Source organism: Felis catus, chromosome A3 (assembly GCF_018350175.1).
Source record: "Felis catus isolate Fca126 chromosome A3, F.catus_Fca126_mat1.0, whole genome shotgun sequence".
NCBI lineage: Eukaryota > Metazoa > Chordata > Mammalia > Carnivora > Felidae > Felis > Felis catus.
The window spans coordinates 93,624,956-94,778,388 of record NC_058370.1 but is presented as its reverse complement, the minus strand read 5'-3'; the positions used below and the strand labels follow the sequence as shown (position 1 = coordinate 94,778,388).

General features: G+C 36.1%; 2 protein-coding genes, 5 long non-coding RNA genes and 1 pseudogene across 8 annotated transcripts; 5 read left to right on the top strand and 3 right to left on the bottom strand.

The window, feature by feature from the left end:
* Positions 1-185,171: 185,171 nt before the first annotated feature.
* Positions 185,172-187,946, top strand: LOC101082144 (lithostathine-like). The gene is made up of 6 exons (XM_003984198.4): positions 185,172-185,227; positions 185,527-185,614; positions 186,191-186,309; positions 186,522-186,659; positions 187,259-187,385; positions 187,669-187,946. Exons 2-6 carry the CDS (start codon positions 185,536-185,538, stop codon positions 187,734-187,736), a joined length of 531 nt encoding a protein of 176 aa, XP_003984247.1. The 5' UTR covers positions 185,172-185,227; positions 185,527-185,535; the 3' UTR covers positions 187,737-187,946.
* Positions 187,947-210,549: 22,603 nt separating this feature from the next.
* Positions 210,550-237,663, top strand: LOC111556262. The gene is made up of 4 exons (XR_002741192.2): positions 210,550-211,072; positions 231,259-231,330; positions 235,226-235,280; positions 237,549-237,663. It is a non-coding gene; the product is annotated as an uncharacterized LOC111556262 (long non-coding RNA).
* On the bottom strand, positions 222,708-225,487 carry LOC101081885 (lithostathine-like). Its single transcript, XM_003984197.3, has 6 exons — positions 225,433-225,487; positions 225,046-225,133; positions 224,351-224,469; positions 224,002-224,139; positions 223,276-223,402; positions 222,708-222,992 (listed from the first exon to the last, which is right to left on the bottom strand). Exons 2-6 carry the CDS (start codon positions 225,122-225,124, stop codon positions 222,925-222,927), a joined length of 531 nt encoding a protein of 176 aa, XP_003984246.1. The 5' UTR covers positions 225,125-225,133; positions 225,433-225,487; the 3' UTR covers positions 222,708-222,924.
* A 4,495-nt stretch (positions 237,664-242,158) lies between the features above and the next one.
* Positions 242,159-256,264, bottom strand: LOC123384511. The gene is made up of 2 exons (XR_006595691.1): positions 255,968-256,264; positions 242,159-242,323 (listed from the first exon to the last, which is right to left on the bottom strand). It is a non-coding gene; the product is annotated as an uncharacterized LOC123384511 (long non-coding RNA).
* Positions 256,265-259,744: 3,480 nt separating this feature from the next.
* LOC102899911 lies at positions 259,745-272,161 on the top strand. Its single transcript, XR_439962.5, has 4 exons — positions 259,745-259,856; positions 266,955-267,122; positions 271,301-271,385; positions 271,975-272,161. It is a non-coding gene; the product is annotated as an uncharacterized LOC102899911 (long non-coding RNA).
* A 219,026-nt stretch (positions 272,162-491,187) lies between these two features.
* LOC123384510 lies at positions 491,188-665,352 on the bottom strand. Its single transcript, XR_006595690.1, has 5 exons — positions 665,237-665,352; positions 553,538-553,666; positions 551,740-551,822; positions 497,344-497,445; positions 491,188-491,981 (listed from the first exon to the last, which is right to left on the bottom strand). It is a non-coding gene; the product is annotated as an uncharacterized LOC123384510 (long non-coding RNA).
* Positions 639,601-640,050, top strand: LOC101081625 (annotated as a pseudogene).
* Positions 665,353-665,410: 58 nt separating the features above from the next.
* Positions 665,411-1,137,466, top strand: LOC123384509. 2 transcript variants are annotated; one of them, XR_006595689.1, is made up of 9 exons: positions 665,411-665,680; positions 672,877-672,957; positions 747,895-748,027; positions 770,829-770,969; positions 785,957-786,129; positions 906,455-906,571; positions 1,073,338-1,073,400; positions 1,082,334-1,082,415; positions 1,137,292-1,137,466. It is a non-coding gene; the product is annotated as an uncharacterized LOC123384509 (long non-coding RNA). The 2 variants fall into 2 exon arrangements; XR_006595688.1 differs by lacking the exon at positions 770,829-770,969.
* Positions 1,137,467-1,153,433: the final 15,967 nt, after the last annotated feature.

The window sequence follows — 1,153,433 nt, the reverse complement described above, 5'->3', positions numbered from 1 at the left end:
ATCTGTAAAGAACTCACCAAACTCCACACCCGAAAAACAAATAATCCAGTGAAGAAATGGGAAGAAGACATGAATAGACACTTCTCTAAAGAAGACATCCAGATGGCAAACAGGCACATGAAAAGATGCTCAACGTCGCTCCTCATCAGGGAAATACAAATCAAAACCACACTCAGATACCACCTCACACCAGTCAGAGTGGCCAAAATGAACAAATCAGGAGACTATAGATTTGTCAGGAGACTGGAGAGGATGTGGAGAAACGGGAACCCTCTTGCACTCTTGGTGGAAATGCAAACTGGTGCAGGCACTCTGGAAAACAGTGTGGAGGTTCCTCAAAAAATAAAAAATAGATCTACCCTACGACCCAGCAATAGCACTGCTAGGAATTTACCCAAGGGATACAGGAGGGCTGTTGCATAGGGGCACTTGTACCCCAATGTTTATAGCAGCACTCTCAACAATAGCCAAATTATGGAAAGAGCCTAAATGTCCACCATCTGATGAATGGATAAAGGAATTGTGGTTTATATACACAATGGAATACTACGTGGCAATGAGAAAGAATGAAATATGGCCTTTTGTAGCAACGTGGATGGAACCAGAGATGTTATGCTGAGTGAAATAAGTCATACAGAGAAAGACAGATAGCCTATGTTTTCACTCTTATGTGGATCCTGAGAAACTTAACAGAAGACCGTGGGGGAGGGGAAGGAAAAAAAAAAGGTTAGAGAGGGAGGGAGCCAAAACACAAGAGATTCTTAAAAACTGAGAACAAACTGAGGGTTGATGGGGGGTAGGAGGGAGGGGTGGGTGGGTGGTGGGTATTGAGGAGGGCACCTGTTGGGATGAGCACTGGGTGTTGTATGGAAAACAATTTGACAATAAATTTCATATTAGGAAAAAAATTTAATAAACAAATAATTAAAAAAATGAAATGCAAATGCCTCAAAAAAAAAAAAGAGGGATTGTGAGTACTACACTAGTACCCTGGGTAGTGCAGGCAATACCCTTAGCACTATATCAAGCAAAGAAGCGTCGGTCAATAAATGTTAGTTATCATTGCTGTCATCATTATATTTATCATGAGCATTTCTGTGAAAACACATACAGCCTTCATTCACAGTGGCCAGTTTGACTTTGCTGAAATAAGTGGTAGTGTCTATTTGCACTGGGATTTAATCCTAAACACCTATAAACAAGGCCTACGGGTCTTCTTTGGCCACTTTGTAAGTGGTCAGTCTTTCGCCAACGGGGCACAATATGTGTGCTACTGGGGTGTCACTGTGCTTTGGTAAGTGATGTCCTACAGTGCCAGAAGACCTATAGTAAAACTGAGATAAGGAAATTGATTTACCAATCTGTGCCTTCGTAAAGGGGGTATATTCGACATTGGTGTTATGCCAGGTTTATTTTCTTAAACCACTGCAATCTTAGGACACTTTTCGAAGTGCTCATTTCTTTTTCACCCTTTTAGGTGGTAAATTTTTGATTGTTAAGTTTCTCTCACCCAGTCACTATTCAATCCATGTACATTATCTATTTTATTAATGAAATAAACTTGTTTTTAAGAGCTTGCTCTTAGAAGGTCTCATTATTTTACACCCCTGATGCAGAATTCAGGGTAACCAGCTATGTTGCCAGGAGTGGTTCCCATGCCAAAGGTTCCCTTGGGGTCACAGTGAATGAGATAGAAGAGAAACAGTGATTGTCAGAGAAAAATGGAAACAAAAACAAAAACAAACAATGTGACTGGAGCTTGATCCTGGGTGCATGTATCATGCATATAAAGTCTTATTTCCCCACCTGAACCCCCCACTGGTGAGTGAACATGATGGTTCAACCCCTGTGTGAATCATGTGCAGAGCTGTGTGACTGCACCTTGAAACCACAATGGAAAGTGGCACTAGGATAACAGGATTTCTATCAGCAATTGAACTAAATGACACAGGTCAGTGTCTCCTCTTTGTTAGAACTGGGGCCAGGAGTAGCCAAATGACCCTGACCAGGGAAGGTGGTGCCAGGGAGTCTAGGCAGTCCTGCAGGATTTGATAAAAGTCCTGGAACAAAAGGGGAAAAGCATGACATGGGAAGTGACCCTGCAGGGGGCAGGGTATGGTTATTTGAATCTATTTCTAATATAAAACAACAAATGCCGTGGTTGGAGGCTGGGAGGGAGAATTTGGTGTAGGCTGAGTTCTATTAGCTGAGTTCTATTAGCAGGAAAACTGCAAGGTGTGTCCATGCTCTTGGTTATCACTTCCAGCTCACCAAGCTTGTTCTGTGTGCCAATGCTTTATGTAAACTAGTAAACTGAATCCATTCAATAACACTTGGTGGTAAGATTTATTACATTTGCATTCTATAATGAGGAAATTGAGGTTTAGAGTAATTGAATATTTACAGAAAGTTACCCAGAAAATAAGAATAAAATTAAAAATTAGAAGTCATATCTTTCTGTTGTCATAGGTGATATTCTCAAGAACTCAGAGAGCCTCCAAGTACTCAGCAGGTCAGGGCAGGAGGATACAGCTTTGTGGATGGCCAGATAAAGAACTCTCCCAGGCTGGAGGTGATGCTAATCACACAGTTGTTGGCCTCACTGGCTTAGAAGATAGTGACAAAGTTTGCAATCTCTTATGTGGGAATGGCATCAGGTCATCACAAGAAGCTAGGACTGCTAAGTTGCACTAGGGAGTCACAGAAGCATAGTCCCATGCCCCACTCCCTTGTGTAAGGTGGAGACACAGCTCCACCCAACACCCCTCCTTAGAGCCTTCTGAGCCCTGGTGGTCCAATTAAGACCACCAATCTTGAGCCAGAGACTCTCTAGGAGCTTATAAATCTCAATCAGATAATGATGTTTTCAAAAGCAAATAAAAATATCCCCTTACAGTATGGAGATGTTTATACAATTGGGCAATAAAATAAACATTTGTCTCAGTGGTTTATGAGGAGACAGCAAAGCATAGTGCTCATGGGCAGGTGCTAGAATCAGATTGTTAGGGATTGAAATCCTTGTCCTCCTACTCTACAACTTTTGTCAAGTTATTACTCTAAGACTAAGTGTCTTCATTTGTGAACCTGAGATAATAATAGTACTAACTTCATTGGTTTGTTAAATATATAGAGAGAGTTGAATGAAATAACTCATTGTAAAAATTCACCAATTGTTAGCAGAAATGACGATTGTGATACTGGGTAGAGATTCCTACAGTGTCTGCAGAAAGGCAACCAGCCCAGAAGGAGGGTAGAGCAATGGTGTGTACTTGAGTGGGGATAAGGACCCTCCTTGCTCCTGGTCTTTGCTTTTCTGTATCTGTCTCCTACTATTTTAGTCACTGATTTCTTCCCTGGACCCTTCCTTAGGAACTTCTATTTTTTCCATTGATGAATTAATCAATTAATTCAATCATACATTCATTTATTCATTAAATAAAGTTGTTGAGCATCTGTCTTCTTGGAGGATGCTGCACTGGTAGGATGATAGTTTCACTTCTAAAGGCCCCAGTACAACTTCTGCACTAACATCTGTGGTTATGGAAGATCTGTTATATACCTTGTCAAGGTTGGATACCACAATAATCCTGGAAGGTATCATTCCTATTTGCATATAAGAGAATTAAGGCTAATTACCACATCACTATTAACAAGAATTTCATGGGTGGGGACTTAGTCTGACTCCACTTAATAAGATCCAAGTATTTCTCAGGTAGCAGCCACATTAAGCTATGTGTGACAAGTGCTACAAGGAAACTGTAGCAACAACATGGATGGAGTTAGGGAGGATTATGCCAAGTGAAATGCATCAGTCAGTCAAAGACAAATACCATATGATTTTACTCATGTGGAATTTAAGAACAAAACAAATGAGTGAAGGAAAAAAGAGAGAGAGAGAGAGAGAGAGAGAGAGAGAGAGAGAGAAACCAAGAAACAGACTCCTAACTATAGAGAACTGAAAGTTACCAGAGGGGAGGTGAGTTGGGTGGGGGGGAGGAGAATGGGTAAAATAAGTGATAGGGATGTAGGAGGGCACTTGTCCTGATGAGCACCAGATGATCTATCGAAGTGTGTAGTCACTATATTTTATAGCTGAAACTAATATAAAACTGTGTGTTAACTATACTGGAATTAAAATTTTTAAAAATCTGCAAACTTGGTATTGAGTTTAAGGTAGAGAAAAAACTCATCAAGATGAAATAATCACTGAAAGCTTGATTGAAAAGGTGGGATTGAAACTGTAATTTGAAGGAAGAGAAGAAAATGTTTTGTTTCTCTGATCTGAAAAACATAAATTCCATAAGTCTGGTACCTGAAGTAAATTGAAATAACATAGAAAAGACAGGTGATGGTTCAGTGTGCCAGAGATCATATATCCAATTGCTGATAAATAGGTGAAATTCAATATAATTATCAGCCAGGCTCTGCTTAGTTACTTGTTTATTGCTATTTAAGCAGTCAGATTTTAAATAAAACATGGAAAGAGAAATGCCAAGTGCTGTCAAAAGAAATAAATCAAATTTAATTAGTTTCCAGGTACACACCTCTTATTTAGGCCCCCAGCTGGCTTTCTCTCTCACCCCTGTCAATGTGAAGAATGGGGAATGACCAAGTTAACAGAGATACTCAGAGGGCAAAGACAAACAGGTGTACTTCCCAGAGTTGAGAGAAAAAAATGGTTTTGCTGATGGTTTACAAAATTAGACTTTTATCCATTTTAAGGGAGAAGATGCAGTTTCCTAGAATGCTTATTCTGAAGTAATCATGAAAATAATTAGCTACTTTACATAATTATTATCAGTTGATGATATAATTGCGTGGTAATAGAAAGCATGCCATTCATTATTACCCCATGAAGGAAAAACACATTTTTCTCTAAATTAGCCTCATTCAAAGCAGAAGAAAACACAAAACACATAACTGAAATGTGATGTAATGTTAGAAACATTTAATCCATGTCACTCTTTGATGTCTAGAAATCCCAAGCCAGATCATTCTCATTGTTTAAGTTATGAAGACAGATAGTGAACATCTTCTTCGTGTGCATGATACACAAAACTATGGAAGAAACACAACTTCTATTGAATAAATTTACCCTTGCTGAAGATGACAAGAATTCACCTTTAACAAAACATATACCTACCAGGCATAAGTATGTTTTTAATTCATAAAATGTGCAAAATTCTCTCTTTTATCTTATTTGTTTCCAAACATTGCTTAGTGCTGCATATTTCCCCCAGGTTGATTATCTGCAAAATACAGTGGCTCATTTGCATATCCTAGTTTTGTGCAAATTTAAGGTTATAGGACTTAAGTGAGTAATATTCTATTTAACTTGACATTCAGGTTGCAAACAGGACTGGATCTATCAAGTTTTTTGTTTATTTTCCTATTTATTTTAGTTATATGATGGACTACAATTTTATATCCAATTGGAAAGCTTTGTAGCAAGCCAGATAATTATGATAAATAAGGTAGACCATAATGGTAATGGTTTAAAAGAAAATATTCACTTTTGTTTGCATTATTTGGGTATTAATATGTTCTCTCAAATTCTTCTTTAAAATAGAATGATTTGGGGGTGCCAGGGTGGCTCAGTCGGTTGAGCTTTCGACTCTGGATTCCAGCTCAGGTCATAATCCTAGGGTCGTGGGATCAAGCCCATGCTGAGCATGGAGCCTGCATGAGATTCTCTCTTCCTCTCCCTCTGCACCTCCCCTGGCCTGTGCACAGGCACGCACACATTCTCTCTCTTTCTTAAAAATAAATAAATAAAAAGAATAATTTCCAAGTAAAATTATTCTTTTAATTCTGGGCTTCCCATGTATTTGTGCACTGCATAACCCCAAACCATAAACAAGGTTAAATTCAGTAGTGTCCAGCCTGGCTGGAGCCAAGGTAGGTTAATTGTGATTAAATAGAGGTGAATATTTATTTTGCAGGGAAAAATATTCTAGTGATGAAACCCAGAAAAATATTGGCTAGTTGGTGAGGTATTTATAAGATAGTGATTAGAACTGAAGAGGGAAAAACAAAGGAAAGAGGGGAGAAGAATAAAAAAGAGAGGGGGGCTGTGTTCTAGGATCCAAATGTAGGCTGGTAAGATCAGGAACTGAAGTAATTCTTAGTAACTGCCTCTCACCTCATTGCATCTTTGCGAACATCAGAACCCAGAAAGGTAGGGCAGGAGCAGGACAGGGCTAGAAGAACCTCAAATGAAGATGCTGGACACCTGCAATGAGGTTATATACAGTTCCACTTCAATGACTGCAAGGAGAGATGCATTATAAAGCTCTACACCTGTGTTTGTAACTGCAACCATGTTTTATATTCATCCTGTTTTAAAATCTACAAATAATTCCAAGAAATAAAGGATGAGGATGGTCAATAATGCTGTTTACCAAGTACTTCTGGTTCTATACCTTCTCAGTAAGTTCTGGGTTCCTTGGGTGAGGCCATGTAACTAGTCTTGGCCAATAACCCATAAACAGAAGAGTCATGTATACATTCTAGGCTGGGCTATTAATTGCTGATTCAAGACCTTTCAGAAGTCTCCCTTCCTTCCCTCTAGAACAGTGACCTGTTCTGTTAGTCTTGATTACTGGGACAGCAAGATCACCAGTCTCCATCCAACATGTAGTGGGAATTATAAATTAGTCTTTGCTATTTTAAGCCAATGAAATCATGGGATTTATTCTTTGCAGCATAACCCATGTTATCCAACAGAAATATGTCCCCTAATTATGCTCTTAGATTTTCCAGCTTCTAGGACAGTTTTGATTGAGTTAGATCATTATTTTTATATCTTATTCTCCCCTCTAAAAGAGTAAAATATTAAGTCCTGTTTCAAGTTGCAAAATCTGATGGCTCATTGTCATCTGAAATTAAGTTCTTTTAATAAATTTTTTAAACATTTGTTTATTTTTGAGAGAGAGAGAGTGGGAGAGGTGCAGAGGGACACAGAATCTGAAGCAGGCTCTGAGCTGTGAGCATGGAACCTGACATGGGGCTTGAAATCACGAACTGTGAGATAGTGACCTGAGCTGAAGTCAGAGTCTTAACCAACTGAGCCACCCAGGTGCCCCTGGTTATATTACATTCTTATGTTCTGTCTCCCCACTCTCATACCTGGTTTTGGCTACTTCCACAGATTTTTCTATCATCATTTGTTTTCAGTTTTCTACCAGTCTGACTTTTTTCTAGGACCAGAGCCTTCCTGGAACAGTGTACTTTAATGCCAATAAGCCCCATTGCTTCTCTTCACCACAGCCAGTCTAGAACTCTGCCCTTCTTGTCAGCCTAGGATTTTGAAGTTCTGCTTTCTTTGGACTGTGTTTCCAAAATTACCACTAGCAGCCAGTCTGATTCTTGGCTGAATGATATACCTAGCTGAAATCATTGGTGCCAGCCAGTGCTAAAACAGGGATTGTGAGTACGGTGCTACCTTGAACTTGGTGCTTGGCCCATGTAAGCTGTGCCTCTAGAGCCAAGCACTGAAGTCTAGATACATTTTTCCAAATGTTGACTTCACCATGGTGCTCAGTTCTGGGCTAGATCTTCGCTGTTTCTTCTTTCATGTCGGTTCCATATGGTAAATGTGACCCCTGATGACTTAGAAGCAAGTTCAGAATAGGGAAGATAATCCCTGATGGGTGAAGCTGGAGGTTGAGGGTTTATTAAATAGCCCAACAAAGAGCATTAATAGCAAGTTCAGAAGAGAGAAAAAGAGAAAGAACCTCAGGTTCTGACTGCTCAGAAGAAGTAGGCTGGCCAAAGCCCATGCCCAGAGCCCAGCAAGGTAATAGAAGACAAGTGGTTGCACTTAGAATACGGGGACTTGGAACACGGGGCCAAGAACTTAGAAAAGATCTTCAGATCTTTAGGGAACTTAGAGAGATCCTTAATATAAAAGCAGGGTGAATTATTTTGAAAAGAAAAGTAAAACAGATATGACTGATAAGGGAGCATGTAATATTACAGCAACTACATTTTTGACTCTAGTATCTTCTTAGACCAATGATTCTCAAAATGGCGATCATGTATCAGTTACCTCACTATCTCCAGGACAGAACAGCTAACAATATGAATAAATAGGTCTATTAAATAATAATACCTAGGGGCACCTGGGTGGCTCAGTCAGTTAAGCATCCGACTTCGGCTCAGGTCATGATCTCATGGTTTGTGAGTTTGAGCCCTGCATCAGGCTCTTCAGCAACAGTGTGGAGCCTACCTGGGATTCTCTCTCCCCCCACCCCCTCTCTGCCCCTCCTCTCCCTCAAAATAAAAAAAAAATAAATAAAACTAAAAAAGAAATACCTAGATAATTAAGATGGACACGAGAATATTCTACTTTCCACTAAAAAAGACATGACATCCTTTGTCTATGAGTCTAAAACTGAAGAGGGCAGAGAGAGGTACAATTAATTATTAAATAAACTGTGGTTGGCACATAGATGGAAGTAGAATTTACAATACATGCAAAGGTGAAAATAATTTCTGGAAGCATTCCCTATATTGAAGCTTTTAGGTTAACACACAAGGAGAGAGAAAAGATCAAAGGTGAGAAAAAGATAGTTAAATAAGGTAAGTTTTCATTTAAAAAAAAAGAGTGTTTAATGGAAACACAAAGGAAGGGCTATTTATTTCAAGTTAAGAGTATATGTTTTCAATAAAAGGGTATTTAAAGATTTTAGAAGAGGGTACTACGGAGAGGGAAGGTATTCTGAGAGGAGGAAAGAATATAATTGAAGACACAGAGGTGGGATAAAGGTACACAAGTGTAAGGTTCTAAGTTAGTGCCTCCCAAATATTGTTTCACAGAGTTACGCTTACTTCTAACAGGTAGTTTATTTTAAAAGACTCCTGGATCTTAGATGGGAGGATCTGGGCTTAATAGTTGAAGCAGGTCCCAGGGAATGATAATTTGAAAGCTCCTCATATCCATCAGGAATCATGATTACAGGAAGTATAATCTACTCCCAAGGCATTAAGAAGAAATTTATTGGAGAAAAAACTGTAAAGGCGGCATTATCCATAGCAGCCTAAAAGTGGAAACAATCCAAATGTCCAACAGCTGTTATATGAATGAACAGAGAGCCATGCAATGGAATACCACTTAGTGAAAAGAACAAAGTATTGATGCACATGACAATATAGACAACTTCAAACATTATACTTCCTGAAGAAAAGCCAGATGTCAACAACCACATATGACACCATTGTGTTTATGTGAAATATTCAAAAAAAGCAGACCTATAATCCAGAAAGAAAGGAAATTAATAGTTGCCTGTGGCTCGGGGTTAGAACCAGGATTAACTGCAAATAGGCATAGGGGATTTTGGGGGTAACAGAAATATCCTAAAACCGGACTGTGGTGATTGATGCGCACAAATCTTTGTTAATTTACAATAAAAAAAAATCACTGAATTGTACATTGAAAATGGTGAATATTATGACATGTAAATTATACCTCGAAAAACTGTTTAAAAACGACTCACAACATTGCAGCTCCGAGGGAGCCTGCCAAAACACCCCAAACCATAGCACAGAGTTGAGGCTGCCGCCATGTTGCCCTAGACCGCACAGCAGGGCGAGCACCAGGCCTCTCATTGACACCTGGGGCACTCCAAACATGCCTCTTTTACTTGCCTCTCCAAAGCCCTCATTCAGAGTCTGGGGTGGGCATGGTGCCTGGCAGCACCTGGGTGCTGTGACCATGCACTGGCGGCTAGGGAGGCTGGGGAAGTGAGTGCCTGGCACTGGCACCTTTGTACGGCGAGCAGTGTCTATGTCCCAGCAAAGCTCATCTGTGGAAATTCTCTAATCATAGCAAGGATGCTCAGCAGTGAGGCAACCAAACTCATGGTGAGATTCTGACAGACAGTCAGCTTCAGGGACCTATATTCCATACTATAGGTACCTCTGGCGGTGTAATTTCTGATATTTGGGGTTGCACTCAAGTAGCCTATGTGGCTTGAACAAAGAAGAGGGGGCATTAGAGGAAAGGTGAAGTGCATATAGGGGCCACTCCAAAGGGAGAGGGCAAGCTTCATGAGCAGTAAAGTAGCCAACAAATAGGATGCCTCTGGTCTCTCTCAACATTACCTGCTATCTTAACATTTATGAAAGAATGGCACACATCTTCAGAGGACAGGTCCCCAAAACTGAACACACTAGATACTCAAGTTTTCTGAACACTTCTATCATTGAAGACTATAAGTCAGGAATATTGAAACATGATAAATTTCATAAAGAAAAATGACACAATCATAGTAAAAAAAGCACAATGTAAATAGGTAATAGAAATTCCATGCATATGCAAATATGCAATATATATGAACATCCATAGCTTTATGCAATGAACATTTAACTATAAATGTAACCAAGACTCAAGAAATGTGATCATCTTTGTAGATTTAGCATTGTAATTCCCTTTAATTACAATGGCTTTATCATGCAACTTCGTTTTGAATTTTTTTTTTTTACCGTTTATTCATTTTTGAGAGACAGAGACAGAGTGTGAGTTGGGGAGGGGCAGAAAGAGAGGGAGACACAGAATCCCAAGCAGGCTCCAGGCTCTGAGCTGTTAGCACAGAGCCTGACATGGGGCTCGAACTCACAAACCACGAGATCATGACCTGAGCTGAAGTCGGATGCTTAACCGACTGAGCCACTCAGGCGTCCCTATCTTGTGACTTCTATGTGACCCTAAACTACATTTTTGACACAAACCTATATTTGCATCAACTATTTTGTTCTTCTCTTAAATAAGTAGTGAGATTAGAAACCATAGACGTGGGGTGGTTGGACTTGAGATTGGGTAGAATTTTGACAAGGAAAAGTAGACAAGAAAGAATTCTGCACAGTGGAGTCAGTTCACACAAATGCACCAAAAGGATGCAGAGTAGGTGAAGAAACAGCAAACAGCCTTGCAGTCCCATTTTCTTTACCTTTTAAAGATATGTCGTTTCTTCTAAGTTGTCTTGAGTACCTAACATCCTAAGTGCCTCTGAATGCATCTACTGTTTATATTTATTCGACTTACTGTATATCAGAGCTACTCTGACACCTGCGTTTCTTATCACTGTTATTTCAAACTGTTTGAGATCCTAGTTGGTTTTGAATACACGAACTAACGTGCATTATCCCAGAATGCAGGGAAAGAGAGAGAAGAAATATTCATTCTAATTACCAGGGAAAGTATATGAAATGCTCTCCTCGTACAGTCTACAGATGAAAACCAAATTTTCCTGATAACCAATGTGAAAGCACTAGAAGCTTCAGTAGTTACTTTTAAGACTGAGGAAAGAGAGGTTTTAGCTGGAAGTGATGCAAGGCTTTTTAATCAAAGCAGCACAAAACTTGGCTCTCTAATTTACTCTATTTTCCTCATATACTCCTCCCTAAATTCAGTAAACCCTGGGGAGGTCGCAAAGCCAAGCACGCTCCACTCCCTGTGCCAGTCGTGGTTGCTAAAGGCTTCCCATTCATTATAATGAATCCCCTGTAAGAGTTCTCCAGTTTCTCTGTGTCCTTTCCACTCTTTGGCCTGCACTGATGGTGAATGCGCCTGGATAATAGTTCCTCCTCTCCCCTCTCCCTCTCTGTCCTACTTTCAAAGATAACAGTTGCTTGTTACCATGATAAATAGGGATGGCATACAAACACAAGACAGCTTTTTGATGTGCCATTCATTTCATCCAGAGGGTAGACATCTCCCATGCACCCCATTTCAGCAAGGGACTAGTGTATTTGATTGACAAGAAACTGCATTTCAAATCTCACACAATTCAGGAAGGGCTCCCAACATAAAATTGGGTATGATGCTGTTCTGGCTGCTGAAATCCGGTTATTTGAACTGCATATTAAAGCCTAAGGCAGCACTTAGGGCTTGGTGTCAAAACAGGGAGGATGGATATGTTAATTATCTTGATCTTGGTAATTATCACATAATGTGTGTGTGTGTGTGTGTGTGTGTGTGTGTGTGTGTGTGTGTACATATATCAAATTATCACATTGTACACTTTATTTTGTAAATTTTTTAAATGTTTATTTTTCACAGAGAGACAGAGCATGAGAGGGGGAGGGGCAGAGAGAGAGGGAGACATGGAATCCAAAGCAGGCTCCAGGCTCTGAGCTGTCAGCACAGAGCCCAGCGTGGGGCTCGAACCCACCAACTGCGAGATCATGACCTGAGCTGAAGTCGGATGCTTAATGGACTGAGCCACCGAGAAGCCCCACATATTGCACACTTTAAATAAATAAAATTTATTTGTCAAGTATTCCTTAACAAAGTAAACAAAACAAAACATGATAGGGGGCAAAGCGGCTCAAAAATTAGTTCTTTTATATTCATTTGTTTATGCATCATGTTATGTGATGGGAAATTATAAAGTAAAAATGTACTTCTGCAAACACTTTACTGCCTTAGGTTTCTTACACCAAAACCCCCTTACAGCATACATATAGATTTCTACATAGCTTCTACATAGAAGTTCATGCTCCCTCTTTCTTATCTTTTATCTCTATAATAATCCTCTGCACATTTAAATTCTATTCACTCTTTAAGGACCATCCTAAAACCCAACCTCTCCAATCAATTATGTTCCTTACTTCCACAGATGTTACAGAATTTATAGATAATATCATCAACTTTACAGGTGCATGTTCTTTATGTTGGTTATATCATTATCTAAGAATTTTAGTGAATTATCCTTGTCTCCTAAGCATTAGTGAATATTCTATTCGGGAAGGACCTCTGTCATCTACTACTTTTACTCCCATAGCTAAACTTACCACAGGAGATTCACGAATATTTGTTTGATACTTTGGTATCTCACTTTTCATAGAAAAACTCACAGAATTTTAGTATGTGAAAGGTAGAGAGTTAAGTGCAATCTCTCATTTAATGTGTTATTTCTAGGGGCGCCTGGTAGCTCAGTCGGTTAAGCGTCCGACTTCTGCCTAGACCATGATCTTGCAGTTCCTGAGTTTCAGTCCCACGTTAGGCTCTGTACTGACAGCTCAGAGCCTGGAGCCTGTTTGAGATACTGTGTCTCCCTCTCCCTCTCTCTTCCCCTCCCCCATTTGTGCTCGCTCTCTCTCTCGCTCTCTCTCTCTCAAAGATAAACTTAAAAAAAATTTTTAATGTGTTATTTCTATTTTCATCTCTGTGACATCACAGATAGGTGGTTGAACATTTCCAATGGAAAGAAGTTTATTAAACTTCAAGACAGTTCATTTCATTTTGGACAGCTTTAAATGTTATAAATTTCTTCCTAATTATGGTCTAAAGTACTCTTCAGTAACTTCTGTTCCTTGGCCTAATTCCACTTAGAGAAATGATGTAAGTTGAATCTTCCTTTTTTTTTTTTTTTTTTCTTTACAGTCCTTTACATCGTTGAAAGCAAACAAGCATCTATTGCTAGGAATTTAATCAGAATGGAACCTACCAACAGAGGGAGAAGCAATTATTTCTGCGACCAGGCAACTCTAGCTCATCACCTCCAACAAAGAGAAACTTCAGCTCAAACCCAAAGGTGCTTGTTGAACAGCCTATTATGACTCAGAAAGCTTTGAACCCTGATAGTCACCCATTTATAGACAGAGAGAAGTCACATTCTGTTGGAGCCTCAAAACATAAAGGAACCTTAGTATTTCTCAACTGAAGTCTGAACTTCTTTTATAAAATGATTCCAATGTAGTTTTTTCTGCTTGACTTAGAAATCTTTACTGATGCATAAGCAGCAACAGCCTTGATTTAACAAGCAGGTAATTCAGTGAAACCGTGGTATTAAATGGTTAGATGCAGCCAAGTGCATTTGATCAACTGAATCAAATCTGTGAAGATGCAAGGCATTGATGAAAATTGTGAAAATTAAAATACGAATTATATCAGAGATAAACCTTTGTTTTCATTAACCAAGGACATAAGAGGTATGTTGAAAGGACACTGGCCTTACAGCTTGTGAGATTTCATCTCTAGGTTGAGTTTTTTTTCATTAATTTACATCATCCATTATTAGGTACATGAATTTCAGCTTCTTCAACTATAAATCAAGGAAGTTAGGTGGGTGAACACCAAGGCTGCTTAAAACTCGAACTTTCCCTGTTGTTAAGCACTCTTTTGAATTCTGTGTACTCAGGTTTCTTGGAAAAGTTCTTCAACATCTTACTGGAAAAATAATAAAGCAAATGTCAAATATTGCTTTAATTGATGTTATCAATATCTCCTTAAAAATTCTATGAAAGCCAAGTAAAATTATTTATAGTGATCAACTATCTTCAATTCTTGTTCTTCTCAAATTCTAGAATTTTAAATTCTCATAATTTCCCAAATTACTATAACCCTCCCCCAATTTTGCCTGATTCCTGTACCAGCCTCTATATAGTATATTTCACATATAATTTGAATTCACAAAGGCCTTAGAGATTGAAATCCTTTATCTTACAGTCCAGGTATACTGAGTTCTAGTTTAGAATGTCTTCCACTATCCCATCACTTAACAATGCAATTTATACAGAATAGTGACTTCTTTCATAACATTCAAAACCACCTTCTAATTTACCTGTTTTATATACTAGGTAATTCTTACTGTGGAGAACTAACTCCGTATCTCCGAAGCCATGTCTAGTTGCAATTATCCAGGTGTGATAAACCTTTAAAATACTGTTTTTGTTTTTTTTTTTTTTCTATAGTTGCTTGCTTTATTGAAGGGAAGGAAAAACAAAAACCCTGATGGAAGGGTAATCAAAGCCTGAAATATGCACTTAGACTGCTCAGAGTAACTGAATTCACAAACTAATTACTGGTTCATCATATGTTCTGTGCTGTATGATTCTAGATTGGAAGGAGCTGCCACATACAATTGTATCTCTTCAGGCCCAAGTTGGTATGACAGGCAAATGTGTACCAAAACCACAAAATGTTCCATTTTCATAAAGTGGGAGAGGCACAAGCATATAAGGCAGAGTAATGTTACTGCCTTCAGGGTTCTAATGGTGAACCTGTCGTCCCTGAACGACCTCAGACAACTTGCCCATTCTCAGTCATGACAAAAAGAAAATAATGTAAATTTCTCAGCCGTGCTGCAGTTTTGTTCCCTGCCATACCTGTTTCTCTAAACAAAACTCAGGCATGTGTGCCTTGGAGCTCCTTTATACTACTTTCGCTCTACTTCATTTCGCAACAAAATTTCTGTCCAGTCCTGAGGTTACACGGTGTTATTCGATAATTTCCCTAGGGATAGACAAAGTGATTCAGTAAAATTGTAGCAGCACATATTTGTAAACAACATTAGCGGAACTCTACCAATTATGACAATTAAAGGACACTAAGGGTGCCAGGATCTGTGAAACTGGATATTTGGAGGACCAGTGTATGTAAATTATACAACCGAGTTTATGTTTACTTTGGACACTGAGTTGGGAATGGGACTGAAGGAAGCTGCTTCCTTTCTCAAATCCATCTTTTTTCTTCTCCTCTGCCTTTTCTCATTCCAGGAAGATAACATGAAAAAAAGGCAAAAAGGCAAAAAGACAAAAAACAAAACAAAACAAAAAACAAAAAAAAACCCCTGAAATCTGAGATCATTAATCCTGTGATAGGAACACTTTTCAAGGTGTTAGCTCAAGTATTATTTGGCAAGTGTGAAAAGATGTTAGTAGAAGGATCTTAACCACAATGGTATTATTCAATTCAATCCAACAAATATGGTAGGAAACCCACTATGTGTCTGTCAGTAACTGGTTAGGTATTCGATTTTTTTTTTTTAAGTCAGCTAAGTAGGCAAAGGTGTATAGAAGCAAGGAATAGGTATTTACACAATATAAGTGTTGGTGCTATATATAGGTGCTATAGGTGGTTGGAGAATGGACACCTAGCAAAGACCAAGGGGACGAGTAGACAGTAGAGGTTTAGTGATATTGTGATTTATAATAAATATATATTTGGTCGTCATCCCCTTTCTGGCTTGGAGCGACTGTAACCTTTGGAATTTCCTAAGTGATGAGAGCCATAAAAATATCTTTTGCTATGTTAATGAGGTGACTTTTGGAAAGCATTTAAGGATGGGGGCTGGCTGCCAGAGCATCCAATCTAGCACATAGAAAGGAGCGCGGAGGAGCTGTACAAAATCAAAGACTTTTATTGGCAGACAGAGTGGTGTTAAAAAACAAAATTCAACTGAGTAAATTTAAAGATCTAATTGGCTTTCTTCAATGACTCATGAATTAGGCACCATCCTCTCTAGCAAATAAAAGGGAGCTTCAAAGGGCTGTACAGAATGGAAGATTTTTTAAAAAATTTTTATTATTTAAAAAAAATTATTACTTTTTTTATTTTTGGGAGGCAGAGAAAGACAGAGCATGAGTGGGGGAGGGGCAGAGAGAGAGAGAGAGAGAGAGGGAGACACAGAATCTGAAGTAGGCTCCAGGCTCTGAGCCGTCAGCACAGAGCCTGAAGCAGGGCTCAAACTCACGAACCATGAGATCATGACCTGAGCTGAAGTTGGATGCTCAACTGACTGAGCCACCCAGGCGCCCCTGAATGGAAGATTTTTAAAGGCAGAAAGTGGGCAAGACAAGAAAGTCATAAGATTATTTCAGGCAAGGTCACCTTCCTTTGGTGGGGGTGGGCAGGGATCTATCAAGCAGATTACCACACTAGTGTTGATCAGGTAATTCTAGATAGACTAGTTAAAGGTCATATTCTACCTGGGAGTGGCTGAAATTAATTAAGTCTTCATTTGCTGTCTTGGGGGCAAGTAATTCCATTTGGGGCCTGTTCTGTTTTTAACAGTGGGAACGAGGAGGTTACACTAGGCAAAAAAGTGAGTTGGTAATTGCAAAGTTGCTTTCCTTTAGGGGTTCTCAGGCATCTACCAGTCAGATACTTAAGTAGTGTTGACTGGGAGATTCCTGATTGACTGATTTAAGATTCCACATCTGAGAGAGTCAAAATTGTTAGAAGTCAAGTCTGGTGACATGGGACTTGACATAAGCTACTTTATTTTGAGTAACTGTCTTGTTTCTGTTGTTGTTGTTGTTGTTGTTGATAATAATATTTTTATAATAAATTGATGATCTAGTAAGCAAAATGTTTCTCTAAGTTCTGTGAGCTGCTCTATAAAATTAATAAAACCCAAGGAGGGGGTTATTGGGACTTCTAACCTATAAGTGGGGTCAGATGCACAGGTGACAACCTTGACTTGTAACTGCCATCTGAAGTGGGGACTGGGAGTAGACTTGTGAGACTGAACCCTTAACTTGGGGGATGCTGGTAGACAGTGTTAGAAATGAGGTATATTATAGGGGACCCACCTAGTGTTGGAGAACTGTTGGTGTGGAGAACCACCCCCACACACATACATGCCTTGGAATTGGGACCAGCAACTGTAGGCTTCCTAGAAATTTCCAGGTATGTGTTAACTCAAATAATGAACAAATAGATGGTTATATTTTCATATAATGGAATAATATGCATCCACATTGTAGGTAGTCATTTGTTTATCACCATGAAACAGTGGTCATAATATATTGTAAAGTGAAAAAAAAGCCAACGTAAGATATGTGCAGTGGGATCCATTTTTGTACAATATGGAACATATTCATGTATAGTTAAATATGTATCGAAAAGTTATCAGGTTAACTGCAGTCATCTTGGCATTAATTTCTCCCTTTTTGTCTAACTGTATTTAAACACATGGAAAACTAATCTGTATTACTTCTGTACTTAAAAGTAAAGTAAATGATGCTTATGACTGAGACAACTATCATAGGAAATCAAATGGAGCAAATGCTGGGAAGTTGACACATGTGGTATCTGGTCATCCTAAGCACTTCTGTTGCCATGGGCAGGGATGCCTCATCAGCTCCACAATGCAAGTGAAAGTCAGTATTAGAATTGAATCCAGGCATGTCTGACTCTAAAGCTTAAGCTTTACCTGAGCTGTATTTGAGTCTCTAAAAATTATACTATGTTGCTATCTACAGCTGTCCTGACTGCTGCTGATGCAGATGAGAATGAAATAGCAAAGAGAATTCAAAATGAGTCCCAGCAGCAAACAATTTATAAGCTATGAAGACTATAGGGAATATGCATGTAGGATGGTCCAAAAATGAGTAACTCTATTATGCTGGGAATCGTCACCTCATTATAAATGTCTCCATTCTAATCTCCATCCCTTGCTCTCTCTTAATAATTCAAGCATTAAAAATTTTTATTGGATTGCAAATTGGCACACAGGTCATGAGTCTGACTTTACAACTGCTATATTCAGAATTGGAATGGAAATAATCTTTTCCTGTTCCTAGTCACGTCACTCATTTGTACTACCCAAATATGCCTAATGGGAAGGAGAGACGTACTTGATGAGAGGAAAAAATCTCATGAAGTTAACATTTGTAGTGCAATCAAATTAAATTTCCTCTGGATTTCAGTTTAAAATGGTGCTTGGCTAGTTGCCATTGATGCATCATCTCCCATATTTCTACTAAAATAACAATGAAGACAGAAAATGACAAAAAATATACATCATCTCCAGAAACTAAAACTTAAAAAGAGACTATTGCCAGAATCAGATGTAAACCAAACATGCAAGACCAAAGAACCATGATGAAAAAAAATATATATATATTATGTATATATATGTGTGTATATATATATATATAAAATATATACGTATATATACATATATATATACGTATATATATATATATATAGTTAGTCTAACAATGCTTATGCCTAGGAAACTGAGTAAACCTCTCCCCTTAGATAGGAATATGAAAATATTTTATTCCTTCTTACACCATCAGTCTATAAATCACAGTGTTTAAATTTGTAACAACCAAAGAATGCAGCCACCCCTTTATTGTCCGCGTGTGCTTATTTTATAGCAGTCAAAATACTGAATTGATGCCCTTTTACAGCTCTTTCTATATTCTTTCAGAAATGTTAACTCCAGAAAATAAGAGGGCCAGGAACAGGGAAACATATGCAATTTTATGCACTGGGCTCCACACAAAATTTTATTTGAACAAGTAGTATTCCCACTTTTTGTTACCGCTCTTCCTGGTAATGATGATGAATAACCAGGGACCTGACAGGTAGAGAAGTAGCAAATCCTATTGTAAGCATTAGATAATCCCAACTGGAGTTCGTAGAATAGGATGAAGAACAGGGTTGAATAAGATAAACTAATAGGGTCTGTCTTGCTTTTAGCTTCAGCCAGAAGACATTCATAGAAACCTGCTGTGGCCGACTGCTTCTGCAGATGTTCATTCTGGACTTCAAGGCCATACTTCTGCTGGCACTGATTTTGAAATTTGGCTCTGAGACTTAAATCTGTGTGGCCTCAGGGAAGCTGTTCAACTTCTCTCAGTCTTACCTTCCTCATCTGTAAAGTGGAGATTATTACACTCATTTCAAAGATTATTATAATAATTAAATATGATAATGGGTGTGATTGGACACTATAAAGCAAATATACGAGCTTATTATGATTATTATGTGTCTTCTTTCCTTTTAGTGTACTTGTCTTGCTTTGTGAAACAGCCCCGCTTTGGCTATTATACCCTCCTCCAAACTATGTCAGCATTTAGGGTCTGGTGACTCACTGACCACTTAAAAAATGCTATCTAGGGGCCATTATTAATCTCTTTGTGTATGTTTACCTCCTCTCCCTCCAACCAGATTGTGTGCTCATTTAAGGCAGAGTCCAATTTTTTTATGCCTGTTTCTTTCCCTTCTGAAATCCACTACCCTTTGCTTACTGAGCACTTGAGAAATACAAATTGATGATGACGGCAGCCAATTTAAGTTCTACAATGATTTAGGTATTCTCCCGCTGCAGACAAGGGCATATTTTTCTTTTTCAGGTGTGAATCATTAACTTTAATAGCATTCTACATGTTTCAGTAGGAATATTTACCATGATGTGTAAGGTCTTTGAGGGCAGGACTACTTTAAAGATGTTTTATTTATTTATTTATTTATTTATTTATTTATTTATTTATTCATTCATTCATTCATTCAAGTTTGTGCATTGCACAGATCCAACTGCAGAGGTAGGCTTGCTTAATAAATAAATCTGATATAAAAATTTTTTCCAATGATGAAGGTGCAATCCTTAGCCAGAAGGTACCATAAAAGTCTCAAGCCCATATTCAGTTTTGATATGTGATAGATAAAAAGTAAAATGTTAGTACTCTATAACAAAGTATTTGCTATTCTAATTCAAAGTGCTAACCATTATAGCAATTTATTGCAAAACATTTTCATATTGCTATATATTCTGCCAAGGATTACACTATCCTTTTTATCCACTTTATTGTATTTTATTAGGTTCCTATACTATGCTGCTGTCCATTTGCAAGGGACTACATTTCCTCATTGTACAAACTAAGGAGTCATTTGTCTTCTGAAGAACCTGTGTAAGTGGGAAGGAAGTGCAAGTTTTAGGTTTTAGCTTCCTTTCCTTTCTCCTTAACTGTCTTTCAAGAAGATGGCACACCTTCCATTGGCCTCTGCCAATGTAACATTCAGCTGCCTCGCCAGCTTTGAATCAACACGGCACAATATATCCCTTTGTTTTGGGCAAAATAACCGTTTTTATCATTCTCTGCTGTTTTACCTTTAAACCTCTTCATGTCCTCAGGTGGTCATGATTGATAGGCTTGAACCTAAAATGTGGCCCCTTAGGTTGCCTCTTTGCCCCTCCATTCAAATGCTATCATTAGTTTTGATTCCCTTTCCCTGCCTCAGAACCTTTTTTGTTCCTTCCTTCCTTTTCAGAAAGTGCCCCCCTCCACCTTATTATTAGCCATAGAAAAGAAAGAAGTGGATGCCCAATCTTCCAGATTTTTCTCAGGGGGAGAGATTTGGTTATATTGTACCCATGGTATGTGACTGCACATAGGAAACCTCTGCATGAGAGAACCTGGACACATTCCCTACAGACCATTCAAAGGAGCCTCATTTTTGTAATTCTTCGAGGATAATATGCACAGGTTTCTCTAATATTATCTGAGACAATGCTCATCAATAAACTACTTCTTTACTGGGTAGTAAAGACACCAAGGAGTAGATATAGTACTCTAGAGGGACTTCTTGTCTCCCATGAGCAGGGATGCAGGGCTATTTTGTCCAGATGTGGATACTCAGTAGTTCTCCCTTGCTTCCAGCTGGTCCGCCAGATGCCATCATTCAGGGAATTCAAAGGCCACCCAATACAATGGTTCCTACTCCTGTCACTGCCAGAGCCCACCTCCATAGAACCTGATGCAGTTATCCAGACCTGGGCCAGACATCAGTGGTTTTAAAAGTTGTCCCTGCTTGTGAAGATAAAAAGCTTCTGCACAGCAAAGGAAACAATCAACAAAACTAAAAGGCAACCAAAGGAATGGGAAAATATATTTGCAAATGACATATTGGACAAAGGGCTAGTATCCAAAATCTATAAAGAGCTCACCAAACTCCACACCCAAAAAACAAATAACCCAGTGAAGAAATGGGCAGAAGACATGAATAGACACTTCTCTAAAGAAGACATCCAGATGGCCAACAGGCACATGAAAAGATGCTCAACATCGCTCCTCATCCTCATCAGGGAAATACAAATCAAAACCACACTCAGATACCACCTCACGCCAGTCAGAGTGGCCAAAATGAACAAATCAGGAGACTATAGATGCTGGCGAGGATGTGGAGAAACGGGAACCCTCTTGCACTGTTGGTGGGAATGCAAACTGGTGCAGGCACTCTGGAAAACAGTGTGGAGGTTCCTCAAAAAATTAAAAATAGACCTACCCTATGGCCCAGCAATAGCACTGCTAGGAATTTACTCAAGGGATACAGGAGTACTGATGCATAGGGTCACTCGTACTCCAATGTTTATAGCAGCACTCTCAACAATAGCCAAATTATGGAAAGAGCCTAAATGCCCATCAACTGATGAATGGATAAAGGAATTGTGGTTTATATACACAATGGAGTACTACAGGGCAATGAGAAAGAACGAAATATGGCCCTTTGTAGCAACGTAGATGGAACTGGAGGGTGTGATGCTAAGTGAAATAAGCCACACAGAGAAAGACAGATACCATGTTTTCACTCTTATGTGGATCCTGAGAAACTTACCAGAAACCCATGGGGGAGGGGAAGGAAAAAAAAAAAAAGAGGTTAGAGTGGGAGAGAGCCAAAGCATAAGAGACTCTTAAAAACTGAGAACAAACTGAGGGTTGATGGGGGGTGGGAGGGTGTGGGGGGGTGGGTGATGGGTATTGAGGAGGGCACCTTTTGGGATGGGCACTGGGTGTTGTTTGGAAACCAATTTGACAATAAATTTCATATATTGAAAAAAATGTATTTAATGAAAATATATGTATGTTTAAAAAAAAAGAAAAAAAAAGTTGTCCCTGTGATTGAAAGGATTGAGAACATCTTGTTTAGAATTTTCAGAAACCATGAACTCTTTCCTGCTTTCCTTCCTCTTTTTAATTTTTCTCTCTTCTAGAACTACTTAGCAAGTTATGCCAGGGACTAAATATACAATTCCTTTAAGTGTCCTCTGGTCCACCCTCCTCATGCCTCAGCATCAGAATCACCTGGGAGTGCTGGATACAGATGCAGATTTTGGGGTCTCATCCCAGACTAAGGAATCAGAGTAATCAGAGATGTCATAGGGTGACCAGTTGTCCCAGTTTGCCCAGGCTTGAGGGACAACTATCCTAGGAATGTCAGTGTTAAAGCCAGAGAAGTCTTGGGTAAACTGGGGAATTTGGTTACTCCAGGAAGACCTAGTGTTTTTAATCATGTTCCACATGTGATTATTAGGTGCAATATGGCTGAAAACTACTATCCTCCTCCTTTTTAGAACAACTTATTTTCTCAAGTACAGAAATTAGTCTCCAGCCATTATATCAAGTAGGAGGTTCTCTTATTTTCTAGCTGAAAGAGGCTGACCCTGTCCTTGGTTCCATGTTTTATGAGAACTAGGCTCTTGACATGTGGTCCTCTGTCTCCCATCCTGACTTTCCATATGTAGGCTCCACAGTATGGGCCTCTTCCCTTTGACAACTGCTGCCTGTGGCTTTTGCCTCCTCACGCCGCCCCCCCCCCCCCCCCATTCAAGCTTGGCCCTGTGTTGCATTTGCCTGTTCATTGCCATCTGTTTCTCACTTTCTCCTGCCTGGAGAAGTTCCATGATACATGGCTTCTGAGAGAAGTGTTCCTTCCATTGACTCTTTCATTCCGGAGCCACCATTTAAAACACCCCACAAGCCTTTCTCCATTATTTTCTGTGGCCCAGATCCTTCCTCTCCTCTCCAGCCCTGCCAAGAGGATGCAAGAATGCATTCTGCTCCCAGGCCTCTAATAGGAGTGTGCATTTTCCAAATAGGCAAAGTGGCAGGGAAGCTTCCTGAGTGGCTAGGATAGGACACAGAAATGCTGATCAACTTAGAGCATGACGTGGGCCCTGCTGAGCCCTAAATGAGCCATTTATCCAGTGTAACATCTGGAACAATGGAGTTGGAGGCACTCAGAGAAGTACTTATTTATTTAGGGAGGAGATGAAGCTGTGATTTCAGACTTCCCTCAAGTCCCTCAAAGGGGAGGAGGAAAAGGCGAGGGTTAGCATCTGGACTCTGTAAATTATAAAACTATGGCTCTATTTTTGAAGGTGCTGAGAGAAAGCTTTCCAAGGTTTCAGAAAAGGGGCTATAAGCTAGAGTTTCAAAAGTGCTGCAAAACCCAGAAATTATGCACAGTGTTTTGTTGGTTTGTGTGTATATGCATTTTCCTAAGTCTATATTTTTAATTATATTCTCAGTGGGTTCTGTGACCCAGATAGAAGAAAGAAAGAAAGAAAGAAAGAAAGAAAGAAAGAAAGAAAGAGAAAGAGAGGGAGGGAGGGAGGGAGGGAGGAAGGAAGGAGAGGAAAAAATTAAAAAAAAAAAAAGGTTAGAACATTGCTTTAGAAAAGAACACAGAATTCTGGAGTCCTGAGTGTGAAAGTTGAGTTCATGTCATTTTTATTTCCATTTCTCCTTGGTCTCACAAGCCCTCATACAGAGCCTGGGGCATAGAAAATACAAAGTACTTGTCAAACTTCTTTCTATCACTACCATGCAGACACCAGAAACAGAAAATGCAAAGGGACAATATGTGGAGAATCACTGAGGAGTTCTAGCTGGAAATTCAGAACACTTAGGATCTGGGCTTCGTTCTAGCACTTATTTCCTCTGTGACTTGGGGCAAAGACTTCATTTCTCTGGGTTTTGAATTCCTCCTTGGGGGTTGGATTATATAATCTCCAAACAACTGTTCAGTTCTGAAAGTCAAGTAGTCTTTCCTTCACAGAGCAGAGTCAGAATTCTACAGTTTTAGCAAACAAAACAAGACACTCGACTTCTTTCTTTTTGGGTGGAGAATTTGGACATTCAGAGGGATGAAGAGAAGAAGTACACAAAAATCTTTGTACTCCCTTATACTGAAGTCAAAATTCTCTTCTATTTCATGTTATATAAGGCATTGATCCAATTGCATGGCCATAAAGTTGAGCATCTCCTCTGTGTGCAGAATTGGGCTAAGCAATAGTAAAATACCTGGATTTTTTTCTCAATATCTTACCTTATAGATAAGATTCAGACATATTAAACAGGGTGAAGGCCATTAATTGCTAAACTGCAAGGTAGCAATTATACTTGTAATAACCCTGAAGACTGGAGTGGCTTCATGAGGCAAGTGGGATTTAAGTTGTGTCTTGAATGTTAGGCAGAATTTAATGTTTATTTATTTCTGAGAGAGAGAGGGGGCGCGCATGAGCAGGGGAGGGGCAGAGAGAGAGGGAGATACAGAATCCGAAGCAGGCTCCAGGCTCTGAGCTGTCAGCACAGAGCCCGGCGCGGGGTTGAACTCACAAACTGCGAGATCATGACCTGAACTGAGGTTGGATGCTCAACTGACTGAGCCACCCAGGCGCTCCCTCCCCCCTCGCCCCACTTTTTTTTAAAGTAGCCTCCATGACTAGCACAGAGCCCAACGCAGGGCTTGAACTCTGTATCCTGAGATTAAGACCTGAGCTGAGATGGATGGATGCTTAACTGACTGGGCCACCCAGGCACCACTCTTTTTTTTTTTTCCTTGGGGATTTGTGGATACCAGTTTCTCAAAACCATTTGTTGAAAGTCTGTCATTTTACCCTTGAATTGTCTTGATACCCTTGTTGAAAAATTCTTTCACTGTATATGTCAGTTTATTTCTGGGCTCTCTAGTCTATTTCACCAGTCTCTGTATCTGTCTTTATGCCAGTACCTCATTGTTTCTATTAACCATAGTTTTGTAGTAGCTTTGAAATCAGAAGGTGTGAGAGCTCCAACTTTATTCTTTTTAATTTTTGTCAACGTTTATTTTTTTTTTTTTATATTTGAGAGACTGAGAGAGACAGAGCATAAGCAGGGGTGGGGCAGAGAGAGAGGGAGACACAGAATCTGAAGCAGACTCCAGGCCCTGAGCTGTCAGCACAGAGCCCAGCATGGGGCTTGAACTTACCAACTGCAAGATCATGACCTGAGCTGAAGTCAGATGCTTAACTGACTGAGCCACCCAGGCGACCCAAATGTTGGCCAGAATTTAAATAAGTGGTAAAGGGAAGGCACTCTCAGAATGGAACAATACGAGCAAAGAATGGAAGGAGGAATATACACAGTATTAGGTGAAAAGCAGATTGGCCTATATGACAAAAGCAAAGGTTGCTTTTGGGGAAATGTGAGAGTATTTGACTTTGGTAAGTCTTCAAGGCCTGAAGTTTAGGACATTACACCTACACCGAGAGGCTGCTTTCAGCAGGTGGTCACCACTGAGAGTGGCAGTGGAGGCGCATCAGTGTACAAAGTGAGCCAGAGACTGGGGTGCTGCTACAGTCATGTGAGTGTGCCTCCATAAAAGCCAATGTTAGAAGTGGAGGAGAGAACACACTGTGGAATCTACAGCAGCATCAGCAGCAGGCGGTGCTCAAGGACTGTGGGGAAAGCTTAGTGTGCATGTTGCTGAGGAACCATGAGGACAACACACTGTGGGTTTTTTGTTGTTGTTGTTGTTGTTTATTTATTTATTTTGAGAGAGAGATAGAGAGCAATTAGGGGAGGGGCAGAGAGAGAGGGAGAGAGAGAATCCTAAGCAGACTTTGTGCTGTCAGCATGGAGCCCAACGTGGGTCTCGAACCATGACCTGAGCCAAAATCAAGAGTCAGACACTTAACTGACTAAGCCACCCAGGTGCCCTGAACACACTGTTCTTGGCTGATATCTGGTTTGAGGATGGAATCCTTGTTCTCCCCAGGGAAACCCTGAATGATTCCTGCCTTTTACCCATTTATAGGGCTGATGCTATTGACCAGAGGAATGTGCGACTGAGAGCCAACCACATTGTTCTTTTTCAACTTTCTTATTCTAACAGCATTTCGCTGAGGTGCCCAGTGGTTGGAGAGAATTCTGTGGCTGGGTTAGGTTGACTGATTGGCCAGTCTCTGTGTTTAAACTTTAATAGGTAGGGTTAGACATCATCCCCACTTAAGATCAAGGAAGGGTCTGGCAGGAAAAGATTTTCTTTTTCAGGTACAACATCATCCAGCCCTTCTAGAAAAAAGCCAAAACCAAAACCAAACCCAGAAACAAAACCATTTTGACTTTCAATAATCAGAACCTTAGCTAAATAAAGGTTCTAACTTGCTTCTATCCTGTGGCACAAGGAACTGGATGTAAACCCTTTCTTGTCGCCTGCTGTCATTATTATAAATAAAGTGCTCAGCAGTGAATTTTTTCCTAAGTTAACTACTCTACCTTGAGTGGCCCAGCAGAACCACACTCTATTTCAGGGTGGAGGGAAGGGTCTAGAGTTTCATTCTTGGCAGCATTGTATATGAGCTGCCTCCCTGTCTAATGAGACTGTGGTGTGTCTGAAGGAGATTCCCAAGACATCTTCCCATTTTCAAGTTCAAGGGGCCCACTGTAGCATAGAAAAAGAATCCGCCTATCTACAAGAATATGGAGCCTACTGCAAAAGAAATAAATCAGCAAATGTGAAAAGGAGAGGAAATCCTGACAGCATCCAGGTATGGAGAATCTAAGGGGTGTGATGCTGGGATGAGGCCCTGGAAAGGATGAGGTGAGACTACCCAAAGGTTTTATTGCAGGGACACCTGTGTGTCTCAGTTGGTCGAATGTCAGACTTGATTTTGGTTCAGGTCATGATCTCATGGTTCATGAGATTGAGTCGCAGCGGGGATCTATGCTGACAGTAAGGAACCTGCTTGGGTTATCTCTCCCTCTCTCTCCACCCCTCCCCTGCTAGTGTGCGCACATGCTCTCTCCTCTCTCTCTCTCTTTCTCTCTCTCTCTCTCTCTCTCTCTCAATAAATAAATAAATAAATAAATAAATAAATAAATAAATAAACATTAAGAAAAAGGCTTGATTACAGAAGGGAATTTTGAGTAGTGTGGGAGGACCATAAAATTTACCGCAGAAGAAATAGAAGAAATAGAATTCCAGCATTAGACAGAAACAGCTCTGAGCAGGAAATAAGACAGGAGGAAAATACCGGGACAGATAAATGGAGGTGCTAGCTGCTTTAGGCAGAGGTCACAGAAAATTTTTTCAGAAGGAGTCTTTTACTAAATATAGAAAGTATGCTTCTCAGATTTGTGTTCTTTCTCTTGACTCAAAACTAAATTAAATTAAGTGGATGATGGAGAGTACCACCTTCATCAGTCTACACACGCAGGTAGGCAGAGTGCATGGACAGAATTTTGTCTGTCTTAATCAAATCCTATAATAATAGCCATGGTCACCCTTTATTGAGCATGTTACTCTGTCTCAGCATTATTGCATTTTCTCTTCATTACAACTCTATAAGGTAAATAGTATTATTTTCCCCAGAATTTAGGTTAAGAAACCGATGCAAAACTGTCATGTGTAGACTGCAGGTTATAATCACAGTATAATTGAGGTAATCTGTGTAAATTGCTTATCCTGTTTTTACTACTGCTCCATCGCCCATGATTTCTAATTGCTAGAGTGCATGCCAACCTAGTCTCTCTGTTCCCAAAGCCTACCTGTCTCTTGGCCTGGATTATGGGAACTGTGTTCAGGGGCTTACTCTACTTCCCTTTGCCCTTTCTGGTAGATTCTCAATGAAGCAGTTAAGGAAGTCCTGGCACTCTTCTGCCAGAGATCTGCAATAGTCTAGAAAGCCTCATGCAATCTCCTTCCCAATTAGCTTTCAAGGTCATTGTTCTACCCCAAGCTTAACTGCCTTCAGCCACACAGACTTTCCCTGCAGTCCCTTGACAATGGAACACATTGTCACCCTAGGGCCTTTGCACTTGCTCTGTGCTCTGCCACGAATGCTTCCTCTTTTTTGCTTGTTCTTTTCTCTCATTTCCTTTAGGTCCTTTCCTTCTCAGACATCCTGTTTTAAATTCCACTTCCTGCTTGACCAACACTCCTCATCTTTCTTTTCAACTACATCTGAAGTATGAAATATTTTACACAAGTATGAAAATAGCTTCTGTTTATCTCCCCTTCCTGGAATGCCAAGGCAGAATATCCTTCTCTCCACCCAGCACATATTAGGTGCCCCCAAGTTGTGTTAAATGTTGAATGAATGAACTCTTTTATCTGCTTTGATCTCTAATGTCTCTCCCATGACACTAAAATCTTGTCTCTGCACTAAGGGATGGTATATTGCTTCCAGTTTTCCTTCTGAAGCCCTCTACAAATTAGACAAAGCAGAATCAGCCGGCCTGTGGCCAAAATGAACATGGATTATAAACCCTTCTCTGCTGAGAAACAGCCTTCCATCTTTTTCATCCCTTTGTCATTCACTGAGTGCTGGCAGAGAAAAGCCCAACAAAAGAGCATAATTAGGAAAGACAACCCACACCAAACAGGCCCTACAAACACATAAAACTAGGTCATTGTTCCTAATATAAGGAAGAAGATCCCTCTTTCTAGCTAGGCTATGTTCCACTTGTATGAAAACACTGTAATTAATTGAATTAATTTAATTCTCAAATATTGTGAGAAAATGTGTGCCTTGTAGCCATTCAGATCTGCCTTTTATCTTTTTTTGTAGATGGCATATCTTGTGCCCATCCTGAATTGCCTACTTAGGCTAAATATCTGTTTGGCAATATGTTTGAGGAATGCCCTTACTTCGCCCTCCATGTGATAAATACTTCCTACCACCTACTATGTAGGAGCCAAACAAGCCCTTGCCTTCCACCAGATTACAAGACTTCTACTGAGAGCACAGACTGTCTTCTAAACTTTGATTAAAGTTGCAGAAGCATCCTCTTCCACCCAGTAAGTGCTGTGGCTGAACTGAACATTAACCCTCACTGTGTAACCTTGGGAAAACCTTTTGAATGTGCAGCAGTCATAATCCATCATAGTTGCCAGTGACCCAGGACAAATCAAGGTATGAATTACAGTGGCCATTACTGAAACATTTCACAGAACTCATGAAACATTATCCGACCCGAGCTCTCTTGGTAGGAGAGAGAGGGTACAAAGCAAAACAGCTATGGCAGAAAGAACCACAAAAGGAACATCTCATTTTCCTTCTCATCTCCAATTGCTAAAAGAACTAGAACTGGAATCATCTTCCCACGTTTTGGGTTCTTTTTTGCAGGTTGCAAACATTTATTCAAATATTTTACATACACCAAGGAAGGTTGCACTATAAATCTGACATGAGATTCAAGATGCTGGGATGATTTTTGAAGAGCAAAGCTAAAACCATGTACTTTGCAAACGAACAAACAAGCAAATACAAGATTTAAATGAAAGTTAAGAAATCTTTTCTGCCTATCCCTCTTCTACCTAAATTATTACCTGTCACTCCTTTTTTTCAAAAAAGTTTAATTATTAGTTTACATGTTAAATCTACTTTTGACACGAAACTGAGATTGATGGAGGATGAAGCTACATTCTCTCAGAAGCTTAGCTGGGCCCCAGTGAAGTGAAGGGTCCTTAAAAATTTTTGCAGGACAGTCTTTGGAACTTTTACCTCCAGATTGTGTATTATCTTAAGCAGTTGAATGTTCTATACCTTCTGTCCAACAGACAATCTAAATTCCTACCAAGGTACTGATTTTGTTTAATGTATTGTTCCTGCAAAGGGTGAAGAAAACTTTCACCCAAAGAGTTTCATAAATTAACAGACTTGTTAGCAAAAGAGAAATTGTTTATTTTATACTAGTAGATTTTTTTCAGAACTCTATAAATTACATGTCTGTAGATCTCCAACATATGAGACTGGCCCAGTAGTGACAACAGACTTGTCAGAACTTAAAGCAAACGTAAGCTATTGCTCATTGAATATATATTGAGGAAGAAAAAAAAATCATAAGTCATTTTATAAACTTAAGGGAACAGAGTTATGAACCTTCACAAATACTTGTTATGGTCATGGTTCTAATTGTCTTGCCAAAGGATGAGTTGGGGTATTCCTTTACTCTCCTTTACTACCCATCAACTTAGCTCAACTGCCTACCCTGAAAACTGTTTACTGGTAGTTTCCTCCCTGCCCCCCTGGAATACCTTGTATTGTGAAAGACTTTAATAGCCATGATTTGCTGTGGCAGGGTGGTGCCCCATGCATGTTCAAGTTACCTTCAGATTTAATGTTTTCTGTCCGGCTCAAAGTCACATTAGAAAGTGAAACTCTGATCCGAGACCTTTACCACCCAGGAGTCAGCTATTTTCAATGACTTTCTCAGTAACATTCAATCCTTTTGACCTGCCTCTCTGCCTTTCATTTGCATTCTAGCCCGGCCCAAGGAGAGTGATTGCCTGTCCTGGATTGCTTCTTGCACGGTGTTGATTTAGTGGTAACACTGTACTGTATAATTCATCTGCTCCTTGGTCCCATAATGACTCGGCTTATACAATGCACACACTGAATATCTATCTAGGAACCTTGGCCCTAGGGCATTGAGAGCAGCAAAGGAGAGTCCTTGCTCCAGAGATGGTCCCTAATCTATGGTTGAAAGGAAAGTTTCAGGGATGGCTGTTTATAAACAACGTAAGAGGGTTCAGTTTTCCATATGGTATGATCTTGGCTGTGTTGGGGTAGGAGGGATATGGAATTAAATTAAATTTAATGAATACCTACCATGTGATAAATACGGGGACAAGCACTTTGCATATGTTCATTTTTCAAAGCAACTGATGAGGAAACTGAGGCTTAAAGGGTTTAAGTAACATTCTTAAGATCACACAGCTAGAAATTGATAGATTAAAACTTAAATCTCTCTGATGCCAAATCCTGTATTGTTTTCTTATTTGATATTAACCATTCTTCCTGTTTTTCCATGGCATAGTCTTCTGTCTCCTGTATCACCTCTGCCCCTAGCAATCTGAAGGACAGGATAGGTTATGCTGTGATGACAAACAGTCCTCAAATCTCAGTGACTTGAAACAAATAAGTTTGTTTCTCCCCTAACCTAATGTCTACTCTGAAGCAGCTAGAGGTTATACTCTGTGTCACCCTTAGTTAAGGACCCAGGCTGATGGAGCTACACTGTCTGGAATGGTGTGATCCCCATGGCAGAGGGAAAAAGAGCTGTGCCAGATTATGCACTCATGATTACAACTTCTGCCCAGAAATGACACACTTCATCTGCTTACATTTCATGGCCATGCCTAAGGACTCAAGAAATGCAAATGTGCCATGTGCTTGGAAAAAGAATGGGGAATATTTGGCCAACACTAGTGATTACTATAGCTCTTCAGGGCCATGAAAATACCACTGGGTTTCTAAATAGGTCTAGAATACCAGAGGTGAACTCACCTGTTGCCAGTTGCAACTTCTTGGTTTACTTTTACTAATATCGACCACAGAAGATTTATAAAAATAGTTAGATGATATATAAATTTTCAAAAGCTGTGACTATGGTTCCCAGTATTTGTGAGTGCATTTGGGACGAGATGTTGGATGAGTGGAAGTGTTTTCCAGGACGAGATCAAGGGATCTAGCAAGATAACAAATGATGGATCGGGCTGGACCAGATAGCCAGGTATAGTCACTGCTTAGTTTGACAGGCTTGAGCAAGTTCAAAATGGGACATTTGCTAATCACCATGCTGCCATTCTACAGGCAACTTTTTTTTTTTATTCTTAAAGATTCTTTGGCTAGCCAAGGAACACTTAGAATATGACCAGCTAACTTCTTTCCTAACTTCATGTATCATGATCCCTAAGGATCATGTCATGATCAGACAAAGGCAGGAAGTAGTCATCCTATAAAGGCCTGGACATCTGATGGAAGGGATGAAAGAATCATAATCCAAATATCCATCTATATTCCTCATTCCTCCCTCTGATATTGTCACTGAAACCTCCAGCTGGACTTCATTCAGATAGAATGTAACTTCTCCTTACATTAAGGATACTTTAACTATATATTCTTTTTGTTTGCCTGTCTAAATCATAAGCATGTGTATGTATCATCTCCTTAAAACAACCAATTAAACAAACAAAAATTGGAGGGAAATATCTCTCAAAATGTCAAGGTACTCATTCTGCTATAGATCTCAATTTAGGGACAATAGAAATTATTATTTTTATTTAATTTTATCAAGATCCTCCCAAGGAAGGCATGATATTCTATGTTGTTTCCCTCTCCCCTGGCAAAGCAAAAACAGTCTTGTGGTTTCCTCTGATCTGCACATACTCATTGGCCACCCATTATCTTGAACTATATTCAATGCCTTTCACTGAGATTGACAACACGGTTTCTGGGAGCTAAACATTTATACCCTTATGCAGCATCTTCTAATATCCAGAGCTTGACCACTTTTCATTTACTCTCTTTATTTTCAAAACAACTTTGGGAAGTAGGTGGGCCTTATGGTCATATGACTTGTGGGTATACTGATGTCCAATGAAAGAAAGATATTTGCTTAGGTTCAGATAGTGGGTCAGAATCAGGGATAGATCTGGACTCTTAGTTTTGGGTATATTTATTTATCCTCCCTGAAACAGTTCCTTTTCAGTTTTTCTATATTCACTTAAAAATATTTACCCATACCATTAATTAGTACTATAATTAAAGAAGGTCTTAATTATTTGCTGCCTTGGTAGTAACTTGTATTTGTTAGTAATGTATTCTCTTAGAGTGGGGAGTTTCTTTTTTTTTTCCTCTCTCATCTGCCCAACAAACTATCATGATCATTAAAATTAAGTCCTATTTAACTGTATGGCATTCAAGCCTCCTCATACTTTAATCTCATCTCACATTCTTGGTTTTCCCTACTACTACTTATCTTCATGCACATGATATGTCACCTAAGGATTGACGGTTATCAGAATGTGCTCCATGATCTGCTGCCTCTGAGTATCTGTTTTTCTCTCAACCAGAAACATTCTGCTTCCACGTTACCATATGTTGAAATTATCCTTCTTGAAAACCCTCCTCTTGATCTATCTCTTCTATTAACCTGTTACCGACTCGAAATACATACAGCCTTTTTCTCTTATGAATACTTCTTACTGATGTTAGTAGGATGGAACCTTTTTTTGAGGGCGAAGAAAGTTCTCAGCACTGCACTTTAGTCATAATAGCAGCTTAATAATATTTGCTCATCTATAGCAGTGGTTCTCAAAAGTGTTGGTTCCAGGATCCTTAACACTCTTAAAAACTTTTTAGGATACTGAAGAATTTTTGTTTATGTAGATTATATCTGTTAATATTGGATATCTTAGAAATTAAATTGAAAAAATTTAAGTCATAAGAGTACTCAAGCACACATTCATTATCCATCAGAGTAATGATGTCATCATATATTATTCAGACACTGGAAACGTTCCTTATATACTTGGGAAAGGAGAATGTAAAAGGAAAATAATTCATTAATATTATTATGAAAATATTTTTATCTTACAGATTCCCTGAAATGGTTTAGGGGATACTCAGAGGTCCCTGTACCACACTTGGCAAGCACTAAACTATTACTACAGAAAGAAACTTGGACTAAGAGTCAAGAGTTCTGGGTTCAGGTCCTCTCTCTTACACAAACATAATGTTTAATATTTATCTGGGCTTGAGCCATCTTCTGAAAGTCAGGGAACAAGGGCTAAGTGACTGTGAAACTTCTCCTTGCTCTAAGTACCTGCTCCTAAACTTGTGTAGATGGATACTATGATGCTCTTGGGTAACCCCGATGCTTTCAGGTAACCTCCCATCAAGGGATTCTTCTCCCAGTTAGCATTAACCTTTTTGCTAACCGTTGAGCTGGTTGGCTATAAATGTTTCTGCCATGCCTAGAAAATTATGAGATATGTTTAGGGCATGATAATATGTAGATGCTAGGAAGGCAGGCAACGGAAAGAATCTCAGACATCATTTTGAAATAAGGTGTCTCTTGCCAGAGGTGTCATGATAAGGCCCTGCTGTTAAGTTCTAACAAAATTGGGTCAGGTGACATATGAAGGTAGCTGGGAGGATTAAGACTTCTAAAAATTTATGAAGTCCATGGATGTTCTTTATAATTAAATCCCAGGGGCACCTGGGTGGCTCAGTCGATTAAGCATCCAGCTTCGGCTCAGGTCAGGATCTCACAGTTTGTGAGTTCAAGCCCCACATCGGGTTCTGTGCTGACAGCTCAGAGCCTGGAGCCTGCTTCAGATTCTGTCTCATTCTCTCTCTGCCCCTTCCCAATTTGTGCTCTGTCTCTCAAAAATAAATAAAAATGTAAAAAAAAAATTTTAAAAAGAATTAAATCCCAGACCCTTTGGTTTCCCCACAGATATCATAACATCCTCTCTCGGCAACTTCATGCTTCACCTTCATGTGCAAACTTGTGCCTAAGTCCATATGAGGCTTCTCTTTGTCACATCAATTCCTCTGCATCAAAAATTATCTGTCTTGTGTCCTTAGGCCATACTCAAAAGCTGAAAGTTACCCAGTTCACCTGAAAATAAATTATCATGTGTTAGTATATAATATGCTAAATTACTAAATCTCATAGGTATAACTATGGTCTTTAGTAGACATCTTGTTATTTATAAAACGGACTCGCCTGAATCTCATCACACTAGAAGTTCTGTCGGGAAGATGGTTTGGGTCACGGGACTTTAAGCGATAGAGATCACATGAACTAAGAGTCTCTGAGTGATGGAGTAGAAAGTATATGGAAAACCTGGGTTTAGCTCCTGACTATGCCAAGGAATAGCTGATTGACCTTGAACAAATTGTGTAAGCTCTCTGAGCTTCTGTTTACTTATCTGTAAAATGAAGTTATTTGTAGTTATAAACCTAGAGTATTTAGGCTTAAATTTGCTGCTGCTTTGATTTCATGAAATGAATGCTTTGGTTATCAGCCTTCAAAGCTTTCTGTTGAGCTGCTCTACCAACCGTATGTGGCATGCCCTCCTTTTACCTGTTATTATTTTTTTAAGAGAAAATTTTCAACAAAGTGCTTGCTTCTTTCCAGACACAAAGAAACGGCTATTTGAAATGATGTTGTACTCAAGGTTGGAGTATTTAATATAGAATCAATAATCTCAAAGGTTTTCCTTTAATAGGAAGAACACTGTGCTTTGTCCTCATCAAATTTAGTTCTCTCTCTCTCTTTCAGAGAAGTAGGACTCCAAGATAATGAGACCCACTGGAAGAATAAATAAAAGGAGGGTCTTAAAATGACATCAAGACAAAGGCCAGGATACAGGATTGTAGCAAAGAAGAGACCATATCTGTGCAGGCAATTCCAAGAGGTTTCATATCTCCTTCTTTCCTTTTAAAGGACATTTTGGCTGGATTATAGAATCCTAATTTTATAGTATTACTTATTTTTTTCGGAAATTATTCAAAAATTAGCAGTCAGTCTTATTGTTGTTCATTTAGAGATATTGTGTATTTTTCCTCTGGCTTTTTTTCCCAACTACTTAAAGTATATTGACAAATAAATCTAGAAGATATTTAAAGTATACATTATAATGATTTAATATATGTATACATTGTAAAAGTATTTCCCTGATCTAATTAATTATCACATCCATCACCTCACATATGTACACATTTACCTCTTTTTCTGAGAACATTTAAGTTCTACTCTAAGCAAATTTCAGTTGTACAATGCGGTGTTATCAACTATGGTCACCGTGTTATGCATTCGATACTCAGACCTTATTCATCTTATAGCTGAAAGTTTGTATCCTTTTACCAACCTATCCTTACTTCTCCCATCCCCATCCCCTGGCAACCACTTTTCCATTCTGTATTTCTATCCATTTAACTTCTTAAAAGAAGTATTATCCCACATATAAGTGATACTATGCAGTATTTGTCTTACTCTGTCTGGCTGATTTTATTTAGGTCCATCCATGTTGTCACCGATGGCAGGACTGCCCTCTTTCTCATGGCTGAATAATATTCTGTTGTATGTACATAGTACGTCTTCTTTATCTGTACATCCAATGATGAAAACTTAGGTGTTTCCATATCATGGCTATTGTGAATAATGCTTCAGTGAAGATTGGAATGCAGTTTACTTTTTGGTACCTGGTTGCTTTTAAGATTGTACTTTATCTTTAGTATTTATCAGCTTTGATAAATGATGTGACCAGGTATATATATATTTTTTAATCCTGCTTAAGATTTGTAATAATTTTTTTGTTTATTTATTTTAAGAGACAGAGAGACAGAGAAGAGAGAGAATGAACACAAGCAGGGGAGGGGCAGAGAGAGAGAGAATCCAAAGCAGGCTCCACACTAAGTGCAACCGCAGAGCCAGATGTGGGGCTCGATTTCACGACCGTGAGATCATGATATGAGCTGAAATCAAGAGTTGGATGCTTAACCGAATGAACCACCCAGGCGCCCCAGGTTTGTAATAATTTTTGAATTGCTGGCTTGATGCTTTACAATTTGGGGGAAATTCTTATTCATTATCTCCTCAAACATTGCCCTTGTGCAATGTATCTCTCTTCTGGGACCCTGATAACATTCATGTTAGATTGTTTTGCTTTTTTCCATGTGTCTTTGAGCTCTTTTCTGGATTTTCCATATTTTTTCTTTCTAATTCTGTTTCAGAATTTTCTACTGACGTATCTTCCAACTTGATAATTGTATTTTCAGCTAAGCTCAACTGCTTTTATATGCACCTACTGAGTTCTTAGTTTCAGATATTGTATCCTTCAGTTTTAGAATTTCTATTTGATTCTTTTAAAATAGATTTTATCTTGTCATCTGATTTCTTGAATATTGAATCACAATTATGTTCAAATCTCTGATATTTTTTATCCAGGATTCCCATGTGTTATTTCTATTGTTGGTTTTTAACTTCTGGTCCCATTTCTTGGTTTGCTAGGTAAATTTTGATAGTTAGCTAGTCCTCTGTAGGAAGCAGTATTCTGGATGGTGCTATCTTCTTGTAAAAGGGATTCACCTTTTCCTCTGTCAGGCAACTATAGTAGAGGATGTTCCCCTTAATCAATCAGGGGCTGTGGTGATAGAGGCTGGGTCGTATTCTTTTTCTAATTTAATATAATTCTTGTTGGGCCTAAATTAAGAACTTGGCTTTTGGGGGGGTTCTGTTTCTAGTTCTTTACTTTATAGCACAGCAAGACTTCAAAAAGCTCAGCTTTACTTTTCAGCTGCTTCTTTCTGTACTAGCCACTGCCTTACGTTAAGAATGAATAAATATAAGACACCAAAAACAAATCAACAAAAGAATAAAATAGACATCATCAAAATAAAATACTTCCATATATCAAAGGATACTATCAAGAAAGTGAAAATGCAACTATGGAACAGGAGAAAATATTTGCAATTCATATATCTGATATGGGTCTAGTATTCAGAATATAAAATGAATTATTACAACTTAACAACAACAAAAAAGATAAGCAACCCCATTTTAAAAATGGGCAGAGGACTTGAATAGACATTTCTCCAAAGAAGGTATATATATGGCCTGTAAGCACACAAAAAGTGCTCAACGTAATTAGTCATTGGGGAAATTTAAGGCAAAACCAAAACGAAATGCCACTTCATACCTACTGTGATGGCTATTGATTTTATTTTATTTTATTAAATGTTTATTTTTGAGAGAAAGAGAGCATGAGTGTGGGACGGGCAGAGAGAGAGAGATAGAGAGGGAGACACAGAATATGAAGCAGCCTCCATCCAGGCTCTGAGCTGTCAGCACAGAGCCTGATGCAAGGCTCTAACCCACTAACTGTGAGATCATGACCTGGGCTAAGTTGGAAGGTTAACTGACTGAGCCGTTCAGGTGCTCCATGATGGCTATTGATTGTAAAAAAAGAAAATAACAAGTATTGTTAAGAATATATAAAAATTGGGGGCACCTTGGTGGCTCAGTCGGTTAAGCATCCAACTTCAGCTCAGGTCATGATCTCACGGTCTCTGAGTTTGACCCCCATTCGGGCTCTGTGTTAACAGCACAGAGCCTGGAGCCTGCTTCAGATTCTGTGTCTCCCTCTCTTTCTACCCCTCTTCCACTTGCACTCTGTCTCTCTCTCAAAGATAAATAAACATTAAAAAATTTTTTTAACGTGAAGAAATTGGAACTCACATGCACTGCTGGTGGAAATGTAAAATGGTGCAATCACTTAGGAAAACAGTTTGGTGGTTAAAAGTAAAATACAGAATTACTATATGGTCCAGCAATTCCTCTTCTAGGTATATACCTCAAAAAAATGAAAACAGCTATTCAAACAAATACTTACACAGGAATGTTCATAGCAGCACCATTGACAATAGTCAAAAGGTTGAAACAGCCTTATTGTCCATCAAGTAATAAATGAATAAAATGTTATATCCACTCAATAAAATATTATTCAGTCATAAAAAGGAATGAAGTACTGATACATGTTACAACATAGACAACTTTATGCTAAGCAAAAGAAACCAGATACTAAAGGGCATGTATTGTATGATTCTATTAATTTGAAGTATCTATAATTGGTAAATCCATACAGACAGAAACCAGATTAGTGGTTGCCAAGGATTAGGCACTGGGGATAGGAAATGACTTCAATTTGTACAGGGTCAGTGTGGTAGAGATAAAAATGTTTTTGACTTTGATAGAGCTGGTGATTATATAACATTGTGAATGTACTAAATTCTACTGAAATATATGTTTTGAAGTGGTCAATTAATTTTGTGTTATATGAATTTTACCTCAATTAAAAAATATTAAGCCAATATCCTGATAGCAAAAGCAACATGGAGACTGTTGGGCACACTGCAATGGCCTTCTCTTCTTTCTAGTACCTCAACTCCTCAATCCTTGGCTCCCTCATAAGCTCTCTGATGCCTTTAAATCTATGCCTGTTTGTTATATTTAATTCAGAATTGGCATCTTCCTGATTCATTCAAAGTTTTTCTAACCTTCTTCCTCTGACTTCCACGAGCTATTATTGACTACTACACTCAAATCTATAGAATTTTAGTTATTCCTCAACTTATACATAACTTGTGTCTTTAACCATCTTATATTCTTTTTCACAATCAGAGTAGTTTGTGTTTCTTACCTCCAGCACATTACACAGTGGTTTTCAAAGCTTAGAATAAGTAGAATCACCAGGGGCAATTCATTGGCCCTAATCCCAAAGATTCTTTTTATTTCTTTTTATTTTTTTTAATGTTTATTTATTTTTGAGAAAGAGAGAATGTGAGCAGGGGAGGAGCAGAAAGAGAGGGAGACACAGAATCCGAAGCAGGCTCCAGGCTCTGAGCAGTCAGCACAGAGCCCGATGTGAGGCTTGAACTCACAAACCACGAGATCATGACCGGAGCCGAAGTTGGGACACTTAACCGACTTAGTCACCCAGATGCCCTGGCCCTAATCCCAGAGTTTCTGAATAAAATCCTAAATTGAAAGCAAGGAAACTGCATTTAACAAGCACCACAGATGTATGAAACCCATGAGCTATAAAACTTCAAGAGATACTTCTCAATACTGTTAATATGAGAGATGTCTAATAAGTATTCGTTTAGAGAATAATGACTATGCTCATGATTGAAAAACCCTTTTGAAATGTTCTTCCCAGTCTCATTCCCCATTGAAGATGCAATGCCTTAAGTGTTTTACATTTCACCCTTGCCCACATTCCACCCACTGTGCAATCAGAATATGCAAAGAAGGCTACACCATCAATATGCATAACATATCAAATTGTGGACAAGGGGAGCCAGTTAATATCGCTTAGAGGAATTTCCATTTTGCATATCATAACTTTTATCTTAATATTATATTGACATTCAGTGATCTTTGACAAGTAATTTGACTTTGCAATTACATTTTTTGTTGTTGTTGTTGGCTTGCTAAAAGAGCTAATAAGGGGCACCTGGGTGGTTCAGTTGGTTAAGCTTCCGACTTTGGCTTAGGTCACGATCTCAGAGTTCATGGGTTCTGGCCCTGCATTGGGCTCTGTGCTTATAGTTCAGAGTCTGGAGCCTGCTTCAGATTCTGTGTCTCCCTCTCTCCTTCTCTGGCTCTCTCCCACTTGTGCTCTGTCTCTGTCTCTCTCAAGAATAAATAAGCATTTAAAAAAAGAGCTAATAAGCCATATACATCATGAGTAGTAGTAAGTGTATGGGCAGTGACTGACTGCCCTACCATGACCAAAGTAAAGAGAGAGTGAAGTGGGATGAGACATCAAGAAGTGTAGAGGTTCTTCTAAAAGGGACCTAGTAAAGACCTATGTGTCTGGAGAGAACAGAGGCAAATGGAAAAGCATTATTAGAGCAATTCATGTTCAAGTATTTTTGTCTCAACTCTTATCTCAGTATTTAAATGGAAGTATTTTGGGAGCTTCTGTGATGCAGGTAATCAACTTCATGCCTTAGTTATCATTATGTGGAAACACAGACACCTAGCCATGGTTTCAGTTCAGCCCATGATATTTGAAATGCTGAGAGAACTGGGAAGAGAAATGCATGTCCCAAGATCACCTACATTGTTGTCTTCACATCTAGGTAGCTACCCAAATCTCCCTGGATCTAGTGGATAACTGTTCCTTCTCTACACGTTGAGACTTAAGAGAGTTCTTTCATGGATTCTACCCTCTTTGTTCTTTGTGCAGTCTAGATCCAGGTGCTGAAATCAGGTAACTGTGTTTTCATTACAACGCAGCCACTTCCATACTCTGAGTCTTTGACCAGATTGTTTCATCCATTCTAAGACTCAGTTCCCTCATCTGAAAAATGGATCAGTACCTACTATAAAGGATGACCATGATGAATCAATTATATATTTTACTTAGCATAATTCTCTCTAAGTCATGAGAATAAAAAGCACAGCATAAGGAATATAATCAATGGTATTGTAATACCAGATGCATGGGGACAGATGGTAGCTACACTTGTGGTGAACATAGCAAAATGTATAAACTTACTGAATCACTATGTCTATGCTGTACACCTGAAAACGAATGTAACACTGTGTGTCAACTATACTTAAATAAAAAAGAAAGAAAAGGAAAAAGAAAGCAACTTATAAAAAATAAATGAGATAATGCAAGTGAAACAATAAGTCTAATACTGTCTAAAAAATGAAGTACTCATTAATAGAGTACCTATTTTTATAGGAGTCCAAAGTGAGTAGTTTTGTATTTTTGTTCATTGATTCTACCAATGGAGTTCATACTGTGTGGCCTTGTCATATGCTTTCCCTTTTGAAAGTATCTTGACTATACCCTGAGCTAGCCATGCTTTCCTCCTTACCTTGTTTCCCTGCTCTATACACACAAGTCCTTAAAATGACTGCTGTTCCATGTCTGGATCCTGGTTTAAATGGACTGTGGCTGGTATCCTGTCTGTAATGATGGTCCCATCATGCAGGTGGTTGTCATTATGGACAGGATACTTACACACCTTCCCCACTAGCTTATTTAATCCTCACCTAAAACATACACAAGAAATCTATATATCTATATAGCTATACAGCTATATAGCTATATCTATAAATAGACAGCCAAGATTCACAGGTCACACAACTTCATGAAAATCACACAGTTTGTAAGAGACTGAGTAAATATCTAGCCTGGTCTGCCTATCAGATAGAAAATTGATCTTTCTTCTTTCTCTTTCTTTCTTTCTTTCTTTCTTTCTTTCTTTCTTTCTTTCTTTCTTTCTTTCTTTCTTTCTTTCTTTCTTTCTTTCTTTCTTTCTTTCTTTCTTTCTTTCTTTCTTTCTTTCTTTCTTTCTTTCTTTCTTTCTTTCTTTCTTTCATTATACTCAGTCATGGTTAATCTAGAAGTGTTGAATTTTGAGCCAGGTTTTAAATAAGAATTGATAGTGGGAAGACTAAGAGGAAAAACTTCCCTGGTAGAAGCATTGTGGGGGTATTTAGAATTAAGTCATAACAACCACATTTGGTAGGATCCTATGGTGTTTCATTATGGTTTCAATGTGCTCTTGTATAATTTAAGACTTATTGTGCCAAACTTTTCCAGAGGAGTAACAATCATAAAAGTCAAGCTGTGACTTTTCACAGTTATTTAGAGACTGTAATATCACTGAATTTAAGCCATGTGAATAGAAAATACCAACCATTGGAGCAATAATTGCCACTAGGAAAAAAAATCCATTTATCTTACAAGAGCCTCAAATGATTCTTTCATTGATATAAAAAATAAATCCCAGAAACATCATCCTCTTGTCTTCTGACCCAATGCCACCCACTGGAGGTGATAAATGCAGGAACATCTGGGAGGCCGCTACTCAAAGAGCTGTGCAGATTGGCTTCCTTTGGCAATTTACTGGGCAAGGACTGCCCCTTGGGACAATATACCTTCAGAAAAAAAAAGTGAGAGGGAGCTGAGTTTTTCAAGTGGCATTCCAGGACTGGCAGCTTGTAACAAGAAATGAAGTAAGGGTTTATAGACCCATAGGCAAGGAGGGTCACAGATTATAGAATGCCAGGAACCTCACTAGTTTTAGATCTAAGACCAATCTCACAGACAGAACTTTTTTTTTTGTCTATTTTAAATAATTTCATTTATTTATTTTATATAACTTTATTAATTTATGACTCCTGGGTTATAAGATACAGAAGAGCCAAGTCTGGTTAACAAAAACACTTACCAGAAGGTCAAATGGTGGGTCAAGAATTAAAGGAAGAGCTAAAGAATTATTTTCAGAAAAATAAGGGCAGAGTAACAACAGGGTTTTTAGTAGCAAAAAATAATGGTTTATCTCTTCAGGCCACTGATATAGGTGTTAGGTCAATATTAATCCTTTTAAATCCTGTTTCCATAATCCAAATCCTCAAGAGAGTGTCCAAATAGCCTACACAGGGTAACATGCCTGCTGCTTGGACCAGGAAGGAGAGAACACCTTGATTAATAGCCCTATCAAGACTACCCACAGTGGGGAAGTTGGATCTGAGGCAGGGAAATTGATATGCTATTTCTAGAAGTTGTAGGAATGCAAGTCACATGAAGCAATCCACTTTGAATCATACACTTTTACTCCTGAGAGCGGAACTTAGTTCTTCTAGAGCAGAGTCCAGCCCACAGAGTTTCTCCATAGACTGGAAACTTTGTGTACTTGGAGTAAAAAAAGAAGTCTACTATCTCTCCCTACATAAATCATGTATATGGGTATTTTATATTTTTACATTTAAAGGTTTATTTCTTTTTAACAATTATAATTACTATACCTAATTTTCTCCATTAATATTTCATTAAAAGAATTTCCTGTCATTAAACTTATCCAAATACATAATTTACTGACTGCTATGCCATTATGGGTTATCATAATTTAGCCTATATTCATTTTCAAGTAATTTAAGTTTTTAAAGAAATTTGAACATACTATAATGGATAATCTTGCACATAAATTTATGTGCACATCTGCAATTATTTTCCCAAATAAATTCCTAGAATTATCAGGTCTAAACAAATGAACACTATTAGGATACATATTGCCAAATTTACCTCCACAAGGGTATTTACCTCCACAGAAGAAGACCCTGAAGGTGTGTTTAAAATGAAGGCAGAGGCACAGGGCTAGTATCCTGGAGAGTATTGTGGACCACTGGCTGGCTTGACACAGTGGAAACATTTGGTCTGGTTATCACATACCTATCCCTGGGAATAGGGTGAATACTCAACTCCTAAGGAATAGTGGATATAGATTTCCAAGTTAATTTGTGTCCCAGGAATACCCAACATGAGATGCTCTGTGGTTAGAGATGTATTTACAACTGCTAGCACCAGAATGACCATAAACCAATCTTAATAAACTATCCATAGCATGTCTAATTGTAAGTAAATCTTGATAAAATCTTGAAGGTAACTAATTGCAAATGTACCCTAAGGTAATTAAATGAGGCGACTAAATCATTGTATTTCTTCTTCCAGGATTATTTGCATTTAATGTCTTCTCCACAGAAGAAAGTTTGTGGTACAGAATCAAATACAGACGTGGAAAAGACATAAAATAACTTGTCCCAGGAGGGACATAAAATAATTTTTCCCAGGAGACAAATACACAGAATGTGTACCAACTCTCTTCTATTCAAAACCCATAGCAGAAAGCATTAGTCTATCAGGCAATCTTTCCTACTCAGCCTGGATACAACTTTAGAATCTTTTTCATCCCAGCAATTCAGGCAGATAATAGTGGTAGCTGGAGGAGGAACTTCACTTAAAATCTATTTCAATCTCTGATATGAAGTTTACCTCAGTTATCTTAACACTTCCCATCCCAGTGTAGTGCTCCCATGTAAGTATTAGCTAATGTTGATGCAATACACTCTACATTGCACAGTGAGCATAGGTTGCTCCATTTAATCTTTATAACATTGGGACACTTATTATCCCCCATTTTATGGCTAAAAAGATTGAAGCTTAGGGACGTTAAATAGCGTGCCCTAAATTCCCTGGCTAGTGATTATCAACTATGTGAAGGGTCTGAGAATGTATTCAACTGGGGTCACTGTATTCAAAAAAATTTCCTGATCCATATTATGTGGGACATTGTCTATCTTACATATAAGGTACTTGAAGAAGGAGTTTAGTTGCTGTATTTTTTAGTGTATAAGACTCATCCCAGCAGCACACACAAATTCTGAAAAGCTATTTGAAGAAGACAGTGAAAATAATGATGCTCTTATTTTTACAAGGATTCTCAGTATTTCTGTAGATAGTTTGAAAGCTTCTCTCTTTGCTTTCTGGCAGCTTGAATCTGAATGATTATTCCATGAGAACACATCTTTAAAATCGTTTGAAAAGGTAATCCTATAGCCTGTAAGATCTAAGGTTTAGGAAGCTTTGGGGGGAATCATCCTTGATTTTTTTTTCATTAATACATATATTCCTATTTCTCATAGTTTGGTGTCCTTCTTTTTAAATGTAATATCTCTCCTAGGTTTCTGCACCTCAGGGAGATCTTAGACGGTTTTGGATTTATCTCTTATCTTTGTCTTCCAATAAAAATGAGACGATCCTTTGTGTTTTGGAAGATAGCTTTGAAAAGAAGCTTCAGAAAGCCCGGGATTTTAGACATATTGAAGGGTGTTGGATTTATGTAGCTTCATTTTACCAGTAGTGTCAGTCCATGCTGAGCCTGGACCTATTTCTTTGGCTGGAGGCACATCAATCTCAGGTTGTATTTTCTTTCTTGGCAGTGTTAAGTACGGCTTCTCCTTATACTGCCTCCTGCCATGTTCTGTGGTAGTCAGGAAGGGTGACTTCTGGTATCAACTGTTCAAGACTTTTCCCTGAATAGTGATGGCCATTTGTGTGTGTGTGTGTGTGTGTTGTGTGTAGGTGTGTGCGAGCTTGTACTCTGGCCCTTCACCATCAGGGATCTCTTGGCGTGGTCATGGCTCCTGAAGGTAGAGAAAGGAAATGCCCAGAGATGCCTTGGGAAGCTTGTCCAAGGGAAATGACTGAAGGTGGCAGCTGCTACTTCTTTCGGTTGACTATGTGTAATGTAGTCTGTTTACTTTTAAATTTTGCTGTTTTGATCCAGCTTTGAGGCCCTTCTGGAGGTTGGTCAGTTCCTGTTTGGGGCCAGGTGATTAAGTTCATACCCAAATCCCTTCCATTATTAGGTCTCACACTCCAGGGCCACTTAATACCTAATGCCCAATTACCCTAGGGCCAGGTACCAAACAACTAGCAACTGTCCCTGTGCCTGGAATCAGAGAAGTTATTTGAATTAGCCGGTTCACAGGGAGCCACAAACCTAATTAATCTCACCTCAACTGTCACACATAAGCTGTACCCTACAACTCTAGCTTGCTGCTACCCTATCTCTAGAGTGCAATCCCCTAGGTGGCCCTGCCTGGCACTTCTTCTCTGCCTTCCACCTATTCAAGTGTAATTATGTTGCGTGCCACTAAAAGAATCTTTAAATCTCATAAAATAGCAGGGTACTGTTTAAGATGCCTTCACTCTCAGGAATTGAAAGCATGGATTCAAGTGGCTTAAACTATAAGGAGAGCTTTTGACTCAATTACAAGAAATTCAAAATAGGGTCAGCTTCAGGTACCCACTGATCAAAGCTTGGACTCTTCTTCTATATGATTCTGAAGCCTCTTCCCTTCTTTGTTAAATAATTTTTTATTGACATATAATTGATATATTAGCTTGAGATGTACAAGATAATGATTCATTATTTGTATATATTGTGAAATGATCATCACAATATGTCTGGTTAACACCTATCACCAAAGTTAAAACATTTGTTTTTTCTTATGATGAGAACTTTTTAGATGTACTCTCTTAGGGACACCTGGGTGGGTCAGTTGGTTAAGTATCCAACTTCGGTTCAGGTCATGATCTTGTGGTTTGTGAGTCTGAGCCCCACATGGAGCTCTCTGTGGTCAGCATGGAGCCCACTTAGGATTCTCTGTCCCCAGCTCTCTCTGCCCCTCCTCCGTTTATGTATGCTTTCCCTCTCTCTCAAAAATAAACACTTAAAAAAAAAGATTTACTCTCTTAGCAATGTTAAATGTGGAATACAGTATTGTTAACTATACTTGCCATGCTGTACATTACATACCCATGACTTAGTTTATAACTAGACATTTGTACCTTTTGATCCTCTTACCCACTTTACCTCCTTGCCCCTGCTTCCAACCTCTGGCAACCACTAATCTGTTCTCTGTATCTGTGAGCTTTTTCTTTCTTTTCTTTTCTTTTCTTTTCTTTTCTTTTCTTTTCTTGAGATTTCACATGTGAGATCATATGGGTTGTCTTTATTTGGCTGATTTATTTCACATAGCATGATGACATCAAGGTCCATTCATGTTTTTGCAAATGGTAAGATTTCCTTTTCTATGGTTGAATAATATTCATGTGTGTATGTGTGTGTGTGTACAGTAAATTTTCTTTATCCATTCATTCATCCATAGGCATCTAGGCTATTTCCATTGTCTCCCCTATTGCAAATAATGCTGCATTGAAAATGGGGTGTATATATCATTTCAACTTAGTGTTTTCATTTCCCTCAGATAAATACCCAGGAGTGGAACTGCTGAATTATATTGTAGTTTTATTTTAAAATTTTGGGGGAACTTCGATATTGTTTTCCACAGTGGCTGCACCAATTTACATTCCCATCAATAGTGCACAAAAGTTCCCTTTTCTGTACATATTTACTAACACTTGTTTTCTCTTATCTTCCTGATTCTAACAGGTATGTGCATTTTTATGCTATTACCATACTCTCCTGATCACTACAGTTTTGTAGTGTAGTTTGAAATGAGGAAGTGTGATGTCTCCAGCATTGTTTATCTTTCTCAGGATTTCTTTAGCTAGTTGGGACTTCTGTGACACCATGTAGATTTTAAGATTGTTTTTTCTATTTCTATGAAAAATGTCATTGGAATTTTCATAGGGATTTCATTGAATCTATAGATGGTTTTGTACAATATGGACATGTTAGATAAAATAGACTTTAAACCAAAAACAGTAAAAAGAGACAAAGAAAAAGCATTTGACAAAATACAGCATCCTTTCATGATTAAAAATGTCAACAAATTGGGTATAGAAGGAATAAACCTCAACATCATAAAGGCCATATGTGGCAAACCCACAGCTAATATCACACTCAATGGTGAAAAACTGAAAGCTTTTCTTTTAAGATCAGGAATAAGACAAGGGTGCCCACTCTCACCACTCTTATTTAACATTGCACTGCAAGTCCTAGCCAGAGCAACTAAACAAGGCAAAGAAATAAAAATATATCCAATTTGAAAATGAAGAAGCAAAACTGTTGTGATTTGCAGATGATATGATTTTATAGAGAGAGAATCCTAAATAATCAACAAAACAACTGCTGGAACTAATCAACAAATTCAGTAAACACGCAGGATATAAAATCAATATACAGAAATCAGTTGTGTTTCTTAATTTCCTCCATGAGAGAAATCACAGCCAAGATCTTTCTTGTTCATAAACTGTGCTATCTTGGAAGAGGGCTGATATGGGTAGTAAATCTGCTTCTCTTACCCTTTCCCGTGTGTCCAAACTTGTATTGTTTTGCTCCAGTAGTACACTGAAACTTCTCCTTTGAAAACCTGAACTTCCATAAAGGCTATTTTGTCCATGGGTGATTGTCTAAAACACTGTTTCCCAGGGAGTCCCTGACTTTGACTGACAGGGGCTAGGGCCTATTCATAGGCCACTGCAGGTGCCATTGCCAGGACTGAGGTCTGTATGTCTGTTATCCAATGCACGGGTTTGAGACTCATCTTCAGGGACTTGATGTATAATGCTGGATCCCATAGTTCCTTCAAAGGCACTTTTATCCATGGATAGATCTCAAACCATTGTCGAGGGGAGAACAAAAGTGAGAAACACTTTATTCCACCATATGCTGATGTCACTCCTCCTTCTTAAATTGTTTTTAAATTGTTTAAAACGTTTTTATTTGTTTTTGAGAGAAAGACAGAGACAGAGACAGAGTGCGAGCAGGGGAGGAGCAGAGAGAGAAGGAGACACTGAATCCGAACCAGGCTCCAGGCTCTGAGGTGTCAGCATAGAGCCCGACGTGGGGCTCGAACCCACGGACCCTAAGATCATGACCTGAGCTGAAGTCGGATGCTTAACTGACTAAGCCACCCAGGCGCCCCAAATCGCTCCTCCTTTTTATTGACTCGAGTAACAATTCTTGGCTTTTGTTGAGACCACTATAAGGCTAAATTAAACCCGAGTCAGAATATAGCCACCCTCCCTTGAAACTCATGGTGACATAGAAGAGGTTAAATGTGTATATATATATATATATATATATATATATATATATATATATACACACACACACACAGATCCACTATTTGCTTTTCAGCAATATATATTTCACTTTGAAGGAGGAACGTGGAAATGAATGTTGGCAAAGAACCAGCAGTATTTACTGTGCCTAGGTATACGTCTTTATTTACTTCATTCTTCTAAGCTCACCTTTATAATTGCTAGCTTTGTAATCTTGGACAACTTCCTTAGACTCTTGAAACATGAATTTCCTCAACTATGATACAATTTTAGGGGAAAAAATCAATGAAAATTCGTCACCATTAACATATAGGACAAAACAGTATAGCTGATGGCTGATATTCCTTGATTTTAGATAAAGTCTTTTCTTCCTAAATAGAGGAGTTGGCTTTAGAACACACAAATAATATTGCAAAGGGGAGTAACTTACTATACTATATCCATCAGTGTAGCTGATGTTGGATGTGGTCCTGTGGTCAGGACTTGCAGGAGTAGGGGGAAATATGGAACACCTTCAGCACATCAGGGATATGAAATTTGGGGGAAGGAACACAACTAAATCTTGTCTATCTTTTATACTACTTATCTTTTTCCTGCCATGGTAAAATATCCCAAAGTCCATGAAGAAAGATGTTAAAGCAAAGAGAATGTACTTGTAGGGAAATAAGGAGCCATGGCAAATCAAAAACTTCTCTCCCTAAACACAAAAGTAATGGCTTACTAGTGAAAGAAAGCTATAGGAAAATGGGCGGGTAGAGACCGGTGAGGTAGAATGAATACCTGACCAGGAGACAGAAACAAAGTTCAAGTCCACCTTCACCATTTGCTCTCAATTTTATCTTGAGCAAATTCTGAGCCTATTTTAGATACAGTCTTTCCATCAGTCAAATGGTAGTAAATGTGTCTGCCTTCTGAACCTCTCAAGTGGACCATGAGAACTGAATGACTCAGTGGAAATGAAAGTGTTTTAAAAAACACTATTTTTCATAAATATGGACAAAAATATGCCCTATCTCTGTAAATATATCGAGTCCCCACACCTACCTTCTCTCTTTACTAGTCAGATCAACCAGCAAATTTAAAATCTAGGCTGAGTGTACTTTCTAACGTTTATGTTTTGGAAAAACTGAAAAGGCAAAATATAATCCACTCTCCTAAACTGATATGAGATATTCAGGAAAAACTTCTACCAAATGATTCTTTTCCTAATAACAGATATATACGTATATATGAAGATGAAACACCACCATTAAACACAGAAAGGTAATGCAAAGCCAGTTCAGGGTCTCAATGAAATGGCAAGACAGTAAGATTAACAGGCAGCATACCATAGTCCATGCCTAAGAAACCATTCATTTAGTGCTTGGAAACTTCTCAAACAGAATCTTCTATGTCCTCGTTCACAATTTTCTTTGTTCCTTTAAAGACTTCTCCTTTAGGAGAGTAGTCGCAGGCTTGAGGACTATTTCCAGAATAGCTTCTGCCTATAAAACAGCTTTATTAAAGTTTTGATTTATTAATTGTCCTTAATTAGTTTCTGTGATCACATTTGCCCTTTTATCTTCAAATGATGTTCTCACTGTAATTTTTATAAATGAAAAGACTAAAAATATGGACTTCAAATACTCAGTAGTGGTGCAGTTGGGGATAATATATCTGCTGAGATGTTATCTATGTCTGTCAAAGCCCCATGGCTAGTCAGAGTCTAAGATGGAAATGTGGGACTTTCTGTGCAGCTACTGGTTTGAGATTATGTGTGTATGTATATGTATGCTTGCATGTAATGGTGTGTGTGTCAGCAGAGTAGTGAGAAATAATAGACATGGTTGACTCCAAAAACCTACATCTTGTCTCTGCCCTCTGACCATATTATCACGTAAGGGTACCCAGCAGTCACTGTCCCTCCCTGGACCCTGGCTTGCTTTATTTATTTATTTATTTATTTATTTATTTATTTATTTATTTAATTTTGAGAGAGACAGAGACAGCCTGAGTGGGGGGAGGGGCATAGAGACAGGGAGACAGAGAATCCCAAGCAGGCTTTGCACTGCCAGCACACAGGCCAAAGCGGGGCTCAGACTCACAAAACCATGAGATCATGCCCTGAATGGAAACCAACAGTTGGACACTTAACTGACTGAGCCACCCAGGTGCCCCTTTTGTCCCTGGCTTGTTATCTGTGATGCTAAGATCATGAAATTTGCTCTTCTTACTTCACAGTGCTTTCATAAGAATTATTTAAATAATACATCATCAGGAAGCATTGTGTAAAGGATTTCCTGTCAATGACATTCATCAGAGACTCTACAAACAGAAACTCTAGTCAACTCTCACAGACTAGCTTATGTCCTTCCTTCTTCACAAAACATTTCTAACTTCTTTAGTAAACACATTTCTGTTTTTTTCTCAACTCCTGTGGCACCAATAATTCTCCATAACTTATTTCTGAGTGAGTCTCATATTCATTTTTATCTCAATGGGTTAACTCTAAGATTCTTGTAACTGGGGCCAATGTCTTACATGAAAGGTGGTGAACTAGGTAAGGGCAGTGGTTTTGGAGTCAACACATATTAATACAAATCCTAGTTTTTCCTAGAAGGCTGACCTTTTAAGTCTCAGTTTTTTCCTTTGAAAAACGGAGGTAATAATAACTAGCTCAAAAATTTGGTGTGGTAATTAAATAAGACAAATATCTGAAGGCTTTAGCATGGTTTCTGGCAAATAATAAGTACTGAGTAAAGGCAGGTATGATTACTTAATAATAATAGCCAAAAATGTTATGGTATTATTTATAATGATGACCTTGAGACACTGTAAGAGTCTAGAGTGCTTTTGGAATCAGTGAAGGCAAGTTAGATTCAAATTCAACATGGTATTTAGTCTTTAGTGTATTTTAATAGAACTGTGACTTTTAAACTATTATTACTTGCCTAGACTTTTGATACTTCACTGTGTCTTTCTTACTGCCAAAGAATAAAATTTGATATTTTGATTGTGAGCAAGCACTTCCATGTTGTTTTCATTTTTTTTTTCCAAATGGTGATTTCTTTGGGGCCCCTGGATGGCTCAGTCAGTTAAGCATCTGACTTCGGCTCAGGTCATGATCTCACAGTTCATGGGTTTGAGTCCTGCGTTGGGCTCTGTGCTGACAGCTCAGAGCCTGGAGCCTTCTTCAAATTCTGTATCTCCTTCTCTTTCTGCCCCTCCCCTGCTCATGCTCTCTTCTTTAAAAAAAAAATAACATTAAAAATATATTTAAAAAATAAATGGTACTTTATTTATCTGAAAAATGCAACCACAAGTCTGATTTCCCTTTCTGCACTAGATTCTGACTAGTGCTCATGGATCTTCTCTGCAAAGCCTGCAGCCATCTCATATGTAATTTTGTCTACAGGTCTTGCCAGTGGATCTCAGCCTCTATAAGACTTCCTCCTACTTTGGGTGCAAGGATCATCAGAACTGAAGAAACAGAGCCTTACTTTCTGCCTGCCAGGTACTGATTCCATTCAACCTTGAGGTTTACATCATGGCAAACTACAATTTTTTATAGCAACATCATCAAGTACTCAGAAGAAGCTGTATGGTACTCTATGCCTAGGACTAGGTTAGAGATGTGATAAATTTCACGTCTCCACATGTGCCTTTCATGGGCCTGGAGACCATTTGGCACATAGGATGAGTCACTTGGAAAGCTAACACACATCATAGTGGGAACCCATCTGTCCCAAGTCCTCCAGTTTCTGAGACTGCCCTTTTCTTCAAGACTAAGGTAAAATAACTTGAGACTTAAAAGTATGTAACTAAGGGAAGTCTTCTGTGTATTCTCCAAAGATTCCTGAGGAGGTTAGGGGAACGTTTCATTTTCTTGTGTCAGGCCTTGCTAAACCTGCCTGCCTCTCTGCTGTTTTCATCTCTTGACACTGGGCTTCGTTCCTGAGTTTGACTTGTTTTGTGCCATACTAGGCAACTTTTTCTTATTTGATTTCCTGAAAATACCCAACTCAAAAATGTTTTTGTGGTAAGTATTTACAGAAAAAGATGAGGATAGTGGAAAGTAATGCCAGTATAGGGAAGAAATGCACATCAAGATCAATGTCAAATAACAATTCCTTGAAATTCCCTGACAAATGGAATTTCTACTAGCTGAGGCTCTTCATGTCCCCCCCCCCCCCCCCACCTACCTAGCCAATCTGGTCTCTCTTCTTTTCCTTCCCTTCATGTCTCTCTGCTTCTTGTTTTTTTCCCAAGGTTCTCTTTTCCTGTGTCTCATGAGATAGAGTGAACAACTCTCAAATCCATGTTACTTTTGTAGGCAGAGCAATTTTAGTGCTCTTGTGTTCATTCTTCCCAGAAATTCCAGGACAAAATTCAGAGGATGATGTTGTGCTTATTATCTTAAGAGACATGTCAAAGTGTCTGTCTGAAACATGAAAAAAAATCTCATTTATTGGTGATTTATTTCACTTTCCTACTAATTACAGCCAGTTTCAGTTGTATTTTAGAAGATACATTAAGTTTACAGTAAATAAGAGGAGGGGAAGTAGATAAGGATAATAAGAAAAAATGTAAAAAGGAAAAATGTGGCCATAATATGAGTCCTGAGACCTTCAGAATGGGACTGAAAAGAGAAGGAAAGAGATGTGATGATAAGGCAGAGTTCTAGACTTCAGAGTTCTAGCTCCATGGTAGTCTGGTGTGGCTTAAGTTGTGGCCAACAGCATGTGAGCAGATATAATGTGCACTATCTTTAGGTGTATATTTATATTTTTTCCCTTCTGCCAGATGACTGAGTAGGTTGCCAAGAGCCACAGGTGAAAGAATCCTGGATCTCTGAAGGACTATATGGAACAGAACTCCTCTGCACAATGGACCATGAATAAGGTCCACATTAATTTTCTCTTGAACCAGAGAAGAAATGAGTAGTAAATTGATTAAACTCCATGCTAGTACTTTCATCTTCTCAACTACAACTGAAACTGCCTGTAATTAGTAGGAAAGTGAAAGAAATCACCAATAAATGAGATTTTTTTTCATGTTTCAGACAAACACTTTGGCATTTCTCTTAAGACAATAAGCATAATATCATTCTCTGAATTTTTCCTAGGAATTTCTGGAAAGAATGGAGCACACATTGTATATTACAAGTTGGCAGTAGTGTGTTGGATAAACCCCATGCCAGTATGTTTTCCCTATTGGAGAAGGATTCCTTATCATCATTAAATAGTGTTCTTTCCTTATCTTCAGTACTGGCCTCACAGGTCATTCTTCTTCAGAAAAATCTTTCCTAATTTTTCAGTGGTTATTAACTCTGTGCTTCATTATATCAGTTTACATTAGGATTGTTCTCATGTTGTATCAGGTGTACTTGTTTAGTGGCTCTGTTTAGACCAAGATTAAAGTCCAAATGGACAGGCCAGTTATCTTCTTCATTCATTCAGATGGATACAAAGGAGTAGAGAGAGTTCTTTGAGAAGGAACTGGCAAACTTGTTCTGTAAAGAGCCAGCTAGTTAATGTTTTGGGCTTTGCAGGCCATACAGTTCTGTCAGGACCACTCCAACCTGTTATTGTAGCAGAAAAATAGCTTTGGAAAATAAAATGAATAAGTGTGCCTTTGTTCCAATAAATTTCTATTTACAAAAACAGGAAGCAGAACGATTTGGCCTTTAGACCATGATCCTGTTCTTGAGGATTCCTTAGACTTTCATAGTTTTCTATAGGGTACACATCTTCCCATCTATGGAGAGCACCTTAATGCCCATATAAACAATACACTCATCTTTTTATATGAGTGATCAGAGCCCAATGTATGGAAATCAATGGGATTAATCAATGTTTCTTAATTCAAATTGAACTGGGACTTGGTAAACTTTGAAAAAGTGAGGTAGTAGCCATCTTGATGTAAGAAAAAGTTAATTCTTATTAGAGAGGAACTCTTAAAACACTTTATTTTTCCTTTTTTGCTCCACCTAAAATCTACTGTTTCTATCTTATTTACCAGATTGCATTTCAATGATGGCTTCAGAAAGAACACTGATGAAAAAAACAATGAAATCATCACTTTTAAGAGATGGACCAATAGCCTCAACCTAACATTCATCTTGCATTTGTCTAAGAAGAATAGGTGTTCAATAAATATTTTTGAATGAATAACTACAATGTTTTTATATAATATCCTCTATAATATTACATGATTTCCATTTATTATATGAAAATTTGATTAAATTATTTAATATTTATTTGATTAACATTTGCTTATTCCAATACTTTCTTAATTTTTAAAAAAATACCTATGGTATTAATACATTAAGAGAAAATCACAGAAAAGGTCAAAATACATGGCAAACTTTAAGGTTTTTTATAAATCTTGCTAAATTTCCAGGAAGCCTAGAATTTGAAACAAGGAAAAATAAATGATCAACCTGCTCTATTTCCAGCAAAACTTACGAAAATAGACATATTCAAAGCTTTGGAATGAGAAGCCAAGTATAATTAAGGAAAATTGAGAGAGGGGGGAAATAAGCCATTTCCTCAGGATTTGGTAGAAACCTATAACAGAAGGGGCTCACTGTGCAGCCAAATCAATTCAGTTCATCACACCTTTATTGAATTATGGGTTTGTAAGTCTTTGAGTTTGATTCTGCCCATAAGTACTTATATTCTTGGTGGAGAAGAGTCTGTGAAGAAAATCAAATAACCGAATTCAATCTGTAAGGCAAGTTTTACCCCGGTACTCAAATCAGATGAAGACATCACAAGAAAATAAAACTACAGATCAATATATCTTATTAATATGAATGCAAAAATCCTCAACAATCCTAGCAAACTGAGTCCAACAACATGTAAAAATAATTATATACCATGACCAAGTGGGATTTGCCTCAGTCATGCAAGATTGGTTCAAGCTGTGAAAACGACTTAATATTATGCACCACATATACACCAAGTGAAGATGTAGAGAAATCGGAGTCTTCACTAATTGCTGGTAGGAATGTGAAATGGCAAAGCCACTTACAAAAACAGTTTAGCAGTTCTTCAAAGAGTTAAATAAGTAATTACTATATGTCCCATAAATTCCACTCTTAGGTATATGTCCAAAAGAAATTTAAAAAAATTCCATACAAAAACTTGTGCACAAATATTTACAGCAGTATTCATAATAGTCAAAAAGTAGACAGAACTCAAAAGTCCATCAAATGATGAATAAGCAAAATGTGGTATATCTACACAATGGAATATTAGTAGGTCATAAAAATGAATGAATGGTATAGGTTATAACATGTATGAATCTTGAAAACATAATGCTAATCTAGGAGGATGGCAGCGTAGGACACTGAGCTCACCAGGCGTCCTGCTGATCACTTAAATTCCACCTACACCTGCTTAAATAACCCAGAAAACCACCAGAAGACTAACAGAATGGAGTCCCCGGACCCAAGCGCAGACGAGAGGCCCACAGAAGAGGGTAGGAAGGGCGGCAAGGCGGTGAGCGCTACACGGACTGGCGGGAGGGAGCCGGGGCACAGGGGCGGCCCGCCGGCCAAGCAGAGCCCCCGAGTCTGGCTTGCAAAAGCGGAGGGGCCAGATGGAGTGTGTTCTGACAGCAAGCGGGATTTGACATCTGGAAGGTTATAAGCTAACAGCTCTGCTCAGAGAACGGGAGGGCTGGAGGACAACAGCAGGGAGAGTTGTTGAGCCCCAGACAACAGAGCTCAGCTTGGCGGGGAACAAAGGCGCTCGCCAGCGCCATTTCCCCCGCCCATCCCCCAGCCAAAATCCCAAAGGGAACCGGTTCCTGCCAGGGAACTTGCTTGCACCGCGCAAACACCCAACACTGTGCTTCTGCGGATCCATCCTTCCAACGGTGGGTCTGACTCCCTCCTGATGCTGCAGGGCCCCTCCCGAAGTGGATCACCAAAGAATAAGCGAGCTGAGACTGCCCCTCCCGCCACTGTGCACCTTGCCGATCCACCCCAGCTAATACGCCAGATCCCCAGCACCACAAGCCTGGCAGTGTGCAAGTAGCCTAGACGGGTCACGCCACCACACAGTGAATCCTGTCCCTAGTAGGGGGGAAGAGAAGGCACACACCAGTCAGACTGTGGCCCCAGTGTGGGCTGGGGGCAGACATCAGGTCTGACTGCGGCCCCACCCACCAACCCAAGTTATTCAAGACAGCACAGGGGAAGTGCCCTGTAGTTCTGCACCACTCCAGGGAGTATGCAAAATGACAAAACGGAAGAATTCCCCTCAAAAAAACCTCCAGGAAATAAAAACAGCTAATGAACTGATCAAAAACGATTTAAATAATATAACAGAAAGTGAATTTAGAATAATAGTCATAATTAATCGCTGGGCTTGAAAACAGTATAAAGGACAGCAGAGAATCTCTTGCTACAGAGATCAAGGGACTAAGGAACAGCCAGGAGGAGCTAAAAAACGCTATCAATGAGCTGCAAAATAAAATTGAGACAACCACGGCTCGGATTGAAGAGGCAGAGGAGAGAATAGGTGAACTAGGAGATAAAATTATGGAAAAAGAAGAAGCTGAGAAAAAGAGAGATAAAAAAATCCAGGAGTATGAAGGGAAAATTAGAGAACTAAGTAATGCACTAAAGAGAAATAATCTACACATAATTGGTATTCCAGAGGAGGAAGAGAGAGGGAAAGTTGCTGAAGGTGTACTTGAAGAAATAATAGCTGAGAACTTCCCTGAACTGGGGAAGGAAAAAGGCATTGAAATCCAAGAGGCACAGAGAACTCCCTTCAGATGTAACTTGAATCGATCTTCTGCACGACATATCATAGTGAAACTGGCAAAATACAAGGATAAAGAGAAAATTCTGAAAGCGGCTAGAGATAAACGTGCTCTAACATATAAGGGAGACCTATAAGACTCGTGACCAATCTCTCTACTGAAACTTGGCAGGCCAGAAAGGAATGGCAGGAGATCTTCAATGTGATGAACAGAAAAAATATGCAGCTGAGAATCCTTTATCCAGCAAATCTGTCATTTAGAATAGAAGGAGAGATAAAGGTCTTCCCAAAAAACAAAAACTGAAGGAATTTGTCACCACTAAACCAGCCCTACAAGAGATCCTAAGGGGGATCCTGTGAGACAAAGTACCAGAGACATCACTACAAGCATGAAACCTATGGACATCACAATGACTCTAAACCCATACCTTTCTATAATAACACTGAATGTAAATGGACTAAATGCGCCAACCAAAAGACATAGGGTATCAGAATGGATACAAAAACAAGACCCATCTATTTGCTGTCTACAAGAGACCCATTTTAGACCTGAGGACACCTTCAGATTGAGAGTGAGGGGATGGAGAACTATTTATCATGCTACTGGAAGTCAAAAGAAAGCTGGAGCAGCCATACTAACCTCAGACATACTAGACTTTAAATTAAAGGCTGTAACAAGAGATGAAGAAGGGCATTATATAATAATCACAGGGTCTATCCATCAGGAAGAACTAACAATTTTAAATGTCTATGTGCTGAATATAGGAGTCCCCAAATATATAAAAAAAATTACTCATAAATGTAAGCAACCTTATTGATAAGAATGTGGTAATTGCAGGGGATTTTAACACTCCACTTACAGAAATGGATAGATCATCTAGACACACAGTCAATAAAGAAACAAGGGCCCTGAATGATACATTGGATCAGATGGACTTGAAAGAAAGATATATTTAGAACTCTGCATCCCAAAGCAACAGAATATACTTTCTTCTCGAGTGCACATGGAACATTCTCCAAGATAGATCACATACTGGGTCACAAAACAACCCTTCATAAGTATACAAGAATTGAGATCATACCATGCATACTTTCAGACCACAATGCTATGAAGCTTGAAATCAACCACAGGAAAAAGTCTGGAAAACCTCCAAAAGCATGGAGGTTAAAGAACACCCTACTAACAAATGAATGGGTCAACCAGGCAATTAGAGAAGAAATTAAAAAATATATGGAAACAAACGAAAATGAAAATACCACAATCCAAACGCTTTGGGATGAAGCAAAGGCAGTCCTGAGAGGAAAATACATTGCAATCCAGGCCTATCTCAAGAACCAAGAAAAATCCCAAATACAAAATCTAACAGCACACCTAAAGGAAATAGAAGCAGAACAGCAAAGACAGCCTAAACCCAGCAGAAGAAGAGAAATAATAAAGATCAGAGCAGAAATAAACAATATAGAATCTAAAAAAACTGTAGAGCAGATCAACGAAACCAAGAGTTGGTTTTTTGAAAAAATAAACAAAATTGATAAACCTCTAGCCAGGCTTCTCAAAAAGAAAGGGGAGATGACCCAAATAGATAAAATCATGAATGAAAATGGAATTATTACAGCCAATCCCTCAGAGATACAAGCAATTATCAGGGAATACTATGAAAACCTATATGCCAACAAACTGGACAACCTGGAAGAAATGGACAAATTCCTAAACACCCACACACTTCCAAAACTCAATCAGGAGGAAATAGAAAGCTTGAACAGACCCATAACCAGTGAAGAAATTGAATCAGTCATCAAAAATCTCCCAACAAATAAGAGTCCAGGACCAGATGTCTTCCCAGGGGAGTTCTACCAGATGTTTAAAGCAGAGATAATACCTATCCTTCTCAAGCTATTCCAAGAAACAGAAAGGGAAGAAAAACTTCCAGACTCATTCTATGAAGCCAGTATTACTTTGATTCCTAAACCAGACAGAGACTCAGTAAAAAAAGAGAACTACAGGCCAATATCCCTGATGAATATGGATTCAAAAATTCTCAATAAGATACTAGCAAATCAAATTCAACAGCATATAAAAAGAATTATTCACCATGATCAAGTGGGATTCATTCCTGGGATGCAGGGCTGGTTCAACATTCGCAAATCAATCAACGTGCTACATCACATTAATGAAAGAAAAGATAACAACCATATGATCCTGTCAATCAATGCAGAAAAGGCCTTTGACAAAATTCAGCAACTTTTCTTAATAAAAACCCTTGAGAACGTCGGGATAGAAGGAACATACTTAAACATCATAAAAGCCATTTATGAAAAGCCCACAGCTAACATCATCCTCAATGGGGAAAAACTGAGAACTTTTTCCCTGAGATCAGGAACACGACAGGGATGTCCACTCTCACCGCTGTTGTTTAACATAGTATTGGAAGTTCTAGCATCAGCAGACAACAAAAGGAAATCAAAGGTATCAAATTCGCAAAGATGAAGTTAAGATTTCACTTTTTGCAGATGACATGATATTATACATGGAAAATCCGATAGACTCCACCAAAAGTCTGCTAGGACTGATACATGAATTCAGCAAAGTTGCAGGATACAAAATCAATGTACAGAAATCAGTTGCATTCTTATATACCAATAATGAAGCAACAGAAAGACAAATAAAGAAACTGATCCCATTCACAATTCTACCAAGAAGCATAAAATACCAAGGAAGAAACCTAAACAAAGATGTAAAAGATCTGTATGCTGAAAACTATAGAAAGCTTATGAAGGAAATTGAAGAAGATATAAAGAAATGGAAAAACATTCCATGCTCATGGGTTGGAAGAATAAATATTGTCAAAATGTCAATACTACCCAAAGCTATCTACACATTCAATGCAATCCCAATCAAAATTGCACCAGCATTCTTCTCGAAACGAGAACAAGCAATCCTAAAATTCATATGGAACCACAAAAGGCCCCAAATAGCCAAAGGAATTTTGAAGAAGAAGACCAAAGCAGGAGGCATCACAATCCCAGACTTTAGCCTCTACTACAAAGCTGTAATCATCAAGACAGCATGCTATTCGCACAAAAACAGACACATAGACCAATGGAATAGAATAGAAACCCCAGAACTAGACCCACAAACATATGGCCAACTAATCTTTGACAAAGCAGGAAAGAACATCCAATGAAAAAAAGAAAGTCTCTTTAACAAATGGTGCTGGGAGAACTGGACAGCAACATGCAGAAGATTGAAACTAGACCACTTTCTCACACCATTCACAAAAATAAACTCAAAATGGATAAAGGACCTGCATGTGAGACGGAAACCATCAAAACCCTAGAGGAGAAAGCAGGAGAAGACCTGTCTGACCTCAGCCGTAGCAATTTCTTACTTGACACATCCCCAAAGGCAAGGGAATTAAAAGCAAAAGTGAATTACTGGGACCTTATGAAGATACAAAGATTCTGCACAGCAAAGGAAACAACCAACAAAACTAAAAGGCAACCAACGGAATGGGAAAAGATATTTGCAAATGACATATCGGACGAAGGGCTATTATCCAAAATCTATAAAGAGCTCACCAAACTCCACACCCGAAAAACAAATAACCCAGTGAAGAAATGGGCAGAAAACATGAATAGACACTTCTCTAAAGAAGACATCCGGATGGCCAACAGGCACATGAAAAGATGTTCAACGTCGCTCCTTCTCAGGGAAATACAAATCAAAACCACACTCAGATGTCACCTCATGCCAGTCAGAGTGGCCAAGATGAACAAATCAGGAGACTATAGATGCTGGAGAGGATGTGGGGAAACAAGAACCCTCTTGCACTGTTGGTGGGAATGCAAACTGGTGCAGGCACTCTGGAAAACAGTCTGGAGGTTCCTCAAAAAATTAAAAATAGACCTACCCTATGACCCAGCAATAGCACTGCTAGGAATTTACCCAAGGGATACAGGAGTACTGATGCATAGGGGCACTTGTACCCCAATGCTTATAGCAGCACTCTCAACAATAGCCAAATTATGGAAAGAGCCTAAATGTCCATCAACTGATGAATGGATAAAGAAATTGTGGTTTATATACACAATGGAGTACTACGTGGCAATAAGAAAGAATGAAATATGGCCCTTTGTAGCAACACGGATGGAACTGGAGAGTGTTACGCTAAGTGAAATAAGCCATACAGAGAAAGACAGATACCGTATGTTTTCACTCTTATGTGGATCCTGAGAAACTTAACAGAAACCCATTGGGGAGGGGAAGGAAAAAAAAAAGAGGTTAGAGTGGGAGAGAGCCAAAGCATAAGAGACTCTTAAAAACTGAGAACAAACTGAGGGTTGATGGGGGGTGGGAGGGAGGGGAGGGTGGGTGATGGGCATTGAGGAGGTCACCTGTTGGGATGAGCACTGGGTGTTGTATGGAAACCAATTTGACAATAAACTTCATATATTGAAAAAAAAAAAGAAAAGAAAACATAATGCTAAGTGAAATAAGTCAGTGACAAAAGATCACATACTGTAAGATTTTAAGATTCAATTTGTTTGAAATGTCCAAAATAGACAAATTTCTAGAGATCCAAAGTAGACTAATGTTTGCTTATGGCTGGTTGAATTGAAGAAAAATAGAGAGTGACTGGTACTGGGTATCATATTCCACCTTGGAGTGGTGAAATGTTCTAATATTGATACAGTGATGGCTGCACAATTCTGTAACAGTAATAAAGCCACTAAAATCATAGACTTTAAATGGATGAATTATATGATGTGTGAATTATACTTCTATAAAGATATTAAACTCTTTAAAAAATGAAATGAGTCAAGAATTAAAAGGTAGGTGATAAGGATAGTAGGCCATCCAAGGTTACATTAATTTCAGATATACAACATAGTGATTCTACAAGTGTATACATTATGCTATACTTACCACTAGTGTAACTACCATCATGTAACACTATTACACTACTATTGTAATAGTGTTTCTTTTATCCTATGCTGTTCCTATTATCCCCCCCACTTACTAATTCTATAACTGGAAGCCTGTATCTCCCACTCCCCTTTAGTTATTTTGCCCATTCAACCATGCCCCTTTCCTCTGATAACCATAAGTTTGTTCTCTGTATTTATGCATCTGTTTCTGCTTTCTTCATTTGTTTGCTTAATCTTTTTTTTTTCTTTCAGATTCCATATATAAGTGAAATGATATGGAATTTGTCTTCTTTGACTTATTTCACTTGGTCCATCCATATTGTCGAAAATGGCAAGATCTTAGCGTCATTGAAGTTCTGAGGAGAAACACAGGGAGAGGTAGAGGGAAAACAAGAGGGAGAGAGAACTTTGGAGGGATAGGGTATACCTATCACTTCAGAACAGTAACTTCCTAAACTTATCCATATTATTTTTCTGATATTCTGGAATTCATAATGAGGCTAAAAGAATAGGTAATAATTCACTTCCATTTACCAAAATGTGCCTTTGAGCTTAATGTGACCTTCACCTATTAAAGACCTAGTACAAAAATGGGGCTTTGTCAATGAGTGATGACTTCAAGGCATGCCAAACAGTGTTCATGTACTTGGGTACTAACAAGTAACTGAAGCATCTGAGGATACACAGTAGACCCTTTCTCAAAGAAAGGAATTGGATCCTATGTGTAGAATGTCGTATGGGAATCCCCCAGTAAAGCAACATGCAAGGTGGACCAACCATGCTGAATAAAAATGGGGCACTTTGGAGAAATTCTAATTTGGGGAACAAACAAATTTGGGAACATGCTCCTGAGAGGAGGGGACACTAAAATTATCCTTCGCCTGGAGCCATCCACTGGGGTCTCACTTCTTTGGGCCTTGTTACTACCAAATCTTTGATGTAATTCTGTATTGCACACTCCACTCCAAAGAGTTCCTTTAATTGTGCACTGTCAAAATTGTGAAACCATAGACTTGAGGGTCAGTTCCAAATATAACACCAATCCATCAGGTCAGAAGCAGTAATTACACATTTATGTGAGGTCTGTCCAGCTTCAATCCAGCTATATAACATAGAAGGGAGTTAGGGGTATAAAGTATTATGTCAGTTGAAATGCTTGAGGATGGTTTTATAAAAAATTAATTGAAGTTACTGAAGTAATTTTTCTCTAGATATCAGCATTTTGGTCCTTTAGTTCTTTGAGTGAGGTAAAAATGTGGCTAATGCTGTAAGCTAATTAATTGCTCTGTGCACAAACATTAATTACAAAGAGATAAGGTTCAATACTAGCTGTACACGGGGTGTTAAGCAGCCAGCTAGGTTTTGAAAAGAAAAGAAGAAAAAGCTCATTTCTTGGAAAGGAGAATGAAGAAATGAGAGTTATTGGATTTAAGCTAGGAAAATCCATCAGGATAAAACATATCCTTGTTTCTTTACCTTTTTGATGAGATGCTGCATGATTCATGCATCTCATCTTTGCAGGGATATTAGAATTGTGACAAACACCCAGCCAAATATTCTGCATGGTGCATGAAGGTCAAGAGTGAGATTTAAGCTGGGTGTGGAACATCTATTTTGTCAAAGGCTTTATCTACAATCTTTGGACTTCAGCCTCCACTCTGGACACATTTTCAACTATGGACCTCTCAAACTTGCTTAAGAAATAATTTCCTTACTTTAACTGTTAATTGTCCTTTAATTTAAACATGGTCTAACTCCTAACAGATATTTAGCATAATTTCTGATGCACAAAGTACTCACTACATCCTTGTTGAATGAATGAATGAATCAATCAATCAATCAGTCAATCAATGAGACTACTCAGTTGTGGCTGTCTGAGTCTACACCTGCTTTACTGTTGGGAGAACACAAAGCATATATTATACAAAATGTTAAAAGGTAGATTTTGTGTGAGAATGAAAGCTTATACAATTCATATCGTAAATAAGCAAAGAGTGACTGTATGATATCCTTTGAAAATTCTCCAGAAAGGCACCTCGCCAAGTAGATCTCTTTCTGTTGACTAAAGTTTTACATTTTGACTAATACCTTATGTCTGGTTAAAATAAAACTGCCCTTGGGATAGAATGCATTCATATGTTGCAGATGTAAATACATCCATAAGAAAAGACTTACCACTGGGGCGTCTGGGTGGCTCAGTCGGTTGAGCATCCGACTTCAGCTCAGGTCATGATCTCACAGCTTGCGAGCTTGAGCCCTGCGTCAGGCTCTGTGCTGATGGCCCAGAGAGCCTGGAGCCTACTTCAGATTCTGTGTTTCCCTCTATCTGCCCCTCCCCTGCTTGTGCTCTTTCTCTCCTTCTCTCAAAAATGAATGAAAACATTTTAAAATTTTTAAAAAAGACTTACCAGATTCATTCTGCATGCTGGGGGTCTGAAGACTGCTCCCAGAAACAAAACAACTAATGGATGCGGTTTGCTGGAGGAAGGGTGGTGCAATGCCTTACAGCAGGAGTTGAGAAGGGCAGACGTGAAGGTTTGTAGCAGCTGTACGACAGCATGAGGGTACCAAGAACCTGAAGACGGGAGAAAAGGAATGAACTGAATTGGAGTTTAGGAATGTGGGAGGCAGTTGCTGATGTCTTAATTATTAAGAAGCAGCTGGGGGGGGGGGGGGCGCCTGGGTGGCTCAGTTGGTTAAGCGTCCGACTTCAGCTCAGGTCATGATCTCCCGGTCCGTGGGTTCCAGCCCCGCGTCGGGCTCTGTGCTGACAGCTCAGAGCCTAGAGCCTGTTTCGGATTCTGTGTCTCCCTCTTTCTCTGACCCTCCCCTGTTCATACTCTCTCTCTGTCTCAAAAATAAATAAATGTTAAACAAAAATTAAAAAAATAAAATAAAAAAAAAGAAGCAGCTGGGATAGACTCTGTCTTTACAGTACAATGAGACTGCATCTTGTGTCACTATTTCACCTTCTGACTATGAGTGAGAGATGACTGTAGAACATCAGCACCAAACAAGTCTTTAGAAATCATCTAATCACTTCATTTTACGGTTCCAGTTAAGTAATTTGGGCTAAGTCACACATAAGTAGTTGATGATGAGAGTCCCCCCCTCTGCAGTGTTTTTGCAGTAATCCACAAATATGCAAGTTATAATTTTTCTGCCTGTTTTATTCCCCAAATTTCACAGGTATGAAAATAAAGGATTTCCAAGCTGATAGTGGAAGCCACCTGAAGCTAAGCCATGTTGTGTCCCAGTCTCAGTGCAGGTGGTTACTCTAAAGAAACACACAAATCTAAGAACTGGAAGGAAATGATGAACACTTAATATTTTGCAGTTATTCAGAAAAATACATTTGTAACATTCAGCTAATCCTCCTATAAATACTTTCTCAAAGTCTCATCCATCACAGTATAGCTGCCCCCAGTCTCTCTTCCCCTTTTTCTAATTCTCCTTTGAACCCAAGCTATACTGGCTGTGACTATCTTAATTTCTCACTTTCTGTGTTGATTTGTCTCTTCAGAGGAAAAGAAAAGTATTTTTCTTACAAAATTAATTACATTATCCATACTTTTTAAAATTATTCTTGCCACCTCTCATTTCCTACATGGAAAACCAGACCCATTAACTTCATGGGCAAGGAAAATATTTCCTTAGTAGCCTGAGAATAATCTTATGTTACATTATAACTAGAATGTATGGCAGAAATGCAATGATAGTTTAAATACATGTAGAAAAACTATATGATATAATTCAGCATTACTTGTGTTTAAAAATAAAAGCTCTTGGAAAAATTTGGAAGTGAATTTTCTAACCCCAAAAAAAGGTATTTACAAAGGCCTATTTTCAAAGTATCTTAAAGATAGGGGAAGAAGGAACCGATTTTATCACCACTGATCTTTAGTATAATATCAGATGTTCTGGCCAATATGGGAGGACCCTCAAAAATAACAAGCAGTATTCATAAGAGACAAAACTGTTGTGATACATACATATATATATATATATATATATATATATATATATATATATATAATGAACCTTCACATAGAAAACACAAGAAGACCAACAGACTATTAGATATGTTAAAGACCAGCACATGCAAATCAATAATATATTTGTAAAATTTTTTAAAGTTATTTATTTGAGAGAGAGAGAGAGAGAGAGAGAGAGAGTGAGCAGGGAGGGGCAGAGAGACAGGGGACAGAGGATCTGAAGCAGGCTCCGCGCTCACAGTCAAAAGTCCAATGTGGGGCTTGAACTCACAAACTGCGAGATCATGACCTGAGCCAAAGCTGAACACTTAACCAACTGAGCCACCCAGGCACCCCAATAATATATTTTATACTGGAAGTTACTGATTAGAAAATGTAATTGAGAAAGAAGATAGCATGTACAACAATAGGTGTAGAGTATATAGGAATCAACCAATAAAAATGTGCAAATTTTATGAATAAAATTACATTAATCTTTAAAAAAATGCTTTTAATGTTTTTTCTTGAGAGAGAGAGAGAGAGAGAGAGAGAGAGAGAGTGAGTGGGGAGGGTCAGAGAGAGAGGGAGACACAGAATCTAAAGCAGGCTCCAGGCTCTGAGCTGTCAGTACAGAGCCTGAGGCAAGGCTCAAACCCATGAGCTGTGGGATCATGACCTGAGTCAAAGTTGGACGCTTATCCCACTGAGGCACCCAGGTGCTCCTATGAATAAAATGTTATTTAAAAACTTTTAAAAAGCAGAAATAATGGAGAAATATACCAGATGAAATGAGGATTTCATATTGTAAATATGTCAATTTTCCCTAAGTTCATCCAAAAATATAATGAAACTCTAGTTGAAATCTGAGGATATGGGGAGGTGAAATTCGATAATCTGCTTAAAATGCACATGGAAAAAGTAAAGGTTAAAAGTGAAGAAAGAAAACTTCTCAAAAAGAATTAACACTATGATACACTAGAACGTAATATATACTACAATATATTACAAAGCCAAGGCAATTAAAACAATGTAGAAATGGGTCAGAGAAAGACAAAGAGACCAAAAGAACAGTCTGGAAAGTTGAGAAATACACCCATATCTACAAAGCTCCCCCATTTGATAATGGTGACAACATGAAGCAGTAGGGAAGACATTGCTTGACAAATAGTGTTGAGAAGTTTGTTTTCAATATGAAGAAAAGTAAAACTGGATTATATTCCAAATAGTAAAGAAAAATATCTTTCTGATAGATTAAAGATGAAAATATTAAGGGAAAAACTAGAAAACCATTAAAATATATATATATATATATATACACACACACACACATATATAAACCAAGGAAAAAATTCTTAAAGACACCAAATGCAAAAACCATAAAAGAAAACATTTTGTAGATTTAACTATGTCAAAACTAGATTGTAAATAATTATAGCGTGAGAGAATAAGTATTCATCTATAGAGAGATAATAAAGGATTAATATTAATTAACATATAATTAATAAAGGATTAGCACATAAGCAAAAGAAAGATAGTCTTCTCAATAGAAAACTAGGCAAAACATAAGTAGGCAATCCAAAAAGGCAAAACCAAGAATTGCTAATGTGCATGTAAAGAGATGCCCAATTTCATTAATTATCAGAGACATGCAAATTAAACTAACAATGATACAGTACCCTATACCCATCTGATTGGCAAAAGTTAAAGTCTAATAAAATCATGTTCTGGTGAGGATGTGAAAACAGGAATTGTAAACAAGTAGAGCTATTCTGAAATAATTTGTAAATGTTTAATAAAGTTAAATATGTACATATCTAATACTGAATATGGAACCTAGATTATTTCTTACACAGATGCACATAAATATAAATGATTGGGCAAGAATATTCATCACAGTATTGCTTACAATAGCCAAAGCCTCGAAACAGCCTAAGTGTCCATCAAAAATATGTTATCTAGGGGGCCTAAGTGGCTCAATTGGTTAAGCATCTGACTTCAGCTCAGGTCATGGTCTCATGGTTCATGAGTTTGAGTCCGCGTTGGGCTCTGTGCTGACGGCTCAGAGCCTGGAGCCTGCTTTGGATTCTGTGTCTCCCTCTCTCCCTGCCCCTCCCCTGCTCACTCTCTGTCTTTCTCTTTCTCAAAAATAAATAAACATTAAAAAAATTTTTTTAAATGTGCTATCTAGAAAGTATGAAGAGTTATGCATAAGCTAAAAGGAGGGTTCCAGATTTTTACCTAGCTATAGATTGGTCTATATAGATAGATGCATAAATGGGTATCAGTATGGATTGATCTCAGAAATAGATCTCAGAAAAACTGTCATGTTGAAATATTAAAATTGTAATTTATTGTATAGAACAATACCAATAACGTAAATTAAATGGTTAAGAGTAGGTACCCATGGTAATAAGACTGATGAAACAAAAAGAGGGAAGAATAAAATTAAACACAGAACAGAGAATATGCACAGACCAATTAAATAGTTACAAAATTATTACAGTCAAATCCACGTCAGTGCACCTGAATTTATATACATACATACATGTGTAGCTATATATTTGTGTCACATAAGAATTTGCTAATTTTTTCAATTAAATACATGTCAGGTTTTGTTTTAAAATGACTTCACATTTTCTTCCGTTAATTCTTCTGACAAGTAATCTGAAGTGCACTGTTTTGTACTTGTCCACATGGAGACTCCTTGGTTACTAGTGTGACCCACTTTCCCAGAGTGAGTATAAAACCCAGCTGTTGTCTTTCCTTGTCTGCATGGTTTGTCATAATCAAGATGCTCTGGACTTCTCTGCAAAGCTCGAGATCTAATTGAGGGTTTTACTCCACAGTTCATTTATATACATATCAGATAAGACTCGTTGGTATTCAACAAAACCCATCAGTTAGCAACTCATTTCTGAGTTCCTCATTGCCTGAATCATTTATGAGCTCTGGTGCCACCTTAAAAAGACTCTGTATCTGTCCTGTTTATATATCTTCCTTGTGGCCTAAAGCACTGACAAATTCTGGTTAACTGAAAGTTTGTTCTAAATTTGGTTTTGCTCAATCTTTTTTATTTTTTAATTTTTTTAATGTTTTATTTATTTTTGAGAGAGAGACAGAGTGCGAGCAGGAGAGGGGCAGAAAGCGAGGGAGACACAGAATCCGAAGCAGGCTCCAGGCTCCGCGCTGTCAGCACAGAGTCCAATGCAGGGCTCAAACTCATGAACTGTGAGATCATGGCATGAGCTGAAGTCGGATGCTTAACCAACTGAGCCACCCAGGCTCCCTGGTTTTGCTCAGTTTTTGATGTTTGAACCACAACAGATATTTATTGACTTCTTTTTATTTTTTTTTAAGTTTATTTTGAGAGAGGGAGAGCATGCCCACGCACACATAAGGGAGGGGCAGAGAGAGAGAATCCCAAGCAGGCTCCATGCTCTCTGCTGAGCCTGACTCTGGACTCGAACTCACAGACCATGAGATCATGACTGGAGCAGGATTAAGAGTCAAATGCTTAACTGACTGAGCCACCCAAGCATCCCTATTGACTTCTTAAAACAGATATATTTTTTTGAGTTCTTACAATAGTGATATCTATTGAAAAAGAACCCTTTGGAGGGAAGATCTTTTCCCTCTCTCTGTAGGATGTGCTTAATCCTTTGGTTTATGAGTTCATAATCAAGGCATTTACAGCCACCTGAGACAGTCTATTTGTATTACAGATGACTTCTCCAGGAGGGAGTAGTCTGTCTCACCTAGACAAAGCCTTGGTAATTCACTTCCTTAAAATTAATGAAAACACCACAGTAGAAATTACATTGAAATTCACTTTCTTCTTCTGTAATTCAGTCAGATTTAGAGAATCCAGATAGTGTTCTGGGATTGTTGTGCCAATTTCCCCATTTTTTTCTGAACTAATATCTACTGTGAATAAATGAAGTGGCCTGGGAAGTGTGGGAAGCTAGTAAGATTGTCCCAGGATGTTCATATGACAACAGTGGTTTCCTACATTATATCTCATCCACAAAGTCTTTTTTTCTTAAAAAAAATTTGTTAATGTTTATTCATTTTTGAGAGACAGAACAGAATGTGAGTGGGGGAGGGGCAGAGAGAGACAGACAGAATCTGAAGCAGGCTCCAGGCTCCGAGCTGTCAGCACAGAGCCTGACGTGGGGCTGGGGCTTGAACTCACTGACTGCGAGATCATGACCTGAGCCGAAGTTGGATGCTCAATTAACTGAGCCACTCAGGCGCCCCATGTCCACAAAGTCTTATACCACAAGACCCCATCCTGGATCAGGACCTCTAATCTCTATGACATCTTAGTGGGTAAAGAGCTAGAGCTGATGATGAGACAAGGCTGATTTCCTAAACTGACTTTCCCTCTATTTTCAAACTCTGTTCATGGGCTATAAAATGAGAATAATAATAATAATAATAATAGTAATAATAATAATACTAATTCTCATCTTACAGGCCAAAAAGCATAGTTTCTACAAGTTTGGGCACAGATTCATTTGGTCCTGGAGTCAATTTTCAGAACTGTTTTACTACTTACGTTTTCCTAGACAAGTTGATTAACTTCTCTTTATGTTTTATTCCTATCTGCAAAACGAGGATAATTTAAAAGTACCTATATTATAAGTGGTTGTGAGGGTAAAATTAGGTAGCTCAAGTAAACCTGTTAACAGAGGGCCTGACACATAATTAGAGCTCAATAAATGCTGGCAATATTATTATTATGGCTGTTGTGAAAATTGAAATGATGACTATTTATGCAAATCACTCAGCGTTAAGCTTGGTGCCGAATAGACACTCAATTAATATTAGTTCCCTTCTTAGCAACGAAAAAAGTGTGGATCTAATTTGCATAGGACTTGAAAGAGTGCTATCTCAAAAAACACCATAGGAAAACAAAACAACTTTCCTATACTAAGGATTTACATAGCAACATTTGTTAGAAAGTGTTGTAGACAACCTTCTCATCAAGATACCACAGTCTTCACTAAGAAAACAGCTAATATTTCCTAACAAGAGAAAGATGGCCCAAATCTTCAAAGAAAGATCTAAAGGAATGAGATGGACACATCAGAGCTGTCCTTTGCCTCTCCCACATTCCTTGCAGATACTCTTTAGTCAAGTGACAGAGGAAAAAAGAGTCTGATATTTTGTTTTGTGAGTGAACAGAGCCAGTCTGGCTTGACCTTAAACACTGAGTAAACAGCCTGTCCCAGAGAAAGGGGAGATACTGTTGGCCAGCACCACCCATGAGAAAATGAATAGGAGGAACCTGAGCCAGAGATGGACAACAGAGAGGAATGAGAAATATGAGAGGTAGGTATTGTCATGATAACTCTTTCAGATGTGGGTTAGCATTTGAGCTCATTAAGTCCTTTCAAATAAATTCCCTGTTCCTGGCAAAGCTTCTTATTTAATGAGAAAGTCTAGATCTCACTCTTCTACCTTCCAAGGTAGCCAACTGAGGGGACTCAAGTTGTCCCCTGTTGAGATAGCTTCACAGGCATTACATTGACTTTACTCAAGGGGGAACTGGAGAGATAATGTTGTGGGAAAATGTTGTCTATGCCAAGATATGAGCAGAGAGAAAAATAATTTCTAGGTATTGCAATGGATTTCAAAGACATTAGCACGGAAAACAGGAACATAGAGCATTTGATTTTTATCAGGGTTCCTATAGTCCATTCAAGAGTCTTCTGCCCCAGACTGTGGCTTGGGCCAACTGTAGCCATCTTCCATAGTGGTGTCCTCAGTGAGAGAGATAAGGACTTCAAGCATAAAAACTCTACTCAATGGTCAGTCAGGAATCAGATCAGTCTTGAACATGTACTCTTTTATTCATTTAAATAGCATCTATAAACTGTACTATGTAGCAATCTCTTTGTCAGGAGTGATGGACTTAATGATGAATGAGTCTCTGTCCTCATGAATCTTACAATCTGGTATAGAAGGCAGATATAGAAACAGATAATCCTATAAGCCACAATAAGGCAGGTATAAAACTAGATATATGCACAAGGTCTACTACAATCAAGAACAGGGGATTCAACACAGTTGAGACAGAGAGGAAGTAGATAAAGTAATTTCAGGGAAAATATATTGTAATATGTAATATTTCAGCTAAGATTAAAGTCAAGGGAAGTCAATCAGGGGCCATAGAATGACATTTTAGAAAGAAGGAAGAGTAAAGCAGTCAGAGAAGTCAGGAAGAATGTTGTACAAGAAGTGGTGTTGCCAAAGAGCAAAGTGGCAGGGAGGAGTGAAAGATGAATCTGAGAGGCAAGTAGAGTCAGAAGACAAGGGACCTGAACTTCATGCCAAAGGAGTGAGGAGTCAAATTATTTTTGCAGAAGAGTGACATAGTAAGATTTCTATGTCAGAAAAATCTCTCTGGAAACAACAAAGAACAGAGATTGGTGGAAGGCATGGCTGAAAGAAGAGAATGCAGGTAGAGAATAATGCAATAGTTTGTTGAGAAATTATCAGGGCCTAAACTAGTTGCAGGTAGGAGAATTTAAAAGAAGGTATGGATCTAATGACATTTAATAAATTTAGGAGGTAAAATATTCAGGTTTGTTGTGATTGGTTGGAAGCAGTTTGTGATGGTATATCAACTGAGGTAGAGAATACAGAAAGAATTATCCTGATAGGTTGCCATACACAAACCAGTCTTCTCACAGTGAATGAATTCTATATGGTCCTTCTCCATTGGAGAAAGGAGAAAAGGATGAGATTTCCTGGATGGTGTTCCCTTGCTACTGGAGGGGGTCTATGATATATTGTTAAGAATAACATATTTTTGTCTCTCTCAGTCAGAAGAGACAAATATGATTTCACTCATATGTCAAATTTAAGAAACAAAACAAAGAAAAAAAGAGACAATTATAAAAAACCTAGACTCTTCAATGTAGAGAACACACTGATGGTTGCCAGAGAAGTGGGTGGGGGGATGGGTGAAATAAGTGAAGAGGGTTAAGAGTACACTTATGATGATGAGCACTGAGTAATGTATAGAATTGTTGAATCACTGTATTATACACCTGAAATTAATGTAACACTGTATGTTAATTACACTCTAATTAAAAAAAAACTACAAGGATTCAAAAGACAAATAAAACACATCTTTTTATATCCATGCAATGGAATATTATTCACAAATATTCACAAAAAAAGGAATGCGCTATCAAGCCATGAAAATTCTTAGGTGAAAGAAGCCAATCTTCAAAGGCTATATACTGTATGACTGCAACTTCCTGGCATTCTGGAAAATGCAAAATTATGAATGTGAAAAGTGAAAAGACCAGTGGTTGCAAGGGGTCGGGAAGAGTGAAGAAGGAGTGAACAGGTGGAACACAGAAAAATCATATCATGGTATAACTGATCTGTATGATATTATAATGGTAGGTACATGCCATTATTCATTTGAGAAAACCTATAGACTACACAACACAGAATGAACTTTAGTATACATTATCATTTGTAGCTCATAATAAAGTATCAATACTGGCTCATCAGTTGTAATAAATATACCACTAATGCAAGATGTTAATAGTGATAGAAACTATGTGATGTATGTGCATCTGGAGGGGTAGAGAGTAAAAAAGTATATAATAACTTGCCATAATTTATGCTCAATTTTTCTGTAAGCTTAAATATCTTTTTTTTTTTAAAGTTGATAATAAAACAATATATTTCCTGCCACATCTGCTTCTTAATTTACAGAAAACTGTTACTGCAGGGTAGCCTCAGCTCAACACCAAATATGACTTAGTTCCCTAGGGTTTACCTGGAATTTTTTATGTACATATGTGCATAATGTATTGCTAACATGGAAAACACAAATCATGTGGAATTTTATTTCAGTTTTGGAAAAATTCTTCAAGTAGAGCCAATAGATCCTCCATTTGTTTGATTATTCATTATTACATTAGAAGGTACATACAGTACCTTGTATTACTATTGATATGTCCATATAACCCTAGAATTCAGTTATTACTTCTTCCTCACTTATCTCATATTTTCTGCTTTGTGCATTATGATCTCCAAGATGAAAAGCAGGGGCAATTTATTTAGTTTGGGATTTCTAATTTCTCCCATCACTGGTTTGGCAGTGGGCTCTGAAACAGAGCAACCTCTTAGAATCCAGAAAGGAGAATTAATCTATAAAAATTCAATTAACCTGTACAATGCTCATTGAGTCCTCTCGAAATGTAATCAGAGTTTTCTTAACTTATTAGCCGCTTCGCCTATTTTGCATCTTGTAGCCTGTGACGATGACACTAAACAAATAGAATAATGCTGACAAGCTAAACAAACTAATAGGGTACATCTAAAGTTTGGATCCTTCCATCACTTGTTAAAGACATTCACATAAATGTCACCTGTGAGTTGCAGAAGCAAGGCTTCAAGTGCTGGTAGGCTGTGAGGTTAAGCCATCACACCCTGCCTGATACAGGAATTCACAAAGCAGATGTGTTGCCTGCTCTACTCCCGACTTACTGTGTCCACTCAGAGAAAGCGCCACACTCTTAGAATCCAGTCTCGGGATCCCATATAATAGAGCTTATCTCAGAGCCAGTATTCACAACAAAGCTGTTGAAGAAACTGTCAAAGAAGGATAATAAAGGACTATGGATTATTCCAAGCATTTGAAATGAATATCTCTGTTGAGAGATCTATGTAGAATCAGCAGTGCTTATGCTGGATAAGTTACTAAGTTATTCCAAGTTCAATGTCCTCTCTACTCATTCAAAACCTATTTTTAACTACCAACTATGCATCAAGCAGATTTGTGGAGAGCACACCTGTAGGAAGAAAGGGTAGATTCATTTTTGGATGTTCAGAGTTTGAGATGGCTATTTCAAGTATATTTCAGTGGAAATGCTCAGCAGGAAGATGGTACTGAAGCTCTGGAGAGAGTTTTGACTTGAAGATAAGATTTGGGAATATCAGCATCTAAGGAGGAGTTGGGTCTTTGGATATAACAAAGGAATATATATATATATATATATATATATATATATATATACACACACACACACACACACACATTCCTATATATATATATATATATATATATATATATATATATACCTCTCTCTCTCTCTCTCTCTCTCTCTCTCTATATATATATATATATATATATATATATATATCTATGGAGATATATATATATATGGAGATGTATATATATGGAACAGTCAGATCTGGGGGGAGGAAAAGATGAGTGATGTCAAATAAGCCAGATTTGGGGGGGGGTGTGAAGTGTTTTCTGTAGCGGTATCAAGAATGATCATGACAGACTGTTTTTGGAAAAATGAGGTCATGAGTGACCTTTGGAAAAGCAGTTTCATGAAGTGGTAGAAGCTGAAAATAGATTATAGAGATTTGGAGCTCAAGTGGAAGATAGATGAGTAACTATTTCCAGTTACTTATTTGTTTCCAGTAAGTGTGGACAATCTGTCTCATAATTTGACTTTAAGGGAAAAAAAAGAAAGAAAAAGGAAAGAATGGAAATCCGAGAAAGGAGATATGTAAAACAATGAATAGGTGAAAGATAAGACGATAGGTAGATAATAAATAGATAGATGATAGATAGATAGATAGATAGATAGATAAAAGATAGATTTGGGGAGAGAATGAATTTGTAGTATCTCCAATCTGCATGGTTGTATGATTTGCCTCAGCAGTCTGGGAATAGGTGTAGAGAAAACTAATGGATTGTATTCACCAAGGTCGTTGCATGATAGGTGACAAAGAGCTTCAAGTGCAAAGAAGAGAAAATAATAATAAAAAAAAACCATGAGGTCTAGCTGAGGATAGGAGAAAGTTAAATACTGGTGGGGAATTAAAGTAATCTGGAGACTGTAGGTCTTGCTAGCGTCACAGGATTAGCTTTTTAGGAATTTTTTTCAGGATTCTTGTTTAAATGTAAAAGAATAAGGGGACACGGTTAGTACCAGTTTAGAACTTAAAAAAATTAATGTCTTTGCAAGCTTCTCGAATCACAGAATTGTTTGGTCCTGTGGTTTTGGGAAGAAACTCTGAACAAAGCACTGTAAAGAGAACATTACTTTCCTTGCTGGGGGTAGGGTGTGGAGAGGAATATTTTCTTTTCCATATATGTGTTTCCTATCTATCATTCAACTTTCGGATGCAGTAAGCTCCAGGAACATGGGGTCTGTCTTACTTATTGCAGTATCTTCAGTGCTTAGCACAGTGCAGGGCACATTGTAGGCACTCAGGTGCATACGTGCTGGACAAATGAGAGTTGCAAATGAGAAAAAGTGGACATGCTTAATAAGCAAAAGTCATAGTTCATATTGAACTTCTATTCCAGCAGGAAAGTTCTTTCATGGCTCTTAAAGTCTTTGTTTTCTGACCCATAATGTTGACGGAGATGCTTTGGAAGTATGAAAAGGTAATAATGCTATATAAATTAAAAGAGATCCAAGGAAAGAGCTCTGTTATTCAGAAAATCAGATAATTCAGCATTCTCCCTTCTTCAATTTGATAGAGACAATATGATTACTTGTCTCTTCTGTGAAGAATGTTCCTTATAGTTTGTATATGTTCATCTCTTTAACTATCTGTTAGATTTCATATAATCTGAGCCTAGAAGTTAGGTCAACATCTTCCCCTTTACCTTCCTACTATTCCTAGAAATCTATTAGTAAGTGTTTACAGTTCTACTATTTACTATTTTTAGGTGTAGTATAAGGAAAGGCAGAAAAAATAGAATTCCTGCCTTTGGAAACTTATAATTCTGTTCAGGGAAACAAGATTCACATCCTGGAAACATTTGGCAGAGTGTGTGATTAAACACTCAGTAAATCCAGGTAGTACTTTAGGAATCTAATGGAGGATGACAGAGATCCTAAGAGGATGTCATAAAGAATTGGTAGAATTTGGATATACAGAGAGGTGGGGATGGAGGGTAAGTTCTCTTAATATTCACAAAGTCTATAATTTGTAGTCTCATTTCATTCCTCTACTGTTAACCAGATACACACATCAGTATTTGCCAGTTAAAGAGCTTTTTTTTTTTAATTTTTTTAACGTTTATTTATTTTTGAGACAGAGAGAGACAGAGCATGAATGCGGGAGGGTCAGAGAGAGGGAGACACAGAATCCGAAACAGGCTCCAGGCTCTGAGCTGTCAGCACAGAGCCCAACACGGGGCTCGAACTCATGGACTGTGAGATCATGACCTGAGCCGAAGTTGGCCGCTTAACCAACTGAGCTACCCAGGCGCCCCTAAAGAGCTTTTTAAGAAGTCACTTTGGGCATCGCACATGCAGGGGGAGAAACAGAGGCACATTTAGGAAAAAACGCCACGTGTGCATATGGAGGTTGGAATCAAGAAACCAAGGAAGCCAGCCAAGTGGAGAAAAGCACCTTTTCCACTGACTGGAAGGAAGAATTGGCACTGTTTCATTTATCTGTGGCCTTTTACTTCTGGCCTAGAGCTGGCATTTAATTTGAATTTTATTAACACATGAAATCTAATGCAGCAACTTGATTCTTCCCATTCAGGGTGCTTAATTTTTTAAAAAAGCTTGCAAGTTGAATAAGTGGTTTTGCAGAGAGGATAGGGTTTCTTCTCACCAAGGTAAGTGTCAAGCCCACTAGCATTTGAACTAGATTAGCTCTCCTGGATCTCAGGTCTTGGACTGGAACTACATCATCCACTTTCCTGAGTTTCTCGCTTTCCAAAAGCCAATATTGGGACTAGTTAATCTTCATAATTGAGTGCCAATTCCTTATAATACATACATGCAGACAGACAGACAGACACACACACACACACACACACATCCTATTAGGCTCTGTGTTTCTATGTATGTAGAGACTTTTCTTTCGTTTAATCAAAAGCTACCTTCAGGAAGGGCTCTGAAAATAGTTTATCTTTGTGTGAAATACTCATATATTTTCTCAACCAGGGGGATTTGCTTTCACTACCTATCTCATTCTGTATATAAGACATCAGTAAGCCAGTGGGGAGATGTCTTTTCAATATTTCTTTGCCTAATGAAAGCAGATATGTGCTTCACCTACTAATCAGATTGTTTCTTCAGGAAAGTTATGATTACCTTGCTAAAAACATGTCACCGCTGGGTTCTTTGAAGACACAGATTGGGCAGAAACCTTGAGGAGTCAGCTCTTTCCCCATCAGACAGAACTATACATACTCATATACAAAGAATCTATATAAAAGCAGGATGTTTCCCTTTTCATGTGCTAGGACAAACATTTCTGGTTCTTTAAAAAAATTTTTTTTTAATGTTTATTTATTTTTGACAGAGAGAGAGAGAGAGAGAGAGAGACAGAGCACGAGCGGGGGAGGGGCAGAGAGAGAGGGAGACACAGAATCCGAAGCAGGCTCCAGGCTCTGAGCTGTCAGCACAGAGCCCAACACGGAGCTTGAACCCACAAACCATGAGATTATGACCTGAGCCAAAGTAGGACACTTAACCAACAGAACGGCCCAGGCACCCCTGGTTCTTTTAATAGTTTTTCCCATATTTTCTTTGAGGAATTTAGTCACCCCCAGGACATAGTAAAGATTGTCAATGTCTTCTAAATTCATTACCAGATTCAAGTAGATACTCCTATGCAGCCAGCCCCTCCCAGCGAAATGATGAGCTCCTTTATGTTGACATTATTGTTCCAGAACAGCCTAAAACTAGTGGCATTTTGAAGGCTACCATAACGCTCTCTTCAGTCCTTCAGATCATATTTGTATAAAGTACTATTCACTCTTTGACTACTCTTTGCTTTTGTTTATGATATTTGCTAGCTTTATTTTATTTTATTCTATCTTCCTTTTCTTATTCCTAATGAAACTGGAAATAAAACAAGAAACTGAGTTATTTGCATTTTATAGCACATTATAATCACTGATTTGAGTAAAGTCGTCCTCTGATTTTGTTTTCTAGTTACACCTCAACCTCACTCCCTTTTCTCCCTACACAAAGGCACCCACACTAATGTGTTTGTTGTGAGTGATTAAACCCATATGTCCTTGAAAACTAGTGTTATCCTGTATATGTATTTTAAATTTATATGAATGGTTATATGTCAATTCTATTTTAATTTGCCTTCAGTTGACGGCAATTTCTTCTACAAAGTCTTTTCCAACTTTACATTCTCTGTGCTTTTGAGTTTCTGTATAGAATCCTTATTGTCTGTATTATTTACTGGATTCATAATATGTTTACTTGATATTGCTTTCCCTTCAAGCCAGAGTGTAAGCTCCTGGAGGAGAGGGACTGTAGTATTTTTTGCTCAGCACCAAAATCATTTTTCACATATTGCTTAATGCATTCATATTAAATAAGTGAATGAAAATGCCCAAGGAAACTAAGCAGCCAATTTATGTTCCTAAATTTTTTCATCTGCAACACTTCTCCTCTGAATCAGAAATTGGCCCACACATCTCCATGAAGACATTTATATTCTGAACCTCTTCTAGGTAAAACCCAAAATGTGACTCAATACTGCAATACCACTGATGTCATCAGTGGCCTCATGCATGCAAATAGATGTCTCAAAAAGGAGGTCAGCTCTGAGAACTCACTCAAGAAAGACCCATCAGCTTTTGATGAGTGAGGGAATGCTGCCAAGTAGCCTAGGAGAAAGCTTTGGGGGATAAATCAAAGAACAGTTGAAGTGAAGAGAAAAGGAAAGGTGACAAAGAACTCAGGCAGGTAAGTGGTGACATTTGGGTTGCTGCAGGAAGCAGGCAGTTGTGGACCTTACCATTATTCCACCACTTTGAAAGAGAAAACAAAGGTTATTATACTAGGGAATTCCGATGAGAAGCCAGTGCTCAACCCAGTGTGATACTGACCAGACCGAGGGCATTGTCCCCACTCAGAAATGCTCCAACAGAACAAAGGGAAGGATTATGGGAGCCAATATGTTTTTGTTAAATTCTTGTACTGAATCCAGAGTTGCTCAGGGAATAAAAGCTCAGTTTGCTAACTCTGATCCTCAATTCAATCCAAAATTCAGGTTGTTATTTTGTGTTTTCATTTCCATCATTCATTTGCTGTGTAAGTCTGAAAACATCCATTTCCATCTGGGCCTCAGTGACTTACCCTGGAAAATGGGGTACTTGTACTTACCACACCCCTGCTTCTAAAGACACAGTGGGAAAATTAATTGGAAAATTTAAAAGAAACCTTCCTCTTTTAGTCCCTCAGAGACAATCTGGCATTACAACTGATCACCTAGGTGATGATTCAAGCCATTCAATTCTTGCTGTTCTGTATGCACTTCTCTCTCAGTTCGCCTCTGAAAGAAAAGGCAGCCAGTTAAGGCATCGGCTGGAACTTGCTCAGCTCTCAATGACTACAGAGTGAAATATAGCTCTCAGCATAGAAAATGTCCTTCTAGTGCTCCAATAAATAGCATTCCATTTGCAGCCCCAGGGAATTCAGTGTAGCCCTAGCTACCCCTCACTGCCACTATCACCATAGCTTCCTTGGGGGCAGAAATGATTTATGGAGGCAAATAGCCATTCCAAACTTTAATTAAGGATGTAAAGAACCATTAGTTTTTTTAAAGGGCACCTGCCAAGGAAGATGAGAGCTGACCCTATAGAACACTAATTACCTTTCCAACATTTCATCTCCTTGTTTTTCATCAAGATGAGCTGAGATACTGAGTCAATCAGTCACCCCCAGTGGGTGAGCTCCACGTACCCAAACTCCTGGTTATCTGAAGTATTGCTCCAGAGGCCTGTGAATTTACTCCTCAATCCTGTTGCTAATCAACAATCTCACTCTCTTTTCTTTCTCTCCCCACCCCCCACCCCCGTCTCTGTGTGTGTGTGTGTGTGTGTGTGTGTGTGTCTCTCTTTGTCTCTTTCTCTCATCTTTGCAATACAAGATCTTGGCTGCCATGGCAATAGGAACCATGGCAATGCATAGTAAATAGTTTTCTCTTTGAATAACTATGTAAGGAAATAAAAATAAATATAGATGACCATGGGCCAGATCCTCCCCAGTGTCCAAGTTACTGCCTTGGGTGGAAACCATTAGCAAATGATACAGTCAGACTACCTGACAAATTAGTGAGTCTTTATGTATATTCACTTCCTTAGGAGGAAGGTTGGAATTGAGGAGAGAGGTTGGCAATAAAGGGGGCTGGAAGCCACACATCTGAGTAAATAGAAGTATATCAAATCTTAGGGTACAAATTGTCCATACTCTGTAGTGGAAAATGTTTTCCTAAACCCCTGTGGTTTAGGGAAGAAACAGACGAAAGGGAAGGAAATAGGAGAAGGGCGATGACTGGAAATTTTGGAGTTCAAATACTAAAAAAGTAATACATTATCAGTTATACTTCAGCAAGATAGACCCAGGTGTGAGGCAGAGGCTAGAAAGTACTTCATAAATAAGAAGATAGAGAGTATGCTACATGCACCTTCTCCACTATCTCCCCCTCTTAGAGGTCTCTTTGAGACCAACATTCACCTGACAGCCTCCCAGGACATTCACACTTGTTATGATCCCTTGATTTTAAAATATTTCAGCATAGACAGTGTAACACAATACATATACTAGTTAGTTTACAATTTACCTCTCTGGCCAGTTGTTGCTCAAACTAAGAATTCATGGCTTAAGGGTAGTTAGCTGGCATCATATCAAAAAGGACCACACTCCAGGGGTAGCTGTTTTAGTGCTTCTGCTGTCTGTACTCGATCAGTAACCAATGCTCTACTAATCAACACACCAAATGTCAGGGGGAGGGGTGGGGAGCGGTTAACAATAAAAAACGGTAGTCATTGACCAGTCTGATAAAAATGGCTCTCTTTGGTTTGGTTTTTAAATGACTCCATGTCCAGACCAACATCTGGATTAGAGTGAGGCAAACTCAGAGCCCAGGGTGCAAAAAGTTAAGGAAATGTTCATTTTTAGGGTCATGCAAGTGCATGGTGGGTGCCTGAGAGGAAGTAATACCTTAACTCGCCTCACTTGTCTCACCCTAGTCTGCACCCTGGTCAGCCATTTGTTTAGGCGCCTTTCTGAATTTTGATACTGCCTGTAAGGTGCCAAATCCTGTCTCTGGAAAGTTGTTGTGTTGGCCATAATTGAATCCTTCATGTAACGTGAGAGCACTGGAAAGGCAACAGCACTGGAATCTCACCAAGCTTAGGAGACAGTTTATACTATCTGTTTTGTGCCTCTCTGCATGGATATCTATATGCTGACAGGTTTTGCTGTGAGACATTAAAAAACATTTGTTTTGATGTTTATTTACTTTAGAGAGAAAGAGAGAAAGTGAGCAGGGGAGAGGCAGAGAGGGAGACACAGAATCCAAGGCAGACTCCAGGCTCTGAGCTGTCAGCACAGAACCCGACAGGGGGCTTGAACTCACGAGCCATGAGATCACGACCTGAGCCGAAGTTGGATATTTAACAGACTGAGCCACCCAGGTGCCCCGAGACTTTATTATTATTTTTTTAATGCTTATGTCTTTATCTATTTTTAAATGTTGATTTATTTTTGAGAGTGAGAGAGCGCACGTGCAGGGGAGGGACAGAGAGAGGTGGGCAGAGGATCCGAGTGGGCTTTGCACTGACAACAGAGAGCCAGATTCAGAGCTCAAACTCATGAACCATGAGATCATGACCTGAGCTTAACCAAATGAGCCACCCACACACTCCAAATGTTTATTTATTTTTGAGAGAGAGAGAGAGAGAGAGAGAGAGAGAGAGAGAGAGAGAGAGAAGGATCTGAACCAGGCTCTCCCAGCAGAGATCCCAATCTGGGGCTCAAATTCATGAACTGTGAGATTACGACCTGAGTTGAAGTTGGACACTTAAGCGACTGAGACACTCAGGTGCCTGAGACATTATTTTTTAATAATCACATGGCAAGGTTGTGGAGCTTGCTAGTATAAGCCAGTAAGGAGTAAGGGAGTAGCTAGTCTTTACCCAACTCAATCTTTTGGTATCTACTGTTTACCTAAAAGAACCTAAAAGTTGTGCTTGATTATAATTACTTTAGTCTTCCCCAACAACATTTACTGCGTTCCCCTGGTTAGACAGTAGACAAATCAAAATCACCACCAGCTCACTGGATATGGGGTTCACTTCATCTATCATGCCCCTGACTTGGAATTAAAATTAGGAAGGGAGGTGAGATGATTGACTGTGCTATTCATGTTGACATTTTCAACACAAGAAAAATCAAGGGAAATTAAAACCAAACAAAAGTGGCTGGTTGATAAAGAGAGATCAGTAACTCCTTCAGATTCTGAATCTATGATAGACACTAAACCCTGTCTGGTCTCAAAAATAATTCCACTTAGTGGAGAATAGAACTTTTGATAGATTTTATTGTATATGGTTACAGACAGCTGGGTCTTCCCAAAGCCAAATCTATGACTAAGCTAGGCTCAAGTGTTGAAAGGATACCCCCCACTCTTAGTCTTTGGGAGATTCCACTGAGCTGGTCCTCCTACATGAAAATAAACTCTCTGGTCTGTCCTTATGTTCTCATCTAGTTTCCCTGTGAAGTCATATTTTTAAGTAGTGGTCAGGCCCCTGAAAGGGATCAGTTTGTAGTCAAAGTGTAGCCTCTGATGGAAGTTAGTCATCAATTTATGGAAAAAGTTATGTGAAGTCTGAAGCCATGGGACCCAAAAAACACCATCTTGAATAGCAGCCAATTATACTGAGTGCTACACTTCTCTGAGCATCTTACATGTAGCATCTTATTTAATCTTTATAATCCTCTGACATAGATATAGAATGTATTTCTATATATGAGAGAATATCCCCACTTCACAGAATTAGAAATAGAGGCACAAAGAAGCTGAATAACTTGCCCAAATTTTCATAGCTGGTAAGCAATAAAATCAGAATTTAAACAGTCTGAGCCCCCACTCTTTTTTTTTCTTTTGATGTTTATTTACTTTTAAGAGAGGAGGGGGAGGGGCAGAGAGAGAGGAAGACAGAGGATCTGAAGCAGACTCTGTGCTGATAGTAGACAACCTGATGTGGGGCTTGAACTCACAAACTGTGAGATCATGACCTGAGCTGAAGTCAGACACTTAACCGACTGAGCCACATAGGCACCCCTAGAGCCCCCACTCTTAACTGATGCGTTGCATTTAATGCTATGATGATTGCCTCAGCAAATACAAACATTAATAAATTAGACAACTTTGGTTGTTATAGGGCTGAATACTAACCAACCCAATTCATTAGCCCACCAATTGTCACATTTACCTATAGGAAACTAGACAAAGAATATAATTATCATTCTTAATAACAAACACCCACATCTTTTTCATCTTCATCATTAAATCTATATTTACCTTATGGAAATTCTGCTAACAGCTCACACAAACAAGACAAAATAAAACAACCTCCAAATAACAGGAAAGAAAAATAACATCCTTGCTTTCACTGGCTTTTTCAGAAATCATCCTTTCCAACTCAGCTTTGTGAGACTGAGGTGGTGGAATCTATTGTCCACACTCTTGAATTGCACAGACAATAATAACAAAACACTGAGAGGCAGAGACCCAGTTTGGAAGAAACTATATTCCCTCTAATTTTCAGATGTAAGATGCCATTCTAGGAAAATCCAATTTGACCCATATTTCTGACATACACAAGAAAACCAGGTTTCAATACATCAGGCTTAAACCATGTAGTTTTTAGACCGCATCTTGAAATACTACTATAAAATAAAAAATAAAGTCATCGGGGTGCCTGGGTGGCTCAATCAGTTGAGCATCTGACTTCTGCTCAGGTCATGATCTCACAGCTCATGAGTTCAAGCCCCGCATCAGGCTCTGTGCTGACAGCTCAGAGCCTGGAGCCTGGTTTGGATTCTGTGTCTCCTTCTCTCTCTGCCCCTCCCTTGCTCATGCTATGTCTCTCTCTTTCAAAAATAAACAAACATTAAAAAAAAATAAAATCATCAACTGGTTTCTTGAGAAGTCAGGACAAAAGACATAATGCCTACAACAGAAAAAATATATATGATTTCCAAATAAATGGATTATTCTCTTTTTTCTGTTTGAATTTTGGGAAATTTTTCAATTCATGATTAGCTTTTTCATATCCTTGTGAAAGTAATGACTAACTCTAAATGCCAGGGATAGAGTTTAGGATGATGCGGCTAATTAAAGAAAACCACGAAGTGTTTGACACTCCTCCCATTAAGAGATGAGATCTATGTCTTCACATTTCAAATCTGGGCAGACCCTGTGACTGTTCTAACAAACAGAATACAGTGGACATACCACTGGGCCTAATTTCCTGGTGGGCCTAATTTCCTGGCTCAGGTCTAAGAAATCAGAAGCTTCAACCTTCTCTTCTTTGGAATATTAGCACATGGAACATGTCATAGATTGAATGTTTGTGTCCTCCTAAAATTCATGTTGAAGCCCTAAATGGCAATGTGATGTTATTTGGAAGTATGATCTCTTGAAGATAATTACGTTTAGATTGGTTAAATTTGTTATATTAAGGGTGGGGTCCTGGTGATGGGTTTAGCACCCTTATGTGAAGAGGAAGAGAAAGAGATCCCTGCACCAAGAAAAGTCCAGGTGAGCACCCAGCTTGAAGGCAGTCATTTACAAGCCAGGAGGAGGGCCTTCACAAGATCCAAGTCTGCCAGCATCTTGATCTTGGATGTTTTAACCTCCAGAACTGTAATAAATAAATGTCTGTTGTTTAAACCACCCAGTTTATGGTATATTGTTACAGCAACCTGAGCTGACTAAGACAGAATCCTACAACAAACATCTGACTCCAATCACATGAGAGACTCCAAGTGAGGAATACCAAACAAGTCCCGTGAACCCGCAGAACCATGAGTGATATTAATACATTTTAGTTTAAAGCACTAAGCTTTGGGGTTGTTTATTATGCAGAAATATCTCATAAAAATGTCCTGTAATGTCCTAAACACTGGACAATAAACTACAAAGCACTTATAAAAGATAAAAGCTATTATTATGAATATTTTTATTGACAGATACCTACTATAAATGAGTTATTTGCAAAACCAGTAGTTGCACTGGATTATTAGAAATATTAATGAAAGATTTAGAAACCAGCTAATTGTGATTTTCTGAATATATACCTAAGGAATTATATCAGTCATCTCTTCTGTAACAGCCAATGTGCTCCTGGCAACTATGCCAAAAACTGATAAATTAACAAATATAAAGCACAGATGTCTGGAATCACCTTATTCTGTTCATGGAAGATGTTAATACTGTCATCAATAAATAAAAATTCTGGCCACGTGTGCATTGTTGTCTTTGGTAGTTTCAGAAAGTTTTCTTGTCAACTGCTGAAACTGTGAAATGCACAAGTAAAAGCTCTAAAAGGCAAATATAGGTGTTTTCTTTGGGTGATGTTAAATAAGCAATATAGTGAACAGCAAAATAGCACTAAGTGGGACTGTTTTTGCAATAATAACAGATGACTTCAGAGGAGTGCTCACAGTTGACAAAGCAGTTCTTTGTTATTTTATTTGATTTCTGTGTCAGTTAGGGTTATTTAATCACAAGCAATTCTCAGTAATGCAATGGAAAAACATAATTTATTCTAAGTATATAGGCTAGCTCACAGAAATGAAGACAGTTGGGAAAATGAAGCCTGTGGAAGACCAACAATCACTGTTGTGGTGGATATGGAAGTAGAAATGATTGGCTGGTATCTTTAGAGTATCACCATGGAAACCAGCTTCTCCACCTGAGTCATCTGAGGGAAATGTAAATTCCCACTTGAGAGGGTCTGGTTGGTGCTTTGGGTCACACGCCACTCTTAGTCTGTGGAATTCCTTACCTGACTGATAGTTCCACCAAGACTTCTTACAATCATGGAGGGATGGTACTTCTCTTCATTTAGATTCTCCAGAAGCATTCTCTGAGATGACGATTTATCTGCAAATGACGTGCGAAATGCTTCTGGGAAAAACTTATAAGGATGTGGGAAGGGAGAACAAGGAGGAAGTCAACCAGGAGTGGGATCCCTGGAAAATTATATCCAAGATCACATCAGTCTGATCCTGCAAGGAGAGCTTCAAGGTGTAAGCAGAGTCTCAGAGTCATCTCAACAGGATTTCATAGTCCAGCACCCACTATCACTGGTTATAGGCTTGTTTTGGAGAGGGAAGATTGTAAATCGCCAGGCACTCTCCTCTTTTTGGGCATGTAAGGCAAAGTATGCTAGTAGACCAAACAGACCAAGGGCAGTCCTCTAGAAAAAGTTGCCAAAAGGGCATGTGATAGAGCACAAAAAAAAGAGTAAATGTGTCCTAAGGAATTCTGAGAGCTATACTTCTTTCAAGGAAAAGTGAAGCACAGGGGACGGATGCTGGGCAAATGCAAACAGTAAAAAGCCCACCATAACATTCAAACCGCTGACATTATAATCTTTATTTTCCCAGTTTTAGACCCAGGGAAGTTAACTGTTTTGTCACTGGTCTAGTGGTGAGACCAGATTCCACTGGTGCAGTGATTTTTTTCATCAGACCCTAAAATAACTGGCTTGACTGCACTGTATATTTCATTTGTTTTCTGCCTGTAGAAATGGCCAGTTGTTTTGGCAGAGGCAGTCAAGACTGTGCAGTAGTGTAGACATGCTGTGTTTTCATACACATTCCAGTTAACAGATTAACCGTTAAAGAGCTTCCCAATATAGGCTTTTTGGCTTCCACACCACAAGGATGAAAATAGAGTCCCAGGTAGGATTCAAGAAGCTATTTGTTAGGATTGGTACATATGCCTTACCAGAAGAGGCAGATAACTATGGGTATGAGAAAGAAAAGACATGCCATTCTTTCACCCTCCTTAAAACAAGTGATAGTGAAAATTTTTGTCCCTTAGCAAAATAAATGGCAGGAGGGAAGAAAAGTTTTGGAAGAGGTGACCTTCCAAGTCCTGCAGACCACAATTTCAAAAGGCTATTTTGGAACACAAAGGCATGGAAATGAGAATGCAAAATATCACCACCAGTTCCTTAGCATTTCAGAGATGGAGAAGAGCAAAAGGTGAGAATTAACCTTGAGAGTTCTATGTCCTAACAAATGAACATAAATTTCATTGTCACTCAAGAAAACATTCTGGGAAAGTGGGCTCACAGGAGAGTGCTTAGGAAATGAAAAGAAACAGGATTCCCCCAAAAGGAAGGATCATATTTTATTCTTCCCATAAATCCCACACATTGCAAGCAGAGTTGGCTATATAAGTTGTGGGGCCCAGTGCAAAATGGAAATGTGAACCATTGTTCAAGAAGCAGGAAAAAAAAATGTGTTCCTAAAGGTTCTACAGTGTAAGCCTTTCTCCTTTCTTCTGAGGTCTCTCAGTCAAGTAGTTTTTATATTATTTATTGTGTGGATCTTCTAGGTGCCTGCATTTCTCTGTTCTCTTCTGGGTACATTTCTACTCCACCTGAGCTGGTCTATCCTTTAGCCACAACAGAAGACATGGCCTTGTTCCTGCTATTCTCTGACATACTGTCTGGTGGCTTCAACCTGAACAATCTAGACAGTCCCTGACACTCTTCCTCATTGGCATAGGATGGGGAAACGTAAGTTTAATGCAGATAACTACACTGGAGGTAGGGGGAGTCTCTTACTAGAGGGAGCTGGGACTCTTCCTTTGTGTTTATTTTCTAAGCAGAAAATTATGATTTAACAGTTTCACCAAACAAGTATAACCAGGACTTAAGTTTTTTCAATATACATAGCTAACAAAATGCATTTCACAAGTTTATGACAACTACTTTTTCTTTTTCCCATCTTGGATTTGGTCATATCGTTCTTGTATTGTGAGGCACACATAGGCCCTCTCTTTATGGCTGGCCTGAAAATATGCTTTTGTTGTCCATATAATCCTTTCTACTTCTAGGATAGTGTCCTTGCCCATTGCTTCCTTCCCAATCTCTCCCCATTAATACAGAGAAGAACTAAGTTGTGTTTTCCTTACTCAATTTGGACTTGATTGCTGATTGCCAGCACTGTCCCTGGGGCTGCTGCTTAGGACCCATTTTCATCCCTCACTCTGCCAGTTCTTACAAACTTTCCCTCTATTTGGCTCATTTCCCCATCTATGTTAGCTGCCTTGCACCCAGGGTTAGGCAGTAGAATGAGAGCCAGAGATGGTGAGACCTTGGTTCTACAACAGCAAGAATACTTTCTCTTACAGAGTCCTTCACCCACCCACCCACTCCCAAGTACTCTATAGAAGGGAAGCCTGTGTTTTCGAATGAAATCTTATATAGAGAGGTTTTAACAAATCAACAAGCAACAAGACCCCAGAGCAGGCCTTCACAGCCATCCCTCACCCACGCCTCCCACCTCTAGAGGGCTTCAGAGTATAGTTTGAAAATTACTGATTGGGCCAAACTTTTCATTTCACAGACAAAGAAAATGGAAGTCTTGGTAACTTGCTCAAAATTACACAGCTTATAAGTCACAAAAGCTAGGTATTCAGATTCCAAATCCAGGGGACTTGTTTTTTCAAATGGCTGACGTACAGATGTGGGTAAATAAAAGAGTCCATGAAAGTTCAAAAACACTTTTCTGTAATTACTTAATGGTGATGGTCCCAATCTATTATTTTCTCCCATTGCTCTTAAAAGCATCATTAGAGAAAGTAGAAGTTATGGCGGCCAGACATGCACAGGTTTGAGCCCTAAATCTGCCAAAGCTGACTTGAATTGGTCACCTCTGAGGCTTAGTATCTTATGTGTAAAAACGGGGATGATAACAATATCTATATCATAAGGCTCTTATAAAGATTAAATAGTATAATTAGGCATAGAGCTTAGTGAAGGAAAAGGTAGGAACTTCTTATCTCCCTGAGAAAGCTACTAGTGAGGGGATTCCCAGACTCCCAGATACTTCAGGCTGAATTGTTGTCCTGCCTGCCTCAGACTATGTTCTGACCTCCTCACACAATTGCCGCAAAGGACTCTGTCCTTTGGTGTTGGGCTCACCGTCGCTGGCATTGGTGGTGGGCTTTTAATAAGCAAACACAATCAGACAGAGATCCAGTCAATAGTGTAGATTTAAAAAGGCAAGCCAGAGCAGCCCACATACTCAACAAGATAAGAATGATAAACAGCTTTTAATATAAAAGGAATATTCCACTGCATACAATTTCCTTTAAGCTATCTGACATCTCTCTGGGCTGCTGCTGCTGCTGCTGCTGCTGTTACAATCTTGTTGCAAGCAGATGTGGAAGAGTATAGTCAGTCTAAAGTCATCCAGAGAACTGAGTATTTGGGAGACAAAATGACCCTATACTTTGCCTTTTGAGGAGAAAGTTCCTTCATGATTTTCTGGTCTGAGACCCAAAGACCCACTATCAACAATGCAAACAAAAACAAAAACAAAACAAAACAAAAAACCAGTGTGGATAGGTGCAATTCTAGCCATGTAAAATGGCAAATACAAAGTGTGTGTGTATCTGTGTGTATGTTTGCACATGTGCAAGTGTTTGAATGTGCAGGCTCAGAGGGTAAATATGTGAATATGGCTCATGATGATGACAATAATAAAAGTAAAAACAGGCAAAAACTCTCATCCTACATACATGCTATTCCCTTCTCTTGATAGGGAAATACAAGTGGGCTATGATATTTTTTATTTTAATCAAAGTAATCATGAGTGCAAGAAGAGAAGATACATAGATTCCAAACTAAGGGAAAAATAGGACAAAGAAATCCTCAGAAAACCACCAAAAGACAAAGAAAAATTAGTAAAATTTATCAATATATAATAATAACACAAAACAGATAAACAAAAGATTAAGAATGAGTGTAGATACTCAGGTAAATCAAATGCAAACAAAAGAAGGCAAGGGTAGCAATATTGGTATCAGACTAAATAGAATTCACCAAAAAATTTACACTGGACAAAAGACATACAGTGACTATATATACACAATGGAATATTATCCATCCATAAAAAAAAGAATGAAATTTTGCCATTTTCAATGACATGGATAGAACTAGAGAGTATAATGTTAAGGGAAATAATCAAATACCATATGATTTCACTCACATGTGGAATTTAAGAAACAAAACAAATGAGCAAAGGGAAAAAGGGGAAAGAGGGAGACAAACCAAGAAACAGACTCTCAACTATAGAGAATAAACTGATGGTTGCCAGAGAGGAGGTTGGGGGAGGGGAGGACAAAAACTGGTGATGGGGATTAAGGAGGGCACTTGTCCTGATGAGCACTGGGTGATGTGCGGAAGTGTTGAATCACTATATTGTACACCTGAAATTAATATAACACTGTACGTTAATGAACTGGAACTAAGATAGAAAACCTGGAAAAAATTAAGTATAGATTGCAAGGCAAAAAAAAAAAATCAATATGTGGATCAAAGGAACTCAAACAAGAGCAAATACTGTACGATTTTACTCATTTATAATAACCAGCCTACAGTAAGGCGGCGGTCTTTGGGTAGGTGAGTAGTACTGATTGGAAACTGTCAAAAGGAGACCTTATGTGGTGATTATGTTTCTCTATAACCTGTTTTGGGAGTGGTTATAACAGTGTATACGATTTTCAAATTATATTGAACATATTTAAGATATGTGTATTTCACTTTACATGAAATATACCCAAAAAATAAAATGCTTAAAAATAAAAGAAAAATATTACATTGGACAAGAGTTTACCTTGTATTATTATACCCATTATATGGGTATAATTTGCAATAAATGCATAATAGTCACTTTACTTTTTCTAATTTTTAAACTTTTTTATTATTTATTTTAGAGAGAGGGAGAGCAATGAAGTGTGAGCAGGGAGGGGCAGACAGAGAGGGAGAGACAGAATCTGAAGCAGGCTACAGGCTCTGAGTTGTTAGCACAGAGCCTGACGTGGGGCTCGAACTCATGAACCGTGAGATAATGACCAGAGCCAAAGTTGGATGCTTAACTGGCTAAGCCACCCAGGCACCCCCACTTTACCCAATGAAATGTACCCAATAAAATAGCATTGAAATGTATAAAGCAAAAACTGTTAGAAAAATAAGAAAACTCACCGAATGATAATATTGGATATTTTAGCACAATTCTTTCAACCTTGGATAGCTCCAGCAAATTAAGGCATTGAAATAAACACACAAGTAAATACAAAAGCAAGGATGCAGAGGACTTTCTTGAATAAAATAATTAACAAAATAAACAGTGTGAAACAGAAGTCCTTTCAAGGGCTTAGACTGTGCTTCTTGATCTGCTCTGCATTTACTTCTTCAATGTATCTGTACTTGTAAGCCTGCACATTCTCACATCAACGTATGTGTACATTTTGTTCTCTCTTCCTAGAGAACTCTTTCCAAATATCTTGAGTAGTTCACTTGTTCACTTTTTTAGGTCTTTATTTTATCTGACCTCCTGCTTCACCCTTTCTAAACTGTGACCTGGCTCCCCCTCTGATGCTTCCCATCCCACTTCTCTGCCTATTCCTCTTTGTCATTGCTTGCTATCTAACATATTGCTTATTTTCCTTATTAACTTTTTTGTTGTCTGCCCCCACGCTCCAAATATAAATTCCCTGAAAGCAGGGATTTTTATCTAATTTGTTCACTGCTGGATCTTCTAGAACAATGTCTGACACACCACATGAGCTCAATAAATATTTGTTGAGTAAATAAAATTTAATTTTTATATGCTCTCAGATTGATGAATGAGCACATACTAGGCAATATGTAACACGCTGATATAGTCCAAATATTATAAAGTATATAGCTTCCTTTTAAGAATAATATTAGAATTATTAGAATTCTATTATTATTATTATAGTTATTCTATTAATAAGAATAATTATTAGAATAATAATATCAAACAAAATAATAACTTTGGAAAATTTTCCCTACAAAAATTATCTTCCCTGAAGGAAATCCTTTCCTCAAATTCTGAGGGAGTCTACATTAGTTTGGGTTCCTCCAGAAACAGACCCTAAGAAAAGGTGTTTATTTAGGGGATTTAGGAAGTGCCAGCAGTGGAGTGAAAAACTGAAGAAAGCAAAACCATCCAATGAAGGATGAATTGTTAACCTGGCTATACAGCTCTGTTATGGGTGCTGACTCCCACAAGGGAAACTGGAAAATCTTATCCCACACAAGAAACAAGGAAGCTGGGGTATTTATACACCAGCTCCCATCAGTCATTGGTAGGGAGTGGAGCTGTTCTTGAGGATGTCAATTTGTCTAGTGCTTCCAGCCAATTATAGATAGTTCTAGGAATGCAGATATTGGCAGTTTGAAAGCCCACCAAAATGAGAGTCAAAGGGATAACGTTAGAGCCATGCTGACTTGTGTTATAGAACCCAACCATACTGACATCTCATATGGGAGCATTCAGAAACTCCACCCTCAATGATTCATAATAAGCAGCAATAATTCATAGTAAGTAGCATTCAAAGTAGCTTTGAAGCTTTTCCAAGACAGTTTGCAGAGAAGGGATCTTAACACATGGGAGATGGAAAAAGATCAGGAAAAACAGGGCAGCCTGCACTAGGTGATTGGCTTACATGTGTGACATCTACTTAGGGCTCCTGGAAATATTGGAAGAAACTTGGAGTAGACTACTGAAAACCTGTTACCATAGGAGGTGACTGTTAAGCCAGGAGACTTTACTGAGAGACATAAAAAAGGATTAAGTAGGGGTGCCCGGGTGGTTCAGTTGGTTGAGGGTCCAACTCTTGATTTCAGCTAAGGTCATGATCTCAGGGTCATGAGACTGAGCCCTGTGTCAGCCTCTGCACTGAGCATGGAGCCTGGTTGAGATTCTCTTTCTCTCTTCCTCTGCCCCTCTTCCCTGCTCACTCACTCTTGAAAGAAAGAAAGAAAGAAAGAAAGAAAGAAAGAAAGAAAGAAAGAAAGAAACAAAGAAACAAAGAAAATCAGAGAAATATACCCCAGTGTGAGTTTAGAAATAGATGATTCACTGAAACAGTATAGTTCAGAAACAGAGTCAAGGGTTGTTATGACTTTGTTAAATTAACATCTGTTAAGTGGAACCAGGATACCAGATGGCAAGCTGCAGTTCAAAAAACAAAACAAAACAGGGGCACCTGGGCGACTCAGTCAGTTACACAACCAACTTCAGCTCAGGTCATGATCTTGCAGTCTGTGAGTTTAAGCCCCGCATCGGGCTCTGTGCTGACAGCTCAGAGCCTGGAGCCTGCTTCAGATTCTGTGTCTGCCTCTCTCTCTGCCCCTCTCCCACTCGCACTCTGTCTCTCTCACTCTCAAAAATTAATAAATGTTAAAAAAAAATTAAAAAACAAAACAAAAAAGCACACGACAAAGAGAAATAGACAAGTTTACTACTTACAGATATATAGATCCTGGAATAAGTATATGGCACACCTCCAGGGGCCACGTGGAGAATTCATGGCAGAGTGCAGGCAGAGAAAGATAGGACCTAAATCACATGCTTTTGTTAGGGTCAATGGGTGGAGTGCTTTTGGCTTCCTGGGATAAAGCCATATTTGTCAATTCAAACCAAAAGAAGTGTAGTTTTGTTCAATTCCACAGAGGTCTTACCTAAGGGGTACACAAAGGGGAGGCCTTGGGAGGCTGAAAAGACTGTCAATCACAAATGCTGTTGGGGAAGTCCTATGAGGAACTTATATATGCTTGTGAGTCTATGAGCTATTATTTAGGTCATGCATTTGTAAAAACTATAAATTAAAAAAAAAAGATAAATGAAATACTTATATGTAAAAAATTAAACTATGAGAAATTAATATTGACAAAAAATCATATATCTTTAGATATGGAAGGAAGGACTTTCCACTTAGAAAGTATTAAAAAAAGAGTCAATACTTTTGATAAAATATACAAAATTCCATCTTACAAAAACATCAAGAAAATATTAGAAGATAATTTAGTTTGATTAAACTTATATCTTCTGCTTCTTCCTTAAAAAAAAGAAGATAATTTAAATTTTAATTATGAAAATACTGCAGTATATATGATAGACTAATATCAGTATCCTTAATATATAAAAAGCTGTTACATATCATTAAGAATAAAATGAACAGGGGTGCCTGGGTGGCTCAATCAGTTAAGCATCCAACTCTTGGTTTCGACTTAGGTCGTGATCTCACGGTTCATGGGTTTGAGCCCTGCATCAGGCTCAGCACTGACAGCATAGAGCCTGCTTAAGATTTTCTCTCTCTTCCTCTCTCTGGACCTGTCTTGCTCACTTTCTCCCTCTCTCAGAATAAAGAAATAAACATTAAAAAAAAATAATGACATGAACATTAATGGGAAAATGGGCAAAAATTAGGCAATTCAAAGAGAAGCTTTACAATGTCTAATAAACTTACTGAGCCTTAATAGTAACTAAACCAAAAGGAACTAAAACAGGTATTCTATAACTTTTTTTAGGAGGTCTAACTTATAATTTTTTTCTCATGTGGATTATGCTTTTGGTATCAAGAACTCCTTGCCTAGTTCTAAGTCTCAGAGGTTTTCTTTTGTTATTTCTTAAGTTTTATAGTTTTACATTTTACATTTAAGTCTGTGATCCATTTTAACTTAATTTTTGTATAAGGAATGAGGTTTAAGTAAAGATTCATTATTTCCTTTTGTCTGTTTCTATTGGGTTGTTGAATTGTAAGTGTTCTTTGTATATTCTGGATACAAGTCCTTTGTCAGATATGGTATTGTGAATATGTTTCCCAGTCTATCTTCTTAATAGTATCTTTTGATAAAAAGTAAATTTTAATTTTGATAAAGTCTGACATATCATAATGAAGACTATGAAGACTATAGTTAGATCCTTAATGTCTCAGCTAAGAAATATTTGCCTACTCTAAGGGCATGAAGATATTCTTCTGTGTAGTTTTTGAAAATCTTTGTCATTTTGTCTTTTACCTTTAGGACTATGATATATCTTGACTTATTTTTGGGTATAAGGTAGGGGAGGAATTGAAGGTTTGTTTGTTTGTTTTTTCCCTCACTGATATCCAGTTGTTCCAGCACTATTTGTTAACTCTACTTTCCTATTGAATTTACTTGGTAGTTTGGTTGAAAATCAATTGATGGTGTATACACACACCCACACATACAAATACACACACTTTCTGATTCTATTCTATTCATTGATCTATGTGCTTGTCTTTTTTTTTTATCTTTATACCAACACTACAATGTCTTTATTAATGTAGCTTTAATAATATACCTTGAAATTAGGTAATAATTGTTTTTCAACTTACTTAGTCAAGTTTGTTTTAGTTATTGCCCATCATCTGTATTTCTACATAAATTTTAGAATAAGATTACCAATACCTTTGAAAATCTTGCTAAGATTTTGGTTGGGATTTCATTGAATCCATAGATGAATTTAGAAAAATAGGTAATTTAACAATATTTTTTAAATCCATGAACATGGTATATTTTTTCATTGATTTAGATTGTTTTGAATTTCTCTGTGTAACGTTTTGATCTCGGGAAAAGCAAGGCTGGCATTTTCAGAGAATTACCATATAATTCTCTTTCAGCAGTGAAATAAGCCTTATCCTTAGCAGAGTAGTAAACTGCTTCCATTAAGTGATTTGAGAAACTAAGAATGCCAATCCTGTACTAAGATTAGTTTAAATATCAGAAAAGTTACTAAAGTCTATAAACTAGAACCTAGTGCATGTTAGGTATTATTACCATAAGTCATTAGAGTTCAGTATGAATTCATTTTATAACAAGGCCCTGACACAATGGGTTCAGGCCAGTTTTGATGGAAGAAAAGGAAAGTTATAGCACAGAATAAAATATGAGCTGATGAGGGCTCCATAGACAAGTCTTCTGTCATTAGAAGCAGCAGAAAAGCACACTTGCTATTTGCCTAGGATGGAGACGGAGCCAAGGAGTGATGGAAAGACACTGAAATGCAGCCTGGACTACTGTGCAACTGTGCACAGAATCATCTCTGTTAACTTCCTGAGACAGAGGAAACTTCAAGGCTGCCCAATTTGCCCTGGGGACATAGTCTCTTTCTTCACTGTCTATCAGCAGGAAAGGTAGAGAGGGGTGCACTTCAAAGAGACAGCCTCCTTGCCCAGGGCGGAGATCTGAGAGCTGCCTCCACCCACTGTTGTGAGAATTCTCTAGTCAGACTGCCTGAGATCAAAAGCTATCTCCAGCTGCTGCCTCTCCACACACACAAACTGAAAAGCTAATCATATTATCCACTTTATAAGGAATAAATCGTTATTTCCTCTCCACTTTGATTTCCCCTCTTCTCTCCCTGTGCTATGGCCAGTAAATGGCTCTCTCTCTCTATCAGTCTCTCCAGGAATTTTCTTTTTTATTTATCTATTATGTCAGAAAAGCTCTTTTGCTGTGGCTTGTGTTCACTGCAGGAATAAGCCACCTCCTGGGACCACCAGTTTCAGGATCTACATATGGTCCCATAACCCATATACAGACCATCCCTCTCATGGCTACACTATCATCCTTTCATAATTTCGAAAAGTCTAACTGCCAAAATAACTGAAAGAGCAATTTATTCCTTACTAGAATATATTTACCATTCACAGATGCTGAGCATCTTGTTCCAAGGCTATACCATCAGAAATTCTAATTTTGTAGGGTTGTGGAGGGAGCCTGGGGGTCTGCTTTTTAGTAGTTACCCTAGGTGACACTGCTACAGATGGCCTAAGGACCACCCTTGGAAAATCTGTGGGTAAAGAGCAAAGCATAAATGAGGCACAGTAGAATTAAATGGTAGAACATACATAGGAATTGACACACATTAGAATTTTACTAGGAGTTGGGGCACTTGGGTGGCTCAGTCGGTTAAGCATCTGACTTTAGCTGGAGTCATGATCTCCCAGTTCGTGGGTTCAAGCCCCATGTCAGGCTCTGTGCTGACAGCTCAGAGCCTTGAGCCTGCTTCAGATTCTATGTCTACCTCTCTCTGCCTCTCTCTCTCTCAAAAATAAATAAACATTTTTTTAAAAAAGAATTTTACTAGGAGGTGAAGACACTGCAGTCCTGTCCCTTCTCACCTGGTCACTGGGAGCATTACTGATGACTAAGGCTGAAATCTGCAGTGAATGAACATGATGTTGTTTTCTTTGATTTGGTTAGGTTCAGAAGTCCTTCCTTGCAGACTTAGGTCCACTTCTGCCAGGTTATGACAAATGCCACCTCTCAGCCATAATAACCTCCACTGAGCTCCTAGTTTAGGCTGTCAATGTTTTATAGCCTTTGCTGTAGTATAACTGTATACTTGTCAGTTGCTGAGTTCTCAACTGGTCTCTTCCTTGGAAGTATCCAGGAAGTTGCAGATCCCTTTATGCCACATAAGGCTGAAGAACTCTCAAAAACATTGTCTTTTTGTCCTCAGCAGCACAGCAGGCATTTCTAACATACTGCACGGGTTGTGCCAGGGTTAAGATGTGGTATCTCTGAGGTGGCTTGATATGCTTCCATTCTTCATATAAGGAAGTGAGGAACATGCCCCATACAATGGGGTTCAAACTTATCTTGTTAAGTTGGATGCCCATTTCTGATGTGAGTAACTGTATTTCATGTCTGGCAAAAGTCATTGTTCCAAGGAGTTGGCCCATTAAGGCCTTGGACTTTTTAGCTGTCTATCTCTACAGACACCAGAAACAAGAAGTTCATTTCCTCTTTCTCTCTCTCTCTCCCTCTCCCTCTCTCTTTTCTGGCAATTGCAAAGTCAGAACCTATTTGCATAATGTGAAAATAGTCTCTTTTCAACAGGAAAAAAAAAATGAAGTCAACTTGCCAAATTAGGCCAAGATTAGGGATAAGTAGAGAAGATCAAGTGAAGAGACTGCCAGAATTATTGAGGCACAGACTTCTTGCACTGTTCATGCTCCTCAATAACTTTATTCTGTCTTGTTCCTGACTCTTCAAGGTAGTTTTCTGATTATTATTATTACTATATGATTTAAATACATGATTAATATGAATATATAGGATATTTTTATATATGATCATGTCTTTCTCTCCCTCTCTCTCCATATATATATGATTAATATATATGATTAATGGGACAAGCTAAATTCCTGCTGCTGCTCTTACAGCTGGTCCCAAGGTTATAATGCACATTTGTTATATTGCTCTTCAAGGAGCCTGGGTAGCTCAGTCAATTAAGCATCTGACTCTTGGTTTCCAACTCAGGTCAGGATCTCAGGAACTGTGAGATGAGCCCTGCATTCGGCTCTGTGCTGGGCATGAAACCTGCTTGGTTTCTCTCTCTCTCTGTCTCTGTCTCAGTCTCTCCCTCTCCCTCTCCCTGCACCTCTCCTTCTGCCTCTCCCTCACTTGTGCATGCATTCTGTCTCTCTTAGAAAGAAATAAGAAACAGAGGAAGATGGCGGCATAGGAAGACGCTGGGCTCACCGCGCGTCCTGCTGATCACTTAGATTCTACCTACACCAGCCTAAATAACCCAGAAAACCACCAGAAGACTAACAGAATGGATTCTCCAGAGCCAAGCGTAGACTAGAGGCCCACAGAGGGTAGGAAGGGCAGCGAGTTGGTGCGCGCTACGTGGTTTGGCAGGAGGGAGCCAGGGCGGAGGGGCAGCCTGCTGGCAAAGCAGAGCCCCCAGGTCTGGCTTGCAAAAGCAGAGGGGCTGGACGGAGTGTGTTCGGACAGCAAGTGGGACTTAACATCTGGAAGGTTATAAGCTAACAGCTCTGCTCAGAGAGTGGGAGGGCTGGAGGACAACGGGAGGGAGAGTTGTTGAGTCCTGAACGACAGAGCTCAGCTTGGCAGGGAACAAAGGCGCTTGCCAGCGCCATCTCCCTCACCCATCCCCCAGCCAAAATCCCAAAGGGAACCAGTTCCTGCCAGGGAACTTGCTTGCACCGCGCAAACACCCAACGCTGTGCTTCTGCAGATCCATCCTTCTGGTGGCGGGTCTGACTCCCTCCCGATGCCACAGGACCCCTCCCAAAGCAGATCACCAAAGGAAAAGCGAGCTGAGCCTGCCCCTCCTGCCCCTGTGTACCTTGCTGATCCACCCCAACTAATACGCCAGATCCCCAGCACAAGCCTGGCAGTGAGCAAGTAGCCCAGACGGGCCACGCCACCCCACAGTGAATCCCGCCCCTAGGAGAGGGAACAAGAAGGCACACACCAGTCAGACTGTGGCCCCAGCGTGGGCTGGGGGCAGACATCAGGTCTGACTGTGGCCCCGCCCACCAACGCAAGTTATTCAAGACAGCACAGGGGAAGTGCCCCGCAGTTCTGCACCACTCCAGGGACTATCCAAAATGACGAAACGGAAGAATTCCCCTCAAAAGAATCTCCAGGAAATAACGACAGGAAACGAACTGATCAAAAACGATTTAAACTATATAACAGAAAGCGAATTCAAAATAATAGTCATAAAATTAATCACTGGGCTTGAAAACAGTATGGAGGACAGCAGAGAATCTATTGCTACAGAGATCAAGGGACTAAGGAACAGCCAGGAGGAGCTAAAAAATGCTATAAATGAGCTACAAAATAAAATGGAGACAACCACAGCTCGGATTGAAGAGGCAGAGGAGAGAATAGGTGAACTAGAAGATAAAATTGGGGAAAAAGAGGAAGTTGAGAAAAAGATAAAAAACTCGAGGAGTATGAAGGGAAAATTAGAGACCTAACTGATGCACTAAAGAGAAATAATCTACGCATAATTCCAGAGGAGGAAAACAGAGGGAAAGTTGCTGAAGGTGTACTTGAAGAAATAATAGCTGAGAACTTCCCTGATCTGGGGAAGGAAAAAGGCATTGAAATCTGAGAGGCACAGAGAACTCCCTTCAGATGTAACTTGAATCGATCTTCTGCATATCGTAGTGAAACTGGCAAAACACAGTATAAAAAGAAAATTCTGAAAGCAGCTAGGGATAAACGTGCTCTAACATATAAAGGGAGACCTATAAGACTCGTGACCAATCTCTCTACTGAAACTTGGCAGGCCAGAAAGGAATGGCAGGAAATCTTATATGTGATGAACAGAAAAAACATACAACCAAGAATCCTTTATCCAGCAAGTCTGTCATTTAGAATAGAAGGAGAGATAAAGGTCTTCCCAAACAAACAAAAACTGAAGGAATTCATCACAACTAAACCAGTCCTACAAGAGATCCTAAGGGGGATCCTGTGAGACAAAGTACCAGAGACACTGCTACAAGCATGACCTACAAACATCACAATGACTCTAAACTCATTTCTTTCTATAATAACACTGAATGTAAATGGACTAAATGCACCATCCAAAAGACATAGGGTATCAGAATGGATAAAAAAACAAGACCCATCTATTTGCTGTCTACAAGAGACTCATTTTAGACCTGAGGACACCTTCAGATTGAGAGTGAGGGGATGGAGAACTATTTATCATGCTACTGGAAGTCAAAAGAGAGCTGGAGTAGCCATACTTACATCAGACAAACTAGACTTTAAATTAAAGGCTGTAACAAGAGATGAAGAAGGGCATTATATAATAATCACAGGGTCTATCCATCAGGAAGAGCTAACAATTATAAATGTCTATGCACCAAATACGGGAGCCCCCAAATATATAAAACAATTACTCACAAATGTAAGCAACCTTATTGATAAGAATGTGGTAATTGAGGGGACTTTAACACCCCACTCACAGCAATGGATAGACCATCTAAACACATGGTCAATAAAGAAACAAGGGCGCTGAATGATACATTGGATCAGATGGACTTGACAGATGTATTTAGAACTTTGCATTGCAAAGCAACAGAATGTACTTTCTTCTCGAGTGCACATGGAACATTCTCCAAGATAGATCACATACTGGGTCACAAAACAGCCCTTCATAAGTATACAAGAATTGAGATCATACCATGCATACTTTCAGACCACAATGCTATGAAGCTTGAAATCAACCACAGGAAAAAGTCTGGAAAACCTCCAAAAGCATGGAGGTTAAAGAACACCCTACTAATGAATGAATGGGTCAACCAGGCAATTAGAGAAGAAATTTAAAAATACATGGAAACAAACGAAAATGAAAATACAACAATCCAAATGCTTTGGTATGCAGCAACGGCAGTCCTGAGAGGAAAATACATTGCAATCCAGGCCTATTTCAAGAAACAAGAAAAATCCCAAATACAAAATCTAACAGCACACCTAAAGGAAATAGAAGCAGAATAGCAAAGACACCCTAAACCCAGCAGAAGAAGAGAAATAATAAAGATTAGAGCAGAAATAAACAATATAGAATCTAAAAACACTGTAGAGCAGATCAACGAAACCAAGAGTTGGTTTTTTGAAAAAATAAACAAAATTGACAAACTTCTAGCCAGGCTTCTCAAAAAGAAAAGGGAGATGACCCAAATAGATAAAATCATGAATAAAAATGGAATTATTACAACCAATCCCTGAGAAATACAAGCAATTATCAGGGAATACTATGAAAAATTATATGCCAACAAACTGGACAACCTGGAAGAAATGGACAAATTCTTAAACACCTACACACTTCCAAAACTCAATCAGGAGGAAATAGAAAGCTTGAACAGACCCATAACTGGCCAAGAAATTGAATCAGTTATCAAAAATCTCCCAACAAATAAGAGTCCAGGACCAGATGGCTTCCCAGGGGAGTCTACCAGACATTTAAAGCAGAGATAATACCTATCCTTCTCAAGCTATTCCAAGAAATAGAAAGGGAAGGAAAACTTCCAGACTCATTCTATGAAGCCAGTATTACTTTGATTCCTAAACCAGACAGAGACCCAGTAAAAAAAGAGAACTACAGGCCAATATCCCTGATGAATATGGATGCAAAAATTCTCAATAAGATACTAGCAAATCGAATTCAACGGCATATAAAAAGAATTATTCTCCATGATCAAGTGGGATTCATTCCTGGGATGCAGGGCTGGTTCAACATTCGCAAATCAATCAACGTGCTACATCACATTAATGAAAGAAAAGATAACAACCATATGATCCTGTCAATCAATGCAGAAAAGGCATTTGACAAAATTCAGCAACTTTTCTTAATAAAAACCCTCAAGAAAGTCGAGATAGAAGGAACATACTTAAAGATCATAAAAGCCATTTATGAAAAGTCCACAGTTAACATCATCCTCAATGGGGAAAAACTGAGAGCTTTTTGCCTGAGATCAGGAACACGACAGGGATGCCCACTCTCACCGCTATTGTTTAACATAGTGTTGGAAGTTCTAGCATCAGCAATCAGACAACAAAAGGAAATCAAAAGCATCCAAATTGGCAAAGATGAAGTTAAGCTTTCACTTTTTGCAGATGACATATTATACATGGAAAATCCGATAGACTCCACCAAAAGTCTGCTAGAACTGATACATGAATTCAGCAAAGTTGCAGGATACAAAATCAATGTACAGAAATCAGTTGCATTCTTATACACTAATAATGAAGCAACAGAAAGACAAATAAAGAAACTGATCCCATTCACAATTCTACCAAGAAGCATAAAATACCAAGGAAGAAACCTAAACAAAGATGTAAAAGATCTGTATGCTGAAAACTATAGAAAGCTTATGAAGGAAATTGAAGAAGATATAAAGAAATGGAAAAACATTCCATGCTCATGGATTGGAAGAATAAATATTGTCAAAATGTCAATACTACCCAAAGCTATCTACACATTCAATGCAATCCCAATCAAAATTGCACTAGCATTCTTCTTGAAGCTAGAACAAGCAATCCTAAAATTCATATGGAACCACAAGAGGCCCCAAATAGCCAAAGTAATTTTGAAGAAGAAGACCAAAGCAGGAGGCATCACAATCCCAGACTTTAGCCTCTACTACAAAGCTGTCATCATCAAGACAGCATGGTATTCGCACAAAAACAGACACATAGACCAATGGAATAGAATAGAAACCCCAGAACTAGACCCACAAAAATATGGCCAACTAATCTTTGACAAAGCAGGAAAGAATATCCAATGGAAAAAAGACTGTCTCTTTAACAAATGGTGCTGGAAGAACTGGACAGCAACATGCAGAAGATTGAAACTAGACCACTTTCTTACATCATTCACAAAAATAAACTCAAAATGGATAAAGGACCTGAATGTGAGACAAGAAACCATCAAAACCCTAGAGGAGAAAGCAGGAAAAAACCTCTCTGACCTCAGCTGCAGCAATTTCTTACTTGACACATCTCCAAAGGCAAGGGAATTAAAAGCAAAAATGAACCATTGGGACCTCTTGAAGATAAAAAGCTTCTGCACTGCAAAGGAAACAATCAACAAAACTAAAAGGCAACCAACAGAATGGGAAAAGATATTTGCAAATGACATATTGGACAAAGGGCTAGTATCCAAAATCTATAAAGAGCTCACCAAACTCCACACCTCAAAAACAAATAATCCAGTGAAGAAATGGGCAGAAAACATGAATAGACACTTCTCTAAAGAAGACATCAGATGGCCAACAGGCACATGAAAAGATGCTCAATGTCGCTCCTCATCAGGGAAATACAAATCAAAACCCCACTCAGATATCACCTCACGCCAGTCAGAGTGGCCAAAATGAACAAATCAGGAGACTATAGATACTGGAGAGGATGTGGAGAAACGGGAACCCTCTTGCACTGTTGGTGGGAATGCAAACTGGTGCAGTAGCTCTGTAAAACAGTGTGGTTCCTCAGAAAATTAAAAATAGATCTACCCTATGACCCGGCAGTAGCACTGCTAGGAATTTACCCAAGGGATACAGGAGTACTGATGCATAGGGGCACTTGTACCCCAATGTTTATAGCAGCACTCTCAACAGTAGCCAAATTATGGAAAGAGCTTAAATGTCCATCAACTGATGAATGGATAAAGAAATTGTGGTTTATATACACAATGGAGTAGTACGTGGCAATGAGAAAGAATGAAATATGGCCCTTTGTAGCAACACGGATGGAACTGGAGAGTGTTACACTAAGTGAAATAAGCAATACAGAGAAAGACAGATACCATATGGTTTCACTCTTATGTGGATCCTGAGAAACTTAACAGAAACCCATGGGGGAGGGGAAGAAAAAAAAAAAAAAGAGAGAGAGGTTAGAGTGGGAGAGAGCCAAAGTATAAGAGACTCTTAAAAAATGAGAACAAACTTAGGCTCTTGGGGGGTGGGAGGGAGGGGAGGGTGGGTGATGGGTATTGAAGAGGGCATCTTTTGGGATGAGCACTGGGGTTGTATGGAAACCAATTTTACAATAAATTTCATATATTAAAAAATAAATAAATAAATAAATAAATAAATAAATAAATAAATAAATAAATAAATAAAAATAAAACAAACAAACACACACACACTTAAAAAAAGAATCATATAAGCGGAAATAAAAGAGATCATAATAATGCCTAAAAAAAAGAATAAAGAAAAAAAGAAAACAAAATATCATATTGCTCATCTACAACCCATTCTAGAATTCCCCTATCCCCCTTACTTGACCATTATTTCACTTGTTTTTGTTGCTGGTGCATGACAACTCAGACTTTTATCCCTGAAAGCTCTGATGCCTCTGTTAGGCTATGATTATTGTAATTGCCCACTTGCAGTTATCATTAAACGAGGATATACAATTCCACATTTTCCAGACATGCTCCCTCCTGCCCCTTATTGTCTCATTTCAATTCAATCTCACCTCATTGGGTGGTGGGTGACATGATGACACTTCGGGCCACCTGATACTTATGCAGTTGTGTGCCATGTGCTCACTATAAAACAGCTATTTAATTGGACTCTATTTGTTACTTTTTTTCATATACATCCCCTGATATAAATGTCAACTTAGATCCTATATTCAACACCTCTTGAAAATCTGGATATTCCACTTTTCCTAGTATACAGTTATACTGCTGAATAGCTGGGAATCTCTTTGGGAAAGTATTAGAAGAACTGCTATTGTATTATTTTGATACCATTATAGGGTTGTTTCTCAAGAAGACACAGAGACCACTTCAATAGATAGGCTCTAAATCTGAGAACTGTGTGATGTCTGGAAACTAAATGAGAAATTGTGATTTTTCCAGTAAGGTAGGCAACATTCACCTTCTACTCACCAGCTATTGAACATGTTTTGATTAAATGGGTCAATCAAGATTCTTGCTGACTAACTATCTGTCTCATTTCTAGGAACACCAAATCCTACTCACCACTGTCACAGATCCTTGTTGATTAGATGCTACTGTCTACCGTTATAACTTGCTGCCTGTTATGGCAATTATGTCCCCTTTGCATCTGATGTTTAAGAGTAGCCACCTGGCCTATCCCAATATGGAAGCCTATCTATAAATGAAACTAGGTAAGCCAATTCATAGCAGAATTTCCTACCATACACCTGGGCTTACAGAGGACAACCACCATTGATCTTGTCAATATTGCTGGCACCCCCTTCACTAATGCATTCCTTAGTGCTTTGGTGAAGGGAGTCTCCACCAGGCTTCCTGAGGTTCTCTGGTCTTACATAATAAATGCATTCTAGCTTTCTCACCTCGCTGAGCTTTTTGGCCCCTTCATCCATACCCTGTATACTCCAAAAGGACGTTCTGGCATCTCCATCTCATCTACTATAGGCCATAGTTTTTCCCAAGCTCCAAGAAGCTGTTCCAAAAACATGTTAAGATTATCTACAGGGAACTTCCAGGACATTAAAATATGAGTCAAACGAGGATGCCCCTGTATCAATAAACTCTGTTTTATTCAGCTTTATATCCTTCCCCCCATTACTAGTCTAGCATCCTCAAGAATCATTCCCAAGTATTTTCTCTAAGTTCTATTGTAGTTCTTTGTGAATGATAAGAGTATTTATTTCTCAGGAAGGTCAAGCTAAAATTTGAGTCTAGCTATTGGTCTATAAATGAGAAAGTCTATCTTTAGGAAGACAAGAATTCTCTTTTGAGGTACCTAATTCAATGAAGCATTTTCACAGTCTCCAGGCAAGGAAGCCTGCTATGCTCCATCAAGGCGGAATGGAACATTTCTGCTGCAAAAGAATCTGGAGGTTCAAGGTTCTAAAGCACATCTATTCAGATACCCTCATCCCAGATCTTACGGCTCACCCCTTTCCATTAGGGTTTTTACTTTAGCATAGTAGACTTGCTGGGATTATGAATTTGCCTTCTTTGTAACCCAGCCACTCTTGAATCCAAGTATTAGGGTTGATATCCAGTGCAGTCTATTCTTGGTTTAAGGAGAGAAGGATCTCTTTAAATGATGTCAAGAAACTCTACTGCTCTATGCAATGCCCTGATTTGTCTAATCTAAGCCTGGGTTTTCTTCCCTTGAGGCATTTAACATTAACCAAGAACCCTGTGTTCATATCTCCCAAATACTGGAGGTATTAGGTAAACCAATGCATCCTCTGCCATCCAGTTCATCACAAGTTAGATTCTTAGCAATCTGATACAACAGCAGGCCAATGGTTATCACTACCTTCACCTACTACCAGAAATTCCTGCCACCTGTTCTGAAAATGATCTATTTCAAAAATTCTCTTCTGAGAATCTTTTCCTATAACCACACTGAATACCAATTTCCTTAGTGTGGATATTCCTAGAAGTGAATTCTAAGAGAAATGTTTGAGCCAGGTATTTTACTTATGATCTCAGGAAATACCCGTAGGAGGGTAAGGAGATGAGATGGGGAAGGAAAAGAAGTCAAGAAGGATTTGTTACCAGAACACATTACCACTGTGGGTAATTGAAGCTTGAGCCCAATGGGACTAAAGTAGAACTGCATCTCTGAGACATTTCCACTGAAGAAGTTCAAATATTTACTACCCTAATCCAGACAGTCATTGCTTGAGAGGAATTCCGAAGGGCTGTTAATTCCCTAGCATTTCAGCCCTGCTATGAAGGTAGTCAAAGCAAACCTTAGCAGCCAGAGAAGCAAGTAAATGAACGTGCTGGCCCTTGGAAGTCAGGTTGACATACACCAAAAGAATAAGGGTGAGCTGGTAAAGATAGGACACCAAGAGTAACTACTACAAAGGTAGTTGGTAACTTTTATGTTTGGTAGCCCTCAGTAATTTTCAAACGATTTTTAAAATACACAAACCAAGCCAAACAAACCAAAATAATTGTTCTCATTAACTGCACTTCTACCCATTCCACTTTGGATCTCTTTTTTCTGTAAGGATCTCTAAGAGAGTGCTAAAGTCCCGACTGACTACCGTAAATATCTCCCTGATTTACAACTCTAGTTTTTGTACAAAAACCAAAAATTCAGCTTTGGAAAAATCTGTCTGCTTCAAGGCTCTTTGACTTTTGTGTTCATGCCATGCTTATCCAAATGGATAGCAGCATTTACTAGAAGGTAGAAAAGAGAAAGTTTGCTGGGCTCTAGGCTTGCCTCAACCTTAAGGCATGTCTCACAATGCCTTCATTTTCAGGATGAATGTTAAGACTTCCTAGGTGTGACAGTCTCTGACTTAACGATTTCCAGACAGTACTAGGCAGAGGATTTCCATTCCTCCAAAAGTCCAGGCAGGTTGTCTTGGCTCCAGATGGAACTGCTTTCTATTTCTCTTCTTGAATATCTCATTCCATCTCAGCTCTGGACTGAAAATATATTATCTTCACTAATTACTGGGGCTGCCTGACTCAGATTTATGAAATATTCTGGCTTTATTCCATATGTTGTGTGTTATCTGTTGCTAATATCTGTAGTGACTGGCGAATTTGTCTCCATCTGGCAATTTGGAGCAGAGGAGATTTAAGTAGTTGTGAGTAAAACTGGGGTTGTGATTCTTCCTTAGAACAATTCCCTAAAGTTCAATAATGTTATGCTTTAAGCATTTGAGTATGATGAGAGGTCAAGTGTTCTTTATCCTATTATTGTATCCTTTAAAAAGCTAATGAAAAATGTAGTGTGAGGACTGTGTACTGGCAGAGCAGATTAGACCAGAGGACTAGGGACAAAGCTGCTGCATTGTATGCAAAAGAGGGTCTTTTATAATGTGAGGCAGTATCTGGTGTAAAGGCATTAGAAATTCCACTCCATGGCTTAACAGCACTGAACTTCAGTTAACAGAATAGCTTCAAGGAGGTTCCTGATAACTATCTCCTACTTACAACTATATTACTTTGCAAGCCATCATAGAATACAACTATTGCTAATTTCAAAACAAAAATAGATTGCAGTAGAATATGAAGTATGAGGTCCAGGGTTCCTTTGGTTCTAATGACTTCCGAAAAAAGTCAGCATTCTGTCCTCTGAAGAGATTATAATGGTAGATATGTTCTATAGCTTTAAAGAACTGAATGGTGAATAATGAATGAATTCTATTCAACCTGGTGATTTCACATCAGTTATTACAATATTACCTAAACTTCAGGGTTTTTTTTTCTTTTTTTAAATGATCACTTTATATCTGATTATCTCGTGCATTCAGGAGATATAGAACATGTATCATTATTTGCTCAATTTTTTTTTAAAAGTAACTTTTTTCTCATTTAGCCTCGTTATAAACAATAATGCCCATAAAATCATAGGCTTGCTGAGCTAATTATAATTCCCATTAAGTAAATACATATTTTAAAAATACATGTACCATTTACAGGGGCTCCTGGGTGGCTCAGTCTGTTGAGTGTCTGACTTCAGCGCAGGTCATGATCTCATGGTTGGTGAGTTCAAGCCATGCAGCAGCTCACTGCTGTCAGAACAGATCCTGCTTCAGATCCTCTGTCCCCCTCTCTCTCTGCCCCTTCCCTTCTCTCTCTAACCCTGCTATTCATGCTCTTTGTCTCTAAAAAATACATAAAACATTAAAAAAGTAAAAATAAATAAATAAATAAAAATACATGTATCATTTACATAATCATCTGTGCTATCAGTTGTATGAAAGGCAGGGAGTATTTAGTTTTTGTACTCTATCCCTACCCCTTTAGAGGCAACTGGCCCTCACCCTAGTACGTCACACCCCATAGGCCCTTAAAGCCAGCTGTGTACAATACTGCTTATTCCAAGTGGTACCTATATGCCCCTGCTCTATTCCAGATAGAATAGGAATATAACTCTTCATCCTGAGTTATATTTTCTCTGAAATAAGTGTTGTTCCATCCGCTAGTTTTTCTTTGCATTTTCCTGGAAAATCTTTAACAATAGTAATAGTAATAATAATAATAGCAATAGTTATTAACTAATAATAGTAGTTATTAACAACTATATTATTATATAGTATTAATAATATTAAATTAATTATTAATTAAATATTATTATTATATTATTCTTATTTTGAGCCTGTCTGCTTTAGATATGTGTTTCCTAAGTGGTAAGTTGTTGAATATTTTTTTATACAATCTCAGATTCTTAGTGTTTCAATTTTTTTAAAGTGCAGATTCCTTATATTTACTGTTATAAGTTGTTTATTTATGTTATCTCTTGTAAGTATTGTTTTTCCTATGTCCTTGCTCTTTCATTGTTTAACCTTTTCTATATAGCTTACAGACTGCTCTATGACTCAAGCGTTTACTACTGTATTCTCAGCACCTAGAGCGTAGTATGGACATGAGAGTCAGCCCATAAGTTATTGAATAAATGAAAAGAGAAATGAAAAACTTTTTTGGTTGTGGCTTATGCTTTTTAAGTTTAAATTATCTCCTCATTTGGAAGGTGTTTCACTAGAGCACTGATTCTCAAATCTCAGGATGTATCAAATCACCTGTAAGGGCTGTGAAAACACAGATTGTTAGGCCCCACTCCAGGTTCTGTTTCAATAAGTCTGCAATGGGACCTGAGGAGTTGCGTTTTTTTTTTAATTTTTATTTTTTTAACTTGATAGAGAGAGAGCACTTGTGAGAGAGAGGGGCAGAAGGAGAGGGAGAGAATCTTAAGCAGGATCTACACTCAGTGAGGAGCCTGATGCAGGACTCATTTCCACCACCCTGAGATCACAACCTGAGCCAAAATCAAGAGTAGAGACACTCAATGGACTGCACCACCCAGGTGCCCCATGAGAAGTTGCATTTTTAATGGATCCCAGGTGATGCTGCTGCTGATCGTCTGGGCCCATACTGAGAACCATTGAATTAAAGGTTTTCTCTGACTTTCATAAAACTCCCAAGGCTGGATTTTTTTCTATATTTTTCATATTCAAGAACAATATCATAACTTTTGACTACTGTGTGTCTAGAGAATACTTTTGAGAATTTAGAGTTCTTTCCTTCTTCTACTTTCTATCTTTGGGTTTTAGACCCACATTATTGATGCCATTTAATTTAAAACTAAATTTTCAACCTGTTGTTTAGTGATTTCCTCTTTCATATTCTAGTCTATGTTTTCTAGAATTTCACTGAGAAAACAAAGCAACTATATTCTAAAACCATTTTCATGGCTATGCTTTTCCTCTGCATGTTTAGATCATTTTTCCATATACAGGGATCTTTCCACACATCGCATGTTAGCTTTTCTCTGTTTTTTTCATCTTTACACAAGGATGCCTCCCTCTATTCAGTGTCAGTGATGTCAAACGGAAGTGTTCTTTTCTCTTTGATCACCTGAATGATTTTAAAAATCCCTTTGCCTAATCCTAAACTGCAGTAACAATTATTTATATCCAATCCTACTCATGCTCCTGAGTTGGGAAAGCATTAGCCAAAGGCAGGAATATAGTTTACTCCTATGGCATCCTCCTCTCTTATTATAATGAGGTTCATGTATGGCTGACTAATTTTGAATAATTGTCTTTTGACACAGGTACTATATAAAAATCAGCCTGCTGAACAATTCCAGATCTTCTCCTGTCTCTGCTTCTGCCTTTCACTAACTGATATGGACTGAATTGTGGCCCTACAAAATTCACAAAATTAAGCATGGACCCCAAAGTGACTATATTTGGAGATGGGCCTTTAAGGAGATAATAAACATTAAATGAGGTCATAAGGGTAGAGTTCAGTTACAGTAAAACTAATGCCCTTACAAGACAAGGAAGAGACATCAGAGAAAAAGCCATGCAAAGATAGTGAGAAGATACCATGTACAAGCTGAGGAGAAAGGTCTCACCAGACACGAACGCTGCTGGCAACGTGATCTTGGCCTTCAGAACTGTAGAAAATAAATGGCTGTTATTTAAATCACTTTATGGTTTCTTCTTATGGCAGCCTTAGAAGACTAATGCATGCTTTGGCACTATGAAGTGGGATGCTGTGTAACAAATACCTAAAAATGTGGAAATGGCTTTGGAACTGGATGATGGATAGAGGCTAGAAGAGTTTTGGGATGCATGCTAGAAAGCGCCTAACTTTCCCTGAAGAGAATATCAGTAAGACCTAGGGAAGTTGAATGTGAATCTGGTGAATACCCAGAAAGAAAAGAGGAGAACTATAGAGACAGCCTTTATCATCTTGGATAATACATACAACACCATGAATAGTGGGTATAAATAAGATTAAGGCACCGGTGCTTCTGATTAAAGGTGCTTGCTGATTGAAATGAGGAGCATGTTATCGGAAACTAGGGGAAAGGCGATCTTCATTATAAAGTAGCAAAAATCTTTCTGAATTATGTTCTAATGTTTGGTGGAAAGTAGAACTTAGGAGTGATGACCTTAAATATTAGCAGAGGAGATTTCTAAGTAGCATCAAAGGTATGGTCTGGTTTCTCCTTACAGCTTATAAAAAAAAATACAAGAAAATATGAATGAATTGTTAAGCAAAAAGAAACCAGAATTTGAAGGTCTGGAAAATACTTAGCCTATCCATATTACAAAAAAAAAAAAAAAAAAAATGGGAAAGTGTGTCAGGTTGAGAACACTGGTGTGGCAGAACAATTACTCCATAAAGAGATTATCCTCATAGTTAATGGGTTAACTCAGCTGAAGTCAGTAATACAGAGAGAATTATACCAGCAGAAACTCTACCAACTGAAACTAAAGGGAACAGAGAAAAGGGATGGAATGAAGGAAGGCTATCAGACGTCTCAGATTCTACACGTTGGGACAATAGAAATATCTGGTTTTGAACATGTGTTATCCTTCAAGAAAAGAGAAGAATGACCCGGAAGGTGACTCAGAGGTAATCGGGACTGCCATTCCTACCACAGACCCTGGGAGCAAGGCTTGGGTTCAGAGGGTGGGGTCATTTCCTTGATTGGCTATCAGAGGATGCCACCCAGTGACCCAGAGACAAGGCTTTCCTACATAGCCTTGGGGCAGGGTATTCCATCTAGGTCCGAGGGTGATGCTGCCTTCTCAGTGAACCCCAAGGGCAGAGCATTGAGCCAAATAGGGTCATTCTCAAGCCTTAAGATAGTATAGAATTTGCCTTGCTAGGTTTGGATTTGCTTAGGATTTTCTCTTTCTGATTTCTCCCTTTTGGAATGGAAATGTCTATCTTATGCCTGTCCTACAATTGTGTTTCCGAAGCATGTTAACTTGCTTGGTTTTACAAGTTTACAACTGGACAGGAGTTTTGCCTCAGGATGAATCATACCTCAAGTTCACCTCTACCTGATTTGGACTTGGGATTGATGCTGGAATGAGTTATGACTTTTGGAGTTATTGAGAAAGAGTGAATGTATTTGGCTTGTGAGAAGCACATGAGTTTTGCAAGGCCAGAAGGCAGAGGATCAGGGATTGAGTTGTGTATGCACATTTCCCAAATTAATAGGTTAAAGCATTTAATAAATAAATAAATAAATAAATAAATAAATAAATAAATAAAACCCTTAACACATCCTGTGACTATATTTGGACATTGGGTCTTTAAAGAGGTAATTAAGGTTAAATGAGGTCGAAAGAGTGGTGTCCTGATCCAATAAGATTGGTGTCCTTATAAGAAAGGGAACAAAAACACCAAAACTTCCTTTTTCCAAGTATGTGCACAGAGAAGAAGCAATGTGAAGACACAATGGGAAACCATTATTTACAAGCTGAGGAGAAAGGACCTACCAGAGGCCTTTGCAGGCACTGTGATCTTGGACTTCCAGCCTCAGAAATGTGGGAAAATAAATGTGTCATTTAGGCCATCCAGTTTGTGGTATCTTGTTATAGCAATTGAGCAGAATAATATACTAACTTTGCATCTTAAAGTTTGATACATACTCCATGGTTACCACTCTAGCTATTACAAAACTTGCCTCCTAATATGTGATGCATGTCCCAGGGTCTCCACTTCACCTATGGGTAACCTTACATCTTTTTTTTTAAACTTTTATTTTTTTAATGTTTATTTATTTTTGAGAGAGAAAGAGAGAGAGGTGGGGAAGAGCAGAGAGAGAGGAAGACACAGAATCTGAAGCAGGCTCCCTGCTCTGAGCTGTCAGCAGAGAGCCCATCACAGGGCTAGAACTCATGAACTGCAAGATCATGACCTGAGCCAAAGTCAGACACTCAACCTACTGAGCCACCCAGGTGCCCCATAATCTTACATCTTATAGTGCAATGCATGTCATTCTCCTGCCTTTATCGCTATTGTGTTTCTGAGAGTTTGTTTTCCAAGCAGATGAAAAACAAGTGGGATTGGGAGTATAGATGAGGAACAGAAAGCCCTGAACGCCCTGAAATACAACTTCTGTACCAGGGAAATGAGTTGGCAGAGAACTTACTGATGGGTAGCACCTCCTGAGCCTCTGATATCAGAATATACAGTAGACTGGATTGAGGTTCTTTCCTGTCTATGTTGAGAAGTCTAGATATTTAACTCACTGCTCACTTTTCTCAATTCTACTGTCAACATGTGGCTAGAGCAACTTTTTTTTTTTTCACATATTGGCATTATCATTGTTACCACTACTCTTTTGCCATGTTTTCAAGGTATTACAGGGAAATGTGGTGAAGAATAAATTAGACATATGTAAAGTAATTTGAATGTCCTCTCTCTCTTCTCTCTCTCTCTCTCTCTCTCTCTCTCTCTCTCTCTCTCTCTCTTTCTCTCTCTGGAACTTGGTTAAAGGTCCAGTTTGAGTAGGCATGAAGGCTTAGTTGTAACCATGATAGGGACTGGGATTAGAGTTCAGCTTCAGCCTATGACTGGGCTTCAGGTTAGTTTCTGGCCAATATTGCTTATCAATGTGATCTGTGATGAAAGTGAACTCATCATTTTTGTCTTTAACCACTCAGGACACTAGAAATTCCTTTGCATTAGACATTAGAATGTGAGACCTTGGAGACCAACTTTCTGGGCTTGTACAAAGGCAAAAAATGCAATGTTGTGAAGTTCCTACATTTTCCTGACACTCTTGGATCATTGTAAATAACTTTAAAATACCTTATCATAGTTCTGGCCCTTATTTCTATTTATCAAATTCTCTCAGCTCAATAGGCTCAAGTGACTAAGAAAAAAAAAAAAAAGAGTAACCAAAGGCAGAGAGAAAACCTAGATTTCCTCAGATACTTCTGAGGTAATTTTAGACTGATATTCAGTAGAGACAGAAGAATTTGCTTTGCCTGAAGACAGTGCCCACTCCTTTTACAAATGGCTCATGTGTGTGGTCCTGCTCAGACAACTGACAGATTTGCTTTATACTGTAGAGACAAAAAGCAAGGAGGGGCCTCTGTGTGGGAGGAAGCCTGTGGGAGAACATTTCCATGAGCTGAGAGGCATGAATGAAGGTGGGTGATGCCTTCCTCAGCTGTCAGATTCAGCAACAGTTGCACTCAGAAGACCTTCCATGCAACACCCATGACCAACAGGCCAGCTTCAAGGAGAAGAGGGGCACTGGTGAATGGCTTGTCTAGTTTTCTGGTTTATTTTTGGGAACTTTAAATTAATAAGGGAGAAATTACTATGTGGGAAAATCTACCAGGAATACCAGCAAATAAATTTCTAGGTGTCATCTCTTCCTGTCTGTCGTTACTTTCTCATTTTCCAAAATAGTTCTAATCCTAATTTGATCATTTCTTGTCTCAAATCTAACCAAATAAAAGTTCTGTATCACAACTCTGGAGCCTACCTGCATAGGTTAGGGCCCAGACCATCTCTTGTTTGAAGGGTCCCACCTGTTCCCAGAGTATTTTGATGCTTCATGCATTCCCCATGTTGCTTCCCAATCATTCACCACAGGGCTGACTGCAGCTGTCCTCACTATGTCATCCTGACAATGAGTAGGATGGGAGATGCTGCAGGCAGACAATCTGCATGACCTCCTCACAGCCTTGTCCCCATGCTCTGCATTCTCTACCTCATGCCCTGGGCCCCAACTCATTCTTGTCTCACACCCCATCTCCTCCAGGCCCCTGGGCATAAAAGGATCTCCAGGTGTGTGCGCCTTGAAAATTACTGGCTAGTGGGATTTTTGCTTCTTTAAGGTAAACATGATCCTGCCACACCAGAGCTGACTCACCTCAGGCCCTTTTCCTGGCCACCTCAGAACTCATTCTTTCTACTGCCTCATTGTTGAGATGGGATTTGCCCCAGTTGACTTGAGCACTGTAATCTTGAGCTTTTTTTCTATAGGTCAGCTCAGTCTATTATTTGGATATTGAGGAGGTAGGCGTATACTAGGAGGAGCTGGGGAAGGGAAGTAGGCTAATGGTTACCACTGCTCTCCACAGGAATCTAAACAATAGAGAGAATAAGCACAAAGAGCATATGCCCAATGGGGGTCAACACATTAGTTTTATATACTGGTCCAGCAAGTGCTAATAACTGACAAAACACAGGGCTCCCTGGTGTAGCTGACTTTCTAGAAGTAGGGACCTGGTCATTCTTCCTCATCTCTCAAACTTAAGAATTATCTATTTGATAGTTGAGTTGTCTGGGGAACCCTGAGGTGCCCAGCAAGCTATTAGGGTCATAGGCCTGCTGTTTTACACCTCTAACTGGCAGGATAGAGAGAACAAAAGGTAAAAATACAGCCTAAGTTTTCTTGTCACTTCCTGGGAAAACTGAAACCTACTGACCATCTGAAATTCTAACCAATCAGACTAGTCTTTTTGTGTGTTGGAATTGGGCTGGGCATGAGAGGAACCGCCTGAGTCCTCCACCTTGTGGGCAGAGGTGCACAAGTCCCTCCTCTATGGAAACTGAAGGACTTGGAGAAGAAACGTAGGCCTGTTTTCAACAGCAGTGTGCTTAGTCCTACATTTTTCTTTAAGCCTCCTGGACTGCCACTGTTTAACACCCTCCACTGAGCAATCTATTCTTTCTCTTTGAGACATCATTTTAAGATTTTATCAAGTGTGTTCTAGAGACAAAGCTTTCACACATAGAAAATGGTCCCAATCATTGGGATTTCCAGTCTTATCTGTATAGAGCCAGTGAATGCCATTTGGATAGAAGGATCAGTAATAACGGCACTTTACAAAATTCAGGTCCAGGGCTCTGAGATTCTTAAAGTGCTTTCCCATCATCATTTCATTTTATCCTCCAAGAACTGTCATTTGTATAAAACAGGTAGTTCTGGGGGCGCCTGGGTGGCGCAGTCGGTTAAGCGTCCGACTTCGGCCAGGTCACGATCTCGCGGTCCGGGAGTTCGAGCGCCGCGTCGGGCTCTGGGCTGATGATGGCTCAGAGCCTGGAGCCTGTTTCCGATTCTGTGTCTCCCTCTCTCTCTGCCCCTCCCCCGTTCATGCTCTGTCTCTCTCTGTCCCAGAAATGGATAAACGTTGAAAAAAAAAATTAAAAAAAAAATACCTTATTAAAAACAGGTAGTTCTGTTCCATAGGTTCAGAGAACTTGAGGGGAATTGCCCAAAGTCACATGGATAAGAAATGAACAAACCAAGACTAGAACCCAAAGAGTTCAGTTGTTTCACGAGGCCAGTTCTATAGTACACCCTCTTCCTTTGAAAAGATCGCTGATTTGGCATTATTATGGGTTGAATTATCTACCTCTCCCCCTCCCTGGCCAAAAAAAAGATACATTGAAGTCCTAACTCCAGTTCCTCAGAATGTGATCTTATTTGGAAATACTGTGATTGCAGATGTAATTAGTTAAGTTACAATGAGGGCTGTACTAGAGTAGGGTGGCCAGTATGACTGGTGTCCTTATAAGAAGACAGCCATGGTGAAGACTGGGACATACAGTGAAAGCCATGTGATGATGAAGGCAGAGGCTGGGGTCATGCAGCTGCAAGCCAAGGAATGGCAGATTGCTAGGAAACTACCAGAAGCTATGAAGAGGCAAAGAAAGATTTCACTACAGGTTTAAGAGGGAGCATGGCTCCACCAACACTTGATTTTGGATATTTAGCCTCCAGATCTGTGATCAAATAAATGTTTGTTATTTTAAACAAACTAGTTGTGATACTTTGTTATAGTAGCCCCAGGGAACTGATAAAGGCATCAAACGAGTTCCTCCCTATGACAGTTCAGAATAATTGAATCACTTCATATTCCTCTTCTTCTCACTTGTCCTTTTCATCTTTTTGAATCTCTTTTTACGTTTTGATACAGGCTCTCTTCAGTGTATTCTTGGAGTGGTATTGTTTCTACAACTACTGTTGAAACCCTACCTATTTTTCAGTACCCTATTTAAATTTCACCTTCCCCATGAAGGTGCTCTGCCATTGCTTGTCATTTGTACCTCTATGAAGGCACTAATGGCAATCATGATGCAAAGTGTTTTCAAACATTATTTGTGTGCCCCTACTTTCTCCAAACAAACCAACAAGCAAACAAGCAAGCAAACACACTGTGGGCTCTCCTTGAAGTATTTACCATTGGAGTTCTGTGTCTCCTAGTATTGAGTACAGTGTTTGGCACAGAACAAACATAACAAAGTAAAGTCTAGATGCGTTGGACTGATTAGGAACCAGAAACTTCAGCATGCTATTTTTATGTTCATATATGTATGTGTCATGTTGATTATTTTTAAACTTCTATTATGGAACTTTTAAAACATATACATAAGAGGGTAGTAAAGTGAATACCTATGTATGAGTTGCTAAAATAATCAATACTTAATTTGTAGTGAGTACTGTGTCATTTTTGGTCCCTTTCCCCATCAACTCAGATATTTTGAAGTAGATCAAAATTATTCCATCAATAAATATCTCAGCTTATACCTGTAGCAAATAAGGGTTTTCCTATAAATATACAAATACAGTATCATCACTATACCTAAATAAGTGAAAAATAATTTCTTATGTAATCAACTACCTAGACAGTATTTAAAATGTCCCCTACTTTACAAGTGCTTATTTTTTAATTTTTTAAAAAGCTTTTTTAATGTTTATTTATTTTTGAGAGAAAGAGACAGAGCATGAGTGGGGGGGGGGGAGCGGCAGAGAGAGAAAGAGAGTGAGACACAGAATCCAAAGCAGGCTCCAGGCTCTGAGCTGTCAGCAAAGCTGTGCTTTTCATATGAATGGCATACTAAAAATGATAGGATAATTACAAAAAATACTATATCAATTAATAGTACACACTGTGCCAACCATTATGTGTAAGCATTATATCTCATTTAATCTTCAAGTGGTTTTTATTCTAATTTAGCATTATTATTACCATCCTAACTTTACAAATGAGGAAACTGGGGTTTAGAGAGGGTGACTTCTTGTTCAAGGTTGGAGAGCTGGGCTGTGAGAAAAGCATTTCCAGGATCCAAGAGGCTGACTCTGGGTATGTGCTCTTTCTAGGATACTATATAGTAGTGTCAGCTCAGCTACTCTACATGGGAGCTCTGACAGAGACATTTTCTTGAGCAAATATTGGATGGGATCCATAATAACTTGTTTCAATATTACTTTCAGATCAAATGTGTCCTAACATGTACATCAAAATATTGTACTCATGGGGAATTAAACAGTGATTCATAATTTTTATTCTCTGATGCTGGTAATAATCTACATATTCATTCATTCATTCATTCATCATTCATTCATTCATTCATTCATTCCAGTCTTTAGTGATAATCTGCTATGAGTCAGGCACTGGGGATACAAACCCTTGACTTAGAGGAGCTACTGAGTTATATATACATTTACTTAAAACTAGTTAATGGCTTTTCAGTAAAGACAGAGAAATGTCCATATTTGTAATAGTGGGAAAGTGAGATGGTTGGAAAGAGGGCTCACGTAATTGATGGTATGCATCTCCTTCCCTCAGGATCCTGGAGCTTAAAGATATCTGTCACAGTACCTCGCCTTTATCAGCAGCCTCATTTGTCTTCTCTTCACAATACCAACTTATAGTACCAAGTGCTAGTGTGACAGTTGCTGGTCTAGGCACTTGTCATGTATTTACTTATTTAATCTTCATAATAACCCTGTGATATAGCTAAATAGTATCTCCATTTTACAATTTATAGTACTCGGGTAGAAAAAATTTAAGGTAAAAGAGTTTTGGGATAATCAGTTTGTCTCCATAGCCTTCCTTCTCAGCCAATACAATAGGCTTGTCTGGAAAATTAATTTGCTCTTGACTTTAAGCAGTATTAGGACCCAAACTCAGTAGAGTGTAGAATGAAGCTAAGTAACAATCCTTGTTCAATTATGTGAACATTATCAACTGTCAGAATCCCATGATATTTATGTATGTCTGATTTTAAGCAACAGAGGAAAATTTAAATATACTCACACATAAGATGTTCACAGTAGTTAGACTATTCCAGATTGTGCCAAGCTGTTCTAACCTCTTCCTGGAACTTCCCTCTTACAGGATTAGCCTTCCTATCTCTCTTCTTTTGCTAAACTCCTGTTCTTTTCAATACCTAGCTGTCTTTATTTCCTGACCACCACCTCAATTGTAACCTCACTCTATCTTTGTGCCATACCCTAGTATTTATATGTTTCGATCATAACTCTGCACTGCTGACATTTCCTTATTTGTTTCACTCCTGTTCATTACTTGAGAGACAAAGGGACAGCTGATGCCTTATTTCTATCATCACAGATGTACCAATAATGTATTATCTATAATGAACTTCTACTTAGTAAATTTAGAATTGGGAGCTCTGATTTGGAATCTCTGAGAATGCACTCAGTTCTCAAATATAGCAAGTATCTGTGGTTGGAAAGAATTAGTGAAGCCTTGAATAAAAGTCATCTTTATTAGGAATGATAATGCTTAGCTGAATCTAATGCATTGACTACAGGAAATTGCATATTAAACTGGATCCTGTAGTGAAATACAACCTGTATGTAATATAAATGTCTGTTTCTATGTGAAATTATTAGGACTTTTTCACATTTTAGGGAAATTTGATGCCATCTAATACAGAAGTTCCTAAAACTGATTATACATGAAATCTCTTCGGAAGTTTATTTATCATATGAATGTCCTCCTCTTAGGTCCTGGTAAGGAAGGGAATTCTGCTTCAGCCAAACCATGGACTACTGTTTTGGAGTCACTGGTCCTTGCCCCTACCCTATATGCTTTCCTTCTAGGCTGGTAACTCTTTCTAGTAATGGTGAGACTTCAAAGATTTTTCTCCCCATTTATGGGCACTAGTCACATTAACAAAGGCAGGATATCTTAATTTGGATAAATAACTTTGTCATTAGAGTTATATAAATTTGGATGTACTCACTGGTCTTTTTGCTGCAGATATTTGTGCTGTGGCTAGTCCTCCTTCCTCTAGGGCACTAACATACATGTAATAGAATTAGTCTAAGTGCAGCTCACTTTCTGCCCTACAAAGAGTAACAGGATCACACAGTCTCTGGTGTGGAAGGTGCCTTAATGGTCCTCAAATCAACCTTGAGATGTTTTTCTTTGGCAGTTATAAAAAATAGTCATTGAACAACTGACTGATCTTGTTTACTGAAGTCTGGAGTAGACTGTTCCAATCCAGGCCAACTCAATAAATTTTAATATAGAAACTTCCTCCTCAAGTTAAACTAAGAGCTCTTCTCTAAAACTTTTACATCTTGGTCCTAGAAACCACAAACTACAAATGTGCTCATTCTTCCATAGACAGCCCAAATGAGCATTGATAACAGCTAACAAACTCTGTCAATCCCAGTCATGAACTATATGATGAATACACACAGTCTTCTTTTCTTCTAAGAAAAACAAGTAGCAAGATGATCAGACATGTTATCTCTATATATGAAAGTTACTAAGAAATGCAGATATCACCTCTGCCTTAAGAGAGTTTGGACAAATGAATGTAAACAAAATTAAAATATGCAGCATAAAAGAAAGGTTCCTTCTCTGCTGTCCCTCTCTTCCTCTCCATCAGAATGAGCCTCCCTGGTAACCAATGTCCGCCATCAGGTATAAAATCACTAGACATCGGTGAGCTGATTTCAGGTTCCTGGCACCATGCCAGCACAGTTATACAAGTCAAGTTGTTTGAAAGCTCACCAAATTACAATATTAACCTTGGAAGATAGATACAGGCCGATTTGCAAATCTTATTTTGATCATTAACATGCACTAGCAAGAGAAAACAAACATCAGCCTTTCCCTGGACATCTATTTCTTGTTTGCCCATGCTAATTAGGAGAATTTGCATAAATACATAAAAATCTTGAGTTTTCCTCAATGTATTCAGAGCTCATTTCTCATTAGCTTCAGTAAATATTCCCACACTGCAAACAGATTTACTCTCGACTTCTGACCAGGTCAAACCCAGGAGCACACTGCCTCTTTGACTTTTTTTTTTTTTTCCGGATATGCTCAAGTAGAGAATAAGTCAGCCATATGAGGAACCTTATGAAACATCTAACTGACCCCAGCTTAGTTTGTGGATTGAGAAACTGAGACAGATACGTTAAACAAATTGCCCCAAGGGGTACCTGGGTGGTTCAGTCAGTGAAGCATCTGACTCTTGGTTTCAGCTCAGGTCATGATCTAACAGTTCGTGGGTTTGAGCCCCACATCGGGCTCTGCACTGGCAGTTGCAGAGCCTGCTTGGGATTCTCTGTTTCCCTCTCTCTGTGCCCCTCTGCTCTCTCTCTCTGTCTCAAAATAAACATTAAGAAAAAGAAAAAAAAAGTAAATTGCCCTGAAATCACAGTCCTAGAATTTGTGCCTCTAGAGTAACCAAATGAGAATGTGCTTCCAAGATAATGGCACTAAGGAATGGCATTATAATATGCATTTTCCTCAAATTGCTCCCCCTTTCTCTCTGCTACAATCAAAGTTGGCCAGGGCTGTGGTCACCTCAAGACCTACCTGGGAAGTGAGCCACTTCCAAGATGACTCACATAGCTGTTGGCAGGACTGTTGAGACCTCAGATTTTCATCAGTTCTTTCCCAGGTGGGCTACTGCATAAGGTTGATCATAACATGGTAGCTGGCTTCCTCCACAGCGAGAAATTTGAGAGAGAGCAATAGAGGACCCTAAGGTTTTTTTTTATAATCTAGTCTCCAAGGTGATTATCACTTCTGCTGTACACAATTTGTTAGGAGGTACTAAACCCAGCCCATATTTAAAGGGAAAGGATAACACATGGGTGTCAATATCAGGAGGTTGGGATCTGTGGGGCTATCTTAGAGGTTTCCTTCCCTAATAGCCCTCTGAACACTGCCCCCACCCCATGCTCTCCCTGATCTACGATGTACTTGCCTGCTCCCAGGGAGGCAGGAATGTCCTGCAGCAGAAGCAGCAGGCTTTTTGAATCATAATTCAGTAATTGGGGTAAACTGCAACTGGATTTAGCCTGACTCAGAGCTGCAGGTACAATGCAGTTATGTAAAATCTCAACACTTCTCTTGATGACCACATCCCAGAAATTGGCATCCAGGGCCTGGGTGGCTTTGTGAAAGAACAGAACTGAGCTAAGCTGTTGGTTTGTGGTAATACAAAACATGGCAGTAAACAGAGGCTGTACGAATAGTTTGATTTTAACTATTGCTACGTAGACATACCACTTTGATGCCAGAGTAAATAATCCACCCCCCATAAACCCACTTCCATTAGTAAAATGGGCCTGAGGTGGTTGTTTTCTTTTCATAATCTTGAGGGTCAATATCTCTACAGGTTGCACCTGAAGCCAAAAATTCAAATGCCTCCAAGGCCAAGTGTGTGTGAATTGGGCCAGACAGAAATGGGATGGTTGGGATTGTGGGGGATGTGAAAAGGCAGGCTTGGCAGAGTCATCCTGTGATATTGTGATTTCAATAAGAAATAGATATTTAATCTTTGTCATTTCTAGCACAGAACTCCTAAAACCCTTAGGATTTCCTAAGTGATAAGAACCTAAAGGTATAAGGGGCCTTTTTTTCTTCATAATAAGCCCCTTTTAATTACCTATGAATTTATGCTAATGAGGTGACTTTTGGAAAGACCTTCTGGATAGAGGCTGGTTGTCAGGGAAACCAACCAGGATTGGAGAGTGTAACTTCCAGCCCTGCTCCCTGACCCCAGGGAGGAAAGGGAGGCTGGAGATTTCCAATCACCAGTGGCCAATGATATAATGAACCATGCCCATGTAATGATGCCTCCATAAAAACTGAAAATGACAGGGTTCAGAGAGCTGCTGAGGGGGTGAACAGGTGGAGGTGCTGGGATTGTGGTGCTCCTGGAGAGGGCACAGAAGTTCCTCACCCATTCCCACACATCTGCCCCTATGTATCTCTTCCATCTGGCTGTTCCTGTTAAATCCTTTTATAATAAACCAGTAATCTGGTAAGTAAATGTTTTCCTGAGTTCTGTGACCCACTCTAATTAACCCTGAGGAGGGAGTTATGGGAACCTCCTATTTGTAGTCGATTGATCAGAAGCACAGATAACAACCTGGACTTATGATCAGCCTCCGCAAGGGTGAGGTGGGGGCAGTAATGAACTCTTCACCTGTGGAATCAGATGGTGCCTCCAGGTAGCTAGCGTCAGAATCAAGTTAAATTATAAGACACTCAGTTGGTGTCACAGAATCGGTTTTTGGCATTGTAAAACAGATGTTAGACATCTGAAATTAATTCAAAACAAAACACTGTGCTTGCCAAATAAAACATGACAGTGAGGTGAATTCTGCCTAAAGATTGTTAAAATGTGAGCCTGCAGGCCTACAAGTAGAGTGGAATTCATAAACCAGATATCAACCAGATATCCAAGCAACCCCTCACCAGGGCTTTAGGATGTGACCAGCCTAACACAGACCCAGAGAAATGCATGCACAGCTCAAAGGAAGACTAGAAGTCAGGCCTCCTAACTCTTGAGTCCAAGTCTCTTTGCATAAATGAAGCTTAAAACATCCATATTTCTTTCTGATCCTGGCACCTCTGACGTTAAAGCCCTTTGTGAGTAAATCTCAGTAATGACAGACTTGGGGCAGGATGTTTATGAGTCTACAGGGGACCAGGTGTCTTCCCAGGTATGTGTATCAGGACAGCAGGATATCAAAGATATCAGGGACCGAGACCAATAGGTGGTCCAGGTCTTCACAATGGAGAATGTACTGGAGCCCAACATGGAGACAGGTCCTAGAGGAAGAGGGTTTCCTCTACCAGAAAATAGGAGAACCTAAATAGGCTATAAGCAGCAAATCATTCCCTACTAAACTGACTTAGATGGCCTCAGGGCTGAGACATATTTAATCTTCATTATAAAGTGCCAATATAGAGGGTAAAAGAGACAATGATGGGCAGTTTCCAGCAGTAGTAGGCAGCTTTTCTAGCCACAAGGGCTGATACTAGTTCTGTCAGTAGGTTGCAGCCTGCTCAGGAGGAATTTAATCATTAGCCTGGTAAAAGAGAGCCCAGAAGTGGCAGATGCAGCTGATATGAAATACTTAGGCGCCAGCCAGCGGCAGTTCCCATAATCCATAAATGTTAATTTCCAAACAAAAGACCAGGGATGGGAACAAAGCCCTAACCCTAAAAGAAAAGGGATGACAAAAATTAGTGGGGTGTCAGGGACACAGATCAACAGAAGCTGAAGGTGAGCTCCCAGTCCTAGAGAAAGGCACTAAAGATCTAAGTGGAAAAGCATTCGGAAACTATGAAAGAGGAAGACCTGCTGCTCTGTATGGCATAATAAAATGAAGATAAAGTCCTGTGCCACAGGAACATAGAGACTGTGGAACTCTAAGGTCTTCTACAAGCTGGTGGGCCAACTCACCCAATTAGGTTTTAGTGGTTTGCTCTGCAAGGTCAAAGCATAGTGTGCCCAGAAGAAGGATTTGGGAAAGGGTCAAGGACTGTGAAGACTGAGGATGACACGGAGGAAGAAGGCTCAGTCAAGAGTTCCTATTTCATTTTGGAAGCTCTAAAGGAATACCCAGGGAAAGCTGGTAATCTTCCTGCAGATTTGAGTTACAGTATTGAGTCATGAAATTAGATGATTTGATTAATGTCCGCGTGATGTGACAACTTCCTTGGTTCCAATGAAATCTTGCTCTAAATTTGTGGCCCAAGAACTAAAATTAGCCCTATGGACAAAAATTTCAAACACTGTTGGATTCTTTTAATTCTTTTTTTGTTTAATGTTTATTTTTTGAGAGAGAGACAGAGACAGAACGTGAGCAGGGGAGGGCAGAGAGAGAGGGAGACACAGAATCCGAAGCAGGCTCCAGGCTCTGAGCTGTCAGCACAGAGACCAACGTGGGGCTCAAACTCACGAGCCTTTGAGCTGGAGATCATGACCCTCAACCGACTGAGCCACCCAGGTGCCCCAAACACTGTTGGATTCTTAGTGTGTTGGGTAAATAACAGTGGTAGAAACTTTATCCTAACCTTAAAAATAGAGAAATCAAAAATCAGATTTGTTCATTAAAAAAAAAAAAAAAACAACCTTGCAATTATAGCTAAGGTTTATTAGGCATAAACTAAATATATGGCAGGCATTTTACAGTCATTGTTTCTATTTAGTTCCCTAAGTAATATTATTATTCCCATTTTAAAGACATAGAAACTAAATCTTGAAAAGATTAGGTAACTTTCCAATGACTCATAGCTAGTTAGTGGAAGAGACGGGACTTCAAATTAGGTCTGTCTGATTCTAGAGTCTAGGAAATTAACAGAGCCACATTAGAGCAGAGGCCTAATTAGTTCCCTGTGTTGTCTACAGAAGTTCCAGCCCAAGGCACGTCAAGGGGACTCTCTGTTGGAGAACTGGCTAAGAAACTGTAGACAGCAAGGTGTTGAAATCGTTGAAAATAATTTAAGAGGGAAAGAAAAGGAAAAGCCTTGGGATTAAGTGTCTCCTTCACATAAACACATTCTTGCTCTATTCCTACAAAGTAGTCATTGGAACCCAACTTCTAGAATCTATACATCATTATCTATCACTGCGGGGGGGTCATGAGGGATGAAAAGAAGCCCAGGGCTGAATCACACCTGGAATTATATAAGACTGCAAAGGTCCAGGCTAGTGAAGTCTGGAGGTTGGACACTGGAAAAGCCTGTCAGGAGATGCAGATGGTATGGGAGATGCCCAGTAATTGACGAGACAGGATAACATCACTGCTGTCAACAGACATTGGGCTCCAGGTGTGACACAATGTGAAGCTGAAGTTTTGACTCCTCTATGTTTCAGACATAGGGTAGGAATTCACACTTTCCATAATGATAACTACTGTTTACTGAGCATGTACTAAAAGTTATTTTGGGGGCATGTAGGTGGCTCACTTGGTTACACACCCAACTCTTGATTTGGGCTCAGGTCATGATCTCACAGTTTGTGAGATCAAGCCCCACTTTGGGCTCTGTGCTCACAGGTTTGGAGCCCACTTGTGATTCTCTGTCTCCCTCTTTCTCTGTCCCTCCCCCACTTGGGCTCTCTCCCAATGAAATAAATAAGTAAACATTTTTTTTTAGGTCATTTTGTCAGGTCCTTTCTGTGCATGCTCTCATGTAGTGCTCAGAACATGCCTGTAAAGTCAATGCTGTTATTCCAAGTTTGTAGATAACAATAACTATTTACTTACTAAGCACTGATCCTGAGTCAGAATCACTACCCAGCACATGTGACTACTGAACATGTGAAAGGCAGCTGGTACCAATGAAAATGTGTCGTAAGTATAAAAGACACTAGATTTTTAAGAGGTATGAGAAAAAGAATGCAAAATTTCTTAGTAATCAATACAGTGATGATTAAGACATTTTGCATTCTTGCATAATATATAAATTTTAAATGATCCACATATGTGTCTTGCATTATATTGCTAATGGACAGCCCTGGACAAGATATCATCTTGTAATGTCTCAAAAACCTAAAAAACCCTATTAAGTAAACCCAGAATTTACAAGTGAGAAAAGCAAGTGTCAGAGAGATTAAGTAATATTCCAAGGTCAAACTGATTAGTAATAAATACAGACTCCTGACCCACACATGGCAGCTGCCCTGCATTCATTTCCTATTGCTGCTGTAACAAATTAACACAACTTCAGTGGCTTGAAACAACAAACACTTATTCTCTTATACTTCTATAGGCCAGAAGCCTGAAATAAATGTCACTGATTTAAAGTCAAGGTGCTGTCAGGAGACTGTTGGGGAGAATTTCTTTCCTTGCCTTCTAACTTCTAGACCTGCATTTAATGCATTCCTGAGCTCAGGACCTCCTCCTTTACCTTCAAAGCCAGCCCCTAGAACACTTCCTACTCATCTTTTCTAAGGTCTGATAGGTACTGAAAGCAATAGAGATAAAAAAATAAGACACAGTTCTTATTTTCTACTAAGGGGGAAATATATATATATATATATATATATATATATATATATATATATACACACACACACACACATATATATGTATACTTAAATATATATATATATTTATAACTATAACTATATATGTGTGTGTGTATATATATATATATATATATATATATATATATATATATATATAGTTAAAATGCTCCAAAATTAGTACCTTGATGAAGGTATTCCCACAGTCATAATTGGACAAGAGCCAATAGCAACTTAAATATGTTTCCTAAATTCAAAATATGTTCTCATGTTTAACTCATCTGACACTTGCAAACTCCTATAAAGCTAACATATTTTCTTTAAGTCTAAAATTACTTCAAATTAAAAGTTTCTAAGTGGGGAAAATCCTGTACAACAGTTCTGGCTGAGGAAGAATCCAGGGACCTGAAGTGAGTTGTGTGAAATTCTAGTTTAAGTCAGTAAGGTGATCATAACTGGGGTCTGATGACACTTGGTCCACAAGTTCTCTCAGTTCAACAAGTGCTTTCTGAAGGCTTTCTTGGCCCAATAAGGTACTAAGCATCGCTAGAACACAAAATAGCTCTGCTGTGAGTGCACCCAGAATCTCAGCAGAAAATGCAAATGTGCCACACCTATGCTGTGCCTCACATATGTTTCTGCAAAAATGTCCAAGGATAATTGTCTCCCAGGGTGATATACTTCCAAACCCTCAACCATGGAATCTTTCCTCTTTTCTTTCAGATGTCTAGATATTATGCATCCTTGGCTTCTGTCTCAGCTGGAGCTTGAGTAATTAGAAATTAGGAAGTATGGTGTCAAAGACATTGTAAACACTTTCTTCTTAGATTTTGAGGTCAACTGTGATTTCTTCCCTCTCTATGGAAGGAAGAAATAATTACTTTGGAATCCACTTAGTATGGCTCCTCAGCTTTATCAGATCAAACCAGCAGAGTGTTTATATATAAACCTGTTTATAACACAATTACCACCTAAAACCTTAACTTTGATGTTTATTGTATCTTCCCTCTGTCTCATCCCTTTTGCTGTTCGTCACCCCAATCCTCACCGATACTAGAAATGTTAACAGAGGGAAGGAAGACACTGACAGCTAATTCTTGAGGATTTGTATGACAGTTTGGCAGATGGTAGAAAAAACCAAAATATATTATATACAAACAATGCCTCACATGGAGACTCAGCTGTAAATTATAGAAAATGAAAGGGACTCAGGACAGAAAGCAAATTAAATATCACCAATAGGATAAAAAACATTTTCCCCAGCAATATCAATGGAGCAGTGTATCCTGCTGTGGATCTTCCTAGGGTCCAGGATACAATCATAGGGTGTAAGTGCCTTCAGAAGAGACCTTAGAGACCTTGTCCACATCCTCAAACAAGCAGGGAAAATGAGGACCAACAATGGTAAAAGACTTACCCAAGGAGGTACAATTCTGGGACTGGAATCCTGGACTCCTATCTCTCAGTCCCAAGTTCTTTCCATGATTTCAGAATAATTAGTTTGGAAGACATTATATTAGCTCCATAAAGCAGTAATCAAAATGCTCAGCATAATGATGGTGTCTAGGTGACAGCTTGGATTACGGAGAGAGCGCCAGGCATCAAGAAACAGGGCTAGGGTTGGTGGCCTCCCTCAACTCTGAAATGCCTTGGTTTGCTATGACTGAGTACCTGAGATCTGGGGTAAGGTCTCTGCCACCTTAACTGTGGATAGAATGGCATGAAAACCACAGTTCATGCTTGGAGAAACCCAGTACCTTAGTAAAGTCATTTGGGGATGGGATCAACCAAGCCAGCAGTATATATTTCATGTGAAAAAGCCACTTATCAATTTGGTCCATCATTGGTCATTTCTGCGACAGTTTCAATGACATAAGTCAAAGAAATTGAAAGAATAAGTCAAACAAAATTCCATTTCCAGTGATGGAGACAGTTTGAATTGACATCAAATGCACCACCCTGAAGGTAAACCTGATCTTCAGCTGATCCCCAGAATAGACCTTCCTAGAAGTATTTTGACTGAGACCCATCCTTGGGAAGGCACAGAACTCACAGACTCATAAATAGATAATATATGCTATGTATAATACATCTCTTCATGAGAAGAAACCCTATGTAGTTTGTACACTGATTTCGTTACAGATTATTGTCTCTAAATTCTACTATTGCTAGTTGTGTATCCATTTATTCAACAAATATTTATTAAATAACTACAACATGATGGATATTGCTATAATTGCAAGACACAGCAGTGAACAAAGTCGATGAAATCCCTGCTATCACGGAACTTCTATTTTAAAGAACTCCAGTCTGTTGTTAGAATCGACAGGTTGTTCCTCTTTTCTGGAATCCTGTGAATGCACATGGTTGTCTTTATACGTATTTACTATGCTAGGACTCTTCCTCTGCTCCCTAGAACCTATCTGGGTAGTTGTACAAATATCCTTAAAATGAATTTACGCTAACTGGAGCCTGTGCCTGAATCAAACTAGCCAAATGAAGCAAGAGCCAAAAATCATAGTAAAAACAAAATAAAAGCCAAGTCAGTTATTTGTGTCAGTCTGTATGTGATTAGCATCCAAGGAAGATCTTACAGTGTTGGATCAAATGCTGCACTAAAATAAATTGTTTATGGCATGCACATAATGAACGCTTCCCCCGAACACCAAAGAGATGAGATTGATGAAACACAGAAGAGTTGGTGTTAAACTGAAGATGGAGTTCCCAGTGGAAGTTCTCAGGAAGCGATTAAATGGGAAAGCATGTAACTTGCATTGAAACAATCCACCTACAGACAATATGCAAGCAAAACACAGTCTCCAAAGTCTACACAGAAAATGAGGCCCAGAGCCGATGAGTAATTCCCCAAAGTGAAGAAGGGCAAAGATGGAAACAGCTGAGCTAAGAGTGGGCATAAGTTTTGCAATTAAGGTATTCCCAGGGGCTGTCAGGGTGAACCTAGACCTTTCCTTGCACTATTAGGCCCTGCCATCTGTTCTTAGCCACTGCCTAAGACCTCAGAAACAAGCAAAAGAGCTAACATGGAAAGAAAAACTAAAGGAGAAGGAGATAAAAAAGAAGTAGTAGCAAATTGGCAAAGGGGGACCACAGAAATGTAAGGGAAAAAGAACAAATTTGCCATTTCAAAAATTTTCCCCTCCATATGGAAGCTTCTTCCTTACCTCATGCATCATTCTCGTATGTTGTTCTCAGTTCCCTTTTCCTATTACTTATGCCTCCTTCCTTTCCCTGGTTCATATTAATCTGGGTGTTTCAGCTTAAAGGTTTCTTCCTTGGAAAAGCATTCCCTTACCCTCATCAAGATCCTGGTTAAAAGCATCTATAGTACTCTGTATTTCTCCTTCAAATAACCAATTATAGTTATCATTACCTGTTCAGTATTTTTTTTTTCTTTTCCTTTCTTGAATGTGATTTTCAGGAAGAACCTTACATGTGCTTTTGCCAGCATGACCCTGATGCCTGCCAAATAAGTGTCTAGCACATGAAATGGGCTCAACAAACTTTGTTGCTTAAAATGGGTACACCAAGAGCAAGATTTTGAGATAAAATGGTAAAAGGTAAGAAACACTCAGATCCTGCAATTTCTCACTTTAGAGACGGCTAGCAGTTTTCTGTAATATTAGAATAACACATCCTTAGTTTTCCTTTGACTTTTGCTATCCCAAATAATGCCCTTTACAGTAATACATGCTGTTTAGAAAGAAAAATATTTTGTTTGAGATTATTATAATTTCAAAGCTTAAGTCAAAGCAATCTACAGATTCAATGTAATCTCCAGCAATATACCAACAGTATTTTTCATAAAACTAGAAAGAATACTTACAAAATTTGTATGGAACCACAAAAGACCTTGAATAGCCAAAGCAATCTTCAGAAAGAAGAACAAAGCTGGAGGTATCACAATCCCAGATTCAAGATATACTACAAAGCTGAAGTGATCAAAACAGTGTGGTTCTAGCCCCAAAACATACAAGTAGATCAATGGAACAGAATAGAGAGTCCAGAAATAAACCCATCTTTATATGGTCAGTTAATCTACAGTAAAGAAAACAAGAATATACAATGAGGCAAAGATAGCATCTTTAATAAATGATGCTTGGAAAACTGAACAGCTACATGCAAAAGAATGAAACCAGATAATTTTCTCACAACATACGCAAAAAAAAAAAAAAAAAAACAAAACCCTCAAAATGTATTAAAGACCTAAATGTGAGACCTGAAACCATAAAACTTCTGGAAGAAAACATAGGCAGTGATTTCTTTGACATTGGCCTTAGCATTATTTTTCTAGATATGTCTCCTTGGGCAAAGGAAATAAAAGCAAAAATAAACTATTTGGGACTATACCAAATGAAAACTTTTGCACAGCAAAGGAAACCATCAACAAAATGAAAGGCAACCAGGTGAAAATGGGAGGAAATATTTGCAAATGATATATCCAATAAGGGGTTAATATCCAAAATATATAAAGAACATATACAATTCAACACCAAAATAATTAATAATAATAATAATAATAATAATAATAATAATAATCTGGTTAACAATGAGCAGAGGACCTGAATAGTCTTTTTTTTTTTTTTTTTTTTTTTTTTTGCAAATAAGACATGTAGATGCCCAACAGACACATGAAAAGGTGCTCAACCTCCCTAATCGCCAGGGAAATGTGAATCAAAACCATGAGATATCACATTATACCTCCCAGAATGGCTAGAATCAAAAAGATAATAACAAGTGTTGATGAGGATGAGGAAAAAAAGGAACCCTCGTGCACAGTGGCATTGGTGCAGCCACTATGGAAAATAGCACAGAGGTTCCTCAAAAAATTAAAAATAGAAACACCATATAATCCAGTAATTCCAGTATTGGGTGTTTACTCAAAGAAAACAAGCATTCACTTGGAAAGATATATGCACCTCTATGTTTATTGCAGCATTATTTCCAACAGTCAAGATATAGAGGCAACCCAAGTATCCATCAATGGATGAATGAGAAGGAAGATGTGGCACACACACACACACTGGAATATTAATCAGTCATTAAAAAAATGAAATCTTGCCCCTTGTGACAGCATGGATAGACCTGGTGAGTATTATACTAAGTGAAATAAATCAGTCAGAGAAAGACAAACTACATGTGATTTCACTTATATATATAAAACCTAAAAAAAAAAAAACCCACAGAAAAAAACAAAGCAAAGAAATGAAAAATAAAGAAACAAACAAAAAACAGATTCTTAAATACAGAGAACAAACTGGTGGCTGACAAAGGGGAGGTGGATGGGAGGATGGGTGAAATAGATAAGAAGGATTAAGAGATACAAATTTATAAAGTAAATAAGTCATGGAGATTAAAAGTAGAGCATAGGGAGTATAGTCAATAATATTTTAATAACGTTACTTGGTGACAAATAGTGATTACACTTATTATGGTGAGCACCGAGTAATATATAGGATTGTTGGATCAATATGTTGTACACCTGAAACTAATACAACATTGTATGTTAATTATACTTCAATTAAAAAAAAAGTATCTTTCAATACTTTCCCTTAATTACAATTTTCTCTGCCTTAATGAACAGCTAATGTTCTTTCACTCACAACACATCTATGGTCATCTTCCCTGACTGGATTTAGTCTTAAAATGTTTTCCTCTTCGTAACTATACTCCTCTCTGTTCTCTACATATCTCTTCTCTGGGAGTTTTCTCTTTAGATAAAATAGAGAGTAAAAAAGAAAGCAAAATATTATTTCTTAGTATCAGTTTTATCATGAATATTTTGAAAACCAATTAGAATAGCTCTAAAATGCATCTGTGGTACAACTGGGGAAATCTGAATGTGGATTGTATGTTTGGTGATTTTATTTTATTATTGTGATTACAGAGGAGAAAATCTTGTTTACAGGAATAAGTGCTAAAGGATTCAGAAAGGAAATGGAAGAATATTAGCCAGAGACTCTTCAGTTAGGCAAACTACAAAGTCAAAACCCCCCACAAGACTGCCCTCACTTCAGGTATAACAGAAAGTTAGAAGGGTTCCCTAAATCACCCTTAAGTTTGATAACTCACTAGAATGACTCACAGAACTTAGTATAGCTTTATACTTATGATTACAGTTTTATTACTTAAAAAAAAGATACAAATCAGAACCAAAGGAAGAGGCACATAGAACATGGTGTGGGAAGCTTCCAAAAGTGAAGCCTCCATTGGGTGGAAGCATCCTTAGGATGTATCATTCTCCTATCATTAACATATGAAAATCTGTACAGAGTATTGTCAACCATGGAAGTTCACCCAAGCTTTAGTGTCCAGAATCTTTACTGAGACTTTATTACATAGGCAAGATTGATGGTTCATAGCCTATACAGTGGAACTCAATCTCTAGCCCATTCCCTCCCCTAGAAGTAGGGCTGATATCACATTGCCTAAAGATGGTTAATCAATGAAATTATCATATTTCTATAGAGATAAGATAAAATCTCTTGATTTATCCTTACAGTCAAGATGGAGACATGAGATACGGACATTAAATAAATAGAGTAGCTTGATAATTGGCTGAAACATGATACCCAAAGAGTGTCTGTAAATAAACTGAGATCCACAGGTGACAAGATTTCTGGTGGATTGTCACTGAATTCTATCCTTTGATCAACCAACCAATTGTTGGTACCTTAACAAAAACAATAACAAAAGCTCAGAAAATTGGGTTTGACTGATATGTGCTGCATTTCATGAACATGGTTGGTCTTATAATACCACCTTGTTCCTCCTATCATTTCTATTTGGTATTCTACTTTAGACTATATCATTTGTCAGGGCTGGGAGTTGTAAAATATTTTAGAGTATCTAGGGTCTCCTTTTCAGTTTCCTGAAAAGGAGCCTCTATGTCAAATATTACACCTTCTTTAGTTTAATACTACTTTCCCCAATGGAGGCCACAAAAGTACAATGTGTTTGAGGATTTCCCTTTCTAACTGCAGTGTGCCAGTGCTACTTTAGCTGTCCCAATTAACAAACTGATCTTCCTTCTTTTGATCCAATATTAAAGTACAGTAAAACCTTGGTCTGTGAGCATAATTCATTCCAGAAGCATGCTTGTAATCGAAAGCACTTGTATATCAAAGTGAATTCCCCCATAGTAAATAATAGATGATTCATTTGATAACCCAAAAATATTCACATAAAAATGATTACAATACTATAATATAAACAAAATAATAAAGAAAATACAAAATATAAAAAACAAATTAACCTGCACGTACCTTTGAAAACTTTCATGGCTGGTGTGAGGGAGACGAGAGAGGAGGGTTATTGTGTAGGACAACTTTCACTATCATTAACAGAATCACTGCTATCTATTGGCTTAATGGAATTTTTTAAAGCTTGTTTACTTATTTAGAGCAGAAAGAGGGAGAGAGAGAAATCCCAAGCAGGCTCCCCACTGTCCAGCCAATGCTGGGCTCTAACTCACCAACCATGAAATCATAACCTGAGCTGAAATCCAGAATCATACGCTTAACCGACCAAACCACCCGGGCATCCCTCAGTGGAACCTTTTTGTGACTGGGGGCCATTGCTGACTCACACGATATTGACTACAGTACAGTATTAATAAACTCTTGTTATATACTGTATTTAATGTAACTGGCAGCAGAAGAAATGGTCTGTATCTGCAGGCAGCCTGACCTAGAATGAAGCAAAGCATTCCTAAGCTTACTCCTGTATGGAAAAGCAAAAGACTGTCCACAGGTGCTTTGAAGTGACAAAAAATATGTGAGTGCCAGTTGTGGGCCCCTTCCAACATTCTGAAAAATCACTGATTTCTGCCAAACACCTCTGCCTGAGACCGAGTATCTGAGCATGGGAGATCACCCGCAATCCTGCAGTGTACATGAGAGAGAGAGACAGAGAGAGAGAGAGAGAGAGAGAGAGAGAGAGAGAGAGAGAGAGAACCATTAGCTCATTTTTGATCATGTGATGTTTGGCGTCACATACTACTCATAGTGCAAGACATTCTCTTTATCAAGTTAAAATTTATTTGAAATGTTTGCTCATCTTGCGGAACTCTCACAGAACACGTTACTCACAATCCAAGGTTTTACTGTACTTTTTGGTGGTGCCTGGGTGGGTCAATGTGTTGAGTGTCTGACATATGATTTCAGCTCACGTCATGATCTCATAGTTAATGACATCAAGCCCTGTGTCAGGCTCTGCGCTGACATCTCGGAGCTTGCTTGGGATTCTCTTTCTTCCTTTCTCTCTGCCTCTCCCCCATGCTTGTTTTCTTCTCTCTCTCTCAAAATAAATAAACATTTTTTTAAAAGTAATAAGCACTTTTTTTCTTTTAGTTTCTGTAAACTTCAGCTTCTTGATATTGACCATGCTATTCTGCAGCAGTGGGGTACAGAGAGAAAAGATCCTGCACAGGATGACTTTTTGGTGTTGATTTTGACATTCTCATCAATAAAGAGGGGATAGAAATACCTGTCCTGCCTAAATTGCATGTGTTTGTAAAGCTCAAACAGGGTAATGGTTGCAATAGTAAAACACAATCTTAAAACTAAACTACTGGTAAATCAAATACCACATAGACATTCTTTCTTATGCTTACCTATTTCAATACTTCAATAGGCATTTTCTCACCAAGATTCTACGTTAGCAATTATTACAAAAGAATAACATTGTGTTTTATATCTGATGAATTTTTGTATCCAGAGGACTTTCATGTATATTATCTCATTTAATTCTCACTAACATCCAGAATATTAGAACAAAAATACATTTCCCCACTTTGTAGGTAAGGAAACACAGGTTTCAAGAATTTGACGGCTAAGTCTACACACACTAAGGCTACACACACACACATCAAATTGTAGAATAAAATCTAAACCCATGTCCTCTGCCTCCCAGTCCTGCCCCCACTTCACCCCGAGCCCCATTATACACACTGAACCATAATGCTTGCTATGTCCAAATGAAAACTCTTATTTGTGCTGTCTGGGAACTGCTACAAATCCAAAAGAATTTCCTTTCATCCTCTACCAAATACCTTGCACTTAAGGTCAGCTGGAAATCCATCTGATTAATAAGTTTACTCTAAGGTCTGAAGGGCTCAAGAGACTGCTGAATGTGTTAAATCTCCCAGGTATATATTCATTTTAACAGAGAGTTCCTCAGCAATTTTGGGCAGTATGCCAGCCAGGTGGTGAGGCTTGACATTTTTTAGCAGAGAGTTTATCCCAGAGTCCCTCAGATCACGCCATCTGAGCAGCTGGTTGTTTTTGCAATTAATAAAATAAAGACCATGGCAGTACCTTGAAATACAAATCCATGTTGCATTAGAGCCTGTTACTAGAGATGAAGTTACTTGTGTCTCAAAAAAAAATCCCCATGAGCCCTGCCACCATAATCATATGATATGATAATCTCTGATCCAATATTTCATATTCAATGTTCTTTTCAGGCATGACTTTTTAATATATTACAGGCTTATAATAAAGCAAGTTATATTTGTTTATTTACTTCATGTTAAAATATTCCAAACTATGAATGGACTATTCTTTTAAAGAGGAGAAATCAGGAGAAACATATGTTAATTGGGCTACTGGAAGATATAAGAAATCCACTAGCAAATTCAGGCATCCGGTTATACTCACTGCATATACTTTCATATTTAATACTTGAGAACTAGCAATAACCGAGTGAGGGATCAGGTGAAATTGGCAAATGTGATCAAAGAGAGTAATAAAAATAAGTGACATTAATGAGCCAGGGGCTGTGCTAAGCACTTATCACGCATTATCTTGTGTAATCCTCTCAACAACTCTATGAGGTTGGTTCTACCACCATCTCAATTTTAGAGATGAGGAAGCTGAGGTATATGGTGCTCAAGAGATGGACTGTGATCTCAGGTGTATCTGATTGAGGGTGAAGTTTATTTTCTCATGTACTATGTCATATATGCTCCCAAGGAAAAACAGCATGAAAGCTGATGGAGGAAGTTTCAGGCCCATTTTAAAAAGAGCAAAAATGAAATTGCAGTCATCTCAGAATGCCGCCTGCTTATGTATAAAGAGCTATCCATGGTGCTTCCAAGTCCACAATAACAGAAAATATATATAAGTCTTTGTCATTGGCATTCATTTGGTTTCTCACATAAGGCAAGTCCTCTATATGTCACTAGAACACTGAGATATTGGTTTGGATTTTGTGGTATAAAATAAAAAAATAATTTAATTGCAAACAGGTCGCAAGAAAAATGACCAGACAACTAAATCTTGACATGGGATCTAATGGTGGTGTTACATTTGTGAAAGCCTGAGTGTTGCAAAAGTCTTCGCATGGAGCATTTCCATCTCTTTTTCATACTACTTGCTTGTTCTGAGCTTAGGGCCTCATTCTGGCTATTTTCCCAGAGAAATGCTAACCTCTTTTTTCACCTTATTTTAAAAGCTAAATAGCACTAATTTTCAATCTGTAGCTTAAAAACTTCCCTGGCAATTAACTCTAGTAATGACCATCTTTATACCGATCTTGCACCTTGAGTCCAGTTTAGTCACACAGACCTTGTATTTTATTGCCTTGTGTTGTAGATGTTAAGAATGCAAGCCCTTTAAGGATGGGCTATTTTTCTCTTTCACTTTTCACACACCTCACAGTAATTCTTTTTTAATTAATTAATTAATTTATTTAGTTTGAGAGAAGAAGAGTGTCTAAGTGAGGGACGGACTGAGAGAGAGAATCCCAAGCAGGCTCAGCACTGCCAGCACAAAGCCTGACATGGGGCTTGAATCCATGAACCGTGAGATCATGATCTGAGCTGAAGTCGGATGCTCCACCAACTGAGCCACCCAGATGCCCCCACATCTCCTAGTAAATCTACACATAAGAGTAGACACTCAAACATGTTTTTAGAAGTTATTTTTGGATAGCTCTGAATATAAAAACAAGCCACAGGAGTCATTAAAAAAGGCTGACACTTAGGTCAGTTAAAGCCTAGATATTGTTAGATAGATATGAATATGACTAAAATTAAAAAGACTGACAATGCCAAATGTCACTGAGTACATGGAACAACTGGAACTCTCCTATATTGTTGGTAGGAAATCAAAATGGTTAAAATGGTAGAACTACTTTATTAAAAATTTTGCCAATTTTTTCTAAAACTAAACAAAGACCTCCTTTGTGACCTAGCAATTCCATGACTAAGTACTAATCCAAGAGAAATAAAAATATATTTCCACAAAATATTTGTACCTGAATGTTGATAGCACGAGTATTCATAATAGTCCCAAGATGCAAACAGCCTGGTTTTCCATCAAATATAGTAGATACAAAAACTATTATATTTGTGGATTGTAATATTATCCAGTAATGACAAAGGAAAAAAAAAACTACTGATATTCACAACAACATGGATGGATCTCAAAAAACATGCTAAATAAAAGACTTACACACAAAACATTCTTAATATATGACTCCATTTATGTGTAATCTTAGAAAGACAAACCCAGATTATGGTGGAAAATAATTAGAACAACGGCTAGATCTGGGAGATGGAGTTCAGGATCCACTCATATGAGAAGACATATGACAGAACTTCTGGAATGATACTATTCTGCATGTTGACAAGGAATTGCACAGGTGAATATGGTTGTCTGAACTCACTGAATGATATCCAAAAGATTCCACTGTATATAAATTTTACATTAAAAAGCATAAACAATCTTGAGCTCTAGTTAATGAGATACATAGTGAAATATTTGTACTTCTGACTCCAACCTATATTAAAATAAGATATATCAAAAAATAAGATGGATAGATAACAGAGGAATGTATAGATGTATAGACAATTGATGAAATAAGGATAGCAAAATATTCATTGCAGAATCTAAGTGGTAAGGATTTGGGTGTTCATGATAAAAGTGTTTTAGCTTTCAGTGTAATTTAAAATGCTCATAAATGAATGTGAAATGTCAGAAACACAGTTAAATACACACATATATAACAATCTCAGCCACTCACTGGTTTAGTGGAATTAACATTCATTTTGATCTTGCTCATGGATGGAAAGGGAATCATTAAGAGAACTGAGACTGATAATCAGCAGGCCTAAGTCTTTATATATACATATCACCTACATTTGGATATCACCATATCACATACATATGCACACATCACACACACACACATACACATACAATATATCTATTATATACAGACAAGCACAATATCACAGAAGACTGTGGCAAACCTCTCAGATCAGAAAGATACTCTTGAAGGAAAATTTTATCCCATCCTATTCTTGAGTTCAAAACCCTGTTATCCCATGTCTTAACCTCCGAAAATGTGATTTATGTACTACCTGAGTTGGAACCACTTGGAACACTAGCCAAACCTACAGATTTCAAGACTTACTATGCTATTTGTTCTAAGGGTTTGGGTTCAGAAGTCTGTTCCCCTAGCAATTCTCATGTCTTAGAGTTTAGATCACCTCTTGTGGTAAAAAAAGAGATAAAATTTCTTATTCTTATGCTTTAGGAATTTTTGTTGAGAAGCAGTGCCACCAACTGTCAGTTTAGCTCATGTACCAGTCAACAATATTGCGTTCATATTTCTGGGCATGGGAAAGTGGGTATGAGAATAGAAAGGAGAGAAACAATTGGTGGCTATGGGGGCAGTTCGCAGAAAGAGTTCTATCTTCAGAGCCCATTCTGATCAATGGATATATTGATAGCATGTACAGGCGGGAAGCAGTTTAGACCCATGAGGGAGATGTAGTCCTACTGCCTCATGTAGTTAGGAAGACATAGTGTCCACTCTGCTAAACCTCCAGTCTGAGAAAGGAGACCTCGTAATGTACTCTGAAATAGTTCACAGACTGATGAGAGGAAAAGGATAGATTGAGAGAAAGAGGAGGGAGGGAGGGAGGAATCGTGGGAAGAAAGAAGGAGAGGAGGAAGGAGAGAAAAGAGGAAGGCAGGGAGGTTGAGAGGAACCTCTGAAAATGATACAAATGCTCTAAGACTATACTGTACATGAATTATTCTACCTATTATTTTCCTGGCTAAATTTTAAATCCCTCACTTGTTCTATCAATAGAAAATTCAGTATCTACTGAAACTTGGATGAAGTCACATTGCCAGTGCCAGTGCCCTTCATTGTCACATGGTGTCACTGTTGACACTGGTCCTCTCCATACAAAGAACCTGAGTGCCCAGCATAGAGAATGCCTGACCAGATTCCTACAAGGTAGGGTCAGTTGCAATTCTTTGAAGAAGGAATAACTCATTAACTCACTGGCTTCCTGTGGACCTTCAGAATATGTCAGCACACATTTCATGGCAAACATTATTGTCTCTCTGTTTTGCACCCAGCCTGATACAAACTTTTATACTGCCTGGTTGGCGGTATTTGTGTTTACCATCTTAATCATGGTGCTAGGTTTAATCAAAGAAGCACCATACTTTGACTCTCATATTATGGATCTCTGAACTTGGCATTTTCAGGTGATGCATAACTTGTTTTCAGAACTCTGTCCTGGAATAGGGCATCATCTCCTTCTCTCCTCAGAGATCAATGCCAGGAGCTGGACAGTGTCCCATTTGATCTCTTGACACAGAAAAGACCTGATTAAATCATTTTTGGAACAACAGCCTATACCTCTTACATTTCTCAGAGTGATTATCCTCTGTGATCACAAATATACTCAGGGATATTTGATGGTGGCAAATAGGGTGCTCAACTTCAATGACTGAAATCAAAGTGAATTTCTGGGCATCTTTTCTCACTAGAGAAGACTATCTCTGGCTGAGTTGTCTACAATCTATATAGATACAAACTATTATCTTTAATACCAATTCCTAGAGTGACATATTAGTAGATCTAATAAAATTGTTCTCAGATTTATTGTTTCATGGACTGGTGAGTCTTTAGTGTTGGGAACAATAAAGAGTTGTAAGAGAGTGTTAAAAATTTGCCAAGTTAGTACGTTTAAAAACATCCATCACCACCATAATTCTATGAGGATGATTATAAACACTTCTGTGATGAATATATATATAATAAACTGTTATGTACAATGGCATGTATATCCTTAGGTTGAATTCTTACAATTAGAATTTTATACTTTTATTGCTGTTGTGAATGAGGTATTTCTATTTTATGTTGTAGCTTCTTATTATTGCTATGGTGCTGTTATGCGGTCACTGAATTTTTCCCTTTATATTGTAACTGAAAGATGTTTAAACAGTTTTATGATATAGTTACTTTTGAGCTAATTCTTTTGTATTTGAGCTGGAAGTTTCCCAGACAAACTCAGTTTTCAAAGTTTTCCAGACAAACTGAAACAGCATTTTGAGAGGAATGAGTCTGACGTCAGTATTTATTCTCATTTTAGAGTCATTTATTAAATTCACATAATTTATGTTCCCTTCAGGTTGGAAAAGATGAACAATGATGTATAGAGCTGGGCAAAGGTGAATAAAAATCTGTTTTTCTCCTCAACAGCTCTCAGGCAAAGCCGAAATTACTTTGCCAAAGAGCTAAAATTTTACCCATATCATGTTAGAATATCCATTAGTGTAAATACTTTTTCTCAGTCTTCCAGTTGCTATGAGGAGGGAGTTTCCCTAAACAATCTGCCCAGCCTTTAATTCTTTCTCCCAAAGTAGAATAAAGTATATCTTATAGAATGTGAGGCATTTGCCCTGCTCATAGTAGACTCTCTTCTTCCCATTCTCCCTCCTCCAACCATCTCTTCTCCCTGGAGCCAGTTCACTATAGTATGTGCCCCTCTGTTATGCCCCAATGTCCTATAATTTTTAAAGGGACCTGCCATTAAAGGAAGGCCCATGGTTTTCCAGAGCTGTTTGTAAGTTGGTAGAAATGTCTAATTCTGAGGTTCAATATTAGAATTTCCATTATTGCCATGCCACAAAGTCATATTTAAAAAATGCCTTGATCAGAAAACCAGTTCATCCACTGTAGAAAACAGTATGAAGTCTTCTCAAAAAGTTAAAAATAGAACTATCATCCTATGACTCAGCAATTACAATGCTGGCTATTTACCCAGAAAATACAAAAACACTGATTCAAAGGCATACATGCACCTATATGTTTATAGCAACATTATTTACAATAGCCAAGATATGGAAGCAGCCTGTGTTCATCAGCTGGGTATGGATAAAGAAGTTGTGGTGTGTGTGCGTGTGTGTGTGTGTGTGTGTGTGTGTATATACACATACATATAGCAGAATATTATTCATCCATAAAAAAAGAATGAAAGTTTTCCATTTGCAACAACATGGATGGAGCTAGCAAGTATAATACCAAGCAAAATAAGTCAGTCAGAAAATAGACAAATAGCATATTATTTCACTCATATGTGAAATTTAAGAAGCAAAACAAATGAGCAAAGGGAAGACTAAAGAGAAAGACAGACAAATGAAGAAACACTTAACTATAGAGAACAAAGAGATGGTTACCAGAGGGGAGGTGGTTAGGGTGATGGGTAAAATATGACGGGGATTAAGAAGTACACCTGTGATGAGCACTGGGTGACTTATAGAATTATTTAATCACCATATTATATACCTGAAACTAATATAACATTGTATGTTAACTGTACTGGAATTAAAATAAAAACTTAAAAAAAGATACTTCTATCAGTAATAAACTTATGTTTTTGTCTTCACCTATTTTCCATCGTTGTCTATCTTTAATTAGAAACTTAGTTGGGGTTACAGGGGAGATCTTAATTTTATTCCTCTTTAAATCACTAATAATTCATATTCAGAACACATATAAATACACTTATGTTTATATGTATACACACACACATATATAGTCATACACTTACACATATATTGAGCCAATTTTGTGAAATGCTTGCTAGATTTAGGGAAAGGATTAGGAGTTGAATCAGTCAGAGTTTGAGCCCCGCATCAGGCTTTACACTCAGCACAGAGCCTGCTTCGGATTTTCTGTCTCCCTCTCTCTCTGCCCCTCCTCTACTCTCCCTCCCTCCTTCCCTCCCTCCCTCTCTATCTCTGTCTCTCTCATAAATAAATAAACTTTACAAAAAATAAGAGTTGAATCAGTTAGAAATATTGGACAGATATACTAGAATTTACAGTATGGACTCCATAACAAAAATACTGAGTGGATCTGTAGAACAGGAATATCAGTAGACATATGTGAAGATAAACAGAAAAAGCTGGTAGGAGGATAAATGTTTTAAATAATCGAAAACAAAGAGGATTTTTGAATAGCAAAACAAATAAAGGGCCTAATTTTACACGTCAATAACTCTTAGAGATTTCAGCTGTTTATTAAAAAATCAAAGAGAGTGACTATCCCAAATGGCAAAGCAAATATGCCTATTCTTAGGGTTTGTCAAGGCACTAAATGTCCCCATGTGAATTCATTCACCCTGAGAACCTACTGTGTTTTAACAATGTCAATCTTTAAATTTGCAGATACTTTATACAAACTATTCGGTGTACTCTTGTGATCCACAAACATTATGAAATTACAACTACAAATTGTGTTCCTAGTTACAAATACTCCTTGGTTTCAAACAATTTTAAAGGCAATATTCCAAAAGGCCACAAGATGGGGGTATTCCTGCATACAAGTAAATACCTAAATTAATGCACTGAACTCAAGTTCTGCTTTGACCAATAGAGTCACTTGGGAGTACTTAAATTTAAATTTATTCAAATTAAATAAATGAAAAATCCAGTTCCTCAGTTGCACTAACCACATAGTATAAACTCAACAGCCACATATGGCTAGTGGTGACCAGACTAAAGCATAATAAACATTTCCATTATTACAAAATTTTCTACTGATTTTTCAATGTTTTTTTTTTCTTTTTGGTTGTTTGTTTTTAGAGATTTTTTAAAAAAATTATTTAAAACAAGTTAGTTAACACATAGTGTAATGATGATTTCAGAAGTAGAATTTAGTGATTCATCACTGACATATAACACCCAGTGCTCCTCCCCACAAGTGGCCTCCTTAATGCCCATTTAGCCCATCCCCCCACCCAACACCCTCCAGCAACCCTCAGTTTGTTCTCCGTATTTAAGAGTCTTTTATGGTTTACCTTCTTCTGTGTTTTTATCTTATTCTTCCTTCTTCTCCCCTATGTTCATCTGTTTTGTTTTTTTAATTGCACACATGAGTGAAGTCATAAGATATTTATCTTTCTCTGACTGACTTATTTCATTTAGCATAATATACTCTAGTTCCAACCAAGTTGTTGCAAATGGCAAGATTTCATTCTTTTCAATCGCTGAGTTAATATTCTTTAATGTTTTTTTCAATTAGAATATGGGTGCAATTAGAATAAAGAGTACTGCTTCTTCCCATTATTTATAACACTAACAAATTTTAAATGTCCTGCAATAGAATTTTGGTCATCTGAATTGTGATATAAATGTGTGCTGGAATATTACATAGCCATTAAAATTAGTATTTTCTTAGAATATGGGGGAATGTTATAATTTTAAGGACAAAAAAGAGAAAGCAGAAGTATGTATATACATTTATAAATACATGTATATCCATATATGACTATATGACATAATTCTAAATTTGGCAATTTTATACCATATATATATGTAAAGTATGTATAAAGTATGTATAAAGTATGTATAAAGTATATATATATATATACATACTATGTAAGTATGTATAAATATATACATACTTACATAGTATGTATATATATATATACCATATATATACATATATATGTACATACATAGTACGTATATATATACATATATACATACATATGGTATATATATACATACTTACATAGAAATAAGGAGATCATAATATTATCAGTGATTAACTAATATTATCAGTTCTTCTTTGAACTTTATTTTCAATCTTTTTCCAAGATCAAAAAGATTAATAACAGAATAATCTATAAAAATAATGTAGAACTTTTAGGATGTGATCAAAAGTTAAAATGAGTTTTGGAAGATTCTGGTTCTTCACTTTTTAAAAAACTAAAGTTTCTTACTCATGTACAGTTTTGAGTATGCATATAAATACTCACATGCATAAATCATTGGCATGCTTTTTGTCACCAAGGAAGTTCATAAATTTATAATTTGTAGCATGCCACTGAGGCCTCCCAGGGCAGTTGAGTGGTCTTCAGATTTTCCCTGTAGTGCTGCACCTGTTTAACACCTGAGCCCAATGTTACCTTCATTCACTCATTAGGAACCAAATCAGTAAAACATTTTACATATTCAGAAGTGTTCCAAGTGAGGGTCTTTTCTGTGTCTCTGTCGCTATCCTTTAACTGTCTCTTTTCTAACTGTCTCCTTCAGAAACTGGTTCAAATTAATGAAGACTCCAGTCTGTGGCTTATGAAAGGAAGTTCAGACTTTCCTGGGTTCATCTGCTTCTCTGCCTCCACTTGCCGCTTGCAGGCAGGGTGAGGAAAGCCCTGGACACCAGAGGGAGCTTGCCATGGTGAAGCTGGACTGCCTGTCTGGGTTCAGAGCCCTACCAACTTCTGGCCTTATGCCTTAAGCTTTTTTGGCTTCAGTATTCTGAATTCTACATGGAGAATTCTGTGGAATTATAATAATTTAAGTAAAGTGCCTGAACCACAGAAGGCATTTAGGTTTTTTAGTTGTTATTGTACAGATGTTCATTAATCAACAAGTAATCCTCTTTATTTTCTCCTTTCATCAAATGTTTTGAACATGTGGGAGATTTTATATTATCTAGTCAGGAGTTAGGCTATGTTTAATATCTGTGTAGCTATAGGTGTCAGAGTTTATGTTGAAGCTCAATCAACTATAATCCTCTCTTAGTTCAGTGTGCTACAGTGTTTCACACCCAGAGGCCATGGAGAGATTAGTGGTAAGGAAATGAATAGTTTGCTTTGCTAAATGACAGGAGAGACTGTGAAACAGGAGATAGAAAAAAAAAATCATGCGGCTTCCTCAGGCCAATCAGATTTGAAAGGAGTAGCTAAAAGAAATGGAGGACTTGGAGATTTATTTTCTCCATTACTGTATATATGTGCACTCTTGAAAACTCCTTGTACACCCTTTATTTCGGATGTGTTCTTAGATTTTGCATTAGGGAAGTCCTGGGTAGATAAGTTGAAGCAAAGACTTCTAAGCTCTGGTAACTGGAAAGGAAATACATATAGTGAGGAGGTAAAGTTACAGATGCCTTAGTCTTCCTCCTCTGCAGCTGCCAGGACCCTTAGCAGGGAGAAGAGGGACACAGAAACACTGGGATTAGTACTGGAGGGAAGAGAATTTGGGGGTACTCAAAGGAAAGATCAGATCATTTTAGTTAGAAAAAAATAAATGAACTATACTGTATTTCCTCTGCATATTTAAGTGTAATGAATACATTTGAAGGTGTAATACATACCTTTCTTTTTATTCATACAAACCTGAAATGAAATCTGATTTTTTTCTTTTATTTAAACTTTTTCCTTAAGTTATTGGGTTTTTAGGGGAAAAAATGATCTCTTACCATTTGCAAATACTTTCAAATACCTTTTAGGCACCGAATATATGTAACAGTTTGTTACATGTTGACATATCCTGATCTGGATCCCTAGCATGGAGTGCAGACCTGACCTGACTTCTGATTTAAAAAAAAAAAAAAAAAGTAACTTGACTGAATAATCCCAAATTGAGAACCTAACATATGTCATCCGTTAGAAGCAGCTGATAGTTATAATTCCCATTGTCAATCTCCTTCACTTTAACACACACAAGGATGCACGCACACACGCACGCACACACACGCACACATACACACACAACGAAGAATACCTGTTAATTAGGTAAAAGAGATTTTAAACTTAACTTACCATAGCAAGGGTAAGCATCTTTTTAACAGAACCAGTGGTTTGTCAAAAGGAGGAATGTAGGGAAAATTGCTTATAGGATTTTTAGTGCCTGGGCTGAATTATTGAAGTGTAGTATGGCTAGGACCTGATGTAGTTGGGCAGTTTGGGATGTTATTAATAGCTTTCAATTGGCAGTCTAGCAGGTTAATGGTCTTTAAGGGAGCCTTGAAAAGAAAATCTGTTCACCAGACTAAACAAGCAGTTTTAATTATCTTCCAGGAGGAGGTTGTTTTCTGGCATAGCTAGTTGAGTACAAGCACAGGAAAGTATTCCTGGTCCCAGTATTGTTTAAAATAGTATTAATGCTTTCAGTTCTCATTAGTGTTAAAATACAATTTTCAGAAAAAGATAAAATCACAGCTCTCAAACTAATATAAAAATGAACATGTATTAAAAGATTATATTTTACTCATTTAATGAGAGGATCAAGTAGATGTTATAACCCAAAGGAAAAGATTAAAAACATTATTTATTTATTTATTTATTTATTTATTTATTTATTTATTTATTTATTTATTTATCTATTTATTTGAGAGAGAGAGAGAGCGCATGATCACAAGTGAGGAGCAGAGAGAGAGGCAGAGAGAGAGAATCTCAAGCAGGCTCCACAATGCCAGCATGGAGCCCGATGTGGGACTTGAACCATGACCTGAGCCGAAATCAAGAGTTGGATGCTCAACTGAGTGAGCCACCCAGGTGCCCCAAAGGATGAATATATATTGAGTAAATTAACTGAATTGCAAATGGAGGCAAAACTGGTGTTTCCCCCAGAGGGAAGTAACTCAAAACTCTACTGGACAAGGTAGCATTTGTACGTCTAGCAAATTAGAGTCATAAAATATATTAAAGACAACAGAAGACTAGAATCTGATAACTTAGAAGTACTGTGTTATTTGTAAATAATATGAATATGTTATATGTGGACATTGCATAGTTTTCCATTGAAACACAATTTCTTTCTCCATTGGTGTCAGGATATTTACTGTTAGCTCACATTTATCTAAGTTTATTATCATCTCTCTTTATCTCTTCATCTCATCCACAATGAATATCTTTGTCAAATACTTCGATGAGGGTGGAGCCCTGTTTCTACCACATATCTCTGATCTACCCATCTAGTCTCTGTCAAAGAGAAAAGCAAGGTTAATATAAGGTCGTCCCTGATAAGCCCCTATTTCCACTTCTCTGCATTCACAAATTTAAACGTGAAGTCATTTTTTGTCATAAAACAGGTTTCGATGGCAAATCATGACAGCTTACTCACACTGATCACTGAGAAAGAGAAATGGAGAGGGTCCTGGACTGAAACCAGATATACCCACTAACACAGAAAAAGCCTAAAATTAGATGTGTGGCTTGAGTGACTGCCAAGATTCAGCTGGAAGAGTAAAAGAAGTATCCACTGGGAACAGCAATTACACGAAGCTCACCCCAAATTGCACTGCTAGTTAGCCACAGAGCCTGGAGTTCAAATGTTGGCCTAATGCCAGGTGCATGCCCTTTCCAATTTATCTCTTCTAGTCTTTTTCCTCTCATTTGTTTTTCTTAAATCCTCCAAGCTAACGAGAAAATAGGTTTTGATGAAAGATTTGTCCTCCTGATTAGATCAGCCTACCCCTAGCAAACATATCCTTTCTTAGCTAGGCGAGATATACTTTGCTCCCAGCCTTGAGTCTATTCTTGGAAAATCTTGAACTGTTTCAAAACTCCAAATATTACAATTTACATCAATTGTAGAACCAGTCTATTTATCACCTGTGATAGACAAAATTAACTACATCATTAAAGAGATTCCTTTATTCAGGCTATTGCAATAGGAGAAATGTTCATTGTTAATAACATTTAATGGTGAACATTTTAATTTTTTTTAACATTTATTTATTTTTGAGACAGAGAGAGACAGAGCATGAATGGGGGAGGGTCAGAGAGAGAGGGAGACACAGAATCGGAAGCAGGCTCCAGGCTCCGAGCCATCAGCCCAGAGCCTGACGCGGGGCTCGAACTCACGGACCGCGAGATCGGGACCTGAGTCGAAGTTGGACGCTCAACAGACTGAGCCACCCAGGTGCCCCAATGATGAACATTTTAAATACAAGGAAGTGCCTTGAAGATGTGCAGACACAGGTAGACAAGGGAGTCATCCATTTCATATGCAAGTCTGTGGGAGTCTGGAGGGAGAAGAAAGGCTGATCATATCTTAAAATATATGAGGGAAGTGGGTCTGCATGGCTCGGTTAAGTATCCGACTTCGGCTTAGGTCATGATCTCATGGTTCAGGAGTTTGAGCCCCGTGTGCGGCTCTGTGCTGACAGCTCAGAGCCTGGAGCCTGTTTCAGATTTTGTATCTTCCTCCCTCTCGCTCTCTCTCTCTCTTGCTCTCTCTCTGCTCCTCCCCTGCTCACACTCTGTCTCTCTCTCTCAAAAATAAATAAACATTTAAAAATATGTGAAGGAAAATTAGTGCTTTTTGGTTAAACATTTCCCAGAACACAGAAGGATAGCAGAATTTCTTAACTATCACTGTTTTGGGGGGCACACGGCTGAGGTAAAGTTCAATATCATCACCACTCAAATCTTTCCTTATCCCAAATTCCAAAAGAAAAACTCTCAAAACACTGCAGTTCTTTGGTGCCCTGCTGGGGAAGTCATGCTCCTAATATGCCTTCCCCAACCCCTTCTGATGTTCTCCTTCATCCTCTCTGAGTCATAAGAAATAGGCAAAGGCCAGCAAATATGACAAAGGAGATTTTCACCACAGCCTAGATGCATCTCCTGAATGGCCATGGCAGGTCAGCCTGCACGGAGCCACTTCTCTATAAAAAGGCTTCAATCACCACAACTTGTTCTTCATGCTCAGGTCACAAACCACTTTCTTCACAAATGGTCATACTGTCTGTCTTATTGTACCATCCTCTTCTAGAAATCTGCAAAAAAACTCTTTTTGTTTTTTGGAAGGGGATAATCCAAATGATGGTAATTTGGGCTGCAGGTATGGTCCCAACTTCTCAGTGACTCTCATATCGTCATTCCGTTCAATGACAAGGCAAATTTTCTCACAATTTCCTCAAGATAGAAAGTTGATGGGAGTTTACTTCTGGTTCTCTCTTACTTTTAAGGGGTAGGTTTAGGGGGTTCCATGTTTAAAGAGGTAGAGTTTCCTACTAGACATTCACCTTAAGTGAGGCTTGGGCTTTGAAGTGTATATTCAGCCTTCATGAATTCTACTGTCCTCCCAAAGAAGGGTTCAAAATGCATGCTCAGTTTTGCCTTTTTTGCAAATGTCCTCAGGGAAAAAGCAGCTTAAATGCTCAGATTACAGATTTCACTGAGATTTTGTCTAATAATTTCTTAACATTTTATCATCTGATGCCTATAAGAATATGTTTCTAATAGATTATTTGACATTTTTAGTTGACTTCCCTCACAAGGTTGTTCCCAACAATGCACTCTGCCATATTACCAAAAATGGAAGCTCCTTTGGGCCATCATTGATTTTTAGGATATATTTGGTTGCTAGGAAGAGAAAACACAACTCATATTAGTTTATGCAATAACTTATCATATAACTGAGATTAAGATGGGCTTCAGGAGTTGTCTGATTAGGGCTTTATCATGGTTTCTCCATGATTTTCTTGATTCTGTGTGTTGGCTTCATCTACCAGTTGGCTTTATGAAATGAGTGCTAAAAGTAATTGTACTATATCTTCCTTGTTCATGGTTATGGGGAAAGGAGAGCTTCTTTCAACAAACACTGAACTTATCACCGTGTCTCTCTATAAATAAAAAGCCCTCACCACTACAACTTGTTCTTCATGCTCAATATTCAGTGATGTTAGCTAGTTTAAGGTCCTTCTGAAGCTGATTAGGTTTAACTGTAGCAATTAGGGTCCTCCTAAAGCTGGGGGTGTATCCTTGTCACTCATGTAACAAGGTTGCTATACAAAGAAGAGGAATGGGTATTCAGGAAACAATCAGAATGGCAGAGAAGGTAGGGGAGAATAATAGGAAAGCTTTGGAGGCTTGAAGTATAAAAGAAGACAGCTGAAGGATTAAAAGGGTACATAAAGAGGATATCAAGACTGACAAAGATAGAACTCACAATTTTGTCGAGAACTGGCACTATTTATCTTCATCTGGTTTGGGAGACATGATTGCAATGAAATATATTGGCCATGTTGCTCCAAATCAGGGAGCCCTGCTTCTTATCATATTTCAAGCCACTTCTCAGGGTTTTCTTTTTCTTATTAAAACATTATATTAAGGAACTTTTCCCCTTAATTTTTGGATTGCCACTCAGGACTGGGTGATCTTCAAGTCCCAACACAGAGGTAGGCACTTTCTGTAATAGGAAGATACAATACTGAAGCGCTTGCTTGGAAATGTTTATAAAATAGATACACATCTGGTAAATGAATGAACAAAGAAATGAAGAAACATTGATAGAGGAAACCCTCCACCCTCACTGCTGCTTTTACAATCTCAAATCTGTTTTTAAAATGGAGATTTGAAGCTTTCTGCTGGTTTTAGTTTCTTGAGATCCCTAAAAGGCAGGAAACTGAACCTCTGAAATTCAATGGGAGAAAAACAAGAAAGGTATAGGCATTCAAAACCATGTGTAGCAGAAATATCAGGAGACCTCCAACAAATCATTTCATCTCCCTGAACCAGTTTCCATCTGCAAAATGATTGATGTGTTTTTGTGTCAAAAATTAGATCATCTTCGGCTTTTCAAGGTGCATGGAATTGCACTGGGCAGAGGTTTCCTGGGCAAGAATGCTCTATTTCATTATACTGCTACTGTATGAAGCTCCACCAAGCACTGGGGAAAATGGTTTCACTGTCAATGAAGGTTGCCATGGGAAGTAGGGACCTATGTTTAGTTAGTGTCTGGGTCTATCATCACTTCAATCTTTCCTGTTGAAAAGTGAATTACTGTAATGAGCTCTTATATATGCCATCAAGCTGAAGAAACGGGAACAGCATGCTGGCTAACTAGAGACTTCTCTATTCCTTAACAATCTTGTTTATGACTAGACTGAAGTCTTCAGGACTCAAATATTTGACTACTTTTCAAAGGGTCTATTCTGGTTATCACCTAAATGATGTGTAATAAACCATCCCAAACTGAAACTACAATGGCTATTTATTGTTGTTACTTTTCACAGTTGTGGGTGTTTACCAGGCTTAGTTAGGCAGTTAGTTAGTTCTTGCTTGGAATCTGTGTCATTTAAAAGATTTTTTCACTCATGCCCTTTGGAAGATTCAAATGGCTGTAGGCGGGCAGAACTAGGGTGCCTCAGAAATATCTCTCTGTATGGTCTCTCCACATGGTCTTTCCAGTATGGCAATCAGGGTAGCTGACTTCTTCAGCTCTGACCAGCATAAGCACATGTCCCAAGAGAAAGCCATGCAGAAGGCTTATGAGTTTTGAGGCCCCAGCAGAAGTCAGCAGAGTCACTCGGAGTATATTCTAATCTTCAGAAAAATTAAGTCATTGAAGGCATATTCAAGGTGAGGAAATTAAACTCCACCTCTTAGTGACTGGAGTATTAAAGAATTGCAGACATGTTTTAAATTCTCCACAAAGACTGTCATTTCACCGTAAGAAAGTCTCTTCCTTCTCCTTCTCCTTCCCCCTCTCCTCCTCCTGCTCTTCCTCCTTCTCCTCCTCCTCCTCCTTCTTCTTTAGTTCTGATGGGCTTTTCAGGAGTCACATATCCAAGGCAAAATAGTCTCTGGAATTAGAGCTTCATCCATGATTGATTTCATATTTAACTTAGAATTAGCATACAAATCCATGAGAATTAAGCACTAGGAACATTAGGCGTGGGGAAAACATCCCTGTGGTGGGGCAGAGGACTATAGGAGGGTACCAATGGGACTAAGGTGCCTGGTTCAGATACAGGTGCCAAAAGGCAAAACAAACTGAATGTCAGCCTGGCATTCCTGGGTGCCAGCTCACATGTGCCACTGACCCTTAGTGACCTTCATTGGCAGATCACTTCGCCTCTGGGGTCCCTTCCTCATTTGTAAAATACAATATGGAATCAGATCATTTTTATAGCTCCTTCTGGTTCTGACATTATGCAATGCCATTATTATTGCTTTAAATGCTAAAACATCCTCTTAATAGAACAGAAATTAAGTCTTGGCCCTTGGTTATTAATATCATCTGTGGCCAACATTTAATAAGTTGAGATAAATCACTACTGGTGAAAGACACCATAGCCAGGATGTCAACAGACAACATACTCAGGTGACAATGAAAAGAGACAGTTGCCATATTTTATACAATTCAGATGAGAGATAAAAGAAGAAATAACCCCTGGGAAGTTGCACTGGAATAAAAGTAGCCAAAAACATATTGCTTTCTTTGATGCTCAGATACCACCTCCCAGTGTGATCACAGTAAAGAAGAAAGTAGAACTTAAGAGCACTCATTAGTGTAATTTTAAGAGCACTGGTGAGGGCTTTGATTCTCAAAGGGAGGATCCCCAGACTTGGTGACTTTTTGTCCAGCAGTACAGGACTGTTAATGCATTTTTAGATATGCTAAATACAGAAAAGAATTTGTACTTCATTGAAGTACATTGTCTACTGCCTTCTGGGCAGTCTGTTTCCAAGGCTTTTCATGATCTTTGAGCTATTTTGTACCTGTTTTTAAATTGCAGGTAACTGATAGATATATAAACTCTGTCTTGTCCACTAGAGCCTCCACTGACTTCTCTTCCCACTTTGAAAATCCATTTTGCATCCATTTGCAATTCAATTCCTTTATATGTTTGTTCTTTTTGACATTTCTTCTGAACGAGTTCCTTTATGTTACATAAATTTACTAAAATCTTTAAAATGTGTTCATTTTTATATCTGTAGGAGAGTTATGATTGTTCCATTTTCTGGAAAGTATCTTTTAACATAAGGTTGGACCTGGGCTTAATTTAAAATAGTGATTGGTGAGAGACCCAAACTGTTCTCCATTAGCAATGAACAGGATTTTGGAGACTGAAGACTGGCAGGTTTAGAAAAGGAGAAAACAACAATCAAACAACCACAGAGCTGTGGGAAGAAGTGCAAGAGACTAAATAATATGGTGACCTATGAGGCTGGAGAGAACTAGGAGGTGGAGGGTACAGTAGGGCAGGGGAAGGTAGCTGAGGAGAAAGACAAATGAGAAATTCTACATGGAAGAGGGAATTTAAAAACTTTAAATACACTCAAGTCTACTGGTCAGCCAACCATGTTGGTCTGTGTTTGCCATGCTTCAGTGGGACCTTTTCTGTTATCTCAAAGCTTTCGTAGTAAATGACTGTGCCCAAAGCTTTGCAATCATAATATGCTGGGGGATGAAATAAGGAGATGTTGTATTCCACGTCAGGAGCAATGTGAGAACAGTTTCTAGGCTGTATGATGGCAGGGATGCAGGTTGTCACAAAGAAAAACACTAGAAAATCAGAAGCCCTCCCACCTCTGAAACCTATAAAAATATTGAGAGGGGTTTTGCCTAGTACAAGGGATGTAACTTTCAGCTCTGTTACTGTAATAGGAAAGACAGTGTTGACCTCAGAAGTAAGGAAGGTATGCTGACATCAAGTCAGCTGAAATTTAGGTTAAAAGAGAATTTGTGTCTCCAATAATGGTACTTCAGATAGCCTTTCTGCTAAGGCTAGTTAGGAAGAATGGGGGCTTTTAAATAAAATCTACGTGAGAATATTGAAGAGCTAAGAGCTAGGAGGGAATAACTGAGACAACACCCAGGAGATGTTGAAATACAGAGAGGTGAGTATGGTATTGAGACCTCTTTAGCCCTGGGGACACCAGATAATTCCAGAAAAGAGATGAGAGTAGCACATATTAACAGCTTCCCAGGGCTGGGGTGCCAAAAATTGGAGAAAAACCAACCTTGTTCTTCGTTTGGACCCCAGGACTCAGAATAAACCAGAAGTTAGACAGCCCTACCTTCTCAGAGGCCCAGGAAAGATCAATATTTGAGGTTGGATTAGGGTAGTTCTATTGTCGGTGGGCTGGGCATCTGGCAAAGTAGCAAATTCCTCTCTGAAGGAAGATAATCATCCTAAATTCAATTTTTCTCCTATAAATAATTTTTACGATACAGTTGTTTAGCAAGCTAGGAAAAGGAGGAGACTCCCTTAATCTGATAAATGGCATTTACAAAAACCTAAACAAAACAAAACAAAACAAAAACTACAGCAAAATTAAATGATGAAAGGTTGTACTACATTATGAATTTAATTACTAGCAGCTTAAAACGATACAGCTTTATTTGTCTTACATAATCAGAAGTCTAGAAGTACAGGGCTGCTAGCATTGATTCAGTGGCTCAAAGAAGTTGGGGCCAGTGTCTTTGTGATTCTTGTAAGAAAGTAGGATCACATAATGGTTAGGACCACAGCTTCTGCCACCCGACAGTCCTGGTTCAAATCCTGACTCCGCTATTTCCTAGACATGTGACCGTGGACAAGCCATGTCATCAGTCTTTTTGTTTGTGAAATAATGAAATTAATATCTGTCCTCAGGGTAACTAAATAATTAAAAGGGCCGATATATGAAAAGCACTTAGAATACCAGGCACATAGTAAGTGCTACATAAGCTTTAGGTATTATTATGGACTGAATTGTTTTTCCCCCAAATTAATATACCAAAAGTCTAGCCTGCAGTATGACAGTATTTGGAGATGGGGACTTTGGTAGTTAATTAGGTTTAGGTGAGATCAAGAAGGTAGGGTCTTTATGATGAGATTAGAGTCCTTATAAGAGAAGAACTCGCTCTTTCTCCACCAAATGAGAACACAGTGAGAAGGTGGCTGTCTGCAAGCCAAGAAGAGAACTCTCAACAGGAGTCATATCAGCTAGCACCTTGATCTTGGACTTTCAAGTCTCCACAACTGTGAGAAATAAATAAATGTCTGTTGTTTAAGTCTCTCGGCCTATGGTATTTCGTTACAGCATCCTGAGGACTCTAATACACCTATCACTATTGTTTTTTGTTTTTTTTTTTATGCTGGTCACTTTATGGCCACAAGATGACTGCTGAATTCTAGTAATTACATGTACATTCTAGCTACAAAAAGAGGAAAGGGAAAGAGGAAGGGCTATGCCAGCTGCCACTGAACATTTGTATCAGGAAAGACCAAGATGAATCATGAGGTATCATTAATTCATGGGGGCTGGAGTAGGGAACTCTTCATTTGCCTAAACAAGTCAGGGTTTCATTAGCAAGGAGGGCTGGTAGAGGAGAAGAACATTGAAGGACCAGATAACAACATCTGCCACACATGCTATAAGTTTGTCTTTGCTCTACAGGAACAGAATAATGCTTCAGTAGAAAATAATGCAGTATTTGGAGCATTGTGTTCTTGGTTATCTGATTCTGATTCTATGGGAGCTATTATACAACTCTGTACATTATAGATAACTGATAATAATGCAAAATAATTCTTGTCTATAAACATGCAAATGAATTCTGTACATTGGCATATTTTCTCTCAGGGAAGCAGTTCTGTTCCCCATTTTCATACTCATTTCAATATTTCTAAAACACAAATTTGTTCCCTAGATTTACCTTTGAACTGCTTATAACAACTTACCCATCTTATCAGTTTCCTCATTAATAAGTTAAATAAAATCCTTACCAGTGTAATCTTTCCATATCTGTATGACTCAGGATTATACTTTTTTCTAGAAAATTATTTTTTAACAACCAGAAAAACCTAAACCTCTTACAGGCCATACTTTGCTTATTTGCTTTTAATCTCAATTACCAGCACCATATCTAAAACACATTAGGAGCTCCATATTTGATGGATAGATAAGTGGATAGATGAAATAGTAGTATCAGTTATTTAAAAGCAACAGAGCTCTAAGAGTGCCTGGATGGCTTGGTTGGTTAAGCCTCTGACTTCGGCCCAGGTCATGATTTGGCAGTCTGTGAGTTCAAGCCCTATGTTGGACTCTGTGCTGACAGTTCAGAGCCTGGACTCTGCTTCAGACTCTGTGTCTCCCTCTCTCTCTGCCCCTTGCTCTCTTTCTTCCTCTGTCTCTGTCTCAAAAATAAATAAACATTAACAAAGTTTTTAAAGCAACAGAGTTCTATTATAGAATAGTTACAAAATAAGTAGTCTTTAAACTACTTTACTTGATACGAATATCTCTTAAGATATGCAATCCCGGGGCGCCTGGGTGGCGCACTCGGTTAAGCGTCCGACTTCAGCCAGGTCACGATCTCACGGTCCGTGAGTTCGAGCCCCGCGTCGGGCTCTGGGCTGATGGCTCAGAGCCTGGAGCCTGTTTCCGATTCTGGGTCTCCCTCTCTCTCTGCCCCGCCCCTGTTCATGCTCTGTCTCTCTCTGTCCCAAAAATAAATAAACGTTGAAAAAAAGATTAAAAAAAAAAAAGATATGCAATCCCTGGGGCACCTGGAGGACTCAGTTAAGCATCTGACACTTGTTTTCATCTCAGGTCATGATCTCATGGTTCATGAGTTCAATCCCTGCATTGGGCTCTGTGCTGACAGCACAGAGTCTGCTTGGGATTCTTTCTCTCTCCCTCTCCTTCTGTCCCTCCCCTACTCACTCTCTCTGTCTCTCAAAATAAGTAAATAAAGTTTAAAAAAAAAAGAATATGCAGTCCCTTTGCTCCTGTTGATTTGTTAATCTGCAAATGATATCTTACTGTATAAACCTCCTCAAGAAAAACAAACCCCTTCAAATAACTAATATAAGTTTGTTATCTGAAATAAACTAATTCGTGTGTGTGTGTATGTGTGTGTGTGTAACTTAAGCTTACAAAATAGTTTATGAATTGGATCCTCAGAGGGAAGTTAAAAGTTTTGTGTAATTCTTCCATTCCTTTTTCTAGATAACGGTTCTAGGATTTGGATTCAGGTTTTTGTACACTCTGTCTTCTAGTGTGTAGCTTTCATCAGCCTTGTTAACATATCTGAAGTTCAGCTGGCAAAGACTATGCAAGTACCACTTGATATGCTGTAAGTAAAATGCACAACACAGTATCTACTTTACCATGGACTCACAACAAAAATTAACCTTCAGCACCAAAAAAAAAAAAAAAAAAAAAATAGGGGATGAGACCTAAAATTCTTGGTGACAAAAAGCCTTTTTTGTTTGGATTTCTTTAGATTTATAATTATCATTTAACATTATAAAAGGAAGTTAGTGTGAGAATGAATAAGCAAATTGATGATGGCCAGACTATACATCACAACAGAACCCTGGCCCACAGCCTCTGCAGCGAGCAGCCTGGAAAGCCAAGTGATGGCCTCTGCAGCAGTAAGCCCAGAACAGTTAGGACTTGGCCAACGACTGTCAGCATTCCTGATTTTTGCCCTGGCTTCCAGTTGACAACCAGCTAGAGAAAGCCGAATATATCCTCCAAACCAATCACATAAGATGCACCACTTCTTGATCATCCACTTCCAGCTTCGCCATGTAAGCAACTTCTAATCAGGGCATACCTGAGCCTCCCTCGTGTTTTACTATAAAGCTTTCTTATTCCCCTAGATGACTTTGAGTCTCAGCTAAATGCAAGTGACTCTTTTGCTATAGCAAGCTCTGAATAAAGAATCTATTTGTTCTAATGTGGTGGTCTCTGTTTATTTCCACACAGTGCATATCTCTGGGTGAGAAAACACCAGAGATATGGAAGTTGAGATAATGTGATTTCCAGCACTTTGCATGCTTCAAAGTATGGAAGAATGATTGCAAAAGTTCTTCCTGGGGACTGGTATTCACAAATGGATGAGGAAACAGATCCAGAGAAAGGAAGCAAACCTTGCAATGATGCAGGAAAGAATCTAGAGAAGAGACATGTCATGTCACCAAGGTAAACTGAACCATCTCATTCTTCATTCTAAAAACATAAATTAGAACCATAAGAGATGCTGAGAAGTATGTTCCCCTAAAAAAGAATGCCGCAATAACGACAACAAAAATAGCTGATCATACCAACCCTTGACCCCACGCCATCTCTGCAAGTAAACCGTACTGCAGTTTTGCTGAGACGATGTAATTTGCACTTCCCTACAGTGTAATGACTTTCCTATGCAACGACGTGAAATAAGTTGGTACCCAAAGTAAACATTTTGAAAAATTTCAGAGAAACCTCAAAAAGTTCCTAATATTATACAATTCTTTACTCTCGGGCCAAAGCAAAATGATGATTAAGTAGGAGGTACTCACGGGACAATCCTGTGAAACAGACACAGTTCAAAGATTAAGTTTTAGGAAAAGGTAAAATCAGACTCTCATACTGATTGAACACATTAAAAATTTTATTTCACTCATATGATATAAGGGAACCAGGCAGAAATTGTAATCAATTCCAAAGAAAAGTCAAAACAGCACAGATTTATTTACATGTGTACAAGAAATGTCAAAATGAATAGCAAATGGGACAAAGTGAATTGCAAATGGGACTGTTTTTCTCCTCAGGCAGGGTAGGAGTGAGATGGGGAAGAAACCAAATCACTGCTAGACAGGAACATATACATTACCTACAATTTATATAAAGAGCTGCAAAATAGCTCGAAGACAATGACCATGAACAGGGCTAGACTCTAATAATAGATGGTGCATAGTTTTCTACAGCGAGAAAAAAAAAAAAACATGTTCTATGGTACATAACTTTACGGAAGTGAAAATCACAGGGTTAATAGAGGCAGAAATTCAATGACTCCTGAAAAGGCGCTGAATAACAAGAGGTTGGCTTCAGTCTGTTTCAGAGCTGCTCGATTTGGAGTGACAATGTGAAAGAGTTGACAACTATCAAAGCACTAAAAATTCTTATGTGTCACTTACAAGGCCTAAAAGGGCTACATTTTGAACTCCAGAAACATAAAACAGACGTCACTCCCTCACTTCCATTCCACCCTGGCATCCCTACCCCAAGTTTATTATTTACCTTTTACATTTTAGGCCATAGGACTTTACTTCAGCAATATTTATTGAGTTAACTCCATATGCAGGGTCTTGTTCTCTCTGCTGTGGATTCAGAAGTGACAAAACTCGCTTCTGCCTCAGATGATATTACCCACCCATCTTTATCTTCCTCAGACTCCTGTGGTGAAAAGGTTGATGGCAGATATAAACATACTGAAATCCTTGGACTGGGAAAGTGCTGCAAAGGCCTGTCGGCAGTGTCATGTCAGGCTTTCCCTCTTCTGACGCTGTGGGTATAATAGTATTTGTTACCTGGTTCTGAAGCAAGCTGCACATGAAGGATGGGTAACATGAAAGCTCTCCAGATTAGTGGGACAAAATTGAGTGGAGTTGGTACCACCTGTGGTGGAAGAGTGAGGACACAGATCCTAAAAGCTTTGCTTCTATTAAAGCCCGGTGAGCCAAAGACCACCAAAAACAAGGCTTTACTATGGCAAAATAAGATATAATGACCCAAGTCAGTGAGGAAGGGCACCTCAAAGGAACTATTTGCTGCTGTCCAAGAGGGAAGAGGAATGCACCTTTTCTAAGCTTCCAGTTCCTGATAAAGTTTTCTGAGAAGGGTCCCATTTCTCCACTGGGTGCTATTTCTGAGGTAGGATTAAGAGAAGCAGCAATTAACTAGGGATTCAGTGCTATCATGATGTGAGGGAGGATTACCAGTTGGGTATCCTTGGTAACAGATAGGAATAGCAAATGCATCTAGATATATCATTGGTAAGAAAGCAGTAGTCACTCAAAGAGGGGGTCACTGGGCACTAGAGACTTCTCAGAAACACATTGTGAGTGCTTCAAAAAGAGAGACCTGAATTCTCAAGCCTTCCCCATCATGGCAATTCCAAAGGGCTATGGTTATCCTTATTCCCTAAGCAGCAATGTTGAAAGAATCCTAAAGAACAGACAGTTCATAAAATGTTGGCATTTGCGTTGCAGAATGGCAAATACATCCTCTGAGAAATCATGAAACCACAACAAAAATAACATTCTAGATTCCACTGTAAAACGTGATCCTCAAGTAACCCTAAAATTGTTGTGATTTCATAAGCAAATTGGACATTTTTTTTCAGACACTATGAATTTCTCTGAAGGTGGTAAGTAGAGGCAGTGTGGGAACTTAGTGATGGCTGAAGGAGATAAGGTAAGCAGCTCTACCCGTGCAGAGTCTTAAGAATTACTGACCTGAAAGGTTGGACACCTATCCGGAGGTTAGCACTGAACTACAGAGAAGGCACTAACATTGTATCACTATGACTGTAGGTTTGCTCTAGGAACGAATTTATAATAGAATTAAAATAGAATTTATAATACAGTATCCTGAAACCTACCTGCTGATCCCCACTCCATTTAGAGGATTGGATATGTCAGTCAGAAAGAAGACTGAAAGCCTGGGATAAGCCTATTGGATCTAGGTACTCTGGGTCCATCAAAGGCTATAATCATCTAAGGTAGCCTGAAGTGAGATGAAATCTAATGACATTCTTCCAGTCTCCTGCCTTCTTAGGATATAAAGAGGCTTGCCCTAGGGGCACCTTCTTGCAGTCCCTTGACTCTGTTGCACTCCCATTTTCCAGCTCTCCTACCACCCTAGCTTGCTCTCACTAACAACAGTTTTCCTTACAGCAGCTCAAAGGTCCTTTGCATCTTTTTGCATCTATACTTAAAATATCATCTGAAGGAATACCAAAGATACCAAGTTTTGAAGGTAGGCTTGTGAAGGACAGAAATTTTTATCAACAATGTCTGTCCATGTCCCTGAATATATAATACCCAAGCCCAGCCTGAGGAATAGTCTATTTGATGTAGAAAAACAATAAATATAAAGTCACTACAATACATGTGAAAATAGCAAAATATTAGCCATGGTATTACCATAATGATAAGAGTTGCTAACACTCAGATAGCATGTACTATATGCTAGACATTGTTGTAAGCATTTATGTGTATTAACTCATTTAAACCTCACAATCACTTTGTAAGATGGATACCACTATTATTCCCTTTGGCAGATGAGAAAATTGAGTAATATCATATAATTTCCATCAATGCATAATGGAGGAGTAGAAAATTCCTATCAATAGGCCATATCTCATGCTTAGTGTATGGTCACATTGATTTTAGAGTGAAATCTCTTTGTTTCCTTAGGCTACATTTAAGCAATTACTTCTCTCAAGAGTGATTAGAGATGCCCTATTGGAAATGAGAACCCCAAAATGGAAGGTAAAGAGGAACTACAAAAAGCACTGTCTAATAATAGACTGGGAAAACCACTGAAATTTTCATCCAAAGAAGAATGAATAAATTTAAGTGTAACTAAGAAGTGGAATACCACACACATGGATAAATCTCACAAAAATAATATTGAAAGAAAAAAAGTCAAGTTGCAGAAGAATATATGATAATGTTTCTATATAATGTAAAATTGTACAAATTAGCACAAAATGGTACTTAGGGATACATGTACTGCTGCTGACCCTTGAACAATGCAGACTCCCTGCATAGTAGGAAAACTGCATATTAACTTCTGACTCCCTGAAAACTTAACTACTGATAGCTAATGTTAACTGGAAGCCTTGCTGATAACATGAGTAGTCAATTAACACATATTTTGTATGTTATACATATTATTTATGTATTTTTATAATTAAAGTAAGCTAGGAAAAAGAAAATGTTAATAAGAAAATCATAAGAGAAAATCTATTTGTAAAAAATTTGTATATAAGTGGATTCATGCAGTTCAAATCTATATTGTTCAAGGGTCAGTGCAGTAAAGGTATAAACAAAAGTAAAGATGTATGTTAACAACCATTTTATTAAATGCACTTCTGTGCCAGACATTGTGCCATTATAAATATTATCAAGCATTTGGAGTACTCAAGAATTATAGAAGTACTTATCAAGGTTTTGATTTCACGAATTTGATATCAGAATAGGAATATTGATAGGTATAGGAGGGTTGCTAATCTGTACTTTATTCAAAACAAAGTAAAAAAAAACAGAACTTACCATCTATTCTCATAATTTTTTATAAATGGAGGATATCCTAATACCTCAAATATTAAAAACATAATCACAGGGGAAATTTTTAACTGAGCTAGCTTTATCCCACCAAATTCTTTATTTTTCCCTGAGTAACATAGTATAAGCAGTTCAGAGCTGCTGTTATAGAACATTCAAGATCTGCAGAGGTGAAAAGAAGACCTCCACTGATTTAAATCAGAACATTAGTAGTCACTTCTTTCTTACTCAGCTGGTTGTGGATTCCTTCATCATAAAAGGACGAGATGTTAAAAGACATGATATGACAGCTGTTAGGCTGAATTTCTCTTCCCCTGAAAAAAAATTGTCCATAATGAAGACATGGCAGTGGCATCTGCTGGCTGTGCGTTTATTTGGGAAGAAGGCTCCACATGTTCCAGACAAAGCAGATGCTTATTATATTCCCCAGGGACTCTCTCACAGAGTTTTTCCGTTTTTCCTTTGTATCAGTTTCCCCTTTCCCTCTGAAAAACAGATCCCACTGTGTTAACCAATAAAGCAGCCACTGAATTGAGCGCTCTCCCAAGGACGACTGTATTGAGGTTCCCAATTCTTGGTTTTAACACACTGTCATCACTGACTCCTTGCAGTTGATATAAACCACGGTAGCAGGCTATGCTAAACAAAGAACAAGGAAATGGTAGGATATGGTAATATCTACAATAGTGTAGACTATTGATCTGTGAAGCAGCTAACATGGCCAAACAACAGGATGACAGATAAGATAGTTCTAAGCGTTATCACTCACTCTCCTTGAATCTGAGTGAGAAGATCAGGCAGTTTCATAATCTCAGAGAAGAGAAAATGATGGTAAAGATGCAGACCTGAATTGGAAATAGTAAATTCATTCCAAGATAAAAGTGAGGGAGATTTAAAATTCAAGAATTTGCCAAAAGACAGAGTTGACAGAAAGAAGTGATAGAGACGGTACAAGACAGCCGGCATATGGCGGAAGGTTGGTATCCTGGTAAACCACACATGGGGCCACAAGGAACCCCTGCAAAGACACAACTCAGACAGGAAAGGTCAGACTGAGACAACCTGCTCTCCCATCCCACCCCTCATCTCCCACCTCTGCACTGCCCCAGAAGGGCTGCAGAAGCTGAGTAATCTGGTTTAACTCCTGGGGTTCTAAGAAACCCTAGGTTGTTTGGGCCTAAGAGAAACAGAAGACTTTTAGATGTCTACAACTCTAGCAAATGCATTTATCATATTCACATTTCTGAAGTCAGAAATTCTTTGAATCATTATGTCGCCTTTTATGGAAAAAACATTCTTTAATAATATATCATTTTGTCAATTGTTTTTTTAAAGGTGGCACCATGGGATTGAGGATATAGTATTTTTAAACTTATTTTATAAACTGGAAGAAGGCTTAATAGTCCCTTGGACTGAAATTGCACTGTCCCCAGGACTAGGTGCAGGAGCCTTGAAATAGAATTGTTGTAATTTCAATAGAGAAGGAGTTAGGACCATGCTAATACAGCAAATTGGAAAACTTGGTAAAGATCTTTTTGAGTACTCCTTTCTGTCAACAAAGTATTATATATATTTGGTCATGATTTTTTGTGGATTATTTATATCAGTACAGTTTTGTGTTCTGTGTTTTGTAGAGCAACATTGACACCTCTGCTCAAATAAATTAAACATCTTTCCGAATAGACTCTCTTGTCAGGGAAAAGTTCTTGTTTATTTAACCCACTTTTCCAAAGGCCACGTGAATGAATAAAAGTCTAAAATAGTGCAATGCATTATATCTTCAGTCAATGTGCCACAAGTCCACATGACAAACTCAACAGAAACATGAAATCTGGATCAAATAAAAGAAACACAGCTACAGAGGACACTTTGCATGTTGAGCACAGTACAGAGGTCTGAATATAGATGAAAGGCTGGAAAAGGACCTAAAAACAACCCTTTTTTTGAAATGATAAGAACAGGAGAGACATAAGTGAGTTCCCCATTTTGGTAATTTCATTTTACTTTTTATATTGAAACTTTCAGGTACATACAAAGGCAGAGAAAATAATGTAATAAACCACTTGCATCCATTACTCAGCTTTAACAATATTCAAGTATAAATGAAGTAGGCAGAACACGTTCAGAGCTATGCCGGGTCTTTGGTGGTAGATGAGTCCCTACATAAAATTAGCTCAGCTTTTGTATTTTTATCTATACAAACAACCAAACAAAAACTCTACTACTAAAGCCATTGGATTTCTTCACTCAAAATGTGTCCTAAATGATAAAAGATGAAGCAGGGTAGGGGATACTGGGTAGCAATGAGCTGAGATTCAGGTTTGTAGTTTCATACAAAAATCAACTGAGATAAGTTAGTAACCATAAAACAAAAAATTGGGGGACCAAGGGGATTTCACAGTCACTCACTTGCCAACATGTAACTCACTCTCCTCAAAGCAAGAGCAAGGATAAACTCTGAGGTAGCCTCACATTTCTAATCAAGGGAGCACATACAGCCCTCAGGCAGATGGTATTTCAAATTTGGCAAGTGCTAAGAGAGAGCTTACCCGAATAAAATTACCAGCTGCCAAATGCTCCTTTTGTCAGTTCACTCCAGATACCACGGCCACCTCCCACGCCCAAAATACACAAGATCTAACAGAGATTACAAACCACCAATACATAGCCTTCCAATTCAGGCACTAAGTGAAAAATGAAAAAAATATCCAGGAAAGCAAAGAAAGGAGTTGAGTGCAATCCTCCAATATTTTTTCTAAGGCAAAATAATGACACAGAACTTCTACTCAAAGATGAGTAAATAAATGATCCAGCCTTAGATCTCTGTATACATGCCATGTCAAACAAAAAGAAGGACATAGACTTTAGAAGTGAAGTTCAAGTACAGAATACATGTTGAAACTCAAAAAAAAAAAAACAAAAAAACAAAACAAAACCAGCAACAACTTCTGCAAAAGTGTCTTTGTATTCTCAAAAGAATAAGAACCTGTCAGTGAGATTACTCAAGACGGAAGATAGAATGACATGGAGAAAAACCTATGATGGTGATATCTTTTTCTTATTCTTGAAGTTCCTTCATCTAGCTCCAAGCCATCTTGACAGTAAGAGTTTTCTCTTTCTCCTTCCTTTTCCGGAACTCAGAAGGTTCTGGATTCATATAGTCCTTTACTGTAAAGTTTTATTTTTATTTTTTCCTTGACTAACTTTTCTGTTATTTTTGTTCTGTCTTTCTTCTTCAATTGAACAAATTACAAGTCTTTTGGTCTCTATGATCTGTATTCCATATATATCATCTTTTTATTAAGATTCAGAAGAAAAACAAGAAACAAAATTTATCATAGATCTGAAACTAAGGAAGCACTAAGGAACAGACCTGAGATGAAAAAGAAGTATATCAGTAGCTTTTAAGACAGGCTTGAGAAATGGTTAAAATATAATGGAGAACTAAAAAAGTAAACAATTTATTATGTATAACTAACTACATAAATAAATAAATGACCATATGAACCCAGGTAGAAAGATCTCATGTTTTTCAAAGGAGGGAAAAATTATATTACCCTCACTCTTCTCCACAAAACACTGGACTCCAGAAGAAAATAGACCATTTGTATAAAAAGCTAAGGGGACAAAAGGTCTATTCTAACAGAATTTCATAACCAGCCAAGATATCATTTTCACATTAAAATAATAGAAAGTAGAGTCTTAATATTTGTAGCACTCACAAGCTTTTTCTAAAAAAAAACACATTTAAATGAATGTCAGTTGAGTTTTTCTTTAACTAAAGTTCATATTATATTCAGATTTCTTCAGTATTTTTCCAATGATTTTTTTTTCTATTCCAGGATTCTACTGCATTCCTGAAACACAAAACTGTGGTATAATAAGTATTTGTTGCTTTAAGCTGCTGGCTTTGGGGGCAACTTGTTACCTAGCAATAGGTAACAATGAATTATAACTGTTTAGCCCCAAGTAGGTAGTGTGGTCTTTCCACTCTGTTAGTACCCTTTCTTAAGTATTAATTTACCATATCTATCCTCCTTGCATTCTTACCTTATGGTTTGAATTGATTCAATAAACTGCAGGGTTTGAGCAACTTAACTTCATTGGTAAGTTTTTTTGTTCCATGACTTCTGACTGGGAGTCTACGATTGTATTAAGACAATTTCCCATGGCAACAACATTATTATCAACGGTGGCTACCACAGGTCTCACATAGTCTCCCTCCCAATTCTGGGGGCTAAGGATGTGTGTAAAGAGCTTTCCTGAAGATGCTTAGCTGGTTAGTTAGGAGAGATTTGTCATTTTTACACATAGTAAATACAGTGAAGAAGTCTTAGAAATAATTTGAAGAGTAGGATGAATTTCCAAAGTAAATTTAGAACTCTACCATGAACATAAGCAGAAATTGCCATCAATGCCAGGCACAAGCTGATCCATAAGCATTTCTCGATCTATAGACCAACACTTGACCCCTCTTCTCAGACTGATTCCTACATATACCTGCAGCTGACCCCTCATTTTGTGTTCCTTCTGATCTCTAGCCACAATCACAGACTGAATTTAACACAGAGTGTCAGGGGTTGTGGTTGTGTTAACATTGCCTAGCCCCATTTCTGGGAAGGTACAACTCAGTGAGGGTTAGCGTTGGAGTTATTCAATAGATACAGAGGTGGGACATAACAACTCAGGAAAAAATAAACAGTGTTAGGATGGTATTTATGAGAAAAATATAAATCATTAACTCAAATTAACAAGTGGTTATTGAAGACCTACTATGTGCCAGGTTCTATCCCAGGTGCTATGAAAATTCGAACAGTGACTAAGACTCAGTTCTTGCCAAAAACCTTTGAAACACATTTACTCATGAGTGATAGAGTTACAGTTGCTCCTCATGAGGAGAGCACAGTGGAAATGATGACAGAATGAGGCAGATGCACATAAGAATATTTATGACTATGCTGGCAGGTGAATAGTAAATTTTGTGTGAAGCCTTAGTATGTTTATTAGGAAAAATTTACTTCTTATATAAGAACTAATGTTTGTTTTTTTTAAATAGTTTCCATAACAAATAACTACAACACTGGCAACTTAAAACAATACCCTTCTATCATCTCACAGTTATGGAGGTGAGAAGTTCAGGCATAGCATGGCTCAACTGTTTTTCTACTCCAGGTTTCACAGGGCTGAAACCAACAGGACAGGAGGGCTGTATTCCTTTTCTAGAGGCTCCAGGATGAATCTGATTCCCAGGTCCTTTAGCTTGTTGGCAGTATTCAGTTCCTTTGGTCATGGGAATGAAGTCCCTGTGGTCTTGCTGGCTGTCACGTAGAGGTTGTTTTCAGATTTCAGAGAATAACTACATTCCTTAGTTCATGCCCCTCTTCCATTTTCAAAGACAGCATTGATCAGTCAAGTTCTTCTCATACTTGAGATCTCTCTGTTCTCTCCTTTTATCTTTTCTTTCCTGACTTCTGCCACATTTTTCTGACTGACTTTTCTGCCTTCCTCTTCTCCTTTTAAGGGTGCATGTGATTAGATAATGCCAAGATTAATCTTCCAAGATCATCTTCCTATTTTAAAGTCAGCTTCTTAGTAGCTTTAATTACATGGGCAAAGTTCCTCTACCATACTACCTACATTAGTGTTTGAATAACCAGGGGCAGAAATATTGGGGGGGGCATCTTTAAAATTTTGCCAACCACAATACTTAGCAGAGCTCCTGCACTGAAAAAAATGCTGATTTGTTCCTTCAGTACAAAGACCATAAATCACAGATTCTCCCAGGGCTGGAAGCTTGCATAAAGTGGGGTGAAATGATGGGAATTGTTAATCCCTTACAAATGTAAAGGCTAGAATGATTTTGCTCTTTAAATATCAGTTCTATTTGGAGCCAGCAATCACAGATGTCGACTATGTGGTTTTAAAAAATCAATACATTCCTGGAGTGATGATCAGTAGAAGGGTTATAAATTGCATGTATGGCTTACGAGAAATGGATAGGGAGACTTGCCCGTTATATTGACTATTTTGTCTTTGAAATGTAGCCATCAATTATAATGGCCTCTTAGGCAGAAGAAGCCAGATTTACGACCGGAGGAGGAGGAGGGGTATAAGCCTTTACTGAGCTTTGACTTGGGGCCAGAAGTTAGTGAGTCATTGTTATAATCATGTCTTTTGGCTTTATGTGTGGGCAGAGTAGGTAGCACCTAATTCCCTGTGTTTCCCTACAGGCCAAAGCCAAAGGAGGTGAGGAGGGAAGGAGGCTCAGCAGGCTCAGCTAGCCAAGTCTTGCCTTGAGGCTGCTCATTTGGGGAGGCCAAGCTGCCATGGGAATATATATATATTTTTTTTAAAGAACTTTTTTTTTTTTCAACGTTTATTTATTTTTGGGACAGAGAGAGACGGAGCACGAACGGGGGAGGGGCAGAGAGAGAGGGAGACACAGAATCGGAAACAGGCTCCAGGCTCTGAGCCATCAGCCCAGAGCCCGACGCGGGGCTCGAACTCACGGACCGCGAGATCGTGACCTGGCTGAAGTCGGACGCTTAACCGACTGCGCCACCCAGGCGCCCCTGGGAATATATATTATAGATGAAGATGCTCATCATTTTGGCCATTTGAAAGACACTTCCTGATTTCTCGGATTTATATTTTTTCCTATTTGGATAATATGTAGCAGGTCTTCATTAGGCTAACTTCTCTGTTATGAAATTTCACTTGGGAATACATGCCATGGTTTTAAATCAGGGAAAATTAGGTGCAGGACTTTCCCTTTAAGGCCTTAAACAAAATGAAGATATTTTATTTTAAAATATAATTATTTAGTTTAATAATTAAAAATGCTTTGGTTTGGTTGTTTTCATTATAAAACAGAGCAATTAATGCTTCTAGCTGCCTTCATTCTAGAGAGAGAACTGACATTAGCAGGGAAGGCAGCGGCAGTTGCCCTGGGGGAAGGACCACTGCTAAAACCTGGGGCTGAAAGCTACTCTCTAGGAAACTGGCTAGACAGTGGGTAAATTTCTGAGAAATTCTATGGCCAAATGTAACCATGTCTGAAAAAGGGAATATCACCTTTACAAAGGTTTTACCCCTGACACAGTAATTTTACTTTCATTTTTTTAATGTTTATTTATTTTTGAGAGAGCACAAGTGGGGGAGGGAGAAAGAGGGGGGCAGAGGGTCTGAAGCGGGCTCTGGGCTGACAAGCTGACAGTAGCCAGCCTGACACGGGGCTTGAACTCACAAACTGTGAGATCATGACTTGAGCCAAAGTCAGATGCTCAACCTACTGAGACACCCAGGTGCCCCTATTTTTATTTTTGAGTAGACTTTCCCACAATAAAAAATTGTGGGATATATAAAATATATATACACACACACATGTACACATACATGTGTGTGTATGTGTGTGTACATTTGTGCATGAGAAGTTTTCCTCCTACTTCTGGACCCATCTTCTTGGATGCACAGCACCACCCTTTATATTTGAAGGGAGCTATCTTTATTACTGTCTTCTTTATCCTCTTAGAGTTTTTTCATGCATATAAAAGCAAGTATTAATATATTTTCTTCCCTTTTTAGACAAAGTATAAACGCTCTGTTTTGCACCTTTTTTCACTTTTAATCATACCTTAGAAATTTTTGTCATCAGTACATGAAGAGCTTTTACATTCTTTTTTATAGCTACATAGTATGGGTCCTCAATTCCTCATCTGCATTTCAGAAAAACAAAATAAAACTTTAAATTGCTCAGTATTTCACTCCTAGGTATGTATTTAAGAAGAGAGTATACATAGATATACTGCAAGACAAGTAATATTCCTAGCAGCACTATGCTTAAAGCCAAACACTGAATATTAGCCAAATGTCCATCAACAAACAGAAGAAAATATAAATAAATTGCATTATATCCACACAATGAAGACTGCACAGAAATTAGAATGAATAATCTACACTTACACAAAATAATTTCAACGTATCTACAAAGTTAATTGAGAGAAGCCAGTCACTGGACATTTATATTTTATGATTCCATTTATGTCACGTATGGAAAATGCTAAACTCATTTAAGTATTTGAAGTAGAGGTGGATCTCCTGTGATGCTGGTAATTACTATTTTCTGATCCAAGTTCTGGATATACTGATGTATTCAGTTAATGAAAACTCATTAAACTATGCATTTACCACTTGTGGACTTTTTTTCATATATATTATACTTTGATAAAAAGTTTTTTTTTTAAAGGAAGAGCAAAAAAAGCAGTAAAAACCAAACATTTTTATCACTCACTTGGTGACTGAATTACTTTTTTACTATCGCCTGAGCAGATTACCACAAACTTACACTCTTTAAACAGCACAAATTTATTATCCACAATTCTGCAGTTTGGAAGTCTCAGTTAGAGCATGGGTTCTGGTTATCTGCTTCAGGTTTCCTAAGGCTAAAATCTAAGCATTTTCTTTTGTGGAGGTTCTAGGAGAGAATCTGCTTTCAAACTCACTCACGTTGTTAGCAGAATTCAGTTCCTAGTATCTATCTGAAGTCTCCATTTCTTTGTTGGCTGTTGGTATCCTTCAATCCTTAAAGACATCTATATTCCTTTTGCCCCCTCTACCTTTAAGCCAGTAGTGGTGCATACAGTCCTTCTCTGTGGCTTTCCTTTCTAGCACATCTCTCTTTCTCTTCTCTTCTGTCTCTTGTTCCAGCCAGAGATGGTCATCTATTTTTAACATCTCAGGTAATTATATTGGGTTCACCTAGAAAATACACGATGATCTCCCCATCTCAATGTCCCTAATGTTAATTACATTTGTAAAGTTCCTTTTGTCATGTAACCAAATATATGCAGCCTAATGTAATGTCATGTAACCCTGGAACTCTTAGGTTCCAGGGATTAGGGCATGGACATCCTTGAGGGACCATCACTCTGCCCAATCCAGTGATGCAATCTCACCCTGTCTGAATTGCCCTGAAGTGAAGATACTTCAAAACTTATGGTCTTTATATATATCCCATTTAATGTGATTTTTCAAACAATTGCTGCCAAATGTTAATGCGGCTGATAAAAAAGTGCTGTCCTCATCTATCCTGGCAATATAATATGCAATTACATATTACCATATTACCTTTTAATTCAAAAATTCTAAATTCTGAAACAAATCTGATTCAGGGACTATGAAGTGATCGTTCATTGAATGGATGCACCATAGTTTATTCTGCTCCTTTGATGTATATGTAGGTTATTTCTGATCTTTTCTTGTTACTACTTGTAACAGCAAACTTGAAGATAGTTGATTTTGCATCATATGTAAATGTATTTGTATAATAAATATTAAGAAGTAAAACTTTATGACAAAAGGATATATCTATTTTTAATTTTATTTTTTTAAATGTTTTATTTGTTTTTGAGAGAGAGAGAGAGGGAGACAGAGCATGACCAGGGGAGGGGCAGAGAGAGAGGGAAAAATAGAATCTGAAGAAGGCTCCAGGCTCTGATCTGTCAGCACAGAGCCCAACATGGGGCTTGAACCCACAGACCGCAAGATCATTACCTGAGCCAAAGTCAGATGCTCAACCGACTGAGCCACCCAAGCAATATATCTATTTTTAATTTTGATATATGTGGCCAAATTATACTATGGAAAGGCAGGCATCACATTAATTTATCTTTCCTCACTTCATGTATGAAGATTCTGCTTCCTCACAGTCCTGCTCATACAGTTTATAATCAAACTTGTAGATCTTTGCCACTATGCTAGATTCAGTACAGTTTTACTTTAATTAAGGGACCTACTTTTGGTGAAGTTTTAATTTTACAGAAAAACTGAGCAGAAAGTACAGAGTTCTTATATGATTTAGTGTGGTTTTAATTTGCAATTATTTTATTGTGTGAGCATATTTTTAATAGAATAATCATACTGTAGTATAAAGAAAATTGTAATTCTTTTAGTGTGAAATATTTGTTTATGTTCTCTGCAATTCTTTTCTACTGAATTATTGTTATTTTAAAATTGATTTCTAGAAAATCATTGTATATTAGGTATATTTTTGGTATAAATTAAAAATGGGTGTTCCCAGATTTGCCTTTTGACTACTTACTTTATTAGATAGTTTGCATCACAGAAGTGTTTTACTTTTACGTAAATTATGTTATTAATATACCCTTCTATAGTTTATTGTTTTTATCATACTAAGAACTGCCTTTTGTAGACTGCTTATGCATGTGAATTATGAATCTAAGTTCTAATTCTGAGCATATCACCTTATCAAAAACAATATATAAGAGCTTGCTACATTCTAGTAAAAAAAAAGCCTTCATGTAGTATATATGTTAAGGTATTAATATTTTGCGATTTGCATATTCATAAACCAAACAGCCAGATAGATGAGAATAGCAGGGGAAACATGTTCACTAATTATACATAGGACCAACATATTAGGCTTCATTAAGTATTAAAATCCTGAACATGGATGGTATTTGTTTGCACTATAGGCATGCAACTATCACTGCTCTTCACTTAAAGGGTAAATCTTTGTCAGAATGCAGGGACCTTGTTCACATAAGATCCTTCATTCCAGGTACAATTATCAATCTTATCGTAAGCAGCCACTGTACAGAGACAAAAACCACCAATAACAGGAAAGTGAAATTGAGAGGAATGTTCTCATTCCTGTTCTCATAAAGCTTATGAAAATACTGGAGATTTAGCAAGTGTCATAAGACAAGAGAAGGAAAAGAATAGGAGAAAATACTGGGGGAGAATTAGCAGGTGTTGGAAGAGAGGAATAAAAGAATAGAAGGAGGAAAAATTATGGAGGACCAACAAATTTTAGATTTGGGTGGAAGGAGGAAAAGGGAGGACAAAATCTAGAGGAATTGACAGATGTTATAAAAAAGACAGAGATGCTGTTGGGGAGGAGAGGTCGGAAAATCGTGGAACCTGGAATGACCTGAAAGTTGAGAATGACATTAAGTGTGCATGTAGACCTAAACCTTGGACCAAGACTCCAGCCACAAACATAGGACTGACTTAGGACATGTACACTGGATCTGGACTATAGGAATGAACCATAAGCCTGTACTGAATGTGGACTGGAACTTGACATTGGACCTTTTACCTGAAATTTCCATAATTTCAAACTTAGACTTTAGACCAAGACCTGGATCTCACATATTGGACATTAATGTGAACCTATTCTCTAGACTTATACACTGGAATGAGACAGGAGACCTAAAACTAGGATCTGAATTTGTGCAGAACATTGAATCTGACCTTAATCATGCTCCATAGTCATGGACTTGTGACTTTTTCCTTGACATTGATCTAGACATCTAATCTCAGACTTGAGACTTAGTCTGGACCTGGACATGACCTTGGACCTAGAACTTGGACCTGGAATTCATTTCTTTCTTTTTTTTTTTTTTTAATTTTTTATATTTATTTATTAATTTAATTTAATTTAATTTTTTTAATATATGAAATTTATTGTCAAACTGGTTTCCATACAACACCCAGTGCTCATCCCAAAAGGTGCCCTCCTCAATATCCATCACCCACCCTCCCCTCCCTCCCACCCCCCATCAACCCTCAGTTTGTTCTCAGTTTTTAACAGTCTCTTATGCTTTGGCTCTCTCCCACTCTAACCTCTTTTTTTTTTTTTTTTCCTTCCCGTCCCCCATGGGTTTCTGTTAAGTTTCTCAGGATCCACATAAGAGTGAAACCATATGGTATCTGTCTTTCTCTGTATGGCTTATTTCACTTAGCATCACACTCTCCAGTTCCATCCACGTTGCTACAAAAGGCCATATTTCATTTTTTCTCATTGCCACGTAGTATTCCATTGTGTATATAAACCACAATTTCTTTATCCATTCATCAGTTGATGGACATTTAGGCTCTTTCCATAATTTGGCTATTGTTGAGAGTGCTGCTATGAACATTGGGGTACAAGTGCCCCTATGCATCAGTACTCCTGTATCCCTTGGATAAATTCCTAGCAGTGCTATTGCTGGGTCATAGGGTAGGTCTATTTTTAATTTTCTGAGGAACCTCCACACTGCTTTCCAGAGTGGCTGCACCAATTTGCATTCCCACCAATAGTGCAAGAGGGTTCTTGTTTCCCCACATCCTCTCCAGCATGTATAGTCTCCTGATTTGTTCATTTTGGCCACTCTGACTGGCGTGAGGTGATATCTGAGTGTGGTTCTGATTTGCATTTCCCTGAGAAGGAGCGACGTTGAACATCTTTTCATGTGCCTGTTGGCCATCCGGATGTCTTCTTTAGAGAAGTGTCTATTCATGTTTTCTGCCCATTTCTTCACTAGGTTATTTGTTTTTCGGGTGTGGAGTTTGGTGAGCTCTTTATAGATTTTGGATAATAGCCCTTCGTCCGATATGTCATTTGCAAATATCTTTTCCCATTCCGTTGGTTGCCTTTTAGTTTTGTTGATTGTTTCCTTTGCTGTGCAGAAGCTTTTTATCTTCATAAGGTCCCAGTAATTCACTTTTGCTTTTAATTCCCTTGCCTTTGGGGATGTGTCGAGTAAGAGATTGCTACGGCTGAGGTCAGAGAGGTCTTTTCCTGCTTTCTCCTCTAAGGTTTTGATGGTTTCCTGTCTCACATTCAGGTCCTTTATCCATTTTGAGTTTATTTTTGTGAATGGTGTGAGAAAGTGGTCTAGTTTCAACCTTCTGCATGTTGCTGTCCAGTTCTCCCACCACCATTTGTTAAAGGACTGTCTTTTTTCCATTGGATGTTCTTTCCTGTTTTGTCAAAGATGAGTTGGCCATACCATTGTGGGTCTAGTTCTGGGGTTTCTATTCTATTCCATTGGTCTATGTGTCTGTTTTTGTGCCAATACCATGCTGTCTTGATGATGACAGCTTTGTAGTAGAGGCTAAAGTCTGGGATTGTGATGCCTCCTGCTTTGGTCTTCTTCAAAATTCCTTTGGCTATTTGGGGCCTTTTGTGGTTCCATATGAATTTTAGGATTGCTTGTTCTAGTTTCGAGAAGAATGCTGGTGCAATTTTGATTGGGATTGCATTGAATGCGTAGATAGCTTTGGGTAGTATTGACATTTTGACAATATTTATTCTTCCAATCCATGAGCAGGGAATGTCTTTCCATTTCTTTAAATCTTCTTCAATTGCCTTCCTAAGTTTTCTATAGTTTTCAGCATACAGATCTTTTACATCTTTGGTTAGATTTATTCCTAGGTATTTTATGCTTCTTGGTGCAATTGTGAATGGGATCAGTTTCTTTATTTGTCTTTCTGTTGCTTCATTGTTAGTGTATAAGAATGCAACTGATTTCTGTACATTGATTTTGTATCCTGCAACTTTGCTGAATTCATGTATCAGTTCTAGCAGACTTTTGGTGGAGTCTATCGGATTTTCCATGTATAATATCATGTCATCTGCAAAAAGCGAAAGCTTGACTTCATCTTTGCCAATTTTGATGCCTTTGATTTCCTTTTGTTGTCTGATTGCTGATGCTAGAACTTCCAGCACTATGTTAAACAACAGCGGTGAGAGTGGGCATCCCTGTCGTGTTCCTGATCTCAGGGGAAAGCTCTCAGTTTTTCCCCATTGATATTAGCTGTGGGCTTTTCATAAATGGCTTTTATGATCTTTAAGTATGTTCCTTCTATCCCGACTTTCTCAAGGGTTTTTATTAAGAATATTTATTTATTTTTGAGAGAGAGACAGAGTGTGAGTGGGGAGGGGGGAGAAAGACAGAGGGAGACACAGAATCCAAATCAAGCTTTGGGCTCTGAGCTGTCAGCACAGAGCCCAACACGGGGCTCAAAGTCACAAACCGCAAGATCATGACCTAAGCTGAAGTCAGATGCTTAACTGACTGAGCCACCTAGGTGCCTCTGGACTTCATTTCTAAACACAGATGTGAAACTGGACTCTAGAACTTTACCACGATCTTAGAACTTTTATCTAGACCTGAATATTGACTCTGTAAATCAAAAATGAATTTGACCTAGATCTCAGACCAGCTATTAGACCCGGACCTTGTGTCTGGACAAGATCCAGAGTGGAAATATACCTAGGAATACAACCTTGGGGATGGTGTTTGTCCTTAGGTAGATATGGACTTTGGACTGGCCTTTGGACCAGGACCCAGACTTCACTTTGGTCATAGATGCTGACTGTGGACCTCTAATATGGAAATGGATTTTGGATGGAGAACTTGGACCTGCATATTCTAGTTTCTTGAACAGAATCTTCAGTTGGAATTTAGATTTTTTTGAATTGGTAATGTTACTTTGGAGAAAAGTATCTGAGACCAACCTTTTTTCTTATACTGCTTTTTTTCCACAAATGATGCTTTCATTGAACTTAATTTACTATAACTATTTGGAAAAAGTACATTTGAAATGGATGTGTTTTTCTGAGCTCTTTTGATTAGACTGGGTTCATGATTAAACATCTGTTTCTTTTACAATTGGAACAAAAATTATCAAAACCAGTGCCTTTTGGAATCACACCAACTTGTTAACTGTCTGCTAAGATCAGGTCACACCCCTCCTGCTTTATGCTATCAAAATCTTTATACTAATTCTTCAGGGCTCTTACTATATTATAAATAATTGATTAGTTATACTACTATTTGATTATTTTACTTCTAATTTTTTATGTCCCAGTTGACAGCAAAGTAGTCGGTGGTACAAATCTGGTTTATTGCCTGTTTTTATACGACCTATAAGCAAAGAATTTTCTTACATTTTTAAATGGTTGGAAAATAATCAAAAGAAGAGTATTTTGATATTGTAATAATGTTGTATGGTGACAGATGGTATCTACAGTTATCATGGTGAGCACTGAATAATACAGAGAATTGTTGAATCAGTGTGTTGTACACCTGAAACTAACACTGTGTGACACACAGAAATGATATGAAATTCAAACTTCAGTGTTAATAATCAATGTTCAACTAGAACACAAACGTGTCCATCATTTGCATATTGCCTTTGGCTGCTTTCATGCTACAATGGCAGAGTTCAGAGACAGAATGCCCCACAGAGCCCAGACGATTTACTCTCTGGTCCTTTACAAAAGTTTGCTAACCACTTTCCTACACAGCAAAGATGAAGACCATGTTTGTCATTATTACCACTGCATTTAGATTTTAGACATTAGAAACAAATTTTTTTTAATGTTCATTATTTTTGAGACAGAGACAGAGTACAAGCCGGGGAGAGGCTGAGTGAGGGAGGGAGACACAGAATCCAAAGCAGGCTCCAGGCTCTGAGCTGTCAGCACAGAGTCCGACATGGGGCTCGAACTCACCAACGGTGAGAGATCACAACCTGAGCCGAAGTCAGACACTTAATGGAATGAGCCACCCACGCAACCCCCGATTTTAGAGATTTTAAAATGGGGTAAATTACAAATCTTAAAATCAACGAAAAGTGGTAAATTTCCACCAATAGAAGAAAGGATACATACTTTTGAAATACTTAGATGAGTAAATACTACATTGCATTTAAAATCAAAGAATTAGATTATTTATCTCAAAGTAGATTTTAAAACCTAAGGTCAAATGAACAAAAAAAATTGTAGAATGTTATATGAAATATGACATATATGTGTTAATCTAGAAATATAAGATAATACTACATAGAGTGATATATCTATGTTCAACAAATGCTCAAAAATATAAATTGGAAGAATGATTAGAAAATTCATAATGGAGAAGGAGTAAAAATTAGGTAAGAAGTAAGAAATAGCTACTAGGTTATTTCTTCATTACTTCTTGTTTACTTCTTTATTTCTTAAAAAAATAAAGATGTGAAAATGGCAAGATATGATTGCTGTTCATTCTAGATGGTGAATACATACATGTTTATTAATTTTTTCTGTGTCATAAAAACAATGCATAATAAAAAGAAAAGCAGCACAGCTATGAAAGCATTTCTGATTTTTATTTTTATTTGCTGCCAAAAGAAATACAAACTCTGGAAATGCATTTCAGATCTGCAGAGTTTCCACCAACAAACTGATTATAAATGATGGTGACCAGCTGGAAATATAATCTCACTTTTTTCCCAAATGAAGAACATTTTGTATTATGACTAGTTTATCCTAAAAGACAATTAAGTAACAAAAAATAGCCTTTATCAAACACTCAAATATATTGGAAGAACTAACATGATACGCAACAGGGAATTGTTCTAAGACCAATGTGAGGCGCTGAAACCAAACGAAAATTGACAGTTTCCTGATAAGAGCTTTATTGCCCCCAATAACTGCACAGGTGATAAAAATAGTTACTGTTCATTACTTGCATATAATTAACCAGATGTCAGCAGCTATGGTATCAACTCTCCAGGGCTCTGATAACTTCCCTCATTGGCCTCAGGGACTTTGAGGTTTGCCAGCCTGCCTTGTTTCACAAAGTGTATGGCACCTCATTTTTTTTTGTTGTTCCCATTTTTTTCTGACAGGCTTAGGATAAGGTGAAAGGACCAAAGTCGCATCTTGGGTATTTGGTTAATATATCCCAACTGGGTGTGCTTTAGTGATAAATCTCCAATAAAATATACTTCAAGGCTATTCCAGGAACCCTTCACATTTCACCATCCTTGGGAGAAACATACTAGATTTCCGCAAAGTGGTCATTTTCCCCTTGTATAAATTCTAGGAATAACCATACAAAGGCTTATCTGCAAATATTGTTGGACTTGGAAGTTAATAGAGATAAGAAGTACAACCTGGACATCATATCTTTTGGCAAAGGAAACCTCTTAAAGCTCAATCTTGGCTATTCCAAGAGTAAGGATTCCTCTCCCACCACCAGGAAGTGGATTGTAAATAACCTAAGACCAGCTCCCTTAAAGATAGCATTTAAGCAAACTTCTCAGTGCCTGGTTAATGAGGATTGTTTGGAAGAACAATTACAAATAAAACAATAACAACTAACTTTTACTGAGTTTAGTGAGCTGTCATTAGAAACCAAAGTCTTATATTGCAGTTAGGGATATTATAGCCTCAAGGTTTATTATAATATAACATTATTTGAATTAAAATAAAAACAAAACTGAGTTTTAATAACTTCTCATAGGAGTATCTGAATTTAACTGCCTTCTAGCTGGCAACAGGGAAGATTCAGGAGGACAGTAAACCAAGCACAGTTTGAAAAGAAGAGAAATTTTAGAGAGCCACATATAATTCCTTCTCCTATAGATAAATGAAGGACTCAGAGGTTTTCCATTTTCACAACTATTTAAACTCTGCTTTGAAAGATGGTATCTGATGGTCACTCTTTTTAACTCTGAAGATACAATTTTTACCTGGTTGGACATAGAATATCAATTACCTCATTGCTTTTTCTTGTTTTTATTTGTTTACATAGCTGTTAAATATTATTTATTTATAATACTTTAGTATTTCATTTGAATTTGTAAAATTTATTTTTAATGTGTAGAGTACATATGATTCTACATGAATATTGCTCTATATATGCTATTTGTAGTTTATGGTAATGATGAGAAAAATGCATACGTGTTATTATTGATAGTGAACATGTAAGTTAAACTATACCTGCTTATTTTTTTGAAGTTTATTTATTTTGAGAGAGACAGAGAGAATGCATAAGCTGGGGAGGGGCAGAGAGAGAGGGAAAGAGAGAATCTCAAGCATGCTCCACACTCAGCTCAGAGCCCAATGCGGGGCTCAATCTCATGATCGTCAGCTGAAATGAAGAGTTGGATACTCAGCCAACTGAGCCACCCAGGTGCCCCTATAACTTTTGTTTGGAAAATTTTAGACGTATGGAAAAAATTGAAAGAATATTATAATACCATTACACCTTACACTTAGATTTGGTAATTGTTACCATATTGTAATATATTTGCTTTATTTATCATTCCTTGACCTCTTCCCCACCCCACACACAGACATTTTCTTGAATAATTTGAAAATAAGTTGTGGATATCATGACATTTCACCTCTAAATACTTCACTATAAATATCAGAAGTATAAGGAAATCTACTGACTATAATACCATTATCACAAGAAAGAGAATTTAAAATTCTAGGATTATCAAATATCAGTCCATATTTACATTTCACAGTTGTCCCTGAAATGACTTACTTTATTAATCAAGATCCAATTAAAATTTACTCACTCAATCAGGTTGCTATATCTCTTTAGGTTCTTTTAATTTAAATTGGATTCTTTGTGGGGTGCCTAGGTGGCTCAGTCGGTTAGGCATCAGACTTTGGCTCAGGTCATGATCTCACGGTCTGTGAGTTTGAGCCCCGTGTTGGGCTCAGTGCTGACATCTCAGAGCCTGGAGCCTGCTTCTGATTGTGTGTCTCCCTCTCTCTCTGCCCCTCCCCAACTCATGCTCTGTCGCTCTCTGTGTCAGAAATAAGTAAACATTAAAAAAAATTTAATGGATTCTTTGCTCCATTACACTGAATTTTTCAGGAATTCAGGACCACAGTCCATTCCAGATTTGTTAATTGTCATTATTAACTTCTCCTCAAGTAATTCTTTTAACGTAGCAAGATTAATTTCCTAATCATCTTAACTATCATATTTTATGATATACTATTTTTATACTTTTAAACTTCAATTTCCACTGAGCTCTCACTGTTAGTCATAGGATTACATTTACATATTTTTGTATATGTTTGTAAAGTAATAATTTTTTCCCGTTTTAACAAAAGAATCTGTTGGCTATATTTCTTATTAGATCATTTGTGGGATCCACTGAGTTTGGATTCTGAGGAGATGAATCAATGGTGAACTTAACTGCATGACCTCATCACAAAGCTCTACCTTTGACATCTACACACAAGCTTGCCTATAAAAATATAGTATAAAAAAGGGTTTATAGAAACTCCCAGCCTAACTTTGTCTAGGACTGGCCAAAACACCCCTGAAACACATCATATGAGCCACATGTTTTTCACTGTGGCAAAATTGCAAACTCAGAAAGTAAACCTGTCTGAGGAACTTTTCTCAGTACCCCCACAGGAAGCTTGCCCCTCTCCCAGTAAGAATGTAACAGAAATAAATGTCTTTTAATCTAAAGCCAAAAGATAGCCTTGCAAGGGAGGTTGTTAGCAGCCCAGGGCAGTGAGCATCTTGATGCCACACCTCTAATTTACCAGCAATGTAGGACTATATCTATAATTTCAACCAATTCCTGCTCTGACCCTTCTTTAAGCCTCATGCTTTCTTCCTTTGGCTCTTCATCTTACTCTAGTCCTCCTTATGCTTTAATTTCCATTTCTTCTTAACCTATCACATAATGAGTAACCATCAGGTAAGCTCCATCGCTCAGAAGACTGGCAAGACAAGTTTAATCATCTCATTTTCCTTAATATCTTGGGTTACCTATTGAGTCATCAGATGATTCTGAATTTTCATTAAAATTCACCACCGTGTTTAAGAGGAAACCCTGAAATACGATCTGTCCTATTAGTTTCAGTTCCTTCTATGCCCTCACCTGTAATTCCCATACTCACCTCCACTTATCATGAAATTATAATTAGTTATATTAATTATATTATACAAAATAGAAAGAAATACATATGTATGCCAAAGAGAGTCCTTGAGATATCCACCAGAAGAACGACTCCATTTTCCAGTGCCACAATTTGTAACCAGTCCATAACAAGGAAGAGACAGGGAAAGACCAAATGTCACTTATTGTTGGGAAAAGTGCTGGCCTGCTAACTGGAAAGAGGCAGTATCTGTGGCAATTCCCAGGCTTTGCTGGGAAGAGACTCCTCCATGTGGTGGCAATTTCCTTGAACAAATAGAAGCCCCTCCCATGACCCCTGTCCCCTCCACATTCCTGTAATTCATTTGAGTGCCCCTCCTTCTAATTTTCTTATAAAAGCACAGTCTTCTCTGACATGACAAACCACTGCAAATCCCTGCAAGACAGGTGAGTGGAAGCTGACAGAAGATGAGACCATGGCAAGAGCTATACTGTACATATTTGGGGGAAGATACAGGAGGATCTCTGTCAGATACAGGAGCTCTGAGACTCAGCACAGGCAGGCTTGGGAGGTCTCATGGGGTAGGAGCATGTACAGATTTTCTAGTTCTTTCCAGAGCTATACAAGGGGATGGATGTCACTAAGATGAACTTATTCCAAGGGGACTAACAAAGGAAAGACAAGGATCTCTATATGTCCTCTCTCTGATCACACTTCTCTTAGTGAAATCTGATTGCTTCCTCAGGTCACAGACATGATGCGGCCTCACACGGACCTCCCCAGCGTGTCCTGGATGCTGTTCTCCTGCCTGATGTTGCTGTCTCAGGTCCAAGGTGAGATTTCTCTGCCTCTGACACTGGGTCCTTGGGAATGCTCAGGGCCAAGAGGAGAAGGAAGACTCTCGTGGTACTGGTGACATATATCCCCACACCATGAAATGGCCTGTGACTCGTCCATCACCACACCATCCTTCAGGGTAACCAGGGGTGGCAGGCATCACAGTGGTCCACTAGCACTGCAAGGAGGTCCACTAGCACTGCAAGGAGGTCCTTTGCTTCTTGTCAGTGCACTCTCATTTATGTTGGTAGGCAAAAGAGGAAAGTGTGAAGGGACAGAAATAAAATAAGGGGAAGGAAAATGAGGACCCAGGGCAAGAATGTGTATCCTAGAGCAGGGAAGGGTTGGACTGTGAATGGGAAAGATGAAAAGAAAGGAGAGGTTTCCTCATTTAGTGGGGCTGGTTCAAGAACAAGAAATCCTGAAAGTGTTGGCAGTGGTGAGAGGCAGTCAGGACTTTGGCATCACTTCCCCAAGCACCGACCCCATAGACGTTCCTCTAGGTCACCTCCCACCGTGATCCCCAGTCTCCTATTCACCTCTTCTCTCTCTTTTGTGTCCTTCCATCCTAGGTGAAGACTCGCCAAAGGAAGTGCCCACTCCACGGATCACGTGTCCCAAAGGCTCCAAGGCCTATGCCTCCCACTGCTATGCCTTGTTTATGACACCAAAATCCTGGATGAATGCAGATGTGAGTACTTGGATTTGCAGGTCGGGGTTTTAAGGGAAAGTACACTAGAGACCTGGCGGTGGGGGGTGGGGGGTTGCATTCCCCAGAGTTCCTTGGGGGTGACGGTGAGCATCCTCATCTTTTGCGCATATACCTCTTCTCCCCTACCTCTGCACTGCCCGTCTCCCAGTGATGTCTCAGGCCTCCCCAGAGTCTCCCCCTTCCCCACACAGATGGCCTGCCAGAAGAGACCCTCGGGACACCTTGTGTCTGTGCTCAGTGGGGCTGAGGCATCCTTTGTGGCCTCCCTAGTACAGAACAGTGCGAACACTTACTCAAACATCTGGATGGGGCTCCATGATCCCACAGAGGTATGAATACATCTTCTCTCTATAACCTCTCAAGCTGCTATTGCCACCCGAGCCCACTCTCTGTCCCCTGTGTCTGCCCAGTAAATGCCCTAGAGAGCCTTGGAGCTCAGAGATCCAGGAGGATATTAGGAGAAAAGGGAGGACCTTGTGGCCAGCTGAACAGCTGAGATCTGTGGAAGTCTCTTGCCTCTGCTGAAGTTAATCTGCTTCTTAATTTGCACGTGAGGCCATGTAATTCAGTTCTCTGAGCTTCACAGAGTCTACACATATTGTGCAGAGTGATTCTTAAATGAAGAGAGGATCCATTTTTGCTCTATGGAACAGACACTGTCTTTGAGGTTCAGAAGCTAATCACATATGCATCACTCGTTGCTGTTCAGTCAGTGAGAGGTTACTCTGAATGGGTCTATTGGTCTTTGTGATTATGGGCTTCAGGATTTGTCAATAAGAGCAAGGAGTTAGGAGGAGTCTCCCAGAGGAGAGCTTTGGCTCCCAGGCAGCACCTAGAGGAGCAGACCAAATTCCATGATGCTGGGGAGGGGTTCCTGCAAGGAGCCCTTTAATGGCCATTCAACCTCACTAGACTCCATCCTCTCTAGGGCTATGAGCCCAATGCAGGTGGATGGGAGTGGAGTAGCACGGATGTGCTGAATTACCTTGCCTGGGAGAGACACCCCTCCACTAACCCAAACCCCGGCTACTGTGGGAGTCTGTCAGCAAGCACAGGTAAGCAACAGAGGAGCTCCTTTCTGCCAGACCTCTCCATCCTCTTTTTCCCTATTTCTCAGTGTGACCGTCAGAGAATCCCCTTGAGCAAGAAAATGTAGGGTTGGTTTATCTTCTCCCACCCCTTCTCATCTCTCCTTTCTTTGAGTCCCATTCCCTTGGAGTAGGACATTGCTGAGGATGAGGGAGAGGCTGTGAATCCTACGCCAGAATCTGGGCTGCCTGTACCTTGGGTTCATGAGCTGCACCAGCCACATCTACCTGAGCTCCTCTGTCTCTCTAGGATATCTGAAATGGAGAGATTATAACTGCGGTGCGATGCTACCTTATATCTGCAAGTTCAAGGACTAGGTCTGGTGGGACGTCAGGAGCCTGAGTTTGCAGGCAGCTCATCATGGACACAGAACCAAGTATGACAACCCACCCTGGAAGGGGACAGCCTCCCATGCCTTCAAACTTGACCACCTCATTTGACCTTCCTTTCTCTTCAGCCTCATTTCAAACTTTTCTATAACTTGAGTTTCAACAGGGAGAATAAAAAATAAGAAATTTGGTCTGCAATTGCCTCTTTTGTGTGCTTTAGTCTCATAGAAAAACTCTGAAGTGGTTCAGGGAGGAGTCTTTGTAGATTTCTCCTTGCCCAATTTCACCCTTGTTCATAGATAAATAACTAAATATGCATCCGTAGCAGCACATTTGTGATAAGGTGTTTCAGCATTGCTCATGTAGGATTTGGGTTGTGCTCACTGCCCTCCCACACAGTCTCTTACTCACAAAGTACCCCCAGGCCAGGTCTCTGATAGTATGACACATCAGTCTAGAGGTTCATACAATGTTTAGAATAGTGTTCCTAAACTATCAGAGTGAAGGAAAATGAATAAGCTTCATCAATATCTGTAATATAGACTATGAACAAATAATTTTTAAAAATTAAATATATAAAACAATCAAAATGCAGACCTAATTTTTTTGTTAGTAGTTTTGACAGACATATAAGTGATCTGGCAAATTATTGTACAATTTACTGATAACTTTCAAATTCTATACTTCCTTGTCTTGGTCAGCTGGCACCGGTCCACTGAATTATGTGTTGCCCTGTCCTTAAAGGGCAAAAAAGGCACTACTAGGTCCTTTGGTTTTTGCCCTTAAAACATTCTGACCTCAGTCAGGACTGGAGTTGGGATGACTTTAACATCTGATATGGTTTTTAAAAATATTTTTTGAATAAAACGTTATGTTTATTTTGAAGAAATTCCCTCTAACTGAATAAGGCAAGACCGAGGTTTGTCAAGTATCTGTATATGTCAAGACCACAAATCTGCCTTCCATCTAACACCACCCCTCCATAGCTACATCTTTCTATTATATAAAAAAGTATATTTGGCTAGTACCTTAATCTGGAAAAGAAGTTGTCACACAAGAACCACTGGCAAAATTTTCTCTATGAGCAAAGAATTTTACAACATTGCTAGACAAAGTTATTGCTTCTCAGATAGATGAATGGACATGTGAATGGACAGTGTCATTTTTTTAAAAAAAATAATTATTTGGTAAATTTCTTTTGCTTTTCAAAGATAGACTGCTTTGAATAAATGCCCATTTAGCATTTTTTGGTGGAAACACTTTTTCATCATTTTAAATTAATTTATGATGTGAAACACCATGGGTCTTGATCTTCTGTCCTGGTTAAAGTTATAAAAAATGGGTTAGAAAATTTCACAGTGACAGTGCTTATGCCAATTCCTATTTTAGTTTGAGTTCCTCCTTTGGAGAGGAACTCTGGGGGCCAGATTATGTTCTTCCAGTTGGAGAATCCCATGGTACAAGATAGGACAATTGTAGTTGCAGGTAAGAAAAGATCCCATCATAATTTGGCTCAAAAAGTAAAGGTAAAGGTATATTAGATCACCTAACTGAAATATCTAAAAGTAAGGTAAACTTTGAGCTCAGTTCAGTCAGGGCTCAAGTGTCATTTTTCTGGAGCCTTCTTGTCATAAAATATCACTCTTAAATTTTTATCATACCTTCAGTTGTACCTTTTCAGTTATCTTTGCCAACTTACATTGTGAATGCTACTTTATACTTTCCTTTGCCCAAATAGTTATGTAAATTTGCTATGATTATTCTTAGCCTCTCTTGAACCCACTGGCACTTAAAGTTCAGATGACATGATTTTTCAAACCAAGGCTGGTGATGCTATATATTTTAGAGAGGTGAATAAGTCATCTGGTAAAGATATAATCAAAATACTGCCCTCTTATCAGAACAATGAAAAAAAAATGGAGAAGTAAGAGGACACTTGGAAAAATTTGTGATATTGTAACTTACTAAATCTTTTGAAAACTTTTCTCTCAAATCAGGTTTAGACTGGACACCAATGTTCTCCTAAGGATGTATTAAAAATTATAATTTTTACCTGGAACTCCAACAAGGCCACTTGGTATCCATATTCTAAGTCTATAAACCAAATGGCTTCTTAGTGATTCCTTAACAATGCAGGAAATTCATAACCAGTTCTTTGCTGCCAAATATTTTCCCAGAAATAAGTACTGTCTTAAAAAAATGAAATATCATTACAAACATTCATGAAGTATTTATTCCTATCTTCTAAAATAAAATTAAAAATAATATAAACATTCAACAAACAAAGTAAGTTTTAAAAATTGTAGTACAACTATTGAATTGAACATTAACCATTATAAATTATGCTGAAATGTTTCATGTTTGTTAAATTATAAAATGTGCATGTGGTAGGAGGAGGACAATAAATGTATAGTTTAAAACTTTTATATGTATGATATGACATACAATGTCTCTCTTTGCACCAGCAACATCTGTGACTTGTGTGCCTTTTGTTAACCATCAGGTTCTTTTCACGGAGTACATGATCCTGATCTTCTATCCACTGTGTTTGGAATGTAACAAGGTTTAACCCACTTGTAATTTTAGTAAACGAATTATATTGAGATTTGGGAATGCATATATAAAATTTTCTTATATAAGCTTTGGCTAAAAAATGTTGCACTGGGGTATATACACATTGTATAAGTGTTTAGAATTTGGTTAACTAACACCAAGAGGTATTCTCTTAAGAAAATATTAACCAGAAATGTTGTCTGCAGGACATGTCTGTAATAGCTTAGGTGCTACTGAGAATTTGTCATAGGGATGATAAAATTTTTCTAGTTGTATAATGCATTATGTGCATTCATTCTTCAATTCCATGCTTTTAAAAACTGTCAAATGCTCAGCATCTCTCACTGCCAACTTCATACAGACTCTTAAACTCATACAAATAATTTCTTTCTAAAAATCATTGGCTATCATAAGTGGAAGAACCCTCTTGTTTTATTGGGGAAGAAAAGAATATTCAAAGAAGAGTTGAAAGATAATTGTCCATGTGTCTCTCATGTTTTTTGCACTTGCTACAAGCAGAGACACTAACCATCCTTAGTTTGAGACTGTCTTCTCAAGAATGTCTGTTTGTTTAAAAACAAAAAGGCAGGGCCGCCTAGGTGACTCAGTCGGTTGAGTATCTGACTTGATTTCGACTCAGGTCATGATCTCGTGGTTAGTGGGATTGAGCCCCACATTGGCCTCTGAGCCGACAGCACGTAGCCTGCTTGGGATTCTCTCTCTCTCTCTCTCTCTCTCTCTCTCTCTCTCTCTCTCTCTGCCCCTCCCCTGCTCACACACACACACACACACACACACTCTCTCTCTCTCTCTCTCTCTCTCTCTCTCTCTCTCTCTCTTCCTCATAATAACCATTTTCAAAAATTTTTGAAAACAAACCAAAACAAAACCAAAAGGCAGGGTGCCTGGGTGGCTCAGTTGGTTAAGTGTCTGACTCTTGATTTTAGCTCAGGTCATGATCTCATGGGTTCATGAGTTCAAGCCTCTCATTAGGCTCTGTGCTGACAGTGTGGAGGCTCTTTTGGGATTCTGTCTCTCTCCTCTCTCTGCCCCTTCTGTGTTCTTTCTCTCTCTCTCTCTCTCAAAATAAGTGAATAAACCTAGAAATAAAAACAAACAAACAAAAAAGGCCAAAAGCACACTGCACACCTGTCAGAATGGCTAAATCAAAAACACAAGAAACAACAAGTGTTGGAGAGAATGTGGAGAAAAAAGAATCCTTGTGCACTGTTGGTGGGAATGTAAACTGATACGGCTACTGTGGAAGACAGTATGTAAGTTCCTCAAATGTGTAATTTAAGAAACAAAACAAATGAACAAAGAAAAAAAAATCAAATGTAGAGAATGAATTGGTGGTTACCAGAGGGGAGGTTGGTGGAGGAATGGGTGAACTAGGTGAAGGGGATTAAGAGTACACATCACGATGAGCACTGAGTAATGTACAGAACTGCTGAATCACTATGCTGTATACCTGAAACTAATATAACACTGTACATTGACTATGCTGGAATTAAAAAAAAAAAGTTGAGATATCATTTTCTTCCAAAGCAAAAGACAGGCTTGCTTTCAGTTTTGGAAAATAGAGATAGTGTTTCCATCCAGAGAAAAGAAAGAAAGGTATACTTACTATCCGATATAATAAAGATGTCTCCCCTTGAAATAAAGACTACATTTAAGCCCACTATGAAGATTCAGGTTTCCTAAGCTCCTATAGCATAATTATAAAAATAGTCCTCCCTTATAATATAACCCAGTGCATATATAGGCATCTGTGCCAGCCCCTCTATGTTCCCACACCTATGGGACTTGGGACTTGGGAGTGAGGGGGACCACACTGAGTGGGAGCTCATGCTGCTTAAGTAGTCAAGTCCTTTGCCTTTGGCCAATATCAATGAAACACAAAGTCCAACTTAGCTTGTAAGCAGGGCAATATTTCAGGGAAGTCATAGTTCTTGACCTGAAATTAAGTAACTTTTCTCTTGTAACACACTGAAAGAAACTTAACAAAAGAGTCTTGGGTCTCACTTAATTTCTACTGCTGTTTCCATTGCACGTTACTTTCAGAAAAATGCAGTTTCTTATTTTTTTGTTTTGTTTTGTTTTCTTGGTTTTTTACTTACACCTGTCAGCTGTGCTATCCTGGCCTTTTCCCTCCCCTCCTACCCTTCCCTCCATGTCCTACCATGAATTTTTCTCTTTCCCTGCCTTCATAGATCTTCAAGTGCTACTGACCCCATCCTGTCACAGTGTCTAGTCCTGCATGATTGCAAGGATAGTCCTGTCATTCTTCCCTTTAGCGCATTCTTTCCTTCTCCAAAGGAAAACTGAATCTTAGTCAAATACTCTTCTGAAATATTTGCTAATATCAAATATGATGAACTTCAAGAGGGTCATAGACTGAGGAATTTTGTAAGAAAACAAGTAGGAAGAAAGCCAACCAGAACTGAAGTTTGGGAGTTAGATTGTCCATGTTTTTATTATCCTATTCTCAGTAATACTTAATGGAAGGAATATTATAATCTTTTTAGTTTTTCTATGTTTCTAAAGCATCTTCACAACAATTTTAATGAAACGAATGATTAAATATTTGGAATTTGGGGGATGCCTGGGTGGGCTCAGTCAATTAAGTGTCCGACTCTTGATTTCAGCTCAGGTCATGCTCTCATAGTTCATGAGTTGGAGCCCCACTTCAGGCTTTGTGCTGATGGTGCAGAGCATGCTTGGGGTTCTCTCCCTCCCTCTCTCTCTCTGCCTTCCACTGTTCTCTCTTTCTCTCTCTCAATAAATAAACTTTAAAAATAAATAAGTATATAAATATTTGGAAATATTTGAACATTTGATTATAAAGTACCATACAAAGAGATTGTCTTATTGATATCACAAATTCCCCGCAAAGGCCACTGACATTCTAAATTGTCTTTCATAAAATCCTACCAGAACTTCAAATGTTTAGTGCTACTGGCACTCTAATCCTTGTCATGTTAAAAGGTAGACAATGCATTCATCCTTCGATGGACATTTGGGCTCTTTCCATACTTTGCCTATTATTGATAGTGTTGCTATAAACATTGGGGTGCATATGTCCCTTTGAAACAGCACACCTGTATCCCTTGGATACATACCTAGTAGTGCAATTGCTGGGTCATTGGGTAGTTCTATTTTTAGTTTTTTGAGGAACCTCCGTACTGTTTTCCAGAGTGGCTGCACCCAATGAATGGATAGAGAAGATGTGGTATATGTATAAAATGGAGTATTACTTGCAATCAAAAAGAATGAAATCTTGCCATTTGCAACTGTGTGGATGGAACTGGAGGGTATTATTCTAAATGAAATTAGTCAGTCAGAGAAAGACAAATATCATATGACTTCACTCATATGAGGACTTTAAGAGACAAAACAGATGAACATAAGGGAAGGGAAACAAAATAATAGAAAAACAGGGAGAGGGACAAAACAGAAGAGACTCATAAATATGGAGAACAAACTGAAGGTTACGGGAGGGCTTTGCGAGAGGGGATGGGCTAAATGGGTAAGGGGAACTAAGGAATCTACTCTTGAAATCATTGTTGCACTGTATGCTAATTTGTATGTAAATTAAAAACATAAAATTTTTAAAAAGGCAGACAATGACTCTGAATTTCATTAAATAACTGGTAGCTGTTCATATTCAAATGATAAAAATATATAAGAAACTAAACCCAGATCTCCTCAGCACTGCAATCCCACCTTGTCCTGATAACACTGAGTAGTGAAACAAATAAAATCAAGAGGTTTTTACTAAGGACAAAGAGAGAGTATAAAGGCACAGACCATGCTTTAATGTTAAAAGTGTAGTGCTGCTCAGGAAGGGCCTTCTTCAGCCAGCCAGTCTGTGAGACTCAAGGGTGGGGACACATGAAACGGATTCTGGAAGTGGCTGAGCTGAGTGGTAGAGGATCCAATCCTATCCAAGTCAATGAACCAAACAGTGGGAACAAAAATCATGCCAAGAACCATTAGCTTTTATTTGAGAATGCCTCACTGGATAAGCCTTCCAAGGAACATTGTAACTTGGGGCAAGAGGGTAGAATGTTTTACGGGGCTTTACCATGGGAAGGAAACTTGAAGTTCAGTTACTATAAAAAATAAAGGAACTGTTTGTGAGGATTAGCAGCCATAACTTGCGCAACCTAAATTTTCACTAAAGGAGAGGGGAGAAGAAATTAGGGGTTGATGTTCTTTAAAAATGGATGCTGGTTGGGAGAATGGCCACAGGCGTAAGTAGATGCAAAGTCAGAGAGGAAATTTCTCAGGTCTCATGTACTTCAGGTGCTTTCATATAAGAAACAGGGGAATTATTCCCATTATACAAGTTTGTATGAGGTCCATCTCAGGAAAGCAAGAATGGCAGAGAAGTCTGGCAGAATTCTAGTGACTCCCAATGATCCCTGTTCTTGTTATAATATCTCCTTTTCATCTGTGTTTAGAGGCTGTAGATATGCTATCAACCCCTGAGTTAAAGTCTTGGAGAGGCAATTAAGGTCACTAATCAGTTGACTGTGAATTAATAAAAATGGAGATTTCTGGGAGATTATTAAAGTGGGTTCTATCCAATACATAAACCATTTAAAAGCAGAATTCTCTGATTGGAAGCATAAGGAGAAGTCTTAGAAATTCAAAGCACCAAAAAGATTCATTGTGCCATTGCTGGCTTAGAAGCTAGAGGTGACCTCATGCCGAAAAATGGAGCTGAGAATGGCTCCTCAGCTGGCAGCCAGCAAGGAAGTAGAGACCTCAGTCCTATAACTGCAACAAAGTGAATTTTGCTAAAATAACCTAAATGAGAATGCGAGTTTGTTACACAGTAAAAGTGAACTAACATCCTAAGTTTCCAAGGGATGAAATATGTGAGGGGTAGGCTAGAATCCCTGTTGTGAGTCACAATCACCTTCTCTGAGAATCAAGGACCTTGTGCCTCCTAGATAATACTGAACAGATCTTAACCTATTTTCCAGTATTTCCTAAGCCTCTATCAGGCCTTGCTTAAGGAAAAATATTCTGAAAGAGAATTCTCTGATCTAATTAGCAAAATTCTGTAATTAGCATTCTGTAATTAGCAAAATAAGGAAAACACAGATGCTGAAAAGAACCAATAGAACGTTCTATCAGATGGCAGGATCTGAGGGCAAGCAAGCAGGGTCCCATCAGGAAGATACTTAGAAGATCCTGGGAGGCCTTGCTACAAAAGGCAGAGTGTGATCTTGATTATCTTAAAGGGTGCTCAGTAGAGGAAGAACAGCATGGGCTTTCCGGCTTACCTGTGAAATGGTAGAAGTTAAAATGAAAGAGTGGTTTGGTAAATACAGTGAGATATATCAGGGTGATGCAGGCAGAGGACTGGTCAGGAAACAGATGGCGGGAGAGAGCCAGCAAACAAGGACCCAGCAGGACTCCGCAGGTGGGCCGTATTCAGGGACAAAAGAAAGAACAATGTGATCTTTTTTAAATTTTTTTTTTAATCTTTATTTTTGAGAGAGAGCGAGCACGAGCACACGAGCAGGGGAGGGGCAGAGACAGAGAGGGAGACACAGAATCTGAAATAGGCTCCAGGCTCTGAGCTGTCAGCACAGAGCCCAAGTGGGGCTCAAACTGGCAGATATTGAGATCATGACCTGAGCCGAAGTCAGAGGATTAACGGACTGAGCCACCCAGGTGCCCCAAGAACAACATGATCTTAAAAAGAAGAGGAAAAAAGGCAGACTGGAAGAGAGAAGAGCTGAATTTTATCCACTTTTTCTTCCATGGTATAAAGTTGAATGAGTCAGTTACATGAATCTCAAAGTGCTTTCTCCACTGTCCCAAGCAGGGTCACTAGTATCTTATCTCTCTGCCTCCCTTGTTCCTGTGTTCCTCAGATTATCCTATTACAGACTCACACACTCTCTGCCTGTCTCCTCATACTATCCCCCAAATCCAGCCGTCACTGTTCCTGGAAGGACTCTGTTCCTTCCTGGGCTGTTCAGGGCCATGGGAACTGGGCATCTGGTTGCTGCTGGGGAAGGGCAAAGCCTCCTTCAACTTGTACAGTCTGCCAACCTGCTTACTGGAAGGGCAACCACACCTCATCTGTGACAATTCCCAGGGTGTACCAGGAAGAGGCTATTCCTGATGCCACAATTTCCTTATGTCAGTGTCCTCTGTAGGGCCTCTGAGCTTCTACCCTTGCCTTCCCCCTTGCAACTCAAATTCAAAGTTATACAGAAGAGGAATCTAGAGGCAAAGAGCTGCTTCTGGATTTAAGGAATATACAAATTTTCTGGAGACCCCATACAGAAATTAACTAAATAAAATAGCTGGTAGCTTGATAGAATATGACTTTATAACTATTCAAGGATCTGAGATTTAGAGGAGGGAGAGATCATGGACACTTTTCTGTAATAGCCAGTTCTTTCCCTAAAGTTTTTGTGTCCTTTTATTTATTTTTTTTTAATTTTTTTTTTCAACATTTATTTATTTTTGGGACAGAGAGAGACAGAGCATGAACGGGGGAGGGGCAGAGAGAGAGGGAGACACAGAATCGGAAACAGGCTCCAGGCTCTGAGCCATCAGCCCAGAGCCTGACGCGGGGCTCGAACTCACGGACCGCGAGATCGTGACCTGGCTGAAGTCGGACGCTTAACCGACTGCGCCACCCAGGCGCCCCTTGTGTCCTTTTATTTCCTTGGACACAAACTGAGCTATGAGAGAAGGAGAGGTGGAGGGTCTGACTTATTCTCTGTCCCTCCTAGTCTCCATCCTAATTTCAATTTATCTGACCCCATGCGTTTGTGACCATGGGTGGGCCTCGCTTATACCTATGTTGAGATGAGGAAGAACAATACACCCCTACGAAACACACATACACATTTGTGATGCTGCTGTATGTGAAAGACAAATTATGAGTGAAAGTAATTGGTTGCTTTCCATCAATAGATGTATGGATAAAAAAGATGTGGTATATATATGAAATGCAGTATTATGCATCCCTTCTAACAGAGCTGTATGAGATCTTCCCATATGTGACAACATAGATGGGCCTAGAGGGTACTATGCCAAATGAAATACATCAGACAAAATAGACAAATCCATATGATTTCATTTATATGTGGAATCTAAAAAACAAAACACATGAACAAACAAACATACAAAATGCAGAAACAAACCCATAAATACAGAGAACAAGCTGATGGTTGCCCAAGGGAAGGGAGATAGGGGGATGAACAAAATGGGTAAAGGAGAGTAGGAGATACAGGATTCCAGTTATGGAATGCATTAGTCATGGGGATGAAAGGTACAGCATAGGGAACATTAGTGATACTGTAAGAGCATTGTATGATGACAGATGGAAGCTATACTTGTGGTGAGCATAGCATAACATATAGACTTGTGGAATCACTAAGTTGTACACCTGAAATTAACACTGTATGTCAACTATACTTCAATAAAAATAGTATTGGGTGCTTGTTGTCTTCCGTTTATTTACTTTTTGAGCTCTTCTTGTGGGGTCTTTATGACTATGGCCATGATCAATGATGGGTAGTAAATTATTGAAGTCAATCAAGCCTCAGAGAGCTGGATGTATTGATTATAAAGACACTAAAGAGATCAGCAAGCTTTGTATCTATTAAAAAAAATGATCCAGGGGAGGAGCCAAGATAGCAAACTGCATGGAAGCTTTTTGTGTGTCTCACGTCCATGAAATACAGCCAGACCAACACTAAACCATCCAACACACCTAGAAAACTGATTGGGGGATTAACACAACAATCTGCACAACCTGAACCACAGAATTCAGTGGGTACACGGCACAGAGAGCTGAACTTGGGGAGCGAGAAGCCGTGAAAGGTAGGGAACCACTTATGCGGGCGGAGAGAGGAAGGAGACTGGGGAGAGGGGGAGAATATGGGAAAAGCACCCTTCCCCAAAAGCAGCTGGAGATAAAGTGGAAAATTGGAAACAGCCACAGGGACTAAACTAAAAAGGGAGAAAGGAGAAAGGAGAGGGTTTAAATTCCATTAAGACTGTAAACAAGGGGAGCTCAAAGGCTGCAACTCTGCAGCTCGATACCTGATGGTGCTCTAGTGGGAAGGGAGAATCCCCAGGAACAGAGTGGGGTCTGGGAGGTTCTCAGGCCACACAGGAAAAAGCGGTTCCACTGCTGGAAGGACATTTGGTAGAGACTGTTAAAGCCACCTGGTCCCAGCAGACCCCAGAGAGTGGCCACATCGGCTGGTGCTGGAACAAGGTCATTAAGGGTGAAGCCTGGTGCCAGATGTGTGTTGTGATTTTCCATAATCCCTGAAACACTGATGCTACACTACCTCACGAACATTTTCTGGGGCGGGCTGGCACCTGGCCGCAGTCTCAGCAACAACAGGGTCCAGTGGGCATTCCTGGGAGCAGCCGACATTCAGCCATTGCTCATTCGGTCATTGTTCAGTGACACCCTCCTGCAGAGGGGCAGAACAGGTCAAAGATGCAGTCCTTCGGAAGTAAGTGGCTGGGGAAAACAGCCGCATCTGAGACAAAACTTGGGAGAGAGGTACTGCCTGGGCCTGGTCACGGAGAGTGAAAAAGCAGGCAGTGGATGAGAGCTGAAGAAAGAGGACAGGTACGCAATTACTGATCCGGAGAACAGACTGGGTAGCTGGGTGGCGCCATTTTCACCACTCCCGCGCATGCACATACGCACCTACGAGCTCTGCAACAATCCACCCCCGTAGGCTAGCAGCGCCATCTAGTGGAGAGCGGAGATATTACACTGAGCCCCGCCCAACGGGGCCAACGTTGCTTTTCAAGAAAACAAGTCTCACCGCCAGCTTAATTTATGGACTATAAAGAGCTACACAGACTGACTTCTAGGGGAAACCAAAGCAACTTCAGTCCTACTTCAATCTGTCAACAGGTTCATCTATTCAATTTGCTTTCTTTTTTTTCTTTTTTCTTTTTCTCTTTTATAATTCTTTTCTTTTTCTTGAATACAGAAAGAAAAAAATTCATTTCATTTTCATTTTTTATTAAAAATATCTTTAATTATTATTACTCTATTTTTTACTTTTGTGTAATTTTTTTCAAATTCTACTTTACTTCCATCATTTTATTTTAGTCTACTTCAGTGTATTCACCTTTTCAAATTTTCAAACAATTTCCTTTTTTTCCTTCTTTTTCTTTTTTTCTCTTTTTCGTTTCTTTTCCTTGAATGCAGAAAGAGGAAAACTTCATTTTTACTTTCAGTTTCTTTAAAAAATTTTTTTTAAGTTTATTTATTTTTGATACTGAGAGAGACAGAGCATGAACGGGGGAGGGTCAGAGAGAGAAGGAGACACAGAATCTGAAACAGGCTCCAGGCTCTGAGCTGTCAGCACAGAGCCCGATGTGGGGCTCAAACTCACAAACCATGAGATCATGACCTGAGCCGAAGTCAGACACTCAACTGACTGAGCCACCCAGGCACCCCAACTTTCAATTTCTATTAAAAATATTCTTATTTAATTTTCATTACTATATTTTTTGCTTTTATGTAAATTTTTTCAAATTCTATTTTACTTCCATCATTTTATTTTAGTCTACTACAGTATATTCACATTCTCAAATTTTCAAATGATTTCTTTTTTTCTTTTTTTAATCTTTTTTCTCTTTTTTGTTTCTTTTCTTTTCTCTTAAATACAGAAAATGAAAAAAATTTGTATTTATTTTTAATTTTTTATTAAAAATATTTTTCTTTAATTTTTTTCTACTATATTCTTTCTTTTTGTGTATATTTTTCCAAATTCTATTTTACCCACATCATCTCATTTTAGTCTACTTCAGTGTATTCATTTTGTCAAATTCTCAAATGATTTCTTTTTTTTCTCCTGCCCCCCCCCTTTTTTTTCTCTAATCTGTCAAACCACTTTCAACACCCAGACCAAAACACACCTACGATCTAGCATCATCTATTTGATGTGTGTGTGTGTTTTTAATTTTTAATTTTAATATTTTTTAATTTCATTTTTTAATTTCAATTTTTCTACCTCATTAATTCCTTTTCTCCCTTCAAAATGACAAAACAAAGGAATTCACCCCAAAAGAAAGAGCACAAAGGAATGACAGCCAGGGATTTAACCAACACAGATAAAAGCAAGATGTCTGAACCAGGAATTAGAATCATGATAATAAGAATACTAGCTGGAGTCAAAAGTAGATTAGAATCCCTTTTTGCAGAGATAAAAGAAGTAAAAAATAGCCAGAGTGAAATTAAAAATGTTGTAACTGAGCTACAATCACAGATGGATGCAGTTGCAACAAGGATGGACTAGGCAGAACAGAGACTCAGCAATAGAGAGGACAAACTTATAGAGAATAATGAAACAGAAAAAAAGAGGGAGATTAAGGCAAAAAAAGCACAATTTAATAATTAGAGAAATCAGTGACTCATTAAAAAGGAACAACATCAGAATCATAGGGGTCCCAGAAGAGGAAGAGAGAGAAATAGGGGTAAAAGGGTTATGTGAGCAAATCATAATGGAAAACTTTCCTAGCCTGGGGAAAAGACACAGACATCAAAATCCAGGAAGCACAGAGGACCCCCATTAGATTCAACAAAAACCAACCATCACAAGGCATATCATAGTCAAATTCACAAAATATTCAGGCAAGGAGAGAATCATGAAAGCAGCAAGGGAAAAAAAGTCTTTAACCTACACGGGAAGACAGATCAGGTTTGCAGCAGACCTATCCACAGAAACTTGGCAGGCCAGAAAGGAGTGGCAAGATATATTCAGTGTGTTGAATCAGAAAAATATGCAGCCAAGAATTCTTTACCCAGCAAGGCTGTCATTCAAATAGAAGGAGAGATAAAAAGTTTCCCAAACAAAAATTAAAGGATTTTATGACCACTAAACCAGCCCTGCAAGAAATTTTAAGGGGGACTCTCTGAGGAGAGAAAAGATGAATATATATAAATATTCTACAAGCACCATAATGGCAATAAATTCATATCTTTCAGTACTCACTCTAAACATCAATGGGCTCAATTCTCCAATCAAAAGACATAGGGTAACAGAATGGATAAGAAAACAAGGTCCATCTATATGCTGTTTACAAGAGACCCACTTGAGACCTAAAGACACCTTCAGATTGAAAATAAGGGGATGGAGAACCATCTATCATGCTAATGGTCAACAAAAGAAAGCCGGAGTAGCCTTTAAAATAATCTAGACTTTAAAATAAAGACTGTATCAGACAATCTAGACTTTAAAATAAAGACTGTATCAAGAGATGAAGAAGGGCATTATATAATAATCAAGGGGTCTATCCACCAAGAAGACCTAACAATTGTAAACATTTATGTGCCAAATGTGAAAGCACCCAAATACATAAATCAATTAATCACAAACATGAAGAAACTCATCAATAGTAATACCATAATAGTAGGAGACTTCAACACCCCACTCACAACAATGGACAGATCATCTAATCAAAAAATCAACAAGAAAACAATGGCTTTGAATGACACACTGGACTGGACAGCCTTAACAGATATATTCAGAACATTTCATCCTAAAGGAGCAGAATATACATTCTTCTCCAGTGCACATGGAACGTTCTCCAGAATAGACCAAATACTGGGACACAAATCAGCCCTAAGTAAGTACAAAAAGATCAAGATCATACCATGCATATCAAACCACAACGTATGAAATTCTAAATCAACCACAAGATGAAATTTGGAAAGGTAACACATACTTGAAGACTAAAGAACATCCTACTAAAGAATGAACGGGCTAACCAAGAGGTTAAAGAGGAAATTAAAAAGTACATGGAAGCCAATGAAAATGATAACATCATAGCCCAAAACCTCTGGGACGCAGCAAAAGTGGTCATAAGAGGAAAGGATATAGCAATCCAGGCCTTCCTAAAGAAGGAAGAAAGGTCTCAGATACGCAACCTAAACTTACACCTCAAAGAGCTGGAAAAAGAACAGCAAATAAAACCCAAAACCAGCAGAAGACAGGAAATAATAAAGATTAGAGCAGAAATTAATGCTATCGAAACCAAATAAATAAATAAATAAATAAATAAATAAATAAACAAACCAGTAGAACAGATCAATGAAACCAGAAGCTGGTCCTTTGAAAGAATGAACAAAATTGATAAACCACTAGCCAGTTTTATCAAGAAAAAGGAAAGGACCCAAATAAATAAAATCAGGAATGAAAGAGGAGAGATCACAACCAACACAGCAGAAATAAAAAAAATAATAAGAGAATATTATGAACAATTATATGCCAATAAAATGGGCATTCTGGAAGAAATGGTCAAATTCCTAGAAACATATAAACTACCAAAACTGAAACAGAAAGAAATAGAAAATTTGAACATTCCCATAACCATTAAGGAAATCAAAATAGTAATCAAAAAATCTGCCAAAAAACAAGAGTCCAGGGCCAGATGGCATTTCAGGGGAATTCTACCAAACATTTAAGGAAGAGTTAACACTTATTCTCTTGAAGCTGTTCCAAAAAATAGAACCAGAAGGAAAACTTCTAAACTCTTTCTATGAAGCCAGCATTACCTTGATTCCAAAACCAGATGGAGACCACACTAAAAAGGAGAACTATAGATCAATGTCCCTGATGAACATGGATGTAAAAGTCCTCAACAAGATATGAGCCAACCAGATCCAACAATACATTAAAAAAATTATTCACCACGACCAAGCAGGATTTACACCTGGGATACAGGGCTGATTCAATATCCACAAAACAATTAATGTGAGTCATCACATCAATAAAAGAAAGGACAAGAACCATATTATCCTTTCAAAAGATACAGAGAAAGCATTTGACAAAATACAGCATCCTTTCTTGATAAAAACCCTCAAGAAAGTAGGGATAGAAGGATCATACCTCAAGATCATAAAAGCCATATATGAACGATCCCACACTAATATCATCCTCATGCTGCTCATCCTCAGCAGGCAAAAACCTCTTTGATCTTGGCCGCAAAAACTTCTTACTCAACACGTCTCCAGAGGCAAGAGAAACAAAAGCAAAAACAAAAACTGAGAGCTTTCCCCTAAGGTCAGGAACAAGACAGGGATGTCCACTCACGCCACTGTTATTCAACATAGGATTGGAAGTCTTAGCCTATGCAATCAGACAACACAAAGAAATAAAAGGCATCCAAATCAGCCAGGAGGAGGTCAAACTTTCCCTCTTCGCAGATGACATGATACTCTATATGGAAAACCCAGAAGATTCCACCAAAAAACTGCTAGAATTGATTCAGGAATTCAGTAAAGTTGCAGGATATAAAATCAGTGCACAGAAATCGGTTGCATTCCTATACACCAACAATGAAGTGACAGAAAGAGAAATCAAGGAATCAATCCCATTTACAGTTGCACAGAAAACCATAAAATACCTAGGAATAAATCTAACCAATGAGGTGAAAAACCTATACACTGAAAACTATAGAAAGCTTATGAAAGAAATAGAAGAAGACACAAAAAAATGCAAAAAGATTCCATACTCCTGGATAGGAAGAACAAATATTGTTAAAATGTCAATACTACCCAAAGAAATCTACATATTCAATGCAATGCCTATCAAAATAACACCAGCATTCTTCACAGAGCTAGAACAAATAATCCTAAAATTTGTATGGAATCAGAAAAGACCCCGAATAATCAAAGCAATCTTGAAAAAGAAAACCAAAGCAGAAGGCATCACCATCCTGGACTTCAAGCTATACTACAAAGCTGTGATCATCAAGACAGTATGGTACTGGCACAGACACTTAGATCAATGGAACAGAATAAAGAACCCAGAAATGGACCCACAAACATATGACCAACTAATCTTTGACAAAGCAGGAAATAATATCCAAGGGAATAAAGACAGTCTCTTCAGCAAGTGGTGCTGGGAAAACTGGACAGCAACATGCCAAAGAATGAACCTGGACCACTTTCTTACACCATACACAAAGATAAACTCAAAATGGATGAAAGACCTCAAAGTAAGACAGGAAGCCATCAAAATCCTTGAAGAGAAAGCAGACAAAAACCTCTTTGATCTTGGCTGCAGAAACTTCTTACTCAACACGTCTCTGAAGGCAAGGGAATCAAAAGCAAAAATGAACTACTGGGACCTCATCAAAATAAAAAGCTTCTGCACAGCGAAGGAAAACAATCAGCAAAACTAAAAGGCAACCGACAGAATGGGAGAAGATATTTGCAAATGACATATCAGATAAAGGGTTAGTATCCAAAATCCACAAAGAACTTACCAAACTCAACACCCAAAAAACAAATAATCCAGTGAAGAAATGGGTGAAAGACATGAATAGATACTTTTCCAAGGAAGACATCCAGATGGCCAACCAACACATGAAAAAATGCTCAACATCCTCATCATCAGGGAAATACAAATCAAAACCACAATGAGATACCACCTTACACCTGTCAGAATGGCTAACATTAACAACTCAAGCAAAAACAGATGTTGGCGAGGATGCAGAGAAAGAGGATCTCTCTTGCATTGTTGGCAATACAAGCTGGTGCAGCCATTCTTGAAATCAGTATACAGATTCTTCAAAAAACTAAAAATAGAACTACCCTATTACCCAGCAATTGCACTACTAGACATTTATCCACAGGATACAGGTGTGCTGTTTTGAAGGGACACATGCTTCCCCATGTTTATAGCAGCACTATCAACAATAGCCAAAGTATGGAAAGAGCCCAAATGTCCATCGATGGATGAATGGATAAAGAAGATGTGGTATATATATACAATGGAGTATTACTTGGCAATCAAAAAAAATGAAATCTTGCCATTTGCAACTACATGGATGAAACTGGAGGATATTATGCTAAGTGAAATTAGTCAGTCAGAGAAAGACAAAAATCATATGACTTCACTCATATGAGGACTTTAAGAGACAAAACAGATGAAGATAAGGGAAGGGAAACAAAAATAATATAAAAACAGGGAGGGGGACAAAACAGAAGAGACTCATAAATATGGATAAAAACTGAGGGTTGCTGGAGGGGTTGTGGGAGGGGAGATGGGCTAAATGGGTAAGGGGCGTTAAGGAATCTACTCCTGAAATCATTGTTTCACTATATGCTAACTGATTTGGATATAAATTTTAAAAAATAAAAAATAAAATTTAAAAAAATGATCCAGAAGTAGAACATCTTGAGTTCAAATGAATCCAGCTGTAATACTTAGTAGCTATTTGATCTTAAGTTCCTTAGCCTCTGATCTTTAGTTCCTTCATCTTTTAAATCATTCAATAACAGCACCTATATTATCAGACTGTTATGGAGATTAAATAGGTTGCTATTTGAAAAGAAGTTAGGATGCTACCTGGCACACAGAACATGCAATGAAAGTGTATGTTAAATACATTTTTTAATATTTATTTTTATTTATTTTGAGAGAGAGAGAAAGCATGTATGTCAGAGTGGGGTAAGGGTAGAGAGAGAGGGAAAGAGAGAATCCCAGGCAGGCTCCATTCTGTCAGCACAGAGCCTGACACAGGGCTCAATCTCACAAAATGAGAGATCATGACCTGAGCTGAAATCAAGAGTTGGACACTTGGGCACTTGGGGTGCCTGGATGGCTCAGTCAGTTAAGTGTCCAACTTTGGCTCAGGTCATGATTTCACAGTTTGTGTGCTCGTGTCCCGCATCGGGCTCTGTGCTGTCCACTCAGAGTGTGGAGCCCACTTCAGACTCTCTGTCTCCCTCTCTCTTTTTTGCCCCTCCCCCGCTTGTTCTTGCTCTCTCAAAAATAAATAATTTTTTAAAAGAGTTGAATGCTCAACTGACTGAGCCACCCAAGGCACTCCTATGTTAAATAATTTTTTTTAAGTTAGAGTGCTAGGAAGAATAAAAACAAAAACAAACCCAAAAAACAAAAACAAAGTATGTATTAAATCATTTAGAGTTTTCTTTTTAAGTACAAAGTTAAGTTATAAATAGGTTTCCTTATACCTGCAGAATACAAGCAGAAAGAACCAATAGGAAGATCTCAGTCCATCCTGTACTTCCTTTGCCCCTTTTCTCCGCAGTCTAATGTGTGGTAGACAGACTCTTATCCACGTGACTTCCAAGGATTAAAGCAAGAGGGAGATAATATCTCTATAAAAGTACTTAGTACAAGGGTAGAAAGTAGTACACAGCTACTGGAAGAGGCTAATAGCACCACGTGTCAGTCATAGCCTTGAAGTGTCCTAAGCCTTATTGGAGACTTACTAAGAATTACTCCACTTGGAGACACATTAACACTAGATGTCCAGGTACTGCTTTCCAGCTGTCAGAAGACTTCCAGAGGACATATGATGGGGAAGACCTGAAATGAGCTCCTGTGAACCTTGTAAAGTGAGGTCAGGGGGCAGAACTTTGCGGCTTGTGAGGATAAGAAGATGATATTGAAGGAGTGGGAAATAAGGCCTCCCTGAAAACAGCATTGCTCTGGACATAGCAAAAGTCCTTGATTTTTACCACTTTGCATGAGGAATTTGGCCAGCCATTTATGTAAACAATAAGGACAACTATCTCAATATGCATGCAGCTATTGGGGGCAATAAAGATTTTGATGAAAGAACTATGTCAGTAATTATTTGTTTTAAATCTCCCTTTTAAAATCTTGCAGCTGTTCCCTCTCTAGATCATGCTAGCTACAACAGATTTTTATCATGCATTGTAAAGTATTAGGTCTTTTGTACCTAGAAACTCACTGCTCGTTTGAAGTCTTCTCGAAGGAATGGAAAGTCTCACTTTGAAAAGAAATATGCCACAAAGTACTGTTTGTTTTAATTTTTAAACAATTAATTCCTTTGTTCATTTTTAGCAAGAGAAACCTATCATAGTACAAAGCGTACTGGATTCTTCTTACTTGCACTAACTCCCTTCTTGTGTGAAAAAAGGTTATTTTTCCTTGTCTCTAAGCTCTTTAAAAAGTATAACTGGGGCGCCTGGGTGGCGCAGTCGGTTAAGCGTCCGACTTCAGCCAGGTCACGATCTCATGGTCCGTGAGTTCGAGCCCCGCGTCAGGCTCTGGGCTGATGGCTCAGAGCCTGGAGCCTGTTTCCGATTCTGTGTCTCCCTCTCTCTCTGCCCCTCGCCCGTTCATGCTCTGTCTCTCTCTCTGTCCCAAAAATAAGTAAACATTGAAAAAAAAAAAGTATAACTATTTTCAATAAATGGAGACTAATTAAACAAATACCAGTCAGAATAAAATGTCTCCTTTGTTTAAAATCCTCAATCTTTATAAAAAGAAAAAGAAACCTCATTGTAAATTCTCCAGGCAAATGCCACAATAAATTTTTCTGTATATTCTTCTACTTTGGGGTTTTTTTTTTATTTTTTAAACTACATGTCAATTAATCAATAAATAATATGTAGCATGAAAATATGTCTGTATATTTATAATATAAAAACTTTATCAAGTAGTAACTTCTTACAAATGACTTCTTTTTCATTCAATGTTATGTCAAAATTTAGCTTATTTGACTGAACTTTTGTTTAGTACTCCATTATATCTTATTTATCCATTTGTCTCGATATACCCATCCTTCTTTGAATGGACATTTAATGGATCCCCCAAAACTTGCATTCTGTATTGGCTTATATTCCCTAGATTTCATGCATATATTCCTTGGTGATTCCTGTAAGTATTCAATTTCAGTGCCTCATCTCAGAGGCAATGAATTCACACTAACAGCTCTGATGAACCTAGAAACCCAGGCTCATATCCAACTACACTGTGTTTCCTCAGGCATCAGCTCTCTAGAATTCCTGCTAGATACTTTGAAAACATCTGTATCATGCTATTATGCTCAAACTCAGTGGCCATCTTTAAATTTATGGAACTAACTCTTGCTTCCTAAAGTGGGTCCTGAGAGGTTACTGAGCTGGAAAAGAAATGGAGGAACCACCTAAAGCCACCAGAAATTATTCTTAGTCATTTGGATTTGCACCCCCCCCCCCCCCCCACAATTACTATCCATGCCTAATACCAAAGAAAGGACTCCATAGTTACAGAGAGTAGAAGGAAATCTATCAATGTACTATTGGAAGAAGAAAGATGGATTAAGGAGGAAGACAGTTTTGAATGAAATATTAGCATCATCTGGGTCTAAGGAGCTGAGTACTGGGTCATAAGCAGTATACTGAATCATAAGTAACCAATTCTCAGTAGACTCCCTTAGAAGGATTCAGCTAGTTCATTTTTTCAAACTAGGCCAGCTGGGTATGGTTTATACTGAAAAATGCTGTTAGTGGCAAAACTTTCTAAAGATCCCCCTGAAAATTCCCTCATCAGCTTAAAAGTCACTTTTTGTCACAGACACTTTACAAATATCTGTTGCTATCTTTCAGAATGTTATCCGTGATTTCTCCATGATAGCCTCTTCCCATCTATCTGAGAAATGGTCTCTGTAGAGGAATGGGTAAGTTCCTTGGTACAGAAATCCCACCTGTCTATGCTTGAAAGCAGTTTGGATACAAAATATCTGTGATTCTAGCAGAAAGAAGCCTGAAGGGGTGAACTAAGCAGATGGTAAATTTTATAACTGAAATCTTCAGATTTTCTTAATCTCCTATAGTCTGTCCAAATCTTGGAAATAACTGGCATACACTTGAGGGTCTTCTGTGACTCTATTCAGCTATTGTAGGTGCCAAGTGCTGGCCACCCCAAAATGTGCCATTTTGGTATATTAAATATTTTAAATTAAAGTTATTTTAAGAGACACCCTGTACAAGAAGGATATTCAGAACCTCCCTTGTCCCCCAAAAGCCCGAAATAAATCTTCCACATGAAAGATACCCTCTCTGTACAAGGAGGTAAAGACACATTCTTATCACCAGAGATGGGAAATTTGGAGCCAAGAAACCCATATAAACAACCTATGTTACTTTTACCAATTTACTACCCCAGCCCAAATTCTGTTTAGAATTCCTTACTAATTGAAGGTCCCAAAATTAAGCTTTCTTTACCCTGTCAGTGCTTCACAGATTTATTGTCTGTCTAAAAAGTATAAAAACTGCTTATCTTATTCATTTCTTTAGGTCTTAATTTCATTATTGGGCCTTTGTTCACACATAATAAAACTTCTTTTTTTCTTTTTAATCTGTCACTATTCAGTTTAATTCTTAGTCCAGCTAGAAGAACCTTGGACCAAGGAAAATTTCTTCTGCCCATTCATTTGTTACATACTGTATTAGTGTCTTATGACAGCTGTAACAAATTTCCACAAACTTGGTGGCTTAAAACAAAAGAAATTTATTCTCTTACAGTTCTGGAGGCCAAAAATAGGATATTAATGTCACTGGAACAAAAATCAAGGTGTAGGCAAGGTCGCCCTCACTCTAGATGCTCTAAGTATATCCCCTTCCTGCATATTATACATAGTATTGGGATAGTAATAGTACTTGCTTTATAGCATTGGTTTCTTGATTAAATAAGTTAATATATATAGAAACTATATAAAAATGTCTTGCCCTTGGGCAACTTTAATAAATGTTGGGTAATATTTGGATAAGAGCAGTGTCCATTCTGAAGTAATATCCAAATGAATCCCTTTTCATAAATGGTAAGTCTTGTGTGTCCAAAGCCTAAAGGAATCTGTGAGACAATCAGTTTTGAGGATAAGCACATCAATTGTAATAGGATGACTACCGAAGCAGAACTTTAAAAATTATACCAGTTGTTCTCAGTCTACAGGAAAAGGTTTCAGGATATTTGTGTGTGTGTGTGTGTGTGTGTGTGTGTGTGTGTGTGTGTGTGTGAATAATTATGTGGGTGGCTTCCTTTAGGAATATTAATTCAAAAACTATAGCCTCACATGGGGAAGGAGGAAGAGGGCATGGAGGATGAGGGAAGACACAAAATACCAATATTACAATGTTGAAAGGATTTTCCTTCCTGTGATTTAACACACTTGGTCCAGAAAGGCAGAATTTAGGGGCAGGCCACTGTTCATATAGGATTATGGTACTTTCTGGAAGAGTGAGTTTCAAGATCCCGGATTCTTTTCCCTTCAGAGTCAATTGAAAATCATTTCTGAAAGAATGTCTGAAGAATGAAGAGAAGGATCTGCTGGAGGGTCACTCAGTAACCAGAGTAAAATTTTATCTTTGGGTGTTGCTAGTTTTCCACAAGATGGGTTACAGTACTACCTTTGGATCTCAGTGCTTTGAATCCTCTGAATTTACTGGAATTTAGGAAGTTTTCCCTAACCCTGATCTACTCACCATCTCCTCCCAGGCCTAACCCCTGATGTATGGACTCCATTTTCCAGAGATAAGGATGTTTTTATTTTTATTCTAAGACAGGAAGAAGTTTAAACTGAAGGTTTGATAGTGGGGAAGCAGAATGAGGTAAAAGAAAGAGAAGAATGTCATGAAAACACTGGAAACCATAGAGAAATATGAAGAAGCAAAGTACCCAATAGCTTTTGTTCAGTAGGGAACTAGTTTTCTACCTGAGAGAATCTGTAGGTTTGCATACATCTTAGAAACTTGGCAGTTGGATGTGGATGCATTTAGATCTGGGAGAGAATAAATAGACTGTGTCAAATTTGAAACACTTCCAATTACTGCTTGTTTCCTGTCAGAGGACAGCTTATTTGGAGTCCAATGGTGTCGAGAGCTGTCAGCTTGAAGCTAGCAAGATTTGGATACCAGCTGTTCTCACTTCATACCAAGATCCAGAGAGTGGCTAGGATCTTCTGATGAGATCTCCCACATGTCTTTGTTGGTGAGCATTCCTGAGTTTTTCTCAAGAGAGATCTGGCATTGCCGAGATGGAAGAACAGATGGAATGTATGGTCTGCAAAGCTCAGATTACGTTGGCAGATGGGGGTGGAGAGGTGTTGAGGGTGCCAGGAATCTAAGTGGTGACATACCACATTTAGTAAGCTGCCAGCATGCGCATATTTTGTTTAATTAGCAGTTTTTGTAAGTCACAAGCATATGCTTTGTCACTTCTTGTTGTTTTAATGCTAAGCTATTATGTTCTTTAGTGAAATCTTATGTCTCCTGAGTGAGTTTTGCTTATGATCAGCAACTTAGCACCATATGCCATGCCCAGAACCTTCCTGCACATACCCTAGCCCTCCCTCTACCACCCTGCCCCTCACTATCCTGCAAATGGGCATTGTGAGGAGATACAGAGGAAAGGTAGATGCAGATTCTGCTGTGAGCTCTGTAATGGGAATGGAGTAGGAAAATAGGACAGAAATGGCTCTGAAACAAAAGAATCCAATGCATATCCGGAACTAGGGACAAGCCCTGTTAAATTCCAGTTAGAAAGGCAGTGGAAGAGGCTGCAAGGGAGTGGGTAGCAAAGACTTAAAAAATCTGACAGCCAAATCCACACAGGGACAGGGAGCACACTAAGGGTGTAACTAGCAAGAATAGAACCTGGTGCTGAAATGAAAAGTTTCTGAAGTAGGGGCTATCTGTCTGTGCCCTCAGACTGACAGGATCTCACCAATCAATATGTGACCATCAGATGAGGTAGCAATGCCTAGTTCACTAATACCGAAGCTCTCATCCTACTTGACTCTGTGGAACCCAAGTTTTATAATGTCCCCCCTTTGTGTCATTCTAGGAATTCTCAGGGGATGCCTGCATGTTCCACAGAACCCTACTGGCATTGCTTGCCTCTTCAGTCAACGATTTCCATCTGCATCACTTACATTTTCTGTTTATTCTTCCGGGGGCCCTCTCTAGCAAATCTGGACCAGCTTCTTTCAAGTTGTTACTGGTATCTACTGTGTGGCTTAATGGCAATCATGAGCAGAGAAATTTCTTTCAGTGTCCTCAGTTATAGCTGGGACCAGGCTATGTTTTTTTAAAAGACTTTATTAGCAGATGAGGAAAGTTAACAACTAAAGGTTGTATCCTACAAGCCTGGATCATAGCTCATCCCCAGAGGATACTTCCTTGCCTGGTCTGCAGTCTGATGCCCTGAGCTAGGGGCCAGTTTATCTAACTCAAATGTACTTTAGAACAGTACTTCTAAAATTTTAATGTGCATTTAAGTCACTTGGGAATCTTGTTTAAATGCACATTATGATTCAATTGGTTGGAGGTGGGGCATAAGGTTCTACATTTCTACCAAGCTCCAGGGTAATTATTGAAGACCATATTTAGAATACCAAGGCCTAGGGCATGCCTTTCTTGCTCAAACTTAAGGTCGTGTAGTAAGAGACCTAGGAAGGGGAAGGAAATTCTTCTCCTTTAAGGCTAAGGTCTGCTACTACTTATTTCCTTTATTAGTCCGCTCTTACCTGGGACAGTTGACAATAGCTGCCCCATCTCTACCTTAAGGAGATTCACAATACAATAACATAGAAAATCATGACATATCCCAGCATTATTCATTATTAACTTACTCAAACATGAAACATCCATTCCTTGATTTTGGCTGTGCTTAGCCAAGATCAAGCTAGTCTTTGTTCACTTCTAACTTAAAGTGAAGATCAGCTTATGACATTCTTGGACAAACTTGTTCAAAGAATTTGGACAAACTTGTCCAAACTTGTCCAAAACACCCCCCCATCCCCACCCCTTTACATATGGACAAGAATAATAAATGCACATAGGATAATCAAACCAACCGTCCATAACAGACACACATCTCCAAAAAAAAAAAGTCCAGAAAATATAACCACTACAACATACATTCCATTTGAGCGCGAGTCGGGGAGCAGCAGAGAGAGAGAGAGAGAGAGAGAGGGAGACACGGAATCTGAAGCAGATCCCAGGCTCCAAGCTGAGCTGTCAGTACAGAGCCTGACATGAGGCCTGAATCCACAAACCATGTGATGATGACCTGAACCAAAGTTGGACAATTAACTGACTGACTCATCCAAGTACCCCAATTCAGTTCTAGTTTAAAATATTTGAATTCAAGTTCAACAATGGCGAGCTGTTTTAATTTGCATAAAGAATATACCCAAGTTGGTCCTTCTTTTAGAAAAATAACCACATGCCTTAAAGTTGTATTCATGTTTGCCTTTGTATTATGCTAGGAAATTGACTGTATTACTTATCCCCTGTGATATAATACATTATCCCAAACATAGTAACCTAAAAGAAAACACTTATTATTTCATAGTTTCTGTGACTCAGGTCCAGATTGCTGACCTACAAGCTATGAAATAAGTGAGTTTCTCACTAGGCAACATCAAGGGTTGCAGACTCAATGGAAGGCTTGGCAGGAAAAAGATTAGATTTCACACTCACATGGTTATTGGAAGGATTCATTTTCTCATGGGCTGTTGGAGTGAGACCACAGTTCCTTGCTCGTTGCTAGCTGTAGGCTTCCTTCAGTTCCTTGCCATGTAGGTTCCAAGTTTATCTCCATGTAGGCAACTCACAACATGGCAGCTTTCCTCATCAGAGTGGTTGACTGAGAGCGCAAGAGAGAAAGAATGCAAGTAAGAGAGAAGTCACAGTTATTTGTTACCTGATCATGGAACTCTATCCCATCATCTTTGTTATATTCTGTTGGTAAATGGCAGGTCACCAGGGCCATCCCACCTGCAGGAGAAGGGATTAAACACGGGGTGTCAATACCAGGAAGCAGGGATCATTGGAGGACATCTCAGTAGATGTCAACCATTTGAAAATATCAGTTTTCTGACTATTGATCAAGTTAAAAAATTAAGAATCATAAGTCAGTAACTTCAACTGATTTCTTCATTTCATCATTACCTGAAAACACCTAACATTAACTATCTTTATGTGTAACTGCTCCCTTGCCTGCTACTCCCCTTCAGGGCAGAACTCTGAGGAATGAAGTAAAAGTGTTAAACAGTCAGTATTACAGCCCCTTCCAACACTAGCATTCTAGGGTACTTTTTGGCATAATTTCTAGTATACTAGATATTGTAGGGGCTCTGTAGTTTGTTTACTTGACTTTAGTTAGCTGAGAATTATAAAGACAATATGGTAACAAGATAAAAAGGAAAAACAGGATTAGCTTAAAAGAATATAGGATAATTTCATGCATGTCAATTTTAATATAATGGGATGCCCCACTACAATTTCTACTGTCCTTTTCTGATAATTATCACTTGACATAATTAAAATTGCTAATGAACAAAAATCCCTTTGTCTGTACTATGACTTCTTTTCTAATACCTCAGCATGTCTTCCTACAGAATCCTTCCTTTTCTTCCATTCAGCCTCTTGAGTGAATAATTGATGGCATTCAGAAGACAGAAGAAGAGAACTTTAGAAAGGCATTTCTGTTTCTTTCCCTTCTCTCAGGATGCATATATCCCTGGAAAGATTATTATTTTTCTCTATTTATGCCATATTGTTCCTTAACCATCTCTCATAGAAAATATTTTCCTATTTTTCTTTAAAAGGAAAAACTTTTCTAACACTTCTGAGGAACACAGTATGGATTTGAGTAAGGAGAAGATAGATGACAAGGTTTTACATGCCAAAAAAAGTACTTTATAGATGCTTCCCTTTCACTGACTTGAGGACTGGAGAATCTCAGAGGTGAGAAGAGCAAGCACTTAGGATTTCCAAATGAGATTGAGCTAGGGTGGGGTCATCAGGGTCTTCAGAAATTTTTCAGCCAGCTCAAAACATTACTAAGGTCAGAGTTATAAATAAGGGTTTTCTTAGTTTTCCCTCTTCTGAAAATTTTAGGCTAAAGTGATACTACAACTTTGTCAAGGGGAGGAACATAAATGCTGACACAAGAGTTTATCCTTGCCTAGGGTGACCACCAGTAGAGAAAGAAGAAGAGGTCCAATCCATCTCCTAACTGTTCAAGCATTCAAGGTTAAAGGATTGAGTGTATAGTGGAAGGAAAATGAATCCTAGAGGCCGTGGGGTGCTTTCATGGCCACAGAAATCCTGGGTTTGAGGCCTAGCTTTTTGATATTAGGCAAATTACTCAAGCTCCCTGAGCCTTGTTTTGCTCATCTGTGCAATGTTTTAATACCCGACAGACTTTTTGTTCATTTTAAATGGGATGAGATACACAAAGCTCAATAAGTTGTAAGCATTACTGAGTAGTTGATTATGAGTGAGAACATATGATATCCTCATGTTTACTATTTATGTCATAAAGACTACTGAGTTTACATTTTCTACATGTTCTACTGAACTATTATTTCATTTATTCTCTCAAAATCTATTGACATGTACTAGGTAACTGGCAATATTCTAGGGCAACGTTTCTAAACAGCAGCAATTTGACATTTTGGGGTATCTAAGTCTTCATTGTAGAGGGCAACACTGTGCATTGCAGTACGTTTAGCAACATCCTGACTTTAACCCACTAGATGCCAGGAGGAACACCTCCCCCCCCCCCCCCCACCACCACTGTTGTGGCAATGAAGAAACTCTAGAGACTGCCAAATGTCCTCAGAGTTGCAAATTGGCTACATTTGAAAACCACCATTCTAAATGGGATAGAAAAGTGATTACCTGCAGAATTCAAGCAGGTGAGTAGATAGTTGATTTCAAAGGCTAGTGAAGATAATGCAAAGGAGATCCACAATTGGGACTAAAATAAAGTGAGTGAAAATCAAGAAAATAGATAAAATTACCTTTTGAAAAATGTACAAAATAAAAGAATAAGTTCACTATGGATGAAATCCTGAGGAATACTACCAATAAAAGACTGCTAGAGGTCTTTCCAAATCCATTCTCCCACTGTCCCATGGTAATAAGATTATAGCTGTTTTCATGCCCATCATGCCAGAGACCACATTTTCCAGCATCTGTAGCTCCATGGCTGACTGACTGAGTTTAGGCTCTGGGAGAGGAGGAGAGGTGATGTGCACAACTGCTGGGTCATTTCTAACTTAGAGGTAAGTTGGCTGGCTCAGGATGCCACTCTTCTCCCTCCCACTAGCTGAAATGTAGACAGAGCTGTGTCTCTGCTTCAGTTAAGCAGACAAGAACAATTCAATTAGACGCCTCAGCAAGAAGATGAAAAAGCTTGGATCCAAAATCTGATATGAAAGGCAAATAAACTTACGTTGTGTTTAATATTTTGTATCTGTATTTTGGCATCTAAATGAACATATACACATTTAAAGATTAGACAGAGTTCAAGTGTTTATATAGGAGTTGGAGACTTACGGATGTGAAGATCCAGAAAAGTGTGGTGTTAAAAAAGTCAAGGAAGTTAGAGGTCTTCAGGAAGGAAAAAGTGATTAACAGTACCACAGAGGTAAGTCTGGTTAGATGAGGGATAGAAAAATAATTATACAAATGCTGGCTCACTGAATACTTTGGTGGTATCAGGAGAGTTCAGAACACAGCACAGTTCGGCAACAGTGAATCTCTAACACATGAAGAGTAAAATGGAGATATGAAATCGAACATGGTTACACAGGCAACACTTAAAAAAATTAGGTAAGGTGAGGAATTAAATATGAAGGAGCTTGGGGAGACAAAAGGCTGACAGCTCAGAGCCTGGAGCCTGCTTCGGATTCTGTGTTTCCTTCTCTCTCTGCTCCTCCCCCGCTCTCGCTTGCTCTCTCTCTCTCTCTCTCTCTCTGTCTCAAAACATAAACATCAAAAATAAAATTTAAAAAAAGAAAGGGTTAATTTGAAAAATGTTTGTAGTTTGAAATAATTACAGATTCATAAGAATGTGTAAAGAAGCATACAAGTGGTTCCAGAACCCTTTACCAGCCTCTCCCAGTGTTAAATCTTGCATAACTGGAGTATTGATACCAGGAAACTGACAGCACAATCTAGATAACTTATTCAAATTTTACCTTTTATACATATACTTTGTGTGTGTGTGTGTGTGTGTGTGTGTGTGTGTGTGTGTGTGTGAAGCTGTATCACACACTTTTTTATCACATGTGTTTCTTTTTGTAATCACCACTACAATCAAGACACTTAGCTGTACCATAAGACTGGAATTTAGCACACGAAAAATTTCTCAACTTCATTATTAGAGAAAGGCAGATTAAAATCACAATGAGATATCACTTTATACCTATTTAAATGACTAAAATTAGAAAGGCTGACCATACTGAGAATGTAAAACAACTGGAAATCTTATGCACCACTGGTGTTGATGTAAATGATAAAATCAATTTAGAAAATGTGTGGCTGTTCTTAAAAACTTAAATATATGCCTAGTATTCAGTGAAGCTATTCCACTCCTAGATATTTACCCAAGATAAGTGAAAAGGATTTATCTGTACATAAACCTGTATACTAACGTTCACAGTAGTTTTATTTATAATAGATAAAAACTGAAAATCACTTAAATGTTCACCAACATAAAAGACAAATTATGTCATATCCACACAATAGAATATCACTCAACAATAGAATATCACTCAACAATGAAAGTAAATGAAGTATGGATACATGCAATAATATAAATGAATTTCAAAATGATTATGCTGAATATAAGAAACCAGAGAGAAAAGTATATAATGTATCATTCCATTAATATAAGATTCTAGGAAATCCAAATTTAACTTATCTATAGTGTCAGAAAACAGATCAGTGGTTGCCTTGGTTTGAGGGATTGGAGAAGCTGAAGGTAAGAGGTGGGCTTGGCAGAGGAGGTCTTTAGTGGTGACAAGTATGCTTATTATTGGATTTTGATGATTTAATGGGTATATATGTATGTCAAAACATCAATTATATTTTGAATATATACTGCAATTTACTGCATCTCAAATACACCTTGATGAACTATAAAGATCAAAACAAATAAAATATAAAGGTTTTTCATTAGATCAAAGATTCATCGGGTGGCTCAGTCGGTTAAGCTTCTGAAACTTGACTTTGGCTCATGGTTCATGAATTCAAGCCCCACATTGGGCTCTGCACCATCTGCTTGGGATTCTCTCTTTCTCCCTCTTTCTCTGTCCGTCCCTTGCTGGTGCACTCTCTCTTTCTCTCTCAAAATAAATAAATAAACTTAAAAAAAAAAAAGAGATTCATTGGGAGCCTGGAGCCCCAGGTTTGTACAACAAGAAGGAACCAGAAAAGTCTAATAGCTAAAACTACAGGCAAGACCATGCAGTTAGAAAAATTTGATGATGAAACTCCATGTGAGTCATAACCATTGAACCCTCACTGCTGTTTCTGCAGAACCCCAAGCTCCATAGCCTTTGTGAATAATCTCAAATTGTTTCTTTTTGCACTACTACCTGGCTAAGGTATCCTATTGTCATGCTTTGAACATACCCCCTAACCTCCAGAGAACTATCTACCACCTTTAGATATCTGCCACGTTTGCCTCTATGATGGGAGCTGTGACTCTGCTCTCACCATGAACCATATCAAGGGGACATTCTTCAACACACAGGAAGCATTCTCACTCTGAGTAGCCAAGAGAAGACAAAACCACAAATGACTCACGGATTCTGATGGTATAAGGAGCACTTGAGTCCTAGCTCTCTCTGTCTTACTTCTGTGTCCAGCATTCTATATATATATTCCTGGCGTTCTATTAGTTAGGGACACACTGAACTACCCAATCCTGAATCTTCCGCTATTTATATTCTGTCCATTTTCACTTGCAAGATTTGTTTCTTCTGTTCCCAGGGATGTATAGCAGACATTTCATCTTAGAGGATGTAGGAATAAACTTGTTTTTCCCCCTTTCCCTAATGTCTTTTTTCTAACCCTCTCTGGGGAAGCAGCCAGATCATTCTTATTTATTATCGTCCCAGTACTATACTCTCTGCTAGGCCACCTCTCCCCCTAGTGGTACTTCATTTAATTCTCCTATAGTTAGCTAAAAGCCTATGCTTCAGACTAGCATTCAAAATGTTGACTGTTATTTACAATATGAAGTATATTTTATATTCCAATGCTTTTCACACACACACACACACACACACACACACACACACACACGTAACTAGAATCAAAATTTCAAACAGTATTAAACATTTTTGTGCAATGTCCTGCAGAATTTTCTATATTACTCTCCTCTCTTTTAAGAAAATATATTTGTATTACCCACTAAATTGATTTAATGACTTCGAATGACTGTAAGTTGGAATCCCTGCTTTGAAAAAACAGTGCTTTCGACTATTATTAAAACTGAATTCAACTTATGATCTATTAATACGTATTTCTCCCAAATATAGATACACAAACAGGCACACAGAAACGTGTGACCAAATAAATGCCTGATGACCTGACAACCCTATGACTTTATTTTCATACATTTGCATACAAATACTTGGAAAAGCCATGAAGTAAAGAAACCTACTTAACTCTGTACACTTTAGAACTTCCTAAGGAGTATTTCCAAAATGTATACACACAACAAAATTGTTGTCTATGAGTAGCTCACGAAATGAGTATTGCAAGCAAAGCAATTTTAGAGAATTCTTTTTTAGACATGTGGGAGAAATCTATAAATAAATCCATGTGTTAAATATACACATAAATTGCAGAGATCTACATGGTTGATGTGCTACGGTACCCTGGAGGTGCACTTAAAAAACTACTTAAGAAGAATGGACAAAGGTGGTTTGGTGGTAGGAGGTTTGGAGGTGGAAAGGGAAGAACTCTGTTAAAACTCAAGGGATGAGGGGCACCTGGGTGGCTCAGTCGGCTGAGCTTCCAACTTCAGCTCAGGTCCTGATCTCACAGTCTGTGAGTTCGAGCCCCGCGTCGGGCTCTGTGCTGATAGCTCAGAGCCTGGAGCCTGCTTCAGATTCTGTGTCTCCCTCTCTCTCTGACCCTCCTCCATTCATGCTCTGTCTCTCTCTGTCTCAAAAATAAATAAACATTAAAAAAAATTAAAAAATAAATTACAAAAAAAAAACTAAAGGGATGAATCACCAAGTTACATTCAGAGATATTAGGAAACAGGGTGCCTCAGTTCACCTAACTCTTATCCAGATGTTCTTTGTAGGTGCTATTTCTATCAAATTGTTTTGCCTCCTGAACTCTAGATGAGAGTAAAGTCCATGACAGAAACACCATCAAGAGGCCCAGGAGCCTGTGGTGATGTGCTGTTCCAAATGGGAAGGTTTTGTCCAATTCATTGGCTTACAATGACTGGCAGAAATCCACATCATGACAGGTTATTCACAGTCCTCAAAACAAACAGGAATTGGGTAAATATAATGACAGCAGTAAGTACAATAGCCAGCTGACAACTACTGAAAGTCTGGAGGACAGTCCAAGAACAGAGGCAGGTATGGTACCTGTGGCAATATGTGAGTACCCAAAGAATAAGATTCAATCAGAAAACAGGCCAAGGTCAGAACAAAACAATGAGACAATTAAGTCATGTTTATTGCAGCAAACTTCTGTTGGAGTGACTTCCTGCCCCCCTTCACTAAAAACTGGGTCACATCCACAGATCCTACTTAAAAGGTGAGTTTGGCTCCCATAGTAATACTAGATGACTCAAATTCTTTCCCTCAGCTGACTAGACTGAGGTGAATACCCAGTCTTAGCTGGAATAATCAGATATTCTCCTGAAAACAAATTTGTTTACTGAAAATGTACTTAAAGTTTTGAATCCCTGGAGTGAAAAGTTTGGTAGAATGAGTTAGCCATGTCACCTTGAGTTATCCCAAGGGCAAGGAAACTGATTGGCTAAAAGAAATCGCACCCGGTGAAATAAAAGAGAAAAGGAAGAAGAAATTAACCTCATTTCCTAACTTTATTTTTCCTTTTCCTAGTCCTTCAGCTATCTTCCCTAATCTTGGTGCACTGAGATAAATCCACATACTTCCCAAAACCTCCCCCTTTGCTTGAGTGAGTTAGAATGCATGTCAGCAGCTTATATCCAAATAGTCTACACTGAGTCAGCCTAACAGAAGCCTATGTGTGTCTCAGGCAAGGCACTTACAAGCTGTCAGCAACCCAGCTGGACTCTGAAAGAAGTAATTATGGGGAATCCAGATATTGGATATAACAAAGAGTTTTTTGCATACATGTTAGGCATCCAGGGCTCCAACACAAATTGGAGAACCCACACCTTCTTCCCTGGTGTAGGAGTAATTTTTAGTGAGAGAAAATAAGAGATTATTTATTACTATTTATTATTATTATCATTGTTGTTGTTATTATTAGGAGAGAGAAGCATTTTTATCAACTGCATTGGAACTACCCAGAGGGCATTATATTATGGAAGGTTCAGTGGGAGAGAACAGATAGAGAGAGAAGAGATAAAAACTGCCTGCCTACCTTTGTTCTAGACTTCTAGATACAAAAGTTCATAAGAGTTCACTAGAGGAAATAAATTTATGATTATTCAGGATATAAATGGTTATGAATACAGACTATGAGTTTAGCAACTGTGATTAGTATTTTAGGAACTCAAGCATGGCTCTAGGTGTAGTAGACAATATTGACTGACTTGACAAAAGCCATTATTTTTAAATTCTGTAAAAAAAAATCTGATCTTGGGGGTGCCTACGTGGCTCAGTCAGCTTCCGATTTAGGCTCACATCATGATCTGGTGGTTCATGAGTTCAAGCCTTGCACTGGGCTCTGTGCTGACAGCTCAGATCTCGAAGCCTGGAGTCTGCTTGGGATTCTGTGTCTCCCTCTCTCTCTGCCCCTCCCCTGCTCGCATGCTGTCTCTCTCTCCCTCAAAGAAAATAAACATTTAAAAAAAAATCAGGACCACCTGGGTGGCTCAGTCAGTTAAGTGTCCAACTTTGGCTGAGGTTATGATCTCACAGCTCGTGGGTTTGAGCCCTGCATCGGGCTCTATGCTGACAGCTCAGAGCCTAGAGGCTGCTTCAGATTCTGTGTCTCCCTCTCTGCCTCTCTCTCCTCTACTCGTGTTCTATCTCTCTCTGTCCCTCAAAAATAAATAAAAATGTTTAAAAAAATTTTTTTTAATCTGATTTTGTATGGAAGGCAATTAAGTCCAGTCCCAGGAGATGAATCCCAATTGGTCACCACAAATTATCGCAATTTCAAATATTTTTCTGGTGGTTAGTTTAAGAATAGAACTGTTTTAAGGAGGAGAGTGACAACTTCTAATGCTCTACCTGTAAGCACTATAATCAGAAACCCATTCATTTTTCAATGTATTTTATAAAAGTCAGGGTCCAAGGAAGGTTGCAAATTAAAGAAAAAAAAATATCAATGATAGCAAATGATTACAGATGTGCTCTTCTAAGATCTTCAGATACCACTAAGGCTGTTAGTATTACAAAGAGGAGGAATGTGTAATAGAATGTGTAGGTGAGTAATGTCTTTTTCTATAAACAACACAAAGGTACATGAACAGGGACTATATACTGATCATAAACACACTGGTGGGGATATACATTTAAGCATTTTCCCTGGGGGAATAAATAACATTGCACAGAGGCAAGACCTAGAACTCCTCCCATACCCATTGTTCTTCATATTTTTGCTATGAGATAGGAGCACAAAAGCACACAACATGGAATGAAGTATTTATTATTGCTCTCTGCAATCTCAGGCCATGTAATACACAAAAAGAACATAAAGTTAAATGAATAGGGAGGAGAAATGATCAGAAGGAAGGGTCAGGTTAGATGGTAGGGGGAGACTATTCCTTTCCAGGGTAGGTTTTCACACTTGGTCATATGTCCATGATGAGCTGCACACAAAACTCAGGCTCCTGATGTCCCACCAGACCTAGTCCTTGAACTTGCAGATATAAGGTAGCATCGCACCGCAGTTATAATCTCTCCATTTCAGATATCCTAGAGAGACAGAGGAGCTCAGGTAGATGTGGCTGGTGCAGCTCATGAACCCAAGGTACAGGCAGCCCAGATTCTGGCGTAGGATTCACAGCCTCTCCCTCATCCTCAGCAATGTCCTACTCCAGGGGAATGGGACTCAAAGAAAGGAGAGATGAGAAGGGGTGGGAGAAGATAAACCAACCCTACATTTTCTTGCTCAAGGGGATTCTCTGACGGTCACACTGAGAAATAGGGAAAAAGAGGATGGAGAGGTCTGGCAGAAAGGAGCTCCTCTGTTGCTTACCTGTGCTTGCTGACAGACTCCCACAGTAGCCGGGGTTTGGGTTAGTGGAGGGGTGTCTCTCCCAGGCAAGGTAATTCAGCACATCCGTGCTACTCCACTCCCATCCACCTGCATTGGGCTCATAGCCCTAGAGAGGATGGAGTCTAGTGAGGTTGAATGGCCGTTAAAGGGCTCCTTGCAGGAACCCCTCCCCAGCATCATGGAATTTGGTCTGCTCCTCTAGATGCTGCCTGGGAGCCAAAGCTCTCCTCTGGGAGACTCCTCCTAACTCCTTGCTCTTATTGACAAATGCTGAAGCCCATAATCACAAAGACCAATAGACCCATTCAGAGTAACCTCTCACTGACTGAACAACAATGAGTGATACATATGTGATTAGCTTCTGAACCTCAAAGACAGTGTCTGTTCCATAGAGCAAAAATGGATCCTCTCTTCATTTAGGAATCACTCTACACAATACGTGTAGACTCTGTGAAGCTCAGAGAACTGAATTACATGGCCTCACGTGCAAATTAAGAAGCAGATTAACTTCAGCAGAGGCAAGAGACTTCCACAGATCTCAGCTGTTCAGCTGGCCACAAGGTCCTCCCTTTTCTCTTAATATCCTCCTGGATCTCTGAGCTCCAAGGCTCTCTAGGGCATTTACTGGGCAGACACAGGGGACAGAGAGTGGGCTCAGGTGGCGATAGCAGCTTGAGAGGTTATAGAGAGAAGATGTATTCATACCTCTGTGGGATCATGGAGCCCCATCCAGATGTTTGAGTAAGTGTTCGCACTGTTCTGTACTAGGGAGGCCACAAAGGATGCCTCAGCCCCACTGAGCACAGACACAAGGTGTCCCGAGGGTCTCTTCTGGCAGGCCATCTGTGTGGGGAAGGGGGAGACTCAGGGGAGGCCTGAGACATCACTGGGAGACGGGCAGTGCAGAGGTAGGGGAGAAGAGGTATATGTGCAAAAGATGAGGATGCTCACCGTTACCCCCCAAGGAACTCTGGGGAATGGAACCCCCCCCACCACCGCCAGGTCTCTAGTGTACTTGCCCTTAAAACCCCGACCTGCAAATCCAAGTACTCACATCTGCATTCATCCAGGATTTTGGTGTCATAAACAAGGCATAGCAGTGGGAGGCATAGGCCTTGGAGCCTTTGGGACACCTGATTCGTGGAGTGGGCACTTCCTTTGGCGAGTCTTCACCTAGGATGGAAGGACACAAAAGAGAGAGAAGAGGTGAATAGGAGACTGGGGATCATGGTGGGAGGTGACCTAGAGGAACGTCTATGGGGTCGGTGCTTGGAGAAGTGATGCCAAAGTCCTGACTGCCTCTCACCACTGCCAACACTTTCAGGATTTCTTGCTCTTGAACCAGCCCCACTAAATGAGGAAACCTCTCCTTTCTTTTCATCTTTCCCATTCACAGTCCAATCCTTCCCTGCTCTAGGATACACATTCTTGCCCTGGGTCCTCATTTTCCTTCCCCTTATTTTATTTCTGTCCCTTCACACTTTCCTCTTTCGCCTACCAACATAAATGAGAGTGCACTGACAAGAAGCAAAGGACCTCCTTGCAGTGCTAGTGGACCTCCTTGCAGTGCTAGTGGACCACTGTGATGCCTGCCACCCCTGGTTACCCTGAAGGATGGTGTGGTGATGGACGAGTCACAGGCCATTTCATGGTGTGGGGATATATGTCACCAGTACCACGAGAGTCTTCCTTCTCCTCTTGGCCCTGAGCATTCCCAAGGACCCAGTGTCAGAGGCAGAGAAATCTCACCTTGGACCTGAGACAGCAACATCAGGCAGGAGAACAGCATCCAGGACACGCTGGGGAGGTCCGTGTGAGGCCGCATCATGTCTGTGACCTGAGGAAGCAATCAGATTTCACTAAGAGAAGTGTGATCAGAGAGAGGACATATAGAGATCCTTGTCTTTCCTTTGTTAGTCCCCTTGGAATAAGTTCATCTTAGTGACATCCATCCCCTTGTATAGCTCTGGAAAGAACTAGAAAATCTGTACATGCTCCTACCCCATGAGACCTCCCAAGCCTGCCTGTGCTGAGTCTCAGAGCTCCTGTATCTGACAGAGATCCTCCTGTATCTTCCCCCAAATATGTACAGTATAGCTCTTGCCATGGTCTCATCTTCTGTCAGCTTCCACTCACCTGTCTTGCAGGGATTTGCAGTGGTTTGTCATGTCAGAGAAGACTTTCCTTTTATAAGAAAATTAGAAGGAGGGGCACTCAAATGAATAACCGGAATGTGGAACCAGAACAAGGGTCATGGGGTAGGGCTTGGCCTATATTCCAGGAGATTCCCGCCATGGGGAGAAGTGTCTTCCCAGCAAAGCCTGGGAATTGCCACAGATGTTGCCTCTTTCCCGTTAACAGGCCAGCACTTTCCCCAAGAACAGGTGAAGTTTGAACTTTCCCTGTCCTTTGCCAAATACTTTGTTCTGAAAAACTTAAGGCAAGGGAGGCAGCCCTACGGCAGAAATACTGATGTACATAGCTTAGAAAATATAGTAGCGTTGGATAGTTAAGGAAAGTGTCCAGAGTATATTTGATTAATCAGTCAAAAATTCATTCCTGTAAGCATATATATGAATTTTTTTAAACTTTGGCCAGTAAGAGTAAAAACTTTGTCAGTAAAAAAAAAAAACAAACTAGTAAGTATAAATCGGTGGGTACAGGAATTGGAAGTGCTGGTGAGTGCCAAGTATTGGGAAAAGAAAGTTGAGGGAAAAGAAAGAATTGAAACCAAGAACAGGAACAGGAACAACAAGTTCAGAGCTGCTTCCTCAATATTATGGCAAGGTGTGAAGGAAGCGTGGAGTGATAGTGTCTAAGTCAGAAGGAAAGCCGGGTTCATAAGGAACAGCAGGTAGACTTGCCATCTAGCTGTCTCTGTGTAGGAAGACTGAGAAATAGTTCCTCAGTTTAGTTCTGAGTAGGTAATCTGATACATCAAAGTAGCATTTCCATTGTGAGTTGCAGACCCATGGGTGTCTTCAAGACCCTTTCAGGGGGACTGTGAAGTTGTAATTTTCATAACAATACTAAAATGGTATTTGCCTTTTTTACTGTGCTGACATTTGCATTGATGGAGCAAAGGCAATGGTGGTTAAAATTTCTGGTGACATGGCATTAATCAAGGCAATGGCATCAACCTGTATCCTTCATTTCCAGGCATCTACAAGAAACAAAAAAGACATTTCACTTAAAACTATCCTTGAGGAATTTGACAGAACAGTAAATACATTTAATTTTAGTAATTGCAAACCTTGAATACATTGCTCTTACTATTTTGTGTGACTAAATGGGAATCTGCGTGCTAAACTATAATGGTTGTCTTGAAGAAAAGCATTTGTAACATGGAGTTACTCCACGTTTTCATAGAACACAATTCTTGAAAAATGGACTAGCAGAAAAACTTTAGTTATATGCATATGGGCATATCATTGATATTTTTTCAAATATGATAAAAACAAGTTAGTAAATATTTTTAAAATATCTGTTTTAATACATAGTATTATAAATAGTAAATCACATGAATAAAAATTCTTTGGAATCCAATAATTTTTAGAATGTAAAAGTATCCTCAGATCAGAACTATTTGAGAACTTCTGATTAACATTAAGCTATCAATTTCTAGAAAATCTGGACCCAGATTTCACGTTACAACACAGGGATACAATCTCTAGTCTAGAAACTCTACAGGACAAATGATTCCATATTCTTAAACATGGAACTTAAGAAAATAATGCAATATAACACACTTAAGTTATAAGAGATGTTCCAATCAAATATAATGTATGAACTATGTTTAAATCCTAATTTGAACAAATCGAATGGGAAAAATAATTATTAGACAGCTGACTAAAAGTGAACATTGAAAATGTTATGTGATTATATTGCTTTTAGGTGTGATTATGGAATTATAATTATATTATTTAAGTGTTCTCATCATTTAGAGATACATAAAATACTTAACAGATGAAATAAGTTGTTCAGAATTTACTTAAAAATAATGCAGTGTGAGGGGTTTCTGGGTAACTCAGTCCATTAAGCATCTCTTGATTTCAGCTCAGGTCATGATCTCCTGATTTGTGAGTTCAAGCCCTGCATCAAGCTCTGCACTGACAGCACAGAGCCTGTTTGGGATTCTCTCTCTCCCTCTCTCTGACCCTCCCCTGCTTGCTCTCTCTCTGTTTCTCTCAAAACAAATAAATAAACTTTAAAAGATGCACAATAATCCAGTGTAATTGAAATATAGGTGCAATGAGAGCCCATGAGGTGAAGGTATCATTGCTTGGTGGTAGATACAGAGGTTCATGGTATTATTCTCTTTGGTATAAAAATTCTTTTTTTTAAATGTTTTTATTTGGTTCTTTTTTTTTTTTTTTTTTTTTGACAGACAGAGACAGAGTGTGAGCGGGGAGGTGCAGAGAGAGAAGGAGACACAGGATCCGAAGCAGGCTCTAGGTGCTGAGCTGTCAGCACAGAGCCCGACATGGGGCTGGAACCCCTGAATTGAAAGATCATGACCTGAGCTGAAGTCACAAACTTAGCTGGCTGACCCACCCAGGTGCCCCTGGTATAAAAATTCTTAACAAAGAAGGGATAGATAGTAATTCCTTAAGATTATAAAGAAACCTACAGAGATTCAAAAATAAGACAATGAAACCATTTCCTTAAAAATCAGGAGAAAAAACATTCTATATTCCCTGATTATATTCAACAATACCATGTTAGAAAAAGTACCCTTATGGGTGCCTGGGTGGCTCAGAGCCAGTTGAAGGGCTGAACATACAACTCTCTGTTTCAGCTCAGGTCATGACCTCATGGACTGGAGCCCTGCATTGGGCTGTGCACTGACAGCACAGAGCCTGCATAGGATTCTCTCTCTCCCTCTTGATCTGCCCCTCCCCTCTGTGTGCTCTCTCTCTCTCTCCCTCTCAAAATAAATAAACATCAAAAAAGTACACTTGGAAAGGATAAGGAATATTTAAACATGCAGGAGAACAAGAGGAATTATTATTTGTGTACATGATATATTTTCTCCATAGAAAACCCCAAAGAATCTCCAAACTGTTAGAATCAATGAGAGAATTTATCAAGCAAGAAAGAAATCAACATATAATTTCCGATTGAATTGTATTCCAGTAACAGAGTTAGAAAAGGTATTTTTAAGAAAGATACCCTACCAAGAAATATATCCAATAAAAAGCAGTGAAGAAGACCTAAATATATGGAGAAATCTATCATGTTTATAAAGAGAAACAATCAATACCCTAAAGATGCTTTGTCTATCTGTATTGATTAATGGAGGTGCAATTATAATACTAACAGGATATTCCTGGTAATTTGATAAACTAATATAAACATAGTCAACAAATTTCTGAATAAAAACAATGAGATTAGTAATTTTGTTTGACCATACATGAGTGAGTTTGAGCTCCAATTCTGTGTCTCTCTTTCTCCCTGCCCCCCCCAAGAATAAATAAACATAAAAAAATTAAATTTGTTTGACCATACATGAGGACTTTTTACTATAAAGTATTATGTGGGAATACCAAATTTGATCAGGAATAGAAGAGAGGGCCTAAAAATATAATTATGATAAATGGAAACTGTAAATATAAACAGATCATTGCTGATCAGTAACAGAGGATGGGCTAAATGATTTCAGTTAATTGGTTATCCATATGAACAAAAGTAATTAGAATCTATCTCTTAAAACACGAAAATAAAATGACAAACCCCCATTCCAAGAAAAAAAAATCAAGAGAATTGATGACTTAAATACAAAAAACCAAAAATGTAAAGTTATATAGGAGATAATTTAAAAACAATATTTTGACTTTGGGTTTGGAATGTATTTCTTAACACAAAAGGCACACATTATTAAATATTGCTAAATATGACCACCTTAAAATAAAATACAAAATAAAAGTAAATGTATAAACACGAATGAGAAAGAATGCCTTAGACACATAATTGACACAAGTGATATCTGGAGTATGTTAATAACATTAAAAATCAACAAGAACAAGAATAATCCATTAATTAGAAAAGTGACAAAACATGAGCATGGATTTCACTAAAGAAGAAGCAAAGTAAACAATACATACATGACACTATGTCAACTTCATTAGCAATAAGTGACATTCAAATTAAATTTAAATTTAAATTATAAAAATAAATTAAACAAATTAAAATAAAATAAAACGTAATACACCTGCTAGACTGCCAAAAAAGAAAGTTTTATTTCCCAAAATTTTGGTGAAGATTTGAAGCAATGAGTCCTCTGTATTTTTGCTAGATGGTGGTAAAAATTCATAGAAGCTCTTGGGAAAACTGGCATTGTCTTATATTCTGATTCTTAATCATTCAACTCCTAGTATTTTACAACTTTAATATGCATGCCAAGTGGTATATCCAGGAATGTTCATAGCATCCTTATTTACAATGGCAAAAAAACAAAAAACAAGCCAAATGTCCATTAACAGAGTTGGATATTTTGTGGTTTAAATAAGAAAAATAAAACATTACAGCAGTAAAAATGAGGGAATCACAGTTACAAGCATCAGTAAGGTTAATATCAAAGATATAATATTGATGAAAAATATCAAAATATAATATAGAAGATTATATAATGTATAATTTCATTTTTTTAAAGGCCCAAAACAAAATAAGACAATAATATATCATTTAGGTATATGTATATACGTAATAAAGTTATACTAAGTAGGGGAATGGTAAATTCGTAATTCCAAACTGTTACATCTAAATCAAGGGAGAAAAAAATTAGTAGAATATGGATACAGGAAGATTAAAATATATTAGTAGTTATATATATTTTAAATTAGTAGGTATATATATTTATATATTTTACATGTACTTGAACTTTTAAAAAAATATTTTTAATCATATACATGTCATACATATTGTCTTCTACACATAAAATATATGATAATAGAAATTAAAGAAAAAATACTTAATTTTAATTGAAGTAAGTAATGTAGGGAGACTAGAAATAATTTCAAATGGCCTTTAAATTATTGGAGTTAGCTCATAGAAATCAATCTAAAACAACTGTTGAACTTTAGATAAAGGTTCATGAAGATACTGGCCAGTCTACATTCATTTGAAGGCTTCACTAGGGTTGAAATATCCACTTCCAAGATGACTCCACTAACATGCTAAATTTGTCCTGGCCATTGGCAGGGGGGCTCATTTCCTCACCATATGGATCTTTCCATAAGGCTTTCAGAGTATCCTTTCAGCATGGTAATTGGCTTCCTCCAGCATGAGTGACCCAAGGAAGTACAAAGCAAAAACTTCAATGCCATTTAAAACAGCTTCAGACATTGCACATGGTCATTTCTGCAATATCTTATTGGTTCAGTGGGTCACCCCTCTCCAATATGGTATGGAATTACACAAGAGCATAAATACTAGGAATCAGGATTCATTGGGCGCTACCTTAATAGCCTGTTATCAGAGTTGGAATCTGATACTTTATCAGTCACAAGCCAAAAATCATGTGTAAGGGGCCTGGTACTTTTTTTCCCCTAGGAGACTCTTATGAATCTATGTAACATGTACAATTTGTACATGAGAGGAGGAATTTCACTCAATTCCATCCAGCAGCCTTCAAACTCCAACTAAACTTGGATGTATTACTAGTCTATTAGTCTCACTAGTAGAAGAGACTAGTAGAAGACAGAATGTTTATTTCCTATCATCTAAAGAATCTGATCCCTAGGGCCCTAGCTAGCCAACATGTTCAATTATAAACTGAATTTATCATCATTCTCTTGTTTAAAATCTTTAAACTATTTCTTCATTACATACTCTTGTGATTACCTCTTACTGCATAGCAACTATCCCAAAGTTAGTGGCTTAAACAACTTACTATTTTTTCTCATGAATCTGTGAGTTAATTGGGTTTACTTATGCAGTTCTCCCTTGGGCTTTCTCATGCAGATAATAACTGGAGCTGAAGTCATATGAAGGATCATATGGAACAGACTTCAAATGTGATCACACAGATGGATGGTAATCGATGCTGACTGTTGGTCAAGAACTCAGTCAGGGCTGTTAACTAGAGTGTCAACACAGGGTCTTTTTGTGTGACTTGGACTTCTTATAGCATGGGAATTTCAGAATAGTAGGACTCATGCCACTGTTGGCTATGGATCCCAGAGGGCAAAGCAGAAGCTGTCAGTCCTCTTAGACCTAAGTTGAGCAATGCCATTATACCATTTCTACCATACTCTATAGGTCAAGCATGAGTTTATATTCCCCAGCATTATGAACATTAAACATTCAGTAATGTTTACTGAATAAATTAATATATTAATGCATAATAATTTTTATAGTTATGGCAACTCATTTAATTTCATAATGCTTTACTTTATGGCTTAGAATACTTTATTTCTCCCATTATTGTCTTATTTTGAGTAGATGTCTTTATATTCCCCTCCTTGGATCTGTGTTTCTCAATTTTCCAATGAGGATGTTGGACAAAGAGCTCTCTGGGGGACATTCTACAATTCTATTGTTGGCTGGAATGCTGGAATATCATGAGTATGAAGCAAGAGAGCCTCTGGAAAATAGAGTTATTGTTCCCATATTAAAATATCAGATAATCTTTGGGAAGGCCATCTTCATATATTATTCCCTCAGAACAAGATTCCATCTTATTCCATTTGTGAGCAAGCTTTGTGAGAAGTACACTAGCATGAAACCAGTCTGGAAATGAAGCCATCACAGAGAATTTTCACTCTATTGTTTAGTATCAGCTATTAGAAACAACTTATTTCCAAAATGAAAACATGCATTCACTTAGCTGTCTGTGCATATTTGCATTAATATAAATAACTATCACATAGTATTTTAAGTTAAATAATTGTGTTCAAATTGCAATAATTTATTAAGTTCTGTGAGCTCAGAATCTATGAGGCTTCAGAAGAAAGAACACTTTGCTTAAAGTACTTAAAATTGCTACTGGCATATATGTGAAAAATTACCAGGGGAGAATCTGATCACTAGAAGGACACATTTTTTCACAAAGTCTTTCAAAAATTAGTAAAACTTGATGGTGCTGTTTCTAATTCTTCTTTGTTCTAGGAATTAATTTGAGTCCAGTAAAGATAGCAATTTGGGTTATGACAAAGAGCAGAATAGGGACCACAGGTCAATGCAGAAATATATTCTATGGAGGAGAGTGTTCTGAAGGTTTATTTTTAGAGACCAGTTTACTAAAAGAAAAGAAATATCAAAAGCAGAAGGAAAATAGATAATCTGAAATCCCTCAAGGTAGGTGATCTTGTGGATTAGCTAGAGTTAAGAACTTGGAGTAAAGAAAACTTTTGCTCCTTATGCCTCATGTTTCATGGTCTGAAGTGAGTTTAAAGAGGAAAGCAATTTCATGAAAAATTCTACTCAAAGCACATTGAATGATATCCAAGACTTTCCTTTTTTCACACGTCCTCCCTCCTTTTTATGTTTCATAGATCAATCTTAGTTGCTTAAGAGAGAAAAAGAAAACATCAATAATATTCCATTGTAATCAAAGGGAAGATCAAGAGTCAGGGCAGAAGCAATATGGAGACACCAACCAGAGGATTAGATAGAGATGGACTTCTAGGTAAGGGAGGTAAATAACCAGACACCCCAAACTAAGTTGTAGGCAGAAAAGGAACGGCATGTCTCAAAGCTGGGATTGATCTAAAACAACTGAGAATGTCAGAGAAAGAAACACTCGTAAGACAAATTCACATGGACAGTGCTCTCAGGATATGGTAAGAAGTACCAGTCCCAGGCCTCAGGAAGTACTTGGAATTAGGTGACTCAACCAGAGCAGGGAACCTTGGGTGTATGTAGTAGGGGAAAATGTGAGTTTGGGATTCCCAGCAGGATTTCTAGGCTTGAAATTTTCTGAGAGAATATGGATGCTCTAAGGTTATTGTACTCTCTTTCCTACTCATGATTTTTCCTTGGGCCTCAAGATACTCATTCCCATGTACGTTTCCAGATAATGGGCTAGTGGAAGGGAAATCAGTGAGGCATAGTGCCTCACTATTTAGGCTCCCAGGGAAAACAAACCCACCTCATGGGGTTTGGGTGGGAATTAAAATAATGTATGGATATCTTTAAGCATGGTACCTAGCACATATAATCACATAATCAGTGGCAGCTAACAATTTTATCTTCAGTGTCTGGTAGTGCCATAATAGATGCCCAATAATTTTCAGTGGAATGGCATAAATGCATAACTATGATCTACAGATGGAGGTTTCAGAGAAGTGACTCCTCTGAATCATTTCATAGCTTAGCTATTAGTTGCAACCATTTTGATCTATTCTTTAACCTTTAACAATGTTCTCTTGAGAACTTCAGGAGAGCAGTGTTTGTCCAGCCTTCTTCATTCTCTATATATCCTTAAATACAATGAAATAATATTTATTTTAAAAAAGTATTCAGATGCTATTAATTCAAGAGAGCACTTTACTCATAAATTCATTGTTATCAGAGAACTGCCAGACTAATTTGTGCAGGAACTCATCTAATAATAGCTACTATTTTTTTCAGCATTAATTTTGTGTCTGGCATTGTGCTAAGCGTTCTACATAAATTATCCTATATCATATTCGTATCATTATTATGAAAGAGCTATGTTTTCCCTCATTTTTCACATAAGAAAACAAAACTTTGGAGAGGTTAAACAATTTGGTTATGGTTTCCCAAAAGTAACAGAATGGGGATTAAAACCCAAACATCAAATCTATGCTTTTAATCAATCACCATTACCCACATCTTGTGGAGGGAAAAGATGTTGTTTTTCTATAAAAAAAGAAATAGAGCACTGGCCTTTGCTGCAAGGCCATTAACTTCTGCACCACGAGACAGGAAATATTTTTCCTAAGATGTTCAATTTACCATTGGGATGGACCTGACATTTAGAAGACCAGAAAATCAGACATTGAGGAGATTGAATACACCAGGGAAATTCTGTGACCAACAGCCATGTGTGATTACTTGTTAAGCTACATTAACCTAATGGACACTAAGAAAAAGAATGTGTTCAGTAGAGTTATCAGATTGTCTTTACTTACTCAAAATACAAAACCATCAATCCTTATTTCTAGAAAAGAACTGATATTGTTCCTGCTCACCCTGTAAATCACCCAAATGCTGAGAATTCCAATTTCCCTTTATGTCGACATTTGTCTAAAATCCCAATACCACCCATATTTTCAATAAATCCTCAAAACCACCCTGTATGTTAGGCATGACATATGTTAATTAATTATTTCCACATTACAATGAACAATTCAGGAACAGAGAAGGAGCCTGATTCAGTCTGTGACACAGCACATTAGTGACCAAGTCAGGATGAGAACTTAATTCTACTCCTGAGTTCATTCTTCTTGACACTAGACCCTGCACTATATTTTAACTAAAATTCTTCAGACATTCATCAGCAATGAGTTAAATTCTGAAAAAAGATCCAATTAATTGCTCTTTGACATGATAGGTTTTTGAAAGGTTTCACCTCAGCTGATGGATTCATTAATTTCAGAACATCTTATTTGCTTTCTGCTAATGGAATTTTCAGAAGGTGATTGGTTGGTTACCTTTTCTAAGCCTCATGCAGAGTTTAAATGTCATTCTATACAAAGATATTTACTGCATGGAGTACTAGTCTAATTAACTTTTGATTGCAACTAGGAATTGTTCCATGTCATTCTTGTCATTAAGTTGCACTGTGAGCCTTAATAATGTCACTGGGATTTATTGGGTAAGTATAGGTGCTAACATGTGTGAATTTAGGTACACATATATGCAAACATCAGTTGAGAAAGGTTGTCTTGCTTTGCGAAAATTAAGACACGTGTTTCAAGATTTTTTCAGGTGGTAACTTTTTCTACAATTGTTCTGGTTTTAGGTAATACAAGAGCTTGATTGCAGTATATTCCGGGAAATCCTTCTGGACTGGGAAGGTATGATAATCAACATGGCTAAAGAGTACAGAGAAAACTTTTTAAGAGAACAGCTCTTCCAAATCCAGGACAGCAAATCCAAGTAATGGGTACAAACAGAAGTCCATTAGACACAGCTTTCTTCATCTTAGGGGATGGATTGAGGATAAGTGTTAAGCCCTGGGAGCTGAAGTAGTTTTAGGCCTCAGAATTTGGAAGATCTGAAGCTATACAAGGAAATATTAGGAGTATTAGGGAAAGGTATCGTCAGTCATAAAGAATAGATATTCAAAACTGAACTATGAGCCCCTGCTGAACTCAGGTGCAAATAATGAAATGAAGGCTGAAACCCAGGCAAACTGAATAGCCTAATGGTTTGTGGGAAAGTAATTTTTCTCAAGGGTAACCTGAGGATTTACTCCACAGTCAGTAGCTTCTAGGCTGGAAGAGTAAATTCAAATTCTATAAGATAGTGGGAACATCTATGAGAACAGTGGCTACCTTTGTTAGGACTGGCTCTGTGTCTGAGATGGATGAAACCAGTGTGGAGAAATGATATTTTCACCAAGCCATGTTTTCTCCAGCTTCAGGCACTCGACACAGGTTCATCTTTCCTTATGAAACACTCATCTGCTCCTTCCTTCATATTTTCCTCAGCTTGTTCCTAATAATCACTTAGGTTCTGGCTTAAACATCAGTTCTTCAGGAAGAGTGTTCCTGAGGTCCTGTCTAGATGAGGTTCTTCTGCTACATGTTCCCATAACATACTAACTGTCTGCACTTTATTGCAATTATTTTTCTATTTTCCCCTCTAGGCTCTAGGCTCAGTAAAGGAAAAGACTACAGTTTCTTGTTTACTGCTGTCTTCATCCTTAGCATTGGGTCTGGCCTGAATCTCAGCCAACTAAGACTTACAAGTTAAAGACCCAGGCCATATGACTGTATTGTTGGAGCTGAAGCTAAAATCCAGGTTTCCTGACTTATAATCCATTGGTATTCAGTATAGATAGAAAGAATTTTCCAATAGAAGATTTGGTGTTATTAGTCCAATACACCATTTGGCTTGTTTAGATCATCAGTGAATTTACTCTTAACGTGTCTGGTGTCAATTGTCCATTCCTGAGAAACAGTGCTCTCATGACCCATTCTAATCCACAGGTATGATACAATAATCTAGTGATTAATGATATAAAGATGCTTTGAGAAAACTATGATGTAACCATGGATAAACAGATGATATTAACATTATTTTTTTCAAAGTGCTCTACATCTCAAGTTTCATCTTGCATTCTAATGAGATCAGTTGGACTGAAATCCCACAAACTGATGTCCAAACAACTCTGACTCACTCAAAGTCAGCAGCAGAGCTGAAACTGGCTTCTAATACCCTCAAAACAAATTTTCCTATATAAACTTTTAGTGATGCTCATTGTGGTGAACATTTATATTTTTCTATTAAGTGAACAGGTGGACAGTTCTATGTACTCTATTTTATTAAGAGGAAAGACCAGTAGGAACTTGAATCCTTGGATGTTTGTTCCTTAGCGTCCTACGGCTTAGTATATCTGGTTTGAGGAAAGTCAAGGATTTGACTTTGTAGCCCACCAGCTGTTCATAAATGCAAGCACTCAACTTGCAGGGGGTGAGCATAACTCAGTAAGACATTATATTTGCTGGGGATATGAGTCACAGTTCAGCACTACTAATGGGGACTAAAGAGTGGTCAGGGACATTGCTTTCAAATGGAGAAGGCAGCAGGAAAAGCTCCAAGTGTTTGAATTATTTAGCAGAACATGCTTACCTTGGTGTTGGCTTAAGCTCAAGACAAAAGCAGAGATCTTTGAACCAGTGATTATAAGCATTAATCACCCCTCTCCCCACCATAACCAATGTCTCATGATACCCTAAAATGGATTTTAATCCTCTCACAGGGGGAATGGTTGGTGGCAACTAAGTAGTTTTGTCCCTGTGGTTATACACTTTATATATGCTTTAGATAAAGTGTTAAGGTCCTTTCTTTCACCTCATAAAATTGGAATGCAACAAGCAAGGCAACCATGGAGCTGTTATTTAACAGCATATTTACTAAATTTCTCCCAGTAGCAAGTGATCATCATGGATGCGGTGCTATTTTCTGAGGGAACGTCAGGTTCTATCCATAGTGAAGTTTTGAAGAAGAGTGAAAAACTGAGAGTTTCAGGTCAGAAACGGTATCCACCTGAACATTCACAGTTTCTGGATACGTGAAGAAAGTCAAGTAACTTAACTTCTCTGCATCTCTTTTCTCAGTGATAAAATGGAGACAATATCTCAGATTCTTCTGAGGATCAAAGAGAAACACTGACTTTCTCCGCACTGCACGAGGGTAATGAGGCTGGTGTAGTCTTTGGATCCAGTCATCTGTAAGTTCACATTCTACTTTATTCTCCTACTGACTGTGTGCCTGAATGCTGCTAACCTCATCTTAGCCTTAGTTTTTAAATTATTTTCCTCCATAAAATGGTGATGACAACATCTAACACCCAGGCCTTTTTTTTACAGGATGAACAAATATTTGCTATTACCTAATAGCTTCTACATCATGACCACTTTCCATGCCTACTCTTCCTTCCCAAATCCCTTTTGCCTGTAAGTGTAAGATGCCTCATTGAGGCCCACAGCTATCTATTACTTTTCATCTTCTCATGAAGCCCGGTCCAACCTACTCCATCTGAAATCCATCTTGAGGACCAGAATTTGTTTATTCCTTACCCTGGAATTATAAACCCCTACTTTGTTTCTCTGAGATAAAAATTAAGCAATTTTTCAAATTAACTGCTTAATGAGATGTTATAAGACCTTTATGGAGACATTATTCTTAAAAGAAGTTTTTTAATGTTTATTTATCTTTTGAGAGAGAGAGAGAGAGAGAGAGAGAGAGAGAGAGAGAGACAGTGTGAGTGGGGGAGGGACAGAGACACAGAATCTAAAGCAGGCTCCAGGCTCCAAGCTATCAGCACAGAGCCTGATGTGGGGCTCAAACCCACAAACTGTGAGATCATGACCTGAGCCAAAGTTGGATGCTTAACTGACTGAGCCACCCAGGCTCCCCGTGGAGACATTATTCTTTAAGCAAGAGCAAATGTGCTCATTCTGTGCACCATGGCAAGCTACCCAGGAAAATCTTTCTTCTTTCTTTCTTTCTTCTGTGTGTGTGTGTGTGTGTGTGTGTGTGTGTGTGCGCGCGCGCGCACACGTGCGCATGTGTGTTTGTATTAGTTATGTAGGTATTTATGAAGGGTACAGTTTTCCATGGACCTTAAAAATGGTCCACATGAAATATTCATGTGATACTAGAGATTTGGAGCTCATTCAACATTTACTTGGCTAATGTATGGGGAGTCATCATACTCAAACTATATTCATTTGTATGTGGGAATTTCTGGGAGTTTGAGGGTACACATAACTATAACCCAAATTTCTCTAATTGTGGATTTGAATGGAGTCCCTTTAGGAACAAAAATTTGAAATTCACTGCTTTTTGACCACTCTTGCTGATAAAATCTCTCTGTAAAATCTCTCTATCCCTTCATGTCACCTCAAGACCTTCTGCAGGTTCATGGAGTTACCTCAAAAGTGCTTGTGGGCAGGTCTTCTAATATTGCAACTCCAATTTCCAGAGAGGGTCTCCACTGAAGTCTCCCACCAGGCACTAACACTGATGCATAGTTTTCAAAGGGGCGATGTCACCAATGCTCACATGACAGCCTATAACATGCAGCCAAAAAGTGTGTGTGAGATAGAGGAGGGGAAGATGGACCTTCCCACTTCATGGTATACACTGAGGGAGGATTTCCAATGCAGTGCCAACATCTTTACTGCTTTGGGATCCCTCGTGCCTGAGACCCACTGTTTTTTTTTTTTTAATATTTATTTATTTTTGAGAGAGAGAGACAGAGAGACAGAGACAGAGTATGAGCTGCAGAGGAGCAGAGAGAAGAGGGAGACAGAATCGAAAGCAGGCTCCAGGCTCTGAGCTGTCAGCACAGAACCCGATGCAGGGCTCGAACCCACGAACTGTGAGATCATGTCCTGAGCTGAAGTCAGATGCTTAACCAACTGAGCCACCCAGGTGCCCCTGAGACCCATTGTTCCAATGATGTTTACTGACCCAACCATTTCTGTCTCTGGCTAGACAGCTATCTCTCTCTCCTGAGGAACAGACCTGGATCTGAGCAATGGGGCTGGGGCAGGTTTCGTGTGATGATTATGACACCTTGTTCAGAATCCCTCCTCTTCTCTCATAACTCAGGTTTTGTGACAATCAGACTTGTCTGCCCAATCCTCTTTTCTTGGTAAATTCTCTCCCAAAAGACTCCTCAACCTCCTACAAACAAATAAGATTATGACTGGCTGGAGCATTTCCAGATATATTCTGAAACATACCTGAACCCAAGATCTAGACACAGCTTAGGCTCAGTCTGATACTTGGAGGATAAAGCTAAAACTAAGAATCCAGGAAAAATGTTATGTGCTTACTTCAGTATAGGAATGGTAAGAATAGGAGTTAAAATGTGATAGAGCTGATAGAGATGGGGAGACCAGTCAGGGGTTGCAAATGTTATATGGACAAAAAAGAATGTATACCCAAACTACTAACACAAGAGTATTAGTGATGCTTGATACATGCACCTGATCTTATCATTTTATTATTTTTCCAATGGTTCCTTGGTATAAGAAACGAATGTTAGTAATCAAATTTACATGTGATGAAACCGAGCCTCAGGGAGGATACATGGCCTTTCCAAGTGTACACATTCAGTGAGATGTAAACCTAGTTAGAGTCTAGGTAACAGTAATATATGCACCTGGATAACAATTTTGATTATGGGAAGTGGAAATTATTTTGATTTTGGATATGTTAGTTTAAGTTTTTAGCAGGAATTCCAAGAGGAAATGTGAGGCTCAAGGCTAGGAATAAGGTCAGGTTTCGAGTTTCACAGTGGAGTCATTTATTTGAGATGACCCCTGAATCCCTTGGTGTGGGTGAGGAGAGAATTAAATGGGAACAGCCAGAGGCTGAGATTCAGTGAGAAGGCATGGAAGACTGTAGTATAGGTAAAGCAGCACATATACCCCTCTTTTGCCACATTTATGCTGTGCTGTTCATAAATTCATCTGTTCATGTCTCTCCAACTACATCAAGATTCTTTAAAGGTGAGGATTGTGTCTTTGTCCTGTTAATATACCACCTAGTGTGGGGCTGGGTACAGAAGACTTTCAAATGGGGGGGAAATAGACATCTAGATAACTTCTCAGTTCCTGGAAATTTTCTAGACCCAACTGTCTGTGACAAGTAAAATAATGTAAATAAATATAAAGGCTTTGTGATTTATTGTTCCTGCCATTCTGCAACAAAGATCTTCAATTATTAAAAAAAGAAAGAAACATAAGGGGAAAAGGGTCCTAGCCTATAGCAAAAATATAGAAATAAAATGTCCACTTGGAGGTAGACTATTAGGCTCTTTCTGCAAGGGAGGTGGGAAAACAGTCTAGTTCCTCACCCGCTCTCACTGTGTGTTCAGCTTCAGACTGCATTCACTTGGCATATTTACTGACCTTTGAAATTACATTCAACACCTAAATATTTCCTGGCACAACTATCTCCATTGAGCTCCATTATCAGGACTATTTATTTATCAGACTGAGTTGCTGCATTTATCTTCAGCCTTTCAGACACAAATATTCTGGAATCAGGAAGAGACACTTCAACAGCTGTGAAGTGGTCATCTCTACAGCAATGGCTAAAGGCAGAGGGAATGGAGAATGGGTTAGGCTGCCAACTAGAAAGGGTTCTAAAGGGTTTTATTCCTCTACAGAATTTTTTTGTCATAGGAGTGCCTGGGAAACTCAGTCAGTTGAGTGTTCGACTCTTGATTTTGGTTCAGGTCATGATCCCACAGTTCATAGGATCAAGCCCCAGGTTCGGCTGTGTGCTGACAGCATGGAGCCTGCTTGAGATTCTCTCTCTCTGCCCTTCCCTTCCTTGTACTCTCTCTCTCTAAATAAATAAACATTAAAAAAGAAAATTTATTTGCCATAGAATTATTGACTCTTGGGATTGGAAGATATACAAAATTTGATCCAAATCAATTCTACCTAAAGTCTAAGTACTTCTCATAATGGGGAATTTCCTGAGCCAAGTGTTTTCATTCCAGCCCCAGTCTTTTTGCTGCCCCGCACTCTGGGCTCACCCATTATAATGGATCACAGACATCACAGGTTCTGGCCAGAATGCAGGACAACATGCAGATAATTTTAGAGATGGGATACCAATAGCCTAATCTTATTTTCATCACTGTTGATGCAGGGAGGATGCAGCAGGTGTTTTGGGGAAGAAAAGCAGGGTGTGTCTCCACTCAGAGTCTGTAATAGCAAAATGCAAGGTGTGAGTAATTAATCTCTGCAAAGCTTAGGAAGAAGTGTTTGAGGAAAAATAACCATGCAGTCAGCTAAATTATTTTCCCTGAAAAGGGGACTTAATTCTTCCTTTCTTTTTTTTTGGGGGGGGGGGGGTATTATGGACTCTTATTTACCAGTACTTTTTGTTTTATTGTCCCGCAGTACCATTTACCAGGCATGAACCACTCTGAGCCCCCAGAGCAATGGGATTTCCTGACCCTTCTATCTGTCTTTGCTGTTCCAACTTAAAAAGGGAAACGCTGCTTTAAGGGGAATATAAAGTTTTAGAAAGGAGAGCTTTGTGTTGAAGTTTGTTTGTCTGAACCCCAAGTCGAGTCTTTTATCAAAAAAAGACGATGTTGTCCTTGGATTTTAACACAGAGGGTAATTTTTGTAGTTAGCCGACTCAGTATCTATTTTTACTGCTAGCTGTGATCAAGAACAAACTGCCAACCTCGTACATTTTTAGTTTTTATTTTTTGGTTAAATGGAATAATGATCAATCCCCTAATGGATTAAATGACTACAGAAGTACTTTAATGGTGTACAAATCTCTAGATCAGCATTGTCTGGTAGAAATAAGATGTAAACCACCTATTAACTTCAAATTTTCTGGTAACTACCTAAAAAAATAGAAAGGGAAACAGGTAAAATTAATTTTATTATATATTTTATTTAACCTAATACATTATTATGTATAATGTTAATATTATTGAAAATATCATTTCAACATGTAATCAATATAAAAATTGTTAGTGAGACATTTTACCATTTTTCACACTAATTCTTCAAATACCAGTTTGATTTGTACTTGCAGGACATCTCGATTCAGACTGGCCATATTTCAGTTAGTCAACAGACACAGCTGACTAGTGGCTACAGTGTGAAACAGCAGAGCTCTGTGCAATTATTAATCATGCTTTTTTTTTTAAACATAGTACGACCTTGCAAAGAGATGAAACACTACCAATACCATGTAGATGTAAAATTTAAAAACGAAGAAAAAGAAAGAAAAGGAAAGGAAATTTTCCCTCCTCCTCCAGCTGATAAATTCTACTACGGGAGATTAACTTGTAGGCTCATTTGGAAGATACAGTATATTAGGCCATTAGCAGCCCTCAATTCCTCATGGAATGAGAATCTAGAAGCTCTTCCTGCAATTGGGTTTTTGGGCCAGAATGTTGAGGAAAAAAGGCAAATGACCTTAAAATACTGGGAGGAGCAGAAAGCCTATATGTGGAATGAGCACAAAAAAGACAGATTGGGGACTCAGAGAAAAACCTGCCAACATTCCATTGTTGACAAACCTGTCATATTTTGCTCAGAGGCCTAAAGGAGGTACTTCCCTGAGGACCCACAGACCTTTGGCTGAACACGGACGTATTCTCCAGCGAATCTGGAGGAAAAAGTGAACAGCTTAGCCTAAACACAGCCTGACTCCTAGGAATACCTGCCAGGCTTGAATTAAATGCCTGCCTTATCCAACTCAATCATCATGGGCAGAACCCTGGAGTTTTATCTGCACTTGGGTTCTAATTCCAGCCTCTCAGACTCTGTATCCTCTAGATACACACTTACAGCTGCTTCTGGGGTAATGTCTTCCTTCTCTGAGTAAGGGTGAAGAATATCCTCCCAGAACACGGGTTGGCAAGAAGTTATAAACAAAAAAATGTTATCAAGGCCAGGCGGCAAAGTCCTCCCATTTTTGAGGTATTTGAACAAACCAACATGCAAATAATAGTGACAGTAATTAACAGTAATTAAAAAGTAGTAACATTTTTTAGTGTAGTCTTGACTTCACCAACCTGAAATTTAACAGTGTTGTTAGGCTGATGAGTACAAAAATAGAACCTTAATTCCTCAATGGGTCTCCTGATCTCTTTCTCTGGTTTTTCATTAGTTGTGCCTTTTGTGAACCTGAAATACTACAGGCTGCACTAATTTAAGGTGGGTTTAGCCCAGGACAGCTTTATAACAATGCAACAAAACTTGATGTAGGCTGCTTATTTCCTGACATTTTGCTTCTTCTTGCCTTCCCTCTCTCCCTAACAAGAGAGAAAGGTGTATCGAGGGTAGGGGGGATTCTCAGCTTGGGGAGATCCCCTCATGCCCCCACCAAGATTTCTGGCAATGACTTGAGACATTTTTGGTTATCACAACTCATGGAGAGGTGCTTCTGGAGGTAGTGACATTGAGAGAAGTGTTCAAGGGTGAGGAGAAGCTAGCCATCCAAAGAGAGGTAGAGAAGGAAGACATCCCAAGGGGCATCAAGCACACTGCAGGTGTATGCAGGTGGCAACAAGCTGGCTGGCAAAGCTGGAGTGTAACACAAAGCAAGAAGGAGAAACTTTATAATTTGCTATTTGGACCCAACTGGGTCCTCACCAATTCCCTTTAAATCTGGTTCAATTCCATTCCAACCGTGTCTTTTATGCTATTGGCCTAATCCCACACTAATTAGCGTGCCCTGAGCACATGCAAGGAGTCAAGATGTGATACCTTCTCAGGGCTCTGACCAGACCTCAAACTGCAATTTCCACCATTCAACAGGCTGCAGCCACACCGCCCACATCGTTCTAAATCTAATTTCATCTGAAGAGTTTTGCTCTTGCTGATCCAAGACTTGGAACACACTTTGCCCAGAGTTGTGCTCAGTAGTTCCTTCTCAATTCAACTATCACCTCCTCAGCAACTTCCCCGCTGTCTCCTCTGTATAATTTGACACACTGCATTTCCCTGCCTTATTTTCTCCACAACAGTCATCACTATCCAGGATTACCTTTATTTGCATTTGCTTGATTCTTTCTCTGTTGCCTGACCCCTACTAGAGTAAGAACTCCAAGACAGCAAGGCCTGGCCTGTGTAATGCCATGTCATTAGCATGGACTTTTGTGCCTTGAACCTGCTGACGCTCAGCATATATATTTTTCACAAAGGAAAGCGCTCATCAAGGAAATAATCAAAAAGTAGTTAGTAACGCATTTCCTGACAGAGGTGAATGGCCCCATTGGGTCACTGAGATCACAAGTGTAAAAGGGGGTCATATAAAGGGAGGGGAGAGTCTTCTGAGTGAATTCCTGGCAGGAGGAACCTAATAAATAAAGGGTGTGTAGCAATTCTTTATCGCTTTCTATCATGTAACTGCCCCTCTCTCCAGATCCTGAAAGAAGACAAGGAAAACAGCCCTACATTTGAAATGTAAACTCAGTCCTCTGCTGGCAGTTCATCCAGGCAAGACAAGGCAGCTGGCGAGCCAACCCCTAGCCCTCTGCCTCCTGGACAACAGGAAACTAGCTTCCAGATGGTGAAGAATGGCTTTCAATTTATATTGCTGCCATTTGCCTTTTCTTTCAAGTGAAGGCCTGAAGACACAGGGTTTCACTGCCTGCCAGGTTGGCAGCCAGAAGATGGACCACTCTTAGGCAGACAAAGGAAAAATGCTGGAGATAATGTGGAAGTGGCCAAGCTCTGGAGAGGTCATGAGAAGAGATGCCATCTGTGCAAACTGCCAACTGACTTACCCTCAAGTAGTAGAGAGCAGTGTGGGGGGAAGGGACCATCAATGCTCAGTTGGAGTGGGCTATTGCTTATGTGCCAGGGGCCCGTAGGGGTCACAGCTGAGAGGAGCTCTCTCATATAGTGCCTCCCCAGCATACAGATGTCTGTAGGTCATCTCAAAGATGGTATTCCAAAATATCCTGATTCCATACCACCCCAGTGCTTTCAAACTCGTCTCTCCCCCAGTATTTCTCATCCACCTAATAATCATTAGCACCGTCCGCCTAGTTGCCCAAGCCAAAATCTGAGGGGGGTCCTTGATGCTCCTTATTTTTACCACTGTCAACTCCCAAATGGATCAAGAATCAGCCTATCATTCTCCATCCTCAGCACAACTATCCTGGTCCAGACCAACATCGCATCAAACTTGCACTAAAGATGCCAGCCAGGTCTTTTACCTTCTATTCATATTACCCCTGTTCTTTATATAGATGCTAAGGGAGTTTCTAAAAGAATTTTATCAGATTAGCCCATGTGTCTACCTCATTTCTATGGCTTCTGGTTGTACTTGGGGGTTGGAGGGACAAACAAACAAAAAACGACCAGCCTGATTTAGTTTGTTCCTAGCCTGAGGCTCCAACCTCACCTCTTACCATTTTGCTCCTGAACATCTACCAGCTTTGGGTTCTGAGGAAGCCAAGTTTGCTCCCACCTCTGGGCTTTGCCACTGGGCTATTTCTTTGGGCTGGCATGGGCCCTTCCTACTATTTGCATGACTTGCTCCTTCTAGTCTTTTAGTTCAGGCACTTAAATGTGGCTTATCAGTGAAGCTCTGCTGGACTTTCCTTCTCTTGTCAGGTAGTCTCTGCCTCCAATTACTCACTATCACATTACTCTACTTCTTTATTTCAAAGCGATTGTGTAAAAGGCTCATGTGGTATAGGCAACATCACTTGATGTCAGCTGGCAATCGAAGGCAGGGAATGAGTCCTTTGTTTTCTCAGCCCCTGTGGAAGCCCCTCTCCTTTATTTTCCCTTTTACTGGCTGGACATAAGGGTGACTTTACAGTGTGGGGCAAAGCCTTTGGCTTGGGCACCAGCAGTCTGAACTGAGGTATGAGTTCTTCAGGTAACTGTTGGAAAACTCCAGCTGTCTAGGTGTGCCTGGCCCCATGGGGATTATCAGAGATGATCAGAAGCAGTCCCCTCCCATTGCTGGGAAGAGAGTCTTTCCTCAGTTAATTCCTTGACAGGTTATCAGGAATGGATTTCTGGGGTTATTTGTTGAACTATTTTGCTTATCAATACAAATTCAATTATCTTATCTATATGTCTACTTAGTTGTGATCAACATCTCCTACTAGAGTGTAAGTTCCATTAGGAAGGTAACTCTGACCATTGGATTTGCCATTATATATTTAGCTCATTTCCTGGAACATAATAGCCCTGCAAGAAATATTTATTAAATGAATTTATCTAAATGGTGTTGTGTATACACCAACATACGATGTGCCTTTGAAATAGGGTAAAATCAATGGAACTTTAACATAATGTATTTTCATTCCTGATCATCTTTAGGTCTGTGTAGGTATGTAATCAGGTGATTGAGCATCCCCTGGCCATTGGGGCAGAAAAAAACAGCCTAGAATTGGGGAAATGACTGTCCCATTTTGAAGCTTAAGGTCTATGGCAATTTCATAGTCTGTGGTCTAAGATTAATTGAAAAGGATTTTCTAAATACAAAATTGTTTTGAGAGAGAGAGGCAGAGAGAAAGACAGGGGGAGAGGGAGAGAGAATCTTAAGCAGACTCTGTGCTGGGTGTGGATCCTGACACGGGGCTTGATCCCACAACTGTGAGATCATAACCTGAAATGAAATCAAGAGTTGAATGTTTAACCAATTGAGCCACCAAAGGTCTAAAGATAAATTTCACTTTAAGAAATAGCATAGAGAGATACAGAGTATAATATCAGAGCAGATTCTCCAAAATTGAATAGGATACTAAATCTTCAAGCAGAGACTAAGTTATTATGATGTCTGAACCCTGCGAAAAATGTAGTACCCATTCCCCCAGGCCTTCCCCATGGACTGTTTTTAGGGATAAGATGAAAGAAATCTTACATGGAAAACCCAGAAAAATGAGAAGTGATATGAAATTACTCAATGTGGTGCCCTCTCTTGCCATTCTCTACATGGTACAGGAGCAGTCCCACATGTCTGTAAAAGGTCCTCACGTGGTCCTCCTGATGCCCTCTGTCTGTGTTGTGAAAGGAAACCCAGGATGTGCAAAGGGCCTGAGTGACTGGAAGATGCCTGGGATTGGGATGAGGATGTTCGAGTGTGTGGCAACCTGATCAGTGAAGGCAAATGGCAAATTCAAAACATGGTTGCCATCAGTAGGAGCCAGTTTAACTCTAGAGAGAGCAAGTAAGGCAGCCACACCTCTTTAGTCACTGGGAGAGGACACTTAATATCCAGACAAGTGGATATTAATATCCACTTAATATCGCAGGGCACATCCAAAGGCAGCATGTAGTCAAGCAGCCCTCCCTATGCAGCCTACACCTAGATATCAAGGATAGAAAGTGATTTCTAGAGACAGTAGGAGAAACATGTTTAGTTTAAACTTTGACTTGCAGTGAGTAGAAAATTAGTCTGATGTTGCAGTAGACTCATACACTACCAGGCTATCCTAGAGGTCATGGAACAGACCAAATCTAAATGCTCAACTCACAATCTTCATTAAATCAATGGAAACACAATGAAAAAGAAGCAAGGGAAAAATTGGGGTAAGTTAACACACTCTGGAGAGGCTGCAGGTGGAGATGAAGGAACATACTACCTGCATCCTGGGATTTACAAAGTCTCTATGTCCTGTCTTTGTCAGCCGCAGCCTCCCTCACCGATAGTGTGGTTATGAGGGACAGAGTTGAAGTTCAAGCAAGAGGCCCACAGATGGAAGTTGCTCTGGCCAATGACACACACTTGCTCTATCAAAAAGACTCAGGGAAAGTACCTCTGGTCAACATCTAAGCTTGCCAATTAGCCATGCAAACAGTTGGTTAATCTGTCTTACTTGTGTTTCTTGGGCAGAAGACACATGGGGCCAGAATGGGAGTCTCCAATGGGCAGTTGAATTAAGGCCTCGTGTGTATAAAGTGCTCACATATATTTAGTGCCTCATAAGTCTCGTGCATAATTAGTGTACAACAATCATTTAGTACCCAGGTGACTCGTGACCATTACATGTCTTTTGCTCCTTCCATCTCTTCCTATGTTTAGCACACATATACTCCACTTACCAACCACTTATCTATACTTAACATAACTTAAAATATTTATCAGAGATGAGTCTTAAAAAATTCATCTTCAATAATAAAAATGAATATTCTCTAAAAGCAAATGTCTTTTACATCATTACAGCTTGATTGCCTCTTTACCTAGAAAATAAATTTTAAACTAGAAATCAACGCAAATCTTTGGGTAAGCTTTCCTCCCCCCCTACCCCCCGCTATCATTGGAAATGAAAGGTCAAGAGCAAGATGAGAAAATTTACAAAGAAAGCCACCTGGTTTTCTACATCTGAGCTGTAGTTCACAGAATGTCAATGAACACTGCAGAACAGGTGTTTAGTAAATTGATTATTGTGCTCCACAGCCTTCTTCTCTGCCCCTTTTCTTCCTCTAAGGTCCCTGTGTCTCCTCTCTTGGGCTTCCACTTGTGCCAAGTCCATTATATTTGCCCCCTTCCCACACTGTGGTAGTGGCTGTCAGTCCCAGATCCAGGACATCAGCACTTCTGGCTTTGCTTCTGACTCTCCCCTGAAGTTGGAGGGTGGCCTGAGGCACTCTGATTTCACATATAACAGCAGCTGCTGCCCACAGTTTGCTTATTGGTTTGCTTTCTTCCAAAATGGGGACGTAAAAGCATTCAGAAAGGGAGAAGGTGAGGAACCCCTGAGCTGTTTTCTGTTACTGTTTTGGAGGTGATGAGCCAAGATCTCCTGAGAGCCTACCTATTTTGAAAGGGGCTCTAGCTGGATTCCTGCAAGGGAGCAGGGGGTACCAGGTCTGAAGAGAAGGGCACAAAAAGAGATGGATGAGAGCCTTGAGGCTTCAGTGACAAACATTACCTACAAAACTGAGCCACAGGCCAATCTGGAGCATTTGTAAATGGAAGCATGGTCTCATTAAATTGTAGGTAAGATCACTTCTCATCTTAAGGGCTCTTCAGGGACTCCCTGTCTGAGTGATGAAGTCCTGACCCCTTTGAAAACACTGCTGCTCCTCTCTATTCTGATCTCACCCTGCCTCTGTAGTGACTCTGTCTGGCAGAACCCTCTTCACCTCTCTACAGGGCTACAGGCCCCTCCCAAATACCCCTAACAAGTTGATACCACTGAGATTCTGGCCATGCTGTTCCCTCCACCTAGAATGTCTCTCTCCATCTCCCTCTCTCCTTTTATCTGCCTGAAGAATTCTCTGCTCTCCACCACTGCTTACCTGAGCAAGTACCACAGCTTTTAGCAGAGTTTGCCTTAGCAAGTTGGAGAGTATCTCTCTCCATAATGTAAACTGCCTCTGAAGGCAGGAACTATTTCTTAACTCATCTCTGAGTCTCCAGAACTACTACTAGTTCACAGCACATGGTAAGTGAATTAATTAATTCCATTGATTTATTAATTAACACAGAGCTGTTGCTGCAAGTGGCCATATCCCATGTCCTGGCAAGGACTGCTACCTCCTAAGATACTCCTCACTGATGGATACTGATTTACTAGGCTTGAACTGATGACCAGTTTTGCTTCCCTGAGTAGAAAGCAAAAAGGCTCAACTCCTGACAGTTCCTTGGCTGGTGATGTAGTAGAGTATTATGTCAAAGTCTAAGAAATTGAATTGCACTCAACCGTGGTAGCTGACATGCACAATTAAAGATGTTTATAATTAGCATTTGTGAACACAATTTAAGATTAAATGGTTATTAAGAGGACACTCATGAGGTTTGAGGTTTCCTCTTCCTGGCTAATAATCTTTTTTTTTAATACTGGAAATCAATTAAGCATGAGGAACAAAGTGGGAAAATTATACATTTTCATAATATGCTTCCCTTAATGAGGACAAAGAAAGAATGGGGGAGAAAAAGGCAAAGCTCATCTGATTCAGGGCTTCGTTGTTGCTTCCAAAGAGATAATTGTTCATTTGGTTATCCATTGATAGCTTTTCCTGTGAAACCTGACTCTAGAAAGAGGTCTCTTCCATATTGGAAAACTTTGATGATGATAAAGGAGTTCAAAGTTCAGTGTGGGTGGGTCATATTAACCAGGAGGAAGGATCCGCAGTTTGGTGATTTATTTTAGGATCCTGAAGTTTTGCCTGTCCCTTTCCCTCAGAGCACTGATGTTTGAAAAGGGGTATAGCCTTAGTCCTACCTCACAGTCAACAGGAGTTGATCAGATCTCAAATATCAAACTCTTCTAGAAGGGGACCACCTTTGTGGTTAATATCTTAATGTCAATTTCTAAACCTGAAGCCCAACTGAAATGGTTATTTTAGTAGTTGGTGAGAATTTGGTGAGACCAAAACATAGATGGTGCCATCTATCTATCATGTATTCATTTAATGATCTAGTAAGCAGGTGATTCTGTGTGTGTGTGTGTGTGTGTGTGTGTGTGTGTGTGTGTGTGCGTGTGTGTGTGTTTGGGATTCATGCTGGCTTAGCCCTTTCTTATACAGATGCTGTTGTAAGACAGATAACATAGCATATTGTTTGAAATAATTTGCTTTGCAATCTGTCAGACTGATGTCTGCATACTGGCTTTGTCTAAAAGAAAAAGGGAAACTATACCTACCCCACAAGCTCAATATTATCTTCAATAAGATATTTTAGCAGAGTACCTGGTTCATAATAAACCTTCAATACATGCTTATCGTTTTTACTATTGCAAAAAATGTCTCCATCTCTTTGGCAGTCTTCAAAGGTCAGGCTTCAAGCACAGAGCCAGATGATCAATAGTTCTGCTGTTCTTGTCATGACTTCTCTAGTCTGACAAGATGTGGCAGTGATGACTGGCCTCCAGCTCTAGTCTTTTGCTGTCTGGTGACCTCCTGTGCCCTCTGCAATGGGTGTCAGGAGCTGCCACACCAGAGGACTGTCATTTAAGTTCTGGATCCCATTACTGTGAACTGCTCAGAGAGCAAACTGTAACCAACAATTCTGGGTGTCTATTCTGAGAAAATCAGAAATGTCTCCAGGAGCGTTCTTTAAAAATAATCTTGGTCTTTGCAGCAGCTCTGGTTGCTTTCTCCTCAATTACATGAGCCATAAATATCCATTAAAAATAATTGGGAAATACAAAAAAGCATAAAAAGCTGAGGGGAGGTTGGCTAGATCTCAGCAAGACCTCACTTTTTAATTCAGCCACAGACTTGGTCGTTTCAGGAGCTAGAGGATGCCAGGCCTGGGAAGACTGACAAGAGCAAATCGGGCACTCGTGGCAGTGCGGGGACACCATACGTTTGGGCTGTTGGCTGCCATGGTGAGGTCCTGCCATGTCCAATTTGGGGAGATGTGAGTGCACTTATGCAGCAGGGAAACATGACCCAGTGGTGAAGGCTGCTCGGGTTGCTGTTTTCCTACCACCACCTTGAGAACTAGACCAGCGAAAAATCCTAGAAACTGCAGGATGCAGGGGCCCATGCTCTGCCTAGACCATGGATGGAATCCTGGCCACAGGGTCAGGATGGGGCTTAGGGAACAATTTAGCTGCCTGTATGGTGCTGTGCTCAGTGCCCACATTGATGGCTGAGAAGTGGCCCTCTCTGGGAAAATTCCGGTATTATAGCCAGAAACACTAAGACTGATTGGAAAAAAAGACAGTCTGGCTGCACTTCCAGCAAGGTGTAGACGCAGAAACCTGACTCCAAAATGATTTGAAAAACAAAAAATGATTCGGACCTGGAGTAATTTCTGCTCTAATGACTGAGAGAAGGTGGAGGTTTGTCTTTCTTTCATAATCTGTCCTTCCTTCCTTCCTTCCTTCCTTCCTTCCTTCCTTCCTTCCTTCCTCCCTCCCTTCTTCCCTTCCTTCCTTCTTCCCTCCCTCCTTCTCTTCTTTTTCTCTAAGACAGCATTCCTAGGGACAGGGTCATGCATGGAGTCTGCTGGCAATATTTAGAACAGAAACATTTCTGGGCCACTTTCAGGCTAGTTCACTCATTTACCATGTGGACTACAGCCAAAAAAAAAAAAAAAGTAAAGAAAAAAAAAGTGGCTCTATCTCCCTAGACCCAGTTGTAACTATTACTTTCCACTCACTCCCTTCTCCACTCTGTGTCAATTTGACCACTAACTCAATTTACTTAAAAAAATATTTTTTTAACCTTTGTTTATTTTTGAGAGAAAGAGAGACAGTGCAAGCTGAGGAAGAACAGAGAGAGAGGGTGAATCTAACGCAGGCTCCAGGCTCTGAGCTGTCAGCACAGAGTCCAATATGGGGCTCAAATTCATGAACCGTGAGATCATGACCTGAATCAAAGTCAGACACTTAACCGACTGAGCCACCCAGGAGCCCTTCAATTTACTTTGTTTTTCCTTTTTCAGCCATGATGTTATTCCTTAGACCTCACCTTAAAAAGTAGCTTCCAATACCTGTCCACTTAGGACAGTACCTCCCTGGTCCTGCCCTGTCCTCAGGCTCCACCCTTATGGATGGCTGCTCAGAGGACCAGACAGATACAGGAGAGAAAGGATTAGGCACAAACTCAGTGCCAAAAGGAAAGGGGCAGGTGGAGGGATTTGGAGAGCATGTGAAATTTAGGCTTGGCACAGGACAGGACGATGATGTGGATACCAAAGCTGAGGAAAACTGAAGAAACTAGGGATCATGCACAGTTTTTCAAGAACGTTTCAGTTCCTAACATGGGCTTCTTCCTACGCTAGGCCATGCCACGGAGAGAACAGGGAAAGGGGAACAGTCAGTCTCTGTTTTTGGAGAAGTCAAATTCATTTTAAAGAAGGAAATGATAAGAGGCAGAGATATAGTATAGAGTATGCTATGGTCTAAATATTTGTGTCCCCTTAAAATTCATATGTTGAACTTCTAATGCCCAACGTGATGGTAGGGCTTATGGGAAGGTGCTGATGTCATGAAGGTGAATCCTCACGGATGAGATCAGTGCCTTATAAAAAAGGATCTACAGAGATCTTGAGTCCCTTCCAGCACATGAGAACACAGCAAGAACGTGCCAGCTGTGAGCCAGGAAGAGGGCCCTCATCAGAACCTGGCCATGCCAGCACACTGATCTTGGACTTTCAGCCTCCAGAACTGTGAAAGATTAACTTTTGTTGTTCATAAGCTACCCAGTATGGTGTATTTTGTTATAGTGATGCTCACAAAGTATAGGAGAGACAAATAACCATTGAACAATGCGTGTGTTATAAACAGGTGCACAAGCAGTTACGAGTTCAGGGAGGAGAGGTATGTGGGAAGGAGGTAACAGAAGAAGAGAAAATTAGGGAAAGCCAGAAGCAAGAGATGACATTTGAACTTGGCCTTGAAGAATGAGTAGGATTTTGAAGGCTTGAGCAGGAAAAGCTCCTAGGCAGTACAAACAGCATGAGAAAAGATGCACAGGTATGGACACACAGATGGCTGTGGCGGAGAGGCAGATAGTGGCTGGAACAGAGGGAGCATAGGCAGAGGGCCTAGGGATAAGGTTCCATGTGTTGTAAGTACCTCAGCTTTCATCAGTGGAGCCCCTGATCCAGACTCCCAGCCCCTTAGTGGCACAGAACACAAATGCCAGCCCCACTTTGCCACTGCCCACAGAGAACACTGCTACCGAGCTACTTAGCACAGGTATGAGGGCAGGTGGGGAAGGATGCAGAAGTCTACCTGCTTGGCATTAATCCTGGCCCACCCTTGTTTCTGACACCAGCTTCCTACTTTACACCCCACACTCTGTGAAGCCACTGACTCTTGCTTGCTTTGGAGGTATTCTGACCCCAGGAGAGATGGGAACTGGGGATGTTTGTGCTCAACTTGAAAAGCCCTGAGAAATAACCAGTGAAAATATGAAACTTGGTGCAGTCAGGAGCCCTGGATGATGTCACTGGCTTCTCTGTTACAGAGTAGCTATGTGACCTCAGACAAGGCTCTTTGCCTCCACTAAGTCCAATGGGGTCAACACCTGTCTGACCTCCTTCTTCAGATAAACATTTTGAAGATAAAATGAGATAATATGTAGATTTGAAATCAATGTGGGATTAATATGTATGCTTATAAATTTTTCCTTCTTTACAATTTCACTGGGGAATGAATCAGACAGTTTAAATGATTTTTTTAAATGGAAGTTTTTTTTATATTTCAGACAGAAGTCTACACTTCTCAGAAGTAAACACAAGAGGGCACCATAAGCCCATGCCAAGGAGTCCAAATGCCTAGGAATTTCCATTTCAATTTTAACGCTTAGATTTCTATGCCACCCTGCTTCACTGATGTTCTCCATGTAGAGGTTAACATGGGACAGCTTACCACGGGCTTGTCAGCTTGACTCTTGATCCAATTCTGACCTTGTGCAATACTTCTAATAAGTGGGCTTTTTTTTTTTTTTTTTTTTTTGCCTGTTTTCAAAACCTCTTTCCAGTTCTAGAACCAAAATCTGAGCCTCTATCCTGATAATCGATACATCTTAGCACTTGAATGAGCCAGGTCTGGTGCTCTAAGCAGGGCAGTGGTAGGAGAATAAGGATCTAAGATGTGGAACCAAGCCTTATCTGGGGTAGGTCCTGGGTAGGAGATACAATAAACACAGTGCTGAAGAATGGTCAGGTTTGACAACTGGAGCTAAGGCTGTGGAGTATAGGGCAGACTTTCTTTCCACATGGAGAAACCAACACACAGCAGCAAATGGTCCCAGCAGCCCCGGTTGAGGGCAGGAACAAAGCAGAGCTAAGTTCAGGGCAGAGCCGATTCTAGGGTAAACAGAGTATGCTGCTATCATTTCTATTGCCTGATGGGAGCAGGTGTGCATGTGGTAGCATCAGGTGAGTAACAGTGCACGCTAGTCTGGTTGGGCAGGAGACCCAGCAGGAGAGTGGCCAACTGTCAGTCTCGGCAATACTCTGACAACCTTGTCAGAGCAGGAAGTAGAGAAGCAGACCCGAGTTCTCAGAATGGGAGACCATCAAGTTCTGCTCTGTCTCATGTAATCTGAACCCTAGGATATAAGGCTGACCCAAGCGAAGAGGCCGTTTAGTCCAGTACCCCACAAACTATGGCCTGCAAACATAGCCTCCCTCACTCCATTATGTGTTGTCTGTGGCTGCTGTTTGTGCTACCAAGGCGGAGTCCAGGAGGTACAACAGAGACTGTGTGGCTCACAGAGTCTAAATATTAATATCTGGCCTTTCTCATAAAAACTGAGCTGATTCCTGGTCTAGTCTAACACCTCTATTTTAGGATGAGGAGACTGACTGTCAGAGAGATGAAGGGGCCCAGCCAGAAGTAAACAGAGATGAGAGTAAATTTCGAGTCAGCCAGGTGCTGAATACATTTTATATCCCACATGTATTTGGATGCTAAGTCCCACAATTCTCCAAGAGAGGAAGTCATCTTCCCTCAGAAGGCATCTAGGCCTGGCCCAGCAAGAGAGGGCATGTACACACATGTGTTGATCTCTGATCTACAGACCCCTTTCCTGGAGCATATCCAGATTCACTTCTCTTATCACAAAGGTGGTCCTGTCTGGCAGGTATGATTCTCAAGTACCTCAAATCTGGAAAAAGAGTGATTTCTTCTTACAGGAGGCCTGGTAGAACTACCTTCTTCAAAAGAAGAAGCTGGAGATAGAGAGAAAATCTTTGTCTTGGTTACAGGATGCAGTGAGGAGAAAAGAAAGGGGACCTTGCACACGACTGCCAAGGGATTCCTGTGAGTTGAATTCACTACAATGCCAGTCTAAGCTCATACACCTTCTCTCCTGCTTCTTTAATTATCTAGAAAGGAACAGCAGGCCAAAAGCCTACAATTTAGATTAATTATAGTGGTATTAGTTCACTCCACTTTGGACAGAATTTCAGCAATGCCTGGAACACAGAACCTAAGGTAATAACATCATTGTTACCTAAAGGAAGGACACGGCAGGAACAAAGGAGATGGTTTTACTGACTTGTCTTCTTGGGCTTTAACTGCCTCTCACACACATATATTGTCTTTTAATCTAATGATAAATCTTTGTTCTACATTTACTAATGGTTTTATTGCTATACCAGAGATGGCTCTCCGAGAATTATAGTCCATATTTGGCTCAGAATGAGACAGAGCCTCCAACAAGAATATCAGCTTAGCCACTCATATCCTTTGAGGTTGTGTCTGGTGTCCAGAGCGTGACTTCCCTGAACCTGCATCTTTGAACAGACTTTGGGTGACACTAGAGGTGATTCTGAGATGGGACTCCTGCAGAAGATGGGCTCACTGCTTCTTAGAAACCCTCCCAAATTTAAGATATTGTGATTCTTTCTTTCATAGCAATTTAATGCAACCTGTCCCCCAGCCCCCAAATCAATGAAGGATATAGATGTAATAACTCAAAATGAGCAAATCACCAAACTCTGAACCTCAACAGCCCTTGAAAAACATAGCACCCCCTTAGATTTAGCTCTGGGCCACCATTCACGAAATGCCTTCCTATGGCAGGCAAAGGCAATTCACCTGGTTAATCTGCTAAAATTGAATACGTCAATGTGCGTGTTTCTTTTAACTATTTGTTTAATCAGCTTTTTTCTCCTATTAAATTATTTGAAGGAGAGTTGGATTTGCCTCTATTCCAACTCCCTACTACTTGTAGCTTAAGACTAAAGGGTGGATAAAAGAGAGAATCAGTTTTATAAGAATATATTTTCAAATATGAATAAGTTCTTTATATTGTCAAAAATATTATGTTCATTTTTTTTAATATCAAAAGAGGAATGCCCACCCTACCAGCCGATGTGAGACAGGAACAAAATTGTCGGATGCTGGCATAATTCATCAAGTCAGGATTGTTTCATCTTATCCATTTACACCCTCCACGACAGAGTTAAGCTTTGCTCTTTTATTACTATTATTATCATTATTTACTATTGGAGAGGCTCCACTAATCAAACTCCATGGGTCTCTAGCATTTAGACGTCTTCGAGCAGAAAAGAGCATAGATTTAGCAATCAAACAGACCTGGTTTCAAATCAGGAGGTTGAGTGGGGAGAGTGGCCGGAAGAGAGGAGACACTGGGCAGGAAGTGCACTGGGTGCCGCAGCAGCTGAGAAGGAAGAGCGGGAATCTAGAACTGCAGGCAAGGCCTTTTCTACAGAGGGGAGTCCCTGGAACTGGTGGTCAGCCGCTGTTAGCCGGGGTCTAGGGCGCCCTCTTCTGGAGGCCCAGATCCACACAGCCTTTTGAGAACTGGATGTGGCTGGATTGGGGCTAAAGCCTGTGCAGGAGAGCAGGCTTTCAGCTATGCAGGATACAGGGCCGCCTTGGAAAAGGTTGGGTTGAGATGCATGTTTGGGGAAGCCTTGTGGGACTGAGTGGGGCGCAGAGCAAGCTGCAGTGCTTGCTTTCCCACAGTGGCCAGGGCAGCAGCCTGGGAGGACATCACTGAGAGGTCCTTTAGAAGCAGTTATGCTAAGGGGAAGGTTTGGACTTGTGAAGAAGTACCTGGGGAGAGTCTCTTAGCGTCAGCCAGAGAGAATCACAATCTCGGTTTTAAGTTCCATAAAAAGGGAAAATTAATAGTAATGGGCTCATAGGTTTTGTTAAAGGTATATTGAAAACAGGTAAAATCATGACTACAGACATAAAATGAACCTGTCAAGTATTTTATTTAATTAATTATTAATATTACAAGAAGCTTAAAGAAACCAAAAACGAAAGCTGTTTGCAATTAATACTGAAATGAATTTTGCAAGTGGTTGCAAAACTGTTATATTTACAAATGATTGAGGGGTTGTTCCCAACAGTATTTTTTTGGCATGTCTACAGACAACAAATATTTACATTATTATGTTATCTAAAGCTTCACACAGATGTAAAATAGCTCCAAAGACAATGAGTGGACGGGACCTTCTTAGAATCAGAATCAGATTCGAAATGAGAACCAGAGGGGTGTACTCCTGTTTCTCATCAAAATCTTCATCAAAATTTTCCCTGGAGTGAGCTTTGAGGATTAAGTTCTTGCAGATGGGCACTAAGGATTTTGTAAGCTAAGGGAGACACTCATCAAAAGCGCTGGTGTTTTAGGTTAGAACTGGAAGTAGGCCCCAGGACGCCCCCTAGTGTTGGAAGTAGAAGATCGAAGAAGTATGTTACTGTGGGGTTGGGGGCACTAAGATACAATAATAATGACTAACACGTGCTAAATACTTATCAAGTGTCTGGGGCTGTTGTAAACTTGAGGCAAATTACTTCCACTTAATCTTCCTAGTCACCTTATGAGGGAGGAGTTACGTCATACCATTTAAATACAGGTGAGAAAACTGATCTCCTGGGATGGGTTGTGGGTAGAGGCACAGCTCAGTGGACCGGTATCTTAGGGCTAAAGGTGTTGTGAAAAGTAGTTTTAAACGGTGCCTCCTGGACGGGGTCAGCGAGCGAGATTTGGGGAACAGCAATGACGGTTAGGGCCTGTAAGTGAGCAGCCAGGAAACCTAGAGGGCCCAATGAAGACGGTGCAGAGGCCCGGGCTTAGGGGTCAGAGGCTCTCAGGCTGCGGAAAAGAGCACCGGAGAAGCGCTGGGAAGCGGGGGTGTCCTGGGGGTCCCCAGAGGCTGTTAAACTGGGCATGAGGGGATACTCATAACAGCCCACTCGGTGAAACGAAGACGAGGGATGCAAACCACAACCCCATGCCTCTAGGGAAAGAGACTGGGGACCCTCGGACGCCGACGACGGGGGCTGGGCCTCCAGGGAAGAGCAGGCTAGAGTGTCCTTGACGGGTTTTGAGTAGAAAGACAGGAGAGCGAGAAGCTGGTAAAGCGAGGCTCTTGGAACAACGCAGACAGGGGGCGTGGGGGGTGGAAGTGGGATTGGGGGCAGGATCAAAGGGCATCCGAGGTCTAACCACAGTGCGACAGTGGGGGTGGTGGTCAGAAAGGAGAGCAAGACATCAGAACGTGGAACCCTTCCCACCTCGGGTTCGCTCCGCCTCCCCCCCCCCCCCCCCCCAGCCGCCAGCCTTCAGCCCTGAAAAGGAGGTCTCTACCCCGGGTTTCTGCTGCTGGTGGAACCGGGCGGGGGACAAGGCGGGTTCACCCAGGATGCGAACGGGGCGGTCCTCTAGGAAGGCTTGGCCGGCTTACAAGACTAGAGTCAATCAGTGGGGATGTCGGGCAGACCAGGGGTGATGACCAGAGCCCACGAAATGGGGGTCTTCAGGAGTGCGAGGCGCGCAGAAAGGCATGGGAGGGCCTCGGAACCGCGGCCCTGGCGCGGGTGTGCAGAAGCTTAGATCCGCCCACCCAAGAGCTCCTAATGGCCCGGTACAGGGAGGCGAGGATAGCAATGGGGGCGGGGGCGGGGGGAGGGTTCTTCTCGGTGTTTCGAGTAACATCAAGCCGGGAGGCAGAGCTGTTCAAGGTGAATCCTAGATGGCTCCTAGGCCCTTTCCCCTGGGAGAGGAAAGGTAGGCATTTAGGGTCGAGTCACCAAAAGGGGAGCTATGCGGGACGGGGACTCGGCCCCACAAAGGAGGCCCACCGATGTGCATCTTTGACAGTTGTCAAGGACATTTCTTTGGAAAGTTGGGGCAGGAAGTGGCAGAGACGGGGACTATAGGATCGGAGGCTGAAAGTTAGAGAGGGGGAAAGCAGCGTGGGGAACTTGGGTCCCTCCAGGAAGCCGAAAACAGAGCGTCTTGGGGGTGGGGCGGGGCGCTGGGGAGGAGAATAGCGAATGAGGATTAGAGAGGCAGCAGCCTAGCCCCTTAAGGGCTGGGAGAGACGGAAATTTAGGGAATTGAGAATTGGTTGAGTGTTTAGAGCCCTAGAAAGTAGGGTCGTTTTAGGGCGCGCAGAGACGGAGACAGGACCGCCGGATTACAGGGCCCCCTCTGGTGGGCGTTTGGAAGAGTGCAGAAACATTTCCAATATTCGCACATAAAAACTCTTGCAAAAAGAGAAAGATTGAAGGTTGGACAGAGAAATAGGAACAGTGGTACAGAGTGAGAGAGATGGAGACTTACGAAGGAGAAAGGAAAAAACTCTGGGAGTAAAAGAGAGAAAACATGCGGGGAGTAGTGGTTCTGAAGCCGATCCGTTTTGGGGCGGGGCCCAACGTGCCCTCAGCCAAGCCTGACAGGCTGGAGGCTGGGCTAATCAGAAGTTGAGGTTCAGCCAGGCCCGCGCAGTGCCCCCCAGTACCCAGTACTGCGGGGACCTGCTCCGATACGTTGCTCAGAGTTTTAACAATTACAACACAGAACAGAATGCTGGTTGAGAATGAATTAGAAATTTAAGAAAAGAACAAAAATAAGTAGACTTCATTCATTCTGAAAAAGAGCCAAAATAGTTAAGAGTTGCAAAAACCATTGCCCAAACCCCAAAGGACACCCCAAACTGTACCATCACTAAAACAAGTCACTGGGGACTTTATTTTCTGATCAAAGTGCCATTTAAACTAAATTGTGAGCGTTAACCAATTCCCTTTCATTCGAACAACTTTTGGCCAAATAACATGGAATATATAAGGGACAGTTTTCAGTTCAGGGCTCATGCTACTGCTGTAATACACATCCTCTCCCACAATTTGAGAAAGAAGTTTCTCCTCAAGCCATGGTTTGCAGGAAGAACTCAGGCGTGGGAAGAGGGCAGAGGTGGGTCAACTTCCTTGTTTCTGGTGCTGATCCAGTAGTCTTTTACCTTTCTGTATTCACTTTGCATCTTAAAGGTGAGGAGCTCCAGGAGGAGCAGGTGAAAACATAGCTAGTACTATTTCCCTACTATTTTTTTCCTGGACCCTTCAGGACCATGAGGTAATGTCCACATGTCACAAAAGATAAAACTGAGAATTGTGGATTAGATCACTTTCTTAAAGAGATAAAAATCCAGGCGCCTGGGTGGCTCAGTCGGTTGGGCAGCCGACTTCAGCTCAGGTCATGATCTCGCGGTCCGTGAGTTCGAGCCCTGCGTCGGGCTCTGTGCTGACAGCTAGGAGCCTGGAGCCGGTTTTGGATTCTGTGTCTCCCTCTCTCTGACCCTCCCCCGTTCATGCTCTCTCTCTGTCTCAAAAATAAATAAACATTAAAAAAAAAATTAAAAAAAAAGAGATAAAAATCATCAGTGATGTTCTGTGGACTAGACCCCTAACTCTTCCAAATTTTAGTCAATTGCCTTTTTTACTGTCTGCACCGCAGACTCTAGAAGCTTAAACATTCACTTTGCAGAAATGAGGCATTGAGTGATATGCTGAGTCACCTGAAGGGTCTTAATCACTCTCTTTCTCCCCCTCCGTCTTTCATTCTCATTTTCTTTCTCTCTCACTGTCTCTATAAATTTCAAGTAGGTGGTAATCTTTCTTGGATGCTTTTAATGTCAGCTTAACATCTTAGCCCTTGTCATTTTAATTCTTTCAACTGAGATCACCCCATTTATTTATCCTTTAACTTTAAAAAAAAAGTTTATCTATTTTGAGAGAGTGTGCACACCAGCAGGTGAGGGACAGAGGGAGGGGGGGGGGGGGGGGAGGGAGGGAGGGAGAGAGAGAGAGAGAGAGAGAGAGAGAGAGAGAGAGAGAGAGAAAGAATCCCAAGCAGTGTGAAGCAGTGTGATGCAGGACTCCATCCCACAAACCAGGAGATCATAACCTGAGCCAAAATCAAGAGCTGAATCGGACCCTTAACCGACTGAGCCACCCATGTGCCCAATATGCTTTAAATTTTAAAACACTGAGACTCTGTGTTTTTCACAGACTAGGGACTGAGGTTAGAAAATTAGTGAGGGAGAGGGAAGTATAAACAAATTGCAATAAGATGTGATGCATGAACCAGTCCAGGGATGTACACATAAAAGCTGGTGTCGGGAAAGAGACAGCTTAATTTGTCTTGGAGGTATGACTTGACCCCAGAGATGCAGACACTTTGAACTGGATATTGAAAGATGAATATAAGGCAATGAGTGTAAAATTCTGAAGCTGAGAATTTTCCAAGAAAGGGAATAGCACAGAAGAGTGAAAAATATGTAGTTCATACAAAAAGGGATGTATTTCACTAGAGCTAGAACTTGGGGGTGGGAAGAGAGGGAAGGAATAAAAAATGGGAAGATACATATAAATATATAAATACCATATATAAATACTATATATATATATATATATATATATATATATATATATCCACACACATACCATACACACACACACACACACACACACACACACACACATCATTCAATCTTAAAAATAAAGAAATTCTGCTGTTTTCAACCACATGGATGGACCCTGAGGATATGATGTTAAGTGAAATAAGCCAGACATAGAAAGACAAATACTGAATGATCTCATTTATGTGTGGAATCTAAAAATATCAAACTCATAAAAACAAAGAGTAGAAGATTGTTGCCAGGGTCTAGAAGGTAGGAAAAATGGGGAGATGTTGGTCAACAGGTACAAAGGTTCAGTTATGCAGTTGAATAAGTTCTGGAGGTATCATGTACAGGATGGTGACTATAGTTAATAAATACTGTATCGTATACTGGAAACTTGCTGAGAGAGTTGACCTTAAGTGTTCTCACTGCACAAAACAAAGTTGTAACTATGTTAGGTGATGAATATGTTAATTAGCTTGACTGTAATTATTTCACAATCAAAACATCATGTTATACATCTTAAAATTACACAATTTTCAGGGTGCCTGGGTGGCACAGTCAGTTGAGCAGCCGACTTCGGCTCAGGTCACGATCTCACGGTCCGTGAGTTCGAGCCCCGTGTCAGGCTCTGTGCTGACAGCTCAGAGCCTGGAGCCTGCTTCATATTCTGGGTCTCCCTCTCTCTCTCTCTGCCCTCTCCTGCTCACGCTCTCTCTGTCTCTCAAAAATAAATAAAATAAACATTAAAAAAATTTTTAAAAATTACACAATTTTCATTATGTCAGTATACCTCAGTAAAGCAGGGGAAAGAAGAGATAAAGCTGAAACAATGAGACCCACCTTAATTAAGCCTCACCTAATCCTGAGTTTAGATGTGCATCTTTCTTCCATTCATACTGAGCTTTTTAAGAAAGCAGTCCAATCCCCCATCCTCAATGGATGCCTACATGTATTTTCCTCAAAGTTACTCCTAAATTCACAGAAAACAATCTTCAAATGGCTTAAAAATCTCTTCCTTTTTAACCCAGTGTTCTTGTCCTGTTCTAACTTTTCAATACAGTGAGCAGAATCAGGCATAGTTGAAGCTCCCTATTAAAAGTAGCTCCTTGGGGTGCCTGGGTGGCTCAGTCGGTTAAGCGTCCGATTTTGGCTCAGGTCACGATCTCGTGGTCCGTGAGTTTGAGCCCTGTGTCAGGCTCTGTGCTGACTGCTCAGAGCCTGGAGCCTGTTTCAGATTCTGTGTCTCCCTCTCTCTCTCTGACCCTCCCCCATTCATGCTCTGTCTCTGTCTCAAAAATAAATAAACGTTAAAAAAAATTTTTTAAATAAACAAATAAAAGTAGCTCCTTTCATTCTCATAATCCTCTCTAGTTATTCCCTTTTTGTTTCTCAAAGAGTTCATTATTAACAGATTCCTCTTGTCCCTTTTGCTCTACCAGTTCCTTAACTATATTGATGGCCTCAATGTCCTATCTTCAGCTTCTTGTCTTCTTGGGTAGCATTGACTTTTTAAACAATATTAAATCTTCCAATCCATAAACACAGGATGCCCTTCCATTGATCTGTCTTAATTCCTTCCTCAATGTTTTATAATTCTCAGCATACAAGTCTTCTTTGGTTAAGTTTATTGCTAAGTATCTTTTTGTTGTTGTTGTCATTGTGAATAAGATTGTTTTCTCAAGTTTCTTTTGAGATAGTTCATTGTGTAAAGAAATGCAATTGTTTTTGTGTGTTGGTTTTGTATCCTGCAACTTTAACAGATCTGCTTATTAGTTCTAACAGGTTTGTTGTTGAGTTCTTAGAGTTTTCTACATATATGATAATGTCATCTGCAGAGATAATTTTACTTCTTCTTTTTTGATCTGGATTCCTTTTATTTATTTTTCGTGTCTCATTGCTTTGACTAGGACTTCCAGTACTGTGCTGAAGAGAGGTGGTAACAGTGAGAGTCCTTGCCTTGTACTGTATCTTAAAATGAACACTTTTAGCTTTTCTGCATCAATTATTATATGTGTGGGCTTTTCATATATGGGTTGAAGTATGTTCCTATTTTGTTGAGAGCTCTAATCATAAATGAATGTTGAACTTTGTCAAATGTTTTTCCCTATCTGTTGGGGTAATAATGTGGTATTTTTCTTTGTAATGTGTCACAATAATACCAAAGTCAGACAAAGATATCAAAGAAAAGAAAACTATAGGCCAATATCCTTGATGGATACAGATGCAAAAAATATTCATAAATAAGATACTAGCAGATTGAATTCTACAGCACATTGAAAGAATCATACACCGTTGACCTAGTGGGATTTATGCTTGGGATGCAAGGATGGTTCAACACACTTGAATCAATCAATACGATATACCACATTAACCAAATGAGAGTGTTACCTTTTATATTGAGGAGCTGATAAGAAAGAGTTAGGAAAGGATAGAAAAAGGGAACAAGTGGCTATTGGAGGGGGCCAATTCTAGAACAGAAGTTGAAGGTTGTATTCAGCCAGCTATAGGTGACATATATTTGGTTATATTTACAGGTTAGACATATGTAAATGCAAGCAGGAAGATTCAGGAAGATTTTGACTGGGAGAATTTATTTTAGTGTTACTGTCAAAATTCTACCTTTGGAGTCACATTTTCTGATTTACATCTCTTGTTTTCCCATGTAGTAGCTGTATGATCTTGAGTAGTTGACCTTAAGGTGACAGTTTCCTCACCTTTAAAAGGGAGATACTGAAGTTCCTACCTTAGGAACTTAGGGCTGTTAGGAGTGTTAAGTGAATTAATACATGTATGTTAATTAAAATTGACCCTAGCCATATTATGCCTTCAATATATGTCAGTTGCCATTAGAAACATTGTTGTTAAAATCTAAGACTAGATCATCTGATGAGGGTTGTTAAAAGAAGTAAGTTGGAGCTGCAAGGAAAAGGTAAAAATTTGGGATGATGTTATTGGGAATAGAGGAGCAAGTCTTCAAGGGATATAGATACAGCTGGAGATCCATCTGAACCTGCCCTCAGATACTCCATATTTCTGGATCTCCTCCAGGGACCAGGATGTTGGAGTCTGGTAGACTCTTAGTGATTGTATGAGCCATCTGACCCATTGCTTAGCCAATCAGCTGCAAGTCTGCTTGACTACTGCTTACTCTGCATGACTAGGAGCCAAGAATGAGGTTGACAGATTTCTATTTATTTTTAAATTTAATTTAGAAATAGATTGGTATATTTCTTTGGATACAATATTAGAATGTACATGAAGATAAGAATGCTAATCTTGGACCATATGGCTAAAAAACAAAGTTTGGCATACTACTTGGGTTTCTAATGAATATTTCATTCTGTGTACTTTGTCAGATTTATGGACTATATATACATCTAGTTAGATGAAATTAAAAACAAAAAGGGCAGCCACTGTGAATTGGAGAATTTCTGAAATATTTGTAAATTAAATTTATGACAGCAATGTTTTACAACTGTAGGCAATGATTATGAAAATGAAAATCACCCTGTGGATTCTGTGTTGGTGTCACTGGTAATATGTGGGCACTGAGGAAAAGCAAGCACAAAACTAGCCATGTTAAAACAATTCAATAGCAAGGGACAGTGAGTTAATATTGTGAGCAACTGGGAGTAATGAGTAACTGGAAATCAGCAGAAACATTTGTAGGAAATTAATAGAATGAACAATTTTGTTACATATATAGAGTATATCCAAATATTTCACTGTAGACAGGATTCAGTACTACAACACCATCTCTTTATGTGATAGACTTCCAGATGTTATTTGATAAATTCCCCACATACCCATTTGTTGACAGCAGAATTAGAGAAGAGGAATAACCAAGTTGAAACTGGAAACTAAAATCTTAGAAAATATTTCTGCAGTTCTGTAGCTTATTAGATTCATTTGAGCTGTTACATGAAAACATTTTTGGTGGAGAAATCATGTGGTGGTTTGCAACCAGAATTTAAAAACATCAAAAAGGACAGCAAATATCAGAGTAACAGAGTAAATGTTTCGTGTGTGTGTGTGTGTGTGTGTGTGTGTGTATGTGTGTGTGTGTGTGTGTGTGTGTGTGTGTGTGTGTGTAGTGTTGAGAAGTAAAACTAATATTCTACTGTAGCTTTCAAATGTTTAAAAAAATATTAACTTAGAATATATTAGGGAGGTGACATTTAGAAAGGATAGATTATAAAGTATCCACTAAAATTGAATTATTAGAAAATATTACCAATTAATCTATTGTTCGACTTCTACAAAATTATTACATCATGGTTGAGATATTTCAAAAACGGACAAAGAGGAATTGAGGTAGACATCAGAGTTGGGCCCTTCTTTTTGGGAAGGTAGGGTGAAGCTTAGTATTATTATTACTAGATTGAATGAAAGTGTAAGAACTACACGTCTTTTGACCTCAGGGGGACAGGACCCAAAATGAAGACTCAGAAACTGAAAATACAGCAGAGGGTAGGGCAGAGCATAAACATTTGGTCCAAATGGTTGGAGACACTGTTGATAACAGAGGAAACCTGGGAATTGATGCACGTCTATATGCTGTTGCCTCTCCTTTTTCCTGCACTTCTAAGGTAAAATTTTGTTTTGCCTAATTACATTGTAACTAATAAGAGTAATAGAGGTTGCTCTGATTCAAATGAAAAACATGCCATGTAATATATATCATATTTTTAACGTAGTGCTTTTTGTTGGAATCAGCTGATGGTCAATTTGTGGGAAAATGACATAAACTATTAGGCTGGGGTGATGGGCACTTGTCAGGATCCCCACTTCCTCCTCTCCCCTCTCCTCTGTGCAACTGTCAGGATCCCCACATCCTCCTCTCCTCCTCTCCTCTATGTGCAACTTTCATGAACGTTAGGATACAGTCTGAGCATTTTTTAATATAGTGTCTGTGTCCACTTTTAAGCCACAAATTCCCTTAGGGAAGAGCCCAGCTATGTTTGTCTTGGAACTGACAGTACTTTGGATATTGCTAACTTCATCAAAGCAGAAAAGCAATACCCATTGACTGACCTAAACAGTTGGACTGATCTAAAAATGGGAATGAAAAATTTCCAGAAAAGGAGATGTAAAGCATAATCATAAGGAGGACCAAAAGCTTAAAAATTATCAAATACATGTGTTAATTAAAAACACAACAATGAATCTAATATCTGATTATTTCACTGTTTTTCATGGCTTTGAATGACAGTCATTCACAGTCATTCACTGAACCAGTGAGTTAATCAGTGAGGAAAACTAGCATCTGATAAGTGGCCTATTCCTTGGAAAGGTGGTTTATGACCTAGTGGTTTATGACATAGTCCCTCTGACTACATTCAAATGCCAGTAGCAAGATTTCTGCAAGGTATAGGACCTTTCAAGTCAAACTGGCTTGTGAAATAAAGGGGATGTATTAGCTAACATTAACTGAAAAGAATTGTGTTATAGGGTTATGGGAAAATTTATTTGCAGGTTCAGATCCACCATTTCTCTATGCTTAGCTTATTCCTTAGATTGGTTTGCCATGGTCCAAATTTTGCAGCAATTCCCTATCTTACATGTGCATACTGCAATGCACAAGTGAATACTGAAATGTCCAAGTGAACAAAGTGTACTCTTGACTTGTATTTCCCAGTAGAAGTCCCAAAGTTTATTTTCGTTCTTTATTTTGGGTTCTTGTTTAGAATCCTTGGATCACATGATCACCTGTAAACCATGCACAGAAACCAAAGGGACGGATTAGTAGACTGGCTACACCAAAGCTGAGGGCTCTATTCTGGCAGTTGAGAATGACATCAAATTCCCTGAAACAGCATGGATGGGGCAGGGAAATCCAGATGTTGCCTTCCTCTTTGTCACTTGCCATTTACACATTAAAGAAATGCTGCCATTTGTCCTGCAATTCCTAACATTTTGGAGTTGGCTGATTGCATCCCTAAGGTGTTATTTAACAAGCTCTCTGATTTTTTATGATTCCACCATGCTGATTCGGGAAGTGAGGGGGAGGGCTCAAGTGGTTCACACTGTTTTCACCATGATAGAGATTTTATTTAATAAATATTTCTTATTTGCTGTATGTTTTTAAGACACTTTCCACAGGGGTGCCTAGGTATCTCAGTCGGTTAAGCATCTGACTCTGGATTTCAGCTCAGGTCATTATCTCACGGTTTATGAGTTCGGGCCCCATGTCTGGCTCTGTGCTAACAGCATGGAACCTGCTTGGGACTCTCTCTCTCTCTGCCTCTCTCTCTGCCCCTCTCTTGCTTGTGCTCTCTTTCCTTCTCTCTCAAAATAAATAAACTTTAAAAAAAAAGGCACTTTCCAGAGACTTTAAATGTTTGTTTGTTTTTAAATAAGTTTTGCCAGTTATGGTTGTTTTGCTGGAGACAACAGCTCCTCGTGCCACCTTTGTGAAGTGGAACTCTGTATTATGATAGACATATTCAGATTGGTTTACTGTCATTATTTTTTATGATGCGTACTTGTCACAGTTTTATATGTGTTTTGCCTTATTTTGGGCTTTTAAAAATATTTGCTTGTTTTCTCTCAATTTGTTTGGAATTTATATGGTGTATTTCTATTTTACTAGCGATCCTTGAAATTTTACCATATATGCTTAGCTTTAAAAAGTATAAAGTTAGGGGTGCCTGGGTGGCTTAGTCAGTTGAACATCTGACTCCTGATTTTGACTCAGGTTATAATCTCATGGTTGTGGGATGGAGCCTCATGTCAGGCTCTGCATGGAGCCTGCTTAGGATTCTCTCCCTCCCTCTCTCTCTCTCTCTGCCCCTCCCCCATTTGTTCTCTCCAACCCCCTCTCAAAATAAGATTTAAAAAAGTATAAAGTTAAATTAGTGGTTCGCAACTGGATGTGACTTTACCCCTCAGAGGATATTTGGTAATGACTGGAAACATTTTCCGTGTTAAAATGGAGTGGAATGTGTGCCACTTGCCTTTGATGGATAGAGGGCAGAGATGCTGCTAAAACATCCTGTGACACATAGACAGACCCTCATAACAAAGACCTGTCCACTCATACCCCAGGTCTTTTTTTTTTAAACTTTTTTTTAATGTTTATTTATTTTTGAGACAGAGAGAGGCAGAGTGCAAATGGGGGAGGGACAGAGAGAGGGGGAGACACAGCATCTGTGCTGAGCTGTCAGCACAGAGCCCGGCACGAGGCTTGAACCCACGAACCATGAAATCATGACCTGAGCTGAAGTTGGAGGCTTTACCAACTGAGCCACCCAGGTTCCCCTTCCACCTCACTATTCTTATTACTCTCTCCCCTATTTATTATCATGTTTTGAGATTTTCCCTATCTTTTGTGAAATCAGCCATGCCGTTAATATTGTATCTCTTCTAGGCTTTAGTTGTGCTATAGTGAGAGGGTTACTTGGAACCACGAGTCAGCCGTAACACCAGGCTGGAAGTTTCCTTTTTTCTCTTTTAAGAGGCCGTACAAGAGTGCTTAGTAAAAGATAGTCCATTGCTTCTATAAGACCAGCAGTTCACGTTGACAGGTTAAGGAAGGGATGAGTACACTGTGTTGTCCTTTTGCAAATGTTACTTTTGCAATGAAGTTTCTGTTGGCTAATGGTCAGTACTGTGAAACTCTGGAGGACCTCAGCATAACAGATGCTGGTGTTTTCTGATAGAAGTCAAGTTGGTGAAATGGACCTGTTTTACTGTGTTGCCTACACGATTTGCTTGTCTTTGCAGCCAAATTTTGAGTTTAGAATCTTTGAGGTAAAACTACTTCCAATTCTTCTAGACACTGATGGATCAACTTTATAAAACACCAGTGTATAATAGCAAGAACAGGTACTTGATCCTACCCTATTAGGGGCTCCTCTTGCTGAGAGATGGGTACTCAACGCTGTCACTAGGTGCTGTGCAGAACTGTCAGGTGTAATAGCTCATCTTTGACTTCCTTTGTTTTGGGAACCCATTGCTGTCAGAGTTGGAGTAAGTAATTTGAACACTTTAGTTACAGCCAGCAGAAATGGAATCAATACATGCCAGGATTAACTTCAGTGATTAATCCCAGAATCAATGAACCAAATGATTATCATTTCTGTCAGCTGAAGATTCTGGGATGCAAAATTGTGATTAAAGAGGTGGGTTAATTTTGCTCTACTGGCTTCTACAGCAGCATATCTGAAGCCACTGTTTTTTTTTTTTTTTTTCCCTTGCTTTGCAATTGCTTCAGTGATTCCTTTAGCTGCAGCCAGTTCCTGTGCCACATGGTGGGGTGATCAGAAGCCAAATCTGACAATGATGAGAGGCAAAGTCAACTTAGTCTGGGACGCTAGATTTCCAAGGATAATGCCAAGCTAGTGAAGTTTCTAACTTTTAGATCAGAGAGAGTATTCTGACTCTGTGTTATGGGCAGGCAGATGCCATTTGCTGGTTTTCAAAAGAGAGCAGAGAAGGCTGGAGGAAGGGCTGGGCTTGTGAATGCCTAACGGCTCTGAGTATCAGTCAATGCCAGGCCTAGAGCCATCTCCACGGCGGTGCTTCCCAGTAGAGACTCCAGGCAGAATGCACCCAATACTACTAGTCAGACTGAAGGATTTGCATGTGCCAGAAACAGTGCTCAGAATTCTGTCTTATTTCATTTAAAGATCACAACCACTCTGTGATAGGTGCTGTAAATACCCTCACTTTCTGGATAAGAAAACTAGGCCTCAGTCAATTAAATAACTTTCCCAAAGATACATGCTTCATTTGAATGTAGGTCTATCTGATTCTGCATTCTCAGGGCTCATTTGCTCAGTTGAGATCATCCAGGTATGGATAAGGAGAGACGGCTCTTGTTACGAGTTGAATTATATCCCCCAAAGAAGGTAAGTTAAAGTTCTAACCCCCATTACCCTGGAACGTGAATTTATTTGAAAATAGGGTCATTGCAGATGTGATTAGTTAAGATGAGGTCATACTGAAATAGTGTGGGCCCCTAAGCAATATGAATGGTGTCCTATAAGAAAACAGCCATGAGAAAAGAGACACAGGAAGAATGCTATGTGAAAACGGGGGGTTGGAATGATGCATCTGTAAGCCAAGGAATGCCACAGGTTGTCCACAAACCACTAAGTTGCAGAGACAGCATGGCTCTGCTAACACCTTGATTTTAGACTCTGAGCCTCTAGAACTGTAAGATGATAAATTTCTACTGTTTTAAGCTACCCAGTTTGTGGTGCTTTGTGATAGCAACCCTAGGAAACTCTTGGGTTAAGGGCATATGTACATGTGTTTGTATTTATTAGAATGGCAATTAAAGCAAGCAAGCAAGCCACACATAATCCATAAAGCTGTAAAGCCTGCTCTGTGCAGAATACAATGTCAAGGGGGCTGGGAAGTCAGATATATAAGACTTGGTCTATGTGCTTAGCTAACATAATGTTTATGATGTATTTCTCATTTGCTGTTTTCCAGCCAGCACCCAGGCAAGGAGTCCATGTCATAAAATGACCTACACCTCTGGAGACAGATCTGCTTTGGTGGGAGGCCCTACTGTTCCTCAGCGTTTTAACCTTGGGGAAATTACTGAGTCTGTCTTCTGTTTCAATTCCTTATCTGAAATATGGGGATGATGGTAATAAAGAGGTTGTTGCGAGCATCAGTTATTTTGTGCGAGGTGTTTGGCATAGTCCTTGGCACACAAGTGTTCCATAGATAGGATACATAATTACATTCTTTCTGTGCTTTTAATAACTGAACAAGGTGGGGACTATGAGTCCCATTTTCATAAAAGAGCTAAGTGACTTCCCCAGGAATGCAGAGATAGTAAGATGGCAGAAGGGGGTGCCTACCCTGTGTGTGACTCTCCAAAGGCTGGGTTATGTCCCTTCTATTGCACTGCCTCTCCAAACTACAGAACAGCCTAGTCTGGTAAATAAGAGGCTGGAAAACATAAGGAGATCAATGTGGGTAAAAGCTGTATATGCAAAATGAGTCCAGCCGGCAGTTTGACCATCCACTGTGAGTGTCCCCATCTTGCTGGGGCACTCAGAGGAGGCTCTGCCATGTGGGAAGTAGGATCTCAGTCCCACTGGCCTTTCTTCGTCCATGTCAGGAGCATCTATCAATCTGCCTCTTTCCTTCATTTCTTTTCTTCTCTCTTTTATGTTTCCATACTTTGGACAACACTGTCTCTTGAAAGAGAGAGGAAGGGGACACCAAGGGAAGAGTGGTAGGTGGGTAAGTTTGTTTCTTGCCCCATCAGGTTTATAATGGGGTGATCTGAGACTGGACATCAACATTTTTAAAAGCCTCGTTGGCTAGAAATGCCAAGACGTTTTTTTCTTCTTGTTCCTTTGAGATGGACCAAAAAGAGAGCCAAATACAGCATTTTAATGGACCTTCTGGTTATGAAAACACAAAGCAAAAACCTAGCTTCAAAATGGGGGAAGTCAAAGCAATGTGGAGCTACGTGATTTGCCTGTCATAAAAATCTCAGTATCATTTCCGCTGTGGACCAAATTTCAAGGTGAAAAGGGAAGACAGCCACTTCACTACTAAATATCAAGCACTAGTGTGGACATTGACAACAATACCCATCACACACCCTGAACAATTTAGGGGGAGGGGGTAAAGGCAATTAAAGGTTCCAAACCCAAAGAATACTGTCAGTGATGGAGAAACACAAAAGCCATTTCAAATAAAATGTTCCTGAACTCTTAGCCTCAAACCACTTTCCTGATAAAATTACAGAGCTTGTTCCATTTATATCTGTATTAACTTTTAACCTCTGCACCATTCCAATAGTAGAAGATTAATCACGGAGCCTAATCGTGTAAATTAATGAGGGCAAATCTGAATTACTGATAGTACCAAATGCCAGAAGTGCTTAACAAGAATGCAGTTTAACTGTCTCTTGCTGTATATGTAAATAGTAAATGAATAAGTACCACGTGTCATAAAGCTCTTTGCACATCACATGACATAATGTATTCAAAATACTCATCCATGTTAAAAAATGCCTATTAAACATAAATGAGATGCTGAAATTATGGAAGGAATCCTCAATTATCCTTGGCTGTTAATTTTAGTGAAGATCTCTTTCAAACATATGACCTTGAATATCCACAGAGGAATTACCTTGTGCTTTTTTACTCTTTGAGGATCTCAATTTTTGATCATACACTCATAATTAGTAGATTAGAAACTATTGGTATTTTCTGATATGTCTAATAGGCTGTCTGGGACAGTCTACATCGCTTTGGCCTAAGAAAGCACGCCTTGGTGTAAAAAAGCATGGAGCCAGCAGGTGGCAGTGTGTCCCCACCTGAGACGGAGGCACTCTTGCTCAGGAAAAGTCCCCACACAGGCTGAAAAAACAAGTAAAAGGCAAATGTTTCCTTGCTTTGTGAAAGGCGGAAATCCATCAACCATGTTCCTTTTTCCATACAGCTGCAGAAGGCCGGTGAAGTATCTGCTTCCAGAATCCTTATCTTTTGGGGTGGCATGATCCTGCCAGCTTGCCTGTCCTCTGGCAAGGTGTGGTGTCCCTTGCCTTCTCATGGAGCCAGATTTTGGAAAGCCCTGCTGGAGACCACTGGTCTGATGTCTGAGTCAGAGGCTATACCAGTCTGAAATGTGTCCTCTCCAGAAAAATAGTATCTTCCAAACACGCTTCGGGTAATGAAAAGGTGATAGGGGAACACAGGGCCTCTGGCGGTGCTGCTTATCTTTCTTCATTGTGTTTTATGATAAAACATTCCCTAGGTGATGCTCAGCAGTACAAAGTCTTGAATCACTGAGCTGGAAGCAACCTTAGAGTTCATGGCCATCCTTCTCATTTCACAGGGAAACTAACTGAGGCAAACCAGAATTATTCACCCCAGACCACACGGCTGGTTATGTGATTAAGTCAAGAATAGAACTTGGGGCTTACTCCCACTCACATACTCTTTTTTTCCCCTGTACATTTATAATGCCTTGGCACTAGGTAAACAAAAGTTCTGAATAGGCAAAAGGAAAGGAAATACTTTTTGACTGGCTTCTATGTTCTAAACAAATCATTGTGCTGGTTTCTTTCGTATACATGTAGTCTTTTAATCCCTGGAACAAACTGGTAGCTGATGTTACTTTGAATTTATAAATTTATTATCTGAACCTCAGAGGGGTTAAATGACTTGCCCAAGGTCATGCAGCTAGTAAGTGGTGGTTGAGATTTATGTTCCACACCAATGAAGAGAAGCAAAAGTTGGTTTTTGGAGGTTGTTAAGCACTGAGTAGGGAGGAGAGTAGGATTAGTAGAGGATCCATAGGGAAAATGACTCATCCTTTGTCTTTGCAAATATCACTCTGCCTTTCATGGAATACCTCCTCCAGTACTGTTTTTATGTTTGAATCCTCCCACAAAACATTCTCTGAACTCCAATTTGAAGTTCTGAATCCTCTGAACAAATGTATTATTTATTGTTGGTGCCCCTCATCAGGCATATCATTTATTGTCTTTAAGAAACAGTTACCTCTTCATGTGTAAAAAGATGTTTTCTTCCAGTTTGAAAATAGGTGGTCACTAAATATTTGATGGACTAATGAATTAAATATTTAAGTAGCTAGTTGGAGTTTACAAAAATAGGACACATCTCTGAAGAGAACATTAATACTACTCTTTTATTTTCAATATTTTCTAGTTTTGGGGAGCCTGGGTGGCTCAGTCAGTTAAGCATCTGACTCTTGATTTTGGCTCAGGTCATGATCTCACATTTGTGAGTTCAAGCCCCATGTCAGGCTCTGTGCTGACAGTGTGGAGCCTGCTTGGGATTTTCTCTCTCTCCTCTCTCTCTGGCCCTACCCTGCTTGCTCTCTCCCTCAAAATAAATAAACTTCAAAAAAATTTTTAAAAATTTTCTACTTTTGAGTACAGAACTTCATATGAAAAGATGTTTAATATATGAGATTAGGGAAATGCAAATGAAAGCAACAAATGCAAATGAAAACAACAATGACATACACATCTATTAGAATGGTGAAAATCCATTACATGACCCCACCAGATGTTGATGGGGATGTGGAACAACAGAAACACTCATTGCTGGTGAGAATGCAGAATGGTGCAGCCACTTTGGGATACAATTTGACATTTTCTTACCAAAAACAAACATACTACCACAGGATTCAGCAATTGCACTCCTTGGTGTTTACTCCAAGGATGAGAAAACTTATGTCCATACAAAAACTTGTACATGGATTTTTATAGCAGTTTTACTCATAACTGCCAAAACTTGGAAGCAACCAAGATACCCTTCAGTAGGATAAATTGTGGTACATCTAAACAATAGAATATTATTCAGTGCTAAGAAGAAATGAGCTACCAAACCATTAAAAAAAATAGGAAAGAACCTTAGACGCATATTACTAAGTGGAAGAAGCTAATATGAAAAGACTACATACTCTCTGAGTCCAAATATGTAAGGCAAAACTGTGCAGACAGTAAAAGATCAGTGGTCACCAAAGGTTGTCAGGGGGAGATGAATAAGCACAGAACAAAGGATTTTTAAGACAGTGAAAATACTCTGCATGATACCTTAATGATACATGTAATTATACATAAGTCCAAACCCATAGAACATACAACACCAAAAGTGAACTGTAATGTGAACTATAGACTTTGGGTGGTAATGATGTGTCAGTGAAGTTCATCAGCTATAACAAATATGCAACTCTAGTGGGGAGTGTTGATAATGGGGTAGGCTCTGCATTGCATGGGGGCACAAAGTTTATGGGAAACTCTGCTTTTTCCTTCAGTTGGCTGTGAATCTAAAAGTGTTCTAAAAATAAAGGTTTTTTTTTAAGTTTATTTATTTTTGAAAGAGAGAGAGAGAAAGAGAGACACACAGAGAGAGAGAATCTGAGCTGGGAAGGAGCAGAGAGAGAGAGAGAGAGAGAGAGAGAGAGAGAGAGAGGGAGACACAGAATCCAAAGCAGTCTCCAGGCTCTGAGCTGTCAGCACAGAGCCCAACATGGGGCTCTAACTTACTAATGATGACATCATGACCTGAGCTGAAGTTGGACACTCAACTGAGCCACCCAGGCACCCCAAAAACTAAAGTTTTTAAAAAAAATAACTTGGTCTTTGGTGAGAGGGACTAATTCAGAATTGGAGGGAATATGACAAACGAGTACATAGCATTGCTGAAGTCATAGCTCATGCATGGGTGGGGAACTGAGTAATGGTGAATTACTAGTTAGTAATTATTAGTATTAGTAATTAGTATAGATGACAGGGGGTGGGATGCTTTCCAGTGTCTTGTTTTACCTCCAGTATCAACGATGTAGGGATATGAATTTGAACTTAAACCAGAACAGAATAAGAAATAGAGCAAGACAGCAAGTTTGGTACTATTTATAATCCTGATAAAGTGGGGTGCCTGGAGGCTCAGTCGGTTGAGCATCCAACTTCAGCTCAGGTCATGATCTCATAGCTCGTGAGTTCGAGCCCCACATCGGGCTCTGTGCTGACAGTTCAGAGCCTGGAGCCTGCTTCGGATTCTGTGTCTCCCTCTCTCTCTGCTCCTAACCCACTTGCATTCTGTCTCTGTCTCTCTCAAAAATAAACATTAAAAAAGTTACTTTATAATCCTGATAAAGTACCAAATAACAGTAGTGCAAAAAAGTCTAAAGAAAAGGATGTCATGAGACCCTCTTTATAAAAGCACATATTCCTTGGCTGGTTAGGTTTCTATCTTCACTCCTGTTACTGCATACTTTTTTATCCAAATACAACCTCTGAATGTTCAATCAAGAGGTATTCCTCACCCTAAATAAGAATACTAATCTTCTTTGTCCTAAAATTATCCTCCTTTTGGAGTTATTTTGCCTCTGAGCAAACACAAGTATCTCACCTATACAGCATTTGAAGGCTTGGTAACAGTATGTAGATTCACTGTTGAAATCAGTCATTATAAATGACCATCTTTGACTACCTCAACTACATCACTATTCCTGGTGTCCTTTTTGGACTTGGCACCAACATTTGTCTTTGCATAAGAGAGACCCTGGCAATAGGACTACACAAAAGTTCAAGGTCTGAAATAGAGTTCACTCTTTGAAATTGAAAACTGGAGAAAGAAATTCTGTGACTTGGCCAAAGACCCAGAGTTTGATCTGTATAAGAACCAAAGCCTTCAGACTCCCAAAGTCTTTACTTATATGACTCTGTTTCTGCAAGAGGTAGCTAGTAAGCCAAATTCATAATTTAACATATAATTCTCTTTGAGAAGATTTAAATGCATTTGGCCAGATGTATGGATAAAAGTTCAATGGTCAGTTTATTAAGTTAAGCCAGGGATATTTCAAATCCATAATAAACCATTCAAGGTCAAGGGTGATTTGGGTTTTGAATATAGAAGCTGCTTTGCCTATCTTGCCATTGAATTCTTTTTGAATCCCAAGTTGTGTTCTGTGGCTGCTATTCAAGAGGCATATTCTTGTTGTAGAGTCCAGCTCTTGGGCAAACACAGCTGCAGGAAAGCCAGGATGATGCACTGCTCTTCTGAAAAGGACCTTGACCTCACTTTCCCCACAATGGCTGTGGCTCACCTTCTCTTTACCACGGTGTCAGTTTTCATTACCTTGACATTTCTCACGCTTTGATGTGTGATATGAAATGGTAGCCTTTGGCAATAGATGGGGAAATGAGGCTTCACGGGGACATAGAGCGCTTGCCAAAGGAAAAGTGTGGAAAATGGATGTGACAAGGTTATTCAGATTGCTTTCTTAAGGAGTTTCAGCTCAGCTGTACGTGATGATGCTACCAGTTTCTGCTTCAACTTGTTTATTATAGAGGTAGCTGTGTATCCCTTTGTGAATTTGTCATGGATACTTTTGCCATCATGCCTAGCATGGGAAGTACTGTCTGGTAGAGAAAACAAACTAACCAGTCATCTAGGAAAGCTTCGTGAACACCGTTAATTTCCATTTCAATTGCTGAGACTTCAAATTTATAATGGTGACCTTTTGTTTCTGTATTGTTATTGCTGATTCTCTTTTCACAGGTTTTATTTTGTTACTGTTTAGCAAGAGTCTTTATAACATAAGTGAATTAAAGAACTTCTTTAGTCTGTTTTTTATCTGTAGTAATTAACAAATAACAGCAATAAAAATATTCAGATGACACTACATTGTTTTTTTTTTTCCTAAGATGTTGTAATGATAAGAATATGGGACCAAAGCATAAGAGGGTAAAGCCAGAAATTTGACATAAATTTTCAAAAGGACATGTGAACCCAGGTATGATCTGGGACGAGACTGCAGGCTAGTGGGACCCTGTCTGCTGACTGGGTTTTAACAGTAGGTTGTTTTAGGCAGCGTGATTCCAAATGATGCATCTGTTTGGTGTCAGGATTCCATTCAGCCAGTGGCTGGAGGAACAGAGTGTGTGCATGGGTGTTTGCTTGCAGTCTGGCCTCCGTCCCTATATTAGTTCTCTATCATGGCATAACAAATTACCACAAACTTAGGGACTTAAAACAACATAAATTTATTTTCTCTCAGTTTCCATGGGTCAGTTCAGGCGTGAGTTAGCTGGGTTCTCTACTCAGGGTTTTGCCAGGCAGAATTTAAGGCGTCATCCAATCTTGTCATCTTATCTGGGGTTTTTGAGTATTTCAAACTCACATGGTTGTTGGCAGAATTCATTTCCCAGGGTTGTAGGACTGAGACCCTCAGCTCTACACAGGCAGTTTACAATATAGCAGTTTGCTTTCTTCTTCCAGGGCAGGAAGAGAATATCTCTGATCTTCATTCCCTTTTAAAAGCCTCACCTACCTAGTTCAGGCCCACCCTGGTTAACCTCCTTCTTGAATAACTCAAATCTAACTGATCACTGCCTTAATCATATTTGCAAAATATCTTAACCTTTGCCACATTCTGTTGGCCAGAAGCAAATTATAAGTTCTAACCAGCAATCAAGGGTACAACACTAGGGGGCAAAGATCATGGGGGCAGTCATACAATTCTGCCTATCACAGTCCCCATCACCCTCCCTAAGCTGTCATCACAGGGCTATTGTTGCCCCCTAATTGCCAAGTCCAACAGCCTCCTCTCAGCTCTCACTCTCAGTGGCATGGGGCACTGCTAAACATGCTCCTCATTCTTCTTAGGGTTTTCTGATGTTGCTATCTCCCAGTTCCCTACCAGAGAGGAAGTGTAGGACTGGAGAAACCATATGATATTTGTAGTCAAACAGAACCAAGTCTTAATTCCCACTCTGTTTCTTAGCAGGAATAATCCACAAGTAGCTTGTATCTGTGCTTGAATGATGCTGGCAGGAGCTGGAAAATACAAAGGAGCTTCTCTACTTCCCCATTTCTGTCTACTTGAGTACCCTCCATTAGCAGCACATAAATGGAAGCCAGTAGTTTCCAGGAAGGGAATCTAAGAAGTACATATTGCAGACTCCAGCCCCAGCATCCCAAAGAAGCACAGAATTTGGTCTTGAAGCTGAGAAACAATAGGTAAAAATAGGCACAGGTATCTACCCATTGCAAACATCCAGTGTAAATAACCGTAACACAGTTAAGTGAATATATCTGAGCCCCTTGTTAACTCCAGTCTGAGATAACAAACGTTCCCTTTGGGTACAACTCAGTTTCTTGCCACAACTATACAATATTCTTTTGTGTTAAAGCATGTGTCTCCACTCCTCAGACCTGTTTGGCCAGTTCACAGAAGCTTTCCACTTCACATCTGCGTGAGTTCAACACATAGACTGAGGTTTCCGGATATCCCTTACAGAGTTTCACCCTTGTGCTTTTTCAGAATCATTTAAATCAGTCACTGAACCGTTTTTGGAAAGTTCTACCCTTCAGGACTCCCCAGTGCTCCTGTCTTCCCTCCCACCTCTACTTGCCTGGTACTTTGAATCACAGAAGTTTGGCCATTAGCAGGCATCACAGTAGGGATTGTAGTAGAAGCAGAATTAGTTCTGACCCAGGTGCTACAGGAGAGACTACAGATGCTGCTCCTTCCTCACATGACCAAATGATATTCTGAACCCACTTTAAACCACCAGCTGGCAAGGCTGCAAGACACCCGTCTCCTAAGGGTTAATCCACTTGTACATTAATCTGCTTCTTTCATTGTGCCTTTTATTGCTCTGGGTTATTGTAAAGGTGCAGAGATTAATTAGCAGATTTAAAACCTTGAAAGCTTCATTACATAATTTTAGTCATCAGGAAACCTTGGGAAAACTTAAAAAATGAAGGCACTAAATCATTTTAATTGGAAATTTAACTGGGTATCTTTATAGAATATTTTATTGCTTGTCTTCTGAACAGACAGCTGCCTTAATGTGTCCTTAGACACTAGAGTTCTAAGCTAGGATGTTCCTCAGGAGATCTTGTTCTTGTCTTGGTGTGAGGAGGTGGGATTTGCCTGTAGCAACCAGCATCATTAAAAACAGGTAGGCCCTGTTTTAAGAAATCCTAGCATCTGAAAACCAGAGAATGTTAATGTGCAAACTATCTCCTATGTTACAAGAAGAATCTACTTTTTTAATTAAACAAATGAGATTCCTAAAATAGTGCACCTCTTTAAATTTCCATAGAATAATTTCATTAGTAAGGGTTTATTTTTTTCTCAGTTATTCTGGCGACATGCTCACTGAGCTCCAGGAAATTCTGCCACACCTTGACATGTTGTCTTTACAGGGCTTCAGATTGTGAGCAGAACAACAAATCCAGCTGGAGGCTGAATTTTCTCTCAGCTGTATGGGCACACTGCTCTCTGGTCAGTACCAGGCTGACCCCCTCTTCATCTCGCTATGCATTTTATCAAGGGTAATACACGAAAAAGATAACCCCTGAGGTTCCATTACTTGTTCAAAAAGAGATTATGCAGGCCCTCTGACCAAGAATAAAAGTGAAAGTAGAAAGAGAAGTAAAATATTTTATGAACAAAATTCAAAAAGTAAACCATGGCTTTAACATAGACTCAGTGGTTGTTTTTTTTCATTTTATGCTTAAAGTTTCCCTAAAATACATCAGATCAAGATGGGCAATCCTGCTTGAAAAGTGAGAGACAGACCTCTGGCAGCTGGGCTTGGCCTCTTAGAGGTAGGTGAGCCATCATTCACCCCAACCAACATCACCCCAGATTCATGATGTTTCATCTAAGTTGCTAACAATTACAGGGGTGGGGCAGTTCAAGTCTCCACACTGTCCTGAACATATTCTTCTGAATGGCTCTGTCTACATATGGTTCTTTCTGCTGTCTGTCCCCAAGATCTCTCATCTAGACTATCTGGAGAGGCCATGGGTGCAGAGCAGAGAACAAAAGCTCAAGCACTATCTTTAGCTTGTGTCTGTGGCTCCCCATTTCTCACCAATTCTGGGCTTGCTGTTTTTCTTCCCATTTCAAACTCTGAGCCTGTGTGTGGGTGCACGTGCTTTTGAGCTTCTGTTTGTCTCTATTAATATGTGGTTTAATCATATGGAATGATTCATGTTACATTCTTTTTTTATAATAGGCACTCAGAGTCAAATATAGACCTTGGAGTTGCACTTCATTGTTTGTTGTATTTTATGTATGAACAGTTTTGCTCCCAAGAAAATCCTTTGAAATGTATCCTTTGAGAAAAGACGTATTACCTTTAAAAAAAAAAAAAACCTATGGTTGTGATAACATCAATAGTAATTTCCAAGTAAAGATACTTCCCTATCTGTATGATTTTTTTTTCCATCAGGTCTTTAAAATTAATTAAATTATTATCAATGCCAATTATAAAAAAATAATTTTATCTCCTTTGGAAGTTTGAAAGACTCATACAAATATTTAAGACAACAATGCCCAGAGAAAACCACTAATTATTATTTATGAGTTTCTGTTTCTAGTCAGTCTTCCTCACCCCCTCACTCACATCCAGGAGTGAGTATGCGTTTGTATCTAATTTAGACATGTGTTATTTAAAAAAAAAATTAATGCTTATTTATTTTTGAGAGAAAGAAAGACAGAATATGAGTGGGGGAGAGGCAGAGAGAGAGGGAAACACAGAATCTGAAGTAGGTTCCAGGCTCTGCACTGTCAGCACAGTGGGGCTGGACATGGGGCTGGAAACCCACAAACTGTGAGATGATGACCTGAGCCCAAGTCAGACACTTAACTGACTGAACCACCCAGGTGCCTCTATTATTTTTTACATAATTGTTTTGTTTACTTATTTTGAGAGAGTGCATGCACACATCTGTGTGAGTAGGGGAGAGGCAGAGAGAGACAGAGGGAGAAGAGAGACAGAGAGAAACCTAAACAGTCTCCGTGCTGTCAGCTCTGTGCTGGATTCCAGACACGGTGAGATCATGACCTGAACCAAAATCAAGAGTTGGCTGCTTAACCGAATAAAGCCACCCAGGCACTCCCAGATGTTTGTTATTAATCTGCATCAGCATCCATTAAAATGCCCTGTTCCTATCTGGTCTTCAGATGTCAGTTTTCAGTGACACGGACCATTGCTGTCCTCATGAGTCTCAGCCCTACAGCAGCTTCCATTTTGCTACAATCTGTGTCATCTACACACATGGGAAATATCTTGCTGTCTCCCGTGACATTTGGGGTAGATGGGAATGTCCATTCTGATGCTTCTCAGGCTTATCTGCTGGTCACCCAATGTAAGTATTTCTTCCATTCCAGCCCTGGAACAGTATCCATGTCTTACTTCAGCAATCACTCTTCAATATCTTTGCCTTCAAATTAGACTGAGTTCTTCTTATAGATTACCTTTTCTATCTAGAGGAGGCTAGTCTTCCCACATCTGTTTAGAATTAAGTGGTTTTCCCCGACATCTTACTTTATTATGAAAATTTTCAAACATATACAAAAGTTAAAGAGTTGTGCAGTAAGCATACATATACCTACCATGCAGATTCTGGATTGTTAATATTTTGCAATATATGCTTTATTTCATGTCTATCAATATATTTATTCATCTATCCATCTATCAGTCTGTCTTTATTGGATACATCTAAAGTGAGTCCCCTTCTACATTGTATCAGGGTTGGTCTGTAGAAAAATATATAGCAGAAGTGATGGTGTGTGACTGCTAAGGCTAGATTGTGACGGGCACCAAGCTTTCTGCTTTGCAATCTTCCTTGGCTTTTTCACTCTAGGGGAAGCCAGCTATCATGTCATAAGCAGCACTGTAGAAAGACCCACATAATGAGGAACAGAAGACTCCTGCCAACAGACATGTGAGTGGCCTGGAAGAGGATTTTCCAATGTCAGTCAAGCATTCAGGTGCTTGACTATATTCAGCTATATTCAGGAGATATAGCTTCTCCTATTATCTTGATTTGCAACTCCCTGAGAGAGCCTGAGCCAAAGCCACCCAGCTAAATTGCTCTCAAATTCTTCACCTATAGAAACTACAATAAATATTTGTTGTTTTAAGGCACCACATTTTGGGGTAATTTTTTACAGAGCAATAGATAGCTAACATAATATCTTATCCTTAAAGACTTCAGCATGCTTAGAACTAACTAGAAAATTAAGAACTCAATATTTTTCTTTTTTTAATGTTTATTTATTTATTTTGAGAGACACAGTGCAAGTGGGGAAGGGGCAGAGACAGACAGACAAACAGAAAATCCCAAGCAGGTTTCACACTCAGTGCAGAGTCTGACTCAAGGCTGGATCCCATGACCCTGAGATCATGGCCTAAACCAAAATCAAGAGTTGGACACTTAACTGGCTGAGCCACCTTGGCACCCCTATATTTGTTTTCTGTTTTTCTGAGGCTAAGCTTACATACAATAAAATGCACAAGTCTTAAGCCACTCATTGAATTTTGACTAATACATATACCAAGTGATCTAAATCCCTATTATCTACCTAAAAAGTTCCCCCATAGCTCTTCCTAGTCAATGTCTGCCCCATCCCAGACACAACTTTTATTCTGATTTTTTCATCACACAAAATTAATACAAATGGCACAAATATAATACAAATGGTCAAGAAATTAATACAAATGGAAACATACAGCATATACTGTTTTTTCAAGGCTGCTTTCACTTAGAGTATTGTTTATGAGATTCACCTATTAGTTACATTTATGAGCAGTTTGTTCCTTTTTGTTGCTGAGTAGTCTCCCTCTATATAACTATACCATGATTTTTAAAACTCTATTAACCTATTGACAGACATTTGGGTTGTTTTCAGCTATTATGAAGAAACTGTCATCAACACTCTCATGCAAGCCTTTTTACAGAAATATGTTCTCATTTGAGGTGCCTGGGTGGCTTAGCCGGTTAAGCATCTGACTCTTGATTTCAGCTCAGGTCATGATTTCACTGTTTGTGAGTTCAAGCCCACTTCAGGCTCTGCATTGATGGTGCAGAGCCTGCTTGGGATTCTCTCTCTTTCCCTCTGTCTCTGCCCCTCCCCTGGTCATGCACGTGCTCTCCCCCCCCCCCCACCTCCCACTCTCTCTCAAAAATAATAAACTGAAAAAATAAATAAATATGTTTTCATTCCTCTGGATTAAAGATGTAGGAGTGGAAGGGCTGAGTCATATGGCAATTACATGTTTTAAATTAGAAGAAACTACCAGGTCTGTTGCCAAAGTGGTTGTACCACTTTATACTCCCCTTAATAATGTATGAGAATTCTAGGTGTGCCACATTCCTATCAAGACTTTTAACTTTAGCCAGTATAATGAGTGTGTGTTTATCTCATTGTTGTGTTTTTCTTCTGTTTCCTATATTTCATTTGTTTCCTATATTTCATCTGTTTCCTATATTTCCTATATGTTTCATTTCTCTGATTCACACTATTTTGTTTAATATTCACATATCGGCTTTTGTTGTGTTTTAATTTATTTTTAAACTTCCATATGCTCATCTTGAATTCAGAAGCAATCTAGTCAGTTCCTTCTTTGTTTACTTTCAACTGGGGAGGTGTTTCCCACCACCCCCATGGTTTAAAACAAAATCCCAGAGGGGTGTCTGGGTAGCTCAGTTGGTTGGACTTCCAACTCCTGATTTTGGTTCAGGTCATGATCTCACAGTTTGTGAGTTTGAGCCCCGCATCAGGGTCTGTGCTGACAGTACAGAGCCTGCTTGGGATTCTGCGTCTCCACCTCCCCCATCCACACCGCCCCTCCCTAGCTTACTCCCTCTTTCTCTGTCAAAAAATAAACATAACTTTTTTTTAATCCCAGAAAGTGAGCATGTATTTACAAATAAATCCATCTAGATCACCTTCTTTCCTTGGGGTAGGAAGCCAAATTGCTGAGTTGTCCAGGTAAACACAAGACATCTTCAACAATACACATGGATGCATGTATATCTGAGGTAGGTATGCACAGCTCTTAGCTCAAGTCCACTGTTTGGAAGAAACACATTTGGCAACTCATACGTGATGGAGGGATTATTTTTCTTTTCTGTCTTTCACTTTTATTAAAGTGAGTTTTGGATGTGTATTGTCCAGTATTTACAACCACCACACTGTTTCTTGTTTCTGTCTTCATCTTTTGAGACATTATTCAAGGGATAATTTTCTGTACTATCATTATTCCTTCTGGATTATTTTCTGTGAGGATTTCCTCTTCCATATATCTTAAATTTCATGCATATTTCTCCCAGCTTTTGAATTATCTTTTTTTCCCCAAGTTTTCCCAGGAATAGTGCTGAGAAACTGATGGGGGGGAGGGGCTTAATGGGGCATCTCCCATGTCTTTAATTCCTCTTTAGACCTCTACATTGTACGGATCTTGTTGTAAGGGCTATGTCTCCCTACCATTTTTATTACCCAGATTTCCTAACACATAGGAGGAGATTATCGAAAATATGTTATATTTGGTTGGACTGAACTGAATGACATTACCTAATTTTAATGGACAATGAAATATTTTTTAAAAGCCATGTGACAACAGATTCTTTGCCCATTACCCTCCCCAGGATAACTACCATTCACGTTGTGACAAATATGGGGCTGGCGGGAAGCCACAGCCTTCCTGATCTCAACTTTCTGCAGCTTGGTGGTCCAGTTTCCTGCAAGTTGTACTATGTACTATGTTATTCAAAACACTGAACTTGATTACTATATAGAAACTATAGAACTACAGTTCACAGGAAAAATGTGGGCAGAGGATGGGGATGGGATTATCTGCAAGTGGAGGAGGAGCACAGGTGGAGGGGAGACTCAGAGGTCAGAGAGCAACAGTTATAATCTGGTCAGAGGAACCAGACTGCAGAGAAGAATTTGAGCTCAGTGCTGGCAACAGCTGATGGGGTGCTATGGTTTTTAACCATAATTATTTATTGGTTTTACCTGAGAAATTTTAAACAAAATCCTGATGCCTGAACCCAGGGCTGTAAGAGTTTATACTGCATCATTATATGAATAGAAAAAGGTAGTACCTCTGAGGAGATGCATCCTTGGATTCTGATGGCCTGCTCATCAGGCACACCTTTGTGTGAATTAGGAAAAAAAAAAAAAGTATCCCTTCCTCAGCAAATTTAGCCTACTCTAAAAGCCTAGGCTGAATTTCAGATTCCACTTGCCTCCACGCCTTAGCATCCTTGTTCAGTGAGTAGCCTATACAGCTGTCAGTGGAGGCCCTGATAGGTCTCTATTCAAACCAGATGCAGTTATATTTCTGGAAGTATCTGGAAAATCGTATACATTTTTTAAAAATCTCACCAAGTGATGATCCTAAAGGAAATGAAGTTTAAAAGCTTTGAAATAGGCACTAGGTAAAGGATATTGCAGGACTTCATTCATTCTCCATTCTATCCATTTAGCAGTTATTTACTGAGCATTTAACCTATATACTTTTGAGAACCACATGAAGTTGATACACTTTTCTGCAGTGATGGGGCTTCTTTTGAAGGTTTATGTACAGAGAAGTATTTCTACTCATTTTATAGGCACAGAGTTGCAGTACCACCTCTGAGAAATAAAATAGCTCCTCCTAACCCACTGAATACTGTAACATGATTCTCCAGTGACCACTACCCAACTTCTGGCTCTGCAGGGTGTTTCCTTTCAAGGTCACCCTGAAGTGCTAGCTATAAAGGGACTGACATAATGAGGAACATATGTACCGAAAAAGCATGCTATCCCCCGCCCCTGTCCAGCTTTAAGAAGTTAGTGCTGAAATTGCCTGACTATCAGCAGAAGGATTAAACTTCACAGTGACAGACTTAGAGAGAGAGGGGGAGAGAAAGAAATTATTTCAGCCTGATATCTTTAGAGAGTTTTTGTCATTCCAGAATGGGCACTAGCATTCTGAAGAGTGGTTACTGTATTCTTCTCTTACAGAACAGAGACCCCATCACCACCTCAGTAGAGTGCTTGCCTTATAATGAGAATAAATAATAAATTAAAGATTAACAAGTAAAAAAAAAAGACTAACAAATGTTGGATCATTTTGTGATGAAAAAAAAATATTATTTCATAAAAATCAGCCACACTTCCCTCATGTGGAGACAGCCACCATCTACACTTTGTTATATTTTCTTATTGAATTGGTATGTTAAATAGCACATGCATTTTATTAAATTGTCTTTTTATTTAAACTATATTATGAGTGTTCTATTTCCTTATATGGACTTTAGGAACATAATTTTCATTTGCTAAATGATGCAACATTGTTAAGGTTCTTAATAAACATATTGCTAAGTTACTACTCCCAACTTAAAAACATTACGTCCACCAACAATATAAGAATGACTTTTTCTATTACCTTCACCACCCTGAGATTTTTCTTTTAAGCTTTATAACTTTTGAGGTCATAATGTACTTTTGATTGATAGTTCTTATTTTGTATTACTAGTACAATAAATACTCTATGTTTATTATTTTGGGTTTTTATAAGCATTGTTGAAAATATACATTGCCCACATTTTTTACATTGAGTTTTCAATAATTTTATTAGTTTATTTAAACTGATTTTATAAGAGCTCTCTTTTATTATAAGAATTCTTTTTTCTTTCATTTTTATAATTTTTTCCAGTTTGCCTTTTAATCTTATTTATGTATTCTTCCAAGTGGAGAAAATACTTTTTAATGTTTTCAAATCTACTAACATTTTCCATTATTATTTGCATGTTTTGAGTTTATAATTAGAGTTTTATTCATCACTATAATACATGGCATTCATCTGAACTTTTTACCAGTTTATGTTTTAATTTTTAATTTACTTATATAATTCATTCTGGAATGTATTTTGATTAGTGGTATGGAGTAGAGCAATAATAGTTTTGTTATTTTTAACTGTTCATTACAGTGACATTTATGAAAAGATCCATCCTTTACCTATTTATATTTTCCATGCCCTATATTAAATTATTGCCTTACTAGGAAATGTTTCTGGACTTACTGTTCTATTTCATTGATCTTTCTATTCTTATGTCATATTTTATTTTGTGGGGAGGGTAAACTCTTACTCTTATTTTCTTTTCAATATTTCTTTGCATATTATTTTTTTCCAAATATATTTTAGGATAATTCTGTTAAATCTTCCTCCAGCACCACCCTATAATTTAGTGGCATTTTGATTTAAGAAGAATTTATGTTCCTTTAATATTAATCCTCACTGCTGTAGAACATTAAAAAATGTAAAATTTCGGGGTACCTGGGTGGCTCAGTCGGTTGAGCGTCCGACTTCGGCTCAGGTCACAATCTCACGGTCCGTGAGTTCGAGCCCCGCGTCAGGCTCTGGGCTGATGGCTCAGAGCCTGGAGCCTGTTTCAGATTCTGTGTCTCCCTCTCTCTGCCCCTCCCCCGTTCATGCTCTGTCTCTCTCTGTCCCAAAAATAAATAAACGTTAAAAAAAATTTTTTTTAAATGTAAAATTTCAAACTGATTTCATAATGGCAACATGAACATGAATATCAAGAGGTTATAACTCAATTATACATCTAAATGAACTCTAAGATCCTTTACAGAAAAAATGAAAATTGATTATACAGGAATTACTACTACTACAGATGTACTAGTAATAAGGGTTGCATTTTCTCTCTTGTCTAACATGAGTAAAAAATAGACAAGGTATATGAAACATATATTCAAAAAGGTAGATGAAAAATTGAGAGACACAGAAGACATAAAAGAGGCCCAAATTGAACTTCTATAGATGAAAATTATAGTATCTGTGATATACAGAAGATTATATGATTCTGAAGAGTTAGTGAACTTGAAGATATGTAATAGAAACTACCCAAAATGAAACACACTGAGAAAAATACTGAAAAAAAAAAAAAAAGTGAATAGAACAGTTAGCTAATATGACAACTTCGGACAGCCTAATATATGTGTAGTTGAAGTCCCTTAAGGAAAAATGAGAATACAGAAGAATCTGAAAAAATAGTGCAGACAGCAGACAAATTTTCAAATCTGATAAAAACACCTGGAAATCTGTGGACCCAAGAAGTCTAATGAACAAAGTACAGGGAGCATGAGCAAAGCTACACTAAGTCACATCATAATCAAACTGCTTAAAATGATGGATAAGCAGAAAACCTTAAAAGCAAACAGGAAAAAAATTCATACAGTATGTCTGTGTAAGTTTCTTTCTTCCCAAGGAATCTAATAATAAACTATATTTAGAAAATTTATTAACAAAATTCATGACAAATGAAAATAATATTTTAATAGCCACCAAAAATATATTGTTAAAAAGCTAGCATTTATTCTTTTATAAAATGCTTTGTAAATTAAGAGATAACTAGTCTCTAAGCATGATAAAAAAAATACCAATTTCAAGGTAACAGATGAAGCAAAGTGGCATATAGAATGGATAGAAAGATGTCAGCTCTCTTATTTTTAATGTATATCTTTAATGAGAATGATATAATAATCCCTAGGAGTTTTTTGTTTGTTTTGAGCCAGTTTCACTTATCATAACTTCTTTTTGGTAGTGATCTGAAAAATAGTTTCAATTTTACAATTGACTCTATTAGGGCTTCAATATAGAGAATAATTGCATGTATAAATAATAGTTTTTTTCCAATGGTGGATATTTTTAGACTATGCCTCAATAACTGTATTGATTGGAATGTCCAGAACAAAATTAATAGCAAAAATAGATGTGTGGTAAAGAATGTAGCCTTGCCTAAAAAGAGAGATCTAGTTTTTGTCCCCAAGTCCTAGGAGGTGATTTTTAAATCCTTAGAATTTCCTGGGTGAGAAGAGGGAGTGTTGTTCATGGTGAACCCTTTGGACACAACTAATAGCTTATGCTAATGAAGTGACTCATGTTGGACCCTTTGGTCCATATGATATCAGCCTGACCTTTGGGATTGGGGGAGATAAAGACTGAGCTCAACAACATGGTCAGTCAATCAATCATGCCTAGATAAATGAAACCTCAGGAAGAACCTTGCACATAAAGCTTAAATAAGCTTTCTGGTTAGCAATACTCCATGTGTATAATAGTTTTCAGTGAGTTCTGTGTGAATCCTCCTAGCAAATTATATGAACTGAGGATAGACTCTGGAAACATCTGAACTTCATGTTACAAGTGATGGTAATCACATATGAACTCTTCCTGAAAACTTGGGAGTTGGAACCAAACTCCTTGCTGTTGGTATTAGAAGTAATGGGCAGACTTAGCAATCTGGAGGACTATGCCTTTAACCTTGCAGTTTGGCTAATTCTGGGTAATAAATGTCACCTTTGTTTTATTCTTGACTGTATTAGGAATTTTGCTAGTGTTTTATTGCTAAGCATAATCTTTATGGTGTGAGATAGACATAGTCTTTGTCATACTCTGATATTATTATTTTATTCCCATTTTATCTAAAAAAATCGGAAATGGTTGTTAAATGCTATCAAGTCCCTTTTTATTTCTTTCTATCCAATAGTTAGTTATTTATGACTTTCCAAGCATTGTGGTAGGTACTTTACATACATTATCTCATTTAATCCTCACAACAGGCACAGAATGATTAGGCAATTTGCCTAAGGTCACAAAGTCATAATTGGTGGAGCTGGTGTTAGAAATCCCATCTAAGGCTAGATCTGGAGATCTGAATCATACTATGTGAATCACATCAACATTTTTCCTTGTGCTAAAATATCCTTTTCTAAAAATGAATTCCACTTTGTAATGTATATTTTTCTATTAGTATTCTTCTAGATATGATTTACTGGTGTTTAAATATAAATCCTACACTGGGATGTGAGATTTGTATATAGTTTTCTTTTATTATGCTTCAAAACAGGTTTATTAACCTAGCTTGAGTAAATAAATTGGAAAGCTTTATTTCCTTTTATGTTCTAGATAAATTTATGTATTATGAGAATTCTTTGATACAAGGCTCTTTAAGAACAATTGCTTATTAAGTCGTCTGTCCCTTCAGCCCTTTCTAGGAGTGGATTTTCTTTTATATGTTGTTAAAATGATTATTTTTTTCCACTATCTTTCCAGGTAACTGGTTCACTCAGAATATCTAACTCTTTGCAGTATATTTTAATACTTTATATATGTATACATGTGTATATATAAACATTCATATGTATATTTAGCATACACATGTATATATATGGAAAAATAATCTTTTCATCATCTTTTCCAAATTTATTTTTGTTGAATTTCATGTCATATGCTTTATTATATTTTCCTCTCTTCTCTGTCATCATTTTTTATTATGGTAAAAAATACATACTATTAGATGTACCATCTTAACTACTTTTAAGGGTTCAGTTCAACAGTATTAAATATATTCACCTTACTGTGCAACAGATCTCTAGAACTTTTTCCTCTTGCCACAATGAAATTCTACATTAACTGAACCTAGTTACTCCTCCCCCCAGCCCTTACAAACCATCCTTCTACTTTTTTCTGTTTCTATGATTTTGACTACTTTAAATATTTCATATGAATGGAATCATACAGTCTTTGTCCTTTTATTACTGGCTTATTTCACTTAGCAAAGTATCCTTGAGACTCATCCATATGTATCAGAATTTTCTTCATTTTTAAAACAGCATAATATCCCATTGTATGCATATACCATATTTTCTATATCCATTCATCTGTCAATGGACATTTAGGTTGCTTCCACCTCTTGGCTATTGTGAATAATGCAATGAACCTAAGTATGTAAATTTCTCTTCAAGATTTTGCTTTAAATCATTTTGGATAAATACCCAGAACTGGAATTGCAGGATCATATGTTAGTTCCATTTTTAATTTCTTGAGGAACTACCATATCATTTACCATAATGACTACACCATTTTACATTCCCACTAACAGTGCACATAAGTTCCAACTCCTTTATATAATTGCCAAGACTTGTTATTTTCAATTTTTTTTGATAGTGGCCATCCTGGTGAATTGGAGGCAACATCTCATTATGGTTTTTAATTACATTCCCCTAATCATTAATGATGTTGAACATTTTTTTTTTCATATGCTTATTGGCTATTTATGTATGTTCTTTGGAAAAATGTCTAGTTAATTCCTTTGCCCATTTTTAATTGGGTTGTTGCTGCTATTATTGAGTTGTAGAAGTTTCTTATATATTCTGGATAATAACTCCTTATCACATATATGACTCGCAATTATTTTCTTTCATTCTGTATGTTGCCTTTCACTCTGTCAATTGCTTCCTTTGATATGCAGAAGTTTAAAAGTTTTATATAGCCCTATGCAATTATTTTTCACTTTGTTGCCTTTGCTTTTGGTGTCATAGCCTAGGAATCATTGCCAAACCCAATATCCTGAAGCTTTTCCTCTATGTTTTCATCTAGGAGTTTGATAGTTTTAGACCTTACTTTTAACCCACTTTGAGTTAATTTTTGTATATAGTGTAATATAAGGGTCCAGCTTCTTTCTCTTGCATGTGGATATCTAGTTTTCCCAACACCAGTTGTTGAAGAGACTCTCCTTTCCCCATTGGTTAGTTCTGACACTTCTGTTGAGATCATTTTACCATAGACATGAGGGTTTATTTCTGAGCTCTGTTTCACTGGGGTGTGTGTGTTGGGGGTGGGTGGGTGTGGGTGTGTGTATCTTAATGTCAGTACCACACCATCTTGATTACTGATGCTTTGCAGTATTTTTTGAAGCCAGGAAGTATCTTGCTCCAACTTTGATTTTTTAAAAGATCGATTTGCCTATTTGGGATTCCTTGAGGTCCCATATTAATTTTAGAATATATTTTTTTCTGTTTTTGAAAAAAATGCCATTGGGATTTTGATAAGGATCTGTAGATCATTTTGCGTAATATGGATATTTTAACAATATTCTGTCCTCTCATCCTGAGGCATATGTCCTGCCACTTATTTGTACTTTTTTTTTTTTTGGTTTTAGCAATATTTTACAGTTTTCAGACAAATTTTTCTCTTTCCTGGTGAAATTTATTCCTAAGCATTTTATCCTTTTTGATGCTGTAGTAAATGGGACTATTTTCTTAATTTCCCTTTCAATTTGATTATTATTGTGTAGAAACAAACCAACTTTTGTGCATTCATTTTTCATCCTACAACTTTGCTGAAATTGTTTATTGTATTTTTTTGATGTGTGGAATCTTTTTTTTTAATCTTTTATGTTTATTTATTTTCAGACAGAGACAGAGTGTGAGCAAGGTAGGGGCAGAGGGAGAGGGAGACAGAGAATCGAAGCAGGTTCCAGGTTCTGAGCTGTCAGCACAGAGCCCAACGCAGGGCACGAACCCACAAACCGTGAGATCATGACCTGAGATGAAGTCTTGACCCTTAACCGAGACACCCAGGCAACCCTGATGTGTGGAATCTTTAGGGCTTTCTACACATAAGTCATGTCGTTTGTGAATACAGATCACTTTACATCTTCTTTTTCAGTTTGGATGTCTTTTATCTCTTTTTCTCGTCAGTTGTAGTGGTTGGCACTTGCAGTACTATGTTGACCAAAACTGGCAAAAGTAGTCATCCTAGGGGCACCTGGGTGGCTCAGTTGGTTGGGCATCCAATTTCGGCTCAGGTCATGGTCTCATGGTTTGTGAGTTCGAACCCCATGTTGGACTCTGTGCTGACAGCTCAGAGCCTGGAGCCTGCTTCAGATTCTTTGTCTCCCTCCCTCTTCCCTCCTTCACTCAAGCTCTGTCTCTCTCTCTCAAAAATAAATAAACATTGGGGCGCCTGGGTGGCGCAGTCGGTTAAGCGTCTGACTTCAGCCAGGTCACGATCTCGCGGTCCGTGAGTTCGAGCCCCGCGTCAGGCTCTGGGCTGATGGCTCAGAGCCTGGAGCCTGTTTCCGATTCTGTGTCTCCCTCTCTCTCTGCCCCTCCCCCTTCATGCTCTGTCTCTCTCTGTCCCAAAAATAAATAAACGTTGAAAAAAAATTAAAAAAAAAAATAAACATTAAAAAAAAAATTTTTTTTTAAGTAGTCATCCTTGTCTTGTTCCTGATTTAGAGGAAAAGCTTGTGGTTTTCACCATTCAGTATATTAGCTGTGGTATGTCATATATGGCCTTTATTGCACTGAGGTATATTCCCCTATACCCAGTTCATTGAGAGGTTTTATCATGAAAGTTAGCTGAATTTTGTCAAATGCCTTTTCTGCATCAATTGTGATGGTCATGTGACTTTTTTCCTTCACTCTGTTATTATGGTATTGTAAGGGTTAAATTGTACCTTAGGGCTAAGGCTTAGCTTGAAAGATAACAACTTTGTTCTGACACTGAAGGTCAAAAGATAACAGCCTTGCTTTTACTCTTGTAAATCATACTTCATACTCTTGTGGATCAGGCTTTACCAATGCAGGAAACAAAAGCTCAAAAAAGAGCATCAGAGAAAAGGTCAAGGAGATCCACTGGTTGCAACTTAGCGGCAGAAAGTCTAAAATAATCACCTCATTCGATAACTGTTTCTGTCTCATCTGGCAACTGTTTCTAACTCATCTGGGAACTGTTTCTCTGTTCTGTTCCCAGATAATGATAAAACGATGTGATCGGCTTTAAAAACTCTGTACCCCGGCTGTTCGGGGCCGCACTCTTATCAAGAGTGTTGGTCCCGATCGGTCCCTTGCCTCTCATTGCAATAAACTTTGTTGCAACTGTCACTGGTGCCCGTAGCATTCTGTTTCAGGAGTCGCGTGGATGCAACAGTATATTACATGGATTTATTTAATATGTTGAAATATCCCTGTATTCCATGCATAAATCCCACTTGGTCATGGGGTATGATCCTTTAAATGTGCTTTTGATTTCAGTTTTCTAGTATTTTGTTTAGGTTTTTGTATCAATATTCTTCAGGGCTATTGATCTGAGGTTTTCTTTTATGTATCTTCACCTGGGTTTGAGGTCAGGGTAATTCTAGCCTCATAAAATGAGTTTGGGTGTGTTATCTCCTCTTCAATTCTTTGGAAGAATTTGAGGGGGGTCAAGTATTAATTATTCTCTAGATGTCTGATAAAATTCTCCAGTGAAGCCATTTGGTCCTGGACTTTTCTTCCTTGGAAGTGTGGGGTTTTTTTTCCTACTTCATTATTTTTCTGCTTCAATATCCATAGTTTTAGGTCTGTTCAGGTTTTTATTCATGATTCAGTCTTGTGTTCCTAGGAATTTATCCATTTCTTCTGAGGTATCCAATTTATTGCCATATACTTTTCATATTGGTCTCATAATTCTTTTCATTTCTGTGACATTTGTTGTTATATTCCCTCTTTCACTTCCATTTTTAGTTATTTTACTGTTCTCTCTCTCTCTCTTTTTTTTTTTTTTACTCTACTCTTTACTCTTGTTTTTGTTAGCCTAGGGAAGATTTTTTCAATTTTGTTGATCTTTATAAAAAGCAACTTTTAATTTCATTGACTTTTCTATTGTTTTTCTATTCTCTGTTTAATTTATCTTTGCTCTAAGCTTTATTTTCTGCTAACTCTGGGTTTACTTTCTTTATTTTATACTTTTTTAAAGTGCAAGTTTAGTTATACTATTGATTGGAAACATTTTTTTAATTTTTTTTAATATTTATTTATTTATTCATTTATTTATTTATTTATTTTTAAATGTTTATTTTTATTTTTGAGAGAGAAAGAGAAAGACAGAGCATGAGTGGGGGAGGGACAGAAAGGAAGAGGAAGACAGAATGTGAAATAGGCTCCAGGCTCTGAGCTGTCATGTCAGCACAGGGTCAGCACAGACCCTGACATGAGGCTCAAACTCCAGAAGGGTGAGATCATGACCTATGCTGAAGTTGGAGCTTAACCAACTGAGCTACCCAGGTGCCCCTGTTTATTTATTTTTGAGAGAGAGAGAGAGAGAGAGACAGAGTGTGAGCAGGGGAGGGGCAGAGAGACAGAGACACAGAATCTGAAGCAGGCTTCAGGCTCTGAGCTGTCAGCACAGAGACTGAGGCAGGGCTCGAACCCACAAACTGTGAGATCATGACCTGAGCCAAAGTCAGATGCTCAACCAATTCAGCCACCAGGCACCCCCTTTTCTTTTTATTTAATGTGTTTACTGCTATAAACTTTCTTCTTAGTATTTCTTTAATTGCATCCCATAAGTTTTGGTATGTTGTGCCTTTGTTTCCATTTTCTTGATATATTTTTTAAATTCCTTTGTGACTTTTTCTTTTACCCAGTGGTTGTTTAAGAGAATTCCTCTGTTCCTTCTGTTATTGATTTCTCACTTCATCCTGTTGTGGTCAGAGAACACAGTTTGAAATATTTCTGTTTTCTTAAATCTGTTGGGATTTGTTTTGTGGCCTAACATATGGTCTATTTTGGAGAATGTTCCATGTGCACTTGAAAATAATTTGTATACTGCTATTGTTGAGTAGAATGTTCTGTATATTTCTCAGGTTCAATTGGTCTATAATATTATGCATATTAGAATATTATAATATTCTACCTGGTTCTTCTATCCATAAATGCAAGTGGAGTATTGAAATCTCCTTTTATTATTGTGTTGCTATTTCTCCCTTCGGTTTTGTCAATGTTTGCATCATATATTTGGGAACTCTAACATTAGGTGTATAAATATTTATAATTGTTATTCTTCATAGTAAATTAACTCATTTATCATCATATAATGTCCTTATTTTAGTCTTGTGGCAGTTTTTGTCTTAATGTCTAGTTTGATACAACTATAACTATGGTCACTCATCCTCTCTTGAGGTTCCTATTTTCATTAAATAATTTTTTCCACCCTTTCTTTTAGGCCTATGTATGTCTTTAGATCTAAAGTGAATCTCTTATAGACAGCATATAGTTGGATTTGTTACTTTTTAATGCATTCAGCCAATCTATGCCTTTTAATTGGTGCATTTAATCTATTTATGTTTAAAGTAATTCCAGATAGGGGCACCAGGGTGGCTCAGTAGGTTGAATCTGACTTTAGCTCAGGTCATGATCTCGCAGTTCATGGGTTCGAGCCCTGCATCGGGATCTGTGCTAACAGCTTGGAGCCTGGAACCTGCTTTGGATTCTGTGTCTGCCTCTCTCTCTGCCTCTCCCCAGGGCAGAGCTCTGTCTCTTTCTCTCTCTCTCTCAAAAATAAATAAAACATTAAAAAAAAAATTTTAAGTAATTCCTGATAGAGGACTTCCTACTGACATTTTGTTAATTGGTTTCTGTATGTCTTATAGCTTTTTTGTCCATTCTCTCCTCCCTTGCTGTCTTCTTTTGTATTTCATTGATTCTTGTAGTGATATGTTTTTATTCCTTTCTTATTTATCTTTGTATATATTCTATAGATGCTTTCTTTGTGATTACTACTGCAATTATTTAAGATATCTTAAACTTATAACAATCTGTTTTAAGCCGCTAACAACTATAATACTTGACATCTCCGGCATGCCTTTTTTGTTATTGATAGCACAAACGATCTTTTTGTATTGCACATACATTCACATAGGTTTATAATTTCATTTTAATCCTTTTTAAAAAATTCTATACTAGATTTAAAAGTTATTTATATACCTTTAGCATTGTATCTATAAAGTCAATGCTATAGTCAAGGTCATTTGGTTTTCTCCTATGTTATCTTCTATGAGTTTTAGGTTTTATGTTTTACATTTTGGTCTATGATACATTTTGACTTAATTTTTTATATCTAAATTCTTTTTTTTTTTTTTTTTGCATGTGGATGTCCATATGTTCCAGCATCATTTGTCAAGTTCAGTTGGCTATACGTGTCAGGTTCAGTTGTCTATATTTCTGAGTCTGTATTAAGTTTCATTAATCTATTTTTCTATGATATTACCAATATCACACTACCTTGATTACTGTACTTAATAATAAGTTTTAAAGTTGAGTAGTGTCCATCCTGCAACTTTGTTCTCCCTAGTCAATATTATGTTGGCTATTCTGGGTCTTTTGCCTTTGTACAAATACTTTAGAATCAGTTTGTCAATATCCACAAAATAACTTGCTAAGATTTTGATCAGGATAGCATTGTATCTATTGGTCAATTTGGAAAGAACTGGTATCTTGAAAATACTGAAATCCATAGACATGAACTAATTCTTGATTTTTTTTAATTCTCTGTTTTCTTTCATCAACATCTTACAGTTTTTCTCAAATACATCCCATACATATTTTCTTTTTTTGGACTATGTTTACTTATATATGATGGTGGAAATCTAGAAGGATACACAACAAAGACTTTACAGTGGCTATCTATGGGGTTAAGATTGGATGAAGGAACATGGATTTTTCACTTTTCCACTTTAGACATTGCCATGCTCATTGAATTTTCTACTTAGACACTGCCATACTGATTGAACTGTTTTATACTGAGCATTTTCTAAGTAAAGAACTATACCATCTAGAGATCTTTTGTTCTAATTTAAAACCAAGGTCTTACTACTTCAGAACAAAGTTGAACCATCTTCCAAAGCAACACTATAGTCCTGCAGGAATAAACCTCAAACAGGCCTGAGCCCTGTCCTGCTTGCAGATGTCTTCAGGAAAGTGGCCTTCCCCTCACCTAGTTTCCTCCTAAATACTTAGTGAAGAAATTGAGATCATTTATTTGTCTCTGCTGGGTGGGTAGGTAGATTTGTAGCCGGAGTCTGCAGAATAGGTGGATGGAACTAGGAGAGAGAGTATTAAAAAAACAAAAAAAAAAAAAACAAAACAAAACAGAAACAAATAAACAAAAAATCAAAGTAAGAATGGAAAAAAGCATCTTTTAAAGCCTAGCAAAATCTTCACTTTATGCAGGTGGTGTTGCTCACAGCTGCACTTGCTCAGGGAGAACTGTGTGAACCTGAGAACCATGTTTTCATAAATTTAAGAAAATGTGTATAAGATCTATTTACTCTGAGAATCTGGTTGATACCTGGAGGTAAAACACACAAAAGTGAGTGGGGGTTTCTGCTCAAGTGTGTTGGAGTCTCTATAATTTCTGTCTAACTCTCCAATTTGTGGGACAGATCTATTCTTACATATATTTTATTAAATTTATACCTCAAATTTCATTTTGAGGGGTGTTAATGTAAATAGTATTGCACCTTTAATTTCAAATTCTATTTGTTCTTTGCTGTTATTTAGAAAGTGTTTGACTTGTATACTAACCTCATATCTTGCAACCTTAGTATAATTGTTGAAGAACAAATTGATTTTTCATCAATCTTTTGGATTTTTTACATACCTTCATGTCATCTGTAAACAAAGACAGTTTTCTTTCTTCTAAATTTATCCATCTTTTATTTCCTTTTCTTATTGCAATAGGTAGAAATTCCAGTCCACTACTGAAATAAGTAGTGAGAAGAAACATTCCTGCCTTGTTCCTGATCTTATTTGGAAAACTTCTAGTTTTTCATCATGAAGTATGATACTAACTGTAGGTTTTTATAGATATTCCTTATTAAGTAAAGGAAATTCTCTATTCCCATTTCACTGAGAGGTTTTTTTTTTTTTTTTTTTTTTTTTTTTTTTTTTTATCATGAATGGGTGTTGGATTTTGTCAAATACTTTTTTTTCTCCTATCAATAGGCCTTTAGTAATATGGTGGTTAGTTGCGGGGAGAGGGAAAATGTTCTATAGACCTATAATTAGATCTCAATCTTTTAGTGAATTTTTACCTGTGGACTACAAACTTCTCAGTTTTTTTTTTTCTCCTTCTCCCCTTAGTTGGGATAGGATGGTAGAGTGGGCTGGAGTTGGGTGTTGCCCTTCCCTTAGATCATTAGGGTCTGATAAGAACACCAGTAGGTTAGGATGTGGCTAATTAGTTTCTCCTGAAAGAAAGAAAGAAAGAAAGAAAGAAAGAAAGAAAGAAAGAAAGAAAGAAAGAAAGAAAGAAAGAAAGAAAGAAAGAAAGAAAGAAAGAGTTTCTCCTTGTTAAGAAGAACAGAGTGCTCTGGTGTATGTTAAAAGGGTTCTGTTCCTCCTCCACTCCCTTCCAGAAGCACACCAAGATTTTTCTCCCATATTTACTTTGAGAACATGATTGAGGCCTGGAGGTAAAATACACAAAAGTAAGTGGAGGTTTCTGTTCAGGTATGTTGGATTCTCTGTAATTGCCTGCCTAACTCTCCAATTTGTGGGACAGTGGCTTTCCCAGTGACCTCACTTTTTTTACAGATCTAAAATAAGGTTGTTGATTTTTCATTTTGTTTCGGATTTTATTTGTTTGGGTGGAATGGCAATTTCCAAGCTCCTTATATATGGAAACAGAAAGCAGAATTTTTGTTTTTGACTTTTATTTTTATAATTTGTTTCTCTTTACAATTGTCACAAGTTTGTTTATATTAGTATTATTCTTATAACTAAATATTCAGTTAGACTTCAATACAAAATTTTATATAAAATGTTAGCATAGCCCTTTACACTGAAGAAGCCAAAACTTCTTTACTGAAAAATGCTTAATTATAAGCTTCACTTTCTCAGTCTTACTCAACCTTTCTCCTAGTTGCGAAGTAGCAGTTATGTTATCTCATGGTTATTTGCTGACCTCTTGGTACTGGATGGCAAAGGATCCACAGGCCATAATGGTCAGTAAAACTCTGATCCATGTGCACTCTGGTGTCCTTGGATAATAAGAGTTTGGAAGGATTCTTTCCTTCAATGTCTCTGATTTGAAAAGTATAGAGAAGTGGTATGGTAGCATAATACAACTTTTCTGTTATAAAGTTTAGAATCAGGCTGGGCTTCTCCTTCTTCTAAATCTACTCTAATACTTCCTAAGGACCATAGCAACAGTAAAATAAGTCTTGTCACTGGCAGTTAGAAGCATCTTTTAGATACATTAATTATTGTTTTCTGCATTTTAATACATTCATTTCTGCTTCTATCTCTCCGTTTATTCTTGTCTTTGAATTGATATTCGATATTACATCTTGGAGTACTTTCTTCTTTTATAATGAATGTTCTGGACTTCCAGTGGCACCAAACCAGGTGATAGTTCTCTGATATACTCTGTTCAAGTCCTATGGCTGGAAGTGAGTTCAACAGAAGGAAACAAGGAAGGAAATACTATGCATGGGAATCACTATCTTCTCCTTTAACTGTGGGTTATCTGGCAATGGGAGACACTGTCATGAGAATTTATAGTGAATCCAATGATGCAGTCTATATGAACATTGACAAATACATCATTTATCTTACTTGTCCATTCCCTGTGAAGTTAAGTGTGGCCATATAACTGGCTTTGGCCACCGAAATGTGATAGAATTTATAGTGATGTTTGTCTGTTTTAAGCATCTGTTTAAAATTTTTTTAATGTTTTTATTTATTTATGAGAAAGAAAAAGACACAGCATGAGTGGGGGAGGGGCAGAGAAGGAGAGGGAGACATGGAATCTGAAGCAGACTCCAGGCTCTGAGCTCTCAGTATAGAGTCTGATGCCAGGCTCGAACTTGTGAACCATGAGATCATGACCTGAGCTAAAGTCAAACGTTCAACCAACTGAGCCACCCAGGAGCCCCTATGTGTCTGTTTTAAAAGCTTGTGCATGATTTTGCACTTACTATTACCCTTCTGAGAGACCCTTTATATTTTTTTCTGTATAATATTCTTAGCTAGATCATTAGACACATCAAGTCTTATTTTACATGATAGTACAGTGATTGCAAGTATGGGTTCCAAAGGCAATCTGCTTGGTTTCACATATCAGATCTGCTATTGAACAACTGACCAAGTTACAGAGACACGCTATTCCTCTATTTTCTCATCCGTGAAATGAAGAGAACAATTCTACTTACCTCATGAGTTTTGAGGACTAAATGATTTATTACATATAAAATACTCAGAACAGTGGGACTTACAAAGAAGGACTAACCAAATGTTTGCTTTTATCATATCTTTTTATCTACCTGTAGTCCTTAACTGAATTTCTCACATGTACTTGATCCTGTTTTTTGATTTAGCAAATGTGCTCTGCCTCTAACTTTAGATGATTTCATGGATGAATTGTTATTATTATTATTTTAAATAATGCCTTATAAGTCTCAAACAACCCTGTTCAAATAATCCTTAATGCTTAGGGAGGATGTTCTGGAAGTTGTAGGGAGACGGCAGAGGTAAGGAGAGTGAGCAGAACCTATTGAAACTCTTACATTATTCTTCCATTGGCCTCTTACTTGGCGTCTGCGCATCAGCCTATGCAGGTGCTGCCTGGACAGCAGCCAAGTCCCAGATCTCAAACCGATCTCAAACATCTTAATTTTGTACCTATAAACCTTGACCTGACTGTTCTACTTCAGAGTCAACACTTGTATTTGGGTATCTTATGTCAAAGTCATCTCAGCTCAGTGTATTTAAGTTTGTCTTGAAGATCTCCTGTCAAACCTATTCTGGCCTCATTTTCCCCATCTTACCCAATGGCACCAGCATTCATCCAAATACACATGCCAGGAGTGATGAATCATCTTCAAATCCTCCCTTTCTCTTATGCTCCATATCCCAAATTCATTTGGGTCAAAATAACCTCCAAAAAACCTCTGGAGTCTACTTTTCTTCATCTCTACTGCCAACAAGTGGCTATTACCTCTCTTGGACAATGCTATAGCCTTCTGCTTTGCCTACCTGTTTCTACAAATAGCTCCCTCTGTAGTTATCTTCATCTGTAGTGGAATGATCATATTCATTTATTGTTTCAATGATCTTGGCCCATCCCTTCGTGCCATCTCCGAAGGCTTCCCATTGTTTTCAGGGTAAAGAATAAAGTCCTGAATGTAGTCCTCAAGGCACTGTATGGTCTTGTCCCTATCTGACTCGGTGACCACAACTTACGCCCATCTCCCTAACTCCCAACATTTTTTAGTTTTTCAACTTGTCCTTCTCTGTCACTTCTAGCTTTTGCAAAAGAAAACTCACTGCTATTTGTCTAATGAAATCTTCCTATTTTCGGGTCTTAGCTGAAACACCCCTTCCTCAAAGGACACTCCCTGACTTCTCTAGCTATAACCCACTAATTTAAGTCTTAGCTATTTACTTTCTGATTAGGCTTTTGATGCCTTTGGGTATGCTCCAATGTTTGATACAAAACCAAGAAAAAATGTTGTAATATAACATTGCATGGAAACCAGAGAATGTACAAAGATGATTCAGTGTATTGCCCACACTGTAGCTGGGTATCTCTGAGTCCCATTCTAAGGTCTCCTTTCCCTTGCTTCCACTCCATCAAAATACTATCTTTTACGTACCCACCTTTTTCTGTGCTTCTGTCCCCAGAGAGATAAGACAGCAGCAGCTCTTTGGTTTGGTTGTAGGAGGAGGTTCTAGTTTGTCCAAAATTTTTAGAGGGAATCATTTGTAAGAGAAATGTTTCTTTTCCTAATATTTATGCCATTACTTTGTGTTCTTTTTCTATTTTATGAATATATTCTCTCACAAATAAAAAAAATGACTGAGTTGAGGAGCAGTGAAAATGGGAATGTAAAACAAAGAGTCAACTGAGGAAGAAAAAGATCTCACCCTGCTATGTACACTTATTACAGACTTTAATTGATTTGGAAATATTTTGCCTTCCCTGCTACAATAGAGGACAAGGACCCTCTCTATTTTTCTAGCCATTTTGTATCTAGTATATAGCACAGTGGCTGATAAGAAGAAGACTTTTTCTAGTGGCTTAGTAAATATGGAATGACTTGTCTGTACAACTATTGACTGTGATCCAAAGTGAATTGTCTTACAGCTTGCTCTTTTTAAAGAACATCTTTCCTAAAAACAGGTAATTAAAAGGAGGGCATATCTTATTAACTAAATTAATTTCAGTTTATGATTTGCACTGTCAAGAGACACTGAGAACAGTATTATTTATTTTTATTCATTTATGCTTTAATGCTTATATATTTATACTTGGTGGAGCCAAAGCTTTATTTCCCTAATTGTATGCGTTTCTCTGATGTATTTACTTACATATTGACAAATTAAGTTATTTTTTATTATGATTACTAGACACACATGTTTGGGAGCACATTTTGCGCTATGATTCTGGGGAATAACAAATTAGGAAACAAAATGTGCAGCTCTGTCCTCTTTGACATCTAGTGTATGGTGACTGACAGTTTAATAGGAAATTCTGGCAGGGCTTGCCCTAGATCATGGGACACATGTCACCTGCTTGGCTCAAGCATCTAATATACTACTACAAAATGTAGATATTTACTTGAATTCACATCTCAAAGCTCTAAAATTCTGGGTTTTTTTCCCCTCTATTTTAATTTGGCACCTTCTATTCTCGCACAATGGCAAAATGTGTCCGAGTATAGCTGCAGGTTTTTCCATTTCTCCATAGATCCACTCGACCTGAGAACAGTGTGATTGGGTGTGAGTTTGCAATCGTGGTTTTTCTTTAGAATCTTATTTTCTATATTTGACTTGATTAAGATCTTGCTAGAATAAAATGAAAAAAGAAATAATACTAATGAAGGAAAAACATAAAAAGCAATATTAATAATATACATTGTCTTGGTTAGGGAAGGCTGATAAACAGGAGATTTGCTTAATTCCAATTTACTGGTTTGTTTTTGTGGGGAGTTTTGCATATATTTGATAATGGCAAAAACACCTTATTATCAATGTTATTTACATAATCAGTAAAATACTTTTGTGCTATGATTTCCTGTCTTTATATGAGAAAAAGTAAAAATGATGCTGTCATTCTAATCTCAGTGTTTGCACTGGGTCTTTATTTGTTTTTTAATTAAATAGTGAAAAATATCTTTTTTATGTTGAGCAACACCAAAATTAGATATTCTTTTAAACCTTTGAGCGAATATGACTGGCAGTTTAGAATTTTATGTTATCTATTTTTCTTTCAACTATTCTCATCAATTTAATAAAAATGGTCAGATATAAGAACTATACTTAAACCAGCATTAATTGTTATGTGTTTATTAAAACCAAATACATAAATTAGATTGTAGGAGTTACAACTCAACTTTTAATATCTTTAAGAAATGTTACTGTTATAAGAAAAATTAAAGATCAAATAACAAATTAAGTATTATGCTTTAATAGAAAGTAATTATCTCCCATAATTCTACTACCCAGAAATAACCATTAATATCTCTGTGTACATTCTTTCAAACATGTACACACACACCTGTACACATATATACCCACACAACCTTACAAATAGGATTTCATACTATAAAAACTGTACTTACACTTAAATCTGTGTGACTGACATATTCTAATTTACTTAAATTCTCCTACCCAATATTAATGTGGAAACTCTATTATGTGAATATTCCATAATTAATTTCACTAATTCCCTATTCTTTGATGTTTGGAATATTTTTGATGTTCTAATACTGAAAATAATGGATCAAGGTATTTTGCAAATATTTCAGGTTTCTATTTTTAACAAAAGATTCATTCTCCAACATTGAGAAAGCTCTGGACATTTTTTTCCTACCTTTTTTATGTTTTATTTATTTTTGAGAGAGACAGAGCATGAATGGGTAGGGGCAGAGAGACAGGGAGACACAGAATCTGAAGCAGGTTCCAGGCTCTGAGCTGCCAGCACAGAGGCTGATGTGAGGCTAGAACCCACGAACCATGAGATCATGACTTGAGCTGAAGTCGGACAGTTAACTGACTGAGCCACCCAGGCACCCTTGGACATTTAAAAAAAATTTTTTTTAACGTTTACTTATTTTTGAGAGAGAGACAGAGGCACAGCACGAGTGGGGGAGGGGTAGAGAGAAAGGGAAACAAAGAATCTGAAGCAGGCTCCAGGCTGCGAGCTGTCAGCACAGAGCTAGATGTGGGCCTGAACTCAAGAACCATGAGATCATGATCTGACCTGAAGTCAGATGCTTAACCAACTGAGCCACTCAGGTGTTCCATTCCTTGGACATTTTTGATGGAAGAAGAAAGTGCCTCTTGGAGACTAAAATTCCCTAGAAGAAAAAGTAACACAAGGAAAAAGGGAGTGAAGCAGAGAGGCATGGTCCAGTTAAGGACAAATGTTTCTGATATCAAGGGGAATCAGAGTAAATTCAGTTCTTTGGACTGAAATATTTCCCCTGGTGCACCCCATGGATTCTGGGTTTAATTCTAGGGAGAGGATGTTAACACAAAATACAGGTGTTATTTTTACTAAATCACACTGGGCAAAGCAACACTGTTGGATATTCAGAGGGGATGAGTATAGGTAAGTAGGGGAGAAAGATATTCTTTGAATATTGTTCGGAGAACACTGCTATAGGAATAGGAAAATAACAAGATCTACAAGGCACCTTTGGTGCTCATCCACCTCAGTACATCAGTTCCTGGGAAATGACAACAATGGCCAGAGATAGGCATGTCATCAAAGTACATGGAATTATATCAAAACTTCTCTCCAATTACATTCTCAGAGAGCTGAATACTTAGAAAGTACAAGAGAAAGGATCATGAAGGTAAGAGTGTAACCTGTCCCAAGCGGTAGTAGATACAGTTACAGTACAACTTTCCAAAAATTTTACATGTATTGCACTTACAAAAGAGGTTTAAAATATGTGTTATTATTTTAAAGCTGACCATCTGGTTCTGACTATCCAGATTAAGAGACAGAACATTATTTGTACCTTACAGCTTCCTGTGTATTTCCCCTACCTCATCTCCCAGAGTCGACCACAATCATGAGTTTTCTGTTACCCATTTTCACACTCCTTTTAACAGGTTTTAACATTTATGTAGGTATTCTTAACCAATATATTATTTAGTTTACTCTATTTTTGCTTCTCTTTAAGTCTCTTACTATATTACTCTGAGATATGCTTCTTTTGCTCAACATTGTTTAAAATTTATGCATGAACATCTTTTTAAGGTTAAGCCAGGCTGATGCATGTATTAAGCAGTCCATTCATTTTTCCATTGAATAAATACTCAAACTAATTATTCATTCTACCATTGGTGGTAATTTTAATTATTTCATGTTTTTTTTTAATTTTTAAAAATGTTTTATTATCTGTATTTGAGAGACAGAGAGAGCACAAGCATGGGAGGGGCAGAGAGAGGAGGAGACACAGAATCTGAAGCAGGCTCCAGTTTCCAAGCTATCAGCACAAATCCCGACACAGGACTCAAACCCATGAACCATGAGATCATTATCTGAGCCAAAGTTGGATGCTTAATCAACTGAGCCACCCAGATGCCCCTCAAGTTTTTATGTTTTTATTGACACTGCTGCTATAGACATTCTTTATACATGACACCTGATAACATCTGCAAGATTTTTTCCTAAGGTATAGGCATATGAGATGCAATACTTTTTTCTAAAGAATATATCTAAGTGGAATTTGCCAATGCTCAGGTTATTAATTTTGTCAGCATCAAGCTTATTATCTCTTAAAGACAACCTACTTTTAGATTTTTTATCCTTTCTATGCTTATTTTTTATGCCATTAATTTTTAACTTTGATCTTTCCTGTTATGTTCTTTGGATTTATTTTGAAGTTGTTTTGTTTTTTTAATTTTTATTTATTTATTTAACATACATCCAAGTTAGATAGCATATAGTACAACAATGATTTCGGGAGTAGATTCCTTAATGCCCCTTACATTTAGGCCATCCCCCCTCCCACAACCCCTACAGTAACCCTCTGTTTATTCTCCATATTTAAGAGTCTCATGTTTTTGTCCACCTCCCTGTTTTTATGTTATTTTTGCTTCACTTCCCTTATATTCATCTGTTTTGTTTCTGAAAGTCCTCATATAAGTGAAGTCATGTGATATTTGTCTTTCTCTGACTAATTTCACTCAGCATAATACACCCTAGTTCCATCCATGTAATCGCAAATGGCAAGATTTCATTCTTTTTGATTGCCGAGTAATACTCCATTGCATATATATACCACATCTTCTTTATCCATTCATCCATCGATGGACATTTGGGCTCTGTCCATAGTTTGGCTATTGTTGACAGTGCTGCTATAAACATGGGGGTGCATGTGCCCCTTCGAAAGAGCATACCTGTATCCGTTGGATAAATGCCTAGTAGTGCAATTGCTAGGTCGTAGGGTGGTTCTATTTTTAACTATTTGAAGGAACCTCCATACTGTTTTCCAGGGTGGTTGCACCAGTTTGCATTCCCACCAGCAGTGAAAAAGAGATCTTCTTTCTCCGCATCCTCACCAACTTCTGTTGTTTCATGAGTTGTTAATGGTAGCCATTCTGGCAGGTGTGAAGGGGTATTTCCTTGTGGTTTTGATTTGTATTTCCCTGATGATGAGTGATGTTGAGCATTTTTTCATGTACCGGTTGGCAATCTGGATGTCTTCTTTGGAAAAGTGTCTATCCATATCTTTTCCCCATTTCTTCACTGGGTTATTTGCTTATTGGGAGTTCATTTTGATAAGTTCTTTATAGATTTTGGATACTAACCCTTTATCCGGTACGTCATTTGCAAATATCTTCTCCCATTCCACAGGTTGCCTTTTAGTTTTGCTGATCGTTTCCTTTGCTGTGCAGAAGCTTTTTATTTTGATGAGGTTCCAATAGTTCATTGTTGCCTTTGTTTCCCTTGCCTCCAGAGATGTGTTGAGTAAGAAGTTGCTGCAGCCAAGGCCAAGGAGGTTTTTGCCTGCTTTCTCCTCGAGGATTTCGATGGCTTCCTCTCTTACATTGAGGTCTTTCATCCATTTTGAGTTTGTTTTTGTGTATGGTGTAAGAAAGTGGTCCAGGTTCATTTTTCTGCATGTCACTGTCCAGTTTTCCCACCACCATTTGCTGAAGAGACTGTCTTTTCTCCATTGGATATTCTTTCCTACTTTGTCAAAGATTAGTTGGCCATATGTTTGTGGGTCCATTTCTGGGTGTTCTATTCTGTTCAATCAATCTGAGTGTCTGTTCTTGTGCCAGTACCATACTGTCGTGATGATTACAGCTTTGTAATACAGCTTGAAGTCTGGAATTGTGAAGCCTCCAGCTTTGGTTCTTTTTAAGGATTGCTTTGGCTATTGGGGTCTTTTTTGGTTCCATACAAATTTTAGGATTGTTTGTTCTAGCTCTGTGAAGAACGCTGGTATTATTTTGATAGGGATTGCACTTAATACGTAGATTGCTTTGTGTAGTATTGACATTTTAACAATATTTGTTCCTCCTATCCAGGAGCATGCAATATTTTTACAAATTTTTCGATTTCTTTCATAAGCTTTCTACAGTTTTCAGTGTATAGATTTTTCACCTCTTTGGTTACATTTATTCCTAGGTATTTTATGGTTTTTGGTGCAATTGTAAAGGGGGCCAATTCCTTGATTTCTCTTTCTGTTGCTTCATTGTTGGTGTATAGGAATGCGATTTCTGTGCATTGATTTTATATCCTGCAACTTTGCTGAATTCATGGATAAGGTCTAGCAGTTTTTTGGTGGAATCTTTTAGGTTTTCCATATAGAGAATCATGTCATCTGTGAATAGTGAAAGTTTCACCTCCACCTGTCCGATTTGGATGCCTTTTCTTTCTTTGTGTTATCTGATTGCTGAGGCTAAGACTTCCAATACTATGTTGAATAACACTGGTGAGAGTGGACATCCCCGTCTTGTTCCTGACTTCAGGGTGAAAGCTCTCAGTTTTCCCCATTGAGGATGATATTAGCATTGGGTCTTTCATATATGGCTTTTATGATCTCAAGGAATGATCCTTCTATCCCTACTTCCTTGAGGGTTTTTATCAAGAAAGGATGTTGTATTTTGTCAAATGTTTTCTCTGCGTCTATTGAGAGGATCATGTGGTTCTTGTCCTCTCTTTTATTAATGTGATGAATCACATTGATTGTTTGCAGATATTGAACGAGCCCTGCATCCCAGGTATAAATCCCACTTGGTTGTGGTGAATAATTTTTTTTAATGCATTGTTGGGTCTAGTTGGCTAATATCTTGTTGAGGATTTTTGCATCCATGTTCATCACGGAAATTGGCCAATAGTTCTCCTTTTTAGTGGAGTCTTTGGTTTTGGAATCAAGGTAATGCTGGCTTCATAGAAAGAGTTTGGAGGTTTTCCTTCCATTTCTATTTTTTTGGAGCAGCTTCAAGAGAATAGGTGTTAACTCTTCCTTAAATGTTTGGTAGAATTCCCCTGGAAAGCCATCTGGCCCTGGACTCTTGTTTTTTGGGAGATTTTTGATTACTAATTCAATTTCTTTAATGATTTTGGGTCTGATCAAATTTTCTATTTCTTCTTCAGTTTTGTTAGTGTATATGTTTCTAGGAATTTGTCCATTTCTTCCAGAATGCTCATTTTGTTGGCATATAATTGGTCATAATATTCTCTTATTACTGTTTTTTTTTTTTTTTTTCTGCTGTGTTGGTTGTGATCTCTCCTCTTTCATTCTTGATTTTATTTATTTGGGTCTTTTCCTTTTTCTTTTTGATCAAACTGGCTAGGGGTTTATCAATTTTGTTAATTCTTTCAAAGGACCAGCTTCTGTTTTCATTGATCTGTTTTACTGTTTTTGTTTTGGTTTTGGTTTTAGTTTTGGTTTCAATGGCATTGATTTCTGCTCTAATCTTTACTATCTCCTGTCTTCTGTGAAGTAATTTTTAAAACTTCATATACTAGATGATCACTTTATAAATTCTGAAACACTTTTTGTCTATAAGTTAAGGTTTAAGGCCATAATGTTTCTAAAGTAGTTTTTAAAGTTTATTTTGAGTTTTAGTTTTTTTCTTTTTTTTTTTTAAATATGAAATATATTGTGAATTGGTTTCCATACAATACCCAGTGCTTATACCAACCAGTGCCCTCCTCAATGCCCATCACCCACTTTCCCCTCCCTACCACCCCCCATCAACTCTCAGTTTATTCTCAGTCTTTAAGAGTCTCTTATGGTTTGCCTCCTTCCCTCTCTAACTTTTTTTCCCCTTCCCCTCCCGCATGGTCTTCTGTCGAGTTTCTCAGGATCCACATAAGAGTGAAAACATATGGTATCTGTCCCTCTCTGTGTGACTTATTTCACTTAGCATAACACTCTCCAGTTCCATCCACGTTGCTACAGATGGTCAGATTTCATTCTTTTTCATTGCCAAGTAGTATTCCCTTGTGTATATAAACTACATCTTCTTTATTCATTTGTCAGTTGGTGGACATTTAGGCTCTTTCCATAATTTGGCTATTGTTGAAAGTGCTGCTATAAACATCGGGGTACAAGTGCCCCTATGCATCAGTACTCCTGTATCCCTTGGGTAAATTCCTAGCAGTGCTCTTGCTGGGTCATAGGGTGGCTCTATGTTTAATTTGTTGAGGAACCTCCACACTGTTTTCCAGAGCGGCTTTTTTTCTTTTCTTTTCTTTCTCTCTTTTCTTTTTCTTTTGAGAGAGAAAGAGAGAGAGAGCAAGCACGGGAGGGGCAGAGAGAGATAGGGAGAGAGAATCTTAAGCAGGCTCCATGCCCAGCACAGAGCCTAACACAAGGCTTGACCTCAGAGCTGTGAGATCATAACCTGAGCCAAAGTCAAGAGTTGGTTAACTGACTGAGCCACTCAGGCAACCCTAAAGTAGTTTTAATTGCATACCACTATTTTTATATAATATGTACCTGATTCTATTCTCTAGATCACTAAACTCTCATATTTTTTTTTCTTTTCACTAGATTGCATTGTGAATGTATCTTTAGACCTATTTTGTAGTTCATGAATTCTCTCTTCATCTAATGTGTTTAATGTGGTTCACTCCTAGAAAGTCAATTTTGTTATTTTTTCAAATATATTTATTTTTTTGTTCTCTGTTCATATTTTCAAGTTCTTCTGTTGTCTTACAACTCTATTAATCATTACTTAACATCTATAACTAAAAAATATTTATATCTGAAGCTTTTGTATTCCTATTTGTATTGCAATTGTTTCTCTGGCTCTTCCTCACTATATTTCATTTCCTCGTATGATTTTTTTAATTTTTAAATTGTGACTGTTCATTTCCTTTGGAATTTTATCTATTGGAATTCCTTAATGCTTAGACTTAAATTCAGGATTAATAGGGGTGCCTGGGTGGCTCAGTTGGTTAAGCATCCGACTTTGGCTCAGGTCATGATCTGACGATTTGAGTTCGAGCCCAGTGTCGGGCTCTGTGCTGACAGCTCAGAGCCTGGAGCCTGCTTTGGATTCTTTGTCTCCTTCTCTCTCTGCCCCTCCCCAACTTGTGCTCTGTCTCTCTATGTCTCTCAAAAAATAAATAAATGTAAAAAGAAAGTTTAATTCAGGATTAACATTTACTTCTGACAATCTCCTGTAGTACTACCTATATTGCATAAATTACATTGTCTATTTCAGACTTTTCAGGCCATAAAAGTAAACCTAAAACCTATGTGATACAGACTTGTGTTTATGAATTCTTAGAAGAGATTGTTTGCTTTCATTCCACTAAATGCCAAGTTTGAGAAAAGCAATTTTCCTATTGCATCCTTGTTTTTCTTATTTCTTTTTTATTCTTTTAACATAGCAGATGTTGCTAGTTTCTCCCCCCTACTCCCAATGGTGTCCTATTATATTTCCCTATGTGGCATAATCCTACATTTTTTGTTTTGTTTTGTTTTCTCTCAATGCCCAGTGCAACAGTCAAAGCAAAACTTAACATTTTTAGGGTATAAAATAACTTCTTACAGTGAAATCTGGCTTTAAGGCTAGTTTATCTCCTAAGGTTCTTATTTCCACTTTGTTTTTCAGGTCTTTGGGTTTCTTATTTTTATGTCAGCTCAGCAATGCATTATAAACTGTAATTTTTATAATGATTCACTCAGTATCACTTTGTTAGTTATGTATGGCTGCATAATAATATCACAGACAGTAGATTAAAACAACACACATGTACTATCTCACAATTTTTGTAGGTCATGAGAAAGTTAGTTTAGCTAGGTCTCCTACAGTGCTGCAACCAATGTGTCAACTAGGGCTAGTTCTCATCTGAAGGCTTATCTGGGGAAACATCTACTTCTCAGCTCCTACAGCCATTGGCAAGATTCAGGTCTTGAGTGAAACAGAACTGAGAGCTTCAGTTTCTTGTTGGTTGTAAATTGGAAGCTGACCTCACTTCTTAGCTAGTTTTTGCCTGGAGACTGCCCTCAGTTGTCTGCCTCATGGATCTCCCCTACATGGCCACTTACTTCAAGCCAGCAAAGAGACTTCTAGCAAACAAATGTTACAATGATGGTTAACATAATCACAGAAGTGATTTGCCATATCCTATCAGTAAGAAGCAAATCACAGATCCTGTCCACACTACAGGTGAGAGGATTACACAGGAGAAAAGTATCAGGAAGCAGGGACCACCATAGTATCTTTCAGGTGTTTCAATCAGGGAAGTTGTTCAATATGTGATACAGTGTGCTAGAAAGGAAGGTGGCATGAGATACACTTGAAGAATTTGCAGAATAACAGAGGGTAAGTGGTGGGATTTGAAGGAAGCTGAAAGGTGGAATAAATTGAGGGAAGCAACCACATTTAAAACCTCCAGTTTTATTTGGCCTTGAGCAATGTCAATGTCAAGGGAAAATGCAGTTATACATGCATTGTTCAAATTGTGCTGCTCTCTTTAAGGAGTTCCTGTGCCAACTTCCCTCATTCCCTTCTTGAACCTAATCCATTGTTACAATCATGTAAGTCACGGTTTTTACAAGATTTTCAAATGGCCAGTTTCCTACATGTGCAGAAAAAAACACTGCAAAGCCTCAGCTGCTCATTTCTCCTCTGTCACTTTCACTCATGGGCAAAGTTCTTTATAATGCATCAGACCCTTGCCAGCAGTGGAAACTGCATTTATACTGATAATTCAGGCAAAACCAGAAGCATGACCAACCTAATTCCCTTTGCCTAAACTGTGTATGATTTTAGCCAAGTAATTGATAGTGGTCAAAATAACCAAAAATCACTATCTATCCTTGTGTATACTTACACAGCTTGAAAACAAAACCATCGAACCCAATAATTCCTATGTCAATGGTTATACCTTTAGAGGCAAGCTTTCAACCTAGATTTTCCCAGTGAGACATCCTTGGCAAAATGATAAAGACAGTAACATTTACTTTCTGTCTTATTTCTTTTCTACCTTTCTCCTTTTCCCATTTTTCTTTGCCTCTGAGTCACTTATCCTAGCAGTCTGAAGTCACTGGACCCTCTGTCTTCAGTTATCACTAGAACTTTAATTCCCACTAAGGTATTAGCTAAAAAAAAGGTTAAGTGTCATTGCTTCCATTGCATTTAACCAAAAGTAAAAAATAAATGATCTTTAATAAGAGAATTTTGAGCAATATGACTTCCTGGAAGGGAAAAGGATTACTTTTCTGAGTTCCTCATATTAGACCAACTTATTTTTTTTTTTATGAAACCAGTGCTAATAACAATAGCTAATGATTTGAGAGTGTTCACAGTGTGCTAGTCACTGAGCCAAACTGTGTAGCTTATTTCAATAAATACGTCCAAATGAATGATGAAGTACTCAACCTCATTTTACAGGTTAGGGAATTTAAGCTTAGAGAAATTAAGTAACTTGCCCAATGTCATAACAGCTAGTAAGTGAAAAACCAAGATAGGTCTAACTCCACAAACAGACTCTTAAAACTCATACTATTCTATTGTAGCAAGTAATGCTCCATCATATCAGTATTTTGAAATATTTATCCAGATTTTCCCCCAATTAACCATTTGAATTTAGCCAAGTTGTTTATGCTTTCTCAGTCCTAGTTTCCTCTGGTGTTAATGGAGAGAAGGAATTAAATGAACCACGAGTTTCTTCTTTCATACATAATCCTAGCATATACTGTTATAAATTATCTTTTGTATGGCAGGTGTCAACTCTAAAATATGGGATTGCACTTCTAAATCCATGCACAGAAATGAGAGTGATCATAACCTTACTGAACTGAGAGCAAGGTCAAAATCTCCCACTCAGGAGAGTATTTCTTTGACTTCTGTGAAACATGCCCATTGCTATTATTGCCTATACATTTTTTTATTGTTATTAGGAATGTTTTTTCAATATATGAAATTTATTGTCAAATTGGTTTCCATACAACACCCAGTGCTCATCCCAAAAGGTGCCCTCCTCAATATCCATCACCCACCCTCCCCCTCCCCCCGCCATCAACCCTCAGTTTGTGCCTATACATTTTGAATTTTTTGGTTTCTTAAATGTTAATTAAAATGTAATTTCATTTGCATAATATAAGACTAGTATGGTAATTAACACTCTTCTTACTAATTGCCACCTAATTAACCTGCCTTAGGTGTCTTAGTGTCAGTGCAACATCTAAATAACATCTTCCTATCTAAGTTGATTCGTAGGGCTGTGATTACCTTTTATGACTTATAAAATTTAAAATTAATTGCATATCAGCTAGAGCTGTGGCTCAACCTTATATCTCAAAAAGGGTCCATTAGGTAGTTATTTGATAACTAATTAAGTTTTAGCTATCTCACTAAATCAACTCAAAATGCTCCTCTTATAAAGTAGATTTAAAGGGTCACAATAGACTCTTGAAGGATTAGCCTGAGTCAACTTACTATTCAGATTGTATCATTATGGTTTTTCAAAACACTGATCCATCATGGTTGAATTTCTGTCCTAGGATTAGAAACCTTTAAACCCCATTTTAAAGGCAAAACTTTGACAAAGAAAAACTGTCTTATTTTGAACTGAAATTAATGACAACTTCAAGATATGTTAATAGCCCAGACTTCTTTTATGATCCGATCTGGGCTGCTTGTTCCTGAAGCCCCACCTTTATCTCTTTGCCATCCTTCCCTGTAGAGGTATAAGATCAAAGAACCAAGACGTGGATCCACACCTCCCAGGGCTGGATTCGGTTTGCTGGATTATAGATATCTTAAGATTTCGCTGACAGAATATCAGTGCTGAGCTTTTTGAACCCAGGGAGTTATCAGTTATCTCAGGGAATGCTGATAAATGTTATCAAAAGAAGAAATAATCCTCAATCTCTTGTATTAGAAAAATATCATTTTAAAAGATGAGACCATCATGAAATCAAACAAATTGTAACATGTTCAAATTCTAAAAGGTGAAGGTCACAGATGTAAACACAGCACATCAAGCTGAAGGTGTCAGAACTATAACTTAATGCTCAAATATTCCTCATATTCTAAAACCTTTATCAAAGTTTCTATTCATTTTTCTGTTAGTATGTGGCCATTTATGATATTACATTTTATTATGTAGTGTTCTGCAATTTTCATTTCAAGGAATAAATTCTTTAAGGCTTCGTTAATTCATTGATTAATAGACTGATTCAATACATGTGTATTTATTGTCATTATGTTTTGGACATTGTACTATTCTTTGAGGATACATTGCTGAAAAATACATTCTCCCTGAACTCAGAGTTTTAGGAAAATGTTAGGAATCATAAGAATTAAACAAATGACTATCAGCATTGTGAAAGCAGAAGCATAATATACTAGTGGGCCAGATGGGAGACCCATTTAGGTCTACAGCTCCAGAGAGAAAGCTGACTTGAGAAAATGATATTTAAGCTGGACTACAAGTATGAAGATTAACAAATCGGTGGATAGTGCAATGAGTGGCAAGTGTGTAGGGTTGTTATGAGTTTTACAGGTACAAAGGAACATTAAGACAACGTCCTGGCCCACAGAGAGACTGTGGTGCAGATGAAAATCCTGGAGAAATTCAATAAGACCTTAGAAAAGAGAGCAAGGAGAGAGAGATGGGAGATGAATGTGGAGTGGTAGCCAGAGCCCCAGGACACAGGGCCACCTGAGCCATGCTTGGATTTACCTCCAAAGTGTTGGGAAGTCTTTGAAGAATTTTAATCCCATGTATGGTAGAACTACACCTTTATCTTAAATGAATAGTCTGGGCAGGAAAGGGGGAAAAGAATAGAGGGCAGTGCCCCTTGCTCACTCTTATTTTCTGGCTACATTATTATCCCAAAAAGTTTGACTTAGTGAAGTACATCTAAAACTTTAATGGGAGAGAAAGGCCATACCATTATTATAGTTATGAAAACTATAATCAGAGTAAATGGAAGAGATGTTTTCAGTTGCAGTTGAAAGGATTAAATTATAATATCATAAATGTTTGCCTTGAAAAATTGAGGAAGCCTATAGAATTGTAGGTTACTGATGCTCTTAAAGCAGCGCCTCACACTCTGAAAAAGTTCAATGGGTAAAAAATAAAGAGAGCAATGCACTCTAATACCAAAAATAGTATCTCATATTTATGTAGTAATTCATAATTTTCAAAACACCTTCATTTGAGTTACTGGATTTAATCATCATATCAACCTTCCCAGGCAGGATAAATACTCCTATTCTTATTTTATAGGTAAATAAATCCACCTTCTGCTGTGGGGAACCACCTCACCTACTCTAAGGTGCATAGTTTGTGTGGGAATGACCTACTTTCCAGTCTCAGGAGTAGAGTGTGATTAATAGAAATCAATAAATATTTCTAAACCCTTGTCCACAGTAATTGGCTCAGGGATAGGCCTGTAAGCTTGTTAGAACCAATGAAATATAAAGATACATTTCCTGAGGTTTGTTGTTCTTATTATTCAGTGGGGTTGACAGGGATGAGAGAGGGAGGGAGGGAGGGAGGGAGGGAGGGAGGAAGGAAGGAAAAGAGGGAGGGAAGCATCTTCTTTTCTTTGGAGACTACTGCAGGAGATCCTTCCTCTTCCCTCAGTGAGGAGGTGTGGCATGAAATGTAAGGTCTTAAACTGTTTCAGCCATTCTCACGAGTTCATAGGAAGTTCCTGAGACAAAAGACAATCACACACAGAAACTGAAAGTGAAGTTGAAATGTAGAAGTGTGGATGGGAGAAAAAATTGGTCTCTAGTGACATTGTTTGAAATGCTGATTGAATTTTGCCTGGATCCTGGCTACCTCAGCCTTTGCAGTTTTGTAAGCCAATATTTTTTTTCCTATTGTTTAAGCCAGTTTGAATTGAATTTTCTATCACCTTCACCTTAAAGAGACATAAGCAATAAACAGTAACCAAGGCTAACTGAAACAAAGTACTGCATTTTCTAGGATCAGTGCAAAGATCAGAAATACCAACCCTAGTAATAAAGACAGAAGTTTATTCTTCCCCTGAAGTTCAAGAATTTTCAAAATAATCAATACAGGTCTAGCACAGTGCTCTGATCAGGGAACTAATATCTTTCCACCATGCAAAACTCCCACCCCAGATATTACCTTATGGTTTAAGATGCTCATTGGAGCTCCAGGCATTACGCCTAACTTGTAATCAGTGGAGAAAAGAAAGGAAAAGAATTCATGACCTTTCTTCTTGAGGACACTTTTTGGAATTTGCACACATCACTTCTGCTTATATTCCACTGGCCAGAACTTAATCAAACAACCTAATATAACTGCCTAAATAAAGAACTTGAGAAATATGTTTTATTCTGGATGGCAATGTGCCAAACTAAAACTTGGACTACAATTACTATTGAAGAAGGGAAGGACATGTCATCAGGGATAATCAGCAAGCTTTGAGACAGAAGGATATGAGTAGTGACATAGAATTGAGAGGAAAACTGCAGGACCAGGCATGGAAAAAGGCAACTCTGAAAGGCTAGAAGCTAAAACTAGGGGATGCTCTCTTAGGAAGGGTACAATGGGATTCAACCAACACCTCCATCCATGTCTCCCTTGATCAGGAGTCAAGCTTTGGGCATGAGCAGCACATAGGCCAAGCCTGGGTCATATATTGGTCTCGTAGCTGTGCAGAGGTAATGAAAGGAGGAATCTGCCTATTGGACTTCTACGGTATTAGTTGGCACCTGGGTTTACCATCCCACTGTGACCACACCTAATGAAGGAAAGAATTATCAAAAAGAAATGAGGCACTGCTGTGTGAGAAAGATATGTTTCAAGGCATTAATTTTTTTTTGTAATTTTTTTAACATTTATTTACTTTTGAGAGACAGTGAGAGACAGCATGAGTGGGGGAGGGGCATAGAACATGAAGCAGGTTCCAGGCTCTGAGCTGTCAGCACAGAGCCCGATGCAGGACTCGAACTCACGGACTGTGAGATCATGACCTGAGCTGAAGTCAGCCGCTTAACCAACTGAGCCACCCAGGCGCCCCAAAGGCATTAATATTAATAACAGCAATAATTATAATACAAGTAATACAGACTTTCAGTATAAGTGATCTGCCTAAGAAAACAGATAGCTAGAGATAGAGACAGGAATAGGACTCAATATCCAGTCCAGTGACCTTCCCATTTTTTAACTCCATCTAAACTGTAAATTCAGAGAGAGCTAAGATACTACTCTTCCTGCTGCTGCTTTAACAGGCATCATCTCACTTTCATTCTGTATTTTTGGTTCTTATATCAGTCTTGTATAGATGGAACCTATACCAATATTTTTTTTCAGGTGAGGAGACCAAATTTTAGAAAGATTAGATGACCAAAAATCCCCCAACAAACAAGATTCCAGGGCTGGATGTCTTTCCAGGGGAATTCTACCAAACACTTAAGGAAGATTTAGCACCTAATCTTTCAAAGCTGTTCCAAAAAACAGAAATTGAAGGAAAACTTTCAAACTCATTCTACAAGGCCAGCATTTCCTTGAACCCAAAACCAGACAAAGACACCACTAAAAAAGAGAACTACAGACCAATTTCCCTGATGAACATGGATGCAAAAATTCTCAACAAGATACTAGCCAAAAGGATTAAACAATAAAGAATTATTCACCACGATCAAGTGGGATTCATTCCTGGTATGCAGGGCTGGTTCAATATCCACAAATCAATCAATGTGATACATCACATTAATAAAAGAGAGAATAATAAACACATGACCCTCTGAATAGATACAGAGAAAGCATTTGACAAAATACAACATCCTTTCTTGATAAAAACCCTCAAGAGAGTAGGGATATCATACTTCAAGATCATAAAAGCCATATATGAAAGACCCGCCATGAATATCATCCTCAATAGGAAAAAAAATGACAGTTTTCACTCTAAGGTCAGGAACATGACAAAGGATGTCCACTCTCACCACTGTTACTCAACATAGTGCTGGAGGTCCTAGCCTCAGCAATCAGACAGCACAAAGAAATAAAAGGCATCCAAATCGGCAAGGAGGAAGTCAAATTCTCACTCTTTGCAGAGGACATGATACTCTATGTGGAAAAGCCAAAAGACTCCACCAAAAAACTGTTAGAGCTGATCCATGAATTCAGCAAAGTCACAGGTTATAAAATTTGTATATAAAAATTGGTTGCATTTCTATACACTAATAATGAAGCAGCAGAGAAAGAAATCAAGGAGTTGTTCACCTTTACAATTGCACCAAAACCCATAAAATACCTAGGAATAAATGTAACCAAAGGGGTGAAAAATCTATACACTGAAAACTATAGAAAGCTTATGAAAGAAATTGAAGAAGACACACAAAAAAATGGAAAAAACATTCCATGCTCATGGAATGGGAGAACAAATATTGCCAAAATGCTGACACTACCCAAAGCAATCTACGTATTGAATGCAATCCCTATCAAAATAATACCAGCATTCTTCACAGAGCTATAACAAACAATCCTAAAATTTGTATGGAACCAGAAAAGACCCCAAATAGCTGAAGCAATCCTTGAAAAAAAACAAAAACAAAAACAAAAACAAAGCTAGAGTCATCACAATTCCAGACTTCAAACTGTATTACAAAGCTGTCATCATTAAGACGGTATGCTACTAGCACAAAAACAGACACATAGACCAATGGAACAGAATATAGAACCCAGAAATGGACCCTCAAATGTAAGGCCAAGTAACCTTTAACAAGCAGGAAAGAATATCCAATGGAGAAAAGACAGTCTCTTCAGCAAATGGTGTGGGGAAAACTGGACAGCGACATGCAGAAGAATGAACCTAGACCACTTTCTTACACCATACACAAAAATAAACTTAAAATGAATGAAAGACCTAAACATAAGAAAGGAAGCTGTCAAAATCCTAAAGGAGAAAACAGCAACAACCTCTTTGAGCTTGGCTGCAGCAACTTCTTTGCATGTCTCCAGAGGCAAGGGGGAACAAAAGCAAAAATGAACTATTGGGACCTCATCAAGATAAAAATCTTCTGCACAGTGAAAGAAATAATCAGCAAAACTAAAAGGCAATCGACAGAATGGGAGAAGATATTTGCAAATGACATATCTGATAAAGGGTTAGTACCCCAAATTTCTAAAGAACTTATAAAACCCAACACCCAAAACCAAATAATCCAGTGAAGAAAAGGGCAAAAGACATGAACAGACACTTTTCCATGGAAGACATCTGGATGGCTAACAGACACATGAAAAAATGCTCAATATCACTTACCATTAGGGAAATACAAATAAAAACCCCAATGAGATACACCTCACACCTGTCAGATTGGCTAAAAATAACAACTCAAGCAAAGACAGATGTTGGTGAGGAGGCAGAGAAAGAGGAACACTTTTGCACTGCTGATGGGAATGCAAACTGATACAACCATTCTGGAGAATATTATGAAGGTTCCTCAAAAAGTTAAAAATAGAACTACCCTACAACCCAGAAATTGCACTAGTAGGTATTTATCCAAAGGATACAGATGTCCTGTTTTGAAGGGGCACATGCACCTCAGTGTTTATAAAAGTACTATCAACAATGGCCAAAGTATGGAATGAGCCCAAATGTCCATCGATGGATGAATGGATAAAGAAGATGTGTTAGGTATGTATAATGGAATATTACTCAGTGATCAAAAAGAATGAAACCTTGGGGTGCCTGGGTGGCTCAGTCGGTTAAGCATCCAACTTCAGCTCAGGTCACGATCTCATGGTCCATGAGTCCGAGCCCTGCGTCGGGCTCTGGGCTGATGGCTCAGAGCCTGGAGCCTGCTTCCGATTCTGTGTCTCCCTCTCTCTCTGCCCCTCCCCCGTTCATGCTCTGTCTCTCTCTGTCTCAAAAATAAATAAACGTTAAAAAAAATTTAAATAAATAAATAAGAATGAAATCTTGCCATTTGCAACAACGTGGGTGGAACTAGAGTATATTATGCTAAGGGAAATTAGAGAAAGACAAATACATGACTTCATTCATATGTGGAACTTAAGACACAAAACAGATGAACATAAGGAAGGGAAACAAAAATAATATAAAAATATGGAGGGGGGAAAACATAACAGACTCTTAAATATAGAGAACAAACTAAGGGTTGCTGGAGGGGTTTTGGGTAGGGGGATGGGCTAAATGGGCAAGGGGCGTTAAGGAGGATACTTGTTGGGATGGTGTTATATGTAAGTGATGAATCACTAAGTTCTATTCCTGAAATCAATATAACACTATATGTTAACTTGGATGTAAATTAAAAATAAAATTTTTAATAAATAAAATTTTTTTAAAAAAAAGAAAGATTAGGCAAAGAGGCATCATAGATGGCAACAGAGTAGGAGGCCCCTAGGCTCATCTTGTCACATGAACACAACTAGATAACTATCAAATCATCCTTAAATACCTCAAAAATTAGCCTGAAAAGACTAACAGAAAAACTCCATAATTAAAGGAAAAGAAGATGCCACACTGAAGACGTAGGAAGTGTGGAGACATGCTTTAAGGGAAAAATGAATCACAGGGGCTGCAGAGAGGAGACAGCCATGGTCACAAAGAAGGGCAAAAGAGACAGTGAGATAGAGTGAGAGAGAGAGATTGAGAGGAGCACACAGGGGAATGCACAGAGACGTTTCCCCCAAAGCCACTGGCTTGGAAAATGAGAGGAGCTAATTTTTTTGAATTTTTGCAACAAGCAGGGCTTAAAGCCTGGAGTTTTAAAGGTCAGCAGCTTGACTGGGACAGAACCTGGAAGGCACTGCCCTACTCCTCAAGAGAAGACAAGCAAACCACCTAGTGGCAGACAGCATGGAAACACTGATCTGAAAAATGCCTGGGGCACATGGGGAGAGATTATTCCTTATTCTACAAGCACTAAGAGGCAGCCTTCAGGGAGATGCCTTTCTGGGAACAAAGGAGCTGGCTAGTGCCTTTTCCTTCCCCCACCCCTCTGTACAAACACAGAGCCACCTGAGGGAAGCAGCTCAGTGACATTGACACTAGCTACCTAACTGATTTACACCAAAGTCTCATCCCTCAGGACTCTGACAGGACTGTGCTTCTCAGTCAAGCCTGCCTCAGTCCCAGTGTAGTGGGTCCTTCCTCCATAAAACCAGCACAAACCCCTGCCCACACCATGTTTCCTGACCAGAGAGTTCTGCAGAGCCTCAATTCTGGTGGAGTTGGTGTCAGGTCTCATGTCCCAAGCAGACGTGAGCACACCTAGTTAAATCTTACCACATTCAGGCCAGGGACCAAATGCTGCCCACAACAGGCAAAAAATACCTCTGCTGATAACTAGTCTGAAGGACAGAGCAGCCAAAACCCAACAGATGAACATACACAACACATATGGGAGACACTCCCTGAACCACCATGCCCTGGGCACTATATGACCTCTTCTTCATAAGGCTTTTATTTTCAGGAGCAGGAGACATAACTGGATTTTCTAACGCATGGAAGAAGGCAGGGACTTACCAAAATGCCAAGATGGAGAAATTTATCCCAAATGAAAGAACAAGATAAGGCCATGTCCAGAAATCTAAGCAAAACAGATGCAAGTAACATGCTTGATGGAGAATTTAAAGCAACAATCATAAGGATATCCACTGGGCTTGAGAAAAGAATAGAAGACGTCAGTGAGACCCTTACAACAGAGATTTTTTTTTTAAATCTTAAAAAAAGATGAAGAGCTAAAAATGAACTAAAATCATAGATGAAGAATGCAATAAGTGAGATTGGAGGAGGGAATCTGACATCCAGATCCAGGAGGCACAGAGAATTTCCATTAAAATCAACAAAACCAGGGCAACGCCGAGACACATTACAATTAAATTTGCAAAATACAGTTATAAAGGAAAACAATCTTGAAAGCAGCAAGACAAAAAGAAGTCCATAACTTACAAGGAAAAACCCATAAAGCTAGCTGCAGATTTCTCAACAGAATCTTGGCAAGCCAGAGGACGGGGCATGATATATTCAAAGTGCTGAATGGGGAAAAATCTTCAGCCACGAATATTCAATCCAGCAAGGCTATCATTCAGAATAGGAGAGATTAAGAGTTCCCCAGACAAACAAAAACTAAAGGAGTTCATGACCGCTAAACCAGTCCTGCAAGAAATATTAAAGGGGACTCTTTTTTGAGTGCAAAGGAGAGACCAAAAGTGACAAAGACAAGAAAGGATCAGACAAAATCTCCAAAAAGAACAACAAAACAAATACTAAAATGGCAATAAATACCTATCAATAATTATCTTAATGTAAATGGACTAAACACGTCAATCAAAAGGCAGAGTGTTAAAATGCATTAAAAAAAAAGATCCATCTATGTACTGCCTACAAGAGACTCATTTAGACCTAAAGATACCAGCAGATTGAAAGTGAGGGTGTAGAGAAACATCTATCACACAAATGGATGTCAAAAGAAAGTCAGAGTAGCACTACTTATATAGGTCAAACTAAACTTTTTTGTTCTTGTCTTGTTTTTAATTTAACTGCTTTGGTATCAGGATAGTACTGGCCTCATGGAATTTTTTTGAATATGTCCCTCCATTCCATTATATGTAAGGTTTTGATAAAGATTTTCATTAATTATTTCTTCAAATGTTTGGTAGAATTCACCAGTGAAACCATGTGGTGTTGGGCTTTTCTGTGGTGGGAGATTTTTCATTACTAATCCAACTTTCATTCTTTTTACTGGTCTAAGAAGATTTCCTATTTCCTGGATTCAAGATTCATGATTGAACTAAGGTAATTTGCACATATGTAGGAATTATCCGTTTTTTTTTCTAAGTTATCTGATTTAGTAGTATATAATTGTTTATAGTAATCTTATCATACTATGTATTTCTGTGGTTATCTGTTGTATTGTTTTCTTTTCCATTTCTCATTTTGGTTTTTGAGTCTTTTTTTTCCCCTTAATGTAGTTAAAGCATTGCCATTTTTGTTTATTTTTTGGAAAAATAGGTCATTACTTTCAATGTTATGTTATTGTTTATTCTGATCTCTATTTTATTTATTTCTGATTTTTCTTTCTAATTTTCTTTGTCTACTAAACTGCAGCTACATTTCTTTGTTTTCTAGTTCCTGATAGAGTAATGTTAAGTTGCTTATTTGAATTTTTTTCTAATCTTTTTTTTTAAATGTTTACTTTTTAGAAAGAGTGTGCATGAGAGAGTGCAGGAGGGGCAGAGAGAGAGGGAGACAGAGGATCTGAAGCAGGCTCTGTGCTGACAGCAGAGAGCCTGATGCAGGGCTTAAACTCATGAACTGTGAGATCATGACCTCAGCTGAAGTCAGATGCTTACCCAACTGAGCCACCCAGGCATTCCTGAACTTTTTTTTCTTAATACAAGCATTTACAGCATAAATTTCACCCTAATATCTGCTTTTGCTACATCCCATAGGTTTTGGAATATTGTGTTTTCTTTTTATTTTATTTTGAGACAAGGTTTGATTTGCCATTTGATTTCTCATTTGGCCCACTGTTTGTGCGGTAGTATTTTGTTTAGTATTTCCATATTTAATATTTAGTATTGATATATTAAATGTATAACATTTACATTATTAAATGCTTTAATTTAAAATATTAAAAAAGAGAAAGATTAGATGGGAGGACTTGAATCTAGATCTTCTAGTCTTATTTCAGTGTTTATTCTACTAGGACAACCTAGGGTAATTTTGCCTCTGGCAATGTCTGGAGACATTTTGGTTGTCACAACTGGTTGTGTCACAACTGGTTGAGAGGTGCTGCTGGCATTGAGTGGGTAAAGACAACAGAGGCTACTACATATTAGTTTAGTACAATGCACAGGACAGTATCCCACAACAAAATGTAAATAATATCAAAGTTGAGAAACCTTGCACTAGGACAATAGAAGGAAAATGGAATGTTTATTTTCTGTCCATTTTTAGCCCAGTCTAGTCCAGTTCTCTCTAGTGGGTAAGGGGGATAGTTTACCAAGTACTGATTCCAAAAAGTATCTGATCCCACTCCAGTCCAAGCTCTATCGGCCCTGGCTCCTGGGGCAGCTCCACTGCATCAGTGCACAATGTCTTTTTCATCTCTCATGAATACATAACATAATTAGGCCTGGATGTGAGTGCCAGCTCTGACAGTCACTAATCATGTAACCTTGGAGTAGTTATAACCTTTCAAGCCTCAGTGGCTTAACTTATAAAATGGAAATACTGTTTACCTAACTTAGACATACAATGAAGTTTAAATTAAATGCAGCCTGTAAAACACGTGACACATAGTAAGTTCTTATTAAAAGTTACATATTTTTGTTAGTCAATTAAATTGCTTTGGTCTATTTAGAAAAACATAAATTAGATCTTTGTTTTATATCATATGCCCAAATATATTAACTTCAGTCTGTATCAGGTCATGTTTATATACCTAATCTCCATATTTCAGTGCCTTATCCCCACCAGGTATATGATATAGAAATATTTCAACATTACTATACTCTCATGAGAAGGATTTCTTGATTTCCAAAATATATTTCTGGAGCTGATAAATTTTTGTTGTACGTTCTGAGGGGATCAAGGTCTCACGAATAAGTCAGACAAGAGTCTATAATGTCCATTCATTTGCCTCCTTTGAAAGTGGGTTAGCAAGAGTCTTGATGTCATCAAGCAGAGTTCCCCTTATACCAGGGAGTAAGGCTTACTGCTTTCAAGGTTTCTTATTTAACACACCAATGCTCTTTGAAGGTCTAGTCTTAAATCATTTCAACTATAAGCAAAGATAAAATGATAGGTGAATACATATGCACTTAATTGGAACTGGCACTCTGCTAGGTATGGGGGCTTGTTCCTGACCCTGAGGGGCTCATGGTCCAGAGAGGATTTCATATGTGTGTAAACAGCTCTCAGAGAATGGGTATTACGAAACAAAAGTACTATACAAAAAATAATGAAGTAGGACTACCTGGGAGAGTTTTAAAGTGGAGTTGGGATTTAATATGGGTCTTGATTGATGAGATGAAATTTTTCAAGCAATGAAGATGTCAAAGATCACTATAGTCCAAGGAGACTCCCATGAGCAAAGACAGTGTGGGGTAGGTTTGGGCAATGGGAGGGGTGATGATATTCATCAAGATATACCTTGGCAGGGTTGAGTTGACAATCACAGGGCAGATGAGAAAGGAATTCTAGAAGAGGAGGGGAGGAAAGGGGAGGAAAAAAGAAGCCTTCTCCAAGAGAAACATCATAATTTATTTTGTTCTAATGGCCTGGAGGACCCCTGTAAATTCATTTCGCATGTGTGCATGCAGTATGCTGCTCAAAACTTGAGTGCAGAGCTCAGAGGCTAGAGAGAAAACAGGAGTGGGCAGGGTATGTTCCATAGATTATGGCCATGCCCCTTGACTCTGCAGGTGAGCAGTCTCAGTCCTGGCTAAGCTAATGAAAACATTCAATAAAACACATCAGATAAAGAAAAAGGAATGTAAGTGGTAAACAATTTAATGTAAATGAAAAGAGCATACCTAACTTCATCACAGAAACATTTTGATTTATCGAATTGAAAATAATGTGATTTAAAAGGGTGGATTAATACATGCACTTATTTGTTAACAAATATTTATTGAACATTTACTGTATTCTGGGCACCAGGCTGGGTGCTGGAGACAAAAGATGGAATAAAAAACATGTTCCTGCTTTCATGGAGCTTAGATAAATATCTGAAAAGTAAGTATAAGGTCCTATGGGAGTGTATCAGTTTTGTACTGTTGTATAACTACAATTCCAGTAGCCTAAAGCAACAGTGTTGTTATCAGATCACAGTTCTGTAGGTCAGAAATTCAGACAAGGGGTGACCAGATTCTCTGCTCAGAGAACAGCTAAAGCAAGGCATCACTGGGCTGCTTTCTCATCTATAGTCAGGTCCTTTTCCAAGCCCGTGTAGTTATAGCAGGATTCAGTGCCAAATCAAAGCAGAATTTGCCAAACCTCTGACTCTTCATCCATTTATCTGCCACCTTGCTCTTGGCCATGTCTACCTAACACCTAAATCCTCTGGATAAAACTATCCCATCCCTTTACCTGCTTAATGCATCTGAAAAGGACACAGAAGGACACAAAGATTGAAGAGGACCTGAGGGAAACTGCAGAGATTTGGGGTCTCTTCCAAATCCCACAAGGGGTTTGCTTTGGATTCTGTTTGCAATCTTGCCCAAGTTGGTACCAGTTGAATCCTTTCTCCTGACTAATGTTTGGCCTATGAGAAAAGGCCTGGCTGAGTTTCCTCTGCAGAAAGTGTCCAAATGACAGAGATGAGTCAGAATTGCAGTCTTAACAGTCTGATGAGACAAATCAAAGCTCTACCACACACCTAGGTCAGAACTCCTCTTCCTAGAATTTTCTAGGTCACCCTGGTTTGCGACACACTGGTATTTAGAACTATAATAAAATTCAATTTCAGTAGTTGCCATATTCTATAGATGGCATGGAATCCATGTCTGGTTCCAAATGACATCACCACTCTAAGGAGTATAGTGTGACGGAGCAAGCACAGATAGAAAATCCTTTCCATTTCTTTTCCACGAGGCACAGGCAATTTGACTACATTTAATAAATTCTATAAATTCATGCAGCCAAGAAGCAAGATGATACATGTGTTTTGTGTGTGTGTGTGTGTGTGTGTGTGTGTGTGTGTGTGTGTGTGTTACTTTGGTGTCTGAATGTAATTGGCTAAAAAGGTACATAAAACAGTTCATGTATTAGGAGGACTTTGGAAGCATCCTTTTTTGCTTTTAACTTCATGCAAAAGAAAAAAGGGGTGAGTAAATTCCCTTTAATATTTCCAATAAACATAGTGGCCAAAGGGCAGTACTTAAAGGTCTTCAATAAATGCATAGATGAAAGTACCAAGGCCTTGTGCCACAACTGGGGTGTGCCTATCCCTTCCTGGGGGTAGGGGTTTACACTTAACAACTCCTTAGTTATAACACAGCCTTCCTCATCTCATTTAATCCTCTTAGCAACTTCTAACATAGATACTGGAGTTACTCTCATTTGAAGATGAGAAGCTGGCGGCTCAGAAAGGTTAATAAGAGGCCCAAAGTCACATAGGATTAAGCAGCAGACCCTGCATCGTCACACTGACCCTAAGTCAGTCCTCTGCTGTATGCCGGTTTCCCATCCAAATAACAACTTAGACTTGTTAAGTACTGAATATGTGTCAGGTATCATTCTAAGGCTTTACATATAGAAGCTCATTAATCCCTACAGCAACCCTTGAAGGGTTGATATTATTACTCTCATTTTACTCATAAGGTAACTGAGTTACAGAAACAATAAGTAACTTATCCAAAGTCATACGGCTAATAAGTGGTGGAACCAGGTCTAGAACCCAAGTAGTCTGGCTCCAGAGTCTTCTATACCTTCAATGATTGTTTCACTCTGTTTCATCTAAAATACCTTTGCCTTGGTAATTCTGATGAGGTAAGGTAAGGACATCACTGTGTTACCAAACCTTCAAGGGACTTCAGAAACCCTCTTCTCTAGCCCTACCCCAATCCCACTTGTATTCCTTGGAGCCCCTTCATTCCTGTGCTGGATTTACTGCTGGTGTAATTTCTACCTTCCATTAAGAAGAAAACAAAGGCACACATACAACCACTTTAATTCAAAGTATTACTCAGAAAGCCTCCCAATAAAGGTGATTTCTGAGAGTGGTTTCAGAGTAGTTTTACTGTAGAGATGATGAGATTTTTAAAAATGTGATCAAACCAGATACTCTTCTAGCCGTTAATGTGTTTCAGAGGATTACAGTGATTATTCGATTATGCTTATTTGAACACTGATTTAATTTTTAATTAGAATGCTCCCATGCCTAATTGCTTAGGAAATCCACCTTTAAGTAATAAATGATGTTTGGGAACATTACTGATAATAAGCCAAATATCCTATCACAACAGCATTTTATATTATGTATATTTAAGTGCTGTGTGTCATTAAATTGAATTTTTGGAAAAAAAAAATCTTACTTAAAATTAAATAAATTTCCCTCTTAAAATTGAACAAAAGAGATAATATTTACTTTAATGAGAATCAGGGACACTTATGAGCAGTATTTTATTCATCTTGATGTGACATACTGCTCTAGGCATTTCTTTCATATTCCTAAAGAGGTTTTTCTGAGGCACAGCAACTCCCTTTTTTCCTTTGAATAACATATAAGCTTGGCTTTTCCCTGAAAAATCTCATTTCTTAGTTCTCCTAATTTCTGTTTGTTTTTCTTTCAGTTCTGTATACCCTGTTTAGATACTGCTTACTTTGCAGTTATTTTTCTTCAGAAAGATAAAACTTGTAAGCATAAATCCCTCTGGAACTAGGTTAAAAGAAAGACCTTAAGGTTGGGAAGCTTTTATAGAAGTGGCTTTGAATTTTTTTGAGCTTGACTATTCTTCTGATCTGGTAACCCAAGGGAAAGGTTTAGCCAATGTATTTGGTATCAAATGTCAGTTTTGGTTTCAATTCTACTGCCAAGTAGAAGTTGAGAGATTTATGACACAAAGCAAAACAACAAAATAGTGGTAGCCATAGAATATAAGAAATTAATGGGCTTTTTTTTTGATGTAGCATATATTTTGAAACCACTAAACTATCCAGACAGGCTTCAGCAGGTACTGAGGGTATTAGATCTTGCTGAGAACATAAGGAAAATGAATGCTTCCCTCACAAAACACATTCTACGCTAATCAGCTAATGTTTGAAATGCCTTTACAAGCAATGCGCTCCCCTCCTCATGCCCTTCTTTTTCACAAGGAAAGCAGGGCATTAGCCTTTGTGTACCTAAGATTGAGAAAATCAAAGATTGCAAATCAAAGTGAATTGTCAATAATAATGTATTTTCTTTCCTGAAAGTATTTTTTCAGTGGAGAATAGTGGACTCTTGCAAGGAAGGACAGCGACAGCATCATGGAATAATGATGCTCTAGCCTCCTCATATAGAAACCTCACACATTACCTGGAAGCTACTCTAATTCTCTTTATGTCCCCTGTAATGGTTACTTCATGTGTCAATCTGACAAGATCACAGGGTGCCTAAATGTTGGTCAGATATTTCCCTGGGCATTTCTGTGAGGGTGTTTTTGGATGAGTTTAACATTTAAATCAATTCACTGAGTAAGGCTGACTGTCCTCTCTAAACTGGGTGGGCCTCATCCAACCAATCAGCTGGAGGGCTGAACAGAACAAAAGGCTGGCCCTTACTCAAATAAGATGGGAACTATTCCTGCCTGACTGTCTTTGAACTGGGACATCAGTTTTTTCTTGCCTTTGGACCCTGGCTGAAACACTGGCTCTTTGTGGGTCTCAAGCCTGCTGGCTTTACGATTAGAATACAAGTCACCAGCTCTCCTGGTTCTCAGGCCTTCAGATTTGGAATAGAAATACACCAACATCTCTCTTGGGTATCCAGCTTGCCAACTTATGGCAGATCTTGGGACTTTCCACATGAGCCAATTCCTTATAATAAATATCTCTCTATCTCTCTCTCTCTCTCTCTCTCTCTCTCTCTCTCTCTCTCGCCACACACACACACACACACACACACACACACACACACACCCCTCATTAGTTTTGTTTCTCTGGAGAACTCTAATACATCCCCTGAGGCATTCAATCTTAAAAGATTTTCAGAAGGAAATAACTTGCACTGAAGGATATCTTAATATGTGACACAACTAGGTTCAAAATTGGAAGTAGAGAAAGATGAGAAAATCATGAGGAGAAGTCTGGGCTCAGATTTTGTGTCAAAAGATTTTATGGCAGGCATAGGGCTGTTCTGAGGCCTCCCTATAGTTATAATTGGCTCAGCTGGCTCTGTGTATGTGTGTGTGTGTGGGGGGGGGGCATTGTTCCTTAGAACTTCTCCCATAGTCATTATGACTATTTGTAATGTTCAAGAATCTCAGCACAGAAAGTTATTCTACTTTAACCCTTATTCCTTTATATCAATTTTATTTTCAACCTACTCAACAAGTATTCAATTAGAATCTCAATGTCCCCATTTAGTTTTAAGAGAGTCTTATAAGAACATTTATATCTCTTTTCCTGTATAGAATTAGTAACTTTAATTCATTTATTCATCAGATATTTATTGAATGCCTTTAGTTACCTATAAAGGGAGTTTTTCTCTTATACATATGATTCCTTAGGGTTTCAGAGTGATGTGGAAAAAGCAGAAACATTCGTACCACTTAGAAGACTTTACTTAGCCCTTGGAGCCTATGAGCCTCATAAGAGCAATCGATGTGATGTCCTAAGCTCTGTTTAGAAGGGGGATTTCAGGAATTTTATAGAGGTGCTCAAACATATTACAATGCTTTCTGCAAGTTCTCCCAAATTCTTCTACCACTCCAACATTGCCAGAACACTTTTTTACTCATTATAAGAAGGTATATTTATTATAGAAAGAAATAGGAGGGTCTCACATTTTTAAGTTTAAAGATCTTATCTCTGTAGTAAGAATTTCTTGACTTTCTAATTATGTACTTGGTCTTCAGTCCTTGATCAACCTGTTCTCTCATGGTTAATTTTTCCAAAGGTTTCACTAGAGGTGAAACACTGATCAGGTAACACTCTTATATATGAGAGTGAGATCCTTACATATAGGTCATAGACCTTGTCATTCTATTGAGATAACTGAATTGTCATTGCCTACATTGATATTTCCACTCCAGGGCCTATGGAGGTCTACTGGCTTCCTGTCAACAGTGTTCTGTGCAGTGAAGCCCTTAACATGGACAATTAACTGTGATTCTCACACCAGTACTGTTGTCCTTAGTTTTCAGATCTCAAACAGAAACCTTAATTGTGCCTATTACCATTTCATATTATCTAGTACTTGGAGGACATTGATTCTGCAATCAAACCAGTGAGCCTTACTCCTCACTAGTTGGCATTCTATAATTTGGCAAACATTTTCTCTTCCAGTATATTAATGCAGACCGGTCACTATAATTCAGACTAGGTATATAGTATATAGCTGAATTATTTACACTTTGAACTAAAGGTACTAACTCATGCTTCTTCAACTTATCCACAAGGCTAAATTAAAGGGCCTTGTCTAATGTCTGGCTAAAACCCAAATCCAAAAATCCAATTCTGTTTACAGAATTATTCTATCAATCCTATTACCTTTCAAAGTGAAATACAACCTTGGGGTACATAGGAATACATTTTAAGACCTCAAAAGAGGCCTGCAGCAGTAAGGCCTGGCTGAACTTGTGTTGATTCAAACTTAATTTCATGAGTCTAAGTCTTTATATACCATCAGGCATAGCTTGGTCAATTTTTCTAAATCACGTTCCATAAAATCTTATATTGAATTAATATTCTTCCTAGATTCTAGAACTATGATATCTGTGCATTTAACTTAGTAATATTGGGAGTTTTGTCTTTTTCTCTGATCTTCATTGACATTGTAGTGATCATTTGGGACTAGCGGCATCAGTGACCACATTTTGACTGAAAAGTACAAATCTCCACATTACTATATAAGGTTCTGCACAATACAGGGTCAGAGGAATAATGGATTGAAATGCCAAATCTAACACTTATTGATAGTATGATGTTGGACAAGCTACTTGTCTCATCTAAGCCTCAAGTTCCTCAGATGGAGCTAACAATCATTTCAATCTTTCAGGATATAGATAGCATTCAGCAACATTCCTAACACATGGAATGGAGAGTCCTCAATCTACTACCATGCTTATGGTTATCACTTCCTAATCTGGCCATTGGGGTTATCCTTTTGATTCAGTAAAGTAACCTTCCTAGGATTGCACATAGAGTGTTCCCAACATGCATGAATGCATTGCAAAATGAGTGAATTCAGCAGAGTTCTTCTGAATATGCTTGGCCTTTTTGGAATTGGAAAGAGCCCCAGTTGCATAGCCATGCCGCATGCTGTGATGCAGTGGAATGTGCTGACTGCACTAGCCGTGCTGTCAGACTTTCTTCTCTACCATACATCAACTGTGCTGAAGAAAACATAGATCCTCTTGGTTGAGTAGCCTTTGGATATCACTGCACTTTATCTTCAATTTTGGTGTCATTTCCTAAGCGCACTTCACAATCATTCATGCAATAATGGCACCTTATAGTTGTAGAACATGTCAACACATTTTTTTCCGCACTGCTTTCCCATCTATTATCTTATTTGCTTCATACAACACTGTTTAATAAGTTATCATTCATCCGTTACAGATGAAAAAACTGAGGCTCTGACAAGTTAAATAATATGCCATAGCTATATCATCTAATTTTTATTGGAGATAGCATATGAAGTCAGAGATGTTTCCAAATACCATGGTATCTTCCTTCTTAGTATCCTAGATTAATTTCAAACTTGTTAAAATGGAAAGGCAAGGCTTTGGTGATCTGACTTCCATTTTTATTTCTTTCTACCCTTCTACCCACTCCCACCCCATCGTATGTCCGAGTACTTTTATTATTCAATTACTGGAACACTTCAGCTCTCTTTCACCTTTTGGGGAGCCAAACTGTATTTCATTGTCTCTCAGAAGTCTTCCCTGAACGTACTTTCTGTTAACTCTGGGTTCCATACTCCTCCCATGTGCTCTCAGAACTCCCTGCACATCTCCTTTTATAAAACTTAGTCCAATGTATTATAATTATTCTCATTCTTTGGCTCTCAAACAGGACCATGGGGCGGGGGCTAAGTCTTGCTCATTGGTGAATGTTTAGCATTACTATGGTCTGAAAGCTTATGTCCCCTCCAGAATTTATATGTTGAAATATTAAACATAACAAGTGATGGTGTAGCCATTGAGAACTGCTTAAATCCTAAGTATGGAACCTTCATGAATGAGATTAGAGCTTTATAAAGAGGCTTTAGAGAAATCCCTGATGCCTTCCATCATGTGAGGACACAGTAAGAAGTCAGCAGACTGTAATCCAGAAGAGGGCCTTCACCAGAACCTAGTAAGGCTGGTACTCTCATCTTGGACTTCCAGAACCCCAGAACTGTGAGCAATAAGATTCTGTTGTTTTAAGTTACCTAGTCTGTTGTATTTTGTTATAGCAGCTTGAACATATACAAGCACCTAGTATATGGCGGATGCTGTGTTCAACACACATTTGTTGCATGAATGAATATTTTGCTTATTACTTGACTTGCTTTCTATTACCTTTGGCACTGTCTCCATGCAATATATTCCCATGAAAGTAACCTTCAATGAGGAGTGCAACCGATATATATACGTAAGGCCAAACAGCTAAAAAATATAAGAACAGCTATTAAAGAGCCCTAAACTTCTATAGTTACATTATGAACAAATCTCATGGCACATACATAGTTCTTCAGAAATGTCTTCTTATCTTTATTCCCTTCAAATTCACCAAGACTGCAGGCTCAACTACTGAAGCTGTGGTTTTGTATATTAGCTATTCATATTTCAAACATAAAATGCCTCTTTTCGTTTGAGCTCTGCTGGTCATTTGAAATTTATTTGCTGAAGGCCTAATACTGTGCATGGACCATAGTATGTGCTCAATTAAATGTTAGTTAAACAAGAAATAATAATGGTTTAAAAATTACTTTCTCTCTTTTTTTTAATTACCTTCACATGTATTCAATTTATAACCTGCATGTTCAACTTGCCTGCTATGACTTTTCTTACTCTCCAGTTAGGTTATTTCATAATATAGATGTGCATTTTTTTTTACTTTAGGATATCAGAAGTGTAACTATTGTAGACTGGGGGATTAGAAACCACCATGAATCACAAATGTCCCTTACTTTTTCATATAATATTAGATTTTTGTATGTCTGTATGCCTCTAGTGGGGGGTGGGGATATTCAGATGTGTAGGAAACATTAATGAAACTTGAGGCCCTCTTTATGAAAAATAATACAAAATGTTGAAAGTAATTACAAGGCCTTGGGAAGGACCTGGGGTGAGATGGCAATGAGTAGCCCTGAAGCTTAAGCTTCATGTACTTCCTGAGATCCATGTGCTACTGAGCCCACTACTTGTATCACTAATTATAGCCTTAAATTCTTTTTTCACTTGAGCAGAGGTATTGACTGATGCACTAATTTTGCTAAAATAAAAAAAAAAAATTCCAAAGTCTGTTATGTAGTGCTCAGTCTCCACCTTTATAGTTGCTTTAATATGTTTACTTTCTAAACATCTGTTTACTCATTTAAACTATTTCTTAAGTATAGATATGCTATTATTCTTGAAACATGAGCCAAAATGTATTACATTATATCTGATCTGCAAATGAATGGAGAGGGAAGCCTCATTTTTTGAAGGTCAATAGACTTCTAAAAGCCTCTTTGGTATCTTTTAGAAAATTACTATTTCAGGGCAACTAATGGAGCCCATGGCACCCATGAGTGGACCCGAAGCCCTTGTTTTAAGTGTGCTCCTTATGGACATAGAGTTAATAGTTTATACAGAATAAATATTTTCTAGAGGAATTCGGACTGTGTAGAAAATGTTGATAATAATTTCTACTGTTTCCATGATTACTAAAGCTACACGACTTATTATAGTGAAGTAAAAAGTGGGGACTTATGCCTACTATTCTCTGGCATAAGTATCAAGTCTTTGGCTGATCAATTACTAGTTCCCCTTCCAATTTCCCCTGTCTACCCCTCTCCCCCCCCATATACCAGCTTCGATATTTGGAAGCATACTTCGAAGTCTTTTCTGATTTGTGAGTAAAAGTTTTTTGAGGGGTGGAATATTTTCAAGATAATGTAGGGGCTGGACTCCTTCTATGAGATCCTCAGGTGGCCCTCAGTAATTGCACACATTTGCACCATCAGCTCACTCTTACAAATCCCTGGTTACTTTTCCTCTCAGAAATTACCTAAAGCAAAAAGAGGAATGAGAGGCAAAAATGAAAAACTTAAATTTCAACAACAAAAAAAACTAGGTGGCATTTGTACCCATGAGCATCAATATATAGGAAAGGTCACACAAATTCAGAAAAGATCAAACAGGGGTAGCAAGAATGCCAAGTATAGTAGATACTATGATGTGCTTCAGAGATTCCTTTACCATAACCTAGCTTATTTCCCTGCACATACTGATCCTGAGTTCAAACTTCCTGCACACTTATATCTGGCTCAGAGTCTTTTACTTAGGAACAGCCTATAGTCCAAGTAAGGAGTATATAAAACAAGAAAATGCTAATCTCAATTTAGGATTGCAACAGTCCCAACACCAAAAACATCTTGGGAAGTTACTCTTTCTCAGCTTTTATATACATTTTTTTTCACTTTAGCCATTTTAAAATATTATTGTTTTATAGTTTTTTAAAGTTATTTTCTCTTGATCTCACTTCCTTTTTCTGTTTCTACTCTTTTCATTTTTTTAGAGTCAGGCATCTTAAAAAGATTTTTTATGTGCTTTTAGTCTTCTGCCTTATTTTATATTGTAATCTTGCTTTTTGATCCTCCACTATTTTGGAACAATCCTTTGCAGGGTCAGCAAAGCCTAAAAAGCTAGACGATGTTTATCAGTCTGTGTCTTCCTTTTATTTGGGTTGCATTTGACATGGTTGAATGCGCCCTATTTTTTAAAATACAATTTTAATTAGAATGGTTTTAGATTCACAGAATTCTTATGAAGATGGTATAGAGTTCCCATAGATTTCACACATAAATCTATGTCTCTCCTGTTAGTAACATTTTACATTAGTGGGGCATGTTTGTTAGAATTAATGGACCAATACTGACACATTATTATTAACTGAAGTTCATACTTTATTTAAACTTTTTCAGTTGTTTCCGAATGTCTCTTTCTGTTCTAGATTCCTATCATGGGTATCATGTTTTTAGTCATCATGTCTCTTTAGATTCTAGTTGGCTATGACAGTTTCCCAGACATTCCTTGTTTTCAAGGACTTTGACAGTTTTGAGGACTATAGGTCAGGTATTTTGTAGAATGTCTATGTGTTGGGATTTTTCATGATTAGAGTGGAATTATGGTCCTTTGGAAGGAAGATGACAGAAGTAAAGTGTTATTTCATCACATCACATCAAGGTATATACTATCAATACAACGTATTGTTCATGTTGACCTTGATCATCTGGCTGGGGGAACTGTTTGTAAGGTTTTGCTATTGTAAATTTACTCTTTATTTGTTCCTTTCTCATATTGTATTCTTCAGAAGGAAGTCACTATATTATGTAGCCCATACCTAAAGAGTCAGGAGTTAGTGCTTTAGTTCCTTCAGGGTGGAGTACCTACATAAATTATCTGGAATTCTGCATTGATTTTTCTATTCCCTGCCATATATTTAATTATCAAATCACTTATTTATATCAGTAGAGACTCATGGATGTTTGTTTTATACTCTATTATAATCCAAAACTATTTTCTTGCTCAAAAATTTCCAGCTTTGGCCACTGGGAAATTTTCCAGTTGGCTTGTGTATCGTATCCCTCTGACATGCTCCATATTAATGTGTGTTTGTGTGTGTGTGTGTGTGTGTGTGTGTGTGTGTTTTAATTTTACTTAGTTAACATACAGTACAATATGCTTTTAGGAATAGAATTCAATCATCCATCACTTACATATAACACAGAGTGCTCATCACAACAAGTGCCCTCCCTAATACCCAACACCCATCTAGCCCACCTCCCACCCATCTCCCTCCATTAACCCTCAAGTTGCTTCTGTATCTTTAAGAGTATATTCTGGTTTGTTTCCCTCTGTTCTCTTCCCCTCCTTCTCATATGTTCATCTGTTTTGTTTCCTAAATTCCAGGAATGAGTGAAATCATATGGTATTTATCTCTCTCTGATTATTTCACTTAGCATAATACATACTAGTTCCACTCATAACACTGTAAATGGGAAGATTTCATTCTTTTTTATTAAAATTTTTAATGTTTATTTACTTTTGAGAGAGAGAGAGAGAGAGAGAGAGAGAGAGAGAGCAAGGAGGGGTGAGGTAGAGAGAGAGGGAGACACAGCATCCAAAGCAGGTTCCAGGCTCTGAGCTGTCAGCCCAGAGCCTGACACGGACCTTAAACTCACGAACCACGAGATCATGACCTGAGCCAAAGTCAGATGCTCAACTGAATGAGCCACCCAGGTGTCCCAAGATTTCATTATTTTTGATGGATAAGTAATATTCCATTATGTGTGTACATACCACATCTTCTTTATCCATTCATCAGTTAATGAACTGAGAACTGGGCTGTTGTTGATAATGCTGCTATAAACACTGGGGTGCATTTACTCCTTCAAATCTATATTTTTGCATTTTGGGTGTAAATGGCTAACAGTGCAATTGCTGTATCATAGGATAGTTCTATTTTTAGTTTTTTGAGGAATCTCCATATTATCCTCCAGGGTGGCTGCACCAGTTTGCATTCCCACCAACAGTGCAAGAAGGTTCACCTTTCTCCGCATCCTCACCAACACCTGCTGTGTCTTGTGTTGTTAATTTTAGCCATTCTGACAGGTATGAGGTGGTATCTCTTCATGGTTTTGATTTGTATTTCCCTGATGATGAGTGATACTGAATATTTTTTCATGTGTCCATTAGCCATCTGGATGTCTTCTTTGGAAAAGTGTCTATTCAAGTCTTATGCCCATTTCTTAACTGGGTTGTTTGATTTTGGGATGTTGAGTTTGAGAAGTTCTTTATAGATTTTGGATATTAAGCCTTTATCAGATATTTTGTTTGCAAATGTCTTCTCCCATTTCACAGGCTGCCTTTTAGTTTCGTTGACTGTTTCCTTCACTGTACAGAGTTTTTATTTAAAAAAAAAAGTCACTTCATACTTTCCGGCACTATAATTGCTCTAGGTTTGCCGTGTATATTTTCTGTCCCCATCTTAACAGTCAACCATTTCTCTAAAAAACAGATTCTTTTTATTTAAGCAGGGTATGAGAAACCAAGATCTGGGCTCTAGTTTTCTCTGTACTTCTTTTATTAAACACAGTTCTCTTAGTTTCTGTAACAATATACTTTCTCACTGTTCTCCTGCCCCTCTCACTGCTCCTTTCTAAATCTTATAGATCCTCATTTCCCCCAGCCAGTCTTCAATTATTGGTATTATTCCTGATGGTTGTACCCAGAAGATATTCTTCTGTCACTAATCTGTATGCTTTCCTTGAGTTATTTCTATCAACCTTGTACCAGTTATTCCTCGTCTCCCTTTCATGTATTTCCCACAATGTGGTGAGAATGTTGGTTTTACATTTCTCTTAGGATAAGGTTCAAAATCCTTAAGAGCACATAACATCTTTCATGATCTTGCACTAAGAACCTGTCCAAGCTTTGTCCTTTGCCACTTTCTTCCTTGCACTTCATATTCCAACAATAGTGAACTTCTTTCAGTTCCCTGAAAGAGTTTCTGGATTCTCTCTTATCTCAGTACTTTGTACTTAGTGACATCTCTTTTGAATAGCCTTCCCTCCTTATCTTCTTCCTTTTGCTGGGAAAAATCTAAAAGTTTCACCAGAAAGCTTACCTTGTTTCCCAGTGCTAAAATAGATGTGCCAGAAATGTGTTCCCCACTCATATTCCTCCTATTATAGAGGAAAGCCTCTTGAATGAGACTATGAGACCCCAGTTCCCTTTTTGAACTGTGACCTCAGTTCCATTGTTCCCTGAGGTTTCCTGGCACCTAGAACACTGACACATGGTGGCCGGTTGATAATAATTGGAAGACTAAATGGGAACAGATGAATAAGAAGAGAGATGGAGCTATAGCTAGAGGCTGTCACATGATCAGAAACAGTCCATTAGGCCATGTGGGAATTCAGAAAAATAAAAAACAGTGTTTGTCTTCAAGCAGTTTACAAAGCTTATAAATGCAAGGTCTATGCTACACAGGAACCAAAGGTCTCTCTATCTGCATAGACTGCTATGCTCCAATGAGAGGTACCCAGGGTGTTAGAAACGGTGGAGATCTCTGTAGGTTGCTGTTGTAGGAAACACCTTCAGGAAAGAGATGAGTATTAACCTTTCTTTTGAAAGACAACTAAAATTTGAATAGGTGGAGCAGTGTCAATGCGAAAAAGGTGGGCCAAGTTTTGGGGGGCAATGGTAAACTTCAAGTTCGGTAAGAAGACTAGGCTGGTAGCAAGAAAGGGCCTGTGTCTGAGAAGTATTCCTGTTTGACATTTCTCTTGACTTCATGCAACTTGTAGTTACCTCCTTGAATATTATATTCACATTTATAAATAATGCTTCTAATAACTGTTATTTTTCTTTATTTTCTTTCTTCATTAGTGGTAGAAGTTAGAGCTATTGTCCCTTTGGAAAAGTAATTTATCTTTGACATCAAAAAAAAGGCTGATATGTGCAACTCAAATGTTACTTTTAATGCTCTTTATTAAAATGCAACAGTAGATTTCACTTGTATTGCTTTTTACAGATTGCTTGTCCTTTGCATTTAGGTGATAAAGCATTTTGTGACAATGATAATTCAAATTTGTGTCTCCAAAAGTGAGAAGAAGGTATGAACATATTTCATGTGGGTGTGGGTCCTTAAGCTGTTTCGACCTACTTTGGGGAATTGTATTTTTCTTAGAAGCATTGATTGGTTACCTTAATTGTGTGTGATAGATTTGATTTCAACTCTCTTGGGCAGGATGATTGCTCAGACCACTTAAAATTATAAATCACAATATGGGATGCCTTGCTTTAGACTTGAGGGGAGCCAATAACTCAGGATTTTGTTGTGGTACAGTTAATAACATCACCACATCTCAAAAGCCCTTTTAGTTAAGATTGTTCAGTTAGGGTGTACCTTTTTTTTTTTTTTTTTTTTTTTTGGTTTAGATGGTTGAAACATGATACTGATTTGAATGTATTTACTTTGTATGCTTCATGATATTCAAAAAGTTAGGATTTTATACACCTAACATGGCAGAGAAGAAAAACAATTCTGAGTATATTTATTCTTCTGTTAATGTTGATAGGAAGGAAAAAGGAATGTTTAAAGAGATCACAGAAATGACTTTGTTCTAAGTTACAAATTTCTATATGTCTGGTTCATTCTAGGAAATGAATTCATTATTTCTGGTATAATAAAATAAATTTTGTATCATGTTTTTCAATTAACCTATTTCAGGATTTATTGAGAAATATGTATCTATTTACATATTGCATTTTTGGCATATTGCATTTATTGAAATATTCTATTTACATATTATATCTATGTATATATTATTTTATATTATGGAAATAATACAGAAAATATGAAATTATGAAAATGCAACAAAGACTTTTTAAAAATTGATATTCTTGCCACCAAGATAGCAACAGATAATGTTTAAATGTGTTTACTTCCAGTCCTTTTTCTATGCTTAACTGTAAATATTCTACCATTTTTTATCTCAAAACTCAGTACATTTAGTTTCATATCCTGCTTGTATCTAGTTGTGTTTGAGCTCATGTTCTACTCTACATATCTAGACCACATAGAAGACAGATGGACAGAACAAAAATTTCTAGCATTTGAGAAATTACTGTAAATGTTGAGAGGATACGTATATTTTTCATAGTGATTATTACATCATGTATAGCATCAAAAAGCATGGTATATCTGAAAGAATGGGAACAGAAATGTAAGAGAAAAATCATCAACATCAGGGATGTCATAATTTAAGGAATCAGTAACACAACAAAATAAAAAGTGTTCATTCAGCGTAGTATGCTAAAATTTTTAAATTTCCAAGAGAAAAGATAAGTGAATATAAAGTTAGTGTGTTGGCCTAACACAGGGTAAAATTGGTGACTATGGGAATCATATGAGCTTTGGGCTAACAATATAGGTTACAGCTGAGTTAAAGAAAAAAAAAAAACTGATAAAACCACCAGCCACTCTTGGCTGCAGGCTTCCAGAAGAACTGAATTAGAGTAAATGACAAAGTTCCTAGCACAGTTAAGTATTTTTAAATCAGCACAAAAAATGAAAAAAACTGATTACTATAGATGAAGAAGGCAAGTTGTAAGCCTATAGCAGCAGGATATGGGAACTTCAGATTTGTAAGTGCCCTTACTGCTCATAGACTCAGCAAGCCGGCATTATGCTCACAGAAGGGCCCCCTTGCCAGGCTGGCTTCTGTATGGAAATGGAGCGTGTGCTTCTGTGGACACTGGGGTCTTGCATCCCCCATGGAGTTAGGTCACCCAACTCTAGCATCATCATGAAGAGGTGGGTCAATAAGATTGGCCTTGTTTCCTTTGTTCTCTTTAATTTAGTGCATGGTGCATCTCATTTGCCTTCACAAATTTTGGTAAGTTATATATTTTATTTTAAATTTAAATTATGGCTATCTTTAAATAAAAATATTTAAACTAGCTTTCTAACATTATCAAATTTAAGAATGCAATAGTATCTTTTGAATGCCATCTATTCACAATGAAGACTTTAGCACTCTCTTATTTGAACCTGCTATTTTGATTCCAGTTATTTGTTAAGCTGAAATTTAATATTAGATCAGTGTTCTTAAATGATTAGTTTTTATATTTCATACATTTTCTTTGTTTATATTCCTAAATATCTGCAACCCCTTTTGAAACCAAAACTTTATTTTTTTCTTCTTAACATGGACGTTAACTAGAAGAAATCTGGTATGGTGTAGGGCTGGGCACACCAGGAGAGCCAATTAGTACCCTTTGGGATATTCTATGAAAAAAGTCTGTAACAAGGGACTGGAAGACACATCTTTGCAGGCAGTCTTCTGGATTTCCCCTAATAATTTGTGTTCCTACCTGGAGAGAGTAGATGCTTTTATTTCAGTATTTCTGCTTCCCTAATTGTGGTGTCAGAAAGAATCTTGGAAGCACAGAGATAAATGGGAGACTAATGTGAAGGGAAATGGATTAATTCTTGAATGTTCAATGAATTGAGTTTGAAACTAGTTTTCTGTTTACTACAAAAGTGCCAAGTGGCAGGTTGATTTCCACTAGCACATACTTGCCTCTGTCTAAACTCAAAAGGTTGCCATAAGGGATATGCCACCCTCATTATCCAGAATTCCACTTTCAGTGTTTTGCTATGCAAGTTAAATTACTCTGGGTAGGTTGGAGTGCTCTCTGCCCTCCTATTGTATGTGGGTGAATTTGAAGTAACTCCAAGGGCCTCAGGCAAGAGAGGGACAAATGGAAGTTCAATTAGACATAAATTCCTGTCCATAATATTTTAGCAAATCACTAATATCTTCCAACATGTCAATTATATTCTTTTGTTATGTAAACCCTGTTCTCATGTCTCTGTCAGAGAACTTTAATTACAACAACACTTTGAGTCTTTTTATTTGTAACTCATGGTTTCCCAAGGAAGGGGGATTGGTTTATCTGAATACTGAGACTGACACTGGGAACTGGCAGGCTTAAGTCTCGTATTTCTGGATTTCTTCTTTGAGATCTGTTGCTTTGAGAGTATACATTTTACACATTCTATTTTCCTTGCTTCTTTATAGTAAAGGAATATTTTGATGTCTCTCACTCCTGTGAATTTCAATAGTTAAGAACCCATTGTGGAAGGGGTATGACTTATTTGGCCCCCACTAATCCTTAACATTTGTCTCAGAAACTCAGATCAGAGATACAATAAGTTGCAACATCTAGAAAAATCTACCTACAGTATCGTTTTTGTCTTCTTTTATAAAGAACAGGTCCTTACTGAGCTTACTTGAGTAAAGAGAAAATGGAATGAAATCTGGAAATTCATTAAAGATGGAAAAAGTCCTAAAGACATTTGTCTCCCTCACTCCCCACTTTTTTGCTTCACTTTTAGCTTCTATCTCTGTGCTCCTTTTTTCAACTGAACAGCTTCCTATGTTCACTCATAGTTTCTATTCAATTACAGTTTAAATCTATGCATAACAAGGGTTCATCTCAACTGGTCTGGTTGATTACTTGTTTATTTCCAAAGCTACTGACACTTGACTAACACTATGGAATGTTTTAACATACATGATGTTCTATGATCACGTATCCATGAGAAAAATGTAAGCATGTCAGCACTGTAGCAACAATAACTGAAATTATTATTTGGTTTAGGGGCATTTCAATGGTTAAGGTTGGTCAGACAGCTTATTCTAAAAGATCCCTTTCATGAGTTGACTTTGGACTTTTTGTTGCTGAGGTGCTTTGTGTGCACACCAGTAATAATATAAGAACTAGAGGTAGAGTGGGTTCTGTGTGACCCAATCCAAAGGAGGAGAAGCAAAGAAGCCTCTGTCTGAGCTCTGTGTGCCCCTCTCAGTGTATACTTTTCTCTTGCTGTTGCTGGCCTATATTTTTTGCCTGTAATAAAGCTGTTGTATATAAACCCTTTAGGTCCTGTGAGTCCTTTCAGCAAACAAACACTTAAGGTGATTAATGTGTAATTAGCACAGCTTGCCATGACACAAAATTCGCTTTCACAGCATCCTCTACTTTACCTCCTATCACTAATGGATCCAAGTATTCTTGGTTCAGATTTAAAAGGGAGCCTGATTGGCTCAAATTATCTCTTTTTTATTATATGATATAGATCTTTTTTTTTTCTTTTTTAATTAGACTGTAGATTGGCTGCCCTTGAGCCAGATCCAGTCTCTGGGTAATCATTTGTGCCCAAGGATCCAAAGCCATGCTATGCAAAGCACAGCCTCCTATGAAACAGGAGTTGTGAACCAGCCAGTTTCACTCTACACAGAGATATAGCTCTGGAAGTGTTATGAGGCTGGACTATGCAACTCAAATACCTGTCTGTATATACATCTAATATGTAGGGGAGGAAAACTTTTCCTTTCTTCTCTTCTAGGTTATTTGGATGGTCTAATAATTAAATTGATACAAGATTAACCATAGAAAAATAAATTTAATCTTGTATGTATGGGACCCCCAAAAAACATGGGATTCAAAGAAGTGATCAAAGCAGGCAGCTTTTATACCTTTTACGTGAAATAAAACCAATAAATCTGTAAGGAATTGACAAGACAAGTTTGGGTTTGGGGTAGTAAATTGGTGAAGAATTAACAAAATTTGTTTACAAATTTCTCAGCTCCAATTCTTTATCTCTGGTGATACGGATATCTCTCTACTTCCTAGTGCATGGAGAATAGCCTTCACGTAGGAGATTTATTTCCTATTTTGAGAGGCAAAGGAGGGTCAAAATATCCTTCTTGCACCAGCTGCTGCTGCTTTTTTTTTTTAATATTTATTTTTTCAGAGAGAGAGAGAGAGAGAGAGAGAGAGACACATACAGAGTGCGAGCAGGGGAGGGGCAGAGAGAGAGGGAGACAAAGAATCTGAAGCAGGCCCCAAGCTCTGAGTTGTCAGCACAGAGCCCAATGTGGGGTTTGAACCTAGGAACCATGAGATCATGACCTGAGCCAAAGTTGGATGCTTAACCAACTGAGCCACCCAGGCACCCCATTGCACCAGCTGCTTCTTAACTAACCACTTCAAATTAACCTATATGCCAAAGTGGCATATCTGGGGGCAGTTGCTCTGAACCCCTTCAAGTATCAGCTGCCTACTTTCTTAGAACTTGGAGGCTCATTGTACTATATTTCCCAGAAACTACTCTGTTTTATCATTCAATAAGTGCTTATCAAATGAGCAAATATTTTCAGACTGTATTGGTAGAGGCCGGCTACAGGTTGGTAAAATGGACTCATTGTGAAGACTGGGTAGTCCAAGATGAGAGATACAGGTGATTTTAGCTCAAAAACAGAAGGTTAGTTTAGTGGATTGGCTAATTCCAATGCCTCAGAACTTGAAGATAAGTCTGGTCATTGGCAGGACATGAGCCAAAAAGGAATATGGTTATGGAGGAAGTCAAGAACTTCTTATCTGAGAATTATTGAAGGCTTTGGAGGAAGGCGTGAGTTGTTCATTGTTGCAGGAAAAAAGGAAGTGAAAGTTCTGTGAAGCTAGTGTTGGTTGGTGGCCAGAAAAGCCATATTGACAAGCCAGGACAAGAAAGAAAAACCAAAAGGTAAAAATAGCTAAACTGAATAAACATTTACTATGTGTCAGGTAGTGTTCTAAGAGGTCTTATATTAACTCATTCAAAACAAAAACAACCACTTGGGATTGGTGTTTCTCCACTTACATTGCTAATTTTTAAAAATAAAAAACTGAATCAGAGAGTAATGGAAACTTGTCCAAAGTTAAGTAGCCAATAAGTGTCCTCACAGTGAGGACTAGACCCAAGCAAGTTTGGTATCTGTACTTATGCTCTTCTTAAATGCTATCCAGAACTCTCTCTTAAGGCTTCCTCTGAGATGAGTTACACCAACACATCTTTTGATAAAAGAACGGTTCAAGATAAAAGAATGGTTAAGGATCCCTTAAAGGGATCCTGTCCTTTGGGTAGAGGCATGGCAATAAACTCTTTTGAGACTATAGAAGACCTGAATTTCATATTTGTTACCCACGAAGTCCAGGTATGCTATTCTCTTTAATCTGTCCTCCACCATCTCTTCATGTTGCTATGGTAGAGAAAACATTATATAAATTAAATATTATTGCTTTGATTCTTTTCTTTTGTAATTCATATGTTTATTCTGGCTGTTTTTATTAACAATGCTAAGTGATGAGACTTGGCCTTGCCTTGAAGTGACTATATTTTTTCAAGATTGGTTATATGTTTTCATTATTATCAGATTGGACTGGTTGATTTCCTAATTTCCTCAATGGCAGAACTGATATGCAAGAGGGACCTGAACTCTAGAGGCCATTACACCTCATTTGAAAAGAAGCAAATCTCATAATTGGTTTCCTGTGAAGCTCAGTATTTTTACTAATAAGATAGTGGCCTGCTTTATTTTCCAATCTGTGTTTCTCTTGTGGTATAACAACCTCAGATCAACTTTATATGATCAATACAATAGTGAGAGTTGCCAATTATATAACTATGTAATACTACAATGTGCCAGACACTGTAGTAAGTGTTCCCTCAGTTCCTTGCATAATACTCTGAAGTGGGTTTTAATAGTTTCCTTTTATGGATGATAAAACAGTCTCAGAGAGTTACTTACCCAAGGTCACACAAGAATTAATGATAAGCAGGATGTATTCTCAGATACCTATTACTCCATATTCCATGATCTTAATTATTATATTAAACTGCTTTCTCACCTACCTATTTATTGATGCTGCAATAGCTTGTAATAACAAGACATAAAAACGCTAAAAAGATTGTTTTATTTAGTCTCTAAAATAGTTTCAGCAATGGATGGGGTTCATTATACAACTAGAAAGTTCTTGCTCCATTGCTCTTGGTACTATGGGTTTAGAATTTGTGTTAGAGTACAGTCATTATGTGAGGAAGCTTGCCAAAGCCATTTGCTAAAACCACAGAGATACTATCTTCGTGAAACACCCAAATATTTACAATATATTTTCTTCTTTTCCTTGGATAAAGTGTTGTCATAAAACATCAAAATGCCCTCCTAAAGACAGAAAACAACCCCGAAGAGGGATAATTGGATGTATTATAGCCCTAAACACCTCAAATCTAATCCAGAAGATGAGTGATAAACAACACTGTCCTCTCCTTTGAGGTCTGAAAGAGTTAATTGCTTTTCAAACAGGGAACAGTTTACTCCTATAGAGCAGAGTGATTAGATGACAGTGGATTTCAGAAGGTTTTATGCTTGAAATACTTGAACACAATGGTATTTTATCTTCCTCTCACAAAGTGTAGTTTTATTTTTTCTCTTCTTTATTTCTCTCCTTAAACATGAATGATAGGCTATTAAAGGTTTTCTTTGGGGGAAAATATTTTTGAATTCCATTGCTGTGGAAACTTGATTTAATCAACAAAAATGCCAAGCTGATAACTACTCTCATTTCCTTGTCATAGAAAATAAGAGGAATAAATTCAAAAGAGTGGGGCATTATAGGAAAATGCTTCCAGACCCTTTGTCAGTAATGTAGACATCTTTAATAATGTATAATAGTATTTCCCACTGGTGGGGAGGATTGAGCATATAGCTGTATATACAGTATTTTTCAGGTAGGTATTTTATGCAACCTACCTCTCAAATAGAGGTACCCCTTAATTTATTTAATTAACCAGTTGGGTATCATTCCTCCAGATTAAGAATGTATTACTTTAGGTATTGAAATCAGGATCTCAAAGAGATACCTGCACTCCCATGTTCATTGTAGCATTATCTACAATAGATAAGATATAATACATACATACATTGGAATATCATTCAGCCTTAAAAAAGAAAATACTGACATTTGTGACAACATGGATGGACCTAGACAACATTACATTAAAGGAATAAACCTTGCATAGAAAGACAAATGCCTTATTATCTCATTTATGTATGGAAACTAAAATAGCGAAACTCAGAAGCAGAGAGTATAATGGTGGCTGCCAGTAGCTGGAGGCAGGAGAAAATGGAAAGGTGATTGTCAAAGTGTATAAAATTTCAGTTATGCAAGATAAATAAGTTCAGGGGAGTGGGGTAAAAAGAATGTTTTGGAGATCTATATATCATAGGGCCTACAGCTAATATAGGGGGAAAATTTGCCACCCCAAAATGTATCTCTTTAGCATGTAGATTATTTTAGGCTGATTATTTTTTTAAGATTTTTTTATTTTTTTATTTTTTTTTCAACGTTTTTATTTTTTATTTTTGGGACAGAGAGAGACAGAGCATGAATGGGGGAGGGGCAGAGAGAGAGGGAGACACAGAATCGGAAACAGGCTCCAGGCTCCGAGCCATCAGCCAGGCTCCAGGCTCCGAGCCATCAGCCCAGAGCCTGACGCGGGGCTCGAACTCACGGACCGCGAGATCGTGACCTGGCTGAAGTCGGATGCTTAACCGACTGCGCCACCCAGGCGCCCCTTTAAGATTTTTTTAAAGTTTATTTATTTATTTTTAGAGATAGAGAGAGGCAGAGACAGAGAGGGAGAAAGAGAATCTCAAGTAGGCTCCACACTGAAGCACAGAGCCCGACATAGGACTTGATTTCACAAACCCATAAGATCATGACCTGAACTGAAATCAAGAGTCAGATGCTTAACCGACTGAGCCACCCAGTCACCCCTAGGCTGATCATTTTTAAGAAAAAGAGTCAAGAAATTTTTCCTTTTGCTCACCCCTCCCCCTCCCCCCCCCCCACACAACTGCCTAAAAAAGTGTAAATAGAGAATCTGTTTCAGGAAGGGAGTTATAACTATAAATAACTATGATATAATATGAACTAGTATGGTAGACAGGGAGGAACCCACAAGGCCTATTTGATCAAAGCCCTCTCTATGTACCATTGTTTCTGAATGTCTCAGCAAACATGTGTGTATCATACTCTTTTCATTCTATGAATTGCCTTCCTTCCTTTTGTGGCCCTGGAGTGCCACTCCCTTCTTAGTCCAGAATGACATATATACCTCATTTTGCTTGACTGTCTTCAGAATCTCTCATGTTTATGTAGATTCCCCGTAAGTATATAATTAAATTTGATTTTCTCTTGTTAATCTATCTCACGTCAATTTAATTCTTCAACTAGACAGAAGAATCTTGAAAGTCAGGAGAAAAATGTCCTCCCAACACTAACAATACTGTGTTGTATAATAAAAATTGGTTAAGAAGGCAGATTTCATGTTAATTACTCTAGCCACACACACAAAAAATAAATGATAGTAACAATAACAGTGAGGATGAGAGAAAAGTTTTGGAGATGATGGGTATGTTTATGGCCTTGATGATGGTGATGGTTTCACAGGTGTATACATATTCCCAAATTCACTGAGTTGTGTTCATTAAATATGTACAGCTTTTTAAATGTCATACTTTGATAGAGTTTTAAAAAAGAATTTATTACCTTTATAAAAACCACATATCTCTGTGAGGGATTACAAAATATTCTAATTCTGAAAAGTGTATTATAGTGTCAAATTATTTATGATTTGGGACAGCTTGTGAAAAGCCAAAACAAAAGAGAGGCCAAAGGCTCTGCCTGGCTGAAATGTTTTCTAGGTCTACTTCTAGTTCTCATAATCATTATAAAGATGCAGCTGGCCTAGCATTTAAGAAAAATGGATGGAACTAAACTCAGGCAACATTTCAATTAGATAAGAACAAACTGAATACATGGAAATAAGAACAGAGCCAAAGTTATGGAAAGTGTGACCCTAGACCTCCAAATTATGAATTATAATACTTCCTTCCTGTGTTAAAGAAAAAAATGCACTAGACCAGTTAAAAAGCAAGGAAGACTTTATTCAAGACTAATAGATGTCAGGACTAGGAGAGAAAGATTTAATTCAACATTGGTGAAACAAAAGGTGGGGGGATTTTAAATGCTGGGACAAGCTAATGGAAAAGTAATGAAGGACATTAGTAGGGAGGTTGGCCAATGTGATTAGGCTACCTGTGTTTGTTAACTGTCCCTCATCAAAGTTCAGCTCCCACTCTCCCTCAGTAACTAAGAGATATGGGCCCTATCCTTCTTGATGCTTATATTTCAAAAGGATGGCTACCAGGACCTTGAGAAAAACAATAGTTGGGTTGCAGACAATTTATATTTCAAAGAGACAAGAGTAAGAATTTATAATTACAAGTTTTCTCCAACTCTAAGAAAAGGGAGGTCAGAGGCCTACAGTCAGAAGACCCTGCCTAAAGTTTAGTCAAGCTGAGAAGAACTTTAAGGTGATCTTAATTTCTTTTCTTCCTTGCTTATTTTTTTTCCTTTTAATCTATAATTTTTTTTTCCTTTTAAACTATCTTCAAGTACTCATGATATATGAAAGAAAAATGTTACTGACAAACCATAGAGGAATGGGCACCATATTAGGTCCTCAGACATTGTTGGCTCTTGGATTTCTGCTGTTCTTTCTTGCCTGATAAGATATCTCTTTGCTTCTAGTAGGCGTAGCTTTAGAGGCCCTTGGTGCATTTTTCCAGTAGATATAGCCATAGAGGCTGTTTTTCTATGGGACCTCTGACTGAGCAAGAGTGTTAACTCATTATTACTAACAAATTTTGTTTACACATAGAAAAAAACAACTGATTTTTTCCTTCCCTTCTTTCTCATTATCACCAGCCAGCCTTTAGCAATATATACCTACTCATTGTCACTTTCTCCCTCTGCCTTGAAATGTACAAAGTGTCTCTGGGTTTGAACAAATTCTCTTGCCTCAGTATGAATAATCTTTACCCATTCCTATCCTTGGAGTGGAAGCCATTCTCTTCCCTGGTAATCATAGTTTATTTTTATGCTGCTACTACTATTTGTAATAAGTTCTCCTTGAAATAATAAACAAGTATGAATGGCTAAAATTCAAGGACTCAAATAAGTGTGTGCTTATATATATATCTATATATACCAGAGACATTCAGGGTTGGGGTAGGGCTTCGGCTGTTTATAGGCATATAGGAAGGTAAATTAGAAGAAAGGACCAAAACACACATTACTGTTTTATTTGGTCCTTGGAAGAAAAAATCAAGCCACAAGAATAGTAGCAAGCTATATTCTGGGGGCTCTATTTCCCATTAAAAACTGTTGAAACCTTTAAAATCACCCCTCCTGCCCATTCTAAGACAGAACTTGGCTTCTTTGCTTCACGGTCTTATCTGGGCTTCTGCTGTTGTCGGAGCTGTGTGCACTGGGCATGCCACTGTGTTTTCCACCCCCTCTTTTAGAAGCTGGATTCCATACAGGCTGGAGCTGAAGCACTTCAGCCATCAGCATGTCAAAGATGACTATTACAAGGCTCTCTGCTGAAGACTGAACTCTCCAGTGACAGTGCCAATGCTCCAGTTTATATTAGTACTTTCTCATGTTTATTTCCTCTGAAGACATTCCATCCCATTTCATTCTTTTTGGAGTTGTAGCTTCTTCCTTTACAGAACAAGATCCTAGCCCATGGGGATGGACCAGGCAACAAATCTGAGTGAAACATCCCATGCTATCATTAGGACTGCCTCTCTCCTCAAGCAACATATAGGGAGCTCTTCCCTGAGGATGACTTTTTTATTAGCAGTCTTCTGCATCCTTCATGCAAATATATTCCTAGCAGATTCCAGAAATAATCCTTCACATATAACCAGCAGGGAACTTAGTTAACACTCAAGATAAGATTCTAAGTATGTACGTATCCTGAAATTTTTCCTCTATAGCCGAGTCAACAGAGATAGGGCTCTACACCTCTCTGCTCTCATGTTGATGCAAAGAACAGAATAAAGCAGTTATTGCTAATGATGAGATTCACAATGGGAGCAGGAAAGAAGCAAGCCCACATCCTTGAAATTCACTGTTTCTGGTGTGTGCAGTATTCCTCAGGGGTGCAGGGAGCAAAAGAAAAGTTGAGAATACCTGTTTTAATGAGTCTGTTCCTGAAACTTTAGATTCTCTCCAAGTGACTATATCACTAGATATTGTAGCTTGTTCTAAAAGTGGTAGTGACAACAAATTCTTTGGAACAGAAAAAAGCTTGAGTATTAGGCAAAATTATAATCAAATACAAATACTGAAATGACAATAAATGATAAACATCTTTCTGGAAGTATATTTTGACAGAAGAACATTTGTTTCCTAGAAAATAGGAAACAAATTTATGTTTGGGTTACTGACAGTTCTCTACTTTTTCCTTTTATATTTAAGTAAATCATGATCTCCAACCCTGTAATCTGGTATAAATGTGCGTCAGGACTCCTTCTGCAAACAATGTCATATTAGTTTCCTATTGTTGCTATAACAAATCACCACAAACTTATTGGCTTAAAACAACACAAATTTATTATTTTAGAGTTCTGGAGGTCAGAAGTCTGAAATAGATGAGCAGGGTTCCTTTTAGAAGCTCTAGGGAAAAATCCATTTCCTTGCCTATCTGTTTCTAGAGGCTTATTGAGTTCTTCGGCTCATGGCTTCACATCATTCCAACCTCTTTATCAGTCATCACAACTCTTTCCATGATTTTGAGCCTCATGCTTCCCTTTTATATGGACCCTTGTGATTACTTTGGGCCCACTTGGATAATCTAGGAAAATCTCCTGATTTTAAGATCTTTACCTTAGTCATATCTGATATACCCACAGGTTCCAGAGACTAGGATCTGAACAATTATAAGGAAGGGAAACATTTTCTGTCTCAGATAGACCTAGGATTTACCTGAAGATAGAGTCAGCCACACATGGAAATTACTGGCTAATATAACTGGGAAATCCAAAGAAAGGTGTATCTTGACGAGGAATTCAAAATATCTGACATATACAATTTCTGCTCTCTCCTACTTCATTGCTTTTTGATTCAGCCTCACATAGAAGGATGAGAGCCATGGCAACAGCCACAGACCTTTGATGTTCAAGTCCATTGAGAAAAAAGAATCTTCTTCCCAGGATTTCAACAAAGTCTCATCATGTTCCATTGGTTCTGAATGCATCATCTGAATGCATCATCTGAATGCATCTCTGAACCAGCTATTATATCTGATTGTTTTGTATTTTTTGTCCTCAGTTGCCGTATCTTTAAGAGGAGAACAATATTCAGGTTTGACTCCCCATGCAGAAAGAAGCCTAACATTAAATAGCAAATAAACAACTCCATGACAGGGTAGAGAGAGACTGCTAAAGAAGGAAAACATATTGGGGCACTTAGGTGGCTCAGTCAGTTGAGTGTCCGACTTCGGCTCAGGTCATGATCTCACACTTCGTGAGTTTGAGCCCTGTGTCGGGCTCTGTGCTGATAGCTCAGAGCCTGAAGCCTCCTTTGGATTTTGTGTCTCCCTCTCTGTCCCTTCCTCACTGACACTCTGTCTCTCTCTCTCTCTCAAAAATAAATATCAAAACATTTTTTTTAAAAAGAAAGAAAACATATTCTTTCATCCTTCTTGAACAAAGGACTCTGCATTTCCATTTTGTACTTGGCCACTCAAATTATATAGTCAGTCCAGATAATATTTACAGAGTTTTCATGAATACTAAATGAATTAATAGAAATAAAACACTGAGAAGAGTGTTTGGAACTTAGTAAGAATGTAGTAAATACTAGCTATATCATTATTATTATTATTATTGTTATTACCATAAAACATGTCAGCCCCTTTATTTTTATTTATTTATTTATTTACTTACTTACTTACTTACTTACTTATAGAAAGAGAGGCAGGGGGTAGTGGCAGAGACAGAGAATCCCAAGCTGCATTGTCAAGTAGAGCCCAGCACAGGACTCAAACTCACAAACCACAAGATCATGACCTAAGCTGAAATCAAGAGTCTGATGCTTAACTGACTGGCCACCCAGACACCCTGTCCTGGTCCCTTTTAAAGCAAATCTCTGATTGGAATTTTCTCAGACCCCAACTGTCAGCATTAATTAGCCTTGTTTGGTTTCCTCTGGTCACTTTAAGTAAAGGAATTCATCATAAATCTGAAGAAGGAGTTTAAATCACAAAAGGAATTTTATTTTTTCTTCAATATCCAAACATCAGGCCAGCTATTTTATTTCAGGCTACCAATGGGAAGCTACTTAATGAAGTTGCTTATGGTTTCATGATTTGTGTGGCATAAATTATTTGTCTTAAAGTTATTCCTGGATTTTTTTTTTCCAATTGTTTCAGAGAATACATGCACACACACACACACACACACACACACACACACACACACACACAAAACCAAAAACCAAAAACCAAACCAAAACAAAACAAAACAAAAAACCCTACAGTGTGGTTCTAAATTCCCACAACACCTGGTGAGAAATAATCTGCTTCTTCAATTGTAGTTCCATCATTTATTTTATTTTGAATCCCTTCACAGCAAGACTCTTCTTATTTACTTATTGCATATATGCTAAAGACCTCAATAATTGCACATCCAACACAGAATTGATTCTACTCAGAATCCTCATTACACCTCTCAAAGTTCTGGTAATGAAAAAGTTAGAATGAGCTTTAATAAGCATTAGGAAGTCAAGCTTTCTCAGGGAAATAATTTAACCATTTATGGAAATATATTCAAGTGAAGGATGTAAAAAATACAGTGTGATTAGCTAAAGATCTGGAGGTTAGATAAGATGAGTGTATCATAGGGACATGGTGAAGTAAGCAATTAAGCTTTAACATGAGAAATAAAATTGGTTTGCTCCTTAGGACTTAAATCACTAATTTTCCTTATCATATTTCTTGAGTTCTAGGATTTGTTATACTTAAACCAAAACATGAATTAGTTTTCTTTTCCATTCATTTTGTTGCAGATCATTGAATTCGTGACCAGAACATACAGTTTTTGTGGTATTTCACACAATACTGCTAATTATGCTATGCTTATTTTGAAGGGAATTTTTTTCAATTAGTATATTTGACTCTGTGTTATAATTGTTTTATTTTGCATGTGTTGTTAATTTAAAACTTATCTTCAGGTTTTCCACAAATACGTTTTATTCCTAACTAGGTTTACAAGTTTTTTCCAGGCAAAAACCAATGCCTTGTTTTCATCTACCTACTATGGTAAATACAGCACTGAAGATTGTAGGTTAAAAAGTGTTTCATTGAAAACATAAACAAATCTTTACATAACATTGGTGAGATATTCAATCATTCCTGAGTGAAGGAAATAGAATGAACCCTGTTAGTACATGCCTGACATATCCTATTGAATTAGAATTCATTATTTTCCTAAATGTTTCTAATTTTTTAAAAACTGTAATAGCTTTCATATTCTCCGATGAGTTCTATTTCTCACAAAAGTTTTAAAATTCTCCTCATTAGCTGCTCTAATTTAGAAAATAAATTACTAAGTACCATTACCAGTAATACTTTCTAAAGAAGCCTAAGGCTCCTCAGGGAAAAGATCTTTCCTTGTTTTGTGTGTGTGTGTGTGTGTGTGTGTGTGTGTGTGTGTGTGTGTGTGTGTGGTTTTTTAGTTTAAATGCATTCTATTTTTAAATAACCTACATGACATGTTTTTTTTTGCCTTAAAAATAATGCCTTCTCTCCAAATAAATCAAGGTGAAAATAGATGAAGAGCTCAAGATGATATCGGTCCCATTTTGTCGAAGTCCTGCTGTCTTGTGAAGAGCATCAGCCAGTTATGACAACAGGTGATTTGTCCAAAGTAATAGCTAAATTTGTTAATATTTTTCCATTTCTAAACCATCCTTAAAGGAAATCATATAAGCAGGGCAACCAGGCCATCTGGATTCATGTTTGCACCAATAAAGAAATGATAGTTTTTGAAATTAGCAAGGATTTGCTTGTTTGTTCTACAGTCCGGTCATAAAAGTTACTACTCTTTCTAGCCTCTATTTTTCAAGTTTGTCTTTGATCGATTCATGTAATCTTTAATGTACTTCTCTTAGGCTTCTTTTGTGAAACTGGTTTCCTGCAAGTGATTTTTCATGACAAATATCAACACCAGTGATTACTCTGTTTTTGGTACCTTGGCCCTCCAGGCCTTCAGCACAGGCATTTCCACCAATGAGTCATCAACATTACCCTTTGTCCTACTGATCATCTTCCCTTCTACCTCCAGGCACAGCTAATGGGTGACCTCCCAGATCTTAGAGATATCAGAGAACATCTCATCATGGCTGATTAAGTCCCTGTAGATGATGGTGATGGTGGCTAGGGAGAGAGGACAATGGCAGTGCTAGCTTAGCAAGAGCCAGGAGCTCCAAGCAAACTCGATGCAGGTGAAACAGCACGCAGGGGAAGGGGGAGCATGCAGAAAAGTTTCAGTTTCTTCTTTTTAAATGCTATCAGTTGTCCAAGAATCCCTGTTTTCAAAGCAAAAGTATCTTTTTTGTTGTTTCTTTTGACAGCATTGCAGAGCAATTAAGGACACATGCTTTTGAAGCCAGGCAGACCAAATTCAAATTCTGATTCTTATTATAATACTCGTGAGAGGGAGATAAGGTATTTAATCTCTCCATCAACCCCTTTTTCTGTCAAGTTGAAATAATCATAATAAATACATTGGGGTGTGTGTGTGTGTGTGTGTGTGTGTGTGTGTGTGTGTGTGTGTGTGTGTTTCTCTCCAAGGCTGGCAGGAAGAGGCTGAAATTTTTCAGTGGTGCTGAAAAAGCCCTTGCTGAAGATCTTTTCCATCTTAATCACTGGCTTTCCCTGTCAATCTCCCTTCTTTCTCATCCAGAATACTGTGGGCAGAAGGAAATGCCCATGGGATCTTTACCCTCTTGCTTTTGTGCAGAAGAGAGGGTTTTTTGATCTGTATGGTCAGGTATTAAGGTAAGGTTTTTTTGTGGATTAAGCACTCTCCGTTAAAGGGCAGATGACTTGTGGAGAGGATCTCTTTGCTGAGAAGAAATATGGCTATTATGTCAGTTTCTCTTGTAGGGCCTGAATACCAAGGTTTTGCCCAAGACTGAAGGATTTAGTGGGATTCTCAGGTTAAAGCTATGGCAGACTCCCACATTAGTTTTGCCTTCACTTTCCTTGGTTTATCAGTGTGAATTTGATGATGTTTTTCTTTAGCTACTGGTAATGGAAACCTCCTCCTTGTCAGCTCCTAAGAAACACATGAGATCTCTAGAATGGTAGAACTTTTGATGATGCTTTATGTAGTTTGTCCACCTTTCCTTTCATCCCTCTCTCACATGTGGAATATGAGTTACTCTCAATTATGTTTTATACATCTTGCATTCCATTCTTCCAGCCATGACAGTTCTCTTTGGAATACAAACGTGGAAAATAATACATTTCCTTTTCAACTCCAAATTGGTTGTATCCATCAATCATGTTCTTACTGTCTGACAATCTTTTCTTCTACCTTTATTTACCTTCTCACTGTACCTATGGATGAAGCCAAATATATTTTCATGGCTCTCTTCTTCAAACTCACTGTGATTTGTATGAATTCTGTCTTCATTTCCTTTTTCTATTGCATGAGGCCTTCTTACCCTAGTGATGATGATTATTTAGCTTATTTTCTGCTTCTTTAGCCTATTTATTTTTATTCCTATCTCTTTCTCTTTCATTAATGGTAACTCCATTGTTGGCCTCCCTTCTCCCTTATTTTTATCTTTGACTATCTTTGAAGCATTGCCCCCCAAACTTCTCATTGACCAAGGTTGAAGCAGGGATAAGTTACATGAGTTTAGTAGTTATATTTGTCTTCCTTTCCAGTTGTACAAACTGCTTTGGTTTATTTTCAATCATGAAACAAAGATGAAAAACTCAGAAAACATAAACATTCATGAAGAAAACATTAGATAATATTCCATCTCCCAGAGTAATAGTCTATTAACTAGAGATTCCTATCCAACTCTGAGACCGACAAATAGTAAGCACTTAATTTTTGTTTTTAATACTATTATTGCTATTAAACAGTAATGATAAAAGTTGGTTCTTAGAAAATTTTATATATTTTTTAAATTCTTTTAATGTTTATTTATTTTAAGAGAGAGAGTGTATGCATGTGAGCAGAGGAGGGTCAGAGAAAGAGAGAGAGAGAGAGAGAGAGAGAGAAAGAAAGAGAGAAAGAGAGGGAGGGAGGGAGGGAGGGAGGGAGAGAGAGAGAGAGAGAGAGAGAGAGAGAAAGAGAGAGAGTGAGTTCCAAGCAAGCTCCACGCTCAGCGCAGAACCCAGCATGGGGCTTGATCTCATCACCATGAGATCATGACCTGAACTGAAATAAAGAATCAGAGGCTCAAAAGACTGAGTCACCCAGGCACCCCTATACTATATATTTTTAATGTTTTTATGTGAACAAAAGATAACTATCTTCATAATGCATCTTTGGCTAATAATGATCAGACACTCTAGTCACAAAGCACATGATACTTATAGAAAGCCCTATATTATTATTTTACATGTTTAGTACATTTGTGGGATTTTTTCAGTAATAATGACTTTGCTTGATTATTCAAACTAATGTTTAAACTTCTTATGCTAGTGCCAACATTTGCAAGAACTCTGGCCAGAGAGAATAATTATTATTATTTCCTTAATAATTGTTTCAAATTGGAGCAATATAAAGTGATCTTCTTTTAAGTTTATTAATTTTTGAGAGACAGAACATGCACACGTATGTGCACACATGCACACGCGTGCACACGCGCGCGCACACACACACACACACATGACACACATGGAGGAGGGGGTAGAGAGAGAGAAGCAGAAAGAATCCCAAGCAGGCTCTGCACTGTCAGCACAGAGACTGATATGGGGTTCGATCTCACAGACTGTGAGATCATGACTTGAGCCAAAATCAAGAGTTGGACGCTTTAACCCATTGAGCCACGCAGGCGCCTCTTATAAATTGATCTTTTATATAGCAATGTCCCTTCTACAGGAAAAATTCTAACATCAAGGGCTGATATTTTCAGGGTCCAGCTACGCAAGTTCTTTCCTTATACCCTAGAGATAAACTTTTTTTCTGTAAGAAGCCAGACAGTAAATATATTCAGCTTTGTGGGCCATGTTGTCTTTATCACAGCTACTCAACTCTGCTGTTATAGTTTGCAAGTAGTTATTGATAATGCATAAACAATGGACTTAGTTGTATTCTAATAAAAGTTTATCTACAAAAGCAAGTGGTAGGCCAGATTTCCTCTGCAAGCTATAGTTTACCAGCCTAGACAGCCTAACACCATGATGATTTTGTTCAATTTAGGTATTATTTATTTACTTCTCATATACCAGGTATTGTGTTAAGGTGTTTTTCTACATTATAAACTTGAATCTTCACAAAAATTCCATTAATTAGGTAGTATTCTCCTTTTATAACTAAGGAAACAGAAGCACTGCGACTTAAGGTACATAGTATGTGGCAAAGCTGGCCTTCAAACAGCCTTCTGACCCAACTCTGTTTCACTCCAAAGCTTGGGCCTTGTTCTATTGTTCCTAAAGAAGGCTTGAGTCCCTTGTTACTAAGGTGGCTGATCACTGATTTGTTACCACTTCCAAGGGGATTGGTATGCTTAAACAATTTAACACTTAAAATAAAAGATTGATGTTCTCAGTAACAACTTGAGCAATAAATTTTCACTCTGTGAAGGAGTAGGGTTTCTTCCTTGCTTTCTTAGAACTGTGCTATAGAAGCTGATACCTAGACTGATAGTCTATTCACATATATAAAATATCTCTGAATTATGAGAATAATAAATAAATTTTCTTTTCTTTTTTATTATATTCTGGGATTTATGAACATCAGACTTAAAATATTCTCAAAAAAACTAATGAAATAGAATTAGTGCCATACCTGGATCCAATGAAAAAATACAGTATTCATAGGTTAAAGATAACAAAATTTAGTTTTACATGAAGTTAGTTTTGTAAATTATTGATCATCTTGAGGTAATGAAGGAAGTGGAAAGAATATCGAGTTATTTTGATGTCTGGTTCCATCATATACTGGCAGCATGGACAAGACTGACTTTCTTAGCATGAGTGACAAGGATGACTTAGCTGGCCAGGTCACAATACCTTTAGGTATAAAATAAGGTCAGTAACTATTTTACAGGATTTTGATGAGGATGAAATGTAAAAAGTGTTATGTTACATGTACTATTCAAGTGTTTATGTATCCCAGATGTCTCTAAATCTTCCAGCTTGCTGGAATCACTCTGACTTGTAAATTTATACAGAATGGCCCAAACCCTGTCTCATGTAAGAAGGGCCACTTACTTCTTAGTACTGCTAGGCTTTGTTTGTTGCTGCTGTTATTTAGATGAGGCTTATGTTGCTCTATGTTACTTTTCACACTCTATTATTTCCCGTTTTTGCTTCTTCATTGTTTTAGTATTGACCATCCCATACCTCTTGCTGTTGTTTCCTTTTTCTTGGCTTCATATGAAACTAGATGGAAACATAGTCGGAGCTGTGTACATTCAACTATGCTGAAGGCACAGGAACTCTGGTGCGAGTCTGCTTCCATCTCCCCTCTGCCAGCTTTTAAACTCCCCCAGTTCCATTCCTGATAGTTTTCTAGGCAGAGCAATTCAGCTCACTCTTGCTTTCTCCTTCTACACTATGCCCAGTGCTGACTGCATTTTCTGTATCCAAAACAGTTCACTTTTTCTCAACTATGAGATAACCTTTCCAAGAGAGCAATCTCCATCTCCTAGTAGGCAAAAGTGACTGCAGTCACAAACAGATTTCCCCCCACCCTGTGATTTTATATTAATGTAGCTTGAGGAGACTACTATTTATTTATTTTTGCTGTAGCTTGTGTTTAGCAACAATTGAGGTTCAACATGGCTACCATAACAATTTCTATTAGCCAGAACTTTACTAACTTGTCCTTTCAAATAGATTATGTATTCCATTTTAGAAAACTTTTCCTGAGGTTCAGTTGGTTAAGGGACTGACTTAGGCTTGGGTCATGATCTTGCAGTTTGTGGGTTCAAGCCCCGCAAAGGGCTCTGTGTTGACAGTTCAGAGCCTGGAGCCTGCTTTGGATTCTGTGTCTCCCTCTCTCTCTGCCCCTTCCCCGCTTGTGCTGTCTCTCTCTCTCTCAAAAATAAATAAACATTAAAAAAATTATTAAAAATTTAAAGAACATTTTTTCTTATTGAAGTATCACACGCATAAAGAATAGTGAACAAAACAAAAATATATACAGTTCATTGAATTATACTAAAGTAAATACCCTTGTAAACATCACCTAAGTCAAGAAATAGAAACTGGCGTCAATACAGAAGCCTTATCCATAACCTCTTCCAATCATATCTCATTATATCCACCCTAAAGATAACCCCTATCCAAACTTTTAGCATTAAAGATTTGCCTGTTTTGAAAATTTCCATAAATATAACCATACAGTAAGGATTCTTTTGTGTCTGATTTATTTTCCTTATCATTATGTTTATGAGATTCATTCCCATTGTTTTGGTTTTTTTTATTTATTTATTTTGAGAGAGACAGAGAGAAGTGCAGGTGGGGAGGGGCAGAGAGAGAGGGGGATGGAGAATCCAAAGCAGACTCCACGCTGACAGCACAGAGCCCATTGTGGGGCTGGAACCCACGAGCCGTAAAATCATGACCTGAGCTGAAGTCAGACTCTTAAACGACTGAGCAACCCAGGCGGCCCTCATTCCCATTGTTATATGTATGTCTAATTCATGAGTTTTAATTGCTATATATAATTCTATTGCATGAATACACCACTATTTCCCTCTTGTCTCTGGACCCATATTTAAGGTGTTTTCAGTATTTTGGTTATCATGAATAATGCTGCTCTGAACATCACATCTATTGTTCAGATATAGCTGAGAGGGGATAGTCTCAGGGTTAGGTCATATATTTGTGCAACTCTAGTAAAAACTGACACATTTTTTTCTTTGTCACTTACCAAAAGTTTTTTTCCTCTCTAAAAACCTAAGCTTCGGTGTTCTGCCTTTATGATTCTGGCCTTATAGCTCTCATGTTCAATTACTACCATCCAATTCTGTCTTCTGCTAAGAATTGACAGCTCTCATAACATAGCTGAGTTGGGGTAACATTCCATTAAATTGTTATATCCAAAGCAACTTGCCTTTGCTAGCTTATTTGGAAACTGCATTGCTTTACTTTCTAAAACTTACTTCATAGGAAATGGAGAACCATTGCCCTCTTCCATGAATTTGAAATGTTCATCTTATCATATATCCTCAGTTAAAGAAAAATGTACAAAATGGCTTTCAGGCCTTAAGCTGGATCTTGCTTTCCTGCAGCCAGTAGGAGAAAATCCATCCCCTGCATGGTGCATGCAATTGTGAAGAAGGTAGTTAGGGAGAAGGCATCACACTGCTGTTGTCATAACCAAGGCCTGTGATTTAGGGAATCTGTATTAGAGGAAACCACAGGGAGTCAATTGCCATCTATCTGCCTCATACACATTTTAATTATACCAGTAACTTTGGCAGAAAGATGTCATCTAACCCTCTGGTAAGACACATTCTTTGTAAAATTAAAATTGTTCTCCTAGGAGGAGGTATATGCGTAGTGAGATGCAAACATAAACACAAGCCCTATTTATTTGAAAGTAACTACTGAAATAGATGAGTCTGGAGGATCTATATTTCTGTATCTGTCTATATCTATATCTCATTTTATTTTCAGAATAGCCAAAAAAAATGACCATAACTTTTATCAAGAATAATAGAAAAATAAAATCCCAGGTATTTCAAAAAAAATCAAATAGAAGAAAGCAAACCATTATAGATTTTCTCTATGAAAATTATCTTCCTTGTCTTAACTGCTTAACTTTTTTTTCTTGGAACATTTATAAAATTTCAATTTTAACATGGCAAATTTTTTGAAGGACCGTTTCAAAAGTTAGGAAAAAACATTTATATATGTGGAAGGTGTTGGCTTACACAATTCAGCCAGAGTAAAACCCACTGTTAAGGTCATATTCAAGGAAAGATTTGAAGGAAGCAGGGGAAATAGCCACCAGGCTATCTGTGAGAAAGAACTCCAGGCAGAAGGAATAGAAAATGGGAAGAGCTATGGGGAAAATTAGGTGTACTGTATCCCAGAAACAGCAAGGAGGACAGGGCAGCTGAGAGAGAGAGAACACGTAAGTGTATAGTAGGATATGGCATCAGGAGATTCAGTGAAAATGTTGCACCCTTAAATTGTATTCTGAAGTCATTGGAAGATTTTAAACATCGCAATGTATACCTAAATGGATCTTTAAGAGGATCTCTCTGGTTGTGTATGAACAATGGATTCAAAGAGACAAGTAGAGGATGGGCAGATGGTGGCAAGAAGAGGTCTTTCTGATAGTCTAGACAAGAGGTGATGGTGGCTTTGATTAGATTGGTATAATTTAGAGTCGAGCCCACTGATTGAGTGAGTGGAGGAACAGAGACACTATTTGCAGATGGAGCAGCAAATATCATCTTTATGGCTGATAAATATAGCTTGGCAGACACATCGTATAGTGAGAGCCAAACATGTATGCATCTTAACTCCCTACACATTGGTCTAGGAAATGGAATAGTCTCTCAGAGGAAATTTTGCATCTTGATAGAAAATCACTTATCTGGTTTCTGCCTCTCAGGCTCAGGGATAGGGAGAAGGAGTTCTGAATCACTTCGTGTAGTGGATACAGTTAGTTAGGTCCCCAAAGCCATTTTCTCCTTTATTCTGGATGCACGGTTGTACGGCAAGAGACATTATTTCCCAGAGGCCATTCTTACCAATGTGAGGAAGAGTGATGTATTCACTCTTGTATTATTTGCTTAAAAGGAAATCCTGTCCCATGAATATCCCCATTTTCCTTGCTGCCAGCCAGAAATGGCAGTGGCTGGAACATCTTGGAAGCCACGTGTTGCCAGATGCTCACCATGAATGAATACTCTGTACTGTTCATAAAAGAGAGAGTTTTAATATCTTTAAGTCACGGACTTATTGTTGGGTCTTTTTGTTATAGAAGCCTAACCTTATCCTTACTAATATAACTCCTTAGGGAAAGAACCCTGGCAGCCTTAGGAAAGAAGGAAAGTGGAAAGGTAGGGAACAGGCACACCATGCTGTCAACAACTACGGTTTTGCAGAAAGAAGTATCAGTATTTTCTTCCTTTCTGTATCATGTACATGTTTATACATTTTAGCTAATAATCATGTTTTATTCTCATTTCTCATCTATTTCATTAACACATGACAAAGTGAGATAGAAAGTTAAGATGAAAGGGTACGGCATAAGGATAAATGGCTATAATCCAGGAATTCAGACTCAAAGTTGGCTACAACAGCTTATAAGATTGGAGTTTTCTACTTTCATGAAGAAAAATATTACTTTTTCTTTTTTATAAGAAATAGATGAATTATACTAGAAATAATCAATTTGTGCTTTTGTAGTTGATGTTATTATTAATTTTTTAAAGGATGGATGAATGGTGTACGTTGTTATCAGACCTACAGGGGATGGATCTTAATAGAATTTTTGGTCATACTTTCTAGATATTAGGTATTTTCAACATGCTAGATCTATATATCAAATGTATAGTCTTTTATGTTCAAATATTTACAGTAAGATCCAGAAAACTTAAAATCTTTGCCTTATGGAATTGCCTCTCTCAGATACAAACTTGAGAGCTAACTTCCACTTCTATCAGATAGATATACCTGTGCAAGACCATAATTTATAGCAACTCTAAGTAGATTTTTTTTTATGTTTGCCAAAGGCAGATATATTCAGCTTTTGGTAGTAGCAATGATTCCCTGCATTCCAGAGTTCCCAGTACATAAACAATTTCAATAAGGCAGTTACATGATTTATTCTAATGTTTGGTAAAACAGTAGAAGAGCCATGTATTTTTATCAGGACAATTTGGAAGCACAACTTTGGGGGCATCAATACTGTGAAAATGGAAACCAACATCAATTTCTGTCCCTAAACAGTTTTTGGGTCACAAAGGCTTTCCTACCCCTGTGATAAGCAATATAGGACAAGCATTCCTCTCTGTCTCTTTTTAATCAGTACTGAGAACTAGTAAAAATAGCCTAGCTACTTGCTCCAAGAAATATTTGTTGAAAAATAAGATGAAACCAACTAAAACAGTGTCCTCAGTCAGACTAACAGATCACTCCTTAAGAATGTCTTCAAGAGGGGCGCCTGGGTGGCGCAGTCGGTTGAGCGTCCGACTTCAGCCAGGTCACGATCTCGCTGTCCGTGAGTTCGAGCCCCGCGTCGGGCTCTGGGCTGATGGCTCAGAGCCTGGAGCCTGTTTCCGATTCTGTGTCTCCCTCTCTCTCTGCCCCTCCCCCGTTCATGCTCTGTCTCTCTCTGTCCCAGAAATAAATAAATGTTGAAAAAAAATTAAAAGAAAAGAATGTCTTCAAGAGGGGCGCCTGGGTGGCTCAGTCGGTTAAGCGGCCGACTTCAGCTCAGGTCATGATCTCTCGGTCCGTGAGTTAGAGCCCCGCGTTGGGCTCTGTGCTGACAACTCAGAGCCTGGAGCCTGCTTCAGATTCTGTGTCTCCCTCTCTCTCTGACCCTCCCCTGTTCATGCTCTGTCTCTCCCTGTCTCAAAAATAAATAAAACGTTAAAATAATTTTAAAAAAGAATGTCTTCAAGACTCTTTTTGCCTCACTGTGCCTACCAACCCAAAGCTACTGTTTCATAAGCCATGCCCAATCCAAAGCAATTCCACTCACTAAAACACCTGCATTAAAATCATTCAGCCCAGACACTAAAAGCCCCAGGAATTTACCCCTGACTTCCCCCTTCTGAAATACTATTAAGAATATTTCGGGGCGCCTGGGTGGCGCAGTCGGTTAAGCGTCTGACTTCAGCTCAGGTCACGATCTCGCGGTCCGTGAGTTCGAGCCCCGCGTCAGGCTCTGGGCTGATGGCTCAGAGCCTGGAGCCTGTTTCCGATTCTGTGTCTCCCTCTCTCTCTGCCCCTCCCCCGTTCATGCTCTGTCTCTCTCTGTCCCAAAAATAAATAAACGTTGAAAAAAAAAAAAAAAGAATATTTCCAGGCTGTCTTCTCCCTACTGCTGTAGGTATAATGAGTTTAGCTTTTGTGACCAACAGGTTTCTCTTATAGTCCTTTTGGGAGGTGATAACTGAAAACTGTAAGCCTCATCTTAAGCTTGGTTCTCTAGTCCTTTCTGCTGTTATGTCAACTTCTCAAACATCTCAACTACTTTTCTGCTTAATCAGTCAGCTTCTGTTTATTAGCTTGAAACTAAGATTCCTGTCTGTTAAACTCACAAAGTAATTCCTTTCAATCTTGTTAAGTCCCATAGATGGCTGAATAAAGCAGGCCTCCATTGTACACTTCAAAGGTATGGTATGCTATTTAAAGTAGAATCTTTGTCATAGTGAGCTTTTTAAATTAGCAGTTATGCTAGGAAGAGAATTGGTGCAGACAACTTCAGGTTGCCTAAATAGTGAAAGAAAGAAAGAAAGAAAGAAAGAGAGAGAGAGAGAGAGAGAGAGAGAGAGAGAGATAGAGAGAAAGAAAGAAAGAAAGAAAGAAAGAAAGAAAGAAAGAGAAAGAAAGAAAGAAAGAGAAAGGAGGGAGGGAGGGAGGGAGGGAGGGAGGAAGGGAGGAAGGAAGGAAGGAATCACAACCAAACAAATAAATAACAAAACCAAAGGAGAACACTCAGGACAAAAGTCCATTTCTATTCCTTATATTGCTCCTTCCTTTCTGTCCCCACCTACTCTTCACAACCAAAATTTTAAACTGATGCAGCTCCCAGGCATATTCCAATCCTAACTGTGGGCAAAGCTGGTTGCCTTCAATAGGAGGCAGTCAGTAGGGAGCAAATATATGTCCTTTGAAGAACTTCAGTAATAATTGTGCCTGTACCTCAAGTGTCTGCCTGTAACACTTCAGTTGTCAATTGGTCTACTTGGTTAAACAGTCTATTTTAGCTGGCTGGAAAGGAAGACAACTAAGGTATTTACTGGAAAGGACACAGCAGTTGGGTAGCTAGCATCAGTTTGCCTTTCCTAATATGGACAAAGAATGAATCTACAGAGTCCTGAGGATGCTTTCCTTATAACTCACACAAAGTTTGACAAAACCTGTCTGAACCCCCACTTTAAGGATGTAAAGGTGATTGAATGGAGTAAAACCTCCAGAAATGTGAAAAAATCTTGTTGCTTAAAAGATAAGGACTAGACTAAACATTAGATGAACAGCAGTGCTCTTTTATCAATTTAACTTGAAGCTTGGGAAACCCTTTCATCTGTACAACTAGTTCTTTCCTCAGCTGAGGAATGTTTTGCTCTATTTTATCTTTGTTATTTATTAGTTCTCATTTTTTCTTCAGGATCACATATTACTTAACATGTTAGCCCTTACTATGATTTGCTCTTTCATAGTTTTCATCTCTATTTCCTGGCGAGATCTCTTCAATAGATCCTCCATCAAACAATCTCTTTTGTGACATCAATTATACTCTTTGCTGATCAAAACATTAATTTTAATTCTTTGATTATCCTTTGACTTGCCCTGTAATCCTTGCCTTATTGATCTCAATTTTATTTCCTTTTCATAGTTGTCCTATTGTATTGCACCCCAGATGTCCAAGAGACATAAGTTTTGGGGGAAGCATATTCATTGATCATCCCTAAAGGAAATCAAGACCTCACTGTTTCTTCTCTGAGATTGGAGAAGCCGTCTAACTAGAAGTCATGGATAACCTGTGACTGTTAGTTATATCCTCTGGTGAGCAGACCCCAGGATCAGACTAGACATGTGAGCTATTCATTAGGGGAAATATACATGAAGGAAAAATAGAATAATTCTGGAGAATATGGAGAAAAACTTCAAACCACAATTTCAATGCAGGTCTCACCCCACTGATCGAGAGATGGAAGGAAGAAGGCTTGGCTAGGAAGAGTCTCAAACTGCAGCAAAGTTCTAAGTAAGATTGGGCCAGGCAAATCAAGAGTCTTCAAGCCAAAGTTGTCTGCCAGAAAAGGAATCCCATGTCTCACAAAAATGGACCTGCATTGGTATCCCTGCAGTCCATCATCATTTGCTAGGAACAGTTCATGACTGTGAATGCAGTGTGGGATTCGGAGAGGCAGCCACTGGGAACTTCAGTCTATTATTGTCCCATACAGGAGAGCCAAGCATCTAATTTCCATGGCTTCCAAAAAAACTTTGTCCAAGCTCCTTCTTTGTGCTATACCAAAGACAAGATGTTACCTTCCTGTTGGCTTTCTACCTGGCATAGTTATCAAGAGAATCTAGGCAGTACTGTTGTTTTCAAGTGCTGCTTATTGTCTCCAGCAAAACAGAGGCCCAAAGAGGGCTCTCTCTGACTGAGGGCTGCTCTGTCTCCTCACCACCATAATACTGTATCTTTAAGTGACATTCTATCATAATCTCCAAGAAGGAAGGTTAGAAGAATAGGACTGAATTTGCAATGACGTGGATGGAGCTAGAGTGTATTATGCTCAGTGAAGTAAGTCAGTTCAGAGAAAGACAATACCATATGATTTCAGTCATATGTAGAATTTAAGAAACAAAACAGATGAACATAGGCGAAGGGAAATGAAAAACAGAGAGAGAGGGAAACAAACCATAAGAGACTCTTAACTAAAGCTAAACTGAGGGTTGCTGGAGGGGAGGTAGGTGAGGGATGGGGTAAATAGGTAATGGGCATTATGGAGGGCACTTGTTATGATGAGCACTGGGTGTTATATATAAGTGATGAATCACTAAATTCTATTCCTGAAAACAATATTACCCTATATGTTAACTATAATTTAAATAGAAACAAACAAAAAAAGAATAGGGCTGAGAGCTTATCAACTAAAGAGGACTTGGGTTCAAACACCATTGCCACGTACCTTGTTCGTTATTCCAATTCTCTCATCTTCATGATCCTTGTATCTAAAATGGCCTACAAGGGGGGCTTGGTGGGTCAGTGGATTAAGCATCTGACTTTGGCTCAGGTCATGATCTCACAGTTCGTGGGTTCGAGTCCCTTGTTGGGCTCTGTACTGACAGCTCAGAGCCTGGAGCCTGTTTCAGATTCTGTGTCTCCCTCTTTATCATCCCCTCCCCACTCCTCAAAAATAAATAAACATCAAAAAAATTTTAAGTGGCCCACAAAACCTATTGGACTTGTAATGATTAAATAAAATAATAACTGTATTAATACATTTCATAAAGTAAGCACTTAATAAGTGCTACCTATTATTACCTCCTAATAGTGCTACTCTTCTCAGAATAAGGGGTTCCAAACTGGTCTTTGGTTCTCTCTTTTCATATTTTCACTTGTACTGTATCTATTACAAGATTGATCTTCTAGAAGGAGTCACCTAATGTCATTTATATTAAGCAACAGAATAGGGGACTTGGACCTGGGAGTGCCAGACAACAGAATCCATACTCAAAAAATATTCTCTTTACCATCCCTATATTTCTTATGTGTGAAGAGTATTGTTTTCTTTTTTCTAGACTGCTGCAGTGCCTGTACCCCTTTCCTACTCTTTCCCATAACCTTGGTGATATTGATGAACTGGAGTGAGGGTACTTAAATTCCTGACCTCATCTTACCTGCGAATGCTCAAAGTCCTTTAGAAACAGAGTATCTAAATCTCAACCATTTCTAAGTTCCCATACTCAATTTGGAAGCATTGTCTTCCAAATATTTCACAGCTCTAGATTGCTAAGATACCTAGGACTGGGCAGATATAACATGAATGACATCCTAGACAACCAAATCTTGATGTAAGAGAATACGGAAACCATTATTTCTCAAGAAGGTGCTACTGACATTTTGGACAGTACAATTCATTTTGTGCAGCTGCAGGATGTTGCAAGATAATTAACATCTTTGACTCCTACTCACTAAAAGTAAGTGTCGCCCTCTCCAACTACCTCCCAAGTTACTATCTCTTTTAACAAAACCCCCCTAGGTGGTGGGTTCTGATTCATGGTTAGTAGCACTGAATAGGTTAAGCAATCATTAAAGTTAGAGGACGATCTTTTTTAATTTTTTTTTCAACGTTTATTTTTTTGGGGACAGAGAGAGACAGAGCATGAATGGGGGAGGGGCAGAGAGAGAGGGAGACACAGAATCAGAAACAGGCTCCAGGCTCTGAGCCATCAGCCCAGAGCCTGACACGGGGCTCGAACTCACGGACCGCGAGATCGTGACCTGGCTGAAGTCGGACGCTTAACCGACTGTGCCACCCAGGCGCCCCAAGGACGATCTTAATGAGTGTTAACAGTTTTTAGAAGACAGTCTTATATAACTGATGGGAACAGAGCTAAATATTTCCTAGGATATTAGATAAATTTTTAAGATGGTTATCTGATAGAAGAGGATAGAAATAAAGTAGTATTGTCAAATATTAGGGGTCCAATTTATTGATAAGACTCAACAATGCCTCCAGATAACATCTGGACAAAAGGGAAAATTTCTAGAGCAGGTCTATAAGAAAAATTTGGCTTTATACTATTTTAGTAGTCTACAGACTATGATATTCGCCTGTTAAACTTCCAATAATCACATTCAGCCTCTGTAATTAAGACATAAGTAAGTTTTATTTGATCATAGTGGTTTTTGGAACCTAGCTGTTCATTTTGGAGAACCAGTGTTCTGTCAGAAAGAATTTTTTTTTTTAATTTCCCAAATTTCAGGTGCTGTTTAAATGAAAAAGATCTATAATAAATGTCTGAAATTTAGTTAGGAAACTCATGCATTTGAAATTCCTCATTGTTCACTCTATTTGTCTGAGTGCCATGTTGGGAAACTGTCTGTGAAGAAAGAGAAAGAAAAAAATGCTTTATTAAAATTGAAAAACATTCATATTTATCATTCATATTTACTTGGAGACCAAGTATGAAAAGTTTTAATGTTGAAGAACTTTCTACCAAGTTTTTATGAGCATGTGAAACAGGGATATGAAATTGAGTTGTAACCTTAACTATAAAGATGACTGTTGCAAATGCTATTATACTGGGATTCTGTTATATCAGTGGTTTTATTTCCACATTCTGTGCTGTATATTAAAACCTACCTTTTCTCATTGTGCTTATCTCTTAATGGTAAATAGTTTCAGAATATCCTAGCTGTTAATAGCAAAAGTTTATAGAAAATCTTCCTCTCCCAGGATGGTGTGGTAAAATTAGTTTCATTATCATTGTTTGCTCGTTTAAAAAATATTGGCATGCTTGATGATGGTGGTTGTAGGTAGGTATCAGCTCCAAATCTCCCTTCTTAGTTACTTGGCAGAATTTCAATTGTATAGGCTTCTTATTTGAGAAATGTTTCACTTCCTGGCAAATTTAAATCGTCACTGAATGCTTTTCCATTGATGAAGGCCACCTGGAAATCATGCTCATTTCATGCTTAGTTGAATGGCTGCATTGCTGCGGCCGCGGCTGCTGCTGCTGTTGCTGCTGCGGCTGCTGTTTAGAGAGGAAGGAACCGGTGCTATGAACCTGTTCTTTAAAAACCTGGGCCAAAGCTATAACTGTGTTTTGCTCATTTCTTTAATTCCTTACTTCTCTTTGATTTTATTCAAATGTAGATGATTTTGGGTTTCTGGATGTTATGATAATTTTCATCATAGTGTCAGAATCTTGGGTTTAAACTAAATGGTATAAACAGCATGTAGACCAACTTTTGTCTGAAATATCAGCTTCTATTGAGAAAGAGTATGACATTTTCTCTGTGTCGTTTTCTTACTCTTTAGGGAAAACTGTTCTCTAGTTAGTAATCATGTTATTTGAAGAATGACAATGGTTACTACAGTTATATTGGATTAAAACACAAATCTGATTAGAAAAATCATCCCATTTCTTTAAAATAACATAAATGCAATGTTACTTGAAAACTGACATTCCTTTAGAATGTCAACATTTTGAGTGTTGTGGAATGAGAAAAATATTTAAATATGTATTTCTAAAAAAATCAGTGAGAACATATGCTAAAGTTTATTCTTCTGTAGGTCTAAAAGGAAAAATAGAAGTTGATACCTTTATGAATATTTCAGAAAAGAAACACTTATGCCAATGTTATGTTGCAAGGCTACAGGGCTTGCAATACCAAAATCTCACTGTACACTAAAAGTTGAGTTATAAAGGGCATTTAGAATTTGTTATTAAGTGCAAACTTTTAACCAATTTAGGATAAATAGGAAAGAAGCAAATTTAGAGCTCTTTGACCAGAACTCAACTTTAAGAATTCTTATCAGAACTAGAAAGTCAGTGAACTTTTGATCTTGTAAGAATGAGAAGTTTATTAAATTATCGTTTGGAATTTCATTACATCAGACAGGGCACAGAGAGATGGGTAATGCTTGAAGCAACCCAATATTCAGTTGTGTTTGGTGAGAAATAAAGACTCACAGACAGGCACCAGTAAGTACTTGTGTCTTATGTTCAAGTTCAAATCATCCTTTTTTCTGATATTTATTAAAAAACATTTTTGAACTTCATGTTTACCCTACTGTCTTGTGGTTCAAGCTAGAGTTACGGTCACCAAGCTTTCTTTTCAAAATCCCGTTTAAATCACATAAATTTAAACAGAATAACAGTACCTAACATTTATCTAATATCCACTATGTGCCAGGGAATATTTTAAGTATTAAATGAGTATCAAATCACTGAGATAAGTATGCATAGTATCCTTATGAGATAGATATTGCTATTATCCCTATTTTGATAATTTTTTAATCATGTACAAATGAGAAAACTGAGGTATATTAACATCAAGTAACTTTCCTGAGGTCACTCAGAAGCAAAGGGCAGAGCTCAACTTTGAGTTTAAACCCTCATTCTTTTTTTTTTTTTTTTTTTCAACGTTTATTTATTTTTGGGACAGAGAGAGACAGAGCATGAACGGGGGAGGGGCAGAGAGAGAGGGAGACACAGAATCGGAAACAGGCTCCAGGCTCCGAGCCGTCAGCCCAGAGCCTGACGCGGGGCTCGAACTCAAGGACCGCGAGATCGAGACCTGGCCGAAGTCGGACGCTTAACCGACTGCGCCACCCAGGCGCCCCTAAACCCTCATTCTTAACCAGCATGCCATAGTTTAAACTTTGAGCTTAAACCCACATTATTAACCAGTGTGCCATAGTGTCTCTCCAAGAAATGGAAAAAAACCCATAATCATGCTGAAAATTAAATGGAGGACCATTGGTGACCAGGCATTTTGAGAAGACAAAAAATGAATATAATTTCAGTGCCAGAGCAAAAAGTGAAGAAAGCAGTGGCTCCAAGGATGTACCATGAATAACAACAGCAGAGATGGAAGCTGGGTCTCAAAAAGGTTCCTAGCTTTACAATGATATGTATTTGAAAGTTTTAGATTCAGCTCTGTTGATGAGGCCCTATTCTATTCCCCTCAATCATTTTCATAGGAAGAGAATATTTAATCTCAGGCCAAAACCAGGCCCTGTTATTGTTAAGAAAATTAGTGATCTAGGGGCGCCTGGGTGGTGCAGTCGGTTAAGCGTCCGACATCAGCCAGGTCACAATCTCGCGGTCCGTGAGTTCGAGCCCCGCGTCGGGCTCTGTGCTGACAGCTCAGAGCCTGGAGCCTGCTTCCGATTCTGTGTCTCCCTCTCTCTCTGCCCCTCCCCCGTTCATGCACTGTCTCTCTCTGTCCCAAAAATAAATAAAAAACGTTGAAAAAAATTAAAAAAAAAGAAAAAAAAAGAAAATTAGTGATCTATCTAGGAAGGGCTAGGGCTTCTGGTTTGGGTGTCAACACAACAAAATAAACCCCTCCTCATTTGTGGCCAAACTACCTAATTCTTTCGCAAGGATGATCTGTAAATAAACTACATATAACACGCCCAACTAGTATATTTTGAAACCTCCATACAACATGCCCAAACATCATTTATAGGAGCTTCCATACAACATTCCCAACCAGAGAATATATCCATATAATATATCTAAGTAGTATTCCATATTACATGCTCAATGAGTGTACACAGAACCCTACAATACCAAAGAGCCAAGCAGTATACAGAGTACCCTATTGTATAATATACTCAACAAACATAGAGAAAACTCCCTATGACATACCCAACAAGTATATATACTGCCCTCCATGTGACATGCCCAGTCAGTGCACATGGAAATAGATACTGTTGGAATGCACTGTTATACGGGGAAAGAGGAATTCTGTTAAAATTTAATCATTCCAGTCCTTCATTTACAAGCAGAATATACTCAAGGAAAAGAAATAGCACAACAGAGAAGGCTAAAGTAAGCAAGCACAAAACAGCCCCTGGAGAAATGGTTAAGTCATGCATGAAAAATATGTTTTAAAAAAATCTACTTATTATCTTTACAGCTATATAAGAACATTTTGTATTTTTAAAGAAACAAGAATTGCTAGGGTAAAGGGGACAATATAAGAACAAAAGAAAATTCTTAGAAATTGAAATGTGATTGTCAAAGGAAAAAAAATCAACAGAATACTAAAAAAAAAAATAAATAAAATCCAAAAATATGCCAAAAAGAAAAAAATAAAGGACAAATTATTCACTTCATCAACACTGCAATCCTAAGAGTACAATGCAATGTCTTCATAGTTTTTCAATAAAATTATTTTGAACTAGCATTATAGATTCAGTCCAAGTAACAATGAACTATGAAGAGAAAATGAAAACATTTTTTAATAGAAGATCACAGAAGGTTTATTTTCTGTGCCATTTTTTTTCTAAAAAAAAATAATTGAGGACTATCAAAATGGAATCCAAGAAAGAAGAATAATATACAAGCGCAAGTGGAAGGCAGTGAAAAACAAACTTACAAGATAAGGTGTACAGTAAGCTTAGACAGCAATTAGTAAAAATACAATGTGAGATTGTACTCATTTTAACAAATTATGTGATTAAAAGCTGAATAGCTCATTGATAAGATAAAGACACATGGCACTTTTTTAGTAGAAAAAATATAAAAGGCATTGTAATTTCAGGAAAACCCAAAAAACCCAAATTATTTGAATAATTCGTGGTCAGAATTGTGAAAAAATTATAAATTTTATAAACTTACCAGTATAAATCTATGATACAGCTAACAGAAATTGAGCCATGAAGGGGAAAGTGAAGGCAGATAGAAAAATATGGAGCCACTTATTTTCTCATAGTTTATGGTGGGAAGAGAGGATATATTTTCTAAAGTTGAGGGATCATTAAAGAGAAGTTGGATTATACCAAATAATACCCTAAAAATAGAAAAACATCTACATATAGTAATTTAACTTGCCAAGACTGATGAAACACAGGGAGGAGAGGTATCAATAATGTGGATAAGCCAGGTTTTTGTATTTCAAAGCAAGGAATCAAGAGCTAATGGGCGCCTGGGTGGCGCAGTCGGTTAAGCGTCTGACTTCAGCCAGGTCACGATCTCGCAGTCCGTGAGTTCGAGCCCCGCGTCAGGCTCTGGGCTGATGGCTTGGAGCCTGGAGCCTGTTTCTGATTCTATGTCTCCCTCTCTCTCTGCCCCTCCCCCGTTCATGCTCTGTCTCTCTCTGTCCCAAAAATAAACGTTGAAAAAAAAAAATTTAAAGAGCTATTACTAGGTATCTACCAACCAAAAATATAGAAGCAAAAATATATTATTCAGAGAGAAACAGTTGAAGATGTTTACCTCCCAGGAATGAAAATTAGAGGAACAGATGAATTTTGTAACTTTGTTTGGTTTGGAGTTATAATTCTTTTATCACATAAATTTATTTCTCACTGTAAGTCAGAGTCCTGTCATGAAGCAAAGGCAAACTCAAACTGAGTAATCCAGGAAGCATTTTAAAAAGGGACAATTTATCATAATTTTGGTCTCTCCACTGCTACCAATGGTAGAAGTGTTGCATTCTGGCTTAGTAACAGTAGGGAACCATTACCACTCCTAAATTTCAAGAATGAGAGGAAGTGGTCACCAGAACTGGGAAGATTAGCTGCATGGATAGTACGGCCTGACAGGAGGGTGGCCTGTGGGAGAGAACTGAAGCCAATCCATGGTGATGTGGAAGAGAGGAAAAACACCACTGGAAGAAATAGCTGCACTCCATTCTCCTTTCACTTATCCCCTCTTTCAGTTCCTTCCACTTAACTGATCAGAAACCAGAGTTCAAGGGAGCCCATCAATGCAGTCCATGTATGTAGATTTATCCTGGGAGCAGGATAAAACAAGGTGTAAAAGGGTTGGAAATATAGAGAGAGGAGAAAAATGAAGATATCTGGCACATTTTCCTAAATAAAATGTGTACAGTGTCATTATAATGTGTCACATTTGTACAGGAAAATAGTTTTAGAAATCTTCCATGTATCCTAGTCAACTACTGGTGGTGTGTTTGGCTGGCTATAGCTTAGTTACCTGGTAACTTGATGATATGAGTGGAAGCACTTTTTTTGAGATGTTCAGTGAATACTTATGGAGGAATGAGCAAGTGATATGTGGAAGGTAAAGCAAACAATAAAAGATGTATTACTTTAAAAAAAATTTTTTAACGTTTATTCATCTTTGAGACACAGAGAGAGACAGAGCATGAGCAGGGAAGGGTCAGAGAGAGAGGGAGAGAGCAGCCGAAGCAGGCTCCAGGAGCAAGCGTTCAGCATAGAGCCTGACATAGGGCTCGAACCTACAAACCATGAGATCATGACCCAAGCCTAAGTCGGGCCCCCAATCAACTGAGCCACCTGGAGGCCCCAAAGGTGTATTACTTTAAGCCATGAAGGAGCTTACTCCTGTGGGGCCAACAGTGGGAAATGTGTAAGATATACACATTACAATCACTACATGGCAAAGGAAGATAGGATACTTAGCTCTTTGAGAGCCATTGGTTGTGGTCTGCCTCTGAAGACAAAAGGGCCTTCCTAAGATGCAGGAAAAAAAAAAAAATCTCCAAGCAGCAAGATGTAGACCCTGGGCACTGGAAGTTGGCCAGAGCACATGGAGTTTGAAGGATAAGACAGGTTACTGCTGTCATCTGCCACTTCTGCCTGACTGCCACAAGTACATAAATGCCAGTTACAGAGTTGAATGTGTAGTGCTTTCGAAGATATGGGTGGTAAAGGAATTCTTCAAAACCCCATCTGATTGTAGTGACAGGAAGCATCATTATGTCTGTTATTATTTCAGGCAATTAGGAAAAAAAAACTGATTTGTAATTACTTGATTCACATTTCTTTATAATTTTTTACAGTCTCTAATTTTAAGATAAATACATTCAAATTCATCATTTCCCATATTTTGACACATTGGAGTTAAGCAATCTATTTACCAGTGTGCCTGGGTGAACTTGGTTTTATAAAAACTTCAGAACAAAAGTTTTCTTGCACTCTCCATGTATACATCTGAATTGATAAAAATGCACCTTGATTAGGAAATGAGGGGCTCCGCTGTGTTTTTATATGTTTGCTTGTTTTAAACGCAGGCTCATGAGTGCCTATTCACACAGAATGTATAATTGAGTATATAGCACTGTACTAGGGCCTCTCCACGCTCCGCACAATCTCAGACGGGACTCAGGAGCATCCTTGCCATTCATACTCTCATGTCCATGTGGATAAAGGCATGGCATGTTTCATTATGCCATCATAGGAATAGAGTTTACACAATTTTTTTTTTTTGCAAATTTAAATGTGTTTAGACGTTTAAATTATGATAGTGACTGCTTCTTTTTGCAATGTTGCATTTTAAGAATACATTTTTCCAGGTGAGTTGAAAATTATACCCTTATTCAATTATTCAACAAATATTTATTGAGTCCATACTATGTAGAAATAACTGGTCTAGTGCTTGGGATACCTCGGTGAACAAAACAGACGAAAATCCCTGAACTGCTGCTTACATTTAAGAAGTGAGAGTGAGCCAATAAACCATACATGCATTTGATATGTCAGATGGTAATATATGCTCTAGAAAAATGAAGAAATAGAACAAAGTAAAAGAGATTGGAAATGTTGGCATCAGGAAGCAGGGTGTAGTATCAAGAGGTCAAAGGCATGGCTCATTGAAAAGGGAAAACTGAGCAAAGATGTGAAGGGAGTGAGGAAGTCAGGACTGTGGTCATATGAAGGAAGAACACTTTAGGCAGAGGCAGTAATTAGTGCAAAGACTGAAAAACAGGTGTAAAAATGTTTTTTAAATGCAAATCATCTGGTGGAAAGGATCATTCTGGTTGTTCCCTTAAGAGGCTATGAGAAGGCAAAGGTAGAAACAGAGGGACTGGTTAAGAAGTGATTGCAACAATCCAGAAAACAGGTCTTAAGAACTCGATTTAATTTAAAATAAATATTGATATGGGGCACCTGGATGGCTCAGGGGGTTGAGCCTTGGACTTCGGCTCAGGTCATGATCTCACAGCTCATGAGTTCAAGCCCCATGTTGGGCTCTGTGCTGACAGCTCAGAGCCCGGAGCCTCCTTTGGATTCTGTGTCTCCCTGTCTCCCTCTCTCTCTGTTCCTCTCTCTCTCTCTCTCAAAATAAACATCAAAAATATTTAAAATAAATATTGATAGCTAGGGAAAAAACAATTCTAAAGGTAGATTTGCCCATGGGTTGATTGAATTGGTCAGGCCTAATATGAACTAAGCATAATGTCATCAGCTCCTTTTCAGCTAAAGTTGACCACACTGACTAGAGTTTATCAAATAAAAACAGAGCTCTAAATACCTAATCCAGCATCCAACACAAGAAAGTGTGAATGTGGCTGTTTTTCATTAGGGTTCTCTTTTTAAGGTGATAAAAAAAAACTTCCTAATTAGTAGTTTGATTTAAGGAGAGGAATTTGCAAATTTACAGGCTTCATCTTGAAACAAATTAATTGAGTATACAAAATAGATAAGATCTGCTCCTATTTAGTCTTTGGAGCTGAGAAACAAACTGCAATCATGCATGGGAAGTTTTCTATCACTTTGCTGAGCTGCCTTCTTTTTTTTTTTTTTTTTTTTTCCATTTTTTTGAGTCTTTTCCTTTTTGTTACTACTATGATGAAGGCATCTCCAACTTGGTAGTATGTGCTGTGGAAAGGCAAAACAGGCCCTCAATTGCTCCAACATGAATTCTGGCATCACAAAAATCCCTTCTCAATGCAAAGGGCACTTTGTACTCTATAACAGAAAATAAAGTTTTTATCAGCTTCCATGAGCTATTTATAAAACTTACTAAAAATTAATTCAAAAAGAAATTGTCTAAAAAGAAAAAATTGTATGTGCCATTCTCTCTGACCCAAATTCAATTAAATTCTATTAAATTTGAAATTCTATTAAATTTTAAACCCCTAGGGGCACCTGGGTGGCTCAGTTGGTTGAGTGTCCGACTTCGGCTCAGGGCATGATCTCACGGTTTATGAGTTCGAGCCCTGTGTCAGGCTCTGTGCTGACAGCTCAGAGCCTGGAGCCTGCTTCATATTCTGTGTTTCCCTCTCTCTGCCCCTCCCCTACTCATACTCTGTCAATTTCTCTCTCAAAAATAAATAAACATTTAAAAGTTAAAAAAAGATAAAAACCCTGAAGCAGCCAATAATTATGAAAGTAAATTAGAAAGCTGCCAAATAACTACTCTCCTGTTCCCCAAAGTGCCAGACCAATACAATTTCATGGGGAAAAGTATTCATATTTCGCTTAAAACATAATTTATAGAAAGAAAGAACTTGCCCAAAATTTTTACAAGCGATAGCACAGAACCCAAGTCCAACCCCAACAATAATAAACCGCAATGCTCTGAGAGATATAGAACAATAATTATGTAAATAGAGAAGCAATTCATATGTGTCCATACGATTACTTACTCAAGAAAAGCTGTTAGTCCTTAAGTGATTTATATTTTGTTATTAAAATTACACAAGTTATATGGGGTGCCTGGGTGACTCAGTCACTTAAGCATCTGACTTCGGTTCAAGTCATGATCTCGCAGTATGTGAGTTCAAGCCTCGTGTCAGGCTCTGTCCCAACAGCTTAGAGCCTGGAGCCTGCTTCAGATTCTGTGTATCCCTTCTTCTATGTTCCTTTCCCACTTGCACTCTGTCTCTCTCTCTCTCAAATAAAGATTAAAACATTTTTAAAAATAAAATAAAATAAATAAAGGTATACTAATTGCAAAGAATTTATCCCAAATCACTGTAAAAACATTATGATGACAAATATATGAGAGCTGTCAGAAAACATTTGACAGAAGAACCATAATGATTAAAGATTAGGTTTATAAGATATCAAAATACATTATAAAACCACAGTAAATTTACAGGTATGCTATTGGTGCCAAAGTAAACGGGTGGGGAAGTGAATCCAAACTGAAAATTAAAATATAGAAAAATTAATTTATATTCATATAAACTTTATAAAGTAGATGATGCTTAAAATTAGTGGTTAAGGAATGTCATTAAATTAAAGCCTAAAGTATTTACTATCTTATCCTTTACAGAAAGTGTTTGCCAACCTCTGGTATAAACCAAAATGTTGTGACTATCTATGGTGATGGGATATGGTGATGGGACTATCTGATGATGAACATACTTTTCCTTTTGCTTATGTATAAGACAATTATATATGTGGATGATTTCCTTGGGTAATTACTTTTAACATGGAGAAAATTAACTAGCTAAGGTCCCTTTAAAATTGGAGAGACCTAGCTAAAATTTAATTTTTATAAAACTGAAAAAAAAAATCCTACTTGGTTTTGTATATATCCTAATGCACAGTGGAAATGTATCATGGAGTTGTACAACTAAATGTGTCATGTGAACAGTGACAACAACAACAAAAACCTTGTAGTTCCAGCTGTATGTATTTAATATAAGTACTATATGCAAAGAATTTATGGGAATGTCAAGTCTTTGAAGAGTAGAAAATACATCATCTCAGGTCTGTTTGAAATATTTTTGTTTTTAGGTTGTCCTACTTAGATTGTCCTAATGCTTGTGGTAGGCAGATGCCTTTGAAGTCAAGATGTGTTTGAAATTACTATCTATAGAAGCTCTTTTTTGAAGAGATTAGGATTCTACCCAGACACCAAAAGATTTGCAATGACAACTTGAGAACTTTTATATTACAGCACTGGCTGGCAGGAGAAAAGAGAGACCAGCCAAAGATAGCATCTGGTTGATTTGGTCTAGATTATGCTTGTTAGTTACATTGATTGCTGTTGCTCCAAATTCTTTCTAAGTGGTCTTGCAGTCTTTCCTTAAATTCCTAAGGGAGGCTCTCTATTGGGAAGAAGATACACTGACAGCCTAACATCCCATATGGTTATTATATTTCTTATCATGAACAATAATAGTCAAGATTCTGATAATCTCACATGAGTTTTGATACAGTGGAACCATTTTCCCCCACTCAGGGTAATGTGTTTCCAGGGGAGAAAAAACTCCTAAATTCTCCTTAAGTCTCCTAAGACTCCTTAAGTCTCTCCTTGTCATTAAGATATAGTCAGTACAGAGGGGGTGACAATGTGTTGTCATTATAGAATATAAAATTAAGGTCATCCTTCTCATAGTTAAATTAACTAGATCAATGCCTAATGGGTAGAAGTTTCCAGCACCCACCAGAAATGACTAGCATACCAACTTGCTTGTACCAGAAAAAGATATTTTAATTCATATATACACTGTAGCTTTAGAATGGGGTAGGAAGAATAGAAATATGGGATTTGGAGAGAAAAACAAAACATAGTAGTTTTTACTCAGAATTATACTATGGAAGATATGCTAAATTTCATGGAAATGAGCAATCCCATCATTGTAGGCCTGAGTTGGTAAACAAATTTCATTTCTAAGTAACCTGTTAAGGAGGAGTATCAGGCACAGGGTATTGGGAATAATTGTCAGGCTCCTTCCAGGCTCACTAAGACAGCATGCTCTGATTGATTAGCAATACTGCCAGGGTTTGAGGGGAGGGGAGCTCATGAACCATGTATTTGCTAACTTTCCATACAGGTAAAATATGTATTTCTTATGAATAGCTCCACTCCCACTTATTCTGAGGTTTTTTTTGCTTTTTTGTTGTTGTTATTTGTTTTGTTTTTGCTCTGTAAGTAACAGTGTGATGACTAATTTTCGCTTCTCACTTATCAAATTACTTGGGAAAATAATACTGAAAAAAAGAGGATATGAGGATTTTGTCCTCAGAACAAATTATCCACCCATAAATCTCACCCTACGCCCCCAAATTAAGGACTGAATGTTTTTAAGGTGTTGTATTTACTGCTCTCCTAGCTCAGAGAGTGATCTCTGATAATTCTGTTCAACCCCAACTTGGTCAGGTGGTGAAATTCTACTCTCCAGTCCCTGAGTAGTCTGCTGGCCAGTGTGTTTCTCTTTGGGTGAGGAAGAAGATGCTAGGGGTTAGAGGGCGTTTGTCCCCTCCCCTTTACCAAGGCCTAAGGTTTCCCTACTTCCTCTTCTGTCCATGTGGTCTCTTTATTTCCTTTCTCCTCTTCCCTAGTCTGAATCTTGTTCAATTTCTGATCATTGAAAAACTCTTGCAAGCCTCTCAGAATTTGTAACACTCTGACCAGTGGCTTTTTTCTTTAAAACTTACAGTCTTTGTTGCCACTTATGAGGTAAGTGAATTCTATCAGTGTGGGCTCAGTGGAAAAGGCCAGTGTGGGATAAAAGACAGAGTTGTAACTTCAGAGGGGTAAGGGGAATTATACACTAAACACAATTAGTATAAAACTCCACAACATAAGCAGTTACCAAAATGTGCATCGAGGTACTTCAGGTCCCATAGAAAATTCTAGGGGCAATACAGAATATTTTAGAATTTCAAATGAAACACAATAGTTCCCATAAGTCAAAAACCATACCAACTACCAGATTGAAGTAGTTATCAGTTTCAATATTACATTATGCAACATTCCTTTAAATGGTCTCATGTCTTTCTTAAACTGTTTGTTTGTTTGTTTTTGTGGATGCAGCAATTAAAAGCCCTGTGTGAAAATTAATAAGGAATGGGAAATGAGAGCAGTAGTGTCCCATCTGATTCAAAGATCAGAGAAGCTACGGGCCCTGTGCTGACATCTCAGAGCCTAGAGCCTGCTTCGGATTCTGTGTCTCCTCCTTTCTCTGCCCCTCCCATGCTCATGCTCTGTCTCTTTCTGTCTCTCAATAATAAACAAACGTTAAAAAATTTTTTTAAAAAGAAAGATCGGAGAAGCTATGCAGTGTTCAGTAGACATATAGTTCCTGTCAGTAAGTAACTATGATTATATAAGAATGAAATAAAAATATTATTTTTCTTTTAAGTTATGTGTATTGTTTTTTCTTTCACTTTGTGTATAATTTTTTTTTCAAACAGGTTTTGAATTGTTAACATATGAGTACATATTAAATAGTTTGGACCTAACTTCTTAAAACATAGAACTGTTAGGTATTTTTTTGTGTATGTTAGGTTTTCCAGGAAGCAATTATTGAGACACCAAGGGCACTGTGAAACAAGAAAGATTGGAGATATCTGCATACCTGTATATACTATAAACTTCATTTATACTATTTTCACCTTCCTTCCTTTCCTCTTTCTTCTTCTCTCTTTCCCTCCCTCCCTTTCTTCTTCCCTCATCCTCCTTTCTTCTTTCTCCCTTTCCTTCCTTTCTTTCTTCATTCCTCCCTTTCTTCCTTTTCTTTCTTCCTTTCTGTTTTTCCTTTCTTTTTCTCTTCCTTCCCCCCCTTCCCATCATTCCTTCCTTCCATATTAATTTGTCTAACTTTAGTCTCTTACTCAGAGTAAGGCCGACGATGCATTAAGGGTGAGTCTCTGAAGTATGTTAAGTCTGCTGCTGTTATTTAGGGTCCACACTGTCCAGCTGCCCATGGTAACATTGCCTGGTAGCAAGTTCTATTTCAGAAGAAACCTGTCATGATCCATAGCATACAACACAACAGGTACTCAGTAAATGCTTTTAGGTAGATAAGTATTTGTTAAATGATTTTTAAATTAAAGATATCTAGAAAAAGAAGATCCAGGATATATGTGGTCAGTACATTTTTTTTTTTTGACAATAATGAGTCTTTCATCTTTCTAGTATTTTCTCCCTATCACTCTACTGATTTGGAAGAAGAAAGGGTCAGTGTTCCCTCCCCATTACTGTCCTTCCCTTTGTTTTTTCCCTTGAGATGACGATATGCCCATGCCTATGGCTAATGCCAACTTAGGTACCAGAAGTGCATAATTTACTAACATGTAACGCAGAACTGGATAGGATTTTAGAGACTAATGAGGTTCCTCTCTTCATTTTTTTTGGAGAGACCTTACAAAGTTGAGTGGTTTGCTCATGGCCACTTGGATTCCTAGTTTCAGAGCTGAGATATATACACAGTTCAAATTTCCAGACTGCTACTCACTCAATTACACTGCCACTGGTTTCTCAGCAAAATTCAAGCTCATTTAAGCCTTTTAAAAATTCTTGCAGTTGATCAGCTATAATTTCTTTCCTTCAATTTGAAGCAGCTTATTGCTTCATGTTTGAGAGGAAGCCACTATTTCATCCTGAAGATAGTTCTTTTGTAATGGCAGGCTAACTAACTTTTCTCTTTGGGTTTAGGAAGTGCTTGGGAAAGAGGGGTGCTGTGCACTATAAATATAAATGGTTATATTCTACTGAAACAAGCTATAGCATATCACATCTGATATTTTCCGTGACTTTGCATATAGATAGTATGAATTAGGAAATGCACTTTTTTTGAACTCTACAGCTGTTCATAAAATTGTCACAGAAATTTGCATTTAAAATATACATATAGGGAATTTGCACACATTTATGGAACTCTCTGGAATCCTTAAGAGGTAGAATTTAATACCTGCCGGCAAATACTTCCCAGTTATATGCTAGGAAAAGAATGAATAACAGATATATGTAAGCCTTGTTTAATTTGGGCTTCATGAGCTTTAGTAACAGAGTGGACAGGACCTTGAATTTGATGGATGATATTTCTATTTAAAAAAAATGATAAAATTATCTTTTTTTCCTGACAATATAACATAGCTATCCTTGGATCAAGGCTATTTTTATGATGTCAAACGAAGAAATATATAATAATCAAAATTCAAATAAATGGCCTGCAAATCAAAAATGGAACTGTTTAAATAAATTGTATTATTTAAACAATGTATTTACATTTAATCGACTTTTGTAGGGCATGGACTTTGGCACAAGAAAAACTTCTTGAAATAATTCCATTAATCCAACGTGGGTTTAATTCTAAATAGTTAATTTTTGCTAAGAATTTCATGTTTTGTATTACTAAAGTAGTGTGTAATTATTGTGGGGGGTGGTTAGAAAATACAAAGAAATACTAAGGTAATTAATTAAGGTTCTCATAATTCCACTATATGGAGATAAATTCCATTAATATTTTGTATCTTTTGTTTAAAAGTTTCAGTGAAAACATAAACATCCACCACTTCATTGTTAAAGGTTATATTGTATTATATTAAATCAGTAAGCGATGGTTAAATGTTTTTCTCTTTTGGGGCATTTAGCATATCTCCATTTTTTTGCTAGTATTAACAATATTTTGACAAACACTTTCACACTTGTTCATTTGCACACCTTTCTCATTATTTGCTTAGGATAAATTCCCAGAAGTGGATGTTCTAGATTAAAATTTTTCTACATTACTAAATCTTTGGATAAACATTTCTGTATTAACCTCTAAAAAGATTATATCAAATGTACCAGAGATGCTCTTTTCCTCTATTTGACCTAAAATTCTGAAAAGCTACTCACATCTTTGCGGACATGATAGGAAAAAAAGAATAGGAACCATAATGTTTACTTCATGTTTTAAATTACTTATGAGACTTTACATTTGTGTGTTATTAAAATATTTTAAAAATTCAAAATGTACACAGAACACTGACAATATCCATGTGGTAAGAATATACAAATATAACAAATAATTTGTTATTGTGGCTATTTACACAGTTATATCTATGAGTATGTGGAGTGTTTGTGTGTGAAATAGAATTTTATATAGAATGTTGAATTTCCTGTTGTTCTCCTCCTAAATCTCATTTCTGTAGTTTCATCTCCAGAAGCAACCTTATATCACAAATCTGTTGTATATTATTCCAGTCCATGTCTGTAGTTCTAAGTGTGTTTGATTTTTTACTTCATTATATTTTAAATAATGAACCTGTATTTAGATATAAGTGTAAATTTCACTGCTTTTTTTTTTAATGTACTAATGCTTCTTGCATCCACTACCTTTATTTTTCATTAAGCTGGAATTCGTCCGTAGGTAATTCTTTTAGAGAGGAAGAGCTACGTTAGAAAATGGAGTTTAGGCTCGAGGCTGAACAAGAAGGATGACTTGGTGAGCTCAGGGTTGTTTTCACTTTGTTTTACCCTGAAGCAGCAAACAAGCTGTGCAAGAGTACAAATGAGGAAAAGAATCTACGTGGATGGAAGCAGCACCCCATTTTCTTCTTTATATTTTACACAGGCCATCCCCAAATTTAGTGGTCTTGACAGCCCATGTAGAATGAAATGTATTCCGGGCAGAAAAAGCATAGAACTGTGAGTTTCTTGCTTTTTAAATTTTTTTTCTTGCTTTTTTTAAATCCTTAAAATCATTAGCACCCAAAACAACTTTATTACTATTTGAGGGTACCCAATATCCATCCCCTTATATTCCTAAGAGAATCACAATTTTATTTGGATTGACAATGTTCCAAGATAAACATGTTCATTTCTATGTCTTCTTTGATAGGAATATAGCAAATGGGAAAACATAAACTAACTAACTAAAAGTAATAGATGTTACTTGGAGGGTTTCAGGAAAATTCCTTATAATAAGAGTTGGATTTAGCTGCTAGGTGCCTTTTTGTCCTGGACTTTTGACAGGCATCTTGAAAGCATAGGAAGGACAGGGGTCACAACCTAAGGACAGCACATTGGAAAGCTAGAGGTATTTCATTACTATTTGAGGGTACCCAATAACCACCCCTTATATTCCTAAGAGAATCACAATTTTATTTGGATTTACAATGTTCCAAGATAAACATGTTTACTTCTAAGTCTTCTTGGATAGGAATATAGCAAATGGGAAAACATAAACTAACTAACTAAAAGTAACAGACATTACTTGGAGGGCTTCGGGAAAATTCTTTATAATAAGAGTTGGATTTAGCTGCTAGGTGCCTTTTTGTCCTGGACTTTTGACAGGCATCTTGAAAGCACAGGAAGGACAGGGGTCACAACCTAAGGACAGTACACTGGGAAGCTAGAGGTATTTCTAGATTCCTTTTGTGTAAGAGAAAATGGTATACAATGGAATGCTACTTAGTTATCAAAAAGAATGAAATCTTGCCATTTGCAATGATGTGTATGGAACTAGAGTGTATTATGCCAAGAGAAAGAAGTCAGTCAACCAGAGAAAGACAAATAATTTCACTCATGTGGAAATTAAGAAACAAAACAGATGAACAAAGGGAAAGGGAAGGAAAAATCAGATAAAAACAGAGGGAGGCAAACCATAAGATACTCTTAAATAGAACAACCTAGGGGTTGCTAGAGAGGAGGTGGATTGGGGGATGAGCTAAATGGGTGATGGGCATTAAGGAGGGCACTTGTTGTGATGAGCACTGGGTGTCATATGTAAGTGATGAATCACTGGGTTCTACCTGAAAGCAATACCACACTGTATGTTAACTAACTTGAATTTAAATTAAAAAGAGAGAGAGAGAGAGAGAAAAGGTGCTTTAGGAGGAAGTGGCTGGGGGATAAGAAAGAAGAGAGGGAGAGAGGGACAGAGGAGAGGGACAGAGGAGAGAGACAGAGACAGAAACAGAAACACACACACACACACACACACACACACACACACACACACACACACACACTGATTTGTTTACGGCATTATTTTGAGACATCTGCTATTAGTGATTGAATATAACTTCTAATTGAAATAGCCATATAATATGATAATCCCACAATTTAGAGAATATCACCCAGAATGAAAGTCTACTTTTCCTGAGCCTTAGAACTTTTCTTTTTCCAGCCCTGCCCGACGCAGTGTCTCTGTGCCTGCATTGGTGCTGTAGGCTCCAGATGTTTTATCTGAATTTATTACCAGGAGCTTCCTAAGAACAGTTCCAGCCCTTGTCCAGCACAGAATGTCTTGGCGTGGAATGTTTGAGTGACTGCAGGTCCAAACATGTCTTTATTTAGACTCACTACTTGGACAATTGCTTAAATATATATAGAATAAATCTAGTTTTAAAATCATTCTCATGTATATTAAATATATTACTTCATTTCTTACAACCAGTCTTATGATTGTGAGGTGTGATTCTAGTCTGACTTTCAGGCTCTGAAAGCTTCTTAGCATTTTTTTTAATACCTTCTTATTTTGAATTTTTTCCATGATGCTTCTAGGTGAGTATGTATTTTATTTATTTCTTTTTTTTTTTAATGACACTAAGTGGTACTTTCCATAGGAAATAGTATGTACTTCCTTACTTCTACGAAATTTTTTTCATAATTTCTTTCTGTATTTCCTTGCCTTTCATTTTCATTATCTCTTTCCTCTGTTGGGATTTAGGATGCTATCTTCAATGTCTCTTTTATGTTTCCCATGCTTTTTTCCTATTTCACAGAATACTAGGAGAACTCCTTGGTCCTAACTTCCATTTCACCAATTTGTTTTCCAATGTACACATTCAATAGTTTAGTCCAACATTTCAGTTTATTTAAATAATAGTTCAATAATCATATATTTTCATTGCCAAGATCTCTACTTTGTACTTTCTAAAATAATCTCTTCTTGTGTTGTGGATATGCTGTCTTCTCTCGTACTTCTGAGTATTTTTTAAATTATACTTATTTTTAAGTCTCTTTTTGCTCACTCTCTTAACTCAGCTGTTTTTTCAGCTGCTATTGTTATTGACTTTCAGTCTCAGTGTCATTCTTCCTTGATGACTTGTCTAATATTTGGTATTTCTTGATTTTGTGCCCATCTTACGTTAAGGATTCCCAGTAAGCAAATCTATGACTTCTGTTATTTGTGTACAGCCATTTGTCTCGTAAGGAGGGAAAAAATGTGCTACTCAGCAGGTAGGGTTGAGAGTTTTCCAGTTGCAATACTTTCTAAATTATCACAATGTAAGTGGCCTAAAATAACACCCATTTATTATCTCATAGTCTGTAGGTGAGAAATCCAGGTGGGCTTATAGGATATTATGATTTATTATATATATATATATATATATATATATATATATGAACTTTGTCCCTGGTTCTGAGAGCCAGGGTTCTCCTAAAACTCCTAGAATTTCCTGAGTGATCACAGCTACAAATATGTCTTTAATTGTGTTAATGAAATTACTTTTGGAAAGCACCTAAGGATGGGGGCTGGTTGCAAGGAGAACCAACCATGAGATTAGAGGCTTGGAATTTTCAGTACAACCCTTGACCTCTGAAGAGGAGAAAGAGTCCCTGAGGTTGAATCAATTCCCAATGTCCAGTGATTTAATCCATTATGTCTACGTAATGAAGCCTCCATGAGAACCCAATAGGACACAGTTCAGAGAGCTTCTGCTTTTGTGAATACGTGGACATCTGGGGAGAGTGGTTGCTGGGATAGGGCCAAAAAGCTGTGCATCCTTTCCACACCCCTTGACCTGTGCATCTCTTTCCATGTTGTTATTCCTGAATTATATCTTTTATAATAAAGTAGTGATCTAGTAAGTAAAATATCTCTCTGAGTTCTGTGAGCTCCATTAGCAAATTAACCAAATCCAAAGAGAGAAGCTAGGAAGCTGGTCAGAAGCACAGGTAGCAACCTGGACTTGCAACTAGCCACTAGCGTCTGAGGCTGGAAGGGCTGTAGAGGGATCAGTATTACAAAACTGAACCCCTAACCTTGGGATTAGATGATATCTCTGGGTAGTTAGTGTCAGAATTGAGTTTTAGGACTGGTTTTAGGACAACCAGTTGGTGTCCAAGAATGGCTTGTTGTTGTGGAGAACTTTCCCCCCACAGTGGAGTTTGGTATAAGAACTGAAAAGCGTTTGACTGGATTTTCTTTTCATTTTGTTTGTTTGTTTGTTTTTAGTTTGCATCCACATATAGTGGAATATATGTGGAATATACAAACTTAGCTAGCATATAGTGCAATAATGATTTCAGGAGTAGAATCCAGTGATTCATCCCCTACATATAACACCCAGTACTCATCCCAAGTGACTTCCTTAATGACCCTTGCCCATTTAGCCCATCCCCCCACCCACAATCCCTCCAGCAACCCTCAGTTTGTTCTCTATATTTAAAGGTCTCTTATGTTTTGTCCCCCTCCCTGTTTTTATATTATTTTTGCTTCCCTTCCCTTCTATTCATCTGTTTTGTATCTTAAATTCTACATAAGAGTGAAGTCATGATATTTGCCTTTCTCTAATTTCACTTAGCATAATACATTCTAGTTACATCCACGTTGATGCAAATGGTAAGATTTTATTCTTTTTGATTGCCGAGTAATACTCCATTGTATATATATATACCACATCTTCTTTATCCATTCATTTGTCAATAGACATTTGTTCTCTTTCCATACTTTGACTATTGCCGGTAGTGCTGATATAAACATTGGGGTGCATGTGCGTATTTGAAACAGCACACCTGTATCCTTTGGGTAAATACTTACTAGTGCAATTGCTGAGTCATAGGGTGGTTCTATTGTAAAATATTTGAGGAACCTCCATAGTGTTTTCCAGAGTGGCTGCAGAAGTTTGCATTTCCACCAGCAGTGCAAAAGAGATTCTCTTTCTCCACATCCTCACCAACATCTGTTGTTGCCTGAGTTGTTAATGTTAGCCATTCTGACAGGTGTGAGGTGGTATCTCATTGTGTTTTTGATTTGTACTTCACTGATGATGAGTGATGTTGAGCATTTTTTCATGTGTCTGTTAGCCGTCTGGATGTCTTCTTTGGAAAAGTGTCCATTCATATCTTTTACCCTTTTCTTCACTGGATTATTTGTTTTTTGGAAGCTCTTTAGAGATTTTGGATACTAACCCTTTATCTGATATGTCATTTGCAAATATCTTCTCCCATTCCATTGGTTGCCTATTAGTTTTGCTGACTGTTTCCTTTACTGTGCAGAAGTCTTTTATCTTGATGAGGTCCCAATAGTTCATTTTTGCTTTTGTTTCCCTTGCTTCCAGAGGCATGTTGAGTAAGAAGTTGCTGCAGCCAAGGTCAAAGAGGTTTTTGCCTGCTTTCTCCTCTAGGATTTTGATTGCTTCCTGTATTACACAGGGGCCTTTCATCCATTTTGAATTTACTTTAGTGTATGGTGTAAGAAAGTGGCCCAGGTTCATTCTTCTGCATGTTGCTGTCCAGTTTTCCCAGCACCATTTGCCAAAGAGACTGTCTTTATTCCATTGGATATTCTTTCCTGTTTTGTCAAAGATTAGTTGGCCATATGTTTATGGGTCCATTTCTGGGTTCTCTATTCTGTTCCATTGATCTAAGTTTGACTGGGTTTTCTACTTAGGGTCTCACAAAGCTAAAGTCAAAGTGTCATTTTGGCTGGGATTCTATCTGTAGGCTCAGTCTACTTCAAGCTCATTCAGACTGCTACAGAATTCATTTCTTCATGGCTAGAGGTCTGAGGTTTCTATCCCTTTGCTAGCTGTTCATATAGAGCCTAGATGCTGTTTGCATTCCTTCTCAGGTGGCCCCTTCCATCTTCCAACCAGGAAGGGGAAGTGGAATACTTCTCACTAATTCTATCTCTCTAGTTTACCCTTATCCCAGAAGCCAGGTCTCAGATTTTTAAGGGCTTTTGTAACTATACTGGGTCTCCTAGGATAATTTCTGCATTTCAAGATCAACTCTGCTATGCCACATAATATAGTCATAGGAGTGATATCTCATAATATTCACAGACTTTGGTGATGCCTCTGCTTCCTGCTTCTTAGAACAAGATAGGGTGTGGGAGATGGATGTTCATTGAGTGGTATGAATATGAAAACCAAACTGAGAGCTAGATTTTAGATTGATCTAAGACTCACTTCTGCTTCCCATTACCTCTAAGCTTGGAGAAATCCAGAGGACCCCTGCCCCCCATACACACACACCATTTGTAGTTGTCTTTTTCCATACAGTTTTAGGCCTGGGTATTTCTTTCAACAGAATCCCATATGCCTTCTCTGTTTAAAGGCTTCTGATAATTTTTTGGCTCACTGAGGGTATTGTCATCCTCGGCATCCAACTGCAACACCTGTTTCAAGTATTCCATGTGGCAAGTGAGCACTTCCCTATCATAGTTTTATTTGAGTTCTCACTAGCATTCTATTGAGTTGACTATCTCTCCCCCCTAAAATACTCTTGCCTCTCACCTTTCTTTTCATCTTCCCAGTCATCTTTCTTGGTATATCTTGAAATTTCCACCTTTACTTACATTCTAAATGTTGGAGCTTCTCAGTCTCTATTCTAGATTAGCTTCTTGTATTATTTTCATTCTCTCCTTAGTAATTAGTCCCCATGGTTTTAAATACCAAATATATCCTAATGACTTAGCCCTTTCTACTTCTATTCCATGCCTCTCCCTTGTGTTTGTAATCTGTACTTCAGTTCTCTATTTGTTAGGCATCACAAAATTAAAACATTCAAAAGTGAATCATAGATTCTCAAACTCTAAGATGTTTCTATTCCAGTAGTTCCCATCTCACTAGTGGCATCACTGCTACCTCCCTGCTCAACAAGAAAACATGGTACATCTTTCCCCCCTCACTTGGTATACCTGAAATATCTTAAGGTCCTATTAATTTCACATCAAATTATAAACTGTTCACATCTCTCCTCTGGGTATTGAAAAAGCCTCACCTAGAGCCCTTATCCCTACCCTTGCTCCACTTCTGTCCATTCCCCTTGCAGTACCCAGTGCGATACTAAAATAAGTAGTGTATAAATTCAACCATCTGCTCAACATTCTGAAGGCTTACTGATGCACTAGGATTCAAAATTTTAACTCCTTCCCAAAGCCCAATAAGGGCATTTGTGATCTGGTTCCTGTTTAACTTTCCAATCTCACTTTCCCACCCTCCACTGCACTCTAGCCACATGGTCTTTTCTAGCCTTGGTCATGCTATTTCTATTCCTGGAGGGATTGTTCCTTGGCTTTTCACCTGTGTGATTCTTACGTGCCCTTCAGGTCCCACTTAAATTTTATTTCCCCAGAGAGGCCATTTTTATTTGACTATTTCATGCTTTCTCTCATATCCTGTCCTTAGGTATTTTCTTATTTTTACCAATTTTTTTTTACTTCTTAATTGCTTAATCAATGTCTCAGCCACTTAACTCTAAACCTCATGAGACAAAGGCCATCCCTGTCCTGCTCATCATTGTCTCCAAGCTTAACACATTACCTGTGTAGAATCTTTTCAGGAGATATTTGCTGAGTGCCTAGATTATCTAACAATAATTGAGCAATGAGTGACAAAAGTATATTTTAAAACAGTACTGTTGTCAGTTCCCATTGGCATTTCCATTAATTTTTCATTTATCTTTAAAATATGCAATTCCATTCATGAATTTATTTTTGGCATTGCTTTTGTTCATATATTGATGATCCTCACTTTCTCAAATATGCATTGTGTTTACCTCAACTTTATTTGAAGTTAATATTTCAACCTTTCCTTTGATTTAATTAATATTTCACTGCCATCCTTGTCTCTTACTTTTTATTCTAAATAGGTAATATATGGTTTAATTTCATGTTTTTGGCCAATTTATAGTTACTGACATTCAGAAAAGTTTAGCCTGTTTGTATTTGTTGCCATTAATGCTATGCTTTGTTGCTTATAGTGTCATGTTTTCCATCTTTGCTCTTATGCCCCTAATCATTTGGAAGGCTTTTAGTGGTTGCTAAAGAAATCCTGTGGATTTCTTCTTTATTTCTTATTCCAACCCTAGCACCCTAAAGGAAAGGAATGATGACAGTTTTGCTATAGTTAGGGAAACATAATTGGAGTAATTGGAGAAAAAAGAAAAGGTCAGTGCAGAGCAGCCCATGAAAGTAGAGACCATGTCTCCTTTGGTTTGACATGTATCTCCAGTACCTAAATCATTTATTGATATAGAGTGGGCCCCAACAAATCACTATGGACTGAATGAATGGATATAATCTATTTGTCTTTTCCTGTGCCTGGAAGTATGGCCTAAAGCATCCCAGCCCTAAGCACCAGGGGCCAATATACTCACTCTTATCCTATACTATGGTCATCTATTCCCTGATAAGTTTCACAAGGGAGACAAATATAGGGAAAATAAAACAAATTAATATTAGATTATTAAGTAGAATGTTTGCCCCAAACCTCAGTGCCTATCTCTAATCTATTATTGTATAACTAAGTGACTCTCTCCCTGCCTCCTTTCCCTCTTTCTCCCACCCTGAAAATACCCTAATCATATCTCAGGCTTTCTCAAACTTTGATGAGAGATTATAGTAAATCCACATTCATTGAAGTAAGATAAAAATTCCAAGGGTCTTGGTTTCCTTCCTTATAATTTTATGTCACCCTGAGCTGGCCCTGGTTTTTGACATGAATATTTACATCTACTCTAATTTTTGTGATTGTGTTTTCTTTGTTTTTATTTTTAATTTTACCCCTACATACTTTTTCAGCACTTTTTCATGTCCTATGCAATACCTGCTGTATCCAGGAAGATGAGAAATGAAGAGAAGAAAAGGAGAAGAGGGAACAAGTGCTACTCTTCAAGCTGCTACCTACGTTTGGAAGTGTTGCTGACTGTATTCTATTCTGACATCAACTTGATGTTCCACTTATCTATCTCCTTAAAATGATTGATTTGCAGCCCCATGAACCAGACTGGGCTTGGTGGTGAGGCTGACTCTGTTAGAATCTTTGAATGGAAGAGCAATACAACAATAATACCAGCAGCAACAACAACAGTAAGCAACTTGTACCACTACAGCTCTTCTTTCAAAGCTTTGATTTTTTTTGATTAGGCAATAATTTTACATTCACTAGATGAAACAAACTTGCAACATAGTCTGCATGAATCCCAAATAAGCCAGTGCAAAATAAGCCACCTACAGCAAGTGATAAGAACACTGGGCAAAAGAGCATAGGTTGTGGGGAAAAAAAATCAAACCATTATTTACCAAGAACTGCTATATTCCCTTCATCCTATTTTCTGGAAGTCAACAAGAGCATCTAGCTCTTTGTGTTCATGTTAAATGTCAGATCAGAGCATTCTAATGAAAAGTTAAAAAGAAAAAAAGAAGGCAGAGAAAAGAAAAAAAAACAAAACAAAACAGAAAACCTCTCCTCTCCCCCTCCCCAAACTATAAAATGAAGAAGGAAAGATTCATTCCCAGAAGAATTTCCTAGTGATGCCATAAAGTGTAAATATACCTCCTCAAGGAACACATTCAACTTCAGTTTGAACATCTATCTCCTTGAATCTTTCATTTACATAACTGTGAAGCAGTAATGCTTTTAATTTTAAATCTGTTTAACAAATCCCTACACAATTTCCTTCAGAACTGAAATGATGTGACTGAGAACATTAAAAAATACAAATTGTTGAAAGTATATCCATTCCTTAAATCCAAATCTCTTATAATGTAAAATATATTGGACTAAATGTATAAAATATATTTAACATCTTCGTTTTCTGGTGCCATCTAAATCATCTACTGGTGACCTAGAAATAATGAGACAAATGTGTGAAGGGATTTTAGGATTATTTATCTGGAGGACAGGAAGGTCTATAGTAATCTATTATGCAGGGATGATGACGGCTGCACCACGGAGAGAGCCAGACTCCAGACATGGAAAGGTGCCTTTCTGAGCTGAGGGTGCAGATAACTCACCAAAAGAGATTTATCGAAAAAGTAATGAGCAAAGATCAATGCATTACCAGTTAATTTATAAATCAGTCCCTATAGACTCTGAGAGCACAAGAAGCCTAGCTTCATTCATAAGATTGTAATGCTCATGGTTACTGGAAAGAGATTTGAAGCCATTTTTCATCCGTTCATTTTTGTTTATCCTGTAGAGAAAAGATTTAGATGTTCTATCGAGAAAAGAGGAAAAGCACTTCGGGAAATTCAGTGACGTTCCGACAGTTTGATGACGTGTTTTCTGCCACCGAAAATTAATTAATTAATTAATGCTGCCTGGCACCAGTGGCAAAATTTAATCACCCTGCAGCACAGGAATGCCTTGGTGGTTTATCACCCACATTTGTGCCTCACAGGAAAAGGGCTTCTCTTCATTATCCACTGTGCAGTTACCAGTCTGTTGACATGTTCTTCACATTAACTTTCATTACATACTGTTAGGTATGGCCATTTTACCCTCCCCTCCACTGCTGTTATAGGACTGTGACAAGGTTACTGGTGATAAAATGGAAGGATTTGAGGTTGTGTTAATATTTTTTGGTTCCCTTTCGGGGGTCATTGCCAATAACACACCCTTTTGCCCTGAAGAGAAATGATGGTCCTGCTCTTCGCCATGCTGTGAAGAAACTAATCTAAGGACACTGATGAGGCAAGCCTTTGGAGTTCCTCTGCTATGTTCTTGGAGGAGGAGGAGGATTGAGGCCAAGCTGGCAGAAGCCTGAAGAGGTCCAGTGCACGGGGTGAGCTTTCCCTAGCCTCAGAGTGGTCAGTAGGACAAGCTTTTTGCTACTTTCTTAATATCGCAGCTTTATCTGCGTCCGTGCAGCACTGCTCATGGCTTGTTAGGGGCAACTAGCATTAATGGAAATGATTTAGAGCCTTTAGTGGGCTTAAGAGCAATAAGAATGGATGCTTTGGTCTCCAGCAGAGCAGAGTTCCTGCTTTAAGGCCTGCAGGGGAAGCAGCAGCAAACTGTGGCTTTGTCTGTATCCAAAAGAAGAGTGATCTGTGGATCATTTGCAGAGAAGACAGAGCGCGGTAGCTAAATAAAAATGCTAGAGCCCTTTTCACAGGAAGTACAGTTGTGTTTATCTATTTACTGAAACACATTTAAAATTTAAGGATCTTAGGACAAACAACAAGGAAGAGTCTGCACTGACAAGTATTTATTGAGCACAAAATCTGGAATTCAAAGGTGAATAAGGTACAGCCCTTATCCTTGAATACACTGTGTCACAGGAGAGACGGACACATAAACAGATCATGTCCATTTGAATAAATTCTATAATAGGTATAACGGAGAAAAAAGCAAGTCACTAGACAATTAAGTCCTATGAACATTAATAGTCTCATCTTTACAGTAGGGATCACAGAGCTTCAAACTATCACTGTGATGATAAAATGAAGCAATAAATGTAAAGTGCTGAGTACAGTGCTTAAAACCTGAGTTTTCTCATCTGTAAAATAATAGTTTTCTCATCTGTAAAATAATCTCACTTCATGAAGTTTGGGTGAAGAGTGAGTGAGGCAATGTATGTAAAGCACTTAGTACATTGCTTGCCATGTTTCAACCACTCAAAACTGTTACCTACTAACCTTGAAACTGCCATTGTGATTTCCATGGTGCAAATATAGGGCAGCCAGCTCAGTGTGTGACACATTTAGGAGGCTGTCAAAGCAGTCTTCCCAGAAAATAGGATACCCAAGGTGAGTCACAAAGAATGAAAAGTTGTCTGACAAATGAGTAAGATAAGGAGAGGGCTTCTAAAGTATTCAATTCTCCCATGAAACTTCTACTTGTAGGATTTATACCATTTCGTATCTCTAAACTGTTGAATCCCTGAGTGGGTCACTAGGGCAGGCCTTAGAGCTATTCCTGTAGTTTTGCTGCTTTGTGTGCTGTGTATAATTGTGCACACACAACATGCTTAAACTAGAATCTTTTTAATACAATTAAGAGCTATTAAAAGCACAAAAAGAAAAAGGAACAAGAAATTAGGGACTTGGGTTATAAGGTACTACAGAAACTCACTCAAGTTAGTTCAAATAGAGGTTTTTGCTGTAAGGACACATGTACCAACAATGAAGGATCCATAGTAAATTCAGAACCCAGTAAAAGGCCTGCTTTTTAAAAATGGTTTCTGTTGCGTGGAGTTTAGCTACAGCTAGGCTAAAGATGGCAAAGGTTTTTCATGTTCTAGTTACCTTTTTTTCTACCACAAAACACAACTTTTATTAACATTTTGAACAGCTATTGAGAAAACCAGCAATTATGCTGTTACTGAAACTGGTCATTGCAAAACCTAACCTGGGGCAAAAGGCCAGAGGGCAGAGTAATGCCATCATTGGGCACTATGAGTTCAAGATTGAAAAATTAACCGCCACCCCTCAAAGAACCAGGTAGAAAGTTGACTCTTTCTGGATGTTGTAATCAGAAAGAGTGTGGCCATCTTCCAGCTGTGTGCCTACAAAGATGAGCCTCTGCTGGTTCTACATGATTCCATGTTTTCCTGCAATTACTCCAAGGTTCTGCCATGGCACTTCTGGTATTATCTCTTCTTTTGGTGATGTTTTGTATTTTCTTCTTATTATCTATTTTGATGGTGTTTTTGTGAGATATTGGGAAAGGATGAATTAGGGGCCAGCTAGCCATTTGCCAAAGTTTAAACCTATTTTCCTTTTTTTTAAAGTTTACTTATTTATTTTTGAGAGAGAGTGAGCATAGGAAGGGGAAGGGTCAGAGAGAGAGAGAGAGAGAGAGAGAGAGAGAGAGAGAGAGAGAGACAGAATCCAAAGCAGGCTCCAGGCTCTGAGCTGTCAGCATAGAGCCTGATGCAGGGCTCGAACCCACGAACCGCGAGATCATGACCTAAGCTGAAGTTGGATGCTCAACTGACTGAGCCACCCAGGCACCCCCCTATTTTCCTTTTTTATGTCTCTATTTAGTGTTTATTTTATTGGGTGTGTTATATGTGAGTTTATTTATGATTTGCCTTGAAACTCCAATATAACTAACTATGGCATGGACAACCTTGATCAATTTTATCTAATTTGGTACAGGAGTAGGAATGGTCTGCTTTCCTTTTTCAGTAACTCAGCCATTGAAGGGATAAAGGCAAGAATTATCCCACTTACTTAGAGGTAGTTCAAAGTCTGGTCTAGACTTTATCATTCATTATTAATTGCTAGGAGGAAAAAAAAAACTAATTCAGAAGATTCATAGCGATGTCTCTATGTATACCAAGGGGAATATGTCCATTTCCCCAGAACCTGGCAAGGGTCCCTCGGCTATACAATACTGGCCTAGAAGAAAGAAAGATGCATGGGTTTGTGTCAATAGTGATATGTGAGGAAATGGGAAATGACAATATCTCTGACCTCAGAGTGAGTGGTCTTAGGAGGGGCACTCCAAGAACTCTTTGTTAATATGCTTATTTCATGCAGGAAAAAATTCATTGTTTTTCAGAAAGTGAGATTCCTCCTCCCACTCCCAGATTCAGAAGTCATAACTGCTTGACTAGTCATAGCTCTAGGCCACAAAGTCATTTCCCACTATTATATGTGATTTCTAGAAACATTTGTCCCCACCTGAGCAAATACTAAGACCTCAATAGATATTTATTGCATTAATGACTCACAGCAAAGTGTGGGCTTTGAATTAATTCTTCTCTCCCCTTTTTTAAAATTCTGGATAGCATCAAGATGTAAACAAGTGAATAAGTTACACCCTTATCCTTGAATTAAAAAGGTATAAAAAAGACAGACCAAATGGATCCTCAACTAACTATGGGACCATGATTGTGGTTCTCTCTATAAGCAAATCAGCTAAGAACTTGTACAGAATGCTGCCTTGGCAATTTAGCGCCTTCATGATGGCTCCTTTTTCCTCATTTCCTTCATTCCTAAGTACCCAATGGCTGCATTCACTCCACTCCCTGTTCTTGTGCTTACTCATGCAAAAGTTACTGAAGATTTTCCTGAACTGGAAGGTAAATCATGAAGCGACTCTAGGCTACTTCTGGGAAAAGGGAACCTAAGCAGTAATTTTCATATTATATTACAATAATTAATTCCTTTAATACTTGATGAAATGAGTATAGCTATTCTGGCCTCAGGTTATTGAATTAATGATGTGAGTTTGAGCTAAATGCAACCATCTACAATAAGGGATCCTAAGCATCTCTGAATAGGAGTGGCATGAAACACTGCCCAACTTTGGGTGCTCCATACCAGATTCTTTCTCATCTGGGAAAAGCAACCACCAAGAAAATCTAGTCATTTAAACTAAACTAGTCTCAAATGATATTAAGTGCTATACCATTAATTATATTTCAGGATTCTAGAGCCAGAGTAGTTATGAAGCTCTGGCCAGCTGTTAAGGGGCTCTGCTGAACTGTGGTGATTGGAAAGTCGCATTATCTGTGCTTGTGGAATGAGTCACTTCCACTTTGAATTCAAAGTAGAAACTATACACAGTGACACTTTATGTGGAACACAAACATATCTCCTGGTTTGTGACCACCTGTTAACCACTTAATGCTCAAAATCTGATCATTAGGCCCAGAAAACCAGTGTAAAAATTGACTTTTCCTGTTTTCTATCATACCTACATCAATTATCTCTAGTTGCTACCCAGCATGGGAAGAACTGATTTCATGATGGGTTTTCTCCATAGCACCTCTTTTTGTTGTTTTTGTTGTTACTGGAGTTATTTTAAATAGTCAATCAATAGAGTACAGACTCCAACCTGGAATGCTTCAATTAGAAAGCACAGCAAAATATAACACAACCAAAAAAATGTTAAACCACACTTTCAAATAAATTTTGACATTAAGATCACGCAGTTTTAGGGGCGCTTGGGTGGCGCAGTCGGTTAAGCGTCCGACTTCAGCCAGGTCACGATCTCGCGGTCCGTGAGTTCGAGCCCCGCGTCGGGCTCTGGGCTGATGGCTCAGAGCCTGGAGCCTGTTTCCGATTCTGTGTCTCCCTCTCTCTCTGCCCCTCCCCCGTTCATGCTCGGTCTCTCTCTGTCCCAAAAATAAATAAAGAAAAATGAAGAAAAAAAAATTAAAAAAAAAAAAAGATCACGCAGTTTTATATAATAATGCTTTACAAAAATGGGCAATTTTGCTCTCATTAAGAAGGATTTGGGTTCATAGAGGGGAAAAAAGATAGGACTTACCATCTGGAGTACAAACTATATGTCAGGCATACTGCAGGGCATATGCACATATATGAACTTGTATACAAAGTGTTGCTTATTAAAGTTCTATGAAATACGTATAATTCTGTTTTAAAGATAAGAAACCAGGCAAGCAGACAACATACCTGGGTAGAATATGTGGAAGATTTGGTTTTTCAATTATATACAAAGAAGATTCAACTGCTCAACCACCCAGGAGCTCGATAGTCCTTCTTCCATAGCTATCAAAAGTTTCATTCAGTTTCACACTCGTATAATATCAAACAGAAGTTTTACTACCAAATAGTTACTGTAATATCTATAATGCCAAACTCTCTTTTGCTTTTCTTGGAGGAGAGTTTAGTGGTTTTACAAGTGGACTTGAGTCCTGTTGTCCTGATCAAATTGGAATAAAATGAAACTAGATCAGAATTTTATGACACAGCATGCATATAATCTTATAAATGCCAACTCTTAACCCATTCATGGATTTTATGTTTAGGACTTCCAGTCAGCCTGTACCACAAATTCATAGATGTCACTATCAACAATTCCTTTTTCTTCTAGTAATTTTCCCTCTTCTTTCTTTTTTTGATATCACAGCTTCAGAAACAAACAGTGGTTTCCTTTCTTCAGAATTGCAAAAGACAAAAGTAAGCAAAACTAACAGCAAAACAAACTAGGTTTTTAGTTGTGTCCATTAGTGTTTAGACTTATGTAGTAGGTGTAATTCTAAAATTTTTCTTTTAGGTTTATTTTTATTTTTGACAGAGACAGAGTGCGAGCATGAGCTGAGGAGGGGCAGAGAGAGACAGAGCGAGACACAGAATCCAAAGCAGGCTCCAGGCTCCAAGCTGTCAGCACAGAGCCTGACTCAGGGCTCGAACTCACAAACTGTGAGATCATGACCTGGGCCGAAGTCAGATGCTTAACCGACTGAGCCACCCAGGCGCCCCTAGTAGGTGTAATTCTAAAAATGCCCCCCAAAGATTTCAATTCTCCAAATCCACAAAACCTATGGATGTGATGAGATATCACTCCTCTGATTATGTTATGCTACATGGCACAGTTGACCTAAAAGAACAGAAATCTACATGTACCTAATTTAATCATATGAGGTTATAAAGCAGAATATTTTATCTGACTAGTAGAAGTGGAAAAGGCAGAGGTAAAAGACATTTAAAACATTCCTAGAATTCAATGCACTCTTTTTTTTTTAATGTTTATTTATTTTTGAGACAGAGAGAGACAGAGCATGAATGGGGGAGGGTCAGAGAGAGAGGGAGACACAGAATCTGAAGCAGGCTCCAGGCTCTGAGCTGTCAGCATAGAGCCCGACGCGGGGCTCGAACTCACGGACCATGAGATCATGACCTGAGCCGAAGTCGGACGCTTAACAGGCTGAGCCACCCAGGCGCCCCTCAATGCACTCTTAATAAACTGAAGATGGAGGGGTCACATCAGAAGAAATGCAGGTAACCTCTGGAAGATGAAAATAGCTAAGGGCCATTCCAGCAAGGAACCAGGGACCTCAAACCTACATCCATAAGGAACTGGATTCTGCCAACAACCTGAATGAACTTGGATGCAGTTCTTCCTGCATGTCTTCAGATAAAAGCTCAGGCAGCCAAACGCTTAATTTAGAATTTGTGATACCTAAATGGAGATCCAACTGAGCCTTCCAGACATCCAACCAACAGAACTGTGAGCTAACTAATACATGGGTATTTTCAAGGCACCCAAGTTTATGCTAACACGTTCAGCAGCTATAGAAAACTAAGTACAAATTATTTTCTTCCAACTCCTTGAATGGGTGCACTGGTTTTATCCTTCAAGTCCCTAACCATGTGACTAAAGATACATCCACCAGTTGTTTATTTCATAAACCTGTTCATTTTCAGCACTGTACTTATGACAATGTGTCAGTCTCCAATAACCTTATTTATTAGCTTGTTTATTGGATGTTCCCTGTGAATAGATTGTAAAATGTGTGCAGGTAACATTTGATTTTCTTGCTGTATCTCTGAGCCTAATACACAGTAGCACCAGTCTTTATTTGTTGAATTGAGTGAATAAATATTGCTTGTGGTAACTTGACATTTACCTTAAATAAACTACCTTATGGATAACTTAAAATATTTTAAAGTAAATATTGCACTACCACAAATTGTGTTGAAATGATCACTTAGATACTTTAAATGCTTTGGCAATTAAGGAGATTTCTAAGACCAATGATTACCTCCTATGCCATAGGATTATTAATTTCCTTTGATTATCTTGTAATATTTTTCCATAAATAGCTATAACTGAATATTTGCTTTTCTTTATATATAAGGAGTTTTTTTCTTGTTTTTCTTCTTGCCACGCCATTCTATTAGGTGCATAAGATGCACAAAAAATACATGCTGCAATTTACAAAAAATGAAAAAACGTACAGAGATGCTTATATCAGAAATGAAATGGTGTGCTTCATTTAAGGTGGTGTTCAGAAAGAAAAAATCCTTGGGTAATCAACTTCAAAGCATGTAAAATTATATAAATTTGTGTTTGAGACAAACTGAAAAAACTCTAAGCCAAACAATAGAATGTGATGTCTTCTAGCCTGACTATATAAAGGCCACAGGAAAAAACACCCAAAAATTTAGTTAATGGGGGGATTAAGTAAGCAGGTACTGAAGACTGAATGCCAGAGTATTGTCTATGCCTAGAAATCAGGAATACCATCATAAGAAAAAAATGAGACGGTACCTTCCATGAAGAGTCCAAAAACTGGGAATCATGAGTAAATATTTGGATTTGCTCCCTGTTTCATGTCTGCCCTGTGGAACAATGAGATTGCCTGCTGTATAAACAAGAGTCACTGGCCAAGGAACCATCTGAACAAGGCCCTTAATAGCAAAGAGATCAGTGTTACCAAGAAAATGACTTTGGAAGTCTCCCTCAGAACATGAGGTAATATCAAGAAAATCATTGCCAACCACACAGGAAATTGGTGGAGAATCCAACATTGAGTACTGCATAAAGAGGAGTCATCTCAAGTAGGAATATTGCTCTCTTCCCTTCTCCACTCACTTCTCCAAACTCTTGAGCTTTGTTTCTCTGTATATGGAATTACCCTCCAATTCCACAAAACGCCTTGCTTTTCTTGTTTCCATATTTTTCACTGGCTGCTCTTACTACCTGGAATATTCTCTTCTCTATTCTAAAACTGGATATAACAGCTGTTTTAGCATTAGAAAGGCCTAGTTCGAATACCCACTTAGGCACATACTAATTATATGATCATAAAACAATTATTTAAATTTTCTGAGGGTTTCCTCATCTACTAAATGTGAGTAATGGTAATACCTACTGTATTCATTTTCAGGGCTGTCATAACAAAGTACTACAGGTTGGGTGTTGTAAAAAATAGAAACACATTGTCTCACAGTTCTGGAGGCTAGAAGTCTGAAGGCAAGATGTCAGCAGGTTTGATTGCTTCTGAGGACTTTGAGGGAAAACTTCTGCATAGCTCTGTCCTAATTTCTAATGTTTTTCCAGCAATCTTTAGCACACCTAGGCTGATGGCGGCAGTACAACTCCCAATCTTCAGCTAACATTATGATATCCCCCTGGTTTCTCTATCTCTGTATCCAAATTTCCTCTTTTTATAAGGCACAGTCATGTTGGATTAGGGGTTCATGCTACTCCAGTATGAACTCATCTTAATTAATATTAATTTAAGTCTTAACTAATCATATGTGTAATGACCTATATCCAAATAAAGTCATATACTAATATACTGCTGATTAGGGCCGCTATGTATGAATGGTGGGGGGGCACACAGTATAACCGATAACAGCCACTTCATAGAGTTGTGAAGACTCAATAAAATAAAATAATTCACGAAAAGTATTTCGCCTAAAGTTTGGCACATAGTAAATACTGAATAAATTACCTGATATTAAGGGATACGGGACATTCTGCTTATGCAAAACATTGAAACTATTTTTTCCTGTTTATTATTTGCATTACTCTCTCACACACACCACACACACAAAGTTCACTTTCATTTTCATTTTTGGTACAGCCAAATATTTCCAAGTGTTCTTTCATGTGATTTCTGCCTTTTGCATCATCATGCAGCATTTCTCTACATAAAGGGTAACATACGTCTCTTTTACCAGTCTTTATTTTATTTTCTATAGCAAAAATTTCTGTGACAAAGAAATCATTTGCACAGGTTATGCGTTACAAGTGACAGAACGATTTGTCTTTTCTACAACATTTATGCTGTCTTAACCTCAAAAAGATATTTTGAAAGCTAAACCCACCATCCTGAAAACCAGCTGGCTTTATAAAATGGGTCATTTGTTAGACAACAGCCTTAGTCAATAATATAATGCATTCCATACAGAGAAGGCAAGCTCTTACATTGCAAGGTCCCCAAACTTTACACTTTGCAAGGACTTGTTCATGATATTCTCACAAGAAATTGCTTTTGGTAGAGAATTCACTGTAGGCTGTCAAAACAAATGTGAAAGTTTCTGGCTTAAAAGTCATGGTTAATACACATCTTGTTGCTACAGTGACAGCTGGAGCAGGCAGAGTTGTCCATTATAAAAAGATCAACATTAGATGGATTTTAATAAAAAAAAGCCCTTAGAGAATCATAAGGTCTCAAAGTGCTGCACAGATGCCTAAAGTTAAAATAGCAACAAAAAATGGACACAGATGAGAAACATTTCAGGATGTGTCAAAAGTATAACGTCATACCTTTTGTTTCTTTACCATAAACCTGGTTTTCATGTGAATGTATAGGAACCGTACCAAATTTTAAAAATTTAAATGTTTTATTCCTGAACAACACCGGATTCTAATAGCCCCCTCCAAAACATAATACAGCAGATTGTCATGAGAATTAAGTGATATATTCCATGTGAGGATCTCAGAGCAGTGCCCAGCTATGAGACATGTCTTATCCCTCACTGTCATCATAATTATATTAGAAATAATTTGTTATAAAACACATAAATTCAGTTGTGTGCTTTTTAGTTATTACCTAGAAGACTACAAATAAGAGAAAAAATTATACAATGTGATTTTAGTTTTTCAGAAATGGAAACTATTTGCACTTCTTCTTTCTCTCATCACTGCTCTCTCAGTTGGCCAGTATCTTAGAATAAATAATGTCTTTTTTGTTTGTGTGTTACTTCAAAGCATATAAAATACAGCAATGCTAGGATGGGATTACTTGCACGTCACAGATGAACTACCTGTGGTTCCATAACACTTCTCAAGGACATCACTTGACCATATAGCAGGAATATTTTAAAAATATAAATAATTCAGAATCTAATGAAATAAATGATGAAACTTCTGATAGCATAACCCAATACAGAATAGAGGCAATGGTCAAATTAACTATATTGCTTTTTATAGAGCGTTTTACCGCAAATGGTCTCAAAGTAGCACCATTAATTTAGGAACTGATGGCATAGACAGAGTATAGAGGTGAATAAATGAAAGATGAGTTCTTAGCCTTAAAAATAATGTTCAGCCTTTGGCTATATTTACTTGAGCATGGGCCAGACCAGAAGCATATATACTCAGAACATACCAAGTTTTAAGGAAATAATATTTCTAAAGAGCCTCCAAGCCAGGTTTATAATAGCCTCTTGCTGTCAAATTACCCAAACAATCCTACACCTCCAAACCTCCACCAACAGGCACAAAGCTAAAGCTGTGTGGCCTCTAGGAAGGATAACCTTGCCAATGCCCACCTTGTCGTGACCATGAGAGAAAATGGACAGATGCACCTCTCAGATGGAAGAGCCAGGGGCCATGGAGAGAAAGAGAAGGCAGAACCAGGGGTCACCAGATGGGTTAATCATAGAAAGCACTCCATTGCCAGGGAAATAAGTTCTCACTATTCTTTCCAAACAGGATGGGTTAATTGTTCTGGCCCAGTGATGGCTGTGTAATTCCATTTTTTTTCTTTTTTCCAAATGGAAGTTTTTATTATAGCTACTTATTTCCTTCTTACATTGTTTTCCCTCTTATGTTAGGTATCCCAGGGTGAGGAAGCAGATAAAATATCTTTAACTTATAGTTGACCAGACCACACAAGCTTCATGTAGACCTGATGAAGAGGGCTGTACATTACCTGGATATTGAGCTGTACCAGTTAAAAGAAACCAGTTCTCACCTTTTGGCAGGGAAATAAGTACATTTATGAATAGAAGAAAGATACTTAAAGATGTAAATAAATAGGAGTTGTCACAAAGACTGCATTGGCTATCAAAAATCCCATTTCACCTAATTCCTCAAAACAGAACTCTTACTTTACTCTGGGCTGATTTTATTCATAGATACAAGTATACATTTCCCAGTTTCTTTTTCCCAGGACAAGGAAATGCAAACAGAAACTGCTGTGTAGAGTTCTATTAGTTTTCTTTAAGACTGACTCAAACGTGAGGGTCAACATTTTGGCTTTTCACCCTTTTCTTTCTAACTTGGAACGCAAGCATTGTGGCTGGAATTTTGCAGCCTTTGTGTGACTTTGAAATTAGAAGCAACACACTAAAGACATGTTGGAAAACAGAGAAAAAGTTCTGGATCATGACCAAGATGGTCTTAATGTTCCCCTCAAATTGACTAAACTTTAGGTAGGATTTCTCCTGATTATAATATCCTTTTCTTAGCACATTTAATTTAGAAAACTTGTAACTGAAAATCCTCTCTCTACCCTTTGAAATGTACCTTTCTCAAGGCCCTGTAAAGCATCTATTTGGAGTGTAAAGATCAAAGGAAGACAAGAGCCCTATCTCTGCCTGTTTTAGGATAGAAGCCTGACTTCAGTAGGCATCTTACTTCAAATTCTAAAACTACATCCTGCCAAGAAAAGTGGAGACAGTTTACTTTTCCCTTGGGTAAAGCTAGTTAGCACAGACGGACTTTGTTCCCCGCCTCCACAACAGTCCTTAAAACACTCTCCTGCTCTCTGTTTCAGTGGAGCTGAATATCAGAACTTAGTCTGTGCTCGTTCCTCTACTGCTGGCAATGGTTTCAGAATTAATCAATTTATTTCTGTTCATCTAGGGTAGTGCGATTTTTCTTTAACAAACTCTTAATAACTTTGTGGAACCACAAGTATATCTCTGCACTGCCTGGCTCCAAATTTCTTTGACATGATAAAATAAATTCCTGATTTGGTTAAGTCACTGTAGTCAGAGTCACTGTTACCAGAAACCAAAGACAATTCCTAACTGAAAAAAAGCTTTCAAATGTAAACATGAGTAAGGAAACCAGCAAACCTATGGAAAAATCTACTGGGGCCCATAGAGTATATCCTGGGAGTAAGCTAATCAGAGTTTAAATGTTCCAATATCCTTTTGTTTTCTAAGAGAAAGATACAAAGTATTAACTAGAACTTTATAAATTTAAGTGTGCATGGTAAAATTTCAAAATAACCACTAAAAGACTAAATAGCAATGTACGTAATACTTCAAACTAAGTAAAACTTAGACTAAGTAAATAAGGACTTAATTAATCCAATAGAACATCAGCAAAGTAGAAATAAAAATGAAGTATTTTAAAGCCAGAGAGACAGAATGCACAAAAGCAAGTATTTCTCCATAGGATGTTAATAAATGTGAGGTGATGGAAGTGTTGACTGTAATCATTTCACAATAGATACAAATATAAAATCATCACATTGTACACCTTAAAAAACTCACATTATACAACCTAACCATATGCAATTTTAATCTGTCATTCATACCTCAATAAAGCTGGGGGGTAAAAGTTTTATATTTAGGAGATGTAAAAAGTCACCTCAAAATATATAACGTAAAGTGTTATAAAACTACCCATCAGCCATACTCCTCTTTAAGTAATTTAGAGGGTAGACAAGAGAAACACACACACACACACACACACACACACACACACACACACACACCACACACAAAATTTGCAGAGCACAATTAGGCTTAATTTAATAGACATATTTAAAAATCCTCACCTAACAACGATCACAGAATATATATTTTTCTCAACCATGCATGAAATACTTAATGAGTAATATTCACACTGTAAGTTGCAAAACAAATCTTAAATATCAAAGAATCAGTATCACATATCCCACCAGTGTGTCCTTACAACATGATTAAAGGACAATGGCAGGAAAGACAATGAGGAGACGTTACCTGTTTGAAGAATATTTTGAAACAGTCTTCTAATTGATTGAAGAAGATATCCTGAGGGAAAAGAGAAAATATTAGAACTAAATGCTAATGAAAATAACATACAATGAAACTCATGATATGTATGTTAAATGGTACTTCAGGGGAAATATACATAAAAGTCTTAACAAGTATTTTTAAGTACATATAAGAAAAAGTTGAAGGATCAAATTTAATGAAGTGTCAGAGTTAAGATGTTGAGAAAAGAGTAACTGACTTAAAAGTATACTTAAGGTAATAAAGATAAGAGCAAAAGCCTAAGAACCAGAAAAACACATAATAAGGAGGATTAAAATAACCAATGGGTTTTAATAGTAATAAAATAAACAGACCTCCATTAGAACTAATCAAGAAAATGATAAAACATCCAAAAATATTTTAGGAACTGAAAAGAAATATAGATGTAGTAGAAATTATAAAGATAATATATATGACTTTATGCTTTAATAATCAAAAACTTCTAGAAGCACCTAGAAAATATCCTTACACATTGACTCTAGAATAAAAAGAAAATCAGAATAATATTAGAACATTAAAGAAAATGAATCATTAGTTAATCCTTCCCACAAAGAAAATTCTGGACCTAGGTCATTTTATGGGAAAGTACCATACAATAATAGGTTAAGAGATGATTTCAGTCTCATACATAAGTATCTGAACAATAAATGATGTGAGAACACTCCTCTCATTTTATAATACTAAGATAGTTGTAACAGAAAAATTAGACAAGAATTATTAAATAATATTACAGGCCAATCTATTCAATGACCTAGGTTTTAAAAAATCCTAAACAAAATATTACATGAATCCTACCATAATATATGAAAATCTAATAAATCATGCTAAAATGTTTATATTTCAGGAACCCTAGGTTAGTGGGATATTAAAAACCTATTACTGAATTCATTGTTTTATTATACTCATTGAATAAAAAAAGTGATACTGAATACTCATTTGATAATATTTAAAACCTATTCATGATACAATAAGACTTTTAACAAATTAGAAATAAAAAATATAGTAAATATTATACTTAGTGGTAAAATAATATAAGCATTCATTTTCAAATCATTTATAAGACAGTGATGTCCACTATCACTGTTTCAACATTATTCTAAAGTCCTTGATTATGCAGTAAAACAAGAAAAAGGAAAAGAAAAGGAGATGTAAAGATAGGAAAAGATGAAACTAAGTTGTCATTATCATAGATAGTATTATTGTATACAGATAAAACCCCAAATGTTTCACAAATATTAGAATGAATAAGGTAGGTTACCAGGATGCTAAATATATGTTAAATTAAAAAAAACATAATTTAAAATTTTTCTATGCTCCAGAAAACAATAAAACAAAATTCCAATTATCAAAGCTATAAAAAATATATGCCATACAGGTAGGATACAGTAAGCACACTCCAGCCTATCTCTTCCACTAAATGCAACTATAAAACTAGAAAGCAGCTATTTGAAGACTGAAAAATGAGTATTATCAGGCAATCAGGGGAAAAGACTGAAAATCAAAGTGCCATTAAACCAGTGGTGTTTACCATTGTTTCTTCTCTGATATCCCACAGCCTTGACATAAGCCAGGTTGGACATATTTTTAGCCACTGTTCTCATAAAGACACTGTTTAGGAAGGACTTTGGCAGGTTTAGAATGTATAATTGAAATTCATCAATTAGGAAATCATCTTAGTCCGCATTAGTAAAATCTAAGGGGGTTGGCAGTTAGGCAAGATGGAGAAGCAGCATGGAAATTCTCAGCTTGTCTCATCCCAGAAATGCAGCTAGATCAGAAACAAACCATTTTGTACACCTAGGAAATTGATCTGAGGATTAACGCAACAATCTGTATAACTTGAGTCCCAGAACTCCGCAGGTATGTAAAGCAGAGAGGTGAACTGAGAGAGAGAAAAGCTGCAGTGGGTAGAGAGCTGTTTTTGCAGACAGAGGACAAAAAAGAGGGAAGAGTGTGGTATGACAGGAGGGTACAGGAAGAGCACCCCCCCAAAAGTAGCTGAAGAGAAAGAGAAAGTGAAAACACTCACAAGGGACTGAACAAGAAATCTGTTCCTCAAACCACTGACAGGGAAAAAGGAGAGGGTTTCAATACCATTAGGACTCTATAAACAGTGGAGCAGAGTCAGAAATTCCAGAGCTCAGTATCTAGCGGTGCTCTGGTGAGGAAGCAGGGTGAATCCCCTGGAGCAGGCAGCAGGGTCTAAGAGGTCCATGTGCCATATGGGGAGAAGTGGTTACTCTGCTTGGAGAGCATTTAGTAGAGGCCATACAGCTTCCCCATAATCAAAGGTCCCAGTGGACCCTGGAGAGCAGCCATGCTTGCTCATATCAGAACAGACACCAGAGTGCAGTAAAAGCTGGTGCCGCTTGTGTTGTGACATACCATAATCTCTGAAACTCTGCTGCTGTGTGATCGTATGAACATTTCCTGGGGCAAGCCAGCACCTGGCCAGTGCTCATTGAGACCCTCTACCAGAAGATCAGCACAGGTCCAAGCCTCAGGGGTCTCTGAAGTGAGGGGTTTTGAAACACAGCCCCATCAGAGATAAAATTCTGGAGGGAGGTACTGCCTAACAGGCTGACAGCTTGGACACAGACAGGGTAGAAGCAGGGAGTAAATGGAACCCCAAGACAAAGGAGGGGTGCTTGAATGCCAGTTGATGAGAGGGCAAAATTCCTATGCCAGAGACTATGAAGCTGGATGAAGCCATTTCCACCTCTCCCACACACGCATACATGCACACACACATGCACACCACACCAATCCACCTCAGTATGCTAAGCAGTGCCACCTAGTGGGGAATGGAGCCATTACACCAAGCCCTGTATGACTGTGCCTTCCAAGCACGTCCCCTAGAAGACCAGCACAAGTCTTTCATCTGCTTAGTGTACAGACTATAGAGTACTTCCTAGTATGGATTCTAGGGGAAACTGGATGTAACTTCATTCAGGTTTCATTCTGTTTGCTGATTCAACTATTCGTTTTTTTCCTGTCTTTGTTTAAATTTTTTTTTCTTTATTATCCCTTTCCTTTCTTTTCTTTTTATTGGCTACAGAAAAAAATTTTTATTTTTTTATTTTTTCTAAATTTTTACTATTTTTATTTTTTTGTCATTTTTTAATTATACTTCACTTCCTTTATTTAATTTTCTTCTATTTTATTACACACATTAAAAAAATTAGTACTTTTTTTCTTTCTTTTATTTCCTGTTTTTCTCTATTTTATCAAGCTTCTTTCAACAAGAGGACCAAAAAACACCTAAGATCTAGCTCCCTTTATTTGGCTTTTTTTGTTGCTTTTGATTTTTTAATTTTAATTTTTTATTGTATTACTTTTTTTTCTTCCTCCAAAATGACAAAAGAATTCACCCCAAAAGAGAGAACAGGAAGAAATGATAACCAGGGGCTTAATCAACACAGATTTAAGCAAGATGTCTGAACTATTTAGAATCATAATAAGAACAGTAGATGGGGTTGAAAAAACCACAGAATCCCTTTCTGTGAAGATAAAAGAAGGAAAATCCAGTCAGGATGAAATTAAAAATGCTATAACCAAGATGCAAATCTCAAACGGATGCCATGGTGGCAAGGATGGATGAATCAGAGGAGCAAATGAGTGATATAAAAGACAAAATTATGGAGAATGATGAAGCAGGAAGAAAAAAGAGAGAAACTAAGGGAAAGGAACACAATGCAAGACTTAGAGGACTCAGTGACTTATTAAAAAGGAATAACATCTGAATCATAGGAGTCCCAGAAGATGAAGAGAGAGAAAAGAGGGCAGAAAGTTTATGTGAGCAAATAATAGCTGAAAACATTCCTAATATGGTGAAGGACACAGACATCAAAATCCAAGAAGCACATAGAATTCCCATTAAATTCAACAAAACCATCACCAAGGCATAGCAAGTCAAATTAACAAAATACACAGAATTATGAAAGTAGCAAGGGAAAAAAAGTCCTTAACCTATAAGAAAAGACATATCAGGTTCACAGCAGACCAATCCAACAGAAACTTGGCAGGCCAGAAAGGAGTGAAAGGATATATTCAACGTTCTGAATTGGAAAAACATGCAGCCAAGAATTCTTTATCCAGCATGGCTGTTACTCAAAATAGAAATAGAGGTAAAGAGGTAATAGGTAAGAGGTAATAGAGGTAATAGGTAAGAGGTAACAGGTAAGAGGTAATAGAGGTCTGTTTCCCAGACAAACAAAAACTAAAGGAGTTCATGACCACTAAACCAGCCCTGCAACAAATTTTAAGGGGGACTCATAGAGTGGAGAAAGGACGAAACAAAACAAAAAAGACCAAAATCAACAAAGACTGGAAAGGACCAGAGAACACCACAGAAACTCCAACTCCACACAATGGCACTAAATTCATATCTTTCAGTACTCACTCTAAATGTCAATGGACTAAACACTCCAATCAAAAGACCTAGGGTATCAGAATGATAAAACAAGATCCACCTATATGTTGCTTACAAGAGACCCATTTTAGACGTAAAGACACCTACAGATTGAAAGTAAGGGGATAGAGAACCATCTATCATGCTAGTGGTCACCAAAAGAAAGCTGGTGTAGCCATACTTAACATCAAACAAACTATATTTTAAAATAAAGACTGTAATGAGATGAAGAAGGGCATTATATTATAATTAAGGGATCTATAATAGAAAAGATCTAACAATTATAAATATTTATGCCCCCAACATAAGAGCACCCAAATATATATAGACCAATTAATTGCAAACATAAAGAAACTCATTGATAATAATTCCATAATAGTAGGGGACTTCAACACCTCACATACAACAATGGACAGATCATCTAAGCAGAAAATCAATAAGAAAATACTGGCCTTGAATGACACACTGGACCAGATGGACTTAACAAGTATATTCAGAACATTTCATCCTAAAGCAGCAGAATACACATTCTTCTCGAGCGCACATGGAGCATTCTCCAAAATAGATCACATACTGGGATACAAATCAGCTGTCAAAAAGTACAAAAAGATTGAGATAATACCTTGCATATTTTCAGATCACAATGCTATGAAATTCAAAATCAACCACAAGAAAAAATTTGGAAAGACCATGTATACTTGGAGATTAAAGAATATCCTACTAAAAAATGAATGGGTTAACCAGGAAATTAAATAGGAAATTAGAAAGTACATGGAAGTCAATGAAAATTAAAACACAACAGCCCCAAACCTCTGGGATGTAGCAAAGGCAGTCATAAGAGGGAAGTATATAGCAACCCAAGGGTTCCTAAGTAGGAAAGGTCTCAAATACACCACCTAACCTTACATGTTAAAGAGCTGGGAAAAAAACAGCAAAGAAAGCCCCAAACAAGCAGAAGATGAGAAATAATAAAGATTAGAGCAGAAATAAATGATACTGGGAAAAAAAAAAAAAAAAACAGAACACAACAATGAGCTGGTTCTTTGGAAGGTTTAACAAAACAGAAAAAGCCCTAGTCAGATTGATCAAAAAGAAAAAGAAAAGAAACCAAATAAATAAAATAACGAGTGAAACAGGAGAGATCACAACCAATACTGCAGAAATACAAACAATAATAAAAGAATATTATGAGCACTTATATGCCAATAAATTGAACACTGTGGAAGAAATGGACAAACTCCTAGAAACATATAAACTACCAAAACTGAAACAGGAAGAAATAAAAAAATTGAACAGACACCTAACCAGTAAAGAAACTGATTCAGTAATCAAAAACCTCCCAATGAACAAGAGTCTGGGGCCAGATGGCTTTCCAGGGGAATTCTAGCAAACATTTAAAGAAGAATTAACAACTATTATCCTGAATCTGTTCCAAAAAATAGTAATGGAAAGAAAACTTCTAAACTCCTTCTATGAGGCCAGTATCACCTTGATTCCAAAACCAGACAAAGACCCCACTAAAAAAGGAGAACTACAGGCCAACTTCCCTGATGAACAAGGATGCAAAAATTCTCAAAAACATAGTAGTAAACCAGATCCAATAATACATTGAAAGAATTATTCATCATGATCAAGTGGGATTTATTCCTGGGATGCAGGGCTCATTCAATATCCACAAATCAATCAGTGTGATACATCACATCAATAAAAAAAAGGACAAGAACCATATGATCCTCTCAATAGATGCAGAGGAAAGCATTTGAAAACTACAGCATCCTTTCTTGATAAAAACCCTCAAGAAAGTAAGGATAGAGGATCATACCTCAAGATCATAAGATCTATTTATAAATATCATCCTCAATGGGGAAAACCTGAGAGCTTTCCCCCTAAGGTCAGGAATATAGGATGTCCACTCTCACTGCTGTTATTCAACACTGTTGGAAGTCTTAACCTCAGCAATCAGACAACACAGAGAAATAAAAGGCATCTAAATCAGCAAGGAGAAAGTCAAACTTTCATTCTTCACAGACACCATGATACTGTAATTGGAAAACCCAAAACACTCCACCAAAAAACTGCTAGAACTAATCCATGAATTCAGCAGAGTCACAGAATATAAATCAATGTCCAGAAATCAGTCGTATTTCTATACACCAACAATGAAGCAGCAGAAAGAGAAATCAAGGAATCAATCCCATTTACAATTGCACCAAAAACCATAAAGTACCTAGGAATAAACCTAACCAAAGAGGTGAAAAATCTACACAATAAAAACTATAGAAAGCTTATGAAAGAAATTGAAGACACACAAAAAATGGAAACACATTCCATGCCCATGGATTGAAAGAAAAAATATTGTTAAAATGTCAATACTACCCAAAACAATCTACATATTCAATGCATTCCCTACCAAAATAACACCAGCATTCTTCACAGAGCTAGAACAAATAATCCTAAAATTTGTATGGAACCAGAAAAGACCCTGAATAGCCAAAGCAATCTTGAAAAAGAAAACCAGAGGTGCCTGGGTGGCTCAGTTGGTTAAGTGTCCATTTTCAGCTCAGGTCATGATCTCATGGTTTGGGAGTTTGAGCCCGATGTCAGGCTCTGTGTTAACAGCTCAGAGCCTGGAGCCCACTTCTGATTCTCCCTCTCTCTGCCCCTCCCCACTCATGCTCTGTCTCTCTCTCCTTCAAAATTAAATGAGCATTAAAAATTTTAAAAAAAGAAAAAAAGAAAAAGAAAACCAAAGCTGGAGGCATCACAATTTGGGACTCAAGCTATATTATAAAGCTGTAATCATCAGCTTATGATTTAAATGTTTAAATTATCAAGAAAGTGTGGTGCTGACATAAAAACAGACACACAGATCAATGGGAACAAAATAGAGAACCCAGAAATGGACCCACAAACTCATAGCCAACTAATTTTTGACAAAGCAGGAAAGAATATCCAGTGGAATAAAGACAGTCCCTTCAGCAAATGGTGTTGGGAAAACTGGACAGTGACATGCAGAAAAATGAACCTGAACCACTTTCTTACACCATACACAAAAATAAATTCAAAATGGATGAAAGACCTAAATGTAAGACAGGAAGCCATCAACATCCTAGAGGAGAAAGCAGGCAGCAACTTCTTACTTGACATGTCTCTGAAGGCAAGGGAAACAAAAGCAAAAATGAACTATTGGGACCTCGTCAAGATAAAAAGCTTCTGTACAGCAAAGGAAACAATCAACAAAACTAAAAGGCAACCGACAGAATGGGAGAAGACATTTGCAAATGAAATGTCGAATAAAGGGTATCTAAAGTCTATAAAGAACTTATCAAACTCAACACCCAAAAAACAATCCAGCGAAGAAATGGGCAAGACATGAATAGACACTTTTCCAAAGAAGACATCCAGATGGCAAACAGACACATGAAAAGACGCCCAACATCACTCATCATCAGGGAAATACAAGTCAAAAGCATGATGACATACCACCTCACACCTGTCAAAATGGCTAAAATTAACAACTCAGGCAACAACAGATGTTGGCGAGCATGTGGAGAAAGAGAATCCCTTTTGCACTGCTGGTGGGAATGCAGTCATTCTGGAAAACAGTATGGAGGTTCCTCAAAAAATTAAAAACAGAACTTCCCTGTGACCCTGCAATTTCACTAGTAGGTATTTATCCAAACTATACAGAAGTGATGTTTTGAAGCACCCAATGTTTATAGCAGCACTATCGACAGTAGCCAAAATATGGAGAAAGACCAAATGTTCATCGACGGATGAATAAAAAAGATGTGTACATATATACAATGGAATATAAGTCAGCAATCAAAAAGAATGAAATCTTCCCATTTGCAACAATGTGGATGGAACTAGAGTGTGTTATGCTAAGCAAAATAAGTCAGTTAGACAAAGACAAATATCATATGACCTCACTCATATGTGGAATTTAAGATACAAAACAGATGAACATAAAGGAAGGGAAACAAAAATAAGATAAAAACAGGGAGGGGGAAAAACCATAAGAGACTCTAAAATACAGAGAACAACTGAGGGTTGCTGGAGGGGTTTTGGGAAGGGGGATGGACAAAATGAGCAAGGGGCATTAAAAAGGAAACTTGTCGGGATGAACACTGGGTGTTATATGTAAGTGATGAATCACTAAAATCTATTCCTGAAATCATTATTACACTCTGTTAACTAACTTAAATGCAAATTTAAAAAAATGTTTATGTTTATTCATTTCCTGAGAGAGAGAGAGTGCAAGCAGGGAGTGGGGGAGGGGGTGCAGAGAAAGAGGGGGACAGAATCTGAAGCAGGATCCAGGATCTAAGCTGTCAGCACAGAGCCCAATGAGGTGCTTGAACTGAAGAACCATGAGATTATGACCTGAGCCGGAGTCAGATGCTTAACCAACTGAGCCACCCAGGCACCCCTGATGTTGAATTTAAAATTAATAAAAATAAAAATAATAATAACAATAAGAGGCTAAGGAAGAAAATAATAAAGCCAAATCTGAGATGCCCTATATTTGGGTTAAGAGAAATACCATGTACCTCAATTTAATGACCAGAGGAATCACTTTTCATCATTATCCTAGTCATAATATTCTCCTATCATATTTCCTATATTTTGAGATAAAAGTTTTAAAGTTGCTTTACACAATTTAAAGCAAATACGGAGCTGAAACTTTATTTCTTTTATGGATAATGAGTTATCCAAGGACCATGATGTATCTGCAAATAACATTCTTATTTATCATATATGTGCTTTGGCACTACATTCTGTTACAGTGGTCTATTTATCTCTTCTATTGCCTTGATTTTTATAGTTTATTATAGTGTTGTTGTATATCATCATGTTTGGCAGGGCAAGTTTCAGTCTTTGTTCTTCAGGATATCATAGTCATTCCAGGCCCGTTGAATTTCCATATTTATTTACAAATCATATTATTAAGTTCCAATGAAAAATAATTTCATCTTTTTTTTATATATAATTGTGTTGATTCTATAGATATGTATGGAGACAACTGACATGTATAACATACCATAGCTTTCTATAGCTGAAAATCTGGTCATCAGATTATTAATAATGATTTATTATCTTTCTATAAAGAACTTGTCCAACTTTTCTTTCAGGATAACAAATATACTTTTACTATTCACAAATATGACTGAATTCATTTCTAAGAGATTTGGGCATGATGATTTTATACTACATATTTGTTAACGTTATCTAATGGATCCGTGTTTGTCAAACCAACCTTGGAGTAATATTTACCTGAAGATTCTGAAATGCTTATTTTATTTTACAAATTACATCACAACTACTAATTTTGAAAAAACATATGCAGGAAGTGATATCAGGAAAACATGGATTTCATACCATGGCAGTTATCAGAATTATCAAATTCAATATCAAATTTAACTTAAACTTGTTCATGTTAATTGGCTCTTTCAACTAAATTAGAGATTTTCAAGTCAAGATTTAAAAGAATCCAACCATATGTTATTTTCGAGGGCTCCCCATATATCCTGTCTCATGTTCATCTATTAAGATCCAACTGCAGTATTCCCAGCAGGACTTGCAAGCTTCGCAAGCTTAAGAGTGTACATTTCCAAGATGGCTGCTGCTGCTGATTTCCATTATAACTACTCTTGTCTCAAAGGCATAAGGCAGAACCAAATTAAATCAGCCCATGAGGCTAAAACTTGGATAAAGCCAATTAAACATACCTAAAAAGATTTAGTTGAACCTGATCTAGCATTAGCTGAAAAAGATATATGGTATATATAAGAAAGTTGAAATAGGACAGGACCCCCTTGCTGATTTCCAAGGTCTTAACTGCTATAGTAATAATTGGTCCAAAATCCAAGCTTACAAAGAAAAACAGAATCTGTTTTTGATTATAGGGACCCTCTGGTCTGTCACAAATTTATAAGGAATATTCAGGTCTAAAAGAGGGAAAAGACACTCCCACTGTTCTCTCCAATTTCTGTACAGATGTTCAAAAACTTCCAATAAATGGAATCATTAAAAAACAGAATATCACCTGACCTTCTGTTTCTTCAAGTACGTTGCAGGAGTTAGCAGAACATTTGAGGACAGAACTGATCAAAGTAAGGGAAAACTCAAGGCAAAACTAATGGTTCTCTAAATTAAACAATTAGATAACTCATGAAATAAGAGTTATCCCATATGTGAGTGAAAAACAGATAAAGGCATTTGGCAATATTTTAAGGAAAAGGACCACTGAAACACTAATTCCCCAGCATTTACTCAAACATGGAGAAAGTAAGCAGGATGATGCCTTTTTCCTGTTGTCCAAAGTAGTGTGTCCTGTGCCCACACTTACCACTATCTTCCAAAGGGAAAATATCTGTACAATTAACAGACAAAGGATCCCTTTCTTAGTGGACAAATGAGCAATGATTTTGTCACTAATATTACCACCACTCTGTCACTTCTTCCCTGAAGTAATCATACTGTTTTAGTAAAAGCAATTTCAATCACTCTTCAAATTCCACCTTTATCACCTCCTTGTTTGTTTCCTTAAGCCACTCAAGTAGTCAGAATAGTGGGAGGAAATTTGTTATCTATATGGGGTGCCTGTAAATGTAAACATATGGTTTCTTTCTTGAAGTCACAGAAAAACAATCCTTAGCCATGTGATGACACAGATTGACCACTCACTTTCTAATACTGTCTCTACTGGTATGTCTGTCCCACACAGTCTCTGAGACAAAGATGGCCCAGGTGTGGCTGTGTACACAAACTTGAAAATAGCAATTAAACTGGCTATGATTTTCTTAAAACTAGTCCCATGCTCACTGTCTTTATACCTCCAGAAAGGACTTACTATCCTCTGTGTTATCTCTAAAAATGTTACCTCTGTCTGTCAAATAGGCAAATGGGTGAGGTTATTGCTCTGTACAAGACTTAAGAGATATTGATAGGTCTGTACTTCTTCACTTCCCTGTAAGTGCCAAACCTAATATCATCCTATCGTCAATCTCTGAGGCAAATACTTATTTTAAAGTAGAGAATCTATGCTTAGTATTAAGGACAGTTTCATGAGCATGCAACCTGTGCAGTGACACAAGCCCTTGTTCTCAGAAGTGCCCTGAGCTTGGTTTCCAGATGCTATCATCATCTTGAATTTCTTAGTAATTTTTGAAAAAGGAACTCCACATCTTCATTTGCAGTGGGCCCCACAAATTAAGTTGACAGTCCTACCCAGCAAACTTTAGCATATCCTTGCACCTAGACTCATAATATCTACTTATATACATAGTGAGAATTCAACAGTATATGTGAGCAATGCTTTCTTAAGGGTTTAAAAAGTACTCTCTTACTTTTTTCGGCATAATCTTATGGACAGACTCCACTTCTGTCAGACTCAAGTGCATTACCTAGCCCATAACAGTATGCAAGGAAAAATGGAAAAGTTCATCATTGGATGCCCATATATGGTAGAATCTTATCTCCCATTCATAACTTGACTCTGCTATAGGCTGATATCGCCAAATAAGTAAGGATCAATTAGGCATGCTCAGTTTATAATCAAAAAGTGCAGGTAATTTTTCTCAATGATAAACCACGGGAACTACGACATGGCCTTTAGTTTAGAGATTTGGCTTACTAGATATGACACCAACATGAGAATACACTGAACCTTATAGAACCTGATAAACATAAATACTGCAGAAAATCACCAAGAAACAGTATCTTATCTACCTAGGAATAAACCTGACTAAAGAGGTAAAAGATCTGTACACTGAAAACTATAGAAAGTTTATGACAGAAACTGAACAAGACACACAAAAAAATGGAAAAACATTCCAAGCTCATGAAGTGCAAGAACAAATATTGTTAAAATGTTGACACTACCCAAAGTAATCTACACATTCAATGCAATCCCTATAGAAATAACATCAGCATTCTTCACAGAGATAAAACAATCTTAAAACTTGTATGGAACCAGAAAAGATCCCGAATAGCCAAAGTAATGTTGAAAAAACAAAACCAAAGCAGGAAGCATCAAAATTCCGGACTTTACACTGTATTACAAAGCTGTAATAATCAAGACGGGATGGTACTGGCACAAAACCAGACACGTAGATCAATGAAATAGAATAGAGAACTCAGAAATGGACCCACAAACGTATGGCCAATTAATCTTTGACAAAGCAGGAAAGAGTATCCAATGGAAAAAAGATAGCCTGTTTAGCAAATGGTGCTGGGAGAACTGGACAGCAACATGCAGAAGAATAAACTTGTACCACTTTCTTACACCATACACAAAAATAAATTCAAAATGGATGAAAGACCTAAATATGAGACAGGAAGCCATCAAAATCCTACGGGAGAAAATACGCAGCAACCTCTTGAGGCTGCAGCAACTTCTTACCTGACATGTCTCCAAAGGCAAGGGAAATACAATAAAACCTTCAATTGTGAATAACTTGTTCTGTGAGTGTTCCACAAGATGAGCAAACACTAATAAATTTTAACTTGATAACCGTGCAATGTCTTGCAATATGAGTAGTATGTGATGCTAAGCCAAATGGTTCTTAAAATTCACTTTGATATACAAGTGCTTTGGATTATAAGCATGTTTCCAGAATAAAGTATGCTGACAAAAAAAGGTTTTAGTGTAAAATCAAAATGAACTATTGGGACCTCATCAAAATAAAAAGCTTCTGCACAGCAAACAATTAACAAAACTAAAAGGAACCAATGGAATGGGATAAGATATTTGCAAATTACATACTGGATAAAGGGTTAGAATCCAAAATCTATACAAAACTTACCAAACCCAACACCCGGAAAACAAATAATCCAGTGAAGAAATGGGCAAAAGACATGAGTAGACACTTTTCCAAAGAAGACATCTAGATGGCCAACAGACACATGAAAAGATGCTCAACATTGCTCATCATCCGGGAAATACAAATCAAAACCACACTGAGATACCACCACATACCAGTCAGAATTGCTAAAATTAAAAACCCAGGCAACAACAAGATGTTGGTGAGGATGTGGATAAAAGGGAAACACTTTGCACTGTTGGTGGGAATGCAAACTGATGCAGCCACTCTGGAAAACACTATGGAGGTTCCTCAAAAAATTAAAAATAGAACTACCCTATGACCCAGCAACTGCAATACTAAGCATTTATCCAAAGGATACAAAAAATGCTGATTAGATGGGGCACATGCACCCCACTGTTTATAGCAGCACTATCAAAAATAGCCAAATTATGGAAAGAGCCCAAATGAACATCAACTGATAAAGATGTGGTGTACACACACACACACACACACACACACACACACACACACACACACACACTGGAATACTACTCAGCAATGAAAAAGAATGAAATATTGCCATTTACAACAATGTGGATGGAACTAAAGTGTATTATGCTAAGTGAAATAAGTCAGAGAAAGAAAGATATCATATGATTTCACTCATATGTGGAATTTGAGAAACACAGCAGATGAACATAGGGGAACGGAAGGAAAAGTAAGATGAAAAGAGAAGGGAGACAAACCATAAAAGACTCTTAAATACAAAGAACAAGCTCAGTGTTCCTTGAGGGGAGGTAGGTAGGAAGATGGGTTAAATAGGTGATGAGCATGAAGGACGGCACCTTTTGGGATGAGCACTGGGGGTCATATGTAAAAAATGAATCACTCCTGAACCCAAGATTACCCTGTATGTTAACTAACTTGACTTTAAATAATAAAAAACCCAAAGAACAACAAAAATAAAAACAACAACAACAAAAAGGAAACAGTATCTTGCAATGTTCCTCAGTTAAAAAGACATCATCAGACCTTGTCAAAAATGTTTGTTCTGTGAAAGATCCTATGAATAGGATGAATTGACAAGCTACATGACAATATTTGTAAACCACACATTCAACAAAAAACTTGTATCTAAAATATGTAAAGAACTGTTAAAAGTCAACAGTAAAATAAACAAACAAACACAATCCAATTAGAAAATGGGCCAAGATGCAATACTTAGATCAATCTGTAGTCAATTATGCCATGAAAAAAAGCCAATCTAAAGTTTATATACTGTATTTATTATGTATGTGTGTGTGTGTAAATATACATGTTATATATATAAATTTATGTAATTATAGGTGTGCCTGGGTGGCTCAGTCGGTTGGACATCAGACTTTGGCTGAGGTCATCATCTCACCATTCCTGAGTTCAAGCCCCGCGTCGGGCTCTGTGCTGACAGCTTGGAGCTGGAGTCTGTTTCAGATTTTGTGTCTCCCTTTCTCTCCCCGCCCCTCCCTGACTTGCACTGTGTCTCTCTCTCTCTCAAAAATAAACATTAAAAAATGTATGTAATTATGTACTATATAATTTCACTTATGTAACATTCTTGAAATAAAAATATAGAAATAGAGAAATATTAGTGACTGCCAGAGGTTTAGACAGAGCGAATGGGTGTGGACGTGGAGAGTTGTGACTATAAAAGGCAATACCAGAGATCCTAGTGGGGATAGAATCTTAACCAATTAATATCAACAATATCCTGGTTGTGACTTTGTACTAGAGTTTTATAATACATTACCACCGGGGGAAACTGAATAAAGAGTACACAGAGGGGCGCCTGGGTGGCGCAGTCGGTTAAGCCTCCGACTTCAGCCAGGTCACGATCTCGCGGTCCGTGAGTTCGAGCCCCGCGTCAGGCTCTGGGCTGATGGCTCGGAGCCTGGAGCCTGTTTCCGATTCTGTGTCTCCCTCTCTCTCTCTCTGCCCCTCCCCCGTTCATGCTCTGTCTCTCTCTGTCCCAAAAATAAATAAACGTTGAAAAAAAAAATTAAAAAAAAAAAAAGAGTACACAGAATCTCTCTGTGGTATTTCCTACAACTGCATGTGGATAAACAATTATCTCAAAAAAGTTAAAAAAATATACTTCTTTCATATACTGCATTGAAACTGTTACCGTGCTACATCTTAGGAATTTTTTTCATCTAACTTTTGATTTTGCCCATATTCCAATCAAAAAGTCTCAAGTCAGTAATTTAGGAGCCTTGAAATAAGATGAAGGCAACGTTGTCTATTGAGATTCAAACTTAGGCTGTAATTTCAGCTATGCTTATGGTCTGATAATTAATGAGGGCTGTTAAATTAAGCAATTAATTATGTCTTTAGAGACTTATTATTAATAATCTCTGTTCAGTTCCAGTTCTTTACTATGGGCAACAGAGTTATATTTAAATGTTTTGGCTGACCTTCCTTTTTATTTAGCAGATATAAGGTTATTAAAGCAGTTATGAAGAAATATAACATCTTTAGTTGATCTTATAATTGGTATCTTTGATTTTCTAAAGGAATAATTGTGCCTGCTGACATTCAGACCAATATGGAAAGGAGGAGGAAACCGGTACCCTTACAAAAGGGTAATGCAATGCTATGGAAACAAATTATCTTGTTTGGGGAGGGCTATAAACAAGATTGGAGCTAAGGATGTAGCAACATTTGTGGTGTGATGGGAAGAATATGCTTAGTTCTACCACTTAAAATACAGGTTCAGCTAAATATCAAACTCTGATGGAACTTGTTGTATCCAGAAATGCAAAGACCAAGAATAGCTAAGTCAGTCTGGAGCAAGACAAACATGGTAGGAGACGCTGGCTCTACCCGTTAGTGAAACTTAGTACAAAGCTACCACAATTTAGGCAGTATAGGATTTGTACACAACTAGACAAAAAGTGAAGGCCCTTGTGTTGAGTATGTATCTCCTTTATTCTCTTTTTTCCTCAGAAGGCTTCTTACCTTCTTCCTTCTTTACCTCTCATCTTCCTGATTTATGAATATTGGAGTACCCTGTAATTCAGACTTCAGACAATATAAACAGTGGCTTTATTTACTTAATAGGTTTAAAATAGATCACTGTTTTACATTCTTATACTTTATATTAGTGTAATACAAAAAGTTATTTAGCCACAAAAAATCAATATCATGAATAACAAGGAAAGAAATAAAATACTTCTATAGAAGGAAATGGAAAGGTATTTTGGTTTGATGATTCCAACATAAAAGGAATACACATGGTTAATTAATATCTGAAAATACCGTTTTCTTTTTTTTCCTATTTTTGTTTTAATCCTACTTCTTTACGTTTTATTTAATTTTTTGTTCCTCTATCACTGAGGCCATGTGTTCTTGCATTCTGTTGACAATATTAAACTGTTCTCTAAAATACTCTGTAATCATATTTAGAGCTACTGCTTCTCTTAATCTCCAGAATGATTTTCCTTTCCCTTATAATGCAGTCTTTCTGCATGCTGACTTTTCCTGTCTACTCATCTTCCAGCAGAGAGAAAGAGAAAATGAGAGAGAAATCTATCCAGACCCTATAGTGGCCAAAAGAAATTGTGTGACTTGCCCTTGGCTTCTCTCTCTTGTGCATTTGGTGTTATTTTAATCCTCTTTTCAAAATTACAGCCAGAAAACAGCTAGATATAGGCACATCTCTTAGCCAGTTTTCAGTCTCCAGGCAAAAGCAGGGAATCTGTCAGACTTTCATCTAGCATAGTCTTAGTGACCCAAGACAGATCTTTTCTTCCTCACTCTCTAGTTATATGGCACTCTTAGCAGTTAAAATACATTAATAAAATCAAATAACCCTCCAAAACTTAGCTTCACTTATACAGTATTACCAGGACTATTTTTGTTGTTGTTGTTCTTTACCACCTCCAGACTCTTTATTTATCAGGTTTGTTTTTGCTTTGACTCTTTTCGATGATATTTCAGTTACAATTAACTTCTAATTAAATTTGTAAAAAATTTCTTATCTGATATACACGTATTTTTCATTATACAGCACTCAAACTTATGGGCATTTTTTCTCTGCTACATTTGTGTTCATAGATTGGGGATGTCATTAGATTCACTTGAGGAAGTATTTGTTGTAGAAATATCAGATTTCAGGATTTTGCTTATTTTGAATACCATTATTCACTTCATTTTCTCCCTAGTTCTTTTCTGACTTTGTTATAGAGCTATGGGAGAAGAGAATGGCACACTAGTTCTGGGGCAGAAGTCTTGTACTTGTTTCTCCTGATTGCATTAAAACACTTTTCCTCTCCTCGCTTGCCTCTTGATTTGGAACCATTATAGTATAGCAAAAAGAAAACGACTGAATGCATTTTAGCTCTGTCACTTGGTCAGCCTTCAATGGGCAGGCTATCTACTTTCCTGAGTCTGTTTACTCATCTGTAAGACAGAGATAATCCCTTTGGGGACTGATGAAAGGATTACTTGAGATGACAGCAAGTAAGGATCCAATGAACATAATTTTCATTTTTTGATTCCCTGAACATCCAAAACTGTTCATTGTCTTCAAATGTGGAAGTGGTTAGAATTGGAAAAGGGTAAGCACTAGTGTCCCTTTTTTCTTCAAACTTAGTATGTTTGCTTTCCAAAGAGACTGGCAGAGTAAATTTGATAAATAGAAGCAAAAACTCACACATGTACATTCTCTTTTCCTTTCCAAATTCTTCTCCAAAAACTGGCAAACATATACCTTCCTCTGAAAATTGCTTAACACTCCACATGCCAGGAAAGAAATCTTCACTGAGCACCTAACATGTGTCTGGCTCCATAACAGTTATAAGGGATTTTCGACAATAAGTATCCAATGTTTAGCACAAGTAGTCATAACCTCTTCCTTCTTGAAGGTAAATGTTGAATAGGGAGATACATATTAATCCAGAAATCATACATACAGATATAAAATTATAATTTTGACAAGAGCTAAAGGGAGGTTCATGACCTGTTACAGACTATAAGTTTTGGAAGTGACTTAGTGAGAGAAGTAAGGGGAAGTTTTTATAAGGAAGTGTTTTTTTGACTTGAAATTTGAGTGTTCTGAAGATTTAGAGACATGAATACAAAGAGGAAACAGAGGAGGCTGCATGATCAATGGCTCTGTGTTGCAAAGGAGTATTCCAAGTTAAGGAGTCAGAAAGACTACCTTTATGTCTAGAGAGGAGAGAATGAAGAGGAACATGATGTTGGATGAGGCAGGATAGCTAGGCAAGAGCATGTCTTACAAGGACTTTCAAGATGTTTCGGTTACCTACTACAATATAACAACCACCCTATAATTTAGTGGCATAAGTCAATAACCATTTTATAATGCTCAAAGATATTGTATATGAGTAATTCAGAAAAGGCACAATAACAATGGCCCTCCTCTGCTGTTTTATACCTGGAATGACCTGAATGGATGAAGACTGAAATGGCTAGGCCTGGAGGACTCACCTCGAAGACAGTTTCTTCATTCCCATATCTAGCATCTGAAATTGAATTACTGAAGAATGACTGAGCTAGAGCTGTCAAATGGTGTCTAAATGTGGGCTCTCTAGTATGGTAGTCTTAGAGCTGTCCAATTTCTGACTCGTCACCCTAGTACTCTGGAAGCAATTGTTCTACCAACAAGAAGGCTGCCTGAGATTATAGTCTTGAAAATTACATAGTGCCACTTGTACTCCAGGAGGTGAAGCAATCACAAGCTCACCCAGATTCAAGGAGAGGGAATACAGACTCCAGCTCTTGATGCGAAGACAAAGAATTCGTGGACATGTTTAAAAACCACACAGGACATGTTAAGAATGTGTTGCTTTTATCCCATGAACAGTGGAAAGGGTTTTAAGGGTGGGACAATCATGGTCAGGTGTGTCTTTATCATAGCACTGGCTGAGGGACAGATAAGAGGAGAGCTGGAGTGGAGGCAAGTGGACAAAATGGATGTTCAAAGAAGCAATGCAGGCAGGAAACAGCACTAGCTTGGACTATAGTGGTACTGGCGAATATGGAGAGAAGAGCATGACTCTGAGAGAGATTTCAGAGGTTAAGACAGAGAACATAATGGTGAATCAGGTAAGAGAGGTGAGAAAGAAGGGAAGTGACAAGGATAATCCCCAGCTTGTTGATTTGCACAACTAGATAAATGAATGACAGATTCCTTTTCTGAGATTAGGAACAGAACTAGAGCCAGAAAGGAAGATAATAATGCTATTTTGCAAATAATTTGGGAAATTCTGAGATATCTAGAAAAAGATATCAAGTCAGTTACTGATTATATGGTTCTGGAAAATAAGAATAGGATAAACTCATGTTAGCAATTGCCTAATATTACTTGGATTGGTTATCATTTTGGTGAAAGTACATGATTCAGATGTTGTTCAATGACCCACTGAATACTTTTTGAGGATCTATGTGAACACAAGTGTAGTAGGAAAAGGACTTATAGATACATTTCTTATCCTTAAAGAAATTAACATGCAGTTAAGATAGCATAGATGAGGACATGAAACGTTCAGAAACATTAAGTCAAGGCTGCCTGGGTGGTTCAGTCACTTAAGCATCTTGATTCTTGATTTCAGCTCAAGTTATGATTTCATGGTTCATGAGTTTGAGCCACATGTTGGGCTCTGCACTGACAGAGTGGAGCCTGCTTGGGATTCTCTCTCTACCCCTCTCCTGCTTGTGCTCTCTCACAAAATAAATAAATAAACCTAAAATAATTTTTAAAAAAACAATAAATGAAACCAATTCAGTAAATATTGTAATGTTTTTGTAATAGATTGGAGTGGTAGGAAGGTCTAGTGTAGCCTAGTAGGGGTAGATAAATCAGGTCCCAATTGGTCACCTGAGGACATAGCTCTGGGACAGTTTAGGTACACAGGTGTTCAGTGATAAACATATTATATAATAAAAATGTAGAAAATCTGCTCAGAACTGAGTTATTATTACATAAAACTTCATAATAACATGACATTATTTTCAATAGTATGTTTGTGCTTACTAGTTAATGAAGCCCAGTGCTGACTTCTAGTTACCACCATTCTCTCCAGGATAACCTCTCCTCATGACCCTTAGGTAATTTTAGTTTATGGCTGGCATTATAAGAGAAGAAGCTCTTCAATAAGGATTCTAGCATCCTTCGGTTTCTGATCTTTTCCAATCTTGTACCTTTCCTGTAAAATAAATCACACTTTCTAAAGATTTATGGAATTATAAAAATGACCTTGTGACAGGAAAATGCTGTATTAAATGCTTTGTTAAATTGAAGATGCAGATAATAAGTTCTAGAGCAGTGCATGTTGTGACACGTTATTGGGTCATTAAATCGACTCAGTGCGCCATGGCCAAAATTTAACCAAATGAAATAGAATATGATAGGATAGGAACTACTAAAATAAAATGGGTGCAAAATAATAGAACGTATTTAAATTTGTTGTTATTATTACTATTCTCACAACATATTTTCATAAGCTAAAGTTGATTCCGTAAACCTTGACCCCATTAAAAATAAAGGAAAGACACAAGCTCAACAACACACCGGATTTGCATGTAGCGTTGACTTCATGTGTCCCATGCTATATTAATTTATAATCCAGCTAGCCCCACTAGATGCATTAAACATCTTTTCTAATATTTGATTTTATATTATTCATATGGGAATTTCTCTTTAAATTTTATACTTAATATTAATAAACCCAAATTTTCTATTAATGTTGATATGTTTTAATTTTTTCATACATTACAAGAGAAAGTATTTTTGTATAACGTATCAATATTCTGAGAAAAATGGTGTTATTTCAGGGTTGGAAATTTATTTTAGTCTTATTTGTATACCTAGTACCCAACTGAGTGCTTGATGAATTGTGGTTGTTTAAAACATGTTTGTTTAGGCCACTGAATAAGTGGACTGATTCATTAATAACATACTAGGACAACTATCATTTTGTATAATCTTTCAGCTTCAACATAAGAGAAAGGAGCTGGTGCTTGAGGGGGTTTGGCATGCTCTTGTAGAAGCTCTTCCCCTCTGTGATGACAAATAGTTTAAATCTGGCTGCATGGCAACACATTATTCTCCTACTTCAAATCACCTGCCCCAGGCCTCAGACTGTCCCTGTGAGAATATTATTCCAGTCCTCTGGCTCACCAATTTAGTATGATGTCACTATTTTCCATGTGGATAATAATGATACATATTAACCAATGAACCTGACCGCATCTGGTCTGAAGTTCTCTAGTAATCAAGATCTGTTCAGAAACCCATACCTCCATCTAGTGAGTCAACTTTTGTTCACCTCTACTGCCCTTTCGGGATGGTGCAGCAAGAATGAGTCCTCAAGTAGACATTACAGTGAGTGACTGTGACCAATGGTATTGGTCGTCAGAAATGGTCCTATGTTTAAGAGAAGTAAGCAGCACTCCTCACAGTGTGATTTGCAGGCTCCCTAGGAATTCCTTCGACCCTGACTGAATGAACTCTGAAGCCTGGATTTCCATGGCAGTGTTTTACCTCCACCAACCTGATAATCCTACTTGAAATCTTATCATCACAGTGACTTCTCATATTTAAGTATTCCATTCAAGATTTTTCTTCCTAAAAAATTTATAATGAATGAATCCACTGTTTGAGAAAGAACTAAACCTCACTGTCTGGCTTACCTGCTTAGAGGACTTTATCGAATTAACCATTTCTTTTTTTGGAAACAAAGATGAGAGACTGGCTAGGTAAGGGTCAGTGGAGAGAAACTCTTGCTTATATTTACATAAAGGAAATGACATCCTCCATATTTAAATATCTCAGAAATACTCCTGTCCCTTCTGACCTTATTCTTAACTCAAATACTGGGCTTTTCTTTTTTTATATAAAGCTGTTTCTTAATTTTCTTTCACTGAGGGACCAGTTTCTCAAAGACATCATTAAATACTTCTCTATAAATAATGCTGCTGAGCTCTTATGTCTCTTTTAGAAGACTGGATTCCCACAATATCAAAGAAAATGACTTCATCTGGGGAGGTGGAAATACACGGAAGTTGCTTTATCCAAAAAATACATCAGATCACACACTGAAACTCTACCTTGTAAGATTAGAAATAAGGATTTGACATTTTAATTGGCATTCCTTGTGTTCATTGGGTTAAGATCTCTCAAGATATCAATCTGTTTTAGTGACAAAATTCAACTAGATCAAAATGACAGGGTTTGCAGCAGAACTATAAATCTGGCAGTAGTTATGTTCAGGTTCTTTCCTACAGTGGTAGTAATTTGCTTTTATGTCAGACAATCTCAAGGATATGGTCATAATGGGGTTCTAGTGAGCTGTTGGGATTCTGTAGGGCAAAATGGGATGTGAATTAGCTGATATTTTCTATGCTGAAGTATTGTTCTGATTTGATCAAATGTTGATGGATTGGTAAGGAGGGCACAGTTGGGCTTTTGGAACTGAATGCATGTTACTCTGCCAGGCTTATTCCTTTACTATCTCTCTGGCAATGTCTTAAAGAAGCATTGGCTTCTAATGATTAAATTATTTAGGGCAACACTTAATTGGATTGAAGTCCTAGGGATGAGTTAACTTAGAGAAGGTGCATCAGTGAACCTTCAGCAGCAGGACACATTTCTTCTATTTTGTGAATGCTGAAATTGTGTTTGGGAGACAATATTTTTTTTTTTTTTGAATTTTAGAAATCCCAGCAAAAAAATCAGAAGTCTTATTAAATACACTAGTATTGTCAAAATTCAGATTCAATCAGAAAAAAAAGCAGAATGAGTTGGACATTCTTTAAAGAATTGTATATAACTTTTAGATATTTTTATTTCTGTGTATATTTTATGCCAACATATTTAATAAAATTATTTCTTAAGTCTACTACATATCTGACAAACTGCAAGGTCTTGAGATCATGAAAATAATCTATTTTCTTTGCACATATTCCCCCCAGTAGCTTTAGGTGAAAGGAAGAGAGGAGAATGAGTACCTTACAAATCTCTCAAGCGTTGTTCAGTATTCTACTTTGTAAGATAGTTACTAATATATATTTTATTATGATAGAGTTATCTAAAAGAATTTTCTTAATTATATGATTTTTATTCATCATCATTCTTAGAAAAGTCTCAACTGCATAGTGAAAAGTCAGAATTTGATGGAGCAAAAATTAATACATAATTCTGTACATTTTTAAAGGAGAGATTTTGCTACAGAGCTTGTTGCTGCAGAATATAAAGATGAGAGTAAACCTATTGACAGATAATAAACTAGAAAGAGAGTTTAGGAGACAAATTTTTAAAAACTAGCTGAAAGGGAATCGAAATCCTAAAGATGGAAGACTGAAGTATCTTCTTTCTGGCACTCACTAAATGACAAGTGAGTTTTAAAAGTTATATATTCTCAGAGACTAAAAAAGGTGACTAACGACAATCCAACAATAAAATGTCAGAAGCTGGAAAACAGATGCATAGTGGCAATGACTTATTAGCAAACCTGTAAAAACTGAATCCCACATTTGAAGTAGAGAACTCTGTAATACAATCTATATCTATAATGAGATTAAGTATGATAATTTGGAAAGACCAGTTACCTTTGAAAGTGGTGATAGGGGTACCTGGGTGGCTCAGTCTGATTTCGAAAAGCTCAGGTCATGATCTCATGGTTCATGAGTTCAAGTCCTGCATCAGGCTCTCTGCTATCAGCACAGAGCCTACTTCAGATCCTGTGTCTCCCTCTCTCTCTACCCCTATCCCACCCATGCTGTCTCTCTCTCAAAAATAATAAATAGACATATTTTTAAAATTAGAACAGAAGTAATAAAATGGGATTAAAAACAGGAGGACTGGTTCAAACTCTGTTTTAAGAAATAGATCCCAAGTCCGCTATCAAATTTCACACTGCCCAGACATTTCCCCCCCCAACCAAGTCCCTAATTCTATGAAAGGATAAAACAAGCCACATGACAGATTGGAATACATATTTGCATTGCCTATAAATCACCAATAATCTTAGGGAATAAAATGTAAAAGATAAAGAATAAAAATATAAAAGATCTAAATTAAAACTGCAAATAATATGAGTGAATAATTAGTCATAAAGGAAATACCAGAAGGTCTAAAGTCAATTAAAGGGATATTTTACTTTTTTGGTTATTGGAGAAATACAAACTAAACTAACACTGAGATACCACTTCAATTTTATATTGGGGGAAAATATGACAGTTAACTTCTGGGGCAGTGGTAGAGAAACAGAAATACTCTTAAAATGCTGGTAGGATTGTTAATGAGTATGGCTAATTTGTAAAACAATCTTTCTTCCTAAATAACAAAACACAGTGTTTTCAATTTTGTCCTATCAGTTTAGACCAAAGAGACTTTAACGTTGACACACAGAGGTATTTACCAGGTATTTGCCTCGGACCCATTCTACATAGAGTTGAAGTTAACCCGGGTGTCCATCATCTGAGAAACAGAATGTGCATTTTGACTAGTTTAGATTTATGATATAAGTGGGATAATATAGTACTTGTTCTTCTGTGTCTGGCTTATTTCACTTAGCATAACATCCTCCAACTACACACACACACACACACACACACACACACACACACACACACAACCACATGTGCTTTATTTATTCATTCGTTAGTGGACACGTAGGTTGTTTCCATGTCTTTGCTATTGTGAATTATGCTGCAATGAACATGGAAACATTAAATATGTGAGGATCCTTATAGTTAATCAGACCTTAATAAAAGTAAAAGTGGGAAACACCTGTCCCTGAGTGTCACAGCAACTAAATAAATCAACATTAAACAATATGTATAGTGAAAAACAGGAAATAGAATGAGACATACAGCACAACACCAACACTACACTAAAGCGTATGTACACCTAAAATAATAATACAGAGTTTCCATGGATTAAAAATATGTGCATAGATGGAGAAAATGGGTCTGTATAAGAAAAATGGTGAGGTTAGAAATAGGACTGCATGTTCAGAATGAATGAGAAAAATTGATAAATAATGATAGCATGTCATTCAATAAGGATGATGGCTAGCACAATTCCCAGTCCCTGGAATCCTTTAGACAAACAATAAAAAGCAAACCACAAAATGTCATCAGAAGCAAGGGGGAAATGTCCAACAGAGTACTTAACACACAGTTGTTGTTCAGTGATTGTTTCTTCAATTGAATAAATAATTTGTGAATGAGCAAATAAAAATGAATGAACAATATGTGGTTTATGTGCTATGAGGTTTTTATATTAGATAGAAAGTAGGTATAAAAATAGAATGTGACCAAAGAACACTTTTTTCCCCCTACATAATCTGAGTAGATGTGTGCTACAATGATTGATAATTGGTTTGGACTAGGACGTAGTTATGATTATTTATGAAATTGAAGGAAACATGCAGAATTGATTCAGATGATGCCAATTGTGCTGAAAAAGCATGATGGTGGTTAGAATTAAATTCATCACAGGAGTTTCTGACCACTGTAGGGGACCTTAGGTCTAATCATAAGAAAAGGAGACTATGATCAATTTAGAAATCTCTCTAAGGCAAACATATTTCAGTGGGAAATACATTTTCCTATCCACAATGTTTAGTTCAGCATAATTAACATGAATAATTCAGGACAATTTCCTGATACTTATTATATTTGAGAGCTTAGCTGGATCCTAACTGCCCTCCAAATGTAGTCAGAATGTAAATTTCTCAGGAAAGAGTGGGAAGTAGGTAGTTTGATTAAAATGTAATATGTATTTAGAATTAACAATATTCAGGGTCTCAACAAAATGACCTTAACAGTATTATTTTACAGAAATACATTTGCATAATTGTTGCAATGACATCTCCCTCTTTTCCCAGTTCTTCCCCCACATTTCCTTACATATTAAATTTCTCCTTTGATCTATAAGCTTTCATGGAAAGGAACATAGCTTATTTTATAGTTCATTTTAAGTTGAATGCCAGCTAAATGAGGGAGTGTGATTTTAGCTCTGCTTTTCTAAAAACGAGAACATTTAATCAGTTATTTGTACTGGGTCATGTTTGCTATATTCATTTCATTGTACCAGACACCTCTGTGAATGTCCAAGTTAGTTCCCTCTTACTGTATGTAAAACTCAAAAAGAGGTATTAGGGTACAAGATGGGTTATAAAAGAATGAAATTTACATAGTTAACTAGGATTTTTTTCAAGCTCTCTGAATCAATTTGAAATATTTTCAGTATGCAACAAAATATCTGAATAGAAAGTCTTGACAACCAATAAATGGGAGAACCAAAACTAAGTGCTTTCCCTGATTTAAGGGATGAAGAGATTTCTTCCACTGGCTTCATATTTTGTGTGGCAACAGTTGAGCATTGCCTTGCTCTCAGAGAATTTGTTTTGATCTGGTCTTGGGGATCCAGAGAGGAGTCTGGGTCTGTTTTTGAGGGTAAACATTTCAGATGGAAACCATAGGGTAAAACAGAAAGGGAGAGGGGTCACAGGCAAGAGTATCAGCTGCCATTCATGATCAGCCAAAAAGAGGATACTTTTTAATCTCATTAATACTACAGTTAAAAGTTGTTCTTAACTATTATATTTGCACTTCCCTGATATATTAGGAATTGTTTATACTTTTGGATACAAAATTAGCTAGTTACATTTTCCACCTGGAGCATTCATTGTGTATATTTGATCTTCTTTATGTGGAGCTCATCTTTTCCTTAATTTGGGAGAATTATTTGTATATGATGATTACCATTAATTATTCTCATATATAATAAAAACATGTTTATCAGTTTATATTTTATGTTTTTCATCATAGTGTTTTCTAAAAAGATTGCATATATTTTGAGGTTTATATAAAAATACTTATAGTGCCCTTTATGGCATTAGTCTATACTTACTCCTGGAAGCTCTGCGGTTTCATTTTTCATCAATATCTCATTTGTCTGTAGTAAGTTATTAGTTAGGGATTTAACTGACTTGAAGTATAATTTTATCATACAAGGGTTTAAAAGAAATTTTTGTAATAATTTTAGATTTATAGAACAAAAATGCAAAGGTGGTGTGAAAATTTCTCATCATATCCTTTGTCCAGTTTTCCTTAGTGTTGAACATCGTATAGAACCATTAGTATATTTGACAAAATTAACAAATTAACATTGGCACAATACTATTAACTAAATTATAGATTGTTGAGACCTCTTTGGCTCCATTTTTATACTTTTTATTCTTTTATATGTCTGTCTACTTCTATGTGAACACTAACGTTTACATCATTATTAATTTATAAATCATTTTATTGTCTTATGGAGCAAAGCCAAATTATTCTTTTTAACAAATTTTGCTTATTCTGGATAACTTGTTTACTCTTCCAAATGGACTTTCCAAATAGAGAGTAAGATTTAAGAAAATGTAATACGGAACTTTAATTTCTTCCCTAAAGTTTAATTTGTGGAGGATTAGTATCTTTAAATTGTTTTCTTAATACATATACTTTGAACCTCTTGGTACATTCCCCCTGCTTCTCTTCACAGGTGTGAGGGCTTCTCTTCTCTTTGCTGAAATCCAGTCCTTCTTGCTCTACTATTTTGTGGAGGAAATGCCCCTGCTCTCTCTTCCTGTAGTCTGCAATTAGCAGACTCAACTCTATATCCACCAGAAGACTTCTTAAATCTCTGCTGTTGCTCTCATTCATTGTGAAGGGTTTTAGTGAGTGTCTCTGGTGTTACCTCTGGACCTTTCTATATTAAGTAGGATACAATCAGGTCCAAGAAACAAAACTATGGAAAATAGTCTCTCTTGTTTACTTTATAAGAAGTCTCAAAATAGGCAATTCTATAATATCATCAAAAACACAGACTCCTAATTTACACCTTTCTTTACTACTGTCCTCAGGGTGTTTGTACCTGTGCTTACCACTTCATGGTCCAATATGGATGTTGCAGTTTCAGGCAGTATGTTCTCACACAGTATCCCAAGCAGGAAGAAAGGGAGTATTTAGAGAGAAGTCTCTCATTTTTTTCTCATTGATCAGAACTTGGTCGTATAGGCATTCCACACTAACTGGAAAAGATTGAGGAAAACATTCCTGGAACAGGGACTGTATTCACCATGATTAGCTTAGACCAACCAAGGGAACAATAAGAGTTTGTTAACAAGTTGTTAACTTGTTAACAAGTAACAACAGTAAGCAATAGATGTAGGATAAATAATCACTGACACTATTAGTATCTCTGAGCTAGAATATATATACATATATATGTATATGTATATGTATGTGTGTATATACATATGTATATATATATATATATACATACATATACATACATATGTATATACACACATATATATACATATATACGTATATATACATGTATATATGTGTATATGTATATACACATATATACATATATATATATATATACACATATATATATATAAATCTTAATGACCACTCTCTACAACAGAATGAGAAACTGACTTATGATACAGAGTACCTATTCCATTTCTCTTTTTGCTCCTAGCTGATTCTCGTGACATCTCACTTAGGGACTCTATTTTAACCTAGGCCCAATTGTCAGCATGAAATATCTTCTTCTGATACTAACTTAAAGTTCTTTGGAACATTTAAATTGTGATGAATTATATTTTTATGTGCTCACTTTCCCATTGCTACAGATGATTAAAAGGATAAGATTTTTCACAATAGCAGTGCTATAACCACAGCTTTTACAACAATCAAGCTTTAAAATAAACTATCAGTTTACATTCTAAGTATTTTTTACTGATATGAGGACTGCATACTTAGACTCTATCCCTTTTCATTTTGGGAGGTGCCACCAGTTCCATTACGAAAAGCAGAGAGAAAAGCATGGAAGCATAGCTTGCTTCCTTTTGCCCCTTCTGTCTGAGAAGTTACTCATTTATTACTGACAAAGGTTAGGTTTTAAGAAATGGCTCAGTGTGAGTTTCAACTGCACATCTTCTAAACAAATTCCCAAATTGGGCAAAATTGCTGACCCAATCACAGGCAAACCGAATCCTGCATGGCTCAAGTGGGACACTGCATATGAGAAGAAGAGCCCACTGATGGAAAAGTAAATTAGAAAATGGTCTTCAGTAGGCAGTATGATCCCAAAAGGAAGGAGGCAAAAGCTGACCCAAGTATCTCCATTTATTAGTATCGAATATGCCAAGGAAACCACCTCCTTTCCCTGGAGTAGAAAGAATACCCAGACACGGTAAGGGCAGGAAATACACAAATTGAGTTTGGTTATTCAAAAGGGGAACATTAGATTATGGGGAAAGGATTTTCCCTCCAAAATTTTATATTTCAGAATTAAATTTTATAGTTCCTCCCTCTGAGTGGTACACTTCCATAAAGCTGCTATTTCAAAAGTAAGGAATATTATGTACATATTACACACTCGTACACACACAACTTGTCTGGCTATTAATTTAATGAAGACATCACAGCATCACTAATATGGCCTTTGAAATTATCTACTCCAAACCGTAAAGTTTACATAACTTAGGGCCCAAGAACTTACCTGACCATCTCCACCCCTGGCCTTCAGATTTGCCAATTAGTGCAAAACTTGGACCAGGACCTGTGGTAATCATCCCCCAGGGTAGTGCTGTCCTCACTACAGAATTCAGTGTTTCTTATAACTATTAACAACGAATATCATTGTCTTTAAAACAAAATGTGAATTCTTGTTCTAAAATTTTAGTGCTACCATTTTCAAGTTTTATTACTTTTTTGTTAGTTTAATGAATATGGTCATATATTTATCTGTACTTTGTTTTGTATTGTCCTATGAGAAAGACCTGGTATGTATCAGATGAACACCAGTACTGTTCTCCAGGACTGTGAAAACTACCTAAAGAAGGGTTTTTACCACAATTCTGCTTAAAATTGTCTAACCATAGGAAATAAGAAAGTAAACTACTATTAGATAAGCCTGTTTACTACAGAAGTGATTTTAACTAAAGTAATCCCACACTTTTAAGAAATATCTAGTAGTTTGTCTAATACTGCTACAATTTGCTGAACAATGATTGATCAAAGAAGTTAGGGCAATGATATAGAAGCCCACAATTCTAATTCAGCAATCTTGGAAATCAATGAGACCACAGGAAACAATTCCTTGTTTTGCAAATAAGCTGGAACAGAACAAGCCAGGGGAAGCAGACCCCAGCTTCTGAAGACATGAACAAGAAAGGAACTCTTGGCAAAAGGCTCTAGGCTAGTCATAGTTTATGGCTACTGTGGTGTTCATGCTGCTAATTCCAAGGATTCTTTAGGAATTTACAATAAAAACATAAGTGAACTGAGAGCCTAGAAACAGAAAGTCTCTCTCTTAAAGAAATCACAAGATATACTCCATCTTGAGCTTGTGTTGATGCCCCTTCTTGCCCCTTTGCCCCTGCACCTCCAGTAAAATAGGGTTGATCTAAACAAGCCTTATTGACAGAATGACTAACTGGTACCTATTCTTCTCAGCTCCTATCCCCTATCTTCTAGCTTCCCTTATCACATTGCCTAATTCCAAGGAGCATGATCTTCATCAAGATTCTGGACTGAATGCCTATCTCTTGCCTTTTTAGCATTACACTCAGATCCCCAGAGCCAACATATATCTTACCAAACATTCACACAGAACATATATGCCCCAGATATCAAGTTTGTAAATGTAAGTAGCATAAACATAAACATAAAACAGAGTGTCCTTAGCTCACATAAACACATGTTGAGACAGGAGGCAGATTTTAGAACTAGGTGTTTTATGGACTGAAGCACATCTTTAAGGACTCAGGTTTTTGGTGTCTCTCACCACTCTGCTGTTCTGCCTCTTTTGGTTCTTGCTTATGAGTGAGGAAGAACTGTCCCTAAAGATTACACTCAACTTCTCCTAAGTCATTGGCCAGAATTCAGTCATACACCCATTCCTAAATCAACACCTGTAGACAACCTGTAGACTAGGATTTCTCAACCATGACACTATTGACATTTGGGACTAGATAATTCTTTTTTATAGGGAACTGCCTTACACACGGTAGAAGGATTAACAGTATCCCTGGATGCCACCCAATGAATGTCATACTTATGTCCCCAATGTGACAACACATCTCTAGACTTGCCAAATATCCCTGAAGAACAAAACTGTCCCTAGTTGAGAACTACAGCTATAGACTATTAAAGCTCAATCCAAAAAATGAAGATGAGTTGAACTTCCATTGCAGCACCCAGTTCCATGAGAGGGAGATAGCTACTTTATCCAAAGCAAGATTCTTTTAGCATAAAATAGATGAGAGTGCTGACATGTGGGTAATCCACAATGTCAACAACGTGTTTAAATTAAGTCTTGCTTTAATAATGCTGATGATCAATCCAGGATCATCTTGATACTGCTCAGTTATTTCCTATCCATTGTCTTACTGGCTGTCAAAGAGAAATGTCTATAATGTCTTTCCCAGATAGAAAGAAGGAATCTTTGATATAGAGGGAAGCCTTTCTCTTTAAGAAAGATCTGATTTCTGCCATTGGCCATAACTTCTCAGTTGGACTACAGCCTACAGCTCCTCCTTCCCGAACAAATTAAGCAGTTGTCAGTTATCTGCATTAACACATCACTGTTAGCATTTGAGGTCTGTCAACAGCTTCAGGATTTCCAGAATACTTGGGGTGAGTTTGGAACATGGATAAATATTGCACCTTTTGAACAAATTGAGTCAATTGGCACTTGAACTGACCTCTCCGTTTGTGTATCTATCTCACCAAATATCCAGTAGCAGGATCTGTCTTACAGTCATTGTGAATCTTTTGCTGTGGCCCTCATTTAGGCTCCCCTCTCCTCAGGAACTCATAAATACAGATGTCCTATAAATTGCTTTACCATAAAGATGACAAGTAGAAGGTACATGGTAATTATTTTGGTGGGTACTGGAACACAGCTCAGGATAAACCCTACTCACAGCTTGTGGAGTATTATTACATGCTGGCATTAATCACTTTCTTTTGTGAGCCTTTCCCAGAGACTGGACTGAATGCCTGGGCACAGATTTCTGTTTTAATGTTAGCAGATGCAGGTACCAAACTGCTTTCCTCTGGACTTATTGTCACTTGAATCACATAGTGATGATGCTATTATTTTATACCAAGACATAGTCTCCAATAAAAAAAACACTTTTGGGGCGCCTGGGTGGCGCAGTCGGTTAAGCGTCCGACTTCAGCCAGGTCACGATCTCGCGGTCCGGGAGTTCGAGCCCCGCGTCAGGCTCTGGGCTGATGGCTCAGAGCCTGGAGCCTGTTTCCGATTCTGTGTCTCCCTCTCTCTCTGCCCCTCCCCCGTTCATGCTCTGTCTCTCTCTGTCCCAAAAATAAATAAACGTTGGAAAAAAAAAAATTTAAAAAAAAAAAAAAACACTTTTGACATGACTTAAATTTTTAGCTGAAATGGACACCATTAGAGTTACAAATGGAGTTACAAATTTGTGCACTCATTCACTCATTCATCACACATGTATTTAGTAGACAGTATGTAAGTTCCTAAGGGTATACTGATGATTAAACCATCCTACTAGAAAAATGAGGTATCATGATGTTTTCTGTAGAAATCAGCCCCTTGGCAGACAGGGAAATTTTAAAACAAGGACAAAAATGATAAATCTGTTGCATGCCAGCAGGGTGGGATACATGGAGAGGGCGCCATTGGTTGGGCATAGGCAGCTGAAGCCAAGTTGAGAAGGGTTTTGGGTTCTCATTTCACTTCATTTGCTAGAGATGAAAAGACATTAGCAGGGTGAAGAAAACTTGGTTTCTTCCTTTAACTTTTCCCTCTAATTACATAAGTAATTTCAGCAAAAGACTGTATGTACATGTATATACATGTGTGCATTTTGCTTTTTCATTTGCATAAATATTTTTCAGAAGTTAAGGTAATTTTAGAAAAGGGTTTTTTTGAGAAGACTTTCAATATTATTTCATAGAAGCAACTGCTATAACTGCAAAGAATTTTTTTTTAATTTTTTTAATGTTTATTTATTTTTGAGAGAGAGAGACAGAGTGTGAGCAAGGGAGGGGCAGAGAGAAAGGGAGACACAGAATCTGAAGCAGGCTCCAGACTCTGAGCTGTCAGCACAGAGCCCGACGTGGGGCTCGAACTCACCAACCACGAGATCATGACCTGAGCCAAAGTCAGTGGCTTAACCAACTAAGCCACCCAGGTACCCCTGCAAAGAAATATTTTTGATGGGAAAAAATGTAACTGACCAAGATAAACAAGCTTATAATCATACAAGAAATGCAAAGTATGGCAGCTCTATTGACTTTCAGGTGCCTAGAGAACTCATAAGAGATTAGTAAGTCTAATATCAATGCAGATCCTAGTTTTTAGTTCCTCATATCACATATCAGGTTGATCAGAGATGCCCAGATGTTTCAGGTCCTTATTAAAATTAAGGTGGCTTAGTGTACTTTGAAACATGCTATTTTGCCCCCACTCCCATTTCATCTGGGCTTGACAACTGAGGTGGTGGTGGTGTTTTTTTTTTAATACTTACAATAAATGGCCAAATACTTATGTATTTCCATCAATTTTTATAATTAGCCTGGCTTTTTTCCCTCCGAGCTTAGTTGGAAAAATAACAAAGGATGAGCAGTTTGTGTATCATTAATCTGTATCCTCATTAACTAAAGTAAGATCTTTAGACAACAGGAAGAGATTGGGCTAATGATGGTTTCTGGCTGTTTGGTTGTTTATCACTCTTTCTGTCATTTTTCACCCTCTACATCCCTTTGATTGAGCCAATTGTGAATATAAGCAATCAATAAAGCTCCAGGTGCCATGATTTGGCACTTCTTTTGCATATATTATGTGAAATGGGGGAAATGAAACTGTAGTATAGTTAATCAATAAAAAGTTTAAGAAAAAAGAAACACAACACAACCTCTGAAATTTCCCAAGCCAACATTATGCCGCTATATTTTGTGGGTACATATCTATATAGAGTTATGCCTAGAACATTATTTTGGGAGAACAAATATGTAATATGAATGCAGAAGAGGTCTACTTTAGCCACATACAAATTATATATCCCAATATATATTCCATTAGCATAAATTTCATTTATAAATCATGTGCACATGCATATTTTTAGCAATTGACAAGTTCTGAACAGTTTCAATAGATCTTATTCTTTTTCACATACGAATGAGGAAAAATATTAACATTTATTTTGGTACCTAGGATATCAATCAGACAGTAAGCATTTGCTATGTATGTTATCCACTAACTTACATGCAATAAAAAAATAATTTCCCTGTATGATTCTTCTCCAAGTTAAAAAAAATGGATTGCAGAAGAAATCTGAACCATTATACCTGTGCAAGTCTGTTAGAAAACATACCAAATTATTAAATATTTTGAAAATGAGTTTTTAAACTTTATTTTTAATAAAAGTTACATATATTTAAGTTGTGTAACATTTCACTTATAGTAAAATGATGACTGCTATCAAGCTAATTAACATATCTTTCTCCTTTTTTTCAATGCGAGCGCCTGAAATCTACTCTCTTACCAAATTTCTATATCCAATACAGTATTATTCATTACCATGCTATACATTATATCTCTAGACCTATTCATCCTATATAACTACAACTTTCTGTCCTTTGACCAATATGCCTCCATTTTCCCCAACTTCCCACTCATGGTTGCCACCATTCTGTTCTACCTCTATGCATTCGGCTTTTTTTAGATGCCATATAGTAGTCCCCCCTTATCTGCAGCTTCACTTTCCAAAGTTTCAGTTACCCCCAAACAACCACAGTTCAGAAGCATATGATTCTCCCTCTGACTTATTGTCAGAAGGCCAATAGTAGCCTAGTGGCATGTCACAATGCCTGTGTCATTCACTTCACTTCAACTCATCATGTAGTCATTTTATCATCTCACGTCATCACAAGAAGAATGAGTACAAAAAGATATTTTGAGAGAGAGACCCCATAGTCATATACTTTTACTACAGTATAAATTGTTAATAATTATCCCATTTTGTTATTGTTGTTAATCTCTTACTGTGCTTAATTTATAAATTAAACCTTATCATAGGTATGCATATAGAGGAAAAAACATATATATAGAGTTCAGTACTATCCATGGTATTGCACATCCACTAGAGGTCTTGGAACATATCCCCTACCAATAAGGGAACTACTGTAACAGCCAGTCCCAATTTATGATAATTCAGCTTAACATTTTTTTGACTTTATCATGGTGTGAGAGTGATACACATTCAGTAGAAACTGTATTTTGAGTTTGAATTTTTATCTTTTCCAGGCTAGTGATATACGATACAATACTCTCTCCTGATATTGGGCAGCTACAGTGAGCTACAAATCCCCGTCAGGCACACAACCATGAGGGTCAACAACAACATACTTACAACCATTCTGTATGACCATTCCGTTTTTCACTTTCAGCACAGTATTTCAGCACAACAAATTACATGATATTCAATACTTTGTTATAAAATAGGCTTGTGTTAGATGATTTTGCCTAACTCTAGGCTAATGTAAATCTACTGAGCACATTTAAGGAAGGTTAGGCTGAGCCATGATGTTCAGTAAGTTAGGTGTAGTAAATACATTTTTGACTTTCATTATTTTCTACTTAGGATGGGTTTATTGGGATGTAACCCCATTGTAAATTGAGGAAAATCTGTATAAGTGAGATAATGCATTTTTTTTTCTTTCTGCCTGGCTTATTTCACTTAGCATAAAATCTTTCAGGTTCATCCATGTTGCAGATGGTAAACATATACAATGGAATAATATTCAACTTTAAAAAATAAAATGAATTTTCTTAATTCCAAGTATAACACATTATAAAGGTATTTGAAATGAATGCTAATAAATAATAAACCAATTAAAGAAAATCACCAAGCTTATATAGTGTTTGGTCAACATAAACATCCCTTAACCTACAGTGATTAAATTTTTGAGCTCAGCAACTAAAAGATGCATCCTTGGTTTTATGAGCTCTGAGTTTCATATGCTTACCAATTATTCAATCAGAATTCTTTCATTTATAAATAAACCCTTTAGACCCAGAAAGGAAGAAATTATTTTGGTCTCTGAAGTCAATTAAAAGCGTGAAATCTATAACTACGTTATGACACAATTTGGAATATAGAACTTAGAGTCAGGGAGGTTGAGTGTTGGAAGTGCTTCCTGATGTGGACACTCTACATTATCACTGGAACTGCTGTGGCTCTTTGTACCTCTTCATCCTACAGAGTAGAGAGTTCAGTTTGAGAAATGGTGTCATTGTTACGGATTTTTCATACCTGGTCCTGTTATTAAACTTGAAGAGCCCACCTGAGACTTGCTCTTGAGTAGTGACTTTGTCACCGTAGCTATGTGAATGACAAGGATAATAGAAAGACACTGAGAAAGCAGATGTTGTTACACTGTCCTTGCTGCGTGACTTGGAAGCAGGAAGGAAAACAACCGAATAGCAGTATCCACTGAGCAGCTGGGGTTGATCTTGATTGTGCCCAAGAATCATTGGCTGATGCTTCTCTTTGCTGCAGTATATTTGTGACAGAACAAGTCCAAGCAGCCTGCTTCCCAGTTAGTTCTGATTTAAAGGGTTCGGTGGACTGTGGTCCAGAGTTCTGTTTCCTATTTCTTATTGAACACCAAATGTAGACTTGCAAAGATTGTATAAGAATCTTTTAATCATGTGCCTTATCCTTCCTTCCTTGCTTCTTCCCTACCTCCCTATCTTTTTCTTTCCTTTGTTCTACATTCAAATTATGAACAACTATTATGGATTAGACACTATAGAAATACTAGGGATTCAGAGGTGAATAAAATAAAGCCCCTGCTCACGTGGAGCCAGTGAGAGGAAATAAAGGATGTAACAAACAAATATTATATATATATATATATATATATATATATACACACACACACACACACACACACATATATATATATACACACACACACATATGTATGTATATAGTGATATTCACTAAGGAGAAAAATAAGAAGATGAGGAAATAGAAAGTTTATTTTAGATGAAACTGTTGTATGGGGTTCCTAGGCTTGCTATAACAAATTACCACAAACTTGGTGGCTTAAAATTACATAAATGTATTTTTTACAGCTCTGGAGGTCACAAATCCTACATCAAAGTGTTCCCAGGGCTGTACTCCCTATAAAGGCTCTAGGAGAGAATCTTTCCTTGTCTCATCCAGTTTCTGGTGACTCCATATGTCCATGCTTGTTTTTGCATAACTCCAATCTTTATTCCATCTTCCCATGGCCTTCTCCTCTTCCTCCTGTATTCTCCTCTTCTATTTCTCAAAAGGACATTTGCCATTGGACCCACCTAGGTAATCCAGAATGATCTCATCTTTAAATCTTTATCTTAATTACATCTGCAAAGGTACTTTTTCCAAATAAGTTCACATTCACAGTTTCTAAGGGGGATTAAGCTGTAGATATATCTTTTGTGGTGCCAACATTCAGTCCACTGCAGTGGTCAAGAAAGGCACAGCTGATAAGTTGGTCAAGGAAGCACTTTCAGAAGAGACCAGGATAAAGTGAAGAAATTAGCTAAAATGAAAATATTATGAAATAGAAAATATATAAATCTCACTGTTCATTCAAAATGGAATTTATATCTTCACAAATGTTTGAAAACATCTTTGAAATACTCTAAAAGGAGTTCTATACTCTCTTTTCACTCTCACTTTGTAAACATAAGAGATTACTGTTCAACATTCATCTACAAATACTTTTATGCTAGTTTCTACAATTCCTCTTGGGTTACTACCACTACTATATCAGGGACCTGTCTGAAGTGTTAACAACTCCAGCTGTAGGGGCCAGGAGCAAATGAAAGTACTGGAAGCTTCTTGAATTTTAATTACAGATTCTCACTGTGATATTCAAATTTCCATGTGCAGTTGTCTACCACAATAGGATTTCCCTCAACCCACCTCCGATTCTATGCTTAAAATTTTCTTTTTGCAAATTAATATTATCATTCTTCAAAAAAAATGCACATTTTCCTGGAAAATCCATAAGTGACATAAATGTAATGTGGAGGTAACAACTGAGAAAAATTAAGAAAAGATGGAAATGTTCAGGGGGCTAGGAGGGATGGAAATAAGGTGAATGAGCAAAAGGACTGATTATTTTCCAAATTAACCAACTTTAAAATGTGGCTAAGAACTAACCACAATAATCACAATAGATTTTAAATTCTAGTGGAAAGTGTCTTGCTAAAAGCAGGGAGAAACATACATATTTTTTCTTCTATAAAAAGGGATTCTCATTTCTGCTTTCTAACAATAATTTGTCATGCTAGAAGCAGAACAGTTTCATTACATGGCAGAAAACAACAGGAGGCAGATCTGTTTTAGACTCAAGAAACTTTTTTTACTCATTGAAATAATATTTTACCTGTGACCCAGTTGTAAAGCACAGATATAAGGAGGTTAGCTAACTGTTGTCCTTCCCTTTTTACAGATTCTGCAAGTCAATGTCTCATGTACCTATTATTCCAGGTAAACCAAATGCAATAATGAGCATCCCAAAGTGAACAGGAGTACAGGTTTTCTCCCCTTACTTACAGTATTTTAGTAACCAGATAACACAAAAGACTAAAGATAGAAGATAACTTTCTACACTGTATATTGAAGATAAACAAGCTTTATATTCAAAACCCAGAAAATTTGACTCGGAAATAGGTTTCTGAAACTCAGTTCCCTCAGCTAAAATGTGGCAAATAAATATCTTCACAGATGTGGACCAATATTTTTTTCTTTTAATAAAGGCAGTATTAAGGATAAAGATAACCATTTTCAATGCATTTTAGCGCTGAGGGCTCACTAAATGTTGAAGGGTCTCTCAATCCTTCCATTTCTCTTCATTATATCTTTCTTTCCCAATGATTCCTGAATGCCACATTCATAGGTCGTGATCATTTTCACATTTTCCAACTAAATTAATGTCCTTAATGTTGATTAGAATCTGTCATTGCCAAGGTCAACTAGGTGTATTGTGGATATAATGGTTAGCATCAAGGACTGAGTTCTATAGGCCACCAAATGTATCCTGGAGAAGAACAGCAAAGCACCAGACACCTTGGAAGACTGTTATAAAGAAAGAAATGTTTACAATACAGTATTAATAACTATAGGCAAAATTTAATTAGATCCCCAGAACTTATTCCTCTTAAAACTGGTACCCTTTGACCAATATCTCCCCATTCCCCCAACAGCCAGTCTGTGGCAACCACAGTTCTATTCTACTGTTTCTGTGCATTCCATTTTTTTTTATATTCTACATATATGTAATACCATTCAGTATTTGTCTTTTTCTGTCTGACTTATCTAATGTAGCATAATGCCTTCACGTTTCATCCATGTTGCCCCAAAACGCTGGATTTCCTTTTTTGTGGCTGAATAATATTCCATTACATATACTATGTAGATTATATATATATTATATATATATATAATATTCCATTATATATATGTACATATCTAAATATATAATAATATAAATACATACATAATGGTTTTCATTTGAATTTCCCTTATGATTAGTGATATTGAGCACCTTTTCATGTACTTGTCCATTAGAATGTCTTCTTTGAAAAAACATCTATTGAGATATTTTGCCCATTTTTTAATCAATATTTTGTTTTGTTTTTGCTATTGAGTTGTAGAAGTTCCTTACATATTTTGGATATTAAGCCCTTAACAGATATGTTGTTTGTAAATATTTTCTCCCATTCTGCTGACTGCCTTTTAATTTTGCTGATTATTTCCTGTCCAGAAGCTTTTTAGATTGATTTAATCCTACTTGTATATTTTGTTTGTTGTTCCCTGTACTTTTGGTGATGTATCCAAAAAAATCATTGCCAACATGAATATCAAGGAAATTTTTCCCTATGTTTTATTCTAGGAGTTTTATGGTTTTAGGTCTTACATTTCAATTTTAATCCATGCCAAGTTAATTTTTGTGAGTAGTGTAAGACAAGGGTCCAATTTCATTTTTTGCCTGTGAATACCTGGTTTTCCCAATATCATTTACTGAAAGGACTATCATTTCCTTATTTTGCATTCATGACATGTTGCCAAATATTATTTGTTCATATATATTTGGGTTTATTTATAGACACTTGACTCTGTTCCATTAATTTATGTATATAGTACTATATTCTTTTGATTACTATAGATTTGTAATAGTTTGAAATCAGAAGTGTGTGATGACTCCAGCTTTGTCCTTTCTCAAAATAGCTTTGGCTATTCAGGATTTTTTTTGTGGTCCCATACAAATTTTAGATTTCTTTTTTCTATTTCTGTGAAAGATGCCATTGGAGTTTTAATAGGGACTGCATTAAATCTATAATATACTGTATACTAGAAATTTGCCAGGAAAGCAGACCTTAAAATGTTTTCACTATGCACATAAAAGGTATCTAAGTAAGGTAATAGGTATTTTAACTAATTTTATAAGTGGTAATCATTTCAAAGTGTGTGTGTGTGTGTCTCAAATCATCGTGTACACTTAAATTCATACAATTTTATTTGTCACTAATACCTCAGTAAAGCTGGAAGACAGAGTCAAATACACAATCACCAAGAAATCACTTTAGCTACTGAGTTGAAAGGAGCAGATGAAAAATAAAAGGCACGAACAAAAATGGGCAAGAAGACATAAACAAAGAAAATTGTCTGAAACAGGATCATCCTCAACACAGCACTGTATCACTCCATCTGGGTGGGAATTCTGGCTGAGTTCTCAATTTATAAAGAAAAAAAAAAAAAGATTTCATTCCAGAGAGCTGCTTATCTTGCTTTTTTGGATTTACCCTAAACCAACCATATTGATCTCCCAGTTAGTGGCTTTTGTCAGACATCAAACACTCTTCTATTAAAAGCCCTGATTAAAAATTTTTAAAAAGGAAACAATGAATAAAGTGGTAAAGAGCCTATAAAAATAATTATAATTGTTGATCAGGAGAAGATTGTCCATGAAAATCATATGTATTTAGTCCATTACAGAATCAGTTGGGCTGAACTCGGCTCAAAATCAGAGGCTCTTGTCTTTTTTTTTTTTCCCCCAAGTATTTGTTTAGGAAATAATTTTAAGTATGTATTACTATATTTAAAATTTTTATGAAACTTCCTTGTAAAAAAGGGCAAAAAAGATGGGGGGCGGGAGGCTTGATGTTACATATCTTACTGTTACCTCAGTTTCAGTGCCTATTTAAGAAATGTGGAGATACAAGAAAAGCTGGTGGTGGAAGCCAGATGAGAACTGTCCAAATGGCAGTGACTTTCAGAAATTTTTATTGTTGACAGAAACAGATTACAGAAGGTCTGTCATGGCTGAAATGTAATTAATCATCTTGAAAAGAAGTGTGACTTTAAACAAAGTAAATGGAAGAAATCTTGACCATGTGACCTTATCTTCACCCCAACTTCACCCAGTGTAGTCCCAAGAGTTGCAGGGGATGTAAGGCTAGAAACAAGAACTAAAAACATATTTTCATTTTCAAATATTAGGGACTAAAAAGTAATGGAGCATCAGAAAAATTTTGAAAAGAATTTGTGACCCGAGAATTCCATACCTAGCCAAGTTATCATTTATGTGTGAAGACAACCAAATGAAATTTTCAGATAGTCAAGTCAAAACATAAATAACTAGCCTATCGTCTCTGAAAAACAAAGTGCCCTTAGAAGTACTTCAACTAAATGAAAAACCAATAAAAATAAACAATAGGAAAGTTATGTTATAATAGGCCAAGTCTTGAGAGATGAACATTTAAACACAGAATAGATGCAAGCTTTATATGAGAGAAAATATAAAATATTATCTTCCTCAAATTACACAAAAAGAAATTAATAAAATGTATAATGCTCTGATTTAATTTGACAAAAAATATATATTTTTTGAACATATGAATAAAAATAGAATATAAAAAGTAGAATTCATGGAAAACACACTGAGAAAAAGAGTAATAGAATTTATTGATATTAGGTACAAGCCATAATGAACTTTGAAATCATTGGCATATATTTAAATAAAACGTGATGTGAGTACAAAGAGACATTAATAGGAATACTTGGAAAATATGGGTTTCAATGAAAATGCTCATATTCCATGAAAGAACCATCCTGTGGAAATGTTATTTCCCCCCATAATCTTTATCCACTACATTGTATATGTATACACACAAACACACATACACACATAGACACACATACACACATACACATGCATACATACATACATGTCAAAATATAAAAAGGGTGAACTAATATAAGAGAAAATGATAAAAGTACAAGAAGAAATCGGGTACCTTTAGTGACAAAGTTGGGAATAAATGCTGTTTTTCTCTCCCTGAGATGTGACTGAAATAATGCTGATCTGGGTGCCATCGTAAGTATCTTACTCCATGAGGATCAACCAACCTGAGGACAGAACTGAAAAAACTAAGAAGGTGGTGTGGGAACAGAGGGAGAGGAGATGGAGATGGGAGTTTTCATAACAAGGAAGGAAGGAAGGAAGGAAGGAAGGAAGGAAGGAAGGAAGGAAGGAAGGAAGGAAGGAAGGAAGGAACCTACCTCTATCCCATAAGCCTGAAAGACAGATTATAGCCTATAAATCCATTTTTATTATTTAAGGCAGTTTGGGTTTTTATGTGAAATGTACTATCAGATACACCAGTCTGAGTTTTTTTTTTTTTAACGTTTATTTATTTTTGGGACAGAGAGAGACAGAGCATGAACGGGGGAGGGTCAGAGAGAGGGAGACACAGAATCTGAAACAGGCTCCAGGCTCTAAGCTGTCAGCACAGAGCCCGATGTGGGGCTCGAACTCACAGACTGCGAGATCGTGACCTGAGCTGAAGTCAGCCATTTAACCGACTGAGCCACCCAGGCGCCCCAAGAGTTATCATTTTTAACATGATCTGCAAGTTTTATGAGATCTGCTTCATGCTAATTCTTCCAGGTCACTTCACCCTACTTCAGAGTTGCCCTCGCCTTCCTTCAGATCTTCGCAAGTATCTCCCTCCTTTCTACCATACAACCTTTGAACATACTGTTCCCTCTGCATAAAACCATGTCTCATACTCCTGACCTCACACCACCACAGCTGTACCTCTTTAACCCCTTCTCATCCACTAATCAAAAATAAACCAGCCATCACTTCCAAAATAAGACTTCTTTCACTCCCAGAGAAGACTAGGTCTTATCCCTCGCTTATATACCTTGTACTTATGATACCTTTATGGGCATCATTACCTTCCTTCCCTGTATAGGATTCATTACTTTCAAAATTTCCTTCTCATCAAATTGTACATAGGGACCATATCCATTGGACATAATTTATTTTTTTTTTAATTTTTTTAACGTTTATTTATTTTTGAGACAGACAGAGACAGAGCATGAACGGGAGAGGGGCAGAGAGAGAGGGAGACACAGAATCGGAAGCAGGCTCCAGGCTACAAGCCATCAGCCCAGAGCCCGACGCGGGGCTCGAACACACGGACTGCGAGATCGTGACCTGAGTCAAAGTCGGACACTTAACCGACTGAGCCACCCAGGTGCCCCTCCATTGGACATAATTTAATCTCTAGAGCCTACAACAGTGCTACTGCTTACTAGTTATTCTATGATACCTGTTGGATGAATAAAGAAAAAAATAAAAATGAGGCCAGAGAGGATATGCTTAACGTCATTACTAATGTCAAGTAGATAGGTTCAATTTCAACTTTACTGAAAGAAAAATATGCTTTTGTTCCCCCAGTGAACATGTAATATTTTAAAATTTGATCAAATTAAGGCCATAGAGAAAGCCTCAATAGAATCTGAAAAGCAGGAATTACACAGTCCATATTTCCCCAGCACATCATAACCGAGTTTTATCACAGCTTTCCTGGAATTTCTTCAATGAAGTGGTGACTGGGAAGGATTTAAATATTACAAATGTACTTGGATATCTTTCAAATGTCACAGAAAATATCAGTAAATATTTTTCCACAGAAAACTGCTATTCTATATTCTCTGACTGCAGAGTAACACAACTAAGGACAAGTTAGTTGAAAAATAAGAATAAACACATAAACATTAAAAAAGAAAAAAAAGAGATTCAAAGCATAAGAGACGAGACTCTTAAAAACTGAGAACAAACTGAGGGTTGATGGGGGTGGGAGGGAAGGGAGGGTGGGTGATGGGTATTGAAGAGGGCATCTTTTGGGATGAACACTGGGTGTTGTATGGAAACCAATTTGACAATAAATTTCATATATTGAAAAAAAAGAAAAAAAAAGAAGTGGTAAGACAATAAACCTTCCAGAAGATAACTTTGGAAAGTATTTTCATGATATGAAGTGGTCGCGATTTTTAATAAGATACAGAAACCACTGATATAAATGGACAGACTGATAAGTTAGATATTAAATTTAAGAATTTTTCTTCACCAAAAGACATAACCTGAAGAATAAAAAGGACAAGCCACAGAGAGGGAGAAGGTATTTTCAATATATACAATTGATAAGAGTTTATACTCAGATTAAGGATTCCTACAAATAAATTAGAGAACGACCCAAGCTTTTTCAAAAGAAGATATACAAATAGCTAATACACATAAGAAAAAAAAAAAAAAAAAACCTTTGTCTCCAGGGTAATGCAAATTAATACCACAGTGAGGTAGCCCTGAATGCCCTCTAAAATGGCTAAAATTAAGAAAACTAGTGACACCCACTTTTAGTGAGACTTGGAGAAATGAAAGCTCTTGTACACCACTGGTAGAAGTGAAATTTGGCACAGTAGTTGTAAAAATGAATCAACATTATCTACTGGAATTCAACATATGGATGTCTTGTGTCCACACAATTTTATTGCTATGTAAACACTGATCAGAACTGCAGTAAATGTGCAAAATCACATGAATAAGAATGTTCATAGTGTAATAGCCTAAATTAGAAACCATTCAAAAGTCTGAAACAGGATATATAAATTGCAGTACATTCATACAATTTACAACTATGCAGCAATGAAATGAAATATTGTTACCTGAAACAATGTCAATGAATTCCGTCAACATGGCATTGAGTAAAAGATCTCACTCTCACACACAAACACACACATACTATAGATCACATGATCCCACTTAATAGAAACACATGTGTGTTCATTCTGTTATGTCATTGATACATACACATGATTTTTGTAATTATTAATATGTGTTATATTTCAAATAAAACGTTAATAACAACATACATACTTTCACACACACACACACATACACACACACACACCATACACAGATACAGAACTCCGTGGAATTCATAGTAAAGGTTGCAAACCATTTAAAAATCATGAACAAAGATAACATGAAATACCAAAACCTAATGGATAAAGAGAGCTAAAATTGTACTCAGAAAAAAAATTATATTCTACTAAGATATTTAAATAAATGTGGCATTAAATTCACATTAAAAACATGGGAAATTAAAAAATTTTAAATAATTGATAAGATATCTAAAACCTGGCTCTATCCAAAGACTATTAAAGTAGATAAAACTCAGGGATGCCTAGGTGGCTCAGTCAGTTAAGTGCCCAACTCTTGGTTTCAGCTCAGGTCATGATCCCAGGGTTGTGGGATGGAGCCCCAAGTCCAGCTCTGCAGGGCTGCAGGGCAGCTCTGCTTAAGAGTCTCTCTCTCCGTCTGCCCCTCTCCCCCAATCTCTCTCTCTCTCTAAAGTAAATAAAATGAAAAAAAAAAAAAACAGTAGACAAAACTTAAGAAAATCAGAGAAATGGGGCACCTGCATGGCAAAGTCCATAAAGCATCCAACTCTTGGTATCAGCTCACGTCATGATCTCATGGTTCATTAGACTGAGTTCTGCATCGGGCTCTGCACTGACAGCACAGAGCCTGCTTGGGATTCTCTCTCTCCTTCTCTCTCTCTCTACTCCTCCCCCTACCTCTCTCTCTCTCTGAAAATAAATTTAAAAAAAAAAAAGAAAATCAGAGAAAGGATATAGGGAGGAAAGACAGAATAATGAGAAAGAGGTAATATTAAAAATAAGTCATTTTTATAGAAAATAGAAAATTACTAATATTTAGTAAAATACAATATATAACTAATAGAATTGAAAATATTTTTCTACCTGATTTCTTAATATTATCTCTGGTATACTGCATATCTAATATAAATCTTACTTTTTCCATATGTCTTTATAAATCATCATCTCCAGATTCGTTTACCAAATATTGAATACAAACATTTGCTTCTATATTCAGAATTATATATATTATAAAATGTGTCTTGTATTTCATGATTGTTAGGTTTTGATTTTAGGAATATGCTAGATTTATAAAAAAGAGTGGGAATTTTTATTTGGATTAATAGAGATTTTAAATTAAATAAGAAAGTTTATGTATAAGTAGAGACAGAAAACTAAATAAAAGGTTCAAATTAAATAACGATTTCTACTTGAATTATAAGAAATGTTTAGTAAATGCATATTAAAATAACTCAAGAAATACATACAAATGCAGTCACACAAAAATATCACTAACATCCTACCACTTGGAAGATTTTTTCATCATTAGGTGATTATTTTACTAGATGTTTATTTTTGCAGATATAGTGTAGATGCATAAATAGAGATAGAAATGGCCTAAACTATATAGGGAAATTTCCATGTCTTTGCACAGACTTATTTGTACCATAGTGAAAATGTGGTTTCATACACATTCTCATAAAGTATTTTAAATTCCCTGCTGCTGAAATTGCAAGAAGTAAAACAAACCAAAGTTAAAATAAAAAGAAACTGCTGAAATTTATACACATATTTCTTAGTTGCAAAAAGAATATGAAACTATTTAAAACATATGAATCATGTACAAATAATACCATAAATCATGGTTTTAGTTGTTCAACCATACATTTCAAAAATCACTGTATCATTTAACAGCTTTTAATGAAAAAAATTAAGAAATTAGCATTCTTACAGTCTTCACACCCTTTTTTCTTTTCTACAGGTTATGACCTTTGTCTCCTTATTTTTGTTTTTTAAGGTTACACCATTTTACACCACTTTACATTCCACTCTGCAACCATACTTACACAGATATTAAGGAAATTCTATATTCAGTTGTACCTAATTATACCCAGTTATACCCAGTCCTTTTAGCCAGCTCCTCTATTTGCAAATTTATTATCCCAAGTTTTGACTCATTAATTATCTGTACTTTGTTGTTAGAATTTCTAAAAGGGTTTATAGTTGTTATACTCTTTTGTATATTAAATGCTTAAGAATCCCTGTACACATGAAGAATACCCAACTACATTTCTCTATTTGAACATTATAGAGATGGCTCCAGTGTCTTCTGTTATTAATCTTTGACCTTGGCTTCTCAGTCCATATTCTCTTGCTGGGTTTGGTTGATGAGTGGTTTTATTAAGATGGACACTTTATCCTCTGAATTTCATTTGCTTCTGTTTTTATTGAACTTAAAGAAAGTAACTTGGTTACTATAATATTCTTGACCACATGTTCTTTCCATCAGCACTTTGTATACATGGCTCCATCTACATCTGGCTTTAGAAGTTGCTCTGGAGATGTCTATGCTTTGGAGATGTCCATGGGTAAGGACTTAATTTTATGCCCAGATATATGATTTTCTTCGTCTTTTCCTCTCTGGATTTTAATAATTTAACCAGGTATTTATCAGTGCAAACTGATCTGTATCAAGTTTCCAGTAATTTAGTTCCCTATTGATGTGACTCTAGTTTTTGTTTGTATGATTTTTGCTACTATATATAAGTATTTTTTAGGTGCCACTTGTTGGCTTATTGATTTAGAAACGCCTTATTATTTTTTGCTGGATCATGTCTATTGATGTAATCTCCAATATTTTTTGTTTTAACTTTTTTGATGTTTATTTATTTTTGAGAGAGACAGAGTAGGAGCAGGGAAGGGGCAGAGAGAGGGATATACAGAATCCAAAGCAGGCTTCAGGCTCTGAGCTGTCACCACAGAGCCTAAGGTAGGGTTGAAACTCACAGACCGTGAGATCATGACCTGAGTTCAAGCCTGATACTTAACCAACTGAACAACCCAGGTGCCCCTAATGTTTTTTATAGTAATTTCATGTCTATTGTTATAATCTCATTATTACTATGAGTAGTTTTCTTTCTGTATAATTCAATATTCTGTCTTAAACTGAAAGAGTAGGGAGTTACTTAGACATGAGCTGGAGGCAAGAATGGTGATAAACAGGTTACACATTAGAAGCCTGGGGGCACAACAACTTGGCCTGGTGGCTTCCAAGACCCTGGGGTTAACAGGCAAGAGCCACAGGTACAGAACCAGCACTCTTCTCTTCCACCTCTGCCCTAGGGTAATCCCTAAACTCATCATAATGCATTTGCTTTGCAGTTATAGTCCCCTCCCCCATGGGGAAGGCTGCCATGACTGGTACATTATAGGGTAAAAATCTCCTCTTGCTAACCTATGGGAGGAGTCCTCCAAATGAATGGAAACAGCCTCCATTAGAGACCGCCTTGTCCATGACCCAAGACCCCAGCACACATAAAAAAATGAAAGAACTCCTGTAGCCTCAACACAGTTGCCATCTATGGGTCTGCTGTCCCACCTGGAGAGTATGAAGTCCTTAATATGCTGCTTTGTGACTACTACTTTCCTTCTAGCTGTCTTTGAGTGCAGATCCTCACATATATCTTTTGTGGGGAATCCAAGAATCAAGACCTCCATTCACAAAATGCAGACACTCCCACCAGGAACAAAGCCTTGTCAGATCTGGTTTCTGGTGGTTTAAAACATTTACTGGTTCCAAGGTGGTGTTATTGTGGTATTCAATTTAATTCTGTATCTTTGTAATCTCCCTTTTCACTTCTGACTGCTGTTTATGATCTCACTTTTAATTTCTTTTTACAAAATTATTCAAGGTTGGGGCACCTGGGTGGCTCAGTCGGTTGAGTGTCCGACTTCAGCTCAGGTCACGATCTCACGGTCCATGATTTCGAGCCCCGCGTCTGGCTCTGGGCTGATGACTCAGAGCCTGGAGCCTGCTTCCGATTCTGTGTCTCCCTCTCTCTCTGCCCCTCCCCCGTTCATGCTCTCTCTCTGTCTTAAAAATAAATAAATGTTAAAAAAACTTATTCAAGGTTTTCACTAATTTCTTCTAAAGAAGAAACACTTGCAGGGATGTATCTTCTTTCCTTTGGGTTCTAATAAATTCCAAATACATTATTTATCACTTTTCTTAATTACCTATTTTGCTATAATTTCCTAATCATAAATTTCTGTGTTTTCTCTGTAAAAGATGTGCTAAAAGTCCACCTGTTTTATTGGTTTGATCACAGTACTATATCTTAGGTCTATTAATCTTTTCATTTCTCATCCCCAATCCCACCCATGGTCATCTCTCTCTTCTGTTCAACTTAACTTGCAACTTCCAAAATTTAAAACTTCTCTATTGCCTTCATATTGCCTATCCCCACCCTCCCACTGCTTTCTATGAAAAGTTTCCTTGGTCTCAACAGAAGAGAAATAAATAGCTTGAAAAGATATCTGCATCCCCATATTCATTGCAGCTTTATTCACAACATGCAATGCATGAAAGTAACCTAAGTGTCAGTTGACAGATTAATGGATAAATAAATTCCCTTGATGGAATACTATTAAGGTTTAAGAAGGGCATCCTGCCATTTGTGACAACATGGATGAACCTGAATGATATTATGCTAAGTAAAACAAGTGAGACACAGAGAAAAATACTGTATGTTCTCAATTATATGTAGAATCTGAAACAGTTGGTTCATAGAAGCAGACAGTAGAACAGTGGTTACTAGATAGAGGTGGAGGGCTGTGGATCAAAGTATACAAAATTGTAGTTATGTAGAATGAATAAAGTCTATAATTAATGTTGTATTCGATACCAGAAATTTAGTAGAAAAGTAGATTTCAGGTGCTCTTACCACACACACACAATTGGTAACTATGTAAGGAGACTGATAAGTTAATTATCATGACTATAACAATCATTTCACCATGTATATCAAAACATCATGTTCTATACTTTAAATATATACAATTTTTATAAATGAATGATTTTTAAAAAGTTTCCTTGATCTCTTTCCCTAGCTATCATACAGAAGCTATGACTATCTGTTTGTTTTGGTAAACACTTAAATTTCTATTACAATGGAAGAGGTGAGACGTCTAAGGTGCTCCTCTACTCTCTTACTCTTGTAATTCCCTAGTACTGTGCTTATGTAACCTTGCTCTTGCAACAGCAAACAATATTCTGTCTCTCCTAATTTTTTTGCATCATCCTTGAAATATGTTCTACTGTTTTCTACCTTAAAAAAAGAAAGCAGAAGCACTCATTGCATCAGATCACATTCTTCCTTTACATTATCATTCAGCCCTGACATTCGCTTCTAGTTTGTCTTATCTACTTTTAAAGTCAAATTTCTTGGGGCACCTGGGTGGCTCAGTGGGTTAAGCATCGGGCTCTTGATTTGGGCTCAGGTCATGATCTCGCAGTCTGTGAGTTTGAGCCCCACATTGGGCTCTGTGCTGACAGTGCAGAGACTGCTTGGGATTCTCTCTCCCCTTTTCTCTCTGCCCCTCCCCTGCTTGTGCTATCTCAAAATAAATAAATAAACGTAATTTTTTTTTTTAATCTCACAACTGTGAGATCATGACCTTAGCCAAAACCAAGAGTCAGAAGCTTAACCAACTGAGCCACCTGGGCACCCCTATAAAGAAATGTCTCCATGCATTTCTTGTTTACATGTCATTAATGATATACAAATGTCATTAATCTGGCTTCTGTCTTCATTGATCCTTTCAAAACGTCTACTTTTAATGTCACCAGCATCTTCCATGTTTTAAAATTCAAAAGTAACTCTTTAAACAGTTGCTATGCCCATTGTCCTTTTCTTAAAGTACTCCCTTTGTATGATTTCTCTGATATCACACACTTCCTGCCTCTTTTGTTCCACTTCTTCTAAACTACCATATTTTACATTCTGCATATAGTCCTTAAATATTAGATTTCACAATTGTTTTGTCTTAAATCTTCTTCTCTTCTAACTTTACACATTTTCTTAAGCCATTGTATTAATCCCATTGTAGGTAATTATTATGGCCATGCTTACAACTCTAAAATGTACATAAATTCATCTCTTTCTGATCTGAAAATCCAATATCCACTATCTACTGATGTCCCCATTTTTTTTAAGTTTATTTATTTTGAGAGAGAGAGAGAGAGAGCACAAGCAGGGGAGGGGCAGAAGAACACAGGAAGAGGAAGAGGAAGAGAAAGAATCCCAAGAAGGCTCTGTTTTGACACAGGACTCAATCCCATGAACCACGAGATCATGACCTGAGCTGAAATCAAGACTCAGACGCTTAACCAACTGAGCCACCCAGGCACCCCTGATGTCCCCAGTTTTATGAGACCAAATGTCTCCAAGTGCTACATATCTAAAATTGCATATTCTCTCCAATCCAAATTTTTCTTCAGTCATGTTAATCACTGACACACTTTCAGCATCCATTCAGTTTCTTATATTCAGTGCAGGGCTGGCCATCCTCTGCCTATCCAACCAATAACAAAGTCCTGTGGATTCTACCTGGAATAACTTGAGACATTATATACTTCTCTACATATCAACTATCAAAAATCTAGTTTAAATCCATAGTCTTTCACCTGAGATATTTCAATAGCCTCCTAATTTGCTTTTTTTTCACACACTATGTGAAGATCATTCTCCTTACTGAAGCAATACAGAGGTCCCCCAAATTGAAATTACATCATGCTGCTATGTTTGGGTTTTTCTTTTGCCTTTATGTAAAAACAAAAACAAAAACAAAACACACACACACAAGCCATTCACATACCCACAAGATGTTCACTGCCTGACTACCATTGACTTGCCTCTCAAATCTCAGGTTAGCTTCCTGCCTTTTCCTTTCATTCCATCTATCACAACATGCTCTTTCTCCTCTTGAGATCTTTACATAGACTTTTCTTATGGCTTACAGTTCTCTTAAACTATCCATGCTTAATACACACCAAAATCAAACCCCTTTTCACTACCATTCAGCAAGTTAAAGTCGATGCATTTGTCAAATCTTAACTTAAACCTCACATATTCAGAGAACATTTTTCTGCCCATCCTCCTAGATGAGTCCTCCTCATAATACTCTTCCATAGCGCTCTGTGACTTCCATAAGTTCCACAATTCTAGCTAAATAAAATGTAAAAATATTTGTTTGGTGTCTGTTTCTCAATTTAGAGTATGAGTTACTTAAGAGCAGGAACAATGTCATCTTCCTGGATATATTCTCAGTACAAAGAATGTTATCTGGAAGGCAGACACGAAGAATTATAAAATGAACAAATAAAAATTCAGTGGTTTGAGAGATAGCCATCACTTTCTCACTTTTAGAAACCAAGAATACTAGCAGTATCTACCTTCTGGAAACTACCCTCTACTCTTACCCCAGGCAAAGGTCTAGCTTTTCCATTGCTATAAAGGCCAATACTTAAGGGATCATTCTAGTGTTATTTGCCATAGCATTTTACTGTTATTTCAACAAATCAATAAATTCTGGTATAATACAGAGTGCTGAACTAATTAATTTTCTATATAGACTTTAGGCAGTAGAAAAAATCAATTTCTTATAGTAAAAAAAAAAGTGGGGGTATCATGGACATGGAAAGCTAGAAATATATGTCACTTCAATGGCTGAACAGTTACTTAGTTTTAAGCAATGAAAATATATAACCCAGTGGCTTAATTACTTAAAACACTTAAGGCAATTTCATTACTTTTCCTAATTTATTTATAATCAAGGTATTTGCAATCCAATTTTATTTAAAAGAAGCACATCTAGGACTTTCCCTCTATCCCATACTAAGCTTTATAAGATTTCATCTGGAGAAGATTCAGTGTTAGTATATAACATTTACATATTAACATATAATATGTAAATATATAACATTTACATATTAAATCAAAATGATTTACTCTCCCTCTCCTACTCTCCCTCATTTTACTCATTTTCAGTTAAAAGCAATTTTTTGGTTTTAATTTGATCAAATTGTTAACATTGGTTTCACCTTCTCCAAATAGATTAACCTGGCATAAATAATATGTCTTTTAAATTGATGTTGCTTCAGTTAATGATAGAGACCATTAACAACTCCAGTTTCAAGAAGTGCCATTAGATAATGAATTGGTCCTTTTCTTGGTTTTAGAAATGGCCCCAGGGAAGACTTATCAGGATGAAGTCAGTGGAGTCTTCTTAGAATGAGGATTAAAGAGGGATGACAATTTTTTGACAATAATGAATTACAGACCAAGAAAAGAAGTTATCTGTAGAAATATTAGGAATATAAAGAAAAACAGAGGCTCCAATAGTGTAACAAGAAATTGCAACAATGGGTAAATCAGGAGGAAAAAAAAAAAAACAATGGCTTTCCCATGAGCATATAGTGAGTCATTCAGTGAGCTGAATTTATGACACCCTTGACCCCAATACTTGCTCTTTTAAAAGGCAAAATAGTTTTCTTCTTAAATTTGGAGAAATTTTACATTTTTAAAGTTTAAATTTAAAGTTAAGTTTGTTTTCTCCCCTGACTTTTGTTGCATTAACAAAGGTAATGATAATTGTCGATCTCTCTAGTTTGTTTGACTACATATAAATTCTTATGGATGTGAATATATTATAATGCATATTGCATTTCTATTTGCAAATGGTGTCACTTCTTTATAGAGGCCCCAACTAAGGTATGTAAGATGGTAGTGATGTTAGGCTGATAATCATGATAAGAAGCTAACATCTATAAAGCACATGCTGTTGCTAACAGTTATTCTAAATACATTATAGATATTAAATCATTTAATTCTCACAATAAGCCTATGGTGAAGGTGCCATTATTATCCTCATTCTTTTTAGATGAACACCAACTTTCAAAGATTTTCCCAAGGCCAAGCTGTTAGTAAGTATACATATAAATATTTTTATTTTCAATGAATGTTTTTGAGTACCTATGCTGTGTCAGGTAATATGCTATGTAAATTCATACATTGCTTCTTTTAATCTCCACAGTACACCAGAGAGGGAGATAGCAATTAATCCTGACTTGTCTAGAGACAAAATGGGTACAGAAACATTTAAGCAGCTTGCCCAACAAAGGCTGGCATCCAGACCCCAAACCTGAATTCCTTTTACTATGCAACGTTGTCTCCCAGTATATCCTAAATAGTAGTGGATTTTCCAAAGTAATAAAACACTAATTTTCACATATTTGTTAAACTGAGGTCACATTCAGCAGTATTTAATGGTCTGCACTGTGATCTTCTGCCCAACACATGCTAAAAGAAAGCAAAGGTTTTAGATCTGTTCATTGGGAAGGATCATTGCTATACAATCTAAAGGTTAGAAAGAGAATAAAATCTCAAATCATGATATGATATTTATTTTTTAGTATGCCACATAGGTTGGCCTTAAGAAATCTCAATTTTATAGCAAAAAGTCAAAATGTTCTTTCAGTGTTTTGTTGGTTTGTTCTTTAGGCTTTAGATAGCTTTGCAGTACAGCTGGAAAAGGGAATCATAACATTTGGGAGTAAAGTTGCTGAAGTGTCCAAACTATAACCTTGTGTTATTAATGAGTTGGTGCTGAATTCAATAATTTAAGAAGTGGTTCTACCTGGGAAGGATTAGCTGAGGCCAACCTTACCAGTCACTGTAACAGTCCCACATGTGTTGTATATTGATTGAAATTAAAGATGAAAGTTAAAGCGATTGTGGCATGTAATGGTAGAATCATGGAGTAAAAACAGCATTTGGCTGAAAATTCCAATTATTTTTCTACCTCTAACATGGTTTGTAAACTCTCCAGTCTAACTTTCTCAAATGCTAAAATACAGGAATCAGAGTAGACTGTTTTTAAGGTCATGTCCTGCTTAAAAAATTATGTTTCAATAACAATGTCTATATTATTGGAGATGAGATGGCTAATTTCCATCCCCCCAGCTTTAAATGAAAATGGACAAGTAACTTAACACACGTGTGCCTCAGTTTTCTGGTATGGAACATGAGCAGTAAATACAATCATTTTGCATGCTTCTGGATCAGTGCTGTCCAGTAGAAATACAACATGAGCTATACATATGATTTTAAATTATTTAGTAGCTACTAAATAATTAAATAAATTATATAATTAATTAATTAATGAAAAAGTAAAAGAAACAGGCAAAATTAATTTTTATAAGATATTCAATTCAACATTATTTCAGCATATAATCAATATAAAAATATTGGTGATATATTTTATATTCTTTTTAGGACACTAAGTCTTTAATATCTGATATATATTTTACATTACAACACATTACTGTTCAGACTAGCCACATCTGAAATGCTCATTATCCACATGTGGTTAGTGGCTACAATTAATTTCATAATCTATCATAGGATGTGACAGAGATAATGCTAAAAGTTCATTTTACTTCAATTACTTATTCAATAGTAGAATCTACCCTTCAACATTCTGGACATTTGGTAATCTAAGAAGAGATTTAAATTACTTTGAAATCAAATGAAGATGGTTTTATACTAAGGGGTATATAAATATTTTATAAGGGTCACAATCTTTTAAACAGTATGCTTGATACTGGTACACAGATATAAAATTAAGAAAATGCAATGAACCATGGTGCCTGAGAGGCTCAGTCAGTTAAGCGTCTGACTTTGTCTCAGGTGATGATCTCATGGCTTGTGAGTTCAAGCCCTGTGTCAGGCTCTGGTGCTGACAGCTCAGAGCCTGGAGCCTGCTTTGGATTCTGTGTTTCCCTCTCTCTCTGCCCATATCCCACTCACTCTCGGTCTCTCTCTCCTTCAAAACTAAACATTAAAAATTTTATATCTATATCTATATCTATATCTATATCTATATCTATATATGTAAACAACTCAAGAAGGGCGCCTGAGTGGCTCAGTCAGTTAAGTGCCCAACTCTTGATTTGGGCTCAGGTCATGATCTCATGGTTCAGGGGATCAAAACTGCATCAGCAAGAGCTTGCTTGGGATTCTGTCACTGCCCCTCAGTTGCCTCATGTGCATGCACTTTCTGTCTCAAAATAAATTAATAAACATTAAAAAAAAACCCGAAGGATAAACTTAATATATATTAAGTTAGCATTTTGAGGCTGTGAGAATAAAATGGGTTTTCAATACACGGCATCTCTTACTGGAATGGTGAGCATTATATGAACTCTTATGCTAGGTGCCTGGCATTCTCTATGCATTGTGTCATCTGATCTTGACAACGACCATAAGGTATAAGTGTTAATGTTATTTAAAATTTACAGGTCAGACAAACTGCTTGGAGAGGTTTAGTGACTTCCTCGTTCTCATGCAGATAGAAAACTGTAGAGTCCAATTCCATACCGAGATCTCTTTGATACTAGTTTTTGTTTTTTCAAAATCAGTAAGATTTTTCCCTAATGTCTTGAGAACTCTCACTGCCCCTTGATATATAACCTTTTATAGGCCACTTAATTTTCTGCTTCATTTTTAAAAATACAGTTTTGTTTTTCTCTTGTCTCTTCTTCTTCATTTTTTTTCTTGTATTTCTTCTCCTTTTCATCCTCCCACTCAATCTCTTCTCTGAACATGACTGACCTCACAGACCCCCCATCATTTCCCATATCTCCTACACAAATTAAGAGGTTTTGATGGTGTGGTGGTTGGTGTTAGCTTGGGATCCCTCCCTGACATTCTAGATATGCTTCTTTCTTTCTATGTGGTAAATCACATGTTGGAAGTTTCCCTCCTCCAATCAGTCTTGCCCATTTTTGCCCGAGATATAAATATGAAGTTTCTGGCATGAAGATGGTATGGTAGATTGTATTTACCAAAAAATGGCCACACCTTTTTTTTTCCTGTTCACATGCAAATTCAGATTCTTGGTGACCCTCCTTATGAAGGGGAGTTTATTTCCCTCCCAGTGAACCTGGGTGGGGTTTTTTTCCTGATTGTTCCATGAAAAAAAACGTGGCCTAAGTGACTGCGTGTGACATTTGAGAACTGGTCATAAAAGGTGACACAGTTTCTGCCAGGCTCTCTCTATTGGGATGTTAGCCTTTGAAGCCCTGAGTCACCAAATAAAAGTCCAGCTATCCCCAAGCCCCTATGCTGGAGAAAACATGCAGAAAGAACACTCGGGTAGAAAGGGGTTTCTGAGGGGCCTCAGCTTGTCCAAGTTAATTGGATGACTGAATATTCCCAGCCCAAGTGTCAGAGGTGTAAGCGAGAGGGTCTTCAGATCAGCCCAGCTCTGAACTGGGCTAACTGCAAATACATGAAACCCCGAGTGACAACTACCTAGCTGAGCTCAGTCTACTCGAGAACTGTAACACATAAAAATAAAAGGGTTTATATTTGCTTTAAACCACTAAGTTTGGAGTTGATCTGTACCAATACATAATTGGAACATACGGTAAACTTCTTAACATTCATGGTGGGATATAATTTAATAAATAAATACAAAATTCATATTACCATCTCTTTGGAAGTTTAGAAGAAGTGCGGTTCTTTTACTTAAGGTCCCCGTTTTGTACCATAAATCTCCCTGGTTTATTTTGTTAATTAGGTAAAAAAGCTGCTGATGCATTTTTCATCTGGTCGTCATTGAATGGTGCTTTGCAGACTGTGCACAACATTCATGTGGTTTCATAATTAAGCTCTTCAAATTAATTAGGCCAATAAAAACAATTAAGTCACAAAAAGACTTCCTGGGTCACTTGGTCCAAGTTCCTTCCCACATTAAATAAAGCTTTCAGAGAGAAGGCAATGTCCACCAAGTGTCAGTATGTTCAGGAGATTTCAAGGTCCGGGAAAGAGAATGAGGATTCCAAATTATGTCACGGAAACTTATGAATTCCTCAGAATTTTAAGGACCTGCCATGTACACTATTTCACTAAAAAATAACAGCATAGAATAATGAAGACAGAAAGGTGATTTTTGTAAACATATGTTGTGTCTATCAAATCTAATGCAGAGCCATAAATCTATGTTTAAGTCAAAGAGACTAAGGGAGGGAGCAAATGTAACATTCTATTCTTCTTGATGCAGAAAGGTAACTGCTTGTGTTTTCTGACCCTCGCTAACAAATGGCAAGACTTCAACGTTTCACACAATGAGTGTAAGTATCCCTTTTGCCCTTGATCTGCAGCTCCAACTCTGTGCTTCCCATTGGACACTCACAAACAGAAGTCCTTGCATTTTCATTTATGCCCTGTCTGCTTAGGCTGCTTTGTTCGTACAAATCTAGCACAAGGCCTGTTAAGCAGTGCTCAGGGAATGTTAGATGATGGTGATAGTTCTGATAATGGCTATGATGGTAGAGTGCATTTACTTAAATCTTTAGAGTTTTAAGAGTACAGATAATTTATCTGGTTCTTTTTTTTTTTTTTTTTTTTCATTTTTAAGGTGTAGATGTTCAGAATTTATGGAAATATCTCAAGGTGAAAGAGACTCTGCTATTCAATTTACTCTATGCCTATTGTATATAAATATGTTTATATACTAAATTATAAATAAATTCTATAATACAGAAAATATAGCTGGTAATAAATGTAAAATGAGATGTCTTTTTTTTCTTATATAATTTTACTCATCATTCCACATACTAAGGACATTCTTCTATTCAACTATCCTGAGAGTTAAAAATTTCAACTAAAGGGGCACCTGGGTGGCTCAGTCAGCTGGGCGTCCAACTTCAGCTCAGGTTGTGATCTCACAGTTCATGGGTTCGAGCCCCACATCAGGCTTTGTGCTAACAGCTCAGAGCATGGAGCCTGGAGCCTGCTGATTCTGTGTCTTCCTCTCTCTCTCTGCCCCTCCCCGGCTCACACTCTGTCTCTCTCTCAAAAATAAATAAAAACATTAAAAATAAATAAGTAAATAAATAAATATTTCAACTAAAAAGACATATGCATTAAGCTATCCAAGAATTATCCGTTAATTAATCGAAAGAGACCACCATTCTACAGGTCCCAGCAGCTTCTTAAGTGTGCATAATGGACACGAAGACAAAGAGACTATCTTCCGGCCTAAATAAAACTGAAGCATTAATTTTGGTGGAACTTTCCACTAAAAATAAACAACAATGAAGTGAAGAGAGAATGTGGCCTTCTTTAGCTATAAATAAGTTAAAACTGAATAATGTAGGCCAAATTACACAGACAAAAATACCTTTTACCAAGAAGAAAAACACCTTTGTATACTGAAGTATAGATACAGCTCCCAGGAATGTTAGGACATTCATAAAATTCTTGTCTATAATTGCAACCTTAATGATTGATACCTGCAGTTTCATTATGTATCATTTTTATAGCCATCAACTGAGATAATTAGAAGATCCAGTTAACTTTTCATTTATAGCACATTTCATTTATAGCAATATCAAACTAACACCACACAGTGCTAAAACTATACAAACTTATTTTAAAAGCCAACTATATTTTCCCCTATTTTAAATGCAGTATACATTATTTTTTTCACTTGCAGGAAGACTTTATAAAGATCCTGTCTGTGGTATTTCTTGTAGAAAAATATCAAATATATAAATACCATTTTTCTCAGTGTTCACATAGTATCTATTCTCTTCAGGTTCACATTTAGATTCACCTGATAATTGAGCCATTGGTTTGAGGAAGCAGTGTGCTTGTACATATTTTTCTAACTCAGTCTTCCTACCGTGAGGCTGATGGTTTTATTCCCATCTTGCTTAAAAGGAACTGGGGAATTGAGGTTATGTGATTCACCAATTGTTACCTACTCAATGAAGGCATGAATCACTGTTCATACGCCCAATTATTCCAAGTTCAGAACTATGGTGTACTACGTAAATTATAATGCCTCTTTTGATAACTAATCACACTAATAGTTTTTCCAGTTTTATACTTTTCAAATTTCTACCTTTCAATGTACTCATAAACATTCTTTGAAAAGTTGAAAGTCATTGTATATCAAGATAACTAAAAAAAATAAAATAAATAAGTGCTAGCAAATGATGAATGTGATTAGCTGAATCCTTTGGTTTGACTCAAATCTTTCCCTCTACAATGTATTTAATAGAGCCCGAAAAAGGAATGCCCAATTCTTTTCACTAACTCCTCATCATCACAATTTTCAATTAGACAATGCCTCTTTTAAAAATCATTCCACGGGGTGCCTGGGTTGCTCAGTTGGGTATCTGACTCATGATCTCAGCTCAGGTAATGATCTCAGGGTCATGAGTTCAAGCCCCACTTTGGGTTCTGCCTATTTAAAAGCCTACTTAAAAAATCATTTTGAAATTCTAAAATTATTTTCTCATAAGATTTAAATCATCTATTTGGATCCTGAACATTTCTGGTATTCTTTAAGCATAACATTTAACAATAGCTTAATTTCATTAAGTTATCTTAAAAATTGATGTTATTTCTTAATTTATGGATAGAATATTTAAACATTCAAGTGGTTCATTCCAAATAACTTAGTCTAAAGGGGCCAAAATAAAGAATTATTTTATTATTGATGTTTTTAAATTATTATTTGCTAAAGAATGGAAGAGATAAAAAATAATTTTAGCAAATAGTTGGGAATAATTCACTTAGGTTAAAGAAAAATAGAGAGAGATTACAATGACCTAGTTTCATAATTAAGAATAATAACACTTATTAGATCATATAAAGGGTAGTAAAATCCCAGCAGCTTTTCAGCCTCATGAATGAGAAAAATGTTTTTATATGATGGACCCAGTATCACCAGGGTCTGTGTGAGGATATAATCACTTACCAGGGAAACTGTGAAAATCAGTAGAGTTGATTCTAAAATTTATAAAGTCTAAATTCTAATTTCTATAGTACTCAATGTTTCCTCCTCTTGGGAATGTGTATATAGTAAAGAAGGAAAATTAAATTGGAAATACTTGGTATCGACAATGTGTAACTTACAGATATATAAACCATTCGCTAATTTAACAAAGATTACTGAGAATCTGTTACATGCAAAAACTGCATTAGAATCTATTATACATGTTTGGGTGGCTCAGTCATTCAAGCCTTCTACTCAGGTCATAATCTTACAGCTTTGTGGGTTCAAGCCCTGCATTGGGCTCTGCACTGGCAGCACACAGCCTGCTTGGGATAGTCGGTCTCTCTCTCTCTCTCTCTCTCTCTCTCTCTCTCTCTATCTCTCTCTGCCTCTCCCCCACTCATGCATCTCTGTCTTGCTCAAAATAAATAAACTTAAAAATAAATAAACTTAAAAATATATATATATATATATATATACTCTCTCCATTAACTGAACTCAAATATCCTAAAATTTATGACATTTTTCTTGAAAATATGTAATAGACAGGGATCGTTCTTTCATTTCCTGCCTTAGGACAAGGACAGAGATTACTTGTTGTATGAATTCAGAACACTAAACTATGACTACTGGTCAACATTCTTTGCTCTTTTCAAACCCAGACCAACTTTTATTTATTCTAAGTGGTGATCTCAACAATTTAGTTAATAACCACAATAACCTTCCTGGTTTTCTCTCCCTCCTATTCATAATTTCCTCAGCAGCACATTGGTAACTCACTCTTCTTGACCTCATCATTATCCAAGTTGAACATTCAGTAACACCTCATTGTTCTTTTTCATCACATGCCAGTTCTGTTTCACCTCAGCATAACGTGGATCCACTCAGCATGGCTATTTCTTATAAAAGAGCCTCTTTTCCTTCCGCTTATCCTCTACATTTACTGAAATTAGTTTTAACCTCATTGAACTCTTTATTTTCTAAATCCATCAGTTATAATATAACCACAAATCCTTATACCTCAGCAAGTTCATGGTCTCTTATTTCAATTATGCTCTCCTAGGTACTCAGAATGTACCAGATTATAGATTTTCACAATGCCTGCCTTGAAAATCTTCAGCTCTAGCACAAGCTCACTTCTCATTTCTATCCCAAGCAGTAGTGTTCATGGCCATGAACCTTCTGACCATTTCACTTTGGAGTCATGATATTTAACTTTACCTTTGCCCTTGCTGGTGCTCAGAAATATTTTACTTCCTCCATCGCAGAAAAATCAGTAAATACAACTAATCAAAATGAAAAGACTGAATTACCAATTGTGCCAAATTGAGCTAAAATTGGAGCAAGGTGTAATGAGACAGTTAATGACATAGATGAGAATATCTTAGCTGTCACAATCTCCCTTCCACCTCATATACTCTCCAACTGAAATTAAGCTTTCTAATTGCATATATATTCCTATTATTTATCATTAGAAAACTCCAAGCAGAATTAGATAAAGTTAGGGCACCTGGGTATCCCAGTCGGTTAAGCTCCCGGCTCCTGACTTCGGCTCACTGCATTATCTCACAGTTTGTGAGTTCAAGCCCCGTACTATCAGTGCAGGGCCTGCTTGGGATTTGTTCTCTCCCCTCTCTCTGCCCCTACCCTGCTTGCTTTCTCTCTCAAAATAAATAAATAAACTTAAAACATTAAAAAACAAATAATTAGATAAATTCTGTTTGGAGCTACCAGATACTAGACCACAAAGGCTTTGTTCAAAGAATAACGACTGCAAGGCAGAGGAGAGCTAGAGGATCTGTTCAGCCTCTAAGTGAAAGATCCTCATCAGTGAGGCAAGATGAAGACAGCTGTCTGCCAGGTAAAACAGGAAAGAGAGAGCTAGTTAGAAAATTCACAAAAATATATACAGAAGTGATGATCAACCCCTCTTTTATAGATGACAAATTATGAAATGAAACATTATTAATGATATATAAATATATCTCTACAAATACTTTCATGACTACATACATGAAAGACTATTCAATATCTTGATGAAGAAAATTCAAAACCTTAACTGGGATTAATGAATAAGCAAAAACATATGTTCTCCTCCAAATGACACCATTTGTCTCACAGGTACTTGACCAAATCTTCAAGAAATTGAGAGTCTCTTTTTAAGCAAATTCTTTAGGGAACAGAAAAAGAAGGAAAGGTTCACAACTACTGCATTTCAAGTATTCTAAGATTCACTTTTATTAATATGTAAGCATTTTTGAAATTATGATGTATCTTACAACCAAAAAGCATTTGGTCAAAGTTTAAATGACATGATTCCATTTTTGAAGTTTTAATTTTAAATGTTTATTTATTTTTGAGAGACACACAGAGCGCAAGCAGGGAAAGGCAGAGAGAGAAGGAGACACAGAATCCAAAGCAGGCTCCAGGTTCTGAGCTGTCAGCACAGAGCTAACATGGGACTCGAACTCACAAACCATGAGATCATGACCTAAGCCAAAGTTGGATGCCCAGCCTCCTGATCCAGCCAGGCACCCAGACATGATTCCATTTTTAACATAAAATAAATGGTGCATCTTATAATTAAATGACATGTCAGTTTCAATGAAATAGCATAGTAGGTAAAGGCTAACATAATAATTACACCTGTATTTTCTTAATGTTATTCCTATTCCTATTAGTTTCAAATTACTACCAACTTAGTGACTTCAAGCACCATGAATTTAGTATCTTACAGTTCTGGAAGTCAGAATTCTGGGATGGGTTTCACTGCGCTAAAATAAAGATTTTAGCACTTTTGCTTTCCTTTATTCGAGATTCTAGGGGAGAATCCATTTTTGCCTTTCACAGTCTCTAGAGGTGGCCCACATTCCTTGACTCCTGGCCCCCTTCCATCTTCAAAGCCTGCAATGTCTTGCTGAGTCTTTCTCACATGAGATCACTCCAACACTGACTCTTCCTCCTCTCTTTTCCATGTTTTTTAAAAAAAATTTTAATGTTTATTAATTTTTGAGGGAGGGAGAGAGGGAGGGAGGGAGAAAGAGACATGAGCAAGCAGAAGAGGGACAGAAAGGGAGACACAGAATCTGAAGCAGGTTCCAGGCTCTGAGCTATCAGCACAGAGCCTGATGCAGGGATCAAACTCACCAACCACAAGATCATGACCTGAAACAAAGTCAGATGCTTAACTGAGTGAGCCAGCCAGACACCCCTTCCATGTTTTAAATACTCTGTGATTACACTGGGCCCACCTGGATCATTCAGGATAATCTTCCTGTCTTAAAGTAGGCTGATTAGCAAACTTAATTCCATCTGCAACCTTAATTCTCCCTTTCCCTGTGACATAATATAGGTATAAATGTCCTAGGGATTAAAACATGAGCATCTTTGGGAGAGCAATTATTTTGCCTACAACACCCAAATGAAATGATATTGGAATAATAAAGTGTTGACTTTCACTATATAAACACGTACAAAATAGCAAATATAGTATTACAAATCAATTATAGAACTCTACAATATATAAGGTTCACATATATACATATTCATGAATGTGTGTGTGTTATATGTATGTCATGACTAGTAAAGTTTATTCTGGAAATGCAAGGATAGGTCAAATAATAAACTTTATCAATATAACCCCCACCATTAAAAGGTTCTCAAAACACATGGAAATTTAAATTGATTCAATCAATTTATTCAGTAAAATGTAACACTAATTCATGATTTTAAAAATTATAGGAGGACACAGTTACTTCTTATCAGAACTACTATATCATGCATCCTAATTTAAAGATAGTACAATGTGAGGAAACAAGTGTACATCTTAGAAGTGACAGGCTGTGGGGAGCCTGGGTGGCTCAATTGGTCATGTGTCTGACTTTGGCTCAAGTCATGATTTGTGGGTTCAAGCCCTGCGATGAGCTCTGTGCTGACAGCTCAGAGCCTGGAGCCTGCTTTGGATTCTGTGTCCCCCTCTCTGTCTACCCCTTCCCTATTCATGCTCTCGCTCTCTCTCTCTCTCTCCCCCTCAAAAATAAATAAACAACGGGGCGCCTGGGTGGCGCAGTCGGTTAAGCGTCCGACTTCAGCCAGGTCACGATCTCGCGGTCTGTGAGTTCGAGCCCTGCGTCGGGCTCTGTCTGGGCTGATGGCTCGGAGCCTGGAGCCTGTTTCCGATTCTGTGTCTCCCTCTCTCTCTGCCCCTCCCCCGTTCATGCTCTGTCTCTCTCTGTCCCAAAAATAAATAAACGTTGAAAAAAAAAATTTAAAAATAAATAAATAAATAAATAAATAAATAAATAAATAAATAAACATTAATAAAAAAAATGACAGAGTGCATTATGTGGGAGGATGTCCTTTTCTCTTTTACTCTCTAAATTACACTAAGAATTAGCAACAAGAAATTTTTTAACACAGTAAAATGAATCTAGCATTGACTCAATAGCAGATATCCCACTTACGATGAAAACTTTAGCACAGAGAATCAGCAACAAGATTAGATAGATGTCTGCTCTCAAATCAGTTACTCAAACAGTTTTAGTAATGCAATAATAAGAGAAAAAGAAATGAGATATAAGAAACAGTAACTTTCAAAAACCACTGAAGCCCACAAAATATACTCAAATAATTGGAATGTTCTACTATAATAGTAGACAGGAAATATTACTATTTTAATGATGTTGGATATTCCTAATTTTTTTCTGCAAATTCAATATAATTTTTAGAAACTATCAAAACAAGGAATTTCAGGAAAATTGAAAAGTGATCCTAAAATTCAAATGAAAGAGGAGAGTTCCCAGGTGAGCTAAGACAATTTTGAAGCAGAATACACTGAGAATGTATACCTTTTCAATAGCAAGACTAATGGTGGACATAATTGCACAGTTTGGTATTGTCATAGTGATAGACAAATAGATCAGTGGAACGGAATTGTGAAATAAGAAACAGATTCCAACTTATGGAAATAACATGTGGTAGAGTTGACATTGCAAGTCATTTGAGAAAGAAAGTGTGAGTATCAAATTCTTCAGAAAACACCATACTTATGAGTGAAATCTTCAAATATTTCTGCTAAAATCAAAAACGAGATGGGATGCCTGCTAAAACTGCTAAAACTATTCAACACTGCACTGCAGGATTTAGAGCCTTAAGAAAAGAAAATAAAGGATAAAGAAAAGATAAAAGAATTAAAATAAAAGAATAAAACTCATTCACTAAGCAAATGATAGGATCTACTGAACAAATAGCTTAAAGTATGCATATTTTTAGAACGAATAATAAAATTCAGCTAATTTTCTATCAGTATATAATGAAATCTTAATAGTTAGAAAAGTTATAAGGCATCTTGGAATAAACATGATAAAGTATGTGCAAGACTTACAAGAAAAAAATTAAACTTCATTGAAAGATTTAAAACATAAAACCAATGGACAAATTCACCATGTCAGTGTTCAAGACGACACAGTTTTATAAAGATATATATTCTCCCCAAGTTTAATGTGATTTCAATCACAGTCCATCAGTAGTTTTCATGTAAATTGGTAAGCTAAGTGCCAAGAGGCAGAATTGCCATGATACCCCTCAAGACAAAACTGAGTTAAGGATGCCTGCCATTTGATCTCACAAACTTTACAAAAGTAATAGAATATGGTGTTGATTTAAGATTACTTTAGAAACATGTTGCAAAATAATAAGAAATGTAGATAAACATATACATGTACATACCCCTATATATGGATATTAGTTACTGTTTCATTTAAAGCAACAACAAGTAGAAAATAGCTAACAACAGAGGTTTGCTTTAATAAACTATAATTAGAAGGGCACCTGGGTGGCTCAATCAGTTGAGCGTCTGACTTTAGCTCAGGTTATGATCTCACGGCTTGTGAATTCAAGCCCCGCGTGGGGCTCTGTGCTGACAGCTGGGCCTGGAGCCTGCTTCAGATTCTGTGTCTCCCTCTCTCTCTGCTCCTCCCTTGCTCACACTCTGTCTCTGCCTCTCTCTCAAAAATAAATAAACATTAAACAATTTTTTTTTAAAACTACAATTAGATGATATACAGAGATCCATTTAAAATCAGGAGGTAGAAGGAAGTTTTAAATTATAAGGTATATTGGCCATAATATATTGTTTAATGAAAAATATCTTAAATACTACTGCATCTCATTTTTTAAATATAAACTGTATGCATATCTATATATCCGTAAAGCTATGCATAGAAATGACTGAAGATACACAAAATCCGACATGTACCCATTTTCATGTCTGTGGTGGGACTGAGGTGTTGTGTGGGCTTTTAATCTGTAAGATTAGTTTGCAAGTGTTCTTTTTAAGTGTATTAGTCTTTGAAATAAATTAATGAAAATTCTATTATTTTGATAAAGCAGTGTCATAGAAAAATTCTCAGACTTCAAGTTAAAGCTTTCAAAATATTTGTAGAATATAGAGCTTTTATTCAAATTTTAACATAAGCAAAATTAAAATATATGTATGTATATTATAGTTTAATATTCTTTTTATAACTATTTTCTCTGTGATAATTTTAACTTACACATTTTTGCTTATTTTCATTGTTACCATAAACGAATATTACAGCAACTTTGGTCAAGAATACCTGTTGACTGCCTGACAAAATGTGCTTGGTGCCTTTATTATCAGTGGGTTCTTTGTTCAGATGATATGTAAAGCAACTAGGTTCTGTGAGAAGCAAAATGCACAAAGGAGGAGCAAAAGCAAAGAGAAAGACCGAATTAGAAATGCCTAGTAAACACTGCCACATAATTATGAATTTTCATTTTTAACAAAAAAGAAGAAAAGCAATTATACATAAACCAGCTTGACCTCAAGGATTTTTTTTTATACTTGCAGCCATGTCTAGCTTAAACCTCAATCACCTTCATAAAGCAGCTTCTGAGGCTGTGTTTAACACTTTAATGCTGTTACATTTCCTTTTCTGTAAAAGAAATTAAAAGCAATGTAAAATGCATGCAGTTCTTTTGGGCATAATAAAGTGAACTCATGAAGCTGAGTCTTATTTCTTTGTTTTGTGAACTTTGACCATTTTATCTAATGATAGCTCACACGTAGACCCAGAAGACTTTAACAGGATTACCAGAGAACCTTTCCTTTTCCACTTTGTGGTGGAATATCATATGGCTTAGACTTAGACAAGTAATTAAACTCCAACAAGAAACCTTGGTAACATTTCAAGCTGTTTTGCATCACATGCCATAAACCTTTTCTCACTTTTGGAAGGACAATATTATCCAGATCAAATTTTGCGACTTGGAATTACCCTACCTAAGAGAAAGAGGCTTAACTGACACAAAACACACACACACACACACACACACACACACACACACACACATACACACACACACAAAACAAAAAATTCTAAGAAACATGAAGTCTCCAGTTTGCAGCAAAACCCCTAAAGAATCCAAATCCTTGAAAATATGCAGCCACACTGCTTATCACCACTCCACAGGCATAGGTCTTTTATCTGAGTCTCTAAGACTATTGCTCTATTTTCGCCATCAGCTTTAGGAGATCCGTACATCATACTCTTCGGCTTCTGCCAGGTTTTCTGCTGAGCATAACAGTCCCTCTAAAACCACAGTGTGGCTATCTCACTTGTGCTGCAGACTCAGTAGTTCAAAGTCCTCTAATGTTACATATCAGTTTGCTTTGCACATCTAAGAGGTGAGGGAAATATTCATAGATCCAAGTCATTACATTAATTTTAAATACTTCCCTCGTTTTTCTTTGAAGAGAAAACAAAATGCAGAAATATCCTCTTTCTCATCCACCTAAAATTTCTGTATTATTATGATTAAATTCCCTTTGCCACACTTCATCATAAAGCTTTACTGATACTTTTTACCATTAAAAGTTAAATGTATAGGTACACTATATCTCTGGGAGGAGGAGAGGGACACAAGTAACAGAGGATATTTCAATGTTTTAACTAATACTTATTTCAATACTAGTCTAATTACTAATCTAATACTAATCTAATATAATCAAATCAATGTTATGCCACATGTAGTAATATTCTAATTTCATAGGTAAGAAAACTGAGACTTTGGATTTCATAAATTATTCAAGGTGACAAATGGTACAGCTGGAACTTGAATCATTTCTTTAATTATGAATTGATAATTATAATCATTAAATGAAATAATGGATGTTTGGTATCAGTGACTCTCTCAAGATTGCCTGGTACCAAGCTAGCTGGGATTTGTGGCTCTCACGGTCTCCCCACAGGGAGAGTGGCTCAAAGTCTTCTCTTTACATGGGGCCACCAAGTGCCATATCATCATGAGGCTTCTTGTATTCTCATGCTCTAAAAAGGTTGAGAAACAGGATCGTAGGGACCTCTTCCTGGAGCATAACCCAGAGTTGGTACACTATATCCTGCTCTCGGCTTGTCACTCTGGCAGATAAAGCCAGATCAGGGGACCGTATGTTCCACCTTGCTAACCCTCTGCTTTTGAGTTTCTTCTATAAAGTCCATTTCTCTTGCATCTTTTCTTTCTGTGAGGCATGGCTTTTGCCTTTAATCCCTATTACATAGCACGTGAAGCATTCGGTAAGTGGTTGATGAATGTTGGCAGTAATTTCCATTATTTGTTATCATTATTAGAATAAACTATCAACTGGAATTTTTAATATCTGTGATACCTTTGCCATGATTCCAAATATTTTCTTAAGTTCTTTGAGAAAGTCCTCCTTACCTTTCTCTCCCCAGAGACTTCCTATATCATCTTTAAAATAGTTGAAATTTCACTTCTTCTCTGACTTCCCCAGGTGAATTTAGATGCCCATCTTATGTCTGGCTGTAGTGTGTTCTACATAGTAATATACTGCAATGTTCTATGAAAACACGAGTCCACTAGGCTGTTGAGCAACTTTTAGGGTAAAGGTGCAAGATCTTTCCATTTGATTAGAAGTAGAAAGGTTGTCTCTAACCAATACAATGGAAACATTGCTTTTTTTCTTTTAGTCCATTAGTAATGTTAACTATTTATCTGGAATGTTCTTTTTTCTATATGTTACACAGTAGAAGCATTTAAGAGATAATTTATTGATGTCAGCATGAATCTTTTCTTCCCAATGTTTTGAAGTGTCCTTACAAAGATTTAATGTCATAAAACAGGGCTTTGTAGTTACTTTGAGGATGCCTCATGAAATTCTTTTTAGTGATCTTTCAGAATATCTTTCCCTCCAAATACAAAAACCAAGCCACTTTCTCTAAACTGGCAGCATCTTAGTGAAAAAATAGTCACATTTGGAATAATAAATACGGAATGTTTAGATCTGGGCATATGTTATGCTCTCTGCCAAGGCTCGAGCATAGCATTTGTTATCATATTGATTTTCCTCAAATCCACTCACAACCCAAGTACTATCTGAAATATTTCACTTCTTTGACAGAACAAAGAATTATTTCTAACTGATGGAAATCAGGTGGGAAAGCATTTGTCTTTTTATTATCTGAATAAATACTTAGGGTTCTAAAGGAAGAAATTTTAAAAACTAAAGTTTATTGGGTAACTACTGAGTATCAGAAGTCCTCTTCAATTAGATGCTCAAGATAGATAAATGATAAATAATAGACAGTAGTTAGACAAGACAGACTGATAATCAGAGATTTTGGTATCTCAAATACCGTAATCGATTGCCTTTGGGATATGATTTTTTTTTAATGGTGAAAAAATCTTGTTAGATTTTTCCAAAGCACAATACTCCCTAGTTTTACATGGTAGATGCCTTTCTTAAAATTCAATGTATATTAAACAGTGCAAAAAGATATTAATGGTATACATGTAATGGAGTTAAATTCCATATGCACGTATGGTGAATTTTTTAAAAGGTACCCTTTCCTTCTGAATACAGCCGTCAGCCAGGGCACATGGTTTTGCTGGACTTTGGCCTTACTTGGCCCCTTGGTCAGGCATCCTTGTGCTGTAGACAAACATTTGCAGAGGCCCTTGTTTTAGCTTCTGATGATAGTAATAGATTTTTCATTAACTTCAAGACATTATAAAGTCTTTTTGTAGGCCAAAGAATATTTCTTACCACAGGCTAGAGAATTCCTCATTACACAAGACTTTTCTGTTCACTATAGACCACCCTGTATCAGTGACCACTTCAGATCTAACTTCAGCAGCTCCTATTATTGCCAAATAAAATTGATACACAGGTCTCTAAAAAATGCACCATCTAGGGTGGTAACACACCCTCTGAGAACCACTGCTTTAACCTTCACTTCACTGGTCTTCAAACAGGAGAAACCACACTCTCAAATACTTTGGCACACCTTATATTTTAAGAATTCTCTGTTTTTCTCTCACTTGAGCCTCACAATATTCCAGGCAACTGACAGAAAAGACGTTGTTATTCTCAATTTAAGGACAAGAACAATAAAGTGAGTTATCTAACTTTGTATAACTAGAGAGTTTAAAAACCACGGTAAGATCTCTATTGTCCTGAAGGGATATTTTCTTTTCCTTTTTAATTCTGAGAGAGAGAGACAGAGAGAACATACACAAGCAGGGAAGGGGCAAAGAAAAAGGGAGAGAGAAAGAGAATCCCAAGCTCTGCCAGCACAGAGCCTGACTGACATGGGGCTCAAACTCATGAACCATGAGATCATGACTTGAGCTGAAATTAAGAGTCGGATGCTTAACTGAGCCACCCAGGTGCCCCAGTGAAGGGAGATTTTCTTATACAGTACTTACTCCTCAGTATATATTCAGATTGAATCACCTTAGCCAGATATTTGAGTCCCTGGCTGACCAGAATCATTTTAAGGAATATTTTGTATTCAATGGTTCTATTGGTTTAAGTCCTGTTCATAAGTGTTTTAATCTGATCAACTTTGCTCCTTTAGAAGCTGATATACTCAATTGTTAGTACTTGTTAGTGAAATGAACTAATGCAGGGAAAACTGTTTTTATTTTTGGATTTCAAGGAAAAGTCAGCTGTGGCTGCTGCTCTGCATTTTGGCTGACAGAAAATCAGAATGCTCAATTTGATCTAGTTAGAGTAAGATTTATGACCCCACTTTGTTTTAATTTCACAATCCTCTTATGCCAAATTTTGCTTTAAAAATGTTCTCTCCCATATTTGGATTGGTTCGTTCCTTACTCACTCCCCAGCAGGAATTAATTAATGTAATTATATTTTCATTCATTCAACATCTTTTTTTTTTTTTTTTTTTTTTTGTAATTGCACTCCTATGTAGCAAGTGCTATGCTGAAAAATAAGTATAGACAACTACCAAAATACAGTCCTAGGCCCCAAAGAAAGTGTGGTATTTAGAAGACAGAGGAGTAAACAGTAATAAGCACAGAATGGGCACTCAACTTAGTCTGGGGAAGTTAAGAAAGACTTCCCAAAAGAGATTACATCTACCCTGAGGCCATAACAATAAAACAGCTTTAACCTGATTAAGATGATAAAGGATACTTTTAATAAAACAAGTTATTTGCAAAGGTGTAGTGTGTGCATCTGATGGATTCCAATTAGTTCAGTAAGACTGAAAGGGAAAAGAGTGAGAGGTGGCAGCTTGGACAGCCAGGTGGACCCATGTTATGACTGGTTTCATATGGTAGTTCAAGGAAATTAGGCTTCATCCTGAAGCCACAGTGACAAGGAAGTGAAATGGTCAGATTTCTGTTTTGTAAAAGTTAGTCTGGCTGGATTGTGTAAAGCACAAGTTTGGATTGGAGGAACAAGCCTAAAGGCCACTAAAATAATACAAACAAGAGAGGACAGTGGACCGATAGCAAGAGCCTTATCAGATATTAGTAAGAAGCAACAGGATCTGGTGTTTGATGAGATGTAGGCTGGGCTGTGAGTAAGGGAGACAGAAGGAAGAAAGGAAGAATAGCAGATTTCTGGAGTGGCCAACAAGACTGAGAGGGATGCCTTCCCCTGAGGAAAAACAAAACAAAACAACAACAAAATAATAAAATAATGAAAATAAAAACAAGCAAAACTGGTAGGATAGCTGTTGAGTTCAGTTTTTGTTATTTTTTGAGTTCAGTTCAAACTGAATTTGAAGTACCTATGGAATATTTAATTAGAGCTATCCAGTAAACATTTAGGGATGTAGAGTCCAAGAGAGAGGTCCTGGCTACAGATGTAGTTTTGAGTCATCAGGACACAGAGAACATAAATCTCAGTTCATAAAGTCAGTTATGAGCATGAGATTTAGATCCAAATGGCTTAGGTTCAAATCATGAGTCCTTTCCATTTTTGTGATCTTGTGCAAAATACTTAACTGTTCTCTGCTTCAGTTGCTCCATCTGTAATCATGTATTCTATAATACCTACTTGAGGGTTCTCTGGAGTTATTACTCATAATACATTAAATAGTACCTGGCTTTTTGAAGGGATTAAAAACATTAGTTTTGCATAAGAAACGTAACTTTCTGTTTCTATAACTCTATTTTGACTTATTTATATATCCCCAGTGTCTAGAACAGTGTGTGGCACATAATAGGGGTTCAATAAATAACTGTTGAAAAATAAACGAGCTACTTTCTCATACGAAATTCCATTCTGGAAAGGTGGCAAAAACCTAATCTGCAGCACATCTCTCTCCAACTTTGTTGAGGTTGCATTTAAATTCCTTGATGAGTATGTAGTTCTTGGTCATCAAGGCAGAGGTGGTGCAAGATGATGGAAGCAACTAGTCCTCCAGAATATGTGCCAGAAGGATTATGTTGCCGGGTCTATCCTCCCAGCTGGCCTTTTTCCCTTTGGGTTTCTATGAGACATCTTGTTCTCACCCATATTACACATCTCTTACTATACAGCAAATATGAACTGAGCATCTAACTATGTGCTTGACATGTTCTAGGGGCTGGGGAAACAGAAGAGGACAAGGTAAAAGTTCCTGTCCTTGTGGAGTCCATGTTCACATGTCTCCTTCTCGTCACACGGTCACTTTAGACTCTGAAGCCCCCTCTGCTACTCTGGTGCCATTTTGGGGTGGCATGGGGTACACCTGGCTGCTTCTGCAATATTCTGGCACCAGGAATCTTTGTAGGGTTGCCCATGGGCCACCTGCCTGGCAGGATTACACAGGCATTTTCTCTTTCTAGATTATTTCACTCCCTTTGGTCTCACGTAGAGACCTTCTGCCCTCTCACTTACAGGCATCCCTGCAACTGACCTCCTTCCTTCCTCCAACCGAGGAGACTTTTATTTTTATCCTAGCTGGAGAAAAGCTCCAGTCTGTTCCCACTTGTTGTCTCAGACATTTCTGCCTCTACTGAAAACACTAAGTTTCTCCAAAGTTCTTGGAACAAAGAAACCAAAGACCCAGGCATATCTGCTGACTGCCTACCACATCTCTCTTTGGAGGAAGCACACTCAGAGTCACTCTCTACCTGAGAGGGCACAAGAAGAAAACTAAAAAAGACAAAACACAATCGCTTTACACATCAAACATTATTCTGTCACAGGCATGTCAATGACACCTGGAACCATGAAAGCAGATGAGGTTATTACATCACCGAACACTCAGGTTTACCAAGCCTCTACCCGGAATTAATTTAATTTACTTATTTTCTTTTCCTAAAGGCTCATTTCCCTTAAATTGTTGGTTTTCTTTGTGTATTAAAGGTCACTATTTCACCACGAATTTTTTCTTAATTTATGTACTTATTTTGAAAGAGAGAGAGAGCGTGAGAGCAAGGGCAGTGCAGACACAGAGAGAGACAGAGAATCCCAAGCAGGCTCCATTCGGACAGCCATGACTCACCCCCAGGGGAGATCATGACCTGAGCCCACACCAAAAGTCAGATGCTCAACGGACTGAACCACCCAGGCGCCCCCATCACTACAACTTTTTAAATATTTTTTCACTTACCTTTTCTTCCTTCCTTTCTTTTCTTGAGACTTTCACCTGGGCTGCAAGGAAGCCGTGGGATGAGCAACACCTGGGTGCCCTGGCCCAGAGACTTCCCGTCCCAGAACCACCAGAGGAGTCTGGTCCATGCCACCTACGAAGCAAACTCCAGCCCTTCTCATTGTACCTGGCCTTCCGCGCTGAGTTACCGCGTGGCAGCGGCGTCTCCCCTCAGGGACCCGCCAGGCCTGGAAGTCAGCTCTGGCAGAATCGCTGCGGCGCTCGGTCGGGATTGCCCCAGGCCAGCAGCGCAGGGAGTGAATTGCGCATGCGCCAGCTGCAAGGCTCATCTACGCAGATGCCAAGGGTCGCTTACTTTCTCATTAAATCCCATACCTCTATTCCCTTTAACATGACTGGGGTTTTTGTGTTTTGTTTTGTTTTGTTTTGTTTTGTTTTGTTTTGTTTTGTTTTGTTTTGTTTCCCTGATGATTTGCTTCCCCAGCCCCACTCCCAGGTTTTCTACTTACTCATAAATTTGAGTAAGTTCAGTTACCTAGCAGGTGACTTAAGAGCGCTTAAAATTCTTAACCTCAAGCCATTTTCTAGAGTTTGTTATAGTCTCAGTTTTCAAGAGTGTTTTTACCCCTCCCTGTTCTGTAGCGCCATCACTGAAGAATGCCTAAGCAGCGTTAAAGATCTAGTTCTTAGGCTTTTCCTTTGGTAAATGAGGTAATTGGGGTCAGTAGGCTTGCCCGGAGCTGTAACCAGTTGTAGTGAATAGTTGGAACAACAACTCAGGGCCCCTGCTTCCACCTGAGGATGAACTCCAATGTGCCAGATGGCCACCGGTAAAATCACCGAAACTAAAATAACAACTCTCCTTTTGTGGCACACATCGAAATGACATCTAGATTAACATCTTGAAATGTTCAAAAAAAAAAAAAAAAAGAGCAATGTGAGTGCAATTATAGCAATGTTACCCCATCCTTCCAGCATGTGAACGGGGATCATAGTCACTTGGCAGAGGCAAAGAGCATAGTGATGGCTAGTGGATGTATGGTGCTGACACCTGCTGGCACCTTCATACTGATATAAACTCAGTCCTCACAGAAACTTCCTGAGATTGATAATATTATTCTTCTCATTTTTCAGATTAGCAAACTAAGATGCAGAGGGTAAAATGTGTTCAAGTCCATGCACAGGCAAGGCATTGAGCTAGAATTTGATCTCAAACTGGTTCCAAGCAATTCTGCTATGTTTCACATTACCTCATCATAAGAGGGTTTCATTCATGATCAAAAACTACTACTATGTTTAATTGCCTTTTAAATAATATTTCAAATTAAAGATTCAGTTCCTGAGAAGGAAATAATACAAAATCTATTAAACCACAAAGCAACAGTTGTTACCAGATAAGTTAATTGGTTATAAACTAATTTCTCTGTCAGTGCTTGCTAAAGGAGAGATGGTTAACAAATTAGATTTTTTTTTCTTCATTGCAGTCTTTTATTGTCTAATTATACTAATGACAAAGGTAGTTGGAGACTTTTTAAAAGATTTATGTCATCTAAGACATCTAACACTTATAGAACAGACTGTTTAGGCACTTTGGTGGGAGACAGTGTCCTATTCCACTAGCATAGGCAAGAGACCAGACCCTGGCCATCTCCAGGGCATAGCCATATGAGATCCCTTAACCATGCTGAAAGAGTGGCACAAAGAAACAAGGTCAGTTCAATCCCTTCGTGGTGCTATTGTTGACTTCTAGGTTTCTTCTTTTCCTGCAGAGTGATTCTGGCTCTGTTCTTCCACTTTACATAGAGTAAATTTCTGTTGTTTGTAACCAAGAACTATGATTTGACCAAGGCATATAATCCTTGCTTACTGAATAATGTCTCTTGTATAATATGACATTAGGATCTGTATGTCTCACTGCTTGATATTCAGGGCTCAGGTGCTGTGAGATACTGGCTTTCTTTATTGTCACTTCCAACAGCAAATATAAAATTTGTCATTTTCATATATACATTTCCCAGAAGGTAGCTTTAGTATATCATAATGTATTTCCACTTCTCACCTTTATTCACATCTTATTTCTTGGAAGCTGATGAAGGCTCAGTCAAAAATTTTTAGCTTAACTCAGACAAGTTCAAGAACAAATAAACTACTGAAAAGCAAGTCCTAGACTGAATCACTATATTCTACACCTGATGCTAATATTACACTATATGTTTACTAGCTGGAATTTAAATAAAAAACTTGAAAGAAAAAGTAAGTCCTAGATAATGTTGTTTGGTAGAGCTTTTTATTTGCTTTTTTAAAAAAATTATTTATTGTGACACAGAGAGAGAGAGAGAGAGAGAGAGAGGGTGAGAGTGAGAGGAAGCAGGGGAGAGGCAGAGAGAAAGGGAGAGAGGGAATCCCAAGCAGGCTTGGCACTTTCAGCATGAAGCCTAACATGAGGCTTGATCTCATGAAACATGAGATCATGACCTGAGCCGAGATCAAGAGTCTGACATTAACCAGCAGACTCACCCAGGCACCCCTATTTGCTTATTTCTATTTTTTAAAGAGGACACTATCCATGTAGCTCAAAATCATTTTTCCCCTAAATGTTTACCCATGCTACACTCTCATGTTCATGCTTTCACATGAATATTTTAAAAACAAAACAAAGAGGAAAGAAAAGTAAATACATTCAGTCTTTTAACAAAAATGTCATAGCATTTATTTATACAGATAGGATTCTTAAGCAAATTAAACAAATTATGAAACAAATAATAAATTATCACACAAATTATGTTATCATATATATTTAAAAAAAAACCTTCTTAAGAGGAATCAATTCAAGTAGAAAAAGTAAAAGTCCAAGAAATTGTTCCAGAATCTTATTTCCTGTGGTGGCTTTACCTTAGCTTATTTATATTTTTATTTTAATTTAGATGACCCCATAATTAAAAAAATATATGAGTCAGTTGAGTACACTGCCACATTCCTTTTTTCTTTCTTTTTTTTTTTTTTCCTGGAGTAGCAGTAAACACTCTTCTGCCCAAATTAATAATCCTGTCTAGGGTACACAAATAAATAACCAGTAAATATTATTTTTGTTTGATTTGTGTAGATTCTTTATGAAAGAAACATGTCATCATAGTTCCATCCCAATAAGTATGAAGGGTCAAAAGATATTTCTTATTTTGAGTTTATGTTTTCTGTTTTGACCTATATCTGTACTTATGTTGGTAATTGTTTTTCATAATGATGAGGTTTTTGGGGTGATGGTGGGGCTGTGGGGTCCGGAGCCAATGACTGAGAGAATTCTTGAAGACGTCTTTGCTGCAAAAAAAGTGATTTTATTTATTTTTTTAAAAGTGATTTTATTAAAGCACGGGGACAGGACCCGGGGGCAGCAAGAGCTGCCCTGGGACCATGAGGAGAGACTGGTTCTATACTATGGAATTCGGAGACGTAAAGTCCAGGGGAAGTTTCCAGTGAGATTTCCATATGCTAAAGAAGACTCCCAGGTAGTGGAGGCCTAGCTATTGTCCGGCTAAGGTTGTTTCCCTCTAGCAAGGCATTAGCATTAAGACATAGGGAGTTCCAGGGGCACCTGGGTGGCGCAGTCGGTTAAGCGTCCGACTTCAGCCAGGTCACGATCTCGCGGTCCGCGAGTTCGAGCCCCGCGTCGGGCTCTGGGCTGATGGCTCAGAGCCTGGAGCCTGTTTCCGATTCTGTGTCTCCCTCTCTCTCTGCCCCTCCCCCGTTCATGCTCTGTCTCTCTCTGTCCCAAAAATAAATAAACGTTGAAAAAAAAAAAAAAAAGACATAGGGAGTTCCTGGAGAAACGTTTTACTCTGCCAGAATCAAGTATTTGTCAATGTTATAAGGAAATTGAGTTCTATCTGCCATTTCCTTCTGCCTTTATTTCCCACATCACTATGGAGGGGTGATGTTAGGGCTCCAGGAAACAGAGTCTATAGGTTTCTGGAGATTAGGCTATTGATAAGAATTTGTCAGTAGATGGAGACTATGGTCTCAGGTAACCATTTCTTTACCCCCTTTCCTTTGTTCTTGGGCAGCCAGGAGTGCCCAAGGAATGTCACACGTATCCCACCTGGGGACAGGGCTGGGGGTGTTTGCAGCCTGTCAGCTTGCCTTATGCTCCCTCATCAATAATAGAAATTGCACTAGGAATAATCACATTTGTAGACTTATTATGCCTAACTTTTATCACATATATTGCAGTTAGCGAATTCCATAATATTAGAACTGTAATTTTTAAAAGTTTTTGATTGTTGTATATTTACAATACCTGTTAGATTTTTTAAAAATTTTTTTCAACATTTTTTATTTTTGGGACAGAGAGAGACAGAGCATGAACAGGGGAGGGGCAGAGAGAGAGGGAGACACAGAATCGGAAACAGGCTCCAGGCTCTGAGCCATCAGCCCAGAGCCCGACGCGGGGCTCGAACTCGCGGACCGCGAGATCGTGACCTGGCTGAAGTCGGACGCTTAACCGACTGCGCCACCCAGGCGCCCCTAAATTTTTAATACTACTAAAAAAGCATACTCGGGAATAAGTAAGACACTGAGCTATGATTTGATATTTCACATGGGTTTTTCACCTTATTCTGATGACAAAGACTTTCATGTCTCATTTATTCATGTATTCAACGAGAATTTAATGAGTGGCTTCTGTGCCAGGCTTTGTTCTATGCAACACCATGAATAAACAAGTGTTGTGAAAATTTAATTTTAGTGGGGAGAGACAGAAAATAAATAATAAACATATAGTTAAGTAAATAACAAGTTTACTAGGAAGTGATAAAAGCCACCTGGATAAGGGGGTTAGACGTGCATTGGGAAAATGAGCAGCTTGCATTTTAAACTGGGGCAGTTCAAGTTGAGTTCAACTGTAACTGAACCAACATGAGTTTGCTCCTTGTTGAGTCAGGAACTATACCAGATTGAATTGTCCACAAAGAAAATTTGCTTACAGCAAATAAGGAGATCAGGGGAATGGCTTCCAAAGCCATGACTCCCTGAGAGAGGGTGAATGGGCTCCTTCTGTTTAGGGTTAGGGTGAATATTTAGATAGGGAAGCCTTGTCATTGTACGCAGAAGCAGGCATAAGGTCACACATGTGCCTTAAGGAAACATGCCTATACATACATTGTGTGTTTTGTCAATGAGGCTGGTGGTCCTCCTTGGGCAAAGATTTTAGAATTATAATGAAGTAAAGGTAATTGTAGGTTATTCCAGAGGTCACTCCATGGCCCATCTGTGCAGGCTTGGATCAAGTTTCTCTCAAAGGGTCTGGGCGGTCTGGACCAGCGGGAGGTCTTGTCAGGGCAGTCACCATCACCGGAACATAGTTTCTGGTTTCATGTCCCTGAGTTAAGAGGAAAGCCAAAAAGAAGATCTTAGGGGGAAATGTAAGACAAAGGTTAGCGAGTACAAGAAGGTGGGCAGTAAAGGCCAGGTCCTGAGGTCTAGCTGGTGATACAATGAGAAGGTGAGATTTTAGCATAATGTGAGGTGGTGCAGAGTCAAATGGGGTGAGTGTTTGCAATAAAAGTAACTCAGTTCTGACGTAAGAAACAGGCTGTGCAAATTTACTGGGGCACGAATATGAGGACTAGGAAGGGAGCTGGTATGGTAGGAGCTGAGTGAAGGAGCAAGACAAACAAATGAAGACAGCGGAAATGGGCCAGATTACACAGGGTCACTAGTGATGTGACTGGACTCACTGATCTGACTCAAGCTTCTAAAAGATGACTTTGCATTGTGAGAATATATTTTTGGAGAGGAAAAAGTCCAGGAGCAGGGAGACCAATGAAGAGGCTATTGCAATAGTCTAAACTAGAGATGATTACAGGGCCAGGTAATGAAAACTAATCAAGTTGTGGACATATTTTGAAGTCGGAGCCAACACGCTTTGCTGACCACTGGGAGTGGGATGTGAGAGAGATGTCAGCTCCAAGGTATTTTGGCCTGAGCAAGTAATAATATGTCTTAGATACTCTGTAAGGGAAATAGATATAGATATGTTACATTCATTTCAATAGCCATTTAATGTGTCATAGTGTGGGTGCATCATAGTTGATCTATTTTCTTACCAATGGACAGTTAGTTACTAGATTTTTCTCTAACACTATAAACAATGCTTCAATAAAAAGTTTTTAGGTAGAGTTGAAATAATTCTGCAACTTTTAAAAGTACCTGCCACATTATCCTTTGTTTATACAGTGCCTGAGGAATATTTGAAATGTGATTTAGTTTCTGATTAATAATGTTTCATTAGTTTCAAAGAGAGAATTCACTGACCAAAATGGCCTTAATGTTTTCTTCACCTTGACTAATCTTTAGACAGGCTTCTTCCTGGCTATAGACACCTGGCTCCCCCTTTGTTACAGCATTTACTTTAGAAAACTTGTCATTGTAAACCTTTTCTCTGCCCCTTTGAGATGTAAATCTTTTTAAAAGCCTCTTGCCAGTTTCACAACTCAGGAATGTCTTTCTCCTAAAGGACCTGAGAACCATCTCTTTGAAATGTAATCATGAAGGAAACAACAAACCCTCCCCCACGCCCCCACCCCTGCCTTTTCCCAATCTCCTAAAGAGAGTATGAGCCTAAAATTTGGCAGGTGCCATGATTCACACTGTAAAACTACCTCCTGCCTTGAGGATAGGAGAGAGTGTACTTTTCCTTTGGGTAAAGTCAATTAGTGAACACAGGTGGGTTATCATCCCTTCATTCCAGCTCCTAAAACCTCTCTAGCCTTTTATTTCAGTGGCATTGAGTTCAAACTTTAGTTCTGGCCTCTCTTATCGCAATAGGTTTTCTTAAAAACATTTCTTACAGTTCTACAAATCAGGACTACAATTATATATCACCTTACACCTGTTAGGATGGCTATTATGAAAGAGACAAGAAATAACAAATGTGGGCAAAAATGTGGAGAAAGGTAACCCTCGTACACTCTTGGTGAGAATGTATATTGGTAGAATCAATATAGAAAAAAGTATGGAGTTTCCTCCAAAAATTAAAAATGGAACTACCCTATGATCCAGCAATCCCATTTCTGAGTATATCTCAGAAGAAAACAAAGTCAGTATCTCAGAGATATATCTGTATCTCAAAGATATATTTTGTTCATTTCATGAATGGCTAAATTCATTGTGAAAGGGCGGGCCTATGCCAGCGGACTCCATCTTGTTCTGTGTCCTTCACCTAGACCACGCCTCCTCCCCTTGAGTAACCTGCTGCTCACCCATTCAAACTTCCTGATCAAAACACGCCCAGCAACCTGCGTAACAGAACTCCGACCCTTTCCCAGCCAATCGGCCGAGGCCACGACCCTTCCCCAGCCAATCGGCTGAGGCCACAGCCATTACCTCACCAACTGCCCTTAGATCCCTATAAAACCTTTGTGCTTTTGAAACTCGCTCTCTCTCCCTAGTATCTCACCGCTGCATCAGTGCAGGTAGGGGATTGAGCTCGAGCTAGCTCGAATAAAGGCTCTTTTGCTTTTGCACCGGACTCGGCTCCCTAGTGGTCTTTGGGGATCACGAATTCTGGGCATAACAATTGTATATATACACAATGAAATATTATTCAGCCGTAAAAAAGAAGGAAATCCTGCCATTTGTGAATAATATGGATGAAACTGGAGGGCATTATGCTAGGTGAAATAAAATAAGCCAAAGATAAATGTATGGTATCACATATGTATAAAATCTAAACAAACAAAAGTTGAACTCACAGAAAGTAGAAATGGAGTTGTCAGGGCCTGGAGGTTGAGCGAAATGGGGAGATAGAAGTTTAGAGGTGATGGTGGGGTTTTTGGAGCCAAGGGCCAAGACAGAATTCTTGAAAATGTCTTTGGTGCAAAAAGGTGATTTTATTAAAGCAAGGGAACAGGACCCAGTGGGCAGGAAGAGCTGCATGGGGTCATGACAGGTAACTGATTATATAACCTCAGGTTGGGAGGGGGTCAGGGATAGAGTAAGTCTCTAAGGAATTTTGGAAGCAAGGATTCCAGGACCTTGAGGGGCTAGCTGTTTATTACTGTTTAGTAAAACCTCAGTCATGAGACCCTTCAGATGTATATCAGGGGGCCATAAGCTTGGAGTATGATTTCCAGCATATATCTTGGGGGGAGTTGAGATAAAGGAAGTAAGTTTCCAAAGGAAACTTTCTGTATGTTAAAGTAGACTTACAGGATCCTGGGGGTGTGGGGGTCAGGATAGTTTGCCACTATCCAAAGTGTCATCATCAAGGTAGCTGACTGAACTCTTAGAGGGCAGTCACTCAGCCTGTTTGAAGGACTTGTCCATGGGCTGCAGGCAGTAAGGGGATTTAATTTCTTGTTTGCCTTAGTTTCCCACATCACTATGACAAGCACTTACACCCATTTCCTTTGTTCTTAGGTAGCCAGTAGTATCAGAGGAATATCACTCAGATCCCACCTGGGGGCAGGGTGCTAGCTTGTACTTTGCTCTCAGCTTGCCCCACATTCCCTGCTCAGTGATCAAAAGTTACAAAATTTCAGTTAAAAACAAATGAATCCTGAGAACCTAGTGTCCAGCCTGGTGGCCATAGTTAATAATAGTGGATTGTGGGGGCCCCTGGGTGGGTGGCTCAGTCGGTTGAGCGGCCAACTTCGGCTCAGGTCATGATCTCGCGGTCTGTGAGTTCGAGCCCCGCGTCGGGCTCTGTGCTGGCAGCTTGGAGCCTGGAGCCTGTTTCAGATTCTGTGTCTCCCTCTCTCTGACCCTCCCCCGTTCATGCTCTGCCTCTCTCTCTCTCTATCTCAAAAATAAATAAACGTTAAAAAAAACCAATACTGTATTGTGTTGTATACATCAAATTTGCCACAAGAGTAGTTCTTAGGTGTTCTCATAAAACAACAACAACCAATCAAATATATGACATGGTAAATACAATTAATTTAATTAACTTGACTGTGGTAATCATTACATAATGTATACATATGTCACATCATGACATTGTACACTTTAAATAAACACAATTTAATTTGTCTATTATGCTTCAATAATGTTGGAAAAAATTTTAAAAATAGAGACTTCCTTGCCCATTTAACTTTGTCCAGTGGAGTCACACATTTCTCAAGGTCAGAGTTGAGAGCTTCCTCAGAAAGGAAATATCATCACCCTAATGTTAATACCCTACCTTGATCATTTCACTTTCCGTCTTTTCCTGTACCATTTCCAGGAAATGATCATATTGAAGGCTTTCATTTAAAAAGAATTATGAATATAGTATAATCCACATTTATGGAGTAAAGAATAGCCTTACATTATAAAATTCCTCAGAAAAAAAAAATTAGTGTCCAGAAGTGATTATTCAGTAAATAGAGTGAGCCCGGATCAAAATTTCTGCTTCAAGAGTGATAGTTTATTATTATTAATTCACGATCATTTATATATCACTCCTGTGTCGATGCTTTGAAAATAAAGCTAAGAGTGCCTGGAAATATTATTTAAATGTACTCTCAAACCATATTGCTCAAAACTTAGCATCGACTCAGAATATTAGTATCTATGCAGTTACTCCACTATTTTGGTGATTGGAGAAAGAAATGTACAAAATCTGTATATAAGCTCTATGCGGCTTTAAAAATGTTAAATTTTAGACTGTAATAACTCAGGTTGTAGAAATTTTAACAGAAATAGTAGAAACCATCTGCAACCATTATTTAAAGGCAAACGGCTTCTTAGTTATAAGGGCCCTAATACATTTAATTTTTATTCTTGTATTGAATACACTGTACTGCATTGTGAAATATGGCAGCCCTATATGTAATAAGTTGCTTTTAGATATTATTTACAAATTTATTTGAAAACAGCTGTAACTAAACTGCCTCCTTTTTAAAATTTCACAATATTTCATGTACGTATGAACACATTCTGTAATTCTTCCTTTATTTGTGAGAGGAAGAGCTAGTCACTAAGAAATAAAAATCCATATAAAAAGTATAAAGTAAAAAATTAGAGTTCCGGAAATCATTTTGTGCCCAACTGGGTGCTCTGTGCAACCAGCCAAGTAACACAATGTTAAAACCAAGGGGCCCAAATTGCTTTTGCTCTTTTAAAGTGAAGGTTACATTTGTAATCATTGTCTCACGGTGTTTTTATAAACCGGAGTTGTTAAAATGTTTCCTAACAAAACTCAGGGACCTTTTACACAAACAATAAATGTTTTGTTTTCAAAATACAAAGTTTATTTTTGAAGTAAAGGTTTATGTTCCATGAAGTCTCTGAGCCCGAGAATGCTTTCAGCTCTGGGAAATTCTTGTTGGAGCCCAGAAGTAGCTGCCATAAGCACTGAAGTACCCTCCTGGGTGTGACATTCCCAGCTTGATGACTTGATGGTTTAATTTAGTTATATGGTGCTCTTCAAAGTGATTTTGTAGCTTTGGGTAGGAAACTGAAACCAGAGTTACTGAGCCTCAAATAAGTGAAATTTACACTTATGAACACCGAAGATTGCTATAATCATTTTCAGGGTGAAAAAAACTTAACCACTGACATCAAATCAAAAGTTAAAATGTAGAAGTTTTACTCTGTGGTTTAAAAAAATACCAATGAAGAAACTGGCTTCAGTTCATAGGCAGAATTATTGGCAAGTGATTTAATTCAGGTCCTGTTGACTGTCTATTAACAATTAAAATAATTTGCTTAATTTGAAGGAAGACTTCCTAGAATAATACAATTCTTTCTTTCTTTACCTAGTTAAAAGATAATTGCTGATTTCTGCATTCAAATAGTATCTGTCCAGTGACCTCCAGTGGCATCTCATTCAAAATCTCACTAGATCATCCAGGATGACACTAAAGGAAGAAAACACAAAAGAATTTTGAAGGAAAACACTCGCAGATAAACTAATTACTGCTAATTATGAAGCAGAATTGAGAACACAGCCCACTCATTCTTCTGTTTTTGGCATTACTGGCTTTGTTATTTGCAATAGAGATAGGTTGGAAAAGTATCAGAAAGCTGGAACCTTATCTCTATCTGCCTCTTGGGTGCTCATCTGTAAACTGGGACAATGGAGAGAGTGTTGGTGCCTCTGCCCTTGTTTTGCCCTCACAAATATGCATGTTCGTACAGAGACTCCAAATTGCACACAATTCAAAAAAGATTTCAAAACTACAAATGCTAAACATTTGTAGGTTAATAACAAGGAAACATTACAACATCAGCATCAAATCTGTCCTTTGAGCAATGTATATACTCATTCACTGTACTATCATCATATGAGAGAATAAAGAATACAAGAATTTAGGAAGAGATAAGTCAAAAAACCTACAGAAAGCGGAGGAATAGAAATTAGGATAACTTGATTGATAATCAAATTTTCTCATAAAAGATTTATAAAAGATAAATTTTCTTCAAGTATTAAGGTAAACATACAGAAACAGAAGTATAAATATGAACTTATTTATTAAAAATAAACTTAAGGGGCATCTGGGTGGCTCAGTCAATTTAACTTCTGAATCTCGGTTTTGGCTCAGGTCATGATCTCATGGTTTGTGAGGTCAAGCCCCACATCAGGCTATACACTAACAGTGTGGAGCCTGCTTGGGATTCTCTCTCCCTCCCCCCTACCCCGCCCCTCTTCTGCTCCCTCTCTCACACGAAATAAATAATAAACTTAAAAAATAAAAAATAAACTTAAAATCTGATTTACAGAAGGTACAAACAAAATGTAGTTCTTCCAGTAGTTTGGAAAGTTTATGTGAGATAGATTTTTATAAGCATCACTATATTTGCGTAAAGAAGCAATAGAGCGCTCAAATAGGTTTCTATTTTCTGAACACCATAAAATGTTAAAGAATTATCTTTGAAATAGATGATTTTGCTAGAAAATTTATCAAAACTTTGACAAAGACAATATTAGTTGTTTATTCAAACGTTGTGTGAGCTGCTACATAAACAGAGAAACCCTCACAGCGCAATTTCTGAAACCGAACTAAGTATAAAACTTGACCAAGATAACGTAATGAGGAGTTCTAAATAATGATTTTAATTTTAGAGTCCTATCTTAAATAACAGTAAATTTTATTTCATAAAATAATACAATAATAACACAGCACGACTTAGTAAGATGGTTTCATTGCTCTGAGAGAGGCCAGTGTGTAGGAAACTAGTCAGTCTCCAAGAACTTGGTGTTTGCAGCTTTGACTTACTGGGGAGTTTGGTGTATTTGTGACTGTAGAAAAACATAGCCAATCTTATGTGTGCAATACTTAACAGAAAACTGTATAATGAAGTTTTAGTTCTTCAGCTAGCATAAGCAGATACATTTATTCATCATAGTGGGAAATCAAGATGCAGTTCCAAGTATCTTTAAAACTTTAGTACAAAATAATCTTCATACTTTTAAATAACGTAAAAATATTTTTATACAATTAAGAGTATTGAAGAGTGTCTGGGTGGCTCAGTCGGTTAAGCATCTGACTCTTTTTTTTTTTTTTAACATTTATTTATTTTTTGAGAGACAGAGTGTGAGAGGGAGAGGGGCAGAGAGAAGGGAGCCACACATTCCGAAGCAGGCTCCAGGCTCTGAGCTGTCAGCACAGAGCCCGACGTGGGGCTTGAACCCACCAACTGTGAGATCATGACCTGAACCGAAGTCGGATGCTCAACCAACTCAGCCACCCAGGAGCCCCAAGCATCTGACTCTTTTTCAGCTCAGGTCATGACCTCAGGGTTCATAAGATCAAGCCCTGTGTTGGGCTCACTGCTGGACACAGAGCCTGCTTAAGATTCTGTCTCTCCCTCTCTGTCTTGCCTCCCCAGCCTCACCCATGTGCCCTCTTTCTTGCTCTTTCTCTCTCAAAAACAAGTATTGAGCCAAAAGACTTATCATTTGGGGCGTGGGGGGGGGGGGAAGCTTGAATCTTGCTTTATTCTTTAATATTCTAAGGGTGAAAAAATATAATAAAACCTACAGCACAAAATAGATTTATAACTATATACAGACGCCAATTTTTTTAAACTTCCATGAAATAAATTAATTAAAAAAATTTTTTGTTAACGTTTTATTTATTCTTGAGAGAGAGAGAGAGAGAGAGAGAGAGAGAGAGAGACAGAGCATGAACAGGGGAGGGGCAGAGAGAGAGGGAGATACAGAACCGGAAGCAGGCTCCAGGCTCTGAGCCATCAGCCCAGAGCCCGACACGGGGCTTGAACTCACGGACCGCGAGATCATGACCTGATCTGAAGTCGGACGCTTAACCGACTGAGCCACCCAGGCGCCCCGAATTTTAAACATATTAAAATGTTTTTGAAAAACCTGTAAAATATATTTGTGTGAAGGTCAATTTATTTGTATTTTTTTAAATAAAAGTTTGTTCTCAAATTCTTGCTAAGTGCCACTGTTCTGAGAATTTTACATGGTTTACTACAACTAGCGATCACCAACAACTAGTTGCCCTTTCAGTCCCCTCCCCAAATATTCACAGGAAACTGGAGTTCAGAAAGATTTAGTAAGCACGCTAGTGTCACCCAGTTAATGATTAGAATGGTCAAGATTCAATCTCCAATAGCCAGCGAATCTGGATTCAAACCTTGCCTTCAGGGCCAGCGTTGTGGGTATGTGACCTGTGTCACTGCACAGGGCTCCATACTCAGAAGAGCCCTGAGTTTACTGTTCTGCGGTTGCCATTTTGAAACTCTTAATTTTTGAACAGGAGAAGCTGCATTTTCATTTTGCCCAAGGCCTTGTGAATTATGTAGGTCATCTACCCTCACTTACTCACCACACAATACTGACTGTGTGTGTGCGCGTGTGCGTTACAAAGTATTTGACCAAGATGGACATACTGTTCCCTCAGGTTGCCTAAATTTAATTAATTAACTACTTTTTTTGCCGAAACTTTAGACAGGCTTTGCTTTCTTGCCTCAGGCCCCTAACTTCCCTTTTCTTGGAGCATTTCACTTTAGAAAACTTGTAATGGTAAATTCTCACTGTCCCTCTGAGATATAAATCTTGTAAAAGGCCTCTTGCAGGTTTTACAACCCAGGAACGTCTTCCCCAAGGACCTGGGAGCAATCCCTATGAAGTGCAATCATCAAGGAAGACAGTACCCCCCTCTCCTAGTTTCTGTGGAAGATACGAGGGAACATGCTCCAAGTCATAAAACTACACATGTGGTGAATATAGGAGAAAGTTAACTTTCGTATTAGACAAAGCTATTTAGGAACACTGGTGGCCTACGATTCCCCATTCCAACACAAAAACTCTCCTACATTTTGTCTTAGCAGAGTTGTTCGGTATCCAGATATGGTCTCTCCTTTTTCCCCTAGTGAAGCAATAGTGTCCGAATAAAATTACCTTTTTTTTTGCTTATCTCGTCTGGTACCACTTTTTTCATCAACATATTCTATGAGTTAACTTTAAGCTAAATGTTTTGGTCAAAGATTTATTGCCATAGTCTATTTAAGTCAAGTAGCAGACCATCATTAACAGCAACGCAGCTGCACACCATTGTACGATGTTGCTAGAGCATGATTTACATGGTAGAGTCTACACTGTTGGGAGTTGAAGAATTTGGAAGTATATCAGTTTTGAACAAAATTGTAACAAACTTCCGTGCTGATAAATTCCTATGGAGTAAAATGTGGATAATTTCCAAAAAAATAAAATGTGGGGAGAAAAATATTAACAACATTTTCCAATTTATTTAAAAATACTATAATTTTTTTTATTTTGAAGTAACATATTGGCAATTATGTAAAAATCCTGTTTCTCATGATATTTTTTTCTTTCTTCAGAAGTTAAGTAAGTTAAATATAAAATTTGTTTGGAAGAACAAACAAGAAAGAATGAACAAGAAAACCCTGAGAACAACAACAAAAAGAGCAAGAAAGATGTTTTTAGCCTTGTCATACATTACTTTATACCATGAAACGTGTAATATTAGTAATGGCACATACTCAGAAAAACCAGGGAAAGTGAACAGAACATTTGGAAAGAGATCTAATTACATATGCAAGTTTACTAAATGATAATGATGCCATCTCATATTAATGAAGGAAAGAAACTTTTCTCTAAAAAAGCATATAAAATACGTAATTATATCTAACCTATGCATAATATATCACTATAAATTCCAAATGGATTATAGGTTTAAATGTAACAAATGATACCATACAAATATATTATAAGCATCATAAGAAACACAAGAGAAGTCCTCTCTGAGCTGAGTAGGGAAAGCTTTCCTAACCATTATTCTAAATCCAGGCCAGAATAGACATTGATGAATAGGACAACAATTACAAAAGAAAATTTGGGGCATGCACGCAGACACACACACATATTCAGAATGGAAAGAAAGTTTGTAGTGAGAAAAAAATATTTCAATTTATATTAGATTCAAAGTGTGATAGTCTTAACATACAAATAACTTCTAAAAAAAGAAGCATGAAACCAACAACTTTTCAGAAGATATAAGTTAGAAATACGGACAGAGGGATCATAAAAAATTGAATGCAAACAGCTATTAACCACATGATAAAATGATCACCCTGGCACGAAACAAAAGCAATACAAAGTGAAATTACAGCCAAATAACATTCTTCACCTATTAAATGGGCAGAAATTCAAAAATTTGACAACACACTCTGCTGGCAAGGCTGTGGGGAAATAGACACTCTCATAATTGCTGGCAAGAATACAAACTGGTACAACATCTAGGAGGGAAAGTTGGCAATATCTAGCAAAATTACATATGCAATTACACTTTGATTAGCGATTTTACTTCTAAGAGTCCATTTCAATGACACACTGGTTAAAAAATAAAAAAGACAGATATACTATTTGTGATAGTAACAGACTGGAAGCAACCCAAACGTCCATCAGTGAAAGGCTAGTTGAATAAAATTTGATGCAGTAACTAAATGACATACTGTGCAGCTATAAAGACTCAGGTATCTAGCTATATATTTTGATCTAATGGTCATTAAAGTATTTTTAAATGAAAAAAACAAGTAGAGAAAAATGTTATGTTATTGTTTTTTTAAAAAAATAGGGAATTCTGAGTGTATTTATGTATTTGTATATATATGTATTAATTTAAATGAAAGCACAATTTATATGATTGTTAAAATATTTACCTATAAGTGGGGGGAGGGAAGAGAGTGGAACAGATAGGAACAGATGGTAGTTAGTTTATGTAATTACAAAACAAAATTATATGGAGGAAAAATGCCTAAATATAAAAAATCCAAGTAAAAAGAAAGAACCTAAGTGTGTATCTAGTTCGTGGAATGAGCATACATAAACGATTCCAAGTTACTTTTAAAACAAGCATTTTGACTATATATATTGTGGGATATTCTAAGGATAAAAAGAACTGGGAAAACAGGGGCACCTGTCTGGCTCAGTTGGCGGCATGTGTGACTCTTGATCTTGGGGTTGTGAGTTCAATCTCCACGTTGGGCATAGAGATTACTTAAAAATAAAATCTTTAAAAAAAGAACTGGGAAAACGAAACTCTGTGTTCTGTTTTGTTGTTCTTGTTATTCAAATATTATGTGGGATATGTTTGAATTAGAATTGTCACTATGAGCTCATGATGTATTTTACCTGTAAAATATTATTTACCAACCTCGTGTAATGAAGAGGTGTAGAATCAATCAATGGTAACTGTAATGCCTAGATTGAGTTCTCCAAATACCATTTGCCACTAGCAGTAAAAAGGGCTCTTGGGAGAAATTGTGAAATCCACGTCGGGGGCAGTAAATGTACAAGATAAAACGAGAAAGTGTGCCAGTTTCCTCATTTGTAAAATGGGAATAATAACAGTGCTTTCTCTTAGACTCGTGAGAATTGAGTAAAGTACTCACAACTTGTGAAATAAATACAACAGGCTCAGGCTCAAGGTAGCACTACGACATAGCACTCCCTCCATAAATTCACAGAAGAAGTGGAAGCATATAAATGAAATTGCCGTAGGTGTTTGGATTATATTTAATATTAACTTTCACTTTTAGTTTTCTGTAATTTTCTTAACGTTTATAATAACATATGATGATATATTTAGTATAGACATTTTATATATAAATGATAAAAAATGCTGATGTTAATGTAAAAATGAGAGAACCAATTTGAATGCACAAGAATATATGAGTTGCATATATTTTCAATATCTTTGCAAGATAGAAGTGGACTGTGAGGGTGTGTGGTTTAAAATCAAAATGCATTTAAATTTTAGCTCAAAGTGTTGGCTTGCAGAGTGGTGTTAGGCAGGTCACATGCTTTTTGGGGGGAGTCATAAATGTTTTTTAAATGAATGACAAATTCTTATTTTTAAATGGTGATAGTATGTCAACGTCATAAAAATGCTGTCAACAATCACAGAGGAGAAGCCGGAAGAATTCTGAGCACATGGTAGGACATAAGTAGAAAGCAGCTATTTAAAAATTATTTTTTTTTATTTTAAATAACACTTTTGGAAAATTACCTTTTTTTGAAAAATTATAAATCTTGCCAAATAAGGAGATGTTAGCATCTCTACCTAAAATTTTTACTTTTAGGATTTACTCAATTCTATTAACATAACTTTTCAAAGTGTGGCTTGCTTTTTTTCCTCCTGAGAAAATGAATTTGTAAAGCTAAAATAAAGGCCAAATTTTCTGCTACTACTTTTATCTATATAATCACTCTACTTATAAGACAAGGCAATAGCAGTAAAAGCAAATGCAGCCTTGAGATTGTTCCTTTACCCTTCACAAAATGATCGCTATTTAACTGCTATACATTTTAAAAAATAATTTTTCAAATGACTGTCCCTGAAATATTTGGCTTTTTCAAAAATTTTGTCCTCATCACATTTGCTAGTTCTCTCTCTACAGTATCTGCCACTTAAATATGTTATTATTCATCAAGGACCAATCTTGGCCCAGATATGTGAGGCTTCTAGTACTCAGAATTTTGTCTGATGGTAGCAAAATGGAAAATTAAACTGGAAAGGATCCATGGCCTAACCTTTTCCTATTAGCATTTTCCCCTCTTTTCTTGTTTCCTAATACCTTGGCATGCCCTGATCCTTTCAGCTAATGGAGCTGCTAATACGAAGGGGAATAAAATGACTGGGCAATTTAATCTCAAAAAAAAAATAAGTGCATTTGCTGGTATGAGTATATGACTCAAAAGTGAGAGAAGGTAACACACACACACACACACATACACACACACCAATAAATTAAAAAAAATAATGCCTGATTCCCTTCAGCATAGTTCACCTGAGAACTGGTCATGAAACAAGGGTTATTATACTGATCCTGAAATTAATGAGCATTTTAATATCAGGGATGTCATTTTTAGACTCTGCATTTTGCATTTTGTAGGTTATGAAATAAGATGATGATAAATTGTTTTGTTCCTTTATTTCATCCAGAGTTGCTAATAGGATCCATGGCAATATAGGAATTAAGAGTAAATAAACCCTTGAGCCAAGGGCAGACTTTATAGTTCTGGGGTAGACAGAAGCTGTATTTCCCCCTGGAGCAGAGATGTTCAATGCAGATAGAAAACAAGAGTGTTTCCTTCTGTATTCTTGTACTGTCCCACCACCCCAGTTCTCCCCACTGATTAATATCCTTGTCCTTGGACCAACACCATACTGTCTTGATTACTGTGGCTTCATAGTAAGCTTTGGTTTTGAGTAATATAAGCACCCTATCTTTGCTTTTCCAAATTTGTTTTGACTAATTTAGGTTGTTTGTATCCCATATAAATATTAGGGTAAATTTGTAAGTTTTGATAGGGATTGTGTTGAAATTGTAGATCGATTTGGGGAGAATTCTTTTTTTTTTAATTTTTTTTTTACGTTCATTTATTTTTGAGACAGAGAGAGACAGAGCATGAATGGGGGAGGGTCAGAGAGAGGGAGACACAGAATCTGAAACAGGCTCCAGGCTCTGAGCTGTCAGCACAGAGCCTGACGCTGGGCTCGAACTCACGGACCACGAGATCATGACCTGAGCTGAAGTCGGCCACTTAACCGACTGAGCCACCCAGGCGCCCCTGGGGAGAATTCTTAACAATGTTGATTCTTCAAATTAATGTACATGGAATGTGTCTCCATTCATTAAGATCTTTTAAAATTTTGGTCAGTAATGTTTTGTAGTTTTTAAGTTCTGTACTTCATTTATTAAGTTTATTCCTAAGTAGTTTATTCTTTTTGATGCTGCTTTAAATGATTTTTTTTTTCTGGTGCTTGGGTGACTCAGTCAGTTAAGTGTTCAACTCTTGATTTCAGCTCACATCATAATCTTTACAGTTCGTGAGATTGAGCCCTGCATCAGGCTCTGTGCTGACAGCATGAAGCCTGCTTGGAATTCTCTCCCTCCATCTCTCTCTGCTCCTCCCATGCTCATTCTCTCTCTGTCTCTCTCAAAATAAATAAATATTTTTAAAAAGTAAATGGATTTCCCCAATTTCATTTTCAAATGATATGCTGCTAATATTTTGAAATGCAGTTAATTTTTATATATTCATAATGAATCCTACAACTTTGATAAGCCTGTTCATTGGTTTTCTTCCCCCCCCCTTGGGATTTTCTACATATGAAATTACATAAGCTATGAAAAAAGACATTACTTCTTCAGATCCAATCTGCATGTTGTGAATTTTTTTTCTTTACTGCAATATGTAGAACCTCCAGTGCACTGTTGAAAATAAATAGGAGGAGTGGACATCCTCAATCTGCTCACCCTGCCCCCAGTACCTATTGAGCAAAGAACATCCTGAGCAGGAATGACTATTGAGTGTCCTATTTTCTCATTTCTACAATATCTTTTGTATCATATGTTTGCATGGTAATGATCCATCTGTTGGGTATAAATATTGAACTTGGAGATTATATCCAAACATGACTAAAGGCTTAAGAGCATACAAGATACTGAAATATTATGAGTTTTAAAGGAAAATCTGAAATCATTGACAAAGAGAAGGAGGAAAAAGGGAGAAAGGAGGAGAGAGGGAAGGAGAGAGAGAGAGAGAGAGAGAGAGAGGCCCTCAAAGACAACTATTTCAAAACAGAAAATTACTTTGTCTACTAATATAACTTTAGGAAATTTACTTAACTTGTTTCATCTACAAAATGGGGGATAATATAAGTAATGATCTCATCGGCAAAATTAAAAGATTATGAATGAGATATTTTGCCCAGGAATGGTTCTTGGTGATTCCCTTCATAATTGTCAGCAGTTACTATTATGCAGGCAAGGCATTACCAAGTCATCACATTGCCAATTCTCCTTCAGGAAGCAATACTAAAATCTGTTTATTTTTAGGCCTGGAAACGTAAGAAAGAACATTCCTGCTGAATTTAAACTAAATTTTCACTTGTATTTATTTCAAATTTCTATGGGTCAAGTAATATTTTTTTCTTATCTTTTACTGAGATATAATTGATATATAACATTATCTTAGTTTCAGGCATATAACATAATGATTGGATATTTGTATATAAAAGGAAATGCTCAGGATAATAAGTCTAGTTAACATCCATTACCGCATATAGTTATAATTTTTTTCTTGTGATGAGAACTTTTAATATTTACTCTCTTAGCAACTTTCAAATATTCAAAACTGTGTTATAAACTATCGTTATGATGTTGTACATTATATCTCATGACTTATTTAGAGTAATATTGTTTTATCCTGAGAAACACACTTTAGCTACCTCAACAATGGAAATACACTATGAGTTTTGACTTTTTAAGAATTTGTAAAGTCAAACATATTTTTCCAAATAATGAATATATTTTAAGTCGCCCTTTGCCAAAGACTACTCAATAAATCTATTCTTAATTTGCCACGTGTGTGATGTTTACAAAAATATGTAATTAATTATTTTAAAATGACATTTCTTCTTAATATATTATTTTTTGAGAAAAATGTAATGGTAGTAATATATTCTTCTAGTCTAGTGAAGAATAACAAGGGAAAAAAGAAAAATCAAAAGGACAAATTATGGAATAAGGAGGTGCATGTAACAATAGCCGTGGGAGTATTAAAATGTGTGAAATTATACATGCAAATTTGGCTAAAATATACTATCCCATAATAAAAAAAAAGTCTCCTAAGTAACAGAAGACGTATTAGTATGTTAGCTGATGTGATGAAAGATCACAGAATACACCAAAAATAGTCAAAGAATTACCTCTAACATGTCAAATAGTCTAAGATGATTTTAAAAGAAATTTATTTCAAAATTTATAGAAAAATTTTATTTGATATGAATTATTACAGAATACCAATGGTGAGGCATTCTCAGCCAATTTTTACAATGTGACAACTTCCAGTAGCAATATCTGATAATAGCCACTCTCTTCCAAACATACACATGGCACAGGAGGTGAATGATAATCTGGATTTCAATGAAATAACCAAGATAATGTAGCTACTCAGGGCCCAAATTTCATTTTGTTTTCAGATTTTTATGAACTCAACCCCATAATTTTCACTAAAGGCTCAAATGCCTCCACTGAACATTTATACTTTTGTAATTTGAATAAAGAAATGAATGTGAGCAAAAATAAATGCCCTAAATGGAATGAACATCACTGGGGATGAGAAGGCAATAGGCCATTTTCAGCATTTCACAGAGTACATACAAATTTTACTTCCAGAATTATAGCGCCAGATATCACATGGATAGATATTTCTGTCATTGTGCAGATGACACCAAGGAACTAGTAGAATAATGAATGTCACATATCAGGGCCCCAACACTCAAACTGAAAATGTGGAGTAGGTAATGAAATTTGATCACTGATAGTAAAATCAATGGATCTGCTGGGTGTGATGAATAAGGGTAAGATCGGAAACTGTTACTCTAATTTTCAGGGCTACTTGCTTTTTAAAAATGAGAATTTTAGAAAGTCCAATGTCTGAACCAAAGGAATGAATCCTAAATGTGCCATTTCAGGAACTCTGTCAAAGAGTGGACAAAATCTTTCCTGAGTGCCTCTCAAACCAACCTTTTTAGATGATTACTTAATCCATGTACATGTTAGATGGCCTTGCTTTGGTATTTATATGAAAGAGTAAATCTTCTGAATCCTCATTTGGCTCCATTTATGACACCATGTGAGGCCATTTTTGAAGTTTATTATGACAATTTGAATAGTCTATGAGGTAAATGTGATTAACTATGATGCCCATCTTTAATCACTCAGGTGATAAAAGATAAAATGATGACTGATAGAGCAATTGGAAAACATTGGAGACATAAAAAGTAGCAGATTTGAAAATTTGTTAAATTCAGAGTTATTTCATCCATTACCGTATGAAAACACTTAGCACAAATTGAGGCTTGGTAGTTGTTGCTTCATCCTGTCAAGAGGTTTGTATAAATAACACACTAGGAGAAGGTTATTAATTATGTCCCTTCCTTCCATTTTATGATTATCTATAAGAATTTACTTTGGCAAGGTAGTTTTCTTCCTTTCATTATGCATACATAGACACACACAACTTATGCTCTAGTAATCACAATTTGTTTTTTACATTTTATTGTGAGCTTCTCATAGTCTAAATGCTTTGAAAAATGAATGCATAAATATTTCCATGGTTCAGTGCGAAATCATTAACGTGTTAAAATATTTGAAAATATAGTGTTCAGAAGGGCAGTTTGAATTTTGCATTGCTTTAAACGTCACAATACAAAACAGAAAGTCATTGCATGTGATCAAAAGGCAACAAGTAAAATGGATTTTTAAAATGTCAGTGATTTGTATTTAGCAGTAGATATTTTTTTTCTAAACAGGTAAAATAGCTTTCATGCAAAACAAAACAAAACTAAAACAAAAACACCAATTTATTTGTTTCTTTCCCAGTGTTTAACTTAAGCACTAGCTCTTTTAAACATAAATTCATTCACAGTACTAGCTAAACCTCAGGTCATCTGGCATATACAGTATGTGATAAGATATTAAATGTCAGATGAGATGGTCATTGGAAAAATGTCTTTCTGCATCAGTATGTATATTAGAAATTTCCATTATTTAATTAGAAGTCTCCATTATTTCATTAGATTCTACTATCCCTTCCATTCATTTTGTCGTGTGTGTGTGTATATATACATATACATATATATATATATTCTTAATTTTTTAAATGTTTATTTAGTTTTGGGAGACAGAGACAGAGAATGAGAGGGGGACGGGCACAGAGAGAGAGGGAGACACAGAATCTAAGCAGGATCCAGGCTCTGAACTGTCAGCACAGCTCATGAACAGCTGCATTTGAACTCATGAACAGGGATATCATGACCTGAGCCGAAATCTGATGCTTAATCGACTGAGCCACCAAGGCGCCCCATACATATACATATACATATACATATACATATACATATACATATACATATACATATACATATACATATACATATACATATACATATACATATACATTTTATATACGTATATAAAATGTATATGTATATGTATATTTTAATGTTTATTTATTTTGAGATACAGAGCATGTGCGTGCATGAACAGGGGAGGGGGCAGAGAGAGAGAGGGAGAGAAGAATCCCAGGCTCTGTTCTATCAGTGCAGAGCCCAACTGTGAGCACAAACTGTGAGATTGTGACTTGAGTGGAAATCAAGAGTCGGACATGCAATTAACTGAGCCACCCAGGTGCCCCAAGTCTTCTACATATTTTTGATGTCACTATTGCATGACATTAGTTCAGTCGTGACTGAAGTAGGCAAAAATAATTGTTAGAAATTAACGGAATATTTTAAATTAATGAAATGTTTACTTTCCACCCTTTTTTTAAAAATCCAAAATATATTAGAAAACCCAGATCAAATTATGCACATTGCCTAATCCATACCTTTTTTCACTGTGGTGGTGTCTGCTTTGATATATTGTAGATAATGTTTCACAGACTAACAGAAAGAGATGAATTTTAAGATCAAGCAGATTTGAATTTTACAATTTCTTAACTTCTTGGGGATTTGGTTTCCCTTCCTCCAAAAATAAGGTACTAAACTTTTGATTCCTAGCCTGCAAAATGGAGATAATAATTTCTGACTTTAGCCAAATATAACAATTTAAAGCACATACAACAAGAGTTCCACAACATCAACAACAACAAAAATATATGCCTCTGTGTGGGGGCCTGATATTCAGGACTGGGAACGAAGGGGGATCTCAAAGCCACAGTGGGAAGTTATTTCCGATGACTCTGTGAGTACATGGGTGCTGAATAAAGGCTCTGTGAGCAAGACCTGAGGTATTATGAATCAGTAGGGAACTGAGACTGTGAAAATCAACTTCTTCAAGGAGGACTAGAAAAGCTTTTAGAAAACTAGGAACTAGAATGAAATATCTCAATCTGATAAAGGACATCTACAAATAATCTTATAATTGATATGATATTTGGTGGTTAAAGACTGTTTTGGGGGCATCTGGGTGGCTCAGTCAGTTAAGTGTCCCACCTTGGCTTTGGTCATGATCTCATGGTTTGTGAGTTCGAGCCCTCTGTCGGGCTCTGTGCTGACAGCCTGGAGACTGTTTTGGATTCTGTGTATCCCTCTTTCTCTGCTTCTCATCCACTTGCATTCTGTCTCTTTCTCTCTCTCTCAAAAATAAATAAACATTTAAAAAAAAAAAGACTGTTTCCTCCCAAGATTAAAAATATGGCTCTTATCACTTCTTATTCCACAACATACTGAATTCATAGTGTAATAAAGCAAATGAAAAATGTAAAATGCATATACCTTAGAAAAGAAAAAAATGAAGCTATTCATAATCAACATAATTTTGTATTAAAATGGAAAAAACTCAGTTCTTTTCTACTGCGTGTTTCTTCCCTGTGTGTCTTCTTCGCTACTCACACAAAATCACTTCTGGTCACTTAATGTGTGAAGGTTTTTCTCCATATCAACAAACAATTCTTGAATACCAGCAGGGTGTCCAGAAAATTCAACTCAATTCCAACACTATCTTACTGGGAGATAGCATTAGATTCCATAGGCTAAGGGCTCAATCCTACAAGAATGCTCCCACTCCACTTCAGGTGCCAATCTTAAATAGTAGGCCTCTAGGTTACCGGAAACTTCTGTCCAATTTGGCTACAAATAGGAGGTTCCCACAATCCTCTCCTTAAATTTGATTAATTTGCTAGAGTGGCTCACAGAACTAGGGAGAGATACATACTTATGTTTACAGCTCATTAAAGGATATGATAAAAGATACAGATGAACAACTAGATAAAGAGATACATGGGGTGAAGTCTGGGAAGGTCCTGAGCATATGAACTTCTGCCCCCCAAAGAGTTTGGGTGTGTGATCCACCCACTGTGGTTGTATTCACCAAACTGGAAGCTCTCACAATCCCCTACTACTGAGATATTATGGAGGCCTACTCACATAGGCATTATGAATTTTTAACTCCATTTATAGCTCCTCTCTCATCTTTCAAGGATAGTGGGCGAAGCTGAAAATTCCAAGTTTCCAGTCATGGTTTGGTCTTTCTGATAACAAGTTCTCATCCAGTAGCCATCCAGGAGTCTACCCAGAGTTATTTCATTAGAATAAATATACTCCTAGTACTCTTATTACTTAGGAAATCACAACTTTGAGAAGCCCCATGTCAGGAAATATATATTTCTTATTATAAGTCAGAATATCACACCCATATAGAAAAATCCCAAAGAATCCTCAAGAGAGCTATTAGAACCATATTTGTGTTATAGAAGTTATAGGATACAAAGCTTATATGCCAAAAACAAGTGCCAGTGATCAATGAACAAGTCGAAACTAAAATTTAAAATTAGTACAAAAAATAGTACTAAAATTAGTATGTTGAGTCCTACAATACACTCATAAAAGATTTCAAAGATTAACTCAATAGTTGGGGAGATATATTGAGATCATAGTTTGGAAAAATCAATATTGTTAAGATGCCAGTTCTCCCCAAGTTTATCTACAGATTTAACCTCAGAATTATTTTTCATGGAAATCAGCAACTGGTTCTAAAATTTATGGGAAAGATAAAGGAATGAAAATAATCTAAATGATGTTGAAAAATAATTACAAAGATGGAAGACTCACAATTGGATATCCATATAAAAAACAAAAATGAAAATTTCAATACCTTATCTTATATAAAAATCAACTCGTAATGTATCATAGACCTAACAAAAATTCTTTAAACTATAAATCTCCTGGAGAGATACAGGAAAACATCTTTGTAACCCTGAATTCATTAAATATTTATTGTATATAACAACAAAAACACACCCCTAACAGAAAAAAATAAGGAATTGAGTTTCAACAAAATTATGAACTGCTACTCTTCAAAAGATACCGTTAAGAGAATGATGACACATTACATCAACAGGGAGAAAATATTTTAATAATTCTAGGTAATAAAGGATTTGTAGAAAGAGAATACATAGAATTCTCAAAATACAATAAGGCAATGTTCAAATCAATAAAAAATGGCAATTTTTTAAAATTTATTTTGAGAAAGATACAAAGAGAAAGCTGGGGAAGGGCAGAGAGAGAGAAGGAGACAATCCCAAGCAGGCTCCATGCTGTCAGTACAGAGCCGGATACAGGACTCAAACTCATGAACAGTGAGATCATCATCTGAGCCAAATCAAGAGTTGGATGCTTAACCTACTGAGCCACCCAGATGCCCCTGAAAATGGCAAAATTTTTGAACAAACACTTCCCCAAAAAAGATATTCTGATGGCAAATAAACGCATGAAAAGATGCACAGCCTCAGTAGTCACTAAGGAAAAATGAAAATTAAAACCACAATGATATATTATTATACACCTTTTAGAATGGATCAATAAAAACCAAAATAAATTAACAAAGACACAGACAACAAACAACAAAACGAAAATTATCCATACCAAGTACACGCATATACGAAGTATCGGAATTACCACTGATTTTGGGTGAAAATGTCACCTGTTATAGCCATTTTGGAAAACACTGGTGATTTTTTATAAAGCTAAATATGAACTTACTACCCATGAGTTTCACTTGGGATTTTATCCCTTTTCTCTGAGTACACATGACTGGTCAAGACGGATGCAAGGAAATACAGATTTTGCATGGAGAAAATGCTACGGAATATGAGGAGTAAAGTTCATACTAAATGAAATAGAATTAATTATCAAGCATTAATAAATGAAAATTAAAAAATAAAGATCAAATAGGTATAAATCAAAACTAATTGGAAATGTATAATATGAAAAATACTGAAATAGTTAAAAAGCGCTCAAATATGGACACATAGAATGAACATAGCCAAAGATCAAATTGGTATATTGTAAAATCAAAATGAGGAACTGTACTATGAAAACATTACAAGTCCTAATTTAAGAAATAAAAAAACTTAAGTAAGGTACACATAAATACCTATGAATCCAATAATAGGAAAAATAAGTCAAAAGGAAGAGAGATTTGAAGAAATGATTACCACAAATATTTTTTGGGAAGCAAAACAATATGAAATAAATGATGCAACAATAAAACAAAAAGAAATTAGTACAGCTTTTTAATAAAAGCCATGGTTAAAAGAAAAAAAATAAAGCTACATTTTCAAGGTTTTGAAGGAAATAAATTGCATTCTATTACCTTATATCTGGTTCACTATCTTAACAATAAAATATTAGAATATAGTATTTCAGACATAGAAGACAGGAGAACAAACAAGAAAAGGAAGAAATCTAATAAACTATCCAACAATCCCTCACCATCTATATGCACATGCAGGACTAAAATTCCATATGCCAGGGCGCCTGAGTGGCTCAGTCAGTTAAGCATCCCACTAAGGCTCTGGTCATGATCACAGTTCATGAGTTGCAGCCCCCTTTTGGCTCTGTGCTGACAGCTCAGAACCTAGACCCTACTTTGGATTCTGTGTCTCCCTCTCTCTCTGCTGCTCCCCCACTCACTCTGTCTCTCAAATATAAATATTGAAAAACAATGTTTTAATTAATTCCATATGCCATCAGTAAGGCAGGGAAACATGGAGTTGAGGGTATGTTAAAGAGGATTTGTTTTTCAGGGAAATATTATAGATATTTAAGCATGGAGAGAGGAGAAATAAATAAAGGTATGATTATTAGGGGAAACATCAAATAGAGATGAAATGATTAATTTTCAGTCCAACAATTGCAATTCCTTCTACCTAGTTGAAGGCAGTAAAGAAGAAGATAAAAAGGAAGAGCAAATGAAAATTTATAAAATATAAAGCATGAAAGAAACACATATGTCTCAAAATAACAATAGTCACAAGAGATTAAATGAATTAGCTTTAATAATCAAAGTGGAGATACTCTCAGACTGGACAATCACATGAGATTCAATACTTTGTAGTTTAAACTAACAGACTTTAAACATGATCTAGAAAAAGTTAAAATAAAGGATTAGAAACATATTATGGTCAGTGAGAAGAAAGCTTGGGTAAAACATTTAATTTCAGAGCAGAATACAATTTAAGATGAAAAGCATAAGAAATAAAGAATATTATTCTCTGATAAAGTAAAAATTATGAAGACAGTATTTGCAATGGCCTATTAGGCTTCCTTCAAAATAACAATAACTAGCAAAGATAGGAACAACATAAATCAATATTTAGGTTGGAATTTTAAACATTGTTAGAAAAAAGATGAAGCGAAAAAAAAAGTAGGACTTGTGTGTGCATGTGTGTGTGTGTGTGTGTGTGTGTGTATGGTAAGTAAGATCCTATCAGTGGGGAGAGAGAGAGAGAGAGAGAGAGAGAGAGAGAGAGAGAGAGAGAGATCTTATATGAGATATAGAGAAAGCACTACTTTTTGAATCACAAGGATCTATTATAAAAATCAGTGTATATAAGACCACAAGGAGTTTCCAAAATGTAATAAACATCAGCGTGTACTCAGAACCTCAGATGAGTTATTTATTTTTATTTTAAATGTGTAAAGGGGCACCTGGGTGGCTCAGTTGGTTGAGTGTCTGATTTTGGCTCAGGTCACGATCTCTTGGTTTGTGAGATCAAGCCCAGTGTTGGGCTCTGTGCTGACAGCATAGAACCTGCTTGGGTTTCTCTATCTCTCTTTCTCTCTTTCTCTCTCTGCCCCTCTTCCACTCATGTTCTCTCTCTCAAAATAAATAAACAAAAAATAAATAAATAAGTGGAAATGGCGTCCATTGTTGAGAGTATTCTAAGAGTTGTAGCATACAGACAACTTTTATAATAAATATTGGTATAAATAATAAGATTTATATATTTTGAGAATCAAAAACTCATAAATCATTTTTATTTAAAAATTTTTTAATGAACAAGTATATCATTTTGTTATTTATTTACTTATTTCTTTTAATGTTATTTATTTTTTTTTGAGAGAGAGCAAGCTGGGGAGGGGCAGAGAGAGACAGAGACACAGAATCCAAAGCAGGCTCAGCCGAAGTCAGACACTTAACTTCTGAGCTACCCAGGTGCTTCAGGGTGAGATGATCATTGTTATCCATTTAAGCAAGTACCCCAGACCTAGCCCACCATTAACACCCTGTTCCTGTATTTTCTGAGAGCTGCAGTGACAGAGCTACCTTTTCCAGGGCTCACTTCTACGCTCTGCTGGCTCAGGGTGGTCCTGATGTGCCTGGGGAAGGAAGCTGAGACATGTCTTGGCCCAGGAAAGGTTGTACCCCCTTAGTAGCCCTACCCCCAGGTATTTTGGAGAGACGTCCTCCTGTCACCTCCCTGAGCACCCATATCTTGTTCTGAGTGCCATGATGGAGGACGGAGTTGCTGGGCCAGCCTACAGGGAGCCCGAAAAACAAAACAAAAGAACTCATTCCAGATCATGACAACTCCAATTCTTTCTTTATATTAATAATTTCATACAGTGTAAATAGAACACACCTCACAGGACACACTTTACAACTTTCTGTATTTTGTTCCGTTTACAACGATAAAAAAATCTTCAATTGCCATATGTTTATAACTGTTCTCATACTATCAGTCACTTAGCTTGGGAGGGTCATGCTATTGAGGGCGAGTTTATTTTGTATAAGTGAACAAAACTATGCTATGTGCATATAATGAGAAGTAAAAAAACACAAAGATAAGGAATATAGAGAGCGATAGTTCAATTGAATGTGAGTTTAGCCCCTGCATGCAGAGCCAGCAGAAAAAATAAGCTGTCTATATGCTAAGTGAAGAGTTTTGTGACCAAAAATAAAACCATAGGAGATAGAACTTGAAAGACTGTTATTATCTATTAAAATGTGCTTTTCATACACTGAGCTCACCTAGGATCTACTAACAGTGAGTTTCTTTTCACAATCTTGCCATCGGAACTAACATGTTTTAGGAAAGAAAAACGAGTCTGATGGGCAAGATAGCACTGTGCTTGATAATCATTTCTAGAATTTTGATTTAACTGTATGCAGCATTTTGGAAAGGCTTGGTGGCCTTGCACTGCATTTGGGAATCAGAGTGAATTGCACTTGAGAGCAGTGCCACTTGGCTAGAACTTCAGAGACTTTTTCTTAGATAAATTGAGAAGAGCAAGAAACAAGACAGATAGAAACTAGCACAGGGATACAGGTAAAGTACAATCACGGATATTTGAAATTCTGTTAATGACATCAGCTCTGCCATTCCCTACTGTGTACCACGCGTAGAATGTTTTTTGTCATTCTACGTCAAAAAAAAAAGGACAGTTCTGTTTGAAACTTTATCAACCATATATTAACAGTGCAGGTCACAGAGTAGCTCTTTCAAATTCTGTCTTATTAAGAAGAGAGAAACTTCATTTACACAAGCTGATATTTTTGTGGTTTCAACTGGGGCTGATATTATGAGATACACCTTATTTACTTGTTAGTTGGCAGGATTATTTTGTTGCTTAATAATCCGAAGAAGCTGGTTTGTCTTCTGACTTGAAGGCTAGTGCAGGAATATGAATTCTGATTCTGTAAAAAAAATTCATGTTCATGTGTTCTTTTCCTTCTAATGAAGCATCATTGAGGGCAGCTTTGTCTAAATTTAGGAAGGAGATTAAACGGCCTCTATCATCCATTCCACGATTTACCAATCGTATCTGATGAGCTTTTCCTTTTAATTAACCCTAATCACAACTTCACTGCCTTTATTCCAGAGTTGGAGAATAACCAATCACTACCTTTCAGCCTTTGTTTTCCTGATTTAACCATTGTGGTTCTTACAATTTGTCACTGCAACATTCAAGAGAGTATTTTACCCTGAATTTCCAGTCTTTTTCAGAAGTGTATCCAGAGTAAAACTTGATCTTTCTTTTGGAATATGTTTCCCCTGCTAGTCCCTTTAGAACTTTCCTTTTTAAAATTTTAGCTCAGATGTCACCACCTTTTTGAAGTCCCCTTGACTACTTCCTGGCTGACTTAGTGTGTCTTTTTCTATGACACAACTGCACTTTGAATATATTTGCATTTTATAGAAATTATCATTTATTCTGTTAGTGTTCACATATTTGTCTTTGAACTGTATTGTGAGCAAGTTACTTGGGAGTAGCTACCTAGCTAACTTCCCCCACTGGCCCCTCCCTGTCCCTGCCATGTTAGGGTTCCTAGGGCTTAGAAAAAGAAAAAGTCATCATTTAAATATATTTTCTAATGATCGAAGAAAGCACATGAAATCAGCATTCCTTTTTACTCACATTCCCCATAATCACATGTGGTACTTCTCTTAACCAGCCATAGGTTCTTCATGTCTGGTACACACAAGAAAAGGAGACAGTCAAGACTTTACTTAAGTAGGTAATCTCCATGCTACGCCTGGAAAGCACTTTCTGATGCATAGATGGAGGTGGAATAATTTATTTTATCATTGCTCTGAAAATATCTTTATAATTATCAATGTTGCCATCAAGGAATCTATAGTCAGATATTGTCACATGTATACTGTATATCCAAGACAAATTAAATATAAAGTTAAATTGAAACTCCAGAGGAAATACATGCAACTCAATATGTGATTTAGCAAAAAATATTTTTTTGCTTGAATTATGTCTTTTTAAAGTAATTTGATGAACATTCAGATTAACTGAGCATATAATTTTACTTAGTTTTTATGATTTTGTAGGTTAGACTAAAGCTAAAGCAACTGTGTAAAAATGGAAAAGATTACAAATATTTTATCTAAAATGAAAACAAAATATCAACTTTATGTTTTGTCTTTGAGAGGCAGAATAAATGAAAATATTCTAATAGCCACTATAAGATGTCAGAGGAAAGCTGAATCCAAAAACCTAGTCATTAAAAACTTACAAAATCCAGCAAGATTGAAGATCTCACTTGTTTATATTAAGTTACTAACACTATGTAGCCTTATTTCCTAAGACTGATTATCACTTTTCATTCACCTATATACCCAAATAGGGAGCAGGATAGGGAGTTATGGGATAGATATTTATACTTGTCCCTCAGCGATAAACCAGTGAGCACTGGCTTAAATATCCCTTTCAGTTGAAGTCTTTTCCTTTTTGGTAAATACTGCATCAGTTAGAAACAAAATTATTAGATAGAATTTCCCTTCCTCCCTCTCTTCTTTCATAATACGGTGTCTGGATGTAGTGGAAATGAGTCTTCATAGTGACTGTTGGCAGGAGAGAGGAAGTGCAAACCCTGCAAGTCTGTGGGGCTCCAGCTGAGCTGCTGCAGCTCCAAAGTTGTAGACTTCTGTCTACCCAGCAGCCTCTGCCACACACTGACCCCACTTGTGACACGCAAGGTCCTGACTGGCTTTTGAGTATGTGCTGGTGTGCAATGCTGCTGACAATTGACCACATATTTGTCAATCTCTTGTCATAGTGTTTTCCACACATAGCAGCCTCCCCTTCCCAACCACAGGTCTCTGATTGTTCCTTACATATTTTTCACTGTTCTATATCCTGTGCATAAACCATGGAGAAGCAGCTGTATTATCCCATGTGATTGATCTCACTTATCCCTTTCCACCAACCATGATTTATTGGTCTGGCACCATTTAAACATAGCACCAAGTAAATATGGAACCTCTCCTGAGACTTGTAGCCCACCCAAACTTCAAGCAATGCTTAGGACAATCGGCTACTGGCTCTAGTATCTTCAGGGTCCCCACATATGTCTGAATATTTTCACTAGCTATAATTACCCACTTTTCCTTCCCACTGTCTCTGAGGCTGCAAAGGTAGAATTTTTGCCTTTTGGATTTTTCGCCAATATCCTTTCTATCATATTATCACTTAAATCTATTTATCTTCACTTATCATAGCTATCTTCATAGTAGCTGTTCTCAATTTTTACTGTGCAATGGAATCACCTGGGGCTGGGTGATGAAGCACAGATTACTAGGCTTCATTCTTAGAGTTTCTTTATTGAGTAGTTCTGGGAAGAAGCCCAAGAATTTACATGTCCAAAAATTCCAGGATGATGCTAATGCTACTGGTCCAGCAGTGGACTGGGAGCCTATGGGCCCTGAAGCCTCTGCCCAGCCTGTCCCTGGGATGTCACCAGAGGCTCCTGGTCTTGTGGCAAGAAAGAATTCAAGGACAGACCAGACACAATGGCTGAGTGGTACAAGTGGGGAAGTTTATTAAAGTGAGACTACACTCTCTAGATGTGAGACTGGGTAAGCCCAAGGGACAGCTGCACACTCTAGGGTTTGGATCTCTACCTTTTTTTGACAGTTGTTAACTATGGGGTGGGATATTCATTACTTGGGGGGGGATTTCTTTGGGAGCAAGGTTTTGCAACTTTTCTCCTTTAGTTGGCCATGGTTTCCGGCCTTCTTTGTCTTCAGCCTGTCTGGTTTGATCTTCTTTTTTTTTTTTTTAATTGTTTAATTTTATTTAAACCCAAGTTAGTTAACATATAGTGTAATAATGATTTCAGGAGAATTTAAGGATTCATCACTTACATATAACACCCAACACTCATCCCAACAAGTGCCCTCCTTAATGCTCACCACCCATTCAGTCCATCCCCTCACCCAACACCCTTCCAGTAACCCTCAACTTGTTCTCTGTATTTAAGAGTCTCTTATGGTTTGCCTCCCTTTCTCTTTGTATCTTATTTTTCCTTCCCTTTCTTTATGTTCATCTGTTTTGTTTCTTAAATTCCAGATCCTGCTTCTTGTGGCTTTAATTTTGAAGGGCTGCCAGGACAGAACTCAAACTTTTCCAACAGCTGTCCAGGACTCCTCTTTCACTGGCCTCCAGGCATTCTGTTAAAACCCAACTAACACAGGGACTATACCTTGGAAAGGACTGACTAACAGACAAAATGACATTCAAGTTCATAAGCATCGCTCTTTTTAAAAATAACTTTACTGAGGTATAATTGATTCTGATATTGTGATTACAATAAGAAAGATATATTTGGTCTTCATCCATGTTTCTGGCACAGAACTCCTAAAACATTTGGAATTTTCTAAGCGGTGAGAACAATAAAGGTGTCTTTTGTTATGTTAATGTAGTCACAATTGGAAAGCATCTACGAATGGGGGCTGGTAGACAGGAGGACCAACCATGTGCTGAGAGGGTTGGAGCTTTCAGTCCAACCTCCCCCCGCTCTCCACCTCCAGGGAGGGGAGAGGAGCCAGAGGTTGAATCTACAGCTGATGGTCAATGATTTAATTATCCATGCCTATTTAATTAAGCCTCCATTAAAACCCAAAAGGATGGGTGTGGAGAGTTTCTGCATTGGTGAATACACAGAGTCACGGTGAGAGTGGCACTCTCCCTAACAGCATGGAATCTCCACACCCCTTCGTACATAACTTGACCTATGTGTTGCTTCATATGGCTGATTGGTATTCTTTAATATCTCTTGTAATAAACTGCTGATTTATTGAGTAAACTGGTTTCCTGAGTTCTATGAGCCATTCTAACAAGTTAAAGGAAGCCAAGGAAAGGGTCATGGGAACCTCTTATTTACAGCCAGTTGGTCAGAAGCACAAGTAGCATCTTGGACTAGTGATTGGCATCTGACATTGGGGGCAGTCCTGTGGGATTGATCCCTTGACTTGTGGAATTTGATGCTATCTCTCAGACAGTAGATAATTTCAGAATTGAATTACAGGACACCCAGCTGGTGTCTGAGAGTTGCTTGGCAGTGGAAGGAAGACACTTCACACATTGGAATTGTTGAGGAGAATTGAATTGATATACAAAAAGATTACATATATTTAATGTATATAATTTGGTGAGTTAGGACATAAGCATGCACTTCTAAAACTATTACTGAGTCATGGTGGTAGATATATCTATTTTCCTCAAAAGTTCCCTGGTTCCTCTTTGCTTTTGTTTGTGTGTGTGTGTGTGTGTGTGTGTGTGTGTGTGTGTGTGTTAAGACCACTGAACATGAGATCTACTCTCTTAATAAATTTTTAAGGGCACAATACAGTATTGTTAACGACAGGCATTATGTTGTATAACAGATCTCTAGACTTTATTCATCTTACATAATTGAAACTTTATAACCATCGGACAACTCCCCCATATTTCCTTCTTCCCAGTCCCTGGCAACCACCATTCTATTCTCTGAGTTTGACTATTTTAGATTTCCCTTGTGAGTGGAATCATGCAGTATATAAATATTGTTCTTTATAGGTTAGTGGTAGCTCAAGAAATTTGTAATGTGTACACACACACACACACACACACACACACACACACTACACAAAGCCTGACTTTCAAAACTATTGCCTTGCAGGGAGTTAAGGAAAAAAAACAGTCAGCGGTGCCTGGGTGGCTCAGTCGGTTAAGTATCTGACTTCGACTCAAGTCATGATCTTGCAGTTCATGAGTTGAGCCCACATAGGGCTTTCTGCTGTCAGCACAGAGCCCAGATCCTCAGTCTCCCTCTTTCTCTCTGCTCCTCCCCTGCTTGTGTGTGCTCTCTCTCTCTCCATGGATAGATAGGTAGAAAGCAAGCAAGCAAGAAAGAAATTTAAAAAAAGAAGAAGAAAAACAGTCAACAGTTGAGAAATAATGTTTCTCTATCTGGTAATACATCTTTGCCTTGCAACATCAAAACTGATTCAAAAGGAGGGAATCCAGATGACAAGAGGATTTTCAGAATATGAAATATTTTAAAAAGTATTATCCAAGATGCAGACTATCGAACAATACCTACATTACTGAAACTAAGAAAGGATCACGGTCTTATGCTGTAATCTTTTAAAAAGTAGTGACCAGAGAGATCTGAGAGAATATATAGCAATAATAAAGCAGTTTCTACTTAGACTTCCAAGAAGCAGTGCAGAGAAGCTAATGGGATGCAGTCTCACAGATACTTCACATTTGGAGAAAAGCAGAGCTGAGAAGATATGAGGCAGCCAGAAGGAAAGACCTGAAACCCCTGAAGAACTAAATCCTTCTCAATGACTACAGAGCTCATCAGGCAGGGAAATTCCTGATTTGGGTTTTCCACATTCTCTGAGGAAAATGACATAGAGACCAACCGGCATTAATTGTTAATTATCTCTGAAAGAGATAGTCCCAAACAGGCCTGGACATAAAGAAACTAAGCAAGATGTGATCTATGGAGGAATTGGGCAGCCTGGAAGGAAGAGGAATCCACAAGTAACAGTGTGGCCCAAATTTTCAAGTTCTCCTCATCTTTTTCCTTAAGCTGTTGCCAGGGAAAAGTGAAGGAATGAAACAAGGGTTGAAAACTCAGGGAAGAGCAGTGTATTAATTTTGTATTGCTGTGTAGTAAAATCGCTACAAACCTATCAGCTTAAAATAACTTGAATATATTATCCAAAAGGGTTAGTAAATCAGGAGTCTGGACATGGGTTGCTGGCTCCTCTGATGAGGGTTGGTCTCACAGTCACAGCCATCAATAGGGCAGATGTTGGCTAGCTACATTCTCATCTGGAGGCTCAAGCAGGAAGAGTCTACTTCCAAGACCATTCCGGTTGTTGGCAGAATTGATTTCCTTGCTGCTGTATGATTGAAGCCTTCAGTTTTTTGCTGGTTGTTGGCTGTAGTTTGCTTTTAGGGCACCCACAGTTCCTTGTCATGAGGGATGTCTCAAACGTCCACTTACTTCATCAAGCATGCAAGGATACTTTCTGGCTCCCGTGGGCTAAGATGAAATCTTACACAAGAAAACCTTATCATGGGAGTGATATCCTATCATTTGTGCCATATGCCATTGGCTATAGGCTAGTCACATGTCCTGTTCAAACACAAAGGAAGGAAATTTCTTGCAAAGGTACCAAGACCAGGATGTACAAATCATTGGAAGTCACCTTAGCATATGTCCAGCACAACCAGGTCTATTAAGACTCTAGGACCTCACACTGAGTTAGGTAAATAGTGCTGATCCCATGTCCAATATCCCCACTCCTTAAAAAAAAGACACTCTACGTTTTCATCTTTGGTACGAAATTCTTAAATTACAAAAGTAATATCAAGCAATAAATATGACTGCCCAAAGATCCAGTTGACCTTTCCCTTAACTGCCCACTTTCCTCTCTCAGACATTGCAAAGGTACATATAACAAATAATACTTAACTCATAAACCAGAACTCTTAGAAGAGAGAAAACATGATACTCAGTAACGTGGAATGGAGGGAGTGAAACTCAGATGCACTATACTGAGGCTAAAAGCAGGTCTAGAAAAATCAAGGTTCCACTCTAGAAGAAAATATAACCCAAGAAACAAAAATTTTTTTTTTTCTCGGTGAGGGTTTTGCCCTATGGAAGATTTTACAGAAAGCATTTCTAGGGTGAAAGGAAAAAGGAGTGAAGCAGAAAGACAAAGACTAGAGCAATGCTTCTCAAACTTGAGGAGGCATCCAGGATCACAGAAAGCATATTGACAAGATTGCTGTATTGAGTAGGTCTACGGTGGGACCTAATAATGTGCACTTCTACTAAGTTCCCTTGTAATGCTGCTGATCCAGGACCACACTTTGGGAACCATCATATCATAGGAGGGTTGTATTTTTGACAATTGCATTTTACATTGTAACAAGACAGATCTAGTATAGTTTTCTGTCTTCTCTATCAATCTGATTCTGTAAGCTGTAGGTGACTTGAAATACTATGCTTCCTGTGTGTTCTGTTCTTGGTCATTTTTAAATGCCTTTTATTTTTATTTTTATTTTTTTTATATTTATTCATTTTTGAGAGACGGAAAGAGACAGAGCAAAAGCGGAAGAGGGGCAGAGAGAGAGAGAGAGGGAGATACAGAATCCAAAGCAGGCTCCAGGCTCTGAGCTGTCAGCATACAGCCCGACTCGGGACTTGAACTCACAAACTGTGAGATCATGACCTGAGCTGAAGTCAGACGCTCAACTGACTGAGCCACCCAGGCACCCCTGCTTTTTTTTTTAATCACAGTTTTCTCAATAGTACATTGGGTATGATAAAAAATACCTGATATATTGGGATATGACTAAATGAGAACATATATAAATGTATTTAGTATAATTGAACATTCACAGACACTCAATAAATGCTGCTTTATTTCCTTCTTACCTGACCAAAAGAAGAATAAAAAATTATATTGTTGATCTGACACCAGTTATTACAACACTGGCCCATGTATCAATATCTAAAATTGAGATCTCAGAGTTTACTAAAAATTTTGTTAAAATATGTTTTCTCTAAGAATATGTGCCTTTCCTTTCAAATACTCTTTGATGTTCTTTTCTGGTTAAATGTGTGGAATTTAACCATTAATGTTAATGTCCAATTTACATTACATGTCAGAGAATATGTCAGAGTAAGTAAGTAAAATGACTTAATGACAAAATTATCCATTAGCAACTTCAGGATAGGTCCTATTTCTTCTTATCCTGGCCACTCCATCACAATTTAATTTCTGATACCTTTCACTGTGATTATGTAATTTCCGCCACCAGTCCTCAAACTAAAGTCATACCAGATTCAGCACTATCACCAAGAGCTGACTTATTTTAAAGTAAATTATAGTATATACATAAGTATATAAGTAATAATACAACAAAGTAATGAAGATTTTTCCATGGACAGCTTTGTACCATCATCTTTCTCTGTTCTTACTTGAGATAATTAGTTGAGAGTGAAGACAGTGATGATAAGGAAGGGAGCTTAATGAGCCTTAAGACTTCTAGGAGTCTACAGAATGGGGATAATGAGATCTTCCCTACCTGCACTACACAATTTTTGTGTGAATCAAATAAATGACATATATAAAGGTTCTCTGAAAAATATAAATGTTCTTTTTTAAAATAATCACTCCATAAGTAAACAAGAGATTCTCAGTATACTTCAGGAGGGACTAAAGGTCTACAAAGGGCTTTTCAATTTCATAGCAGAGACTAATATGACATATAGAATGATAGAAGGAAAAATGAGAGTTAGAACAAAAGAAATGTTAATGCAGAGGATAAAGAAGATAAAAAATTGATAAAATATGAGTACAAAAATGATAAAGTAGGCTGATTTAATTTAGACCAAATACATAGAATAAGCTACAATTATAAGTGAACTAAACTCCATTTTTTTAATTCCACTTTTGTAAAGCAAAATGGATGTGTTCCAAAAGAGGTAGCTCTCGCATAAAGTGAGGAAAATCCAAAGTGAATGTGTGAGCAAAGACAAGATGAGAAATCTACAGGAAAAAGAGGACATTAAAATCACCATATGATCAGAGGAGAGTAGAATTCTAGATAGCATGTACCAAAAAGGAATGAGCTATTTTATATATGATAATGGCTATGTATCTGTATTAGGATCTCACTGCTTCTGTAATAAATTACCACAAACTTAGTGGCTATGACAACCCAATTTATTTTCTTACAGTTTTGGGGGTCAGAAGTCTCAAAATGAGCCTTATAGGGCTAAAATCTTCATGGCTGTGTTCTTTCTAGAGGGTCTAGAAGAGAATCTGTTCCTTTGCCCTTTTTTTTTTTTTTTTTTTTTTTGCCTTTAAAAGCCTCCTGTATTCCTTGCTTGTGGACCTTCCTTCATCTTCAAACTCAGCAGAGTAGCATCTTCCAATCTCCCTCTCTAATCTCTGTGTCTGTTGTTGTAGCTCTCTCTGCCTCTGATACTCCTGCTTCCCTTTTGTAAGAACTCATGTGATTAGAAGGAGCCCAACTAGATAATCTGGGTTAATGTCCTCATCTCAACCGATGTAGCCTTAATCACTTCTGTATAATCCCTTTTGCCATGTAAGGTGACATAATTATAGGTTCCTGGGGATTAGGCTGTAGACATCTTGGTGGACCATTTTTCAGCATATCACAGTGGGGTAGATAGAAGCTATCTGAATGTTCCTCTCATTCTCTGCATATATTCTGGATACTTTGTTCTTCCTGGATAGTGAGAGGCAGTTTTTGAATATCTTTATAATCTTATCCATAAGAGTTTGTAGCCACTCTGAGTAAAGGGTTCAATTCAAGTACATAATAATTGTCATAAATCTTTTATGTCAAATGCTATTAACTTATTTATTTATGAGAAGCAAATGATGGAAATGCAAAAAGTGATTGATGTAGAGGCCAAAAAATATCTCTCAATTCATAGTTCTCTTCTGCTAATAGAAAAAAAAAGACAATGAATAATCAAATATTAAAAGTAAAGATATATGTAATAATGTGATCATATATTATGTACTATAGTGGCAATACATGGGTAACAGAAGAAGAGAATAGGAAAGTCAAGACAAGGTTGGTAATAGGACTACCATAGATTGCTAAGATCTGTCCTCTCCCTGGGGAGATGACATTTGACAAAAGACCAAAAGTGTGTGTGAGAGTGGGTCATGGACATATGTGAGTTCTATGAGGCAAACATTTTCCAGACATAGTGAACAGCAAGGACAAAGGCCATCATAGAAAACAGTCCTGAGAACAGACAGGCCTCAGTAGCTAACAAAGTGAACAAGGAATGCATGGTAGGGAAGGTCATGAGCGATCTTGAAAGCTGAGATTATTATTATTTTTTTTTCTGAGTGCTGTGGAGAGCCACAAGAGAGAATTTAGTGTAAGAGTGTGAAAGAAGGAAAGCAACTAAGAACAGGTTTTATACGATATTACAATGTGAGAACAACTCTATGATGAATGAGAGTCTATGAAGCTTAAAGATATTAATGAATAGATTGGGGAAAGTCAAAAGTTTAGTTTCTTTGAGAATTTTGTTACAGTTCAAATTCTCAAAAGGTAAGGGAAATTTTACATTAAGTTAGTAATGAGACGGGATGCAGAGGTAGTAAGACCAGGGTTCTGGTTTAGTAGCCATTGGTGGACAATTTGAGTTTATTAAGAAAGATGGAGAGGAACAATAGGGGGCTAAGGTCCAGTAAGGGCTACCATGGAAAACCTTCATTCTTTCAGAACTTTTCACAGGAGAGACATTATTTACTTTATTTTCAAAAAGATATTGCTTTCTCTATGGATAATTGACTGGGGGAAGTGGCAGAGTAAAAGAGAGAGACCAATTAGGAGTCACTTTAATGGTCCAGGCAAAGTAATGGTGGGTGAGGCTAGGAAGTATTGATCCAAGGGTAATGAGGCAGTTGTCCTACCCAATTACTATTAATTTATCTGCTTTTACAAATGAAGAAAAAAATACATATGACTATATAAAAACATTGCTCTGGCCCTCCCAGTTTCAATGCTAGCACAGAGTTATGACATTTAAAATGTTTGAGTTTTTTTTAAGGTTATTTTTATTTATTTTGAGAAAGATATATAGAGCAAGTGGGGGAGAGGCAGAGAGAGAAGGAGACAGAATCCCAAGCAGGCTCCAAACTGTCAGCGTGAATCCAATGTGGGGCTCAAATTCATGCACTGTGAGATCATAACCTGAGCCCAAATCAAGAGTTAGACACTTAACAGCCTGAGCCACCCCAGTGCCCCTAAAATTTATGAGTTTCATAGCATATACATCTCTGTTGAGAATGGTTTAGTAATGTGCTGGGGATAAAAAGTCTGATTAGGCTAAGAAGAGAACATAAAAGAGGAAGTGAAGACAACAAACTTAGTTACCTCTTTCAAGGACTTTGCTTCAGAAGAGAACAAAGAAATAAATGTATGGGTGGCTAGCTAGTTGAGAACACGAGAGAGAAAAAGTTTTATTATCATTATTTTACAATATTCTTGGAGATACAATGACATGTCTATATGCCTCTGGAAATGATCCAGTAGAGAAGAATAAATTGGTGATGTGGTAGAAAAAGAGATGTTACCAAACCTTTAAATAGAACTCTAGACCAGACTTTAAAGAGGAGCAGAGATACACATTAATTGGCATATAAGTGAAGACAGAGAATGTAGTTATGAAGTTAGAAGATTGCTTGTTTTGGCATAGTAAGATGAAGTTTTCTTTTAAATGTCTGTTTTCTAAGCCAAACTCATATTTGAGATCATCCTCTGAGAGGTTTCAGGACCAAAATTGGAAAACTGGAAAAATGAATTGATGAAAATATGTAATAGAATCACTGAAGACCCATTTGATGTTTATGGGCATAAATTTAAAATGAGATCTGTCATTTTGATTTTAGTATTTCTTTAGATAGAGGATATATCTCCTTGTGTACAATTCCAGAATTAATAGAGTATTGGATTAAACCATGATTTGGATTTTACCGTATGAGAACATTGGATGGAAATGTGTATAAGAGAGTTGAGGGAGTATGTAAGGATAAAATTATAGTGAGGAGCCACAGAATTTAAGTTGGGTAAAGAAGGAAGTAAATTTTGAGGCAGCTGATGAACAATGAAAAACAGTAGGATTAGTGATTGGAAGGCATTGGTGACATCAAGTAAATTTTAAATATGGTTTTATGAAAAATTATAAATATGAGAGACTAATAAGTGGTTATGTGTGTGTCAAACTTTGTAACAAAAGTCATATGCATTTTTAGTGTTTATGAAATATTAAAAATCATTCATGCATAAGTCATAAAGAAAACTTCAATAAATTTTGAAATTAAAGAACAGAATAGATTCTTCTGAAAAAATGCATTAAAGTAGAAAATAAGGACAAGAGGTAAAAGACAAAGATCCAGGTCTACTGAATTTGTCACTCATAGATGGCTAAAAAAATTGGAAATTTCTCACTGCATTTTGAGTGTTATCCTTATTTGTATCAGAATTCTCACTGTAGAATATAAGTAAATGGATGTGGGGTGGGAGGAGAAGGAATGAATGGATGGATGAATGAGTGAATGAAACACAAACTCCTGCACTTTCAGTTTCACTGGGCATCAGAATGCATATTGTGATTAGGTTATGCCAACCAAAAATACAGGACTCAATAAGACTATGACCTGAACAGAAATCAAAAGTCAGACACTTAACTGACTGAGCCAAGCAGGCACCCCTAAAAATTGTTTTATTCTGTTCCATTGGTTTGTGTGCCAGTACTATACTGTTTTGATCCTTAGAGCTTTGTAATATAACTTGAAGTCTGGAATTGTGATGCCTCCAGCTTTGCTTTTCTTTTTCAACGTTGCATTGGCTATTCAGAGTCTTTTGTGGTCCCATCGCAATTTTAGGATTGTTTGTTCTAGCTCTGTGAAAAATGTTGGTACTTTGATAGGGATTGTATTAAATATGTAGATTGCTTTGGGTAGTATAGACATTTTAACAATATTTGTTCTTCCAATTCATGGGCATGGAATATCTTTCTGGTTCTTTGGGTTGTCTTCAATTTCCTTTATCAGTGTTTCACAGTTTTCAGAATACAGGCTTTCACTTCTTTGGTTCAGTTTATTCCTAGGTATCTTATGGTTTTTGGTACAATTGTAAATGGGATCCATTCCTTGATTTTTTTTTATGCTGTTTAAGTTTTGGTGTATAGAAATGCAACAGATTTCTGTATGTTGATTTTGCATCCAGTGACTTTACTGAATTTCTGTATCAGTTTAGCAATTTTTTGGTGGAGTCTTTTGGGTTTTCCATTAGAGTATCATGTCATCTGCAAATAGTGAAAGTTTTACTTCTTCTTTGCTAATTTGGATGCCTTTAATTTCTTTTTGTTGTCTGATTGCTGTGGCTAGGACTCCTAGAAATTAACCCACAACTATATGGCCAATTAAACTTTGACAAAGCAGAAAAAAATATTCAAATGGGAAAAAGACAGCATCTTTAACAAATGTGTTGGGAAAACTGAACAGCAGCCTGCAAAAGAATGAAATTGGACCACTTTCTTACACTATACACAAAAATAAATTCAAAATGGATGGAAGACTTAAATATGAGACAGGAAACCATCAAAATCCTACAGGAGAACATAGACAACAATCTCTTTGACATCAACAATAGCAACTTATTACTAGACATGTCTCCTGAGGCAAGGGGAAACAAAGCAAAAAGAAACTATTAAGACTTCCTCAAAATAAACACCTTCTGCCCAGTGAAGAAAACAACAAAACTAAAAGACAACTTAAGGAATGGGAGAAAATATTTGCAAACAACATATCTGATAAAGGATTTGTATCCAAAATATATAAAGAACTTATAAAACTCAACAGCTAAAAAATGAATAATCCAATTAACAAATGGGCAGAAGACATGAACATACACTTTTTCAACAGGAAATCCAGAGGGCAACAGACATATGAAAAGATGCCCAACATCACTTATCATCAGGGAAATACAAATCAAAACTACAATGAGAGATCACTTCACACCTGTCAGAATTGCTAAAATTAACAACACAAGGAACAACAGGTGTTGGCAAGGATGTAGAGAAAGGGGAAACTTCTTGCATGGTTGGGGAATTCAAATTGGTGTAGCCAGCTTGGAAAATAGTATGGAGGTTCGTCACAAAATTAAAAATAGAATTACCCTATGATCCAGCAATTGTACTACTAGGTACTTACCCAAAGAATACAAAAATATAATTCAAAGGGATACATGGACCCTGATGCTTATAGCAGCATTATCTAAAATAGCCAAATTATGGAAACAGTCCAAGTATCCATTGATTGATACGTGGAAAGAAGATGTGGTATATATACACGATGGAATATTACTCAATCACAAAAAAGAATGAAATCTTGCCATTTTCAACAACATAAATGGAGCTAGAGATCATTACACGAAGCAGAATAAGTCAGTCATAGAAAGACAAATACCATATGATTTCACTTATATGTGGAATTTAAGAAACAAACAAATAAGCATAGAGAAAAGAAGAGAGAAAGGCAAATCAAGAAAAACTCTTAACTATAGAGAACAAACTGATAGTTACCAGAGGGGAGGTGGGTGAAGGTGTGGGTTAAGCAAGTGATGGGGATTAAGGAGTGCACTTGTGATGATCAGCAGGTGTTATATGTAAGTAATGAATCACTAAATTGTACACCTGAAACTAACATTACACTGTACGTTAGCTAACCAGAATTTAAGTAAAAACTTAAAAAAAATTGTTTTGACCTTTCTAGATCCTTATTTTTTCTCTAAAATTTTAGAATCAGTCTGTCAATTTCATTTTTTTTAGTCTGTGAATTTCTAAAAGAAAAAAAATGAGGGTTTTAATGAGAACTGTATTTAACCTATAAATCAATTAAAGGAGAATTATTATTATAATAAGGTCGATTATTCCAATTCATAAGCATGGTTTATTTCTTCATTCACTTAGCATTTCCTTAATTTCCCTGTGTAATGTTTTGTACTTTTTCCATGTATAGATTTCACATATCTTCTGTTAAACTAAAATCCTAAATATTTTGTTTGATACAAATTCATTTTATTTTTAAATTTTTTATTTTTGTTTTGAGACAGTGCACAAGCAGGGGAGAAGGGCAGAGGGAGAGGAAGAGAGAGAGAGAGAGAGAGAAAGAAAGAGAGAGAGAGAGAGAGAGAGAGAGAGAGAGAGAGAGAGAGAGAATCTTAAGCAGGTTCTATGCTCAGAGCAGAGCCTGACACAGGCTCGATCCCAGGACCTTGAGATCATGACCTGACTCGAAATCAAGAGTCTGGACTCTCATCAGATTGAGCCACCCAGGCACCCCAGTTTGACAGCAATTTAAATGGTAATTTAAAATTCTTCCTTTTCAGATTGTTGTTAGCATATAGAAATGCAATTGATTTTTGTATATTGACATTTTATTTTCCAGATTGATAAATTTGCCTAATAATTCTAGTAATTTTAAAAATAGTTTTCTTAGGTTTTTCTACTTAAACAATCTTTTTACCTGCATATAGAGACACTTATGCTACTTTTTTTCTCTCCGAGATTTAAACCTTCATTTCTTCCTTAAATTATTATTTCAGGTAGGGCCTCCAGTGCAACATTAGAAGGGTAGTGAAGACAGTGCACATCCTGGCCTTTTTCCTCATCTTAAGAAAGTATTCAGTCTTTTACAATTAAGTATGGCCCAGTATAAAATAAAATTAAAGGGCCTCCATGTTCAAAAATTATTAAGTATTTCAAGACAGTAACAACATTAAAGTTCTGTATTTCTCTTTTTGTCACGTCTTTGTCTAATTTTGGTATTTTGGTTCTACTGGCCTCATAAAATGAGTTGATGTGAGTTTCTTCTATTTTCTGAATTTGATAAAGTTGGTGTAATTCATACATAAAATTTAAGACAATTTGCCAATGAAGCCATCTAGGCCTACAGATTTCTTTGTGGAAAACTTCTTAAAATTGTCAATATAATTAAATTTTAATACTTAAATTATTATAACTAAACTTATTATTGCTATGAATGCAATTTCTTTAACAGATATAGGCCTATTCAGGTTTTCTACTTTTTAATTGTTTTAATCTGGTAAATTGGTGTTTTTTCAAGGAATTTGCATTATTCAGCCAAAGGAGCAAACTTTCTCCCAGAAGGGCTTTGGCATTCCAATTCTGAAATTCTAAGACCTCTTTTTGTCAGCTCAGATTCCAAACTTCCACTCAGCCCAAAGGCTGGTAAGGTCATTGATATTATCAGAAGCTGAATTAATTGGAGATTTGGTTATCGCTTCCATAATTCAATTCACTTTTGGCTTCCAACACTTTCAAGGTGGATTCAGGGTTTCTCTTCCTGCCAGATGAGCCCTGAGACCAAACACCTCAAGGTTTCTGGGTCCTTAAACCACAAGAAATCAAGTGGGCTATGTCTCAGACTGTTTGCCAGATTTGCAGACACTCCCAAACTGGGACTCCTCTTTCTGTTTTTTAGCCTTGCCTCAGGTCTGTTTACTCTGTGGAATTCCCCTGAAAAATAACTATTTGGCAGAGGTTATCCTCTCCTCTAGTTTTGGACCTGACAGGCCAGCCCCAGATTTCTCAAGCATTTCTTCCTTTGTCCTCTAAGAGAACTGTCCTTCTCTGGGGGCTTATTTCTTTCTACATCTGCCCCAACCTCATCAACTAGTCCCAGATATGAAAGTGTCCCTGATCTTTAGCTCTGAAAGAAGGACTCCTAACTCTAGAGTTCAGTTCTTTTAGTTTTCTTTGAGTCTACAGCTTGTCGTTGGTTTTATAACAAAGAGTGATTGTTTTTTTCTGGTGGTTTACTGTTGTTTCAGCAAGAGTGAGATCTTTTGTGTCCTTTTGCATTCTAATTAGGAGTGAAACCTCCCCCTTCATATTGTTGATATCTTTTTTCCATGGGAGTGATGTTTTTGCAGCAGCAAACTTTTTCTAAAAAGTTGATTTTTAATTTTTTCATTAAAAATTAATTTTTAATGAAATTATTCCAGGAACATATTCCAGGAACAGTTCTGGCAGATTTACAGGAGATGAATAAAAAGCAATGGAGGATTATTTTTTTCTGGTGATATAAAAAAATTTTAATCATGCGTATGACAGAGACACATCCAGGATAAATAGTAGTAGATACTTCATTTTTTTGGCATATCACTGCCTGTCAAATAATTTCAGAAATCCTCCTTATTGTGAAACCACTAAACATAAGGGCAGTGATAACTCTTCATTTAAGTTTGAAGCAGTCTAAATATAAAAAATTTTACTTAATAAAGTCATATTTTTCATGTAATTGTTTTATTTCCTTTTACTTTAATATTTTGACATCATTATATTTGTGCTTCTAAAAATCATTTTAGAATAATTTATAAGAATGACCCTATATTCCATATTTGTAGTAAAATGCGTACTATCAACTTTTTAAAAAAAATTTTTTTTACATTTATTTATTTTTGAGAAACAGAGTGAGACAAAGCGTGGGCGGGGGAGGGGCAGAGAGAGAAGGAGACACAGAATCCGAAGCAGGCTCCAGGCTCTGAGCAAGCAGTCAGCACAGAGCCTGATGCGGGGCTTGAACCCACGAACTGTGAGATCATGACCTGAGCCGACGTTGGGCACTCAACCGATTGAGCCACCCAGGCGCCCCTACCATCAACTTTTAATATGTAATTATGGTAACTGATCATTTCTAAATTGTCATGATGCTGTACAAATTTAAATTCTTCTCATGTTCATATTCTTACTCTGCATCTTCCATTATTATGAGAGCAGTAATGTATTTAATTATATGTATTCCCATATTATTTATTAAGATGGTTTATGTGATACTGAAACTTGACTGTTTTCAGTTCTTTATTGAATTTGTGTAATTCTTCACAAATGCAAGGTTTTTATTATATATCTGGAATAAAGAGAAAGAAGAATGTTCGTCTTTTACTGTCTTTCCACTTGCTTTCCTTCTCTATTTAATGTGTATGTTTTGTAAATCCACAGAGACTGGAATAATTAGGCTTCCTGGACAGCTGCAATACTAAACTTTCCATAAACTGTTAGTAGAAAGATTGATTCAAAACACTTCCTTTATTTTACCTATAATTTCATCTTACAGTTTTCTATAAATCTCTCTATAAATCACATGGGTTCTGCAATTTTTTAGCACTTGCTGTTTTTCCCCATTGTTTAGTAAAACTGCCAACTACAGTGTTTCTCAAAATGTGGTGAATAGCAGAAAGAATCCCATGATTGAATACAAAACAGTCTCATTTCTCAGCACTCCCAATGACCAGGTATTACTAAGGAAACTCTGATAAGTTGTCATGCAAAATGGGGCCCCTTGCCACCATTGTGTGAGGGAGAAGCAAGCAGATGGTCCATCTAGTTAGAGCTCCATGTGCTAGTTTTGTCAACCAGGCATCAGAAACATCACTACCAAGGTGATGCAAATTATCATTGCTGCAAATAACCTTGAGCATTTTATTATGCAGGGATGTTTATAGGCAACTGTAGTATTTATTCTATCATAAAATAATATTTTTGTTGACACCTTGAAAAATGTAGCTAACTTCTGACTTTGAAGATATCTGCATCTATAATAAAGCTGAGAAGTAGAAGAAAGGGTTGCTGTCAAAGTCCAGTAGTTTTTTTCTACTGGAATAGTATATATATATATATATATATATATATATATATATATATATACACACACACACACACACACACACACACATACATTTGTTCTGTTTCTCCAGAGAACTCTGACTCAATCAGATTCCAAAACAATTTGCCCAAGAAAATGATTACTTGGATAAATACTAGCCTCCCAGAAGATATCCATATCCTAACCCTGGAACGTATGAATATTACCATATATCACATCAATTGTGATTAAAAAGTAAAATTCTTGAAGTGAAGAGATTATCATGGATTATGTGAGTGGGCCCTAAATGCCATCACATATACCTTTAGCATAGGGAGACCAAGGAAGCTTTAACAAAAGGAGAGGGAATGTGACAAGAGAGGCAGAGATTTGACTAGTGTGATTACAAGTTAAGGAATACTAACAACCACCAGATGCTGGAATACACAAAACAACAGAGTCTGCTTTAGAATATCCTGAGGAAGCACACCTCTGCCAATACCTTGATTTTTACTTGGTGAAACTTATTTCAGATTTCTGGCCTCCAAAACTGTGAGAGAATAAATTCCTGTTGTTATAAGCCACAAAGTTTGTGACAATTTGTTACAGCAACCATAGGAAACTACCATTATTACTTTCATCATCAATATGAATCTCCCCTTATGCAGATTTCTCTTTTTTATAGAATTACAGATAAACAGAAGTGGTAAGAATGGGGAAGGATATTACTATTTGTTGGGTATTCCTCTGTGTCTAGTGCAATGCAAGACATTCAAATTACTCTGTCTTATTGCCTCACCTTCCCTGAGTATCTTGCTAACACGACAAAGCAGCAATCATGGACATTCATGCCTCTATAGATTATCATGCTAACATGATGACCTCGTTAACTTTCTTCAGTGGCTGTCTAGAGCCCCATGCAGGCAATACAATCTGTTGGCCTTTGAACAAATACGACCTAAGGAGAATTTTGTTGGCTAGTACTGTGTATTACACTCATTTGAACTTGGAGAATTTTTAGCAAGAAATGAGCCAGGTCTCTAGTAGTTCAGCTTTTGCAACTCCATACCGATTACTACTGCCAACTTCACAGAATCAGATTTCCACTCTGGCCCCTGAAGACATTTCAATGTGCAGCTCTGGTCTGAATAGTTCAGCCCAAACTCCTAAAAATGTCCTACTACCTACTACTACCTATTTACCAACGAAAACATGGCTTTTTCTTCTTACATTTTCTTTTCATTTTCCTTTTAAGTGGTTTTTATTTTTTTTAACTCTGTTGAGGTATAATTGGCAAATAAAAATATATATATTTAAGGTGTACAGAGTGATGTTTTGACATACATATATATTGTGAAATGATTACCCCAGTCAAGCTAATAACATATCCCCTCACAGTTATCCTCTTGTGTGTATGTCAAGAAAACTTAGGATCTACCCCCTTAGCAAATTTCAAGTATACATTATTAACTCTATCACTATGTTATTCATTAAATCTTCGGAACTTATTAATCTTATAACTTAGCTTGTACACTTTGATCAAAATCTCCCCAAATGCTCCCCCAGCATTCCTTGATAATCACCATTCTCCTTTCTGTTTCTAGGAGTTTCACATTTTTAGATTCCACATGTAAGTGAGACAATGCAGTATTTCTCTTTCTATGTCTGGTTAATTTTACTAGCGTAATGTCTTGTAAGTTCATCCTTGTGTAGCAAAAGATAGGATTTCCTTTTTATAGCTGAATGATATTCCATTGTATCCATATACTACATTTTCTTTATTCATTCATCTGTCAGTGGACACTTATCTTTCCTATCTTGTCTATTGTAAATAATGCTGTAGTGAACACGAAGTACAGTTACCTCTTCAGGGTCCTGATTTCATTTCCTTTGTACATATATATATGATTGCTAGTTAATATGGTAGTTCTACCTTTAGTTATTTGAGGAACTACCAAACTGTTTTCCATAGTAGCTGTACCAATGTATATTCCTAACAACAGTGTACAAGTGTTTCTTTTTCTCCACACTCTTGATAACACTTCTTATCTTTTCATTTTATTACCATAGCCCTCCTGAGAAGTGTGAATTGATACCTTATAGTGGTTTTGATTTGTGTTTCCATGATGATTAAGCATCCTGTCATATACCTCTTGACCATTTATGTATCTTTTTTGAAAAAAAAAGTCTATTTAGGTTCATTGTGCATTGTAGGGTCAGGTTATTTGTTTATATTTTTATTCTATTCTATTGTAGGAATTTCTTATGCATTTTGTATCTTATCAGACACATGGTTTGGAAATATTTTCACCTGTTTCATATATTGCTTCTTCATCTTGTTTTTTTTTCTATGCTGTACATAAAACTTTAGTTTGATATAGACCTATTCATTTTTGGTTTTGTTTTCTGTTCTTTTGGTGTCATAGCCAAGAAATCATTACTAAGACCAATGTCAAAGAGCTTTCCCTCATGTTTTTTTCTTGGACTTCTTTGGATTCAGGTCTTAGCTTTAAATCTTTAATTCATTTTGAGTTTAAGTTTGTGTATAGTATAAGATAGGGGACCAATTTCATCCTTCTGCATGTGGATATTCAGTTTTTCACCATTTGTTGAACAGACTATGCTTTCATCACTGTATATTCTTGATGTTTTTGTCAAAGGTTAATTGAATATATATGCATGGGTTTATTTCTGGGCTCTCTATATACTATTTCACTGGTCCCTGTGCCTGTTTTTACACTGGTAGCTGTTTTTATGCTCTCTTGACTGCTATAGCTTTGTAATATAATTTAAAATTAGGAAGTTTTGTGTCTCTGCCTTCATTATTGCCAAAAGTTGCTTTAGTTATTTAAGATCATTTATGGTTCCATAGAAATTTTAGGATCATTTTCCCATTTCTGTGAGAAATGCCAGTGGTATTTTTTTTAATTAAAAATTATTTATTTTTGGGAGAGAGAGACAGAGAGAGTACGAGCAGGGGAGGGACAAAGGGAGAGGGAGATACAGAATCTGAAGCAGGCTCCAGGCTCTGAGCTGACAGCACAGAGCTTAACACAGGGCTTGAACTCACAGACCGTGAGATCATGACCTGAGCTGAAGCCAGAGGCTTAACCAACTGAGGCAGCCAGGCATCCCTGTTAGTGGTATTTTGATAGAGATTGCATTGAATCTGTGGATCATCTTGGATAGTATTGACATTTTAACAATATTAATTATTTCAATCTATGAACATGAGATACCTTTCTATATACTTGCGTCTGCTTCAATTCCTTTAGTCAATATTTTGCAGTTCTCATCTACAGATCTTCCATTTCCTTTGTTAACTTATTCCTAAATATTTTATTCTTTCAGATAGTATTATAAATAAGACTGTATTCTTTATTTCTTTTTTGGATACTTTATTATCATTTTATAGAAACGCAGCTGATGGTTGTATGTTGATTTTGTATTTTGCAACTTTACTGAAGGTGTTTATTAGTTCTTACAGTTTTTTTTTACTGTAGTCTTTAGGATTTTCTCTATGTAAGATCATGTCACCTGCAAACAGAGACAATTTTACTTCTTTTCTGATTTGGATGTCTTTTCCTTCTTCTTTATTCCTAATTGCTTTGGCTAGTACTTCCATAATTATGTTGAGTAGAAGTGGTGAGAATGGACACCCTTGTTATGTTCCTGATCTTTAGAGGAAAACTTCAGCTTTTCAGTATTGAGTATGGTGTGTAGCTTCATTATTATGAGGTACATTCCTTCTGTAAATCTTGGTTGAGAGTTTTTATCATGAAATACACTGAATTTTACTAAATGTTTTCTTTTCCCTGCATCTACTAAGATGATTACATCATTTTTAGCCTGTATTCTGTTAATGTAATATATGATATTTATTGATTTGCATATGTTGAAATATCATTGCATCCCAGGGATAATCCCACTTAATCATAATGTATTATCCTTTTAATGAGCTATTGAATTTGGCTTGCTAGTGTTTTGTGAGAATTTTTTTTTCAACGTTTATTTATTTTTGGGACAGAGAGAGCATGAACAGTGGAGGGGCAGAGAGAGAGGGAGACACAGAATCGGAAACAGGCTCCAGGCTCTGAGCCATCAGCCCAGAGCCCGATGCGGGGCTTGAACTCACGGACCGCGAGATCGTGACCTGGCTGAAGTCGGTTGCTTAACCGACTGCGCCACCCAGGCGCCCCTTGTGAGGATTTTTATATTACGTTATTTGGGGATATTGGCTTGTAATTTTCTTTTCTTATAGTGTCTTTGTCTGACATTCATACCAGAGTAATTGCTGTCCTCATAAAATGAGTTTGAAAGTGTTCTCTTCACATTTTTGGAAGTATTTGAGAAGAATTGATATTAATTCTTTTGTATTTTTAAATTTTTTAAAAACTTATTTATTTTTGAGAGGGAAGGGGAGAGGCAGGGAGAGAGGGAGACAGAGAATCCCAAGCAGGCTCCACACTATCAGTACAGAGCCTGATGGGGGGCTCAGATTCACAAAGCATGAGATCATGACCTGAGTCAAGATCAAGAGTCAGACACTTAACCGACTGAGCCATCCAGGAACCCTGATATTAATTCTTTTTTAGATGTTTGGTAGAATTCACTAGTGAAGCCAACTGGTTTTGGGCTTTTCTTTCTTGGGAGGTTTTTGATTACTGATTCAGTCTTCTTACTCATTCTTGCCCTGCTCAGATTTTCTATTTCTTCATGATTCACTCTTGGAAGGTTGATGTTCCTAAGCATTTACCATTTCTAGATTATCCAAATTTCTGGTGTATATTTGTTCATATTGATATCTTATAACACCCGGTAGTTCTGTGTTATCTTTTATAAAATCTTTTATATTTCTGATTTAGTTATTTGACTCTTCTCTTTTTTTCTCTTAGTCTAGCTAAAACTTTGTCAATTTTGCTTATCTTTTCAAAAAAAAAACCCTCTTAGTTTTTTTTATCTTTTATTTTGTTCTCCTGTTTCTATTTCATTTATTTTTGCTCTGATATTTGTTATTATCTTCCTTCTACTAACCTTGGGCTTAGTGTGTTCTTTTTCAGTTCCTTAAGATGTAATTTTAACTTGTTAATTGAGGTCTTTCTTTCTTCTTAATGTACACATTTCTTGTTATAAGCTTCTCTTTAACTGCATCTCATAAATTTTAGTATGCTGTTTCTACTTTCATTTGTCTCCAGATATTTTCTGATTTCTCTTTTGATTTCTTCTTTGACCCACTTGTTATTCAACAGAGGGTTGTTTAGTTTCCATATATTTGTGAATTTTCCAAGTTTCCTACTATTATTTATTTTTATGTTTTATTATTTTTAAATGTTTATTTATTTTTGAGAGAGAGAGAAAGAGAGAGAGAGAGAGGGAGCAGGGGAGGGGCAAAGAGAGAGGGAGACACAGAATCAGAAGCAGGCTTTAGGCTCTGAGCTGTCAGCACAGAGCCCGACATGGGCTTGATCCCACGGACTGGGAGACTATGATCTGAGGTGAAGTTGGATGCTTAACTGACTGAGTCACCCAGGGGCCCCTCCTATTATTTATTTTTAGTTTAATACCATTCCATAGGGGCATATACAAGAAGCTGTCCATGGGAGGGGGCAGGAGTAAGGCATGTGGAATGTTTGGGGGCACCCATGGGCCATTGGAGGGTCTGTAGATTAGGCATTCCATATGGTTTGTGGGTGGGTGGGAGTCTGGATAGAGTCCATGATGATGTTAATAGGATTGTGGCCATTTGTTGAGTTGGGAACTCTCTTTGCTCTAAGTCCTCACCTCTCTTCCCTGATCCCAGGATCTCCCAACTACTTAGCTTGCTTATCTCCTCAGTATTCTGGGCAAGATAGAAAAAAAAAAGTGGTCCTCTTAGGGAGCATCCTGCACAGTAGAAGATGCCAGGTGTTCACTTTTCCCATGGGTCAAGTCACAGGTCAAGTGGGTCTCTATCAGCACTGAGCTATGCTTCCTTGGGGGAGAGGTAAAATAGGTAAAGTGAAACTGTTTTTACTTTCTTCAATTTATCTATTCCTGGATTTTTGCTCCAAATGATATGCTGAAACTTCTCCACTGAACTTCTGGATTCCCACAAAGTTACTTTAGTATATGGGTCATTGGCAAAATTGATGTTTTCTGGGAGTATAATGGCTGAAAACCTCTAATCTGCCTTCTAACCCCTAATATGCCACTTTCAAGTGCATATTTTTCTCAGACATACAACAAGAAAGCCACATTTTGCTCTTCTCCACAATGTCCCCCATGCTGCTCCAATGGCATGGAATATCTTCCTTGCTCCTGATTCCAATTCATGTCAGGACTCAGTTTAAATTTTACTGTAGTATCAAAACTTGTCCTGCTGGCTTCCACCTGAATTATGTGTCCTTCTATATACTCTCATGTCATATATCACTCTATTAGATTTCTTAGTATCATGCATATTTTATAGTAATTATTTATTGTTCAGTAACAAACAGGAAGCTATTTAAAGCATCCTATTTGTATTCCCACCACCTAACATGGTACTAGAGCATATGGTATATTTAGATTTGTTGAATAATTTTTGTCCACATAACAACCCATATGAGGTAGGTATGATGTGAAAACTTCTTATTTTATATGTGGAAAGATTCCTATTTGGGATATGCCACTGCACTAAGTTCAGTAAATCTTACTCTTTATTCATTGTGATTGGATTTTTATTTTCAATGGTTAATTGTATATTTTTGTGTGTGTGGAAATATCTAAGCAGTGATCATGGAAATTCATGCCTCTCCAGATAACAAAAACATTGGAGAATTCCAACTCTTACATATCTTCCCTATGCTTTCAAGTGTCCGCAGAGTAAAATAATGAACCATATCCCCCAAGTAGTTGATGGGAGCTCTGGATGTTGAAGTAGGAGGAGGAGAGGAGTGCTCTGAAATTTAGATAACTAGGTAAGCTATGCTTGTATGTAGGATATTTTCAAAGTACTGACTTGCTGCAGATGTCATGTTGAGTAAAGTTGAAGACATTTCTGTGACTGGTTTCCAAGGGGAGCTATCATATTTTTCAACAAAGGTGTTTGTGTACTTGTGAAAGTTGGACTTCTACCACTAAGATGAGAAGAAACATTTTATACAGTAATGAAGTCCCTACTGTATCGCTTACTCTTTCAGCAGTCCCATTCCAATACATAGGATAAATGGACTTATATTCTTGATCAGGAGTTGGCAAGCTTTTTCTGTAAAAGCCCAAATAGTAACTGTTTTCAACTTTGTGGGTCACACATAACAGTCTGCATTGCAACTACTCAACTCTGTTTCTGTAGTGCAAAAGTAGCCACAAATATACAAATAAATAGGGATGTCTGTGTTCTAATAATACTTTATTTGTAAAAACAGGTGATAGGCAATTTTAGCCTGTCCACAGTCCATAGTTTGCCAACTCATGGTTTAGAAAAAGATGATAGAAAAGATTAGCTTTTTCTTCATGCCTTTGTCTAGGATGAAATATTATGAACACAGGTCTGTAATATCTATAAACTAAAATTATCTTAAATCCAAATCTTGAACAAAAACCAAAACATTAAAAAAATGTGTAAATAGCGAAATAAAACAAGAACTTTCTACCTGAGCAGATAAATATCAAATAGAAAGAATCATTCTGAGAAAGAAAAGCAAATGTTATCCAACTAAATAATGTCATTGTAAGAAAAAAGCAATAATATATTTTTCTATTCTAAACAAAATTGATGAGAAGAATCCCACAAGTAGATATCAAAGTCAAAATTCTCCTACTTACAGAAAATGGAGCAGGAACAAAATCTGCAATCATATTGTCAGAAAAAAATTAAGTTACCTAGAGCAGTAAACAAAATTAAGTAAATGTTGGAATTTTTCTACTGCATTATGTCATAAAATAATGAAAAAAATTACAAGTTCATGAGTAGATTTGAAAAATGTAAGGCCAGTTCACAATTTTTGTAAAGACTAAAGAACAGGAATTTCTGACCTGCAAGCACTCCAACTATCTTCAAGTGATTCTTTATGTCAGAAAAACGAATGACATTATAAGTAAGGTATGGCATAGAAGAAAGTGTAATGATTAATAAAATCAGAAACATTACCTAAATAATTTATGTTAACATGGTTATGAAAATAATACACGTATCAACTTTTTTTTAAGGGAGGAGAATGTATAATGTCATAAGCAACATCTGGATTAAAAAATTAGTTCATCAAAAAATATTGGAAATGGATAGAGAAAAGGATAAGTAAGCCCGCAAAATATATTTTCCCAAAGAAAAATACAGACTGGTCATGATTGTGTCATTTTATAGTTCTGAGATTTTGATAAAGAACATGAATTTCAACTGTTTTTAATTTAGCTTCACCAATAGTAGAATAAAAGTAGAATGTACAATTCCCAAACCATGAGAAAAAATGCATTTGTACAAATTATACAGTAAAACACTCTCCTAAATTGTCAAAGTAGAAATAAAATCTGCATATAGAGAATATAAAACATGAATAAGACAATATAATATATTCAAAATTATGAGATGAGGTGACCAAAGTAATAGGCACAAGAGATTTACAAACAAATAAGATTTTTAATATTTATCCCAAGAACACGGTACAATGAGGAATTAAATGATCCAATAAGATGAAGATGAAAAAATTAATAAAAATGAATTAATTTGTTATTAGGAAAAATGTAGGAAAGTAAATATGAGATCTGGTCTCTTATTTATAAAAGAATTATAGAGATTTCCCAAAAAACCAAGCAAGAAAAATGACATAACTTTAAAACTTAAAACACAACATATGGGACTTTGTACCTTCTTCGTTTGTGTCTTATTTTTAGCATATTAGCTGCAAAGATGCTTCCTCTCCTCTCTTCCCTTTCCTATATAATGTGAAAGATTAAAGTATATTTCTCTGAAAAATTGAAATGAAATGCCCCTCAAGTATGAAATATCCTTGCAAAAGATCACCCATGGTATAAAGAGACTAATTCATTATGTGTCTTCTCAACTGTTAAGCTCATAATGTAAATTTATTACATTATTAACTGGATTTCATCTTCATGTGTTTGCCCAATTTTCTATTGTGTTATTTATCTTCCTTGTTTTCATTGAATTGTGGGGGTAATATATATATAATTCATATATATATGAATAATTATATATGTATATATGAATATATATATACACACACACACCAGTCTTTTCCTTAGTAACTTTTGTTTCTGCTGATATTAATAAATCCTTCTTACCCAAAGGAAAAAAATGTTCATCTAGTTTGACTTTTAAAATATTCAAAGTTTTGGGGCACCTGGGTGGCTCAGTTGGTTAAGCATCAGATCTCTGCCCAGGTCATGATCTCACTGTTTGTGGGTTTGAACCCCATGTCAGGCTTCTCACTGTACAAAACCTGCTTGGGATTCTCTCTCTTCCTCTCTCTCTGCCCCTTCCCTACTCAAGCTCTCTCAGCTCTCCCTTCAAAATAAATAAATAAATAAACATACTTTTTTTAATTCAATGTTTTGCTTTTCACATTTAAATTATTTACTTCACTGAAAACTGGCAAAAATATTTTACAACAAAGCACACTATTGTGAAATGTCAGAATAACAATGAAAAGAAGGCTTAAACATGTTCAGAGAAAACTTCAAAAACCCAAGCAAATTGCATAAAGAAAAGTGGGCTCAAAATAGCATCAGACTCCTAAACATCAGCTCAGGATATAAAAAGACTGTGGAGCAGTGCTTTCAAATTACTAGGGAAAACAATTTACAATCAAGAGTTTTTTCTCATCTCATTTTTTTCCTCAACTATCAAATATTAGGTGAGAATAAAGGAATTTTCAGATATGCAAGAAATAAAAAACTATACCTACCACATACTCTTTCTCAGAATGCTGCTAGAGGATGTCTTCAGCAGAATAAAAGATTGAATCAAGACAAAGGAAGACATGAAATCTGGGGAACATACTGTTCAATACAAAGAAGTACTGAGAAAGTCCCAGGATGATTACCATCCTCTAGTCCTAGAAATCAACCAGTCCAGATTAGAGCAGGTGAATGGAGGGCAGTGAGAGGATGACTTATACCAAAATTCAAAAAAATAAATTGTATATTATGTGCTTAACATTTAGGAAAAATATCTCCTAAATTTCGTTAAATTGATAGAAATCTTTAGATTTTCATAGATACTATACAAAAGTAGATACCATAAAAAGCTAAGCATGTTTCATTATAAAAAGTAGAAATAAACTCCAAAAATAATGTCTTTAAATATGCAAACACCATAATCATGGTTTACCAGTCTGTACAGGAGCGTATGTTACTTAAAGTAAATACCACAGGTTTAAGCAAAATTTTTTGTATTTAGAGGATTGAAGCAACCTACACAATGGGAGAAAATATTACCTAATCATATATCTACAAAGGGTTAATATCCAAAGTATGTAAAGAACTCATTCGATTTCATGGCAGAAAGTTTGCTAAAAAACATGAATGGCCTTTGGGTGCATTATGCAGAGTGAAATAGGTCAAATGGAGGAAGACAAATACTGTATGATCTCACTTATATGTGGGTATAAAAAAGCAAACTCACAGAGAACAGAATGGTAGTTGTCAGAGGTAGAGGGGATTGGAGGATGGGCAAAATGGGTGAAGGAGTTCAAAAGATACAAGCTTCCAGTTTGCAATACATATATATACCAAGTCATTATGTTATATACTTAAAACTAATACAATGTCATATGTCAATTACATTCCAATAAAAAAAGAAATACCTGAATAAGCAAATGTAGTGCCCACTATGCTTAACAAACAGCAGTGGTCTTGGGCTACATTAGACATTCAAACTCACCATTCACCATTAGTTTTATTAGCTATAAGTAAGGACTTAGCATGGGTAAAACACAACATGCAGGAAAATAGTGTGGAAGACTCTCTTCTCAGGCACATCTGCCAACCATGCCAAAGCTCATCCATCTTTGGGAGGCATGTGGTCATGAGAGACAGGGCAGAGTATGAGAAGACTACATGTCTGGGAAGCCAGATTGTTGGGCCCATTAATAGTTTTCTTTGTTTTGACTGAATTATTGAATCAAGACTGTGTTTGTGGTATATGCCAACCATAGGATAATGTATTACCTAAGATGGAACAGAAAAGTCTTAGACATGATGAGATTTGCATCTAAAATTAGGAGATTTATCCCTGGTAAATACAATGTTCCATTTCATTAAAACATTTTTTTAAATATTTATTTTAGAGAGAGAGAGAGAACACTAGCGGGGGAGGGACAGAGAGAGAGAGAGGGAGCCAGAATCTGAAGCAGGCTCCAGGCTCTGAGCTGTCAGCACAGACCCTGACACGGGGCTCATACCCACGAACCATGAGATCATGACCTGAGCCGAAGTCGGATGCTTAACTGACTGAGCCACCCAGGTGCCCCTGTTCCATTTCATTTTTTAAACAGCTTTATTTAGGGGTGCCTGGGTGGCTCAGTCAGTTAAGCGTCCGACTTCAGCTCAGGTCATGATCTCATGGCTTGTGAGTTTGAGTCCCACGTCAGGTTCTGTGCTGACAGCTCAGAGCCTGGAGCCTGCTTCCAATTCTGTGTCTCCTCTTCTCTCTGCCCTTCCCATGCTCATGCTCTGTCTCTCAATAATAAATAAAATGTTTAAAAAATTTTTAAACAGCTTTATTTGAAAAAAAATAAAAAAATAAAATAATAAAAAAAACAAAAAAAAACAAAAAAACAGCTTTGTTTAGATATGATTGACATACAATAAAATGTACATTTTAAAGAAAAAATTAATGTTTTGACATATGTATATATAGTGAAATTATAACCACAATAATGAGCATATCCATCATCCTTAGAAGATACTTTTCTGGAGTTTCCAGTCAACCACTAATATATTTTTTGTGTAGATTAGTTTGTATATTCTAGAATTTTGTATACATGGAGACATACAAAATACATTGGTTTCTTTCACTCAGCATAAATATTTTGAGATTCATCTATATCAATAGTTCAATTTTTTTATTGCTGGGTAGCAGTCTATTGTATGAATATACTGTCATTAGTTTGTCCATTCACTTATTAATGGATATTTGGGTTTCCAGTTTTTGGCTATTTAAGTATAGCTGTTATGAAATTTGCATATAAGTCTTGTACAGAAATTTATTTTTATTTATTTGATAAGATATGTAAGTGTGGAATGCCTGAGTCATATGGTAAGAGAATAGTTAACTTCTTAGAAAGCAGCATATAGGATTTCTAGTTGTTCCATATTTCTGCCAACACTTGGTGTGATTACTCTTTTTAATTTTAGATATTTTATTTTATTTTTTTAAGTTTATTATTTGAGGGGGGAAAAGGGCAGTGAGAGGGAGGGAGAGAGGATCCCTTGGTATGAGCACGGAGCCTGACATGGGGCTCAATCTCATGAACTGTGAGAACATGACCTGAGCCTACATCAAGAGTCCACTGCTTAACTGATTGAGCCACCCAGGTGCCCTGTTAATTTTTGACATTTTAAAAGCTATATAATGGAATCTAATTGAGGCTTTTAACTAGCACTTCGCTAATGAAAAGTGATTTTCAATATTTTTTCATGTTTTTTATTTGCCAACCATGTATCTTCTTTGATAACAGTTCTGTTCAATTTTTGTCTATTTTTAAATGGCTTTTGTTTCCTTATTTTCTTATTATTGAGATCTGAAAGAGTTATTTCTATGCTCTGGATGCAAATATTTTTTATCAAATATATGATTTGCAAATATTTTCTTCCAGTCTCTGCCTTGTCTGTCATTCGAATAACAGTGTCATTCGAGGAACAGAATTATTACTTTGATGAAGTCCACTTTATCTATTTATTCCTTCATGGATAGAGCTTTGGCATTGTAGCTAGAATATCTTTGCCTAGCTTAAGTTTACAAAGATTTTCTCCTATAATTTCTTCAACAGGATTATAGTTTATAGTTTTAGCATCCCTGATCCATTTTTTTAATGTTTATTTTTGAGAGAGAGAGAGACAGAACGTGAGTAGGGGAGGGGCAGAGAGAAAGGGGGAGACACAGAAGCCGAAGGAGGCTCCAGGCTCTGAGCTGTCAGCACACAGCCCGATGTGGGGCTCGAACTCACAAACAGTGAGATCATGACCTGAGCCGAAGTCGGACGCTTAACCGACTGAGGCACCCAGGCGCCCCTCCCTGATCCATTTTAAATTAATTTTTGTATATGGTATAAGGCATGAAGTTCATTTTCTCTGCCTATGTCTATCTCATTGTTCTAGTAATATTTATTGAGAAGTTGGTCCATTATCTACTGAATGTCCTTAAATTTTTTTTAATGTTTATTTATTTTTGAGACAATGTGAGAGACAGAGTGCAAGCAGTGGAGGGGCAGACAGAGAGACACAGAATCTGAAGCAGGCTCCAAGCTCTGAGCTGTCAGCCCAGAGCCCGATGTGGGGCTTGAACTCATGAGGCATGAGATCATGACCTGACCCAAAGTTAGATGCTTAACTGACTGAACCACCCAGGCACCCAAATGCAGCTTTTGAATTAATCTTGAAATAAGGTAGACTAAGTTTTCCAAATTTGCTTTTTCCTTAGTTGTTTTGGCTAAGTCTACATTATTTTAAAATTACAGTATGAATGCTAGAATAAGTTTATCAATTTCTACAAAATGAAGATGAGTTTTGCATGAAACCTGTAGGTGAAATTGGGGACACTTAACATTTTAACAATATTTATTATTACACCGGTGAAGTTTTGACTACTGTTATAATTCACATTACAGATCAAATCGTGTATTTTACTGAGTGACTCTAAAGAATTAATGCACTCCTATCTTACAATGTTAAATGTAACTATTTTGGTAAGATATTTATCTTTGTGGCATATATATGCTAATAATTTCTTGGAATTCATGATAAAATGTACAAAACATATATATTAGAGAAATTATATGTATTTCATTTTGTTTCAAAATAACATACTAGATAAAAATTAGGGTGTAGGATCTGTTGTCATGCCACTTGTGTTTGGAACTTGAGGCCATCCCTTAACTTCTCAGCATAATTCCCCATGACTCATTTCTAAATATCTATCCATTAATATTCTTAAATGCATCTTTTTCAAGCTTGGCAGCAGGCTCAAGTCCATTTTGTTGTAGTAATGAAATATTTTGCATAAGTGGAAAAACCACCGTGTTATTGCATGAGGTTTTACACCATTTGCAATCATTTTGGAAGTATTGACAATTTGTAATATGTAAAGTAATCAGGCTGTGAAGCTGTGACCTATTAAAAAGTTTTACTGAATGATTATTTTTTTAAACTCATTTTTGGTGGTGTCTGAGGTTCTGATATATATGGTGCCTAAGGGAGGTTGTTATACTAAAAATAAACGATCAGTTAAAATGTTTACTTTGGAAAAGTTGCATTTGAGATAACTAAGTAAAAATTTCTAGTGCAGGGAAAATCTCAGCAAATTCCTACTTTCTCTCACCTCCAACAGCCTCAAAAACTTAGAACTGTGGGGAGTGGGTTATTTGAATGAGAGCAGAGAAGTGAGCTTCAATTACTCTTATAGCTAGGGTCCTGTTATTGGGTATCATTTGAGTTTGTGTCACAATAGATTTTATTCAGCTTCTGACTTGAGAACATTATATAAGAGACCCAAATGCTATTTAGATCCTGATATATTTGACAGAGACCATAAAATTGTTTAACTTTGGTCTATATCCCCCATCTTCTAAGCCTTACTTCCATTCTCAATAGGCTATTCATCAAGGACTAACATCCCAGCCTTCCTGACTCTGTACTGCCATTTATTTTCCCCAATTATAAGCTTAAGCCTGTATTGGTTTGCTATAACAAAATGCCATAGACTAGGCAGTGGCTTAAACAAAGACATTTATTAGTTCTGGAAGCTGGGATGTCCAAAATCAAGAGGCCACCTCATTTGATTTTTTGTGAGGGCCCTCTTATTGGCTTGCAGATGTCCACCTTCTTCCTGTATCCTCACATGGTGGAAAGAGAACAATCTCTCTTATAGAGCTATTCCTATCATGAGGACCCCACACTTATGTCCTCATCTAATTCTACCTCCTTAAGTTCCCATCTCCAAATACAAACACATGGGGGTTAGAGCTTCAATAATTCAGTCCCAAGCAAAACTTTTGGGATATGATTGTAGTAATGAATAAAGGCTGGATTTGCCTTGTCCTCTTATGCATCTCACATGCTGGCTCTTTGAGTTTCCTCCATCTGTCCCAGACCTACCAGCACCTGTTTTCTTCTACTCAAAGAAATATACTTGTTTTGTGGCCCAGCACACTGGTATATGTTGTGCTATATGGTGGTATATGATAGTATATGATGAGTGTCATTTCAGTGAATTTGACATAATATCTATATGTTCCAAATGCCATATCATAAATAATAAAACAAAAACACATACTGGAATTAGTAGCAGCAAATCACATATTAATCCAGTCTCACTGAAACTACTTACTCACATTGTTTATTTGCCCACTTAATCTCTACCATTACATTATGAGCAGAGGAAAATATAACCCTCACTTTCAAGGAATTTAAAGTAGTCTGTAAAATTAAGTGTATTAAGTTAGAGGGAGCTGAATCTCATAAGAAAGGCACAATCATAGTAAAAAGAGCTAGAATTTGTTTAGAGCCTAACATATGACAACTGTAATATTTTTTTAATTAAAAAATCTATCACATATCATATGATAAAGGCATTATTGTACCCACTTTATTTAATAAACTATTGACAATAAGAGATTAAAGCCAGAAGGAGGTTACATACCAAAAATGATGGGGTCAAGATTCAAGCACACGTATTGTCTACTAACTTCCACAGCTCATCTTCTTCTCTGTTTACTATGTGTGCTATGGAATAGAAGAGATTACAAATGTGAAATATGTGTTGAGATACGAAATTTACCATAACAATTATGATTATAATTCTATCACTAGTTTTACAGATTCTGTGATTATGCAGTTAACACCTTTAAAATAAATGTATCATAAAGGCATTGAACAGCCACTGTTGATTTAATTATCATGTTTTATTCTCACCTTCAAGTGTGATGGGTTATTTGCTGTTTTTAGTTGCTTAAATATTTGAATACAGAATCCAAGAGTTTACCTTTAGCGGGCAATTCCAGACAACCTACATTGATCTACAGCAATAGACTAATGATTTTATTATATAAAAGGACAATAAAATGAAGTTTTTAAAGGAATTGAATAACTTATTGGATAGATAAGACTTCACAGCACAAAAAACAGAATACAGGAATGGAATTAGAAGTTATCCAGTGCAACTTTAATTTTACAAATGGGAAAACTGAAGCTCAGATGTATTGATCATCTAAGATTACAGAGTCAGTAGTGATTGAGTTTGGACATAACAGAGGCCTGCTGATTTGTAGTGGTGTTTTCCTTCCATGACCTTGCTTGAAATAGAGATCAATAAAAAGTATTATGATGTATACTAGCTTTACATATATTAATTATCAGAGCCTTTCCATTCTAATTTGTACCATATCGTTCTGACTGGTGGCTTTCTCTTCACTATTTTTTACATAATCACAATAAAAAGCTACTAAAATACCATGCTTTGTTTAATGATTTATTCTTTATGGCTGTTACAGTTTTCATTTAAAAATCTTTTTTTGTGTCTCATCTTAAGTTTTGTTTTTTTTTTTTTTGTCCCCCAGACTGTCAAGCCAACCTGAATAATGTAAAAGAAAACCTAATTCAGTTTCTTGAGTGGAAGTGATGAAGAGTGTGAGGCAAGCTTAAGGAAAAGTACAGGCTAACAGCACCTGCCCCCCAAGGTGGGATATGTGATATTCTTCAGACACTCCTGGCTGCCCAAGAACAGGGGAAAAGAAAGAAAGTAAACAGTTGACTGATAGAGATCAGGATGGGAGTCTCCTTCAATTTATGGATAACTTAGTAAACTGCAAGAAAAATGCAATCTTATCTATAGCCTAATCTCCAGAAACCTCTAGACTCTATTTCCTGGAGTCCTAATATCAAGATGTAAGGGGATTAAGTGCTTGCCATGGTGATGTAGGAGAAAAGGCAAATGAAAATTTAAATTCCCTTACTGCCTACAGCCCATTGACAAGTCCTCAAAACAGGCAGAATAACCTCAGTCTAGGAACTCAGTTGCCTTGATGATGACACTTTGCTAGGGACAAAAGGGAATCCTGGCTTAACATTATCTGACACCACCCCTCCCCCCCGCCCCAGGATCCTGTAATTCTACTTTAACATATAAAAATTCCTTTGGAAACTTCCTTTATCTCAACTCCCCTAAGATATATGCTGGCAATCATACTGCAAACTTATGGTTCCCTGATATACTTCTGAAGGGTCTCACGACTTAGGTTTTACTGAATGGTAATATGTGGCACTTTCTTAACAGCACCTAAGCCCCTCAAGGTCCTGGAAACCTTGCTTCCAAAATACCTTAGAGACTTACTCTATCCCTAACCCCCTCCCAACCTGAGGGTATATAATTAGTTACTGTCACAACCCCAGTGCAGCTCTTTCTGCCCACGGGTCCTGTCCCCATGATTTAATAAAATTACCTTTTTGCACCAAAGATGTCTTCAAGACTGCTTTCTTGGCCCTCAGCTCCGAATCCCCCATCATCACCCCAAAACTTCATCAGAGGGTGTATTTGAATTCAAACACATTATTCCATCTTGCCACCTAAACTAAAACAAGAATTTAGAGAAATGCTCATAAAGGGCCTTTACTGCTGTAGATTGAGCCCATTGCAAATATTTAGTCCTGTATTTTTCCAAAATTACTTCTTTTAGCTTTAGCTTTTTCCCTGATAATACAAGATAAATTGCTCAACATGATTGTTAAAAGATTCTTACATTTCCCCAAATAATTTTTCATCACATATGTAAATTTCAGAAGCTGTGAAAATGAATATAAATTAGAACATCTGAAGAGAATGAATTATGTAAAACAATCCATTAAATGTATTATACAAAATTGCTACTTTCTTTAGAGTTTGGAGGAAAGCGAGGGCATTTCCTAGAGCTCCCATCGATCACATGGTTAAATTTATATTCTTTTAGGGAGCTGGAGTCACTGTTTTCTGTTGCAAAGCCAGGTATGGGTTATAATTACTGGCATCACAGATTTATTTTTAATTATTCATAAAAGTGATCTAAACAATGGAATCCCCAAATGAAAACACACAGTGCTGTTTTAGAAGCCATCTGTGACTGTTTCAAGCACCAATGAGATGCCAATTTTGTTTTTCATGCCAACTTAGGAACATAAAAAATTGATGTGGTATATATTTTTCAACATATGATTTTTTTCCAGCAGGGATAGTTAAACATCTTATGTATAGGATGTAAAAATATCAATGCTGCTGTATTGTTTTAATGGGAAACAAACATAATGGAAACTTTGAAAGTGGCTTAATATGAACTCATTTGATATAATATGGCAATAATTATCCTCCACTCCAAGTTTGAAATTGGGAAAACACACAAAAAAATAGCTTGGAGTCTAAATACTCAACTGAATGCAAGTTTTCCTATAGTAGCTGTTTAAGGAATGTAGTATTAAGCACTCCTTAAATTTGGAGATTATTTGTTGATGAATTGACTACAAAAGGAATAAACCTTTCATAGTTTCTCTGTGTCTGATGTTTGTTCCATATCTTGGCGTTTGATCTCAAAACGTCTAAAATGAGAGAAGTGTGGGATGTGAGCTAAGTCTGCAAGCATATCCAGTGGGTACTTTTTTCCTGTGCAGGGTTTTACTTTGTTCCTTGAAGCCCCAGAATCAGATTTCCATATCTTTTTCTTCTTCCTCCTCCTCCAACTCCTCCTCCTCCCCCTCCTTCTCCACCTCCGCTGCTGCTGCTGCTGCTTCTTCTTCTTCTTCTTCTTCTTCTCCTTCTTCTTCTTCTTCTTCTTCATTTGTTTGGTCTGTATTTTAAAACCCATTTAGAATGAGACTATTTTTTTTTTATCATTAAACTTATAGCCACAGAGAAATCGGCCTCATTCTGTCTGATATTGCTAGATTTGTCCTTGGGTTTTCCATTGCTATTGATTTTTAAGCAAGTAAAAGAGATCCAAAATGAGAGACCTCCATTTGTCCTATGGCTTACCCTGACCTCTGAAATTAATGATTATAATGGAGCCCTACCATAGTCTCCTCTATTGATCTCATACCACGCAGAAACACCATATCGCAGTTGGAGGCTGGGAATCATTTTAATATTTTCTTTCATTTGGCCTTATTGAATCTAAGTCTAGAAGAAAATGCTTAAAGCAGATGCTGTGTATGGAATCATGAATCAGTTTTTTTAAAAACTACACTGAGAGTTTATCCATTTTAATATATTCCTTTGTCTCAATCAGTCAGTATTTGGGAAGAGAGGATTTAAATGCTTGCCCTCGAGTTGTCATTTTTCCTAGAAGTACAGTTTATCTTATTTTGATGTCTCATAATCAGACACAAACATCTATTATTGGTCTGTGCCACGTTAATACAGTGACAGTCCCAGGAGCTATTGAGGTTTATGGAACTATTTTATCTTCCTATAAATTGTCCCAGAGCAGCGTGCTTTTCCTTGTTTCCAGTCTGTCACTTCTCAGTACTCTCTGTGTCTCCAGATACTAGTCAATATCTGCCTCCTATTTTCATGATTCTAATATGCTGAGGGATTACAGAGCAGATACTAGATTTGTTTTTTCTTAGAGTGAGTTTCACAAAGACTCTTCCAGAATAAAAAGCATTTTCTTTAACATGCAAACAACTGATGTCTACTTCTCTTGGTTTTCAATAAGATTTGCTTTTGGCTTGGCTTCACATTAAGTTTTTGTTGTGGTTGTTGTTTATTTCTGAAAGACAGAGAGAGATATAGAGAGACAGAGCACAAGCAGGGAAGGGGCAGAGAGAGAAAGGGAGGCATAGAATCTGAAGCAGGCTCCAGGCTCTGAGCAACTGGTCAGCACAGAGCCTGATGCGGGGCTCGAACCCACAAACTGTGAGATCATGACTTGAGCTGAAGCCTGACATTTAACTAATTGAGCCACCCAGGTATTCTGCACATGAAGTTTTGACCAAGAACTCAGGCCTAGTTGGCGGAAGTATTATTCTATAGTTCTTAATTATGATAGGGGTCTTTTTAACATAAACAATTTCATGTGGTTTAATCTTATAATTATTTCTTATGCACTGTTATCAGGCCACATATTGCTAGATAATGGGGGCACACAGATAAACAAGCTGTTTTGTGAACAGCTTAACCATCAATGTTCTCACTCCTCCCCCTGAAAAGGGAAGTCTGAGTCCATGGGTTCAAATGCTAACCTCAACCAGAAATGCCATCAAAGACATACTTGACATAGTCTTTAATCTGGCAGTCTCATTTACACACAAAATTAACTACCACAGACATATAGTATTTAGACAAATGCACTGGGAAAAGCAATGCAGATGCAAAGTGGGACACAGATAAGAAGAAACTATAATATGAGAAAGGCAGGATAATATTTGTTGTTGAATTTAGTGGTTGAATAAAATTTCAACATTTTAAATGGAAAGCAGAAATTCAGGAGGACAATTGAGAGCTTCTAGAAGGCAGATAATTGTAAGCAGTGTGGGAAGAATACTTGGATAAAATTGAACACATAGATTGGGACCAACAGAAAGTTGGTATCTATCAAAGTTTCTAAAAAAGATAATTCTGTACTTTAAAGTGTGCATTAAGTAGAAATATATTAGTGAAAGTGAATTATATTAGTAAATTAATATGGTAAAGAGCAACCTACTAAAACTAAACCATGAAGAAATAGAAAATCTGAACCAACCGATAATGATTAAGGAGATCGAATCAGTAATCTAAAACTTCTAAGCAAAGAAAAAACTAGATAGCTTCACAAGTTAAGTCTACAAAACATTTACAGAAGAATTAATGCCAATCTTTTAAAACTTGTCCTAAAAAACGAAGAGGAGTGAACACTTCCAAACATATTTAACCAGGCTAGCATCACTCTTATACCAAAGTCAAATAGAGACACTACAAGAAAATAAAATTATAGGCCCCAAACTATGATGAATATAGATTTAAAAATTCTCAATAAAATACTAACAAACCAAATTCAACAGCACAGTGAAGGATCATACACCATGATCAAGTGGGATTTATCTCTGGGATGCAAAGATGGCTCATCCTATGAAAATCAATTAATGTGATATGCTACATTATCAGAATGAAGGGTAATAATCCTATGATTATCTCAACAGATGCAGAAAAAGCATCTGACAAAATTCAATACCCTTTCATGATAAAAGCTTCACAATAAAATATAGAGAGAGGATATACTACACATAATAACAAGCAGCTAACAACACACACCATGGTGAAAGCTAAAAAGTTTTCCTCCAAGATCAGGAAAATGACAAAGTGTCCACTCTTACCACCTCTATTCAACATAACATTGGAAGTCACGGCTAGAGCAATTAGATAAGAAAATGAAATTAAAGGTACGCAAGTCAGAAAAGAAGAAAATAGTCTCTATTTGCAGATGACATGATGTTTTTTATATATATAAAACCCTAACTAGCCCACCAAAACAAAATAAACCAAACCCAAAACCTGTTAGAACTAATAAATGAATTCAGTGAAGTTGCAGGATACAAAATCAACCACAAAAACCAGTTGTGCTTCAATACACTAACAATTAACTACATGGAAAAGACATTAAGAAAACAATCACATTTACTATTAGCATCAAAAATAACAAAATACTCAGGGATAAATTTAATTAAAGAGATGAAAAATCTGTACACTGAAAATGATAAGACATGATGAAAGAAACTGAAGACACAAATAAATTGAAAGATATCCCATATTTATGGATTGGGAGATATGATATTGTTAAAATATTTATACTACAAAAAATGATCTACAGATTCATTGCAATCCTGAACAAAATCCCAATTACATATTTTAGAGAAATAGAAAAAAATATCCTAAAATTAGTATGGAACCACCAAAGATATCAAATACCAGAAGCAAACTTAAGAAAGAACAAGCAGCAAATATTATACTTCCAAATTTCTATGGAAATTCCAAAAACTATGTTATCATGACATTACATGATAACATGATATTACAAAACTGCATTATCAAACAACATTGAACTGGCATAAAAACAAACACACAGAACAATGGGACAGAATAGAAAGCCAAGATATAAATTTATACATACACAATCAATCTTTGACAAGGATGCCATATAAAACACAATGAGGAAAGGATAGTTCTTTCAAGAAGTACTTTTGGGAAAACTACACATCGATATACAAAAGAATCAAATTGGACTCTTATCTTTCACTACTCACAAAAGTTAACTCAAAACAATTAAAGACTTGAAAGAATACCTGTGACTATAAAACTCCTAAAAGACAACATAAGGAAAAAGCTCCTTGACATTAGTATTGACAATGATTTCTTGGATATGACATCAAAAACACAGCCAATAAAAGCAAAAATAAACAAGTGAGACTACAACAAAATAAAAATCTTCTGCATAGCAAAGGAAATGACAAAATATATAAGAAACTTTTATAATTCAATGGCAAAAAACAAATAATTAAAAATGGGAAAAAGGCATGGATATACATTTTTTCAAAAATGATACACAAATGGCCAACAGGCACCTAAAAAGATGCCCAATGTTAATAACCATTAAGGAAATACAAATCAAAGCCACAATGAGATATCGCCTCACACTTGTAAGAATGACTACTTTCAAAAAAAAAAAAACCCCAAGAAGTAACAATTGTTGGCAAGGGTGTGGAGAAAAGGGAACACTCACACACTGTTGGTGGGAATGCAAATTGGTGTAGTCACTATGGAAAACAATATGGAGGTTCCTCAAAAAATTAAAAATGGAACTGCAATGTGACCAGGGCGCTTGGGTGGCTCAGTCAGTTAAGCGTCTAACTTTGGCTCAAGTCATGATCTCATAGTTTGTGGGTTTGAGCCCTGCATCAGGTTCTGTACTGACAGCTCAGAGCCTGGAGCCTGCTTCAGATTCTGTTTGTCTCTCTCTCTCTCTCTCTCTCTCTCTGCTCCTCCCCTGCTCTGTCTCTCTGTCTCTCAAAAATAAATAAACATTAAAAAATTTTAACAACTGCAATGTGATCTAGAATTCCAAAGGAAATTAAATCAGTGTCTTAAAGACACCAGTAAGGAATATATTGCATTAATACTTTCAATTTTCCCAGAAATGATAAATTAAGATCCATCAGTGCAAACTATATTTAGAAAACTAAATTTCTGACGTTAGGGGGAAAGCTCTCAGTTTTTCTCCTTTGAGTTTGATTAATAGTTGTGGGTCTTTCATATATGGCTTCTATGATATTGGGTCAGGAAATGACAGGGATGTCCACTCTCACCATTGTTCAACATAGTACTGGAAGTCCTACTCTCAGCAATTAGACAACAAAAAGAAATAAGCATACAAATAGGCAAGGAAGAAGTCAAACTTTCACTCTTCACAGACATGATACTCTATGTGGAAAACCCAAAAGCCTCCACCAAAAACCTGCAAGAACTGATACATAAATTCAGAAAAGTCACAGGATATAAAATCAACATATAGAAATCTATTGCATTTCTATACCCCAATAATGAAACAGCCGAAAGAGATATCAAGGAATCAATCCATGTGTAACTGCACCAAAGCCCATAAAAAACCTAGCAATAAACCTAACCAAAAAGGTAAAAGATCTATACACTGAAAACTATAGAAAGTTTATGAAAGAAACTGAAGAAGACACAAAGAAATGGAAAACCATTTCATACTCATGGATTGGAAGAACAGATATTGTTAAAATGTCTACACCACTCAAAACAATCTATATATTAAATGCAATCTCTACCAAAATAACATCAGCATTCTTCACAGAGCTAGAACAAACAATTCTAAAATTTGTATGGAACTACAAAAGACCCTAAAGAATATCCAAAGTAATGCTGAAAAAGAAAACCAAAGCTGGAGACATCACAAATCCAGACTTCAAGCTGTATTACAAAGCTGTAATCATCAAGACAGTATATTATCGGCACAATAACAGACACACAGATCAATTGAATAGGATAGAGAACCCAGAAATGTATAGCTAATACATTCAAATACATTTGAATCCACAAATGTATAGTTAACTAATCTTCGATACAGCAAGAAAGAATATCCAATGGAAAAAAAGTCTGTTCAACAGACTGGACAGCAACATGCAGAAGAATGAACCTGGACCACTTTCTTACACCATACACAAAAATAAATTCAAAATGTACAAAAGACATAAATTTAAGACAGGAAACCATCATAACCCTAGAGGAGAACACAGTCAGCAAACACTTTGACCTTGGCTGGAGCAACTTCTTACTAGACATGTCTCAAGAGGCAAGGGAAACAAAAGCAAAAATGTGAACTATTGGGAACTTATCAAGATAAAAAGCTTTTGCACAGTGAGGAAACAATCAACAAAACTAAAAGGCAACCGACAGATGGGGGAAGATATTTGTAAATGACATATCAGATAAAGTGTTAGTATCCAAAATCTATTAAAAAAGCTTATCAAACTTAACCCCCCGTAAACAAATAATCCAGTGAAGAAATGGATAAAAGACATGATAGACACTGTTCCAAAGAAGTCATCCAGTTGGATAACAGACACATGAAAAGATGCTCAACATCATTCATCATCAGGGAATACAAATTAAAACTACACTGAGATCCCATCTCACACCTGTCAGAATGGCTAAAATTAACAACTCAGGAAACAATAGATGTTGGCAAGGATGTGGAGAAAGGGGGAACTCTTTTGCACTGTTGGTGGGAATGCAACTGGTGCAGCCACTCCAGAAAACAGTATGAAGTTACCTCAAAAAATTAAAAATAGAACTACTCTTTGACCCAGCAATTACACTACCAGGAATGTATCCAAAGGATACAGGAGTACTGATTCAAAGGGGCACATGCACCCCAATGTTTATAGCAGCACTGTCAACAATAGCCAAATTATGGAAAAAGCACAATGAACATCGACTGATGAATGGATAAAGAAGTTATGAAATATATATATATATATATATATATATATATATATATATATATATATGTATGTAATGGAATACTACTCAGCAATCAAAAAGAATGAAATCTTGTCATTTGCAACACCGTAGATGGAATTAGAATGTATTATGTTGGCACAAAAACAGACACATAGACCAATGGAATAGAATAGAAACCCCAGAACTAGACCCACAAACGTATGGCCAACTCATCTTTGACAAAGCAGGAAAGAACATCCAATGGAAAAAAGACAGCCTCTTTAACAAATGGTGCTGGGAGAACTGGGCAGCAACATGCAGAAGGTTGAAACTAGACCACTTTCTCACACCATTCACAAAAATAAACTCAAAATGGATAAAGGACCTGAATGTGAGACAGGAAACCATCAAAACCTTAGAGGAGAAAGCAGGAAAAGACCTCTCTGACCTCAGCCATAGCAATCTCTTACTCGACACATCCCCAAAGGCAAGGGAATTAAAAGCAAAAGTGAATTACTGGGACCTTATGAAGATAAAAAGCTTCTGCACAGCAAAGGAAACAATCAACAAAACTAAAAGGCAACCAACGGAATGAGAAAAGATATTTGCAAATGACATATCGGACAAAGGGCTAGTATCCAAAATCTATAAAGAGCTCACCAAACTCCACACCCGAAAAACAAATAACCCAGTGAAGAAATGGGCAGAAAACATGAATAGACACTTCTCTAAAGAAGACATCCGGATGGCCAACAGGCACATGAAAAGATGTTCAGCGTCGCTCCTTATCAGGGAAATACAAATCAAAACCACACTCAGGTATCACCTCACGCCAGTCAGAGTGGCCAAAATGAACAAATCACGAGACTATAGATGCTGGCGAGGATGTGGAGAAACGGGAACCCTCTTGCACTGTTGGTGGGAATGCAAATTGGTGCAGCCGCTCTGGAAAGCAGTGTGGAGGTTCCTCAGAAAATTAAAAATAGACCTACCCTATGACCCAGCAATAGCACTGCTAGGAATTTATCCAAGGGATACAGGAGTACTGATGCATAGGGCCACTTGTACCCCAATGTTCATAGCAGCACTCTCAACAATAGCCAAATTATGGAAAGAGCCTAAATGTCCATCCACTGATGAATGGATAAAGAAATTGTGGTTTATATACACAATGGAGTACTATGTGGCAATGAGAAAAAATGAAATATGGCCTTTTGTAGCAACGTGGATGGAACTGGAGAGTGTGATGCTAAGTGAAATAAGCCATACAGAGAAAGACAGATACCATATGGTTTCACTCTTATGTGGATCCTGAGAAACTTAACAGGAACCCATGGGGGAGGGGGAGGAAAAAAAAAAAAAAGAGGTTAGAGTGGGAGAGAGCCAAAGCATAAGAGACTGTTAAAAACTGAGAACAAACTGAGGGTTGATGGGGGGTTGGAGGGAGGAGAGGGTGGGTGATGGGTATTGAGGAGGGCACCTTTTGGGATGAGCACTGGGTGTTGTATGGAAACCAATTTGACAATAAATTTCATATAAAAAAATCAGCAACTCAAAAAACTGACAAATATCTAAGTTATACACACACACACTGTATCATTTTACTAGTTATTGAAAAATTTTAAAAATTTAAATGAAAAAATAAAAACGATTCTCAATAAAATAACAGGTATCCTGTACATTTGATATTCTGCTTATACTCAAATACTGATAGAAGAATGTAAAAAAATATAGGGATTGCTTTTAAAACTATGTTAACTAAATAAAATTTCTACTTAACAATAAAAACACACACACACACACACAAAAAAGAATGTATTATGTTATATGAAATAAGTCAGTCAGGGAAGGACAAATATATGATTTCACTCATATGCGTAATTTAAGAAACAAAACAGATAAACATAGGGGAAGGGAAGGAAAAATAAGATAGAAAAAAAGAAAGGAAGGCAAACCATAAGAGACTCTTAACTACAGAGAACAAACTGAGGGTTACTAGAGGGGAGTTTGGTGGAGGGGATGGGCTAAATGGATGATGGGCATTAAAGAAGGCACTTGTTGGGATGAGCACTGGTTGTTATATGTAAGTGATGAATCAATGAATTCTATTCCTGAAACAATTATTACACTATATGTTAACTAACTGGGATTTAAATAAATGAAAAAAAAGAAGCTAAAAAATGGTAACATAAACTATAGGTAGAAAATGTGGAAAACACAAAAAGCCGAAATGGAAAGTGAAAAACCTACCATATTCTATTGATTGAAACAAACCCACTGTTAATATATTTTTTTAATTTTTAAAAAAAATTCTTACTGTTTTTATTTATTTTTGAGACAGAGAGAGACAGAGCATGGGCAGGGGAGGGGGAGAGAGAGAGGGAGACACAGAATCTGAAGCAGGCTCCAGGCTCTGAGCCATCAGCACAGAGCCCGTCGTGGGGCTCAAACTTGCAGACTGTGAGATCATGACCTGAGCTGAAGTCGGACGCTTAACTGACTGAGCCACCCAGGCACCACAAACCCAATGTTAATATTTTGTTATAAGTTTCAGGTAACTATTGACAAATAATGCTACATAATCATCAATTCAAAGTCTCAGTAGTTTATAACAACAAATTTTTTTTTTCCACTCATGGGTCTGTGGGTTGGTTGGACTGATTTTTGGCTAGACTTGTGTTTGGCTCCAAGTAGCAGAGGTGGGTTAGGTCCCTTCATGTGATTTATTTGGGGCTCAAATATTTATTTTGGGGCCGAATAAGACTGAAGAACTAAAGGGCACTATAATTTTTGAGTGAGATGATATGACGGGATGTAATCTGGGTTGGGAACAGTGGTTAGGGCTGTCGATAGAACAACATTGGTCTTAAGTTGATAATTACTGAAATTGTGAGTTTATTATGCTATACTTTCTTTCTACTCTCATATATGTTTAAACTTTTACATAATAAAGAGCTAAATTTGTAAAACAATAACAAAAAGAAAACTCATTTCTACCATTAAAATTTAATTAATGCATTGTTTACTAGAGTGTCCCCAGTAGTATTTGAAGAATCTTTTTTTTTTAAGTTTATTTATTTATGTTTAGAGAGATGGAAGACACTGTGAGTGGGGGAAGAGCAGAGGGGGAGAATCCCAAGCAGGCTCCACACTCTCAGCACAGAGTCCGATGCAGGGCTCAAACCCATGAACCCTGAGATCATGAACTGAGCTGAAACCAAGAGCTGGACTTTTAACTGAATGAGCACCCAGGTGACCTGAAGAATCTATCTTGATTATTGGCTATAAACCTGGCTCTTTTACAGGATATTAACTATATGTTTTCAAAAGATGGGGCAGTACATGCGACAACAAAAAAACCTGAAATGCCTAATTAGGAATAAATAGAGAAAATGCCATGTTGAATAATGCTATTTAAAGTTGAGCTATGGTACCATTTTGACATTTAGTGTATTGGAAGGTGGAAGCTTCTAACTAGAAAAATATGTGCCCTATTTAGAAAAATTTAAAAATAGAGAAAAGTTTAAAAATACTGCATTAAAACATATTGAATCTAATCCAAACTATCCGGAAGTAATTGTTATTTTTCTGTATGTCCTTTCATAACCATTACCAAAAGCAATTATCCTGTCATTTGCAACTTGTCATTTTAGTATTATAATATATGGGAAATATTTGTGTCATTAAATTTTCTTCTCCGACATATTTTAATGTCTACATATTATTTTATTGCATTAACATAACTCAGTGTATTGAACCAGTTTTTGAGTATTGTTTTTTGAAATTGTTACTTTTATTTTTTTCACAGTGTACCTGTAACAACTGTCTTTACATTTTAGTTAGATTTTTTGTAAATATTTGTATTAATTCTGTGTGACAAATTATTGAAATCAGAATTGTTCACATATGGTATGCACAATGTATTAATTTCCTACTGCTCCTGTAATAAATCACCATAAACTTTAGTGGCCTAAGTTAGCACAAATTTATTATCTTGTTCTTAAGACATCAGAAGAGGAATGGGTCTCACTGGATGAAAATCAAGGTGTCAGTGTGGCCGCATTACTTTCTGGAAGCTCTAGGGATAAATCTCTTCAGTTGCCTTTTCCAGCTTCCAGAGAAGGCTCACATTTCTTGACTGGTCTACTATCTCCAAAGCCAGTAATGGTGAGTCAGACTGCCATCTCTCTGGTTCTGACTCATCTGCCTCCCTCTTCCTTTTTCAGAACCTGTGGGAAAATACTGGGCATGCCTAGAGAATTCAGAATAATCCTTTATTTTAAGATGGGTTAATCAGCAAAATTAATTCCACCTGAAACCTTAATTCACTCTTGCTATATATAACATGTTTGCAGGTTCCAAACATTAGGGCATGTAAGTCTTTGGGAGACCCATCATACTGCCTACCACATATATTTAAAATAATTTTTAATGGGTATTTTCAAATTGATCCAAGTAAATTTTATATTTATAAAACTCTAAAACTCTTAACATTTCATTGTAACTTGGTTCTTCCCTAATACATTTGTTGAAATATAATTCACATACCTTAAAGTTCACCTTTTTAAAGTGTGCAATTCAGTTATTTAATTAATTAATATTAATATATTTTTAGTATAGTCACCATGTTGTACAACTACCACTTTATTCTGGTTTCATAACCTTTTCATCAATCTCCAAAGAAAACCCATATCCATTAGGAGTCACTCTCCAGTCCTCTCTTTACCATATGTATATACACACATACTGGTGTCATGTCTAGCTCATCACAACTTAACATATTTATTATTTACTTATAGTTATTTCAGAACATTATTTAATGTTACATTTTGCATTTCAATATTCAATGTGTTTGAAATTTATTTTGGTATATGCTATGAGGTAGAGATGCATTTTATTATTTTCCAAGATATAATAATAGTTGCTGCACCACTTATAAGAATAAATATCATTTCTGCATCTAATTAAATTGTAGCCAACACAAAATCCTGGTGGAAGGGAATATTTTCTTGGATATCTATTAGCTCATGTTAAATCGGCTATGTAATTTTGTTAAAATTACCATTTTCTCTTAAACATGATAAAATAGTATACAATATAATTTCAATATTACTATGTATATTCGCTTTTTATTTCAACTTTTTAGTGTTTTCCTACAGTAAATATTCCAGAAGAAATATATGACCTTTTTTTTTTCAAATTGAAATGTACGTGAACAAATAGTAAAAAAAAAAAAAAAAAACAACTTAAAAATTTGAATACAACTTTAACTTACCTCACTAACCCAAAAGATGGTATCTCTTTGATATTGTCTTCAAATTCAGTAGCATTTTACGTCTCTCAATTTATTCAATTTTTTTCTCCTGTCCTTTAATATTTTTCATCATATAGCTCTGAACACTTCTTTAGTGGTTATACCTACATAGTTTGTATTTGTGAATTTGATTGCTGGTTAGAAGATCAAGGAGGTTTCAACAAGTAGATGACATCTGATTTTTAAGCAGGACTTAAAGAACGCTTGTAATTTGGATATATGGCCATAGAGACAGAGCAGCAATCACTCTGTAAAAACCTTAGGGAAGAGCATATGTGTATGTATATATAAATGTATGTATATCTAGATAGTAGAGTGTATGAAAGGATTCATTCTTTTGAAATTATTTAGTAACAATGTTGGCACCATAATTAGAAATTACATTTTGGCAACTATACCTGATATTTGTTATTATGCAAATTTTAAATGGTTGGCCTCTGCAGTTTCTTGTAGATATTTTGTAGAAATAATGAGTAAGGAGTGTTAAGTCAAGTAACTTAGTATTTAATTTTGAATGACCTTTATTTCCATTACATTCATGCAATGTGTTTAATGATCTATTTATAAGACCATACTAATTTTCTCCATTTAACAGTGCAGTGAAATAATTCTGCAAGAGACAAAACAAATCAATAACATAAAAGTTCAGACCTTGAATTAAAATGAATTTTTTGTCTAATAAGTAATATTATTGTCAGATATTTTATTAAAATATTCTGCCCTACAGGTATCCACGACTTTGTGTGGTTTAAATAATCAGAACCTGAAATTTCATTATAATTGAGTTATTCAATTTTTTTTAATCAAGTTAAGAGCTACCTATTTTTCAGAAATAAAAATAAAAATAAACCAGTAGGGTAATAACACATCTTAACAATTTTCTATTATGGATCATTTTCTTTAAAGGAAATCAAAGTCATTTTTCTTAAGCCAAAAGATTAACATTCTCTGAGCAAGAAAAAAATAAGGAATTTTATCAAAAGTAAATTAATTTTCTTTTATAATCATTAACATTTATAATAAACAATCCATGAAGCACAATTCTTAACAGAGAAGAGGAAATAAAACTCAGTGCATTTAACTATAATAGGTTTAATTGGAACAATTATCAACTGAATGCAGCAATTCAAGCAAAATCAAGATGATTGAATTTAAAGCAAAATCTAAGTATTTTTTATCATGACAAAAACGCTAGAGATAAAGAGAAATAAGAATATTAAAAAGCACATATAAAAGGAATAACTTGACATACTCAGAAAATATAAATACAGTTTAGAATATCAATATCAGAACAAGGGAAGATAAGGAAGAAAAAATCAAGAAATAAGACAATGAGAAATTACATGGCCCTATGTAAAACTCATAGGATCATTAATCTTTTACCTAATAGTACTTTTCTATTTTATGGCCCATCAGTATATATTTGCCAAACAAATACATTTGTGCTATAAAAGAGAAACTTTTGTGAAGACATAGATAATCAAATAGAAACGTTAAAATAATCAAAGTTTTTTTTTGGGGGGGGGGGGCGCCTGGGTGGTTCAGTCGGTTGAGCGGCCGACTTTGGCTCAGGTCACGATCTCGCGGTCCGTGAGTTCGAGCCCTGCGTCTGGCTCTGTGTTGACAGCTCGGAGCCTGGAGCCTGTTTCGGATTCTGTGTCTCCCTCTCTCTGACCCTCCCCCGTTCATGCTCTGTCTCTCTCTGTCTCAAAAATAAATAAACGTTTTAAAAAAATAAGTAAAAAAAATAATCAAAGTTTTTAATGGATTTAACATGGCTACTGACATAGAAAAAAAGATTTGAAATTTTTTATTAATAATATTTATATTCATTTGTTAATAATATGAACTTCAACAATATTCAATAGAACTTCAGTATTCAATAGAATAAACTCTATTTCCCTCCTCTTTTGTTTATTTATTTTCTTGGAGAGAGAGAGAGAGAGAAAGAGAGAGAACGAGCAGAGGAGGGGCAGAAAGAGTCAGAGAGAGAATCCCAAGCAGGCTCCCGTGCTGTTAGCACAGAGCCCAATGTGGGGCTCAAACTCATGAACCGTGGAATCATAACCTGAGCCGAAATCGAGCCGGATTTTAACTGACTGAGCCACCCAGACACCCCTAAACTCTATTTTCATGTGGCTATGGAACATCTATCTGCAAAATATTTATTTATTTTATTCCACAAATTAAAATAAATTTCTAAATGAATTTTATACATTTTACAGACTATAATCTGTGACTATATAGTGACATAGACCCAAAAATAATCACATAAATTTAAATAATCACACAAAGAAACATCTTATACCAGTGTAAAACATCCTCCCAAATAACTTTTTGGTAAAATAACAAATTAAAAACAAAACAAATCAAAATAATTATTAATTATGAAGATCAAGTACACTTAAATGATGTAAAGTTAAATTTCTATTTCATATAACATAAAATTTTGGAAAATTAAAATTAGGAAATAAAATGTCCTGTAAAAGAAAATTTCTGTTGCTAGTAATGACAGAAGAAGTACCTATGGATGTACTACCCTAAGAAAAAAAATAAGTCTCAGCTAGACCGAAAGTAATTACAAAAGTAACTACCTACAGGCACCAGGGAATGAACAGAAGCAGACTGACCTGAAAAGAGAGTACACAACTGGGGAAGAGGTGCTGAGCAAAATGAGTTCAAGTTCTTGTGATTTTAGTCTGAGATCTGATGCTTTTGGTACAGAGTGCAGTCAGTGTGGGTGCTGATGGGAAAAAACTCACCATATTTCTGTCTTGGGGAACTAGAAAAGTAAATCTAGAAAACTGTGACCACGGGAGGCAATGGGGGCATTTCAGAAAATAAATAGGAGAGGAGGATACACAATTTCTATCAATCCACATTTCTGATTGTCCTCAAAGTCACACACACACACACACACACACACACACACACACAAGACTCAAAGAATACCTCAGCTAAGGACAGAAGATCTGAACTGACACTGTTGGTACTACCCAAGAAAAGTTGAATTTGTAAATCACACCCAACCAAAATAATTGGCTAGTAAAAGAGGCAATCTCTTCAGAGAAAAATAGTACAACCTCAGGATAAAATCCAACATTATCTGACATATAAGGAAAGACAGTAGAATATACTCTCAGGAGAAGAAGTAACCAACCAACTGAGACTACCTCTGAGATGACCCAACAATGTAAAGATAACAATTCTTGCAGAAAAATAAAAATTTTTAAAAAGAGCCAAATAGATGTTCTAGATATGAAAAATATAATATCAGAAATAAATTCACTGGATACGTTTAACATATATATACAAACAGAAGTTATAAAGGAAAGAGTTAAATGACTTGAGAATAGATCAGCAGGAAGCATCTCGTATGAAGAACAGAGAGGAAAAAATGTTGAATAAAAACAAAGTTTTAGGTCTATATTAGCTTGAACTGCCATAGAAATATACAATAGACTGGGTGGCTTAAATAGCAGACATTTACTTTTCATAGTTCTAGAGGCTAGAAGTCCCAGACCAAGTTCTGTCATGGTGAGTTTCTGGTGAGAGCTCTCTTACTGGCTTGCAGACACCTGCCTTCTCATGTGTCCTTACATAGCAGAGACAGAGTTGTTCTCTTCTTATAATGGCGTGAGTCCTACTGGATTAGTTCATCAACCTTTGACTTAATATAACCTTTACCACCTCCTGGCGGGTCCTGTTTCCAAATACAGTTTGAAGCAACACAAACATTCTGTCTACAACAAGGTCACTGTTAGTACCACAGTCTAACATTTGACTGGAGTTGCAGGAGACAAGAGAGAACTTGGGGCAGAAACAAACAAAAAACCCCACATTATTTAAAAAAATAATAGTCCCAAGTTTCCAAATATTAAGAAATAAAGACACTTAGAGATACAATATGATTAATGAAAACTAAACAAACATGCCAAGACACTTTATAAGAAAACAGTTGAAAGCCAAAGAAAAAGAGCTAAAGGTAAAAGCATCAAGAGAAAAAGCATACTTCAAATAGGGGAAACAATGAGATTCATCGAACTACTTTCTCATCAGATACTACAGATGACAGAGGAGAGTGCAACAGTATCTTAAACTGCTGAAAGAAAAAGAAAGAACCTGTCAATACAAATCCTATATCCAATGAAATATGTTTCAAGAATGAAGGCAAAATAATTTTTCACATGTAAGAATACCAAGAGAATGGATTGCCAAAGACTTACACTAAGAAATCCTAAAGAAAGGAGGTAACATCAGTAACATGAAGGATTAGTAGGTCCCAACACTTGATTCCCCCCCCCCCCCCCCGCCACACACAAAAAAACCAACAAAATAAATAACAACTAAAAACTAACATATAGTGCTGGGAAACATGTGGGTTACAATAAAGACACAGGAGGAATGCTGAAGAACTAAAAACCAGAGGGTAGCTTCATGGAAAAGCCTAGGAAGCATTTTACCTGTGTCAAACCATCCCCTAGTACAGAGGTGTTCATCTATCAGGAGAAATGCCCTCAGAGGGATTTCGCCCACCATGAAAAGGAGAGCTGGACAGTAAGCCTCACTGTTGTGGACATTTGGGGCCTTTGCTACTGAGGACTCCCACAGTCTTCACTAACACTCGCCCCAGCTGACAGAGCTTCTAGGCATCCCTGCCTCTGTGTCTTCTCCTAGCAGCTAGAGCTACCAACTGCAGTAAGGCATGCCTCCATCCATGCCCCAGTTATGACCCGTTCCCTGAGATCTGGGTGCCACAGAGCCTTGGCATCTATAGGGCTGGAGCTACTGCTGCTTTGAGTTCCACCTCTGGGACTCAGGTCACGTGACCCAACATGACCTGGGCTGAGCTGCTCCTGCTCTGCATCCATCTTCCAGGTAGCTACATGTGGCCATCACAGAAATGTTCTGCTGCTGTTCCGGGACTGTACCCTAGCACTAGACTTGTGACTGACTCAACATCTCCAGGAGATGCTGCTATTGTACCTTCCTCTCTGGGCCCAAGACACCACTGCTATCTGTCCTCCCAGGGCCCATGCTCCTGCTGTATTCCATTCCCCAACCCCACCCATGTCACAGTGGAGGGATCCAGACCCTGATTACACAGCAGCTCTGCATACAGCCACAACTCAGGCTGAAGGAAGTGCCCCTGGGCCTTGATAGTTCCATATGCGCCTATTTCCAGGAACCTACCTCCACTGCCTCTGTGACTATATGTGTGCCAGACAGTGTGTGAATAGAGATCCCCTCAGCCAGCACTGATTCCCATTGGCCAAATAAAAAAAAGGGAAGAGAACCCCAACAGCTTTCACCCCTTAGGACCCCAATAGCCATAGCTGCCACTGCCATACGTGGGACCTCCATAGTCCTGGGCAACATCTTTGCTGACGTTGATCTCAACTGATGAAACCTCATGGAGACTATGCTGCTGTGTACCTCCCAGGAATCAGAGATGCTGCACTGTACCCCACTCAGCCAGCACCTTCATAGCCCACCACCTTCAGGTGAAAGTCCTTCCCCACCAAAGCCACTATGAAGAGACTGGAACAGTCAATGGTCCCTCAAATATGCAGCCATAAATGCAAAGCCAACAGAAACATGATTATTGTGAATTTGCTTCTGGGCTCTCTATCCTGTTTCTTTGGTCTATGTTTATGACAATGCTATACTGCTTTGATTACTATGGCTTTGTAATATAGTTTGAAATCAGAAAAGTATGATGTTCTTTCTCCTTCGTTCTCAGTACGTTTTGGCTATTCAGGGATTTTTGTGATTCCATAAGAATTTTAGGATTGTTTTTTCCTATTTTTGTAAAAAAATGCCATTAGAATTATATTAGAGATTGCACTGTATCTATACATAGCTTAAGGTAGGATGGATATTCTAACAATATCAATTCTTTGAATCCATGAACATGAGATAGCTTTCCATTTATTTATGTCTTCTTTAGTTCTTTCATCAATGCCTTACAGTTTTCAGTGTACAGATCTTTCGCCTCCTTGGTTAAATCTATTTTCAAGTATTTTATTGTTTTTCAATAAATTTTTACAATAAATAATTTTTACAATAAAATTTTATTGTAAATTATTCTTTATTTCTTTTTCAGATAATGTATTTTTAGTGTATAAAAACACTGCTGTTTTTGTATGTTGAATTGCATCCTGCACACTTGTTGAATTCATTTTTTACTTCTAACAGTTTTTGATTGAATCTTTAGGATTTTCTATATATATAAGATCATGTCATGTGCAAAGAGAGGTAATTTTACTTCTTCCTTTCCATTTTGTATGCCTTGTATTTATTTTTCTTGCCTAATTACTATGATTAGACTTCCAGGTATGATGTTGAAGAGAGTGGTGAAAATAGGCATCCTTGTCTTACTTCCGATCTTAGAGGAAAAGCTTTTAACCATTCACCATTGAGTATGATGTTAGCTGTAGGTGTGCAGATGACAAATGAAAGTACGCTATTGCAAGAGTCATTCACCATAAATGAAGTTGTGTAATATCACTTAAATGTAGACTGTAATAAGTTAAATAGATTCAATAAACCATAACATTCTTAAAATAATAATCAGAGCTTTAGCTAATACGCCAGGATAATTTGTAATAATAAAAATACTCAATTAATTTGGGGCACCTGGGTAGCTCAGTCAGTTAAGCCTCTCTCTGACTCTTGATTTTGGCTGCTTGGGATTCTCTCTCTCTCTCTCTCTCTCTCTCTCTCTCTCTCTCTCTCTCTCTTTCTGTCTCTCTCTGCCCCTCCGCCACTCACACATGTGTGCATGCTCTTTCTCTAAACAAATAAAGAAATAAACATAAAAAATACTCAGTCCAAAAAAGGGCAAAGGACAGTGGGACATATAGAAAACAAATAGATTATAGACTTAAATATAATCATCTTCAGAATCATATTAAAAGTAAACCAGGGTTCAGCAAATTTTTTCTGTAAAGGACCAGGTAGAAAGTGTTTTAGCCTTTTTAAGCCATGTGTTAAAAGCTGAACTCTGCTACTTCAGCACAGAAGTAACCATAAGTCATGTATAACTGCATGTATGCTGGTTAGATTTGGCCCACAGGTCAGATTTGCTCCCCTGGCAATAGGTTTCTGATTCCCAGTATAAACATCTCACTTAAAGAGCAGATAATGTCTGATTGGATAAATAGCAAGAAGTGACTTTTTCTGATTACAAGAAATGTGCTAATTTAAATATAAAGATATAAATAAAATAAAATAAAATAAAATAAAATAAAATAAAATAAAATAAAATAATGGAAAAGGATAAAATATGCTAATGTGAATGAAAGAGTGCTTAAATCCCATGAGTCCATTTTGCACTATAACTCCAAAGTAACCTTCAAATTTTGTTATGTGGCAACAAAGGACTTAGAAATCTCCCTTGCTTTTCTGGGATTACTCTTCTCAAGGTCAGGGTTATTTGCAGGTAGTTGTAGGCACGCAGGGACTTTCTTTCCCCATCATGGTAAAGCATTCCAAAGTGGTAGTGGTGGGCTGGAAGACAAGACACATTTCTCTTACCTGTGACTTTTTTATAAATCAACTTAATAAAGCCTTGCTCCAATATATCGAGGAGCCTGGAATAACTGAAAACATCAGGTCTAATTTAAAAAAATTTTTTTTAATGTTTATTTATTTTTGAGAGAGAGAGAGAAGGAGAGACAGTGCAAGAGCAACTAAGCAGGGGAGGGGCGGAGAGAGAGGGAGACAGAGAGGAGAGAGAGGGAGACAGAGAATCTGAATCAGGCTCCAGGCTCTGAGCTGTCAGCACAAGAGTCCAAAGCGGGGCTCAAACTCAGAACCATGAGCTCATGACCTGAGCCAAAGTCAGATGCTTACCTGACTGAGCCACCCAGACACCCCAAAAACATCAGGTCTAGAAGTGAACTTTGCCCTTGGAGAGGCGTGGCATCTCCAAATCAGATTTTCTCTGGGAAAAAAAACAAAAAACAGCTCTTGAAATTGTCAATTTTACTTTTGTTCTTTCTTTGTAATTATTTTCTCTTTGCCTTATTTCCCTTTCCTTACACTTATTATGTTCATTTTGTTATTCTGTTCTTAATTGCTTAAAGACTTGATTTTGTGTATTTCTATTCATTCATTGCATAATACTTGAATTTTGTATTAAATATATTTTGATTTTCTTTTCAGTTTTGTTATTTTCTAAGTAATCTGTAACTGGAAGTAGCTCTGCTAATATCAATGATGTATTTAAAAGGTTGTTTTTATTCCAAATGTTTTTACTATGACTTTTGTGGACTGCATTTGGAATTTTATTATTCATTACTAATTAGTTCTATTGTGGTCATGGAATATAACATACATCAAATTTTAAAAATGTAATGAGGTTTAATTTGTTCCTAGTTTTTAAAAAGTATAAAATTTCAAACACATTAAAAATATATACATTTTGGGGAGAGTATAATTGAATTTATTAGCACATAATAAATACTCAGATATTTCCTAGCACTGTACTGAGATGTCATTTTAATTATTATGCTTTTAGCTACTGCAATCAATTTTAAAGATTAAAAATATGTTATTAACAGTAAATTGTACATTATGTGTATTTTATCATAAAAATATACAGATGAAAAGATGTCTCATGTACACTCCATTATATGAAAAAAACACATTACATTTAAAATTGTGTGCATACATTTATGTGTGTGCTATAACTACATATCATGATTTTTTGCTGTTAATTCTTCATTAAATACAGTTTTAACTTTTTGTGTTATCTGACATATGTCTCATAGTTATTATATTAATAATAATTAATAGTGAAGCAGGTCTCTAGTAAACCCAGAAGATAAAAACTTGGCCAGGACAGGTAATGTTTTTGTTATCACAAAATATACCATCTAGTCAGGAAAAAGAAACAAACACAGATACATTATGTGTGTGTGTGTTGCACATGCATAAATATGTGTATATATAGATATATCTGCTTGTGTTTGTATATGTATGGTATATTTGTATGTGTGTCTGCAAGTATTTGTTTAAATACACATATGCTTGTACGTATATACCTATAATTTGTGCATATAATTAGTTATGAAATGTTGGGTAGTACATTTACATACATAATTACTTGGAAAAACAAAAGGTAAGGTAAAGAAATAAGAGTGTAACAGACTTGAATGCTTTAAGATGAAAGGAAGACTTCTCTCTAGAGGTGATATTTAAACGGAGTCCTACATGAAGACAAGTCAATTATGGGAAAACCTAGAGCACAAGCATTCCAGACAAAGGGAGCAGAAGATGCAAAAGCCCCTAGGTGAAAATGAGCTTGCAATGTGTAAGAACAGCAAGGTCAGCATCAGGGTAACTATAGTTATTGTTACAGTAGCAGGAGACAAAATCCTAGAGTAATATTATCAGATTAATGTTTTAAGTAAATCTCTGTGGGCAATAGCCAAAGCTGGAAAAACAGTTTGAAAGCTATTGTATTTGTCTGAGTGAGCAATTTTTGTTTGGAATAGTGGTAACAGTGGGGGTGAAAAAGCGTAGTTAGATCTTAGATATATTTTCAAGATAAAGCTGACAGCTCTTGCAGATTGATTGCATATATTATAAGAGCAATAGTGGAATTACGGATTTTAGTCTGAGCAACTGAGGCAAAGGTGATGCCATTTTTTTGAAATGGGGAACAACAGAAGAAAAACATGTATTTGAGCAGAAATAAGATTTCTGGTTTGGTTGCTGTTGTTGTTGCTTTTTATTTCTGTATGTTACATTTGAGATGTACAGTACGTAGGCCAAGTGGAGAAGCCAAGTAGGCAGATGGATAGATGACTTTGAAGGTCAAGAGAAAGGTCAAAAGAGAGGTCAGAACTGGTGATATAAGTTTGAGAATCCTTAGGGTGCCGATGGAATTTAAAGCCTTAGGGCTTGATGAGGTCATCAAAGGAGAGAATGTAGACCTAGAAGTCTGAGAATGAAGTTTGTGCATCTATTAAGTAGAAGGGAATCAAGAGAAATCTAGAAAGAAAAGTAAATGAGACAGAAAAAAACCCAGGAGAATACTGTGGTTCGGTTTCAGAAAAAAAACTGAGAGAGGAGGAAGAGAAAGGAATGTGACTAAAAATAAGGAAAGGAGAAAGGAGGAGGGGGTGGAGGAGAGGCAGGGAAGAGAGAAGAGAAGAGATCACTTGCAATTACGATGTGGAAAGTTTTTAATGTTGAATCACTGATGTTCATTCAGTATGTGGACAATCAACTTTAAGAGGTTTGCTTTATATGTATTGCTACTTTTAACCTCCAATATGGTAGAAATCAATGTCTGTATATTACCACAGGCCTATGAACTTTGATTTCTTGTTTCTGATTCGATCACAAATATGAATAAGTAGTTGTTTGTGTTTTAGTTTTGAAATAAATTAAGGTCTATTATTAAATGGAATGATTCTAGGCTCTGGTCCCATGTTGATTATTTCAAAGTTTTAATCACCCATTAAGTCATTAAGGTGATTGTTTTTCCAATGGGTGATGATGTAATTAATGATTTAAGTGGGTTTCATCAATCATATTCAGAAAGCCAATTCCTAATACTCTCAAAACGCAAATCAAATTCTTAATTCCTTTTATTCTGTCCTATCTAGTGATGAAAAATAGTTCAGTGTCCACTTGGAAGTGGAGGATGCTTTATTTATTTATTTTATTTATTTATTTATTTATTTATTTATTTATTTATTTAGCTGGTAAGTGATGTAAGCAGGGACCCAGTTTTTATATGGATGACGTTTGTTGAATTGATTGAAGTCACATCAGGGTTAGAATAATTCCTGGAATATTCTGATATGTTTCCTGAGAAAATTATATCTCCATTTGTGCAGCTTCGCAGCCAACTGACTATAATAATTACTATATTCTGTTATTTGCTGATATGTTATTCCTATGACAGTTAATATTTTGAATATTTATATGGAAATCGATGAAGTGAAATATATACAAAGGGTTTAACACTCTATATTTATTTTTTATAGGTATCCAAATTACAAAAATAATTTATAAAGTCTCAGATTTATAAAGTCTCATAGCCTACACGCAAAATTGTTGATTCAACACATGGAGAGACACTTAAATATGATTTTTTGAATCTCTTCTCAATATTCCTTTCCTATTCCTCATGAAAACATGGAGTCCCCAGTTTTTAAAGCTGTGGCATATGAGGTCTCAATCACCTAGTTTAATAATGGATATGACAGTTTTTTCTTCAAAAGAGGCTTTGTGCTATCTTTCATTGGCTTCTAATGCTTTAAGTTTGAGCCTCTTCAAAATTGAGAATGTTCCACAGTTTTGTTTTTGTTTTTGTTTTAATAAGAAGGCATTTAAATTGTAAGGAAGGACAAATGAAAACCAAGTGTTTACAGATAAGGGGGATTTCCAATGATAGAAAATGGAATGAGATGTGTAAGTTGAGCCAAAGAAGAGAGGAATCTAGGTAAGAATTGTTGGTTTAGTGCACCTTTTAGTGGTCTGAGCAATAGAATAATCCTAATAATACCTGTTAATTCTTTATTGAACCCTTACTATGTGTCAATTACTACTCTAAGTGTTTTATATGAATCAGCAGGGATTCTTCTGAATAAGCTGGGATTTCTCAATCTCTGCATTATTGACATTTTGGGCCAAATAATTCTTTGTTGTGGGGGGCTGTCCTGTGCATGCAGAATGTTCAGCAGTATCCTTTCACTCCACCCATTAGATGCCAGTAGCAACACCTTTATCCCCAGATGTAACAACTGAAAATATCTCTAGACATTTGTTGAAGTCTCCCCGGGAACAAAATTTCTTCCTACTTAATATTCACTGATTTAAGCCCTAAAACAATTTTATTAAACACTTATTTTTGTTCTTTCCATATGACCTTTAGCAAAATTCAGATAGAGTTTCAGTACCTTTCCCAAGATTATGCAGCCAGTAATTAGATACCTAGAATTAAAATCTAAGCACTTGAATGCCATTACTCATGTTCTTAAGCACTGTACTATACTATTTCTCATTCTTTCTCCAATATAACTCATTCTTTCTCCAATATAAGCAAGAGATTATACAACTGAAAAAAGAAATTAACAAAAGAAGGCTTTGATCAAATACCAATTTGTGATATTCCCTAAATATGTCACACTTATTCTAAGAAAGGAGAAACTAGTTGGGTGGTGGCTGAGAGAGACTGGAGGAGATACCCCTGGAGCTGAACTTCGATGGGAGGTGGGCTGAAATCCAATAGAAAACATCATTTAGAAAACCATACCATGTTACACAGTAATCTTTCATGTATCCATTTACAGATATTGTGAGTTGAATGTATTTCCCTAGGTTTTATACATATGAAAAATAAAACAAACAACAAAATTTTCAAAAAGTCCCAATGCCAGAAGAAGTGGCAGTCATATTTGGGTTTTTGCTTGTTTGTTTGTTTTTGTTTTGTTTTTTACTACACAAATTATATCATTTGACTTCCCCATAATTCATACTATAGTCTGGAGCTTTGAAGATAATACAGTTGGTGGTATAAAAGTTGCACTTGTTGATTTCATAAGTTATTTTTTGTTATGTTGGTTTCAAAAACTATTCATATACTTATGCTGACTATAATTTTTCAGTCAGAGTAGTTATGAGCCCCCAGAGTATTCTAAATGAGCTTAAGCACTTGCTTTTAGTTCCTAACTCGCATGCATGGAAAACATTAGGGGGCATTTATAGGGGATAGATAGTAACATATCTCCTACAAAACATTCTGGGAAATCAATTAATGAGAAGCTATAATGTCAATCCACTTTGGGATGGGATGTAGCCAATTCTTGAGTAATGTGTGTTCTAAACATAAAAGCCTTCCTTTCAGGAATCTCTTTCACTTGCTATTAGTGCTGACAGATTTCTGTCTGTGGTAAGTATGGAATGAAATCAGCATCTAACTTTCCTTTTCTGAATTTCATGTCCTTGATAATTACACTTGCAGTTATGAGTGGAGTAGAGATTACATGCAACTGAAGGTAAATGTCAATCTACATGTTCAAACAGCAAACAAACTGCTGGGTCAGTTTCTTTTTTGCATTCTGGTATCCAGGAGACCTAGGTACTAATCTCCGTTCCACAACTATCCATCTGAGCCATCCCGAGGAAATGACATGACTTCTCTGAAATACAATGTCTTCATCTGTAACCTAGGAGTTCAATTATTGGATTTTATATTACTAAAAAAAAATCTTGAGAACTGTATTTGGTGGAAGAGATGATAATGAACATGGTATAGTTGAAATTCTGATGAACAGAGTCATTAATCTTTCACAATATCTGAAATTTCAATCTTACCTTTTAAGTTTTTGTTTGAAGGACATTGAATTTTTGTAGATTTGTTCTTAGATTTGTAGTTGGGATATGGATTTTGCTATTAAATTACTTTATATTTTCATTAATTAAAAATTGAGGCCTCGAGGGAATAAGGAAATTTCTAAGAACATATAAAACTCCTCCATAAATAGCCTTCCCAGAAACTCTAAACCCAAAGCAACCAGGAATGAGGTATGCGTAAAAATAAGTATTGAACCTGAGTTGGAACCTGCATTTCATATTGGATATTTTTCATTGGTTTCTAAGTCAATTTCATATTGGGATTTAGGATTTCTGATTTTAGGCAGACACTCATCCTAAGTGTCTAGTGACCCATCCTATGGGTCTACTGATTACTAAAGAAACTGAAGAATCTGTTGCAAGATGTCTAGGACTCCTCATAGGGCTAACAAATCCAGAAAGAAAATCATCCTCAATTCAACACAAAGGATAGAAGAAGAGACACTGGAACATGTTTGAAGGAAGCCCACAAGATACACACTACCAGAGGTTGCCCATATTATACAAGTAAGTAGTCCACTCTCATTAATGGAATATTTCAAGGATGCAGAAGAATTACATGTAGCATAATATACACCAAAGTATCATTCAGATTAAAAAAATGTAAGCTATTTTTTCCATATTCACTATAGATATTTTTAAAGAAATAAACATGACAAAGAAACATGTTTCTCTGGATTCTTTCTGAATTTCCTTTATGTCCAGTGAAGTCATTGTGACCTTCATGTTTCAATATACTTATGGTACCTGTATTGTCCATAATAATACTATACTTTAGACAGAGTAGGCAAAGATACAAATTAATAATTCATGTGTTATTAAAATTTACATTAAAGACATCATTTTGCAATTTCTTGTGATCATTTAACATTAGGTTTTTGACAATTATCCAGTATAGATAGATAGATAGATTTAATTCAATAACCGCATTTCTGCATAGCATTTCGTTGTATGAATATGCCATAATTTATGCATTAAAATGTTGGTAAGTATTGAGATTACATCTAATTTACTGGTTTAGTAGAGATTTCTGCAATGAACATCTTTTTGTACATGGCTTTTCATTCAATTGTGTAAAGGATTCATATAAGGAATAAATATCAAAGTGAACTTTCTGGTCATAAAGTATACATGTTTTTAACTTACATGTTAGCTTTCCAAAGTGATTTCAGTAGTTTGCACTTTCTACAATAGAGTATTAAAGTTCTCTCTACCTCTCTCTCTCATCCTTGTCAATAATTGGTGTTATCAGACTTTCAATTACTCCCAGTCTGAGAGCTGTGAGATCTAATCTTGATATTCATTTCACCCTGCTGTTCCATATTTTTTGATATTTGATATTTTCATCAAATTTAAATTCATTTTTAATACATTTTTTAAGGTTTATTTATTTATTTTGAGAGAGAAAGAGAGAGAGAGAATATGAGCAGGGGAGGGGCAGAGAGAGAGGAGAGAGAGGATCCCACGCAGGCTCTGTGCTGTCAGTGCAGAGCCTGATGTGGGACTCGAATTCACAAACTGTGAGATCATAACCTGAGCTGAAACCAAGAGTCAGATGCTTAACCAACTGGGCTACCCAGGCACCCCATCAAATTTCAATTCTAAATAATCAGTTACTGTAATATTTATTTCTGCATTTAGCTAACAGCTATTGGGGAAACAAAACAAAAAAAAATTGGACTTCCCACAGGAAGTGGGTAGGAAGCAGAGCAAAATCCACATCCATGGGGCCCTCTCATGGCAAGGACTGGCAACTGAGTGTGGGCCTGCCAGGTCAACTGTACCCCTTCCTGGAGGACTAGAGGCTTGCAGATTCTGAGGCTGTGTGGCCCCTCTCTGTAACCTGAGAGCAGCAGCCCCAAGCCCATTCCACTACACCTTGACTTTAGAACAGAAAAATGACCTATATCACCTTTGGGAAGATTTACTGGCTATTTGCAGAAGGTATATATAATACAAAAACAAACAAACAAACAAACAAACAAGAACATCTAGACATTCTGTACGTAAAATGATGAGAGATGTATGATAAATAGAATTAGAAAATCTCATGTCTTGTAAGGGCCCTTTTGTTTAGAAAAACCATAGAAAAGAGATGCCCCTGGAGATTACTCTTGGAAAAAGAATTGTTAGACCATTTCTGGAAGTGATGATGGGAGATGAAGCAGAAGGTGGTAAGGAGGAAGAGAAAAAGGGTTCTCTGCCAGACTGCTCATATTTAGAAGACATCTTCATATTATAATTATTGTTTTGCATGTATGTTTTTTCCCTCACTACTGTATATATAGTTGATAATTCTAAGTATTTAAAAATGTATATTTAATGTTTCTAGATATTTCTTGAAGTGCCTGATGTATGTTAAAAGATGTACTAAAGTACACATTTTATATATTTCTTTTGCTAAAATTCAAATAAAATGCAGTTGACCCTTGAACAACACCAGGGCTGGGGGCACCAATCCCTCCTTCAGTCAGAAATCCATGTATAACTAACTTTTGTACTGCCTCCCTCCCCGCAACTTAACTGCCATTAGCCTATAGTTTATAGAAGCCTTAATGATAAAATAAACAGTTGATTAACACACATTTTGTATATTATATGTACTATATGCTGTATTCTTCCAATAAAATAAGCCTTAAAAGAAAAATGTTATTAAGAAAATCATAAGGAAGAGAAAATAAATTTACAGTACTGTACTGTATTTATTGAAGAAAAAATGCACGTAAGCAGATCTATGCAGTTCAAAACCTCCTTGTTCAAGGGTCAACTGTATTGTCTTTTGAATATGGGTTTACTCCATGCAGACATAACATGGATGTGATATACTATTAACTCCATCCAGTTCATGCACTCCCAACTGCATGAGTTGGGCTGGCCAAGCCTCTTGCTCTCTTTCCAGCTACTGGTATAGCAGCCAACCTTCCGGAAGTGTTGCCAAGAAAGAGGAAAGAAGCTGGCATTAACCTGGCAAGTTGGTGGTTTATGAATCTTTGACCTGACCCTAGTGAGTCAGATGTTTAATTTTATGTCTCACTTTTATACATTTTGCAGAAATTAGTCCTCTCCCTCCATTTGCTGCGTGAGTGCTATGGTCATTTCTCCAACTGTCAGAAACAAATTTGAGCCCTGGCTCACATCGGCCATCCTGGGAAGTGTAGAATTTGTTACCCCTTTAACAGTGGCAATTCTAAAATGTCTAAACAGAAAAGGCTGAGGAACACAGATAAGTGTTGAAATGGTGGATTGATAATCTCTTTTATAGCTGCAATTCCATAGGTAGACAAAACAAAACAAAAACAAAGAAAAATCATTTGGTAGGTGTGAGAGAATTTAAACAGGTAAAAGCCATGCCTCAGAATTGCAGAGCTTCCCTGACAGCCTTCAAGAAGACATGGAAAATAGGAAATTTGCATGTATCATCTAAGGAAAAACTTTTTGGGAAACACATTATTCAATAATTTCTAGAATCTTTAGAAAGAGGGCATTTTCTCAGATTATAGTTCAACTTATTAGAGCAGCACAGACAGGGTAGATATGTTATAATGGATGCTTCAAGGAGAATTTTTATGAGAGGCAGGGATAGTGGAGGGAAGAATTCCTAATAGAAACAAAACTCTTACATCTCATCAGCCAGTACAGAATAAAGGTTTGAGCAGTAAGCTCTGAAAAATATCTCTGAGAATCTGGAGGGGAAGATACAGGTTTTCTTGTACTTTGCTTTGAAATTTTTATCTAAATTTTAAATGGTTAACGTACAGTTCAATATTGGTTTCAGGAGTAGAATTCAGTGATTCATCATTTACATACAATGATCAGTGCTCACCCCAACAAGTGCCCTCTGTAATATCCATCACCCATCTAGAACATCCTCACCCACCTCCTTCTATCAAGCCTCTACTTGTTCTCTACCTTTAAGAGACTCTCTTGGGGCGCCTGGGTGGCTTGGTCTGTTAAGTGTCCGACTTCGGCTCAGGTCATGATCTCACGGTCTGTGAGTTCGAGCCCCACGTCGGGCTCTGTGCTGACCGCTCAGAACCTGCAGCCTGTTTCAGATTCTGTGTCTCCCTCTCTCTCTGCCCCTCCCCTGTTCATGCTCTGTCTCTTTCTGTCTCAAAAATAAATAAACGTTAAAAAAATTAAAAAAAGAGACTCTCATGGTTTGTTTTCCTCTCTCTTCCCCTCTCACCCCACATATTCATCTGTTTTGTTTCTTAAATTCCACATATGAGTGAAATCATATGGTATTTGTCTTTTTCTGACTGACTTGTTTCACTTAGCATAACACACTCTAGCTCCATCCATGTGGTTGCAAATAGCATGATTTCTTTCTTCTTGATACCTATGTAATATTCCATTGTATTGATATACCACATCTTCTTTACCCATTCATCAGTTGATTTGGTCTCTATCCATAGCTAGGCTATTGTTGATAATGCTGCTATAAATATCAGGGTGCAGGTACCCTTTGAATCTGTATTTTTATTTTTATTTTATTTTATTTTATTTAAAAATTTTTAAACATTTATTTATTATTGAGAGACACAGACAGAAAGAGCATGAGCATGGGAGGGGCAGAGAGAGGGGGAGACACAGAATCTGAAGCAGGCTCCAGGCTCTGAGCTGTCAGCACAGAGCCCAACGCTGGGCTTGAACTCACAAACCACGAGATCATGACCTGAGCTGAAGCCAGATGCTTTACCAACTGAGCCACCGAAGTGCCCCTGAATCTGTATTTTTGCATTCTTTGAGTAAACATCTAGTAGTGCAATTCCTGGATTGTAGGGTAATTCTATTTTTAACTTTTTGAGGAACTTCCATACTGTCCTCCAGAGTAGCTGCACCAGTTTGCATTCCCACCAACAATGCAAGATGATTCCCCCTTCTCTGCATCCTCGTCAACATGTTTTGTTCTTTGTGTTGCTAATTTTAGCCATTCTGACAGGTGTGAGGTGGTATCTCCTTGTGATTTTGATTTGTATTTCCCTGATGATAAATGATATTGAACATCTTTTCAGATAGCACAACAGAGTGTGTCTGTTGTCATCTGGATATCTTCTTTGGAAAAGTGTCTATTCATGTCTTCTGCCAATTTCTTAACTGGGTTATTTGTTTTTTGGGTGTTGAATTTAATAATTTCTTTATTGATTTTGGATACTAACCCTTTATCTGCTATGCCATTTGCAAATATCTTCTCCCATTCTGTCGGGTACCTTATAGTTTTGTTGATTGTTTCCTTCACTGTGCAGAAGCTTTTTATTTTGATGAAGTCCCAACAGTTCATTTTTGCTTTTGTTTCCCTTGACTCTGGAGACATGTCTATTAAGAAGTTGCTTCAGCCAAGTTCAAAGAGGTTGCTACCTGTGGTCTCCTATAGGATTTTGATGGTTTCCTGTCTCACATCTAGGTTTTTCATCCACTTTGAATTTATTTTTGTATATGGTGTAGGAAAGTGCTCTAGTTGCATTCTTTTGCATGTTGCTGTCCAATTTTCCAAACACCATTTGTTGAAGAGACTGTCTTTTTTCCGTTGGATATTCTTTCCTGCTTTGCTGAAGATGAGTTGACCATATTGTTGTGGGTCCATTTCTGAGTTTTCTGTTCTGTTTCATTGATATATGTCTCTGTTTTTGTGCCAGTACTATACTGTCTTGATGACTACAACTTTATAACATAGCTTGAAATCTGGAATTGTGATGCCTCCAGTATTGTTTTTCTTTCTCAGGTTGCTTTGGTTATTTAGGGTGTTTTGTGGTTCTATAACATTTTAGGATTGCTTCTTCTAGCTCTGTGAAAAATACTGGTGTTATTTTGATAAGGATTGCATTAAATGTGTAGATTGCTTTGGGTAGTATAGACATTTTAACAATGTTTGTTCTTCCAATCCATGAGCACAGATGCTTTTCCATTTCTTTGTGTCCTCTTCAATTTCTTCACCTCTGTAGTTAAGTTTATCCCTAGGTATATAATTGTTTTTGGTGCAATTTCAAATGGGATCCATTCCTTGATTTCTTTTTCTGCTGTTTCATTATTGATGTATAGAAATGCAAGTTATCTGTATGTTGATTTCATATCTTAAGATTTTGCTGTATTCATGTAGTAATTCTAGAAATTTTTTGGTGGAGTCTTTTGGGTTTCTACATAGAGTATCATGTTATCTGCAAAGAATGAAGTTTGACTTCTTGTTGCTGATTTGGATACCTCTTATTTATTTTTTTGTCTGACAAGGCTAAGACTTCCAGTACTATGTTAAATAGTAATGGTGAGAGTAGATGTTTTTGTCTTGTTCCTGACCATAGGAGAAAGGATCCCAGGTTTTCCCCATTGAGGATGATATTAGCTGTGAGTCTTTCATAGATGGCCTTTATGATGTTGAGGTACATTCCATCTATCCCTACTTCATTGAATTTTGTGTTGTTGTTTGTTTGTTTGCTTTAATCAAGAATGGATGTTGTATTTTGTCAATTTTCTTTTCTGTATCTATTGAGAAGATCATATGGTTCTTATCATTTCCTTTATTAATGTGATGTATCATACTGATTGATTTGCAAATATAGAATCAGCCCTGGAGCCCAGAAATGAATCCCATTTGATCATGGTGAATAATTCTTTCAATGTACTGTTGAATTCAATTTACTAGTATTCTGTTGAGTATTTTTGCATTCATGTTCATCAGGGATATTGGCCTTTTTAGTGGGGTCATTGTCTGGTTTTGGAATCAAGGTAATGTTGGCCTCATAGAATGAGTTTGGAAGTTTTCCTTCTGTTTCTATTTTTTGAATCAGTTTGAAAAGAATAGGTATTAACTCTTCTTTAAATGTCTGGTACAATTCCTCTGGGAAGCCATCTGGCCCTGGACTTTTGTTTGTTGGGATATTTTTGATTACTGGTCCAATTTCTTTGCTGGTTATGGGTCTATTCAAATTTTCTATTTCTTCCTATTTCAGTTTTGGTAGTTTGTATGTTTTTTTTTTCCCTGTACTTTCTACATGTAAAAATTAACATGGCTGGATTGAGACTTTTTAGTTGACAATCTTTTTTTTCCTCTCTTGCAATTTTATAACTGTGCCCTAGACTGATACTTTCGCCTTGCTTTTGCCATTAACCATTTGTTCAGTTGTTTCTTTGTTTTCTTTCTTTCTTTCTTTTTTATTATTATTATTGGCACTTGTGTGATTAGTTTCCTTAATCTTGAAATTAAAATAATTCAGTAAGAAATATTTCATAGGAACCTCTAATATTAAGTTTGGCTTGGAGAAATGACCTATTTTCTTTAGATAAGGAAATAGTTCCCAAATTATTTCTTTAAATATTATGTCTCCTTATCTGTTCTTTTCTCTCTTTGAAATTTATAATATTCATATATTGAATTTCTGAGCTACTTCTTTCTATTTTACACTTCAGATGCATCTCTTTATTCTGGTTTAATTTTGTTTTCTATAGTAAACTCTACACCATTCATTATCTCAATTTTATTTTTGAATGTCATATTTATGTTTTCATACCAGAGAAATCTCCCCTGATTTCTGAGTCATCACATTTTGTAGCTATCGTGACCTTCAGACCTTATTGAGAAATGTTCTTTAAAATAAAGACATGGTTTCAATGTTCTTGGTTTGTTTGATTTTTTTGGTAAGTTTCTTTCATAGCTCTGGGACTTGGATTGTTCCCCTTCTTTTGAACTAAATTTGCTTGTAGACCTAAAAGGATACAGTAAGTTATTGTCTTTTATTTTTTCCATTTTCCTATTTGTTTTTAATTAAGTGTTCATTTTATTGTTTTAATATATACAAGCAGAAATTTTGAGGCAAGGATGAATTTGCAGTATCTTATTTGTTTACAAGTTAGAAGGTTCTAAAACAATTAGCATTCTATAAAAAAAAAATAGTATTCTGGTACCAAAAAAAAAATGGCAAAACCAACTCTTGCATTTATAGGTGTTTTTGATAGTTCTTTAAAGGATATAGTTTATTATGTTTAAAAAAGGGTGTGAATTGGGGGGGCTTTGGAATTATGTCATTCTCATATCAGAGGTCCCTATTTTAAGGATATTGACCAGTAGAGAGAGAGCAACAAAAATGATGAAGGTGTACTGAATTATATCCAGCTACCCTAGAGAAAATAAGGCAGGGGAATAATAGAGAGGTTGCCATCCACTATTTATTTGAAAGGGATAATAAATTTATTCCATTGTGCTCCAAATGGAAGAAATTATAGTGAGAATATTTTGTTTAATAAAAGGAAGACATTTACAACATTTAGAACTCTTTGTTGCTAGAGTTGTTGAAGCAGGGGTAAGTTTGAATATGGGAGAGGTTGTTTGGTGTTGAGTGGGAGATATCTTGCAAGATCTCCTATCAGTCCCTTTCCTTCTGAGCTCCTGTGGTGATTCCACTAAATATCATGTTTAATTCCACCAGAGTTTTAAGGTTAAAGAGCATTTGTTCTATTCCATTCAAATAAACCTTTATAATTAAAGGAGTGTTTGAATTGTAAAATCTGCAAAGTTAAATTTCATTGCATTTAATTTAGTAAAATTAAAATGCCTAGTGACATCCTGGTTAGAACATTAGCCATATTTAGACTGGTAATTAATGTCTAATTGGACACTAGTACTCAATTTAGTAGTAATGAAATAATGGCTAAAAATACCAACTGGTATTTAAAAAGATATGTGATATATATCCTGAAGCAATTTTCTTAAATGCCAATTATAATTTGACATTTAGAAACTGAGCGATGTGATTGCTGATGAAAGTTGTACTGTGATCCTATGGCACATGGCTATGCATTCTTATTTGAGGGATATGAAAATATTTTGCATAATTTATAGGTTTATTATTGAAAAATAAATATTTTACTTATGGGAAAAAGGGAGTTTTTAAATCAAATATACTTGTATAACAAAGAAACAAATAAATGACTTTTAAAAAAATTCTGATATTTTATAAAGAACTTTAAAATAAATTTATCTTTTCTTGAATTTGAGCATATTTGGAATGTCTCTCTGTCATACAACTAGGTAAAGCAACATATTCTGTATAATTTTCTGTCTTATTTATGCAAAGAATTTGGAATTTGATTTCTAGTACTGATTATGAAACAATTTTATATTGTCAGTTAAACACACACTCACATGCTTTAACAACTGCGAAAAAATACCATCTTTGTATAATATTTGATGAATCTAGTCAGAATGTGTTTTAGAAAGAAACTTCCATAATGTTTCTCAAAGTTGAGCCAAAGAATAATTTATTAATCAGAATTTTCCAGAGAAACAGAACCAATAGAGTATATGTATTATTGAAAAGAAAACCACAGGCCCTAAATTGCATCACTTGGACAAGGCCAAGACAACAAAACTGCACTTAATACTTAACCCAACTGCAGTTTCAACATGCCCCAGAAATGTCAGTCTCAGACAATCAAGTCAGGAATTTTCTGGTAAGCACCAATGAGGTAATCTGTAGCATGGGCCTTTTCTATTCCTCAAAGGAAGATGAGGTAATTTGCATGGTAAGACCTCCTACCCTTCCCCCTTAGGAAAGGTGATCTTGCCTGGAACAATTCTTTCTTTCTTTTTTTGTGAGTCACTTTCTTGCCACACCTTCCTTTCTATAAAAATTTTTCATTTTGTACAACTCCTCAGAGTGCCTGTTAGATGGGATGCTGCCTGACTCATGAATCGTTTCTTCAATTACTAGATCTTCACATTTATTTGGTTTAGTTTTGTTTTTTAACTATTTAAAGTCATCAATTTATTATGAATAATTGCCTCATGAGATTACAGAGGCTGACAAATCCAGAGATCTGCAGCTAAATCAGTAAACTGGTATCTCAGAAAGTTGGTGGTATTGTTTCAGTGTGAAAGCCACAGGTTCAGGACCCAAGAAAAGCTAATGTTTTAGTTTGAGTCAGAAGGCAGGAAAAAACCCATGTGCCTGTTTGAAGGCTATCTGGCAGGCATTCTCTTACTCAGGGGAGGGTCAGTCAGCTTTTTTGTTCTATTCAAGACTTCAAATGATTGAATGAGGAGCACATACATTAGGGAAGGTAATCTGCTTACTCATTCCAATGATTTAAATGTTAATTTTTTTAAATTTAAATATTTTAAATATTTTTTATTTATTTTTGAGAGAGAGACAGAGAGACAGAGTATGAGCAGGGGAGGGGCAGAAAGAGACAGAGACACAGAATCTGAAGAAGGCTCCAGGCTCTGAGCTGTCAGCAGGGAGAGAGATGTGAGGCTTGAATTTGTAAACCGTGAGATTATGACCTGAGCCAAAGTCGGCCACCTAACCAACTGAGCCATCCAGGCACCCCAAATGTTAATTTCATCTAAAGACACCTTCAGAGAAACACCAGGAGAATAATGTTTGATGAAAATATCTGGGCACCCCATAGCCCAGTCAAGTAGACACATATAACTAAGTGTAACAGGTAGTATTTTCAGTCAAGGTCAAACATATTTCATGGAAAATATTTGAAGTGAATCCAACAGGACACTTTATTATTGTTACAAGCACATTGGAAACTTCTGAACACATTACTAATTTCTAAGCTATCACAACCATTTAAAAATCGGGGCGCCTGGGTGGCGCAGTCGGTTAGGCGCCCGACTTCAGCCAGGTCACGATCTCGCGGTCTGTGGGTTCGAGCCCCGCGTCGGGCTCTGGGCTGATGGCTCAGAGCCTGGAGCCTGTTTCCGGTTCTGTGTCTCCCTCTCTCTCTGCCCTTCCCCCGTTCATGCTCTGTCTCTGTCTGTCCCAAAAATAAATAAAAAAACGTTGAAAAAAAAATCAAAAAAAAAAAATCAACTAACCAAACAACAAAATCTATAAATAAAGCCCACAGAGGTGACCTAACTTTACATAATGCCCAAGGTAAATTTTTTTACTACAAACTAAAATTGCCATCCCCCTGTCATCATCATCATCATTATTTTAATATAGTTCTGATGAGGGAGCATAAGGCAAGCTGAGGGCAAAATACAAGCTAGCATACCCCACCCCTGCCACCCAGGTGGGATACGTGTGATATTCCTTGGATACTCCTGGCTGCCCAAGAACAAAGGAAAGGAAAGAAAACAAATGGTTAGCTGATAGAGGTCACAGTCATGCAGGACTTGAGTCTCCATCACTTTGTAAATATCTTCATAAACTACAAGAAAAAGGCAATCTTATTAACAACCTAATCTTCAGAAACCTGTAGACTCAGTTTCCTAGAGGCCCAATATCACCCTCCCCTCCATGGTGATATGGGGAGCAAAGGCAAGAAGGAAATGGCAGGCAAAATTAAATTTCCTTTGACCCGCAGCCCATTAGCAAATACTTGAGGCAGATACAGAGTATAACATTTCCCCAGGAACCCTCTACTGTCCTAATGTTAATACCTTACTAGAGGAAAAACAACCTTGGCTTGAGGCCTCAGGTATCTTAGGAGTCCTCTTTAGCATATCAAAGTCCTTCTGGAGGCCTCCCTTTTGCCTTTACCTCCACCAACTCTATTGTATATAACCATAATACAAATAGAGTTGTATATTACAACTCTATTCTACATAAACAACCCCAGTGTAGCTCTTTCTGCCCAGGGTCCTGTCCCCGTGCTTTAATAAAACCACCTTTTTGTACCAAAGATGTCTTCAAGAATTCTTTCTTGGCCATCAGCTCTGAACCCACACCATTCCAAAACCCCATCAGTTCCAGAATGTTTCCTGGATTTTATTTATTTATTTATTCATTCACTCATTCATTCATTCATTTATAGTTTATTTCTTTATTTTGAGAGATAGTATAAGTGTGTGTGTGTGTGGGGAGAGAGAGAGAGAGAGAGAGAGAGAGAGAGAGAGAGAGAGAAGGAGAGAGAGAATCTTAAGTAGGCTCTGCAGCCTGACCTGGGGCTCAAACTGAACTGTGAGACCATGATCTGAGCTGAAACCAAGAGTCGAATGTTTAACCAACTGGGCCACCCAGGTGCCCCTTTTCTGGATTTTAATAAGAATTATGATTAGGTGATCTATTAAGAGTTGGGGGCATAAGACCTACAGAGTACTGTATAAGGCAAAGATTTCAGGTGACTAGTTGTACTGATTGTTTAGCATATACTTTCAAAAATATTTGCAGAAGATAAAAGCTTGTTTCTCAAAAGGCAAACACTGTAGTTCTAGGTTAACATGACTTTCTAGGTGAGTTCATTTCCAATGGTTTTATTGGGCAATCTCAGAGGAACATGACAGTATTCAATATAGAGGTAAAAATAATGCAGTTACTACACCATTTAGCATTTAAATATGTGCTATTTATTTTGCTGTTGCTTCACATGTATTTGAGTATTCAGGCTTTATGTACTTCAAAAGGTTTAATGTGGCCCATACCCAGTGTGATGTTTGACACATTATAGAGGCTCAATTAATACTGGCCATTTGGTAAGGCTGTGGACCTGTATCTGCGACATATTTCTATGCAAGTGAATTTTTTTTTATTTAAAATTTTTTTAATGTTTATTTTTGAGAGAGGGAGAGAGAGAGACAGTGTGCGAGCAGGGGAGGGGCCAAGAGGGAGCCACAGAATCCTAAGCAGGCTCCAGGCTCTGAGCTGTCAGCACAGGGCCCAATGCTGGGCTCAAACTCATGAAGGGTGAGATCATGACTTGAGCCAAAGTCTGCCACTTAACCGACTGAGCAACCCAGGAGCCCCACAAGTGAATTATTTTTTAGATTCCAAAACAGTTATGCACAGCCAATAAATCATTAGACCAACTGACAGTAACATAAATGGCTGTGATTAACCCAAGAACAAGTAAGCTCTAGAAGACATTTCTTGTTCACTAAAGCTAGATGTATCTAAAATAAAATCATGGGTGTTCTACCAAAGGAATATTCTTCAAACATCACTGTAAGGTTGGATGCTAGAACAAGCAACACATTAAGTTCAGAATTGAGCACAAGGAATATAGACAGAAGATATTCAACAGTAAATATTAGAGTGAATTTAGGGTAATTATTAATCAGAATTGTTAGTGAAACCAAAGTTAGGACTAGAAAATTGTGGATTGGATTATAGGATTTTCTCTTCTATCATGAATAGTAAATTATCTAATTCAGTTAATTTGGAAACATTGCTAATATGAGGCTCCTTTTTTAAAATTTTCTTTTTTTAATGTTTATTTACTTTTGAGAGACAAAGAGGGACAGAGAACGAGCAGGGGAGGGGCAGAGAGTGAGGGAATCTGAAGCAGACTCCAGGCTCTGAGCTGTCAGCACAGAGGTGACATGGGGCTCAAAGCCATGAACCAGGAGATCATGACCAGAGCTGAAGTCAGATGGTTAACTGACTGAGCCACCCAGGGGTCCCTGTGAGACTCCTTTTAAAAGCTGTATTGTAGACTTAATTTCTACCCATCCTAGAAAAACTATCTGATCCTTGACAAGAATTATCCTTGGGAAACAAACAAATAAACAAACAAACAAAAGGCAAGAGTCTTGCTTCCTTTCTCGAGTTACTACCTCCCTCTGATTTCAATCTTCCTTTTCATTATGTCAGAAAAGAACACTGCCTTACACCATCAATAAAAGAGGGGGATGTGCATGGACATTTTATTCCCCTCTCAGCTGACAGAACAGGAAAAGGTAGTGCCTGCACATGAAGTAAAATGGATTTTGGTAGCTCCAGTAAATTTGATAAAAGTTAGATGATAACTGGATTGTTAACACTCACAAGTTGGTTCGAGTTTTTTGTTTAAACTACATTTTTCTTATTTATATGTAAAGGCTGTTTAACGTAAAGGAAAGTGCCTCAAAGTAGAAATCCAAGGACTTAGACTCTACACCTTGATCTTCCACTACTTGCAATTTTAATTAGTTCTACCTACATTTCTGCTATTAGACTGAATGTTTGAGTCCCTGCCCAAATTCCTATGTTGAAATAATTATTCCCAGTATTGGGAGATGGGGCCTTTGAGAAGTGATTAGGTCTTGCGGACAGAGCTCTCATGAATGTGATTAGTGGTCTTATAAAAGAGACCCCAGAGAGGTCCTTAGCCTCTTGCACCATGTGAGGACTCAGTGAGAAAAGACTGGGATGTATGAACCAGGAAGTCAGCTTTCATCAGAACTGATTCTGCCGATGCCTTAATCTTGGACTTCCCAGTCTCCAAACTGAGAAATAAATGTTTGCTATAAATGGCTACCCAGTCTATAGTATTTTTTGTTATATAGTCTAAACAGATGAATACAGTTTCCTTGTTTATAAAATAAAGACGATAATACCTCTAGTACCTATCTTCCCAAACTTAAACACAGTAATACTTTCTTGGGAGGTACAAAGTGATAGGGAAGTAAAGGTGATGGGGAGGGGCGCCTCCGTGGCTCAGTGGGTTAAGTGTCTGACTTTGGCTCGGGTCATGATCTCACAGTTTGTGAGTTTGAGCCCCGCATCGGGTTCTGTGCTGACAGCTCAGAGCCTGGAGCCTGCTTCGAATTCTATGTCTCCCTCTCTCTGTTCTTCCCCTGCTCATGCTCTCTCTCTCCTTCAAAAAATAAATAAACACATTTAAAAAAAAAGTGATGGGGAAAGGGAAGTGAGAGTCAGGTTACCAGGGAAAGGAAATGTAGTATGATGCATTACTGAGCTAGCCACAACTTTAAGAGAATACATGGTCATTTGTGACATCAAGTGGGTCATCTTCAAACATGTCATCTGTTACCTTTTAACACTGGATCACTTTGGACAAGAAAGGAAATACATTTATCTGCTGGATCTCCCCATCTCTTGTCTCTCATTGGTCAAATTTTGCCTGATGGCACATTAATTCCACTAAGCTTCACGTTGAATTATTGACTTCCCTCATGCATTTATTCAAGAAACTAGATCTTATGACTCATAGTGCAATCTTTCACATGAGACTATCAGTGAAGAGAGAAGCCAGATCCACCTATTCTAGATGGCTAGGACCTGCATGCTTGTACTAATGTGTCTTCTGTAACAGTGAGCACAATGGACACAGTCAGAGCCCAACTCTCTCTTGAAGGTGGCTACAAGAACAGAGGATATTCAACAAAAGGGCTATGATAATGGTAGTCAAGGTTCTCTGTTGAGCAAGAGGCCAAGGTGCCAGGAGTTGGGTGAATTCAAGTAAATTTGGCTTCTGTCTAAAACTGAAACATATAATGTAAGCTACAATGGCTTACTTAATCTTTCTAAAAAGTGTCCACATTTATTCTTTTGAGGAATGTCTCAGGAATTACACTGTTTCTGTGGTACCAGCTAGCATTATGAAATCTGTAGGTTTTGGGCAGCAAAGTGTTCCCTATCTCTTTTACATTACTATGAAACTTTGAGAAGATTATGTGGTTCTGGTAGAACTCATGTATTAGCAAAGCTGTTAAAAATAGTCCTACTTTTCTCAGTCAGGAAAAATCAAGTAATGAACTCTGGCAGCATCATGTGACATCCATTGACAATGCATGGAATAATTTAACTTGCCATTTGTGAGCTTCACAAGGATGCATCTGCCTCCTTTATTAGAGATCATGTCTGGCCCTGGATTGAGGGGCCTTTAATATTTCTGGGATGAGTTGGAAAAAAAATTCCATAATAAATATAGGGCATTAAGTAGGATAGACATATCTGATACATATTATCTTTTCATTTGGGTTAGAGAATCAAATCTCCCAGAATTTGAGCCTTATCAATAGTCTACATGATTCATTCACATGACAAGAATGCATTTATCTGCAACGTCTTGGGTAATGGAAAAAGAGTAGATTTTTGTTTAAATAATTTTTAATCAATAATAGGGATTCTACTGATAAAATGGGACCGAGGAGGCAAGCTTAGGAAGAAGGGCTGAGAAAGGAGTACCACACCCTGATTATGTTTGTTGGTAAAGCTGGGATTCGTATTTCACTCCTCTTTGCCCTCCTTTCTTTCCATCTCTTTTTTTTTTAATTTTTTTTATTAAAAAAAAATTTTTTTCAACGTTTATTTATTTTTTTGGGGACAGAGAGAGACAGAGCATGAACGGGGGAGGGGCAGAGAGAGAGGGAGACACAGAATTGGAAACAGGCTCCAGGCTCTGAGCCATCAGCCCAGAGCGTGACGCGGGGCTCGAACTCACAGACCGCGAGATCGTGACCTGGCTGAAGTCGGACGCTTAACCGACTGCGCCACCCAGGCGCCCCTCCATCTCTTTATCAACTATAGTTCATATCCTGTGAATGTAGAACATCTTCATTGAAAGATAAGGGACTATGGAAATCAGCTAGGCTAAAAACTCAGCTTCAACTCAAAGTTGTCTCTGAGTGATGCCATCTAGTCCGAATGGAATGAGACAAATATATATTACATTTCTGAGGGTAAAATGATGAAAAGTAAACTGTACATTTTCTTTTAATAATTTTCATTTCCTTTTTACTATATTAGCTAAGAAAGCTAGTTCAAAATCCTTTGAAAAGAACATCTTCCCCCAGGTAAAAGTAACAACAAGACATTTTAGCAGTATGAGCCTGGGAGCTGAAAACACTCCAGGAATAGGACTCAAAGCTGGAAATAAATTAGATTGAATTCTTCAAAAGTTTTCTACTGCAACCAAATGACAGAAAGTTTTTCCCTTCGTAAGTAGGGGTCAGAGCTTATTAGATAAAGAATATTATTTCCTGGGAGGCAGGAATATTGCTATGCATTTCCTATTGTTTGTGAGTCAGTACTTAGATAGTCTTTTTGTTTGAGAAACTAGTGACTTTCTTGTATAAATAAACAGTTTACTTGGGAAAATAGTTCAAATATTTTTAAGTGTTAGTATTTGTGAGTCAAATATGTTTGAATATATATATGTATGTATTAAAACTGGTCTGATAATAATTATTATAATGGAAACATTTAACATGATAATGATAATTTTCCTTAGAATACTGTAATTATTTAAAATTAATTTGAAGTTCTTAAACAACTTAGGGCATTTTTAATTTTCTTATGGTTGTGTTTTATTTTTAACTATAGAGGATAATGATTCTGTACACTACAGCACCAAAGAAAAGAACTATGTGTATAAAGTTAATACAAACTTTATTTATTGATTTTTGCACTTCATGCATTTCCCCATTTTATTTCGTTTCACATAAGTAGGACATTATCTCTCACAATACTAGGAAGAGGTATGTTATAGGCTTAGTGTGTATCCTCAAAAGAGATATGTTGGAGTCCTAACCCCTTGTACCTCAGAGTGTGACCTTATTTAAAGGTAGAGTCTGTACAGAATTCATTAAGTTAAAATGAGATCATTAGAGTGGGCCTTAATCCATTATGACCTTTTTCCTTATAAAAAGGGCAATTTTGAACACAGAGGCACGTAGAGAGGAAAGATGACATCAACACAAGGGAGAATACTATCTACAAACGAGAAAATACCTGAGGCTACCAGAAGGTAAGTGAAAGAGAGGCATGGAAGAGTTTTACTCTCACAGCCCTCCAAAGAAAACAACCCTGCTGAGATTTTGATTTTGGACTCAGTCTTCAGAACTGTGTGGCAATACATTTCCATTATTTAAACCATCTAGTTTGTGGTAGTTATAGTAGCTCCAGGAAACTAATACAAGATATTTGTCCAAAGTCATTCTCAAGATGATGTATTTGGGGTTCTGAGTACTCCATAGATAATCCTGGGGAATGACCTACCCAATGTCATTGTTACTGAGTTTAGGTAAATATGATTACTTTGAGAGTTTATTATCACATAGAAATGCTCTGCCTTTGGGTAAATATAAACAAAAATACTCTGTGTATTTTCTCAGTTGAAAAAAAAAAGTCCAGCATATGAGAAAATAACAAAAGCGAAGGGAAGAAAGAAATGAGATTATAGAATTGTAAAATTCTCTATGGAAGAATTCTAAAATGACCCACAGATTTTTGTTCCCTGGTGTGCAAATCTTATGTAATCCTCACCTGTCGAATGTGAAAGAGACTTGTTAATAAAATGTCGTTTACTCCCAAGATTATGTTATGTTCTATAGCAGAAGGAATTTTGCAAATGCATTTAAGTTTCTTAATCAGTTGAGTATCCTGGGTGAAAATCCTTATGAGCAACACCATTTGTGGGCAAATATCTTTGATTTGGAATTTGTGGCAATAACAGTTTCTTTCTTACACTCTTCTAAAAGCATGTTCTTTGATTGCTATAGGTTTATGTTCAAGGATGATGAGTGATATATGAAGGGGATCTGGAATATGATATGTTGTGAACAAGTAGATGTTATATAAGTGTATTATTTTCAAATTTTACATACTTACTGGAGCTTGAGGCATTGTTTTACCTACTTATTTACTGCTCGCAGGCATCATGAGCTCAAGAACGTTTCCAAGATTCTGTAAGCAATTTTTCATCTTCCTTGACTTAATCTAGCATTCCTAGGAAGCCATGGCTAATAAAAAGTCACTGGTAGTGGTAACATAATCTATATTAGATTTCCAGATAATCCTTGACTATTCTGAATAATAACTGATGCATGTCTAGTTTCCTAAAATTAGCTCCAACAGAAATGCCCTTCTTCCCATTTCTTATTCATAACGTCAGCTACTTTTATAAGAGCTGCTTTTGGAATATATTCATCTTGTCATAGAAAGCAAATCTACCATCTATTTCTGAATGTAAGACAGCAAGGTGGTTTGGTGGTATTCATAGACCATATCATGCTTCTTTTGAAATGTCTTTGCCATCAGAAAATAATGTGACTAGTTTGAAAAGGTTCACTGACAAACCTCTAGCCTGTAACTGAAATGTAGTTTATCTCTATGTTCATATTGATTTTCATAAAGAGAGCTGAAGTTTGAAATTTACCTAATACTTGGATTTTGTACTTCTAAAAGAATTATAAATATGCTATTCTTAGAAACTCTTCAAATATTAAATGACATATTCTGAAAATGTATTATTATGAATTTTAAGTATGGTTTTGAAAATAATTCAGAAGAATTAGATCTTAAATTTGATTTTTCTGTGTGTTGCATTTTTACAGTGAGAAGAATGGCTACAAAATGATATGAAATAAAATTTCAGTCTTTAACTTATGTAAAAGGCAGTTTTAAGTCCATCAAAATAATAAACAAGGGAAAAAGATCTAGTGGATATTTTAGATGTACTTCCAGAAATAAGATAATTATATAAAACATAATACTTTATCTTGTTTCTTTTATTTAGCAGATTAATGGATGAAAGAAGCTAATATATAAAGCTTTTAAGTAAAATTAAGATACTGGCCAACTTAAGGCTATGAATATAAAACTTTTTCACAATAACATGTAGTTTTTGTGCCCTGTGTGTTATCTTTCCCCAATGCACATTCTAAGGAATAAAACATTTATATCTTATAGAATTCTTTTTGCCCATGATACAGCATAATGTTACAAAAAACTAAGTTTATTATAAAATATTTTTTTTATAAAGCTCTACCCTCTTCCATTCTGGGTTCTAATAGTCTACTGTGTATCTATTAAAAACATAATTCATCATAAATCAACATTATGATTTAAAGGAGTTTGGGAAGAAGTAAAAATTTTTATTATATTTCACAAAAAAAAACAAATCTCTTTACTTTTTGGAATTTTTAGAAACATACCTTTGTTGTATCAAATGAAAGATAACTTCATAGTAATTCTAAACAAAGGGGTAGCATCCTGAATATCTTCAAGTTCCTATGCAATTAGGTATATTAGAACATTTGTAACTATATATGGCTGGTAAATATTCAAGACAATCATTGAGAAAAATGAATTCAAAACTGGACTGTGGAGGGAATAAGGCTGTTTATTACTGTCAAATTTTAAGTCATTACCTACAGCTTAGCCAAACTAGCACTTTGCCATATTTGTTCTTTCTTGTTGCAAGCTTCAGGAATCAGGTGAGTTTACTCATTCTTTTAAGAGGTTGCTACTAACTTTATAAGCTTGCAGGTTTTATTCTCTGTTTATTTTGTCTCTTCTGACTCCTAAAGCAGTATAATAAGCATGATCTAAAAGGCACACAATTATTAAAGCTTAACCCTCCTAAACTATGGTTGTCAAGGTGATGTTTATTATTACTAGAAAATGTTTTGGTGTTATTGCAATTTATTTTAATTTAGACCATGATAAGAAAGGGATTCTTCTTTCTAAGTATCTCTTTTATTAATCCATTTGACTCTATCTTAGCCATTACCAATATAGTATGAGATACTCTCTATTTATTCCAATAAAATAGCTGCCTAAATAGTTTCCCTCCATCTATGCAAATATCTACACAGTTTTTGGATAATTAATTCTTACAGAAATTTTTTTCTGAGCAATGCCTCAATATATAGCTTTGGTTATTATTTAAATGTATAAAAATAGATATTTAAAAGAATGAGACAACCTAAATAGTAGCTCTATTTTTTTCTTTTCTTCTAATATATCAGCTTGCATACCTTACTTTGTAGACCACTGCGACAAAGTGGATTCTGTTGTTAGTACAGTACTTTATTTTAAAAATAATCACGCTGCTTACTTCACTGAAATCTTTCAATACTAGTCTACTTCTCTTAGAATAAAGGGTTTAAATGCCTAACATGGCTTTAAAACCCTGAATTTTTTGATTGGGTCCAAACTCTTCAGCATTGTCTACTATCACTCTACACCTTCCAGTCATTCTACCAGTGGCTTCTATCCATTTCTTGACCCTTTCATGTTCTCACCTGCCACAAAATATATCCCGCACAAGGGAATCACATCCATCTGCAGACTGCAGAATGGATTGAGAAGAGGCTTCCATGAAGACCAGGAGACTGGTTAGGGGATGTTATTATAATGCTGGAATCAGATGGTATTGGCCTGAACTGCAATATTTGAAGGGAATGGAGAGAAGGTAAATTTGGGAAATATTTAGGGTTTGGAGGTGTCAGAAGTTGATAGTGGGCTGAATATGGGTTGTGAAGTGAGCGTTGATTTAAGAGTGATTTTCTAATTCTAGGCTTGGGGATTTTTATTGGGGAAACAGATTTGGGGAAAAAAAGACCATGGTTAATTTTGGACATGCTGATTTTAAGATTTTTATGGCAACAATCAACTGTGTGTGAAATACAGAGGAGATGCAAGTCCAGATATTTGGATTTTTTAACAATCAGCAGGTGATAATTAGAATTATACAAACAGATACAATTATTCCATTTGAATATTTCAAATGGCAAAAGAAGAAAGAAAGGGACATCGACTGTGGACAGATAAGAAAATGGAGAGCTTACACATGAAATTGAGGGAAGGTCTAAAAGATATGAGAAAAAGAGTGAAAAGTGTAAAAATCCTCAACAGTATGGTGCATGAAAGCCAAAGGAAGTGCCTTTTCCAAAGGTTGATGATAAGGTAAGAACTAAATATTACTGCAAGGTCAAGTAACTTTAAAATTGAGAATAGAACTTTGTTGTGACCATGGTGAGACCAGGGGCAAGAGGGTTATGGGAAAGCCCCCTGCAACCTGATATGTGCTTGTGTATGTGTTTTATGTATATAATTTTTACCAAAATATAATTAAATATATATAATAATTTGACAGAAATTTACCTACCTAAATAGATGAAAAATTAGGGAAAATCAAAATAGATGTAGAAAAACAAGATACAGGTGGAGTAAACCTAATGAACAAAAATTTGCAAAAATCTTTTGCTTTTGATGACACGGGCCACAAATTTGGTTCTGAGCTTCCAGAAAGCAAAAATAGACAAAAAAATATGATAAGGTATAAGACACAATGAATTCATTAGGTAAAAACATAAAAGAGGCTCAGGGGAAATATATATAAATAAACAGCACATATATAAATAATTAATATATATTATTTTAAATACAGACATATTTACATTTTACATATATATGATATATAATAAAACTAATTAATTATTTTAATTAATTTTTTGGTTCAGAGACTTGAGGTGTTACAGCATGATAAACCATGACAAAAATATTTCTTTTCCTTACAATATTCCTCACTGCTAAACACAAGCTGAAAAAGCAATTTTATAACAACAGGCCAAATATTTTAGTGCAAGTTTGCACCATCCTCATTTTGACATTCCCTAAAGGTAAAATTTAAAATATATAGATAAATTAATGCACCTCGTATATTTTAAACAATTCTTTTTGACATTTTCTGTCTCTCCTGAGACTTTCACAAAAAGTGGGTAGCTGAGATTTCAGATTATGTGCTTTGGCAAGAATCAGGAGTACAGGTTGCAAGTTTTCTGATTAGGAGTAGATTTATACAAATTAGTGGCAAATAGAAAGGGAGGCGAGGCAAGCATATTCCTCTACAAACTCAGGAGTCTAACCAGTTGTAAATGACTGACTAGTCTGATTCATTATAGAATTGTATGCAAAGACCATTTGTGGACAGAATAGTCTTCAGAAATAATTATGGGTGATTGAAATCCCAACAGTCTATGTCGTAGAATTTGCCTATACTATCTGCCATCTTAAGTTTTTCATAGCGGGTATTTTCTACTGCTCAGGATTCCCAAACCATGCAGTTTCCTGCTAAAGGTGAGCAGATACATTTCTTAGAAAGTGCTCATCATGGACTTACTTGTCCATGACTTAAACTATTTTATAGAATTGCAATAAAATATTTAAGTCAATAACTTTGAAGGTAATGTTTATCAAACTGTCGATGTCATTACTGAGTCACTATTTGGGAATCCTTATGTAGCCAATTGCCCCATGATGTCATTCCTGTATGTGACAGTAAAATTATATCATAAGCTTGGAGAAATTATGTTTGTTCTTAGTGATAGGCTGGTATGCATCTAGTTTATCTAAAATAAATTTTATGTAATCAAGGCAAAAATTAAACACAGGCAGGTTTCCAAAATACATAACCTTTCATACCACCTAACATTACTATTTGATTTGTCAGGATACTAGGCCTATAGATATTGACACTCAGGTGATATTAAAGTAGAGGTCTTATAAAGGCACCATTAACCAGCATTGTAAAAATGGTTCATAGACTATAGACATAACCAGTTGTATTATATCCAGTTGTAATGGGAAAAATTCAATAAAGTTTTCAAAATCTTACATTTTTTCCTGACATATGTCTTTAACAGGTGAAAGAGAAAGTAACGGAGTTTAACAATGAAATGCCCATACTGAAAACCTGCTGACTCTTCATGAAAAACATAGGCTTCAGCATTTTAAGTGATATTTATTGAATATCCATATGTTTCAACCACCTGGAACAGATTCATGACAATGAATCAATCAAAATCTCATGTAATTTTATTAGTATTTTCAACAAGGAACTCATTTGAACAAGACACTGCACTCATTCACTCATTGATTCATTAATTCATTTATTCCATAAATAGATGGCTAAGTTTCTTACTTTGGGTCAGTGACTGGGCTGGGTGAAGTTATGGAGATACAGCAGTTAAAAGAAACTTTTCTTTGGCTCTACTGGAGCTTACAGTCTACTAAATTATTTAACTTAAAGATTTTTAGGTAATTTTTATGTGACAGGTATTGTGCTATAATTTATAAACATAAATTGCTTTGTAACTCTCTTAGTAAATCCTTCAATGGATATTATGTTTTGTGCATATTTTCTTGTTCAACATATTGAGATGCAGAGAATCTGAGTATAATTTGCTGAATTCACATAGTTAGCAAATGTCAGGGCTGGGGTTTAAACCTGAGTAGTAAGATTCTAGAGTGTTTACATTTGGTCAATTGCTATGTGCATGAGTTGAGGGCAAATCAGAGCCTGTAACTCTGAAATATTCCCCTGAAATATTTTTGAGGGCAAATGATGTAACAACATACTATAGAATTTGAAAAGATTATTTAACGTTGTACCTCTAGATCTGGGAATTTTTTGCACTGCAACTTTAAGGAAGTCGTTTAATCTTTTCAAGTTTTAACTCCATCTCCTATTAAAATTTGATAGTAAAATGTCCAAAGCAGGGTTTCTGTAGGTATGCAGTGAAATTCTAATTCAATTCTATTTAAATATCTTAAGACAAAGTAGTTCTAATTATGTTTTAACTATTCTAATCCTAATTATTATTGTAATTATTTTCTCCTTGGGAAAAAACTATATTGGCATGGGGTCTGAAGAGGATGGGACATCTAGGTTAAAACAAACAAACAGGGGCACCTGGGTGGCTCAGTCGGTTGGGCGACCTACTTTGGCTCAGGTCATGATCTCACAGTTTGTGAGTTCGAGCCTGGCGTGGGGCTGTGTGCTGACAGCTCAGAGCCTGGAGCCTGCTTCGGATTCTGTGTCTCTCACCTCTCCCTAACCCTCCCCTGCTCATGCTCTGTGTCTGTCTCTCAATAATAAATAAATATAAAAAAAATTTTAATGAAAACAAACAAACAAACAAAGACACTAACAGAGGAAACTGGAAGCTACCTAAGACAAAACTTCTAACTTCTAATTTTGCTTAAGGATGGACCTGCAAATGATGATTAAATGGTCCAGGCCATTGTTAACAGATGTCTATAAAATTTTTAATTGAATTACTCTTTAGTCCAACTTGAAGTAATTTGGATATATGGAGTTTTCTCCTGGGATATATTTCTATGCTTTTTTGATATTTGGAGTGGCTTTCTCACTAGGATGATGTAATATCAGTCTTCTATGCAGTTCAGAGATCTATAACATACCTGAAAACATTTTTAACTCTGCAGGACCAAATTAAAGATGAAAGGGGATGAAGGGAGAAACTCTCATTGAAATATAAATATTTCATCTTTATTAATTCTTAAAGCAGGTAACATGAGTTTTTTTTAAAAATGGTGAATTATGATATGTAAAATCTCAGTATTTCTGGTGTGAATATTTTCCCTACAGCTGGTGACTTCTAAAATTAAAAAAAAAGTCTATGCCAGAAAATTTGTCATTTATGTTCTGAATCTTAACTGAGATGAATCAGTTTGGGATATCTTTTCAATTAGTTTAATGCAGTTAGGATTATCTCAGATTGGAAAGCTTTTGTAAGCAAGTGTCTTTGAACAATTATCTTTGCAGAAACATACTGAAAATGTTTACAGAAAGCAATAAAACACTAATATACATTCCCAGTGTTATATTCCGTTATCTTCCTACAATTGCTCACTCTCTCGTTTTATTATTAAAATTCTATAAAGGACATAACAATAACCATAACAAAAATACAAAAGCTCACAACACTAAGCTATAAAACTGATAATCAACATAATTTGAGAAATTGGAATGATGCTCTAATAAAGGTACCTGGTTTTAAAAAGAGAAAAAAACACAAATCTGTGTTTTATCTCACAAGCTGCCCAGAAATCTCTTGAAACTCTCACCATCCTGAAATAATATTGTAAATTACATTTTCCATTTGCAGACTCAGAAACCTGTGTTCTGCGGCTCTAGAAAATGGAGCAGCTATTCATTTCTGAGCCAGGTGGAGGACTGGTGCCCCCTCGTCCTCCTGCCGCCATCTGTTCATAGATACTCAGTTCTCAGAAAACAACTTGGCAGGGCACAGGGATCAAGTAAGGGCTGAATTTAAAGTTTTCCTTTTGTGTTGTGGCTCCTACAAATAGTAGGCTTTATTACATAGGCAAGACAGAACAAAAGTCTATATTATTTCATGTACAGAACTGTAGTTTTCTAGATAGTATAAACATGTTTGGAGTACTCTTCTCAAATTTTTGATCATCCCACTATTAAAAGGTGACTACATTTTATTATATGCATATTTATTTATAAACCTTATAGGTATGACTTTATTATATTATTTACATTATGAAATGCAAAACATGTGAATTTTCAAGATCTAAAGAAAATTTAAAAATTTGTTACATTGTCTAATGGTATAAAACTATTCAATAATTATAGTGAGAGAAATTTGATTAAACTTATTTTGTAATTTGACAATACTGATTGGATGCTCTGTGATATAATGGCTCTAATGTCTGGTTCTGTTAACTTAATTTCTGTGATTTACTATCTGTCATAATTGAAAATGATAGTCCATAAAGAGACATGGATCTAAAGGAAAATAATATTTCAGCCATACTACTTAATAATTTAGATTATTGTTCTTTTTATCTATTGTGCAAAGTTTTATGTAAAAATCTGTTTGGAAAACTTCTGTAATAATGTCAAGAAGCTTTTTTTACAAAGCAAGGAAAACACATTACATTTTTACGTTTTTAAAAGGTTTAAACACGGGGTAAACTTCATTAGAAGGACCTTCAGGGGATAATTTTGGATAGATTAGAATCTTTTACCTGTTAGATGTGCAGATGTGACTTTTTTAAATGATACAGTTGCTTAGTTTTTGGTAACAGAATCAGTTAAAACAGAAAGATTGTCAAGCATTTGCAAACTGCATAGGATGGGTTTCTTTTTAAAAACTTACTTTCTTATTTGTGATAAAAATGTCACTTGAGTTAAAATAGTAGTTTCGGTGTTTTTATTTGCAAATATAACTTCTAGGAGTTAAAGAAGCACTGGCTGAAAAATGAGAGTATGTCAAAAGGACACAGAAGCCAACCTGACGGAGTTGAAGGAGTGCAATGTTTCCAGAGCTGGAACAACTTGAGTGACAAAATAAATAATGATAGCATTGGATTACAACCCATAGAATACATAAACATTCATGAGTTCATATGGATATAGACACAAAATTGAAAGAAATAAATGAGAGGGAAGAAACACCTCTTCCTTATTTAAGAATTACAATTAATAATAAAAAAGGAATGTGGGAAGTCAAAAATTATCATTATGAGTGCCACACAATGATAATTGCTGCAAGCAAGATCCACTGATAGACTAAAATCAGTAAGCAAAAATGGGAGGAGAAAAAGGATATCTGTAGTCAAGGTAAATAAAGTAGTATTTATCAAAAAGAAAATTGTTAACAATATAGTAGAAAAACTTGGTAGATACTATCTTAACTAGTTGGTCAAAGTAAACATCACCAGTAATAAAACACACTGACTTTACATGCCACTGAAATACTGCACTAAAAAGGATATGACATTACTTCTGTTGTGTACTTGACAAAAGTTCATAATATCATTCTAATCACAAGGAAACATCAGGCTAACCCAAATTAACTAATTTTCATAAAAAGTGCTGGGGTCATGAAAAGCAAGGAAAGACGGAAGAACTGTCACAGACTAGAGGTGACTAAGGCAACACGGAAACTCAACACAACATGATCCTGGATTAAATGCTGGCACAGAAAAAGTAGGGGAAAAATGATTAAATTCAAATAAGATCTGTAGTTTAGTTAATACTATTGTGCTAATGTTTAACTCATTGTTTTGATAATTTTACTACGATTATCCTACATGTATACAAATACGGCTGAAAGGGATAAGAATTTCAGGTAAACTGGTGACTGTGTAAAGTAGTAACTAAGTAGAAGCTCTGTATAGATGTCTATCAAAAGTGACCGCAACTGGGGTACCTGGGTGGGTCAGTTGGTTGTTTGACTTTTGATTTCAGCTGAGGTCATGATCTTGCAGTTCATGAGTTTGAGCCCCATGTCTGCTTGGGATTCTCTCTTCCTCTCTCTCTGTCCTTCCCCGACTTGTTCTCTCTAAACAAATGAATGAACAAACAAACAAACAAACTTAAAAGAAAAGTGACCCTGACCAAAGAGCTCTCAACTTATAACCAGTTTGATCCCAGGCACCATTACTCTACTCTTCCTGCCAGTGAATTTTCTGCCATGTAAGCATCCATTCAGGTTAAAAGGCTTAACAACCATTCCTGGTTGTTAAAAGGATTTAAATGCTACTATTCTGGGAACCAATGGCCAATCCTAAATTCCTTTATCCATCTTCTCCCATCTTTAAAGATCTCTGCTCAGCAGGGAGCAATAGCCATGTTAGAGACCTTCTCAGATAAGACCAATACTGCAGGTGTGAGCAATTATGCTCACAAATATTCCTGTTCCTATATATCCTTCCACTGCTATGCAAAGCCTTCAGGATAGCAGTGGGAAGAAATCCCAAGAATATCTTCATTTTGGAAAATGATGGAAACTTCACATCACAGAGGGAGCTTGAGGCTACAGTTTAAATCTCCTATTTTAAATTAAACGTCTCTAGAGTATTTACGTGACATACCTAAGGTGGTGTAAGTGATTAGTAATAGACTTCCTCTAAGGACTGGGTCACTAGATTTTCTTGACACTACTAGCCCCTCCCTGCTAAAGAGCAAGTAAATTTCCTTTTGATTCCATGTTTATATTCAATCTATTCTCTTCCTTCTTTTTCTTTTCCTCCTCAGCATCTCACATGGTTTTCCTTAGGACAGCAATTCTTACAGTGTGGTACTCACTTCAGGGGGCCTGTGAGGTCAAAACTACTTTCCTAACAATGCTAAGATGTCTTTTTCATTCATTCTTTCATGAGTGTCCAGGGAGTTATCCAGAGGCTGCATAGTGTACAAAACTGAAACACAGAGAATGCAGAAGCAGACATGAGAATTTAGAGAATCCAGAAACCTGACATTAAAGAAATTTCCAAAAATGTAAAATAATGTCACCATTTTCAGGGTTATTATTTTAGAAAATTCAGGCATTTTCATTAAAGTAGTTTCTTTTTATTACTATGTAATGACTTATAGTGCTAATTTTAAATGAATTTCCATGTAAATATTTTTAAAGTGCCTCAGTTTTAATTCCTAATGCGGTAAATATCAATACATATAACTGATATAAACAAAAGGTCTCTGGAGTCCTCAATACATTTAAGAATAAATGCTAGATGAAAAAGCTTGACATCACTTCCCTTAGGTAGTTATTTCCCACTTACCCCCAGAAGGAAAAGCACATGGAAATGTGTCACAGTCATAGAAGAAACATGGCAAGTAATAAAAGACATTTATTGATATAACTTTTTAAACAAATGTTTATTTATTTTGAGAGAGAGAAAGAGAGAGAGCGAGTGGGGGAGGGGAGAGAGAGAGAATCCCGAGCAGGCTCCATGCTGTCAGCACAGAGCCCGACGTGGGCTCAATCTCACAAACTGTGAGATCATGACCTGAGCTGAAACCAAGAGTTGTATGTTTAACTGACTGAGCCACCCAGACATTCCTAATATAACTTTTAATATTGTCTCACTCACTATATTTAAAGTCATTTTGCATTATTTCCTATACAATATCCTCAGCACTAGCCTATATTTTGTTACTTTGGGCAAGGTGTTTAACATAACTGGATCTGAAACATCCTATTCTGTAAATGGATAACCCTGTTGATTTCAAAGTTTTTTTTAGTAAATATTAAATAAAATAATGAATGCAAATAATACATGCCTGAGACATAACAAATGCTTGAAGTAAAAATTTGGATGACCAGGTAGTGGTCAGAGAAAACAGTAATAGCAGGGGTGCTAATGGACATGTAGTGGCAGTAGCACCAATTATTGTATGGGTGTGACAGATCTTAGATGTTCAGCTCAAAAACTTGTTACATGTGTGTTTAACCACCTTATCATCACCCAGGTTAAGATACATTTTTGTTGTGTTGGCTTTGTGAATTCTTTAAAAATTGCAACATTTTGCAACAATATCAAACTCCAGAAATATCAGTGTTGTAAAACAAATTACAGTGCTCAATTTGGTATGTTAATGCAAACAAAGTGGTAAAAGTACATAATATGTAACATATTAAACAAATATTTAGCTTTATTTGCACAGCTAAGGCCTTCAAGTCCATCAGATCTTGATTCAAAAGTTAGTTAAAAAGTTAGCTTCTGATCTGCCTTGGTAAAATTTTAACTCTTGCTCTTATTTTTTATATAACTGTTTCCTTAATTTTTTTGTCTTCTTAAATCTATTTAATGTTTTATGTAATTGACTTATCTGCCTTGCTCATTAGTTGTAGCTGCAAGCAAGCAGACAAGAAAAAGATGTAAAAGGCACCCAGTTAGTAGGAAGAAGTAAAACTGTCACTTATTTGCAGATGAGAAGATACTATAGTAGAAAACCCTAAAGACTCCACCAAAAAGCTATTAGAAGTAATAAATGAATTTAGTAAAGTTGTAGGAAACAAAATTAACATACAGGAGTTTGTATATTAATGAAACAGCAGTATGAGAAATTAAGGGAAAAAATCCCATTTACAATTTTACCAAAAAGAACAAAATGCCTAGGAATAAATTTAACCAAGGAGGTGAAAGACTTGTATTCTAAAAACTATAAGACATTGATGAAAAAAACTGAGGGTGACACAAACAAATGGAAAGATACACCATGCTCATGGATTGCAGCAATTAATATTGTTAAAAATGTCCATTCTACCCAAAGCAATCTACAGATTCTATGCAATAACAATAACTTTTGTCACAGAAGAATAAATAATTCTAAGACTTCTTTGGGACACCAAAGACTCTAAATAGCCAAAGCAATCTTGAGAAAGAAGAGCAAAGCTAAACGTATCACATTCCCAGGTTCTAAGGCACACTACAAGCCTGTAGTAATCAAAACAGTATGGTACTGGCACAAAAATAGATACAAAGATTAATGGAACAAAATAAGAGAGCCCACGAAAAAACTCATGATTCTATGGTCAATTAATCTATAACAAAGGAAGGCAAGAATATACAATAGGGAAAAGACTATCTCTACAGTAAATAAATGGTCCTGGGAAAACTGGATAGTTACATGCAAAAGAATGAAACTGGACCAGCTTTTTATATCAAACACAGAAACACACTCAAAATGAATTTAGGACTTAAATGTGAGACCTGAAACCATAAAACTCTTAAAAGGAAACTTAGGCAGTAGTCTCTTAGACAGTGGCCTTAGCAACATATTTATAGATATGTCTCTCCAGGCAAGGGAAACAAAAGCAAACATAAATGATTGGGATTACACCAATATAAAAAGCTTTTGCACAGCAAGGGAAACCATCAACACAATGAAAAGGCAATCTACTGAATGGGAGAAGATATTTGCAAGTGATACATTCAATAAAGACTTAATATCCAAAATACGTAAAGATTTTATACAACTAAACCCCCCAAACCCCCCCAATAAGCCAACTTAAAAATGAGCAGAGGAAAAAAAATCTAAAAAAAAAAAAAAAACATGTTTATTTATTTTTGAGAGAAAATGAGGGCATGAGTTGAGGAGGGGCAGAGAGATGGAGAGAATCCCAAGCAGGCTACGCGCAGTCAGCACAGAGCCTGATACGGGGCTCCAACTCACAAACTGTGAGATTAAGACCTGAGTGGAAACCAACAGTTCAATGCTTAACCAACTGCACCACCCAGGTTCTGCCTAAAGGGTCTTTTTAAAAAGAAGACCTATGAATGGCCAGCAGTGATGTTGAGGAGCATCACTCACCATCAAGGAAATACAAATCAAAACCACAATGAGATATCACCTCACACCAGACAAAATGGCTAGTATCAAAAAGATAAGAAATAAGTATTGGTGAAGATGTGGGGAAAAGGGACCTTATGCATTGCTGGTGGGAATGTAAATTGTTACAATCACTGTGAAAACAGTATGAAGCCTCCTCAAAAAATTAAAAATAGAAATACCATATGATCCAGTAGTTCCCCTACTTGGTATTTACCCAAAGAAAAGGAAAACACTAATTTGAAAAGTTATATGCATACCTATCCTATGTTTATTGCAGTGTTATTTACAATAGCCAAGATATGGAAGCAAGCTAACTTTCCATTCATATATAACATATATATATATATATATATATATATATATATATATATATATATTTCCATATATAACATATATATATTTCCATATATAACATATAACATATATATATATATATATATGTTACTCAACCATAAAAAAGAATGAGAGCTTGCCATTTACAATAACATGGATAGACCCAAAGGGTGTTGGTTATGCTAAGTGAAATAAGTCAGAGAGAGAAAGACAAGTACAGTATGATTTCACTTCCATTTGGAATCTAAAAAAACAAAAACAAATGAGTAAACAAAAAACCAGAAATAGACTCATAAATACAGAGAATAAACTGGTGGTTGCCAGGGGGCAGGAGGGATGGGCAAAATAGGTGGAAAAGATTAAGAGGCACAAACTTCCAGTTATAAAATAAAGTCACAGAAATAAAGGGAATATACAATATAGGGAATATAGTCAACAACAATAAAAATGATGTATTATGTAAGCAACTTATCTGTCTTGCTTATTGTATATCTTCTCCACTAGAATACCAATTAAAGAAAGAGTGGTTAATTCATGCTTTTATGCTCAGTTCCTAGAAGATACTGTGAGATAGCAATTTGCCCATTCAAAATTTGTTAAGTATTGAAAGCCTGGTAGATTTTAAAAATATGGATAATGTAAATGCAAAATTATGACATTACAGTTAGTATTAGAATATGAATGCTGATAAAAAATAAAGGTAATAAAACCAGAGTTGACAGTTTTCTTTCTTTTTATATTTTTGTTTGTTCTGGTCTTCTAATGCTATTTATTCAGTAAATTAAAATCAAGAGAAAGCAGTAATGAGAATATGAGAAGGAAGGCATGCAACATGATTTATCTTAGTTGTTATATGACCTTAGAATGACCGGTGACAAAAAAGACAAAAAGCCAATTTGATAATTAATCCATAGTGGTTGATCAGATATTACCAGCCATATGGTAATAATTTCTCCATGCTTCAAATGCCAATATTTCCACTGACCTTTTGGAAATATATATTTTTTCAACCATAAGTAAATATCTAATGACAAGAACTTCCCATTTTATGGAATTGTTGCTGAATCCTCTTACAGACTATGTGAAACAAAATGTGCTATGTCAGGAATTTCCAAAAATGAATACGGAGGACAGATAATTTAGTAAAATAGAACTGCTCTAAGATGATGAATGATGGCTCATATGAGGCTTTGATACACAATAGGAATCTATGCAACAGTAGCGAATGGAGAAAATCATGGTGAGCAAAAACATGAGACTTATCTCAAGGAATAGATGCTATTGTACAACTCCAACCGTTCATTTTCACTTAAGGATACAGACCCAAAGTCATCCTATCCTACAATTTTGTTTTTTTCCACTGAAGGTAGAAACCTATGCTTTTATGTAAAATCTTTCAAGTTTCTAAATTTTAACCTTTAACATTTAAAATTTTTTTTAAGTTTATTTATTATTGAGGGACAGAGAGACACAGAACATGAGCAGGGGAGGGGCAGAGAGAGAGGGAGAGACACAGAATCCGAAGCAGGCTCCAGGCTCTGAGCTGTCAGCACACAGCCGAACCTGACATGGGGCTCAAACCCACAAACTGCAAGATCATAACCTGAGCCAAAGTAGGTCGCCTAACCAACTGAGCCACCCAGGCGCCCCAACATTTAATTTAAATGTAAAGTCAGGTGTAGTCAACAATTTGTTGGGAGAAAACATCCTAAAGCTGAAATGTGGTCACAGCTATCAGTTTCGACTTCTCCCATTTATCAGTGTTTACTCACAAACCCAGGTACATACCAAATGTCCATTCTGGTGAGCACAAGCTCAAAACACAGAGCACACCTTTCTATATACAGTTGTATTCAGTTACTGAGTAATATATTCACACACTTGAATTATGATTTCAGAAGAGATTTTTAATTTTTTGCTTTCATTGCTCTTTACTTGAAAGGAGCTCCTAAAAGGTTAATTTTCACTGCCTCCAGTATCTCTGTCAAACAATGAATGATAGATACATTTGCTCTTAAAAGAAATTCTTTTTTTTTTTAAGTGAAGGAAACTACTATCATATTTTTTTTCTGATGTCCAACTTTTGTCACATCTTTAGCGTATGCTTACAACTTTGAATTAACTTAACCCCACTTTCTTTGTCTGTCTTTAGGGGACATCAAGAAAAAATGAATTATGTATCTTACATGTACACTTAATTTTACTGGGAAACACCCATTGCCATCACTCAGTCTATCGGATTCTTTTCCTTTTAACAACAGAGCCAATTTTCCAGCATCTTAATCATTTTCACTGCTTCTTCCTGGATGGTCTCCAAATTATCTGCATCCTTAAATTTGTAGAGCTTGTAAAAAAGTGTAATCTATAGAGATAATTAAAGCAAGAATTAAGTATTGCTAAGTTCTCTTTTGACAGTGATTGTGAAAGTCCGTATTTCATAAAAATGATGTAAAATGCAGTAATTTTTCACTATCCTGCACTTGCCCTCTACCTTTAGAGTTATTATCTATTTAAAATAATTGGATAATTTGGAATAGCAGGAGGTCAGGATATAGTGTTCATGAGAAATGGAGGTATGAGTGGGGCAAATTGTGTCTAACAATAAGAGAACTTTCATGCGACAGAGGGGATCCACTCCACTGCAGTCACATGTTGATGCTTTTATTCTTGCTTCAACATCTTTTAGGTATGATTACTCAGACTAGGCACCTGCGGTGAAAACTTTTTGCCTCTCAAAGTGTTCCACTTGGTTTTAGATAATTTGAAGTGTCAGAAAGCTGTTCCTTAATTTTCTTCTTGCAAATAGCACCCAGTGAATGAGGAGCAGGATTTGAACCCAGGGCTTTACTTTAGAACCCAAAGTTGTATGAAAATAATGCAGTTCCATAGACATCTTTTCCACTTGCCATAATAAATGGGCCAAAAATTAAATAGTTCACATCATCTCAGGCGGACTTCTTACATGTTCGAGTTATATAAATATTGAGAAATTCCAGGATTTCTGGCCGAATCTCACAACAATGTAGTATCAGTGTGCCCATAAAAATCAGAGAACTACTTGGAAAATCACAGAATAGTATCTAGAGACAATTTACTGACATACTGAATAGGTTTAATTAAAAGGAGTATCTTTTTTCCTCCCTTTGGTAAGCCAGGAGGCATAAAATAGGTGAATAGTTCAAAGCATGATATTTAATTTGCTTAAATTTGTTTCTACACTATATGCTATAGGAATAAAGGCATAGGAAACAAAGTGTTTTATCAATGTAGATATTTTTTAGACTACCAATATTTTCTTCATCAATGAAAACACATAAAAATATGTGGAAACTGACCCTTTCCCAATTTACAACATAATTCTTTAAATTGCAGTTTGCTATTATTTTCAATAATTAACAAAATAAATTCCACTGTATGTATCATTTCATATAAAAACCAGAAGCACATGATTTTATAAAGTATATTAGCTTTAAAATTAAAAAAAAAATTGAGAGAGCGAGCAAGCACAAGCGAGTGTTGGGGCGGGGGGGAGGGGGGAGGAAAAGCGAGGGAGACACAGACTCCAAAGCAAGTTCCAGGCTCTGAGCTGTCAGCGCAGAGCCTGACCTAGGGCTCGAACTCATGAACGGTGATATCATTACGTGAACCAAAGTTGGACACTAAACTGACAGAGCTACCCAGGAGCCCCAAAGTACGTTAACTTTTACATTTTAATTATTGATTAAAATTTTAATTTCAGATACTATTCAAATGAATGTGCTTGGTTAGCTTTTTAAAATATTTATCAATTAACTTATTTCTGAATGAATCAATGTAAATAATCTAGCTCAAATGTAACTTACTTTTCTACTTCATATACATTTGAACTCGGTTTGTCGTATGGAATTTCAGGAGAAGAAAGAAACCACCTGTATTATTTCCAGGATAGACCAAAATGTTTTTTAAAAAACAACTCAAATAGTACAAAAGTGGTATTTGGTGTTTGGGGCCGATATTGTGTCATGTTTGGGGACTAGGGTTCAGGCGACTGAGGAAATATGGTAGGGATGTTTCCACCGTATCATATGCAACACTTCATCTATGATGAATGTTATATTCATCTATGATGAATATCACTACATTTCTTTGTGACTGTTGTAGAACAGTATCCTTCCTTGGAGGTATCTTTTCTGATGACTTTATTATTTTGCCAATATGTATTTTTGTATTAAGTAAATGAACACATTATCATATGTTATTTGTATAATGAAAAGCAAATAAAAACTTTAATTCAATCACTAGAATAACAAAATATGATCTATAGCTTCCTAATACTGGGGGGAAAATAAAAAAAATGATCTTATCTAGAGTGTTGGCTTGCCTCTCCCAGTTTATGTAGGACACAAAAGTTATCCCTGTATTGCTTGAACTTGATAGGTTTACAGAATAAACTACCGTAGATGAATAAACTGCCAGAAGTGCCTGGAAGCCAGGGAAAGACTCTAGAAGCTAATCTGCTTGTTTCTTTCACAGCCCAGAGCTCTATGGAGTCAGTGATACAATCACAGACATTAGACCAACAAGCAAGGCAGCTCCTGTTTTGAGGCAGAGAAAAATAAGCTGCCACAAATGCCTCACAACTTTATTATTGCAATTGATCACATTTATGAAGACCTCATAAAGTTGCAAACAGTTATAATACAAAAAAGCAGTTATAACAATGCAAAGTGGTCTATCATCACCTCTTGATGACAACTTTATTACTGCTGTGGACCAATATTGTACAGGGGAATCTAGTAGCCATAAGTTATTTTGAAGTGAAGCAGCACAGCAGGCTAGAGTATAACTGTATAAAATTTATTTTTTATGAGATGCAATAATTATATCAAACAGTTACCAAAATGTCTGGGAACTACAGGATCTATTAAGATACCACAACAGAGACATCTCCTTTATGTTCATTTGGAATGGCAATAAGCATTACTACCTGAATAGAGAGGCTCTTGCAACTCATCCTTGATTTGCCTATAAGTTACTGTCGCAGGTGACTGGCAAAGATGAAGTTTAATAATGTGCGGTCTCATGGAGCTCAACAGAGCATGAAACTTAAGGGCCTCTAGCCACAGAAGGGATTTGGCATTCACTGGTATCTAATTAGGAGTCAGGAAGAAAAGAATTTACTATTACCTGCGGACTATTACGTCTTTATTCTTGAACATTTATAGTGTTGTTTCTTTTTTTTTTTTAAGAGGGTAACAAGCAAAAGAAAGAACATAATTATTTTCCTGAGGAACTTTGTGCAAGCAAATCTGATTTATCAGATTAAGTGGATGATCAGAATGTCAAACTGTGAGTTTCAAATATGTTGTCTCACCTTCAGATTTAGGACCAGGACTCATTTTAGGAATCAGCAAATTTCTGAGATTGTACTAAATCTGATTTGAATCACTTCAGTATTCTAGCATCTTCTGTTAACCCTGAAGTCATTTATATTTTTTATTATGCATTCAGAAAATGTTTATTAAATGTTTACTACATGTCAAGATTGCTCTGGGCAAAATGGGAATCAAATTAGGATTCCAGAAAAATGTGGTCAGAGGTTGATTTGGTTTATACACTTCTTATAAAATATTTTGTTAGAATTACCCATTTGGCTATCTTCTGAATAGAGAAGATTTGGCTATCTTCTGAATAGAAATAGCCAAGACGTAAAGAAAGCAGTGCAGGGGCCTCTGTATAACTATCATGGAAGCTCTCCATGTAACTCTGGGCATGTTAATAATAGAACTGCTTGCCGAAGGAAAGTAGTTTATCCTCGTGGTCTATGAGGCTATTTCTGAGAGATGTCTTTCCTCCATTTTACTGGGAATTCATCTCATTTTTTTTATTGTTAGCCCACTAACAATTTGAAATGTCTTGATCTTGACTGGTAGTCCTACATATTTGATTCCTATCACATTTAGTTCCTACTATGCTTGGTGGTCTGTCATTTTGATTCTCACTCTGGTTGGACTCTGGCTTTCTGCAGTGTATCTGGTATGATCATCCTGCTGCCTCTGAGTTTCACAGTGTCATGAGTGAAGGCTCAGGCCTGAGGACCTGAACTATGTCCCATAATTGAGATAGTATCATGTATTACAAAACTTAGTGGTGGTTAGTTGCAGTTGTAAATACAAAATTAAAATATAAATACACTCTCAGGCTATAATGTTCAAACAAAATAGAAATACATAGATTAATAAGTCAAAGTCCCCATTCACACACATTTAAATTCCACATTCTTTCCCACTATTTTCCTATATGGTTTCTGTTCCTTATACTATTTTATAAGGACATTTGCTCTTAATTTTTATTTTGGTTTACTGAATTTTCTAATCTATCTGGAGATTTTTTTTTTTTTTTGGTTGTATGTTAGATAAAAAGTTGTGATGGATAGCTTCCATTTTCCTCTCCTTGTACACTTTCCATACCCTTTCCATTTTTATGCTCCAAGAAGCTGATCTCTCTGGTCTGGATCAAAATGTTCATTTATTCTCTGTTTTCCACTTGATTTTGGACAAAGGAAGCTGTTAGCAACAGTTCAGAGGCTGGGAGGAGAGGAAGGATGAAGTAATTACTTCTTTGGCTTTCTTCCTTCCAGGTGTCCAGGAGGTGATTGTGCACCTTTACCAGACTTCCAGTCCTGTAGGGCACCCTTTCCCATAGCTACTTTCTCAGAGTCCTGGTAAATGCTTCCTCCTTCTTCCCTGAAAGGCCAATGAGTGGTAAAGTCTTTTATTGGTGCTAGCCTCCGAGGCACTTGATTATCTAAGGCTGGTTGCCTTTTATCTGCTTATACTTTCTTAATGTTTCTTCACCAATTCCTCCTCAATTATCCCAAAGCTGGAACCTTAACTGATTGATTTGTTCTCACTTTAGGACCTAATATTCCACCTGTCAGATTGAGTGGATCTCTCTTCACAGATTCCTTATCAGTTTAAACTGTAAATCAAAGAAAATAGAAGTACTAACCTCAGGCTCTTAAGTTAAATGAGCTAAAGTATGTAAAGCACTTATCTTTCTGCCTAGGGCATGGTAAAGTATCAGCAATATCACTGTTTTTAGATGGCAATTTCTTCTTGCCACCTACTTCTTGTCGTGGCCCCCAACATCAAGAGTTTTTTTATGTTGTTTTGTTTTTATTAAGACTTTGGCGATCTATTCCCCTTAAACTCTAAATATAAAGCTAACCTGCCATTTCACAGTATGGTATTCATCTCTCAATATCTGATTAGAATTCTGAATATTACTGGGATACAAGAATTGCATCTTACCTGGAATCCAAGTGTGTGTGTGTGTGTGTGTGTGTGTGGATACATACACTCCATTATTTTAACTTTTATTGTCAAAAATAAAAGGAGTACATTGCAACATTAATTTTTATGTTTAAAATTTTATTAACACTGTAGCTGTTTTTCCTTGCTTTTTAAACATTTCTCATTAAAGAAGCTATTAAATTTGCATATGTATTTTGCAATTTTCCACCTTATCACAATTATTTAATATTACATATAATTTTTGAGTGAATCCCTTTTGTTTCTCTTTCATAGAAACCAAATATTTCTACATTCTTTATAGCATGAAAGAATCTTTCCTAACACTTTTTTTCTGGATTCTGAAGTGCATTGTTTTGTGATGAATATACTAGATACCCACAATAATAAATTCATTCTTTTTGTCTTTATTTTTCCATAAGCTTAACTCTGTTCATCAAAAGGCTAGATGTGGACAGTTTTTATGGTCTAGTTTCTGATCAGATTAGTGGCTTCAGGTTAAAATAATGTGCTCTGGCTCTGCATCTAGTCTAATCCTGGTTGATCATAGCTAGCATTTGTCTGGTATAGCTTTGCTGAGTGCCATCTTGTTTGCCTTTCTCTATCTGATTCTCTTAGAGTCTAAACAAATAAGGCACATTGAAATAGATGTTTCTTAGGGTGTATTATGAACAGGGATATTTTTCTGCTCTTCCAATTCTATTTGTGACCCCAAATCATAAAGACATATGAATTTCTTTCCTCATGGAGTTTAACCACTCACTAATCTTATGAATGAAGTGCCTCAGTCACAGAGAATTTAAGCACTTGTCCAAAATTACACATCTAGTTAGTGTTAAAACTGGGAATAAAATCCAGTATAATGCACAGGAAAGAACATTGGTTTTGGAAATATGAAACTTGTGTTCACATTCTTGCTTTACATTTTTTTTTTCAACGTTTTTTTATTTTATTTTTGGAACAGAGAGAGACAGAGCATGAACGGGGGAGGGGCAGAGAGAGAGAGGAGACACAGAATCGGAAACAGGCTCCAGGCTCCGAGCCATCAGCCCAGAGCCTGACGCGGGGCTCGAACTCACGGACCGCAAGATCGTGACCTGGCTGAAGTCGGATGCTCAACCGACTGCGCCACCCAGGCGCCCCGTTGCTTTACATTTTTTGATCTACAGCTTGAACGATCTAATTGTCCTCCCTGTAGTTCAGCTTTTGGAATTGAAAATAAGAAGAAGGAAAATACACTTACTATAACAGACTGTGGTGTGAATCAACTGAAAAAATGTATAGGGCAACCTGCACAAATGTCAGTCTACTGCTCCAAGAACATGCTTTTCTGCCTCCTTATACTGCTTTTTTTTTTCTTTTCTGTATATATAAACTTTAAGTACTACCAGTCATAAGAGATTAATCACTTAATAGTAATACTAATTCAAACATTACTATTTGATATGTTACCTATATTACTATCTTATGGAATAATCAATCAGACATACTGATTGACCGACTGACACATTTACACATTTTTATTTTGAAAAAAGGATTTCAGTTAAATAATCTCCTATTACTGGAAACATCTCATTTCCCCCACTTTCTCATTGAATAAAGATTTTAATTATAGCTCTGTTTAAATTACTTCATCTTGTTGTAGCCCGAAATACTCTCAAAAACTATATTTGAAGGAATACACATATTTTTTTAAATTTAATTTTATTTTTTAATTTACATCCAAGTTAGTTAGCATATAGTGCAACAATGATTTCAGGAGTAAATTCCTTAATGCCTCTCACCCATTTAGCCCATCCCTCCTCCCACAACCCCTCCAGTAACACAGTTTGTTCTCCATATTTAAGAGTCTTTTATATTTTGTCCCCCTCCCTGTTTTTATATTATTTTTGCTTCCTTTCCCTTGTGTTCATCTGTTCTGTGTCCTAAAGTCATCATATGAGTGAAGTCATATGATATTTGTCTTTCTCTGACTAATTTCGCTTAGCATAATACCCTCTAGTCACATCCACATAGTTGCAATTGGCAAGATTTCATTCTTTTTGATTGCCAAGTAACTCTATTGTATATATATACCACATCTTCTTTATCCATTCATCCATTGATGGACATTTGGGCTCTTTCCATATTTTGGCTATTGTAAATAGTGCTGCTATAAACATGGGGGAGCATGTATCCCTTCAAAACAGCATAAACTGTATCTCGTGGATAAATACCTAGTACTGCACTTGCTGGGTCATAGGGTAGCTCTATTTTTAATTTTTTGAGGAACCTCCATACTGTGTTCCAGAGTGGCTGCACCAGTTTGCATTCCCACCAGCAGTGCAAAAGAGATCCTCTCTTTCCACATCCTCACCAACACCTGTTGTTGGCTGAGTTGTTAATGTTAGCCATTCTGACAGGGGTGAGGTGGTATCTCATTGTGGTTTTGATTTGTATTTCCCTAATGATGAGTGATATTGAGCATTTCTTCATGTGTTGGTTGGCCATCTGGATGTCTTCTTTGGAAAAGTGTCTATTCATGTCTTTTGCCCATTTCCTCACTGGATTATTTGTTTTTTTGGATGTTGAGTTTCATAAGTTCTTTACAGATTTTGGATAGTAACACTTTATCTGATATGTCATTTGCAAATAACTTCTCCTAATCTGTCTGTTGCCTTTCAGTTTTGCTGATTGTTTCCTTCACTGTACAGAAGCTTTTTATCTTGATGAGGTCCCAATAGTTCATTTTTGGTTTTGTTTCCTTTGCCTCTGGAGACATGTTGAGGAAGAAGTTGCTGTGGCCAAGATCAAAGAGGTTTTTGCCTGCTTTCTTCTCGAGGATTTTGATGGTTTCCTGTCTTACATTGAGGTCTTTCATCCATTTTGAGTTTATTTTTGTGTATAGTGTAATAAAGTGGCCCAGGTTCATTTTTCTGCATGTCGCTGTCCAGTTTTCTCAGCACCGCTTGATGAAGAGACTGTCTTTATCCCACTGGATATTCTTTCCTGCTTTGTCAAAGATTAGTTGGCCATATTTTTGTGGGTCCATTTCTGGGTTCTCTATTCTGTTCCATTGATCTGAGTGTCTGTTCTTGGGCCAGTACCATACTGTTTTGATGATTACAGCTTTGTAGTATAGCTTGAAGTCTGGGATGGTGATGCCTCCTGCTTTGGTTTTCTTTTTCAAGATTGCTTTGGCTATTCGGGGTCTTTTCTGATTCCATACAAATTTTAGGATTGTTTGTTCTAGCTCTGTGAAGAATGCTGGTGTTATTTTGATAGGGATTGCATTCAATATGTTCATTGCTTTGGGTAGTATTGACATTTTAACAATATTTGTTCTTCCTATCCAGGAGCATGGAACCTTTTTCCATTTTTTGGTGTCTTCTTCAATGTCTTTCAAAAGCTTTCTACAGTTTTCAATGTATAGATTTTTCACGTCTTTGGTTAGATTTATTCCTAGGTATTTTATGGGTTTTTGTGCAACTGTAAATGGGATCGATTCCTCAATTTCTCTTTCTGTTGCTTCATTGTTGGTGTATAGGAATCCAACCGATTTCTGTGCATTGATTTTATATCCAGCCACTTTGCTGAATTCATGGATCAGTTCTAGCAGTTTTTTGGTGGAATCTTTGGGTTTTCCATATAGAGTATCAGGTCATCTGTGAAGACTGAAAATTTGACCTCCTCCTGGCCGATCTGGATGCCTTTTATTTCTTTGTGTTTTCTGATTGCTAAGGCTAAGACTTACAATACTATGTTGAATAACAGTGGTTACAGTGGACATCCCTGTCTTGTTCCTGACCTTAGGGGAAAGCTCTCAGTTTTTACCCATCGAGCATGGTATTAGCATTGGGTCTTTCATATATGGCTTTCATGATCTCGAGGTAAGATCCTTCTATCCCTACTTCCTTGAGGGTTTTTATCAAGAAAGGATACTGTATTTTGTCAAATGCTTTCTCTGTATCTATTGAGAGGATCATGTAGTTCTTGTCCTTTCTTTTATTGATGTGATGAATCACATTGATTGTTTTGTGGATATTGAACCAGCCCTGCATCCCAGGTATAAATCCCACTTGGTCGTGGTGAATAATCTTTTTAATGTATTGTTGGGTCTGGTTGGCTAGTATCTTGTTGAGGACTTTTGCACCCATGTTCATCAGGCAAATTGGTCTATAGTTCTCCTTTTTAGTGGGGTCTTTGTCTGGTTTTGGAATTAAGGTAATGCTGGCTTCATAGAAAGAGTTTGGAAGTTTTCCTCCCATTTCTATTTTCTGGAACAGCTTCAAGAGAATAGATGTTAACTCTTAAATGTTTGGTACAATTCCCCTGGAAAGCCATTTGGCCCTGGACTCTTGTTTTTTGGGAGATTGTTTATTACTAATTTGATTTCTTTACTGGTTAGGTGTCTGTTCAAATTTTCTATTTCTTCCTGTTTCAGTTTTGGTAGTTTATATGTTTCTAGGAATTTGTCCATTTCTTCCAGATTACCCATTTTATTGGCATATAATTGCTCATAATATTCTCTTATTATTGTTTTTATTTCTGCTGTGTTGGTTGTGATCTCTCCTTCATTTTTGATTTTATTTATTTGGGTCCGTTCCTTTTTCTTTTTGATCAAACTGGCTAGGGGTTTATCAATTTTGTTGATTCTTTCAAAGAACCAGCTTCTGGTTTCATTGATCTGTTCTACTGTTTGGTTTTTGTTTGTTTTTTTGTTTTTGTTTTTTTTGATTCAATAGCATTAGTTTCTGCTCTAATCTTTATTATTTCCTGTATTCTGCTGGTTTTGGGTTTTATTTGCTGTTCTTTTTCCATCTCTTTGAGGTGTAAGGTTAGGTTGTGTATCTGAGACCTTTCTTCCTTCTTTAGGAAGGCCTGGATTGCTATATTCTTTCCTCTTATGACCGCCTTTGCTGCATCCCAGAGGTTTTGCACTGTGGTGTTATCATTTTCATTGGCTTCCATGTACTTTTTAATTTCCTCTTTAATCTCTTGGTTAGCCCATTCATTCTTTAGTAGGATGTTCTTTAGTCTCCAAGTATGTGTTACTTTTCCAAATTTTTTCTTGTGGTTGATTTCGAATTTCATACGTTGTGGTCTGATATGCATGGTATGATCTCGATCTTTTTGAGAATACACATATTTATTATTGATTATACCAAACAAGAAGTGATTATTTATGAAAATTGCTTGTAGTTGGAAACAATATAGCATAGGCATATAAATTCTGTTCTATTTTCATTTGAATATGATGATATAAAATTAAGCATTTTTACTGCACCTTTCTTTAAACTGCCTTGGGGATATGTGTTAACATTAATTAAAATACAAAATAAAATTATTAAGCAGAATTACATTCTTTACAGTATTCCAAGTCTTATTACAGGGAAATATTAGAAGGAAATTTAACTTTTCAATGGTTTTTGAGGGACTGCCATTTTTAATCAATGTGACATATGTGGGAGTGACACCCTAGAATGACACCCTGGAGCCTATAGCTTTCTATTTACATTTATTCATTCGATACACTGATTGCCTCAGAAAAACAGGCACACAGATGGGCTCTTTTTTTCATTCTTCATCTTTTTTATAGAGATGAAAGTGACAACTTATTAGGTAAAAATAAGGTGTGAATAATAAAGCAAATTTATAGCTCTATTCAAGGTGAGAACCAGGAATACAGAGTGAGGTCCTTTGTTTAAATAATTCCCTTTTTGCCCACTTTTAGCACTGTGGGAGAGCATTTTTATTTTATTTATTTAGTTTCTGAGGTCAGAAATCATTCTTCGATTTTGAGTAAACAATATATTATTTAAATTTGCAAGCATTTCCCGTGACACAAAAGCCTGGAGTATGTATAGTTAGGATGCAAGATCTTGGTTAGTTCTATTGCTTCAGACTCAGTTCCACTGAATCTCTGGAGACCAGCCATCAATTCAAGGCCTCCTGCTTGTTCAGGTTAGAAGGAAAACATATGGCACCTGAATTTTTCAAAAACTTTTATCACTCAGGTTTCTTGATATTTTAAAGTAGAAGTGATTTACATGAAAATACATTTTTACAAAATCCTGGACATGAGGATCTAGACTGGGCTTCTAGGAGTTACTCTCAGAGCAGTAGCAAACAATTGGCTTATTAAGGGATCTACATCAGAGAAATAGGTCTAAGGGCTTCCAGGACACACTGTCATAGCCATTGATGCTACTCTCACTGCCACTACCAATAATGCTAAAAATTTCCCTTCGACTCCCACAAAGTTGATGGCTAAAACGCTGCTGCAGAAACACTCAGTGCCTCTACAGCTCAGCTTTTCAAGAGCAGCAGCCAAAGCAACCAAAAGATTGCCTCTCTTGCACTTCTGACTACATGTTGAGCGGATCTACTTTGTAGAATCAAACTCCCATTTAGAGCCACAGCTCTAAGGGAGTCCGGGAAGTATTTAATTTGGCTTTCAAGACTCTGAAACACAGGGCAACACTCCAGAAAGAAGTTAAAATGGACTCTGAGTACCAATTCTTCTTATTCAGCATGTCCTTTCAACATGGTGTCTTAGTGTCAGAGCTTCCTCAAGGACTTCTAAGTACCCCCAGTGAACTCAAGTATGCTATCAACACCACTACCTAAAGTCAGCATTATTTATAAATTTTCTATTCACAATTTTGTTGTGACTGCCACCTTATAGTCTCTTGTGGAAGATCTCTCTGCTCCAGGCACTGGATGTTTATAGTTTTAGCATCGTGTTGGAACCCATTCAGAGAAGTTAATCTTGGTATCACTTCCTTAAATGATTCCCAATCATGTTCTGTTTCACAAATAGTCTTCTATTTTTCCAGGTAAACATGCCCTCCTAGGAGTCTTTTAATAGACCTAACGTAAGTTTTTATTTTATTTTCAAGTATCTATCATGTGAAAGCATGCACAACTACCACTGAAGGTAAGCTGTATGTTTTATACCTTGTAAACTCAGAGATTCTGGTCTTAAGAAAAATTAAGGTAAACTTCATCTGTAGATTCTTTGATTTCTTTTCCCCTTATTTTATAGGCTGGGACCATAGCTCTGTGGATGTAAGATAATTCTAGAAAACAGATTTTTGAGGGCATTTTTTTTTCTGGGCAAAATGGGGGCAATTATGGTCAATTCTTCCAGGACATTAAAGGGCATTTCTCTGTTTAGTATTGAGATTGGCAATGGTAAGTGGTGAATCTAGCATAATACGCCCTGGAAATTGCAGGTTCTTCTTTGGGCTCCTCTCCACACAAGTCATGGACATTCAGCTATTTCACAAAGCTATCTGCTGTTCTTTTATAGATTGCAGTCGTCATCATTTTTCAGAATAGAGAACTACTAAAAAAAATATCCAACACAGAATAATTATAATCAAGAAAATGTGAAGAACATTCAGGAGAGTGCGTTTTCTCAAGGATGCTGACAAATGAAAGACAACAGCAATAATGTTAATATTATATACTTATATGTGATTGTTATGATAATGAATATTGGCACATCTTCCCACTATTAGATTTTTTTTAAGTTTATTTATTCTTTGAGAGAAAGAAGGTGCAAGTGGGGGAGGGGCAGAGAGAGAGCGGGAGGGAGGGCATCCCAAGCAGGCTCCACACTATCAGTGTGAAGCTAAAGTTGGATACTTAATGGACAGAGCCACCCAGGTGCCCCTTCCCACTATTAGTTTTAAGGGCAAGTATATTATTCTGGGCATCAGGAGAAAGTGAGAAATTGATTTCAGTCCTAGTTCTACCACCATATCCCAATTCATGGTACTTCTCTCTTTCTAGTGGTGCATACCAGAACATTCAGTTATCCTCAGGTTCTTTCTTTCTTTACAACTCACATTCAATCCACTGAGAAACTCTTTCAGCTCTACCTTCAAAATAAATCTAGAATCTGATGACTTTTGAATACCTCAACCATGGTCTGAGTCGCTAAGATTTTTTTCTTTATTTATTTATTTTGAGAGAGAGAAAGAGTGTACACGCATGCAAGTGGGGGAGGATTAGAGAGAGAGGGGGAGGGATCCCAAGCAGGCTCCATGCTCGGTATGCAGCCCGACGTGAGGCTCGATTTGATTCCACAAATGAGGAGATCATGACCTGAGCAGAAATAGAGAGTTGGAGGCTTACCCCACTAAGGCACTCGGGAGCCCCTGAGGCACTTAGATTTCTTACTGGTAGTAATGCAAGAGCTTGCTAACTGGCCATCTAGCTTCCATCTGTGCCTTTCCCACTCAGCATAGCAGCCAGTGATCCTTTTAATACTTAAGTTCTGTTATTTCACTTCTGTGTTCAATGATTACTGTATTAGTTTGCTAGGACTGCTGTAACAACGTATCACAAACTTGGTGGCTTAGCCAATATACAGTTATGTTCTTACAGTTCTGGAGGCTAGAACTCCGAGATTAAACTGTTAGCAGGGCTGGTTCCTTTTGAAAGCTTTGAGAAAGAAATTGTCCCATGCATCTCTCCTAGTTTCTGATGGACTATTGGCAATATTTGGCATTTGTTTGCTTGAGAAGCATCACCCTAATCTCTGCCTTCATCTTCACCTGGTGTTTCCCCTTGTATGCATTTCTGGCTTCAAATGTTCCTTTTTTTTTTTTTTTTAATAAGAATGCCAGTCACATTAGACTGGTGCCCACCCTGATGATCTCCTCTTAACTAATAGCATTTGTAATAATCTTATTTCCAAATAAGGAGGTCATATTCTCAGGGTCTGGGGGATAGGACTTCAATAGATGAGCTTTGAAGGGACATAATTCAAACCATAACACCTACCAACTCTTCACCTCTCACAGAATAGGAGTCAACAGGCTTACAGTGGCTTTAATGTGACCCATCAGGACTGGAATCCCCACTGCCTCTCTAACCATACTCTCCAACTTTATCATTTTGCTCTAGCCACCCTGTCCTCTTAGGATTATTGTACTGGTTGTTCCCTGTGCTTCATACAGTCTTTGCTCAAATTACAAATGTTGAATGTCCTGGTTTGCTTTGTATTTTTGCTTAACTGTCACTCTGGCAATGAACCTACCCTGACTACCTAAAATACACTTGACACTCCCCCTTTTTTCATACATTTCTAATATCCTTTACCCTATTTTAGCCAAGTATTACCAAGTTCTAACATACTCTATTTATTATCATTTATCTTTCAAAAAGTTTATTTCTTTTCCTTTCCACAAAAATGTAAGATTTTGGCCATTATTCTATTCTAAGTATTGACTGCAATGCCTAGTATTAAAAAAAATGGCCCAATATAAATGAATTGAATGTTTTATCAGTGTAAAATTAACAGTAAGTATCACATGAGAATCTGATCAAAACAGAGCCTATATGTGGACAAGAGTGGTCCTCTAGTATCAAATCTGGATTTGGCATACAAATATAATTTGGGATTGTTTGCCAGTTATATGGGTAGAAAGAGTTTCTGCAGCAGTATATGATAATGTATCTTATTAGGTGAGGATATATTTAAATGCAGAAAAAGAAATGTACATGCCAAGAAATAAAAGGTGAAACTTAATAGAAAATTCACAGAAAAAAAGATTGGTTCACTATAATTTTCCTTTAAGGGAAGTGGGATTAATTCATATGAACTCTCAATCATCAACAACTGATACAGAGTCACCTGAGAAATCTTAACAGATGGGAAAAGTGAACAAGAATTGTGGAGCTGACTCACATGATGGTAGAGCTATGTACAGAAAAATCATGACTCCTGTTGATGCAGTATCTGGAAATGTCCTTTTTCCTTTTCTTCTCATGTTGTGTTTTATTGAACTGTTCCATGAGATATTCAAATATCTTTCTAATAAATTGGCTTCCCTTCTCTTTTTTCATTTAAGTTAATCAGAGGAAACTTCGCTTTTTTACAATTAAAATTCAATTTTATATTAAAGATTTCACACAAACAGAAAATAATATAACACAAGTCCACGTTGCTTCTTACACTCCACTATTTCATCTTGGATTCTCCTTTATTCAAATAAATATACATATGTATATATAAAATCTATAAATATTATTTATATGTAATTTACATATATAATTCAGAATTTAAAGTTGATTGTTTTTCCACAGAAATTTCATGATCTTATTCTACTATATTATGGTCTCTACTTTTTTGGAAGCCTGTGATCAGTCTAATATTTGTTAGGGATACAATTTCTTAACTTTCTTATCATTGCTAAGATTTTTCAATCTTATTAGGATTCTATATATTCATTATGTAGTATCTCAGAAGAGACATTAGAGTTTGAGAGTTTATGTCTATAATCAATTCTAGAAAATTCTCAGCAATTGTGTCTTTAAAGGTTGCCTATCCCATTCTTTGACATTTCTCATTTTCTGTATTAACTTTTCACTTATTTTTTTCTCAGTGCCTATATTTTTGCTTTCTGTAAGTATTATCTGGGTTTTTTTTTCTTCAAATTTTCCCATCATCTTTTCCTAAGCATGTAGTTCTTTTTTAAAGGGTATCAATTAGGGGTGCCTGGGTGGCTCAGTCAGTTAAGCGTCTGACTTCAGCTCAGGTCATGATCTCACAGTCTGTGGGTTCTAGCCCGACGTTGAGCTCTGTGCTGACAGCCTGGAGCCTGCTTCAGATTATGTGCCTCCCTCTCTCTCTGCTCCTCTCCAACTCATGCTCTGTCTCTCAAAAATAAATAAATGTTAAAAAATAATTTTTAAAAAAGGGTATCAATTACCTTTTGAAGTTCTTTTATACATTTTCACACTCATATCTTTTGCTCTTTATGCTCTATGACTTGAAGACCTTAGCACTCTGATCCTGCAGTGCTTTATGCCTGTGTCTTCATCACAGCAGATTATTTCCCCATATCTTTCATGATTTCATGCTGTGAAGTCATGGTTTGGAGGGTGGCAGGAGACAAGCACCCCTTAGGACTGAATTCATAAAGCAGATCTACTAAGGGATTAATGTTTGCTTCCTAAAAAGCACTCTGGTGATATTATCTACCTAGAACTAATCATTGTGTTAATTTCTCATGTTTAGGATTGTGAATCAACATGGGTATCATAAAATCATTCCTAAAAGTGATGGTTGCATGAGCTGTGGGATTACATATTTTAGGAGAAATTTTCTTTTCCAGTGAGACCAGACAGAGACAGACAAGCTTCCATGTCATCACCCTGTGGTGGAGGAGGAATTTTTTTTCTATTTCCCCATTTCTCTCTGGGAACAATCAGCTTTGTTCAGTCATCACAGTTCCAACTGTCTACCCTCTCTCTACTCGTCACTAAGCCCAAAGCCCTCAAGTTACTAAGACATGCAATTCCCTGCACCCCTTCACTCCAGTTTGCAAGGCAGCCGCGGATTGTTTCTATACTTATTCATGTGACTTTCAGTCACCTCTTCAATTATTATTGCTATTTTTGTCTTGCCTGTAATTTATTTCTTTGTTTTGACCTTAGCTATACTTTTAAACATTTTTATTATGTATTTTTCCAGCATTTTTTGCATGGCCTTAGTTCCCCATCGTGCTAGTTTTCATTTTGAGAATATACAGGACACAACATCATACCTAGATCTAGCATGGAGTATCTTTAACCATGCAACTTCAGATTTTACAAGTAAATAATATTTTAGAGAGATAGAAAGATGTAATGAATTCACTATTCTTTTAATATAGGAAAATATATTAATTGAATGCCTTTATTTTCTTTCTACACACCTAACTCAGCTCAGTGTAACCAACATCTGAAACAGCCTCTTCTCCTTTAGAAGGAGCGGGCATAATTTATGTCAAAGCCCAACAAATATCCTTCTGTGCAGGTGAGACTCTAGTTACAGCTTGGCTAACAACAGATGGCATTATTTTAACACAGAGAAATGCTGAGTGAGACACTGATTCTCTCTCAAGAGTAGTGACAGCCTGAGATTCTTGGCTTAAATGAGACCCTGATGATTGGAATTCATAAACCTGGACAGGAGAGAGACTCATCTACTGCCAAGTGCATAAAACACCTTTAATTACAGTCACATTGCTGAAGGTTAAATAAGCCCCATGTAAGTAAAAATAAAAAGAGAAAAATAAATATTTTATTTATAAAAATCTATTTAATTATCACCATCTTTTGCCTCAATAGTATGAAAATTCTGGGGTAAAAAATACAGAAATAAATAATAAAGAACACATTGAAGCTGAGAAAAAAAAATCAAAGCAGGTTTTAAGCACATTTATTTATCTCAGTTAGTGCTATGGCTCTACCTGTAAAACGTGCCCAGAATCTGGCTCTGTCTTAATTCTCATTTCCTTGATCTGATCTGATCTAAGACATAGTCATTTCTTACTAGTACCATTGCAATAATCTCCCACTGGTCTCCTAGCAAGCCCCATTCTCTAGCCTATTTTCAACATACAATCTTTTTTCATTTTATTTTTAATTTTCAAATGTGCAAAGAAGAATATAAAAATAATCACCATGTATCTGTCATCAGCCCTCAACAATTCACATTCTGGCAATTTTGTTTCATCTACACCATCTTTCCTTCCTCCGCTTCCCAGTCCCTAGCAATTCTTTGAAACCTGGAGTCAGATCAAGTAACATGTCTTCTAACAACTTTCCACAGGATTCCAAACTCACAGAAATGGGAGAGAAGCCCTGGCCCTGCCTGGGCTCACGTTCCTTCTCCATAACCTTCCATCACCAGCACCATCTCTCTACTCTCTTCCTTCCTCAGAGGCCACCTGCCCCCTCCTGGTGGCTGGAACACTAAGGCCTGCTCCCACCTTAGAAATCTTCATTTGTTGCCCACTCTGCTTAAAACTCTCTCTCCTCTCCCACCTCCCTCCCCCTCTGCAAACAGAGTTTTTGAGACAATGTAACTTGCAAGTGAGACATTTTCTAGGTATTCCATTTAAAATGATAATCCACCCTAAACCACCCACCAGCACACCTTACCCTGTCTTGTCTGCTTTATTCTTCACCATAGCACTACTTTGTTTACTAATGTAGTTTCTATGCAGATATATATCTAGCCTTGTATGTAAGTGGTACTTCATAAATATTTTTTGAATATTAACATTGACTACATATATCAAAGTCTTGAGTGAATTTGAAATGCTAAGCATGTTTTAATCAATGACATAACAAGCTATTTTTATATTTTTAAAAAATAGTTTAAATGTGCAGCTGTGTTATAGCCTAAGAGGCTATGTTACAGCCTAAGTGAAACCTTCTCTGTTCCTGTCAGCCATGCTAGTGACAGCATTAGATTCCCTGAGAGAAACCAACTTCTTAGGAGTGTGGTATTTTGTTCCAATTAAGAGTGCCAAAGTCTGTGCTAGGAGGGAAGCATGATATGATGGTAAATATTTAACAACCAGCTCTCTGAGGGAGAATAAACAGCATGATTTAAAAAAGTTAATTTCAAAGGCATATACACATACTACCACCATAGCCAATTCAAGCTACCAATGTGAAACCCCAGAATACGGATTTGGGAAGAGATGTCCTGCAGCATACCATTTTAGAACATTTCTACCACATACATGTGATAGATTCAAGAAACCTCAAGGATCTAGATGAGGTATCAGCAAGTGATGGGCTGTGGTCCAAATATGGCTTGTCATTTATTTTTGTAAATAAAGTTTTATTGAACACTGCCAAAGCCATTCATTCATGTATTGCCTATGTGAAAGCTTTCATGCTACAAAGACAGAATTGAGTATTTGTGATGCAGACTGTATAGCCTACAAAGCTCAAAATATTTCCTATCTGGCCCTCTACTGAAAACATTTACCACCACTGGCCTAGACTATAGTAGAATACAGTAAAGTAATTAAGCATTGGTGGGTTTATTTGTTTTTAATATATTTTGTTTACTTCTAAGTTTATATATTTTAATAATGGCTGTGTTTATCTCACAAAATTCTTAAACATTTAATAACTGACTCTCGCAAGTCAATACTAGCCAGAGTCAACACACAACTGGGGAGCAGGACTTCTTTTTATTCTTTTTTTTGTTTTTATTATTATTTTTTGGAGGGGCAGAGAGGGAGGGAGTGAGAGAATCTTAAACAGATTAAGCCCCAATATGGGGCTTAATGTCACTACCATGAGATCATGACCTGAGCTGAAATCAAGAGTCAGATGCTTAATGTTAATGACCAACCCAACCCGGCACCCCAAGGAGAACTTCTTAAACCCATTTTCTTTAACTAGTCCTATCAGCTAACCCAATAACATTTTGATAAGCTTAGTACAATTATATAAAATAAGTTTGCTTAGAATATACATGTTAATCCTACTAGGGGATTTAGCAATGAAAAAGAAAGACAGAAGCTAAAAAGGTGTCATTTAAATGGAGAATGACTGATGGTAGGAAGAGGACACATGAAAATGTGGGAACAGAGTAGTTTAATCAGAAGTAATGGCAGATGCAGAGGGCCTGAGATTGAATCCAGTTAAATGTGTTCAAATGAGAGAAGGAAAGCCATAATGATTCAAGTATGGTACGGGATAAGTGGATGAGAAAAGAGATGAAGTCTGAAGGGTAAATGGGTACTTTGTACGCAATGAGTTTTAAAATTTTGCTTAGTATAATCAACAATGACTGAAAAGTTTTCAGCTGAACTACCACCTAATCTGATTTGAATCTTCCTGGCTGTGTGGAAAAGGAGCAGTGCAGGGCAACAATGATGTTAAAGAGACTCCTTCAGAAGACTGTTGACCGGCTAAGGATGAGTTGGGGTAAAGCGGTTAAAGTAGAATAGGCAAGAAATGATCAAATTCAATATATACTCAGGTACATTTTAAAAGTTAATTTAAAGTCTTTTGTTTCAGTTATTGCCCTATGAATTCACTAAATAGTCACATTATTGTAATTATCGAACACTTCCTAGTAGTATTCACTTCACCTTCAAACAGTTCACGTGAGCATAGAGCAGACTCTAACCTACATGGTGGACATCAGGTCTTGTCATTGCTTTCCATTCATATAAGCCAAACCTCACCTGGCCCTGCTTACGTATTTGGCAAATTCTTCCCCACAGTACCCCTCCTCAGGCCAATTCCAGAAAAACCCCCACAATATGAATTGTTTGTATGGAATACAAATATGTAACCAAGATTAAATTCCACAGGAAAATCCCCAGCTAGCCCTTTCAGCTACAGTGCGAGAACACAGAAGGAAATGCTCCTTTTAGTTTTTATATTGCCATAATTGTAATGCAAATTGTTGGAGACAAATCTAATTTGTTGGAGGAAAGATCAGAGGGTGATTATGTACCATATATATACATATATGTATGTATATACATATATATATGTTTTTTCTTTCCATTATAAAGAGGTCAGCTTGCCATTATTCTTGTCTTGTGGCCTCTTCTCAAGGAAATACAGAGGAGACAGAACTTCCTTTGTTACAGACTCTCAGTTATTTCTTGAAAACTATGGTGCAAGCCCAGACATTCAATTTATAAAAATTTCCTAACCCCCACTGCTCAACCACAACAACTGAATTCCTTTATGTGGACAGTGAACACTTTACTCGGAGAGTTACGGGTGGAGTGAATTTTAGTGGTTATCCTCCAGGGCCTCATCTACTCTGTATCTTCTCTTGTGGGCCATTGTTGATCAATGATCTACACCACCCAGTATCATGACATAGTATTGATCAAGAGCCTAGTTAAGCATGGTTAAGTGTGGGAGACACCTAGGTTTGATTTCTAGTTCTGGTGCTTTCTAGCTGCATAACCTTGCTGTGCTGCCATTTCTTTATATCCCACTTCATGGTTTTCTTATATGTATAAAATGAAATAAAAGTCACATAGTACAAGATAAATAATACATATTTTTATATTTGCTCTTAGGTAAAAGATAGGGCAAAGTCAGAGATTTCATAGATCTAATATAGAAAATATGGTCAGGTTAATTATCTTCACAAAAGTAAGGGATATAAATAATTCTTGAGATAAAAGGAAAAAGCTAAAATGACAGTATTAGAGGAGTGGGAAGGAGTTCAGTGTTCCTGTAATAATGTCTCCTGGCTGTCATTGTAGTTCCACTCTAAAATTATCCTCTCCAGGTGCACCTGGGAGGCTCAGTCGGTTGTGGGTCCCACTTCGGCTCAGGTCATGATCTTGCGGCTCATGAGTTCGAGCCCCGCGTCAGGCTCTGTGCTGACAGCTCAGAGCCTGGAGTCTGCTTCTGCTTCTGTGTCTCCCTCTCTCTCTGCCCCTAACCCACTCACATTCTGTCTCTGTCTCTCTCAAAAATAAATAAACATTAAAAAAAATAAAATAAAATTATCCTTTCTAGTTGTTTTCAACAAAATCCCACCAAGGGAAATTCCCTATGGCTTTACTCAGCAGTGAAGATACTGGGTTCTTCCAGTCCTGTTCTGTCTAAGAAAGTAGCTACTCAGCCACATGTGGCAACTGGGCACTTGAAATGTGGCTACTGCAACTGCAAGTCTTAACATTAAAAAAAAAAGTTCTATTGAAGTTTGATTGATATACAAAGAATTACACATACTTACTGTGTACAATAATTAATGAGTTTGGACATATGCAAATGGAAGGTTTGAGTTTTAATTTTAATTACTTTGAATTATTTTACTTTATTATTTAAAAAAAATGTTTGAGAGAGGGGGTGCAAGTGGGGAAGGGGCAGAGAGAGAGAGAGAGAGAGAGAGAGAGAGAGAGAGAGAGAATATCCCAAGCAGGCTCCACACTCAGCACCAAACCCAATGTGGTATTCAATGTTCAATCTCAGGACCATGAGATTAGGATGAGAACCAAAATCAAGAGTTGGAGGCTCAATCGACTGAGACATCAGGTACCCCTTACTTTCAATTATTTTAAAAATAAATTCAAAAACTGATATTCAATTCAGTAATTGGGAAACTTTAAGCTGGGAACAACTTGGTTATGTCAATCTGCTCCAATTGTAAATTTATGAAATCTAAGTGTAGATCCTTTTTAGGAAGCTATCTGTACTACTTTTCATTCTTTTTTCTTTTTGCTCCCCTGACTAGATAATGTCAAAGGATCTATGAGGTCACTAATTTTTTCTTCTGATCTAAAAATAGTCAAACTCATAGAAAAAGAGAGTACAATGGTGATTGCCAGGGGCTGAGCAGAGGAAGAAATGGGAAATTTCTGTTCAATGGGTGGAAAGTTTCAGTTATGTAAGATGAACAAGTTCAGAGAACTGCTGTACAACATTATGCCTATAGTTAACAACACTGTGTTTAAAACTATAAATAGGGGAGATCTTATATTAAGCACTCTTACCTCAAAAAACAAACTACATGTTGATCAAGTATTTCAATAAAAACTTTGTGTTTAAATTGAAGTGCTAAGTGTAAAATACATCACATTTTTATGATTCAGTACAACAATTAATGTAACACAGCTTGATGGTATTTTAATTTTAAATGTTTATTTTTGAGAGAGAGACAGAGATAGCATGAGCAGGGGAGGGGCAAAGAGAGAGGAAACAGGATCTGTGTTGAGCAGCTCTGTGCTGACAGCAGAGAGCTCAATGTGGGGCCTGAACTCATGAACTGTGAGATCATGACCTGAGCCAAAGTCAGATGCCTAACTGACTGAGCCACCCAGGCACCCTGAGGGTAGTTTTTAACGTATTGGTTATTTATGGAAATAATCATAGTTAGTTTGAATAATATAAATCAAATATATTTGTAAAATTAATTTCAACTGTTTGTTTTTACTTTTTTCAATGTAGCTATTAGAAAATTTAGCATTACATTGTGGCTTACATTTGTGTATATACATACATATATATATATATATATATATATATATATATATATATATATATATATATATATTCTCTATTTTCCATGTGATAACACTGCTCAGCTCTTCCTAAGAAGATAATAGGGGGTTTTTTATTCCATGTGCTTTAACGGGATGGACTTTTATGCCTTTTGGAATTGAAATATGAAAGCAAATCTAGTTTAAGCTGGAATCGGAAAATTTTCTATACATGTTTTGTCGAATTAAACTATCTCTAAATCTGAAGAAAGGTGGAAATTACTCCATTCGTACTCTGATCTAAAAAAGAAATCTGCAGCAATGCCAACAATATTCATTTTACCTTTGCTGGAACAAGCACATCAAGAGGAAAACGACCATCTCCAAAGGCAGCTCATTCTATTTTATATAAGTGTTAATTCTTAGAAATGTCTTATTTATAACAAAATATTTAATTTTTAGTTATTTCTCCTTAGTCTGGAAAAATTAGGAATTGATTTAATTCCTATTTCATGTAGCACCCCTTTCATATAGCATATTGCCTTGTCTCGAAGGCAAGTAATGATATTACAGCACCCTTACAAGCAGCAGCCCATTCCATCCTCAAGCATGGTGCCTTTTCCCCAAAGCTTATGTGGGCAGTCTGATCCTTTTTCATTGTAAAACTCATTTTGCAAAGCTCTCATTATTTGGAAAATCTCATTTCTAGAATTTGATGTCTCATCTTTTTCTTCCCCCCATTAGTAAATAAGAACCTTCCTAACCATAAACTATTTTATGGCTTTTTTCCAAAATGGTTCATTCTCATAATCACTGCTGTATTTTACCTCTGAGCTGTATTGGTGATTTTTCTGTCAAGTCTTGTGGTCTTTAGCATGATTCCTATGATCCTTTCTATCTATTTTCCATTGATATTCCCCAAAATGTCCTTAGGCACGTTTGCATTATTTTGGTATATTATTTTTCTTATTTTTTTCCTTAATATGTGTTCCTTTTATTTCTTTCTTCTTTCTTTCTAACTCCTTGGTATTAATGTTTGGTGCTCTAAAAGTTTGCCAGTACTCCATAATCATTATGGAAAACAGTAAAATACAACCAATAAAAGGAAACAAAGAAAAAGTATCAATATGTCTGTAATACGGATAAAGTCATTTTTAATATTTTAGATAATATCTAGTAAATTCTTATCTATAGATACAATTTAACGTACATTTTAATAAATTCTAAATGAGATTTTGCTATCCCTATAACTTAGTACCAGTTTTATTTACTAATCAGACACACTAAACTACTGTAAAAACTGGTATATGTACACTTGCAGTATTATGTACTGATTACATGACACAATGTTTTAATCTGTTCAAAATTTAGGTGGCATTTTTTCTTGTTTATAAGCAACATTAATTAATTAATGTGAGAAACATTAATTTTAACGTATTTTGCGCAGTTTAAAACACCTGCCTTGGGAGCCTGGGTGGCTCAGTTGGTTAAGCATTTGACTTTGGCTCAGGTCATGATCTTGTGGTTCGTGGGTTCTAGCCCTGCATCCGGCTCTGTGCTGACAGCTCAGAGCCTGGAGCCTGTTTCAGAGTCTGTGTCTCCCTCTCTTTCTCTGCCCTTTTCCGCTTGTGCTCTCTCAAAAATAAATAAACATTAAAAAAAAATAAAAACAAAACAGCCTTTAGGATGATTCCTCAAACATAAAATTGATGAGTAAGAGATTTGGGAATTCTTTAGTCTTTAATATTCACTGTTAAAATTCTGTCTAGTAAGGTTATTTCAATTTCTAATCCAACCTGTTTGGTGTTCAGGCACTAAGAACACATCATATCATTCTTCTACAGCTTTACAAATCTGATAGACAATGTTAGTTTGATACTGTTGTAACTAATACCATCAAACATTTTTGTTCAAATATTTGTTGGCCATGTAAAAAGGCTGTTTTGGATTTGTTTTATGACTGCACATTTTCATTTGGGTGTTTTCTAAATAGATTTGATTGAATCTTTTATTGTAAATATTTTTATCAGTGGTGATTTGAATCCATAAGCCATTCGTTACTTTAATATTTTGTTATTGTTAAATTTTCACAATTTTACATGGTCAAATCTTCTCTTTTTTCCAATTCTAATGTTTTTAAAACTTTAATGAGGTAGTTGGTGAACAATGAGGATAAAGAGTGCCATTTGATAAAATGGCACAAAAATCCATACAATGGGCATATTTTATTATAAAAGTAATCATCTTATTCTTGATACCTTCACTTTAAAGTAGAAGGTGGAAGGATGTTAAGCAAATATTATAAGCATCTTTTTTATCTTCTCGCATGCATTTATTAAAATTAAAGTTGTGGCCTAATTAATGTTTAACTATTAAAAAATAATTTTGTTCATTTCTGTTCTTATCAAATCCATAATACAGTTTTGGGTAAGCTATTATAGGTTAAATGCCCATTATTCAGATGAATCTGTATTAGCTAGGCATGAACATCTATAGGCATTGATATTTAGAGACTGTTGAAGGTAATATATTTTTGCTATAATTACAGAAGCCAAATATCTTTGGTTATACATAAATGTGTTCTTGAAGGCCACGTGCAATAGATGAAATACCAATGAAATGTAGAACTTATAATTTCTTCTCTGGATCATAACCTTGTTTTGCAATGCAAAAGAAATGGATACCACTGTAAAAATATAAGTTTGACCACCTACAACTAAATGGCCCCTGTTTAATGTTTTATAATCTAAAATGCAATTGTGAAAGTTGAAATACTTAAAACAGGCAAAGGTCAATATTCTTGCAAATTTTATTTTAAAACTTGCAATTAGTCTTGCACATAATGCAATTAACTTCAATCATTGACTAGAATCTCACAAAGAGAACCAATTACCTCTTGTTATTTGTCCTGTTATTCAATATTCCTATTTTTATTACTTTCATTAAAGTCTTGTTTCTTATCTTTATTATTGGAAGAACCATTGAATGAAAGTGAGAAACAGTGAGATGCTCAGATATAGTGTGAGATCTAAAAAAGAGTGGTTTACAGAATCTACAGTAAAAGACTTGTATTAATAATGATGAATTTCACTTCCCTTTTGCAGCCATTGCTGGAGCTGTAGCGGCCAACATGAAGTTCAATCTGTTTGTGACCTCTGACTGGAGCAAGAACCGTAAAAGGCATTTCAGTGCACCTTCCCACATTCGCAGGAAGATTATGTCTTACCCTCTTTCCAAAGAGCTACGACAGAAGTACAACATTCGATCCATGCCCATCCAGAAGGACGATGAAGTACAGGTTGTGTGAGGACACTACAAAGATCAGCAAATTGGCAAAGTAGTCCAGGTTTACAGGAGGAAATACGTCATCTACATTGAATGAATACAGCGAGAGAAGGCCAATGGCACAACTGTACACGTGGGCATCCACACCAGCAAGGTGATTATCACTAGACTAAAACTGGGCAAAGACCGCAAAAAGATCCCTGAATGCAAAGCCAAATCTCGCCAAGTAGGAAAGGAAAAGGGCAAATATAAGGAAGAAACAATTAAGAAGATGCAGGAATAAAGTAATCTTCTATATGACATTAAATGAAAACTGTTACAATGATAAAAAAAATGTTGAATTTCATAGAAATGTAATAAAAAGTAAGCACGAGAAAGACCCCCAAGATCTAAGATTTTGGTCTCTGTTCTGAGTCCAGAATTGGTCATAACTTTCATGAAAATAATCTTTTAAAAGTACAAATTTGGGGTGCCTGGATGGCTCAGTCAGTTAACCGTCCGACTCTTGATCTCAGCTCAGGTCAGGATCTCGTGGGTTTGTGAGGTTGAGCCCACTTTGGGCTCTGTTGTCAGCGCTTGGGATTCTCTCTCTCTCCCTTTATTGGTGCCCCTCCCTTGCTTGTGCATACTCTCTCAAAATTAACAAAGTTTAAAACAATAAAAAAAATAAAAAAAATTATATACATTACACCTCCCCCTCCAGTTAAGCCCACCAATTGTTTTCCATCTCCTCTAGAACAGTATCAGAACTCCTTACCTTTACACATAAGAACATCTCTCATTTATTCATCAGCACTTTCAAGTTATACTTTTTTTCCTTCCAGTTCCATCAGAATTATGTACAACTCTCCAATTGTAATACACATGTTAATCCCAACATTTCCCCCCATTTCTAATCTTAAAAACTCATCTGTGTGACCATGCTTTAGAGGGTCCTCATCTCTAAAACATTCCCTGATATCCTCAGGCCCTAGCAGAGTTAATCACAGTTTTTTTCCACTTCCTGCTGCCACTTTCTACCCTCACCCCTCTAATTCCACTGTACTTATCATTCTTTGGTTATAGTGGTCTCTCATAACACACTGTGAACTCTTTGAGAGCAGGAACTGTGACATATTAATCTTTGTATTTACAACACTTAACACAGTGCCTGGCATATAGGAAGCATCTAATAAATATTTGTTGGATAAATAAAAAATAAATGAATGAATAAATGAATGAGAAAGTAACTGCTCTTAAAGACCTTGGGAAAATAAAATGACTTTTGAAGTAATCCAAGTTATATGAATAGCACACACAATTTGGTCTTCAATGTTCCTTTGCCACAAAATTTGATTTAATGTCAAGAGAGGAAAGTAGCTATGGTGGCTTATTTCATTGACTAAGCATTTTTGGGGCCAAAAGAAAGCAGATGTGACCATTTAGGAGGGTATTTATCTTACAAAGGGCATTAGGACTGTAGAGAAAAGGCTATGAAATCACTCTTTTCAAAGAACACAGAAGTGAATTGACGAGGGGTTTAGTAAGTGGCAATTTTGTAGCTGGCTGTGTTCCTCCAGTTTGTCATTGTCACTGGAGAAGTTGCCAAACCACAGCTCTATCCCAGGATGAAATTAAATATAATTTGGTTAACTGAAAATAGTCAATATTCACAAATGCATAGAGACACTTATAGCTATACCCCAAGTTAAAATGCCAGGTTGATTGCATTCCAATCATAAATTAACAAGTGTTATTATTAGCTGTTCCAGTAAAATAGAATTTATACCACCATACATATTAGACACTTTCTAAAGATAAGAAAGTAGTCCTTTTTGTTTTGTTTTGTTTTTTTACTTTTACTCTGACACTATCATCAACAACAACAAAAACAAAATTAGGGAAGAATATACATAAAAATTTAAAATATTGATTTTATGTGAAGAAGTATTATTAATATAGAAATAAAGGGACATGCCTGAAGAATAAAGGGCTTCTGCATCTGTTCTCTCTCCTTTCTCAATCCAAACTAGTATCCTAACTAGTGTTCCTAACTAGATTCAGTGAAGAACTATAATGTACTGAATGCCAAATCCTTGGTTTATTGAATTGTCCTCTTTTTCTCTTGGCTAAAAGCTTTTGTGGTGGAGCTAAAGCCCCAGCAAACTGCATTTTTCTCCTCATGAATAAGTTCAGGTAAAAGGATGCTGCATTTTCTGGGACTCCTTTCTGCTTCTTTGCCAGGAAAGGTGAGGAATAAAAATTCTTCCTATCTACATGAAAAATTGCAATGGGGGAAGATAATTTACTGAAATATTAGTGTGTATGTATTTTTTTTTCTCTTACAGTTCTCTTCCCTTCCTGTCAAGAAGATAGACGGACACTTTTGTCATCCTTCCTGTAGAATTGGGTGGGTCTGACAAGGCTCAGGCATCATGCTTATGGAGGGAAGGAACTAGACAGAAATAGAAATGTAATAGCTGGATATTTCAGAGACCAGGTGGGAACTGAGGTCTTCAAATTCTGTGAGCAAAGAGGTCTATATGCCAAGCCCAGGACTCTGGTGAGGAGGCACAACCTTGAAAATGCAAGGAAATCTGTTGATAACACCCTGGGGACAGGATCATAATTTTGTCTTCAAATTTATTATGGAGGTGGCACTACTTTTTAAACAAGGAAGGTCTCTTCAATGATGCCATCTTAGAAAAGGAAGGTATGTGTAGCAATTGTGGTAGGTTAGGGATATATATATATATATATATATATATATATATATATATATACATACACTTCCTGAAGGATGAAGTACCACTTTACAAGTTACTGAGGGTAGACAACCCATTGCTCTAATGGGATGAAGTGCTAGTGTCAGATTTACTTGATTTGAGTAAAATACAGTAATGCAACATTTCTGTGTCACCACCAAGTTTGTAGAAATGAGATTCATTCCTGAAAAATCAATTAAATAAGACACTCATTTATAAAATGAAGGGATACTGGATACTAGGAGAACATATGCTTGAGATAGGGAGTGATGGGAAGTTTGAAATGTGGGGAGTGGGCAAGAGAAAGTTAAATCCTCACATTGGTGTTGATGAAGATGGCAGGGTGCGAGAAAACTTTGACTCAGGGCATTTCCTTCTCCTACATCATACTTTTCTTTTTCCTTTCCAAAACTTTGTTTGTAGCTTTTCTGTGATTTTGTTCCCTCTTGGATTCTCAGATACACAGCATTTCCTTCCAACACAGTACCCAATGTCAGACCAAATGACTTTGTAAATAATTTAGAAATATGTCAGGATGATACCTGAGGACCTGCACCCAGGCATTCTGTTGTAGAACTGTCCTTAGGAGGCACATTGCCCTCTTACCCAACCTAGGACTTTGGAATATTGCTGGGCACGAGTTCTCCCCTGTGCAAGGACTGATACGTATAAATGTATAAACATGTTCAAGTAGATTACAAAAACACAAATGTGCACGTGCCTGTGAGTTGCTATCCATTGAGAAACCATAACACATACAAATTAATAAATAGTAACTATGTTGACATTAGTATTCTTATATTTGTTAATTTAAACTGTTTTTTTTAAACAATTCCTAACACATTGAAGTTCTATAAAAAAAATCAGAATTTTAGGACAAAAATGTAGCCTCTCAAGAGCTACAGACTTTGACAAAACCAAATTATTTCTCTACGTCTAGTTTATCTGGCTGTGCCCATTTGGATCACCAGAACCTCAGGACAAAAGCAGTCAGGAATTTTTTTGTTTGTAAATCAATATTTCCTGAATGCTTCAAGAGTGGCTTTTTACTTTATAGACTGACAAAACTATGTAGTGAGCATAACTAAGTGTGTTTTTGGTAGACTTAATTTTATTCAACATGTACGTGTACATAACTTACTATGTTCTAGGTGTTGAACTCTGTGCTGGGGCTTCAGTGGTTAAAGTCACAGATCCTTCTGGCATGGAGTTGCAAGTTTAACAAGAACTATAAATATAACTATCATCATAAATTTAATCATAATTATAAATATATGGCAATTATAACTGTGACTGTAATTATGACTATAAATATACCTACAATTACAGCATTTACTATTTAAAATTATTTATAACTACTAATAAAGGACCCACAGAAAATTTGGTGTGTGTTATCCCTCACCAAGAATTAGATACAACCCTTAATAATTGGATAAGGAATTCTAGTTAGGGGGTATTCTGTTTGGAAAAAGTGTTTTTCTCCCAAAGATGGGGACTCCTCTTGTACATTCTTCATCTCCTGTCCCATGTGTCTGTGCTGGAACATTGGCCTCTTGCTTCAGAGCACTTATTTCTAAACACAGATGACTTCTAGGCTCTGCTTGTTTAATTCCATGAGTAACATCATGAGCTACCATGTAATTATCTCAGAAAACAATATTTTATTTCTAGGGTCTCTGTGGAAAAACAATGTTTTTTTCATTGGGATCCACGCTACTTACTTGTGTGATGAGAAGGATATGATAAACCCCTTTGCATGAGAAAAACTATCTCCTGCTTAAAGTCAGGGCTGAAAACTGATTGTTCCCTTGAATAAGAGTAAGATCTCTCCCATGTAGCACTGATAAGTCATCCAGGAGTATCAGCCTGGATGGTATTTTTAATAATGCATTTATTCCAAGTATTACTGAAAGTCAAAAATGCCACTTGACTTTATTTTAGACTTTATGAACACAATTTGATGTGCTTATACTCTCTGATACAGATGGCAGACTTCAGGTAAGTGAAACATTAGTTCATGTGGTTTGAAAGTCAAAGCTTGATTACCACAGTATGTATACTGGAATATTTATTTGCCTCCGAGATAAAAACATGAAATGAAAGGAGGGGCAGATATATGTAACAATTGCAAGTCCAGATTTGAGTAACTAAAGTTAAAATGAGAGGAAAAAAGATAATTGTAATAATGACTTATAGTTTATAAGATGTTTTTATATAACATCCTCTTTAATGCAAAGAGCAAGAGAGTCTATGAAAAGTGGCAAGAGAAAGCATATAGGAACAGAAAAGAGATTGCGTTGGGCGGAGGTGGTCAAGGAAACACAGATAAGATTTAAGTTTAAAAGGAAGAACATATCAAGTAAAAGAGTAATGTGAACAAAACCTGAGGCAGGAAATCAAAACTGTGTATGGCAGAATGCATAGTACCGTTTACGTAGGGTTTTATAGAGTGTATAAATAATAGAATTCTGCTGTTAAAAGAGATAACTTGTAAAATACAAGCCAGAAATATTTACCTCAGATTATTTATAGCCATGAATGCCTGACTAAAGAATTCCGTTGCTACTCTCTTGGTTAATGGTTTTCAAACTTTTATTTTGTTATTCTTGCTCTTTTTTATAGTTTTAAGGCTTCTTTTGAAAGAAAGTTTATGCAGAATTATAAACTATGAGAGAAGAAGAAAGGGAGGAAGGAACAGAGGGAGGGAGGTGGGGGGAGAAGGAGAGAGAGAGAGAGAGAGAGAAGAGAGAGTCCTGACTTCTTAGCCACTCCTCAAGGGGCCCTATCTCACACTGATGTAACTCTAGGCTCCACAGAACAGTTTGAAACTCACTATTCCGGATAATCAAAAAGCTTTAATTTTTGTGTGTGTGAAGAAAATTTACTGTAATTAATAAAATGGAAACATAGATTTTTCTAAGACCAGTGAAGAAAGCAGAAATTCCCATTGGACTTCAAAGCTTCCTTTTCCATGGGTTAATCGTACCTGCTAATGGGTCAGTCACCAGAGAGCACCAGTTATCCAACAGCTGCTCTTTACAGCCACAGCAATGGCACACACTAACTCTGCCAATTTGATACTTAATTTTACTGAGGATGAGAGTATAATGCAAGAGAAATAAATACAAAGACTATTGAAAAATCTACATGTTTAGTCTTACAAGATGTGCTCTAATTTTCTTCAGGTTATGATTTATTATGAGGACCTCTTCCTTCCTGGCTCCCAGTCTTCCCACCTCCAAAAAATGGTGCCATCTGGACATCTGCTTCTCTCAAGGCACCAAGAGCTCCAAGAGACAGTGAAAGCTCCAGAGAATCAGGAAATACGTTGCTCTACTGCGTACTTACCTTCTCAGTTTCCATTTCCATCTGATACCTGAGCACTGAGAATTAATTTCACAACTGCAGGAAACCGCAGCGTTTAACATTAGCTGTTCATAACTTCATCTCAGACTAAAAATCATCTCAGTGTCATTCAACATGCCCCAAATTCATTCACACCAATGTACCTTTTTATCATATAGAGGTAAGCAGAAGACAAGAAAACAGTACTCCAGGAAAGATGCCAGAGTCCAGAGAAGTTAGAGCATTAACTGATGTTGTTGTAGCAGGAGTGGGAAGAAAAAGATAGGCAGGTTACATATCTGAGGAAGAATGGACATATTTAGTGACTGCTGAGACATGGGTAGAGAAGGTGAAAGAAGTAAACAGATGCTCAGATCGCCAACCCTGAAGGCTGGAAGAAAGGGATGACAACTCTACAAATGAGATATTCAGAAGGGTGAAAAAGTTTGCGTGAAAGTGAGTTTAGTTTTAAATATGTTGATGACTTTGAGGTGTTGGTGAGAAGTCCACAGAGATTTGTCTTTCAAAAAATGAAAAATATGGGATTAGATTTCTTAAAATAAGGCTGGGCTGAAGATTAGTTCCCTGAGGACTTCATTTCAGAAAAGGCATTGAATGACCTCTATCTGGATCCTCTCAATAAGAACTCTATGACTCATGGTTTCAATCCATTTATATTGCCTAATTCATAATTTTTCATATCTACTTTCCTTACTAAAACATTCAAATCATAGCTTTGAACATAGAAAGAATGAGTTTTAATTTAGTTCTTGGAAAGAACAAGGTGCACTGACCATTGAAGTCTATCTAAAAAGAGCTATAAGAACTGAGAAATTGCATGCTTTGGAGATACTAGAGAAAATTGATTTTTTACTTGCTAACGTGAAGTGCACATTTTTGCTGAAAATACCCATAGCTTTAGCAGCAGAGTGGTAGCAAATGGTTTACTCAGACTTCTAGCACTTTAGCATTCATCAAACCTAGACAGCAAATTTTGGGGAATTTCCTAGATCCTTGGCAATGCACTTCCCCATTTTAACCAGGTGTTTCTACTTCTCTCTCATTTGTGGATTCAGGATGCTAGACTCTTTAATATTAGATCTTGGAAATGATAGGGAACAAGTAGTCTCTGACATAGAAGGCTTTTATATTGGCATCCAGCTCCATTCATATCCTGGTACTTGTGATTTTTAGGCGCATTCTTGCCTGTACTTTGATGAAAGTCTGAACACCGTAATCACTTATTTCTTGCTTGCTTATTGAATTACTGATTTCTGTAATAGCCTTTGAGATATTAGATTCTTACAATAGTAGCTCCTTGTGCTACATTCTTCACAATTTTGAAAAATGAAATTAAATAAAATTAGAGATTCTATTTTGGTTCTTCATACATCCATATGTACATTTTGGTTCTTCATACATCCATATGTGCATTCTGAACCCTTTACAGAGCCTTGAACAGGTTTCAGGTTCACACTGAGGAAGGCCTTGGAAATACCATGGATTTGCTCTGGAGCAGTATTTCTTAAATTTCTGTGATAAAGGGTCAGTTTTTATTTACTTTCCAATCTGTCACAGACTGAAACTTTTATATAATACCCTGTACACAAGACAAATCTACAGATCACATGCTTGAATGACATGGCAAAGTCAGGTTGCTACATATATTTCTAAAAATTGTTCTAAATTTCTAGTTATTCATTGTGAATCAGTAACAAACTTAAAAAAATAAAACATTAGTTATTTGTTTTTGTGGACAGTCCCAGTCCATGAGCCAACATTTCAGTTGCACTGCATTTAGAATATATGCAAATATATTAAAGTTCCATCAATCTTAGAAGTGTTTTAAGGGTAAAAGTAAAAAAAAAAAGTACACCCAAGATCCCTCAAAGCTGTATTTACCATATTATTAAATGTCATTGTTTAGTTATTCCTCTCTGTAACCTTAATCCCTAATATCTTTGAATAAAATAATAAACAATAATTATATCTTGCACTATTTACTGAATGCTTACTATACACCAGGGACCAAGATAAACAATTTAGAGATCTTATTGAATTTAATGTTCACATCAACCTTATGAGGTAAGTAATTTATAGATGAAGACTTGAGGTATAGCAAAGTTAATTATCTTTTCAAAGTCACACAACTTCACCACTACAGAGTAAAACCAGCCAAAGCATTTGCATCCCCCCAAATAAAAATTAATTAGATTACAACCTTGTCTATTCTCCAGCTCTGAGAATATACTCTGGGTATTGGGTTGGATTCACAGTTCCCAATTATCCTGTAAAAATTATTATAGACACAAATTCCAACCTGTAGGTCATTATACCATGGTCCTCTACATACTGATTATGGGTAATAAGCTGTAATTAACTCCAGAACCCAAGCAAATGCACAGAACTACAGAAGATGCAAGGATCATTTGTGCATGTATTATTCATGAACAACCATGGAGCAAGGAAGAAACCAAAATAAAATTAATCTCACTTAGATTTATATACTTTCCCTTAGGTTGACAGAGGCAGATTATGAAATATTTTATGGTAGTCTTGAAATTTGACCATATATCCTCATCTCTCCAAAAATGTGCTGAATATGATTTCTCATTTTAATAGTTGATAAAGGGTGACACTCTTAATTTCATGAACTTCCCATTACAGGAAATATTCAATATAGTGTGAGTGGAGACTCTGTTTTTTGTTCTCCTTTACACATCTCTAATTATGAGACAAAACTCAGCAGTAGTTTGGACCCCTATAGCAAATAACAAAGTTTTATAGAGAAGTTAAATCCCTATGTTGTACACCCAAAACTAATGTAACATTGTATGTCAACTATACTCAAATAAAAACAAATAATAAAAAAAAAACCAAGGTTTTAACAGTATAATGGAAACCATGAAAACATTTCATCCCTCAAATTCTGTCAGGGAATCCTGGGGAGATATTCACAACTAACAAAAAACGTGCATATTTGCCAAGGTCGGTTATTATTCTGTCTGTATTTTATTAGACTCACAAAATCGTATTTTAAACTAGTGGTGACACTAGTTGTCTAGTCTCCTGGAGACACTTTATAAAAACAAAGCATTTAAAAGCAGTAATGTGTTCAGGTAACTCTGTAAGTTACTTTTGTGTTTGTTTAGGTTTTCACAGGGCAACTTTAAACTTAAAATTCACCCAGCTAACTATGTGTATTTTAAATATTTTACAGGTAGGTGGCCTCCTGTATTTATAATAGTTGTTGGCAGACTTGCAGCTCACAATGGTAGGTGGTAGGTGCTATGCTGACATTTGCAATCATTCTCTGAGGTACTGGTTCAAGGACAAAGCGTATCATGAGGACATGCAGTCAGCAGCTGGTAGTCATGGAAAAAAGAATTTATCTTGTATTGTGTCACTTCCTTCTGGTGTGTGGGTGAATTGGAAGGTGATGATGAATATGCAGTGGCCACTAACTGTCATCTAAATCCAGGTGTCAGGACAAGGTATAAGAGTGGAGGCAGATATGCTGATGTGTGCAATTACATGTGCATTCATTATTATGCTCATTAATAGAGACTCCTCCCTCTCCTCTGTCTTAGTGCCAAACCTCTCCTCATTCTTCTCCTCTGTGCCCATATTTTCTTTTTTAGTTTAGTATACTTGGCATCCTTTCTGGTGTGGGGCATCAGTACATTTAGATTTCCAACTACCTCTCATAAAAATGCAAATGATCTTTAAAAAGTTCTCTACATGTGTGTACATACACATGATCCGATTCACAACTTGGAAAGACTTAGGATCCTATTGTGATTATTTAAAAACACATCCACAGATTTTTTTGATGCTCTTATATTCAAAAAGAGAAGCATAATTCCCCTCTCCCTAAATGTAGGCCACATTTAGTGATTCACACTTAACAAATAGAAAGTGACAGAAAAGAGAATGTGTGATGTCCAAGATTAAGACATAAAAGACATCATGTTTTTCTCCTCACTCTCTGGGATTACTTTCCAGCTGCCACATCATGAAGACACTCAAGCAGCCCTATGGAGAGGCGCCCTAAGCAATAACCCTATGGCAACGTACTGAGCAAGGAGCTGAGGTGTCAGGCTAACAGCCCTGTGGGTTACCATCTTGGAAGCAAATTTCCAGCACTTGTCCACCCTTCAGATGACAGCAGCCCTGGCCAACTATGTGAGATCTTTAGCTTGAATCACTTACGTAGGCCCCTCTTGGATTTTTAAAAAAAATTTAAAAAAACAGTAGACCCACAACATTACATTACTTTCAGGTGTACAACTTAATGATTTGACAGCTCTATACTTTATGTTATGTTCACCACAGTGCAGCTACCATCTGTCACCATACAACACTGTTACAGCACCGTTGACTACATTCTCTATGCTGTACCTTTTATCCCTGTGACTTGTTCATTCCATAACTGGAAGCCTGAACCTCCCTCTCCCTTTCACCCATCCCTCTTTTGATTTTTGACTCTCATAAAATGTTTCAGAAAATAAACATTTATTGTTTAAAATTTTTTAAATGTTTATTCATATTTTGAGAGAGAGAGACACAGCACAAGCAGGGAAGGGGCAGAGAAAGAGGAAAACACAGAATTTGAAGCAGGGTCCAGGCTCTGAGCTGTTAGCACACAGCCTGATGCAGGACTCAAACCCACAAACCACGAGATCATGACCTGGGCCAAAGTCAGTTGCTTAACCGACTAAGCCACCCAGGCGCCCCAGAAGATTTGTTGTTTTAAACTGAGGTCATTAATTCTAAGGTAATTTGTCTTGCAGCAATAAGCAATAGGTATGCCCATGCTTCCTTATGTAATCTGGTTGGACAGTGTCTAAGTCTATGTCATCCAGTGTGGCTAAGCCATTGCAATGATTTTGACAAAACCACAAGGAAAGATGCAGAATGATGGCAAGGGCCCCCCGACACTAAAACATGCCTAACCACGTGTCATAAGGTTCTGCCTGCAATGGCAATTTATTTTTGTAAATCACTCTACACTTAGTGGAATTCAATGCATAAATGTAAATACTAGGCAATGTGTCATTTGTTACTTTAGCTGTTGTGTCTTGAACATCTACTATATGCCAGTATATATTCTAGATACAGTTAATCCAAAGATACAAAAACTAACATAATTGATCCCTTGCTAAAAAGATTATTTAATTAAGGGATATGTAAACCTGCACAGTATTTCTTTTAAAAAAATTTTTTTGATGTTTATTTATTTTTGATAGAACGCAAGTGGCAGGGGAGGAGAAAACAGAGAAGGAGACACAGAATCTGAAGCAGGTTACAGGCTCTGAGCTGTCAGCACAGAGCCTGAGGTGGGGCTCGAACTCACAAGTCGTGAGAACATGACCTGGGACAAAGTCAGTCGCCCAACCAACTGAGCCACCCAGGTGCCCCATCCTACACAATATTTCTATTTGGAAAATGTAAAATATACCTACTGTAGAATGTATAGTAGCTCCTTAAATGGAAAACAATTGAAAGATTCAATCAAAAATTGAATCTCCTTGCCTGTGTCTCTCTCCTCCTCTCTCTGTGCACGTACGTGTGCGTGCGTGCATGTGTGTGTCTCCATGTGTGTATGTATAGAGAATAATTTGTGTTCAGGAATCATCTACTCGTTTTGTCATTTCCTATTTCCTGGGGATATAATATTAGTATGGCTTCAATGCAGAAACAAGAACGATAAAGCAAAATGAGCAAGATACTAGAGGTCATATACCTCAGCTATTCTCTAAATTTGCCCTTGACGAGTTATATGTCTTTGGGAGAGTCACAGTGTTTCTAGAAAACCTTTACACAGTAATGCTGTGGTGTGTGTGTGTCTCTCTCTCGCTCCCTCAAATTATTCTTGCTGAGTAAACAAGGGCACCATTATTCATAATTCCCAGTAGTGCTCTGTTTCAAGGGCTTTTTGTTTGTTTAAAAGTAAGGTGCAGTTGTTCATAAATCTATGTTTTAAAGTACTTCTCTAGCTTGTCTCTTGTGGCCATAGTGCCTCCATCTTTTCTTTTTATATTGACTTATGCAATTACTCCCTCTTCTTTTCTCCAATCTTAGTAAGAATCGCATGGGGTGGAAAAGTTAACTGATATGTGCACATACGCCATCCTCCATGACCTTACCTAATGCCACAAGATAAATGTCGACAGTAGTCATAAACTGGATTTCTGATTTTCAGTTTTCCATCTTTAAAATGGGGTCATGTCCTCCATGAGTCAATCAACCACTACTAAGATTAAATATTCATTGTAAATTGCCCTTACTCCTTTAAAAATTTTTTTTAAATGTTTACTCATTTTTGAGACAGAGAGACACAGAGCATGAACAGCAGAGGGGCAGAGAGAGAGGGAGACACAGAATCCGAAACAGGCTCTAGGCTCTGAGCTGTCAGCACAGAGCCCAACGTGGGGCTTGAACTCACGGACTGCGAGATCATGACCTGAGCCGAAGTTGGATGCTTAACCGACTGAGCTACCCAGGCGCCCCAAAATTGTCCCTATTCCTAATACTGTGCTGTGATATTTTGGAAAAATCTACCCATGGGTCTGTGAAATTATGTCTTTATATGTGAAATATGAGTAGTGCTACTGGCGTCCATTATTTTAATAGATGTGTTCCTGAAAACTTCTTACAAATTTGCATATCATGTTTACTATTTACCCATATTTATACATATTTTTGTATAATTACTGTAATTTTTTGCATTATTTTCTCACATCATTTTATATCATATTTCTTCATAGTCCATGAAGCAAATGACACCTCTCAATCTAGCAACACAATTCTCAAGAATAAAAAATCAAGGCTTAAAATACAATAAGGCACACAGGTTGCAAAGGAGGAACCATAAAGCTTATAAGCAGAAAAAAAAAAAATTACTGTCATATGTTTTCTGTATAAGAAAAACTAACAGAGTCTCAAGAGAATACTCCAATGCAGATAATTATATGCATGGTAGTTAAGAAAGGGAATAAGAGACACCAGGCTAAAGTTATTGTTCTATTCTATTGGGCAGAAAGAGACTGAGGGAGTAGTCAGGGCACAATGGGCAGGAATCAACAAGTTTGTAAATTACTCCTGAATGCCTCACATGCTCGCCTCTGACAACAAATGACAAATACTCACTGCTGAGTTACTTTTTAACTGTGGAGAAATAATTCATTTGCTTGACATTGCTCTCCCACAAAGGGGGGGCTTCTGTTGTTTCACCTTTGCAATTTAAACATTTATAGTAAAATTAAATTCTATTACTTATTGTGGCTGTGTACCAACATAAACTGCCATTAATCACAAAGGCAGAAAATACAAAGGAGTGATTTCAATGCTGTGTCTTTTAGGGATTGAAAAGGAGCAGGAAATCAAATGCACAACTGGAAAGAATAGGGACTAGACAATGGCAGAAACAGAAGAACCATGCATTTTGGGACCTTTTATGTTAAAAGTTTTAATAAATTACCCTGTAATTCAGAGCACACGTATTGAATTTGTAATATGTTATTTTGGGTAACAAATACAGAACTTGATTAAGTAAATGCTGTGTTACTTCTACAGCTGGCACTACTGTGGGCAAAAGTTTTTTTTTTTTTTAAACTTAATAAGGAAAGTGTTTCACCTGTACTTGTTACCAAGAAGTTATGTTCTTATTTACAGTTTTCACTTTATCTTGTGATCTGAGTTGGTAACATTGAAATGGAGAAATCCTTGGCTTAGAAGCATCCTGGATTCTTAGAGACCTGGGTCTACCACCTGCTCTCTATGTGTTATGTGTACTCTCTGTGGCACTTTTTAAAAATATCCATAGATTATTTTCATTCCTCCTATCAAGAAAAAGGATTTAGGGGCACCTGGGTGGCTCAGTTGGTTAAGCATCTGACTCCGGATTTCAGCTCAGGTCATGATCTCATGGTTTGTGAGTTCAAGCCTTGCATTGGGCTCTGTGCTTGACAGAGTGAAGCCTGCTTGAGATCCTTTCTCTCTCCCTGCCCCTCCTGCATTCTCTCTCTCTCTCTCAAAATAAATAAACTTAAAAAATAAAGGAGAGGGATTTATATCCACTCCCTTGAAAATGGTCAAGGCTTTGGGATGGTTTTGAGCAGCAGAGAAAAGCAATGCAGTTTCTTTATTGTTCTGCTTAAATATTCACTCTTGAAGGGTTTAGCTGTCTTGTAGGAGTTTGACTGCACTGTTATGCTGACATATTGTGGGGAAGCCCAAGTCTTCGCCTTAAGAGACAACACTGAAGAATCACAGGTAAAGAGTCTAAGACTTCACAAGAAGAGAGAGGTTCCTGGAGAGTCCTGCTGGGCTATTATACCATAGTTCTAGATCTAGCCATGCTTTAGCTGCAACTGGATGAGAGAACCAAGCTATAACTCCCCAACTGAGTGTTCTCTGAATTTCTGAATCACAGAATTCAACAGAGAGAATAAAGTAACTGTTATTTTTTTAAGTCACTAAATTTTGAAGAGATTTGTTAGGGAGCATTCTCTGGACCTCAGTAAAACAAAGACAGTTGCTGTATCGCAGGGAAGACAAGAGGTGCAGATATATGTATATCATCTGACACAGAGCAGGCATTCAGTAAATTAGAGTAATTATACTACCAAAATTTTATACTTTATATAAATCCTTTATACTTTATATACTTTATACTTTATATAAAGGCTTGATAAATAGAGGAAAACTTTCTGTCAAAATTCCATCTTCCTAGAGTAACAGCATGAAATTCTCTACAACTGAGTTGCTCAAATTGAATTTGATTTGCTTAAATCCAATTCAGTCTGTCTCAAACTATACATAAATGCCTGGATTGGGAAAGTAGTCCAGTGTCAGTCAATCTGGGCTTTCTTCCCATCTTGGATATTCCCAGAACTACAGAGAAAGTACCTTGTTCTGAAAGGAGTTTCACTCTTGATCAGGAAAGGCCCTGGGTATCATTGCTTTGTTCCTGGATGTTGTATCTCTCCTTGTGTTTTCCCACCTCTGTCTAACAGAGCTACCCAAGGCAGAATTTTGCAAGGCTCATTTATAGTGGTCCTTCCCATTCTCTGTGGGTCTCCTTCCCCAGTGATTGTATCGAAGTAGGAATCTTTGCTGAACCTATAATTTTAGTTCCCTTCTCCACAGTGGCAGCAAAGTTATTTTTTCATACCCAATGCACCAAATATTCTCACTAATCTTTGCTCCCATATAATATCCTCTAAGGAGAATCAGCTGGGAGAACTATGGTTAACTATAGTCAGGCATCAGAATGCATAACAATGAAAGAGCCCCTTTCTAATGGAAACAATTCTAGCACCATTCTAGGACTTTTGGTATAATATAATTTCACTTAATATTTAATAATAAGCGTTTCATGTTTTTACATTGATTTCCTAAGTACAATTTATTCCACACTTGCATTAAAAAATAATTTTCCTATTGTTTTATTTATTGGTTTTTATATATTAAAATATAATTATAACCCCTGGACTATTCTACAGTACTTTGTTTGCATATTTTGTTGAAAAAGAGCAAAAGTAAAATGACTGATATTCTTTGATTTTGATCAAATTACCTAGCATTTAAATTTTTTTTCAACGTTTATTTATTTTTAGGACAGAGAGAGAGCATGAACAGGGGAGGGTCAGAGAGAGAGGGAGACACAGAATGGGAAACAGGCTCCAGGCTCTGAGCCATCAGCCCAGAGCCCGACGCGGGGCTCGAACTCACGGACCGCAAGATCGTGACCTGGCTGAAGTCGGACGCTTAACCGACTGCGCCACCCAGGCGCCCCCCCTAGCATTTAATAACAGCTACTATTCTTCATTTTATATGCAAACATGTGTTTATAGGTCTAAGTACATCTTATGTATATATATACACGTAGGTACATAAGATATATGTATGTGTATGAATACAAATTTGGCATGGTATATGCTACTGACATTGTGCTAATTACAATGAATGACCTCAAAATATCTAACTTTTCTAGTGAATTTAAAACAATAGGAAATAATGCAATTTTTTATTAATTGGTTGTTCAATTCCTCGGCCAAATTAATTTGGATTTCAACCTTGTGCCATGCCACAGTTTTACTACTAAACAGCTATTAACAATGGCTTAAAAAATCTTCCACAGATTTATGAATTCATCATTACAAAATAATTCCATGTCATTAACAACTTAAAGGCAAAGTTTATCATTTCCCCAAGCAATACAAAAATTTAAGACCTAGTTATGATTTGTTGATTGCTAGACAATTTATTCTATTTTCTGTGTTACACTCAGGGGAAAGATATGGAAACAATTCCTATTTACTGTTATTACTCAGATTGATATATGTTTATTTAGTGTGGTTCCATGAAAAAAGAAGAGATCATAAAATGGACAATTCTGTTCTCAGAGTCCCTTTGGAAATCAAGCATTCATAGAAAATAACATTCCTACACTTAAGGAAAAGATGTCTTTCTTATTTTCCTCAAGTTTCACATTATGCACAAAACACTTGCTTAGAGTTATACAATTTATGGGACTGTTGCCTTAAAATTCTGCCCTGACAATAACGGCTTGGAAATCATTCTGTCTGCTGCTCCCCTCAATGCAGCACACATAGCCAGTCTCCGTTTGTATTTATCGTGGTTTTCAAGCATTGGTTCCCAGTAAGAATAAAAGGAGAAAAGAATAATGAGATGTGGTCACACAGACTTCTTTTGCCAACACATTATGTTTGAGTATAATATTGTGTGGAGCCTTTCTTCTCATACTGTTAAGTTCTTTAGTCACATAGGATCCTAGGGATTCGGCATCCTTTGACTTTCTGATTTTTAAAATAATATCTGTGATTTCTTTTTGTCTGTTCCCCTGGATAATGCCCACATTTTTCACTCATATGAATAGAGACCTAGAAGTAACTGTGGCTGTTCTGTGGAATCATGGAGATGGTATAGTACAGTTTCTTATTTTACCAGGAGGCAGAAAAATGGCAACTTGCTCAAAGGCAAATGGCTAGCTGGAAGCTGAGCTGAATTTTACATTTCAAAGTTATGTCCACCGTAAAATACTACATTTCCCACATTGGTAAAAAATAGGAAGGCTGCCACATATTTGGTAAAAGTAAATTTAAAAATAGTCTTACACATTTGAAGTGTTTTTCAGATCTTGTGTAACAACATAAGAAACTGAAGAATTAACATGTGCGGAGATTGGTTGTAGCTCTAGTAACTGGAATGAAGAAATGGCCATGGGAGGGACACGAGTCAACTTTCTCAGGTTGTATGTAATCTCCCGAAAAATGCTGTTATTTGCTAGGTTTTGATATCAAGGTTAATATAGCTTGTAAAATAAATGGAGATGTTTCTTCTCCACTCTTTGCAGTAAAACACATTAAGAACCATAGATAGTATCTGTTTCCTGATGTTATACTAATACTTACTTAAAAATCTTCTGAACAGACACACCACTCTTAAGTTTGCTTTATTGCTAATTGCTAGAAATATTTGTCATTAGAACTTTTAAAATAAATTTTGAGTTAATTTTAGACATACATTTTATCAAAATTTTAAATGTTAGCATAAATCCATTTACTTTCTTTGGCTCATTAATTTCTTTGGTTTATTCATATTTTTCCCTTGCTCTCATAATCAGCTGCACTAGGTTATACATTTCAAAAAATTCTATTTTATTAGCTTTATGTTGTGATGCCAGCTCTTTGCTTTCTGTATGCTTCACTTTTCTGTTTTAAAAATAATTTCTGCTTTTTTCTTTATTAACTTTTTCTCCCTCGCCTTAACTCATTTTGTTTGTAATTTCCTAGCCTGTTTATTTTAATATTTATTGAGTTTGCATTCTTTGTAACAATGAAAACATTTAAAACTATGAATTATATCATGTGTAATTTTGAAAAATTTGTCCAAAGATTAGATAAATGCACACTCATATGCTACATCATAGATGAATACATATTAATGCAGATATATGTTCTCAATATATGTTCAATGAGTAGCTTACAGAATTAAATTGCAGTTGTACAATTTGTATAGCTGGGTTATATTTACATGCTTTTTAAGCTTAACTTTTAATTTTTAATTTTTCTATATTTAGTGTGAATTGTTCTTGTATTAAGAAATATAATGGCACTTCCTGTGGGATTTTAGTTCCAGGAGGAAATAAGCTACATTTCTTTTCTCAACATCATGTACTCTATTGGTAGCACCATGCTAACCACATAGCTGTTCCTCAAGTATCTGAAGCATCAAATTGAATTCACATACTTTTAAATACCCAATACCCAAGGCTATTCATGTTTCTCAGAGATAGGACTCTGTATCTTTGGACATTATTGATAACACTAACTTGGCATAATCTTACTCATTTTCCTTCTAGACTCATTAATATTAGCCTACATTGGAGTTCAGAAATCCTGGCCACATGACCAAGGATGACATTACACTGTAAGCCTAGGAATACACTCAATACATTTCCTAACAGATCTCTAAAACAGTCTTCTGGCAAACAAACTCCCTTCAATTGGTCAACTGTGAGAAAATTACACTGAGATAACATGGAAGTTGAGACTGCTACAGGGATTGACAGAAATTGTGGAAATTTTGAAAGCCTCTGAGAACTGTGAGCAAGCATGGACCCGAAGAGATGCTGCCATTTCCAGCAGGGAAATTGCTACCATTTTGATATGTCAAAAATGGGGGCTAATGCCTCTATCCTCTATCATTATTGGAAGCTGCTGTTCCTGAAGTTACTATATTGGATTTTCAACCACAGTTTTATTATCCTACCTCACCCTTGCCAGAGCTGCCAGAGGTTTCCAAAGCTGAGCTACTGCTGATTTTTCAACACATAGGCTAAGCTCTCCAAAGTATGACTTTGCAGTATTTCAGCAGAGTCTATTGGGATTTAATACAAATCACCATCTCTGTCACTGATCAAAAGTCACTTTCTGTCATTCACTGCATGGACTTCCTGGATCGCTGTTCTTTTTTTTTTTGTTTTTTGTTTTTGTTTATTTATTTTTGAGAGAGAGAGTGTGTGAGCGAGAGAGAGCACGAACAGGGGAGGGGCAGAGAGAGACAGAGAGGAGGACACAGAATCCGAAGCAGCTCCAGGCTCTGAGCTGTCAGCACAGAGCCCAACGCGTGTCTCGAACTCATGAGCCATGAGATCATGACCTAAGCTGAAGTTGGATGCTTAACTTACTGAGCCATCCAGGTGCCCCAATGTTGGTATTCCTAAATGTTTGTTCCCTTCCTATCTCCACTCAAAGGTGTCTAACACCCACCAACACAACAAGATTGTGGTGGCCTGACATCTCCTCAGGCTGTTTTGCTGATTGAGGATGAGGTATGCATATTTGTCCTTGCACACATTAATTCTTCAATATTCTTCAGTTTTGTCTATATATTTAACTCATTTTCTGAATTGAATGCCTATTATATACCTGATTCTTTGTTAGACTGTGGGGTTGGAAAAGAAGACAAGCATGATTCCTGCCATGTTACAGCGGTAAATGTAGGGAGAAAAGAAGTACGCAAAGTAATATGAACACATAAAAGGGGAAATTCAAAAAATTATGACTCTCTAGACCAGACATCTAGTTGGCATACTGAGAACATATGCCCAAGTATGATGAAAGAAACCTTATTATTGCTGGAAAACAGGAAAATATGCCATCTTACCAAGAAGGTTAACAATTGAATAATGACTGAACAACAGAAAATAGGATAAAATTAGTAGATGCATCAAAGCAAAGCAAACACAAGCTCAAGAGGGTTGACAGAAGTAGCTGTTGGGTACCAAGTAAAAGGCCATTTATATGAATTAAGTTATTAAATCCTCAGTGAGGTAGATAAAAAATTTTTCATTCTAGTCTTACAGATGATGAAACTGGATCCCAGAGAGTTGATGTAACTTGCCTAAATTCAGACAGCTAAAAGTGGAGAAGATGCGCTATGGCACTCAGGGGTTCGGCTCACAGCCCATGTCCCTAACCATGGCATTTTACGGAGTCCTGAGGTAAAATTTAAGCAGAAATCTAACCAATTATCTTGCATGGAAAAGCACAAATATGAAAATCAACGGATAGAAAGAGCTGGAATATTTCCCCAACTTCTGCTTTGCCAATTGAGTAGGTATTCATGCTAGGCAGAAGATAAAATTCTGGAAGAGATGGATGGCTATTTTTCTTTTCTTTTTTCTTTTTCCAGATTAAGAAAAGGCTTGATTGATTTAGCCCATATCATTTAGTTTTAAGTCCACAAAATTGAAATAATAGCAATAATAATATTTTAATGTTTGTAAACATTTTAGTGTAGTCAATTTATAGCTTTTATTACAATAAATGCCAATATCACCCAGAAATTAATTATAATAATTATTGTTACAGTGTTAATTAAAATGTTACAGGTATGAAAAAAGGTAGAGGAGGCCATTTAAGGAAGGGCCAATCATCACCATTTCCAGACTAGTTCATAGGAAGAGGAAATGCCACTCTCAAAGGATGAATTGTTCTATGATACCTTTAGTGAGTAGTCACAATGTTTCTGTGTCTCAAGTAAAGTATGCTCTATTCCATTGTACCACCTTTGTGTCCTATGTGGTGCTGGGGATACTGTAACTGTATCAAAAAATGTGAAAAATGAATAAATTAATTATAGTGTATATTTACTTAAACTAAAAATAAGGAGAGACTAGAAAGCAGACTTCATGGTTTCTATTTTGATGTCTCTCTTTAGTTTCTTAAATAAAAGATGAAATATAGTACTTTTTTTTCTTTTTTATTATCAAAAAATAGTTTTTAACATTTATTTATTATTGAGAGACAGAGGGAGACAGAGCATGAGCATGGGAGGGGCAGAGACAGAGAGGGAGACACAGAATCCAAAGCAGGCTCCAGGCTCAGAGCTGTCAACACAGAGCCCAATGCGGGGCTGGAACCCACAAACCACGAGATGTGACCTGAGCGGAGGTTGGATGCCCAGGTGACTGAGCGACCCAGGTGTCCATTCTTTTTTTCTTTTTAAAGTCACCTTTACCATCACTAAATGAGTGAGGCTTTTAAATTATTAGTGAATCTTCTGTGCTACTTATTTAAACTTCTTTCAAGTTGTTGAAATTTACTAGTAATAATCATTAAAGACATTGAATCTTTTGAGGAGCTCAAAGATTCAAGGCTTTGATATCTATATGTATGTGTAGGTACACACACACTCAAACTTGTTTCTTCTTGACATTTTCAAATGTCTTTGGATATATTAAATACTATTATGCAAGTATAAGCAACCTTTTTCTTTTTCTAGAAATGTACTTTAGAGAGCCTGAATGAAATTTTTGGTTGAAAATGCTTGAAATGAGGCAACTATAATTAAGGTAGTTTGATACGAGCAGGAAGTATGCCAGATATTTCTTTTCTATTATTCTAATGCTCTATTTTTAAAATTTACAAACTTGTTTCCTTTGCCAAAGAGATGGGAAACATACATTTTAAGAAGAAAACATGCAGACTATTACCAGTGAATTAATTTTGTTTCCTCAAACATTGTGAAGACAGTGTGATCCAATTTAAGCAACCTGAAGAAAAACAGGTGGTATTCAGTTTTTCAAATCCTTGAGGATTGCATATATAGACTGAAATTTTTGAAATACTATCTGAATAGTGATTAAATCATTGCTCTGTTTATACCTGGAGTTTTTATCTTTAATAGATATTCTACCATATTAAGATATTTCAGAAATCCTTTTTATTTCCACAGCTTCTATAGAGACTATCACTTTTCTGTGACATATTAAAAGCAAATCAAAGACATATTATTTTAATATCATTTACCTTTGATTGAGGGAGTAAATACATTAAGCTCACTATTTTATGATCAGGAACTAAAGTATTTATGCAAGTAGCTAACAAATATGACTCTTCATCTTAGGATTTATCGCAAAGGCTGTCAGTCCAAAGTCCCTTTCCCCCACTTAGTGATGGCCCATTACCTACTAGTAGAGCTGCCTGTAAAATGGAGGAGGGTGATACTTGTTAGGGGTTTATATTCTTTAAAACAGTCCATGTACAGCAAACAAATGTACTTCTGTTAGGATAGAAACCCGTACAGGCATCTGGAGTAAGCCAAGGGAACAAGATTAATTGTAGAAAAACAATGATCACTTAGCACTTTTTGGAAAATGAAACATTGCAAAAAGCTGTGTTTAGTGCCAGTTTTTTTTTTTTTTAAGAAAATAATCTATATTTTAGATTTGGAGTCTCCTTGTAGTCTTAGCTCATAAAGCGTCAGGTATCATGAGTGGTCTTCTGGTCTACTCAATTCAGATTTGGTGTATGTTGAATTCTTTGCCACCCACAGCCTAGCTCTCCAACAGGCACAATCACGGAAGGACTCTTCCTACGTATTCCTCAATGCACCACTTGATTGGGTCGAAAAGACCACCGTTACCAATTTAAACATGCTGACCTCATTGCTCCTCCTCCCCACCAAACATTTTGGTACAAAGACTGTGAACAGAATCCTATCATTTATCTGCTCCCTGCAATAAGTGGGAGGTATTTCTCCTTGGCAGAGTCTGTGGGTGGAGCCTTGCCTTAATTCTGACTGTAATAATGAGGTAGTGTCCCTCCCACTCCTCATCTCACAGTGGCCATGGAGACTGCATGATGAATCCCTAACAACCATCCCTACCCTGCACAAACAAGAGCAGAGATCTCCTCCCCTGCCACCTACTCACTTTTTCAGAGACCTTATGGGTGGAGCCCTGTCCTCTGGGTAGCAGACAAGTAGGGTGGACTAGATTAGCACTACAAAAGTTTTGTTCAAACTGACAATGGAACCATGGTGTACAAAAACTGGCCAGGAAATGCAGTTTGATCATAAATAGGTTGGCTACCGTCTAAAGTAGAATATATAAATAGGAACAAAATTTCAAAATATAATTGCCAAAGCACGTAAGATAAAATTATTTGTCAAACCCCAAACCAGGAAAATCTTAAGTTGAATGAGAAAAGTTAATTAACAGACACCAACACTGAGAATAGCACATATGTTGAAACTTGGAACATGAAGAGTGAGGAGGAGGAGTAAAAAGGGTAAATGTATTGGTAAATAGAAGACTTTTCTTCTCCTCCCAAGTTTTTAAAATTATGCTTGACAGTTAAGAACAATAATCATAAAGCTGTCTGGTGTGGTTCTCAATGTAGGTAGACAACCATGTTTTAAAAAACATAGTAAAGGGAGGTGGTTAAATGACCTAAATTCTAAGATCTAAGCTACATCTTACTCGAGGCGCAAAATACTCAAACTTCTAGGTGCTTTCCTTTTGTTGTCATCACTCACCATGTTTGTTCCCTATAGGCTTTTTTTTTTTTTCAGCAAAGTTTCTTTAACTACTCATTGGTCAATATTTCTTAATTGTCTTTAATTGATTCTAAAGTTTGTTTTTATGGGAAGATTTCTTATAAAGCCACCATTAACCTGAGTACTGCTTCTTTTTTCTTTATATGCATATTATTTCTACAGAAAAGTAAACAAACATTATTTTGGTGATTCAGAAATCTGAATTACTTTGACAAAATTTAAGCATATATCCATATCTTAAATTTCAGGATTTTTTTATAGTACTCTTTAAACTAGAAGTCATCTTTCTTCTATAGTAATTGTATAATGGATTAAATCCAATCCTTCTAAAATTAATTGAGAATCACTACTTTAGAGATTTAAATTGAAAAATATGTTCTAACTTTCTAAAAAAAAGGTGTTGGCAGCTAATGTGTATGTGCATCTCCCCTTAAAACTGCTTTCTTGATATTTGCATATTTTTCCTAGAGGAGAAGTAGCTGTGAAGAAACCACAAATTCTCCATATAAGCTAAGGAAGGTTCTGGTTTGGAAATGGCTCAGTATTATTCTGTTAAGAGAACACTTTCATAGTACATATCAGCAAATTATAGAATTCAATAACAACCTGATAACCACAATAGTGGGAAAAGACACCCAAAGACTTGGATTAGAATTAGAATGTCTAGATGAACATAAAAACCATCTGTAAATTAGAGATATATTTGGGGCAAATGAATCAAATATGCTATTGCTAAAGATAAATTACAGTTCATATCCTACCAAAACAAAATAGATTTAATTCAAAATTAGAAAAGAAAAACATAATAGTTTTAAGCAAACAAACCATTAAAACTTAAATAACACATGTGTGTAATTATTTTAAGTCTATGGTAGCCATGCCCAAAGAACTCCTGAATTTCATTTTAGTTGGTAAGTGTGAGAATTCACACAGGTAAGGAAATTGCCAATTACCAACTGTCTGATTCACTTTCTGTAAAAGAGAAACCTTTGTATATTATGCAAACCCAATCATAGAGCAGTTTCCTAATAAATCCACAGTGGACAAGTAAAAACATAACTGAATCAATAAATACATGAATAAAAGTCCTGAAGCCTTCAATTCAACGGAGCAGAGCACCCTTGCAAGACAAAACCTCAGTATCCATGTTCTTTTACTATTTTCTTTATGAAAACAAGCCAATAAAAGAAAAAGAAATGTATTTAATTTTTATTAAAACAACAAAAACCAAATGCACACCAAACAAAAAGAACAAAACCACCAACAAGAAGCCACCCTGTGATATGAAACAGTTTAGAAAAACATAGTTAATAATAACTTTTATTTATTTCTTTACTTTCCACAGGTAGCTGGTCAAATAAGGAATTAAACTCAACTGGTTCATACTCCATTAAAACATTCCACTAATTTAAAAGTAACACCTATAAGTTGTGGATTATACATTTGAATTTGCTTTGTGCTTTTTTAGTCATTTTTCCCCATTTGGAGTATGCAGCTGGATTATATATGAAGACCATTTCCCTAATACTTAAATGTTTGTATTTACTTTGTATATATTTTTGCAAATATGAGTTTTAGTGATCACAGAATAAAGGTTTACACAAAAAATAAAAATATCCTTGTTGGGCATTCGTGATATTTAAAACTGACACTTTCAGAAAATTTCTGTGAATATCCTTTATATAAATGTTTCAGAATTTTTGCCAAGTGTATACACCTGTGTCACCATCACCCAAATGAAGAAACACATGCTACCAGTATCACAAGTAACCACTGTTCTCCCTTATGACTACATCCTTCTTTGTCAATAGGAAGCACTGTTCCAATTTCTGCCACCACAGAATAATTTTGCCTATTTTTGTATTTATTTCAATGGAATTACTTTGTGTCTAGATCCTTGGGTTCGATCCTATGTTTGGGATTAAGCCATATTGTCGTCGCCTATAGCAACAATTTTGTTTCTGCTGCTTGTAAAGTGTTACATATACAACATAGGAGCATACTTACTATCGGAGGAGGTCGTGGAGAGGACCCGACCGCCGGCTGACCCTGTGAATCAGACTCTGGCCGAGGGAGGCTCCTCACCTCCTGCCCTGTCCTTGGACTGTGCCCTTCCGGCTACCGTTCCCGCCCCGGAGCCCTTTCACAGACCAAGCCTTAAAATAGTAATGTGCTGCTGAGACCGACCACCTGGACCCCCGGCTGACCGGAAGCTGGACCCCGGCAACTTAGAGGTTCCTCATTCTCTTCCCTCAGCTTGGAAAGTACGTTCCGCCCTCGGTTCCCACCGCCGGAGCCGTTTTTAAGAACACAGGCGTGAGGGAGCAATGTGACTTTGAGACTATCTGCACCACTTAAGCCCATCTTAAGGCCTTTAGATAAACTTCTGGGATTCTGGTGGGCGAATGCGAAGCCCTCCTCGACTTGCGGGCACCCAAGACAAACCCCACTGTAAGTTCCTTTCCTTACGAAGCCTGCCACCTCCCCGTCTGGAGGGGCCTGCTTCCTTCTTCAGCTTGTCCTTGCCCTCTGTATACACAGCCAGTTTTGAATTTTACCCGGGAAGCTCCTGGGACTGTGAAACATCCCATACATATATAATGTATTTTTCTATTTTGTTAGCGTACGTTTTGGTTGTTTAGGAACAGAATTGCTTGGCCGTAAGACCAAAGCATACTAGGCTTTAATATTGCCAAAGGATTTTGCAAAGTGGTGAAATGGATTTATATTGCCACCCACAGTGCTTATTTCGTTTGGGTCATTTCCTTGAGAGTACTTTGTGTTATCTTTTTCTTTGTTTGATTTTTATTTATTTTTTAAAGTTTATTTATTTATTTTGAGAGAGAGAGGAGAGAGAGAGCACTAGCAGGGGAGGGGCAGAGAGAGAGAGAGAGAGGATCCCAAGCAAGCTTTGCCCTATCAGCGGGGAGCCAGTCATGGGGCTCATATCACTGAAAGGCAAGATCAAGACCTAAGCCTAAACCAAGAGTCTTAACCGAGCATCCAGGCGCCCCTGTATTTTATTTAAATCATAGCCATTATATTGCATGTATAGTGTTATATCATGGTGGTTTTAATTTAAAATTCCTTGTGATTTGATGTTGAACATTTTTAATGTATATATTTAATATAGAATATATTATTTAACATATTTGAATATGTGATTTTGTAAAATGACTGTCCCAGTCTTTGCATATTTTCGTACTGGATTTTTTAATTTTTTAATTTATTGACGTTTTAAATATAACATGCTTATGAATGCCTTGTCAGATACATATATTGTCCATATCTTCTTGCAATCTCTCTTACCCTTTCATTCATTCAATGTTATCTTCATTTTAATGAAGTCCAAAGCACCATTGAAAAAAAAACTATATTTTGAGAGAACTGTAGAATGAAGAGAGCCGGCAGATGCCAGATGATACAGATTAATGTCAGTAATAAGGCATATTAGCATCAGGTACCCCTAATGTGACTCACTGAATGGGAAACATCCTCTGGTGTTTTTGAGAAAAATGTATTATACAAGTTCATTAGGAGAAAACATCAAATGAACTCAAATTGAGGGGCATTATGCAAAGTAATTTATCAATATTCTTCCAAAGTGTCAAAATCATGAAAGAAAAAGAAAGTGAAAAGCTGTTTAGGCTCACTTCATGATATAATTAGTACTTTTCCATTTGCATTTAATAACTATTTTGGAGGAGATATTTTAAGATAATACAAACATGCTGTGCTTTCACTCATCATTTTAGCATCTGTTACTAGATCTTGCCTGTAAAAATTGTTATCGTGGTCGTCTACGGAGATTTTCTATTTCCCTGATTTCTTCTACATTTGTCATTTATTTGTGATTACTTCCATTTGAGACTCTGGTTAAAAATTATATGTCCTTCTTAAGCTCATAAATATATTGCCGTTTGTTATCCTCAATAAACTCGATTGTCTGATCTTTCATATTTAGACTATCAGCGAAATGTTTACCTTTTTTGTATGGTGTGAGGTATGAGTCAGAATCATTTTTTTTTCCATATGGAAATTCAATGACCCAAGACTTTGTTTGGAAGCATTTTCCCCCTTATATGGCAGTGCCAACTTTGTCATAAATTCAGTATAAATGTATGTGCAGGCTTATTTCCGTTCTCTGTTTTCTATTTATATATTGGTATTGAGGTTTTTAACATCTTTCATTATATTGTTTGCTCTGTAATGATTTTTGATGCTATTGAAAATGGTATCATTGTTATGATTTTGCATTCTAATTATTTGTTGCTGGTATGCAGTAACAAATTTTTATTTTTATTTTATTTTTATTTTTTTTCATGGTGTGCTTTCTTTTTAATTTTAAAAAAAATTTTTTTATTTTTTCAATATATGAAATTTATTGTCAAATTGGTTTCCATACAACACCCAATGCTCATCCCAAAAGGTGCCCTCCTCAATAGCCACCACCCATCCCCCATCAACCTTTAGTTTGTTCTCAGTTTTTAAGAGTCTCTTATGCTTTGGCTCTCTCCCACTCTAACTGCAGTAACAAATTTTTAAACCATACTGACCTTAAATCTAGCAATCTTCCTAATTCAATTTTAATAGGTTTCCTGTAGATTCTTCTACATTTTCTTCTTTTGTTTCCTTTATATAATTATTATACATTTTATTTTTTCTTTCAGTATTGTTGTGTTAGAAATTCTAGTAATATATGACTAGAATTAGTGATATGAAATTTTCCTCATTCCAATTTTGAGAGGAAAGTTTTTGTACACTACTAAGTATGTTGTTTGCTGCAAAGATTTGGTTTTTGTAATTATATAACTTCTACAGCTTAAGTAATATGTCTTCTTGTTTGCTAAGAGTTTTTTCCATAAATGAGCATTAAATTGTATAAAATCTGATTAGTCTTCATACATTGAAGTGTATCTTTTTTTCCCTTTTTTGAGAATTTGGAAAATTACATTGATTTTTAAAAATAGCTTATTTATTTTTGAGAGAGAGAGAGAAGGAGAGAGAGAGAGAGAGAGAGAGAGAGAGAGAGAGAGAGAGAGAGAGAACAAGCGGGGGTGGGGTAGGGAGATGAGGGGACAGAGGATCTGAAGTGGAGTCTGCACTGAGAGTAGTGAGCCCAATGCAGGGCTCAAACCCATTAATCATGAGATCGTGACCTGAGGTGAAGGCAGACGCTTACCCGACTGAGCCACCCAAGCACCCCTACATTGATATTTTTTAAAATTTAAATCACTTTTATACTCTGGGATTAAATTTAATTTTGTTATCATGTATGTAATGCTTTATTATATTTTTTTAGTTGCTAACTTTTGTTACATATTTTGCATCTATGTTCATGAGTAAGATTGCTTATATAGTTTTTTTTTTTCTTTTGGTGTTCTTTAAAGCTTTTGATAGCATACTTATGTAGTTGGGAAATGTTTCCTATTTTTTCCACTCTCTAAAATATGTATAAGATTGGTATTATTTCATCCTTAAATGTTCAGAAAAATTCACCAGTTAAGCACATTTGATGTAAAGATTTTTCTTGTGGAAAATGTTTAGTTATAGATTTAATTTTTTAAGTTAAATATAAGACTAATGAGATTGTCTATTTCATTTTGAATCAATTGGGATAAGTTTAACTATAATGTCCCTAAAGTCCATCATGGTCTTGTTTCTGTCATTCTTAATATCAATGTTACATATTGTTTATTTTAAATTAGACTTTATAGGGCTCAACATATTAGTCTTTCCTTAAAAAATGTTTGATTATTATATATGTGATTTCTACTGCAGTGTTTCATTGTTTTTTGTTCTTTTCTTTTGAAAAGTCAGGTGTCATCCTTATTGTTGCATAATTGAAGATACTTTTTTTTTTTCCTATAGCTTCACTAAGATTTTCTTTGTCCTATGTTTTTTAGTAGTGTTTCTATGATGTGCTTTTTGAGTTTTTAAAACTTATTTGTACTAGTTGGAGCTTATATTTGATGTCTTTCATCAACTTCAAGAAAACCTTAGCCTTTTTCTTTTCAAATATGGCTCTGTTCAATTCTCTTTTCTCCTCCTGAGTCTCCAATTTTATATAAGAACATAATTATATATAAAAGTGAAATGTGTATAATTTTATATGTAAAACTGATATATGTATAACATATATACATACCACTTATGCTCTCTTGTTTCACTTTGCTTTCATCTATATTTTTCCTCATGCTTTAATTAGGATGTATCCTACAACATTATTTTTCAATTTGCTGAAACTTTTCTCAACAATGTCCAGTTGGCTGATGAACACACATGTTGAGTTCTTAAACTCAGTATTGTATTATTTATTTATTTATTAAAAAGGTTTTTAGTGTTTTATTTATTTTTGAGAGAGAGAGAGAGAGAGAGAGAGAGAGAGAGAGAGAGAGCACGTGAGTGGAGGAGGTGGCAGAGAGAGAAGGAGAATGCAAAGTAGGCTCCAAGCTCTAAGCTGTCAGCGCAGAGCCCAAGGCGGGGCTCAAAATCATGACCTGAGCTGCAGTCAGATGCTTAACCGACTGAGCCACCCAGGTGCCCCTTTATTTAAATTTTTTTTTTCATGTTTTATTTATTTTGCATTTTTTTCTTTCTAGAATTTCTTATTTCTTATCTTATTCAAAATTAATTCTAGTTCTTTAGTGAAATGTTCAATCTCATCATCTATTTTCTAGAATTTATAAACCATTTCGTTCCAAAGCAATCCAGGGTATTAATGTATACAACTGACCATTATTACTCTGGTTGTCCATTGATATACTAGTAAATCATGCATAGCCATCACTCTGATTATGTGATTAAGCAATGCATTATTGTCGGTCATTTCCTAGGGGTAAACACATTTTGTACTTGACCTTTTGAGTAATTATAAAGTTTTAAAGAGAGGTGAAATGATTTAATGGGTTACTAAGTATATGAAAGTTGGGGTTCACCTACTTATTTTCTACTTTATGAAATCATGATTTGTTAAAATGGAGATAGAACTAGTGAAAAAATATTATAGTAGTAATAGCTATAAATTGCTTTTATGGGTTTTGTATCTTACTCAAGTGATTAAAGCATGTTAATTTCAGATTTTGTAGTTCTCCAAGTCATTTGGAACTGAGTGTATTATTGAGTGGAAATAAATATAACTTAGTCATTAAAATTAGACCAGCAGCGTTGACCTCAGACCTGACAGAGAAATAAAATTGTGTATGATTTTAGTGAAACCAGTCACAGATCTATTGTTCATTAAAAAAAATCTGCTTCTCTTCCCTGCTGCTACAAATGGTAGGGTTGAGCAGTTTGACTATAATTCATTTAGAAGAAGACAGAACTTTTTATTACATGATTAGAAACAAGAAGCACAGTCCTAGGAGATATGAAAGTGACTTTAAATTCATGCTGAAATAACTGATACCATTCCCATCTTCTCACTGCAGAGTGCTAACCACTCTATTATCATAAGACCCAATTCAAAAGTAGGTTTGAATCTAAGTTATGTTACTGAGGAGAGTTTCATAGACTTCTCTGCATAATTTTTCTCTGATAGTTTCTCTACTTTAGTCTTAAATTCATTTTAGGGGTGCTTGGGTGGCTCAGTCAGTTAAGCTTTTGATTTTGGCTCAGGTCATGATCTCACAGTTTGTGAGATCGAGCCCTGCATCAGGCTCTGCATTGTCAGCACAAAGCCTACTTGGGACTTTCTCCCTCTCTCTCTCTCTGCCACTCTCCCACATGTGCTCTCTCTCTCTCTCTCTCAAAATAAATAAATAAACTTAAGAAGAATCAGTTTAGATGTGTGTGCTCTGTTCTTGTGAAACAATATAAAGAAAATTAAAAATTGCTGTCTGAATGTTAGCTAAACACACAGGCAGTTTGAGATGAAGAAGATATTAGTCTTGACCTGGCTATATCAATTGTATTTATGTATTTATCACAGCTTGGCTTTAACCAAGAAAACAGTTACATATCCTCTGTCCCTGTTGTTTGTATGTATTTGTCTTAATGTTTAAGCAGCTATGATCATCTTTTTTCTAGTATATTCTGTTTTCCTGTGCTATTCTTGCTGTTTATCTACATAAGTCTGCTGCATTTCCAGTTTGTCAAATAAGATTATCCAGTTAGTTGGGGTGCCTAGGTGGCTCAGTAGGTTGGGCATCTGACGTCAGCTCAGGTCATGATCTCACAGTCTGTGAGTTTGAGCCCCGCATTGGGCTCTGTGCTGACAGCTCAGAGCCTGGAGCCTGCTTCAGATTCTGTGTCTCCCTCTCTCTCTGCCCCTCCCCTGCTTATGCTCTGTCGCTCTCTGTCTCAAAAATAAATTTTAAAAAACATTAAAAAAAAAAAGATTACCCAGTTAGCTTGGAAGGACATACTCCAACAACTAGGACTCTTTTAGTCATCAGTATGGAAATTGGTTGATTTTCAGGAATCCATCTGATGATCCTTGTTAATGATAAAGTAAATATAGGTGAGATGAATAATGTATATTTCATCATTTCATAGAAAATGTGACTATATTAAGTTGATGTAATTCTTTCAAATCTCATTTTTTTGGTGCCTCCTAAATGCTTTTTACATATTTCAATACTTATGTGACATTTTCCTTAGGTTATTTCATAGGAAAAAATGAAGAGAAAATAGAATTTAAAAGCATTTTCTCATCTGTTTGAAAGATAACTTTAGCACATTATCAGGGAACTTTAAGGGTTTGGCTTTTTTTTTTCTCTGAGAGGAATAAAAGAAAGATGTGGGCTGGAGGAAAAACAACTTTATCTTTTTTCATATTCTATTAGTAAAAAATATGAATCTTCCTTGTTACCATGTACTCCGAAACACCAATTTTAAGTGTCAGTTCTCTACTTGGACACACACATTTTTGGTAATTTTTCACATAGTATTCAATATATTTGCCATATTTTGGCTACTTAATTATTCCTTTCCTCCACCTGAAATAGATATTTATTCTTTCTCAGTTTATTAAATGTCTAGTTTCTGCTTAGGTTATGATCTCCTGGTTCAGGAGTTTGATCCCCACATGAGGCTCTCTGCTGTTAGCACAGATCCTGCTTCAGATCCTCTGTCTCCCCTTCCATGTCCTTCCACTGCTTGCTCTCTCTCTCTCAAAAATAAACATTTAAAAAATATAGTGCAAGATGTCCATATTTATATTTCTGTATATAGTGCAATAGTGTAGCGTCTTTTCCAGTAACTCATTTTTGTTTGTTGAATGGGCGTAAATGTAAATATATAATTTGAAATTGAAAAATGAAATATGTAATTTGAAATTGGTTGTGTGGTGGATGCTGTGATGCTCCATCCAAACCACCCTTTGGAAATGAAATACTATATTTTTCAAGCTCCTGGACTCTTTAGCAGCAGCAAACCCTCATCTGTCAGATACCTACAAGAGTTGAGTTGAAGAGAGTTGCCTTATCCATGGTCAAGTCTACTTCCTGGGTAGCCAGCATCCAGAGAGGAGGGAGTATAAAGACCTGGCCCCATTTATCCAACTCAAGAAAATGTTGAAGGGATTTTCCTGCTTCACATCTCCTATTGGGCAGGATTGGCTAAGGAGGATTTCACTGAGGGAGCATTGCAGCTTAATTTCTCCCATGGCCTAATTTTGCTTCCTTCCGTACGCTTCCCTTCCACAGGTGTTGATCCCAGAACATTCTCTAATAAGCCTCCTGCTGGCTAATTTCTCTCTGAGTCGGCTTCCTGGGGAGCCCATCATGGTAAGTTGCCATTAACAGAATAAATACTAAGAACATTTCCAAATCTGTGTCTGAGCTACAACTCAGGTCATTAATTCAACAACACCTATTTAGTAAGAATACACTGCCTTTCATAAATGTAAGCTTTCCCTGTGTCTTTGTAGAATGGTTTCATTAGTTGATTTGATGGAGCTTGTTTTCTGATGTAAGTTAACAATGCAATTACTGGAGTTTATTCCTTCAGAATGTGAATTCTAGGATGCTGCAAATTGTTGAATATATCTCTACTCCTTATACTGACAAACGGGGAAGTTGTCCTGGCCCCTTTTAACTACCATGTTGCTAACAACACAGTGATTAATGAAAACTGAGAACAGATAATGGTGATGGTGGGAAAAAGAGTTCAGTGACATCCCACTGCCCACCCACATGCAATTTCTCCTTTATATCTTCTCTTTGTCTTTCCTATTTTAAGTTGTAAGCATATACAGAGGGGAAAAAAAGATTATTAGCCTAAATTCTATTTAGATTATGGTTTTGCTTAGATATTAATGATTATTGCATTCAATTTAACTGAAAATTGAAGGGTTTCACCTACTGAAATATGCAATAGAAAGGGGAAAGCTGCTTGGGAGAAAAAACACAGGTTATAATTTTTATTTCTGCTATCTTCTGACACTTTTAGTGGCTTATGCCAACTGGATGGTTTTACAAAGTAAAACTAAACAAATAAAAGTGAATGGGGATATATAGAGAAATACTTAAGTAGACCTGTCAACGACAGACTGACAAAGTAATATAAATATTTGTCATGTTCTATAAGTATGTGGCACTCAATCAAAAGCCATTTGAACCTTGAAAGGACTAGAAACATAATATAATTGAATGGGACTATTTCAGTTTTACCTGTTTTCTTAGAATTTATTGTGTTGTAATTTTTTATTGCTTTTTTTTCTAGATGTGGATTTTTAACTTCTAAATTCACATTTAAGTATTAGCTTTTAAATGTTTCGTCAGAATTTGTGCCACTGGCATATACACAAAAAGGTTTAATAGTGTTTAGATTTCTGTCCTGACTCATATAATTTACACTGGAAGCTTCTTGGTAAATCACTACTCTTTCATACCCTCATAAATAAATAGAAATTTGTCTACAATTTACTGACTGAAGTTAAATTATGTCTTTTAAGTATATATGCAATAATCTTAGAAAACTAACACTCATATGAAATGCACAGGCAGATAGTGTCATCAAAGCTTCAGGTCTGTGGTACCATTTGTTAAGTTCTTTAAAAGTTTTAATGAAATGTGTTTACTCAAAATCAAAAAGGTAAACTCAGAAAATGCTGAGATTTTGTTGAGACAAAAGTAGTCTTATTTGAAGGTTGATATTTTAGCTGGCCAGGTTGTGATAGTCCTATTTAATTTTATTTCTTTTTTTAATGGATGAAGTTTCAGGAAATATCTCAGAAAGAATTGTCTTGATAACTGCTACCAGATGATTAGACCAACATTATGCGATTGGGCCAAATGATTTCAGGCACATATGACTGAGAAATGGAAAATACCCCATTTAATATGCTTACACAATTTATTTAAGAACATCATCTATTTAGGGGCACCCAGGTGTCTCAGTTGGTTGAGCATCTGACTTTTGATTTCATCTCAGCTTAGGTCATGATTCCAGGGTTGTGGGATCGAGCCCCACATTGGGCTCTGTGCTGAGTGTGGAGCCTGCTTACGATTCTCCCTCTCTCTCTCTCTCTCTCCCTTCCTCCCTCCCTCTGCCTCTTCCCCCCACTCGCTTACTCTCTCTTTCTCTGAAATAAAATAAAATAAATAAGTAAATAAATAAATAAATAAATAAACCATCATGTATTTATTTATTAGGACAATGACAGGCCACTATAAGACCCTTAGCCAGATTTGTATTCTAGCAGTCAGTTTATTTTCAAATACAAGTGTTTGGCTTCTCTAAAGCAAATAAGTGAGGGAAAGAAAAAGGCTTCTAAGACATTTCTCAGTGTGGTTTGTGTGGAATATCTGTATCAATGCTTCTGCTTCTGTGTAGCTGCTAAAAATGTTGGCTGTATAATATGCTGTGGTTTCTTTTATTTTTTTTTTTAATATTTATTTATTTTTGAGACAGAGACAGAGCATGAATGGGGGAGGGTCAGAGAGAGGGAGACACAGAATCTGAAATAGGCTCCAGGCTCTGAGCTGTCAGCACAGAGCCTGACGCGGGGCTTGAACTCACGGACCCTGAGATCATGACCTGAGCCGAAGTTGGCCACTTAACCGACTGAGCCACCCAGGCGCCCCTGCTGTGGTTTCTAAATACCAACATGTAGCCTCCAAATGTAGTAGGAATAGTGGATGGGCAGAGAGTGCTGGGCATGGTGCCCCAGTGCCCAAATACTCATCACTGATGCCCCTATAGGGTGCAGATGATGATACCTTTCCCAATCCTAACATACAGGAAGCTACAACACCTGGAACAGGATAATTGGATGCTTTTTAATCCTATTTGTAACCATCAGATATTTGCAGTTTATCTGGTTTAGGTAGATTCTTAATAAGTTTTGCATTGAATGAATGGAATTCATTCTAGTCTCTGCTGGCCACTGACTCACTTAACAAGATACTTCTTCATTTCTCTGCACTTCATTTTCCTCATTTCTAGACTGAGATTGATAACAATACTTTTCCTTAGCGGTTTTTCTAAGGTGAGGTAAGATGATATATGAACTCCCTCTGGAAATGAACAACCTCCAAACAATTGTAAGAGTGAAAGATTAGAAATGTGTATGTATAAGTCTTCTTTTCTCATAAGTTCAGATATTAATATTTTAGAAATAAAAAGCAGTGCCAACTTTTTCATTGACATAGTATTAATCAATAAAGTAGGTAGTCTTGGAGAAATATTTTTATGGGACTCAATCTCCTTTTTTTTAAGTGTAGCTTATGAATACTAAATATTTTAACATCTTTTTCTCATGAAAAAAGGCATGTAAGCTGTGAAGTGGTCAGATGTCCTTTTACATTTTGGATCTTGCTTGCATATCCACATTCAACTGCATTTATTTAGGTGGTATTCATTCAAAGACTGTCAAATTCTAATCTCTTCACTGAGCTCAAAACTTACAGATATAATTTCCTACTTGAATTCTCACTAGAGTATCTTGTATAAATCCCAAACTAATGATGAAAACAAATATGCATATATATAAGTAAATAATAAATTATAAAATTTTAATTTTGGTGTTCTTCCCTCATATACAAATGCCTTTACCTCCCTCATTCTATTTACTGAGTAGTATTCTACTACTACCTCCATAGGAAGGTACCAGAGTTTGTTTTTCTATTTATCAGATAAAGGTCATTGGGGTTGCTTCTAGTTTTTAGTATTTATTGAAAAAAATACTGTAAGCATTTGCATGAACATTTTTGTGTGAACAATAGCCACCCTACCTCAAAGAAAAGAAGAGAAACAAAGGTGTTGAATGTCTTTTCTGGAGAGAGATTTGGAAAAGTTCATCAGTACCATGTACTGCACTGTCTGAATTTGGACCATGTGGTAACGTTTTATTTAAAAACAAAAAAACACGGGGCGCCTGGGTGGCGCAGTCGGTTAAGCGTCCGACTTCAGCCAGGTCACGATCTCACGGTCCGGGAGTTCGAGCCCCGCGTGGGGCTCTGGGCTGATGGCTCAGAGCCTGGAGCCTGTTTCCGATTCTGTGTCTCCCTCTCTCTCTGCCCCTCCCCCGTTCATGCTCTGTCTCTCTCTGTCCCAAGGATAGATGAACGTTGAAAAAAAAAATTAAAAATAAAAAAATAAATAAATAAAAACAAAAAAACAAACAACCAAAAGCTTATTCAATGGCCAATAACTTAGGTCAATACATGCCCTATGAAGTCTTTGTCTTCCTCTCCAATCTGATCACATTTCTCCCCTTATTTTCCATTCTCATCCCTCTATCTGTTCTTTAAATGTTAAAAAGACCTTTCAGACAAGGTTTTCATTCTTTGGAAATATATTCTCCACTTCTTCTTCCCTTTAACGTGGCTCATTCTTAGACCCTTTCACATCTTGGCTTAGATATTACTACTCATAGCTAACTTTCCTTCCTTGACTCTTCAGGCCAGGTTAAGGTCTTTGGTCACATTGTCTTGGCAGCTGTGGCATTTCCTTTGCAACAGTGATGTGCTATTTAGGATACTTCCTGTTGTAAGTGGGAAAACCATCTCAATAAGAAAAAAAGATACTTTAGTGTCTCCTATAATAGGCAAGTTCAAGTTTAGGGCCTGATTCGGGTATGGCTGCATTGAGAAACAAGTTTCCAGTATGACTCTCTTGAGTTTTGTTGTCTTTCTTGGATTTTACAGAGAAATCTCTAGCAGTCATCCTTCCAACTTCAAATCTAGTGGTAATAGAGAATACCTTTCTTCACGTGTGAACTAGTCTCCTTATGACTCATTCAGTCTAGTTATGCCATATTCTCACTTCAAAAGTAATTAGTGAAATTGGGGGGATGAAATGCTTTTGGAAGGCCAATCTAAAGGTATTGTTTGCATGAAGGTTCCCCAGCTCTTATTGGAACTGTCTCATGACAATGGACAGAAATTCCATCATTTGAGTTTGGCACATGGGTGTTTTTATAGCTGCTCTAGGGAGAGTAAGAGTAGGCTTAGAATACAAATATTGTTTAGAGACTGTCCTCACTAAGTCTAGTAGAAAATTTTCAATAATTGTGGTAGGAAAATGGTTGAAAAAAACAAATATAAAAATATGAATGCTTTATATCTTGGCAAGTATTTTTGAAGAATGAATCCACAATGGTAAATTGAAGGAAGCATATTGAGCCTACACCAGGGCTCCTATGTACCCACAAAGTCTGGAACACTAAAAGAAAACTTTTGTTAAAAATAAAATCAGGGGTGCCTGGGTGGCTCAGTTGGTTAAGCATCCGACTCTTGATTTCAGCTCAGGTCGTGATCTCATGGTTTGTGAGTTGAGCTCCATGTTAGGCTCTGCACTGTTAGTGTAGAGCCTGCTTGAGATTCCCTCTCTTCCTGTCTCTTTACTCCTTCCCTGCTGTCTCCCTCTCAAAATAAATAAGTAAACTTTAAAAAGAAAATCAAAATTTACATAACAGATTCATTCCAGTGTGACTGAGTACACTCTTTTTTCTTTTAATGTTTATTTATTTATTTTGAGAAAGAGAGCTTTGAATGGTCAGAGAGAGAGGGAGAGAAAGGGAGATTCCCAAGTAGGCTCTGCACTATCAGCACAGAGCCCGATGAGGGGCTTGAACTCACGAACTGTAAGATCATGACCTGAGCCAAAACCAAGAGTCCGTCGCTTAACCAATTGAGACACTGGCACCCCTAACTGAATACATTCTTAATGCAGTTCAGTTATTCATTCCATTGTAAATAGCAAGTAGAAAAATCAATATTTCCAGAAAAAAAATGGCAAAGTCCAATGGTTGAATTCTTGAGAAAGTAATTTATAGATGTCCACCACAAAATTCAGTCTTGAGAAGTAAGAAGATTTTTAGAAAAGCTTTCCCTTCAAACCTTTATGTACTTTATTAAATTCAAAATTGGTGACTGAAATGATGGTTTCACAGAAATTCTATGATAACTTTAAAAGAATTAAGTAAAAGCTCAACAATACATACAATTCTTAAAGCTGTAAGTATTTGTTACCTATCAATATCACAATTACAGATTAATAAAAGATAGTTTTCTTATGACTGCTAATTATGTACACGTCATTGCCTGAGTAGCTACATGAAGACAACTGGCTTTGAGGAAGCATATTGAAGTGTTTCACATACCAAAACATAAAGGAATTTATGAATTGGTCTGATAATGGTCTCAAAGAAATTTCAGTCTGGTTCCCTTATCCCTATCTTACTTGAAGTGGGTATATGATTTCCACTGTATGCTTGGGTACTTTAATGAGAAAAGTCAAGATGCCCAAGGAATTTGGTATGTCTTAAGCCATCACTTTGCATCAAATTGTTGCACAGTTGAGTTGCTGGTATGTGAGAAGTGAACATGTATGAAGGAGACTAGGAATTTGTGCCTAGAGATTTCTGTGGGTTTAGAATGGTTCATTTTTCTGGAGTCTCACTTCTTCCAAAATGTTGACTTTGTCTGGCACAACTATGTATTTGGAGGAGTGAGTCTGTCTTGGTTATTAGTATGTATAGAGTGGTACCTTTGTTTGGACTTGTTTTGGTGTTGGCTGTACTACTGAAATTACCAGCACTTTCCATATCCTCCAAATTTCAAGCAAGGCCTGTTCTTCTAGCTGGTAATGAGACTCAAGGGAAATGTGGTGGTGAGTCTTGCTGGGACTTAGATTCTCAGTGCTCCAGCATGGTCCTTGGTGTAAATATTCAGCCCATTAGAAGCATCCCAGTCCCATGAATGGCAAGTGCAATGGCATCTGTCATAACTATACCCTCCCTGTCACAATTCTGTTGTACACATTCAGTATTCCCTAAAGGAACACTGAGACCACTGTTAATTCTGCCCTAGACTCATCCTCTTATAGTACCTCTAATTGAGTCTGAAGGCTTCTAAACAGCTGTGATTTCAATAGCTGCCTTTACAATCCTGTCTTTACATCTTCAAAGAGTGAGGGCTTTTAGGAGGTTGAAAAACTGGCTTATCCAGCCGGAGGCAGGCCCCAGCGTTAGAGAGTTTGGGCTTCCACCCAGGCTTACCAATCAAAGCCTACCTAACCTCAAAACAGTTAACCTCTTTAAACTTTAAGGATAATTAATAATAGTAATAGTAATAATAACAATACCTAAGCAACAGGGTTATTGTAAAAATTCAATTAGTCCCAAATTCAGTTAGTTACAAAGCAGTTTCTGAAATACAGTAAGAATTTAAAAAAATGGTAGGGGCGCCTGGGTGGCCTAGTCAGTTAAGTGCCCGACTATTGGTTTCGGCTCAGGTCATGATCTCCTGGTTTCTTGAGTTTGACTCTGTGCTGGTAGCATGGAGACTGCTTGGGATTCTCTCTCCCTCTCTCTGCCCCTCCCCCACTTGTGCTATCTCTGTCTCTCTCAAATAAATAAATAAAACAAAAAATGGAATAAAAAATGGTAGTTCTTTCTTCTTAGTCATATTTCTCTAAGTTTCAGTTGTGTGTGATTTTCATGTCATCATTGGAAGCTTATGTGGTCATTGATTGGCTAAACTTTTGTGGTAGGCAGAATTCTAAGATGAGCCCCAAGATTCCTGCCTCTGGAATGAACATGCCTTAAATGTTATAAAAATATTTAATATTATATATAATAATGAATTATTATAAAAAATATAATTATTCAAGGCTAAGTGAACATGCTTGAGTAATCCTCTTTCCTTGTATGTGAGTGGGGTTTGTGAATATGACAGGATTTTACTTCTATGATGATGTTATCTTGTATGGATGGCGAAAGAGATTCTGCAGAAGTAATTGAACTCTAATCAGTTGACTTTGATTTAAGCAAAAAGGAGACTATCCTGAATGGGCATGATAACCAATAAACCAGGTAAAATCTTTAAAATGACTTCACAGAAGTCAAAGAGATTAGAGACATTCTCCTGATGTCTTAAAGGGAAGCAAAAAAGGAAGGCAATGTCAGACAGCCTGTAGATGCTGAATGCCTCAGTCCTATAGACACAGGGAACTAAACTCTCCCCAAAACTAGTGAGCTTAAAATAAACTCTGAGACTTAGATGAGATACCCTAATTTCAGCCTGTTTAGACCCAGGGTAGAGGATCCAGCTAATCTGTACCCAGATAGTTGGACCATAGAAACTGTGAGCTAATGATAAATATTGCTTTAAACCAGTAAGTTTGTGGTACTTTGTTAGGCAGCAGTAGAAAACTAATACAAGGGATTATATGAAAACCATGCTGAGCCAAATTTTATGTGTATGTCCTGATAAAATTATTTTAATACAAATAATACCCAAACCCATTGATTTTAATTGGAAAAGCAAGTAAAAAGAAAGAAATTGTCCCATATATAATAAGAAAGTCCCAATATTGACTGCATTTCCTAAAAATATTAGGATTCAATTAGCCACTGCAGTATTTGTAAAGTTGTTATTTCAGGAAGAGAAATTGCTTTGTTATGCAATATCAACATCCTAAGATAGTTCCTACTGCTTTTCCAGAGTCAAATATATGTTAAGAACTGATTTGCAGCTGTTATAAAGAAGGGAATTTACAAGCTTTTAGCTATTTTGCTATTACTTTATTGTTTAGGATATCATGGGGAAAAGGATATAAAATGGGAGTATTTTCATTCTGTTTATGATCCCCTTCTTAGATGGAGAGAGAAGTCATCAGTGTGTCTGTTCTTATAGTTAAATCTTACAGGCTTTACTGAAAATCGAAGAGCAATAAAAGCAGATGGTAGTTTTACTTGAGAAATGTTTATCTTAGCTCCACTTCTCAGGTTGTGTAGACATATATGGACATAAAATAACCTAGGGCAGTACTGACTTGTCTCACTTCATTTAAATGGTGGCACTCCTGGGAAAAAAGATGGTTGTGTATACTCTCAACATCATGATTTGCACCCATTTATTTAATTCCCATTCTGGTCAAGTTTTTATTTAAATATCAAATAAGTATAAGTCTTCAGGAAACATTTGTATCATCACTAGAGGACAGTAAAATCAGCGTCCACAGAAGAAAAGAAAATCCTTCAGGATATAATAGCACAGAAAAAAAGTGAGGGTTAGAGGGAAAGGTTGATTTTATTCTTAACTTGTTAAAAAAAATAAACATTACAAGGTATATGCAGATGGGATTTCCAAAATTTTATTATTTTAATGTAATCTTATGATTTTCCCCAAATTTTTATTATCAGTGAATCTAAGACTACAGAGATGATATTGCATAGGCTGGTCAGGCTGGTGAAAATCTCAATGCTGAGAATACTTTTAAGAAATAAAATGAAAGCCTGTTGTGGAAATACAATTACCCTTGCTTGAGACAAATTTCTTTCTTTCTTTTTTTAGTTTATTCCTTTATTTTGAGAGAGAGAGAGAACACATGCACACACATGAGCAAGGGAAGGGCAGAGAGAGAATCCCAAGAAGGAATCTGTACTGTCAGCACGGAGCCTGTTGTGGGGCTGGAAACCACCAACCATGAGATCATGACCTGAGCCAAATGATGCTTAAATGCCTGAGCCACCCAGGTGCCTGAGACAGATTTCTAAATAAAGTGGCCTCACCATAACATGGTTATGGTGCGGGCGTGGTGCCTGCTACAGAAACGAATTAAGTCCTGGATACATTCAGGTTATCCCAACACAGAAAAATAATTAAAACAAAAAATAATATGTAAATAAAATATTAAAAAATATATTCCAGCAGCCTAGTAGAAGATTAATTGAAAATGACCAGTTAAAGTATGTTCTCAGAATGCATGAATATTTATTTCCAAAGTACAGGTTTTCAACACAATATATTTCACCAGTGGCAAAATAGAAGCTAGTAAAACTGAGATACCTACCCATAGCAGTTGTTACACTTTGTTTAAAGTCTTCACCTACAAAATAAACTAGGTATTGAGGAGAAATCTAACTGGACACATTGCCAGGGCTCTGAATTTTTGCCTTAGCTTTGGCATGGTAACCAAGTGGACAATGAAAATACACATGAAAAGTTCATTTTGGATGTTCATGTGAAAAATGTTAAGCTTTGGTGTAATTGTTTCAATTCCCTTAGAAAGATAAACACATAGTATCTGATTATGAGTCTTTAAAAAGACTTTTATGGAAAGCCTTGGTCCATACGATCCTGGTCTTTGTGACAAATCTTATAACATGTACTCCCATGGAAGAGTTGGCATCTCCCAGAAGGCTGATAGGTCCTTGAGAAGCATGGCCTATATAATTTTTTTAATGTTTATTTTATTTTCTAGAGAGAGAGAGTTAGAGTGTGGGGGAAGGGCCGAGAGAGGGTGACAGAGGATCTCAGGTAGGCTCTGTGCTGACAGCCGAAAGCTCAATGTGGGGCTGAAACTCATGAACTGTGAGATCCTGACCAGAGCCGAAGTCAGATGCTTAACTGACTGAGCCACCCAGACAACCCTGACCTATTTCATTTTTAATTAAAAACAGCATAGTTGCAAAATTATGAACACTGTCATGAAAAGAAGGGAACAGGGATGTGATTCATGCCAGAGGCAATCAACAAATGTCCACCAAAAAATTATATTGGAATTCTTACTTAATTTGATTTGCTGCAAATCTAGAATCTACTTTCTTTACCTTGGTAATATTGACAAAAAATTCATCAATCATATTTTACAAGAAATCCTATTTTAATAACATAAAATGTATATTGAAAAAAGGTGAGGAAAATAAATTAACTATTCAACTCAAGAATTTAAAATTAAAAAACATTCTAAGCCAGCTAAGGAAAACTAATGGGAATGAAAAAGGTACATTGAGACAAAACTTAAATAGCTTTAATAAGAACAGTGCAATGCCAAATTGACTCAACTACCAAAATTGAATAAAATTTATGAAAATAACTGGAAATTTTAAAATTATCAAACAATTTTAAATAAAAAGAGATAGCCAACACAGTTTTACAGGTTGGATCATTCAAACATTCATATAGTATGAGAAGCGGCAAGATGGCGGCTTAGGAGGACGCTGGGCTCACCGCACGTCCTGCTGATCACTTAGATTCCACCTACACCTGCCTAAATAACCCAGAAAACCGCCAGAGGATTAGCAGAACGGAGTCGCCGGAGCCAAACGCAGACGAGAGGCCCACGGAAGACGGTAGGAAGGGCGGCGAGGGGGTGCGCGCTCCACGGACTGGCGGGAGGGAGCCGGGGCAGAGGGGCGGCTCGCCGGCCAAGCAGAGCCCCCGAGTCTGGCTTGCAAAAGCGGAGGGGCCTGACGGACTGTGTTCCCACAACAAGCGCGACTTAGCGTCTGGGAGGTCATAAGTTAACAGCTCTGCTCGGAAAGCGGGAAGGCTGGAGGACAAAGGGAGGGAGAGCTGCTGAGCCCCCTGACGACAGAGCTCAGTTTGGTGGGGAACAAAGGCGCTTGCCAGTGCCATCTCCCCCGCCCATCCCCCAGCCAAAATCCCAAAGAGAACCAGTTCCTGGCAGGGAACTTGCTCGCTCCGCGCAAACACCCAACTCTGTGCTTCTGCGGATCCAAACCTCCGGCAGCGGATCCGACTCCCTCCCGCTGCCACAGGGCCCCTCCTGAAGAGGATCACCTAAGGAGAAGCGAGCTAAGCCTGCCCCTCCTGCCCCTGTGCACCTTGCCTACCCACCCCAGCTAATACGCCAGATCCCCAGCACCACAAGCCTGGCAGTGAGCAAGTAGCCCAGACGGGCCACACCACGCCAGGGACTATCCAAAATGACCAAGCGGAAGAATTCCCCTTAGAAGAATCTCCAGGAAATAACAACAGCTAATGAACTGATCAAAAAGGATTTAAATAATATCACAGAAAGTGAATTTAGAATAATAGTCATAAAATTAATCGCTGGGCTTGAAAACAGTATACAGGACAGCAGAGAATCTCTTGCTACAGAGATCAAGGGACTAAGGAACAGTCACGAGGAGCTGAAAAACGCTTTAAATGAAATGCATAACAAAATGGAAACCACCACAGCTCGGCTTGAAGAGGCAGAGGAGAGAATAGGTGAACTAGAAGATAAAGTTATGGAAAAAGAGGACGCTGAGAAAAAGAGAGATAAAAAAAATCCAGGAGTATGAGGGGAAAATTAGAGAACTAAGTGATACACTAAAAAGAAATAATATACGCATAATTGGTATCCCAGAGGAGGAAGAGAGAGGGAAAGGTGCTGAAGGGGTACTTGAAGAAATAATAGCTGAGAACTTCCCTGAACTGGGGAAGGAAAAAGGCATTGAAATCCAAGAGGCACAGAGAACTCCCTTCGGACGTAACTTGAATCGATCTTCTGCACGACATATCATAGTGAAACTGGCAAAATACAAGGATAAAGAGAAAATTCTGAAAGCAGCAAGGGGTAAACGTGGCCTCACATATAAGGGGAGACCTATAAGACTTGTGACTGATCTCTCTTTTGAAACTTGGCAGGCCAGAAAGAATTGGCACGAGATTTTCAGGGTGCTAGACAGAAAAAATATGCAGCCGAGAATCCTTTATCCAGCAAGTCTATCATTTAGAATAGAAGGAGAGATAAAGGTCTTCCCAAACAAACAAAAACTGAAGGAATTTGTCACCACTAAACCAGCCCTACAAGAGATCCTAAGGGGGACCCTGTGAGACAAAGTCCCAGAGACATCACTACAAGCATAAAACATACAGACATCACAATGACTCTAAACCCATATCTTTCTATAATAACACTGAATGTAAATGGATTAAATGCGCCAACCAAAAGACATAGGGTATCAGAATGGATAAAAAAACAAGACCCATCTATTTGCTGTCTACAAGAGACTCATTTTAGACCTGAGGACACCTTTAGATTGAGAGTGAGGGGATGGAGAACTATTTATCATGCGACTGGAAGCCAAAAGAAAGCTGGAGTAGCCATACTTATATCAGACAAACTAGACTTTAAATTAAAGGCTGTAACAAGAGATAAAGAAGGACATTATATAATAGTTACAGGGTCTATCCATCAGGAAGAGCTAACAATTATAAATGTCTATGCGCCGAATACCGGAGCCCCCAAATATATAAAACAATTACTCATAAACACAAGCAACCTTATTGATAAGAATGTGGTAATTGCAGGGGACTTTAAGACCCCACTTACAGAAATGGACAGATCATCTAGACACACGGTCAATAAAGAAACAAGGGCCCTGAATGAGACATTGGATCAGATGGACTTGACAGATATATTTAGAACACTGCATCCCAAAGCAACAGAATATACTTTCTTCTCGAGTGCACATGGAACATTCTCCAAGATAGATCATATACTGGGTCACAAAACAGCCCTTCATAAGTTTACAAGAATTGAAATTATACCATGCATACTTTCAGACCACAATGCTATGAAGCTAGAAATCAACCACAGAAAAAAGTCTGGAAAACCTCCAAAGGCATGGAGGTTAAAGAACACCCTACTAACGAATGAGTGGGTCAACCAGGCAATTAGAGAAGAAATTAAAAAATATATGGAAACAAACGAAAATGAAAATACAACAATCCAAATGCTCTGGGACGCAGCGAAGGCAGTCCTGAGAGGAAAATACATTGCAATCCAGGCCTATCTCAAGAAACAAGAAAAATCCCAAATACAAAATCTAACAGCACACCTAAAGGAACTAGAAGCAGAACAGCAAAGGCAGCCTAAACCCAGCAGAAGAAGAGAAATAATAAAGATCAGAGCAGAAATAAACAATATAGAATCTAAAAAAACTGTAGAGCAGATCAACGAAACCAAGAGTTGGTTTTTCGAAAAAATAAACAAAATTGACAAACCTCTAGCCAGGCTTCTCAAAAAGAAAAGGGAAATGACCCAAATAGATAAAATCATGAATGAAAATGGAATTATTACAACCAATCCCTCAGAGATACAAACAATTATCAGGGAATACTATGAAAAATTATATGCCAACAAATTGGACAACCTGGAAGAAATGGACCAATTCCTGAACACCCACACTCTTCCAAAACTCAATCAGGAGGAAATAGAAAGCTTGAACAGATCCATAACCAGCGAAGAAATTGAATCGGTTATCAGAAATCTCCCAACAAATAAGAGTCCAGGACCAGATGGCTTCCCAGGGGAGTTCTACCAGACGTTTAAAGCAGAGATAATACCTATCCTTCTCAAGCTATTCCAAGACATAGAAAGGGAAGGAAAACTTCCAGACTCCTTCTATGAAGCCAGTATTACTTTGATTCCTAAACCAGACAGAGACCCAGTAAAAAAAGAGAATTACAGGCCAATATCCCTGATGAATATGGATGCAAAAATTCTCAATAAGATACTAGCAAATCGAATTCAACGGCATATAAAAAGAATTCTTCACCATGATCAAGTGGGATTCATTCCTGGGATGCAGGGCTGGTTCAACATTCGCAAATCAATCAACGTGATACATCACATTAACAAAAAAAAAAAGAGAAGAACCATATGATCCTGTCAATCGATGCAGAAAAGGCCTTTGACAAAATCCAGCACCCTTTCTTAATAAAAACCCTTGAGAAAGTTGGGATAGAAGGAACATACTTAAAGATCATAAAAGCCATTTATGAAAAGCCCACAGCTAACATCATCCTCAACAGGGAAAAACTGAGAGCTTTTTCCCTGAGATCAGGAACACGACAAGGATGCCCACTCTCACCGCTGCTGTTTAACATAGTGCTGGAAGTTCTAGCATCAGCAATCAGACAACAAAAGGAAATCAAAGGCATCAAAATTGGCAAAGATGAAGTCAAGCTTTCGCTTTTTGCAGATGACATGATATTATACATGGAAAATCCGATAGACTCCACCAAAAGTCTACTAGAACTGATACAGGAATTCAGCAAAGTTGCAGGATACAAAATCAATGTACAGAAATCAGTTGCATTCTTATACACTAACAATGAAGCAACAGAAAGACAAATAAAGAAACTGATCCCATTCACAATTGCACCAAGAAGCATAAAATACCTAGGGATAAATCTAACCAAAGATGTAAAGGATCTGTATGCTGAAAACTATAGAAAGCTTATGAAGGAAATTGAAGAAGATTTAAAGAAATGGAAAGACATTCCCTGTTCATGGATTGGAAAAATAAATATTGTCAAAATGTCAATACTACCCAAAGCTATCTACACATTCAATGCAATGCCAATCAAAATTGCACCAGCATTCTTCTCGAAACTAGAACAAGCAATCCTAAAATTCATATGGAACCACAAAAGGCCCCGAATAGCCAAAGGAATTTTGAAGAAGAAGACCAAGGCAGGAGGCATCACAATCCCAGACTTTAGCCTCTACTACAAAGCTGTCATCATCAAGACAGCATGGTATTGGCACAAAAACAGACACATAGACCAATGGAATAGAATAGAAACCCCAGAACTGGACCCACAAACGTATGGCCAACTCATCTTTGACAAAGCAGGAAAGAACATCCAATGGAAAAAAGACAGCCTCTTTAACAAATGGTGCTGGGAGAACTGGACAGCAACATGCAGAAGGTTGAAACTAGACCACTTTCTCACACCATTCACAAAAATAAACTCAAAATGGATAAAGGACCTAAATGTGAGACAGGAAACCATCAAAACCCTAGAGGAGAAAGCAGGAAAAGACCTCTCTGACCTCAGCCGTAGCAATCTCTTACTCGACACATCCCCAAAGGCAAGGGAATTAAAAGCAAAAGTGAATTACTGGGACCTTATGAAGATAAAAAGCTTCTGCACAGCAAAGGAAACAACCAACAAAACTAAAAGGCAACCAACGGAATGGGAAAAGATATTCGCAAATGACATATCGGACAAAGGGCTAGTATCCAAAATCTATAAAGAGCTCACCAAACTCCACACCCGAAAAACAAATAACCCAGTGAAGAAATGGGCAGAAAACATGAATAGACACTTCTCTAAAGAAGACATCCGGATGGCCAACAGGCACATGAAAAGATGTTCAGCGTCGCTCCTTATCAGGGAAATACAAATCAAAACCACACTCAGGTATCACCTCACGCCAGTCAGAGTGGCCAAAATGAACACATCAGGAGACTATAGATGCTGGAGAGGATGTGGAGAAACGGGAACCCTCTTGCACTGTTGGTGGGAATGCAAATTGGTGCAGCCGCTCTGGAAAGCAGTGTGGAGGTTCCTCAGAAAATTAAAAATAGACCTACCCTATGACCCAGCAATAGCACTGCTAGGAATTTATCCAAGGGATACAGGAGTACTGATGCATAGGGCCACTTGTACCCCAATGTTCATAGCAGCACTCTCAACAATAGCCAAATTGTGGAAAGAGCCTAAATGTCCATCAACTGATGAATGGATAAAGAAATTGTGGTTTATATACACAATGGAATATTACGTGGCAATGAGAAAAAATGAAATATGGCCTTTTGTAGCAACGTGGATGGAACTGGAGAGTGTGATGCTAAGTGAAATAAGCCATACAGAGAAAGACAGATACCATATGCTTTCACTCTTATGTGGACCCTGAGAAATTAACAGGAACCCATGGGGGAGGGGAAGGAAAAAAAAAAAAACAGGTTAGAGTGGGAGAGAGCCAAAGCATAAGAGACTGTTAAAAACTGAGAACAAACTGAGGGTTGATGGGGGGTGGGAGGGAGGAGAGGGTGGGTGATGGGTATTGAGGAGGGCACCTTTTGGGATGAGCACTGGGTGTTGTATGGAAACCAATTTGTCAATAAATTTCATATAAAAAAGAAAAATAAAAAAAAAATAAAAAAATAAAATGAAGCCACGGCTGATCAAAGAGAAAAAAAAAACATTCATATAGTAGATAATTTCAAAATTATGTTTCCATTTTGAAAGAGAAAACATGATTGTCGATGTAAAATCCTACAACCAAACACAACTCCAAAATCTAGTGTCACAGTACCCGAAATTTATTGGCACTTGGTGTATAGGCACCTCTGTCCGTGGATATTGGTTTCAGATGGTGGTGGCTGGGACATCTGTGTTTTATTTCCATTATGATCAGCCTCCATCAGTCAGGGAATGTAAGCAGTGTCTTCCTATGAAGACTAAGTCACTTTTGGATAAAATGCTGTGTTTTCAGTTTCTGTTCTCCTCCCCTTCTTCTCCAACTTGTGTCTGCAAGGTTTTGAGGAGGGATCTTAGAGAAGTCTTGTGACCTTGAATCCACAAAGGAAGACTGGGGGTATTTGTATTAACCAGGTGTCCTCTGCAGACTTGCTGGACTCTGCTCTGGAATGTCTAATCTAGACTCCTCCTGGACTGGTCACTCCTGGAGGAAGACATAATAATATCTGGCTTAGGGGGAGCATGATGTGCTCTGGCAGCCCCTGGTGGCATCCCTAATCCTGGCCATTTACCTGTGTACTCGAAGTCTCCACACCTTACACATACCCTTCTTTTTAAGCTTACGACTCTTCTGGTCCATGGGCTTTCTCAACACTTCTCTGCCGTCTTTCTGGTTACTTGGACAATGCTGGGTTCCTTTCTCATGATTGCCAGTGCATGGGAATGCAGACTGGCTTCTGACTTCCCCATCTAGCTGCTTTTTACCGATGCTGCTGCATCGTTAACCTGGACCTTTGTGAAAAGTAAGGTCTGTGGTGCCTCCTCTAGAGGCCTGGAAAGGTGCCAGTAACCCTCAGTGCTCTCAAGTTCCCCTAGATAGCTAATTATTTCTACCTCTGCCCCTATGTTTATTCTTCTAGGCAAGTTTAGAATGCAACTTATGTGCATCTGACCCTCTAATCTACCTAAATCTCCCTTCTTGAACTGTCTAGTGGAACCAGAAGTCTTAGGCTTTCCCCAAATCCTCTCAGTTTGGGGGAGGACCCACCTGATGCAATATTCCCCACTTATGTAATATCCTATGCTCATATAATCCAGAGATCTCACTTTTTATGCTTAAAGATATAATAATGGATTTCAGAAAATCCTTTTTCTCTGGACTGCTCTCTGCTTTCACAAATATGGTCTTACTAAAGAGGTCATGCAAGTCAGCTTTATGATTCAAAGCTGATCAATGGCCTCTTTCTTTTAGGAAATAAGTAAAGGTTTCAGAACATATAGATTTTCTGTGAAGATTAAATGATAAAAAGCAGGCCAAGTCCTCAGCATAGTGCTCATCATATAGTGATCATTCAGTACATGTTGGCTGCTATTATTGTTGTGGTAATTCCCCTGTCATCGAGGGGAAATTCCCAATCGTTTCTTAAAAATGAATTTCTCTGCTCAGACAATGCCTCTGAGCATTGTTTTGGATATGGGCTTCCTCAGCAAGGCTTTGCACAAACTTTTCTCTCATACCTTCCCTTTTTTCTTCTTTGTAAAATCTCTCTGGATTCCAGTGAATCTCTGTGCATGTTTCCTCTGCACACTCCCAATGGGGACTGACTCTCCTTTCATACCTTCCCTGCATTTGCCCCTGTGCTGATCTTTCCTGTATATTCTCTGCATAGTCTCACTGCATATTCCTCTCGCGTACTTTCCCTCCTGTCCAGCATTCTCCTAAACTGAACCAACAGAAGCAGTTAAATCCCTCTGTACTCTTTTGGATTTTTTTTTTTCTCCTTCACTTGGTTTCAGCTTCACCTACAAGAGTTAAACCTTACTTCTAATATATGTTTCTAATTCTTTACCTCCTTTTGTGATCCTAGTATGCTTTCTGCCACATTTAAAGCTAAAAACATTTTTTCTGGCTTAAGTTATCACATGGTCCCTCCATCTGCTTTCTCAGTGGTTTCCGTTACCAATGTGATTCCCCCACACAAAGAATTCTAGGTGACAGATTTCTTCTAATGTTCTTTGCCTTTGCATTTGAAACTATTCCCCTTGGAGATGACAAAAACTGGGAGGCACATGACCAACCTGAAGTCAAGCACCATAGGTTACCACTGAATCTTTTCTTTTGCATTTTACACAATTCCAATAGGCTTACTTTCAGAAGTCATTGTTGATTAAAGTCACAAACTATGAAAAATGAAAATAATATTTTCTTCAAAAAGATCCAGGGAATCCAAATGAATCATTCCTATCAAATGAACCTACTCTCCAGTGTGAGGGTGGGTACCTTTAACACAAAACTGAAATAACGATCATCAGGAGAGAGTTGCCTATTATGAGATGAGATTTTCCTCATGTAGGAAATAAGTGTTCATCATGATGATGATTTTGCTGAAGGACACTGGCTACTTTGCTTCTAATACAGAAGTGGCAGTACTCCTCAGGTGTATACAGCGTGTGTACCTGAGGTAAGTGAAAACATAGGAAAAACAAGGTATATTGTCTCAGAGCATCAGTTTGTTCTATGATAAGTAATTTGAAATACCTTTTAAAAATTGATCAAACAAACCACATTATTATAAATTGAATAAAAATTAGACCATAAGGCAAAATATAAACAACTAAAGGGATTTTTTTCTTCCTTTTGGGAGACATTGGACTCCACTCTAACATCACTCAGAGGCTTGTATTCTCTTGCCCATCCTGCAAATTAAAGTGCTAAGTTTATGTAGCTGAGAATTTTTAGGAGTCAATGGATTTAAGCATATTAATAAGATAGAATTCAGAGACCTGATGCTGGACTTGTCTCCCATTAGTTAAAAGAAGGCTTAATATTTAGTAGATTTAGAGTAAATACACTTCATCAGCCAGAGAAAATTTAAACATCTTTTCTCTACTAGTTATTTGACATTATTTCTTTAAGTGGACTACTTCTGCAAAGGCCATATGTTTATTAAATAGATTTTATATAATTTTCAATACTAAACTAATAACTTGATATTGCCATTCAGTTCTGGGAGAATGTTTGTCTTTGGTCAGCAATAGCCATCAGGTGCACAAGGTTATATAGCTTACCACACAAAAAGAATGTTGCCTTTCCTATTAAGTACAATCTAGTTAAGATATTTGAAATTATACATGGCTTATTTGGAATTTCAAAGGATGAGAAAAGGTTCCTAGATGATAACATCAAAGACCTTCCCTGGTGTCCTTTTATAGGTTGCCATGGTAATTTGCGGCAGGGCCCTAAACATAGAGGAATAGACCATATTTCTCATCTATCTTCTTAAAGAGATGCAAGTGAGACAATGTGTGGCTTCCATGTCATAGTTACTGTCTGATCAATAGAATCCTTCTAAATTCTGAGGATCGATTATACTGTCTTCTTTTATAATATTCAAGACCCTAAGGCTTATGATTAGTATGGCTGGGAGTAGGCAATGGGTCAAGTTGTTGCTTATAATTTGCTGTAATATGGCATGACTAGACAAAAATATAATTGGAATAAAATTTGACTGATGAAAAATAAATCTGTGGATATTAATAACATTAGATTTTGCTGTGGCTTAAAAATGTGTATATGGTATCTGGTCCCAGTGAGTTTGGAAATTATTAGAGAAGAAATGGCTTCAGCTAATGAAGTTGTTGGTGGTAGACAGGGTTCAAGAAATTCAAGTTAGATTTATGAGGAGTCAAGAAACTTCTAATTCTGTATTCTCTGACACTGTCACATATGCTCTTGATGCAAATATCTTAGTCTTGGTGAGGTGGGGAAACAGAGCATGAATGTTGGGAAGGTATAGTATGATAAAGTACATACTTGGGTTTGTCTCTGGTTCTCTGTGCAGAGCTGCAAAAACACCAGGAATTTCCTGAGTGAAAAGTTTCCTTCTAATGCCAATGTGGTGACTCATGCTAGGTTCCTGAATAGTTTCTGGATGGGAGCTAGTTATCAGAAAGATCAAGCATGTGATTAGAATTGAGACTTTCAGCTTCCAGACCTCTGGGAGAGGGAGGAGACTAGAGATTTAGTTTATTCATGTGATTGATGATTTAATCAGCGTTGACTACATAATGAAGCTTCGGTAAGAACTCTGGACACTGAAACGGATTGGAGCTTCCTAGTTTGTGAACATATTCATCTGGTTGATAAAGCCTGATTTGCCAAGGGGGTGACAGGTCCTAAATCCACAGGCAAATGCTACAGAAGCTCTGCGTTTGGAATGCTCTCAGATCTTGCCTTATGTATGCTATTTATTGTAAAACTATAATCTTAAGTGTAGTACTTTCAGTGAGTTCTGTGAGTTGTTCTAGTTAATTATTAAGCTATGGGGATAGTAAGAACATTGAAATTTGTAGCTAGCTAGTCAGACACTAATTCCAGGTGGGTAGTTAGCATTGGAATTGTATTTTAGCATCCCCATTTGATGTTATATCAGTTGGAAACAGAATAGAAGAGAAGGGTTCTGGTACTTTGATAAATGTCTTTTGAGTAAGGATACACAGAGATTATGTATTTGAATATAAATAAATATTTTCTACCCTTATTTTCTGGCAAAGCCACTTCCCAGTATAGTTAAGAAGGATATTTTAGAAGTCTTTCTCAATGCAAGGTAAGGACAACCTAGTAACTGATGTTTTCCTGAAAGCTGACAAATAAAGTCTACAGTAAAGAAGGCTGTGTTGCTGGGATGGAATTTGAAAGGGATCACTTGTGAATAGAAATAAAGCCTGAAAGATTAAATAAGACTTTTACTCTGAGATCAGTGAGACACCACCGTGTGACTTGAACAGGAAGCAAACATTTTTAAAAGGATTCCTTCAGGTGCTGTGTTGAAGCAAGGAAAAGAGGGAAGTGACAGCAGTGAGTATCAGTGACCAGTGAAGAAGCTGTTGCAATAATCTGGGTGGGAGATGACTGGACCAGGGGGTGGCCGTTGCTAAAGTTGCCAAAGGAAAAGGAAAAGGTCAAATGTCATACACAGGACTTTAATTGAATTGTTCATGTAACTGGAACCGATCATAAACTATGCAAATTACTATAGGCAAACATATAGACACACACATGAAAATCCCCATGCATTTGTAAGAGAATGCAACCTCATGTTTTAAAACACAAAGGACACAGTATTTGGAAAGAAAATGTTAGTTAATAGAATTAGACCAAACCTATTTCTCATTAATCAATGTAAACAGGACACATTGAAGATTAAAAGAAATTTAATCACCAACTTCTAACACAGAGTCCAACATTGAGTTTATTAGAAAAGATATAAAATGAAAATGATGCAGAAATGTCACTCAGATTCTTATAGTATATATAAAAAAATGTATACCAGACAGTTGCTAACAAAAGGATAAAGGAATCTGTTATTATTAATATCCAGTATTTTGAAATCAAGTTAAAAAGATTCAATAAGGGGAAAAGATCAGCATTAAATTATAGGGAGTAAATACACAGTGAGGTTATAACCATTATATATGTATTTATATATCAAATAACACACAGGAAGGAAGAAAGCAAGAGAGTGAGGGAAGAAGAGAAGGAGGAGGAATGAGGGAAATACGAGAGGGAGGGAGGAAGGGCAGGGGTGAAACATATACATATAAAAGTATGCAAAGTACAAATACAGGATGAGCAACGAGAATTGTCATAAAATACAACAGACATAAAGAAATTAATCTCGGGGTGCTGGGTGGCTCAGTCGGTTAAGTGTCAGACTTTGGCTCAGGTCACGATCTTGTGGTTCGTGAGTTCAAGCCCTGTGTTGTGCTCTGTGCTGACAGCTCAGAGCCTGGAGCCTGTTTTCAGATTCTGTGTCTCCCTCTCTCTCTGCCCCTCCCCTGCTCATGCTGTGTCTCTGTCTCTCTCTCTCTGAAGAATAAACATTAACAAAAAAAGAGAAATTAATCTCACGTCTTCCAGCTCTTCCTAATGAAATATCCACATAATAATAAAATAGGGAATGCGATCATGTCATTTATACATTTGAACAAATGGACATATGAAAGTCTTTGCTTTCTTTTTGAGAAATAACACATACACTCTATAATCCTTCTATCTTCACAAATGATTACTCAATTTGAATAATTTTTTAATTCAATTAGCCTTTAATTATAACTTTTTAAAATTATTGATTTAATGATAACTTTCTTTGAATAATATTAGATACTGATACCAACAGAGAGAAAGAGACAGAAGGAAAGAAAACTGAAAATCAAATATCTCTCATAAATGACTCCTGAATAGAAGGAAAAATAAGAAAGGGGCATTGTAAATCTCTAGACTATAATGTTAGGGAAAACACAGCATATCAAAATTAATCTATGACTAAAATGATGCTGGGAATAATTAATAGTCTTAAATGCTCGCACAAATAAGCACATCATGATCAATCTCAAAAATTATTATACTAATTCTCACTTTTTACAATCAGCTCTAGTGAAAAAAAAATGGGGACAGAGTTCTTGACAATATTTCCAAAGTTGGTATCTGCCTTTATTTCTTTTAATTATTATTCTGTATTATGGGGCTGCATTATGTATTATTCTGTACGTATTGGGCTTTGGTTTGAGATGCTCCAAGCTTTATACTTTCTATTTTTCTACTGTTGCCCCAGGGAAGTTGTCCTATCTTTCTTCCCCCTCCTTTCCTTCTTTTCTTACAGATGGTAGAAGGGTGGGTTTTGTGTAGTTTCTTGGACACTTAGGTACTGTGAACTGCAGAATTCTCAAAGCCCAGCATAGGCCAGTGGGATAGCTAGAACTGGCTAAAAGGTAGAAAAGAGAGCTTTTATGATAAAAAAAAAATAAAGCTTATTTGGGAAATCATTAATTAGTTAGGATATAGAGATTTAAAGTTACGGGGTCTTATTATAAGTCATAAGCAGCCCTAATATGTAAAAACATTTAATAACCCCATCTGGGAATTAAATTTTGAATCTTCTCTCCTCTGAGTTCAGCTAGTTATAATAGCTACATTGATGAATAATGAACATTCTGTCCTCTTTTCTTGCCAGAATTACTTTTTGTGTATGTGTGTAGAGATTTTGAAATATATTTGTATGAGGCCAAGTAGGAGCTCCTATGTGTGTGGTTATGGATGAAGAGAGGTGAAGAATAAATATTTTTTTTTCCTATCTAGGATGTAAAATTTAGGTAGTTATGGATTTTTGATATATGCTAGTGAGCATTAAGACATATGTGCTTGGTTTATTGGGGCTATAAAGGAATAAGACCAGGTCACAGAAAAGAGAGAATTACAAGCCTCTCACTTTGTCCCATTTCTTATGAGGATGACTTGAAACATGTTTTAATATAGAAGCCATAGCATCTTTGAGCAAATGACTCTCTTGGTATCAAGCATTAACCGGGTCATTGACTGACTCAGAATGTATGAACAATGCCAAGCAATCAATATAATGTCCCACATGTCTGTAACTAACTGAGGATTCTGTTTTTTCCTGATATCCTGGAATCCTTTCCACTACAGCAAGATGAAAATTGGATACATTGCATTCTTCGTCTCATTCTCAAAGTGTTCTTTGATGAATATCTATTTCCAAGTGTATTATATGTTGTTTTGTAAGTAGAGATGCATATGTGGACATGATATCTTGATACATAATTCTGACTATGCTTTGGTGCCATTAACAAAAGGCAGGTGAATGAGAGCTAAGCACAGATTTGAGAGCTTGCCTCCGCATAGGCCAACGTATGTTCTTCCTATGTAAATCTCCATAAGACAATGTGATTTTGCTTCTGAGCATTCTTTAATAACAGAATGCTGTTAGGGTTTATTGGGAATAAGAACAAATACTTGAGATACTTATATTTGGGTCATTATTTATTGTACATTTTGCTGGAGGGTTTTTTTCCCTTTAAATAAATACATAAATTTTTACCTGTATATTTCTATCTGGATTTTTTTGTTGTTGAGATTAGAAAAATCTAGTTGCCTATATATTATAAAAATATTCTAAATATTTAAACAAGGACAAACTGTTCTATTTGAGAGGAAAATAAATACCAGCTAATTTCCAATGCAAAATTTCCCTAAAGGTGAATAAGAGAAAGACTAACACCCAAAGAGTAACCTAGTCAAAGCATGTATGGTCAGAAGTATTTTTCCCGATGCCATCTCAAAGTATGTTTCAGTTTTTAATACACTATTCTATTGAATAATTGTAAAATTATCCACCAACAGAGCATGGTTAAATGAGTGTCGGGCATGGCTAAACGAGTATTAAAAATGTAATGTTATAGAGTTAATAAGTCAAGGATTTAGATCTCTTGTTCTCTCACTTTCTTGATCTTAAATGCTCATAAAAATGATAGGTCATGTTCTAATGGTTGGGTTGGAGAATATTCATTTTTCACTAATACTTTTTTGTTTACTGACGTGTGTTATAAAGTTATTTTAATTTGCTAAAAAAACAATCTTTGAAATGAGCTTTATTAATCTCATTGCAAAAATTTCCAATTTCTATATTTATGCTTTTCATACCCTATGTGAGTTCAATAAAAATATTATAACATTTACATTCAGTGTATTATTTTGTGTTTGTAAAAATTTGAGGTTCTCATTTACCTTACTCTTATTTACATAACTTAAGGTCACAAATGAAGGTTACCTTCATTTGGAATATAGATTACCAAAATAATTTTATAAATTGATTTGCTAATAAAAATTCTTTTAAGTAGAATACAAAAACATTTTCTTTTTTTTTAATTTTTTAACATTTATTTATTATTAAGAGACAGAGAGACACAGAGTGTGAGCAGGGGAGGGGTAGAGAGAGGGGGAGACACAGAATCTGAAGTAGGCTCTAGGCTCTGAGCTGTCCGCACAGAGCCCGACGCAGGCTTTGAACTCACAGACTGAGAGATCATGACCTGAGCCGAAGTCAGTCGCCCAACCGAGAGCCACCCAGGTGCCCCCAAAAACATTTTCAATGGGCTGCATATTAAAACAAATACTGCTCGGGGCGCCTGGGTGGCGCAGTCGGTTAAGCGTCCGACTTCAGCCAGGTCACGATCTCGCGGTCCGTGAGTTCGAGCCCCGCGTCGGGCTCTGGGCTGATGGCTCGGAGCCTGGAGCTTGCTTCTGATTCTGTCTCTCCCTCTCTCTCTGCCCCTCCCCCGTTCATGCTCTGTCTCTCTCTGTCCCACAAATAAATAAACGTTGAAAAAAAAATTTTTAAAACAAATACTGCTCTTAAACCTACAATGTTGCATTGTCCAAAAAAAAGCAACCCTCTGCCCCTCTCAAAACATTGCTTTTCTTTGTAACACAAAATTAACCAGAATCCAGTGACAGTGTTTAAGAGTAATTTTGTTGTTGTTGTTGCAGTTAACAGATAAAGACACGTTTTATATATGAATTCAAATGTTGATTTTTATACTCATACCAGAGATTGAACTCCCTGTTTTATATCTCTCTCTGTAGGTCAGGAGTTTTCAATTTATTCATATTTCTAGTCCATGTTTATGACTTTCTGTATATGAGTAGAAATGATTTTTTTTCCAGAGGCTAGACATATTTACCATGATGACTTTCTGGGGATAAGAATCTTAAACCTCATTTTCTGCTGGGGATCATTTCAACTACACAGAGATCACCACAAGCCAAATTGTAGCATGTATATTATGAGAGAGCAGTCATTTTTGAACATTTGCAGCAGTTTGGAAGCTTTCATTTTCCAACGGCATGTACTTTTTAGAGTTTCATTTTAGCTATTAATTTTCTAAACCTTTGCCAATCTCTTTATTGTATTATTAGGAATACTTAAGTTGTTTGTTAGGTAGAAATTCATTTTTTTGTGAATTTGTTTTGTATTTTCTTTGAAGATTCAAATCTTTAGATTTAGAGCCTATAATTTGTCTATTAAGAGACAATGGACACATGCATAGAGTAATGATCAATTGCCATGGAGATGAGCATATCACCATAGCAACTTGTATCCTGTATATGTATTGTGAAAAATGCTGAGGGGTAGGGAAGGAAGATATGTGCATGTGCGTATGTATTTTGAATTTTTAAAGGCTGAAAAAGAGTAATTTATCTTCCCCTAATTAACAAGTATCTTACCAATTCATTGAAGAAATAGATTCACAGTCATTTTGCCAATCCCGATGTTTTGCTCCATGTCTAACACATACTGATTCTGTGTATATGGTAAATTAGTTCAACTCTTGCTGATCCACTTATAATATACTGATATTTCTGTGATGCCTTGGTGGCTCAGTTGGTTAAGCCTCTGACTCTTGATTTCGGCTCAGGTCATGATCTCAAGGTCATGAAATCCAGCCTGGTGTTGGGCTCTGTGCTGGGTGTGGAGCCTGCTTGACATTCTCTCTCTTTTCTCTCCCTCTGCTCTTCCCCTGTTTGTGTGCCATGCACACGCACTCTCTCAATTAAAAAGAAACAAATATATATTTATATGTATATAGCTGTATATATATAGTTATATGTTTATATATATTTATATATATAGTTATGTGTATATAGGTATATATATAGTTAAGTGTATATAGTTATATATATAGTTATATATGGTTGTATATATAGTTATATATAGTTTAGTTTTATATATATAGTTATATATAGTTAATACATATAGTTATATATGTAGTTATATATATAGTTATATATAGTTGTGTATGGTTATATATAGTTATATAGTTATATATAGATATATTTTTATATTTGTATATAGTTACATATATGTAGTATACATACATATATACATGTATATATATATGTATATATATATATATATATATATATACACACACACACACACATACAGTCATACTGGTATTTCTGAATTCATAAATAGCATTTCAGTTGTTTGAAAAATAGGTTAGTTTAGTAATAAAAAATACTGTAGGGCATTCAGAACACTGTAGGACACAGAGAAGATGGTAGAGATTAAGCAATTAAGTTACCTAAAACAGAGACAGTGATATAGATACAAGCCAAAACAATCAAACTTTTCATTATATTTAATGTTTGTAGTTTATTGGTCAAAGAATTTTTTATATTAAGAAATATGAAAAGGGTAGGTTTATTATTGTTCACAATTAATGAGTGTCTCCCCTTCCCTGTCAGAGGGTTAATTATACATTCCTACCCACTTCTGTGTGACGTCATTGCAGAGAAATATACATTCCACCACTCTGACTTTGGGTTAGGTCCTTGAGCCTGTTTTAACTAATGAACTGTGAAGCATTCATCCACACTATGTGTGAGCAGGAGCTTTAAGAGGCATTGTCAATCTCTGCAAGTTCTTTTGCTCCTTTCCCCTTTACGTAAAAATGACATGTCTCCAATGGAGGTTCCTCCTCAGCCTGAATTTTGGAAAGAGGAAAAATGGATCAGACCAGCTGCACCTGATGCTTAGTTACATTGTGAAACATTGATGTAAGCTGCAGGCTTGTCTCAAACCTTTGCAGACTAGACAAATATATCAATTAAAATGCACTTTCATTTTTGGTTTTGGTCATTTATTCATCTTTCATCTCTTATTCATCCCCTGTTCTTTCTATTATTACTAATTTTTTTATTGTAGTAAGAATACAACAAGAGATCTATCCTCTTAATTTTTTTTAACGTTTATTTCTGAGGGAGTGGAGGGGCAGAGGAGGGGGAGAGAAAGAATCTCAAACAGGTTCCACACTGTCAGCGCAGAGCCTGACACGGGGCTTGAACTCACAAACTGTGAGATCATGACCTGAGCCAAAATCAAGAGTTGGACACTCAACCGGCTGAGCTGCTCAGGCACACTATCCTCTTAAATTTTTAACTGTGCAGAATAGTAATGTTAACCATAGGCTGTACAGTTCTGTACAGAACATCTTTAGAACTTATTCAGCTGGCTTAACTGGAGCTTTATATCCACGGAAGAGCAACTTCCTACTTCCCCCTTTCCCAACCCTTGGCAACCACTATTCTACAATCTGTTTCAGTGAATTTGTGTTTTTTAGGTTTCACATAAAAGTGGAGCCATGCAGTATTTCTTCTTCTATGACTGGCTAATTGTACTTTGCAAAATATTGTCAAGGTTCATCCACACTGTTGCATATGGCAGGATTCCTTTGGTTTTTTTTTTTTTTTTTTTTTTTTTTAAGGCTGAATATTCCATTTCATGGACATACCACATTTTCTTTATCCATTTATCTTTCAGTAGATTCTTAGATTATTTTATTATCTTGGCTATTGTGAATAATACTGCAGTGAACATGGGGCAGATGTATCTCTTTGAGATCCCGATTTGAATTCCTTTGAATATATACTAAAATTGGGATTGTTGGATCATTAAAAAAATTTTTTTTAACATTTATTCATTTTTGAGAGATAGAAACAGAGCGTGAGTGGGGGAAAGGCAGAGAGAGGGAGACATAGAATCCAAAGCAGGCTTCAGGCTCTGAGCTGTCAGCACAGAGCCTGATATGGGGCTTGAATTCATGAACCGTGACATCATGACCTGAGCCGAAGTCGGATGCTTAACTGACTGGGCCACCCAGGTGCCTCTATTTTATTTTTGTTTAGAGTTATTGAGTTCTATTTTGTTTGTTGTGGTCACTGTTGCTCTTATTATCTCCATTTCATTATTTTTTATCTCATCTTTAATATCTTAATCTTTTTCTTTAATTTTAGATGAGTTTCAAAAAAAGTAAAGATTTGAGTTTTGTTTTTGATCAAAATATATTTATCTTACTAATATTTTTTTATTTATTAAAATACAGTATTTTGGGGGGCTCTTGGGTGGCCCAGTTGGTTAGGCTTCAGACTTTGAATTAGGTCATGATCTCACAGCTCGTGGGTTCGAGCCCCGTGTCAGTCTCTATGCTGATAGCTCAGGGCCTGGAGCCTGCTTTGGATTCTGTGTCTCCTTCTCTCTGCCCTTCCCCAACTTGCACACGCATGCATGCTTGCTCTCTCTCTTTCTCTGTCTCTCCCTCTCTCTCTCTGTCTTGTAAAAATAAGTAAACATTAAAAAAATAAATAAAATACAGCATTTTTGTTTCATTTTTATTTAAATTCCAGTTACTTGACATATGGTGTAATATTAATTTCACTTACATATAACACCCAGTGCGCATCAAATTTACTAAGAACTCTTAAAAGTGATTGTGTGTTGTGAGGTTTTATCTTTTTCTTTTTGGTTTCATTTATATGACTTTTTGCTGTTTCTTAAATTATACTGTGTTCATGGTTCTTTGCAATATATTTTGCCCTTTGAATAATATAAATTATCTAGTTTTATTTTTCAGTTAATTTTCTTGTCATTCTATATAAGCTCCCAACACTCAAAGTATTATTCTCATAGTACTTTTTGGTTTTAGAAAATAAGGTGATTGTTCTTTTATATTGATAACTTCAGAGCAATATCCACATAATCATATTCATAGTTTCCTGGTAATCTGTCGTTAATCATTTTTTTACATATGCCATTTTTCCATTGATTTATTTTATTTTATTTTATTTTATTTTATTTTTAAACATTTATTTATTTTTGAGACAGAGAGAGACAGAGCATGAACGGGGGAGGGTCAGAGAGAGAGGGAGACACAGAATCTGAAACAGGCTCCAAGCTCTGAGCTGTCAGCACAGAGCCCGACGCAGGGCTCAAACTCACAGACCGCAAGATCATGACCTGAGCCGAAGTCGGCCTCTTAACCAACTGAGCCACCCAGGTGCCCCTCCATTGATTTATTTTAAAAGCAATGCTTTGATGAATATTTTTGGCATGGATATTTTTGTGAACTAATTTGAATATTTTTTTAATGAAAATCCCTGTAATTTTATGGGTTAAGCAGTATGAGCTATTTAAAGTCTTTGATACATATTGGTAGCTCACCCTCTGGAATGATTATACCAATATGTATATTGCCACCATTAGTCATGCACAAGTCTTTCTCCTCACATACCATTGCCCATCTGATGGGTACAAATTGTCTTAATGCTTAAACAGTGTGAACACTAATAGTTCTTTTGTCTGTATTGATAAAGACTTTCCACATAAAATTTCATTTGTACTGTCTAGAAAAAAAGGTATAAATCCAGTGATCTAGTCTAATCCTTTTATGTTAGAGATGAGGAAACCATATCCTTTAAAGTTAATGGTCATATACAAGGTCTCAAGGCACAATGAGACAGTCAGAATCAGAGCAGTGGTGCCCTGATGTCTGAGATCAATTTTTAGTTGTTCCATTTGTCAGAATGTGGCTGGGAATACATGCTTGCTGGTTTCTGATAGAAAGGGATTTAGAGTGTTGTCAGTGTGGGAAAAGTATGACATGTGTTTAATTTTGGCCTTCCTTTTTTATTCTATAGAGGATAAAACATAGCCACTAAACAAATGGAAAGAAGTCAAGAAATTGGTGATTTCTCTATCAGTCTTGAGACTCTGTGCCCAGGGACTTGATGTTTAGGGAAACCATCTGCTCTGTATCTTTATTATTGCCTTAGTTAGATTGTCTATGTCTATGACTGTCTACTCTGTCCTGGAATTTGTATAGCTGCCATATTTAGCATATATATTTTTTAAAGATCCAAAGTTTTCACTTTTTTTCCTGTTGCCTTTTACTCATATTATTATGTATAAAGTGGCTCAACTGATTTTATCATGGTCATCTTTTACTTCTTTTGTTCAGACTCTTCAAATGTAACTCATATAGTATCTATTTTAATGTTACTTTACCTATGCTTTATCTCATCTAAATTATATTCTTACTTGTGTTTATTTTATCCTGGTTTCTTATCATTTTTACAATATTACTTTTAATTCATATTATTACTTTAATTCTATTCTGGCTCTTTTATACATTAATTATTTTATTTCAGTTTTATTTCATATTTTGTTACTCAGTATATTTTTAGCTTTCCATCTATTTTGTTTACTTGTAGGCTTTATCAATGGACAAGAGGAGGCAGAGACCTAGAGAGAACTTATATGAGAATAAGTTGGTTTCCATCAATCTTCATCCAGATACTATAAAATGACTCCACATTCTCCCTACCTCTAAGCCATATAGGCAACCCGCTATTTAATATTGTTGTTTCTGTAGATTGCCTGTTCTGTATATTTCGTATAAATGAAACCATATAACATGTGATTCTTTGTAACCAGCTTCTTATACTTAGCACTGTGAGCTGTTTGCAAAGTGAATCCATATTATACTTCATTTTCTTTATTGTCAAATAATATTCCACTGCATAGATATATTACATTTTATTTTTCCATTCAACAATTGATGGACATTTGGATTGTTTTCACTTTTTAAATAATGCTGCTATGAACCTTCATGTACAAGATTTTATATGGATATATATTTTCATTTTTCTTAGACATTTACCTAGGGTTAAAATTGCCAGGTCATATGGTAACTCTATGTTCAAGTATTCAATGACTCCCAGAATGTTTTTCAAAGTATCTGCATTATTTTACATTTCCACCAGCAGTGTATGAGTGTTCTGATTTCTTTATGTCTTTGCTAACAATTGTTATTATTTGTCTACTTTTATTATAGCCTTCCTGATGGATGTAGAGTGGTATCTCATTGTGGTCTTGATATACATACTCTTTTTTTAAAAAAAATGTTTATTTTGAGAGAGAGAGAGAGAGAGAGAGAGAGAGAGAGAGAGCGAGCGAGCAGGAGAGGGTCAGAAGGAGAGAGAAAGAGAATCCTAAGCAGGCTCCACATTCAGTGCAGAGCCAGATGTGGGGTTCTGTCTTATGGCCATGAGATCATGACCTGAGCCAAAATCAAGAGTCAAATGCTTAACCACCTGAGCCACCCAGGTGCCTTGATTTACATAGTCTTGATGGCTAATGATTTTGAGCATCTTTTTAAGTTCTAGTTGGCTATCTCCATATCTTCCTTGGAGAACTGTGTGTCCAAATACTTTGCTCATTATTTAATTGGATTGTCTTTTTATTATTGAACTTCTTTATATATTATGTATATGTGAGAGTGCAAAACATAATCCCTTATCAGATATATGGTTTGCGAATATTTTTCTGCTCTAAATGCTTTTATAATTACCTGTACTGGAACTCTTTGTGTTTTCAAGTAAGTTTACTTGCTTTTGGCCTCAAGAATATCCTTTAGTATTTCTTATAACATGGCTCTGCTAATATCAGATTCTCTCAGTTTTTCTTTATCTGGGAAAATTTTCTTTTGCCTTTATATTTGAAACAGTTTTATCCATGGCCTCCATTGTTTCTGATGAGAAGTCAACTGTTGGTCTATATGGGTTTCTTTGCATGTAGCAGTTCTTATCGCTGCTTATTTTAAGCTATTCTCTTTGCCTTTGCCTTTCAATCTTTTTATCATGATGTGTATAGATGTGGACCCTTTTCCTTTTATCTTAGTTGGAGTTCATTGAGCTTGGATTTGTAGATTAACATTTTGTTTTTCCTCAAATTAAGGAAGTTTTTTAGCCATTAACTCTTTGAATTTCCTGTGTATGTTTCTTTCTCTACCCTCTGTATAATACTTTCATATGCTCATGTTGGTATGTCCCTCATGGTGACATATGGCAACCCTTGTTTGGAAACTGAGGGGAGAAGGAATCCTTTATTTCTCATTACACCCACTCAGATTTGAACTTCTGTCAACCTGAGCTGGGGGGATTGGAGGAAATAAGTGGGTTGTAACTCAAATGTCACAGGTTCTGGCTATTATTACGGAGTTTTGGTAGATTTTCTTGAGTATGTGTTTATTTGCTGTATGCCCTAATAAGGATCTCTAGAGACGCGAAATGATTATATTTTTTATAGCTTGTAACAGTTTCACTTGTTTTGCTGGTATTGAGTCTATGGAGCTCTTCATGGTACAATCCCAGAAGCTTGTTTCACATTCTAACACTTTGAGTAATGATGAGTTTACATTTAGTGATGAATTTGCATCAGTGGATCAGGACTGTTGAATCATATGCCCATGAACCAAAACTTTATCCATGCCCTCACCAAGGGCTCATGAACAACTACTATATGCCAGGTACTCTTTTAAGGGATGTAGTAGACCAAAAGACCAAAAAACTTGCTTCCATGTAGTTTATATTCTAGGTAATTTTTGTGATATATATATTTATTCTGTTTTTCATGCTATCGTAGAACACTTTCATCATTTCAGTGAGCTCCATAAAGATTGCCATTGTTTCGTCATTATTTGTATAATGGAATTCAAAATTACCTTCCATCTCAAGGCTCTCTGCACTCAAATCCCAAGTTGCCTTTCTAGATAAACTTCCCACTTCTCCCTTTATGAAGCCTTCCTAATAATCTCTTTTTTAAATTTAATTTACCTTTCTTAATCATAACCTGGGTAATCTCATTTGGTCATGTTCATATGCACAAACTCTTTGCAGGAACACAGTTATCCACATTTATCTTAATTCTTGATTCTTTTTATCTTGCAAAAAGCAGCTTACATAATTTACCTGTAGTCCTCAGGAACTACATCCGCCTCCAGAGAGATTATCTCTGTCTTGTATTTTCATCAAGAACTTCACAGAATCACTCCTTTGATACTTCTCTAGAGCTTTCTCATATTATTAGTCATTCCATTTTCATATCCATATGTCAACAACTAAATTTAAGATTCTTGAAGACAGCATTAATTCTTATTTATTTTTTATCCTCCAATACAAAAAGGTGAGTGTTTTGGAGGTACAGTGTACATGATAATGAAAAGTGGTGATACAAATGTGTAAGACATAAATTAATTACTTTCAAATTTTTAATTTTTATTTATTTTGATATTTTCACTTGCTAGTTTATCATCAATAGGTAACTGAGTTTTTGTTTAATATTTAAGTCAGAAAAGAAATTAAATTCATAGATTATTTAAAATCACTTTTTGTGGTATTGATTTGTGTGATCATTTTAAAAGTTCGTTGTCTAGGGGCGCCTGGGTGGCGCAGTCGGTTAAGCGTCCGACTTCAGCCAGGTCGCGATCTCGCGGTCCGGGAGTTCGAGCCCCGCGTCAGGCTCTGGGCTGATGGCTCAGAGCCTGGAGCCTGTTTCCGATTCTGTGTCTCCCTCTCTCTCTGCCCCCCCACCCCCGTTCATGCTCTGTCTCTCTCTGTCCCAAAAATAAATAAACGTTGAAAAAAAATTAAAAAAAAAAGTTTGTTGTCTAATTCCCAAGATATCACTGGTATCTGAAATTTCTCCAATCTTGATATTTACCCAAATATTTACATACTTTTTCTTACCTTCTACTCAGGAAATAGGGAGGAAAAATGCATTGCCAAAAACAAATCTCCATGGCTTATAGTTTTGCATAAGTTCTAAACAAGGCAACAATATTCTCTGATTCTGAAATAGGATGTAAAAAATTAGAAACAATTTTGATTTGAACCAGAAGGCAAAAAATCATTTTGGAGATATATTTTTGGAAAGAACCATGTTGGAGTTTTGGTAACTCAGGCATTTATGGAGACAATAAAAATATAGACTATCTAAGAAAACTCAGGATAGATGTTAAAAATATTTATAGATCCTTCCCACTTTCCCCCTTCCCCTAAAATAATCTGATATTAGTATTTGGATTGATGTTTATAAAGTCAGTTTTATTTATTTATTTATTTATTTATTTATTTATTTATTTTTTCAACGTTTATTTATTTTTTGGGACAGAGAGAGAGCATGAATGGGGGAGGGGCAGAGAGAGAGGGAGACACAGAATCGGAAACAGGCTCCAGGCTCTGAGCCATCAGCCCAGAGCCTGACGCGGGGCTCGAACTCCCGGACCGCGAGATCGCGACCTGGCTGAAGTCGGACGCTTAACTGACTGCGCCACCCAGGCACCCCAAAGTCAGTTTTATTTAAAGTAACTTTTTGCTGAATTAAATCTTTGTTACTCAGTCTATTTTATATATGCTCTACCAATATTAAATGACATTTTGAAATATCAGTAAGATGCAGGCTTCAGGCAAATTTAATTTTAATCTTTAATTCAGAAAAAAATATTTTTTAACACACTAAGTCATGATTGTTTTTTATTTTGATTTTCTTGAGCCATTAATAAAAAGACATAGATAGGTAGATACAGATAGAGGTATACAGATACAGATAGATATTTTTGGAAGTAACAGGGTCCTTTGGAAAATACTCTCCACCTCTTGACCTTGAAGAGACATTTACTGCAACTCAACTCTGTCAGAACATTGAACTGTTGACAGAACTATTTCAGAACAAGAGTCTTCAGGACATAGTCCGTGCCCCAACAGGCTAAGGTCACATGTATAGGAAAGAAGAGACATTAACATTACCAATTCTAAAAAGGATTCTAAAAATCCAAGTATGAGAAGAGCAGCCTAGCTCACCTGCAGATGTCACATTTCTTACAGAGAAATAGACTTCTAGGCTGACAATGATATTCTCAACATCATTAGTGCATGGAATGGAAGAAAGAACCAGCTGTGCCATGATCAGTGCTCGTGGAGGTGAGGGTCAAACTGAAAATCCTTAAGTGAATTTACATTGTCAACCAATGAAATGACAAACTTTGACACTCATTCACGCATATCTGTAGCATGTACAACAGGCTAGCTAAGGTAGGGTACTTCCAAATTTGTTCTAGATATTTGGCATTTCCTCAGATAACTTCAGGCTTAAACAAGGTAAAAGAGAAACCTTGCATCGGATGTAGATTCCTTTCTACCTTTCAAAATTAATAAAATACACAATGTAATAATAAATAAAAATAGGATATATGTATGTATGCATGTATTTCTAGCTAAAATGTCTGAAAATTAACTCTCCAAGTTTTAATCTCTTTTAGTTCCCAATGACATGCAAACTGTAATCTTCTAAAATTAGGGCAAACAAAAATGTTAATAGAAATAAAAAAGATGGAGTTCTTAAAAGTAGAGAAACAAACATTGTCATTTAAATAATTTGCCATATAACAGACTTAAGATACGTAAGAATGTGTTAGATATTATCTTATTGTTTTAATTGATGTTTATATCTCAGTCTTGCATTACCACAAATTTACCATAACACCCGTTTATTATTTCACAGTTCTGTAGGTCAGAAATCCAGGCAGGCTTTACTGGGTTCCCTGCTTGTAATCTCACAAAGCCTAAAGTCAAGATCTTGGCTGAACTGCGCTGCTGTCTGGAGCCTCTGGGGTATAATTAGCTTCCAAGGTCATTTGGGTATTGTAAGAATTCAGGTCTTTAATGTTGGTTTGAGTTTCAAGTTTATTTTTTTTTCTTTTTTTTTTTTTCACATTTATTTATTTTTGAGACAGAGACAGAGCATGAACGGGGGAGGGTCAGAGAGAGGGAGACACAGAACCCGAAACAAGCTCCAGGCTCTGAGCAGTCAGCACAGAGCCCGACGCAGGGCTCAAACTCACGGACCGTGAGATCATGACCTGAGCCGAAGTCGGATGCCTAACCAACTGAGCACCCAGGCGCCCCTGAGTTTCAAGTTTCTTTGATGGCTGTCACCTGGGACTACTCTTTGTTCTTAGTACTGCTCATATTCCTTCTCATGTACTTCCTCCATTTTGAAAGGAGGCAATAGCCCATAGAACCCTTCTCATGCTTTGAATGTCTCTCCCTTGAGAAAATTCTCTGCCCTTAAAGGGCTCTTGTGATTAGATTGGGCCCACCTGATAATCTTTCTCTGCTCACAAATATGCTACATGGTCCCATAGGACTTCTTATAAACACAAGTTGTAAGGTAAAATTATTGAATTTAATTTTTTTTATTGTTTGTTTATTTTTGAGAGAGAGAGGGACAGAGCGCAAGTGGGGTAGGGGCAGAGAGAGAGGGAGACATGGAATCTGTAGCAGGCTCCGGGCTCTGAGCTGTCAGCAGAACCTGATGCCAGGACTCAAACTCAAATCGTGAGATCATGACCTGAGCTGAGGTCAGACACTTAACCCACTGTGCCACCCACGTACCCCTAAAGTTTTGAACTTAAAAAGGTGAAAACATAGCATTAAATCAAGCACAAAGCCCTTCTGACCGTGGGGCTCTGTGCAACTGCACACGTATACAGACCCATGAAGCTGGCTTGGATAGAAGAAACAGAATAATGCTCTCTAAATTTATGTAAGAATATAGAAATTGTGTATTTGGGGTGACCAAAAAATTATAGAACACTGAATTATAAATTTCAAACCATCCAACAAAAGAAGGGTAAATGAAACTGCTTCAAAATAATTATAAAGCACTATGGACTGAAATGATTTATTCCATGTTCATGGTATTATCTCTAGAGAGGTTCAAGGTCAGAGTTGTGACTCAGGCAGTAAAAGGTGAATTTAAAATTTGTCATATTTTATTTCTTTAATTAGAAAAATCTGAACAAAAATGAGAAATAAAGTAATTATTAATGTAAATTAGTACTTGCATAGAAATAGTAGTCTTTGTAACTGTGTATAGATGCATGTGTATAAAAAATCAAAACTAATTCTCATCTCTGGTAATGTCCATTAAAAAAGAAACAAGAAAGATCTCAAATATGGACTGCTATACCAAAATTAAAATGAACATTATAATTGATTATTCTTTAATACATAAATTCATGTTATTGAGATCTAGAAATACTGCAACTGTGGCAAATTAATCCTAAAAGTATTTGCATAATGCAAAAAATGTAATATTAATTGAACCACCATTTTTCAGCATTTTTAATTTAATAGCCCCAATATGGTATATGATGTCCTTCATGATTATAGGAAATTAAAAAAAAATTCAGTGTTTATTTATTTTTGAGAGACAGAGAGAGACACAGAGTGTGAGGAGGGGAGTGGCAGGGAGAGAGGGAGACACTGAATATGAAGCAGGCTCCAGGCTCTGAGTTGTCAGCACAGAGCCCAATGCGGGTCTCGAACTCACAAAGTGCCCAGATCATGACTTGAGCTGAAATCTGACGCTTAACTGACTGAGCAACCCAGGTGCCCTGATTGTAGCAAAGTTTTGATAACATTTAGCAATTATATAGGGCTGAAACGAAAATCCTGGCAGGATAGAAAAAGCTTTTCTCAGCTTTACTGAGATATAGTTGACATATAACACTGTAAATTCAAGATGTACCGTGTAATGATTTGATGCAGATATATTGCAAGATAATTAATACAGTAGGGTTAGTTAACCTCAATTACTTCATATAATTATCATTTCATTTTTTATGGTGGGAACATTTCAGATTTACTCTATTAGCCACTTTTAAGTATATAATACAGTTTTATCAACTATAACCACCAAACTGTGTGTTAGATCCCCAGAACTTATTTATCTTTTACTGCAAGTTTTACCCTTTGAACAATATCTCCCTATTTTCCCCACTCCACCTCTCCTGGAAACTACCATTCTACTGTTGGTTTCTATGATTTTGGCTTTTTAAATTCCATATATCAGTGAGTTCATACTATTTGTCTTTCTCTGTATGACTTATTTCACTTAGCACAGTGCCCACCCACAAGGTCCATTCAAGATACCACAAATAGCAAGATTTTCTTATTTCTCATGGCTTTATAATATCCCATTGTGTAGATATACTAGATTTTATTTACCCATTCATTCATAGACAACACTTAGGTTGTTAACTATATTTTGGCTATTTGAATAATGCTGCAGTGGAACATGAGAGTGCAGATAGCTCTTCAGGATACTGATTTCATTTCCTTTGGATATACTTTCAGAAGTTGGATTGCTGGATCATATAGTAGTTCTATTTTTACTTTTTTGAGAAACCTTCATACTGTTTCCCGTAGTGGCTGCACCAATTAACATTATTGGTAAATAGTGCACAGAAATTACCTTTTCTCTACATCCTTGCCGACACTTGTTATTTCTTTTTGATAACCAACCGTTCTAACAGGTGTGAAGTGATTATCTCATTGTGGCTTTGATGTGCATTTCTTTGAAGTTTATTGATTCTAAACATCTTTTCAGGCACCTGTTGCCTATTTGTATTCTTTGAGGGGGAGAAAGGTCATTCCTCTGCCCATTTTTTAATTGCACTGGTTTGTTTTTTTGCTGTTGAGTAGTGTGAGTTCTTTATATGTTTTGGATATTAGCCTCTTATCAAATATATGGTTTGCATATATCTTCTCCTATACTGTAGGTTGCATTTTCATTGTGGTGATGATTTCTTTTGATGTGCAGAAACATTTAAGTTTGAGGTACTCTCAGTTATTAATTTTTGCTTTTGGTGCCATACCCAAGAAATCATTGCCAAGACTATTGTCAATGTCTATATATATATATATATATATATATATATATATATATATATACATATATATATATATATATATATTTTCTAGGAATATTACAACTTCAGTTCTTAATGTTTGTCTTTAATCCATTTTGAGTTATTTTTTGTGAGTGGTATAAGATAGGGATCCAGTTTCATTCTTTTGCATGTGATTGTACATTTTCCCCAGTGTTACTTACTAAAGAGATCATCCTTTTTATATCGGAGAAATACATCGTTGGAACTTTTATAGGGATAGCATTGAATCTGTAGATGGCTTTTTATAGTACAGACATTTTCATAATATTGATTTTTTTGGTCTTTGCACACTGGATATCTTTCCCCTTATTTGTGTCTTCAATTTCTTCGTCAAAGTCGTAGAGATCTTTTTAAGTATAGAGATCTTTCACCTACTCAGTTAAATTTCTTTCTAACTATTTTCTTGGGGTTGATGACATTGTGGATGGGATTTTCTTTTTCAGATTGTTCACTGTTACTATGCAGGAATGCAACTGATTTCTATATTTGATTTTGGAAATCTAAGATTTTCTTTTTTTTCTTTTATTTTTTTATAAGTGTCTTATGTAAGAATATGCCATCTGCAAACAAAGAGAATTTTCCTTTCTCCTTTTTAAAAAAAAAGTTTTAACATTAATTTATTATTGAGAGACAGAGACAGAACATGAGCAGGAGAGGGGCAGAGAGAGGGGGGAGACACAGAATCTGAAGCAGGCTCCAGGCTCTGAGCTGTCAGCACAGAACCTGACATGGGGCTCAAACTCACTGCAAGATCATGATCTGAGCTGAAGTCGGATGCTTAACCAACTAAGCCAGCCAGGAACCCCTCCTTTCTCCTTTTTAATTTGGATGCTTTTTTTTCTTTCTTTTTCTTGTCTGATTGCTCTGCCTAGGTCTTCCAATACTTATGTTGAAGAGGAGTGGTAAGGGTGGGCATTCTTATTTTGTTTTTGATCCTAGAGTAAAAGCTTCAAACTTGTAGCCAATGGATATCATGCTAGTTGTGGGCTTGTCATATATGGCCTTTATTATGTTGAAGTACAGTGCTTCTATATCAGATTTGTTGAGAGTTTTTATCCTGAAAGGATGTTTATTTTTTTTTTTTTCAAATTCTTTTTCTGCATCTATTGAGATGATCACAAGAATTTTGTCTTTCATTCTGTGGATGTGCATATCACATGTTGAACCATGTTTACATCCCACGGATGAATTTTACTTGATCATGGTGTATGTATCTTCCAATGTGCAGTTGTGTTAGGTTTGCTAATATTCTTTTGAGAACTTTTACATCTTTATTCATTAGGATATTGGCCTATAATTTCGTAGTATAGTCCTTGTCTGGTCCTGGTATCAAAGTAATGCTGACCTCATAAATCGAGTTTGGAAGTGTGCCCTCCTCTTCAGTATTTTGGAAGAGTTTGAGAAGAATTTGTGTTACTTCTTTAAATGTTTTATAGAATTAGCCAGGGAAATCATGTGTTCCTGGACTTTTATTTTTGGGAAGTTTTTGATTATGGATTCAATTTCTGTTCTGATTTTCTATTTTTTCATGATTTGGTCTTGCTAGGCTGCCTGTTTCTAGAATTCATCCATTTCTTCTGTGTTATCCAATTTATTGGCTTATACTTTTTCAACGTTTATTTATTTTTGGGACAGAGAGAGACAGAGCATGAACGGGGGAGGGGCAGAGAGAGAGGGAGACACAGAATCGGAAACAGGCTCCAGGCTCCGAGCCATCAGCCCATAGCCTGACGCGGGGCTCGAACTCACGGACCGCGAGATCGTGACCTGGTTGAAGTCGGACGCTTAACCGACTGCGCCACCCAGGCGCCCCGGCTTATACTTTTTCAAAGTAGTCTCATGGTAGTTTGTATTTCTGTCGTATTAGTTGTAATGTCTCCTCTTTCATTGCTGATGTTATTTAATTTCTCTTTTTTATTTGTTAGTATAGCTAATGGTTTGTTAATTTTGTTTCTCTTTTAAAAAACAGCTCATCTTTTGTTGACATTCTTTATTATTTTTATTTCACTTATTTCTTCTTTGATCTTTGTTATTTTCCTTCTGCTACCTTTGAGCTTAGTTTATTCTTTTTCTAGTCCTTTGGGTTGTAATGTTAGATTCCTTATTTATTTACCATTTTTATTTGTTTTAATATCTTTTTTGATTTCCCTTTTGATATTTTCTTTGATCCATTGTTTTTTCAAGAATGTTGTTTAATTTTCACTATTTGTGAATTTTCCTAATTTTTCTCCTGTTCAAATTCTAGTTTCATATCACTGTGTTCAGAAAAGATAATTGGTATGATTTCAACTTCCTTGAATTTGTTGAGACTTGTATTGTGACCCATCACTGTCAGGAGCATGCACAGAGAGGGCTGGCCACAGAGAGGGCATGTAAGTGGGTGAGACACATGGGGCACTGGGGGTATCCATATGCTAGTTGGGGGTCCACAGGTGAGGCATCCCTAGAGGCTCCTGAGTGGGTTTCTTGATGGAGTCCACAACATAGTTACTAGGATCCACATCCCTTTAATGCTTCCAAGAGTCCATGTGGGGCTCTCCCAGATTCTTTCCACTTCCCAGTCATGAAGCTCATGACTCAGCGTTTTGGGTGGGGTAAAGAGAAATACTCCTCTTTGGAATATCCCACACAGCTGGGGAGGTCAGGCACTCACATTCTCTCACTTTCCTCTGTGGGAGAAATCTCAGGCGAAGGTCTCACTTGGCACTGAACTGTGCTGCCTTGGGTAAAGCATGATGTGGATAAAGTTAAACTTCCTCTTACCCTCTTCAGTGTATCCAAACTCATATATATATATATATATATATATATATATATATATATATTTTGTTTTTTTTTTTTTTTTTTTTTTCCTCTCATGGTGTGCTGGAATTTCTCTGCTGGAAACCTGTACTTCCACAAAAGCTGTCTTGTCCGTGGGTGATTGTTTAAGACAGTGTTTTCCAGGGGCTCACAGACTGCAGTTGGGAGGACCTGGAGCTGGTTAATGAGATGCTGAGGGCTCATAGTGGAGACCAAGTTCCTTATGCTTATTACCTGGTACGCAGGTGGGCAAGACTCCTCCTTGGTGTATGTTCCTGGATACCACAGCTCCCACAAAGACACTTTTGTCTGTGGATGGGTGCAAAATTATTTTTGGAGAGGTATGATGAGGGACATCTTCTTCAGTCATGTTGCTGATGTTACTTCCAGGAAGATTTTCTTAATTTGCAACTGCTGTTTACTTAAATAATATTGTGTATGAGGGCAGACTTTAGGAATAGAAGATAATGGTGCCTACTATCACCGCTGTGACTTAACATATGTTCAGTTCTGTCTAATTCTGTAAAAAAAGAAAAGGGAATAAGAAATGTCAGAATTGAAAAAGAAAGAAAAAACTGCCATTTTTGTCTTTAATATGCTCATCTCCTAGAAAAAGTAATAGAACCAGTAAATCATTAGCACTTATAAAAGTATTTAGTGAAGTTTCAGTTAAAATAGTTTTACATAAATTGATTACTATAACAACAATAAAAAACAGAATTAAAAATAAAGATTTTTTTGTAATAGCAACAAAACCTATAAAGCCTATTACACTTTGGCTTATAATGGATCAGAAAGGAAAGAGAGAGAGAGGGAGGGAGGGAAAAAGGAAGGGAGGGAGGAACAGAGGACATCAGTGGAGAAAGGTGAATAATTCAGTAGATCATTTTCCAAAAATGGCCTCAACTATATCTTCTATCCCATGTGTTCTTCTGCGTTGTGACCTGTGACTATGTAATTAAAAGAGAGAAAACCTAAAGCTCTTTCAAGCATATGAAGAGATGTTCAAACTCAGTAATTAAAGACAAATTAAAGTAATAATGAAGTATCACATTGTACCTGTCCAATTGGCATTGAGTGCAAAGTTGCATAGCCCCATTTGGTGGGGGAGAGGGCATGGAGAAGCTCTCCGTTCATGGTGGGAGGCAGGCATATCCAGTTAATATGGCAGCCCAGAGTCAGATTAACCATATGGAAACTCTTTTTTATTGGATAATTCTACCCCCACACAAGGATTCAAAAAGAAACAAGTATAAAGATGTTTGTTGCAGTTTTGTTTGTGGAAGTGGGCATTTGGAGGCAATGGGTAGAAAATCATTAGGGCTTGCTTAAGCAGAATGTGGAGGACATACTCTATAGAACATTAAACAGCAGTTGGGTGCATGGCAATGTAAACAGACCTAAAAACAGTGAATTTTTTTTAAGAAACTGAATAGGATGTTAGGCAAATATCATTCATGTAGAATAAAAATACATGCCTGCAAAGCTCTAATGTACATTTTACAGAAAGCAATTTTAAAATTAATTTATATTAAATATATTAGAATGTTTGCACAGGGAAATTGAAGTAGAAAATGGGGATATTGATCAGAAATAAACAAAACAAGACTGAACCATGATAAAATTTAGATATAAGGTGAGAGGGTGAATTAACAATCTATTGCTTATGAGATTAACAACAAATTTATGTATTTCTCTCAAGGCTAAGCAAATATTAATTAGCAAAGAAGATAAACACTCAATTCTTTCTGACTATAAAATTTATTTATTTAACTGCTAAGTTGTGCCTCATTTTCTTGTTGTGATCACTAACTCAGGGGGATAATAGATTTGTGCTTTGAGATTGCAGGCCTGAAGTGACCCAGCACTGTTTCAAGATATTGGCCAAGGTAAAGCTTCACAGACTTCCCAAAGCTACCCAGACCAGGCCCTGTTTCTTAGGTGTTTTTGTCCTCTACATCTAGCAATTGCATTTGGCCCAGCACTAGAGCAGAGTGGAACCTATTGTTCTTGGTCACTCATTTATATCATCTCTCACACTATTTTTGAGGATGAGGACATCCCTAGCATACTAGGAAAATGGATTCTAGTCACCTTCATAGAATGCTAAAATTGGAAGAAACATCAATGAATACCAAAAAAGAGCCAAAGCTTTTCAAATTGTAGCTCTGCAGATAAACAGGGGATTCAGTAACCCTCCAGCCCCACCTTTACAGAGATCAGTTTCTTATATTGTACCTACTGGATTACATATACAGTTTTACTAAAAAATGTCTGTTTCTACAATTATATTAGGGCATTTACTTTGTGCTAGAAACTGTGTAAGTAGACATAACCCTTTCTGTTTTGAGAGAACATTAAAAAAAATATGTACTATCCCTCTTCCTCTCTTCTTTTACCTATCATTCACTGAGTGTCTTATAATGTACATGGCTCTTTATTAAGTGGTAGCAACACATTTTTTAATACTATGCAGATGCTTGGCCATCAAGACTGAGAAAAACACACAAATTATTGTGATTAATCTTTTGAGCATGTCTGGTTACAGAGGTGCGAATATGGAGTCAGGGGCTGTGGATTTTCACGTCAGGGTCCTGACACCATTCAATTCTTTGTAATAATAAACATACCAACGTTCTCATAAGTTCTCTAACAAAATGATCAGAACTTTAAGCAATAAAAGAATAAAAAATAGAGATTAGATAGGTAGGTAGGTAGGTGAATAGGAAGAGAGGTGTCAGGGGAGACAGAGAAAAAAATCATTGTTAAATGCCTATTTCATTTCAGTTACCATGTCAAAGTTCATGCTGTTATCTTTTTTTTTTCTTTCATACATGAGCAAATCTTTAAGACTCTCGGGGGCTCCATAATTTGGCTATTGTTGATAGCACTGCTGTAAACATTGGGCATTAAGGAGGGCACTTGTTGAGGTGAGCCCTGGGTGTTATCTGTAAATGATGAATCACTAAATTCTATGCCTGAAATCAGTACCATAATATATGTTAACTGTCTTGAATTTAAATAAAAAAAAAGACTCTAGGGGGTTCAGCAACATTCTGAGAGTTACAAAACACATGAGTGGAAGAGCAGTGTTCTCCACAGCTACTTACAGCATTTCTCATGGGCCAGCAGCAATAGCAGCATCTGGGAGATTGTTACAAATGAGAATTTCAGACCTTACTCCTAACCTCCTGCATCAGAATCTGTGGGATTGGGTCCAGAAAACTGTGTTTTAACAAAATTTCCATATGATGTTTATGCACACAAAATTTTGAAATTCTCTTCTCTAAAACTATACTGATTTTCTTCTTATGTGGTCTCTCCAGTATGTTAAAAAAAAATTCTACAAGCCGCCTTTGTGTTCTTTCTAGAATAATTTAAACATTTCTAACCTGTAAAGCATTATGAGGACACGACAGACCAACGAAGACTAGAAATATCTCATATGATATTATTTTTTCATTGATTTTTCTAAAGATGAAAAAAGTACTGCTTGAATAACTTACTTTATTATGCAGGGAAGTCCAATGCATGTTTGTATTAGAAAGCATAGGAAATTATATCTTTTAAATGATTGTCATTTAAGGAGAAATATCCTGAATCCACTTAAGCCAAAGTTGGGATTGAAAATTCAGTATGTTTCTTATATGAACTGATGTGATTGCCCACCTCTCATTAGTCCATTAGTTCCAGGATTAATTGTGCCTTCAAGTTCTCTGTTAAGTAGTGAATGTTTAATGTTCAGCTGCATGTGAAGTGCAATTCCATCTGCAGCAGTTGCCAGTGTAATATTAGTCTTCTTGTTCATGAATTTCTCTTTAGCTATGGTCATATTTTTAGTGTGATACATTGGATTTTCATATGCTCATGTAAGATACTGAAATCTTTAACAGCTGATTATTGAGAATTTGCTATAAGTAATTGCTGGTCACATCACACATTGGCTTTAACATAGTGAGGCTGAGCTACTAGCAAATTTGGGAGGCTAAGATTTTTAAAGACTTTCTCAAAGTAAATATAGAGAAACAAAAGCATTGTAATATGAATGGACACTAGTCCACTATGAACACTAATCTACTGACTTATACTCCATTGAAGTTGACCCAGTACACAAATCATTACTATGTTTTAATTATGCTGAGATGTTATAGTCATTGAAGTTTTAATGAGTGATGGTCTATATAACATCCTTCACAATTTCAAGATTGTAATGCCAAAAATTTATTTTATACTTCCAGATATCAAAGTCAAGTTCCTTGAAAAAATATAGTCACAGAGTCCATTTAATAGCCTATGAATATTCCTATAATAATATATCTGATCCCATTTTGTCAAAACTTCTGTTTGATTGATATTGTGTATGTATATCTATCATCTATCTATTTACCTACCTACCTGTCAGATTTCTGTCATAATCCCAATATATATATATTTCACAAAATATACACGTATATGTTGTTTTCCTATCTTGTTTTATTTTTCTTTAAACAGAAAAAAACTGTATTTAAAGTTTTTGAACTTGACTTCTTACGTAATAATAAATATTAAAATGTTTCCAGCTTAATGAAGTATGATTGACAAATAAAAGTAGTGTATTTGTTGTTCTGTACCATGATTGTTTTAAGTGCACAATGTGATGATTTAATATATGTATACATTGTGAAATAATTACCACAATCAAACTAATTAACACATCCATCACCTCACATAGTTACCATTTTTTTAATGGCAGTAACACTTAAGGTCTCCTCTCTAAGCAAATTTCTAGCATACAATGCAGTATTATTAAGTTAGGCACCGTGGTATACATTCGATTCCCAGAATTTATTCATGTTATTACTGAAAGTTTGTATCCTTTGAATAACATCTCCCCATTCACCTCCCTTCTCAATCTCCCAACTATAGTTTTATTGTCTGGTACTATAGGTTCAACTTTTTAGGTTCTGCATGTAAATTGAGATTGTGCATTATTTGTCTTTCTGAGTCAGGCCTTATTTCATTTGGCACAATGAAGAATCTTCTATATCAATACATTTAGGTTGTCTTATGGGATAAAGCAGGAATTATGTTTTAATTTTTATTTCTGATTATCTAATTATAGAGATTAGGATTTAAAAAGTAGAATTGGTAATAGTCTGTCCACTTTCTTTTCTTTTTTTAAAAACTAAATGCAGTTAAGTTTTTCTCCCCTTTAAAAATGTTTAGGATTAACTTATGTTTAGGGTTTACATAGTGTATAGAATTTCATTCAAAGATATAGTGATTTGAAAGATACTATTTAAATAGTGAATATGACTTAAGTAGAAGATGCTATGACATTATAATTCTCTCTCTGTGGTATAGTAGGTGAGTACATTGTAATTAAAGCTCTCCCTTTGCCATTGTATTAGTAGGTGAAAGATAAACCTCTACTTCTGATCACTAAAAAAGAAAAAGACTAATGGGAAATTGTTTATTTGTGTGAAATGGGTAACATTTGGAAGTAAGTCACTTTCTGTATTCTGATAAGCTTATGTAGCACATTTGACATTAACATTATCATAAACTCTTTAACTTGTTATATCCTGAACCCCATACCTGTTTCTTCAGCTTTCCCCACAGTCCTGAGTGTAAAACCCCCAGATCCATGCTAGGGTTCAGAGGGAGCCATTGACAAGTATCTGGTATCAGTCTATTTAATTGAAGAGGAAAGTGGCCAGATCTGGGAAAATATTTTGTGCTAGGACCGACTATGCATGTAGAGAGGAGGACTAAGGAAGATTGATTTGTGCCATATCTGTATTTTCCCTTTTGTGCACATCAATAAATGGGCCTCTTGTGGTGCTCAGTGTAAGTATTTAATTTGATGGAGCAATGTGGATCATCTAGGATAGTGGTCAGCAAACTTTCCATTAAAGTCTGGAGAGTAGACATTTTAGGCCTGCCAGGCAGTCTCTTTGGCAACTACTCAGCTCTGCATTGTGGCATGAAAACAGCTACAGACAGTACATAAATGAATGGGCATGGCTGCATTCCAATGCAACTTTGCTTATGGACACAGAGATTTTAATTTCATATAATTTTCTATTGCCATGAAATATTATTCTCTTTTGATATTTTTTATTATTTAAAAATGTAGAAACTATTCTCAGCTCATGGGCCATACAAAAGTTTAAATATATGAAGTTTAAGTATATAAATTTAAATATATAAACTTTAGTTTCAGTAAGTTTAAATATATAAAATGTTTGGCTTTAGTCCAAGGACTATATTCTGGAAGAAACACATTCTTTAAAAGAGTTTATGGCTTAGGAATACCTGGGTGGCTCAGTCGGTTAAGCGTCCGACTCTTGATTCCTGATCAAGTCATGATGTCACAGTTGTGAGTTCGAGCCTCACATCAGGCTCTGTGCTGACAGCACAGAGCCTGCTTGGGATTCTCTCTTCCCCCCCACCCCCCGCCCCTCCCCTGCTTGTACTGTCTCTCTTTCTGAAAATAAATAAATTAAAAAAAAGAATTTATGGCTTAGATTGAAAGAGACACATATCTGATAGGTACCTTAGGTAAGACATAGGTAGGTATATTATGTCACACACAAAACAATATTTTTTCGTGAAACATTTACTGATATGGACTTTGGAGGAAAAATGCAAGATAAAATCACAAGCCCTCAAGTATTTCACAATTTGATCTGAAGATCAGAAATAAATAGGAATGTCAGAGCAAATGTGATGATACATATGGTAAAAGATGCACAAATTATTTTCAAATATAAGAAAGACAGATTATGGGTTAATTTTGACTGATTGTAAGGCAATGCTTTATAGAGATGGTAGCATATGAATTTTAACAAATGCATAGAACTTCAAAATTAAAAAAAGTATTTTAGTCAGATCAAATAAGAGAAACAAAAGCATTGAAATTTTTGAAATGTATAGATACTACAACTGGAATAAGGAGATTGTTGTTTGCAGTCTTGAGAATTAAAGATGATGCAGTATAAAATAATCTGAAATGAGTCATTGACATTTGTGAATGAAAAATTAAATATAGACATAAGTCATTGGTAGGTGCATCAAAAATAAATTAGAAGGATTGTGATATTTAAGAAAGACCTAGATAGAAAAATATTAAATCAGTCTTGGCAAGAGATAGGTGCTTATAGTAGGACAATGTCAGGAGAAATGGATAGGTTAGCTTAAAGAAATGTTTTGGAGATATTGTTTATTCCATAGACAGAGGCAAATAAATGGCAACTAAATCAGCTTTCAGCCTTAGTGACAGGAGGTATTAACACCGTTAATGGCAGGTGTTTCAACTTTGCAGGTCAATGCACTTTACGATGCTATCTCATTTAAAATCTAATGGATGCAGCAGACTAAGCAAATTAAGTGTCAATATTTCCTTTATCTTGTAAGAAAATTTAAGTTCAGTTAAATAAAATATTGGATGCAAGGTACAATATTGGCAGATAAATACAAATAGTGTGTTTGAATCTAACTCCACTATCTTTTTCCATCATTTGAATGTTGCCTAACAATATAAGCTTTAGGTCCATTCAGCCTAGCAGGTTAAAGAGAGTTCCTGAAAGTTAAAAATGTGAAAAATCTGAGATGTAGATTTTAATGCATGCTATCACAGAGGTAGTAGCAGAAGTAGGGAGAATGAATGAAATTTCCCCTGGGCAGAAAGTCTAAAGTTATAAGAATACTAAAAACTTGAATAGTTTTTTTCAGTGTTTGTGGTGTGAGGTAAAAATGAAGTGAAAATGTAGAGTGATGAGTGCCAAGGCAGTTGCCTGGTTATTGGCTTGGGGCACTGCATGATAAAATCCCTGATGAACACTGTATTATCCAAGTAGCATTTATGTGATCAGGTGAGATAGGCGCAAGCCAAGCGGGAGACTAAGAAGAAACAACCACAAGCAAAAACAACTTAAAGTAATTTTCTGTAGCTGTAGGGAACTGGAGAGGGCAGAAGCAGACCAGTTAGCCTTACATGCTACCATCAGCAATAGGGGAAGCTCTCAAAGACAGCTGTATGTCTCAGATAATACTACAAATATCTTTATTTTATCATATCTAATATAGCAGTTTTTGTAAACTAGTAAGACAAAAACAGCTGCTAATTAAATGCTAACAATATTTTTTTCACATGGAATTTTATTTTATACTTAATGAAAGAGGTCTTTTGATAAACCTTGATTTATATATCTTTTGCATGCATATATAAGTAGAAAGCATAAACACAGTAAATATAAGATATCATTAAAATGATTTCCCATTCATAGTCTGATCTGCTGAGTCACTTTGTAACTTAGAATCATCTGTGGAAATAGCATCCTGTATGCTATTAAGAAAGTTCATGATGCAGCATTTCATTGAAAAAAAATTGAGAGTATGTGACACACTCTCAAATGGTGCAGGAATAGATAGATTATGATAGATGGACGATTGATAGATAATAGAATGACAAAACAATTGTGGCATAGAGTTAACAATAAATGAATCTGGGTGCAGGGGTTTGCGAGTTCTTTGACATTACTAACCTCTTTTGTATATATTTGAAACTACACATTTTGAATAATGGAATGAACTCAGATTTAATAGGATTTGGGAGGTAGTATGGATCTTGAATTTCATCAGATCCTCTAAACAATGTAGAAAGTAATGAGGAAAGATAACAAAAGAACACATGGATCTCCTCTCCAACACAATAATTAGCAAGATATGTCTACAATCAAAATATGTGTGGTTGTTGCCAAGCCAGCAACGACTGAACAGTTGTGAATTACCACTATATGGACTGAGTGGGAGGATTAAAAATGGGGGGAAGGAAGAACTGATCTGGGCTATGAGAGGTAGAGCCCAGAAATCACCAACAAATACTCAGTTCCCAAAGGTGAGAAAATAAATAAATAAAATGGAGGAGACGATGTGTGGATCTGAGAACACTGGTAAAGTTGAAAGGAAATTTTTATTGTTTCTAACTGTAGATGACCAATGAAGCACAATTACTCATAATTCACAAAGGTATAAAAAGAGTTGTATGATTTTAATTACTTGGGGATCCATAAATATCTAAAAAAATATACTTCCTTCTAGAAATTCAAGATCTCATACTGAGGAGTCACTTCAGGAAGACTTATCTCTGTTGGTCAGGGCAGGAAAACTGAGGTCAACGGAGAGTGTAAAGGATAGGAAAGAGGAATGTGTTAAATGATAACAACAAGAAATAGATATGTAATGAATATATATCAGTTAATGAGTATGTTTGAAATATGTCATATTAAGTTTTTTTTAAATAAGGAAGTAAAGTCCTCCATTCTCTGGAAATTCAGCATCCAATACCTTTTCAAGACAGATTAGATTTAGATGCTATGAAAAATTGTTGGAAGAATGGGAGAATGAATTAAAAAGTTGAAGACAAAAAAAGATGCTATGACAAAAGTTCATGCAGCTTTGTAGAAGAATGAAGAAATGAAAATTGTGGTAATTTAAATATTCAGTAGTTTTAAAAGATCCTAAGGAGACGCTTAGTGAATGGATGAGAAAACTGAAGAATTTTGGTATTGAATGCAAGCAAACAGAAAGAAAATATGAAAGAGAAGCAAATGATATAAAGGGTAAAAGGAAAATGTTTAAAATCAATTTAATATAAATTCTAGAAGAGACAAGATGGGGGTTACTCAATGTCTAGAAATATTCAAAATTGGCGAAAGATATGCATCTTCAGATTCAAGTAGCATTATTATGCATAATTAGGATAAATTCATAGCTAGTCACAGTATCATGAAACAAACACCAAAGACAAGGGAAGCCAAGAAATACAATTTGCATTTAAAGAAATAGCAACTATTCTGACAACTGTATACTCACTGCAACTTAAGAACAAGATGCTGAACAGTATCTTCAAGGGAATGGCAAAAATTACTCCAAAACTAAAATTATGCAATTACCCAAGGAATCCATTAAGAATTAAGAAAATTAAGGGGCACCTGGGTGGCTCAATCAGTTAAGGTCATGATTTCATGGATGGTGGGTTCAAGCCCCACATTGGGCTCTGCGCTGATGGTCCAGAGCCTGCTTGGGATTCTCTCTCCCTCTCTTCCCCTCCCCCACTCACTCTGTCTCTCTCTCTCTCTCTCAAAATAAATAAACTTAAAAAAATTAAGAAACAAATAATAACAGATAAGAATAAAACAAACATTAGAGTTTAGTATCAATTCTTTAGTATCAGATTCTTAATAAAGGAACAATGTTTCATTCAACTTAAGATTTAATTAATTTTAATATTGTATTTTATGTTCATTATGAAGGAGAAAAGCTGCCTATTAAACTGTGACATATAAACATTTTCAAAATTAATTATGATTTAAATATTAAACAGGTGTGTCTGGGCTAAATAAAATACAGTATTCTAAGTAAAAGAAAAAATCTCTATGAAGGATGATTTGAGATATAAGAAAGAATGGTGCCTATTTGTTTCCTTTTTTTTTTATGTTTATTTTTGAGAGAGAGAGAGAGAGAGAGAGAGAGAGTGCGAGAGAGAGCACGAATGGGGACAGGGAAGAGAGGAGACACAGATCCAAAGCAGGCTCTAGGCTCTGAGCTGTCAGCATAGAACCTGATGCAGGGGCTCAAACTCACAAACCTTGAGATCATGACCTGAACCCAAGTCGGATGTTTAACTGACTGAGCCAATCAGGGACCCCAGACTGGTGCTTATTTCAAAAATAAAATGTCAGTTATGTATAACCTATTATTCCATATTTGATTTTATATATGCATGTAAATACATATATAAACATCTGCACACTTAAAGAGGGCATATAAAAACATATACATGTATATACAGTTACATGGGGAGATAGATAAGTGAATATATGAAACAGGACAAAAATATCATATGTCTCTACATAACATTCAAAAAATTTTTCATATTTAAAATTTTAGAATAGATTCAGACTTACAGAAATATTGGGAAGCTAGAGTTTTCATGTATCTCACACCCAGTAGTCCCTACTGTCATTATCTTACATCAGTATAGTGTGTTTGTTATAAATAAGAATATAAATAAAACCAATGTTGATACATGATTATTAACCCAACTCTGATTTTAATCCATATTTTCTAAGATTTTACCTAATGTTCTCTCCCTCCCTCCCTCCCTCCCTCCTTCCCTCCCTCCCTCCCTCCGTCCTTAACCTTCCTCCCTCCCTTTCTTTTTATTTATTTATTTATTTATTTATTTATTTATTTATTTATTTATTTATTATGTGAAATTTATTGTCAAATTAGTTTCCATTTTTTTTAAGTTTAGGTATATATTTATTTTTAGAGAGAGAGAGAGCCAGGGAGTGCTGGTGGAGGAAGGGTCAGAGAGAGTGCTAGAGAGAGAGAATCCCAAGCAGGGAGTGCAGAGCCTTATGCGGGGCTCAAACCCTGAGCCAACGTTAAGAGTCAAGACACTTAATCCACTGAGCCACCCAGGCACCCCTCTTCTGTCTTTTGTTGTTGTTGTTCCAGGATCCTATCAAGTGAAACACATTATATTTAGTTTTTAGTCTTTAGTCCTTTTTGTTTTTCTTAGACTTTCCTTGATTTGGTAATCTGGACATGTTGGGGTTATTACTGAGGATGACAATATTATACACAATGCTTGGCTAGCTAAAATGTAACATGGAGATTTTGGGTAGGCTGCAGTTAAGCTTGGGAAGGGCATGGGTCTCTTGGAATGCTGTAGGCCCATTTAACCACCCTCACTGTGGAATGAGGGGCCAGGCACCCCTCCCAGGTGTTTCTGCAGTCCTTGGGGTACTCCATTATCTATACATTGTATGCAAAGTTTAGCAAAATAATAGGCCACAGAGACCCTTGTTGTATATCTCTGATTTGATTAATCTCTTGTGATTGTTCACCCTTAAGTCATGTGCCCTTTGTTTTTGCATGACTGAAATGTTATAGCCCTCTGTACACAACAAGGCAACTGAGATTTGTGATTGGCCTGAACTGCAATAAATAAGAATACACATGAGGCAAATGAAGTCTTTGTCAGTGAACTTTGACCCCCATGTCTTCTTGTCTCTTTCTTAGCCAAGTGTGGAGTAATTTTTCATCTGTTGGCCCAGGGTTTGAGGAATACTGGTCAGGTAGTTTTGTACAGTATCCCCTAATATGAGTTTGTCTGTTTTTTTTTTTTTTTTAAGAGAAAACCACAGAAGTGAAATGCAATTCTTATATCCTGAGTACATACTGTCAACATGACTCATCACTGTTGATGTTGACCTTGATTACCTAATTTAGTTATTCTTTGTCAGATTTCTCTGTAACATTATGAAATTCTTCCTGCTCCCCTTCATACTGTACTCTTTGGAAGGTAGTCACTGTGTGAAGCTCAAACTCCTTAAGTGGGAGGTTTGTCTGTCTCCTCCAGGGCAGATTATCTTCATAAATTGCACAGAGATCTTTGGGATGAAATTGTGCTTATTCTCTCCTATCTATTTATTTATGCAGTCATTTATGTTATCAGTATGGATTCCTGGGTGTTAATCTTATAATCTAGATTATAATAATTACTATTTATTATTATTTGTTGCCAAAATTTTCCAGCTTTGGACTTTGAGAACTCTTTCAGTTGACTCTTGTTTCTTTGACACAGCCCCTTTTGTTTGTTTTGCGCTTCCTTTTTTTTGTTGGCAATATAAGATGCTCCAGCCTCATCTTGTATATTTTCTTTACCAACCTTAGAAGCATTTGTTTCTCTGAGGTATCCTACTTCTCTTTAACGGAAAATAGCATTAGAAACTAAGATCTAGGCAATGGGTATGCTCATTGTTTGGGGGAATCTATTATAATGTATATATACATTTATCCAATATAATATTTTCTTTTTTTTACTCTTAAATGCTTTCTCTTAATTAACTTCAAAATTCAGTTCATAATCAGACTTCTTTTTCTTCTACCTCGTGGTACATAGGCTGAATAGAAAGTGTATATTTATATTGATCGTATTGAATGTTTGTCCATTTGTGAGTATGGAGTTTTTTTCTCTACTTGAAAGTTGCTTTCAATGTACGTATGCTGAATGCTCCATCAGAATCAAAGTCTAGAGGAAAATTATTTCTTTACTTGGATATTCCTACAGTGTAGTATAAATTTGGACTCACCACCTGCATGTGGTAAGTAAGGATATGGCTTTTTTAAGAACATGTTTATTTATTTATTTTTGAGAGGAAGGAGAAAGAGAGCATGAGCAGGGAAGGGGTAGAGAGACAGGGAGAGAGAGAATCCCAAGCCGACTCTGTGCTGTCAGCACAGAACCCGACATGAAGCTCCACCTTACCACTTGTGAGATCATGAGCCAGAACCAAGAGTCAGATGCTTAACTAACTGAGCCACCTAGGTGCCCCACCCCAGGTTTTGTTTTTTTATAGCAGATCTAGCCACCATTTTTTTCTTACTCTCATCTCTGAACCACTGAATTGGCTCTGCATATCTACTTCCTTGACTTTAATTTTCCCTCTCATTATTTCGTCTCTAAATTTACCTTTGTTTGGTTTAAGAACAAATATATTCTTTTTAATATTTCTCCCCAACCCCTGCACAATGTATAATTTGTAATAAGGAGAGTTTCAAGTTACTTTGCTTGCTCTGTTTTTAGAACCAGAAATCTCTATTCTAATAATTTATAGATTCTCATTGTAATTCAGTAAACTGATATTGCAGCTAATGAGAATGATAGAGAATAAGGGGAAAATTCCATTTGAATTAAAAAAAATATGGAAATGTAAAGTAGTTTGTGAATTACTTAAAAATTCTAAAAATCAGACTGAATAATATGCACTTTTTTTCTCCACAATAAACTATCCAAGGTATCTAATTGTTATTTTATGGATTTGTTGAGGATGTCTTTAGTTCTTTATCTAGATACACACACAAAAAAGTAGTGAAATGCACATCTCACAGAATGCAATTCCGTTATCAATTATAAATAAGATTAGCAAATAATTTTCAAATCCAGTTTTTTTAAAGTGAAAGGACAATATAAATGATTAAAATTTTAGATATATATGATGTTTTAAAATGTTTTATATGTGTATATGTATGAATATAATGTGTATGTCCAAATATGTATATACATGTATATTTGGTTTACTGACTGAAAATATTTTATTATATTTGTAGACCAATAAAATATTTCTTACAAAATATTTTCAATATTTTATTTTAATTTTTCCCCAAAATATGCATGATGAGGTTGAAATGAAATAGCTTTTACTATTATTTCCACCATACTTGGTAACTTGAAGAAATTATATCACCTTACCAACTGTGTCGTCACTCTGTTTTCCTAAGTACCGTATAGACTGGCCTTGAAAAAGAGGTCTTAGAGACACACAGAAAGTATTTGAAAATAAATAAAAAGCTATTCTTTTTAATTTAACTATGCATTGAAGTATGCTTTCTTACCATTTTAAGAACAGTTATATTTTATCAAAGAAGAGAACTTTAGAATGAAATGTATGTTGGCTTTTACTTTTAACTTTATGGCTTAACCCTTATATATGGGAAATAATTTATTTTTAATAGTATTTGACTTTTTGTAAAAGGGATATTCATTTTTAATGGTGAATGTTTATAATTAAAAAAAATCCTCATTCAGTCTGATGACATCTTCAGGTTGGTGCAGTTTTAATAGTACTTTCCTTAAGAATCACTCAGTAACCGGATCTACCTCATGATGGAGAGATAATTGCCTTGGTTCCATAGTGGAAGCAAATCACATCTATTTTTTTTAACATATGATGTTTCAATTCATTTGAAATAAAAAAAGTATCCCGTATGGCTTTTAAGAAACTTTAATTTTTTGTGAGATATTATTGTCAATATCCAAAATGCTAACCAGAAGCCAATAAATCATATGATGGGTTTTAGGGGTAAATCAGTTAATCTTTCATTCCAAGTGAAAATGTTTTTCACATATATAATTTTTTTATTTTACTTTTTGGAATTATTTTGTTTTAAATATATTTTCAGCAAGAAATATTATACACATAAACACACAAAAATATTTTTTTCTTAACCCAATATCTGAATTTAATAAGTTTAGGGTATTTTAATCCATTTATAAAATTGTGATAAATTATATTTTGAATTTTACACCTCTCCTTTCATAGATTAATTAAAATGTCTTGCTATATATTTGTTATACATTTTAACATAATATTACTTTCGTATTATTTCTTATGTTAATGGGTTAAAACAATACACTTATCTTAATTGATGCCAACAGTATTTGATCAATTTAAATGGACGTTTCTGCCCAAACAAATGGGAATTGAATTAATCAGCATCTAAATAATAGATATCATTAGGAGTCAAAACCAGCAAATATTTATTGAAAGACTTTTAAAAGGAAGACTTTTACACTAAATTGAAGAAAACAAAGGAATTATACTTTAAAATATTACTATATATATATACATATATATGTGTGTATATATATATATGTGTGTGTGTATATATATATATATATATATATATATATATATATATGAATCATTTGGAAAGATCTACCTAAAACTAGAAAATAATTAAAAAACAAATAGATTATTGTTAAAGAGCAAGTGATTACAAGTGTGCAGGAGGATGGACAAACATTCCCTGTCTGGAGAGACCAGGGCAGCCAGTAGTGGAGAGAATGTTGAAGCATTCCCTCATAAGCCCTCTTTGGAGGCCAGTGAGCTGGAGATCCAGCTGGACCAGACCAAAAATGAGCTCTATCTCTACTTCCTAGAGTAGGTTTAAGAAATATTTACCTATAACAGAGTTTTTTAGAAGTGCATCAATATTCATAAACATTTAATAAAAAATTTTAAATCATATATAATTATTTTAAACTGTGTTTGAAAAATTAAACACACTCAAATATTTTTAATACCAAGTTATGTAGCAAAGACTTCAAATTTATTATAAAATTTCCTGACTTGTTAACTTGGGTTGCCTTGAATTTGTTATAATTTGTCTGCCACTATCATGATTTGTTCTGATTCTTATTCATTAGATATTTATTAGAAATGTTGTAGATCTCTACAGAAATTTTTCTAAAAATAATTTCTATTTATCTTCATTCATAGAAAATAATGCAAGTATGATAAACATATAGCCCATATATGCAAAACTCAAATCAAAGCATTCTGGGGTTTGGGGGATATTTGTTTGTTAATTGTGCTTTCCAGGTTCCAGAATACTATTCTGTAAATATTTGTGCTCAAGAAATATTTGTTAAAAAAAAGAATGAAAATTTGGGCAAGGCTCAGTTTCTCCAGCTATTACGATATCTTCTTCTTCTAGTATAATAGGGGTACGATAAATGGATTTATAATGTATTGAAGTATGATACTACCAAAATATACATGTCTTAAGGGCTTGTCATAACATTTGGTGCTTCTGGCATAACTTTTATATTTCTAAATGGTGTGATTTTCCTGGTGTACTAAATGATTAGATAGAAATTTGGAGAGGGATGACTTAGTATAAAATTTAAAAAGAAATTGAAAAATGGAAACTGGATGTTTGAAGTACAGCTTAATCAAGCTCAAGATAAAATGACAAGTCATTTTATTTCTTCATCTAGTTTAGATCTCTCTGATAATGCCATTCAAAATTAAAAACAACATTATCAAAACTTCTCACACAAAAAGATAAGAAAGTATAGATTATTAGAGCATAATAATAGCTAATTGGTCTTCATTTTTATGAATATGTTTCCAATTTATTACAGTGCTTCAATTAAATTTAGAATTTAAGCCTAGAGTCAGAAGTGGAAAAGAGGAATAAATGCAGAAACAAAACTTCAATAGGAGTTAGAGAATTTATGAGATTTTTAGATTTTGAGTTTTTCCATTTCTGTTATGTTGGTCTTTTTCCCAGAAGTGGTGTGATGGGTCTGTAGGAGTAGCACTTGAGGGGTGATCATAGGCAAATGCAATCAACTCTGTGTCTGGGCTTAGTGAGTATTGGAGCTTCATTGGTAGAGGGGTTCATTGCAATTTCCCATGGACAAAGGAAGCTTAGCTTGCTTTATAGGTATACACCAAGGAATATAGAAGAACATGGGAAGGCAGACTGACCCAAGTAAAGTGCATTATTTGTTTAAATTTTATTTTATATTGGTTTTGATTTGAGAGAGAGAGAGAGAGAGCACACGAGCATGAATGGGGAAGAGGGGTAGAAAGAGAGAGAGAGAGAGGGAGAAAGAATCCTAAACAGGCTCCACTCTCAGTGTGGAGCCTGATGGGGGGGGCTTGATCCCACGATTGGGATCATGACGAGAGCTGAAATCAAGAGTTCAGCTCTCAACCAACTGAGTCACCCAGGCACCCCCAGAGTAAAGTGAATTCTATTGAGTTATGGTGTTGTGAGAGAAGATTTAAAAAAAAATTAATGTTTATTTTATTTTTGACAGAGAGAGACAGAGCATGAGTGGGGGAGGGCAGAGAGAGAGGGAGACACAGAATCCAAAGTAGGTTCCAGGCTCCAGGCTCTGAGCTGTCAGCACAGAGCCCAAGGCAGGGCTCCTCGAACTCACAGGCCGCGAGATTATGACCTGAGCCGAAGTCGGAGGCTCAACCCACTGATCCACCCAGGCGCCCTGAAGATTTTTTTTTAATTAAAATAATTTTACTCAAGGCAATTCAATATGTTTTTTTTAAAAGAAATACTATATTCATCATATGGTAATTGGAAATTTCCAAGTATAAAAGGAAAAAATTTAATTGTTCTAAAAGTGCTCTACATAGTTTAAATGTATTTCAACTTATCTACACAGAGAATGTGCTCTCTTTCAGACAACTTTATATGATATCAGAGACAACATGACACACCCAATTAAAATACTGATTTTTAAATCAACTGTATTAGTAAGCACTTTTCTCGGTTTATAATTGGTGCCTTGAGAACTTGTTGTATTTTTATATGACTTATAATGGCAGTCTTGTATTCCATGGCGGCAATTATGTTTCTTAATACCAAGTTTCCCCTTTTAAATTTTTAACAAAATCACCATCAAAGACACTAATGGATTATTATCTTCTCTTTTCAGACTAGTTCTAGGACTTTAATAGCTTCCACTCCTTTGACTATTATTATTTTTTTCTCACTGACAAGGAAAATAATCAAACAATTATTTGTGAAGACCTCTCTCTCTCTCTCTCTCTCCCTCTCTCTCTCTCTTTTAGCTTCCTATTTAGAATGTCCTCTAAATTTAGATAAAGGACAGTCTCCCAATTTGAATTGGTTCTCAATATTAATTTATTTCTCTCTTCCCCTCCTTTTATTATTGCTCCCATTCCCTAACTTCAAGAATTCTTTATAAATATTTTCATTCTAAATGCTTTAAAAATTCAAGTGTAAAGAGTGGTACTTCTGGGACAAGACATTTGGCTCCCTTGGATTGCTAAATTTTACTTTGAAATAACTCAGTCAATATAAAAAGGAGTCTATATCATCACTGGAAACTAGAAAAGTTTCTTCTAGCTGTTTGAAATTTAAAGGAGTATTTTCCAAAAGAAAAGACACAGGGTGAATTGGGAAAAATGGAGCATAAACCAAATATATTTCAGTGGATACCTAAGGGAATTCCACTAGGATAATAAGTGAAATCCTCCCATCTTCTCTCACAGTGCTCTCTAGAATGCTACCCACTTGCATTCTATCAGAGCAGAAACCAGAGAGGACAGGGTACAGTGAGCTCAGTGGGGAGAAGTAAATTTTACTACCGTCAGAACTTCCAACCTACCTCGCAGACTGTGGCAAGTGGTGACCCTGGAATCTGCACACAGTTTGTTATCCACTCCCACCCCCACCCCCATGGGACTTTCCTTTTAATCTGTCATTGTCCTCTGTCCCCTTTGTCATACAAAACAGGGCTTCTTCTTCTGCTTCAGCTCACACTTAGTATGGATCAAGTCCGTCTGTCCTGTGGTCTAAGAGCAAATTGCATCTCTCCTTGGCAACATTGTTGAGAGTTATTCTGTTTGTTGGCATAATTATTTGGTAAATGTCTGTCTCTTGCACTAGAATGAAGTTCATGAAGGTAGGGTTTTCATGTGCTTTTGCTCACCGTTTTGTAGCCAACATAGGCTGAGTATTTAATAGACGATCAATAAATATATGCTGAAGGAAGAAAGGATAGAGATAGATTTTGAGATAACAGAGGGTAAGTACACTATAACAAACAACTTGGAACTGAGAATTATTGACCACTGTAATTCCTTGCCACAGGCAATTTTTTCATTGTGTTATTCTTAGACTGCGGATTTTTGCAAGCTCATTCATCCTTTCTTCCCACAGCTACCTTAGGTTTTAGTCTGCCAAATCTTCTTCCTTGTGGAGTAAATAATCGGTATTTATTTTGCTTTTTGTTTGTTTATTTTTTGCTTTTGGATCTTCTTATTGTGACATGGCTGTTAGGTGAGAAGTGTTTCTCATTTACACTCATGATTATCACAAACCTATTTCCTAAATTTAGTTCTCTATTACCCTGATATAAATAATGTTGACAAAATGTAAAATCAGAGCAATAAATAGTTTTTGTAAACAGAATATATATACATTTAAAAACACTTATATATGTATAGATATAAATATATTTAAAATATATTTTATAGGGCTGCCTGGGTGTCTTACCTAGTTAGGCGTCTGACTCTTGATTTTGGCTCAGGTCATGATCTCGAAGTTCATGGTTTTGAGCCCCACCTTGGGCTCTGTGCTGATAGCGCATAGATCCTGCTTGAGATTCTCTCTCCCTTTCTCTCTGTCATGCCCCTATGCTCTCTCAAAATAAATAAAAAACATTAAAAATAAAATAAAATATATAGGTATGAAATTAAGAGCAGTTATCTCTGAATGGTGAATATTTTATTGTTATGGATACCTACAGTGTTTTTTTTTAACTTTTTAAAAAATGGTTTTTTTTAGTTTTGAGAGACAGAAAGAGACAGAGTGTGAGTGGGGGAGAGGCAGAGAGATAGGGAAGCACAGAATCTGAAACAAGCTCCAGGCTCTGAGCTGTCAGCACAGAGCCAGACGTGGGGCTCAAACTCATGGACCACAAGATCATGACCTGAGCCAAGGTCAGATGCTTAACCGACTGAGCCACCCAGGCGTCCCCTGGATAGCTACAGTTTTTTAAATTCCTATGATGTGATACTTACGTAATAAAGTTACATTAAAAAAAGGTTTTTAGAAAACTAAATTTTGATAATGATCTCTTTTTCCTCTTATTTTTTGATTTTTTTTTTCACCAAAGTGATCCAAGTATATCTAGTTTGGTACAGATTTTTAAACATGACCTCACATTATGTGAATTTTGAGTTAATAGATAAATCAAACATTAAACGAGGTAAGACAGGATGTTTTTCCATCCTTAGATTAGTCTATTTACTAATGAAACTATTCTATAAGCTCATACTAACTGGAACCTCCATACGTCTGTCTTATCTAAAATAGGGAGGTCTTTTTCCACATAGATCCTCTATGGGGCAGTGGATTGTTCATGCTTTGCTGTGTCATTCATTGAATCTGTGCTAGATCTTCTTTCTATAGCCCTGGTATTGACTAGATATTTCTAACTTAATGCCTAACTAGATTTTTCTAACCTTCTACAAGGGATGGGGGTGGTGAGAGGGGGTTTGCCTGTCTGCTTCAAAGATAGATTGCAATGAATAAAAATACCATGAGGTGAAAGCCAATGTCTAAAGTAGGGGTTATAAGTAACTAATTTTTTCCAACCTAGTAAAATAAAATTTTATTAAATGAATTTTTGTTAATGAATTTTTATAAAAACAAAACATCAAACACCAAATTCAGAAGTGTACCTTTGGCTGCATTTGTGAGAGGAATATGCAATTGGTAACATATTGGTAATATTTTCTTAATCCATGTAGAATGGCCATATTGTGCTTTGTTAGATTATTCTTTCAATCTTTTTATTATACCTGGAGTGTCTTTAATAATTTAAATTTTAAATAAAAATCTAACTAGTTAAGCACTTTGGTGACACTCTAAATGCATCAAAAGACATAATGAGAAAAACTAGTATTTTCCATAAGAATTTAAAATAATTGTTTATATTTTAACTAAAAAATAAATGAGAATCAGAATAATATTTGTGCCATATAAGGAAAATGATTAATATTCATGATTTTATTTTGATTTTATTTAAAATTTTATTTGTATTTAAATTATGCTCACCTGTTTTTTAAATTGGTGATACATTCATGTGGTACAAAACTCAAAAAGTACAAAAGGATTAGTTATCTTAAAAGACTATATAGTGCATAACTGATTTATGGAACTTGCTGATAATGAATGGAGAAAAAAATGAATAAACAATTTGCAAAAGAAGGTATAATGGTTGATATGCTCATGAAACTGACATGCATATTAGGTTTAAATAGGTCAACGTTTTGTCCTCTCTGGTGAGTTTAGAAATATGACATAATGAATTACAAAAATTAGAATAAATGCTTGTTATTCAGTTTAGTATTTAGTGTTCAGCATTATGAATTCACGAAGTGCCTGAAGTTTTATTTAGCCTGGAGCAAAGACTCATAGTTGTGTCCCTATCTAGTCCTCTTTGACTCTTGTTACATCTTCTGCCCCAAAAGAGAAATACTCATATCTTACATTGCTTCTTTGCTTCTCATTATTTGTTTGCAAGGTCTTTCAAGGGTTCTGGTTCTTTCCATTTTAATATTCCTAGAATTTCAAAACTTATGTGAACATTCCTCTGTGACTGCAGAAGCTATTCTGGTTATTGCTTGAGGTTTTTTTCTTGTCCTTCAGATTCTTGAATATTAGTGCACTGTATCTTTCTTTGTTGAAGTTGGTTTCTTCATTCTTCCTTTTTCAAAATGTTCTCCTTTGCTCATATTTCTCTTGGTGCACTGAGACTCCTTCCCCTACTGCACGAGCAGACAGAGGCATGAGGAGAGCACAGTGGGTAAAAATGTGAATGCTGGGGCCATTTTGCTGCGATGAGCTCTATGTCTCCATTTCTTCATACATAAAAAGCATATAAATTGACACATATCTCATCATATGGTTTTGAGGATTAAATTGGTTTGCCCATTTAAGAGTTAACTAGTAATAAGAATAGTAATAGAAATTATAATGGTATTTCATACTGGTGTAATAAGCTCTTTAGCCCTCGCTTCTAATTCTCCTCCCGGTCACCTTGTATAAACTGGTTATATGCTACAAGGATTAACTACTCACTGAACAGATCTCAGAGGCAGAATGGGGCTTCCATTGATTTCAAATCATTTCTATTCACATTGCAGTCAAAGGAAATATTGTTTCCTTATTTTAAAAACGAAAACAAATGGCCTTTGCTAAAAACAAAACTTAGGAATTATACAGTTATATTTTATTGTGGTTGATGATTTTTTTTGGAATGTTAATAACTTAAGAGATATTTGCACACATAATATGGTGAAGATTTTGATTCATACAGGATATCTCAAAGTTTTATAAAGTTTGGGAGGATCAACTATTAACATTTTTCATAACTACTATTTTATGGAACATATTTTGGCACATGTTTCTTCAGCTCACATACTATTAAGCCTATTTCTTAATTTTGTAAAAAGTTCAGAAAATATATTGAGGGAATAGGAACATACATGCAGCTAGTGCATTTAAAGTCAAATGAAACAATAAGATTTAGAATATAGGAAAGTTAAATATACACACACATGCACACACATGATTTTATTCTCTATTATGAACAACAAATATATTCTTATATTTTGTGTGTTAGTATATAAAAAATAATCAAACTTAGTATTTGTATTATGACTACCTTTATAAGTCCTAAAATTTAGCATGTGGAACAACATTGCTTATGTTTTGAAATAAAAAAAAAAAGAAACTATGTCTGCCTTTTTCCTTAAGGCATCTTATAAGATCAAGATGTTTTATTTCCATTTCCCCCCATTTTCTAATTCTTTGTGCTCAAATTACTTTTCTCATTAAAAGCAAATTAAATCATAATTCCTTCCAGGCAAAAACACATATACACATAAAAAAGCATGATTTGCATTACAATTAGAATTCTTCCCACATTAGTCAAAGAAAATGAGAGTAAAAGGATTTGCACACTGGATAATATTTGAAATCATAATTCAAAATATAAATCAATGTACCCAGAGAGTATTAAACATTCATTTTAAATATCAGCCCAAACTGTCAGGTAATTAAGCTACCGTTTTATTATATGGCATGATGATAGAGACCTTTGCATTCTTTGCTTTTCTGAATGTCTTGACAACATGTTTACTGGAAGTAACTGCCAGCAGAAGAAAAGGTTAAAAAAAAAAGTCTGTTAAAAAACTCTTTCAACTTCATCAATAATGTTTCAAACAATAATTTGCAAAGTAGTTTAATATTAAATTTATTGTATGTGCGATGCTGTATAGTTTTGAAAATATTTTTATGAGCATTAATTGAATTGATCATCCCAGGGCCCATGCTCATAGCAATGTGACCATAGTTATTTGTAGGAAGATGAGTAAACAGATAACAATCAAATATTAACAGATATAATAAGTTAGATAAGCGATACACTATTTAATGACAAAAATGCAAAAAAAAAAGTGTAGTGAAAATGAAGCTCAATAATTCTGAGACCAAACTGTTTACCATGAGTCATTTTTAAATGCATCATCTGAAGTTCACTTCATTTTAGTCTTAATGTACTGGTAGATAGAAAAGGAATAGGGAGTTTTGAATGTGAAGCTAATTTAATTTTTTTACTGGGCTAACATGTAGAGGATACTTATACATTCTGAGCCCATTTTTAATGTGTATTTCAGATTAAATTTTTTTTAATGTTTATTTATTTTTGAGAGAGAGAGACAGCACATGAACAGGGAGGGAGAGAGAGGGAGACACAGAAACTGAAGCACGTTCCAGGCTGTGAGCTGTTGGCACAGAGCCTGACATGGGGTTTGAACTCACAAACACTGAGATCATGACCTGAGCTGAAGTCAGATGCTTAACCAACTGAGCCACCCAGGCACCCCATGTTTCAGATTTTAAATGATAAAAATCTAACTTGAATCAGTTTTCAAATACATTTAAAAATATATTTAAATTTTTAAATAGAGTGAATAGGGGAGAGGGGCTGAGGGGGGAGAGAGACAGAGAGAGATAGAGAAAGAGAGAGAGAGACAGAGACAGAGACAGAGAGGCAGAGAGGCAGAGAGACAGAGAGAGAATCTCAAGCAGGCTCCAGGCTCAGTGTGGGGCTCAATACCTTGACACTGGGATCATGGCCTGATCCAAAATCAAGAGTTGGATGCTCAATTGACTGAGTCACGCAGGGACCCCTCAAATACATTATTTAGAAGGAGGTAAGATTTATTGGATTTTGACATTTGGAAGGACATGGAATGCTAATTTAAAATATGGCTGGATTTGGACTTTGAGGACTCATCTACCCCCGGGTCTTTCCCTCTGCTCTTGATTTGTTCTTCCATAGAAAATCAACTTCATTCCTAGAAGGGCTCTTCTATATAAGGAATATAATCATAACTAGTACTTTATCTCTTATAATAAAAAATAATTTTAAAAAATGGGATACTCAAGCTCTGCCAGTGATCCATGGAAGATCACAAGAACACTCTGCTTGCCCCTGCTTTGCTTTGACTATCTTTGAAGTAATCATTAGGCATGGCTGCAGGTATTCTGATTGGCCAGCTTGAGCCAAATCTCTTCTTCATGTAGTTGAGCAGCAGCATCTCTGTATGATTACTGGCTCCTTAAATCATGATAGTGGAAGAGGATGAATCACATCAGACCCATTGCTTGACAAATATTATACTAATACCACATTTTCCTCCTGACTGGGAGCATCTATCTACACACTTTTTTTTCCTACGTATACATATATATACAAAAACTCTGCCTCCTATATCCTGTTATACTATGTATTCTCATCAAAAGAAACTATCTTCATCAAAAGAAACTATCTTCAAGATTTTCAAGTTCCTCAGCTCAGTTTCAAATATAGGCTGTCTTGGGGATGTCAGTTCTTGTCAATCTTTCTTGGCAAGTAACTGGTAAGAGATAAATATCATCAACCCTGATATACCCAGTGCAATGAACAAAGTAAAACAAAAGAAAACAAAACAAAAACAAAACCCCTATTTAAATATTAGATATAAAACACATATTTAGTAGAGATAGGAAGAAAAACTTTGGTGGGCATGTATTTTGATTTGCAAACTTGGGTTTGCAAGATATATCACATTCTTTATTTTCTATGAATCAAATGAATTTTTATTTCAAGCCTCCATCACCCCAGATGGTAAGAAATCTTCCTATAGTCAGAGTTATGCCTCTTACTAATAGGTATGGGATGCATAGAGTGCCAAGATAGTGGAGGTGAGATGGGGAAGAACTGGTTGTAGGGGTAGAGACTCCCATTGATGATTATGGAGACGTAGAATGTTCTTTGCCTTTCCCCCAAAATATTACAAATTTGTGTTCTAACCACTCTTTATCCCCCAAATGGAGATTCTGCTAATGTCTTTTTACATGCAGTGCAAACTCAGATTTTGATGGTAATTCTTCCAGGATACCAAAATCATAGGTAGCTGGATCTGTACACAGATTACTTTGTGAAACAAAAGGTGAGAAATTTCTCATTTTTGGAGAAACTTTCTCTACCTTTTTTTTGTGACACATATGTCTGAGAACTTTACTTCGTTATTGTATTTTTAAAGGACTACTTTGAGATTATAGGCTAATTTTCAAAGTAATACCAGAGGAATATGCAAACCACACTGTTTCCTATAATTATTTTGACAAAGAAAAAATTAGTAATTACTCAGCTAAGATACTTATGGATTTTGGAACATTTACCTTAGCTTTACATTTCTTCCATTACTGCCCAATAATTCTGAACCCAGTCTAATCTTAGAATTTTGCAACATTAAAACCATAAACTATCTTCATTAGGACAGAGGTCAGACCCTACAGTGTAGCCAGAAGTGGAGTTAAGTCAGCAAGCAGAAGTATTAGTTTAATATGAATGTGTTGCAAACCATATATCTTTCTTTAGAGTACTCTCTGATTCAGACATTGTAGAGGTCATATGAATTATAAGGTGATACTGCTTCTGAAAACAACCAACTAGAAATTAGATTCTATATTCTTACATTTGTTATCCAAATTTTTTATAGGCAGAAACTTAATAATGTTAGTGGGAAGGGTTGTGTTTAACCCAATATGAACAGTCAAATAGTTATGTCTGTCAAAAGCATCCTTTGTCATACCTTTATTCATCATTTTTTCTTTATGTTGAAGTCCTTGATGAACACCTGCTGTTTGGAGAAATAAAGTGACTTTCTTCTCCATTCCACTAAAACATGTGCTGCTTTATTATGACAATTGAAGGGAATTTTTCAACTGTCAAGGGAATTTGTGTAGGTATTTAATAAAAATACATGTTAGCTTTTTGGCAGAATCAAGGAATGGGAAATACCTGGGGAGGATTTGTCATGTGTGATTTATGGTTTCTTGAGTGTGTTTTGTTGATGATAATGGGAATTACACATAATTAAATTAGTCTTGGGAAATGAGAAATTAAAGAAAGACAGATTCACTTCTGTCATACTTTTCAAAAATTTTCATAGGCTAGGGTACAACTTGAGTCTCCAAGAGGAGCAGATGGAATTTCTGTGTATCTCAGACTATTTGATAATAAGCCATTTAAAAAATGTTTTTTAATGTTTTTATTTATTTTTGAGAGAGACAGAGACAGAGACAGAGGCAGAGCATGAGTTGGGCAGGGGCAGAGAGAGAAAGAGAGAGGGAGACACAGAATCCAAAGCAGGCTCCAGGCTCTTAGCTGTCAGCACAGAGCCCCATGCAGAGCTCGAACTGGCTAGCCACAAGATCATGATCTGAGCTAATGTCGGACACTTAACCAACTGAGCCACCCAGGAGCCCCATATAATGAGCCATTTTTGATTGCATACTCCATTGAACAATCTTGGGAAATTTCAGTATAGATTTGCATTATATTGCATTTGTAAGTATTCTTGCAAATTATCTGACTGACCACATTTGTTTTATAGATGAGGAAACTGAGGCCCAGAAAGAGCTCCAAACTTTTGTAAATTCTACTTAATGGTAGATAGAATAAAGAATTCATATTCATATTCCAGGCCAGAGATTTTTTTCCTAATACATTATGCTCAGTTTTAGAAATTAACTTCAGTGCCTTAAAATATTCAATTATTGGCTGAGAGTGAATTTAATAAATATTAGCTTTAGTATCCAAGTAAGGATAACAAATGAAGCAAAATATCGAAGATTCTATTGTCAATCATTACAGCCTGTCTATAGACTAGAGAAAGGTGACCTTTACATTCTCAAACCTTGGAATAATTTCAGCAAGACTTGTAACAGGTGAGAAAAGCCTAGAGTACACTTCCTATAATGGTCATGCTCACTTGAGAAATAAAGAGTGGAACTTTAGCAGAACTCCAATAACAACATCAAGCAGCAGAGAAAAGGTGCTAAGAGGTACACAAAGAAGCAATTTAAAGGGAGCTGATTTCCCTAGACTGTGAATGATGTATCATCAACTAAAGCATTCATTGTTGTGAAGCAGGGAGAATTCCTGCTGTAGCTAATTCTTAATGAGGGTTGACTTACCAATTTGTAGTTTCTGTACTGGGTAAATAAACTCTTTATAATTTATGTCTTTGTCCTGGAAAGAATTTGCAAGAAATTTGGAATACAGAACCCTAAATCCTGTGCCCCTGTGGCCACTGATCTATGTGATGTCACCAAGAAATAGCACTGAAGAAAGGTTAGACATTTCAGTATTTTTATGAAGGTGAACAAGGACAAGAGAAAGAACGTGAATTGATTTTCTTTTCTTCTCTAATGCAATGTGTGGTCAGGCCCAGAGTCTACCAGAGATATTTCTGTAATCTCTTGCTTCTGCCGATGATTTCATGGTACATCTTCCAATAAATCCACCTGGTATCAATTCAATGGGAAATTGAGTCTCTCAAGGACATTTAGGAATCTCTTTGATTTTCCTCAGAAACCTCTGAAATGCATCAAGATTCGATATTACTTCAATTCACTTTTAAGGCATCTATACACTAGGTCAATAAGCCAGTCACTTTATTCTTTTTTTCAATTTCCAACCATACCTACAAAACACATTAACATGGCATGCTGTATGTGCATTTACTACAATATCAGTGAGAAAAATTCCCCAAATTTGCTATCATCCTTTATAAAGGAAGTCTCTTGAATCCCACAGAAAATAGCCCTTTCTTCAAGTAAATCTGTCATTCATTTTCTCAAAGAGAAATTATTTTGTATTAAAAATACAAACAACTTCCCTTGTTCTTGCTTTTTCCTTCTCTCTTTCTCTTGCTTTTTCCTTCTCTCTCTCATTGTTTCCTGAAAGGTCCTTATCTGGATCTTTCAACAAAGGGAACTAATGGAACTTTTTTAGCATATTTATTTCTCTAAACCAAAGCATCCTAGAGATCATGACTTATCAAGTTCTAGAATATCAACACATTGTTAGTCCCACAGAACCTCAACTTATAAGCAAATCCTTAGCATCAAATATGTGACTGTCTTATGCTGTGACATGTAAATATTACAGCCATTGATGCTCTACTAAAACTTATACAATAGCATCATCCTCAAAGCATAGTTATGCCATGAGAGTCAATACTTTGTATAGTATACACAAACAATGCTCCTAGCCTAGACGTGGTGTTATTTGAGGAGAAAAAAAGAGAAAAAAAAGATAAAGTTTATATTTTCAGGCAGTATATGCAAATTCTCCAAAGTCCCACTAATGAACATATTCTTCAAGATGTTAATTGCGACATTAAAATTTTCTTATACTAGGCAAATTTTGTAATACTTACAAAATTTCTTTCTCTCTGAAATCAAATCTTGCACAATTTAGAAATTTGTAAAATGTCAGCAATAGTCTGATCTTTCTTGAGTCCACCTTCTTCATTTTTGTTTAAATCTTTAGATACACATTTTCACGTCTACTTTGGGGAGACCATCTTCCATTAATGAACTAAAAGGATCTCTGTCACTCAGACCTTTTCAGACCTTGCTTTTTTCTTGGATCCAGCATTACTAATGAAAAGTCTGATATCGATCAGATTTTCCTTTCATGTTATTTTTTTCTTTATGTGCTTTTATGATCTTCTCTTTCACCTTACTATTTTTGTTATTACAAAGTTGCTCTTTCTTTTTCTCTCTCTCTTCCTTCCTTTCTCTTTCCTTCTTTCTCTCTTTCTTTCTTTCATGTATATGTATCCCATCATCTCTGGCACATTTGTTTGATTTATCTCTTTAATAATTTCCTCCCCTTTGTTTTCTCTGCAGTCTCTTTCTAGAACACCTAATAGTTTATTATTAGACTTTGTATTATGTTTCTTTACATCTTCTCTCTTTTATTTAAGATTTTTATCTCTTACTCTTCTGTTCCTTACTTTCAGACTTTTCTGAATTTAATTTTCAACAGTTTATTGATTTCAATAATGGAAATCATATTTTAACTTATAACAATACATCTTATTATTATTATTTTTTAATTCCTTTCAGCTCTCATTCTGGTTGTGTTTAAGAGATGTTCGGTTCGAGCCCCATGTCATGCTCTGTGCTGACAGCTCAGAGTCTGGAGCCTGGTTTGGATTCTGTGTCTCCCTCTCTGTCTGCCCCTCCCCTGCTCACACTCTGTCTGTCTGTCTCTCTCTCAAAAGTAAATAAACATTGAAAAAAAAAAAAAGATGTGCTAATATCTTTAGTCTTCTTTTATTCACCAATAAGAAAGGTTTATCTTTTCCACCTTTGGCCAATTTTTCTCTTTATTTAAACATTTGTTTGCCATGATTTTGGCTTTTCAGAAATAGATGATAATTCATTGTTTCCATTCATTCTTTAAAATGTGGAAACAAGAAATCTGCCTTATATTTTAGCTGGAATTTTCATTTCTGTAGGCAAAAATCTTGTGTTTTTTTTTCTGCCTGAAAGCCTATATTTTCATCTGCTATATATCTCATTTTAAAACTGTTTCTTGTATTATTTTTATCTAAATTGGATTTTAGGTTTCTTATTTTTTCCTCTGTATTTGTAGCTCTCTCTCTTTATGCCTTTGGTATAGACATGCTTGGCTTTTGTATTTTACATAGCCCCATGGTGTTTTCTTGCCATCTCACTGTGGTTACTGTGTTTAATTATATCACAAACTTGAATTTATTCTGCTATGGAGTAAACGGATTTTATCTCTTGACCTCCTTGTGAGCCTCACCACAGTGAATAGGTATTGTAGAATCTTATCTTTCTATCACCTGAGTTAATATGAGTAGAGAATGGAGAATTTCAGCTGTGAATGGTAGACCTGAACTATGATCTTCCCCTTGAATTTTTACGGAGTCTCTTAAAACAGAACTCATTCCATCTTGGTGGGAAATACTCTAGAGGATACAATCTTTCTTTGAACTGTTCTCAGAAACAGTTTGTTTTTCACAACTGTACTTGTTATTACTTGAAATCTGTTCCCATTTGTGCTTTTATTAGAGAATAAATAAGAAATTTTCTTTTTTGGGGGCAGAGTGGTTTGACCATACTAAAACATCATTAACAAAAAAGGTATAAATGGTGTTATAAACAAGTAAGGCAAAAATTCTTTTTGTGTTCTACTTTTGCCACTTTTCACACTTATACCAATTTTCTAGTAAATCTTAATTTATAGTTTTGCCATTAGCTCTGTTAATTAATTTATTATCAAAGTTATTCCCGGGTAATATAGTCTTTCTGCTTTTCCTTTATATCTTTGCTCCTGTATCTTTAGTTTTTATTTCCTTTCTTTGAAGAGCTACTGAAGGTGGAAAAAATGGACTTTTACCCTCATGGAAAAAAACTTTCCATGATTTTTTCCAGATTTAGATATTTACCTGTTTTCCATTACCAGCTATAGCAACCATATGAAGAGTCCCTGGTTTTTACTTCTGGTTCTCTGTATATGGAGGACCGAGGAAGCATTGGACCAACACACTTATTTCAGCACTCTAAGACTAAGGTTTTCAACCCATTTAGAGGAAATACTAGCGTTATCTACTTCATGGGGTTGTCAATATGATTACATAGTTCATGTATTGCAGTATAATGCCTTATCATTTAAAAATTTGAGGCCAATGTGATTTTTAAAATTTACTCATTTTTGGTAGTGAGTACCTAAGGATTTGCTGTATTCCTATATTTATATTTAAAAAAATTTTTTTAACATTTATTTATTTTTGAGACACAGAGAGCATGAATGGGGGAGGGTCAGAGAGAGAGGGAGACACAGAATCTAAAACAGGCTCCAGGCTCAGAGCTGTCAGCACAGAGCCGGATGCAGGGCTCGAACCCATGGACTGCGTGCGAGATCATGACCTTAGCCGAAGTTGGACACTTAACTGACTGAGCCACCCAGGCACCCCCCTATATTTACATTTTTAAACTAAAACAAAAGAGATACATCAAAATATATGATTAAAGGGTTTAAAATGATATTCAGTATTTACATCTTAATATTTTTCTGGGTTGCATTTATTATATTTTAATCAGAAAATATAAAAAAATAGTACTGATTGCCTGTCTTTATTGTTCAGTAATATGTAATCATATACTTCAGCTCAGTTGCATAGTACACCCCTTTTGAATTTATGTATGATCAAAACAGAGAGAATGTACCTGTTTTTAAACAAAAGTTACCTGAATCAGTTTTCAAATCAAAAGCATTTTCCTAAAAAGCTAGTATCAAATATTTTAAGACGTAGACAAAAAGAATGTGAATTAAGAGCATATCTCTTTTAAGGATAAAAAAAAGAAAATCCAAAGTGAAATTATTTCCAGTGAAATGCTAGATTTCACTCCATAACTAAAGTTCTACTACCCACAGGTTTCATAACATTTACTCAGATTATTCTGGGATAGCTGAAATGGGGGAGGCCTTAGATTAATTTCCCTCACTCAGTATCATTAGTATGTTTTATAAGCATGTTTCTTCCCAGCTGTGTATGAAATTTAATCAATATTTCTTGTGTTATATACAAAGGAAATAGAACAATATATTACAAAATGAATCTTTAAGTGGGAAAGAGTAAGGAAAAATTGTAATCTTTACCGTTTCTGCTAAGTTCATACAGGAAAATCTTAGACATTAGATAAAACTTTAGAGCTAAAGGCTCCTGATCTTCTAGTTCTCCTTATAAATCTCGCTAACTTTAACTGAATATCCTACTAGTACAAAGCTCTGTGCTATGCTGCATGACATAAAGGTTAACATATGTTACCCTCCCCTCACCTTTTCAGGAAGATTTTTATTATCCCCATGTAACAAAGGAAAATGGAGGAGTTTGGGTACTCAATCAAACTATTCGAGGAATTATAGTGCAGAAGTTTAAAGTGGAGAATGTCACCTCAAACCGTATTCTGTGATGCCAAGGTTAGTGCTGGTTTTATTATACCTTGATACTTCTAATTTTGTAATTCATGCTGAAGAGAGATGAGTGACTTGCCCAATGTGTATTTTAAAAAGGGCAGGTGAGATTAAAATAGGCACTTTCTCATTCCCAGGCCAAGTTTATTTCATTGTATGTCAAACAACCGAACAGCCTAGATCACAACGGAGGGAGGAGAATTGTAAAGGAGACTGGCATTGAAAATTAACTATAGGAAATCATATCATACCTCTCTATGCCTTGAAATTAGGTAAAGTTTAAATGCTCGGTCACAAAGCCAAATATTTTCAGTTCTATACATTTTAGTCAGCCTGTTTGTGGTATTTTACTGCAACTATAATAGGAACTGTAACAGATGGGATGAAAAGTTGATAACCAAGGATGGCAGATCCAGTTATCCCTAAGGAAATGTGATTTAAAAAGCATCTTGATAAAGACAGGAAGACTAACTGAGCTAAAACAGCTGCAACTGCAAAGTAAAGTAACAACTCAGATGTACCCTTTTTTGGATGTGCATTCTCTTGACAGTATAACTGTCCACAAAAGGGATAGAAGGAAGTGTGTGTGTGTGTGTGTGCGCACGTGTATGTCCTCTTTAGAGGTAGAAGAAACAATAATAATGACAGTGATAATAGTATTAATAATAATAAATATGTATACATATATATATGTACACACACATATACATACATTCATTATGCAGATTTTAGGCAAAGTTTGCACAAAGGAGATCAGCAGCGACCTCTCTTCCAAAGAAACTGAATAGTAAGTCTTTTTCATTGTTATTCCTTCTTCAAGTCTCCCAACCTTACAGAAAACATATTGGCTAACTTTATTGTGAGCATATGGTTAAAGAGTGCCTCTTCATGAGGATGAATTAATTTATGTCTGCACCTGTTAAGAGCAGCTAGAGAATCTTCTGCTTAACAAAAAAAGTTGGCTAGACTAATAGCAATGGAAACTAATGTTCAACATTGTTTGATAAAGCAAGATTATTATTAATAAATCTTAATCAGAACCTTCGAACAGAAGGAAACTTTTAGCTACCTAAATATTGTTAATAAAAAACAAAAAAAAAAACATAAAAGACACTCTTTTCTTCATTGCCAACTGTTCGCAGAATAAAATGGCCAAATACTGACAAGGAAATTTGCCAGACTTCAAGGTCTGACTGTACCAGAGACATATCTATATCACTTTAAGATGTCCTCCATAAACAGATAGTAGAGGATCATTTTTCCCCCATATGTTATTTTACACGCCAATATACCTGACCTTAGATCAGGCATGCTGTATCAGAAATTTGACAGAAAAGGTCAAACTTGCATAGTAATCTCGTCAGCAAACTGCCCATAGGGGATATTGAAGGTATGTTTTCATTAAACTTCCGGATCCCTTATACATTAACTTGCTACTCAAGTTTGTCTTCTGATTAGAAAACCCAATAAAAGGTAGAATGGTATTTTAATAGATAATTATGGATGGAAATAGTTCTATTTCAATGAATCTTAGCTGAGTCAACAGTTTTCAGAAAATTTATGTTCAAAAAATATGTGAAATGGAATGGGAGGCATAAAATGAATAGACAATATAAGAAAATGCTTTGCCCACGCATTACCCAGGAGACAAGATGTCTTGAAAAAGTTTTATATCTGTCTGTATAATATAGAAAATGCAAAGGATATTTTACTCCCTACTCTTTGCATCTCTTCAGTGTCACTCCCAAGTCAACACTTCAAATCTCTCTGTGGAATTACACTATGGAATTTTTATATTTGCTGTTACCTTTGCTGGAATTATTTAAAAAGTTAGAAGAAGTTGCTCTGTATTGTAAAAGTAAAGAACATTGTAATTGAGAGCAATATTCTAAACTTTTCCTACCTTTTGATGCTGTAGATGGATTCAGGGGTAGTGATTGAAAATGATATTCACCTATATCCCTAACAAAGTGTGGTGATGACATTTTCAGAATTCGTTTACTTTTAGAACTATTACTTTGGAGCGACTGGGTGGCTCAGTCAGTTTAGTGTCCGACTTCAGCTCAGGTTATGATCTCATGCTCTGTGAGTTCGAGTCCCGCGTCGGGCTCTGTGCTGACAGCTCAGAGCCTACAGCCTGCTTCAGATTCTGTCTCTCTCCCCCGCCCTGCCCCTCCCATGCTCATGCTCTGTCTCTGTCTGTCTCTCAATAATAAATAAAAAACTTAAAAAAAAAGAAAAGAACTATTCAAACTAGCCCCCCTCAAAAAAAATCACAAAAAACAAGTGAACGAAACTAAAGTTGTAGGCTTCAGTTAATAGAACCTTTGTTTCTTCACACAAATCTATGCTTTTTAAAATTTTGTTTTTCACAAAAGGTATATTTGCCAATTCTTTTCTAGGTTAACTTGTACACTGAAGCTTCCTTGGGATATTGTTTTTAGTTGATATATATATTTTTTAATTTATTGGAAAGTAAGAAATACATATATTCTGTCTTATTGCTTATTTTGGAAACCTCTGATTTCTATAAAATTGAGAATGTTTATTATATACATTAAATATAATATATACCTGAAAATATGCTATCAAAACTTATGTTTGATGTATGAAATAAAACATGCTCTGTATTTACTGAAAAAGTAATAATCATAAAACATTATACAAATCATTAGAGGTGGAAGAAACAAGTAATAATAATGATAGTGATAATGTTAATAATAATAATAATTACAATTGTTATGCTTGTCAGTAAAACTGGAAATCTGAACTTATTTTCTCTTTAAAAATTCCCCCTAAAAGCCAAAGGGAATATATTGAAAAAGTAAAGTCACTTGCTGAAACCAGGTAAACCTGACTGATTAATAAACATCAAGGCTTTTCTACAATATATTCTGCAGGAATTATGGGTTAAAGTAAAAATGAATGCTCCCATTGTATTTGACATGTAAAGAAAAGAAAGAATAGCAAATGAGGTTAAGTAGAAGGAAACCCATTAAAGCAGAAGGGTTGTAGGCTCAGATACTTGATCAGGAAGCAAGAAGGTATATGGTATGTATGCAAAGGGTCAAATTCAAACAAAAGGGCTCTCATAGTGGTGCTTCCTGGTTTCGTATTTGGATCTTCATGACAACAGTGGTACCATTGGGAAAGAGGTTTTTGCGTTCATGACCATCATGCTGTTATTATCAAAGTCGAAAATTTGATGGAGTTATAACAGAAACCTCCTAGTGCTGCCAAGGTAACAGGTTACTTATAGCGAGAAGAAAAGTTTGCAAAACGTAAAGTTGCTGGTTAAAAAGATGGCATTTCAAGAAAGCAGGAAAGTGGTCACCCAAGGACTTAGGTGCAGCACACTGTTCTTTGTCCTAACACAATGGCAGGTTTTAGTTTATATCAGAGCATACCCAAGATCTTCTTCAAGATGTTTTCTGACAATTGGCAGGGATGGAGAGTCCTCCTAAATTTTAAGTAAGGAAGGTAAGATACTTTGCTCCTCAATAAGAGAGAGTGACACCTGTATTAAAAGTTACCAAATGACAAAGATATTCTTGATGTCTTATTTCCATGAATAAGATTCAAGCCTTTACAGATCTTCAATGTTATACCCTCTTTGTACTTAAGAACAAATACTGTAACTTCCTTTATTTTCAAATATAAATCTGACCTCTTCTGAAATGCATAGTTGACCCTTTCAATATATGTTATCAGTGTACCTTTCAAGTAGACTCTTTAAAGTTTGATAACTTGTGACTGTAAGGTCTATTTCCCACCTGCCCTGAAGATCTATTCATTTCTGTAGTGGTGGTTTTTATCACACTCAATAACTTATTAAACTAAAATAACTAAAGATATAAAATCTCCATTCTTCATCTGAGCTGAAATATTTTAATAAGAATGCTCAGAGACCGACAGAACCCATAACAACTCATAATTCTGACAATTATATTCATGTCCTTAGAATAAGCAAAGAGAAAAATAGCATTAGAGATATGAATATGAATATACTAAGCAGTTAAATATGTGTGGAATAATTTGAAAAGTTAGAACAAATATATCTCCATAAAGCATTCTGCAAAGTACAAGCTAAATCTTTTGAAAATACTTAACTTCTGTTTGCAATTGAAATCTTGAGAATTTTTATACTACATATGATACCAATTTAAAATAATTATGATGTAGTATAAGTGATTATCAGAATAGAAACTATAAAAAAATCAACTCATAAAACTTAAGACGTATTGGAAAAATTTTCCAAGAAATCGTATGAGATAATTCAAACATTAAAAATAAATCTGACAATAGCCAAAGGCAGAACTGGAAATAGATAAGGAAACTGAACTATAGGTACAGATGCTAATAGTTAGATATAAGACTTGTAAGAACTAAAGAATGAGAAAACTAAGTTGATGAAGAAGTCAAAAGTGTAAGAGAAGGAACTGATTCTGAACTAAAACATAGGGTAGGAAGTAGGAGAATTTTCATACCCGTATGTATACTTGAGAAAAAAAATATTGTGCAGGTAGACACATACTGAGAAAATCTTGAATGTTTTAGCACAGAATGAAAAATAAGGTAAACAGGCACTAAAATAGATGAAACATATTATCTAACCCCTTTCTTTCCATCCCCCCAAACTGCTAAGTAATCTGGTGGACAATAGACGTGTCCACAATATTAAGTATTTTGAGGAAATTGTTTTAGTCCATTTGGGCTGCCATAGCAAAATACCACAGACAGGTTCTGATCCAAGCTGGTAACATAGGAGTCTTCTGAAAACCCATCTTACCTTAGACAAGTTGAATCTACAGCTACTCACATGGCAACTGTATTTGAAAGAAATATAGAAACTAGCTGAGCAACTCCTACATTTCAGGCAAATGAGAATATACTCACATAACCCACTTTGAAATGCCTAGGAATGGCTGAGCAACTCTTGTCATAAACCTTACCCCCAGCATGGAGCCATACAATCTGGAGAGAACTCCTAACTCCCAGCTTTTCCTTGAGGATTGAAGTGTTTAGACTAACATCCAGTATGCCAACTTTAAGACTGAGAATGGGCTACCCAGAGCACCCAGCTCTGAAAGCCAACGGGGTTTATGTCAGTGAGAATCACAAGATGATAGCAAACACAGAAGTAGTGTTAAAGGGCTCCTGAGAACTACTCCCCCAGGTCTAGCACAGAGCGAGCAGACAAAAAACCTCTAGTTCCCAGTCTTATCCTAGTAGAGACTTATTTGCATACTTTAAAAGCTACTGCCTGGGGCGCCTGGGTGGCGCAGTCGGTTAAGCGTCCCACTTCAGCCAGGTCACGATCTCGCGGTCCGTGAGTTCGAGCCCCGCGTCAGGCTCTGGGCTGATGGCTCAGAGCCTGGAACCTGTTTCCGATTCTGTGTCTCCCTCTCTCTCTGCCCCTCCCCCGTTCATGCTTTGTCTCTCTCTGTCCCAAAAATAAATAAACGTTGAAAAAAAAATTAAAAAAAAAAAAAGCTACTGCCTGAGGATCAGGCTTCTCAGTATGTATCAAGGGTCTGACTGTGATCCACCCTGGAGACCTGGGAAGCCAGCAGACACCACCTCCACCTTCTCACCAAAGCTCTCCAGAAATCACCAGTAACTCTTGTGAAGGAGCTTATGTATATGTCTGTTGCCCCATCATTTAGGCCTGCCAACCAGGGCCCAAGCTCCTGGACTGCCTGTTTTTTTGATAGCCAAGGGGGCTTGAATTCATGTATAACATAGGACTGTAGCAAACAAAGAAGCAACCCCCCTGCCACACCTATACACCTGGGTCCAACACAGAGAGAGCATACAAAAAAAGTGCTTCTCCCAATTTCTCCTTGGAAGAACCCTAAGTGCATACTTTTACAGATGCTGTCTGGAGATCTGGCATCCATCCAACCAGGTTCCATGTAGGTGCTGAATGTGATCCTCCTCTCTAGGATACTGATGGTTTTGGCACATCCTCAATTATTGGGAGACACTAAAAGAAAAGAAGGCAGCTTGGACAAGCACAACAGTTTGCAACACAAGCGCCAAGAGTGGAAGAGATGGTTTTTATCTAATGCACAGAAACAAACACAGAGAATCAAGGAAAGTGAGGAAACAGAAATATGTTCCAAACAAAAGAACAAGATCAAATTACAGAAACAGATCTTAATGAAGTGGAGAGAAATGATTTACCTGATAAACAGTTCAAAATAATGGTCATGAAGATGCTTTTTGAGGTCAGGAGAACAATACATTAACAACAAAGCAGGAATTTCAACAAAGAAATAGAAAATATAGGAAAGGACCATACTGAAATCACAAAGCTAAAGAATATAATAACTGAAATGAAAAATTCAATAGAGGGGTTCAACAAAGAACTAGAACTGGTGGAAGAAAAGATCAACAAATTCAAATTCAGGAAAGTGTAATTCACCCAATTACAGAGACAACAATAAAAGACAATTTAATAGAGTGAAGATAGCTTGAGGAACTTAAAGGATACATCAAGCAGATCAATATACACATTATAGAACTCCCAGAAGAAGAGAAGAGAAAGGGACAGAAAGTTTATTCAAAGATATAAAGGCTGAAATTTCCTCACCTGGGAAAAGAAATAGACTGCCAGATCCAGGAAGCCCAGACTATTCCAAATATGATGAATCCAAATGGACCCACACCAAAACACATTATCATTTAAGCTGTCAAAAGTTAGGATGATGAGGCAATCTTAAGAGCTGCAAGAAAAAAACAACTTGTTATCCACAACGGAGCCCTCATAAGTCTATCCCCAGATTTTTCAGCAGAAACTGCAGGCCAGAGGGAGTGGCAGGATATATTCACAGTGCTGAAAGAATGAAAGAAAAAAAAAACCTGCCAAGCAAGAATACTTTACCCAATAAAGATGTTCTTCAGAACTGTAAGAGAAATAAGGAGTTTTCCAGACAAAACTGAAGATGTTCATCACCACTAGACCAGCCTTACAAGAAATGTTAAAGGTAATTCCTCAACCTGAAACAAAAGGATACTAATTAGTCATAGGAAAGCATACAAGAGTAAAAATATATATTCTAATGTCATAATAACGGTGGGTAAATAACTTATAAATCTAGTATGAAGGTTAAAAGTGAAAAGTATTAAAAATAACTATAACTACAATAATTTGTCAGTGCATACAGAAGGTTAAAGTATGTATACTGTGACATTAAAAACAAAATGGGGGGGAGAGTAAAAATGTACATTAGTATGTGTTCAAAATTAAGTTCTCATCATTTTAAAATACATATTTTTTAAATATGAAATTTATTGTCAAATTGGTTTCCATACAACACCCAGTGTTCATCCCAACAGGTGCCCTCCTCAATGCCTATCACCCACCCTCCACTCCCTCCCACACCCCATTAACCCTCAGTTTGTTCTCAGTTTTTAAGAGTCTCTTATGGTTTGGCTCCCTCCCTCTCTAACCTCTTTTTGTTTTGTTTTGTTTTTTTTCCTTCCCCTCCCCCATGGTCTTATGTTAAGTTTCTGAGGATCCACATAGGAGTGAAAACATATGGTATCTGTCTTTCTCTGTATGACTTATTTCACTTAGGATAACACTCTCCAGTTCCATCCACGTTGCTACAGAAGGCCAGATTTCATTCTTTCTAAGTGCCATGTAGTATTCCACTGTGTATATAAACCACAATTTCTTTATCCATTCATCAGTTGATGGACAATTAGGCTCTTTCCATAATTTGGCTTTGTTGAGAGTGCTGCTATAAACATTGGGGTACAAGTGCCCCTATGCATCATCACTCCTGTATTTACTTGCATAAATTCCTAGCAGTGCTATTGCTGGGTCATAGGGTAGATCTATTTTCAATTTTTTGAGGAACCTCCACACTGTTTTCCAGAGTGATTGCACCAGTTTGCAATCTCAACAACAGTGCAAGAGGGTTTCCGTTTCTCCACATCCTCTCCAGTATCTATAGTCTCCTGATTTGTTCATTTTGGCCACTCTGACTGGCATGAGGTGGTATCTGAGTGTGGTTTTGATTTGTATTTCCCCGATGAGGAGCGACGTTGAGCATCTTTTCATGTGCCTGTTGGCCATCTGGATGTCTTCTTTAGAAAAGTGTCTACTCATGTTTTTTGCCCATTTCTTAACTGGATTATTTGTTTTTTGGGGTGTGGGGTTTGGTTAGTTCTTTATACATTTTGGATACTAGCCCTTTGTCTGATATGTCATTTGCAAATATCTTTTCCCATTCTGTTGGTTGCCTTTTAGTTTTGTTGATCGTTTCCTTGGCAGTGCAGAAGATTTTTATCTTCATGAGGTCCCAATAGTTCATTTTTGCTTTTAACTCCCTTGCCTTTGGAGATGTGTCAAGTAAGAAATTGCTGCGGCTGAGGTCAGAGAGGTTTTTTCCTGCTCTGTCGAAACTCTAGGGTTTTGATGGTGTCCTGTCTCACATTCAGGTCCTTTACCCATTTTGAGTTTATTTTTGTGAATGGTGTAGGAAAGTGGTCTGTTTTCATTCTTTTGCATGTTGCTGTCCAGTTATCCCAGCACCATTTGTTAAAGAGACTGCCTTTTTTTCCATTGGATATTCTTTCCTGCTTTGTCAAAGATTAGTTGGCCATATGTTTGTGGGTCTAGTTCTGGGGTTTCTATTCTATTCCATTGGTCTATGTGTCTGTTTTTGTGCCAATACCATGCTGTCTTGATGATGACAGCTTTGTAGTAGAGGCTAAAGTCTGGGATTGTGATGCCTCCTGCTTTGGTCTTCTTCTTCAAAATTACTTTGGCTATTATGGGCCTTTTGTGGTTCCATACAAATTTTAGGATTGCTTGTTCTAGCTTTGAGAAGAATGCTGGTGCAATTTTGATTGGGATTGCATTGATTGTGTAGATTGCTTTGGGTAGTATTGACATTTTGACAACATTTATTCTTTCAATCCATGAGCCTGGAACTTTTTACCATTTCTTTGTATCTTCTTCAATTTCCTTCATAAGCTTTCTATAGTTTTCAGCATACAGATCTTTTACATCTTTGGTTAGGTTTATTCCTAGGTATTTTATGCTTCTTGGTGCAATTGTGAATGGGATCAGTTTCTTTATTTGTGTTTCTGTTGCTTCATTATTAGTGTATAAGAATGCAACTGATTTCCATACATTGATTTTGTATCCTGCAACTTTGCTGAATTCTTGTATCAGTTCTAGCAGCCTTTTGGTGGAGTCTATCGGATTTTCCATGTATAATATCATGTCATCTGCAAAAAGTGAAAACTTGACTTCATCTTTGCCAATTTTGATGCCTTTGATTTCCTTTTATTGTCTGATTGCTGATGCTAGCACTTCCAACACTATGTTAAACAATAGCGGTGAGAGTGGACATCCCTGTCGTGTTCCTGATCTCAGGGGGAAAGCTCTCAGTTTTTCCCCATTGAGGATGATCTTAGCTGTGGGCTTTTCATAAATGGCTTTTATGATGTTTAAGTATGTTCCTTCTATCCCGACTTTCTCGAAGGTTTTTATTACAAAAGAATGCTGAATTTTGTCAAATCCTTTTTCTGCATCGATTGACAGGATCATATGGTTCTTTTCTTTTCTTTTATTAATGTGATGTATCACATTGATTGATTTGCAAATGTTGAATCAACCCTGCAGCCCAGGAATGAATCCCACTTGATCATGGTGTATAATTCTTTTTATATGGTGTTGAATTCGATTTGCTAGTATCTTGTTGAGAATTTTTACATCCATATTCATCAGGGATATTGGCCTGTAGTTCTCTTTTTTTGCTGGGTCTCTGTCTGGTTTAGGAATCAAAGTAATGCTGGCTTCATAGAATGAGTCTGGAAGTTTTCCTTCCCTTTCTGTTTTTTGGAACAGCTTGAGAAGGATAGGTATTATTTCTGCGTTAAATGTCTGGTAGAATTCTCCAGGGAACCCATCTGGTCCTGGACTCTTATTTGTTGGGAGATTTTTGATAACTGATTCAATTTCCTCGCTGGTTATGGGTCTGTTCAAGTTTTCTATGTCTTCCTGTTTGAGTTTTGGAAGTGTGTGGCTACTTAGGAATTTGTCCATTTCTTCCAGGTTGTCTAGTTTGTTGGCATATAATTTTTCATAGTATTCCCTGATAATTGCTTGTATTTCTCAGGGATGGTTGTAATAATTCCATTTTCATTCATGATTTTATCTATTTGGGTCATCTCCCTTTTCTTTTTGAGAAGCCTGGCTATAGGTATCAATTTTGTTTATTTTTACAAAAAGCCAACTCTTGGTTTCATTGATCTGCTCTACAGTTTTTTTAGATTCTATATTGTTTATTTCTGCTCTGATCTTTTTTATTTTTCCTGCTGGGTTTGGGGTGTCTTTGCTGTTCTGCTTCTATTTCCTTTAGGTGTGCTGTTAGATTTTGTATTTGGGATTTTTCTTGTTTCTAGAGATAGGCCTGGATTGCAATGTATTTTCCTCTCAGGACTGCCTTCGCTGCATCCCAAAGCATTTGGATTGTTGTATTTTCATTTTAATTTGTTCCCATATATTTTTTAATTTCTTCTGTAATTGCCTGGTTGACCCACTCATTCTTTAGTAGGGTGTTCTTTAACCTCCATGCTCTTGGAGGTTTTCCAGACTTTTTCCTGTGGTTGATTTCAAGTTTCATAGCATTGTGGTCTGAAAGTATGTATGGTATGATCTCAATTCTTGTAAACTTATGAAGGGCTGTTTTGTGACCCAGTATATGATCTATCTTGGAGAATGTTCCATGTGCACTCAAGAAGAAAGTATATTCTGTTGCTTTGGGATGCAGAGTTCTAAATATATCTGTCAAGTCCATCTGATCCAATGTATCATTCAGGGCCCTGGTTTCTTTATTGATCCTGTGTCTAGATGATCTATCCATTGTTGTAAGTGCAGTGTTAAAGTCCCTTGCAATTACCACATTCTTATCAATAAGGTGCTTATGTTTGTGATTCATTGTTTTATATATTTGGGGGCTCCCGTATTCGGCGCATAGACATTTGTAATTGTTAGCTCTTCTTGATGGATAGACCCTGTAATTATTATATAACGCCCTTCTTCATCTCTTGTTATAGCCTTTAATTTAAAGTCTAGTTTTCTGATATAAGTATGGCTACTCCAGCTTTCTTTTGACTTACAGTAGCGTGATAGTTTAAAATATTTTTATAAATATAAGATGCCTTATGTAAGCTTGATGATAACTATAAAGCAAAAACATATAGTAGATACACTGATTATAAAGAGAAAAGTAATGTAGCATACCAGAAAATCATCAGATCACAAGGAAAGAAAGAAAAAAAAGGAAAGAACAAAGGAATTACAAAACAGCAAGTAAACAGTCAACAAATGGTAATAGTAAGTCCATACCTATAACTAAATAATTGAAATGTAAAAGGACTATGTTATCCAATCAAAAGTCATTGAGTGGCTGAATGGTTAAAAAAACAAGGCCAACTATATACTGCCATAGGATTCACACTTCAGCTTTAAGGAAACACACAAACTAAAATACGAAGGGATAGAAAAACCTATTTCATATAAATGGAAACTAAAAGAGAGAAGGAATAGCTATACTTCTATCATACAAGAGTATAAATAAGAGGCCAAAAGGTCATTACATAATGAAAAAGGCAGATATACCTTTTAAGGTTTTATTACATAATGAAAGGCATTATTACATAATGAAAAAGGCAGATATACCATTTAAAAATATTTATGCACCCAAGATGGAGCAAGTAAACATATAATGCATATATTATTACACATGAAGTGTTAAAGCAACAGCAGTATTTAAAAAGGGGACTTTGATAGCCTATTCTCAACAATGGAAAGATCATCTAGATGGAAAATCAGTAAGGAACATTTGGCTTAAAGTACTCAATATACCAGATGCACTTAAGACACATTTACAGATAATTCTGTCCAGTAGCAACAGAATACACATTCTTCTCAAGTGCACATGAGTGTTTTCTGGATATATTACATGCTAGGCCACAAAACATGTTTAATAAATTTAAAAAGATAGAAATCATATTGAGCACCTTCTTCAACCACAGTGGCATGTATTAAACTAATAATTAATTGTAAGAGCAAAACTAGAAAACTCACAAAATGGGAAGATAAAATATCATGTTACTGATCAACCAGGTAGTCATTGAAGAAATCAATAGGGAAATCAAAAAATATTTGTAACAAAGAAATTAGAAATATAACATACCAAAACATATGGAATGCAGCAAAAGCAGTCCTAAAAGGGAAGTTCACACCAATGAACTACATTAAAAGTCCTCAAATAAACAATATAACTACACCCCAGAAACTACAAAAAGAAAAACAACATAAGCTGAAAGTTAGCAGGATGGACAAAAAAATCAGAATGGAAATAAATGGAATAGTGACTAAAAAAGACAATAGAAAAGATGGGTGAAACTGAGAGCTATTTTTATTGAAAAGATGAATAAAATTGACAAACTTTTAGGGAGTCTTAAGTAAAAATTAAACTGAAATATACGAAATTAAAAATAGAAGAGACATTCCAACTGATACCACACAAATACAAAGAATCATGGAACTACTGTGAACAATTATGTGTCAACAAATTTCATGGCCTAGAAGAAATGGATAAATTCCTAAATATATATCCTAAAAACACTGAATCATGAAGAAATAGAAATCCAGGAAAGACCCAATAGTGGTAAAGAGATTGAATCACTAGTCAAAAAACTCCCGACAAAAATACAAGACTGGATGACTTCACTGTGAATTCTACCAAATGTTTAAAAAAGAATTCGTGCCCAACCATTCTTAAACTCTTCCAAAAGATATTAGAAGAAGGAAGATTTGTGAACTGATTAAAAAAATGTTTATTTGAGAGAAAAAGAAACAGTGAGTAGGAGCAGGGGAAGGGTAGAGAGAGTGGCAGAGAGAGAATCCCAAACAGGTTCCATGATGTCAGCATAGAGCCAACACAGGGCTCCATCTCATGAACCTTGAGATCATGACTGGAACTGAAATCGAGAGTCAGATGCTTAACCTATTGAGTCACCAAGGTGCCCTTAAATTCATTTTACCTTGATACAAAAAACAGATTTAAGAACATTGCAAGAAGAGAAAATTATATGCCAATATCCCTGATGAACATGGATGAAAAATACTTAACAAAATATTAACAAACTGAATTAAACAGTGCATTAAAAGATTATTCATCACAGTATTAGAATTAATAGCCAGAGCACTTGCAGAAGAAAAAGAAATAAAATGCATCCAAATTGGAAATGAAGAAGTAAAACAGTCCCCACTTGCCGATGATATAATATTATATATAAAAAACCCTAAAGACCCCACCAAAAAAATTAGAATAAACATATTCAGTAAAGTTGCAAGATAAAAAATCATCATACAGCTATCAGTTGCATTTCTATACACTAAGAATAGACTATCAGAAAAAAAATTAAGAAAACAATCCTATTTACAATCTCAGAAAATGTAATCAAATACTTAGGAATAAATTTAGTCTAGGAGGTAAAAGACCTGTGCACTGAAAACTATAAGACATTGATAAAAGAAATTTAAAAGACACAAACAAAAAAAATTAAAAGACATAAATGGAAAAATACTTCATACGAATTGGAAGAGTTAATATTTTTGAAATTTCCATAGTACCCCAAGCGATCTATAGATTCAATGCAATCCCAATCAAAATTCCAATGGCTAAAAATAAATACAAAATTAAAAACATTTTTTTTTTCAAAAGGGGCACACGCGTGGCTCAGTTGGTTGAGCGAATGACCTTGGCTCAGGTCATGATCTCACAGTTCGTGTTCGTGGGTTGGAGCCCTGCATCAGGCTCGCTACTGTCAGCCCAGAGCCCACCTGAGATCCTCTCCCTCTCTCTCTGCTGCTCCCCTTCTGTCTCTCCCTCCCTCTCTGTCTCTCTCTCTCTTGCTCAAAAATAAACAAATGTTAAAAAAAAAATAGAACCAACATTTGGGCCAACAGTTCCATTTCTGGGTATATATACAAAGGAAATGAAAATAGAATGTCAGAAGGATACCTACACTTCCATGTTCACTGCAGCATTATTCACAGTAGCCAAGATATGAAAACAGCATAAGTGTCCATCAACTGATGAGTGGAAAAAGAAAGTTTGGTATATCCACACAACGTGATATTATTTAGCCCTGAGAAAGTAGGAAATCATGCCATTTTCAAAAGCATTGATGAAACTTGAGGGATTAATTATGCTGGGTGAAAAAAGCCAAACAGACAAAGACAAATATCACATGGTATCACTTATATGTGGAATGTAAAGACACCAGAAAACAAAACCAAGTCGGACCCATAGAAACAAAGTAGGAAAGTGACTACCAGGAACTGAGAGTTTGGGGAAATAGGGATATTTTGGTAAAAGATTATAGACTTTCATCTATAAGATGCGGAAGTTCTAAGGATCTAATATATAACATGATGACTATAGTTGAGATCTAGTAAGGGAGCAGAACTTAAATATTTATCATAAAAAGATAAATATTTGATACAACATATGTATTAATTAACTACATGGTAGGAATCCTTTGGCAACATATACATATATCAAATCATCATGGTACATATTTTAATTAAAAAAATTTTTTTATTAAGTTTATTTATTTTTGACAGAGACAGAGTACAAGCATGAGCTGGGGAGGGGCACAGAGAGAGAGACACACAGAGTCTGAAAGCAGGCTCCAGGCTCCAAGCTGTCAGCACAGAGCCTGACCCAGGGCTCGAACTCACTAACCATGATATCATGACCTGGGTCGAAGTTGGAATCTTAACCGACGGAGCCACCCAGGCGGCCTGATACATACTTTAAATATCTTAAAATTTCAATTTTAATTATACCTCAATAAAGCTGGGGGAAAAACATGACAAACTGGGTGTCTTACTAACAGAAATTAATTCCTCAATGTTGTGGAGACTAGAAGTTCAAGTTCAGGGTGCCAGCATGTAGGGAGCTCTGTGATGTCTCTTTTATCAATACACTAATTCAACATAAAAGTTTTGGGTGGACACATTCACATAAAGCAATGATGAAACAGGATCAGGATTTGTTGTTCCAGAATAGAAGTTTGGAACATAAACATAGTAATAGTTTATATAAAAAAGTAAAAGAGAAATATTCCTCCTATATAGATTTTCTTTTTAAAAATAATTTTGCATTACAGCAGACTTATGAATAAGTGAACAAAATTCAATTATTTATCATAAAGGCAACATATTTATTCTCCACTCATATAATAACATCCAGCATCTCAAGCCCTCTTTACACATCAACCTTATCACAGTTCTCTGTCTTTGTTGGAGAGTAATAGCATAGTAATTTTTATTTTTTTTTTATTTTTTTTTTAATTTTTTTTTCAACGTTTTTTATTTATTTTTGGGACAGAGAGAGACAGAGAATGAACGGGGGAGGGGCAGAGAGAGAGGGAGACACAGAATCGGAAACAGGCTCCAGGCTCTGAGCCATCAGTCCAGAGCCCGACGCGGGGCTCGAACTCACGGACCGCGAGATCGTGACCTGGCTGAAGTCGGACGCTCAACCGACTGCGCCACCCAGGCGCCCCAGCATAGTAATTTTTATAGTGATATGGTTATACCACCTGTTTGCATTTCAAAAATTATTTTTTTCTACTTTTGAACCTTAAGTAAATACAATCATAAACTATTCTTGTGTTTATAAGATTCATATATGTTGTGTTGAATATAGTTTATGTATTGTATCTCAATATTCCAAATGACACAATTTATTTATCCATTTTCATAAGGACAACTGACTTTCTCTTCAGAGCTGTTGTGAGTAACATACTTTTATAACTACCTCTGGTGAGCACAAGCACACATTTCTGTAGGATAGATAACAAGTGTAGTGTATGTAACAGGATATATTATTCTCAATTTCATTAGATGATTTTTAATTCCCTAATTATTAAAAGAATTAGGCACCTTTTTCATATTTGTCCTAGCCACTTAGATTTCTGCATTTTGTTAAGAGCCTGTTCAACTCTTTTTTGCATTTTTTCATTGGATTGTGGTTATTTTACTTAAGGAATTATAATCGTTGATGTTTTTAAATCTATTCTAAATAAAACACTTTATCAATTTCATGTATTATATTTTCTCACTCTATGGTTTGGTAGTTTTCTTTATTAATAGAGTTTTTTATCAACAGAAGTTTTTGTGTGTAAAAAATTAAAATACTTAATTTTATATTAGGAGATTTATCAATATTTCCCTCTAAAGGAGTACATTTTTTGTCTTTTAAACTTTTTTTATTGCCAAATTTCAAGAAGATATTTTCATATTTGTGTATATAATTAAACTGGAATAAATTTTAATTTATGGTATAAAGCATACTTTTAAATTCATCCTTTTCCATGTGTATACCCAATTGTCCAATAACACTTGTTGAAAACATTGTCTTTTCTCCATTGGTTCAATGCCATCTTATTTGTTAATTAATATCCCTATGTGAATGTATTTATTTCAAGGCTTTCTTTTCTGTTCATTTGATTTTTATCTAAGCTTTCAAACTTACCACATTCTTTCAATAATTTTAGTATTACAAGTCTTCAAATCTATATATTTTAATCTTCAAGAATGCCTTGGATATTCTTAGCCCATTATATTTTAGATTCAATCTGCCATCTTTAATGGAAGTTAGCCTTTTGTGTTTGAATTTTTTTGTGGTGGTACAGAATGACAGACAAGCGTCAGAGCTAAGACTTCAGTTTCTTGTTTGTTTCTTTGCTTTTGTTTTATTTTGTTTTGACTGTGTCACTATCCTTAGAAATAGCGTTTGGTGTAGTTATTGAATATTGTATTTCATTGTATTATTTATAAATGCAAATGGTCAATTAAAACTAAATAATCATAAAAATGGATTTAATAGGCCAACTCTATATACTTATTTTTCCATCCATCCATATAAGTGTGCAATTTATATGCATTGTATGCATATATACAATATATGAAATCATATTTATATTACATTATATCCTCATATCTATACCTACCTATACATAAATGTATACTATAGAAATATGTATTGTATAATGTATGCATGGTAGATAGATACATAGATGGACATATTTACATGTAAATATTTAGATATGTCAAAAATAATGACTTATTACACGTTTGAAATATCATACAGACTTAAAGTCATTAAATGATATTCAGGGATGACTACAATAAAAAATACAGATAATAGCAAGCGTTGGTGAGGATGTAGAGGATGTAACCCTTGTGACTGTCAGCGTGAATATAAAATTTTACAGCTACAACAGAAAACAGTATGGCAGCTCCATAAAAAGTTAAACATAGAATTGCTATTTAGTCCAGCAATTCCACTTTTGGGCATATACACCGAAGAAGTGAATGTAGGGTCTTAAAGAGTTATTTGTAGATCCATGCTCAGAGCTGAATTATTCACAATAGCCAAAAGTTAGAAGCAATCCAAGTGTTCATTCATGGATGAATGGATAAGTAAAATGTGGTAAATACATGCAATGGAATATTACTCGATTTTGAAAAGGAGGGAAATTCTGACACATGCTGCAACACGCATAAACCTTGAGGACAGTATTCCAAGTTAATTAAGCCAGTCAAAAAAAGACAAATATTTTATGATTCCACTCCTTTCAGGTACCTAGAGTAGTCAAATTCATAAAAACAGAAAGCAGAATAGTGGCTGGGGGAGGGAGGAATGGGAATCCTTGTTTAATGGGTATCAAGTTTTAGTTTTGCAAGAAGAAGACTTGTTATACAACAAGTCTTTCTGAAGACTTGTTATACAACAATGTGAGTATACTTAACACTACTGAACTACACATTTAAAAATAGTTACGATGGTATTTTTGTTATACATCTTTTACAATAATTAAAAAAATTTAAATGTATCCAATTATGAATGGAAAATATAAAATAATGTTTAGATTGTATAACACTGCATAATTTGTCAAATTTTGTACGTTTGTTATAGTGAGAATGCACTTCTGACTCAATTCCAGATGTCCATATGATTAGAGAATTGAGGGTATCCTACACCATAGGTGGTCCACATGTCACCAGAACCTCTTTGCCCTCAGAGATCTAACTAAATATAATCAGTTTGCATCCACACTCATAAATTTTGCAAATTACCAATATCTTTTGTTTTGTCTTACTAGTTTATGGTGTCATGGTGAGCCATTTTGTTTGACTGAAATATTGATCCAAGAACAAAATATGTCACATTCTCAAATTCTTCAAAAAACCCATTCCACAAATGTCTTTGAGTAGACTGACATTCTCAAGATTTGTCAGAGAGGGGAATCATGGCAACACAAAGGACTCTTAGAGGTTTTTAAGGCATAGCTCTTTTTAAAATGTCCATCAGCAGCTCCAGACTACCTGGTAGCATTTTCCTTTCAATCCACTCTGAGCTCTATTTTGTTGTACCATTTTTTTCTACTCTTTCTCTTTACTCTTCTTTTTTTGTCTACATTTTTAGGATCATAAGAGCAAAATTCTTCTCTCTCTTGTGCAGGGTATATTTATTTTACCATTCTGAAACCACATGTTAGGTGAAAGTGTTGGGTGAATTTTGCATGAGGGGCTCACTTTTTAAGCCAAGCAATCCCTATAGCACTTTTTCAAGCAAAGGCAGTGTTATTCCTCAGAGGAATCTGATAAATAGAATAATTTCCACATAGTTATTGTAAAAGAAAATTATTCTAAATAAAAAATTAGTAAATGCCATTCAGCTATCTAGGAGAAGAACCCATAATCCCGTTGGGATGTTGCAGAAATGCACAGTCATTAAAAATATAAGGACATATGGATATGAGGGTGATCTGGCTATGACATCTGTCACCCCATTGATCACCAAGGTTGATTTGGCTGATCTGACTGGCTAAGTGGGTGTCTCCTTCCTCCCTCACCACTCCACGTGCCTCCCTCCTGAAGCTGCATGCTTGGTTGAAGAGAATGACCTAGATAGAGGAGCATCAGTCTTTGGTCAAGCCTGTAGGAGTAGCTGCACTCCCCTGCTAGCACCTCCAAACAAGCTCTCAAGGTCATGTGTAGGCGAAGGTAGGGTAGTAAAGCTTCTAAGACTCCAGACACATCCAAATGAGGTGCTGTTGTGGCAGTCTGTCTTTATTTAAAACAAAACAAAATTAAATCAAATCAAATTAAATTATATGGCATGCAACACTGTATTTAAAAAAACGTAAAATATAAAATTGAAAAATTTTGAACACTTAAAAAGATTAAAGGAAAACATTTTAATAGATCTGAAAATGGCATGAAATAAAAAATTAGTAGAAAATTACTACCGTTCCTTAGTATAAAAGATAGGGCTTCACATCCTATCAAAATGATTTTTTTTAATCCTACTCAAATTAATAGCAGTATTTTGCTTTATTTGAAAAATCGGGCTTTTTTTCTCTTAAATAGAAACAAAACTGGAATAGCCACTACCACTGCTATTATTTAAATTTTTTGGGTCCTTCCAATTTATTTTAACAACTGAGCCATTAATAGTTATGAATATCTGAATGGAGGCAACTTACTATTTTCGAGTGATTGCGTATCTATTAAAAATAAGAGAAAGGGCAAACATCTGGTTTATTGTCTAGTACTAAAGAAATGTTATTAATTTTTGTGCATAAAATCAGATTTCCACGAATCCAATGTCACAATTTTTTTTAAGTTTCTAAAATCTTTATTCCTTTTAGAATAAAATATCTAATTAAATGTTTAGTATGTTAGAGATTATGCTGAACATTTTACAAAAAATATAAGTAGATATTTCTATCCACATTTTACACATAAAATGTTTTTCAGATATTTTAAGAAAATTACTCATGTTTACATAGTTTTCTAGTCAGATTTCAAACATTCCAACTTCAAAATTTTTCCTTTTTAATAATTCTTCCCCTTTCACCAAGTCCAAATGGATAAATAAAATTATTTCTGCCACAGATAAATTTAGAGGCTTAAGTATATTAAATGCTAGTAAAAATAAGGATACATTTAAAAGTATCCTTAATTTATTGAAAATATGACTCATTTATAATTTTCACATTTACCTCAATTCTATTTCGTAGCACAGGTGAGATCCTTATTTTAATGTGCGATATTAAAGAAGTAATGTGAAATGTCATCCCAAAGAAAAACTGCTTGTTTTTATCTAGTTAGAAATTTGGAATTCTCCGGAATTTAAACATATAGATAAACCTGGAGGCAAAATATTTTCTAAAGTTGTCCTTCAACACTGAAGTTGTTAAGGACAACTAAAGTTGTCAGAGCCTGTGATGCCTAATTTGAGTCACTAATGTCAAATGTCCACCATCCTGACGTGAATGTTTCAGTAAGCCTTCTTCTAATCATTGTCTTTGTGAAAGTATTTTCAATTTCCATGTAGAACAGAAAGTGCAAATAGTAGAATTGGCCCCAAGAAACCTTAAGGGCTTAGACAGGAAACTGAAATTTTCAAGTTTTAACTTTGATAGTAGTTCCAACCATTTGCTTTAGAAATAATATTTTAGGCCTAAATTATTTCAGTTAAATGGATGGCAAAATCCTCTGGGCTAACTCTAATCCTTTGCATAGATCAGTGTGATGTTACAATAAGATCGTGGTCTGATTCTTATCCTTAGGGCTTCCAGCCACATGTGTTATCCATTATAGGTCCAAGGCTTTTAATTGCAGAGCACAAAGACAATTACAGTCTGAAACAAACGATGAGAAAGTTTTATATACAATCCAGATTCTGATACTGCTTATTTGCTGCATCTGCTAGGCAAGGACATTATTCTCTTTAGCTCCAAAATAATTCTCTTCTTTAAGACACTCTTTTCTTATTTCCCACTTTCAAGATGCATGACTTTGTTTTTTTAAACAGCGTATTTATTTTTTTTAAATGTCACATTGAAGATTCTAAAATTGCATACATTTTAGGTGCCTATATATATATAATATATATATGTATACATACACACATATATGTACACATATATGTATACATACACACATATATGTACACATATATGTATACATATACATATATATGTATGTATATACATATATATGTGTGTATGTATATATATATGTATGTATATACACACACATATGTATATATGTATATGTATATATATATTTTCCAGTAATAGAATTTAGTGATTCGTTACTTACATATAACACCCAGTGCTCATCCCAACAAGTGGCCTCCTTAATGTCTCTTGCCCATCTATCTCATCCCCCTGACCCAACATCCCTCCAGCAACCCTCAGTTTGTTCTGTGTATTAAGAAACTCTTACGGTTTGTCTCCCTTTCTGTTTTTTTAAAAAAAAAAAATTAATGTTTATTTATTTTTGAGAGAGAGGGACAGAGTATGAGTGGGGGAGGGTCAGAGAGAGAGGGAGACACAGAATCTGAAGCAGGCTCTAGGCTCTGAGCTGTCAGGACAGAACCCGATGCGGGGCTCGAATTCACCAACTGCGAGATTGTGACCTGAGCCAAAGTTGGATGCCTAACTGACTGAGCCACCCAGACGTCCCTCTCCCTCTCTGTTTTTCTATTATTTTTGCTTCCCTTCCTTGAACAGATGTTCCTCTGTTTTGTATCTTGAATTCTGCATATGAGTGAAATCATATTATATTTGTCTTTATCTGACTGACTGACTTTGCTTAGCATAGTGGAACTCTAGTTCCACCCACGTTGTTGCAAATGGAAAGATTTCATTCTTTTTTAATCACTGAGTAACTTTCCATTGATTAATATATACCACGTCTTTATCCATTCATCTGTCAATGGATATTTGGGTTCTTTCCATACTTTGGCTGTTGCCGATAGTGCTGCTATAAACATTGGGGTGTACGTGCCCCTTCGAAACAGCATTCCTGTATCCTGTGTATAAATACCTAGTAGTGCAATTGCTGGGTTGTAGGGTAGTTCTATTTTTAATTTTTTGAGGAGCCTCCATAGTGTCTTCCAGAGTGGCTGCACCAGTTTGCATTCCCATCAGCAGTGCAAAAGGGTTCCTCTTACTCCCCATCCACACCAACATCTGTTGTTGCCTGAGTTGTTAATTTTAGCCATTCTGATATTCAGAGCGCTCTTTCAGTTGAGCTTGGATGTATTTTGCCTACTTTTTTCTATTTTTTTTTCCTTTTTCAGTGTTCACTGAAAAAGGGAATCCCAACATTGGTTCTAGTGATAGCTCTTCTGTGGTGGACCAAAGATCTCTTTCATGGGTTTTTCTGTCTAGTGCAAACCAATTTGCATAGCCGTCAGTATATTGTATACTTTGGATTCAATAATGTGAATAATTCTACACTCCTAAGATATGTGTTGATTTACCTGCTGATGTATTGTTTCTAAAATATTACCATGTAGCCTAATCTCAGCTATCTGAAATAATTCATAAAACCAGAACTCATTGTCCTAATGTTATTTCTAGCTATCTAAGCAGTAACTGTTTCCTAACTTTCTCTTGCTATCATGGGTTAACTGGAATATTATTGTATCATTTTTTAAATGTTTATTTATTTATTTTGAGAGAGAAAGAGTGAGAGAGCCAGAGAGACAGCAGGGGAGAGGCAGAAAGAGAGGGAGAGAGAGAATCCCAAGCAGGCTGTGCACTGCCAGTGCGAGCCTGACACGGGGCTTAATCTCATGAACTGTGAGATCATGACCTGAGCCCAAATCAAGTCAGACACTTAACTGAGCCACCTATGTGCTCCCTTATGATATTAATTTTATAATATTTTACACAGCAAAAGAAAACTTTTCTATGAAATGACTGATTCTCAACCTACTTGCCCAGTTACTTCTAAATCATTTGGTGTTCCAGAAGGAGTCTTTGAAGAATCTGGGTTTCAAAGGTCTCAGACCTTCTACAACCTGCCTGTGAGGAGGTAAGAGAGTGTTGAGTGAAGGTAGTCACCTACAGGTACAAGAATTGCCATTAGTCATGTTTATATGGTCAACACCCATACCAAGAAAAGCAGGTCAGGCAACCATGGGTTGATACTGAGCTCTTCTGTTGGCATGGGCCCAATTCCCTCCTTGCCCTGATATCTTTTTTCATGAGTGTATACCCTAGCATCCCTACTCTCCCTCTTTTCCGCCTGCTTCCACAAAATTACTTGTAATGTTTTGAAATTTAAATGATATCTAAGTCGAGAGATGTTTGCTTGTCTCCCCCCCCCCCCGCCCCATTTGTTCTCTTTGTTCTAATATGGCCCCTTCATGCTAATAATTTGTGTTCTTCCTGTCTTGGAAATTCTCTTTGATTTTTTACTTGATAATTTCTATCGATTTTCTTTGCTCTTTCTCTGTTACTGTCTTAGTTTCTTTGAGCTGCTATCTAAAAAGACCACAGATTGGGTAGTTTATATACAGCAAAAATTTACATCTGGAGACTAGGAAATCCAAGGTAAGGTGCTAACATGATTGGGTTCTGGTGAGAACCCTCTTTGCACTTCACGGACAGTGTCCTTATGTGGTGGAAGGGGCAGGTTCATTGTCCGTGATATCTGTTTTGAGGTCACTAATCTCATTTATGAGAGCCCCTCCTTCATGACCTAAGTGCCTCCCAAGGTTTTACCTCTTACTACCATCACTGTCACTTTATGGGTTAGGTTTCAACATATGAATTTGGGGAAACACAAACATTCAGTTTTTAGCAATCACCTATAACTCCCTAGAATAATCTAGGTCTGACCTTTTTTCTCAGGTATTTTGGCTTTAAATTTTGGGAGATATTTTCAAAAGACTCATTTAACCTTTCTTTTTATTAGTCATGTAAACAATTTCCAATGCTATTTCTTTTCTCATTTGTGTAATTTTTCATTCTAATATATTCCATGAAGGTGATAATATCTCAAATATCTCAGAATGCATTAATTGTTTATGATCAGTCTTTATTTTGCCATTCTTATGTGTGTGCACTTGTATCTTATTTTTTAATATGTACATGAGATTTTTTATAAAAAATTCTAGAGCAGTTTTAAATTTACAGAATTATTGCAAATATTAAGAGTTTCCATATACCTATAACCTGTTTCCCTGTTATTGATATATTACAACAATGTAGTATATCACAATTAATGAATCTCTTGTGATACATTATTATTAAGTAAAGTCCATATATTATTCCTACACCCACAGTATTTTTCTCATATCTTTTTTTTCTCTTCTAAAATCCCATCCAGGAATCCTTGCTTCAGCAGCACTTATACTAAAATTCCATCCAGGATATCAAACTACATTTAGTATTCATGTCATCTTGCCATCGTATGCTCCTCTATCTATATTTGCTTCCTAGGACCGCTGTAATAAATTACCACAAACTGGCCACTTAAAAACAAGAGAAATTTATTTTACCATCATTTTGGAGGCTAGAAGTATGAAATCAAGGTGTTGGCAGAACCACACTCTCTCTAAAGCTTGAGGAGAGAATCTGTCTCATGCCTCCTTCTTAGTTTTGTTGCTGCAAGCAATCCTTGGCTTTCCTTAGCCAATAGATGTAACACTCCAATCTCTGCCTCCGCTTAGGTTACATGGCCTTCTCCCTTATGTGTCTTTGTCTGTTCTTCTCTAATGAGGACACCAGTCATATTGGAGTTTTCTCTAGTATAGTAAATTGGAGGCTTAGGTAATATCTTTCATAACATTCTTCTCTTTCAGAATATGACTTTAATGCTCTAAGTTTCCCTCTAAGTACTGTGTTCTTTACATCCCACAAATTGTGATAAGTTCTCTTTTTGTTTTTATTCCTTTCAGAATACTTTGGAATTTCTCTTGAGACTTTTCTTTGACTCGTGCTATTTAGAAACCTGTTGTTGGATCTCCAAATATTTGTGCATTTTCTAGCTATCCATTATTATTGATTTCTAGTTTAATTCTCTTGTGGTCTGAGAACATACTGTTTGATAGCTATTCTTCTAAATTTCTTAAAGTGTGTATTATGTCCGAGAATGTGGTTTTTTTTTGAATGCTTCAAAAGAATATGTTTTCTATTGCTGTTGGACAGAGTAGTCTATAGATATAGACTACTTGTGAGCTTCAAAAGAGTATGTTTCCTATTGTTGTAGGATGTAGTAGTCTATAGATATAAATTATGTACAGTAGTTTAAAGTGCTGTTCATGTCAAGTATATTCTACTGATTTGTCAGTTACTGAAAGAGGACCATTGAAGTTTCAACTATACTAGTGGATTTGTCTGTTTCTCCTATGTTTTATCAATTTTTACTTCACCTATTTTGGCACTCTTTTAGGTATATACACGTTTAGAATTAAAATACTTTCTTGGAGAATTGATTCTTTCTTTCATCATTAGGTAATATCAATATCCCTGATGATCTTCCTGATTTGGATTCTGCTATATCTGAAATTTTCATAGGTAATACAGCTTTTGGATTTATGTATCTTTCTCCATTCTTTACTTTTCAACTTTATGAGTGCTAACATTTAAAGTAGGTTTGTACACAACATGTAGTTGGGTCTCTCTTATTTTGTTTTCCTAGTCTGACAATCTCTAACTTTTAATTGATATATTTATATGATTTACATTTAAAATGGTTATTGACATAATTGAATTAATATCTATCATGTTTCTCTTTTCTATTAATTTATTTCTTTTGTTTTCCTTATTTTATATCTTCTCTGCTGTTAATTGAGTATTTTATTTGATCCCACTATAACTGCTCCCTTAATATATCAATTATATTTATTTCTAAAAAAATTGTTAATGATTTTCTTTTGCAATACACATTTTTAACTAATCTAGTTTATCTTTAAATGACACTATATCACTTTATAAGTAGTATAAGTAAGTATATAGATAATTCTCAATTTCTCCTACACATATCTTCAGTCATCACTATCATTCATTTCACTTATTCATATGCTGTAATCATCCAGCGCATTGATACTATTACCTCAAACAAACAGTTCTCTTTAGGTTAATTAAAAATAATAAAAATTTAAAAAAATTTTTCATTTATTCTTTCTCCCACACTCTTCCTTTCTTTATGTAGATCTAAGTTTTTAGTCTATATTATTTTCCTTCCACTTAAAAAGTCTTTTAAGAGTTCTCACAGGGCAGAAAAAATGTAAGTTGGGAGTAAGATTTTTACATGTTGTGAGTTTTTTTTTTACAGTAGAAGTGAGTACATTAATTTGTAAGCAGATCATTTGCAGATTCTCTTCTTTTTCTTTAAGAACTTGTTTCTTTAATTTATCTTGGTGTTTCTCTTTCTTGGCATATGCTTTTCCTGTGTAACCTTGTATATTTATATATCTGGTTTAATTTAAGAAAGAATGACTGGTTGGTTACTTTTTGTATTCAGTTGCATTTTCTCTGCTACTATGATATAAGTTTGTTTCACCAAAAAGTTTTGTCCACAAATTAGAATACTTTTCTGGGGCTCCATGGAAAGGCATGGTGGCTCATGAGCTTTCATTGAATGAGAAGGTGGCCTTATACTGACACCCCTCAAGTGCTGATTACACTGATTCCCCAATGAAAAGATAATTATTCTAGATGTGTCAATACCGTGCCAACAGTATTATTTTGTGAAGGTAGTTAATTTTATTTATTTAAAGAAAGCTGTCTATTATGTGCCTAGGTGATAAATGACACTGTAATGAAGTCCTGTTGGCAGACTTTCAGTTAATGGAACTGTTTTCATAACCTCTTCTCACTTCACACTCCTGTATTCAGTCCATGTCTCTCTGAAGTTTCCCCTTATCCTGCTTTTTCTTTTCTGCTAGTATTCAGTACTTAAAAATATTCTGGTTTGAATAATCTGCTAACAAGCCTCTATTCCTTTTCCAGCTTTTGGGAATGTGCTTATCTTTCCATATGATCTTGTATCTCTACTTTAAGCTTCCCCAATCTCTCTCTTCTATTTCTGCCCCACCCCATTTGATTTGCTTTTAGAGATTTGCCCACATTTTTATTCCTTTACTCTCATATTTGAAGAGAATCAAGTTGAATAGGTGCAAAAGGACTCCATGCCTTGTATCTGAATATTCTTGTATTTTTTGATGGAAATTTAAGTGACATTCTTTGGCCGTTCTATATCATGTAATGCAGCCCTGCTGTGTAGTCACAACAAAAATTACCAGGGCACAAAGCTGGATTTGGAAGAACATAATGGGTTTTGCTAGGGCATTGCCTCCTTGATATATAGTTTCGTGTCTTCAAAAATATTAGCACTGAATTACATATTCTGTTTCCTATTAAGTTATTATTGTTGATGTACATTTATTTGTAGCTGCAAACTGAATAATAAATTATAGATTTGCATGCACACATACATTACCTTTCTTCCTAGATTAAAAGTTCTTGAGGTATTGGATCACATACTCCTCATATTTGCAAACCATAGAAGTAAAAGCTTTAATATTAAAAAAAATTCTAATGCAGATAACATTTCCAATGGCAGTGAGCAAAGCTGAAGAATTGAAAATAGCCTCTTTAAATCTCCACTCATGTGGTCTATTAATATTAAGTTCTTAACAAAATGTCTTCTGAACAAAGATTAGTGTGTTTAGCATACAAAGAAATAAGTTATTTTAATTCCCAAAGTTCTTATTCTCCTGCTATCAGGGTTTAAGCAACAATGGTGCCCTTCCTTTCACAACCCCTGCCCTCTTGTACTACCATCTCTCACATTGCCTGTGCTGCCTTTATGCAGACTAATGTACTCGACAGTGGATATGATAATCATGATTCCTCTTGGCTCTCAAATTGCTGCTTCCCACAGTTATGTATACATATAAACAAAATTATAGAAGTGTGATCGGCTTTTAGGCATCTTTTAAGCACATCTGATATGCTCGAGAAAAAGCTTTTATTCCTCCTTCTGCTCTGTCCTAAACACAAGAGCTGGCTTTCTGGTTCATTTCTCCAAGTTCTGTGACACCAGAATTATTTTAGCAACTTCTTTACATTTAAACATTTATTAGGGGAGCTGGAACTCACCTTTTTAGATTGATGATCCACTAAGTATAAAGGGACAAGGATAAGTAATATCACAAACTGAAATATTATGTGTAGTTCTGAAAGATGAAAAGTTAAATCATTCTCTTATTTACTTACTCAAAAGAACTTGTCTTAGTTAAATTATTTTATATGAATGAAGGAAGATATAAACACAGTTTTGTCTGATTATCCTTCTTTCTTGGCAAAATTATCAGAAACAACTTTCATTTAAAAAGTTTTATGCTCTAGACAGAAGGTAGGACTTCTGGGAAAGATGACAGAGTAGGAGGATCTTAAACTCACTTCATCCCATGGCTGCAACTAGATAACACCCACATCAGTTTAAATAACCCAGAAAACAACCCAAAGGCTGGCAGAACAGACTCTCCATAGCTAAATGTGGAGAAAGGCCACACTGAAAATGATAGGAAGGACAGAAACATGGTTGGGAAACAAGAAAACCTGTAAGATTGTCCATGGGAGGAAGGGCTACTACAAGCATGGAGAATGGAGAGGAGCATACCACACATTGGGCACCCCAGGCATGAGGGACTTGTTCTGGGAAGACAAGTCTCTATAACATTTGGCTTTGAGAACTGGAGGTACTTAAATTCTCAAAATCTTATAATCAGTGAGGCTTAACAACTAAAACTTTAAAAATCAGTGGCTTTACTTTGGGAGAGTAGAGGGTGAGAGGAAACTTAGTCCCCACCCTTAAAGACATAGCACAATAAACTGCTCCACTGAGATATAGCATTAGGGCAGCAGTTTGAAAAATGCCTAGGATATACAAAAGGGAGATTTGTTTCTCCTTGTGTAATCTCAGAGGTGTGCTGGAGGTGTAAGGATCTTTAGGAGACTTCTCCAAGAGCAAAAGAGTTTGTAGGTACCACATCTCTCCCTTACCCGTAGCCTAGATACAGAGACACTTTTGGGAACCAGCACAGCATAAACACTTTTACCTACATTGCTGACAGCATGATCCACCACTACACTTTTCTGTGGACTAGCCCCCTCCAACCCGACCTTGACATAACTACATCCAAAATGGGGCCACAAATGTGACATTGTGCAAACAACCCTGACAGGGGCCAGTACCAATCCAAAGTGACTTCTGCCCTAGGGAGAGGGAAAGATAACCATGCACAGCAGTTTGACTGCAGCTCCAGCTGTGGTCTTGGACAGACATCTGGTTTGACTGCAGGCCCCACCCACAATGAAAGCCATGGGACAACACAGGAAGAACACTTTGCAGTTTGGTGCAACCAAAGCTCTGGAATATTCCAGGTCTGACCCCACTGTAGCCCAAGGTGGCCCAAGACTGACCCATTAATAACACAGGGACTAAATCCTGCCTATACCAGACAAAGAGAGCCATTGCAAATGCCTGGACTGAAGGCTCAACCACAACAGTAGTGTACATGCAACACATAAGCAGAAACCCCTGAAGTACCAGGCTTTTGTGAATAGGGTACATTGCATTTCAGGACACCACATTATTTCTTCTTAGGACTACTACTTTTAAGAGTAGGAGATGTAACTGACTTTTCCAACATGGAAACAAACCCAGAGAATTAGTCAAATGAGGACATGAAAGAATATATCCCAAATAAAAGAACAGGACAAAATCACAGCAGGTGAATTAGATGAAATGGGGATAAGTAATATGCCTGATAGAGAATTTAAAGTAATGCTCATAAAGATACTCATTGGACTTGAGAAAAGGGTGGAGGACCTCAGTGAGACCCTCAACAATGAGGTAGGAAAAATAAAAAAGAATCAGTCACAGATGAACTCAATAACTGAAATTGAAAATATACTAGTGGAATAAATAGTAGACTAGAGGAAGGAGAGGAATGAATTAGTAGCATGGAGAATAGAGTAATGGAAAGCAATCAAGCTGAAAGGAGAAAGAAAGAGATTAATAAAGAATGAAAATAGATTAAGGGAACTGAGTGACACCATTAAGCATAATAAAATTTGCATAATAGGGATCTCAGAAGGAGAAGAGAGAGAAAAGGGAGCAGAATATTTATTTTAAGGAAGAGTAGCTGAAAACCTCCCAATTCTGGGGAACGAAGCAGATATCTAGATCCAGGAGGCACAGAGAGCCCCCAACAAGATCAACTCAGGGTGGTCTACACCAAGACACATAGTAATTAAAATGGCAAAAAGTAGTGTTAAAGAGAGATTTTTAAAAGCAGCAAGAGAAAATACTTACATACAAGGGAAATTGCATAAGGCTATCACCTGATTTTTCAGCAGAAACTTTGCAGGCCAGAAGGGAGAGGCATGATATATTCAAAGAGTGAGAGGAAAAACCTGCAGCCAAGAATACTCTATCCAGCAATGCTGTCATTCAGAATAGAAGAGACAAAATTTCCTAGACAAACAAAAGTTAGAGGAATTCATCACTACCAAACTGTCCTTACAAAAAATGTTAAAGGGGACTCGGTGTGTAAGAAGGAAAGACCATCAGCAAGGGTAAGAAAAGTAGGTAGCACAAAAGCAGTAAAACTAAGCATTCTATAAAACTTAGTCAAGGGATTCACACAAAAAATAAAAGGGTGTAAAGTATGACATCATATACCTAAAATAGTGGGAGGGGAGGAAAAAAAATGTAGTGCTTTTAGAATGAATTTGAACTTAAGCAAATATAACATATCAATGAATTAATATAGACTGTTATATGCACAAGATAGTATATATAATCCTAACAGTAACCACAAATAAAAAAATAGTCGTATGCATGCATAAATAGGGAAAAGTAATCCAAGTATATCACTACAGAAAGCCAGCAAACCAATAGAAGACAGCAAGAAAAGAAAGGAACAAAGAAAACTAAAAAAACAAAACAAAACAAAACAAATATAAAACAAGTAAGAAAATTGCAATAAGAACATACTCATCAGTATGTAGTTTGAACAGAAATGGACATAGGGTTACAGAATAGATAAGAAGACGACCCGTCTATATGTTGCCTACAAGAGACTCATTTCAGACCCAAAGACACATGCAAATTGAAAATGAAGAGAAGGGGTGTAAAAACACTTATGATGCAGATGGAAGTGAAAGGAAAGCTGAGGTAGCGACACCTATGTTGGAAAAAAATAGACTTTAAAACAAAGACCACAGCAAAAGACAAAGACACTACATAATAATAAAGGGAAAAATCCAACAAGAAGATATAACAATTGTGAATATTTATGCACCCATTATGGAAGCACCTGAATAGAGAAAGCACCAATTGACAAACTTAAAAGAAGTAATAAATGCAATACGATAATAGTAGGGGACTTTTAACTCTCCATTTACATCAATGGATAGATTATCCAAACAGAAAATCAACAAGGAAACAGTGGCTTTGAATGACACATTGGACCAGATGAATCTAACAGATATATTCAGAACACTCCATCCCAAAAAAAGCAGAATACACATTCTTTTCAAGTGCATATGAAACATTCTCCAGAATAGATCACAAGTTAGGCCACAAAACAAGTCTCAACAAATTAAAAAAGATTGAAGTCATGATGTGCATCATTTCTGACCACAATATTATGAAACTAGAAATCAAACACAAGAAAAAAATCTGGAAAGAACACAAATACATGGATGTTAAATAGCATGCTATGAAATAATGAATGAGTAAAGCAAGAAATCAAAGAGGAAATAAAAAATACATGGAGACAAATGAAAATGAAAACGGATGCAGAAAAAGCTGTTTAAGAGAGTAGTTTATAGCCATGCAGGCCTACCTCAAGAAGCAAGACAAATTTCAAATAAACAACCTAGCCTTATACCTTATACCTAAAGGAGTTAGAAAAAGAAGAAACAACATCCCAAACCAGTAGAAGGAAATATAATAATAAGGCAGAAATAAATGAAATGGAAACAGCAACAACAACAACAACAAAATAGAATAGCAACAAAATAGGAAACATTGATGAAACCAGGAAATGGTTATTTGAGAAGCTCAACAAAATTGATAAACCATTAGTGAGGCTCATCAAAAAAAAAGAGGGAGAAAGCAAGAGAGAGAGCAAGAGCAAGAGTGAGAGAGAGAGCAAAAGGACTCAAATACACAAAATCAGAAATGAAAGAGTAGAAATAACAAGACACCTCAGAAATACAAAGGATTGTAAGATAATATTATGAAAATTAATATGCCAACCCCTATGTTTACTGCAACATTATTTACAATAGCCAAACTATAGAAACCATCCAAGTGTCCCTCAGTAGATGAATGGGGTAAAGAAGAGGTGGTATATATATATAATGGAATATTACTCAGCCATAAAAAATAATAAAATCTTGTCATTTGCAATAGCATGGATAGATCTGACTAAAGGGTATAATGCTAAGTGAAATAAGTCAGAGGAACACCAATACTGTATTATTTAACTCATAGGTGGAATTTAAGAAACAAATGATCAAAGAAAAGAGACAAAAAAACAACAGATTTAAATATATGGAACAAACTGGTGGTTATTGGAGGGGAGGTGGGTGTGGAAATGGGTGAAATATATAGGTGAAGGGGTTAAGAATATGCTCATCACGATGAGCACTGTGTAATGTATAGAATTGTAGAATCACTATACTGTACCCCTAAAACTAATATAACACTGTATGTTAATTATGCTGGAATTAAAAAAAAAACTTAAAAAGTTTCTTATTCTATACTTATTCAAAACGGTGATAAATCAGACATAATTTTTAAATTTCTTTTTATAAGAAAATTTCTTTTTAATGCTGGACTCCTAAAAAATAATTACAAACATACACACACACACACACACACACACACACACACACACACACACTTTTTTTTTCTTTTGTTTGCATGGGTGTGTGTCCAGAATTACTAAATCATAGGGTATGTGTGTATTTAATTTCACTAAGCACTGCTTGACCAATCAGTACCTAATATAAACCTCAAACTATATTGATTGAACTATTTATTCTATTAATAGTTTTATCATGGGTAGCATTGTATACTTTGAGCCCATTTTGTTAAGTATATATGTTCATGATCTTTTTGATTTATTGTTACTTATACCAGTAGGTAATTTGTATCTTTATTCCTTATAATGTTTTTCATCTCACAGTTATATTTCTTCTCTTAAAACTACTACATTTTTCTCCTTGTTGTTGTTAATATTTGTCTTGTATTTTTGCATGGGTGTTTTTATTCATTTACTTAAATATGTCTCTTAGATATCATAATGTCAAATCTTTAAAAAATCTAATTTGTAGGATGCCTGGCTCAGTCGGTTAAGTACCCTACCCTTGATTTCAGCTCAGGCCATTATCTCACGGTTCATGGGCTTGAGCCTTGCATTGGACTCCATGCTGTTAGCATGGAGCCTGCTTGGGATTCTCTCTCTCCCTCTCTCTCCCCTACCCCGCTCACACACGTGCACATACTCTCTTTCAAAATAAATAATAAACCTAAACCAAATTTGAGAAACTGTTATTTTATTCACTTATGATAGTTACTGTTATATTAGATTACATTTCTGCCATCATACCTGGTGTTTATGATTTACTATGTTTACAGTCCAGTATGGAACAAGGACATAAGAAAATTGACTCATAGTGATAAGGAGCTAAGGCATTGGTGGAAGACCTAAAAAAACAAAACATTTTTGTATGTGTAAAAAGGCTTTTCCTTTTTTAGGTTTTTTTTTTTCTTTCCCTTTTTTCTCTTGTGGCTTCCACATCTTAGAACTCACTGCCTATATGATCAGAATGATGGTAAAACATAGGCCACATTTTGGATGAAGATAGTACCAGTGTGGGCCTCTGGTTTTAATGAAAGGGGACTTCCAGATTATATATTTCCCAGTCCAGTTCTCCAGAAGGAAGCCATTCAAAGGTTAAAGCCAAATAACTGCAGTTTTTGGTGGTCTCCCTAAAACATACTATTCTCAGGAATATGGTGTAAAGGCATTTTACTGTTGTTGTGTAACAAATTACTGCAAATTATGTAGCTTAAAACAAGTTTCATTTATTATTTCACAGTCCCATGAGTATTGATTCTAGACACAGCTAATCTGAATCTTCTGCTTAGGGTGTCCCAAGGCCACAATCAAAGTTTTCATTTAGTTGCTTTCTCATCTGGAGACTTGACTAAGGGGACCTCATTTTAAGCCTATTCAGGTTGTTGGGAAGAATTCTTTCTTGGCAGTTGTCTGACTGGGGGATCCAGCATTTTCTTCTGTCTGGAGAGCACACTCAGATCCTAGAGGCCACCCCCAGTTCTTAGAGGGTTCTGTTCATTCCTTATAATGAGGACTTTCTTAAAGCATATTTCCATGAGCTGGCAAGAAGAGTTTCTTTTCAGTCAGCTTAGACAGGAGCTTATATAGCATAATGTGATCAGACAAGTGGTATCTGAGGACCTATAGCATAACCTAATCATGAAGATGACTTTCCATCACCTTTGCCATATTCAGTTGGTTAGAAGCAAGTTACAGATCCCACCCACACTCAATGGGAGGAATTATACAGGGTGTAAACATAGAATTATCAAAGGGTCTGTCTACCACAACCTGGTGGGGTTGCCTTTATCAATGTTTTATCCTGACCATCTGTTTCTTTCCATCAGGACTATAACATTTGCTGAATATCATCAATTTGCAACCAGTGTATGCATAAAACATTATAATTTATGGGAATGAAATCTCCCAGAGCAAGATAAATCATTTGCGACAAAATTGCACCTAGAGTTTCCAAAATAAGTAAAAATTTTTTTTAAAGTTTCAGGTTTAAAATTAGGACAGGATCATGTGGTTACAATCAGCTGTAGGCAGAAACTCCACACTGAATACAGATCTGCACATGTAGTACATTTTTTTCCCCAAGCAGGAACCCTGTTTGGCAGGGAATTGAATAATTTTAGTGACCAAGGCAATCTCAATTAGAGGATTTACAGTTTACATGGGGAAACATTTGAATTGATGAGTGATGTATTGTTTACTAGTCAGATATGGTTGATTTTTTATTCTTTTGCATAGTGAAAGCTAGGAAGCTGGAATGGCACCAAGCCTTCAATATGCTCGTATATATGTAGGATTCAAAATATGCTTTCAAACAAAATGTATTTGAGAAAGGTTGACATTTAATAAATAAACAGATAAAAGAAGTGGCAAAAATAATATGTATACCCTTTACATTGAAATGAAGAAAAAAATTGGAATTATCACAAGGCTAAACATCAGGGAAGAAGTTTGAAGACCTGTTTTTGGAACACTTTACCTCAAAGAATTAGATTTGTCAGGAGGCAAAAGGAAAATCACAGTTAGCAGGTTTTTTTTTTTTTAAGTCTTCAGAATTGGGTATGTGAACAAAAAGTAAAGTTCACACTTTGAAAAAGAACATCAGAAACTCCGGAAGATATATAGGATCAACTTAAAAACAAATTTTGATCTTGTGGTCAAGACAAAAATTCTGGAATAGAAAGAGAAAAGAGGATCCAACAAATTCTTTTAACCTACATGTGGTAGAAGAAGAAAGGAACCAAGTTAAGAAAGAGGTAGAAATTTTAAAACACAGATAAACTTTCATAAAGAAGGTAGATATACACCATGCAGAAATGAATTGTAACAAAGTTTCTGCTTCTGTATGAAAGAGTGTGGGCATAGGGGTGTTTATAGTACTTTCATTTTGAGACACTTTTTATCAAGGCTTTGGATATTCATGTTCACAATTGTACACCAGAGCCCTCGTTAGACATAGGTTTCCTTACAGCTTTAGGGTGAACAGCAATTGCATCCTAAATTCAGTAATTTATTGTTGTGAATTCCAGTTAGGAAAAATTGGGAACTAAAAGTGTTAAAATTCTTCTGATATATCAGATCTAAAGACTGAAGGAATTAAGAACTGAGACATAATAGCAAAAGTAGTAGTGAATGAAGAAGAAAACTACTCAGATTTCTTCTAAAAAAATTAAAGAGGATGATTGTTTGAAATAAGCTGTAGATGGCTACTGTGGGGAATGCAAGGCTTTGGACTCTGGGGAGTAGATTGTGAAAAATGTGTCTTCTTGCAAGAGAGACGGGGAGAGACAGGGAATGAGACAAAGAGAAGCTCTGGGCAGAAAGTTCAGCTTAATCTTGAAAGTAAATAAAATGCAAAGATGAACATGTAAAAAAGTAAAATGTAAATGTAAAACAATAGAAGGAGAAATTAAGCAGTTTTCTTTTTAAAAAATTTTTTTTCAACATTTATTTATTTTTGGGACAGAGAGAGACAGAGCATGAACGGGGGAGGGGCAGAGAGAGAGGGAGACCCAGAATCGGAAACAGGCTCCAGGCTCTGAGCCATCAGCCCAGAGCCTGACGCGGGGCTCGAACTCCCAGACGGCGAAATCGTGACCTGGCTGAAGTCGGACGCTTAACCACCCAGGCGCCCCTAAGCAGTTTTCATATTTAGGGTAATATGGAAAATGTTAGGAACTGACCTCATTGTCACAAATGCCTACATTCTGTCAAAGAAAGGCAATCTATATCAATGGTAAATTTCTCCGCTAGTCATGGAAAAGATAGTGTCACATCTTTAGATATTTGATGATAGATGACTCCAGATTGGGCATTTAAGTTAAAAAACAATTGGGTATACAAGAAAAGCTAAACCTATTAAGGCCTCTTTCTTCTTTTCCTCCCTTTTTGCTTCCCTTGCTTCTTCCTCCATTTCTTCTTCTCTGTTTCACCTTCTTTTCTTCTTTTTGTTCTTCTTCATTGTAGAACCCATTTTCCCAAATAACATTCAAGTTATATCATTAATGGACACAATGTAGGTCTGATGGCAACATGTACTAATTCTAATTCATATATTTCACTCAGGAAAGGATATTTTGCATGTATTGTAAACAATTGAATTTTTTCACTTGTTACTGAATTTTTCGAATATAATTTTTTTTATTAATTTCATTAAATAAATTTCAAGTGATAATTCTTGGAATCTATGATGGGACTTTCATAAGTATTGAGTATGAGTATTATTAATGGTGTAGGAACACTGATTTTGAACCCTTTGAGTAGGAGTAAGTGTGGTTAAATGGTTAATGCAAGTCAGTGGTGGTTTTTCTAATAGTGTTGTAGGAGACTATGAAAAGTAGCATATCATATTTTTAGTATTTACTTGCATATTTTAATATGAGGCATTTTTATAGGGAAAGTAACATCATGGCCTCTGTGGGAAGAGGTTTACTAGAAGTAAAATGAAATAGAAAAATGAAATAAAAAATGGGCATTAGGCCTAATTGACAATTTAAGCATTGTCATGTTTGAGGGGTTAATGCATGCTCCTGAGTAGGTAGGGGTTTAGCTGAAGAAGCTGATGTTTATATCCTTGATGAGCAGATAATGGCCCATAACTGAAGATGGAACTTTATTCTAATACTGTATGGGATTTTTCCTTATTGTTCTACTCAGTTTTGAGTGTTTTAATTGAATTTTCTACTTCTCATTAGGGAATCTTTAAACAAAAACAAAGATTTGAAAAAAAAAAAAAACTGGGCTGAACCAGCCAATATTTCCCTTAGTCCCTACTAGATCTTATCATTGTGTATTCCCACTAATTTCAGAGGTTGATTACCTCCCAGTTAGTTTTTAAATAGAACAAAAACATCCATCATTGTTTTGACCTTTTTAAAAAAAAAAAAAACTCTACTCTTTTGCATAATAAACTGTGGCAAAAAAATCTGTGTTCCTGGTCTTTGCCAACAACAATGAATTAAAATATGATCATATAGGGACTTTTTTTCTGTCAACATTTGGAAATAAACCTTGCACACATGTAATTAGGTTGATTACCTATTGTATACCCACTTCTTTTTTCTTTTAAATAGGATTTTTCAACTTTTACACTCTTGATATTTAGGACTGGATATTTCTTTCATTGTAGACGTCTGCCCTGTGCACTGTAGAATGTTTAGCAGCACTCCTGGCTTCTGCTCTGGATGAAAACAGCACTTCTTCCAGTTATGACAACCAAAAATGTCTCCAGAGATTGCAAATATTCCCCAAGGGACAATATCACCCTCCTTCGTATTATGGACCTCTGCCTTAAATGACCATGTAAGTATCAGTTCTAAACTCATAACACATTTGAAATACTAATGGAAGGTAAGAGTTTCATAAAAGAAATCATTATTTGGTTTAGAATTAAAATGATTGGAATCTGTGTATTTAAATTACTTCTCAAATTCCTTTTGAAATAAGGAATAAAGAATACAGAAAAATCCATCTCAGCTCTGGAAAACAAGGAATATCATTGTCCATTAGAATCTTTTACAGATATTTTGTTCATTGTTTTTCTTTTTAACTGAGCTCCCCTCTATACTGAAGGTAGATTAAACAAATTTTTGACTTACTCTATGTGATAGCTCTGAGTTGAAAGTGAAAGTGATACTCAGTAGAATTTCACCAACATCATACAGCATAAAGGACCAGGAAATGGAAGATACCATGGGCCAGTTGGTGGCCATAAAAAGACAAATATTAATATTGTGAGGGGTTTCAAGATACGCAACAATCCAGCCTTTCAATAATTGACTCTTAGTTTATATTTGATGTAAAAAAGCAGGCAAGTAAGTAGAGATTTTATCATATGGCATCTAAATTTGAGCATTGTACTACGTTGGGAGATAATTTGCATCATCACACACACACACACAAAGAAAAAAAAAGTGCACAATAATGAAATTACCTGAGTGTTAATGGATCTTATACTACTCTCCCATAAACAATCTGATTTCTTTCCTTGTAAAGTAATTTATTGGAACTAATCATATTAATTCTATGTTTTTCCCTTACTCTTTATATGAGATTGGTATCCTTAAACATAGGTGGAAGAATACCATACGGGATTTATATTAGTTCCTGATATCGCAAAAACTTAGATCCTCATGGAAGGAAATTCAAAAAGAGAAAATCACCAAAGAAAACTAAATCTAATTCAGTCATTCAAACTAATCTGAAGGATTGGAAAAAAAATATTCCCTTGTGAAATTGACTCACTGTGAGAAAGAAGTCCAAAAGCTATGAATAAATTTTAAAACTTCTGATTTGAGTTTGCTAATGAAATTTGAGATGACATGTTATCTCTGAAATGGGATAATCTGAGATCAGAAAAGATTGTGTTTTTGGTTAAATGAATGGCTTCAGTATCAGAAGGCATAATAAAGAAAACAGCACATTGTGTCCTAAGCAGAAATCCCTATCAGTGAATTATAGCATATTATAGGAAAATCTGGGATAGTGTTTCCCATTTATCTCCATTCTCATCTGCCTCCCTTCCAGAGCATGGACAATTTGTGGGTAAGTAAGCATACGTTGATAGACTACAATCCATCTTTTTCTCTTTGGTTACTTAAGTTCTTAGGAAGTGGTACTAAGAGCTTAATTTCAGGATATAAGTTTTCACAAACTGTTTGCATTTTATAGTTTTATACTGAGCACCTACTGCATGTCAGACATTTTACTAGGAGATGATAGAGTAATCGATATAGCATAGAGTCTTTGTTCTTGTGGAGCTTACAGTCATTGGGAGCAACAGAAAGAAAAAAAAAACAAATAAATGTAGTCTATTTGTATCAATGTGTAAAGCTGAATAATTTTCCCTTTGCCCCTGAAAAAATGTCTGTGTGCTAATCCCTGGAACCTGTGACTATGTTACCATAAACCATAAAAGGCAAGTTTCATTTATGATTAAATTAAGTATTTTGAGATGATGACATTGTCCTAGATTACGGGGGGGGGGGGGGGAGGGGGGGGGAGGAAGGGAAGGCATGGATTCTCTCCTAGAGTCTCCAGAAGGAATGCAGGCCTGCTAACACCTTGATTTTGGTCCAGTGATACTTATTTCAGAATTCTGACATCTAAAACTGTAAGATAATTAATATATGTTGTTCTAAGCCACTTGTTATAGTGATTGTTATAGTGATAATAGGAAACCAATGCTCTCAGGTTTAAATGCTGTTAGGAAAAATTAGGCATAGTAAGGAATAGAGAGTGGTAGCTATTTTAAATCAAATAGACAGGCAAGAAAGAACTTCCTGATCAGGTATTATTTGTACACAGGCATGAATGAAGTGAGGAAATACAACAAGTGTAGCTAGAACTGTGTTCCAGACCAAGGAAGCAGAAAGTCTCTGAGGCCAAAGCATGGATGGTTGCATTCTGAAAAACGCAGAAGTGTGCCAGTGTCACTACAGTGTAGTGACAATCAAGGAATCTAGGAGCTGTAGTGGGAAAAGTGAGAGATCCTGATTGCTCAGATAATCCGTGGGCCATAATAAACTCTTGGCTTTATTTTATGTGTGATAAGAAAATACTGGGATGTTTTGAGAAGACCAATGTGGATTATAGAAAGATTGATATTTCAGCTTCTCTGTAAATAAGAAACCATTGATTCCGAGAAGCCTGGTGCAGTTGTCTAGACAGGAAGTATAGAAACATGGTTGCTGCCCATATAAAAGAACTTTTATTGATGCATTTGAACATACCATAATTTAACAAAGTAGACTTAAGCCTGACATTAATAAAGACAATGTTTAATTTAGTAAATATATTAGAGTGAAAAGTAAAATTCTGTCTTGCATATTTCTGTAGTGTTTGAAAATTTATCTCCCACATAGACCAGAAAGTTTATCACTACATTAGTTTTAATAAGACTTGATACAAAAACAGAAACAAAAGAGAAAAAATCTAATATAAACACCCATATTGTGTACAATAATCCTAGTTATGTCATGAAATATTTCTAAGACGGAATTAAAAGATACATAAAAATATATAATTAAATTGTTTACTGAAATTTTGGAATGTCGTATCCTCTGAAAAATACATTATTTTTCTTTTGATAATTTATTTTTAAAAATAATATAGAGGCCTCATTCAAGATGAATATATGAGAAAAATATTTTGTCATATCCTACCTATAACTCTATGATCTATCTATCTATCTATCTATCTATCTATCTATCTATCATCACCTTTCATCTATAGAGTGCTCCTCAGGAGAGGGTAACAAATTGTAAATGAAGGTAATTGTGCTGTAGGTAGAAAGGCATAAACCCTTATCCATGGACCACAGAATATGGGGAGTCTGATGTGTATTAGACACAAACCGAAGCACTAACCTGTTTTGCACCAACAAGTGTAATTATGCTAAAGAGTAAAATTTTATCCCGGTTATGTTATAGCTCCTAATACAAACCCAGAACAGAAAATGTTCATCATCTAGGTAAAACTCCTCCTGCAGAAGCTATTTTGTTGCTTCTCCAGTCCTTATGTCATCCAGGACTTCCAGATTTATAATAACATCACGACTACAGTGGTATCTCATAGGTGTCTGAAACTTAAAACTTGGTGTCATCAAAGAATATCTTGATTTCCATCACAAACATACTCTTTTTCAGGTCTTCAGCAATTCAGCAAATGTCTTCAGTATGCCCCCAGTTGTTTAATTTAAAAAAGAGAAAAAGTAATTATTTTCTTTTAAATTGAGGTGTAATTTGCTTTCTATAACATACATATCAAAATAATGCTTAATGTATTTTGTATATGTATATATTCATGGATTCACCTTCTACATAATGATAGCCCAGTGCACTTTCCCATCAAGAAAACCTCTCACCTCAGAGAAGTCACTATTCAAGCCAATTATGACTTGAAATAGATTTGTTCTGCCTGCTCTCAAATTTTCAGTAAATGGAATCATACCATATGCACTGCTTTTTATCAGGCTTCTTTCCCTTAACATAATGTTTTTGAGTCTTATCCATGGTTTTACCTGTATAATACATATTTCATTCTGCCTTATTACTGTGGACTATTCCATCATGAGAATAAAATATTTTGCTATTATACTTTTGTTGACTTTTAATTTGTTTCCAGTTTGTCCTGTTATGAATTAAGTGTCCATAAACACTACTTTTTAAGTTTATTTATTTATTCTGAGAGAAAGAGAGCAGGAGAGGAGCAGAGAGAGGGGGAGAGAATCCCAAGCAAGCTCTGCACTGTTAGCCTCTCATGAACCATGAGATCATGACCTGAGCCAAAATCCTGAGTCGGATGCTTAGCTGACTGAACCACCCAGACACCCCATAAACATTATTTTATAGCTTTGAGAGAGATGTCAGATCTCATTTCTTCTGGTCACATAACTAGGATTGAAATGGCTGGGTCATACCACATTACATTTAGTATTCATGTCTTTTTAGTCAACTCTTGGATGAAACTATTTTTTAGGCTTTTCTTATTTTTGATGATCTTGAGAATGTGTGTGGATTATGGGTCAGTATTTTCTAGACTGTTTCTTTATTGATACTTGCTTACTAATTATCTCATTACTAGAATAGTAGACTGCAAGTATATGGTTTGGAAAGGAAGATCACATAGTTAAAGTGCCATTCTCATCACATAGTATCAAGCACATGTATTATCAACATGACTAATCACTGTTGATGTTAACCTTGATTGCCTGGTTGAGGTGGTGTTTATCAGGTTTCTCCACTGTAAATAGACTCTCCTTCCTTTTTCCCATATCATTCTCATTGGAAGGAATTCACTGTGCTCAGGCTGTACTTAAGGAAGGAGATTTCTTTATTCTTCTCATTTACTTATTTATTCAGTCATTGATTAATATCAATATGGACTCATGAATATTTATTTTATATTTTTGTGTACAATGCAACACTAAATATTTTGTTGCTCAAATTGTTCCAGCTTTGGAACAGCTCCTAATGGAGCTCTTTCATTTGTTTCTGGTATCCCATTTAATACCCTATCGGGGGGTGTGTGTGTGTGTGTGTGTGTGTGTGTGTGTATGTGTGTGTGTGTTTAGTACTTTATTTTCTGGTATTATAATATGCATAGGCTCGTGTTATGTATTTCCTGCTAAAGTCTCAGACAGTCCTTTCTGCAAGGAGTCTTGGTTCCATTTATTGGTATTAGTGGTATGAGAAACCAATATTTAGGTATTCTATGTTTTTACTGCTCCTAGGGTGTTCTTAGTACCAGGCCTTATCAACTAATAGAGCAAAGAGATGTATGCATATCCCATGTATATACAATGACCATGACAAACGTTTCTACATGTAATCACCTGTATCTCTATTAACTAAATATTAATTCATACTGATGTCATTAACTCTAATCTGTTACTATATAGACCATTCTAGCTTTCCCCCCTTGCTTGTATATGAAGTATGTGGTTTCTTCTTTCCATCATGCATTTACTTTATATTTACATTCCTGTATACATATATAGTGGTCTCAGAATTGATAACTCATACCTCCATGGGGAACAACTTATAAATCAGAGTATAAACCTTATGTACAGGCTATTTTGTTTATATTTTTACAGATTCCACTAACCTTAAAAATTATTTAAGGTTGCCTTAACAAGTGTTGCTTGCCTCAACACTCCTAGTGAGTTTGTTTCATACATTTGTAATAGTTCTATTCCTTTGTCACATCTGAATTCTATTCTGGGAATCCCTAGCTCCTAAATAACTTTCTTTTTAAATTGTATACATTAAGATCCACTCTTTGTACTGTAAAGTTCTAGGAATTGTAAAGTCCCTTATGGGATAAGCAGTATAGTTTCACTGCCCTAAAACTCCCCTGAATTTTAGCTATTCAACACTGTCTCACCTGCAAAGACCCAGAAACCTCTTATCTGTGTGCTGTCTATATAACTGCTTTTTCCAAATTGTCACAAAATTGGAATAATAACAATATGTGGCTTTCTCAGACTGTCCGTTTTACTTAGTATGCATTTGAGGTTCATCTGTATTTTTTGGAAGCTTGATAGCTTTTTTTTTTTTTTTATCACTGAATAGTATTCCATGGTATAGATGTACCACAGTTTGTTTATCCATTCACCTATTAAAGAACATTTCAGTTGCTCTCAGTGTTTGGTGATAATGAATAAAGATGATATAAACATTCACATGCATGCTTTGGGTGGCCATTATTTTCAAAATCAGTTGGAGCATAACTGCTGAATAATATGGTAAGGCTATGTTTAGCTTTGCAAGAAAAACTACTAAATTCTCTTCCAAAGTGTCTATAACTTTTCCATTTCCACAAAATAAGGGTGAGAATTCTTGTTGTTTCATGTCCTTGTCAGCAATGTGTATTCTCAGGTTTTAGGATTTTAGCCATTTTTATAAGTGTACAATGCTATATAATTTTTTTTAACATTTATTTGTGAGAGTCAGGGAGAGACAGAACGTGAACAGGGGAGGGGCAAAAAGAGAGGGAGACACAGAATCAGAAGCAGGCTCCAGGCTCCAGACTTCAGCACAGAGCCCAATGTGGGGCCTGAACCCATGAACCATGAGATCATGACCTGAGCCGAAGTCGGATGCTCAGCCGACTAAGCCACCCAGGTGCCCCTGCTGTATCATTTTGTATCACTTTGCAGTTCTCTAATGACTAATGATGTGAAGAATCTTTTCATAAGCTTATGTGTCATCTGTATAATTTCTGTTCATATATTTGCTTATTATTTATTTTAAAGTTTATTTATTTTGAGAGAGAGAGAGAGAGAGAGAGAGAGAGAGAGAGAGAGAGAGACAAAGCACAAGCAAGGAAGAGGAATAGAGAGAAAGAGAGAGAGAATACCAAGTAGGCTCAGCACTGTCAGTGCAGAGACCAATGCAGGGCTTGATCTCACAAACAGTGAGATCATGACCTGAGCAGAAATCAAGAGTTGGACACTTAACCGAATAAGCCACCCTGGTGCTCTGATATTTGCTTATTTTTAATTGAGGTGTTTTTCTCATATTGGTGAATTTTAAGATTTCTTTATATAATTTGCATATAAGTCCTTTTTTCAAATATGTGTTATGCACATATTTTTCTATGGTCTCAATTTTTTTTTGATTCTCTTATTAATACCTATTGCATGGTATAAAATTTATTTATAATAAAGTAGAATTATCATTTTATTCTTTTATGGATTGTGCTATTTGTCTTGTGTTTAAAAATTCATTGCCAAATCTATATTTATATAGATTTTTTTTTCCCAGAAGTTTTATTGCACACAATGTGGTCTATCTTGGTAACTGTTCCATGTAAACCTGCAAAGAATTTTTTTTTTTTTTTTTGCTGTTTGTGGGTGGAATATTTTATTAAAGTATTAGACAAATTGATTGTTTAAATCATGGTTATATAAATGAGCCATTTCAGTTTGAATACTTTGTTCAAGCTCAGGGATTTTTTCCTTGACCACGTGTAGCCCATCAATGGATGAGCCTATCAATGGAATTCTTCATTTGTTATAATTTTTGTGTTTTCTAACATTTCGTTTTGATTGTTTCCTAAAATTTCCATCTTTCTGCCTATATTATCATTCTTTTATCCCATGTTGTCTCTGTTTTCTATTAGAGTTTTTAACATATTGATCACAGTTCTTTTAAATCCATGTTTTATAATGCTAACATCTATATTATATTTGAGTCAATTTCTGATGCCTGCTGATATCTTCTGACTCTTCTTGTCTTCTTGTCTTACATGTTTTTGTAAGACAGGCTACATTGGGTGATAGGATCTGAAGTAAACAAGTAATTGTTATTTGGATTTATATTCCTCTGGATGATAGTTGTATTTTGTTTAATGTTTGCTGCATGAATATTTGCTAAAGGCTTCAAATTTATCTAGTGTTCTTCTTTTTGTTTGCAATTTAGATTTTGGCTTCTGTAAGTGCTCCACCTTCAGAGAGGGTCAGCCTCTTTCAACCTTGTAATCTGTAATCCACTACTTCTATTTTACTGGGGCCCTTTTGGGTGGTGGTAAAGTGTGAGGGAGAGGAACCGTTGTATAATATTATGATTAAAACCTAGTCTTTTTATAGACCTGTGTCTGTGATGCAGCCTTCACAAGTGTTTCTCCATTGGAATAACCTCTTCTCACCTTAGATGAGATAGGAGGTCAGAGAAGTCCTGAGTGGAAGTAAAGCTCCTTTACATGTTGAGATGGGGCTGTGGTAAAGTCTTTTCTCTTGAAGCATAGTTCTTTGGTATGGGAAATGTCCTGGGTATGATTTCACAATGACTATATCCCTCTCCTCCTGACAGAATATTGAGCCTGCCTTTCATCCTGAAAACTTGGAAGGGGTCCCTGGAGGTAAACCTCACCAGTGTGTGGTAGCCTCCTATGCCTGTGACCCCCCAGGAGTTTTTTACTGCCACAGTTCCTCTAAATTACCACTTAATTTTTCCTACTAGCTCTCAGTTGTGTATCTCTGTGGGTACTTTCTTTTCCAGATTTCTGCAACCTCATTTCTCTGATAGATACCAAAAAATTCACTAGTTTTTATTTTGTTCACCTTTTTCTTATTGTAAGAACAAGACTGAGAATCTCCACGGTTTTTATATTTCCAGGCTTATTCATTTCATTTCTCTGATGTTAATGATGTTGAGCACATTTCACATGGTTAGTCATTTGGCTGTGTGTGTGTTTGCTTGTGTTTGAGTGTGTGCATGCAAAGAAAAAATATTATTCAAAGGAAGAGAGATGACATTTGCAATACATATTGATGAAAAAGGACTTGTATCCAGAATAAAGAAACTCTACAAGCCAGTTTAAAAGAAAGGTAATTAAATGAAAAAGATACTATTGATATCAAGACTTAGTGACCATATACACAAAGATCTACTAAGTCTATCCACTTATCTTACTCTGTACTTTTATCATCATAATCCAACATGCCATAATCTTTTATTTGAACACTGTAGTTTCATCCAAATTTAGTCTTTTCTACCAAACTCATTCCTCCAGTTTCAATCTTCCCAAGTCAGAGTGATTTTAAAAGCATGAATATCACTTAATTTCCCAGCTTAAAACTCTCCAGTGGGTTGTGATTGCAAATAAGATAATATGCAAAGTTCCTATCATAGTCTCTCAACCCAGGATGGTGTCACTTACCACTTCAGTTTCTTACACTGTCTCCTCATGAATTGTGCTCTATTAATTCTGGCCTTCGTTTTGTTTCTTATACATACTGAGAATATGCCCCACTTTACATTATTCTCTCTGCCTGAAATAATTTTTATGTTGTGAGCTCTTTTTATCACTTAGGTTTCAGCTTACATGTCATTTACTAAGAGAGATTTTTTCTTAGCACCTAATTTAACATAATCTTCCATATCAATTCAAATGTTTATAGCTCTAAGTAAGAGAATTTTTTATTCAAGTGGCTTAAATCATAAGAATGATATATAACTTCACTTAATAGCAAGTTCTCAGTTAGGATTGGCTCTGAGTATAATTTCTAAAATGACTCAATGATGTCATCATAGACTTCACTTTTCCATCTTTCCGCTAAATAGTTTTTATGGCTTCAGCTCAGTGAGCACTGAAAGGGGGAGGGCAGGCAAAGGCAGCTGAACAGGCAACTAATGATGCCAACCAACTGCAGTTCCTTCTCTTATAATCATTTTCTTTGATGGCCTCTTGTTCTACTTTTCAGCCTAGGAATTTACCATTTGATATCTTCTTGTTTGTTATTAAGGGGAATGGCATAATGATAAAAATTACAGACTCTAGTTTCTTTGTTTAAATTGAATTCCTTATTCCACTTCTCAGCTGTTTGACTTAGGAAATTTACTCAACCCCTCTGTGCCTCAGTTTTTCATAATAAGAATCATTATAATAGTATCTATATCAAAGCATCATTGTAAAGCTTAAATGAGTTAATGTATGCAAAATGCTCAAAACAGTGCACGGTAGATATCATATGCTTTATGAAGGCCTACTATTTTTTCAATATATTTTGCTGTGGTTTTTTTTGGCCTGTCCTTCTCCATTTACACACACACATGCCAGAAAGTAAGTTCCAACAGAACAAAGATTTTATACAACTCTGCAGAAAAGACAATTCAGCATGCCTGAAGCTACTAATCTTAGAAAGGCCACTTGCAAGGTAGGCCCTACTCTGATGTTTGGAAACCTGGGTTGCAGGAGGGTTCCCACAATTCCCTAACTGGTAAGAATGGCTCACTCAACCTAAACTGTACAAACAATATAGTTTTTGTCAAACACCTGTTTCCTTCAGGGAGTCTGAAATGTTCATACATGTTAGGCAGAGATTGCCTATGTGAGCTGCATCTAATAAAAACCTTTGTTACTGAATCTCTAATGAGTTTCCCTGGGAGAAAGCGTTTTGTGTTGTTGTCACAGCTTGTTACTGTAGGAATTTAGTGTGTTCCAAGTGACTCCACTATAAGAGGACTTTCTCTGTATCTTGAGTCTGGTTTCCTTTGACTTCACCCTGTGTACCTCTTCCCTTTGATGAAATTGCTTTGTTTTCTTCTGTTATGATAAATCATAGCCATGAGTACATCTACATATTAAATATTATGAGCCCTCTTAGTGAATCCCCAGCCCTAGGGGGATTCATCTTGGTGACCCTGGCACAGACTTGTTTTCCAAAATCTAGAATTATGTCTTACAGTAAAGTTTACAAAATAAACAATAAATGAATAATTATAATTTTATATGATCCCACAGGTTTAGGAAAAGACAAACTTTAGCAGAAAATCTACTTTCCACCAAAGAGATGATGTTCTTTGATGGCTCTTTGCTTACCTTAATTTATCATAAATAACTCAAATGTCAGAATAATGGGCCATGAGGAAATTGTGGGAAGGAACAAACTGTGACTCCATGAACAGTATCATTATGTCCACCAGCTATTTTGGCCAATGCTTTAATCATCATCTTAAAATTGGTGTGGAATATACATTCTGGAATGCCGTGATGAAAGGCTACCAATAAAAATATAATAGGTATTATGGTTACATCTGAGACATTTCCACCTCAGGTGGTTAGCCTGAGGTAAGTAGAGTGAGATAAGTAAGTTAAATAGGATGCCTTAGTTCATTTTGAATGCATGGAGTGTAGGAAAAGAAACATCCTATATATTATTCACATGTAAAAAGCAGGGGTTCTAGGAAGACACATTGGAACACTATCAGTGTTCCATGCTGGAGTCTTGCACTGAACTTAAACACTTTCAAGAGCAACCCACAAAATACTGTTTTGTATACTTTTTTTCTTTTCTTTCTACTTCTATTCCTTAACATAGTGCTTGGCAGATAGTACGTGCTCACTAGAAGAGAGTTTAGAATTGTGTCTACCATCTGGTAGGTAAGGGCTCTCGACAGGGATTTCCAGGAGAAACAGAAGTATTTTGGGGTCCTTAATTTAACACTGTCTTTCTGTTTTACTTTGTATTCCAAGTACCTACTATGGTGTCTTGGACAGGTAAGGAAACCAGTAAATATTTTTTGAAATAGTTTTAAGTTATCTAGTTTGGAAAATGTAGATTCAGCCATGCCATACTGGAAAGATTATTAGGCTGGGGCCAGAAGATGTCAATTCAAGTCCTGACACATTTAGATGATATTGACAAGTCATTTATTCTGCAACTTTCCTTTTTTATTTGTAAATTGAAACTAATCATAGAGCATTTATAAGGATTAAATGAAATAGTATAACTTAGGAAAGCAATTTTATAAGCACTTTAGAAGGGCTAGGCAGTATTATTAAAATCTAAGGATGTGTTAAGAAATGAAAAAGTAATATTTTATCACATTATGCAAGACCTTGAGTGTCAGAGTTTATTTATTTATATAATAGTGATAGATTTTTAGCAGTAGATTGGAATGATTTTTTGTGTATGTGTGATTAAAATTAAAGAGATTTTGATTTTCTGTGGCCAAAAACTATTAAAGTAAAGAGAGCCTAGAAAAAAGTAGCAAGTTTATTGCTGAAATTTAAATAAGAAATAAGCATTGCTGATGATTACAGACTGGAAATGTAAAGAAAATGATGAGCTGAGAATTTTAAGAAGTCTATATTTCTTCCTAATTCCTATTAATTTAGCCTTTCATTTCCAACTAAATAATATCCTGCTTATTAATTTATAACCCACATTGCCTAGCATAGATTTTAATTCTTCATATAATTTTTAATTTAAAATTTGTGAATCTCTTCTATATTTCAAAATTCCTGGAAATAGTAACTATTTGGTTCTATTCCATTTGTTTCTTTGAGTAATCTACAGTCTTTGGAATGAACTTTTCAGAGAGTCACATTCAGCCAAGAATTGTTGAAGGAAAGAAGAATTGAATAAATGGATAATTGAATCACTGATATTTTAAAGATTACCTCAGAAACTAATATATAACACCCAAATTCTAGTACTTCAGAAATTAATACTGTATTATAAAGTGCAGCATTTTTAGTTTTAAGTAAACTTTAACTTATTTTTTTTAGGAAAAACATACCTAAAAGTTTTGAGAAAGGAAAGTACCCAATGATTTTTTTAAAGGTATTGAAAAAAATTTTTTAATATTAAAAAAAATTTTTAATGTTTATTTATTTTTGAGAGAGGGAGAGACAGAGCGTGAGCAAGGGAGGGGCAGAGATAGAGGGAGACACAGAATCTGAAGCAGGCTCCAGGTTCTGAGCTGTCGGCCCAGAGCCTGATGCGGGGCTTGAACTCAGGAATCACAAGATCATGACCTGAGCTGATGGGAAGCTTAACTAACTGAGCCAACCAGGCATCCCTAAAGGCATTTTTTAAGGTCATTCATTTGAGTTGTGATGGTTTCTCCCTATTTAAATGTTGCTGTTTTTTCTGCATATTCAACTGTTTGAGGAAACAAGACTGAAAGTCAAATATGGTAACATTTTCTTTCACTTAATTCAAAAAGCCTCTGGAAAGTAATGAGATTTATTCTTTGAATTACTTTATAATTGTTCTTTAACTACACTGTGATATTTGATAATGTCAGAATGATTTTGCTTGAGGGAGAGTGATTTTAGCCCTTGAAGAAAATTAATTACCTTTTCCTAAATAAAGAGCATTTTATATATTTTATGTGAACTAAGGAAATATTTTTAAGGTTAATTAATCTGTCTTCTGACAATTACAGAGGAACTTTGGAGAAAAAAATTGCTTATGCATTCAGGTCAGTTTTCTTATGCTAATGCACTGACACAGAAAGAAAGTATCAGATTTATTCAATCATACTTGAGGAAAAAGAATTTCATTTATTCTCAGATATGAGATGTAGGAACAGTGTGACTTCAGCTGTATTGTATGATCCAATTTGCTTTTTTTAAAACCTTATACCAGGAATTGTGCTAGTCAATTTAACAAATGCATCGTTTAGTCTAGTAAATAATAAATCTGTTTTTTTCTTGATGTTTTCATTTGTTTATGCTCTCCTTTATATTAGATTAAACTCTCCAAGACTTTGTAGATAAACATATGGAGAAATATGTATATGTATCTATAGAAATATAGGTGATTAGTAATCCATAGGAAAAGATGGAGATGTGTAACACCAACCTATTAATAGTGGTTGCCTGTTGAGGAAAGGAATGAGTGCAGGAGAAGTAAAGTAAATATATATGGGCTTCTGTTATTTCATGTTTTTCCTCTTATATCTTTCTTATGTTATTGCTATTCATGCTATTAGAGTAATTGAGGATTTGTATACCTTTTATATTCATTATTCATATACAATTTTAGAACAGTAAAAATAAGAAAACCCTTTTTTCCCTAACCCCTCTATGATAAAGTAATTAGTACATAAATAATTGCAGAAGAGTCAAATACATAATTCTGGAATTTACAATATAGTCATTACATTCATGAAGTACTATGATGAATTATATAATCTAAATCACTTAAAAATGTTCACCTTTGTTTCAAAAAATAATTATTGAGTATTTTCACGTATGCTTGGTACTTGGAACACTGCAGTCAACAGAAAAGATCAAGTGCTAAATGATAGAACTTCCTTTTTAGTGGAGGAGGATATTACAGAGACACATATGTATGAACAAATCATTGAGCAAGATAATTGCAGGCAGAAATAGATTTTATGAAAGAAATAAAACAGGGTGGTGAGAGGGATAGAGACAATTGACAGCTTGAGATCAGAGGATAAGGGGAGTGCTTTGGGAAGAATGAAACTCGCATAAGACTTGAATGATAAGATGAAATAAATGTAAAGAGCTAGAAGGCCGAGCATTCCAGGCTGCAAAAATAACCAAGTGCATGTGTTGTGAGACATATTTCCACGATAGAGGTGTAAATAAAGCACAAACCATTTTGACTCTTCCAGAAGAAGATTGAGAGTGTGGAGTATAAGGAAGCGAGGGAGAAGTTATAAGAAAAAGAGATTGAAGTAAGAAAAATTCATGTAAAACTTTGAAATGCATGATAAAAAGTTTATATTTTATTCTGGTCACAATAAAAAAAAGGAGATTTTAAACTAAGACAGTGACATGAGTGGTTTACATTAAACAATTAATTTGGGACTTTCCAGAGAAAAGAGTATACCTGGAAATTGTGGACATAGGCCATTTAGGAGGCCATTGTTATTATCCAGATGAAAGATAATAGTGGTAACTGAGGACACAAAATTGGATAGATTTGAGACATTAGATTTAATCAAGTGAAATTGTCATTTTTGAACTTCAAAACAGTTAAAAAAAAACCTATCAATACTTTTATTAGACTGATATTTTGATGACCTGGCAAAAGCAATTAGGGAAGGTACATAGTTGGTAAAAGGTATCAAGGGAAGTAATGAAAACAAGAACTACCTCTGCACACATACCTTATTACACTTAAACTGAAATAAGCTAATTCTTGTCTCACATTTTTTTATGACCTCGTTATTTACTGAATCAAAACACACACAAAAAAATCACATTTATAATTTTATGACATTTTAAAATAGCAGTAACGTTACTTACTACCTTATCTGAAAGTTTTGAAGACCTTTTGATGGTGTTTGTGGGGAGAATTTACAGTTTTGCTATGTACCATGATTGTAAAGAAACTCTTTGCTATCTATGTACATACAGAAACAAATTTTTCAAGTTTTTGTGATCAATCACTGATGTTTTATAATCAATCACTTTTTGGTTGATAATTTCATTTCAGACCTTCCATCTTTGTTCAAGAAGATTTGAGTTTTCTCTTTTTGGATTATAAAATGGGAGTCATACACATCCTTTTGTGTATTCTATTCATGACTTACACATATTACTTATATATACACATACAAATAGCTGCATTTGTAAAAGAAAAGAATCTGTCACAGGAATATTTTCTATGTGCAACAACTGCTAATGTTGTGTGTCAAAAAGACGTTCATGACCTTTATGAGAACATTCTAAAACTTTTAAAAAGAAATTTAAAAGACTATTTTGTGGATAGAAAATCTCAATATAATAAAAATACATATGTATTTGTATATATTTGATATAAAACTGTTAGCATTGTAGACTAATGGGGAAAATAAATTATTCAAGAAATAATTCTGCCAAAATTAGTTATACATATAAAGTAATATGGAATTAGATCAATAATTCCTTCCTTATATCATATACAAAATAGGTCACATATGTATTAAAGGCATATTATGAAAAGTTATTTTATAATTTTTTGAGGTCTTTTGAGAAGACCTCAAAAACAAACCAAAAATGAAGACTGAAAAATTATACTAACATTAACATTTATTTTCAATAAAATCAATTGTTACAATATAAAAAATAAGGCATTTTGTGGAAGAAAATTTTGGCAGTAGATCAATAGCTAGAAAGATGGACAGATAAATAAGTTGATATGCCTGAAAAGATACATTCCAGGATATATAAAAACTTGTGGAAATCAGTAAGTAAAAGTTCATAGAACAAACCTTAATGGCTAATAAATACATGTGAATAAGATTCAACTTCAATTGTATCTAGGGATGTAAATTTTGATCAACATTTAATGAAAAGTATTTAAAGTATGACAATAGCATATAATGTTTTGAGAACAATGGAAACTTTCAAAAACTGATGCAGTATAGTTGGTTCAATGGTTTTAGAAAGCAGTTCATAAACATACAATTAAAGTGAAGACATAGGTCCCCTATGAAATAGCAATTCCATTCCTGGGTGTATAACCAGTGGTATATTGCTAAATCATTGACAACCTAGCTCTCTTGCAGGGATGGGGGTGTACAATTGGTAATATTTGGTAATTTCTTTGTTGTAAATACACCATGGCTTATTTCGAGCTACCAAAGTAGCATCACTGAATGTGGAATTTGGGAAAGGCACATCTATTGTCTCTTCCAAGATGGTGTCAGATAGCTCCAACACACTGCTAGGTTATATAATATAACCTAGAAAAATTCCCATGTGTCTATAGGGAGACACACCTGAAAATCCATGACAACATTGTTAGTTTAGTAAAACTGTAGCATATTTATACAATGAAATGCTATACAGGAGCAAAAACAAAGAAACCTAAACTAGTGTATCAACAAGGATGATTCTTATACACATAATATTTTATAAAATAAGCAAGGACTATAAAAGTACATAGAACATAAAAGAAAGTATAAAAATTTTAAAACACGTTTCAATATTATATATTGCTTTGAGGTATCCATATATATTAGGTGTATCAAAAAATATATGTGAAAAATTCATCAAATTTACTATAGTATAGTATGTGTTTCTCAGAGATACAAAGGAAGTGATGCATTTGGTGTTTCCAGGCCAAGTAGAGATTTATAAGGTGAGGTCTACATAGATTAGATTGTATTATTTTATGTATTTTTCCATGGCAAATATATATATATATATATGTATATATATATATTATATATATGATATATATCATATATACACACACACACACACTTATCTAGGTATATAGATTTATACACATATGCATAGTTACAAACACATTAGATAGCCTCTTTCTCGTCCTCTGTTGCATATATCTATAAAATAACAAAACAAATTCAGTACTATGTTTATCTGTAAAAATACTAGATTTCTTCTTGTTTAATGTTGTTCTGAAAATGCTAGCCATTATATATCAAGAAGGTATAGGAATAAGGTATGTCAATGTTGATATATGAGAAGATATAAAATTACTGTTTATAACTAATATGATTATGAAGCTGAGGTTCCCTCCCAAATAAAGAATATTTGAAGGCTGCTGCTGATGATATGACAGTTCTCTTTAAATGTAATCAGAATGAAATTCTAGTCGAAGTATTAGAATTGTTTAATTGCTATTTATTGAAAATTGTTGAAGTTCTCCTGGAAGAATAAATGTTTGAGATAGCCAGGAGATACATATTTTTTTTTTGAGGAAATACTAGCTCTCTCAGATAGTTACATTTCTTAGCATGCTTCAGTTAACGAAACTTCGGTTAATAGTGTGGTATTGTCACAGAAATAAACACATTAATCAAAAAGAAGTATGTAGATGGGTTTTATGATAAAGCTGGTATTTCAAATCATTAAAGGAGAAAAGATGAATTGTTCATTAAATTGTTTTGGGAAAGATATGAATCAGATCTCAATCTCATGCTTTATTTTAAATTAAATTCCATATAGAAGAAACCTTATGTTTAGGAATGAAAGTACAGAACCTATGGTCACATCATCCTATGGATTCAGCCTGAGATTCTCACAATTACTCTTTGCATTCATTCCCAACAATTACTCTTTGCGTTCATTCCAAGCATATAGCAATCATGAATTGGTTGCAGTACCAACAATTAAAAACATATAGACAGGGCGCCTGGGTGGCTAAGTTGGTAAAGTGTCCAACTCTTGATCTCGGCTCAGGTCATGATCTCATGGCTCATGAGATCCAGCCCTCCATTGGGATTTTCTCTCCCTCTCTCTCTGCCCCTCACCTACTCATGCATGCACATGTTTGCTCTCTTTCTCTTTCTCTCTCTTTCTCTCAAAATAAATAAAATAAACTTAAAAAATTAAAAACATATAGAAAACTCTGTGGATCTGTGCCCCCACCAAAAAAAAAAAAGTTACAGTTAAATTTGAAGTTATAAGGCAAACTGAATTAGAGTTATGTAGATAGCACGCAGAGTCCTACTTCTCTGTGGAGTCCCTTGTAGAGAGGATAAGAGCCAAACTCGATATAAACTTGGGAATTGGCTGAAGCTCTGTGCTCAGGGACAGGAGATGAGGGGGGTTTAAAAAAGAAATGTGTTCTCTGCCAAGTACTATAGATAGCTATTGCCAAGCACCTGTTGGGGTAGCATGAAGCAGAAAACTATTCAGTTAGGTCCTGGATGAATAAGACTATGGGCTTAGGTATCTCCTGAAGGTTTAGCCCCTAAATCACTAATCTGAGATCTCTTTATGAATTGATAAACATAAAGGATCATATGAGAGGAACTCAAAATTATAGTGGTAATAAGAAGGAATCTTAACCTATTCAAGATAAGTTAGCAATCACCTTTCCAAACACATGTGAAAAATTAATCTCATGACAGTAGTTTAAAAAAATCATTGTTAGAGAATTCTTACCCCAACAAATGGGAATAAGAGAGGAACCTAAAGAGGACTTTATAATGATTATGTTTCAAATTCATTTAATATATAAATGACAGAATTGCAGTTAAAAACAAGATCAATAGGATATTATGAAAAACATATGTGAAAAGCAATAATAAAAAGGGTAGTGTTTGTGCTTCAAGATAGGACAAAAAGAAAGAGATGAAAATATCAAAGAAAAGTAAAATAGCATGAAAAACAGAGTGAAAAATTAATAGAAGAAATGGTAGAGAAGAAGCAGTTTCAGATTAATGGCTGAAATATTTGCTGGATTTAAGAAAGATGTACACCCAGTTGGAAAATACACAAAATGAAAACCATTTTAAATACAAATGTATTATCAGAAACATGATGGAGATGTATGATACCACAAATAAAGAAAAAAAAGCATCAGAGAAAAAAGACTGCAAACCCTGAAATCTAAACCTATATCCAGTAGCATTCAGGAGAGGAATGTCTATACATTGGAAATTACTGTCCAGAGACACTCAGAAATGACTCCAGATGGGGTCAGCAAGAATGGCAAGAATGAGAAAAGAACCGAGGAGAAAATAGTGGGAAGAAAGAAACAACAAGGAGCTAGATAATTGCAAAAATAATAGGTTATTAAATCCAATTTTGTAATGAATCTCAGAGTTATTATTTTTCTTGCTATAAAAATAAAATTTATGTCCGAGCTCTTAATAACATGAAAGACTGAATAGTTATGAAAGGAGAGATTCTTAAAGAAGATTCTTCAGGAAATTGGTATGTTAATTTGTTTCTTCTGGCAAGAGGAAAGAGATGCTGAGTAAAATTAGAATGTTTGAAAAAATGTAAGTAAGCATTTTCAGAATTTATTATTAAATTGTAATAGACAGTAAATGCATTCTTCAATTTGTTAGCAGATAATATAAAAAAGAAAGTATTAATCCTATACATATATATACATATATATATGTATATGGAGTAAACAGAAAAGCCATTGATATTAGAAGCCTAATAGTAGAGCCTGAAATATATCAAAATCATAACAATTGTGGAGCTATAAACTTGTTCAATTAAAATAAATATCAAATGATAATTAAAAATGTATGCCTGAACATTTGAAAGGATAACACTATAAGTTACAATTTTTACAACAACCAATAAAAATCAAATATTGAATTAGTAGTAATCAAAACTACCCCAATCAAAAACAACTGGCCTAGATTATTTAAGGAAGTTTTACCATAAATTCTAGAAAGTTAATGACTCTTATTTGAATTGTTTCTGAGTATCAAAAAAGGGAAACTACCTATTTTAGTTTATAAAAATAGTGTAATATGATGTAAAAAAACTGAATGAGGACAGTTAAAAGGAAAATTAAAAGAAATGTTCAAATATAAATGTTAGACCTTCCCCTAACATTTTCAGAGCTCCGGGCCAGAGTACAAATGGAAGTGTAGACAGAATGATTGATAGATAGATAGATAGATAGATCGATATTTGAAAACTATGAAAGAAACTTAAACCTAAAGTAATATGTAGTCTTTGTTCCTTCCTTGGAAAACATACCTATATAAGGATCTGGATGTAACCATATTGAAATTTAGAATTCAGTGACTCATTCAAGTTCCAGATACAGATATGTTATCTCAGGGAGAGCTAGATCTTATTACCTGGCTCATTACCTTGTTTTTCTACCACTATTTCTATACTACACTGTAAGTGGCTTCTTGTATACTATTGGCTCTCGGTTTTGGCTCTGTTCGTGAACTTACAGTTCTTGAGTTCAAGCCCTCTGTCAGGCTCCATGCTGACAGTGTAGAGCCTGCTTGGGATTCTCTTTCTCTCTGCCTCTCCCCTGTGCTTGCTCGCTCTCTGTCTCTCTCTCTCCCTGTCTCAAAATAAGTAAATAAACTTAAAAAATTAAAATTAAAATAAAGCATAAATAAGCAATATAGGAAATCGTTGATAAAGTTGATGGTTGTGAGAATAAGAATTTCTGTTTTTTGAAAGAAACCGTTAGAGGATTAAAAGATACGTAGTAAGTCTCCAGAATTTACTTATCTTACATAACTGAAATGTAGTGCCTTTTGACTATAACCTTCCCATTTTCTCCTTCCCTCAACTCCTGGCAACCACTAATCTATTCTCTGCTTCTGTAAGTTTGACTATTCAGATTTCACATAGCAGTGAGATCATACTGTATTTTTCTTGTCTGGCTCACTTCACTTTGCATAATGTCCTTAGGTCTATTATTCATGTTGTCACAAATGGCATAATTTCTTTCCTTTTTAATCCTTGTGACTTAATGGAAATTTTCTTCCCATTGCATTTGCATGTGTGTATAATATTTATACATGACAATAGAAAAAAGGATTACAGGCTCTGTATCCAAAATATAAGAATTCCCATGAAAAAAAATATTAAATTGAATAATTGGCAGGAGTAATAAAATTTGTATCAGCAATATTAAAGGATATTAAACTATAATAATGCAGTAAAATATACTGTATTCCTACTCCATTCATAAAAATTTAAATGTTGAAAACATGAAGTGTTAGCAAGGAAGCAATGAAAAGGAAAAATCTTACACATTGCTGGGTGAAGTATAAATTTTTAAATTTATTTTACAACTTTTTACAGACTATTTTACAAACTTTTGGAAAATTATTTGGTGTTATTTAATGAAGTTGACAACCCAGCAGTACCTATAAAGTCTGTTATAAACCATGGTTGTTCAATAGGGGAGTTAAATGAAATCGAGGACAAGTCAATATAGTCTCCTTGCTTCACTTCACTCATTAAAATTATGACAGTAGCATGATTTCAAGTGTGGGTAAAATCCCTAAGTTCCAGGTATTGACCAGCAACAACAATAACTGGGAGCCCAGGTTTAAATGTCACAGAGTCATGGGCTGAGGAGAAGCCACATGGAGAATCAATCTGCATTTTCTCAGGTATGCTAGAGAAGTGTGACCTTTGAAGAGAGGATAATTAGACAATTGAGTTGCATATATAATCCTTGGAAGTTTATTCCACAAAACACTCAAAAGATATATTTCTACCACCATTCTACCCCTCACCTTTTGCGTATTTGACAGTTTTCTCTTGAGTAGAGAGTATAGTTATTTTCACATGTGATAATGTGCAGTATTGTAAAAATTGCATTGTTTGCTCCCCTACTCTTGCTTAATTTGATGGTTATAATTAGCTTCAATTTCCTTGAACAGAGTGAATGCAGAGTGTATTGGATTTTAATTTAAAATGCTATTTCATAGTTGATTTAAGTAGTAAAATGTAATACACAAATTGCACTTTTAGTCAAATAACTCTGAAGTATTTTTTGAAGTGCGTAATTAAAATATTCAAATGTGTACTGATAAGCCACTTTCAGAAGCTCCAGAGTACTCCTAAAGGTGACTTGGAAAAATCTGAAAGCCAAACTTCCTCTGTTCTTGCCTCACACAACACCTGGTAGACACTTTGAATAATTTGTTTTTGAAGTACTTCAGAACAAGATGCTTTTCACTCGTTATTAACATAACTCAGCAGAATTAGTCTAGTTTGCATTTTATAGGCATTTCGAAGTAGGACATATTTTCAAATGACTACACCTCATTACCTTTAATAAAAGCAGCCTTGTGCTACTTTACAGCCTTCATTGGCACGTGTGATTTCATAAATGTGTTTATCTTATACACATAATCATTGCTATCTCATCATAATAAAACCTTTTAAGCCCTTAACTTTTCCTCAAAACAACCTATTCTTAAAAATTAAATAACTTTGTGATTTGTCATGTTTACTTCCTGCATCTTCTAAAAGAGCTCAGGTTGCCTGCAAGATACTGTTTTGTCATCGCAGCTACCTAGCCAGATCTGAAAAAAGCAAACAGGTATTTTACTTTATCACATGATAACAGGAAGGTTGTAAGGTAGTTGTTACATCTCTACTCTCATCTCAGGAGTGTGTTGTTTGCGAAGCTGGATTCTGTGTTGGCTCAGTAATCTCTTGCACAACGTACATTAGTTGTAATGATTTTCCACTCTGTGGTTTATATCTTAGTCTGTGGATTGAGGTTTTTCTTATATATCCGTAGAAGCTTACAAATAATTCTCCTTTTTCCTGATGCGAATGCAATTTGAAAAATCCAAATTTCCATTTATTAATGTGAATGACATTAATCTCTTTACGGTCAAATGCTATATAAACATTTTCCTCTTCTAGGACAGCTAAAAGCACACTTGGAATATTGTGGGACTTTACTTATTCCACAAGCACAGTATGCATCCCAGCCCTAAATCGACTCTATTTCCTCTGAATCTACAACAAAAATCCAGAACAAGACTAAAACTCACAGGATAATCCCAACCCTTACTGCTTCCCTGCCAAATGGGGACCTTTGTTTTAAAATGAAGTTTAGATCAAACATGATAATACATAAAGGAAAAAAATATATATACATGAAGGTACAGTTGATGTAATGAGTTTAAAACTCTTTCAGTTTATGGCCTACTTGAATAGTTTTACTAAAACATAAAATGGGCATGTTTAAATGTCATCTATGCATTATCATCTGTGAGTCTTCATTGCTTACTTCTAAGTTCATAAATTGGCAACTAACACTCAAATGGAATAATTTTCAAATTGTGGTAAGTGGTCAGTTTGAATCATAATATCCTGAGATCTTTGTTAAAAATGCAACTACTTGGATGCTCTCCAGGCCTACAAAATCAAATATCTGGAAGGAACCCTCATTAACCAACTAGCTTGGTGATGTCAATGTGCAGTGATGTCTGAGAACTATGACTATGCTCCATGGAATTTGCTTTGTTTTCTCTCAGTATTGTATCCTTTTGTGTGCATTCTAGAAAATATTTTGAAAAGGCATGACTGACTGGAAATGATTGGGAAGCTTGCATCCTGAAAGAAAAAGGCCATAGTGGGGGCAAAGGGAGAGAGAAATAGTGACCATGACATCCTAGTACAGTGTTTTTTCATGTACTCCATCTGCTGGAAGTGTCAGAAAGCCCAATGATGGGGCTCAGATAAGAATCTATCTTAGATCAGCAGTCTTCACTGGATGAAAGCCACAGGATCAGAATAAGAGCCAGATCTGAGATTTGAACATCATTCAAGTGAATAGAAGGTAGGGAAGAAAAAAAATAGTAATAACACCAATCAAAAAGCACAAAGTGAAGGCATTCCCTATCTCTGACATATTTGAAGATATATTAGAAACATCAGCACATGTAAGCAAGTAAATAAATATGATAGAACATACTTGAATAGTAAAATATGGCAGAGCAAAGAAAAGGACACTGAAAATTGCCAGGACAGTCAGACTTCTGAAAATTATTTCTTGAGAGCTTGTTTGGAGGTTCTAGCAGGGGAACGCAACTATACGAGTGTATACCCTTGATCGAAGAACAGTCCTCCTCTAACGGGGAAGTTTGTCATCTTTAGCTGAGCGGAACACACAGCTTCACAGCTTTGGGAAGGATGCACATGGAGCAGTGAGGGAGGAAGGGGACACCCGCCTAGCCAACCAGATCAGCCGAATCAACCCTGGCGATCAATGGAGTGACAGATGTTGCAGCCAGATCACCCTCACATCCTGAAAATTATTTCTATAAAATCTGAACCACTTAACATTTTCTCTCTGATACATGAATCCATGAATGCTAGGAGAGGAGATGAAAGGCTTTTTGAATACGTGCATATAACTCTCCTTTTCTTCAATGAGTCTCATGGAAATGGCCCCCTAAGCATGAGTGCTGGGATTTAAGAAGAAAGACAACCAAACAAATGGTGACACTAAAACCTCAATGGCTATTAGCACCCTAGGTGCAGACAGAACATGGTGAAATCATGGGTTAGTGCTTCTAATGCTGGCAGCCACATCTGTATTCGGTCTGTTTAGGGGAAAGCAAGCACCACAAACACAACAGGTGTAGAGGCTTCTAAATTGGGAAATAGAAAAAATATTATAACTCAAAAAGCTGGAATTACGTTAAAGAATCACTAGAAGTGAATCCTTTTCTGCAACATAAGGAAATAGGAATGCATTTTTGGAAAGTGTGAAGTTTCTGTTTCTTAGTTTTTAAAGTCCCTTTATGTATTAAACTGGAATATCAACTTACAGAAAAAAACTTCAGATTAAAAAAAAAAATGTGACGTGAAGATGTAGCACAGGATCAGAGTTGTATATCATGATAAAGAATGATCATTTTTCAAATGTGAAAAAGAATTTGATAAGAAAAAAATGAAAAGAGGGAGGGTAAACATGCAGATTAAAAAAAAATTAACGTTTATTTTTGAGAGCGAGAGACAGAGCATGAGCAGGAGAGAGGCAGAGAGAGAGGGAGACACATGTCCGAAGCAGGCTCCAGGCTCTGAGCTGTCAGCACAGAGCCCGACACGGGGCTTGAACCCACAAACTGTGAGATGATGACCTGAGCCGAAGTCAGGCACTTAACTGACTGAGCCACCCAGGCACCCCCAGATTTTTTTTTTTTTTTGATTTAAATTCAAGTTAGTTAACATATAGTGTACTTTTGGGTTCAGGAGTAGAATTTAGAGATTCATCATGTACAAACACTCGGTGCTCATCCCAAGTGCCCTCCTTAATGCCCACCTACCTCCCCGCGAGCAACCCTCAGTTTTTTCTGTGTTTAAGAGTCTCTTATGGTAAGCATGCACAATTTTTAAATTAATATGGAAAATTAATATTATTTTTTTAATTAATGCTTAGTGGCCATTTTGTTTTCTTAGTATCAGTGTTGTGCTTTCTCTTTAGTCTTTGAATTGGGTGTTGTTTTTCTGTTTTGATTTCTAATTGCTCTTTTTATGTAATTTTTTAAAAAAAAATTGGAAATTCTTTGTCACAAGTGTTTTCTGGATGCTTATATTTGCTTTTTACATGTATTTATTTTATTTATGTTATAAAAGATATAGTGGAAAATATTTCTGTCCTATCTCTGTTACCAAATGAATGATCCAGTCTCTCTTTTCAGAGGAACCACTGTTGCTAAATTGTGTCTTGAAAGGTACACAATATATTTATGTAATAAAATTCTATGTGCTCATGTATGTATATGTGCATGTGTAACTGTATCTTTGTCTATATTTACATACACTTTGATCACCACAGCACAAATTACAGTGTACTCCTGCACTTGCTTTTTAAATCTCATTTACATTTTTCAGATTTGTTCCATATCAACAAATCAATACATTTTAAGAACAACATAATATCCCTTTAAATGAATACACAAGCACTCATTTAACTAGTGTCCTACTGGGAGATATTGAAGTCATTTCAAATCTTTTGATATTACAAATGATGTTGAAATAGTATCTGTGTATGTAAGGCATTTTTGCATATTTATTAATGCATTAAAAGGATACATTTGTGAGTGCATCTGTAATATCAATTCCTAGAAGTGGAGTTGCTGAGTTAAAGAGCACTGATGGATATTGATTGCCAAATCGTTCTGTAAAGGTTTTGATGTTTTATAATCTCACTAATAGACTGTTTATGCCCTCACACTTTTGCATTCATTGTGTTAGGAGAAATATAGCTGTCTGCTAATCTGAGAGAGAAGTACTATTTCATTGCATGTTGGTCTTTGTTCTTATTTTGAGTGTGTTTAAGCAAGAACTATTTTTTTCTTCTCTTTTGTCTAGACTATTAAAATTAAATAGAAATGGCCAATAATTTTATAGTTTCTTATCTTTTGATTATTATTATTATTGTTTGTTATATTTTATCCTGTATAATTTTTCTTTTGTTCTTTTAATCTGAGACCAAACAAGGGTTGGTTGCTTCTCTAGCTCAAAATGTTCTCCATAAAAAAATTCTGCTTCTCTAAAACCCTACTCCTTCAATGGGAATTTTGCCCTAATCACTCTCATAACTTTACAATCAGTATTTTACTGATACCCAGAATATGTAACATGAGTGTCTTAAGGGTAATGTAATTGTTGATGAAGATTTTTTTTCAGTATTTGAGCAATTTTAAAGATTCAGTATTTGAGCAAAAATTAAAAATTTGAGCAAATTTAAAAATTCACAGTGACGATGAAAGAACAGTACACTAAATATCCAAAAGCCTTCCTCCAGATTAACTAACTTTTCATATTTTGCCACACCCTGTCCATATCTATCTATAGTTATGTTTAGTATGTCTGTCTGTCTATTCACACATAGATACTCATCACAGCCCCTCCCTAAATGTTCTCCAAAACAATGATATTCTTCTAAAAAACATATCACTATAGGGCATCTAAGAAAATCAGTATTATTTCAAACAACCATCTAAAATATAGTTCGTATTCACATTTTTTGCCCAAGAACCCCAAAATGTCTTTCCTGGTTTCCTCATTTAACCTGGGGTTCATTTAATGTTCACATAGTACATTTGGTATTATGTGTTATCTCTCAAAATCAAGAAAAATCTCACTACTTCACATCTTTTGAAAAATGTTCAGACTTTTTTTTTCTCCCAGAACATACAACTCAAAATTCAACTGTTTCCACTTGATCAGAGTCAATAATTAATTCCCAGCAAGAGTACTACAGAAATGATGAGCTCCTTCCACTGCATTACGTCACAGACAATGCCAAACTTGACCACTTAGTTAAGATGGTGCCCAAATCTCTTCATTGTAAATACACATTTCTTCTTTATAATTAAGACCTAATCTGTGCAGTGATACTTTAAGATGGCATGAATATCGTTTGCCAGGGTTTGCTCATTAGTTGTAGGATCCATTTGTGAAATTATCTGATGTAGTTATTACATGAGTTATTACAAACAGGAGATTCTGTTTTGATGAGGTAAAAATGCCTATATGTATGCTACAAGTCACTTAACAAAAGAGATCATGTTCGGATGATATCTGTGTCATTCATAATGGTAAATCATAATGAAATTTAAAACCCTTATATTAAAGACCATGACCAACGAAATTCCCATTCAATAGATGCATTTATTTTTGAAGCCCACAGCTTTGTTTTAATCGTTTTAATGTTCTATTTCATAGATTTATATTTACTTTAAAAATAGATTTGCAATCACTGTGCAAAAACTAAGTTACAGAATCAAATGCAATATCTTCTTGGGGTATATCTTATATATGCAGTATCTTATTTTACTGAGATAATTCACAGCATGGATAATACTGATGTGTATGATCAATAATTTCCAGCCATAATTAGAGAGGAGTAACTTATTACAGCAGCAGCAAGAGAGCCATGAGGGTTTTCCCAGGGATGGGCAGCACTGATAAATGCTCTGAAAAAGGAGAATAGCTTTAGGGCAACAGAATATTAAGGAGTGGGAGTTTAGAGGTGAAAAAAAGGGGAATTGATCAATATCTGAATGTGGATACAATATGTAAGTAGCCACGTATCTCTGGGATGTGGATAATCTTTGCAGTTCTGCAACTGAATAAGCAGAGACACTATGATTTGAGTACATCATTCACTTCTAAGACATTGATTTATTCCATTTTGCTAAAATTGAATGACCAGTACATAATTCTTAGCTGGATCTTTTCTTGTTAACAAATTGAAATACTTTGGTTAGTAACTAGCCATGTGAAAAGCTCATAAATATTAATGCGATGTCCTGAAATGTTCCGTTTATTGTCCATGAATAGTCGTGAAAGGTAGTAAAAGAACTTGATTGAAAATAAGACTTAAACTTCTATAATAAAGACACACTTCATTGGAAATTTTCCTGTAATGTCACGGTTTTATCTTTTGTTATTCTTTTTCATCAGTAATACAGAGAATTGCAGTGAGGGTGACTGAGAAATAAAGGTCTGAGATTACCAAGCATGGCAAAATTCATTGCTTACATGAGGTTTAATGATCCCTACATTTGTTAAGTATTTGAGTCTGTATACAGTTCTTTACTATTCTCAACTGAAATATGATACTTACTTTAGATTCACAGAGCTAAGAGCTCATCTTGAATGTGGAAAAAAAATTGTAGTTGCTGACATAAAATTGTATTTTAAATGTCCAGAATTGTTTTTGACTAAAATTCTAGAAAGTAATAATGAGGTACATAGTATAAGAAGAATTAATGTTTTAAAGGAAAGCATGTTTGAGAAGCTTAATATGGATTTATGAATCAGTTACACCTTACTATGATTCAGTTTTCCCCTAAACTTCACAAGTCTATGCCTTAGTGTGAAAATGAAAGTTTAAGTAAAATATGAGTGAAGCAGAGGCTACAGTTTTGGTCAGTGATATAATTATCAGAGTAACACTTCTAAAATGCTCAGTACAGGAGGTTGATTTCATAGATTTGTTCTTTTCAAAGCAACCTGCCATTCTAAGTAGTAGTGTCTAAGCATGGTTCCATTTCAGGCTTTTCCCATTCTTGTTAATCATGGATTAACTATGAACTGCACCATAGTGCTCAAAGTACAAATCCCATAGTACAATAGTTAAATTCTTGAGTTAATTAAATACGTACCCCTTTCTGTGGCTTTTTTAAACCCAAAGTTTTAGAATCTCTGTATTTCCTTGTGTTCTAAAATTTCACAGTGATAATCCTGTTGTAGACCTTACGTTCATACACATTAACTCAAGTACTTAGGAGTCTCTTTTAGTCTGAATACTTATGGGTATCAGTTTTGATACTTTTTTTGGTATTTATTATATATTTTCTTTTTTAACTTCAGCCCATCTCTTTGCTCTGCACTCTCTTTCTGGAACTACTTTTGGTTGGAATCCTAGATTGAAACTTGTAATTTTTATGTATGTTCTCACTTTTTCTCTGTGAGTACTTTAATTTTAATAATCTTTCTTTCTTTTTAAAATTTTATTTGAGAGAGAGAGAAAGAGAAGGGGAGAGGGGGAGCAGAGAGAGAGAAAGAGAGAGAATCTCAAGCAGGCTCCATTCTTAGTGTGGAGCCTAACATTAGGCTCGATCCCACAACTATGGGGTCATGAGCTGAAACCAATGCTCAACCAACTGAGTCACCCACTTTCTAATTTCTGAGAGGTTTCTCTTCCAAAAAATTCTATAGAACTTAAAATTTAAGCTGTTATGATATTTTTAAATAACTTTTCACTGATTTTCTGATTTCACCTCTATCATTATGTTAGATCAAGTCTCTCCTTTGTATCATTTACTTTTGTTTTCCCTCAAGTAACATTGTTAAAAAAAAACCGGAAAAGGCACATAAATCATAACTTATAAGAAGCAGCATTATTATTTTGTCTTTACTTTTAATTGATAATTTGAATTTGTTGGTCAGCTTCCAATTCCCTCTGCTTACAACCTCTCACCGTGTCACCATCCACATCCATAGAATCCAGAATCAGGGCGCCTGGGTGGCTTAGTCAGTTAAGCATCTGGCTTTTGTTTTCAGCTCAGGTCATGATCTCACGGTTTGTGAGTTCAAGCCCCACATCGGGTTCTGCACTGACCATGCGGAGCCTTCTTGGGATTTTCTCTCTTCGTCTCTCTCTCCTCCTCCCCTCATGCTCTCTCTCTCTCTCTCTCTCTCTCTCTCTCTCTCTCTCTCTGTCTCTCTCTCTCTCTCAAAATAAATAAATAAAACTGAAAAAAAAACCAACAACCCAGAGTCACTTCACTTGTTTCCACCTCTACTGGCGTTTTTATTACATGTCTTCTGCCTAGGATTTGCCTTTCATCCCTTTATTCTGTTATTCTATAAACTTGCAGCTGTTTAAGAAAAACAGCATAATTGTCTACTCTAATTTTTTTTCTCATTATTGTTTCTGAAAGCTGATATTAGGGTTGGGTGGTATTAAGAACAATATCTTCTTAATAGCATTTTTTTATCTTCAGAATAGCATTTTTCAAACATAGCAGAAAGTTGAATTATTACTATTGTATTCCTGCCCATATTTTTCTGCATTTTACTATTTTTTAGTTTTATTTATTTAACTTGTATTGGTACAGAGATTCTGTGATACAGCATCATTTCTTCATTTTTGGCTGAGTATAAATTTGTTTTTAAACAGAAAACTCTAAACTAGAAATTTTATCTGCACTCCAAACATAACAAATGATAATGACATAAATCCATTTCTTAATAGGAACTGTTAACAAATTTACTCAAATTTTTTCTTATTTAAATAATTTCATTAGTATCCATATAAATTATCAGCAAAACAACTCATAAAACTTTAAGTCATACTGTAATCTTGAAAGAATAGGAAAAAAAGGACATTATCATTGCTAAAAATCATCCTACAACACAATTGGAATTATTATAGAAAGCTCATTACTTTTTTTTCCACTTTTAAACGTTTGTCAAAGCTTACAGTTCTCACACATACCAAGAGAGAAGTCCGATCATATTAAAACACTGAAAAACACAATTAAGCATACCACATTCAGGCTGATAAGGCATGCACACTAACAATCAATACATTCTGAAGAGAAAAAAAAAAAGTCTCCTACAGCAAATATACAAATTAAACAAAAGTTAATTATTTACTTAGATGTTATCATAAGAAATTATTTTGAAACTTATAAATTCCATTTTATCACTGTTATTGCCATTTTTAAACTGAATTTATCTCTAATTCACACAATTACTGAAAGTGCTAGTATTATTAACGTCTAGTTAGAATTGAAACTTTCCATTCAGAGAGAAAGATTGAGTTCTTATTGGCAAAGAGTAGTTCCTTATCATTTACTTTGAAAACTTTGTAAAGCTTTATGGATAGCTCTCTCTTTATGAATATATGTCTTTGTCTAATGAAGGTAAGCCAATGAGGGAAGGGTAAGACAAAGAAAGATCCCTGCTTTCCTTTCCTGACCTCTTCTGTGGAATTTTTCAAGTAATAGTATTCTGCCTCCTTTTATCCCTTTGAAGTTCACTAGTTCATAAATTATTGATTAGGACACATGAAATCCAATTCTGTGTCCTTATTCACAGACTTTTAATACTGAAAAAACATTCCATATAGTGAAAGGGATATGTGTTTGTAATCATGAATTGTTTGAATTGTTGGTCACTTTTGACATCCAGTTATTTTCTTGTTCCTTTTTTTTTTAATAATCACATAATTCTAGCTCTACATTATGTCATTATAGGAGATACATGTTTGAGGGACACCAAGGTGGCTCAGTTGGTAAAGTGTCTGACTCTTGATTTCAGCTCAATCATGACCCTAGGGTTATGAGATGGAGCCCTGCGTGCTGGGCATAGAGCCTGCTTAGGATTCTCTCTTTTCTTCTCCCTCTGTCCTTCCTCCGCTTGCTCTTTTTCCACCCTCCCTCCTCACAAAAGAAAAATAAAAAGATGTACGTTTGATAGTTTTTGATTTTCTGATTAAACAAAATACAGGAAGTAAGGTGTATTCTTCAGTGAAGAGAGATTCCTGCTCTTTCAAAGGATGAGTCCTTTACTATATCATATTAATATCTGGTATGGGAGTGGAGGTATAGTAAGAAGGTTGACTTTTAATTTGGGAGGTAACAAGTTTGTATTCCTATTGCTCCTTCATTTTATTCAGCACAAAAGGTCATTACCTCATGTTTTGTTATGGCAATTGAACATCTCTTAAAATATGCCAAATATGTATTTGATGCCTTTCTCAGCCAGCAAAGAAATCTTTGTGTGTCATGAAAAATATAAATTCAGTTAGCAAATGGCTTTCAGAATAGTTTGCTATAATAAGAAATCATCATTATTAAAATTATAATATTGGGCTAATGTAAAAAATATCAGCATTTTCAAGATACTCAATAGATTTTTGAGATATGCCCTTTGAAAAACTTACTCAAAATAATGGAAATAATCTTCAGGAGTACTATCAGGTAATGAAGAAACCATACATGCTGTCATTTTTTACTATATCTTTTTTTTTCCATTTTAAAAGTGTGAGTACCTTTTCTCTACAAATCAGTTGAGCATCCATGTGAGTTGAAAATATTTGTATATATCTTCTTTCTTTGAATAAAACACAGGAGATAATTTGTTCATATAAAAATAACCGATGATTAATGTCAACACTGAAACAACAAAATGGAGAAATGATAGCTGTTTTCTGTGAATAAATATTGTTCAGTGAGCATTTGACTGCTTTTTTATTTGCATGCTAACACTCTGCTTTACCCATATTTGGTACTCCAACAACACTGACTTCAAGCAACTATCGAATCCACATAATGGTTCACAATATAATCTTCAATTAAATGGAATAATTCCCCTAGTGTAATGGAGTTCCACAGATAAAGAATACCAAAACATTCATCAAGCTCATTGACTTCACACATTTATCACTCCTATGCTAGGAACTGTTTTGTATTCTGTATACCTGAGGTTTAATCTGCCTGTAAAGCAAAATATTTACTATGCATCTATCTGTAACTACTCTTATAAATCGTGTGCCAGTGAAATTATGGAATGAGAAATAATGCCATTTGATAATGATTTTTCCCAATAAAACATTATGTTTCCTTTCCAAACACAAAACACAATACTTTTCATCAATTTTGTGATCAGTGGCCAGATGTCTAAAAAAATGCATAATGAGGTATGCAATCTATATCTCTTATTTTCTCTTGAAATTCCTTAGGTTTTGTATAGAAAATAGTTTATGGTTATTCTGCAAACTTAAATAGTATTAAATTTTGTATTACAAAAAACATTCTTTTTGTAAAAATAGAAAAATTTCACCTTATTCCCCCTTTTTTTGAGGGAGGATTATTTAATTAAAATAATCACACAGATTTAATTCTCCAAGCCCAAGATTCATAGGCTGGTTTCCACAGAATCATTTTAATATGTGTATTTATCAAGTATTCAAATTTATAATGTTTATATTAATATCTACATCTCTAGTTTCCTCTACAAGGATCCAGTTTTTTTTATAAGAAAATTGGAAAAATGCATGGGAGTAACAATGAAAAATACAAACTTAAAGAAGAGCATTGTCTAGTCCATCTTAAATAGCTAGAAAACAAGTGAAAGTTATGACACATGGACAATAGACAACACAGGAATCTAATCCCTGAGAGAAGGGGAAACAAAGTGGGCCTAATAATTTCATCAGGTTACTGCCTATTCCCAGACAATAATCCAGGACCGGAAAGCTCAGAGTGAAAGTTAGTGTGATGGTTAATTTCACGTGTCAACTTAATTAGCTAAGTTAGAGTGTCTGATTGGTCAAACACTAATAGAGTTATTTCTGTGAAGATGTTTTGTAGATGTGATTAATATTTACAATTAACTGACTTTAAGTAGAGGAATCTACCCTCCATAATGTGGGTGGGCCTCCTAATACGAAGCTGGAAGCCTTAAGAACAAAGGCTGAGGTTTCCTGAAATAAATAAATAAATAAATAAATAAATAAATAAATAAATAAATAAATAATGACTTTTGCCTCAAGACTGACATAGAAATGCTGCCTGACAGTTGCATTCTTATACACTAACAATGAAGCAACAGAAAGACAAATAAAGAAACTGATCCCATTCACAATTGCACCAAGAAGCATAAAATACCTAGGAATAAACCTAACCAAAGATGTAAAAGATCTGTATGCTGAAAACTATAGAAAGCTTATGAAGGTAATTGAAGAAGATTTAAAGAAATGGAAAGACATTCCCTGCTCATGGATTGGAAGAATAAATATTGTCAAAATGTCAATACTACCCAAAGCTATCTACACATTCAATGCAATCCCAATCAAAATTGCACCAGCATTCTTCTCGAAACTAGAACAAGCAATCCTAAAATTCATATGGAACCACAAAAGGCCCCGAATAGCCAAAGGAATTTTGAAGAAGAAGACCAAAGCAGGAGGCATCACAATCCCAGACTTTAGCCTCTACTACAAAGCTGTCATCATCAAGACAGCATGATATTGGCACAAAAACAGACACATAGACCAATGGAATAGAATAGAAACCCCAGAACTAGACCCACAAACGTATGGCCAACTCATCTTTGACAAAGCAGGAAAGAACATCCAATGGAAAAAAGACAGCCTCTTTAACAAATGGTGCTGGGAGAACTGGGCAGCAACATGCAGAAGGTTGAAACTAGACCACTTTCTCACACCATTCACAAAAATAAACTCAAAATGGATAAAGGACCTGAATGTGAGACAGGAAACCATCAAAACCTTAGAGAAGAAAGCAGGAAAAGACCTCTCTGACCTCAGCTGTAGCAATCTCTTACTCAACACATCCCCAAAGGCAAGGGAATTAAAAGCAAAAGTGAATTCCTGGGACCTTATGAAGATAAAAAGCTTCTGCACAGCAAAGGAAACAACCAACAAAACTAAAAGGCAACCAACGGAATGGGAAAAGATATTTGCAAATGACATATCGGACAAAGGGCTAGTATCCAAAATCTATAAAGAGCTCACCAAACTCCACACCCGAAAAACAAATAACCCAGTGAAGAAATGGGCAGAAAACATGAATAGACACTTCTCTACAGAAGACATCCGGATGGCCAACAGGCACATGAAAAGATGTTCAGCGTCGCTCCTTATCAGGGAAATACAAATCAAAACCACACTCAGGTATCACCTCACGCCAGTCAGAGTGGCCAAAATGAACAAATCAGGAGACTATAGATGCTGGAGAGGATGTGGAGAAACGGGAACCCTCCTGCACTGTTGGTGGGAATGCAAATTGGTGCAGCCGCTCTGGAAAGCAGTGTGGAGTTTCCTCAGAAAATTAAAAATAGACCTACCCTATGACCCAGCAATAGCACTGCTAGGAATTTACCCAAGGGATACAGGAGTACTGATGCATAGGGGCACTTGTACCCCAATGTTTATAGCAGCACTCTCAACAATAGCCAAATTGTGGAAAGAGCCTAAATGTCCATCCACTGATGAATGGATAAAGAAATTGTGGTTTATATACACAATGGAATACTACGTGGCAATGAGAAAGAATGAAATATGGCCTTTTGTAGCAACGTGGATGGAACTGGAGAGTGTGATGCTAAGTGAAATAAGCCATACAGAGAAAGACAGATACCATATGGTTTCACTCTTATGTGGATCTTGAGGAACTTAACAGAAGCCCATGGGGAAGGGGAAGGAAAAAAAAGAGGTTAGAGTGGGAGAGAGCCAAAGCATAAGAGACTGTTAAAAACTGAGAACAAACTGAGGGTTGATGGGGGGTGGGAGGGAGGAGAGGGTGGGTGATGGGTATTGAGGAGGGCACCTTTTGGGATGAACACTGGGTATTGTATGGAAACCAATTTGACAATAAATTTCATATATAAAAAATAAAATAAAAAAATAAAAAAAATAAAAAGTCAAACAGTAAAAAAAATAAATAAATAAAAGAATAAGACCTGGGAAAGGAAAAAAAAAAAAAAAAAAAAAAAGGAAATGCTGCCTGAGTTCCCAACCTTCTCTGTGCTACAAATTTCAAATTTCTCAGCCCTCACAATCATGTAGACCAACTTCTTAAAATCAATCAAGAAGGTAGATAAAAACACAAATAGAGAAATCAAAGGTAAAGTATAGATACAAAAAAGTTCTCGAGATGAAAAATATGATATCTGAGATTAAAAAATGCAATAAATGAAGGTAGCACATAGCAAAATATCAATGAAATTAAAGACATACCAATAGTAACTACCCCAACTGAAGCAAACATAGAAAAATACAGAAGAAAAAATGAACAGAAAAACAATGACATGTGGGATATTATCAAATTCTCTAAAATGTGTGTAATTAGAGTCACAAAATAAAGGAACAGGGTGTGAAGAATATTTGAAGGAAAGATGCCCAAATGTTTTCCAAATGTTTTAAAAATATAAACAAATAAATCTAAACTGAGCAAAAACCAGGTGGAACATACACCTGTGCACTTTAATAGTAAGAAAACCACACCTGTACACTTTAATAGTAGTGCATATAGCCAGTAACAAAAAGAAAAATGTTACAGCAATGAGAAATCAAAATGTTTTATGTATAAGAAATGAATGAGATTGCTATCTGACCTATCAGAATATATGCAAGTTAGAGGAAATGGAAAGCATATTTAATGCCCTAAAAGAGGGGCATCTGGTGGCTCAATTGGTTAAGTGTCCGACTCTTGGGTTGGACTCAGGTCATGATCTCATGGTTTTGTGAGTTGGAGCTCTGCACTGGGCTCTGTGCTGGCACTGCGGAGCTTGGATTTTCTCTTTGTCCCTTTCTGCCTATCTCCCACTTGTGCTATCTCTGTCTCTCTCAAAATGAATTCATTGATTAAAAGAAATAAAGCACTGAAAGAAAAACAAGAATACCTGTCAACTTGGAATTTCATACACAATAAAAATATCTTTCAAAAATGAAAGTAAAATAAAGTCTTTTCCAACAAAAGCTGAGACTGTTCATTACCTACATAACTTCTGTCTAAAAGTCCTAAGGAAAGTCTTTACGCAAAATAAGAATTATACCAGATGGAATTTTTAATCCACATAAAGAATGGAGTATCAACAATGGGAAATATTTAAGTAAATAAAAGAAAATATTTTCTCTTTTAGTTTTGAAAAAATCTCTTTAGAAGTTTATGGATGAGTTATGGGGTATCCACAGAAATGACAGAAATGTAAATCTGATATTCTTGATTTCTCTTCCCAAAAGTGATGAAAACCTTTTTCATATCGGCATAGGGATATTCATATAAATCAGTGGAGGAAAACACAGAATCCAGAAGCAAGGCCATAAATATTCACTCAAATGTTTTTTACAAATATATGCCTAGATAAAGAAATTGGAAAACAATATTCTTTCATCAAATTATTCTGGGAAAAAAAATGGACATTCTCTCCCACACCCTAATTAAATTTGACACTCATACTACAGAGGAAAATAAAAATAGACAATAGACCTAAATGAAGGCCCATATTATGAATCGTTCAGAAGAAAATAAAAGAAAATCTTTGTGACTTTGTGATAGATATAAATTTACCACTTAGCACAGATATGAAAAAACCTCTGATCTATTAAAAAACAAACTTTGATAAAATGGGTTTTTCCAAAAATAAAAGTGCTTTTCAAACAATACATTTAAGAAGAAGATGTGGAGAATATATTTGTAATGCATATATATGATAAAGGATTTATGTTCAAATTATATAAGAAACTTTTACAATTCAGTAATAAGACAATATGGTCCAAAATGGATAACATGTTTGAACAGAATTCTGAGTTCTGCAGAGTAGATCTACAAATGGCAAATAAGCACATTAAAAATGCTCAACATTATATAGTCCACTAGGGCAATGGAAAATTACACACCCACTAGAACAACTAAAATTTTAAAAGATTGACAAAAACCTTGTAATTTGCTTGAGTCATCTCTTTCTTGGTTAGTCTAACTGAAGTTTTGCCAATTTTATCTTTTTTAAAAATCTTAATTTTTCTTTTCTATTGTTATTTTAATCTGTGTTTCATTTACTTCTACTTTGGTCTTTGTTATTTCCTTGCTTCTGCTAACTTTGGGTGTAGTTTATTCTTTCTTCTTCTTCTTTTTTTTTTTCCTAGCTCCTGAGTTCCTTCTGGTTCTTTAGTTATTTGAGATGTTTCTTTTTTCTTTTATTATTATTATTATTTTAATTTGTATTTATTTTCGTGAGACAGGGAGCAAGTTGGGGAAGGACAGAGAGAAAAAGAGACACAGAATCTGAAGTAGGCTCCAGGCTTTGAAACAACAGGATAGAGTCCAACAGGGGGCTCGAACTCATGGTGAGATCATAACCCGAGCCAAAGTCAGATGCTCAATCGACTGAATTACTCAGGCACCCCTCTTTTTTTCTTACTGTAGGCATTTATCCCTATTAAATTTTCTCATAGAACTGCTTTTGCTGCATCACATAAATTTGGTATATTGTATTTCCATTTTCTTTGTCTCACAACATACTTTGTTTGTCATGTGGTGGTGCTTGGTATTTTTTTTTTCTTTTCTTTTTAATGTTTATTTTTGAGAGAGAGAAACAGACAGAGAACGAGCGGGAGGAGGGGCAGAGAGAGAGGGAGACAGAATCTGAAACAGGCTTCAGGCTCTGAGCTGTCAGCAGAGAGCCCGATGCGGGGCTCAAACTCCTGAACTGTGAGATCATGACCTAAGCTGAAGTCAGACGCTCAACCAACTGAGCCACCCAACGCCCCCCATTTACTTTTCATGTTTATTGAGATGCAATTGACATAAACCTATTGAGGACACTTTTTCATTTCTCTATTGATTTCTTCTTTGCCCTATTGATGGTTTTGAAGCGTATTGTTTAATTTCTACATACTTGTGCATTTTACTTGTGGTATTGATTTCAAGTGTCATAAAATGATGGTCAAACTATGGTCAGAAAAAACACTTGATATGCTTTACTTCTTCTAAAATTTCTTAAGACTTGATTTGTGTCTCAAACATGACCTACCTGGGAATGTTCAGTGTACATTAGAGAAGGATGTGTATTCTTTTTTTTTATTATTTATTTTTTTAACATTTATTCACTTTTAAGAGTGAGAGAGACAGAGCCTGAATGGGGGAGGGGCAGAGAGAGAGGGAGACACAGAATCCGAAACAGGCTCCAGGTTCTGAGCTGTCAGCACAGAGCCCGATGCGGAGCTCGAACCCACAACTGTGAGATTATGACCTGAGCCAAAGTCAGACGCCCAACCGACTGAGCCATCCAGGCGCCCCAGAAGGATGTGTATTCTATTGATAATATTAGATGGAATGTTCTGTAGGAGTTTGTCAAGGTCATTTGGTCTATAGTGTTTTTCAAGTCCACTGTTTCCTCATTGATTTTCTGTCTGGATGACCTAGCCAATGTTGAAAGTGAGTACTGACACCCCTACTATTATTGTGTTTCTATTTCTTCAATTCTATTAATGCTTTATTTTAAATAAGTAGGTGCTCCAATATTCTTTGCATATGTATTTATAATTGTTATATATCTTCTTCATGAATTTACCCCTATATCACTATATAGTGACTTTCTTTGTCTCTTGTGACCAATGACCAATCTTGACTGTAAATCTATTTGATCTGATCTAAGTATAGCTTGTCATGCTCTCTTTTGATTACTATCTTGTGAGATATCTTTTTCCACCCCTTTACTTTCAAACTATATATGTCTTTAAAGCTAAAGAGACAATATGAGTCTTTTGTAGTTATCATATTGTGAAATCGTGTTTTTTTTCCCTTTAGCCACTCTATGTATTTTGATTGGATAATTTAATCCATCTATGTTAAAGTTATTATTTATATTGCCATATTGTTAATTGTAATTTTTAAAATTGCTTTGTACTTTTTTTTGTATTTCTGTTGTTCATTTCTTCCTCTCTTGATGGTTCCTTTGCTATTTTATTTTTTGGAGTAACATGCTTTAATTTCTTTATCTTTTATGTATTTACTGGATGTGTGTATGTGTGTGTGTGTGTTTACCATCAAACTGGCATAATATATCTTATAACAGCCTTTTTTAAGCTTAAAAGAACTTATCTCCAATTGAATACAAAATATCTACACTTTTCTTGTCATTTCCCTACATTTTATGCTAATGATGTCACACTTTACATCTTTTTGCATTGTACATCCATTAACAAATTATTGTAGCTATTGTAGTTATTTTTTTTAAATGTTTATTTGTAAGAGAGAGAGAGAGAGAGAGAGAGAGAGAGAGAACGAACTAGTGGGGGAGGAGCAGAGAGAGAGGTAGAATCTGAAGCAGGCTCCAGGCTCTGAGCTGTCAGCACAAAGCCCGGCACAGAGCTCAATGCACTAACTGTGAGATCATGACCTGAGCCAAAGTTAGACACTCAACCAACTGAGCCACCTAGGTGTGCCCCAAGGTATAGTTATTTTTAATACTGTTGTCCTTAGGGATGCCTTGTGGCTTAGTCAGTTAAGTGTCCAACTCTTGGTAGCAGCTCAGGTCATGATCTTGCAGTTATGTGATTGAGCCCCGCCTGTGGCTCTGCCCAGGGTATGGAGACTCTTTGACATTCTCTCTCCCTCTCCTGCTTGCACTGGCGCCCTCTCTCTGTCTCTCACACTCTCAAAATAAATAAATAAACATTAAAAATACTGTTGTCTTTTAACTGTATAATAGAGATTTATACATCTCCATTGCAGTGTAAGGCATTCTGAGTTTGACTATACACTTGCCTTTACAGTGAGTTTCATACTTTTATATGTTTTCATGTTGGTACATAGTGTACCTTCATTTCAATTTGAAGAACTCCCTTTAGCATTTCAAGGAAGGCAGGTCTAGGGGAGATGAACTTCCTTAGCTTTTGTTTATTGGGGAATGTTTGAGCTCATCTTCATTTCTAAAGGTCAATTTTCCTGGTATAGCATTCTTTGTTGTCGTTTTTTTTTTCTTTTGGCATGTAGAATATATCATCCCACTCTCTCTTGGCCAGAAAAGTTTCTGAAAGGAGATTTGATAGCCTTATGTGGGAGTGAGGGGACTCCTTTGTATGTGATGAGTTGGTTTTCTGTCGGTGATTCCAAATTCTCTCTTTATCTTTGACTTTTAACATTTTGACTATAAGGTGTTTTGGAGTAATCTTCTTTGGGATGATCTTTCCTGGGGTCCTTTAAGCTTTCTGTATATGATTTCTATATATTTCTCAATATTTGGTAAGTTTTCAGCTATTATTTCTTTAAATAAACTTTCTGCCCCTTTCTTTCTGTCTCTCAGGACTCCCATGTTGCCAGTGTTCATTTGTTTGATGGTCCCAAAATTCATGTAGATTTTCTTCATTCTTTTTCATTCTTTAAAGAATTTTGTGCCTCTTACTGATAGTTTCAAATAAGCTATCTTCGAGTTTGCACATTCTTTCTTCTGTATGATCAAGTCTGCTTTTGAAGATCCTCATTGAATTTTTCAGTTCTGTCATTGTATTCTTCGGCTCTAGGATTTTTGTTTTGTTCTTTTTTATGGTTTCTATTTATTTATGAAACTTTTCATTTTGATCATGCATTGCTTTCCTGATTTCTGTAGTTGTTTTCTGTGCTCTCTTGCATTTCATTGAGTTTATTTAAGATGATTATTTGGGGTGCCTGGGTGGCTCAGTTGCTTGAGCATCTGACTTCAGCCCAGGTCATGATCTCATGGCTTGTGAGTTCAAGCCCCATGACAGGCTCTCTGTGCTGACAGCTCAGGACCTGGAGCCCACTTTGGATTCTGTGTCTCCCTTTCTCTCTGCCCCTCCCCAGCTGACACACTCTCTCTCTTTCTTTCAAAAATAAATAAACATTATTTTTTTTAAAAAGATGATTATTTTGTGTCTTGGTTAGATAATTTTTAGACATCCATTTCTTTGTGATCAGTTACTAGAGCATTATTAGTTTTCTTTGGTGCCATGAGATTTGCTTGACTTTTTGTGATTCATATAGCCTAGCATTGATGTCTCCACATTTGAAGGAGCAAATATTTCTTCCAGTCTTTACAGTCATGCTGGATTGGAGCTAGGTCATGAGGCTGTTCCTGGACTTGCAGTGTTGTCCAAAGTTGGCAGGACTGTTATGAAAGATTTGGGCATCTGTGGAACTTGTCTGGTCCCTAGGTGGATGGGACAACCTTCAGGACCTTGTTCTGCTTAGATAAGTGTCTGTTTCAATGTCCATAGTTGGATCTGCAGACAGCAGGTCTGTTACCATATGCAGATGAGTATAGACCTCCCAGGTCCTCAGCTCCTGTTCTGTCATTAGGTGGATCCTGGGGCAGGCAAGACTGGACTCAGACAGTGGCTGAGAGGAGCTAGAACCTAGTCCCAGTGCTGCTTCAGGGTCCACAGCCAGAATTGAGTTTGCAGACCTGTCTATGGGGCGTGGAGGGACATGTCTCTAACCAGCTCATAGGTAGGCAGAACTGTTCCCTGACCATGGCTGGAAATGGTCAGAATGGGTTATAGGGCTGTGCCAGGATATATAGTCAGACTATGGTTGGTAGGCTTACCTCCAGAGACATGAACACACATGTCTTCTGGTAGGTGTCTGGGTAGGCAGAACTACTCATGGACCATGGCTGGGATGAGTTGGAGTTGAGTCACATGACTATTTCAGGATCTGCTATGGGACCTAAGTTGGCTGGTCTGCTTCCAGGGACACTGATGAGCCTGTCTCCCTGCAGGACCCAGGACTAACAAGACTGCACATGGACTGTAGCTGGATGGGGCAGGAGTCAAATATATGCCTATTTCAGGATCTCTGGGATGCAGACATGAGTGTCTCCTGGCAGGTCTCTGGGCCAGCAAGACTGTTCACAGACTGCAGCTCAGAGAGGCTAGAACCCAGTTACAAGGCTATTACAGAATGTACTGGGATCAAGTTCCAAAGTCTTGCCTCCAGGGGCTCCAGGACTGTAGCCACAAGGGGATAGAGCTGGGTCACAGGTCATTTAATGTCCATGGCCAAGACCAAAGTTGATGGGCCTATTATCTGAAGAATAGGTAGGTGTGATTCCTCCCATGTCTTTTGGTGTACCATGCTAGTGGGAGGACCAAGGCCAAACAGGGCTGAAACTGTGTTCATAGGGGCACAAAATTATTTCCGGGTCTATAAACAGGACTTGGTCAGTGAGTAAGTCATCCACCTGGGCACAGCCTGCTTTTTCAAAAAGACCCTCCATGGTCTTGAACTCCCCTGGAATTTCACACTCTTCTATTTGGATCCCAAAGCTCCTACAAAGGCAGTTTTGTCCATAGATGGCTATCAGATTATTGTTGTTGAGTGTGGAATACAAGCAAGAGACCTCCTATTCTGCCATCTTGCTGACACCACCTTCAATGTAGTCTTCAACTTTTAGTGGTGTTTTCCCTTCACTGATGAAAGTTCTTGATGTTGGTTTGTGTGATGTTGGAATACACACTTTCTATAAGTTTGAATGTCTTTCCTCAGAAATTTGACATTTTAATCATTAATATCAAGAATACAGATAAAGTAACAATGAAATAAAGTAAGATGAATCTTTATGATTAAAAAAAATGTTCTGGCTATAACACTGTATTCAAAGAGACCATAAAGTTTCTTAGAGAAATGAACAGGCTGTTATGCTCATTAAAAATTCTTAATTAATTTGCTTCCTTCAGGTGACATCCTTGTACACTGATTTAGGACACTGCACAAATGACAAAGATGCCATTGGAGCATTGGGAAGGTTGTTTAATGAATGCCAAACCAAATAAAGTACTGTATGAATCATTTAATTGGATGAGTTGCTTAAACAACGAAGTACTTTTTTTGATCTTTTTGTTATCAAGTACAGAGGTGACTTTCCTTTCTTTTTTATTATTATTTTAATAGTGAATGGAAGGATAGACTTGGAATCTCGACAACACACATTGTCCTTCTCTATTTTTGTAGGTAACAATTATCCCAAGAACTCTATCTACACTGCTGCTTTCTTTGTCTACCACACTTTTGTGACAACACTCTTTGGGGCAGAAATTAACTTTATTAGTACAGTGGCTCCTCTACTTCTTTAGCCTGGGGACATATGCTCAGAATCCTCCCACCTGCACAGTTTTTTAAGTAGTTAACATTTCTCTTAGTATTTGTCCCAGGATTCATTTTTACTTTTTTCACTCATAATTTGGATTATTTTTTTAAAGCAAGAAAAACAAATGGTCTGACATTTGTAGTTTCATTCTCCTGTGTGTTCAGTATGTTTGTTCATTTGTTTTGGGTATGTGTTATTTTTGGATTGGTACTTTCTCTGCTCCATTGTGTCTTTCAGTTCTGTCTTGTATGCTGTTTATTTTCCAGAAAGTCATTAGTGTTTCTTTTTTCTATTTCCCTTCTTTGTGAATTTATTTTTCTTGTTTATATCTTTTTGTTCATTTCAAAAGACTTTGGAGTGAAATGGGAGGTAGATCATCCTCTCTTATTTATTCCAACAAATATTCATTGTGATGTAACTTGTGTCAGACAGTCCTCTAAATGCTGGAGATGTAATAATGAATGAAACAAACACCCTGATTTAAGTGCCCTTATAATCAGATGTATGTGTGTGTTTATGAGAGATACATATAGTATGTAGATAAATCCATAATATTTCAAATTCTATATAATGGTGTTACAAAAAAACAAAATTGTAATAAAACTGTTAGAGATTGAAGGGAGGGAGGTGTTATTTCAGTTAAGGTCATCAGGCTTTCTGATCAGAACCATTTTCTAAGAAATGAACCAGCAAAGTAGTATCTCAGTGCCGATCATTCCAGACGAAGAAAAGTAGATGTTTGATTTTACTGCTTAATCAAAGATAAAGGACTAATAATACTGTATGCAGCACAAGAAAAATGTAATAGAGAGATTAAAAAATATTCTGTGAAACAAAGGATATAGTGGGTAATTTGACCTAAAGGAATACAGTGTTTAGAAACTAAAACAGCCTTAAATTGTAAATACAAGGAAATGAGCCTCAGAGACAGAAGTGTGTGTGTGTGTGTGTGTGTGTGTGTGTGTGTGTGTGTGTTCAATGTCTTGATCCCTCCCAGAGTCAATAGATACAGCACACAAGTGGCGATGCATTCATTTATTAAAGTGAGAATTCAACTAAGATACATTAATAAAAATATATCTAGATCATGTATAAACTTATTTTGACAACAATATGGAATATTTTGACTTTAATGTTTCTTTAAATTCTCTAATACATAGCTCCAACAATAATATTCCTGTGGAGGCAATTTGTCTTTGTAAAAAGATAATCCAAGAGATGCTTTACCCTTTGCTTGTTACACATCCACGTGAAAGTTCCTCTTGAAAGTAAATAGTTTGCTCAGAATTATCAATATTCTCATATCACCATAACATAGGATATTCAGGGCATTGGGTACCCAGTGATCATTGTATGGCTCACCAACATTGGTCAGTACATACTAGTATCTTGATTATTTCAGTTAACAAAAAGCAACACCTAAAAGGCAGACATATAACATAAATTAGTGAAGCATACCTGAGAAAATGCACATTTACAATATTATAATAGAATGAAAGTAGTTAAAGCTGAATCATGTATTGCAAAAAAATTACATGGAAAATAAATTATACTTATTGAGAAAGCATTCTTGAATTAACTGTGAATGAAAGCAGGTGCCAAAAATAACTGGGTTCAAATACAAATAAAGAATTTCACCAGTATTTAAAATTTTCATGTTAACTACTGGAACATCATATTCAATAAAATATTTTCTTCCAACTGATAATATTAATGAATTTGGCAAAAAAAGAGAGGCATTGGTGGTATTTTAAGCACCTACTTCTTATAATTTGAACATAAATTTCTATATTAATAAGCATTAACATTAACTTTATTTTAATGTAAATCAACTTCATATTGAAATGTCAAGACTTTTTTTTTTTTATTGTTTGCTTTTCACTGGAGATACCTTTTGACATTTCCCTAGTAACTGACTGCTCTAAACTTTAATTTGCTTGCTAGTACAATTACTACTACAAACTTAGCTAATTGTTTTTAGGTGTTTTTAAATGGCCTTTTGTAGCTTACAAGTACTAACTATATCTCACAAAGTATTGTCTTTTTCCTTGACTTCCTGGATTAATATATAACCACTTTATTGTAGATAGAGCAATTAAGATTAAACCTTTCTTTTTTCCTAAGTAGATATTATTAAATAGTACACAGATATTAAAAACATAAGTAAACATTAGTGTATGAATAACATCACATAAAGTATGTGTATACATAAGTAGAAAGATGTAGAGTGTAAATAGTAAGAATTTTAATACTGTTGTATTTTGAGTCCCAGAAAAGATAGTTGTATAGTAACAAGATAATGATGCTTCCCTCTCCAAACTCCAAAGTGCCAAAAAAGCCAAATCTGCAGATAAACCAAATTAGCACCAACCACGTAGAGCACATCATGAGTTGGTGCCAAAAGCAGTACATTTTGTGTCAAAATAATTGGTAATTCCAAAATGAACGCAGAAACCCCATTGCTGACAGGTGGTAAATGTAGTCATGATATACTAAGTTAACCAGAACAGCATATAAATTTCCATAATCTGAAATGTATGTTGATTTAACAACAAAACAGTGGCGTCTAAATTTGTAGGATGGAGGCAGAGAAGTGTGTGTATGACACTGGATAAACAAACTTGCCTCTGTCCCTGTAGTAGGTAGGACTTTCAAAAGATTATGCCTAAGAGAAAAAGAATAATTAAAAATTAATTATAAACAGGTTAGACATTGGAAGGAAAGTTAAAGAAGGCAAATAGAGATAATTTTGATTAACAAGAGAAAGATGGAAGTGATAGTGACTGCCAAAATTTGAAGTCTCTTTTTCCCATCAGATAAATAGTATTAGGAACCGTGTGCCAAGTTTGGAAAAGAAACTGCATGTCCACGTCTCAACACTTAACTTCTTGGCTCTGACTTAATAATAATCATCTGCAAGTGCTTCCACAGGGGAAGGTAATAGCATTAATTCTGGAGAGACCATATTTAAAAGCCTAGCTTTAATATGGAAGCTATGAGGATCCATGCACTCTGTCATTTTCAGAATGGCACGCTCATAATAGCATAAGAAGATGTGATTTAAACACAAAACAAATAAAGTCAACAATGAGAAAGTCTTCTGATGTTTCAAATTCTTACCAAGTTTCTTGATTAATGGAAATTGAGGGAACAATGAAGAGTCAAAAGCTTATCACCATCAGATGGGACATTGTACAGTGCAATAAAACTAAAAGTTAGCAACAAAGACTAACTACCAGGGATGTACAAGATATACAATACAGCATTGACTGTTGGCTGTATAGATGGATTTAATAGATGTAATTATTTCTTCTTTTGTAAAATTACAATAAACCAGGAATAATAAAATAATGTATAAACTAACATAAAGAATATAGGGGAAGAGACCAAAGCAGATGAGAAACATCACTGAGAGCTTGGAAGGTGGAAAAAGAATGGGATATAACTCTGTTAACTTAGCAGAGTAGAGGGAGCTGAAGCTTAATTGTCTACAAGATAATGATGTTGAAAAACAAATTCTTTGAAACTCAAGAATCAAAATAAGCTCAGAAATTGGTGATAGAGATACCCCTGAGGCTTCAATATTTGTGGAGCTAAAAAGAGAATATCTGGTTGAAAGTGTGCATGTATGTGTGTGTACATAACAAGACTTACAAGATTCCTTCCAACACTGCTACTAGAGAGGTAATTTCCCTTTATTCACAGCGGTGTGCGATAGAGGGTTATCATATACAAAAAAACATATCAAAGAAAATCTAGAATTTAGAAAATCAGACACAGCTGAGGCATAGCCACTGGAAGAATACGTCAACATTTTTATACTGAAAGGTGCGAACTGGCTTCTAACATCACCTTTTTGGATCCCATAGTTAAGACTACAAGACTGGAGATTAAGAAGATTCTTAGTGGGAAAAATGAATTGCCAGTAATTCTTTAGTGGTTTCCCATTAATACACCATACGTCTGACTGATTAACACATGATGCGAACAAGAAGTCAACAAACGCCAGCCATGAAAAAAAGCATCCAATTTTATTTTTCAGTGATCCATTATTAGATATAAAAACAGAAAATAATAAGTCACATTTTTGAAAGTTGTTGAACATGGAAAATGAGGTCTTAAAACTAACCATCAGGGAAAAAAGTATATATGCATATACATACATATATGCAAAATAGAGAAGATTGATGGAGCATCAGAAAATCTAAAAACTTTTTACTCTCCACAAAAAGATCAGGAAGTATTTCCAAAAACTGGAAGCATTATAACTTGGAATATTCCAAGAACAAGAGAGTTTTTTTTGGAAATTAAATATTTGAGTATGTACCCAAAAATTCAGTAAGAGGACTGTAAGTTTACTTCATCTTAGGATCTCAATCTACCCCAGAAGGTAGAAAAATTCTAATAATGACAAACATGGACAATATAGACAAAAAATTCCAAAAACCAATCAAAGAAGTCTAACCTCTGTGCCTGAAACTAATATAACATTGTATGTCAATTATACTTCAATAAAAAAAAAGACCTCTAACATCAAAGTATTAGCTATTCTTGGGGAATAAAAGAATGGAGAAATTTATTAAAAGTATGCCACAAGAAAAATTATGTAATATGGATCTTCAATTTGGAAAAACAATAACTAAAAAAAGAATCACCAAATATATCATTAGAAGATTTCAGGAAACCAAGGAGAGAAATAGAGGAGGGGATGGGGAACAGAGCATAGGTGAGGGGAGAAAAAAGAGTTACATACAAAACATCAGGATGAGAATAACATCAGACCTTTCAAGAGCAACATTTACTCTTAGCAGAAATTAAAGCACAGCACAGCATTTAAAAAATCTGCTGGAAGATATTTCTAAGTTAGAATTTTGTATTTGGTTAAGCAATCATAAAAATGTAAGTTAGAGTTAGGCCTTTTCAAATATTCAAGGCCTCAAAAATCACCACCCATGTATCATTTTTCAGGAGGTTACTTGATTTTATACTCCAATGAAATGAGGGTCAAAGAAATAAAGGAATCAATCCAGGAGAGAAGGGAAGTAAATTTGGAGAATGGCATGAAGGATAACATGAAGGCAAATCTCAGAATCATATCCACTCAGAAGCCTACAAGCACACAGCCGGGTGACATTTGCCTAGTATTGCAGAGACTCCAGAGAGGTGGCCAAGTTGTGAGGATTTTTTTTTAACACTGAGTAGAATTAAGAAAGATTATAGAGAATATTAAGCTGATGTATACATAGAAAAATATGAAGTCATTACTGTGTAGGCAGGACACATAAGTGTGAAAGCTTGGGTGTGCATCAGAATCACCTGGGGGGCTTATTAAACCATAGATTGCTAGATTGTTGCCTCCCATACCATACCCACGCGCACACACACACACACACACACACACACACACACACACACTCATCCATGCACACGCCCACACCCACACCCACACACCGACACACACACACACACACACACACACACACACACACACACAAACTGCCCAAGAGTGTGATTTACCTCTAAATGGACATATGAGACTGGTTCTGAGAGTACCAATTAAAATGCTGAAGATAAGAACCAATTTCACAGCATGAGCAATAGTCATTTCTAGGGTTTTGTTCACAGGAACAGAATGCAAGCAGGAAGGAGTAAATTCTTCCTCTCTCTTGCAACTTTACTGTCTCCCTCTGATCCCTAATGCCAGCAATTAGATGTTTAACTAAATTCACAGAATATTAAAACATCTAACTATGAAACTGAGTATGATGGGTTTGAGAAATTCATGTAAGAATGGCCCTTCCAAACTCAAAGTTTTCATATGGAGTTTTTCCAATGACAGATGTGCCATTTTGGAAATATGGGATGTGAAGATAAAATTAACAGGGAACTGTTTTAATTTAGCTTCTGGTAACATTATACCCAATATAACGATAACATTATATACGAAAAGTCATTCATTTCTCTCTCACAGGAGAGCAACCTGGAGAATAGGATGGTATATAGCACCTCTGTGGAAATGAGAGCCCTTCCACTCTTCTGTTTCCTAGAGCACACTGCCATCTTGGAGGTTCCTTTACGTTCACATGATAACTGAGGAAACTGTTATGTTTGCATCTCTGATCTAGAGGGGCAGGAAGAAAGTAGGAAGAGCGGCTAGAAAATTTCGAGCTTAGTGTCCTTGATGTGGCTTTCCCATACACTGTTGCATACATTTTATGGGTCAGGATGTAGTAACATGCTCAGTGAGGCTCAGAAATGCCTTTTTTGTGTGTTTGTTTTTAGGTAGGCTTATTGCATCCCTAAATAAAGTCTGTATTCTATAATTAAGGAATGATGAGGGAAATGTTTTGGGTGGTAACTGGCAGGTTTATCCCTGGACCCTAACACAAACGCTATAATAGAAGTGTAGTGTTAAAAACTGTTTCGTGTATAAAGTTTTATTCAGTGTGAATATAGAAGGATGAATAGTTGTTGGATGGGAACAGTCAGTTTAGCAGAAGACAAGAGTTTCCAGGGAGAGAAATGGACAAAGGAAGCACTGGAGATAAAAGAATATTTTTAGGGGAAGTTATGAAGGGAGTTTTAAAGGAAGTTATGTTTTTTATTGTTTATTTATTTTTGAGAGAGTGAGAGGCAGAATGCAAGCACGAGTCGGGGGCAGAGAGAGAAGGAGACACAGAATCCGTAGTAGGCTCCAGGCTTTGAGCTGTCAGCACAGAGCCCGATGCGGGGCTCAAACTCATGGACCACAAGATCATGACCTAAGCCGAAGTTGGATGCTTAACCCACTAAGCCACCCAGGTTCCCCTTAAGGGAGTTATTTTTCAGGGGAGATATTAATAGTGACTTTGCCTAGGGTATTTAGGAATATACAAATTCTATTGCAAAAACAACCTCCCCCTGCCTGATATTTGGGGGTGGTAAGCACAAAATCCAAACAAGGCAAAATAAAACCTTATTATTAGGTGAGGTTTTTGACACCAAAGCCCGAGATAAAACTCCATTAATCTAGATTGGACTCATGTGGGGCTCCTTCATATGCAAGGATTCTAAAAAGCTTTGAACCAAATATAAAAAAGCTCTATATATCTTCCCCTACACTAGTTCCCAAACCTGAGTCTCAGGCCACACCACTGTAATGCAAGAAAATATGACAGTAGATCAACACATCCACCTGCCAACATCAAAAGGAGAGGAGCGCAATGACTGAAAGGAGGATGTGCTTGGCCCGCCGCCCAAGTGACTCAGGGAGGGCGCAGCTCTCATGCACAGACTGACTGCCTTTACATTGAATGCTTAGCCTCAGAGTGCTTACCAAGCTTCACACCTAATACTTGATGTGGTATATTTCAATCAATGGCATTAATAATTCTTTTAATTTCTTATTTACTCACACAGAGCTTGGCTCTTAAAGAGGCTCTCTCACTTGCCCAGATCACCCTGATCACAGTGGTTGAGCTGGTTTGTGAAACCAAAGAGATTGAATTCAGAGCATTCATCTCTTCTCACAATGCTACTCTGTCTCCTTGATAAAATATTCTCATTAATGTTCTATTACTTGACCTTCTGGGCAACACTGGGAGAAATGCAAAGAAGGTATTCTAAGTATTCCATTACTTAGGTGAAGGAAGCAAAGTCAGGGGATTTATTCAGTGTACAACATCACTAAATGCCAGAGTAGGGGTGACTTATGTCATAAGATTCAAAGTCCAATTCTCTTTTTACTCTACAACTGCTCAAGATATGTAAAGTCACTGCACCTTCTGTTCTTAACTCATGTATAGGCAGCTTTAATTCAGTCACATTTGCAGAAGAATAATACAATACATTGCTTAGATATCTTGATTCATCTATTGGAGTTAGATAGTAACTTTTTGGTATACTTATTTTGCACATTACATTTTCTTCATAAAAAAGGAAGTCTTCTGAAAACAGTAGGATCACCTGGGGCTTTACTAAATCATGTGAATCACTCCCCACATCTCTCTCAACATGTGCAGATTCAGAATTCATTCACTTTAATATCAGGGATCCCAAGTCAAATACATATATTTTTTTTCTTTTATTAAATCAGAATTTGAGGTGGAAAGGATGTCCTTTAGTTAGGTTGTGTTTGAATTATTCATCCTGCCTGTGGAGTCTGAAACAACAATAAGGAAGAATATGATTTCAAGAATGTGCAACATTATGTAAAGCTGAATTCTATAGCTAGAGATAATAAAGTTAAAAATTAAACATAAGAGGTTTGTAAGATAGATTTAGGAGATCTCTGTAGGCTATGATAAATGTTGGAAGAGGTTGTTGATATACATGCAAACAACCGTAGTCTTATGCTGTGTCAGTTTTCAACCTCAGCTTCAAAGAGCTGAAAGGAGCCTTTAAGTGTGACCTAATTAAGTCACATTATTACCTGGAAAGACTGCGTCACCCAAACCCTTTAAAGAGTCTTCACTAACTTACACAGGCTCAATAAAGTCATTTTAAAGCCAGAGGGAAAACACAAAAAGGCACACATGTCTACTAAATGTTTAAAAAGTAAAAGGGCTGCTGTGTTCAAGAAACCCCACCACATTGTCACAATGAATAGATAGTGAGCGAAGTGAAGAAAGGCTTAGAATAACAGACTAAAATTTTAGTAAAGATGGCAGTTCCATTCACTGGATCACAAGAAGCTGACTGGAACTTTGAGATGCTTGTCATTTCAAAAGTTACCACGTCTGTTAACCTCAATCTTAAACATTTCTCAGATTGAGGGCAGGATGGAGAGAGAGACTAGCATTTAAAGGAATATTAAAAAAATAAAGGGATATTAAATCTGTTTTTATAGCTACATAAATGACCCTAAATAATTCTTTAGAAACTATTTATGACTATCATAGCACTGAAATTCAGCTTATAGAAACAAACCTCTTCTTCTACCCCAATGACTCCCTTGTTTTATAACCTTTTGACTAAACAAGCATCACAGGCCAAGTCCTTTGCCAAGCAGTAGAGGCAATGGAAGAAATGAAATAGTTCTGCCCTCTAGTAGTTCAAAGGTCAGTGGGAGAAAATTCAAACTAAAATCTAAGAGAGCTACATAGGCATATCATACATCTGGCAGAATTTGCTTATTAATTGTCAAGGAATGAGTAAAACAGATTTTGGAAATGGTTCTGAACTTTCTGGTTTGTGCTTCCTGATGGATGGTGATGCCATGCACTAAGATGGTATACCACATGGAAGAGAAATAGGTTTAGAGATTCCTTGTGGAGAATTTTAATAGTCAGTTGGACGTATTTGGAACTCAGAAAAGACCTGAAAGATTTATATCTTTATATAAATATCTTTATATCTTTTTATATTTATATCCCCAGTTTATACTGGGGAGCCCTATGAATAGAAACCAAAGAATTGAGTATATGAGATTTTCCTGAAGAGAAAATTAAGAAGAAATCATGTTCAAGAACAGAAACCTGAAGATTATCATGATAAAATTGGTGACTGGAGAATACTCATGTGTAAAGAAGTCAGAAACCAGGTCCCTGATGAGGAAGGCTGAAGAGAAGGAGATGTTGCTACTATGGAACTCAAGAGAATTTATACAGAAAAGAACTTGGCAACAGTGTCAGTTCAATGAACAACACACGGAAATCTAAACGAACAGTGTAAAAGCTTTGCTTTCATATTATTAAAATATTTAAAACTCAAAAGCACTTAATATTATATTACATGATAATCTAAACAAACACTTGCTACCAAAAACGAACAGACATTAGTGGTTTTGTTATTCTCGATTCACAGTTTATAAATGGAAATTAAAAAATTACAGAGAATTTTAAATTTCCTTATGGATATATATGGAATTGTCAGAAAGGAATTTTAAGAATTGTTTTGCAATTTGTCACATGTCTTTCTGTCTTCCTTGATGATTGACAGTGCCTCATATCTGTACCATCCAGTGTGGTTGCCATCAGCCACGTGTGGATATTTACAAAATTATGGTTCCATTTCTCATTCTCAATAGCCACATTTTCAGTGCTCAGTAACCACATGTGGCCAATGGCTACTCTGTTGGTTAGGATAGATATAGAACATTTTCATTGTTGTAATATATTCCATTGCTTCCAATGATAGATTTTGGTTAGCTTGTGTCCCTGGGTAAGGCTGTTATGTACTCAGTTGTGAAGGAGATATCCTAACTGACCCATGAAAGAAATGATGCATGAATGAAATGTGGGGGGAATAAGTGGTTGTTATTGAAATATCTGACTGATTTACTACTAGATATGAATATTTTGCTTTACATGTGGCTAATATCTTCTTGGATTTTTCTTGCTTTAAATATGAACTTTATTAATGATATCCTTCACCTTAGAGAATACATGTATATAGCAGTATATTTTTAAATTTAATATTAAATACAAATATTCTCCACTATTTTCTCTTAATAACTTTAAAGTACGGATTTCTTGGGGGCACCTGGGTGGCTCAGTTGGTTAAGTCCTACTCTTTTTTTAAATTTTTTTTTAACGTTTATTCATGTTTGTGTGTGATAGAGAGAGAGCATTAGCGGGGGAGGGGCAGAGAGAGAGGGAGAAGTGTCTGACTCTTGATATCATCTCAAGTTTTGATCTCAGTGTTGTGAGTTCAAGCCCTGCATTAGGCTCTGCACCCAGTGCCCACTTAAAACAAAACAAATAAATAAAAAAATAAAGTATGACTTTCTACATTTCCATTACTTTTGTGAAGAGTATTTAATTTTATGTTATATTTCCCATAAAGAAATTCAGTTGCCCCAGAATCTTTCTGTAGTCCATTCTTTCTCCAAGGTCTCATTATATCCTTACGCATATCTCAATATTATCTTGTTGTTTTCTTATATAAGAATGTGATTTCCAAGGTTCCTGGGTGGCTCAGTCAGTTAAGCATCCAACTTCGACCTAGGTCATGATCTCACAGTTTGTGAGTTCAAGCCTGAGCCCTGCATTGGGTTCTCTGCTATCAGCATGGAGCCTGCTTTGGATCCTCTGTCCTCCTCTCTCTCTGCTCCTCTCCTGCTCACATCCACTCTTTCTCTCAAAAATAAATAAACCTTTAAAAAAAAAGGATGTGATTACCTTTTCTAGTTTTTCAAGTCTTCCTTAGTGGACTTTGGTTACATTAAAAGGTTTCTTCATTTAGAGTTTTCAAGTTTCTAGTCAAGCTTATTCTTCTTCATAGGTATATTAAATTTTGTGTTGCTGTTGAAGTGGATATTTTATTTAATTACATATGTGTTTGTTGGTTTTCATTATGTCAAATTTTATTAAAATATATTCAGTAAGCTAGCTGGATACACAAAAATCAATAGCTGCAATATGCATACATTAGCCATTATATATATAACTTAGTTAACTGACTGAATTATCTTTTCATATGTTATTGTATTTTAATTGCTTTGCTGGAATTTTCCATATAAAAAGCTTATTATTTTACATTCTTCTCCATAACCCTACATTTGTGCATTTTAAAAATATGTATGTATGTATGTATGTATGTATGTATGTATGTATGTATAGTGAAAGTAATTCTATGCTTAGCTCCAATCTTTGGTCTTACCTTTTTAGGGAGAGGTTTCCACAAAAATGTCTTTTGGATTCTTGTGTTTCAAAACTGTATGTCTTTGGCCTTTATACTCTATACTTTGGTTGTGTATGATATTCTCAGGTTGGAGTTTTGAGGCTTTTGAAGGCATTGTGCTATTATCTTCTTATGGACAATGTTACTGTGATGAAGTCTGAATCTAGCCTTAGACTTTCCCTTTTGAATAACTTGATCATTTTGGTCTGGTTGTCCATTATGTTTTACCTTATTTTAAAATTCAGTTACTTGGCTATATCTCACAGTGGGCAATTCTAGACAAGACCACTGCTGATAATGTGTTGATTTTAACTTCTATATTTTTGACAGTATTCTCTGGATTTATATCTTATTTACTTCTTTTTGGAGGAAGAGTGGACTCCAGTGGTTTGGATCTTGGATTTCCTTTGCCTGTCTCTATTACCTTCCATTTTTACTCAGTTTCATTATATTTTGCTCACTATTCTAATGTTTGGCTTTTGTCCTTTTCTCTCCATTTGACCATTTGTCTTTCTATGTGCTCAAATATTATCTCTTGATAGTGTATCACCATTTCCTGCCTGAGATCTTGAATTTTTGCTGTTTTAAGATAATAGTTCACTTAGATTTTTTTTGAAAAGTCAAAATACATGATAAAAACTTAATCAGCTCTATCACAACATCTTTTCGGTGTGATTTTTTTTTTTTTATTAATCATTTGTTTGGGTTTTCATTCTTATAGCTTTTGAAGTATTTCTAGGAAGAAAGAAATGCTCACTTTATACCATACTCTTCAAACTGGAACATCTTTATCTTTTTTTTTAAATTAAAGGCTTAGCCTATAAGTTTTAATCTTTATAACCTAATAAATTAATATAAAAAGGACTCTGAGCACAGATTCAGATTTTTGTGTGCCCCACAGAGCTTGACATATATTTGGTTGTCTTTCAATTTAAGATATTTTATTTTTCTCTTTAACTGATAAGATTTGAAAAAATACTTTTATAAAATTTGAACACATGTTCTTAATTTTTTATTGTGGTTACAGACTAAATTCAATTGAGGTTATAAAAGATTGTCTCTATATGATTATTTATTTGAAATACATTATGACTTATTTTATGACTGAGTATGTAGTCAGGATTATTGTGTTTCAGGCTTGAACAGAACATATACCTTCTATTCATTTGCTGCAAGGCCCTCGCTCTCATTCTTCAACATACATACATATACATACACATGTACACATATACATATAAAATAACGGCCTTTAATGTTTCTATGTCTAATAGATTTGTTTTCAAATTTGCTTTATAAGTGTTTACTTGAAGTGAATTATATACTTGCAGTCTTTTTTGGTGACTTTCTCCTATTACACCTTTCTTTACATTGTGAAATTCTGCCTTATATTATGATTGCTATATTACCCATTTTTATGGGTAATGAGAATGATGTATCAAATTACCACAAACTTAATGGTTTAAAATAATACAAATTACTATCTTACAGTTCTGGGAGTCTCAGTGAAATGAATCTCTTTGGACTCAAATTAGGATATTGGCAAGGCTGTGTTCCTTTCTGGAGTACCTAGAAAATAATCCATTTTCATGTCTTTTTCTGATTTTTTTTTTTAAATTTTTTTAACATTTATTTATTTTTGAGACAGAGAGATAGAGCATGAACGGGGGAGGGTCAGAGAGAGAGGGAGAACCAGAATCGGAAGCAGGCTCCAGGCTCTGAGCCATCAGCCCAGAGCCCGATGCGGGGCTCGAACTCACGGATGGCGAGATCGTGACCTGAGCTGAAGTCGGACCCTTAACCGACTGAGCCACTCAGGCGCCCCAATCTTTTTCTGATTTTAAAGGTTGTCCATATCCTTTGGCTCATGGACCCATCTTCCCATCTTCAAATAAGAAACGATTGTTGTAATCTTTCTCATGTTTCATCCCTTTGACTGGGGCTATTCTGCCTCTCTCTTCAGCATTTAAGGATTCTGGTGACTGTATATTGGGCCCACGTGGACAATACAAGTTTACCTACTATTTTAGGGTCAGCTGCATAGCAACTTTAATTCCATCTGCAACATTTATTCCCCCTCGAGGGGGGGATATTTACATGCTCTTGGGGTTTGGACATGGATCTTTGGGAAGCCATTCTTCTTAGCACAGTATTTTCCTAGTTTTTAATTCAATCACTTTACTTTATTTATTTATTTATTTATTTATTTATTTATTTAAAAAACATTTTTTTTTTAACATTTATTTTTTGACAGACAGAGACAGAGCACAAGCAGGGGAGGGGCAGAGAGAGGAGACACAGAATCCCAAGCAGGCTCCAGACTCTGAGATGTCATCACACGGCCTGATGTGGAGCTTGAACCCACAAACCCACGATATCATGGCCTGAAGTCAAACACTGAACCGACTGAGCCACCCAGGCGCCCCTACTGTTTTTAAAAAAAAATTTTTCTTAAAGCAATTCCTGTGTCTGCTTTGCTTATTTATTTTTTAATCTTTTTTATTTTTTAGAGAGAGACAGTACATGTGAGTGGGACAGAGGGGCAGAGGGATAGAGAGAGAGAATCTCAAGCAGGTTCTATGCTCAGCATGGAGCCTAATGAGGGGCTCAATCCCATGACCCTGGGATCCTGACCTGAGTTGAAATCAAGAGTCAGATGCTCAACCAACTGAGCCACCCAGGTGCCCCTCTATCACTTTACTTTTAAATAGTTTGTGTCATGTTTGTTAAATTATGGCTATGGTAAGCCACAGATAGCTGGGTCTTTCTTTTTTTCTTTTCCATCTTGATTTACTGGTATCTATTTTTTATAGGTGAAGAAATATATTTGGGGTATTATGATTATAGTAAATTTGTTTAACTCTACTTCCTTATTTTATTTTTTATCATGCATTTTTATTGTTTTTTTTCTTTCTTTGCTTCATAGCCTTTATTTACTCATCTCCTTTATTTTTACTCTGCTTTGTTTTCACTTTTTTTACACAGACCCAGTCAAGCACTTTAATACAACATATTTTTTCAGTGGATGTCCTATCCTATAGTCTTGTTATTGTTGCATAAAATTATGATTTCAACTTTTTAAACACATAATACTTGTCTATTATTATTAAACAGATAAACCAACATATATATCATATATATGTACATCATATATATATATATATATATACATCATATTCATATATATATATATATATGAATAAAGTTTGTTTATTTTTAGAGAGCAGGGAGGGGAGGGGAGGAACAGAGAGAGGGAGAGAGAGAATCCCAAGCGGGCTCCTTGCTGTTAGTGCAGAGCTTGACGCATAGTTCATTCTCATAAACCATGAGATCATGATCTGAGCCGAGACCAAGAGTTGGATACTTATCTGACTGAGCCACCCAGGCACTCCAGATAAGCCATTATATATTCAATTCATTGTCACATGAATATTGTTTCCTCTCATTTTTCTTTCTGTCTTCATCTTTCATCTCTATAAATGTATTCTACACTAAATATTTCATCAGGATGATGTAGGTTATCCACTTTGATAGCTTAATTTATATCTGAAAATACATGCTTTGAATAATATGGTTGGTTGAATATAGAATTCACAGTGGCACTTAATTTTTTTTAAACTTTGATAACATTATTCCATTGTCTTTTTATATTTGGAGTTGCATATTCTGCTATTATTCTGTGATTAGTCTGCAATTAGTCTAATTTTATTCCTTTGAATATAATTTTTGTTTTTCAAGGTAGCTTTAATATTTTCTCCTGATCATTTATACTATGAACTTTACCCATCTTTATCTAGGTGTGGATTTATATTTATATATCTTTGTTGGCACTTACGAGTTTCTATCTATAGACTCATTTTTTCATCAGTTCCAGTAAGTTCTTAGTTATTATATCTTTCAATAATTACTCTACCATTATCTTCTATTCTCTTTTCCTAAAACTCCTATCAGACATATATTGAAATTTTGTTAATCCTTCGTCTTTTTTTAAAAAATTTTTTAGTGTTTAGTTATTTTTGAGAGAGACAGAGACAGAATGCGAGTGGGTTAGGGGCAGAGAGAAAGGGAGACACAGGATCTGAAGCGGGCTCCAGGCTCCGAGCTGTCAGCACAGAGCCCGATGCGGGGCTTAAACTCACGAGCTGTGAGATCATGACCTGAGCCAAAGTCGGACGCTCAACCGACTGAGCCACCCAGGCCCCCCATTCCTTCCTCTTTTCTTTTAAATTCCATCATATTTTTTGTTTCTTTATTTCTACGTATTGCTGCTTGGGCCAATTCTTTGTTAGTAGCATCCAAATAATGTATTTTCATTTTGGCCAAATTAGGTATAGGTTTTCGAAACATTCTTAAGGTTTCTAATCATTTCTTTGCATATCTGTGTGTAAAGCTTTTAAACCATGTCCACAAATTCTTTGACACTCCTCTCTCCACTCCTCTCTCAAAAGGCAGGGTCTGATTTGTCCCCTTTTTAAAATGAGCCAGGCTTGGTCGCTCACCCATAACATAGGATATGGAGGAGACGATGCTGCACGTCTTCTGAGGCTATGTCATAAAAGGAAATACAGCTTTTGCCTCTCCTTTTCCTTTCTCTGTCTCTCTATTTCTTTGTCTCTTTCTGTCTCTTTCTCTCTCTCTAAAGTTTTAGAGTTCTGAACTGCCATGTAAGATGTCTAGTTATTGTAAGGCCATCCTGGGAAAGCTATATATCTAGACACCACATAAAGATAAAAACAAAACAAAGCAAAAACAAAACAAAAACATAGTGCTTAAGAAGATTCCAGCTGCTTCAGGCCTCAGATGTCCAAATCCTTCCAGCTCAGCCAAGTAGGTTAAAAAATAGATGGAGCTTCCTGTCATGAATGCCTCTCATATTGGGAAATGAGCAGTGTCCTGAACGGAGCTGCCCACTTACTTTCTTCTTCAAAACTGGAAACCTGAGCCACCATGTCAGAAGTCTGGCAGACTGGAAGCCCCTGTAGTGAAGAGATCATCTGGGGAGAAAACACAGAGATGAAGATATTGAGGAAACAGCTATTCCAGTTTTAGCCTATTCCAGTCTGCCCAGCCCAGGCACAAGACATATGAATGCACAAGAATTTTTCATCTAGAATTTTTCAGTCCCTAGTGTTTGAGCTGCCACAGGTGACACCAAGTGGAACAGAAATGAGGCTTCCCTCTGTGCTTTGTTCAGATCACCGGCCCACAGAATTCATGACCATGATAAGTATTGGTTTTATGCCACTGAGTTTGGGGGCATTTTTTACCCAGTCAGAGTTACCAACAATATATAACCTCTATTTATAGCTGTCTATTTTTATTTCAAAATTACTTTTCTGTGTAAATGTTATTTTTTAAATCTCTTTAAAACTCTCAATTTTAAAACATAATTATTTGGAATTATTATTTACATTATTTAGAATAACTTCTACTTTTTGACTAGTTGGCTTCTCTTTTTATCTAAATTTTCCTCATGTATCTAGAGATTTTGTTTTTAAATTTACTTTAATTTTTTTTTCTGAGCTTAGCGGTGTTGTCTTGTGTTACTCTCATTTTATCTAGCTACTTCATTTCGCTACGTAAATCTAATTCAAAACAAGTTTGTACATTTTAACAGAGGGATTTTGTGTTATAGTGTTATTGCAGATATTGTGAGAATTATCAATTGGTTGTCATAATGCTCTATCCAGTCTTTACTTGCCTGATATATTCCATTTCCTCTTGCTTACACAGGTAATCAGCATGACATGCTAAGTAAGAAGTCTCAAAAAGTAATCTTTTATCAGCCTATGCTTTTTCTTTTTTTTTTTTTTTTTGAGAGAGACAGGCAGTTTTAAATTTTTCTTTGGATAGGAGGAGATGAAAATGATTCAAATGCTATAGAAATATTGCCACAGCGCTTTGACAGTACAACTCTAACAGTAGGTCATAAGATTTTTGTGGCTCAGTCAGCATGTTTGCTTGATTTTCTCCAGAACCTTTGAATAGCCCAGTCATAGACAGAGTTTTAGCAAATGGGTTGATCCAGCGATGGAAATTTACTGGTGGTTATAAAGAAAAAGGAAAATGGAGAAAAAGTTGCATATTCACACAAGGGTTGGATGTTGGATGAAACACGGGACAAAGCAACATCATCTCCATAGACATGGGGGGTAAAAAAAGGAGAGCAGTGATGAGGAAAAATGTAGAGATCAGGGGCTGAGGGGCCCCACTGTATGGAAGATCTTGTTGCTTCAGAGCAACTGGGTGATGGATGCAAGTGTGAGAAAGATGTACTTAGGAAATGGAATGTTTGCATTTAATATTTCTGAACCAGACAGTTTAGGATGACTTAATGGCTCAAAATATGACAACGTGAGTAAATAGAATGGAGAAATTGTTCACCAGAATTGAATAATCCAAGTTAAAACATTGGTTTGAGGATCTTCAAGACACTGAATTCCCCAGTCTGATGGCAGCACTAGAAAGACAATTAGCTAGCTGATAAAATAAAGTCAGTGATAAGAGGCCAGAATGTTGATGGTTTGACCATGTTAATGATGTAAAAAGAAAAGTATTTTATATTGTTATTTGGCAAAAAGTAGATATCTTAAAGAATATGCATACTATAAATTTTACAAACTCAAAGTAAATAAAATATACATATATAACAAATGTTTAGAAATTGCCAGAATTATGAAGAACAAGATGTTAACAACATGTTCTTAACATGTGTTTATGTTCTGGTTTTATTTTTATGATACATTTTTATATGATTGTTATCACTCTTTGTGATAAAAGATTAAGAAGCAGATATATTTAAAGAATATTTATATACATTGGAAAATCGTAATGACACATATATTTATAATTGTTTTTGTCTTATTTTCTTGTGGTCAAACATGGTATGCTGTTCAAAAAAAAAAAAAAAAAGAACAATTTGCTGGTGTACAACAAAATACTGACCATGTAGTCAAAATTATGAAATAACTGGCCAAATAATTTTGTTAGCACATCTCTGAATTTAGAAAATTTTCTTGTTTCTTTCTCCTTCTCAATTTATCTTTTCTTTTTCTTTCTTTAAATTTTCACCACTTATAAAAGAGTGGGTTGCACTCGGTGGTCTTTAAGATTGTTTTTCCCACTGATAATATCCTTGTGCTTTAGGTATTTTTAAATTATTTACAATCAGCTGATCATTAAAATTGGTTCATAATATAAAAGGCACAAAATGAGATGAATTCCCTGACTATGAAGTTATTAAAATTGAGTTGATCATATAAACATGATTTGAAGGAGATTTTTTTCCTCTGCCCTATATGTATGGATATTACTGCTGTTTGGGTGTCTTTTGAAGAGATTCTAACATAATCATCTTTGTTATAATTTTGCTAGAAAATAATTTTACTGGAACGTTCAATTATTTCTTCAGACCTGTGTCATATCAATAGTGATGTAGGTATCGTATCTAAAACAGTGACATCTGGTGGCTTCAAGTGAATGTTGCAATTACTATATTTAAATTTTAATACAAATAAAACAGTAGTAAGTAAAAAACATGACAAATATGCTGGAAGCTGTTTTTTTTAGAAATGTTTAGAAATATTATATTATTTCTAATATATTATTACATAATAATATATTCTATAATGTTATATTGTTTCTATTATATTATTATATTATTTCTATATTATATTATTATTTCGAAACATTATTTTCAATTAGAAAAGTGCTTACATATGTATGTATATGTAGTTTGACCTTTCATAATTATGGTATAAACCCTACTATTAAAAAATAAACAGAAACCTTGATTCAGTGTTAATTTTTGTCATGTTGTGGAAATGAAATAGTTCCTACATTATTGTAACTTTTAAAACATTACTTTTTTGTATTAGCTATTCCTAAAGAGACCATTTTAACTTGAAAGGAAAACAGGCTATCTCAAAAAATCCTGTCATCTTCTCTGACTTCATGAGAAATAAGGTAGAAGTAATAAGAAAAGCAAAGCTATTTCTCCCTGTTAGGCCTTTTTAAAGCTATGCTTTCATTAAGCCATTTACTTTTGGAACTGTTTTCCTTTTCTTGCATCTACAAAATCAAATAACTTAAACAGAATTATGATCTCGTCGGAATGACTATAACTTCTCTCATCTCTAGCATTTCAACTTTCCAATAGATTGAAAATTATAACTGGAAAACATTTTAAGGGCATAAAACATCTTTGATTTCTCTGAAGCCCTCCTTGTAACTTGTACAGTGCCAACAGTGCTAAGAACAAAGTTATGTGTTCAATAAATTCTTACTGAAACAAGATTCATCCTGAATCCTCCTTATTTACCACTGCAATCATTTCTCTCTCCACTCCAAAGTTTCCCTAGTTAATAGAAACTTCTCGTCTATAAGTCTAAACTTTCTGCCTATTTTCTTGACCCCACTTCTTATTACTTCCTTAGGGAACTTGCACCACCAATTACACACCCTTTTTCAGACCTTTCAATCATTTGCCTTTCATTTGACTTTTTCCTTTCTGCTTTTAAAGTGTGTTTCTTCCAAAGTTGAAAACAATTCAGATCAGTCAACCAAATACACAACTAACAGGCAAGAACAAGTAACTCTTTGCTTCACCCTGTAGTTGTCTTTATTTTCTGTCATGGCCCAAATTCTAAAATTTTTTGATGTTTTTGACTTCTCTTTTGTATAACCTCATTCACAGCTAATTTAACAGCCAACCTCCAGCACTTTATCAACACTTTTTATTTGAATTTCCTTCTCTCTGAGCACTCTTATGGTCCCTGACAACTTATGCCGAGAAAACTACAGTTCTCTCTCCAAATATCTACCATGGAACTATTATATCTTAAGCAATCCCATGTTCTTATGTCTTGAGCATTCGGGGGTAATCATTTATTTTATCCCAGTCTGCATCTCATCAGTTCAACAATATGAGGTGAACATAAGAGAAACTCTACCAACCTAATTTCCTCACTGATAAAATGAGGATAAATAAGAGAGTATTACCTCATAGGAGTGCTGTGATTACATGAGCCAACACAAATAAAGCACTTTGAACACTGCCTTGCACAGAGCTATGTTCAATAAACATTAGCTATTATAATTACAATGTAAAACTATTATTTGTTGCTTTGATGATTATGCCCTGTTGCCAGCATCCTCCCTGCTTATTTTGAACTTGTATCTAGTTATTGCACATTCTGGGTACTTATCCCTAGCATGTGTGTTTAAACTATAAGCCTCATGATGACTTCTTTGTTTTACCCCTTTCTTCCTTTCCGTGTTGACCCAGTTACACTCAAATTACCAAACAAGAGTGCTTCTTCTGTGCCACAAGCTACACCACTCTTAATCCTCAGTCACTGTCCCTTGGGTCCTTGCTCTGTTCTCTTCCTGCCTGCTCTGAGCAAACTCTGGGCTTTTGGGTGACTTTGTATGACCCTGTGGGCATGTCATGGCCCACTTCTCTAGGAACTGTGGGTATAATAAATTCCTCCATATGTGTCTCCTTGTGTAATTTCTGCAACTATGTGGAATGATTCTTAATGAATCCATGAGGGGAACTTACTCTCCCATTTATAGCACAATAGTTAGCAGTATTCTTACTTTCTACATGAAAGGGAATTCAACCCCCCTCCTCAGTTTTTTTCCAAAGATTTTATGGAGACTCTTATAGTGAATTCCTACTCTAAGACAATTTAAGATCCTGAAAAACGCTGTCTAATCTTTTCTCCTGAAGCTGCTATTTTGTCTTCAGACTCTGTTCACTGTGCTTGAGCACAGTTCTCCCTTTATTTAACCACTAAGCACCATTTTGCCAGAGTCTGACTTTGATTGGATTTTCAGACATATTGGAGGACTAGAGCACAGCACAGATGATAGGACTTCAAAATGGTCCCTTGACACCAACATTCTTAAAGTTCCATGCCTCTCTGAATCACAATAAATCTCTCTCTTGCCCTCATTCCTCTTCAGTCCCTCTCTACATGCTAACATTTTGCTCAGGCACCCTTCAGTCCTATTTCTCATCACTCTTTTTTTGCCTCAAATTCAAAGCCATCCTTGCACCAATGTCTGTCTCAATTCACAGAGCAAGCACAAAAATTTCTTTTACCTTATTAAAGATAGTTTTAAATTTCACTGAAATCTCTTCCATACAGATCAACTTGCAAGTTCTTAAAAAAAAAAGATTTAAATCTTCTAATTAAAATAGCCAACAACTACGGAAATGAACTCTTCTGCCCTACCCCATCTGTGTATTACAGAAGTGAATATATGTTTAAATACCATTGTCTCCCTTCCTGTTCTGTATAAATCATGTCAGATGCTTCCTATAACATAATGTCTTCCCTTTTATTTCAACCAGTATCACTCTTATTCCAGTTCATTTCCAAAAGGATATCTTTTGTTTAATTTCAGACTTATTGTGGGGAAAGACAGTCTTCTCTCTTATGTCTGACTTCCTCACAGTTTTTCAGACCTGTAAACAAAAACTACTTTTCATTTCTTGCTACCATGAATTTCCTTCATGCAGACACTTTTTTCAGACATATTGCTTGTTTATACATAATTAGATTAGATTGGTTTTTCACTTGAGACTTGTTTGTGGACTTGATGACCTATGAAAAGCTGATACCCATCACATTTAATATGGAATGATGATGTGGTCATTTCTGATGAGATAGTGAAGGATGTATAGTAAATCTTTTGTAGTGAACATTGAATTCTTTTATTTTCTTATATGTGTGCGTGTGTGTGTGTGTGCGTGTGTGTGCATGTTCGTGTGTGTGTGCGCGTGTGCGTGTGTGTGCATGTGCGTGTGTGTGTGTGTGTGTGTGTGGGTGTGTGTTTATACCCTTACCTACTTTTGGTACAAACCACTCCATACTTTTTTTTGTACCTATAATTTGGGAAACAATGGTAGAGGACTGACTTTGCTAAGGCAATATTCTACAGGTGGTAACATCTACCTTCATCTGCACACCAGAATCTTGATTCATTGTATCTTGAATTGAGCTTATTTAAGTACTCTTTAACTGATAGTGATTTTTTGATCATCACTTCATGAATATAAGCAAATAACTCTATATAAAGATTATTAAAATGAACCCAATTATAATACATACATGACATATGTATATTTAAAACATGTATTTCAAATATAGCAAAGCACACCTATGTACAGATCTAATTGCCACAATGACAGCAAAAGGTAAAGAAAATATGTTGTATCTGAATCTAATTTGAGTCCTCTCATTTCATTATTTTAGATATGGATGATTTATTGACTTTAGAAAGTTCACATTGGTCTATGTCAGGTGCTTAACCTTCTGCATCTGAATTGATAAGTTAATTGCAGTCTGCCATTCTGCAGTTGCTTAACATTTAAAGTTACATTAAGAGTTGTCATTTAGTGTTATATCTTCAGTTTCAAATATTGTTATCTACCTTACATATTTATGCATTTTGAGACATCAAGAAAGAACATTTATGGTGTCAAAGAGTGATTTGAAAAAGCAAAAACAAAAACAAAAATGAGCTTTCTACCAAGTTTCTAACCCCCAGAGAAATTAACATTTTTAACAGTTTTGTAAGATGATGGAAGACTCCTTTGGTAATAGATACTAGGTTAAAGTCTACATAATGAAATTCTCTACAGCTCTGTGTCAGCTTCTTTGGATACCCAAGGACCCCTAACTATGACAGCTTGAGATTTTGCTGTTTAAATATTTGGCAGTCATTTGGGTTTACATTATATAGGGTACTAATGGTTTTAAAAGAAAATGAAAATTCAAACTGATCAACAGGAAAATATAAAATGGTGTTGTGAATGTTCGAAGACTGAGAAAGCTATCTCAGTTTGGGGGTATGTGTTCATGATAGTGATATTCACTGTAGACCTTAAAGGCTGATTCAAGCCTGTATTTAATGTGGAAGGCAGTCTCATTCTCTCCATGGTCTTTTCAATATTATGTTTAGAAGGAACAACCCAATCCCCTTTTGTTTTTAAGTTCAATCTACTTTTCTTGTAAAATTCCATGGAAACATATATCTCTAGCTTTTAGTTTTTCTTTTAAACATATGTTTTTAGGGGCGCCTGGGTGGCGCAGTCAGTTAAGCGTCCGACTTCAGCCAGGTCACGATCTCGCGGTCCGTGAGTTCGAGCCCTGTGTCAGGCTCTGGGCTGATGGCTCGGAGCCTGGAGCCTGTTTCCAATTCTGTGTCTCCCTCTCTCTCTGCCCCTCCCCTGTTCATGCTCTGGCTCTCTCTGTCCCAAAAATAAATAAACGTTGAAAAAAAATTAATAAACATATGTTTTTAGTATAAAACACCTCTTCTAGGTTATAAAGAATTTTGGGTTAGAGACTGTAAACTTCTTGGGAATTATCAGTTAATAATAGAAAACATTTGTTCAGACAGTCCTGTGATCAAATTTTATATAATTTACGGTTTCTTCAAGTATCAAATGGTACAAAAATGGTACTTTTCAGGGCTTAGGATGAAGGTCAAACTAAATAATACATCTGAAGACTGCATTTGATAAGGCAAACAATATTATAGGTCTCAACACCTATACTTTATTTTTAATGATACTTTATTTTTAATAGTTGTTTTTTAGTTCCATTGAAGTGATAAGACTTCTGTTTAAGAATGGTGTATTGAGAACATACAGTTGTCACCTTATTTCTAAAAAACTCTGCTAAAAAATAGTAGAATGAGAACTTAGCAACAACAACATTGAATAAAACCATAAAGGCAAATGAAACAAGGGAAGAAAATTCTGCACTAAAATTTCAGAAGCTAGAATGCAACTAGACTATAGTTTTAGAAGACTGGAGAAATCTGAAACTCAAGCTTGCAGGACCTCTCCTGGACCTGGACCTCTCTAGGGCTGGAAACCTAAATACTTCTAAAAATACAGGTATAGGCGGGACTGAAAAAAATGCGGAATATTATATACAAGGCTTAGTTTTGCAGATCCTCTTCCTTATCCCCACAACTGCACAACTGTATCTCTCTAAACTTCAGTGGAAGATTATGGGTTTATCCTCCAGTCTAGAGAAATTAATACAGAAGGTCTCAGGCAGAACCATACTGAAATATGAGAGGCTAGGGGAAATATGCACATTAAATGATGGCATTCCTACTTGATATACTTTCTCCACTTCATAAATGCTTTATGCAAAGCTTTTTAAAAATGTTTGTTTATTTATTTTGGAAGGAAAGAGAGACAGATCAGAGTGCATAAGGGGCAGAGAGAGAGAGGGAGACACAAAATCTGAAGCAGGCTTCAGGGTCTGAGCCTTAGGCACAGAGCCACTGAGCCCAAGGTGGGGCTTAAACTCACCAGCTGTGAGGTCATGACCTGAGCTGAAGTGGGACACTTAACAGACTGAGCCACCCAGGGGCTCCAAGTACAAAGCTTTTATCTTCCAAATAAAAGATGAAAGGATTCCTTTCTGAGAAAGCAGACAAGTCTAAAATGAAACGACCAACAGATACTGACAGTTGGGTTGGTGTAATGACTCAGCCTGTTTTTGGAGAAAGCCCAAGATTCAGCAAGACTCTCCATACAATTAAACTAACAGTCAACTGATTAGTGCCCATTCTTATGTATGAATGGACCGCTCAACCCAGGGATTTTGGGTAATGCCAACTTGAGACAGAGATAAAAAAACAAAGAGAAGAGAAGGAAATTAAGAAGAAAAAAAATGAACCAGTGAGTGGGAGAAAACATATAAAACACACTATAGTGTCCTCAAAAAACAAGAGATAATATTTTATCCATGAAATATGAATAGATGTTATAAAGAAAATCCTTCAGAAAGCCATAAAGAGCTCTGGAAAATTAAAAATGTGATAGCAGGAATGAAAAACTCACCAGATGTTTTAGCAGAAGTAATTTTGAAAAAAATCTCCCACAAACTTAAACAAAAAAGAGAGATGAGTAATAACAGGTTAGGACACCAGAGTCTTAGTCTGGAAGTTCAATATGTGAACAATAGGGATCCAAACAGAAAGAACAGAGGGGAAAGGAGGAAATTGCCAAATAAAGTATTCAGAAAAATTACCTAGCATTGGAGAAAATTCATTTACCAAGTGCCAACCAAAATAGAGGAGGAAAAAAATGCAAAAAACAAAACAAAACAAAACAAAACACACCATTGTGAAATGTTACTAGAATAAAAAAGGAGAACCCAGAATCTCATGAAGGTGTCAGTAATCATTATGCCGTTTTGAACCAAATGAGGATAACCAAATCAAGCTAACTATTTCAATAACTTGAGGTGAGTTCCCTGGAGTGGTTAGATGCAGGTACTATTTCCTAGAAATAAATCTAAAGATGTGAAGTTGTTTTTAATTCTGGAGCAGAAAATAAGGGCTGTAAGTGTGTGCAGTCTCTACTCACATGATTTAGGAAGGAAACTGAGATTTTTCTCTGGGGGGAAGTACCATGGAAGGTAGCAGGGAGAAAGTATTATTTTGAAAGAATTTTACCCAAGGACTATAGTTGAGGTCACTTTAATGAGGCAAGGCTATTGGGGTGTGGATTGCTCCTTGCAAAATTATCTTATGCTAGAAATCAACCTAAGAGAGAATAGTCACATCACATGACCCACAAAGCAGTGCGTCACCATGGAGGACAAATTCCTGTCCTCCACAAAAACCCATTTTGAGGATAATTACTCTTAACATATGGTTCATGCCTTTGATTTTAGGTATCATTGTCAGCTGTCTCTATGGATGTCTTGTTTTGGAAAAACGTTTATTGAGCTCTTGCATGTGCCGGGATGTGTTCTGGTAGTGAGGGCATATCTGTGGAAACTGGATAAAATCCTTGTCTCATGGGAGTTGCAATCTAATACCCATATGTAGGCAGCCATTCTGAAATCTGACTTTTAAGGAAACAAAAAGGTCATACGTGCTCTAAACACATCTATATGAAATTATGTGGGGATGACAGCACAGTGGGCACCTACACCTAAAGAAGTTAGACAGTGTTTCCCAGAGGACACTTTGACATTGGTGATTAGATATTTGCAAATTAAAATTCTCCCAATTAATGGTGAGAATGTTTTGTTGGTACTTGTGTTGGAGTATGGTCTGCATGCACCTTAAAAAAAAGTATCCCCAAAGTATCCTGGAACCGTATTTTACTTACCAATTTTTCTTATTGAGCTTCATCTGAGAATCCACCGTCTGTATTTTTCTTCTTCCTCTTTCTGAGGCCAATTCACTCCTCATGTATAAATTAAACCCTACTCCAGTTTCCAGAGTCATTGCTAAATTTTGAGGTTGGAAGGAATGGAGAGTAAGAATTATAGGAGATGGAATATGTATCATTTTGAACTAAATATCAAATCATGGTAATTGTCAGTGTGCCATTGGCTGTGCAACTTGTTCCCACAACTTTGAGTATTTCCTTTTGTTGAAACATGACTTATTATTCTATTTTATTAGAATAAGACAAAATGAGATTCTAGTGTTTTCTGCTCTTCTCTGAGAATTATCTCTTGCCAAAAAACTTATTGATAATCTTTCCTCAAACCACCTACTTTTTTTTCCACAGTTTTAAAAACTAAAATAATTTGTAAGCAGATAAGAAGCTCCAAATGTTTTTTTAGAGTGTATTGTGCTAAGAGAAATAAGTCAGTTAGAGAAAGACAAATACCATATGATTTCACTGATATGTGGAATTTAAGAAACGAAACAGGTGAACATAAAGGGAGAAAAAAAGAGAGAGGCAAACCACAAAATGGACCTTAACTATAGACAAGAAACAAAGGGTTGCTGGAGGAGAGGTGGGCAGAGAGATGAGTTAAATCGGTGATGGGTATTAAGGAGGGCACTTGTTGTGATGAACATTAGGTGTTATATGTAAGGGATGAGTCACTAAATTCTACTCCTGAAACTAATACTATACTATATGTTAACAAATCTGGAATTTAAATAAAAACTTGAAACAAAACAAAAACAAAAACAAAAAAAGTTATATCAAATTGATAACCTACCACTACTAACTCCCAATCTCAGTCCGTAGAGGTAAAACCCTATACTTCTTATTACCAACTCTGTACTTACCACCATGTTTACAAATAATTCTTTTTCATGAAGATTATTTGATTTATTAAATTTAGATATCTTATTTTGAACTCCAGACATAAAAGTAAGAAGCAGGGATTTCGTTAGTCTATCTCTCAACCACCACCTTGGTCTTAATATACTTTCAATATCTTTCTTGGCCCTATCCTGTAAAATAGTCATATCGGAATTGGGTGTGGGTGTGGGTCTAAATCGATAGTGTTTGCTTGTTTATTTATTTATTTTTAATATAACTTAAAATCAATAGTGTTTAAATTATTATGCATAAGTAAACATTGTTTATTGCTTTGGCCTATTATGAACTTTTATTTTATACTGGAATTTATTATCTCAGTATTATTGTTGTTTTCTGAGTATAAAATACTGATTATGAATAGCTTGAGGCAATAGTAGGCGATGGTTTTAGCTCAGTTTTCCCACAGTATAAATTTAGACCTCAGCTCTTTCTCTTGCTGTGCCTTAAGACAATTTCTGTTAACTTTTTCGTGTCTCAGTTTTATTTTTCTTTAGGAAACTTGACAAATGTTTACTTATAGTTCTTACATATTTCATTTCAGTGTTATTCATAATTTATTTCTAACATGCTATTATGAAAGGATTTTCAATGTATTTTCATTTTTTAATTTTTTTAATTTTTTTTTTTTTGGGAGAGAGAGACACAGTACAAACAGGGGAGGGGCAGAGAGAGTGGGAGGTACAAATCTGAAGCAGGCTCCAGGCTATCAGCACAGAGCCTAAGGTGGGACTCAAACCCACAAACTGCTAAATCATTACCTGAGCCGAGGTCTCATGCTTAACTGAGTGAGCCATGCCGGCCCCCCATTAATGTTGCATTTTCTAAGGAAAAACAAGAAATATTCTAGCATTCTTGAAGAAACAAAATAACCTGCAGATACTAGTTTTATATTATATGATGCCATACTAGTTTATTTAGTTCCTTATTTTCCAAATAATTTGTTTCAGAGTTTTACTAAACTCATAAAAATTTGTGTTGCTTTTTGTTTGTGCATCTCTATACGTGCACATGTTTGTCTTTCAGTTGTTTGAGTTAAACCTTATACTAGCTTAATTAATGATTTAGAAAGTTTAAAAAATTTTTCATGTTTTGGAACAGTACAAAGTGAAAAATAAATATGTATTTTTGTTAGGCTGATATAGTTTATCTTTAAAATTACCTAGGCCTACTATTAGTTTTGTTTTTAATTTTTAACTTAAAATTTCTGATTATTGGTTGCTTTGTGTTTCTAATATGTTGTATTTTTTTCTTGAAAACAAAATGCTTCCAGTTTCTTCTTTAAGACTGATACTGTAATTTTCCCTCCTCTCCCTCAACCCTGGGATGTCTTGATAAAAGATGCCTTATGACGGAATTTGTTGCTGATGTTTTCTATAGGAAGCTTTATTAATTTATTAGCTGATGGAATGAATGCCAAGTGTATGACTTAATAATTAAGATTAGTATGATTTGAATCAACATTCAGAGACCAACTGTTGTCTTTTTGCCACCCTTGCTGCTCTTCTCTGTACATGCTCTACATTGGGAAAGGACTACACGCTTCTCTGTCTTGTTAACTAAACAGAAAAATATAAATAAACAGTAAAGGGAGCCAATGCAGACTCCAAAAAAATTTTTTTTCACTGCCAAGTGTGACTGTACCACATGTGTGGCTGTCTTTCTCCAGCTGCAGATACATCTGCTAGTGCTTTTTTTGGCATTATAGGAGATGTCCCAATAGGATTTCTCCAAAATAGCAATCTGTCACTGCATGTGTTTACAAGCGCCATTTTCTGGAAGATGTTTTACTTTCCGCCCCCCCCAACAAAGATAACAAAACATTTATACAAATAAACTTTTATAAAAATAAAAATCTTTTATTGTCAACCATTTCAAACCATATAGAAAAGATTAAAGAATAACATAACAAAAACCCCTCTACACTCATGATTCTGCTAGTACTAGTTATTATGACAAATTTATTTCAGGTCTTCTAAGAATTAAACTATGACAAAGGTAGTTGAGGTCCCTATGGTCTCCTACCTAATCTCATTTCCTTCTGTCTTATCTCAGTGATAACTAACACCATGAATTCAATGAAAGGTTCTGATTTTTGCGTACACTTTGCTAAATACTTTCTTATTCATAAACATAGTCTTCTATTTCAAATTAAAACAAGATACCATAACATGCATATTAGAATGGCTAAAATCCACAACACTAACAATAACAAATGTTGACAAGGATGTGGAGTAACAGGTACTCTTATTCATTGTTGGTGGGAATGTAAAATGGTACAGGCAGTGTGGAAGACACCTTGGCAGTTTTTTACAAAGTTAAACATTATCTTATGATGTGATCCAGCAATTATGTTCATAGGTGTTTACCCAAGTGATCTGAAAATTTATATCCACACACAAATCTGCCCATGTGTATTTATTATAGCCTTCCTTTTTTTACTGGAAGTAGCCAAAATATCCTTATGGATAAATAATTGGGGTACATCCACACAATGAATATTATTCAGCAATACAAAGAAACCAACTGTCAAAACGCAAAAAGTCACAGAGGGACCTTAAATGTATACCGCTAAGTAAAGAAGCCAATCTGAAAAAAACTACATACTGTTTGCTTCCAATTATATGACATTTTGAAAAAGGCAAAAATTTTGATAAATCTTTGCCAAGGAATTGAATGGAGATGGATGCAATGAATAGGTGAAGCGCCAGGGACTTCTAGGATGGTAGGACTATTTTGCATTATATTGTGATGGTGAATGCAAAACATTAATTTGCATAGAATTTACAGCAGAAAAGTGAACTTAAAGTATGCAAACTAAAAAAAAAAAATCATTTAAGAGGTCTGAGGATCCTTGAAAGGAATGCAAGCCTCTGATAATAGAATAAAAATGCATTACAAATGCATGTTGCAATCTCATCAAAAAAGTGAGTGAATGCTGATCTTAGTCATTTTGGAAACAAGTGGAGTCTGTAATACTAAAAGGCAAAGAAATGCACATAAAAACTGTCTTCTAGTTAATACAGTTGTTTCCCAAAGTGATATACATTAACAAGTGTGATACTTGAGTTGAACAGAGGGTGACAGATGGTGGGTTCAGGTGTGTTGTAAATGAGAGACTAAGTCCCTTTGTGGGGTCTTTAAGGATCATTTTAACACAGCCACAGAAATTACATTAGAGGCATAGGAAATTAAAGAATCTATTATATTCACAGATTCCGGATGAGGGAGGCACACCATTCCACTCATGGGGCCATGTAGGAAAAGCACCCAGAGAGCAGATGCAAACAAGCAGGAAGGAAGCTGAGAGAGGGTGAGGACCGGTGGTCAAGTGCCTTTTTTGGAGGAGTTCAGTGTGGAGTACACAAGCAAAAATCATAAGGGGATTGCATTGGTGTGTTTGAATATCACAAGGTCACAACCAGCAGACAGCAAGAAAACTTGTGACAGGGAACCACCTTATTGCACTGGTGTACTTGGTCCCTTGGGTGGGGTACTCGGCCTTTTGTAGGTGAGTTGAGGCATCAGGAAAATATGAAGTAAAAAAAAAAATTTACAATACACCAGGGAAATGGCAGGAACCAGTTTTGTCATTTTTGAAATGGGAGGTTACAGATAAGCAAAGAAGGGTGCTTGTATGACCCATGTGGTAACAGATGAGAGTTGGAGGCATCAGTGGGAATTCAAGTTTAGCTTAATTAGGATACAAATGGTTAAATGGAGAATTAGAGATAACGTGTATATTCAAGGGTTGTGTGTGTATATACACATGCATGCATACAGGTTATTATACACATATATATTCCATTGCTCTTCAGCTAAGAGAGCCTAGAAACAGTGACACCTTAGTGGCAAAAAGCATACCTGATACCCTGATCATGGTTCCTAATATTATTTTCTTAATATTATTTTCCAACCAAGAAACCTAGAGAGTGGCAGATTCCAGGGCTGGTTCAGTAAATGTACAAGATGAGACTTACATACTTAAGTTTTCTTTCTTTTCTTTTAAAAGAAAAATATTTTTCTTAAAAAAGCAATTAAATTTATTATTATGTATATATTCTGTTCTCAGAATTTCTTTTATATCTTATTTTTTGTCACTATTTTATTTTTCTTGAATAGCTTTTACTCAGTTTCTATGGGTGGTCAGATCTCCTGTCATTCTGTGAGTTTGCAGCTGAAAACATTTTTATTGTGCTCGCTCTTGAAAAATATTATGCTTGATATAAAATTATATGTTAGCGTTATTTTTTTCAGCAGTGTGAAGATATTACCACTTTCTTTTGGCATCTCTTGTTGCAAATGAAGCCCCATTGTCAGTTGGTCTCTCCTTTATTGTTTAAATGTCTTTTTGCTAGAAGTTTTTATAACTTATTTTATACTTAATGTGCATAGTTTTACTATAATGTATCTAGGTGTAGGTTTATTTTGTTTTTTTGTCTTTATTATTAAAAATGCATATTTTACTAGTGCTCACATATTGTTCACTCCCAATTTTTTTATTTTAAAGATTTTTTTCAACGTTTATTTATTTTTGGTACAGAGAGAGACAGAGCATGAACGGGGGAGGGGCAGAGAGAGAGGGAGACACAGAATCAGAAACAGGCTCCAGGCTCTGAGCCATCAGCCTAGAGCCCGACGCGGGGCTCGAACTCCCGGACCGCGAGATCGTGACCTGGCTGATGTCGGTCGCCTAACCGGCTGCGCCAGCCAGGCGCCCCTGTTCACTCCCAATTTTTGAAACATCAACATTGTTTATTCAAAAATAGTTTCTCTATATTTTCCTTCTCTCTCTCTCTCATTCTCTCCCTCCCTCCCTCTTTTTAAACTCATTATATGAATGTTGGGGAATGTCAAAGGATCTTCCATGGTTCTTAAGAATTCTTTCACATTGTATATCTCAATCTTTGTGCATATGTGCTGGCTGACTTCCTCTTACTATTTTCAGTTTATCATTCTTCTCTGACTCTATCCAGCCAAGAGATTTATGGGCGATTTCTGAAAATAATTTTTTATCAATGAAGTATATTTCATGTCATGATTTCCAGTTCTTTTCATATTAATGAGATATTATTGCCATTCATAATATCATGTTGTCTTTAATGTAATGTGATACAGTGTTTATATATTTGAAATTATTTAATACAATTTTTTAAATGTTTATTTTTGAGAGACAGAGACAGAGTGCAAGCAGGGGAGGGGCAGAGAGAGAGGGAGACACAGAGTCAGAAGCAGGCTCCAGGCTCTGAGCTGTTAGCACAGAGCCCGACGCAGGGCTTGAACTCATGAACTGTGAGATCATGACCTGAGCCAAAGTCGGACACTCAACTGACTGAGCCCCCCTGGCACCCCTATTTAATGTAATTTTTAAAGTGTTTGTTGGAATGGTACATACAGTTAATTTATATGATGAAAAGTTGTTTGTTTCTTGGTAGTTATTTTTTGTCTCTCTTCAATATAAAAATTAGTGGTTTATATTTGGAGTTACTATCTTGTGGTAATCTGGAAATTAAGCAAATCTAGTCACTGAACGAGCATGGGATGACTTTGTATCTACCATTCTTCAACCTGGCACTCGTGGTTGCACTGGGTGACATTTGGCAGTTTTTTCAACCTCCACTGGTTAGCACAGGAGGCCAAAGTCTAGTTCCTGTCTGCAACTGTGAATCCAGTTCAAGTGCTTCATCTTGACTGGGGAAATTTCAGATGCTTCTTTTCTATGCAAGAAAAACTCTTGATTGGAGCTTAGGGAGACAGCCCATGGATTCAACATGTTTGCCACCTTGTAGTTTCCTTCTGTCTTGTGTTTCTACTAAAAATATTAAAACTATTTAGGAATGATTTTCCTAACAACAGGTGTTTGTTTTAGTTATAATGTCTTAGAAGGAAATGCTCTATTTTGTAAATGCTTAAAAATTTCCAAGAAAACATAATTGTTTAACTTGTATGAATTCCGACCAATTAGTCTCACAAATCACTGAGAATATCATGTAAATTAAATTTGAATTTAATCCATATGAAATACATCATAGTGTAGTCATTTCGAGTTTAAGCTTGGTAGCCAGATGTTCTGGGTTTGTATCCTGGTTCTACCATTTTCTAACTCTGTGGTCTTGATCAAGAATTTTTAAAATTTAAATTCCAGCATAGCTAACATTCAGTGTTATATTAATTTTTGGTGTATAACAGTGATTCTACAATTTTATTCATTGCTCAGTGCTCATCTAAATAAGTGTACTCTTAATCCCCTTCACCTATTTTACCCATTTCCCCACCTGAGCCTCTTCTCTGGTAACCATCTGTTTTTCTCTATAGTTAAGAATCTGTTTTTTTGTTTTTGTTTCTTTTTTCTTTGTTCCTTTGTTTTGTGTCTTAAATTCCACATTTGAGTGAAATCATATGATATTTATCTTACTCTAAATGTCTTACTCCACTTAACATTATACTCTCTAGATCTATCCATATTGTTGTAAATGGCAGGATTTCATTCTTTTTTTTATGTTTGAGTACTATTCCATATATATTATTTATGGAATATGCATATATATACATACCACCTCTTCTTTATCCTTTCATCTATCAGTGGACACTTGGGCTGCTTCCATAATTTTGCTAGTGTAAATAATGCAGCAGTAAACATAAGGGTGAGTCTTTGAATTAGTGTTTTCATTTTCTTTGGGTAAATACCAGTAGGGAAAATACTGAATCATACTATGGTTCTATTTTTAATTTCTTAAGAAAATAACTGGCTCCACCAGTTTGCATTCCCACCAACACTGCACAAGGGTTTCTTATTCTCCACATCCTCACCAACACTTGTTTTTTCTTTTGATTTTATTTTAGCCATTCTGACAGAATGAGGTGATATCTCATTTTAGTTTTAATTTGCGTTCCCCTGATGATGAGTGATGGTGAGCATCTTTTCATGTGTCTAACAGCCATCTGTATGTCTTCTTTGGAGAAATGTCTGTCCCTGTCTTCTGACCATTTTTAATTGGGTTATTGGGGTTTTTTTGGTTTTGAGTTAAGTTCTTTATATGTTTTGAATACAAACCCTTTATCAGATATGTCATTTGTAAGTATCTTTTCCCATTCAGTAGGTTGTGTTTTAGTGGTGTTGATTGTTCCTTTGCTATGCATAAGTTTTATATTTTGATGTAGTCCCAATAGTTTATGTTTTCTTTTGTTTCCCTTGCCTCAAGAGTCACATCTAGAAAAATGTTGCTATGGCTGATGTCAGAGAAATTACTGCCTGGATTTTTATGGTTTCAGGTCTCACATCAAGGTCCTTAATCCATTTGGAGCTTATTTTTGTGTGTGGTATAAGAAAGTGGTTCAGTTTCCTTCTTTTACATGTAGCTGTCCAGTTTACCCAATATGATTTGTTCAAATGACTGTCTTTTCTCATATTCTTGCCTCCTTTGTCAAAAGATTAACTGATTAAATAATCAATGGTTTATTTCTGGGCTCTCTATTCTGATCCACTGATCTCTGTGTCCATTTTTGTGCCAGTATCATACTGTTTTGATTACTGTAGTTTATAGTATGTTTTGAAATCTGGAGTTGTGATATCTCCATTTTTTTTTTTCTTCAAGTTTGCTTTGGCTATTCAGGGTCTTTTGTCATTCCATACAAATTTTGGGGGTTGTTTGTTCTAGTTCTGTGAAAAATGCTGTTGGTATTTGGATAGAGATTAATTAAATCATAGGTTGATTTGGGTAGTATCAACATTTTAAAACTATTTGTTTTCCCAGTTCATGAGCATGGAACAATTTTCCACGTGTGTCATCTTCCATTTCTTCCAGCAATGTTTTATAGTTTTCAGAGAACAGGTCTTTCACCTCCTTGATTATATTTATACCTATGTATTTTATTATTTTTGGTGCTATTGTAAATAAGATTATTTTCTTAATTTCTCTTTCTGCTGCTTTGTTATTAGTGTATAGAAATGCAATGGATTTTGTATCCTGCAACTTTACTGAATTCGTTTATCAGTTAGTTTTTGATGAGTCATTAGAGTTTTCTACATATAGTATGTCATCTGTAAATAGTGAAAATTTTAATTCTTCCTTACCAATTTTGATGCCTTTCATTCCTTGTTCTTGTCTGATTGCTGTGGCTAGGATTTTCAGTACTATGTGGAATAAAAGTCATAAGAATAGACATCCCTGTCTTGTTCCTGAACTTAAAGTAAAAGCTCTTAGTTTTTCACCATTGAGTATGATGTTAGCTATAGGGTTTTCATATAAGGCATTTATTATGTTGAGGTATGTTCCCTATAAACCTACTTTGTTCAGGGTTTGTGTCATGAATAGATATTGTAGTCTGTCAGATTCTTTTTCTGTATCTGTTGAAATGATCATATGGTTTTTATCCTTTCTCTTGATGTGATGTATCACATTGATTGATTTGAGAATATTGAACCACCTTTGCATCCCAGACATAAATCCTACTTGTTAATCAGGACTTTTAAATTCTCTGTGTCTCAGTTTCTTGATATGTAAAAGGGTAGATACAGATATAGATATAGATATAGATATAGATATAGATACATATTTTGATATATAAATTATCATAGATTTATTAAAAAATAAATGTTAGTATATGCAAACTACTTAGAACAGTGCTTCAGAAAGTGACTTTTAATTATAGATGTGCCTTTTAATTAAGGAAATGGATATCAGAAACCCTGGAAAAATAGTGGTCAGGAATTATTTCAGTTCAATCTAACATTTTCTTCTATTAACTGTATTGGGCAATGAAAGCAAAAACTGAAATTTACTACAGGAACAGAAAAAAAAGTCTAAATATATTCAATTTTATGAATTTATGAGTTTTAAATCATAATGTTATTATGCTTCCAGGAATAATTTGGACCCTGGATTGATGTAAATAATATTTTTTCCAGAATATTTAATTGATTATATCACTAAGTTAAATAAGGCTAAGCAATTATTGAAAATTTTACTATATGTGGAGCAACATCCTCTTTCCCTGCCAAAACCAAAAAACAGCAACAACACCAACTTGTTTTTAGGTTTTTTAAAAAAATTATGTTTTGAAAGTTAGCATGTGCATAAATGCCTTTCAGTTGCTTTGCTGTTCATTTAAGGTAAGATAATAGATCCTAAGTAAAGTTATTTGGAGTAACCTAACAGATCTTTAAAAATTCATGAATGAGGACCCCTGGGTGGCTCAGTTGGTTAAGCATCTGACTCTTGACTTCGGCTCAGGTCATGATTTCACAGTTTGAGATTGAACCCCATGTCAGGTTCTGTGCTGACAGTGCAGAGCCTGCTCTGGATTCTCTCTGCCCCTCTCCCTCTGCCCCTCCCTTGTTTATTTATTTTATTTTTTTAATATGAAATTTATTGTCAAATTGGTTTCCATACAACACCCAGTGCTCATCCAAACAGGTGCCCTCCTCAGTGTCCATTACCCACTTTCCCCCCACTTCCACCTCCCATCAACCCTCAGTTTATTCTCAGTTTTTAAGAGTCTCTTATGGTTTGGCTCCCTCCCTAAGTGTTTTTTTTTTTTCCCTTCCCCTCCCCCATGGTCTTCTGTTAAGTTTCTCAGGATTGACATAGAGTGAAAACATATGGTATCTGTCTTTCTCTGTATGACTTATTTCACTTAGCATAACACTCTCCAGTTCCATCCACATTGCTACAAAAAGCCATAATTCATTCTTTCTCATCGCCAAGTATTCCATTGTATATAAAAACTACAATTTCTTTATCCGTTCATCAGTTGATGGACATTTAGGCTCTTTACATAATTTGGATATTGTTGAAAATGCTGCTATAAACATAGGGGTACAAGTGCCCTATGCATCAGGACTCCTGTATCCCTTGGATAAATTCCTAGCAGTGCTATTGCTGGGTCATAGGGTAGCTCTATTTTTAACTTTTTGAGGAGCCTCCACACTGTTTTCCAGAGTGGCTGCACCAGTTTGCATTCCCACCAACAGTGCAAGAGGGTTCCCATTTCTCCACATCCCCTCCAGCGTCTATAGTCTCCTGATTTGTTCATTTTAGCCACTCTGACTGGCGTGAGGTGATATCTCAGTGTGGTTTTGATTTGTATTTCCCTGTTGAGGAGCCTGTTGGCGATCCGGATGTCTTCTGTAGAGAAGTGTCTATTCATGTCTTCTGCCCAGTTCTTCACTAGATTATTTGTGTGGAGTTTGGTGAATTCTTTATAGATTTTGAATACTAGCCCTTTGTCTGATATGTCTTTGCCAATATCTTTTCCCATTTCGTCAGTTGCCTTTTACTTTTGTTGATTGTTTCCTTTGCAGTGCAGAATCCTTTTATCTTCATGAGGTCCCAATAGTTCATTTTTGCTTTTAACTCCCTTGCCTTTGGAGATGTGCCAAGTAATAAATTGCTGTGGCTGAGGTCAGAGAGGTTTTTTCCTGCTTTCTCCTCTCCGGTTTTGATGGTTTCCTGTCTCACATTCAGGTCCTTTACCCATTTTGAGTTTATTTTTGTGAATGGTGTAAGAAAGTGGTCTAGTTTCATCCTTCTGCATGTTGCTGTCCAGTTGTTCCAGCACCATTTGTTAAAGAGACTGTCTTTTTTCCATTGGATATTCTTTCCTGCTTTGTCAAAGATTAGTTGGCCATACTTATGTGGGCCCAATTCTGGAGTCTCTATTCTGTTCCATTGGTCTATGTGTCTGTTTTTGTGCCAATACCATGCTGTCTTGATGATGACAGCTTTGTAGTAGAGGCTAAAGTCTAGGATTGTGATGCTTCCTGCTTTGGTCTTCTTCAAAATTACTTTGGCTATTCGGGGTCTTTTGTGGTTCCATACAAATTTTAAGCTTGTTCTAGCTTTGAGAAGAATGCTGGTGCAATTTTGATTGGGATTGCATTGAATGTGTAGATTGCTTTGGGTAGTATTGACATTTTGACAATATTTAATCTTCCAATCCATGGGCATGGAATGTTTTTCCATTTCTTTGTATCTTCTTCAATTTCCTTCATAAGCTTTCTATAGTTTTCAACATACAGATCTTTTACATCTTTGGTTAGGTTTATACCTAGGAATTTTATGCTTCTTGGTGCAATTGTGAATGGGATCAGTTTCTTTATTTGCCTTTCTGTTGCTTCATTGTTAGTGTATAAGAATGCAACTGATTTCTGTACATTGATTTTGTATCCTGCAACTTTGCTGAATTCCTGTATCAGTTCTAGCAGCCTTTTGGTGGAGTCTATCGGATTTTCCATGTATAATATCATGTCATCTGCAAAAAGTGAAAGCATGACTTCATCTTTACCAATTTTGATGCCTTTGATTTCCTTTTGTTGTCTGATTGCTGATGCTAGCACTTCCAACACTATGTTAAACAGCAGTGGTGAGAGTGGACATCCCTGTCGTGTTCCTGATCTCAGGGGGAAAGCTCTCAGTTTTTCCCCATTGAGGATGATGTTAGCTGTGGGCTTTTCATAAATGGCTTTTATGATGTTTAAGTATGTTCCTTCTATCCTTTCTCAAGGGTTTTTATTAAGAAACGATGCTGAATTTTGTCAAATGCTTTTTCTGCATCTATTGACAGGATCATATGGTTCTTACCTTTTCTATTATTAATGTGATGTATCACATTGATTGATTTGCAAATATTGAACCAGCCCGGCAGCCCAGGAATGAATCCCACTTGATCATGGTGTATAATTCCTTTTATATGGTGTTGAATTCGATTTGCTAGTATCTTGTTGAGAATTTTTGCATCCATATTCATCAGAGATATTGGCCTGTAGTTCTATTTTTGTGCTGGGTCTCTGGTTTAGGAATCAAAGTAATGCTGGCTTCATAGAATGAGTCTGGAAGTTTTCCTTCCCTTTCTATTTTTTGGAATAGCTTGAGAATGATACGTATTATTTTTGTTTTAAATGTCTGGTAGAATTTCCCAGGGAAGCCATCTGGTCCTGGACTCTTATTTGTTGGGAGATTTTTGATAACTGATTCAATTTCTTTGCTGGTTATGGGTCTGTTCAAGTTTTCTATTTCTTCCTGTTTGAGTTTTGGAAGTGTGTGGGTGCTTAGGAATTTGTCCATTTCTTCCAGGTTGTCCAGTTTGTTGGCATATAATTTTTCATAGTATTCCCTGATAATTGCTTGTATTTCTGAAGGATTGGTTGTAATAATTCCATTTTCATTCATGATTTTATCTATTTGGGTCATCTCCCTTTTCTTTTTGCGAAGCCTGGCTAGAGGTTTATCAATTTTGTTTATTTTTTCAAAAAGCCAACTCTTGGTTTCATTGATCTGCTCTACAGTTTTTTTTTAGATTCTATATTGTTTTTTTCTGCTCTGATCTTTGTTATTTTTCTTCTCCTGCTGGGTTTGGGGTGTCTTTGCTGTTCTGCTTCTATTTCCTTTAGGTGTGCTGTTAGATTTTGTATTTGAGATTTTTCTTGTTTCTTGAGATAGGCCTGGATTGCAATGTGTTTTCCTCTCAGGACTGCCTTTGCTGCATCCCAAAGTGTTTGGATTGTTGTATTTTCATTTTCATTTGTTTCCATATATTTTTAAATTTCTTCTCTAATTGCCTGGTTGACCCATTCATTCTTTACTAGGATGTTCTTTAACCTCCATGCTTTTGGAGGTTTTCCAGACCTTTTCCTGTTGTTGATTTCAAGTTTCATAGCATTGTGGTCTGAAAGTGTGCATGGTATGATCTCAATAATTTTATATTTATTAAGGGCGTTTGTGACCCAGTATATGATCTATCTTGGAGAATGTTCCATGTTCACTTGAGAAGAAAGTATATTCTATTGCTTTGGGATGCAGAGTTCTAAATATATCTGCCAAGTCCATCTGATCCAATGTATCATTCAGGACCCTGGTTTCTTTATTGCTTCTGTGTCTAGATGATCTATCCATTGCTTTAAGTGGGGTATTAAAGTCCCCTGCAATTACCACATTCTTATCAATAAGGTTGCTTATGTTTGTGATTGTATTATATATTTGGGGGCTCCCGTATTTGGCATATAGACATTTTTAATTGTTAGCTCTTCCTGATGGATAGACCCTATAATTATTATATAATGCCCTTCTTCATCTCTTGTTACAGCCTTTAATTTAAAGTCTAGTTTGTCTGATATGAATATTGCTACTAGAGCTTTCTTTTGACTTCTAGTAGCATGATAGATAGTTCTCCATCCCCTCATTTTCAATATGAAGGTGTCCTCAGGTCTAAAATGAGTCTCTTGTAGACAGCAAATAGATGGGTCTTGTTTTTTTTTTTTTTTTCTTTTTTTAATCCATTCTGATACACTGTGTCTTTTGGTTGGAGCATTTAGTCCATTTATATTCAGTGTTATTACTGAAAGATATGGGCTTAGAGTGTTTGTGATGTCTGTATGTTTCACGCTTGTAGTGATGTCTCTGGAACTTTGTGGTCCTTGCAAAATTTCACCCACAGAATCCCCCTTAGGATCTTGTAGGGCTGGTTTTGTGGTAATGAATTCCTTCAGTTTTTGTTTGTTTGGGAAAACCATTATCTCTCCTATTCTGAATGACAGACTTGCTGGATAAGGATTCTTAGCTGCATATTTTTTCTGTTCATCACATTGAAGATTTCCTGCCATTCCTTTCTGGCCTGCCAAGCTTCAGTAGATAGGTCTGCTACTACCCTTTTGTGTCTACCATTGTGTGTTAGGGCCTGTTTATCCCTAGCTGCTTTCAGAATTCTCTCTTTATCCTTGTATTTTTCCAGTTTCACTATGATATGTGGTGCAGAAGATTGAATCAAGTTATATCTGAAGGGAGCTCTCTGTGCCTCTTGGATTTCAATGCCTTTTTCCTTCCCCAGATCAGGGAAGTTCTCAGTTATGATTTATTTAAGTACACCTTCAGTACCTTTCTCTTCTTCTTCTGGAATTCCTATGATATGGGTATTGTTCTGTTTGATTGCATCACTTAGTTCTCTCATTCTCCCCTCATACTCCTGGATTTTTTTATCTCTCTTTTTTCTCAGCTTCCTCTTTTTCCATATTCACCTCCCTTCTCCTCTGCCTCTTCAATCTGTGCTATGGCCACCTCCATTTTATTTTGCACCTCATTTATAGCACTTTTTAGCTCCTCATGACTATTTTTAGTCCCTTGATCTCTGTAGCAATAGATTCTCTGCTGTCCTCTATGCTTTTTTCAAGCCAAGTGATTAATTTTATGACAATTATTTTAAATTTTTGTTCCATTATATTGCTTAAATCATTTTTGATCAATTCATTAGCTGTCACTACTTCCTGGATTTTCTTTTGAGGAGAATTCTTCCATTTCATCATTTTGGGTATTCCCTGCGGTAGCTCCAACCTGCAGGGCACTTCTCCTGTGCTGTTAGGAGAAAGTTGTGTTGGTGGGTGGGGCCACAAGAAGACCCAATGTCTGCCCCCAGCCAGCCACTGGGGCCACAGTCTGACTGGTGTGTACCCTATCTTCCCCTTTCCCAGGGGCAGGACTCACTGTGGAGTGGTGTGGCCCCTCTCTGGGCTGCTTGCATACTGTCAGGCTTGTGGTGCTGCTTCCATGGGATCTGGCCAATGGCATATTAGCCGGGATGGATCCCTAAGGTGCACAGGGGCAGGAGGGGCAGGTTTAGCTTGCTTTGCCCTCAGTGGTCCCCTGGGGGAGGGGCCCTGCAGCACTGGGAGGGAGGCAGGCCCATGGGAGGGATGGATCCACAGAAGCACAGGGTTGGGCGTTTGTGCAGTGCAAGCAAGTTCAGTGAGGGTAACTGGTTCCCTTTGGAATTTCGGCTGGGGGATGGGAGAGGGAAATGGCGCTTGCCAGTGCCTTTGTTCCCCCGCCACGTTCTGTCCTTCTGGGACTCAACAACTCTCCCTCCTGGCGTCCTCTCTCCCTCCCTGCTCTCTGAGAGCAGTGCTCTCGACTTCTAACATTCCAGATGTTAAGTCCCACTGGCTGTCAAAACTCACACAGTCTGGAATCTCCTCTTTTGGAAGCCAGACTTTGGGGGCTCTGCCTTGCCTGGCTGGCTGCCCCTCCACCGCCCTGGCTCCCTCCCACCAGTCCTTGTAGCACTTACCACCTCTCTGCCCTTCCTACCCTTTTCTGTGAGCCTCTTGTCTATGCTTGGCTCCAGAGAGTCCATTCTGCTAGTCTTCCAGCGGTTTTCTGGATTATTTAGGTAGATGTGGGTGGAATCTAAGCGATCAGCAGGACGAGGTGAACCCAGCATCCTGCTATGCTGCCATCTTCCTCAAAGCTCATCCTGCCTATCCCTTATTTAAAGTAAATAAATAACCTTAAAAACAAAAAGAAAAAAAATTAAAATTATGAATGAATTAGACCACTTCAGAAAACAGAAGAGAAATTATCATAAAATATATTTTCTGAAATGTCAACTTCTGGTTAACTCTCCTAGAAAAGATGAACAGATAACAAAAAGAATAACCACAGCAACAATAAAAATGAAACAAATGAACAAGTAGGCAAAATACCAGAGCCAGGATTCCAGGGTTCATATCCTATTTCTGTGGTTTTGTTTTGTTTTGTTTTTTGACTGTGATCTAATTGAATGAGATTTGTATACATTAAGTAAAAAGTCTTCTTGGAAAATTAACTTCATTTCATGAATGTACAAAATACAGATGATATATCTTCCCAAACACTATGATAATTCTTCAATAAATAATATTGGAAAAACTGGATATCTTTATGTAAAGAAGTTAGACCTTTACACCATATATAAAAATTAACTCAAAGTGGATTAAAGACAAAGGCAAGACTTAAAACTATAAAACACTAATACGAAAAAAAAAAAGAGGAAAGCTTCATTGCATTGGATTTGGCAATGATTTCTTGGATATGAAATATCAAAAGTACAGACAACAGATGGAAACATAATAGACTACATCAAAATCAAAATATCTGTGCACACAATCAATAGAGTTAAAAGTCAACTGATAGAAGAAAATATTTTTAAATCATATATCTGTTGAAAGGTTAATATCCACAACATATAAAGATCTACAACTCAAAAATAACAAAATAAATAACACAGAAAACTCCATTATTAAAAAAAATGGACAAAGGACTTGAGTAGACATTTATCCAAAGATACACAAATGGCCAACAAGCATATGAAAAGGTGCTCAGCAACTAATCATTAGGAAAATGAAAATCAGAAACACAACAAAATATTACCTTGTACCCAATTAGGATGGTTAATATTAAAAAATAATCATAACACATATTATTGAGGATATGGAGAAATTGTAACTGTTGTACACTGTTGGGAGTATAAAATGGTACAACCACCAAGGAAAGCAAAATGGCAGTTCTTCATAAAATTAAAAATAGAATTACCAAATATCCAGCAATTCTCCTTCTGGTATATATCCACAAGAAGTGAAGTCAGAATCATAAAGTAATATTTGCATACCCACATTTATAACAACATTATTCACAATAGCCAAAAGGTGGAAGCAACCCAAGTATCCATTGATAGATGAATACAAAAATAAAATGTGATATATGCATACAATGGAATATTATTCAGGCTTGGAAAGGAAAGAAATTCTGATTCGTATGATACCATTGATGGGCCTTGAGGACACTGAATTAAGTGAAATTAGTCATCCATAAAATGACAAATACTATATGAGTACACTTAGTCAAATTCATAGAAACAGAAAGTAGAATGATGGTTGCCAGGGACTAGGGAGAGGGGTAATACAGAGTTGTTTGTTAATGTTGTGAAATTGTGATTTATAATCATAATCATAATCATTATCATTATCATATATTTGTTCTTTCTCCCATTCGTAGCACACTGCTCCCAAGACCCTTATCATTTCCTAAGTGGTAAAGCAATGGAACATCTTTTTATAATATCTGGTCTTTTGTCCTCCATTACTGAAATGGTTGCAAAGTTATGAAGAAAGGAATGTCTCTTGTTATTTGTAACAAGTCCCTTTTAACCACATCTGAGTTTATGTTAATCACACGATGTTGGAAAGCCCTGATGAGTGAAGGGCTAGTTGCCCTGGGAATTAGTTGTGTGATAAGAACTTTTAGTCCTTCCTCTGATGTCCAGGGAAAGGAGAGAATCTGGAGATTGAGTTTAATTACCAGTGATCAATGATGTAATCAATCATGCCCCTGTTATGAGGACTCCATAAAAATTTCTAAAGTGAGGGATTTGGAGAACTTCCAGGTTGATGAACATGTGGAGGTGCTGGGAGAGTGGTGTGCCCAGAAAGGGCATGGGGGCTCTGCACACCTCCCCGTATATCTTTCCCTAAGTGTCTCTTCCATCTGGTTTTTCCTGAATTGTATCCTTTTACAATAAACTGGTAATCTAGTAGTAAACTGTTTTCTTGAATTTCATGAATTGCCTAGGTAAATTAATTAAACTAAGAGGAGAGGGTTGTGGGAACTTCTGTTTTATACCAGTTGGTCAGAAATACAGGTGACTACCTGGACCTGTGATTGGCATTGGAAGTGGCAGGTTGGGAATGAGGACAGTCTTTGGAGATTGATCCCTTAACCTGGGGAATCTGACACTTAACTCTGGGTAGTGTCAGCATTGAATTGAAATGACTTGGGATACCCATTTGGTGTCTGCAGAGAATTGGAGAATTGCTTAGTGTGTGAAAACCCCACATTTCTGTTGAAGTGAAGTATTCTGAGAATAATGAGAGGAGAAGTAGAAATTTTCCTTTACAAATGGGTATAGAGTTTCAGTTTTGCAAAATTTAATGTTTTGGAGAGTGATTGCACAATAATGTGAATGTACTTAACACAGAACTGTACTCTTTGAAAAAAGGTTCGGGGCGCCTGGGTGGCTCAGTCGGTTGAGCGTCCGACTTCGCTCAGGTCACGATCTCGCGATCCATGAGTTCGAGCCCCGCATCAGGCTCTGTGCCGACAGCTCAGAGCCTGGAGCCTGCTTCAGATTCTGTGTCTCCCTCTCTCTCTGGCCCTCCCCCCATTCATGCTCTGTCCCTCTCTGTCTCAAAAATAAATAAATGTTAAAAAAAAAATTTTAAAAAAAGGTTCATATGGTAAATTTTATATGTATTTTAAGACAATTTTTTAAAATGCTGTGACACTGAATAAAAGTATAAAGCAATAACAAGATAAATAATGACAAATTCTTCTTTGTAACCTTGAAATCAAAAAGTTTAAAGCTAAATCAGTACAAATTATCACATTGATGGTTGTATTTTAATAGTGGATTTTTCCTTAAAAATCTTTAAGAGGTATAAACTTTTGGCTTAAATATCCATTTTTATTTAAAAAATTAGCCAATAGAAGCTAATGCACTTATGCTATTTTATTCTAAAAGTTAGTTTTCTTTAAATTACCTAACTTCTATAATACAATTTTCTTGAAATGACAATCCTCTTGTATAAGTGAAAATGTGATTTACTGAAATGCTATTTTTCAAGTTTTAAGTGTTTGAAACATCTTATTTAAGTTAAATTACTGATTTCTGTTGCTTTCAATAGTAAGCATCACTAAGCTCACCATTTTGTCTATAACAATGAGAGTACTAATGGATTTATATTCCCAACATACTAGTATAGCATATTCCCATAAATTGTAAGCTAAAATTATTCAGAAAAAAAGGAGGGGAAAGTATTAGTCATTCTAATTTTAATGTTTGGGTATTTTTGCCTTTTGGAAATTATGATTATCTTTATTGTCAAGTTAATAGTATTAATAAAAATTTTAGTTTCATAAAACAGATAGTAATGTTATATATGATATTGTATATAATACTATAAAATATTATATATTATAAAATTTTATATTATATTATATTATTAAAATTACATATATATTATATATACTACATTATATATATATATATTATATTATATATATATTTATATAGTAATTGGTATATCATAAGTCCCCAAATAGAAAATTAAAAATCTCATTCTCATTGAAGTGTATATGCACTATTTCATAAAAGAAAAAAGTGCATTGTTGAGTTTTTCTAGTTTATATGAGTCCATTAGAGTTAGGTAATGATTTATTTTATAACTCACCTCTTGATGTATGCTGAGATTAGCTTTCAACACTCCTTCTACAGAGGAAGAAAGGAGGAGAACGTGTCTTGAGATGCAAAAGAACTATTACCTTAGTTTTTGTGCCTTATTAAGCTATAAAACAAAATTTCCTTTCTTTTTTAACTTATCTCCATACTGTGACATTGGTGTAAAGTCAACCCAGCCATTATCGGTGGTACTATGTGAATGATTGCCTAATACAGCAGAGTATATCTCACTTTTTCAATCCTTGTTGAAAAAGTTAGGGACTTTTCTTTCAAAAAATGTTTTCCACAATTTTCAGTCTTCTCATCATTTTAATCTTTTCTATTTACTTTTTTTCTGGGGCAAACATAGTGCATTTGTTCTCTCCCTCACCTACATTGTTTTCCTGAAGCTTCCGTTCTGCATTTTTCTGCTTCAAAAGTAACAAGAATTTAATTATTGCATGGCTTATTTCCTTAGAGTCTTCATCTCATTACTCGTGCATTTATTTTTACTCTATAGGATAATATTTATCACTGTAGATGGGAATACAATTTCACATTCTTTTTTAAAACAACAAAATGCTCTTTATGACTGAAGAAGGGAACATACCTACATATGGTTAATAGCAACTGGATTACAGAGAAATGCAGACAGTTGGACTTTCATATGTCACACAGTGCAACTTTATATGTACAGATTGGCAGGTAGGTAGGGCAGGTAGGTAGGCAGATAGATAGATCTTTTATAATTGTTGAAATAAACTTCAAGGTAAAGAGTATGTGACTGTTACAACATATTCAAAAGTCATAAAGAGCTGTGCTAAAAGTATTTTTTCACATTAAGAGTATTTTTTCCTTTTTGATTGCACATAAAATAATGATCTATACTACTTATTTGTTGCCCTTTGAGTTCAATATAATAAGGCAAGATGAATTTATCATACTACTTGTAACCATTTAAGTTTTTTTCTAATTTTTGGTTATTACAACTCATTCTTCAGTGAGCACTTTTTTACATGCCTTCTTGTTCACTTGTTCATGTATTTCTTCTAGGGAGACACCAGGTAACAGGATGGTCATAGTATACATGCACTTAAAAGATAATGTTGTTAAATTGTTCTCCAAGGTGCCTGTAAAAACCTTTTAGTTTTATCAGGAGTATATGTGACCATAATTTGTCCATTTGCTTGGAAACATATAAAATGTTTAAATTTTCTAATTTTAAACATAATAAGTGGCATATGAGCATTGTTGTAACTTGCATTTAATTTACACTTCCAATTAATATCCTTTCATTGTTTGTATTAGACATTTCAATCCTCAAAACTGTGGTGATGCCAGGGAAATGACAAAAGCTCAGGCACCATTTGACAAGTGTGGGTTTTGGTTCTCTTGGTTTTCAGAGTTGTGAAGTAGCAAATAATACAAATACCTGGCCCTGTGGGCTGTCGTTCAGGACTAGGGCCATTCCTAGGTAACCAAGGCACACTGTGAATTATTAGGGAACGAGATATGAGATCAACTTGGAATCTTAATCAGTACTAAATTGTGATGTGTGTTCTAAATCATACAAGGAAACCTAGTTTTATTCTTTGTGGAGTGAAAGACAGTTAAGACTTTAAGCGTCTTAGTGATCTGAACGACAGCAGGAACGATAACATTGTCCATGCTATGGAAGTGGATTATAATAAATTAGAGTTAGAAATATGTAAGTAGTCACATAGGATTGTATTTATGAAAAGGCAATAATTATGGAGACATATTTGGAGATTAGAAAATAGGGGGTTACTGCCTGGATGAATGTGTAAAAGGAGAGGAGAAGAAACATCATCAGGTATAACTGAAGCTATCCTGGCGTAGGCAACCAGTGGATCAGAAATTAATTTTATTGAAATTCAAATGGAAAAGACATGCTACGAGTACAGCATTATAGAAGTTCATGATGGAAAGAAGATCAACTGACTGACAACCAACACTAGCTAGTTTCCACCATTTACCTTTGTAAGGATGAGATTTGATTATACAGTCACAATAAGAGAATGGGATCATCTTGCATAATCTTATAGGTGGACAGACAGGATAGTACCTTATGTCAGTGGAATCAGCTGTGGACACAGATGAGACCCAAGTTAATCACGAGTGAACACAATGAAATGTGACAATCACAGTATAAAGCCTTTCTATTGGGCCATTCCCTAGTCATGACCAGGTTTAGCAGAGTTCCTCATGGGGCCCTAATGAGCTCAGTCTGTAACTCCCAGCCCCGTAATGATTTGCACCTCACCTGTTCTCTCTTTACCAAATGCTCCTTATCTATCTGTTGAGTCCCTTCCTCTGCTGCTCCCTGTGCTTCTCTCCCAGTGCTTGAAGAACCTGGGCTGGGAACTTGTTAATCATACTTCCCTTAAAGCTATAGTTGGTAGCTTTAACAGGCTTTTCAGAGTCTCTGCCCTATTCTAGCCTTAGAAGTCTGCGATAAAGACAGGGGTATTCCCAGCCCATTGTTGGAAGTCATCTCTCTGTTTGGATCAAGCCAACAAATTTGTTCTCCTCAACTTTCCCTCTCTCCCAGCATCCGACTTCTGCTCTCCCTTTCGAAAGGGCCTGTCTGTTGAACAAACAATAGAGAAAACTCCATAATACCAACTTATTAATTCATAACGAGAAATACAACTATCAAGTGGACCAAAATGCTTGACTTGGAAGAACCGATGCTTGAAAAGTTAATTACAATAAGAAGGCCTACTTATTATTTTACTCTGAGGAGAAAACTCCCAAAGCAAATAGGCATATTCTTCAGGCAGCACATTCTGTCCTTGTGGACATAATATTTGGTAAGCCAAATTATTATCAATTTTTGTGATGATAATTTCATAACAAGGGGTGCAATAGATGATTGGAATTTTAAGTGGTACCTCCTAAAAGTAAAGTTTATATCACTGTAGACTATATCAAGGTTGTTTAGGCATTATGCCCGAATCACAGCACTCACTTCCCTGGACAGTGCTAGGTGGGCATCATCACCCTTTGCCTCTTTTGGTTTTCCCTATTTATTACAAAATAAGAGATTATATATAGTTAGCATAGAGTTGGTAGACAAAGCAAGAATAGCACATCTCAGAAGTATATTACAAGGAAATAAAGGGAACAATAGAAATATAAGGGATGGAACACTGATGTAAGAGTATCATGAACTGATAGATGATGGGTTCAGGTTAAGTATGCATAATTTTATTAAACTTAAAAGAGATTGAGCTATATATTTTGTAGCTGTCCTCAGAGAATAATAAATTCATATATATTTTTTTCATTTCAGAGATGATAAAGTAGTTACAGAAGTTTAAAAGCTTTAGGTGTGGCAGTGGTAAAATGTTAGAGTATGAGGCACTTCTATGCACCATATCCATTTCTCATGCCAGAAAATATTGCAGAACTATGGGTGGGGATACAGAAGCAATGCGTCCCTTTTGAGAGTCAAGCCAGTCTGAACTTAATCAGGTATCACATCCAGCCTGTCAGTTTTCACACGGATGGACCTATTAGTCCAATTACTTTGTTGTAAGGTCACAGAACATCAGAGACGGCAAACATGTGAGTTCATCAAAAGGGTTATAGGATAGAGAATTTTGGAAATTGTGGCCTCAGTAGGCAATCATAAATAATGACCTAATGTCTGCAACATACAAAGATATGTACATAATTATAGACTAACTCCCAGTGAAACAAATTGAAAGCTGCTTCTTTCAGAAAGCCTTGCTAATCAATATATATACCCTATGAAAACGAAAAAGACAATGGACCTTCACTCATTATCCATTCTACCTCTGAACTATTTGAGACGTTTTTGATGCCCTTTGTTATGCCAGATTTAGTAAAGGATACACAATTAGCAAACGATACTCAAGTAATTAACCTCAAATCTTTATTTAGTTACTTAGAGAATCTACAGATAATGCATTTACAAAGCAGACTCTGATTCCACAATATAGAAGGGAGATCTGAGCTGAAGAAGTAGACAAAATAAAAGTGCTTTACATATTTCCTTCATATTCTGAAATGTGTGATAGCTTTTACAAAAAAGAAACATGCTGAATATTACTTTAGATATATTCTATTACTTGCACGGTGAGTACTTGTTGCAGAAAGTTCACACTAGATTCTCTGTACATGGTTTGGTCATTAAACTCCCAACAGGAAAGAATCTTTGAGTGTTTGAAGAAGATGGAGGAAGTATCTCTGGTGTGTTGTGGTAGTCGGCTAATGCAGTTTGATGTTTATATCAGTCATTCATCACGGAGTTCCTATTGGGGCATAAAGATGGGGATTTGGGGAGCATTTAATTCTTATTTTGCAGCTTTGATTAGTCCTGAAGAGAGCTATTATACTATAGGGTGAGGATGAAGCCACTCCCCATTCCCTTAGCCATGCTGCTGAAGTAGATGAGCTTAATCCTATAATCCAAACCTTAAAATCTCTCTAGGAGAAAATACATTTCTCTCTCCCAAACACACTAGTCCTGCTGATTATTGCCACTTGGAAGACAGCTGCTTAGAATATAGTCCCTTTTTATGTTTCATAATAACTGAAGTGATTGAAGCCAACAAGGCTAATCTGATTTGTAAAATAATTGAGGTCAATATGTTCAGACTAGAGAGTAGAAGACTTACTGTTAAATACAAATGAAATTATAATCTTCTAGATCTGAATGATAAGCACAGAGAAAGTTAGGAATAACTCAAGCAAAATTCAGTCTAAATAATTATAAGAATTGAAAGTTGAAATGCTTGGGTTATAATGTCTACCTGACATTTTATGGTAGACTGAGCACATGAAAAACATCATTACAGCATTAAAATAACCTATCATATCCGAATTGCTTATTACTGAACATAATTAAAATCTTCTTAATAATTTAATTGCACACCATCAAAATAAACACGTTCCTTAGCAAAATGTCACCTGAGTCTTTTTTAATAGTGGGTTCACAGTCAAGAAAACACTGGGTAAGTAAAGTTAAAAACAATAGAAATGTAACTCATTAGTAAAGATATGTGCATCATTATAAAAAAGTCCCCAGTGTAGGGCAGTTTTGAAAGCAATTTCTCTTATTATTAGCACATATATCATCAAATCTGTAAGAGCATGAGATTCTCTCATTCATGTTTCCATTCTACAATTATTTATTGGATACTTTAATATGCTCAGTATGGTGCCTTGTACAATGTAGGCTCATAATAATTTTGGTGTAATAAGTATAAGTAAATATAAATGATGTAATGCTGTATTGAAATCATATACTTACAACTTTTTAAATATTTCTTTTTTTATGGGGCCATCTGCATACATAAAATAAAAAAATGATATAAATCAAGTGAAAGGTTTAAGAGTAAAAATGTATTTATTGCTAAATTTGATTCCAGAAGTGCTTTAGAAAATTAAATTCCAAAACAACAAAATGAGATTATTGTCTCCTACATATTTTTAAGTTTACCAAGTTAGTGTATTAAAATTAAGAGCAGCACTGCTGCACACTATATTGTCAATAGCTAGAGGTCTCATAGGCTCATCCGTGGAAATGGCAGTCACGTTATGGCTCCCTCTTTGTAGGGCCTTCCCACTCTTTCCGAAATGCCTCCACTCTTCATGGGAAGAAGTATGAGCTTCCTTTGGAAGGGAAGTTACAACTAAGAAGTCATAGTCCCAATGAAAATGATAAAGCAGTTTCTCTAATAATGCTCAGAAAATGTTATCCCAGCTGGATACCCTATTGGAAGAGCCCGGTTTTCAGCTAAAGGTCTTAATTTGTAATTACTTGAGGCTGCACAGGAAAATTGCCTCATGATGACTGCAAGAGATTGAAGGAGAAATTAATAGACTAATTTGGTTCTCTGACTTGGACAAAGTCAACGTTTTCCTTAGCTATAATTTGTTGCAGAGATTCTGGCCCAAAAATGAAACTGTAGTCTAAATACCTTGGATGTATTGATTTCCCATTTCCCCAGAAAACTGACAGACAAGGGAAGAAATGTCTATGGGAAACTGATATGAATAAAGTCTTATACGTCCACAATTTCTGATATAAGAAAAAAATGGGAAAGATACTATGAAAGGTTTGTTGAACATCTAAGTTACTTTTAGCTTTTAATTTCAACATTTCAGTTTCACTCATTCAAAGAGAACTGACTATTTGAAAGGAAAAATGTGTTTTTAAGTTTTATGTTGTATTCTTTTTTATAAAAATCAACTGCATATATTTCAAATATACTACTTGATACATTGTCATGTATGTACACCTATGAAACATCACAACTATCAAGATAGTGAACAAATACTTTATATTCTTTAGGTCTACTCAGTCTACCATGAAATGTCTTTAGGTCTGCTGAGTCTACGAAAGATTGTAACCCAAAATTTGCCTTATGCACCTTAACAGTTTTCTTCTGTCCCTATATAATCCCTATCCCTATATAATTACTGATATGGTTTCTGTCCAAATATATTAGTGGCATTACTATAATTTTATGTAAATGCAATCATAAAGAAGCTACTCTTTTTTGTCTGAATTCTTCACTTAGTATATATTTTTTAAGTTAATGTTGAGAAGTACCTTATTGCATCAATATACCACAATTTGTTCATCCATGTCTATTGGTAGACATTTTAGTTGTTTTTTGAGTTTGGGGATATAACAAATAAAGGTGCTGTAGAAATCTGTATACAAGTCTTTGTATTGACATACACTTTCTCCTCAGCAAATTCTTAGGAGTGGGATAGTTGGATTATATTGTGTCTAACTGCCAAACTACTTTCCAAAGTAGTTGGATCATTTTGTATTCCTATTTGAAGTGCATGATAGGTTTGGTTTTTCCCTTTCCTTGTTAACACTTGGTAAAGCTTTTAATTTTAGCCATTCTAGTGGTGTGTAGTATATCATTGTAGTTTTAATTTGCATTTCCTTATGCTAATGATGTCAAGGAGTACCTTTTCTCTTTTTTCTTTACTTGTAATGATTTTGTCTGGTTTTGTAATGAGGACAGTTTTAGCCTCTGAATGAATTGAGAAATATTCTTTCCTTTTTAACTTTTAGAGTTTGTTTTAAAAAAATTACATTTATTCATTTTTGAGAGACAGAGAAAGACAGAGCACAAGTGCGGAGGGGCAGAGAGAGAGGGAGACACAGAATCTGAAGCAGGCTCCAGGCTCCCATCTATCAGCATAGAGACTGACGCGGGGCTCGAACTCACAAACCACGAGATCATGACCTGAGCCGAAGTCGGATGCACAACCGACTGAGCCACCCAGGCGCCCCTAGAAGGAGTTTGTTTTGAATCAATAATATCTTTTCCTAAAAGTTTTATAGAATTCAGGGTGCCTGAGTGGCTCAGTCGAATGAGTGTTTGACTCTTGATTTGGGCTCAGGTCATGACCCCAGGGTCATGAGATCAAGCCCCGCATAGTGCTCTGCAGTTAGTGTGGAGCTTACTTAAGATTCTGTCTCTCTTTTCCTCTGCCCCTCTACCCTGCTCACTCTCTCTCTCAAAATAATAATAATAATAATAATAATAATAATAATAACAATAATTCTCTAGAGTAGTCATTTGTCCCTAGAGTATATTCTTTTGGAGAATGTTTTTAATTCTAAGTTAAATTGCTTTAATACATACAGGGCTATCCAGGTTACCTATTTCTTTTTAAGTGTACTTTGGTAGATAATTTGTGTCTTTCAAGAAATTTTTCCATTGTATCTAGTTTGTCACTTTTATTGGCGTACAATACTTTATAAAATAGTCATATTTTTCTGTTAATATCTGTCAAATCTGTAATACTGCTAAAATGCCACTTCTCTCATTCCTGATATTTGAATATTTGTTGTCTTCCCTTGTATTTTCTGTGATCAGTCTGACTAGAGGTTTACCATTTTCTCCCTGAAGAACTATATTTGAGTTCATTGATTTTTCTTTATGCTTTTTAATTTTATTTATTTTTTGTCATTTTTTTTTCTTTCTCAACTTTGGGTTTACTTAATTGACTGCTTTCTAGTTTCTTATGGTACAGAGAAAGTCATTGATTTGAGTCCTTCTTTTCTAATATAGGCATTTGGTATTAAAAATTTCCACTTAGTACTAGCTTAGCAGAATTTTACAGTTTTTATATGTTGTATTTTTCCTTTTAGTTCACTTCAAAATACATTTAAACTTTTTAAAATGTTTTATTTATTATTGAGAGAGCGCAAGTTGGGGAGGGGCAAAGAGAGGAGGACAGAGGATCTGAAGCAGGCTCTGTGCTGACAGCACAGAGTGCTATCACTGACCCCCCCGATGTGAGGCTTGAACTCAGAAACCGCAAGATCATGACCTAGGCTGAAGTTGGATGCCCATCTGGCTGAGCCACCCATGTGCTCCCAAAATACATTTCTAAATTCTTTGATTTAGAATTTAGATTAAAAGCTGTTCTAAATCTAAATCTGTTATTAGGGGAATAAACATTTAGAATTGTTATGTTCACTTGATATATTAACTCCTTTGACATCATCAAATGGCCTTCTTGACCCCTAGTAATAGTCTTTGTTTTGAGAACTACTTTGTCCAACATTAATATAACCCCTAAATCTTCCCTCCTTCTCTTCCTCTTCCTTCTTCCTTTTCAAGCAACACCTATTTGTTATCTCACAGTTGTGCAAGTCAAGGGTTTTGGTACTGAGGTTCTCTACTTAGGATCAAAAAGGTTGAAATCAAAATGTTGACTGGACTCGGATATCATCTCAATGCTAATGGAAAAATTTATCTTTTACAAGCTCATTCAGGTGGTTAGAAAAATCCAGTTTCTTCTGGTTTTAGGATCAAATTCCCTGTCCTTCTTAGCTTTTGGATCCTGATTGTTCTCAATTGCTAGAGACCACACTACAGGCCTTGTGCTTGGCCCCTTCAAGGGCTTATGTGATTAGATTAATATCCCCTCCAATATTCTTTTGATTAAGTTAAAGTTAACTAATGAGGATCTAAATTAAATATTTGTATCTTTTTGCCATGAAATATAACAGACTTAGGGCATAATATCTCATCATATTTATAGTCTGAGGGATTAGGGCAGGAAATTTGGGAGTGGGGATGTGGGAAGTTTAGGAGACTACCTATTATACTCTCCTATACTCCCACCTGGCCTTTTCTTCTAGATATCTCCTGTGAATCCTATATTAGAGTTCATAACAGAGCTCCTTTCCATGTTTCCTGGCTCAGCTATTATCATCTTTTGCCTAGTCATATAGGTTCAAAGTTTAGTCATTTTTAGCTCCTTCTTCTATGACTTTTGCCCAACTAATTAGCCATCAAATTTGATCTACACTGCCCCTGAAATGATGGGCACATCCATCAAATCCTCTCTAATGTTACTATCATTAGTTCTGGCCTTCCTTCTCTTTTCCTCGGGCTGTTCAATAGCCTCTAAGCCAGCAGAAGGATGTTTGTCAACCTCTCATCTAGTCTTGCATTTGTATGGCACTTTGTAACTTTTAAAGTGTCTTCACATATATTATTTAAGGCTTGTGACAATTCTGTGGACTAAGCATTTTGACTTCAGTGTGCAGATGAGGTCCCTGTGGGAAAGTTAAACAATTAACTCAGTATCCCATGGCTAGTAATTTATTTGTGATCAAATCATGCTTCATCCATCTCGTTTTCTCTTGAGAACCTCAGCTTTTTTTATTTAGTATTTGCACAAAATTTCTTTTACCATTCTTTTAAATTTAACCTCTTTGTATCTTTATTTTGAATGTGTACTTCGTATGGGCAACATAGTCAAGTTTTGCATTTTAATTCAGTGACATTCTCTGATATTTAATTGGAATATTTAACTCACTTTTATGTGATTACTACCATGATTAGGTTAAAATCTATGTCAATATTTTTTCCATGTATTTAATCTTCTTGTTATAATTTTGTCTTATTTTGCTTGTTTCAGACTGAGTATTTTTTATGATTCCATTTTATGTCCTTTGCTGGTTGATTAGTTATAGTTTGTTTTATTTTAGTGGTTACTTTAAAGTTTATAGTACATTATATATCTTTATCTTACCACAGACTATTACATGTAGAATTATACCATTTCATGTATCATATAGTAGAAGAAACTTCAAACAATTATTTTTCCCCGTCACATTCTTATGTTGTTATTGGCATACACTTTGGTCATGCATGTAATAGCATAATACCTTTTTAAAATTTTTATATAATACTCTAATAAAGATATTATAATAATAGTAAAACATTCTTACATATTTACCCATGGAGTACCATTTCAAGTACTCTTCATTCTTTTCTTTTGATTATAATTCCGTCTGGCATCATTTGCCTTTGCTCTGAAAGAATTCATTTATCTTTCTTGGAGTTTAGGTCTGCTGGGAATGACTATTTCAGTTTTGGTATATTTGAAAATTTCTGTATTTTACTTTTGTATTAGAAAAAAAAATATTTCTCCCTAAAACAGGTTTCTGGATATCCACTCCTCTGGTTCTGTCCAACTACCGCTGAGGGTGTGAGAAGGAGCAGAGTTGGCTTGTGGTCCATGTACTGGATAGTGAGATGGATGGGGTATCTGGGAGCCTATCAGGGGCTGTACTGGCCCCGCTAGTATCCCTGTGTCAAAGGCAGTATGTCATTAAAAATCAAGTAGGAAAATACCATGACAGGACTAGACAGAGACCAGGAAAGAAAGAAAAGCTTATTTTCTGATTTTGGAAAAAGAGCCCTCATTTCCTCATTTTCAGTTTGTACTGGGCCTGGTAAATTTTGTAGCTGGCTCTGTGCTTAGGATTAAAGCAATATGGAGAGGATCTGGATTAGGGAACAGAAGAAACTCATAGTTGAATGGGATGGTGGCAGAGGGGTGGGGTGGGGCAAAAGTTCAAAATACCAAGGACTATAAGAAAATATTAGAAGAGGTTGCTGTAAGACCAAGGATAATGATGTAGAACAGTTACATTTTTTAATGAAATGCTGTATATTATTCCAAATACACATTTACTATAAAAATCTCCTGTAAATTTTGTATTTCTTACAAATCTGATTATAGGAATACAGTATGTTTTATGAAAACAAACAAAAAAACATAAGTAATCTAAAAACAAGTAATATAAATCTCAAGTAAAGCACATATAATAATAAAGTATTAGAAAACTAGGGGGAACCTGGGTGATTCAGTGTGGTTAAACATCCAGCTTAGGGTCAGGTCATGATATCTTGGTTGGTGAGTTCAAGCCCCACATCAGGCTCTGTGCTGGCAGCTCAGAGCCTGGAGCCTGCTTTGGATTCTGTGTTTCCCTCTCTGCCCCTCCCCTGCTCACACTCTGTCTCTCTTTCTCAAAAATAAATAAACATTAAAAAAATTAAAAAGAAAGATAACTAGTTTCCCCCTACATCCCCAAAATAAACATTTGCTAGCAATTTAAATATTGTTTGTAAAAGATATTAAAAATATTTTCTTTCCTGAGACCACATCATGATTCAAGAGAGATAATATAGGGATCAGAACTAGGGATGTGACAGCAGGGATTAAAAGAAAACGGAATCAGTAAAGGTTAAGTAAGAAATACAATCAAGAAAAGGTGGTACATGAGTGTGTATGAGAATCAAAGAAGATAAATGAGAAAAGTACTCTTACGATTTTGAACCTAGATGATTACAAAGGTAATGCTCTTAACAGAGATGAGCAGTTGGAAGTGTTAGTATATCTTAATTGCAAGAATTGAATAGTTGAAAATATAAACAGGAAAAAAGTTAATGAGAAATATAATTACAAATTACATACATTTTTTTTCTACAATAAATAATCCAGGGTAAGGATAGGTAAAAATATACCATCACTTAAGTACATTAATCATTTAAGGTCATGTAAAGTCTTAGATTTTTGTTCTGAGAATGAAATTATGAGAAGGAATGGACCATGTGATGTGAATAAAGAAGAGCTCTCTGTCAGGAGTATAGCAGGAGCAATATGCTCAGGTTGGGAAAGAGCCTATAATGTTCGAAGAAGAAAATGCACACTAGTGAGGCTGGAGGATATGGAGCAGAGGGAAGAGTTTAAATGGACAGGGCAAGACCAGATAGGACTTAGAGATTATGAGGAGATTGGATGTGATTCCTGTTACAATGAGTAACCATTTAGAGCTTAAGGTTCGTATCTGGGGAATAATCTTATTTTTTATTGAGAAGAAAACAATTTATTTAATTTTATAAAATGCCTCTGTTCCATGTGAACCATGGGTCATAGGGGCACAAAAATGGAAGCATAAAAGACCAATTCAGAAGAAGTTGTAACTGTCCAGGAGAGAACTGATGAGGAGCAGGTTCATAGTGGTGCTCAACATCAGTAATTGTCAGGGAAATATAAATCAAAACCACAATGAGATACCACTTGTTAGAATGAGTATTATCAAAAAGCCAAGAGAGAATACATTTTGGCAACAATGGGGAGAAAAAAGAATCTGTGTATTGTTGATGGGAATTTAAACTGGTATAGCCACTGTGGAAAACAGTATGGGGACCCTCAAAAGATTTAAAATAGAGCTACCATATGATCCAGGAATCCTATTTCTGGGCATATATCCAAAGGAAATGAAGTCACATCTTGAAGAGATATCTGTACTCCCATGTTCATTGCGGCATTATTCACAATAGCCAAACATAGAAACAATTAAAATGCCCATCAACAGATGAATGGATAAAGAAAATGTGGTATATATTTCCAGTGGAATATTATTCAGCCAAATTCTGCCATTTGAGACAATATGAATGGACTTTTAGACCATTCTGCTAAGTGAAATAAGTCTAACAGAAAAAGACAAATACTGCATGATCTCACTGATATGTGGAACCTAAAAAAGCTGAAATCATATAAATAGAGAGTAGAATCATGAGTCCCCAGGAATAGGGATGGGGGAGATGGAAAGATGTTGGTCAAATGTAAAAACTTCCAGTTAGAAGATGAATGAATTCTGGGGATGTGACGTATAGCGTGTTGACTGTAATTAATAATACTGTATTGTGTAATTGAAATGTGTAGGTCTTGAATATTCTCACATCACAAAAAAATGGATTTATGTGATGTGATGAATGTGTTAACTAAATTATTGTGGTAATTATTTAGTAATATATATGGGTATCAAATCCGCATGTAGTTCACCTTAAACTTAGACAATGTTAACATGTCAGTTTTATTTTAATAACTCTGCAAAATATAAAAATAAAAACAGAGTTAGGGGTTTCTGTTTTCCAATATGGCTAATTTCCACTCTCAGGAGAGCCCTTGGCTCTGCAGTTGGTATTTATTAGTTTCTCACAATCTACAATCCTTGCTCTTGGCTGGAATATTTGGCAACTGTCAGTTTTCCCCCAACCCACACAGAACCAGTCATTTGGCAAACCTATGACACATAAATGGAGTTCTCAGTCAACTTTTCTAATTCTAGAAGAATTCCCCATAGGATAAATATTCCTGTCTTTAAACAACTGAGGGCAATTATACCTGATAAATTATAATTATAATATTTTATTCTAAAATGTCAGTAGACAAGGTTATCCCAGCACACATGGATCCACAGCACATGAAAAGAAAGATTAAGCTTAAATATATGTGAATGAATTCATAAAACTGATCTCTATGAAACCAAAAGTAATTTAAGATATAAAAAAGAAGCTTTAAAACATTGGTACTTTAAAATATTTGAGGAAAAAAACATTATATCCACAAAATGCCATGGAATGATCTCACTCCATTGCATATATAATTACTAAATGGCTTTGAATCAGTATTAATTTAACAATAAAACACCTAGGAGTTAAGAATCAAGAGACCCTGATTGCTGTATTTCTTTAATCCTTTGTGAATAGTATAAACATCTAGAAGAGCTTTTAGACTACCCCAAGACCTGACTACTGGCCTTCCTTCCCTGCCCCAGAAATTGAGATTTAATTGGTACAGTGGGATTCCTGGGCCTCAGCCATTTTAGACTTCTCCAGCATATTCTACTAGGTAGTCAGGTTTGAGAATTATTGCATTAACACAGACATTGTTCCACAACCCTAAATTGTATTATTTTCACACAATATTTTAAACTTTTTCATCTGTTATTCTATATCATGTTGGAGATAATTTTCACAAATTTCTTCACACTCTGCTATAGCATTCTTTACATGAATGCTGTCTCAAGGATACATAAAATAGATTAAAAATAAAAAAAAAACACAGGTTTTGTATTGCTGATAATCCCTAATTCATATGTGGATTTAGAAATTCTAAAATGTGTCATTTATAACTTATTATAGTGTATTATATTAAGAATGCCCTCAACTTGCAAATATTAGTCATTTATGATTCTGTTGGACTTCATTTATTTTATAAATGGTTAGCTATTTTTTCCATGATTCAGATATGATTCCAAACCATACTTGAGAGGAAGAAAATGCATAGCTGCTGTGTTTTATGGTGGTACCAAAGCCATTCAATAGAATGATTGCCTTTTCCTATTGTATATTATTATATACTAAATAATATATGAATTTTCTGCTGTTGAATAGCAAAAACTACTCTTTTCTGTGGTGTGTTCCTACATATCATATATCCCAATATTAATAAATCTATGTTCTCAACATTCCTATGTGAATTGATTTAGTTTTATGTTACAAGAAAGCCTTCTCAATTCAGATAGCATGTATCATTAAAAATGTAATTGAAATAACAAATCCTTGAGAGCTCTTAAGATTTTAAGAACATATTTAAAGGGTACAGAGCTACCAAATTAAGACTGGTAATTTTTCTTCTTTTTTTTCCTGGGGTTGCTGTTTGTAAAAGTAAAATTTTATGTCCATGTTTAAACATATTAGTGCTCATAAAAATGCAAAAGCTCATCACTTTCCATTAGCTACTCTGCCTATATCCATAAAGTTGTAAACAATTTGGTAAGTGACACACCCATGTGAATACAAGCGCAATAACCCTTCTTAAAATAGAGTTAGAAATTGCGAGGACTTCCCTGAAATGGCATACTGCATTTAAACTCTTGAGTAAACAGCCATTGAGTGAGGAAACTTTTATGTAAATTGGCCAGATATGGTAGATGTCATATGCAAATTACGATCAGTCATGAATTAGACAAAAGTTTAGAACGATATACAAATAATTTATGCCTTCAGAAAATTAAATCATCCTCTGAAAATAAAATTTAGCAAGCATCTTCTAAAATACAAATCTATCTTTTGAGGAATATGGCTATTCTGGACAGGCTCCAAGTCAATTCCTCAGGTCCCTTTTTATCTGATATTTATGTGTTAGCTGTATTTCTACAATTTATTTCATGATTGTTAGGAGACAGTTTTCCATGAGTAGCTATTTTTGCATGTTCTGCAAAAAGAAGCACTGACAGCCTGTAGATCTGTACTATCTTTTTAAGGATGTTTGCGTAACAAAGAGCATGGAAAATAAAGATCTTGTCTCCTAGAAGGTGGGGTCCTTTGCTATTCAAGAAAATACGGTTATCTCCCTTTGGGGCAACAGTTGGGCATGTTTGCTTGCAGGAAGTAACCAAAAATTAAGGTTTTAAGTTCAGGGTTCTTCTGCTTTGAGAGATCTCACCCCTTATGTAAGCAGCATTGACCTATACCCACCTGCTTCTCTTATTTTGGAGACAAACATTCTTTTCTAGAATCTCTGCAGCAGACAGCCTTCACTTCGAATTGGCCAGAGGAGGTGGATTGGTTTCATTATTATTGATCTCCTAGAATCTGAGGAGAGATGGCTACCCATAAAAAAATTAGGTTCTATTAGAAATAAAAAGTGGAGGATGGACTCTAGGTAAGAAATCAAGGGTGGTCATCACCTGTGAAACTTCCCCTCATTACTATTTTAACAAGATAGTGTGTATCTAAATCTGATATTAATATTATTATGTCTTATCTGGTCATGCTATGGTAATTTATTATTCTGAATAGTTTCTTATTTTATCATCTGGAATTTTCCAGCTATAGATTTTTTTCATCTATAAAGAGCAATAATATTTAGTAAAAGAAGGAAAAAATATATACCTCTCATCATTTTCTCTTTTAAGGTAGTAAATCCAAAACACTATTAAACAATAGTGATCAAAAATAACCATTCTTAACCAATTCATTTTAAAATCATATTACTTCCTAAATGAGTCAATCTAGTAAAAGTGACTTCATTCAAACACCAAGGGAATTTTCTGAATGTGATAAATGGCAGTAAAATTAATCTGGAAGAAATATTAAGAATAACAAAAAATAAAAGTATATTGAGTAGAAACCCTTTAGTAAGTATAAAAACACTTTATAAAACACTATAATTAAATCACTTTGATGAAGTTATGGAATAGACAGAGATTAAAAACCAGAAAAGCATAACCAGTTCAGATAAATCCAAATGTGTATGAATATTCAATATATAACTATAAATATAAAATTAAAATTATTACAAAAATAATAGATTCCAATAATAATGAGACCACAAACATTTTCATTGCCTAATTATATCTTTTTCCTAAAAAATGATGTTGAGATACATGAAGAATTTTAGTCTAAAACTATGGAACAATAAAGCATTGAATTAATAACTAAAATAATCTCAGGATAAGAATGCTCTTTTTAAGCATGCCCAAACCTTGGAAGCCAGTTCATGTTATTTTTATTGCAGAAATAGAAAACAAATACAGGAAGTCTCCATTTATGAAATACTTTGAGATCAATTTGCCAATACTAACAAAATTCAAAATTAATTGCAGTTTGATTTAAAAATGTAACTTCTGGGGTGCCTGGGTGGCGCAGTCGGTTGAGCGGCCGACTTCAGCCAGGTCACGATCTCACTGTCCGTGAGTTCGAGCCCCGCGTCAGGCTCTGGGCTGATGGCTCAGAGCCTGGAGCCTGTTTCCGATTCTGTGTCTCCCTCTCTCTCTGCCCCTCCCCCATTCATGCTCTGTCTCTCTCTGTCCCAAAAATAAATAAACGTTGAAAAAAAAATTTAAAAAAAAATGTAACTTCTGTCAACCTGTATTCCATGCCCTGAGATGAAGGATCCCCATTTGTAGGACATAATATTGATATGCCTGGTTCAATATGAAAACTGGGGGATGTGACCATCTAGTTCCAAGAAAATTCACGGAAAAAAGCTGTTGTGGTAAACATGGGTCAGATCACAGACTGTGCTAAGGGCTTGCACGTAGCTTTCTTTCCTAAGAAACACTAGCATTCTTGGCTAATAAGGAGAGACTAGTTTCAGAAACCCTCCGACATCTCCAGCTTTGTAGACCCAAGAGTGGAGATAAGCATCAACCATGGTTTATAGGAGCAGCAGATCACACACACTTTCCTTACAATGTCATCAGCTGCATTGTCAGAGGAACTTGCAGGTCACAGGAACTGAACAGTGGAGATAGAAGGTGGGAAGACTGACGATGTGAGAGCTGCATCTGATGGAAGAAATAACAGGAGGGAGACAGGAGCTGGTTCAGCCAGCAGCTGCCAGACTGAGCCGCCTAAGGGAAAAGCCATGTACAGAAAAGAGCAGTGTCATCAAATACAAAAAAGAAAAAATACAGAGAACAATTCCTTGTAGACTGCCAGTGGCTCTGGCATCGTTCCCAATTAATCTAATTCATTGCTCAACTAGTGACATAAATTTACATCAACCAGGCCTAAACCTTAAACTCTAAAGGGACCTTCTAACAATGCAAGCAGACTGTTATTGTTATCAAGGAGAGGTCACCCATGGGGGCTTTTAGGAGACTAAAAATAAGTCTAGATGTCATTCATGTCAGTTAATGAGAAAAATTAAGAAAAATAAGGTCAAATACTAAAATTAATTTTTCACCTTATAGACAGATTCGAGAGAGAGAAAAGAACCAATTCTACAAATTTAAATGATAAAAAGCAAAATTCTTGAAGTCTCAGCTTTGTAATTTCTGAGCCAAAAATGTTTTTGAAAAACAGAATAGTATTTGTATATATTTAAAATTCTGTGAGATGGACAAAGTAGTGCTTGGGGGATAGTTCAAAGACTAAAATATACATATATATATATATATATGTATATATATATATATATATATTATTTTCAGGAAAAAGAATAAAAGTACAGAAATTAAGCATTTAATGTAAAAAGATTAAGAAAGAGACACAGGACAAATGAATTCATAAAATAAAACACAAATTAGGAATCTGAAAACAAAAGTACAACAGAAAGAAGAATAAAATATGAATCTCAAAACTGGTTCTATGGAGACACCTGGTTGGCCCAGTCAGTTGAGTGTACAACTTCAGCTAAGGTTATGATCATATGGTTTGTGGGTTTGAACCCCATGTCGGGCTCTTATGCCAGCTTGGAGCCTGGAGTCTGCTTCAGATTCCGTGTGTGTGTCTCTCTCTCTGCCCATTAGCCACTCTCTCTGTCTCAAAAAGAACCATTTAAAAAAGCCTGGTTCTTTGAAAAAAATTGTATGATTGATTTTTTAAAAATTACAAAATTTGTCTAAAAAAATCTAGTAAGGATATTGATGAAAAATAGGAAAGTACATATGAAATATGATCGGTAACAATATACTTCAATATACAGACTATAAAATGTATGCGTGTGTGGGTATGGTAATCTATAAGGTGGTGTTTTATTTGCCTTAATTGAGATATATTCATGAGATGGTTAGTTATGATTTGATCAAAAATGTTTAATTCAGAATTAGCTCTCATAAATGCTTCAGCTTCTTTTACTTACATTTATCATTCTAGATTTTTAAAATTAGCTAAGTGAATGCTTTTTTTTAAACTGGTGAAAATAGTGGCAAACTAGATATATAAAGTAGTTGGAAATATAGATACGTGCTACTACTGAATAAACTGTATATAAGAATCTAGTGAAGCTAATAGGCTGTATATTTTATTATTTAAAAAGAAATTAAGTTTATTTATATATTTTGAGAGAGACAGAGAGAGCCAACAGGGGAGGGGCAGAGAGAGAAGGAGAGAGAGAATGTCAAGCTGGTTCTGCACTGTCAGTGCAGAGTCTGATGACACAGGGTTCACTCTGGAGTCACAGGATCATGACCTGAGCCAAAATCGAGACTCGGATGCTTTACCGACTGAGCCACCCAAGTGCCCCATAGTCTGTATACTTTAAAGTGAACCTCATTTGGTATGAGGGCCAAAAACTATGCTGGAATATTCTACATGTCTTGTGTTAACCATAAGATTAGCTGAATCCTGCCTTAAAAAAATTTTTTTTTAATGTTTATTTCTGAGAGAGAGAGAGACAGACAGACAGACAGACAGAGACAGAGTGTGAGTAGGGGAGGGTCAGAGAGAAATGGAGACACAGAATCTGAAGCAGGCTGCAGCCTCTGAGCTATCAGCACAGAGCCCAATGCCGGGCTTGAACTCAGGAACTGCAAGATCATGACCTGAGCCGAAGTCAGATGCTTAACTGAATGAGCCACCCAGGTCCCCCATGGTCTGAGTACTTTAAAGTGAATCCAAGATTTGTCATGAGAGCCAAAACTATGCTGGAGTATTCTAGACATCTTGCATTAACCATAAGATTAGTTGAATCCTGCCTTTTAGCACTGCCACCACATCCTCTGGAGGAGCAAGCTGGGCTGCCCAGAGAATCAAGACAATCGCTGAAACTATGGAACTTAGAAAACAAAGTTCGTCTTCTATATCTCAGAATTTAGTCTTAAACATTCATTCATCATCTTTTTTTTTCTAACTGTTGGAAGCTGCAGAAACCCGAAGAGAAACTTGTACATGAATAAAATTAGTTTGAGTAAATTTTCAACTTACATAATACAAAATATTTAGAATGATAGAGAAGCCACTATCTTATGTGTGAAGATTATAAACAATTTGTAAGCTAACTACAGGTAAATTGAAATCTCAGAAAGGAGAAAACCTCCATAAACAACAGTTTTCTAAGAAGTGTTCAAAGACAAGTACAAAACAAAAAAATTAAAATTGTCTTAAATTTAAAAGCATCAAGCGATTTTCAAGTGATTTTACTGTTTCCCAGAACAAGGCTCAAGATTATTTATAAGTTGCAAAAATATCCAGCAGCCAATGAAGTAAAATTTCTAATGTCTGGTATAGTAGGAGCCCTGACAAGTTGGCTTTTCTTTTTGTAATTCAAGTGCCTAATTAAATTTAGATTGAGAAGCATGTACTTCAAGGAGGCATTCCTTTCAAAGATGGCTGTGTTGAATAAACACATTGCCAGCCACAGGACTAGATAAAGAGCCAGTCAGCACTTCTCTTTTCCTGGGCAAATTTGTTTTAGAAATTATGTTTGGTTTTAAGGTAACTAGCATGTGGTTTTGTTTTGTGTTTTGTTGTTGTTGTTTGTTTGTTTATTTGTTTTATCTTCCTGCACTTTAAATTCCCACTCTAATATTTTAATTCACCAGTTAAGAGTGAGCCTGGGAAATCCTAAGCCTCCACCCTTGATCCCAATAAATGCAGAACTGCAGACTCCACAAACTTTCTCTCTCCTTTGCTGACAACCTCACTGTGTGGCCCCAGGTATACTGTGTAATTTTCAAGACTTGTAATAAATACAGTAAACTTATTTTTCTTTTCTTTTCTTTTCTTCTTTCCTTTCATTCCCCCCCCCCTCTTTTTTTTTTTTTAATATATCCTGATGCTTGTTGCTTAAGGCATTTTGCAGTCATAATTAGAGCCACAGGGGCTGGTTCAGCAACAGCATTGGTTATCAGTAGGCTGAGACTGACACACAACATATGTTTTCCAATTAAAAATTTATCAGGCATTTGATAAAACAGGAAAATATGACCCATAATGAAGAGAAAAATAAATTAATTGAAAACCAAACAGAACTGACACAGATATTAGAATGAGCAGACACAGATATCAAAATAATAGGACAGAAATAATATTTAAAACTGTAATCCAAGAACAGGTTCTGCTAACAAAATGAAGATCTGAATTTATATATTGAGAGGGTTTAGAGGATATCTGAGAAAAATGAGCCTGGAATGGCTTTGAGACATATCCTAGGAAACTCTTAGATTTTAAGATTGAGAAAAGAAATTTCTTAAGGCCTTCTATCAAAAACATCAAATGATTTACAAGGAAAAAATTGTGCACCAAAGATTTTATATTCAGTTTTTTTTTAAGTTTATTTATTTTGAGAGAGAGAGAGAGAGAGAGAGAGAGAGAGAGAGCGCGCGCATGGAAGGGGTAGAGAGAGAGGGAGAGAGAGAGAATCCCAAGCAAGGCTCCACACTATCAGTGTGCCGGGCTCAAACTCACAAACCATGAGATGTCAAGAGCTGATATCAAGCTGATACCTGAGCTGATATCAAGAGTCAGATGCTTAACTGACAGAGCCAACCAGGCACCTCATATTCAGTTCTTAAGATAATAGAGAAACAGAACCTATGTAGGATGGGTTTATCCAAAGAAAGAGATGACTGAGACAAAAAAAAATAGTATGACTCTTTTCCATGTTTAACCCCTTTGGAGAATAGTTTAGCATTTTCTTTAAAAATTAGACATCTGGTAGATACCATATGATCCAACCATTCCATAGCCAAGAAAAATAAAAGCACATAATTAAAGCACATGTAGCACTCTATCCCAAACCTGAAAACATATCAAGTGTCCAGTCACAAGTTTAGGGACAAACAAGACCTGATATATCCGATACAGATCTTACTCAACTTTTGAAGGGATTATGTCCCATAAAACTCATCATAAATTGAAAATATCATAAATTTAAAATGCATCTGATCTACCAAATATCACAGCTTAACCTGGCTTACCTTAAACATGCCCAGAACACTTGCATTAGCCTATATTTGGGCAAAATCATCTAACATAAAGCCTATTTTGTAATAAAATGTAGATTTTCTATCAAGTAATTAATTTATTAATTTAATTTTATGGTAAAGAAGAAAAATAAAGAGGGATTACGTGTGTTTCTTTTCAGGAAGTCATTCCATTATAAGGGATACTCATGACCATAAAGAAATACCTACATTTTGAAGGACTTCTATGGAAAAATAACCTATGTGACTTTGTCCAGAGAATTCTGTAGGATATTTCATGATATACTAGGAATATTCTTGTGTTAAATTTATTATTCCAGAATCCAGATTTTTAGCTGCTTCTAGGTCTCAGTCCTATAATCTAAGCTGCAAGTATCCTAGAATATTCAAGGATGCTTACTAGGAATGGATTTCCTTTCTTACACTCTACTACCAGCCACCAAATCAACCCTCAAATTATAAATCCAGTTCATCAACACATCCGTGTTATCTCTATTTTGGTGTTCCCAACAAATTATTTTGAAGTAGTTATTGGATTTTATAACATTCTGTGAAAAAGTTTTAAAACCTTATTCCTTAACAATTTCTATGTCAGCGTATTTGAGCAAGAGTACTCAGCACTAAATCACTACAGTTCAATCTAACTTCCTGCTGCTTTGAATCACCCTTTAGATTCATAATTATTGCTTCTAGTTTTGTTGAGTGTTTTCCTATGGTTCTGTCATGGGGAGTTCATATTTTCTTTCAGAAATATTAGTCTTCAAAGGGAAAAGAATTGGTACAAATTTGTATTCTGCATGAGTCTCCCCCAAGTGCTCAGGGATATATGGATCCATGCCCTTTGGCCATCCATGGACCTGTCCTGATAAACCACAAAAATATTAAAATTATAAATCAGCAGTAGATCTGGGTTATAAAATTATTTACCAAACAGTTTATATTTAGTATAGTCCTGCCCCTGGAGAATCCTTTGAAATAATTCATTTGAACCATTATTTATTGAGGACCCATTTTTTATATGGTCCTGGTTCTATGCCTTAGAAGATAGAGTGAGAAACAGTCCTTTTGTTCAAGCTGCTACTAGTTATCTTGGATGTTGAAAAAATAAGCACATTTTTATAAAACAATGTGTAGTAAAGTGTTTTTTTTTGTATGAGAAGAACAATAAAAATGCTTTGTTGGAGTGTGGGGTTTGGTGACTCAAAAAAGGGACTATTCACAGTATGAAAAAAACAGCAATCAAACCAGGAGGTCAACACTAAAGAGGTAACAATAAAGGGCAAGTTGAATTCCAGTCTCTCTATATATTTGTACTGAGAACAAAGTGATTCTGTCCTGGGCTCAGCATTCCTAAATTGGATTGCTAATTCCACCACTGGTGTAATGAACTTGAGCAGGTAATATAATAATCTTTCTAAGCCTCAATCATATGATGTGCATGACAGAAATATCATGTTAACCCAGTGATGCTGTGAAGCTTGAAATAGAAAACATTTATAAAGCACATAGCACAATCCCTAGTCACTGGTATGTACATGTTCAATCAAGGTTTGGTTCTTATAAATATTGTTATAGTATTAATTATAATTATTATGTTTACTAGTGGGGAAAGCACAATAGTAGTAAAACTAATAGCAGCAAAAACCTGACAGCATGAGCATTTTTGAGAAAGAGTAAAAGTTAATTTTGATTTGAGTGTACGGTTCATTTGGGGAATAGTGACAGGGTAGTAGTGCTGGAAGAGTAGATTGGGGATTTATGGAGGGGCTTAAGTGCCAGGTTAATAAATTTATAATTAATTTGGCATACAAAAATGAGTCACAGAAGTTAATTGGGCATGGAAGTGATATAATTGGGCTGTTCTTTAAGAAGATTAGTCATGGACTTCAGTGGAAAAGGAAGAGAGGCAGGAAGACCAGTTTGAAGGCTATTAAACTATCATTGCAAAGGGGATAATATCCTTTGCAAGAATAGTAGCTATAGTAATGGAAAGTATTCCAGGAGGATTACTGAAGAAGCTGCACACACTGACTCTGGGTAGAATATAAAAATTAATAATTTTAGGTTGACTAAGACTGTTATCAACTGGAATTTTCATGGGAACTATCAATAAAAACAGGAAGCAAGGATTGGGGGAAATTGGTTCAGTGGAAGATATCAAACTTTTTGATCAGTATGTAATAAGCTTGACTAGCCAGTGGGATGTACAGCTTAAGGAGATGAAGGCAGTCAAAATCCAAGATGGATTTAAAAAGAGAGCTCAGGACTATAAACCTATTTTGGAGCTATTTACATTGTCAGTGTTAAGACATTGGAGAAATGAAATCTTAAAGAAGAGAGGTTCGAGAAAGAAAATAACAGATTGGAGAAGAGACTCCACTCTTATCCTTTAGCTCTTCTAAGCAGTGCTAATCCAGCTGGGTGAGGTAGGGAAAACAACCCAGGTCATAGGCTTCTACAAGTAGTTGCTCCAAATCTTAGCATACATATGTCATATATCAGTAAGTCGTCACACATCTGCTCATTCTATTTGGGTTTGCTTATAAGAAACTATGCAAAATGTGAAGAGGCAGCTACTGTGAGTGGCTATGTGATCTATTATCTACACTGAGTGACAGAGTTGTAAGCTGGTACTTTACCAAGGAATCCTTCAATAGGTGGATTCAGGATTATCCCTTTTCCTCTCATGATTTTTTATCTACTATTAAAATCCTGTTTTAAATTTTTTCCTAGGTCATCCATCAAGGGAGAGCTAGCTTGTCCAAGACTTTTGAATTTATTATTCACTTTATTTTTTCCATTTCACTCTGATATTTGTGATAGCATTAAGATGAATGGTATCTTGGCCCTCCCCAGTTGTAATCTATGCTCCTTTGGAACAAACATCTAACTCATTCCAGTTTTATGATCACATTCTTTTAGCATTCAAAAATTTGATCAAACATTGTCCTGTGTTCACCCAGTTCCACATTTTAGTTTAATTTATGTTGCTTCTGACCGCCATATCATGTGTAACCCTTATCAATATTTTTTAATTAATAATGATAACAGAAACATGAAGAATTCCTATTTTTAACTATCATGTGAAGAGGAAGAGATAGAGCTTTCAAAAAGTAGGAAAAATTTCCGCAGGAAAGAAGTTCTAGTTAAATGTAGCATTGTCAAAACAAATACCAGTTTAAATAATTTGCAAGAAACACTTTGGTAATTTTAACAAAATAGTTGGGGGATGGTTTGCTAAACAATATCAATGGAGAAAATCATATGATACAATAGAGAAAAGTGGAGTCAGCAAATATATTTATACTATTTATATTTATAACATATTCATATTAATATATATTGATATTTGTTTCTCATTTCTTTTTTTAATTTTTGTCACTTAAAAAAAATTTTTTTTGAGCAAGAGAGAGAGGGAGGGAGGGAGGGGCAGAGAGAGGGGGAGACACAGAATCCAAAACAGGTTCCCTGCTCTGAGCTGTCAGCACAGAGCCTGATGCTCTTATGAATTGTGAAATCATAAAGTTGGACATGAGGCCAAAGTTGGACTCTTAATTGACTGAGCCACCCAGGTGACCCTCTAACTTGCATTCTTTGCTACAAACATTGAACCTAAAAACAAAATCAACATTATAATCTTGACATCTTATTCAAGTTTCTGTATCCTATTTCCAAACAAGAGTTCCAGTCCTATATCTCTCATCTCAAAGTGGCAACAAAAATGTTGACTTATTACAATATCTCTTACAATTATTATTTACTGTCATTCTTCTGGCTGGAACTGTACTCCTTTTCTTTATCCCACTGGGCCTAAAAAAAATGCCACCAATCCCTAAGAGGCCATCCTTGATATCATTTTTTATTCTATTCCATCTATAACCCGTTAAGATTATTTATCCTAAAACTTTCAATATTAACTTTTTGCACAGAAATTTCTAGAATTTAGGAAAACATAAATTGAAGTGCACAGCATTTGTTAACACTCCCAGGTGTTATGCCATGGTCAGTTCTGGACTTTATATTCTCTTTTCTAGATGGTTCGTGACTATTAAATTCCAACCACAGAAAATTCTTACTTCATTGTGATCATCCATTTTTCTTGACTCTTCTAAATCTTTCTACAACTGACATACATATTCACAATTTATAGCATTCTACCTTGTATTTTACCAACTACTTTTGTATGTATATCATATGCTAACAAGTTCTGCTGCTATCTTATTTGCTGTATTGCCTAAGTATTAAAGTTAGTCTATTCCCTATTGGTAGAATGAACTAACAGAGTAACATAATACTGTCTGTATTTACTCATAGTTGAATACATCCATAGATACTCTTTCTTATTCCCATTTTGTAGCTGAGAAGAAAGGGATTCATACAGGTTAATTGACTTGTCCACATAATGTAGCAAGTATGTGGTAGAACAAGTCCCCTAATTCAGGACCTAGGCCATTTCCCCTACTTCAAACACTATTTTCTTTCATTTCCAATTACTTCCTCCACATAAATATAAAAACTGAGCACTACAGCACAAAGTGATGTATATAGATTAGCATTTTTATTTTCTCTTTCTTCAAGGTGCTGAAGTGCTGGCATTAAATAACAACTTTGGGTTTGACTTTGCTTTGGATAATACACCAGTTAAGAGATGCAAGCTTCAATCATATAGGATAATAGATGATCTGCTGAAGAGAGAAATTGATTTTGAAGTTGTAATTTACTTGAAGTGTTTTGATGATCTCATAAAATACAGGCACAAAATTGAAGTTATTTAGGATTTCATGGCTCTCTTAAAGCCTGAATTACTACTTCAGTGCCAAAGTCCCCAGGAAAGATCCACAGGTTCCTGTATTACAGACTATATATTTATTGCCCTGTAAATATACTTCCTGGTACAGAAGCTTTTTCTTTGCCTTCTCCATCTCTTATTTATTACTCCTCTCTCTCAGTCTCTTTCTCTTGCTCTCTCTTTCTCTTTTCTTCTCACTCTTTCTCCCCATCTCAGCCTAGAAAGTGACCCACTCCCATGTTGTTTGGGTGTCTGGCCCAAGGTCTACATCTCTGTTCAAAATGGTTTTATTTAGGATAGTGGAGATAACCCCATGTGTATCATTTCTTTAGCTATCAGTGATTCAGTGATTCCTCTTGAACATAATTCTGGTGTTGCATTAGTATATGAATGTTATCATTTGTGTATCATTTGATATCCTTAGGCAAGGGCAGTGTCATCCAGAAAGAGGGCATAAGAAAACAGTATTCTCTGGGTGGTCTCTTTTATGGGAGGATGGTTAAAAGAGTAGCTTGAGAAACTTGACAGGTCGCTCTAGTCCAGAGGTCCTCAACCTGGAGGCATAATAGAATCATGTGGGGAGCTTCTTCACCACTCAACTAGTTAAATCAAAATATTTGGAGAAGATAGATTTTTAAGCTCCCCAAGGTTATTTCAATGTGCAGCCAAGTATTATAACCACAGCTGTACTGGAAATACCTTTATTGGAAACATAAAAACATGAGAAATCTCTACCTTCTGATTGTGTGTGTGTGTGTGTGTGTGTGTGTGTGTGTGTGTGTGTGTGTCTATAGATAGGTGGTTTTGTCGCCAGACTGATAGAAATAAAAATCGAATAAGAATAAACATTATATTTCTCAATTGATTCAAAACATAAAAAAGTAAAAGTAATGTCATTATCATTGACCCAGTTCTTATTTCAGGGTCATATGCCATGAGAAATACACTTATTTAGCATTTTTCAAAATGTGATACATGAACTCATTTGTGAGAAATATGATTATTTGGATGGCAAAAGATAAATATGCTTTATTTTAATAATTTTCATATATTTTAATGTGTAATATAAACTTATATGTTACCTATAAAAATAAAGAGTTTACTGATTTCTTTGCCGAAAGTGAGGCTTACATAGAAATCATTGCAATTACATTCTTTATGCAGACCATGCAATTTACAGATGGCATTTAATCCTACCAGTGAAGGTTCCAAACCATCCATTTCTGAAATTTTTTTAAATCGTTGGGTGTATGGATTATATAGAGGATATAAGTGACATGTGTGGATTTTTAAAAACTGGATTTCAAAAAGCTTTCTGCATTATTTTACATGATAAGTCTAAAACCATCTTTAGAAGTGAATATTTAATCAATCAAGTTTGTATAAACATAAATAATAACTAAAAGTAATTGTGATTGCACTTTGTTTTGTTGCTTTTGGGATGGTAGTGATGGTTTCTGAAACATTATTAAGCTTAGAATTGGAATTTTTAAAGCATAAAACTGCCAATTTAAAATACTCATGATTATAACAAAATATTCGTGTAGTCTTTGTATAGATTTTAACAACAATTTAATGAATCGGTTAAGCAATATTTTGGTATTGCTTAACTACAATCTGCAAAAACAAGTCATACAAAAATAATTAATTTGATTTTAGGTGTTGGCTAAAAGAATAGGTCCCTTTAATTTTCTCATCTGTGAAGATCCACTCATAAATTCTCATATAAATATTTCCATTTGCAATGGTACCTTGAAACCTAAGAAAGAAAGAAAGAAAGAAAGAAAGAAAGAAAGAAAGAAAAAGAAAGAAAGAAAGGTCACCACACAAAATCTGTTTCTTTAAAGAATAATATATTCAAGTATCATAAGAAAAAGATATGTAATGTGACTGGGAATAATGATGAAAAACAGCATAGGTGTCATTTATAGTGTTGTATTTAGTTAAAAATATTGGAGCCACAGCAGTAATTGTGAAGACACTTTAAAAAAACATGTTTTGTTTTGTTTTATTTTGTTTCATTTAATGGTAAAAGCATAATCAGCAGCAAGGCATGAATGATGTTCTATTAGTTTCCTCTGTTAAACAACACGTTTCATTATAGAATTATGGATATGACTAGAATCTTGATTTGTCAGTGATTACACCTAGAATGAAAAGCTAATATTCTTCACCGAAGACTATTATTGGTACTTACAAATACGATGCACTCAGCTAATTATTTGGTGTTTATCAGATAATAGCTGTTTTCAGCTAAGAAATTCCTGTTTTCAAACACAAAAGTCTGTTCATTTTTTTCACACACCTATAACTGAAAAGATAAGTTTTGAACTAATTAACAACTTACTGATGTTAAGATAAACATAATACAGCCTAGAAACTCAGTTTTGGAAAAGCACAGAGGATGCTAAAGCCGTAACTGGTCCATTATGAACATTTCATTTCTCAAATCCAAGTTGGACGTTACTTCAGTTTTGCTGCTTTGAGTGCAGCACAGACCCAGCTATACACACAGGGAAGCCCACCCCACCAGATACATTATATGAAGATATATTTTATTCATATTAAGGTCAGCCCATCAGATTTTTATTCTCTCTGTCTTTGTCTCTCTCTGTCTCTCTTGTTCTTAATTATTTTTAATGTTTATTCATTTTTTGAGAGACAGAGACAGAGTGTGAGTCGGGGAGGGTCAGAGAGAGAGGGAAACACAGAATCCGAAGCAAGCTCCAGGCTCTGAACTGACAGCACAGAGCCTGATGCGGGGCTCGAACTCACGGACCATGAGATCATGACCTGGGCTGAAGTCGGACACTTAACCGACTGAGCCACCCAGGCGCCCCTCAATCTCTCTTGCTCTTAGAGATTACAAATAGCTCTTGTCCCCCTGTGATGCTGGTCTGGCTTTTCATGCATGCAAGTACTCTGCCCAAATGAGAAAGAATATAAGGTCTTCCAAGTAAGTCTTCTTGTCAGACCCAGTACAGACATACTTTGTTTAGCTTTGCATGTTAGCAGATTTCATTATCCGCTTATCTTTAGAAGCAGTTATATTGGAAAATTTACTTGATGGCAAAAAAAAAAATGGAGACACATGCCTAAATTTATGCCATTGGTTGTATAATGCCATTTAAAGACCTCGCTAACAATATTTGGATGTTATGAAGACAGTTTTTAATGGTTTACCTTTATTTTTCCCCAGTGATTTAGTGTTGGTGTGTGGGTATGAAACTTTGCCCGTACCACATAAGCAGGAGCAGGTAACTTGAACTTATCAGAAGAAAAACAGATCTGGGAGTTGTACAGAAGACTTTTTGAGGTGAGTTTAAACAAAATTTCTATTATTTTATTAAGAAATTATGTGCAATAACATATCCTAGAGACCACAGTTAAGCAGCTTTTGGCCATTTGTGATTGTTCATCTATGAGTTGGAAATCTCAAGGAGAAGTAGCATCATAACTACATAGAACAGATTTGAAAATTTGTGTTAGAATCTCATTTTTAATTAACTGACATCAAGCATAATATCAATTTTATTGACCAGTCACAGCCTCATCCTTTCCTTTAAAATGATTTTCAAGGGGCGCCTGGGTGGTTCAGTCGGTTAAGCGCCGGACTTTGGCTGAGGTCATGATCTCCATGATCTCGTGATCCGTGAGTTCGAGCCCTGCATTGGCCTCTGTGCTGACAGCTCAGAGCCTGGAGCCTGTTTCAGATTCCGTGTCTCCCTCTCTCTCTGCCCCTCCCCTATTCACACTCTGTCTCTCTCTGTCTCAAAAATAAATAAATGTTAAAAAAATTTAAAAATAAAATGATTTTCAAGTACACTTTTTTTGGTAAATTGGGTTGCTTTTCTTTTTGTCGTTAATATTTTATTTTTATCATAAAATTTGCTTTTCTTTTAATTACGTGATTTGATACTTTATTGCATTAACTTGTTACGATGCATCTATTTTGGCAAGTGATTCAGGTTCCCTTTAAGAACATGGAATAAAATGAAATTCTTACACAAGTTACTTAAATTTAAGAATTAAATTGATTTAAATAAATAATTAATTAATAATAATAATAAAAATGGTATGCAGATATACCCAAGTAGCCAGGAGAGTATGCAAATGACTGAAGCTGTGAAATACTGCACATATCATTGGCAGTTACTCTCCACACCGCTTGTTTTATATCAACTTATTTTCTTAAAGTATTATCCTCTTCATGAATGGAAAACACCATGGTGAGCAGAAAAAAGGAGGCATGTAGGAGTAGAACACATAGAATGAGCAATTTACCTATTTATCTGACTGGTAGAGGCGGTTTTTCTGATTCAGGGAAGGAATAGGGGAAGTTAAAAACAATTCTCATTTTCACTGAACGCTTACAATTTTCTTTTCTTTTTTTTTTTACCCTCTCCCTCCACTATCAACTTCTGTTTCCTTAATAGTGTGCTATGTGTAGTTTAAACTTCTGAATAAGTACTGACTAGCAGGTTTTTAAACATTATATATTTAAAATCATAAATAATTTAAACAGCATAATGACCACTCAACATCGAGTTTTAGAAGTATGCCATATTTGCTTTAAACTTTGTATTAGTTAAGGACAGACTTGTAGCCCCTGTAGTTACATGCTTTGAAATTATTTTCATTCATTCCTCTGTCTCTAAAGGGAACTGATTTCTTGACTTTTCTGTGCCTTTTCAACATCTGAATATTAATATGAATATATTTATCATTAAAATAGTATTATTCATGATTTTAAAATTTATATCATTTTATTATACTCTTCATAATGGCTTTTGACTTTTTTTTATTCAAGAAACAAGTTTTAGAATTGTTTGTTTTGGTATATAGAGCGATAGAGTTCATAAGTTTCAACTACTGTACTGATTCCTTTGAATGAATATATTATATTTTATTTATGCTTTCTTCAACTGATGGGCATTGTGATGTTCCCCAGTTTTTAATATTATAATCAATTATGCCTTGATTATTCTTGTGCATGTATTTTTTGTGTATGTGGAAAAATTTAAGACATATCTAAAAGTTAGAATTGATGAGATATGGGTTATGTCCATCTTGAAATTTAAAAGAACAGCAAATTGTTCTCAAAAGTACTTTGGTCTTTGTATGCTTTTGCACTGTAAGAGAACTTCACTTTTTTAATCCTTGGCATAAAGTGATAATGTCAAAACTTGGCGATTTTGCCAATCTGGAATGGATTTGTTTTAATTTATGTTTCTTTTTTGCTGTTATTATTGCTAATCAGTGATAGCTTTCACATTCACATTGGCTATTTTGGTTTCCTCTGTTTATTATCTGTTTATATCCTTTGTATAATTCTCTCTTCAGGCTTTTGTATATTTTTTTCATTTATTAAATCAAAGACATTTGAGCACATTCTGAATATTCCATCTCTTTTTATCAAGCTTTTTGTCTTACTGGTTTAGTACTTGTGTGCCATTGAGAGATCCTTCCATTCTCAGAGAATATGAAAGCATGCTGCTATATATAGGTCTAAAGTTTCAAAGTTTTAATTTTACAAATAGTCCAATAGTCTATCTGGACTTTTTTGTGTGGTATTAGTTGACAATGTAATTTTCATTTTCATATGGACAGCCTATTGCTTCAGAACCACTTACTGAATACTTGAGTTTATTCCTACTAATTGTAGTGCTCTTCTCTGTCATATTTTAGGTTTTCTTAACCATCTGGATCAGTTTATTGGTTCTCTATTGTATAGAGTTGACCGACTTGCTTTCCACTCTGGCACTTGCACACCAATTTTTTATTACTATAACTTAAGTGACTTTTAGGAAGTGAAAAGGAAAGCCTAGTTTTCCTCATGTTTCTTCTCAGAAAGTAATCTTGACTCTTCCTGGTCCTTTATTCTTCCATAAAACTTTGGGATTGGAGAAATTGGAGAGGAGAGGTTAGAAATCAAAACAAAACATTATGATAAAATGTGAAGAGATATGGGTTGATAGCTAGAGTATAATGTAAGCTCAAAACGGTATTTCCTTGATAGGAGATATAACAAAATGTCTGTATGCTGTTAGATATAATTCGTAAAGTAGTAAAAAGTGGTGTTATGGAGATAGAAGGGAAATTTATGAATTCCTTGAGTTAATTCCTTGAGAAGAAGGATTGTAGTGCTTAAATAATTTAGTTGATCCTAATGTATAATCATAAAGGTTTCAATCATGGTAGCAAGATGAATGTAATGTATATAAGCACAAACAGATGAATACATGATTGTGGGGATTTATGGAATTTCCAAGTTGATTTTATTTTATCTGGAAAGAAAAAAGAAAGGTTTAGAGTAAAAATTGAGAATATTTATTGAACATCTGAGGAGAGAGAAGAAAGTATAAAATACTTGTCACAGAGAGAATGTTTGGACTAATGACATACAGCATGAGTATATGATAGTGCTATGTAAATTATTTCTAGGTGTACCCAAGGGCAACTGTCCTGTCTTCCTGAGTAAAAGGAAGATTACTCTTCCAGGTTGCTTTGTACTTAGGTGAGCCCATTTGATGTCTTTTGTCAGTTGGCTATAAGTATAAAATTCATGTGTAACTGATCTGAAGGACAACGGAAGCCACCTGCTGAAATGGTGATATCGGTGGACTGAGTCTTCATGCTGAGTTGTAGTTTGGAAATGAGTTGCCCTGGAGAAGTGACAAACCCATACCAGAATTGCATGGGTAGAAAATAAACTTATGTATGATAAGTTTATCATGACTTTAAAATTGTCTTCTTTAGTCAAATGTAGCAGCATAGATCTAGGCACAGGGTAGACAATGCTGGCTTTTTCTTGCTATGAGAAGCAAGGGACAGGAGGTTGAATTAGTATACAATTAAATACTCAGATACTAGAGCATTGCATTTAGACTGACTTAGGTGAAAATCAAAGATACAAAAAAAGGTAATATTTGGTGAAAAGTGGGGTCAATAATTTGTAGGTTTGGGTAAGCTCAGAGAATTGTTAGTTTCAAGTAACAGAAAGAGTGATATGGGAAGATAGAAGTGAAATATAGAAAACAGGGCACTTGCAATGGCAATTTTGAAGTATAGGAGTATGAGCAAGTCCATGCAATACCCCTGGGGGAGAGGGGTTGATATGAAGTGGATAACTTTGGCAGAGGAGAAGCAATATATTGAAAAGTCACAATATTGAAATGATTAAGTATTTTTGATAATTTCAACTTGAAGATGCATTTTTTAACTACTACAATTTTTGTATTACTTCATTTAGAATTCTTTCTCATCTTAAATTCTCTGTAAAATTTTGTCCTCTTATTTTTCTATTATTACTTTTTTTTTACATAAGCCATCATATTATACTACAACCATTATATTGCCATTTGTTTATTTCCCCTACGTTCAGGAAAAACTTCTCAAGTGATGTTCATATTCAGCCCTTTCTACTGTACTTGTTACTATTTCTATTGCATAAAATATCAGGTAACAGTGTATTATTTTTAATAAATATTCTATTATTTCAAAAAATTAGATAGGCAAAAATTACAAAAGGAGCAGTCTTGCAAAGAAGTACTGTCTGTTAAATCTCTCGAAAATTTCTGCATCACAAAGATATACTTTATGCTTTTAATGCCTATAGATCTCTATGTTAATACTCAAATATTTTAAAAAGTTTACTCTGTTGTTGTTTCTTACATTTATCTTTTAAATACTTATCCTGCTTTCCTTATTCCATTATTACTTACGATAGGAGATAAGATTAAATGCTTTGCTTTTGTCATATGTATGTAATACATATATATGATGACTATTCATTGTAGAATACAAAACCAATTCTATACAAATATAATTTTAATATCTAGTAGATATATAAATGCATAAATATAATGTGCACATAAATCTATAATATAATATGCATTATATTATCATTCATATATTTAATTATTAAAAAATCATTGAATACTCTGTTAAATGTACCAAATTATATAGACATACATTAGAAATAAATTATAAGATAAAGATTAATGAAGACAGTGATAGCTGGGAATAGCATAATAAATGAAAAACTAGCTGATTCTGGGAATGCTAACATTTAAATTAATTACATAATAAAGAGAAATTTAATTATACATTATCATTAAAATAAACTTGAACTAGAGGGAAAATAGGGTCATTATTAAGTGAAATAATGTGTGTTATTTGTAAGTTTCTATTTTATATATTTGTAAACAACATAAATTTCATAAATACCAACACAGATTTAATATGCTAAAGTATATTAAGTGTAAGAATAAAATTCTATGTAATCCAGGAATCAACACCTTATACACATATAGAATTTAAAATATATTAAGTTCATTAACAGACTTATTCTTTTGAATATTAATATAACATTAACGGACACAAAGATAATTAAATCTGCTAGTAATACATTTGTTTAACAAAGATAGGTAGAAATCCATTTGAAATAGCATTTCTGAAGTATGAAAGGGTAGAGAGACTTCAACCTAGCATATGGGGATTTATAAATTTTAAAATTATTATGAGAAGTACCTTGTTACAATTCAGGAGACTACAACTTAAATATGAATACATGAATATATGGATATATAATTTTACTTATCCTTCAATAAAGCATGAAAACCCAGTGTTTAGAAAGTGTCCACTTCCTTCCCAACCACAGGAAAAATCACAATTATGAAAGAATATATTCTTTCATTTGTAATATTTTTAAAAGAGGAAAAGAGAACCAGCTTTTTAAAAATGAACCCATTGTTTTTGTCACAGATACTATTATTTATATATATGTGTATTTAAATGGAATAAACCTAGATTTGTCTGATGACGTGTGTTAGGATGAGCAAAAAATCATCAGTGTCTTATATCATATAAACAGCAAGATATACTTGTCTTTTACTTCATTACCATTATAGAATTTTGCATTATATTACAACCAAATTTATCTTTTGTTAAAGAGTTTACCCACTATTTACTTTTTTCCTCCCCCAGTATTATATTCCCTGTCAATTACTTTTATGAGAAGGCATAAACAGAGTTTGGAAAGACAGTTACAAGTGAACATATTTGTTAATTCTTGTAGCATTTCTAAAAGGTTAACTACCTTTTAAATTTCAGGAATTCTGCTGAATTCCAAAGATAAAAGATAAAACTTTTTACAGGAACTGAGTAAGTGGAGGAATCTATTTAACTGTGAGGTGGCAGAAGAAAGAAACATAGGTATTTAATAATATAAATATACCCATAATCCAAAATAAGACTTATTTAAATTTAAAAGTTTTTTTTTTCCACCTTGTGTACTAGAGCCTCGGAAAGTAATTTTGGGTTTCTTATCACAAAATAAAGCAAGTGATGTTGGTATGCTGGATGTGTATGATATTCAGAGTCACATACTACTCTTTCAAATAATTTCAAAGTGGAGAGAGGTGATATATATACTGAGATACACCTCCCTCTGTCTCTTATTTTGTTTGTTTGTTTTTTGTTTTTTTAGCTTTTCGACCTGCCTCTATTTTTTTCCTTTCACTCATGATATTTGTATAAAATATTCATATGTACATATAGTTTTGTTTTAATTTTGGGGAAATACAATGTTTACAAAATCTGAAATAATGTCATCACACTACAGCTTGAGGTACATTAATTAATTTAATTAATTAATTAAATATTATGTCTTTATAGACATCCACATTAATAACATGTAGCTTTAGTTGACATGTATACATGATTACATGTAATGTGTTCCAGGGTATAAATAAAACATTTATTAATTTATTATCCCAGAGTAGAATAGTTATGACTTGTTTTGTTTAGCTAATGGAAAAAGTGTTGCAATGAACATCTTTAAATACATTTTCTTAGATACAGGTGTCTGTTCATGAATTAGAAGTTTCTTGTGGTCAGGGCGTGCGTTTTTATTTGTCTACAGCAGTCTTATGCTAGACCTCAGGTTCCAATTTTAAGGCTAGATTAATTCTGTGGCAGTTTTTTGGGAATAATAGTCTGGTTTTGCTTTGGTGGCTGGGGTTGTCAGCACGAAAAATGTATTTCCCTTTACTGGAAAATTTATAATAATTTAGGAAGTCCAGATTTCAAGGCTAATCATATCCATAAAGGATGCATTTGTTAACTTTCCTTCTTCCTAATAACTATCACATATCTACACTGGGTATTTAATCCTGTTGTAACATTCTTTGCAACTCTGCTTTTTCATAATCCATATGAAACTTTGAGAGTCCATGTTAAATACGTGTATGTATTCTGTTATGGAACATGAGTGTTGTCTCTACATAACCTGTCCTTAGTTGTAATTTAGAGTGTATAATTATTCAAAAATTCAGTTAGAACAGCACAGTATATCACAAATTATTTTTCATGTGTCTTTATTAGAAGCAAGCACAGATTTTGCTCAACACTAAATGGGCCTTATCTTCATGGTCTTTGTTTATCCACAACTGCTGTTCCAATTCTACCTAGAAACGGTTCATGCCTCATTTCTTTCTCAAAGCTTTCACAGTAATCTTGGTTTCATGTTTTGTTTTTATATTACCCATAAGCATACTGGAAACACAGTACTATTTCAGTATGACCCAAATAATGAAGTCAATGATGTTGTGACAGATTAACTTATTAAACAAAAAATGCAGATATTTTTGGCTCCTGCCTCATCTCAGCAGTCTTCTTACCACCTGAGATTTTCTTTTTTATTATGAATATTAGTCAGCTCTCCTTTTGATTCCCAAAATCACAGTTCCTAATAGTGCAGGACATGGAGCCCTTTTTCAGGGCCCCTTCTGTGTCTAAAACCTTTCTATTTCTCTTATAAATAATTTTTATGTACACCATATATAATCTTTATTTTAGTTATGGTATGATATGGTTTGTGGAAACCTTTTTCTTACTCGTTATGCACTGTGTTACTGATTTTGCATTTACCAGGTCTTAACTTTTGGAAATAAAAAAGCCGCGATCTGGTTCCCTTTTCTCTTCTACCAGCACTCTGGTCATTCATCTCTTCCTTGAGGGCATAGCATAAAATACCTTCATTAGCTTCAAGAGCTAAAATTTTATGCAAGAATTAAAAAACAGAAAAACATAAAAGGATGTATGCTGATACATAAACACATAGTAATATTAATTCTCAGACTTACAAGTCTGACCTTGAAATGGTGAGATGATCTGGGACTACCCTTGATTATAAACAATTAGGAAACAAGAAAAAAAATAGAAAATATCTATTTTAAGCTACTGAACAAACAGTGGAGGAATGTGATTCCTGGAAAAGGGGAAGCAAATTATGTGTGACTCACCATAGTCCAGTCTTTCTGCCTAGAGGAAATTCCTAAACTGTGTTACAGTAAGAGAGAGACAAAATAGTTTGGCAATCTTGGTAAGTTGAGAATTCATTTATATAACATACAAGGAACTTAGTGTAGTCAAATTAATTTTGAAAAGGACAAAGTTGGAAGAATGATACCATGTGATTTCAAGACAATACAGTGAAAAAAACAATTTTGGTCATATAGGTCAATGGAAGTGACTAAGTAGGGTCCATTCACATATGACCCATTGTATTTTGACAAAATTCCAAAGATGACTAGTTAATATAATGAAAAAAGTATTTTTTTTTCTTTTTTTTAATTTTTTTTCAACGTTTATTTATTTTTGGGACAGAGAGAGACAGAGCATGAACGGGGGAGGGGCAGAGAGAGAGGGAGACACAGAATCAGAAACAGGCTCCAGGCTCTGAGCCATCAGCCCAGAGCCTGATGCGGGGCTCGAACTCACGGACCGCGAGATCGTGACCTGGCTGAAGTCGGACGCTTAACCGACTGTGCCACCCAGGCGCCCCGAAAAAAGTATTTTCAACAACTGACACTGGAACATACAGATATTCATGTGGAAAAAATAAGGAAAGTCTATTTTATCTCACATACCTAAAATAAATATCTAAATGGATTATAGACCTAAAATTAAGGTATTTCTTACAGAAAGCATAAAAAATAAATAATGACTTTTGGTTAGGAAAATACTTTTTAATAGTACACAAATGACTCAAATCATAAATGCCAAAATGTTTTAAAAAACTGACTTCATAAAAAAAGTAAACTTCTGCTTTTCCAAAGTTTATGTTAGCAAATGAAAAGGTAAACAATACACACAGGATAAATTGTTACAAATCATATCTGATAAAGAACTTGTGTAGAAAACATGTAAAGGACTCTTACAATTCAATACTAAAGATGAAAATAATTATTTAAAAATGAGCACAATATATGAGCAGACATATGACCAATTAAGTGGAATAAATAGCCAGTTAAGCATATGAAAAGATGCTCAACATCATTATTCATTAGGGAGATGCAAACAAAAACCACAAGGAAATATTACTACATAATAACAAGACTAAAATTAAAATTTCCAATGTTAGGCTATGGAATACCTGGAACTCATGTATTGTTGGTAGAGATGCAGAATGTTTCAGCCACTTTGGAAAACGATTTGTCATTTCTGCATACATTTAAAATGTTTATTTAACATGGATTATTGTGATACTCCCTCTTTTTTCCTTTATAGTTCTTGTTTTGAAGTCTAGGTTTTTTCTAATATTAATATAGTCACTTGTACTTGCTTTTGATGAAAATTTACATGGCAAGTCTTTTTTAATCAGTTTACTTTTCACTTTTCCATGTCTTTATATTTAGGTGTTTTTTTTTTTTTTTAATTTTTTAATGTGCATGTATTCTTGAGAGAGAGACAGACAGAGACAGAGTGTGAATGAGGGAAGGTCAGAGAGAGAGAGAGAGGGAGACACAGAATCTGAAGCAGGCTCCAGGCTCTGAGCTGTAAGCATAGAGCCTGTTGTGCGGCTGGAACTCACAAACCGTGAGATTATGACCTGATCCGAAGTCGGATGCCTAACCGACTGAGCCACCGGGTGCCCCTAAGGTGTTTTTTATATATAGTGCTCAGTAAGGTCTTGTGACAATTTGATAATTTCTGCTTTAAATTGGTGTGAATATGCTATTTGTGTTAAAAAAGAAGCATGTTGTACTTGATTTTGATACACATAAATTATTTTGAATCAGTTCCTGTCTTTCAAAGCTTATTGAGACTCTATTAGGAAATGTCCAGAACAGCCTTTGTTCTGGGACTAATTTACTTCCACTACTGAGACAATACTGAATCCTTGCATCATAGTCCATATACAACAAGTTCTGTTTAATCTGGTCTATGGTAACTACCTCTTCCAATCTTATGTGAATCTCAGGAATTTTTTACCCATTGCTTTCTGGTGGTTCTTTCTCTAACATGCATTAGTGAGTATAATCAACCGAAGACTTGAGAGGGCCATCCATAGATCTTTGTCCCTTTCTGCGCATGTGTCTCTTCTAAGATACTTTGACTTGCCAATTCTAGCTGCCTCTCTAAAATTTAACTCTTTGTCTTTTAAGTAGTCCAGTTTCCTAGTTGTTTGAGGTGGGAGGTTACTTTCAGTCTCCATTACTCAGTCATGACAGGAAGCAATATTTGGTTCTTAATATTTCAATAAACAAATAATTGACCCCTCTCTAAGCTATGTTATCAACATCACTAAATAATAGTTTTTGAAAATTGCTAATTTATGATAACCATGTTTCTCATATTTTCCCTTAAATGACATGAAACTTACTCACCTGATGACAGAGGTTACACTTTATTTTGGCTCACCATAAGGCAACTCTTAGAGATAATCTGTATGTATGAAGAAAACTAACTATAATTCTGAATATATATCACAGCATAACATATACCTTCCTACTAAAGGATGGAACACTTAAGGCTTATCAACTGAACAGATAAAAAAGAGATAATAAGTGTATATGACTCATGAAATATATAAATATAACCTTACTGAAGAGCATAAATAAGATTTGATTCACGGAAAACACAGAACCTTATTGGGTAGGTATTATAAGTCCTTAAAATTTTTCATTTCTGTAACTTTTTCCATATATTGAACACATCTGAAGTGAAAAGCCAATAATAGATGTTTTACAAGGAATTCTAAATTTGATTTGGAGAAATAAAGTTCTGGAAATAGATTTTAGAATTTTGAGAAAGAACTAGCACAGTTAGAAAGATCTTCAACACATATTAGAAAAAAAACACGGAATGATTTGGTACTTTTAAAATGGTATTTCTACTAGAGATCCTTGAAGTTAATCCACAGATGTTAAAGATGATGAATGACATTTCAAATCAAGGAGAATAAGCTTATATATTCCTTTATGCTTTGTGAGAGACTGGCTAACAATTTTGAGGGAAAAGTAAATAAGAAAACTAACTCACCCCCTGTGTGGTTGTTTGTTAGGGCCCCCATGACAAATTACTACATACTTAGAGGGTTAAAATAAAGAAATGTATCTTCTCACAGTCCTGGAGGATAGAAATCTGAATTCAAGTTGTCAGCCGGGCCATGCTCCCTCTGAAGATTCTAGGCAAGATCCTTCCCTGTATCTTCCAGTTATTGTGGCCCCACCCATTCCTTGGCTTGTGGCAGCACAGCATTACTCAATCTCTTCCTATGTCTTTACATGACATTCTTCACCGTGTATCTTTCTGTGTCCTCTACTCTTCTTATAACATCAGTCATTGGATTTAAGGCCCATTTTAAATCTAGGATTATTTCATCTCAAGATCCCTAAGTTATTTCATATACAAAGAGCCCATTTCTATTTAAGATCACATTCTGAGAATTTTCAATCATTATTACACCATACCTTAAATGAATTGCAGATATATGTTTGTTTGTTTTTTTTCAATTTAGGCATATTTTCAGCAAGCACCAGAGGTTTATTCAATGTAGTTCAAATATAAGAAGTTTCAAATATGCAAAGAACAATAGCAGAGTACAGGAATATAAACCATAAAGAGAATGAATAAATAAAACATTAAAAAGTAACACCAAAATTATTGAAACTCTAGATGAATATGCTTTTTTTACACTATATTGGCAAGAGTATAAAATGTGGTTAGCCCTGGATCCTGATTTTACATTCTAAATATAATCAATTATATAGATGAGTGGGCTGCCTGGGTGGCTCATTCGGTTAAGCATCCAATTTCAGCTCAGGTCATGATCTCACGGTTAGAGCCCTGCATCAGGCTCTTTGCAGACAGCTCAGAGCCTGGAGTCTGCTTCACATTCTGTGTCTCCCTCTCTCTCTCTTCCTCTCCCCAGCTTGGATTCTATCTATCTCAAAAATAAATAAACATTAAAAAAATTTAAAAAATTATATAGATGAGCAAAAAATTTTATAGTACATTTTCTGCTATAATTTACAATAGCCAAAAACAGGATAATACTTAAAAAGTACTATTGAAATTATTTTATATCCATATCCAACAATGGAAAGTTAAAAGATGTTTGAAAAATTGTATTAGCTGTCAGATAACACATATATGATATATTTAAACTAAAGAACAAGTTTAAAAACAACAAATAAGACACCATTAATTATGTGCTGGAAAAATAAAATTAACTAACTTAAGACTTTTCTGTGAAATGTAAGTCTTAATACACAGTGTTAGTTCAGTAATGAGAGATAGTTCTTTTTTAAATTTTTAAAAATGTTTTTATTTAGTTTTGAAAGAGAGGGAGAGAGAGAGAGAGCCTGAGCAGGGGACGGGCAGAGAGAGAGAGAGAGAGGGAGACAGAATCCAAACCAGGCTCCAGGCTCCAAGATGCCTCTAGGCACAGAGCCTGATGCAGGGCTCAAACTCACAAACTGTGAAATCACGACCTGAGTCGAAGTCAGATGCTTAACAGACTGAGCCAAACAGGCGTCCCAATGAAAGATAGTTCTTTAACAACTTTTTAATTTATTTCAGTGTTACTGATCTGGTCAAGCATCCTGTAAAGATTACTAGTTCTAGAATTTAACTATTCCATTGATTTTTTTGAACTGTTTTATAAAATAATTTTCTGTTATTGTTTATAAATGAGCTATTTGGATTAAGAAATCTAGATGTGCATATTTGGGGAACTGGAGCATGGAAATCAATGGAATCAAACACAAATAAAGGGATTCTGTGCTCTGTGGGAATGGCTTTACCCTGAGAAAGGAAATAATCTGGCATACTTAGCTAGCGGCAGCGGTTAACTTAAAAGTAACATGTCCAGGTACAAATTGGTATGTCTAGGTACATGGTGGTTGTTGCTAATGACTATTGCCAATCCAAGACCCATTCGTGGAATTTATCCCAGCTTATGGACAAAAACCCTATAGATGAAAACATATTAAAAAGCCAATACTGAGACTCAATTAATCCTGCTATGAGATCCCTTTGAAAGTGTTGAAATCAAAAGAAATACACATACCTACCTATTTTACAGTGGAAACTAAGCTGCGTTGTTTTTTTAGCCTAATGGAGTAGATGTCTTAAAAGAACATGGCATGAGTAGAAAATGAGGGCTTGCCCTGGACGGAGCCCTTCTGATGCTAGGTTCCTAAGAGGAATGGAAGAGAAACTGCAGCTTCTCATCAGGGCAGCGACTGCTGTGTGAGTGATAACCTCAGTGCTAAAAGATGTGTGCTGTCTACCAACAATGAGATTTTTTTCAATTATGGGATAATACAAGTTTCTTTTTATAGTTTTATACTCAACAGTATTTTTAAACTATTCTACAATAAAATGGAATTTTATGTGTATACTTGTTATAATAATAAAAATTTTCCCATGGAAATAATTTTACATGAAAAAAAGCATAAATTCACTTAAGAATTCTAAAAGACTCAAAGCTACACAAATATACCAATATTGTTTGAAACACACCACCACACCACTTTTTTAAGTTAAAAATGCCAACACACGAATTCAACTTTCTCTACTTAACTCCAGAGTAGCAAGGACATGTGTATAAACCCCCCATAATAATATTCAATTGCTTGAATCCTAGCAAAAAGGCAAGATAACTCCATAATAAATGAGTCCCTAAGCACAGAAGAAAGACAGTATGTGGCAAGAATGACAAGGAATTTTTACTTCCGGTGTTCTTTTGTACAAAATATTGGCTTAGGAGTCAGATGCACTAGGAATAAATTTCTTAGCTCCACAATTTACTATATGTCTTTTTTTTCAAAATTACTTTGTGTCTAAGCTTCTGTTTCCTTGTTTATAAAATAGAATTAGTAATATCTATCTCAGAGGATTTTTATGAACATTGTATGAGAAAAGGTTAGTTTTAAATCAATTAGCCCAGTGACCTATGGAAAATTCTTAATGAGAACTATAACTACTATATAGTTTAAATATTAATCAAAATCATTACTGGCATTAATTATCCTACTGTCTTGATAAAATGAGGTGAGTTCTGATGGTCTAATTTCCTGAAGTCTCTTCTCTTAAATTTCTTATGCCACCAGAAGTTATGAAAACTCTTGGATGTTTAATTAAGAATTCCCACTATCTCTATTATAATTACAGAAAACACAGCCTCTGTTAGAATGCAGTATGCAAAACACATTTCATAAACCAAGTTTTAAAAGGGGGTAGACTCAGAGGTCCCTGAAGGCAGTTACCAATCAGCCAACTGCTAAGTGGAATAACCTCAGAATTGCATTAGATGCTTTGATCAAACATAAAAAGCTCTTGTTAAACAGCTATAATGAAAGATCTCATTAACTATGGGATAGGTGTGTGTGTGTGTGTGTGTGTGTGTGTGTGTGTGTGTGTGTGAATGAGTCATACTCACCACTTTTCGATTAGAAAATAGTTAACGAATTGTCTGGTATTTGTATTACTTTTGGAGACAGCCTCCTCCTGGTCTTGATTTAGATTAGATAGCCAAAATTCATTTGTCTCTCAAACTTGGGGTTTAGAAGCTGTTATTAATAGTTTTTATATTTTATTAAATCAGTAAAAACTCCTGTTGGCTTGTGAGTCTACAAAGGTAAAGAACTCCCCACCTCAATTGAACACATTTTATTTTGTTTTGTGGAAGGATCAAGTCCTGAAGAGTTATCATTGGTGTTTAAGGTAAAGAATTTAGTATCTCTGAATCTTGTCTTTGTTCAGCCATCTACCCAGAATAGAGTCAAGAATAAATATTTCCTTTATTACTAGGTAAGTTTTGAACCCAAATTAGTTTCCTAGAAAACTGCAGAAACTTTCTTAAATTAGTGGGAGGCAAAAAGACTGTTCTACACTCTTGGCACTTTTTACTGAGCTTCCTTTCTAATCTGCACAGTCTACAAATATGATTCTTCATTGTGCATCAATGTCATTAGCGTTGCTATATGTTATATATATATATATATATATGCACAGATAATATTATATATATATAATAATAATATATTATATATAATACTATTATATATATAATAATATAATGTATATTATATTATCTGAAACCCAGCACAAGAATTTCTGGAGTTGATGACTTGAAGTACTGTACTTTACTTTGTACCACACTAATGACAAAATCCAAAACCAAAACCAAAACACCTACAAAAGGAAAGAAACACTAAAAAAAAAAAAAAAGTCATGAAAGATAGTACCAAGGAAGGTAAAGAAAAATTCTCCCTAAACCTGGAGTAAAATCAGGGTAAACTATAATCCTCCATACTTTACAGATTATTGAATCTGCTGAGACTTCAGGGGGCCCCCAAGATATATTAAAAACTGTTTGGATTTCACTTTTTTATCTTCCAACTCTTCCTCTCAAAAAACCAAACAATTTTAATTTTGCATTGTCAAAGTAGCTTTATTTCTTTAGTCTGTACAATAGAGACTTTTGGTTATTTGTCTGTTAATTACTTAGTTAAGATGTGTTTACACAGATTATTTTGTAATATTCTCCAATTTACTTTTTTATTTTTCTTTACAATAAAACACATGTAGCTTGAGAATGCAGATTGTTTGAGACCAAGGATTTGATATGTTTGGTACCTAAAGATGCCTCTTAACTGTGTTCCATTTTTTTATACCTGAAATTCTTATGAAGTTTCTGCTCTTATATTTTCCATTCTTCTTAAAAAAATTTATAACGTGGTAAGATCAAATGCAGCACCATAATTTGCAATTGCAAAAGGTATTTTTTAAATATTTATTTATTTTTTTGAGAGAAAGAGTACTCATGTGAGTGAATGAGGAGCAGGGTTGGGGGGGGAGGGTGGTGGAGAGAGAGAGAGAGAGAGAGAGAATCCCAAACAAGCTCCACAGTGTCAACACAGAGCCCTTTCCTCTCCTGGGGCTTGATTTCACAAACCATGAGATCATGACCTGAACTTAAATCAAGAGTCAGATGCTTAACTGACTGAGCCACCCAGGCACCCACACAAAAGATATTTTCATGCCAAAAATGAGGATACCAATATTACATAGGTAATTGACATACAGAGCCACTATATTTATGGTTGATATGTTTACATCTTAGCAGGTGGACAAATGTTCAAAATCATGATAAATAATGTGAGCCTTACTCATAACGTCTAATTAAATAAAAGTTCACTGTATAAAAACTGAACTTACAAGAGTAAAAGATTTGCCTGTAATAATGGAGTAGTAAATTATAAACGTGTTCTATTTTGACTTACACAAGGTACACAATTATACAAGGTACACAAATATCACACATTTAGACTACTAAAGGAAGCCTTATGTTTGAAAATTCCAAAAGATATATATTTCAGTAGTCTATCTTTACCTATTACTCTCACTCTCCTTCACTACTGTTGTCTTATTTGTTCTCTGAAACAGGCTCTGTGGGACTTCTCTGAGTTTATAGGACATGTCCTGTTTCTCAAGCAAGACACTCCATGACAGTTTCCTAATTTTACCCCTGTAACCTTTCTTGAAAGTAACCAAGAATGTTCATAATTATTTATTTGCATTAACATTCAGTTAATATGACTGTCTCATTAAATTTATTTGTATTAAATTATAACAATGTCTGTGTTACTCATGGGTAGTAAGACAGGAATGAGAACACTGTGAGATGCCTCAGTTAAAGAACAAAATAATCAAGAAGTTTGTAATGTACATTTTATGTTCTAGTGTATGGTAGAAATTTATTTAAAAAGTCAGGTATTTAATAGGAAGACAAGAAATATATATAGGAGAGTTTCCTGGATTGGATATTTAAATCCATGGGAGCTGAGATCACAGAAGTACAATTTTTACTCAACTAAGGAAACTGGAATTAATCCTCAAAACATCCAAACTTTTAAATTATTAATAGAATCTTTAGGGACACCTGGGTAGCTCAGTCAGTTGAGCGTCCAACTTTGGCTCAGGTCATGATCTCATAGCTCGTGAGTTCAAGCCCTGGCATTCAGCTCTGTGCTGATGGCTTGGAGCCTGGAGCTTGTTTCAGATTCTGTGTCTCCCTCTCTCTCTGTCCCTCCCCCACTCACATTCTGTCTTTCTCTGTCTCAAAATAAATAAATAGTAAAAACAATTAATAAAAAAATAGAATCTGTATTATTACATTAAAAAATGGTGAGTACATTTGGCTTCCATTGCATGATATAGACAGATAGAAGGATAGATGCTTTTACCCTAGAATAAAAAACATCCAGAGTAACTCCAAATTCACTTTTTTTTTTAACACATTGAGTTTTAAGGTCACAGAGCAACAACTAGCCCCAAATCAAATAGAGGCAGATGTGCAGGGAGAGATGAAATTGAAGTACTTGCTCACCCAGGGTAGAGTGACACAACTGAACACAGGTAAGCAGAGTTCAGCTGGAAAGCTTGATGACTTGCTGCACAAGCTGTTGGGGCAGTGTGAGTCCCCAGGGCAGTCCAAAATCCTTACTTGTTTTTTCTCTATGAACCCCACTTAATTCTCACTGAGAAGACAGAAAGAGTCTTAAGAAGTATGCAGTGTACTCTAGACCTAGGGGAGGAGAAGAGCAGCTGTATGTGAAGGGCAGGAAAGTCTGCCCAGAATCCTGCCTCTCCTCTACATCCTGTATGAGGAAGAGAAATCTGAACTTGAGGGCAGAAAGGAAACATGCGATGCTTTCCTGGGGCATTTGTAAAAATTTGTGGCAGCTGAGGACAGGAGCAAAGGGGAGAAACACTATGCCTGGTACAGAAGCAGGATCACACCCTGTACTAAGGTATAGCTAAGGAAAGTATGGGAGAACTAAGTGGTCCACGTCTGTGAGTTCTGGGACATAGTGCTTACCAAAATTAAACCAATCAGAATAAGAGACCTCTGCCACCAAGCTGAAGAAGAGCAACACGAGCATAAAAAATGGCTCTCTCTGGTGGTTAGTGCAAGAAGAAGGTTTAAGCTCAGAATCTAACAGACATGCTCAAGTAAATCTACCTCACTCTATAAACAAAATATTGCTAAAATATTTGAAGCCTGTGGTGCACGGAGGGTAACCATAGCAACAATAAACCTCAGAGCCAGGCAACTCCTAACTAGATTAATTCAAACAATCCTAACAGAGCCTAGTAGAAGGAATGCTGTGTACCCTTTGTCAGACATTAAGATGATTTACTTCAGTCTATATTGGCTTACATAGAATATCTGTCTTTCTAAAGAAATTGCAAAGCATATGAAAAGGCAAGACAAAAAACACTTTGAAGAGACAAAACAATCATCAGAACATTCAAACATAAAACAGGTAGTAAAACTATTTGACATGGCTTTTAAAATAATTATGATGAACTATGTGAGAGTCTCTAAAGAAAACCTGGACAGCATGTAAGCACATATAAGTCATATCATCAGAGTCAAAAACCATAACAAAGAATCATGTAAAAAATGAAAAGATTACTGGGGCACCTGGGTGGTGCAGTCGGTTAAGCATCCGACTTCAGCTCAGGTCACGATCTCGCAGTCTGTGAGTTCGAGCCCCGCATCAGGCTCTGGGCTGATGGCTCAGAGCCTGGAGCCTGCTTCTGATTCTGTGTCTCCCTCTCTCTCTGCCCCTCCCCCGTACATGCTCTGTCTCTCTCTGTCCCAAAAATAAATAAACGTTAAAAAAAATTAAAAAAAAATGAAAAGATAACTATATTTTACTATCAGAATTGAAGAATGCCTCTAATGAACTTATCAAAAGACTTAACACAGATGAGAAGAGAATCAAAGAATATGAAGATTAGTCAAGAAACATTATTCTAATTGAAACACACACACAGGGCAAAAGGGAGAGGGAGACAGAGAAAGATAAAGAGAGAAATAAAACAAAATAAAAACACACCATTGAAGAACTACTGAACAATATCACATGCTTAACATACCAATAGCTGGAATCCCAGAAAAGGAGAGAAAAGGAGCAGAAGCGATATTTGAAGAAAGAATCACTGAGAAATTTCTAAAATTAATGCCAGTTTAATAGAAAAGAATATATATATATATACATATATATGTGTGTGTGTATATATATATATATGTATGTATATATATATATATTCCAAAATCCCAGAAAGACCAAATAGTATAAATGCTTCCACTCCTTAAAACTGAAGTAGAAATAAAGATTTCTCAAACAAACAAACAAACAAACAAACAAAGAGGGAATTCATTGCTCACAGAACTACTCTACCAGAAATATTAAAGGAAGTTCTTCAGTCAGATATCATGTTACTCAACCATAACTTGAATCTATGCAAAGGATAAACAATCTACACAGTAAAGAAACATTGGAAATAGAGTAACAGAATTAAAGTAAAATTTATTTTTCCCACATTTAATTACTATAAAAGATAACTGTCTAAAGCAAAAAATAGGGACATTTCATGGTATGTTAATAACATATGTAAAAGTCAGCAATATGACAACATAGCCAAAATGATGGAAAGGTTTTGGAGATACACTATTAAAAGATTCTTATACTTTATGTTAAGTGACATTATTTTAATGTAGATTTCAATTAATTAAAACTTAGTAATTTTTGTTTGTTGTTTGTTTTAAAAGGCATAAATAATATGCCAGAGGAAAGAAAATAGGACACAAAATGTTCTGAATTAACCCAAGGGAAGGCATTTATAAAGGAGAAAAGGGACGAAGAACCAATGACACAAGTTGAATATAACTATAAGATGGCTGAATTTAATTGATCGTATTAATAATCATATTACATGTGAATTGTCTAAACACAACAGTTATAAATGTAGAGATTATTAGACCACATGAAGAGGCAAGAACAAACTGTGTATAAGAAACTCACTTTAAATAATCATATAGATAGGGGCGCCTGGGTGGCGCAGTCGGTTAAGCGTCCGACTTCAGCCAGGTCACGATCTCGCGGTCCGGGAGTTCGAGCCCCGCGTCGGGCTCTGGGCTGATGGCTCGGAGCCTGGAGCCTGTTTCTGATTCTGTGTCTCCCTCTCTCTCTGCCCCTCCCCCGTTCATGCTCTGTCTCTCTCTGTCCCAAAAAATTAAATAAACGTTGAAAAAAAAATTAATAAAAAAAATAATCATATAGATAGATTAAAATGTAATGAAGGAAAAAGATATAAATGTTGATGGAACTATACTGATATCAGAGAAAGAAGGTTTCTGGTTATGTGGAATAATGGTCCCTTCAAAGATTACGTTCTAATATCCCAAATCTGTGAATATTTATTACATGACAAAAGAGACTATGCAGGTGTGATTAAATTAAGAATATTAAGATTGGGAGATTATCCTGAATTACCCAGATGGGTCCAATGTAATCACAAAAGGCCTTAAAAGATAGAGGAGGGAGACAGAGAATGAGTGATGGAAATGTAATGATGGAAGCAGAGGTCACAGAGAAAGAGAGATTTAAAGACACTACATAGCTGCTTTTGAAAAAGAGAGGAAAAGGCTGAGAGATGAGTGCAGGTAGCATCTAGAAGCTGGAAAAGGCAAGGAAATTAATTCTTCCCTAGACTCTCTAGATGGAACACAGCCCTAGTGACACCTTGATTTAGCCCAGTGAAATTGATTCCAGAATTGGGTCCTACAGAAATGTAATATGATAAATTTGCATTGTTTTGAGTCATCAAGAGAATAGTTATTTGTCACAGCAATAATAGAAGCTAATAAGACTTCAGAGCATGGAATATTGTCAGATATAAAGATAAATATTGCATAATGTCCATAAGATACAACAATCTTAATTGTATATGAATCTAACAAAGAGTCAAAATATATGAGGCAAAACTGAATAAAGAAGTAGACAAATCAATATTACAATAGTAGACTTCAAAACTCCACTTTTCCATTGATAGTACAAGTAGATCAAATATCTGTAATAGTATAGAAGACCTTAACACTACTATCAAAGAACTAGACCTAATGACTGTGTATAGAACATTCTACACAGCAACAACAAAATACATGTTCTTTCACATATACACGGACATTCTCCAATATATTCTGAGCCATGAAAGAAACCTGAACAATTTAAAATAAAGTCATTCAAAACTGTGTCCTTAATTCATAACATAATTAAATCAGAAATCAACAAGAGAAAAATATATGGGAAATACCCAATTAGAAATGTAAAACCTTCTAAATAACTGACAAATTAAAAAGAGATCTCAAGGGAAATTTTACATTTTTTTAATGTTTATCTATACTTGTGAGTGGGAGAGGGGCAGAGAGAGAGGGAGACACAGAATCCGAAGCAGGTTCCAGGCTCTGAGCTGTCAGCACAGCTCGAACCCACAACCATGAGATCATGACCTGAGCTGAAGTTGGATGATTAACTGACTGAGCCACTCAGGCTCCCCTTAAAATATATTAAATGAAAGTCCATCTAAATGTATAGAATATATTTAAAACAGTGTTTAGAAGTAAATTTATAACCTCAAACGATTATAGTAGGAAGCAATAAAGATCTCAAATTTAAGCTTAGCTTCTACTTCAATGAACTATAAAAATGAAATGAAATAAAATTAAAAACCAGAGCAAAGTAAGTGAAGATTCATTATCAGGAGCAAGGTAATGTATGTAAGACCAGAAAAAACCAATACGTGTAGAAACAAAAATCAATGACATTGAAACACAATAAAGGAAATCATTGAAATCAAAGGCTATTTTGTTGAAAGACCAAAAAAAGTTGTTAAATCTCTAACCAGACTGACCAAAAAAAAAAAAAGAAAAAAGACACAAATTACGATGTCTGATGCAAAATGGGAAATGTCACCATACAATAAGGGTCACTACAGACCCCACAGTCATTAAGAGGATAATAAGAAAGTTTACTTCCGTGCTTCACCAAAGTGGTAGTTTTACTATTCTATTTTCCTACCATTCGGTGAACGAATATAAAGACTACCTTGTTTTCAAATTATTTTATTACAAAGCTGTAGCGGTGACTTACACACAGAGAGTTGGGACACGGTCCAAGAAGCAGCTTTATTGTGCCAGCACAGGCTCAGCAGGCTAAGACCCAAAAGGCTGAGCCCTAGGCACAGCAGGGATTGCCTTTCGTACAATTTTTGCTCCTTTGCCTCCCATATATGGTAACATACAGTCTGAATGGGTGGTCTATGTTACGAAGTCATGAGGACTGTCATGTGAAAATCTTGAGGTTTTCACCACACTCCTTAGGGAGGGGCTCTACCAAAAAGCCAGACTTATTCATTTGAAGTGCATACTGCTATGTTTGTAACAGAGGTTTGTGGATAATTGTGGGAGAATGCTTGGCGTGTTGGAGTAAGCAGAAAAATAAATGTACAGATGGGCAGTTGAAAGATCAGAGGATAAAGGGTGTCCTCCTGAGAAGATGATAGCAATGAGAGAATTGAGCAATAAGGCAGGAGAATTCACATTACCCAGCCTCACTGGACATGATCACTCCTTTTGGCTGTTGTGTAAATGGTATAAATGGTGATATGTATTCTATTGATAATTGAATTTTCGTTTTTTTCATGATTAGCTTGAAGGAATTTTAGAAAATACAAGGCAAAAGCAATGAAATTTGGAAAGGCCTAACTACTAGTACCATAGTAACTTAAAAAGCTGGTGTGTCAGAAAAGCACAACAGCTCAAATGAACAACTTAACATAAGCATTATTAGTAATAGACTTCTTTTCTATTCAACTATAGCTCTGCCTACTAACTTAGTAGAAACAGTACACATTTCATAACACTATGTAATAAAACAAACATGGAATGATTTTTACCCTTCCCCCTCATGGAGAGGGAAGTATTATGGACAGAATAAAACAAAAGAGACATTATCAATGTACTAATATATCAAAATTACATAATGGGAGAGAGTAGTTACTTTTTGGCAAGTAATGAGGAAATTTGAGCCTGCAAAAAAAGGGCAGATAGGGAACCTACCACAGTCTGTCCAGTAGAAATGAAGAAAACAGTGTGGAAAATCCTTAGGAAGAGAGAGAGGGCAAGGCCAGTGGGTAGATAGTGGGCAGAAGGAAGAAAAATTGAGGGAGAATTAAGAAAGAAAAATGTTCCAATAGGTTTTGCGTCACCATGTGCATGCACTCTTTTAATGTTTGTGACTAATTATCCCTAATCTGGATAATTATCCCTAGTCTTGGAGCTTATGAAAGTTAATAAAGAAGAAAATATGAAGTTTGGAAATATTTGACTCATTCTAGACCTCACTGTGACCAATGATGTCCACCTAATCTTATGTAGGCAAACCTTTGTAATCATTCTAGACATCAATAATCATAAGGTGTGTGATTTTTTAACATATGCTATATGAAAGAAACATGCAGTCGTTAGGCCTCTTCACTTAAAAACAAAGTCTTCATCTAATTCCAGGAAATAATGGTTTCAGAATGTTTACATACAGACAAATACTTTACAAATCTCATAAAAGAGGAAATCTACAATGAAAATCAAAATGTTGAGCAGTAAAAGATACTGGTTGGAATGCAGGGGAAATCAGTGGTAGATGAAGGGAGTTGAAGGTTAGAAGCTATAGTAAGAGATTTTTAAAACTTCTGTCATTTAGCTCAAGTTACTCTATTTTTCTTTGAACAGTATTCCTTTGTATGATTAGTATTAAGCCCCTAACATTAAAAGATTTGTGAATCCATGACTTTGAATAGTCATGAATGTCTGTATATGGGATGTGAGAGCATCAAATTGAAAAGCAAAGAAAGCATGGGTTTTAGTATCTCACTTCTGAGTTCCAGTCTAACTAAGCTTTGGCATTTACTCTGTGTGTTAACTTTGTAAACCATTTAAGCCTTTTGGGACTTAATTTCACCATCACCAAAATGTTTTTTTACAAAATTATTAAGTCTTAAAAGAGTAGGAAACATGAGAGCACTAGGCAAAATATTGTATTTGATACAAATGTAAGCGCTATTTTTAAAGTAATTAATTAATTTTGCCTGGCTGGCTTTAAGGAGAATTCTTCATGGTCATGGTTTTAGAAGGGGGTGGTCAATGACTATATTCAGCTTCCAGAACATCATGGATACGAATGTTATCTCCCACTGTTCCAGTTCCATGAAATTCCTTCCCTGGAAATTTTAAAATTGGGACCAAAGAAAGAGAGTCCTTCTATCTGACGGTCAAGCTGTGAAGATGTGGGCTACATGGAACAAATAAAACCACCATGTAGAGACAGGTTGACAAGTAGATAGGAAGAATGTTGGTATTTTCCCCCTCAGTCTCTGTCCTTATGGTCCAACTAAATTCTTGCTCTTCAGATGGCTTTATTTCCTAGGCCAAAGAATTCTTTTTGCCTAAATTAGATCAAATTGACTTTTTGTCATGCCCAAGCAAAAATGATCTCATATAATTATAAGAACAGGCTCAACCTTCCTTGGCCTACCGGTGGTACTTCAGCTTCCTATTGCCACGGATACTGTTGTCTGGAGATGGTAAACTTATATTTTATTAAAATAAGTTTAACAGGTATTAAGGGATGGGATAAAGATATGCTAGTTCACACTACCACTTTCTGCATAGTGGAAAGAGAAGATAATGAAAACAAAACAAGGTTGTATTTTCAAAGATAGCATCCAGAAGGAAATCAGGCTCTGCTAAATCACTCCCTTTATTTTCTATCAAACACTGCACATCGCTTTGAGATCATTAGAGCTAACCTGGTATAGTACTGAAATTTCATTGGTTTATTTGTCACCATGAGAAAAGCCAGAAAAATGCTCTGATCTTTTGGAGAATATGTTGATATATCACATTTATATATTTTTGTATAATTCATAAAGATATAAAGATATAAAGATGTTTTGTAAATATTTGCACTGTAGTGAAATGTTAATTTATGTATTGACATCTTTCAGTTTAATCATTATTTCTAATTGTTTTTTTTTTATTTTAATAATTTTTTTTCAACGTTTATTTTTTATTTTTGGGACAGAGAGAGACAGAGCATGAACGGGGGAGGGGCAGAGAGAGAGGGAGACACATAATCGGAAACAGGCTCCAGGCTCTGAGCCATCAGCCCAGAGCCTGACGCGGGGATCGAACTCACGGACCGCGAGATCGTGACCTAGCTGAAGTCGGACGCTTAACCGACTGCGCCACCCAGGCACCCCTATTTCTAATTGTTTTGATGCATGATGGCTTACTTGGTTCTGCATTTTCTTCCTTTTTAAAAAATAACATTTTTGGGCGCCTCTGGGTGGCTCAGTTGGTTAAGCATCCCACTTCAGCTCAGGTCGTGATCTCATGGTTCATGGATTCGAGCCCCGCATGGGCTCTGTGCTGACATCTCGGATCCTGGAGCCTGCTTCAGATTCTGTGTCTCCCTCTCTCTCTGCCCCTCCCCTGTTCACACTGTCTCTCAAAAGTAAAAAATATAAAAAAATAAAAAAAGTAACATTTTTTATAAGTACCTCAATTTCATTAGAAAGTAAAAAAATCATTATTATGTATAACACTCATTTTTAGAGTAAATCAATCCAGTACCCATTTTATTAAACTTAATTGCTTATGTAAAAGCCTAGAAAAGTATAAGGAGAGATTTTAAAAGAAATGGCATAATATTCAATTTCATTTTAAGTGATAAAGCTAGAATGTATTTTAAAATGTATTGTAATAAATGTAAACATGACACTTCATGCTAGGCAGACATTTCTGGGATACACACACACACACACACACACACACACACACACACACATATATATATATATATATATATATATATATATATATATATTAGGCATACACACACTTGTATTTAATATATTATGTGAATGTATAAAAAAATAAAAATTCTACCTGGGGGGAAGGAAGAAAAACACCTAGTCACAAATCAACTTCTAATAAGAAATATGCTTCTATATAATTTTTACTAAAATTTAAAATCTCTAATTTATTTGTATTTTCTGCCTAAACTGCCTTGTTACTTCAGAAAATGTAATAAAGGAAGAATAGTCATCACCTGAAATCCTGACTAGTGTGTGGATGCAGTACTCTACCGGTATATTCTTTTTTAATTGGGTCCTGGAAATGATTCCAGAATAATTATCTGTGGATTTCAATAATAAAATTATCTATAAAGGAAATAAACAGAATAAGCCTATTATACAGATTTTGGGCCATTCATTCCATCTTAATATTTCTTAGAAAAAGGACAGCAAATAAAGCCCAAACCAGCAGAACAAGGGAAATAATAAAGATTATAGCAAAAATCGCTGATATCAAAATCAAAAAAATAGTAGAACAGATCAAGAAAATTAGGAGCTGGTTCTTTGAAAGAATTGAAAAAATTGATAAACCTCTAGCCAGATTTATGAAAAAGAAAAAAGGAAACTCCCAAATAAATAAAATCACGAATTAAAGATTGCAACCAACACCCAAAATACAAACAATAAGAGAATATTATGAGCAATTATATGCTAACAAATTAGGCAACCTGGAAGAAATGGATAAATTCCTAGAAACATATAAACTACCAAAATTGAAATAGGAAGAAATAGAAAATTTGAACAGGCCCATAACCAGTAAAGAATTTGAATCAGTAATCAAAAATATCCCAGCAAGCAAGAGTCCAGGGCCAGATGACTTTCCAGGGAAATTCTACAAAATTGAAAGAAGAGTTACTACCTCTTCTTTACTACCTCTTCTTTTGAAGCTGTTCCAAAAAAATATAAATGGGAGGAAAACTTCCAAACTCATTCTATGAGGCCAGCATTACCTTGATCCCAAAACCAGACAAAGACCCCACTAAGAAGTAGAATTACAGACCAATTTCCCTGATGAACATAGATGTAAAAATTCTCAACAAGATACTAGTAAATCAAATCCAACAATACATTAAAAGAATTACTCAGCATGATCAAGTGGGATTTATTACTGGGCTTCAGGGGTGGTTCAATACCTGCAAATCAATCAGTGTGATACATCACATTAATACAAGGAAAGATAGATCCTCTCAATAGATGTAGAAAAAGGATTTGACAAAATATGGCATCCTTTCTTGATAAAAACCCTCAAGAAAGTACGGATAGAAGAAACATACCTCAATATCATAAAGACCATATACTATATGAAAGACCCACCGCTAATATCATCCTCAATGGGGAAAAACTGGGAGCTTTACCCCTAAGGTAAGGAACATGACAGGGATGTCCACTCTCACCACTGTTGTTCAACATAGTACTGGAAGTCCTAGCCTCAGGAATCAGACAACAAAAAGAAATAAAAGGCGTATGAATTGGCAACGAAGAAGTCAAACTTTTACTCTTCACAGATGACATGATACTCTGTGGAAAACCCAAAAGACCACCAAAACACTGCTAGAACTGATACATGAATTCAGCAAAGTCACAGGATATAAAATCAATGTACAGTAATCCGTTGCATTTCTATACATCAATAATGAAGCAGCATAAAGAGAAATCAAGGAACAGATCCCATTTACAATTGCACCAAAACCCATAAAATACCTAGGATTAATCCTAACCAAAGAGGTTAAATATCTGTACACTGAAAACTATAGAAAGCTTATGAAGGAAAGTGAATAAGACACAAAGAAATGGAAAAACATTCCATGTTCATTGACTGGAAGAACAAAAATTGTTAAGATGTCTATACTACCCAAAACACTCGACACATTGACCACAAAAAGATAGCATATCACACCTGTCAGAATATCTGAAATTAACAGGAACCAACAGATGTTGTCAAGGACGTGGAGAAAGGGGAACACTTTTGTACTCTTGGTGGGAATACAAACTTGTGCAGCCACTCTAGAAAACAGTATGGAGTTTCCTCAAAAAATTAAAAATAAAGCTATCCTACAACCCAGAAATTGCACTATTTGGTATTTATCCAAAGGATACAAAAATACTGATTCAAAGGGGCACATGCACTCCAATTTTTATAGCAGCACTATCAACAATAGCCAAATCATGGAAAGAGCCGAAATGTCCATTGACTGATGAATGGATAAAAAAGATGTGGTGAATGTGTATATATGGGAATATTACTCAGCAATCAAAAAGAATGAAATCTTGCCATTTGCAACAACATGCATGGAGCTAGAATGTATTATGCTAAGCGAAATAAGTCAGTCAGAAAAAGACAAATAACATATGATTTCACTCGTATGTGGAATTTAAGAAACACAACAAATTAACATAGGGGAAGGGAAAGAAAAATAGATTAAAAACGAGAGGGAGGCAAACCATAAGAGATTCTTAAATACAAAGGACAGACTGACGGTTGCTGAAGGGGAGGTGAGTGGAGAATGGGCTAAATGGGTAATGGGCATTAAGAAGCGCCCTTGTTGGGATGAGCAGTGGGTGTTTTTTTGTAAGTGATGAACGCTAAATTCTACTTCTGAAACCATTATTATACTATATATTAACTAACTTGGATTTGAATAAAATAAAATAAAAATGTAATTTAATTTAAAAAAGATTACTAGGGGAAATATTATGAAAATGCATAAGATTTGTATTTTTGTAGCTTATTTCCAGTTCTGTTTTATACATTTAATATCACATTTTCAAATTCTTATTAATATTATTCATCAGTAAGTATCTGGAGTTAAACCAATTTTAGCTTCTTCTGTATAATCTAATTTTTCTCCTGACGTGTGAATCATTATTATAAAGATACATGTGTGCATGTACATGTGTCTTTTTTTATGCATATGATTAAGAGCATCTAATCATTTTTGTAAAGACCATTTACCTGCTATTCAGCTTGTGTTAAATTATTTTGATACTATTTCACAAAAACTTCTCAAATATCTCCTCCTTTCCGATTTTAAGTCTTTTTTTCCAATACATCCTTCTTTCATATTGTAAACAAAATATGTGGACCTTAAAATTTTATACATTATTACATTGTTCTAAATAGATATTTTAAGCTTAGCTGATGACTCTGGGAATCAGTTCTAACAAATTACGCCATCTTAAAGGAAAGGCTTATTTAAAATATGGTGAAAAACCTTCCTAGCAACACTCAGTGGATGTAGTTTTATTGTTCTTTAGTACAGTTTTTGAGCTCTGTAAAACTTTCTTTCACATAAGTATTCCTGGCATACAGGACAGTTTGTAGAAGTCATGTAGGCATGGAAGAAATTTTACAGAAGAATCCTAGGCTCTTAAATATAATATAGACCTTAACTTGGTTATTTTGGACAGATTTTGGGGGCCACAATTAGATATGAGTTTTGAGATCTTAATGACCTCAGAACTGCTCCAGAACTGACTGCACTTGGCTAGAGGCAGAATATTTATCATCTTAAGAAATGTATACCAAGTGAAATTATCACTGTGGTGTCTCTGATACTACAAAAATAAATATATGTGAAGTAGGATGGACTCTGTTTTTGGTAACTAATCCATTTGTTGCTATTATTGGAGTAATGTTACATTATTTTAAACTTAAAAAATTATAATGTTTTTATTTATTTATTTATTTATTTTGAGAGAGAGAGAGAGAGAGAGTGCAAGTGAGGGAGGGGTAGAGAGAGAGGGAGACACAGAATCCAAAGCATGCTCCACGGCTGCTGTCAGCACAGAGCCCGATGCAGGGCTCAAACTGATGAACCACGTGATCATGACCTGAGCTGAAGTAGGATGCTTAGCCAACTGAGCCACCCAGGTGCCCCAAGTAGTACTTCATTTTTAAATCAGTAAGAACATATAACAGTGTAGTTTCATTATGATACCGATCCCAAAAGATTTCTCATGACCCTCCATATTTGCCTACACAATATTTTCTCTATATTGTACTCTTTTCTGCAGAGAAGACATTTCTCAGATTAGTACTGCTATTTATTTTACATAGCCTATAGTTGGAAAATATAGGTTTTCTTGGCGATTCAAAAAAAATTATCTCAAGACCAAAATTTTTGAATGTGTGTCTGATCTGTTTATACTGATATTTGAAGTGTTACAATAATTACCCTTGCAAATGTAATTGTAAGTCATTTTTTCCTAGATGCTTTTCTTTTAAAATTAAAATTCAATACAATGTATTTTTATAAGTATTTTTTAAGGCTGAGGGAAGTTAAATGATCCTGATATAATTCTTAGCAAATTATGCAGTATAGTTTGATAAGAGGTATATATGGAAGCAATAACTGAAAAATATGGATTACAGACATTTTACAGAAATGTAGTGTTAGTAGTTTGAATTGCTGTGAGGTATTTTTTAACTAACTTTGCAAAAAATGCCTTGTTGAGAAACATATTTAATATATAAAAGGATGTTTGGTAATTAGCATATCAATGCTCTGTGAACAGAGAGAAAATGATATTGTGTTTAAAAATATTATATTCTCATTCAACCATAAACTCATTTATACCGTTTCAAAATGTATAAAATTCTGGTGAGTACAAATAATTTCTAGCCTGGCTCCCTACATTCTTCAGCCATCAGTGCACACACACAACAGTACACATTTGATGGCAGAAACACAAGAGTGAGGTTAACTAGAATTTTCTGTTTTCATCATCCTCTCAGCTTTGCTTCAAGATCCATTTGCTTTGACACACACATGGTCACAGCTTTGTTATCAGTCACATTTCCTGACTACAAATGACTTTAGCTATCTGCAATAAAAAACAAAATTACTGGAATAGTATCAGGGAATCACAGACTCATTTGGAAGCCTGGGGAAACAGACTTGGAAATAAGCAGGAAACAAGGCTTCTCAGACCACGACCCATTCAGACCATAGGAACGTCCTTTTTAAAAGCTTTTATTTTTTTTTTTTTCAACGTTTATTTATTTTTGGGACAGAGAGAGACAGAGCATGAACGGGGGAGGGGCAGAGAGAGAGGGAGACACAGAATCGGAAACAGGCTCCAGGCTCTGAGCCATCAGCCCAGAGCCTGACGTGGGGCTCGAACCCACGGACCGTGAGATCGTGACCCGGCTGAAGTCGGACGCTTAACCGACTGCACTACCCAGGCGCCCCTAAAAACTTTTACAAATACATATTATATTGTTTTGTATTTTAATATAATCAGACTTTACAAAAATGTTCTAAATACTTTTTTGTGCTAAATATTTATTTGTTCTGAGAGAGATAGAGAGAGAGAGAGAGCGAGAGCATGTGCATAAGCAGGGGAAGGGCAGAGAAAGGAGAGAGAGAATCCCAAGCAGGGTCTGCACTGTCAGCGTGGAGCCCGACACGGAGCTCAAACTCACAAATCCTGAGATCATGACCTGAGCTGATATCAAGAGTCAGATGCTTAACCAACTTAGCCACAAAGGCGCCCCCTAAATACTTTTTATTTAATGCCTCCTGTATTCATTTCCACTTTCATAATTAAACACCTCCAGTAGAACTCTTAACTGGTACTCAGCTAACCCACCTACAAATGAGTGTTTTCCTCACCTGTAAAACCTTCAGAACTAAAGCTGCTGGTGTGCTTAGTGAGTAGAGATAGAAGGTCACGCTGTAACACACCTTGATACATCTGCTCCAACAATTTCTCTAGCACTTACCATGTGTTAACAATTGAAATGTGAGCCCTCAAATGTCCTGTGTTGAAACTGTAGCCCCCAGTGTAACTTTATTTGGAGATAGGGCTTTTATAGGAGGTAATTAAAATTAAATGAAGTTGTAAGTGTGGAGCCCTAATCCTAAAGGATTGGTGGTTTTATAAGAGGAGGAAGAGCTTTCTTTTTCTCTTTCCGAGCTCATGCACTAAGAGGCCATCTGAGCATACAGAGAGAAGGTGGGGTCTGCAAGCTAGAAAGTGAACTCTCACCAGAATGTAAGCAGCTGGCACCTTGAGTTTGGACATTCCAATCTCTAGAAGTATGACAAAGTAAATTTCTGTTGTGTAAGCCATCCAGTCTGTGATATTTTGCTATGACAGCCTGAGCACACTAATACAGCAAGCATATTTATGCTAGCTGTTTGCTTCCATTATTACATCATGTGGTAAGTGTGTAAGTCAGTGGAGCTCGAAAGGAAATTTGTATGAAAGTTAAAGTGCCTGAATGGGAAATATTCTGTAAAGTCTGCTCAAAAAAGTGCTGTCATTTTAGGCAGGTAAAGCAGGCAACTATATAACCCTAGAAAAAAATTTAAAAATCTAGAACATTTCTCTGCTCAGTTTGCTTCACAGCTTTTTAAAAATGGTACCATTTTAAATAAATTCAACTTAAGAATCTTGAGAATTTTGCTCTTTGGATTATGTAAGAGATTTGATATGGAACTGTAATCAATGGACTAAACCTCAAAGTGTTTTTGCCTTCATTGAAAAGATTCATGAATAAGTTAAAACATAAAATAGGACCCCTGGATGGCTCAGTCGATTGAGTGCTGGACTTTTGATTTTGGTGTAGGTCATGATCCTGGGTTCTGGGTATAGAGCTCTACATTAGGCTCCGTGCTGAGTGTGGGGGCTGCTTAAGATTCTCTCTCTCGGGGTGGCTGGGTGGCTCACTAGGTTGAGCATATGGCTCTTGGCTTCAGATCAGGTATTGATGTCACAGTTTGTGAGTTTGAGCCCTGAGTCCAGCTCTGCACTGACAGCACGGAGCCTGCTTGCAATTCTCTCCCCGTCTTTTTCTGCCTCTCCTCCATTCATTCTCTCTGTCTCTTTGTCTCTGTGTCTGAAAATAAATAAGTAAACTTAAAAAAAAAAAAAAGGTTCTCTCTTTCTCTCTGCCCTTCTGCCTTACTTGAGCACTCTCTGTGTCTAAAAATGAAAACATAAAATAAATAAAATTAAATATATAAAATATTCCCAAGTACCTACAGAGATATCATTTAAGAATACTTACTATATCAGATAAAGATATGTTTCAGCTGTATCATTATTTTTTTAATTCCTCTGTATTCGTTTCATAGCGCTGCCATAACAAAATATCAAAGATTATTGGTTTAAACAACAAAAATTTATTTTTTCAGTTTTGTAGGTTACAAGTTCATGATCAAAATATCCACAGGTTTTGTTTCTTCTGAAGCTTCGCTCCTTGGCTTGGTTGTTCCTTGGACCATGTTGTCTAAGTCCCAGTCTCCTCTTATAATGACACTCGTCATATTTGATTAAGAGTCACACATATGACCTCATTTTACCTTATTTATCTCTCAAAGGTCCTACCTCCAAGTACAGTCATACATGAGGTACCAGAGTTTAGAACTTCTACATATGAATTTGGGAGGACACAATTCAGTCCTTAACATACCTTCAAAATAATTTTGTAATTATAAACAACATCCTTCTACCATTAAAAAAATATGTGTTTATGTTCAGCTCAAATTGTCTTACTGGGAATTATTACAACTTGTTAGCAGTTGAATACTTTGTATGTTTTTATTTATTGCATTTCCCTGGCAATTATTGAAAGTGATCAAGGTTGCTGGCTATTTCATTTTCTTCTTTGGTGAACTAACTTTTCAAGACATTTGCCTGGTTTCCAACTTATTTTTTATTGTAATTTTCAAGAATCCTTTAATCGGTAACAATATTAATCCTTTTTCTCTGCATTATAACTTATAGATTCTCTAGGCTTTTCTGTGTTTTATCTCATTTATATTTCCGTTTAAAAATATTTATGTCTATTAATATGTAAGTCATGCCTCCCATTTTTGGCATTTTGGTAAATATCTTCTTGTTCTAGAGATCCTGAATAGTACAATAAAGAAGAAAAAGAAATGAAATCTGTAAATATTTAAAGGAACAAGTAAAAATAAGATTATTCATATTTATTATCATTATATATTTTATCATATATAATAATTAATTTGAATTAATTATTTGGTTCAATATGATCATTGTATAGAAAGTCAATGTACAAAAATCAATTACAGTTTTATACATACCAGAAATAACTATAAAATTAAATTTTTTAAATATGTAATTTACATTGAAAATCATGGAGTACTGAAAAATAAATCTAAACAAAGATGTGGAAGATTTCTACACTGAACACGACCTATCATATAATCAAAATATTAAAAGATTTGTAGAATATTTGATGATAAAAATAGCAAGCTATTTATATATAAAGGATTGTCTTACATCAGAGAATATATATTATATAACATAAAAGTTTTATATATATATATGTAAATTTATGTCACATATATATTTAAATTTCCATATGAAAATTCAGGTAGTGAGAAACAAGAAAAATCAAAATAATTTCCATCAGTAGAGATTTTATAGCCCATATTGGCTTATAATATTTAATAAAATAGAAATTTGCAGGAAATGAAAATGTTGATAAAACTAGTGAGTTGATTATTTGGAAATTGAGAAAATTTTCTTTTAAGCAATACCGGTATAAAAAAGTAGAAAATATTTTTCATTGAAATAATTTATTTAAAATATGTGAATTCATTTCATAAAGTTCTTTTATTTCTTTATTTTTATGAGTGAATGTTTGAATGTTTACTACAAATTTTACATTGGGTATATTTTATAATTAAATAATTATTCTGTTAGTAAAGACATTGTGTTCAATTTCTCTTTACTATTTTACTTTTATATTACAAAATAGTATTTATTTTTATTTTATGCAGTATTATACAACATTTTATTGTACAATTTTCAATTCATGGATTTTGCTTCACTTCAATTCTTTAAGCTTTTTGAAAGTGTAGTTCAGCCACTTATCACTTATTTTGATAGTGGGATATATTTATTTTTCTTCCATATTATTTTCCTCTTAATTTTTATTGTTTTTGTTTCTTTTTTTTTACTTTTACTTTTTAAATAGTTTCTATTTATCTTGGAATTCTGAAAACTTACTACTTAATCTTAGGTATGCATGTCTCGTTTCATATTTTTTTCTCTGAGAGTGAGTATTTTACTGAAAAATTAAGTAACTCTTGAGATTTAGAATGTTAAAAATTATCTATAATCATTACTTCACCATTTTCTAATTTTCTCCTCTGGAATTGTTTTAGGTTTTAGTTATTTTGCCCTCCACATTTTCTATCTCTTATTGTCTCTTATTTTGTAAAACCCCTTTTATTTCTTGTTATTAGATATATCCTTCCTCTAAGGTTCTCACATAATAAATGTATCTCTTCAGTTTCTTTTTTTATTTTTTTTCAAAAATGATGCTATTGTCCCCATTAGGAAGAATTACTGGTATTGTACATTAAATATCCTTGATAATCTTGATGTACTTTATTAAACATCTACTTCTATAAATTAACCTCAAGAGAACTAAGAGTTCAAAGATGTGTTTTTTCCATCTTTCTCTGTCTTTTTTGGCTCATGTTACTGATTCACTGGAAATGATTATAATTTTTCTTCACCTGTTCATGTTCATATGGTACCTCAGCACCCAGATAAGCAAACTATTGACATGGCTTAGGCAGAAAAAAACAAATGGGCAGTGGAGTCTGAGGAAGTTTTGTTTCTTATCAGCTGGCATCTAATGACCTGGACATCTGTCACTTTCTGCTAAGACATTAAAAAGAAACTTTTTTTGTCACATATCACTGCCATTGCAAGAATTATGTTCTTCCAGTCACTCAGATTTGGGGCTATCTGTTCCACCTGTGCAGGCACATGCCAGGTTTGCTACATTTAGCAGATTTGGGCAATCGTTCCAAGGACCACAGGCAGTAAGCCAGCAGACCACATTCCTTCTCTGTGGATTCCTTAGCCCAAACTCTACTGGAAGGGAAAAAATAATGAAGATTTAGTGCAGGCTTTAAAGATTCGCAAGCATTTCCCCATATCTCTCTATTGTATCAGTTTTGACTCAGGATGTTGCAAAATGAATCACCCAACTACCCCAGTCAAGAATATTGGCATAATAATTTACTTCACTTATCAACATCAGATGAAACCATAACTATATTTGTGGTTTCATTCCAAACACATAGCTGTGAGGGAAAAATGGGTCACGATTGCCTGTGGTTTGGTCACTGATTCCATAATTCTTATTTTATAGTTTTATGTTTTACAATAAAAACATTAATCCACTTAGAGCTATATATGTGTATATATTTAAGTCAAAATTTATCTAAAAGTTGAGTCAATTTTTCCAATTCCATTTATTGAATAATTCATACTTGCCTATTAAAGAGAGGCATGGTTTCAACCTACATTAAATTATTTTACATGTTGGAATTTTTTAACACTGTATTTGTTTCCATTTATCTGCCTAGTTGTAAAGACAAGCACAACGCTAATGTAACAGCCATAGATTGTTGGAATGTATTTTAAATCTATAAAATAAACCATTTCATTTCATCCACTTTTTAAAAAAGTTTTCTTGAATACTTTCCCTACAATTGTTTTATTCATGTTGTGCTTACAACTCTCTCTTTTGAACTAGTTAGTTGTCACTTCTAAATGGTTATTTAGATTATGAAATATTGGCCACTTTGTCATCCTGATCAAGGTGAAGTAGTTTAATCAATAATGGTTAATACTGAGCCTTTTAAATTGTTTTTAAGAGGTAATGAATCACCCTGTGATGAGCCCAAACTTCTTGTGTAAAATCCTTAGGGAGTCAGACCAATGAAAAGTCCATTGTAGTTTAGAATGATGAAATTGATATTCTGTCTGCTGCAGAACAAACCCAAGTCATAGAGAAGATAATAATAATAATAATAATAATAATAATAGCAATAATAGTAATAATAACACTTAATTTTAAGTGCTTTTATTATTTGTACCAGATGCAGTATCGAGGATTTTCATCCACTAGTTCACCCAGTCCTCATAATAAATGTAATAAGGGATTACTATTATTTAAAAATGAGGAAACCAAGGAACAATGCCATTAAATAACTTACCCATCATTCCACAGCTAGGACATCAAGAATATTTAGACCATATTTTTTGTTTTAGTGGGTGTGTCTCTGTTACATTTTCCCTTTTTCTCAAGTGCATTTACCTTAAACAAAATATAAAAATAAACATTAAATGTGTTAGATTAAGTTCTTCTAGCTAATATTAGTTGACTCTTCATCAAGAATTGCTCTAAAAAACAAAAGACTTGATCTCTGTAGACAAGGATGAATACTGAAATAGCAAGCATGTGCATGACTACTTCTGCCATAGCTGATTAATATCAGAGTGGGACCCTGAATCAAGATGGAGTAGGTACATTGTCTCCCCTGCGAGACAGAAAGACTGAATTCTTATATCAAGCCTTTTATCAATCCTATGATGTATACTCAAATCCTATTACTTAGATCTACAGAGTTTGCCCTTTTCTCTCCCCATTTTTCAGAACTTAATTATTGTTTTGAGGCATTCTGTTTTGTCACCCTGATTCCAGTATTTGATTTAGCATAGGTTACAAAATTTAGCTTGTTGCCAGCTCCTTTGTCATAGTTTTCCAGGTAAATTCTTGGCATATTTAACATGATCTCAAGGACAAAATAGTCCCCACTTTCTTACACATTCAAACTTGTTTTTCTATAGCTTTTTTACTTGAGGGACAGATTGGCTAAATATAAAATTCTTGGCTCACAATGGCTTCTTTTGAGTGTTTTTAGGTACTGCTATACTCTTTTGTGACATTAAATTTTGCTGTATATAAATCTGAGGCAAGCTTTATATTTTCCTCTTATAAGTTACATGCTATTTTTGCCTTGGCCATAAAAAATATATATATTTGAAGACTAACCATTATACTAGATTATATTGTGGTGTCAACTTTTCTATGTCTGTTATCTTGTGCATATGGTGTCTACATATGTATAGTTTTATTTTTCATTTATTCAAAGCATTTTCAAATATATATTTTTTATTGTTTAGACTTCCTATGCATGTGCTCTAATTAGGCTTATCTACTATTCTGTTCTACTAGGCATATCTACATATACATATTTGATCTACTTTGCACATCTGTGATATCTATCTATATTTTTTTGGTGTTTTAAAAATGTTTCCTTTTGTTTTAGTTTGTTGTTTTGTTAACTTCTCTACACTGTGTCTAACTCTTTCTTCCATAGTGTGTATTCTTTAATTTCCTTTTCATTCCTGTGATGTTTCACTAATTCTTTTACTTCTTCACTGAACTCTCTGCCAACTCATATTTCATTGTTTTACCATCCTTTCCACGTGTTATCCCATGATAGATTTGTAGAGTTCTATCATGGAAACAATTGCTTTTTTACTATGGGTTTTAATTAATTGAAAAAAAGTTGGTCAAAACATGTATTAGATCTGTAACATTTTTTTCTGATGAGTTGCTTTTATAAATTGGCAAATCATTCTTTTCTCTTTTGTAGACTTTCCCCCTAGATTTTTTTTTAGTTCTAGAACTATGCTAGTGGATTTTCCTGAGCATGTTTTATACAGGAAATATTACTTCTGAGTGGGTCCAAGGTATTTTTAGAATACATTTAATAAAGGTTTTTTCGTTTGTTGCCATGGAAACAATTGCTTTCTGCAAATATTGTTGACTGGTGGGATTCTTTGGACATCTCTAATTCTCCTGGTTCTTCAACAGAGTCCAATAGATGTTGCTCACACCAATTCCTACAGCCATCTTTCACAGATGGTCACCGATTCAGTTTTACAGTATGATTCCTTTCTCTTAAGAAAGTGGGATTTTGCTGGCATTTTCTAGATAAGTGCTACTGTTCTCTCCTCTCCTTTTTAAAAAGGACTTCCTGTCCTTTTTTAAAAAATATATTGGGGCGCCTGGGTGGCTCAGTCGGTTAAGCGGCCGACTTCAGCTCAGGTCATGATCTCACGGTCCGTGGGTTCGAGCCCCACGTTGGGCTCTGGGCTGATGGCTTGGAGCCTGGAGCCTGCTTCCGATTCTGTGTCTCCCTCTCTCTCTGCCCCTCCCCCGTTCATGCTCTGTCTCTCTCTGTCTCAAAAATAAAAAAATAAAACGTTAAAAAAATATTATTGTAACCTCTTAATTGGGGCTTTAACCAATCTTGGGGGATTTGGCAATGCTTACCTAATTTTGGTCAATTGATTATTTCTGTCACCATTTGCAGTGAGAATTAATTTTCTGTTTATTTAAAAATGTATCTTTTGTGTCTTTGGTTAGATGTCCAGAGGGAAACATCCTAACATTTGCAAATATTATCATACTGGAAGCTTTCAGTCCTTTTAATTTTAGCCTTTAGGACAGAAAGTTCATGAGCTCTTGGTTCTTGAGTTGCCTGGAGCTCCCCTATTTCTAGGCTGTCCCAAGACATGACTGTTCAAATCTTGAATTTCAGTATCCTGCACATTATTTTTCTTTGCTTAAGTGATCCATGACCACTTTTTTTTCTTTCACCTAGAGAATTACTAAAATTCAATACCTACATTATAATATTATTTCATCTAATTTTCGATTAAATTTTTTGACTGTATGTATGTGTGTATGTACGTGTGCATGCACTTATACAAAACAATAATCCCATTAGGGCTATAAATTGTATGATATCAAATAGACCAAACTTAATTTGGTCATATAAGATACTTAAAAATTTTTTTTTTAATGTTCACTCATTTTTGAGAGAAAGAGAGAGAGAGAGAGAGAGGGAGAGAGGGAGAGAGAGAATGCAGGCAAGTGAGCAGGGGAGGGGCAGAGAGAGAGGGAAACACAGAATCCGAAGCAGGCTCTCAGCACAAAGCCTGATGGGATGCGGGCCTTGAACCCACAAACCTCGAGATCATGACCTGAGCCGAAGTTGGACACTTGACCAACTGAGCCACCCAGATGCCCCACTGGTCATATAAGACAATTTGAAAACATAAAGACTCTGCTTTTTATCTTGGTATATCTCCAGGATAGAGTCTCTTTTATTTCTTCCATTACATTTTTTAAAGTTCTTTTCATATAGTTCTTATAATTTTCTATTGATTTATTTCATTATAGCCTTTATTTTTATTATGTGAATATGTTATTAAATATTCTAAGTATCAACTTTCAAAAAAATTATTTTTTTCTTTTTAACAGACTGATACAAGTTTTCAACGTTAAATTATTTAATATATCTCAGAATATATCACCTAAAACAAAGACACACACATACATTACTATGTATCATTTTAACCCAAGATATTTATCATTATTTCAATACAATTTCTTATACAGAGGCCATATTAAAATTTTATAAATTTAATAAAATTTTTCTCTTGTCCAAAAAATATTTTAAAAATTATCCACCATGTAATCAAGAATAATGTAATGCACTGGGTTGTGAGATCTCTTTGGCATCCCTAAGCTCTTTTCATTCTTAATTTTTTTTTAAGTTTTAAAAGAGTGTAGGCCAATTGCCTATAAAACTATAAAATTTTCCGTAATCTGGAATTTTGTGATTATGTTCATTATTCAGTTCAGCTCACACATTTTTGCAAGAATACTTTATAGCTGATGTTGTATTTTTTTCATTGCATATAATAAAGCAAATAATAGATGTTTCTATTGTAATAAATGTTTTCTTCTTATAATTAACAAGTAATATCTGGGGTAACAGTCTGAGACTCTTGGAAGGTCTTGTCACCCAAGAGTTTCCCACAAATGTCCATCATCTTTTGAATATACTATTAATTTGTGTCAGCAATTACATTTATGATTATACAGATTCTAAATCTCTAAATCAAATCATCTTTCAATATTGATAGCTGGCTTTTGAAGAGAAATGCTTTTCCCTCTCATCTAAACCTCCTTTATAATTTTGAGAATCACTAGGAGTTATAGATTCTTTTGTTGTTGTCGTTGGATAAGTGGTATTTCATTACCAGCATGATTCTTCTTGATGCTCAAAATTTATCTCATGAAAACCCCTTCAAGCCATCTTTTTATTTTGAGTATAACTTTATTAGTTTCCAACATATTCTTGCCGTTGACACAACAAGATGTGCTAGGGTAGTCATCTTTCCTTGCCTCAGCTCTCATACCAGTTATTTCTTTAAGGAGAGCCCGTATCTTTATTTTTATTTTTAAATATTTTTATTTATTTTTGAGAGAGAGAATGCAAGCGGGGCAGGGGCGGAGAGAGAGGAGAACAGAGGATACGAAATGGGCTCTGTGCTGACAGCAAGGACCCAATGAGGGGCTCAAACTCATGGACCCCAAGATATGACCTAGGTGGAAGTCAGACGCTCAACCCGCTGAGCCACCCAGGCACCAGGCCATGTCTTTTATATGAGGAGTACATTTAGAATATAATGTATCAATATGTTGATCATGCTCATTGCTGGTGGGCTACAAGTGGAGTTAGGTCTTTTCAGTGAACAGAGCTAAGAATTAAAATATTAAAAAATCATGTGTTTACACCTCCAATACAACTTCACAGGGTACTTCTTCACCTTTTCCCATTCCCATTATGTCTCTCTTCTTTTACAGTAATAAACTTGGGTTCCAGAGAAATAAAAAGAATATTTATTTGCTCTATACTAAAATACATGCTCAATACTTTCATAATTATTATATTATATCTCCACCAAGAACAGTATTAACAAATAAATTAAGTATTTCTTTACAATTTCTTTTGTTCTTAGACTATATCCCACTATAGATAGATAGATACAAATCACTTGAATTAACATTGTTTTGGAGGTAGAGATTGATTAGCAATTTATTATATAGATAGGTTTATTTGTTTTCATATTCAATTTTACATTTGATTTTTACCATTCTCATTGAATCAACTTTATTTTTTATTTAAAAAGTTATTAAAAGGGGCACCTGGTGGCTCAGTCACTTAAGTGTTCAAACTCAGCTCGGGTTATGGTCTCACGGTTCATGGGTTCAACCCCCACGTTGGGTTCTGTGCTGACAGCTCAGAACTTGGATCATGCTTTGGATTCCGTGTCTCCCTCTCTCTCTCTCTGCCCCTCCCCACTCACACTCTGTCTGTTTGTCTCTGTCTCTCTCAAAAATAAATAAACATTAAAAAATGTATTTAAAAAGTTAAAAAAAACTTACATTTTATAAAATATATGCATGTGTCAATTTCAAAACAATAAAAAAAGTCAGTCTACTTAAAGAAGTCTGACTCTCATACCTAATCATTTATGTTATCATTCCTGTCCTTATTTTTAAAAATTAACGTACACTAATACATGAATGTAGTTTTTGGTATTTTTCTTTTATATTTAATAATATATCCTAAGAATTAACCTATGTGTGTACATAATTTTCTTTATTTCTATGGCTGTACAATACTTCACTAAATAAATATATTTTGTCTCCTGTGTATCTTTTAATTACAAATATCAAAATAGGTATAACTTTGCATGTTGTTTCGCATAAGTGGAACTAAACTACATACTTAGATTTCTTGGTCAAAGGATAAATGCATACATAATTTAGTTAGAAAATGTCCAAGTACCGTAATGACTGAACGTGCCTGTTTCCTCACAGCCTTAACATTTAAGTGGGTTGATCTAATAGATGAGATATACTATCTAAAAATTAGACTTTGTGGGTGGAGGGGCGCCTAGGTGGCTCAGTCTATTAAGCGTATGACACTTGGTTTTTGGCTCAGGTCATGATCTCACAGTTTGTGGGATTGAGTCCTGCTGAGGGTTCCCACTGACATCATGGAGCCTGCTTAAGAGTCCTTCTTTCCCTCTCTCTGCCCCTCCCTTGGCTCACAGGAGTGTGTGCTATCTCTCTCTCCCTGTCTCAAAATAAATAAATAAGCTTTAAAAAAAATAAATAAAAATTAGACTTTCTAAAATGACTGCTTGTTTGGTTTATTCTAATAGTTCCTTTTAGTGATTCTCTTGGGATTTTCAAGTAAACAAAAATATTACTCATGGATTACTCAAGTTACAAGATTGCAGGATAAGGCATGCATGCTTTACCTTGGTTAATGGAGATTTGTTACAATTATACATAAAAACATACACAGAAACATGTATCATTGAGCTCTGTTAGTAAGAATTTGGGAGAGAATTTATTTGGACTGGCAGCCAGGTGCTGCTTTAGTTTGGAAGGGCAATTACTTTGTTAATTGAAAACAGAAACCACATGAAATGCATTTTTTTTAGTAGAAACTTCTCTTATCATGCCTTTTAAATTTCCAAATCATAGGCTGCAGACTCTGACAACTGATTTCATCTTACCTCTCTTATGAGAAGCAAAATAAGTGCTAATCAACTGGTTATGTGCCACTATAGATTCTCTTACCTTTAGAACTATTGGCTCACTGCTTTTATTTCCACTAAAAGGTTATGTACACTGTTATAGTTTCCACTTGAACTCACTGCACCTAACTGAAGCTGCTAAAATCAGGACCAGGGCTAGATTTTGCATTGTGGGTAAGAGCTTTTAACCATCCTTCTCATAGAGAAACCTAGCAGTTTCCCTTTTTTTTATTTCTAGAATAAAGGAAAGAAAGACGGAGAATGAAAATTAGCTTTTAACTTCTTTGTATGCCTCTGAAATATGTCCAAATAAAATTCACACAGTGAAAATTATTTCCAGTTTTATTTTAGAGCATTGCAGAGAGTTTTCTAATAAAATTACATGCCACACTTTAAGTGATAACAATCGGAAGTTTTTGTGGTGAAATTAAATATTAGTATTTCCCTAAACTTAGATATTGATTTTACTTGTTGGAAAATGAAGTTCCATTACCAAGAAATGATGTCAATATTGTCAATATATGAAAATGCAAATGAAGGCAGGCGTACCAAGCACGTTTATGTTTTACAAACATGCCTTACAACCACATTAAAGACAGTTTGCTACTCTGTTCATGAGTTGTTAAGCTTGCAGGGGTGAAGGGGGGAGTAGTATGATGTCTCTCTCTGGCAGAAAAGTGCTCGTACTTGCCTTCAGAATCCAACTATCACCCAGTGTTCCATTTTAATGTTATTTTCTCTAGACTCAAATCATCTCTCCCATATGAAAACCCTTAAATGCACTCAATTCTTTTTTTTTTTACAATCCATATGATGTGTCAATAACCTTAAAACATTACCTGTTATTTTTTTCTTGTTTTTTTTTAACTTTTGTTTTCTTTTATTCAACCATTAAAACAAGTACTCACATTTGTTTATAGCTTTCAAGAAGGAAAAGTACAGTGTATATAGATATATTTACACAGAGTAGAAATACATGTTAAAATGGTTTACATTAAAAGTTTGAAGTCTGTAATCTTTTCAAAAAAGGAAAATATATAGCTACCTTTGTCTCATGGATGAATTCCTCCATTCATGGTCATCTGCTGGGTAAGCAATTAGCTTGAAGTTTCTCCTAGGAAACATGGAGGTCCCAGATATCTTGAACTTGCTGAAAACTTAATCTGGAAGATATTGAAATCCTGGGGTAGAATGCGATTTTCAATATGGTAAAGTTTAAAAGTGTTGTTAAGATATAAAGCCCCTGCTTCAGTTTTGAGGTGGGTAGTATTCTGTTCTGGAAATGTATGTAATGGATAGTCCCTAACTTTTTGTTCAGTAATGACTCTATGAGTCTTTGCAGAGGGTTTCAGGGCTTCTTAGACCCACATTCAACACTTCTGATAAAATTGAGCCCATTTTCCAATTGAGAAACTGATATCTACAAGGACAAGTCAACAACTGTAGAGTCATTTAATCAGAAACAGAACTAAAAATAGAACCTGGCATCTATAAAATGACATTTTTGTTCACTTTAAAAATGAGACTGGTCTACAGATGTGACATCAGCCAGAAGCCAAAAGCCCTGATATGTCCAGGATTTTTTTGTCCATTTGCCAAATCAGACTTTTTATTCTATTGTTTTCTGATAAAACATTTTAATAGGGCAAAAGGAAAGAGGAGAAGTAGTTAATAAACAGACGGATGGAAGAAAAGGATGAATAGGTGGATGCAGGTGAACATTGTTACATATTTCAGAATTCGTCGGGGGTTGCCCTTGTGTTCATTGATGCCACGAAAACAATTTTTGTCAGTTGCTGCCAGGCTCTCCTGGCCGCCTTCCTTTGCTTGGTCATTCTGAGAAAATGGAATCTATCCTTTGATGCTGCTCTAAATCAATGACTAAGTTAGACCGACACAAAGCATGCGGAAAGCCTCAGAGAGCTGAGCAAGCCAGACAAGATAACAGGATCAATTGTGCTTACTGACTGTGAGGGCATTATCCTCTGGGAGACACCACCACTGTCAAGCCTATCAGCTACTCAATGATGGTGCCTGGACAGTTGGGGAGAGCTTCAAGTGAACATATCTTATTTGTAACATATGAGATCAACATCTTCATTAGAAATAATCCTAAAACAAAGGTCCTTGGATCACAAATATGTTTCTCCCACAGATATATTTTACCAGTGGCATACATGTCTGCAAATATAAAACAAATGTAGAACAGTATATGGTTATTAAGAATCCAAGTTTTGAACACTTCTTATTTCAGTATTTTTGTCCTGTTTTCATGCCGTGTGTGTAATCAAGGTTCTAATTTTAGGAGCTATATGCACACGCAGTAGAGTTCCAAATAAAACTAAACGTTATTATCTTAATTGTATGTGAACAAATAGCAGGTTCTACTAAAGTTGCATAGGTTGCTAAGTTAATGGCTAAATAGCTTGAGCGTTTGACTCAAACAAAACTGTAACTTTATAAAATAGTTGCTATTAGCTTTCAACACATTTTGCTCAGTGTCATTCAGTATTCACAGAAATATTAGTGTTGTAGATGACCTGGTGTCAAGATATCTCAATCCACATTTTTCTTATTTCCACATCTGTGCTTTTAATCATTCTATCAAAGCGTATTGACTTGGGTTAGCACTAAGTAGCCTAGTCTGAAAATTGTTCTCACCTGATTAACTTTATCATAAAAGTAAAGGCTTTATGGTGAGGAAATGACTTCCAGAAAGTTAAAAAAAAAATAAGGATATACAGCTAGAAATAGAGATAGTAGTTTACGTTTTACATTATATGTGGCAGATGATTATAGTGAAAAATATGTCTACTGTGAATAAAAAACAATGGCAGATTGGAATTTTAAAAAGAGACACTTTTACAAAATATTTCTGTGAAGCCAAGACCAAAGATATCCCCAAAAAGTAAGGGTTGACTATAACTTTCTGAAGAGTATCTATGTGTATGTGTATGTTTCTAACTCTTTGTTTATTCCGAACGGCTCTCTCTCTTTTTCTCTTTCAGTGCCTTTCTTTTTTTTTTTTTAATGTTTACTTGTTTATTTTGAAAGGGAAAGAGAGAAGGATGCCTGGGTGGCTCAGTCGGTTAAGCAGCCGACTTCGGCTCAGGTCATGATCTCGCGGTCCGTGAGTTCAAGCCCCGCATTGGGCTCTGGGCTGACAGCTCAGAGCCTGGAGCCTGTTTCAGATTCTGTGTCTCCCTCTCTCTCTGACCCTCCCCCATTCATGCTCTGTCTCTCTCTGTCTCAAAAATAAATAAACGTTAAAAAAATTTAAAAAAAATGGAAGGGAGAGAGAGAGATCATAAGCCCGGGGAGGGGCAGAAGGGGAGAGAAAATCTCCAGCGTGCTTCACACTGTCAACTCAGAGCCTGACAAGGGGCTCGATCTCACAAACTGTGATATCATGACCTGATCCAAAATCAAGTCAGACACTTAACCAAGTGAGCCACCCAGGGGTCCCTTTTTCAGTGTTTTTGTTCACAATATTTTTTTTCAGAAGATAATCTAGCAAACATCCTTGAAAGATATTTTATGTGCACGAAAAAAATCTCAAAACATTTGGAGAAAGTCTAATTACTGTAAGTAGAATTATATACATTTGAAAACATAAAACCTAGGAGAGTAATTTCTTGCTCATTGTGCACGTGTGTGTGTGTGTGTGTGTGTGTGTGTGTGTGTGTGTGTGTATTGAAAATTATGCCCTTTCTATCTTGGATTGAAATTTATTTTGATAAAACAGCCTCAGGTAAGAATGGTATTTTTTAAAAAAATATCACTGATAAAATAATATTTTGATTTGGAAAATGATTGTTTGAATTATTTAGTCATATCTATTATTTCTAAGTCTATATGTATGAAGTTACCTGTATGTAGGAGAATGTTTTCTTCTTTGTATCACTTTTGTGCAGTAAATTTACAATTCTATATAACAGTTATGGTTCAACAGTAACTAAAAACATAGGCTCCTTCTCTTGTCCTACTGTATTCTTCTTAGCACTTTTTTTTTTATTCTTAAATTTGCTTGTGCTCCAAATTGCTACTAAACTTAGCCATTACATGTGCATTCATATAGCAGGAAGAAGAAAGTGCAAAAGATGAGTGATTGTATTCTTGGTTGAGTCACCTCCTTCAAAACCATCTTCTCAGGAGTCTTATACAGCACTACTCTTTCTATCTTATTGGGCAGAATTTTGTTGTATGGTCGCAGTGGAAGCTAGGAAGTATAATCTGCCAGCTATGTGCATAACAATCCTCCACAAAGGTCTAAAAAAATAATATTATGTGGCAACTAATCCTCTTAGCCACCAGATAGAGAAAATCAGACAAAACCAATTATTTCCTTTATATTTTAATTCTAAGTATGCTTTCTCTTAAACAAACAATTAAAGGTGAACTGTTTATGTTAGTTTTCAGGGCTGTCCTAACACAATACCACAGACCATGTGACTTAGTAGAAATTTATTTTCTCATAGTTCCGAAGAATAGAAGTTCAGGAACAACGTATGGGCAGGTTTGAATTACTCTAAGGTCTCTCTCCTTGGGTTATAGATGGCTGCCTTCTTCTTGTGCCCTCACAAGAAGTTTTATTTATTTTTGAGAGAAAATTTTCCTCTTTTTATAAGGACAGTAGTCAGATTGATTAGGGCCTCCCTAATCAGGGGCATCTGGGTGGTTCAGTCATTTAAGCAGCTGACTCTTGATTTCTGCTTAGGTCATGATCTCACAGTTTGTGAGTTTGAGCCCCACATTGGGCTTTGGGCTTACAGCGTGGAGCCTGTTTAGGATCCTCTGTCTCCATTTTTTGCCCCCCCCCCAAATAAATAAATGTTAAAAATTTTTTCTATAAAAAACTAATCTGTATACTAGAGATAAATATTTTTTAATTATATACTTACTGATTCACAGATGAAGGCTTAACTATCTTTTAGGAATATTTATATTTTATGCACACAATACATTTTACTTCAGTCATCTAAGTTTTAATGTTGTTTTCGGGATTCTGAATAATAAACAAGCAGTGAAAATAAATTCGTAGTGCTTGAGGCTTTTTTTCAATAAGCTTTTAACGTTGGTCTGTATTCTTCCATATTATTTTTGAAACTAAAACACAATCCGCAAACTTCCACTTTACAAAGATTTGATCAGATAATATAAATGATTTTGTCAATGGATTTCTTTTCCTAATATATAGTGCATAATAAGCATCTTTCCAATCACCATTTATACTTCTACATTATTCTTGTAAATAGTGGCATAATATTTCATAATAATTACATTATCTATCCTCTTCGGCAAGATATTCAAGTATTTTTCAAGACTCCCACCCCTAACTACAGAAAAATGGCTTTAATATTTACATTTTGAAGGGAGAATATTTTGACAAAAAAAATTTAAGAACAAAGGAATTCCCCTATCTTGATGGTATTTTGTATTAGAGCAAACAGCTTTGCCCACTCCTCTTCTAAATCATATCAGGAACATCAACAGTAAGATATATTTTCTATAAGACAAACTCAAGATAAATATGATGTAATGCCCTTGCTTGTGAATTAATAACCATGATTATTTCCTGCACTTTTTCTGAGCATAAGAACCCCTGGGAGATGCAATGTGAATGCACAAAACCAAGGATCTCAAGAAGCATACTTATAATAAGGAGTCTGACTTATTAAATTCTGTCGGTTGGCTACATGATCAGCTATCCACAGGCAAACTAAATGTTTATGCCGTTTTAACAGTGACACAGTAACAGTCCCCAAAGCAGTTATATCGCAAAAACTTTTTTGAAACTCGGCAGTTATAGACCTAGTGTCAATTATTATTCAGTGTAGAACAGTGAGTGAAAATACCGATATATTCAGAATTATAATCATTTCTAAAAATAGAACTTTAATTCATGTGGTACACTTTAGAATCTGACTTCAAGACTACATAGTTGTTACTGGCTCTCAACTTTGCTATTATAGTTTCATGAGAGGGAAATATATTTCTCAAAGCCAATTAGACTGAATGCTTTCTTGATACTTTACTTCACTATTTGAAATTCACACATCAAAATCCAAGTATACAAGACTGCTTTGTTGTCGGGGAAACTGGGGAGGAGTTTTGTTCATTTGTTTTCCAATTTTCACAGATTTAAACAATGATATTAGTTATTATAATCATTATGAAGTTTTATATTTTAACTTTTCCTTCCTAGTTTACAACATTAACACACACACTTAGGCATATAGCATGTATGTAAAATAGTGCGCAAATCTTAAGAATTCAACTGAATTAATTTTCAAAGACAACGTGCTCATGTAAGCAGCACTCACACCCACAAGCAGAACCACGCCAGAACTCTGGAGTACACAACCACCACTTGTACCCGGTGCAACTCTCCCCTCTAAGAGTAACTGTGACCTTGTCTTCCCTCAAAACACAGAATTTGAACTTCCTATGAATGGAATCATATTGTAAGTGCTCTGTTCTGTCTGAACTCTTTAGCTCACAATTTTGTGAGATTCATTCCTGATTTTTCATGTAGCAATGGTTTGCTCATTTTCATTGCTGTGTGAGTAGTATTTCAATCTACCAAGAATGAGGCTCTGGGAATGTAGTTCTTATGCAGGTGTCTGATGACCTTTTATACACTTTTGTGTCAGGGCACTGGGGTATATGTGGTTTTAAGCTGTAATAGATATGGTTAAAAGACTTGCCAAGTAGCTGTTTCACTTTACAGTTCCAACAGCTATGTATTAGAGTACACACATATTTTTGATAGATATAGAAGATATAGAGACATTTGAAGTTGAGAAACAATTTTGATTGGTTGTAAAAGACGATAAGAGACTACACTTACAGATAGAGATTTTGACATGCTTTACAGAAGAGCTTGATCTGAATGACTTTGAAAAGATATTTATAAAATTGTTCTGACAAAAACTTGTATTTTAAAATTATAGTGTTGCATTAATCACCAGAAAATATCTACTAAAAATGTTAACTATCTGGATCATCTTTAGTTGCCAATCACCCATAAATTTTATCTGAATATTTGTATACTTGGAATTATACCATATTGGCAGAAGAGTTCCTTAAGAAGATTAATTTTTTTTGGAATCAGAAATATTGATATTCACAAAGATCCAAGTTCTTTATTCCAAGTGAAGTCTCTACATTTGGTTGAGATTTTAAATGAAAAATCTTACATGTGAAAACCATAAAGATATTCTACCTTCAAGTATGGCAGAGAATATGCTTTGTGTGATGTATTTTTTACATTTATTTTCCTCAAAATACGCAAATAGGTGTATATATTTTAAACTTACGGGTTAAAAGTTATCTATGCCATGAGAACATGAACACAACCTCTTTGCAGGCATATTTACGATAGCCTGCCTTGTAAACATGGATTCTTTTTTTTTTAAGTTTATTTATGTTGGGAGAGACAGAAACAGCACAAATGGAGGAGGGGCAGAGAGAGAGAGGGAGAGAGAGAGAGACAGAGAGAATCCCAAGCAGGCTCTGCAGTGCCAGCGCAGACCCTGATGCAGGCCTCGAACCCAAGAAGCCGCAAGATCGTAACCTGAGCGGAAACCAAGAGTTGGATGCTTAACAGACTGAGCCACCCAGGTGCCCCTAAGCATGGATTCTTTTAAAAATTTATTTATTCATTTTGTTAATCAGTGATAATTTATCCCTTTAACTCTATTTAGGAAAATGTACTAGTTATTATTTGTTAACATCTGATATTTCTTGACCTTTTTATTCAACAACCTATTTGCCTATGTAAAAGAGACATACTATAATATCAAAATGTCATTTTCAGTCATTGACTTTAAACTTAGTGTAATACTGATTTTAAAAAAATGTAATGTTTATTTATTTCTGAGAGAGAGACAGAGTGTGAGTGGTAGAGGGGCAGAGAGAAAGGGAGACACAGAATCTAAAACAGGCTCCAGGCTCTGAGGGCCTGCATAGCACAGGGCCTGACACAGGGCTCGAACCTGGGAATGGCGAGATCCTGACCTGAGCTAAAGTCGGACACCCAACCAACTGAGCCACCCAGGCACCCCTGATTTTTAAAAGTAAATATGTGTAAACACTGAAATATAAATCAGATATCTGCTATGAGAATAAAGGATTAAAATAAAGCTATAGATTTTCAAAGAGTCTTTAATATGGCATGGTTTAGGTATACATTTATTTTATGATTGTCATACATGATAATCTCATTTCACTAACTGAACAGGTAATCCAGGCTTCTTCTTTCTTGGCACTTCTCCTTGTTGAAGCTTGGTAGAGATACCTGGTTTTCCAGCCTACTTTGCCACTAGCAGTGCTTGTGTGACTCAGGTTAGACCAAAAGCATATAAGTAGAAATCATCTGAGATGGCTGGTTGGAAAATTCTTGCTTCTTTTTAAAGCATCAAGGAAAAAAGAAGATACTTACTCTGCTTCTGTGTCCCCTCTTCTGAACGTGACCATGGGTATGGTGTGTCAAGAGCACTAAGGACAAACAACCTATCCTTTAGGGTTCTTGAAATGGAGTTAGGATCTTGAAAGGATAACTGAGCCATTATACAAAACCTTGAATCACCTATATACCCTGACATGCTGGTAAGTAACAAAAAAATGTCATGTTTGCAATCAATTTTAGCCAGGTCCTTACTTTCTACTAAATGTAATCCTAACTGGTATATTTTCATAGTCATAGAATAGGTATATTTTTGCTGAGCAGGTTAAGAATACTCCATTGTTTTAATTGTATTAATCAAATTAAATCAGAAGTTAAACACCTCTTTGTTGTATGGTGAGAAACATTTATTCTAGTCAACCATAGTCACTTAGTGCAGAGCTGTTTCCTCCTCACTGGGATTTTACATTTGCCCCATGGGGACTTTCACTGACCAGAAAATTGGAATAAAGCATTCCTCTAGACACAGACCTCCTCCCTGCCCTGATCTATTCAGCATGTCAAACTAATGTCTATGCTTATTTTGAAGGCTTCCAACTTAGTTGACTACTGTCTTACCTCTACCATCATTCACATAGACAGAACTGAGTTGTCTGGCTCTAGGCCAGAATCCTGTGCCTGATTTTTCAGGTCCAACCATAGTCAGTTGCAAAGTTGTGCTTTATCTCACAAACCTCAAAGGGGAAGACAGCCCTGTCCACATCAGACTTGGCACACAGCCATTGTATTATAGTCTCTAATGAGAGTTGCAGTCAAGGATTGAGGGCTCCTTCATTGTCCATGCCCCTCTCTGTATCTGAATTCCTAGCCCAGGCTTTCTATTTAGAGACCTTTTAATTAAGGGACCCACTGAAGAAGCTTCCTTAGGAAATTCTGCCCAGACCACCTTATCAGGGATCTTTGAAAACATTTCTCTCCACTGTATTCCTAGTCCTTCTCCTTTGCCTCCCCTAAATCCTACTGTCAAAAACAACAGAAGCCTTTGGACTAAGGGCTTCTAGGTAATATGACAAACATCTGCATTGATCCATCTAATCGTCACATGGTGTCTCACCATGGGGAGACAGTGGGCCAGCGAGGAAGCTGGCACATTCTTCTGTTTGGCCTCTTACTGTGCTATCTCAACAAGCAATTAGAGGCTTGACCACTACCTTGGTTTGGCTTGTTGTCTTAATTCACTATTTGAACATCTGGAAGTTCATTTCTCTTCAGCTCAGCTCAACTCTTGGCAAAACCCAGAGGAGGCACACCGATGTAAATGGTGTGTGAAGTACAACTGTGCCACTAGGCCAATCCTTAGGAAAATGTCTAGGAAAATCCCATCACTTTGGGGTGTATAACTGTCTTTCAGTTGTGTCTTTTTGAATTTACACATTTTGGAACATTCTACTTCTAAAATTTGAATATTTACATGAAAGTTGTGCTCACAGATGTCCCCTCAAATCCAGAGAAGTCACAGTCCCAAGGTGACAGTTCTTACCTGGCTTTGAGGAGGATCACAGATGTCCCTCATTCTTTGGTGTCCAAGGTAGAGTTGTAAGAATAAAATAGAAATTAGCATATGTTAAATATTCCTGTCAATTTGTGATAGTAAAACCTATTATCTGTGCTTTAATATCCTCCTGGGCTTTTAATTTATCCTGTAGCTTAAGCGAATTACTGTCTTTTCTTGAGTCTTACTTGCTACCTTGCCTCTACTTCCAATGTGCTTAATGTTTACAGTAGCAGGTTTGGGGCAGCATTCTCCCTTGTGATCCTTCCCTTCCCCCCCCCCCCCTTCTCTTTTGTTTCTTTTCTCTTTTCTTTTATTTCTTTTCTTTTCTTTTCTTTTCTTTTCTTTTCTTTTCTTTTCTTTTCTTTTCCTTTTCTTTTCTTTTCTTTTTTCTTTTCTTTTCTTTTCTTCCCTTCCCTTCCCTTCCCTTCCCTTCCCTTCCCTTCCCTTCCCTCCTCTCCTCTCCTCTCCTCTCCTCTCCTCTCCTCTCCTCTCCTCTCCTCTCCTCTTCTCTCCTCTTCTCTCCTCTCCTCTCTCCTCTTCTCTTTCCTTTCCTTTCCTTTCCTTTCCTTTCCTTTCCTTTCCTTTCCTTTTTTAAAAATTAAAAATTTTGTTTTTTGCCTCCTTTGCTGGAAAGGATAGCTTACCAACTCATGGCCAGACTGCTCTGTTACATAGTGTGAAGTGGCAATATGATGGGAAAAACAGAGAGTATTTAACACACACACACACATACATGAACACACACACAATCAGAAAATTGGATCCTGTGTCACTACAGTTGTTGTGCTTTACTCTTCTTGAAGCTACCTTTATATTTTTGTGGCTTTGCCATGCATCTGTGTCTCATAAAGATTAAGTGGATGGGAAATAAGGAGAGAAAGAAACAGATGACATCAGGACCCTATACTCTTCCAACATGGCCCTTTTTCTCTGTTGTGTGTTCCAGAGCCTTTTAAATTTTACAATACGCTTTTGTAAGGGAAATAAATAACGTTTAAGATACAAGTTTCTTGGTCCAAGGGAATAACTGGGTTTTAAAAGGAATAAAATCAGAAGAGTGTGTGTCCAATGGGGAAACATGACTGGTGCTGCAGGTTTAAAATAAGAAAGATACGAGAATAGTACCACAAATGTATGGTTACCTATGTTCTCTGTAAAATTCTAAGTTCCATAATTCATTCTATTTATTTATGTTCCATGAGCTTGAAAGGGAGAATAAAACTAGTTTCTTAAAATATGAATTCTCAAACAGATTTCAATACTTTAAAGAAGAAAAACATTTTTAGTTTGCTCCTCCAAAAATTTATAATTATTTTTTGTGTCTTAAAAATAGCTTCTAGATGCATCTGGAATTTTAAACAATATCAGACTTTTATTATTAGGATCTGACAGACAGCATAACACCAATCAATGGGAACCTATATCTGCAGTCCTACTTTACTTCCATTATGAATATGTAAATGAGGTAATGTCAAATATCTCTTTTCCACTTTTTTAGGCAGATCAGAATTCCACTGTCAGTTGCTCAATCTTTTGACATTTTCAGGTTGTAATTTTTGACTTGTAATAGTTCACAATTTCAGCTGGTCCAAAAAAAAAAGCAGCATCCTTTAAAGAAATTCTCTAAATTTTTATCACTAAAATAATTTTCTACCAAATAATTTAAATTGATTTCTTAAATATGAAATTTATTGTCCAATTGGTTTCCATACAACACCTAGTGCTCATCCCAATAGGTGCCCTCCTCAATGCCCATCACCCACTTTCCCTTCCCTCCCACCCTCCATCAACCCTCAGTTTATTCTCCATTTTTAAGAGTCTCTTATGGTTTGCCTCCCTCCCTCTCTAAGTTTTCTTTTTTTCTCCCTTCCCCTCCCCCATGGTCTTCTTTTAGGTTCTCAGGATCCACATAAGAGTGAAAACATACGGTATCTGTCTATCTCTGTATGACTTATTTCACTTAGCATAACACTCTCCAGTTCCATCCACATTGCTACAAAAAGCCATATTTCATTCTTTCTCATTGTCAAGTATTCCATTGTATGTATAAACCACAATTTCTTCATCAATTCATCAGTTGATAGACATTTAGGCTCTTTCCATAATTTGGCTATTGTTGAAAGTGCAGCTATAAACATTGGGGTACAAGTGCCCCTATGCATCAGCACTCCTGTGTCCCTTGGGTAAATTCCTAGCAGTGCTATTGCTGGGTCATAGGGTAGATCTATTTTTAACTTTTAAGGCACCTCCACACTGTTTTCCAGAGTGGCCGCACCAGTTTGCATTCCCACCAACAGTGCAAGAGGGTTCCTGTTTCTCCACATCCTCTCCAGCATCTATAGTCTCCTGATTTGTTCATTTTAGCCACTCTGACTGGCGTGAGGTGATATCTGAGTGTGGTTTTGATTTGTATTTCCCTGATGAGGAGTGACATTGAACATCTGTTCCTGTGCCTGTTGGCCATCTGGATGTCTTCTGTAGATAAGTGTCTATTCATGTCTTCTGCCCATTTCTTCACTAGATTATTTGTTTTCCGGGTGTGGAGTTTGGTGAGTTCTTTATAGATTTTGAATACTAGCCCTTTGTCCGATATGTCTTTGCCAATATCTTTCCCCATTTTGTCAGTTGCCTTTTAGTTTTGTTGATTGTTTCCTTTGCGGTGCAGAATCTTTTTATCTTCATGAGGTCCCAATAGTTCATTTTTGCTTTTAATTCCCTTGCCTTTGGAGATGTGTCAAGTAAGAAATTGCTGTGGCTGAGGTCAGAGAGGTTTTTTCCTGCTTTCTCCTCCAGGGTCTTGATGGTTTCCTGTCTCACATTCAGGTCCTTTACCCATTTTGAGTTTATTTTTGTGAATGGTGTAAGAAAGTGGTCTAGTTTCATCCTTCTGCATGTTGCTGTCCAGTTGTTCCAGCACCATTTGTTAAAGAGACTGTCTTTTTTCCATTGGATATTCTTTCCTGCTTTGTCAAAATTAGTTGGCCATACTTATGTGGGCCCAATTCTGGAGTCTCTATTCTGTTCCATTGGTCTATGTGTCTGTTTTTGTGCCAATACCATGCTGTCTTGATGATTACAGCTTTGTAGTAGAGGCTAAAGTCTGGGATTGTGATGCCTCCTGCTTTGGTCTTCTTCTTCAGTATTACTTTGGCTATTCGGGGTCTTTTGTGGTTCCATACAAATTTTAGGATTGCTTGTTCTAGCTTTGAGAAGAATGCTGGTGCAATTTTGATTGGGATTGCATTGATTGTGTAGATTGCTTTGGGTAGTATTGACATTTTGACAATATTTATTCTTCCAATCCATGGGCACAGAATGTTTTTCCATTTCTTTATATCTTCTTCAATTTCCTTCATAAGCTTTCTATAGTTTCAGCATACAGATCTTTTACATCTTTGGTTAGGTTTATTCCTAGGTATTTTATGCTTCTTGGTGCAATTGTGAATGGGATCAGTTTCTTTATTTGTCTTTCTGTTGCTTCATTATTAGTGTATAAGAATGCAACTGATTTCTGTACATTAATTTTGTATCCTGTGACTTTGCTGAATTCTTGTATCAGTTCTAGCAGCCTTTTGGTGGAGTCTATTGGGTTTTCCATGTATAATATCATGTCATCTGCAAAGAGTGAAAGCTTGACTTCATCTTTGCCAATCTTGATGCCTTTGATTTCCTTTTGTTGTCTCATTGCTGGTGCTAGATCTTCCAACTCTATGTTAAACAGCAGTGGTGAGAGTGGACATCCCTGTTGTGTTCCTGATCTCAGGGGAAAGCTCTCAGTTTTCCCCATTGAGGATGATCTTAGCTGTGGGATTTTCATAAATGGCTTTTATAATGTTTAAGTATGTCCCTTCTTAAATTGATTTTTTTTTCTTGATTGAGGGAGGCCTTGGAGGGCTTCATGTATCTTTGGGGACTTATTAAGGAATATCACTGATAAAAATTGAACGTTTGCTATTTAAAAGAAATCTATGTTAACCCAATTTGTAAGAGAACAACAAAACATGTTGTACTCCTGCGTTATTCAGTGATTTTCTTGGTTGAAAATTACATCAATTCAAACTAGATGAAGTCTGAAAAGAGCCCTCACTGGGCCGCATATTGGGAAGGGTAAATAACTATGCTTATTTCAGATGAGGATGGAGCTCAGTGGTCAAATATGTCACTCTTCATCCTCATAAACACAGGGACCGAGAGTTCATTTTACCCAGAGCTTGTTTTTTATTATCTCACCTGTAAAGAGACCCCCTTTCCCAGCTTCCATGTCAATACCTCCTTCCACTACCCTTACAAAAGATACATCAAAATAAAGGAGCAAGCAAGCAATCACAATTCTGATTGGCTCATCTTGAACCATGCAATCATCCTTCAGTCAATTACAATGTCTAATGGAGGAAGTATCCCAATTGAAAATTTGGCCTCTGTTTGTTGCATACCTGTTTCTTAAAAAAATTGCCCAAAAATGCAGCTGTGAAAAAGAATCAATTCATTTTGCTCATAAATGATGGAGGTCAGTAATTCAGATAGGATGTGGTGAGGAATCCTTATCTGCTTCGCTTGATGTTTGCTAGGGCACCTCAGGGGCAGCAGTCTGGAATCCCCTGACATCTACCTCATTTGTCTGGAGGTTGATTCTAGATGGAGTTGAACAGTTTAAGAATAGAACAGACAAGGCTCCTCAGACATCTATGTCTTGCTCTATGTGATATCTCCACCTGACATCTCAGTGTGAAATTTAGGGGAGGCAGACTTTTTCACATGTCAGCTCAGAGCTCCAGAGAGAGAGTGCCAGGTGAAAGTTGTATTGCATTTTTCTAACATACAGTATAAAGTTACACAATGTACTTTTGATACATTCTGTTCATTAAACCAGTCCATTTTCCAAGGATTCACATATTTTGTGACATGTGAATTTGAGGACATGTTTAAAACAACTGCATGTGCCTAACTTCGGGCAGAGTGGATGACACATCCTGATAGAAAGCTCTGCCAGGTAGGAGAAAGATGGGTAACAAAAAAAGAGGTGTGTTACCAGCATATGAGAAAGGAATATACAACTAGTAATAACAATCTCTTTTAGTTTTAGGTAACCAATATACTACAAATATCATTTTATTAATTATAATTTGCTGTTACAGTTCTAATGAAATTAATAATAATTTATATAATTTATGAATTATCACTAAGACTTTCTCATTGTTATATATTTTTTTCAGTTATTCATTTTTCCATTTATGAATATTAATTTTGCTGTTTCTGTCAATTGGTTGCAATGGATTTTTATGGAATATTTTAAGAAAGTAAATAGGTTCATAGTTTTCTTGAGTTCTCTTTACTATGAGTAGCTTTTATCTTTTAAGATAATATGACTGCACAGAAAATTATCTGGTTACAAGCTTTTATTTTTTAACATTAAATTGCTTTATACTTTTCTTTTGTCATTTGGGTTTCAACAGAAAATGTGAGGAATCTTAGGTTATCTGTTATTGGAAGTATTAAGGTAACCTTTATTTTTGCTTTTGAACATTTTATGGAATGAGACTTCTCCCCCACTCCAATTTGTTTACATATATACAGGTGTCTTGATAATGAGGTTAACATGGACTGTAGTGAACCCTTTCATTATATATGCAGTGTATCTTTTTTTTTCTCTAGGAAACATATCCACCCTGTAATTTTGACTACCACTTCTGCCCTATTTGTTCTGTTCTGTCAATAATCACCAGCAATCTGAATTTTAAATCACCAGTTTGCAGCCTCCATAGGCACACTTGAATCCTTTATCTGTTAATTTTGTCTTGTCCTGTGAATTCTGGGAAAGCTTTTCAAATTGTTCCCCATATCCCTTAATCAATAAACTTACTCTTCTGAGAATTCAAAACTATTTCCTAGACACTTTTCAGATGTGTGGAATAGATCATTTTTCAGAATTAATATCTTCCTTTAAGTATTTGTATATTGTTCAATATATTTGATTCTGCATTATATCTTCATAGGTTACAAGTTGCCACTATTTTTTTTCTTTTCTTTTCATTTGAATATGGGTAATATATTAAGCTCCAACATCATTCATCAAGAGATGGGGTATGTTAATTTTCTCTCTATCCTTATGACACTGCCACCCTTTCTTGAATTATGTGATTTGTAAAAAGTTTTGACTTTGGGAAATGTGTCTTTCAACTTTGTTTTTCTTTTTCATTGTTGTGGCTATTCTGGATCCTTTGAACTTATGTATGAATGTTAGGGTCAGCTTATCAATTTCTGTAAACAAAAAGCCAGCTGGAATTTTGATAGAGAATCTTCAAACCAATCTGAGGGCTATTGACATCTCAACAATATTGTGTTTTAATCCTCAAATAAGGAATGCCTTCTGCTGTATGTAGGTCTTCCTTAATTTCTTTGAAAGATGTTTTGTAGTTTTCAGTATATAAGGCTTGCACTTCTTTTTCTAAATTTATTTTCATACATTTTATTGTTTTATATGCTCTTGTAAATGGAATAGTTTTCTTAATTTCATTTTTGGATTGTTCATTGCTGCTGTATGGAAATACAATTGATATTTTACGTTGATTTTGTATTGTACCATCTTACTAAACTCATCTATTACTTCCAGTAGTTTTGTGTGTGTGTGTGTGTGTGTGTGTGTGTGTGTGTGTGTGTGTGAAATCCTTAGGAATTTTTGTATCTAATAGTATGCCATTTGTAAATATATGTAAAAAAAATTATATTTAGCAAGATAATTCTCACATTTTCCTTTAGTTCATTAGACATGTTCTACTTTAGTTCTTGTAAGATACTTATAATAGCTGATACAAAGTCCTTGTCACATAAATTCAACCTCTTCATTCTTTTTCCCCTTATGTGTGTACTGTATTTTTGTGATTCCCTGAATGTCTCATAATTTTTGTTGAAAACTGTACATTTCATATAATGTGGCAGCTGTGGAAATAAGATTCTCCCTCTTCATGGGGTTTGCGACTTTTTGTTGTTGTTGTTGTTGTTGTTGTTGCAATTTAAATTTTTTTTCCTAAGCTTATCTATGAAGTCTATATTTTGGGTTGTAATTGCCACTGACCTCTCCCTTTGGTTAGCTTAGTGTTCAGCTAATAAGTGGGCAAACTTTTCCTTAAATGACTTGATAAGTCCCAGATAAGTCCTAGATTTTGCTGAGGGGCTTTGTGTGCATGTTGGGCATACCTTTAATGTTCTTTCAATTTATACCTGTGCCTTAGCCTTCACTTTGGAGTTTCAAGATCAGTCAGACATGAGAATTAGGGCCTTTTTTTTCGGTCTTCCTGGGCATTGGAACAGTGCCATCCATGGCCTTCCAGATTCCCAAAAATATGTCAGAACTTTTCGAAGTCCCTTATATACATCCTATTTCCCAACTGTTTCTTTTAAGTTTTTAGTCATTCTCTCATTGGCCCCAACTATTATTATTGGTTTAAACAGTTGTGATATTAAATAATTGTCTCTGATGGTTTTAACAAGTACTGCAGGGTAAAGACTGTTTACTCTGAGTGTGTCCTCAATCAGATCAAATACAGACTAGCTGTCCAATTTGGGTTTACAGGGAGCTTTCAGGCCAAAACAAAAAACAAAAAACAAACAAACAAACAAAACTGTAGAAATGGCAATCTGTGGGGTTCTCTGAAATTCTGCCCTAACTGGGCACTTATTTCAGTAACTGCTTCCCATCCCTTCTTTTAAAATAGTTGTATGAAAGTATCTGAAGAATGTTATCGTCGTGATGTAGTGAACAGAATGCAAGTGCTTAATATTATGTTTTATAAGTATCATATTTACTAGAACCCCTTCAGATGCATTTTTCTTAAGATTAAGTGAACTCACCCACTCTCATTATCCAAATTACCATAAATCAGTGGAGTTTAAATCAAAATCCCTGATAAATTTTTAAAAATAAATACTCAACCAACAATTCCAAAATATGTGTAGAAAATGATCTATCCAATATAGTTCAGTCATTAGAAAAATAATTTGAAAGACTTTTTCTACCTGAGAAGCATATTTTAATGAAGCCATGTTAATAAAACAGTGTGGTATAAACATCACATTAAACAAATCAGGTTGTCTTAAAAATGAAATAAATCACATGTGAATGAATCTGTTTTATAAAAAAAAAAGTATCGCCGAAATTGGGTAAAGTGCTGGATTATTTAAGAGATGATGTTGGAAAAACTGACTCATGGAAAAGAGTGTAACTTTGGATCTCCACTTTTCACTCTACATATACAAATGCCTATGTGGGAGTGGTAAAATGTAAAGTTAATAGAATAAAGCCAAGGAAAGCATATTTGTACCCTGGCTTGGGTAAGGGGCTTTAATGAAACATATAACAACATATATCTTAAAGCCAAAAAATAAAAATCTGGCTCTGTCTGCCAAATTAATATTGTTATTCAAAGGCATGATTAAAAAATAATGCTGGGATAATAGACAAATAGAAGATATTTGAAAAATAATAATCTGAAAAATACTTTGTATCTATAATATACAAGAAGTTTATATCAACAAAATAAAAAAAGAGAGGCAATACAAAGAGGACAAAACTTATTAATAAGCAATTAAAAAAGGAACCTCTGTATATGTTCAAGAAACATCATACTTTTTAGAAGATATCTGCCTTTTAGGAGATATTTGCAAGATATTTATCACAACATTGTACAAGGAATCAAATAGTTGGAATCATTTACTTTAAAAAGTGCAGCAGTAAGATATAGAGTACATATGATGTCATTATATAACAAATAAAATGTGTAAGTTAGAGTCTCTCACAGCATATGGATAAATCTTAAAATGTGAAATTGAGTAAAAAAAAGAAGAAAAATAAATTATTATTGTATTATCACTGCTCATTACCATTTATGCATCTATAAAACACAACATACAAGAGAAAATACTGTATACTTAAAAAGATGAATACATATTCATTTGTTCATGTCTGTTGGGGAAATGATTTAAAGCAGGCAGAAAGTGGAAGGGGGAAATGAATGCTTAACTCTTTCCACTACAAGTCCAAAATAGTGAGAGGAAGAAAACCAATTATTTCTTATCTAATCGGTAAACCATAAATCTTAACCTGTGATACAGTGGTTTTATGCCTTTTCTCTTATAATTCTTTTCACAAATGATTACTGCACATAATAAATGAATGTTAATTTTATGGATGCAAGTGGCCAATATTTTAGATTTCTTTTCCTATAATATCAAGATAATAAAGGTATCTACTTCATAGTGTTGTCATAAAGATTACTGACTTAAATATGAGGAAATATTTAGATCAATGTTTGAGACATATTAAATGCTCAGTAAAATTGTCTTCTTAAAATTTTTGACTATCAAAAATACATAAAAAATAAACGAGGATATAAAATAAGTCAAATGTGTCTGTACTATATATAGTTTAGATTAAGGGACACTCTAATTCTATTTATTCATATATTAAGTGACTAGAAATCTGAATTGATTATTGTTCACCTACTTCTAGGGCCTACCGGTAGTATTAATTTTGTACTGATCTTTGAATAGTTTAAGAATCTTATAGTTAAATGTGGCATATGAGGGGCGCCTGAGTGGCGCAGTCGGTTAAGCGTCCGACTTCAGCCAGGTCACGATCTCGCGGTCCGTGAGTTCGAGCCCCGCGTCGGGCTCTGGGCTGATGGCTCAGAGCCTGGAGCCTGTTTCCGATTCTGTGTCTCCCTCCTTCTCTGCCCCTCCCCCGTTCATGCTCTGTCTCTCTCTGTCCCAAAAATAAATAAACGTTGAAAAAAAAATTTTTAAAAAAATGTGGCATATATTACATGTAATGCATATATATAAAAACATAGTATATGTATATATTATATATGCATACATATGTATTTCATATTTAAATGCATTATATATATGCATATTTGAAGGAATATATATATACATCTATACACACACATGTATATATATACACACATACACACACACACTTCTTTAAATAAATAATTAATTGATTAGTTTTGTAGCTTCGAAGCCTAGAGTGAGAATTGGCTTCAATCTCCTTAATTTCAGCAGTCACATCCTCAGAGCTTTGGTTCTATTTCTCTGTTTTCTGTGATATTTTTGCATTTTTCTCCTCTGTGAGGCACTTTCACCCTAAGACTGCTCATCTGATAAGTAAAAGTATTTGTAGCAGTTCCTGAACTCCCATCCACACAAAACTGCAACTATCCCAATATTCCATTAGTTTTCAGGGAGATAGACAAAACTTCCTTCCTCAGTGCCCTAGTGAAATGTTCTGGATGCCACATGCCCTAAATTGGGTCTCATAATCATTTCATATATATATATATATATTTAAATAGGAAACATTTTAATGTTTTATTTATTTTGAGAGACAGAGAGAGAGAGACAAAGAGAGAGACAGTGAGAGAGGAAGAGAAAGAATCCCAAGAAGGCTGCACACACTGTCAGTGCAGAGCGTGACCAGAGGCTAAAATCTCACAAACTATGAAATCATGACCTGAGCCGAAATCAAGAGTTTGTTGATTAATCGACAGAGCTCCCCAGGTACCCGAAGTCTCATAACTATTTCAGAACTAAATTCTGTAGCTAGGAAAATGGGAGTCCATCCTGGAACTAGAGAGGGGAGGGAGGGTGCCATTGCACAAAAGAAAAGCTGTGTGCTTTAGTGAGAATTCTAGGGAGTGAGTCTTGGCTAAGGAACCATCAAATATCAGCTTTAGGACTACCATTGGGAATTCTCAAAAATACTACGTATTCCCTTTCTTTTCCCCTATAAAGGCCCACTCAGCATGCGTGGCTCCATTTTGTCTTTGTTTTCCTCATGTATGTAAAGGCCTTCCCACTGCCTCTATGTTCTTGGCTTCTCTTGTGTCAATGCTTCAGATTCCAATAAATGCACTGGTCTTTTGATGGATTGTTATTGATATTGTTCATACGGTATTCAGATGCTGTGCTATAACAGAAAGGCAAAAATGGAGAAGCATATAATTTTTTACCTGAAAAATATCTATTCTACAAAGATATTCAATGTTGTAGTTGTATGTTATCCTTCTGTTATGGATGAGCAAAAGCAAATGTGTATACTTTGATGAAATCTATTCAATTGTGAAATTATCAGGGTCAAGCTAAAGGATATAGGTTTGTTGCATCACTTAACTACATATTCAACTTTCCCTACAGTGTAAGACTAAGAAACAGTAATATGATACTAGAGAAATCCTTGGTAAGGGAGTCAGACCAATTTCAGAGTCCCAGGATGTTATGCTTTCCTCTAGGGATATGGCACAAATTTGAAGATGGTTTCAGAGAATGTGTCCACAGTAGGAAACAAGTATAAGACCCTGGACTTTTTTCCTTTCTCGCTATTGTTGTCAGATTTCAGAAAAGCACAAGAGGAAGGCTCCTGTATTCGAGCGACTGAAAGATTACTAAGAGAAAAAATGTGTAAAAATTACTAAGAGAAAAAACAACAGAAAAAAACACAATAAATCTATCTCAGACTGCTGAATGGCAAGAATCAGGGTTTTATCCAGAAAACTTAAAGTATTTTTTCATGGTTAGTCTATACTGCATGCGTCTAATGTGAAAAGCCTTAATATGGCTTATTTTGTCCTGTTACATATGAGGCATTTAATAAATTTTTGTGGAAAGAAGGCACAAAAGCTAAAGGGACAGACATATGTTGGTACTGCAAATTTTGTTGTCTTGAGAAGAAAAATCAAAATGCCACTGAGGTACAGATTTTAAATCTTAGATTATAGTTTATGAAGTTCAGGTAGTAAATGTAAACTTTCTACATACCAGAAACAATATACAAATGTGGCAGGTCACCAGGAAACTCTAGAGAAGCAAGTGCAAGAGCCCTTATCAGTACATATAGTCAGATGCTCTGCATTCAGATAACAGAAAATCCTGAAGCAATTTGCATGAAACTCTTTTTTGACACCCAGTGATGTCCATAGAAATCTAGTTCTCATCTTCTTTCTCTGCCACCTTGATTGTATTTTCTTTGTCTTGCGCTCAGATGTGGTTAATGGCTGGTGGACAGTAAGTAAGACACTATATACTGATGTTGCCTAGACAGATAAATTCATTCTGCATCAAGAGTTTGTTTTTCCAAATGACTGAGCTGTTGAAGTTAGCTAGAGAAAAACCATTCCAGGTAGAGTTAATGGCACAGTTACCCACATTACTAAAAACTCATGAAAATGTTCCCGCTGTGCCTGCACATTCATATAAGCAAGGGTAAAACTAGACATTATTTTAACGAGATTCATGTCCTGAGTGTACGGGTTCTTCATGTACCTGGAAGGGATTTTTACAAGATAAAGTTTTTTTTTTGTTTTTTTTGTTTTTCTCTCTAATAAGTCTGATTACTTAGTCTTCTCATTTAGTGTGATAAGAGAGGCCACGTGTGATCATTCTTGGAGTATTATTTTTTTTAATGTTTATTTATATTTGAGAGAGAGACAGAGAGTGAGCAGGGGAGGGGCAGAGGGAGAGGGAGACATAGAATCCAAAGCAGGCTCCAGGCTCCGAGCTGTCAGCACACAGTCTGATGTGAGGCTTGAACCCATGAACTGTGAGATCATGACCTGAACCAAAGTCGGGCACTTAACCAATGAGCCACCCAGGCGCCCCTTTTGGAGTATTATGTACTCAATTCTTTTCATACATTTTTGGTTGGTTAATTTTTCAAGTTTTTTTTCCTGTTTTATAAATGGGGATATTTTTCTTTTCTTCTTTTCATTTGAGTGTAGTTGACACACAATGCTACATTAGTTTCAGGTGTACAACATAGTAATTCCACAAGTTTATACCTTATGCTGTGCATACCAGAAGTGTAGCTCGTCTGTATCCCTACATTGCTGTTACAGTATCATTGCCTATATTCCCTACACTGTGCCTTTTATTCCTGTGACTTACTCATTCCATAACTGGAAACCTGTATTTCCCACTTCTCTTTACTTATTTTGTCCATCCTCTTTCTCCTCTCTGGCAACTGTAAGTTTATCCTCTGTATCTACAAACCTGATACTACTTTCTGTTTGTTTATTCAGAGTTTAGATTACACATATGAGTGAAATCATATGGTATTTGCCTTTCTCAGTCTGATTGATTCACTTAGCGTAATATCTCTAGGTCCTTCCATGTTATTGCAAATAGCATGATCTCACTCTTTTTAATGGCTATCTCTATCCATATGTATGCATATGATATATATACATATCTATATACATATCTGTATATACGTGAGATATATATATATATATATATATATATATATATATATATATACCCCAGTTGTAGAATTATTGGATCATATGGTTTTTCTATTTTTAACTTTTTGAGGAACTTCCATGCTGTTTTTGACAGTAGCTGCACCAGTTTGCATTCCCACCAACAGTGCACAAGCTTTCCTTTTTTCCTTTTTTCATTCTACATCTTTGCCAACACTTATTTTTTCTCTTTTTGATTTTAGCCATTCTGCTAAATGGTCATATCTCATTGTGGTTTTGATTTGCATTTCCCCAATGATGAGTGATGTTGAGCATTTTCTCATTTGTCTATTGGCCATCTGTATGTCAAGGAGTCATTTTTTATTTTTATTTTTTTAATTTATCTTTTTAAACATTTATTCATTTTTTTTTGAGGGACAGAGACAGAGCATGAGCGGGGTAGAGGCATAGAGAGAAAGAGACACAGAATTTGATGCACGCTCCAGGCTCTGAGCTGTCAGCACAGAGCCTGACGCAGGACCTGAACTGATGGACAGTGAGATCATGACCTGGGCCAAAGTCGGACACTTAACTGACTGAGCCACCCAGGTGCCTTTATATTTTTCTTTTCTTTTTCTATTTTATTTTAATTTTTTTAATGTCTGTTAATTTTTGAGAGACAGAGACAGAGCATGAGCAGGGGAGGGGCAGGGAGAGAAGGAGACACAGAATCCGAAGCAGGCTTCAGGCTCTGAGCTGTCAGCACAGAGCCCGACGCGGGGCTCAAACCCCCGAACTATAAGATCATGACCTGAGCTGAAGTCAGACACTTAACCGACCAAGCTAGCCAGGTGCCCCTAAGAGTAATTTTTTAAATGTCAAATTTGAGGGTGGAATTTAGACTATTTTACTGATACAGAGTTTTACTTATTTTATATTTCTTGATAATTTCATTAGCGATCTGGAGACTAAGCCAGTGGCTGGAAAAAACATACTATATTCTGACATTCTTATTTTTTGCTTAATAACATGTAAGCCTTTACATTTTATGCATATCAACATTAATGTGTTAAAAAATTTTGCATCAGTATGAACATTTTGATCTGATGTTTTCTCTTATGTTATACAAAAATGTACTGTCATTGATCATAGCACTGTAGGATATATAATTATTGCTATTAATACAATTCATTAAGATGAAAAAATAACAAATTACTTTTAATGAGGCTTCCAGACATAAATTTATTTCAATCCACAAACTCATTTATATCTTTGTGGTATATCCAAATTAAATTAGCATTCTCTGATGTTCTTAGAAGTGCTCTTTCTTTGTAAAGTAATAAACATAGCACATATATCAAAACAATTTCTTTGAATCAAGTTTTATAGCACTTGAAGGAAATTATTAATACTTATGACAAACTTTCTGCTTTTTAAAATTATTATTCTTCTGTGTTGAAGAGAATACACTCAGCTGTCTCTATATGATGTGTAGAACCAGGAAAAACACATATCTGAAGAATCAGTGTGTTACATACAAAATAATTCATAATTACTTTTACTGCATTAATGTAGATATAATGTTAAAAATTATAAATTTTGGAGTTAAACTGCATAGATGGGAATTCTGATTCAGGCACATTCTAGATATGAGCAAGTAACTTAAAACCTTCATGTCTTTGGGGCTCCTGGTGGCTTAATGGGTTAAGCATCTGATTCTTGATCTCAGCTCAGGTCAGGATCTCATGGTTCATGTGTTTGAGCCCTGCATTGGGCTCTGCTCTGACAGCCCAGAGCCTGCTTAAGATTCTGTCTCTCCCTTTCTCTGTATCTCTCTCTCTCTCTCTCTCTCTCTCTCTCTCTCTCTCTCTCTCAAAGTAAATAAATGATTTAAAAAAAACTTTCATGCCTTAGTATTTTTTAAAAGTATATCAGTATATTTGTAAAAGTACAATGATAATAGTACCTTCCAAATAAATGATTATGTCAATTGAATATTACAATATAGGTAAAACACTCATTAAAGTCATATCACCTAAATTATTAAATAAGATATTTTTCTTATTTTGAACCTGTAAATATATATATTGTGCTAGGAACACTAGCATGCACATTGGTGTCTACAGCGTGGGACAGTCTTTCATGACCTGCGGGTCTAAGATAACTCCAGGTAGTTAGTGTCATGATTGAATTACACGACACTCTAAGGTCTGGAGAGTTGGAAGATTGGTTGGTGTAATGTAGGGCAAACCCTAAACATTCGTGTCAGAAGTAATGTGAGTGTAGAGGAACCAAGATTTTCTTTTAATATGTACATACAAAGTGTGTCTTCCCACAAGATGGTAGCAATTACCATAATTTCTTGGTCATTTTTATTAGTAGTTTTTATATTTTTCCTTTAAAATTCATTTGCATTTTTGCACTTCCTCATGTGTACTTATTTTTAAACCTCTTTTTTGTCCCTATGTACATCTTTCTCTTCTTGTAGACTCTTCTCCAGCCACTTTTGTCTTGGCATTGTGCAGTTTATTCTGCTTATTAATACACAAACTGATAAAGGCTTTTGTTCTGGGAAGGAACATAAGAGATGAGACTGAACAGCAAATGCTGGGGCACCTGGGTGACTCAGTTGGTTAAGCGTAAGACTCTTGATGTCAGGTCAGGTCATTATCTCATGGTTTGCGAGATGGCGCCCCAAGTCCCGCTTGGGCTTCTCTCTCTACCTCTCTCTCAGCCCCTCCCCCATTCGTGAGCTGGTGCTGTTTCTCTCAAAATAAATAAATAAACCTTAAAAAAAAAAGAATAGCAAACGCCAAGTGTGTATATAGTTTATTTGTGGTTGTAAATTTGAAGGGCTAATTCTACATGGGAAGGAGCATATCTTAACTCATCAAGCCACTATTCTGAAATGTTGAGAACTGTGTAGGTAACACTGGTAATCCAATCAGATGGTTTCATTTTATGTAATAGTGTATAATTTTAATGACATATTCAATCAGAGATTAAGATGTACATGATTACCTTTTAGACATTTTGTTTAAAAATGTATGTGATTTCTGCTTATTTATATAGTTATATATTTATTACCTTGGAATGGCTACCAAAATTTTTTTTTCTTTTCTAATTGTTATTTCTGATGAGTGTTTAGTGTCAAGAATTATGCAAATGGGTCTGACATTTTACCTTATGGGCAAACTAAATTTAGTTTGCCACAGTTTCATAGATACTAGCAGAAGACACGAGACTCCTAAATCAAAGATAAAATACTTTATTACTAATGGCACAGAGGGAGCAGGAGCTTAATGTTTGTATCTGTTCCCCTTGCCCCCAAATCTTACCAGGGTACTGGGAAAACCCATATTAGATGGTGCACGCTCAGTGACTTGTGTCACAGCTAAGGAACCTTAAGCTTTTAAAGACTTGTTGGCTAACGTGGCCAACTATTGCCCCAGGGGACGGGCACAACATCACAGGCAGCAACAACACAGAACTTCCCTCTCACTCAGAGGGTTACAAGATGTCTATCTTCCAAAGCTATTTGCTATAAAAAAACAAAAAACAAAAAACAAAACAAAAAAAACCTTGAAAATACAGTCAGGACAAAGGCTATCATTACCTTTGTTCAAAGGATATGTAGAAATATGAGAAACCAATAGAAAATTGTGTACTAATTCTCAAGGTTTCTTACAACTTATTATATCAAGTATTACTGATCAATAGAGATGAGACAAAATATAAACAAATCTTTGCTGAATTTGTAAGATAATAAAGAGGACAACTATTTCATGTAATAGATTTACAAAACTACCTCTGTAGATTAGAGATTTATATAAAAAAGCAAAATTTTAAACTTTTTTCAAAAAATAATGAGAATATCTTGTTTCTTTAGGGAGGGACAGATTTTAAAAACAGCACACTAAAGGGGCGCTTGTGTGGCTCAGTCTGTTAAGCGTCCAACTTCAGCTCAGGTCATGATCTCGCAGTTTGTGAGTTCAAGCCCCACATTGGGCTTTGTGGTATCAGCTCAGAGCCTGGAACCTGCTTTGGATTCTGTGTCTCCTTCTCTCTCTGCCCCTCCCCTGCTCACGCTCTGTCTCTCTCTGCCTCAAAAATAAATAAAAACATTAAAAAATGAAATAAAAATAAAAAACTAAAAAACAGCGCACTAAAATCAGTTATATTCTTGTAAATTTAGCCAAATTCACAAAATAGCATGTGTGTGAAAAAATCTTTAAAATGTCAGTTACAAACTGGGAAAATATTTGCAGAACATTAAATTTATAAAGACATATGGAGTGATTTATAAATCAGCAATAAAATGAAAATCATCAATAGAAAATTTTCACAAAAATTGAACTGACATTTCAGAGAAAAATGAACACAAATGGCTAATTAACATGCCAAAAGATACTAACATTCAATAGTTATAAGGAAATGTACACGAAAACCAAATTGCAACAGTACTTTAGTATATTTTAGATATAGTTGGTACATCAAAATGAGAATAAATATGCTTTCTAAGATATGTAGCCATGAGTCTTGTATATATGCTCGTGGAATAAAAATTCTTATTACCATACTTGAAAAAAAATTGCATTAGGGAAATAAAATTGAAGTTACACACATAAAACAATGCAGAAATCCCACTTCTAGATATACACTCTAATTACTCAAAAAGAAAGATGCTCATGACAGCATTTTTTTAGTTATAGCAAAACCAGTAAAAAACACAAATATTTGTTAGCATGAGAATGAACAAGCAAAGTGTTGCCTATTTTAAAAAATCTATAGTAGTAAAAATGAATGAACAATAGCTCCATTCATCAACATAAAGTCATGTGTTAACATAATATTGAACAAATCCATAGTTATAGAATACATACTGTGTCTCCATTTATATAAAGTCTAATCTTACAATGCTAAGCAGTATACTACTCAGAAATACAAATGTAGAATGATATTTTAAAAATCAAACAAAATAAATAATGAAAAATGGGATATATCTATAAAGTCTTCATAGATAAAAGTAATAAATTTAATTATGAAATATGCTTACAGTGAAAACTTAGATGAAATTTATGCATTACTAGACATATACGTATCTTTACAAAATTAGCACAAAATGAAATAGGAATACTTAAAGATCAAATAATTATTAAACAATTTGAATTGATGGACAGCTTTTAATACTACTCAAATGAATAGTTAGATATTTTTTCTTGAGATAAATAATTTCCAATTAAGAAGATTAATTACAGGGGCGCCTGGGTGGCTCACTCAGCTCACTCGGTTAAGACCTCACTTGGACTCAAGTCATGATCTCGCGGTTCATGGGTTTGAGCCCTGCGTGGGACTTTGTGCTGACAGCTCAGAGCCTGGAGCCTGCTTCACATTCTGTGCATCCCTTTTTCTCTACCCCTCCCACGCTTGTACTCTATGTCTCTTTCTCTATCTCTCAAAAATAAACATTAAAGAAAGAAAATTAATTTTTAGACATTCAATGTACAGTGATAAAAGAGGGCACTTGTTATATTCACAAGTGTTGGAAACAAGCCTTTACTATGTTAAATAACAATGGTGAGAGTGGACACTCCTGTCTTGGTGTAGCCACTCTGGGAAATAGTATGGAGTTTCCTCAAAAAGATCAAAATAGAACTACCCTAAGATCCAGCAATTGTAGTACTAGGCATTTACCCAAAGAATACAAAAATGCTAATTCAAAGGGATATGTGCACTCCAATGTTTATAGCAGCATTATCTACAATAGCCAAGTTATGAAACCAGCCCAAATGTCCATTGACTGATAAATGGATAAAGAAGATGTGGGGTGTGTGTGTGTGTGTGTGTGTGTGTGTGTGTGTGAGTGAGTGTAGAATATTACTGAGTCATTAAAAAGAATGAAATCTTGTCATTTGCAATGATGTGGATGGAGCCAGAGAGTATTATGGTAAGTGAAATAAGTCAGTCAGAGGAAGACAAATACCTTGTGTCTTCACTGATATGTGGAATTTAAAAAAGAAAATAGATGAGCAAAGGGGAAAAAAGAAAGAGACAAACCAAGAAACAGACTCTTAACTGTAAAGAACAAACTGATGGTTACCAGAGGGGAGGTGAATGGGGAGGAATGAGTAAAAAGGTGATAGGTATTAAGGAGGGCACTTGTGATGAGCACAGGATGTTGCATGGAAGTGTTAAATTATTATACTGTACACCTGAAGCTAGTATTGTATTATATCTTACCTAACTGGAATTAAAATAAAAACTTAAAAAATTTATAAAAATAAGAATAACCCCCTCAAACAAATATATCTTTAAAATTCTGAAAAAAAACATTAACAGAATAGCCTTTTTTTTCCTTTTCTTTTCTTTTTTTTAATAGAACACAATTATTTCACTGAATTTCTGGAGAAGAGGTTGATTAATATATCAAAACCATCAATGTGTGCACCAAAATTTCTTTTTTACAAATCTCTACACCAAGGAAATGATCTATATAGAAGTTGAAGCCTATAAACTCTGATGTCAATTGTATTACTTTGTACAGAAACAAAATCTACAAACATACCAAAAAATTATAAATAAATGCTGTTACAGCCTTAAAACAGAAAAGTTTTCATCCTTTTATCTTTTTTTACTTTTTTACTTTTTTTACTTTGTATACTATCTTTTACTTTTTCTAAAAGAAATTTTACATTTGAGTGTAGCTGACACAGAATGTTACATTAGTTTCAGAGCTGACACAGAATGTTACATTAGTTTCAGGTGTACAACAGTGATTCAACAAGTCAATACATTACACTGTGCTAATCACAAGTGTAGCTACCGTCTGTCACCATACAATACTGCTACAGTATCCCTGACTATATTATCTATGCTGTACCTTGCATCACTGTGACTTATTCATTGTATGAACCAACTCTCATCCTTTAAAAATGTAGAGAGTTGAACATAAACAGTTTGGCGCTCAAAAATTCAGCAATGTCTTGGCTGATATACAAAACTAGCTTTTACTCCATTCAATCAGTGGTTATTCAATAAACTCATTTTAACATCAGAAAAACAATATTTTAGGTAGCAGTGGGACTAGGAGACTAAAAATTTTTGTCAAAATATAAAGTAATTAGGAACCTTTATGATAAGTTATAAATTAGTTTTTGAAGTATTATATATGTAGAAATACTTCCAATATATGTATGTATAGAGATTTAGAAAAAATATATAATTTAGAAAACACTCTTATCTATCAATAAATAAAGGCCAGAAATCCAGAGAAAGCATGTAAACATGCAATTCACAGGAGAGAGAGCATCAGTCACTAATATGTTCTTATATATTCATAATTGATGATATACAAAACAGAGGTACAGTGAGATACTATTTTGTACCAATCAAATTGAAAGGAAATAAGACAACTGACTATTAATAAATTGAACAATTCTGTGGAGATACAGATATAAGCTTTTATAGTAGTTGTGGAAATTTAAATTAATTAAGGCCCTTATAAAGATAATTTAATAGTAGTTATTGAAATAAGTATAAGGTCCAGATTCAGTGTGCCATTTATTGGCACCTACAATTCCATATGTGTACAATCAGATGCTACAAGGATGTTCATTTAGGCCCTGCCTTCAATAGTCAGAAATCAGAAACAAATAAATATCCATCTACAGAGGAATGTTCCGTGAAACAAGCACTTTTCTATTAAGATGTACAAAGCAGCTGTTTAGAAAGTTTGTTACACTGATATACCCTAACATAGAGAACTCTCCCAAATACATTGTTCAAGGAGTATCATATGATATATACTATTATTTACCACTAAAATTTATAAAGCATCTCTACTCTCAGGACTTTCTTATCTGTTTGTCTTCACATATACATAAATGAACATTTATATATTTATTCACACTCACATATGTTGACATACATGTGCATACGCCATTTACAAAATATATGAAACACACAAATCTGTAACTTACTTTAGAAACAATTTTGTAACTTACTTTAGAAACAATTTTGTAACTTACTTTAGAAGCTCCTACAGGTATCCAATAAATAAATAAAACTGTGCTCTCCTGTTTCTTTAAACTGACAGTTCTTTATGGCATATTAAAAACTTACTACTAAAAATGTAATTTTTCATGTGATTATGCACTTCTGTCCTTACCCCTAGAGTTTTGTTGACCAAGGTTCTTATTTCCTAACCTGTTTCCTAACTTGTTCATACAAAATAATTTTAGTTGTTTAACTTCATTAGAAGCTTTAATATTTAATGGATTTATCTAATTTAATTACATGTTACAGAAATCTAGGCGTACAAAAGAAAACATTTCTATAAAAACTTAATTTAAATAAAAAAAAAAACACAGCCCAGGGTGCCTGGTTGGTTCAGTTGGTTAAGCACCTGACTCTTGGTTTCAGCTCAGGTCATGATCTCATGGTTTGGGAGATAGAGCTCTGCGTCAGACTCTGAACTGACAGTCTGGAGTCTGCTTGGGATTTTCTCTCTTCCTCTCTCTCTCTCTCTCCTCTTACCCTACTTGTACTGTCTCAAAATAAATAGACATTAAAACAATCCTAAAAAATTCTTATAACGAAGCTCATAAAACTTAAAATTTTTCACCCAACTTGCTTTGCAATTATTTAAAAATTTTTCATTCACTTTAAAGACATCAAAACTAGAAACCATTTAAAATGGATTATAATGGAGTACTACGTGGCAATGAGAAAGAATGAAATATGGCCCTTTGTAGCAACATGGATGGAACTGGAGCGTGTGATGCTCAGTGAAATAAACCATACTGAGAAAGACAGATACCATATGGTTTCACTCTTATGTGGATCCTGAGAAACTTAACAGAAACCTATGGGGGAGAGGAAGGGGAAAAAAGAGGTTAGAGTGGAAGAGAGCCAAAGCATAAGAGACTCTTCAAAACTGAGAACAAACTGAGGGTTGATGGGGGGTGGGAGGGAAGGGAGGGTGGGTGATGGGTATTGAGGAGGGCACCTTTTGGGATGAGCACTGGGTATTGTATGGAAACCAATTTGACAATAAACTTCATATATTGAAAAAAATAAAACAAAATAGATTATAGGGGCACCTGGGTTGCTCAGCCAGTTGAGTGTCAGACTTCAGCTCAGGTCATGATTTCATGGCTCTTGGGTTCTAGCCCCGCATCAGGCTCTGTGCTGACAGCTCAGAACCTGGAGCCTGCATCTCTCTCCCACTCTGCCCCTCTCCCTTCATGCTCTCTTTCTCTTTCAAAAAAAAATAAAATAAACATTAAAAATTTTTTTTAAAAGTAAGAAACCACCCTGTACCAGAGGGCTGTTTAAAATGCATTATAGATAATATTGTGGAAAACAAAACATAGGACTCCAATCAGTTAATATGAATATGCATGCATATTAAAAATATGAATATTTTATAGTTTATGGTTTATTTTATGGTTTAAATTAAATATTTAACATGTAAATAATTAAGACATATATGTCTCCTACTATAAGAGCTAATTTAATATTTCATTTAACTGACCAGCCAACATTGCACAGAATAAGAGGTTTTCAAATATATATTTTAATGCATAGGAAATTACCTACAGATATGTTATCAGTGAAAAACAATGGATAGGTTGGGGAGAATGGTTGGGGGCAAGGAGACTGAGAGTGATGGTCAAAGTGTACTTTAGTGGTATTTGAATATATTTCTAAATTGTAAAGTTTTCTTTTTCAATCTATTGTTATACAATTAAAATTTATTTTGAAAAGGAATTAAGTACAAATGATGAACAGATGCAAAAAAACATGTACCATATTTTCAGTTGCAAACCATTGTGCTAACTAAAGTTACAAAAATCACATTGTATCATTCAGTCTTTACCTGGAGGAATTGTAGTATATTGAAAACAATTAGTTAAAATTAGAATTATAGTATGTAAATAAATTGTGCATTTTATCTCTGTTTCATGAACTCTTGCTGGGCAATGCGTAAACATGTCAATGAAGTTCCTCTCTTATTGCCTTAAATTGAAATGTTATTTTTCACATAAATTTGACTGAATTTCATTATCTACTAAAAATTATGACAAAGGAAAAAAATTCATTTATTTTAATTTTATATACACATTACTGAGGCACCTGGGTGGCTCAGTTGGTTGAGTGTCTGACTTTGGCTCAGGTCATGATCTCATGGTTTGTGGGTTCGAGCCCCACATTGGGTTCTGTGCTGACAGCTCAAAGCCTGGATTCTGTGCCTCCCCCTCTCACTGCCCCTCCCTCATCGTGCTCTGTCTCTTTCTCTCTCAAAAATAAACATTAAAATATTTATATACACATTACCAAATGTTTTAATAACACTGATAAACATGATTATATAATCAGTGCATTCTCCTCATTGTTTCTCTTCTTGTCCTCTCTCCTAGACCTACTCTGTATCCTGACTACATAGAACAACCATGTCCCAGGAATACACAATCATTTCCAAATAAGTAAACCCATTATGATATGACGTGGAAAGTTATCTTGTTTGGAAAAAGGCTGAATTGATAAGCACAAGAGCTGACTTTGTGTACAAATGTGTTTATATCATTTTTTAATAATAAGATAAACTCTTGGGCCTCAGTTTTCTCTCTCAAGTATGTAAGGCTATTACAAATAACACTAAATTAAATACAACTTTTAAAGTATAACTTTTCCAAGATAGCAATGGAAAATGTAGTTTAGGATGATTAATTAGCTCACAGGCTTTTTGATATTAACATTTGTGGAATTTCTTAAAAAAAATATTAAGTGTTTAATTTTGATTCCAGTATAGTTAACATTCAGTGTTATATTAGTTTCAGGTGTTTAATATAGTGATTCAACAATTCTGTACATTACTCAGTACTCGTCATGATAAGTGTATTCTTTAATCCCCAACACTTATTTCACCCATCCCCTCCACTCACCTCCCCTCTGGCAACCGTCAGTTTGTTCTCTGTAATCAAGAGTCTGTTTCTTTGACATTTGTGGAATTTGGCATTATTGGAGAATATTAGGTTATAGAACATATTTCTACTTTATTAAACACAAGAATACTAGACGTACAGTGGAGTATTTCTCATAATGTACTACAACAAAATACAATTTCCATTTCCTCCTTTTATTTTCACGACACTGTTTTCTGTGTAGATGTTTGGCTAATGGAGGGAATTTAACAAGAGCCCGAATGGTTATAAGGGGGTTCCTTGTTTATTCCTGTTTCTTAGAATGCCTTTGCTTTCTTGCATTTGAAGGAAACTCTGGTTTAAATGGAAATCATGACTTCTTGGGACTGTCTGTGTCCCTGTTTACTCAATAATAAATATAATGTGTCTACCTTGAATAAAGAACCTTGCATTTTTATTTTGCATTGGATCTAGCAAGTTGTATAGCTGGCCCTACTTGGGGAATCTTGCAAAATTCCCACAAACCCTGAGTCCACTGGAATTGTGTACTCATGGGGCATTTAAAATTTTTTTATAATGTTTTTTATTTATTTTTGCGACAGAGAGAGACAGAGCATGAGCAGGGGAGGGGCAGAGAGAGAAGGAGACACAGAATCGGAAGCAAGCTCCAGGCTCTGAGCTGTCAGCACAGAGCCCGATGCGGGGTCGAACGCACAGACTGTGAGATCATGACCTGAGCCGAAGTCAGACGCTTAACTGACTGAGCCACCCAGGCGCCCCCTCATGGGGCATTTTAAATACTATATGCTAGGGACAACAGAACACATGATAGGCATCACTTCTCTGCTCATGTGGATGTCCCAGCAGACATCATTTACAAAACACAGGTTTGAAGATAAAACTATTTCAAGGATGTAACAAAAGAGCATTAAACCCATCATGGAGCCCTGGGTCACCCCCCAGCTAGAACAACTTCAAGGCTGGCCCTGTCCCCTGTAACTACTGGCTCTGAGATATTGTTCCTTGTTCATTATCCTTCGTAACTACATTTGAAGTGAATATTGGGAAATTTGTCCTCCTTGAGGGCTGTATTGTTAATGTAATCCTCCTCCTCCCAGGGAAATTTAGAGGCCTGAGTGTTTTTTTGATATTTAAAGACTTGAAATATCTTCAGATCAGGTCAGTTGTTTCTTTATCAGTATAATGCCCTAAAAAATGAAATATATTTCTGAACTATTTTCTTACCATCAGTTTCATGAGTCAATAACTACAGCTAACCCTCTTTTCTAGATATAGTTCTTATATATGACTTCTTTCTTTACTTCCTTGCACATAGTCCTCAACTTAATGGTGGCAATTTGAAGCAATTGGCTTGAGTGGGAAGGCAAACCTTTTAATGTGATCTTTACTGATGGCCTAAATTTCTGCCATTAGTTGAAATGTACTACAAAGACTGCCACTTAAATCTTATCTAAAAATGGAATTTCCTGCTGTTTGGGGTCCAGAGACATTCAGCTTTTCTATCTTTTTAAGGCCCACATTTCTGTACTCTATTTTCATTTATTTTGCCTTTGAAACTGGCCAATTCTACCCTGACCTCATATCTTATGAAGTAATTTGGGAAATGCAGCTAATAATTACTGACACCCATTAATATAAAGGCTCCTTCCAATCTCTTCTGGTTTACTTTACATCTCAGACAGCTATAGCACCCGCATGTTAGACGTTGCATTCTGGACTTTCGTATGGCTGTTTATATTTTATTACTCATGAAATTGTGGCTGGACTTACAAATCTATACTTAGATCATTTTTTTCTTCAGAAATTCTCAAAAATAACAAGGAAAGAGACTTGCATTAGTTTGTCATCTTCTTCAGTTTTACTGTTAAGAATTAGAGGTAGTGTTATTCCTCTTCCTATGTGGATAGTTTTCTCTTTCTCTCTATTATATCCTTCTTTTTTCTTATATATATTTTTTATTTTGGAGAGAGAGAGTGTGTATGCATGGGGGAGAGGGGCAAAGGGAGAGAGACAATCCTAACCAGGCTCCACACTCAGCCGGGAGCCCAGTGCAGGTGCTCCATCCCACAACCCTGGGATCATGCTCTGAGCCGAAATCAAGAGTCAGATGTTCAACTGACTTAGCCACCCAGAACCTCTATCCTTTTTTTCCTTAAGTGATGCTATAATATATGAAAGAATGTCATTTTTCTCTCTTTTTTAGGATTTAAGTCTGTTTTTCACTTTTGTTTAAGAATGGGAAATTTGTTATTACTTTTGCAGCTGTAACTCTACTTTATTTAAAAAAAAATCCTTTATGTGTGATCTTTTAGAAGTCTCACTGTGTCCTCAATGGTGCTTTCCTGAAAAAAAAAATAAAAAACAAAAACCCCACTAATGTATATATACTATTGTTGGACAGATTGTTTTATAAATGGGAATTAGATCAAGTAGAAGAGTATTGTGTGTGTGACCTATATCCTTGCTGATTCTCTATCTGCTCATTCCATCAATTAAAGAAAGAAGAGTTAGGTCACTAAGTGTAATTTCAGTCTTGTTTATTTTTCATTTCACTTCTGTCAGTTGTTTATTTATCTACATTGAAGTTGTTTTGTTGGGTAGATAGCTACTTTACATTGTTAATGTTCTCAGTGAATTGACCCTTTTTATCATAAATATTTCTTTTCACTGGTAATGTTCCTTGTTTCAGATTCTATTTTATGATATTATATTTGCATGGTATGTCTTTTTCCATTCTTTCTCTCCTTTAACCTGTCGGTATAATTATATCTAAGTGGATTTCTTGGGGATTTGTGTATATGTGCTGCTTCTTTGATAGCAGCACAGCTCATGGCCTGGGCTTGTCTTTAGGAGGACTGGGAGAGAAGACAGAAAATAAAAGTGGAAAAATGTGGATTCCTCCTCACTCTTCACCTCATAGAAGTTCTGTTTTTATGTCCTCTGACCGAAAAGAGGTGGTTTCTTGTGGGTTATATTTGCCATTGCCTGCTTTACAGTGTTTCAGTTTGGGCATCCTCAGGTCTAAGTATGGAGATGGAAGGAGAAAAACAGTGAATGAAATATAAAACTCCATCTTGTACTGGTGGTTCTTCAGGTTTTGTTTTCTCTGCTCCATCAGTCTGATAGTGTTTACCTTCTGGAATCCTCAGGTACTTTTTGTATTCTCTCCAGGAATTTTAGGTGTTATCCATGAGAATGATTTATTTTGGATGGCACAGGAAAGTAAATGGTGAATTTTTGAAAATTAGATAAAAGAAGCCTACTTGCAAGACAATATACTACTATCTATCGGGATATAGCTATAATAAATATACAAATATATGATGAGCATGGATATAAATGGCCACCATGCAAGCTGTATGAGTGTGCACAAGCCCATATGAGAATGCTACCAGTTCCCAGTGTTGGTCTTTCTAATTCTATCCTCCATATTTAATCTATCCCTATCCTTTAATATTTTCTACCCTATTGTCTTTCCTTTCTTCTTTCATAGATTTTGTTTTGTCTAGTCTGACTTCTGTCTCATTAATTTGTTCTTTACCTTTTTCTGCTATTGGTTCTTTTTGTTGTTCTTCATTTAATTTATAATCTTCATTCTTTATTCTTCCATATGTTTTTTGTATGACTTTATGTTTGTGCTTCATATTTCTAATGTCCTACATTACCTTTTTGGAAGGCAGTTATTATAATTATTTAAATTTCTAGATTTTTCTATCCTAATAATTCTGGGTCACTTTGTACCTGAATCTTCCTCTTATAATAGTTGAAATGGCAAGGTAGTAGTTATTTTGGCAAACAAGCTGAATTACTGACAGTATCAGCTTTCCTGTCTGGTACTATGTAATGGAAAAGCTACACTTCATATGAAAGACTAGGGCCATCTCAATGAGGTTAAGGGAGAGGCCATTTAAAACTACTGATGATCACCTCTAATTGTTACTACTTTATTAGGAAACACTTCTAATGAGTGCACCTTTCAACACTTACAGAGGAACTGGAGTTGGAAAACGCACTATCCAATTTTCAGTTTGGTGTGCCATTGCTGGAAATTTCAGGGGAGAGCAGAAGGAGTTGTCAATATCTGACATCAAATTATCGGTCACACCTCTTTTTACAGCTTTTCATCCCAACAAGGTTTTGTGCCAACCCAAAATTACCCTATTCACATTGAGCAGTGTAGGCTAATCTGGTCATTTCTGCTGTGATAGGTCAGTTAAAGGTTTTTCCAAGTAATTTAAGTGTGACAACAGTAGAGTTTAAATCTTTCCTTCAATGTATCCTCTTCCCAAGATAATCCTATCTACCCTCTCATGAGTTCATAATACTCTTTGTTCTCCCTAGGAGTTTTTCAAAAATTTAATATTATTTCTTATATAAAATCTTTCCTGTATTTCTGTATTTTTCCCACAGCTGATTTAAGGGACTATAGACAGCAGCCCATTCTATTTGCCATCTTCTCTGGAACCTTTAACCTTTGTTTATAGTTTTTCCTGTTTTTGTAGCCCCACTGAACTCAAGTCTTCCAATGGATGTTTAGGAATCCTGCCTTTGAATCCTAATATCACTAAGAACATCTTTTAGAAGTCTCCCTTTGCTTTAGAATTATTTGTATTATTTACATGCCTCCACTAGATGATTTTCCAGATAGCTTTTATGTTTCTTTGTTTTCAGATAGTTTGCAAATTGTTTTCATCAATAAGTGCTTTAGAAATCATTCCATCTTGATTATTTAAAGATAGAATAATCTATTACTAAAAATTGAGAAGGCGTTATAGTAATACTGAGAGGAATTCAAATTCATAAATATTTTGTATTTTTCACCATAAAATATACATATTTATGGAAAAAGCCTGGGCTAGAAATCTGTAGAAAAGAAAGCAAATGTGCAAAAGTGATCTAATGCATATCTCAGAGTATGTATCCTCATTATTATGCAAATAATATATTCTACTGATGAAATGTTCAGAATAATAAATAATGCAAAATAATAGATAAGCTACCTAGTTATGACCTTTCATTAATCAATGCTGCATTAAAGGTAGCATACTCATGGCACATCTTACATTTCCTTAGCATATCTAAATAATATGCTTTATTATAATGATGCTATAGATGGTTATGATATAAGAATATACTTTCAACACAGGTGGAAGTTACAACTAAGTCAAGTACAAGATAGAATAACATATAATATAATCCTAAATGTTGAACATACTTGCTAAATGCAGTTTTCTGATTAATTATATACTTTAACAATGAATAACTATTCATTTAATACCTACTCTGGGTATGTGCAGAAAATGTGTTAAAAATAAAGTAGAAAGCACAGTACTTACCAAATACCCAAGAGTTTAAAATACATTTGAGCAGACAATGCATTTTTTAAAATAGAGGAAATGTGTGATGTATGTTATAATTTGAGAATAAATAGTAAGTACAAAGAGTATTATTATTAGATACTATATTTAGGTAAGAAGTTTGAATACAAAAGGTAAATGTCATAAAAAATCTTCAGTTTTAAAAGTATTTCATTCATTATGACATACATAGACAATAGTTCTCTACTGGAAAGCTTATTGCTTCATAAGTTTTATATTTGTATTCTGATAAATTTATTACAGTTTGAGTGTAAACTATTTTACTAAATGTAATATGGTGGCAGTCACTAATTACCAGTCTCTCTCTTAAACACACACATCAGTAAATATATACATAAGTATATAGATAGATAGATACAAATCTCTTAATATATTAATAAATATTTTTTGAGCAGGAATTTGATGGAAATATTCACAGAAAGGAAGAAATGTCCATGACTACACAAAGAAATGCTCATGTAGTCTCTATCCATAGAGACAAACCCTTGAAATTTGGTGACACAAAGAATCAACCGTTAACAGTAATGTGTTGACTGTTTATTAGGGTGAAGAGAATTCAAAAGGAAGAAGAAATGTCTTACCCTTAATATTTTCCCCCAGTCTGAAATAGGACATAAATAATCAGATGCAAGTTCATCAGCTCTGTTCTACACTCCTACATCATAGCCACTAATGGGCTTCTTTCTTTGAAGAAAAACTTCAGAGTGATGTATAAATAGAAATCTGTTGCCTTCTTGCAGAGAAGATGAGTTCAAATATTATTTTACCATTTTCTATCTCTGTGGCATTGGGAAAATTAGTTAAGCTCTAAAACCTGTTTTTCCAGCTTTTGGTGTTTTTTACAGTATTGTCTTGACACTGCATTTTTGTACAGTCCCAAAATTCTCCTGTAAAGGAAATTGAAGGAACACACAGAGGATATAGCTTAGGTAAGTCTTTCTGCTAGCTCCTGTTGATACCTTCTATGAATATCTTAGTAATAGCTTTCCACTAATCTCCATACAGTTTCTGCCTTCGATAAGGCACTTAAAGCCCAAAGATGGCTCAGTTTGTTGGTGAACTTTAGCAAATGAAGGACAGCTTCCTCTTTGTGCATATTCCATTGAAAATATGGGTAAAAAGAGATACCTGCACAACAGAGTCTAAAGTGTTTTTAGAGAATATCTCTCACTGTTGTGATGTAGGTTGGTGTCCATTGGTGGCTTGGTGAGAGACTTATCCAAAAACTAAACACTTATTAAAGTAAGATCTCTCATCTAATAACTAGGACATTTCCTGGAGCTAAGGAATTTTGACTGGTTCTTCTTTCTAGAATGATTTTTTCTATAGAGTCCCTCAGTCCCATTCTATAGAGCCTTAGTCCTTCGTCCTTAGCCACTCCATTTATCTGATAAACAAACATGTTGCAAGTTTTGTGACTGTCAGTGATATTTTATACTGTTTCTGACTTTTCATTGTAATATGTAATGGGGAAATGAACATCTCCGCTTCCAAAGCTTTAACTTACATTAGTTGATTACTTTGGGATCAATTCCCAGAAATGGTATTACTTTTCCAAATAATATGAATATGTTATGGTTTCAGATACTTATTGGTGAACTGCTTTAAAAAAAAGTGGTGTGTATAAATTTGCAGTTCCTCTAAAATGTAAGAGTTGAGCCAATTTCATTATACATGCACCAAATTGGGGACATGAAACAAAACAAGAGGGAAAAGCCATAGCAAAATAGAATAGAACATTGTGAAAATAAATTTGAAAAAAATATAATATGGATGATTTCTATAGAAATATACAATGCCAATGCAATGCAACATTTTTGGTGCTTAGAGTAAGCATAATGGGTGTTCTTCGCTGTTGGTAGAAATGTAAAATAATGTCTACACTTATATGTATATCCATACATCTATACCAGTATATGCATATATGTATGAATGTATTCATATGTGTGTATGTGCCTAGAAAAATTTGACAATGTGTATGAAGAACTAAAAATTGTGTCTACCGCATATTTGTCATTTCAGTACTAAATATTTATGCTTACGGTGAAAATCGTAAGTGTAAGCAGAATTGCTAATCTGTTTTTCATCTATAGTCTTTTAAACAAAAATATTCCTATTTAATTCATGGTATAAGATGAAAAGCGATAAATCTTTAAAAGTTGTATCATTAAGAAATGATTAAAATGCGGGAAACATTCATAATGCATTGCTAAGTAAAAAGTACAGATCGCTATAGAAAACCTGGAAAATAATGAAAATGAAAATAAAACCTATTACATCATCACCCAAAACATAAATCGTTTCTGAGAGAAGGGGTGGTGTGGTGACATGCGTGGCTGTACATGTACACATGAAGACCTTATGTGTGAGAACCTATATTTCTTTCAATCTTTTCTGCAAGTGTAAAACACATATGTAAAAATGGAAATTATTTATAAGTTTATTTTTTCCTTAATAATCTGTAAAATTAATCCATATGCTCTTATGAAATAATTATTAATTATTAAGAAAGTAAAATTGTCATGCATCTGTGAATGGAACTTTCATTTCATTGACCAATTTATTTTTTAGATTAATTTCTTTTTACCAGCTTTACAGTCTTAATTCTACCATAGAAGTATGATATCTTCAACATATGAAGAAATAAAACTAAGTTGTATTTTTTCAGGACAGAAAATAATATACTTATCATATTTTCAAGTTTGTAATCTAGAATGACAATGAGGTTTTAAGGGTAGTCTTATCATAGTCCTGATATATCGTAGTACTGGTATATCATAGTACTGATATATAGAGACCACTGTGAATAGGAGCAATTACACATTATTTGCTCATTTTATTTTAGACATAGTGGTGGTAATGGTTATAGTTGTTTTGTTTTGTTTTTTTAATGAGAGGGAAAAAGAAACATAATGATCTTGGAATTATCTTCTTTTGATTACTGACAAACACTAGAAGATTTTTGCCAACTCAACTTTAGAAAGATATTTAGGTAGTAATGCAGATGCCAAAATCAATTCCAATAAAGATGTCCTATTAAGAATATCAGTAGTCTAGAGTGTTTGATTGCTTGAAGGCCATTCGGGTTCTCAGTATTTATCTCTACCAGATATAAACTCAGGTTAGCAGCATTATTCAATCCAGGCAATTATTCAATCTTATTATTCTTCCTGTGAATGTTAGGAGTGTCACACTTCCTGTGATAGAATTGAAGTTGTCTTGGGCCAATCATCTGATTTATGCACAGAGAAAAGAAAGTTGTGAAAAATGACAAAACAGGAAAAATTCTCTAGGTTGACTACTGTGATATACATACGGTACAGACCTCCAGTGATGAGACCAAAAACATGAGCTCAATTCTGTGTTCTAATGCTGACACCTTGGTGACTTTAGCCAGATACTTAATCCCTTGAGTGTTTATGAAACTATATATTTTATTTCATAATCTCTTTTTCTTCCTTTGTCTTTCTGTGTCTTTCTTCCTGTGTCTTTCTTCCCTGTGTCTATCAATCTCTCTCTCCTTATGTGCATATGTTTGTGCTGTATTGTGTGAATATATTTTAATTTTTTAAAGTTAATTTATTTATTTTGAAAGAGATAGAGCACAAGCTGGGGAGGGGCAGGGAGAGGTAGAGAGAGAATCCCAAGCAGGCCGTGCAGTGAGCACACGGCTTGACACAGGGCTCAAACTCACCAACGGTGAGATCATGGCCTGAGCAGAAACCAAGAGTCATGTGCTCAACCAACTGAGCCACCCAGATGCCCCTAGGTGAATATATATTTAAATCTCAGTCAGCTATATTCATTCAGAACTAGCAAGTGAAAATTGGAATTAAAATATGTGTTAAATAAAATATATAATTTCAGACTTAAAGACTAGTATCTGTTTATTTTTCTTATTCTATATATTTTATTTTGTATCATACATAAATGATTCATGACTAGTTTCCCTCACCTTATGGCTGTATTGTTATAAGGAGTTTTCACAGTAAGTTTTTTTGCTCACGATGTAAAAATGGGTAAAGCATTATTTTGAATTGAGTACATTAGGAGGGAAAATATTAGCCTGTTTTAAAAGATGAAGATATATCTATCACCAGTCTGAAGAATACTACTCTGGCAACAGATTCTTTCCTATTATAACAGTTTTTAATGTTTATTTATTTTTGAGAGAAAGAGAGAGCAAGAGAGTCAGAGTGTGAGTGGGGGATGGACAGAGAGAGGGAGACGGAATCTGAAGCAGGCCCCAGGCTCTGAGCTATCAGCACAGAGCCCAACATGGGGCTTGAACGCACTAACTGCGAGATCATGACCTGAGCTGAAGTGGGACACTTTACTGACTGAGTCATTCAGGTAGGTGTCTCTTTTGTAACAGTTTTAGCTCAGTATTACAAATGAGTTCAGTTCATTAATTCTTTAAAGCTTTACTCTGTAAGGAATTTTGAAATAAATTAGAAAATTCCAGTAACTTTCCTTTAGTATGAAAATAGAGAAAACAGGATTCCAATTTAACTGGATATAGATGATCCAGTATGATTTAACTTTTTTTGTTTTCCTTTTTGTGCCAAGATTAGACAAGCCACTGAATTTATATTGATTACATAGATTTATAATATTCTTATTCATCATCTTATCCATTACAGCCTCTGAGGTATCAATGGAAATAATGTTACAATTGGAACTCTTTTTGATTTTTATTTATTTTTGAGAGAGACAGAGAGACAGAGACGCAGAGAGAGAGAGAGGGGGGGGAGGGGCAGAGAGAGAAGGGGGCAAGGATCTGAAGTGGGCTCCGCATGGACAGCAGCTAGTTCAATGCCGGGCTCGAACCTTGAGCAGCAGTCCAACACTCAACCTACTGAACCACCCAGGCATCCCTGGAACTTTTTTTTTTTTTTTTTTTTAATGCTTCATCTGAAACCACGGACAGAGTGGGAACAGAGATATGCGATTAGTTGTTCCCGCCAAAAGAGTAAGTAGGATGCAGAAACACATGATGAAAGTTGTTTAAAGGAAGTAAGTTATCACCATATTGGTGGAGAAGAAAAAGTGAGCCAGGGGATAAAACCATCAAGAAATGAGGTTGAAAAAACCCCCAAATTCCTGAGAAGCCTAAAATGGAAAGAACCATGAGCTTAAATGAGCTGACAGTTTAAGATATAAAAATGGAGAGTGAAAATGGAAGTAGCAATTCAGGTCTATGAATACTGACAACATTAGAAAGCAAACTATTGAAAATATGGGAAAACAAAAACAAACACAGAAAACCAATTTCATTTATAGCGCCCCTTTGGAGAAGCACTTGAAAATACACGAGATCATAGTGATGAATGAAAATGCTTGCCAGACACAGTGGAGGGTTGTTAAGTTGGAGACTATTAGAGAATTGAATTAGGCTAGGAGATGACAGACCTAGTTGGAGGGGAGAGTCCTTAGAGAAGGGAGAATGGCAAAGATGTCCCAGGGGACATAATCAAGAAGTGTTCTCTTCAGGTTAAGGGACAAACCTCTGAAAAAGATTATGTAAGCAGCAAAAGAAAAAAAAAAAGAAAAGAAAAGGAAAGAAAAGAAAATCAAGGCAGACTCAATGAAAATAATTATTGTCATAGATAACACTTATACATTAATTTTATACAAAATATCTATATGTCAATTATGAATAGCTTTGCTTAGATTTCATTATTTCACAAAGCCCTTTACTTAATCGTCTCCACTTGATTCTTACAACTCAGAGGCAGAGCGAGGGAAATAGTCTCCACAATTACCCAAATTTGCTAAGATACTGAAAACAGCTGAATATTTGAATCCAGATATTCTTGTTATATAACTTATTTTCTTCTCAGACTTTCTGTGTAAGAAGCCAGGATGTGTGGCTTATCAAATAGAACCACTCAATTTAGAAATAGAGAAAATTCATTTACTTTTAAAATCTAATATAAGAGTAACATTACCATAATATAATCATATATCCTAAGAACAAGGGCATTTATTAGTTATTTGGCATTTGTATTTGCTCTGCTAATTAGATACACATTATTATATATTAAAGTAAGGACTTGTAGGGGCACCTGGATGGCTCAGTCGGTTGAGCGTCCGACTTCAGCTCGGGTCACGATCTCGCGGTCCGTGAGTTCGAGCCCCGCGTCGGGCTCTGGGCTGATGGCTCAGAGCCTGGAGCCTGCTTCCAATTCTGTGTCTCCCTCTCTCTCTGCCCCTCCCCCGTTCATGCTCTGTCTCTCTCTGTCTCAAAAATAAATAAAACGTTAAAAAAAATAAAAAAAAAAAGGGGGCGCCTGGGTGGCAGTCGGTTAAGCGTCCGACTTCAGCCAGGTCACGATCTCGCGGTCCGTGAGTTCGAGCCCCGCGTCAGGCTCTGGGCTGATGGCTCGGAGCCTGGAGCCTGTTTCCGATTCTGTGTCTCCCTCTCTCTCTGCCCCTCCCCCGTTCATGCTCTGTCTCTCTCTGTCCCAAAAATAAATAAAAACTTTGAAAAAAAAATTTTAAAAACAAATAATAAAAAAAATAAAGTAAGGACTTGCAGATAACTGTTTTGAAATGATTATATTTTAAGAATAAAATTTATGTCAATAAAAGTATAAATCATAATATAATGGCTAGATAATTTCTGGGAAATCCTAATTTAAAACATTTTGACCATTAAAACTATAAATATAAGAACTGTAGAAGCATGGGAGTGGTTATGGCGCTTTGCTCAATAAAGATGTAGACCACATATGAAAATAGCTTCTGTAATTGATAATGTGAAAAACATGGGAAAGATAGAAAAGGAGATAGGAAAATATCAAATAATAGTTTCCTTCAAAGAAGAGACTAATAGGTAATTTTCTTTACCTGTTCAAAAAGTTTCATAATTTTGTCATACTTAAATTACACAGGAACAAAATATTGCAACGTTTCGAAGCTATAGTCTTATCAGTGGACATCTTATGTCTTTGCATGGCTGTATCTGCGGGATGACTCTCATCTGCATTTGCTATTACTCATTCTCTGAGCTTTCACTTAAGACTATGATCAGAAACACAAGTCTGCCTGAAGAGAACTTTAACTCTGCTCTGCAAATGCAGAAGGGGTGCTTTCTGTTTTGCTTTCGTTATTATTTGCTGGATTAGTCAGGCCAGTGATTCCTCTCCTGCCTGTTGAACAGTATGGTTCCAGAAAAGTATGAGTGTTTATTCTCACCTGGCATACATGACTGTGGAAAGCAGGGGATGTTTACAGTATTGCATCTGGCTACAGCAATAAAGACAGAGTTCAGAGGACAGAGTTCTTAGCTATAAAGTTTTATCACAATTTTATTGTGTTAAATGTGACATTATGCTTTATATTCGTGGAAAGTAGGTGAATTATGCACAATACCACTAAAATTTCACACTCTTAGTTTTACTTTCTTTCTCAATTTAGAGGAAATGATTGAGATAGCGTATGATCTGACAAGCTATTTAGAAAATCCTAAAAATATAGGTAGTTTGTTAACCATCCCAACTGCAATCCAAATCAGAAATGAATAGAAAATTAATAAAGTTCTATACAACTTGAAATGTGCAGTTAGCTGAGCTACTTGAACTCCTCTGGGGGAAAACACTGATTTGTATTACAAAATGCAAAATATATGTTATGAGATCTAGTTTATTACAAAATTCAAAATATATGTTATGAGATCTAGTTAACAAAATTCAGTCATTTTAGTAATCAGACATTTAATTTGTCAATTTCAGAATGCTTATTTTATTTCATAATTGCTTATTTTAAGTGATTTACAACTCACTTATCAAGAGTAAGATAAAGCGTTCTGTAGTACTAGTAAAGCCAAAAGATTTATTTCTCTTGTGTAATGTTAGGAATTTTCAGGCAATTTCTCTCCTTTTAAGTTGTAACAACAACAAAAAATCACTACAAAAATACTCTAGTGGATTTACAAAAATTATGTGAGTGAGGGAAGAAGGAATAATTCATGATTCAGATCAGAATTATGTTGAGCTAAAGGATTATTTGGGAAAATATATTCTTACTGATATTTTGACATGAAAGCTTCATAACACATGGCTTCCATCTGCTTGTTTTTATACTTGATGATCCTAAGGAAGAATCACCATCCAAATTCAGGAATCTCTTGAGTAAAGTACCTTGGCCATCAATCATGAGCATTGAAGCTTCTGGACAGGTGTCATATGTTAGGAAATTGAAACAGTGGTGAGTTTAGGTAATTTTATTATCTTTATTATATTGACTATAAATTAAAAAGGAAATTAGAAAGTAACTATACTTAGATATAAGATGGGTTTTTTTTTTGTCTTTTATGAATAATTTAGAAAAGCCCCCATGAAAGAAAGATAAAGATACTAACAACTAGGTTTTAATATTTTACAGATTTGGAAAATATATGAAAAAAGTGTACTCTATTGAACAAATGCAAGCTTAGTCCATAAAAAGGATTTATATTTTTGTCTTAATTTTCAGTGAGAAAAATAACTTCTTTAAAGAGACATTATATTTTTTATGTACACTGGTATCTCATTTAAAAAATGTATAGATATCATTAAAGTTCAGATTTTTTTTGTTAATATAGTCAAGAAAGTGCAAATCAGATCCATGTTTCTATTTATTCTGGTTTTATTAGTTCAAAATAGACAAATAATAGTTACCAGCATGTTAAGGGGTGCCTGGGTGGCTCAATCTGTTAAGAGTCTGACTTCGGCTGAGGTCATGATCTCAAAGTTCATGAGCCCCACATCTGGCTGTCATAGCCAAGCCCACTTGGGATCCTGTCTCCCCTTCTCTCTCTTTCCCTACCCTGCTCATGCTCTCTCTTTCTCTCTCCCTCAAAAATTAATAAAAATTTAAACAATTAAATTAAAAAAATAGTTACCAGCATGTGAAGAATATTGATAAGTTTAAATTTCATTATACCCCATTATTAACCAATTATAAACATTAAAAAGGAATATAATAAGTTATATGGAAGTGTAATGTAGAAGTATAATAAGTTAATATAGAATATAAACAAGATTAAATTTAAAGTCATATTTGGATTGACTGATATGTATCTATCTAAGATGCTCTAATAGTGAATGGGGTACCTAGCTGGCTTGGTAGGTAGAGCACGTGACTTGATTTCAGGGCCATAAGTTCAAGCCCCACATTGGACATAGAGCATACTATAAATAAGTAGGTAAGTAAGTAAGTAAATCAATTAATCAATCAATCAGATTTTAAAAATTCTCTGATGAATTCAGTAAGCACATTATTGGAATATATGTTTTTTGAACAATCTGAATTCAGATTAATAAGATTAACATGGAGGGAAGCAGGAAGGCCATTTGGCTTTACTGACAGTTTTAAAGATAAATAATAATTCTATAGGCAGTATGTCCATAGAGTTCTGCTGTCTCTCAACTGGCAGATGATTTATTATTTGGACATGTCTTCCCGTGATATTAAAATTTTGTTTCAGAATAAGAAATATGATCAGTTCCCCATGTGTCTTTAAAACAATGGAGACCTAAAACCAGTTTGAATTCCTTTGGTTCATTTTTCAGTTGCATGTGTCTAAGAACATCCACTCCTCCCCATGCTTGTAGGGTATGGAGTTGTAAGTTGCTCTTTGGTTCTGACAGGCTGCTGTTCTGAAGAATGTGGCTATTTATTTCATCAAGGAATTTTTCCAGGCTACTAAACTTCCTAGTCTTGGAATGATTTTTTTATTACATAGCTGACCTTTCAACTGTCTAACCCCTAAACAATTTTCCCTTCTCAAAATTGTTCTCACTGTGTTATTCATTTTCCTTCTCTTAATATATGCACTTTCCAAGAGCATGGCAAAGGTAGATGGAGGAGGGAGAAGCTACATGTGTGAATTCATGATCCATAAAAAATATTTTCCAAAATGATTATATCTTTCCTGCAGTAGTAAGTAAAGATGTCATCCCAGTTCCAGTAGTGACTGTTTTTTTCACTCCGTGTACATCATTTAGCTATATTATTATGTAAATTTGCTATACCACTAGTAATTAGAGATTCTAGGATTTTTTCCTCTTTTTAATTTTGCTATTAAAATATCAAAAGCTGATATGATGAGACCATAGTCAGTACATACAAATTTAGCTTCTCAGGGTGCCTGGGTGGCTCAGTCGGTTAAGCATCTGACTCTTGGTTTCAGCTCAGGTCATGATCTCACAATTCGTGGGACTGAGCCCTAATTCTGGCTCTGCACTGACAACGTGGAGCATGCTTGGGATTCTCGATCTCCCTCCCTGTCTCTGCGTACTCCTGCACCCCCCTCCCCGCCCCCGGCTTGTGCTCTCTCCCTCTCTCTCTGTCTCTCAAAAATAAATAAATAAATTTAAAAAACATTAGCTTCTCAAGCTAAGACTGCTTGGAATTTTCTAAATGTTTAGACAGTATTTTATATGTTGCTAAAAGCTAAAGATAATGCAAACCTAAACACTGTAACAGGAATTACCCTTTTAAGAATGTCCAGTCCAAGAATCATCCTTCTACTGAGGCCTTGCAGACTTCCCACTAATACCATTTTTATAGGCCAAGAAAAAAGAATTTTTTTGAGTCTGATCATGCACATACAGATTTTCTTCATAGAATTAAAAGAGAGGCTTTATGTAAGATTTCTCATCTGTTTGAACACAATTCTCTCACTCTAGCATTGATTTTTAATTAAGTTTTTTAAATTTTAATTCCAGTATACTTAACATACAGTATTGTATTAGTTTTAGGTGTATTGAGCATTGATTTTAATGGACAAAGGCAGTTTAAAAGGAAGAGCCATCATTTAAGGAGATGCTAATGAATGACAGCATGCACACACAAACTACTGATATTAAAATGTATTATTATTTGTATTAATGTTAACCCCTATTACAAAGTGATCTTGGCATTCAATCACTGGAACGATTTAGCCTCACTCTTTTTGATTTATTCAATTCATAGGTGTACCTCTAGAACAAAATTTTAAATCATCAAGGAAGACTTTGCTCAATTTTTGCAAGGATTTGGTTTTGGGCATCCTCTATGATGTTGCCCTTCCTGGTTCCAAAATTCTCAGTTCTGCTAAGGGCTTCCTAGTATCAAAATTTTGTATCAATAGAGAAAAAACAAAAATTCAGAAACAAAACAAAGTGAATGCCAACCATTACTTCCTGAAAAATAGTTTAAAATTAGTCACAGATAACTTCAAGTTATTACCTATGAAAAAAAGGGATAGTGTGTATGGACCATGTTGGTGTCCCAATCATAAGTTGAGGTGTGCATAAGGAATCCTGTGTCTTTTGCTTTGGTAAGCAATTATGCTTTTTTCAAAGTGGAATATAAAACAGTATGGATATTCAAGGAATTATTGGACTTTTAAAATCATATTACATAAGTACTTGTTTACCTGCTTTAGAACTAATAAATATGTTTTAAATTCTCTTCATAATATTACTATTTTCTCACATTATTGCCGTTTTACTCTGTTTGGAATCATACAATTTATGAGTCTAGATTGTTTAAAGCACTTGTTTCATGAAAACAGTGCTCTGTGTAGTAAAGAGAATAATTACAAAAATAATCATTATGGGCTGTGTTCTCCACGAGTTTGAAATATTAATGGACAGAAAAAACATAAGGAAGATTACTTAGGGAAGAAGATTTCCTACTGATAGATGTCAGTCAGGGGTGCAAAATGAGGCAGGGAGTAGGACCTGGGTGGTAAGAACTTAAAATACAATTTTTTCCTGAAGCCATATCTTACTTAATGGGAAAACAATTAGAAAAATGGTACAGTTTGCAAAGGGGTGATATTTGCAGGCATAAGAATTGTAAAAGAGGGGTGTCTGGGTGGCCCAGTTGGTTAAGCATCTAACTTCAGCTCAGGTCATTATCTCATGGTTTGTGAGTTTGAACCCCACATCAGGCTCTCTGCTAGCAGCCCAGAACCCACTTCAGATCCTCTGTTCCCCACTCTCTTCCCTTCCCCCTGTTCATGCTCTCTCTCTCTCTCAGTCTCTCAAAAATAAACATTTAAAGATATTAAAAAAAATTGTAAAAGAATGAAAATATTATCTTTCTTTGTACACAATATCTTTATCACTGGTTATTTTTGGTTGTTCATATATAGTAACTGAAAAGAAAAAATAATTCACTAATATAATAGAATGTAACATCAACATAAAAACTCAACCACTATCATATAGATAAGCAGTAAAAATTAAAAGATATAATGGAAGAGAAGTGTGTATTTACCATGACCACAATAAACAAACAAACAAACAAACAAATAAATATTCAGGAATATACTTAATGAAATTGGGTAACCAATCAGATATTACAACTGGAAATTTGTACCTTTTGACCACTTTCATCCATCTTGCCCACCCACCAGCTCTAGCAACTACCGACCTATTCTCAGTATTAATCTGTATCTGATTTAAGGTTTTTTAGATACCACTCATAAGTGAGTTAATCCTTGTCTTTCTCTGTCTGACTGATATCACTATTATTTCATTATGGCATAAAGTCCTCAAGTTCTATCCAAGTTGTCTCAAACGGCAGGATTTTCTTCTTTCTCATGACTGAATAACATTCCATTGTGTGTATACGTATCTTCTTTATTCATTTATGGGCACTTAATTGTTTCCATATCTTAGCTATTGTGAATAAGGATGCAATGAACAAGATAATGTTGATATCTCTTTGAGATCCTGTTTTCATTTCCTTTGGATATATATCCAGAAGTGGAATTGCCAGATCATAATGTAATTTGATTTTTAATCTTTTGAGGAAATTTTATACTGTTTTCATAGTGGCTGTATAAATTGACATTCCCACCATCAGTGCACATGGGTTCCCTTTTCTCCATATCCTCACCCACTCTTGTTAAGTCTTGTCTTTTTGATGCTAGCCATTCCAACATTGGTAAATAATATATCATTGTGGTTTTGATTTACATTTCCCTGATTATCACATTTTCACATATCTGTTATCGTTATCTATTTGGATATCTTCTTTGGAAAATTGTTGATTCAGGTCCTTTGCCTATTTCTAATTTGATTTTGTGGGGTTTTTTTGTTGTCGTTGTTTTGTTTTTTTGCTATTTAGTTATATGAGTTCTTTATATATTTCAGATACTAACCCCATGTCAGGTATATGATTTGCAAATATTGTCTCTTATTTGCGGGCTATCTTTCCTTTTTTAAAAATTGTTTCTGGTGATTTTATGTATGGAAAATACTAAAATCTACCCTGAAAGACTGTTAGAACTAATCAACAAATTCACTAAAGTTGCAGAATCCAATATCAACATAACAGAAGACAGGTGTTTTCTATGCACCAAGAAAGAAATATCTGAAAAAGAAATGAAAACAATCCCATTCACAATACCATCAAAAATAATAAAATACTTATGGATAAATTTCAACAAGGGAGTAAAAGATCTATAGACTGAATGCTATAAGAATTTGATAAAATAAATTCAAGAAGACACAAACAAATGGAAATTTATCCTGTGTTCATTGACAAAAAATTAATATTTTTAAAATGAATGTCCACACTACCAGAAGCAATCTATATATTCAATGCAATCTCTAGCAAAATCCCAATGGTACTTTTCAGAGAAATAGAAAAAATAATCCTAAAATTTGCATGGAAGGAAAGAAGACCCTGGATAACCAAAGCAATTTGAGAAAGAGAAAAACTGAAGGCATCACACTTCCTGATTTCAAACTACACTACAAACCTTTTGTAATATAAATAGTATGGCACTGTCATAAAAAATAGATGCATACACAAATGGAACTGATTTGAGCCTAAATATAAACCCCCACATATACGGTCAACTAATATTTGACAAGGGAGCCAAGAGAACTCGATGAGGAAAGGAGAGTCTCTTCAATAATAGGAAAACTGGATGATAACATACAGAAGAATGGAATTGGATTGTATCTTACATCCCTCACAAAAATTAACTAAAAATGAATTAAATACTTTGACATATGACCTGAAACCAATAAAACCCATATGGAAAAAAACAAAACAAAAACAGGGAAAACATTTCTTGTTATTGGTCCTGGCAATGATTTTTTGCATTATTTAATTTTTTTAATTGAGATGAAATCCATATAACTATTAACCATTTCCAAATGAACAGATATTCATTTATTTATCATTTATTCATTTATATTATCTTTTAATATCTTCACAATGTTGTGCAACCACTATCTCTATTTAATTCCAAAACATTTTCATCTCACCAAAAGGAATCACTATACCATTAAGCAGTTACTCATTTTACCCAATGCCCCAGCTTCTGGAAACCACCACTGTGCTTTCTATCTCTATGGTTTTATCTATTATGGATATATCACATAAATGGAATTGTTGGAGTGCAAGAATTCCTGCCCTCTTCAAGGGTCCTTCTAGCTGGTCTAAGAGTCAAATTTACATGAGACAGATTAACAGGAGAAAATCAAGTTTAATGTACATATGGAGAATCCACACATACATGGAAATTTCAAAGACAATCAGGCAAAGCGAGGTATATATGTCATTCTGAATTAAGGAGAGGAGGCAGTGGTCTGGGACTTCAGAGGAAAGAAATGCAGTTCATAGGATGAGAAGAAGAAGAACAGATGTTTAGTAATTAGATTTTTGCCCTGGCATACATAGGGGTCACTCCGATAAAATTTATCTCAGCTATAACCTTTACTTTGGGAAAGATCTCCAATTTAGATTCTTCTATACAGTTAAGGGAGGGCAAAGGTTTCTCTTTAGCCCATAGGCCTCCATTGCCTTCAGCTCAGAATAATCTTCATGCTGAAAAAGGCCCATCCTGGGGCAGCCTGCCTTTAGGCCCTACAGAATCATACAGTATGTAAACTTTTGTGTGTGGCTTCTTACGTAATGTTTTGGAGATTCATCCACATTGCAACACTCACTTCTTTCCTTTTTATGGCTGAATAATACCTCTTTCATTGATAGACATTTGGTTTGTTTAACTTTTGGCTACTGTAAATAATGCTGTTATGAACATGCCTGTGAATGTATTTGCTGGGGTACTTACTTTCAGTTCTTTTGGACATATTCCTACACATTTAATGACTGGGTCATATGGGAATTTAAAGTATAACTTGAAAATCCACAAAATTGCTTTCCAAGTAGCTGCACCATTTTACATTTTCACCAGCAATGTATGAGGATTCCAATTTTCCACATCTTAACAAATACTTTACATGTATGGTTTTCTTTTTTTATTATTATGGTCATCCCAAAGAATATGAAGTGGGGTATGAAGTGAATTTTCTTCTAATGGGTCTTGATTTGCCTTTCCATAACAATTAATGATGCTAAACATCTTTTTATATGATTATTGGCTACTTGTATATTTTCTTTGGAGAAATGTTTATCTAAGTTCTTTGCTCTTTTCTCTAATTGAAGAATTTACCTTTTTGTTGTTGAGTTGTGAAAAGGCAAGTTTCCAATTCTCCCTTCTTAATTCTACTCAGTTTACAAATATAATAGGAATGAGGAAACACAAACCTAAAAAGTAAAAAATTCTCAACTGTAACAAAACATTCTATAATCATTGAAATGAAAGTAGAGCAAATGAAGAGCTATAGACAGTATTAAATATGTGCCAGATATTATTCACATTTAGTAAATATTACAACTATATTGTAGGTTCCTTTTGACAACGGTGGCATGAGAGCAGAGGTCTCTGTGTGGAGGAAACATGCTCAGGGAGAAATCATATCTTCTTTTTCTAGAATGGTTAAACGCCAATAAGATGATATATAAAAATGTTTAGCAATTTATAGCTTTAAGACTCATATCTCCAGGGGCACCTGGGTGGCTCAGTTGGTTAAGTGTCTGACTTCAGCTCATGTCATGATCTCACAGTTCCTGAGTTCGAGCCCCACGTTGGTCCCTGTGCTGACAGCTCAGAGCCTGGAGCCTGCTTTGGATTCTGTGTATCCCTCTTTCTGTGACCCTCCCCCACTCCTGCTCTGCCTCTCTAAATTAACTAATTAATTAATTTTATTTAAAAAAATTTTTTTTCAACGTTTATTTATTTTTAGGACAGAGAGAGACAGAGCATGAACAGGGGAGGGGCAGAGAGAGAGGGAGACACAGAATGGGAAACAGGCTCCAGGCTCTGAGCCATCAGCCCAGAGCCTGACGCGGGGCTCGAACTCACCGACCGCGAGATCGTGACCTGGCTGAAGTCGGACGCTTAACCGACTGCACCACCCAGGCGCCCCAATTAATTTTAAAAAACATTGAAAAAAAACTCGTATCTCTGGTGACATGGAAAACCAATGATTTCTTTTAATAGAGGTGCTATTTTTTCTAGTACCATAATTGAATCTAGTTATGGTCATATTTTAAATTTCATCATCACTACTTGAAAATGGTGACAATGAAGTGGCAGCGGTAGTAACCAAATGATCAACAAGTACAAATCATGAAAGAATTACCACACACTTAGGAAATAACTTGCTACTTTAAATATTCACTAACTTTGTGAGATAATTGAATATGACACTAGAAATAGGTTCATTATATCCCAGGTTAACTGACTTTAATGTAGTCATTGAGAGTGGTTGATATGGGAATTAGTAATGCCAGATGGGAGAGTAATAGTTATAAAACATGAGAGAAGTAGTACTAAAAGTAAAAAAAAAATCAGTGGTAGAAATGGTGAAAATACATGTTATTTTGAAAATAATTAAAATACAGGAGAATATATAAAATATTTATATATATATATATATATTCTTTATACACACACACAAAATTATCAGTGTTGATGTATATGGATCTTACATTATTTTTCTTAAATAAAAATCAACCACAAAACATAAAAACCTGTGTAAGTAGTGATGTTAAATTGGGGATAAAGCAGCAAATCCTGGGGAGAAAAAATGGTAAATTTTCTAGTAACATGCTCTTCAAAAATCACTGTGTCCAAACAGAAGTAATCACACTGTCTATAAAGCTTGCTCCTGTATTCTCTCTGTTAATGTTACCATGATCTTCCTAAACAGAAATATTGCCATTTTCATACTTATACACCCCAAAACTATAAGTCACTGTATTTTGTCAAAACTTTTTTCTTTAACATCCTTGAATTTATCTTATTTCCATTTCTATTGTCTTTCCCTTAGTTCAAATAACCGTATCTCATCTCAGTTACTACAACTGCCGTGTAAAACTTTTCCCTAGTATTACTCTCCTTTATACTTTTCTCTGCTGATGCAGTTAACTTTCTAAGATGCAAAATTGCTCATGTCACTCTCCTGCTAGATTAATGGCTATGATAGTTTAGATTTTAAAACACAATTGTTTCCATTTATGCTCTATGCAACCTGCACCTTCAGTTGACACCCTAACTGACAATATATTAAACAACTCATGGATGAAATTTCCAAGTATCTCAAACGTGATTGCTGGAAGATGCAGGGTTCTCTGTAGGGACAGGAGGATCCTTTAAAAAAAAAAAAGAAAGAAGATCAACTAAAACAATGGACAACTAACTTTCTTTACTAACTAAAAACACCAAAATGTGTTTTCAAACCTATTTAATATATATATTGTCTTCCTTAAATGTCCAAAATAAAAAAATGATACTGCTATCAAAATGAAAATCTCTAGAAGATTCAGAAATTCTATAAATCATTTATTTATTAGCTACACTCCATCTGTCTTTGTAATGCACACAGATTCTTTTCTACTCTACTTTTCAGTGCTTCTCTTCGACTTTATACCCACACTTAGTGGAGAATCCAAATTGAGGCTAGGACAGAGAAAACCTGTAAGGTCCTCACAATCCTTCTTCCCTGTGCATTTTCTTTACTCATAATTTTGAGGTATTATATATCATACTGAGAGACCAGTGTTTAAAAAATTCTAGAGTAGAGTGTTAAACGAAGAAACTTGATGAAGTTGTCAGAGCATATTAAATGTCAAAACAGGGAAACAAACTTAGGTTAGATGAATTATAGTCACAGCCTAATGCTGTACCACCTTTTTAGAAACAAGGGTATATAGTTCGTAATATTTAAGATTCAAATGCTTACATTTTAATAAATCTTTACATTGTATTTATCACTAATGGTGTTGTTTTCATTATTAAAAATACCGTTACTTTAGAAGTCTTCTGCAGTGACTAGTAGCTACAATATGTTTGCAATTCTGATAGATTATATTGAACAATATGTCAATAATGTTTGAATAAGGTCTAATGAGCTTTATGGGTAGATTTGAATATTGATTTAAAATCAATTTAAAATCATTTAAAATGGTGGTGCCTGGATGGCTCAGATAGTTAAGCGTCCAACTCTTGATTTCAGCTCAGGTCAATGTCTCATAGTTAGTGAGACCTTGGGATTCTCTCTCTCCCTCTCTCTCTGACCCTCCCCCACTCATGTACACTCTCTCTCTCTCTCTCTCAAAATAAATAAATAAACTAAACAAAATAAAAATAGTGGACTTTTATACTTGGATGAAAGGATAATGTATTCCACCAAAAGTCCATAGTAAATTTTAAGTGTCAGCAAACAATTTATGGATGTACTAGATATAAACAGATGGAAATAGAGAGGGACAATAAACACTCTGGTCTTATGATCCGATAAAATAAAAACATCCTTTTAATACCAAAGAAATGGAAATTATTTAATAGTGTCTCACAATAGAAACAGAAAAAGGCCAATCATTGGTATATACAAATGACATTCATTCTGGTATATTGCCGAAATAGTGCATTCTTCTTGAGTTATAAGCAGAGTGCTTGTTGGCCTTTTTAAAAGCATGGTTGTACAGCTCTCTGACATATTTATAAAGGTGCACGTATCGGTCCATGTGTGCTCATGGCCAAATGGGAGAACTCTTCAAAGGGAAAAGTTTACACAGAGAATTACTCCTTCCATTTCATCACTCTTCTGAGCCTAAATATGGGGATAAATGAGCAAACCAGTATTGTGATCAGGAAATATACCTTCAGTCCTGACTTTCTTCAAAAAAAAAAAAAAAAGAACAAAATAATAAGCTTATAGTAATAATAAGAAATTCTTTAATCCAAATAAACTGATCTGATTGCATAAAACAATGATAACCACAAAAAGAATGGGAAATATTTTCAACATATTTGCTAATAAAATAATTGAAAATTTGTTGAATCCATTAAAATCTATTCCAGTTTTTTTCAGTCACCCCAGAATCTGTTCTTATGTAGAATTTTTTTAAACTGTCATAATAAATCAGAAAATTTGTCTGAATAGTTGAATATTTTTTCTCACAATGAAAAAATTTATGCTCTTGCAAATCATCTTTTCTCTCTATGACTTTACTCAAAAGAAAGTAGTCAAATAATAAATCAGATAGAGTCCAGAAACATACACTGTAAGTTTTATGAATTAAAAATATATAGCATATTTTATTTTTATAAATAAATGTATATATATACAATTACATAAAATATTTTGTTAAAGTATGGCATAAATATGTCATTCTAATATGACCAGGACCATCAGTTGCAATTGAAAGTAAAAGTTGCAATATATCAAAAATAAAAATATGGAAGTATAATTATATACATACATATAAAATTTAAGAGTTATCACCACAAATATACTAATGCTAATATTAGTGAATGTGCATTTGGTCTTTTTTTTAAAACAATTTTTTTTCTTATTTTTTTAAGTAGTCTCTTGTGCCTAGTGTGGGGCTTGAACTCACAACCCTGAGATCAAGAGTTGCATGTTCTACCAACTGAGCCAGTCAGGTGCCCCTGCATTTGGTCTTATAAATGTGAAGTTTTTCCTTGAATAGAAGTATTGGGAGAATAATAAAAATAAAAGGAATAATTTGCATAAATGTATAATATCTCATAAGTGTTTTTTATGTAAGGTAGTTTCCTTTGTTTATGTTTATTTATTTTGAGAGAGAGAGAGAGAGAGCAGAGGAGGGGCAATGAGAGAGAGAGGGAGAGAGAGAATTCCAAGCAGGCTCCATGCTGTTACTGCAGAGCTCAGCACAGGGCTTGATCCCACAAACCATGAGATCATGAATTGAGCCAAATTCAAGAGTCAGAGGCTTAACCAACTGATGCACCCTAGAGCCCCTCTCATAAGTGCTTTTAAGTAAATTGAAGAGTCCGGTGAGAATTGAGAAAGCATAATTACGAAAAACAAAAATGTAAAATTATATATAAAACATATAAAATATCTCATATATCACATTCTATAAAGAGCTACTAATGAATACAATGAATAGATAGATATACAAATGAACAAATTCATATGAACATCAACATACATATATATTGATGTTACATGTATGTCATATATATATATATATATATATATATATATCAAACTTATGCTAGTCAGTTAAAATGCAGTTCATTATTTTTGTTTTCCATTTTCCATTTTCCTCCATCACTGTTAATTCCATTATGTATGTAAATCTATTATCTATCTATCATCTATCTATCTATCCTCTCTCTCTTTCTCTCTCTCTCAAACATTAACTTGCTTCCAAATGTCCACCCTGTACAGACAGGCAAACTCAGGAAAGTGTCACCTCTCTCCCCATCCTTTATCATCTGTCCCTTCCTCATCCTTGGCATCCCATTGCCACACACCCTTGTGGGAAAACATCCCATCAATTTATTCTTTCTATAGTCCTTTTGCACACATGAACAAATGCAGGTATTTTGTCTGATATATTGGGTTTGGGGATGAATTATGTACCCTCAAAATCCGTACGTTGAAGCTGTAAGCAGCTGTATCTCAAAAGGAGACTGCCTTTGGAAATAGTGCCTTCAAAAGGTAATTAAGTTTAAATGAGGTCATACGGGTGGACCCTAATCCAATTTTACTGATATCTCTATAAAAAGAGAAAGCTTGGGCACACTAAGTGACACTAACGATGTGCATACACAGAGGAAAAACCGTGTGAGGACACAGCAAGAAGGAGGTCATCTGAAAGCCAAGCAGAGAGGCCTTGGAGAAAGTAAAGCTGCCGACACCTTAATTTGGAACTAGCCTTCTTAGAACTGTGAAAAAATAAATTTCTGTTATTTACTTCGCAGTCTGTGGTATTTTGTTATGGCATCCCTAGCAAATTAATATACATAGTTATAAAGAATTTATTATATGTCTATACTCAGAGATTTCTATTTAAATTTACAGAAAAGAATATTTATCGGGGATCATTTAATTGTTAATCTGGGGAAACAATCTGAATATGTAAAAATGGAATAATTGCTGTTAAAGTGTATTACAGCCAGTGGATGAAATTTTATATAGCGATTATTAAAATAAGTTTAGATGAATACTCACAAAATACTTATGGCCTTTTGTGCTACTTGGTTTTGAAATCTTTACTTGGAAAAACAAGCACACGTGCAATTGCAAATGAGCAGAAAGACAGCATTTGTGGTTTTGATGTGTCATGCTATTTCCTCTATTCTAAAATCTATACAAAACTCAAAGCTTTTTTTTCTGTCATTTTTATATCAAAGTCTTGTAAAAGTCCTGTCAGTATCTGCCTAGCCAAAGGCAAGAAGGCAGTCTGTGTCATATGGCAGGGATGCAGGGGATAATTACACGGAGCAGCAAGCAGCTGGAGAGCATTGCTCTGAATCTGTAGGAAAGGTACAGATGTGGTACAGGCTACACCAAGCCTATCAAACAAGGCACGAAGGAGTATATTTGCTATTTAGAATAGTCAAGTGATGGATGTGGGAAAAAAAGGTATACAGAAGTACCATATTTTCCTACCACCATTGCATAAATGACACCAGTTACTGACCTAAAGTAAAACTGGTCTTGTATTTCCAACAGAGCCAGATATGACTGAAGCAGTTTGATAGTGAAGACTATTTTCTATTTTCTGTACTACTAATCAGCGCAATTTCAGTGCTTGTATTTCCAAATATCAAGCCTGTTTCATGCTGCTGATAGCCAATGGAGGGTTGAGAAATAACTTTGCAAAGAAAACGGATTTGAAGGTAAAACTGGAAATTATATTGAATGGTTGTAGTCTCTATAAGTGAAAAGAAAATCCTTAAAAGGTGAAAAAAACATCTGTAGCTTTACTATAGAGATTAGAGTATCCACAGGAATAATCTAATAATTCCCAATCCAATAGTATATCCATTTCTGAAAGGAAAAAGAGAACATGGTCCAATTTGAAAATTTGAGGAGAGTTTTTAAAAAGGGGCTATTTTCAAAGGGATGAGTAGAGTTTAGGCAAACTGTAAAGTGTACTGTATCACTGAACTCGTAAGAGGTAGAAGAGTCTGTCACCACTCCATGATGGCAATGGGCAAGAGAAAATGAGAGTAATTAGAACTGGAAGGACAGGGTCATGTATAAAAGATGTCGTTGACAGGAGCTGTGAAGTCTACGATAATACATCCAGTAGGAAGCCAGAGGGCTAATTTCCCTGACCTCATGCTTCTATGTCCCTCAGATCTCCTAGTGGAAATGGCCATTGAATAAACCAAACTAGATGTCATGCGGAATGAAAGTTAATTTTATGTGTCAACTGGGCAATGCTATAGTACCTGATTTTTTGTCAAATACTGGTCTAAATGTTGCTGTGGAGGTATTTTTTAGAAATGATTAACATTCAAATCAGTAGACTTTGAGTAAAGCAGATTATCCTCCATAAAGTTGGTAGACTCCATCCAATTAGTCAATGACCTTTAAAGAAAAGACTGAGATGCCCCGGGAGGAAGTAATGCTACCTTTAAGACTACCTTCAAGTTAAGATTGCAACATTCTTGCCAGAATTTCCAGCCTACTGGTCAACCCTGCATATTTTGAAATTTCTAGCCCCCAATTTCTTAAAATCTCTCTCTCTTCCCTACCCACCCCACCCCCCCCCCCAGCCTCAGGGAGTACCAACCAACCAAATTCTTACATGCAGCATTTGTGTACAGGTCTTTGCATGCAGATATATCAAATTGGCTATAGTGGAAACAGTTTGAAATCTTCCAGGGAATACTAAAAGAATAATCAAAAATTTTGAGAGTTACTTGGCTGACAATAAGTAAACCCCGGGCTCAGACGAAGCTGACTTTCTGTTGTGCTAATGTAAGTGTTACAAGTCAAACCTCATTATTTTATAGTAATGATACAGCAGCAGCAGCACCTGGGAACTTGTTAGAAATTCAAATTTTCTGGCACCACCCCAGATGTAAGAATCAGCAAGTCTGGTGTTAGGGACTTAGGAATTTGTGTTTTCGCAAGTCCTCTGTGTAATTATAATGTGTACTTAAGTTAGAAAATCATGGTTAATTAGTAAAATTGGAAAACAAATGTATTTTAACATAGTGTAGCTTATGTTTATCATTCTTTTACTTAGTTTGTGATCATAATAAGAAATGAAAATTATCATGCCATTTAAGTATAGTCTATCAATAGTGTGTACTTTTAATAAATGATGAGTAATAAACTAGAATTGGGGAAACTAGCTAACTTTTGTTCCAGGCCTGTCACTGGAGATGCCACCAAAACCGTGGAGAAATATAAGAATATGACATATTAAGAACAATTTTTAATATGAGTGTCACTCTTGGAAAAAAAAAAAGGCAACCCTGACCTGCTATGTGAGAGAAATGGCAGTAGAGTGTGGAGGAGATCTAGGTGTCAAAATTGGAAATAAACATAACTATAGAACATGAGTGTCTGTGTGATCAAAAATTCCTGCTCAGTACTTGCAAACATGGTGGGGGGAAAAAAAAGGTATTTATAAAAGAAAACCAGTGCCTAAGCTCAGGATATATCAAGGCAGACTAGTACGTGGCCAGTGGTGGTGGCCAATCCCAAACTGTGCCATTGAGACTGTCTGCTTTAGGCTACATACCAGCTAACATTCACTAGAAGGACATGAGTGACCTGGACGTCCGCCACCCTCCTCAAATATATGTTAACTGCCAAAGTGGCTGATCTCATCAAGGGAAATGAACTAATGGAAGAATAATTAGATAATTGAAGAGTACAACCATTGTTACAACAAAAGTGACAAGCCGAATAGGCTTACAATAGATGAAAGAAAGCTACTGAGGACAGGAAGTTAGTACTTGCAATTATGAAGACTCACATGGAGCCACCAAGTGTAAAAAAAATGTAATATTTTAAATAAAAAAATAATACAGAACCAACAATAAATTATTGATCTGGAAGAGCTGGTTTAGAAACTCTTTTCTTAACAGAAAATGATACGGGTGTGGAAAATATAAAGTCAAATTTAAGATTCCTGGAAGATAGAAATAAAAATGTTAATATCTATATGGTAAAGACCCAGTGTTTTTTTTTTTAATTTGTGATTGAAATTTCTATTCTTAAGATGCCAGAGAAGTTTACATTAAATTAAGATTATAGACCATAACAATTATGAAAACTGAATTAAAAAATGGTATTTAAAGCCAGTAAGGAGTAATAATACCCTGGAGAAATAAAAGTCCATCTCAGACAACCTAAAACACCAGAATGCCAAACACAAACGTGAATGATGCCATCTGAGATCACCAGTCCCAAACTGGCCTAACCAGCGGCGTCTGAAATATGATGACTCTAGTTAGCACTACTATATGGTATATTTGACAGTTGCTAAGAAAGTAAATCCTAAAAGTTCTCATCACAAGGAAAAAACATATTTCTTTCTGTGTTTTGTTTTTGGTTAGTTGGTTACTATGTGAGGTGATGGATGTTAATAAAATGTATTGTGGAAATCATTTTGCAGTATATGTAAGTCACGTTATGATGCTATATGGCTTAAACATACACTGCTGTGTGTCAATTATACCTCAATAAAACCGAAAGAAAAAAAAATTAAATTTTGGTGTGATATAAGGAGAGTACCTATTCTGGAAAAAGCTTCACTGACTCCAACATGGCTAATATGCCAGAAGTCATACCTCTGTTTATAGAAAAGGAACCTAGCATTACGTATGCAAATATGTAATAATGGAAATTTCTTGACTGAGAAGGTGGTGTTATGAAAGGTGCTCAAAGAGAGCTTTACCAGGGCATAAATGTTCAATCACAAGGTGAAATAGAGAAAACAAAATATATACATGAGAAATTACATCCAAATAATATTCTTATAAATCACAATTTTGTCGTGGTTTGTTATACAGTAAACACTGATACAAAAGGACAATCACAGGGGCGCCTGGGTGGCTTGGTCAGTTAAGTGTCCGACTTCGGGACTTCGGCTCAGGTCATGATCTCACGGCCCGTGAGTTCGAGCCCCGCATCCGGCTCTGTGCTGACCGCTCAGAGCCTGCAGCCTGTTTCAGATTCTGTGTCTCCCTCTGTCTCTGCCCCTCCCCTGTTCATGCTCTGTCTCTCTCTGTCTCAAAAATAAATAAACGTTGAAAAAAAATTAAAAAAAAAAGGACAATCACATATAGCCATATTCAAAGTGGATGTACTATTTTACATTTTTTCCAATATTGTACAGATGTCCCAGTCCCTACACATCCTTGCCAACAAATGGTATAGTCATTTTTTTAATTTAGTCATTCTAATAAATGTGTAGTAGTATTTCCTTATGGCTTAACTTGTATGTCCCTAATGACTAATGATACTGAAGATCTCTTCATGTTCTCATTTGCCATCACTATGTTTTCTTTTGGTGAAGTGTCTTTTTAACTATTTTTTGCCTACTTTTTAATTGAGTTGTTTCCTTGCTACTGAGTTTTGAGGGTTCTTTATATGCCGTTCATGAGACCTATGATTTGCAAATAGTTTCATCCAACCTGTGGTTTGTCTTGTCAGTTTCTTAAGTTTCATTTGAAGAACAGAAGATTTTAATTTGATGAAGTCCAATTTATTAATATGTCATTTTATGGATTGTACTTTTGTGGCTCTATCTGAGAAATTTTAGCCTAACCCAGAATTTTTCTCCCACTCAGGGCCTGAACTAGGGTGAGGTGAGTAGAGTCATCTGTGACACACAATTAGATTAGACTCTCTCAGAGCCATGCGGTGCAGGTGTGTGTTCTTCTGCCCTGTGCCCTGCCATACACCACTGAAATAGAATTTCTTTTTTTTTTTATGTTTACTTATTTATTTTTGAGAGAGAAAGAGGGAGAAGGGGAATGGGAAGGGCAGGGGAAAGAGAGAGGGAGACAGAGAATTTCAAGCAGGCTTGCGCTATCAGCGCAGAGCTCGATATGGGGCTTGCACTCATGAACCATAAGCCAAAATCAAGAGTCAGATGCTTAACCAACTGAGCCACCCAGGCACCCCAGAAGTATAATTTCTATGAAGGCAAAGATTTATCTGTTTGACTCTTTTTTGTATTCCCAGTGATTTTAACAGTCCTTATCTAATACCAGGAAGTCAATAAGTATTAGTTAAATAAAATAATAAAATAAAGAACAATGTTTTGAATTTTAGACAGCCCATGACAGGTAAATGTAGAATATGAAAATTTTATTTTCTCCCACATGTGAGGTTTTTTAATTAACCATTGCAAATACAGTCAGAAATAGATATATCCATCCTGGAAAGAAATATATGTTTATTCAAAATGATTACGGGATGGAGTCAAAGTGATTTCAGTTTTCTTTATTAGTTTACTTGCAATTTTTGAGATAACTGTCTATTACTTTTTTTTAATTGAGAGAAGAAAAGCAGTGGACATTTGTGAATTGAATTCTATCGAACAATATGCCAAAAAGCACACTCCCACCTCCTTTTAAATGCTGGATGTAACTTTTTATATTCCTAGAAGTGCCAGGTTTGTGTAATGCCTGATGTATATTAGAACTAGATGAAGAGAGAAAGAACAATGGTCCATTATTCAGTTTCAATAAGGAAAGTCATGTGTTCTGTCATGTTTAAAGAGCCATAACTGAATACCATAAATGAATCTTTAAATATTTAACTAGGAACAGTAAAATTATCTGTGTTCAGATCAAGATAGTTGTCTTCAAAAAAATCACACCAGGTTTCAAAAAGCCTTTCTGTAAAAGGGAAAAATCCCTAGACTCTAAAAAGCATATTGCCTTAGGAGATGCTATTATTTTTACCTAGATGTACTCTAAAGTACTTTATGTGCATTAGGGCTTCAATAAAGAGAGTAGTTTCATTCTTTTTGTGGTTCTCTTCCCCTAATATTTCCACCAGTAATAGATACCTCCCATGTAATGGATTGGGATGTGTGTGGTTTCTTATGCCTCTATCAATTTTTTCAACTTTCTTTAGGAATGACACTCCATTAACTATAATTCCTCTAAAACTTCCATCTGGTTTATTTGTTGCTGCTATTATTATAGTTTGTTTTGTTTATTTTAATTTCTTTCTTCAGTGCTTGCTTTAAAAAAAAGAACATTATATCTAAATTTTGAAATTTATTTGAGGACTTAAAATAATTGAAGAAATTGCGAATGCTTAGCTTTTATCCATTAGGAAGGAATGTGTGTGTGTGTGTGTGTGTGTGTGTGTGTGTGTGTGTGTACATATATAGTTTGAGAGCAGAGTCTATGATTTTCAGTTATTTTGCTTATTTCCTTTAGAGTTCTAAAACTGGTCAGTTATTATGGTCTACTAACTTTGGTTTATTATGGAGCACGTTACTCTTTTTTTTTATTGATGCATAATTAACATACAGTTTTACATTAGTTTCAGATGTACAACGTCCTGATTCAATAATTGTTTACATTAGTCAATGCTCAATGCTCACCATGATGAGTGTAGTTACCTAGGATACATTACTCTTGATTGTTTATATTAGGAAATAATAGCATATCTTTGGTGTTTATTATTTTATAGTACATTGTAACCTGAATAACAAAGTCCCTGAAGTACTTATATTATTTTGTATCATTAAACTAATAATTCTAATTTATAATGAGAATATTACTCAAATCAACTATCTTGTGATTAAAAACTAACTCTTTCACTGGATTTTTTAAGGTTCTATGTAGATGGGATTACTAATAAAAGCATTAATTATGTATGTTTTTTGGACAGATTTGTGGCCAAAGACTTAGGGAGTTTAAGTTTACTAATAAGGAGTAAAGTTAGTTTACTACCAAAAACAAATTTGAAATTATATCTACCATTACCTCTGCTTAATTTATCCCCAGTAGTTGGCGCATGTATGACAAATAAAGCCTCTATAAAATCTGTTGAGGAGAATGGTGGATCATTTACTCAGAATAAATTTCCAGCAAAAACAATGAAAAATTTTGTAATTTTTATTTTTGTGTTTAATTTGTTAGGAGTGTTAAAGAGCTGAGGAGAAAGCAGATAATTGCCACTTAAATTTGGAAGGATGTCAAAATCTAGAAAGATAAGAAAAATACCTCCCTAATAACTTTTGCCCTGAGGGAGTTTTAAGGTCAAAGCAAACTGAAGCTTTAAGCCAGTGGCCTTGAGGGAAAAGGAGATGAAAGACCAGGTTCATTGTCTGGGTGAGTTACAGGAAACCCACTTCCAATAAAAGATCTTAAGGGTCACAGAGTTAGAATGAAATTTAAAGAAAGAAACCTGCTTCTTCCCCCATGAAAACGCCCTCTTCCAGGAGACTGCAAGAGTGAAATAGTCAAAAAAACAGCAAGGAAAAAAAAAAAAAAATCTCTGAGAAATCATGGCTATAGGACAGCAGTTTTATGTGTTTTTTTTTTTTTTTTGGTAGCTAGAAATTTCAGTCTCATGATGAATTGTTATTTATGATGGTCTCTGACTTCCACAGACTTTGATACCTTGCAAAAACAAAAAATCTTCTCTGAAAGAAATGATCTTCCAATGAGTTGAAAAATAATTACCAACATACAATTTTAAGATTAGTAAAAATGTATACCACAAATGAGGATGCAATAAAAGCATATTTCTAAAACACACACACACGAGTTAATTACAGTAAAGCCTCAAAAAGAGAAATTCCAAAAGATGTAACTCAGGCAGATGGAGCATGATTACTGATGGAATTAGAAAATGAATATAGAGCCAAAGTGTGATAAAAATGTGAGTAAATAATAGTAATGCCTTGTGAGATTTTATTTAAAATAAGATAATTAAAATCATGGAAAAAATAGCAGGTAAATAAGCTGTAAAGTGTGTAAAATGGCATAAAGTGTTTTTAATGTTATTGGTGAGAAAGGGGGATTTTTTAAATTAAAATTATATGTTGATGAAATAAAAATATACATTTTATTTTTGAGGGTAACAAATTGAACAAATATTAAATTTACACAGTAATGAAAATAATTAATTAGAATTAAAATTTAATTTAATTTAAAATTTTAAAATTAATGATAAAAATAATCCAGTTGGAAAACCAAAGACTCTACTCATTTTAGAGAGAGAGAGAGAGAGAGAAAGAGAGAGAGAGCATGAGCAGGGAAGGGGCAGAGAGAGAAAGAGAGACACAGAATCTGAAGCAGGCTCCAGGCCCTGAGCTGTCAGCACAGAGCCCAACACGGGGCTCGAGCCCACAAACAGCGGGATCGTGACCTGATCCAAAGTCCAACGCTTAACTGACTGAGCCACTGGGATGCGCCAGAATAGATTTATTTTAAAAACTTCAGGGATGCCTTGGTGGCTCAGTCAGTTAGGCCTCCGAATTTGGCTCAGGTCATGATCTCACGGTTAGTGGGTTCCAGCCCCAAATTGGGCTCTATGCTGACTGCTCAGAGCCTGGAGCCTGCTTCAGATTCTACGTCCCTAGAGCTCTCTGCCTCTCCCCCATGCACGGCTCTGCCTCTCTCTGCCTCTCAAAAATAAGTAAATGTTAAAGAAAACATTTAAAAACTTCTGACTATTTATGAAGCTGAATCATATATAACTAAACCAAAATAATAAAGGGTGAAATAAATGGTTGTAAAAATATAAAGCATACAAATGGTAACCAAAGAGAGGTGGTATGTCTAAATTAATATAAAAAAATTTACAAAGTATTACTAGGGATTAAGTACATTTATTCCATAAATGACTATTACTTCACCAGAAATTTATAACTTATGCATCTACACTATGGCTTTAATGAATATAAGACAAAGATTAAAAATTATAATATGTATTTGGTCAATCCACATTCAAAATCAGAGTCTCAATATTGGTAATTGACAATAAAATGATAAGAAAGAAAGTGAGCAAGAAAGAATCAGGGAAATTAGGAGATCTTAATAAATGGATATTTATGAAAAAATCCACTTATCAATTTGTAGGATATACGTTTTTTTCAAAAACACATAGAACTTTCCACTATTGAACATATAATGGGGTATAAACAGCATGTTAACCTTACCATAAACAGTTGGAAAACTAAAATAAACCAGAAAATCCTCACATGTTTGCAAATAAGAAAAATAATTCTAAACTATTCTTGGATTAAACACAATTATAAAATTAACTTTTTAAACCAAAGGATAAATAAATAACCAAAGAAGTATTTAACTGAAAATTTCTGGCCTTACTAAAAAAAAAAAAAAGAGGAATGTTTGACTACTAATGAGCTAAGTATTCAACAGAAATGTTAACCAGGAAAAAAGAAAAAAAAGGAAAACACTAGAAAACTAGAAGGATGGGAATAATTCTTAAAACTATTGATAAATGAGATATTTAAAACAAATCAAGGCATATAGTGGAATGAAAAAAGAAGTCATAACATGGTAGACAGTAATCAATGGCAATGTATATATTTAACTGCAAATTTTGACACAAGTTAATGAAAAAAATACTATTAACATAAAAGCTTTCAGATATAAAAATAGAATAATGAGGAAAGCATTTGGATAAAACTACATAAAATTAAATTAAAAAAGAAATAAATTCAGTTAATAAAAAAATATTTGGAGAGGTTTTAAGTTCACTGGAATCAAAGAAATGCAAATTAAATTTAAATTTTGATCACACTGACAAAATTTTAAGTCTGGAAACATGAAGTGATTCTGCAGATAAGTAGCAATGGGCAACCTCATGTCCTGACTTTGGGAAGATACATTGGTAATAGCACTTCAAAAAATACTTAAACCTTATCTGTTAAAGTTGAAGATAGTCATAGCCAGTGAACTAGCAGTTTTATTTCTAGGCATAAAGCCTAAATCAAAGATTGTTAAACTTTTATGTGTGTGTACCCTGTGGAAATCTGATAATGCCTATATACCACTTTCCAGAAGAATCAATTAAAATACATAAAATTTCAATGAAACTATGATCAAAATATTAACAGAAAATATATGCATAGAAGGAATGTCACCAAGTGAATTCATTCATCTAAATTATTTGGCATTTTTTTAGAATTAATTTATCTTTACATTTACGATATAACACTAGATGCCAGAAAACAACAGCAAAGAGTCTTGTATAGTACAAACAAAAAGAAATATCAATTTCTTGAGGAAGCTTTTATGGGGGGTGTCTGAATATAGGCTGGAAATGTTGAGTAAGACCACCTCTTTTAATGATTTTCTAACAAATATTTAGTCTCAAGGAGCTATATGCCAAACTTACCTTTCAACCAAAGAGTCAAGAATCTGCTCTTGTTTACCAGATATTATAATTGTGAGAGACTATCATATCAAGCAGTAATAAATGCCAAGAGAAATGTAAGACTGGAGAAGGGGATAGCTATAAGAGATGTAAGATAGATGTGAAGAATTGAACCATAAGTTGTAAGGATATCTGTGGAAAGAATATCACCATTTCACAGAAAGTCTATCAAATTGTTTATGATTTTGTGCAGTTCTCGACTTTAATGTAAAACCAAGGAACAATAGTAATGTTATCCTAATGACAGTGGGATGGAAGAAAATTAGTCCTATTATAAATCATAGAAATTAATGCACGAAAACTCAATATTCAAAAATGTGTATTAATAGAGTACTTAATTACAGGGGAAAAAAAGAGTTTCCTTAATCAGGAGGCAGTCCTGCCAAAGGCCATGACCAGGGGCAGGGCAATGAGCACTGAGAGAGAATTAATGAGACAGCAAAAGGTACAATATGTATATGTTCTTATTGTGTAATGTAGATTTTAGTACTCCACAAACCCCATTGTTAATTCCAAAAACTTAATTTTCTAATCCCTCCAACTGTCTTATAGGAAGATATCTGGATAGTCTGGGAATGCTCACATATAAGATAAAGCTTGTGTATTCCTAGGGCAGGGAAATGAGCTAATGGGCATCTAGTAAGGGGATTTATATTAAGTTATATTAAATATAAATTAAATTGATAATTTCTTCTTCCATGTGGCACTTGGGAAGTACCTGATATATGCTATTGAGTTTATTCTCTCCTCCCCTGTGAGCAGATTGAGACTGATTTTGGAGTAAAAATTTGGGGGCAATGAGTTCAACACTTCCATTTAATATTGATGTTATATGGGAAACTGACCTAATACCTTTGAAACCGCCTTTATCTCTTTTTTTAAAAGTTGATAGTTATACTCCCTGACATATTTTTTAAGTTTTATGAGATCCTGTATTGCATAATGCTTACAATGTTGTTTGGCACATGGTACAAATGATATGCTTGTTAAATATTAATAGTCATTGTGAAATTTATGCCAAGTAACTATTTCCTATAAAAATAAGTTTGTAGTATAAAGTAAAGCAGATAGTTGTGGGTTTTTTTTGTTGTTGTTGTTGTTGCTAATTTGATGCTAAATAACATAATATGAATTTAGGCTACACATTGGGGTTTCCCACCCTTGATAATACTGATATTTGATCATTCTTTGTTGGAGAGGGAACTATCCTGTATATTGTAGATTTAGCAGCATACCTGACCTCTACCTGCTGCCAGTAGCACTCTCCCCACCACACACACACACACACACACACACACACACACACACACACACACAATTGTGACAACCAAAAATATCTTTAGGTAGTTTCAAAAGTCTCCTAGGGAGCAAATTGTTTATGGTTGAGAAGCACTGATACAGATGACTCATGTCATGGAAAAAATCTTGTACACCAATATATGATAGAAGAAAGAGTAAAATCAAAACTTGCTTGAATTGCAAATAGAAATAATGCTTTGTCATTAGTCTCTCAAACCTATGCTGCCCAACGAGTTACAGTTCAAAAATGAGTGGCATAAAAGTAATCAAATACCTTGCTAGATAATTTAGTAGAATATAGGCTCTTTCAAGCTGAACAGACCCACAGTTAAAGGTTTACCATTATGTATGCCAGTGAAAAATGATGTTTGACTAGTGTATTTGCAGACAAAAACCAAAGAATTCCTTGCCTGGGGAGAAGAAGGGAGATAGTGGGTTTTTTTTTGTTTTTTGTTTTTTGTTTTTGTTCGTTGTTTTTTTGTTTTTAATTTATCTGATCCCTAAAGTCTTTAAATATATCATCATAGTTATTTTTTAGCTTAAAGTTTTATTATAAATGAATTATATTTTTAAAACATAAAATTATACAAGTTTTATATATCTTGTTAAAATCCATTAAGTCAAAATAATTAGCAAAAATATACTTTATTTACCTCTTTATCTAAAAACCTGGAAAAGCAAGTACTGTGAAGAAACTTGGATGCATCTTTAAAAATCTCTTTAAATGGATAACTGAGCTGTGAAAAAGGAGATAAAAACTCACAGATGTCACAAATGGGAGGAGAGCACAAATGTAGAAAAGTAGATATCACAAATGGCTTTGCTTATATTTCATATATTTTCATTATTGTACTCAGTAAAATAATTTTCTAGTTTGTAACTAATGTACTTTTTTCTATTTATTTCTTTATTTTGGGTGGGGGGCAGGGGCAGAGAGAGAGGGAGAGAGAGGATCCCAAGCAGGCTTCATGCTGCCAGCACAGAGCCCGACACGGGGCTTGATCTCACAAACCCTGAAATTATGACCTGAGCCAAAGTCAGAAGTTGGAAGTTCAATGAACTGAGTCACTCAGGTGTCCCCTGACTACACATTTTATAATAAAAATACCTCAATTATAAATTAATTGATCATACAAATAATATATTTACATTGAAAATTAGAATAGTATGTAAAAGCAGAATGAAATAAGAAAACTTGGCCATCTTTGCATATACAATTCATACTCCCACATATCCATCAACATATCTATAAGGAATTAATATAATTTTATCATATATAGAGATTTTATTATTTCACCAAAAAAATCTCTTGCACACACTAACATCTTAATTTTTCTCACTTAACACATAGTGAAAATCTTCACAAATCAACTTCATAGAGCTAACTCATATATTTTATCAATTTCACAATGTCCCATATATAGATACAACATAATTATCTCATTTGCTTATTAGTGGGAATCCATTTTATTGTCAGAAGTTGCAACTATAGAAAACGCTCTGAAAACCATTGTTGTATACATATCTGTGAGGAAAAAATTTGATAATTTAAAAAATACATTTCAAAATTGAGTTTAAAAAGAATGAAGTAATAACTTGAAAGAAAAAAAAGAATAAAATAATAATATGTTAACTTACACTTTTTCATTTTTTCCCTCCAAAAATGGGTATCATCTGTCTTTGAATTTTTTCAAGTCTTTTAGATAGAAATTTATAATTTTTAAAATGGAATTTTAGCTTTTTTTTTTTTTTTACACTGAAAATATGTACTGGTCATGAAATGTTCTGATCAGTGTAATGCATTTGTGTGTGTTTGTGTGACACATTTTGAATGTAAAGTTTTGCTACATATATATATATATGTATATGTATATATATATATACACACAGACACACACACACACACACACACATATATATTATTGTTTATTTATTTTTGAGAGAGAGAGAAAGTATGAGCAGGAGAGGAGCAGAGAGAGGGACACACAGAATCTGAAGCAGGCTCCAGGCTCCAAGCTGTCAGCACAGAGCCCAATGTGGAGCTCAAACTCACGAGCCTTGAGATCAGACCTGAGATCTGACCTTGAGATCATGACCTGAGCTGAAGTCGGATGCTAAACTGACTGAGCCACCCTGTTGCCCCTAGTTTTGCTATATATTTCTGGTGGTACATCATCCTCATCAGCATATACAGCCTATACAATTTCTGCTGTTGAATTTTATTGAATATTTGAGGCTAACAGAAAGTAATTTTTGCTGTCATTCTTAATATCACAAAATACATTATTTGAAACATAAATTTCAGCATATGTCCATGTAATCTCTCCAAATATATACAGCATAACACAGAGAAAGGTGCCAACTGTAAGTGTATGATTCGAAGAATTATCCACAGTATGTAAATATCAGTAAAACACCATCAGGTCCAGAACTAACCAGAAAAAATAATCCCCAGATATTCGTGCTGGATCACTATGCCCTCCCTCCTCATGAAAGGTAAACACTGCCCTGATCTCCAACACAGCAATTTGCTACTGCTGTTATTTTTTTTTTAACTTTGTATTCATAGAATCACACAGTTGTCTCCAGGCTCTTCCACTCAAAATTATATGGTTGTGAGATTCGTCTACGTGTTATGTGTAGCTTCAATTCATTTATTTCAGTGTACTACATTATACCACTGTATGAACGCAGGGTTTTTGTTGTTGTTGTTTTGTTTTTTTTAATTCCACTGTAGGTGGATTTTGACTTTTTGGCTTTTGTTTTGTTTTGCTTTTAATTTTTTTTTGTGTTTGTTTATCATTATAGTTTAGAGCTTATATGAATAATACCACATGAAGAGTTTGTTCCTATCTCTTGACATACATGTGAATGCTATTCTCTTGAGTTTATTCTTGGGAGAGTAATTATAATATCATAAGATATGTATCTTTTCAACATTAATAAATAATGCAAACATTTTCCAAAATGATATTCCAGTTCACATTCTCATGAGTAGTTTTGTGAACACCTATTTCTCTACTTTCTTGTTAACCCTAAAAAATGTTAATAAGTATCCTTCTTAGCACTCCAGAGATGTTTGTTGTAGCTCATTACAGTATACATTGCATTTACCCAATTTCTATTAATAACGAAGAGTTGTTCACGTGGTTATTGACCTTTGGAAATTCTTTTTTTTAAAATGATTGCTCAAGTCTCTTGTTCAGTTTTTTATTATAACGTTAATATTATATTTTATTGAGTATAAATACATGTAACATAAGAAAACACACATATACCTATTCCCTTATGTCAGAGACGGGTTCTTTGTTGCTTGTCTTTTGTAAATATTATTTCTTCTTTCACTATGTGCTTTGACTTTATTCTTCTTAGATTATGTTTTGAAGAAGAAAATTCTTTTTTTTTCATTTTTTTCATGTTTATTTATTTCTGAGACAGGGAGAGACACACACAGAGTGTGAGTAGGGGAGGGGCAGAGAGAGGGGGGAAACACAGAGTCTGAAGCAGGCTCCAGGATCCAAGCCATCAGCACAGAGCCCGATATGGGGCTGGAACTCATGAACTGTGAGATAACGACTGGGGCCGAAGTTGGCACCTTAACCGACTGAGCCACCCAGGCAAGCCCCGAAGAAGAAAATTCTCAATTTTACTATAATCCCGTGTAGCCATTATTTTTTTCTTTATGGTCAGTTATTTTTGTATCCTGTTTAAGGAATCACTGCTGACTCTGAGGTAATAAAGGCATTCTTTTTTATTAATTTTTCTAGAAGTATTATTTTGCTCTTCAGATTTAAATACACAATTCATTTGGGGCACCTGGGTGGCTCAGTCGGTTAAGCATCTGACTCTTGGTTTCAGCTCAGCTCCTGATCTCACGATTCGAGAGTTCCAGCCCTGAATTGGGCTCTGCACTGACAGCACAGAGCCTGGTTGGGATTCTCTCTCTTTGACCCTTCCCTGCTCAAGCTCTTTCTCTCTCTCTCAAAGTAAATGAATAAACATAAAAAAATATTAAAAAATAAATAAATATACAATTCATCAAGAATCATATTTTATTTAACTTTCATCCATTTTAAATGGTGGATTCCACCTACACATTCTCTATGTTGCACAGGAAAATTGTTCATTAAGAATCACATAGAGTGATCCCTTAGTTGAGTACTATCTACATCATATATTCAAGCACTTCCCTAGCTTCTACAAAATTTCTGTAATTTTAACTTTTGGTTTTTCAAAATTAAAAAGTGAAAAGTAGGTGGTGGATGAGAAGGAATAAGCAGGAAAAATATGAGTCTGTGTGTGTGTGTGGGTGTGTATGATTATTACTCTTTTGTAATTTAAGAAGTCAAAATTATTTCCTAAGCAATGCACTAATTTTGGAAATCTTCAAATTATGTGGTTTGAGGTAGTCTTCAATTACTTTATACTCTATAATCTATAGTATAGGTCACAAAATGTTTAGTAGGCAGTGCTTCAAAACAGTTTACAAAACAGAAACAAAAATGGTGGTACTCTTATGTAAGTAGGGGAAAGCCTACTGCTTGCTTTATTTACTGGGTGGAACCAAAAGTTTTGTTGGTAGTAAAAATAATCTTTGTAGAATTACCCAGTCATTTGGAGTGCTATAAAAGAGCTGTTGTCAATAAAAGCTGTGATTATTACTATGGTTTCATTCCATTTCTGTGTTAATTAGTTATTATCATTTATTTATTACGTTATTTTATGGTTATTGCTTGCAATTTCAGACTTTAAATACGAATGCATAAACAGTGCTAATTTAATTACAGTATTTGTATTTTGAATACTGCATGCAGTGTTAAGATTATTAATAAGTATATTTCAAATGAATATTCTAATAACAATTTGCATTTTTGTCTGATTTCCTGTTCATCATAATTTTTAACAAATTGATGTTTGTAGTCTTGAAAATTGTCATGCAGAAATGAATGTCATTCCCATGGCACTGGATTTAGGAATTAAACTTTATGGCGTTTATAGTTAAATAAAGAGGGATAATTGATAAAGGAGGGAAATCTTAATATTTTAAATAAATTATATAGCCATTATTTATTTATTTATTTTTTTTTTTTGTATTCTTTTTTTTTTTTTTTTTTTTATATGAAATTTATTGACAAATTAGTTTCCATACAACACCCAGTGCTCATCCCAAAAGGTGCCCTCCTCATTACCCATCACCCACCCTCTCCTCCCTCCCACCCCCCATCAACCCTCAGTTTGTTCTCAGTTTTTAAGAGTCTCTTATGCTTTGGCTCTCTCCCACTCTAACCTGTTTTTTTTTTTTTTTCCTTCCCCTCCCCCATGGGTTCCTGTTAATTTCTCAGGGTCCACATAAGAGTGAAACCATATGGTATCTGTCTTTCTCTGTATGGCTTATTTCACTTAGCATCACACTCTCCAGTTCCATCCACGTTGCTACAAAAGGCCATATTTCATTTTTTCTCATTGCCACGTAATATTCCATTGTGTATATAAACCACAATTTCTTTATCCATTCATCAACTGATGGACATTTAGGCTCTTTCCATAATTTGGCTATTGTTGAGAGTGCTGCTATGAACATTGGGGTACAAGTGGCCCTATGCATCAGTACTCCTGTATCCCTTGGATAAATTCCTAGCAGTTATATAGCCATTATTTAAAGGAATCTTCTTTTTTTAATGTTTATTTATTTATTTTGAGACAGAGAGAGACAGAGAGAGAGAGAGAGAGCATGTGACAAGTGGGGAAGGGTCAGAGGGAGGGAGAAAGAGAATCCCAAGCAGGTTCCACATTGTCAATGAAGAGCCTGACATGGGACTCCATCTCACAAACTGTGAGGTCATGACCCAAGCTGAAACCAAGAGTTGGATGCTTATCCAGCTGAGCCACCCAGGCAATCCTAAAGGCATTTTCTAAGAGAAATCTAACAATTCTTAAAATATCACACGACATAAAACAATATGAAAAAAAAAAAAAAAGATGAAATTCTCACACTCCTCCATTTGTTTTCTATTTAATAAGGCACAGCATCTATATTAAGTTTAGGCTAGTTTTGTTTAAGATTTACCTTGAACTTCGCTGATTTAATTTGTTTGTATTTCTAACACCTTGTAGTGTTTACCAAAGCATCAGTAACTTGTATCATTAAAAGGTTAATAGATTTCATGAGTGGGAAAATAATCCCATTTGATCAAATAGAAATTAGCTGGAAAGAAATGTTAAGATGGATGACATTTAGGGTATTTGGGAGTCTTCTTGAATACTTTAATGAAAGTAACACATTAAAAGTAAGATATGAACAATGTGTAAATATCGTTTTGTGACAACACATTTGGGTTGATCAGGGTAAAAGGCTTTCTACATGGAGTACAATACACTTTGTGTACACACATGTACAAATACATACACCCACATACCTACTGAAAAAGATTCAGTGAAGTTTGCAGATTCATAAAAAGTAAGATGGAAACATGTTGGTAGAGACAGGAATGTATCTGAATGATTTCATCCAGATTCCCTGGGAAATTTGCATACTAAGACATTTGCATACTGGAAGTTTATTAAAGAGTGCTCTCATGAACATCTGTGAGAGAACAAGGAAGGTGAGACTGAGAAGAGAGAGGACTGATCAGCTTCAGCTGATTCCTTAAAGAGCTCTGAAACTCAATACTCCTTCAGAACCATCACCTGTTGAGGCACCAGCAAAGTCTTAGAACTACGATGTATAACAGTCACTGGAGGTTGGTTCCCTCTGGTGAAAATGTAAACCTGTTCAAGGTAATTCTCTAAGGTAATTCCCAGGAAGAAACTTCTATCTGAGCCATTAGTAGCCAACACCTAGCAACTGAGGGAATTAGAGTGTCAGCCCTGATAGGAACACCTGAGTGCCACATTATAGCATTAACTTCAACATACTGAATAATAAGAATGATGCGCACATCAAAAAGTCCCCAAAGGTGACATCAGCAAAATGGAAGACTAGGCAGCTCCATGTCTTTCTTTCTCCAGAGACACTGAGTTAATAACAACACACAGATCAGAATATTTCTCGGAGTACTCTAGAGACTAACTGATTTCTCAGCAGACACTTTGGAGGCCACAAGGAAATGGGATGAGGTAGTTAAAGAGCTGAAAGAAAAAACAAAACTGTCAAGCAAGAATATTGTATCTGGAAAAACTGTCCTTCCCAAATGAAGAACAAATTGAGACTTTACGAGATAAACAAATGTTGAGGAAGTTCATTATCACTAGACTTGTTCTACAAGAAATGTTAAGGAGAATCCTTTAAATGAAAGGATGCTAGGCAGCAACACAAAGCAAATGAAGACCTTCTCCAAAAAAGATAAAAGCATGGACAAATGTATTAATCTGTAATATTATAATTTTGTTGCATAAAATTTAAATGGCAAAAACAAAAATAATCTATGTTAATGAGTAAACAATCTATGAAGGTATAATTAGCCATATCAATAACACAAAGTGAGGAAGTTGGAGGTATAAGGCATAGAGTTGTTTTTATGTGGTCATTTCAAGATATTCATAAATTTAAGACATTTTATGTAATTTTAATGGAAATCACAAAGAAATCTCTACAGAATATGCACAAAATAAAATGAGAAGGGAGTTAAAGCTGATCATGACAAAAAAAAATCAATGAAACAATAAAGAAGGCAGTAAGAGTAAAAGCACAAAAAGGCTACAAGGCATAGTATAAATGACTAACAAAGTGGCAAGCCCTTCCTATCAGTGATTATTTTACATGTAAATTGGTTAAACTCCTCAATAAGAAGACATACAGTGGCTGAATGGATAAGAAATGGTTTCCAACTATACACTGTCTACAAGATATTCACTTTATATCTAAGGAAACAATAGTCTGAAGTTGAAAGGAAAAGATAGTTTACAACACAGAAACCAAAAAGATAGTGCTCTCACATAAGTAGGAGTAAAGCCTGCTGCTCATTTTATTTAATGGATAAAACCAAAAATTGACCAAAAGAGAGCAAGGTGATATATATTAATATCATACAAATTAGACTTATGTGAAAATGTTTATAAGAGACAAAAGAACAATATATAATGATGTATATATTCTTCACCAAGAAGATATAGAATTATCAATATTTATGCTCAAGACCTCAGAGTTCCAAAATATATGGAGCAAACATTGACAGAATTGAGGGGAAAACAGACAGGAATACAGTAACTGTAGGAGACTTCAATACCCAAATTCTGATAATGGGTCAAACAACCAGACATCTGATCAGTAAGGAAATAGAGGAGTTGAACAATACTATGGATCAATTGGACCTAACAGAAATATATAGAACACTCCAATGAACATCAAAATGTACATTATTTTGGGTGTGCCTGGGTGGCTCAGTGGGTTAAGTGTCCGACTTCAGCTCAGGTCATGATGAGCTCATGGTTCACAGGTTCAAGCTCTGCATCAATAACACTTTGTGTTATTGATATGGCTAATCATATCTTCATATATTGTTTACTCACTAACATAGATTATTTTTGTTTTTGCCATTTAAATTTTATGCAACAAAATTATAATATTACAGATTAATACATTTGTCCATGCTTTTATCTTTTTTGGAGAAGGTCTGCATCAGGCTTTGTGCTGACAGCTTATAGCCTGGAGCCTGCTTCAGCGTTTGTTTCCCCCTCTCTCTCTTTCCCTCCTGCACTCATGCCCTCTCTCTCTCTCTCTCAAAAATAAATAAGCCTTAATTTTTTTTTAAAGTGTACATTGTTTTCAAGTGCACATGGGACATTGTCCAGGATTGACCATATGTTAAGACACAGAATAAGTCTAAAGAAATCAAGAAGGTTGAGATCATACTAAGTAATTTTTCTTATGAAATCAAACTAAAAAAATCCACAAATATGTGGAAATTCAACAACACACTCTGAAATAACTAATGTGTCAAAGAAGTCTAAAGGGAAATTAGGAAATGCCTTCAGAAAAATGAAACCAAATCATGGAATACAGTGAAAGCTGTACTATGAAGGAGGTTTAAAGCTTTAAATGTGTACATTAAAAAAAGAAGGGTCCAAATTCAGTAACCTAACTTTACACCTCAAGAAACTTAAAAAAGGATATAAACTAAATCCAAAGGTAGCAGAAGATAGGAAATAATTAAGATTGGAGCAGGCATAAATAAAATAGAGAATTAAAAAAAATAGACAAATCAACAAAACTACAAGTTTTTATCTCACAGAGATTATTTGTACACTCATGATCATAGGACCACTATTCACAATACCCAAATGTGGAAGTAACCCTAATGTCCATCAACAGATGAATGCATAAAGAAAATGTGGTTCACATATACAATAGAATATTATTGAGCCTTAAAAAGAAAGGAGGGGAACCTGGGTGGCTCATCGGTTAAGCATCCAACTTCGGCTCAGGTCATGATCTCAAAGTCCATTTGTTCAAGCCCTGCATCAGGCTCTGTGCTGACTGCTTGGAGCCTGGGGCCTGCTTTGGATTCTGTGTCTCCCTTTCTCTATGTCCCTCTACCACTTGTACTCTGTCTCTATCTCTCTCTCTCTCTCAAAAATAAATAAACATTAAAAAATTGAAAAAAAAAAGAAAGGAAATACTATCATGTGCTACAACCTAGATGAACCCAAGGACATTATGGTAAGTGAAATAAGCCACTCATAAAAGGCAAATACTATATGATTCCACTTATATGACATATCTAAAGTAGTCAAACTTATAGAAACAGAAAGTATAATGGTGATTAAGGGGGCTCATGGAGAGGGAAGTGAAGTTTGTTGTCTAATGGTTATAGAGTTTCAGATTTGCAAGAAGAAAGTTCTGGAGACCTGTTTCACAATAATGTGAACATACCTAAAACTACTGAACTGTATACTTAAAAATGGTTAAGATAGTAAATTTTACATTATTTTCTTTACCCCTCAATATATATGTGTATATATACACTATATATATGTATATATATACATATGTATATATATATGTATATATATATACATATATATATATATATGTATATATATATACATATACTATATATATGTATATATATATATACATATGTATATATATGTATATATATGTATATATATGTATATATATATACATATACTATATATATGTATATATATATACATATATATATGTATATATATATACACTATATATATGTATATATATATATATAGTGTATATATATATGTATATATACACATATACACATATATGTGTATATATATATTATTTACAATAATATATTATGATTATAAAATATGTTTATTAAACACATTAAATATTTTATATAATATTAAATATAAGTGTATTATCACTTGTTATTTATATACATATATATCTGATATGTAATGTCCATCAACAGATGAATATATATGTAAATAAAAATCTTGTGATGGGATCCAGGCATCAATATTTTTAAAGCTTCCTGGAAGAAAACCATGTACAGCCAAGGTCAGCTTGGCACTGAAATAGTAAGTGGACCTAACAAGTGACTCTGAACCTCAGTTTCCTTGTATGTATGTATGTATGTATGTATGTATGTATGTATGTATGTATTTAAATTTATTTTTTCACATTCAAGTTAGTTAACATACAGTGTAGTATTGGTTTCCAGAGTAGAACTCAGTGATTCATAACTTACATATAACACCCAGTGTTCTTTCTAACAAGTGCCCTTCTTGATGTCCATCACCCATTTAACCCATCCCCCTACTCGGCACCCCTCAGTTTGTTCTGTCTTTAAGAGTCTCTTATAGTTTGCCTCCCTCTCTGTTTTTATCTTACTTTTCCTTCCCTTCCCCTATGTTAATCTGTTGTGTTTCTTAAATTCCACATATGAATGAAATCATGTGGTATTTGTCTTTCTCTGATTTATTTTGCTTAGGATGATACAGTTTAGTTCCATTCATGTTGTTGCAAATGACAAGATTTCATCCTTTTTAAAAAAAACTTTTTTTTTAACATTTATTTGTTTTTGAGAGACAGAGAGAGATAGAGCATGAGTGGAGGAAGGGCAGAGAGGGAGGGAGATGCAGAATCTGAAGCAGGCCCCAGGCTCTGAGCTGTCAGCACAGACTTAGCCACCCAGGAACCCCAAGATTTCATTCTTTTTGATCACCGAGAAGTATTCCATTGTATACATATACCACATCTTCTTTATCCATTCATTAGTTGATGGATGACATTTTGGCTCTTTCCATATTTTGGCTATTGTCAATAGTGCTACTATAAACATTGGGGTGCATGTGCCCCTTCAAATCAGCATTTTTTTGTATCCTTTGGACAAATACCTAGTAGTGCAATTGCTGGGTTGTAGGGTAGTTCTGTTTTTAATTTTTTGAGGAACCTCCATACTGTTTTCCAGAGTGGCTGCACTAGTTTGCCTTCCCACCAACAGTGCAAAAGTGTTCCCCTTTCTCCGCATCTTTGCCATATCTGTTGTTTCCTGAGTTGTTAATTTTGGCCAGTCTGACAGGTGTGAAGTGGTATCTCCAAACTTAACCCCCAGTTTCCTTATTTTTTAAAATGAACAGTATAATACCTACAACTGTTTACTTACAATATATGGGATAGGGCTTTATAGACTTCAAAAAGTTACCAAAAAATCAAGTTTTAAAGGAAAATCTTGATAGAATCTAAATGTTGGGTATATAGCTGTTTTCATTAAAAAAACAAACAAACGGCTTTGTTGTGTTTTTAAAATTCCCCAATTTAGACATGATTTTATGGCATTTCATTAAAAGAACAAAATATTCTTTTTTTTTTTAATTTTTAATGTTTATTATTTTGAGAGAGAGAAAGAGTGTGAGCAGGGGAGGGACAGAGAGAGGGAGAGAGAGAGAGAATCCGAAGGAGGGATCCTGACGCAGGACTTGAGCTCATAAACCATGAGATCATGACCTTAGCCAAAACCAAGAGTCAGACACTTAATGACTGAACCACCCAAGTGCCCCAAGAGGGAAAAAAAAAAACAACAAAAAAAAACTAAATCACATATTATGATAAAATTATTATTAGTCCTTATTATTTACTTCCCCTCCCAGGAAAAGTATTTCATTTCTTTGTTCTATAAACATCAGAATTTCTTATGTGACTCTTTGGTCAGTAAAATCTGAGCGAGAGTGAAATAATGCCTGCCACCTCTGAGAAGAGTGTTTCAGAGTTGAATCATGGCTCTTATTGGTCATGAGGCCGTCTTTCCCCAGGCTGGGGTTATTTCATTGTCCTTGAATAAAGAGAAGAACTTCAGGTAAGCCATGAAGATATGTAGGAGGAGCAAATAATAAGTCTCTCTTGTGGGAAGCAACTAAGATATTTAAGCTTGTTATTAATGTAATATAACAGGAGCTCACTAGCACAGTTTGAAAGCTAATAAAAATAAAATTATCCCTAACAAAGCAGATCATCCTGATGAAGAAAAAAGTTAGTTAATACCTAAAGAAACTCATCTGTACAGGCAGTTTCAGAAACATTTAGTTAAAAAGTATGGAATGAAGAATGTATAATTAGCAACACTCTTCAGTTATGTCTGTACCTTCCTGCATTTAACAGCATGTCTTCTGGATGGCTTTATTTTGTCCCAAGGAAAATCTACCAACATTTCTCATGAATTCTTTTTAAAGCTATAGTGTACTTTCATTAACCAGTTTTCTACTTGGGAGCAGTTAAGGCTTTATCCTTTGTTAATAAAAACCACGCAGCAATGAAAATATTTGGACAAACCTCAGTCCAGTTTGTAGTGAGTAAACTGGCCATTCTTTTGACTGATTGCCCCTTCACATGTTCTGTGAACCATGTAAACACTTGTGCAGTCCTGTATTTTCTGTCATGCTCATGTAATCAAATGTTTTCCCATCATTTAAAGTAGACAACCTAACAATGTCCAATTAAATAATTTCTTTACCTCTCCTGTTTCAGCCTATCTCAACTGGAAAACCTGCAGTGAAATGAGTTGATAAGAAAAAATCATAATTCTCTTACTTTTCCATTTAATAGCTACAGTTTGAGGCCCTTCCAGCTTGGGGGTATTGAGAAAAGGAGAAAAATAAAACATCACCAATATCTTATTTGACTGGTAGGAAAAAAGTTATAAGAATTTTGACAGGTAAAATTGTAATCTGATGCTTAATTTAATCCTAATGCTGTGTATGTGATTCTTTCTCTTTTATCATAGTTTCTGGGTTCTTTAAATCATACCTTACCTCATATTGCTGAGGATCCTTCATCTTAGAATATTTGCCATGGGCAATGCCATCTCTATCTGGCAACTTAAAACTCTCCCCTACTTTGTGGTTTCCAACAGCACACCCCTTCACAAATGTCATTTCAAAATTCCAGAAGTAGTATTATGGAGCCAACATCTGTCCCTGGGAAATTTGTACACTTCCGGAATTGAAGCTTCAATATACCCCCTGTTTCTTTGCTATGCTACAGGTAGGGCCAGCTACAATGAAAACATTTTCTTCAGTCAGGTGTAATTCAGGCACCAGACAGCATGTTCCTTAAACTACACAATAAAGGTGTCAAGCAATCTTAGAAGTTTATTGAAGCCATGTCACTTAGCTTGAGCAAGGTGGTATACCGTTTTCCCTTCTCTCCTCACATGGAGGAAGTACAGACTATATTGGCATACTGAAGTCTTCTCAAATTCTCATTGACGTTACCCTCATCACTTGCCTCCTGAATCACTCAATAAAATCTTAGCATTTTCCTTTATAGCTCAGAAAATGGATAGGCTGTCCCAGGAGAGCTGATTTCACAATTTCTTGCCATGTTTAAGCTAGGCTGTGAAACAGCAGACTTTAGGATGTTGGGTTATTACAATTTGGTTCAGAAAATAGGAAGATATTAAATAATGCATTTAACCTATTGTTTCATAACTTGATATTCACATGTGATCTACATGTAGGATATATCCCCAGAGGTGTAGTTGCTTTGTCAAAGAGAACATGCACTGTTAAAAGAATTGCCTTAATACTCTGCAAAGAAGTCACATGTATTTCCATTTACCACAGTATTTAAAATGACTTGTTTACCTACTCCTTTGTTTACTCAGATTAACAGGGAAACCACTTTTGCCCTTTGGACAGATAAAAACATTATAGCAATTTTTTTCAATGTATTCTTTAAAAAATTATTGAGGTTATATGTCTTCTCATTTGTTGATAGGTATATATATATATATATATATATATATATATATATAATTTGAGTTCATTTGTTGATAGGTATACATATATATGTATATATATGTACATTTATATGTACATATATATACATATATGTATCAGATCATATATATACATATATATGTGTACATATATGTATGTGTATATATATATATGTACACATATATATGTATATGTATATATATATGATCTGAGTTCATATTTTAAAATGTAGGCTGCTTTTTCAACTTATCGGTCACTTTAATGATACCATAATAATATTATCAGTATAATTAAATTTCTCTATATTTGTTGCCAGAGTGAATAATGAGGGTGTAATTTGATCAATGATAAAAAGATTACAGGATTATAGTCTATTATTTAATTCATTGACAGTCATTAATTGAGTTAAGTAAGCTAGATATCGAAGCATCATCTTTGACTTATCCCTCTTCATGTTAAGGATCTCTGCTAGATGTTCCCTTGTCTTCATTTCTAAGGCATATCACCTATTTTAAAATTTTATACAAATTTTGATTCACTAATTACATGCCTAGGAAATAATAAAACATGTGTTCAATGATCTATACATAGAAAAACTTGTTATAAAAATTCTATCAAGCAATTAAGAAATGTTTATGCAAATTAGTTTCCTTCCATTTAATTAAGTGGTATATTACCTTATGCTATGAAAAACATTTTACTAATTGAAAATACTATTTTTTGGGACAACTGGGTGGCTCTGTCGGTTAAGCACCTGACTCCTGATTTTGGCTCAGGTCATGATCTCATGGTTTGTGAGTTCCAGCCCGTCACTGGGTTCTGTGCTGACACTACAGAGCCTGCTTGGGATTCTATCTCTCCCTCTCTCTCTCTGTCCCTCCCCCAATCTCCCTCTCAAAATAAATAAATAAGCATTGAAAAAAGAAAAGAAAAGAAAGTGCTCATTTTTATTTTTTTAATGTTTTATTTATTTTTGAGAGAGAGCACATGAGTGGGGCAAGGGCAGGAGGGGTGGGACAGAGGATCTGAGGTGGGCTCTGTGCTGACAGCAGCGAGCCCTATGCGAGGCTCAAACCCACAATTGGTGAGATCATGACTTGAGGCAAAGTTGGTCGCTAAACCAACTGAGCCACCCAGTCATCCCAAAATGCTCATTTTTAAATACAAGGTAAAGAAAAGATTGTAAATTAATTGAGCATTATATCATTTTCAAAATACATATCTACAAACATGTAGTGGATATTTATAATACATAGTTATATCTATCTATACATATAACACACACACACACATATATATTTATATATATATATAAATATATATATATATTTATAAATATATATATTTATATATATTTATATTTATATATTTATATATATAAATATATATATATATAAATATATATATATATATATATTTAACCTACAGTTAAATAAAATCCCTTAATAGAACACACAGGATATATATGCAATATATACAATTATTGATGCATCTATAAGCCCATTCAAAGGATTGAAACTAGATTTTTATATACATTTAAGTATAGTACTTGGTGTATTGTATTTTTAGATAACAAAATTATAAATGTTTTTCTTGTACTTGTTCTTCAGATGTTCTCTACTGACCTTGTAATTTTCATATTAGAAAATAATTATATGTGATTTTAATATATGAATATAAATATAACAATTAGGTTAAGCTGTTAAATAAGACTATTTTGCCAATTTTTTGAACATTTAAATTAGAATAATGTGATACCTCCCTCCAAAAAAAAAATTAGGCCGAGTGGGTGTAAATATAAAATTAAAATCAAATCATTCATATAAGTAATTAAAAATAAATTTGATATTATAAAACAGAAATGCATACATATAGTATTATACATCTGCTAGATATAAACCATGAATTTGATCCTTCTGTAGATGTCAAACCACTAATAGGCATTAATAAGATCATTAAACTGGCAGGTAAGGTAAAGCACAGATTTCCGGGTGACAAAGTTGAGTCTGGTTTTCTCTTTTTGTCCACTTAAGAAAGGATACTGAAGGGGCGCCTGGGTGGCGCAGTCTGTTAAGCGTCCGACTTCAGCTAGGTCACGATCTCGCAGTCCGTGAGTATGAGCCCCACGTCAGGCTCTGGGCTGGTGGCTCAGAGCCTGGAGCCTGGAGCCTGTTTCCGATTCTGTGTCTCCCTCTCTCTCTGCCCCTCCCCCGTTCATGCTCTGTCTCTCTGTCCCAAAAATAAATAAACGTTGAAAAAAAAATTAAAAAAAAAAAAGAAAGGATACTGAAAAGTATAACTAACCATGGCATATTCAGCAGTACTACTACATTATGATCGGTGACAGGTTTTATTATGCTGTTTGTATTTATGTTTCATGACCATAGAATAATAGTGTAAAATTTAATATTTTAAACTTGAAAAAAAGTGACTAATAATGTAAGCTAGGAGGAACATGTATAGATGTATATACATATATATTTATACATATACATGTGTATATATTTGAGTAAGTCGGGTGGAAAGGGGGACGATTTAAAAATAGATATCAATGCTCAGTGATTCTCTTATATCAAGTTTGATCTTGATTATATCTTTAAAAGGTTAACATTCCCTGTAGGAGGCTCCCTTTTGGGTAAAAACATTCTATTTTAGAATTGCCCATGGAGAAAACCTACATATGCCCTAGAGAAAAACTGTTTCTGATATATTTAAGTAAGCTATTATTTGGAGAGATCTTCAAAATAGAATCTTTCTTGAAGGTGCACTGAATGTTCACAAAAATTATTTTAACTGCCTCTTTACAATTCTACCATGAAATAATATAGTCTATAAAAAATATCCTGGAGCAAAACTTAGAAGTATGGAGGAGGATGTGTATTGTTTAACCAGCTGCTATAAATTTAATGTAGTAACATTATTGTCACAAAGAATTTTATTGGTTTTTTTCCAAGTTACTTATCTACACATTTATTGTGTCAGTTCCCAAATTTATTTTACTCTAAATTCCCGTAAGAACATATTAACTAACTGCTATTTATAATGAAAGGAAAGAAATATGATTTATTTTGAATAAAGATTTAACTGAATTCAAGTATTGTGCTGACATTTAAATCCTTTATTTTTGCCTGACTTTGAAAAATGTCACATAATTGGAAATTTAATTTATTTTATCAACATATGCAGCATGACTCTTTGAAACAAGTTTTGAGTTTGTGTTCTTCTCCATTGTATGGTATATTTATTAATATAAATAGATTACTCAATTGATTTTCACCACTACTACTATAATTTATGAATTATTATGGGTTTTTTAATATAAGAAGACTATAAAACAACTAAAATAAACATTAACATGTTTAAATTATATCAATTGGCCATATACACTGCCAATACCCATGTCTTATTAATAACAATTCAGTGCGTTGAAACATTGCTCTATATTTTAATATTGAAAAAAAATTCCCCCTAAGAAAATTTGTAAAGGTGGCTGACATTGATTAAGAAGTATTTATAGCTCTATAATGCTTTCTGATACACAGCTATTTGGCTGACTAAGCATATTGGTTGTTTATAGCCCATGGCTATCCTGGTTTAGCAAATAGCAGGGTCCCTAACTTATTTGTATATTAAGTATGTTGAACCTCTCCAGTTGCAAATAAGAAAGTGCTCTTTAGCCATGAATTTTTTTTTTTTTTTGTCAGAGAATGCAAGGTAAAAAAAATAAATAGGGACACCTGGGTGGCTCAGTTAAGCATCCAACTTCAGCTCAGGTCATGATCTCGTGGTACACAAGTTTGAGCCCTGCATTGGGCTCTGTGCTGACAGCTCAGAGCCTGGAGCCTGCCCCAGATTCTGTCTCCCTCTCTCTCTGCCCCTCCCCCACTCGTTCTCTCCCTCTCTCTCTCTCTCTCTTTCTCAAAAATAAATGAAACATTACATTTTTTTTTAAATAAAGAAATTTGCAAACATCAAGTATAATGAAGTTCTAGCTTGGGGGCATACCAGAAAGAATTTTGTTCAAGATGCTAAACATGAATATTAAGATTACAAATAATATGTCTTTCTCATCAGTGTTTAATTAAATTATATTTTTCTACAAAGATTAAGTATGAAAGTAGATTTGTATAAAGACTTTGTGATCCTTCTAATAATTAACTGACCACGAGTTTTAATTTTAAGTTTCTCTTGCTGGGTTTGTTTTACCTTGCACCAATTTAATATTCCTTTTCATGACTATTTGTAGAGTGACACATTATAAACAAAGAGTACATTGCTTTATGTTTCTAATGTGATTCTTTGCATTACTTACTGAGCATATGAGGAAATAAGCTATCTCGGTTTGCTCTCAGAATTACACATTACAGAAAGATAGTGTTATGAGTCATATTACGAAGTATCCTGGGTAATGAAATTTAAAGCATCATCAAGGCAAATGGCATTAGGCATGTGGTTACAAGAGCATGTGCTCACTCAGGTTCTGGTCAGTTGATTTCTAAGTAGGAAATAGAAATCTAGGACACACATCTCCCACACTAGGGGCTCATCAGAGTTTTACCATCATTGCATATATGAGAGAAAATCCCTCCTGGAGTTACCTGAGATTGGCAATATTTGGTATGATTGAGGAATCAATTTCCTTGCTAGCTCTCTATATAAAGTTTTGTAAAATACCCTCCCATTTGTTCAAAATGTAAATTTGGAAAGCATTTGTGTCTGGATGATGCAAGAAATTATATATACAGTTTTCTAAGTTTGTTCTATAAGTTCTACTTATAAATTAAATAGAAAATATAATACTATAGTCTTCTGCCTAAAGTCCACTAATCAACATTATGTTGCAGAATATTATCTCCAAAGTATTTTTTTCAACACTTGTATTTAATTGGAATCGTAGAAATTTATTGATTTCATGGGATTTTTTCATAGCAATGTATTTTAAAATATTTTATATTTATAAGAGCTTCTCAGGGTAATTTCAGGAAATTAAATATAGATGTTTGCACTTCTTAGGATGGTTGGGGTACCACTCATTCTTCCAGTTTATTATACTATGCTATTGTAGCCTGTAGATTAGACGTATATACATTTCAAGGGTTTCTAGGGAATTCTATGGAGATAATATGCACAATTAAGAGAAAATACAAATTTAACTTTTAGGCAAAATATTTCTACATCTTATTCAGTTTCTATTTAATACATATCTTTTTATTCAAGTTCATATGTTCTTATATGATATTGTAAAAATATATTTCTGACAACTTCTTCTCTGGATTGTATTGTCTAGCAGATATAGAATTTTAGTGTAGCCTTAAAAAAAGAAAATGCTATTATTGTTTCTTGCAAGTTTGAATTGGTATAGCAAAGCTGGATTAATAAAACCGAGAAAATATGGATTTTTATTTACTTATAAACATTTGAGTGTACAGTAACTGAAGACTAAAAGGGAAGTTTTGTACATGGTTATTTTTCCAGAGGGAAGAGATTTTATCATGACCTATTATTAAACTATATTACTATATAGTACAGCTATAGAGCAATTAATATCTTTAAAAAATATTTTATTATATATTTTGCTTCATTAAAAATTTGAATTTAAATATATTTCAGAGAATGTACTATAACCTATAATCATGTTAAAACATGTTACTTTTTCATTAAAGAAAAAAGATAGATAAAATGTATCCCTGTTGATAATTTATGAATAATGGAAAATTAAATAAAGTATCATTTTAGCTATATGTTGTACATAACTTAAATTTGTACCTCCTGGCATACCCATCTTGAACATAGCACATATTGTCTATAAATATTTAATAATAGATAACTACATACTTATAATCTATGGATCTTTCCAGTAAATCAATCTATCAGTGAAAATTTATTGATGCCCTGTCTTTTGGAAAGTACTTTCTTTCACTTGGCTTTAGTAAAATATATATATATATATATATATATTATATATATATTATATATATATTATATATATATTATTATATATATTATATATATATAATATATATAATATATATATATATTAACACTGAGGTAGAAAAACATATATATATATATATATATGTTTTTCTACCTCAGTGTTAATTCCATTCAGTCTACTTCACTAATGCAACTTATTTCCCTGATCTCTAAAAGTTACAGTACTTTATATTCTTCTCATTCTCTGCCCTAACCCTTGAAAGATAGATAGATAGATAGATAGATAGATAGATAGATGTAAAAAGAAACCACCATGTAGTATCAGGATTTCCAATTTCTACCATTTACCCTCGACTGAACTCCACAGTTTTATACTCCACTCCACTAAAATATATAACTGACATCACAAACTTGACACAGGCAAAGGTGTACTGGTTTTACATACAACTTTAATCTTCCCACAGTCATATATATATATATATATATATATATATATATATATATATACACACACACACACACACACACATACATATATATATATATATATACATACACAGTCTTTTAAAGTATGTATATATGTGTGTGTGTGTGTATATAAATATATATGTGTATATATGAATACACCATTCTTCTTAGATCAAAGCAGTTATCTTAGATACTACCTTGACTTTCATCTTTGTCTCGAATCCCATAACTAATACATCTGTCAGTACTGTCAGCTATACCTTGAAAACATTTCACATTTCTGAGTACATGTCTTTATTTCACCAGGTTTCAGGCCATGATCATTTCTTACCTAGAGTTTTGCAGTAGCCCTCTAACTGGTGTCCTTGCTTTCATATCTGCCTCCCTGTGGTCCATTTAGTACGTAGCAGCAAGAGTAATCCTATTAAGCTGTAAGCCACATCAGGTCACTCATCTGCTCAAGCTCTCCAGATGGCTTCCCATGGCTCTCAGAATAAAAGCCAAAGCCATCATAAAGACTTACAAATTCCTGCATGTCTGGGCCCCATTACATCTCTTGAGTCATCCTCTGCTAGTCTTGCCTTATATTATTCTGTTTCAGCTAACCTGGACTCTTTGCCGTTTCTTCATTTGGAATGTTATGTTCCTGCCTCAAGACGTTTCATTTAAACATTTTGCTACCTAGAATAATCTCCCCTGCCAAGAAAAGTATGGCTTACCTCTTGTAGGTTTTTACTTAAGTTTTAACTTCTCAGGGATGCCTTAACTAATCTTACTGTTGAAAATGAAACTAACCTCTTCCCAACTCCAGAAATCCCTGTATACAAATTATAGCTTAAGTTTACTTCACAGCACTTTTACTCTTTGGCCTAACACAAGATTTCATTTATTTATTAAGTTATTATTTCATTCATTTATTTATTAGTTTATTCATTTGTTTTTTGTGACTCCCCACTAGACTATAAGCTCCTAAATAGCGGTTTTTGCCTGTTTGATTCACTGCTATATGCTGAGTACCTAGAATAGTGTTCAGTACATAATAAAAGATTATTTAATATTTATTGAATTAATAAATTAATTATTGGGACTTATGCATAACATTCTAAATATAGATATAAAATGAATTTCTACTGCATTGTATCAGAGACTACTATATAAATTGCTAACCATGTAAACTTTTTTTGCCTAATTGAAAATTCTGAAAGAGCAGTCATTTATTTTTATGCCTTCACTACAGCACTGCCCAACATTACTGCAATTTAATAGATATTTATAAAGTGAAATAGTGGAACCAGTTTCAAAGCATGTTAGCAGAGGTAAACAAATACAGTACTGACTAGATACATAAATGCTACAGAACACAGAGTAAAAAGTAATCCGATTTACCTGGTGTCAAGAGTCCATCTTTCCGGAAATATATAACAATAACACACAATTATTTTCATCATCCCACAAAATCAATTTAAGAGAAGTTAATGTGTCACCCTGATGTTTACCCTCACCTACTGATGTAGGATCACCATACCAACTACATGCATAGCCACATGTAAATGTCACAATTGCACTGTGAACTTGAATTTGTATTATCCTGATTTGCTGCTTGTTTGATGTACTAAGAATTGAACTGATAACTTTTGAATAATCACTTAGTGATAAGTAGGTGATAGATTATGTCTTGAAATTTCTATATATATAGAGAGACAGCTTAATTTTTTATTGCATAGTAATTCCTAAAGGTAATTTTAAATGAAGATACTGAGGGTTGCAAAAGAAGAAATGTCAGAATAGTCACTTAATTCCAAGATTTCTGACTTTAAAATTTCTTCTCAATATGGGTATTGAATGACATTAGAAAGATAATTTAACATAAAGTATTAGGAATATATGCTTGGTAATTAAGATATTTATTAAATGGCCATGCAAATTTTTATAATACAAAGTTTTTTTTAGTACAGTTTAAGCTCTAATAAAAAATATATCTTAAAAATTAAATCTTAGTGCAACACATAGGAAAGTACAAATGGCTGTCATCAAAAACATAAGAGATTAACAAATGTTTGCAAGAATATGGAGCAATGAGAACCTTTTTGCCCTGTTGGAGGGACTGTAATCTTGTGCAGCCACTATGGATAGAAAACAATATGGAGGTTTTTTCAAAATATTAAAACTAGAACTGCCATATGATCCAGGAATCATCCTTTCTTGTTATATGTCCAAGAAAACAAAAACACTCTCCAAGAGATATTTGCACCCCTATGTTCATTGTGGCACTATTTACAATAATCCAGACATGAAAACAACCTAAATATCCATTGGCAAATGAATGGACAAGGAAAATGTGATATATAGAGGGATTGGAATATTATTTAGCCATAAAAGTGAGGAAATCCTGTCATCTGTGACCATGTGGATGGTTCTTGAGTACATTATGCCAAGTAAAATAAGTAAGGTAGAAAAAGCCAAACACGTTTTTGTGGAATCTAAAAAAAATGATAATAATAGAGAAAGAGATCAGATTTGTGGTTACCACAGCTGGAGGGTAGAAGAAGTTGGAACTGGATGAAGTTGGAAAAATGTACAATGTTCTAGCTATAAGATAAGTATGTGCTAGGGATATAATGCACAATATGATTATAGTTAACACTACTGTATGATATGCTTGAAAGTTAAGAGTATAAATCCTAAGAGTTTTCATACAAGGAAAAAAATTATTTTGATTTTATATGAGATGATGGATATTAATTAAACTCATGTAGTAATCATTTCACAATATATGTAAATTAAAGCATTATGCTGTACACCTTAATAATGCTGTATGTTAATTATATCTCAATAAAACTAGGGGGGAAAGAAGCAGAAAAAAAGAGAAAATTTCATTGGTTTCTAGAAGAGACATCAGTGGGAAAGTGAAAAAAATTTCATACTTTCCAGCAGATGGAAGTGGTTTTATGTTACCGGCTCATAGGTGGGTAGGAAGAAAAGGAGAATTTGAACTAGTAGAAATGTCAGGTTCAGGGAAAGGTTGAGATTAATACCTCTCACTTCTCAGTAACAGACACCTGATGCTATAAGAGCATCAGGAGAAAAGTACTTTTTGTGGACTTAGGTTTATTTGAAAAAAAGGTTTATTTAGTCAGAGGCTTACAAGTCTTTATGATGTAAGGCATATGGAAAGATCTTAATGCAACTATCATGGAATGCGAGACAAAAATACTCTTTAGAAAATAAGGCTAGATTAAACTTCTGGTATTAGTACTTGTGAAATGTTTTGTTTGTAATTTCTAGGTTGTTTTTTTCCTGTTACTTGTTGATGAAATGTATTATTGCATTATTTCAGATGACTCTCAGTAGGAAGCAGGCGATCACGTACAACATGTTAGCGATTCAGAGCAGTCATCTTGCAGAGCCTCATTTCTGTCCAGGAATCTTAACTCCACCAAGGACCCTCTCAGATCTCAGAGCTAGCACAGTGTCAAAAGGGCAAAATTTTCATGGTAGAGAGGGTAGATTCAACTTACCATTGTTAGTTTATTTGATGGCAAATAACAGAAAAATAGATTAGAACCAAGTAAAGGGGACGAGTGTTGGATTGAAAGTTTATTCATCCATCCTGTTATATACCATTGTCAATGTCTAGGTAACCCTGAATAGTATCTGTTGTTGGCTTCCTCTGCTTTAGGCAACACTGAAATTAACAGACCTAAAAATAATAAATTTTCCTTCCATATTCCTAATATATTATATTTTGTTATGATATAATACTGTTATAAGTCATTGGTGAATCTTATTTCCATTATTATATTTAGGATTTTGCATAGATATTCAAAAATGTTATTGATTTTCATTTTGCGTATTTTGTTAAGTTTGGCAGATTTTGTTACCAAAGTTATGTTACCATTATGAAATTGGGTGGCAGTTATTCCAACTTTTTCTGTGCTTAGAAAGAACAGAAATTCCAAAACCATGGAGTATATGAGGAAAAAAATGTAAATCTTCTGGGCCAAAAGTATTTATTTCTGTCTGTTTTTTTCTATTACCATTTTTTCTTAAGTTTTAAAAATTATTTCTTAATTCATTATTTTTTTCTCACAAACATCTTTTATTTAATGAACTGTTGCATAATTATTAGCCAATAAATGACCATATTATGCTATATGTGTCTTTAATCTTTTGAGTATTTGATTAAGTTTTTTATCTCTTGAGTAATAGGGTGTTATAATTGCTTTAAGCTTATTAATAGTAAACAAAATATATTTGGTCAATGAAGAAAAATTCAAATATTTAGAGGAACAAAGGAATGTAATAATCATGTTCCCTCCAGCCATAGGCAAAATATAATTACTGTGTATATATTCAATTATTCTCTAAAAAATATCAAGATTATAAGGAACACCTGGGTGTTCAGTTGGTTAAGTGTCTGATTCTTGATTTGGGCTCAGGTCATGATCTCACAGTTCATGGGATGGAGCCCTGCATTTGACTTCACACTAACAGTGTGGGGTCGGCTTTGGATTCTCTCTCTACCTTCTCTCTCTTCCCCTCCCTCACTTGTGCACATGCACCTGAACTCTCTCTCAAAATAAATAAACTTAAAAAAAATCAAGATTAAGGGCACCTGGGTGGTTCAGTCAGGTAAGTGTCCAATGATGTCAAGTCATGATCTTGTGGTCCATGGGTTCCAGCCCTGTATCAAGCGACAGCTCAGAGCCTGGAACCTGCTTCAGATTCTGTGTCTCCCTCTCTCTCTTTGCCCATCCCCCACTCTCTCTCTCTCTCTCTCTCTCTCTCTCTCTCTCTCTCTCTCTAAAGTAAACATTACGAGTTTTTTTAATTAAGATTATATCTGAGCATATTTCTATGTAAAACAATTTAATTCTGTCGCATGGTTTTCATTGCTGTGCTGGCTTCGCACATGATCCCATGTGTGCAAATTAATTTCCTCACACTGTCCCTGCACACCAAGGTCATGTCCAGTTTTTTACCATTTAAATGGAACAAGAGTGGTAGAATTAAATCTTTGTGCACATATTTTAGTTAGGGTTGTGGAGTCATAAAAATGAATCAGATAGTTTTAAAGTTTTCACCTTTCCAAATTTATACTCAAGAAGGGTTGTACAAATTTATAATCCATTAGCAGTGTATGAGAATGTTGGTGTACTCTTTTACTTATGGTAATCCTTTTTTGTTTTATTATTTGCCTAATCATAACCTAAAATTTCCTGTTGTTGCCATTTTGAAAAGGCTTCCTTATATTCTAAAAACAATGGTAATCTTTCTCCTTTTCAATGGTTACAGTTCTTTATCAATTTTGTGTTGAATTTCAAAGGACGACATTAAGTATTAGTGGCAATCATTGGCTGTTTTCATTTCTTTGCCAGTTTGCCACTTCAGGTCCCACTGGCCTCTGGACATTAAATTCTGTCATGAAGGGTGCCTATAATGCCTTTTCTCTGGACATTGAATACTCATCTGGTGCTGGTATTTTTATTTTCTTCCATGGCCTTCAGTCCTGAGTAATGTCTTTGCTACCTCCTCATTTTGATCCCATTTTGATTCCTAGAGCTCAGAAAATTTTAGCTGCTTTACCCTCAGCAAAGTTTTTTATATGGACTTTGCTGAAGTCATTTTATTTCCATGGAAATGTATTTATATTGGTTATATATTCTACTTTTTGTATCTATTGTCATTTGTCCATTTGAAACTTGTAGCTGAAGGAACAAAGTAAGTGGTAAGATAATTGTCATCACAAGAAATGCATTAAATGCATTACCACCTTATTTTTAACCCCAAGTCAAAAAAGGAATGTAAACGAGGAATTTTAGCTTCAATGAATTGATCGACAAAATGGAGATAATAAATGCTTGATGGAATTGTAATGATTGAAGAAAATGCCCTGTTTTCTTGGGCAGAAGACATGAATAGACCTTTTTCCAAAGAAGACATCCAGCTGACTGACAGATATATGAAAAGATGTTCAACATCACTCATCATCAGGGAAATACAAATCAAAACCACATTGAAATGCTACCTCACACTGGTCAGAGTGGCTAAAATTAACCACAACTCAGGAAACGACAGATGTTGGTGAGGATGTGGAGAAAGGGGAATCCTAGTGCAGTGTTGGTGGGAATGAAAACTGGCTCAGCTACTCTGGAAAATGGTGTGAAGTTTCCTCAAAAAATTAAAAATAGAATTACCCTACAGCTCAGCAATAACACTATTGGGAATTTATCCAAAGGATACAGGAGTGCTGATGCGAAGGGGCATGTGTACCCCAGTGTTTATAGCAGTGCTTTCAACAATAGCCAAATTATGGAAAGAGCCCAGATGTCCATTAACTGATGGATGGATAAAGAAGATGTGGTTTATATATACAATGGAATACTACTTGGCAATGAGAAAGAATGAAATCTTGCCATTTGCAACAACATGGATGGAATGGGAAGGTATTATGTTAAGTGAAATAAGTCAGTCAGAGAGACAGATATCATATGTTTTCACTCATATGTGGAATTTGACAAACTTAACAGAAGACCATGGGGGAAGGGAAGGGGAAAAAATAGTTTCAAACAGAGAGGGAGGCAAACCATAAGAGACTCTTGGATGCAGAGAACAAACTGAGGGTTGATGGGTGGGTGGGGAGAGAGGAAAATGGGTGATGGGCATGGAGGAGGGTACTTGTTGGGATGAGCACTGAATGTTGTATGTAAGTTTTGTATGTAAGCAGTGAATCATGGGAATCTACTCCTGAAGCCAAGAGCACACTATATGTGCACTATATATGTACTATATGTTAGCTAATTTGACAATAAATTATAGCATAAATAAATAAATAAATAGATAAATAGATAAATAAAAGTTTATAGATTAAGGATTTTAAAAAGAAAGAAAGAAAATGGGGCATTTTCTTTCTTTTGTTTACAAAGTTTCCCCTCATCTTCCTGGCAAGATCTGACTCACTAGTTAGGCCCCAGTTAACATATGACCTTATCTGTAAAATATTTCTCCACGCTTGAAGCAGAAGTAATTGATGCTGCCTGTGTGCTCCCATAGCACCTTATCCATGAGCACTCATCACATATTAGTTACATTCCAGATTGCTGTTAGCTAGCACCAAATTGGGAGCTCCTTTTTAAAAGACCGATAATAGAACCTACTTATTTTTATTTTATTTATTTTTTTTAAAGTTTATTTATTATTGAGACAGAGAGAGAAAGAGCATGAATGGGGGAGGGGCAGAAGGAGAGGGAGACACAGAATCGGAAGCAGGCTCCAGGCTCTGAGCCATCAGCCCAGAGCGCGACGCGGGGCTCGAACTCACGGACCACGAGATCGTGACCTGAGCTGAAGTCGGACGCTTAACTGACTGAGCCACCCAGGCGCCCCAGAACCTACTTATTTTTAAAAGCCTAGCACTGTTCACTTTGCGTAGTATAAGAATGAAAAGACACTAGTTGAACTGGTTTGAATTGCATTGTCACTTCTGTAGAAAAATTAAAATAGTGGATAATTTTACTGTGAAAAAGTTGGACCACTTTAAGTCAGAGCTAGGGAGTAAAATGACTTCGGTCATTAAGCTGATTTGTCCAGCCCTCATGACTATTCTCTACCAAGTTAATCAGAATATTCTGGTTCATTTTTTAGGGTTGGTCCCCTCTCTCTTTGACAGAGCTGAAGGCACACAAGAGGTGTATTTCCTTCTTCAAGTCTTTTTTTTTTTTTTTTTTTTTTTACATCCTGAAGGCAGCTTATTTTCTTAACTCATACCAACTTAATGTTTCAGACAGTCAGGTGTTATTACAAATAATTATTCAATAGCTATCATTTTTCCTCATATTCCATGTTTGGAGCCACAATTTGTTCATTTTAGTCTTGAATATTACCCAAACAACACATAGTTTTTTTTTTCCTAAGGAAGGGACTACTTTTATAGATTGATGCATGTCCCTTTAAAAAAAAAAATTCATTAGTTTAACTTCTTAAAAGATGATGTTTTCCAGAATATTTCTTTAATTTTAGGGAACTGAAAATTTAGACCATGTTTATCATACATGCAAGAGTATAATGTTTAGGATAAAATGACATGATTTTATAAAAATAATAAATAGTATGTTAGACTCATTTATTTGGTAAAATCCTTTTGTTTTGCAAGATAACATGAAGTAAGAATGGCACACAAAATTTTGGTTCTTGCAAAGTAACATGTGCTACTTAGCCAGACTCTTACAAAAATGTTTTTTTGATTCTAATCTATAGTCTTTTAATATATGCAACAATTAGAAGGAAATATATAAATGTAATATATATATATGTTCAGGTTCTCTGCAAAATTCACTTTTTAAAAACTCTGCTAAAATATAGTGTAACAGCTAAAAGAGACAGTAGATCTTGTTCAAGGCAGATTTATAGCTATTGCTTTTTTTCTTTTTCCTTTTATTTTATTTATTTATTTATTTTTGCTTGTGTCAGCAAACCTTGGCAAAAAGGTTTTAGCTATTGGAGTGAAATCTGTAAATTTAGATTTTCTCTCCTTCCCTCCCAAAACCTTGTCCTAGGTGTTGTCACTTTCTTTATTCATCACTGCTTACCTTGAATATGGAATGAAATTCTGGAATATTTCATTGTTGTTATATCTTGAACATTCTTTTTATTAATTTCACTTGTAGTTAGTAATTAATAAATATTCTTCTTTGCTCAAATGCAGGAAAGACTGTTGTGATTTTGAAGAACCCACTTTTTTGATTTGCATTATTCTGCTTTTATTTTTATTTACTTTATTTATGTTTATGTTTATTTATTTTAGAGAGAGAAAGAGAGAGTGCGAGCAGGCAAGGGGCAGAGAGAAGGAGTCACAGAATCTGAAGCAGGCTCTAGGCTCTGAGCTGTCAGCACAGAACCTGACATGGGGCTCGAACTCACAAACTCCGAGATCATGACCTAAGTCAAAGTTGGACGCTTAACCGACTGAGCCACCCAGATGCCCCTATTCTGCTTTTAAATTAAAAGAGATGTAAAAGGGCTATCTTTATGGTATATGTTAATAAAAATAATAATACCACTGATTTTCATTTGTGGCTTATACAAATAACTTATTAAATACAAATTACATTTTAATATTTTACATTTTAATATTACATACAAATTACATTAAAAAGTAGGCACATTTTTATATGTAATTTCAAACTGTTACTCTAATGCTGTCTTTGATCATTTAAATCTTTTATTTTTTAAATTAAAAAATTTTAATGTTTATTTATTTTTGAGAGAACGAGCGTGAGCAGGAAATGGGCAGAGAGAGAGGGAGACACAGAATTCAAAGCAGGCTCCAGGCACTGAGCCTGATGTGGGGCTTGAATTCACAGACCATGAGATCATGAACTGAGCTGAAGTCAGACACTTGACTAAGGGACCAGGAGCCCCAGAGTTGTTCTTTTAATTAATGAATATTATTACCATTTTTGAAAAGTCTGGGATTATATTAAGTATCATGTCCAGTAACTAAGGTTGAAGATATGATTCTTGGGAGACATTTTACTTTTCCTCTATCAGGAAATATTTTTTATAAGAAATTTAGATGTTCTCTTATATACGGTATGAGCAAGGGAAGTCACAAAAATAGCATGAAAGTAATAGCTGTTATAACACTCTAAAATGACTTTTAAGCTTTTTTGCTGATTGGACTAGATTAAGGTTTTTTTGTTATTATTATAAATAAGGAATTGTTTTTGTGTTATGAACAGAAGAAACATCTTGAGGAAATTACATGCATCCTGGAAATCTTTTAACTTTTTTTTCAAAATCTAGTTTGTATAGAAAATTAGTTTGTAAAAGCAGTCATTTGGCTTAATACATAGAGTATCAATGCTCACATTTACTGAACAGAAAATAGAATTTGTAGTCAGCATAATGAAATTTCCTTTTCTGATTAAGACAGATGTTTCTGCAAATGAGTTGTATACATTTTGCAAAGGAAATAACCTTATTAAGTGCATCACTGCATTATCTCACTTAAGGAAAAGTCCATCTTTTCTCAGTTCTTCTCATGGCCCTAATATTGGTCTAATGGATGTAAAATATTGGTTTAATAGATGGTGTTTAGGACCTGACTATAGAGATTTGCATATAAAGCACTTAAAGCAAGCAAAAGTAAAATTCTCAGAAATTTACCTACCTAGAGTTAATTCATTAATTTTAATTCATACGGGTACAACTATGTTCACATTACTGTGAATAAATATTATCCATTCATTTAAAAGGTAACTCTCAAGGTGCCGGGGTGGCTCAGTTGGTTAAGCGTCCAATTCAGCTTAGGTACTGATCTCATGGTTTGTGAGTTCGAGCCCCCCATTGGGCTCTCTGCTGTCATCACAGAGCCTGCTTCAGAGCCCATTTTGGATCCTCTGTCCCCCTCGCTCTCTGCCCATCCCCTGCTCATTCTCTCTCTCTCTCTCTCTCTGTCTTTGAAAATAAACTTTTTAAAATTGTTAAAAAAATAAAGGTAACTCTAAATGTAAAAGTATCTAGAGGCATTTTGGCTCATTTATTTCTATTATGTGTCAAAATGTTGAAAACATACTTTTGAGTGTTTAATTTTCACTAGTGTTCAATTAGCAAGAACACCAAAATTTGCTGACTTCCCCAGCTCAATGTGATGTCTGAGCAAAGAGAGGTTTTGCACCCTGTTCAGCATGCAAGTTATGGCAATAGACTAGAAGCTCACTATTTTAGGTGTGGATTTCTATCAAAACATGGATAAGACTTCTTTTTGGAGAATTCTAATGTTACACTAGAAAAAGATCTAGAAAAGATCTAAATGTGGGATTTGCTGACAGGATGACTCAGGTTACAGGCCAGATACCTCATGGATGTCATAATGGATAGTCACATAATGGGGGAGACTAAAGGCTTTGAGAATTGGGCTTCTTTATCCAGCTAATCCTTGACTTTCAACTCAAAGATTTTTTTCATTGTGAATTTATTTTTTTAATTTAATTTTTAATTTTTAAAATTTGTATCCAAATTAGTTAGCATCTAGTGCAACAATGCCCCTTACCCATTTAGCCCATCCCCCCCCCACAAACCCTCCAGTAACCCTCAGTTTGTTCTCCATATTTATGAGTCTCTTCTGCTTTGTCCCCCTCTCTGTTTTTATATTATTTTTGTTTCCCTTCCCTTATGTTCATCTGATTTGTCTCTTAAAGTCCTCATATGAGTGAAGTCATATGATTTCTGTCTTTCTCCGACTAATTTCACTTAGCATAATACCCTCCAGTTCCATCAACGTAGTTGCAAATGGCAAGATTTCATTTTTTTTGATTGCCGAGTAATACTCCATTGTGTAAGTATGTATATATATATATATATTATATATATATATATATATATATATACCACATTGTCTTTATGCATTCATCCATCAATGGACATATGGGCTCTTTCCATACTTTGGCTATTGTTGATAGTGCTGCTATAAACATGGGGGTGTATGTGTCCCTGCAAAACAGAACACCTGTATCTCGTGGATAAATGCCTAGCAGTGCAATTGCTGGGTCATAGGGTAGTTCTATTTTTAGTTTTTTTGAGGAAACTTCATACGGTTTTCCAGAGTGGCTGCACCAGCTTGCATTGCCACCAACAATGCAAAAGAGATCCTCTTTTTCCACATCCTTGCCAACATCTGTTGTTGCCTGAGTTGTTAATGTTAGCCATTCTGACAGGTGTGTGGTGGTATCTCATTGTGGTTTTGATTTGTATTTCCCTGATGATGAGTGAAGTTGAGCATTTTTCATGTCTTGGTTGGCCATCTGGATGTCTTCCTTGGAGAAGTGTCTATTCATGACTTTTGCCCATTTCTTCACTGGATTAATTGTTATGTCATTTGCAAATATCTTCTCCCATTCTGTTGGTTGCCTTTCAGTTTTGCTGATTGTTTCCTTCACTGTGCAGAAGCTTTTTATTTTGATGAGGTCCCATTAGTTCATTTTTGCTTCTGTTTCCCTTGCCTCAAGAGACGTGTTGAGTAAGAAGTTTCTGCAGCCAAGATCAAAGAGGTTTTGCCTGCTTTCTCCTTGAGGGTTTTGTTGGCTTCCTGTCTTACATTTAGGTCTTTCATCCATTTTGAGTTTATTTTTGTGTATGGTGTAAGGAAGTGGTCCGGGTTCATTCTTCTGCATGTCGCTGTCCAGTTTTCCCAGCACCACTTGCTGAAGAGACTGTCTTTATTCCCTTGGATATTCTTTCCTGCTTTGTCAAAGAATAGTTGGCCATACGTTTGTGGGTCCATTTCTGGGTTCTCTTTTCTATTCCATTTATCTGAGTATCTGTTCTTGTGTCAGTACCATACTGTCTTGATGATTACAGCTTTGAAGTCTGGGATTGTTATGCCTCCCACTTTGGTTTTCTTTTTCAAGATTGCTTTGTCTATTCAGGATCTTTTCTAGTTCTATACAAATTTTAGGATTATTTTCTCTAGCTCTGTGAAGAATACTGGTGTTACTTTGATAGGGATTGCATTGAATATGTAGATTGCTTTGGGTAGTATTGACATTTTAAAAATATTTGTTCTTCCTATCCAGGAACATGGAATATTTTTCTATTTTTTTTGTGTGTCTTCTTCTATTTCTTTCATAAGCTTTCTATAGTTTTCAGTATATAGATTTTTCCTCTCTTTGGTTAGGTTAATTCCTAGGTATTTTATGGTTTTATGTGCAACTGTAAATGGGATCGATTCCTTGATTTCTCTTTCTGTCACTTCATTGTTGGTGTATAGGAATGCAACCGATTTCTGTGCATTGATTTTATATCCTGTAACTTTGCTGAATTCATGAATCAATTCTAGCAGTTTTTTGGTGGAATCTTTTGAGTTTTCCAGATAGAGTATCGTGTCATCTGCGAAGAGGGAAAGTTTGACCTCCTCCTGGCCAATTTGGATGCCTTTTATTTCTTTGTGTTGTCTGATTGCAGAGGCTAAGATTTCCAATACTATGTTGAATAACAGTGGTAAGAGTGGACGTCCCTGTCTTGTTCCTGACCTTAGGGGGAAAGCTCTCAGTTTTTCCCCATTGAGGATGATATTATCATTGGGTCATTCATATATGGCTTTTATGATCTCGAGGTATGCTCGTTCTATCCCTACTTTCTTGACGGTTTTTATCAAGAAATGATGCAGTATTTTGTAAATGCTTTCTCTGCATCTATTGAGAGGATCATATGGTTCTTGTCCTTTCTTTTATTGATGTGATGAATCACATTAATTGTTTTGTGGATATTGACCCAGCCCTGCATCCCAGGTATAAAGCCTGCTTGGACGTGGTGAATAATTTTTTTAATGTATTGTTGGATCTGGTTGGCTAATATCTTGTTGAGGATTTTTGCATCCACATTCATCAGGGAAATGAGCCTATAGTTCTCCCTTTTAGTGGGGCTCTGTCTGGTTTTGGAATCAAGGTCATGCAGGTTCATAGAAAGAGTTTGGAAGTTTTCCTTCCATTTCTATTTTTTGGAACAGTTTCGAGAATAGGTGTTAACTCTTCTGAAATGTTTGGTAGAATTCCCCTGGAAAGCCATCTGGCCCTGAAGTGTTGTTTTTTGGCAGATTTTTGATTACTAATTCGATTTCCTTAATGGTTATGTGTCTGTTCAAATTTTCTATTTCTTCCTGTTTCAGTTTTGGTAGTGTGTATGTTTCTAGGAATTTGTCCATATCTTTCAGATTACCCGTTTTATTGGCATATCATTGCTCATAATATTCTCTTATTATTGTTTTTATTTCTGCTGTGTTGGTTGTGATCTCTCCTCTTTCATTCTTGATTATTTATTTGGGTCCTTTCCTTTTTCTTCTTGATCAAACTGGCTAGTGGTTTATCAATTTTGTTAATTCGTTCAAAGAACCAGCTTCTGGTTGCATCGATTTGTTCTACTGTTTTTTTGGTTTCGATAGCATTAATTTCTGCTCTAATCTTATTATTTCCTGTCTTCTGCTGGTTTGGGATTTTATTTGCTGTTCTTTTTCCAGCTCCTTAAGGCATAAGGTTAGGTTGTGTATCTGATCTTTCTTCCTTCTTTAGGAAGGCCTGGGTTGCTATATCCTTTCCTCTTATGACCACCTTTGCTGTATCCCAGAGTTTTGGGGTTATGGTGTTATCATTTTCATTGACTTCCATATACTTCTTAATTTTCTCTTTAACTGCTTGGTTAGCCAATTCATTCTTTAGTAGGATGTTCTTCAGTCTCCAAGTGTTTGTTACCTTTCCAAATTTTTTCTTGTTGATTTCGAGTTTCATAGCATCGTGGTCTGAAAATATGCACGGTATGATCTTGATCTTTTTGTACTTACTTAGGGCTGATTTGGGTGCCAGTATATGGTCTATTCTGGAGAATGTTCCATGTGCACTGGAGAAGAATGTAGATTCTGCTGCTTTAGGATGAAATGTTCTGAATATATCTGTTAAGTCCATGTGTTCCAGTGTGTCACTCAAAGCCATTGTTTCCTTGTTGATTTTTTGATTAGATGATCTGTCCATTGCTGTGAGTGGGGTGTTGAAGTCTCCTATTATTATGGTATTACTATCGATGAGTTTCTTTATGTTTGTGATTAATTGATTTATATATTCGGGTACTCCCACATTTGGCACATAAATATTTACAATTGTTAGGTCTTCTTGGTGGATAGACCCCTTGATTATGATATAATGCCCTTCTTCATCTCTTGATACAGTCTTTATTTTAAAGTCTAGATTGTCTGATACAAATATGGCTACTCCAGCTTTCTTTTGTTGACTATTAGCATGATAGATGCTTCTCCATCCCCTTATTTTCAATCTGAAGGTGTCTTTAGGTTTCAAGTGGGTCTCTTGTAAACAGCATATAGATGAATCTTGTTTTCTTATCCATTCTGGTACCCTATGTCTTTTGATTGAAGCATTGAGTCCATTGACGTTTAGAGTGAGTACTGAAAGATATGAATTTATTGCCATTATGATGCTTGTAAATTTGGAGTTTCTGGTGTTTTTCTCTGGTTCTTTCTAATCTTTGTTGCTTTTGATATATATATATATATATATATATATATATATGTATATATATATATATATATATATATATATATATATATTCATCTTTTCTCTGCTCAGAAATTCCCCCTTAAAATTTCTTGCAGGGCTGGTTTAGTGGTCACAAACTCCTTTAATTTTTGTTTGTCTGGGAAACTTTTTATCTCTCCTTCTATTTTGAATGGCAGCCTTGCTGGATAAAGAATTCTTGGCTGCATATTTTTCTGATTCAGCACACTGAATATATCCCACCACTCCTTTCTGGCCTGCCAAGTTTCTGTGGATAGGTCTGCTGCAAACATGATCTGTCTTCCCTTGTATGTTAGGACTTTTTTTTCCCTTGCTGCTTTCATGATTCCCTCCTTGCCTGGGTATTTTGTGAATTTGACTATGATATGCTTTGTTGATGGTCAGTTTTTATTGTATCTGATGGGGGTCCTCTATGCTTCCTAGATTTTGATGTCTGTGTCTTTCCCCAGGTTAGGAAAGTTTTCCTCTATGATTTGCTCACATAACCCTTCTACCCCTATTTCTCTTTTTTCCTCTTCTGGGACCCCTATGATTCTGATGTTGTTCCTTTTTAATGATTTACTGATTTCTCCAATTCTTAAATTGTGCTCTTTTGCCTTAATCTCCCTCTTTTTTTTTCTGCTTCCTTATTCTCTATAAGTTTGTCCTCTATATTGCTGATTCTCTGTTCTGCCTTGTCCATCCTTGCCGCCACTGCATCCATCCGTGATTTCAGCTCAGTTATAGCATTTTTAATTTCATTCTGGCTATTTTTTACTTTTTTTTTTTATCTCTGCAGAATGGTATTCTAATATATTTTTGACTCCAGCTAGTATTCTTAGTATTGTGATTCTAAATTCTGGTTCAGACATCTTGCTTGTATCTGTGTTGGTTAAATCCCTGGTTGTCGTTTCTTCATACTCTTTCTTTTGGGGTGAATTCCTTCGTTTTGTCATTTTGAAGGGAGAAAAGGAATTAATGAGGTAGAAAAATTGAAATTAAAAAAATTAAAATTAAAAAAATATTAAAATTGAAAACTAAAAACACACACTCACAAAAATCGAAGATGATGCTAGATCCTAGGTTTGTTTTGGTATAGGTGTTGAAAGTGGTTGGACAGATTAGGGAAAAAAAGGGTGGAGAGGAAGAAAAAAAAGAGCTAATTGTTTGAGAATTTGAAAAAATAAATACACTGAAGTAGACTAAAATGAGATGATGGGGGTAAAATAGAATTTGAAAAAATATACACAAAAGCAAAGAATATAGTAGAAAAAATAAAGAAAATATTTTTGATAAAAGTTAAAATTAATATGAATTTTTTCTTTTTCTATATTTAACAAAAAAGAAAAGAAACAAAAAAGAAAAAAGATAAAAAAGAAAAAAAAACAATAGTTTGAAAAATTTAAAATGTTAATACACTATAGTAGACTAAAATAAAATGATGGAAGTAAAATAGAATTTGAAAAAAAATTACATAAAAACCAAGAATATAGTAATAAAAACTGAAAAATATTTTAATAGAAATTGAAAGTAAAAATGAAGTTTTCCTCTTTCTGCATTCAAGAAAAAGAAAAGAAATGAAAAAGAGAAAAAAGAAAAAGAAAGAAAAAAGGAAATTGTTTGAAAATTTGAAAAGGTGAATACACTGAAGTAGACTAAAATAAAATGATGGAAGTAAAGTAGAATTTGAAAAAAAACAGAAAAGTAAAAAACATAGTAATAAAAATTAAAGAAAAATATTTTTAATAAAAATTGAAAATAAAAGTGAATTTTTTCTCTTTCTGTATTCAAGAAAAAGGAAAGAATTGTAAAAGAGAAAAAGAAAAAAAAAGGAAAGAAAATTGAATAGATGAATCTGCTAACAGATTGAAGGAGGACTGAAATTGCTTTGTTTTCCCCTAAAAGTCAGTCTATGTAGCTCTTTATAGTCCATAAATTAAGCCGGCAGTGAGACTTGTGTTCTTGAAGAGTGATGTTGGCCCAGTTGGGCGGGGCTCAGTGTAACAGCTCCACTCTCCACTAGATGGCGCTGCTAGGCTTCTTGGGTGGGTTGTTGCAGAGCCTGTAGGTGTCTATGCACGTGTGCAGGAGTGGTGAAAATGGCAGCACCCAGCTACCCAGTGTGTTCTCCGGGAGCAGCAATCACACACCCTCCTCTGTCTTCAGCTCTTGTCCACTTCCCACTTTTTCACTGTCCGTGACCAGGCCCCAGGCAGTACCTCTCTCCCAAGTTTTGTCTCAGATGCGGCTGTTTTCCCCAGCCCCTACTTCCAAAGGACTGCAGCTTTGACCCATTCTGCCCCTCTGCGGGAGGGTCTCACTGAGCAATGGCCCAGTGAACAATGGCCAAATATTGGCTGCACCCAGGAACACCCACTGGACCCTGCTGTTGCCAGTGCCCCGAGACTGCAGCCAGGTGCCAGCCTGCCCCAGAAAAACTTTGTGAGATAGTGTAGCAGCAGCATTTCAGGGATTATGGAAAATCACAACACACATCTGGCACCAGGCTTCACCCTTAATGACCTTGCCCCAGCACTAGCAAATGTGGCCACCTTCTGGGGTCTGCTGGGACCAGGTGACTTCAACAGTCTCTACCAAATGCCCTTCCAGCAGTGGAACCGCTTTTCTCCGTGTGGCCCAAGAACCTCCTGGACCCTACTCTGTGCCTGGGGATTCACCTTCCCACCAGAACACCGCCAGGTATGGAACTGCGGAGTTGCAGCCTTTGCGCTCCCCTTGTTTACAGTATTAATGGAACTTAAGCCCTCTCCTTTCTCCTTTCTCCCTTCTCCCTTTTTAGTTTAGTCCTGCAGCTGTTTCCAATTTTCCACTTTCTTTCCAGCTGCTTTTGGGGAGGGGTGCTTTTCCTGTATTCTCCCCTCCTCCCTAGTCTCCACCCTCTCTTGGCCCACAAAAGCGGTTCCCTACCTTTCAAGGCTTCTCACTCCCCAAATTTGCCTATCTGCACTGCGTACCTGATGAATTCTGTAGTTCAGGTTGTGCAGATTGTTGTGTTACTCCTCCAATCAGTTTTCTAGGTGTGTAGGATGGTTTAGTGTTGTGCTGGCTGTATTTCATGGACGCGAGACACACAAAAAACTTCCATGCTCCATTGTGAATTATTGACACAAATTTGGATATTTTCTTAGTTTGAGTATCGACCACAGAACCCTTTTGTTGTCTGTTATTTTGAATTTTAAAAAGACTTTTAGTTTCTAATTTAAAAAAATATTTACTGCAGATAATTTGGAAATTAAAATAGAAGAAAATAACCCAACAGCACAGAGAGAGAAAAATTTTAGAGGACATATTATTGTATAGTCTTTTCACATCTATTATCTTCCTGTCTGTCTGCCTGTCTGTCTTTCTATCTGTCTATCTATCATCCATCATCTATCACATCTATCATTCTATTTTAAAGATGAAACTACTATAGAATTGCATATGTCACTATAGAACATGCATTTTTGTATATGTATATAAATTTATTTACATGTCTATTTAAACAATTATAAAGTAGTCTTAATTATAAAATGTTATAAGCAATACTGGAGTAAATAAATATTGGAGATATATTTGAAAATAATCATTATTTGTTCCTTAGGAAAAATCCATAGAGCTGTAACTACAAGTTTAACCAATACACTTTAGAGAGATTTGATAATTATCAAATCTCACTAGAAAGATACTAATTGGTTGGTATTTAATGTTTTAATATGTCTAAAAGCTTATATGAATTTAACTAGTTTCTATTTTTATCACTTTTTGGATCAAAAATTTTGTCTTTAAAATTTGTCATTTTTTGAAAATCATTAAGGTATTCTTTGCACCATTATGGGTCTATATTATAAGATACTACAATGTTAATAACCAAGCCCTTAGTTTACTGTATAACATAAGCAAGAGGCTAAACTAGAGAAAGCACTGACTCCTGCACTGTTTCATTTTTCCTCATGAAATGGCTCTAGTGATGGATTAGCACAAATGTGGGAAATAGTCTCTCTACTTTGGGAGTCTTGTACTATTAAATACACAGACTAAAGTTTCCTGAAGTTTTATGGACCTGAGGACTGGACCAGAAGACAGGAGAATGGTAAGGGCTAGGAGTGGATATTAAGTCAGGTAAAAACTGTCTTCTTAAAACGTTTATTTTTTTTAAGTTTATTTATTTTGAGAGCGAGAGAGCCAGGGGAGGGGCAGAGAGAGAGAGAGAGAGAGAGAGAGAGAAAGAGAGAGAACCCCAAGCAAGCTCTGTACTCTCAGCACAGAGCCAGACATAGGGCTCAATCTTATGAACCATGAGATCCTGACCTGAGCTGAAAGCGAGAGTCTGACGTTTAACTGAATGAGCTACTCAGGCACCCTGAGGTTTCTTATCTCCATCAGGTAAGAAGGTTCAGAAGAGGTGCCTGAGAAAGGCCTCTGCTGAAGGCCCCAGTGCAGAGACCTCTTAATGCATGTACTTGGGCTAGGATTTCAGATAGGCATCAGGGCATGGTCAGCTAAGGGGCCTTGACTCTACAGTTCTTGACTGTATCTGTCTTCAGAAACTGCAATGTACAGACTGCACACTAAGTCTTATGAGGTCAGGGCAGCTGTCCCCCAGTGAAGTGTACCAAATAAAGCCTTTCTTTTTTTTTTATTTTTTTTAACGTTTATTTATTTTTGAGACAGAGAGAGACAGAGCATGAAGGGGGGAGGGGCAGAGAGAGAAGGAGACACAGAATCGGAAGCAGGCTCCAGGCTCTGAGCCATCAGCCCAGAGCCTGACGCGGGGCTCAAACTCACGGACCGCGAGATCGTGACCTGAGCTGAAGTCGGACGCTTAACCGACTGCGCCACCCAGGTGCCCCCAAATAAAGCCTTTCTAATGGCCTGTGGTTAGGCTTAAAAGATCATATAGATTTTTGGCCAGGAGATAGAATTCTCAACAAGGTATGTTAAATTGAGGCAAATCTTTATACATCACATGATACACAAACATATATTGAATCACACAGTCTTTAATAATAATTTAATAAAAAAGTAGCACATGTCTGCAGGTGGGTAGTTTTATCAGCCTGCTTTCTGTAAGTAAAATATGGGGACCAACAGCCTGTCATTTCATATTCTGTCTTCCTTTCAGTCCAAGCTGGCAGTGTTTCTGCAGATACGAAATTCTTAAGAACTTCATGGATCTCCCTTATATGTCACATGGACTCAGTTAATTAGACAAGAGGCACATCCACAAATATTTGTGAGATAATTCCATCTCATTTTTTCCTTCTGAAATGACTGAGATCAATATGCATAAATTTTGGAAGTCCTTTAGTTTGATTGAGAAGGTTTTGATACACATGCTTAATCTCTTGTGACTAAATACTCTGAATTTTGGTCTTAGAGTCAAACATGTGTCTTTTACTCTAAATCATGTTTCCCTGACAGTGAATCTCTTCTACTAACATCTTTCCCATCTGGATACTCTGAGGATCAAAAAAATCATGAAGCCCTGGTTATTTTCCCTCAATGTGCATTTATTTTACTACACGCAGCAAAAGGAAACCAGACCACACCTCCAACACCTTGCTTGAAATCTCCTGGGCTAAAAATTAAAATTTGTTCACAAATTCTGCTTTACCCATTACTGGAGGACATAATTCCATTAAACTTTCTGCTTATTCCCATTAAAATGCTTCTCAGCTTCTGAGGCCATACCAGCAGCACCTTCAAGTTCCCTATTTCTGCTAATAGTTTGCTCATGATGATTTACATACACTCTCCAAGGCCATTTAGATTTTCTATTATGCTACTCAGTTCCTTTGGATCCCTTAGTAGCAGATTTGTTAGCATCCTACTAACTAGCAGTTTGTTCAAGCAACTCTAGGCTTTTTCCATCATCTTTATCAAATTCTTCCAGTCCCTGCCAACTGCCCATTTCTAAAGCCAGTTCTGCATTTTTAGGTATTTGTTACAATACAGCTCACTTCTGAAAACAACGTCTGTAGTGCTTTTCTGTTTCTGTCATAACTATCACTGAGTGGATTAAAATTACATAACTTCCTCTCATAGTTCTGTAGGTCAGAAGTCAGGATCATCTCAGTGTTCTTGGCCTGTGTGAGCTCTTATCTGGAGGTTCTGGGGAACACCCACTTCAAAGACCATTGAAGTTGTTGGCAAATCAGTGCCTTATGGTTGTGTTTTAGGACTGAGGTCCTTGTTTTCTTGCTGGCTGTCAGCCAGGTGCTCCTGTCAGTTCCTTCAAGCCATCAGCATTTCTTGTCACATTGCCTCTTCCCTCTTCAACCCAGCAACGGTGAATAAAATCTTTCTCAAGCTTCAAAATTCTCTAACATCCCCTTCTTCTGTTCCTCACTTCCTCCAGCTAGAGAAAGTTTCCTGCTTTAAGAGCTCATGATTTGAGATTGGGCCCACTCTGACAATCCGGGATAATCTTCTTATCTTACTCTATAACCATAATTATATTTGTAAAGTTCTTTTTTTGCCTTATAACATAACATATTAACAGATCCTGGAGATTAGTATGTGGACATACTCTGTCTACCACATTCTAGTATATATTAGAATTTCTTTCTTAGGTCTAATACCAAAGGACTAAATAAATATTTTTCCAGACTTATTAAGTGAGATTATTTTTTGCTAACCTTCCTGTTGCAGAAATTTGATTATGATTTGCATTAAGGAAATTTCAATTGCCTTTATAAAACAAATACCTGGTCATAAGTCTTTTTGTGATTAAAGTAAAATGGATGATGAGTATAAAAAAACAAAGTATAGTTTATTATTTGACCCCAAAATGCCAGTGTGGAAACAAGTCCATTATATACCAATATGTGAAATGGCATAAAATAAGAAAATATGTTGTCAGAACACAAACAGAAGAAACATGCCACTTATGAACATGAAGAAAATATAAAATAACAAAATTCTGTAGTGTGTTATCCCAGTGTGAAGAAAGCTTTCCATCGTTAGGAGCTAAAAATGAAACAAGCAGAATAAATGGGGATATAGCTAGTCTGAAAGTTATACATGAGAGGATAGTACAATATTTTTAGTAACAATGATAGTTTTGTTTTGTTTTGTTTTTGTGAGAGAGTAGGCTCAACTCGGGGAGAGGGGCAGAGGGAGAGAGAGAGAGAATCTCAAGCATGGTCCACTCTCAGTGCAGAGCCCTATGCAGGGTTCAATCCTGGGACAATGAGATCATGACCTGAGCTGAAATCAAGAGTCGAATGCTTAACCAACTGAGCCGCCTGCCCAGGCACGCCAGAATGATAATTTTTAAAGCCATATTTCACTAATTTTTTAAACATGTTGTGCCATGAACTTAGTGGTTTAGTTAGAGGGCTTTGTGAAAGTAAGTTACCCATAGGCTATAAAGGTGCTTGCAAACTGCAAGAGATTTTCATAAGCCATCTCAAATTCATATTAAATTCAAACTGTCAGTCAAATTGGACAGCAATATTTACTACTCAAAAATATTTTCTTTGCAAATTTAGAGAGTAGTGAACATACCATCCAGTACAACTATTTGCTTGAAATTACTATAATTAGGATTTCTGGAACACAGTATAAAAACAGGAATCCAAGAAATCAGTATTTCCAAGTACCAGACCCCAAGAAGCATTTTCTTGGAATATTGAATACATTAAAGTCACAAAATTGACCGACTGGATAACCTTCATAACTAAAATTTAGGCATACACTGCATTTTTAAAATACATGAGGGATGAAATTAATTTTCTTTCTTCAGTCCTACCTATGGTAGGTCTTGAGAGCATGTAAATTACCTGCTCCCAAGAGAAATGCTGGTCTATCACCAGTATAATCAAAAGTTCCAGCCCTCCTGAGGGAAGTAATTGGTGCAAGATGTGGTTATTTATAGTAAGCAATGCCTTTTGCCTTCTTATCATTTGAATAAGTTAGTGTATTTAGTAAATTATATCATAACTCCCCAAAGGATTCCAATTTTATTTGTACAATGGCCAAAACTCCATATGTAGCTATTGCAAAAATTTCCTCCAAATAAGCACAACATAATGAAAACATAACCCTCACAAGATTTTCAAGTGAGAGTCAACAGATAAAATGTATGTGTGGTAGGGGCGCCTATGTGGCTTAGTTGATTAAGCGTCCAACTCTTGATATCAGCTCAGGTCATGATCTCATGGTTTGTGAGATCAAGCCCCATGTCAGGCTTTGCTCTGACAGTGCAGAGCCTGTTTGGGACATACACTCTCTCTCAAAATAAATAAACATGAAAAAAACATGTGTATGTAGGCAGATGGGGGTGGGAGTGGTTATAAACTATTAATAAGGCTAATGGAGCTATATTATATGACATTTGGCTTCACCTCTTGGCCAATCTAGGTTTCAATTCATGAACTAGACCTATATAAGAGAGAGAGTACATGTACCTAACTTGGAAACCATATCCAAACAATGGGAGAGTTATCCTATGCTGTACTGAGTGTTTCTTTTTGAGGTAAATCCTATTTATCCCATTCACCCCCTACTCTTACCCTTTATGAACTGCAGATATAGCAGCATCCAGAGAAGAAAAGCGAAGAGAGTGGAGGAAAAAGGATATTTAATATAGTGTGTGTGTGTGTGTGTATGTGTGTATGAGAGGATTGCCTCATAAAGTATTCTAGGAACAACTATAGGAGGAATCTTCATTGCAGTTTATGCTGGAAATGTCAGCTTTAATTTTTATACCAGCTTAGTATAATATAGAATCACTTTAGAATTAGACGAAGTAACAGTTCATTGCAGCAGTCTTGCATGAAAAACTTTTGAGAAATGAAAAATTCTTCTAAGAGCTATGCCCATTATCCTAGCCCTCAATTTAATTTTGAGAAGATAGTTCTACCATCATCCAATAAACAATAAACAGACGCACAAATCTTAGGTTTTACCAAAAATCAGGTCTGGGGAAAATGTTTTTGTTTTACTAATAAATAAAATAATCTGTGATCTCACATTTTTTTCAGTGTTGTCTTAAAAGTTGTTAGACTACTCTCATAACTTTTAACCTTAAACAGGCCACTCTGCTTGTATTTTCTTTTCATTTAACCACAGCTGAATGGGTATAGTTGTAGACCCTTGCCATGGAGAGATTTTTGCCTCTTTCTGATTTCATTTCCAGTGTGATGAAATAGAGACCAACATTTTTTATTTGGCTTCATCCAGTTATTTGTGGTGTCTGCAGCACACTTCAATCCTCATGTAACTATCCAATTACAGTAAATAATTATACAGTTTAAAACATACAAAACACTAGTTTTTTGTTGGTTTTTGTTGTTAATTCTGCCTATCACGGTATGGAAGTGTCTGTAAGTTGGTGTGATTACACTTGAGTATATTTAAATTCTGGTGATCTAACATGGTTCCAAGCCAGCTTCCTCATCGCTCTTCCAAATTTGATCCTCATTCTCATTTCTGACCTCTAAATGCTGAAATGACTACAACACTGAGTTTCCAAGCTAGTATGTATGCTTTGATCTTGTCTAGGCTACACTGTATGCCCTAGATAATCCTCAATGCTTATGGCAAACAAATGGCCATTTGCCTAGTTTCTATTATTATGACTTATTTTATTTCCCATTTTTTTTATCATTTTCTCATTTCAGTTAAGATTTAGTTATTCAAGAGATAGTGTTATGATAATATATTCTTAGATTATCTCTGCCTCTCTCTCTCTTTCTCTTTTATTGTTTTTTTTTAATTTTTAAGAAATATATAACAGATTGCTAATATGATGGTCAGTATTTTAACTGGAAAACTCAAAGAATCATTGTGTCCTAAACTCACTAAAATAATTGCCGCAAACTACAAAAGTAATACCACACTGGAAGAAGTGGTTACCACTAAAGTAAGAACTCTCTATCTTTCATATTCAAAATATGAAGTATCAGTCAGTAAGAATGAATTTAGATCATTGCATGTGCACAAAATAATACGAGTTCTGTATCAATGTCTTTATCTCTGCTCTAATATTACCCCATGAACTTTCAAAACTAGTTCCTCCTCATTATCTTAGTCTCTCCTTGCAGTAGGCAGAATTCTAAAATGGGTCCAAGATTCCTGTCCCCTGGTGGACAAGCTCTTTATAATTCCCTTTCCTTGTGGGATATTCAATATATCCCACAGGATATACAAATATATATGGGCAGGACCTGCAAATATAATGGGATCATTCTTATGACAGGACTCCATTTTAACAGATTGGAGAGAGATTCTCCTTGCTTTGAAGAAATAAGCTTCCATGTTGTAAAAGGATCATGTTGCTAGAATTTGAGGGCGTCCTTCAATAGCCGAGAGAGCTCAATAGGTAGCTCGGAAGAATATGAAGACCACAGTCTTACCGCAACAGAACTGAATTCGGCTAACAAACTAAAAGGGCTGGAAAAGGACCGCAGCCCTCAGATGAGAACACATCAGGTCGATGTCTTGATTTCAGCCTGGTGAGACCTGGAACAGACAATGTATGTAAGGCATGCCTGGATGCCTACTCTACAAAAACCCTGGAACAATAAATTGGTGGTTGCTTTAAGCCTCTAAGTTTGTGGTTAATTTTTATACAGTAATAGAAAACTAACACACTTTTTTCCATTTATTTACTTATTTTTGAGGGAGAGAGTGTGTGCAAGTGGGATAGTAGCAGAGAGAGAGAGAGAGAGAGAGAGAGAGAGAGAGAGAGAGAGAGAATCTCAAGCACGTTGCGTGCTATCCGTGCAGAGCCCAATGTGGGGCTTGAACTCAAGAGCTGCAAGACCATGACCTGAAGCGAAGTCATATAATTAACTGAATGAGCCACTCAGGCGACCCACTAATACACTTTTCAAATGCCAACTTGTATAGTTCTTTTTTGGTGCCTCAATTTGAACTCCATCCCACATAGTCATATCACTATCTATTATGTTGCCTTGTTTATTTTTTCATAGAATTTATTACCATCTGAAATTATGTATATTCTGATTGAACAGCAAAAAACCCTAATAATAGCTAATAATAATTGCATTCTTATAAAATTCCCATCTTTGTGCATTACTCATTTAAGTCTCATCCTCACCCCATGAAGAAAGCAGGATGATTTATATTTTATAAGGACTATTCTGGGATATTTATATGTTGAGTAATCATTTCAAGATTACATAATTGTCAAATGGAAAGATTTGGATTTAAATTCAAGTTATTCTAATTTGGTAGCTCTTACTATATTATTCTGCCTTAAAAATATTTTATGTTATTATACCAGTTGTAATTTATTACTTTCGTCTTCCTATTGCACTTTCCACACAAAAAAGAAAAATAAAATAGCAAGTTTATGATCTCATATAGAGCCAAGTATTTATTTTCAATCTTTCATGACAAAATATGCTTTTCTTTTTCACATAATGATTGAAATACCCAAGATAGATTTTCCTTATGAAAAATAGTTGACATTAAACTATTAAAGCAATAAAAAATGGAAAATCCACAGAGACTTTAATACTGTGAAGATCAGTTGCAAAATTATTCTACTATATTACAGTGGAATCTCAAAGGGTTTTGTTTGATAGTTACAAGATGAAATAGCAACTAAAACATGGGTAGAAACAAAATATAATCTATTATAAATGCAAATTATTTTTCTTATTATGAAAGTAATGCACATTTACTGTGGAAAATTTAGACAGTCCTGATAAGGAAAAAAAAAAGCATCTAAAACTCACATGTAATCCCACCAATTAAGAGATGGCAATTGTAAACAATTTAGTTATAAGATTTCAATATTTTTCTATATTTACATTTATACAAAGGGGTTCATATTACACATAATTTTTAGAAGATTTTTTCCCAGTTCACAATATACTGCAAGCATCTCATCTTTACGTATTTATCTGCATTACTATGCTAATAACTATATTTTAATATCGAGCTCAGAAGAGTTTTTAAGTTATATCACAAATTAATATGTTCATGTGGATCAAAATTCTTGTGGGTAAAGACATGAGCACACCCTTCATTATTCCTGTGTGATAAATTCCTAACTGTGAAATTGCTATATTAAAAGGAATGTAGGGGTACCAGGATGGCTTAGTCAGTTAAGCATCCATCCGACTTGGGCTCAGGTTGTGACCTCACGGTTCCTGGGTTTGAGCCACGGAGCTTCTTCTGGATTCTCTGTGTCATTTTCTCTCTGCCCCTCCCCCACTCACTCTCTCAAAAAAATAAACATTTTAATAAATAAGTAAAAGTAATATAAACATGGACATGCACTCACACAGTATGGATATATACACATATATATGTTATTTTAATATATATACCAAAATGTTCTATTCAATTTTTGTATCAATTTATATATCCATAGGTTGCATCTAAACATAAAAATTGTCACTCATCTTGGATATTGACATTTTCAACATCTCTACCATTACTATCTACTCAGATATTTAAACTGCATGTGTTAGCTCATTATTTAAAAATGCTTACTGTTTTGGGGCACCTGGGTGGCTTGGTTGGTTAAGGTCCAACTCTTGATTTTGGCTCAGGTCACTATCTCAAAGTTTGTGAGTTCAAGCCCTGAATTGTGCTCTGTGCTGACAGTGAGGAGACTGCTGGAGATTCTCTCTCTCTCCCTCTCTCTCTGCACCTCCCCTGCTTATGCACACTCTCTCTCAAAATAAATAAATAAACTTAAAAAAATAAAAATAAATAAAAGTGTTTACTGTTTTTTTTTCATGTGGTAAGTTTTTTCCTGGGATATTTTTCATTCTTCATAGCTTTTACATGCTTTTGATACATTGAGGATCTAATGTTTTTTTCTCTACCTATGGCTCTGATAAATAGTTCTAAATTAACCTTTATCCTTTAAGGCCAGATGTCATTACTTAAATAGCATGTAACAGGATGGGTTGCAATCAGGATCTAATTAATAAAATATGTTAAACACCAAGGGAATAATACAGATGATAATCTCATCTGGTATCTGTTTCCTTTTACAGAAATTATTTTCATCCCCATCCATCTCCTCCATCTGTCTTGCTGTTAATATAAGAACTATTCTATTTATTTCTGAGGTGAATCTCTACCTGAGCTATGGACTCCATTCCTTTTTGCCTTCCCATGAACTTTGCCCATTTTTTTTCTACTCCCCATTCCTATAATTATATGCTATCCACAGTATTAACTTCATCATTACAGTTCTGTCGATTTTACAAAAGGTAAAATTAATCCATTGTGAAGAAAACTTAAAAACATTGATTGCATGGTTTGGTTTGGGAGAGGGGTGGGTCCTATGGATTGACTGAGAAAGGACATGAAAGAACTGAGTAGTTTCACTCCTGGTCCAAATCCTGATGATCTTTCAGGCCTAATCACAGGGAATCACAAAGGCTTTACCTGTCAGGCTCAATGGGAGAAATCTACTATTCTGTCAGATTTGCTGCACAGCCAGTCCATTGCAGTCTCTGAGAAGATTTGTAGTCAATAACTCAAATTGTCTCTGTCATCCATGCCCTATGTGTATCTGGATTCCTAGCCTAAGTGCCTCCACTTGGAGGCCCTTTATCTGGTGCCTTCTTCAGGTACTTCTGCAAAGACCTCCTTATAGAAGGAGGAGAGGAGTGAGGGGAACCTTGAAGACACATTTTCCCCACTCGGACTCAGTATTCAATACTTTTCCTCTCCAACCCTTCTCCCACTCCCTTTCCCCTGCCCCATGGCTCATAAAACTGTACCACCCTTTTAGAAAATACAGTGCAACTAATATGATGAATATAAACTGCTACTGCTGGGAAAAAAAACAGAAACAAACAAACAAAAAACTAAGGTGCTACTAAAGGAATAGGAAACACAGGATAGAACAAGTCCTTCTCTCCACTTCCAGCCTTCCAGTCTCCCTTCTGGGCTCCATATTGGAAGAGCCTGAGAAAAACACCTGATGAGGTTCAAATGTGGTTTGCAGTGTTCTGACCTCATCATTGCAAAGCAATGCAGGGAGGAGTAGGACTGGAGATAAGAAACAATTATTTAACAATGGGGCATACCATTTGACCATTACCATAACAACGTTAAGCCTCAATTTTCTCATCTTCAAAGTATGTGAATATACGTGTGAATGTGTATGATGATTAATATACATATATGTGTGTGTGCACATACACATATACATATAGATACATACACACTTTTATAACTTATACCAGATTAATAAATTTGTTTGACACTAAAGGTGAGGGAAATGCCCAGGTCACCTTAATCAAGAGAAAACATGTCATTTGTATTATTATAATAGACTATAAATGTTGGAATCACTGTACTTTTTGTTTCCATGTAGCTCAGTTTTATTTTGTTTTGTTTTGTTTTTCCAAACAAAGATACCATTTCAAGTTTCTATTATGCTTATACTACATGCAAGAGTATAATAACCATGAGACACAAGTCAACATTGCAACTTACATAAATATGGTCTGATTATACATAATATCCAAAATTGCAACTCTCCTGGAAAGTCTTGAAATTTGTCAATACAAAGATATGTTCTCTGGCTATACATTTATTTTTATTCTATGGAAAATAAACCACTCATATATATTAGGTAGGAACCTTGGTAAATTAGCGAGGCATCACAAGATTATTCTGAGGATTATCTGATTTATGTGTGTGTAAATGCAATGCTGTCTATAGCAGAATCTAGCGTAGTAGCTACATAATGAATATTTGTTGAATGCATAAATAGGAAGTATTATAACTGTACCTTTACATATTAAAAGTACATTTTGATGCATAAAAACAAGTGCCCTTCCAATCACTAATTCATAGAATTTTAAGGCAGCAGGCATTAGAAAATCAGTGACTAGTTGCCAGCTATTGTGCTAAGCACCTTTATGTGTAATTTCTCATTAAACCTGTAAAGATCACATGGCCAGTTGGTGTCAGTGACAGAGCTCAAATTTAAGTCTATTTGCCTTCAATGATACATCTCTTAACAATTTATCCCACCTTATTGTAGCAATATCAGTTGAGTGCACTGCTAAACACAGGGCCACAGTGTTTACTCAGTAATTAACAATGAGATGTTTTGTTTTGTTTTGGTGTCTTGTGATCATCTAACCTGAGTATAAAAATAGTAAATGGCTGAGTTCCAAAATATCTTTGTTGTATAGGTTAGGTTAGCATTGCTGCACTTTTATTCCATAGCCCTCCAAAAGCTTTTGGAAATGGTATTTAAAAAAACCTCATTATAGCATGATGCAATATGCTTTATGAAAAAGACACACTCTTTGTTTATTGGCTTCAAATCAAATATACTATCTAAAACAAGAGAAGGATATTAATTAGGATCCCAGGATAAGGAAAAAAATAAGATAATCTAAAAAAATCGTCTCTGATCTTTTCTTTTTTTTGCATTTTGCAAATATATAGCATAATAAATGGTATAGCGCAGGACTCTTCGGTGCACAGGCAAGACTTTTCATTTTATACTTCTTAACATAATGCAATGATTCCAATGGGCTAGCACCTACCTTGTGCACAGAGCAAGGAAGAACAAATGATTTGTTGTTGTTGTGAAGAATTCTGACTCATATCTCATTTTTATTCCATTCTACAACATACAGAGATATCAGTCTTCATCTCAGAGAATACTGGAAAGAAAAGATATTCTTGAATAATTTGCCTCCTTCTTTTTCTTTTCTCTTACAGCTTGCTACTCCTATCTCTTTATATTTGCACGTGTGGACACAGACACCAACCCTCTTTCTTGTTGTAAGTAATCATAGCATATTGCCTTAGTCCACTTGGGCTCCCATAACAGACTACCATCTTAGGTGGCCTTGAAAACCAGATATTTATTTTCTCAGGTTTCTGGAGGCTAGAAGTATAAGATCAATGTGCCAGAATGGTTGGTTTCTGGTAAGAGATTTCTTCTTGCTTTGTAGTTGGCCATCTTCTCTCTATGGTCATATTGTGGGGTTAGAGAGAGGGAGTTCTGTGGTGTCTCTTCTTATAAGGGCACTGATCCTATGATAAGGGCCCCACTTCCGTGACCTCATATAAATCTAATCATCTCTCAAAGTCCCATCCCCAAAACCCATCACATTGGGGGTTAGGGTTTCAATATATGAATTTTAGAGGGACAAAATTCAGTCCATAGCACATGTGGTGTTGTTTTTTAATTTTTTAATTAAAATAACTAAGGTACCTATATTGTCCTTTCTATTTGTCATTTTTCAATTCAAGTTAACTTTCTGAGTCACTGTTTTTAACAAAATATACATGTTAACAGAGTTCAGTTCACTTATGTTATTTCTAGATTGTCTAGCAGATACTGCTTATGGATTCAGGATTTCACTTAGAGTACATGTTTTCGTATAGTCTTAAAACATTGTTTTTGTCTGTTTATGTCTGGATATCCCATGGACAATGACAGATGTGGCCTAATACCCATGTAAATTGCGAAGTCTGACTTTGTCTAATTTACATATTCAGGTGAAATGCTGAAGAATCAGAATTAATTTCCCAGAGGTATTTTCAAATTTATAAAATATATGCCAAATCACAAAGAAAAGTGATTTCTCAGTGAAGACTTTCTGATTGCTGTCTGTGTCGCTCCATCATTATTCTCCCTCCCCTGGAAGAACAGCTAGAACTAAACCAGTCCATTTTTTATCACTTTGTGTGCTGCTACTTATCTCATTTATCTCATCTATTTTTGTGTGATATGTATTGGCCATTGTTAGTTGAATTTTGGCTTTGAACTTAAAATTCAATTCAGGAAAGTGGAGATTCTTTTTTTTTATCATTGAGTGTCAGGCAGATATAAGTTATATGCTATGGAAGACTCACATGCTTTAAGCAGGTATGTAACATGCATACACACACACACACACACACACACACACACACACACACACAAGAAGTAACAATTCCAGATCATTTGTTTAAAGAGCTAAGACTCTGGGACTATTGGTCTCCAAATCATTGGAAGTAAAACCCACATATAAAGTCAGTATGCATTAGTGTCCATGTGTAAGAGAAGGAAGTCTTATTTGATGTTCCTGAGACTCAGAGATGTTTGCTTGAAACTTGGATTATCTTACAGAATGCACAGACTGAGAAAAATATTTGCAAAAAAAAAGCATTTTTCATAAAAGATTTATATCCAGAATATGCAAAGAACTCTTAAAACTCAACAATAACAAAACAAAAAACCTGATTTAAAAAATGGGCAAATGATACGAGCCAACATCTAACCAAAGAATATATTTAGGTGCCAAAGAAGCGTATAAAAAGATATTTATTCTCATTATTAGGGAATTTCAAATTAAAACAACCGTGAGATACCCCTACACATCTATAAGAATGCCTATGCTCCAAAAACCTGAAAACACCAAATGCTGACAAGGATTGGAGCAACAGGAGTTCGCTTACTGCTGGTGGGAATGCTAAATTGTACAGCCATTTTGGAAGAAAGTTTTCCGCTTTCTTTCAAAGGTAGTAATAGTGTTTGGACATGTTCTAGTAATCAAGATCCTAGGTATTTATCCAAATAAATTGAAAAGTTATGTCCACACAAAAACCTACAGCTTTATTTATAATTGCCAAAGACAGAAAACAACTAAGATGTCCTTCAGAAGGTGAATTGATAAGCAAACTGTAGTATATCCATGCAATGCAATATTATCCATTAATAAAAACAAATGCTCTATCAAGCCATTAATAAACAGGAAGTACCTTAAATGCATATTGCTTAGTGAAAGAAGCCAGTTAAAAAAAGCTACATACTCTCTGATTATAATTTTATGACATCCTGGAAAAGGCAAAGATATAAAGAAAGTAAATGTTCAGTGGTTTCCAGGGATTTGGGAGAAAAAGAAAAGGAAGGATAGGTGAAGAAGTAGGCATTTTTAGTAAAATTATTTTATATAATATTGTAATGGTAAATATATGACATGGTGCATTTGCAAAAACCTCTGGAACTATACAGCACAAAGAATGAATCTTAATGTAAATGATGGACTTTAGTTAGTAATATCATATCAAGGGCCACCTAGATGGCTCAGTCAGTTGAGCATCTTACTCTTGATTTCCACTCAGGTCATGATATCACATTTCCTGGGATCCAGCCCCATGCTGAACTCTGTGTTGACAGTGCGGAGCCTGCTTGGGATTCTCTCTCCCACTGCCTTCTCTCACTCTGTATCTCTCAAATAAAAACAAATACACTTTAATAATAATAATAATAATAATAATAATAATAATATCATATCAGTATTGGTTTATCAATTGTAACAAAAGTGCCACATGAATGCAAGATGTTAACAGTAGGGCAAGCTGTGAGCAGGGGAGAGAAGGAATATTTGGGAAGTCTTGGTACCTCCTACTCAATTTTTCATACACCTAAAAACCATTCTAAAAATAAAGTTGATTTATTGAAAAGAAATGGAAGTGGTTTCCCACTTCTCTCAACTTTGAATGGTATAAATACTTATTTATAATTATTTAAGGTTACTAATTATTGCCAGAAAATCAGCAAACTGGGGGAGACATTACATTTAATAAACAGATAATTTAATTCCTGTAGATCTATTGCTAATTCAGGAAACAAAAAAAATATATAAGAAACTTACTAAGCTTAAGAAAATATAATAAGTGGCACTTGGGTGGCTCAGTCAGTTAACCATCCAGCTCTTGATTTTGGCTCAGGTCATGATCTCAGAGTCATGGGATCAACCCCTCTATGGGACTCTGTGTTGAGCATGGAGCCTTCTTAAGATTCTCTCTCTCCCTCTCCTCTGCCCCTCCCCTACACATGTGCACATACTCTTTCTGAAAGAAAGAAAGAAAAAAGGAAGGAAGGAAGGAAGGAAGACAATGTAATAGTTATTTGAAACTTCTTTATAAAGCTACATCTAAGTTTAAATATATTTAGGACACAATAAAAGACATTTTCTATGATGTAAAACACTATGTAGTGACCCTTGACCAAATCACAATGCAAAAATGGAAAGAGATGATAACTGTAAAATAAAAGTAAAAAAGACAAGATAAAATTACTTCAAGAAATCCAGTTACTGTTTATTGTGAGTTCTGGAAGAAGAAAATCTAAATCACAGAAAACTTAGCAAAAAAATGTATTGCATTTTTTGGTGAGTATGTTAGGTAGAAAATACAAGTTTTTAGGCTAGGTTTTTACTACATGGTTACAAAAATCTAAGAAAGATAATATGTACATAGATTGAACAAAGTAAATATATTCATTCAGAAGTTAGAGGTAATCATGAAGCAACATTATATAGAGGAAATATGAGAAACTATGAGATAAGAAAGTACATATAATGGTTGGATAACATCTGAGCAATAGTCAACATGAACTAGCAAAAGGAGAACTCACCACAATTTTAAAAAGTTCAAAAATACTGCAGTAACTAGAGGTAAACTAGCCTCGAGAGATCTTTTTTATACAAATGGGAATATTAAACACATATTATCAGCTAATGAAAATGCACTATGTGGAACAGACTGAATGTGCAACAGAGAGAGTTTGTTATATTTGATAGAGGAAGTCCTTAAACTATATGGTCAGGGACAACAACAATGTTTGATTTAGGAAGAGAAAGATCAATTATTTCAGCTTATGAGTGTACACAAACAAGGCTTATATTTACAGTAATGTTTCTAAATTTGTAAAAAGGACAAGAATTTGTGGGAAATTATGCAGATTTCTCCAATTATCTTGTAGAAGAAGAAAACAGTTTTCTTTTGAAAGTACAGTTGGGATTTCTATTGTTGCTCTTTGCTTTTGGAACAGGGCTTGAGAAATAAGTGAGGGAGGGTATAAGAGGTGGAATAGATGGATAAATGGTTCAGAGGACACTGTTTGGTTTGAAAATCAGGAATTTTAGTGGTGACCCACTAGTTGAATGATTTTCTCCAACTGTACTTAGGAATGCAGTTGTAGGATGGTAACAGATTCGAGTTTTTTTCTTTTTTCTCTCTTTCTGGGTCTTTATGGTTGAAGTAAGGTGTGAAAGGTAATATGGTGTTAAGAGAACATGTGAATATAAATATACAACATAAGATACAGATGGACTGGCACCCTGGCTGATCTATATTCTGAGAAACATGGAGAACTCAAAGGAACATAATTCTCTGAGGTCTAGAATCTGAATGGGAGTGAGAAGAAGAGATAAAAGTTATGAGTTTGGGGCTAAAGGCAGTAGTATTGAATTTTAGTATTCACACGGTGAAGTAGCCCTTGTGGGTGAGAATATCTATGTCAGTGTTTCCCAAAGTATGATCAGGAGAACTACCTGAATCAGAATTGCTTGGAATTTTAACCTAACAGAAACTTTCAGGGGCTGTCTGGACATCAGTATTGCTAACAAAGACCCAGATGATTATTTGGTAGTCATAGTTGAAAAACCATTGATAAAAGTTATGACCAGTAAAGAAATGGCAGAAGCTGAGGTGAAGTTCTCTGGACTTTGGAAATTATAAAATAGCAAGGGTAAGATTCTAAAACAGTGAAATCTTTGACATTAACAATAAAGGTTAAAACAAAGAGGGCAAGAAAGAATAAGTATCTTCTTAATCCATCAAATAGATGGGCATGACCACAAGTTAAGTATGGCTTTTCTTGCTAATTTTTGATTTTCTGAATTAGACAACATGACTAGATAAATAATCCATGTAGATAAGCTTGGGAACCCATGAATCAGAGTTCAGATTAAATACAGGGGTGCCTAAGTTGCTCAGTCGGTTAAGCAGCGAACTCTTGATTTTGGCTCAGGTCATGATCTCATGGTTGTTGGGATCAAACCCGGTGTCCAGCTCTGCGCTGATGGCACAGAGCCTGTTTGGGATCCTCTCTCCCTGTCCCCACTCTTTCTGCCCCCCCACTCATGCTCTCTTTCTGTCTCTCAAAATAAATAAAAAAAAACATTAAAAAAAAACCTCAAACGTGAATGCTGAGCTCTATGGAGCAGCCACTAGTTCATTCAATATGCCTTGATCAAATAGATACATCAAGTTTGTGATTAATGTCACCAGCCCTTGATATATAAGAAAGTTTGATATTCCAGAGCACCCAAAGTATCTCAATTCATCATTCCTGCACTATCATAGGGGTTGATTGGTAAAGTTAAAAGTTTAGCATAGTCTCAAACTTATACTTAAAGGAAATGAGATAAATACTCAAGAAGAATGATATTGAGGACAATTTGCATTTCTGGAGCAACATAGTAGGGAACAGGGAAAGTCCGGGGCTGGTTGCCATCACAAGCACACTGGTAGGCCAACACTAAGCCATCCTAAATAGCATATGACAAAATACAGGCTTATTTTTCTACTGTGGTTACTGTTATAAGGAAGCACATCATGCGGTTCCTTTCGTGTGAAGAATTAGATCAGGAATATGTAAGAGTAAAACTCAAGAGCTTGGCAGCCATGACTTCATCTGGAAGGGCTACCAAAATTCAGACATTCAGAGGCGGAGCCATTTCACTTTCAAATGAAGCACCAATTACTATTAGCATGACCTTTCATTTTCAATTCTGTCTGGTATGGAAGGAAGTGCATCTACTATGAAAGCAGTTTTGCATAAAGAAAACATGAGGTGGTTTGACTGATCATGTGGAACAGAGGAGAACATGTATTCACAAGAAATTTAACCAAACAGAAAATAATCAAAATCACAAATCTAGGGACCTCCAAGGCATTGAATAGTATGTAATGAAAGGTATGTTTTAAATATTAATGCCAGCTTTAGAGAGTTTTTCTTTCTTTTATTCCTCATATTTTAGTTCCTCAATATTAGAGGTCTCCAGACAGAAAATAAGGAATAGACTGAAAAAGTTAATTGATCTCACTGAATTTGGTTAGAGTTGTGAATAGAGGGATTCCACTGTGTTCCAGAATTTTGGATTACACTAGACTCCAATGAAAAATATCCTCATATTTTAGCCTGTGTGTCAGCGGGGGAGGGGGGGGCTGGTGTGTGTGTGTGTGTGTGTGTGTGTGTGTGTGTGTGTGTGTGTGTGAGAGAGAGAGAGAGAGAGAGAGAGAGAGAGAGACAGAGAGATTACACTAGACTCCAATGAAAAATATCCTCATATTTTAGCCTGTGTGTCGGCGGGGGAGGGGGGGGCTGGTGTGTGTGTATGTGTGTGTGTGTGTGTGTGTGTGTGTGTGTGTGTGTGAGAGAGAGAGAGACAGATTACACTAGACTCCAATGAAAAATATCCTCATATTTTAGCCTGTGTGTCGGCGGGGGGGGGGGGGGGGGGGTGTGTGTGTGTGTGTGTGTGTGTGTGTGTGTGTGTGTGTGAGTGGGGAAAATAGGGAAGAAGAGAATACAAGTGTGTTTGTGACATATATGTATAGTGTCACATGTACAAAGTCGACAACTTCATTATTATTGTGTATTTGGGTGATGGGCTTATTGAAATAAAGGAGGTCAGGCACTAAGAGCTGAATTTGTTCAAACTATTTTTTAATATGAGGAAGATCCCTGACATATCCATTTTTTGAAGCGGTCGTGAGATGTGCTATTACACCTATAGTGTTACAGTGCTCTTGGCTGTGTATAGAAATGTGAGATGGCTAAAACATAACATAACCAAAATTTCCTTAATAGCTCTATTAGTTCAAAATTTGCACCAAAATGAACAATCTACAAAGACGCTCTTTGATTCAAATGTAACAGACAAGTATAGATAGTTAAGTTGTATAAAGAGCAAAAGGAAATATAGAAAAGTTGCTGCTGCTAACATTCACCACTGTGTAGTTGTTAACCTAGGTCTATTCACTATCATTTTTACCCAATCCAAGTAATCATCCAAACAAATGGATCTTTGGATCACAAAGTTATTTCCTAAAATATTCAACACAATATTTTTAAATGTTTATTTATTTTGAGAGAGAGAGAGAAAATGTATACAAGCAGGAGAGGGCAGAGAGAGAGGAGGAGACAGAATCCCAAGTAGGCTCCATGCTGTTAGCACAGAGCCTGACATGGGGCTCTATCCCACGAACCATGAGATCATGACCTGAGCCTAAATCAAGAGTCTGACACTTAACTGACTGAGTCACTCAGGAGCCCTTCAATGTGATATTTTTAAAGTTGTTAGATGAAAGTATGGGTGTTTTGATATTATTAAAGTAGTGTGATTGTCATCAAAACTCAAAACCAAAACCTACCCTAAATCAGTGTTTTTAATTACCTGGAACAAATTCTAACGCTGACACATTGTCAACTGCTGGTAAGTAAAATCCTGCTATAGTGGGCCTACCTGAATGCCGCCACCACTCAGATACTTACCTGGTCCCCTAGAAATTTCTTTGGTTAAGCAACTGAAAATTAATTCCTGGCATGGCTGGCTTATCTAAGATTCTGTGCTCCCTATTGGGGCAGCACCTATCTTGAAGGATTAGTGCCACACCAATTGTGAAAGATTCTGAACATTGCCTGTGTCCTAAACTATCATCATTTGAGCTATTTAATGTATTTGAAAGATGACATAACTGCCAAGAGCAGTGAGAAAAGAAAGCAGAGGAACACTTCTTTAAAAATCTGTATTGATGCATAAACCCAGTTTTAGGAAACTGGAGTGAATTACATGCAGCTATGTGGTTTTGATAAGCTAATTTGGGCTAAAATAACTTCACACCAAAACAAAACACTTAACAACTGCAGGGGAGTACATCAATGAGAGAAAGGCAACAAGGGAACTCAGGACTTAGCATTTGTCTCAAATGCCTGGTGATGTTCTGGCTTAAGTTGCTAGACTGCTGCTGGATAGTCTCCATGTTGGCTGTCAGAGGGGAGAAGGGAAAATGGAGGAGACAGCTGGGTCTGCACACAGGGTCGTGCCTTGGGACGCATTACTGCCTAAATAGCATATGTGCAAGACAGAAAGGAGACCTCTAAAAGCATGCCTGGAAGTCATCTCATGAACTAGGCTGTGGCTCACAGCACCAGAATGGTATTAAAAGGAAAGAAATAAAGAATGAGCTGTGCACATCATATTTGACACCCTGGTCCTGCCAATGGGTAAATCACCGTGCTTCAATCTATCATTCAGCTTAGTATTAATATAAGTGAAGTTTTCTTTTTTTTTTTAAAGTGAAGGTTTCTTAATTACTTAAGAATTTGGCCTTATTCATGCCTACAAATATTATAGGGATAATAAGCGTAGGGTTTTTATACATGTTTCTTACATTTTGCACATCTACTTTTAAACTCCTTTTTGCATACATGTTGCAGGGGACAGAGCAGAGAATATAAAGAAGGAGAAAGGATGATTATGAGGATAAGACTTCACAAGGAAATGGGAACTTGAAGGTTAGAATCTGGTGCTTAGTTTTAGACACATGATTTTCTTCCCACATTTATTTTCCCCAAGTTTTCTTTTTTTTAAAAAAATTTTTTTTTCAACGTTTATTTATTTTTGGGACAGAGAGAGACAGAGCATGAACAGGGGAGGGGCAGAGAGAGAGGGAGACACAGAATCGGAAACAGGCTCCAGGCTCTGAGCCATCAGCCCAGAGCCTGACGCGGGGCTCGAACTCACAGACCGCGAGATCATGACCTGGCTGAAGTCGGACGCTTAACCAACTGCGCCACCCAGGAGCCCCTATTTTCCCCAAGTTTTCAAAAGCACTGGTGTATAAACTAGGATTTCTTTTTTTCTATACAGAATCAGAGCGAGGAAAGTTACCTGAAGGCTGTTGATGGGAACAAGCTATGGGGCCTGTAATACCCACCACTGCTGTAAAAAGGTATTTGCTATCTAGTTCGAAACACACAGTTTTGTTTGTCTCAGGACAAGGTCCTCTGGAGAAGGCTCAAGAAACACTGCTAAATACTTACTCTAAGAAAATTTCTCTTCATTTAGCTGATATTATTGTTTACAAAGTTATCTACATGAAACTTCCTTTAGCCAGGCTTAAAATTACCTAGTAGTGGTCTTGACTAGTTTTAGGAACATTATCAGACTTCTATTTGTAGAAAATATGTTGGGATGAATCATTTCCACAGATATTAAGTCATATCAATTGAGTGTTGAATTTTGAAACTTAATTATCAAACGGTCATTTTATAATCAAGCTCTGTAAGAAAGTTACTCTAGTCCCATATAATCCAAAAGCATTGTTGTGCCATTTAATCCATACAAGTCTGGAGAATATGTAGGGTTTTTCTTTGAGGTTGCCATGTTGTTTGGTTTGTTTGACCGATACTGCTCATTTTTTCCTGGTCACTTATTGTCTTGTATTTATACCATCCATCATTCCATTTATTGCCTCCACTTACTGATTTCTTTTTTTTTTTTTTATGAAATTTATTGACGAATTCGTTTCCATACAACACCCAGTGCTCATCCCAAAAGGTGCCCTCCTCAATACCCATCACCCACCCTCGCCTCCCTCCCACCCCCCATCAACCCTCAGTTTGTTCTCAGTTTTTAACAGTCTCTTATGCTTTGGCTCTCTCCCACTCTAACCTCTTTTTTTTTTTTCCTTCCCCTCCCCCATGGGTTCCTGTTAAGTTTCTCAGGATCCACATAAGAATGAAACCATATGGTATCTGTCTTTCTCTGTATGGCTTATTCCACTTACTGATTTCTTAGCCACACTTCATCATTAACTTAAGGTTTTGTCAATAGACTTGTCATTCTTCTCTTCAGATAAAATCTATTCATATGTAATACAAAGTAAATTCAGCATCCAAACAGACACCCAGTGTAGGGAAATAGGTTCTATCTACATAAATGGGTTAGAAAAAAGCTTAGGACTGAAAGCCGCCAGCACGGGGTGAATGCACCCGAGGTTAGCTTGCAAGATATTGTAATGGGATCATGAGTAACTAGTTATATCACCTGCATCTGGTGCCAATCAATGTACCTTGATCACAAACACCACTTGCCCCCCCGGACCCTTTGCTTCTTACACACACAAATTAATGATTACTGTCTGATTGTTTTCTTCACATTCACCATGTAGTATCTTGTGAGCTCAATAAATATGGAGATGAAACCCCTGTTCAGGGCTCTTCTCTTCTCCTGGACATTAGCCTCTCTCCCATGCAGTTCTGCATCTGCTGTCCTGCTGGACAAGAGAGAACTCCAGACTTGTAGTCTGCAACAACCCAACTTGTGAATTTCTTTGTTCCTTAACATTCTAAACTGCTGGGACCTTCACCATGACTCTATCTCAGCCACTCATTTCCGTAATTACCTAGAATTGCTGCAATTCTACACTCAAAATCTGATTCCTGCTCTCACATCTAGGTTTATCCCCGAAGCTCTGACATGTGGCTGCCCACTGTGTTGGTTTTGCATCTTACTGAGAACTCTAGTCTTATGACCTCTCTAAGACCTTCACATTGATTAGCCTCCTCCCCAAATCCCCATTACTGTATTTTTTATCTTCCTTATATTTCTAAATTCTACGGTACATCTTTTTAATCTTCCTCTTGCCAACATCCTCAAATTCTTTCCTTATTTGCATTTCTATTACATGCTGCCAATAAACTGCAATTTTGCAAAAGTCTAAAATATTGGCTGCTCAGCTTTTCTACCCCTCTTTTAAATGCTGCTGGAGAAAACCACATCTTTAGGCAGACTGGTGGCATCACACTCCATGAATCATTCTGTATTTACCTGGTAACAGTAACTATTTAAAATATTCTCTTATTTCCTCAAATAATCTATTCTACCATATCTTCCCCTTATTCAAAGCAACACGACAGAGAAACAGAAGTGTCTTCCCAGGAACATTATTAACTTTTTGCAACGGTGCCATATTGGAATGCTATCTCTTGATGACAACACTTTAAAAAAAATTTTTTTAATGTTTACTTATTTTTGAGAGAGAGAGAGATAGAGTGTGAGTGGGAGAGGAGCAAAGAGAGAGAGAGAGAAAGACACAGAATCTGAAACAGGCTCCAGGCTCTGAGCTGCCAGCACAGAGCGTGACGCAGGGCTGGAACTTGTGACCGGTGAGATCATGACCTAGGCCAAAGTCAGACGCTTAACTGACTGAGCCACCCAGGTGCCCCTTGATGACACCACTTTAGCAGACTTGCTATCCTGTATCTTTCTGTGGACTTGTCTATGCCCATCAATGTTTAAACATGTTTGAGGGTCTCACATATTTAAAAATCTATTCCTTTACTTCATGTTTTCCTCAAGGTAATAAGCAAAACAAAAGAAAACAACTTATTTTTTCAACCTTTTCATAAGTAAGTTGCCTGAAACAATTTTATATATCTGTTGTCTTCAATTTGTACCTAGCCTGGACTTCTACAGTAAGGAATATAAGCTACAGTTGCATGGAAAGTGTTCTTGTCTGAGTCACGGAAGGCACACTTGCTTTTGATTCCAATTAATATTTCTTAGAGTTTATCACACTTGAGCTTTCCAGAGCACTTGACCTTGTCGACTACATGATAATCGTTAAAGTGTACTTTGCCCTTGACTTCTAGAGGCTATATTCTTATTATCTTCCCAATACTCTGAAAACACTTTCTCAGAATTCTTGTTAGGTTTTCTTCTGTCACCCATTTTTAAAATATTGGTCTTTTTCACACATTTTGTCCCTGGAACTTTTGTTCTCACCATATATATATTTTCTGGGTAAACATCATTCAAGTATCTTCACTTGTTAATCTTTTTCAGTTCAGATACACCCAAGACAATGAGTAATAATAATAATCATTAAAATCAATAATAATCAATATAATCAATAATAATCATTATAAAGACTGTTATTTTTTACTACAGATAGTTCCTCCACTCCACTAAGAATCTTGAGAGGTGTTAATGTAGAAAATGTAGAGTGTAAACATGGTATCCCGGAGGTGATTATGGATTTCATTGATTTATTTTTTTATTCTAAACTCCAAGTATATATATTAAAATTCCTATTGGACATACCATTTGGTATTATCTCTGATATTTCAAACCTCTCTTGTGAAATATCAAAATTATCATCCCTCCCTGTTTCCCCTATATCAGTCAGGATAATAAATAGTATAGGGGCAACAATTAAAAAAATCTTATACAATAAAGATTAACACAATGTGATAGATCAAAAAAGGCCCTTTAAAGATGTCCAGGTCCTAATTTCCTGGATCTGTGAACATGGCACCTTTTCCAGATGTGATTAAGTTAAGGATTTTTAAAATGGGGAGATTATTCTGAATCATTTGGGTTAGTACAATACAAATCAAAGCTTATAAAGCTTATAAGAGGGAGCAGGAGAGTCAGTGAGAGGAGGAGATGTCACAGCAGAAGTAAGAATCAAAAGTCAGAGAGGGAGATTAGAAGCTGCTATGACACTGGGTTCAAAGATGGAGGAAGGCACCATGAGCCAGAGAATACGGTAGCCTCTAGAAGCTGGGAAAGGCAAGAAAATGAATACTCCCTTGGAATCCCCAAGAGGAATGCTGTCCTTCTCAGCAATTTGATTTTGGACTCACAAGACTCACTTCTTTTGAACTGCAGAGCTGTGACGTAGTGAATTATTGTTGTTTTGAGCCAGTAACTTTGTCATAATTGGTTACAACATCAATAGGAAACTGATAAAACAATAAAGATTTAATTGTTACAACTATAATCCAGAACAGATTCTCCTTGCTCTTATCCAAGTGATACAGATTTCTGGTATTTAAAATATTTAGTTCTAATATCACCAAAGAAGAAGAAGAGAGATTCTGGGCACTCATACTCAAAGGTTTATGGTAAAGGGACACCTGGGTGGCTCAGTCCCCACCCAGTTAAGCGTCCAACTTTGGCTCAGGTCATGATCTGAGGGTTTGTGGGTTCAAGCCATGCATCGGGCTCTGCACTGACAGTGTGGAGCCTGCTTGGGATTGTCTCTCTGTCTCTCTGTCCCTTCCCTATTTGTGTTTTCTCTCTCTCTCTTTCAAAATAAATAACTTAAAAAACGGTTTATGGTAAGGCCTAGAAATGTGTACATCCCATTCAAATATTCAAATGATAAGGGAGCCTAAGACATGTAGTTTTGATGTACATCCAGAAAAAGTAGCTGATATTAGTGAACATCTAGCAGGTCTCTGCCATCATCCATCCTCCTGATCATCACATACTTATTTCATTTGTCTCTTGTACATAGAACAAACTAACTCTTTCCCTAAAGAACACTCCCAGAGTCCCATACAGTCACTGCATTCAGGGCAAGGGTAAGTAAGGCTTTCTGGATAATGTTCGATTATTTCCACTGAAGTCCAGGTGTTTGTTTTTGTTTTGCTTTGTTTTGTTTTTCTGGCAACCAGTAAACTAAAAAGACAAGTTATCTGTGCTCCACTTCTATTTACACCCCCCTTATACAAAGGTGTAACAAGGATGAGATAACCCCAATAAATTATCCCTTTTGAAAAAAGAGAAAAATAGGAAACAGTACTTCACAGCAATTCTGAGATTCTTCTGAGCAAATACTGTGAGGGGACCCCCTCTCCTGGAGATGGCAGAGATTTAATTAAACCTTGATTCTACTATCGGTGGGAAATGGCCTCATGCACTGTTCTTCATAGTCGCATTGTTCTAATGATCTTTTTTAGAAAGATCCGCATTCATAATTTTCATAGTCACATCTGAAACATTGTTGTTCTTAAGGTAGTTACCATTAGGTTGAAAGAAGAAAGCTTGGCGCTGAGAAAACAGAGAAATAAAGCAAATTTGAGAAATGTGTCAAGGTAAAAACTTTAGGTAGAATTCCTGAAACATAGACCAACAAGAAATAATAGTTTAAAAGTTTTGTTAGAATGATATTGGCAAAGAAATCACAAGCCCTGACCCCTTGGCTTCTACCAATGGGAAAAACAAACACATGAACAAATAAAAAACAGCTAACTATTCAAGACTTAAAACAGACTCTGAACTTTGCTTTTTATGATCAGAGGGCAGCTTTTGAGGACTATTCAGTCTCAACGGAGGTCATTTTCCACAGAACCGTAACTCAAAAAAGTTTACGAGTGCCAATGTTTTCCATTGTAGACAACCCATAAAAAATAGGACATTCATGATTCAAGGTTGGTGGTGAAAATTTAAATGGATGATCCCATTTACAGTTGATAATTATTTTCCCTTTTCTATTCTTATCATCTTCATTTCTTCAGGGCCAGTGCATTTCGTGAAAGGGTTCCAAAATATGTGCATTTTTAAGTGGGAAATCAGAAGGGTGTCAAAGCACAAGGGTATTTTTGAGAGAATAATTTGTGACTGCAGACAAATGGCTGGGAATACAGACTCCGGCAAAGATATGCCAGTATATCATCAGTTTACAAAAGCCAGATAAAACCCGCTTGCCCTCACTGGTCAGCATGCCAGAGAGAGAAGCAGGTCACCGATTTTCTACAGGCCCCAGAGTGTTCAGAGAACCTCATCTCTTGCACCACATGAGTCATGTTTACTTCTCCATTTTTTCATACATCCATATGACACATCAAAAAGGAACACATGAGAAATTAAAATAACTTTTTATCATACAAAGTAAGTTACCAAAAGTCATAGTTATTAGCTTGGGCACGGATGACTGGAATTGGCCATTATGACATCTCTCTGCTCCCACCTTGCCCCACTCTCCTTTTTAAGGAGATCAAATCAGTAGTTAAAGAATAAAGGAAACACATTTTTTGCACATACAATTTAATACGTAGGTAAATTTATGACCTCACTAGAATTATAGCACAGTTATTCCATTATTGTGAAGTTTTAAGTGAAAAATACAATTACTTTAGGTTGCAGTATTCTCATTGATTAATTGAAAGCAAGAGACTTTTTGACTGCTATGTTTCCTCCCTATTCTAAAATTATGTTTAAGTCCTTTTATCTTCAAGCCTTTTTCTCCTGCCATACCATTTAGATATAAGGACTAAAATTATTACATCTTATTTAGTCTTTCTTTGGTGAGTTTGTTTGTGTAGCAATATAAATAAGTTTCTCAACATCTAAACAATTAGAAGGATATACAGTTGGGTTCTTCTAGGTGGGAAGAAAATAAATGCCTTCAACTTTAGCATAAACACATTAGCTACATGTGAAGATTTAAACTATCTAATTTACATAATGAGCATTTTATGCCACATTATTTGCACCTGGTTTACAAATTTACTGAGCTTTTCACAACAATTATCAATGATCATATCAAAATGTCAAATGTCCCAAAGTGACATTTCACTAGGCAGTTATCAAAAAGATTTGTTTTCCTTTTGATATTTGTTGACAGTTTAATTTGTTGCAATTTATTATGTAAAAAGAACTATTGACAAAAAAAGTGTCATTTTTCTTTCTTATTTTAGTCAAGGGAAGAATGAAGAAAAAAGATGCAGTTTAGACCTCTCAAAATCACATTTAATACTGTGACATAAATGCACACATCTTTTAAAATATATTTATTAAAAAAATAACTAGGTTAGAAAATGCAACCAAAATAACCAAAATAAGCATACCAAGATACATTTTACACCCTCTCACTCCATAAACATTACATTTTTTCTATTATTCTTAGCATCTAAAAATTTTAAATCCTTATTCTTAAATAAAATTAGATCAAATATACACCCAGTTTTGTAAGTGTGCTTTCATTTATCAATATATCATAAGTTCACACAGATTTCTGGTAAACAATTTACTCTTTATATTGCAATTCATTGTATTATACTATAAGCAAAGCCCTATTTAGATAATTATAGTATTGCAAATTTTCCTCTTGTAATGAAGACTGTGATGAATATTTTGCAGTTCAATCCCACCTAGACATATAGACATTTCTTTGACATAAATACTTTGAAAGTATATTTATAGGTTAAGGTCTAATATAAAATCTAATGCTTTTAACTACTGTTGCTAAATAGCATTTAATAATTATTTCAAGGGAAAACTACACTTACAAATGCTAACCATTTTGACTATCTTTGGATCATTTCTATTCTCTATGTTTTATTATGTGACATTAATGCATTAGTACATAGATATATGTACTCAGCAGTATTATTGAAACTTTAGTCAAACTAATATTCTGAAATATATTGAGCCAGAGGAGTTTGTTTGTATAGGATATCACAAAAATCTTAAAGTATTATTTCAGATAATTAAGAAAAATAAAGTGTTTTTTCTCATATTGGGCAAACATTGGAGTTTGAGGTTGAGTTGTCTGCCATACATGAAAAGAAAAGGGGGGGGTGTTGAACATAGATAAATATCAAAAAAATTCATAAGTAAGGAATTAGAGGTTTTCTAATGAAGAATGGTGGAAGAATTAGCCAATTATTGGTTAGGTAGCCCATGATTCTGGAGTTGATCAATGTCTGAAATGTTTCTCTGTGGAATTTGTATATATTTAAAGCTTGCCAAGCCCTCAGTTTTCATGCTGTTGTGGAGGACAGCGTCAATGAACCTGATCTTTCTCCTCAAAGCCTATACTAGAATTATATGAAAGGCCCATCTCAACAAGAGAGGGGAATATGCAGGTTAGTTGTAGAGACATGAATCTGCCTTGCATCCGTCATTTCTTGAAACCACAAGCCTAAATCTGGACTAACCTAGACTCTCTCTGTCTGTAGCACACATGAGAAATACACCCTTTGGGTATATTTTAAAACTGCTAATTTCACCCTGGTTCATCTCTTACCCAGGTTTTCGTGTTTTGATTTTGTGCTTTTAAATAGGTAGATATCACTGTTTTTTAATTAAAAATATGGATGGCCTACAGATTATATAAGCTCTTCCCTCATTTCCCTGGAGTGTAAATACTGATTTAGAACAGGCTTTCCAAGTATATTAGAAAGACACCTTATTTATTTGTGGCATATTTAATACAGACTTTCTCTAAAATTTAAGACCAATATTTATATAATTAAAGATGATAACCAGTTTTTTAAAACGGTAATTAATAATATGCCAAATGAACAACAAGTCTGTCTGGCATTGTTCAGAGAAGCTTATTCAATAGCATTTACTGGACACCAGACCAGCTATGTGCCAGTCCTTTTGTTTTGCTCTTTGGCTAAAGTTACGTTCTTAGGGTCACATAATCCCCCAACATGTAAGAAATACAAGCCCAGTATCTGAACTCAGGAGATGAGTTCAGTTTATGAGGAATAAAAAATGTACTGAGGATCACCCTTTGGAAAAAATAAATAACCAAAATGTAAAATAATTGATAGTATTAGTGATTACAAATGATCTTACTAATGACCTTAATGATTGTTTTTTTTTATGTGAGCATTAATATTTAGACAAAATCCCTTAGTTTGTAGCTGACTCAGAGCCCTGTGAGTTGTGATATCGATCATACCATTGATTTGTTGTCTGGCACCAAGAAAGGCACTTAATAGCTGTCAGTTAGTACTTCTGAAAATATGGAGTTGAATGTGCTCATGATATTGTTTTGACAATTTAGTGGTAAAATGTCAAAATATTCACAAATGAACATATTTTAATAATGTCTTTTTCATGTGTTGCTAACATGAATGCCAATGTGTAGTCACATTTTAAAAACTGCTAATTTGTCCTTTCTTCTATGATGCCCATCATTTAACAATTGATAGAGAGTAGAACTTCCTGGAAACACAATGAAAACCTATTCAAGGCAAAATTAAAACTATATTTTGGTTAATGTTTTGAACCTTTGTATGAATTTCAAGAAAAGTAACTAATATCCATGCTCTGATGATACAGTAAGCATTTACCTCTGTAAAAGTGTGATTTTGAAACTGAGATGTCAGAGAAAACATGCATAAAAATTTAGTAACATTTAAGAATTTAAAGATACTCTATTACCAGAAAATTAGGGCTAACAGATCTTACAGTGTGAGCACGTGAGCACACACACACACACACACACACACACACACACACACACCCATAGTTGAGCTTAGGCTGTAATTCCTGGCTGCATTAAATGTTTTACATAATGAACTGAAAAAGAAAGAAATGAACTTTTCAGTAGGCACTTATAGTAAGCCAAAGCACAGGGTTTTTATTCGCTCTGCCATAATTCATTAATTAAGAGAGAGGAGGAAAAGTAAGAAACCAAAAAATGCATTTAGCAGCTACTATGAATTAGGCCTCATTCAATTTAGTTTATACAACCATGTGAAGTAGAAAGCAGCTGGGGAAAAAATTTAAGGGTTTTCTGAAGAAATTAGAAAAAATGAGGAAGAGGGCTAAAATGGCTTTCTGACAATTGGGCTAATTAATTATACTAGTAGCATACGATAAAAGTAAATGATAATGTATACTAATAGTGGAGGTCATGTAGTAGACTTTAAAGGAAAACTCAAGGAGTTTGACCACAACCAACTCCAAGAAAAATGACTAAACTTAGATATGGAAATTTGTAATACAAGAAAATCAAACTGAATTTATTATAGTTAATGGCAAATTTTTGCCAAGGGAAGGTTCACGGTTAACACGAGTTAAGAAAATAAAGGCTAGGGGCGCCTGGGTGGTGCAGTCGGTTAAGCGTCCGACTTCAGCCAGGTCACGATCTCGCGGTCCGTGACTTCGAGCCCCGCGTCAGGCTCTGGGCTGATGGCTCAGAGCCTGGAGCCTGTTTCGGATTCTGTGTCTCCCTCTCTCTCTGCCCCTCCCCCGTTCATGCTCTGTCTCTCTCTGTCCCAAAAATAAATAAACGTTGAAAAAAAAAATTAAAAAAAAAAAAAAAGAAAATAAAGGCTAAAGAGGGAGAGTTTAAGAGTGTTTTTTTAGCACCACCCAGCTGAAAGAGAGTATCTGAATCTAGATGATAGTAAACGATTATCAATGTTACACTGGTGAGTGCTTCTTCTTTTTTTTTTTTTTTTTAATTTTTTTTCAACATTTATTTATTTTTAGGACAGAGAGAGACAGAGCATGAACGGGGGAGGGGCAGAGAGAGAGGGAGACACAGAACCAGAAACAGGCTCCAGGCTCTGAGCCATCAGCCCAGAGCCTGACGCAGGGCTCAAACTCATGGACCGCGAGATCGTGACCTGGCTGAAGTCGGACACTTAACCGACTGTGCCACCCAGGCGCCCCTCTTCTTCTTTTTTTTTTTTTTTTAGGAGAAAGATGATTAATCAATCTTCTCCAGGTCTCCATTGTTTGGTTAAAATATTGCTTATTATTACTTAATTATTCCCTATGTCCCCCCCCCCCCACTTTACCAGGCACAGTGGTTCCAAAAGTGTTGTTACAGAAATGGCAGAGACCATTTATTTTATTGCTTGCTTGCTTGCTTGCTGCTTTATTTATTTATTTATTTATTTATTTATTTATTTATTTATTTATTTATTTTACTTGGATCTCTCTACCACCAAAACAGAGGGTCAGACCTGGAACCTCTAAATCTTCTCCAAGCCCTAGTTTTCTTATCTATAAGATGGGGGAAAGCTGCATTAATAATGGTGATGCTGATAATTGTATGAGCCAATTACGATAATATTTAAAGCCACCTATTGTCATGAAAGTATCTTAATTACATACTATTGTACTGATTTTTACAAAGGAGGTAAATATGCATGTATATACATTGTAATACTGTACTAAGTATATACACTTGTATGCATGTATTGTTACATAAATAGGAGAGGGCGAAGCACTTGTCAAATAGCAGTACTGCCAATGGGTAGAAGATGATACTTTAGAACTCCAGAGTAGAGATCAGCACACTAAGACCCACAGGCTAAATCCAGCTTACTGCCTGCTTCTCCGTATCTTGTTTTTCTGTGAGCTAAAAATAAATTATACATTCTTACATGCTTAAAAAGACAAAAGAAAAATGACATTTTGTGACACATGAGGTATGATATGAAATTCAAATTTCAGTGTCCATAAATAAAGTTTTATTGAACATAGTCATATTCATTTATTTCAGTACTGTCTATGATTACTTCTGTTATAACCAGTGAGTCGAATAGTTGAAACAGAGATCTTATGGCCCAGAAAGCCTAAAATCTTCACTCTTTTGATCATTACAGAAAAAGTTTTCCAATCTTTGCTCTTGGTCATTTCTGTAAATATTTTTGTGAGTTTCCTGATTTTTCCAAATGTTCGAAATTCAATTGAAATTATTTGTATAAAATTAAAGTAACTCTGTATTCACTAGTAATTATAAATCAATTTTAAGTCACCATTATACTTCATTGAATTTGTGAAAAATGATTTTTATATGTTTATTTTAAAGTTATTACTGTTAGTTATCACTATTACTATTAAAATAGAGTAAATATAGATACCTTAATTTGATCACTTCATTTAAAACAAATTTCCAACTGATATTACTTTGAAATTTTAAATGAACATTTTAACAGTGAAGATTATGTGCTTGTTTTCTAAGATTGGAGTGGTCAGTTACATCTTCTGGTAGTGGTAATATTTGGCAAATTTTAAGGTTAAATAACACAAATGAGCCCAAGGATTATTATGTCTCACATGTAGCCAAAAAATCTCTCTTACAGAGGCATCCAAGGAGCATATTCTGTCCTTTCTTTCAAATATCAAATGGTTCACCAGTTATAATTACTGCCTTTCTTCAAAAATGACCTCCCAATGAGAACACATTGAATTGAAATAAAAAGCGTATTTGCTTCTGTGAAATAAGGCAATTAATTATGGCCTTTAAAGCATGAGTTATTTGTGCATTCTCTTGTATTTGTACATTCTTAAATAAGCCACATATATATGTATATATTACGTATTTATATATAAATAGTAGATAAATAAAGCATGTAGAAATGCAAGGCATATATATGCATATGTATAACCTCCCTTATAATACTCATCCTCCAAATGAGAGAAAAATGTCTTCATACTTTAATTCTTCTTCAAACAGTTTACTGGAAACATATCATTTATTAATATTCACTATGCTATATATTCACATATATATGTAATAAAAAGGAAACAGACTTTATATCAATTTTATTTTGAAATATAGAAAGAAATCATCTGAAAACCTTATAGCCAAACTTCTCAGGTGTGTATTCATTTTGGATATTTATGTTTAGAGAAAGAAGTGAAGTAGGGGGCTAGGAAAAGGTGGGATTTTAATATTCTAAGAACAGCCAAATAAATAAAATGGCATATAATCCATTATGCATCAAGTTCTCCAGTAGACAGAAATTTTGTAACCTCCTTTTGCCATGTATTCTGCTTCTGTTCATTAGATTGAGGAATCTAAATATTATACATAATTCGTGCCTTTGCTCATGCCTTTCTAGCTATGTAGAAAACTTTTATGCATTGCTTTGATGAGTAATGTGTAGTTTAATGATGTTTATTCTAGGGTGGCTAGTGTAAATTGGATTCCAGGAATTTAATTACAGATCATCTTGGTGCCTCCTTCTAGGAGTCTAATAGAGAGACTAATTTGATTGCTGGTTTCAGGATTTCATTGGAAAAATTCCCCAAATGGGATTTCCTGTCTATTCTCTGACATTTTTGTTTTGGTAGGATGGCCAATGTTGTAGTTATTAAGTGTCAAGGACCACAAATTTAACTATTTTGTTCCTTTTTTTAATTTATGTTTATTTTTTTCCTTAGCTAGAACTGAAAACTTTTAGATGTAAAGAAACAGACTTTTATTTTAAATTAAAATTAAAGGCATTTTCCACAGACAACAGGTTTGTGTGAAAGGTGCAAGAGTGAAAAATATATGTCTTCTAGTAATTTTTCTTAGTCATTAGAATTGCTATTATGGAAAAGAAAAGAAGAATATATTTTTTACTTGCAAGTAATAGACTTATTTAATATAAAACTATGAGTCTTTCTTGTGACCAATTTTAAGGTGATGTGTGATTCCTAGATTTGGAACAAATAATCAGTCCATTACTGTACAGTGGAAGGACTATTGTGAAGCCAAATGGGTTTTGGAACATTCAGGGGAAACAGAGATATATTTAAGTTTCTTTGATTTGAGCAGGTACTTTTTTTTTCAGACTTGTTTTTCAAAAAAGTTGCCCCCTGCCTCATTTTGCCAATGCTTCCTTTCCATTATAAGGATGGGAAGAAGCAAGAAAACATTAAACACACAGAACAGCTCAAGGATGGTGGAGATTTGGAAAAAAAAATTCAACCACATATTTTTTAGTATTTAATTATTTTGAGAGGGTGAAAGCAGGGAAGGGGCAGAAGGAAGGGAGAGAGAGATATCAAAAGCATGCTCCACCCTGTCAGCCCAAAACCTGACACAGGGATGAATCTCATGGTTCATGAGATAATGAGCTGAGCAGAAATTGAGTCGGATGCTTAAGGGACTGAGCCACCCAGGAGCCTCAAAAAGTTCAACAATATTAATCACATGTAAATACTGTGAAGGCCTGGTCTAAATCCTTGGATACCTCTTAAAAATTCCCTGCACTTAGCCATGATCTTCCTCAAACTTTCCTGTTACCAGCTCATTCTTGACTTGGGGCTTCAATGGGTGCCCTTGACCACTAGAGATGCTAGATTTTCAAGGAAAACCAGAATTTCCAGAGAATTTTATGACCTTAGAGATAGCTTATGGCCACTGACTGACCTGTGGGGAGGAGAAAAGTCAGTCCTCTTGGCCTAAAACTAGTTTATACTCCAGAGTTCCCTAAGACACCAGACAGAGTCTGGACATCACCTGAAATCATGTCTTTATTTGGGTTCCTCCCTTTCCAAGCATGCTTTCTTCATTCCATGATGTATTTTTCCTACAGCAGTTGTTGCTCAATCATTTACAATAATTTACACTCCCATAGTTGTGTCTGCTTCTGGGATAACCCAACACTAAAACACACACTCACACTGCACAGAAAGAGTGAAAGTCACTATATTACATCCAAAGAATAACATGCATCTTCACAATCAGGTCTAGGGTTGAAAGACATACCTGTCATTTAAAGTATGTTTCTAGATGACTGTTAAGATATCTATGGTCAGAGAAGAACAATGAATAATTTTCCTTTTGCCTACCTACCCATATTTATTAAAAATGGCCACCTAGAATATTGTACGGGATGATTGAGATTGAAAAGGATTTTGTTTCTCTATCAAACATTAGAGAGGCTGGCACATAAGAAAAGATTAACAAAATATTGTCCAAATATCTGTCAAATAATAACAAAGGCAAGAAGGAAATACCTGATTTGGTGTATAACTGTGATTTGGTGATACTGTCTAATGGGTTTTGTTTGTTTTTTAACCAAAGTAACCCAATATACTTTGTTATTTTCATTATTACAATGACTCTATGTTATTATTTTCTACAAACTCTATTTCCAGAGAGGTTTCCACTTATAAGGAGAGCACTAATGCCTCCTGACAAGTACCTATTTAAATCACCAGAAGAGAAGGCCCAAAGTATTCTTTATACCGATGATCACCCTAAAGATGCATTATCAAGAAATTCAGCTATTTTTCTGACTTTCCTGTAAACAAAAAAATACACCATGGTTAGAGAAAGAGGTATGTTGGAGAATTTTTTTCTCCTAAGAGAATGCATTAAAGCATTAAAAACAAACAAACAGGGGCACCTGGATGGTTGAGTAGGTTAAGCATCCAACTCTGATTTTGGCTCAGGTCACGATCTCATGGTTCCTGGGATAGTGCCCCTGGGATTTTCCTTCTCCCTCTCCGTCTTTCTGTCCCTCCCCGACTCATGCATGTGTGCATGCTCTCTCTCTCTCTCTCTCAAAATAAATGAACATTAAAAAAACAAAAAAACAAACACTGAATCAGAGACACTGATGGATAATCTATATTATTTGAGCCAGAAATAAAGGTGCTGTAAGAAAAAAGGCATTTAAATCAGACCCTGTAATTAATGCCTATGGTAAAGAAGCTCATTACTCTTTTATCAGAATGGAGAGTCACTGTAAACTGTAACCTTGTAAATGATAATCAATAGTTGGCTGTTGGGAATATTGCCAAAGTCTAACAAACCCTCAGTAGTGATGGACATTTAAACTTCAATAGTTTCTGTGTCTGAAACTTGCCTGTGTCCTAAAGGAAATCTGGTTTCTAAGATCTCAGCTATCATTGGTATTTTACTGGTAATAACAAGAGGATGCTAGAGAATTCATAAATGCAATGATAAAGAGTAAATACTCTGGAGTCAATCTGGAACCGGGGTCAATACTTAGATCTGTGTGACCTGGCAAAGTTATGTAATCTCACGAGGTCACAGATTCTTCATTGGCAAAATGAGGTTCATGGCTGGTTAACGAAGAAGAAACAAGAGAGGTAGGAAAAGAGAGAGAAGGTAAGAGAGGAAAAAGCACATTTAGGAATATCTAATCAGTATATAATGGCCTAAAATATTAAGGCTGAATCAACAATGTTAGCAAACAATGAATACTCGCTTAGGTTTTATTTTATTTATTTTTATTTATTTATTATTTATTAATTGATTGTTTTCAAGTGGAAAATTTTAACATCTACTCATACATGCACATATACATATTTAACAATTGAAAATACCTGGAAGCAGAAATTTTAAAAGAATGCTTACATTTTAAATCATCAAAGTGAAAACTACAAGTATTATCCACACAGCCAAACATTAAAATGAAAGAAAATTTAAAACTAAAAAAATGCATTACTACAAAGTATAAATAAGATAAAAGAGGTAAGTCAAGCATAACAATTGTAACAATAAATGTCAGAGTTTTACATGACATTGTAAATCAACCCAGTCTGTCAGACCCAGCAGAAAAATCAAAGGTTACAATATGTGGCATAAAAATGATAATCTGAAGTGAAATGAATCAGAAATAGGAAGCAAAATGTACAAAAATGATTTATAAAAATCAATACAAAATAAGTAGAAGTTATAATATTAATACTAAACCAAAAAGTAAAGCAAGAGGAAAATAAAAATACTACCGATCTGGGCATTTCTGTTAAAGAATGGAGCTCTTCTGATAAAGATATGCATCATGAATATCTCTAGCAATAATATGGATAAATATATCAACAAGTACATATGTGCATAATTTGTAACTCTGTGACTTACATGATGACTTATTTACCTACTTTTATGTTTGACATTTTAGAGATATCCACACTTCACAATGTATATGTATATTAAACCATCATATTGTATACCCTAAATATATATAATTTTTATTTGTTAATCATACCTCAGTACAGCTGCGGGGAAAGTGAATAAATAGGAACTGATGTAAATAGGTAATGAGGTGGTGGAGTGTGGGAGAGAGGAAACATACAACCATACCATGATTAGGCCTGTCTTTTACTGACACTATGCACCTGATCAGTAAGTTTTAGCCCCACCCTGCTCCCCCCACCCAACCTGTAGATGGAACAGCATGGCTAGAGTGGACTGAAGTTATTTATTTCCTTTCTTCCAGGTCAGTTAAGCTCTGATAATAACCCAGAAGGTTATAGTCTCTGGTTAACTAGTTTCCTCTGAGGGCAGACCTTTTTAAGAAGAGAGTGCTTTGGCATATTCCAAAATGATTCTTTTTTCCTTACCCCTGAAACCTGAAAGGATTTGTCTCTGACATTCGCTGTGGGAACCTGGTAGGGTTCCCCGAGGGAAATCTCACAATATTATGCCTCCCCACTCTCATGACTGGGTTCTTTTGGAGTTGATAACTCTCAGAGTTATCTGCACTAAGCTTCCAACAATCTTTTGGTTATAGTTTAGGTTTTTCTTACCCTTCACTTATTTCCCAGGGTTGAATCCATTCACTCCTTGAGTCTCGGCTCTGGGAAGCCTCAACCTCCTGTGTTCACCTTTGTCATTCCAATCCTGGGGCCAGTAGAATGCACTGTGTCCTCCACTTTCTTATGGATCCAAGGAGAATTGTTAATTTCTCAGTCTGTTCAGCTTTGACTTGTTAGGATGCAGTGGCAACTTTCAAGCTCCTTACGTGTGGGACCAGAAACCAGAAGTCATCATGTTACTTCTGAATGATATTTTGCATTTCAACTAAATTGAAAGAGCCTTAAAATTATTGGCTTTTACATGCTACCCCAAAGTATGGCACCTTGGCATACTGCATATCCTATGCTGAAAGAATTTAAGAGAAAAAAAAGGCAGAAATAGTAAACTCAGTCTGACCTCCTCCAACTTGCCTGTCTTGCCTAAAGTAGGTAACATAATTTCCATGTTACAGATATCCTCCCTATGCAGGAGGGAAAAAAAAACCCAGCAACATTCCTAACATCGGAATTGGGAAACTTGGGGCCAAGAAATCTGTGCAAATAAATCTTGTTAAACTAATCCTTATCTTCCTAGTTACTTCTTTTTTCCCCCAGTTCTACTGAAATAGTGTTGGTATTACTTTAGGGTGTACAACCTAATTACTTATGTATATACTGAGAAATTATTGCAACGTTAGGTTTACTTAACATTTATCACCTTACATAGTGACAATTTTTTCTTGTGATGAGGAACTTTTAAGATTTACACTCTTAGCAACTTTTGAATATACAATACAGCATTTTTAAGTATAGTCATCGTGTTGTACATTACATCCCCAGAACTTATTTATCTTATAAATAAAGGAATTTATGAGGTGCCTGGGTGGCTCAGTCAGTTGAGTGTCCATTTTTGGCTCAGGTCATGATCTCATGGTCCAGTTCAGGCCCTACGTCAGGCTCTGTGCTGACAGCTCGGAGTCTGGAGCCTGCTTAGGATTCTGTGTCTCCCTGTCTGCCCTTCCCCTGCTCGTGTCTCTGTCTCTGTCTCTGTCTCTCAAAAGTAAATAAATATTTAAAAATTATACAGGAGGTTATGCCTTTTGACCACATTCGCTGAATGCCTCACCCCCAACCCCTCACTTCTGGCAACCACCAAATTGTTCTTCTCTATTTTTATGAGTTTGGGTTTGTTGTTGTTGTTGTTGTTGTTGTTGTTATTTGATTGCACGTATAAGTAGGATCACACAGTATTTGTCTTACTCTGCCTGACATTTTCACTTAGCATAGTGACCTCAAAGTCCATCTATGTTGGCACAAATGGCTGGATTTCCTTCCATTTTTATGGCAGAATAATATGTCATTGCATATATATACCACATATTCTTTTTCTGTTCATCCATTGATAGACACTTAGGTTGTTTCCTTAGTTGTTGTAAATAATAATATGCTACAATGAAAATGGGGCACATATATCTGCTGAGTTAGTGTTTTCATTTTCTCCAGATAAATACCCGGAAGGAGAATTGCTGGATCCCATGATAGTTCTATTTTTAACTTTTTAAGGAAGCTTCATACTGTTTACAATAATTGATGAATTTACATTCCCACCAACAGTGCATAAGGGTTTCCTTTCACCACATCCTCACCAACATTTGTTATTTCTTGTCTTTTTGATAGTAGCCATTATAAAAGGTATGAGGTGATATCTCACTGTAGCTTTGATCTGCTTTTCCCTGAGGATTATTGATGTTAAACATCTTTTCATGAAATCATTTATAGGTCTTCCTCGGAAAAAAATATCTATTCAGTTCCTGAATAGCTCTGGATACTTCTGGTCTTCATTCTCTTGTGAAGGCTCCCATGTACATGTCAAAATTCAACACAATTTGTGGAGTTTTTTCTATTAATCTCTCTTTGTCGGTTTAACTTTCAAATCCCGCAAGGACCCTAACAGGGTCAAGGAAATCTTTTCTCCCCTACACTGTCCCCAGACTTGCTACTCTAGTAATTAATGCAATATCATGTTGGACATAAAATTTTACATGTATTGCTCATTTCAGATCATATTCTTTATATAATAGAACTAATAAGCATGCAAAACAAAAAGATAAAAAATATATTACATTGAAAATTTTGTTTGTTGTTAGAATTAAATACTATACCACTATTAAAAATTGATCACCAAATAATATTCAAAGATATGTCCCAAATACTTGAATAATGGTATTAAGTAGTGGAAGGAGAAACTCTAACAATGTAGTCTCATAGTTTAACATAAATTGATCAGTTATCATTTATATATTTATTATGAGATATTTATCTGAATTTAACAATTAAATTATGTCCTTTCTTCCTAGCAGGACATTAGTAATAAATGTAGGTGGGAAAGCAGAGATGAAAATGTTTCATTATTAGGGGTGCCTGGGTAGCTCAGTCAGTTAAGCATCTAACTTCAGCTCAGGTCATGATTTCACAGTTCACAAGTTCAATGCTCAGATCGGGCTCTGTGCTGACAACTCAGAGCCTGGAACCTGCTTTGGATTCTGTGTCTCCCTGTCTCTCTGCCCCTCCCCCACTCATTCTCTCTCTCTCTCTCTCTCTCTCTCTCTCTCTCTCTCTCTCTCTCTCTCTCAAAAATAAATAAACATTAAAATTTTTTAAAATATTTAATTATTGAGCAGTTAGTATATATGTGTGTGTGTGTGTGTGTAGCTCTGTGTGTTATACACCCAATGTTGTTAAATCATCATAATGACACTGTTAGTTATACCCTGTCAGAAAACTTCAAGAGTTCAGAAAGCACAAGCACTTACCACGTCTGGGTGTAGTAGTTCTGGATTTCGAATCTGGGTTTTTCTGTCCCGTAAGCCTTGGTGTTCTGTGAGACCAGACTATGATGTGAGCAATAGCCTTTTCAACTAGCAGCATGTCATGCAAGATACGTTGTTGTACAGGACAGTCTAAATGAGGAAATGGCAGTGAGAGAGCTTAACCCTTCTCGGCCATCCTAAACTCTGGTGATGTTCTTCAGGACTTCTCAAACTGCCCCTGTTTCCGTTCACTGCAGACCCAAACAAATGAAATGAACTACCAAACTAGAAAAAAGAAAAGGCTGTTAGGTAAACGATGTGATTTTTAGAAATACTTGACTTGTGGAAAAAGACTCTTGAGAAAAAAAATACCATAGATACCACATAGAGATATTTCATATCATCCTTAGAAATAAATCCCTTTGGTTTAATAGCATTTCTTTTACAGTGCAAATGCTTTGCCTTCTTTATGGCTCAATCATAGGTATTATGAGTCAGAAAGTCCATTTAAATGATAAATAAAGATCAACTGTGAAGGAAAGGGAGTAAAGTTAATGGACTGAGAAGTAGAAAGAGATGATTTTAGAATATTGTAGTGAAGGGCTTGAATATTGAAGTTTGAAAGAAGCAGACAGAAGGGAGAGATAGGGAAGCACAAACTTGGGCATGTTCATTTTGTTATTCCAGTGCCCAGAGTGCCATCCCTAATTTACAGCCTGACAAAGAGCCTGAGTGAATCGGAGGATGTTCTCTTTTCTACAAGTTCTTATTTTCTCCATGAACTTTTCAAATATTCATGCTAACAAAAAGGTTTTCATTTCATAGGAGGAATTTAGAGCAAGACAAGCATTAGTAAGTAAGTTGGCAGTTGGCTCAGCCATTCTATTTCTTCTTCGTTCATTCTTTCCTTTATAGGCTCCTTCCTTCCTCACTTCTTTCTTCCTTTTTTCTTTCCTTCCCTCCTTTGGTCCTTCTCTGCACAAATATTCATTTCACTTCTTGAGTGGGGAAGATCCTTTGCAAGATGAAAAAAAAATGAGACCTCATTCCTATACCAAAGGAATTCATAGTCTGGTGTTACTATTCCTATACTTAAATACAAAGAAGGATAGCCAGTTTCACCGTACATTAAAAAAAAAAGGTAGCAAGTTGCCTAAATTTTACATTATGAATCAGAAATGATAGTATATGTGTTTATTTAGTATTTTAATTTTATAAATGAAGAGTATCAAGATGATTAATAATCATCTTTAGTTAGACAGTACATATAGATGTTGATAACAGGATGTTGGCACTTGTGCTATCCGTAATATAATCTTGCTCTTCATATATAAATTCTTCAATTTTTAATTTATTTTCTATATAATATGATTTCTATGCCTGTGATGTTTATTATATGGAGGCATAGAGGGGCTCACACTCTGAGGCAGTGTCCACCAGAGTCCTTGGCCCAGATGGAAGGATGTTGGTAGGTGGTATTGTGGACAGGAGGGTCAGGGGAAGGTAAGAAGATGTAGCATAAGTTCATACATGCAGCTGGATGTTTATTTGTGTGTGGATTACTTTCTGTGGAAAGTATTCATCCTTTTCATTAGATATTCTGAAAGGTCTGTGACTCCCCCAAACTTAAGGACTATAGACCTAAATTCAAACATAAATATGCTACTTTTAATTTCTTTTTTTCAAGGTTTTATTTAAATTCCAGTTAGTTAACTTACAGTGTAATATTTATTAGTTTCGGGTGTACAATTTAGTGATTCAACACTTCCATACAGCATCCGGTGCTTATCACAAGTGGGCTCCTTAACCCCCATCACTTATTTCACCCATCCCCCCACCCAACTCCCCTCTGGTAACCACGGTTTGTTCTCTATATTTAAGAGTCTGTTCCTTGGTTTGCCTCTGTCTCTCTTTTTTTCCCTTGGCTCATTTATTTTGTTTCTTAAATTCCACATACGAGTGAAATCATATGGTATGTATCTTTATCTTTGACTGACTTATTTCGCTTATCATAATAGTCTCTAGATCCATCCACATTGTTGCAAATAGCAAGATTTCATTCTGTTGTATGTCTAAGTAATATTCCATTGTGTACATACCACATCTTCATTATCCATTCAGTAATGGACATTTGGGCTCACTCCTTTTAATTTTATTGGCTCTTTCATATATATTTTCAGGCAGTTCCACTAATAGAGATTTTAACAACTTTGGCAAACACACCAAGAAAAAAAAAAGACTATATTAAATTGAACTTTTCTCATGCTTTCAAACTCTCTGCCTTAACATAGCTCTGCATAATGCACTCACAATAAATATAGTTTTGTTCCAAAATTTTTATTTTATATAATATCAAGATTGTACTCTCTACGAGTACAATTACAGAGATTAACATTTTGGTTTTTTAACAAGGTAAGGATGCCTTGACCTTTTACTCTATGTAAATGTTTGATTTCTTATGCCTGAGGGAAAAATATCATGTAGTTTATCATTGCTATTCCCACCCAAATACATTCCTTTTCAAAAAAACCATAATTTTGCACACACTTTTGCTCATGATATCATATGCATATTAACACTGATCAGTGAAAATGACAGTGATAGCAACAGCAGAAATTCAGCTGGATACAGGAATTAATTAATCCTCCATGATATGTTAAATCTAAGCATTTCCTTAAAAAAAGTTGGCACTTATTTCTCAGTGCAACCCACAGAGATGTAGGAAAGTGCACAGTGGTGATTACATAGCAACATAAAAGCTATTTTGGATCCAAAGCTAATAGTTTGCAAATAATCCAGATGTTGTATGTGCTTCAGATAGATTACTGAAGTCCCTAGTACCACTACATCCGTAGTTAGAGAAATGCTTCATTTTTTAAGAACTAGTTAGGTAATGCATTTTGACACCCTTCCTTAAGTATATTTAAGGAATTATAGGGAAGTAGAGTTCCACTGACAGCAGCCTTAGAAATGCTGCCTGAAATTAGGAATCCTCTGATGGAAGGTCATTTCTTGGTCATGCTCCTTGAAGTGTAAGAATCTAAGACTGGATTTTGCTACAAATTCTTGTAGACTAAGATAAAGTACATATGGTAAGAACTGAGTCATAAAGCTTGTTCTTACACATGAAATATTTTCCCTGCTATTCTACCACCACCCTATTTTCTACATTTTAAGACCCAGTCTTTAGAAAATGCCTATTTAAAAGGATGCTGCTTGAGGCAAAAACAGGTTTAGAAAATGTTGTAGTTTAATTAATCAAAATTCGTGCTTTTATTTTTAATCTGTAAAAATAAGGTTGTGGACCTACCAAACTAAAGGAGAAGAAAAATAAACTTTAAGTTACAGTAGGTGTGACAAAGATATTGCATTTATTTATTAAATCATTTTTCATTTTTCCTTCTTTATTAGTATATTCACCAGATATATAAAGAGTGACAACTTACTATAACGCACAGTGGTAAAATTTTACATGCCCTAGAATTAAAATAGCAGTCCCTGATCTCTTTAAATACACCTTCTGATAGATGAGACAGACAAAAACTATCATTATTCCTTAATTCTAAAAGCTAGATATGATAATTGCAGAAACTACATGTGAAGTAGTGAAAAATATGAAAGTATATGCATCCATACACAAGCACACACATGTACGTAGTCATCCCTGTACCTTAATTCCAATTCCCTAAAATAATAATTGTTAATATTGTAGTGTACTACTTGTAATTATTATAATATCACCAACATTTTGTTTTCCTTCTCTTGCTACATTTAGCTCTAGATCTACCTCTTTGTATATTACTGACAAATAGTGTGGAAGCAAATAACAGGGTGCTAAGAGAGCTGGTAAATGGAGAAATCTAACCAATGCCAGAGCATCATGGAGAAAAGGACATTCCATCTGGACTTGGAATGAAAACAAGGATTACACCCAGTGCTTGAGAAGGATTATGAAAGTACAGCTTTCAGAACTTGTGAAAGCCTGGAAGTGAAAAGGAACAATATGACTTGTGGCATGGACATAAGACCAGGCTGGCTGACATGAAAAGCTAAGAGGTTTCTGGTTTATAATGCAGCTAGTCCAGGGGGCAGCAGGTAGCTCCAACAGCTACTCTTGTACAGTCCATGCTGAAGTAAGTCTTCTCAGCGAAGGAGAGTTGCTGAAAGATTTTAAAACAGTTTATGACATAATCACATTTGTATTTTTAAATTATGACTCAGGATGCAACACTGGAAGAAAATGGTGGTATAAGAATGTAGACGGAGATAGAACAGTTAGGAAACCATTGATGTGGTCCTAGTGAGCAGAGATGACAGTTCAGACTAGGGTCACGGCAGTGAAAATGGAGATCTCTTATTGAGGTAGAACATCAGTGGTTGGATACGGGAGAGTGAGGAAGAGGGAGTCCTCTAAGATTTAAAAACTACCTAAAAATAAGATACGCCTACAGTAAAACAAAACAAAAGAACCGCAACAACAACACACACACATACCCCTGGACATCCCATGAAACCGAAAGAGAAATCTTACTTGCCCTTACAGACTAAGGGAAAGAAGCCCCCTTAGAGGAGACACCTGAATTAAAATTATCAGTCTTCCAAATTTGCCAATCCCAGGGAAAGACCACACACATTAACAGAAACACTTTTTCACTGTCTCATTCACCAAAGAATTGAGATATGTAAATTTAAGTCTAGGATAAAGGAACTTTTTACCTCTAAAATCTGTGATTCCACTTCAGATTTACGTAGCAGATTCAGGTGATGTGTTTCACACCTCCCTCTGAAATATTTAAGAAGGCATAGAAATGGATAAAAATTTGAAATAATCCATGGAAGTGAGAATGACAGGCTCTTGTCAGAATCTGGAAGAACTTTCAAATTAATGAAAAGTGACAGTTGATTGATAAATCACTACTCAGTGTTCACTTTAAGGTATATCCCTAATTCACCTTATGAAATAGAGCCTATGCCAACAAAATCATAGTAATCTAACTTCCCACACAGGTTAAGAAAAAAGCAATCTATTGAATACAAGCCATCTTGAATTGCTTGTATTCAATTGAGAAATGAGAAGAGAACCTGTGAAATACTTCTACCTTGGTTTTCTTTAGTCTCTGATCTTCATCTATCCAGCAAATATTTACATAGCCCTTGATGGCATGAAACTAGAATCTGATGATAGAGTAGTGATGAAGATTTGTGTTGGCCTTACCTTCCTGGCATTTAAGGTTTCAGAGACTAAAATTTAAGACTAATAAGACAAGACAGTAATTCACAGGTTACACAACCCTTTTGGTCTCAGTCCAATGCTATTAAATGGTCTTCCCTGAATCTCCCAACTTGTAGATAGTATCACAGTGGCCTTTATTCTTTGTGAGTTCTTTTCAGTCAAGTGTGATTTGTGTGAGTTCTATAAATGCATAGCCATTATCAGCATCACTCATCACTCACCACTGTAACACTTATGCTAATAGCAGTCAACAAATGCCCCATAGAGGGCCTATGAGCTAAGAACTTTATTTTTTCAAAGGTTTGCAAAGGAAAAATGGAAGAAGTGGGAAGAGGAGAAGAAGGAAGCAGAGGAGGAGGAGAAGGAGAGACCAGGGGAGGGAAAATTTACCTGGTCTGTGAAGCCTAAAATATTTGCTATCTGTCTATTTACAGAAAAATCTTGCTGACCCCCTTTGATACAGGCCAGTATTTATTTAATAGAGGAGATGGATCACCTTTCTAAAGCCTAATAATATTAAAAGCAGAAAATCAGGGAAATGAAAGGTAGATTTCTCTAGTAAAAATCAAATTGTTTTTGCCATAAAATGCCATAAATAGCTCAAAATAAAAAGACATATTACAAATAACAGTTGAAATATTTATTCATTCATGCCATATTTAAAAAGTTTTAAGTTTCTAGTCTTTTATACTGTGAAGATGCAATAAAGGCTTAAAAGCACGGAATGGCTACATAAAACAATATATTTAATCTCAGGGAAGTAGCTAAACACCAGTGTTAATAATATTCATTCTGTAGCAATAATGATCAGGTTCAAATATCAACTTTGATGGTTCCTGGTTTTGAGGAATAAGTTATTTATCATATTTTGTTACTATCACTTCATCCACAAAAGACAATATTAGTAGTGCCTACTTCATAGTTATATGGGAATTAAATGAGTTAATGCAGATGAAGGCTTAGAACAAAGACTAACACTTATTAAGCATCAATTTTGTATTAGGAATATGTTAGTAGACATTGTTATATCTCCTAGGTTTTTTAAGATGAGAAAAATATCACAGAGTTCACTTTGGGGCAGAGAAACAACTTTAAATACAGTTAACTATAGTACAAATCGCACAGTCTTTTTAAAGAGCAATGACTCAACATTTTTCAATGACATAAAATCAGCAAATTTCAGCCATTCTAATTCCTGGTATTTATACTTGTAAAAAAAAATCAGAAATACGTAAAACACTGTACATGCAAGATATTTTCTTAAACACTATGTATATTATACAAATAGGAAAACTCAGTGTCTAATAACTCTGAAATGGTTATATATACCAAAGTATTGACTAATGATAAAACATTACGTAGCTATTCAAAACCATATTTTAGAAAGATAAATACAGGGGCACCTGGGTGGGTCATTCAGTTAAGCATTGGACTCTCTATTTCAGCTCAGGTCATGATGTCATGGTCGTAGAGCCTGCTTGGGATTCTCTTTCTCCCTGTCTCTCTGCCCCTCCCTGGTTCCCTCTCACTCACTTGTTCTCTCTCTTTCTCTCAAAATATATAAACATTTTTTTAATTTAAAAAAAGAAAGATAATTATAGACTTAGATAATACTGACAATATAGTAATATCTTCCCTAGCCCCTTCAGCCCCCAGTTGCTTTTAAGATTTTCTATCTTTCTCTTTGTTTTCCTGCAATTTAAGACAGAAAGAGAGAGAGAGTGCACAAGTTGGGGAGGGATTGAGAGAGAGAGAGAATCCCAAGCAGATTGGGGCTCAATCCCACCAACCATGAGATCAAGACCTGAAGACCTGAGCTGACATGAAAAACCAGACACTCAACCGACTGAGCCACCCAAGCACCTCTCATGAGTCAATGATATTCTTAATTTCTGTTAGTGTTTTTGATTTCTAGTATTTCCTTTTAGATTTTCTATCACTTTGCTTACAGTAACCATTTATCCTTGTATGTTGTCTGCTTTTACCTACAACATAATAACAATCACAGATTTTTAAAAATTTGTCTGGTAGTTCCAATTTCTGTATTATATCTGAGTTATGTTTTGTTGCTTGCTTTGTCTCTTCAGACTATTATGTCTTATCTCTTAGAACATCTTGCAGTTGTTTGTTGAAAACTGGACTATTGTATGAGATAACAGGAATCAATGCAAACAGGCCTTCACTGTGAGGGTTTATGGTAACATGGCTATGGGTCAGACTCTGTTTAATTTTTAATAGAGCTGTAGGTGACAGGCATTTCAAATTCCTCCTCAAATTCCTCAATTCTTTACTTCTGTCTCTCTGGTCTTTGCGTTTCACTAAGAACTTCTTAAACAGAGTGTGAGCCTTACAGCTCAATCAGCTGTAATCCACCCTTATTATACTGGAGCTGGTTAATGTGGTGGTTATGGGAGGACGGGGTCGGAGGGGTGCTCTACAATCTCATGATTAAATTACATAATTTCATAAGTTTTGTGTCTCACAACTGTGACCTTTACAAATGTATCTTCGATTTCTTTCCCCGTTAAGTGAGACAGAAAAGCCAGAAAATGGAGTTGTAATCGTTGTTCCTCAGGTGCAGTAATGATTTGGTAAAGTCTTTAAAAGCCTACTCCCGGAGAGTAGGCTTTTGTTATGGGGATTTCTCTGGACATATTTCAAAATGGAATCTATTCCCTTGCTCCTGTAAGATATATAAAGGGATTTTTCTTGGCTCTTCACCTTGAGAACCTAGAATTGCTGGAGGCAAAACCTCAAAAGAATGAGGGAACCTTAAAACTGTGACCCTCAGAAGTTTCTTATACTCAGCCTCCTCCCCACTTGGCCTTCAGCCATTTGTCAAAACTGCCCCTTAAGTATTCTTGACAGTTTTTGGCTCTAGTAAATTCCGTCCTAGGTGAGGACAACTATGTATCAACTGTGATACTCTGTATTCATCGGTCTCCAAATTTCAGACAGCAGTTTGCCCTATGACCTCAGTTCTCTGATAGGTCCAGGAAAAGTCATTGATGTGACTCTTCTTTTTTCCTGTTGTAAAAACAAGAGTTACAATTACCAAGTTATTTCCTGATTGGAGCTAATGCTTGCAATTTAATATTAAAAGAAAACTGGATTTTTAATGAAAGAAAATAGGTTAAAATGTAGAATCTACAGAAATGATTACAAACTTGTTAAATTTGCTCACAATTTAAAATACTTCTCCTTTAAATTGGAGGGTAACAGTGGATTGTCCTTTTTTTTTCTTTTTTTTTACCTTTCTGGTTTCCAAATTGTGTATTTTATTTTATTTTTATATTATTTTATTATATTATTTTACTTTTATAATCATAAATGTAGTTCAAAATATTCTAGGTTTCCAAACAGAAATGTAGTATAGTTATTTAAGGACTTCAGAGAAAATTTACCTACTTTTGTTTCCTGGCTTACTTCATTATATTTTAAGTGACTCTGGGTGAATTTCTTAAATATCCAGTGCCTCACATTCCTCATCTGTATGAAGAAAATACTAGTATTGCTAACCCATAAAATTGTCATCAGAATTAAGGGATTCCTATGTTAAAACTGCCTCGTACCTTAAATACTTATTATATTGTTTGAAATAAGCAATTGAGAAAGCATTTCGTTTTTGAATTCATTAAAACAGATGCAATTTATTATTCATTTCCCTTGATGAATCCATAGTCTGAGTTGCTGACCATCTTCTCAAGTGGGTCAATTAACTGCTCTTCACCATCTGTTTGGCCAGTGATCTGGTCTCTTGCTTCCAGTCATATGCAATGGCCTTTAACAGTGTGGGGGCCTGAGAATACTGGAAGGGCACCAGATTGGAGATTATCTGTCCATGAGAAAACACCACAGAAAAAATATACGTGTATTCAGAGAGAATGAAATGTGCAACTTTAAAAAATTGTTGTGTAAATCTTATTGCTGGGTTGCAACTCTGATATAAGTACAATAAATGTAAATATCATGTTTATCCACTTGACAGTCATTCCTCTGTGAAATCAATGTATCATTTTTGTGAGGGATTTTAGCATAATTGGCAGAGATCATATTTGATCTTCCTTGTTCATTATACCTTCCACTAATATTTGATTCTTACTTAAAAGAACATATACTTTTTTTTAAACCAATGTAATAATATTTTAGTAGGGTTGACTCTTTCAGCAGTTAGAATTTATGTTCTTTATTCACCCATTTTTTGAAAACTAGGTGAGTTTTAATTGTTCATGGTAAAAATAAAACAATACCACACTGGGAAAAGACCCTTAAAGCATGATTGTCAGGTTTAGCCCAACATTTTCCATTTCTATATTTAATCCAGTTAGAGCTTTAATTGAGACCCCTGTTTTTTACCTGAAAGACAGTAGAATTTTTATCATAAATCTGCAATTTTAAGTATTATTTTGAAAGTGGACTCTAGAAAATTACATAGAGTATTGAAAATTATATGCAGTATTTAAAAGAGGATTAGTTCAAGTTCTTATTCAGATGATTTATCTCTTATTCAATAAGAAAGGGCATAGAATACAGATAGATACATAGAAATATGTAACAGCTGCATTTTTCTCTTACATTCAGTAAAGTATGTCTATTATATTTAAAGAAAAAAATTAAAATATAATGGTAAATGCCAATTTTTTTTTAAAAAACTAATTTTTAGCGCTTGTACACAGTTTTATATGCTTTATATCTAATATTCTTTTAAATCTTTCCAATAGCTAATGAACTAGATGCTGCTATTTTCATCACTTTGCATATAGTATTGATAAAATAAAGTCCTTTGACAATTCAGAAGAAACATTTTATTAGTAGGAAAAGATATGATGATTTACAACGTTTTGTAACAGCTCTTAATTTAGCCACAGGATCTTTAGATTTTTACACAAGACCACAATATTCATATATACGTTATTAGTAAAACTTTGAGAACCAAAAATAGTCTCCACTGAAGAAAGATTGAGAAGTATATTTTGCAGATTATGATACTAACAAATGATATATTTGATTTAATAGGCTCCTATAAGCTAGAAATGGCATTCAAAGTGGAAACATAATTGTAAACAAGAATGGTTAAAAATCTGTAAGTCCAGGGACACTTGGGTGGCTCAGTCATTTGAGTATCCAACTCTTGATTTTGGTTCAGGTTTGTGAGTTGGAGCCCTGAGTCAGACTTTGCCCTGGCAGGACAGAGCCTGTGTGGGATTCTCTCTCTCTCCCTCTCTTTGCCCCTCCCCTGCATGCATGCATACTCTCTCTCTTTCTCTCAAAAAATAAAATAAACAGGGGCGCCTGGGTGGCGCAGTCGGTTAAGCGTCAAACTTCAGCCAGGTCACGATCTCCCGGTCCATGAGTTCGAGCCCCGCGTCAGGCTCTGGGCTGATGGCTCAGAGCCTGGAGCCTGTTTCCGATTCTGTGTCTCCCTCTCTCTCTGCCCCTCCCCGTTCATGCTCTGTCTCTCTCTGTCCCAAAAATAAATAAACTTTGAAAAAAAAATTAAAAAAAAATAAATACACATTTTTTTAAGTCTGTAAGTCCAAATGAATTTAACCCTCCAATACTTGGAAAATGACTATTGGTGAATATTTGAAATAAAAGGAAAAATAAGAATAGTGACCTGGACCTGGGCAACATTTTCAAATGAGCAAGAGGAATCTGATGGTTGATGGTGTCACATGACCATAAATAATTCAATATAGTAGTAGTAACAATAAGCCAAATAACAAAACATCTATTTCTGAGCACCTGGGTGGCTCAGTTGGTTAAGCGTCCAACTCTTGATTTTGGCTCAGGTCATGATTTCATGGTTCCTAAGAACGAGCCCCACATCAGGCTCTGTGCTGACAGTGGGGAGCCTACTTGGGATTCTCTCCCTCCATTTCTCTCTGCCCCTACCTCACTTGCATGCATGAGAGTGCTCTCTCTGTCTCTCAAAAAGTAAACATTTTAACAAAAAGGAAACTTCTATTTCCTGAAAACATGAGAAACTAAACTTGAGTCTTTCTTCCTCTTTCCTAGAAACAAAGCCTAACACAACATAGAAATGAATGTGAGGTTGAAATATCTGAAAATTGAAGGCAAAAGTTGTGGGAAAGGCCTGATACAAGAGAAGGTGGTTGACTCCAGATGTGTTTAGGTGTGTATGTATCAGGAGAAGAGGAAGGGAGGAACTTCCCTCCCTTAATAAAACTTCTTAAAGTTTTATAATGAAAATTTTCAAATGTACAGAAAAGTTAAAATACTTACAGTGAACACCAACTTCCTAGATGCTACCATAAACATTTTTAAAAATACACTTTATTTTTTGGAGCAGTTTTAGGTTCACAGTAATATTGAGCAGAAAGTACAGAAAGTTTCCATATGACCCCTGTCCCCCACAACTCCTCCATCAACATGCCACACCAGACTAGTACATTGGTACCATCAGTGAATGTATATAAACCCATCATTGTCACCCAAAGTTTATCATTTACATTAGGGTTCTCTCTTGGTGTTGTACATTCTATGGATTTTGACAAATGTACAATGATATATTCACCATTATTGTATCATACAGAATAGTTTCACCCCCTGAAAAACCGTCTGTGTTCTGCCTATACATTTCTTCCTGCTTCTAACCCCTGGCAACCACTGACATTTTATCTCCACAGTTGTTCCTTTTTCAGAATGCCATTAGTTGGAATCATACTAATCAGTATGTAGCCCTTAACAATAGGCTTTTTTCACTTAGAAATGTGCACTCCAGTTTCATCCATGTCCTTCCATGGCTTGATAGCTCATTTAATTTTAGTGCTGACCAATATTCCATTATCTGGACATACTGTAATTTATTTATCTGTTGAACGGCTGAAGGACTTTTTTTTTTGCTTTGAAATTTTTGGCAGTTATACATACAGCTGCTATAAACATCTGTGTGCAGGTTTTTGCGTAGACATAAGTTTTCAACTCATTTTGGTTAATTGTAAGGAACACCATTGCTGAATTCCGTGGTAAGAATATGTTTAGTTTTATAAGAAAGTGTCAAACTGTCTTCTAAAGTGGCTGCTATGGACTGAATTGTGTCTCTCCAAAATTCACATGTGGAAGCCTTAACCCCCAGTGTGATACTATTTGGAGATGAGGCCTTTGGAATATAGGTTTAGGTGAATTCATGAACACAGGGACCTCAAGAAGAGATGCCATAGAGCTTGCTCTCTGCCTCTCTCCTTCAGTGAGGACACAGAAAGAAGGTAGCCATCTGCAAGCCAGGAAGAGAGCTCTCAAAAGAAGCTGAACATACTGACAACCTTTTTTTCAGGCTTCCAACCTCCAATATAAATTTATGTTATTTTGTTATGGCAGCCCAAGCTCACTACTACAATTATTGGCAATGGGAAGTGGGGTGCTGCTGTAACAAAATACTTAAAATGTTGAAGCAGCTTTAAAATAACCTAAGTAGCGGCAAGAGGCTGGAAAAGTTTTAAAGTGCATGGTAGAAATAAGGCTATCAAGGTTGATTCTGGTGAGCTCTTTGACAGAAACGAGAACATGTTATTGAACAGTAGAAGAAAGTTTATCCTTGTTATAAGGTGGCAAAGAACTTGACTGAACTGTGTTCCAGTCTTTTGTGGAAAGTAGCACTTGTGATGAATTTGGATACTTAGCTGAAGATACTTTAAGTAAATTGTTGAAAGAGCAGCTTGGTTCTGCTTGACTACTTATAGTAAAATGTGAAAGGAGAGAGATTAACTGGAGAAGGAATTGTTAAGCATAAAGGGACCAAGACTTGAAGGTATGGAAAATTCTCAGCCTATTCATGTTGGGAAAAAAAAATGAGAAAGCATGTTCTGAAGGAACATCAAGGGTATGGCTGCACTATCACTTGGTAAAGATTTTATGGTGTTATAGGAACAGAAGCATTGCCAGTTTGAACTGAAGGGGACAGAGATAGGACAAAAGAAACAAAGGCTCTTGTACTTCTTAGGTTTGATTAAGTGGAATTAAGTGCCATTTGGCTGCAGAAGTGTGCTATTTTTCAGGAAGAGGAAACAATTACCTCAAAGGCAATTCGCATTTCATCAGGTTAACTGCCTTGGTTTCAACAGATCAGATGGCCTCCATCCAGAGCCTTAGATGTAGGCACACCTGGCAGAACAATGAGGTGGGACCACTTGGCAGAGCTTTGGGGGCAGGGTCCTGACCCAGCCCGGTCATTGAGCAGAATCCCTACTTAAATCCATGGGAATGATGCTGCTGCCTTATTGGTTTTGGAGGACAGAGAATCAAACCAAAAAAAGGATTGTATTCAATGTTTAAGATCTAATGGAATTTGCCTTGCTAGCTTTTAGACTTGCTTGGGACCCATCACTTCTTTCTTCCTTCCAATTGCTCCTTTTGAATGGCAGTGTCCATCCTATGCCTATCTTATGCCTAATGAGGAGTGCATTAACTTGTCTGGTTTCACAGGTTTACAGATGGGGAGGAATTTTGTTTCAGGACGAATTCTGCCTTGATTTTTCAGTCATAAATGATTAGATGATAATTATATGAAATTTTTGCCTTTAGATTTTATAACTAATGCTATAGTAAGTCCTGAATTTGGGTATTGTTTTCTTTGAAATTGCTCTTCAGTGTAGAGTTGCCTATTCTGAGTCTTTGCATTTCCGTATAAACTTTAGTGTCAGTTTGTCAGTATCCTCAAAATAATCTGTAGTAATTTTATTGGGAAATTCTTTAATCTATAGATTAAATTTGAGGATAATATTGACATCCATATAATATTGAGTCTTCTTATCCATGTACATGGAATAGCTCTTCATTAATTTATGTATTTTCATTTCTTTTATCAGAGTTTTATAGATTTCCTATAGATCTGGTGCATATTCTGTTAGACTTATATCGAGCAATAACACATTCTAGATGCTGATGTAAATTACATAACGTTTTAATTTCAAATTTCAATTGTTCATTGCTAGTATATAGTAAAGCATTTGACTATTTTATGTTAACTTGTATGCAGCCTTGCTATCATTACTTATTTCCAGTAATTTTTTTTTGTTCATTTGAGATTTTCTACATAATCATGTCATTTATGAACAGAGTTTATTTTCTTTTTTCCCAAGATGTATACATTTTATTTCCATTCTTTGTCTTATTGCATTAGTTATGACTTCCAATATGATGTTACCTATCAGTGGTGACAGAAAATATCCTTGCATTGTTCCTGATTTTAGATGGAAAATATTTATTTTCTTACCAGCAAGTATGAAATCATGTATACAGCTGAATACATATTTATATTAAGAACAAGGAAATTCTCAAACAAATAATTTAATTTCCCACTTCAGAAAACTAGCAAAATAAAAGCAAAGTAAACCCAAAGCAAAAAGAATGCATAAAATAGTAAAGATGATAATTAAAATTAATAAAATTGAAAAAGGAGTAGGAGAATTTAAAAATAAATAAAACAAAAAGCTAGTCATTTGAAAAAAATCAATAAGATAAAATACATCTCTAAGAAGATTAACAAAAATAAAAAGGGAGAAAACACAAACCAGCAGTATCAGTAATGAACAGGGAATATCACACCAAAACTATAACATTAAAAGGATATTAAGGTAATCCTAAAATATTTCACTGTATAAATTTAAAAATACTGATTACACTATTACCACATATGACCAAACACATATTACAAAACACATATTGCCAAAATGTAACCATGATGAAGACAATCTAAATAGTCCCATTAACCATGAAATAATTGAATTAAAAAATTTTTAATGTTCTAATGTTTTAATCTTCTGCATGTTGCTGTCCAGTTCTCCCAGCACCATGTGTTAAAGAGACTATCTTTTTTCCATTGGATATTCTTTCCTGCTTTATCAAAGATTAGTTGGCCATACATTTGTGGGTCTAGTTCTGGGGTTTCTATTCTATTCCATTGGTCTATGTGTCTGTTTTTGTGCCAATACCATGCTGTCTTGATGATGACAGCTTTGTAGTAGAGGCTAAAGTCTGGGATTGTGATGCCTCCTGCTTTGGTCTTCACCTTCAAAATTACTTTGGCTATTCGGGGCCTTTTGTGTTTCCATATGAATTTTAGAATTGCTTGTTCTAGTTTCGAGAAGAATGCTGGTGCAATTTTGATTGCGATTGCATTGAATGTGTAGATAGCTTTGGGTAGTATTGACATTTTGACAATATTTATTCTTCCAATCCAGGAGCACAGAATGTTTTTCCATTTCTTTATATCTTCATTTCCTTCATAAGCTTTCTATAGTTTTCAGCATACAGATCTTTTACATCTTTGGTTAGATTTATCCCTAGGTATTTTATGATTCTTGGTGCAATTGTGAATGGGATCAGTTTCTTTATTTGTCTTTCTGTTGCTTCATTATTAATGTATAAGAATGCAACTGATTTCTGTACATTGATTTTGTATCCTGCAAATTTGCTGAATTCCTGTATCAGTTCTAGCAGACTTTTGGTGGAGTCTATCGGATTTTCCATGTATAATATCATGTCATCTGCAAAAAGTGAAAGCTTGACCTCATCTTTGCCAATTTTGATGGCTTTGGTTTCCTTTTGTTGTCTGATTGCTGATGCTAGAACTTCCAACACTATGTTAAACAACAGCGGTGAGAGTGGACATCCCTGTCCTGTTCTTGATCTCAGGGAAAAAGCTCTCAGTTTTTCCCCATTGAGGATGATATTAGCTGTGGGCTTTTCATAAGTGGCTTTTATGATCTTTAAGTATGTTCCTTCTATCCCGACTTTCTTCAGGGTTTTTATTAAGACACGTTGCTGAATTTTATCAAATGCCTTTTCTGCATCGATTGTCAGGATCATATGGTTCTTATCTTTTCTTTAATTAATGTGATGTATCACATTGATTGATTTGCAAATGTTGAACCAGCCCTGCATCCCAGGAATGAATCCCACTTGATCATGGTAAATAATTCTTTTTATATGCTGTTGAGTTCGATTTGCTAGTATCTTATTGAGAATTTTTGCATCCATACTTATCAGGGATATTGGCCTGTAGTTCTCTTTTTTTACTGGGTCTCTGCTGGTTTAGGAATCAAAGTAACACTGGCTTCATAGAATGAGTCTGGAAGTTTTCCTTCCCTTTCTATTTTTTGGAATAGCTTGAGAAGCATAGGTATTATCTCTGCTTTAAACGTCTGGTAGAACTCCCCTGGGAAGCCATCTGGTCCTGGACTCTTATTTGTTGGGAGATTTTTGATGACTGATTCAATTTCTTCGCTGGTTATGGGTCTGTTCAAGCTTTCTATTTCCTCCTGATTGAGTTTTGGAAGCATGTGGGTGTTTAGGAATTTGTCCATTTCTTCCAGGTTGTCCAGTTTGTTGGCATATAATTTTTCATAGTATTCCCTGATAATTGCTTGTATCTCTGAGGGATTGGTTGTAATAATTCCATTTTCATTCATGATTTTATCTATTTGGGTCATCTCCCTTTTCTTTTTGAGAAGCCTGGCTAGAGGTTTATCAATTTTGTTTATTTTTTCAAAAAAACAACTCTTGGTTTCGTTGATCTGCTCTACAGTTTTTTTTAGATTCTATATTGTTTATTTCTGCTCTGATCTTTATTATTTCTCTTCTTCTGCTGGATTTGGGGTGTCTTTGCTGTTCTGCTTCTATTTCCATTAGGTGTACTGTTAGATTTTATATTTGGGATTTTTCTTGTTTCTTGAGATAGACCTGGATTGCAATGTATTTTCCTCTCAGGACTGCCTTTGCTGCATCCCAAAGCATTTGGATTGTTGTATTTTCATTTTCGTTTGTTTCCATATATTTTTAAATTTCTTTTCTAATTTCCTGGTTGACCCACTCATTCTTTAGTAGGGTGTTCTTTAACCTCCATGCCTTTGGAGGTTTTCCAGACTTTTTTCTGTGGTTGATTTCAAGCTTCCTAGCATTGTGGTCTGAAAGTATGCATGGTATGATCTCAATTCTTGTATACTTATGAAGGGCTGTTTTGTGACCCCGTATGTGATCTATCTTGGAGAATGTTCCATGTGCACTCGAGAAGAAAGTATATTCTGTTGCTTTGGGATGCAGCGTTCTAAATATATCTGTCAAGTCCATCTGATCCAATGTATCATTCAGGGCCCTTGTTTCTTTATTGACCATGTGTCTAGATGATCTATCCATTTCTGTAACTGGAGTGTTAAAGTCCCGTGCAATTACCATATTCTTATCAATAAAGTTGCTTATGTTTGTAATTGTTTTATATATTTGGGGGCTCCTGTATTCGGTGCATAGACATTTATAATTGTTAGCTCTTCCTGATGGATAGACCCTGTAACTATTATGTAATGCCTTTCTTCATCTCTTGTTACAGCCTTTAAAGTCTAGTTTGTCTGATATAAGTATGGCTACTCCAGCTTTCTTCTGACTTCCAGTGGCATGATAAATAGTTCTCCATCCCCTCACTCTCAATCTGAAGGTGTCCTCAGGTCTAAAATGAGTCTCTTGTAGACAGCAAATAGATGGGTCTTGTTTTTTATCCATTCTGATACCCTATGTATTTTGGTTGGCACATTTAGTCCATTTACATTCAGTGTTATTATAGAAAGATATGGGTTTAGAGTCATTGTGACGTCCTTAGGTTTCATGCTTGTAGCAATGTCTCTGGTACTTTGTCTCACAGGATCCCCCTTAGGATCTCTTGTAGGGCTGATTTAGTGGTGACGAATTCCCTCAGTTTTTGTTTGTTTGGGAAGACCTTTATCTCTCCTTCTATTCTAAATGACAGACTTGCTGGATAAAGGATTCTTGGCTGCATATTTTTTCTGTTCATCACATTGAAGATGTCCTGCCATTCCTTTCTGGCCTGCCATGTTTCAGTAGAGAGATCGGTCATGAGTCTTATAGATCTCCCTTTATATGTTAGAGTACGTTTATCCCTTGCTGATTTCAGAATTTTCTCTTTATCCTTGTATTTTGCCAGTTTCACTATGATATGTCGTGCAGAAGATCGATTCAAGTTACCTCTGAAGGGAGTTCTCTGTTCCTCTTGGATTTCAATGCCTTTTTCCTTCCCCAGATCAGGGAAGTTCTCAGCTATTATTTCTTCAGGTACACCTTCAGCACCTTTCCCTCTCTCTTCCTCCTCTGGAATACCAATTATGCATAGATTATTTCTCTTTAGTGCATCACTTAGTTCTCTAATTTTCCCCCTCATACTCCTGGATTTTTTTATCTCTCTTTTTCTCAGCTTCTTCTTTTTCCATAATTTTATCTTCTAGTGCACCTATTCTCTCTTCTGCTTCTTCAATCCGAGCCGTGGTCGTCTCCATTTTATTTTGCAGCTCATTTATAGCATTTTTTAGCTCCTCCTGGCTGTTCCTTAGTCCCTTGATCTCTGTAGCAATAGATTCTCTGCTGTCCTTTATACTGTTTTCAAACCCAGCGATTAATTTATGACTATTATTCTAAATTCACTTTCTGTTATATTGTTTAAATCGTTTTTGATCAGTTTGTTAGCTGTTGTTATTTCCTGGACGTTTTTTTGAGGGGAATTCTTCCGTTTCCTCATTTTGGATAGTCCCTGGAGTGGTGAGGAACTGCAGGGCACTTCCCCTGTACTGTCTTGAATAACTTGCTTTGGTGGACGGGGCCGCAGTCAGACTTGATGTCTGCCCCCAGCCCACCACTGGGGCCACAGTCAGACTGGTGTGTGCCTTCTCTTCCCCTCTCCTAGGGGCGGGATTCACTGTGGGGTGGCGTGGCCCGTCTGGGCTACTTGCACACTGCCAGGCTTGCGGTGCTGGGGATCTAGCATATTAGCTGGGGTGGATTGGCAAGATGCACAGAGGCGGGAGGGGTAGGTTCAGCTCACTTATCCTTTGGAGATCTGCTTCAGGAGGGGCCTTGTGGCACTGGGAGGGAGTCAGACCCGCCGGAGGGATGAATCTGCAAAAGTACAGCGTTAGGTGTTTTCGTGGTGGAAGCAAGTTCCCTGGCAGGAACTGGTTCCCTTTGGGATTTTGGCTGGGGGATGGGCAAGGGAGATGGTGCTGGTGAGCGCCTTTGTTCCCCACCAAGCTGCACTCTGTCGTCTGGGGCTCAACAACTCTCCCTCCCATTGTACTCCAGCCCTCCCATTCTCTGAGCAGAGCTGTTAGCTTATAACCTTCCAGATGTCAAGTCCCGCTTGCTGTCAGAACACACTCCGTCCATCCCCTCTGCTTTTGCAAGCCAGACTCGGGGGCTCTGCTTTGCCGGCAGGCTGCCTCTCCACCCGGCTCCCTCCGGCCAGTCTGTGCAGCACGCACCACCTCTCCGCCCTTCCTACCCTCTTCTGTGGGCCTCTCATCTGTGCTTGGCTCCGGAGACTCCATTCTGCTAGTCTTCTGGCGATTTTCTGGGTTATTTAGGCAGGTGTGGCTGGAATCTAAGTGATCTGCAGGACGCGGTGAGCCCAGTGTCCTCCTATGCCGCCATCTTCCCAGAAGCCCCCCAAAAATTCTATCAAATATTTAAAGGCAAATTAAAAACTGATTTTACACAATGTCTTCCAGAATATATAAAACAGAACAATTTCCAACTCACTTTATGAGACCAGTATTAACCTGATATCAAAACCAGAAAAAGAAATGAAAGATAAAGGAAAACTACAGGCCATGAACCAAGTGCAAAATCCTCAACAAAATATTAGTAGTTTTAATCCAAAAGTGTGTAAAATAATTATACACTATGACCATGTGTGATTTTTTTTTTCAGGTATATAAGGCTGGGTCAATGTAAAAGAAATCAGCCAATATAAATTATCACACCAAATGACTGAAGAAGAAAAATCATATGGTTATAACAATTGATGTAGAAAAATCCAATATCCATTCATGATAAAAACAATATTTTCATTTTGGCAAATTATCAATAAAGAGGAACTACAATGGGTGGATGAAGAACATTTATAACAAATATACAGAAAACATCAAACCTAATTGTGAAAGAGTCAAAGGTGTTACTCTAGGATTGGAAATGAAGCAAGGATGTCTAATTTTATGATTCTTATTCAACATAATATTGGAAGTTCTAGGCTTCACAGTAGGCATATATGATATATAATATATTACATATTATTATATATAGTATGTATCCTATAAATAAATATAAATAACATATATATGTATTATCTATACATATAAAGAACCTGGATGGGACTTCAGGTAAAAAAATAGTATAAATTGGGAATGTTCCATGTAACAGGTGTTCATCTTGTACAAGATTGAAATTCTTCATTGCTAGGGACATAATAGCATTATACACACAAAAGATTGGACAGTAAGCACAGAATATGACTGTCTTGACCAGGTCATGTTAAGTTTTTTGTGTGTTTGTTTGCTTGTTTTCCAGAGAAATAAGAGACAAGGTTTAGGAGACCACAACAACAATTTTATTCTAAGTATATTGAAATGTCATGTTCTTTTTAATTTTTTTTTTAATTTGAATATAGTTGACACACAATGTTACATTAGTTTTAGGTAGGGAATGTAATGATTAAATTTTTCTATGCATTATGCTTTGCTCACCACAAGTGTCATGCTCTTAAAAACACCCTCTAAATTATTCCACCAGCTATTTTGGATTTAGACTCTATTTCAGGCTTATTTTCAGATATTGGAGTATAATTCAGAGAATCAGCCAGCTCAATGATCTTTCAGGGAGTTGTCAATGAACAATTTGTCCAAAAGTACAAGAGAAATATTTCCAAATGTTGATCACAAACTATTATTTTGATGATGGTATTGTCAACATATAAATTGATATGACTTTAAAATTCTTAAGTATGTTCAATTACTTCCATGAATATTTTAAATCTCCGCTGTTTGTGACATAAAAATATGCATTATCACACAGTAAAATGAAAATATTTATACTCATGCCACTTTGAATATTTCTTCCTACATTGACCATACATGTATATTAAAACCTCAGGTCTGTTCTCTAAAAGGTAGAGTCATTTGTAGTGGAAAAATATACTGGACTAGAATAAAGAGAACTGAGTTTTTAATGGACTTCACCAATTATGTGCTATTTATCATCCAGCCAATTAGTCTCATGCTGTTGGATTTGAAAGATAGATTGGGGAAAAAAAAGTATGGATAGGAGAGAGACAATAGATGAGAAAAAAATAAGAAAGGATGACAAAGGGTGTCAATATAGAAATAGCAAATTATTCTTTGAACTATGTTTATTAAAATATTAATATAAAGCCTGCTGTGTATTATCTTCACTATGTAAGAGAAAGGATATACTAACAATGAAAAAGTAAAAAATAGATCATCACTGAGTAAAAAGACACATCAAAAGATGGAATGAATTTGCTTATATGACAAATTCACTGAATGATTACTTTTTAAAATATCTTGCTTTACATTGGTGAAAATCTTTTCATGGATCTTTACTCAGGTTTAGATTCTGAGAACAACTGTTGTTCCCTTAGGTTTCTCTTTTGTAAATTGGGGGTGGCTACTTTTTACCAGCTGACACCAGACAGGACTAACAAATAAGATGGAGGAAATATGAGGCAAAGGAAAAGTAAGGTGTTCAGAAAAGTAATTGGACTTAAAATTTTAAGAATATGTTCAACTTCAAATAATTTCTTCCTAAAAACAAATGTGCTGTAAAAATTTGAGAACTTTTTGTTTTCTTTCATTTTTATACATGAGTAGAGTTGCCCTCTCACTTCCCCAGTCAGCAAAAATGGTTTATATGCAAATTTTAAGTACTTAGTAATTATCAGTTCTCATGCATTAGGAGAGTCACAAAAGAAGGGGAGAAGGTTATACACTTGGTTAGATATTTAAATGTCCCTGGAATACTTGCAGAAATATGTGCTTAAGTAATTTGCATGTGCTTATTTACATACATATCTCACTGGCCACTCATGATAGAGCATGTGCCAAATTGTGTTATGGAAACTGAGCACTTTTAATTGTAACATGTGAGATTTGTTTTGATCTGTTGCTGTGGACTCTGACAGGTAAATGTTTGTGAATCCATCGTTTGGCAGATTGGTGCTGTCATTATGATGACATAAAAATAGGACTTTAAGTAGAGCAGCTCCAGGAGCAGATGGGAGAGAAGAAATACTTCAAAATCACCCGTCATTTTTTCATGGCACTTCTTGAAACTACCTACAGGACAGAATATAACTGGCCAAGACACACACACTACATAACAAAGACTCCTAAACCTTTTCACTAATATATGGATTATTGTCCAAAAGTAAAAAAGACAGTTGCACCTGTGAAGGTGCAGGAAAGCTTAGATACATGGTTGGCTACCATGGACTCATTTGCATGCAAATGCCTTTGTGACATTTTAACCACTGTTTCTAAACAATACTTGTGTAGTGCATCTGAAATCATTCAGTACAATGCATAAAATATGGTTTACATATAAATTATTTTTTAACCTTTCTTTTTTTCTTTCCTTCTTCTGTCCTTCCTTCCATTATTCTTGCCTTACCTCTGAACTGGCTATCACATTTGTACAATTTATTCTATAATGTATTAAATTATAATCAACCCCGTTAAAAATCTGGAACTATAAAACAAAGATGAAATGAACAAAGCTCTAGCTCTCCACAGGTTGGTTATGTATTTAGATAAACAGATAATTACAGGTGAAACAGTATTTAAATATTTTTATGCTGTGTTAGTCTAGACATTTTACATTCTATAAAGGTATTTTAATTCTATTTAAGCTTGTTTCTTTTTTAAAGTCTTGTTTCATTAATTATTTTTCTACTTGATTTGTCAAATTATGGAGTTCACTTACATTGTTCCAGTAAGGATAGACATTTTCTCATGCTATCTCTGCATTTATAATCAATTTTTTAATTTTTATAATTTTTTAAATTAAATGATTTGGGACTCATAATTGTATATTTTCAAAATATAAAATGTCTTGAGGTGACTTCATCAGTAGGGTGGCATAAGACATTCGTTTTTTAACATCTAAATTTTTTGTCCCTTTTTAACATCTAAACTTCTTTTTAGCCTCTGAAGTTTGTTTTCAATCCTAGAATTAGACATACTCATGTGTCATTCAGAGACCTTTCTATACACTGAAGTTGGCCATATATACTATCCCTGCTTGTCCCAAACACCATGCTTCAAGAATGGGGAAAGAAAAATAAAGAAGGAACTGAATATCTGGCCTTTTGAACAAGAAGTTAAGTGTAGAATCAGGGCAGATCCATCAGGAAAGGCATTCAGTTAAAAACTGAAGCAACCATGCCTGAGAGAGGGGAAGAGAGGAGGTTAGAGAACTGGGTGTCCCAGAACCTATACAAGGCAGAACCCTTGTACTTGGAAGAGTGATCATAGGGAAAAAGTAAAGAATTATTATGTACCACTTTTGACCTCTGTGTGTCTAATGGTAAGATTGTTGGTAATTGCTAAAGGACTTTGATTAATATTAACTGCATAACAAAGTCCATTGCCATGCAATATTTGTTTCCATTGCTTGTGAAACAAATGAGAAAGACACTTTATGTTTTTCACTGACAAACACTAAGGTCTCTGAACTTACTCTAAGAAAATGTTATCTATATTTAGTAAAGGAAAATTAAGGCAGTGACTAAGTACCGTTTTATTTTATTTTTTTAATGATTAGGAAGAGATTTAAAGAATACATAAAAAATATTAAAAAAGGGAGGGGGGGCACCTGGGTGGCTCAGTTGGTTGAGCGACCGTCTTCAGCTCAGGTCATGATCTCACGGTTTGTGAGTTCAAGCCCCGCGTCAGGCTATGTGCTGACAGAGCAGTCTGTGCTGGAGTCTGTTTTGCTTCTGTGTCTCCCTCTCTCTCTGCCCCTCCCCCACTCATGCTCTGTGTCTCTCTGTCTCAGAAATAAATAAGCATTAAAAAAAATTTAAAGAATACATATAATCATCGTTGCCAGACTTAATGTGAAATGCTCAATATTCAAATCCAATTTTCTTTCCTGGATAAGTTCTTCTTTCCTATCTCTTGTCAGTTTGAAAACATAATACCAGAAGAAGAGGGGCCCAATTCCAAACAGAGCTCCTAAGAGTGAAGTCCTGGTTGTGACTCTGCAATTGGCTTAGATATTTGCTGATCTTGCACAGGGCCAAGGAATCAAGGCCAAGTCTTCATTTCACCCTTAGCGCCTGGGGTTCCTTGCACTGGAGCAGGTACTTCAGTTTAAGTGGGGATCTTATGGTCAACCGCTGGGCTTGCGCCTATGGGCTTTGGGAGATATGTCCTATTGGGCTGGGTTGGGGGGGAGCAGGGAAGGTGGCCATGTGCACAGCTGGTACTTGTGGAATGACATCTTGGCAACCAGCACATAATTGCACCTCGACTAAGTACTTTTAAACGTTTGTTTTTTCAAAGGCTACCTTTTGTTTGAAACTAATGCTTGCTAGATGATACAATTTTACAAAATTTTAGAGGAAAGTTTAAATCATAATGTTTCAAATAAGGAAAATATTTTCTTTGAATATTTCATTGGGCTTTGAGTTTTCCTCTTCATGAAAAAAATAATAAATGGGGTTCATCCCTTCTCTTCTGGTCCTGTTTTCTTATAGAACTAGAGCTGTAAATCGTAAGAAAAGGTTTTTGGGTTTTGTTTGTTTGGTTGGGGTTTGGGGTCCATTTTTCTTTCAGAATGAGGTCTTCTGTGGCCCAGTGGCTGTATGGTTGCAGAAATCCACCTTTAAGCTAAGGGTTAATGTTATGTGGGAAACCCTGAGTAAAACTGTCTTATTGATGATTAATTAAAAGTAGGAGAAAATACATATTTTGACTAGTTTATGTCTTTTGGTGTTCTGTGATTGCTATTTTATGCTGTTCAAAAATGTCAAAACACAGTACAACTTTGGAACAACTTTTAGACTTAGACTTTCCTAATTTTGACTATACTCTAAACTTTTTTTTTATATTTTCTCTTTAAGAGTAGTTTTCATGTTTTCTGTCAGTATTTTGATCATATCTATAACCTTGTTAAGATTTTCAGTTTAGGAAGCACCTTACTTTTAAGTTTTATTTTTCAGTCCCTATTGAAAGATACATTGCCCTTTAGTAAGCTCTTTTTATCTATTTTTTTTTTATTTTTTAAATTGAAAAACATGTTTTTAGTACTTTTGTGTTTTTTGAGCTCTTATTATTGATAATAATTAACTTCTAAGTTTATTGCTGCGACCCTGATACTTCTAAATATCTATAGATATACAGTCTCAATTTTCTGCACATTAAACCTATGAGGTATAATCTAGTATGAAAAAGTTCAGATAATGTCAATTGCCAAAGTCACAAAGATAAAAGATGAGTGAGGATTCAAACCTAAGTTTTAAGCTGCTAAAACTGAAACTTTTCATCACGGAGCTGTAGTATGGTATATAAGTTAATGACTGTGGATGTTTCTGTTCTGCACACACACACACACACACACACACACACACACAGGCACTGGGCTAAATATAAAAGGTGAGTGTTGGGGGTAGGTGTTTATGTGTGGAGATTCCCTCGTCAATATAATACTCTTATTCTATACTTATTCACTGATGTGGAGACGAGTGATGGCTGGTGGAGTGATGTAGTTGATCCATGTTTGGGCTAAAACAGGGTCTGCTTAGCTCAGCCACATTCCTTTCCTCTTTACTTTGGAAGTAGCCTGACTTCAATAGTGTGCATTGTGGTCTGCTCCTCCCTGTTTAAATGTAAGGGGGTCAGGCATCACTGGGGAAGGACAACAATTCTTTAGCCTTGCTTATGACTGCTTTGGTAAGTAAAATTCTTAGGTTCACTTTCAAGAAACCCATTGTTCCTATATACCAAAGCAATGTCCTCCATTCCAAAGTTGTTTTAGTAATATAGTGAATATTCTGATCCTGTATACCTGAATAAGTTATCAGTCTTTCCATTGTTTCCTAATTCAAATGTGAAAGAAAGGTTTAACTTACTGACTTTTATGTTAAATCTCCCAAGAAGTGTTATAATCCTTTAGCCATAAAAGTCAATAGCTACCAGTATCCCTTTGTTTTATTTTGATCATTGTAGTCAGTGACTCTGTTCTGTTTCTTTGTAGGTAGCATGAGATTTTGAGCCATAATATAAATAAAATTATTTAATGTAAAAATATAAATATAAATATAAATATAAATATAAATATAAATATAAATTGAGCCATAATTTATATTATGGTTGAAATTACAAACTTATTGGAGCTCCTGGCTGGCTCAGCTGATAAAGCATGCATTTCTTAATCTCAGGGTTGTGAATCCAAGCCCCACATTGAGCATGGAGCCTACTAAAAAAAAAAAAAAAAGAAAAAGAAAACACAAACTTACTTGTAATCATAATCTTCTTTCCTAAATCCAACCTGCTTTCAACAGCAAAGAGCCCTATGAAACTGAACATCTAATAATATGTGAACTTAGGTAAAGGTTTTCATGACAGACATAAAAACATAACAAGTCATTCTTCAGTTTTTAAATTTCATCTTTGCAAATTTTGAATGGAATTGCAGAAGTGTATCAATATTTTATCTAAAAAGATATTTAAAGACTTATAAAACCTTTTTATAATTTGCCTTTTTGTAAAAGGACTTTATCTAACATATGGAATGGGAACGTGCAGCCTCATAATGATCAACTCTTATGAGAGTAAGTAGCTATTTTAGGTTACAGGATCTGTGTGTTATTGAATATATTTCTGAGTTTCCAACCATATAACAAAGCAGTAATTGAACATACAAACATATCTTTTTATTACCTTGTGTTTGTAAATATCACTGGCTTGATATTTAAATGCTGCTAATAGTTCTAGAAGCCTATGATTTTACTACTTTCAGGTAAATTATCTCAATCAAAGATATTAATGTGTTTACTCTTCCAATTATTTTCTGATAGTTGTTGGTGTGGTCAACTATTTGTAGTTTAATTTTACTATTTTTATTTTAAAAAAAATTTAACATTTATTTATTTTTGAGACAGAGAGAGAGAGAGAGAGCATGAACAGGGGAGGGTCAGAGAAAGAGGGAGACACAGAATCTGAATCAGGCTCCAGGCTCTGAGCTGTCAGCACAGAGCCCAACGTGCGGCTCGAACCCACAGACTGGGGGATCATGACCCGAGCCGAAGTTGGACGCTTAACCGACTGAGCCACCCAGGCACCTCTGTAGTTTAATTTTAAAGAACCCTATATTGAAAGACATTTAAAATTACTTTATTTGATCTTAAATGCACATGGTTGTTTAATAGATTTTTTTTCTTATGTGAGAAAACCACTCTTTTACTAGGCTAATGAGTTTTAAGTCAGTATTTGTGGGAAGGAAATTCAAAGGTATCTGCTCCCTGATGAGTGCTACTTAATCAAGACTGAAATGAAGATGGCAAGATGTTTGCAACCACCTAACCCTCACATCTGGCTGACATAAGGTCATATCTTTAATTTAACAACATTAACAAATGATAAGCTCTATAGGTTGATTGATAGAATCTTCTTTACATAGATGCAATGAAGTTTATTATGGTACCAAATGGTTTTGAAATATTCAGTAAAAGTGTCAAGTCAATAGTGTGGTGTTAACATTTTACTATTTCCTCATATAGGGTGTGCATACCAGTGCATCTTAAATATGATCATTATTGCCAGTTCATACTCTGTCATTTTGATTTGTGCTTGGAATTCAGTCCCTTCTGTGTTCTTCAAAGTTGTTTAATTCACTGAAATTCAGTGATAGATACCACATTAAACACTACATTTTTTTCTCTTTTGACTTGTGTAAAGCAATCTGTTTCCCATGAGATTTTTCCATACTCCCATTTGAGAAAAATGACTCAGTCTATTTGATTTCTTTGCCTCTTTTTACAGAATCAAAGTCAACAGTGTCTTTGGTTCAGAAGGTAAATACAAGAGCAGACTCACTTCATCTCTTCAAATGGTGATAAAATTGTCCATTCATAAACTACCAAAAAAAGTTTTCAAGTGATTATTCTCTGGGAGGAAAAAAAAGATTGGTTTTCCTTACAGAATTGCAATGAGAGTCAGTTTTAAATGCAAGAAAACTTTTTAAAAGTTTATCTAGATAGATTTTCTTTTCTCTTTCTTTTTTGTTTCTTTCTTAGAAAGTAACTTCTGGCTCAGATACTCTTAACTCTATTTTTAAAAGCATAAAATTTATAGTGTTGGCCTCTGATTTTTAGTAATAAAAGGTAAGGCAAGCAATGAATTACAATTATCTGTAGTTAATAAACAGGTTGAATGAATAATTTAATATATAATGCACTATCTTCAGTAGAAAATTTCAATCAAGTTGTAGATAAAACATTTGTTTTCTAATATTTATGATATGACAGCAAAATAAATTGAAAATAGAATGTCTGAAGTCAGAAATGAATCTGACTCCTTCAATTTTGCAGCTGGTAATTGGGCCCTGGAGGATTTAGCTCACAGACATATTGTCTTCACCTGTAGTACCTGTCTCTTCCAGCTTTTTCTCTTAACAATCTCATAGTCAGGATTTTTGACAGGAGCCCTGAGGACAAACACCTAAAAAAAGAAAATAAAGCTAGATTTTTGGGGTCAAATTAAAGTGATCTGGGCTTCATTCAGCTAAGCCATCCTCTTGAGATTTAAATCAAAATATGAAAGAAATTTCCATTTTAGTCTGAAGGAGAGAAGTTCAATTTGAACTTTGGTCACTCAGCCTCTGTTAAGTACTATTTTGTTTTTGTTCCTCTGCAGAGACTATTTACATACTTTTGATATTTGGCTGAAATTCTACCATGCGTTGTAACCCGACTACCACCTTCACAAATTTATTGTAGTTTATAATATGTTCACTAAAGTCAGAATGTGTCTGAGCATCATATATAAGGACACAGAGCCCTGTGGTTAAGAGCTAGACAGTGAGATTACTCCTTCACACCTCCTGACAAGAGATAAGATGAAAGACTGAAAACCCTAAAAGTTGAGATGGATATGGAGCAACCAAAACTTATATATTGCTAATGGGAGTGTAAAATGGTACAACTGCTTGGCAGTTTCTTGAAAGTTGACGTCTATCTTCTGACTCAGCAATTCTACTCCATTTGTCTTAGAGAAAGGAAACGATAGGTCCACAAATTTTTTTTTTGTAGAACAATGTTCAGAGCACCTTTATTTATAATAGCACTCCTGCCCCTCTCCATCCCCTCTGCCAAAGAAGCTGGAAACTATCCACATGTGCAACAACACAAGAATGGATAAAGAATCGGTGGTATATTATACAATGGAATACTCATTAGAAATTTTTTAAAAAAGGATAGATAATTGAATAGGCAACAACACGGGTGAAACTTAAATATTTTATACTGAGTGAAAGAAGCAAGGATAAAAATAAATTAGTATTTACCATTTATATGAAAATCATGAACAGGCAAAGCTAAATATGGAAAGTGGTTACTTCCTTGGGAATAGAGATTGACTGTAGAAAGAGATAAGAAGGCAGTTTCTGAGATGTTAGAGATGTTCTATAATGAGTTTTGAGTGGTGATCACACTAGTGTATACAACTGTCAAATCTTATTGAATTGAACACTTAAGACTTGTGCATTTTAATGTATCTAAATTATATATCAAATTTGGAAAATTGGGGAAAAAAAGCTAGAACTTAAAGTCCACTGATCTGGATTCAAATGCATATTCCACACCCTGTTACCTGTATACCCTGAGTGAGGTTACTTATGTGTGCTTCCAAAAAGAAGTGTGAGGATAATAGTACCTATGTTAGAAGGTAATTGGGAAGAAGTTAGTATTAGGGATATGAGAAACTCAATGTATTTTAGTTATTGTCATGTTTTCAGACTATTTTTGCTGTTATTTTTCATTTATAACCATTTTAATAATCGCAAGAAGTTCAAAAACCTATTAACTGTACTTCATTGTATGGGTGTTTTTTAATACATCATTTTATATTTTGGAACATAATTGTATGTGTGTGTATAGAGAATTTAATATATTCAGAATTAAATATACATACCTGTGAATAAAGAAACCACACTAAAACAGCTTAAATTACTTTAGATTTTAGATTACCAATTACAGCTTAAATTACTTTAGATTTAGATTACCAATAATCTACACAGCTGCCTCTGCTGAAGTTATTAACTTAACACAGATCTGTTTGAGTCCTCAACTTAGGATCTTTCACAGCTGTCTTGGGGAGGAAAACAGTGCAGAGAACAGGACCTTGGAGCTTGAATGACTGAATAAATGGTTGGTTGTTTCATTTTAAAACTTTACACAGTTGGTATGCTGTGTGTGTGTGTGTGTGTGTGTGTGTGTGTGCACACGCATGCTATACAGATCATTATTCTTTATCAAGAAATTAAGGAAATTTACTCTGCCCACTATGATTACACTAAATATGCTGAGTATTGTTTATTTTCCACCATCCAGGGTTTTAATATGGCCTCACTTTGTGCTCAAATTTGTCCTATCTACTCTAGGTTAATTTTGTTTTTTTAAAGCTTAACGTAATAATGTCTTGTTAGAAACCATTTGATGAATACATCTAATCACCAAATCTGATCTACATCAATTATTTTGTCATTACTAATGTGATCATTATATTTAAAAGTTATGCCATATGATTTAAAGATTAATAGGACATAGCTTGTTCATAATCTCAATATCCGCCCTGGATTCAGCATTGCTGTCTTACATTGGTATTAGGTCTGTGCATAGTTGACTGACTTTTCCTTAGAACCCATTTCTCAGATACTCTGTTGATAATAAGATGCGAAGAAGACCAATGACAGTAATCAAAATCCATAGTACAATATTGTACTCCCTTAGCTTAATTAAGAGATGAGCAAGAAACTTAGGTAAAATAAGAGTAAGACAGAGATATTTAGCAAACATAATTAAAAAGAAATTTTCTCTGGTCAGAATATAACAATCAATACAAAAGTATCTCTCATCCTTATGATTCAGATCAAAACTATTTTAACTGTGTTTATACCATATATATGTGAGTATAAACTTTGTCTTTACTAATAAAGAAAAAAAATCAAGATTCCATAGAAAAACATCAAAATGTACAGGATAGTGCTTCATTGATCTTTTCGTTCTATGATGGCATTTATACAGTTTTATATATCAGAAGCAGAACTACCAAGAGTAATCTCTATGGACCCTTCAGAACATCATGGTCCATGAAAATTTGTTTAAATAAACTTCAGTTTGTCAATAGCACTCAAATACATCCACGTCTCTATTTTTTTTATTTTTCTTATTTTTTTACATTTTAAAAAATGTTTATTCATTTTTGACAGAAAGGGAGTGTGAGTAGGGGAGGGACAGAGAGAGAGGGAGATACAGAATCTGAAGCAGGCTCTAGGCTCTGAGCTGTCAACACAGAGCCTGACATGAAGCTCAAATTCACGACTAGTGAGATCATGACATGAGCCGAAGTCGGACACTCAACCGAGTCACCCAGGTGCCCCCATTCATGTCTCTATTATCTCTGTTTGACATTTTCTCCACAATATCCTGAATCCAGTTAAGAATGTCAGTAAGTAAAACCAAATTGGCACCAGGAATATAAAAAAATTATGGTAAATATTACAATTGAGTAACTATTATACATAAATTTTAAACTAGTGCATGTAACCTTGAGAATATTTTCTGATTCTAAAAATGAAAGCACATTTATGAAAGAAATAAATCTCTGTGCCAGATCTTGCTGATTAGTTCACCTACTATTTACAATACAGTTTCGGTCCCTTGAATCTATAGTCAATAATTAATTCCTCCAACTGAACTCCCACCCACACACAAGCACACATACACAGAAATTACTAGTTGAAGGCTATATTTTTAGATCACACATTCAGATCTTACTTACTTGTGTCATGCTTGACTATCCAACTTAGTCTTCGGTAATATGGCTATCAGTTGCTGAAATTTCATTCATTCAACAAATACACTTTTCTTCCATCAACATCTCTTTTTCTTAGGATTTTGACTGGAATTATAGTATATATATTGCTTAAGAAAATTTAACATTTTAATATATTATTTCTTGTTATGAATCATTTATTTAGAAATTGTTCAATTTGTCTCAGCAATGTTTGGTAGTTTTTAACTTAGATTTAACTTAGAGGTTTTATAATTAATTCTTTTAGACAGCAAGTGTATTTTGATTCTATTATTAATGCTACCATTGTTTTACTTTAGTTTTAATTTTTATTGTTGTTATGCATATATACAATGATTTTAATTTAATAAAACTATTAATATTAATAGTTTGCCTGTAAATATTCTGGATTTTCTATGTATATAAACATTTCAGGGATGTCTAGGTGGCTCAGTCAGGTAAACATCCAACTCTTGATCTCGTCACAGGTCAGAACTCAAGGTTCATGAGATCAAGCCCTCTATCAGTTCTGTGCTGACAGCACAGAGCCTGCTTGGGATTCTCTTTCCCTCTCTCTATGCCTCTCCCCTGCTCAATTTCACTCTCTCTCTCTCAAAATAAATAAATAAACATTTAAAAAACAAATAAATAAACATTTCAACATTTTACCATTTACTGTAACACTTTAGGAAGAAATTTAATACCACTTAAGAGCTTATTTTGTTTGTTATTGGAAATATGATTTGTAAAATCTACTTGTTAAATTCACAGTTCTTTATTTTATATTGTTGGAACTTTTGAATATATCCATGTTAATTATGCACTGAGAGAGAGAGTAGTTCTACCATAATCACACATCATATATATATATATATATATATATATGTATTTTATGTATCTGTACATATATTATATGTTTGTTATATGTTTATTATATGTTAATATTAAAGGAATATTCCAATACTAATCGGACATTTTTAATGGCTGAGATGGGGCCCAGATACTACTAATGTACATTTTATATTTATTCCTTCTCCTCAGATTTCCACTTTCCAAGTATGTGTTTTCTTTGTCAGTGTGGATAGATTTCATTTTGTGACTAAACGGGAGGATTTAATTTTGGTTTTGAGGAAGAGCTTGAAAATGCCAAGGAAGATGCAATATTGACTTGTATCATTTTTCCATCAAGCACTTGAACTGTAGTTGAATTGAATGAGTAGTATAGAAAGCACCAAAGGCTAATAAATGTATCAATCTGTTTCAGAAGTAGCTTGGTGGAAATTTGACAAATGGTGCTCATTTGAGGTCAATGTAAATGTTAAAATGGGATTTTATGACCCCCCCTGGAATAAGAAAAGCTTCTTTGGAAATCAGGTGATATAGACTGATTTTGAGAGGGGATGTCATCACCATTTCTGCCCCATAGCACAGTGATGAGAGTTGGAAACAATAATTCAGAGACAGCACCCTTTCCATGTCAGAGACACTTTCTTCATGGCTAATGGCAGCAATATGGCTTTTCAGAGTGGTTTTGCAAACAGTGAATCCAGTGAACAAGCTAAAGCTGGAATAGTCCAAAAATGACATGGTGACAGCAACAGACTTATGTATATGGAAGCAAATATTTATATCTGGAAATAATGGGAAAAAACTATTAAAATAGTCAGTAAGGTCACTATATCCAAAAAGTATAAGTTCTTAGGTGCACTTCACAAAAAACTAAATAGTATTAACAACCCAGAGGCAGATCCATGTATTTAATATTTGATTGACATAATGGTTAAAATATGTAACAAAAAGAAATTGTTTAACAATACATGAGTTTTCCAAAAACTTAGTGATTAAATAATAATAATAAACTAAATCCATTTCTATCACTATAATTATAAAATATATTTCAGCAGGTTTATACATGACATAAAAATAGTGAAACCATTGTTTGTTGAAAAATAATAAAAATAAGCATAAAAGTTCTATATTAATAATAAACATAATTAAAACACAAACTGGATAACATATACTTAAGGAAAATTATTATACAACTATTAAAAGTTTGTATAGTTAAAAATACTGTATATATATATGTATATATATATCTACAGTCCTTGTCATGATTTTTTTGTAAAAATACTGTATATATATATACATATATATGTGTATATATATGTGTGTATATATATATATGTATATATATGTGTGTGTGTGTATATATATATATACACACACAGTCCTTGTCATGATTTTTTTGTAAAAATACTGTATATATATACATATATATGTGTATATATATGTGTGTATATATATATGTATATATATGTGTGTGTGTGTATATATATATATATATACACACACAGTCCTTGTCATGATTTTTTTGTAGTGCTGTCAAATGTTAAAGGGTCTACATGCTATGATTTTCACAGAGCTTTTACATGGAAAATTTCTCCCATACATTACATTCTTCTTAGGAAATTGAATATGAATAAATAGCAAAGCAATTTGTCTTATAACTGCAAGGAACACTGTTTAGAAGAATGCCGAATCAAACTTTTTCATCAATCATTTTGATTTGGTCAGGCATTTCACTAATATTAATAATGAATACTATTGGCAGAAGAAAAATATGTCATATGAGGGAGTGGAAATGATTGTGTTGAATTTACATAATTAGAATATGATTCAGGGTAATACACACAGTGCAGCGAGATCTTATGAAAAGTAAGCAGAATGAGTTTGATAAATACTTGCATGCTAATGATCAGACATGGAAATGAATAAAAAACATAGTTAGAAAACTAGAATTTGACCAAAAGAAACAGCCAGAATGATGAAGGAATTGCTTAAGTCCAGTTCTAGCTAAATCAGTAATAAGACCATAGATCAGTTGATAGTATTATTATGAGAAAAGTCATCTGTGATGGAATATTAGCCAAAATTAGAGGTAGCAGCAGGATGCTGAACTTTGCCTTTGAAAAATATTGAAATTAAATTAACCAATCTACATGAATGTTGAGATAGGTGAGAGTTACGGTAGATTTGCTTACGTATAAATTTACACTGTGTCTGTTTGCGTCACCATTTTTTAGGTCCTAAAGTCAAGATGAATTTCCAAGTTACAAAGTACCGTCTCTGTCAGTAATGAAAGGAAGATTTGTGAATCCATACAGGCTTGCTTGATCTATCACCAATGCACCTGATCCATCATTGATAGCTTATTGTATGGAAGAAATCTCCACCTTCAGCAATTATAAAGCAAAGCAAAATGGGGTAAGCAAATTAATAATTAGTTTTGATTCAAACAGCATTCTTTTGTGGAATTGTCTAAGGAGTTGTCTAAGGATTCTCATCTTTGGATAAGAAAATTTGGTAATGTTAAATATGTTTCAAAATTTGGTATTTGTTAAACATGTTTTTTATAACTAGTTTAACATTTTAGTGTTTACAAGGTGAGCGATGATCAATCACCATGGTAAGTTGAATTCTCCCACATATATTGTGGTTTTAAAAATCAATCAGTTAATCAATGCAGTATTTATTATATTTTCTTATGTAGTTACTTCTGCAACAGGAATTATGGGTAGTCTAGAATAAATGAAAACTATGGTCTACATCTGCAGAGAGGGGATATGAAATGGCAAAGATCAGTACATTATAAATATGTATATCATATACAGCAGGATATTTATAATATACATGTAGCGTAAAATATATGAGAAAAACCTGTGATTTCAACAAGAATTACAGTTAGTTCAATAGTATTTCAAGGAGAATGAAGTTTGATGTGTATTGCAGTAGAGATAGAAGAATCCCTGAGGGGACATAACTGGAATATTAGGTAACTTTGGGTTACACAAATAGGCCAAAGAAATCACTTCAGCAAAATAAATACATGTGAAGGCAGGAATAAGAATGATACATTAATGGGTATTTGAGAAGACTTGGTGGACTAATGCGCTACTCGACCTTAATGAGTCACCCTGAAGGATGAAGAGTGAGGAAAATAGGCTTCATATCCCCAAATACCTTGCTTACATTACCATGTATAGGGTAAGTGTTAAACATTTAAATGTACAGGAAGAATATTTGTAAGAATGTATAAGTTGATTCATGTATGTTAAATCGCTAAAGTTCCTAAATAAAAATAATCCCATCATCACTTTCAGTCTTCATCTCCAAATAGGAAGATGAAATGATATAGTCATGATATTTAGTGACTGAACAATATTAAAACTGATATGCCTGTGGTAAGTGTCATAAAGTTGTAAAAATCTATTTCATTGATTTAAAAAAATCCAGCATCCAAAGTTCTGTGGATGATCAGAATAATTGCATATGTTTTATCACACTATTAGTTCTACAAGTATATTTTTGCCATCTTATTGTTACATATAACAGTTGTCTAGTTTGGTAAGATTAGTAGCAGAATGTAGCATGTAACTGAAAAACAAAACAGTTTGCCCATTTATGATCTACTCCTGATAAGCTGCAAGTTTACAAGTACAACAGCATATAGGAATGAAGCTGAACATTTTTTCTTATTGATGGGAATCCTTATCAGTGCATCTTAAGAATGTGGTGAGTTCTGGAATGGAATGACATAGCCTTACACAATATTGGATGATAATGTTCCTGAAATAAATCACACATGTGACTGGTTTTCGAATGAAAATTTCCTCATAAAATAGGAAATGTAAAAAAGGGGCTGAGGGGAGAATATGCAGGGTAGCCTGGGAAGTTTCCATGGGCCCGACCTTGAGGGAAGAGAGTGTGTGGAGGAGGGCACAAAAATTATTATGGGCTAGAGGTCCATCGCTTTTGCCCACTTGTGCATATTGTTCTAAATGCAAAGAGGTCTGGAATGTATAGTCTAGCTTTTTGACCAGAAGGAAATGGAGACAGGATTTGTAATGTAAAGCAGTCTTTATCACCCTTCTGTGGCCCAAAAGTACTGGGATGCTGTCAGAAAATGTGTAACACAAACAGAATATGCCTCATACTGGTTTGCCTTACGTAGAATTTCAAAGCTGTGTGTCTTAATAGTCACCACATTAAAATGCCCAGGCTTAAGGATGATTTAGAATGAAAAACAACCCTTTTATATACAAATATAAGTTAATATGGCAAACCGCCATTTGGTGTAAATTAACTGCATTTTCAGTGTTTATAGTCATAGATCGAATCTTCAGAAGTAGGCTTGGTTCATTCTGACATAGACTTTTTTTTAAATTAGGGTATAAATTGTTATTAGCTTTAAAATCTCAGATAGGAAGATACTTCTTTCAGAAAGTTGCAAGTAAACATCAAATTAAAAGAAAAATATATTCACCTGTGAGAAGAACAAAATTAAATATCCAATTATGTAGACTACGTAAATCAAGAACCAAGTATTTACATTACAAGGATTCAGACTTCTTTTTACCATGACGTTTTTCAACCCAGATTGATTAAATGTGATTTGCTTATAACACACAATTTAAATAGTTTGGGCTCATGAAAAAAGGAGGCTCAGCACCACAGATTTAAGTCTTGAAGTTTTAATTGTCTCATATGTACCATCATATAAATGAAAACAAACTGTGTACATACAGTAGAAGAATGAGACACTATAGGCAAAACAGACTTGCAAAAATAAATTTTAAAATTATAAACAAAATATTAGTATACTGAATCCAACATGAATCTATATATGATAAATTTATGTTAATATAAATAATATATATATAGCACATATAATAAAATACCTATACTTTAATCTACACAGGCAAACTACCTTGCCTAGTTAGATTATTCCAAGAATGCAAGGTGGTTCACATGTACAAAATAAATCAATGTAGTACAACACATTAACAGATTACAAAACTACGGAAGGAAAAGCAATTGATCATTTCAGAAGATGCAGAGAATGTAGTGATAAAATTCAATACTATTCCTGATAAAAGCTCTTAACAGACAATAAGTAGAAAAGAACTTTCATATCCTGATAAAGGATATCTGAAAGAATTCCCAAAATACACCGTATTGTGATCAATAAGGAAATGTAAAAACATTACCTTTAAAATCCAAAACAAGATAAGGATATTCACTATGACCTCTCCCATTCATAATTGTAAGGGAGGTGCTAAAGCATTCAGTAGGAAACACAATCAAATGTAATATTTATAAGATTGGAAAAAAACTAAATTTTTAAAGTTAAGATAAAAAGGGGTAAAAAGAGCAGTGTCGCAATATTAAATATCATGTGTATTTATATGCTTAAAAACAATGTGTTAGAAAATGCAAGAAAAAGTTTAAACAACACAAAAATAAGAAAACAAGAAATTCACCCAATAAAAGATTTGTATTCTATTGGAAAAGAATTATATAAGTGTGTGGAAATGCATTAAAGAAGATATAAGTGACTGAAGAAATATAACTTTTTCATGGATATGGAAAGTTGATATTTTAGCAATGTAAAATCTCATCAAAATGATCCACAGATTCAATGTTCTATCATTAAATTCTGGCAGAGGTTTGAAATGAACTTACCAAACTTACTCTAAAATTTATATGCAATAAGACAGGGCCAGTAACAGTTTAGACACTCTTGAAGATCAGGTAAGTGTGAATTGCAGCCATAAATTGGCCAGTGACACTCAGTAGAGAGCCTAGAAAAACACTCACAGAAATGTGAACCTATGGATCACAAGAAGTATGAGAGTTAAAAGAGAAATGACCATTTAATAAAATCATGGTATGATATGTTTTCTGTATATCAACAGTCTAAAAGTAGAAAAGTGACCACCTTAAAAAAGGAGGTTTGGAGAGTTGACTTTGGCGAGACACAGCTGTGGGTAAGGTGTGGGGAGATAACCTTTTGACAGAGGGTAATTCAAAGTACTTTAAGTAGTAGAAAGCGAAATCTGAACTTTTAGAAGTCTGCTACAATAGGGGACATGACTGGCTTAAGGGTGCTCAAGTGGTAAAGTGGGGTGGAATGCCAGGAGTGAAATCATAGTCTGAGGATCCCATGGGTAGCAAGAAGCAAAGGTGGTGCCAATGTGGTGCACTGTTCCAGGCATAGGAGCAAGCCAGGGTGCAGGATTTCAGCTCTGTTTTGCCATAAACTCTGAACCCCTGCAGGGTCATGAAACCACTTTCCTTGCCTGAGTCAGCAGATGCCTGGCAAGACCCTCCCCCAGAGGAACAGCACAGGTGCACGCTGTGGGGATCCCTAAAATTTGGAGTTTTTAAAGTCAGACACAAACCTGAGATAAAAAATCTCAGACATAGGCAGGGGAAAGCAGGATTCTAATGGAAACTGAGGACATAAGAGGGGTGATTTATTAACCCCTGTGACTCGGGGCCCAATCTTTTGGATCTGAGATCAGAGAGCAAGGTGCCACCATATTCATCCTGCCCATCAGCCTGAAAGCCTTCAGGGAGCAAATACCATCACCACCTCCTGGAGGCTGGAGCTGCTTACTCCAAGCCCCGCCCCCCACCCACCAACCCTTGGAGGTGCAGTTCCACTGAAACAAGTCAGCATGAGACTCACCACAGCAGGCCCCTTCCCAAGAAGACCAGTAAAAACAACTCACTTGCACCAAGTCTACTGACCAAAGAGTGCTACAAAGCTTCAGCCCTAAGGGAAATGGGTTCTAGCTTTTTATACTTTTATCCTTTATTTTTTATTGTTATTTTTTCATTTATTTTCCTATTTTTTCAATTCCATTTTTATTTTTTATTAATAGTAATTTTTATTTATACATTTTTTAATTTTTAGTTTATTTTCATTTTATTTTATTTTACTGTTATATTTGGATCTCAATTTTTTTAACAAGCAGACCAAAACACACTCAGGATCTAGTTTTTTGGGGGTTTTTTGTTTAGGGGGGTTGGAGATTTTTTTCATTTTTTTCTTTCAATTTTTTTTTCTGAACAAAATGATGAGACAGAGAAATCCATCCCAAAAGAATGAATAGGAAGTGGAACTCATGGCCAGGGATTTAGTCAATGAAGATATAAGTAAGATGTCTGAACTAGAATTTAAAATAATTAAAAGGATACTAGCTGGGTTTGAACAAAAAACATAGAAGATACCAGAGAATGCTTTTCTGCAGAGATAAAATAATTAAAATCTAGTTAGGCTGAAATTAAAAATGTTATAACCAAGATGCAAACCCAAATGGAAGCCATAAAAACAAAGATGGACTGGGCAGAGGAGTGAATTAGTGGTGTAGAAGATAAAATTGTGGAAAATAATGAAGCTGAAAAGAGGGAAAGAAAGGTAAAGAATCACAAAGGCAAATTTAGGGAACTCAACGACTTTTTAAGACATAATAATATCATAGGAGTCCTAGATGATCAAGAGAGATTAAAAGGGGAAGAAGGTTTAGTTGAACAAATTATAGCTGAAAACTTCCCTAATGTGGAGATGGACACAGACATCAAAATACAAGATGCGCAGATAACTCCCATTATATTCAACAAAAGCCAACCATCACCAAGGCATATCATAGTCAAATTCACAAAATACTCAGATGAGGAAAGAATTCTGAAAGCAGCAAGGGAAAAAAAAAAAACCAGTCCTTAACCTACAGTGGAAGACAAATCAAGTCTGCAGAAATCAGTCCACAGAAACTTGGCAGCCCAGAAAGGAGTGGCAGGATATATTCAGTGTGCTGAATCAGAAAAATATACAGCTAATAATTCTTTATCCAGCAAGACTTTCATTCAGAATAGAAGGAGAGAGAAACAGTTTCCCAGACAAAAATTAAAGGAGTTTGAGATCAATAAATGAGCCCTGCAAGGAATTTTAAGGGGGTCTCTTTGAGTGGGTGGATGGGTGGAAAAAAAACAAAAACAACACTAAAAGTACCAGAGAACATTACCAGAAACACCAACTCTACAGGTCACACAATGGCACTAAATTCATATCTTTCAATAATCAATTTTGTATCCTTTAGGTAAATACCTATAGTGCAATTAATTTCCAGGTCATAGGGTACTTATATTATTAGTTTTTTGAAGAACCCTCATACTGTTTTCCAGAGTGGCTGCACCAGTTTGCATTCCCAACAACAGTACAAGAGGGTTCCCCTTTCTCCGCATCCTTGCCAACAAGGTTGTTTCTTATATTATTAATTTTATTATTATATTTTTATTATATTTTATTATATTAATATTATTAATATATTATTATTATATTAATATTAATTAATTAATTAATTAAATTAATTAAATTAATTATATATATATTATAATATATATTATATATATATTATAATATATATTATATATATATAATTAAATTAATTAAATTAATTATATATTAATATTAAATTAATATAATAATTAATATATTATATTATTATATTTTATTATATTAATATTATTAATTTTAGCCATTCTGACAAGTGTGAGGTGGTATCTCATTGTGGTTTTGATTGGTATTTCCCTGATGATCAGTGATGTTGAGCATCTTTTCATGTGTCTGTTAGCCATCTGGATGGATGTCTTCTTTGGAAAAGTCTCTATTCATGTCTTCCCCCATTTCTTAACTGGGTTATTTGTTTTTAGAGTGTTGAGTTTGATAAGTACTTTATAGATTTTGGATACTAACACTTTATCAGATATGTCATTTGCAAATATCTTCGCCTATTGCATAGGCTGCCTTTTAGTTTTGTTGATTGTTTTCTTTGCTGTGCAGAAGCTTTTTACTTTGATGAGGTTCCCATAGTTTATTTGTGCTTTTGTTTCCTTGCATCTGGCAACATGTCTTATAGGAAGTTTCTGTGGATGAGGTCAAAGAGGTTGCTATCTGTGTTCACCTCCAGGATTTTTAGGGTTTCCTTAGTCACACTTAGGTCTTCAATCAATTTGAATTAATTTTTGTGTGTGGCATTAGAAAGTCACCAGGTTTCATTCTTCTGCATGTCACCGTTCAGTTTTCCCCACACTATTTGTTGAAGACACTGTTCTTTTTTACATTGGATATTCTTTCCTGCCTTGCCAAAGATTAGTTGACAATATAGTTGTGGGCCCATTTCTGAATTATCTATTCTGTTCTTTGATCTATGTGTCTGTCTCCATAATTTGGCTATTGTTGATAGTTCTGCTATAAACTTAGTGTACCTTCAAATCTGTATTTAAGTATCCTTTAAATTTAATTTTAATGTTTATTTATTTTTTGAGAGAGAGAGAGACAGAGACAGGGTGTGAGCAGGGGAGGGGCAGAGAGAAGGAGACACAGAATCTGAAGCAGCCTCCATCCAGTCTCTGACCTGTCAGCACAGAGCCCAACAAGGGGCTTGAACTCATAACTGGGAGATCATGACCCGAGCTGAAGTTCGACACTTAACTGACTGAGCCACCCAGGCACCTCTGCATTATCTTTCAATAATCACTCTGTAAATGGACTAAATGCTCCAATCAAAAGACATAGAGTGTCAGAATGGATTAAAAAAAAAAACAAGATCCATTTATATACTGCCTACAAAAGACTCATTTTAGACCTAAATACACCTGAAGTTTGAAAGTGAAAGGATGGAGAACTATCCATCATGCTAATGGATGTCAAATAAAGCCTAAGTAGCCATTCTTATATCAGACAAACTAAATCTTAAACCAAAGATTATAACAAGGGATGAATAAGGGCACACACACACTTTATTTTTTTGGAGCAGTGTTAAGTTCATAGTAAATTAAACAGAAGGTACAGAGAAATGCCTCTCTTACTGTAGTGGTGCCTTTGTTACAATGAACCTACACTGACACATTATAATCACCCAGAATCCATAATTACTCTCAGGTTTATTCTTAATGTTATACATTCTATGGGTTTGGACAAGTGTATAACTGCATGTATCCGCCATTATAGTATGATGTACGATTGTTTCACTGCCCTAAAAATCCTGTGCACTCTACCTATTATACTCCCTGCCTCATTCCCTGGCAACTGTTGTTCTTATTATTTATTGTTCTATAGTTTGGCCTTTTCCAGAATGTTATATAGTTGGAATCATACAATATATAGCCTTTTATTGGCTTCATAACTCGTTTCTTTTTAGTGCTGAGTAACATTCCATTGCCTGGACATACCACAATATATTTGTCCTTTTACACACTAAAGGATATCAGGTTGCTTTCAACGTTTAGCAATTATGAATAAAGCTGTTATAGACATCCATGGGCATATTTCTGTGTGGAAATAAGTTTTAAACTTCTTTGGGTAAATTCCAAGGAATGTGATAATAGGATCAGATGGTAGGAGTATATTTAGTTTTGTAAGAAGCTACCAACCATATTCCAAATTGGTTTAACTGTTTTGCATTCCCACCAGCAATGAATGGGAGTTCTTATTGCTCCACATCTTTGGTAGGCTTAGTGCTGTCACAGTTTTATTTTTTTGTAGTTTTTTTTTTTTTTTTTAATTTCAGTTAATTAGCACACAGTGTAATATTAGTTTCAGGTGTACAATATAATGATACAACACTTCCATACAGCAGCCGGTGCTCATCTCAACAAGCACACCCCTCAATCCCCATCACCTATTCAACCCATCCCCCCACCCACCTCCCCTCTGGTAATCATCAGTTTCTTCCCTATAGTTAAGCATCTGTTTCTTAATTTGCCTCTCTCTTTTTCTCCTTTGCTCATTTTCTTCTTCCTTGCATTCCACATATGACTGAAATCATACAGTATTTGTCTTTCTTTGACTGACTTATTTCACTTACCATAATACTCTCTATCCCCATCCACACCCTTGAAAATGGCAAGATTTCATTCTTTTTATGGCTGAGTAATACTCCATTCTGTATGTGTGTGTGTGTGTGTGTGTGTGTGTGTGTGTGTGTGTGTGTGTATGCCACATCTTCCTTATCCATTCACTAGCTGAGGGACACTTGGGCTGCTTCCATAATTTGTAGATGCTGCTGCTATAAACAGCGGGGTGCCTGTATCCCTTCAAATTAGGATTTTTGTATTCTGGAGTAAATACCTAAGAGTGTGATTGCTGGGTTGTCGGATAATTCTTTTTTTAATTTTTTGAGGAACCTCCATACTATTTTACATCATATCTGCACTAGTTTGCATTTCCAACAGTACAAGAAGGTTCTCCTTTCTCTGCATCCTCACTGACATCTGTTGTTTTCTGTATTGTTAATTTTAGCCATTCTGACAGGTATGAAGTCATATCTCATTGTAGTTTTTGATTTGTATTTCCCTGATGATCAGTGATGCTGAGCATCTTTTCACGTGTGTGTTGGCCATCTGTATCATCCTGGGAAAAATGTCTATTCATGTCTTCTCCTTATTTGTTACTTGGATTATTTGTTTCTGGGTGTTGAGTTTTATAATTTCTTTATATATTTTGGATACCAACCTTTAATCAGATATGTCATTTGCAAATACCTTCTCCCATTCCATCAGTTGCCTTTTAGTTTGGCTGATAGTTTCCTTCGCTGTGCAGATTTTATTTTGATGAAGTGCCAACAGTTTACTTTTGCTTTTGTTTCCCTTGCCTCAAAAGACATATCTAGAAAGAAGCTGCTATAGCCAATGTCAAAGAGGTTACTGCCTGTGTTCTCCTCTAGGATTTTGATGGATTCCTGTCTCACATTTAGGTCTTTCATCCATTTTGAATTTATTTTTGTGTATGGTGTAATAAAGTGATCCAGTTTCATTGTTTTTTTTTTTTTAGTATTAAGTTATCGAGGTCATCTAGATTTTCCCCTATGTTATCTTCTAGGATTTTTGTAGTTTTGCATTTTAAACTTAGGTCTATGATCCCTTTTGAGTTAATTTTTGTGAAGGGTGCAAAACTTATGTTTACATTCACATTTTTTACATGTGGTTGTCTAATTTTTCCAGTGTCATTTTTTTATTGTTATACATTTTCAAACCTGGTTTTTAGGTTAAAATAGGTTCATGATTATTCTATTCCCTTGGTACAAATAACTTTTTAGCATTAAATTATGCAGGAGTTTTAATATTTATCTGATAGTATTTTTAGAAAAGTGAGCAAAGTAAAAAAAAAGAGACTGAGTAATCCATTAAACAGAGAAAAATTTTTCAGAGATGAAGCAAAATACACATACTTCTAATGAAAGTGGGGAGCAAGAAAGGATCATTTCCTTGACACATAGCAGGAAAATATGTAATGAAAAATATAATTAGAAGATTTATAAATATTAAAAAATGACTTCTAAAAATATCAAGAAACACATTTTTATTAGATAATTTATTGGTATAACTGGATTCAAGAAGACGCTTCTTGAACTTCATGTTTTGCAGGAAAGTCTTTTTGAATTTTAAATTCTGCCTATAGCCAAAATATCATGCAGGTTTGAAAAAAATGAAATTATCTTCAGTGATATAAAGACTGATGAGTTTTTAAAACCTGTAAAATAAATCTGAAAGAAAAACAAAATAAATTTATTCAGCACAATGAAAATAAATGCACAAAGTTCTATGTGGGATACAAATGAAAAAGACATAAACAAAGAATTCAATAATACATATGGGTGAGCCTAAATGAGTCAATTTTCCTATTAAAAGACATAGATTCACAGATTTGGGGGATATATAGCCCTAGGGTATTTCCAAGAGAAATATTTAAAAATATTACAAAAAATGGTTGAAAATAAAAACATGGAAAAAGAAATGCCAGAAAGAAATACCTAATACAATAAAAAGTAGCTGTATCAGTTTTAATTGTAGTAACATTAAAAATCAAGGGTAAATATTTTGGAAATGTCAAACTAAATTTCTTAGTTTGTGTGGTGGACTAATGGATATACATTTTACAGTTATACTAATGAATAACTTGTATGTGTCAAATATTTCATAATTTAGAAATGCAAATCAAATCAAGTAACTTAGACATGTAATCAAATTTCACTGTAATTTAACAAATTAAAAAGTAAAAATTTTCTTATATATAATTCCTAGATATTAGTTATATGTGTATATACATATGTGTATGCTTTTGTTCTAGAGTCAAAGTATGCCCACAATTTTGCTCTATGGACTTGAGATATATATTGGTATAATTATCAGTAACAATTGTCCTTTATTTGTGAAAAGCATAAGTAATATAATCACCCTGCTATATTGAGGTCACTGCATTGTTTTTAATGTTATATACTTACTTTTTTCTGTTAGAAAAAAAAAATCCCATCTCTATGCATTTGAAATGACTTTAACTTTGTAATTAAATGTTTTAAAACCCCTAGTAAATAAAATGGGATATTAAATTTAAAAATAGAAAAAAATAATGACAAACCCATATTCAAATTAGTTTATTTCTTGCTTTAGAAACTTCCAGAAATGTATCATTAAAAATACACTCACAATTTCATGGGGTACCAGGGTGGCTCAATTGGTTAAGCATTGGACTTTGCCTCAGGTTATGATCTCAGGGTTCACAGGTTCGAGGCCTCCATTGGGCTCTGTGCTGACAGCTCACACCCTGGAGCCTGCTTCAGATTCTGTCTCCCTCTGTCTCTGCTCCTCCACCATTCACACACTCTCTTCCTCTCTCTCTTTCTCAAAAATAAGTAAACATTAAAAAAAGATTTTTTTAATACTTTAAAAATACACTCAAAATATCAATCATACTGCACACAATTTTTTAAAATGTTTTAAATATCTAAAGCATAGTTAACTCTTTTTTCCCTTTCTTCTTGCTTCTTACTACTAGTAACTAAGGTGGGGCAATTTGGAAGAAGTCATCCAGAGGAGGTGACCAGTGAATTACCTTTGCTGGACCCAGGCAATCTGAGACTCCTCCCTCCCTCCCATGTCCTTGGAATGTGCATTCTGCTTGCCTTTCCAAAAATAGAGGCTGACCTAAGGATACAGCCTTCACAGTGATGTGTTATTGTCATCATCTGGACTGTATACATGACTGAATCCTTAAGGCCTCTATTATAAACCTTTAAGATCCTGGTGGGCAAAAGCAGAGATCTATTCATCTTGCAGCTGCCCAAGACAAGCCTTACTGGTAAATTCCCTTGCTTATTAAACCTGCCACCTCCCAACCTGGAGGCCCTGCCTCTCTCTTCAGCCTCTCCTTGCCTTCTGTGTACATAGCCAATTCGTACACCAACAGGTGGACTTGGCTAAAGCACATCCTTGAACAATTCTTTCCATGAAATTGTCTGGTTGTCAATTTTCTGAGTCCTTTTATTTCTGGAAGTATATTTAGTTACTACTCTCATGACTGCTAATTTGCCCAGACAAATAATTTTAAGTTTAGAGTGATTTGCTTTCCATTCATCATTTTGAAAACCATCCTTGTTACACTGATTCATTATCATAGTGGCTGCATCTTCTTCCATCCCAAATTATCTTGGCAGCGGTATTTTTCACCAATTTTGACATGAATGTATTGAACAATTTTGACATATGTGCGTAGGATTTCCTTCGATTCAAGAGCATGTTCTTCTATAAATTTTAGTGGTTTTTTTTTTGCTACTCTTGCCCTATTCTGGTTCTGGATTTAGCAGTTTCATTTATGTTATTATTTTTGCCTGCTCTAGTGTTCATTTCTTAATCTACAAAAAACTATTTCTCCTTTTTAGTGAATTTTATATGATTTTATTCAGATCCTAATTGTCTTTATTTTTTCCTAGATTTGTCAAAGACTGAAAACTTTGTCTTTTGATTTTTCCATACAAACTATTTTTCCTTTCAAAATTTCTACTTGACATATCTTTATTTTCTTCCTTTTCTATTATAATTTTATATTTTATTAAAAAGATAATTTTATATTTTATTTGGAAGTTTAAAACTTACTATTGGTAAAATACACTGTTAAATATTCTCTATGTGAAGATAAGAATATTAGGTTATCTTTGCTCCTAACATTTTTTACACATTTTCTCTTACATCAGTTTTATTAATAATATAAATAATCACATTAACATATTAATTAACACACAATACTATACATTTTCAAAATAAAGCACATTACATTGAAAATGTATTTTCAGGAATTATTTTCATCATTAGTATTTGCTTTGAAATGATATATTCAAAGTAGATTGAGCCTTATTTTGCCTATCTGTGGATTCAATACTCATTAGTATCATTTTCATATATTGATATCATTTCTTACATTTCTATTTGGATTTATCCTTTGGTTTTAGTACTTTTTAAAAAAGTTTTATTTAAATTCCAGTTCGTTAACATACAGTGTAGTGTTAGTTTCAGGTGTACAATATAGTGATTTAACACTTCCATACAACAGCTCAACATTTGGCGTAGACATATAGCTACAGTACCTTTTGATTCCTTAAGCATCTCAGTATCATTATGGTTTGCACACATAAGAACTCTTGCAATAATAAAATTACAGAATTATGGCATTTTCTCTCAAAGCTTTGAGTCATTTTCCCAATATTTTTTGACTAGTCAGTCTTTTATGGAAGAAGACTAAACCTTGCTTTGTTTTCCCTATAGAAGTATCCCTGTTTATAGCTTTCTCTTGTCACGTTGCTTGTCAGCTTTTAAACTTAACATCTTGAAAAGATAGAGCCAAATATGTAGATATATATCTATTTTACATTATAATTAGGCATTAAACATGGTGTTCTTATAATTATCTTATTATGACTACTTCCCTACCCCTGAACAAATCAGTATCTGACAGCTCACTTCATCTTCCTGGCTGTTCTCCAAATTACTAACAGTCAGATCATACCCATGCTTAGACACTGCACTATGAGAGGAAAATCTTTATATTTTAATAGTTATTATTAATTCATGTAATTTTTTATTTTAGAAACTATCTTAAGTAATAACAGAGTAGAGTAAGATAAGTGATTTTGAAGATTATGAGGGGTTTTTGTTGTTGTTTTGGTAAATGCCTGCTTATATGCATGGTGGCCTCTTATGTGATATCCATAAAGCAATAATGCTTAAGAAATTCTCATGTTATGTATTTATAATCACATCTGAGCATATAAAGAAGTCTATCTCCTTGATAATGTTTTTAATTAAGGTTTTGTATTATTTTCATCAATATACACAATTAAATAGAAATATTTATGCTATAAAAGTTAGCAATGAAGCAGTTTTTTACCCTGTAAAATAAAGATTATTACTTTTGTTAGATTTATAGTAGTTGCAGATCAAATGAACTAAATCTGTGAAGATTCCTTAGTTGTCACAGAGAGATCTAAACCATAGTGAAGATGAAGCTGAGTCCATACTAGCATTGCTGACTATTTTATATGAATCCAGCATGAGAAAATATGTAAGTAATTCAGCTGAAAAATTTTGAGATTATACCACTATGACTTCTTTTACAAAATTCAAACTTTTAAAAATATTTTGTTTGTTTTATTTATTTATTATTTTTTATTTTATTGTTTCAGATCCTTTGTTTAAAAAATACCTTTGGATATACTTAAATTATTGACTAGAACGTTTTCTGTCTCTTTGATGAATCACTTCAGAAAAAATCCAGTTTTCCTTATTCAGAGTTTTATTTTTCATTTTAAGTACAGTGATTGAAATTTAGTTTTAAAAGCTCTTGCTTTTATTTTCAGTCCCACTGCCAATCTTTCAACAGTTCACTTGACCTTTCTTTTCAATTGGTAATAGTGGTGGAAATAATGACTTTCTCCTACTATAATGATCATAAGAGAACAAATAATTTTTGTAATGACAGCCTGCACTTAGTGAAGAAATGTTCTTTAAAAGAGAGATTTATTATCATTATTATATAATTTTCTTGTGTGTAAGGCAGTGTAATCATTAGTCTTTATTTTTATTTCTGGTACTTTCTAAGGACTGTTGAATGCCCTCAAATATGTTTCTTAAGCTCCCTATTTGTCAGACAATGATGGGATCCATGTATGCACATGCTCTAAAAAATTTTTTTAAAGAGAATTACATATTTTTGGAATGGCACTTTTCCCTTTTTCTCATTTTATTAATTTTCCTGGTAGTTGATGAGACTCCATTTTTAACTCCAGTGAGAAGTGTCTAATACTCCTTCTTCAATTGATTTTCCTTTATTTGCTGTTTTCTCCGTCTAGAATCCTTATGTTAAGCATAACAATTGTCTTGAAATTTTTTATAACATTCATTAATTTAAGCTTTTCCTTTTATTTTTGGAAGAATTCTCTCTTTAATGCAATATTCTGCAGTAACTGCTGTGCTTAATATGCCCCTCATTGCTTTGAAGAATTAAGCAGTCATCCTTTTTAATCTAAGCAAATTTGTGATCACAAATTTTTTCTCTACCCAAAGTTATTGAACTTATTGTTGTTCATAGTATCTAAGTCCTACCAAGGACTTACTTCAATTAAATATTGTAAATTATTTTTTTTAATTTTGATTGCAACTGTTAATGACTGAATTTCTAATGACTTTGAATTTCTAATGCTATTTTCTTCTTTTGAAACCTTTGATCCATTAAATATTTTTCTATCATTTCTTGTACTTGCATTTACAAGCTTATATTTATAGGTAAATGGCAGGGGTTTTGAGTGGGATGTGGGGGCCACAATTCAAATATTTAGTCTATATAAATGTTTGCTTTAAATAAAAATCAAAATTTTAGTATAACATCAGTTTCCTTCTTTCTTTTCTTCCTTTTTAATTGGTAGTTTTTGCTCTTCAAGTTATTTCTTGCAAAATAGTATATGAACCAATATGGAGAATGAAGGACACACACACACACACACACACACACACACACACACACGTATACTCTACCAAATAAATAATCACAAAATTCCTATTTCTCAAGTTAATTCAAAACCTTTTAAAACCCTTGTGTTTTTTTAATTAAACTTAATTATTTCCATTACTTATTTATTGAGGAGCATTTTGTTACCAGACAGTGACCACCGCCATCTTTTTTTCTGTAAGTCATTTGCTTTATAATAAATTTGGAAGCAAACACGGTGACTTTGGAATTCTGTAAGGATATATAAAAAAATTGACACAATCCTAACACAGGCTGTCATCACCTAAGCATGCCTTCTAGAATGATGTTTGACTACTTCACACTTCTATAATAATGGCCTTATTATTGTACTGTGAAAGATTACATCTCAATAAGAAACATTGAACTCTTTAACCACTTTCCATGAATTTAATTATTTCAAAGTATTAACAAACTAGTGAAAGAATTAATCAAAACCATATAAAGTATTATTTCTCATGGATAGGAAAAAGAATAGGATGAGGTAAATTAAATCTAACTCCTAAGACTTTCTAATGATAAGGACAT

Coding starts and splice junctions, on each gene's coding strand:
- LOC101081885 (XM_003984197.3), bottom strand. CDS start 225,124: ATGATGCGGCCTCACACGGACCTCCCCAGCGTGTCCTGGATGCTGTTC. Junction 224,140..224,350: donor AATCCTGGATGAATGCAGAT/GTGAGTACTTGG, acceptor TTCCCCACACAG/ATGGCCTGCCAGAAGAGACC. Junction 222,993..223,275: donor GAGTCTGTCAGCAAGCACAG/GTAAGCAACAGA, acceptor CTGTCTCTCTAG/GATATCTGAAATGGAGAGAT.
- LOC101082144 (XM_003984198.4), top strand. CDS start 185,536: ATGATGCGGCCTCACACGGACCTCCCCAGCGTGTCCTGGATGCTGTTC. Junction 186,660..187,258: donor GGCTCCATGATCCCACAGAG/GTATGAATACAT, acceptor CATCCTCTCTAG/GGCTATGAGCCCAATGCAGG. Junction 187,386..187,668: donor GAGTCTGTCAGCAAGCACAG/GTAAGCAACAGA, acceptor CTGTCTCTCTAG/GATATCTGAAATGGAGAGAT.